The sequence below is a fragment of the Schistocerca gregaria genome, chromosome 3, assembly GCF_023897955.1.
Source record: "Schistocerca gregaria isolate iqSchGreg1 chromosome 3, iqSchGreg1.2, whole genome shotgun sequence".
Classification (NCBI taxonomy): domain Eukaryota; kingdom Metazoa; phylum Arthropoda; class Insecta; order Orthoptera; family Acrididae; genus Schistocerca; species Schistocerca gregaria.
In genome coordinates, this window is record NC_064922.1 from 269,509,783 (window position 1) to 270,348,927 (window position 839,145).

General features: G+C 43.0%; 1 protein-coding gene, 1 long non-coding RNA gene and 2 other non-coding genes across 4 annotated transcripts; 3 read left to right on the plus strand and 1 right to left on the minus strand.

Moving 5' to 3' along the window:
- Nucleotides 1–105,078: 105,078 nt before the first annotated feature.
- LOC126354797 (uncharacterized) lies at nt 105,079–151,954 on the minus strand. The gene is made up of 3 exons (XR_007565386.1): nt 151,832–151,954; nt 112,132–112,322; nt 105,079–105,269 (listed from the first exon to the last, which is right to left on the minus strand). It is a non-coding gene; the product is annotated as an uncharacterized LOC126354797 (long non-coding RNA).
- An 83,226-nt stretch (nt 151,955–235,180) lies between these two features.
- LOC126354798 (neprilysin-1-like) lies at nt 235,181–754,004 on the plus strand. Its single transcript, XM_050004711.1, has 13 exons — nt 235,181–236,610; nt 505,321–505,365; nt 585,438–585,599; nt 606,039–606,122; nt 653,296–653,501; nt 665,080–665,259; nt 671,680–671,891; nt 690,815–691,031; nt 699,595–699,777; nt 722,603–722,765; nt 725,058–725,177; nt 739,222–739,418; nt 746,917–754,004. Exons 1-13 carry the CDS (start codon nt 236,283–236,285, stop codon nt 747,187–747,189), a joined length of 2,370 nt encoding a protein of 789 aa, XP_049860668.1. The 5' UTR covers nt 235,181–236,282; the 3' UTR covers nt 747,190–754,004.
- Trnas-gga (transfer RNA serine (anticodon GGA)) lies at nt 299,979–300,053 on the plus strand. The gene has a single exon. It is a non-coding gene; the product is annotated as a tRNA-Ser (tRNA).
- On the plus strand, nt 436,378–436,452 carry Trnat-ugu (transfer RNA threonine (anticodon UGU)). The gene has a single exon. It is a non-coding gene; the product is annotated as a tRNA-Thr (tRNA).
- Nucleotides 754,005–839,145: the final 85,141 nt, after the last annotated feature.

Consider the following 839,145-nt stretch of genomic DNA (forward strand, 5'->3'; position numbering starts at 1 on the left):
TCTCATAGTATCACAATGGTTCTGAAAAAGTATGAACAGTTCACAAAGTACAGACAAAATAGAATTTCATAAGTGTGAAATTATCCAGCTGTGTAATTGGGTAAACATGTGTCACTGACGTAATAAAAAAAATGTTTGTCTCTCAGTTAAATGATCACATAGCGTGTAATTTATGTGTTAGAGAAATATGGTACCGGTGTGTAAAGTTGTATAACCAAATACCATATTAGCTAGGGCTCCTTGTGCTTGCCAGACACATGGTACACAAAGTAAGCGTGTACCCCCTGAGGATTAATGTAATTATACCCTCAGGTGTTACAGATTACAGCAATGGAATGAAATGTGTCATGGAAAACTTTCTTTGTAATTCAAATATGTTGAAAAATAAATAGTTTAATGCGTGTCCTGTAGCGCTAAATGTGCGTCTTGCTGTAAGACAATCTCTGTGGAAGTGTCGTAGTTATTGTCCTCCGAAAGCTAAGTTCTGCAGAAGTCAATGTACTTACCTCATGATAAACGAAATTGAAATGCTTTGCGTATAGATATCTTAGTTATTACGCTTATTGCCGTGATGAAGTAAGTACTGTACTGTACGTATTGTTGTGCTACAGAAAAGGCTGTCTCATTGTAGCTATACCACAAACGTTACTACTAAAACATGTTTTACTTTCCAGAAAAATTCAGAAAAACTGTGCAGATATAAAACAGAAACACCGCAAAATCAACATTGTAAATTGTCACTCATTAGTAGCGTCGTGAAAAAATCGTGTAGCTGTCACATAAACTAACCACTGTGTCATCTGGTGTCTCACAGAAAGTACTTTAAATCCAGAATGTATTTTCAAGTAAACCAAAATGTTGCATTAAATTCTCATTAGCAATACTGGTAAATGTTCTAAGTATGTGAGCCTTATAGTCGTTACGTAATCGTGCAACTAACAAGCAAGAATGTACACACGCAATAACGCAGTGATGTCTGTTCACTATAAGAATGCACTCGTAAATACTGTCTAAATATGTTCCGTAGGTTCTAGACTGGATAGTAAACTTCAGACATTGTTGCATGTCAACAGTTTCTCAGTGTGACAAAGCATACTAGAAATGTGAAGTGAAATGTTTTGTGGCAAAGACAAAGTTAAAAAGCAGATTATCTTTCAATAAACGGTTTTACATGTGAAATGTGGTGTAAACCTTTACTCTTCCTAGTACGCAGAGTTTCAACTTCAACGCAATTATCATGTGGTATACGTCGGATTCTGTAAGGTCCATTGTAAACTGGAAAGAATTTGTGACTCAAGTGTTTCTTCTTATGTGACAATGGATGAGCTTTAATGAGAACTTTCTGACCAATATATAATTTCTTTGCATTTGCTTTACCGTGTAATTTTTTTCTTTTGCCTGCAGCAGAATTTATATTTTTAATAGCCAAATCAATTATGTCTTTGTGTCGAAGTTTACATGTATTCGGAAAAGGTACAAGCTCTCTGATTCTCTTTGGTGGTTCTTTATTCTTCAGTACCAGAAAGGTGGTAAAGCAGTGGAGTCATCAGGCATTTCATTCAGCGCGTTTTGAAATAAGTGTAAATATCTGTCCCAATGCTGATGCTTTCTGTGACAATAAAGTCTGCAAAGCTTATTGATTTCTTTCATAATCCGTTCAGACGGGTTACAATGTGGTGAGTACAATGAAATAAAAACAGATTTGATTTTATGGTTACGAAGCATGCGTGACCAAACAGCAGATCTGAATTGCGGTCCGTTATCTGAAATTACTTTACTAACGTGTCCAACTTCACGTAAGAAATTTCTAACAAAGGCGTTGGATACAGACCGTCCAGTGGCTTTATGTAACGGAGTGAAAGAAACAAATTTTGAAGTAAGTTCAACAGCGACTAGAACGTACGAAAATCCATTAGATGTTCTGACAAGCGGTCCCAAGAGATCAACAGCAGCAAATTCTTTTAATCTAGAAGGAATGATAGGAAACAATGGAGCACGATGAGAGACAGTAGATGGTTTCGCCTTTTGATAAAGTTTACAAATAGACAAGACTCTTCGAATTCTCTTTTCCATATTGTTAAAATAACAAGTCGTTCGAAGAATATGATAACATTTTCGTGGACCAAAATGTGCATAGCTGAAATGAATGTACCAAATGAGCTTATTAACAAAATCGTCTGGAATGCAAAGTACCCATAGCTTGTCATCAACAGTGCAACGTTTGAACAGTATGTTGTTTCTAACCAGATAATAATGCCGAATCTGTGTGTGTGTCTTTTCATGCCATTTACTTTTGATGTCTTTCCAAATCGGATCTTTATCTTGTTCATGAGCAATGTCCTTCAAAGATGTGGTGATGAAGTTTCCAAAGGCGACTTTCTGAATGTAAAGAATACTGAAAATCCTCTCGAGGTTGCTTTCTGTGTTACTTTTCTCAAGCCCAGCCGGTGCGCGTGACAGTGCGTCCGCAACAATGTTCTCCTTGCCGGGAATGTAGACTATTGTGAAGTGGAATTCTTGCAGAAACAATGCCCAACGTTTTAACCTGTCATGATTTAATTTTGAAGACATAAGAAATTGTAATGCACGATGGTCACTGTATACTTTTACGTTCTTACCATAAAGAAAGAAACGGAATTTGTTAAATGCCCAAACGATAGCTAAAGCTTCTAATTCAGTAACGGAATAATTTTTTTCAGATTTTGTTAGCACTCGGCTAGCAAAAGCAATGGTTTTCTGAACAGTAATGCTATTTTCTGTGGCTTCTTGAAATAAATGGGCACCAAGACCGACTTTAGAAGAATCCGTGCTAAGGCAAAAATCTTGTGAGAGATCTGGATGAGCTAGTATTGGCGCATTAAGTAACGATTCTTTCAAAGAATTGAATTACAACTGTGCCCACTGCGAATCCTGGCAGGGTCGCCATATGAAACGTCCCCTTAGAAAAATTGTACAACACTGTGCTTAAACTGACACACAATATTTTTAGCGCAACGCAATCTGACTTCCAAAAATCCCTACGAAAGAATGGCCCTGACTAACATTAACCTATACGTTTCACAAATCACTTACCTCACAAAAATCTTCGTTACTCAAGCTACTGCAATACAGCGAGCGCCACTACTGCCAGCTAAATAAAAGATTCAAACTACTGAAGGCACTAACTACTGATAGGCATAGTTAGCAAATGAAAGATTTTAATACAGAACAAACAATGTATTTACCTTAATAGTCATAATATATATCAGTTCGTGACACCAATTCTTACAAATTTCAAAACTCCTCCATCTCTCTCCCCACGTCCACCACTGCTGGCGGCTCACCTCCAACTGCGCAACGCTACGCGGTGTTAGCATCCAGCTGCCGCTGCCCAACACTACAATGGCGAGTATTACAACAATGCCAACCAGCCACAGACTGCACACAGCACAGCCAGTGATTTTCATACAGAGCGCTACGTGGCGGCGGCGTTACCAATTAAAAAAAACCTAAACATCCTACTTACAACATGAATTCTTTAGAGAATAATGAAACACTGGTAGAGACCAACCACGGGGAAGATCAGTTTGGATTCCGGAGAAATGTAGGAACACTTGAGGCGATACTGACCCTGTGTTAAAGAAAAGCAAATCTAAATTTATAGCATTTTTAGACGTATAGAAAGTTTTGACAATGTTGACTGGAATACATTCTTTGAAATTCTGAAGGTATTATGACTAAAATTCAACACAGACAGCGAAAGGTGTACAGAGACCAGACGGCAGTTATAAGAGACGAGGGGCATGAAAGGGAGGCAGTGGTTGAAAAGGGAGTGAGACAGGGTTATAGCCAATCGCCGATGTTATTCAGTATGTACATTGAACAAGCGTTAAAGGAAACCAAAGCAAAACTTGAGGTAGTAATTAAAGTTTAAGGAGAAGAAATAAAAATTTGGATGTTTGTCGATGGCAGTGTAATTTTGTTAGAGACAGCAAATGACTTGGATGAGCAGCTGAACGAAATGTACACACTTGAAAGGAAGATATAAAATTAACATCAATAAAAGTAAAGGTGGTGGTGGTTAGTGTTTAACGTCCCATCAACAACGAGGTCATTAGAGACGGATCGCAAGCTCAAGATAGGGAAGGATTGGGAAGGAAATCGGCCGTGCCCTTTCAAAGTAACCATCCCGTCATTTGCCTGAAACGATTTAGGGAAATCACGGAAAACCTAAATCAGGATGTCCGGAGACGGGATTGAACCGTCGTCCTCCCGAATGCGAGTCCAGTGTGCTAACCGCTGCGCCACCTCGCTCGGTAATAAAAGTAAAACAAGGAATGTAGTCGAATTAAATTAGGTGTTCTAAGAGAATCATATTAGGAAACGAGGCACTTAAAATACACACATCAAAAAAAGTTTTGCATCACCCTGTTCCCAGAGCTCTTGAAGATAGACGTTGACTATGGACACTGTATCACAGACAATCCCTTTGACTGTTCGGAGATGTAAACAAACCATGTATGAGCAGCGACTATTAGACGGGGGGGGGGGGGGGGGGGGGTGTCCGACAGCCGATCAGGTCCAGTCATTCCACCAGGAAGGAGGTACACAACTCGTGTTGTCTGTTGCTCAACCATGCCTAAACGGTCAATACCGCGGTTCGAACGCGTCCGCATTATTACTTTGTGCCAAGAAGGGCTTTCAACAAGGAAAGTGTCCAGGCGTCTCGGAGTGAACCAAAGAGATGATGTTTGGACATGGAGGAGATACAGAGAGAGAGGGTCTATAACATGCCTCGCTCAGGCCGCCCAAGGGCTACTATTGGAGTGGATGACCGCTATCTACGGTTTATAGCTCGAAGGAACCCTGACAGCAGCGCCACCATGTTGAATAATGCTTTTCGTGCAGCCACAGAACGTCGTGTTACGACTGAAACTGTGCGCAACGGGCTGCATGATGCGGAAATTCACTCCCGATGTCCATGGAGAGGTTCATCTTTGCAACCACGACCCCATACAGCGCGGTACAGATGGGCCCAACAGCATGCCGAATGGACCGCTCAGGATTGTCATCACGTTCTCTTCACCGACGAGTATTGCTTATGCCGTCAACCAGACAGTCGTCGGCGACAACCCGATTAGGCGGAACGCCTTAGACACACTGCCCAGCGAGTGCAGCAGGGTTGAGGTTCCCTGATGTTTTGGCATTATGTGGGGCCGACGTACGCCGCTGCTGGTCATGGAAGGGGCCATAACGGCTGTACCGATAGTGCAACCATATCAGCAGCATATTGGCGAGGCATTCGTCTTCAAGGTCGACAGTTGGCGCCTCCATCGTGCACATCTTGTGAATAACTTCCTTCAGGATAACGACATCGCTCGACTAGAGTGACCAGCATGTTCTCCAAACATGAACCTTACCGAACGTGCCTGGGATGGACTGAAAAGGGTTGTTGATGGACGACGTGACCCATCAACCTCTCTGAGAAATCTACGCCGATCCGTCGTTGGGAAGTGGAACAGTCTGGACCAACAGTGCCTTGATAAACTTGTGGATAGAATGCCACGACGAACATAGGCATGCATCACTGAAAGAGGACGTGCTACGGCCTATTAGAGGTACTGGTGTGTACAGCGATCTGGACAACCACCACTGAAGTTCTCGCTGTGTGGTGGTACAACATCCAATGTGTGGATTCCAGGAGCAATAAAAAGGGCGGAAATGATGTTTATGTTGATGTCTATTCCAAATTTCTGTACATGTTCCGGAACTTTCGAAACCGAGGTAATGCAAAACTTTTTTGATGTGTGTAGTACTAGTAGATGAGTTTTGATATTTGGGCAGCAAAATAAGTAATGATGGCCGAAGTAGAGCGAATATAAAATGTGGACTGGCAAAGGCAAGAAAGCATTTCTGAAGAACAGAAATTTGTTAACATCGAATATAGATCTATATGTTAAGAAGCCTTTTCTGATTATATTTGTCTGGAGTGTAGCCATATATGGAAGTGAAACATGGACGATAAACAGTTCAGATAAAAACGGAATAGAAGCTTCCCAAATGTGTTGCTACAGACGAATGTTGAAGTTTATATGGGTCGATATCGTGACTAATGAGGAAGTACTGAATAGAATTGGGGAGACAAGAAATTTGTGGTACAGCTTGAACAAAAGAAGGGATCGGTTGATTGGACACATTCTGAGGCATCAAGGGATCACCAATTTACTATCGGAGGGAAGTGTGGGGGGGGGGGGGGGGGTAAAATAGTTGAGTGATGCCAACAGTTGAATACAGTAAGCAGATTCAGAAAGAGATAGCTTACAGTAGTTATTCAGAGATCAAGAGGCTTGCATAGGAAAGAGTAGCATCGAGAGCTGCATCAAATAAGTCTTCGGACTGAAGACCACAACAGCAACAGCAACAAAAACAACAATAACAACAGAGTAACAAGACATTTTAAGCTGTTTTATAAATGGGTGTTCTACTCTTTATGGAATCGGAGATTTAGTAGTTTGATTACAAGACACTTGACGGTGTCAGAAGCTTTCTAGCTTCAGGTAATAGCAGTTTATTACTTGGATAACAACAAGATGTTATTGAGCTAAATATCAATTTCAAAAAACATCAGTAATATGACTGGTGTTTCCGGAACAAGCAGCTATGTAAAGATCGCGGACGTATAGCCTCCTAGCGTATTCTGATATTTTTGTTGTTAGTTTACACGTAGCTAACAAGGGGTAGACTCCAGGCATGGTCAACCGATTTGGCTGGTATTTGGAAAGTCTCTTGTGTATAACCTAAAAGAGAATTTATGATGTCTCTTTCACTTACTCTGTTACATGTCCTAACTTGTATTTGAACAACTAGATGGATGGTGCAATTCATATAAACGTTCGAAGCAAATGCACTCGCAGCACCAAGAACACCTAACGCATGCAATCTTGGCACAAGTTCATCGTTCCTTGCGAAGATCCGTAGGAAAACAGATATGGTTTACATTTAAAAACGTTTCTTCTTCAGGAATTAATTTTGATTTATACCACGCATAAGATAACACTGTCTGAAAAATCAGTGCTGAAAGTTGATCGTGAACAATGATGTGAAACGCTATTGCATCCGCTCGCTTGTGCAATTCAATCTGGGTTTCCAGAGGCAGGCTTTAATTTTGAATCATCGAAATGAAGTTTTTAACTTGGCGATATAAACAAACATTTCATGGTTGGCACATAGATGTGCAGTTCGGCGGTGTTACCTTTACAGTGGAAGTCGGTTGACTCTCACTGTCAATAAACGTACTATGATATATATGGCGGTGTTAGTTTGTCCACCCCAGGAATCTAATCTCAGACAAAACTTATGAGCAACGTATGGTTTCGAAAGCTCCCAAGGTATGTTTTTAGCCCAGTCAAATGGTGATTTTCCGGTAAGAAAATCACGCAAGATGTTTTGCTCAATGATTACATATGTTTACTGGGATTCTAAATCTACATTATAGAAGTACGGCTTCACAACGAAAAACGCAAAATATTCGCGTATTTCAGTTCGTCTCTTGTAACTTCAAAACTATGCGTTTTATGAAGATCATTCCAATAAAAAGGAAAAAACTAAAGGAGACAAAATTTCCTACAAGGTGCACTAGTCAGATCTGACGAACGGTATCGGTGTCCAATACGTAAAAGTGCCCAATCCCATCCCTCACAACTAGAAAAATATACTAGTTACCAGAAAAAAGCGCAAGACCACCTAAAATTATTTAAATTTCCCACAAGAGACACATGTAACATTAAATTTTCTCGTAAGGGAAGAGGAAGCAAAGCGAAAATTGCAAGAAACGCTTTCAGTACCAATTAGCCAAACGAACCCTCCCAGTTGTTTATCTCTCATCGACGCTATATTTTCGGTACATTATGCTTAAAAGAGGTTGTTTTGGATGAATTGCCGGGAAAGTAAGTTTGATGAAGCTATTAACAAATTATATTTACAACATATTACGTATATGAGAATGAATAAATGAATGCCGATTGGGTCATCTCTTGGAGTACGCTCTCCATCTACAAAAGAAATAAGACATTCAGTGACAGAAGATGGATTCAAAAGATAGCTGATAATTTGCATAATAAGCTACCGATGTATGAAGAAATTATGTGATGTGTCGTGCGCAATTTTTTTACTCGTCTCCGTTTGGCTGTTGGTGGCCGAGGCGATGTTTCTTCGGCACTAGAAAATTCATATGAAGGGTCTAACGCAATGGAAGTTCCAGGCAAAGTATCAGGGACAACGGGTGGTTCAGGCTGAACAATGAGTTGTTGCTGTTCTTCAGTTTGCTATAGAGCCGATAGAGCGTTCGTCAGAAAATCAGGCCTGATAAGTGCGTCTTGTAGGAAATTTTGTCTACCTCCGTTTTGTTCAGAATGGTTGTCTTCGCAAAACGCGTGGTTTTCTAGGTATACGCTAAAAACTGAAAAAATGGGTATATTGTGAGATTTTTGCGGTTTTATATGTGAAGCCAACCACCTATAAGACAGCAAACGTCAGATTCAGAACCCAAAAAACATATTGAACCGTTGACTTCCGCAATCCTGTCACTAAAACGGCTGGTTTTAACACCAAACGAGTAAAAATGGGAAAAACTGACCAGTCTTCAGATATCCGTTATATTGCAGAATGGCGCCAACCCTAGCCTGAAAATATTTTTACGAAGTGACATAACAATGATGTACAATGCTACATTTGCTTTAAAATGCAGCGTGTTTCAAAAAGAATGCACGTGTTTCGAATGCACATATTTATTAAACTTTAAGACATACGAATATGAAACTTTACACACATATATTTACGAACCTCTCAAGTTCAGATTACAGATGTTCAATAAGTCTTCCATCAGCAACACGAACAATATCACATCGATACTCAAGTTCCTCCCATACTCGGGCAAGCATGTCTTTCGTCACTGATGTTATGGAAGTACGGATCCTGTTCTGTGGGAGTGGTGGTACATAAACCCCCACGGGAAGAAGTCAGACGGTGTCAAATCCGGTGACTATGGAGCCCAGCTGAGACAAGTCGCCAGCTCCTTGACGAGCAAGCCAGAGTTTCATTCATTCACGCACTTGACGAATGCAGTGAGGTGATGCCCCGTCTTATTGAAAAGTTGTCTTGTTGAAAAGTTGCCTTCGTGCAGCCTCGGAAACAAGCATTTTTGCGACATAGCGAGATACTGCTGATAGTTAACGGTGTTTCCATCAAAGAAGAATGGGTCGTAAAAAGATGGTCGGGATATCGCGCAAAACACATTGACTTTGGGCGAATCTCGTACACGTTCAGTGGCTGCATGTGGGTTCTGTAGGCCCCAAATTCGAACATTGTCTTTGTTTACATGACCGCTAACATGGAAAGTCGTTTCATCACTAAACACGATACGATGTGCGAAAGTGTTATTGTCAATAGCATCAAGAATCTAGTTACAAGATGCCACACGTTTGCGTCTGTCATCAGAACGCAGAGCTGGTAACAGCTGTAACTTGTACGGCTTCATAACCAACCAAACACGCCAAATTGTTGTTGTATTCAGTTGTACTGGTACAACGAGTTGATTTTGAAGGACTACGTTGGAAAGCAGTTTGAATTCGTGGAACATTTTCTTCAGGAACACGAGGGCGGCCAGGACTCTTTCCTTTACATACACATCCCTTATCTAAAAACTGTCGATACCATCTGAGAATGTTCTACCTATTTGTAGGATCAATTTGGTACCCTAACTTGAAACGTCTTTGTACTGTAATCACGGAATTGCACTTCGCAAACTCGAGAACACAAAATGATTTCTGCTGCGGAATAGCCATTTTAACCATATGACTGTTGCCAAGCAAAACAGAAGACAACTAACATCCAGCGGCTACTAATGTAAACTAGACTATGTATTCGTTTCTCCAATAGCCTACCCGAGGCGCAGCAATCGATTACAAAATAATACTTTGTAATACGTATATTCTTTTCGAAACATCCTGTGGAATAATAGAAGAAGGAAATTATGGTAACAGAATTAAATTGAAAATTTACCAACAATTCAGTCATATTGTATAACAAAAACAGAAAATAGCTTATTTGCTGACTTTGTCTACATAATATCCCTTTACGTGCTTGTAGCTCTAAGAAACGGACAAATTAACACGAAAAACAGGGTCCTTCAACATCAGTTTTTACCCTTTAGCTCTGCCTATTCGTAATGCCAAGCGATTCGGTGGCTTTTGTACACTACATAAATGACGTAGTAAATGATAGGATTACCGGTAGTATTGGTAGCGTAGGTAGCGAAAGAAACGTAAATGAATGCGTAAGAGAGAATATGGGAGCCGTTGATTTCTCTCTCTCTCTCTCTCTCTCTCTCTCTCTCTCTCTCTTTCACATAGAGTGGCTCATCATTTAGTGTTAGAGAACATAAATTGTTCTATTTTTGTAAGTAACAAACATTAATCGATCTCGAAACTTCTGCACTTTTTATGTAATTATGTAACCAAAGCAAGTACTTTTATTATAAGTACACTTTACACGCACAAACATTAAAAAATGTATAGATTTATTGTTGTTATTTTGTACTTGAATGTTCATCGTGATCAAAGGTGAGAGTTTCCTGTTATTACTGATAAACAAGAATGTTCTTTATGAATAATAGGAACATGTTACATGTACGTTCGGCGAAGAAATGCAGCGATGTTTGATATTTTTTATTTTACCTTCTTGTTGGGGAAATTGCATTTTCTAGCGGTATATGATAAATCTGTATTTTTTTATTATTTTTACTCCAACATTCCTCTGTTTGAAGTTAGGAATCAACAGTTTTCGAATAAAACCTGAATTAAACGTCGAAAAGTTCGATTTTGCTATAAACACTGCTTATTTCTGCAGCAAGATAAGTATGTAGAACAAAATTGTTCCATAGGTTACATAGTCCTTTATATTGTGTGTTCGGAAATACCCGTCACAGACTTCTAGGAGTTGTAGAGGGGAATGAGTGGGCGATATTTTGAACAGGGACCAATGTCCGGAAACGTATCGTTTCCGATCAACAACGGTTTCAGTTCAGATATTTTCTTATCCACTTCTGCCTGAGGAATTGAATTAGGTACAATCATTAAGTAACAATTCGAAAGGAAACATAATGAAACAACCATTTATCACTTAAGCACATTTCTTTGTAAAAACAAAAGAGAACGCAGCATACTGTACATACAGAACGTAATGTTTAAGTGTTAATACAAAATAATATGCTCAAGTGATAAATGGATGTTTCGTTATTTTTCCTTTCGAATTGTTGCCTAATAACTGTACTGCATCATGCCCAATTCAGTGTCTCAAGCAGAAGTGAATGTGCTAAACATCTTAACTGAAACCGTCCTATTCCTAGTACAAGGTGTAGCAAAAAGAATCATCCGATTTTTTTAAAAATTACACCTATTATGTTATTTGAGATATGTGTGTGAACAACTTACTGTTGGAAAGGGCAAACTATCGAATTTTACATGGTCCCTGATAGGTAGCAGCAGTGTGGACCCACTTCATTTCTAGTAAAAATGGCGCCGGGACAACAGAAAGCATTTTGTGTTCTACATTTTGCGCAGTGCCAGTCAGTAATAACTGTTCAGCGTGATTTTCGCATTAGGTATGGCGTGGAACCTCCTACAGCACAGATCATTAGACGATGGCATGAACAATTCCAAGAAACAGATTGTGTAAAGGCAAATCGCCGGGCTGTCCCAAGTGTCTGACACAGACGTCCATCGCATCCGCCATAGTTTCACAAGGAGTCCGCAGAAATCCGTTCGCCGTGCAGCTCGACAGCTCAACAGGCCTCCGATGTCCGTCTGGCATGTGTTGCGCCGACGTTTACACATGAAACCACAAAAAATTCAGCTACTGCAAGGTCTTCGTGAAGACGACAAACAACATCTTGTGGAGTTCTGTAATTTCGTTCTTGGCAAGATAGAGGATAACAGTTTTCTTCCCCGCTTACAACCACATGAAGTTGTACAACATGAGAGGGACTCCCCAAAATTGAATGTGTTTTGTGCAGTTTCACAGGAAAAGGTGTATGGTCCTTTTTTCTTTGCCGAGAACACTGTTACAGGAAGGATGTATCTCGATATGTTTGAGAACTTTCTTTCCCACAGCTGAAGACTGATTCGAGCGACTTCATTTACCAACAGGATGGGGCACCGCCACATTGACATCTGGAATTGCGGGAATTTTTTAAACCAAAGGATTACTGAGCGATGGATAGGTCGCACTGGACCAAATGATTCAGCCTTAATTACTGGCCTCCAAGGTCACCGGACCTCACTGTATATGATTATTTCTTGTGGGGGTTTATAAAAGACTCTGTGCCTCCGTTACCAGCAACAATGAATGAAGTGAGACATCGCGTAACAGCAGCTATGGAAGCTGTAACTCAAGATATGCTCGCTGCAGTGTGGGAACTAATTGAATACCGCATTGACAGATGCCCTGCATCTCAAGTGGGCATAATGAACACCTTTGAAAAGCTTTTTAAATTTCTCGTTCATCAAAAACAAAATTCATTGCATATGTTTATTAGTTTCAAAAATATAGACATGCCAAATCGAATGATTCTTTTTGATAGACACTGTATAGTGTACTCACTGCTTCTACAAGTCCTACAAGTTCGTAACGGAAAATTACGAACCTCTGTACATCCTCACTTAGTTTCCAAACAGTTTACTGCTCCAGTTTTTAGGGGAATCTGCAACGTCACTGATCGCATACGTAAAGAAAGCGATCGTTATGACGTAACGCACACCTAATGTAACAGGTACTGCGGGTATGACTTTAACTGACCAAAGCCACTGTAATCTGCCCTTAATTATGATAGTCTACGGTTGTTGTTGTTGTTGTCTTCAGTCCTGAGACTGGTTTGATGCAGCTCTCCATGCTACTCTAACCTGTGCAAGCTGCTTCATCTCCCAGTACCTACCGTATGACTGCGCCGGAGATGAGGCGGGCGCCTTTCATACGGCTTAACCCCATCGCAGTACCTACGTCATACGGTAGCCTACGGTAATTTTACAACTCTAGTCTTCCATTTTATGTTTTGCACAAACCACCTGCCAAATTTGAGCCGTATCGGTTAGCCGTGTCTGAGGGTTTCCCCTCGGAAGACCAAGAAGATTTGGTGGCGATGCTGCAGGTCGGCTCAGCCTCGGGTCGTAGCGACCTCCGCCATCACCGTCCGTAGACCTGCGAGCTGCGGCGGATCGCCCTGCGATGGGGTTAAGCCGTATGAAAGGCGCCCGCCTCATCTCCGGCGCAGTCATTTCCGAGCGCCGCTCGTCGCCCGCTCCAGCCACGGTATTGACGTATCGCTTGCTCTGTCTACGCTACGCGAGCCACTGCCAGTCAAGGGCCGCCAGCAAGCGCAAGCGGTCTGCGGCCCATCACCTCTCTGACTCTCATTCTCCTTCTCTCTCCGTCCGTCGGTTTATCTCGCTCCCTCTCTGTGCCTCATCGCAGCTCCCCTCTCCCGTGCTTACTGTTTCTCCATCCTTCCTCTTCTCTCTCTTAATCTGTCTCTTTCCCCCTTCCTCCTCCTTCCCCCCCCCGCACCACTCACTCTCTCTCTCTCGCACACACACACACACACACACACACACACACACACACACAATTAAATTCCTCACTTAGATACGCGAGCGCACGCAAAAACGTAGAAACAGTATCGCTGTCTGTTCCTCTACGTGTCTCCCTTTCTCTCTTCCGCGAGTGTGTGTGTGTGTGTGTGTGTGTGTGTGTGTGTGTGTGTTCACTTTCAGTTTCAAAAATAAAAAAATCACTGAAAAAAAGCAAATATTTATTTATTTCTTGGTACTGTAAGTGTGGTTCACGGGCCGCTTGTGAAACCTAAAACATAAGGAAATGTATTGGAAGTATTGCAGAAAATGCGGAATTTCCTTTGTTTCGCCGGCAAGCTGTAGCAACTTTTAGAAGTGCCTGCAGGCGCCGCCAGATGGTAGAACAATCAGCGGTACACTGCCATCTGTGGGGAAACGCAAGAACTCGATCTACTGCACCTTTTTTTTCGGCTTGATAATAAGAGGTTACCGATCTTTCTTCCGGTCACAACTCTTATTTGCGTTAAACTCGGATGAAAAACTTACTTATTAGATATGACGCCTTAAATAAATGACCTCTGCAGTTAGGGAAAAAGAATTGGAAGTTACACAAATGCAAAACAAATTGAAAACACCTGATTGGAAGCTTGTGACACTGGCTGATTGGTATTGTGCAATGCTGTTGAAGCTGGCAGACATTTTGTCTGGATTTGTTTTGTCGTCCATCCAAATTATTACGACAGTTCCTTAACAGCTATCAAGTTGAATTGCTGGCTCACTCTCATTCCTATAAACTGTTGTACTCCCATTTTTCGTTGCTAACGGCGTGTAACTGCATAAAAATATATATAGTAGTTTGCAGACTTACGAAACTTGACCTTCAAATGCAGCATACGGAATTCGCCTGGCAGCGGAACGATAAGTCTAAACCCGAAACCATATCAGTGACAGTGCCAATAACGCTAAATAAAAATTCACTTTCGAGACATATGGTGAGAGAGAAAATATTCAGAAGTGGATAGAACTAAAATTTAAGGTGCCTTAGATGTAGGTCTATCAGCAAATGCGTTTATTCTTTACAGATACCGGACTTGCACATGAAACATGCACAGAGAAGCAGTCACAATAGAATGAGTGGTATAAAAAGGAAAGATTCCACGAACTGTCAGGTTCCTTCCACCGCAGTAAGTTATGTTCAGTTACTTTCTGATCGTGTGCTAGTTCTTAGTCGTAATGTGATTTAGGACGGAGCTGAGGTGCCAATCATACTAACAGGATATATACTGGTGTCAAAAAGTAAGGAAGAAAGTAATTTACGCATCATCTGTCACTGCCAAGTAGCATAGCTCTATGAAATTTGAATCATACACAGAAAAAGCGGTTACAGTGTAGCATAATGGGACGAACGGATATGACACTATTATTCGAAGACAATAATTACCTCAATTTATAATTATCTCCTGCACATTACAAAAGGCGGGACATGGTTCATAATAGGGTGTTGGCTTGCGTTGTGGAGGCACATTGCAACTCGGCCACGCGCGCTAACCTTCAACCGCACTGGTGGAGTAAAGGAACCCCCTTCCTCAAGAACTCCCTGACAACTATGTGGCCAACATAGGATCACGTTGCAGAGCCTACATTGCCGTCCATGGTCATCACAAACCCTAATAAGTACCATGTCTTGCCTTTTATAATGTCCAGGGGACTAACATAAGTCGCGGTGACTTCAATGTAATTATTATCTTTGAATAAAAGTGTTTTCTGCCCGTCTCATTGTGTACTTTTTTCAGTTACCTTCTGCACTATACTGTAGCAGTTTTTTCAGTGTATGGTCGAAGGTTAGTAGAGTACGTTACTTGGCAGTGACACGTCGTGCGAAATTTATGTCGCAATATCAGATCAATTCTGTGACTGGATTGATGGTTTTGTAGCAAACTGAACACAGCATGGCATTCTCAACGGAGAGAAGTCTTCGGGAGTAAAAGTTACTTCAGACGTGCCCCAAGGGAATGTTACAGGATCGTTACTTTCCACAATATATATAAATGATCTAGTAGATGATGTCGAAAGCCCCATGAGACATTTCGCAGATGATGCCATTGTATACAGAGAAGTTAAAACGCTAGAAAAATGTAGCGAAATGCAGGAAGACATTCAGCGGGGCGACACTTGGTTCATAAAGTGGCAACTGACCGTCAACATAACCAAAATTCATGTAACGTACTGCGAATACATAGACAGAGATATGCTTTATTGTATATTACATTATTACAGAACGATCATTAGAATCAGTTATTTCATACAAAAAATCTAGGAGTATGCGTAGAGAGAGATTTGTATTGGAACACCCACATCAGGGGTAAGGCAGACGCTAGATGAGATTCATTGGAAGAAGCCTCAGGGAATGTAGATTAAAAAGGAAGTAGCTTTAAAAGCACTCATTCGGCCATTCCTTGAATATTTCTCGTCAGTCTGGAATCCGTGCCAGATAGGACTGATACCGGAAATACAGAAGATCCAGAGAAGAGTAGCTCGTTTCGTTATGGGTTCATTTAGTAAACGAGAAAGAGTCACAGACATTCTCAGCCAACTCCAGAGGCAGACAAGAGAGCCGTTCTGTATCACTATACGATCTGTTGGTAAGGCTCCGAGAGCCTTATATTAACTAAATAGATCGAATGGCTCTGAGCACTATGGGACTTAACATCTGAGGTCATCATTCCACTAGACTTAGAACTACTTAAACCTAACTAACCTAAGAACTTCACACACATCCATTTCCGAGGCAGGATTCGAACCTGCGACAGTAGCAGCAACGCGGTTCCAAACTGAAGTGCCTAGAACCGCTCGGCCACAGCGACCGGCTTTAGGTTAACCAATATATTGCTTACTCCTACATATTTCTCGAGAAAAGACCATGACGAGAAAATAGAGAGATTTGAACCCACACAGAGACTTACCAGCAATCGCTCTTCCCGCAAACCATTCACGTCTGGATGAGGAAAGTGTGAAGTGACACTGTTTACTAAGTACCCTCCGCCACACACCACACGGTGACTGGCGGAGAACAGATATTGATGTAGTTACACTTGTAATTGTAACGAACTGGATAATTGACATAACAAACACAGTTGGGAAACTGTTGTGGTGAAGTATGTCAGAAATCGTGGTACCCAGTGTTAATGAAAGCAAGCTTTCTATTGTCACGCTAAGTACCATACGACGCCAATATTTTTAAAAGAAAAATTCAGGTATTCAGTATAATTTCACGTGTTCATCCTGTCTACGTCGTACTCTCTAAATAATAGGCATATTGCGATGACACGATTCTCATTTGGCGACAAAATTCGCAAAACTGATACGCAGAACGAAATCAGTAAATGTCAGTAGAATATGACCGTTAATATTGTTTTACGACTCGTAACAAAAAGGTGTTGTGATTACGGATAAAATGCAGTTATCTACTTTCTTTGTATTATGTTCCGGTATATGTTAACTTTTGCTAGAGCTGTTATTTCTGTTGTTGTCGAATTGTTGTTGTGTGGTACAAGCAATATAGTGCAGCTGGTAAGAAGGAAAAAACCTGTAGCCATATCATACCGCTTATTTAGCTGACAATACACCTGTCACGAAACGTCATTATAAAATAAATTTTCATTGTGTGACAGCTACTCAAATAACTGCTGCAGCAAAAGCATCTATTAGAGCTTCAGCAACATCAATGGAACCAACTTATACAACGGTGTGACAGCAACTGAGACATCGATGTCATATGGATTTAAAGAGCACATGGTGTACGTAGCAAACCATAATTCTATAATTCGTTAAATTATCTCCTTAAAATTTGAAATAATGTGTCAAACTACGATCTTTTCACAGATAACCTGAAGATGGCAATCATGCCGAAATAGGCCTATAGGAATAAAGAATATAACGAAACACAGCAGCGTCTTGGTCTGATAACATAAAATATAATGTTCTTATATACGACGCAGCGGGCCCAGATCAGTACAAAATGCTTTCTTCGTGCTGTGAACATTAAGGACAGCTACCTCAAAGCACTCATTTTCATGTTTCACTAATTTTTTAACCCGTTCGATAAAACTTGTTTCAATCTCTCGCATTTTGGCTGCGTAGCTTGGGAATACGAAACAGGAAACGTCCAAGTCATTTTACCCGACTTTGCACCATCTAAGTAGGCCAGCTTCAAATACGAAAAGGCAAAACGAAATTTCGAAAGTAGGAAAACAGTGTTCAGAAATCATGAAACTGCATTTTTTCGTGATGTGCTGAGATGAAGACTGTGGACTACTTTTTTAATGTTTTCTTAATCGTAAGACCGTAACTAGTTTCCATGGTTTCGGTTCTTATTTTCAGACGGCTATAACTGCATCTTGCACATTGCCGCATAGTGAGGTCGTGATGCTAATTGTTACACTATCACTTTTCGCAAAGTCTCGTCACTGAGTGCAAATCATGTTTCCGTAATCTATCTTTTACATCGACGATACAGACTGTAACAGACTAAACACGTGAAACGATATTTTAAGAAAAAACCGCCGCAAATGGTTTGCTGAACCACAAAAGGCAAAAGACGTACATTGCCGTTTGTGAAACTGCAAAAACAACACAGAACTTGCGCTTTTGATATTCGAAATTTGGAGAGAGACTTTTTCAACTTTAGTTCTGAAAGATTCCTTCGCGAGCTAAATACAGTCAGTTACGAATGTGTTGCTGAAGAGAATAAAATGCAGAGGTGCTATGAATTAACGGGAGACACTTTAATCCATAGCTTTGAAAGAATTCATTCCATGCAAGGGATGGATAGATGACAGACATGTGCTTTTTTTCGGTTTTTATTACCAACAGCAGAAATTCGTTAAGCAAAGAAAGGCAGGTGCTCCATGGATATCACAGGTTTGTGGATAAACAAAAGCTAAACTAAATCAAAATGGTGGCAAAAAGCCATGTTGTTGTTGTTGTGGTCTTTAGTCCTGAGACTGGTTTGATGCAGCTCTCCATGCTACTCTATCCTGTGCAAACTTCTTCATCTCCCAGTACCTACTGCAGCCTACATCCTTCTGCATCTGCTTAGTGTAGTCATCTCTTGGTCTCCCTCTACCATTTTTACCCTCCACTCTGCCCTCCAATGCTAAATTTGTGATCCCTTGATTCCTCAGAACATGTCCTACCAACCGATCCCTTCTTCTAGTCAAGTTGTGCCACAAACTCCTCTTCTCCCCAATTCTGTTCAGTACCTCCTCATTAGTTATGTGATCTACCCATCTAATCTTCAGCATTCTTCTGTAGCACCACATTTCAAAAGTTTCTATTCTCTTCTTGTCCAAGCTACACTCCAGGAAATTGAAATAAGAAACCGTGAATTCATTGTCCCAGGAAGGGGAAACTTTATTGACACATTCCTGGGGTCAGATACATCACATGATCACACTGACAGAACCACAGGCACATAGACACAGGCAAAAGAGCATGCACAATGTCGGCACTAGTACAGTGTATATCCAAATTTCGCAGCAATGCAGGCTGCTATTCTCCCATGGAGACGATCGTAGAGATGCTGGATGTAGTCCTGTGGAACGGTTTGCCATGCCATTTCCACCTGGCGCCTCAGTTGGACCAGCGTTCGTGCTGGACGTGCAGACCGCGTGAGACGACGCTTCATCCAGTCCCAAACATGCTCAATGGGGGACAGATCCGGAGATCTTGCTGGCCAGGGTAGTTGACTTACACCTTCCGCACGGGATACATGCGGACGTGCATTGTCCTGTTGGAACAGCAAGTTCCCTTGCCGGTCTAGGAATGGTAGAACGATGGGTTCGATGACGGTTTGGATGTACCGTGCACTATTCAGTGTCCCCTCGACGATCACCAGAGGTGTACGGCCAGTGTAGGAGATCGCTCCCCACACCATGATGCCGGGTGTTAGCCCTGTGTGACTCGGTACGTATGCAGTCCTGATTGTGGCGCTCACCTGCACGGCGCCAAACACGCATACGACCATCATTGGCACCAAAGCAGAAGCGACTCTCATCGTCGCTGAAGACGACACGCCTCCATTCGTCCCTACATTCACGCCTGTCGCGACACCACTGGAGGCGGGCTGCACGATGTTGGGGCGTGAGCGGAAGACGGCCTAACGGTGTGCGGGACCGTAGCCCAACTTCATGGAGACGGTTGCGAATGGTCCTCGCCGATACCCCAGGAGCAACAGTGTTCCTAATTTGCTGGGAAGTGGCGGTGCGGTCCCCTATGGCACTGCGTAGGATCCTACGGTCTTGGCGTGCATCCGTGCGTCGCTGCGGTCCGGTCCCAGCTCGACGGGCACGTGCACCTTCCGCCGACCACTGGCGACAACATCGATGTACTGTGGAGACCTCACGCCCCACGTGTTGAGCAGTTCGGCGGTACGTCCACCCGGCCTCCCGCATGCCCACTATACGCCCTAGCTCAAAGTCCGTCAACTGCACATACGGTTCACGTCCACGCTGTCGCGGCATGCTACCAGTGTTAAAGATTGCGAAGGAGCTCCGTATGCCACGGCAAACTGGCTGACACTGACGGCGGCGGTGCATAAATGCTGCGCAGCTAGCGCCATTCGACGGCCAACACCGCGGTTCCTGGTGTGTCCGCTGTGCCTTGCGTGTGATCATTGCTTGTACAGCCCTCTCGCAGTGTCCGGAGCAAGTATGGTGGGTCTGACACACCGGTGTCAATGTGTTCTTTTTTCCATTTCCAGGAGTGTATTTATCGTCCGTGTTTCACTTCCATACATGGCTACACTCCATACAAATACTTTCAGAAACGACTTCCTGACACTTAAATCTATACTTAATGTTAACAAATTTCTTTTCTTCACAAACGTTTTCCTTGCCATTGCCAGTATATCTTTTATATCCTCTTTACTTCGACCATCATCAGTTACTTTGCTCCCCAAATAGCAAAACTCATTTACTACTTTAAATGTCTCATTTCCCAATCTAATTCCCTCAGCATCACCCGACTTAATTCGACTACATTCCATTATCATCGTTTTTCTTTTGTTGATGTTCATCTTACACTCTCCTTTCAAGACACTGTCCATTTCGTTCAACTGCTCTTCCAAGTCCTTTGCTGTCTCTGACAGAATTACAATGTCATCGGCGAACCTCAAAGTTTTTATTTCTTCTCCATGAATTTTAATGCCTATTTCGAATTTTTCTTTTGTTTCTTTTACTGTTTGCTCAATATATAGACTAAACAACATCGGGGAGAGGGTACAACCTTGTCTCACTACCTTCCCAACCACTGCTTCCCTTTCATGTCCCTCGACTCTTACAACTGCCATCTGCTTTCTGTAGAAATTGTAAATAGCCTTTCGCTCCCTGTATTTTACCCCTGCCACCTTCAGAATTTGAAAGAGAGTATTCCAGTCAACATTGTCAAAAGCTTTCTCTAAGTCTAAAAACGCTAGAAATGTAGGTTTGCCTTTCCTTAATCTATTTTCTAGGATAAGTCGCAGGGTCGAACATATCTGCGGAATCCAAACTGATCTTCGCCGAGGTCGGCTTCTACCAGTTTTTCCATTCGTCTGTAAAGAACGCGTGTTAGTATTTTGCAGCCGTGGCTTATTAATCTGATAGTTCGGTAATTTTCACATCTGTCAACACCTGCTTTCTTTGGGATTGGAATTATTATATTCTTCTTGAAGTCTGAGGGTATTTCGCCTGTCTCATACATCTTGCTCACCAGATGGTAGGACTGGCTCTCCCAAGGCCGTCAGTAGTTCTGATGGAATGTTGTCTACTCCCAGGGCCTTGTTTGGACTCAGGTCTTTCAGTGCTCTGTCAAACTCTTCACGCAGTATTGTATCTCCCATTTCATCTTCTTCTACATCCTCTTCCATTTCCATAATATTGTCCTCAAGTATATCGCCCTTGTATAGACCCTCTATATAGTCCTTCCATCTTTCTGCTTTGCTTAGAACTGGGTTTCCTTCTGAGCTCTTGAGAGCCATAATGCACAGTTCTATCCTAGAATGAAAAATGTTCGTATCGTGGCACAAAAAAGGCGACTTGGCGAGACAGGCTCGGGGCCGGGATATAATGGTGATGGTGGCAGACCCCGAACACGACGTGATGTTGCATTTGAAGAGACTTCTCTCGAGCGCTTCGAAGAATCACCTACGACAAACACTCTAAAGGTTGGACACAACATGGGGCTCACTCATCGGTTAGTCTGGGAGGTTTTGGAGGATGACGGCCAGCATCTATTTAGTTTCTACTTCGTCCAAGACCTAAATCCTGTGGCGGACTATGAACACAGGCTAGGGTTTTGCCAGTGGTTTCTGCGACGTGCTGCACGAGATCCTGACTTCCCCGCCATTGTGTTGCTTACCGACTAGTGCACGTTCCATCGGGATGGCCTTTACAGCACTCGAAACATTCCAGAATGAGATTTTATCTCTGCAGCGGAGTGTGCGCTGATATGAAACTTCCTGGCAGATTAAAACTGTGTGCCAGACCGAGACTCGAACTCAGGACCTTTTCCTTTCGCGGGCAAGTGCTCTACCAACTGAGCTACCCAAGCATTTGCCCGCGAAAGGCAAAGGTCCCTAGTTCGAGTCTCGGTCCGGCACACAGTTTTAATCTGCCAGGAAGTTTCACTCGAAACATTCATTACTGGGCAAAGGGAAATGGTTACGTCGCGTTCGTCCACGGACACCAGGTACGATTTTCGCTCAACATTTGGGCAGGCATTGTGGATGACCATCTGATTGGGCCGGTGCTTCTACCTTCTTACCGGGGCAAATAACCCTCACTTTTTGCAAGAAACTCTATCCAGCGTGCTGGAAGATTGAACTGTGATTTGTTTTCAAAGAATATTCTCAAGAATTTCTTTTATCAAGAAATTAACACATTTAATCTTACTATGTAAGAATGGAAGAAGTTGCCAGGGAGTAACTGATGAAATCATAATAAAATTCCTTTTAACAAACGCGAATTTTATTCACTTTAATAGTGCCTAAAAGCATTTTTTTTTAAAGAAACAGATTTAGAATTATAATCAGAAAGCACCCTCTAAACATCAAAGTTACAATTTTTTCAGAGGAAGAAAGAAACAACTTTTGACTGTATGATCTTTCGGGCAGAGAACCTTGCCGCTCCCTTTTGACACGGCCGTAGTTACGACCGCTCAGAACAGCCTCTGAAACACTACACGGGTGCTAATCTGCAACACACCAGGTTACTTTAAACTAAGAGCTTTAACAATTTACACAAGCACACAAACTATGCACCTCCCCCGTAGGAGGGGTGGAAATGGTACAAAACATTAACAAGTACTATATTAACCTTGCCACCGAAGGTGCAACTTGATTTTAACTTCTAAGAAAAGTCTTACGGTGAAAGGGTGGCAACTTAATATACTAAAATCATCATTGAAATAAAAGCCCATGAAATGCAATCGTATATAAAATTCAACAAGGTTGGGCAAACAATAGTTAAGATGCTCTACAGTACACAGATGCCGCCCCTCAAGATCAGAGGCAACAATATCAACGTTTCCAAAGATCAAAACATATTTGAGGTAATGGATGAGTGAATGGCATTGGTGGCCGGGAGACCCGTCGCGGGGCAGTTCGGCCGTCGCTCTACAAGTTCTTTAACGCCACTACGGCGACTTGCGAGTGAATGTGTATGAAATGATGATGAAAGACACACAACACTCAGTCATCTCGAAGCAGAGAAAATTCCTGACCCCGCAGGGAATCGAACCCGGGACCTCGTGCGCGGGAAGCGAAAACGCTAACGCAAGGCCACGAGCCGCGGACATATTTCAGGTATTAGGCCGTTACACTCCAAACAATAAATTCGTTAACACACCAAATCCGACAAACGTGACAGAGGCAGCTACTAACGTACGGTATATTGATAGGGAGATTACCAGACAACCCAACTGCAGGTTGCTCTAACCCGTCCCTACTCGACAAGGGAAAAACGGACCACCCAATTTATAAACAACCACCTTCCCCCGGGTGGGCAAACGGAGAAGAATGGTGGGACGACCCCAAAGCAAAACGGTTGGTGACCTCACCAAGAAAACAACTAGAATTTAACAAGAGTAAATCAAACAACATATCACCAATCACTCAACTTCTAATAAACTCCGACTTCTCGAGAAGACCTGGCGCAGCACCCCCAAAGCAGGAAGGCACGCCCATCTCCCGTACCAGGGCGTCGCAGCTCGCACTGGCCAGAATGATGTCGTGGTGGGTTGGCTCCTGTTGCTCTCGTGTCGACCGCGAAGTCACTTCCCCGCGTTATACGCTACGGCCCACTGGACTGACGTGGCGACCTCACATGCGCGCACCGAGACGGACAGGTCATCTTGTGTCTCAGTGCGCGACCGACCAACCGATCGATCCAACCGCCAATGACCATTGCCTGAGTAAACTCGAGCAGACTGGCGGCCTAACGCGCAGACTCAGATGCAGGAACTAAGCCCCGACTGGGCGACCATTCGCTGAGTTCTCTTACTGGCGGAGTGGAAAGACTCTCATTTTGCCGGTTTTAAAGGTTGATCCGAATGACAGACATACTAGCACCCCGAACGACAGACAGACACTAACTGCCTAACAAATGCGGACGAGAGACAGACCCAGACTGACAGACTGGCGAGCTCATAGCGCCCTTAAATGCACGTGAACAGGCAACCTTTCCTCTTTACCACCTGAGGGAGACACCAAAGCTGCGATTGCCACAGCGGCGCCACCGCCAGAAACGGAGGGCGGCTGCTTCACACTACGCGCTGCCGCGTGCTCTTCAAAACAGCAATTTTTACCGCGGCCCAAAGGTGTTCCTCGGAAATGCGGCTACGCATGTGGTTGCAGCATGATGGGGCGTCTGCGCATAACAGTCGCGCTGTGAGCGGATATTTCAATGAACTCTTCGACGGCCGGTTAACTGGCAGAGCCGCTCGTAGGACACGGCCCCTGCTGTCACCAGACCTCACGCCACCGGACTTTTTTCTGTGGGGCTTCTTCTAGTACGCAAACCACCTAGAAACGAAGAGGAATTAATGTATCGCATTCAACATGCGGCCAATAACATGAGGGTAATGCCAGGATTCTTTGAAAGAGCTCGGCAAAACACCGTTCGACGTTACCAAGCTTGTGTCGCGTCAGAGGGTGGCCAGTTCGAGCACCTTCCTTAAATAGACGATGTAATAGCTACATAAAAGACCCTTTTCAGAGCCGACACAATCTGTAAAGGACTTTTCGTACGCGAAATAACAGCTGTTGACGGGTTTGTTCCCAGTACGTCTTGTCATAAAGCTAGAATGGATGTGTCGGGACCCCGATGGATTCGCCCCAGTCTGGAAGACTGGCGCTCAACCACCAAGCGTGCGGGCCGCCTTGGATACATCGCGATCTCCGACAGACAAACCTTTCGCGGTCATGCTTTGTCCAGAGCATCCGGCAACAGGCAGTCCTGCGGCCAATCGGAGCGCATAGCACCAAGTTTCCGTAGTTTAAAAGTTGTGCGTTGTCGACCTACACAACATTAGTAATATTGGTTCCTACTTGCATCAGCTATCCAGTGTTAAAATTTCGTGACACAATTTTTCTCCACCCTGTACATATACAAAAAAGGTACGGCCAAACTTTCAGGAAACATTCCTCACACACAAATAAAGAAAAGACGTTATGTGGACATGTGTCCGGAAACGCTTAATTTCCATGTTAGAGCTCATTTTAGTTTCATCAGTATGTACTGTACTTCCTCGATTCACCGCCAGTTGGCCCAATTGAAGGAAGGTAGTGTTGACTTCGGTGCCTGTGTTGACATGCGACTCATTGCTCTACAGTACTAGCATCAAGCACGTAAGTACGTAGCATCAACAGGCTAGTCTTCATCACGAACGTGGTTTTGCAGTCAGTGCAATGTTTACAAATGCGGAGTTGGCAGATGCCCATTTGATGTATGGATTAGCACGGGGCAATAGCTGTGGCGCAGTACGTTTGTATCGAGACAGATTTACCGAACGAAGGTGTCCTGACAGGAAGACGTTCGAAGCAATTGATCGGCGTCTTAGGGAGCACGGAACATTCCAGCCTATGACTCGCGACAGGGGAAGACCTAGAACGACGAGGACACCTGCAATGGACGAAGCAATTCTTCGTGCAGTTGACGATAACCCTAATGTCAGTGTCAGAGAAGTTGCTGCTGTACAAGGTAACGTTGAACACGTCACTGTATGGAGAGTGCTACGGGAGAACCAGTTGTTTCTGTACCATGTACAGCCTGTGCAGGCACTATCAGCAGCTGATTGGCCTCCACGGGTACACTTCTGCGAATGGTTCATCCAACAATGTGTCAATCCTCACCTCAGTGCAAATGTTCTCTTTACGGATGAGGCTTCATTACAACGTGATCAAATTGTAAATTCTCACAATCAACATGTGTGGGCAGGCGAGAATCCGCACGCAATTGTGCAATCACGTCATCAACACAGATTTTCTGTGAACGTTTGGGCAGGCATTGTTGGTGATGTGTTGATTGGGCCCCATGTTCTTCCACCTATGCTCAATGGACCACGTTATCATTATTTCGCACGGGATACTCTGCCTGTGCTGCTAGAATATGTGCTTTTACAAGTACGATACAACATGTGGTTCATGCACGATGGAGCTCCTGCACATTTCAGTCGAAGTGTTCGTACGCTTCTCAACAACAGATTCGGTGACCGATGGATTGGTAGAGGCGGACCAATTCCGTGGCCTCCACGCTCTGCTGACCTCAACCCTCTTGACTTTCATTTATGGAGGCATTTGAAAGCTCTTGTCTACGCAACCCCGGTACCAAATGTAGAGACCCTTCGTGCTCGTATTGTGGACGGCTGTGATACAATTCGCCATTCTCCAGGGCTGCATCAGCGCATCAGGGATTCCATGCGACCCGAGGGTGGATGCATGTATCCTCGCTTACGGAGGACATTTTGAACATTTCCTGTAACAAAGTGTTTGAAGTCACGCTGGTACGTTCTGTTGCTGTGTGTTTCCATTCTATTATTAATGTGATTTGAAGAAAAGTAATAAAATGAGCTCTAACATGGAAAGTAAGCGTTTCCGGTCACATGTCCACATAACATATTTTCTTTCTTTGTTTGTGAGGAATGTTTGCCCGTAAATTTTTTTGTAACACCCTGTATATACATATTAAAATATTTATTCTGCATTTGTCTGAATGTTAATTGCAGTATTGTGTAAAAATTTGAAGTAAATCAGTCAAGGACTTTTCGAGATTTTTTTAACAATACTTCCACTTTATACATAATTACATATATAATGATACACTATAAAATATGTAACCTATGTCTGTCCAAATGTTTATTAGAGTATATCGTAAAAATAAAGAGTATATTGGGCAAGAAATTTTTGGTAACAATGTTAACCATCCACTTTACTTTATATAGTAGTATAGATTTTGAATAAATATTTATATACGCATATACTAAAAAATATGTACCTTATATCTGTGTGAATCTTTGTTAGAGAATCACGTAAAAATATGAAGTAAATTGGTCAATAAGTTTTTAGGGAATTTTTGATAACAACATTGCCTATATATATATATATATATATATATATACATTTTAAGATACATAGCTTATGTCCATATGAAAGTTTATTATAGAATCATGTAGAAATTTGATGCAAATGGATCAAGTACTTTTCGAGATTTTTGGTAACAACCTTAAACAATGATTTATCACTAGTATAGTAGTATATCATTACTATAGTAGTATACAGCAGATGTTTGCATTGTTACTTGTAAGGTAGAAGATTTGAAGCTGTGACAAGTCAGGTACCGTTGAAATATTTGATTGATATTAAAGACCCATTTAATTGTCTAACAGCCCAGAGAACTTGATTATGAAGTCATCCATAAGCCAGGTAGGAAAAACGTAAAAGTTGCATGGTAGCTATGTTACGTAAATTGGGCAAGAGCTTGCTAGTATAGAAGCAAGTACAGACAGTGGTCAAAGACTGTCAGGTTTTTAAGTCACAGCCGCACTTTATCGTACACGAGGATTTATCATGCGGAGTCACGAGATGTGGACATGTACTGGGAGCCTAGCAGCTTTTGAGGCTCATGACCATGTGCTGTCAGGCCATGCTGGCCAACGAGTAACAGATAGATTTATTGTGGAACAGCTTTGGTGGAGAAATGGAAAGCACGATGTGGGGCAGTATGTCAGGCACTGTGTACCATGCATGCAGAGAGCAGATATTTCGCATCAGAAAATCCCTTTTGCAGAGGTTACGAGAGGTGTCAAACCTGTTTCAAATGCCTGGGCTCAACATTCTCTTAACATTAAACAGAACACCTGCAGGGAATAAGTATGTGTTTAAGATCATCGACCATCTTTCATGGTCTCTAGCAGTAATGGCAATTCCAGACCAACAGCACAGACATTAGTTAACAGTTGGATACTGAAGTTTGGAGAACCTGATGCCTTACTAACAGATCAGGATGCAAAGACTTTTACAGAACTTATGAAACAGCTATGCCAAGTATTACATATTTGGAAGTTACGAAAAAGCCCATTCCACCCTCAAACCAATGGCAGAATGGAGCACATCCATAAGACCACTTAAATGCTAAGCATCTACATGAATGCTACACATTACACAGCTGTGTCACCATTTGAGGTGCTGTATGGAAAGGAGATGCCATTCCCCATTGACGTTTTAAGTCTTAAGAGGGGACCAGAACAGGTAAAGAAGTTTGTGAGAATACTGGAAGTTTGGAAAAACATTCAAAACGCAAACACAGAGGATCTGGGACGCCAGGAACAGCTGAATAGGTGCATGGAGAAACTATCACAATATCGTATGGGTAGTGAGCATTGATCATGAATCCCTATATAGCGAAGGTAAAGACGAAGAAGTTATTGACCAAATATCTCACGTCATGGCGATGACCTCAACAGGTGATGTAAAAGTATAATTCCCTATCAAAACGTCTATCGTTCATGTCTGTCGGGAGGAACCATTGTTCTTGGACTGTGTCTGCAAGACATCTCAGTTGTTCATAAAAATGTCAATAGTGATGGTCACATCTCAGAGAAGCAGTTCTTAGTACACCACTCCGTAGCTATTCCACCAGATGCATAACATTATCTTCGTGGATATGTGCAGTTCTTTGTACGTGGAGTAGATTCTTTGTTTGGGCTCAACCATTCCTTTCTTTTCCTTACGTTAGCATAAAGGCTCCATTTCTCCTCACCGGTAACGATACAGGATAGGAATGGTCGCTGTTGTTCACGAGCCAATTGATGAAGCGGAAGTAAAAATGCACACGTGGACACTTGCTGATTCCTGTTATTTTGGCTTAGAACATGCAGTACCCATGAACCGAATTTTTGAACGTTCCCCATTGCATGCAAATGTCACTCTATTGCGGAATGATCACGGCTGATCACATTCGCTTGTTCTCGAGTACACTGACGTGGGTCGTTTCGCATTAATGTGTTTACACGATCTTTATCAAAACCCGAAATTCTTCCTTCTTAAAACGATAATACCGTAAGGATGGATTCGTCTCATCGACACGCACATGCGCATTCATCTCACAATACACACACAGAAAGAAAATGACATAAGTTTGTACATCTGACAGAAACAAAAAGGGCAAAAGAAACGTTACCTTTACTGCTCAAACACATGGTCGGTAGCTTGCGCAGAAATTCATCTCAGAAGTACAAAACATACAGAAATATATAGCATGAAATCCAACCCTCATTCGATTCGAGATTCAAATTTAACAGCTCGCTGGAATTAATAGGAACGTTTGGCGGTAAGGCGCTTTGCTGAGTTGAGCTGGCCAACACAGAGAAACAACGAACTCACGATTTGAATTTAACATTAAACACAGGAAAAGAATTGCAACATGACATACGGTTAACACACACAAAATGCATTGACAGCTTGAGATTCACACTAACTGAAACAATACATGGTTGGAACAAAGCGCTTTTCGATCACTAAGTAGTAGAACTTCAAAGAATCGCGTTAATTATCTGAAACATTAATAACCATCGACGCACTCCCTAACTGAAATAGACACTGCGGTGTGATTTACCACAATTTTACTTCTAAGAAACGCATTCCAACTATTTAACCTTACATTATAACAGATGACCAGAGCAGACAACCTCATCCTCCGACGACCCAGAGAACAGTTCTTTTGCGCGCAACCGGACAGATGCACTAGGTCGTAGCGGATATGGACAGGGAAAATACCTTCCAGCTACCTGTACCAACTTATACAATAGCTATTGACCAGTCCTCCATAACGTATCTTTGGTTCAGCAGAAGCTACTTTGTTCCTAAATAAAAGTACCACTCAAATAACTCTATCCAAGAACCAAAGTACGTGGGAGCATCAACACAGACATTCCCACACTTTCTCTAACAGTCGAGACAAGAAATGTGCAATGGATGCACAGAAATATAACATGGAAACATAGTAAACAAATGGGAAAACGAAACACGGGACTCAAAAAATGTTCAAATGTGTGTGAAATCTTATGGGACTTAACAACTAAGGTCTTCAGTCCCTAAACTTACACACTACGTAACCTAAATTATCGTAAGGAGAATCACGCACACCCATGACCGAGGGAGGACTCGAACCTACGCCGTGACCAGCCGCACAGTCCATGACTGCAGCGCCTGAGACCGCTCGGCTAATCCCGAGCGGCGAAACACGGGACTAAATATACACTTGGTGTACCTAGAGATGTATGAAATATAGAGCATAAATTGAGAAATGACAATATTTGTCTCTAACTTACCACTGTGCCCGTCATCCATCCTTTTCCCCAGAATCGAAAGCATAGATGAATCGACCAGAAGAGGTGTAGATAAGTGTAGAAAGTCCGAAGGAAGCTCAATTAGAAAAAGTAAATTTCACCGTGATCACTAAACCGTTTCAAAAATCTTTGGGTTCCAAATAGCCCGAAGGCTTTAAGGACGAAAATGTACTACCCTTCGAAACGGATGCTGCAGCTTATACGGTGAAAGCTACCGATTCACTGAAACGGTGCATGTGACTTGCTTAGTTCACGCCTTGCACAGAAGACATTCGTTGTAAATCTTGTGAAGTTGACAAATTTCTATCGTGTGTGTGTGAAAAAGGGATTTCTGAAAGCCCCTTCACTCGTTGCAGCATTTAAGTTCATTTAAATTGTTAGCTCCAGAAAATTGTTTACCAACACAGCCCATTTTTGGCAAGCTGAGAGTCCTGGATTGATTGCTGCAACTATTACTGCCAGATCTTTAACATTGTGAAAAGCATCACTGGTTCATTATATAGAAGTAAAGCCGCTTCAATTGGAGTAGCTCAAGGACTACTGCCTAATGCAGAAATTCCAGGTAAACTTCTGTATATGAAATCAAATTTTGGATTTATTGATACTGCCATAACTGTCTTGCGGCAATCAGAAGTGCCACAAGCGAATCAGAAGAAAAAAGTGAAAACCTGTGATTAATTAGAAACCGGAAGCCGTTTACGGTAACGTGGAAAAAGAGCTGTCACAGAAAATGAAAAAAGGTGTAAGCAAAAAAATAAAAAAAATAAAAAAACGAAGAATATTGTAGACTGTCTTCCATTTCAATCATGTTGTTGGATGAAAAGTTCTCCCTTAAACGTTCGTATATACACTACTGGCCACTAAAATTGCTACACCACGAAGATGACGTGTTACAGACGCGAAATTTGACAACGGGAAGAAGATCTTGTGATATTCAAATGATTAGCTTTTCAGAGCATTCACACAAGGTTGGCGCCGGTGGTGACACCTACAACATGGTGATATGAGGAAAGTTTCCAACCGATTTCTCATACATAAGCACCAGTTGACCGGCGTTGCGTGGTGAAACGTTGTTGTGATGCCTCGTGTAAGGAGGAGAAAAGCGTACCATCACGTTTCCGACTTTGATAAAGGTCGGATTGTAGCGTATCGCGTTTGCGGTTTATCGTATCGCGACATCGCTGCTTGCGTTGGTCGAGATTGTTAGCAGAATATGGAATCGGTGGGTGCAGGAGGGTAATACGGAACGCCGTGCTGGATCCCAACGGCCTCGTATCACTAGCAGTCGAAATGACAGGCATCTTATCCGCATGGCTGTAACGGATCGTGCAGCCACGTCTCGACCCCTGAGTCAAGAGATGGGACGTTTGCAAGACAATAAACGTCTGCACGAACAGTTCGACGACGTTTGCAGCAGCATGGACTATCAGTTCGGAGACCATGGCTGCGGTTACCCTTGACGCTGCATCACAGACAGGAGCGCCGGCGATGGTGTACTAAACGATGAACCTGCGTGCACGAATGGCAAAACGTCATTTTTTCGGATGAATCCAGATTCTGTTTACAGTATCATGATGGTCGCATCCGTGTTTGGCAACATCGCGGTGAACGCACATTGGAAGCGTGTGTTCGTAATCGACATACTGGCGTATCACCCGGCGTGATGGTATGGGATGCCATTGGTTACACGTCTCGGTCACCTCTCGTTCGCACTGACCGCACTTTGAACAGTGGACGTTACATTTCAGATGTGTTACGATCCGTGGCTCTACCCTTCATTCGATCCCTGAGAAACCCTACGTTACAGCAGAATAGTGCACGACCGAATGTTGAAGGTCCTGTATGGGCCTTTCTGGATACAGAAAATGTTCATCTGCAGCCATAGCCCGTACATTCTCCAGATCTCTCACCAACTGAAAACGTCTGGTCAATGTTGGCCGAGCAACTAGCTCGTCACGCCAGTCACTACTCTTGATGAACTGTGGTATCGTGTTGAAGCTGCATGGGCAGCTGTATCTGTACACGCCATCCAAGCTCTGTTTGAATCCTTGCCCAGACGTATCAAGGCCGTTAGTACGGCCAGAGGTGGTTGTTCTGGGTACTGATTTCTCAGGATCTATGCACCCAAATTGCGTGGAAATGTAATCACATGTCAGTTCTAGATTATTTGTCCAATGAATACCCGTTTATCATCTGCATTTCTTCTTGGTGTAGTAATTTTAATGGCTCGTAGTGTATATTTAAATGTGCTGTCCATTTTAAATGCGCTGTGCCAGCTGAGTTAGAAAAAAGTTTTTTAAGCGGTAGGCGTTAGTGGCTGGCTGTAGGAATTCTTTTTGTATTTGAAACCCCCCCCAGGCATCCAGGCATCCATTGTGTATTGTAGCTCAGAGCTCATAAACTTAACTAAAACTGAGTATGCACAAAAAAGAAAAAAATATAAAGTAAGAAAACAAAGAGAGACCCAAAGATAAAGTATGTTCTGGTAACTGTAAAAAAATCATACTACAACATCCGATTCCATAGTTCTGACTTGTTCCTCATGTGAATTTTATTCTTAAATAAATAATTTATCATCATAAACTGATTTATTAAGTTAGTTTACAGTAGAAGTTTTACCTCATATTTTTTACTAGCTGAGAGACCCGGCGCTGCCTGAGACTTCGTGCAACTGGAATTTATTTTTGGGTTATAAAAAATTTCCGTGTGTATTACGTCTGAAGTAGTATGAATGGGGACATGGACCAAAAGCTTGTTTGCTTCACTACGCAGAGCTGGCCCTGTGGAAAGCAGCTGACAATAAGGCCCACGCCCAGAGCATGCACTTGTGCTTTGTTTATGGTCATGGCATAATAAAAGCTCACCGGGAATTGTACGCGTTTAAAGCGAAATGGTAAATCGTTGGCCATAAACGGGACTCGGGGTGTAAAAACTCGCTCGCCTGTGCCACTTCCCACGCCGCTCTGATTTTTCCTTGGAGAGAAGTAACGTTAACCCGCTGTGTGAAGTGTTATGAGGATTGAGAGAATGCGTGACGCTGTCGATCTGAGATACCTCGCTTTCGGAAGGAGTTTCCGAAGAGCGAGTAACAGCAGCAGCAAGTCTCGTCTAATGATCTTCATTGTACTTTTGAGACCTCGTAGTCCTAAGTCTTTTAGCCGCCTTGTATTCAGAAAGAATCGATCGTTTACTAGGCATTTTATTTGTAAACAAAACGAACTGAAAATGTAATGAGCAGGCAGCCGGATCACAAAGCAAACTTGATGAACTCATTTTTTTCTAGAAAATAATGTAAACATAACCTGTCAAAAGAAGCAAAGCAATGTCTTTAAGTTTCAATATTCAACGCGAAATCAGTAAATCTGTATTTGCTAGCCACGTAAATTCGCTGTTGGTTTGTATTCGTAAAGATAAGACAGGGGTGCTTCATTCTGTAACTGGCATAAACTTTCCAAAATAGTCAGCGAGCTACAAGGGAAGCTAACAGTGCCACCTATACATCCATTGGTGTACTACGAAGCTAAAAGCAACGTCTATTCGTTCTTTGGAGTACTATGTCACGACGACTGGACAAAGCTGTTAAGCTGGGCAGACGACGTTAGATAATGTATTATATTATGATATATTTTTTTCGTGTTCATCTTTTGATGAAACAAAACCTGTATGTTGCCCCAAGCTAAACTCAAGTTACCTGTAAAAACCCATGAAAATTCGTCTAGTTATTTTGGAGTTAAGCGGCGATTTAACGGTTTTATTGTTAATATCGATGTTATTGTGGATACTTTCGTAAATTTTTGGCCATAACAACACATTTTTGTGCGTATTATGGTGCATTTTACGCCATAAATATCCTATCCCTACTTGTAAGAAATTAGAAGGGACTCTGTAGAAGCAGTGAGAAAAAAAACATGACTAGAAGACATGAGAGGCTGAGAGGACATACGTTATGCTGTCAGAGAACAACTTCCTTGTGCTTGAGGAAGCCATAGAGACTAAAAGTTGTAAGGGAAGGCAGAGGTTAGACCATATGCAACTAATAATTGTGCACTCTATGTGTACGTGCTACACTCACATGAAGGGTATAGTGCAGATAAGGAAATCTTTGCGGCCGCATCAAACAAGTCAGAAGACTCATGGAGGAAGACAACTGCAGTTTATTCCGCCAAAGCTAGATCTAGTCACAGAAAGGTTCATTTGGTTGCACATTTTCACTCAGGTAGTACCGGTATATTAAGAAATTCTTCGAAATAGATTTCACGGATGAGAGAGAACAATTCACCATTCCTAGCGAAACTTGTATCGACTTAACGTCTCCCAGAAATGTTGATATAGTGTGTAAATCTTACCTCTGCCGTTTCTCATAGCATAAACCCACGTGTAAATGTACATGTTTTATTTACGACTACCCTTTTTTTCTTTTCAGATGGTATCTTGTTTGACATCACATGATGACGATCAGGGGAAAGAAACATTTCTGTGGCAGGGCTATTACGAAAGCTGCAGTGGCATTGCTCTCCTTCTCACACCAGTACAGACAATTACGTACGAAAATAAAGGAAGATAGGTATTTACATATGAAAAAACAATGCTATATCAAATTTACTTAGTTTCAACACTTTTTTATCAGCGTCACTACTTAATAAATGGTTCAAATGGCTCTGAGCACTATGCGACTTAATTTCTGAGGTCATCAGTCGCCTAGAACTTAGAACTAATTAAACCTAACTAACCTAAGGACATCACACATATCCATGCCCGAGGCAGGACTCGAACCTGCGATCGGATCGGTCGCTCGGCTCTAGACTGTAGCGTTTAGAACCGCACGGCCACTCTGGCCTGCCATTACTTAATACACCAGTTATAGAAATTCAGTTATAGAAAGTGGTTTTCTCGTTTGAAGAAGGATCGTTTTCACATTAGTAACTCTCCGTGTTCAGGAACTGGAACGTTTTGAGGGTTTGATGAAGATCATTTAAAAGCATTAAACCAAAATGATCCACGTCAGTGTATTCGAGAACTGGCAAATGTGAAAATCATTCCACCATCGACAGTTGCATGCAATGGGGAAGGTGGATGGGTACATTAAGCTCTAAGCGAAAATCACAAAAATCAGCGGGTGACCATATATGTATCTCTGCTTGCTCGTCATCTATTGGTTCTGAATAACACCGACCATTGCTATCCTGGTGCTGTTACTGATGTCTTTAGGCTAACGTAAGGGAAAGAAAGGAACGGTTGAGTCCAAATAAAGAACCAAGACCCTGTGGAAAGACCTGGGCACATCCACAAAAGATATTCCTACGCATCAGGTGTGGTGCACTACGAATTGCTTCTCCGACGTGTAATTATCACTGCTGACGTTTATTATGAAAAATTGAGACGTTTTGCAGATCCATTCTAAGAACAACGACCAGGAAGACTGCGTGAAGTGATGCTGCTACACGATATCTCCTGCCCACATTCTGCTAGACTGAGAAAGAAACACTCTACATATCCACAGGACATGTGGCCTGTAGTTGAAGAACTGTCATTATGATCTCTCCATTGGCAAAAGATTCCGGAATAGTCCCCCATTCGGATCTCCGGGAGGGGACTGCCAAGGGGGAGGGTACCATAAGAAAAAGATTGAATAATCAACGAAAGGATAATGTTCTACGAGTCGGGGCGTGGAATGTCAGAAGCTTGAACGTGGTAGGGAAACTAGAAAATCTGAAAAGGGAAATGCAAAGGCTCAATCTAGATATAGTAGGGGTCAGTGAAGTGAAGTGGAAGGAAGACAAGGATTTCTGGTCAGATGAGTATCGGGTAATATCAACAGCAGCAGAAAATGGTATAACAGGTGTAGGATTCGTTATGAATAGGAAGGTAGGGCAGAGGGTATGTTACTGTGAACAGTTTAGTGACCGGGTTGTTCTAATCAGAATCGACAGCAGACCAACAACGACAACGATAGTTCAGGTGTACATGCCGACGTCGCAAGCTGAAGATGAACAGATAGAGAAAGTGTATGAGGATATTGAAAGGGTAATGCAGTGTGTAAAGGGGGACGAAAATCTAATAGTCATGGGCGATTGGAATGGAGTTGTAGGGGAAGGAGTGGAAGAAAAGGTTACAGGAGAATATGGGCTTGGGACAAGGAATGAAAGAGAAGAAAGACTAATTGAGTTCTGTAACAAGTTTCAGCTAGTAATAGCGAATGCCCTGTTCAAGAATCACAAGAGGAGGAGGTATACTTGGAAAAGGCCGGGAAATACGGGAAGATTTCAATTAGATTACATCATAGTCAGACAGAGATTCCGAAATCAGATACTGGATTGTAAGGCCTGCCCAGGAGCAGATATAGACTCAGATCACAACATAGTAGTGATGAAGAGTAGGCTGAAGTTCAAGACATTAGTCAGGAAGAATCAATACGCTAAGAAGTGGGATATGGAAGTTCTAAGGAATGACGAGAAACGTTTGAAGTTCTCTAACGCTATAGAAACAGCAATAAGGAATAGTGCAGTAGGCAACACAGTTGAAGAGGAATGGATGTCTCTAAAATGGGCCATCACAGAAGTTGGGAAGGAAAACATAGGTACAAAGAAGGTAGCTGCGAAGAAACCATGGGTAACAGAAGAAATACTTCGGTTGATTGATGAAAGGAGGAAGTACGAACATGTTCCGGGAAATTCAGGAATACAGAAATACAAGTCGTTGTGGAATGAAATACATAGGAAGTGCAGGGAAGCTAAGGCGAAGTGGCTGCAGGAAAAATGTGAAGACATCGAAAAAGATATGACTGTCGGAAAGACAGACTCAGCGCACAGGAAAGTCAAAATAACCTTTGGTGACATTAAAAAAAAAAACAACGGTGGTAACATTAAGAGTGGAACGGGAGTTCCACTGTTAAATGCAGAGAAGAGAGCAGATAGGTGGAAAGAATACATTGAAAGCCTCTATGAGGGTGAAGATTTGTCTGATGTGATAGAAGAAGAAACAGGAGTCGATATAGAAGAGATAGGGGATCCAGTATTAGAATCGGAATTTAAAAGAGCTTTGGAGGACTTACGGTCAAATAAGGCAGAAGGGATAGATAACATTCCATCATAATTTCTAAAATCATTAGGGGCAGTGGCAACAAAACGACTATTCACGTTGGTGTGTAGCATATATGAGTCTGGCGACATACCATCTGACTCTCGGAAAAGCATCATCCACACAATTCCGAAGACGGCAAGAGCTGACAAGTGAGAGAATTATCGCACAATCAGCTTCACAGCTCATACACCGAAGCTGCTTACAAGAATAATATACAGAAGAATGCGCTAGGTGACGATCAGTTTGGCTTTAGGAAAAGTAAAGGCACGGGAGAGGCAATTCTGACGTTACGGCTAACAATGGAAGCAAGGCTAAAGAAAAATCAAGACACGTTCATAGGATTTGTCGACCTGGAAAAAGCGTTCGACAATATAAAATGGTGCAAGCTGTTCGAGATTCTGAAAAAAGTAGGGGTAAGCTATAGGGAGAGACGGGTCATATACAATATGTACAACAACCAAGAGGGAATAATAAGAGTGGACGATCAAGAACGAAGTGCTCGTATTAAGAAGGGTGTAAGACAAGGCTGTAGCTTTTCGCCCCTACTCTTCAACCTGTACATCGAGGAAGCAATGATGGAAATAAAAGAAAGGTTCAGGAGTGGAATTAAAATACAAGGTAAAAGGATATCAATGATACGATTCGCTGATGACATTGCTATCCTGAGTGCAAGTGAAGAAGAATTAAATGATCTGCTGAACGGAATGAACAGTCTAATGAGTACACTGTATGGTTTGAGAGTAAATCGGAGAAAGACGAAGGTAATGAGAAGTAGTAGAAATGAAAACAGCGAGAAACTTAACATCAGGATTGAGGGTCACGAAGTCAATGAAGTTAAGGAATTCTGCTACCTAGGCAGTAAAATAACCAATGACGGACGGAGCAAGGAGGACATCAAAAGCAGACTCGCTATGCCAAAAAAGGCATTTCTGGCCAAGAGAAGTCTACTAATATCAAAGTCTACTAATATCAAATTTGAGGAAGAAATTTCTGAGGATGTACGTCTGGAGTACAGCATTGTATGGTAGTGAAACATGGACTGTGGGAAAACCGGAATAGAAGAGAATCGAAGCATTTGAGATGTGGTGCTATAGACGAATGTTGAAAATTAGGTGGACTGATAAGGTAATGAATGAGGAGGTTCTACGCAGAATCGGAGAGGAAAGGAATATGTGGAAAACAGTGATAAGGAGAAGGGACAGGATGATAGGACATCTGCTAAGCCATGAGGGAATGACTTCCATGGTACTAGAGGGAGCTGTAGAGGGCAAAAACTGTAGAGGAAGACAGAGATTGGAATACGTCAAGGAAATAATTGAGGACGTAGGTTGCAAGTGCTACTCCGAGATGAAGAGGTTTGCACAGGAAAGGAAAGGAATTCGTGGCGGGCCGCATCAAACCAGTCAGTAGACAGACGACAAAAAAAAAGTTCTAGGGGACTGATAACCTGAGATGTTAAGTCCCATAGTGCTCAGAGCCATTTGAACCATTTGAATCTTACCAAATGCGTCCAAACAGGACCAGCGCGCTATTATTCTTTTCTTGGCTGCCAAAGAACAAACAACAGTAGACAATGAAGAATGTGTATGGAACAGCACGTGTGTGGCAAACCACAGTTGTGGAACGGAGTGACAAGGAGTGCTGTTGATTCATTATAACGCACGTCCCCATATCGCAAATGCTGTAGCGAAGAAGTTACACCAACTGGAGAGGGAGGCACTCGAGCGACCACCCGACATTTCTGATCTCTCTCCATGTGATTATCACCCTTTCGGTCTTTTAAAAAGGCTTTGAAGAGTCGACGATTCTTGTCGGACGAGGATGTGCAGCAGGCAGTTACGGACTTTTCCACGCAGAAGAAAACAATGCTTTACCAAACGTGTATTGAGCCGTGCTGTGGCTCGCGTTGGTGCTGTTTGTAGGTTTCCGCCCTCTGTCGGAGGGCCGGCCGAAGTGACCGTGCGGTTCTAGGCGCTGCAGTCTGGAACCGCGAGACCGCTACGGTCGCAGGTTCAAATCCTGCCTCGGGCATGGATGTGTGTGATGTCCTTATGTTAGTCAGGTTTAACGAGTTCTAAGTTCTAAGGGACTGATGACCTCAGAAGTTGAGTCCCATAGTGCTCAGAGCCATTTGAACCAATTCTGTCGGAGGCCAGACGGTATCGTTTAGTTGGCATGGTTGCGATTGTTTGTCATCTTCTCGTGTTGACTGGCACCACTAGGTTTCGCAAGCTTTGCCCGTCCGCTAGTGGCAGCAGCGGCGGTTATCGATATGTAGTAACTGTTGCTCTATGTTGGGGCGACGTCGTTGTTCTTCCGGGTTGAGCCAGAGTGCAGTTCGGTTGGGGACTCAGGAGGAGCCAGATCCGCGCAGTGCGACAACACGCCGGGACCGCTGGCGGCACACATGGACTGCCGGATTGAAGGGCTGCGGTCACGAGGGTGTACTACCTCGTCGCAAACCGGATCCAGCAAATCTTAAGATGAGTGCATTTCAATCCAAGTAGAGAAACCTCCACTATTGTGATATCTCGCGATTCTCCAATGACTTGGGTTCGTGTTGCTGCTCGTAGTGTGGCCGAGGCGAACAACAGCGAGTGGAGTGCTTGGGGAAGGCAGATATGATTAGCTTTCCTCGACTTCTTATTACTATCTACTGCATTCAACTTGTTAAAATTTACCAGCGGTAATTTTTCTTGCCTGATGATTGCAACGCCCCAGTTACCTGCCCTCACCTTGCCACTCCTGTCCGGTAAGGCTTGTAGTTTTGACAGCTTTCTTGATTGGTGATTCTTCTACTCTGGTTATAGTGATTCTTTTCTCTTTCTGGGTGCTCTAAACACAGTATTCTGGGGGCATAGTGCAGACTGCCGGTCCCGGGTTGGGCGTATTGTTTCATCGTTGCATTTCGTTTATCGGACGTCAGGTAGTTCCACCAATATTACCATCAGTCATTCGTTAGACTGCCACTAGTCTGAGTTACCATCTTGTGAAGTGAATGCAACTCTTGGCTGCCTATCTCATCGCTCGCGTAAGTGTTTGTTGCCGGGCCTTCTAAGAGGTCGATTCCTGGAGCACCGTCTGTGGCCTCCTGGTTCTTGTAAGACATGTGTGTTCTAAAAGGAGGTCTGATGGCCAGTAGCTCAGTGTAACTCTCCTTCAGTTCTCGCCTTCTGCGGGTATAATCTACCTCAGTACCCTTTAAGGAACTTATGTACTGGTCCTTGTGTTTTGTTGTTGTATTATTTATTACAATGCTTTGTAATGCCTACATTAAAGGTTATATATTTCTAGTTAACAGTTCTCGTCGCCTTCTTGAATAAATCTAGCAGTGTAGTGTTCAGTGGATGTTAGGAATGTCATACAAAGTTTACCATCATCTTATTTCACCCGTTTGGTGATCAGTTACTTGTTTTTTTAATTAACCTTTGCTATTGTATTTGCTGTTTTACAGCAGGTTTCTACATTTTTTATATTATTGCCGTTTCTGACGTCTAAGGCCTTCAGCCGTGATTGTTTTCACTTGCCTTAAAATTCTAATTTGGTATCTGTATTTCAGCAGTAAGCCCTAAAACCTTGTTTACTGCCATTCCTGGCATCTGATGCCTTCTGCTCTGTTTGTGGCGACTTGACTTTAATATTTCAATACCTGTAAGTTGTAAATTCCAGCGATTACTTAAACAATTCTTAAATTTTTGCCATTCTTTGCGTGTAAGGCCTTCAGCCTTGATTGTGGTCGCTTGCCTTAAAATTCTAATTTGGTATTTGTATTTACGCAGTATGTCTTCAAAACCTTATTCACTGCCATTCCTGGCGTCTGATGCCTTCTGCTGTGTTTGAGGCGACTTACCTTTAATATTTCAATACCTGTAATTTGTAAGCTGTAGCGAGTTTTAAACAATTCTTAATTTATTGCCATTCCTGGCCTGTAAAGCCTTCTGCCCAGATCTGCTGTATCTGTATTTAATGATGATCTGCTAAATTATAACTCACGGAAAACACTATTCTTTACATAGTTGTTTATTACTTCATTAATAACGTGTGGTATTTTTATTTACTGTTGAATCTGGAGTTACTGATTTAAAATAAATTGTGTGTAACTGTAGAACGCAACCAATAGTGACTGATGTGTCTGTGGGGCGATTGTCCCAACGCTCACGGCGATTATGTCTGAGCGGCGTACCGATGCTGGATTGAGCGGTCTTCGAACTGAAACATTTTGCTCCGCCCTTATACATCTACATTTACAACTGTTTTCTGCAAAGCACTGGCCGGCCGGAGTGGCCGAGCGATTCTAGGCCTACAGTATGGAACCGCGCGACCGCTACGGTCGCAGTTTCGAATCCTGCCTCGGGCATGGATGTGTGTGATGTCCTTAGGTTAGTTAGGTTTAAGTAGTTCTAAGTTCTAGGGGACTAATGACCTCAGAAGTTAAGTCCCATAGTGCTCAGAGACTTTTTTTTTTTTTTTTTTTGCAAATCACTATGAAATGAACGTCGAAGGGTATATCGTATCCTACCAGGTATTAGCGCTTTCTACCGTCCCATCATTCAAGTGTGGTTTGCTGAAAAAGTGATTACTTAACGTCTCTGTGCGTGCTGTAATTAGTCTAATTTTGTCTCAGCGATCCCTATGGAAGCGATGCGTAGGGGGTTGCAGTATGAGGTATTCCTACATTCATCACTTAAATTTGGTGCTACAAACTTCCTAACTAGTTTTTTATGTGATAGTTTGCGTCTTCCTTCAACCGTCTGCCAATTCAGTTCTTTCAGCATTGTCATGAGACGCTGTGGCCTTATTGCTGCCATTCTTTCTGTCCATTCGACACCCTGTAATTTTATGAGTGACTCACTAATTTTTCTTTTTTTTAAACTAATTTGTGCCTGATTTTATTCTGAGAAGCTCAGTAATGTATGTAAATACCGTAATTGTAAATGTGATTCAAAAAGTACTTGAAGTGAAGTGGACTGCAGCTGGACAGCAAGAAACTCTTTAGCGCGCAATCCCCGCAACGATAGTAGTTGTGAATCTTTGAGTATGGAGTCTAAAAAAAAGACGATTTATTAAAAATAAGAGGACTGTTAATCTGTATCTTGTGGAAAGAGGGCGTGTTGCTAGGCCGTCGCTCAGAACGTATTGTTACATTTAATGAAAACTGATATTTTAGTGATAAAACCGAGTAAAGTATGTGTACGAGTTGCCAAACATTTATATTTTCAGATTTTCTGGAAGTAAAGAATAGAAATATCTTGTTTTTGGAAAAGGAGGTGAACTTCATTATCGTCGCCGTTTATCAATAGCCAGAATTGTAGGTGTACAAAATTCAGTAAAGTACAGGAAAACAAAAATGCATTTTCTAAATACGTAACAACCACTCATAATTTCGTAATTACAGTAATTGGATTATGTTCTAGTACAATAGGATGGTGCTGAACTCCACTGACCAATTTCGATGTAGCACGACGTGTAGTTTGAAGGAAGTTTGTGTGCAAGCAATCTCCTTTTCTCACTTAAAGCAGATTGCTGTTTGATCTTATATACTTACAACAGTGGACCCTTAGGTATGAAAAGCTACGAAAACTTGGCCTCAAAGCTATCCGCCGGCCGCGGTGGTCCAGCGGTTCTAGGTGCTCAGTCCAGAGCCGCGGGACTGCTACGGTCGCAGGTTCGAATCCTGCCTCGGGCATGGATGTGTGTGATGTCCTTAGCTTGGTTAGGTTTAAGTAGTTCTAAGTTCTAGGGGACTGATGACCTCAGATGTTAAGTCCCATAGTGCTCAGTGCCATTTTTTCAAAGCTATCCGCAATACGGCCAAGTAACTAACAGAGTCGTACTTTAAACCTTAAAGAACAATAACTTCCTCCAAATTATAATACGTCAACAACCGGTACAGAAGCTGATCATTCAAGGAGGCAGCAACCAAAATTCAGGTACCAGTTACGACTTAAAGTAAAAATCGCAATCAAAAATCAATCTCTCTCTCTCTCTCTCTCTCTCTCTCTCTCTCTCTCTCTCTCTCTCTCTCTCCCCCCAAACACATATATAAATATTCATATTTTTTTTAGAGAAGTCATTTTATAACCCCTGTAAGTCCTATTTAGTAAGGGTCCCGTACATTTGAGCAATAACTTAGTGTGGGTTGCACGAGTGTTTTGTACGCAGTCTCCTTTGTTAACAGATTGCAGTTCCCTAATATTCTACCTATGAACCGCAGTCTGCCACTTGCTTCACCTACGGCTGAGATTATGTGATCTTTCGATTTCATGTCACAAATCGTTGTACCCAGGTATTTGTATGAGCTGACCGATCTCAAGTGTGCCTCATTAATATTATAGTCATACGGTGCTACGTTTCTTCGTGTTTTGGAGTGCATCATTTTACGTTGATTAACATTTACAGCAAGTTACCAATCTATGCAGCACCACTTTTAAATGGTATCAAGACACATACGCGCGGCTTCTTTCGAACAGTGCTACATTATGGATAACTGTATCTTCTGCGACAAGCCACAGGTTACGATTAATATTGTCTGCACGCTCAATTCACAGACCTGTTCGACGAATGGATAAAATGTCTGACATATGATATGGTAAAAGCAGAGGAGCGAGCATCAATAATAATGTCAGTTTTACTGAAAGTACTAACAGCAACGGTGTGACCTCAGGCCACATTCAGAGACAGCGTTATCCATATATATATATATATATATATATATATATATATATATATATATATATGTGTGTGTGTGTGTGTGTGTTATACATCTCCTAGGCCACTGGACTGATTTCAGTTAAACATGGTACACATATTCCTCACTATCAGTAAACAATCACTGTCGAAGTAACAACCATCTACCTATCATAGTTCATAAGATACACCGTCATAACAAATGATATGCATGAAAACTGCCGCATCACACATGGCGTTCAAATTTATTACTTCTGAGCGACTACCTTTATTAGAAATCAGTTTCGTAGACAGGTATCCACATACGCAACTAAATGGATCTACAAAATTATACCGTGATATCACATTAGTTCAGGAGATATGACGTCATAAACACTGATATGCGTGGAAACTGTTGCGTCATGTATGAAGTTTTAATACGTTTTGCTTTACTACTAAAACATTCCAACAATTGAGTCAGTTTAAGGAAATTCCTGATATCTTGCAGCACTTTTGACAGTCTTCAACTGCGAAGTTCAAACACCTGTAGGCGAAAAGAAAAGACGTCTAAATATCTACGAAGAGGCATTGCCATTTAAAGATCTATGAAGTGGCGTAGGCATACAGACGTTTACAAAAGTGCGTTGCAGTTGTAGTCATATGTTTGTACAACTGTTCAGTATTGGGAAGGTGTTTTCACGAATATATGGAAATTAAATTTTTTCGATATTACGCTACAAACACGGTTCATTTTTTTTGTTTGTAACAGAAAACTGCCAAAATGAATAACCAGGCAATGCCGGATTTATCAGCTAGTTACGTAATAACATTAATTAAGGATGAAAATTTTGATGTTAGGTTAAAATGAGATTAGGCTGAGCGGGCAGAATTTCTCATACACTCAGTTAAGTCTTATTTTTTTTATATATCTTTACTTAACTCTCAGCATACTAGTAATGGTAATTCTAAGGAGAGGCGAGGACGAACATTTATCAAAAGTTGAAGAAAATCATTTACTAAAAACATCATCATCAGCCAGGAACTCGTAAGTGCGATTTCCAGGCAAAAAAGCCCCTATCCGAGGGAGCAGTACAGTACATCTTACATTTAGGATACCTTTTCCTCAAGAATCCGAAGTGATCAATATACGTGACCCCAGCCATTAATATTCTTGAAAAATGTGAAATGGAGCCTATGGGTAATGGGGATAATTTTGCTGTTGTCTTTACCGAACTGAGTTGAAAAACTGTGAAATATGTCAGCTGTTCTCCTGAGAGTACGACCCAGCAACGCCTGCGCATCTGATTGAAAACAGTTCTCCCGCCGGCCGCCGGATGTCACCTCTGTGGTCGAAATTAACGGCGCAGCTGTCTACGTAGCAAGCCCATAAAGACCTATCCTTCGCAATTTGAAATCCGTATATACCTATTTTTTGTCTTCGGCGAGTCACTTCAAACAGAAACGACGGCCCTAAAAATGTACAAACATTAAATTATGGTGGAAACAGAAGTGCAGTGAACAGTTACTCATTTTCTTCCACAAAACCGACAAAAGAGCGAATAGCCGTTGTTGTTGAAACTTAAATGAAGGGAAACCAACATGAAGAACTAAATTTATGTATTCCGTATACTGTCTCTGGTCTATAAATATTTACAGCGTTCATATTTATAACAGCATATTAGTAATTTTCTCTTTTTCCCTTCTTTTAGTAAAATTGCTGTTTACAACAAATGTAATAGCCTGACTACAGTGTGTCATATTTGTGATGACGAAAAGGCTCGTGTGTATGAAACATATAGTCATAATGCGTAAGGTCTCGAGTAACCAGTTTCGTAACTAAATTATCTTTGTAAAGCTATATCCATCTTTTGTCTGACATACTTCACTAGTCTTCCCCTTCTTACTTTTCCTCATTCTGGCTTTATACAGTTTAGAGGTATTTTTTAAAACTAGAGCGTATGAACAATTATAAGCACTAAATTTATTTCCAACATTGTGTAATACTTTATCGTTTCTTACTAACATCCCTTTTATATGCTATTAATAGGTTTTTTAACGGAGGGCACGTGAGTCTTACTGCATGAAAGCTAATAATCAGCTTGGGCAAATTCGGCTTAGCTGTCAATACGACTGTCTCACTGAGATCACTACGAATTGTAGTAATTATTCACGATTTGCTTGGCTATTTAATTTATGAATTCCGATGCGCAAGTGCGAACAGTATTGGACACTAAAGATGCTCGAAGCTAACACGGTCGTGAAATCACGAAACGAAGCCATTTATTCCCGAAACATATAATATTCCGTGCAAACTGAAGATTTTCTATTCGTCGTCAATTTAACTCTCCAGTAGAGTTAAATGTTTTATATCTGTCCAACAAAAGGTGGAAAAATCTTTAATATTAACATCGAACCCAGGTAATTCGGTATTAGTGTGTATTAATTTTTTTCATCAACATTTTACAGTAGTTTAGAAAACACTACATAGTGATATTTTAGCATCATCTGTGCACTTTTCAGAATCGAAACGCCGTCAGTCGAGATCAACTACGCGAAACGAAAATTCTGTCACATTACTTGTTTCTACACTACTGGCCATTAAAATTGCTACACCGAGAAGAAAAGCAGATGATAAACGGGTATTCATTGGACAAATATATTATATTAGAACTGACATGTGATTACATAGAACTGACGTGTGATTACATAGAACTGACATGTGATTACATTTTCAAGCAATTTGGGTGCAGAAAAACTGAGAAATCAGTACCCAGAACAACCATCTCTGGCCGTAATAACGGCCTTGATACGCCTGGGCACTGAGTCGAACAGAGCTTGGATGGCGTGTACAGGTACAGCTGCCCACGCAGCTTCAACACGATACCACAGTTCATCAAGAGTAGGATTCTCAGGATCTATGCACCCAAATTGCGTGAAAATGTAATCACATGTCAGTTCTTGTATAATATATTTGTCTAATGAATACCGTTTATCATCTGCATTTCTTCTTGGTGTAGCAATTTGTAATGGCCAGTAGTGTAAACACAAGAAGATAGCAGACGGTGGCTGTGGTATAGAAAGAGCGAAGGAGATGATGACGGTGAAAGAGAAAGAGAGGGAAAATGTGGCCCTAGAACATAGTCGATGGTGAGAGAAGAGTTCTAGAAAAAGAGTAAGAAGACAGTGCCAGTGGGAGAGGAATGAAGAGAAGGAGAAAGGGGAAGTTGACAATGAAATTATGACAAAGTCATGACAAAGAAAAGAGATAGCAGCAGTGGGAAAGAATGAATGAGACAGTAACAGTAAGGGAGATCAAGAGGGAGACAGTAGGATGAGCGGAGGTAGTGTTAGGAGGCCAGAACGAAGGAGACTGTGGTTGTGAGACAGCAGATAGTGACAGAGAGACACAAAGACTGAGTGAGTAAGAGGGGACAAGTCGGAGTGGATGGGTATGAGCGACTTACAGTGATAGACTAATGGCTGTGAGTGAGTTACAGTCAGGGGGGCTTGTCTGAGACCGGCGTAAGTTGCATGTTAAAAAAAGCTTGCCAAAAATGTTTGGGAAATTTTTTAATGGGGCTGAGGATTGTAGAATGAGGCAGCCGTTACCTCACTTTTCAGTCAGAGTATTTAAATAAACAGGAGGATATTCGCCTTTTCTGTGCTCCGATAGAAGCAATTTTCCGCTGGTCAGATTCATTATTTGATCATACGGGGGTCGACACATTAAGTCCATTTTAGTGTTTGTTGCTGTGTTTTTTTCTTGTGGCTTCATTCCACATCGGTGCAAGATCAGCGTGGCTGTTAACGGATGTGGAATGGTTAGTTAAAGGGGTGGCCCGATGACCTTCTTATTGCCACACACGGAATTAGTGTACCCCCAACTGCCTGGGTATAGTGAAAGTGAGCGAAAGTTTTCGAAATGTTTGCGAATCGTCTAACTGAGGCGGAACATGTGTACCAGCTCGGTATTCACCTGGTGCTATGTGAGAAACCGTCTAAAACCACATCGACGCTGGTAGGCACCTTGACCGTTGTTGTTAATCCGCCGAGCGGAACGGATCTGGGGCCACAGCAACTCCCTGGCACGGAAGTGGCGCTTTAACACGCACAGCTACCCGGGCCGCGTTATTCATCGATTGTTACAGTTTAATAAGTATGATGTTCCTGGCATGTACTTGGACACGAAATGTAACTAATTCGAAAAGACAATAATGAATCATGAGGCAATAGCTGCAGTGCCGAAATTGCTGCAGTGTATCCAAAAGGAAATAAATGGCAGCCAAATCGCGATAGCAGTATCATTTAGACAGCCACCTCTGGCTGTAATAACGGCCTTGATACGCCTGGGAATTGAGTCAAGCAGAGAAAATGGCGTGTACAGGTTTAGCTGCCCATGCAGCTTCACCACGATACCACAGTATATCAAGAGTGGTGACTGGCGTATTGTGGTGAGCCAGTTGCTCGGCCACCATTAACCAGACGTTTTCAATTGGTGAGAGATCTGGAGAATGTGCTGGCCACTGCAGCAGTAGAACATGCGGTCTTACATTATCCTGCTGAAATGTAGGGTTTCGCCGGGATCGAATGAAGGGTAGGGCCCCTGGTCGTAACATATCTGAAATGTAACGTCCAATGTTCAAAGTACCGTCAATGCTAACAAGAAGTGACCGAGACGTGTAACCAATGGCACCCCATACCATCACAGCGGGTGATACGCCAGTATGGCAATGACGAATACACGCTTCCAATGTGCGTTCACCGCGATGTCGCCAAAACAGAATCTGGATTCATTCGAAAAAATGACGTTTTGCCATTCGTGGACTCAGGTTCGTCGTTGAGTACACCATCGCAGGCGCTCCTGTCTGTGATGCAGAGTCAAGGGTAACCGCAGCCACGGTCTGCGAGCTGATAGTCCATGCTGCTGCAATCGTCGTAGAATTGTACGTGCAGATGGTTGTTGTTTTGCAAACGTCCCCATCTGTTGACTCAGGGATCGAGACGTGGCTGCACGATCCTTTACAGCCATGTGGATAAGATACCTGTCATCTCGACTGTTAGTGATACGAGGCCGTTGGTATCCAGCACGGCGTTCCGCTACAGTCATTGGATCTCGACCAACGCGAGCAGCAATGCCGCGATACGATAAACCGCAATCGCGATAGGCTACAATCCGACCATTATTAAAGTCGGAAACGTGATGGTACGCATTTCTCCTCCTTACACGAGGCATCACAACAACGTTTCACCAGGCAACGCTGGTCAACTGCTGTTTGTGTATGTAAAATCGGTTGGAAACTTTCCTCATGTCAGCACGTTGTAGATGTCGTCACCGTCGCCAGCCTTGTGTGAATGCTCTGAAAAGCTAATAATTTGCATATCACAGATCTTCTTCCTGTCGGTTAAATTTCGCGTCTGTAGCACGTCATCTTCGTGATGTAGCAATTTTAATGGCCAGTAGTGTAATAAAAATAGGTCATGATGGTCGATATTAGCGATCCGTCAAAATCCGTATTACAATATTATGAATGTCACAAAATCTGTTACAAACGCGATGGTAAAAAAAATTTGCAAATAGTAGGGTGACAACCTATTTCCTTGAACTATGACATTCGATACCTCTAACCACGAAAGCACGGCGAGCACATGCAACGATCAACAATTATATCATTCATCTTAGGATCTCCTGAGCGTCAAGGGTTTTATTGCCGATGTGTCGTTAAATGATATTTAATTATAATAAATCGCACCGTGAGTGACGTATCTGTGGTAAATCTTCAGTGCACCATAGCCTTGAAACAGAAAATTGTCATAACAATAATTTATGATACGAACACAATGAAATACGACGAAATCCAATATGGTATCCCCATTTTTTTCACTTGTCAACTGCTAACGAGTTTCGTGTTAACATCGAGTTGTACGTCATTTTGTCGTCTGTTCCTGGTACGCCGGGAGTGACACGAACGCTTCCCCAAATGTGCAGGCAACGCCGAGTTTCAATAGGGTAGCATGCATTATCAACCGTTCTGTACAGTTCCTTACTACGCTAGGGGCTGGTGAAACGCAGTTTACGTCACACTATACCCAGACGATTTTATGAAGTTGGGATACTATTATTTTCTGTATGACTTGAGACAAGTTGGTTGGTTGGTTGCTTGGGGAAGGAGACCAGACAGCGTGGTCATCGGTCTCATCGGATTAGGGAAGGATGGGGAAGGAAGTCGGCCGTGCCCTTTCAGAGGAACCATCCCGGCATTTGCCTGGAGTGATTTAGGGAAATCACGGAAAACCTAAATCAGGATGGCCGGACGCGGGAGACTTGAGACAAGCGTTTCTACACTGCAGCTACCAGGAGTTGTATGATTGTATTACGTTGACATAAACCCATTTTACATGAAATCTGAGGAGCAACTATGTATCCATGTGTGCAAGGTTAGGTCCCTTGGGTGCCGATTGCGTCTTTATCGGAATATGCAAGGATCAGCATCAGTCTTTCATTATGTCATCCGCGGATATAAGTCTGCTTTCACGTTACTTTTTCACTCAGTACATAATATCACAGGGATCTGAGAATGTCTGGCATTAATTTTGTGCTTTTTGTGAATATGGGATATTGTACGAGGGTTATTCGGAAAGTAAGGAACGATCGGTCGCGAAATGGAAACCACAGTGAAAATACGATGAAGTTTTGCACAGATGTGTTGGGCAGTGTCTCTAGTATGCCTGTCGATCGCATTACGTCGTTCTTTTTAGTTCTGAGCACACAGGGAGCACATAAAGATACCTATAACAATAATGTCTCCCGACAAAGGGCCTGGTGAGAAATTTCGCCTGAAGCTATGCAACCAACATTACATAACTGTCGTGCGGTTTCTTCTTCAAGACAATTCTCAGCCGCATTCTGTAAGGGCAATGACGATGCTCCTGCATCATTTTCTATTGGAAATATTTGATTAGCCAAAATACAGTCCATAATTGCTTACTTTAAATTTAAAGGAGGCTTATACTATTTCAATATAAGTTTTATAGAATTCTTTAAGTCGATTTTTCGAAGTATTGCATTATGGGGTTGTGTCACAGCTCTTGCCGGGGTGCGATATGTTCAAATGGCTACGAGCACTATGGGACTTAACTTCTGAGGTCATCAGTCCCCTAGACGTAGAACTACTTAAACCTAACTAACCTATGGACAACACACACATCCATGTCCGAGGCAGCATTCGAACCTGCGACCGTAGCGGTCGCGCGGTTCCAAACTGTAGCGCCTAGAACGGCTCGGCCACCCTGGCCGGTGGTGCGATATGTTCAGTGGTACATGTGCTCATATACTCTTCACAATAGCAAATGGTGCGAGCACAATGTACTACAAATAATCGATCTTCAGCTTATTTAACACCTGCCTTTAGCAACTGATGTATTAACTTTTTTCTAGACAATATTCTGCCCAATTGAGGTAAGTCGCTGGCTGCAGAGAAGTTGAAGACACTACAGTCATGGAGACATGTAGACTTTATTTTTCATTAACTCATTCCTGTTGTCATTAGATGGTATGAATCTAAAGGACAGACACGTCCTCATTTTACGCGTCTTTCCCGTCTTTTCTGCAACAAGAGGGGCACCTAGACTTGCAGTGTGCATTTGGAATGTTGAAGACCTTGGTTGCAATTTTGTTTTACTTTAACATTTAGGCCCCTTTATCTTCATCAACATACATACTCCGCAGACACCGTCCGATGAATAGTAAAGGGTACCCAGTACACTACTGTTCATTTCCTTTCCTGTTCCACTATAAAAGAGAGTGAGTGAAGACGGCTATCTATTTGCATCCGTAAGAGCCCTAATTTCTCGTATATTATCTTCGAGGTTTTTACTCAAAATGTGTGTTCGCGGCAGTAAAATTGTTCTACAGTCAGCGTCAAATGTTGAGTCTCTAAATTTTCCCAACAAAGTTCCTCAAAAACAGTGTCACCTTCCCTCCAGAGAGTATCATTTGAGTTCCCGGAGCATCTCTGTTATAATTGCGTGTTGTTCGAATCTACTGGTAACAAATCTAGCAGGCCGTCTCTGAATTGCAGCCGACCGCTGTGGACCGCTTCAGTCCGGAACCACCTGGCTGCTACGGTCGCAGGTTCGAATCATGCCTCGGGCATGGATGTGTGTGATGTCCTTAGGTTAGTTAGGTTAGGTAGTTCTAAGTCTAGGGGACTGATGACCTCAGATGTGAAGTCCCATAGTGCTTAGAGCCATCTCTGAATTGCTTCGATGTCTTCCTTTAATTGGAATTGGTGCGGATTCCAAACACTCGAGCAGTACTGAAGACGCACTACTGTCCAGTACGAGGTCTGCTTTACAGGGGAACCACTCTTTCCAAAAATTCTCCCGATAGACCGAAGTCGACCATTCGCCTTCCCTACAACAATCATAGCAGGCTTGTTTCCTTTTGATATCGCTTTGCAACGTTACTCGCAGGTATTTAAACAACGTGATTGTGTCAAGTAGGACAAACTAATGCTATATCATATTTTTCCTGGTTTGGTTGTGCTACTCATCCGCATGTGCGAGGAGGCATGCTGGTATAGGTGCAATTATTCCATTCATTCCTGCCCTAGCCAGTGTCTCAGCAGTGGGTCCACTGGCTGGGGTCTTTGCGGCTATTACCAGGACAGTCAAGAGTGCACAAAGCTCTCAGGAGCAACTGCAGGAGGTACGAAGTCCTAACTGCATGACAGAGGCACCAGCCATCGGAAAACAGTTGTATTTTAAACGGCGGCCGCGGTGGCCGAGCGGTTCTAGAATCTTCAGTCCGGAACCGCGCCACTGCTACGGTTGCAGGTTCGAATCCTGCCTCGGGCATGGATGTATGTGATGTCCTTAGGTTAATGAGGTTTAATCAGTTCTAAAGTCCATGGGACTGATGACCTCAGATGTTAAGTTCCATTGTGTTCAGAGCCATTTTTACTTGAAACCATACAAGAAAAGACTAGGTCTCTGTTTCTACATGTAGAGGTAGTGTCATTCGTCACACCAACTAGAAATTTTGCCGAATTCACTTGTATCCTCTAACAGCAACTCAAATTCGGTACCTTCTCGTACATCGAAGTATCGTCACCTGGTCTGGCAGATGGTTTACGTATATACAAAGTAATAGCGGTTCAATCACACTTCCCTGTGGCGCACCTGACGATACCCTTCTCTCTGGTGAACTCTCGCCTTCGAGGACAACACACTTGAGTTTTCGGGTAACTCACTTATCTGGGAACCTACTGCATGTGCTCGTAGCTTCGTTAATAGTCTGCTGTGGGGCGCCGTGTCAAATGCTTTACAGAAATCTAGAAATATGGAGTATGCCTGTTGTCCTTCATCCAGAGTTCGCAGTATATGTGGCAAAAGGGAAAGCTTAATTTCGCACGAGTGACGGTTTCTAAAACCCTGCTGATTTGTGGACAAAAGCTGTCCGGACTCATGGAAATTTACTATATTCGAACTGAGAATATATTCAAGCACTCTCATTTTGTTTCGTTATTGACATTTATTTACTGCCTCATATTTCATTAACAGAGGTCAGATCGCATATTTGTTTATTCATGGGTCAAATATTATACGAAATGGGGATATTTCCAAGGCATTGTATAGGAATCGTTACTTACATGAAATGTTAGGCAAACTATAGAGAGGAGTACCTGTAGATGCTTTGAGGTTCATATGTGTTCTACGATTTTGTATTCATCTAAGTGAAGGACATGCAGTACTTCGAATGGCTCTAAGCACTATGGGACTTAACAGCTATGGTCATCAGTCCCCTAGAACTTAGAACTACTTAAACCTAACTAACCTAAGGACTTCACACGCGTCCATGCCCGAGGCTGGATTCGAACTTGCGACCGTAGTGGTCGCGCGGTTGCAGACTGTAGCACCTATAACCGCTCGGCCACTCCGGCCGGCGACATACAGTAGTGAAATATGTCAAAGCAAATAGGAAAAGGAAAAAGAGCGGCAGATTTGATCGCACAATGAAAATACAGAAAGTAAAAATAGCTGTATTAATGCAAGGTAGGTGCTCGAGTAAGCGCAAGCTTGCAGAACGGGCTGGCGCTAATCTGGGGGGCTAAGTTTAGCCCTGCCGGATAAGGTGGACGGATATTTACGGCGGAGCCGGCGTCTGAGCCCCCCTATCTAGCGGACTATTCCGGGGCGCATCCGGACTACAGCCCGGGGCGCGTCCTCTCGTTTCGCCGCCCTCGACCCGCCTCGTAATCTCGGGACCGCCGACACCCGCCCACGCAAACACCAGCCGATGAACTGCCGCCGTCTCCCCCGTCTACGGAAGAGCTGGGGCTGTCGCTGCTTCATCGTGTTTGGGTCCTAAAAGTAGTTCGTCCGAGTGACCTAGCGCCATTTAAGGTTGTTATAACTGCCTGGAGCCATTTCAGAGATATGCTGTAGCCACGATATTTTACATACTGTCACGGAGCACACGTAAAAGGGTCGTTTCTGACAGTTAGCGCTGAAAAATGCAGAATTTATTGTGCGACATAGAGGAATATTCCCGCTTCAGACACTATAGTTTAATGCAATCCCAATATGTCGAGGCGCTATTCGTAGCCTTCAAAATAGCGTGTGCAACGTATGTACGTTCCAAACAGAGACATGTCACTGAGTTTTTTTTTTTTTTTTTTTTTTTTGCGCAAAAGCAGTGAGCCATGCGCGGCTCGCGGTCATGTCGTTTATTGCTCGTCATCGTGTTTTTGTGGTTCTGTCGCCTCGTTTTTCTTTTAATTCGACTGACTGGCGTCACTAGGTTGCTGGTTTGCTTGCCCGTGAGTGGCAGCAGCAGCGCTTACCGATGAATGCACTGTCGTACTATCTCTGGAGCGACCGCTGGTGTTTCCGGGTCTTCGTCTGTCGGGAGTTCAGTCTGGACGCAGCAGTCAGGGACGGAGCAGAAGTCGTGGATGGAGCGGCAATGAGGTGCGAACAGCCAGTGCTCGCCGGCCGCTGGGGAGATACATGAACCGTCCGATGGAAGGAGATTGGAACGGGACGACCGTTCGTCGGTCGTCCGGTTGGTCGTCTCATCAGGCGACATGTATTTGGTCTGTTGACCATTTCTGGGCCTCGTCACGTAGTCATCTTGCCGGACGTGAGTCGGTTCCTTCCTTGTGCAGAGATGTCGTGGCCAATGGTCAAGAGGTCCAGGGTCGCCGTGTCTCCGAGTTCCGAAAGGACATGGGGTTGAGTCGGGTTGGAGCCGCAGTCAGCTTCGGACAGCCAAGACTCGCCCGACCGTTGCCGACACACGTAACTTGAGTGGGAACAACCTGGGTTCGTCGTTCGGTCGGTCGTCTCATCGGACGTCGTGTATCTGGTCGCCGACCGCTTGTGGAAACACTCTGTGTGTCGAATTGATTCGTCCTTGTTGTTTCACAGTGATTGCTTTTACGATTGTTCGAGTTCTTGTGCAAGTGTGTTTACGTGGAACTATGTGTAGCTTCTGTGATTTCCACTGAGCAGACGAATGCTGTCTGCGCACTGGAGTAGGCAGTTGGTCGATTGCGACAGAGGGAATTGATTAGGTTGTTGGTTTGTTCTTCAGCCGTTCGTAGGTCGTCGCCACGAGATTATTTAATGTTACGCTTGGCTGCCTGTCTCACTTAAACTGTTGTTAGAGTCTCCTTCCCAGGCCAACCCTTGGAACACTTCGGAGCACCACTGTTTGTTGTTTGTGACTGTCATTTCATTTGGTCGCAGGTACTGTGCCAGGCCTTCAGCCGTGTATTAATATTGCCTGTTTTATGTTTTATAGCCTTCAGCCGGACTTCCTGAAAACTATTTTCAGATTAGGCCTTCAGCCGTGTTTCATTTAAAATTCTTGTTGCTCTGTATTTAGGCCTGCAGCCGCGTTTGTTTCAGAATCTGTGGCTTTAATATGTAAGTCCTTGTCTGTAAAGCTTCTCTTCAATTATCTTGAATTCTTGAAACGGCCTTTAACCGTGTTCTGTAAATGTTTATCTTAAGGTTGTCTTTAATTATTCTTGAGTAATTGTTTGGGGCTTCAGCCGTCAAGATACTTCAAGTTTTCTCAAGATGTTTTTCTGTTGTACGGTGTAAAGGCTTATCTTTAAGGTCTCTGTTTTATTATGTAAAGAATTTTTTAAAAAATTGGCCTTTCAGCCGAAGAATTAACTGGAATTTTCCTTAATATGACCTTTAGCCGGAATTTGTAAATGCATGGCATTTAAAGAATTTCCTTAGCTGATCTGAAATATTCTTACGCCCTTTAACCGAGAAGATATTGTAATTTTACTTAAGTGAGGCCTTCAGCCGTTGCTCTAAATCTTGGAGTTTTAAAAGGAAGCATTTAAACGTATTTTGGAAAAGTTACTTAGACCCTCAGCCGTAGATTGATTTTTGTTGTTTTAAAGAGAAAACTGTGCATTGGTTCGAGGAATAAAGTTGTGTGTGTTGTTGTATAACTAACAGTAATTGACCTTGGCCCCTTTCTACAACCTGATCCACTCTGTCCTGCGATACCAGATTTCAACGAGTGCATCGCACATGTTCGTAGGCCCTCGCAGAATGTATACGGAGACCTGACAGTGAACGAAAGCACGGAGAGTCGTTGTGCGACGCGTCTGTCATCACCACAAGGTCGCGCAAACACCTCCCGCGTCCCTACCGGCCGCACACAGCTGTGACTGCTGCAGTGCTGGGACCTGCGGACACTCTCATTCCAGGTGGATCGACGGTTCACAAACACCTCGCTGCACTACTCGACCTCTCTCTTGGTAGTGCTGACACAGTCGTCCACCAGTTGGGGTACTGAAAGGTTTGCGCCCAGTAGGTTCCTCGCCTCCTAGCAGATGACGAAGGACCATGTGTGTGAAATTGCTTGCGCGATACAAGGGTGATCGTGGCAATATTTTGTCGAACATCGTCGGAAACGACGAAACATGGATTCATCACTTCGAAATGGAAACAAAGCAGCAATCCATGGAACGGCGCCACACCACCTCAACTGGTAAAGTCGTGGCGACGATCTTCTGGTACTCTCTAGGGGTTATTCTGTTTGATTTCCTCCCTCATGGTGCAACGATCAACTCTGAAGTGTATTGTGCTACCCTAAGGTAATTAAAGAAACGATTTCAGCGTGTTCGTCGCCACAAAGAGTGCAGACGAGCATCTGCTTCTCCACGACAATCCAAGGCATCATATAGGTCTGCGTACCAGACAGCAGCTCACGAAACTTCATTGGACTGTTCTTCCTCATCCACCCTACATTCTGGATATCGCACCTTCCGACTTTCACCTGCTTGGCCTAATAACGGATGCACTCCGCGGAAGCAGTACGTGGATGATGAGGATGTTATTGATGCGGGCATACAGGCTTTTCCAGGTAGGCGGCGAAAGGCCGTCGCATTGAACAAGGATTTTATTGAAAAATGGGGTTTTGTAGCCGAAAGAGTGAGGAATAATGTGGTGTATTGAAGTCTTGAATAAAACTAACCTGCTTTTAGAAAAAAAAGTGTGTTGCCTTTCTTATTAAACGACCCTCATAGAAAGACTCAAAGTTTTTTGACATCTTAAAAGTGCTCCATATGGCCCCCTTTACTAATTATGCAAATATTAAGCCGATAATCAAATTCTTCCCGCGTTCGGCGCAATATGTTCCTATCAACCTATTGAGAAGCCCTGTTGATGCGAGGTTGCATTTCTGGAAGGTTTGTTCGTAGTGGAGGCGTTAACAATGTACTATTCACATAACCGCGCACAAAAATCGCATGGGGTTAAGTCGCGAGAGCATGGAGGCGATGACACGAATTGTTGATCTTCGGCCTCACTACGACGGATACAGCGGTGTCTCAATTTCCCGTTTTAAGAACTCACGATGATCGTGGTGGGAGTGGGGTGGAACAGCATCATCTTGGTAGATGGAGTGCGGTCGGTCTCCAGTTGCAGCATGAGCCGATTTTCCAGAGGAAATGGGAACTTAAACTTTTAACCGTGAAACTGCACAGGACGTATTAACTTCTAATGAATCTCGAATATGGTGCAACGTAGTGTAGGGGTTCTCTACATTGTGCCTGTTCACTGTACCATTCACAAAAATGTCGCTTCATCACTGTAGATGAGTTTCTCACGTAATCTATCCCCTTCCATAAGGTTTTGCAACTGTGCTGAAAATTCAGAGCGTCTGGCTTAGTCATCAGGAGTTAGGACTTGCAGCGGCTGCAAGCGGTAAAGCTTGAGCTTCACTCGTTTACTTAAGATCCCGCACGTGAAAGCCGCACGTGGCAGCCCCGCGGTGTGGGGCTCATTGCCACGGTTCGATTGGCTCCCCCCTTCGGAGGTTCGAGTCCTCCCTCAGGCATGGGTGTGTGTGTTGTGCTTAGCGTAAGTTAGATTAAGTAATGTATAAGCCTAGGGACCGATGACCATAGCAGTTTGATCCCACAGGAACTTAACCACAAATTTCCAAATTTTTCGCACGCGGTCAACCGTTTCTTCACTCACTGCAGCCCGACACGCTGATTTCCCCCTGCATAGACATCCTGAAGTTTTAAATTGCACTTAACATCCAAGAATTAAGTTGGCAGCTGGTGAATCGTTCAGTACTTCGTTCTGACGTCACGTTGCACTGTTACGACAGAATGATGTGAAAATATTTCAAGCACAACATACACTTTCTCGGCGCCTGTCGCCATCTTACCTCACTGCTCACTACTGAGCTGTCGTGGCAGAAATCTGAAGTGCGGCTGCAACAATACAAAACATTTTGAGATTCTTCTGTGTGAGTGTTGATTTTTGAGACAAAATGTCAATTAAGGACGCACGTTTCTCCTAATTCAGGTCATCTTCAGATCAGTCGATAAATGTTCATAAGCAAGTTATGGATATCGATGATAAAACATTCGCAAAAATAAGTTGCTCTCGTCATGTGCAAGAAAATTATTAGTCTCAAATATATGCTTCCGTCATGTATTAAAGGCATAAACGTCCGATAACCTTGCCGGAATGCGAAACGTGGTCCAGTGAATACAAGGCAGGATCGGGTCTGTACAATCTGTCAAATGGTAAACATACTGGAAGCTTACTGTGTATTTGGGAGCAAGGTGCAGTACAAAACTCAACACTTAGGAAAGTGCATTTCATCAGAAGCTTTTTTTGTGACAAAGGACTATATACTTAGCGGTTGAACTTAGGTGCTGTGACATGGGTCTAGGGCTTCCGTTTTGTCCATGACATTGCGTCAGTGTTGGAGACGGTTTCAGTAGTTGGTTGATTAAGCTCTTTATGTAGGTCACGGATTCTTGCCCACCTGGGTATGACGACGTCTATTTTGCGAATCTGGATGGTTTTCAAATTAGAGGCGCTGGTTGTACCCCACTTGGAACGACCATATAACATAACTGGGAGCACTTTTCCTCTGTAAAGATTAAGTTCCGTACCTATTTCATCTGAGAACTGACCAGTAGGGAGTATAGCTGGCGATTTTTGTCCTCTTATCCTGTACATGCAGTTTAGAAAAAAACTTATTGTCGAATGTGAGCCCAAGGTACTAGAACTGATTGCTCTATGGGATTTTCTGATGGTGGAGAATCAGCCTGTCTCTCAAATCCGGGCGGTGATGGGTAAACATCACCGCTCTCGTCTTGTCTGCGTTGATAGTAATAGCATTTTCCTTGGGTCAATGTTCTACCATCATGGGTTGACATAGGAGGCGAGAAAGAACCGCATTGCTCCTCCGGCTACTGATCAGCAAGGCAGTGTCATAAGCGAGTTGGACGAACAACACCCAAGACGATAGCAAGATATCATTGACAGATATGACAAAGAGTACTGGAGGCAACACAGACCCGTGACGGATGCCGTCTGTGAGGAGTCTGAGGCTAGAGCGCTGTCCCCCAGTCTTCACTAACGAAAGCCTATCGTGCAAAAAGCTGCCGATGACCTTGATGTTGTAGTCTGGGAGCAGTCGTAAGTTCGCCAGTCTGAGTAGTAGTATCTCCCGCGAGACTAGATCTGAGGTCTGCTCCACGTCCAGAAAAGTTGCTGCGGTACAGATGGCACATTAAGGTTGTATGCGAGAAATTCCGAGACCCGGAAGAGCTGAAGCACTGTCGACAATGATGGTTGAATGGCAAATACTATCGTTTTCGATGACTGGTTGCCGAACTCTCTTCAATAGCAGCCTTTCGAGGATCTTCGAGACGGTCGAAAGTAAGATTACTGAACAATAGTGTTCCAGGCGTGTTAAATCCTTCCCTGGCGTTGGTACTGGGGCCATATGGGCAGTCTTCTATGCAGTTGGTAAATGTCCTTGCAGCATACAGTTATAAATCCTCGTTAAGAGCACAGTTGACTTCCTCGGAAGATGTTTAGGTTGTTGACTGGCAATTCCATTTGGACCAGTGGCTGAGTGATTCCCAAGGTGACCAATGATTTGTTGCACTTCTGCCAGAGTAGTAAGGTCTGTGACCCGTGCTCACCCCCAACTATTCGTTTTCGTGAACTTCGCTGTCTATCTGTGTTTGGTTTCCTGAACTTGTTGCAGTTACGTCATGATTCTTCTTCCTTCTACGTGTGGCAGCAGTGATGTGTATCGATATTTGCGCCGTGTACCATCTTTGGTTTTGTGCATATAGTTTCTGGCTAGGGGGTCTGCAGTGAGTCGGAAGGTTGCTGCGGACCAGGGAAGTTATCTCCGCGCGCTGCAATCGGCTGGGTCCGCCGGCGGTCCCTGCACAGTGTCGGAGCGTGTGTAGAGCTCTCTGATCGCTTCGAGCTTCGTGGTTCACTGACCCAGGACGTAAACGTTTAGTAGTGGTTTCAATTACCCAAGCCACGTCCATTCATGTTGTGGTGGTTCGTTTCGGTGGTTCGCTGTTGGGTAGGTTTTCCTGTGAGCAACACCGAGTGTTTCTATTGTTGAAATTTAGCCGTCATGCGGTGCAATTAACTATGTTGGTTGACTACAATAAGAGTGTACCAGCGAAATTTTCTCCCTTGTGGCCATTAGCGTTCCGGATACCTGCGCTGGCCACTAATGTAATTTCAGGCAGCGTCCTTTCCTCACCTGTTGTCGCTGTCCCACATGGTGTGTAATTTTGACAGCTAATACATACTTCATTGTGGATTATCACGTTCGTACACTGTGGCCTTCTGCCTTTAAGAGATTATAGTAATACATTTTAAAATTTAGAAAGTTAATTGTGGCCCTGAGCTATTTGTATTGCACTTTACATATGTTTGTTCTATCTACTTTGCCTTGAGCATTTCCATCTAGCTGTGATATGTCTTTTTTAATTATTTTATTTGCTATTGTAACTGCATTTTTATCTTGTTGATTTTTAAGATCTCTTGTTTGCAGGCCTTCAGCCGTGAAAGAATTCCATTTGGTAGAGGTTGGGCTATGTACCGCTTTGGTTGTAAATGTGTTATTAAATTACAATAAATTACAATTAGATGGTGTAATTGACTCCAACCTTATTTGGCCCTTTCCACAGTCCTACTTACCTGTTCTGCCCAGAGGGTTTAACGGGCGTCTCAGTCTGGTTCCAAAAGTCGAACACCCTCTGGGAGTACTCGTGCTTGATGTTTAGTCGTCACCATCATCCAGGCCTAAGGTGTTTTGGGTGTCGTACGTTGCTGCAAAAACATCTCCCTTGCCCAGAAGGTTGTAGCGTTGACTGTTCTGGTCCCGAATGGCTAGTTTCGGTGGACGTGGTTGGCGTAACGATAGTTTAAGGCACCAATTGCTGTGAGAGTATGAGGGTCTCCATTTTGTTTTCCCACACACTCTAACTATGCTCAACAGCTCGAAAATGGAGCTCGCACGACGACTTCTTCATTTGTCTGCAGTCCTTGGGATTACAGAATCTTTTCCATAGTGTGCGAGCTCTAGTTTTAAGAGACTTGTGGTCCTGCAACAGCAGGGAAAAGGCTTAGATTATATGTCGTTCTGATCGACGCCCGATCTTGCCAGTCAGGGTTGAAATGGCGTCATCGATGGATGCTGGGGTCAATACGTCTTCTGCCGGTCGCGCGTTGTTGCTAAATCAGGAACTGAACTGATGCCAGCTGATGATAGTTGTGGCTGGGTGGCGGAAGTGTTCAAGTACGTCGCTGATGCAGACGACGTTAACGTTGTGATCGGATGATAAGTACACAGGGTTAGTGACCTGGAGATCAGTACGGATATTCTTGAGCATGGTGTAACATTATGTGATTGCCTTATCATTTTAAATCATTCACTAATCGAGCAGTCGCTCGGCAACAGCTACAGTTAGCAAATAATGTTGCGAGAATGTAAAAGGTGAACGACCTGTGACGTAACTTGTTTATTGTCGAAGCGCCGTCAGAGATGCAGTGAGTTACTGACTTTGAAAACCGCGGCGCGAAAAACGGACAGAAGAAGAACACTTTTACACATTTTCTTTTTTTATGTACGAGATATTCTCAATGAACAGTTACTCATTCTTCTCTTGTCTCTTGTAACCTGTGTCGGACGCGCACGTCCTGGAAATGGAAAAAAGAACACACTGACACCGGTGTGTCAGACCCACCATACTTGCTCCGGACACTGCGAGAGCGCTGTACAAGCAATGATCACACGCACGGCACAGCGGACACACCAGGAACCGCGGTGTTGGCCGTCGAATGGCGCTAGCTGCGCAGCATTTGTGCACCAACGCCGTCAGTGTCAGCCAGTTTGCCGTGGCATACGGAGCTCCATCGCAGTCTTTAACACTGGTAGCATGCCGTGGACGTGAACAGTATGTGCAGTTGACGGACTTTGAGCGAGGGCGTATAGTGGGCATGCGGGAGGCCGGGTGGACGTACCGCCGAATTGTTCAACACGTGGGGCGTGAGGTCTCCACAGTACATCGATGTTGTCGCCAGTGGTCGGCGGAAGGTGCACGTGCCCGTCGACCTGGGACCGGACCGCAGCGACGCAGGGATGCATGCCAAGACCGTAGGATCCTACGCAGTGCCGTAGGGGACCGCACCGCCACTTTCCCAGCAAATTAGGGACACTGTTGCTCCTGGGGTATCGGCGAGAACCATTCGCAACCGTGTCCATGAAGCTGGGCTACGGTCCCGCACACCGTTAGGCCGTCTTCCGCTCACGCCCCAACATCGTGCAGCCCGTCTCCAGTGGTGTCGCGACAGGCGTGAATGGAGGTACGAATGGAGACGTGTCGTCTTCAGCGATGAGAGTTGCTTCTGCCTTGGTGCCAATGATGGTCGTATGCGTGTTTGGCGCCGTGCAGGTGAGCGCCACAATCAGGACTGCATACGGCCGAGGCACACAGGGCCAACACCCGGCATCATGGTGTGGGGAGCGATCTCCTACACTGGCCGTACACCTCTGGTGACCGTCGAGGGGACACTGAATAGTGCACGGTACATCCAAACCGTCATCGAACCCATCGTTCTACCATTCCTTGACCGGCAAGGGAACTTGCTGTTCCAACAGGACAATGCACGTCCGCATGTATCCCGTGCCACCCAACGTGCTCTAGAAGGTGTAAGTCAACTACCCTGGCCAGCAAGATCTCCGGATCTGTCCCCCATTGAGCATGTTTGGGATTGGATGAAGCGTCGTCTCACGCGGTCTGCACGTCCAGCACGAACGCTGGTCCAACTGAGGCGCCAGGTGGAAATGGCATGGCAAGCCGTTCCACAGGACTACATCCAGCATCTCTACGATCGTCTCCATGGGAGAATAGCAGCCTGCATTGCTGCGAAAGGTGGATATACACTGTACTAGTGCCGACATTGTGCATGCTCTGTTGCCTGTGTCTATGTGCCTGTGGTTCTGTCACTGCGATCATGTGATGTATCTGACCCCAGGAATGTGTCAATAAAGTTTCCCCTTCCTGGGACAATGAATTCACGGTGTTCTTATTTCAATTTCCAGGAGTGTATTTGCTGTACGTTTTCCGTAACTGTCATGCTGATAAAATTATTCCCTAATTGAATACACTATTGGCCATTAAAATTGCGACAACAAGAAGAAATGCAGACGATAAACACATATTCATTGGACAAATATATTAACTCTGAAGACGACGCTCATAGTAGCGTCAAAACCTGGTCAATTTTGACTTACTATTTGTGACCGAGGGCTTATTTGTTCTAATACAAATATATTGTACTAGAACTCACATGTGATTACATTTTGACGCAGTTTGAGTGTATAGATCCTGAGAAATCAGTACCCAGAACAACAACATCTGGCCGTAATAACGGCCTTGATACACCTGATCACTGAGTCAATCAGAGCTTGGATGGCGTGTACAGGTACAGCTGCCCATGCAGCTTCAACACGATACCACAGTTCATCAAGAGTAGTGACCGGTGTATTGTGACGAGCCAGTTGCTCGGCCACCATTTACCAGAGTTTTCAATTGGTGAGAGATCTGGAGAATGTGCTGGCCCGGGCAGCAGTCGAACATTTCCTGTATCCAGAAAGGCCCGTACAGGACCTGCAACATGCTGTCGTGCATTGTCGCACTAAAATGTAGGATTTCGTAGGGATCGAATGAAGGGTAGAGCCACGGGTCGATACACATCTGAAATGTAACGTCCACTGTTCAAAGTGCCGTCAATGCGAACAAGAGGTGACCGAGACGTGTAACGAATGGCACCCCATACAATCACGCCGAGTGATACGCCAGTATGGCGATGACGAATACACGCTTCCAATGTGCGTTCACCGCGATGTCACCAAACACGGATGCGACCATCATGATGCTGTAAACAGAACCAGGATTCATAAAAAAAATGACGTTTTGCCATTCGTGCACCCAGGTTCGTCGTTGAGTGCACCATCGCAGGCGCTCCTGTCTGTGATGTAGCGTCAAGGGTAACCGCAGCCATGGTCTGCGAGCTGATAGTCCATGCTGCTGCAAACGTTATCGAACTGTTCGTGCAGATGGTTGTTGTCTTGCAAACGTCCCCATTTGTTGACTGAGGGATCGAGACGTGGCTTCACGACCCGTTACAGCCATGCGGATAAGATACCTGTCATCTCGATTGCTAGTGATACGAGGCCATTGGGCTCCAGCACGGCGTTCCGTATTACCCCCCCCCCCCCCCCCCTGAACCCACAGATTCCATATTCTGCTAACAGTCATTGGATCTAAGTCGGAAACGTGATGTTATGCATTTCTTCTCCTTACACGAGGCATCACAACAACGTTTCACCGGGCAACGCCGGTCAACTGCAGTTTGTGTATCAGAAATCTGTTGGAAACTTTCTTCATGTCAGCACGTTGTAGGTGTCGACACCGGCTCCAACCTTGCGTGAATGCTCTGAAAAGCTAATCATTTGCATATCACAGATCTTATTCCTGTCGGTTAAATTTCGTGTCTGTAGCACGTAATCTTTGTGGTGTAGCTATTTTAATGTCCAATAGTGTATTTAACTCTAAAAATCATAGGTTCACATGAAAAAATGGATCCAGTTAGTTTGAGGGAAAAGTATGTCCCAGTTCACCGAGTTTCAAAGCCGTTCTGCTTAAAAATATTTGTTGTCGTGGAGGTATTTTATTTATCACAAAGGTAGACAGGCTTGATCCTTCTTTTGTCAATCACAGGTATATGCTAAACAAATTTTAACGATAGAAGTGTTCTTCTAATTCTTACCGATGCTAGTCAGGTTGGATAGCCTGCACGTGTTACAGTCGAAACAATGTGAGTACTGGAAGCGGAGCGCGTAGGCTGGAATGTGCTGTGCAGCGGCGTCCGCTCGTAGCGGCGGCAGAGCGCGGGCCGGTAGACGGCAGACAGTACTCTGGCGCCAGATTGGACGGTGGAGCCGCGGGCGGCCGTAATCCGTCACGGCGCGTCATCGCCAATCCGACGCCTCGGGCCGCGCCAAGCCGGGGCGCCAATCCCGCAGCTGCGCGGGCGTCTCCAGTCGCCGCACGCCTCTGGACTCGTCAACACTGTGACATACTATGCCTACAGTACTGGCCATTAAAACTGCTGCACCACGAAGATGTCGTGCTACAGACACGAAATTTAACCGACCGGAAGATGTTGTGATGTGCAAATGATTGGCTTTTCAGAGCAATCTCAGAAGGTTGGCGCCGGTGGTGACAGCTACAACGTGCTAACGTGAGGAGAGCTTCTAACCGATTTCTCATACACAAACAGCAGTTGACCGGCGTTGCCTGGTGAAACGTTGCTGTGATGCCCCGTGTAAGGAGAAGAAATGCATAACATCACGTTTCCGACTTAGATAAAGGTCGGATTGTAGCCTATCGCGATTGCGTTTTATCGTATCGCGACATTGCTGCTCGCGTTGGTCGAGATCCAATGACTGTTAGCAGAATATGGAATCTGTGGGTGCAGGAGGGTAATACGGAACGCCGTGCTGGATCCCAACGGCCTCGTATCACTAGCAGTCGAGATGACAGGAATCTTATCCACATGGCTGTAACGGTTCGTGAAACCACGTCTCGATCCCTCAGTCAACAGATGGGGACGTTTGCAAGACAACAACCATCTGCACGAACAGTTCGAGAACGTTTGCAGCAGCATGGACTATCAGCTCGGAGACCATGGCTGCGGTTACCCTTGACGCTGTATCACAGACAGGAGCGCCTCCGATGGTATACTCAACTACGAACATGGGTGCACGAAAGGCAAAACGTCATTTTTTCGGATGAATCCAGGTTCTGTTTACAGCATCGTAATGATCGCGTCCGTGTTTGGTGACATCTCGGTAAACGAACATTGGAAGCGTGTATTCGTCATCGGCATGGTGGCATATCACCCGGCGTGATGGTATGGGGTGCCATTCGTTACACGTCTCGGTCACCTCTTGTTCTCATTGACGGCACTTTGAACAGTGGACGTTACATTTCAGACGTGTTACGACCCGTGGGTCTACCCTTCATTCGATCCCTGCGACACCCTACATTTCAGCAGGATAATGCACCACCGCATGTTGCAGGTTCTGTACGGGCCTTTCAGGATACAGGAAATGTGCGACTGCTGCCCTGGCCAGCACATTCTCCAGATCTCTCACCAACTGAAAACGTCTGGTCAGTGGTGGCCGAGCAACTGGCTCGTCACAGTACGCCAGTCACTACTCTTGATGAACTGTGGTATCGTGTGGAAGCTGCATCGGCAGCTGTACCTGTACACTCCATTCAAGCTCTGTTTGACTCAATGCCCAGGCATATGAAGGCCGTTATTACGGCGAGAGGTGGTTGTTCTGGGTAGTGATTTCTCAGGATCTATGCACCCAAATTGGGTGAAAATGTAATCACATGTCAGTTCTAGTATAATATATTTGTCCAATGAATATCCGTTTATCATTTGCATTTCTTCTTGTCAGTAGTGTATTTTATCAGGAAATTAAGTTGTAATTTGCGAGGGGCACGTTTATCATCTGCATTTCTTCTTGTCAGTAGTGCATTTTATCAGGAAATTTAGTTGTAAATTGCGAGCGGCATTTATCAGGAAATTAAGTTGTAAATTGCGAGGGGCATTCAGTAAGTATTGCAACATATTTTTTTCTGTGCCATTTTCGGTTGAAAAAATGTGGAACTTATTCTGGGATATTGTAGAATATTCCTGTCTCAGCCCCTATAGTTTCATGAAGTTCCAATACGTGGCGGCGCTATAAGTAGCATTCGAAATGGCCCCGTGACTGAGGTACTTCTAAGCAGAGACCTGTCATTTTCTTTTGGCAGAAAACCAGAGCATCGTAGATATTCATAGGTGCTTGCACAATATCTTTGGAGATCTAGCAGTGAACAAAAGCACGGCGAGTCGTTGGGCATGCCTAGTGTCATCATCAGTCGCGCAAACCTGTCCGATCTTCCGCGTGCCGGCCGACCACACAAAACTGTTACTCCTGCACTGTTGAAACGTGCGGACACACTCATACGAGGTGGTCGGTGGATAGCAATCATACATCTTGCTGCATAACTGGACGTCTTTCTTGGTAGTTCTGACACACTCTTCCACCCGTTGTGGTCAGAGGTGTGTGCCCACTGTCATCCTGAACACTTAACAGAAGATCATTAAGTACGACGAAGTGTGCGGGCACAGTTTTTTGTCGAACATCGTCGCTGAAGTGGCACCACAGCACCTCTCCCCTGAAGAGAAAGTTCAAAGCCGCACCCTCAGCCGGACTTCTGAGACTCTGATTTTCTCCTTCTTGGTGCAACGATCAAGACTGAACTGGGTCGTACTATCGTAGGAAACAGCAGAAACGACTTCAACGTGTTCGTCGCATACCGACTTATTCTTCTCCATGACAGTGCAAGGCTGCAAAGCCTCATCCCACAGCCCGGATCTCGCACTTTCCGACTTCCCTCCTGTCGTATCTCGTGCGTGCCGCCCGGCTGCACACAGCTGTGGGTCCTGCAATGTTGGAACGTGCGGACACTCTCATTCGAGGTGACTGACTGATCGGAATCAAACCTCGCAGCTCAACTGGACTTCTCCGTTGGTAGTGCTGACAAACTCATTCACCAGTTCAGGTACTCAAAGGTGTTGGCCCACTGGGTTTCTCGCCGCCTAAAATACTTCTATCTGTTTGAACGAGTGAAGGATACACTCGGCGGAAAGCAGTACAAGGATGATGGGGAGGTAACTGATGCAGTCAAACGACTACCACGTTGACCAGTAGAGTAATACCGCGCGGGCACACAGGTCCTCCCAGTAAAGTGATGTAAGGCTGTCCCATTGAACGGAGCCTATGTTTAAAAATAAGGTTTTGTGGCCAAAAGAGTGGCGAAAAATATGGTGTTGGATTCCTGAACAAAAGGAACCTGCTTCCAAAAACAAATGTGGTCCATAACGTACTGAAAGCTCCTTGTGAAATAAAAAGTAACAGCCTCCCAATTCTCTGTGTGTTCCCGAGACTAGGGTGAGACGGAAATTACTGAACCTTCCAAAAAATAAAATGTTCAAATGTGTGTGAAATCTTATGGGACTTAACTGCTACAGTCATTAGTCCCTAAGGTTACACACTATTTAACCTAAATTATCCCAAGGACAAACACACACACCCATGCCCGAGGGAGGACTCGAACCTCCGCCGGGATCAGCCGCACAGTCCATGACTGCAGCGCCCTTGACCGCTTGGCTAATCCCGCGCGGCGAACATTATCCCTCCGTACAGCAGTAATTAAGGGCCAGTTTAATTTTAGCAGACTGTGAACGGAATCCGACGAGGAGTCAGGCAGCGGCAGTTAGGCAGGTGGAATATGCCAGAGTCTTCCTCGTGCTGAGCGTAAAAACTCGTAGTTAACATTTCGCCTACTGCACTGTGTTGACGGAGATGTAGACTACATTGTCCTATCACGTAGTGCTACAAATCTCAGTTACCTGTGTCACATAAAAGCGATTTCCATATTCTTGCTCTGTTTAGTCCCATACTGCTTTCGTCTGATACCTGTTGGCTCACTGCCCCCGCTCTACACACGGGATGGTAATAATTAAAGTGCAGCTACTCACGGACTTAAGTGTGGGTTGTAATTACAGTATGACAGCTCCACTTGGTACATACACTAACGCGTTAATACGAAAAAAAGCCCGCATCTCGTGGTCGTGCGGTAGCGTTCTCGCTTCCCACGCCCGGGATCCCGGGTTCGATTCCCGGCGGGGTCAGGGATTTTCTCTGCCTCGTGATGGCTGGGTGTTGTGTGCTGTCCTTAGGTTAGTTAGGTTTAAGTAGTTGTAAGTTCTAGGGGACTGATGACCATAGATGTTAAGTCCCATAGTGCTCAGAGCCATTTGAACGGAAAAAATTAGTTCCAGATTTGGCCACCAGGTGCAAATCTGTTGACGTCTAGGCGCTTCAGTCTGGAACCGCGCGACCGCTACGGTCGCAGGTTTCAATCCTGCCTCGTGCATGGATGTGTGTGATGTCCTTAGGTTATGTAGTTTTAAGTAGTTCTAAGTTCTAGGGGACTGATGACCTCAGATGTTAAGTCCCATAGTGCTCAAAGCCATTTTTCTGGTGACGTCTCCAGTGCTCATATTGAACAAATTATGTAAGTGGCGGTTAATAATAAAATCAACATTTCTCAGTTGTTTGACCTTTTTTGGCCACCTCCCGTACCTCATCCATTACTAATGGAAACTTTCCGACAGAGCGTCAGATTTGCCCCTGGTAGCGACAGTTGGTACAATTTTTTTTTCCCAGAATGGATCGGTTCAGCTTTAACACATTAGAATATCTACCCAGTTTCGATGCCATACGATAATTACAGGTCACATTGGGCCTCTCTAGTAGCTGCATATTAATTATAGCCACCTGGTACTTGCGAATCAGTTCGTCGATTGCGTGGACACCGTCGTCTGTGGTCGATGTCGATGGCTTTCCTTCGCCACAAGTATCACCGATGTTTGTGTGGCTCTGCTCAAGATATTGGCAACATTTCACTAATGCCGGACTGAACACTGCATGTGGTCCATACACTGCCACGATTCCACTGTGCTTGCTGCTTCGACGTTTTGCCGACAAGTATATTACTGTCTAGCCTACTCCCACTTTGCAGTACACTTCCAGTTTCTGCGGAATTTCACTGCTACACTGTGGTGCACCTCTTGTCTGTACCGCAGAGGAATTCTGTCTGTAGAACTGACGATTCCTCACTCTTGTTCCGCTTCGGTCGCGAGAGACGACATTTGCAGCTCTCTATTTTCAAGGTCCTTCATAATTATTATAACGTTACAATAATATCTTAAACCTATAACGTGCAGCATCCCATAGACTCTGAAGATATGAAAGATATTAGTTGTGCTCGTCATGTTCTACCGAAAATCGGAATTCTTAGGCATTGCGAGCATGTCTGTATCCACGCGCCACATGTGTAGAATTTTGCTTACTGAGTTTTAGAATGCAAAAATGTGTGATATTTGTAAAAGAAATTGTCATTTTTGAGAGGACTGCATTGTATGTAAGGGTTATGGCGGAAACAGGGCAGGTTACGAGGGACCGAGGTACATGTCATGATAATTGGCGCCTTCCCGCTGGAGCAACGCTGGACTGCGGCCGTTATGATCGTAATAAAGTCAGGTATTTCTTTTTATGTCTTCTAACAGTGATATTTCTTTACCCAACAAGATGCTCAAGTTTTAAAAATCGTTATCTAACACAAAGACTGGTCCGGCAAAGCGGCAAAGAACTGAACATTAAATCAATCTATAGATAGCCAAATAAACAACAACTTCTTATTGCAGTTTAGTCAACATTATAGCTGTTTCTCGCCGCCCAGTTTCAATCTCCTACCATCACAATATTCTGCCTGCATATTTTTCTCTAACATTCCTCTTCTGGCTGCTTCTTCCCATGTTGTTTTCGGGTATCCTCTTCCTTTTAATTTAATTGAAAATCATTCCATCATCTTCTCCGGCCATCTATCTCACCTAGACTACCTACATGCCCACACCATCGCAATTGTTTTGCTTCGACTGTATCCATTAAAGTTGTGCCCCGAAGGTCGACCTACAGAAATACTTCCAAAATCCACTCTCCATTGACAATAAGTTCCTTTTAATCCTTTATTTCCCGTTTTTATATTCCATATGTCTCCATACTTGCTACAATAGTTTTTAAATATCAAATCTTCGATTCTATATTATGAAAAAGGGAAGTTGTGACACGCCATATAGCGGAGATGCTGGTCGAAATCTTATTTGTAAGATTTTGTTGTGCCTATCTGCGACTCAGCATCTCTGCTATATGATGCGTAGCAACTTTCCTTTTCATAATATTGTTGCATTTCATCCTGGATTTCCCATGATTTAATCTTCGTTTATTATGTAAAATGCGTGGTCAATGAAACTCTATTTAATTGTTTGTTTGCTCGTCTGTCTTCACAAATGCGGTTCTTAATTTCGCTCGCACAGAACCCATCATTGTTAAAAATGATTCCGAAATATTTGTAACAATCCACAGACCTTACTACCACAAAATCTAACGTCGGTACGTGAGTCACTCTTCGAAAAACCAACCACTCCGTTTTCCCTAAAGTTGTAGTTACAACAAATCTTAGATATTCTATATGCAATTCTTAAACGTTTAATGTGAATGTTTTGTAGCCAGCAGTGTTGGTTAGCATTGTACCGGCTGGTTATAACCAAAATGCAGCTGCTCGCGGAGGCCCAATGTGATCCGTAATTATCGTATGGCAGCGAAAATTGTTAGATATGGTAATGTGTTAATGCGGAATCGATCTACTCTGGAGAAAAAAATTACTTCCAATTGTGGCCAGCAAGTGTCGATCCAGCGCTGTGCACTGTTTGTGTCACGGTATCACATCCACGCTGTAATTTGATAAGTCATAACTTGAATGAACAGCGTACCTATCGATAAGAGATTGTGCGCTGTTAGTGAAACTGTTTTATGTAAACGACAGCAATTATAGTCCTGCACTGAGAGAGTATCTACGACTGGAAGGTCTGAGGAGAGGCCCGTTGTCATTAAATGGTTTAAAAAAGATGATAATGAAACTTGAAAACAGGGGTAAACTTGGTGTTGCACCTAGAATAGCAAGACAAAAGCGTCCTATCCCTGTGGAAGGTGTTGACGAGGTTCCTGTTGCTGTAAGGGACCAAGCAACATTCGCTAGTGCTCTTGCAGTGTCACGAAAAGTATCCATCCCATGGTCCACAGTAGTGTTACCCTCCGTTTTACTTTGGTACCCGTACAAAATCCAGACGGTGCAGCAACTGAGATCCGTAGCAATGTTCTCAATTTGCTCTTCGGTGTCTGGCACGGATCGAAATGGTTCAAATGACTCTGGGCACTATGGGACTTAACTTCTGAGGTCATCAGTCCCCTAGAACTTAGAACTACTTAAACCTAATTAACCTAAGGACATCGCACACATCCATGCTCGAGGCAGGATTTGAAACTGCGACCGTCGCGAGCGCGTGGTTCCAGAATGTAGCGCCTAGAACCGCTCGGTCACATCGTTCGGCCACGGATCGAAGTTGACATGTTGCCGGGCAATATTCTATGGAGTGTGTGGTGAGGGGGGGGGGGGGAGGGGCTGGGGATTTTTCACTACAGTCTGCAATGACTACTCAGAACTGCAGAATACTGTTAAACCGCGTGTTGTGTACGAAGAACCATTCTAATCGCCGTATTAACTGTGTGGTGTGGATCCATAAGCACATTTATTATCGGTGCGTTCTTGAAGAGAATACACCCAGAGGACCTGTTAGGTGTACCGTGACGGCTGCACATTATCGAGACTCCCTTGTGCAACATGTGATTCCTGCTTTGGGAGAGGGAAACTGTGCGGAAACCTCTGTTTTCATGCAAGGTGGGGCAACGCATCACGTCACCCGCTCAGAGAAAGATCAGCGTAGTGCAACCTTCCACGAATATCTTATCTCCAGAGGTTTTCCAGATGCGTGACCTGCAAGATCACCTAATCTAAATTCCTGTGACAGTTGGCTCTAGAGATATCTAACAGCTGTCGTTTACCAGGGACGCGTTCGGTCTCTAACATGGAGGCCAGTATACAGGATCATGTTGCTCAGATTTCACCGGAACTGCTGCGACCAACTGTTGATCACATCGTTTTACGGTTGCAGCATCTCATCGACGTCTCTGGCATTCATGTTGAACAAATTGTGTAAGCAGCGGTTAATAATAAAATCATTATTATGGCTTTCTCATTTGGTTTATTTCCTCTGCCCACGTTCCGTTCCTAATTCATTAAATATGGAAATAATTCTGTACGCCAGTCTCGCGTTCACAGCGACAGATTTGCACCTGTTGGCCGAAATTGGAACTTATTTTTTCCAGCGTAAATAGGTTCCGCATTAATCCATTAGCACATCTACCGAATTTCGCCGCCATACGGTAATTTCAGCCCATACTGGATCTCCGTGACTAGTTGCACTTTAATTATAACCACACGGCATTATGCAAGTTCAAGTGGCTACCTCTTCAGTAAAAACAATCACAAGCGTTAAACTCATTCTTTGTTTTTAAAGTATTTTGCAAACCTGAGTCAGGGTACGAAATTTATTTAGTAGCCAGAACAGGTGTCTATGGTAGTAACATCTGCCCTAATACGAACTCGATTGCCAGATTCACTTACGTTAGTCGATACTGTGTCAGCCTCATGCCAGGCTTCATTAATTACAGTGGTAGCGAGAGACAGAGTATCGGCAACCAGCAACCGTGTGTTTTTGACGTTTGAGATATATGGAGATCGTGCTCACCAGGGAAACAGCCCAACATCCTCTGTATTGAGAAATTCAGGACAAGAGATGTAAAAATACGGTTTAATATCGATGGTTTGGTAAGCTGGTTGTTTTAAACCAGCGGTCGTCAAACATTTTGCTCAAGAGCTAATACTGACGTTGTGGGTCGACAACTAGGACCGCATGTCTACCGAGGTTATTATTAATTGGTAACCTATATCAACTAGTATGTTATGATCTCCCATTTGACTTGCTATAGTAACGGCCCCCAAGTACTGATCGTTGAAAGTTGACACCAATCAGAACACTTCGTGACGACTGTTCTCTGTTTCACATTTCAGTCACCCTCAGCGGCCACAAAAGCGTGACACTGCAATTGCCCGTCGAAGAGATGTTGCGTTGTCTGTGTAAGCGGAGAATTATCTGATTAATAACAGTTACTGTACTTGCAGGGTTTTTCAGTGATAATGTTAAAAACTTTCAGGGATGGTGGAGGTAGTTAGATGTATCAATTTGAGGTAAGGGATCTTGATTCAGAAACGACAGAGTCAACAGTTATGAGTGAAAACACCTCTGCAGTGGGATATATGTACCGGTACCGTTATCGCTAAGGTTGTGGGGTAGGCAACTTTCAGAAGAGATGGTATGGACAAAAACAAGAAAAAAACCTCTAAGAAACAGTCTCTAAAATGCATACCTTAAGAGCTATGAGCGCTTATTCATCTGCGATATTGTAAAACACACCTGTTTTACTCCAAGCTCTTTGGTTTGTATTTTTTTTTTTTTTTTGTAGGTTGTATGAACCAGTAAATATTGACTCTAAAATCATGGATTAAGAACTACGGGCATTTGTTCAGTAGAAGAGATCTATTTCACAGAAGCGAAGATGAACAAGTTCTCATAGCTCTTAAAATATGCGATTTGGACCCAATGTTTACTGACAGTTTCTTCTTGTTGTGTTGCATACTGCCAATTTTGGAAGTTGCCTACCGTACCGTCTTAGCAACAACAGTATCGCTGTCAGAGGTATCAGGACGCATAGCTTTCGACTCGGTCCTTTCCGAACCGGCGTCCCTACCTCAAATTTATATATTTAACCTCCTTCATCATACCTGAAAGCTTGTAACATTATTGAATCACTGCGAAAAAACAAATGCATTATGCAATACGAGAAAAGATTTCTTTACTAAACGTTTCCAATGCCATTTTTCTTCAGCTCGTGGCGTTTTATCGCAACAGACATAATTTAATTTCGTATTACTTGCTACAAATGTCTACTGCATTCGAAGATGACGGTCTCTGTAACGCTCATTCACGAATTCACGCTACGTCCGTGTCGCAGTTTATATGATAGCAGCAGATAGGTACAAATCGCGCATGTCCGTGACTTGTTAGTACTGGAACACAAATAATAAAACATTCTCCCTCTCACATGTTCTATCCCCCAAATTCTTGCGCTACTTATTCCTCTGCCCCTGAGGTATGTGGTCAAATTCCCTTACCTCATGGCCGAATCTACCAGCCTAAATTAAAATTAAGCGCATCTTAAAATACTACTCTCACTGTAATTATTTTTATTTGTTACTAAGCAATAAAACTACACTATTAAAAAGCTCTTAACCTTAGTTCACGTTTTTGGATTTCGTTGTTAGTTGGTAAATGTATATTATTAAAAAATACGCCTAAGAACCACGAGCCGAACGAATACTTGGTTCGGACCGCAGTTTGAGGACCACTGTTTTAAGGCGATTAAAACGCTGTAAGAATGGATCTTTTCATCTCGCTCGTCACGCAACCTGCTATGCCATACGGCAGCATGTACTGCAGACTCACCAGGGGCCATCATACGGGAATGAACAGAATGAGACCGGAAATACCTAGACCTAGGGTCACAGCATGCCTCTCTACAAAAAGCCAGACAGTGCTGACATGCCTCAGTTGATTTTACGCTGAGCTATCTAATGCGGTAAAACCGAACAGTTTAGTTAGCAGAATTCGTCCTCGACGAAAGGTGTGAAATCACATTGATGGTAAGACAGAGGCAACATGTAAATATTGTCAAACCAAATACCTTAATGCTTTGGCGTCACGGTTAAAAGAGAACATCTCATCTCACTGAACAGGTAACTTCCGACAATTCATCGAAAGTAAAAAGAAAAAAAGTGCACTTAAAATACAAAAAAAAAAAGAGGAACGATGCACCAAGAAGAATAAACTGAATGGGGCGGAAATCGGTAGATGCGTTGTACATGCAAAGACAAACAAATGAATACAATTTCAGAAAAATTAAATTGTTTATTCAATAGAAAGTGCTCCCAAATTGAGCAAGTCAATAAAGTGTTATTATACAAGCAGTTTTATAAGGCTTTGGATGAGAACGAAAGGAGCCCTGCTATGAAAAGAAATGGTTCCCTACCATTACTCATGGCTGTCAGTTCATACGCCAGCTCGGGCACAGCAAAAATTTCTATTGCTTTCTTCGTGCTTGCCAAATCCTACCATGGCAAGCAAGGTGGCCGGACCTATCCCCAGTTGAGAACGTTTGGAGAATTCTCAGCAGGACCTTCCAACCAGCTCGGGATTTTGACGATCTAATACGCCAGTTGGACAGAATTTAGCACGATATCCCTCAGGACATCCAGTAATGCTACAAATCAATACTAAGTCGTATAACTGCTTGCATAGTAAGGGCCAGAGGTAGACCAACGTGTTATTTACTTGCTCAATTTAAAAATCACTTTCTCTTGAATAAATAAAACAATTTCCCCTGAAATTGTATTTGTTAATCTGTAGTTGTACATCACGTCTATCAATTTCCGACCCATTCGGCTATTTCCTTCGTTGTTCCTGTTCTTTTACTTTTTAATTATTTATTTAAGACGTCGTCTTTATCCACGCTGTCATCAGTGCCTTTTGGTTCTTCTCTCCCTGAATAACTTACGACAGATTCGCCACAACCCTTTTCATCTGGGCATAAAAATAGCAATCACGCAACTGATAGTGCCGTTGACAATTTCGTTGCTAGGGCTAAATATGCTTCAGATGCTCCATTATCTATATTGAAATCGAGATATTAACAGAAAGCATTTCAGAAAATACGGCCTGACTAAGAGCGTCCTACTTACCACTTGTTTAGCGAAGCTTTGCTTTCTGCTGAATATCATCGTGTGAGAACATTTGTCACAAAGAAGTTGGATTGTTCAGTTGCTCTTGCACTCATTTCGGATGGATGGACTGATGTAACAGGGAATAATGTCGTCAACATTATTATGACATCACCTCATCCTATATTCTATAGAAGTATATAACATGGTGACGAAACGGAAACAGCACAGTATATCACTTCAGAACTAATTGAAGTTATTAATGAAAGAGGTATGGAAATGTTCGTAGTAGTGGTCATAGACAACGCAGAAAATACACTTGCTGTGTGAAAAATAGTACAAGCGCAATATCCACACATATCTGCTTAAGTTGTCTGATACATATGTTTAATCTGTTAATAAAGGCCGTTATATCACTGAGAACGCTAGAAGAGTGCCTCCGTCTACCAAAGGCAATAATAAAATTCTTTAATGTACGCCACGTCTCCCATGCTTTATTGAAAATGAAAGGAAATATGGCCATGTCCCTGTGACACTATAACTTCCATAACCAACGTGTTGGGCAGGTACTGTGATTTGCGTGGACAGTTTCAAAAAATGTTCAAATGTGCGTGAATTCCTAAGGGACCAAACTGCTGAGGCCATCGGTCCCTAAGCTTACACTCTACTGAAACTAACTTAAACTAACTAATGCTAAGAACAACACACACACCTATGCCCGTGGGAGGACTCGAACCTCCGGCGAGAGAGGCCGTGCACAGTTTATGTAAGAATGAAGAGGATGTGTTAGAAACTATTGTATGCCCAAAAATGCACTCTGACAGAACACTGAAAGTGTCGGTGCTAGCAGACGAAACTTGGCAACAATGTGGTAGGGCATGGAGTCTCTTGCGAGCAATGTCAGAAGCAGTATGCATGGTTGAAGCCAATAATGCTATACTTTCGGGTGTCCATGAAGTCTTTGATAGCATTTCTGCGAAAGTAGAAGTTGTACTCCTACAATGTAATGTAATACACTTGTAGTGGCAGAAAATTAATACAACTTCCACTGAATTCCTGAAACAATTCGAGTTAAATCAATATGGCATATGATATAGATATCCGAAAATGTACGAATTTTATTGATAGACAAAGCGAATAAATAAGCCAGCATTTCATGAATATAAATCACTAACACTCTTACTAGTAACTGCAAGTAATTTCCCAGATCCGAGCTACGAGACGCAGTTCTAAGGTAGGGAGAATTTTACGACGGCAACGCCCGTTCCATGTTCCGTCCAAACTTACACAGCCGGACATCCAAAGGAAATGCGACCCCAGAGCCACTGCGTAGGCCAGCAGCAAAAGCCCTTGTACCTGCTTTTAATGACGACCCTTTGAAAAACGTCTGGAGAAATCCGACTCAAAACACTGGTGACTCACAGTGGCCACCTGCATAAAAACCCACATGGAAAAAAGCTGTTTGTCTCAGTACTATGCAGCAGAAGTTAAACTCTGCCCTGCGAAAGAAACGACGCCTTTGACAGGCTACAGAATCTCTAGTGGGTGGGGTTACAACAAGTACGAACGCTCTGATTGGCCAGAAAGAAAAAGCATGGCCACCAGCTTTGATATAGGCAAAATGCAGACAGAAAAATTCGCTCTTCTCTTACAGCAAATCGTCTAGTGTCTGAGCAAGGCGACTCGAGCCGCGCTGAGGCGATTGTTAACTCTTAATAGACTGAACTGCAAAGTCTCCTAGTACGGAGAAGTGCACCGAACACTGGCAATTAACACTCGAGAGCGACTGGAGGACAATGACATGCATGCTATTCCAGCCAAATAGCGTGTATCATGCCAATTAACTTAGCTAGGGAATAATTAGGAGTCTCGGCTTCACCGAAGATGTTGGAAATGTATCAGACTGGCATTTAACAGTCGAGAGAGATTTAGAATAGACTCTCAGGTCAACACGTGCGCTCACCCTGCACCAGCTAGTGATATTCAATTAACACTCACAACTGCAGTCATCTCTGTCTCTCCTATTTTTTTGTACATTAAACCATGACCTGTAGTTAAACATATTCACGATTGTCATGCTTAATTGAACGGGAAACAGGCGATATATCAGATCTAACGAAAAGGATTGATCAGCCACTGCAGAACTGTTTTGATTGCGCAGTTATATTGGCAGTGATATTTACCTACCCTATACAGACTCCATTCATTTTTGAGTATTTCCATTGTGCAGTTTTTAGCTTAATTATTATCTCTGGCCTCAACTGTATTTAATTTGTTTGTATTTTATCGACCCCCAGACATGGTCATCAACCATCTTACTATTAAAGAACCTTAGAACTGTTTGGAATCTCACTTCACAGTTGTGAAGACCTAATATCAATATTTTACCATCCTGTATGTATCATAACTATGATTGCTGTAATGAAGTCATACTTAGAGAGCAAAAAACCTTAATAACATTTTTGCTAACATATAGTTATGCCTGAACCTGTACACAAATTTCCCTTTGTAGGGAGTGTAGTGGAACTGACATTGTGCATTGAGATCATTGTCTGATTACATCATTGTCCTTACTGCTGATCTCTTCTGAATTCTGCATGGCGAGCTGGTGACCTTGCAGGCCATAGGATCAACATGTTAGACACTTTCTACAATACACAAGTATTCCATTAAAGATGTTGCGATCGTGAGGAACGAGTATGCATATAAAGCTTATCATGCTGGGGCAAAGACATTGGGTACTTTTTTAAAGGGGAAATCTCAGTCAAGAAGAGGAAACACAGGCCCCAGACGTCATCGCAACAATGAGTGAAGTCTCGGGATACGACAGTGGCGTTATTACGGAAAATTTGGCGTCATTTCGGGCATCCAAAGGCTTTTTCCAGCTGAATGCTTTATGGATTGCAAGAAAACATGTATCTTCTTCTGTGTGGTGGAAAGGCTTATGTACTAAACAAATCCTACATTCACCGGCTTCTACAATTGTGAATGTAGCACCTTCCTCAGCGGGAAGTCAGCGTTATCTCACGGATGAATTCACACTCCATTACCAAACAGACTGTCTCCAGGTACAACTGAAAAACTCGTTTACATATATTGAAACTTCAGCTACAGGGTTGACACATGCGTCATAGAATCATTCCAGTCATCATATGAAGACGAATCTGATTAATATTATGATAAGAGACTATCACAAATTAAATTTATGTTTATTCCGGAGGTTAAACGGTCATTTCTTAGTTGCTGAGCATTTTCAGTGGTGAAATGGTTCAAATAGCTCTGAGCACTATGCGACTGAACTTCATCAATCGCCTAGAACTAATTAAACCTAACTAACCTAAGGACATCACACACATCCATGCCCGAGGCAGGATTCGAACCTGCGACCGTAGCGGTCGCTCGGTTCCAGATTGTAGCGCCTAGAACCGCACGGCCACTCCGGCCGGCAAATTTTCAGTGGTAATTATTTCTTCATGTTTTGCTGTCATGTACAGCAGTTTATATGAGTTAGGTGCTTCACAATGTTTTGCTATAATCTATTTTCCGTTCATAATATTTCAAGTATGGTTGAGCCGTGTGCGGCTTGCGTTGATGCTGTTTATAGCTTGGAATCTTGTAATAGCGATAGCGGCATCTCGTTTTCTTAGTGTGTTCACTGGCGCCACTACGTTTGCGCGCCTTGTCTGTCCGTGAGTAGCAGCACCAGCGTTTATCGATAGAGCTTATTGTGGTACCATATTTGGAGCGGCCCCTAGTATTTCCGGGTCTTGGTGTGTCGAGCGAGCTGAGTTGGGACGGAGCAGCAGTGAGGTCCGGACAGCCAGCACTCGCCCGACCGCGGGCGACACACATGCACTGTCCGACAGAAGGATGTGGCCTTAGAGTGCACGACCACGTAAAGGACCAAATGCAGCGAGTTTTATTTGAATGGGCCGTGACATTCGATTAGTGCAACGTTCACCTGTGTGTGTGTGTGTGTGTGTGTGTGTGTGTCCGCCCATTGAAGTGCCCTCATGGAAATAAGTTGTCAGTCGACGATCTAGATTGTGATCTTCCCTGTACCTGACTTGAGTGAGGAACACAGTTGGTTGGTCGTTCGGTCGGTCGTTGCAGCGGACGACGTGAATATAGTCTTCCGACCCCTTCTGGCTTCTCTGTGTTTGTACCGACTTGTAAATCGTCCGTGTTGTTTCACAGTGACTGGTTTTAGTATTGGTAGTTGGTGGAATTGTTTTCCCAGATCCGTGCAGTTATTTTAACGCTATCTGTGCACTGGATTTGGTGAGGGTTGTGAACGGAGATCATTTCGGTTGTGGCGCAGCAGCGAGCAGGTCCGTGCAGCACGGTGGCGAGCCGGGGCGACTTCGTTGTACAGCGAACCCTGGATGTTTAAGTTGAGTGAAGAGTTAACTGCTAATGGAACCTCGACTATTCTGACATCTCGCCTTTGGTCGGCTGGTTCTTGCTCCTAACTCCGCTGAGCCTGGCGGGAACGAGCGAAATTTTGTAGCCGTCTTTTTCTATTTGTTATTCATCATTGAATTTAGTATTATTCTTATTAGTGAAGTGCAATCAGCGGTATTTTCTGCCTTGTGGCCGCTAACGCCCCAGTTACCTGCCCTGGAGGTTAGCGTATTTTTGGGGCAGTGCACCTTTCCTCGTCGTGTTGATGCTGTCCAACACGGGGTGTAGTTCGATAGCCTCTTGCAGTGTACTGTGCATATTTTTTTGGGGAGGTCTAACTTGGTTCTAGTGTTTCCTTCGGTCCTGGGTGTTTTCTGAAGACGTAATGCTGTCTCTTCGCCCTTGCCTAAAAATATTCCATCGTTGTACCGGTGACCGAACATTATGCGGATTGATTAGTCGGTCAGTTGGCGCTTTAACTGCCCCTAGTTTGAGTTGCCATCCTGTTACGTGAGCACTACTCTTGGCTGCCTGTCTCACCTTACCTTAAGTTTGACCCTTGGAACACTTGCTGAGAACCACTTGCCCCGATTCATTAGACTGTGATGTTTATTTTAAGGATATTTGTAATTTTCTAATTATTGTTGGTGGGGCCTTCAGCCGAGCAATAAATTCACTTCTTTCGTGATAAGGCCTTCAGCCGTGTTACAGTAAGTTTTTTTTTTAAGCAAACTTGTTTTACAAGCGAGGTATTTGTTGAGATGTGTACTTTTTGGAATTGTTTTCCTGTCTTCTAATTCAGGCCTTCAGCCATTTGTTATTTGAAATTGTTTGTGGCCTTCCGCCAAGTAATAATTCACTTCTTTTATAATAAGGCCTTCAGCTGTGTTACAGTTCGTTTTAAAACGAAGTATTTATCTTAATATGAGCTATTTGGAATTGTTCTTCGGACTTCTAATTCAAGACTTCAGCCGTTTGTCGTTTGAATGTTATTGTTGGTGGCCTTCAGCCCCAAAGTTGTGGAATTGTGTGATAAGGGCTTCTGCGATCATACAATTGTGTTTTTTTAAGAGATTGTTTTGAAATTTTAATATCTTTAAATAAAATTTACATATTTGTTGTGCAACCGAGAGTAACTGATTATGGCCCTGTCCACAATCGTAACCTTATCCTGTCCCATCCTGAGGAACCAGCTCTCAATGGTTTACACACAGTTTGCGGTTACTTATCGAATAATAATGTATTTCTATATTTTGGCTTAACGAACGTATCTACACAAATAACATATCCACTGTAGCATTTTTTATATGTTATGTTTCTTTATACACATTGAAATTGCCAGTGTATCCAATTATGCATGGTATTAAAAGGTTTAAAACCAAGGTTGCTGTATTTTGCCAAATGCAATTAATCGATTTTAAACATCGTGCCAGTCATGAAAACACTGGCAACGTGCGCTCTTCTCTTATTGGAAGATAACATCACGGAGACTTTGAGGATCTGGTCCAGCCACTGGCTTTAGCGCATCACAAATGCAGTGGTCACTATGCAGACTACCAGCTTTGCCCATCATGTTGTGTGTCCAGTAGCACCCAATGCTATCACGCTAGTTTGTGGGAACATATGAGGAGCGTCATTTCAAAACGTGTTAAACGTAGTTGGATGCCCTTTCACCTCAATTGTGGCATGCTCTATAACGCTGTTGAGTAAGATCAAGACATTTCGTATTCTTTTCCACAATTATTTAGTGCTGAAACATGGATCGGATCAAATCGTATTATATACATCACAGCTGAAGGTTCAAAACGTTTAAGACATGTTTCCCACCCTGTACTATAAGCCCACTCATTTATTGGCTGTTCTCACTAATTCCATCTTATATCTCGCAGTATGATGTTGCTTGCATGATTCTGCACTTTCGATCACCATGGAGGGATATTTATCAGTTTGAGAGTGAGCGAAAGGAGAATTAGAGCTGTAAAAAGTAAAACATAGAGTGAAAACTTGGCTCAGTAAGTAATAACACCTGATGTATTGTACAAATGATCATTTTTAGTAAAATTAGTAATTCCTGTGCACTGGCGTGTTTTTCGTGTGGAGGAGATTGCATTAAAAAATAGTTCAGTACTTTCACTGTTCTTTACCATCTGTTGTCATGAATCACAGTAGCAAGCAGCGATTAGTAGTCTAACACAACACTTCGTTTACAAGTCACAGAACATACATATAACAAAAGACTTTACAACATATTATGTCTTACAAAGAGTATCATTAATCATAGATATAAATGTCCCGACGACTTCTATTTCCAACATCCTCCCCACCCTGGTCAACCTCCACGGAGTTCACCAGCTGAACCGAGTATGCTATCTGCTGTCCTTCTGGTGTGTGCAGTATTATCGTCCTTATTTTATTGTCTCTTCCTTGTACACATCTTTCTATTTTCCCTCCACTCCACATGTGTCTTGGTTGTCCGTTCTCTTGAATCAAAGCCAGGTCACGAGATCGGAAGTCAACTCCATGAGACACTCTTTGGTCCATCTTCTCTAAGAGTCGTCGGCTGGTTTTTGGTGTATTTTTAAATTCTCCTGGGCAGATTGTGTGTGAAGGTAGATTCCAGTCCAGTGGGCCCATTTAATGGGCCTTCACAAACCAGAAAGTGTACTGGTGTCAGAGATGCTGCATCATCTCCTGGAGAGACTGGTCTTGAGTTTACTGCAGCTTCGATGCTGACCAACATGGTATAGAGTTGTTCTGCAGTTAGATTTGATCGTCCTAACACCTTCAGTAAGCATCGCTTGACAGCGCCTATCATTCTCTCCCACCATCCTCCACACCAACACCCCATGGCGCAATGAACTTCCAAGCGAGTTCGTTTTTGGCGAGGAAGCTTTGGTTCTCTGAGGAAATTAGTGAGTTCCATAGTCCCGATAATTTTTTGTTAGTGGCGTGAAAGGTCTTGCATTGTCAGTGTAGATGGTGTGCGGCAATCCACGTCTGCTAGCAAATCTCTGTAAAGCCATCATAAATGTGTTGGTATTCGTACTGGAGCAGATCTCTAAATGTACTACACGTGTTGTTGCGCAAGTGAAGGGTGTTATATAGGCCTTTTCCATGGCCATGCCTGTCTTGATGTAAAGAAGGCCAGCAAGATTTATGCCGGTCACAATAAAAGACTTAGTGGTCTCAATCGATCTTTGGATGGGGGAGCATCAATTTGTTTTCCTCTTGAAGTCTTCATGATCTTGCATGGTAAACACGTATGCAGGACTCTTTTAATTATTTGACGACCTTGTGACAGTGACAGAGCCACTCCCTGTTTATGCGTCAAGGAAAGCCGCAACAGCGGTCGCCGTGCTGACAATCGAGAGTGTTCCAGACGCCTTCTTAATGTACGTGTGGGTACACATCTTGCTTGAAACAAGCTCATTACTTAACTCACGCTGCGTGACGTGGTTGTACGACCTTGCACCACTGAGCAAATAATACGTCTTGCTGTGTTCACCGCTCCAGGTAAAGTCTCAGGTTCGTTATTACTTGCGACAAATCTGCCAAGTGGATAAGAGCTTGTAATGATTCCTTAAGTTGATAATGTTAAGACCGTGTTGTTGCCAGGCACAAGTGCCCGTAAAACGCCGGAATCCGTGCTTTCAGCGCAAACAAACAATCCTACTCCGCTTCGTAATCGTATTTCGTCAAGTTATAAGGCTGCAGTTTGTGTGTGCGAACCAAAGCGATAAGAAAAAGTACTGGGTGTAAAGTTATTTTAAAACCTGTAGACTATAATTGCGGATTTTTTGAAAAACAAAAGAAGTTGTTGATAGTCGATTATTGTCTCTTTGTTAACATCTCTGACTCCGTCAACACGTAAATTAAATTTCATTTTGGGGCATCGTGCAATTCAGTCATCAGTCTCACGCTCTCACTGCGATTTAGACGTAATGTGAAGCATACGCCCGCCTTGACACTCCTTAAAGTCACTTAAAAATGTTTTTATGTATCACAGTGATCCAGCGATTATGTTGTGCATCACAAACACCCGAACGTGCTTCTCTATAAATAGTTGTCAGCACTGTTCAGAGTTCTTCTATACTATCTGACTATGAATATTTATTAGGCTTTAGGAATCCTGTAGTTTGTTTGCACCGTCTTTTACCGAAACCTCATCAAAATAGCAATACTAAAACTCCGATTATCGATTTTAAAGCTATTTATGTAATTATATTGATTGACAATTCCATCGGCTCTTGGTAGAATATTTTATTCATCATGAATGTAAACACACACAACACTGGTGCAATATTCTACAGTATTTATTATTTCACAAACTAGTTTTTGGCTGTTATGCCATCATCAAGTACAAAGATGAGCAAGTGGTGCAGAGAAATTTTATTACATGAATGATTTTAAACCAGTGCATCTACAGATAATTCTCCATTTCCAGAGATGAAAAATTTAAATCTTAGGTTCAGGAATAAAATAGGATTATTTAATTATAAATGCGATGTAAGATTATTTATCTAAGATAAAATATATGACACATTATCTAATTAACAATACATAAATTACAAAAATAGTGCAACAAGTTTATTCTTCAATTTATTTCTTCTATAGAAATGATCATATGGCAGAGATGGCCAACATGTCCCAGACGGGTACGGCCGCCAAGTGCAAGTCTTATTTCAGTTGGCGCCACATTCGGCGACTTGCGGCCGGTGATGAGTATGAAATGATGATGACAACACAACACCTAGCCCCCGGGAGGAGAAAAATCTCCAACCCGGTCGGGAGTCGAACCCTGGCCCAGCGCATGGGAGGCAAGTACGTCTTCAAAACCACGTAACGAGCTACATACGTTTCACAGTAACAAAATTCCTTAAAGTCAAAGATATTGTTTTATTTTTCGCGCTCGTAATAGCTCGTGCCTGAGAGTGTTTGCACTTTTTGTAAGATGTCAGTTTGAGAATCTTCTCTTAAAACTTTAATTCGGTCAGCCTTGTGTTTTTTAACTGTCGAAATCTTTCGAAACTAAATAATTTTTTTTTCATTATATCTACTTATTGCTTCTCATCTCATCATTACTACAAAAATCATCTTCAGTCAGTGCTGCTCATAAGACGACGATTTTTTTTTTTACAGAAAACAACTTTTTGGTTATCTGCTCACTAGCTCAGACACAACAGTATTTACAGTATTTTTGCATTTAATATTTAATTTTATTTCAATTTTAATCGAAGGAATAGCACGATACTGTCTTCAACCACGTAGAAGCTCGCTGACCGCTTCTGTTGCAGCGACGCCCATAGCCGGGTGGAACACCTTGTGTCTCTCATGATGGAAATGAAACAAATTTAGCACATATACAAAATCAACTCAATAATTGCAGAAACAATATCATGTCAATTACACAAACGTACATTACATAGTTGGCGTTCTCAGCGCAAATTTTATGTTTAATGTCCTATGAGTATTTAATCTGTAGACATATCAGATTGTCCACTAGGGCACAAGAATGGAACTGTAAAGACCATGAATGACGTTAAATCCCTCTTAACCCAACGATTCCACGTGCACGTGACAGTGGTGGAGAGTAAATGGCGTTGCTCTTAGCTACCCTGTGCGGTTTTGCTGAAGTCCAAATGATTTGCTTCTCGAAGGATGTAGCACACTTCATGCCAGTTTGGTGTACGTTGCATGCATGGAGCTGCAGTTTTAATGACCAGCAGCATATTAGCCATTCCCTTGACTGGGGACACTGCGCCAGTGCGGACGGTATTTGCTTCGTGATACATTACCCGTGTTAAAATGGACCATTTACCAATTGCGGAAAAGGTCGATATCGTGTTGATGTATGGATGTTGGGATCAAAATGCCGGCGTGTGCTATGTACGTTGCTTGGTATCGTGGACGACATCATCCAAGTGTCCGGACCGTTCGTCGTGTAGTTTCGTTATTTAAGGAAACAGGAAGTGTTCAGCTACATGTGAAACGTCAACTACGACCTGCAACAAATGTTGATGCCCGTGTTTTAGCTGCTGTCGCGGCTAATCCGCACATCAGTAGGACACAAATTGCGCGAGAATCGGGAATCTCAAAAACGTCGGTGTTGAGAATGCTACATCAATATCGATTGCACCCGTACCATATTTCTATGCACCAGGAATTGCATGGTGACTAGTTTGAACATCATCTACAGTTCTGCCACTGGGCACAAGAGAAATTACGGGACGATGACAGATTTTTTGCACGCGTTCTATTTAGCGACAAAGCGTCATTCACCAACATCGGTAACGTAAACCCGCATAATATCCACTATTGGGCAACGGAAAATCCACGATGGCTGCGACAAGTGGAACATCAGCGACCCTGGCAGGTTAATGTACGGTGCGGCATTATGGGAGGAAGGATAATTGGCTCCCATTTTATCGATGGCAATCTAAATGGTGGATGGATGCTGATTTCCTACGTAATGTTCTACCGATGTTACTACAAGATGTTTCACTGCATGACAGAATGGCGATGTACTTCCAACATGATGGATATCCGGCACATAGCTCGCGTGCGGTTGAAGCGGTATTGAGTAGCATATTTCATGACAGGTGGATTGGTCATCGAAGCACCACACCATGGCCCGCACGTTCACCGGGTCTGACGTCCTCGGATTTATTTCTGTGGGGAAAGTTGAAGGATATTTGCTATCGTGATACACCGACAACGCCTGACAACATGCGTCAGCGCATTATCAATGAATGTGCAAACATTACAGAAGGCGAACTACTCGCTGTTGAGAGGAATGTCGTTACACGTGTTGCCAAATGCATTGAGGTTGACGGACATCATTTTGAACATTTATTACATTAATGTGGTATTTACAGGTAATCACGCCTGTAACAGCATGCGTTCTCACAAATGATAAGTTCATGAAGATATACGTATCACATAGGAACAACCGAAATAAAATGTTCAAACGTACCTACGTTCTGTATTTTAATTTAAAAAACCTACCTGTTACCAACTGTTCGTCTAAAACTGTGAGCAATATTTTTGTGACTATTACTGCACCATCTATCTCAAAGCGAAAAAATTGGTCCAACTAAAACATTCATATTTCCGGATGTACTACACGAAAACGTAATAAAAAATGGGGGTTCCTATTTAAGAAAACGAGGTTGATATCCGTTTGACTTATGGCAGCACCGTCTAGCGGGCCAACCATAGCGCCATCTGGTTTCCCCCTTCAAAATATAAAAGTTTCGTTCTTTGTAGTTTTTTCGTTTGACGCTTATTTCGTGAGATATTTGGCCCAGTTACGATCAGTGGACCACCCTGTATATATAGTTACGGCTCACCGGCAATTTGACCATCTTCGTCTGTGCGGATGCATAAACAGTGCCCGAACTCTTACGGGATTCGGCAGTAAAGCCGCGAGTAACGAGTATAATGGGCAGGGGCACTATGAATATAGTGCGGGACAGTAAGTTGCGAATGTGGATGTCACGGGAGGCGTGCCAGAGGTAAGTCCCTGCAGTCGCATTATCCTCTATGTCCTCAATGGTTCAGATGGGTAGAGCGTCTGCCATGTAAGCACAAGATCCCGGGTTCGTGTCTCGGTCGGGGCATACATTTTCAACTGTCCCCGTTGACTTATATCAACGCCTGTATGCATCTAGGAGTATTCATTTCATTGTATTTTCAAACCAAACAGACCAGTTGTCGTAGTGGTATTGAAACGACCGCTCCGTAGTGTGGCCGGGAGAAGCAGCCAACAAGAAGTATGGAAATATGATGCTAGAGGGTGCAAAGATGGAGACGGTAGAAATTCAATTACGTACCAACCGAAGGCTGGTAGCCGTCACGAAGTAAATGAAAAGAGGGGAAAGACAGTGCTTAGCCAGCCCGGCTAGCCGTCCGGTCTAACGCACTTCTCCCCGAGCGGGAAGGCGTGCCGGTTCCCAGCACGAATCCACCCGGCGGATTGGTGTGGTTCCTCTTATTCCGCCTCAGTTACACTATGTCGGCAATCGCTGCACAAACACTATCTCCACGTACGTGTACACCATAATTACTCTACCAAGCAAACATTGGGGTTAAAATAGGGGGGCGGGGTCCACTGGAAGCCGAACCGCACATTAACCCTAGGTTCGGTGTGGGGCGGCAGTAGGGTGAGGTGGACTGCTGTAGCCTATTGTGGGGTTGTGAACCACTGACGGCTACGGCGGGGAGGAAGCCTCTCCGTCGTTTCTAGGTCCCCAGTTCAATACATACATACATACAAGCCAGTGTGTAATATAACAATACGCAGAGGGGTATTACAGTGCGCGCGATAACAGAGCATAAGGTAAAATTAAAAGTACCTTACAAAATAAATAGTTTGGACAAGAAGAGAATAGAAGCTTTCGAAATGTGGTGCTACAGAAGAATGCTGAAGATGAGATGGGTAGATCACATAACTAATGAGGAAGTATCGAAGGTTTTGCTATTTGGGCAAAATAACTGATGACGACCGAAGTGGAAACGATATAAAATGTAGGATGGGAATAGTAAGAAATGCCTTTCATAGTAAAAAATGCCTTACATTTAACAGCACCAAATTGCCAGAGCATGTGAAGGCAGGTTTCCTCCGTCTCAGTGTATGGCCTTATTACCCCAACCCCATGCGGTGTTTTAAATGCCAACACTTTGGACACACTACTCTCGGCTGTAGAGGGGAAGCCACTTGTGGGAATTGTGGTAAAGCCGCCCATGAGGGAGTTGGTTGCTCCTCTCCTCCCAATTGTGTCAACTGCTCTGGGGATCACCCTGTGTGGAGTAGGGAATGCAGAGTTTTCCTTGAAGAACGGAAGATCTAGGAACTTAAAACTACACCCATCCCGTATGGTGAGGCGAAGAAAATTTACATGCAACCGCCCACGTTCGCTGCTTCCTTTTCTTCCATTCTCAAACAGCCAGTCTTGAAAACCGATGCTACACAAACGGAGGTTGCTACTGTCAGCACTAGCACCTGCGTTTGTCAATGTACGTGTGCTGCTGCCGTTCCTATGAAGCCTGCTGCTCCCCTTCGGCCTTCTGACCAGGCCGTGGTAGCTGACATCATGGAACTTCCTACCCCTTCCCGGGTTCAGTCTTGTGCACTGCCCAGCACTGCTACATCCCCTACTGCTTCTGAGGTTTTGGCTCCAATGCCACCTCAGGCCAGAACATCGAAGCCAAAGACAAAGGTGAAGACTCGCCCACTAAAGGAGACTGAAGTTGTACAGTCTGCTGATGTGGATGTCATTCTCTCTGACGTCTCTCTCGACTCCTCTTCTGAGGCGATGGAGGTTGATGTCAGACTGGGGCAATCATCTCGCCCCAAAACTGAGCCTCCACCTGTTGTGGGCTCTCCTCCCCGACAGAAAGTGAGAATGAAGGTACTCCCACCCTGATATTTGGCTCCCATTATACAGTGGAACATGAATGGATTCCGGGCACATGTGGAGGAACTGAACATCCTAGCACGGCAACGCCCCCTGTGCTTGTGCTTACAGGAAACGCATTTAAAACCATCTGATGCTCCTGTACTAAGGGGCTACACGTCATATTACAACGATGACCTGACTGGAGAAAGGGCCAAAGGCGGAGTCGCTGTGTTTGTCAATAATGACCACCACTCCTCTGCTCTCCCCCTGGATACTGACCTGCAAGCAGTTGCAGTTGAAATTCATTCACCTTGGAGACTTACCGTTTGCTCCCTTTATTTACCCCCTCTGGATGCAATGACCTTAGACGCTCTCACAGATCTTATCGACCAACTCCCCCGCCCATTTCTCCTCCTGGGAGACTTCAATGCCCATCATGTCCTGTGGGGCTCCACTTCTCTTTGCGCTCGAGGTCGAATTTTGGAGAGCCCCCTAACATCCCAAGTGTTGTGCATCCTCAACACAGGTACTCCGACTCATTTCTGTACTGCTACACGGTCATTCCCAGCCACTGGCCTATCTTTCTGCTATCCAACTCTCACCGACTCTGTTCACTGGGAGGTCATTGACGACCTTCATTCCAGCGATCACTTCCCTATCCGCATTCATCTCCTGGATGGTGTATTGCTGGAGCAGCGGCCACCATCGTGGATGATTGGCACGGCTAACTGGCCACTGTTCACTCGGTTGGCTGGATCACATCACGTTTGTGATCCATCATGCTGCTGACCTTTTCATACCACAGTCTTCTGGCACTCTTAAGCGGCGCCTCGTGCCATGGTGGACAGAAGAGTGCCGTTCAGCCATCCGGGACAGGTGTGCGGCTCTTCGCCGATTTAAATGCCGCCCAACAGCGGTCAATCTTACCGCCTTTCGAATCGCGAGAGCCAGGGCACGCCGTGTCATTAAAGGGAGCAAGAAAAGGTCACGGCAGGAGTTCTTGGACTCCATCAACCGTTCCACTTGTTCCACAAAAGTATGGGAAGCCATCCGGAGGATTTCTGGTAAACGCAACCGTTTACCAATAGCTGCAGTCCTGAACCAGGGATGCCTCCAAACGACAACCAGAACCATTGCTCAGACGCTGGCAGAGCACAAAGTACTGCCACTGCAACCCAGGATCCAGCGTTTCGTCGCTACCGTGCGACTGTCGAAAGAGCGAACTTGGACTTTAGGTCGAACATTTCTGAGGCCTACAACTCCCCTTTGTCCATGTGGAAACTTGAATCGGCTCTTACTGAGACTTCTGACACTGCACCAGGTTACGACCGCATCCGGTACTCCATGCTTCGACATCTGCCAGCGGTGTCAAAGGAAATCCTCCTCGAATGTTTTAATCTCATATGGCAGACAGGGGTGTTCCCCACCTCGTGGCGGGAGCAATCCTCATCCCTCTCCTCAAACCAGGAAAGGACCGAACATGTCCCGGTAGTTACCGTAGTATCGCTTTGACAAGCTGTGTCGGAAAGACCCTGGAACGGATGGTTAACCGTCGTCTGGTCTGGCTGCTAGAGACCAGACAGCTCCTTAGCCGCTTTCAGTGTGGATTCCGAAAATTTCGGCCCACTGTCGACAACCTGACCCTCCTAGAGGAGGCTATTCAGCAGGCTTTTCTCTGTCAGCACCACTGTATTGGTATCTTCTGTGATATCAGTAAGGCATATAATACTACTTGGAGACACTGTATTCTTGCACAACTGCATTAATGGGGCTTTAGTGGCCGCCTCCCCATTTTCATTCGGTCTTTCCTGTCTCAGGTGTTTTTTCGGACCCGCGTTGGTAACACACTGTCTCATCGCTTTGAGCAAGGGAACGGTGTCCCCCAGGGCAGTGTTCTAAGCGTTACCCTCTTTGCCATAGCCATCAACAGTATAACGTCTACAGTGAGGAGTCCTGTACAGTGCTCCTTGTTTGTGGACGATTTTGCTGTTTTCTGTTCCTCCTCCAGCGTTGCAACCGTGAGCCGTCAATTGCAGCTAACAGTGCGGCGGCTAGAGGAGTGGGCTGCAAAGACGGGTTTTCGGTTCTCCGCCGATAAGTGTGTTTGTGTTCATTTTAATCGTTCTCGTCGTCTTTTTACTTTGCCTGCCTTGCATATGGGAGATACTGTACTACATTTTAGAGACACAGTGTGGTTTCTGGGCCTAGTTTTTGACTCCAGGTTGTCATGGCTGCCACACCTACGTGACTTGAAAGCCAGAACGCTGAAGGCACTGAACATCAAGTGCCTCAGCCACACGTCTTGGGGAGCGGACAGGGCGCGTCTCCTTCAGTTTTATCGAGTTTTTGTGCGTTCACGGCTGGACTATGGGTGCACAGTATATGGGTCAGCGAGGCTATCTTATTTGCGGTTCCTTGACGCTGTTCACCATACTAGGATTCGACTGGCCACGGGTGTTTATCGGACCAGTCCCGTACCCAGCCTCTGTGCTGAGGCTGGCGAACCTCCACTTACCATTCGGCGGCAGCTCCTGCTGGTGCGCCAGGCTTGTAAGTTTCTTGCAGCTCCCAGCTCGCCTGCTCACCATCTTGTTCCTTTTAATGTGTGTCAGGGCGCTGATGACCTCGATATTGAACGCCCATAAGCCCCAACACACACACTTGAACTAACCGCTACACCGCTAGCTGCGGTCATTAAATATTAACTAATGCATCACAAAGAAACTTAGGTCGATTAGCAAAAGGGTGACTTCATCTTTAAATGCATGACTCCCAATTGAATCATTCACATTCATTGTGACAAAAATACTGTTGACCAGTGTAATTGCAAAATCTGGAATGTATATGGCAAAGTATGGTTATGGCTGACTAAGGAGCATATTTTGCTATGGAGTGTACAAGCCTTCAAGGTCTGGTACCGTCATTGCAAATTTGACCCTCGTCTCTCAGTTGTGGATTCTGAATTAGTATTATAACACGTACAAAATGTGAAACGTCCCCTTAGAAAAATTATACATGACTGTGTTTAAACTGACATACAACATTTTTAGCGCAACGCAATCTGACTTTCAAAAATCCCTACAAAAGAATGGCCCTGACTAACAATAACCTATACGTTTCACAAATCACTTACCTCACAAAGATCTCCGTTACTCGAACTACTGCAATACAGCGAGCGCCACTACTGCCAAACTACTGAAGGCGCTAAATACTGATAGACATAGTTAGCAAATGAAAGAGTTTGTTAGAGAATAAACAATGTATTTACCTTAATAGTGTTCAAAAGTCATAATATATATAGCAGTTCATGACATCCATTCTTACAAATGTACTGTTTCTGATGGACACACGTCCAGATTACCCGCTCTCAAAAATCCGACATCTCACTTCCCCACATCCACCACTGCTGGCGGCTCACCTCCAACTGCGCAACGCTATACGCTGTTAACATCCAGCTGCCCAACACTACATTAGCGAACAACAATGCAAACCAGCCACAGACTGCACACAACACAGCCAGCGATTTTTATACAGAGCGCTACGTGGCGTTACCAATATAAAAACCTAAACAGCCTACTTACATAGCCCCCATGCTCTCCACAAAAAAAAATTACAAATTGTTTTGGGCAGTGGCCAATACAGATTTGAAAATTTTTTTCATAATTACAATAACAAAGAAATCAAATGAACACACTTATTGATACAATGTTGGTTAAAAGCTAAAATTTTCTCACAGTCCATAAAAACAGTCCTGATCATTCATCACAGTAAAATTGCAGTGTTTTTTTTTTCAAAGTCTGAGCAGTGAAAGAAAATGGACACAGAAGTAGTGGATATCCATGCAGTCTTGAACAAGTAGTGTTGTCCTTCCAACGGAGAGATAATGCTGACTCTTGACATGCAAACAGGTAATGGGCCACAACAGAGCAAACCCACAGAGCAGAGTCAGTCGAAGTTTTGAAGAATATTCGTAGGTATGTCATCACAGAGCAGACCCACTGTAGTCCTGGTAGAGAGTATGGTATTGGTGGGCCACCAGAGGTGCAGACCCACTGCAGTCCTTGTAGAAATAATGGTACTGTTAGGTCATCATCAAAGGTGCAGACCCACTGCAGTCCTTGTTGATATTGACAGCAGCCATTTGGTGCGACTGTGCAGGTGCACAATCACCATCGAAGAGTCTTTCAGAGAATATAACAAGTCCATAAACCACCACTTGTGCACTCACAAAGTTTTTGGAATTGTCTTTAGAACAAGCAATGCTGTTAACCAGTCCGTTGCTGAATTATCAACACACGTGCAAGTACTAACAGTCCTTTTTTTTCCACATATTTTGCATATACTATGACCAACAGAAATGTGTGCAGTGAAATGAAACTTAATTTAAGAACTGGTATCTATACAATTATAAATTTACAACATAAGAATATAATTACAAAGGTACAAAATACATCATTAAAGAACATAAAAGTACAGATAACATTTTTAATAATACATGCTTTACAAAAGAATAGAAATAAACAGATACAGTGTTACAGAAATTATGACATAAGTAAATATATAAAATAATGAGAATAGTTTTCGAAGCAATTTCACACATGAGAATTGAAACAGAACAGAATTAATAATGTCTATAAACATCTTTACAAAGAAAATAACATATTATTAATGCAAATTATATTTGAGGATAACAGTATTCCTCATCGTAGTGAATGTAGCTTAGTACTAGAAAAGAAAAAAATTATATGAAACAGTGCACAAAGACAGGAAAAACACAAATACACAAGTGTACACAAACACATAGAAGGATAACACAAAAGGAATGGACAGGGTTTGTTTTACTGCACTATTTTGCAAATAAAACTTTCTTTACTTCTTGGAGATCTCCATTCATCATTATTCCCAAAAAGTCCTATCTATACCTCCTTTCTGTATTCTATTCATATTTCTTTCAAAATAATTATTTCTCATTGTATAATACTCATTTTGGCCTAAATCTTTTTTATATAACTTCTCAATGCATTCTTTCCCTATTCTCCATAGTCAGTTTTTTATATAGTGTACCCCCTCTTAAGCTAACTTAAATCTACTGAGCTCAGATATATATACTAAGGGCTGAGGCAATGCAGCAGCACAAAACAATTAACACAACCAGCAATGACAAAAAATGCAAATTGGCAAATGCAGCAAATAAGAAAAATAGATCAGTAGTAAAACTGGCTTAACAGAATAATACAAAGTGAAATTCTGTAACACTATGCCTGGCAAACAGCAGCAGCAAATGCAATAACAAATATCTAAACATGGCAAAGCTCAAGCAGAAAAACTATTACACTAAAGACAACAATGCAGATAAGGGAAATGTCTATTCACGTATTATGTCTACGTAATTAAAGTGGCGCACAACAACCTATTCTACGAAAAATATTACCAAGTAGTATTTATGTATGCAATTATGCATGCAGTTCCTGTGAAGGGAAATGTTCTTTTGTGCTCCTTCGTTTTTCAAGTAGATCATAAAGTTATTATTTACTGGATCTGTAGGCATAAAATATCTACATTAGTACATACATAAAATTTTATTTTAATCAATGCTGCAGTGCAGCTAGAAACTAGATATTAAACAAAATGAGCAAATATATACAAATCAATGCGTGAAACGTCATTCACTAGGCAAATGGCGTCTCCAAAGACAGTGAAAAATCTCTCAGCTAGAAAGACAATAGATGTAAAATGTTTCTCATCATTTCATCAGGCATTTTAGTAAATATCAAATTAAGAGTTCCAAAGTGTAATCATGTGTTTTCAAGTTTGAGTGGGTCGTATTTGTGATGCTTTCTACAAAGAAATGTCAATAGCGAGGACAATGGTCTTTTTTCTCCACCTGTGCCTCTGAAAGGCACACACTAATGGCTTTTTTTCCAGGCGACTGTCGCTCTCAAAAATGCGCCATCTCACTTCCCCACATCCACCAATGCTGGCAGCTCACCTCCAACTGCGCAACGCTACGTGCTGTTAACATCCAGCTGCCCAACACTACAATAGCGAACAACAATGCAAACCAGCCACAGACTGCACACAGCACAACCAGTGATTTTTATACAGAGCGCTACGTGGCGTTACCAATATAAAAACCCGAACAGCCTACTTACAAATGTTAGATCACTTCATTATAATTAGAACAAGATGAAGTACTTAACTTCGTAACGATTCTTAGCAACTGGAATGTCATACATATTTGTCACTGTCACTGAACACTAACATATCACTTGGTACAGGAAACAGCCTCTTCTCTCAAAGTGGAACTGTCTATAAACTTTGCTGCAGTTCTGTCTAATACAACTATCACACTGCTGGCAATGGAAAGACGATGATGTCATCTTTGTCGATAACTGCAGACACAGCAGAGTGACATTTCTGAGCTCCACGAAAAAGAAAAGTCATAGCTCGTAAGTCACAGCAAGTGACACTGCAGGTCTTACGAGTGGTAGCAGCGTCTCCAGCTAGGAGCGAGTAGCGAGTAAAGACACTGAAGCGCCAAAGAAACTGTTATAGTCATCCGTATTCAAATACAGATGTTTGTAACCAGGCAGAATACGGCGCTGCGGTGGGCAACATCTATTTAAGACAAGTGTCTGGCACAGTTGTTAGATGGGTTACTGCTGCCACAATGGCAGGTTATCAATATTTAAGTAAATTTGAACGTGATGTCATAGTCAGCGCATGAGCGATGTGACACAGCATCACCGAGGTGGCGATGAAACAGCGATTTTCCCGTGCGACCATTTCACGAGTGTGCTGTGAATATCAGAGAACCCGTAAAAAATCAAATCTCCGACATCACTGCGGCCGGAAAAAGTACCTGCAAGAACTGGACCAACAATGACTGAACAGAATCGTTCAACGTGACAGAAGTGCAACCCTTCCGCAGATTGCTGCAGATTTCAATGCTGGGCCATCAACAAGTGTCAGCCTGCGAGCCATTCATCGAAACATCATCGATATGGGCTTTCGGAGCCGAAGATTCACTCGTGTCCCCTTCACACAAAGTTTTATGCCGCGTCTGAGCCCGTCAAAACCGACATGAGACGGTTGATGAATGGAAACATATAGGGTCGGATGAGTATCGTTTCAAATTGCATCGAACAGATGGACATGTACTGGTATGAAGACAACAGCATGAACCCAGAGACCGTGCATGTCAGCAGCCAACTGTTCAAGCTAGTTGAGACACTGTAATAGTGTCGTGCGTGTGCAGTTGGACTGAAATGGGAGTCCTGATACGTCTAGATACGACTCTGACAGGTGACACGAGCGTAAGCATTCTGTCTGATCACCAGCGTCCATTCCTGTCCATTGTGCATTCCGACAGACTTGGAAAATTCGAGTAGAACAATGCTACACCTCAGACATGAACATTATTGTGCACTTCTGGGATGCCTTGCAACACGCTGTTCAGAAGGGGTCTCCACCCCGTCGTACTCTTACTGACTAATGGACAGCCCTGCAGGATTCATGGTGCCAATTCCCTGCTGCACTACTTCAGACATTTGTCGAGTCCATACCACGTCGTGTTGCGGCACTTTTGCGTGCTCGCGGGAGCCCTACACGATATTAGGCAGGTGTACCAGTTTCTTTGACCTTTCAGTGAATTTTAGACGAGTATAATAATTCTTGACATTGCATTTAAATGCATGCGAGCCTTCGAGAGGACAGGACAAAATTAAGATTTGTAGTGGTAGCTTTTCAGTAACATATTGATTTTCTGTGGAACCTTGTAAGTAGGCTGTTTAGGTTTTTTTATTGGTAACGCCGCCGCCACGTAGCGCTTTGTATGAAAATCACTGGCTGTGCCGTGTGCAGTCTGTGGCTGGTTGGCATTGTTGTAATACTCGCCATTGTAGTGTTGGGCAGCGGCAGCTGGATGCTAACAGCGCATAGCGTTGGGCAGTTGGAGGTGAGCCGCCAGCAGTGGTGGACGTGGGGAGAGAGATGGCGGAGTTTTGATATTTGTAAGAATTGGTGTCACAAACTGATTTATATTATGACTATTAAGGTAAATACATTGTCTGTTCTGTATTAAAATCTTTCATTTGCTAACTATGCCTGTCAGTAGTTAGTGCCTTCAGTAGTTTGAATATTTTATTTAGCTGGCAGTAGTGGTGCTCACTGTATTGCAGTAGCTTGAGTAACGAAGATTTTTGTGAGGTAAGTGATTTGTGAAACGTATAGGTTAATGTTAGTCAGGGCCATTCTTTCGTAGGGATTTTTGAAAGTCAGATTGCGTTGCGCTAAAAATATTGTGTGTCAGTTTAAGCACAGTCGTGTAAAATTTTTCTAAGGGGACGTTTCATATGGCGACCCTGCCAGGATTTTCTGTATTATTCTGGGAAGTAAAACATGTTATAGTAGTAACTTTTGTGGTATAGCTACAATGAGACAGCCTTTATCGTAGCACAACAATACGTTACATTATAGTACTTTCTTGATCACGGTAAGGTACGTAATAACTACGATATCTATACGGAAAGCATTTCACCTTCGTTTATGATGAGGTAAGTACATTGACTTCAGCAGAACTTTGCTTACAGAGGACGATAACTACGACAGTTCCACAGAATTATCTTACAGCAAAACGCACATTTAGCACTACAGGGCATGCATTTGAGTGATTAATTTGGTACTTAAACCATTTATTTATCAATATTGTTGAATTAAAAAGAAAGTTATTTGTGATACATTTCATTCCATTGCTGTAATCGGTAACACCTGAGGATATAATTACATTATTTCTCAGGGGGGTACACTCTTACTTTGTGTACCATGTGTTTGGCAAGCACAAGGAGCCCTAGCTAATATGGTATTTGTTTATACAACTTCACACATCGGTACCATATTTCTCTAACACGTAAATTACACAGCTATCTGATCATTTAACTGAGAGAGACAAACATTTACTTTACTACATCAGTGACAGATGTTTACGTAATTACACCATTGGATAACTTCACACTTACAAAGTTGTATTTTGTGAACTGTTCATATTTTTTCAGAACCATTGTGATACTATGAGAGCTTTGAATGACATATTTGGCATGGGATCACGATTTTTAAAGTGCGTTTGAGGCAGATGACACTTTTGACATGAGCAGAGAATTTTTTTTAGGTTTTGAAATTATTGGAGGAAGCTACGGTGATTTTGAGAATTTGACTGTGGTGTTATGATATTATTACGACGACGATGTGAATTATGCTGCTGAAGTATGCTTAAGCTGATGCTATATGAGTTATTTGGTTATGCTACGTATCTGTTATGATGACATATTGAAGAAGTGTCGACGAATATACATATGTGTAATAAGGTAAGGAATAATGAGTAGTGGTTAGGGTCTCTGGTTTGTGAAAAAGGATGAAGGAAACCAAGAATCATACTTCAAGAGTTATGAAATGTGTGTATACGCGTGAATGTATCACAAGGCCGCCAAAAATTTTTGGACACTGTTATATTTACAGGATTTTGTTTCTACATATTTGTAACGCAAATGCTTGACCTGTGAAATTTTTTATATGAGACTGCCACTTTAGCGGAAACTGGTGTCGTAAATATTTCGATAAGACAGTTAAGTGACCACCTACATGTAATGCGTCGTGGGCACCCAGCTGCGCGACAACCACCTGACAAAAGAAAGCCATTAGTGTGTGCCTGTCAGAGGCACAGGTGGGGAAAAAAGAGGCCATTATCCTCGCTATTGAGATTCCTTTGTAGAAAGCATCGCAAATACTACACGCCCAAACTTGAAAACATATGATTACACTGTGGAGCTCTTAATTTATGATATTTACTAAAATGCCTAATGAAACAACGAGAAACATTTCATGGCTATTGTCCTGCTAGTTGAGAGAAATGCCATGTGGCTTGCTTTATGCATTTATTTACTCATTTTGTTTAATATCTAGTTTCTAACTGCACTGAAGCATTGGTTAAAATAAATTTTATGGATGTACTAATATAAATATTTTATGCCTACAGATCCAGTAAATAATAACTTTATGATGTACTTAAAAAAAACGAAGTAGCACAAAAAGACATTTCCCTTCACAGAAATTGCATACAGAATAGTCTTTTCAAGTACATGGCAATATTTTTTTACAATAATTTTTTTGTGGTGCACCACTTTAATTGCATAGGCATTAGGATGTGAATAGACATTGTCCTTATCTGCATTGTTGTTTTTAGTGTAACATTTTTTCTGATTGAGCTTTGTCATGTTTAGGTATAAGTTATAGCATTTGCTGCGGCTGTTTGCCATTCATAGTGCTACTGAATGTCACTTTGTATTACTAGGTTAAGCCAATTTTATTACTGATTTATTTTTCTTGTTTGCTGCGCATTGCCTTATATTAGTTGTAATATTGCTGCCTTTTTTTGCCAATTTCCATTTTTTAACATTGCTGTTTGTGTAAATTGTTTTGTGCTGCTGCATTGCCTCATCCCTTAGTTAAGCATCTGAGCTCAGTAGATTTAAGTTAGCTTAAGAGGGGGTAGCCTATATAAGAGAATGATTTGCGATATATTGGAAGAAATGCATTGAGAAGTTATACGAAAAAAGTACAGAAATCAGGTATAGATAGGACTTTTTGGAAATAATGAAGAACGAAGTAAAGAAAGTTTTGTTTGCAAAATACTGCAGTAAAACAAACTCTGTCCTTTCCTTTTGTGTTATCCCACTATGTGTTTGTGTACCCTTGTGTATTTGTTTTCTTCCTGTCTCTGTGTGCTGTTTCATAGAATTTTTTCTCTTCTAATACTAAGCTACATTCACTATGATGAGGAATACTGTTATCCTCAAATATAATTTGCGTTAATAATATGTTATTTACTTCATAAAGATGTTTACACATTATTTATTCTGTTTTGTTCTAATGCTCATGTGTGAGGTTGATGTTTCAAAAGTTACTCTGATCTTTTATGTATGTACTTATGTCGTAATTTTTGTAACACTGATGTATTTGCTATTTCGATTCTTTTGTAAAGCCTGTACTACTGCAAATGTTATCTGTAGTGTTATGTTCTTTAAAGATGTATTTTGTACCTTTGTTATTGCATTCTTATGTTATAAAATTGTAATTGACACCAGTTCATCAAATTAAGTAACTTGTAAATTACATTTCACTGCACACGTTTCTGTTGGTCATAGTATATGGACAATATGTGAGAAGTAGGGACTGATAGTGTTTGCACGTGTTTTAATAACTCAGTAAGGGACTGGGTAACAGCATTGCTGGTTCTAAGGACATTTAAAAAAACAATTTTTCTGAGTGCACAAGTGGTGGTTATGGACTTGTTATATTATCCGCAAGACTCTTCAATGGTGATTGTGCACCTGCACAGTCAAACAGATGGCTGCTGGCCATCTCTACAAGGATTAAAGTGGGTCTACACCTTTGATGACCCACCAATACCATTATTTCTACAAGGACTGCAATGGGTCTGCACCTCTGGTGGCCCACCAATAGTAATCTCTACCAGGACTACAGTGGGTCTGCTCTGTGGTGACCTACCTACCGATAGTCTTCAATGTCGACTGACTCTGTTGTGGCCCATTACCTGTCTGCATGTCAAGAGTCAGCACTGTCTTTCCATTGGAAGGACAACACTACTTCTTCAAGACTGCATGGAAATCCACTACTTCCGTGTGCATTTTCTTTTACTACTCAGACTTTGAGAAAAACACTGCAATTTTACATTGATGAATGATCATGACTGTCTTTATGGACTGTGAGAAAATTTTAGCTTTTGACCAACATTGTATCGATAAGTGTGTGCATTTCATTTCTTTGTTATTGTTATTATGAAAAAAAATTTTCAAATATGTATTGGCCACTGCCCAAAACAACTTGTAAATTTTTTCTGGGGAGCATGGGGGCTATGTAAGTAGGCTGTTTAGGTTTTTTTATTGGTAACGCCGCCGCCACGTAGCGCTCTGTATGAAAATCACTGGCTGTGCCGTGTGCAGTCTGTGGCTGGTTGGCATTGTTGTAATACTCGCCATTGTAGTGTTGGGCAGCGGCAGCTGGATGCTAACAGCGCGTATCGTTGCGCAGTTGGAGGTGAGCCGCCAGCAGTGGTGGACGTGGGGAGAGAGATGGCAGAGTTTTGAAATTTGTAAGAATTGGTGTCACGAACTGATTTATATATTATAACTATTAAGGTAAATACATTGTCTGTTCTGTATTAAAATCTTTCATTTGCTAACTATGCCTGTCAGTAGTTAGTGCCTTCAGTAGTTTGAATATTTTATTTAGCTGGCAGTAGTGGTGCTCACTGTATTGCAGTAGCTTGAGTAACGAAGATTTTTGTGAGGTAAGTGATTTGTGAAACGTATAGGTTAATGTTAGTCAGGGCCATTCTTTCGTAGGGATTTTTGAAAGTCAGATTGCGTTGCGCTAAAAACTATTGTGTGTCACTTTAAGCACAGTCGTGTAAAATTTTTCTAAGGGGACGTTTCAACCTGTACGGACCCGAGCGTTCACGACGGGCAAACTGTCTAGTGTGACATGTTCGTTGCAGGGCCCATATTTGTTATGGGCCATGGATACTTCGCCCTGACCTATGTGAGCGTGTTGCAGCGGTGGCGTATGGGGCCCTTGATGACGTGTCTACACCGACTTCGCTCATTCGTCGCTGCATCTGGCAGCGATTATGCTTACTTGTGGTTCCGTCGTGAGGTACGAATCTTGTCTTCCTTTTAATTATTTTTTAGTTTAATGGCTTTCGGGACATGCCCATACAGTCATTTCAAAAGTGTAATGTCAATAATGACGATAGGAACGGAATGACAATACAATACCCAGACTCCGAGTGTAGAAAAATCTCCGACCGCATCGGGAATCGAACCCCGGGTTCCTTCCGTTTGACAAACTGCCGGGCCGACCGTGCAGCTACCGAGGCAGACGCTCCTTGCCTTGCGACTTCGTTCTTCCTACGACACCACAGCTCTAGTATGGGCCACATAATGAAACCACTCCACTGCCAAACAATCATGCCAGTGTGGGAAACATCTAACGCGAAATTGTAGACTATGACCTGTGTGGAATACTGCCCACTCGTCTCTTATAGGGTGCCTACGAAGCTGTCTTCTCGAATAGCTAGACAATATAATAGCAAACCATATTAATGGAGTTTATTACACTAATTGAATTGACAATACGTAACTTAGTGTCGCAAGCAATTGGCGACATCCAAATTATCACTGTCATTCAATAAATACAGATTTCATGCAAGCAATTAAAATAAGGCACAAGTCTAGCTAGGATGACAGGTCGTCTCCTTGGGCGGCTCTTCTAGTGTGACTATCCTAGTGCGTGTGTACTAGTGCGGCCGAGGTTGGCTGGGGCGGCGTTTATATTCTCTTCAGACAGAGGCCGCTCCTGTCGTGGTGCGGTTTTAATCAGCGTACTACTGGCTGACGTCGTCTCACATCCTTCTCTGCGGTTACGTTCCATGCCGACTTGCTGGCGCTTGGTCTTAAGCCGAACATTACTCCTCCCCCCCCCCCCCCCCCCAGAGCGACGGACCATGGTCGTGTAGGGAGTGCGACAACGTTGGGGGATGCCGGAGGGTGGACGCTGCGCTGGAATGGAAGCTGTGACTGCAAGGGCGTCAAGCTTCTACTCGTGCCCCGCCATCTGCCCTTCGCTCTGGCGGAAACGCCCCCCCGAAAACGACCAGAAGGGTACGCGTCCACCTCTGGATACCAAGAATCTTATGGGGAAGGCTGCCGCTGCTGCGGCGTGGGCGGGTCCAGCTCCATCCGTAGGGAAGAGAGGAGGCGAAGGAGGCGAAGACTTCGTCACCATGGGGTCAGCCTACGGTGTCGTGATGACACCCTCTGGCGGCTGCTGTGGCAGCGCTGTCCTCTGGCTCCGTGAACCTGGGGAAGTGTCACAGAAAGGTCATCGTGCACAAAGCAGTGGTGAAGCTGATTGTGATGTCGGCGCTGCATCCGGCCTGGACCTCAAAAAAGATACATGCAAGTGCCAAGTCGATGGACGATCTCGCCTCGCGCCCACCGTCTGCTGCAGAAAAAACCCTGGAAAAGACAATATTATGCGGCACGAAGCGATTATTGCGGCCTTACTTCGGCGCCGGATGCTGAGAAGGTTGGAGCAGTGTACGATGGCGGCGGCCGTGAAACAGTTCCGCCGGCGATGGTCCATCTCGTGAGTGCGAACGATAGAAGGCGAGAAACAGTTGCAGTGATTGATTCCTGGTGGGTGTGGAGCGAAGTTTGGCCATCTGCTGCTCGAGGGTGGGCTTATTGGTAGTTGGGAGCTCCAATGTTAGGCGCGTCATGGGGCCCCTTAGGGATATGGCAGCTAAGGAGGGGAAGAAATCCAGTGTGCACTACGTGTGCATTCCGGATGGAGTCATTCCTGATGTGGAAAGGGTCCTTCCGGATGCCATGAGGAGCACAGGGTGCAGCCAGCTGCAGGTGGTGGCACATGTCGGCGCTAATGTGTGTCGCTTTGGATCTGAGGAAATTCTCTCTGGATTCCAGCGGCTGATTTGGTGAAGGCTGACGGACTTGCTTACGAGATGAACGCAGAGCTCACCATCTGCAGCATCGTTGACAGAACCGACTGCAGACCTTTGTTGCAGAGCCGGGTGAAGGGTCTGAATCTCGCGACAGTGGATATCAAGTTGATTCCGTATTTCTAGATTTCCGGAAAGCTTTTGACACCATTCCTCACAAGCGACTTCTAATCAAGCTGCGGGCCTATGGGGTATCGTCTCAGTTGTGCGACTGGATTCGTGATTATCTGTCAGGTAGGTCGCAGTTCGTTGTAATAGACGGCAAATCGAGTAAAACGGAAGTGATATCAGGTGTTCCCCAGGGAAGCGTCCTGGGACCTCTGCTGTTCCTGATCTATATAAATGACCTGGGTGACAATATGATCAGTTCTCTTAGGTTGTTCGCAGATGATGCTATAATTTACCGTCTAGTAAGGTCATCCGAAGACCAGTATCAGCTGCAAAGCGATTTAGAAAAGATTGCTGTATGGTGTGGCAGGTGGCAGTTGACGCTAAATAACGAAAAGTGTGAGATGATCCACATGAGTTCCAAAAGAAATCCGTTGGAATTCGATTACTCGATAAATAGTACAATTCTCAAGGCTGTCAATTCAACTAAGTACCTGGGTGTTAAAATTACGAACAACTTCAGTTGGAAGGACCACATAGATAATATTGTCGGGAAGGCGAGCCAAAGGTTGCGTTTCATTGGCAGGACACTTAGAAGATGCAACAAGTCCACTAAAGAGACAGCTTACACTACACTCGTTCGTCCTCTGTTAGAATATTGCTGCGCAGTGTGGGATCCTTACCAGGTGGGATTGACGGAGGACATCGAAAGGGTGCAAAAAAGGGCAGCTCGTTTTGTATTATCACATAATAGGGGAGAGAGTGTGGCAGATATGATACGATAGTTGGGATGGAAGTCATTAAAGCAAAGACGTTTTTCGTCGCGGCGAGATCTATTTACGAAATTTCACTCACCAACTTTCTCTTCCGGATGCGAAAATATTTTGTTGAGCCCAACCTACATAGGTAGGAATGATCATCAAAATAAAATAAGAGAAATCAGAGCTCGAACAGAAAGGTTTAGGTGTTCGTTTTTCCCGCGCACTGTTCGGGAGTGAAATGGTAGAGAGTTAGTATGATTGTGGTTCGATGAACCCTCTGTCAAGCAGTTAAATGTGAATTGCAGAGTAATCATGTAGATGTGGATGTAGATCCGGCCTTCGCTCTGGCGGAAGCGCCCCCCGGAAAATGATCAGAAGGGTACGCGTCCACCTCCGGAGACCAAGAACCAGATATGGAAGCCTGCAGCTGCTGCGGCGTGGGCGGGTCCAGCTTCATCGGTAAGAAGAGAGGAGGCGGCGGAGGCGAAGACTTTGTCGCTAAGAAGTCGTCCTGCGGTGTCGGATGACACCCTCTGGCGGCTGCTGTGGCTTTGATGTCCTCTGGCACCACGAATCTCAGGGAAGAGACACAGGAAGGTCATCGTGCACAAGACAGTGGTGAAGCTGATGTTGATGCCGGCGCTTCATGCCGTCTGGACTTGGAAAAAGATTCATGGAAGCGCCAAGTCGATGGAAGATCTCGCCTCGCGCCCACCGTCTGCTGCCGCTAAAAACCCAGTAAAAGAGAATATGATGCGGCGCGAAGCGATGATTGCGGCCTTCCTTCGGCTCCGGATACTGAGAAGGGTGGAGCAGTGTCCGGTGGCGGCGGCCGTGAAGCAAAATGTAGACTTACACGGCCGGAAATATTATGTCCATTATAATTATCCGGGCTGTTATGCCGTGGTCAGTTGATGAATTCTGTGTCGATTCCCAAAGTTTCGTCTCCGACTGCGGGAGACATCTTCAAGGGGGTCCGTAGCTCTATGGAAGGTCCAACACACCCACTGGCTTGCGAGTGGAATCGACACAGAATTCATCAACCGACCACGCCATAAGAGCCCGGATAATTATAATGGACATGGCCATGAAGCAGCTCCGCCGTCGATGGTACTTCTCGTGGGTGCAGACGATAGGAGGCGAGAAACAGTTGCAATGATTGAGCCCTGGTGTATGTGTGGAGCGAAGCTTGGCTATCTGCTGCTTGATGGTTCGGACAAAAGCGTTCCGCTACGCCTTTTGACTATGTATTGAACGGTGCACTAGTTAGATGCTGTATGCCATTGCCTTCACAGAATGTTTCAAATTAATCTGATGTGAACTGGGGGCTGTTGTCCGACACTATGACTTCAGGTGAACTTTAGAGGAAAAAAAAAATGCCGAGCGGTCTGAGGTGCTGCAGTTACGGACTGTGCCGCTGGTCCAGGCGGAGGTTCGAGTCCTCCCACGGGCATGGGTGTGTGTGTTTGTTCTTAGGATAATTTAGGTTAAGTAGTGTGTAAGCTTAGGGACTGATGACCTTAGCAGTTAAGTCCCATAAGATTTCACACACATTTGAACCTGTTTTGAACAAAAAATAGAAGACTACACCTGAATTGTCCTACGTGACGCTGTCAAGTTCATTGACACAGCAAAAGCAAACTTGCTATTCGAGTCAACCATAATCAACCAACTAGTGTTCCAAAAAGGTTCCGCAAAGTCTATGTGCTCACGTTGCCATAGTGATTGCGATTTTGGCCAAGCAGAGAATTTTTGTGAACGAGCGGACTGATTTTCCATACATGCGTTACACTGTGAGACCTTCTACTCTGTTTCGGTGTCCATATCCGCCCAAGTACAGCGTCGACGCGCTAACCGTTTGGTAGGAACAATCTCCCAGTGTCATTGGTGAAGTAACTGCAACATTTCTTTTTGCGAAGTTTTAGGGATTAACACACGTGGCTGTCCACTGTCATTTTGAACAAGAATCACACCTAGCGAGGCTATGCCGACGTGCATAGTATCGGCGCACTACAGAGTTCTTTATGCTATGCAAAGAAAGAGGCCAAGATGTGCGAATGCATTTGAACAAAATGTTCAAATCAGAATAAGCTTCCGTGGCCTGTGCAATTTTCCTATAGTTCAGCGGAAAATATGGAAAGCATTCAGAATCCTGAGCATCGATGTGACAACAAGATGCACCAGATGCGTCAGTCAGAATCAGGGCCAATCGAAAGACGTGAAAGTGCGTCCGGATTAGCATGTTGAGTTGTCGGGCGATACACAGTCTCGTACTGGTACTGAGACAACAACGAAGCTCATCTTTGCAATTTTTGTGCAATTAGTACAGGAACCGGTTTCATCGGATGAAACAAGCACTGCAAAGGCTTATGACACACAATAAACAAAGCCTCTTTCATAGTTTGTGAATAGTTACACTGAAATGTGGAAAACACTTTTGATGCGAAAGCGATAGACCTGTCTTTATCGCCAATTCTGTGCGAAACCGCTGCACTGATTCCGTAATAGGAATCGTCAACTTACAACACAACTGGTTTGTCAGGATCACAGTAAACCAAGCATTGATCACTGAGCAATGCATCTTTAAGTTTTTGGAAGGCTACTTGGCACTCATCTGTCCAAACAAAGGAGACCTTTTTGCGACGCAAGCGATGCAGTGGAGCCGCTATTTGTGCAGCATTTGGTATGAGTCAAATATAATAGTTCATTTTCCTTAAGACAGACTGCAATTCTGTGACAGTGCGAGGAACTGGCAAATCTTGAATGGCTAAAAAATGTGACTGAAGAGGATGTACACCTTGACGGTTTATGACAAGACCAAGATATTGCAACTCAGGTTTTAAAAAATCACACTTTTACAATCTAAAGTTTATTACTACATCAGGTAACACACGAAACAAAGTACAGAAATTTGCAATATGATCTTCAGGTGTACGACCTGCTACTACAACACCGTTCAAATAGGAGGGTATAAGGTGAACATCAACAAAAGCAAAACGAGGACAATGGAATGTAGTGGAATTAGGCCGGGCGATGGTGCGGGAATTAGATTAGGAAATGAGACACTTAAAATTGTAAAGGAGTTTTGCTATTTGGGGAGCAAAATAACTGATGGCCGAAGTAGAGAGGATATAAAATGTAGACTGGCAATGGCAAGGAAAGCGTTTCTGCAGAAGAGAAATTTGTTAACATCGAGTATTGATTTATGTGTCAGGAAGTCGTTTCTGAAAGTATTTGTATGGAGTATAGCCATGTATGAAAGTGAAACATGGACGATAAATAGTTTAGACAAGAAGAGAATAGAAGCTTTCGAAATGTGGTGCCACAGAAGAATGCTAAAGATTAGATGGGTAGATCCCATAACTAATGAGGAGGTATTGAATGGAATTGGGGAGAAGAGTTTGTGGCACAACTTGACCAGAAGAAGGGATCGGTTGGTAGGACATGTTCTGAGGCATCAAGGGATCACCAATTTAGTGCTGGAGGGCAGCATGGAGGGTAGAAATCGGAGAGGAAGACCAAGAGAAGAATATACTAAGCAGATTCAGAAGGATGTAGGTTGCAGTAGGTGCTCGGAGATGAAGAGGCTTGTACAGGATAGAGTAACATGGAGAGCTGCAACAAACCAGTCTCAGGACTGAAGACCACAACAACAACAACAGTTTGAACAGTTTGGTACTTGCGCAGCGAACTGTTCCAAATACCGTTGGAAAGTGGCGGACGCGGAAGCACTGCCAAAAGACAAATATTTAAACAAGCCCACACATACGCTTTTTGAGATTCTTCAGCGAGTGGTATTTGAAGATATGCGTCGCGCAATCAATTTTTGAAAAGCAGCGACCAGCGCCTAATCTGTCCATAAGTTCCTCTGGGTGTGGCAATGGGTAAGTATTAATTACAGTTTGTGGGAATTCTTTTAGAAAGCTAGCTACACTGTCTTTTGCATGGAATGCAAACACTGACAACACATTGTCCTGAACGTTAAAGCCAAACAAATCAAATGAATCAAGACCAAATACGTTCGCACGTCGCGTGGTTGTAGCACCGTAAAAACCTATGTGAGCGATACATGGCAGAAAAAGTATATTTTCCGAGAACGGGAATGTCTTGTCCATTATAAGCCTTCAGATGCGTGCTAGTTTTAGACAGGCCTGGGGAACCTAACAGTACATATGTGCGACGATTTAGCAATGTGACAGAGGCACCCGTGTCCAACTAAAATTTCACACGTTTCCCACAAAGTAGTAAGTGAACAAAAAGTTTGTTGGACTGGCATATCACTGAAGAAAACCGAGCGAGGTGGCGCAGTGGTTAGCACACTGGACTCGCATTCGGGAGGACGACGGTTCAATCCCATCTCCAACCATCTTGATTTAGGTTTCCGTGATTTCCCTAAATCGTTTCAGGCAACTGCCGGGATGGTTCCTTTGAAAGGGCACGGCCGATTTCCTTCCCAATCCTTCCCTAACCCGAGCTTGAGCTCCGTCTCTAATGACCTCGTTGTCGACGGGAAGCTAAACACTAACCACCTACCTACCTACCACTGAAGAAGCTGCTCGCCTACCAGTTTTGCGAATGCCTGTTGCAGACTGAATATACTGCATTAATAACATCGGCCTTGTGACTAGATTTTTGTGAGTGGTTCGAATTCTTATGTTTGTTCCCTTGCAAACATACGGATTCACAAGTCCTTTCTGGCCACAAGCATAACACTGAGCTTGTCGGGAGCGGCAGGCTTGGCATTTGTTGCATGGGTACGACAGCGGGGGTACGACTTAATTCTTTTCACCTGTGTAGCTGCCTGTTTAGCGAGCTGCTTATGTGACGTGGAGCATTGGTTACACGGTGTGGCGAGCGCAAGCTGCCGCTGTATGGGCCAACTGCAAACAAAGGACTCAACCCAACAAATTGCTGGCTGCTCAAATTTATTGGCTGACAGGGCACTTGAATCGTACTGATCAAGAATTTGCACTACCTTCTGAAATGATGGATCAGACTGTTTCAAAATCAGTTCTGAGTTTGAACATGATGTCATCACACGACATAACATCTGAATATAAAGCACCACAAGCACATATGAACTTGCATTTCCTCGTCATACCCTGCAAATCTGTTACCCACTCATGATAAGTTGGCTCTGGCCGTTTTTCACAATTAAAGAATTGATACCTAGCTGCTATCACATTCACTTGTTGGTCATAATAGTTATTTAGCGAATCTACAAGCCATTCATGCGAACGTTCACTCTGAGTGGCATTAGGAATAGCTTGTTTATAAGGCGGAACCCTGCACTTCCTAGCATGGATAAGAAATAGGGCAATTTCACATTACCTGGTACGTTGTAAGCAAGTACGAGTGCTTCAGATTGTTGCAACCACTCGAGCCATTCCCCTTCTTGTTCACGAAACTGGTGAAAAGGTGGTATAGCTGGCTGTAAGTGGTGCTTGTTCCGTGTGGAGCGCTGCGTTGGCCAGTAGCTGCTGCATCGTGTTGAGCAGGGAAGATATTTGCTGAGTCTGGAACTGAAACACCTGTATCAGCTGTGTTGCATCTAACACTTGCACCTGTGGCGCCTGAGCAGGGGGTGGCCAGTTTGGAAGAGACAAATGCAAGAAACAGACCAGGAAAGCAAGAAAAATAACTACAAAAGCAAAGAAATTTTCCGAAAGGCCCACCTGGAAACACTGATTAGCAAAATAGACTGTTTAAGCAAGTAAACGCCCCTGCAACATAACGGCAAGAGAGAATTAAGGCGCCATAAACTGACAAAAAAAAAATTCTATGGCCGCAAGGCGTAGGGTTTGTTTGTAAATACTTGTTGTCAATGTGGGATCCTGCCTACTCGTCTTTTATAGGTATCCTTGGAAGCTGTTTTTTCAAATAGATAGACAACATACAAGCAATGGAGTTTATTACAGGAACTGAACTGACAATACTTAACTTAGGGTATGTACAATGATGTGTTCCAAGCAATTGGCGACATGCCAGTAATCGATGTCCTTGGCTATATTCAGTTTTCATGCAAGCAATTAATATAAGGCATAAGTCTCAGCAAACAGTTAGGATGACGGTTCGTCTTTTAGTGCGATTCTTCGGGTACGACTCTTCTAGTGCGGGTCTACTAATACGACCGAGGCTGGCAGGAACAGCGCTTATATTCTCTTCGGATAGAGCCCGGTCCTAGTCAGCATGCTGCTGACTGACGTCGTCTCACAGCCTTCTCTGAGGTTACGTTCTATGCTGACTTGCCAGCACTTGATGTTACACTGGAACAACCTAGTCGAAATAAATTCAGTAGCAAATTCATGTGAAAAATTTCCACTAAATGAAATCTGAATTTTCCCATACGTTTCCTATAAACTGATTTTTCACTACCTGCAACTTCATTTTAGGATATTAATTACTTCCTTGGAAATTAAAAAAGTTCTTATAACAATGAGGGAACTCAGGAACAGGACAGCTAACTCAGCTATTTTATTGACCTTGATAAATCCTACTTGCGAAATTATGTGCTAGTAGGGTAAGGTGCATTATTTTCAGATGGTAGCGTAATTCCAGTTAGGTTGATATTTGCTCCCTGACAGTGCTGCTGATGCGGAAACTAGCTGAAATCCTTGTGCTTCCACCACCTGCTAATTGCCAAGCGCATCAGTCGCGTTCTGTGCTAGCAGTTGAGTTTTTCTTAATATCTTACATTTGACTATAATATTTTGTAGACAGAACGTTAAGGTCCGAACTGCATGGTAAGTAGTTCGATATTTTAATCTTATTTATTAGTGACATATCATATTTAATGTAACTTTACCTTTTATACGCAATAATTCATTACATGTTTCGGTAGTTCAGACATGTTTGTCAAGTAGTACAGGTACCTAATTTCTGATACTGCTAGGGTGCCTAACTTTGACAATCTGACAAATACGACCCTTTATAGATTTCACTTTTTATTTCATTTAATGAGATGGCTGAGAGGTAAAGAAAGTGTTGGGCAGAGAGAAATATGAAGAAGGCAGTGGAAGCCATCATAATCAAATAAACGATATTTTAAAGGTATCTACAATTTTTCAAGTGCTAGACTACACTTTTAGATTATGTAAAACCAGGAAGCTTGGAAGAGTAACTGGACTCTAGTATAACCACAAAATATGCTTTAGGAATAACCTTCAGATCAAGACAAACTAAAATGGAAGAGGCAATTTTAGAAGAACTAGGGGAATCTTCAAAAAGGGGAAAGCATCAAAGCACCCAAAAGGCCAGTCAGAAGAACACAAAGATGGCTAAAATGAGTAGACGACAAAGAAAATCGACATGTTACTTATCATCTGCTGAGGATTCCGAAAGTTCTGTTTCTCTTATCTCGACAGATTATGAAGACAGCGCAAATGAGGAATGGATCTATTGTTCTGTCCCTTACCAGGAAGACACACCTGGAGAAGATTCGATAAGGTGTCCAGGATGAGTGCTTTGGTTACATGAACTGTGTGCTGAGACTGAGAAACATGGCTGGAAGACGTACAAATGTGAAAACTACAAATGATAACCTCAGCGTAGTTATAAGAGTATCATTATTGTAATCAAACCGGAATATCTCAACATTGCTTTTCGTGCTTTTGTAATAAAGCAATATTCGTATAGGTATACAGTCTTGAGCTTTCTATGTGAAATAACCGTATTCTAAACTAAGAACTTCACTGTCTAAAATTGCTCCCCCTTTTAGTATTCTGTCTTATATGCGCAAGTTTCTTTGACACCAATTGCGAAATTTAATGTGCTGACTTTCGCTATAAAAGGTTATATATAAGCAAAATCTATTATGTTTTACATACATCAGTCATTTTATGGAGCTACCAGCTGATTTTTAACAAATCATATCCTTAGATTTCCTTCTCTATCGGAAAATAGGGCACCTTACGCTACGGTGACACTATTGACAAACTTTGCATTTAATGTATAGGTACCACTATGGTTTATTCAAAATTAGGAGACCTTACTGTAACTGTCTGCCTACAAATCCTAAGGTGTGGAGTTCAGTTCTAGAAATTTTTCCAGCTGTTTACGTGATAATTTTACCAATGGAAATATTTTGTATATGACAAAAAATCGAACTAAAAGTTTGGGAACCACTTCAAACTGAAACTGCTTCTACAACTGGGTGGGTGGTCTGATTTCCACTTTGGAGATAGAGTTTTTGTAAAGTTAGCAGTGAACAACTGCGGAAGACTATCAGAGAGAAAAACGAAAAAGGAGACTCCTTTGTGGGACTGTAGGATAAAGGAAGCAGTTAAGGAGAAGCAAATGGCTTGCTGGAAGCGGATAGACAGTAACTGCTGAAAAAAGCCAAAATAGCGTGTAAAAAAATAGTGGAAGAAGATAGGAAGAAGGGCTGGGAAAGTTTGACTGAAACTTTTCTAGAGGATGTTAAGGTTCAAATGGTTCAAATGGCTCTGAGCACTATGGGACTCAACTGCTGTGGTCATTAGTCCTCTAGAACTTAGAACTACTTAAACCTAACTAACCTAAGAACATCACACACATCCATGCCCGAGGCAGGATTCGAACCTGCGGCCGTAGCAGTCGCACGGCTCCGGACTGCGCGTCTAGAACCGCGAGACCACCGCGGCCGGCAGGATGTTAAGGGAAGAAGAAAGATTTTGTGTAGATTGATACAGGAGAGGGTACACCGTAGGGAAGATACGAAATTTTCTGACCTATAGAAATGGCAGATATTGACGCAAAGAAATTATATACTAAAAAGATGGAGAGAAAACTTCTCAAAATTGCTGAATGTTAAATGCAGGGGACTGGTAGGTGAGAAGGAAGAAGAATACAAAACTCAAAAAGAACAAGAAAAGGAATTACCTTTGTTAGAAACAGGGGAAGCCATGCAGAGAAAGAAGATTGGGAAAGCAGGAGAAGTGAATGAGGTGACCACACAAGTGATAAAAGTAGCAGGAGTGATAGGGTTACAGTGACTGTACAGAATATATACCATAATTCTAAAGAAGAAAGAAATCTCGAAATAGTGACGAAAGCGTAAAAGTTTCCTCATGTTTAGGAATGTTAATAAGAAAGAATGTAATAACTGCAGAGAGTTCACTCTTGTTGCGCAAGCAGTTATGATTTCAGGAAAGAGAGCTCAACGTTTGACATGAACTTTGCATTAAAACATTTGCTGGGGAAAACATGAAAATTTGGAAAAGTTTGGTGATGTGATTTATAGATTTTGCCAAAGTCTATGACGGTGTGCCTGCTCATTATTGTTAGCGAGTGCTAGTTCATTAAGGTCGACAATGTCCATGTTCGAGAAAGTTCCTTCAGTTAAGACGCTTCAATATCGTTAGAACTAGTCATTGTAAATTCGTTACTTGAGATGCACAAATCAAAAATAAAATTTGCTTCTTGCACAATAGTTATACTCAATCATTCATAGTTCACTTTAATATAAAAGTCGTCCCACGGAATTACGAAATGTCGATGAAAATATTGAAATTTTGTATTGTATTTCAGTAATACCAAAAACTAGAACGACATTAATACGCACTTTCATTAGTAAATAAAAAACTGATATTTCAATAAATCAGTGTTTTTAAGAGGATTATTTACCAACCGTGATGCTTGTTTAAAAACATCGAAGCAACGAGATATCATTGCTTTTGTGTATTGTTTGCCACGTACTACTAACGTTGACAGCTCTAACACTGTTTTGACTAACAGGGATATACATTTATCATCATTTCTACAGGTGGGTATTACGTGACCTATGACGTCTCTGTCACGGATAGCCATGCAGACTCCATACGAAAGAATATACAACAATAACCACAAAAAATTAAAATATTATACGCACAGAAATAGTAGGTACGCATTGCTCAAAAGCTTTGCAAGCTATGGCAGTCGTCTTCTGCACTTATAATACAACTGTCGCCTTGTCCGCCAAGTATTCATTATATTCCTCTAATCCTTACGCGTTTCACTATTAAGTCATTCTCAACAGAGCTAAATGAAAAGAAAAAGCGCTCATTTAGAAACATACGAGCAACACCAATGGAATACAATACCCACACACCAGAACTTGCACCGACGAAAATCTACGTGTAAGAAAAAACGACGCTTACAAACAGTGCGTTTCGACTTCCGTAAATTTCAGTCAAATAGAGCGATATAAGGTTCGCAAATGCTAGAGGAGACACTGTTTCTCTTACGTGAGAAGTAACAACGGGTCCGTTTCACGATATTGCCGTAGCGGACGAGAGGCATCACGCAAGCTAAGTAAACAGTAAGAAGTGCTGTTTTCTGACGTGACGCTGATGGCACAGTCACTGTTAAACAGCACCAACTCGTTTACGTCAACTGCTGGACTAATATTGCCTTTAGTACTTAGTACCTCACCGCTTGTCGAGAAGGTTGTGACAGCTGCCAGTCAGGAAATAGTATGCAAACCTGAAAGACATGAATAAGCTCTTTCCAAATGCCAAAGCGTCCGAAAGAGCACCTTCACTGATTTTATTGTTTCAGAGTGGAGCAAGACTCGTGATGTAAAAACGTTGAAATAACTGTCTAACATTTGGAGCTGAGCGCCCGTCTTCCAGCTGGGCGCTGTGACTGTTACGTTCAACGATGCTCAAGAGCTGCCGTCAGGCGCCGGAATGCGAGGTGGGACAAGGGATGCAAACAGTATTATGGCAAACTTCGATATATCGATATGCCGGTGTGCTGAGAAAAATATTGATGTTAAAAATACATTTTCTAGAAAACATCGATGTATTGCAAACATCGGAGTTTTTTCAAATCCTTAAACCGAGCAAAAGCTATTAGTTTCTATGTTTTTACCGTAGTATGAAGTGTGCGTTGAACGAAATTAACTAAGAGCTGATGAAAATTTTGATAAAATGACATTTGGCTAGTTTTTATTTTTATTATAAACTTTTAACTAACGCAAGTCTTAACAAAAGTACAGTACATAATGTAATAGCTGAAATCAGTAACCGGAATTTGTTTTATTTTTCGGTATTCGCAGTTGTATTTTACTGTTTAGAAATCGAATTTACATTCGAATGTTTTGAAAACTGTTTCCCATTCAAACGATTATATTATTGAGTTATTGTCGTTCGCTTGGAACTGACGTTCCTAAAACATGTAAATATTCCCAGGCGTACTAGTGCAGTCCTGAGAACATAGGTTTATGCCTTTGAATAGGATACTGAGTAATCAGAGTAACAGCTGAACAAATGTTCATTTGTACTACAGTATCCATTGTAGCAGTAGATGGCGACTGCTTAAACTTTAAACTTCCATATATCAGTGGTCTTTCCTTCTTTTTCTGACTCGTCGGAGGATTCGGATTCCTTACTGACTTTATTGGCGTTCTTTGCGAATCTGTTTATGTACGTGACCAATATATGCTTGACCAAAGGATCTTTTAAATGTAAAAAATTAAACCTTGGATCCACGCATTGGCCAGTGCTATAATCGAGTTGTGTTCGATTCTCAAATCATCTTGCCATTTGTTTCCATAATTCACTTTTTAACTGAAGTACAGTCGTGTCTTTTGGTAAATTATTACCAAGGGCTTCATTCACACAACTTATTAGCGGTATTTTGTAGAAAGGTATACCATAATCTGTATTAGCTAGTTATAGGTAACTTTATTCAGTTGCTCATGAAATCGGAAATAATCCCAGGGAAACCCATTACCGAGACAAGGAGTATCCTATGTGTTAATTCCAGTTCATAGACTCCTTGTGTGCCATATTTCAACCAAATACGTTCAGCAGTTTCTGTAATTTCTGTAATTTTCTTAAAGACAACTCTAATACTTATGTACATGTATTTTGATTGTCATTTCTTAAACTGGATACTCTTAAAATTATGTATTCGATCCATGACACAAAACAAAATATTTCATGACGTAAATGAGGTACACGCAGGGATTTAGCATATAATTGAGTAATTTCATTGACATTAAAGAAAAACTGTATTTCAAATATAATGAGCAACAAAGAAAGTATGTAGTCTTCCTTCAAGAATTAAGATTACACCAGGAATTCACAGATTTAATAAAATTTAACAAATCAAATTATTGTTAATAAATCAATCTATCGCAGCATACTCATTTCTTACTGTATAAATTTCAGAATAATTTATAAAAACAGCTAGGAGACAAGTAAACTTTAATTTTATTTATTTATCGTATGATACAGAGACTGGATCAAATACATAATTTTAAGAGTATCCAGTGTAAGAAATGACAAGCAAAATATATGTACAGAATCAAATGTTCAAAGTATTATGCCAAAGTATCTACACATGACACAAGTTCTTAGATTTCTAAGTCCAGTCTTTTGATCCAGTTGAGCCCTTCTGGTGATGCATGGTGGATGTCATTTATTGATCCCCCAAAGGCTCGTTTCGGGCATTCACCAACAATGTGATTAATTGTTTGCAGGGCGGCTCCACAGTCACAATCTGGAGATGTTGCTCAGCCCCATTTGTACTTACGATATCCGCAGTTCCCTTGTCCTGTTCGGATGCGGTTGATGGTTCTCCGCTGGAGTCTGGGGAGTGTGAAACCTGGAACTCACATGGAAGGCTTTTCAACCATATGACCGTTGAACACTGACGATTCTTCCCACTGACTTCTCCATACTTCGTTGATGTAAAGTCGGAGGCTTCAAGATGTCATGCAGTTCGCCAAGGTGGTTTTCTTGACTTCAGACGCTGATGTTCTGTTATTAATATATCGCTGTGTACGGGTATCTGGGGGTTTTTCTGAATGTTTCACCAGGTCTTCAGGAGAGCATCTGATCTCCGTAGAGCTGGAGGTTGGATGTTACTTAAAACTGGTATCCATGTAGTTTGAGTGCTACGTATGCAGCCTGTGATAAGTCGCATTGTCTGGTTGAGTTGCGCATGTATATTGCTACAGTGAGCACTGTTCATCCAAGTTGGACAACAGTATTCAGCGACAGAGTAGAATAGCGCCAAAGCAGTTGATCTTAGGGTTTGAGCGCTGCAACCCCAGGAGGTACCAGCAAGCTTCTGAATGACATAATTACGTGTCTTTACTTTTGTGGCCACGTTGGAGAGATGTCGTCGGAAACTTAGGGACCTATCGAATATTATTCCGAGGTACTTCGGTCTGCTGCAGTACTTCAAAAGTTTAACTTCTGGTTTATAGTCAGAGTGTCTGTTCCGTAGGTGAAACGCCGAAGTCACAGTTTTCTGAGGGTTTAGGCGAAGGCGGCATTTCCTGAAGTATGTGTCCAGGATTTTCATGTCGGCAGTTAATGTGGTTTCAGCAGTGATGAAACTAGAGCTCTGGGTTACCAAACAGATGTCATCAGCATATATGAATTTCCTTGAGGTTGTGCCTGGCAGGTCATAAATTTATAAATTGAAAATGAGAGGGGCCAATACAGATCCTTGAGGTGGTCCGTCACTTACTTTGAAGATTTTGCTTCTGTGGTTATTAGAGTAAATCTGGAAACGTCTGTTGCTTAGCTTGTTGCTAAGTAGCTTTGTGAGTTTCCGACACCGAATGATGCTCACAAATTTTAAGAGAAGGCCTTCTTGCCATACGGTGTCGAAGGTGGCGGATAGATCCAAGGAAGCAGCTATGGTTACTCATTTCTTCTCATATCCATTTTCAATATGGGTTGTTAATGCAAACATTTGGCCATTACAGCTTCTACCACGCCTGAATCCAGCTTACTCTATGGGTATGACTTATTAATCATTTCATAGATCCTGTTGTAGACGAGTCGTTCAAGTAGTTTGTAAGTAACGCTTAACAGGGCTATTGGGCGCTAACTTCCTACTTTTGTTGGATCTTTGTTCGGTTTAAGGGTTGCTATAAGCTTGCTTTTCTTAAATAATGGTCGGAGATTTCCAGTGGAGAGAATGTCTGAGAAGAAATTAGAAAGCCATTTGATAGTTGCTGGTCCACAGTGTGTGAGAAATTCAGGGTACATCCCACTGAATCCAGCTGCCTTCCCAACTTTTATGTTTGTGATGGCATCTCTTACTTCCTCTTCATTGAATGATTGGAAAATTTAGAGGAATTTGGGGCTGCTCTTTTCTTGGCGTTGAGCTGGTATTTGATTTCCCTTCTTGTCTGCTTATGATTTGGGCTCTAAGAATTTGAGGTTAGGTGTTTGGCAAAATCATTCAGCTTGATGCCAGTTTTAGGGCTCACCGGTGCTAAGTTTGTTGCATCCAGTTTTCTGATAGACTAAGCTTTTCAACTTGATTGTGTGTGGTCGAATTATTCTACAGTTTCATGCCAGATCTTCTTCCTATTCTCATCAAGAGACTGCAGAAGATCCGTAGCTTTACTAACAGTTCTACATTTACATTTATACTCTGCAAGCCACCCAACGGTGTGTAGCGGAGGGCACTTTACGTGCCACTGCATTACCTCCCTTTTCAGTTCCAGTCGCGCATGGTTCACGGGAAGAACGACTGTCTGAAAGCCTCCGTGCACGCTCGAATCTCTCTAATCTTACATTCGTGATCTCTTCGGGAGGTATAAGTAGGGGGAAGCAATATATTCGATAGCTCATCCAGAAACGCACCCTCTCGAAACCTGGCGAGCAAGCTACACCGCGATGCAGGGCGCCTCTCTTGCAGAGTGTGCCACTTGAGTTTGCTAAACATCTCCGTAACGGTTACCAAATAACCCTGTGGCGAAACGCGCCGCCCTTCTTTGGATCTTCTCTATCTCCTCCGTCAACCCGATCTGGTACGGATCCCACACTCATGAGCAATACTCAAGTATAGGTCGAACGAGTGTTTTGTAAGCCACCTCCTTTGTTGCTGGACTACATTTTCTAAGGACTCTCCCAATGAATCTCAACCTGGTACCCGCCTTACCAACAATTAATTTTATATGATCATTCCACTAAAATCGTTCCGTACGCATACTCCCAGATATTTTAAAGAAGTAACTGCTACCAGTGTTTGTTCCGCTATCATATAATCATACAATAAAGGATCCTTCTTTCTATGTATTCGCCAAACATTACATTTATCTATGTTAAGGGTCAATTGCCACTCCCTACACCAAGTGCCTATCCGCTGCAGATCTTCCTGTATTTCGCTACAATTTTCTAATGTTGCAACTTCACTGTATACTACAGCATCATCCGTGAAAAGCCGCATGGAACTTCTGACACTATCTACTAGGTCATTTATATATATATTGCTAAAAGCAATGGTCCCATAACACTCCCTTGCGGCACGCCAGAGGTTACCTTAACGTCTGTATATGTCTCTCCATTGATAACAACATGCTATGTTCTGTTTGCTAAAAACTCTTCAATCCAGCCACACAGTTGGTCTGATATTCCGTAGGCTTTTACTTTGATTATCAGGCGACAGTACGGAACTGTATCGAACGCCTTCGGGAAGTCAAGGAAAATACATTTACCTGCGAGCCTGTATTTAATATTTTCTGGGTCTCATGAACAAATAAAGCGAGTTGCGTCTCACACGATCGCTGTTTCCGGAATCCATGTTCATTCCTACAGAGTAGATTCTGTGTTTCCAAAAACATGATACGCGAGCAAAAATCATGTTCTAAAATTCTACAACAGATCGACGTCAGAGATATAGGTCTATAGTTTTGCGCATCTGCTCGACGACCCTTCTTGAAGACTGGGACTACCTGTGCTCTTTTCCAATCATTTGGAATCTTCCGTTCCTATAGAGACTTGCGGTACACGGCTGTTAGAAGGGGGCAAGTTCTTTCACGTACTCTGTGTAGAATCGAATTGGTATCCCGTCAGGTCCAGTGTTCTTCTGTTGAGTGATTTCAGTTGCTTCTCTATTCCTTGGTCACTTATTTCGATGTCAGCCATTTTTTCGTTTGTGCGAGGAAACAGCTTTGGAAAAAGGTGTTTAGTATTTCAGCTTTACGCGTGTCATCCTCTGTTTCAATGCCATCATCCCGGAGTGTCTGGATTTGCTGTTTCGAACCACTTACTGATTTAACGTAAGACCAGAACTTCCCAGGATTTTCTGTCAAGTCGGTACATAGAATTTTACTTTCGAATTCACTAAACGCTTCACACATAGCCCTCCTTACGATAACTTTGATATCGTTTTGCTTCTGTTTGTCTGAGAGGTTTTTGGCTGCGTTACACTTGGAGTGAAGCTCTCTTTGCTTTCGAAGTAGTTTCCTAACTTTGTTGTTGAACCACGGTGGGTTTTTCCCGTCCCTCTGAGTTCTAATCGGCACGTACATGTCTAAAACGCATTTTACGATTGCCTTGAACTTTTTCCATAAACACTCAACATTGTCAGTGTCGGAACAAAAATGTTCGTTTTGATCTGTTAGGTAGTCTGAAATCTGCCTTCTTTTACTCTTGCTAAACAGATAAACCTTCCTCTCTTTTTTCGTATTCCTATTAACTTCCATATTCAGGGATGCTGCAACGGCCTTATGATCACTGATTACCTGTTCTGCACAGATAGAGTCGGAAAGTTCGTGTCTGTTTGTTATCAGTAGGTCCAAGATGTTTTCTCCACGAGTCGGTTCTCTGTTTAATTGCTCGAGGTAATTGTCGGATAGTGCACTCAGTATAATGTCAGTCGATGCTCTGTCCCTACCACCCGTTCTTAACATCTGAGTGTCCCAGTCTATATCTGGTAAATTAGAATCTCCACCTAAGACTATAACGTGCTGAGAAAATTTATGTGAAATGTATTACAAATTTTGTCTCAGTTGTTCTGCCACTAATGCTGCTGAGTCGGGAGGTCGGTAAAAGTAGCCATCTATTAATCTAGCTCGGTTGTTGAGTGTAACCTCCAGCCATAATATTTCACAGGAACTATCCACTTCTTCACTACAGGATAAACTACTACTAGCAGCGACAAACACGCCACCACCGGTTGCATGCAATCTATCCTTTCTAAACACTGTCTGTGCCTTTGTAAAAATTTCGGCAGAATTTATCTCTGGCTTCAGCCAGCTTTCTGTACCTATAACGATTTCAGCTTCGGTGCTTTCTACCAGCGCTTGAAGTTCCGGTACTTCGACAGCTTCGACAGTTTACAGTTACAATACCGATTGCTGCTTGGTCCCCGCATGTCCTGCACCCTTTGAGGCTGTTGCCCTTTCTGTACTTGCCCGAGGCCATCTGACCTAAAAAACCGCCCAGTCCACGCCACACAACCCCTGCTACCCGTGTAGCCACTTGCTGCGTGTAGTGGACTCCTGACCTATCCAGCGGAACCCGAAACCCTACCACCCTATGGCGCAAGTCGAGGAATCTTCAGCCCACACGGTCGCAGAACCGTCTCAGCCTCTGATTCAGACCCTCCACTCGGCTCTGTACCAAAGGTCCGCAGTCAGTCCTTTCGACGATGCTGCAGATGGTGAGCTCTGCTTTCATCCCGCTAGCGAGACTGGCAGTCTTCACCAAATCAGATAGCCGCCGGAGGCCGTAGAGGATTTCCTCCGATCCATAGCGACACACATCATTGGTGCCGACATGAGCGACCACCTGCAGATGGATGCACCCTGTACCCTTCATGGCATCCGGAAGGACCCTTTCCACAACTGGAATGACTCCCCCCGTTCTGCACACGGAGTGCACATTGGTTTTCTTCCCCTCTCTTGCTGCCATATCCCTAAGGAGCCCCATCACGTGCCTGACGTTGAAACTCCGAACTATCAGTAAGCCCACCCTCTGCGACCGCCCGGATCTTGCAGACTGAGGGGCAACCTCTGGAACAGGACAAGCAGCCATGTCCGGCCGAAGATAAGTATCAGCCCGAGACAGATCCTGAAACCGGTTCGTCAGACAAACTAAAAAGGCCTTCCGTTCAGCCCTCCAGAATGTCTTTCGCCCCCTGCCACACCTCGAGACGACCTCCCACTCTAGCACAGGTGAGGGATCAGCCTCAATGTGGGCAGTACCCCGGGCAGCCACAGTCTTAGTCCGGTCGGGGGATGCGTGGGACAAGCTGGCCATCCCCGACAAACCCCCATCCGGACCACCACGGTGATGCCCATTGGCAACAGCCTCAAGCTGTGTGACCGAAGCCAACACTGCCTGAAGCTGGGAGCGAAGGGATGCCAACTCAGCCTGCATCCGAACACAGCAGTTGCAGTCCCTATCCATGCTAAAAACTGTTGTGCAGAGAACGTCTGAACTAATCTACAGAGAGCACAAACAATTCGACGCAAAATTTAAACGGTTATTAAAATACAAGATTGCCTAGTAAATGCAGTAATGCTGCTACTTGCGCACTGCTGACACACTACTCGGCGGCGGAAGGAGACTACGCGATTTTACACTATTCAGGTATTAAAGCGCGATGCTACAACTCTCAAACACTATAATACGACCGAAATTCATGAATTAAACAATGCAAATACCAAAAACACGCAAAGAAATTAAGAATTAAACTATGTAACAAATAAGTGAGCTAAGAGTATACGACTTGCTGCTGCAGCTGCTAATCCCACGGCGGCAGGGAGGAATTTTCTTCATATTCTTCAAGAAATTTTTTACTGTTCTCATTCCTGCCTGGTGTATAGTCTTTACGATAGCCTCTAGGGATTAATCGTCTGGCTGATCCTTTAATTATGACTATAAACCGACTGTAGTTACTGTGTGTTGGCTTGATCCATCTGATACTGTTATCCGTTTGTTTTCGGAATTCAGTCCAGTTAGCTTTCTTGAAATTCCACCTTGGTTTCGGATGCGACTGCACAAGGGGTATACATATTCCAGACTCTAGAATACTAGGTCTGTGCTGACTGTGGGGAAAATCTTCAAGTATTGAGCGACGTATCTGCGTCTGGGTGCTGTGAAGCTGCGTTGTGAAGCACAGATCAGGTATATATCCTTCGTTCCAACATCCTAAATGCAAGGAAGGTGGATCCTTGGCATCGAGAACTACTTCCAAGTTTTCAGCTTCCATCCATTCACAAAGAGCTTCACCGTCACTGTCGTTTTCACAATATCCCCATAGATTATTATGGCCGTTGAAGTCACCCAGGAATAGAAATGGGTGCTGTTGAGATGGTATAGGAGGAATAGGTTGGGCTGCTTCGGGAGGTTTGCAGACATTGACTTTCGTTACAGAATCAATTTTTGCTGTAATTGTGAAAATATCGTTTTCGCTGCTACCTGATAATTTTTCATATTATGCTTGACGTAAATTGTAAGACCATATTTTGGATGGTTATTTGAGGCTATTAGTTTATATCCTGGTATTTTCCCTCTGTTCCTTATGTTGATTATCTGCTGTGTGTGGTTCTTGGAGTGGAATGACATCGACTGCATGTTTTTTTGGTAGTTTGGATAGATAGTCACATTTCGACCTGCTTATTCCTTCGATGTTAAGTTGGCATATGCGAATAGATGGTCCAATTCTACGAACTTGTGCCTCCTGAGAAGGTCTTTTTGGTTGTTTGCTCAGCATTCTACGACCGGGAGGCCTTTGCGGGCAGTTCGATCTCATCCTGTTACTCATTTAGCACCACCCAGGAGGCACGTGTGTCTTAGGGTATGTCACGGACGCGAGTAACCTTAATTATGAATGACCGTTAACGAACAAGGGCTTTGTTTCAAACCTCACACATAAAAATGGTGTAAACCAGCGTTCAAAATAACGTAGATACATCGATGATTTGCAGCTCGAAACATCTGTGTTAGGCATCAGCATTTTTCTACTAAAACATGGGTTCCTAATACATCGATGTATCGTTTGCATCCCCAGGTGTGGTTCCTGTAGAGCTGTCATATCTAGTTGGGACATCGTCGGGACGCTATGACATGGGGATGTAGAAATGAAGTAACAAATTTATTTAATATAAGTACTTTTTATTTCTGACACAAATGGTACTTGTTGCGGCAGAAGTAGTTGGCACATCATATTTTTCAGAAGATTTCACCTTTTGGTAAGTTTTTTCTCTTTTACGTATTTATAAAAACACATGCAAGTCAGTTTGTAGTTAAACTGGCACCATAAGATTGGTTTCACAGTCCCTGTAACAGTCGATTTATTTCGTCAGCGCAATGGGCCGACGTCAGCGAAAATTCTCTTTCTACAGTGACATTATGTGCGGGAATAAGACACAAATACTCGCATAATTTTAGCAGCTGGCATTTGGTTTCCTTAAAAAAGTAAATCCACCGTTCTTTCATGAGGTGTTTAAACTTACATTCTTCCAAGTCATGCATGACTTCTAAAAAGCTCTCCAGACACACATTCCTGAAAACAGCTACATATGAAATCTGCGCACCATTTTTTAGTGTTTTCAGTCATCGCCCAATCTGGGGTTTCAGATAGCGTCATCCAGTTAAATACCAGATATTTGTTAAAAAGAAATAACCCGTTTCTCTAAGTAATCAAATACTGTGGTATAGAAAGTCATTGTCTCTTCCTCGAATTTCTAAATCAACATTATTATTTCTTGGTCAGGGTTCTCATTATTTAATTTGTTCAAATTCATCTCGGTTTGGATGCTAATAAAACTGGCAGTCTTCCTTTCATTCAGACACCTGTGTGTGTCGATTTATTATTTCAGTTATGAAGATTGTTCTTCCCCCTCATATATATATATATATATATATATGTGTGTGTGTGTGTGTGTGTGTGTGTGTGTGGAAACGAACGGTGTTCTGAAAACTGAAATCATTTCAGGTGCCTTGTCTGCGGTGCCAAGAAATTGTTTTAATAGAATCCAGAGCTTAAGAATTCCCTCGTCAGTGAGCATTAAGGGCAGCCATCTTGTTTTTGAGTGAGATAGAAGAGTCAGATTGACACCAACATATAAGCGGAACTATTTCAACTTCTGTCCTTACCGTGTAATCGATAAATAAAAAATATTATCATGTTGATTATTTCAATATCGACAGTTGAGACTCCAGTAGCGCTTGATACGTTATTGTAGAGAATATGGAAAGGGCTTCCGCATCCTTCTACATTTTTTCCTAGTTCTTCTTTAATTTGCTGAAACGCATTCCGCTGGCCGCGTCGATGATGCCCTCCGAAGTTGGTATTGGTACTGTCTCCACAAAAAGCGATTAATTTATCTAATGGAATCTGCAGTAACTTTAAGTGTCTAGACAAAACTTTGCAGCTGTCTCCGATGTTTCGTTATTCAGCGAATCAAACTTCAACAGCTTCCGTTGGATTCCGACAGTTTCACTAAAGTACTGAACTAAAGGAAGCATCTTTTCAGCCTCGTGGTGCGACGCATTGGTGCCTATGCCGTAAAACAAACTTCTGGCAATTGTTTTATGCGTTCGGATTCATACTGTGATGCGAGAATATTTTTGACAATCGCTGTAGTTTTGGTCCTTGCTGTAGACTGCTTACGGCGACTTTGGATTCAGGATACAAATACATTGCAGCAGTCAATTTTAGGGTACAATCAAGAGAACTGAAGGACTGATGCTGATTGACAAGTTTATAAGCTGCTGTTAGTTCTGCAGCGGCAACAAGCAATTCTTTCTGGGTATCTTCTTTAATCACGAACGTAGAACTAGGTTTTGATGTCATGCACAGCGAATCTGTTTGTATGATTCTTCTTAGAAATGTGATGCGTCGCTTCCGCCTTACGTCCGTGAGTTAATGAGATGAAACAGCTACAAATCTCACAACGATTCCTGATGCGTCTGTCCTTTCTTGACAGAACACTGTTCTGTGTAATCATCCGAAAAGTGACACTCTCTTTCGATCCTTAGGCATTTTGGTACGCTATCATAAGATAAATTTATTAGACGGAAAACAGTCGACAACAACACTTCGGTCATAGAAAAACACTTCATACACTTCACGCCCTATACACCCACAGTGAACATTTCAAAGATTACCATCTTGCACTCGGTGTTCGTATCACGTTTAGAAAGAATCGTATAACCAGATCGCTGTTCAAATGGGAACTGCCAGATTCCTCCGCGTGGCGCTGCTTAAATAGTTCCAGCCCTGTACTGCTGGAGAAGTCTGGTATCTTCTCGAATCATGGCTCTAGATCAAGGTGCTTGCGTCATCGATACAGGATATGCAACATGCAACGCCATCTGTGAGACGATCTTGTCAACAAAAACTTGTTGACAGATATAAACGGAGACTGCCTTTACATCTTGCGCTAACAGATGGCGTTACTTTAGTAACTGAGCCAACCTCATAACAGTATTTTGCAAAATCGGGACAAAAGTGGGCCTTGTCAGGATGCTGGGACAAGAAGGTCCATAACGGTGATGGTAGTTACGTGCAGTTGAGTCGCACAAACATTATTTGAACAATTTTCTAATGTGATGAATTATGCGTTTTCGAAGTGTTTAGATGGTTGCTAGGGTACTTAATGGGTTTATTCATGGAGGGTGTGTGTAAATGCGTGGAATCAGTGGACAACACATTAACGTCATTCGTAGTCAGTAGCATCCGAAGGAGGAACATGCTCGTATTTGAATAGTTATAACGAGAAAAATTGATTTCGAAAAGCAATGCAGTAATGGCAAACTTTAGTGTAAAAACCGAGTTAAACTATTAATACAGGCATAGTTGCGTCTAGGCGTAGTTAGGGAGTGTTTTACTTACAAAACTAATAAACGCAGTTAAATGGTATGTACTCCTATCCTTTCAAAACATTTTTCCACTTAAATTTGAAGAACTAATGTTCGTAAAGTAAACATATGTTTCCGTATTAGGCAACACGATAATATTCATTTCGCAGCGAAGGGTATTCTTGTTAACCATGTTCGATGTCTTTAAAAATATGATGGAATGTATGTTAGGCTAGAAATGTGTTACGAGCGTAACAATGGACAGAGAAAGGTCTGTCCCGCTAATACGGGTTCTTGAAGAAACCGGAAAATAAAACTGTCTTTTAGAAATTACTGGCAGATAAAACAGAACACGCCGCAGATTTATGCTTCTCGAAGAATGATGGGGGCACTCTTTCAGTTATATAAATCAAATTCATGTTGAACCCATTAATGCATTTCTGCTGGTAGCCGAATCTGCCATAAGGTGAAATGTTGCAGCTGGACTGACCGCCTCAAGTGATGGCAAGTGAACAGCTACACGTACGTCACTTTATGACATTTGATGTTTGGGATTTTGGCAGTAGCTAAAATGTTATAGTTCGCCTCCATCTGCAAATGAATAGTTATGATTGTCTGAAAGTCAACTGTTCGTTTATCTGCAGTTGTTTTTGTTATAGTATTTGTTGCGTTGTTACTAGATCATGGTCTGTTCAGTGCCCTTTACAACATACTTATCGACGTGGATCCAATCGTAACCCAAGTGGGAGGCGGGGTGAGGACACATACGTAAAAAATCTATAGTCAGAAACTACACTCCTGGAAATGGAAAACAGAACATATTGACACCGGTGTGTCAGACCCACCATACTTGCTCCGGACACTGCGAGAGGGCTGTACAAGCAATGATCACACGCACGGCACAGCGGACACACCAGGAACCGCGGTTTTGGCCGTCGAATGGCGCTAGCTGCGCCGCCGTCAGTGTCAGCCAGTTTGCCGTGGCATACGGAGCTCCATCGCAGTCTTTAACACTGGTAGCATGCCGCGACGGCGTGGACGTGAACTGTATGTGCAGTTGACGGACTTTGAGCGAGGGGGTATAGTGGGCATGCGGGAGGCGGGGTGGACGTACCGCCGAATTGCTCAACACGTGGGGCGTGAGGTCTCCACAGTACATCGATGTTGTCGCCAGTGGTCGGCGGAAGGTGCACGTGCCCGTCGACCTGGGACCGGACCGCAGCGACGCACGGATGCACGCCAAGACCGTAGGATCCTACGCAGTGGCGTAGGGGACCGCACCGCCACTTCCCAGCAAATTAGGGACACTGTTGCTCCTGGGGTATCGGCGAGGACCATTCGCAACCGTCTCCATGAAGCTGGGCTACGGTCCCGCACACCGTTAGGCCGTCTTCCGCTCACGCCCCAACATCGTGCAGCCCGCCTACAGTGGTGTCGCGACAGGCGTGAATGGAGGGACGAATGGAGACGTGTCGTCTTCAGCGATGAGAGTCGCTTCTGCCTTGGTGCCAATGATGGTCGTATGCGTGTTTGGCGCCGTGCAGGTGAGCGCCACAATCAGGACTGCATACGACCGAGGCACACAGGGCCAACACCCGGCATCATGGTGTGGGGAGCGATCTCCTACACTGGCCGTACACCTCTGGTGATCGTCGAGGGGACACTGAATAGTGCACGATACATCCAAACCGTCATCGAACCCATCTTTCTACCATTCCTAGACCGGCAAGGGAACTTGCTGTTCCAACAGGACAATGCACGTCCGCATGTATCCCGTGCCACCCAACGTGCTCTAGAAGGTGTAAGTCAACTACCCTGGCCAGCAAGATCTCCGGATCTGTCCCCCATTGAGCATGTTTGGGACTGGATGAAGCGTCGTCTCACGCGGTCTGCACGTCCAGCTGAGGCGCCAGGTGGAAATGGCATAGCAAGCCGTTCCACAGGACTACATCCAGCATCTGTACGATCGTCTCCATGGGAGAATAGCAGCCTGCATTGCTGCGAAAGGTGGATATACACTGTACTAGTGCCGACATTGTGCATGCTCTGTTGCCTGTGTATGTGCCTGTGGTTCTGTCAGTGTGATCATGTGATGTATCTGACCCCAGGAATGTGTCAATAAAGTTTCCCCTTCCTGGGACAATGAATTCACGGTGTTCTTATTTCAATTTCCAGGAGTGTATGATGGGCGTATCACTCAATGCTCTAGAAGCACCTTATTGTCTGAAAGTGAAATGAACGATACATATTATTGCAACATACCAAAAAGAAAAGGTAAAATCATGGAAACAATGTAGTGGAGATCACAGATCTGCATGCGGTGTTAGAGCAGGAAGTAGGTTGATTATTTTCAGGATTCCATACACCGTATTATTTGCACTCTTGACTACAAAACTCAGTTTTTCAACATAATCTCCTTTCATTGCGGCTGCCCTACGCCACGTCACTGGGAAGCCCTGCGTGCCGGCATGGTAACAGTCTACTGGTCGACGTCGGAGCCAACGTCTTGCTGCATACCTTCTTATAATCCACGTACTGCTTCCCACCGAGTGCATCCGTCATTGGGCCGAACAGGTGAATGTCGGACGGTGCGAGACCCGGGGTGTAGGGCGGATGAGGAAGAACAGTCCAATGAAGTTTCGTGAGCTCCGCTCGGGTACGCAGATTGTGTGAGGCCTTGCGTTGTCATGGAGAAGAAGTAGTTCGTTTGGATTTTTGTGGCGACGAACACGCTGAAGTCGTATCTGCCATTTTATGAAGGCAGCACAGTAGGCTTCAGATCGTTGCACCACGAAGATGGACATTAAACAGAATAACCCCTTCAGAATCCCAGACGACCATCGCCATGACTTTACGGACTGAGAACGGCACTTTGAATTTTTTCTTCGGAAGAGAGGTGGTTTGGTTCCACACCATTGAGTGCTGTTTTGTTCCAGGTTCGAAATGATCAACCTATGTCTCATCACCTTGACGATGCTTGACAAACACTTGTCGCGATCAGCCTTGTAACGAATAAGCAATTCTGCGCAGGTGGTCCTCCGTTGCTCTTTATGGTGTTTTATTAAGTGGCAAGCTCTCTAGCGTGCACACATCTTTGAGTACCCCAACTGGTCGACTGGTGTGTCAGCCCTACCAACAGATACGGCTAGTTGCGCAGCGAGGAGTTTGATCGTGATCTGTCGATCACCTCCACTGAGTGTCTGCACGTTCCAACGCTGCAAGAGTCACAACCCTGGACGGCTAGCCAGCACGCGGGAGACCAGACAGGTTTGGGCGACCTTCTTGCGCTGATGACAGACACCTCGCCCAACGACTCACTGTGCTTTTGTTCACTGCCAGGTTTCCGTAGATATTCTGCAAGCGCGTATGGATATCTGTGATGCTCTGGTTTTCCGCCAAAAGAAACTAATGACAGCTCTCTGCTTGGAAAGCTCCGCCGTCGAGGTGCGTTTTGAAGGTCGCGTATAGCGCCACCATCTATTTAAATTTCATGAAACTATAGGTGCTTAGGCGGGAATATTCCGGATTTTTTCGACCGAAATTGGCCGAGAAGAAACGGATGTTGCATTATTTATTGAAACGCCCTTTTTATACACGGTGAGTCAGGAGGAAAGGTACACGCTTTGAGGGGTCATTACTGATTCTGAACAAAAAGGCTTCATATGAACGTATGTCGTATTCCGAATAGTTTCCGAGAACACATGCAATATCAGTTTTGTAGGTTTTTCTTGAATAACTCGAAAACCGCACCCTCTAGCAAAAAACGTGTCGCAGTACAAAATTAAACTATATTAAAGTTCCTACAAAAAAGGTCTTATTCTTTTTTTCTCTAGAACGAATGGTTTGTGCGAAGAGAGAGCGAGAATGTTGAAAAACTCGCTCGACGAGCATGCGCTGTAGCTTACTTAGTTTTTGTAGGCCAATTTGAGGTAGTTTCCCGGCTTGATAGAACACAAATCTCCCGTATCGAACAGTTTCTACTTCAAATGGGCCTGGGGCGTGGATCAGTAGAGAAGCGTCTCTTGGTCGGATCAACAACGTTTCTTGTTACATCAGGACGATGGTAGTCTCCAGAAACTTCATGCTTGTAAACAGCTGAAACCACGGATGCAGACTTGTGAGGACAGTACTATGCTATGGGTGACATTCATCTCAGCTTCCATGGGGCCTGTGCTGGTAGGGCACTACGACAACTGTGGACTGGTGTTGTCTTCAGCCCGAAAACTGGTTTCATGCAGCTCTCCATGCTGCTCAATTTTGTGCGTGCCTCTACATTCTGCTGCATCTGCTTGCTTTATTCATCTCCTGGTCTTCCTGTACTATTTTTGCTCCCTACACTCCCCTCCAGTAATAAATTGCTCATCCGCTAATGACTCAGAATATGGCCTATCAACTGACCTTTGTTGAAGTCAGAATGTGCCATAAATTTCTCTTCTTCCCAATTCTATTCAGTTACTCCTCATAAGTTACATCAACTACCCAACTAATCTCAGCATTCATCTCTAGCACCAAATTTCAAATGCTTCTATTCTCTTCTTGTCTAAACCGTTTATCGTCTATGTTTCACTTCCATACATGGTTACAATACATATAAGTACTTTCGGAAAAGAGTTCCTGACACTTATTTGATGTTAACAAATTTATCTTATTCAGAAACCCTTTTATTGAATTTGCCAGTCTACACTTTATAACGCCTCTACTTCTGCTATCAATTGTTTTGCTGCCCAAAGAGCAAAACTCATCTACTACTTCATGTGAAGCGTTTCTTTATCTAATTCCCTCAGCATCACCTGATTTAATTCGACTACATTCCATTATTCTTGTTTTGCTTTTGTTGATGGTCATGTTGTATCCTCCTTTCCATTCTGTTGAACTGATCAAAATTTTTACTGTCTCTGACAGAATTACAATGCCGCCTCAAAGTTTTAATTTCTTATACCTGGACTTTAATTCATATTTCAAATTTTTCTTTGGTTTCTTTCATTGCTTTGTGAGTGTTTAGGTTGAATAACATCAGGGATAGGTTACAATTCTGTCTCATCCCTCCTAAACCATTACTTTTTTATATCATTCGTCTCATAACTGCCGTCTGGTTCATGTACAAGTTTTAAATTTCCTTTCGCTGCATATACGATTTTTACCCCTACTACCTTCAGAATTCCAGATAATACTGTCAAAAGCTTGCTGTAGGTCTACAAATGCTATAAAAGTAGGTTTGTCTATCTTAAGCCATCTTTTAAGACAATTCGTAGGATCAGTATTATCACGTGTGTTTCTACATTTCTCTGGAATCCAAACTGATCTACCCCAATGTCGGCTCCAACCAGTTTTTTCCATTTTTCTGTAAAGAATTCGAGTTAGTGTTTTGCAACTATGGCTTCTTAAACTAACAGTTCGGTAATATCCACACCTCTCAGCACCAGCTTTCTTTGGATCTGGAATGATCCTATTCTGCTTGAAATCCGAGGGTGTTTCGCCTGTCTTGATACATCTTCGTCAGCAGATGGAAGAGTTTTGTCATGGCTGGCTCTTCCGAGTCTATCAGTACTACGTTTCATCACCAGTGACAATGTTCGACAAATACCTGTTACAACCGGCCTCGTAACGAAGAAGCAATTCCGTGCATGTTGTCCTTCATTGCCCTTTATGGTCTTCTGTTAGGCGGAGCGGAACTTAGCGGGCACACACCTTTGAGTACACCTGGTGTGTCAGCTCTACCACCAGAGATATCCATTTGTGCAGCGAGGTGTTTGATCGTGATCTGTCGGTCACCCCGAGTAAGAGTCGTCACGTTCCAACAACGCAGGAGAGACAACTATGAGCGACCAATCAGCAACCAGGGGATCGTAGAGGTTCGCACGACCTTTTTGGGATGATGACAGACGCCTTTACCAACAAGTTACCGTGCTTTAGTTCGCTGCCATGGCATTGTTTCGAGTTAGGTCTACTTTAATGTTACTGCGGAGCACCTGCGCCTCTTCATGCTTGGTGCCACAGGTATTTGAGAAGCATTATAAAGAACTTACGCTGATGTCTTGGCCACGAGGTTGCCTGATCCGATCTGGATGGAACACATCTGGGACGCTGTTCGGCGTCCATGAACCACCGGCCGCTAATTTACCAGAACCATGTGACCTATGTACAGACAGCTGCTGCCACATAGCTCTGGGGCCATGCCAGAGAACTTGTAGATTCCATGCCACGCAGAACCGATGCTGATTTGCGTTTCGGGAGCTATGGAGTTGCCAGTCATAATGTTTTGGCACATCAGTGTAAGAGGCAACGAACAAGCGAAAGGAAATAATTCTACAAAAGCAGCGGGAAGCCCTTTGTTTCAACATTGATGATGTCACTTTAATAAAAGTGAAGTTAAGCCTTGGAAGTGTCAGTGCAGAGGGATATCTCCCGATTTAGCTCCATGCGGCCATGCTCGTTCCCAGGTCGACAGGTAAGTACGCAGTGTGTCCCAGTTCCGTTGGTCCTGTGGCTATGAAAAAAAGCCCTCTTCTGGAATTGCACTTAGTGCTGTAGCACAATTTTTTTTTTATGTTCTTAACTGCGTCGTAACGGTGTCTTTTCATTGTCAACTTCAGTCTGGGGAGCAATCAAAAGTCAGCTGGGTCCAAATCTGGCGAATACAGCGGGTGATCCAGGATTGTGATCCGTTTGCTAGCTAAAATATCGCCAACGTTCCTTTCTTTGTAGTCTGTGGAGCGACCAGGGACCTGCCTCATTATTTGGGTCGAATTCGACGAATTCACTGGATTATGCGACTAACATAGCAAAACTTGATATTGTCCCGCTGCTCCACCGCTATTTTCTGATGAATCTGTAATGTACTGTTACATTGGCGATGCAGCTGCCTGCTGCAGCGATGGTAGCGCTTTGACCTTCTACATGGCTGTTCTTAAAACTTCTAGGATCGTAATGCCGCAACTCGCAACGAGATGGCGTTGCAGACTGGCATTTCACAAACAGTCCTAACGGAACTAGGACGCACTGTGTGTGCATCGTTGTCTAATTTTTAAAAAAAGTTGAGAAATTAGTGCAACTGAATACACATTAGTCATTATTAGCGAGAGAAAACAACAAAATGAACGAAGTGAAACAGATTGGCGTGCAATACCTGTGTCTCCCTCCGCTTTGCCGCTCGGTATGTTGTGTATTGTGAATCAGAGACTCCAGGGACATGAAAGCTCACACACGCTTCCAATTCATTCAGATTCAGACAGAAGACGGAATCATACACTGTGATCAAAAGCATGCACACGTCCATCAGTGGAAATTCATATGGGGTGCGTGCGCCGACCGGCCGACAGTTGGTCTCCATAACGACTTGAATTCTGCTGCAGACAATTTCAATAAGGCGTCAATGTCTGGACGAATGGCAGTCCATTTTCCCGCAAGAGCCGAAACCAGAGGAGGTAGTAATGTTGGACGATGGGATTTGGAGCGAAGTCTACGTTCTGTTCATCCTGAAAGTGTTGCATAGGGTTTAGGTCGGGGCCTTGCGCAGACTAGTCGATTTCAGGAATATTATTTTCACAAACCATTGCCTCTGTAGCGTACTTTTATTGTAAAATAGTGAATAATATAAATATGGACTAAAACCCTGTATAAATAAAATGCACTCGGGCGTTTCTCAAGAACTTACAATAAAAAAGATTATTAATATTAGTATGAGTGTAATCATCAGTGTTCTGCCAAAGGGCATGTTTTCACATGGTAGTTATCCAGGCTGTCCTGTCTTCTGCCATCCTCTTCAGGTCTGCATAATTTCCTCTTCCCTTTATGTCATCTATCATCTTGTAGCTCCTTCCTTTCAGTCTGCTCTCACAAACCAATCCTTCCAAAGCATCTGCTAGCAAGCACTCCCTTGTCAATGAATGTCCCAAGTAGTTCTTTTTCCTTCAGCAGACTTCTCTCACCAACTCTTTCCAATACTCTTTCACTACTCACTCTTTCCATCCAGCTTATTCTCTCCATTCTTCCCCACATCCCCATCTCAAATGCTTCTAACCTTTTTGATCCTCTCGTCTCAGCGTGAAAAGACATTTTAGTTGTGCAAGGAAAAGCGAGATTTTATAGACAACAAATGCCGCCTTAAAACACAAAAATTATACTTTGTGTTTTTTTAACACTTCTATTCTGCCTTTGCATTGTTCTGATCTGCTCGATGGGCGCTATGTAAAAATGTCTACACGGAGATTAATTTAAAACATACGTATTAAATGTTTCAGTTATTTCACTACTACCGTAAAAACGCTGCATGTAAAATATTTTAGCAAGTTAAAATAGAAAATGTTAATTTGTCATTCTGTAATTGACATTACTGGCAGCGTATCTCGGAAGCGCATCAACGCGACACGATTACGTGCACTATCCCATTTCCAGTAACACTTACTCCTCTTAGTAGTAATAAATAATTTTGATTTCAATGAGTAACTTACAGATTCTAGATAAAAGACAACCTGAGCTTTCGCTTCTTAGTATGGCTATGGTCAAGTAATGGTTCTGGCCTAAACTGCTCCGCGACTAATTAAAAAGTAACGTATCAGAGATTACTTATCAGAATAATATTTTATGTAGGCTTATAGGTCTCTTGATCTTACTACTGAAACTACGTGCGAACAGGCCTTGGAAGGCCTAACGGGAAAGACCGGCCGCCGTGCCATCCTCAGCCCACAGGCGTCACTGGATGCCGATATGGAGGGGCAGCTGGTCAGCAAACCGCTCTCCCAGCCTTACGACAGTTTAAGAGATCGTAACCGCTACTTCTCAATTAAGGAGCTCCTCAATTTGCCTCACAAAGGCTGAGTGCACATTGATGGCCAACAACGCTCGACAGACCGGATGGTCATCCATCCAAGTGCTGGCCCAGGCCGACAGCGCTTAACTTCGGTGATCTGTCGGGAACCGGTGTTACCACTGCGCCAAGGCCTTTGGCTCTTAGTACTGAGACCACGTAACATAGAAAATTGCTGAGACTACGTAACGAGAGATGGTACACCTCACAGATGCTCCTTTATGACAACATTCATTGTCAGGTTGATACAAGCAATCATCGTCTCCGAACTGTTCCTCTACTGTACGCAGTACACAATGCTGTAAAAATTTGTTCATATCCCTCCGCATTGCAATAAGGAGACCACACCCTAATCACGGAAAACGACTCCATACTGTAACAGTAGCTCCCCATATTTTACTGTTGGGACTACTCGTGATGGCAGGTAACGTTCTCTAGGCATTCTCCAAACCCAAACCCGTCTATCGCGTTGTCACAGAGTATAGCGTAATTCATCACTCCGAATCACTAGTTACCATTCATCCACTGTCCAATAGAATCGCTCTTTACAACATCTCAAGCGTTACTTCGTACTGACTACAGAGATGCTCGACCTTTGAACATTCCTTTTAATTCCATACTTACAGTAACTGTCTTAGCTGGACTGACGGTAAAACTCTGGAACTCACGAATGATTTCTTCCACAGTGCCTGACGCTCCCCGTCCGTCAGAACGTGAGGTCTGCTCGCCCTTGGTTCAGCTGGGATCTTTCCTTTGCGTTTCCACTTCCCAATCATATCACCAGCAGTCACCTTGAGTAAACTTTAGAAGGGTTGAAGTGTCCTTTCTGGATTAGTTACAAGGGAAACTCATCGCACTCCTCTCAGATTTAGTGGTAAGACGGCCCAGCGGATAGCGCGTCAAAATCTGAACACAGATCAAGCAAGAAAACAGGAAGAAGGCGCACTGAACTGTGAAAAAGAAGCAAAATCGAAACGGTGAACGGTCCAAGCTTAAGATGTGCAACATGAGCGGATCTTTATTAGCTACGGCGTCATGGCTGTTTATGAACTGTCCGTTTGCTGTTCGCTGTACTCAAATTTGTGCCTATGTCGCCGTGTAACGTACTTCAGCAACAGCGAGGTGTAAAGAAGGATCTCCAGACGTACGTACCTCCTATTCGTACTACACTAGTACTACATGGTATGTTTCTTGCGTTCTGTTTTGGAAGTTGTGACTAATTCCTTTGTTATAACATAGCTCACAGCCGTTTGTTTCTTGTTTTCATTTCTGTGAGAGGTGTATTCGGCATCTCAGCTGCTCTCACTATTCGTCACATTTACTTGCGACGGTAATATATTCTTACCGCATGACTCATTCTATAGACAGCGTACCATATGACAGTTGTCAAGACTACAAAAGGAGACAGAAAGTTTCACACTGTCACTTAACGTAGCTTCATGAAACTTCAATATACATAAAAATAACAGCTACAGTGTAGTACAGGAAACGAGACGGACAAAAATGACACTTTTATTCAAAGAAAATAACAACACTGAAGTCACTGCAATTTATGGTGGCCACCTGGACATTACTAACGGTGCGAAATGGTTCACAAAAGGGCGTGTGATCAGCACGGACAACAATGCACGCTCTGCAACGAGCTTCCACTCTGACCACCAGGCTGGTAAGGAGTTGTTGTACACTACTGGACATTAAAATTGCTACACCAAGAAGAAATGCAGATGATAAACGGGTATTCATTCGACAAATATATTATACTAGAATTGACATGAGATTACATTTTCACGCAATTTCGGTGCATAGATCCTGACAAATCAGTACCCAGAACAACAACCTCTGGCTGTATTAACGGCCTTTATAACCCTGGCCATTGAGGCAAACAGAGCTTGGATGGCGTACAGGTACAGCTGCCCATACAGCTTCAACACGATACCACAGTTCATCAAGAGTAGTGACTGGCGTATTGTTACGAGCCAGTTGCTCGGCCACCAGACGTTTTCAATTGGTGAGAAATCTGGAGAATGTGCTGGCCAGGGCAGTAGTCGAACATTTTCTGTATCCAGAAAGGTCCGTACAGGACCTGCAACATGCGGTCGTACATTATTCTGCTGAAATGTAGAGTTTCGCAGGGAATGAACGAAGGGTAGCGCCACGGGTCTTACACATATCAAATGTAACGACCACTGTTCAAAGTGCTGTCAATGCGAATATGAGTTGACCGAGACGTAACCAATGCACCCCATACCATCACGCCGGGTAATACGCCACTATGGCGATGACGAATACACGCTTTCAATGTGCATTCATCGCGATGCGACCACCATGATGCTGTAAACAGAACCTGGATTCATCCGAAAAAGCGACGTTTTGCCATTCGTGCATCCAGGTTCATCGTTGAATACACCATCGCAGGCGTCAAGGGTAACCACAGCCATGGTCTCCGAGGTGATAGCCCGTGCTGCTGCAAACGTCGTCGAACTGTTCGTGCAGATGGTTGTTGTCTTACAGACGTCCCTGTCTGTTGACTCAGGGATCGAGACGTGGCTGCACGATCCGTTACAGCCATGTGGATAAGATGCCTGTCATCTCGGCTGCTAGTAATACGAGGCTGTTGGGATACAGCACGGCGTTCCATATTACCCTACTGAACCCACCGATTCCATATTCTGCTAACAGTCATTGGATCTCGACCAACGCGAGCAGCAATGTCGCGATACTATAAATCGCAATCGCTATAAGCTACAATCCGACCTTTATCAAAGTCGGAAACGTGAGGGAACGCATTTCTCCTCCATACACGAGGCATCACAACGTTTCGCCAGGAAATGCCGGTCAACTGCTGTTTGTGTATGAGAAATCGGTTAATAACTTTCCTCATGTCATCACGTTGTAGGTGTCGCCACTGGCGCCAGCCCTGTGTGAATGCTCTGAAAAGCTAATCATTTGCATATCACAGCATCTTCTTCCTGTCGGTTAAATTTCTCGTCTGTAGCACGTGATCTTCGTGGTGTAGCAATTTTAATGGCCAGCAGTGTAAAAGGGCGTCCCATTACTCCATAAGCGCTGTTGACAGCTGCTGGATGGTTGTTGGTAAATGCGGGCATCCTGCCATAAGTCTCCCCGTTGCATCCCACATGAGCTCGATGGGAATTTTGTCGGTGTAACGGGCAACCCAGTCCATTTGCCTAATATACAAGGTGCGACAAAGTAATGAGGCTGATTTTCTTTGCAAGATATGGCAACCTTGCAGGCTTGCGTAGGCACAATATCTTTGACCTTGGGCTATAAGCTGCTTCCAGTCCAAGCGGCACATCGATGCAACTGCTCAGTCATGCGTTTTGCTGTAATAAGTTAACATGTCCTTGTGTCTCTTCACGGAAGTGGAACCGCATAATATTGCGCAGCGGTATGCCATTTCTTTTTGCGTTAAATTGGGTGAAAACGCGACGACAACTCACAGTAAGCTTCAGAAGGCTTTTTGAGGGGAGTTTATGTCAAGAGCTCAAGTTTTTCGTTGACACAAAATGTTTAGTGAAGGCAGAACGAATGTTGAAGATGAAACCGCAGTGGACGACCATCAACCTCATGGACGGATGTCAACTTGGCCAGTGTGTGTGAACCCCTACGATCTGATCGAAGATTATTCTAATAATAACTGAAGATCTTGGTATGAGAAAGATTTGTGCAGAAATGGTCCCAAAAACCTCACACTACAACATCGAGAAACACGGGAAACGTGGCAGCCGATCTGTTAGAGCAAACGGAAATCAATTCACAATTGTTTAGCCGTGTTATCACTGGCGATGAAAGTTGGTTTTTTCAAAGAAAGCTCGCATGTCAAAGTCAAAAGTGAAATGCATGTTTGTGCGCTTCTTTGATTCCAAGGGAATTGTTCATAAAGAGTGGGTGCCTCCTGGACAAACAGTTAACCAATATTACTACAAAGAAATTTTAGAAAGGCTTCGTAAAAGAGTTCTTCGTATCCGTGCCAACATTGCTGAGCACTGGATTCTGCATCACGATAATGCAGCATCCCATACTGCTCTGTCAGTACAGGAATTTTTAACCTCAAAACCAATTTCAGTACTACCACAGCCACCTTATTCACCAGATATCGCTCCGTTCGACTACCAAGAGTCAAAACGGCGGTCAAGGGACACCATTTTCAAACAGCACAAGATGTCCAAAAAACTGTGACGAAGATTTTGGAGGATATTACAGAAGATGAGTTCCAGAAATGTTACCATCAACGGCAGAAGCGCTGGAAAAAGTGTGTGCAGTCGGAAGGGAACTACTTTGAAGCAGACAACACTAAACTTGACTAAAACGGTAAGCAACATTTTTTCACATCAGTCTCATTACTTTATTGTCGCACCTCGTACTCTCGTTCCAAGAGTTCTTCCACTTATGCTATTCGAGCCGGTAGCGTGTTGTCAGTCATAAAAATGAAGAGGAGCCAAATGCACAGCTGAAGAGACGCACATGCAGAAGGACAGTGCCATAATAACGATGACCAGTGAATGTACCTTGTTGAAACATCTGAAGGTCATCACGCCTATGCAACATTATGCCTCCCCATGTCGTAACACCTGGGCCATCAAGACGATGATATTCGACTATGTTCCTGGCTGCATTACGTGTCCAAACCTCTCAGCAGTGGGGAAAGTCCAGAAACACTGCTCATACTAAATCTGTTTCCATCCGTCAAGAGCACGCGACTCGTGTTCTTGGTACCATCGCAAACGCCGCCGCCGAGTGGATGGCAACGGAACGCAAAGTACTGGTCGTCGGGAAGAGAGACCACCCCCATGCAGTCGCCGTGTCACTCCGGTGCGTGAGATTGCGAGCCTTTAACTAGACCTTGCCTGATTTTAATACGGTAAATTGAGAAACTATCTTGCAAAACAATTATTGCGAAAGGAAGGACAAATAACTTATTATTATGAACTTCTTTTCCTACATTTAATAATGAAAATTGCACTTGACATATATACTTTACGTAAAGTGAAAATATCGTGCTGTTAGAAATAATTATATTTATCGCTACGAAAAATGATCTCTAGTATGGATATTAAAAACTTTCCTTTCTAACTCTAAATAGATTTAAAATTATTTTTAATTCTGAAATATTACTTCCTCAGGCTCAAGCCAAAGTTAATGCAAGCGCCTGCTAGTATGGTTTTACGTAAAGATAAATTTTCAACAATCAAAGATAAGTGCGCTGTGTTAACTGAAAGTCGGACTTCGTAAATAACATTAAAATGTAGGTTGTTCAGAACGTAAAGCGCAAGAAATGACGGAAAACTAATTTCGAGCTACTTTTGAGAATTAAAATACCGGTACCACACGAGCTTCCTCTCGTACGGAGCACTGGCCACATTCACGTAAATGGTAAGGAGAGGAAAAGGTTTCCTTTTTAAAATTCCACAAATATAATTATTATTTAACGGTAATTCAACTTACATGAATACGCAGCAAGCCGCTATCCATCGAAAGCATACAGAGCCACGAGCCCACGACGTGACAAAAAAAATAGCTCTGAGCACTATGGGACTCAACTGCTGTGGTCATTAGTCCCCTAGAACTTAGAACTATTTAAACCTAACTAACCTAAGGACATCACACACATCCATGCCAGAGGCAGGATTCGAACCTGCGACCGTAGCAGTCGCACGGCTCCGGACTGCGCGCCTAGAACCGCGAGACCACCGCGGCCGGCGACGTGACAAAAGCCTAGCAACAAGATCAAAACGGCAACCGATAAGAAGATAATATGGCGACCTTGTAAGTGGACTGCTTCTGTGTTGGCAGCGCTGTGTAGTGCTTTGCATTGGATCTCTGACTGCGCATTCTTTGTAAGAAACTCTGTGACTGGTTGGACTCGTTGGAAGTTAATCGCCAATAGTGTTGGGCAGTTGGAACTTGGTCTCCAGCAGTGATGGAAGTACTGCCGGGCAGTTGGAGGTGAATGACCAGCAGTGATGGATGTTAGATGTGAGAAGTTAGCATTGATGGAGGGTAGAGGTCTGAAATGTTAGCGTAGGCGAACGAACTGAACATGTTCGACTTGGAGATTGAATATTATTATGATTTGTACTCGATGTCAATGACGATTTATGTTTGTGTTTGAACTGGATGTTACATTATTAAGGTAAAAAATACATTATGTGGTTTTCAACAAAATCTTTCCTTTGCTAACCACTTGCCTATTAGTAGTTAGTGGTTTTAGTAGTTAGAAACTTATCTAGCTGGCAGTAGTTCGCATAATGAAGATTTTTGTGAGGTAAGTGCTTAACGAAATATAAAGGTTATTGTTAGGATTTCTTTTTCGTCAGGGCCATTCTTTTGAATTAATTATTTGAAGTCGGCTTGTAACTTTTTTAGCAGTCAGACTGCGTTGCGCTAGAATATTGTGGGTCAGTGTTAACATGATAATAAGTAAAGAGAAAGTAGGCTCACATGCATTCAATTTCACTCAACAGTTTGAGTAAAATATTTAATAAAAGAAGTGTCAACCTTTATACAGTAGTTCATGGAGTCTTTATATGTCACCGAGGAATCTTAAGGTCGCCGATGAATCTTAAGTTTCAATACACTGCTTGTGATAAATATTCTTCGTTAAGGGTACATCATTGCAATTACTTTTACCACTAATTAGAGACTTCACAACTTGCGGTCCTGTTAAACGTGGTTGCAACTGCATTCGCGGTTTGACGTGTGTCACTCCTTGTCCCTTGCACAATGTAGAGACCATCTGCTGTTGTACCGGTAGTGGTGGACCATCTCTCCTTTGGGCAGAAGTGTGTTGTTCGGAACCCTCCTCATGCACGAGAAAGAAAGCTTTGAGCAATACCAAACTCTTGGGATAAACTCGTCACACTTCGTACTTCTTCCAGTTTCCCGTTGATGCTTCCCTGTGCGACTTCATCCAGATGTCTCCGGAACATTTTGTAACGAAGAGCGCCACCTCAGTGCACCATAACTGTTCGCTGATACACACACACACAGTCTTTTGCCGTTCCTTCTACTGCCTCGTGTTGCGGGGTCAGCCCTATGGGGCGCTACAGTAACACTGACCGCACGCCATGTGACCTCCAGCTTTCTATGCACGACTGGGAAGCCTCTGGCAACATGATGTCGCACTTTCATTTCCACCGAACAGTTAATACGTTGCTACTTTATCTCGTCCTTAAGTTCTGCGAATCGTTATTTCAAGAGCAGGAGATACTTTCATTGCACAACGGGAAGGAAACGGTGGCATGAAGAAATGTCTGAATGACTCCAAGACCGCAGTTATTCATTTCACTGATCTAGCAAGACAGAAATTTGGACGTGACTTCATTTATGGGCAGATCACCTGCAGTGACTGATGTAGAACCTCACACTGCACACCTAACGTTTATCCACAAAAAACGTTATATGTAACAGTGACGTCGAATATAATCTTGATCATTGTAGTCTCAGCAATGCTGACTTGCAAGCTGTAAACAATTTGAAACATTCATACTGACAGTCTAATAAATGCGTCGAATGCAGAATCCACTGAAGTTCGTGCCCAGATGAAGTACACTTACGAGAATGAATATAAGAACATGCGTAACATATGTTGTGCTGATTTTATAAATGAGTGGGAGTGGAAAATAAATGTAAAATATTTTAGTAAAATTCGTGATGATTAATAAGCAAATCAATGGCCAATGATAAACAATGAATTTACAGTTGCCTCTTGATGGACCACGTGGTATTCAAGTCCACGATATATGAAAATCAGAACAAAAGAAAACTCACACGCCTGGATACCTTAAGCAATAGAAAATCAGTGAGAGTATTATGAACCAAGTCCGCTAAACTCACGGATAGGCAACTGAAATGCCAACACTGTAGCAGGAGGAGATCTATCTCTCTCAATAATGGAAGATAAGTTGAACACGACTGAAGGTGCTCCTATAGACCTGAAAGTTATTAACAAAATACTACGCCAAGTAGCTATTGCGTGTTTGCTCTCATCGTAATCCTCGTAGAAACAGACTGTAGCATGAAAATGGCCATCGGAACTCAACCTCAAACGCATAAACCACCTCCAATTAGTGCGGAGAAGCAGGTAGCACAAAGTCGTCCGTAGCACAGCGGAAAGAGAAAGAGTGAACAGAGCTATGTCTCCCGTTGAACAGGGCACACTAACACACGAGTCCACGTGCGCAGGTCTCTGGTCAGTTCCCTATACTTCCAAAGTATCGCCTAGAAGACATGCCTCCACTCTACCCGTGGTATGTTCAACAATACTTACTCTGAGTACATGGGTACAGAAAGTCTTTGCGACACAGAACTGGCGTAAAATGAATAATTTGTAGGTTGACTATATAATGGACCTCTTCTAAGCAAAAAGCCTGGAAATTGAGATGCAGTGATGAAATATATCAAAATATATAAAAAATGACTAGCAATAAGGAAAAGATATTTTACACATAATTGACAATAGGAAGACAAAGTAGATCTCCAGGTACGTCTGGGAAAAGAATTTAACAATAAGTTGGGTCGTAGAAGCTAAAAACACTTTATAAATGCACAACAAAAAAGCAGTGGGATCAGCATAAACAGACATTTTCAGAAGGAAGACTTGAGTTTAGAATGGTTCCAAGACACAGTGAGGGAACATGTGTGGAGTGGTGTGAAGAAAGGAAAATGAGACACGGTAAAAAGAAGAAAGAGTGCTGGAGGAACACAGCAGAGCAAATGAGGTGCATGTGAAAAAGTCACGTGGTCTCTAGTTGGGCAAATGTAAAAATAAATATCACGACACTTATCAACATGACCTGCGAGCATAGCTTAACACTCAACGCGCTAAGTTTATGAGACTGAGGCGGATTAACGGGTTTTGGGCAGCTAAACAGGACACCCTGAGACGGGTTTTAGGCGGTTTTCCTCTCTCCTTTAGGAATATACTGGACAGATCCCCAATCGCCGCCTTGAAAAGCAAAATATACAATAAGTTCATATACGGCGACCCACACAACAGTGTTTAAGCTATCTACAGATGGTGCACTCGATTTGCCTCTGTTAGATTAACTGACGACTGTGGCATAAGCTATGGTATCTGGCGAAAGGAATGGATCCGGCCATAAAGTTAAAATAAAATTAATGGTCCATATCGCGAAAAGCAACGGACCCTGCACGACGTGAAAATCGTGTGAAAGGAATGTATACATATGGACAGGGTGTTTCAAAAATGACCGGTATATTTGAAACGGCAATAAAAACTAAACAAGCAGCGATAGAAATACACCGTTTGTTGCAATATGCTTGGGACAACAGTACATTTTCAGGCGGACAAAGTTCCGAAATTACAGTAGTTACAATTTTCAACAACAGATGGCGCTGCAAGTGATGTGAAAGATATAGAAGACAACGCAGTCTGTGGGTGCGCCACTATGTACGTCGTCTTTCTGCTGTAAGCGTGTGCTGTTCACAACGTGCAAGTGTGCTGTCGACAACATGGTTTATTCCTTAGAAGAGAGGATTTTTCTGGTGTTGGAATTCCACCGCCTAGAACACAGTGTTGTTGCAACAAGACGAAGTTTTCAATGGAGGTTTAATGTAACCAAAGGACCGAAAAGCAAAACAATAAAGGATCTGTTTGAAAAATTTCAACGGACTGGGAACGTGACGGATGAACGTGCTGGAAAGGTAGGGCGACCGTGTACGACAACCACAGAGGGCAACGCGCAGCTAGTGCAGCAGGTGATCCAACAGCGGCCTCGGGTTTCCGTTCGCCGTGTTGCAGCTGCGATCCAAATGACGCCAACGTCCACGTATCGTCTCATGCGCCAGAGTTTACACCTCTATCCATACAAAATTCAAACGCGGCGCCGCTCAGCGCCGCTACCATTGCTGCACGAGAGACATTCGCTAACGATATAGTGCACAGGATTGATGACGGCGATATGCATGTGGGCAGCATTTGGTTTACTGACGAAGCTTATTTTTACCTGGACGGCTTCGTCAATAAACAGAACTGGCGCATATGGGGAACCGAAAAGCCCCAAGTTGCAGTCCCATCGTCCCTGCATCCTCAAAAAGTACTGGTCTGGGCCGCCATTTCTTCCAAAGGCATCATTGGCCCATTTTTCAGATCCGAAACGATTGCTTCATCACGCTATCTGGACATTCTTCGTGAATTTGTAGCGGTACAAACTGCCTTAGACGACACTGCGAACACCTCGTGGTTTATGCAAGATGGTACCCGGCCATATCGCACGGCCGACGTCTTTAATTTCCTGAATGAATATTTCGATGATCGTGTGATTGCTTTGGGCTATCCGAAACATACAGGAGGCGGCGTGGATTAGCCTCCCTATTCGCCAGACATGAACCCCTGTGACTTCTTTCTGTGGGGACACTTGAAAGACCAGGTGTACCGCCAGAATCCAGAAACAATTGAACAGCTGAAGCAGTACATCTCATCTGCATGTGAAGCCATTCCGCCAGACACGTTGTCAAAGGTTTCGGGTAATTTCATTCAGAGACTATGCCATATTATTGCTACGCATGGTGGATATGTGGAAAATATCGTACTATGGAGTTTCCCAGACCGCAGCGCCATTTGTTGTTGACAATTGTAACTACTGTAATTTCGAAAGTTTGTCTGCCTGAAAATGTACTGTTGTCCCAAGCATATTGAAACAAACGGTGTATTTCTATCGCTGCTCGTTTAGTTTGTATTGCCGTTTCAGATATACCGGTCATTTTTGAAACACCCTGTATATAATATAAAATATATAAAAACAAAAATCAACGCTACCTCCGCAAACATATGCGAATGTCAGCTCGCTCTGTCCCTTCACTAGATCCACAGTGCTGTAATCATTGGCGCTCAGTTTGATGCTGCGTTCCTCGACTTCAAAAAGGCATGACACCTTCCCGCACTGCTGTTTTAGTGAAAAAAATAGTATCTTACCGGCTGTTGGACCAGATTTGCAACTAGATTCAAGAGTTCCTTGCAAATAGAACCCAACATTTCGCTTTTAACGGAACAACTGTAATTTCGGAAGTATCGGAAGGAAGCGTGACAAGACCGTCATCGTTTACAATGCATATGAATGATCTAGTCGGAAGCTCTTTAAGGCTGATCGCAGGTGATTCGGTTGTCTATTAGAAGATAGCAACACCAGAAGACAGTAACGATTTGCAGCAGAAGTACCTGTGGAGGAGTGATTATTTATGGAGGGACTGGTTGTTGATCCTGAATGTAAATAAATGTAACATCCTTCGCGCACACAGGAACAGATATCTACTACTCTGCAACTACACCATTGACGACAAATTGCCGGCTGGTGTGGCCCAGCGGTTCTAGCCGCTTCAGTCTGGAAACGCGCGACCGCTATGGTCGCAGTTTCGAATCCTGCCTCGGGCATGGATGTGTGTGATGTCTTTAGGTTAGTTAGGTTTAAGTAGCTCTAAGTTCTAGGGGACTGATGACCTCGGCTGTTAAGTCCCACAGTGCTCAGAGCCATTTGAGTTTTGAAGACAAATTGCTGGAAACAGTGACTGTAGTAAAATATCTAGGAGTAACTACCCAGAGCGACCTTAAGCAGAATGACTACATAATACAAACAGTGTGATAAACAGATGTCGGACAGATTCATAAAAAGAATCTTAAATTAATGTAAATCATCCGCTGAAGAAGTGGCTTATAACAGCTTATTCGACCGATTCTTGGGTATCGTTCATCATTCTGGGACCCTTACTAGGTAGCACAGAAAGAAGGAGAGAGGGGAAGGAGCGGGAGAGAGAGAGAGAGAGAGAGAGAGAGAGAGAGAGAGAGAGAGAGAGAGAGAGAGAGAGAGAGAGAGAGATAGGAGAGAGAGAGAACATCCAAAGAACGGCAGCACGTTTCGTCACGGGATCGTTTAGTCGGTGCGATAGAGTTACAGAGACGCTCAAGAAAAAGCCTTGGCAGACGCTAAAAGAGAGGTGTTATGCATCACGGAGCGGTTTACTATTGAAGTAGAGTGGCTACTTTCCGGGGACAGTCGGACAACATATTACTTCCATTCAAATACGTCTCGCGGAAAGATCACGGCGAGAAAATTTGGCAAATTAAAGCTAAAACAGAGGTTTAGCAACAATCATTCTTCCTACGCGGCATTCGAGAATGGAACAGGGAAGGGTGGAAGAGATAGTGGTACCAGAGATACCCTCTGCTACACACCGTCAGTTGTCTTGCGCAGAACTGAAGTAGATGAAGATGTATTTCAATTCCGAAACAGACATAAATCACAAGTTCTAAATATTGTAATTTCTCCGAAACTACTAATCGGATAGTTAACAGTGAAATAACGTTGAATTTCGTCCCTCTAAGATTATGATATTAGCAACAGAAACGAATATACTTCCATTTCAAAAACGAAGTTTTACTGGTAGATAGGACAGCTTGGCTGCGGAAGTGGAAGGGTAGCCCACAACATAGACAACAGTACTCACAATTACAAGCACCCAAGCTTTAATGATCTTCCAGCAACAAAGGCTCTTAACAAATCTCAATTAAGCAAGGGCATAAACTTGGTTACAAACATATGTTAACCTTCAACCAATGAATAACACCCATAAAGAATTAGCAATCAATAAAACGTAGATAAAGGACTACTTTGCAAGAAGGCTTAAATCATGAAAGCTAAGTTACAAATTTTATGTTAAGCTTCAGCAGGTGAATAACCCTAATAAATAATTCTCATTTAAATAAAACACAGATACGAAAATGCCTTACCAAAATGCTTGAATTGTGTAAAATCATGAAAAGCTCAGTTACAACTTTTCTCTCAAACTACTTAGAAATTTACTGCAAATAAACAAATTTGATACGTTTAATCAGAAGGTAACTGCCAAGTCCAAGCGACCGAAGCCACTCAGAGCGGACGACCGCCCCAACGCTGGTCATCAACCGACATCGTCACGGCCCAGTGGCCACCGTGCTGAAACAGACTGACGTTTCGGTAAGCGACCGACAACAACACAGGAGTAACAGCGACTGAAAGTTGGCGTACGCCTTACGAAACACGGCACACCCTGAAGCGGGAGCAGGCACAGCTGACTAGCGGCCATACAACCGCGAGCAAACAAATCTCTCACCGCCCGTACTAATGTGGGAAATGATAGCGAGCGACAAGACGCCACGCGCAAAGCAGCAACAGTGCCTACCCCTCGACCACAGAATGTGCCCTGTCTCCTTGTCTATGGTAATACAATTTATAGCACACAAGAAACGATTTAATAATGGCATTTGTTCAACGCAAGATCAGTTAACAGTTAGGTCCAGTAAAGATTTACCGACGGATTTAACTTCAAACCAACTTCAGGACCACAGGCAGAATTTAGTAAACTTGGCATAAGTTTTTACCAGACTGATAAACAAGAAATAAAATTAAACAGTAGCCAAAATACAGTCAAGATACGCAAGCCCTTCAAGACCTTGCTATCTTACAGTTATCATTAACGGCGAAACATACACAAATGAAAGACAAGAAATTGACCATCGAAAGAAAAAGAAAAAAAAACAGAAATTACAGCTGCCTGCAGCAAAACAAACAGTCAGGGTGCATTAACGTAAAGCACAAGCCACTGTTCCAGCCGGAGCGTAACCTTTTCAATGCACATACGGACAGAACAACACGTGGGCATAAAGGGAGCAGCAGATGCGTACCAAGCAAACTATACTGCGTCTAAATACGACCCATGTCACGTCCACAAACCGGAGCACTGCTCCCGGAGTTGGTGTCTGCTCGCTGGACTGCCGCAACTATCTGTCCCCCGGAAAGCGATACTGACTGCCATCTTTCTCAACGCTCCCTTCTCGGCCGTGAACAACTCTTCTCTTGTCGCCTCAGAGTGCGCCCGCAATGTCCGTTCTCCCCTGCAGACCGCCCCAGACCCTCGTTACTCGTACTCACTCCCCCGTTAGGACCCGCTCCGACAGGAGGCGCTCGCGATCGCACATAGTGCCAACCTCAACCAGAGAAGTAATCGATAGCGTCTTGCACCCGAGAGTCGTGCCACGGCTCAGAAGTTGATAGCGACATCTCTGATATTAATATCGATATAGAAAGAGACTATACGTCATTTAGTAGGGATTTTTACAAAATTAACATTTGAATGGAAATAGGATTGGTATATTTTAAATGTTTCAAGACGCTCTTGACGTCAACAGCTGAGTTGATTTAGCCTGTATGTGACGTACACCTCATATGGCTCGGTTGCGGAGTAACATTCCACATAAATACTCGACAAAGAAGATCACAGAGACATAAACTGATATTTTCTGCTGGTGACGTCAGTATCTGTGCTGGTGTGGAAATTGGGTTGCGGACATTTCGATGACCTCTGCCAGGAAATTAGTATATCTGATAACTTTTATCTCAGGAGCCGGCCGCTGTGACCGAGCAGTTCTAGGCGCTTCAGTCCGGAACCGCGCGACCGCTACGGTCGCAGGTTCGAATCCTGCCTCGGGCATGGATGTGTGTGATGTCCTTAGGTTAGTTAGGTTTAAGTAGTTCTAAGTTCTAGGGGACTGATGGCCTCCGAAGTTAAGTCCCATAGTGCTCAGAGCCATTTGAACCATTTTTTTTCTCTCAGGGCTCAACAGCGGAATGTAGAAAACGAAATGAACTAGCAACTTATTTATTCCAAAAAAAAAAAAAAAAAACTCCCAACCTAACCACAAGTGGGCTGCGCTACAGATCAATTGGTCTTGTAGATCAATTTATTTATGAAAATACAAAGTACAGTCACCAACAAATTTAACACACTCACATACACCTTTACCCTTAATCCAAATAAACACAGATTCATTGACAGACACTTTCCTCTTATTACGAGTATACAACACAAGTGCAGAGGGCGACATATATGCGGATTTACCAAAGTCTTTATTAGCAAGTTCAGCCATATGATAAGTACGATAGGCAATTATGTCTCTGTCCACAAAACTTTCTAGTCCTGGTACAGATGGAGTACCAGACCCACCACGTACCATTGCTACTGTAAGCCAACCATTACCATGATCGAAAGTGACGTTAATATCAACGCTAAAATTAAGTCTACATCCAACAAATACACAAGGTCCATCCACAAGAGCAGTAGCGGCAACAGATTTAACTGGTATGCGGTTCTTCTTATCACCAGATGTTGTAGCGAACTCAATGTTCTTGATCACTCCTATCATAAGCGTTTATTTTGGTAGATGTGAAAATAAAAATAGCACTGGATGTGCGATTAATCGACTTATAAGAATAATCTTACTGCTTAGGGCTTCTTTTTTAATTTAGTTAATCCTCGGGAGCATCGCACAGACCAAATCCCATGTACCGTTGGTTTCAAATTACGAATGAATGCATTCGAACTCGCAGACAGCCCCCTAATTAATAATGAAAGTTAATGACATAATTCACCCACTCAATGTGAGCAGTCTAAACATTATGATAGGTGTTGTAATTCACGTTTTCATTTGTGTGTCGTCCACTCGAAACGGTCTTTGGAGAGGACGGCTCAGTTAACCATCGGGGAAAAGAGCAGCTCTTTAGAAAGAGCCTCAAGAGACAAAGCACTAAATTCGCCCGCCTTAATCTCAGCGCATTGTTAACTCAGGGTCCTCCTCCCTCTCCGCTATTGTGCCTACTTCGCCATAAATTTCTTTTCCCCGCATTTTTATGGGATAGCGCGTTCTCCTTATATTAATCAGCAGAGTGCCTTAGGCACTACGTTTCGCAGAGCAGATATCACGTTCTCTCTTTCAAGGCTAGCGGCAAAATCAAGACTTTTCATAGTTTAAACTGCAGAAATTTGTTGTTTTTCTTTTTATTTTGTTTATTTAATGTGTACCCTTTGACGTGATTCATTCAACTTCCCTTTGATAATGGTATTTGCTGTAAATGCTAGTCAGTCATGAACCAACAGATCACCAAGACAGGAAGTACGGAAATGCTTTTCATGAGAAAAACAGTTCGATACTTAAGAAGTGAAGAGAAGTAAAGATAATTAATTTGAATAGAGAAGTAGTAAAATACGAGATTAAAGAAATTTTTTTGAAAAAAAGAAACAGTCGAAGGTTTTGTGAAGTGATTTGTATGTTGTCGTTGCTGTTGTTGTGGTCTTCAATCCGAAAACAGGTTTGATGGATCTCTCCACCCTACTCTGTCCTATAGGATTTGCCTCGATCCAGGAAATAAAATACGTTAAACAAACTTTTGAGAAACCTTTGAATGACGCTAGGGGTCATGTACAACAACTGAGATGCTCTTACGTTAGTAATATAACGAGAAAACTGACAACGGAAGGGTCCAATTCGACATGATGAAATCTATCCTGAATTTTTCACACAGGAAAGAAATGCACTGTTAAAATTTTAGCTTTAAGGCGCTCTACATGTATTTTTTTAATGTTACAGCTACGTGTCGTCGTAACTAGGGTGTTGATTGGAACCATGTGGGTCTTCGGTGTCTTTGAACGTACACTATGTGATCAGAAGTATTCAGACACCTCGCTGAAAATGACTTACAAGTCGTGGTGCCCTCCATCGGTAATACTGGAATCCAACATGGTTTTGTCCCACCCTTGGCCTTTATGGCAGCTCCCACTCTCGTAGGCATACGTTCAATCACGTGCTGGAAGGTTTCCTGAGGAATGGCGGCCCATTCTTCACGGAGTGCTCTACTGAGGAGAGGTATCCACGTCGGTCAGTGAGGCCACGTCGGTCAGTGAGGCCTGGCACGAAGTCGGAGCTCCAAAACATCTCAGAGGTGTTCTGTAGAGTTCAGATCAGGACTCTGAGCAGGCCAGTCCATTACAGGAATGTCATTGTCGTGTAACCACTGCGCCACAGACCGTGCATTGTCAACAGGTGCTCGATCGTGTTTAAAGATGCAATTGCCATTCCCGAATTGCTCTTCAACAGTGGGAAGCAAGAAGGTGCTTGAAACATCAGTGTAGGTCTGTGCTGTGATAGTGCCGCGCAAAACAACAAAGGTTGCAAGCCCCCTTCATGAAAAATACGATCACACCACCGCCTCCTAATTTTACTGTTGGCACTACACACGCTGGCAAATGACGTTCACCGGGCGTTCGCCATACCCACACCCTGCCATCGGATCGCCACATTGTGTACCGTGATTCGTCACTCCACACAACGCTTTTCGACCGTTGAGTCGTCCAATGTTTACACTTCTTACACCAACAGAGGCGTCGTTTGGCATTTACCGGCGTGATGTGTGGCTTATGAGCAGCCTCTCGAGCATGAAATCCAAGTTTTCTTACCTCCCGCCTAACTGTCATAGTACTTGCAGTGGATCCTGATGCGGTATGGATTTCCTGTTTGATGGTCTGGATAGACGTCTGCCTATTACACATTACGACCCTCTTCAACTATCGGCGGTCTCTCTTTAAGTCCACAGACGAGTTCGGCCTGTGCGCTTTTGTGCTGCACGTTTCCCTTTGCATTTCCACTTCACTATCATATTGGAAACAGTGGACCTAGGGATGTTTAGGTGTGTGGGAATCTCGCGAACAGACGTATGACAAGTGACACCCAATCACGTGACCACTTACGTGAATTCCGCGGAGCGCCCATTTTGCTCTCTCATGATGTCTAACGCCTACTGAGGTCGCTGATATGGAGTACTTGGCAGTAGGTGACAGCACATTGCACCTAATATGAAAAACGTATGTTTTTGTAGGTATCTGGATACTTTTGATCACATAGTGTATGAAGCACATTTTCTTCCAAAGATTTCCATTAAAAACCAAAACGTGGAGATCTAGGGTGTATTACTGTAGAAAAGGTTTTACTGTGTGTTACTGTGAAAAGGATTTCTGAAGACTTTGATGAATATGTGTTACCTCCTCCCTCAGTCAGTGTCTCCTCTTTTGGTTTTCTAAAGCGCCTGTATATAAAGACATTCGCCGGCATAAAATGATTTTCGGTTTACTTAAGAGCATACGGAAAAATCTGTAGGACTCATATTTTCATTTGTCAGTATGACTTATTATTCAATTTAAGAATAAGTATGAATTGATAACATAAATATGTTCAATTTACTTATTGTTCTATTTGTTAAACATTTATTGTGGAAAAACTTGACAACTTGAGCTTTCAGTTCTGTAAATACGAATTTTTGTATTTTCCCTGTACAATTATGTATTCTATGTAAACGTTAGTTCTCGATGGTTAAATCAAGTACGATCTCTGAAGCCCAGATAAAACAAACAGCCGCACCGCCCCCCTAGGAGCCGCAGCAAACACCGACCTAATTTCTTTCCCAGTCTCACGTGGTTGAAAACAGTCTGCGACGAAATCGTTCGGGCACGATACTTACTGCGTGACACGGCTAGTGTCCGGCGGTCAGAAGCCAGCTGCCAACCCTCCACGTTTCCACCACGCCGCGACTAAGCCCTACTGAGCCCTGGCGCCCTGGACTGCGGTATAACACGGCTTACTACTTACTGCCTTGTGTTCTGGGTCAACCGTCCTTAACCGTATTTTCGGATATAGAACGTTGTCAGTTAAAATCAGTGAACTTGACAGTCTCAACAAACAGTATTTAATTTTAGTGGACTATTTTACTGAGTCCACTGAGACGATTCTCACAACGAAACGTAAAGATTGTGACTGTTGCTCTTGGATATACGACGGGCGTTCAATACGTAACGCTGCCCGTTCGGTTAGCCGTGCGGTCTAACGCACTGCTTTCCTGGCGGGAAGGCGTGCCGGTCCCCCGCACGAATCCGCCCGGTGGATCAGTGTCGAGGTCCGGTGTGCGGGCGGGTCTGTGGATGGTTTTTGAGGCGATTTTCCATCTGCCTCGGCGAATGCGGGCTGCTTCCCTATATTCCGCCTCAGATACACTATGTCGGCGATTGCTACGCAAACACTTTCTCCACGTACGCGTACACCATAATTACTCTACCACACAAACATTAATCCTGGCTTCGGTGTGGTGCGGTGGTGGGGTGAGCGGACTGCTGTAGCCTGTTGTGGGGTTGTGAACCACTGAGGGCTACGGCGGGGACGAAGCCTCTCCGTCGTTTCTAAGTCCCCAGTTCCATGCAATACAATACAATACAAGTGATGCTACACATTTTTTCCCCGAAAGCCGGTTGGTTTTATTCAGGATTCCAATACACCATATTATTTCCCACTCTACGCCACCTTACTGGGAGGGCATGTATGACCGCTTCGTACCTCTCTACTGGCCGACGTCGGAGTTAACGTCTTTGTGAATCAGCAACCTCTCCATCATCCACACACAGACTGTATCCTTCATTGCGCCAAACAGATGGGATATCGGAATGTGCGAGATCAGGGCTGTAGGGTGGATGAGGAAGAACAGTCCAGCAAAGTTTTGTGCGCTCCTCTAGGATGCCCGGACTTGAGTGTCGCGCTGCTTTGTCATGGGGAACAATTTCGTTTGCAATATTGTGGCAACGAACACTCTGAAGTCTTATCTTCAATTTCCTGAAGATAGTACACTACACTTCTGAGTTGATCATTGCGCCATGAGGGAGGACATCAAACATAATAACCCCGTCAGAGTCCCAGAAGACCATCGCCTTGACTTTACTGGCTGAGGGTTTGGCTTTGAAATTTTTCTTCGGAGGTGGTGTGGCGTCATTCCATAGATTGACGTTTTTTCCGGTTCGAAGTAATGAACTCATGACGGTGATCGACAAAAACTGTCACGATTAGCCTCGAAACGAGCAAGCAGTGCAGCACACTTGATCCTTATTAGCTCTTTGTGGTCTTCTGTTACGCGGCGAGGAAACCAGTGAGCACCCAGCTGATAGACGACTGTATTAGCACTACCAACAAAGACGTGCAGTTGTGCAGCGAGGTGTTTCATCCTGACCCGTCGATCTGCTCGAATGAGAGTTTTCGCAAACATTACAGGAGTCACAGCTGTATGCAGCCGGCTGGCACGCGGGAGATCGGATAGGTTTGCGCGACCTTGTCGCGAAGATGAGAGACGCCTCGTCCAACGACTCACCGTGCTTTTTTTCACTGCCATGCCTCTGGAGACATTCTGCAAGCGCCTATGAATATTTGCGACGCTTTGGCTTTCCGCCAAAAGAAATTCTCTACCTGGAACCACAGACGTACATTAGTAGAATGGCAATGCCATAGACCACAAATAACATCGACTGCGTGTGATGTCATTACACTGAAACCAACATCTAAGTCACGTGACTCGGAACAGGCCACAGAGTTACTTTTATTTCGCACTGTGTGGTATGGAGTTGGCATAGTTTTTTCTCATTTATAGCTGAAATGAAGCACTGATTTTAACAAGAAATTAACTTGCCTTATTGCTATTACACGTGTAGTAATGCAGTTAATCTCATTTCTCCGAAATTCGTAACATTAATGCAATGGTTATCATTTTTACTCGTGACCAGGTGAAAAGTACTGAAAATTCTGATTAGAAGCAACAAAACTACAGTTCTTCAGTGAATATATGGCCCGAAAAATCTTCTTTTGCCCCTACACACTTCAAAAACGAATGAAAATCTCATTTTTGAAAGGGAACTATCTCAAAATACTTGCAGAGGAATGCCAATGAGTTGAAAGTTAGGATGGCTGTTGGTTCTGGGATGCAAAACTTGATGAAATGAATAATATTTTAAGACGACATGTTGTTAATATCTATCTCACTATACAAGTATAATCACTATTTTGTAATATATTACGCTTCATATCTTGATATGGTTTCAGCATCTGTACTGCATTAAGCAAATGTCAGAAAGCATAAGCGCTTTTTGTGGTGTCTGACATTATGCACATAAACGAATTTCCTTTCTTACAGAAGCATACAACATTTCAGACACATTCTTGTGGAATCGTTAGAAAAATAATGCTGCGAACGAAATTGTTATTTTGTCTTCCATTCCTGTGGTAGCGGTGAACTACAAGAATTCACAGCACAAAAAAGTATGCACTAAACAACAGTGACCCCGTCGCTTCTGAAATAGAACTGTCAATACATTTCGACTTGATCACATGTAGATAACCATTGTTTTATTATCAGGAATTTTGGAGAAACTAGGTGAACTGTACTGCTACACGCGTAACAGTAGTATTACAGTTCGTTGAATTGACAAAACCAATGCTTTATTTCAATTATGATTTAGGAAACCTGTAACTGTCATCTCCACTTCACACAGAGTGTTAATTACAGGAACTCGGCTTTCTGCCCCGAGTAATGTGGCTTCGATGTTGGTTTTTTACCGTGTGTCTTGGGCTTCCCGTCGGGTAGACCGTTCGCCTGGTGCAAGTCTTTAGAGTTGACGCCACTTCGGCGACTTTCGTGTAGATGAAATGATGATGATAAGGACAACACAACACCCAGTGTCTGGCCGGAGAAAATCTCCGACCCAGCCGGGTATCAAACCCGGGTCGTTACCTATGACATTCCCTCGCGCTGACTACTCAGCTACCAGGGACGGACAGTTGTTGATTGCAAGCCTAAACACGGCAGGAAGAGGGACATGCACAATCTATGTTATATATGGTCTATGGGAAATACCCAGAGACCACGGAGAATATAGACTGCACGTCACGTCATTACACTGAAACAAACATTTACGCCTCGTGGCTCGGGGCAAGACGCAAATTTTGTTGTTGTTACGCACAGTATGGAGTGGAGCTGACAGTTATAGTTTTTCCCATTTATAGCTGAAATCAAATATTGATTTTAACAGAAAATTATTTCCGTTATTGCTATTACACATGTAGCAGTGCAGTGTTTTTTTAATGGCGTGGTATGTTGTGGATTAGCAGAATATCAGTCCAGGAGTCTGAAGCTTCTTCCAACAGATTTTTGGTACACATTCAGATTGGTACATATACTAGTGCTAACTACTGTGCCACTGTAATAAATAACGACTATGATTACATACATCATCCAGTTTCTTACACTTTGTATTTTGCTAAGAAACCAAACAAAAAGATTGATTGCTACTTTTGGCTAATTTCACCACGTTCTAAAATTTCTAGTACCGGTATCTTGAACAGAAAAAACAGACGTGGCTTATTATTATATGCAATGATCATATTTTTTGTGCAAAATTGGTAAGAAAGTATTAGACAAATGTACATTTTTTACATGTAAAACCCTTTTAAGGAATTAGTTACCTCAGTTTTGCAGGACATAAGGAATTATGTTTTCCTTAACCTGAAAAAAAATGTTTCAAACCCCCCCCCCGGCTTCATAATCATATCCTTCAATTGAAAAAAAGCTTTACAAGTTGTGTATTGTAAACTAAGGCTACATGACGAAGTGAGACTCCTCAGGAAGAAGCTACACAATGCTCTGATTAAAAGCGTCCACACAAAAATAGTTTTGTTTAATAACCAGTGATTTTGTGATTGCTTTGAAAACAGAATTACATACACATGTGGTGGCAACTACATCTGAACTGTAGTTTTGTGTTTGTTTGTGTGAAATAAATTATGAATATGAGTGCCATTCTGTAAACTTCTCTGTGTTTTTTAAACTCTGTTGCTGACAAGTGAGAAATTAACGCCTTATCTTTGTTTCAGTGTGTAACTTAGAATATCAGTTTCCATACTTTTATGCCTTAAAACCGTATTATCATTTTAATTTGTAAGATGACTGAACTATTTTTTCTTCTTTCCTCCCATACAGAGTTCCCACTGCAATGAAAATTGAATTAAATAACGCAGATTCTGAAAGATCTTTGTTAAGTGACATAGTGATAAATTTCCACAGTACAAGGATATGAAGTTTGCGGAAGTGCTGTTTGTCTGTAATAAATTAAGTACTTGTATTTTTACCACCAGTACTTTCATTTTTATTTTGAGTTAATTGCTGAGTTTAGAATTCTGTTCAGCTTTTGGCACCAGGTCAGGAAGTGAAAATCTTACCATCAGAAATGTGCCCACCCCCTCCCCACCACTGGCACTTTACCAGGAAAAGCTGCAACATTGACACACATAATGTAGACTACAGAAGATACTAAAGAAGTTTCGAAACATAATGAGCCTGTTAAAAACAGGCTGCTTACATTATTCTTCCGAGAGAGCACTTCATCTGTAAGAAATATACAAAAAAAACTGCGGAAAACAATAATGGTATCGAGCTTGATTAATGTCTGTATAAAGTAGTTTGGGCGTACGTTACTGTCTATGTAAATGTATTTTTTTTTGGGGGGGGGGGAGGGAGACATCGATGTTCGCAGATTTTCACTCTGCTGTAAATGAATCCTCTGGGGCAGGACACATTCAGTGAATAAAGTGTTTGTGCACGTTGGCACGTATAGAAACTAGTGTGATCAGCAAGATTATTGTGTAAAGCGATAATCACACATTGAGCAGAAGGCTTTTTAAGGCTCTTGGAGTTCTTACTCCAAGTACCTGTACTCTTTAAGGGTTTTTCTTACTGACAACAAAAACAAGTTTCAGATGAGGTGTAATGTACTTAACACAATACAAGGCAATCAAAATCAGTTTCATGTGCACATCACATTCTTGGCCAGTGTTCCGAGAGGAATGATGGATTCTGTTGCAGAGGTATGGTATTCAGCATCCAACATAAAACAAAAAAATGGAAATTTCTATTAATTGAAAAGGAAACTAAACTTAAATTAGCCACTGTTTTTATTACTTGAATATCGAAATTCAGTAATTCAAAAATTCTGTTGGTTACTTGGTAGGTACGAATGTATGTTGTAAATTCATATTTTAAGTAGTAATGCATTGCAAGTAAGACGCAGATATAAGTAACAATTTTTTTTGAAAACTTCAAGTGTAATATGGTTAATATTAAGCAACCAGAGGAGCGTAACTGTGGATGCAGCAGTATTTTCAAAGTAGCAACTTCCTTTTTACTTTAATTAATTACCTGCTGTAGGTATAACTAAGTATAGAGATAGGTACATTAATGCTTATACAGACTGTCTACAATTTGCTTGTTGTTATTGAAGATTTTATTCCATATCCCTGAGGGTTCTCCATCTACAGTGTAATTTTGTTACAGATCAAATGTAGTACTTTGAATTGGCAGCATAGTTCATATACCCCCAGAGAAGTCTTCTTTTCATCTTACACACTTCACAAACGGATGAAAATGTCAGTTATGAAAAGGGTGCTTCTTCAGAATCCTTGCAGATGTATTTCCATGAGTTGAAAGTTAGGGTGAATGTCTGTCCTTGAAAGTAAAACTTGATGGCTCAAATGGCTCTGAGCACTACGGGACTTAACATCTATGGTCATCAGTCCCCTAGAACTTAGAACTACTTAAACCTATCTAACCTAAGGACATCACACAACACTCAGCCATCACGAGGCAGAGAAAATCCCCGACCCCGCCGGGAATCGAACCCGGGAACCTGGGCGTGGGAAGCGAGAACGCTACCGCACGACCACGAGATGCGAGCAAAACTTGATGAATGACCAAGGTTATGAGACGACATATCCTTACTATCTAGCTCCCTACACAAATATAATCAATGTTTTAAAATATACTACGCTTCCTGTCTTGATATCATTTCGGTATCTGTACTGGATTAAGGAAAAGTCAGAAAATAAATGCGCTTGCTTTGTGTAAATATCCGATATTATGCACATAAACGAATTTCCTCTTTTACAAAAGCATACTAGAACATTTCACACGTGTTCTTGTGGAATAGTTAGAAAACTAATGCAGCGAGCGAAATTGTTTTGTCTTCCACTCCTGTGGAAGCGGTGAACTACAAGAATTCAAAAAAAATATTTTCACTAAAGAACAGTGAATCCATCGCTTGTTAAAAAGAACTGCCAATACGTTTCAACTTGACCTCGCGTAACAACAATAACCATTGCTTTACTATCAGGAATTTCGGAGAAACTGAGTTAACTGTACTGCTACGCGAGTAACAGTAGTACTATAGTTCGTTAAATTGTCAAAATCAGTGCTTGTATTTCAGCTATAAATGAGAGAAACCTGTAACTGTCAGCTCCACTTTACACAGCGCGTTGTGACAGGTGCTCGACTTTCTGCCCCGAGTCACTTGACTTACATGTTGGTTTCAAGCCTTAACACGGCAGAGAGCGGGACGTGCGCTATCTATGTTATATATAGTCTATGCCAACACCGTATGTAGCATCACTGATGTTACTGAAACGAGGGTAATGCTCGTTTCACAACAATTCCCGCAAATGTGACGTCTTTTAGACGTTACGCTCAATATTGACGACCACATCATCGGTAATCAACATTGTGACAAGGAAGTATATTAAAATTATTGCTCCTTGATTCACTGGCAACAATTTGAGCTGTCCTCTTGGGTTCCTGCCTACCTACACTCTTGGAAGTCACTACATATTCCGAAATGAAAAGACAAATATTTGTGAGAAGAAAAAAATACAAATCTTATTGCAGCTCGTTTTGGCCGGAGCATTTAAAGCTGTACTCTTAGGTTCCAGCCTACCCACGCGCTCGGAAATCGCCACGCATTAGGAAACAAAGAGCCAAATATTAGTAGAAAGGCAGAATATGAATTTTATTGCTGCTTTTTTTAAGTCGCAGCAATTAAAGCCGTACTCTTTCGCAAATAAACAGCGAAATATTTGTAACAAGGAAGAAGAACGTTAATGCTCCTCGTTTCACCTGCAGCAATTTAAACTGTCCTCTTAGGTTCCTGCATAACCACACATTCGAAAGGATGCACATATTAGGAAATAAAAAGCCAAACATTTATGAGAACGAAGAATAGGAATTTTATTGTTGCTCGTTTCAGTCGCAGCAATTTAAACTGTCTTCTTAGATTCCTACCTTACCACATACTCGGAAATCGCTAAATATTTATTTCAGCCTTCATTCTCAGATAAAACTGAATGAAAATAACGTCCAGTATTACAGACGATACTTGTCTTACGTTCATAAGAAAGTAACCGAACGTGTTATCAACGCTTACATGAAAGAAAAATTCCCTTAACAGGGTGAGAAACAACCAAACTCGGCTCCAGAAACGACGATGTTATTCATTACGCTTCTTGGATAATGATGATATGTTTGCGATAAATTTTCAGTGCTTCCTTACACTGAAACGACATACTGCAAATTAAAAAACCAAGTGGGTTATATTCTTAATTTGTAAATTATTAACAATAATAACTCACTCGTAAGAGAGTACTCTTATATGAAGTCATGAACCGTCGATAAATCATTACGTGGCATTTTTATAGCAATAACTATAATAAATTACTCCAAGAATGACGTGTTTTTGTAAATCTCTGGTACGCGCACATGAAATCTTGAGAGAGGCCGGCATCGAATGGTAACGAAAGTCGATAGCCGATCATTCGGTCATCAATATTGTGTGTGACGTTCAATGACGTCACGTTTGCGGTAACTGTTGAACGAGCATTCACAATCGCAATATGGCGGCGAGCGCAAAGGGCGTGTAAACAACTGATTATTTACTGTTAAAACTCTAAATAATGGGGATAAACTGATATAACTACTCGATCTTATAGTTTCATCATAGCGATCAATATGTGCCTCATGTTCGGCTGTAATTTTTCGTACAGCTGACGGAAGACACAAGGAAAGAACATGTCTTAAGGCAAGCGTATCTAAAAATATCTTACGAATTATTGATTTTGCACTGTAGTAAGCGTAAATAATTGCATTAGAGTTTACACTATCTGAAATACCGGCAGGTTTTAAATAGTTTATGTGTATTAAATTTAGCTGCGCGGGATTAGCCGAGCGGTCTTAGGTGCTGTAGTCATGGACTGTGCGGCTGGTCCCGGCGGAGGTTCGAGTCCTCCCTCAGGCATGGGTGTGTGTGTTTGTCCCTAGGATAATTTAGGTTAAGTAATGTGTAAGCTTAGGGACTGCTGACCTTAGCATTTAAGTCCCATAAGATTTCACTCACATTTATTAAATTTAGTACTAAGAAACGTAGTTTAATCATGTGTTATTCATCACTTTTGATCAACTTCGGATTTTCTTCAAATGTTGTTGTTGTTGTCTTCAGTCCTGAGACTGGTTTGATGCAGCTCTCCATGCTACTCTATCCTGTGCAAGTTGCTTCATCTCCCAGTACCTACTGCAACCTACATCCTTCTGAATCTGCTTAGTGTACTCATCTCTCGGTCTCCCTCTACGATTTTTACCCTCCACGCTGCCCTCCAATGCTAAATTTGTGATCCCTTGATGCCTCAAAACATGTCCTACCAACCGATCCCTTCTTCTAGTCAAGTTGTGCCACAAACTTCTCTTCTCCCCAATCCTATTCAATACCTCCTCATTAGTTACGTGATCTATCCACCTTATCTTCAGTATTCTTCTGTAGCACCACATTTCGAAAGCTTCTATTCTCTTCTTGTCCAAACTAGTTATCGTCCATGTTTCACTTCCATACATGGCTACACTCCATGCAAATACTTTCAGAAACGACTTCCTGATACATAAATCTATATTCGATGTTAACAAATTTCTCTTCTTCAGAAACGCTTTCCTTGCCATTGCCAGTCTACATTTTATATCCTCTCTACTTCGACCATCATCAGTTATTTTACTTCCTAAATAGCAAAACTCCTTTACTACTTTAAGTGTCTCATTTCCTAATCTAATTCCCTCAGCATCACCCGATTTAATTTGACTACATTCCATTATCCTCGTTTTGCTTTTGTTAATGTTCATTTTATATCCTCCTTTCAAGACACTGTCCATTCCGTTCAACTGCTCTTCCAAGTCCTTTGCCGTCTCTGACAGAATTACAATGTCATCGGCGAACCTCAAAGTTTTTACTTCGTCTCCATGAATTTTAATACCTACTCCAAATTTTTCTTTTGTTTCCTTTACTGCTTGCTCAATATACGGATTGAATAACATCGGGGAGAGGCTACAACCCTGTCTCACTCCTTTCCCAATCACTGCTTCCCTTTCATGCCCCTTGACTCTTATGACTGCCATCTGGTTTCTGTACAAATTATAAATAGCCTTTCGCTCCCTGTATTTCACCCCTGCCACCTTTAGAATTTGAAAAAGAGTATTCCAGTCAACATTGTCAAAAGCTTTCTCTGAGTCTACAAATGCTAGAAACGTAGGTTTGCCTTTTCTTAATCTTTCTTCTAAGATAAGTCGTAAGGTCAGTATTGCCTCACGTGTTCCAACATTTCGACGGAATCCAAACTGATCCTCCCCGAGGTCTGCATCTACCAGTTTTTCCATTCGTCTGCAAAGAATTCGCGTTAGTATTTTGCAGCCGTGGCTTATTAAACTGATAGTTCGGTAATTTTCACATCTGTCAGCACCTGCTTTCTTTGGGATTGGAATTATTATATTCTTCTTGAAGTCTGAGGGTATTTCGCCTGTCTCATATATCTTGCTCACCAGCTGGTAGAGTTTTGTCAGGACTGGTTGTCCCAAGGCCGTCAGTAGTTCTAATGGAATGTTGTCTACTCCGGGGGCCTTGCTTCGACTCAGGTCTTTCAGTGCTCTGTCAAACTCTTCACGCAGTATCGTATCTCCCATTTCATCTTCATCTACATCCTCTTCCATTTCCATAATATTTTCCTCAAGTACATCGCCCTTGTATAAACCTTCTATATACTCCTTCCACCTTTCTGCCTTCCCTTCTTTGCTTAGAACTGGGCTGCCATCTGAGCTCTTGATATTCATACACGTGGTTCTCTTCTCTCCAAAGGTCTCTTTAATTTTCCTGTAGGCAGTATCAATCTTACCCCTAGTGAGATAAGCTTCTACATCCTTACATTTGTCCTCTAGCCATCCCTGTTTAGCCATTTTGCACTTCCTGTCGATCTCATTTTTGAGACGTTTGTATTCCTTTTTGCCTGCTTCATTTACTGCATTTTTATATTTTCTCCTTTCATCAATTAAATTCAATATTTCTTCTGTTACCCAAGGATTTCTAGCAGCCCTCGTCTTTGTACCTACTTTATCCTCTGCTGCCTTCACTACTACATCCTTCAGAGCTACCCATTCTTCTTCTACTGTATTTCTTTCCCCTATTCCTGTCAATTGTTCTCTTATGCTCTCCCTGAAACTCTGTACAACCTCTGGTTCTTTCAGTTTATCCAGGTCCCATCTCCTTAATTTCCCACATTTTTGCAGTTTCTTCAGTTTTAATCTACAGGTCATAACCAATAGATTGTGGTCAGAGTCCACATCTGCCCCTGGAAATGTCTTACAACTTAAAACCTGGTTCCTAAATCTCTGTCGTACCATTATATAATCTATCTGATACCTTTTAGTATCTCCAGGGTTCTTCCACGTATACAACCTTCTTTCATGATTCTTAAACCAAGTGTTAGCTATGATTAAGTTGTGCTCTGTGCAAAATTCTACTAGGCGGCTTCCTCTTTCATTTCTTAGCCCCAATCCATATTCACCTATTATGTTTCCTTCTCTCCCTTTTCCTACACTCGAATTCCAGTCACCCATTACTATTAAATTTTCGTCTCCCTTCACTATCTGAATAATTTCTTTTATTTCATCGTACATTTCTTCAATTTCTTCATCATCTGCAGAGCTAGTTGGCATATAAACTTGTACTACTGTAGTAGGTGTGGGCTTCGTATCTATCTTTGCCACAATAATGCGTTCACTATGCTGTTTGTAGTAGCTTACCCGCATTCCTATTTTCCTATTCATTATTAAACCTACTCCTGCATTACCCCTATTTGGTTTTGTGTTTATAACCCTGTAGTCACCTGACCAGAAGTCTTGTTCCTCCTGCCACCGAACTTCACTAATTCCCACCATATCTAACTTTAACCTATCCATTTCCCTTTTTAAATTTTCTAACCTACCTGCCCGATTAAGGGATCTGACATTCCACGCTCCGATCCGTAGAACGCCAGTTTTCTTTCTCCTGATAACGACATCCTCCTGAGTAGTCCCCGCCCAGAGATACGAATGGGGGACTATTTTACCTCCGGAATATTTTACCCAAGAGGATGCCATCATCATTTAATCATACAGTAAAGCTGCATGTCCTCGGGAAAAATTACGGCTGTAGTTTCCCCTTGCTTTCAGCCGTTCGCAGTACCAGCACAGCAAGGCCGTTTTGGTTAATGTTGCAAGGCCAGATCAGTCAATCATCCAGACTGTTGCCCCTGCAACTACTGAAAAGGCTGCTGCCCCTCTTCGGGAACCACACGTTTGTCTGGCCTCTCAACAGATACCCCTCCGTTGTGGTTGCACCTACGGTACGGCCATCTGTATCGCTGAGGCACGCAAGCCTCCCCACCAACGGCAAGGTCCATGGTTCATGGATAGTACGCTTTTTATGAAAGCGCCCCTGTAAGGAGAAGGTGTTATTTGTCGTTGGTACCAAGTTTGTCATTATTCATTTGAGTGTTCTTACTAAAACTACAGTCTGCTTTAAACGTGTGTATATTAGAGATGGGTAGTTCGCGAACGAACAGGTGCAAAGGAACGGTTCATCAAGATGAACGAAAGGACCGAGGAACGAATTCCAAGGAACGATCGGTACATAGTTCACTTCGGTTGCAGCGGTCTACTTATAGTTACCGGGAACGAGGAACGATCGATTCATAGTTCACTTCGGTTGCAGCGGTCTACTTATAGTTCCCGGGAACGAGGAACGATCGATTCATAGTTCACTTCCGTCGCGGCGGTCTACTTATAGTTCCCGGGAACGAGGAACGATCGGTTCATAGTTCATATCGGTCGCGGCGAACTACTTATGGTTCCCGGGAACGAGGAACGATCGGTTCATAGTTCACCAGTTCTCTAGTTCACTTCGGTCGCGGCGGTCGCTTCTTCAGTTCTCGTTCCAGCCTCGGTCACGTACTCGCCTCAGTCTTGGTCTCCCTCGGCCGCACTCATCGTTCTTCGCATGACCACCTGTCTCAGTTCCACTGCCGACTACTCCAAGTTAGTTCAGTATCCAGTTGTTCGTTTAGTTCACTGTGCTCGCCTATTTTACATGTGTTCCAAACTGTTCTTGCACCTGGTTCTGGCTATTCAGCGTCCACGACCGGTAATCAAAAAGTATTTTATAGTTACGTAAATTACATAACAATTACATAGTATGTAATAGGTACGTCTTTTCCAGTAACAAAAGGGCATATCAGCTAACTTCATTATATCGATGAACAGCAGAAGACATACTTATAACAAGGCAAGCTTTTTTTGTTATTCATACATTTTTTGTCTTTATCGACTTGATTTAGCATCTAACTTTCAGTAATTTGCTTGATTGGTTAGTTTTTGGGGGAGGAGACCAGACAGCGAGGTCATCGGTCTCATCGGATTAGGGGCGGTTGGGGAAGGAAGTCGGCCGTGCCCTTTGAAGGGAACCATGCCGGCATTTGCCTGGGGCGATTTAGGGAAATCACGGAAAACCTAAATCAGGATGGCCGGACGCGGGATTGAACCGTCGTCCTCCCGAATGCGAGTCCAGTGTGCTAACCACTGCGCCACCTCGCTCGGTAATTTGCTTAATTTTTTAGTGTAAGAAAATTAATATAAAACGATTTTCGTGTATCTTTCATGTATGAAACATTCCATTTAGGAAGGCTCTAATTTTTTTAAGTTTAGTTGTTTCCAATATGCATTACCTGCTAGTTTGGTTTCTTTTTAAAAAAATGGGTTGTGGGTCATTTTGGCTCAGTAGGAAAAGCGATGCCTCTCCATTTGAAAACACATAGTTTGACATAAAATCGTATTTACTTATTATCTCCAAAACTTTTGTTCAGAAGGAGCTTTCAAACCAAAAACTTTATTACTGCAAACTTAATTATAATTATTATTATTGCTGCATTAACGCAAGTCTGAGAAAACCACATTTTATTTTATGCTTCCAAAAAAATGGTTCAAATGGCTGTGAGTACTATGAGACTTAACGTCTAAGGTCATCAGTCGCCTAGAACTTAGAACTACTTAAACCTACCTAACCTAAGGACAACACACACGTCCATGCCCGGGACAGGATTCGAACCTGCGACCGTAGCGGTCGCGAGATTCCAGACTGAAGCGCCTAGAACCGCTCGGCTACTTCGGCAGGCTTTTATGCGTCCATAAAGTCTCTACTTTGCCTACGAACTCAGAGACAACGTGAAGTATATATAAGGTGTAAACAATTATTGTTCACGACGTAGCATAGCTATGTAGTGGAAGTCGAAACGAAGAATTTTATACGAGACACTTGTGGTCTATTAAGTTGGGAAACAGCCACCAACAGGTGTACAAGACTACATAAGCTGTAGCCCATGCGCGTCGCGTGAGATTTTCACGTTCTCTTCTCCAGCTCTCTACACTTCGTCATCGATTGTTTCGCAATTGTTGCTTGCATTAGCTTTTCATTTCTTCACTGCATAATTATTACATGTTTGTCTGATTGATGGGTTTAAATCTTGAGGGTCTGCAACCTCGATCTTATCTGTAAATGTTAAGCCTAAAATCCTCACCAGGTGGGAAAGTTTGTATTTGTTATTCAAAAGAGCATTCGACGCCTGCTGGTAAATCTGCTACTGGTTATCACAAATGTCTTCTCCTTTTATATTGGCAGTTTTAGTATACTGATTGAAATTTCTGCTTACAATTACAAGGTTTGAGCCTTATTCACTTAAGTTAGAGTTAAGTACTTGCTTGGGGAACGTTAAGTTACTTTAAGGCCTTTATTAAGTCTTGAAAGACCGGGAGACCTTATTGCCGCAGATTTTGACTTTAGTGTCGTAATTTGTTGACAGCCTTGGCTTTTGAGCCGTGGCATCGTAATTGACGCGGAGCTTGCTTGCGTGTACGTATTCCTGTATTTCAGCCATTGCATATCTCCGGACGGCTTTTCTGGTGGCCGTTAGCTCTCGCTGGAGTTTGGTTCCAGCTGTAGCTGCTATACAAGTTAAGTTTACCGGATGTTCTATTTAATGGGTGGTTTTAAGTAACTGCCTTTTCGAGCTTGTCCTGTCTTGTGATCTAAAGTAACGAAGCTGCACATGAGTTAATTTTCGTCTGTAATTCACTGCCCTTGACAGTCAACTTGGCCTAACTTGGTTGCACACTTCTTTGAAATTCATTGGAAGATTACCAGGCATAAAGGTGGAAATTTACCCTCTATTTGGGAGAACTGATTCTTGTTTTTGGTTGTGTGTAATTTAATTTACGAATCTAACTTAATTCCTAAGAGCCTTAGCGTCGTTTAAAATTTTGGGTTACTTTAAACTTTTAACTATTGAGTTTTAAGATTGGGCCCAGTGGTGGTAAGGGTAGCCTCGACCTACTTATTGTGATAAACAGTAGTTAGTACATTTATTGTTTCTCCGTTTTAAATTTGCTTGTGTAAGTGAAAGTTGTTGTTTAAATTGATATTTCTCTTGTCTTAAAGACTGCTTATGTTAGAGAAACTTCCCGTTCATTATTATATATCTGCTGCAAGAGAAGATTGTGGATTTAATTAACATTCTGATTGTTGGCATATTTTGAAAGAAATTTGTAATTTCTTAAGGAAAAATGATATGCTCAGCCTGGATTCGCTCTTCCTACTATTCTTTGTCCATCCCATGTTAGGACGTTTCAGTCATCTTCTCGCAGCAACACTTTACTTTCATAGTTATAAGTAGACTATGATCATCCGGCTTTATGGAATATACCAACTGTAATCGTTTTAGGCGCAAGTATAATCGTTTCGTTTAAACCTTTCACACTGTCAAGTTGGGCAACTGAAGTTCAAGACTTGCTTTCCAAACAGACTTCTCTGCGAAGGTAAAAGACTCATACACTATCACCATCCACTTAAGACGCTTTTGATCATACCGTAATTTTCCCTTTACACACACACATGCAGTCGTTTCGAATTGACTATACCATGAACGTATGTTTTTGTAGCATGCGGAGTTACAATTAAACTTACGAAATATAATTTCATCTGAAATTACAGATTCACTATTAACAAACTGCAGGACACAAAACACTTTACGTGTGTAGTGCTGCAAACTGCAAAACAACAAATCAGAACTCGGACATGCGGTTATCTAAAACGGTTGGATTTATTCTTTAACTGACATCTTGAACCAACACTTTACAACATTTGCAATTGTTGCTGTTAATATTTATAACTGGGACATTCTTTTATGGATACACTGTACATTTTAATGTGACTTGTGTTTCGGCTAATGTTTTCGAGTGGAGTGGGAGGAGTTAAATAAAAAAGAGTAATCATATTGTGTCTTCAGAATAAGACCAAGAATTTGACGAGGATGATGAACCATCCGCCACTATTCACTGTTCTCAACCGATGATATTACGCTGATTAAAGTGCGGAAAAAGTGAGCAGTCACTTGGGCCATATCCACGTAAAAAATTTTATTTAAAAGACAAGAGCTATGATGGTGTTTTCTGAAAATGTCAAGGCCGATTAGATAGTTTATTGTAACTGATCAGGAATAAATTTTTGCAGAGGAGATATTGATCGAAGGCTCTCCGTTACTTCTTTGGGTACCAACGATTTGTAGATTCAAAGACATGGTATGACTGACTTAATATATTAACAAATAAACAAAGTTCATCAGTTTACTGCTACAGTAACGCAGTTAGAAAAATAGCATTGTTTATTTGCAAAACAAAATGAAAAGTCACAATCAGTGCAATATTCCTAGTTTTGAATTGGACAAAACTCCTTTTGAACCAGGTGATTCTTATTCTCTTAAAATCAAACCAGATTTTGACGAGTCCCTGTTCATTAAATGCACCAATAAATAGAAATAATAAGAAGATTAACACTACAGTATCTATTGATCTCCCATTTATTATTTATCTTATAAAACTGTGAGATAGGTCCCAAAACTAGTTGGAAGTTTAAAGTTAGGTATATAACTCATACAATTTCGATTTTAAGTTTCCTTTCTAAAATTACAATTCTTTTCTTGTAAAACGGAGAACTGTTTACGGTATTTATATTCTCCCTCAATCACAAACTAGGTTTGTCTTATTTACGCTGATTACTTTCAAGCAGTTAGTGCTAGTCTTTGCAAAACTAAACAGCACGCTGGTCAGTTTGATACCCCATTTGTCCATTTCCCACTTTCGTTTGGTATATAAATTCGGACACTAATCCACTGAATAATTTGCAGAGTCTTGTTTTCGCCCCGCTTCAACATTTGACCAAAAAGGCAGGACATGAGACAATACTCAAACGGTCAAGACCACCAAAGACGCTATTGAACTACATTAATGTAAATTTCGGCCACATCGATGCCGACCGACCTCCATGTCGTCTTCCGCCAGTGGCGTCTTTGGATGCGATATGGAAGGGCGTGGGATCAACGCACGGCTCTTATGGCCGTTGTCGGTTTTCGTGACCTGGAGCGGCCACTACTTGGTCAAGCTGCTTCTCATTGGCATCACGAGGCGGAGTGACCGCAGGAAAAATCACTGGCACTGTCAGGAATCGAAACTAGGCGTTCCCCCATGGCAGTCGTCCGCGCTGAGCACTCAGCTAAGGAAACGAACAATGACCCACACTGTTGGCTGTTAAAATTTCAGCTCCATAAAGTCAGCTTCCAAAAAAACGTCAAATCGGTATGAAGTCTGGCCCTACCAATGGTAAAATATGCGACTGATTAGCATTTTAGTGCAAGCACACAAAACAAGTAGGAGTAATGCCACCTATACTCTGTATAGAAGGAGAGACACTTGAATGGTGCTCCTTTGTGAGAAGATCGTGTTATGCCTCGTATAAGAAGTGAAAACTTCTGCCACAGTGTGTCGGAATTCCATATTAGCAGGATCATGGGCTATCAAGACTGGTTTATTGTTCCGCGATATTTCTGCTGGTTGTGCTTGACATCCCACATCTGTCATACGAATATGGAATTGATGGGCTTAGGAGCAGCACTCAACACCATGCAGCGTCTCAGCGGTCCCATGCGCTTGAGAGGACAGACAAACAACCTATTATTCTGTCGGTGGTGGAGGGCACTGATTTGGCAAAGAGGCTTCTTTGCAACAAAGTAAGAATCCACAGAGACACTGTGACAACGAGCGAAGGACTACGGATTGTTAGAACGTCGGATTCCGTTGACGTTGCACAGGAGACAACACTGGAAGCAGGAATGGCTCCAAATCGTCCTTCAGACGAGTCTTGGTTATGCGTAATGCATCACGATGGACATGTCCGTTATGGATACCTGAAACAAAATTAAAGCTGCCAGAGTACATTCTTCATTGTCTTTTTTTTAGTCATCAGTCTTCTGACTGGTTTGATGCGGCCCGCCACAAATTCCTCTCCTGTGCCAACCTATTCATCTCAGAGTAGCACTTGCAAACGACGTCCTCAGTTATTTTCTGGATGTATACCAATGTCTGTCTTCCTATACAGTTATTACCCTCTACATCTCCCTCTAGTAACATGGAAGTTATTCCGTGTTGTCTTAACAGCTGTCCTACTATCCTGTCCCTTCTTCTAGTCAGTTTTTCCCACACATTCCTTTCTTCGCCGACTCTGCGGGAAACCTACTTCCTTACCTCCTCAGTCCACCTGATTTTCAACATTCTTGTGCAGCACTACATCTCAAATGCTTCGATTCTCTTCTGTTATAATTTTCCCACATTCCATGTTTCACTACAGTACAGTGCTCGTTCTCAGAAATTTCTTCATCAAATTAAGGCCTTCTCTTGATCAGGAATGACCTAATCTGCATTCTGTGTCCTTCTTCCTCTGTCCGCCATGTGTTATTTTGTTGCCTACGTAGTAACTTCATGTACTATGTGATCACGGTACCTAATGTGAAGTTTCTCGCTGTTCTCAGTTCCCCTACATCTCATTGCTTTCGTCTTTCTTCGTTTTACTCTCGATCCATATTCTGTCCTCTTCATTCATTTCAGCAGATCCAGTAATTCTTCTTCACTTTCACTGGTAATAATATCCTTTAATATCCTTTCACCGTGAATTTTAATTCCTGTCTTGAACCTTCCTTTTATTTCAGTTATTGCTTCTTCGTTGTAAAGGTTGAACAGTACGGAATAAAGAATACATCCGTATCTTTAATCCGTGCACTTCATTCTTGGACCGCCAGTCTTATTTTCCACTCTTGGTTCTTGTAAACATTGTATATTACCAGTTTTTCATATTTTTCTCAGGATTTCGGACAGCTTGCACTATTTTACGTTGTAAAACGCTTTTCACAGGTCGACAAATCCTGTTAGTGAGTCTTGATTTTTCTTTAGTCTTTCCTCTCTGGCACGCTTTCCTTTCTTGAACACAAACTGATCGTCATCCCCAATTTTCTTTTCCATTCTTCTGCATATTATTCTTGTGAGCAACTTGGACGCAAGAGCTATTACGCTGATTGTGCGACAATTCTCGCACTTGTCGGTTCTTGCAGTCTTCATTGACATACAGGCCCATTACCTGGCGTTATGGTATGAGGTTCCAGTGAGCGCGAAACACAGTCACCTTTGGTTTTTACAGGTAGCCTCGGATGTCATAGTAATTTAGATGTCATCCACTACGTTTCTGAAATTTTATGGCAGGTGAGGAGTGCCAGTCTTCTAAGTCTTTCAACAACACAACGCAGAACCACATATTAGTCGTTCTTTCCTCACCTGCCTCTAAAGAGAGGATGTTCGCTTCTTGTCATGGCCAGCACATTGTCCAGATCGCTGACGGATGCGAAATATCTGGTCATGGCTTACCGAGAGAGTGACACACCACCACTCGCCGTCTACGGCTATCGGTGTTCTCTGACGCAGAGTTAGAACAGCACGGAATGACGTTTCCGTGCCTGTCATTCGAGCTGATTTCGACTCGATATCCAGTCGTGTTAGAGTCATTGCTGCCGCTACAGATGGCATCTTTACGATCTAAATTTCCTATCCTGTGTACCCCTAAATCACCTACAAATTTAATCTGTATTATTCCTAATATTATGTACATGCACAGTCACGCTTTCGTTATTTGCTTTTTCCTAGTGTTGCTGTAGTACTGGCCAGCAGTGAACAAAGAAATAACAAAAAATAAAAAACGTTGAAAGACTGTACGCTTCTACAGGACGATTAAAAGAGTGTCGCTTATTCGGACAGTAGGTAGTAATGGTGAAACCGAAGAAGAGTTCCTATAATGATACGTCAGTAAACCAGTATCAGTCGAGGTATGGACACTGCGCAGCACAATTACCAGCGTTTCTTTTTCGAAACGCCGTAATTGCCCCCGATTGCGACGCCGAAATTTGAAATTTCGCTCAAAGTCACCTGCAACCTTCCTTTGCAATAGCGCAGAATCATGGCCCCCTGCGATGTTACTCTCGGCGGGACTTTTAACATTAAAGTGTCGACACATGCGAAAAAAGGCCAACGCTCAAAAGCTCATGCCAGCAGTACGGTGGGTTAATGTTCTCTCATTGGCACCAAATCCCACCAAAATTCTGCGTCACTGGACGGGGACAGGGTCACACCCCCCCTTACTCACATTTCACCTTTTCTTTTGAGGCCTCTGCTATGGAGCTCAGAAACGCGAAGCCCAGCTTTGAAATTACCATTCAAAACCATAGGGGGAAATTTGACCGTGAGCCGAACAAGCAAAGGGTGTTTAAGCTTTATAAGCTCAACTGTTTCGCACCCTGGTGTGACGTGAAAATAGGGGGAATGGGGGTGGGGGTTGCTAGATACGTGACTACAACGGTAAAGGTGCCTCTAAGACTCCCCAGCTCGTCAAACCCCCGGAGAGCCACACGCTCTCCTTTAATGGGCACTTTAAAAATGTACCTGCACAGAGACAGCCAGTCACTGATTACTGGGCCCCAGTGTGACATGCAACCATTCCGTCACCGCGGATCTGAGTAGCACTATGTCGCTAAAATAGAGCGTGCTGGCCACATGCACACACTAAGGAATGTCGAAAGGGAAGCCTGGCACGTTGGTACGTCAGTAACCAGTGACAGGCTGTCCCTGCATAAGTACATTTTTGAAGTGCTCAACGAAGATGTGCAGGCGGCATCGAGCGTATTGGTGAACTGGGGGCATCTTAGCATGTTAGAAGGACTGTGTCAATGTCATACCGCCCACACCCCTCCCATTTCTCCTCATGATCGCGCCACAGGAGGGTGGGGAATGGGAGTGCTGAAAATGCATACATGCACTTTGCTGAATCGGATCACATCCAGATTTCGTCGAATAGTTCTGAACGGAATTTCGAAGCTAACAATCGCGTGGTGCGAGAAGTGGCAGTTGCCTCTGACTGATAAGACGTGTGGAGTCCTTCACGAAAGTACTGAGAAATTCCGTTACATTTCGATTACACAATAAATCATATAAATTTGTAGGTTGTAGATTCAACTAAATATCTAAGGATTAAAATTACGAAAAACTTAAACTGAAACCATTACGCCGGCCGATGTGGCCAGCGGTTCTAGGTGCGTCAGTCTCGAACCGCGCGACCGCTACGATCGCTGGTTCGAATCCCGCCTCAGGCATGGATGTGTGTGATGTCCTTAGGTTAGTTAGGCTTAAGTAGTTCTAAGTTCTATGGGTCTGATGACCTCAGAAGTTAAGTCTCATAGTGCTCAGAGCCATTTGAGTCATCGCGTTACTAACCAGGGCTGTTGACATAATATCAATATATCGACATTTTTCAAGATAAAAAAAATGGTTCAAATGGCTCTGAGCACTATGGGACTTAACATCTTAGGTCATCAGTCCCCTAGAACTTAGAATTACTTAAACCTAACTAACCTAAGGACATCACACAACACCCAGCCATCAAGCGGCAGAGAAAATCCCTGAATCGAACCCGGGAACCCGGGCGTGGGAAGCGAGAAAGCTACCGCACGACCACGAGATGCGGCCTTTTCAAGATAATATCTATATATAACGACGATAATTTTTTCACCAATGTATCGATATCGAAATGGGTATATCAAGCGCCGATATTTTTATTTTATGTCATATATTTCTCGCGATTTTCGATGGATATTTGAAGTTGTTCTTTTGAAATTGTAGTAGAACGAAATTTTACTTTCTCTGTGTAAGGGAGTCTTACTACTTTTTGAGCCTTCATGACGTCCAGTCTCTCTCTTTGACTGTGCGAACGAAGTATAGACGACCCAAAGAAGAAGTCTGATTGCACTGGCTTGGGACGTGGTGTCAATGGAATAACAAGATATTTGATGTGAAGAAATAGCACACCAGTTGCGTTGAAAAACATTTTTTAACGCAACTAGAGTGCTATTTCTTCACATCGGCATTCTTCAAAAACCGTTGCTGAAACTGATAAACAAAAATCTAAGTGACAAGATTGGTCTTTGCAGTTGGCGGAGACGTTTGAGGGTAAATGCTGACGTAACTGGCGCTCAGTGCTACCAGCAGAAACTGCAACATTTAACTTCACCTCGCAATTTTGACACAGATACCACTGATGACTTTGCAGCTCTCGAAGAATGAAATTATTTTTTGACAGCATGGCCAGCCCGTTCATCGGACCTGACTCTGTTGGAGTTTCGGCTGTGGGGACATTTAAATGCATAAATGTATGCCATTATTTGCAGCCCGATCCATTTCCCCATGCACTATTACCAAATTACTACTTTCAACATTAGTTAATTCATTACATGGTGGCGCTAACATATTACTTTCGTCTTCACTATCATTTCTCAGTTTACTTTGGAGCCTAGTATTACGTTTTTCACACGCCATTATTGTCACAATATTTCACACGACAACACAGAAAAACACAGTTTGAAGAGCAAAAATAAGAGAACACATTAACATAACAAATAATATCTAGTTAATTGCAAGCGCAGCTGCGAAATATTTGGTGCAAATCTGCATGCATGCCACAACTGTTTTACTGTACAACAATGAAAGACTACAACTACAAAGGAGATTCTCTCTACAATTACGCGCTAGCAATAAACAAAATCTACACTAACTCCACAAACTACAAGAAAAAATCAGAAGATTCCAGTGAGGTATCCTCGGCTAAGGGTCGACATATGAAACGTCCCCTTAGAAAAATTATACATGACTCTGCTTAAACTGACACACAATATTTTTAGCGCAACGCAATCTGACTTTCAAAAATCCCTACAAAAGAATGGTCCTGACTAACATTAACCTATACGTTTCACATATCACTTACCTCACAAAAATCTTGGTTACTCGAACTACTGCGATAGAACGAGCACCACTACTGCCAGCTAAATAAAAGATTCAAACTACGGAAGCCACTAACTACTGATAGGTATAGTTAGCAAATGAAAGATTTTAATAGAGAACAAACAATGTATTTACCTTAATAGTCATAATATATATATCAGTTCATGACATCCATTCTTACAAATTTCAAAACTCCGTCATCTCTCACAGATGTTGGTTTCTGAACTTATTAGTATAGAAACTTATCTTCTAGTGTCGACCAGTGCTACGTCCTGAAGGAATACGTGGCGCTTTTCTTTAAACCTCATGTGTATGAATTAAGACGTATGAGGGCGGAACACTGATGATGATTTCTCGTAATAACTTTGTATGGCCACTAATGAAAATATTATTGGAAACCAAGGAAGTGAATGACTACGATCCTTAGGTACATTTTTGAATGATATTCGTCGATACATTTACAGTAAAAAAGAAAGAGCTTTCATTTTTTGAAAGTCCGGAGGAAATGTTCCTGTGCTATTACGATTTTAGTTCCTTTTGGAAGATACGGCCGGAGCGTGCTGCAGACGAAAACTTCCTGACTGCTAGAGTGGAGAGAGAGAGAGAGAGAGAGAGAGAGAGAGAGAGAGAGTCTGAAACAGGGAGGAAGGAACGGCAAGGGGCGGGAGGGGAATGCTGAAAGGACTTCTCTTTTTAAAAACTTCTCCAACTTCGTGGCACAGGTCCAGGTTCTCGTGCACCAGAACAAAACCGCTGTAAATCTTAAGGTTTAGTGCTGCTGCGAAATCTTAGACGTCGCTGACCTTACCGAACGAAGTAAGGAAAAGACGATAGCTCTGTGGCAGTAAAGTGGAGATCACGAGGCTAAATCTCCTTCACCGGAAAAAAATAAGTTCTAGAATGTCGGCTCGTATTTTCCCTTAATACTTCACTAGAAAAAAATAAAATTCCTGACTTTGAAGCTCCAACAATAACAAACAGTGAGCATATCTTGCTGCTTGTGTGGGAAGCAAACACATCCATAAATGGTCTAACCGTACGGTGTAGTATTACTTTCTTCAGTTTGTCGTACAACGCCAAAGAGATGCAAAAGTTTCAGACATCATTATTCGAACATCTCAGCAGGCTTTGTTTGGAGATTTCCAGGAAAAGTGAGAGAGATGTCAGTTGTGTCAGATATCGTCTGTTCTGTGGACTCACATAGCATTTGTATTCAGCAATTTTCAAAAAAATTACTGTCGATAGACGTTCAATCCATTAATACGCTATAGTCATTTAAATTCGGTAACCAAGTGTATGTTCCTGTGGGGAAAATTTCGAATGCAGCGTTGATCTGTAAACGACTGGAAAGGGTGCAGCAACAAAGAAAATCGTGCAGTCTAGCTACATGTGAAATAGTCCATGACGCAACACCGCGCAAAGAACGCTAACGTTGCGTGTGGTTGCGTTTCTTGACAACTGAGTTATTAATAGTTATGGCTTTTATATCGAATATGAAGTAAATGCGATTCTCTGTACAAGAGCGGTAACTGCAGAAAGCCAGAAAAAATAACGTGCCTTTATCAAAAACGTCTGCCTACTGCAGAATCCGAATACATAAATGGGGTGAGGCTGCTAAGGTACACCGCCTCATATACAGGGTGTCCCTCAGATGTTGCGACAAACTCGAGGGGTTGTAGAGGTTGTCTAGGATGGGAATCCGCGTCTGGAAAAGCCATCAAAGACGCTACAGAGCGTCGAAGTTATAGGCTCTGGCGCCTGCAACTAGACCACCCCTTCGACAGCAAACGAGACTTTGCACACTGATGGACAGTTTGTTGTGTTATTCAGCTGTTATTTGTTGTTTGTTATTCAGTGGTCCTGACTGTTTCCACGATTGCCAGTGGAAAAGATGTAACTAGCTGCTATGTAGAAAGGTCTTGTCTCCAATAATGCAATGGTCTGTTGCCTTGGTGGATGATGATTTCAGGTATCGATTTCTATCTGCAGTTTATTTTCCTTGTGTATGTCGAAAAACACTGGGGATTTTAGAGGATTCCAGGAGAAAAATAAAATACAGATAGAAACCCATATCCAAAACTATTATCTACTGAGGCAACGGGGCATTGCATTTATAGGAGGTAAAGTCTTTGTACTGGCGATCGTGGTAATCTGTCACGATCACTCTGTAACAAAAAGACATAGCGAGACGCTCCGCCTATGGTCCGACAGTATCCAAAGCCACATTTGCTGCCGATTGGGTGGCCTAGTGACAGGCGCTAGCACCTATAACTTTGACTCTCTGTAGCGTCGTTGGGTGACATTTCTGGATACAGGTTCCTATACTCAATTTATTCCTCACGGCACCGTCTACAGCCCCTCGAGGTCTGCCTCAACATTTCTGGGACACTCTGTATCTCCAACAGTAGTAAGTGTATAGAGGCGAGGTTTTTACGAAGTTAAAAGGACAAGTGGCGAATTTTCTAACATGTGCAAATGCTTTTTAATATTTGTAGCTGCCAAATTGCGCCACCACCTTCGCTTTTTTAAAATCAAATGGTATGCTTCCTGTGGCAATGGAAAGACACCATAGAGGACTACTATGACATAACACTTTTCTTCTTCTTCTTCTTCTTCGTCTTCCTCTTGGTCGAAGTTCTTGATTTTTCCACTTTTTCCACTGTCATCCTAAAGATCTGCTGCCCACTGGGTAATAATTGGTTATTAATTCTAGTATTCCGTCGTCCTCCATTTCTGTAACATTGTCCTTCCAGTTGTTTCTGTATCCTTCGTTTGCTCAATTAGGCTCATCGTTCCCAGTTCTTCTCTGTTGTCAGCATTCCTCCTCTTTTTGGACAGTGTGTACCCAGCCACTCTTCTGAGAAATCGCATCTCCGGTTCTTGTATTCTTTATTCATTTCTTTTTGTAACGGTCCACGACACACTTTCATATGTCTTAGATACTAGTGGCATCGTTTTTAGCACTTAAGTAAATTTTCCTTTCGACTGTAGTTCTGATACCTTTTCCGCTAATGTCTTTCTACTTTCATTTGCATGTCCATTTCTGTCATAAATGCGATAGTATTTCCTATGAAATTGAACGAGTATTCTGTGTTTGTTTGTTTCATGATCGTTAATTTTTTTTTGGGGGGGGGGGGGATTGGAGCTTGGCCCCTGAAAGTCATTACTTTTGTTTCCTACGAAGACACTAGTGGATTATATAACTTACCTGTCGTCGATAAAATATGAGTAGCTCTTTGGAGTTAATTTTTACTGCCATCAGTAGCAATTTGATCATCAGCAAAGCGCAGTGTCACAGAAGAATTATTTTCATTGAAGTCACAAAAATAAAATCTTGATCTACTTATCAGTTGCCTCAGTGTGTCGTCAGGATCCAAAAATAATCAGAGACAGACTTTTCTTACAACCAAATTTGTCCTTACAATAGATTTTCCATTTCCTGCAATGATCTGTGGTACATAATTTCTATCTCGATATTACATGCAGAGATATTCCTCATTTTCCCATTATCTCCAGTAGCTTTTGTCTATTTACTTTATCGAAAACTTTCACATGGTCCATGAATCGTAAACGCTGAATGTGAATGATCTACCTTTCCTAACGCCAGTTTTGTCTTCTAGCAGTATATATTAAACAATTACTTCTAGTCTCTGTGTTACTATCTATATAATATATTTTATACCTTGTGTTTGGGCAACGGCCTTGCCGCAGTGGATACAACTGTTCCCGGCATATCACCGAAGTTAAGCACTAACGGGTATGGCCGCCACTTGGATGGGTGACCATCCGGGCCGCCATGCGCTGTTTCTGCTTTTCGGGATGCACTCAGCCTCGTGATGCTAATCGAGGAGCTACTCGACCGAATAGTAGGAGCTCCATTGTATCGACCGGGAGAGCAGTGTGGTGACCACACTCTCGACCTATCCGCATCCACAGCTGAGGATGACACGGCGGTCGTATGGCCCGATTGGCCACTTGTGGCCTGAAGACGGAGTGCTTTAACCCGTGTTTAGCAGAGACATGCTGCTACAGGTATCCGTAATTACTTCTGTCTTCTTTCATGCAAGTAGGTATTATTGTAGCTAATTCCAAGTCCTCTAGAATTTCCTTACTTGTCCAGCATCTTTTAGCAAAGTTGAAAAATCGCAGTTTCAGTATGGGAGACGCATTTTTCATCAGTACTGTGTTAATTTTATCACTGCCCGATGATTTTTTATTTCTCATTTTACGCATTGCATCTTCTTATTTCTTAATTTCTATTCTGTGTACTGTTGTTGCTTCCTCTTCTTCCAGATTTTAATTTACCGACATCGTCTCCGGTTGTCCAAAATTTCTTACAGTAGTCCAACCACTGTTTCTTACATATCACTTCTATTCTTGCATCATGTTTTATATTTTTATTCAATTTTTTTGTCATATCGCCGTACAGGCACGTGTTATGGGACAATTTGCTTCCTCGGGAGACCTGGGCGTTTCTTTGCAGAGCTGTTGTTTTCATATTCCCCACAGACAAAATTACAGAGGTGAACGTGTAGGCAATTTTGCTCCCCAAACGACAGATCCGTCGAATTGCAAATGTTCTCGGAAGAACGTCAATAATTCACTGCGCAGAAAGGATGGGGCATCCGTCACGTTGGTACCACATGGATTACCGCATGTCTAGTGGGATCTATTTGGACTGATGGAGGATGCACTCAATGGGAAGCCGTACGTGGATGATGGAAAGTTACTGATGCAGCAAGATGTTGTCTACGTCGTCGACCAATAAACTGTTACCAAGTGGGCATACAGGCCTTCCCAGTATGATGGCGTAAGTCGTTCACACTGAACAGAGTTTATGTTGAAAAATAGGGTTTTGTAACCAAATGAAGGGAAGGGGGGAATAATGTAGTGCTTTGGAATCGTGAATAAAACCAACTTGTTTTCAGAAAAAAATGAGTTGCATTACGTATTGAACATCCATCGTCAATAGCTTTGAAACTGAAACTTCCTGGCAGATTAAAACTGTGTGCCCGACCGAGACTCGAACTCGGGACCTTTGCCTTTCGCGGGCAAGTGCTCTTGGTAGAGCTCTTGGTAGAGCACTTGCCAGCGAAAGGCAAAGGTCCCGAGTTCGAGTCTCGGTCGGGCACACAGTTTTAATCTGCCAGGAAGTTTCATATCAGCGCACACTCCGCTGCAGAGTGAAAATCTCATTCTGGAAGCTTTGAAACTGCCACATAAGTTGAAAAACTAGTTCCATTCTTTTAAATCAGTAACTCTGCCCAGGAAGTATTCGTCTTTTTTGTCTTGTGATTTGATCATTTTTGATTCAGGTATTTCTGTTACCTCACTTTGGGTCCTTGTAGTGCTCCGCAAGCTCTTCACAATGACTCTCCCCCCTGTATCCTAGCTAAAATCGTTTCCATGCTACAACAGTTAATAGCTTTACACAAAGCTACTTCGTAACTACCACGCTCATTAGCCAGTGGCACGTTGATGTCACAAGCAAAGCAAATACTGCCCGATAAACTCGTGCTGGCACGATCTATCCTGTGTGGGCCCAACCACCGTTTACGCTTTATTAGTCTCGTAGTTATTAGCGATGCAAATGTGACGGTATTTTGTCACGTAATGAAGTCTGACCGACGAGCGAATATAAGTTCTCATGTGAAAAAAGTCACTTTGCTGCATTAAAAAGTCACAAACATAATTGGGCATGAAGAAACGTTAAAAATTAAGTGCGCCTCGATTTGTTACTTTTGTATGTTTCCGAGGCTGTCTGGATTAATTGCTTCATACTGCGGGGCACTTGGTGGTGTGATTTCGCACGAATGCACAAATTTTTCATGCTGATCTGAAGCCATACTCCAAAATGGAACACGATTCGATAAAAGAGCAACGAAATTCTGGTTTCTGGAACCGGGATGGAGGGCGACAGAAGATGTAGGAGGCGCTTCTCGGCCGGAACAGGTATCTCGCGTCTGCAGTATCCTGAAAGCGGGCTATAATTTACTTACTTTAAATAAAAACAGTTACGGTTAGTTAAATAGGGCTACTGCAAAAACATAAAGACCAGCGTCTACTGAAATGTCAAGGGTACCAACAAAAATATACTTTGAGTGGCTGACGCAAGCATTACACAGAACTGTATTTAGAATTCGAAACCTGGAGACCTTTCAGTGAAGTGCGGGCTTCATTAAGTACTAAATTATTCAAATAATGGCCACACAGATCAAATTAGGTTCAATGACAAGTCATTCAACTTAAGGATGTCATGATGTAACACCTTAAGCCGCTGTTCATTTTATTCTTTATTTTGTGACCGGTTTCGGACAAGACCATTATCCAGCACAGAGTTCCATCCACACACAACGTCAAAAATATAATTTCGGATGATTCAGAGGGGAAGAACACTTATCAGTTGTTTATTACAGACTATGAAAGATAGAAACACACTTCTCGTATCATTGGGTAGAGGAAGATTCAAAGTTTTGATGCAGGTGCGCTGTTGTCTGTTCGTAGAAAATGGCGATTACACGATGCCAGACATCATATTGTGTGTTGGGATTTGCGCGACATCAATCCATCGTTCTAGTGCTACGTGCACTCTGCGGTCGATGCTGCAAAAAGCTGCGTCTACACGAGCACATTAATAACTGACATACAAAATTCTTGGAAGTTGGCTGCATATACAAAGCGAGGAGTACTGGTGAGCCACACACGTCGGATGAACAAGTCGAGCGTATCCGAGATGCGTTCACACGGGGCCATCAGAAGCCTACAAGACGGGCAGTCCGGGAACGTCAGTTTCCTCAAACATTTGTGTGGCGTGCTCTGAAGCCATACAAGATGCAGTTATTGCCCAAGAGGCCCTGTAAGTACGAATTCTACTTTTCAATTCTCCAGGATATATTTTTCCGAACGATACTTTTTTTCGGATGAATCGCCATTTCAGTTGTTGGGTTAAGTAAACCGCCATAAGGTAAGAATTTGGAAGTCACAAAATCTTGGTGTCGTCGTCGACGTAAAAGAAAAAACTGGTTCAAATGGCAATCAGCACTTAACATCTGAGGTCATCAGTCACCTAGAACTCAGAACTACTTAAACCTAACTAACCTAAGGACACCACACACATCCATGCCCGAGGCAGGATTAAAAAAATCGTTCAAATGGCTCTGAGCACTATGGGACTTAACATCTATGGCCGTCAGTCACCTAGAACTTAGAACTACTTAAACCTAACTAACCTAACGACATCACACAACACCCAGCCATCACGAGGCAGGGAAAATCCCTGACCCCGCCGGGAATCGAACCCGGGCGCGGGAAGCGAGAACGCTACCGCACGACCACGAGCTGCGGACCGAGGCAGGACTCGAACCTGCGAGCGTAGAGGTCGCGTGGTTCGGGACTGAAGCGCCTGGAACCGTTCGGCCACCGCGGCCGGCACGTGAAAGAGACTCACCGAAACAGAACGTGTTCTGTGCCATTTCTGTTAATAAAGCTTACGGTCACTTCTTTTCTGCTTAGGAAATTATGACAGGAAATAACGGAGTCCCGCTGCACTTTCACATTGAGGTGCTGCGTTACCTCACCACCATCCCACAACGTTGGACTGGAAGAGGTGAGCAACAGGATCTTATCCATTGCTTCTGACCTCCCAGGTTATAAGATCTCACACATTGCGATTTCTTTTTTGTGACGGTTCATAAAAATACAGTCTTTGTGCCACCTATGGCAGCTACTCTACAAGCTGAAAAATCCAGTTGTTGAGTATGTCTGTTCTATTATTACGGATCTGTTGATTCGTACGTAGAATGCAATGGACTACCGTTCCGATGTCCCTCGAGCTACTCATGGTGCTCTTGTTGAACATATGGTATAATGTCTGTGCAAACATAAAACTATCAACCTTCTTATATTCACAGACGGGAGCAATGTGTTTCTATGTACAGGGTGGTCCATTGATAGTGACCGGGCCAAATATCTCACGAAATAAGCATCAAACGAAAAAACTACAAAGAACGAAACTTGTCTAGCTTGAAGGGGGGAAACCAGATGGCCGTATGGTTGGCCCGCTAGATGGCGCTGCCATGCGTCAAACGAATATCAACTGCGTTTTTTTAAAAATAGGAACCCCCATTTTTTTTACATATTCGTGTAGTAAGTAAAGAAATATGAGTGTTTTAGTTGGACCACTTTTTTCGCTTTGTGATAGATGGCGCTGTAATAGTCACAAACGGTTAAGTATGTCGTATTACGTAACATTCCGCCAGTGCGGACGGTATTTGCTTCATGATACGTTACCCGTGTTAAAATGGACCGTTTACCAATTGCGGAAAAGATTGATATCGTGTTGATGTATGGCTATTGTGATCAAAATGTCCAACGGGCGTGTGCTACGTATGCTGCTCGGTATCCTGAACGACATAATCGAAGTGTCCGGACCATTCGCCGGATAGTTACGTTATTTAAGAAAACAGGAAGTGTTCAGCCACATGTGAAACATCAATCACGACCTGCAGCAAATGATGATGCCCAAGTAGGCGTTTTAGCTGTTGTCGCGGCTAATCCGCGCATCAGTAGCAGACAAACTGCGCGATAATCGGGAATCTCAAAAACGTCGGTGTTGAGAATGCAACATCAACATCGATTGCACCTGTACCATATTTCTATGCACTAGGAATTGGATGGCGACGACTTTGAACGTCGTGTACAGTTCTGCCACTGGGCACAAGAGAAATTACGGGACGATTACAGATTTTTTGCACCCGTTCTGTTTAGCGACGAGGCATCGTTCACCAACAGCAGTAACGTAAACCGGCATGATATGCACTATTGGGCAACGGAAAATCCACAATGGCTGCGACAAAGGGAACATCAGCGACCTTGGCGGGTTAATGTATGGTGCGACATTATGGGAGGAAGGATAATTGGCCCCCATTTTATCGATGGCCATGTCAATGGTGCAATGTATGCTGATGTCCTACGTAATGTTCTAGTGATGTTACTACAAGATGTTTCACTGCATGTCAGAATGGCGATGTACTTCCAACATGATGGATGTCCAGCACATAACTCGCGTGCGCTAGCAGCGGTATTGAATAGCTTATTTCATGACAGGTGGATTGGTCGTCGAAGCATCATACTATGGCCCGCACGTTCACCGGATCTGACGTCCCACGATTTCTTTCAGTGGGGTAAGTTGAAGGATATTTGCTATCGTGATCCACCGACAACACCTGACAACATGCGTCAGCGCATTGTCAATGCATCTGCGAACATTGCGGAAAGTGAACTACTCGCTATTGCGAGAAATGTCGTCACACGTATTGCCAAATGCATTGAGGCTGACGAACATCACTTTGAGCATTTATTGCATTAATGTGGTATTTACAGGTAATCGTGCTGTAACAGCATGCGTTCTCAGAAATGATAAGTTCACAAAGGTACGTGTATCACATTGGAACAACCGAAATAAAATGTTCAAACGTACCTACGTTTTGTATTTTAATATAAAAAACCTTCCTGTTACCAACTGTTCGTCTAAAATTGTGAGCCATATGTTTGTGATTATTACAGCGCCATTTATCACAAAGCGAAAAAATTGGTCCAACTAAAACATTCATATTTCTTTACTTACTACACGAATATGTAATAAAAAATGGGGGTTCCTATTTAAAAAAAAAAAAAAAAACGCTGTTGATATTAGTTTGACGCATGGCAGCGCCATCTAGCGGGCCAACCATACGGCTATCTGGTTTCCCCCCCCCCCCTCCCCTACAAGCTAGACAAGTTTCGTTCTTTGTAGTTTTTTCGTTTGATGCTTATTTCGTTAGATATTTGGCCCGGTCACGATACATGGACCACTCTGTATTGCAATTCGTCTGTGTTAAACAACTGAGACCTTTTCTTTCTTTTTTAATCATCCCATATTTATAAATACTTTTCAGTCATGAAATGGAGATGAATGGATTGTATGGAGGTCGTTTGCGCGAAATTAAGCAAGGACACGCAAGAGGACGCGCAAAAGAACAAAGCGTCGCAAAAATCCAGAGGATCCTGTAATACACAAGCAAGTAAACAACGAGCAGAGTTGCAAGACGAATACTTACTGGGGGAGATGTTGCACAAATTTTCTGCACTGGCCCTTGACCCATAACCACCTTACTGTCACGGCACGTATTCCCGTGAGTTATTGCAAACCCCGGCGTACGTTGGCCATGGCCATACTTCTTAGAAGGGAAACAGAGCCTGAAATAGAAAACAAAAAAATATGATACGTTGCAGCACCTGGATGGTGCAGGAGGCATGGATTGTTTAACAGAACATGAAATCAACGGATGAATATCCAAATACTGCAGACATCGATGGTATTGCCTATCAAGAAACTGAAAAACCAGATTATCACCTTGAATCATAAAGAGCAATCAATGTACTCTTATAGTGCTCACAAACTATTTGAATAAATAGCAGGTTAGAATGGTGGCTCAGCACTAAGCTCGGATGTCGACCATTCAGTTTGGTTTGAGATATTGTATGGGCGCAAATAAACTACCAACAGCTAACGATATTTCAGCATAATAGTACCTGTAGCATAGTTAAAGATCCACCTTTCCCCATCACTTCCAAGATTAGTTCCAAAAGGACAAGCGCCACCCCTCCACTTTTGAGGTCACCACCAAGTCGGTTGAAAACTTTTCGAGATTGGGTAACAACGTTAACATTGACTTTTGCTTTGAATAGTAGTGTATACCTCCCCTTTCTCCATACTCTCATGTAGCATTATCACATTTCTGGTGGGTGAAAATTCAAGATGTCGGATGAATCGCACTTATGTTACATAAAATTCAAGATAGTTGAAATAGATGACTTTTGCTAAGTTCAAACAATGAAATATTGTTGGTGTGAAAAAATCCAAGATCTCGGAAATGGAGGGAATCTGAATAGGCGTTTTACACCTACTATTATGTTGGGGAGAGAGACCACTCGAGTTACTTAAAAATCCTATACAGTGGTACAACATTAATAATTTTTAATAATATCCTAACTTGGGTATACCCCTTCTCAAAGAGAAAATTAATAAAATCTTAGTAATACCTGTGGAACCATATATCTGATGAAATAGGTTTATTTTACTGAAGAGCATCAGTAACTTAGAGATAAAAAAATCAAATGTAACGCAAATAGCACATATACGCTAAGTTCAAATGGATGAACAAATTCAATATGTGGAACCTAAACTCCTCACCTTGTTTGGAACAGTATTTCAAGCAGTCATGGTGCATCTACCATAAAAGTGGGCAACTATGTGACACTTTTGGCAATTCTTGTAACATAAACTTATAAAAATATGTAATGAAATATTTAATTTCCACATATATGGTATGTTGAAGACATTATGCTTTAATTTGAATAGCAATAAAGTTCTTTTATGCAGTGAGCTACTTGGAAAAAGGAATATTAACTGTCGCAAGGTTAACCTCGCCCCCCAGCTTAGGACGATGTTGTGACATGAACTCTAAGACAAGTAAAGTAGAGCTAAATTAATCTTTCACGAAGTTGAACTCACTTAGTGTTTTCTTACGACACACAAAAAATTTTCAGAAAAACGTTTCTTCACAAAGTTTGCCAGTTTGGTGAGATTTGTTTTGCAAATATTCTTCAAATCCATTTTTACTAATTGAAACAAAATAAGAATAAAAAATAACTAACTGAATTAGACCAGATAATTAAACAAAAGTGTTACAAACTTATGTATCTGTTTAGTGGAATTGAATGAGGAAAAAACCTGGCCACAACACCCACATCTAACACAATATTCTGTAAGGAGGGTAGTTCAATCAATCTGTTTCTTCCAAGTTTAGTGGTATCAGAGAAACAAAATCATTCATTTCATACGATATTCTGAGTAACTTTATGCTACATTTAATTACAAACATACAATGCGAAGTAAAGCATAGTCTTTTTTAGTAAATTATTTATAAATGTATGTAATTTCAGTTTCAATTTTTACACAAGTTTCTACAAGTTATGTGCTGCCACATAGTTACTTCTTTAATCTATGAGAATATTTTTTTTTATTTTGCAGTAGGTGAGGAAACTGTTTGTAAAATTTAACTCTTTGACAAAATAGTCAGCACTTATAACTTATTTATATCGATACCCATTCATCAGTCAGTCCTTCAAAGCTATGGTCAGTAGAAGAAAGTTTCTAAAATAATCCGCAAACATGTTTCTCCACCTACAAACAGACTATCCTTGTGACCAGTTCAGGTGTAATGCACCTACGTGAAACTTCCACCATTAATGACAGCACTGCGCAAGAACACACAAAGCTATCTGTTGTATATTATCCCAGGTTAGTTTAAGAATAAAAGGCTATTGTGTACTGTTGTCACAAATTATTACCTTAGTCACGAAGTTGCCCACATTTGCAATATATTCTACATATATCATGGAGGTGTCATATGAGCTTGCATTTAGTAACAATACTTCTTCCTCTATAGTAGGAAGACCTATAATTCACCTGAAATATTTTTTTTACCCTCATAACTGCTGTATTACTAGTAACCAGGATACCAACGACCATTTTCAGCGGTTGTGGGTCACCGTTGAAGCATACTTTATACGGAGAATGTATTTTTCACATTTTTAGTAAATTTCAAAGGTACTTTTCATGTTATTCTGAGGAAAGTAGGTTTAATTCACACAATGTATCTAGCGAAAACCAGCAAATACTGTATCCAAATGTTTTTCATTTTTTAAAACAAGAGGAAGTGTGGCCTTACCCCTCTGCTCTTCATTTCTTCTTGTCTTTCCTTAGCGAGAAGAGGTAAGTGTAATTGCTCTGTGTAATTTGTAATTATTATTGAATAATAACTGTTAAATTCATACTTAAAAGTTATTTGCAAACTATCTGTAGGATCATTCAGTTGGTAACATTAATTTATTATATCAGTTTCTTTATGTTTCAGAGGAATACATATCAGGATTATGCACTCATTATTTGCGAGCAGAACGACCGAGTGCTATGTTATATCGTTTCGTTTAAATAATGCTTACATACGAAGTCGAGCCTGCACATCTTTTCTTCAAGTCTGAACTAATACTTGTCACCACATGTTTTACGCAAAAATTAATGCAATATCCCCACGGTCACAGATTGCTCTCTAACAATGAAGAGTGCAATGGCGACCATGGTCTGAGACTCCAAGTGAAGGCAATAGTATGGTAAAGAGTAATCCAGTGAGTTTAAATACAATAATTCAACTTTCGTGTGATGTATATTACACTGATAATTGCATCGTGCCATCGCACTTGTAATGTACTTTTTCTGAGGAAAACTATTCTTAAATGCATTGCATATGTTTTTAACATCTTCAGACATATTTTCCAAATTTTATTCTGCCAGCAACGAAAAGTTACATGGCACCTTGTCTCAGGAGGGGATCGAACATATTCATCACAACATTACCAACAGAAATAGAGCACGCATTCAGCCAGAGGGTGTGGAATGTCATACTGATAAGTGAGTTCTTTCTGCGACAACAGCACATATCCTCTGAACCTGTGAAGTTTCATTTCGTTTCTTCCTATCATTCCGATTTCTTCACGGTTTGGTCATACAGTGTTATTGTAGTTCAAGTCATATGAACATGTAGCCTTATACACTGTAGCAAGTGCTACATACCATTCTGTGAGGATTATTTGTGATATAGTGGTGTTATCCCCACAACCTGCCACAGAAACGAGAAGGCATTCAAAGTCTGCGTACACTACAAATGGTACAGGCTTCTTGCACATTTTTCTAAACTTTAACAACTTTTGCACTTCAGTTGCCATCTTTACACGTATCTGATCCTGCGTACAGAAATCCATCTTGTGCTCTGTTAATTGATGTTTTATATAAAACATATTGTGTGTGACTGCTTGCAGTCACTTGATAGGAAACATGGCACGACAAGTTTTTGATCCAGCGTTAATGTTGCTGAGTATCATCGGAGATGACCCAATTTAATAGCACTTTTACAACATCAGCATAAACATAAATCTTGAATCACAATCACTATAATTCTTCTTCTTCTTCAAGAAGGTGAAGTTAAAGGACACCCACAAACTTGCAAGTAAGGTGTCACGGACTGTTTGTTAATATTGCACATCCACAGAGCTTTCTCATAACCTTTTATGGGTACAGTTATAACTGTATAGGCAAAGGTTCTGAGATACACTGTCATATCCACATAGGTCATCCCAGATCGTTTCAACGTTTTCTGTGATAGTTGTATGTTAACCATAAAGCTGCTTCTGTGATAGCAGAATGTTAACCAGCAGCTTGCTGAATTTCCCACCTCTGAACGGTTTCTGTAATGCAACGTTTGCCATTTGTGAATGCAACGAACGCTGTCTTGAATATGAATTCTCTGGATTCATCATAGAAACATTAAGCAACAATAAAGATATTTCCGATTTGAGGTACCATTGCGAAATGCTTTGGAGGTGCTGCTCCCCTCTGTTCAATTCCTGTGAGCTGTGCGTAATTTACCACGTGGTCATATAGTATTAATGTATACATTGCTGTATTTCATGAGGAATTTTCTGAATAATTCAGATTTTACAGGAACATTGACAGGACTCGAATTTATAGATGCATTCTGTTTCAAGCAGTCTATCACAGAACTGAGTGCTAACTTCTTATATTCCCATGGATTACGCATGCATCTAAATCATCTTCTATCAGCCCATCATCGTATGAAGAGTGAAACCCTTGTATATACACAAAAAAGCAAGCTGTTAACGACATTACTTGAAGTCCTGTTATAAATTATCATATGGGTAGAACTCTGAATTATGTTAAACATTGGTGTTAGTTCACAGTTGTCGAACTCATTCAAATTAGGTTTCAGTTCATCTTTCTGTCAGTTTTCAGTCCGAGAATAATGAATAAAGGCGTTTCTAATTTAGTTTTAGTATGGTATTAGCAGTCCATGTTTATTGGGAGACATTCGGTAGCATGAAGTATTCAAACAGTTCTCATGAAAGTAACTTGAACTCTTCCACCCAATATCTGTAAAATTTTTAAGCATTCCTCATCAATTACTTATATATGAGGTATCTTCCACACATGTCTACCAGTCATAATGTTGAATGTAGGCAATGCCATCTGTTGCACATCAAACCAGAATAAGTTCTCGTTTTACATTGATGACAAGATGACAACACGTATCATATCTTTGAAATATCGATGATGCTGACATTGTTATGTCGTGTGAGGGTTTCAGGGTTCACTTAATTGTTGTTCGCTCTGGAGGTAAACTTCTCAGGGCCAGAATATCGGTCCATATGATACCTCTTTCATTTTGTTCATTTAGTTAGCCTGAGAGTACCACAGATCGTGGTACATGGTACCTATGCCATGATAGTGGGATGGTTCTTGTGGCTGACAGCTCCTCGGATTTCATCGACTTTTCTCTATATTTGCTGCATTTTCCAATAGCTTCTGAGAATTTTCCCATTCGTAATTCCACCCACTCGTCTGCAGTCCCTCTATATATATTGGCACGAAGTATTCAACTCAGCACCATTTTTTGGAGAAGCTATATCTGGGCTATTCGCATCTTGCTGGCTAGACCCAAATTTGAGATGCCATGACCGTAGTTCGGATACCACCGTTGCCTGATACAGTCGGTTTTTGTCGTTGTGCTTAATTTTGTGCTAACAGAAAAAAGCATAAATTATTTAGCGATGCCAAGTGACTTACTTGTGAGGTTTTCGGTATGTTTGTGGAGGAGAAGCTATTTGTCTAATTTGATACCCAAGTAAGTTGCTGTTGAGCTCCAGTGATTTCTTGTACCTTCAGTCCCAGAGTCATAGGTCAAGCACCTGGCATATAGATTGGGAGCGAACCGCATACAAAACGACTGTTGATTTTCACTACTTGCACAGACCCATAATAGTCAACCGCTCGCATAATGAAACATTAAACCACTCCCTGCTACCCCATTCAGACAGCTAGCAAGTCCCTGAATTTTTCCTAAAAAGGAGACTGCTAGCTTTCTACTCAGGGAGACGGATATCTTCCTGGATATGGGACGGTACCCGTAGGAATTTTTCAAACTCACTATATTTTATTTCTATGACATCTTTGTAACCTTCAAAAATTCCTACACGCACTGTTGTCGGTCTGAAGAGCCTCAACCTTGACACACTTTTTCAGTTCAACTAACTTACGCAATCTCATTAATGACACTGACACTCAACCAAAGTTTATACTAGGTAACCTACAGTTATACGACTATAAAATGGAAACAAAGGCGGATAACTGAAAAACTTAGCTAAAGCCTCATACCAAATTGATCACAACTTTGATCTACAGCGGAGCTCAATTTCAATCAAATATCGGTAAAATGCTAATAACGAACGATCTGTTTCTCACAAAAGTATGAAACTCCAGCTCCTGTGGTATTAATACATTCTGGACACAAATCCGAAATCAAAATCATCACAGAATGTAGTCTGAATAATCAAAATGGTAGAGTAGGGCCGCGAGTAGCTTATCGCTGCTGGGTTGCAACGGTGGACAGTCCCTACTAATGGCCAAATAGACGTCGTATTCCAACAATAGAACATGTCTTTACCTGTCAGGGAGATGCTTCTATGCCACAAGAGGGACTGCAAGATTGTAGGGGAAAACAGATACTGGAATATTTGCGACAGATAATACAGGACGTTAGGTGTAGGTGCTGCTCTCAGATGAAGCGGTTGGTACAGGAGAGAAAACGACTTGCAAACATATTCAGCTTCCAAAATACAATACAAATGAACTAAATTATCTTAGTCCCTAAGCTGAAAACAAGTGTTCACAAATTGAGGAAGTAACCGCCTGTCTAACAGTGTACTTGAAAAGTCACTAGATCAGTTGCTATAAATTTCTGCAAAACAGAAAAGAAAGAATGCATGCCTAAGGAAATTAATTTGTCAAATATAGCATTTAAAAATTGAAGCTATTAGTTCCAAAACAGCACAGGTCAGCCTTTTGTCACTATACGAATTATTGGTATCCCACGATAGGCAACTCAATGTTAGTCAGAAAAATACAGAATTCTCCGCATAGGGGTATTTTATTGAGGCAATGATATTCATAAAAGCACAGGTCGTGTTATTTGATACTTTCCCGACAGACTAACTGTAAATATGATTGGTGGACTTGTGCTGTCTGGAATTCACGGCTTTAATTCTTTATTGATTTTTTTCCAGATTATCCGTCTACTATCGTCTAATATTTCCTAAACTTAATTTTTCATCAGCGCTGAAATATTACCACTAACAGGTTCAGAAATCGGATTAAAATTCTGGGTGATGTATATCAATAATAAGTTTCGCTGATGACATAGCTGTTCTCAGCAAAGGTGAAAAAGAATGTCAGGGCATGTTGAAAGGGGCAATGGTGACAGGGGAAAGATGTAAACCTGAAGAAAGACGGAAGAGAAATTAACAACAAACTGAAAATCAAAACTGCGGACGAAATAATATGTAACATGTCAGAATTCTGCTAGTTTGGAAGCGAAGTAATGCTTGACTGATTAAGAAATGAAAAAATAACAAGAGCACTAAGGCAAGCAAAGAGGCAGTACTGTTTCTAAGAAGTCTACTAGTTTCATAGGCCTTAATTCTAGGAAGGAAATTCTACGACTCTATGGACGGAGCTAAGCACTTAACGGAGATTTATCATGGACGATGGGCAAAGCAGAAAAGTGTCTCAGTTGTAGTGTCACAGAAGGATGCTAAAAATTAGATGGATTGATGAGGCAAGAAAACAGGGAGTTCTTCGCTTATTTAGTGAGGAATGAAATATGTGGATTAAATGGACTAAAAGAATGGTCAAAATGACGTGTCATGTTTTAAGACGTCAGACAGTAGTCTATACCAGTACACACTCTTGATTCTTTAAAGAACTCAACTCACCACACATAAAACAGTTTCAAACGTCTGATTACTCTTCAAATGATTTAATGCGTTAAAATGTTTATATTAAGCCTGTAAGCAAGAAAAGTTTCGAAAAGAAGTTTTAAATTTGTGTGTAAAGGTTGTTGTAGTCTTCAGTCCAGACTGGTTTGATGCAGCTCTCCATGCTACTCTAACCTGTGCAAGCTTCTTCATCTCCTAGTACCTACTGCAACCTACATCCTTCTGAATCTGCTTAGTGTATTCATCTCTTGGTCTCCCTCTACGATTTTTACCCTCCACGCTGCCCTCCAGTACTAAATTGGTGATCGCTTGATGCCTCAGAATATGCCCTACCAACCGATCCCTTCTAGTCAAGCTGTGCCACAAATTTCTCTTCTCTCCATTTCTATTCAATACCTCCTCATTAGTTACGTTGGTTGTTGGAGGCCGGAAATTGTTCTCTGTCTCAAATGGTGTATGAATACAGAGCCGCTATTTTCCTTGTCGTGATTTACGCTGCCTCAAGATATATACAATTTTTCTAACTGTAATTCTTGTATTACTGTGTTAAACCTTTGACATGTCGGCCCCCGGTAGCTGAGTGGTCAGTGCGACAGAATGTAAATCCTAAGGGCTCGGGTTCGATTCCCGGATGGGTCGGAGATTTTCTCCGCTCAGGGACTGGGTGTCCTATTATGATCATTTCATCCCCATCGAAGCGCAACTCGCCAAAGTGGTGTTAAAAAGGAAGACTTGCACCCGACGAACGGTCTACCCGACAGGAGGCCCAAGTCACACGACATTTACATTTACATTTACCTTTCACATTCACTGAGGTGACAAAAGTCATGGGACAGCGATATGCACATATGTAGATAGCAGAAGTATCGCGTACACAAGGTATAAAAGGACGGTGCATTGGCGGAACTAGCCATGTCGATTTTAAAGATGAGTTGGCCATAAGCGTGTCGGAAGTTGTGAAGTTCATAAATGTTCTCAACCCCTATGGAATCGATATAATCATATTCTTTGTAACTCTGTTTTTGAGACCACAATGTTGGTCAGAGAGGTTACTTCTTTTAAAGAGAATAGCAGCCTGTGTTGGACGGTCTGGCAATGTACTCTGTTTGGAAAGGATAGAAACTGGCCTGCAGTGTAGTAAAGGAAGCGTTAATCAACGTTTTGGTAATAATATGTTTTGAGGTAAAATACTGAGGAAATGAGGTGATATGAATGTAAGAATGACAAAAGCGCAATTTTTAACGAAACCCAGATTTTTATACTGTTGTAACAGTATAGCTTATTAATGATAGAACGTTGCGTATGGGTCGGGTTCACTGTAGAAATCTTGTAATACAACATATGGATTTGTTTTAAACGTGTTTGGAAGGTTACTGTCAACAGCCGTTAAGTAAAGTATAAAATGCATATTTGAATGGTCAACAGTTCTTATTTTACACCCAAATATCTACCGGTTTCGGTCTAGACTATCTTCACAGATGAAGGGTTAAAATGGTTTAAGCCACCATATTGCTTTAGACATTACTTAAAATGTGTAGTGCATACCCTGAATGTAAATATATGACACAGGACTTAAAAGGCAAATACTGCTCTGTATACATTTAGTATTCGTATGTTTGCTTTCAAAGTCCTGTGCCATACACTACGTAATCAAAAGTATGAAAATGACTTACATGTTCGTGGCGCCTTCCGTCGGTAATGCTGGGATTCAGTATGGTGTTGCCCAACCCTTAGCCGTGGTGACAGTTTCCACTCCCGCAGACATACGTTCAATCAGGTGCTGGAAGGTTTCTTGGGTAATGGCAGCCCACTCTTATAGGGGTGCTGCACTGACGAGAGGTATCGATGTCGGTCGGTGAGGCCTGGCAAGAAGTCGGCGTTCCAAAACATCCCAAAGGTGTTCTATAGGATTCAGGTCAGGACTCTGTGCAGGCCAGTCCATTAGAGGGATGTTATTGTCGTATAACCACTCCGCCACAGGCCGTGCGTTATGAACAGGTGCCCGATCGTGTTGAAAGATACAATCGCCATCCCCGAATTGCTCTTCAACAGTGGGAAGCAATAAGGTGCTTAAAACATCAATGTAGGCCTCTGCTGTGATAGTGGCACGTAAAACAACAAGGGGTGCAAGCCCCTCCGTGAAAAACACGACCACATCATAATACCACCGCCTCCGAATTTTACTGTTGGCGCTACGCACGCTGGCAGACGACGTTCACCGGGCATTCGCAATACCCACACCATACCATCGGATCGCCCCAGTGTGTACCGTGATTCGTCATATCATCGGATCGCCACATTGTATACCGTGATTCGTCACTCCACACAACGTTTTCCACTGTTCAATCGTCCAATGTTTACGCTCCTTACACCAGGCGTTTGGCATTTACCGGCGTGATGTGTGGCTTATGAGCAGCCGCTCGACCATAAGTTTTCTCACCTCCCACCTAACTGTCATAGTGCTTGCAGTGGATCCTGATGCAGATCTTCCTCAATTGTCGGCGGTCTCTCTGAGTCAACAAACGAGGTCGGCCTGTACGCTTTTGTACTGTACGTGTCCCTTCACGTTCCCACTTTACATCGGAAACAGTGGACCTAGGGATGTTTAGGAGTGTGGAAATCTCGCGTACAGACGTATGACCCAACTGACACCCAGTCACCTGTCCACGTTTGAAGTCCGTGAGTTCCGCGGAGCGCCCCAATCTCTCACGATGTCAAATGACTACCGAGGTTGCTGATATGGAGTAGCCTACCTGGCAGTAGGTGGCAGCACAATACGCTTAATATGAAAAACGTATGTTTCTGGGGGGGGGGCGGATACTTTTGATCAAATAGCATATATCTACATTCATGGACGGCACTATACATTCGAAGTAATGACTAATGCAATATGGTGGCTTAAACCATTTTTCCCCTTCATCCGTGAAGATGGTCCAAGATCGAAACTGTTAGATGTTTGGGTGTAGAAAGAAAACAGTTGGTGGTTCAAATATGCATTTTATAATGTGATTTTGTCTTCTTTTGGAAACAAGTATAAAGGAAAGTAGTAGCACACAGGAAAGTTTTTAAAAAATATTTTACTAATTTGTTAGGTGTGAGAAATTAATGAAAGGGTGTATTGTTTTCATGGTTTAATGAAGCATCAATAAACCTGGTGTCTTGGTCTCATTTATCAATCGTTAAGTTTAGTTCCTCATTTTTCATTCTTTACTTTCATGACTATGTTTGCATACTCGCATTGCACGTGGCAAGTTGTGTACTGAGAAGCGTTTTATGAAAAGTGGTAAGATACCGTCTTGCGTTGCACATCTCAAGTACGGCAAATGTAATTTGATTTTTGACCGTCTCAATATGTTCGTAATAGTTGCAGGTTGTAGAGCAGGCGAGCGTGCCTTGCGCATAGATAGGCCAATAAATTTAATTTCCATCAAGATCCATGTCCACTGTAAGGCACAGTGATTGTCAGAGTGTATTTGTGAAAGTTATATCATATCATTTGAGAGGATTAATATCAGTAGAAGATTTCAGTAAAGTGCTTTCTTGTAAATTTTCAGGCAGTTTTATCAGAAAGTCAGAAGCGTTAATTTTTATGTTCATTTGCTCTGTAATTACAGTAACAGCTTTTGAACAGCAATTGTTTGCGAGACTAAAGATAAAGATTAGCTATATTCAGGGCCAACATTTTAATCTGAGTCATTTGTTTTTCAGTCAGATGATACATGTAAATTTAATTGAAAACGGACTGCTTTCTCGCAGGCGATTGTTTAATATACCGGCTGATACCGATTTCGCATCATTAAGCGTAAAGTGTAAATATTTATGATATCCTAAGTAAACCCTTACTAACAATAATTTAGAAATTTAAAACCACATCAATTTGTCAGTGTTGACAGACAAGCAATTCGGCTTGAACTAACACCAGAAATCAGTGTGGGACGTACGACGAACGTATCCGTTACGACAGTGCGGCGAACTTTGGCGTTAGTGGGCTATGGCAAGAAACGACCGACGTGAGTGCCCCTACCAAAAAGCACGACATCGCCTGCGGCGGCTCTCCTCTGCTCGCTGCTCGCAACCATATCGGGTGGAAAACCGTGGCCTGGTCAGACAAGTCCGGATTTCAGTTGGTAAGAGCTGATGGTAGTGTTCGAGTGTGGCGTGGACACCAAAAACCATGGACCCAAGCTGTCAACAACGCACTGTGCAAGCTGGTGGTGGCTCCATAATGGTGTGTGCTGTGTACAGGAATGGATTGGATCCTCTGGTCCAACTGAATCGATCGTTGAATGAAAATGGTTACAAGTTTCCTTTAATTTCCGTCTATGGTCACAATCTTTTCTGTTTAACAGATTACCGGTTTCGGTCTTTAATGACCATCATCAGATCTGTCTCATAAAATCAAAGCCCTAATGCACTGCAGCCATAGTGGTATAGTCAACTGTTAAATGCGGAATCAGCATCAGTGACTCGTGCATGTGATGTGATTTATGTGTATTTGACGATGCTGGTGCTGATTCCGCATTTAACAGTAGACTGCCACTATGGCGGCAGTGGATTAGGACTTTGATTTTATGAGTCAGATCTGATGATGGTCATTAAAGTCCGAAACCGGTAATCTGTTAAACAGAAAAGATTGTGACCATAGACGTAAATTAAAGGAAACTTATTACATATACGGGTCACTGTGTTTTTTCGCGACGATGTCGCAGCTTGTGAGAAAGTAGTTAAGTTCAGCTACTTGGAGGCCATTTATAGCCATTCTTGGACTTCATGTTCCCAAACAACGATATCATGTCACAGAGCCACAGTGTTTCGCGACTGGTTTGAAGAACAGTCCGACAATTCGAGCAAATCATTTGATCACTCAGCATTTATGGACCGCTGTAGAGGTAGCATGGCTCAATATTTCTGCAGGGGACCTCTAACGACTCGTTGAGTCCATGCCACGTCGAGTTGCTGCATTGCGCCGGGCAAAAGGAGGACCGGCACGATATCAGGAGGTATTCCACGACTTTTGTCATCTCACTGTACATAAAACAATTCTCATTTATTTTCAGTTCCGTTGTACCTTTTGTTTTTATTACATGATATGTTTCGATCACTCTGGATTATCTTCACATCGTCCGCCCCTGGTAGCTTAGTGGTTAGTGCGACGGAATGTCATACCTAACGGTCCGGATTCGATTCCCGGCTGGGTTGGAAATTTTCTCCCCTCAGGGACTGGGTGCTGTGTTGTCCTTATCATCATCATTTCATCCCCATCGACACGCAAGTCGCCGAAGTGGTGTCAACTCGCAAGACTTGCACCAGGCGAACGATCTACCTAATGGGAAGCCCTAGTCACACGGCATTTATTTATCTTCAGATCCAAGTAGTTGTGACAGTAGCCCGTCTTGTCTGTTCAGATCCTCACGTCAGAGTATTGAAGACTAGCCAAAGCGATCAGCAGTACTCTGGCATGACGTTCTGAATAGAATAGACTCCTTGCCGCGCTACTACTTAGGGTCCGAAGACGATCCAGAGTGATACAAACATGTTTTCAACTGTGCAACTGAGACTAAAAAATTAATGGGAAGTGTTTCAAATTTCAGAAAAGTTATTGATTCTGTCGGGGTAAATATGTCGGCAGTAGCTTTAACATTATATTATAGAGTATGCCCGCGAAGTTTCTCCGCAACGGTGGGCTCCACGTGACTCGCCTTGCAGGACGCAACTTCATTGCGCTGTATAAGGTGAGGGTGGATTCACTGCTGCTGGCTGCAGTTATGTCAGGAGATGGGATTCAACATTATTGCAATCAAAACAATTAAATTAATTAATTATATTAATTACAATTGAATACAATGTACTCACCAATATCGCAGTAGCTGCTGGAAATGTTTTCCTCTTTCTTGGAGGCATAGTTCAACACGTTTAAATTTATTTGCGATCACCATTACCAATGATTCATGTGTAATCGAATGCAGATGATCAATTGTAGCTGTCTTCAGTCCTTCTATTATCTTTGAGTTATTGTGACACATAAATACTTAAGCCGCACCCTAAAGGAAATAAGCGGGCAGAGACACATCCGGTGAGCGCGGTGGTCAGAAACTTTTCGTAATTTCTCTGTCTCCAAAGATTTCATCCACAAGTCGTAGTGGCTGGTGTACCGTATGAGAAGTAGCGTTGCCCCGCTGGAAAAATGAATGATAGATCTCATTTACATTCAGCAGCGCAATAAACGCATAAATTATCTCGGAGCAATAGTCATCGGAAGTAACGAAAACAAATTCGTTAATTTTGGTAATTAATGTAGCCAGAGAGGTGAAACCAGGCTTCAACAGTGAATAAAGTATGATCTAAAACATTAACTCCAAGTCGATTAACGAATCGATGAAACTATTCCCAATACGCTGTTCGTTTCTCATGGTACAAACATTGTAATTGTTGCACGGCCGTAATTTTATAACGACACGTCCCCAGTTCTTTGGTTACGGCCATATGTGCTGTCGTACGAGAGCTTTCAGCACGTTGCAATAACCTCCTCCTTCATTTTGTTGGAGTCCACAATATGGTGTCTGAAATGTTATCAAGCTTCCGTTCTGTTACATTTGTGGGCCCACCAGTTTCTGTTCCGTTCTGTTACATTTGTGGGTCTACCAGTATGTAGTGTATCATGAACAGAACCTGGTGTCTGGAACGTTAGAAAAACGCCTGCAGCAAAGTTTCGCTTCAGGGAAATCAAAGAGGGTTCAACACGACTATTTTTCTTTCTAAATTCTACAATATTCTACCACATACGTCAAAAAACGTTTTGCATCATCTCGGTTCCGAGATTTTCAGAGCGTGTACAGAAAATTGGAATAGAGATCAACGTGCTCATGAAAACCACACATTGCATGTTGTACCACCATACAGCGAGACCTTCAGAGGTGGTGGTACAGATTGCTGTACACACCGGTACCTCTGATACCCAAGTAAAACGTCCTCTTGCACTGCTGCATGCCTGTATTCGTCGTGGCATACTATCCACAAATTCATCAATGCGCTGTTGGTCCAGATCCTCTCACTCCTCAACGGCGATTCGGCGTATATCCCTCAGAGTGATTGGTGGGACACGTCGTCCATAAACAACCCTTTTCAATCTATCCCAGGCATGTTCGATGCCTGTAGAACATGCTGGCCACTCTAGTCGAGCTACGTCGTTATCCTGAAGGAAGTTATCCACAAGATGTGCACGATGGGGGCGCGAATTGTCGTCCATGAAGACGAATGGCACTCCTATATGCTGCCGATATGGTGGCACTATCGGTCGGAGGATGGCATTCACGTATCGTACAGCCGTTACGGCGCCTTTCATGACCACCAGCTACGTACGTCGGCCCCACATAATGCCTGCCCAATACAGCGGGGAACCTCCACCTAGCTGCACACTCTGGACAGTGTGTCGAAGGCTTCAGCCTCACCACGTTGCCTCCAAACACTTCTCCAACGATTTTCTGGTTGAAGGCATATGCGACACTGATCGGTGAAGAGAACGTGATGCCAATCCAGAGCGGCCCATTCGGCACCTGTACTGCGCTGCATGGTGTCGCGGTTGCAAAGACGGATCTCGGCATGGACGTCGGGAGTGAAGTGTGGCTGCATAAAAGGCATTGCTCAACGTGGTGCCGTTGCTGTCAGGGTTCTTCCGAGCCATAATCCGTAGGTAGCGGTCATCCACTGCAGTAGTAGTAGCCTGAGCGAGGCATGTCATCGACAGTTCCTGTCTCTCTGTATCTCCTCCGCGTCTGAACATCGCTTTGGTTCACTCCGAGACGCCTGAAAACTTCCTTTCTTGAGATGCCTTTCTGGCGCAAAGTAACAAAGCGGACGCAATCGAACCGCGCTATTGACCATGTAGGCATGGCTTACCTACAGACAACACGAGCCGTGTACCTCCTTCCTGATGGAATGACCGGAACTGATCAGCTGTCGGACCGCCTCCGTCTAATAGGCGCTGCTCATGCATGGTTGTATACATCTTCGGGAGGGTTTCGTGACTTCTCTAAACAGTCAAAGGGAGTGTGTCTGTGACATAGTATCCACAGTCAACGTCTATCTTCAGGAGTTCTGGGAACCGAGGTGATGCAAAACTTTTTCGATGTGTGTATTTAAACCACGCGCGGGTATTGTTAGTTCTCTTATCTTGTTTTCTGCGCTCTCAATTAAGCCTACGTAGCTGCGGCGTGCTATACAGCTGGCATTTCCGTGTGAAACGCTAAGAAGGATCAGGGCGCTTCAGTTAAACTACAAGAAAAATGATTATAGTTAATTTATACAGCACAGACTTACGTTGAAATTTATACTGAGGTCTATGTAGATCCTTGCCGTAAGGTCACGGACTATCTGAGGAATTGTGTGTGCGAGAGAAAGTAGCGCTCAGAATTAAACTTATTACATGGCGACTAACCGATAATAGGATCTGTGGACTAAACGAAGGGACGTTATATTGAAGATAAGAACGGAACTGGACACTTAGCTTTGTGAAAGTAAGAGTTTTCGAAGTTTGAATGACTGTATCGAAGTATAGTAATGGACCACTGTCCTTGTATAATATCTTTGACTGACGAAGTATAAAAACCACGGACATTTTACTTACTTACTTAACGCGACCAGGCCCCGAGGACCGGGCGCTGCTACAAGGTTTCTCCTCCACTGGGTTGTGTTTTGTGCCTCCTGGCGCCAACCATTCTCTATTCCAAACTGCATTAAGTCCTCGTGCATGCCATCCCTCCATCTTTTCTTTGGTCTTCCTAGTGGCCGTCTTCCATAGGGAGTATAACCCATAGCTTTCAGTGGCCATTTTGCCGCGAAGGATTAGCCGAGCAGTCTCAGGCGCTGCAGTCATGGACTGTGCGGCTGGTCCTGGCGGAGGTTCGAGTCCTCCCTCGGACATGGGTGTGTGTGTTTGTCCTTAGGACAATTTAGGTTAAGTAGTGTGTAAGCTTAGGGACTGATGACCTTAGCAGTTAAATCGCATAAGATTTTAAACACTTTTGAACATTTTTGAACAAAGGCCATTTTAGTTGCCGTAATTGCTGAGAGTAATTGTAGGATGAACCCTCCTTTTCTCTATATACAAAACGCAATTTTTCACGATCATTTAATTATTATTAAATGTTGTTACACTAATAAAGTGATTTCCACAATAGCGTGTGTATTAGTCAACGATAATCATAGGAAAGCTGCAAACAGTATCGCTGGATGATGGAACTTTCAATCATGAAATATTACGAAGTGTAAATTGTGGCTTAAAAGCTATTTAACATTTCATTTCCAATCTAACAGAAATAATACCAAATCAGAAACAGTGCGGATAAGTAGTAACATCGAAATAGGAAGTTGAAATAATAACTAACAGCCAAAGACGTTATCAACTACCTTGTCTACGATAACGCAGCAACAAATGAAGGGTGATCCACTGTGTAAAAAGTCACCATTAATTATTATGATGTTGGTGTTGTTGTTGTCCCTCTACGATTTTTACCCTCCACGCTGCCCTCCAATGCTAAATTTGTGATCCCTTGATGCCTCAGGACATGTCCTACCAACCGATCCCTTCTTCTAGTCAAGTTTTGCCACAAACTTCTCTTCTCCCCAATCCTATTCAATACCTCCTCATTAGTTACGTGATCTATCCACCTTATCTTCAGCATTCTTCTGTAGCACCACATTTCAACAGCTTCTATTCTCTTCTTGTCCAAACTAGTTATCGTCCATGTTTGACTTCCATACATGGCTACACTCCATACAAATACTTTCAGAAACGACTTCCTGATACATAAATCTATATTCGATGTTAACACATTTCTCTTCTTCAGAAACGCTTTCCTTGCCATTGCCAGTCTACATTTTATATCCTCTCTACTTCGACCATCATCAGTTATTTTACTTCCTAAGTAGCAAAACTCCTTTACTAATTTAAGTGTCTCATTTCCTAATCTAATTCCCTCAGCATCACCCGATTTAATTTTACCACATTTCATTATCCTCGTTTTGCTTTTGTTGATGTTCATCTTATATCCTCCTTTCAAGACACTGTCCATTCCGTTACTGCTCTTCCAGGTCCTTTGCTGTCTCTGACAGAATTACAATGTCATCGGCGAACCTCAAAGTTTTTACTTCTTCTCCATGAATTTTAATACCTATTCCGAATTTTTCTTGTGTTTCCTTTACTGCTTGCTCAATATACAGATTGAATAACATCGGGGAGAGGCTACAACCTTGTCTCACTCCTTTCCCAACCACTGCTTCCCTTTCATGCCCCTCGACTCTTATGACTGCCAGCTGGTTTCAGTACAAATTGTAAATAGCATTTCGCTCCCTGTATTTTACCCCTGCCACCTTCAGAATTTGAAAGACAGTATTCCAGTCAATATTGTCAAAAGCTTTCTCCAAGTCTACAAATGCTAGAAACGTAGGTTTGCCTTTTCTTAATCTTACTTCTGAGATAAGTCGTAAGGTCAGTATTGCCTCACATGTTCCAACATTTCTACGGAATCCAAACTGATCCTCCCCGCGGTCCGCATCTACCAGTTTGTCCATTCGTCTGTAAAGAATTCGCGTTAGTATTTTGCAGCTGTGACTTATTAAACTGATAGTTCGGTAATTTTCACATCTGTCGACACCTGCTTTCTTTGGGATATGAATTATTATATTCTTTTTGAAGTCTGAGGGTATTTCGCCTGTCTCATACATCTTGCTCACCAGATGGTAGAGTTTTGTCAGGACAGGCTCTCCTAAGGCCGTCAGTAGTTCTAATGGAATGTTGTCTACTCCGGGAGCCTTGTTTCGACTCAGGTCTTTCAGTGCTCTGTCAAACTCTTCACGCAGTATCTTATCTCCCATTTCGTCTTCATCTACATCCTCTTCCATTTCCATAATATTGTCCTGAAGTACATCGCCCTTGTATAAACCCTCTATATACTCCTTCCACCTTTCTGCCTTCCCTTCTTTGCTTAGAACTGGGTTGCCATCTGAGCTCTTGATATTCATACAAGTGGTTCTCTTCTCTCCAAAGGTCTCTTTAATTTTCCTGTAGGCAGTATCTATCTTACCCCTAGTGAGATAAGCCCTTACATCCTTACATTTGTCCTCTAGCCCTCCCTGCTTAGCCGTTTTGCACTTCCTGTCGATCTCATTTTTGAGACGTTTGTATTCCTTTTTGCCTGCTTCATTTACTGCATTTTTATATTTTCTCCTTTCATCAATTAAATTCAATATTTCTTCTGTTACACAAGGATTTCTAGCAGCCCTCGTCTTTTTAGCTACTTTATCCTCTGCTGCCTTTACTACTTCATCCCTCAGAGCTACCCATTCTTCTTCTACTGTGTTTCTTTCCCCCATTCCTGTCAATTGTTCCCTTATGCTCTCTTGAAACTCTGTACGACATCTGGTTCTTTCAACTTATCCAGATCCCATGTCCTTAAATTCCCACCTTTTTGCAGTTTCTTCAGTTTTAATTTACAAATCATAACCAATAGATTGTGGTCAGAGTCCACATCTGCCCCTGGAAATGTCCTACAATTTAAAACCTGGTTTCTAAATCTCTGTCTTACCATTATATAATCTATCTGATACCTTTTAGTATCTCCAGGATTCTTCCATGTATACAACCTTATTTTATGATTCTTGAACCAAGTGTTAGCTATGATTAAGTTATGCTCTGTGCAGAATTCTACCAGACGGCTTCCTCTTTCATTTCTTAGCCCCAATCCATATTCACCCACTATGTTTCCTTCTCTCCCTCTTCCTACTGACGAATTCCAGTCACCCATGACTATTAAATTTTCGTCTCCCTTCACTACCTGAATAATTTCTTTTATCTCATCATACATTTCATCAATTTCTTCATCATCTGCAGAGCTAGTTGGCATATAAACTTGTACTACTGTAGTAGGCATGGGCTTTTTGTCTATCTTGGCCACAATAATGCGTTCACTATGCTGTTTGTAGTAGATTACCCGCACTCCTATTTTTTTATTCATTATTACACCTACTCCTGCATTACCCCTATTTGATTTTGTATTTATAACCCTGTATTCACCTGACCAAAACTCTTGTCCCTCCTGCCACCGAACTTCACCAATTCCCACTATATCTAACTTTAACCATCCATTTCCATTTTTAAATTTTCTAACCTACCTGCCCGATTAAGGGATCTGACATTCCACGCTCCGATCCGTAGAACGCCAGTTTTCTTTCTCCTGATAACGACGTCCTCCGGAGTAGTCCCCGCCCGGAGATCCGAATGGGGGACTATTTTACTTTCGGAATATTTTACCCAAGAGGACGCCATCATCATTTAATCATACAGTAAAGCTGCATGTCCTCGGGGAAAAATTACGGCTGTAGTTTCCCCTTGCTTTCAGCCGTTCGCAGTATCAGCACAGCAAGGCCGTTTTGGGTAATGTTGCAAGGCCAGATCAGTCAATCATCCAGACTGTTGTCCCTGAAACTACTGAAAAGACTGCTTCGCCTCTTCAGGAACCACATGTTTGTCTGGCCTCTCAACAGATACCCCTCCGTTGTGGTTGCACCTGCGGTACAGCCATCTGTATCGCTGAGGCACGCAAGTCTCCCCACCAACGGCAAGGTCCATGGTTCATGGGGGGGGGGGGGGGGGGGGGGGAATTATTATGATGAAAAACCGAAATTCAGTCGCCGTTACAATGAAGATGTTTGTGGCTGCTCCATCTGATGTGTAGATATAACGACAACTCGGGAACATGCAGTAGATAACCACATCAATATCTTACGTCAGATAGGTCGACGACAATTGATCGACGGAGTGCGGTTACACCCCCCACAACCACTGCAGGGTCACATGACACGTGCAGGCGAGAGTTGAATGTGGTTCTGTCAACCTTACGAGCCCCTCAAGTCGAGACACGCAAGGCTTGACACTGCAGAGAGACTGCACGGACGCACTGTACCTCTTACTGACAATACTTTAAATTGTTAAATTCGGTCAATAATTATATGACATTTTGAAAGCCAAGATGTACAATCCCCGGAATCCGGTAGACAGGCAACCAGCAATGGCGTCTGGGTGCCTGCACCCCGGGTTAGACGTTTAGTAATATTGAATCCATTAGCGACAGCTGTCGCGGGCAGAAACTACAGGGAAAGGCTCAGATTGGAGCATATCCATCAGGTAATTGAAGACGTCGGGTGTCAGTCCGATTCTGAAATGAAGAGCCTAGTTCAGAAGACAGAGTCGTAGCAGACCGCAACAAACCGGTGTTCACAGCAGGTGCGAAAGCGTGTTTGCACATATCTCAGTGTCACGGCGTTAATGTTAGAAATAACAAGGTTGTCGCGAGTTCCGCTCCTCAGCACACTTTTGGTCTGTGCACAGGCGTGACCCAGTGGCTCACCCAACGCGAAAAATCCTTGAGTGGGATGACGCAGCTGTGAATGACGCGAGGAAGGTGCGAAAAGGGCACATCCTGGTCGTGTCAAGCGCTGGAGAGCACCCAGCTACAGCGTAACCACTTCAGCTGACCCCGTAACTTAATTTTGAACTTCATAACCGGTGTTTTTAAAGGCTGCGACTGTTTTCAATAATGGTTTAAATAATAAAGTTACTGCACCAGTTACGTGAATTTTTTCAGTTGTTTCTTTATCTACATCTATACTCCGCAAGACTCCTTAAGGTGTGTGGCAGAGTGTTCTTCTGCTATCACTGTCTTTCTCTAACTCCCCTCCCCACTTCCATTCATGGGAAAAATTAGGCTCGGTAAAGTTAAGTATGATACCCAATTTCTCCGATTTTGCATCACGGTCACCTCGCAACGCCTAATCGGAGGAACCAAGATTTTGCGAGAATCTTCTTGGAACATGCGCCAACGGAATATCGATAGAAAAACTCTCCCTGGTACTCGACGCCTCTCTGGAAATATCTGCTGCCGGGATTTGCTGAGAATTTCCGTAACGCTCTCCAGCCGAGTAAACTATCCCGCCACGAAATTCTTCGCTCTTCGATGGATCCTCGCTATGTCTTCAATTAATCTTACTTAGTATGCGTCCCAAACTTATGAACAAATCTGAAGAATGGGTTGCTCGAGTGATTTTGTATACCACTTCCTTCGTGAATGAATTAGATTTCCTTTTGATCCTACGAATGAGTCTCAATTTGACATCTGCTTTTCCTATTATCTGTTTTAGGCTCTCATGCCACTACAGTTTTCTCAGAATGGTACACTCTGAGACGAGGAAAGCGATGTACCACAAAGGAATCATCCAAGTGGGAAGAAAATTGGTTGATGTGATGTACATATAAACACAAACAAATGATTACATGTACAGAAAAATGGATGATTTATTCAAGGGAATGAGCTTCACAGAATGAGGATGTCAGTTACGCGTTGTTCCACATCTGTCCTTATGCAAGCAGTTATTCGGGTTGGCAATGATTGACAGAGTTGTTGGATATCCTCCTGAGGGTTACCGTGCCAAATTCCGTCCAATCCGCACATTCGATCTTCTAAATCCCGAGCTGGGTGGAGGGCCTTGCCTATAATGTTCCAAATTTTCTCAATCGGGGAGAGATCCGGCGACCTTGCTGGCCAAGGTTGGTTTTGGCGAGCACGGAGACAAGCAGTAGAAACTCTCGGCGTGTGCGGGCGGGCGTTCTCTTGCTGAAATGTAACCCCAGAATGGATGGCCATAAAGACGAAGAAACAGGTCGTAAAACATTGTCGACATAGCGCCGTGTTATAAGGGCGTTTCGCATGACAACCAAAGGGGTCTTGCTTTGAAATGGCATGGCATCCCAAACGATCATCTTGGTTCTTGGACGGTATGGCATGCAACAGCCAGTTTGGTATCCCACAATTACCCGGGGGGGGGGGTGTTTCCAGACACGTCTTCGGACTGGAATCTCATTATCTGGAGTACAATTGTCTTCAGTGATCAGTCCTGCTTCGACCTGAGCCCCGATGACGTGCAAAGACGTGTCTGGAGGCGCCCCAGGCTGGTGTGTGATGCTAACATAAATGTCGCCCAACATACGGCCTGACCTAAGAACCGAAGTGATAGGCCAGTATGCCATTTCATTTCATAGCAGGATCTGTTTGGTTCTAATCCGCGGCGTGCTTACACCACAGTGGTTCTTCGACTATGTTCTACGTCCCGTTTTGTTGGCCATCACGGCATTTAAGCGCACACGGTGAGAGTTTCTGCCTTGGCCAACAAGGCTCTCTCTCTCCAATTGAGAACGTATGTAGCATTACTGGTAGGACCCTCGAACCAGCTCGGGATTATGACGAGCTGCCAATTGGACAGAATTCGTCTTGATGTCCCTCAAGGGGACCTCCAACAACTCTATTAACCTATGCCCAGCCGAATAACTGTGTGTATAAGGGCCGGGGACGGACCACCGCGTTATTGACTTGCTCAATTACCGAGCGAGGTGGCGCAGTGGTTAGCACTCTGGACTCGCGGTCCGGAGGACGACATTTCAAACCCTCGTCTGGCCATCCTGATTAAGGTTTCCCGAGATTTCCCTAAATCACTTAAGGTAAATACCTGGATGGTTCCTTTGAAAGGGCACAGCCGACTTCTTTCCCCATCCTTCCCTAATCCAATGGGATCGATGACCTCGCTGTTTGGCCCCTCCCCTCAAACCAACCAACTAACCAACTTGCTCAATTTATGAAACTCTGTTGAATAAATCATCAAATTGTAATGAAATCGTAGTCATTTGTTTGTCTGTACATGTTCATCGCATATACCGATTTCCGTCCCATTCAGGCAATTCCTTAGTTGTGCGCATTTTACGGTAGTTACCGTTTCTAGTGATTTCTTGGCAATAGTGTAATCGAACAGTGGTGGACCTCTTCATCTATTTATGCGTACTACGCTATTCCCTGCGCCAATCGCCGACTGCCTGCAGGTCTTCCTGCATTTCGCTATGGTCTTCTGACGTTCCAACCTTCCTGTAGATAAAATGATTGTGCGCAAATAGTCCCCAACCCTATTCCCTAGATCTTTAATGTAAATTGTTAACAGTAGCGGTACTGTAAGGCTCCCTCTGGCACTTCTGAAATTAACTTTACTTTTGTCTATTTTATTCTGTTAAGAACTCAGTAAGCTCGTATTTTATTCACTGAAAGATAGTGCGGGACTGTATAGACCGCATTCCAGACCTTGTAGCTCACATGACAACAATGTGAGAGCCTTTGTCTACGGTCTCTCTGTCTCATGAACGAAGAGAGTGAGCTGAGTTCCTCGTGATCTGTGTTTATGGAGTTCAAGTTCATTTAAATAAATGAGATTTTTGTTCTCGTAATGAATGAACATAAAACGTTTTCCGTAACTATGGGCGTCTATGTGATGACCTGTCTTGAAAACAGGAATATGCTACACATTTTTCTGATCGATGCTCCAGTGACCCACGATAAAGTACTGTTATAAGCGGAGCAAGTTCTTTCGCATAACCTTTGCGAAATCTACAGTTATTTCATCTAGTTCCTTTGCCTTTCCACCGTCGAGCAGTTTTACTTAATTTTGTTTTCCACAACTGCTTGTCTTAATACCTACACTTCGGCATTAGTGCTATGATTGAAAGGAGAAACCGTATTACGGCAAGCAAGTTCGAGAGAACTAATTCATTATATTCGCTTTACCTATAATCAGTCACTGATCGTCTCAACAGATGATTTCCATCCGCTTGCTGACTTTACAGAATACCAAGACATTTTACGATTTTTAGTCAGGTCATTTGGCAATATATTACTTTGAAATTCATTCTATTTGTTTCGCACCACTCTCCTCACCCTCATTTTGGTTTCAACCGACATCTGTTTATCTACCAGGTTTTGATTTCACTTAATTCGAAGTTGAAGCTCTCTTTGCAGTAACTTTCTAACATAGCTATTGAACCACGGTGGGCCTTTTCCATCCCTCACAAACTTGCTCGGTACATATTCGCCTAAGGCAAATTGCACAATGTTTCTGAGTTTTAACAAACTGTTCTCCACATCGTCCTCAAAGCTAAACATTTGATGATGAGTACTTAGATACTTTGCAATTTGTCTCCCGTCGGTTTTGCTAACCAAAAATACTTTTATATCTTAAACATTCCTTATAATACCCAAAGTCATTGATACTGTAACAGCCTTATGCTCACTTATTATGTCCTCGCCATTATCCTATATGATGTCTGTGAAAAACTGTAAAATGAAAATGCCATAGCCTTTATTTGTAGTAGTGAACATAGGGCAAGTAGAAAAGAGTGAGAGAGAGATACCAGTAGTAATAAGGTTTTACGTGCGTATGATGAACCCCTTCCCTCGTAAATTTTTCTCCTTCATACCTCCTCTGTGTTACCACAGATGATGTGCAACTGATCTCATTTGCACTAAAACGTCAGCACACGCGAGGTGCTTAGTTACTTCCACCGCTCTGAGTGGAATACATAAGTTCTAATTAATGTTCACCAACCTGCAGTCTTCTAAAGCTGTCCTTTGCGCAGAAAAGAGCACGTAGGTCGCGAATCCGTTATCTTGAGGCTGTAATAAACTCTTAGCGAGGAACCGATATTTTGTAAATAACTAAATTTTCACTCAGTTTGTTTATACGGGATGCGAATCACGTTTTATTAGCAGAACACGAGAAACTGCACAAGTATATTCCATTTTAGAATCTCAAATAATATCCGTTCTTCACACTTTCATAGAAAATAAACAAAACAATGAACTGCGTATTTTCACAATTACTATAAAATTGTTCTCGGTTACTTGTCCACATAACCAGAGATTGCTGATTAAGTTCTGAACCGATACCGACCAAGACAGACAAACTGTCTGTCTTCCGAGAATGCCGAACCAGCTCTGACTTACAGCCGAACCGCTTCGCACCCCATCCAAATCAGGTGCGATCCGAAGATCTCTGAAGTGCTTCGTCAGCCTTTTCGTTTAGCTATTGTTTATTATTATGCTCGTAACTAACATTTTTGAAATAATGGAATGACAGCCTGCCATTGAGAGATGTTTTTATATGAAATGCAAATAAATTCGCAGTTTAGGTTGTCTAATATTAATAACAGAACATTATCATCCTCGCGTGCTGCTTTCGAACGCAGCAGTCAACCGCGGAGGCCCACAACTTAGGCGGTCTTTCTCACGATATCCGTACCCAACAAACCATCTGTCATTGGTACCTCATAGCACATAACGTCATCTTCCCACTGCTCCCTTCTCAACTGCTCTACGACGAGTTTACGTGTAGTGGAATATAGAGACTGTAAAGTCAGAAATGTTACAAACATTAAAGTTCCAGTTGAAATTTCTCTGGTTGAAGATGCCCTCTTTATGAAGTGAAAAAAGCCCTAAAGAAAATAATTTCATTGCGCGATTTAACTGCTGTGAAACATGGTTCGCCACAGATACATATACTTAGCACAACGGACACTTTATGGGGCTGAAATGATTTACTATCGATAACTACTCGTAAGTAACTTTCCCATTACTAAACCTAAGTTTGGATCCCATAAGCACATCTAGATTTAACTTAATGAGCAGGGTATATATCAAAATCGAGAATTCCGTTACGTATCTACAACACTCAGTTGTTGAGAGTTGGTAATGTAACGTTATCATTAAACATAGTATCGATATGTTGAGGTAGCAGCTGCCCTGAAGTTAGAGCCAATCTTACCTTCAACTACCTGAAAATAATTGACTAAAGTGAATTAATTCTTTGCTATGCGAATAATTCATATGAGAGAAGTGCTTCCGATTGAAGTATTGATTGAATCAAAGACTCGAGATCATTTATTTGATTACTTCTGCACTTATTGCAATTAATATTGAATCCTATGAACATACAACTTTTACAAAATGGTTCAAATGGCTCTGAGCACTATGGGACTTAACTTCTGAGGTCATCAGTCCCCTAGAACTTAGAACCACTTAAACCTAACTAACCTAAGGACAATACACACATCCATGCCCGTAAAACTTTTACACAGAACGATATAATTAATGTTACTTGACTCGTGTGGTACCCTAGGAACAGTCATAGAAAGAATAGATCCTTATTGTAGATTTGAAAAACACGCAAGATACAAAATCATTTGGTGAATGTAATACCGGCTTGCTAAATCCAATTACAAATAAAATACAACATTTAAACAGAACGGAATCAGTCCCACATTAATCGTAGCTCCGGGTATCACTCCGCTAGTCTTTCAACACCAGTTCCTAAGAAATTCCACTATTCCAATGAGGCTCATCAAGAACGAAGTGCCGGCCGGAGTGGCCGTGCGGTTCTAGGCGCTACAGTCTGGAGCCGAGCGACCGCTCCGATCGCAGGTTCGAATCCTGCCTCGGGCATGGATGTGTGTGTTGTCCTTATGTTAGTTCGGTTTAATTAGTTCTCGGTTCTAGGCGAGTGATGACCTCAGAAGTTAAGTCGCATAATGCTCAGAGCCATTTGAACCATATAAGAACGAAGTTAGAAAAAAATGTTACCTTGTGTTCTAAAGTAGATGCGTGTAGAACAGGTGTATATAATTGTATACAATTCCGATCATAACTTCACAGATGCAGACCCACAGCTGCTTTCATGCAAAGCTCTCTCTCCTCCTCGGTATAACGCAATTCAGACAAACTCATTAGCGTACCACATCCCACACAGGAAATGCACACATTCTCTCAAGGACAGTGTCGAACAAAATAACACGAAGAAGAACTCTGTTCAAAATTTAAAAGCCATGTGGAGCGTCTCAGCACCCTTGCGTCTCATTGGCTAAGGCCTTTCTAGCGTCGTAGATCCTGCGCAGAGAAATTAGCATAGCAGAAGCTGCAGTGAATCTACGGAAATCAGTCGGTCAGACCAGATAGGACAGCCAAGATTGTTCTCCAGTAGGGTACAGGTTATAAACATAATGTATGTAAGTTGTCAAATATAACACAGAAACGTTAAAGTTCGTGTTTGTTAGTTTCAAGAAGATCTAGACATTGTCTTCATACTTTGGTTCTTTACCTGTCTATTCGAAGAAGGTTTCAGGCAAGACATCCACAACAATAATCATATGAATCACTTTCTGTGGCATCAGTTTTAATTGCGTCACTCTCCTATTCTATTTCATTTGTTTGAATGTGTAGCACAGCATGTTTTCTTGAAGTTACTCTGACTTTTGAGTTCTGTGAAACTTAACATAAAATATATCCAATATCCATAAAAACATACATGACTGTGGAACAGATAGATCCCACCTCCATGAAAAATCAAAGAAATTAAACCTCTGTGCATAATCAGGATTCGAACTTGGAATTCTGACTTTCAAGGGCGACAGGCACTGCTTTCACGACTGTTCTATTTTTTATACTGTTTTGAAAAACATTGAAGTAAAACATTATACAAATTTGTGATTGATTGTAACTCCTTCTTGAAAACATTTTCTCTGTGACTGTTTATATATTTTTTGAACTGATTTTAGATGTAGATTAAATAAATTAAACAGCAAAAATGCAGAGGTATTGTCACAGAATATTATTATTTGTTATGCTAAAATCATAATTTCACGTGTGGTTTATGAAAATGGACATATGATATTTATGTTAATGAAATAAATGATTTGTTCAGATTTTTTGTAGAGGGAAGTAGTTTGTCCAAATGTTTGTTTAACTAAGTTTTATACTTAACAAAATTAAGACATGAAATATGTTATTTTCTTCGCTATGTTATAAAAAATTTTAATTTTATATCAAATAATACTAAATATAAGACTCCAATAGAGATATATCTCTTATATTTAGTCTCAAAAGAAAAGACTGCAACAAAGACTGAACTCTTATATTCAGTCTAAAAAAACTGCATTTCTGTGTCTATTTCCTTTGTAGTTGTTTACAAGACTTTTTTTAAATGTCTTATTCCATCAGTTGTTTATGTTACGAATTTGAATGTCAGTTCTTCAACATCATTTTAAGTTCTTCACCTGCGTCGAGAGTCACAAGCAGATAATTGTGCACTGACGTTCCATATCAGGCTCCTAATCAAATTTATGACTCTCATGTTGCAATGACAAAAAAACTTGTTAATTCATGTGTGTCAGTGCTCTTTGCGAGGAAAAATTTCAAATTACCTACATGCCAGGCAAAGACACTGTGTTTAGCATCAGGGAAAAATAGCCAATCTTACCAGGAAATTTAGTAGACGTTTATCCGGTAATCTTTTTCTTGCGTATATACATGTGTGCCGCAATCGCTTGAGTTTTAAATACTTCAAATAAAGCTGAGTGGGGTAGTCTAAATTTTTAGTTCTTAGCAAGAGGTGGGTAGTTTTTCGTAATGACGTCTACTCAAAGACGCTCTGTTGCTTATTAGAAAATCTTCGCTTGGACATCTCTCCAAACTTGCGAGAAATTTTGTGTAAGGATATTTGATTGCAGTGGATTGCTTAGGAGGACATTCGTTTCGTTGTGGGGACACTTGCTGAGGCTTACCTTAGTGTGTCCTTTCCTATTCAGCTTGGTTATATGTAGCAGATGCGGACATACACGTAAATTTGATTTAACGGTGGCCTTAAACAGAGCGCCAACACGTTTGGAAGATTTTTTTTCTGTGAAGCTTCTTGGGTCTTCTCTGTGTACCTTGATAGTTTGGTTGAGGAATATTGTCCTGAAATGCTGGTACGGATTATTCGACATCAATCCCTTTTTGATACGTGAGGTGACTGCATTGAACAAAGGCAGTCTGAACAAACTGAACCTCCAGAGATGACACGTCACCATGGGATGTATTAGACTCGCATACCTTTCAGGTGCCGGTACGACTTAACTGGCACGACACACAACCCGCCCTCACAGGTATACTCCCATTATCTCTGTCCTATCTTTCAAACTTCAGAGAAGATCTTCAAACTGCAGGGGTTGGGCGTTGGTTAAAAATCTGTACTGGAAACAATCCATTATAAAATCTGTCAGTCATAACATCCCATCAGCTGTAAAATGAAAAATACACTACTGGCCATTAAAATTGATACACCAAGAAGAAATGCATATGGTAAACAGGTATTCATTGGACAAATATATTACACTAGAACTGACATGTGATTACGTTTTCACGCAATTTGGGTGCATAGATCCTTAGAAATCAGTACCCAAAACAACCACCCCTGGCCGTAATAACGGCCTTGATACGCCTGGGCATTGAGTCAAACAGAGCTTCGGTGGTGTGTACAGGCACAGTTGCCCATGCGTTTTCAACACGGTACCACAGTTCATGAAGAGTAGTGACTGGCGTATTGTGACGAGCCAGTTGCTCGGCCACCATTGAACAGACGTTTTCAATTGGTGAGAGATCTGGAGAATGTGCTGGCCAGGGCAGCAGTCGAACATTTTCTGTATCCAGAAAGGCCCGTACAGAACCTGAAACATGCGGTCGTGCATTCTCCTGCTCAAATGTAGGGCTTCTCAGGGATCGAATGAAGGGTAGAGCCACGGGTCGAAACACATCTGAAATGTAACGTCCACTGTTCAAAGTGCCGTCAGTGTGAACAAGATGTGACCGAGACGTGTAACCAATGGCACCCATACCATCACGCCGGGTGATACGCCAGTATGGCGATGACGAATACAGGCTTCCAATGTGTGTTCACCGCGATATCGCCAAGCAATCGGAAAATTTGACGTTTTGCCATTCGTGCACCCAGGTTCGTCGTTGAGTACACCATCGCAGCCGCTCCTGTCTGTGATGCAGCTTCAGGGGTAACCGGAGCCATGGTCTCCGAGCTGATAGTCCATGCTGCTGCAAACGTCGTCGAATTGTTCGTGCAGGTGGTTGTTGTCTTGCAAACGTCCCCATCTGTTGACTCAGGGATCGAGACGTGGCTGCACGATCCGTTACAGCCATGCGGATAAGATGGTTGTCATCTCGATTGCTAGTGAACGAGGCCGTTGGTGATCCAGCACGGCGTTCCGTATTACCCTTCTGAACCCACAGATTCGATGTTCTGCTAATAGTCATTGGATCGCGACCAACGCGAATAGCAGTGTCGCGATACGATAAACCGCAATCGCGATAGGCTACAATCCGACCTTTATTAAAGTCGGCAACGTGATGGTACGCATTTCTCCTCCTTACACGAGGCATCACAACAACTTTTCACCAGGCAACGCCGATCAACTGTTTGTTTATGTATGAGAAATCGGTTGGAAACTTTCCTGATGTCAGCACGTTCTAGGTGTCGCCACCGGTGCTAACCTTGTGTGAATACTCTGAAAAGCTAATCATTTGCATATCACAGCATCGTCTTCCTGTCGGTTAAATTTCGCGTCTGTAGCACACCATCTTCGTGGTGTAGCAATTTTAATGGCCAGTAGTGTACTAAAAGTTCGTAAAATGTTTGTTCGCCTTAAAACACGAACGTTCTCAAATGTGCGAAGTGCGTTTGTACTGGCACGCGATTTTTATGGCACGGCACGCAACGCAAGCGAAATATTCAGACTGCCACACTTGAACACATCCAATCAAATTTTTTAAGGCTCACAAAATTGATGTACGTTAAATTAATCTTTAGAAGTTAAATTTCTGTGTCATAGTACGCACCACAGAATTAATTTGAAGTAAGCCTTTCTAATCAGTAGAACACTTCAGAAACAGACTTCCGATAATCGCCGAAAAATCTTCAAAGTACTTTTTAAACACGAAGCTGCCTGGCAGATAACATTCACAGTTCATAATTTTGAAACCTTCCGTGGATTAGAGAACTGGGGGATGCGGGCACGACGTAGTTTCAGTGCCGACTAACTCTACACTTGTACAGTCCCCGTAAGGGTCAAGCGTTCGTATGATGACGCGGTCAATCGCCTCTGGCTACCCAATGAAGGACCCTGTCAGCTTCCTGCATTCTGTCTATAAGCTGCGCCCATAGGAATTACCCCAAGTGACAAAACTTTATTTTCACGACTTCCGTAAAACCCTTCAAAAAAATCCTACTTCCGGCGATATTGGTTTAAAGTGTTTCAAATTTACCACAGGTTCCTCATTTGAACTGCCTCACACAGTGTCATTAATCATTTTTACTCCCGGCCAAACTTTATAGCAAATAATCTACAATTATACGTTCAAAAACGAAACAAACACGAGTAACTCTCAAACTACTCTTCCGATACTAACCCCACAAATACATTAAATAAATACAATGACGTGACAAAAGTCATGGGATAGTGGTATGCACAGATACACAATGCGGTAGTATAGCGTACACAAGGGCAGTGTATTCGCGCAGCTGTCATTTGTACTCAGATGATTCATGTGAAAAAATTTCCGCAAGACGGGAGTTAACAAGTTTAAAAACCAGAATGGTAGTTTGAGCTAGACGCTTAGGACATTCCTTTTTGAAAATTGTTAGGCAATTCAGTAGCCCGAGATCCAGAGTGTCAAGAGTGCGCCGAGAGTACCAAATTTCACGCATTACTTCACACCACTGACAACGCAGTGGCCGACGGCCTTCACTTAACGACCGAAAGCAGAGTGGTTGCGTAGAGTTGTCAGTCCCAACAGTCAACCAACACTGCGTGAAATAACCGCAGAAATCAGTGTGGGATGTACTACAAACGTGTCCGTTAGGACAATGCTGCGGAATTTGGCGTGAATGAGCTATGCCAGCAGACGACCGACGCGAGTGCCTTTGCTAACAGCACCTCTCTTGGACTCGTGACATATCGGTTGGAGCATGGAGAACTGGGAAAGTGTGACTAGGTCAGATGAGTCGGGATTTCAGTTGGTAAGGGCTTATGGTATGGTTCGAGTGTGGTGCAGACCCCAGTAGATCATGTAGTCAAGCTGTCAACAAGGCACTGTTTAGGGTGGTGGTGACTCCATAACGGTATGGGATGGGGTACAGTGAAGCAGGGGATACAACCCGTCGGCTTTGACCAGTGACGTCATACATTAGTCATAGATAATAATGTCTTCACTTTCAGCCGTAGATAAAAAAACTGTTCCGATTAACCTGGATGACTTGAGAGATGCTATGGGCGTAGACATGTTGTCCACGATATGTTTTTTACAAATGTGTGGTCTCGTTGTCGATTATGTTCGATGTCGTGAGTGCGGCGAACATATGTGCCTCACAAGTGTATTTCGTAGCCGTACTCACGACTTATTCGTATGGCGCTGCAGCAAAGATCGGTTGTGGCGGTCCATTAGATGAGGGACATGGTTTGAAAAATGTAAGCTCGCCTTGAGAAACATTATGAAAATCACGTACTGTTGGTTTTTCAGATATCCTGTGTGGGTGTGTGTCCATGAATGGCGTGTGAGTAAGCGTACAGTTGTGGATTGGAACTCTTTTTGTAGGGAAGTTTGTGGGGTATACATGACATACAGGGGGCCGTTGGGGGAGGGAGGGTGTTATGGCCGAAATTGACGAGTCGCATGTTGGTAAAAGGAAGTACAACAGGGGAGGAACCTCCGGTGGGATTATGGGTTTGAGGGGGGGGGGGGGGGGGGGGCTGTCGTTTCAGGTCAAGAGTGTGACGATGTAGTGTTTGAAGTAGTGCCCAATCGAAGGAAGGAAGTTTTGGTCAGCTTAATTGAAGATCACGATGCAGAGGGTTCCATTGTAATTTCGGATGGTCTTTCATACATGGATTTAGGTGACAGGGGTTATCAGCATGTCGTAGTTGATCACAACATTGAGTTCAGATCATTATCTACAGGGGCTTGCACAAGTAGCATATAGGATTATTGGTCAGCCCGACACAACTAAAATTTGTATCCCGTCCTTCAGTTCACCTTTACACTGACACTACTTATTCTAAAAGAACGATATAAGCAACATTGATGACATTTACCTATATATATTTTTTTCTGAACACTCTTGTCAGCTGTTACATCTGTGTAATAAATTATCTCTTGCAAATTCTGACGTCATTGTTCATAGCCGACGGGTTGTATCCCGTGCTTCACTAAACCCATGGGACATGTTTCCATGGAATGGACTGGGTCCTTTGGTTCAACTGAACCAGTCATTGACTGGAGATGGCTATGTTCAGCCACTTGGAGAACATTTTCAGCCATTCATGGACTCCATGTTCAAACAACAATTGAATTGGAGACTATGCGTTATGGCGCTTGGCTACAACTGTTCGTGATTGGTTTTAAAAACATTCTGGACAGCTGAGCGAATTATATGGCTACACAGATCGCCCCACATGAATCACATTGAACATCTATGGGACATAATCGAGAGGAGAGTTAGTGATCAAAATGTTGCACCGGCGACACTTTCACAATTATGTACGGCTATAGAGGCAGTATGGCCCAATATTCCTGCAGAGGACTTCCAACGACTTGTTGGGTCGATGCCGCATCGAGTTTCTGCACTAAGACGGGCAAAAGGAGGTCCAGCACGATATTAGGAGGTATTCCATGACTTTTGTCACCTCAGTATCAATTAAACACAGGGTGTCTCTCCTACGAGTCTGTGTGCGCATTTTCTCTGGCGTTCCAGCAGATATCTGCAATTTGGTTTTCGCGTTGTGTAGCTTCAGTCGGCCTAAATAATGCCCATTACGTATTTCATGACAGGAAGTCTCGACGGAAAGCGTCGGTTTGTTTCCTTTTACAAACAAAACGATTTTCATAGCGGAATTTTGTGTGCCCATTCGATAGAACGGTCTCAGATTATTCTTGTCTTACTGATATATATTGTCAGGGACAGTAAAACCCGAAGAATAATGAACCAGTACTGCATCAATGACAGCACTGCCCCGGCCCGCATTGACTGCTAACGCCGAGCACGCAATGCTACTGAGTCACTGTTGGAGTGCAACGCAACCTTACTACCGCTGGTGTTGGTGAAACTCGACCTGGTAGGAAGATTACCGTCGCTTATCAAGTCCTACAGCTCCTGTAAGTTACCCTATGTAGTACTGGTTTAACAAATTCATGTGGTTCACGAAATTACAGACCCCTGCGAGTTACTGCTGGGGTATTAATAATTTCTGGTGGGTGGGTTTAACCAACCGGTAAAAATTTAAGCGCAACGGGTAACGCAATCTTTGGAACCACTACACAAGGCACCTATGCAGGGATTAACAGGCAGCAGGGAGCTTTTATTTACTTTCTTTTGTCGACCCAGCACGCGACTGAAGCAGTGACTAACTTTCACCTGTTCTTTATGATGAACGGAGGAAATAATCAGTCAACAATAAAGATTCATTGATATTTATTTAATACCTATGGGATTTCAACAACTAGCTATGTATCTGTTGGAATATACATCATCATAAGTGGTCTCTCTAATGAACATGATTACTTTCTCCATGTTATTATGGAAAGGGAGAAGGGTGCGCAGGCCTGGCTTCAGTCGAATTTTATGCAGCAGTCGCAGGGTCGGCGCTGTTAGAACGAATTTGGCAAGGTTAGTTTCAGGGGTGGCCGGATGCCCTTCCTACCGCCACCCCGAACCCCCAGGGATGGAATCAGTGTACCCCAGCTGTCTGATTCTAGTGTAAATCGTGAAACAGTGCGAGCGTGTTTCAAATTGCGACGCGTGAAGTGAGGCGGAACATGAGGACCAGCCTGGTATTCACCTAGCGGGATGAGGGAAACCGCCTAAAAACCACTTCCAGGCTGGCCAGCACACCAGCCCTCGTCGTTAATCGGCCGGGCGGATTCGATCCGGGGCCGGCGAGCCTACCCATGTCCAGGAAGCAGCGCGTTAGCACTCTCGGCTACTCTGGCGGGAAATTTTATGCAGGCACCAATTATAATTAAACCGATGCGTTCTATTGATATGACGTTTCCGTACTACAGGTCACACAGAACAAGTTCAGCAAAGACACTACAAGCAGCCTCGGTCAGGGAGGAAGAATACCTCACCAAATATTTCAATTTTCATAAGGGGGTAGCGAGTGGTGCGCTTGACTATGACTGCCAATTTCTGTTTAATCCTCCGTTCGGAAAGAACACTACGTTACTGAGCTGGGAGGGGAGGAGGGGAAAACATTTACTATCATATGGCGGGAAAATTTTGAAAGTCTTTATCCCATCCATGAGCATTAAAATCTGAACTTTTCCTGGATACAAGAGTTTAAACTACATACATTTTGTGACGCACTTCAGTGTAAGCAAATCAAATAGTTATGGGGGGACAAGAAACCTTTACTATCACCTTTGTACTATTCCACACATGTGACCAAGTTGCGGCAGCCAACAAACAAACGCTAAAATACCGACACACAAGATTATTCCTTCCCTACCTTACACTCACGCACTACGGTTTAGTTATTCATTCGTCTACTCTGCATTTTCAGAAACTACACTTTACCAATGTGGCGGTTGCTCCAACCGACTACGTGGTGGGAAACCAAGTACTCAAAGAAAACATATGAAAAATAAAAATATCCCCAAATTATTACTGTGAAAGAAACACCACATTAAAATACCGGGTGATCAAAAAGTCAGTATGAATTTGAAAACTTGATAAACCATGAAATAATGTAGATAGAGAGCTAAAAATTGACATACATGCTTGGAATGACATGGGGTTTTATTAGAACTAAAAAAAACAAAGGTCACAAAATGTCCGACAGATGGCGCTGGACAGCAAAACTTCTACCGTGAAGGGTGAGAGGTACGCCGATATGTTACAGAATCGCATCATCCCCAGCCTGCCTGATAAACACCTGCTGGAACGTACGATGTTTGTGCAGGATGGCGCTCCGCCCCATACTGCTAGACGCGTGAAAGATCTCTTGCGCGAATCGTTTGGTAATGATCATGTGCTCAGCCGCCACTTTCGTCATGCTTGGCCTCCCAGGTCTCCAGACCTCAGTCCATGGGATTATTGGCTTTGGGGTTTCCTGAAGTCGCAAGTGTATCGTGATCGACCGACATCTCTAGGGATGCTGAAAGACAACATCCGACGCCAGTGCAACTCCGGACATGCTTTACAGTGCTGTTCACAACATTATTCCTCGACTATAGCTATTGTTGAGGAATGATGGTGGACATATTGAGCATTCCCTGTAAACATCATCTTTGCTTTGTCTTACTTTGTTATGCTAATTATTGCTATTCTGATCAGATGAAGCGCCATCTGTCCGAAATTTTTTGATCGTTTGTATTTTTTTGGTTCTAATAAAACCCCATGTCATTCCAAACATGTGTGTCAAGTTGTACCTCTCTATCTACATTATTCCGTGATTTATTCAATTTTCAAATTTATACTGACTTTTTGATCACCCGGTAAATTAAATCAGTTAACTTCTGTTGCACACAGAGCAATATTACGACCGTAAGCTTAACGCCCATGGCAAGTGCCTGACTAAGGCACAAACGCAAAGTTCTTAATGAAATTTGCCTAAATTACAAAAATAAACTCACTTATGGGGACTTCGTGGTCGACTCACACCTGATTTTACCAGCTGGACTTAAGTAACGAACAGATTTGAAACATTTTAATACCTTTGTTCAGCCGGCCGGCGTGACCGAGCGGTTCTAGGCGCTAAAGTCTGGAACAGCGCGATCACTACGGTCACAGGTTCGAATCCTGCCTCGGGCATGGATGTGTGTGGCGTCCTTAGGTTAGTTAGGTTTAAGTAGTTCTAAGTTCTAGGAGACTGATGACCTCAGAAGTTAAGTCCCATAGTGCTCAGAGACATTTGAACCTTTGTTCATATTACTGTAAGTCGAAAGCTGCGTATTGTACGTCAGCACAGCGCCGCTATCCATGAACAAGTGGACCTGCGGCACATCGCCTAGCCGTTGCTCGTTCAAAAGGTGGTGGAGGGGGTGGTTCGCCAACCTGACAGAAGGAATACTCGTGCTTTCGCGACCTCTCTGACCTGACTTGCGCACTATCTTTGCCAAACTTGTTCAGCTTTAGGGGTTGGTACGATCGTATCACCGAACCACTTCACTCATGCATTGCTACAACCGGTGACTAAAGCTTTCTGCTACTTAATATAATTTCTCATTCATACAGCTCAGGTAGCACAAGGGAAAGGGTGCAGGGAAACGTGGCACAAACGAAACAAAATAAATAAATAAACACCGCTTGGTCCATTCTCTCCTTCTTGGTACCCCAGGATTTATTTCTGCAGAGTAAAAACATTTTCGTTGTAATTCTTCTGTGCGGGGATTTATTGAAAAAAACATGGAACGGATCAACAAGTTCCGTTTCAGGAGTACTGGTTATTCTGCGTGTTTTACCGTCTCTGTTAACACATATCGATAAAACTAATATCGGGCTACATTAATTTAGGAGCGCCCTATCGAATGGGCGCGTAAAATTTCGATTAAAAAGTAATTTTGTTTGTAATGAGAAACAAACCGATCTTTCTATTGACAATGGGCGTCGCATTGAACATGTGACGGGCAGTAATTCTCTGGGCTGTCTCCAGCCACACAATGCAGAAACGAAATAGTAAAGGTCTGCTGGAGCGCCAGGAGACACACTGGATGTAACAAAGGACATTTTTCTGTAACTGAATAATTTCGAAATTTGGATTGGTTTCGCTGCCAAGTTTCCTTCTTGTGTACTGCAATTGTAATATGATACTGCAAGAAGGTCTCGAATATGTTCACGGTCATCGAATGTTCTGATACTTGATTATGAGTATTAGAGTAATATAAAATTGGGAAAATTATCTGACTATATCCAACGTACTTAACAAAAGTAGCCTTAACAGTTTTTATAATGATATGGAAATTATGTTTTGTGAACTCTGAAGCGCCGGCCGTTGTGACCGAGCGGTTCTAGGCGCTTCAGTCTGGAACCGCACGACCGCTACGGTCGCGGGTTCGAATCCTGCCTCGAGCATAGATGCGTGTGGTGTCCTTAGGTTAGTTAGGTTTAAGTAGTTCTAAGTTCTAGGGGACTGATGACCTCAGACATTAAGTCCCATAGTGCTCAGAGCCATTTGACCCATTCGAACTCTGAACTCAAGGTAAGACCTCGTTTCATTGACGCTCTTTTCGAATCCGTTCTGATCGGAGATGTCCGAAATGTTTTTCTCGGCCACTCATTAGAAAACAGCGTGATTACAACGCTGTGTGTCACGGTTCTCACCTCCATCGTAGAGATGTCTAGAGAAGGGGTGAGATGTGGGTAAGGAGGGCGATATGACGACCTTCCCATCGTGTGACACGTCCGCAGCGGTGTTGGGCACTACTGTGGTGAAATTAGGTGACAATGTGACCTCATTAACCCACCTTATACTTCAATTGAACTTCTGAGCACTGTCCTTCTTTCCGCACGAGTCGACACCTTGCAATTTGAAGCTAAGTCAAGTCCGAGACTGACGTCGAAGGATGCCGTGCTTCTGCATCGTTGCAGAGGAAGGTTTTAGGCACCTTTGTGCCAAATTTCACATTTCTGTGTCGCAATGGGGGAAAATGACGGGGTTTCAAAAAAGTGAAGCTATAATTTCTTTTGCGCAGTGTATATAACTTTGTCTCCCTGCGCTCAGTTATTCAGAAAGAACCCAGTTCTACAGAGGAAATATGGATAGCGATGGTGCTCCTCTCGGACTGTGATTTCGAAAGATCGAGCCGTAACCACACTTGCCCGCCCGGTTAGCCGTGCAGTCCGCACGGCTTTCCGGACTGCGAAGGAGCACCTGGTCCCCGGCACGAATCCGCCAGGCGGACTTTTAGTCGATGTCCGGTGAGCCGGCCAGTCTGTAGATGGTTTTTAGGCGGTTTTCTACCTGCCTTGGCGAATGCCGGCTGGTTCTCCCTATTCCGCCTCAGCTACACTATGCTCGGCGATTGCTGCGCAAACAAGCTACGCAACATAGGGGTTACACTCGTGTGGTGTGAGACGTTCCCTGGGGGAGGGGGGGGGGGGGGGGTTAAATGGATTGCGGTAATCGTCGTGGGGTTGTGGACCACTGCGAGTGCGGCGGGGACGGAGCCTCTCAGTCGTTTCTAGGCGCCCGATTAACATACGATACGATACGTACAATTCAGACTTACTAAATTGAGTGAAATCTTTAGTGTTTCCAGTTTTTCTTTATGGGATTGAAACTTGGACAGAAATTGACAGGGATCACAAAAGAATTGTGGATATACAGGAGGTTGGTGAGAATATCATGACTGGATAAACGAACCAATATATCAATTCTGCAAGAACGAAGGGTAAAGAAGAGATTGTCTTGTATTTGTTTCCAGGAAGCACATAACTGGAACGTTACGAGGGTAACATAGAAAGACTACCATCAAAGGCAAAGCTGAAGGGAAAGGATTACAGGGGAGATCACTGACGATGAATGCACCACACAAACCAAAGATTGCGCCCACTATTCCGAGATGGAGAAGACCGGGATCAATGGAGACAGCCTGTTTAAGAGGATCGTATGACAGATTACCAAGCTTCAACTGTGGAAGATGGAATGTTGATGATGTATTTTCTGAAAGACAAACATATGAAACAACGAGTGTTTAAGGCTCGTCATACCCGAAGCGAGCGATAGAGCAGTACTACAATTAGGTGAAAAAAGTCATGGGAAACCTCCAAATATCGTGTCGGACCTCCCTTTGTCTGGCGTAGTGCAGCACCTCGACGTTGCATGGACTCAAAAAGTAGTTGGAAAATGGCTCAAATGGCTCTGAGCACTATAGGACTTAACATCTGAGGTCATCAGTCCCCTAGACTAAGAACTACTTAAACCAAAGGACATCACACACATTCATACCCGAGGCAGGATTCGAACCTGCGACCGTAACAGCAGCGCGGTTCCAGGCTGAAGTGCCAAGAACCGCTCGGCCACAGCGGCTGGCAAATCGCTGGAAGTCCTCCGCTGAAATATTGAGTCATTCTGCCTCTATTACTTGACCATAATCGAGGAAGTGTTGCCGATGCAGAGTTTTGTACACGAACTGACCTCTCGATTATGTCCCAAGATGTTCGATGGGATTCATGTCGGACTATTTGGGTCGCCAAATCATTCGCTCGAATTGTCCAGAATGTTCTTCAAACCAGTCGCGAAAACTGTGACCCAGTGACATGGCGCATTGTTTGTCATCCACAAAAATTACATCGTTTTTTAAAGACGAAGTCCATGAATGGCTGCAAATGATCACCACGTAACGGAATACAACCGTTTCCAGTCAACGATCGGCTCATTTGCACCAGAGGACCCAGTCCATTCCATGTAAACACAGCCGACACCATTATGGAGCCACCACCAGCTTGCACAATACCTTGTTGACAATCTGGATTCATGGCTTAGTGGGGTCAACTCTTGCGAACTGAAACTGGGAATCATCTGACCAGCGCACGGTTTTTCAGTGCTATATTCCCAAACCGATATGATCACCAGACCAGGCAAGGCGGTGCAGCCGATGTCGTGCTGTTAATCAAGCCACCTGCATCGGTCGTCTGCTGGCATAGCCCATTAATGTCAAATTTCGTCACACTGTCCTGATGGATACGCTTGTAGTACGTATCGCATTGATTTCTGAGGTTATTTCAAGCAGTGTTGCTTGTCTATTATAACTGAGAATAAGCAAATGCCGCTGCTCTCGATCGTTGTCTGTGGTGTGAGGTAATGCGTGAAATTTGGTATTCTTGATGTACTCTTGGCACTGGATCTCAGACTACTGAATATCCCAACGCTTTCCGAAACGGAATGTCCCGTGCGTCTAACTCCTACTGCCATTCCGCGTTCAGAGTCTGTTACTTCCGACGTGCGGCCACAATCACGTCGAAAACCTTTTCACACGAATCACCTGAATGCAAATAACAGTTTCGCCAGTTCACGAGCCTTTTATACTATGTGTACGAGGTAACACCGCCATTTGTATACTGCTTGTTCACAAAGAGAAGAGCTAATTCCGATGGGGAGGGGGGTGCAGGATATAGAGGTGGTAAGCTCCGCCCACCGGCGCACATCATATTGGCGGGGTAATAAGTCGCGCTAACGTTACGCAGTGCTGGCAACACTTTGGCGTCCACATAAAAGTTGTGCTCCAAGCGGTATATACAATGCCATCTATTAGCCGCAGCAGCAACTGTTAATGTTGCGCATATACTAGCGCAAAAACGGACAGCGGCATAATAAAAGATGGCAGGATACGTGAAATTATTTATGTGTAAAACCCAGTATTGCAATTTCGACGGTTGGCCTTTATGATATGAAATAGAAAGTTTCATATTGAATGATACTGCCTATTGCTCCTAATTTCGTAACAATTCTTTTCGACAATTCGGCATTATACAGAACTAGTAGAAAAACTTACATTGTAGCAATAAAAAGAGAAGGAATAAATTTGGAAAAATTATTGACAATTGTTACGCTGTATTGTAGCCTCAAATACACTCCTGGAAATTGAAATAAGAACACCGTGAATTCATTGTCCCAGGAAGGAGAAACTTTATTGACACATTCCTGGGGTCAGATACATCACATGATCACACTGACAGAACCACAGGCACATACACACAGGCAACAGAGCATGCACAATGTCGGCACTAGTACAGTGCATATCCACCTTTCGCAGCAATGCAGGTTGCTATTTTCCCATGCAGACGATCGTAGAGATACTGGATGTAGTCCTGTGGAACGGCTTGCCATGCCATTTCCACCTGGCGCCTCAGTTGGACCAGAGTTCGTGCTGGACGTGCAGACCGCGTGAGACGACGCTTCATCCAGTCCCAAACATGCTCAATGGGGGACAGATCCGGAGATCTTGCTGGCCAGGGTAGTTGACTTACACCTTCTAGAGCACGTTGGGTGGCACGGGATACATGCGGACGTGCATTGTCCTGTTGGAACAGCAAGTTCCCTTGCCGGTCTAGGAATGGTAGAACGATGGGTTCGATGACGGTTTGGATGTACCGTGCACAATTCAGTGTCCCCTCGACGATCACCAGAGGTGTACGGCCAGTGTAGGAGATCGCTCTCCACACCATGATGCCGGGTGTTGGCCCTGTGTGCCTTGGTTGTATGCAGTCCTGATTGTGGCGCTCACCTGCACGGCGCCAAACACGCATACGACCATCATTGGCACCAAGGCAGAAGCGACTCTCATCGCTGAAGACGACACGTCTCCATTCGTCCCTCCATTCACGCCTGTCGCGACACCACTGGAGGCGGGCTGCATGATGTTGGGGCGTGAGCGGAAGACGGCCTAACGGTGTGCGGGACCGTAGCCCAGCTTCATGGAGACGGTTGCGAATGGTCCTCGCCGATACCCCAGGAGCAACAGTGTCCCTAATTTGCTGGGAAGTGGCGGTGCGGTCCCCTACGGCACTGCGTACGATCCTACGGTCTTGGCGTGCATCCGTGCGTCGCTGCGGTCCGGCCCCAGGTCGACGGGCACGTGCACCTTCCGCCGACCACTGGCGACAACATCGATGTACTGTGGAGACCTCACGCCCCACGTGTTGAGCAATTCGGCGGTACGTCCACCCGGCTTCCCGCATGCCCACTATACGCCCTCGCTCAAAGTCCGTCAACTGCACATACGGTTCACGTCCACGCTGTCGCGGCATGCTACCAGTGTTAAAGACTGCGATGGAGCTCCGTATGCCACGGCAAACTGGCTGACACTGACGGCGGCGGTGCACAAATGCTGCGCAGCTAGCGCCATTCGACAGCGAACACCGCGGTTCCTCGTGTGTCCGCTGTGCCGTGCGTGTGATCATTGCTTGTACAGCCCTCTCGCAGTGTCCGGAGCAAGTATGGTGGGTCTGACACACCGGTGTCAATGTGTTCTTTTTTCCATTTCCAGGAGTGTACATCACTCAGAATCAATTTCATTGTACTCCTCTTCTGTGTATGCTTCATGTTCGTGGCTACTGTCCGTTTCGGCAGTGTTAATAATGATATCGTCTATTGCTAGTTCAGCAACATCATCACGCCTCCAATATTCTTCTTCTAGTTGTTGACCTTCCTGCAGTATCCTTCCCAGTCATCGGCAGTTACAGACAAAAGGGATTCATTTGCTGTCACAAAAAGGTTAACTTTCGACATGTCCCCTGAAATGTAGCGCTCCCGTAACAACCGTTTTAATTTCGCGCACACAAGTTCTACAGCACTCAAATCACAATTGTAGGGAGGAAAGTGTACAACCATGTGGCCTTTCTCTTTCGCCATTTCGTCAGTAACATATGTTTTTTTTAGCAGGTCTTTGCTCTTGTATTAAAGCGGACAGAACCTGCTTTCTCATGCTCTCATTACAGGCGACACTCCTATTTTGAAGCCATTCCAACATCCTCACTTTGGTGTCATGCCGTGTGGGTGTTTTCTCAACCTGTCTGTTATCGTATGGAGCGTTGTCCAACCCAATTATCGACTTCGGAGGAAGTTTCTGGAGCACCATGCTTGAAAACCACCTTTCAAAATTTCCTGAATTCATCTGACCACGGTAGTCACATTTAGTTGATTTAACTTCCCTGACAAATCCCTTCCTTGATCTAACGCTTCCAATAATCAGTCTTTTGGAGGATGTTCCCCAACCCACAACCCCGACAATATTTACCTACTGTCATATTGCTGTCGATCCACGTTTCATCCAAATAGAATATTTCTGTGGCTGCTTCCCTCAGATGTTTCACTTGCACAATGTCTCCACACTCTTGTACTTTTTGCCATGTGAATCCCATGGATAACAAAATATTCCGCAGTGAAGTAATACCCCACGTCCAGCCGATCTTTTCTTGTAGTACAGTCCTGTCGAAATTATCTAACTGGATTTTTCCAGTATGTCTTGGCCTAAATAAAAGAGAATTAAAAAGAAAAGGGTTAGAGAGTAAGACGAATGTGTAGTTAAAAGTAACAAGGAGACATTTCCAGATGAAGAATCTACTTTTTTAAAACAATTATAGAGTAGTGTTAGTGTAGTAGGTTATGGTCCCTGATGTCGTTCTATGCACTCACATTTAACTGAATTGAGTGAAAATGATGCTATTAATATTTTAAAAAATTGCGGTGTAACAGGATTCATGTTCGTCACCTTCGGTACAGCAATCAATAACCATAACCGCGCCGCTACAAAGCGAATTGCGTAGATATGAAATAATTTACAACTTTATACTCAATTTTATATGCCTATTGGAGGACAAGAAATTTTTTGACACCATACAAACAAAACGACTACAGTAATTCAGACAAACGGTAAGGCAGATTGAAAGCAATGTAGAACTGAAAAATTTGAACTGAAATATACCTTTTTTTGCCGGGAGTTTCTGGTAATTTTCCAGGGTTGTCTTTAGAAAATCTACGTATTTTTTTTCACGGAACTGACGCTCATCCCTGTATCAGTAACTGTTCGTGTTACTGGCTGCGAAAGAGGGTGGAGCGACTTGTATTTTTGCTCTCTTCTTTGTAGAATTTACCGACATTACTAATTATTTTTCTTTCTCAACTCTGTAGTGTGCTACCCTTTGCTCTTCTCTGAGGCGTGGACGGAGCATTTGGCGTTTGCCCGCGATGGGCCAGGAACCTCTTCGTCACTCATAATGCAGTGTAAAACTTCACTAAGGTAGCGAAGCTCACCAGTCACTTTACAATTACTACGCTCAGTATTACGTTACTGAGGTTGGCAGCGGCCGGACGCTAAACACGATTGAGCGGATGCGAACCGAATTTTAACGACTCAGAACTAGGAAGGCATGGCTCTTCTCTTTGTGAACAACATGATTTCTGTGGCCTGAGCGTGTGACCTAAGCGTATAATTTGATGCGTTGGCAGAGAAACTCAGCAATTCGAATGCACAGGCCAGCTAGGGTAGCAGTTGAAGTTGAAGTCTTTGGAGCAGGGTGGTCAGTCGCTCAGTGTTTGTTTACTTCCGAGCGACGCGAAGTGCGCGCCCCACGGCCGCCGCAGGGTGGCGACGCTAGTGGGGGCTGCGGCCGGGGATCGATGCCCCCTCCCCCTCCGCCTCCTACTGTGCGCCGCCCCTCCCGCGGCTACCCCAGCCACCTGCGCGCCGCGACTCCGCCGCCTCCGCCGCCGCCGCCGCCGGCGCCAGCTCAGTGCAGCCGGACGCTCGACACAGCCTGCCAGCCCTGTGCGATGTGGGCGCGCGGCCCACGGCCACACGCTGCGCGGGTCGCCAAGCCAGCCCGCGGGCTCTCCGTCTGACTGCTCCCGCCGCAAGTCTTTAGCGCTAATTGGATACGGCGACCGCGCGACGCGACTCCTGCCACGGTCACCGCCGGCGTCGCTGTGACACGTCGCGGTCGCACTTGTCACGAGTGAAACGGACCGTGCGCGTAAACCAGTCAGCCGACTGACCCGATTAGACCACGCGGCTGCTGCGGCTTTCGACCGGCGCGTCCAGCGGATTCCCGCGCCACGTACCCTGTCCCCCCTCCTCCTCGCCCCTCCCAACCCTTCGCGGCCGTACCCCCTCCTACGGCTCCCCTCCACGGCCAGAGTGGTGCTGGAGCACGTGGCGCGCGAGTTGCAGAAGCACCGCCGCTTCGCGAAGCGCAGTGTCTACCCGGCTGCCGCAACACGCAGCGGCAGGTGTTAGTAAACCCCGACTCTTCCACTGCAATTCCTAGAATGCACGTTTTGTACTGCGCACTGCTGACAGGAGCATCATTGCAAGAGAAGGCGAAGTGATCCAATTTAATTCCTGGCGATTTTGAACAAATTGGTGTGCACAGTATGTTGGCAACAACTGAACGTTGTGTTGATAAACTGTAGATCCCTCTCTTGCTTTCTGATCGAAAACGACTGCAGACTGAAATGGCTAGTAGACCATTCTTAACACCGATAAACTAGTACGTTTTTTGCTGGTATTGCATTAGCTCTGCGAAACATCTCCAACTGGCAATGTGCTAGATAGTATAACAATAGTGACGACGCTAGACGCTTGCAGCAGACCTGTTTCAGTGATGCTGGAGAGATAGCTAGGAGGAAAATATCTACAAAGACCAGACCTCTGCAAAGTTTTATTACGATCGAATAGAAGCGAAAAAGTGCTAAACCGCTTACAACGCACAATGCGTCGGAGTTGATCATGGAAAGGGCAGAGACAGTATACAGAGTTCTGCAGCGTAGTTTGAGAGAGGTGTGAACCCCTGGAATGCTGGGAACTCGCCGAAGAGCGTGCTGAGCGGTGTGCCATGGAGGACGCCAAGCGTTCCTCCGCCAACAATGGTTTTCTGCGCGACGCGGAGAAAGAGACACTGCTGAGGGACGGTGGGCCGAGGCCCGCGGCCGGTGGAGGCGGCGCGCCCGCGCCCGCAGTCAAGTACGCTCCCGCGGGGGCGGTTGGAGCGGCAAGCGTCGTAGTGGTGACGGCGGGAGGCGGCGCCGGCGCCGGCGGAAGCGGAGGCGGCGGCCACACGGCGCTGGAGCGTTGCCTCGCGGCTGCCGTGTTAGCCCTGTTCGTCGCCTGCCTCGCCTTCCTGGCACTCGCCGCGCTATCTTGGTCCTCCTGCCAGCGCACAGGTAGGCCTAGCCTTGCCTAGCCTAATCTATGCTAGCCTAGCCTTCACACGTTGCATGCCCGCACCCGACACCTCCCCGCTGATGGTGCAGGCGGTAACCGTCACCTCTGGCACTGCGAGCCCAAGGTCAAAATCGTGTCACGTGACCTTTGGGAGAGACGCTATTTCTTGTGTCACTCGTGGAGCGAAGGAGAAGAGGTTGTAATACAATATTCTTCTTTTATAACTGTGTCTTTGGTTTATTTAACCATACAAACAACAGCTTTATTCGAGTTGAAATCTATTTGCATATAATAATCAATAAAACTGCTCAATATATTACGTACTGGCTATCGCAATGACTACTGAGTTTGGATATTCCTGGAAATTGTGTTAGGATGCATATTTCGGCTTCTCATTGCGACTTCGCCCACGTTGAAGGTATGAAACTCTAAATTATAATAAATAATACGGAATGTAGTCGAATTAAATCAGATGATGCTGAGGGAATTAGAATAGGAAATGAGACACTTAAAGTAGTAGATGAGTTTTGCTATTTGGGGAGCACAATAACTGATGATGGTCGAAGTAGAGAGGATATAAAATGTAGGCTTGCAATGGCAAGGAAAGCGTTTCTGAAGAAGAGAAATTTGTTAACATCGAGTATAGATATAAGTTCAGGAAGTCTTTTCCGAAAGTATTTGTGTGGATTGTAGTCATGTATGGAAGCGAAACATGGACGATAAATATTTTAGACAAGAAGGAAATAGAAGCTTTCGAAATTTGGTGCCACAGAAGAATGCTGAAGATTAGGTGGGTGGATCACGTAGTTAGTGAGGAGGTACTGATGAAGAATTAGGGAGAAGAGGACTTCTTGGCACAACCTGACTAAAAGAAGGTATTGGTTGGTAGGACACGTTCTAAGGCATCAGATCACCAATTTAATATTGGAGGGCAGCAAGGAGGGTAAAAATCGTAGAGGGAGACCAAGAGAGGAAGACACTAAAGCAGATTCAGAAGGATGTAGGTTGTAGTAGTTACTCGGAGATGAAGAGACTTGCACGGGATAGGATGGAATGAAGAGCTCCATCAAACCAGTCCCTGGACCGAAGACCACAACAACAACAACATAGAATATGAATGGGAAAGACTCATTTTTCGTTTTTCACTGTTTTAAAAGTTTAGTGTACACAATACAATTACAAAACTTAAGAATTAACAACTTTTTGCAGATATTTTTGGTAAGAGTATGAACTGGTTTTCTGAACTACTAGTTCGTGAAAGGGCAACATACAACTTATGGTAAAAACCCTATCGTCATAAATCAATTGCTAACTATTTGAATGTCTCAAGTTGAGCCTTGTTTGTTGCGAAACCTTTCCACCTCCCGAACCTGTAAGAATAGTATCTTCAATGAAATTATTTCTCACAATTTTAATCAGCGAACTGGAAGCATTACGGGTTAGTAAGAAGCAGAAGAGCCGTAAATACAACTTTTCTAATATAATGGTTTTCTATTAAAACTGACTCTGATAAAGAAAGCAAAACATCACATTGTTGACCATACAGTTTTTAAAAACTATACATGTACGGAAACTAGTGTGTGTGTGTGTGTGTGTGTGTGTGTGTGTGTGTGTGTGTGTGTGTGTATGTGTGTCTGAAGTCCTAAGGGACCAGACAGCTAAGGTCATCGTTCCCTGGTCGTAACTTCTTAAACTAAATTACGCTAAGAACAACAAACACACACCCATGCCCGAGGGAGGACTCGAACCTCCGGTAGGAGGGGCCGCGCAATCCGTGACATGGCGCCCTTAACTACGCGGCCACTCCGCGCGGCGAAACTTCTGTCTAAATGTTTGAGAGCCCTGCTATGGTAGTTAGCACCGACTGCGAGAAAAGATACGGAGACGCACATTTTCACAGCACAGCTGAGCGCAACATAACATTTTATTTCTCGCGCTCGGTTTTAACAGAAAACCTTTATGCTGGGGGATATATGATGATAATGATGAGATCCCATACTCCGAGGAACGTAGGGGGACGATGCGGGAGACCCGCACCGCCGACTAGGCAAGGACCTAGCGGAGGTGGTTTGCCATTGCCTTCCTCCGACTGTAATGGGGATGAATGATGATGATAATGAAGACGACACAACAACACCCACTCATCTCGAGGGAGGGAAAATCCCTGACCCCGCCGGGAAGCGAGAACGAACGCCACCGCAAGACCACGAGCTGCGGACTGGGGGATATATCCTACATGTGCCCGAAATCCTGTAGTAGAGTACGCTATAAAAATTTGAGCAAATCGATTAAGAGCCTCTCGAGGTTTTGCTAGCAATGTTCCCCGGATGTCTCTCCCAAGTATCGGGCGTGTTTTCTCTGGTGTTTCAGCAGATATATTTGCAATGTCGTTTTGCTTTGTGTAGCTGGCTCATCACATCTTTCATGTAACGCCCAATGCCGATGGAAGGCGTCGGTTTGTTTCTCGTTCGATAGAGCGGCCCGACGTTGGTCTAGTACGATGTCTGTTTTATCGTTATCTATTAACGGGGACGGTAGATTCCAAAGAATAAGTAGCACTGCAGCAGTGGCAGGATAGCTTTGGCGTCGCGGGCTGCTACAGCAGTGCAAGCAGTGCTACTGAGTCGCTGCTGGATTTCTGTTTATTCTCCGTGTTTTACTGCCTCTATGATACATATCGAAAAAACAAATTTCGCACTGGACTAATCTGGGATCGCACTATGGAATGAGAACGTAAAATTCCTCTTTAAAAATAATTTTATTTGCAACGGAAAAGACAAGACACTTCCCGTCAACACTGAACGTCGCGTGAAATACTTGTTGAGCGCTATTTGTTTGGCTGACACCTGCTACACAATGTAAGAAGGAAATAGGAAATATCTGCTGAAACACCAGACAAAAAGCGCCTGGCGACTCTTGGGGGAGTCGCCTTGTATAACCTATGGCCATCTGAATTTTAATTAGAGTATCTTGTATAAATTTGAAGTAAATCGCATGCCAAGAGTACTCTGCAGAAGTTTCGCTGGGAAGCCCTTACACATCTTCCATAAGGTCGCTATCTCTCCCCATACTATTTCCATATTTTTTGAGCCCTGAAGAAACACGTTCAAGGCCGTCGACGTTCTACAGATGAAGAGGTGCACATATTTATAGAATCACGGTTCCATAGGTAGCCGTAAACATTTTTTCCATGAAGACAGTGACTGTCTTGCAATATAACAGGACTAACGTATTAACAGCTATTGTGATTACGTTTGAGGCAATGCATAGTTTACTTTCGGTTTTTCTGTTTGTCTCGTTTTCATTTGACTGTCCGTTAAAGATGAAGAGAAGATGGGAGATAAGATACTGGAAGAAGAATTTAACCAAGCCCTGGAAGACCACCATCGAAAAAAGGCCCCCTCGGGTAGATGACATTCCTTCTGTGTTATTGGTATCCTTAGCAGAAACAGCCATGAGAAAACTATTCAACATGGTGTGCAAGATCTTTGACACAGATGGCCGGCCGCGGTGGTCTCGCGGTTCTAGGCGCGCAGTCCGGAACCGTGCGACTGCTACGGTCGCAGGTTCGAATCCTGCCTCGGGCATGGATGTGTGTGATGTCCTTAGGTTAGTTAGGTTTAAGTAGTTCTAAGTTCTAGGGGACTAATGACCAAAGCAGTTGAGTCCCATAGTGCTCAGAGCCATTTTGACACAGATGAAGTACCCTCAGAGTTCAAGAAGAATGTAATAATTCCAATATCAAAGAAAGAAGATGCTGACAAGTGTGAATGCTACCGAACTATCAGTTTAGTAAGTATTTTTTGGTAATACTGAGATGAAATATTTACAGGACAACTGAAAAAACAGGTGAAGCCGACCTCGCAGAAGATCAGTTTCGGTTCCTCAGAAATGTAGGAACACGCGAGGCCAAACTGCATCTGCGACTCATTTTAGAAGATAGGGTAAAGAAACTCAAACATCCATCTTTAGCATTTGTGACTCGAGGGAAATTGTTTGACAATATCGACTTAAATATATTCTTTGAAATTTTAAAGTGAAAGAGATCAAAGACAGGGAGCGGAACGTTATTTACAAATTGTACAGAAACCACGCTGCAGCGATAGTAGCTGAAGGACATGAATGGGAAGAAGTTGTTGATAAGAGGGTGAGACAGAATTGTAGGCAATCCGCTTTCTTACTCAATCTGCGTATCGAACAAGAAGTAAAGGAAACCAAAGAGAAATTCAGAGAGTGAATTAAAGTTCAGGGGGAAGAAAACAAACTTTGAGGCTTGCCGACTACATCGTAATTATGTCAGAAACAGCAAAGCACTTGGAAGAACAGTTGAAGTGAATGAGTAATGTTTTGAAAAGTAGTTTTAAGACGAACATCAACAAAAGGAAAAATGAATCAGTCGATACTGAGGGAATTAATTAGGGAATGATACATTCAGATTAGTAGATCGGTTTTGTAATGTGAACAGAAAAATAAAGGATGATGCTCAAGAAGAGAGGATATAAAATGCACGGGTCCGAACAGCAGAATACAACACTCAAGTGAAAAATGAGTTACAGAATAGCGCGAAAAAATTGCGACTATGATTAACTGTGGAAGTGGGACTCAAAAAGAGATTGTCGCGTTAGAACAATATCAAAAATAAATCTGCATTTTTATGCTCACAAATTTTCTGTGGTGCACGGTTTGAAGCCTCTAGTCTAGCTTGTGCATGTTCAGTTGTACGGGTGGTTGCTGAATGATGTAAAGGGATATTTGGATACTCAGATAAGTAGTACTTCAGATGGAGCCTGATTCACCTACTCCGAATAAGTAAACTCCGGAATATGCATTGTTATAATCAGAAAATCAACATTAGCGCGTTAAGCAGACTTTGCATGGTGATAAGGTTGGCGACTTGTTCGCAATTTCAGGGGCAGTTTTATTTTGGCTGCCCTGTACTAGCAATAAATAATATGTACGAGCTTCAGTGTTTCTCTGAAAGTTTTACTAAGGTTGTCTTCTTGGGTTATCTCTCCAATAAAAACATTGGTTTGCAGCAACGTGTGGACAAGATTCCAGCTCATCATCTTGAGCTGACATTAGAGTCAGGCATCACATAAAGATGACTTGACGCTGCGTAATTCTCCAGTAAGGGTTAATAGGATTACAAATATTTGAATTTATATGTAATTAGCAGTTCGTTCCTCACATCACGTAGTTTTCTTACTTTTGGCTTATAACTTACATCCAGTGTTACTACACTGCACTTCACTAAATACATTTTCGAATTAGGTGAGGTCCTAGTTAGAATTAAAGGTTCTGAGGTCGAGTTCCGGTTCGGCACGCAGCCTTACTCTCCCTGGATGTTTCAAAACAGCGCACACTTTCCTTCAGAGCGAAAGATGAACTCCATCTGCAGGAGCAGCCTGAGAACGTAGCCCGATCTTTCCATAATCCTCCTAAATGGATGGCGACCGGAACTAAGATGATTTCAAGGGCAAGTAATTTTCTTGTTATGGCTGGTGCTTTCCAGAATCCATTGCAGAGAAACTTTTAAAAACCATGCCAGAAGCAGCAGCTATTTATGGGCTGTCTTCTGACAGGTTTCATGTGGCCGGCATGGACTTCCTCTCCTATGCCAGCCTCTTCATCTCAGAGTAGCACTTACATCCAACATCCTAAGTTATGTGTTGGTATGTTCCAGACTCTGTCTTCCCCTACAGTTTTTACCCTCTATAACTCCCTCTAGTATCATGGTGTTATTCGCTGATGTCCTATCATTCTGTCTCTTCTTCTTCTTCTTCTTGTCGGTTTTATACATATATTCTTCTCCCCGCCGGTTCTGAGGAGAATGTAGTCATCCCTTACTTTCAATAGTCCCTTAAATTTAGAAATGCGTCTATTCTTATCTTTTCTTGCTTTCTCACAGCCCATGATTCACTCCCATACAGTAAGTAGGCTGTTTAGGTTTTAAGTTGGTAACGCCACGTAGTGCCCTGTATGAAAATCGCTGATTGCGCTGTGTGCAGTCTGTGGCTGGTTGGACTCGTTGTTGGAATATTCGCTAGTGTAGCGTTGGACAGCTGGAGGTGAGCCACCAGCAGTGGTGGATGTGGGAAGAGAGATGCCAGAGTTTTGAGAGGTTACTATGAGCGGACGATCTGGACGTGTGGTGGGAGCACTATTACACCATGTGAGACATTCTCCGGCGCTTGTATGGAAGCTGTGATAGTAATTGAAGACACGCCGACAGCTTCATGCTTCAGGTCTTCTCCTACGGTGAAGTCATCTTTCAGCAGTATAATTGTCCGTGTCGCGGAGTCAGAAGCGTTCTGCTATGGTTTGACGACCATTCTAACAAACACACGTTGATGTCTCGGCGATCAAATTCGCCTTATGTAAATCCTATGGAACCCAACTGCGTCACTATCGGGCACCATCACCGCATAAGCAAATCAGCGGCCCGCTATTTACGCGATTTACATGACTTGTGCGTACACGTCTAATGCCACTTGTCTCCTCAAATCTACCAACAAACTGTCGGATGCCTAATATGTAGAATCAGTGATATATCTCGTTCCAAAAACGAAGAAAGAAGCTACTAAGCAGGTGGTCATAATATTTTGGCTCATCAGTGCACATTGATCTGATAGTGTAGCAGAGCACAGACTTAATCCGGGCCCGCCAATTAACGTTTCCGGTAAAATCCGCGGAGCCGTAAGAAGTGTAATTGATCTTGCAAGACTCATAACGATACAAGTGTGCGTGAGTTCTGGCCGCGACCCCGAGAGAAATTTCGCGCGGCGTCACTTAGGCTCTAGCTTACACACTAAATTAATCTCCAGGTTGCTAATGGAATGCTTCAATGTGAGAAGAAAAAAAACGCAGTAACCATCGGAACATGGACAGGTCCCAGACTCCAAATCCGGATCGATTGGATTTAAACGGATAACGTGGGTGATCACCGATAGTCCGATTAAGATTACTTGACAAGTGACGTCTGTCAGTTGTCGCTACAGTGTTGCCACATCGGCTGCCGGCTACCGCTCGGTTATAGGCGACACACAAATGCTGTTAATGTGTAACGCAGCCCGCCCGGTTGGTCGTGCGGTCTATCGCTCGGCTTTCCAGGCGGGAATGGGCGCCTGGTACCCGGCGCGAATCCGCCCGGCGGATTTGAGTCGAGGTCCGGTGAACCGGCCAGTCTGTGGATGGTTTTTAGGCGGTTTTCCACCTGCTCGGCAAATGCGGGCTGGTTCCCCTTATTCCGCCTCAGTTATACTATGTCGGCGATTGCTGCGCAAACAAGTTCTCCACGTACGCGTACACATTACTCTACAACACAAACATAGAGGTTACACTCGTCTTGTGTGAGACGTTCCCTGGGGGTGGTCCACCGGGGGCTGAACCGCACAGTAACCCTGGGTTCGGTGTGGGGCGGCGGAGGAGTGAAGTGGACTGCGGTAGTCGTCGTGGAGCTGTGGACCACTGCGGCTGCGGCGGGAACGAAGACTCGCCGTCGTTTGTAGGTCCCGGTTTCACATACAAAACAATGCAAAGCGTTCGAGCCAGCCGCCGCAAAGTACGATAGAAATGCTAGATGCGCTGTCGACAGGTGATTTTAAGTGACCAATGACTGAACTGCAGTAGACGACGAGTATTGTAACCCCCAATTTAAACACATGCCCCAACTTCAACATCACCTTGTGACGTGCAGCACATTCGAGAAAACGGCGGCAAACAATCTGCGGCAGAGCTAAAATCACGAACGCTTTGTTCACGGCAATTAAAGCTAATCTCCACGAGCAAAATCAAGCAAAAAAACAAAAAAACAAAATTCTGGTTTCAATGCTGAAAGCAGGGTGAAATTTCTCCCCATCATCCGTTACTTGAAACTATCCTCACATGGTTGCAAGAGTTGCCCCATTGCCAAGCGATGAATATTCCTGGTCAGCATTTGGTTGCAGTTTGTAGGCGACACCAGCAGATTCCAAAAGTAAACAGAAGGATATTAAGAAAAGTAAGAGCAAATAAAAAAACCAATATGATGATTAAGATGATGCGGCAGAAATAAAAAACGTATTTAATCCAGTTAATTGAATGAAAATAATAATCAAAGTCATTTGATTATATTCAGAATTAAAAAGAATTTCGCTGTATATGACGAGATTGGAATCTACGACCTTCTACACGTCAGGGGTATATTCTAACAACTGCACTGTGCCACTGCAGTGTATAAAACTCTTGTATTAATACTCTGGTGATCCATTCGCAATGATGAATTGCAGCCTCCAGAAACTGGGCCTATTGCAGTCTTCAAAAACTCGGCTTCACGCAATGTCGTGCGAATCTTATCTAATCTAATCCGATCTCTGTGATTATAACCGTAACCGTATATGTGACGCTGAATTGCATCTTGTGGAGAAGGACTCAGTAGTTTGTAGTTAGTGCTCTGTATGAAACATGTGTATTTCGTTAACATTGGTGTGTGTGTGTGTGTGTGTGTGTGTGTGTGTGTGTGTGTGTGTGTGTGTGTGTGTGTGAGTGAGTGAGTGTGGTGTGGTTATCATGTGTGATGAAATACGAAATAAAATAGCCAGACCCACTATTCAGGATCCAAGCACCTCAAGAAAGCCGGACAAGGAATTGGAAATGAAGTGACCTGCTGTTGTGGAAGTTCTCCAACGGCGAACGGTTCACGTGCGAAGTTTTACTCCCTCACGTTTGCTTCCTTGTCTGTTGCCTTGGCAAGATGAAAAAACTAAATCACGCCAAAAGAAACGGTAATTTCATATCGCACAACGGAATAACGACTTTCAAGCAGAAAGGTGTTGAAAAGTGTTTGGTGGAGCGCATATACCACTCGGACACATTACGCCAGATTCAATTACGACGTGATTAATTATTGAAAGAGGACACTATGTGACCTATCCTATTCTTTCTCCTAATACAAGATGAGATGTGGGAAAAGTCTCGGGAATGTTCGGGATCCGTTTCCATAAGTAGTGAAATTCGCCCATAATTTACAATAATAGTCTTCTATTTCTTAAGACAATGCCAAATTGTCCAAGTACATTTTATAATTCCATTCAGATCATTTAAAACTACGACGAAGATGCAATAGTTTATAATTCAGTTCGAAATGTCAAAAATACAATCGTTGGAGGGTATCTCAGGAAGTCGTTTGTCATACGGGAAATATTTTACTTCCTCGTATTCATTGCAGATACGCAAGGAAAACATTCCTTCCTACTAATTACTGTTCTTTATGGCGAAGCAATGGTGACAGAGTAAGGAAGGAGCACTGCCTAACACAGAACGAAAAATCCTACGATACTCTTATTTAATCCAGAATCATACAAAACAATCATAATAACCGTATCCTAAGATGACAGAGGTGAAGTAAACGTAATCGAAAACTAGAAATCACAAAAATAACATAGTCTAACACTTTCCTAGCAAGACCAGACTAGCACATTCGCACATTTATCTGGATCAAAAAAATGTTCAAAAGCGTGTGAAATCTTATGGGACTTAACTGCTAAGGTTATCAGTCCCTAAGCTTACACACTACTTAACCTAGATTATCCTAAGGACAAACACACACACCCATGCGCGAGGAAGGACTCGAACCTCCGCCGGGACCAGCCGCACAGTCCATGGCTGCAGCGCCCTAGACAGCTCGTCTAATCCTGCGCGGCTACCCGGATCAGCCAAACGTGCTTGCAAAACAGCGCCGCTAGCGAAACGATTCCCTGTCTTCAAGAGTGGGGAGGAGAGATTACTTTTTCATCCTCGTCCACGACTGTCTCCTTCCCTGCTGTCTCGACTACCATGCAACACAGAGAGCTGTTCCTGTGTTCACGGTGTAGAGCGGAGAGACTCGTTGGATTAGAAATGTCAACCGCTCTCTCGCTCCAGGATTCGCGTGTTTCTAAGCTTCTCATGGCCTGTTCCTTTCTTTGTCGTGTCTAAAACGACGTTGCCTAGTGGACGGTCTCTGTTGCCGGGAAAAAGATTCGTTGGATCTGAAACGTCCAACAAACTCTCTCACTGCCTATTATGCATTCTTTCCCTTCTCTGCCTCTAAAGCAGTCAGCACACGGACCGTGCTGTCGAACGTTAACGTTGAGCGTGCCAAGTTCAACGTGCTGCTGAACGCTCAGGAACGATGCGACTTGTGCATACGGTACGTGGGCCCCAACGTGGTATACGCGATCGCCACGCACTCCAGCGACAGTGTAGGAATGTTTCTAGTTCGTAAATCACACTGTTTATTCAACGGGCTCGAGTAAAATTCCCACGTTAGCTTTATTAAAACGCACATTTTTTCCGTCGTCCACGAAAAGGAAAGTACCATGTCCAATCAATAAAGACACAGGTTTATAAAAGTTCCATTACAAACAGTGCGTTACAAATTTGGAAGACTTCTCCGCATAAGATAAACATTATTTCATCATTCCCACATTTTAGTAAAACCCCAACGTCACTATTACTTGATCACTGTTACTACCCAGTAGCAGAATCTTTGCAACATGTAAATTACGAAGCGTAAAAGAAGAAGCAGCAAAATATATTTATACAAGTAGCGCAAGCTGTCCTTTAGATTAAGCCAATCGAACAAAATCACCCCTCAAAAAAAGGTGAATTGTATTTACATAACATCAAATATTATAGTCTATACTTATATTAAACTAATAAAAAAGTATCAGAACCTAATAAAAGCGCGAATGTTAGGAAAAATAAAAATTGGTTGTGTCAGGACGGGAACTACCACCCCAACAAAATAGCTCATTACAGGATAGTGACTCTATTCATTACGCTAACCCAACATCATCACAGCTCTCCATTCTAATGACAGCGTCTTACCGCTTGCTAAAAACCTTTATAGTAGATATGTTATTAAATAAAATTTAATTATAACAAATTGCACCGAGAACAATGCGTTTTGGGTGGATCTTCAGTGTGTCGCTGCCTTCAAATAGCCTACTGTGATTATGCGCAAGTTACAATAATTTTTTTCCCACGAATATGATGTTTCTCATTATTTTATTGGAACGAATCACACTTTTAACAACGGGTTTTGCAGTGATTCTCAATTTTCTGGTGCTCAGAACGGCATATAAACATATAGGCTTGAAATAAATGCCAATATGGCGCCTCAAAACGCTGTACTGCAGGAGACGGCGTGCTTGTGATGTAGGTGGTGTTGTGCCATCTCATTGGTCAACACTCAGACGCACGCTCAGAATATCAGACAAGCCAGATATTGCTCTGCACGTTCGGAAAGACTCCCGAGCGTGCTATTCCATGCTGTGACGTCAGAAACTCTGCACGCTCAACGCTCAACGTTCGGATACACGGTCCGTGTGCCGACGGCTTAAGCTACATTAATTTTCAAACACACGCACAATCATTTCATGACGAACACTCGTGGGATACGGGGAAATGAAAATAGCATCCTTAGGAATAGATAAAATAAAACACTTACTATGTGTAGAAGCGTGAAACCGGAATTTCCCTACAGACGGTGCTAGCCGTCTGTGTAGGACACGTGAGACCGGGTCTGCAGCGCCGTCTGCTTCTTGTAACGGCTGACGACAAATGTCAGCACATAGTAATCCAACTTCCATACATAGGTATCTGTTTCAAACCCGTAAACATGTCGTGTTTTGTGTCTTCGAACTACGATTTGAGGACAGCATTGGTTTTGTGTTACCGTTTGAAGAAAACTGCTGCAGAATCACACTGAATGATTCTCGAAGCTTTCGGCGAACATGCTCTTGGAGAAACAGTGTTTCGAGTGGTTCAGAAAATTCAAAAGTGGGGATTTTGACCTGAGATACGACGAGCGCGGCGAAAAAGTTTAAAGACAACGAACTGCAGGCCTTATTGGATAAAGATGATGGTCAAACTCAACAGGAACTCGCGGAATAATTGAATGTGACGAAATAGCCGTTTATCTTCGGTTGAAAGCTATGGGAACGGTTTTGTATGAACTGAAAAAAAGACAGCAAGGAAATCGAAAGATCACTTGTGTAATGCTGCTCGCCAGATACGAAACAAAGTCGTTTCTCCATCGAATATTGACAGGTTATGAGAAATAGAGAATCCTAAGCTTCGTAAATCATGGGGAATCCAGGCAAACCATCGACATCCGCTCTAAGACCAAATTGCTTTGACAAGAAGACAATTCTCTGTGTTTGGTGGGATCAAAGGGTGACATCTATTATGAGCTGCTAAAACCTCGTGAAACCGTTAACACTGATTATTGCCAATGGCAAATAATCTACTGAAATCGAGCGTTACGACCGGGAGATAGAAAAAGGCAACACAATGCCATATTGCTCCATGATAACGCCCCATCACACGCAGCAAAACGGGTCAGGAAAACGATCGAGGTGTTCAGCTGGGAAGTACTAGGGCATGCAGCTTATTTTCCAGACTTGGCTCCCTGCGATTATCATCCATTTGCATGACTGGAACACGCTCTCGCTCAACAACGCTTCAGTTCGTATGAAAATGTACTAAAATGGCTCGCTAACTGGTTCGCTTCTAAAGAAGTACTGTTTCTTTTGCGTGGCATTCATAGCCTGCCGGAGAGGTGAGAGAAATGTATAAATACCAATGGAGACTATTTTTAATAAAACACTGTTTATCAGCTTCAAACAACAAACGTGTAATTATTTCAACAAAATACCGGTTTCAAACTTCTACATCTGGAAGTTTGATCTATCATCTCTCCAGAGGTTTATTGTGGACGGGAAGTTAAATATTAATATTCTCCTCCTCCTCCAACAGAGGTTTAGTGTAGTCTTGCGAGGGTAAAATTTGGTGTGGCAGACTCGATAACAGCGCAACAAACATGCCGCTCAGATGACAAATTAAGCCAAGTTACACGAAACGAACCGATGGACACGTTTCAATCTGCCGTCATCAAGTGATGTCATCGTCTCAGCACAGACATACCACAAAGATCTTGAGTCGGTTTGTTGTGAGGCTTTAGGCCTAATGGAATTACTAATAAACAGGCAAATGCTCACTTACTGAAATAATAAATTTCAAAGTTTATAGTGATGTCATCACTTTATTATTATGCACATTGCGTGAATAATATGGTATGGGTATGCGTACACCTACAAGAATCGCACGTTAAGTTCTAAATAATTCTTATTATTCGAAAATATAATTCATTCTGTCTTGAAAACATAGTAGAAAATATTGTTAACATTTTACAAGTCAAATTACACTTTCCTATAATCAGTTATTCTCTGCGCTCTTTGCAGACTTGCGATCTTAGACATACGCGGCAACACATCCAACCAGTATTTCGGTCCCTCCTTCCGCTACTGAACCGTTTAGCGTGAATCGCTTCGCTAGTCGGTACTTCGCAGCGAAGCCGATAACACACGAAGTGATTCGGCTTTTTCTGGTTGCTCAAATATTCCTGAAATTTGTTAATAAAATGATGATATGATCATGTAATTATAGCTCAACATTAAGAGGTTCTCCCCTACTATTAAAACAAGACCTGAATGATAATTTAGTTAGAAATTAATGAACAAAATATGAAATCTAGCGCGTAGGGTAGAGAGTATTTCCTCCATATTTTATCACAGCAGCAAACCAGATCGCAAGACGGTTCAGTTGGCGGAATCTCCCTCGTATGTGTAACTGTAGTAGTATATGTCATTCGTACCTCAGTCAACTTTACGACGTCACGCTTCAGCTACTGCATCTTTGCTCAACTGTGGTGTGGAATGTGGGATTAAAGCTTATGCCTCCGAGAGCCAGAAATGTCACAATGTGCGTCATCTCGGCCGTAAGTTGCCTGTGTTGTTACACAACACTGCTTCATGACTGACGCTTTTCTCGTACAGAAGACCACAGACGGGTCATCTGGTTACACAGCAGTTTTTCTGTCAAGGTCTGGCTTCAAGGCCCTTCTTCCGGAGGACCAGTCCTCAATTGTTCCACAAGAGGATGAGCCAAGTCTCCCACAATGTCTCGTAGTGTGAGAGTGGTGTCAGCCAGCGTCTACCAAAGACCTTTTTTTGGAGTTATTTTACTAGCTTATGATATATACGATCATATACGGGAGATAGGTAAAGTAATGTGGACACCTGTACTTACTTGGGAATGGTTTATTAATAAGGGGTTGAATCCCTACAGCTGCGATTCTTCTTGGAATACTGGCATTTAATGATTGTATAGTCTCGAGTGGAATGTTATGCCACTCTTCGATCAGAACCTCTGCTAACTCCTGTAGAGACGAGGGAGGCGGAAATATGCACCGAAGTCTGCGCTCCAAAACCGCCCACAAGGGTTCGACAATGTTCAAGTCCGGGGACTGTGCTGGCCAGGGAAGACACTGCAGTTCAGTTACATGCTCCTTATACCGCGATTGTACTGTCTTGGGTGTGGGAATGGGTGCATTATCGTCCTGAAATATGGCCTAATTGTTGGGGTAAAACATTTGAATCATGGGGCACGCCTGATCACCTAAAATGTTCTCATAATCATTGGCTGTAACACAGCCTTTGCTGCCCACGCCATCACACTTCCACCTCCGTGCTTAACCATGGAATCAAGCAATCAGGATTGTAGGCTTCTTTTGGAGTTCTTCAGACGTAAACCCGGCCCGATGTTGGAAATAACGACAACGTTGACGTATCAGACCACATGACGTGTTTCCAGTGATCAGCCGTCCAGGATTTATGCTCCTGACACCATGTTTTAGGCTTCTTTGGGTTCGTTGTCGTCACTAATAGTTTCGTTATAGCAGCTCGTCCATGAATGTTCGCTTTATGGAGTTCTCGCCGGAGAGTATCGATAGATACGAGGGCTCGAATATGGATTCTGAGCTCTGCAGTCACTTTAGCCGCTGTAGTTTTGTGTTGTTTTGACACAATTCGTGCTAGCGTACGACGATCTCTATCAATTAGTTTTGATTTGCGCCTGCTATTTACGTTTACACAATGATGCCTTCCCCTGTTTTGTATAGTCTGTCATGACTGTTGAAGCAGTTCCTCTTGAAACATTCAATAACTAGGCTGCCTTGTTACTGATGATCCATCTAATCGGGCTCTCACAAACTGCCCTCTTTGGAACTCTGTTATGTCTTTCATTACACGTCAACCTCGGCGTCTGAATATTAATACAAAGTGTGTACTATTCGTAAACAACCTACACTGGTGCCTTGTCCGTTCTGAACACACACAGTCCAGCGCGACACGTGCCTTACCTGCGTTGTTGACTGTCAAACACAACTAACCCATTACTACCACTGTTCACATTATTTTGGCTATCCCCTATAGTTATCTGCAAAATATGAAACACGCTCTGGTTTACTCACACAATGACAGCATCATGTATTCATGTCACATACGTCATTCCATTCACAAATGCACTTGGTTCATTTGTGACGATGCCCTTGAATAATACTGATTAAGATTATGATTTCTCATAAAAACACATAACAAGTGCATATAATAAAACATACTATACACGCATATCATACGAGGGTTGGAACTTAAACAGTGGCAACTATTTATTCACAACCGGTACAAAAGAGTTACATGTTTGTACCTGTTACTGTCCTTCAAAGAAGTCACCAGCGTTGTGCAGAACCCGTTGCCAGCGATGATGAAGGCGTAGTATACCATTCATAGCAGAGCCTGTTCTGTCGATGGTGCGAATGGAGCGGTCTACTGCCTGTCGAATCTCTGGAACAGTTCTGAAGCGAATGTCACGAAGTGGTTCCTTCATATTCGCAATCAAATCAAAGTCACAAGGACTTAATTTCGGGGAGTATGGTGGATGGTACAGTACTTCCCAGTCCCATCGACCGAACAGAGTAGCGCCCGCACATTGTCGTGCAAAATGATGGGTGGGTTGCGCAGAAAGTGTCGTAGCTTCTTTCACAAAGCTGGTCGCAGGTGACGCTCCAAAAACGAACAGCAATACTGTGCATAGACGGTCTGCCGTGAAGGAACGTAATGCGTTAGGATAACACTACAGTCGTGCACAAGAATCACCATCACTTTCACCAAATCACCATCACTTTCACCATACTGGGGCTCTGACGCACTTTCAACTTTCGCGGCGATCCATTATGACGCCATTCGTTGGGTTGGCGTATCAGTTTCGGCTCGTACGATGTGGCCCAGTGTTACGATACGGCGTAAGAAAGCCTCTCCTTCGCGCTCATAGCGCTCCAAGTGCGTCTGAGCAGCGTCGTAACGCATCCATTTCTGCATTTCTGTCAAGTCATTCGGAACCCATCGTGATGCAGTTTTTCGCATGCCCAGGAGTTCCTTCAGGATGCGAAGGACAGTCGTGTGCGCTAATTCGATTTCGTGGGCGAGCTGATGAATCGTGTGGCGTCGATCACTGTCCACTAACAAGGCAACACGTCTTCTTCAGAGACGCTAGGACGACCTGCCCGATGCACGCCTGCCACAGTTTGCCGACCTTCGTTGAAGGCTTTTACCCAACCTGCCACTGTTCTGTACGGCAATACCGATTCCCCGCACGCGTCTTGATGACCTTGATGACACTGTCGTGCTGTACGACCTCTGGCACATTCAGTATTGATCTAACTCCATTTTTCCTGTTTCGAAAACACAGTGACACCGTTACGTTAGAGCGCTCGCTCACAAGTGACTGTGTTTCCCTCGATCGTGCGCATGCCGGTGACGTGGACGGGCGAGTCCATTCGGTCGGAGGTAAGGTTGGTATGTCAACAAATAAATGGTTCATATAGCTCTGAGCACTATGGAACTTAACTTCTGAGGTCATCGGTCCCCTAGAACTTGAACTACTTAAACCTAACTAACCTAAGGACATCACACACAGCCGGCCGCGGTGGTCTCGCGGTTCTAGGAGCGCAGTCCGGAACCGTGCGACTGCTACGGTCGCAGGTTCGAATCCTGCCTCGGGCATGGATGTGTGTGATGTCCTCAGGTTTAAGTAGTTCTAAGTTCTAGGGGACTGATGACCCCAGCAGTTGAGTCCCATAGTGCTCAGAGCCATTTGAACCATTTGAACATCACACACATCCATGCCCGAGGCAGGATTAGAACCTGCAACCGTAGCGGTCGCGAGGTTCCAGACTGTAGCGCCTAGAACCGCTCGGACACTCCGGCCGGCCGTATGTGAACAACATGTGCTACCAGCGACAATGGTAGATTCCATTGCATAGTGTCTCCACAGCAATGTTGCCACTATTTAAGTTCCAACCTACATACATTAAAGCCTCTTGTCGCGTTTTTGTTTCTATTGAGAGGCACCCACATGCCCTGCTCATACTGTGGCATCAAGCAGTCAGGCCTGCAAGATGAGTGGTCTGCCAAGCGATTGGACTCATTCTTATTTATCGAGTAACATGAGCTCTAGTACTCACAATTAAGTTACAAGTTATTCTCCTGTTTGAATATTACGCAACGGAAACGCGCATCTGACTATTAGTAATTTACAGAACTCTGACTGTTCACTACGCACTGGCAACACCACATTTTCTTTCTTATTTAACGGCTTTGATCACCACGTGGCCATCGCACCAAATATGAATGGCGCACACATTATAAATTCTGGATATCATGACAACATACAATTCGAATGAAAAGGCCACCAATCTTTTTCTTTTCACTATCTTATTTATTCCGATAAATTCTATAACCTAAACACACAAATTCTATAACCTGCAACAATAACACATGAGAAATTCCGCCCAGTGGGCATGGACTTTCCATTGGTGCTTCTCTATCTTCTGGTCTCGTAATTATTTAACGCTACAGTGCACTTTCTGGATAGGATGGTGGATCTTTTGCTATACCTCATACTTCGACTCTCACAACCATCATCACGAAACTTTCCTCCAGACCGAGCGATACAAATAGGAACATGCATAACCCACTGCCTCTGAACCTATCTTGCTACTCTCCCATGCGAACCACACATACTTAAATTACATGAAATACACCAGATGGAATACAACACGAGGAATAGTCACAACGTTATAATCATATCACTTTCAGCTTTCCCACTTCAATTAGTATTTATGACAGTTTCACACGACACTGCCCCACTTCGTAACTTTTCTTTCCTACTATGAACTCTGGAGGATATATGCACGTCTTCCTGTGCAATGCAAGCCAAGTGGCGCTGCTGGATAGACGGGTGATTCGCCTTGCTTCACTCTGAGTATTATAGTTTGAATCTAAGTAATATTAAGAACATATTCGTCACACACGCGATTCCTCAACTGATACCATGGACGAGTACTTCTCTTTATCCTTTGTGTCATACACAGATTGAGACTCGCACAGTACTCACCACGTGTAAGTACATGTCTCTAATTTCAAGTCCTGCACATGCCATTTCTTAAATATTTCCAACTTATAGTACACACGCCAGTAATTCAGCTTAACTTAAGCACTCGGAAATATTTCAACTTATTGCTACACGTGGTTTCATTGTGACTGTTGGTCGCTTCCGAAGATTACTACGATCCCATTAATATTACCTGCCTGACCTTTAATTCTCCTCGCAAAATTTCCTGAAATAGAGAAATTATTATTCCAAACTACTCTTAAGTATTTCAAATGCATACCATGTTTCCTCTCTTTTGTCTTTACGGAGCACACCTAAGACAGGTCTTACCAACACAAGAACCAGCGGCAGAGTGCTGAAACATGGCCGTTCTTCAGGTCATCTCGCACCTCTGTCGAGGTGGGGGAAGACCATGCTACCCATTGGTCAGCCACATTTCAGGTGCTCAAAGCTCAGATAAATTTCATCTCTTTTGTTCCACCAAAGGTGACCAAAGTACCGTCTCAAAGATGATCATATACTGCACATTCACTATCTGTGGTTAGCAGACGACCATACATTCATTCATTTCGCAGATCTCACTAAATTGGATGTAGGGATTTATTTTGTGGGAGTGCTCATGTGATCAATTAAATAAATAAATTGTCATTCTTTCCTACACTGGTATTCGGCTGCTGTATCCTGGTGCTGGCTGTCTGTTCCGCACGCTTCCTCTGCTTCTTTCACATCAGAGCATTCCTGACGAGAAGATCTGCATGGTTCTTGACAAGGGTAAAATGCCGAAGAATAATGTTCCGGCTGCAGATCGCAGGGTTACATAAGCCTTCCGTAAGGATAACGACAAGAAAATGTGTAAGGACAAGGATGACTGTCCCACTCATCAACAACTCAGGACTGGACAAGGATACGGCCAGATGTTGCACCTCAGAGCACCGGTACCTCACGGATTTATGTCAATCCGATTCCTCTACGTCCGATATTGGGCGTTATAAATTCGCCAACATTTGGCATGTCAAAATACCTAACACAGCTATTAAAAACGCTCGTGGATAACTGTCCACACTAGATCAAGAAATCTACAGAGTGCTTCAAGAGACACATCCAGACAAGAGTTATACCCGGACGTATCTTTTCGCGTGGTTACCCCTAGAAGATTCCATGAAATTACTAGATAGTTACTTTGACAGCGATACTGTTTCGACCTGTGCCCACCTCCAGTTACTCCTAGTGTGGAGTCTCCATGGGATCCCCCTCCAGCGCCAGGCATCAGCAGCCTGTATGTGGAACACTTCCAGGAAACAGCTCTTGAAACTGTGCGCCTGAAACCAAAAGCGTTCTACAGATATGCGGACGACATATTTGTGATTTATCTGTACGGTGAAGAAAATAATTCCTATTTAACCGTAACAACATAAAAACAACGTCAGATTCACCGTGGAGATAGAAGAAAACGGATGCATACCATTCCAAGACAGAACCCCACAGGAAGGAGACACACCTAAACTCACACCTAAATGCTTATAGCTGCCACCACCGAGTTTAAGGTGAATCTGTGCTCACAGCCGTGGAACATGTAGCTCGAGCTACAAGCGACAAGGGAAGCCTGCCTAACGAGCTATAGCACCTGCACGAAATCTTTCGCAAGAACGGCTACTCGAAGAAAGAAATAATAGCAGAACAAGAAGAAGAAAGAAAATAATCCAGAAGAAGAAGCCAAGCGTCTGGCGTTCCTTCCGTATGACAAACGGGACAGTGCTTCCAGCTGAGCTCCGGATGGGATGTAGCGTTTGCAACATAGCGCCAGGAACACTGTGACGTTAAAGCGGTGAAAACAGCGGGCGGCAGGACCAGGATTCGACATCCGAACCCTTCTTCACGACAACTAATCTTGAATAGTGTACATAATTCTGTTTCCACTTGTAATATGTCATGTCGTGGCGCGTTAACGACAATCTCAATTTAGTGTGAAATAATAATTTAATCAAGACCCTAAGCTGTCGAGTGCAGGCGTCATGCTGATAGTAACAATCATTACCTCCGAACTTTTCAGCTACGGTACGCAGTACACAGTGCTCTAATATGTTCTAATATTCTTCCGCATCTGGCGCTTTCTTAAACTAGATAAAGGAACCACACACTATTCATGAAAACTACCCCCACACCCTAACACAGCCTCCTCCGTACTTCGCTGTTGGCACTACACATGATGGCTGATAACGTGCTGCACGCATTCGCCGAAATCAAACACTACCATCGGATTGCAACAGGACCTAGACTGATTTATCACTCCAAAGCATTCGTTTCTTGTTTCCTACTGTCCATTACCTCAAGCGTCGTTTAGGCATGACTACAAAAATATGTGGCTTATGAGGAGCTGTTCCACCATCGTGCCTCATTCTTTTTAAACGGAGTGTTGGTAGCCCTTGGAACTCACGAATGATTCATTCTGCTAACTTAACGTGACTTTTTACAACTACTCTCCGCAATGCTCGATAGTCCCTTTGCGACAGTACATGAGGTCTGGCTGGCCTTGGTTTAGCCGTGGTTGTCCCTTTGCGTTTCCATTTCACATCACATCACCAACACCCGACCAGGTCAGCAATAGAACAGTTGAAATGTCCCTGACGAATTTTTTAGCTAGGTGACATTCGATGACCAGCGCACATCCTTAATCACTGCCGGCCGTTGTGGCCGAGCGGTTCTAGGCGCTTCCGTCACGAACCGCGCTGCTGCTACAGCCGCAGGTTCGAATCCATCCTCGGGCATGGATGTGTGTGATGTCCTTAGCTTAGGTTAGTTCTAGGGGACTGATAACTCCAGATGTTTAGTCCCATAGTGCTCAGAGCCATTTGAGCCATTTGAACCTAAATCACTGAGCTTTCCTGACAGACCCACACTGCTGTTATTGCTTCTCTACTGGCAACAAAATATTCTTCGTTCCACCTTTTACACTGGCGGTTATGCTCCTCGAGACACCTAGCGGTCAATTCCATATTACCGAGCGAGGTGCCGCAGTGGTTAGACATTGGACTCGCATTCGAGGTTCAATCCCGCGTCCGGCTATTCTGATTTAGGTTTTCCGTGATTTCCCTAAATCCCTCCAGGCAAATGCCGGGATGGTTCCTCTGAAAGGACACGGCCGACTTCCTTCCCCATCCTTCCCTAATCCGATGAGAACGATGACCATGCTGTCTGGTCTCCTTCCCCAACCAACCAACCAACCAATTCCATATTATACATGGTGTAAATTTTAAGTTGACAAACCAGAGTAATTCCAAAAATAAACTTCACACGAAAAAATATGTGGAATCCAAAGTTGATTATTTTCGAGGGGGACATCTTCTGGAGCTAAAATTAGCCTGCCACGCCAGCTCTCTGGTGGGGAGGGGAGGGGGGGCAGAAAGCGTCAACTTTCAAATTTCAAATGGGAATCAGCATTTTTATTGTACAATCAGATTCTACATAAAAAACTACATACATTTTGTCTTAAACATTTCTTTTGATTCTTGGTAGTTAGCACTGTAATTCAAGAAAATTCATGGTCTCATTTTTGCGTGGAAAATGGTTACGGATAAATAAAAAATGAGTTTACTCAGTAAGTAGGATGTTTGGTTAGTTAGTTAGCTACTTAGCCAGATGATTTGTTTGCTAATTAAAAGTTGTGTGGCCTCATGACCACGAAGCAAACAAAACTTATCCAAATCTGCAGAAAAAATTAATACAATATTAGGGTCAAGAATTGTTAGATTCTAATTCCTCTCTCTCGGACCCCACCCTATGGGGAAAGAGGGAGAGGTTTAGTTTCAGCGAATCAAAATTTGCGAACTAAATAAGTATTTATTATTTATTCGTAACCATTTTCCACGAAAAAATGAGAACACGGATTTTCTTGAATTACAGCGCCAACTACCAAGAATCAAAATAAACGTTTAAGACAAAATGTACGTAGTTTTTTATGTAGAATCTGATTCTGCAATAAAAAACTGAGGTTCCCATTTGAAATTTTAAAGTTGCCTCCCGCCCCACCCCCAGGGGGCTGGGGTGGCGGGCTAATTTTAGCAACAGTAGATGTGCCCCTCGAAAATAATCAACTTTGGATTCTACACATTTTTTCGTGTGAAGCTTGTTTTTCGAGTTGTTCTGGTTTATCAACTTAAAATTTAACCCCTGTATATGAATGTCCGAATACTTTAGATCCGACAGCGTGTAAGTGACAATTACCAGTCAGCGTTATTCCAATGTGAATTCCAACTAGATATCTAGCCTGCCGTTGAAATATTTGAGAGTATACTAGTGAAATGATGCACTTATTTCAACAGTGACTGATGGTACGTCGTACCGTCATGCTATGTAGTACGGCATGTCGACAATGAGTCCTATTATAGAAACGACGAATGAGAGAGACATTGCGCTGACCTACCTCCAAGATAGCTCTGAATATAATATACTTTGCTCTAGGAATTGCTTTATATAATTTACTCGAAAAGCTCAGGTCATCAAAATGTTTCCGTGACGTTCCTGTTACTTCGGCTCATTCTTGACTCCAAAGAGCAGTAAACAGCGAATTTGACTGATTCTGAATTTCTTGACTTCCAGAAAGGCTTTCATCGTGATTCCATACTGTCACATCGTAAATAAAATACATGCATGGGAGAGTTCAAAAAGTTATGGGGCTGGATTGAATATTTGCAGAAATAGACCCACAAGGTAGTATGATAGGGCTGTCAGCTATTTGCTACATCTATAAATGACCTGGAAGATGACATTTGTAACTCTACAAGCCTAATCACAAACTACACAATGGAACACAGTTCTGACATCGTTACAAAATACAAAAACACTTAAAGATATCAGTACCAGGTTGAAACGCCTTAAAAATAAATAATTGTGTGGTAATGCGCGTTAATAGATGAAAACAACCTACATCGTTTCACTGCGTGATCGGTGATCAGTTGTTGGAATCAGTCACAGAAGCCAAGTTTCTAGTATTTGAGGTGATCCGACCGCATGCAGGTTTCGTGCTCTTTGATATAAATTTATAAGCTATACCAAGCGACCCTCGAATGTGAGAATTGTGCTGGGAAGTATTAAAGAATATTTAAATTCCCTGTAAACGTGGTGCAATTTTACCGTTGAATCTGGAGATTTTGTGTAAGAGGATATATAAATGGATCTCCGTTTGACTGGATGGTCAGATCGTGCAGTTCCAGATTTATGAGGCTTCGGCGCGAACTACATGGGAACAATACGGCAGACATACAAGTTGTCAAGGTTCCGGTCGACCATGTGTTTCTACGATAATAGAGAATCGCAGTAATTGCGCCAAGCGCGTCGTTACCACATCTGCGCCTGCCGTCCGAGAACAAGTTCTCAGCCCGCATCTCGTGGTCGTGCGGTAGCGTTCTCGCTTCCCACGCCCGGGTTCCCGGGTTCGATTCCCGGCGGGGTCAGGGATTTTCTCTGCCTCGTGATGGCTGGGTGTTGTGTGATTTCCTTAGGTTAGTTAGGTTTAAGTAGTTCTAAGTTCTAGGGGACTGATGACCATAGATGTTAAGTCCCATAGTGCTCAGAGCCATTTGAACCATTTGAACAAGTTCTCAACTCCCAAAACATCGTGTGTCATTCTGTACCACTGACAGGAGACTAGCAGCAGACGGACTAGAGAGCTGCCGTCCCATGCGTAGGTTCTGACACACACCACTATACGGACGGCTGCGTATCGAGTGATGCCGTGACTGAGAAGGATCGACTGATGATGCACTGTCCGGGATGATCATCATTGTTGAGTATGGTGAAGACCTGGGGAGAGGTCCGTCTCTTCCAAGAGTTGGAGAGGCACTGGGATGTTACTATTGGCGTCACGGAGTGGGGTACCATCGGATATGACTGCAGGTCACCGTTGATAGTGACTGAGGGTACTCTTGACGGTACAGTGGTACGTCACCGACATCATGCGTCCTCATGGGTAACCTCTCTCGCGACAATGTGCTGGTGACGTTTCCAAACGGGACAATGCTCGTCCACACATGACACGTGTCCGTCTGAATTGTCTGAGTGATGCTGAAGTACTGACGTGGCCGGCAGGATCCTCAGAATAGAAGTGCAGCAGGTTGCACCTAAATTCTGCCCCAGGACAGCAAGGACCAGTTAAAACAGTTGTGGGCTAGCATGCGTCAGGAGAGGATACAACGTCTTTGGCATATTTCCCCTCCTCCCAACAAAAAAATCTGTAGGTATACCCAGGCCTGAGGGGGTGCTACGTCGTACTCATAAGTGGGCTCATACTGCCAAGTTCTTCATAAATTTGTCTCCAGTTTCCAGTCACTAAAATAACATGGCATATCCTCTCAACCCATCAAATTTCATTTCATTTTCTCCTCCCCTTCTGATTGCTTCACCTTTTTGTCATATATATATGTATATATATATATATATATATGTGTGTGTGTGTGTGTGTGTGTGTGTGTGTGTGTGTGGGCGATGGCCTCTCACCTCACCTTTTCAATCTGGTGTCAGATAAGGTAATAAAAGAATGGGAAACATCACAACAGGGGATAACCTTAGGAAACATACAGATTAAATGCCTGGCTTCTGCAGACGATTTGGCGATTGTCACGAAAGGTATAAAAGAAACAAAAGACTCTATGGAAAAACTGCACGAAATCGCTTCCAAAAGTGGACTACAGATCTCTTACGAAAAGACACAGTTTATGAGCACAAAGAAACTCTCATCTCTGAACACAAAGTATGGCACGATTTACAAAGCGGCAAACTTCAAATACCTCGGTGAAACGCTACAAGTGGGTGGGCATAACAGAGACTCAAATGAAGAAAGAAAAACTAAACTGGACAAGGCATAAAAAGTAGTGTGGAACCATTACAACAAGAAGTCTATCTCACAAAAAGCCAAATTACGCCACAACGACACGGTGTTGCTCCCCTATGTGCACCAGGGACCACACTAATCCTAGGGCATACACGTATCAGACAACTAGAAAAAGTAGAACGGAAAATACTTAGGAAAATATTTGGTGCAACTAACAACAATGGGATATGGATCAAGAAACCTACAGAGGAACTATACAAACATACGGAGACAATCACAGAAAAGATTAGAAAACGCAGACTACAATTCTATGGACATCTATACAGAATGACATCACACAGACTGACCAAACAGATCTTTGACTGGGTAATCACCAGAAATAACAAATGGGTGGCAGAGGTAAAAAACGACCTGAACCAACTCAGCATAACAGCAGACACAATAAACGACAGAATAAAATTCAGAAACATCATTAAGAAAAGTAAACTACATGAGATACAATGTGACAAACGAACAGGCGTAAAATGGACTGAAAAACGCAAGCAAGATCACAGCCGGAAGATGAAAGAAATATGGGCAACCAAAAAGGCAATCAAGATGAAGCCGAAGACACAAAGCCGCCAAGAAGCATGGACAAAGGACCGGAAACAGAAACACAGCGAGCGAATGAGGGAAGTTTGGGCAGCAAAAGGAACTGTCCATGTAGTTTAGTCCAATATATATATATATATATATATATATATATATATATGTGTGTGTGTGTGTGTGTGTGTGTGTGTGTGTGTGTGCTCATGTGTACGCCAGTGCAGCTGTGGAATACCTTGACCAGTTTCAGACAAAATTAGTATACAGGTGAATCACAGCACTGGAAAATGCTAATATGTAGTTTTCATAGAATGGATTGGTATTCAGGAGCTCGTATTGTTAGCCAATAAAAATATTGTAATAATACTGAGAAAGTGTGTTTTTTGTGCAGTCATAATCTTTTTGTTACATGGAACAATGCCTATTGACGATAACAAACTAAACGTAGGCTAGATAAGAATGTCAGTGGCGTTTGTTGTAGGAGCCTGTTCGAGTCGTCTACGAGCTATCGCATTTTGAAAAGTTTACACACCGACACTGGTTTGTGCCATCCAATCTATGTAGTTGCCGGGTATGAGGTTGTTATGTTTGCTTGCAGTGTGCTTGTGTGCTCCTTGAGTGCATTGCGACTTGCTAGTCAGTTGCGTGTGACGCTCCAAGCAGTAGGTGAGTGAGCGAAGGGATTTACCAATGCAGAAAAAACCGACATGATGTGTGGACAGTGTAGGAAGCATGCAGCCCCTTCTTGTATGGTGTATGCGGTAAGATATGCCAACAGACGTCAACATCTCGGCAACTATTTATCAACCTCTTAAACTAGTTTCGTGAAAGTGGTAGTGTAACACCTAGACAATATAACAGAGGGAGACAAGTGACGACAGAAGAGGAGGAAATTAAAGTTCTCCTCCTGTTGCTGCTGGTGCGCATGTTATCATCAGCGGAGTCGCACGAGGAAGTAGCACCGGTCAGGCAAGTGTCCTATGCATTCTCCATTGACGTAGGTTCTATCACATCTCTCTTAGTCGATAGAGGCATGGAAACGATTATGAGAATCGTGTTATTTTCTGTACATAGTCATTAACACAGGATACTCCAGATGTATTATATATCTTGTTTAGAAGGGAAGCCACGTTCACCAATCATGGCCAGGTAAATCGTCGATGCAAGACTTCGTCAGTTGGAACGTCAGCGTCTAAGAAGTGCAAACGTGTGGTGTAAGATAGTACACACAGCTCATAGGCCCGCTTTTCGTAGACGGAACACCGAACATACGTAAGCATCGTAGACTCCTAACAGACCATCTTCCACGCATGCCTGAATATGTTCTTCTGCAGACGTAGGAGGAACATGTGTTGCCAACATTTTGGCTGTCCAGCCCGTACCGTACGAAGTACTACAGCAAATCTTCACGAATTATTTTCAAATCGCTGAGTTGGACGTATGGGACCTACACTTTGGCAGGCCTGTTCGTCAGACCTGACGCCCGTAGATTTTTTCCTGTGGGGAAAGCTGAATAACGCTGTCTACGAGAACACAGCAACTACCGTTGATGATATGAATCGACGTATTACTGAAACATGCTTCCATAGAAACGCCACAGTCCTGTGGCCTCTCAGGGGCACAATCAATAATAAAAAAGGTTTGTGTTCCAGTGATGTTAGGAGTCCATTATTATTAATTAACCCACGAGAGGTGACAGTACGAAGGCGCTCTGTGGCTCCGTAACGAATGTATATTGCCTATAATTTAGTCATATATTCTGCATGAAAGGGACCACGCCGAGCAAAGTTAAAGTTCCTGATATGCTTCCAAAATATCTTTCTGCAGTCAGAGACTCTCGTTCTTAGGGTTTTCTTGTTGAAAATCACTCTATCAGTTCACTGTGGTACGTAGTATGCAGATCTTGCACACTTTTTTAGTAGGCCCTGCTAGTTCGGTGAAATTCCGTGATCCCAGGGCTGCAGAATTCAACAAAATGATACCTAGCGTTCCCGGCAAGCATTAATCACCATTTCGTCACGAACAAAAACTATTCCCTAAGTTGTGATCTCTCACCCCTAGACATTTGAAGCGGAGTCTTTGAAGCACCCTTTATAAATACAGGGTCTCCTAGGAGGAATGGTCAGTATCTAGGGATACGACACGAACGATCATTTGAGGCAAATAACTGCAATAAACATGGACTCTGAAGTGTATATCTTAAGAGTTATGAGCGCTTCTTCATCTCTGGTACTGTGAAATACATCCTTCTGCTGAACAAGGGTTCATTATTCTTAAAGTATGTATTTTAGAGCCCATGTTTACGAATTTTTTTTGCTTCGAGTTATCGTTCCTGTCATGTCCCTGAATGTGACCATTCCATCTGGATGACCCTGTATATTAATAATTGAAAACCTCCAGTTGCTTTCTCAAGAGTTGGTTTGCCCTAGAATTTGCTTTTGGAGGGAAAACTAGAAATATTGTATATAATCAAGTTTTTTGTAATTATTATTTACTAATTTCCAGGATTCTTTATTACTTGGTGGCTAGTTTCGAGCCCAAGCTCATTATCAAACCACCCACTAGACAATACAGTAACATCCATTGCGACAGCTACGTGACTGTTCATTCCAATTAAACACATCTCGTAAATTACTGCAGGCCTGAACGTCATTCACCTAACTAGTTAGGGTGAATGAAGTTCAACCCTGCATTCATTTATAAGATGCGTTTAACTAGAATGAATATTCATGTAGCTGTCGTAATGGATGTTACTGCACAGCTTGATGGATGATTTGATGATTTTCTTAGGCTCGAATCTGATCATCAAGTAATAAAGAAAATTAATATTGCAACTTGGACAGTTCTCTGCAATTTATTGCACAAGCTGGTTAATTAACACTTTTTATAACTTTGATACTGTGCTAAAACTAGAAAATAAACAATAGAAAGATTTTATTCCCTTTCCTAAAGAATAAACATTGGAGTAACAAGTCAAGGCCATGGTCTCATAATGTGTGTGTGTGCGCGAGTGGTTGACGAGGTCGTCACAAAAGTGTACGACTCTGGTTCGAACTGCTAACACGTTCTGTGGATATCAGCTTCTTTGTCTTATTACGATCAACATGTGCCTAATGAAGTTGTTTTTCACTTGGAAGCGCCTTGTGTCTTCTAATGAACTGATTGCTTGGATATTTGTTTTTTCCCACGAAAAGGCGTGTGACCAGCTTCCTTGCTGACAAAAACACGTGTGTGTGTGTGTGTGTGTGTGTGTGTGTGTGTGTGTGTGTGTGTGTGTGTGCGCGTGGTATTAGATTACAGATCGGAGAGCGTGTAGTTGACTATCAGTCGGGTTGTCAGGCAAACCCTGCGTGTCGTGCAGCCAAATGGGAATTCATTAATTCCCAGCGGCGGGGCCACCGTGAGGAAACAGACAAGAGTCATTTAGAGCGCCGTCCACACCATTTATTTGCCTAGCAGCACTTGTGAAACCGCTCCGAATTTAGTTCAACGACTCGTTTAACGAACTGGCTTTACTCCTAGATTGTGTTGTTCTGCGGGGAAAAAAGATCTACACCCATGATCACAACGAAATCGCTAAATATTCCTTCGAAACTGCGATAACAATCAGCTAGTCTGGAAGCAGGAGACAGAAAGCTAAGGTACGTTTTTGTTGAACTGAGGTCATAAGAGACAGAGCACAACGTCGACCTAAACACTATTATCCACGCACTATTGCCTCACAGATTCTGTCGATAGGGTGTTTAGTTATGCTGATAAACAATCACCGTCTCCGAACTGTTCCTCCACTGAACGCAATGGAGAATGCAGAAACGATATTGCGAATATCAGCTGAACTGTCAGAGAAAATGCGTCTGGCCGACCGTAGGGGAGACGCCCGATGTAAGGCAATGTCCTGACTGACTCATAATGACCCACACCCAAACCGCTAAGGACAGGAACTTGAAGTTTGGAGAGGGTTTGGATCTTACACCGTAGGCATCTTTTAAGAAGGAATTGTCCGTAATTCCTCAGGGGGTGAAATGGGGTATGAAAGGCCTCGCTATTAAGGGAATTTTGAAGCTAGAACTACGAAAACTGGTATTTGGTTTCTCAGTCAGAAAATAAAAAATACCCTTGTGTTCCATAGTTTTTGGAAATCCGACCGCTAGGGGGTAAAACAGAGGGTGAATGTTTTTTGAAAATAAATAATTACTAAAGAACTACTAAAGGAATTTTGAGGGTACATCTACGACAGTTGGCATTTGACTTCTCGGTTAGAAATTAAAAAAAAGTACGTGTTTCAGTATTCCTGGAAATACAATCCTAAGGGAGTGGAAGAGGGGATGAAATTTTTTAAGGAACTATTAGGTTACATTAAAAAAATTAAAAGCTAAATTTATGAAAATTGGTATTTTACTTCTCGGTGAGATATAAAGAAACTTTTGTTAGGAGATGAAAGTTGCTATGGGGATATCTCCACAAGAACGCAAAGGCCATGATTAAAAAAAAGTTGGGACTCCAGTTCCACAATCGCTTTTTGGTCAGAAGTGGTAGAAGCAGTTCAATAGGCCGAGATCCACAGTGTCAAGGGTGTGCCGAGAATACCAAGTTGCAGGCATTACCACTCACCACGGACAACGCAGCGGCCGACGGCCTTCGCTTAACGACCGAGAGCAATGGCATGCGTAGAGTTGTAAATGCTAACAGACAGGCAACACTGCGCGAAATAATCGCAGAAACCAATATGGGGCGTACGACGAACGTATCCGTTAGCACAGTGCGACGAAATCTGGCGTTAATGGGCTATAACAGAAGACGATCGATGCGAGTGTCTTTGTTAACAGCAAGACATCTCCTGCAGCGCCTCTTCTGGGCTTGTGACCAAATCGTTTGCATGCCAGACGACTGAATAACCGTGGGCTGATCGGATGAGTCACTATTACTGTTGGTAAGAGCTGGTGGTAGTGCTGGAGTGTGGCGCAAAGCCCAAGATGCCATGGACCCAAGTTGCCAACAAGACATTGTGCAAGCTCATGGTGACTCCATAATGCTGTGGGCTGTTTCACATGGAATGGACTGGGTCCTCAGGTTATGCTTGGCTGCTTCGAGACTCTTTACAGCCATTCATGGGCTTCATCTTTCCAAATAACGTTGAAATTATTATGGATGACAATGGGCCATGTCACTGGGCCACAGTTGTTCGCGGCTGGTTTGAAGTACGTTCTGAGCAAGCCGAGCGGATGATCTGGCCACACAGACCACCCAACCTGAATCCAATCGAACATTTATGGAACTTAATCGAGAGATCAATTCATGCACTAACTCCTGCAAGTGAAACACTTTCGCAATTGACTTAAAAGTTTTCTGGGTATAGTACCGCATCATAATGTAAGAACAACGTTTCGGCCACGATTGCAGCGGCCTTCTTCTGGGTCTAATGGTGCGTTCTAGCTATGCAGTGTCCTTTATATTTTGTTGTTAGTGTCCACTGCGGATACCATTAAGTCATAATTTTAAAGGTAGTTAGTTTCATTGGTCACTTAAGGAAGATGGAGAGGGAACTTTATTTTAATAGGTTATTGCGGTGAAGGGAGAACGAGACCTCTGTTGTCTATTGGCTCTTGTGTTATGTACCATGATTTGTGGTCACCGTAGAATGAGAAGTTTGCTGCTGTTTACCAACTGCTTACCGTCGGCCTCGCGGCGGCAGTTACTCGCCGGTAGTGCTCGAACCTCGTGTTGACAATGCCGTCTGTTGGGCTCTGAGTGCTGGCAGCCAAGATGGAGCAAGCCTGAGTCCATCCTCCCTGTTTACGTTGTAGGGTGTTAAAGTATTTCGATGGCCTCTCTGCGTTTAGTCATAACTGGCTGCTTGGCCAAAACACAGGCTTCGCTGAATTTTATTTCTTTTCCGCAGTCTTGCTGGTGTTCTGCCACTGCGGATTTGTTGTGTTGCCCTAGACGAATATAACGCTCGTGTTCCCGAATGCGCGTTGCTATTGGCCTACCAGTCTCGCTCTCCACATTCGCATTCCACCTTGTAAACGCCTGCAGTGTGTAATGCATCCACCTTGTCCTTAGTGGAGACTAGAACGTCCTGGATCCTACGACCACTATAGAAGACAGGCTGCAACCCAACGCGGCGAAGGTGTTTGCCTATTCGGTCAGTAATGTTTTCATTAAAGATAAGCGCACTGTTGGCTGTAGTTTGTCTATTTCTTGCTAATCTTTTTTGCTTGTGTTCGTCGACAAGGCTGTGTTTATCGACTTATGGCTGTAGCCATCGGCTAGAAACGTTTTGCGTAACCTTTTAAGCTCAGGTGTGGTGTTTTGAGCATCACTTAGGCGCCGCGCACGGATTGCCAAGCTAAGGATGACAGTTCTTCTGCGCTGGGTGGTGGTAGGATTGTGCGTGGAGATACCTGTCTGTATGTGTAGGATTGCGATATAGCCTGTGCCCCAGTGTGCCCTCCGTTCTCCTGTACACTTCGCCATCTAGAAATTGGATAGCACCATTCTTTTCTAATTCCAGCGTGAACTGTATCTTCCCGTGCATATTGTTCAAATATTCGTGGAACTTGTGTAGCTCCGTTTCACCATGAGGCCATATAGCAACTTTCGCAATTGTTGACGGCTATTTCTGCAGGAACATCCAAGGACTTGTTGAGTCCATGCCACGTCGCATTGCTCTACGCCGGGCATTAGGAGGCCCGACACGATATTAGGGGATATCCGATGACTTTTGTTACCTCAGTGCATATCCACCTTTCAATATCTCCTAAAATGTTAACTTTAAATTATGTGTCTTTCTCAGTTGAAATGTGTTTGTCGTTTTGCATCGACACCAAACTCTTCGAGTTTCTGAACAGCGTAATTCATTTATATGGTATTACCCGGCTTTATTTTTGCCGGGTTTTTGGCGCCTTCTCCCCTGCCAAATAGCGTGCGCTCCAGCACTCACGACCCGTACGTCGAAGCGCCGGCGTCCTCCCCTTTTATTGGCGCGGCTGGATTGGGCCGCTTCGGAATGTAAAGCCCGAGCACAATAAGCGACCTCTGAATGGGAGTGCCGGCCGGCGCCCCTTCTCACCCCGCGCTTCGTGATCGGCAGCTAAAAGCAGTCAGCGCCTGTTGGAAGAGTGGGAGTGCTTGATGCCGCCCCGCCAGAATACTGCTCTTCAATATAGGGCGCACCGCCATTTGCGCCGTCTGTTCTGCACGTGCACTTCGAGACAATCTCTAGCGCTCGAACAGTAAAAACACCTGGGATAAACGTAGAGCAAAGGAAGGAAGCCTTCATGAGCGAACACACTGCAGGGAGAGAGACAACCGCCGTAGAGTGCGGTCAAATCTGTCGCCTCGACTGAAAGAGGAATATGAGGCACACTGCTTGGCACCGAAAATTGCATCAAAATGTTACTAGACAAAAAAAAAAAGTTATTCCACGTCCCCCCTCTCCAGCCCTCTACCGAGAGCTGGCCGCAGTGTACGTGCGGTTCTAGACGCTACAGTCTGGAGCAGGGCGACCGCTACGGTCGCAGGTTCGAATCCTGCCTTGGCATGGATGTGTGTGATGTCCTTAGGTTAGTTAGGTTTAAGTAGTTCTAAGTTCTAGGCGACTGATGACCTCAGAAGTCGTATAGTGCTCAGAGCCATTTGAACCATCTGAACCCACTACCGAGAGAGGTGGCGCAGTGGTTATCACACTGGACTCGCATTCGGGAGGACGACGGCAATCCAGATTTAGGTTTACCGCGATTTCCCTAAATCGCTCCAGGCAAATGCCAGGATGGTTTCTTCGATAGGGCACGTCCGATTTCCTTCCGCGTCCTTTACACAATCCGCGCTTGTGCTCCATCTCTAGTGACCTCGATGTCGACGGAACGTTAAACCCAATCGTCCTTCCTTCCTTCCCCCGCTGGGAGACATCACCCTAATATCATGTAGCACAGCTTCCAGTCTTGACAATGGTCTCGGTGGGGAGAAAGACTCCACAATCTTCTTCACGTATGCCATACCCCCTGACAGCTACCCATTGGTGATTAGATCCCGTAGATTCCGTGAAGTAAGGAAGATAAGAGAGAGGTAGTTACGGAAGTGGAGTTGTGAGTGTGGGTTGTGAGTCGTGCTTGGATGGCTCAGTCGGCAGAGGTCTTGCCCCAAAATGCAACAGTCCGAGATAGGACTTTAAAAGAACATACAAATCTAATCTGCCAAAAAGTTTCAAATCAGCGCTGAATGAAAATTCAATGTGGAAACAATCTTCTAGTCTGTGGCTAAGCCATTCTCCGCTACCAGCAACCAGCCATTCTCCGCTACCAGCAACCACTCCACCCCTGATTTCTTAAAGAAGCGAATTCGCGTGTACGAAGACGTGCTGAAAAGTAATGCCTCCGAATTTTTTACGTGAAACTCGTAAGGGTTTTCAAATAAAGCAAACGCTATTAACATTATAGTAACTTGCCGGTGTGTAACGTAACTATGCCGGTGTGAGAAACAACGTGCACCCTCTGTATCAGCAAGCCATTGTCCGACCACAGACGGGCGCTACGACATCTGCAACAATCCGACGCATTGGGTTCATTGTCATCGATCATCCGTCACACAGTTCCATCCGATTTTCATCTGTTTCCAAAACTTAAAGTACACTTTCGACGACTCCGCTATGATAATGGTGAAACGGTGTAAGCACTGGTGTGACATACGGCCGGGAGAGCGGTGTGTGCCACATGCCCCTCTACATACGCATCCAGTAATGCCTGCGGGTTGAGGATGACACGGCTGCCGGTCGGTACCGTTGGGCCCTCACGGTCTAGTTTAGTTTTAGAAGGTATCAATAAACTGGTCTCTCGTTGGGAAAAATGTGTTCGTCACCAGGGTGACTATGTTGAGAAATGAATATCTAGACATGAAGAATAATGATGTGGAATGTTAATAACGTTTGTTTTATTTAAAAAGCTTTAATAGTTTTCACATAAAAAATTTTACCACACCACCGTATAACAGAACTTCAGACGTATGGTTACATAATGTGTTAAATATTTGACGGTAAGTATGTACCAGCTTTGTGGTTGAAGAAGTAAAGTTCTAAGTATAAAGAACTGCACCGGAACATTCTCCATAATTTGCGCGCCGATTTTAGCAGAAGCTAGTTTTGCGCTCGCACCTCTGACACCATATCTCCTGAACTTTGTGACGTACAGTGACATAATTTTGCAGGTACAGTCAGTGGTGTATACGAATGCTGTCTACCAAACGAGTTCGGAATGGAGTTGAAAGTAAAGAAGTAAGAAATTAAAACGCTATGCCTGATGCTGAAGATGTACTGCATAAACAGCGAAAAAGTAACAAGCGGTAAACTTTTGTCCTTCGGTTATTTTGTTGGGGGGAGACGTGTAAGCGAAAAAACAGTTTTGAGAAATTTGAAACTGCGTATGAAGTTTGTTGGAAATCGCTAAGCGTTCTCATTCCCAAATACTGGATGGATGTAACGTAGGTAATTTGGGCGCAGTAAGTTAACCTTCCCCAACACACACATACATAGGCCTACATACATACATACAAACACAAGTTGTTACTTTAATACTGAATGTGCTGAAACCTTAAGTGCAATATTACATCTCTTAAAGAGTAACAACATTCTAACTTTATACATTCGGTCAGTAACTTCGTGAAATACTGAAAATAAAATTTTCGTTGCCCCTGGGAGCCATTATATAGGCATACTGCGACCGATTGATAGATTTAGCCCTATAGATACCGCACAGTATCTTCTACTTGTGCTAGTCCCACCAGATATGCAAGACAACTTCTGTGAAGTGTTGAAGGTGCGAGAGGCATTGGCGCCAGTAGTGCTTGAAGGCAGGTCGTGAGTCCTTTTTGGATAGCTCAGTCGGTGGGGCTCTCGACAGCGAAATGCGAAAAGTCAAAGTTCGGTTTCGGGCCCTGCAAACAGTTTTAATTTGTGAGGAAGTTTCAGATCCCACAGATGTACCAGACCGCGGGGATGATGATTATACGTCTTTTGCTCTTTTCCACTGTGCCTTCCAGAAAGATGAGATCACAGAGCGAATGTCACGAAATATGAGGTTACGAGAGGTGCTTTAGCGGGCAGTGGAGTTGGGATGGGGTGTCTGAGTGGTCGTGATATCAGGAATGTATGCGTGTAGCCCTGTGACCATGGATGTCGTCAGATGGTAAGATACGAGTGTCCACAGCATCCTCAATGTGAATGTAGAAGAAAGGGCGACACATGGCTACCGATAATGTTGGAATAAAAATCATGGTTCATGATCGCAGAAAATTGAATAAATGGGTCTAATCATGGAACGAAATACACTTCACAGCAGCATAGAACCACCTACAGCCTGAACTAAACCCTCTACATTCTAAGGCAAAAAAGGACGCATCACGAAGGATCTACCCGAATGAGACGGAAATCGGCAGATGTGACATACATATAGAGACAAACAAATGATTAAAATTTCAGAATAATTGGATACTCATTTAAGAGAAAGAGCTTCATAAACTGAGCAAGTCAATAATGTGTTGATCCACGTCTGGCCCTTATGAAAGCAGTTTTTCGGTTTGGTATTGGTTGATAGATTTACTGGGTGCACTCTTGAGGGATATCTTGCCAGATTTTGCCCAACTGGCGTATTAGATCGTCAGAATCCCGAAGTGGCTGGGGGGACCTGCCCTCATTCTCCAAAAACTTTCTCAATTGTGGAGAGATCCGGTGACCATTCTGGCCAAGGTGGCGCTTGGCAAACACAAAAACAAGCAGTAGAAATTCTCGCCTTATGGGGCGGGCATTATCTTGCTGAAATGTAAGCCCAGGATGGCTTGCCATGAGGGGCAGAAAAAGGGGCGTACAACATCGTCGAAGCACCGCTGTGCTGTAAGGATGCCGCGGATGACAACCAAACGAGTCCTACTAAGAAGTGAAATGGCACTCCAGTCAGTCACTCTTGTTTGTCAGGTCGTATGTTGAGCTACAGTCAGGTCGTTATCCCACTGCTGTCAGGGGCGTCTCCAGACTTGTCCTCGCTGGTCGTCGGGACTCAAGTCGAAACGGGACTCATCGCTGAAGACAAATCTACCCCAGTCAATGAGATTCAAGTCCGAGGACGCCCCACACAACTGTGGGATACCGACCTGACCGTCGGTCGCTACACGGCCCGGCAATCAGGACTGATGGTCTGAGGTGGCATTTCTTCTCATAGAAGGATCCCTTTGGTTGCCAACTGCGGCTCATTTATTTACAGCACCATGGTACGCCCGTTTTGTTGCCCTTCATAGCAAGCCATTGTGGTCTTACATTTCACCAAAATAATACCCATCTACACACGGCAAATGTTTCTACACCCTGGCTTCGTGCTTGCCAAACCCTTCCTCGGTCAGCAAGGTCGCCAGATCTGTCCCCAGTTGATAAAATTAGGTGCATCATGGGCAGGCCCCTCCAACTAGCTAGGGAATCTGACAATCTAACGCTCCAATTGGACAGAATTTGATATGATATCCCACAGAAGGGTATTCAATAAGTCTGTCAATCAATGTCAAGCATTACTGTTTGCATGAGGAACAGTGGTGGACCAACCCGTTACTGACTTGATTAGTCTGTGAAAATCTTTATCGTGAAAAATCAATTTTTCTGGAATTATGTTGATTTGTTTGTCTGTACATGTACATCAAATCTTTTGATTTCTGTTCCGTTCGGCTGATTCCTTTATGATGTGTTGCTTTTTTATGTCTTACAGTGTATAACTTCCATTTCATTTATAACAGTAATTTGTAAATTGCACTTGTAGAGCTGAGGTCCCATGGCAGTTTTTGTTATAAAAAGGAATATTTTTGACCAATCTCAATATGTCCTTCCGGTTGATGTTCTTCATCCATCTACATAATTTGCGAATAGTGCACTCAAGTGCAAATTTAAGACATTGTGATTTCCCTCATACAGCGTGGTCCATTGATCGTGACCGCGCCAAATATCTCACGAAATAAGCTTCAGACGAGAAAACTACAAAGAACGAAACTTGTCTAGCTTGAAGGGGGAAAGCAGCTGGCGCTATGGTTGGCCCGCTAGATGGAGCTGCCATAGGTCAAACGGATATCAACAGCGTTTTTTTAATAGGAATCCATATTTTTTATTACATATTCGTTTAGTACGTAAAGAAATATGAATGTTTTAGTTGGACTTGTGATAGATGGCGCTGTAATAGTCACAAACATATGGCTCACAATGTTAGACGAACAGTTGGTAACAGATAGGTTTTTTTAAATTAAAATACAGAACGTAGGTACGTCTGAATATTTTATTTCGGTTGTTCGAATATGATACATGTACTTTTGTGAACTTATCATTTCTGAGAACGCATGCTCTTACAGCGTGATTAAATACCACATTAATGCCAAAAAATGCTCAAAATGATGTCCGTCAACCTCAATGCATTTGGCAATACGTGTAACGACATTCCTCTCAACAGCGAGTAGTGCGCGTTCCGTAATGTTCACACATGCATTGACAATGCGCTGGCGGATGTTGTCAGGCTTTGTCGGTGGATCACGATGTCAAATATCCTTCAGCTTTCCACACAGAAAGAAATCCGGGCACGTCAGATCCGGTGAACGTGTGGGCCATGGTATGGTGCTTCGACGACCAATCCAACTGTCACGAAATATACTATTCAATACCGCTTCAGCCGCACGCGAGCTATGTGCCGGACATCCGTCATGTTGGAAGTACATCGCCATTCTGTCATGCAGTGAAACATCTTGTAGTAACATCGGTAGAACATAACATAGGAAATCAGCATACATTGCACCATTTAGATTGCCATCGATAAAATGGGGACCAATTGTCCTCCCTCCCATAATGCCGCACCATACATTAACCCGCCAAGATCGCTAATGTTCAACTTGTCGCAGCCATCGTGAATTTTCCGTTGCCCAGTAGTGCATATTATGGCGGTTTACGTTACCGCTGTTGGTGAATGACGCTTCGTAGCTAAATAGAATGCGTGCAAAAAGTCTGTCATCGTCCCGTAAAATCTGTTATGCGCTAGTGGCTTAACTCTACACGACGTTCAAAGTCGTCGTCATGTAAGTCCTGGTGCATAAAAATATGGTACGAGTGCAATCGATGTTGATGTGGCATTCTCAACACCGACGTTTTTGAGGTTACCGATTCTCGCGCAAAATGTCTGCTACTGGTGTGCGGATTAGCCGCGACAGCAGCTAAAACACCTACTTGGGCATCATCATTTGTTGCAGGTCGTAGCTGACGTTTCACATGTGGCTGAACACTTCCTGTTTCCTTAAATAACGTAACTATCCGGCGATAGGTTCCTGACGCTGGGATGATGTCGTCCAGGATACCGAGCAGCATACATAGCACACGCCCGTTGGACATTTTGATCACAATAGCCATACATCAACACGATGTCGACCTTTTCCGCAATTGGTAAACGGTCCATTTTAACACGGGTAATGTATCACGAAGCAAATACCGTCCGCACTGGCGGAATGTTACGTGATACCACGCAGTTATACGTTTGTGATTATTACAGCTCCATCCACCACAAAGCGAAAAAAGTGGTCCAACTAAAACATTCATATTTCTTTTCGTACTACACGAATATGTAATAAAAATTGGGGTTCCTCTTTAAAAAAATGCAATTGATATCCGTTTGACCTATGACAGCGGGACAACCTCAGCGCTATCTAGCGGGACAACCACAGCGCCATCTGGTTACTTCCTTCAAGCTAGACGAGTTTCTTTCTTTGTAGTTTTTTTCGTTTGATGCTTATTTCGTGGGATATTTGGCCCTGTCACTATCAATGGACCACCCTGTATAATAAGTAAATGCCGCACTCAAGTGCTGTTCAAGACACTATTATTCATTTATTTAATATACTAATGCTACCTTAACTGCAGATTTATTTAATTGTCAAATGGACCACTACAATATTTTGTCCGATCTAATGTACTCAAGCCAATGATATATTAGCAAATAAACTATACCAGCGGTATAGTTTCATGGTTTAAACACGATTCCATAGAAATCTATTTTCATAAAAATTAATTATTTCATGCTTAAATATTTATATTCCACATATTTAAAATAATGTAGAAATATTTCACTTGAAATTTTGTAAATATGTTTCTATTAATTGTGCTACATGTGTACCGGTGATTGTCTCTGACGAAGATGTGATCTCTTTGCTTCGTATAGTATCTGTGTTCTTCTCTATTGTAGTCAGATTTGGCAAGAAGTGGTAGTGAATGGAAGTTGAATCGTTTGTGAGGCTACAAAAGGCAGATGTATTACCGGTTGCCCTCGCCCAAACTGTGCCGTTATAATATGCCAAATGCTTCAGAATACAGACGTTGAAAGTTCAGATGCTTTAATTCATTTATTACCTCCAGAATTACCAAATTTTCACAATCATGTCATTGGTCATTTTCTCCTCACTAGAAGAGGACATGCGCACATATCATGCCTCCAAAGAAGACAACGAAGCCAACATCAACACAATCACCTGAGTAAAATATCATATTTCCACATAAGGATGTGTCTTTCGTTGCAGCTCACTTCAAAATAATGTTTTGTTTTGCTAGTTTTGGGACGCAAGAACAACTAAGGTCATAAGCGCCCACATGATAGCCTTAGATCATCAAGAAGCAAAAGAACTTAAAAGCGACTATACGTTAAGCTTAATAGACGGAAGCAAAGCGAGCTAAAAACAAGGACTTCGTCGTAGAGGACTGTCCACAAAATACACTGTAGAGACAGTGGAGGTCCCGAACCAAAGGTTAAATGTCCTACACCTTACTGCTACGACGGTAAAAAGTAAAAAGAGGTTGGCAGTCCACGATTCGTTCGCTAAGACGGCCGCTAACTCAGACGGTAAACGTACATGAGGAAGTAAGCGGTTAAAAAAAGGGCATTCCGTCTCAAAATGGCGGTCCGTCAAAGGTTGACAACAACGAGCACAAAGTGACGAGGGATCACCACTTAACAATGACAATGGCTAAACCAACAATGCCCAATACACAAACTGGCTAACATGATCTCGAGAGGGTCGAGATGTGTTCGACCAAGCCGCTGGGAGAAGTTAGCACGAGCTTGTTTCCGTAAAGAGACGACCTGTGGTGACGCCAAAGTGACACCACATATCGACAGAAAGAACAACGTAGATCATCCGAAAGGACGGAAAAAGCCAGCGAACCGAGGTCGGAGGATGCAGCCTTGGCAGCAGCGTCAGTAGCCTCATTTCCCGCCAGACCGATGTGATCAGGAACCCACATAAACGTCACAATGGCTCCGTCAACAGCGAGAGAATGGAAGCTTTCTTGGACCCGTTGCACTAAGTAATAGATTGTGTACAGCACACATAAGCTATGAAGGGCACAGAGAGCGGAGTTTATGACAGAATGAAAAAGCGTATCTCGCCGGATGTACTGGGTGGCCTGATACAGGGTAAAGAGCTCTGCTGTAAATGTTGAGCAATGTTCTGAAAGCCGACACCGAAAATGGTCGGTGTAAATGACGAAGGCATACCCGACACCACAGGCAGTCTTAGAGCCAGCAGCGTACAGTACTATCGCAAGTTCCGTGCGAAGGTCTAGAAACTTACAGCGATGGATGGAATCCGATTTCCTTAGAAATGAATGAAGTCTAAGATGAATACGGTCCGCCTAACGAAGCCAAGGCGGTGAAGGATTCACACCAACCGTCAACTTGGCAGGTAGCGTGAAGGTGCTGGAGCAATAGCCGAAAGCGGATGTAACAGAGAGGAAGAACGCGCCTCATACTGGCGGATCTGGTTTGAAGTCAGGTCATTGAATATTCAGTATTCAAGGGACATATTGCACCGTTGAGATACTGAACTCGCACTTCGGAGGTCGACGTTGCAGTCCTTCCTCAATCAGGACTCGTGCCTGGTCCCTAATTACCTCGTCATCATCAGCGGAGAGTTAATCCCAAATCTTCTTGTCCTCTTTCGTTCCAGCATTAGACACACTGCTATGCGTATACTCAGGAGCAACTGAATTACAGATGACTGCTGTGTCAGAGAACGAAAAAACCGGAAAGGAGATTAGGGTTTAACACCTCATCGACGAGGACACGCTCGGGATGAGGGAAGCAACGATCCCGCCATTCGCCATAAGCGAGTTGGGTAAACCTCGGTTAAACCGAAATCTGGATGTCAGGACAAGGACTTGAACAGTCGCCGTGCCCATTACAAGTCCTATGCCATCTCGCTCGGTTTGTAAAAGGAAAGGAGAAGGGACACACACACACACACAAACACACACACACACACACACACACAGAGAGAGAGAGAGAGAGAGAGAGAGAGAGAGAGAGGATGATCGCTCCTGTTGTCGTGGCAAACAGAATATTCTGGCACGTCACATCGTTATATAATTTCATAATCGATTATCGAAGCAAAGTCGATAGTGCAAACCTGAGCAAGAAACTCTTTGACCCTAACCTAATTTTATATCACGTGAATTCGTTTTTTTTTTGTATACATAAGAAATATTTATCTGAAAATCGTTCTGAAACTGAATTTTAGGATTCATATAAGAAATCCGTAATTCGAATGTTGAAACTAGTTTAACTCATTACTCCATATTTTGCTAGTGTGGACTGAGGATCCGTAAAACTAAGGACCATAATAAGATGGTAGGTTTCATGGTAGACCTGCTCATTTGGCCAATTCCACAACAGTATGATGTATTTGCAAAGAAAGCTGTGGTGCCGTATTAAAATTCAGTTAAACGAGTGTTTTGAAATGTATCGTTCGTTCAACTAGTTCTCGAGGGCAAACGGTCACGTTTAAAACATACAAATGTAGCCCGAACACATCAGCCGAATTAATATTACTATAATATAAATCATAGTATTAAATTACACTAAACTTCTGAAATATTACAAACTTGACCATTATAAGTCCAGTTTTGAAAGCAGCACGAAAATTCCTTTAAGGTAAGGCAATACACTTAACGTATCGTTCCCCAGTTTCAGGACATGACGATGCTGTGTAGCCTGAATACTACTGAGAAGAGGCAGGATACCATCGTGCGAGATTTGTGCACTTTTCAGTCATCTCCGCCCAATGTATGTGAGTTGACCGATCTGCGTGAGCTGGGGGTCCTGCCGTTGAGTGATCATTGATCATTGTGTCACCCCCACGCTCTCGGCGTCTCGTGGTGTCTGTGGCATCGGGGCGGTAAGAAAATTATACATGACCAGAAAATGTCTCTATATGAGATTCTGTGAAAGAAGATCTCTCGCAGCTGCAAGCGCTGTTGCCAGCTTCCAACTGTGAAGCGCAAACGGCCGCAGGCAAAAGTAATAGTCGTCTGCAAGCTATGGCGTAGTCATAGAAACTTATACAAAATTACGTTACGTGACTAATTGAAAAACACAAACAAAGCAGCCGCACCAATCCCACTGCAACTGTTATGGATCTTTCTCAGCCGACTTCACTGTAGTTCAGCTGCTCATGACATCCAAAAATCATGAGATACTCGGTAACATGATATGTTAGAACTGTATTCCTTACTAGTACTGTTAATAAATCACAATGCCTGTCTGATACCTCAGTTAAGAAAGAGAATGGAATATAAAATGAATAAAATTATGTAAAAGATCAGAATAGACAGAGAACAGGAAAACAAACTGGACTTTCTAGAAGTAACAGTAGTTATGAAAGGGCTCAACAAAGATCTGGTCATTTTCAGAAAAGGTACAACTGCATTAGATCATCTGCACAACTAAAAGATATACATGCCATTGAACAAACGCAGACACAGCGAAAAATCAACATTAAAAAAGGGGACGATGCACAATGACACAAACAGCTATTGATATGATAACGTCCCAGTAGAAACGACGAACAAAACATTACACAAATCAGTCAGAATAACACGACTAAACTCTTTTAGTTACACACACAAATAACATAAAAACAGCACAGAATGTGGAGGGGAGTAGTACAAATGGTCCATGAAAATGTCAGACACTAAAATATGAACATATCCTCACCCAGGAAGCAGGAAACATCCCAGAAACATACGTTTTTCCTATAGCTTTCAAGACAAAGGCGAAATGACAAATTGCACTTGCCTATCTACAGGGTCCAAAACATTAAACAAAGATAGATTTGTCATTACTTAACTATAATAATTCTGAGAGAGTATGCTCCGGGTGCAGTTGGGAAACATAGTACGTATATGTGAAGACATTTCCGAAAGAACAGATACCATCTTCACATATCACCGGCCATTTGACCATCTTCTTCTGTGCAGATGCACAAACAGTGCCCGAACTCTTACGGGAATCGGCAGTAATGAGTATAATGGGCAGGGGCACTATGAATATAGTGTGGGACAGTAAGTTGTGAATGTGGATCTCACGGGAGGCGTGCCAGAGGTAAGTCCTGCAATCGCCCTATCCTCTGTGTCCTCGGTGGCTCAGATGGACCTAATTGTTATTTACACCGGCACGGTACCTCAGCGTGTTCGGTCAAGGAGCTGGTTGGCCTCTGTAATAAAAAGCTTTAACGGATGTCATGTGACGTAAGCAACACCGAACCCAACGAAAAAAAAATGGATAAAGCGTCTGCCATATAATCAGGAGACCCCGTGTTCGAGTCCCGGTCGGGGCACACATTTTCAACTGTCCCTGTTGCCTTAAATCAACGCCTGTATGCAACTAAGGGTACTCATTTTATTGTAAACATACTACTTTCTCACCCATATATCTCGTGAAGAGACCACAACGAGAGAGACCGAGAAATTTGAGCTAATATGAAGATTTACAGACTATCAATTTTTTAAAGTGCCATTCGCGAATGGATCAGGGAAGCGGGAACAAATAGTGCTACGTGAAGAACTGTTCATCACACACCGTAAGATCGCTTGCGTAGTACAGATGTGGAATAATAATACTACCTAATAATTACAGTTATTATTATTAATACTTATAAAGCGCCCATCAACCAGGTTTCATGGCTGTAAAAAAGCATACAAGAGTTTAAAGATCACGTAAAACAGCGTATAAAGAAAAGTAACTACATAAAGGCAAATCTGAGCCGTATCGTCGATTCTAGAATAGCGATCGAATACAATTTGTTAAATGTACTATCACCTGCTTAAGTCAGACAACATCAGGGGATGATATATGGTGTAGATACCTCTTCTAATTACTTCTAGAAACAGAACAGTACAAAGTTGCTATTCAAATTTACAGCCAGTGATCATGCCTTAGCAACGTCAGCTACAGAGGTATGTTCTCAGGTAAACGTAGTTAACAGGTTGTAAAAGCAGCACGTGTTCTCCTAGAATTCGTTTCTGATGTTGGAAGGTAGCGAAGACTGACGAATCACACAGAAAACCTTTTACGCATTAGCAGCAACTAGGCTTGATAAAATCTACGTATCTACTTACTTCAAAATTGCTTTCTTATTTGCCAGTACATAAGTTTCATCGACTGTGAGCAAATGTATCGGTATAACACAGGTTAATCTTTACAAGTACTAAAACACAGCAACTAGAAACCAGCCACTGTCAAAAATACTATTTATTAAAAATAAATATCACCGTTATAGATTTCGAACTGACACATTCGCTGTCAGACGCCTGTTAACGTTTGCAGTTTATTTAGCTCCTGCTGTACATAAGATGTCGGCTGTCTTGTGGTTGTGGCAAACGTGATAGTGCGATACAGCACAATCAGATACTAGAATATGTGTATTTCATATAACAAACAACACAAATAAGAACTGAGTTAATTTCGTGCTACTTACATCGAAAAGACTGTGTTCTGTGGCACTGTCAACAGTTTTTCAAGAGGTTTGCGTTTTTTCGATCACGAATGTGCAGTGTGATCGTATTTCATTCATAGCCCATTTATACTGCTTGAAGGAGGCATCACGTTTGATAAAAATGCTCATCGGACTCAAAGTGCACTGTTCAAACATTGTTCCTAAGTTTCCACACGTAGTAAAAAAGTATAAAGTTTGTTTGCTTCACAGTAATTACTAGATGTACCTGAAAAAATGAGTGAATATCATTTAACAGTTATTACTAACAAGCAAGATAGCATTTTTTACAATTGTCATATGTAAGACAATAAAATAAAAATAGGATTCAGTTATCACAACATATTACCCGTTGGCTGTTCCAATCAACGTTTTTTCAGTCTTTTCTACAATACCCATAACACTAAAAGTCTAGTTCTGACTATAACTAAACAACAATATCTGATTTACAAAAATTTCAGGAGTCCATCTTTGATCTAAAAATCAAAAATTCGTATTACAGATTGTCTCTGGTTCCGCTGCTGCTGCTCTCTGCTGGCAATTGTTTTTAACTTCTCGCCTGTACTGTTTCATCACATTATCCATAGAGCGCGACACCATCGTCTAATCAAAACATCTTTCAGCAGTCCATGACCACATACTTAGATACAGAAGAAAAAAATATACTTTTAGAATCTTATTTATAATATTTTAGAATATTCATTTGTAACTCATTTCTATTGCGTTACAGTATACGCTGGATAAAAAAAAGAAGAGAGTAATTGCGTTTTGTCCGGTTATGTTAGACGAAATATGTCCTGACGATCTCCTACAAAAATCGCGAAAAAATGTGAAACTCACTTACGATACAGATCTGAATAGTGTCTAAGCGTGGCAAGAAAATGATCTTAATATCAATTACCCCCAAAGTTATATTAAATTTACAGAACGGGTCAATTTTTTCCGTCCGAGAAACATCTTCAAACTTAACACGTCATATCTAGAAAAATTAATCTCATTTAAAAACTTTTTTTTTTCGTTGATTACCAATCTATCTATGTCGCCAACGGATCATTCCAAAGTTTTCCTATCACATTGCATTTGATCTCTTTAAGCTTAGGAAAATGGCATTTTATCAATTTGGTCATTAACAAGTACTAAGTGAAACGTCCCCTTAGAAAAATTTTTACTAGACTGTGCTTAAACTGACACGCAATATCTTTAGCGCAACGCAATCTGACTTTCAATAATCCCTACAAAAGAATGGCCCTGACTAACATTAACCTATAACTTTCACAAATCACTTACCTCACAAAAAATCTTCGTTACTCGAACTACTGCAATACAGCGAGCACCACTACTGCCAGCTAAATAAAAGATTCAAACTACGGAAGTCACTAACTACTGATAGGCATAGTTAGCAAATGAAAGATTTTAATAGAGAACAAACAATGTATTTACCTCACTAGTCAAAATATATATAGCAGTTCATGACACCAATTCTTACAAATTTCAAAACTCCGCCATCTCTCTCCCCACGTCCACCACTGCTGGCGGCTCACCTCCAACTGCGCAACGCTACGCGCTGTTAGCATCCAGCTGCTGCTGCCCAACACTACAATGGCGAGTATTACAACAATGCCAACCAGCCACAGACTGCACACGGCACAGCCAGTGATTTTCATACAGAGCGCTACGTGGCGGCGGCGTTACCAATTAAAAAAAACCTAAACATCCTACTTACATAAGGTTTTACAGAAATCCTATAAAAGTTATGAAATTCACTTACATTATAGAACTCTACCAGCTACACATCACCTGCGCCTCAAATTCTTTAAAGAATCTAACTCCCAATCTATAAAACAACTTCAAACGTCTAATTAATTTACGAATCAGTCAATGTGTTAAACATCTGACTCAAGTACTCTCATTATAAAACACTAGATGAGTTGTAGTTTGAATAATTTGCGATCTGTTTTTAGGAGATCTGGTTTTTCATTCATCTCGATGTTTATCTGTATGTGTATAAAAGACAATATCCTTACTGACCGACGCAATATCACCCAATCCAAACAGCTGGGAACGGAAACTTTAAATTTGGAGAGGGTGTTAACTTTATTCTGCAAACGTCGTTTAAGAAGCGATTATTCGAGATTCCAACCCTAAAGGGTTGAAATAGGGGATGAAAGGCTTTTTCAAAATATGTCACCATTAGCGCAATTTTGAAGCTAAAACAACGAAATTTGGCTTCTCAGACATAAAAAAATAACGCGCTCTAGTATTTTGAAAATTCAACTACTATGCGAGTACAATGGTGGGTGAAAGGTGTTTTGAAAGTAACTCGTTATTAACGAACCACTAAGACACTTTTAAGGCTACGTCTATGAAAATTGATGTTTGACTTCTTTCAGTGTTTTTGGAAATTCAGTCACTAAGGGGTGAAATAAGGGATGAAAATTTTTAAGAAAATATTTCCTTATACTAAATATTATTAAAGCTAAATCTATGAAAATTGGTATTACACTTCTCTGTTGGATATAAAAAAAACATGAGTTAGTGGATGAAAGTTACTATGGGAATATCACAACAAGCAAGCAAATATCATGATTAAATAAAACCTTGGATTCCAGCTTCCAGAATCGGTGTTGCAATTTGTGAAAATTCGATTAAAGAAAAACCAAAACAATCCATGCAGACCATACAGTGTACGCGAGCAAAGCGGCTAGCGCCAAGCTAGTGACGAGGTATGTGTATTACAATGACGTAATTTTGCAGGGATATTCAGTGGTGTATGTAGATACTGTCAACCAAACATGTTGAGAATATGGTGCTAAAGAAGTCCTAAATTAAAAAGTCATGCCTGATGCCATACTTTTATTGCCTGATCAGCGAAAAATGGAGTAAGCGATAAACTGGTTTCATTTCATTGTTTTGTGGCGGGGATTACCGAGAAGTAGTTCCGAAAGTATTTGAAAATATGTGCAAAGTTTGTCGAAGTAGCTAGGTGCTCGCACTCTCAAATACTGGATGAGTGTAGTCTCGGTAAACTGTGCGCCGTGCATTATGCTGCATCAAAACATATACGAGGTGTGTGAGAAAAGTAATGAGACTGACAATATGACGAGAGATCTGGCAGCGTTGTGTTGTTCTGCTCGTATATGGTTCAAATGGCTCCGAGCACTATGGGTCACCAGTGGTCATCAGTCCCCTAGAACTTAGAACTACTTAAACCTAACTAACATAAGGACATCACACACATCCATGCCCGAAGCAGGATTCGAACCTGTGACCACAGGACTGTACCGCCTAGAACCGCTCGCTCTCTCCGGCCGGCTGCTCGTATAGACCAGTGTGTTTATCCCATCCAGAAGCTCACTCCGAGTTTCGGCTTCGTACAGCCATGAAGTAGTTTTCGGAATGCCATCATTCAAGTTGTGTTTCTTTGAGTGTTACGAAAATACAACATTGGAATTTCGAACAACGTAATGCCGCCACGTTTTATGTTAAACTTGGAGAATCTGCGAATGTGACATTTGAAAAGTTGAAAAAGGCATAAAGACATCTGGAAGGCCGAGAAACACATTGAATATGTACCTTGCTCAGGGTGATATTCAGCTTCAAAACATGGGAGTTCTCTTGTGAGATCAGACTGACGTTTAACAGTAAGAAGGATGGGTGATCTGCTACATTTCAACACTTTCACCGTACATCAAATTTTGACAGATGTTTTGCACGTTATAGACGGATTGTGCATCACGACAACACCCCATGTCACGCAACCAATTCCACCAATAAATTTTTTACCTGAAAAGTAATTTCTGTTGTTCCACACCATCCTTTTCACCTAATATGATGCTTTCCGACATTTTTTCTTTTCCGAAAATTGAAAAATGCCTTAAAACTACGTCATTTCGGAACTCTGTAGAACATTCAAAAGAATGTGACCGACTTGACGCCTTCAGTGCTGCTATCGAGACTTGGAATAACAACTCCGCCGGAGTGTAGCTGCCGCAGGAAACAACGTGAAAGGGATCAACATTGTTGTTTGAAAAAAATAAAAACTAGTGTTGCTGTTGTTTTGGTCTTACGTCCAGAGACTGGTTTGATGCAGCTCTCCATGCGTACAGTAAAGCTGCATGCCCTCGGGAAAAATTATGGCTGTAGTTTCCCCTTGCTTTTAGCCGTTCGCAGTACCAGCACAGCAAGGCCGTTTTGGTTAGTGTTACAAGGCTATATCAGTCAATCATCCAGACTGTTACCCCTGAAACTACTGAAAAGGCTGCTGCCGCAAATCAGGAACCACACGTTTGTCTGGCTTCTCAACAGTTACGCCTTCGTTCTAGTTGCACCTACGGTACGGCTGCCTGTATCGCTGAGGCACGCAAGCCTCCCCACCAACGGCAAGGTCCACGGTTCATGGGGGGAGGATAATAACTATACTAGATAAAAAACAGTTTCATTTCTTTCCCGCACACCTCGCATACAATTTCTGGCTCTATGGCTCTAAGCACTATGGGACTTAACATCTGAGGTCATCTGTCTCCTAGACTTAGAACTACATAAACCGGACTAAACTAAGGACATCACACACATCCATGCCCGAGAGGGGATTCGAACAGGCGACCGTAGCAGCAGTGCGGTTCCGAACTGAAGCGCCTAGAACCGCTCGGACACAAAGCCTGGCACTCAATTTCTGACCTCGATACTTGACTTATTGTGTTAAACTTTTAATGTACAGTTATAAACAGAATGTAATAGCATTTTAAATTTTTAAATTATTTCAAAAATTACGGGAAATATTCAAAATTAATCTTTTGTTGCCCCTGGATGCCATTAGGTACGGAACCGGGTGACTGGGTGACGGGGAGACAGTTCAGCGTTATGGTATAGGAAGCGGCGTTATGCGTCCTACGCAGAGAGATAAGGAGAATACCATGGGACGACGCCAAGGTGTTCCTTGTCTCTGTGCAACACCTTAGGCACCAGCATATTCCTGTAACTGACAACGCAAGAGAGAACACTACACCCAGCCATTGTTTCTGTTTTGGATTCTGCCTACTAGAATTTATTCGCCAGAAGAACTATCGCTGGAGCTTCGTAACGCAACGCTTGTACTTGCTTTGCGCCGCCCATAATGAACCCTAATGTCCCTCAGTAACCTCACAATGCCTAGAGCTGTCCTCTCACATGGCGTAAAAACTATATGTGGATGAGAAACTGACGACGTCACAGAGTGGAATTCCATGGTTCACCATATAGCGAAGCGTGAAATGGTGAATGTGACATATCAGATTATCATCTCATGGAGAGAAACGTGACCGTTAAGATGCGTCGTTAGTTTTATGTCACAAGCAGAACCTAGCAGCCGCTATATTATAGAGAGATAAACTCTGTACTTGGTGGGTTTTTTAATCAGCCCTCACAGTCGACGAGCCGGCTAACGTTTACGTGGACGCGGGCAACATATTCGATCTCAGGAGAGACAACGGAGCCGGTACACGTGACAAGCTGATTAACGCCATCAGCGATCTCCAGCGGCCGTTGTCTGCTTTATTCGGCTTGCAGAATACACAGTTTCATTACGCAAGTGGACCCGCGTCAAACAACTGCGTTGACTCAGTTAGCGATCGTCGAAGAAGAGTGGAGAAAATCGCGAAAAAAATTCTTGATTCTTCGATGGTTTGAACAGCTAATTGCTGGTAGAGGAACTCTACATACTGCTGTTCAACGATCTTAGATACATACTGGTACAAGTTATTCTCTTAGTCAACTAAATTTTTATGTCGTTTTAGGATTTAAATTGAATATAGTTAAGGTATAGTCTCTAGTGTCACTTCGCACGTGCATAATATCCATATTCTCGACGTTGCATTTACTATTAAAACTCTCAAGTAATGTATTCATCACATAGATTTCGATATCGAGGTTCGTTTTGTCGGTTGATTTTGAAGGAGGGGACCAAACAGCGAGGTTATCAATCCCATCGGATTAGGGAAGAATGGTGAAGGAAGTCGGCGTGCCCTTTACAAGAAACCATCCCGACATTTGCCTGAAGCGATTTAGGGAAATCAGGTAAAATCTAAATCAGGATGGCCGGATGCGTGTTTGAACCGTAGTCTTCCCCAATGCGAGTCCAGTGTGCTAACCTCTGCACCACCTCGTTCGGTCGATTCGTTTTGGAATTTCATTCGATGGAAGAGGAGATTTATTCTAAGCTGCTCGCCACCACTGAAGAAGAATTTATCGGCGAGATACAAACATGAGGCAGTCCATTAACGCAGATATATATATATATATATATATATATATATATATATATATATATATTACAGGAAGTTTCATAATAGCAAAAACTTCCAGTGTGTAACTAGTGAGACATAGACTGGCAGTCACGTTAAGGTTTCTGGCCACTGGGGGCACATTAGAGACGCGAACCTGCAATCTTGCTCACTGCAACGCGGAACTGACGATGCCGTCCACTGCGCTACAACTTCGATAGAGACAAAGGTCATTATTTTATATTTAATACGCAAATTATACCAGAACGACACGCTGTTGATATATCATCATAATATGCTTCTGTAGCACGCAAATCATAGCGCTCAAAAAAATCAAATACAGGAAGTGTTTACCAACCCATTTGTTGTTTCCTGTCATTTTATGATAACAAATCGTAGCTAAAACGGCGCGTTTTCGAAAGTCGAGAGGTCCTTAAATTGCTAATGTACTGAAACAGCTTATATTCAGACCATATTTTATGCTTTCAGTGTTAGGGCGGATAACTTGTGTGCAGTGAAAGTATACCATTTCAGTGCTACGGCGCAATTATGATCTATCAAAGGGGTGTCGTTTTCGATTGAATCTAATTAAACATCAACTAATGACATTTGTAGGTACAGCCATTACACACATCTTAGTACTAAGGCCCTAGAAATTAAACCTGTAAGGTAGCTTATAACCATGTGAACTTGACAGTAGAACGTAGCAGGTTCACTTCTGGCTACTTCCAAATTAAAATTTTTAAATTTTCAATTCTGATTTATTTCACATCTTTCTTACTGTCCGCAGCTCGTGGTCTAGTGGATAGCGTTGCTGCCTATGGATTACGGGGTCCGCGTTCGATTCCCGGCAGAGTTGGGGATTTTCTCTGCCCAGGAACTGGGCGTTTGTGTTGTCCTCATCCTTTCATTGTCATCATTTGTGACAGTGACTAGATTGTATTGTGAAAAAAAAATGGACTGTGTAAAAACCGGGACTTAGCACGGTCGCTGATGACCGCGCAATTGGGTGCCCCACAATCCAAACATCATCATCTTTCTTGTTAATTTAATGGAAGTATTATATGCAACAGTCGATATTAATTATTTAAATAATTCATTTGCTGTAATTCTTGTTGCATCCGCCAACGACTGAAATGTTTTTCCAGTAGCCAGATGTCATAACGTGACTGCCGGTCTAGGCCAGAAAGTGAACACGCATTACATGCTGGAAGTTTTTGTTATTTTCAATCTCTTTGTAAATGTACATACCTTTTTCTTGGTTTTATTAACTGCCTCGTTTTTGTATCTTACTGGTAAATATCTTTTTCAGTAATCGTGACCACCTTCAAGTAAAAAATCTTCTCTTCCATTCAATGAAACTGCGATGCGAATCCCGCTCTTGAAAGCTATATGAGAGATGGCAGTCAATACAACATTGCAAATATGGATAATACGTACGCTCAAACTGACATTACACACTATACTTAAATTACATTCAGTTTTAACCCGAAAATTCTACAAAAATGGTTCAAATGTCTCTGAGGTCATCAGTCCCCTACAGTTTAGAACTACTTAAACCTAACTAACCTAAGGACATCACACACATCCATGCGCGAGGCAGGATTCGAACCTGCGACCGTAGCGGTGGCGCGGTTGCAGACTGAAGCGCCTAGAACAGCTCGGTCACACTGGGCAGCGAAAATGCTACGGAGATTCACTTGAGTTAATGAATAATTTGTATTAGCCTGTACGTCACGTTGCTGTACAGCACTACGTAATGTTAAGCCATCGACGAATCCAGAATCCTCTTCGCAATTTTCTTCGACAATCGCCGAGTTAACGCAGCTGTTTTATGTGTGTTTTACGCATCAGGCCCGCCGCGGTGGCCGAGCGGTTCTAAGAGCTTCAGTCCCGCCTGTAGCATGGATGTGTGTGATGTCCTTAGGTTAGTTAGGTTTAAGTAGTTCTAAGTTTAAGGGACTGATGACCTCAGCTGTTAAGTCCCATAGTGCTTAGAGCCATTTGAAGCCAGTTACGCATCAGATGCAAATAAGAACAGTGATATCCATAACTACAACACTTTACGGATAAATGACGTTTATTACCCTTTACTAAAAATGTCAGTGGCTCAGAAAAGAAGTTCAGTATGAAGAAGTTCAGTATGCAGTAACAAACATTTTTGATTATTGTCCAGTGCCATAAAAGTCTGACAGCTAACACTGCAAGTTCTAAAGCCTATCTAAAATCATTTATCATTTCTGGTGGACAACTCGCACTCCATCGAATAATTTGTATTTAAAAACCAGTTTTTAAGCGTAGTGACCTGAGCAGGACTAAAAAATAATGTTACTTAAAAACCGTCTTGATTGCAATTTTTTTATTGTGACGTAGCATGTGAAAATTGCTGAATTTGGACGGGTTACTCGTGTAACTGAAATGTCAGATATGAAGATGGTTCTGAATGAACCGAAACCGGTCATATGAATAAAAAAAATTGCAATCAAGACGGTTTTTAAGTAACATTATAAAATCACTGATTGCAGTTATCCCATAAGACATTATGTCTGTTTTTGCTAAAAAATAATGTTTTCATTAATGTTAACAGCATGCTACCGTGTATACAGGTAAACTGATTCGTTCAACACCATATAGATTAAAGAATCGTTCAAAAGGACAATGAAATATCTAACTGACATGACATGCTGTATGTAAATTGAAAGTGTCGGGGGGTGTGCGAAATTCATATTCAGTTATTATTTTTTTCAAATATTCATTCCGTTTGTGATTCGCAGTTGGAGCTCCAAATGTTCGTACAACGGTCGTGTCTTGTATTACCTGAAATCGATCTCCGCCCATTATCGTCCCCTCTCCCGTGAATACCGTTAACCGTAACGGGAACCCCAGCTCCTAGTTGCGCCCAATGAGGTTGCGAGTTGCATTCCTTTACATTCGCATCTAACTACAGCGTCAGTTGCTCGCAAAGCGTCTCTAGTGCCGTGTGTTACAAAATTTCTTTGAAATGGAAGGACCAAGAGTTTCTGCAGTAGTGCAGCCAGAAGAAGATCACAAGTAGAGCAACGAAGAATCAAAAGGTGAAACCACAAATGCCATTAAAAACGCCGAAAATCTACTCCGCGAGCAGGATTCGAACGCGGTACCTGAGAGCGCGATAGCCGTGGACCTTTACCGCTGCGCTACGCTTACTTACTCAGAATATATGTAATGTTACGGGTATACAAAGTGCGCAATCAACTTTAAATCGGTTTTCTCAAAAACCAAGACACATCGCTAAAAAAACCGGACAGCCAGGTATTCAGGGTAAGTGCCTCTACAACATATTTGAAGCGCATCAAAATGCGTCATTTACAGTATGGAGGGTGCCCTTGTGAGATTCCCGCAGACGGCCGGACGTATCTGTGCATCCACACTGAAGAAGGTGGATCCACTGCCCATCTACGCAAAGCAGTTATACGATCGCACGGTGTCTGTTCTCCCGGAAATATCCGAGAGAACAGTCGTCACGCGTTCATATAACTGACATGCAGCTGGGAAATGCTGCTAGAAAATGCTGGGATCGCAAATCACAAAGTGGAGCACGGTCCGTGCGATATGGAAGCTCGTTTCAGAGCATGCAGTAACCACAATGGATCCCATGTCTGGTGTGAGAAACATGTACCTCTTGAGGATGGCTTAAATTAAGGTGGAAATCAACGCTAAGTATTCTAGACGCCACCCAGTGCCCGTTCTACTGGCAGGGCGACTTTGGTGGCTAGAGCATCACATGACACACTGCTCCTTCTCACCGTGCATCGCCCCACCACCCTTTTCTTATCTACACACCACTATAAAGTAGATGGTGTCCCACCTATGATTACTTTCATAGCACAATGTTACGAATGCGAAAGTAAGTGCTTCTGGAACGGTTCACTGAGATCTGTAGGGCAGAATACTTTATGCACCAGAAATGTTAACACAGTGACAGCTGGTTGTGCCAGACTTCCACTGGTGTATTTATGGCAGGAACAGCCGAGATCAGTATATCTCAAACAGCACGTGCTTTAAATCGGACTATACAACTAAGGTCTGCGCCGTCATCTGACGTTTGGAAAAATGTGTCGCTTTGAAGGGTGAATACACGATGCTATCAAAAGTATCCGGTAACCTATTAGTGGAGATTAATACCGGCTGCGTTCATCCTTCGCCTTTAGTACGCCTTGGAGAGACTTTCAGTGAGGTGTCTGAATATCTGTGGGGAATATCAGTCCCATTTTTTCTCAGGAGACGAGAACTGGGAAGGCGTGATGTTGGAATAAAGTGGACGTTCCAAGCCAGCGCAAAGGTGTTCCATTGAGTTCAAACTGAGGACTCTGGGCACTTGAGTCCATTTCAAGATGTTATGCCTCACACATGATGCTTTTTGCTAGGGTGCATTACCGTGTTGATAGATACAATAATTGTCTCCAAACTGTTCCTCTACTCTATGCAGCACAAAATGGTGTAAAGGGTTTTCATATCCTTCCACATTTAAAGTTTTCTTAAGCGCCATGAGGGGACTACACCCTAACCATGGAAACAACCCACATACCGTATCAACACCTCCTCCGCACTTCACTGTTGGCCTACACATGATGACATGTAACTTTCTCCAAACATTCGCCTAACCCATAGGCTTCCATAGCATTGCCCCAGGCTGTAGTGTGATTCATCAGTCCAATCACCTGTTCCCAACCATCCACTGTCAGTGGCGTCGCTCGTTGCACTACTTCAAGCACGGCTTAACATTGATTACAGAAATGTAGGACTTATGAGGAGCTGCTCCACCTATGTAACCTATTCTTTTCAACTCGCTACACACGTTTAGCCGCTGGTACCACTTTGAAAATCAAGAGTCATTCCTTCAGTTGATATCATGAATTTTTTACAGCCACCCTCCGTGAAGCTAGACAGTCCCTCCGCCGGCCGCGGTGGCCGAGCGGCTCTAGGCGCTTCAGTCTGGAACCGCGCGCAACTGTTCCGTCGCAAGCTTGAATCCTGCCTTGGGCATGGGTGTGTGTGTGTTGACCTTAGGTTAGGTTTAAGTAGATCTAAGTTCTAGGAGACTGATAACCTCAGATGTTAAGTCCCATAGTGCTCAGAGCGATTTGAACCATTTTTTGACGGTCCCTCTCTGATAGTGCGTCAGGTCTGTCTGGAGTTGGTTCAGCTGTGGTTGTTCGTTCGTGCTTACGTTCCAAATGGTTCAAATGGCCCTAAGCACTATGGGACTTAACATCTGAGGTCATCAGTCCCCTAGACTTAGAACTACATAAACCTAACTAACCTAAGGACATCACACACATCCATGCCCGAGACAGGATTCTATCCTGCGACCATAGCAGCAGCGTTCTTCCAGGCTGAAGCACCTAGAACCGCTCGGCTACAGCAGCCGGCACTTACGTTCCAGAATCACATCAGCAACAGTTCACTTGGGCAGCAATAAAAAGTTGAAATGCTCCATCCCCGCCACAGCCGCAGTGGTCCACAACCCCACGATGACTACCGCAGTCCACTTCACCGTTCCGCCGCCCCACACCGAACCCAGGGTTATTGTGCGGTTCAGCCCCCGGTGGTCTTCCCCAAGGAACTTCTCACACGAGACGAGTGTAACCCCTATGTTTGCATGATAGAGTTATGGTGGTGTGCGCGTACGTGGAGAACTTGTTTGCGCAGCAAGCGCCGACAAAGTGTAGCTGAGGCGGAATAAGGGGAACCATCCCGCATTCACCGAGGCAGATAGAAAACTGCCTAAAAACCATCCACAGACTGGCCGGCTCACCGGACCTCGACACAAGTCCGCCGGGCAGATTCGTGCTGGGGACCAGGCGCTCCTTCCCGCTCCGGAAAGCCGTGCGTTAGACCGCTCCCGAAACCGGGCGGGCTGATTTATGGTTACTCGGGTGACATCCAGTGGTTAGACCATGTTCGAAGTCACCGAGTTTTCTTGAATGAGCCATACAGCTCCTATTGGTTGTCTATTGACAACACAATACTCCCTGCCTTCTTTTATTCTGGCGGGTCCACCTCACATGACACCGGCATGTTAGTTCTGCTTACATAAGGGTGTCCGGATACTTTTGATCATGTAGTGTATGTAGAGAAGGGCCAAAACCGTCACCAGTTCAATGGTCGCAGGTTGACTTCTTTTTAGGGAGGCAACTACCCGACGTGGCTGTGACGTGTACCCCGCCCTGAGAACAGGGCGCAGTGGGAGATTTCGCGCGACGCCAGCTGGTGGTGCAGCCTGTGGGAATGCCGCAGCTGACAGCGCTGGTGACGCCGCCCGTAGCTCTACGCTACGCCCTACGCTACGCTACGCTGCATCGCATTGCATCGCTCGCGGCGGGCGGAAATCGAAATCCAGCGACGGGCTGGCGGTGCGCGATGGACGGCGCGTTCGCCTCCCCCCTCCCCTGTCTGCAGCTGGTGCCGCGCCCGACCGTAAATTCCGCCCCCTGCACACAGCACTCACCCACCTCCCAGTGAGAATCCCGCCACAGGCACTCGGCAAACGTTCGCACCACCCACTGAAATGGAAGAACGCGACTGCAAACGCTGCTCTTTATGACCTCTGCTGCTGGGTATTTCGTAGAACTGCTTCGATATGGACCTCTTCATAATAAAGAAACTTCATCAAGTTCCCAGTTGTCCCGTTCTCTGTTCAACTGCATAAATGCGACGATTTGAAATAAAAAAATAAAAAAGAAGCCTGAAGGATTCTGTTATAAGTAAAAGGGTTGCTCAGGAGGAAATGCACCACAAACTTTTTTCTTCCACAATTATTTATTGAACATAATGAGAATTACACTTTGCCGTGCAAAGTAGTGTGCAAGCTTAGGGACTGATGATCTTTGCAGTTAAGTCCCATAAGATTTCACACACATTTGAACATTTTTTTTGAGAATTACACACAGGAAAGAATGGTGTTTTATCTACATACCCTATTTTTCCATATACTCTCCACCCCGTTCTATGGCCTTCCTCCAGCGCGAAGAAAGGGCTTGTATGTCCTGCGGTACCATTCCCTGTCCGGGTGGCGGAGCAAGTGCTTCATTGTGTGAATTGCATCAACATCTCCTTTGCTAACTGACAGATGTAGTGCCAACTGCCGAGTCGTAATGAGTTCGTCTTCGCGAATGACAACATCGGCTCGCTACAACACGTCAGGTGTGAAAGCCGTGGATGGTCTCCCCGAGCGCAGCAAATGGTGGAGCTCCGCCGTACTGCATTCTGATGACCCCGCCCTCCGTGTCCAGCGACCAGCGGTACTTCTGTTGACAGCAGGTGCTCCATAGACTTTGCACAAGCGATTGTGAATATTCCCCACAGTTTCATTCTCTGCAGTCAGAAATTCAATGACGACACATTGCTTGTAAAGTATGTCACCTACAGACGCTATTTTGAAACTCTCCTGCAACGACGCTATCTGTCGGAAGTGACGGAAACTTGGCGCGCTCACTCAGGAGCTTCAAATAATACATACATAACGTTTCGCATTCGTAGCTTTGTTTTTGGCTGAGAAAAAAAATGCGGTGCATTACTTTCTGGGCAACCCTCGCATTACGAACACTTACGTGGGCTGATCGGAAAGTAAGGAACGATCGGTCGCGAAATGGAAACCACAGTGAAAATCAAAACTGTTGTATTTTTAACATTTAGCTACACCTTCCAGCTACTTCTCTACATAGTACCACTCCGCTTGGCATCTGTCTTAGCGTTGTACCAATCTCCCAATACTCTCGTCATAGAAGGCAGCCTGCTGTGCTTTCCTACAATTTTCTCTGCCACAATGTTGTTTTCACAGCTAGCGGTTCGTCTGAACAGAAATAAAAATCAGAGGGAGCCACCAAGTTCGGGCTATATGGTGTGTGATCAAACACTTACCATCGAAAACACTGCAGGAGGTCGTCGTTCCCCTGCAGCGTGCGGCCGAGAACCGTCATGAAGAAGGAACTGTATGACAGTTACCGTGTGTGGGACTGCATGAAATCACATGAAATCTCACGACAGGCGCGCATACTTGGGGGGAGACACTATTTTCTAGTCATATTTACGTGCTCACTGGGCGCTCAGAACTGAGGAAAGCGACGTGACGCTATGTACGGGCATACTAGAGACACTGCCCAACACATTTGTGCAAAGCTTCATTGGATTTTCACTGTGATTTCCATATCGCGACCGATAGTTCCTAAATTTCCGAACAGCGCTCCTACGCTTAGAAGATATTGTTGCAGACGTGACTCATATTTAACCATCTTAAGATCTTGCGGCTATTCTGGGAGTCGGAATCTTTTTTTAAATTTATTATTTATTTTTCATAGTCCAGCTTCATCATGCAACGATGTGCCGCTACACTTTTTTGTGTACTTCATTTTTTGCACATCTGGTCACAGTCTTCAAACTTCTTAAGTATGACTACCTACGATCTCTTTATCAATATGAACTGCTTTATTTTCAGTGTGTTGATTATACATTCTTTAAGCTGTGTTTTAACCGATTTTTAGGTCTTGCTTCCAGCTGTGTGTATTACATATTTCCATTAGCCGTCGAGGTTTGTGTGGGATTGAGCAGAATGTAGTCGGATGAGATATTTATCTGGGATACATCTTCCTTCTTCAGGTACCCAGTCTAAACCAACCGAAACTTCTTCTCTGCCATTGAAAATAGTTTTTATGACATAGAATTTCCTTGTCTGAGTGCTCTTTCATTTCTATATTTCTCACTACATTGAATAATTCTAATGGAAGCTGCAGCACTGATTTATTACGCTTCATTACACAACCCTCATGAGTCTTCGTTCTCAAGGTCTATCAATAGATATTTTGTTGAAAATGTCTCAGAAGATTTTTCAAAATCTGTCAATGCGAGTCAGATAACTTCCCTGTTCTACGATTTCCTTCACGGCTTGCACGTCATCTTTCTAGTTTTTTGTCTTATCTCCTTAAGTAAAACAGCCACAATTTCGTTCAAATTCTAGAGAATAGCTTTCCATAATAGACATTCTGTAATGTATTTAGTAAGTTCGTTTTGTATTAGTTTGCCTCCTCCTTTAATCATCTTCAAGCGCCTTTCTTTTCTTCGTCCTCTGACGACTTTATAAACGGAACATGACATTACTTTCAAAACATCATTATTTTCATTAGCAACTATCTGTGTGAAAATGCCTATTGTGTTTTACTGTACATAACTTCATTACTATATTACCACCGTACAAACTTTTAAGTATGATCTATGAAAGCTTGCACGGCTTTGTGTGCCATATTGGCGTGCTTTTTATTAATTACTTTCCCAGCTGCAATCTCAAATGATAAAGTATAATGTCTGCCCAAGACAATTTCCGTTTTAATTGTAATACTGTAATTGTTGTCAATTGTCCCCCGATTATTTTTACGTCATGCCATTTTATAAACTCTATAAATACATTTTCTAATGACTTTGTTTAATGCAGTATACTCTGTATGTTTCTGTTCTCATTCACTCAAAAATCTTCTTTCCTCTTTTTCAGCTGGCTTGTTACATTTGAAATTTCCTTTTCTTTAGTCTTCTTTGTACCTGCGACATCTTCTGCTGCTTTCAAATTGTCTGACTGTACTCTAAAATACCTCTTACATCTTTTAGAAATTATCATAATATACATTTTTACCTGATAACTGATGAGTCTGCGCCTTCGCAGCTTACTGTCTACTTTTACTCTGCATACTACGAATCTATGATCACTAGAAGTTTTAAAGTGGTTTAAGACCATTACACGCTCTGCAATCACTTTATTCTTCGATAAGATATTACCAGTATCCATTTTAGTTCTGTATGTCCTTCCATAGCTACGTTTTCTATATTTATTCTTCTGGAAGAAAATGTGAAGATTAAATATTTTGTTTCTCGCAAACTCATTGATTTCTACTATATCTTCTAACACATTCGAAGTTTTCTGCTGAAATATCATTCTTTAGTTTTCGTCCTTCTTCCGCATAAAAATCGCACATTATCTCATTGTGGTGGATTTGTCAGCATTCAACACTTCCTTTATCTTTTTAGATGTCATCTAGCGTCTCATCAGCACATAAACATGTAGGGTGGATATATCTGAATGATTTCCATGTGATATATTTTGTTTAGGTTTAAAATAAGCATGATGTACTATATGAGATTCTTTAAACATCTGTAATATTGTTTTTAATTTTTTGTTTTCAATACAGCTTAAAATTGAATTCCCTCTCTACTTTCTTCCTCTGTCTGAAGACGTATTTCTCAATTTAAATTCTGTTTCATCTTTGCTGATGCACTAACTGTATCCCATGTCATTTGACGTCACTACCAACGCCAGTACACCTACCTTCTGGTCATAAAGGTCCACAGTTCATTATTCCTCAAGAGAAATTAATCGGTCTGAGTTATTTTCGAAAGACTGCAAAAAATTACTCTACCAAGAGCTGGAGATGAACTCTCGATTACAGCACATTAAAAACTGGTCATCTTAGATTTTCTTCATATATACAGCATTTAACAGTGAGTACCAACACATCAGTTTCATAATGCAGTGCGATGTACTTCTGTAAGTAATTTCGAAAAAAACGCCTTTGAAGATTTCTGAATGCTGTTAAGCAACAATATTTCGAGAATTTTAACAGAACCGCCTGTAGATGGGTGATAGCATAAAAGTCTTGTAACTGCAAAGATGCTTGTTCAGATGCTGCAAATAGCGACATTTTTTCGAAAAAATTTGAATTATGTATTTGTTATCAAATTTAAATTTATTAATAAAAATAAAATCTTTAGATTTTTAATTACGTATCACATGAAAATAAATTCAGAAGTGATACAGAAATGCAAAATGTCTTATTGGAAAATGAAAAAACTTGTATTTATCAGTAATGTGGTTGATGTATTGTCTAAGGACCGATGCACACAAGCGAGTAACAGTCGTGCGTGCTCCCAGCGAGATGACGGCGTCAGACGTCCTTTCACAGCATACGCGGCGATATTGCGGCGGTAGTCGCGCAGCGGTAGTGGATTGGAAGCCAACCAGTAAGCACGTAGAGGAGAGCAGGAAGTGTTCGCTTATTTCGTTTACGAACACATTAAGAAACGCAACAACAAGTTTTGAACTCACCCAGCGGTTAGTTCAAGACTGCTGAAAGGAGCGTTCGTGACAGTTTAGAAGGAATGTACAGCTATTTGATGAATCAACAGTAAACCAGTATCTGTAACGTCAACTGTTCATCTTTTCGAGGTATCTGCAAGTAGGCCTGTACATATAGCAGCTCAGTGATAATCTGCATTGTCAATACAGAATCGGCTACAAAACACTGTAAAACAGTAAGGAAAGTTTGTAAGCCTGAGTGAGAAGAAACTTCCTGGCAGATTAAAACTGTGTGCCCGACCGAGACTCGAACTCGGGACCTTTGCCTTTCGCGTGCAAGTGCTCTACCAACTGAGCTACCGAAGCACGACTCACGTCCGGTACTCACAGCTTTACTTCTGCCAGTATTCGTCTCCTACCTAGACGGATAGTGGCAGAAGTAAAGCTGTGAGTACCGGACGTGAGTCGTGCTTCGGTAGCTCAGTTGGTAGAGCACTTGCCCGGGAAAGGCAAAGGTCCCGAGTTCGAGTCTCGGTCGGGCACACAGTTTTAATCTGCCAGGAAGTTTCATATCAGCGCACACTCCGCTGCAGAGTGAAAATCTCATTCTGAGTGAGAAGTCTTGCAAAAATGGTGCATACCGAAATCCACGGACTATAGGTCGCTGAAAAATACTAGCGGATTTGAAAAGCATGGTATGTGATCTGAACAATGAAATACCACCAACCCAAGGAGGAAGTTTGCTTAACAGTACAATGCTGGCAATGTACCATGACAAGACAATTGTATCTAAATCTGGTCGGTAACAGTCGAAGTGAACTCTGAATCAATTCATTCACGAACGCGAAATACTAATCAGTTTATATCACTACTCTAATATGTGCTAATATGTATTTTGTGGCTGCAGTACAATAAAGCATTGATTACACTGGATCGGCTGAGGTAACAGAATTTATTTTAATCTGTTAACTGAACCACTGTTAACTGAAGATTTATTCATTCAGCAAGGCGCGTCCGCGTACCCTGTTCGCGACCTGCGATGCCGACGCCATTGTCTCACGCGCACTGCTGAAACGCCTGGGAAAAGGCGCTGTGAGCTCACGATAATGAATCGCTCGTGTGCGTCGAGCCCAAGGTGATTTCATTACGTCGTCGAATGCGGTTTTAACGATAATTTCAGAAAGAATAAGCTCTTAGATAGTAAGCTACTACTAGAGTTGCGCTGTACCAAAACTACGGTTCGATAGTTTTTCTACATTACGTAAATGAGGCAGTAAATAGCAGGATTTCTGGTAGTCCTGGTAGCGTTGGTAGGAAAATAAACATAAATCATTGTGTAAGTCAGAAACCGGGAACCGGTGACCTCTCTTTGTTTTTTGTTCGTTTGTTTGCTTTGCACATAATCATAACCGCACATTTTTCACTGTTGGTGCCTTGTGTATTTTACACCCTTACAGGCCATAAGATGCACTGTATAAGTAATAGAAATTAGTTTATCGTGTAGCTTCTGTGCTATTATGTAACCAAAGCAATTACTTCTCAAGCAAGTATAGTTTACATCCACAAACATAAGAAATATATATAACTATTTTTGTTATTTTGTACTCAACAAAACGATCTTGATCTGGATCAAAGGCAAGAGTTTGCTGTTATTGTAGACAAATGTGAAATTACTTATGAATAACAGAAACATGTTTATTAAGTTCGACAAACTGAAGCGATGTTTGATTTATTGTTGTTTGGCGGTTTCTTTGTGTTTTCACTTTTTATCGAGGACATTACGTTTTCTAGTGCTGTATGATAAATCTGTATTGTTTTCTTTATCTTTAAAACAACCTCCGTCTTGTTTCACATTACAAATCAACAATTTTCGAATAAAAGCTGAATTCGAAAGTGACGGTTTCGGTTTTGCTATAAATACTGTTTGTTTGTAGATAACAGACAGTACGATAACCATGTGGAAGAAAAGCGCTCCTTGCGTTAGGCAGCCCTTCATACACTGAAGAGCCAAACACACTCCCGAGAGCACGCAGATGTGCCGCAACACGGTGTGGCTCAACTGATGTCTGACGTAGCGCTGGAGGGAATTGATACCATGAATTCTGCAAGGCTGTCCATAAATCCGTAAGAGTATGAGGGGGTGGAGATCTCGTCTGAACAGCACGCTGCAAGGCTTGAAACGTCCCCTTAGAAAAATTGTACACGACTGTGCTTAAACTGACACAATATTTTTAGCGCAACGCAATCTGACTTTCAATAATCCCTACAAAAGAATGGCCCTGACTAACATTAACCTATACCTTTCACAAATCACTTACCTCACAAAAATCTTCGTTACTCAAGCTACTGCAATACAGCCAGCGCCACTACTGCCAGCTAAATAAAAGATTCAAACTACTGAAGGCACTAACTACTGATAGGCATAGTTAGCAAATGAAAGATTTTAATACAGAACAAACAATGTATTTACCTTAATAGTCATAATATATATATATATATCAGTTCGTGACACCAATTCTTACAAATTTCAAAACTCCGCCATCTCTCTCCCCACGTCCACCACTGGTGGCGGCTCACCTCCAACTGCGCAACGCTACGCGCTCTTAGCATCCAGCTGCCGCTGCCCAACACTACAATGGCAGACAACAATGCAAACCAGCCACAGACTGCGCACAGCACAGCCAGTGATTTTTCATACAGAGCGCTACGTGGCGTTACCAATAAGAAAATGTAAACAGCCTACTTACAGGCTTCCCAGATATGCTCAGTAATGTTCACGTCTGGGGAGTCTGGTAACCAGCTGAAGAGTTTAAACACAGAAGAGTGCTCCTGAAGCCACTCTGTAGCAGTTCTGGACTAATGGGGTGTGGCATTGTCCTTCAGCAATTGCCCACGTCCGTCGGAATGCACAATGGACATGAATGGATACAGGTGATCAGATTGGATGCTTACGTACGTGTCACTTGTCAGAGTCTTATCTAGACGTATCACAGGTCCCATATCACTACAACTGCACACGTCTCACACCATTAGAGAGTTTCCACCAGCTTGAACAGTCCCCTGCTGACATGCAGGATCCATGAATTCATGAGGTTATCTCCATACCCCTACACGCCCATCCGCTCGATACAATTTGAAACGAGACTCGTCCGACCAGGCAAAATGTTTCCAGTCATCAACAGTCTAATATCGGTGTCAATGGGCCCAGGCGAGGCATAAAGCTTTGTGTTGTGCAGGTGTCAAGGGTACATGAGTGGGCCTTCGGCTTCAGAAGCCCATACCGATGATGTTTCGTTGAATGGTTCGCACGGTGACACTTGTTGATGGCCCAGCATTGAAATCTGCAGCAATTTGCGGAAGGGTTGCACTTGTGTGACGTTGAACTCTCCTGAGTCGTCGTTGGTCCCGTTCTTGCTGGATCTTTCTCCGACCGCAGCGATGTCGGAGATTCGATGTTTTACCGGATTCCTCATATTCACAGCACACTCGTGAAACAGTCGTACGGGAAAATTCCCATTTCATGGCTACCTCGGAGGTGCTGTGCCCCATCGCTCGTGCGCCGACTATAGCAAAATGTTCAAACTCACTTAAATCTTTATAACATGCCGTTGTAGTGATAACATGCCATTGTAGCAGCAGTAATCGATCTAATAACTGCGACAGACGCTTGTTGTCTTACACAGGCATTGCCGACCGCAGTGCCGTATTCTGCCTGTTTACATATCTCTGATTTGAATACGCATGCCTGCTTTGGCGCTTCATTGTACTGAGACTACCGTAGTCGTTGTTTACTTACGATAGTCTACGGTAGCCTACGGTACTTTTATAACTATAGCTACCATACAGTCAGAAAATATGCTTACATGTGTGGCCTTACGTTCCGCCTACAGCGGCGTCATTTCAGAGCAGTAGCATCCGCCAGCAGTTTGTTTCAGAATCTAATGGGCGCCGTCCTAGCTACCGACCGCTGACTTCTGAGAAGCTGTTGCTAGGACACGGCGTGCGTGGCCTTATTCCAGGCAGGCCAGCTGGTCAGCTGCTCGTTAAAGCCCTTCATTAGCTAGCGTCTCCGCACATATTTCCACGGCCCGCTTGCCTCATTGATTTGCCGCCATGTGTGCGGTTTCTCGTCGAGAATGCCGGTTCTGCTGCATAATTCATAGCGCACGCTTCACGTGACGAAGTCTGGTAATAAGTCAATTCACCGGCCGCACACTGAGCTTGCCAGGACGACTGGCGTGTCCTTGGAATTTTGTTTGTCATGCCACGTCATTATTCGGAACTTTCTGGCGGTAGGATGTGAGACGATGATTGCAAATAATTAATCGCATTGAATCCTGCTGTGATTCTCAGTAGAAAATGTACTTTATGCTGACTCATTTTCATTCTAACCAGTAGTTACCAGCATACCGCCATTTCCGTTGTGTATTACCCACTTCTGTAAATATGAAAGTATACGTATAATTTATCTGTTACGTGCAAAATGTCGAACTGGTCCCATCCTGGCTGACGACTTGGTTTCCGTTTCGAGTAGATGAAGACAACAGCGAGTATTTGCATTAAGATGACAAAAGCCTTGGGATGCCTCCTTAGCCGGCCGAAGTGGCCGAGCGGTTCTAGGCGCTACAGTCTGCAACCGCGCGACCGCTATTGTCGCAGGTTCGAATCCTGCCTCGGGCATGGATGTGTGTGATGTTCTTAGGTTAGTTAGGTTTACGTAGTTCTAAGTTCTAGGGGACTGATGACCTCAGATGTTGAGTCCCATAGTGCACCGTGCCGTTTGAACCATTTGATGCCTCCTAATATCGTGTTGAATCTCCTTTTGCCCAGCGCAGTGGAGCAACAATACATGGCATGGACTCAAAAAGTCGTTGGAAATCCCCTGCAGAAGTATTGAGCCATCTTGTCTCTGTAGCTATCCATAATTCTGGAAGTGTTGCCGATGCAGCATTTTGTGCACGAACTGGCCTCTCGATTATTTCCGGTAAATGTTCGATGGGACTCACGTCGGGCATCTGGGTGGCCAAATCATGTCCTCGAATTGTCCAGAACGTTCTTCAAACCAATCTCGAACAATTGTGGCCCAGTGACATGGCGCATTGTCATCCATAAAAATTCCATCGTTGTTTGGAAACATGAAGTGCAGGAAGTCAATGAGTGGTCTCCACGTGGCAGAACATAACCTTTTCCAGTCAGTGGTCGGTTCATTTGGATCAGAGGACCCAATCTATTCCACGTAAACACAACTGTTAACCATTACAGAGCCACCACTAGCTTGCACAGTGCCTACCTGTCAATCTGGGTCCATGGCTTCGTGGGGACTGCACCACTTTCGAAACCTACCAAGCCAGTGCTTTCCAGGTGTGTAGGATCCAACCGAGATGGTCAGGAGATCAGGAGAGGCGCTGCAGGCGATGTCGCCCTGTTGGCAAAGGTGCCCCCGTCGGTCGTCTGCTGCCATTGCTCATTAACGCCAAATTTCACCACACTGTCCTAACGGATATGTTCGTCGTACGCTCCACATTGATTTCTGCGGTTATTTCACACAGTGTTGCTTGTGTGTTAGCACTGACAACCAACCGCCGCTGCTCTCGGTCGCTAAGTTAAGGCCGTCGGCCACTGTGTTGTTTGTGGTGAGAGTTAATGTCTGAAGTATGCTATTCACGGTACACCCTTGACACTGGGGATCTCGGAGTATTGAATTCTCTAACGATTTCCGAAAATCTCATGCATCTAGCTCCAACTACCATTCCTCGTTCAAAGTCGTACGGTCACAATCATGTCGGAAACATTTTCATATGAATCACCTGAGCACAAAAATTGCATCGTCTATCTGACAGTAGATGAGGTATTTTATTCACGACACACTAAGAAACCGACAACACTATTCACTCCCTCTACATTTGTTGTAGAAAATATTATGAAAAATCATAATTTGGATAAATGTTAATGACCAAAAAATTTGCATCAGATTTGTCGATGATATTATAAAAGTGACAGATTCTTGGTATCCTGGCTAAGCTAATAGGATGGCTTCAAGTGGACTTTCCTGTTCACTGGTATTTTGAGTAAACTCGCAATATACTCGTATTGAATCGAATGTAACCAGAAAAATTCCTCCCTGTTTACATATCTCTGTATTTGAATTCGCGTGTCTATCAGTTTCTTTGGCGCTTCTGTGTATGTTACTGAAGTAATATTTCTAATATTTCAAAGTTGTTGAAAGTAACTTATCGTTTCATCGCCTTCTCGATGCTTAACCGTTTCATCACGGTTGTTATGACAGACGTGAGCTTCTTCCTTCGTTGACAACAGTGCTACCCTGCCGAGGCTTAAATTTAGCGAATGGAGATATGTGGCATTTGAACAAAATGCACATTTCATTTGTGCGCATTTAACAAAGCACTTCTGTTGTAGCTACAGAATGGAAATCCTTTTGACAAGAGGTTATCGGAAAATCGGGTGTTCGTCTCGCTAGTTCATATGCAGAACATCTGCGACCCTACAAAAACAGCTTTTTTGTCTGTATGGCAACGGAGAAGCGATTTATCACATCTTGCTTTAATTTTTGTGTATCTATTTGATATTTAGTAACACCATATTAATGGCAGCTATAAAATATTACGTAATTAGTGTTTTATTTTTCAGTAAACTTTTGGAGAATACTAACGAAATCCTGATGCAAACGCTGTCACGGTTACTCAGATTTCAGGTATCGAAAACACAATCAGGGAGAATTAAAGGGTACGTTATATTTAGTTTATGAATAATCGCTTTAAATGTTTTACTGAACGATTTCACCAGCTAGGACAGCACATGTAAGGTATTATGCCCAAAATTTGCGTATCTTGCAATATTTTGTTACTTGTTCACTTGTTGTCTTTCTTTGTTCCTACGATAGTATCAGTGTATCTCTTTTCCTGGCTGCCTTCATCCACTTTCCAGAGAATTTCGAATTTAATGATTCGACTGCTGAGCTCTTCTTTCGTTTCATCTGCTGTGATGGCAGTGTTTATTGTGCCTTCTTGATCTGCTTATCGTCCGCAGCTCGTGGTCGTGGGGTAGCGTTCTCGTTTCTCGCGCCCGCGTTTCCAGGTTCGATTCCCAGCTGGGTCCGGGGTTTTCTCTGCCTCGTGATGACTGCGTGTTGTGTGATGGTTAGTTAGGTTTAAGTAGTTCTAAGTTCTAGGGGACTGATGACCGTACATGTTAAGCCCCATAGTGCTCAGAGCCATTTGAACCATTTTTTTGATCTGCTTATGAGAATTTTTGTAATATCACTGACGCAACGTTTAACATATTTCTGAGAAGCGAAAGACCATGTAACACAATATGTATAGTGACGAGCACATGCAACTTTCAGCGGTATGCAACATTCCCTTTCGTTTCTGTAAGTGCGCCTCAGTTTGCATAAGAACAGATGTAAAACGGGTTAGTACTGCGCAACACGATGTAAAACTTGAATGTGACTCCAAAATGTCGCGCCGGCCGTTGTGGCCGGAACCGTGCTTGTGCTACTGTCTCAGGTTCGAATGCTGCCTCGGGCATGGATGTGTGTGATAGACTGAGGTTAGTCAGGTTTAAGTAGTTCTAAGTTCTAGGGGACTGATGACCTCAGAAGTTAAGTCCCATAGTGCTCAGAGCCCTTTGAACCATCCAAAATGTCTGTGCACGGCCCTGTGTTCGACAAAACTGTAACAGGGCTAATTTTGCATCTGATAGAGAAAACTGAACCTAGTACTAATGGCATCAGTTAATAAGTGATGATTGATGTACGATACTACAGCTTGCAACCGTGAAAAGTGCCAGAAGTGGAATTTACATTACGAGGTCCTATTGCAACCATGGTATAGAGGGTGACTGAAAAGACTGAATTGAAGAAGCTGACAGTGGAGACGAAATACGACAACTTTGGAATTATAATCTCGGAAGTAATTTAAAGACAATGAGAGCTATGGAATGTCAGAAACAGCCAGACATTCTCTGCTCACACATCTTAAGATTAGCAAAGGTCCCAGGTTCAAGTCTCGGTCTGGCACACGTTTTTAATGTACGTGGAAGTTTCAAGGTGATGTACTGTTTACTCAACAGTGTTGTAAATTACTTAACAAATAACACCCTCCGAACACGCTGTGAAGCCCCAACGGCACCGACCGGCCACCGTGTCATCCTCAACCCTTAGGCATCGCTGGAATGGCATTTGATCAGCACTCCACTCTCCTGACCGTTGTCAGTTTTCGTGACCGGCCGCTACTTCTGAGTCACGTAGTTTCTCTATTAGCCTCACAAGGACTGGATGCACCCCTCTTTCCAACAGCACTCGGCAGACCTGGACGATGACCCATCAAGTGATAGCCAAGTCCGACAGCGCTTAACTTTGATGATCTGACGGGAACCGGTGTTACTGCTGCGCCAAGGCCATTGTCTGTACGTTAGTAAAGGTCTAAAAAGTCAACCGTCACACTCAGTATAGCCGTAACATTTTCTTAGGAAATTGTGACGCACTCTACGAAGTACATCAGGCATTGTACGAACTTCCGCAAACATTGCTGGTATCCTGGCGAGGCGTTTTCTTTCGTCGAGAACTGTTGGTACACGTGAGGAGCTACATCAAGTAAGCGTGGCGGTCATGCGATTGGACCTTAACTTCAGATCCAAAGCCTGGAATACATAGCATTGAGTATGTATGGTACTTACACAGAGATATGAGAAGGACTTCGTCTGGCTGCATCCACATCTGAGGACACGTGTTAAGTGCTACATCCTCTAACAGTTATGTTATTTTTTATGTTTATATGTCTTATGTGGGGGAGGGGAGGGGGAAGCATAAGGGGAGGGGTGCATGAGGTGGGGGTGGGGAGAGGCTCGACACAGACTTATCGACCGGCCCGGTGATCATAAACTTTGTGATTCTGGAAAGAGAGCTTTCGCAGGTACAGTATTTGTGTAAATAAAGATATAAACGTCTCTATCCTTCCCCACCATAGTAAAAGCGGACAAGTAGAAATATAGGGTGACGCCAGAGGAGGAATTGGACTTTACCTTAAGAGACACAATTACGTGATGTCAGGAAAAAACATAGTGGTCATCTCGACCTGACTACTATCAATATTCACATAGATCTATGTGAATAATACCTTGGTATGAACATGTAAGTGGTTTTTCATGTCACTGAAAGTAGGTGAATAGGCAAGTTGAGGCTTGTTACTACGTGTAGCATGTAAAACATGTTTATGTATTCTGGAAATAGTCAACAGGCTCAGACTGGAAAAACAAAAACATCTTTTGCCTGACAGGCTTTTGTCCTGGCTGTGAACAGCAGCCTATGTGAGCTCAGACTGGGATGAGAGAGAGGAAAAATTCAGGAAATCTGGTGACGACGCGGACCCTCGCAGTATTCCAGGTCAGCCATCTTGAATCGTCATCTTGGTCTTCGACAGAAGAATGCATCATCTTCGATTTTCTACCTCTTTATTGGTTCAAATGGCTCTGAGCACTATGGGACTTAACGTCTGTGGTCATCAGTCCCCTAGACCTTAGAACTACTTAAACCTAACTAACCTAAGGACATCACACACACCCATGCCTGAGGCAGGATTCGAACCTGCGACCATAGCAGCCGCGCGGCTCCGGACTGAGCGCCTTAACCGCAAGACTACCGCGGCCGGCACCTCTTTATTCATAGAACAACAATCCCACATCCACAGTGACATCATAAGAGTGGGGGTAAAACTAGTAGCACAATTGGCCTGTTTGGTTTTCCCTATCAAATTTAAAATTTCCCACCATTTTATACACAGGGCACTTGGTCTATTAGGAGAATTGTGGGATGAGATCATAGGTATAGGGCGATATCTGGCAACAGCGCATTCTATCCCAGAACCTCCACTGTCATACTGTTTACCAGAAAGCTTCATGATGAGTATGCTGTGGACAGTCCCATCTTCCAAGATGACAACAGGCGTATTCACAGGGCTGGTTTGACGAACGCTGTGGAACTCTGTTGCACCTGTATTGGCCCACTAATTTACCTGACGTTAACCGAACAGAAAATGACTGGGAATATTTGGAATAGCAAATGAAACGTAATAATCCACATCGCTACAATTCTGGTAGCTCTACGGGCTCTAATCACTAGTGGGTTGCTTCAGCTGGATGTGACATACCAAAGAAACTAGTGGACTTTCTTCCTGAGTGAGCTGAGGCCATTGTCAAGCCTAGAGGCATGTTAAACGGTATTAGCTGTATGTTCGTGGACCAGCGTGTTTCTTTTTACACTGACAACGTATAAAATTCTTATTGCAAGGTATTATTCTATGTGCAACTTTAAGATATGGTCTTCTGGTGAACGTCTAGCGTGGTGCTGATAACGAAAACTTACTGGCCCGCCAATGGCTGACCGTGCAGAGTTTTTTGCAAATCACTGAGAAACCATGCGTAAACGATAGACTGATGTGAAAAAAGAGAACGATTGTTATGTAAACATGACGGGATGGAAATAAAACTACAGCACGTCCTGATGCTCATGATAAGCTGTCACTTGCAGCTGTTGACGTTAACTGTTACGACACTACATACGTTCGCTTGTTTTGTTGGTAAAACTGTGTTCTCTGTAATTACGTAAGAAACATGACGTAAATCCTATGATATGGAAACAGATGGAGAGGTTAGATTTCTAGAAACGAGACGTCTTACTTTCAGGTAAAAATTCATGTATATTTCTTCGTAACCCTATCAGTAAATTTATCAAAGAAAGACTGGAAGTAAGACTTTGACGTCCCGTCGATAGCGAAGTCATTAGAGACGCAGTACAAGCTCGGATTACGAAAGGAGAAGGGAGGGAATGGGCCGTGGCCTTTTCAGAGGAACCATCCCAACATTTCCCTGGAGTGATTTAGGGGAAAATTTATCATACTCTGCCGAAAATATGATTTTTGGATTCGTTCGATGTTATCAGCGTGCTTTGTGATCTACAAAGAGCACCCTTTTAAGGGTACTTTCAACTGATAAATGCAGCCCTTGACGGAAATGCTTTCCAAATTTCCGCTATTGCCGAACTTTGATGCATTTGCCACATTTACACTCCTGGAAATGGAAAAAAGAACACATTGACACCGGTGTGTCAGACCCACCGTACTTGCTCCGGACACTGCGAGAGGGCTGTACAAGCAACGATCACACGCACGGCACAGCGGACACACCAGGAACCGCGGTGTTGGCCGTCGAATGGCGCTAGCTGCGCAGCATTTGTGCACCGCCGCCGTCAGTGTCAGCCAGTTTGCCGTGGCATACGGAGCTCCATCGCAGTCTTTAACACTGGTAGCATGCCGCGACAGCGTGGACCTGAACCGTATGTGCAGTTGACGGACTTTGAGCGAGGGCGTATACTGGGCATGCGGGAGGCCGGGTGGACGTACCGCCGAATTGCTCAACACGTGGGGCGTGAGGTCTCCACAGTACATCGATGTTGTCGCCAGTGGTCGGCGGAAGGTGCACGTGCCCGTCGACCTGGGACCGGACCGCAGCGACGCACGGATGCACGCCAAGACCGTAGGATCCTACGCAGTGCCGTTGGGGACTGCACCGCCACTTCCCAGCAAATTAGGGACACTGTTGCTCCTGGGGTATCGGTGAGGACCATTCCCAACCGTCTCCATGAAGCTGGGCTACGGTCCCGCACACCGTTAGGCCGTCTTCCGCTCACGCCCCAACATCGTGCAGCCCGCCTCCAGTGGTGTCGCGACAGGCGTGAATGGAGGGACGTGTCGTCTTCAGCGATGAGAGTCGCTGCTGCCTTGGTGCCAATGATGGTCGTATGCGTGTTTGCCGCCGTGCAGGTGAGCGCCACAATCAGGACTGCATACGACCGAGGCACACAGGGCCAACACCCGGCATCATGGTGTGGGGAGCGATCTCCTACACTGGCCGTACACCTCTGGTGATCGTCGAGGGGACACTGAATAGTGCACGGTACATCCAAACCGTCATCGAACCCATCGTTCTACCATTCCTAGACCGGCAAGGGAACTTGCTGTTCCAACAGGACAATGCACGTTGTATCCGGTGCCACCCAAGGTGCTCTAGAAGGTGTAAGTCAACTACCCTGGCCAGCAAGATCTCCGGATCTGTCCCCCATTGAGCATGTTTGGGACTGGATGAAGCGTCGTCTCACGCGGTCTGCACGTCCAGCACGAACGCTGGTCCAACTGAGGCGCCAGGTGGAAATGGCATGGCAAGCCGTTTCACAGGACTACATCCAGTATCTCTACGATCGTCTCCATGGGAGAATAGCAGCCTGCATTGCTGCGAAAGGTGGATATACACTGTACTAGTGCCGACATTGTGCATGGTCTGTTGCCTGTGTCTATGTGCCTGTGGTTCTGTCAGTGTGATCATGTGATGTATCTGACCCCAGGAATGTGTCAATAAAGTTTCCCCTTCCTGGGACAATGAATTCACGGTGTTCTTATTTCAATTTCCAGGAGTGTATATTGCCGCACGGTGTGCTTCGTCCACAGTGGAGTGGTGCTTATTGTTCCTTCCTGGTGACAAGAGAGTGTCCTGTTCGATCTTGTCTCATGCAATTATTTTTCACTGGGCGATCTTGAGATTCGCTAATTAATGGAGTATTGTAATCTGCTAGAGCATTCTAGTGTGTATAAATAAAAGCACTCTCTGCTGATGAGGCAGTTTAACTGCATCTGTACTTCCGTGTGTGTTCAACAAACGTGCTTTGAATGTGAAGTGTTAGTTCTCGTTGACGACAGTGCTACCGTGAGTGGTAGTTGATTCTGGGATCTACATGATACGGTTTGGTGGAGAGGACGGGTGTATCACCGTTGCTCCAGAAATACTTCTTGTAAATCGTCGTCATGACGGACAGGACTTCTAATACGAACGGTATATACGTCTCACAGTCCGCACTGTGAAGCTACCGATGGCTACAAAAACATCGGAGAGTCAGATGCACATCAGGCATCCATTAATGGTTTCGGCAGGCTCTGGCGAAAATCCATCAGAATGGGTGAAAGAATTCAACCGTGCCACGAAATGCAACATGTGGGACAACTTAAACTGTCTTTCCAACAACTATTTGTACTTCAGTGGCACAGCCCAGCAATGATTCTAGAATAACGAGAAAAAGCTCAAGAGCTACGACAAATTACACGCGGAAATTAAATAAACAATTCGTGGTAACGAGCACCGTATTCGCAAAGCCGAAGAAAAACTGAAAACATAGCTCAGGGCCAAGAGTAGAGAAGATATTCGTAGATACAGACTATTTTGTCGCTGTGTCACACAACGAAATCGAATATGACGAAAGACGCAAAGACATAATTAAGGCCATGGCAAAGTTCGTCAGCCATTCGATTCTTTTGAAGGATGTCGCCACAACAGAATGCTTTAAGTGACGCCAGTAATGGCAATGTGAATATAGTAAAAACGACTTACCGAAAGGCATCTGACAGATTTCTGAATATTATTTATTCATGTTTCTGTCACAGTTGCATAAAGTTTCATCGTGGTGACCTATTAGGCAGAGCCTTCGGGGTCGTGAACTTGCTTTTGTGAGCACCCAGTCTTCCCATACTTCATTTTGTAGTACAAAGGGTATTTTCGTAAGCTACAGTGCTAAAGTATCCATTGCTACGGACATTACATACTCCTCATCGTAACCCACTTAACAGCGACAAAGTAAACGTCCTTACTCCTCCACCTCTCAACGTCCAATCTCAAACCACTGGCTAGATTTCGTTACGTTCGGTACTAGTCACCACCAAGACAATATATGCAATTGTGTCAGAAACATGAACAAATAAAAACCAAATTTAAGGTACTGGTGCGTTTACCAAGAAAATGTTGGGATTACAAAGATTTCTGCATGTTGTACCGATGTCAACCAGGGGCGACCAGGAGGAAGTCTTATAGTTAATACGGTGAATAGTAAGATAAGAGCCAGGACGATTTATGACTGTTGACAAACCCAGAGCGCAGAAGCAGCAGCGTTGATTGTTGAACCCAGTCAGGAGAAGGTAGCACCACTAATTCAAGAATTTATCGATCATTGGCACCAGTCTGACAAGACAAACCAGCATGAGGAATGGAGTCGGAAACCTAGCTCCAGCAGAAAACATTTGACTTTCTCGACGACGCGGATACAACCAACTTTCCAGTCAAATCAATTGCCGCCCAGTAAATAGGACATTTGTTTAACAGAGGGAAGCACGACGGTACATTACCTTTGTGGACGCCCCGGTCACGTCGTAAGCCCTTTGTTAAGGAAGGAGAAGAGGGATCGGCGACTATAACGCCACAAAGCGTTAAACAGCAGGCCAGTTCTGCCCACACCACTCACCTGCAGATGACAACAGGGCGAAGCTCATCACCATACTGTGGTCGAGGCCGCTCCCCATCGGAACACACACGTTACCGGTCACCGTAGAGAAGTCCCAACCGCTCGCACAGCTACCCAAAGCAGGAAGACTAAACAAGCCGACCATCTACGGAGGTAAAATGAAATGTCGTGTGGCTATGGCCTCCCGTCGGGTAGACCGTTCGCCTGGTGCAGGTCTTTCGAATTGACGCTCTTCGGCGACCTGCACGTCGATGGGAATGAAATGATGATTATTAGGACAACACAACACCCAGTCTCTTAGCGGAGAAAATCTCCGACCCACCCGGGAATCGAACGCGGGCCCTTAGGATTGACATCCTGTCACGCTGACCACTCACCTACCGGGGGCGGACATTTACGGAGGTGAGACCGTCGCAAATGAAAATGCTCCACTCACGACAGTTCACTAGGTCTTGGGAAATAACATCGACAACATTATCGACGAGCCAACTGCCCAGGCACTGGTCGATTCTGCATGTGATTATCTGTGATATACCGTGCCTATGGTCGCCAGTTATAACAGATTGTGTTCTAAGATTCAAAGCTCAATCTGCTGAAGCGCCAAAGAAACTAGTATAGGCATGTGCATCCAAATACAGAGATACGTAAACAGGCAGAATACGGCGCTGCGGTCGGCAACGCCTGCGTAAGACAATAAGTATCTGGCGCAGTTGTTAGATCTGTTACTGCTGCTAAAATAGCAGGTTATCAAGATTTAATTGAGTTTGAACGTGGTGTTATAGTCGACGCACGAGCGATGGGACACATCTCCGATGTACCGATGAAGTGGGGATTTTCCCGTACGATCATTTCACGAGTGGCCATCCTGACTTAGGTTTCCCGTGATTTCTCTAAATCGCTGGAGGCAAATGTCGAGATGGTTTCTTTGAAAGGACACGGCCGACTTCTGTCCCCGTTCTCCTTAATCCGATGAGACCGATGACCTCGCTGTCTGGTCTCATTCCCCAAACAACTCAACCCATTTCACGGGTGTACCGTGAATATCAGAAATGCGTTAAAATATCAGATCTCCGAAATCGCTGCGGTCGGAAAAAGATCCTGCAAGAAAGGGACCAACTGACCAACGACGACTGAGGAGAGTTCAACGTCACAGAAGTGCTGCCTTCCGCAATTTGCTGCAGATTTCAATATTGGGCCATCAACAACTGTCAGAGCTCGAACAATTCAATGAAACATCATCGATATGGGCTTATGGAGCCGAAGGGCCATTCATGTACCCTTGATGACTGCATGACACAAAGTTTTACGATTCGCCTGGTCCAGTAAACACTGAAGTTGGATTTCTGATGACTGGAAACATGTTGCCTGAACATGTTGCCTGGTCGGATGAGTCTCGTTTCAAATAGTATCGAGCGGATGGACGTGTACGGGTATGGAGACAGCCTCATGAATCCATGGACCCTGCATTTCAGCAGTGGTCTGTTCAATCACACTGTCTATGTGGATACTTGTCGTTCTGTGAATAACGCCATTATCGGTATCAAGGGGAGGAGACCCATGAGAAAGCCAGAGCGTAGCGCTTACGTCACAGCACGTGACACTGAAGGTCTTACGAGTGCTAGCAGCCGTCTCCAGATGGGAGCGGGTAACTATTTCAAACGCGTTTAGTAATTCTTGACTGCGCGTTTATATCTATGCAAGCTCTCGACAGCACACTACAAAGCTTAGACCTTTTCAATTTACATATTGATTCCCTGTGAGCCCTGCACGGGGCCGAGCTCCCGGGAAATGTTGAGAACAAGGCGATTAGTGTGACGTCACGTTCGTTGCGAGGCTCGGATTCCTCGTGGGCGCAGACTGAAGGTACGTGACGTGGTCCTGCGACCCAGAATGGCCTAGAGAACAATACGTCTGCCCGTCTTACTCGAGGCAGTATAGGATCACATGACAAACAAACAACGTTCAGATACGATTTCTGAATAAGAAACCTGGTGCACAATCTTTCCTTATACAGGGTATTCACAAAATCACGTCCGGCTTTCCATTTAAACACTTTATTATGGATTATAAACAACACTAACATGCTTTTAGACATTCCTTAATACAAATTGAGTCATTTTAATCTAATGACCTTTTAAATGTAAGCACAAGTTATATCGTTCCCGTGTAGCTCGAAATACGCTTGCATGGTTGTTTGTTCTGCAACTTCAAATACGCACTTTTTCAATTTCTGAGGATTATTCTTTTTCGCCTGATACACCTAGACATGAAAAATCCCCAGAGAGAAAAGTTCACTGGGGTGAAATCGGGCAAGTGAGTGCTCAAAGTCTTGGCGATGCACGGCAAGCCTATTCCCCTAAAAAGTAGCATTCCCGCACATAGCCGGTAATCTGGACAGCATTCATTACAATTCTGAGCGCAAAGATCGGTGCGTGTGCTCTGTGTTTGAGGTGATCCACCTTGTTGATATACTACAGTACCCAAAATGTCATCCTTGATCGACTACGGCTCCAGTAGGTGGCAACAGTCAGTAGGTGACAGAAGTCATGGAATTCCTCCTAATGTCGGACCTCCTTTTGCCCAGCATAGTGCAGAAACTAGATGTGGCATGGACTCAATAAGTCGTTGGAAGTCCCCTGCAGAAATAATGAGCCATACTGCTTCGATAGGCGTCCATAACTGCGGAAGTTCGCTTGTGCATCATAATGTTCACGAACAGTCCTCTCGATTGTGTCTCGAAAATGTTCGATGGGTTTCATGTCGAGTGACCTGGATAGCCAAATTATTTGCTCGAATTATCCATACTGTTCTTCAAACTAGTCACGTACAACTGTGGCCTGGAGGCGTGGTACATTGTCATCCCTAAAAATTCCATCGTTGTTTGTGAACATGAAGCCCATGAGTTGCTGCAGATGGTCTCCAAGTAGTCGAACATAACCATTTCCAGTCAATGATCGGTTCAGTTAGACCAGAGGACCCAGTCCATTCCATACAAACACAGCCCACACCGTTACGCAGCCACCAAAAGCTTGCACAATGGCTCATTGACAGTTTGCATCCATGCTTTCGTGGGGTCTGCGTCACACTCGAACCCTATCGTCAGCTCTTACCAAGATTAATCGAGCCTGATCTGACCAGGCGACGGTTTTCCAGTAGTCTAGGGTCCGAGCGATGTGATCTATTGACACGTAATCAGCATGGCTTCAGAAAACATCGCTCTTGTGCAACGCAGCTAGCTCTTTATTCGCACGAAGTAATGGCCGCTATCGACAGGGGATCTCAAGTTGATTCCGTATTTCTAGATTTCCGGAAAGCTTTTGACACCGTTCCTCACAAGCGACTTCTAATCAAGCTGCGGAGCTATGGGGTATCGTCTCAGTTGTGCGACTGGATTCGTGATTTCCTGTCAGGAAGGTCGCAGTTCGTAGTAATAGACGGCAAATCATCGAGTAAAACTGAAGTGATATCAGGTGTTCCCCAGGGAAGCGTCCTGGGACCTCTACTGTTCCTGATCTATATAAATGACCTGGGTGACAATCTGAGCAGTTCTCTTAGGTTGTTCGCAGATGATGCTGTAATTTACCGTCTAGTAAGGTCATCCGAAGACCAGTATCAGCTGCAAAGCGATTTAGAAAAGATTGCTGTATGGTGTGTCAGGTGGCAGTTGACGCTAAATAACGAAAAGTGTGAGATGATCCACATGAGTTCCAAAAGAAATCCGTTGGAATTCGATTACTCGATAAATAGTACAATTCTCAAGGCTGTCAATTCAACTAAGTACCTGGGTGTTAAAATTACAAACAACTTCAGTTGGAAGGACCACATAGATAATATTGTCGGGAAGGCGAGCCAAAGGTTGCGTTTCATTGGCAGGACACTTAGAAGATGCAACAAGTCCACTAAAGAGACAGCTTACACTACACTCGTTCGTCCTCTGTTAGAATATTGCTGCGCGGTGTGGGATCCTTACCAGGTGGGATTGACGGAGGACATCGAGAGGGTGCAAAGAAGGGCAGCTCGTTTTGTATTATCGCGTTATAGGGGAGAGAGTGTGGCAGATATGATACACGAGTTGGGATGGAAGTCATTACAGCATAGACGTTTTTCGTCGCGGCGAGACCTTTTTACGAAATTTCAGTCACCAACTTTCTCTTCCGAATGCGAAAATATTTTGTTGAGCCCAACCTACATAGGTAGGAATGATCATCAAAATAAAATAAGAGAAATCAGAGCTCGAACAGAAAGGTTTAGGTGTTCGTTTTTCCCGCTCGCTGTTCGGGAGTGGAATAGTAGAGAGATAGTATGATTGTGGTTCGATGAACCCTCTGCCAAGCACTTAAATGTGAATTGCAGAGTAGTCATGTAGATGTAGATGTAGATCACGAGCTCAGGAGAGGCGCTGTAGGTGATATTGTGGTGTTAGCAAAGGCAGTCGCGTCGGTCTTACGCTGCCATAGGCCATAAACGCCCGCTGCACTGTCGTAAGGCATTTGTTCGCCGTACGTCCCTCATTGATTTCTGCTGTTATTTCACTCTTATCACTATCCCATGACTTTTGCCACCTCATTGCATGTGTTAACGGTCACTGTTTTCTCAGCAAACATGAACGCCCCATAAACTTTTGATACTGTGATTCTCATCCACGTATTTATCTTTCATGGGTCCCGTTGCTATTTCTGTAATGCATTAGGCCGTTCGTCTGTTCTCCTATAGTTACACCTGCACACACGTCCGCAAGTGTGAATTGTTGAATCGTCGCTGAACCGACTGTGTTGCATTACGCTTGTATTTATAGTGGCAGGTAATAATAGCACATAGCTTATATTGTGGAAAACTCACCGTCTTCAAGTTCATGAACAATTTGAATGTGGTAGTCGCGACACTGGATTCGCGTGCGTGATAACACGGTTAAGATTCCTGTTAATCCAGAGTTAGGTTTCCTTTTTTTTTCGCAAACCAGTCGATGCAAGTTCCAGATTAGTTTATTTAGAAATGACGGGTAGATTTTCCCCTGTCCGGTCTTGTGGTCCGTATCTGATGAGCCGTTCGTCGACTGAACGTTAAAACCTATTTTTTCGTCGTCCATGTGACTGTGCCGCTTTACGAGGGAGAAACAATGTATGGTCCAATTTAAACCACCGTCGACGATATCTGTCCATTCATGCGGAAGCTGTGCTGAAATCCATTAGACTGCGTGGTGTAGTGGCTTGCTTCATACAAAATGTGGTTGTTTGGATCGTATTATTGTGAATGCATTTCAGCGCAACCATGTCTGCAACAGTATCATTTTTAACGAAACTAATCTGCCATTTACCTCTAGCGGTTTATGGAAAGAAAGGGAAACCTACATCTGTATAGCCCCACCGGAATTTGAACCACCATCACCCCGAAGGTAAGTCCAATGCCGTAACAGCGCGCCATTCGTACTGTACAGAAACGTTGTTCTCCCACGTGAAGTAATAGTGTTATTCTTGGATTATTTGCCACCTTGAACATTTGTGATGAAACGTGGCTTCAACACAGCTGTGCGCGAACACATCTTGCAGTTTCCGTGCGATACCATCTGGATGCAGAATGTGGGGGTAGTTGGGTGTACCTCAAGGTGGCTCACATGCTTGGCTGGCAAGGTTTCCGGGCTTAAATTCCTTAGACGGTCACGTTTCGGGCAACTTGAAGTCTTTTCGGTTACGGTAGCTCTGGTGTATAAACCTCTTGGATTAGTATATGATCCAGTGCTGTGAGCCTCTGGAGCAATTTAATGTGTCGCTTCATCACCACTCGTGACGAGATTTTTAAATGAAAAGGAATAATGTGCTGAATTGCAGACCCACATCACTAATGTCACTTTGGAGTAGGGTCTTGTGTTCGAACATTATGAATTACTTTGGAGAAAAGAATTTATTGACAAATAGTCAATACGAATTCAGGAAATATCGTTCTTGTGAAAAAAAGCTAGGTCTGTACTTATAAGAGGTAAACAGTGCTATCGCGATGGTATCTCATATTGATACATAACCAACACGGGTTCAGAAAATATCGTTCTTGTGCAAGACAGCTAACTCTTTGTTCCCATGAAGTAATGAGTGCTGTCAACAAGGGATCTCAGATCGATTCCATATTCCTAGATTTCCAGAAAGTTTTTGATACCGTTCCTCAAAAGCGACTAGTAATCAAATTGCGTGCATATTCCTATCGTCTCAGTTGTGTGACTGAATTCGTGGTTTCCTCTCAGAGAGGTCACAGTTTCTAGTGATAGACGGTAAATCATGGAGTAGAACAGAAACGACATCTGCCATTCGGCAAGGTAGTGTCATAGGCCCTCTGCTGTTCCTGATTTACATAAATGATCTATGTGATAATCTAAGCAGCAGATGAAGCTGTAATTTACCGTCTAGTAAAATCATCAGACGATCAATTCCAGTTACAAAATGATCTAGAGATAATTTCTGTATGGTGCGAAAAGTTGCAACTGGCATTAAATAAACAAAAGTGCGAGGTCATTCACATGGGTACTAAGAGAAATCAGATAAATTTTGGGTATACGATAAATCGCACAAATCTAAGGGCTGTCAATTGGACTAAATACCTAGCAACTACGAGCATCTTAAATTGGAAAGACCACATAGATAATATTGTAGGGAAGGTGAAATAAAGACTGCGCTTTGTAGGATGAACAATTAGAAGATGCGAGTGACCCACAAAAGAGACAGCCTACATTACACTTATCCGTCCTCTGCTGGAATACTGCTGCGCGTTTTGGGATCCTTACGAGGCAGGATTGACGGAGGACATCGAAAAAGTGCAAAGAAGGGCAGCTCGTTTCGTGTTACACGCAATAGGGGTGAGAGTGTCACTGATATGATAAGCGAGTTGGGGTGGCAATCACTGAAACAAAGGCGGTTTTCTTTGCGGCGAGACCTACACTCCTGGAAATTGAAATAAGAACACCGTGAATTCATTGTCCCAGGAAGGGGAAACTTTATTGACACATTCCTGGGGTCAGATACATCACACGATCACACTGACAGAACCACAGGCACGTAGACACAGGCAACAGAGCATGCACAATGTCGGCACTAGTACAGTGTATATCCACCTTTCGCAGCAATGCAGGCTACTATTCTCCCATGGAGACGATCGTAGAGATGCTGGATGTAGTCCTGTGGAACGGCTTGCCATGCCATTTCCACCTGGCGCCTCAGTTGGACCAGCGTTCGTGCTGGACGTGCAGACCGCGTGAGACGACGCTTCATCCAGTCCCAAACATGCTCAATGGGGGACAGATCCGGAGATCTTGCTGGCCAGGGTAGTTGACTTACACCTTCTAAAGCACGTTGGGTGGCACGGGATACATGCGGACGTGCATTGTCCTGTTGGAACAGCAAGTTCCCTTGCCGGTCTAGGAATGGTAGAACGATGGGTTCGATGACGGTTCGGATGTACCGTGCACTATTCAGTGTCCCCTCGACGATCACCAGAGGTGTACGGCCAGTGTAGGAGATCGCTCCCCACACCATGATGCCGGGTGTTGGCCCTGTGTGCCTCGGTCGTATGCAGTCCTGATTGTGGCGCTCACCTGCACGGCGCCAAACACGCATACAACCATCATTGGCACCAAGGCAGAAGCGACTCTCATCGCTGAAGACGACACGTCCCTCCATTCACACCTGTCGCGACACCACTGGAGACGGGCTGCACGATGTTGGGGCGTGAGCGGAAGACGGCCTCACGGTGTGCGGGACCGTAGCCCAGCTTCATGGAGACGGTTGCGAATGGTCCTCGCCGATACCCCAGGAGCAACAGTGTCCCTAATTTGCTGGGAAGTGGCGGTGCGGTCCCCTACGGCACTGCGTAGGATCCTACGGTCTTGGCGTGCATCCGTGCGTCGCTGCGGTCCGGTCCCAGGCCGACGGGCACGTGCACCTTCCGCCAACCACTGACGACAACATCGATGTAGTGTGGAGACCTCACGCCCCTCGTGTTGAGCAATTCGGCGGTACGTCCACCCGGCCTCCCGCATGCCTACTATACGCCTTCGCTCAAAGTCCGTCAACTGCACATACGGTTCACGTCCACGCTGTCGCGGTATGCTACCAGTGTTAAAGATTGCGATGGAGCTCCGTATGCCACGGCAAACTGGCTGACACTGACGGCGGCGGTGCACAAATGCTGCGCAGCTAGCGCCATTCGACGGCCAACACCGCGGTTCCTGGTGTGTCCGCTATGCCGTGCGTGTGATCATTGCTTGTACAGCCCTCTCGCAGTGTCCGGAGTAAGTATGGTGGGTCTGACACACCGGTGTAAATGTGTTCTTTTTTCCATTTCCAGGAGTGTATTTACGAAATTTCAATCACCAACTTTCTTTTCCGAATGCGAAAATATTTTGTTGACCGACCTACAAAGGGAAAAATGATCATCATAATAAAATAAGAGAAATCAGAACTCGAACGGAAAGATTTATGTGTTCCTTTTTCCCACGCGCTATTCGAGAGTGGAATGGCAGAGAAGTAGAATTAAAATGGTTCCTTAAATCCTCTGCCAGCCACTTACGTGTGAATTGCAGAGTAATCATGTAGATGTAGACGTAGATGTATACTTCAAGATTTCCAGACGCCTTTGACACAGTTCCTCAGAAGCAACTTATAATCAACTTGGACGGCGTCTCAGTTGTACGACTGGTTTCGTGATTTCCTGTGAGAAAGGTCATAGTTCGTAGGCAATGGGAAGACATCGAGTAGAACAGAAGTGATATTGGTTGTTGCCCAATGAAGGGCTATAGGCCCTCTGTTGTCCCTAACTAGGAGACAATCTGAGCAGTTCCCCTAGATTATTTGCAGATGATACTGTCATTTACCGTCTCATAAAGTCATCAGAAGGTTAAAATGATTTAGATGAGATATCCGTATCATGCGAAAAGTCGTAGTTGACTCTAAATAATGAAAAGTGTGAAGTCATCCACATGAGTACTAAAAGGAATCCGCTGAATTTCGGTTACACGCTAAATCACACAAATGAAAAGGCGGTCAATTGAACTAAATACTTAAGGATATCAACTGCCAATAACTTAAATTGAAGCGATCACGTAGATAACGTTGTGGAGAAGGCCAACGAAAGACATCGATTTGTCGGCAGAACACTTAGAAAGTGCAACAGTTGTTCTAAAGAGATTGCCTACAGTACATTTGCCGGTCCTCTTCTGGAGTACTGCTACATGCTGTGAGATTCACGTCAGATGAGTTTGACGGAATACATCGAAGAAGTTCATTTTCAACTATCGTGAAAAACGGAAGAGAATGTCACGGATATGAATTGCTAGTTGGTGTGGCACTTATTAAAACAAAGTCGTTTCCCGTTACGGCTGGATCTTTTCATGATATTTCAGTCACCAATTTTCTTCTCTGAACGCGAAAATATATTTATTTACGCCCACCTACTTATGGAGAAATTATCATTGTAATTAAATTAGAGAAATCAGACCTCGCACCGGAAGATTTAAGTATTCGTTCTTCCCGCGCCGTGTACAAGAGTGGAACGGTAAAGATATAGCTTGAAGGTGGTTCCTCGAACGCTCTACCAGGAACTTAATTATGCAGTGCGAGTCGTCGAGTATATGTAGATGAAAGGCTGGAGCAAACTCCTATTGCTGTTATTTTTTTGTTTTTTTTGTTTTGTTTCATGTATTGTTTTCCCGACGGATATTTTGTTTGTGCCAGTAGTATCCAAAATTGTGGATGCACGGCCGTTCCAATGGCTGCCTCACCATCTCCTATGTGTTTGAGATCAATATATGGAGTTTGAACTCTATTGCAGCATGTCTGTTTTCTTCTGTAGCCTTTCCACCTGCCACTAAGAAGTCCAGACAAGCCACTATTGAACCACTGCTGTAGGTTGCGAGCTCCGATTCAGAGTGGTCATGGAGGCAGGCAGTTTTAGCAGATAAACCATAATTTGTCCGGTCCGTAAAGAAAAGCAGGAGGAGTGACAGAGTTGCAGGTGCACTTGTAATTATTGATAAGTTTCAATTATCGTATCTCCATTTCCATTCTAGTTGACCTATGTCATAACAGTACCTCACCTTTTCATTTAAAAAATGGAGTGACCTGTGCAACTTTCCAGCCCTTATGTACAGATCTTTCGTCGACCGAGCGGTTGTATGTGATTGTTGAAGCATGAAGCTATTGTATCAGCATACTATGCAAGAAACCTGACTTATTTGCACTGTGGATAGGACACTTGCGTTTAGTAAGTGATGTAAGCTTCTTTGCTACATCGAGTATACCTACTTCGAAGTTACTCGTGTTGGCAGCTGTTCTCTATTCGAGCTCTGGAATATTTACTTCGTTCTCTTAGAGAAAATTATTAGATGCTTAGAGTGCGTGTACCAATAGGAAGAAAATAAATAAGCGATTACAGGGCCAAAGGAGTGGCAGCAGTGGCGGATACATATGGGGAGCGCTCAGGGCACCCCCCCCCCTCCCCCCACCAGTCAGCCCGCTCGCTATTCGTTCGTTTCTTTCGTCAGTCGAATCCACAGAATCGAGTTATCGAGTAGTTGTACTTTCCTATGTAGCACGCGCGTCCGTGTCATCGTATTGCCGCGTGGGGTGGCCGAGCGGTCTCAGGCGCCTTGCCACGGTTCGCGTGCCTCCCCCCCCCCCCCCCCCCCCCCCCCGTCGGATGTTCGAATCCTCCATTGGGCATGGGTGTGTTTCTTGTCCTTAGCGTGTCCTTAGTGTGTAAACCTAGGGACCGATGACCTCAGCAGTTTGGTCCCTTAGAAACTCACACACATTTGAACATTTTTGTCATTGTATTTTATTCGTATTTGTCTGCCACATAGATAGCCAACACATATCTACGAGAAAAGTCGTGGCCATTGTAGTGATCTCTATATGTTATTCTGTCTTGCATATGTTCGAGAAAAGTCACCAATATTCTACTGTTTTCTTGTACAGAGAACCTTCAGTGCATAGTGTTATAAATACGGACTATTCGCCGAATAGGAAGCTAGTTTACATTCAGAAGCAGAAATATTAAGACTGAAGAATGAATAAGAAAGAAGTCCTGGTATCTTTAGCACCCCCTCCTTGAGGTTTTCCTGAATCCGCCACTGAGTGGCACTGCAGTACCTGAGGACGTTAGTCAGCGTAAAAGCTACGGTTAGCTGGCGAGTGGATGCTTACAGAACCGGACGCGAACGGATGTAGTCAAGCGTTCGCAGAAATAGCGCGCATCTTCTAGAGACGCGACCTAATTATTGTTATCAGTTTCTCATATATGCCTTACTTCAAAGTAATTAAGTCCATCACACACTGCAACTCAGATGGCGGAAGACTTGCATTTCAATCTTCACCAGCTGACCGAGACGGAGTCGCGTTGGACCATGTGTCCCTCAGATTCATTTCCTTGGTGGAGACACTACGGAGTTTTTTTTATTTTAGCTTATGGCTAAATCACGAGAAATAATGTTACAGTTATCGAAAACTACAAACTAATGTCCAGGCAATGAATATAGTCTCTTGATCCCTCCGTCATCACAAGGAACGCTGTTGGATCGTCGGGGAAAGCTCACAGTGGACGTTCTTGAATGACATGGCGAACCATCTGCTTTTCAGTGCTACAGTCACTACTTGGAGCAGTTATTTTCTTCCACCTGAAGGAAGAGTCGTCACACCTTCCAGTGTTGGTTCTTATGCCGTGAAGAGCCGCCGGCCGGTGTTGCCGTACGGTTATAGGCGCTTCAGTCTGGAATCGCGTGACCGCTACGGTCACGGATGTGTGTGATGTACTTAAGTTAGTTAGGTTTAATTAGTTCTAAGTTCTAGGCGACTGATGACCTGAGACGTTAAGTCGCATAGTGCTCAGAGCCATTTGAGCCCGTGAAGAGCCAACCAGATCTTGCGTGGCAGTTCAAAGCCAAGTGGGTTGGTTGAAAGAGTGACATTAACTTGCCATGTGTGCCTAACAGTCATCAGTATTAAAGCCATTTCTAACATTAAGATGGTTTCCACGGCTGGGTGACTAGAGCGAAGCCTATCTGCGGTGATGCTTTAACGTCTGCATGAACAGGGGGGTTAGGATTTTTCTGCAGTTTTCTGTACTCCAGTACAGATGCACTTTGCCGTCACAGAGATGGAGGTGGTATATGTCTAAGCATGGGCAGCCAGAAAGCACGTGTGCATCTGATGGCGCACGTGAGCATCCCTCATCCCTCACTGTGGAGGAGCTCCACCAGCAATGACTAGCTCCCTGCAGCTAACTTGACCAAGAGACGGCACTGGCCATCCTGCGGTGAGACAGTATGGTGGAAAACACTCCCTGGCTTTTAAGTTGGTCATTCTGCATTGCCAACAGTCCAATGTCCCTGCGTGATGAAGATCTTCCTTCGCGGAAGTGTGGCGATGAAGCTAGTTTGAATGCAACGGCCACTGACTTCCTTTTCAACTAATCTCCATCTCTGAACCATTTTTAATGAATTGATTTCCAGAAATCAAGCTCCTCCCACACAGTAGCGGAGAAGTGAGGCAGCTGTTCCCAAATTGAAGCTGCCATTTACAGGACGATTATAAATAGTGCCCTAGTGATTTGAAGAGAAGAAAAGCGATCAACAAAATTAAAGAAAATTTACTTCACAGCTCCTACAGAGTAATAAAGTCTCTCTTCAATGAATAGTTACTTAGTTCTCTATGCCTAGTCTACATTAAAAAACGAGAAGTTAAAGACCTATTCAAGAATGTAAGATCCGTTTCTCACAGGTAGGAGTCAATATAGTTGCATGAAACTTAAAAAGTAGCATAGAGTGACATTGTTTTATCATTTACTAGCTTTTTCACTTGTTTAATATTTCCTTGCATATCCATTGCGTCTATCTTTTACACTTATTTTTCAGCCTGTAATTTATTTTTGGCATGACACAATTTTATCTCCCTTTCATTCCACAATTATACCGTATTTTTCCTTCAGTTAGCTTGTAATTGAATAAGTGTGGGTTCCAGTATACGAAGGCTATTCGGAAAATAAGATCCGGTAGGTCACAATACAGAAACGACAGAGAAAATCCGATGGAGTTTTACACAGACGTGTTGGGCAGCGTCTCTAGTTCTGGGGACACAGTGAGCACTTAAAGACGCCTAGAACAACAATGTCTTCCACGAAGTATGGGTTCCCGCTGCGAGGTTTCGCCTGATTTGATGCAACCGCACATAAGGTACCTTCCCTTCATTTCCTTCAACTGTACATTACAATTCTCGCCCGCACATTGCAGGGACAATGAGGACGGCCCTGCAGAACTCTCGATGGGAAGTGTTTGATCATCCATCACGCAGCCCAGACTCTGTGATGTTGATTTCTGTTCACAAAAACCGCTGGGTATGAAGACAACATTTTGACACAAACAGAGAACTGTAGACCAGCGCAGAGAAGTGGCAGAAAGCACTAGAGGGTGCCTTTTATGTCGAAGGCACTGGAAATTTGGTACAACGCTGCTACAGATGTCTTAAGTCGGAGCAGCGACTACGTAGAGAAGTAGCTGGAAGGTGTAGTAAACCTTTGCAAATAAAACATTTTTGATTTACACTGTGATTTCCATTTCGCGTCCGATAGGGTCTTACTTTCCGAATAGCCCTCGTAACTAGAACAAACCATTTCATTTATTTTTTTCTAATAGGGATACAGAGTTATTATGAACGTTATTTGTATCGGTTAAATAACTGTGTATTCAACGTGTTGTCAGCTATGTGACATCATTTACTAAGAGCAAACACAGCGTTGCCCTCGCAAATGGCAGCTTCGTTAGGGGAACGCTGAAATAGAGCCAGTGAGCGGTCTAGTTACTTTTAATAAATCTACGCCAGAATACGAGGACTTTCTCATACGGTGTTGCTTTTCCCTGGCAACACGACTATCAGTTCTGAACTGTCTGGAAAATTTTTGGGGAAATTTGCCTATCAATTTTACCAACTCATTAATTATGTACACAGTCAATTTGCGGTTGCACTCGTTTAGTTCGTAATCTGTTCCACATCTGGAGTCTGTGTTTGTATTCAGTATTAAATATATATTTCTTTTTTTTCGTAAGGACGGGGCGCTAGAGAAGTCTCCTGTTCACGAAGTCCCTATTAATTGGGAGTTAGAACTCGTCGCAAGGATTATACGTGTGAAAGGAACTATTCACCGTATCCTGGAATATTTGGTGACATTAATCAGGAGTTGTTACATAGATACAGTTTCTGCAGAGAACATGTCTGTCTTAATCGATCAGGTTTTGCACTGAAGTAAGTCAATATGAGAGCTAGAGTTAAAAATTTGAGTCAGTTCTGATTTTCTTCGAACGTGGAGCAGATGATGTCTATATACACTTTCCTCTATTTGACTTATATCTAGTATATCTTCTCTAGGAGTGCGTAACAAACTGCAGAATGTGCGCTGTATATAATTTACTACGCATGTGATGAAGAAAATGTATGCGTCCTTACTGTTTTATATATCACGTTCTTAGACAAACGTTGGCACATGAACAGAAACATTTCCAAATATTCAACAGTGCCTGCGTAGTTGTGGAACGTAGATGTTTAGAAGAAGCAACGCCGGAAAATATTTCGGCATTGCTGCCCCAGCAGTGAATTCATTTCGATTCCAGCGTTCCGGAGCGTACGTTCTGCACCGGTGCGACGATTCTCGTGTGCCTGTGCAGCAGAATATGGCGTCAGTAACAGCAGCACGCACTAAATTCAATTTGCATACATTGCATTTGCATGCGTTTTCTACTCACATCGCACATGAAACAGCATGGAAGTGGGGCAGCTGTGTTGTACTCTACAGAAATTGCCCCAATATCGGAAAGCCATCGGATTATTAAGTAGCTTTGCCGCCTGCTGCCAACAGCTTCATTGGATAACATTTGACCAGTTAATTAAACTAGTGCGCTAAATATCGAATTGTATTAACCGAATGTCGCTGCTAACCCGTTGCGTATTCCACCAGGTTGTTGCTGATGGAATTCCTGATCTGCCAGTTGTAAGCAGCAAAGCTGTTTAAATGAGTTTTTATTTATGAGAACAGCCATCAAAGGTAGTCATTTACCGCTTCTCTGCAGTGCATTTGAGAGAAAAAAAGTTGCTGAGATTACTTCTGGCAGAAGTACTAATGGTAGACACGAAGTTCTAATTTTCACCTCCAAAGCGTAAGGCTATATTTTTTAAATAAACGCACATAGTAATGTTATGCACGTAGCAGATGTTAAATAAAATGTCCTCGTGGTTAAAGAATATATTTGAATTACACTTTGAGCGTCTACGCTGTATGTATACTGCAGATTAATTAGATATTTAATTATTAGCAGGTTCATCTGTTTTGAGATACAACAGGACGAGAAACGTTAACATTACTGGTTAAAATTTCTATATGAGGTCGTCGTAATTTAGGTGTTGATTGCCTGCGTAGCTCAGACAGCCGACGATAATACACCGACGGAAAAAGTCGCAAGACACAAAATAATTAATGTAGAGTAATGAAATTTTGCGAATACGTTAGTCTACGTAGCATACACTACTGGCCACAAAAATTGCTACACCAAGAAGAAATGAAGATGATAAACGGGTATTCATTCGACAAATATATTATACTAGAACTGACATGTGATTAAATTTTCACGCAATTTGGGTTCATAGATCCTGAGAAATCAGTACCCAGACCAACCACCTCTGGCCGTAATAACGGCCTTGATACGCCTGGGCATTGTGTCAAACAGATCTTCGATGGCGTGGACAGGTACAGCTGTCCATGCAGCTTGAGCACGATACCACAGTTCATCTGGAGTAGTAACTTGGCGTATTGTGACGACCCAGTTGCTCGGCCACCATTGACCACACGCTTTCAATTCGTGAGAAACCTGGAGAATGTGCTGGTCAGGGCAGCAGTCGAACATTTTTTGTTTCCAGAAAGGCCCGTATAGGATCATGCATTATCGTGCTGAAATGTAGGGTTTCGCAGGGATCGATTGAGGGGTAGAGCCACGGTTCGTAACACATCTGAAATGTCCACTGTTCAAAGTGCCGTCAATGCGAACAAGAGTTGACCGAGACGTGTAACCAATGGCACCCCATACCATCACGCCGGGTGATACGACAGTATGGTGATGACGAATACACGCTTCCAATGAGCGTTCACCGCGATGTCGCGAAACACGGATGCGACCATCATGATGCTCTAATGAGAACCTGGATTCATCCGAAAAAATGACGTTTTGCCATTCGTGCACCCAGGTTTGTTGAGTTCACCATCGCAGACACTCCTGTCTGTGATGCAGACATGGTCTCCGAGCTGATAATTCATGCTGCTGCAAATGTCGTCGAACTGTTCGTGCAGATGGTTGTTGTCTTGCAAACGTCCCCATCTGTTGACTCAGGGATCGAGACGTGGCTGCACAATCCGTTACAGCCATGTGGATAAGATGTCTGTCATCTCGACTGCTAGTGATACGATGCCGTTAGGATCCAGCACGGAGTTCCGTATTACCTTCCTGAACCCACCGGTTTCATATTCTGCTAACAGTCATTGGGGATCTCGACCAACGCGAGCAGCAATGTCGCGATACGATAAACCGCAATCGCGATAGGCTACAATCCGACCTTTATCAAAGTCGGAAACGTGATGGTACGCTTTTCTCCTCCTTACACGAGGCATCACAACAACGTTTCACCACGCAACGCCGGTCAACTGCTGTTTGTGTATGAGAAATCGGTTGGAAACTTTCCTCATGTAAGCACGTTGTAGGTGTCGCCACCGGCGCCAACCTTGTGTGAATGCTCTGAAAAGCTAATCGTTTGCATATCACAGCATCTTCTTCTGTCGGTTAAATTTCGAGTCTGTAGCACGTCATCTTCGTGGTGTAGCAATTTTAATGGCGAGTAGTGTATTTAAGTGATTAATACAGCAAGATCACAGATTAATGTAAGCACGAGATAAGTCATAACAAGTCTGAAGTTCTGATACATTAATAACCAATGTGACCACCAGAACGTCGAATGCAAGCATGCAAATGTCGTGCATTGTGTTGTGCCGATGCTGGATGTCAGCTTGTGAGATGGAGTTCCATGCTTATTGCACTTGGTCAGTCAATACAGGAACGGTTAATGTAGTTTTTGGATGATACTGCAGTTTTCGTCCGATGATGTCCGAATTTGCGGCGCAGTTGAAATGTCCCCTTAGAAAACTTAATGAATTACTATGCAGATAAACCTCTTACATTATTTGATTTTCAAACACCTGAGCAGAACTGAACGTACTCAGACATTTCGCTCTTTACCTGTTCTGATCAACACTAAACTAACACACAGTATTTTTAGCGCAACGCAATCTGACTTTGAAAAATCCCTACAAAAGAATGGCCGTGACTAACATTAACCTATACCTTTCACAAATCACTTACCTCACCAAAAATCTTCGTTACTCGAACTACTGCAATACAGCGAGCGCCACTACTGCCAGCTAAATAAAAGATGCAAACTAATGAAGGCACTAACTGCTGATAGGCGTAGTTAGCAAATTAAAGATTTTGATAAAGAACAAACAATGTATTTACCTTAATAGTGTTCAAAAGTCATAATATATATAGCAGTTCATGACATCCAGTCTTAAAAATTTACTGTCTCAGATGGACACACGTCCACATCGTCCGCTCGCAAAATTACGCCAACTCTCTCCCCACATCCACCACTGCTGGCGGGTCACTTCCAACTGCGCAACGCTACGCGCTGTTAACAGCCAACTGCCAAACACTACAATGGCGAATATTACTCCAACAATGCAAACCAACCACAGCCTTCACATAGCACAGTCAGTGATTTTCATATAGAGCGCTACATGGTGATACCAACATAAAAACCTAAACAGCCTACTTACACAATGAGAGAACCCAACGTGTGGTCGGCCGGTCGGGGGCTTAGTTTCTGCATCTGAGTCTGCGCGTTAGGCTGCCAGTCTGTTCGAGTTTGTTCAGGCAATGGTCATTGGCGGTTGGATCGATCGGTTGGTCGGTCGCGCAGTGAGACACAAGATGACTTGTCCGCCTTGAGCGTCGGCGCATGTGAGATCACCACGTGAGTCCAGTAGGCCGCGCCCTATAGCGAGGGGTAGTGGCTTGGCGGTCGACACGAGGGCAACAGGAGTCAACCCACGACATCGGTCTGGCCGGTGCGAGCTGCGACGCCTTGAGGCGGGAGATCTGCGCGCCTTCCTGCGTCCTTTGAAGTGGGTGGCACCGGACGGTTCGGGAGAGCGTTTTGGGGGTGCTGCACCAGGTCTTCGCCAGAAATCGCAATTTATTACAAGTTAAGTGATTGGTGATATGTTGCTTCATTTACTTGTTAAATTCTACTTGTTTTCTTGGTGAGGTCACCTACCACTTTGTTTTGGGGTCGTCCCACCATTCTTCTCCGTTTGGCCACCAGCGGGAAAGTGGTTATTTATGAATTGGGTAGTCCGTTTTTCCCTTGTGGAGTAGGGGCAGGTTAGAGCAACCTGCGGTTCGGGTTGTTCGGTAATCGCCCTACCAATCTGCCGTACGTTAATAGCTGCCTCTGTCATGTTTGTCGGATTCGGTGTGTTAACGAATTTATTGGTTAAAGTGTAACGGCCTAATTCTTGAAATATGTTTTTATCTTGCCTGTCATCTTGTGAGGCGGTATATGTGTTCTGTAGAGCATGTTTGGCCAACCCTGTATAATTCTGTGTAAGATTGCATTTCATTGGCTTTTACTTAAATGGTCATTTTAGTATATAAAGTTGCCACCCTTCCACCGTAAGACTTTTCTTAGAAGTTAAAATCAAGTTGCACCTTCGATGGCAAGCTAATATTTTAATTTTAGTGTTTTGTACCATTTCCATCCCTCCTACGGGGTGCATAGTTTGTGTGCTTGTGTGAATTGTTAAAACTTTTACATTAAGGTAATCTGGTGTGTTGCAGATTTGCACCTGTGTAGCCTTTCAGAGGTTGTTGTGAGCGGTCGTGACTACGGCCGTGTCAAAGAGAGCGGCAAGGTTCTCAGCCCGAAGCTCACACGCTCAAAAATTTGTTTCTTTCTGCCTCAGAATAAATTGTAACTTGATATTTAGAGGGTGCTTTTCTGCTTATAATTTTAAATTTTTTTCTTAAAAAAAAGCTTTTACGAATACAATTCCCATTTGCTAAAAGCAATTTCATTTTGATTTCATCAGTTACTCCCTGGCAACTACTTCCACGCTCACATAGTATGATTAAATGTGTTAATGTTCTTGATGAATCGCTAGTAAAAAAAAAGCAAATTCTTAAGAAAAGGTTTGAAAGTAAATTCACGGTTCAGGCCTATTACAAGAGCAGGTTCAAACCCAGCGAGGTGTGGATAATGGCGTCTTTGTCGCCCTAAAGGCATTCTAGACCAGCATCAGCTCACCACGTCCGCAGCTCGCGTTCTAGTGGCTAGCGTAAGCTGCCCCTGGATCACGGGGTCCCGGGTTCGATTCCAGGCCGGGTTGGGGATTTTCTCTGCCCAGGGGCTTGGTGTTTGTGTTGTTCTCATCATTTCATCATCATAATTCGTGATAGTAACTAGATCGGACTGCTTAAAAAATTTAGGTCTGAAATAGTTGGGACTTAGTACGGGCGCTGATGACCGCGCAGTTGAGCGCCTCACAAACGTAACATCATCATCATCATCAACTCACCACGTCCAATCGCAAAGGTAGCTAACGCTCACGACAGATACAGTGTGTATTTAAAGCAAACGTGATTTTCATCCTCATAGTGACGCTGCTAGCAATGCTTTTATGCGACTGGCGCCAAATTTTAATAGATATCATCTTTCAGATCTAGAAACATTCCTGCCAGCTATCGTTTATGTCGCACAACTCCTTCTTGGTGATGAAATTTTATTTTCCGTCAGTGTAGTTAATATGGAGGTCCCCTAATTTCACGGTCTCTCTGGTTTGTGTGCCATTCCTCAAACATGAAATCAAGTATTTTTCACTTTAGTGTATTTTGTCGTTATTTTCAGTCACTCGAAGCAAAATAACAGCAGTTAACAGATTACTTTAGAAAACACCTGTTACTCTTCTGGAAATATATCTCTGAGATATGGGTCAAAGCAAAAATATCACCTCTTATTTTTCTCATTGCTGCCATTTCAAGTACATTTTTCATTCTGACCATATAATTGAACATCTATCAAGAGATAATTAAAATAAATGTATCCATTTATATTGAATCAACTGTATAAAAGTCAATTATTACTTTTGAAATGTTCACGTCTGTATTTGTCTTGTGAGGTCCTGGGGCCCGGCAGCGGAGAGTGCAATCTGCCCATTACACTCATGTGCTAAACACGCGAACGTTACGCAAGCTGGTGTAAGACTTATATCTCATTAACCAACCAAATTGCTGATTAGAGTCATTGAAAATTATCTTTGATCTCAAACTGAATGTAGTTGAGGGTAATTCTCATTAACCATGTGTCATGCAAGTTAATTAAATTTCCTACCACACACATTTATATAACGTTCCATGTAGGGGCTCCTGCTTTAAAATGCAATGCCACCACAGTGAAATAACAGTTCAGTAGTGTGGAAGAAATCGGTCATATTTCTTATTTTATGAGGGTCACCTGAACCGTTGAGGACAGAAAAAGGAAAACAAATCAATACTTTTAATCTTTGAGTTTATTTTGTTTAAATTGTGACACAGATGAATGTTTTTAGTAATTAAAATAAAAATGTACTCAATGAAGCCGGCCTGGGTGGCAGAGCGGTTATACGTGCTACAGTCTGGAACCGCGCGACCGCTGCGGTCGCAGGTTTGAATCCTGCCTCGGGCATGGATGTGTGTGATGTCCTTAGGTTAGTTAGGTTTAAGTAGTTCTAAGTTCTAGGGGACTGATGATCTCAGAAGTTAAGTCCCTTAGTGCTTAGAGCCATTTGAACCATTTGAACCATACTCAATGAAAGACAAATTACCTCTGAAAATGTCTAACAAATTATATTCCTTAATAGAATGCAAGTTGATGTGCCGAAAAGTATAGTAAATGATTGTTTGAATGAAGCTCACTTGGGACAGATTGATCGGCTAACATGTGGTGGACACTTAAAAATTGAATAGAAGTTTGTTATGGAACCACGATTGTCTTTCTGAATTCTGTGGAGAGCGCAAATGTAATTTAAAAACAGATAAAAAAATCTAAGTTAATCCAAAACACTGACAAAACAAAACAATTTACCGAATTGACCTCACAAATTGTGAGCTGTTCAGAGAAAAGGCAGCGCTAGCGCTAAAAAGCGACGCTTACTCGAAACACTCAGCAAAAACAGCTCCGGGTTTCGACCAGGCGCCACCGTCTCTCGATATGAGCACACGGCCATGGGTCACCACACCGTCTTCCTACCTTGTTGACCTTCCCCTCTGCTTCCGGAAACTCACTGCTTGGAGGGAAGGGTTCACAACATTCGCCACTGTGACGACCAAGAATTACTCTGCACACGATGAAACGCCGCGGGAGCCTGACAAAACTTCTCCACTGTCGGTTACTGCATGCCCATTTACTGGCAAGAAGTTGGTTCCGTGTACATGCTGCGTCGCCACACATTACTTCAGATATTCACGCTAAAGCGCCTACGCTAGTGCCCCGTCTGACTGACTGACTATGTCTAGACGGTTAGATTCTGGAATTTTAGCACCCTGGGAACGGCAAAATGTCGGTGTGTTTGCATCAACCGGCAGGATGTACAGATCGGTCCCGCCAGCACTACTCAGGGGACCTGCAGTCGCTCTGCTCTGACTTCTAAGGTCCGTGCAGCATTCATTGCGGGCAATGGAACTCCTCCAGTTTGTGGCCCAACAACTCTGCGAACCGACAGACAAACAGAGGATCCTGAGCCATCCCGTGCTCGAAGCAGTGCGACCACGCAGGTCTCTCGCCAAATCCTCTCAGGCTCGTCTCAGGGAAGAGAAATTCGCGAATCTTTCTTCAGAAGCCACTAGCTTTGTAGTTTCCTCCACCATATTTAAGAACATTAAATTGGCAGATATTATCGCTTTGCGATATGTGACTGTTCTGTCGCCTTTCTATTTTTACAAACACTTAAAAGTGGCTTATATGCCACCACAGAATACAACGCGATGCCGTGTGTAAAAAACTGTAAGCAGGAAGGTAAATGTTGATCTTGCCATGGCCGGAACGAGAAATCACAGCATTAACAGCACCGAGTACATTATTCAGTATTCATTTTGTTTCATTATACCATCGTATTCGCTGCAGGAGATTTGGCAAGGCTTCGAGCTTGTTCTCGTGCTGGGCGACCGTCGACCAGATGAATATCAAATCCGGCGACGTGATGTTCCCACGCCATGCGAAGCGCGGCGGTCTCTGTGACTTGTGTTGGGTTGTTTGGGGAAGGAGACCAGACAGCGAGGTCATTGGTCTCATCGGATGAGGGAAGGACGGGGAAGGATGTCGGCCGTGCCCTTTGAAAGGAACCATCCACGCATTTGCCTGGAGTGATTGGAGTGATTTAGGGAAATCACGGAAAACCCAAATCAGGATGGCCGGACGCGGGATTCAACCGCCGTCCTCCCGAATGCGAGTGCAGTGTCTAACCACTGCGCCACCTCGCTCGGTTGTGACTTGTGTGGAATTAAAGAAAACAAAAGAAAGCAATTTGTAAATTTACTTTAAACAATTACAAATATGAAAAATCCGTTAACATTAAAATGCAATATACCATACGTGGTGTTTATTATTTGTCGTACAGCAGGCCGACCGGTGTGGCCGAGTGGTTCTAGGTGCTTCAGTCTGGAACCGCGCGACTGCAGGTTCGAATCCTGCCTTGGGCATGGATGTGTGTGATGTCCTTGGGTTAGTTAGGTTTAAGTAGTTCTAAGTTCTAGGAGACTGATGACCTCAGAAGTTAAGTCCCATAGCGCTCAGAGCCATTTGAACCATTTCAAGTGACACTTGGAGAGGCTCCACAAAAGCTCACCATTCTAAAGCTGACCCCGGGGGTGGCATGGGGCTGTAACGTTGTCAGGAGGTTGGGTGGCCGAGCGTGAGACTGGATGGCAGGCTGATGAGGCTCGGAAAGATGTGATTGTCAAAATAAACTCTTTATTTCCAACTTAAACATTGATTCAGTGGCGTGGTGGGGAAGCATTCCAACCCCTGCCCCACACGATTTGGCTGTTGGTCGGTCAGCTGGAGCCTAGGGTTCGTCCACCGGCCGGCAACCTGCTTTGGTGACATCTGCACTTGGCACCGGGCTCACGGCTATGTTGTCCGAGACACAGCACCGATGTCAGTGGCACGTAGTAGAATATTGCAAATGAATGGCCGGCCCAGACAGCCAATGTGAAGAGCGAGACAAGCACAGAACGTACTGAGGTGCGACCCGCTGCCTCCTAGAAGAGGTCTGGCTGCTGCTGACAGAGTGGACCGACAGGCCCGCTGCCCTGTAGCACCAAATCCAGAGGGCAGAATAAACAGATACCCTGATGGGGACTTGAATCCGTGGCTGTGGCTGGTAACTCCACGTCATCTCTTCATCTGGCACGGCCCTGCGCATGAGTAGTACTGCTGGACTGAGAATAAATCTGTTACGAAAATCAACGATTTACAATAACAGATAGAAGCAAAATTTTTGTGCCGCTGTGCCGCTCCTGGTCACGTACTCGGCAACACCAGCGAAACGCTAATGATGGAGACATCACTGCGCTTGGGCTGCACATTGCAGCTGTTCTGCCAAGATATGCACTGCGAGGCTAGCCCGTGTCTCAATAATATTGCGTGCTTGTTGTCTTATCCGCAGTGTTGGTACACCGTGTACATCAGTCACTGGTGGCTAATGCAAAGTTACACCGACCATTCTCACAAATTGTACGCTTAAATTGGTAGTTGCGCTACGATACGTAGATGCCGGCACGGTAGCTCAGCGTGTTCGTCGGTCCCTAGGTTCTGCAGGCAAACTAACTGGTACACACGATCATACATATATACATCTACATCGTTTGCCAGTGAGCGATAACGAGAGACGTCACACCATGTTAACATGCTCCACTGAGAAAGAAAGGGTGTTATGATCACCCCCAGAGATACACTGAGTACCATAGTTGGAAAGAAACAGTGGCCCTCCTCCTAACGGATATACGCTGAGGCGCCAAATAAACTCGTATAGGCATACATATTCAAATATAGAGATATGTAAACAGGCATACTACGGCTCTACGGTCAGCAACGCCTATATAAGAGAACAAGTGTCTGGCGCCATTGTTACATCGGTTACTGCTGCTACAATGGCAGGTTATCAAAATTTAAGTGAGTTTGAACGTCGTGTTATAGTCGGCGCACGAGCGATGCGACACAGCACTCCGAGGTAGCGATGAAGCGGGGATTTTAAGGTACGACCATTTCACGAGCGTACGGTCAATATCAGGAATCCGGTAAAACGTCAAATCTCCGACGTCGCTGCAACCGGAAAAAGATCCTGTAAGAACGGGACCAACGACGACTGAAGAGAATCGTTAAACGTGACAGAAGTACAGCCCTTCCGTAAATTGCTGCAGATTTCAATGGTGACCCATCAGCAACTGTCTGCGTGCGTACCATTCCACGAAACTTGATCGATATGGGCTTTCGGAGCTGAAGGCCCACTCGTGTGCCCTTGATGACTGCACGACACAAAGGTTTTCACCTGCTGGGTCCGCCGACACTGATATTGGACTGTTAACAACTGGAAACATGTTGTCTGGTCGGACGAGTCTCGTTTCAAATTGTATTGAGTGAATGTACGTGTACGCATATGGAGACAAAGTTAAGAATTCATGGACCCTGCACGTCAGCAGGGGTCTGGTCAAGCTGTTGGATGCTCTGTAATGGTGTGCGGCGCGTGCAGTTGGACTAAAATGGGGCCCCTGATATGCCTATATACGATTCTGACAGAAGACACGTACGTAATCATCCTGTCTGATCATCTGCATCCATTCCTGTTCATTGTGCATTCTACGGACTTGGGTAATTTCAGCTGGACAATGCTACTCCCCATACGTGCCGAATTGCTACAGAGTGGCCCCAGCAACTCTCTTCTGAGTGTAACTACTTCCGCTGGTCATCAAACTCCCCCGACATGAACATTATTGAGCGTATCTGGGATACCTCGCTACGTGCTGTTCGGAAGAGATCTCCACCCCTCGTACTCTTACGGATTCATGGACAGCCCTGCAGGATTCATGGTGTCAATTCCCTCCAGCACCACTTCAGACTTTAGTCGAGTCCATTCCACGTCGTGCTGCGGCAGTTGTGTGTGCTCGCGGTGGCCCTACATGATATTAAACTGGTGTACCAGTTTCTTCGGCTCTTATGTGTATTAGAGTTGTGTGTTATGTGTATTTGTTGAGTGTATTTGAGTGTAATGGATGTATGTATAGCGTGGTGTCACATTTTTGTTTTTGACGATGATGAGTTGAGGTAAACAGTGACACCCATCGCCGGCACATAACCTACATACCATCAAGACGGTCACCAGGCTTGATGTCCCCATTCGACGGGTGGATCACCGTGTCGTGTCCTGAGAGGGAATAAGGAGACGTTATAACTGCAGGGGCTTACCTCGATCGACGTCATCGATGGGCGACTTTTGCTTGCACATCTCAAGCAATCTCTGGTTGAATTAAACTCCGAGCAGCAGAGATCAATGAGAGTTCACTTCTGGCTCTACTGACTGTAACTCATCCGGTTACGACTCACTCGCCTCTAACAATCAGCTGCTTCCTATTCCGCGGTCCCGAGACTATCTGTTCAGAACTACCTCGTTCCCGACACGGTTGTAAATATTCTCTCGGGCTGGCGAAGATAGGCACAGGGGTAGCGTCCGAGACGACTATCAACTGCGCTCTCCTTTTTGTTCGGTGCGAGTCGCACCTTTATAGCGCTCACCAAGTTGCTGGAACATTCCCTCTGACGCACATCGTCGGCAAAGGAGTGTACAATACCGTACTTGGGGCAACTCATGATGTACTTGTGTCACTGTGACGCGTTGCTCAACAGGCCCTGGGCCCGTCTCTACATGCGTATAGTCTATGTACTGTTCGACATCAGCCTGTCGCCGTTTGAATAACCGATTGCGCCATCACTTCCGCTGTCTTCCCTGGGCAGCTCCTAGCTACAACTTGAATGTAATAACGTATTTTCTTCCAGGAACCTACGACAACCGCCAACAGTGTTACATGCCCTCATGTCATGAGATACCGTGGAGTTGTTTGGAACTTAAGCAAGGACATTGGGAAAAAGTCTCCCGTTGCTGGTAAAAACTGGTAGTGAAAACTTCTTTAGAGCACCTGCACTGGAAACGTCTTACCTTCGAATCGAGAGCCGCCACACAAACATACGTTAGCGACGTCGGCTACGGAGGTGCGTTCCATATGAAAACATCTCCTTCACCTGACTGGGCCGCACTTACGTGGTCTTCGAAGCATTGGTACCCGGTCGCGGGCGTCTACCAATATGTACTCCAGGTTCGAGTATATACTTCGAGTGTCCGACAGCAATTTTCGTAGTTCCTTGTTAATCTCTAGACTCTGTGACTTGCTTTAGGCAGAGGTAACAGTGTACGCCCGTGGTTCTACGAGCAGTTGGTTCTAGTTGAAATGGCTGCTCATCGATTGCTGTTGTCCAGTACTGGACTAATGAGTGCTTTGTTGCACTAACAAGGGAACATTCTCAAGTGCCAATAATCGATCTTCATGGAAGTTGTCGGGTGTGTATAAGAGGCAAAACTTTTTTTTTTGTTTGTGCCAAATTTCACTTTTAAGGGGAAAAATACGCCCCGAAAGGTAATTTGGCGTTTTAGGTTTAGAGGGAATGTCTTCGAAACAATGATACATAAAAAATGTTTTTCATATAAAGGTTATTGTGTAATTAGTGTTCTTGAAAAGTGTATAATCAGCTTTTTCAATTTAAAATTTTCCAAAATACTTCACCACCATTAATTGATTTTGGAAAATGAAAACATTTGTCACAACGTAAAAATGCTTTCAAGCCACGTACATCCCTGTGTAATAAAGATGGATCATGAAATACGTTTTCTCGAAATTAAGCTATAATGTTACTTAAAATCCGTCTTGACTGCAATTTTTTTTTATTCATATGACCGGTTTCGATTCATTCAGAACCATATTCAGACCCGTAAAAATAATGATCTGAAGATGGTTCTGAATGAACCGAAACCGGTCATATGAATAAAAAAATTTGCAGTCAAGACGGATTTTAAGTAACACTATAAAATCACTGATTGATGTTATCCCATAAGACATTATGTCTGTTTTTGGGAAATTAAGCTGTACACAGTGTACTGTCGGAGTATTTTCAACATACGTAATTAAAATATCTAAACATTTATTGCTATTCTAATTATTTATTTGACATAATTGTTTTATCTTTTAAATTTTTATTTTCGTTTTACATTCTTGTTATTTTTTTGTTTTTTAAGTTTACCAGTTTAGATACGTGTATTTTTTAATTAAAAAATTTCATTAGTATGATAGAAAATAATTATAATGATGAGAATCCGTAAATAAATATAAATACTCAAAACTTAAAGTTTTTTTATAATATGCACATGAAATGAACGATATTTCTTCACGTAATATATTTGACAGAGAAGACAACATAAAACAAAATTCAGCAGGATTTCAAATGCTCGCGGGTGATTCTCTAAACACTCTGATTTGTATTAGGAATATTTCAGTACACAAAATTCAGCAGGATTTCAAATGCTCGCGGGTGATTCTCTAAACACTCTGATTTGTATTAGGAATATTTCAGTACACTGGTAAGCCTAGGCGAAGAGAATTAACTATTTACCAATGACTGCACCTTGATTATATTCTTTCTCAAGTGTAGATTGACATCACATCATTCAAGAGAACTAGATCTGAGAGTCTTCTCAGAAAGTTCTTCCAACATCGAAAGACGCTTACGTTCCAAAGCTGTATCTGTGTCGTCGGGCCCTTTGGGATCACCAGACGAGCAAGTTCCTTGTCCTTAGGTACGGTATTCTAAACGGTTCTTTTACACTGATCACCGCAAAACTCTAACAATAATACAGATATTTCTCCATTGCTGCGAAAGAAAAAGTCTTTCAAATACCTTCTGACCTGGTCAGACGTTTGTTTAGTAGATCAATGCTGTCACTACGATATTTGGGGCTTCAAATAGAGATGACAGATTCCCCATCCAAACTCACAATTAGCTTCCAGGTGATCGGTGCGAAGAAGCTGTTTCGAGCGTCATTCCCAAGGACAAGAAACATGTGACGTTCCCAAAGGACTCTATGGCACAGCTACAGCCGTGGAACGTATACGGCTTTCCATGCTGTAAGAACTTTGCAAGAGGATTTTCAGATCTAGTTCTGTCGAATGGTTATGATGTCAGTCTCCACGTGAGAGACAATACGATCAAGTTGCAGTCACTAGTACATAGTCAATTTTCTTCGCCAAGGCGTACCAGAGCACTGAAAGGTGAAGAAATTTCGTTTATGTGGGTGATGTAAGGAAAAAAAGGTTATGTATTAAGCATCTCCTTACAGATTATCATCGCTGTAATTATTTTCTATCATAATAATGAGTTACTTAAAATTTTCAATCAACAAATTATACATACATGAAATAGTAAACTAACAAACGAAAAGAATCGTGAATGCAAAATGCAAAATAACAATTTAATACATAAAACAACTATAAGGAAAAAAATGCTAGAATAGTAATTTTGGTACCTTGAAAATACTTCGCCAGCGCATTTTTTCCAAAAATGGTATTTCAGCATTCACAGGTTGTATGTGGCTTCAAAGCTTCTTTAATTTATATTGTATCAAAAGTTTTTAATTTTCAAATTTAATTAATGGTGGTGGGGTATTTTGCAAAATTTCAAGTTATTAAAAAAATGATTATACAGTTTTCAAGAAAATTAATTATATATCAACTTTTATATGAAAAAGGCAACGTCATTGCCGTAGTGTGTGCACCCATCCAGGCCACCATGCGTTGTTGCCATTTTTTGTGGTGCACTCGGCCTCGTGATGGCAATTTAAGAGCTACTAGACCGAATAGTAGCGGCTCCGGTCAAATGAAACCATCATAACGACCCTCCTATCCGCATCCTCAGCTGAGGATTAGATGGCGGTCGGATGGTCCCGATGGTCCACTTGTGGCCTGAAGACAGAATGCTTTTTATGAAAAACATTTGGAAATATCATCATTTTAAAGATATTCTCTCTAATGCTAAAAAGGGAAATTACCTTTCAGGGAGTGTTGTACCCCTTAAAAGCAAAATTGGACACAAACAAACAAAAAAAGCCTATTGCGCTATTTAGCGCCCGCTACACTCCCGCAAAAGTTTCATCAAGGTCCTTTATTGACGCTTAGGAGTGTTCTGTTGTGAGGCTAGGTTATTCGTTGTACAATCCACGATGATCGACAGTGACGTCTGTTATATCCTCTAGTGACACTTGAACGATATGTGATACATCCTTTCAAATTCCGTAAGCTCGCAAAATTTGCTGGTGTGTGAACGTCTACTATATCTGATCCGATACGCTCAGTGCAGTTATTTGTCGTTCTTATTACGGCGTAAGGTCAGCTCCGGCGCGCCCGTAGGGAACGACAAGGAGAGAAGGCTGTGAGAAGAAGTCAGCCACTCGCACGCTGACCGATCTCCCTTTCAGAACGAGAGCGGCTCCTAGGTGGAGAGGACGTAACCGCTGTGTCCGACTGGTGGCAGCCCACTTGGATAGCAGCGTCAACGTTAGGCACTTCGATTACAGTTCAGGAAAGACTTCTGTCAGTTAGAGACCAGCAGTCACTAGGAAGACTGATTATTTGGTATGTCACCCTTTGCTTGCGACACATCTGTGTAATTGCCAAAGTTAACTATCTGTAACTATCTTTTTGTAATAAAACTCATTAATACGACCAGAGGTTGAAAAGCGCCTCGGTGGACGTGTACTAGGCGCGACACTCGCTGTTCTGCGCTCATAGGTAGCACACTGGTTTGATGGGTACGCATTTAAAAAGAAAATCACGTTCAAGAATGGAAGAATTCTGACAAAAACACTGTCATTTCCCTGATTTCACTGGCGTTTAAGAAAACACGAGATCTGAAGAATTAATTGTGGCTTGGTTCAAATGGCTCTGAGCACTATGGGACTTAGCTTCTGAGGTCATCAGTCCCCTAGAAGTTAGAACTACTTAAACCTAACTAACCTAAGGACATCACACACATCCATGCCCGAGGCAGGATTCGAACCTGCGACCGTAGCGGTCGCGCGGTTCCAGACTATAGCGCCTAGAAACGCTCGGCCACCCCAGCCGTCAATTAATTGTGGCCTCGAAAGAATCCCAGGAATAGTTTCCTAAACATTTTAGGGACGCTTCCAATATAACAGCTGTTTTCGAGACAATCTGCAGTTTCGCTTGGAAGCGCCCCTGTGCATTTGAAGAAGGAAGTGGTTGACCTGCAATATTAATCCCACTCAAAAGATAAATTCTTTTGCGTTAAAACTGTCCTAGAGGTCTATGTCATTTTCTCCAGGAAGAGCTTCCCTGTCTCTGTAATAAGGTTTAGAAGGTAATAAAATACGTCGATCAGAAATGGGTGTGAAAGACCTTTTCGATTATCAAAACAAATAAGCCACGATTACGTGGCAACTGCGTGCGAATATCTGCGAAATTGTTTGCATCTGACCATATGTCGACAGTTTGTACACATAAAAGTTATATTGTGTCTTCGGCATGCCAAAAATAATTAAATAAAGCTAAAAAGTCGTCTTGTTTGTGATCCATGTTGTTGAGAAAAAAATTAATATTAAATATAAAATCAAGATGTATGCACAGCCATTTAAATGAGGCTGCATTCGGAGGTTTTTTTTTTTTCTTACAGCAATGTATCGTTCTTGGGCTATTTGAAGGAGTTATGACATTACTTTGACAAGATTTCCACCTTGTATGGCAGCTCTCATATGGATAAATATGAGATAATGGTTATAACAATGGGAAAGAAGCATGTAGTATGTGATTGCAAGATTAGTGGTGAATATGTTCAGCATGAAACATTGTCTAAGTAAAATGGGACGATTTAGTAAAATTAGTATTGCAGATGAGAATGGAAGACTCCAATTTGTTCTAAGGGACCTGGGAAAACCTCTTATAAGAAATCGAATATGAGATGCTAACGAGACCAATTCTAGAGCATTTTTTCAGTGTTTGGAGTCTTTATCAAGTAGGCAGACAATACACATCAACCGAATTCAGAGACATGTGGGTAGGACCGTAACAGAAAGTGCAACAGAAACGCTCAGGGAAAGTAAATGAGAATCCTTGGAAGAAGTTCCCACAAAACACTGTTGGATACATGTAGAAAATTCGTATTCGAAGAAGCTTTTGCAACCATTATGCTGCAACGAATGTATTCTGTGCGTAGGGATCGTGGGAACAAAATAAGAGAGGTTAGCGCGCGTAGAAAAGTATACACAGTCACTTTTTCCTTGCCCAGTATGCGAATCGAGTGGGAAAGAAAACTGATAGATAGGATATAGCCAGCTTGTCGAGTATTTATGTAGATGTGGAGTTCAAGCATGTCTTTACGAAGACAAGATTGGTATTGCTGCTGAGATTTTCACGACGGAAACCTAGGATAAAAAGTTGCCGGTTAACTTTCCGTGTAAAATTCGGATAAAACTCCAAGCTTTCGATGACTGCTCCCACCATCGCTGCAAAGGGTTAAGTATGTCGTGAAGACTTACATACCCAGACTACTACATCTGACTTGCTAGATCACGTCTCCGTGGTGGCACACCCATAGGTGGCTCCCTCTACGGCCACAGACTGCGCTCGCTGTCCAGCGACTCTAACAGCGCCACCCATTATATCAGGTGGTAAACTACTCGAAGCCTTTCGCCTGTGCGTTTTCTTTTTTGCTAAGTGCATAGTCGGTGTCTCTGTTGAAGCTGTTTTCACAGTCTAGCCAGAGTCCTAATAGTTCGATGCAGAATTATAGTATGTTCAAACATAATCTTGTGTTTATTTAATTTTCTGTGATGGGCCACCATCTATTTTTAAAAATTTCTATATTTAAGGTGACACTGACTTTCAATGCAGTCACTCGCTGATCCGCCCCATGCTTTACTACCCAAACATTGCTTGTATATCTACTGTCCAAAGTCCCTCCAAATGCTCGAACTCCAGGCACTCCGCTTCTCCTACAAGAATCCTTTACCAACTCATAAAATTCCTGCCTTCTGTCACTCACATTGAAGACCTTCAAACAATCTACACCATCCGCAAACTTGACTCCAATAATCCTATCTTTCCGCTTTTCTTTCCAATCCTCATTTACTGCCGCACCTTTAGCAACACATTCCAACAACCCTACACCTAATGACTCTTCACCCATCTACCTCTCCAAGGTCATGAACTCTACCGCTACATTTACCCATCCTACCTGCTGTAAGTCCACTCCACCCATTCGACCTCATAGGGGCTCCTTCTCCCCCCCCCCTTAACCTCTTTTCTTCCCCATCTGCCTCTCTTTCCCCCTCCCCCGTTTTCTCAACAGCTATTAGCGTATTAGCGTCACCAGTCCCCTCCCCCCACTGTTCCACCCATTCCTCTGTCCCAACAGCCATTCCTGCCCCATCGCTTCTGCACACAGTCTTCATTCCTTATACTACCACATTCCTACCTTCCTCACTGACCAACATTTCCCCCTTCTACAACAGACTCCATATCCCACGGAAGGTCCTTCTGATTCTTAATGACAGGAAAGTTCTGCTCCTACGTATCAGTGTTTCGGCTTCAGGTTATAAATGTTGGACATGTGCGCTTATTTTGTTTTGTTCAAAATTGTTCAAATGGCTCTGAGCCCTATGGAACTTAACTTCTGTGGTCATCAGTCCCCTAGAACTTAGAACTACTTAAATCTAACTAAGGACATCACACACATCCATGCCGGAGGCAGGATTCGAACATGCGACTGCAGCGGTCACGCAGTTCCAGACTGAAGCGCCTAGAACCCCACGTATTGTGTTTCATCTTACCTTCTATTATTATTATTTTTAACTACCATTGCAAGAGGTCATATGTAACCGATCCAACAACTGCGCAAGACAGTTCAGTGTATAACGCAAATGGGAAACTGCATGTATCGCACTGATCCGTACTCCGCTAAGAGGAAAGTGTGGACTTCCAAACACAGTTCCTACAATCGCTCTCGGTATGCCATCGCAAAAAAGCTTAAAAACATCGTAGAAATGCAAATATTAACAGTGCTCATACTACGAATTGCACTAATTTCAACTAACTTACCATTCACCCTAAAAAAAGGCTGCAGTTTCCGGCAAGATTAGCTTACAGTAAGACTATCAATGAAGCATAAGGGGACATACTCCAGTGCTGCGGAGCGTGTTCAGCAGTTTTGTAATTCTCATAGAATTTTGGGACAACTAGAAGCATTATTTTTCTTTTTATCCGAAAACAAAACACCACATATAGTTTATAACAATATCAGACGAACTCCCACTATAAAACGTCATATTACGTGAAATATAAGCACCGTACAACGATATAATTTTGTTTGCGTTGCGAATAGCATTACTAGTAAAGAAACAGTAAACAGAAACTTCGTACCTGATGCTGAAGTTTTACTGTATGATCAGCAAAGAGTGTAGTAAACGAGAAATTTTTTGTGTGGGGTGGCAATTATACCACGTATCGAATTTACCTGTAGGCAGTTCCCCACAGCGTCTGCAACTGTTCTTTTTTTTTGTTTTCCGTGTATGTTGTTGTTGTAGACTGGACTGGTTGCCTATCCTTAAACTTTCGTATATGTCTGTTTTGTAATGTTAACCGAAATAGTGCAGGTGGTGTGCCTACGTAAACGTTATTTGATAAGTCACAAAACCAATCTGAAACTGTATAACTGTACTGCAATTTCCTTTTACCGAAAAACAATTAGAAAACGTAAAGCTATGTACTGAGTAAGGTGTCCCGTAAAATCATATATTGTACAATACAGAGAACATTGCTACAATATGTGACGTCTTAGTTCCTGACTTGCAATTCCAACACACGAAAAATGTCTCTGAGCACTATGGGACTTAACTTCTGAGGTCATCAGTCCTCTAGAACTTAGAACTACTTAAATCTAACTAACCTAAGGACATCACACACATCCTTGTACGAGGCAGGATTCGAACCTGTGACCGTAGCGTTCGCGCGATTCCAGACTGTAGCGCCTCTAACCGCTCGGCCACCCCGGCCGGCCAACACACGAAACTAACAGAATAAAGATTCTACATGAAATTACAAAACGAATTTTGAAATAATAACTGCCGAACATGCTTCTATTAAAATACCTTGTAAATTATTGTACACAAACTGTCTAAATAAAATTCCAACCATTAAGTGACATAAACGCAAATGTACCACTGCAAATGTCCCACAAATAAGACTGTCTGCATAAGAAATAAAATCTGAACAGAACTTTATCCAAACTGAACCTGATAACATTTTCGAAATGCAAAGTTTAACTGTAAATGATCTTATTGTGTCCTGACTGATGTTACACAGGTCCTGACCAAATTTTGATGAAGTACTTTGTGGCAATGGTAGCCCAGTACTGCTCGAAAATGGTGAAAATAAGAAACAGCGCAGCAGCAAACAGGCTGAAGAAAGAAAAAGCCTTGCCCAAAAGCAGTGCAAGGAAGAGCAGCTATGCTAAGCGCACCGTGCTGACTTTGGAAGAGGGTGTTCCACTCACTGCGATGTGGCGATATGCAATTATAAAGCAAAATTTTCGTAGGAAGACAGTGGTAGAAGCTCCGCTTACTAAATGACTGAAAAAACTACCATTCAAAAACTTTATTATGAATAATGAAATTCATTCCTTACCAATTAAAACCATCCTTAGAAAAATTACTTGTTATAAAAAATAAAAGAAATATTACTCTCCCAATAAAGAGAAAATTACTAAGTATTTGTCTTTCTCAGACACATAAATTAAGTGCGAGCAAGCAATGCAGCGACAACATCACACGAAAATCTTCAGATTTCTCAGTTCAGTGTTTACAAAATCGTATTCCCAAAAATCAACATCCTCTGCGTTATCGGTGTGGTCTGCTAGTTTTTTTCAGAGGTCTCAACAGTGTAACCAACATCTGATCCCCTCACGTACTACTCATTGAATGTTACTGGCAGCAACAATGCTACTGACAATCATAGATCATATTTCTTGTACTCGGAATGTCTGTGGCGAAACACATCGTCTTCTGTTCGCAAAATAGTATGAGACATTGACTAAAAAGACAGCTCAGATAATTTTCCTGCCGGTGGTAAGTCGAACGTATCATAAGATAAGCTTAAGCATTTGTAAACTTAACACCATCAAAATATTAGCCGATTTGTGATTGCATCATACAGTTAATTCTCTAATACGTCAACTTACAGGCGCAATTCTCGCTATTTGTGGCAAGCTTTAATTTTCTGCTTTAACATGAACATATCTATCTGTGATGCTCGTAAAATGCTGGGTAAGCCCTACTAGTGAAAGAACGCGCAGAGAATGGTTTCAGCGCTTCAAGAACGTTGACTTTGAAGCCGAAACAGGCATGGCGGTGGAAGAGAGGTTTTCTAAGATACTGGAACCGGCGAAAGCAATAGCAAGAGATCGTTATAGAAAGCAAGTGATACGTTTGAGCCAAGCACTGGAAGACAAATACAATGACAGCATCACATTTCTCGATCTCATGTTGCACATCCAGTCAAAACATACATGGAAACGTTGATAAGGGAAGGCCTACCCAGCGGTATTCTCAAGACATTGCTCTCACTGACTACCACCTTTTTTGATCAATGGCACACGGTCTGGCTGGCTAGCACTCCCAGTCACATGAACAAGTGCAATATTTAATCGATTGATGAATCTCTTCAAAAGGCCACAGTTCTTCCGTCACGGCATTCGTATGCTGTTCTTGGGGTGCGAGAAAGTAGTGGCCAGCGATGGCCAATACTTTGCATCGTAAATATTTTATAAGTTGTTCACACTAAAGCCTCGAACTTGGAGGAAAACAGGTGGAAGCGAAGTTATAAAATTAATAACAATCGCAACACCCTGGAAAAAACGGGGAAAAGGCAAAGGAGGAGGAGAAAGACAGGCAGAAGGAGAAGAAGGAAATGTAAGAGAGAAAATGTTCAGAATGGAAGGTGAAATTATATGTAAAGTTTATTGGAAGTGTCAAAGCGCTCCCCTCCTTAAATACTGGATGTATATAGTCTGCATAATTTGCGGACCGTGAGTTAAGCCGATTCAAGACACATACACAATTTCTAACGTTAATACCTGAATACCTGATTTATTGTGTTGAACGTTTAACGTAAGATTATACCTCTTAATGAGCAGATTATGTCAGCATTTTAAAATTTTAAAGTCGATCAACAGCTTTATGAAATACTAGCTGTACCTGTCCACCCTATGCTCTAGCTCAGTCTGCTTAAATGGAAAAGAAAGAAAAGAGAAGCACGCGTTTCTAATACGTGTGAGAACTGTATGTACGTCCTGATCTCTCTCCCCTGTCTCTGTCCATCTCCCCCTCGTAACACTCCAAGAAACCCGAAAACCCAAATAAGAATGTCATGATAATTTAAAGTAGGGAACAGTGTTATCCTGACACGTGCGACAACTTTGACAATAATATAACACCTTAAAGTTTTGATGAACACCAATTTCAATAATTACTGAGTATGTCATGATATGAAGGTAGAAATAAAGAAAGGTTATTTTTAATTAGCTATAAAACAACTCAGTAATAACGGCAAATCAGTACGACGGAAGTTTAGTCCAAAGTAATATGTCGGTCAGAGATAACATTTATTGTGAAAGAGAATTGTAAACGCAGCGAAAAGGAAATTCAATGCGTCTACAATGCTCGATCATGGAAATGTTAGTCGCTTGCTAGCTTGCTTGCTATCAAGTCGTCAAGTCGTGAGAGAGCACCGTTTGTTATGATACTACAAACGAAACGCTACGAGATTGTTTCTATTAAAAAAAGTACTATTGTGTGATAGATATGTGCGGACTTCGTTCTAAGTTATTCTGACTTGAGAAGTTGAACTGAAGTGATATTATGATAGTGTGCGACGAGTTAATGAACTTTAATTACGGGAGATATTATTGTTGGACTCAACTTTCATCAAAGTGAACAGTTATAACGAAGTATTTATGTAGTATCGAAGACTGCAATAAATGATTGGCCTTGAGTAGGAAACATTAATACCACCACATGAAGGTAATACAAATACGCCGATTGTAAAAGTTGTAATTGTCGCGATCACCGAACTGAAAAGAATCGTAATTGATCTGATCCATCGGTGTGCGTGTTCTGTGATGACTATAAACTAACTGATAAGAAGGAACAATAAAAATTGTTCGTCAGTAATCGAAATCTCGCGTGTTGGCTCCATCAATTGAACTGTGTGATAGTAGATGATCAAAATTAATTAACTGTGAACATTTTAATTGAAAGAGTGACTTGGTGAACATTGAGCATTGAAAGGAGTGTTTTACCGAAATAATATTACGAAGCACGAAAGCAAGATAGCATTACAGATTATCTCTGGATTTGAGTCGTGCCCTAGTGAATAATTCTGCCTAGCAACGTAACAACTACTGATGCTGAACCGCAAATGAATTTTTCCTCGCTACATTGGTGTGAAACGACGCCGGTGACGAATGATTCACTCAATACTGCAATAACTAACTAACCGGGCATAGCAAATCATCATAAAACCATATCAGACATCAAAATCAGCAGTTCGCATCGCTGAGAAGACTGTTCGGACTTTCATACATTACGCGAGGAACAATTTCCCTTCGAGATTTTCAGGTCGTGTTCCACGTTATCCGACGGGGACAGCCATCACTGCGCGTCGCGTCTATCCCGTTTTCTATGTCCATTTGCTCCCAACCCTCTGTCCCTCTCCTCTTCCTCCCTCCCCCTGACCTTGAACCTTTTTCATTGTTATTGCAAGTTAAGATTCTGAAGCAGTATTCTAATCATCAACCAATTAGCCATAAATACAACTTTGTATATACATATATCGGCAAATGTTAGAACCTCCAGGGGCACATATAGCACCGATGAGGAGCAGTTGGATATAATTATTTTATTTCGTGAATGTAAAAGAAATATCGTAAAAACAGTACAGCAGTATTGGGCTTTGTATCCGGATCTCCACGTCCGATGTACCAGGCAAGTGCACGAATTATTAAGGAGCTAGTGCAGTCAAGTTGCTTGAACGTCAAAAAGAGGACAGTAAAGAAGACTGCAATTGATAGAGAATTCGAACAAGCTGTTGTGCCTACGGAGTTAATAAATTCTCACAGTGAGAAAACTAACACGTTTTTATGTATGTAGATAGAGAAAATAAAATTCTTGCTACCCATGGGAGCTATACTTGAGGACAATATTATAGAAATGGAAGAGGTTGTAGATGAAGATGAAATGAAAGATATGATGCTGCGTGAAGAGTTTGACAGAGCACTGAAAGGCCTAACTCCAAACAAGGCCCCAGGAGTAGACAACATTCCATTAGAACTACTGACAGCCTTGGGAGAGACAGGCCTAACAAAACTCTACCATCTGGTGAGCAAGATGTATGAGACAGGCGAAATACCCTCAGACTTCAAGAAGAATAATGCCAGTCCCAAAGAAAGCAGGTGTTGACAGATGTGAAAATTACCGAACTATCAGTTTAATAAGTCACTGCTGAAAATACTACCACGAATTCCTTACAGACGAATGGAAAAACTGGTGGAAGGCAAACTCTGGGAAGATCAGTTTGGATTCCATGGAAATATTCGAACACCTCAGGCAATACTGACCCTAAGACTTATCTTAGAAAATAGATTAAGGCAAGGCAAATGTAGGATTCTACCATTTGTAGACTTAGATAAAGCTTTTGGCAATGTTGACTGGAATACTCTGTTTCAAGTTCTGAAGGTGGCAGGGGTCAAATACACGGAGCGAAAGGCTATTTACAATTTTTACAGAAACCAGATGGCAGTTATAAGAGTCGACGGGCATGAAAGGGGAGCAGTGGTTGGAATGGGAGTGAGGCAGGGTTGTAGCCTCTCCCCGAAGTTATTCAATCTGTATATTGAGCAAGAAGAAAAGGAAACAAAAGAAAAATTTGGAGTAGGTATTAAAATCCATGGAGAAGTAATAAGAACTTTGAAATTCGCCGATGACATTGTAATTCTGTCAGAAACAGCAAAGGACTTGGATGAGCAGCCGAATGAACATCAACAAAAGCAAACGAGAATAATGGAATTTAGTCTAATTAAATCGAGTGGTGCTGAGGGAATTACATTAGGAAATGAGACGCTTTAAGTAGTAAATGAGTTTTGGTATTTGGGGAACAAACTAACTGATGATGGTCGAAGTAGAGAGGATATAAAATGTAGACTGGCAATGTCAAGGAAAGCGTTTCCGAAGAAGAGAAATTTGTTAACATCGAGTATAGATTTAAATGGACGATAAATAGTTTGGACAAGAAGAGAATAGAAGCTTTCGAAATGTGGTGCTACAGAAGACTGCTGAAGATTAGATGGGTAGATCACATAACTAATGAGGAGGTATGGAATAGAATTGGGAAGAAGAGGAGTTTGTGGCACTATTTGACTAGAAGAAGGGATCGGTTGGTAGGACATGTTCTGAGGCATCAAGGGATCACCAATTTAGTATTAGAGGGTAAAAATCGTAGAGGGAGACCAAGAGATGAATACACTAAGGAGACTCAGAAGGATGTAGGTTGCAGAAGGTACTGGGAGATGAAGAAGCTTGCACAGGATAGAGTAGCGTGGAGAGGTGCACCAAACCAGTCTTAAGACTGAAGACCACAACAACAAAAATATTACCCGTGTTAAAATGGACCGATTACCAATTGCGGAAAAGGTCGATATCACGTTGATGTATAGCTATCATGATCAAAATGCCCAACGGGCGTGTGCAATGTATACTGCTCGGTATCATGGACGACATCAACCAAGTGTCCGGACCGTTCGCCGTATAGTTACGTTATTTAAGGATACAGGAAGTGTTCAGCCACATGTGAAACGTCAACCACGACCTGTAACAAATGATGATGCCCAAGTAGGTGTTTTAGCTACTGTCGTGGCTAATCAGCACATCAGTAGCAGACAAATTGCGCTAGAATCCCGAGTCTCAAAAATGTCGGTGTTGAGAATGCTACATCAACATCGATTGCACCACGAATTGCATGGCGACGACTTTGAACGTCGTGTACAGTTCTGCCACTGAGCACAAGAGAAATTACGGGACTATGACTGATGTTTTGCACGCGTTCTATTTAGCGACGAAACGTCATTCACCAACAGCGGTAACGTAAACCGGCATAATATGCACCATTGGGCAACGGAAAATCCACGATGGCTGCGACAAGTGGAACATCAGCGACCTTGGCGGATTAATGTATGGTGCGGAATTATGGGAGGAAGGATAATTGGCCCTCATTTTATTGATGGCAATCTAAATGGTGCAATGTATGCTGATTTTCTACGTAATGTTCTACCGATTTTACTACAAGATGTTTCACTGCATGACAAGATGGCAATGTACTTCCAACATGGTGGATGTCCGGCACATAGCTTGCGCGCGGTTGAATCGGAATTGAATAGGATATTTCATGACAGATGGATTGGTCGTCGAAGAACCATACCATGGCCTGCACGTTCACCGGATCTGACGCTCCGGGATTCCTTTCTGTGGGGAAAGTTGAAGGATATTTGCTATCGTGATCCACCGACAACGCCTGACAACATGCATCAGCGCATTGTCAATGCATGTGCGAACATTACGGAAGGCAAACTACTCGCTGTTGCGAGGAATGTCGCTACACGTATTGCCAAAAGCATTGAGGTTCACGGGCATCATTTTGAGCATTTATTGCATTAATGTGGTATTTACAGGTAATCACGCTGTAACAACATGCGTTCTCAGAAATGATAAGTTCACAAAGGTACATGTATCACATTGGAACAACAGAAATAAAATGTTCAAACGTACGTACGTTCTGTATTTTAATTTGGAAAACCTATCTGTTACCAACTGTTCGTCTAAAATTGTGAGCCATATGTTTGTGACTATTACAGCGCCATCTGTCACAAAGCGAAAAAAGTGATCGACTTTAAACATACGTATTTCTTTACGTACTACACGAATATGTAATAAAAATGGGGGTTCCTATTTAAAACTAAACGCATTTGGTATGGGTTTGACATAGGTCAAACGCCATCTAGCGGGCCAACCATAGCCCCATCTGGTCTTCAAGCTAGACAAGTTTCGTTCTTTGTAGTTTTTTTCGTTTGGCCCTTATTTCGTGTGATATTTGGCCCGGACACTATCAATGGTCCACCCTGCATAGACAAATAAAGTTTTTGCTACCCCTGGGAGCCTTTAGCTAGGTAACCTGTAACTTGGGCTGTTTAAAAATGAAAATACTTTGAATACATTAGATGTTATACAAATTAAATGATTAATTACATTTTTTTCTGCAGTTCAGGAAACTATTGGAAAAAAGACCAAGCAAAACAAGTTCTATTCAACTAGTACTGAGTAGAAGGTAGTGCGTAACTGCATCGAATTCCAGGAGCCGGCCAGCCTCCCGGGCGGCGGGCCCTCTGCTACGCTCGCTCCCGGCAGACGGCGGCCACGGCTTGTCCCGGCTGCCGGCTTATCCGGGGAAGCGGCTCCCGCCTCGTGTTATACCAAACTGGGCAGCTGCAGCGGCCGGAGGCTGACGTCGTAAATCCGCGCCGCAACCTGTTCTGCTGCTCTCGTTTTGTTTCCCCGCTGTTATCTCACAAACTGAAGACGCTGGGGGAAGAATGCCGGTGGTCACAGACGCTGTTGCCAGCTCGCAGCCCCACGGCCGTCACCAGTCCGAAAGGACGGCGCGGTCACTTTTCCCGTTCCAGCACGTCGCCTAAGGAAGCAACGGGGAACAGGACGTGTCAAATGATCCTTGACACCGTATCGCCGTAAATTCCGCAGCCGTAATCGCCTCACATACGCCCTAGTTTCCGAGTGTCGTTCTCACTCCCGATACGTTTATAAGAGGGTCACTTCAAAAGGAGTGCACACTATTTTTTTAAAAATCGATCTTTTTTTCTACATGTTTGAAAGTTTTACAGTGTGTAGATACATCCATTAGGAACAGTATTTTTATTTCTCCATATAATTTCCATCCCTCTCAACTGCCTTACGCCATCTTGGAACCAGCGCCTGTATACCCGCACGGTAAAATTCTGGGCCAACCTGTTGGAGCCACTGTTTGGCAGCGTGCACAAGGGAGTCACCATCTTGTTCCACGAAGAGAGTCCTTCAGTTTCACAAAGAGATGATAGTCACATGGAGCCAGGTCAGGACTGTAAGGTGGGTGTTTCAGTGTTATCAATCCGAGTTTTGTGATCGCTTCGATGGTTTTTTGACTGACTTGTGGCCGTGCATTGTTATATAAGAGCAAAATATCCTGCTTTTGCCGATGTGGTCTAACACGACTCAGTTGAGATTGAAGTTTCTTCAGTGTCGTCGCATATACATCAGAATTTATGGTGGTTCCACTTGGCATGATGTCCACAACCAAGAGTCCTTCGGAATCGAAAAACACTGTAGCAATAACTTTTCCAGCCGAATGTGTGGTTTTCAATTTTTTTTCTTGGGTCTCACTCCACTCCATTGATTGCCTCTTTGTCTCTGGTGAAAATGGAGCCATGTTTCATCACCTGTAACAATTCTGCGAAGAAATTCATCTCCACCATTCCCGTACTGTTCGCAAAAGTTCGCTGCATGCCTATCACAACGCAGCCTGACAATTCGTTCACTGTGATCCATGTGTCAGGGGTCACCAATTTGTTAATTCTCTTCAGATTGGAGTGTGTGCAGTACGATGCCTGCCGCTGCGAGAACAATCCTCAATATTGTCGTTCCCGCTTTCATCGCGTAACCTGCTTGCCCACCGACTAACTGTACTGCGATTGACAGCAGCATCTCCATATACCATTTTTAACCTCTTGTGGATGTTTCCCACTGTCTCGTTTTCACAGCACAGGAATTCTATGACAGCACGTTGCTTCTGACGAAAGTCAAGCGTAGCAGCCATCTTGAAAACATGCTGTGACGGCGCCAATCACGGGAACAGGTTGAACTAACTTTGAAAACAAGCGGGAAGGATGTATCTACACACTGTAAAACTTTAGCACATGCAGAATGAAAACTGTATTTTTACAAAAATAGTGTGCATTTCTTTTGGAGTGACCCTTGTATATACCGAGTGTCTCTCCTACGAGTTGTCAGGCGCTTTTCATCCGGTGTTTCGGCAGATGTTTGCAATTTAGCTCTTGCAATGTGTAGCTGGAGTGACACGAACAAACGGTTTGTTTCCGTACAAGCAAAATGATCTTAAAGGGGAATTTTACGTGCCCATTCTATAGACCAGTCCGAAGTTACTGTAGTACAGTAATCGTTTTAGCGATATGTATTATCAAGGACAGTAAAACCCGAAGTAAAACCAGTACTCAGGCAGCTGGAGCACAGCCCCGACCTGCCCCAAATGCTGCCCTGGAATCAACCGACAAGCTAGAAGGCTGGCTGGCCAACTGAAAAATAAAACAGAACGCCGCCAAAACGGAACTAATCATTTTTAACCACAGTAACGCAGCACAAAACAAGAAACAAGAACCCGCAGACGCATTTCGCCATTTTCTGAAAAATGCACCTTGTTGATTTTGTGGATCAACTGGAAAAATTATTTCGACCCGCAAGTGAAGGTTAAATGCAGCAATATCAACGAGTAATTCTCTGATTCTTCTTTTCAAATCCTACAATACACAATGTTCTAGAAAAACATTAGAAAATTTACAAGTAAGTAGTAAACAAACAGACTCACCTCATTTCCTCATCTCTGGAGGAGCCTTGCGGCACGAACTTTCATGGACGATAAGTTATTGGGTTGGTGAATAAGGTAGTAGAGTTTTTCCATAAGTTAAATAAACAAAACAGATACACACTACAGAGTCTTCAGTCACCAGAAATATGTTCTGTTCACAATAGTACGCTAATGCTGGGGTAGCATTTCGATTCGCTTTTGTAGAAATCACGTGGTTTTGAGGCGAAGAACTCGTCGAGCCATCTTCAGAAAGCATTTTCATCCGTAAAGGTTCTTGGAGGCTGTTCGACAGAGCGGAAAAGATGAAAATCTGAGGCCGAAGTATCAGACGAATAAGACTGATGCGGAATGACTTCCCAACTCAGCTCCTGTATCGTTATCGTGGAGTAGCATCACTTCACGCAGTCTTTTTGGTCGTTTTTCTTTGACTGCTTCCCCGATAGGTCTCGTCCCAGTTGTTGACAATAACTGCCAGATGGTTACTCCTCGGGAAAACAATTCGTAGTGCACACATCGTCGATATTCCTCCAGATGCGTAACGTTATCTATTATGGATGCGCGCAGGAGTTGCTGCTTTGTTTGGTCTCAACCATTCCTTTCTCTTCCTTATGTTAAGATAAAGACATCACTTCTCGGCACCAGTAACGATACAGAATAGAAATGTTTGGTGTTGTTCACGAGCCAGCTGTTGACGAACATGCAGAGATGCACACATGGCCACCCGCTGCTTTTTGTGATGTTTGCTTAGAGAATGCGGTGTCAATGCACTGGATGCAAATGTCACACGATGGTGGGATGATCACAGTTGACCACATTCACCAGTTGTCGAGTACACTGGCGTGGGTCATTGTCGATTAATGCGTTTAAATGATTTTCATCAAACCCCGAAAGTCATCCTGAATGTAGAGAGTCACTAATATCAAATCGATCCTCCTTAAACTAGGAAACCATTTTCTGGTCGTGCTCTATCCATTGTCATTATCCCCATTCGCGGCATATTTCTTTCTGGTTGACTCCACTGGCCTCGGGCATGGATCTGTGTTATGTCATTAGGTTAGTTCTAAGTCTAGGGAACTGATGACCTCACATGTTAAGTCCCATAGTGCTTAGAGCCATTTGAACCATTTGACTCCGTTAGTGTCATATCTCTATTGAACTCAAGCAGAAGGAATGTTCCGCTTTCTCCGCTTGGCATTCCATTTCCTAGCTTCCACAACTACACTCACGATGTTGTTGTTGTTGCTATGGTCTTCAATCCAGAGACTGGTTAGATTCAGCTCTCTATGCTACTCTATCCTGTGCAAGCTTCTTCATCTCCCAGTACCTACTGCAACATACATCCTTCTGAATCTGTTTAGTGTATTCATCTCTTGGTCTCCCTCTACGATTTTTACCCTCCACGCTGCTTTCCAGTACTAAATTGGTGATCCCTTGATGCCTCAGAATATGTCCTACCAACCGATCCCTTCTTCTAGTCAAGTTGTGCCACAAACTTCTCTTCTCCCCAATCCTATTCAGCACCTCCTCATTAGTTAAATGACCTACCCATCTAATCATCAGCATTCTTCTGTAGCACCACATTTCGAAAGCTTCTATTCTCTTCTTGTTCAAACTAGTTACCGTCCATGTTTCACTTCCATACATGGCTACACTCCATACAAATACTTTCAGAAACGACTTCCTGACACTTAAATCTATACTCGATGTCAACAAATTTCTTTTCTTCAGAAACGCTTTCCTTGCCATTGCCCGTCTACATTTTATATCCTCTCTACTTCGACCTTCATCAGTTATTTTGCTCTTCAAATAGCAAAACTCATTTACTATTTTAAGTGTCTCATTTCCTAGTCCTATTCCCTCAGCATCACCCGATTTAGTTCGACTACATTTCATTATCCTCGTTTTGCTTTTTTTGATGTTCATCTTATATCCTACTTTCAAGACGCTGCTCTCCCAGGTCCTTTGCTGTCTCTGGCAGAATTACAATGCCATCGGCGAACCTCAAAGCTTTTATTTCTTCTCCATGAATTTTAATTCCTACTCCGAATTTTTCTTTTGTTTGCTTTAGTGCTTGCTCAATATACAGATGGAATAACATCGGGGATAGGCTACAACCCTGTCTCACTCCTTCCCCAACCACTGCTTGCCGGCCGCGGTGGTCGCGTGGTTCTAGGCGCGCAGTCCGGAACCGTGAGACTGCTACGGTCGCAGGTTCGAATCCTACCTCGGGCATGGATGTGTGTGATGTCCTTAGGTTAGTCAGGTTTAAGTAGTTCTAAGTTCTAGGGGACTGATGACCACAGCAGTTGAGTCCCATAGTGCTCAGAGCCATTTGAACCATTTGAACCAACCACTGATTCCCTTTCATGCCCCTCTACTCTTATAACTGCCATGTGGTTTCTGTAAAAATTGTAAATAGCCTTTCGCTCCCTGTATTTTAACCCTGCCGCCTTCAGAATTTGAAAGAGGATATTCCAGACAACATTGTCAGAAGTTTCAGTATTGCCTCAAGTGTTCCAGCATTTCTACGGAATCCAAATTGATCTTCCCTGAGGTCGGCTTCTACCATTAGTAACAGTGAACGACAGTAAAATGACGATCGATAAATAAACCCATAACAACAGGAATACCAACATGCAAAACGAGAACGCTACGAAGTTATACATCAACCTGGTACAATAAGACAAACCTGCCACTTGGTGGTCAACTTCTGAATCGCAACAGTGTGCGGGTGTTTACCTCACCCGCAACTCTACTCCCACGTACCCTAACTGTTCAGCCGCGTTTAAAATCCGACTACAGCGTCTCAGAATACCTTCATGTTACCACATCAGCTGGCTCATAAATATCAGTACAGTTTTAACAATCCGCCACTCCTGTTCTTAGAACCAGCTGCACGGCGCACGACGTAATTGCACCACTGTCGGCCACAGAATTGTTAACTCACGGACCCGGATCAACTCTCCGACCACCATAATTAGTTAAAAGTTTTTGATAACCAGTTAAACAGTCATTCAACCAGAAAGATCGCAGTCCGTTTATTGTGGCGACAAACAGAGACGGAAAAAAGTGGTGTGTTCCCAAAGCCCTCAGGCTGTTTTCGTTTGACGACAGGCATCAGCCTTGTATCTGCTAACAAGGATCTCGGTTGTATTCTTCGCGAAAGGTGGAGGAGATGGAAGTGGAAGCAATTGAGGCTGCAGGCCAGGGGACAGCGAGCGGTGCAGTGGTAGCCAACTGCTGCCAATTGGGCAGGGGCCGAGGGGAGGCGAACTCTAGCAGCCTGGCCTCAGCGCCGGCACGAGGTCTGGGAGACGGCCGGTGTAACTCAGCCACTGTGTGTGGGGGTGTGGGGGTGAGCGCCGCAAGCGGCGTGTTGGGTAACAAGCCAATTAGGCGAGGCGCCGAGCCGCCGGGCCAACGTCCCTGCAGACGGAGCGCTCGCACCCCACGGGGTGGGCGTCTGTACCTCCTCGCTCGTCATCCCCCCAGGGCTCTTACTGCGACACGTGCTCCCTCACTTCTCTTCCTCGCTCTTCTTTATCGTCGTGGCTCTTTATGCAGGTAGCAACAATGACAAAAAGGTACAGGAAGATCTTGCTGCTCACATTTGTAAACGTGAGATTTTTCTGTGATGCATTGCGCACATACTGGGAAATCTTAGCACCTTACATTCCCGTCCAATGCACAGAAATAGTGTTTAATGGGGGACGTTGATGAAATGGACCAAAAATGTTAGTTTTTGTGTTGTAACAGCGACTGGAACAGTCGCGGGGTTGAAGTGATGGAAACGCGGCAGGACCCGTGGAGCGCCCCGCAAACAACAAGACAATGGAGAGGACGGACACGACCAACGAAGGACCTTACGACAACAACAAGAATGGGGACAACAAAGAAAATCCAACTAGACAACCATGTACACTCGTAAACAAACCACGAAAGTAAATACGCTGTCTAAGGCGAGGCGATAAGTCCAGAGACGTACGCAATGTTAGAGTGGCTGGCTGAGCTTTTTTTTTTTTTTTTCTTTTCTTTATTGAATTTCGATTCCCCCCGAAGGGGGGGGGGGGAACGCTGGCAGCAGTCTTCAGCCTACAGACTTTGTACCAACGCCACTCTCTGTCTTCGATATACACTCCTGGAAATGGAAAAAAGAACACATTGACACTGGTGTGTCAGACCCACCATACTTGCTCCGGACACTGCGAGAGGGCTGTACAAGCAATGATCACACGCACGGCACAGCGGACACACCAGGAACCGCGGTGTTGGCCGTCGAATGGCGCTAGCTGCGCAGCATTTGTGCACCGCCGCCGTCAGTGTCAGCCAGTTTGCTGTGGCATACGGAGCTCCATCGCAGTCTTTAACACTGGTAGCATACCGCGACAGCGTGGACGTGAACCGTATGTGCAGTTGACGGACTTTGAGCAAGGGCGTATAGTGGGCATGCGGGAGGCCGGGTGGACGTACCGCCGAATTGCTCAACACGTGGGGCGTGAGGTCTCCACAGTACATCGATGTTGTCGCCAGTGGTCGGCGGAAGGTGCACGTGCCCGTCGACCTGGGACCGGACCGCAGCGACGCACGGATGCACGCCAAGACCGTAGGGTCCTACGCAGTGCCGTAGGGGACCGCACCGCCACTTCCCAGCAAATTAGGGGCACTGTTGCTCCTGGGGTATCGGCGAGGACCATTCGCAACCGTCTCCATGAAGCTGGGCTACGGTCCCGCACACCGTTAGGCCGTCTTCCGCTCACACCCCAACATCGTGCAGCCCGCCTCCAGTGGTGTCGCGACAGGCGTGAATGGAGGGACGAATGGAGACGTGTCGTCTTCAGAGATGAGAGTCGCTTCTGCCTTGGTGCCAATGATGGTCGTATGCGTGTTTGGCGCCGTGCAGGTGAGCGCCACAATCAGGACTGCATACGACTGAGGCACACAGGGCCAACACCCGGCATCATGGTGTGGGGAGCGATCTCCTACACTGGCCGTACACTTCTGGTGACCGTCGAGGGGACACTGAATAGTGCACGGTACATCCAAACCGTCATCGAAACCATCGTTCTACCATTCCTAGACCGGCAAGGGAACTTGCTGTTCCAACAGGACAATGCACGTCCGCATGTATCCCGTGCCACCCAACGTGCTCTAGAAGCTGTAAGTCAACTATCCTGGCCAGTAAGATCTCCGGATCTGTCCCCCATTGAGCATGTTTGGGACTGGATGAAGTGTCGTCTCACGCGGTCTGCACGTCCAGCACGAACGCTGGTCCAACTGAGGCGCCAGGTGGAAATGGCATAGCAAGCCGTTCCACAGGACTACATCCAGCATCTCTACGATCGTCTCCATGGGAGAATAGCAGCCTGCATTGCTGCGAAAGGTGGATATACACTGTACTAGTGCCGACATTGTGCATGCTCTGTTGCCTGTGTCTATGTGCCTGTGGTTCTTTCAGTGTGATCGTGTGATGTATCTGACCCCAGGAATGTGTCAATAAAGTTTCCCCTTCCTGGGACAATGAATTCACGGTGTTCTTATTTCAATTTCCAGGAGTGTATAATAAAAACAAGCGATAAAATCAGAGACTGAAATGGTAACATGGAGGAAAAATCGTGGAACTTAAAACATAGAACAAAGGGATGATGATGCTAATAAAATGCATATGAAACAGACAGGTAGAATAATAGACAGACAATTAAAAAAATACGGCGACAGTCTGGTTTCTGTTTTCAGAAGACATAAAATTCACACCCAGCGACAGCATGGTTTGTGCTCGCAACACTTGGAAAGACGAAACAACACTGAACATTCACTGGAATACTACACTAAAAGGTTGGCAAATATGACATACCACAACTGAGAGCAGGTGGAGGGGAAACTGGACAGATGATGGGAAAATAAAAAAGGGGGGAAGGAGAGGAAAACCGAAGGGGGGAGGGGGGAAAGGAGCCAATGGTGGATGAGGACACATAAGAGGGTTTGGGGTGCTGGGCAGACGTGACAGGGAGTGGAGAAGGCAGAGGAGGGGAATACAAAAGAACTTGGTGGGAGAAGGGAGGTAGGGAGAGGTTAGGCAGGGAGAAACACAGGATGGAAGGAGGGAAGAGAGAGCCCAGAGAAAGGTAAGGAGGGGGGGGTGAGAATCAGAGTTGATAGGAGGGATAAATGGAGGGAGAGAGGGCATCATCCAGGATGGGGAGTTGATAGAAGCCACTGTGGAAAAGGAGATGTAGGGTGTAGAGATGGAAGGTGCGAGGGGCACAACAGTGAAGGTGTGACAGAGGGTGGGGATGGGAGAGGAGAGGAGCAAACAGGGGGTGAGGGGGATCAGGGAGGCGGGAGGTGTAGAGTATGCAGAGATGTTCGAGGAATAGGAGTAGATGGGGGAAAGGAATGAGGTCATAGAGGATCTGTGTGGGGGATGGGAGGCGTATATGGAAGGCGAGACAGAGAGCATGACGCTCAAGGATCTGGAGAGACTTATAGAATTTGTTGGGGGGGGGGGGGGGGCTGGCTGAGCGAGAGGCAGGCGCTTAAGTACTCTGTCGGGGACGCCGCTATTGGCCGCTGAAACCACGTGTTCCACTGTGGCGCCGCCACAGCTTACGGTGCGATGGTGCAGAGACCTCTAGGGGTCCTCGACGTCCATGACGTCTGGCGGGGATTCAAATTCCGCGGCGCGCGGTACCAGATTTCGATTTATTCTTTATTTGTTAGTACAAGTCGTGGACAATAAGTACCCAAAGTTTCAATGTTGAAATCGCATCCAAAGTGTCTGAAAATTAATTAAAAGTGTGACTCAGCCTCCCTGCCAAGCCCACGTTTTGAAGTAGCACTTCAATACCAGCTCAGTGAACAACGATTCTGTGTATTACTTTCAACCAAACATGTCCGGGATACATCTAGAAGGCCGGGATACACACTATTTGGTTTTGTAGATCATCTTTGGCAGATCATGCACTTCTCAAAACGTGTGTCCACGGCAAAACCCAAAATCCAAATCAGTCTCTAAATGCTCTTATATGGAAACGATGTCCTAAAAACAATTTTGCATGTGCTATAGTTGTCAGAATTGCAACTTACGGAGCAGTTATTGTATTTAATGCTGGGAACGTGGGGAGGATGAGGGTATTAGAAAAAATGGGCTTCAAGATAGGAAATTTTACTCAAGACATCCTGAGAAAAAATTCATTTAGAGCGCGTCTCTGCAGCTGAAAAGTCAGTTGAAGACCTTGTAAAAGATAGAAGACAGACAACAAGAAAACAGAAGAGAAGTCTTGAGGGGAAAGACGACCCAGAGTAGAAATGTGGTGCCTTCTGAAGAAGTGACATAAGTAAAAAAGTTAGGTTGAACTTTAAATTGCGTTTCCTGAAAAGTATGTTTTTTATAGTTTATGTACTTTTCCTCAAATTCTATGAATGCTACAATTATGAAATTTTGTACACATATTTCTGTAAACCTCATGAACATTGACTCAAGAGCAAAGTTTGAAATTATGATTGCAACCTGAGTGCTTGGAATTTTGCTTGAATTTAAAATTGTACTTGTGGAATTATAATTAAAAAATTATGGAAATTCTCTTATTTGACCTATTCCGAAAACCTAAGAGAAGCTTAGAACATATAAAGAGATAAAACAGAGAAATTTTTGTAGAAATCTCTTGAATACTTTCTAACGAAAATGAACATACATTATTTATTTAAAAATAAAACTTCAAATTTCATTTAAAAAAAGTTGAATATATATAATAAAAGGATTTTATATGTAAATTTGTTACTTTCATGTAAAGCGTCTTACAAAATGTCATTGCCATATCTCCAAAACTGTGGATTTTTTTCATTTTTGAAATAGTGTGTGTTTTTCATCAAAGTCCCTCCTTAATTAATCACGAGCTAATGCAACAGGTGAGAACTGTACCTAGAGGGCAGTGTACCTAGGAACACATGATGGCTTTCGGTCGGTACTTTAGTCACTGATTTTAGAATCACATATAGAAATACGCACTATACATGAACAGTCGACCTGGAATCTCAATGACTACACCATAACTGTCTTCAGTGATGATTCCCGCTTCGAATTCAGTTCGGATGGCCGGCGAAGACGTATGGAAGCGGCCCGAACAATGGTGGGGTACCAGCCTGACTGTCGCCCTCCATACGGCCCCAGAACCAGGAGTGATGGTCCGTTGTGCCATTTCATTTCATAGCAGGATCCCTTTAGTTGTCATCCGCTGCACCCTTACAGCACAATACGTTGACGATATTCTATACGCCGCTTTGTTGCCCTTCATGGCAAGCCATCCTGGGCAGACATTTCAGCAAGATAATGCCCGCCCGCCCACAGCGAGAATTTCTACTGCTCGTTTTCGTGGTTGACAAACCCCACTTTGGACAGCAAGGCCGCCGGATTTCTCCCCAACTGAGAACGTTTGGAGCATTATGGTCAGTATGCTCCAACTAGCTCGCGATCTTGGTGACCTAGCGCGCCAATTGGACAGAATTTGGTACGATATCCCTCTGAGGACACCCAACAACTCTGTCGATCGATGTCAAGGCGAATAACTGGTTGTATAATCTCCAAAGCGGGACCTTCGTGTTATGACTTGCTCAGATTATTGTAAAGCTCTTTCCCTTGAATGAATCATTAAACTTTTCCTGAAATTGTAATGATTTGTTCGTCTGTACATGCGCATCATATCTACCGATTTCCGTGCCATTCGGATAATTCTTCGAGTGGCGTAGCCTTTTTTTAAATTTTTTCCATAGAATATATTTCGTATTCTACAGTTTGAGTGCTCCGTGATACATTAAAGCTTTCTGGAATATATTATTAACTCTTCAGGTACAAATTTTATGGCGAATAAAATGTTGTGCACTTTAGTGCTATTTATGTAATATGTTCAGAGTTAAGCCGTATTTAGTTGGCCGTGCACCATATTGTACCTTTAAGCAGACAGTCTTTTACCACAGAACATATGATAACGGCAAGTTATCGTATGTTCAATGTGCAAACAATGTGCTGCACTGACCGTGACAAGACGCCGTAGACCGCGCGGCTAATATACTTTCTTACATCACGCATGTTTTCTAAGACCAGTTGTTTTTTATTAGCGATATCGGCTAACATATTCAAGTGGAAGCGCAGTGTCTGAATGTCTAGGTCATTTTAGAAAAACTCAGTTGATTTTTCCAAATTTGTTTCGCCTCTTTTTACTAAAAGCGAGCACTCCTGTTCAACTGCAATGACCTGTGTGATTCCAGTTGAAGCAAACCGCTCATTAATGCAAGATTGCACCGTTTGACAAACTTCAATCTAAATAGCTTTGTAATATTCCTTTGGGGTTTTGAAAGTGTGCGGTGAGATGGCTTTGTTGTTTTCATACTTCGATTCTGGGGAAGTTAAGGATCATCAACTTGTGAAGGTTTATAACACAATTCCCAAAAGTGTTCAAAACTATCATGCCTTCCATTCAGTTTATAAATCAATCCCTCATATATTTTTTCCAGATATGCAACACTTACATGAAGGCATTGAATTTTTTCATTGACATCCGCTGCTGGGTTCATTGCATAGCAATAAATATATAAAAAGAAATAAGTCTTGAATTGTAACAGCCGGTCGTTGTGGCCGAGCGGTTCTAGGCGCCTCAGTCTGGAACCACACGACTGCTACGGTCGCAGGTTCGAATCCTGCCTAGGGCATGGATGTGTGTGATGTCCTTAGGTTAGTTAGGTTTAAGTAGTTCTAAGTTCTAGGGAAGTGATGACCTCAGATGTTAAGTCCCATAGTGCTCAGATCCATTTGAACCATTTGAATTGTAGCATTGACTCAAGGTAACCTGCACATTTGTAGCGTGCCTCGGTGCAAGCCCTTCCACGAAAAACACGACCACACCGTAACACCACCGCCTCCGAATTTTACTGTTGGCGCTACACACGCCAGCAGATGACCATCGTGGCCCAGCGGTTCTAGGCGCTACAGTCTGGAACGGCGCGACCGCAACGGTCGCAGGTTCGAATCCTGCCTCGGGCATGGATGTGTGTGATGCCCTTAGGTTAGTTAGGTTTAAGTAGTTCTAAGTTCTAGGAGACTGATGACCTCAGAAGTTAAGACCCATAGTGCTTAGAGTCATTTGAACCAAGCCAAGATGACGTTCACGGGGCATTCGCTGTACCCACAACCTGCCACATTGTGTACCGTTATTCGTCATTTCACACAACGTTTTTCCATTGTCAATCGTCCAATGTTTACACTACTTATACCAAGCGAGGTGTCATTTGGCTTTTACCATAGTGATGTGTGGCTTATGAGCAGCCGCTCGAGCATGAAATCCAAGTTTTCTCACCTCCTTCGTAAGTGGCTTAGTGCTTGCAGTGGATCCTGATGCGGTTTGCAATCCCTTTGTGATGTTCTGGATAGATGTCTGCCTATTACAAATTACGACCCTCTTCTACTGTCGTCAGTCAACAGACGAAGTCGGCCTGTACGCCTTTGTGCTGTACGTGTCCCTTCACGTTTCCACTTCACTATCACATCGGAAACAGTGGACCTAGAGATGTTTAGGAGTATGAAAGTCTCGCGTTCAGACGTATGACACAAGTGATACCCAATCACCTGGCCAAGTTCGAAGTCTGTGAATTTCGCGGATCGCCCCATTGTGCTCTCTCACGTTGTCTAATGACTACTGAGGTCGCTGATATGGAATACCTGGCAGTAGGTGGCAGCACAATGCACCTGATATGAAAAACGCATGTTTTAGGGGATGTCCGGATACGTTTGACCACATAGTGTATCGACAGAGTAATGATAGAACAATTGTCGACATTTCGAGATGTGATTTCGATATGATTTCTCAGCGTGTTCCCTAATCATCGATCGATATGAATAGTAATCCATGGGATTGTTCAAGGGAAATTGTGAACAGTCGAATTAATTCGCTGTGTTAATCGAATAAAGTTTGAAATGAAGAGTCAATATCTCATTGAATGCTAGTATTAAATGGACCACGTTGATAGATGTATTCATCAGTTTTTCCCATGAAATAAATTTGAAGAAACTTATGATCTGCGATTGGCAGTAGTAGTAGGGATCTTGTACGATGATCAGTTTGCCCTTGCACTCTGAATTTTGTCATGTAATTTTCGCGTACGGTATTTGTTGCACCGAAAAATGTGTTTGGAGATATGAATTGTACTTGCGAATGTTTGTCAAGAATTGGTTGGATTGCATTGTGTCACCTGATACCAACGTTTCCAAGGTTTCATTCTTAAATTTTAGGGTACCATAATACACGCATAACTTATCCATTTTTCAAATAACTACACTTGGATGAAGACTGTAATCATAATTCGTATCGTAGCGGAATGCAGCAAGATGTAATTCACCAAACGGCGTTCGTTTGGATCGAGCATTGCGTATTTGAGCGATTTCCAATCTTGCTTCCCGTTGCTCTCTGTTTCTGGAGTTTAGGATACCGCTTTCTTTTGTGCTTAAGGTGTAGCTCAAAGAAACATAATTGATTTCATAGAGAAAGTACGGCGTTTTGACGGTTATTACAAATTCATTTGTATAAAGAAAAGAACATACCTGTGGTAGCAGGAGCAGAGAAGAGATTAGTGTTTGCCGTCCCGTCGACAACGAGGTCACTAGAATTAGGGACGAATGGAGGAGCCGCTGTGCCCTTTGGAAGGAAGCATCCCGGATCTCAAGCGATTTCGGAAAATCACGGGAAACCTAAATCAAGATAGCCGGACGCTGGTTTGAGCTGTTGTCGTTCGGAATGCGAGTCTAGTATGATAACCACTGTGCCATCCCGATCGGTAAAATGCCTGTGTTGTTTATTATCCAATGTCAATCGGCAATTGTAACTTCACGATCAACACTAGTTGTTGTGTCTCACACGAACTGAAATGTAGTTTTTTTATTCACTTCAGTAATGTCACGCGTGCCCAAATACACTGAAAGAACACCAACTTCCGCATAACTAAATGAACGTAGTTGCCCAAACGACGCGCACCACCTACTGAAAAATGGATGTACTAACTCAAAAGACTTGGCGAGCGTGTGCACAACTCATCAAAGTTTCATCGCTGGAACGACTCGAACGCTACCTGTTGCTGCACCTATTGCTGCACCATGCCCATAGAGTGGGAGGATTTATATTGTAAATGGTTGTACTAATTCTGAAACCTTGCTCACAGCTCAGCGAAGTTTCATAATAATCGGATAAACTCAACGGCCCTACCTCACAAATTTACTTTCGCCAGTAGCTGCCTCTCACTTTCCAAACTTTACAAAAGCTCTCCTGCATACCTTGCGGGAGTACTCCTGCTCGAAGAAAAAAAAAATTGTGGGGAAATGCCTTAGGGAATTGTTAGCTGAATGGATCGTTCACTCTGCGCAGATTAAAAGTTTGTGCGATACTGGAACCAGTATACTTGAAGTATCTGGTGTTAACGGAAACAGGAAATTAAAAGCGATCATATGCTATAGTCAAAAGTGTGTGGGTTATGCCACATCAGGCACAATGTTTAATATGTTTACACTAAGGCCTAGAAAAACAAAGACATTATCGCTTGAAGCAGTCGATTAGCTATCGTTTATGTCCTTGCTCTCGGCCTTGCAGGATGGAAACCCGTGGATCAGAGTGAATTTCATCAAATTAGAAAGCCAGCTGTAAATTCTGAATTTGTGATTTTATGTTGCTAGACTTTTGTACAATTTACGAACGCTCTGCGAATGAAGTGTAGAAAAACCATTATTACACGAGTAGGAAACAACGTATATTCTTTTAATGAATTTAAAAAGAACACAGAAAGGTAGCCGATGGCAAGTTGGTAATGTAGCTGCCAGTATTTGGTAGTATTAGAAAACACGATACCCATTAACAGATAACTCGATATCATGTATATTTTTTCGCATCTGCGTTAGTTCACTAACAACACATGCATCTTTTTATCAATTTGAGCTACAATTAAATGTTGTCTTTATAAGTTATACTTGTTGGTTACTTTAACATGTTAGTTTCGTCAATAGTTGCGTGCAAATAAAAGATATGGATTGCTTCAATAGCTTCCGAGTAAACTTTCAGGAATAACGAAAACGTTATTTAAAAATATTTTATAAAGATTTGTAAAGATACCAATGTGTCCTTGTGAAAACGTTAATAATTATTTTAGAATGAATTTACATCTGAAATTATCAACCCTTTATGAATTTTTCTAGTTATTTTTCGATATTTACAAACAACTGTTCTTTCAAACACTGATGTTGACATTAAATTACACAGAAGCACTACGGGACGTTATTAATTCTCTGTAAATTAAGAGCTTTAGTTGCATATGAACTTCTGACAATGGAATAAACTTTAATATTATTAAAAATTTTGTAAATGGCTCAGGCCTATCATAACTTCAGGACAGCATTTAATTAATAGTACTTAATGAGTTCAGAATTGTGTTAAAATGTGCGCTGTTAAGTTGCTAAGTGAGTCGAAGTGCCTGGAAAAAAAGTGAAATGTAGTGAAAAAGAGGGTGTCAGATTATTGCTATGTGGTAAGAACCTAGGCAAAGTTTATACTGCATAGAAGTTAAGTAAAATAAATTTGGGTCGTCTTGTGAAGAAAACCGAATTAATCCAATTCTAGGAAATTATTTAGTTTTTGGAAATGCAGAGATGAAATAGGATTACGTAGGAGAGCGCAAGCAATTGCCGTGGCAGCAGCGAGCAGCCACTAAATTTCGATGCAACGGCTGCAAATGAGCGTGCACTCGCAGAAAACGCACTTTCGCGTTTAACGGCAAATTACAAGGCCGGCAGTAACACGGGCTCGCTGCGGGTGCATGTTTTACTGTCGGCTGCGCCACAAATTACAGCGGCCGGCGGGCAGCAGGTGTGGGGATGATTTGTCGCCGGTAGGAGGGCGCGACACGCCGGGCCTGCGCGAGGAGCGAGCGGGGAGTAAATTAGTCAGCCTCGCAGCCAGCAGCCGGCAGCCCTACCGCCCCGTTAATTACACTGCGCGCCAGCGCTGCAGGCAACACATCCTGCTCCACTGCGTGGCGGGCAGTCCGCTTTTCAGGCGCTCGCTCTTTCCCTGTCAGCTGCACGAGAGCTGTAGCGCATACTGACCAGTTACGAGTAATGCGAAACATGCAGAGTTTTGTAGTCACTTTGAAAAATATCTCAACAATCTGACCTGGGAAAGGCCTCAAATACAATATTACACTGTAGCTAAAGAGCAATAACTTGCGTGTCTACTCGAAATTGACCTGTGACACAGCTAACGTTAACAATCATGAAGAGATCAGTATAGAATAATAAAGTTAAGAATATCGTTCAACAGAAAGCCCGCAAAACGCAAAACACGTAACTGTGCAAAAAATTATTCCTAACTGTTCAGAAATGTTAATACAAAACTGTCTCAGAGCAAAGCTCTTATAATGAAATCTGTCAGAAGGAATCCAGCAAGAGTTAAATTGGGCTGGTGGATAATTTCGTAGCGGTTTTCCATAAGTTTGATTGACACAACAGATACACATAACAAGGCTTTAGCCATCTATAATTTATTCTGTTTCACCATTAGCGGAATACGAACACGCGAATCAAAAACCCTACAAACTTACAGATTAAGCTAATAATCAATGACAGAATTAAAATAATTTAAATTCTATCGTAATCTACTGATTAATAGAGAAAATCATACTTGAAGGTTTAACACAGTAAGTCACGTATTAAAATTAGAAAATGCGTATGTATTTTCAGATAGTGTAACTCCAGGTGCTCAAATTACCTAGACTATATCCATCCAGTACTAAAGAATAAAAGTACTTAGCCACTTTCAACAAATTTTCCACATAATTATATACCTTTTCTAAGCTTTTCCTCGCTCACAGTCAAAGAAATCTTATAGATGGGAGTTCGAATCTTTAAAAATCTGGGATGAGGTTACCGTCTATCCAGATGCGTTTATATATCTTGCATGACTTTAGCAAGCTGTTAAGTTTTACTGAACTTTTGAGATATGAGCCTTATCCCGAAGAACATAGTCATGTTTGACCGCAGAATATACTTTATTTATTCCAAAATGTTTTACTATCCATGCTTGAATCTTCGACATAAATGTATATAAAGAATGGGTAAACGGGGACACATTTGTCTAACTCCTTCGTTTCTTTCAGCCATATTACGTCTGTTGTCCGCTATTTTTATTTATATTTCGTTATTTATGTATAAACCCTATAGAGTTCTTATGAGATAGCATCCACTCTATTTGTTTCGATTTACTTCATCACACGCCTTTTCGTAGTGAAGTCGAGAAAAGTTGGTAAATTGAGGGTGTTTTTCCGTTAGTTGTGTCATAATGAAGTCGTAGTCTGAGCATGATCTTCCTTTGCGAAATCCGTGTTTGGTCTCTGAAAATATAGTTTCAGCGATTGGACAAAGTCGTTTTGTTGAAATTCTAGCATAAATACGTAACATGTTTTTACGAGGCTAATACTCCTGTAGGTCTCTTTCAAGTTCTGAGTGCCTGTTGCCATGTAATCAATATGGAGCTGATCCACACTGCTTTCTGTAATGCAGACAAGGTAACAGCCATCATACTACTGTGTCCACAAACGATTATACATTTGCTTGGTCGCCAAACCTCTGTTAATTTTTAACTTCTCATGACGCGTTTCATGTTATCTCGTAATCAGATGTGTAGCACAAATATACGATTTAACAAGATACAGAATTGTAGTAAATGCTCTTGCTTCCTCCTACCCATATTTTTTAAGGGTTAACTTTTGTCGTTCAGTGCCCCGCGCTGTTAAATTCGATGGCTTGATTCAGTAGTGTTTGCATCATTTATAAATATCTGGTGTTAAATCGTGTTTCTATAACGTATATAGAAGTGCATTATGTGTTTCCAAGAATACATTTAGCGAAAAATATACTGCTTTCGTCTGGCAAATTATAATGTAAATATAATGGCAGTTTAGAAACTGCAAAAATTTTCTGCCGTTGGGCTGTATGTGGCCGAGGTCCTTCGTAATTCCAATGATATCCCCTATTACCATCATTGAAGTACATTAATTTATTGTAATTCTGTTTACCATGTATCAGCTGCATTTATGTACAGTAGCTCCTGCAACATTTTATAACTGAAATTAAATGATAAATATACTTGTTCAAATGGCTCTAAGCACTATGGGACTTAACTTCTGCGGTCATCAGTCCCCTAAACTTAGAACTACTTAAACCTAACCAACCTAAGGACATCACACACATCAATGCCCGAGGCAGGATTCGAACCGTAGCAGCAGCGCGGTTCAGGCCTTAGGTGCCTAGAACCGCTCGGCCACATGTACTTGTAATAAGCGTTGACATGTCAGAAATATTCCTATTATCGTAGGTATTTTGATGTCTCTAACGACACGCAGTGGCAAACATTGTTTACCGTATAACATGTTGTACTGCCTAAGGCAGTTTGGACAGTGATGTAATGGAATAAGTGGTAGGATACTGTGTATCGATGCTAAGTTATGCACATGGTAATTTTTTTTCGAGTTTGTCTTATATTGTAGTCTTACGCCAGAGATTTGATGATAGGATAACCCGTGGGATGACCCGAAACGCGTCATAAGACGTTAAAAATCTACATTCACATCTACGTAATTACTCTGCAATTCCCAATTAAGTGCTTGGCAGAGGGTCATCGAACGCTTTCAAGCTATTTCTTTACCGTCCCACTCTCGAATGGCGCATGGGAAAACCAAGCACTTAAATTTTCTCTTATTTTGTCATGATGATCATTTCACCCTCGTAGGTGGGCTCCAACAGAATATTTTCGCAACCGGATGGGAAAGTTGATGATTGAAATTTCGCGAGAAGGTACAGCAGCAACGAAAAACGGCTTTGTTCCAGTGATTTACACTCCAAATTCTGTATAATAACCGTGACACTCTCTCGCGAAATGGTTCAAATGGCTCTGAGCACTATGGGACTTAACTTCTTTGGTCATCAGTCCCCTAGAACTTAGAACTACTTAAACCTAACTAACCGAAGGACATCACACACAGCCATGCCCGAGGCAGGATTCGAACCTGCGACCGTAGCGGTCGCGCGGTTCCATACTATAGCGCCTAGAACTGCTTGGCCACTCCGGCCGGCCTCTATCGCGAATTTAGCGACATTACAAAACGAGCTGTCCTTCTTTGAACTTTTCCGATGTCCTCCTCCAGTCCTGTCTGTTGAGGATCCCACACCAGCAGCAATACTGTAGAGGACGGTCGACAGGAGCGGTGTAAGCAGTCCCTTTAGTAGACCTGTTTCGCCAGCTTAGTGTTCTGCCAATAAATTGCAATCTTTGGTTTGCTTTAGCTACAGCGTTTTCTATGAGATATTTCCAGTTTAAGTTATTCATAATTTTAATCCCACAGAGTTGAATTTTCAGCTATTAAAACCAAGAATTATTTATGGCGACAGAGACAACTGAATCCTCGTTAGTACCAATATGGTCGCAAGATCCCTTCAAAGCCTTCTTGTCTAACGTGATGAAGTACTGCGCCCGTTACTTCGTAATGTTTTACCTACTGCACGAAGGTATCACGCTTCCCAGCAGTGCTCACAGCCAACAGGCAAGTTAAATGAGAAATTTTTATCAGGTAACAAATTAATCTACGACTCTAGTCGTTCGAACTGAATTAAGCGTGAACGCGCTGCCTCTGCTACATTGGAGAGCCAGTGACGCAGGCTGACACTGCCTGTGCCGGTGTTGATTGTGTTATGCCGCCACCACGTAGCGTCACAGGGAGAGAGGTAATGTTCTCTCGCAGGCGAGTGGCGCGTAGGATGCAGCGGGCGCCGGCCGCTGCGAGGCATTGCGCAAAGAGCTGTTGAGGCTTTCACCAGCTGGCGCGATGAAATGTGGAGGGCGATCAATCACCGCGTCCCAACGGCCAACCACTGCCCGCCGGCTGCCACTCAGCAGAGCGTGGGAGAGTGCACCGAGGAAGGCAGCGCACACAGGAGCCTCTGCTAGCAGTTGCTCTGCTCGTTCTGTTGTAATAACCTTTCCGTACGTCTTTGCAGTTGGCCGGCACACACACACACACACACACACACACACACACACACACACACACATGCACACTAAAGCACCAAAGAAACTGGTATAGGTATGCGTATTCAAGTCAAAGATATATGAACAGTCAGAATACGGCGCTGCGGTCGGCAAGTATACAGGGTGGTCGATTGATGGTGATCGGGCCAAATATCTCACGACATAAGCATCAAACAAAAAAAACTACAAAGAAAGAAACTCGTACAGCTTGAAGGGGGGAACCAGATGGCGCTATAGTTGGCCCGCTAGATGGCGCTGTCATAGGTCAAATGGATATCAACTGCGTTTTTTAAATAGGAACCCCCATTTTTATTACATGTTCGTGTAGTACGTAAAGAAATTTCAGTGTTTTAGTTGGACCACTTTTTTCGCTGTGTGATAGATGGCGCTGTAACAGTCACAAACGAATAAGTACGTGCTATCACGTGACATTCCGCCAGTGCGGACGGTATTTGCTTCGTGATACATTACCCGTGTTAAAATGGACCGTTTACCAATTGCGGAAAAGGTCGATATCGTGTTGATGTATGGCTATTGTCAACAAAATCATCAACGGGCGTGTGCTATGTATGTTTCTCGGTATCCTGCACATCATCATCCAAGTGTCCGGACCGTTCGTCGGATAGTAACGTTATTTAGGGAAACGAGATGTGTTTAGCCACATGTGAAACGTCAACCACGCCCTGCAACAAATGATGGTGCCCAAGTAGGTGTTTTAGCTGCTGTCGTGGCTAATCCGCACATCCGTAGCACACAAATTGCTCGAGAATCTGGAATCTAAATAACGTCGGCGTTCAGAATGCTACATCAACATCGATTGCACCCGTACCATATTTCTATGCACCAGGAATTGCATGGCGACTACTTTGAATGTCGTGCTTTGAATGTCGTGTACAGTTCTGTCACTGAGCGCAGGAGAAATTACGGAAAGATGACATTTTTTGCACGCGTTTTATTTAGCGACGAAGCGTCATCCACCAACAGTGGTAACGTAAACCGGTATAATATGCTCTATTGAGCTACGGAAAATCCACGATGGCTGCGACAAGTGGAACATCAGCGACCTTGGCGGGTTAATGTATGGTGCGGCATTATGGCAGGAAGGATAATGGGCCCCCATTTTATTAATGGCAATCTAAATGGTGCAATGTATTCTGATTTCCTACATAATGTTCTACCAATGTTACTAAAAGCTGTTTCAGTGCATGACATAATGGCGATGTACTTCCAAGATGATGGATGTCCGGCACATAGCTCGAATGCGGTTGAAGGGGTATTGAATAGCATATTTCATGACAGGTGGTTTGGTCGTCCAAGCACCGGATCTGACGTCCCCGGTTTTCTTTCTGTGGGAAAAGTTGATCCACCGACAACGCCTGAGAGCATGCGTCAGCGCATTGCCGATGCATGTGCGAACATTACGGAAGGCGAACTACTCGCTGTTGAGAGAAATGTCGTTACACGTATTGCCAAATGCATTGAGGTTGACGGACATCATTTTGAGCATTTATTGCATTAAGGTGGTATTTACAGGTAATCACGCTGTAACAGCATGCGTTCTCAGAAATGTTAAGTTCACAAAGGTACATGTATCACATTGGAACAACCGAACTAAAATGTTCAAACGTACCTACGTTCTGTATTTTAATTTAAAAAACCTACCTGTTACCAACTGTTCGTTTAAAATTGTGAGCCATATGTTTGTGACTATTACAGCGCCGTCTAGCATAAAGGGAAAATAGTGGTCCAACTAAAACATTCATATTTCTTTACGTACTGCACGAATACCTAATAAAAAATGAGGGTTCAAATTTAAAAAAAAAAACGCAGTTGATATCCGTTTGACCTACAGCAGCGCCATCTAGCGGGCCAACCATAGCGCCATCTGGTTTCCCCCGTCAGGGTAGACACGTTTCGTTCTTTGTAGTTTTTTCGTTTGACGCTTATTTCGTGAGATATTTGGCCCGGTCACTATCAATGGACCACCCTGTATATAAGACAAGTGTCTGGCACAGTTGTTAGGTCGGTTACTGCTGGTGCAATGACAGGTTATCAAGATTTAAGTGAGTTTGAACGTAGTGTTATAGTCGGCGCAAGAGCGATGGGACACATCTTAGAAGCAGCGATGAAGTAGCTATTTCCAGTACGACCATTTCAGGACGCATATCTGTCCTGCAAAACCATTCTGATGACGTGTGATCTCTCTGAGGGCGGTGCAATCTGTCCCATCTTGTCGTGTTCTATGGCCTTCCATGAGCCATTTTCGCTTCCCGCGCCCGGGTTCCCGGGTTCGATTCCCGGAGTGGTCAGGGATTTTCTCTGCCTCGCGATGACTGGGTGTTGTGTGATGTCCTTAGATTAGTTAGCTTTAAGTAGTTCTAAGTTCTAGGGGACTGATGACCATAGATGTTAAGTCCCATAATGCTCAGAGCCATTTTTTGAGCCATTCTGCACACACCCGTTGCACTGCAGAAACACTTCATCCCACACGAGCAGAAATTTCCCAGATGGCTGCATTGCTCCCTCTCATGCTAGTAGTGCGCCCTCTTTCAAACTCACTGATTTGATGGTACGGTTTGTGCACACACCTGCAAGGCATCCTGCAAGTCTGCTCAAGGCGGCCTGTTCGTCTGCTTTCGGTTTATAGCGACGGTGACAGCCGCAGGCACATTTTACTAGTACGTAGTCTTGCACTGTTATATCGACGTTGATGTCGAACCTGCAGCCTGTCATGTTTCAAATGCTAATCATTTCTGCAGAACACACTAATGTACATGCCTTGGTTGCAACGGGTATAAGTACAGATATTTTTTATATGTGGTACTCTACTATGAACACACATCAGTATGTTTGGTAGGGTTCAAGTATTTAACTTACGATACACTTAGCAACAAATAAATAAACGAAACCCTCCGTTGCCAATTTACCTTTACTGTAATTTTAATTAACGTAGAGGCCATAAAAACACCAAACATGGAGGTGAAATGTACGCATCTAAAAGCTACTTAAAAAAGGAATAAAATCATTTAAATATGTTTCCACAAGAGGAGAATACAACGTCCCATTTCGGACCTCGCTAACATTTACATTTTACTGACATTAAATATAACAAGGTAAATAATCATACATGTGACGAGAACAAATGAATAACACTATCAATCTTTACAGATGAGAGTACGACTATATCCACGAAGGTTCGCGCCCTGTCAAGGGAGATACTTAACGTCAACATATAAGGTGATTACGGTAAGCCCTAATTCCACTCGACAAAGGTAGTAACGATATAAGAGAGACAAATGTACTGAAGGAGGATCGCCGGATGTGCCGTAGTAAAAAGGGCCGCTATCAACCCCGTCAGGACGCGACCCCTGTGAACACGTCAGTTACAGCTACCTGCAACATACACAGAAGTTGTAGCTTCGTAAAAATAATTAGCATCAAAAGGCACAACGGGTAATAAACTATTAAAATATAAACGACTACTTCACAGAACTAGCTCCTCTTTAGACAAAGCAAAGAGCAGAATATTAATAACACGTAAAATACGTCTAACCTATAACAAACTAAGGTACCACGTAATAGAATATCCTCTTGAGCTCATAGAATACTCAGTCTGACCTGCCTGTTTATAGGCCTTACAATTCAACAGTGTCAGCTTAAGCAAACCTGGGAATACAAAACTCGAAATATGACAGGAATAATGATTGCAGCCACTGATAATGCGAGGCTTCCACACAGAGGAGACAATAGTAATTTATAGCGGCACACAATCGACCTTACATCGCCAATTTAGTATAATCAGAATAAACAATTTTGTGTATAATTATTACTTACAGTACGATGACAACCTCCGAATAACACTTACTACCCAAGGTTGGTCCTGGCATCGAAAGGCACCTTTAGTAATACATGACACAGATTTAAGCAGATTAAAATAGTACCTTAGTATGGCGCAAGTGTCTTCATTTGCTTTACACGTAGGATATCTTCACCATTCATTAATTCCGAAATACACTCCTGGAAATGGAAAAAAGAACACAATAACACCGGTGTATCAGACCCACCATACTTGCTCCGGACACTGCGAGAGGGCTGTACAAGCAATGATCACACGCACGGCACAGCGGACACACCAGGAACCGCGGTGTTGGCCGTCGAATGGCGCTAGCTGCGCAGCATTTGTGCACCGCCGCCGTCAGTGTCAGCCAGTTTGCCGTGGCATACGGAGCTCCATCGCAGTCTTTAACACTGGTAGCATGCCGCGACAGCGTGGACGTGAACCGTATGTGCAGTTGACGGACTTTGAGCGAGGGCATGCGGGAGGCCGGATGGACGTACCGCCGAATTGCTCAACACGTGGGGCGTGAGGTCTCCACAGTACATCGATGTTGTCCCCAGTGGTCGGCGGAAGGTGCACGTGCTCGTCGACCTGGGACCGGAAGGCAGCGACGCACGAATGCACGCCAAGACCGTAGGACCCTACGCAGTGCCGTAGGTGACCGCACCGCCACTTCCCAGCAAATTAGGGACGCTGTTGCTCCTGGGGTATCGGCGAGGACCATTCGCAACCGTCTCCATGAAGCTGGGCTACGGTCCCGCACACCGTTAGGCCGTCTTCCGCTCACGCCCCAACATCGTGCAGCCCGCCTCCAGTGGTGTCGTGACAGGCGTGAATGGAGGGACGAATGGAGACGTGTCGTCTTCAGAGATGAGAGTCGCTTCTACCTTGGTGCCAATGATGGTCGTATGCGTGTTTGGCGCCGTGCAGGTGAGCGCCACAATCAGGACTGCATACGACCGAGGCACACAGGGCCAACACCCGGCATCATGGTGTGGGGAGCGATCTCCTACACTGGCCGTACACCTGTGGTGATCGTCGAGGGGACGCTGAATAGTGCACGGTACATCCAAACCGTCATCGAACCCATCGTTCTACCATTCCTAGACCGACAAGGGAACTTGCTGTTCCAACAGGACAATGCACGTCCGCATGTATCCCGTGCCACCCAACGTGCTCTAGAAGGTGTAAGTCAACTACCCTGGCCAGCAAGATCTCCGGATCTGTCCCCCATTGAGCATGTTTGGGACTGGATGAAGCGTCGTCTCACGCGGTCTGCACGTCCAGCACGAACGCTGGTCCAACTGAGGCGCCAGGTGGAAATGGCTTGGCAAGCCGTTCCACAGGACTACATCCAGCATCTCTACGATCGTCTCCATGGGAGAATAGCAGCCTGCATTGCTGCGAAAGGTGGATATACACTGTACTAGTGCCGCCATTGTGCATGCTCTGTTGCCTGTGTCTATGTGCCTGTGGTTGTGTCAGTGTGATCATGTGATGTATCTGACCCCAGGAATGTGTCAATAAAGTTTCCCCTTCCTGGGACAATGGATTCACGGTGTTCTTATTTAAATTTCCATGAGTGTATTTGCAACAACGGGTGAGAGCAAGACGTCGCCGTGGTACCAGATATTTACTTCACATAATTTCCTGCACAGACACAAGGCAGACGAAGCGTTTTCACATGCAACAGCGGCGAACATCACACATTTCCTCCGTCACGCCATAGACACATCTCAATTTCAATGGCCAGTAACAAGAATCTATACATGCAGAGAATCCCCAAAACACAACAGTGCACCACCGCGATAGCAAACCCGAGGTCCCATCAAGTCACTGCCGGGATCTCTCGCTTACCCTGCCCATAGCGTACAGGCGCCGTACCACAGGCCTCACAGTGAACGTCAACAAGGCACCTCCGACCCTGCGAATATCCACTCCGCTGTACTCCACTGTCTCTCTTCTCTCCGTTAACCACCCGACCACCGGCCTGAATCGCGGGAGGCAAAGATGGTGACCCTATAGTCGGTGTCAGCGATTCCATTCTAAGTGCGAGAACACTGGTGACATCCGCGCCACGGCTCAGTGTCGGTTTTTTTTTTCTCTGCGGCGAGCAGTCTTTCCACAAACACATCATACACTATAAGACCTGATGTTGGCTGCATGGCCGTAATCCACCCCAAAGTGGACTACACCTGTCACTATAGACTGCATATTTTGCGTCCACACTCAACAGTTGACCTCCTACACAGGAGAAAATAAGCATTAATGGCTTGCTCTCTGCTCATGTGCTTGGAGGTACCCAACCTAAAAATATGTAATTGTAATAGCAATAATTCTTAGTCTGATAATGACTTAAATACTGATGCAATGTTGTTTAAGACACTGTCCTCAGTCACCAATAGAAATAACTTCGTTCATACCAATTACACCCTGTAGGGTGAATCACCAAAAGCATGCAAAGCAAATATTGCGGCAATCGAAGGAGCTATTAAAGCGCGGTTTTCACAGAATGGATTGGTAGGCAGGGGTTCGACTGTTAGCCAATCAACAAACTGCAATAATACCTAGAAAGTGTATTTCTGTGTATACTTACGCTTTTTAAATGGAACATTGCCTGTTGACATTAACGAGCTATAACTTGGATAAATTAGAGCGACGGTAGTGTTTGCTTCAGGATTTTACTGCGAGTCGTTTCGGAGATATCGTATTTTGAAAATATTCCACACCTACACTGGTTTTTGCCTCTCAATCTGCGTAGATGCGAGGTGCAATGTTGTTATAGTTGCTTACTGTGTGTTCATTGAGTGCATTCCAGCTTCCTCGTCAGATAGCGTGTGACAGTCCAAACAGCAGGTCATGAATGGACGATGGTATTTACCAATGCAGAAAAAGCCAACATGTGCATGGTGTATGGAGAGTGCAGGAAGAATGCAATTCGTTCTTCTGCAGTGTGCGGTGTAAGATATCCGAACACACATCAACAATCTCGACAACTACTTATATACTTTTCGACCACTTACGTGAAAGTGGTAAACACCTACACAACGTAACAGAAGGAAACAAGTGACGAGAGAATAGGTGAAAATTAAATGTTCTTGCTGCTATTGCAGTTGATCCGCACGTTAGCTACCTCAGAATCGCACGAGGAAGTGGCATGAGTCAGCCAAATGTCCCACGCATTCTCCATTGGCATTGATTCCATCCCTGTCAGGAGCTGTACGGAAACGTTTAACCTCTGTACATGGGAATCAAAACAGGATACTACAGGTGTGTCGCGTATCTTGTTTGGTGATGAAGCCGCATTTATCAGTAACGGCCAGGTAAACCGCCGAAACGTGCGCTATTGGTCGGTTGACAATCCCCGTTGGTTTCGTCAGGTGGAATGTCAGCGTCCATGGAGAGTAAACGTGTGGTGTGGGATAGTGAAACATCAGCTCATAAGCCCTTTTTCATATACGGAACATTGAACGAGGACAAGTATAGCGACCTCCTCTTCCACAGATGTTAGAAGATGTTCCTTTGCAGACTCGGAGGAACCTGTAATACCAACATCAAGGCTTAGCAGCTCATAGTACTGCAACTTTTCTTCATGAATTGTTTCCAAATCGTTTGGGATAACTGGCTGGCCCGTTCCCCAGATTTGACGCATGTAGACATTTTTCTGTGCGGAAAGCTGAAAGACGCTGTCTACAAGGTCACACCAGCTACACCCGATGATACGCAACGGCGTATTACTGCAGCTTGCATGGACGTTTCCCTTGAAGTGCTAGCACGAATGCAGCAGTCGTTCCATACCAGCCTGGAAAAGTGTACTGCCAGTAATAATTTTGAACACAATCTGAGATGGTCAGTTGCCTCGTTACTGGTCTGAATCCACATAACTAGTGTACGCAATGGTGTTCTTCTGTAGTGTGCGCTACCACAGGTAATGTACAATTGCCATTTTGGGAACTTTTCAAAATAAGATGTAAACGATTCACATTAGAATCCTGCAACGAACACTACTGACATTTAATTTGCCTTACGTTTGTTAATGTAATCATTGCTCCGTTTAAAAAAGTTTACGTTTGCTAAAAACATACGCTTTATAAGAATTATTACAATCTATCGAGTGGCTAACAAAGCGATCCCCTGAGTACCAATCCAATCTCTGAAAACTGCACATCAACAGCACTCTTCCACTTCTGCAATATTTGCGGTACAAGTTTCAGGTGATTCACCCCGTATATAAAGTTATTATGTTTCAATCTTCGAAGTTCCCAACCAGCCGTCTTCTTTTCTCCATAGATTCTTTTCCTTTCTTCAGTCCTTTTGTCCCTGATCTAGAGGTGACTTGGCAGGACTTCCTACCACAAGTTATTTTTTTGTCTGTATAGGTTTCCGTTGAAAATGTTTAATGGGATTCTAAATCCTTTTTGACATGCTGGACCCATGATATGGTTTCGAGTTGTTCAGTTTAGTGAGTAAGCCTCGTCGTTGAGAATCCGTGGTATGTCCATAAAATTACAGTCTTCTTTTTCTGATGGCTATAGTTTTTCGAGATTGAGTACCGGATTTTCATATGCGTGGACATATAATTTTTGTTGCGGATTTTGTAGTTTTTATCGTAAGCTCTCCTAAGTTTTTGGATCCAAATTTTCTGTTACGTTTCCTCCCTCTCTGCAGATTCAAGAATTCCGTCTAATAAGTATGGAACTCTTTCGATTTTTCCATATTTTGTGGTCACTTCTTGAGCACTATGTTTTGAGCAGATGTACTTGGCTTTTTGGAAGCACATGGAGTTCTTTCAGCGCATTCCTTGAGAGTCACTTCTGATTAATTCCTGTCATTTCGTCGTCTGCTAGTATTGCCAGATTATCTGCAAAAGCTAAACAAGAAATCTGGGTGTCATTTTTAGGTCTTCCAACTCGTATAGGTTTTAACTAGTTTCGGGTTTAACTTAATTTTTCCACTCTCGGTTGACCTGGTCCAAAACGCGATTAAAGAGGGGTGGAGGTAGACTGTCCCCTGCCAGACACCGCATAGAGGGTGAGTCACTAACTATTGCCACCAATAATACCTCCGAAAGTATGATAGGAGCTGAAATGCTTGTGGGACAAATGTTGTATGGGACAACGGGAGCCATAATATGACGTTGGTTTTTTTGTTCCTGGTTGGGGTCGCTTCAGAGATATGAAGGTGAACTTTTTTTTTAATGGGATGCTACAGTTGGGTACTTATTTTCTGATAGCGCCTATCGAGACGAATCCAATGATGTGTAACAGTAAGGTCTTTGAAGGTCAACGAAGGTAATAAAGGTGGCATGGACGTCAGTTACAAAAGGTGTTTGAAGTGATCAATGCAGTGCTAAAATATTCTTATCATGTATTGAGTGGTATTCCGTATCAATTCGGCACTTATCGAAGCACATGCTCGGACAATTATCTCTCGCATATCGTGCAAATAGCAAATATTCGCACAATATGGCGTATCCATCTAACGTTCCGACATGTAAACATCCTCGGCGGTTTCGCAATACAACATTAATAGGAACGATAAGACTAGTATCGTCAAATCAATCGAATGTGAATGATGTATTCCTTCGAAGAACAAGTCGATACGCTTCTCATTTACGGAGAATGCCAACGAAATTCAGTGAGAGCTAGAGACTTATACTCTGAAATATATTCTCAACGTACTCACTCTACACGTCGTACATTTAAATGTATATATGATAAATTGAGAACAATTGAATCTTTAACTCATCGAAAATATATCCGGGAAAGGGAAGTTACTAACGAGGGAACAGAAATTGGTACTTTTGCCACTGTGGTTCGAGATCCTTGTTTTAGTTCGCGTCAGATCGCAAGGTAATCTGGCATCAGCCAGAGTGGTGTTGTTCGTGTTCTGCATCGCCATAAATATCATCCTTACCATATCAGTCTCGACGAAGAATTAACTGGTACGGATTGTCGGGGTCGCATTGAATTCTGCCGATGGGCTCAACTTCAGATTGAGAGGGATAATATATGTATTAATTTCATTTTATTTACTGATGAGGCTACATTAAAAAACTATGGAAATATTAATTTCTATAACATGCATTATTTGCCAATTGAAAATCCATGGTAACTGCGCAAATTGCACATCACAAGCCGTGGTCAGTGAATGTATGGTGTGGGATTCTGGAAGACAGAATTATATGCCCCTATTTCATCGAAGGAAATCTTAATGGTAGGAAGTACACCACGTTCCTGCAAGAAACATTAGGTCTTTTATTGGAAGAAATACCTTTGTGAACAAGGAACAGAACGTGATGTCAACACTGGTCCGGCACATTTTTCGCCGAAGGCTAGAAATGAGTTGCAGAGACAATTTCCAAATTGTTAGATTGGACGTGGAGGAGATGTGTCGTGGCCGGCTTGTTCGCTAGACTTGACGACGCTGGATTTTTAATTGTGGGTATTCGTAAAAGACATTGTTTATGAAGACGTTTCAACTACACCTGAAGATATGCGAGATGATAAGAAGATTGCAGCACTGCATTGACACCAATGGTCATCACTTCAAACATCTTCTATAAATGGACGTTCATACCATCTTAAGTTGACCTTAGTATCTCTGAAGCGACCCCAACTAGCAACAAAGAACCAACGACATATTATGGCCCCGTTATCCCATGCAACATTTATCCCACAAACGTTTCAGCTCCTATCATACTTTCGGAGTTATTATAGGTGTCAATAGTTAGTGACTCACCCTGTATATACAGGGTGGTCCATTGATCGTGAGCGGGCCCAATATCCCACGAAATAAGCGTCAAACGAAGAAACTACAAAGAACGAAACTTGTCTAGCTTGAAGGGGAAAATCAGATGGCGCTGCCATAGGTCAAACTGATATCAACTGGTTTTTTAAAATAGGAACCCCCATTTTTTATTACATATTCATGTAGTACGTAAAAGAAATATGAATGTTTTAGTTGGACTACTTTTTTCGCTTTGTGACAGATGGCGCTGTAATAGTCACAAACATGTGATTCACAATTTTAGATGAACAGTTGGTAACAGGTAGGGTTTCTAAATTAAAATACAGAAAGCAGGAGCGTTTGAACATTTTATTTCGGTTGTTCCAATGTGATACATGTACCTTTGTGAACTTAACATTTCTGAGAACGCATGCTGTTACAGCGTGATTACCTGTAAATACCACATTAATGCAATAAATGCTCAAAATGATGTCCGTCAACCTCAATGCATTTGGCAATACGTGTAACGATTTTCCTCTCAAAAGCGGGTAGTTCGCCTTCCGTAATGTTCTCACATGCATCGGCAATGCGCTGACGCATGCTCTCGGGCGTTGTCGTTGGATCACGATAGCAAATATCCTTCAACTTTCCCCACAGAAAGAAACATGGGGACGTCACATCCGGTGAACGTGCGGGCCATTCTATGGTGCTTCGACGAGCAATCAACCTGTCATGAAATATGCTATTCAATACCGCTTCAACTGCACGCGAGCTGTGTGCCGGACATCCATCACGTTGGAAGTACATCGTCATTCTGTCATGCTTAAACCTCCAAGGTCGATGATGTTCCATTTGTCGCAGCCATCGTGGATTTACCGTTGCGCTATAGTGCATATTATGCCGGTTTACGTTACCGCTGTTGGTGAATGACGCTTTGTCGCTAAATAGAACGCGTGCAAAAAATCTGTCATCGTCCCGTACTTTCTCTTGTGCCCAGTGGAAGAACTGTGCACGACGTTCATAGCCGTCGCCATGCAATTCCTGGTGCATAGAAATATGGTACGTGTGCAATCGATGTTGATGTCGAATACTCAACACCGACGTTTTTGAGATTCCCGATTCTCACGCAATTTGTCTGCCACTGATGTGTGGATTAGCCGTTACATCAGCTGCAACACGTACTTGGGTATCATCATTTCTTGCAGGTCGTGGCTGACGTTTCACATGCGGCTGAACACTTCCTGTTTCCTTAAATAATGTAACTATCCGGCGAACGGTCCGGACACTTCAATGATGTCGTCCAGGATACCGAGCAGCATACATAGCACACACCCGTTGGGCATTTTGATCACAATAGCCATACATCAACACGATATCAACATTTTCCGCAATTGGTAATCGGCCCATTTTAACACGGGTAATGTATCACGAAGCAAATACCGTCCGCACTGGCGGAATGTTATGTGGTAGCACGTATTTATACGTTTGTGAGTATTACAGCGCCATCAATCACAAAGCGAAAAAAGTGGTCCAACGTATGCATTCATATTTCTTCACATACTACGCGAATATGTACTTAAAAATGGGGGTTCCGATTTTAAAAAACTCAGTTGATATCCGTTTGACCTATGGAAGCGCCATCTAGCGGGCCAACCATAGCGCCGTCTGATTTCCCCCTTCAAAATGGTTCAAATGGCTCTGAGCACTATGGGACTTAACATCTGAGGTCATCAGTCCCCTAGAACTTAGAACTACTTAAACCTAACTAACCTAAGGATACCACACACATCCATACCCGAGGCAAGATTCGAACCTGCGACCGTAGCGGTCGCGCGATTCCAGACTGAAGCGCCTAGAACCGCTCGGCCACTCCGGCCGGCCTTTCCACTTTCAAGCTAGACGAGGAGTTTCGTTCTTTGTAGTTTTTTCGTTTGATGCTTATTTCGTTAGTTATTTGGCCCGGTCACTATCTATGGACCACCCTGTATATATGAAAAAACTTGCATGACCGAAAAATAATTAATGCAGAGTAATGAAACTTCGGGAATACGTTTGTCTAGGCAACATACTTAAGTGACTAATACTACAAGGTCACAGGGTAATATAAGCACGAGATAAGCCATTGCAATCCCGCCGCCTCCCTTGCTACCCCTTGCTCTCCCCTCCTTTTCTATCCTCTCCGGCCTCTCCCTTGGCAGGTCCCACCTGGCAATTTTATTCTTCATCGTGTGTGCTCCAAGTGGGGTTTTAAGTGTGCTTTTCTTGAGTGTTTTTAATGCTGTGGCCGACTTTCAACCCGTTCATATGCCTACAGTGTCTTCTTTGTGTTTTCAGAATCGCCAACTGTGTTTTTTAACTTCATGTCGACTTTTTTTAATTGTCCCCCCATGAACGTCTCCATGTCAGTGTATTTTTATCTCCATTATCTCCCCTTACTTTGTTTTATGCCCCCCCTTTTTTATCGCCTTATGTATGTATCATTTTATTCTTGTTTTAGTTGTTGTGTCACTCAGCTGAAGAGCGGCGAATTGTGCCGCTGACAGCCCTCCCCTGTCAATATGGGGCAGAGGAATGAAATCACAATAAAGAAAAAAAAAGAAAAAGACATTACAAATGTGATGTTTTGGAACATCAATAACCGGTGTGACCAGCAGATTGTTGACTACAGGCATGCAGACGTACTTGTATTATGTTGTACAGGTGGCAGATGACAGTTTGTGGGATGGAGTTCCATGCCTGTTGCACTTGGTTGGTCAATACACGGACAGTTAATGCTGGTTGTAGACAACGATGGTGTGCCGTCCGATGATGTACCATATGTGGTCGATTGGAGACAGACCTGGTTATCGAGCAGGCCAAAGCACGTCGACACTCTGTAGAGGATGGTGCGTTACAAAAGTGGTACGAGGGTAAACGATATCCTGTTGGAAAATCCCCCTTGGAATGGTGTTCACGAGTGGCAGCTCAGCAGATACGTACAAATTTGCAGTCAGGATAACCACAAGAGTGCTCTTGCTCTCATACGAAGTCGCGTTCCAGCCCATAATCCGAGATGCACGTCCTGTGAGTCTAGTATGCAGACACGTTGGTTGCAGGCCCACAACTGGCCTCTTCTTAACCAACACACGGCCATCACTGGCACTGAGCAAGAAGTGGCTTTCAACAGAAAAAACTACACATCTCCACACTGCCTTCCAATCAGCTCTGGCTTGAAACCAGTGAAGTCGCAAATGGCAATGGTTTTGGGTCAGTGGAATACTCGCTGCAGGAGATTTGGCTCGGAGCTGTCCTTGAAGAGACCGGTTTGTAACAGTTCGTTGCGTCACTTTCGTGCCAACTTCTTCTGAATTTGCTGCTGCATATACAATATGATACGTTAGAGCCCCATTGCCGACACAATGGTGGTCCCTCTCGGTAGAGCCACGTGGCTGTCCGGAGCCCGGTCTTCTTGCGACTGTGCATTCCAGTGGATACCGGTACCAGCAGTCATGTACACTGGGTACATTCCTGCCAAGTCTTGTTGCAGTATCGCAAAAGGAACATCCAACTTCTCGTAGTCCTATTACACGACCTCGTTCAAACTCAGTGAGGTGTTGATAATAGCGTCTTTCTCGCCTTAAAGGTATTCTTGACTAGCGTCAACTCATCACGTCCATCCTCGAAGGTAACTAACGCTCACGATCGTTACAGCGTGTATTTAAAGCAAGCCTGATTTGTATCCTCATAGCTTCGTTACTAGCGCCACTCTTATGCGACTGACGGTAAATCTGGCAAGACGTCATCTTTCAGATGCGAAAGCACGCTTACTAACTATCGTTTTCGCTCGCGTATATATATCGCTGCTTTTCCTGGCGGTCTGCAACAGCACAGAGTAACGGCACCTTTTTTCTTGCGTTCTAGAAAGTCTTGGATTCATTTAGTCGAAATATAACATAAACATACCGATGGACGGCACTGTCGTCATGTATGAAATCTCCAGTTATGTTACTTATAAACTGGCATGAGACAGACTGGCTGACTTAATGCTAAATAACTCAGAAACGGTGCTCCATATTAAAGTTTTCTCTTAACAATTATTTCTCGGCACAACCTCTTCTGCAAGACCCTTACAAGCTATTCAGATTCTTCCTTACCACCTTGTATAAACATTTCTTTCCCCGTTGTGCGTTCACTTTTACAAGCAGGTGTTGGGGAGCTGCTCACGTCAGTTTTAAGTCAGTCTAAGCTTAAAATCAGTGCAGAAATTTTTCAGAATGAGTCAAGTGGGTAATTTGTTTACTCCGACTGATAACAAAAGGGAGACCGAAGAAGCAAAAGTTGTCGAATGTACACCTGTTCAAGACAAGAAACATTCTTATTATGAGTGGTCCGAATGATGGACACTGCCGCAGAAAAATGACTTTGGCGGAAGAAATGTGTGGCTGTATGTCAAGAATAAAATGTTGGACTGTAAATTCCCTCGTGATGTCGAACGTATAGCCGTCGATGAACGAACGTGAACGATAATTTCAGTGGATTGAACAAATGACAATATCAGTCATTTTTGAGGATCCCGAAACCAACAGTTAATATCACTGGGGAAAAGAGATGCGCGATCACAAAAGAGTGAGGGGTACAAAACACGCCAAAAAATAAAACTTTATGCAATGTTCTATTAAATACTTCGTCTCATAACAAAAGGGTAATGAAAATTTTTTCTAATCACTTGTGAAGCTGAGAAGAAAAACAAAGGCATGTACAACTTTGAAGACGAAATGTAGTCCGAGAACAGTCACTACTTATTGGTGAATCGACAACTATGAGTAACACTCATTGCTATTATTCGTGTAGTTTTTCCTGAACTTTCAGCTCCAGTGAGCCTTTTCCTGAATTTAACAGAATTATTAGAAGTAATTGCAAACGAAATTATGAATCCTTTAATTAGTCATCTTGAGAATTTAGGGCTCTCTGAAGGCTACTTAATGGAGAGTTTATTGTCTGTAATTTGTGACGGTGCAGCTGAGCTCTATGATGTGCGTGATATTGTAAGGAGGCTAATGCCAGAGACGTTTCGCAGTATCATGTTCTGGCATTGTGCTAACTGTCGCCTTGAATTGTCTGTTAGTGACGCGGTGAATAATGAGAGATGAATCGCTTCAGGAGTTCTGTGGACAAACTTAACGTAGCTTATAACACTTGCCTAAAAATACTGGGTAACTACAGGCTCGTGCAGCGACTCTAGACCTTCAACTTCTTAAAACTGACAGAATTATAAGCATTCGTTTGCTCCCTCTAGCTTTTGTACAGTTTCTGCATGCACGTCCATGTGATGTTATTTACATGTATTCGACGATACTGGTGCTGATTCCGCATTTACCATTTGATGATGCCAGTATGGCTGCAGTACATTAGTACTTTGTTTTAATGAAACAGATCTGATGATGGCCATTAAAGACCGACACTAGTAATCTGTTAACATAAAGTTCGTGACCATAGGCGTACAGGAAACTTATTACAGAGGTGAATTATTATACACAGCGTATTCTACTCGTAGTCCGGAATCGCGGGACCGCTACGGTCGCGGGTTCGAATCCTGCCTCGGGCATGGATGTGTGTGATGTCCTTACGTTAGTTAGGTTTACGTAGTTCTAAGTTCTAGGGGACTGATAACCACAGCAGTTAAGTCCCATAGTGCTCAGAGCCATTTAAACCATTTGAATTTCTACTCGTACGTATCGTTAGTGACATAAATACTGAGACGACATTGCCCTAGATAAACCATTTTAAAGCTTAAACTCCAGCTGTTGCCGTTATTTCAGTTTTTAAAGTGACGAGTGACTTTAAATTTGGTGTGTGGGTGAGCGAGAGGCCAGCACCTGAAGATAATTAAGGTTTTGAAAATATGAAGTTTGAGATATAAAACGGCGTTGGTATCTAGAATTCATTTCGAGCTTTTTTGTATTTTTCTCCTCTCTTAGTGTGGGGCTATTTGTTTTTGGGCAGCCACTCACAATCGACATTTGATCATTGTAAAAGCGCTTACAGTTAAAAAGGAAACATAATAAACTTCTGTTAGTAAAAAATAAATTTTAGTCCCTGAGTTATCATTTATGCACGACGATCTTCCAATCGCCGATTCTGAAAAGGAAGGAATTTAAAAGTACAGCAAAGGTTATCGTTCTGACATATAGCAAGTAGCGCAAACACGCTCAAGTCAGCGATCAGATCAAGGCAGTTGAACTGAGAATAGTTAAATCGAAGAAGATCTTTTTGGAAAATTAGCTCCTAATCTCTTAAAACATTAAAACAATTTCATTAGCAGTTTTCACTGAAATATTACAATTAGTTAAATACAAGAGTTGGCGAGAATATTTCTAAAAGGTCTACCAGAATCCACTAATATTTATCTAAAGATTATGTTAACATTCATGAGTAGCTCATGAGCTTAACAAAGTTTATTTACGTTGTCTTAATAATAGTTTGTATGTCTAGAACTGGATGTCAAAAAATATTACGAAAACACTTTAATTCTGAAACTTTCCAACACTTCAGGGATTGTTAAGTAATTGATAGTATATAAATGTTGAAGTCTAAACTGTCATGATACTGAGGTCATATTTTAATGCGAGGAAAGGTATTTTAGTTATTTAGAGGAATATTGCTACGTGCTAACTTATGTATCCATACTATGCGTAGTATATTGAGTAAATTCTTCAAGGAGGAAAAATACAATGAATTGGAAGCTTGACTAAATTAAATGATACAACTGAACATCAATTATTACGTTATTTACTGCTGAGTAGTAATTAAAAGTATATTAAAATATCACTGACGAATGTTATTGTCAAGCAGACGCTTCGTTAATACTGTGATGACTTGTTCGCTCACATCATTACATACTAATTTTTTTTTTGTCTGGCCGAGCGGTTCTAGGCGCTACAGTCTGGAGCCGCGCGACCGCTACAATCGCAGGTTCGAATCCTGCCTCGGGCATGGATATTTATGATGTCCTTAGGTTAGTTATGTTTAAGTAGTTCTAAGTTCTAGGGGACTGATGACCTCAGAAGTTAAGTCCCATAGTGCTCAGAGCCATTTGAACCATTTTTTTGTCGGTAAACTTAAAATGAATCAGATCCATGCAATCGAAGGTGTTTTATAATGCTTTGAGGCAGAATTACCTATTAGATCAAGCATACAATTACTTATTGGTCACATTGTTGCTAATACAGTATTTTTATTAATCTATGTTCTTCTGAGAAGTTGTATAGAATTCTGCTGCGCCTCTCCACGAGTAATTATCAAGTTTGTTTACTTTATATTTCTTGCTAGATTTTCTCGTGTGCTGGGATGGGATTGTGCCTGAACATTTTAACAGCGCTAGTTACATTCTTAGTCTGCAATTCCAGTACAGTGCAGCGTCAACCTTTGCTCTCCATGGTGATGCCCATTCGCAACAGCCTCAAAATGCATAGCCGAAGCCAGCACTGCCTGGAGTTGTAAGTGAAGAGTCACAAACTCAGCTCACATCTGAATACAGCAGCCACAGTCCCTATCCACACTAGAGAGGGCGCAATTAAACTCTTTAAAAAGGAAAAATATAGGTACTTGGAAGTTTGAATAATTTAAGTGCTGCAACTTAACATCAATAACTATATTATTTGCTGCTGAGTAGTAATTAAAAGTATACTCAGATATCACTAACGCTTGTTATAGTCAAGCAGTCGCTTCGTTAATAGTGCGTTGGCTTGTGGACTCACTCCATTAAATATTGATTTTTTTTGGTAAGCTTAGACTAAATAAGATCCATATAATCAAATGAGTATTATTAATGTGCATTGGTGTGCATGGTAAATGGAAAAACTCACAGGAAATTCGCAATAAGTCGCTTCTTATTATAAGTTGTGTCGATTCACAAAAGGAACGGAATGCTTCGATCCGCTGCTGTAGGGACAGAAGCTACCACTCAACTGAAGACAGTAACAATTGTAATTGGCTCTTCAAACTAAAACAACCGCCTTTTGCGATGCTTTGCGCAGCGCATACCCGCAGGTCGCTTTCCCTTCGTACATAACAAAATGAGCACTCATCACAGTCATTCACAGGACACATTTTACGCTTCATAATAGGTCGGAAAAAGGCAATGACAAACCATATTCGCCAGAACCTTGTCTAGAGTGGCTGTGCAGGATTCCTGCATCTGCTGCACTATGCCCATTTCTTGAGTATGGGTCTGCTTTGACTTGATCATTTATGCCCTTCGTAAACAGGAGCGATGTGTGTTACTTTCCAGTTTCATGGGACTATTCGCTGAGCGATGCAGTCCATATAAGTTATGAGCTAATAGAGGCGGTAATTCTGAGGCGTATTCAATGACAAACTAATAGTGCTTCCCGCAAGGCATCATGACTTGTTCGTTTTGAGTAGTCTTAATTGTTTTTCAATACCAGTAGTGGTTCTTACAATATCTTTCATTTTGTACATGTGCAGAGTGGTCAAAAAATTAGTGAGGCAGTAACCTGTTCTAGCAGAACTCCTCCTGAAGTCTCCTTTCTACAGGTAAATCTTAATCGTTATTCATTATGAAGTCCATAATCCGAAATGGACGGAAGCGACCATAGAGGCAAATGTCTTTCTGCTGAGACTAGACTTGAGGGGACATTGATTTTGCCGTGTGTCCTAAAGGGTCTGGAGTAATGGTAATTGCTCTTCAACTTCGTCCTTGAAACCACTTCGTATGTCGTTCGACGTTTAATTTGCATATCACACTACTCAGGTCGAATTTCAGTGTGATTAACTTGCAAATGGCCTAGATATGCAAATTAATTGCCATAACGAATTTTGCATACCCTCAAGGACCTCATTTATCTGAAGGCCCTAGAGAACTAGTTTGAACCTTCAACAATGATTTATTATAACAATTAGCTATCCTTTAAATAGTCCAGATTGTCCCCTTACTAGCCTATAGATTGACTGATAAAAAACTCATAAAGTGCAAACTCCGTGTTTAATCCTAACTAAAATTATAGCATTTTATCTTGAGCTGGTAATGAATTGCTGCCTTCCTGATATCTGTTGCACAGATAACACAGAGTGATTCAAAAAGATATTACAAACTGCAAAAGACAGCAACATATTGTGCATGCCACTTGATAGAGGAAGGTTCAAATTTGTGACACACGTGGGCTGTTGTTTATTTGTGACAACGTGGCGAATACACCAGAAGAGAAATGATAGGAATTGGAAGAGGTGGACAACAAGATTTTTTTCGTTGTTTCTAGCCTCCCAGGCCAACTCACACCTTGCGAGTTTTTTCTGTGGTGGTACATAAAAGACGGAGTCTTTTTTCCCATCTGTGGCAGCTTCTCTTTAAGATTTGAGAAAAAGAATTGTTGCAGCTATCGAGATTCAATAAACAGGTGCCTGTTGATTGGTGCGTCGAATATGATGGACTATTGTTTCGATGTTTCTCGAGCAATGCATGATGCTCATTCTGAGTGTCAAGACAAAACTTTGAATCTCCCTGTATCTAGTCACATGCACAATGTTCTTCTGTCTTCCACAGTTTGTCTTTACTAAGTAATAGACATCTGGTTTTTCCTTTTGAAGCATTCTGTATTCTGTTTAGGATACGAGCTTGTTCATTCGAAGATATTTAGCGTTCAGGTGATTCCCATGCCCATCAGGTCCACTTGAAAATGGAATAAAAACAATTCTATGACAGCTGGGTGGCTGAGAGCAACGAAAAGTTTGTGTTCTTACAAGAGCTTTATTTTGAATTTTGCAGGTAAAATCGCGCTTTTCTTTATTTCAATAAACCGTAAAAAGTTGTAGATTGTGACGCAGCGGTCCAGATATTCAATGTAAGCACCTCAATGAACGTCACAGTAAAGATGGGTGGCCTAACTGAGCCATTATCATTAAACACCGGTGTGCTAAACTAAAGGGCACAAGTAATCTTCTCATGATGTGTTACTGCCAAGTACCAATGCTCGGTGAACCTTCGACCGTACGTAGAAACTCCTGATGGATGCCACATCAAGTAATTACGACAGGGTATGAAGACTTTTTCATCCAAGTGTGCCTGACCTATTTTGGCGGGAGTTCGTAACTAAACACACCGAGTAAAAAATTAGTGACACCCATGAGAGATTAGACCGCCTCTAATCGTCATAATGGGCTCATTTCGCTCTAGATGTGTGTCCACAAATTTCTTCAGGTATGCACCGTATAGCTGAAGCCTCTCTTTGATGATTAGCTCTGGTGAAGGAATCAGATTGATGGGATGATAACTGCTATATTTCATTCACTGTTCCAAATATTCTCATATATTTTATACGGGACTAAGATCGGGTTGCTTAGCGGGCCAATATAGGTGTGAGAGAGTTCTGAGTTTTTGTCAGAACAGGATGTGTGCGTGCAGCATCAGGGTCAACCGCGGCGTGCCAGACTTCACGCGTGCAGCTTTTGCCGGCCACGGCGGAACCATGGCCCAGAGTGTCACCCGGCTTTGCTCGTTCCTTCTCAGAAGTACAGCGGTACGTTTCATTTAGCATTACGGTGAGGCATTTTTCCGTAGGCGCAACTCTCGGATTTCGGCAGAATCGCGGTGTAAGCTGTTTACGCTTCGTGATTTGTTCGTGGTATGAAGGACACCCACAGGGCATTTTGCACAAAAAGAGGCAGTCTAGCGATCTATCGTCACATTCGTTTAGAAATGAATGGGAATGATAGACGAGAGGGATGTGAATTCTCAGTCCGCATAAGCGACAGGTACTGCATATTTGCTATGAAATGACATCACAGTACCACACAGAGAGCATTTAAGGGATCAGTTGACAATAAAAGAGCAAAAAATTATAACGATCGACAGATAGGTTTCATTGTTCTATACATCCAGCAGCACTTTGTGCTAAATTTTCAAGCACATTACGAAATTGTTGGTACGAGTAGTAAAATTTCTGAAGTCACACGCATTATTCGTCAGTTGCAACAGTTTTTATTTGAGCTGAACAAAAAGTAAGGAGACTTTATACGTTGGTTAAGTCAACGGGATTGCCTGGAACAATCTTTCGATTGAATATCCTCTATTATTTTGTTTATAAAGCGAAAAAGGAGTGCAGGAATGAAAGTTAGAACATCTGGAATGGACGGTAGAGTTCGCGTTTTGAGTGGAATTGAGTGCACACTGCCCACAGTAACTTGTTTCCGATTCTTAAAAGATTCTTAAAAGAAAGTGGTATATTCTGACACAGTCCAGTTGTCTAAGCTCAGTGGGGTTAAGGAAAATGCGAGGGTTGAAGAATTCATTGCGGCCTTGAAAGAATTACAAGGATAGTTTCATAAATATTTAGAGGAAACTGTCAATCTTATATCAGTTTTCGAACTGTTTTCGAGACCTTTTGTCGTTTCAGTTGAAAGCGCCCCTGTGCATGTGCTGATGTAACTGATTGAGCTGAGGGTAATTGCAGCTTTAATGAGAAATCTTTTTACATTAATACTGTCCAGCACGTCTAAGTTGCTTTCCCCAGGTAGAGTTGCAAGGTCCCCGGGTGGAGAAGAGTTTGTACCTCTTTAATTCTTACGAATTTGGCATGAGAACTAGACATGCACTCGACCCACTCCTTACCTAGCACCTAATTAATTATGCGCATGATGGTTACGAAAGGAAATGATGGTGGACCCTGCTAGTCGTTAAAATCAGGAGTGCACACTCACAATAATTTAATAAAAATCGTAATCTACTCAGAGAAAAAAAGAGAACATTATCATAATAAACAGGAGGAAATGGTATTCAGCATATATCTATGAAATGATATGCAGATTTAATATTACAATGAGATTTATTATACATCAGAACATAAAGGCACTTGATTATCGACACAAATAATAGGTTAAAGGATAGGGTATACTGAACTATTCTCAGAATAAGGGTTGGCTCGAGAACAAGGGGCTCCTACTCTCTGTGATGCAATAAATTGACGATAATGACTGGACGTCCTAATGAATCAAATATTACTCTCCCAACTATATATCAGTATCGCGATTAGTACTGAGAGCTGAAATGGGATCACATGGTGAAACAAGCAAGGTGGACTTGTAACAAAGCGAGCGCGCGTGCTGCTGAGGGATTCAGCATAAAAATGATAGCTACTGCAATGCCGAAGCTGCAAAACACTGTATCAGACCTGAACTCTGCAGGACGTCGTCGGTAGGCAGCGTTCTGATGACGTAGGCGCCGACTTCTGCTATGCAGCAACTCTGTTTCAACCCCTGGCCTCGAAGGCTGTCCGAGAATTCTAAGTTCTGCCGAAAAAGTGCAACTAAGTCACAAAACCGTCCGACTCTGACGAAGATCAGACCCCAAATCCCAGCGCCCGCGCAACGCAAGAGCGAAGCCAACATTGCTCAACTCCCTACCGTCCTCGAAAACCGCGAATCAGCATTCAGTGCTGATTTCAAAATTCCCGCTCACTGTCTCAGAACATCATTCGCACCAATAGCGACCGTTTCCTCCAATTTCGAGCAGGGCTTTATGATGGCAACTAGCCTCAGTTTAAGTAGACCAGTCAGGCCTCTGCTATTCAGCTGAGGGCACTGAACTTGCCGTTTGACCAGCTAAGAAAACAACATGCCTAGACCACCTGCCATCTGGCGCCAGACAGTCGCGCCCAGCAGGGAACGGTCCACAAGTATCCTCAGAATCAAGAGGACACTGCAGTCAGCCAGTGCCAGCAGTCTTCGTTCCAGGCTCGCCAGAATGGTAATCGCATAAACAGTGGCGACACTCAGAGGCCTCGCAGGTCGTATCGCTCTGCATACAACAGGCGGAACTCTACCGACATCAGTCGTCCCGCCAGGCGCTTAAGCCCACTGATGTACGACCCTCTCCGTATTCGCACAAGTGCAGCCCCCACCAGGAAACGCAGCGTGTCGCGTCCTCCGGTGCTTGCCTCGCACAGGCCACCCAGGGAAGTAACGCAACATGCATAGCAATCAAGTGAAAAGTATTTTTGAGCTCCCAGTACAAATACTCTCATTGCAATAACCTTATTCGGTCTGTTACCACCGTGCAATGACGTAAAACATTGATAAAATTGATGAAAATGAGAGGCAACATGCAAAAGAGGGCATGGAACCTCTCAGAGCTACCAAGTCCTCATAATAAGGTTGCAGAAGCTCTACAATATTTGTATCGACATATTTGTCTGAAACATCTTTTTTCGGTTACGAAACTAAATAAGTCACGATTACGTGACAGCTTGACTGCAAAACTCTGTGAGATCGCATGCCTCTGTCCATACGTCGACATTTTGAACCAGACAAACGTTATATCTTCAGTGGGCCGGAAATAATTAAATAATGCTGAAAATTGTCTGTGTTGCTGAGAAATGTTAAATATAAAGCCAAATCATATGCAGTGCAGTTTGCACTGCCATTTAAATGTGACGCATACACAGATTCCCCCTCTTCCCCCTCCTCGCGCTTAGACAACATGGTGTGGTCGTGGGGGAAGTGTGTCAGCCAGGCAGAGTGCTTGGGCACTCGTACTCAGGCATGGTCCGCCAGCCGAAATCTTGCCTGACCCTGGTGTAGATCCTCCTTCTCTTTTCCATGCCCTCCTCTCTACTGGGCCACAGAATATGTTCTATAAAAAAAAAAAAAAAAGAGGCGTACAATAGATACGGAGTTTTACGCCCCATTCTTAGCATGTATAGTGCCAAATAACTCTTACTGAAGTTTTGTGTCTGTCATTCAGGCAACACATTTTTGTTAGGAGTTTAAGACAACGGATTCACTAAATAAAGAGCCACCCAGACTGTCTGTAACACTGCCAGGTCGGTTTAAAGTGAAATTTTGGAGGGCGCTTCTTACAAAGTTGACAAACTGAGAGAAGTTGTTGACAATATCCTTATACAAAAAAAAGTGTCTAGCCAATTAAAAGGTGTGCAGGCATATTAATCGGTTTCATTACTGTCATGAACTTATATGGGAATGAAGACACCACATACAAATGATTTTAAGTAGGAGTCCTCGAGAGAAGATGACGTTCTTTTTGGAGAACGCCACTGATAGAATTCAGAGAACCAACATTTGTTCCAGATTGCAGTGGTTCCACTGCTTCTAACAAAGATCCTGCTATAGTAGAAAGTACCTGTCGCCCTTTTCCAGGAAACATTTTAAAATTGCCATTTCTTATATAACTGATTCGATGAGTTTCAGAGAGTGTTGTGCCCTAAGAACTTAATTTGGAACTAAACCTACAGTAGTATTTCAATATTTTTAACTAGGAACTGAATGTTTTGGAAGATGGTTACTTTGATACCGAAAAAAGCACATCAGTTGATTGTAATAAACGTAATATGGGTGCCACCATTTACATTCAACGATTTCTTATTACATAATCATACCCAACCTGTTAGCAATAAAGCTAACAAATGTTCTCATATATTTTTTATTCATGTACAAGCAGTGTAGCGTTGACGCTGAAAATTAAAAATTTGAAAAAAAAGTCTGGCCTCAGAATGTATAAACAGGAAAAAATCAAAACTCGCTTATTCAGCTCTGGCGCCATCTACAATACTTCTCTTGTTTATAAAACTTGTCATGTTAATGGCTTTATTTTGATTATTTTCTCGTCTTCTATTTTTTAATCATGACTGGCATAATAAAAGGTGAACGTTTGAAAGCTGTAATTTTAGGTTGTTTGGGTTAAGGGTAATCCAGAAGAGACCAATTTAAGAAACCCTGAGACTTGCCGGTAGAACCGACTCTTAACTGCTTAAGACTCAACCAAGATAGTTTCACGTGCTCAATTTTTTACAAATTATTGTCTAATCATGCCAAAAGGACTCCATAATTAGTAACTGTACTTCTGTCTGTTCCCTGTGTTGCAATTATACAGTACGAGAACATCCAAAACTATAGAGAGGCAACCATTGCGACCTTGATATATCTGAAAATTTTTCTTCTCTTATAACACACAAAGTGGTATTTCTCCTTGGTGACTGGTACATTTTGGTCCAAGGATGAAGCATGGTTCAACACACCATCAATGTAGCACGATCGTCTACTACGATAGCGGTGCCGTCTAAAACTGAATGTAATCTCAGAAAGCGTTGGTGGATTTTCTTTGCCTGCAGACTAATACAAAACCACTGTTGTGAATACGATGCACTGTAGGGGAATGATGTGTGTCATTTTCAGAATTGGATAAGAATGTTATACAGTTACCTACAGACTTTTCTTAGTTTGTTATCGGTGTTGGGACGGCCCCTTTTTGGAATAAGAGATTTACGAGAAACTGGCAGAGGAAAACTTAGGGACGGTATACCAGCAATATCCCACCAAGATGCAGCGAAGCAGTCACGTGCAAGAAAACGGTGTAATTTACCGTGAATAGCCTGACAGCCAAACAAACCCATATTATACAGTATAATGCTAAACATAGTTTGCTATTAGTAGCAGCACTGTGTTCCGAGCGAGGTGGCGCAGTGGTTAGCACGATGGACTCGCATTCCAGAGGACGACGGCTCAATCCCGTCTCCAGCCATCCTGATTTAGGTTTCCCGTGATTTCCCTAAATCGTTTCAGGCAAATGCCGGGATGGTTCCTTTGAAAGGGCACGGCCGATTTCCTTCCCTAACCCGAGCTTGCGCTCCGTCTCTGATGACCTCGTTGTCGACGGGACGTTAAGCACTAACCACCACCAGCAGCACTGACAATCATTTTTAGAAATCCCAAGGAATGTTGTATTGAATAAAAAGTCTGTATACCAAGTGCCCTCACTGGCGTTTGTTTATTCCTTCGCCATGCACTGTAAAGTAGCTCACAGAACATTTATTATTTATTTAGATGTAGATATACAAATTTTAGGAGATAGAACGTTGGCTTGAGGCTACAGTTACGCCGTCACATGTGAAAGAGAAGATCATTTGGATGTCCAGGCATATCTTTGGACAGAATGGAGCCAAAGTAAAACGATTACACTTATGAAATGCAGCATGTGTGATACGCACTTTGGTAAACAAATACTCGTGTGATTTGTAAACCATAAAAAAATTCCATCCGAGCCACAAGTAGGAGGCCAGAGGCGACGAAATATGCCGTGATCTTCAGCGCAGATTACGATTAGAAAAGTAAAACCTCAAGCTGCTGTTAAGCTCCGGTGGAATGGCAAACAGTGAATGGCGGTACCTACCGTGCGTGCGTGTGCGCGCGTTTAGCAGGCAGGACGTCCATTACTTATTCAGTGACACGAACGCCGCGGCAGTTGTTTTCCGAACTTCACAGGGCAAAGACGCAGCGACTCGAGTGGTCAGCAAACGACCACACGTTTTCACGCTGACGTTGATCCCAGGTGTAAACTGTCAGGCTGTTGCTTCACACTTCGGCTAATTTAAACGAGAATGGCGCTGCGACGATGATATTAGTAGCAAAGGAGCAAACATAAATGAAAGAAAAAGGAAGTCTAGTTGTGGAACAGCTACTTTCACAAATATACGTTATTGGCTGTAGATTCACATACGAAATTTGATTTAAAGTATCAGGACACCTATTAGGGGACATTAATATGGAGTGTGTCCACTTTTCGTCTTTATGACGGCTTGAATTCTGTTGGGGATACTTTCTCAATGTCTGCGGAGGAATGACAGCCAATTCTTCGTCAAGAGGCGAAGGCAGAGAAGGTCTGGAGCGAAGTCTGAAGCGATAGGGAATCATTAGGTTATCAGAAAATATAAGGGGAGGACAAAATTACTATTAATCCGGCGTGGACCTGTCCTGGACTACTGTGATAGCAAAATAACCTTCAAACACCGACCGAATAAAGCTACATAGAGAAACGTAGTGTAGCCCACGTCGAAACGTCACAAATTTTCTGCCAATAATCATCCGTCAGAGAAGGTATGATACCGAATAAAACGTACTAAAAGGCAACCTACACGGAAAAAAAATGGTAAATAAAAGCATCGGGATCAGTCGTGAGAAGAAAACGAAGGAGAAAACGAGAAATGCGTCTTACCTCATGAATGTGACGACAGGCATATCAGCGCAGAACAGAACCTCAAGCGTAGGCTGTAAACACAGCCATACTCTAGAATGGCGGCTGATACTCGTCCGCATTCACATATCGCATACATATGAATGATAGGAGCCCATGCAAGAGCTTTTAAAATTAGGTTTCAGGAGAGTTTCCTCACTAAGAAGGGACAGGTTATGCACGATTCCGCCTTCGCTGAGCACCTTAAATCCAGTGGCTAGCAGCCACCTGCACTCGGAACCTTAAAGATTTGACACCACGCTCCCAAGGAAGGAGCGACAGTCTGCTTGGGGAGGTCGAAATCGCTAAACATTCACACTCTACGGAGGAAATGTTACTCAATGGCCAGATTTCAGGCAAAAACTAGGTTTTCTATGATTGTATGTTTCCCAATTTTAAACAATGTATTAGTTTATTACCAGCGCCTCGGTCGCTTGTTTATTTCTGTGCAGTTGTATATTATCTTTTTAGCAGTGTTACCTTTTAGCCTTATATTTTTAGCCAAATATTTATTTTATTACTCTAAGTATTTTACTGTATTTTACACTACTCTTGAGCGTAATGGTTTTCTGAGTCTTTGTACATAGCTTTAGATCCTAGCATGTCCTGCCCTGTGTACATTCCCATATGCTCTATTATTTTTTTATTTATTCCTCAGTTTATCCATTAATATTTGAATTTTACGCCTTTATCACCCCGCACATCAGTGACAGCTCCGCATGGCGCCTGTCATTACTGCTAGCTCAATGCTTTGCATGAGTTCTTACCATTCACATGTATACACTATGTGAACACGGACGGGCCTCTGGCACCGTTCTAATGTACGGCTGTGATTGCAGTCTGCGCGCGAGGTTTTGTTCTGCACTCCTATATTTGCCGTCGCCTTCACGAGGTAATACGCATTTTTCGGTTTCTCCTTCGTTCTCTACCTATGCCCGATCCCCGTGCTTTTATTTATTAATTTTTAATATTTTTTCCTTCTAGTACATTTTATTCAGCATCACACCTTCTCCGATGAACGCTTTTTGGTAAAAATTTCTCATGTTCTAACGTTTCACTGTGTAGTTTTATTCAGTCGGTGTTTCTTTATAGTAGTCAAGGATAGGACCATGCGGTATTAATTGCAATTTCGTCCTCCCCTTATATTTCAAACAACCTGATGATGCCCATTCCGAACAAACACATCGTTCTCGAGATAATAAAGAACATAGTGCAACCTACGACCAGGAAAGGCCCTGTACCATCACGCCAAGATGGAATGGAATAGTTTTCGAAGTTCTACATCATCCCAAAGGTGACCCATTGAGTTGGGTTCAGGACTCTGTACAGTCCAGTCTATTTCAGAATTTTTTTTAGTTTCACCCTTTCGTAAATACAGGACCAGTAACCATTTTTAATATTTCTTGAAATGTTTGTTAACAAATCTCTCACAGTTTCAGTACATGTTTGGTGACTAGTTTCGAGCCAACTGGTTCATACTCAAGCCTGACTCAATGAGCCTACAAAAAATTGTGCATAATTGCCGGTGAACAGTGAATACAAATGCAGAATTACAATAGAAACGGATCAAATGTAACCGAAATTAATTATTTGAATTATTCAGACATACCTGCAATGACAGTGTCTGATCTTAACAGCAAACATCAAAATGCCAATCCATGCTTTACTAAGTGATCGCAGACGACTGTCACAATCAACATGTTTCTGAAACTTCCTGGCAGATTAAAATTGTGTGCCGGACCGAGGGTAGAATTCGGGACCTTTACCTTTCGCGGGCAAGTGCTCTACCATCTGAGCAACACAAGCACGACTCACGATCCGTCCTCACAGTTTCAATTCTGCTGGGTTGCTCAGATGGTAGAGCACTTGCCCGCGATAGGCAAAGGTCCCTTGTTCGAGTCTCGGTGTAGCACACACTTTTAATCTGCCAGGAAGTTTCATATCAGCGCACACTCCGCTGCAGAGTGAAAATCTCATTCTGGAAACATGTTTTTGCTTAGCAAGTCATAATGAAACTGGAGTACAACAGTACCAGCAAATGTTCCATGACGCTTGTGTACGGTGGGGGGGGGGGGGTGGAGATCTCTTCTGAACAGCATCTTTGCAAGGATCCCAGATATGCTCAATAATGTTCCTATCTGGGAGACTGGTTGCTAGCGGAAGTGTTTCTGGACGTGTGGGGTGTTGGAATTGCCCAAGTCCGTCGGAATGTACAATGAACGTGAATGGAAGCAGGTGAGCAGACAGGATGCTTACGTACGTGTCACCTATCATCTGCCGCGTGGGATTAGCCCAGCGGTCTAGGGCGCTGCAGTCATGGACTGTGCGGCTGGTCCTGGCGGAGGCAGTTCGATTCCTCTCTCGGGCATGGGTGTGTGTGTTTGTCCTTAGGATAATTTGGGTTAAGTAGTGTGTAAGCTTAGGGACTGATGACCTTGGCAGTTAAGTCCCATAAGATTTCACACACATTTGAACAGAGTCGTATCTAGACGTACCAGTTCTCCTATGTCACTCCAACTGCACACGCTTCACACCATTACAGAGCTTCCAACACCTTGAACAGTCCCCTGCTGATATGCAGGGTACAAGGATTCATGCAATTTTCTCCATACCCGTACACGTCTATCCGATCGATACAATTTGAAACGAGACTCGTCAGAACAGGCAACATATTTCCAGTCAACTTCAGGATTGGTTTTCGCAAAGAGCAAGATGAGTAGCTAAGCACATACAAAATTATTTATGTCGTATCTTAACATAAAGACACGATCCATTAGAAACTGCCTCCTTTGCCAGTTGGTCAGCCTTGTTATTGCTGGTTGTGTCAGTGCGGCTCCTACTTTTACTGTCTGACTGTGGTTTCTTCGTACTATAAGTTCCTGTATTATTTTCATAATAAAGGTGTTCTCTGGACTAGATCCTTGATTTCAATTCTTTCACTATGCACAATAAGTCTGTTAATATGAACACATTTTTTACTGGACTTCTTACAACGATTTTCAGTGCTGTTATTATCACGATGCTTTCTGCTGTAAATATAGAAGAGTGTCGAGAAACCTTCCGAAATCATTGTATACCGAAAGGCACACCATTCATGACTTTCACCTCGTATTACGAGGTGCATTCAAGTTCTAAGGCCTCCGATTTTTTTTCTGCGGACTGGAAAGAGATAGAAACATGCGCATTGTTTTAAAATGAGGCCACTTTCATTGTCAATACGTCCCACAGATGGCAGCACCATACGGCAGATGGAATTTTACCGCCAGCGGCGAGAATTAGAACTGTTTTAAATACTTAAAATGGCGACGTTTTCCTTACTTGAACAGCGTGCAATCATTCGTTTTCTGAATTTGCGTGGTGTGAAACCAATTTAAATTCATCGACAGTTGAAGGAGACATGTGGTGATGGAGTTATGGATGTGTCGAAAGTGCGTTCGTGGGTGCGACAGTTTAATGAAGGCAGCACATAGTGTGACAACAAACCGAAACAACCTCGGGCTCGCACAAGCTGCTCTGACGACACGGTCGAGAAAGTGGAGAGAATTGTTTTGGGGGATCGCCGAATGACTGTTTAACAGATCGCAGCCAGAGTTGGCATTTCTGTGGGTTATGTGCACACAATCCTGCATGACGACCTGAAAATGCGAAAAATGTCATCCAGGTGGCTGTCCGTGTGGCACGTTGCCAAGCAATGATGACGCGCAACGACAGCACGAATGGGACTTTCTTTTCGTCGGTTGTGACAATGGATGAGACGTGGATGCCATTTTTCAATCCAGAAACAAAGCGCCAGTCAGCTCAATGGAAGCATACTGATTCACCGCCACCAAAAAAATTTCGGGTAACCGCCAGTTCTGAAAAAATGATGCTGTCCATGTTCTGGGACAGCGAGGGCGTAATCATTACCCATATCGTTCCAAAGGGCACTACGGTAACAGGCGCATCCTACGAAAATGTTTTGAAGAACAAATTCCTTCCTGCACTGCAACAAAAACGTCCGGGAAGGGCTGCGCGTGTGCTATTTCACCAAGACAACGCACCCGCACATCGAGCTAACGTTACGCAACAGTTTCTTCGTGGTAACAACTTTGATGTGATTCCTCATGCTCCCTACTCACCTGACCTGGCTCCTAGTGACTTTTGGCTTTTTCCAACAACGAAAGACACTCTCCGTGGCCGCACATTCACCAGCCTTGCCGCTATTGCCTCAGCGATTTTCCAGTGGTCAAAACAGACTCCTAAAGAAGCCTTCGCCGCTGCCATGGAATCATGGCGTCAGCGTTGTGAAAAATGTGTACGTCTGCAGGGCGATTAAGTCAAGAAGTAACGCCAGTTCCATCGATTTCGGGTGAATAGTTAATTAGAAATAAAACTGGAGGCCTTAGAACTTGAATGCACCTCGTATAGCTTCATCTGTGAAATATGAAAAATAGTCAGACCCACGTACGATTCATTGTATGAGAGAGGTCTTGAATTACATTCCCTTCTCTTATATAAGTCGAACCGCAAAACGTTATTACAGAGTAATCACATTCACACTCATCTACATCTACATTACTCGGCAAATCACACTCACAGAGGCTTCATAGGACCACTTTCAAACTATTTCCTATTGTTCCACTCTCACATAAAACTTGGGAAAAATGGTCAGCTGTATCTTTTTGTGGCTGTTTCGATATCACTTACTTTTGTACAATGGTCATTTCTCCCTGTGAAGATGGCAGTAAAGAACATATTTTGGCATTCTGAGGAACAAACCGGTGATAGGAATTTCGTGGAAAGATCTCGCCGCAACGAAAAACGCCCCTTTATTTTAATAATTGCCACCCCCAGTCGCTAATGATATCCAAAGTTCTTTGAACTTTTTCGATGTCTACCGTCAATCCCATCTCCTAAGGATCGCATACCGCGCAGCAGTGTAAGGAGTCGCTTTAGTGCTTATCATCAACGACAAAGTTTGAAACTTTTTGCTCGCCATTTGGCCGACTGGTCGAGTCGTGCAATATCCATATTTATTGGGCGTTCGGATGTGATATTGGTCTGATGTCGGTCTGCATGGAAATCAGACGGCAGCCATATCGGTCGACAATTTTCCAATGCACTACGTAGGACCAGAACAAGGGAGGATCACCGTATTATGCATCGAACGCATCATAGCCCCTTCACATCTATGTCCGAAACCCGAGAACAAGTAATAGACTACATGCAACATTCTTTGTCATCCCAAACCATTTATCAAAGCCTAGAAACATGTAGACTAGGTAATTAATTCCGACCACAACACCAACGACTGTGATTAGATGAGTTCCGTGACGGAGAAGCATGGACTGACGATGAACGGAATAGTTTTGAACTCAGCGATGAATGTCGGTTCTGCTTCACACCAGATGGCTGTTGCGTGGGGAGAGGTCCTATTTTTATGACCATTTGGCACAACGATACATCATGACCGTGTCGCGTCCTCACGTGTCACTTCTCATGAAACAATATCATAGTCCTATTTTTCAGCAGGACAATGGTCGCTTAAACGTGGCATGTGGCTGCATGAATTTTCTGGGTGATGATGAAGTACTGACGTGGCCAGCAAGATCTCCAGATCTGTCCCTAATAGAGCGTTTGTAGGACCACCTGGGACGTCAACAGTTCCAGGCTACAAAGAACCAGTTACAACAGTTGTGGGTCAGATTACCTCAGTAGAGGACACAACGGCTTTGTGACACCCTTACCGACCTAATCAGTGTATATATCCATGGCATACGGGGTGTAACGTCACACTGGTAAGTAGGCTCATACTGCCAAGGTGCTTATAAATTCAACTCTATTTTGCTATCACTGAAGTTCCTAAAATATACGCTCATACGATGAATTTCCATGTCATTTCCTCCTCCTCTTCTTGGTGCTTCACATTTTGGTCAGGCAGTGCAGATGGTTCAACGTGATGTAATTTTGATTTGATGCTGCCAAGTTTTGCACTTGTACTTTCGCTTAGTACAGACGGAAATTCCAGTATTTTTAGCTAAGTATTTAGGAAGTACACTGACGGATAAAACTCGCATCACAGTTAACGCAGAGTACTGAAATTTAGGGGATACATTTGTCTAGGTAACATATTTAAGTAATTAACATTGCAAGATCACAGGTTAACGCAAGTGCGAGTAGAGCCATTGCAAATGTGAAATGCTGGTACATTAATAACAGGTATAACTGGCGAAATATTGAATGCAAGCATGCAAACGTGCTTGCTTTGCTGTGTACAGGTGCCATATGTCAGTTTTTGGGATGCTGTTCCATACCTGTTGTACTTGGTCGGTCAATGCAGTGACGGTTAGGGCTGTTTGTGGATGACTCTGGAGTTGTCATTCGATGGTGTCCCATATGTGCTGGATGGAGACAGAGCTGGTAATCGAGCAGGCCAAGGCAACATGTCGACACTGTAGAGCATGTTGGGTTACAACAGCGGTAGTGTCCGAGCGTTATCCTGTTGGAAAACACCCCCTAGAATGCTGTTCATGAGTGGCAGCTCGACAGATCGAAAGACCAGATTGACTTACGAAGTTTCAGTCATGGTGTTGAGTGTGCACAAGAGTGCTCCTTCTGTCATACAAAGCCACACCACAGATCATAACTTCAGGTGTAGGTCCACTGTGTGTAGTAGGCCGACAGTCACTTTGCAGGCCCTCAGCTGGCTTTCTTCTAACGAACACACTGGCATCACTGGCACCGAGGCAGAACCAGCTTTCATCATAAAACACAACAGACCTCCACCCTGCCTTCCAGTGAGCTCTCGCTTGACACCAATGAAGTCGCAAATGGTGGCGGTTTGGGGTCAGTGAAATGGACGGTACAGAATGCCTGGCTTGGAGCTGTTTGAAGCAACAGATTTGAAACAGTTGTGTCAGTGTAGCACCTACTGCTGCACACATTGCTGCTGCACATTCAGTATGATGCGACAGAGCCATACGCCGAACACTTTGGTCCACCCTTTCAGGAGTGCCACGTGGCTGCCCTTTCTTCTTACGACTGTACATTCTCGTGACCAACGCTGCCTCCAAACACGTACAACGGCTACATTCTTGCCATATCTTTATGCAACATCGGAGAAGGATCATCCGGATTCTTGTAGCCCATTACACACCCTCATTCAAACTCATGGAGGTGTTGATAATGGCATCTCTGTCGCCTTAAAGGCACTCTTGGCCATCATCAGCTTACCACGTCCAATTCAAAAGTAACCAACAGTGGAATCCATTACCGCGTGTATTTACAGCAAACATCATTTGCATCCTCATAGTGACGCTGTTAGCACCACTCTTATGCGACTGGCGCCAAATTTTAACAGATATCTTCTTTCAGTAATATAAAGACGCCAACTTTCCTTTGCGTCGCGGTTTTTTTCCGTCATTGTACGAGGGTGAGTCAAATGAAAACCTTAAATATTTTTAAAATATTAGTTATTGTGCAGAAGTTGTACAAGCCTGTATAACGTTTCAACATAATCTCCCTCACGCTCAATGCAAGTCCTCCAGCGCTTACAAAGTGCATAAATTCCTTTAGAAAAAAATTCTTTTGGTAGTCCGCGCAATCACTCTTGCACCGCGTGGCGTACCTCTTGTTCAGAACGGAAAATCTTTCCTCCCATTCCGTCTTTGAGTGGTCCAAACATATGGAAATCACTTGGGGCTAGGTCCGGTGAGTGTGGTGGATGAGGAAGACACTCAAAATGCAGGTCTGTGATTGTTGCAGCTGTTGTACCGGCAGTGTGGGGCCTTGCATTGTCATGTTGCAAAAGGACACCTGCTGACAGCAATCCACGTCGCTTTGATTTGATTGCAGTCCGCAGATGAATTTTTAGGAGATCTGTGTATGATGCACTGGTGACATTGGTCCGTCTAGGCATGTAATGCTCCAAAATGACACCTTTTTCGTCCCAAAAGAGAGTCAGCACCACCTTCTCGCTGATGGTTCTGTTCGAAACTTCTTTGGTTTTGGTGATGAGGAATAGCGCCATTTCTTGCCCGCTCTCTTCGTTTCCGGTTGGTGGCAGTGAACCCAGGTTTCGTCCCCAGTAACGATTCTTGCAAGGAAGCCAACACATTCTCGTTCAAAGCGCCGAAAAAGTTCTTCAGAAGCGTCAACACGTCGTTCTCTCATTTCAGGAGTCAGCTGCCGTAGCATCCATCTTGCAGACACTTTGTGAAACTGGAGCACATCATGCACAATGTGGTGTGCTGACCCACGACTAATCTGTAAACATAGTGCAATGTCATTCAGTGTCACTCGGCGGTTTTTCTTCACTATGACTTCAACTGCTGCAATGTTCTGTGGAGTCACAACTTCTTGTGCCTGACCTGGACGAGGAGCATCTTACACTGAAGTCACGCCATTTGCGAGCTTCCTACTCCATTCGTAGACTTGCTGCTGTGACAAACATGCATCACCGTACTGAACCTTCATTCGTCGATGAATTTCAATACATTTCAGACCTTCACTGCGCAAAAACCGAATAACAAAAAAAAAAAAAAAAAAATGGTTCAAATGGCTCTGAGCACTATGGGACTCAACTGCTGTGGTCATCAGTCCCCTAGAACTTAGAACTACTTAAACCTAACTAACCTAAGGACATCACACACATCCATGCCCGAGGCAGGATTCGAACCTGCGACCGTAGCAGTCGCACGGTTCCTGACTGCGCGCCTAGAACCGCGAGACCACCGCGGCCGGCAAACCCAATAACAGAACGTTGTTCTTCACTGGTGCAAGTCGCAAATGGGCCGGCCATCTTTATACCGATAGTGCGACGGTATGTGTGCATCTGCACTATGCTGGCACCTACAGGCCATTCTGCACGCTGTTAGTAGCACGCGTACCAACTTACAGGATAACGGAGAGAAATTTCGTTTTTTTTATTACAAATTTAAGGTTTACATTTGACTCATCCCCGTATTTATATGGTACCGATTGTGTAATCGGTCACATGATATACGGAAAGCAGGAGAAACTTAAGTCTGGATAGCAGGACAGGGGTGTGGACCCCAGTGCAGCGCAGCGCCTGCGCCAGGTGAGTGAGCAGCCGGCAGGAGCAGTCGGACCCTGTGGGGGTGGATGGCGGTCTGCATTCCGGCGGCTTACCTCCGGCCAGCCCCACAAAGAGCCCGGCGCCGGCTTCGCCGCCACCCCCGCCGCCTCCACCACCGCCGCCGCCGCCACATTTCAAGCCATTGATTAGCTGCATCCAACGGCTTAAAGCGGAGATGTCCACGGCGGGCCACCAGCAGGCGGTCATTGCCAGCAGAGGGACGGCTGGCGACGCGGGACAGCGAGCAGATGGCTTCTGACTACTGTCCGCACACTTGCGCTTCACGTCTGCCGGAGTTCACGTAAATTACTTCACTAAAGGATGGAGAGTCTTTCTAAGTCAATTACTCATCTTCACCGGGCGTTCATTCATGACGGTCCCGAGATTGAACTGAGCGAAGCTTGGGATTTTGTACGGGCGCTGATAATCGCGCAGTTGAGTGCCCCACCAACCAATCATCATCATCATCACCGGACGTGACACGATGAAGCTGATCTGTTCCTAGTCCAGACGGTGGCAATGAGAAAGCTCTGCCCTGTTTCGTGTTCTTATTGTATTCCTCGGTCTGATGATTTCGTTGATGCCTATCTCCAGGCGAGTCTATCACTTGCAAGTCTTTTCACATCTTCACATCTTCATATCTCCCACAACTTTCATGCTTCCGAACCTGTTCACTGCGGTCGGGTCTTAGTCTGCCTCTACATATTTTACTTCCATTACTAAATTAGTATACCTCGATTCCTCATGATGTATCTTGTCACCTGTTTGTTGCTTTAGTTAGGTTGTACCATAAAACTTTTCTCTTCAGTTCCATTCAGTATCTGCTCACAACTTTATTCTGAAGTGTTAGTGTCTCAGTTCCATTTTTTCCCCTCCACTGCTAGTGTCGGTATCGCAGCCCAAATCTCAAGAGTTCCAGTACAATAATAAGTCATAAATAATGAGTCTCGGTAGGTAGACCGCCAGACTACTTTAAATGCCATTATACTACCACTAATTTATGACACAGCACGAATTGGACTGAAATCGGTAGATGTGATGTACATGAGACAAATAAGTCATTACAGCTTCATAAAGGAAAAGAGGTGGAGTCCTTCCACGTCCACACCGGCTTGATGGCCAACTCAAAAGGTCTACTGCCATCTCTGCATAAGGGTTAGTTTTCACTAAAGTGAGGTATCGCAGGATGTGGGTACTGCGATGTTTGCGTACGTCTGGTTAAGGTTAACCATCAATAAGTGCTCATCTGGAGATAGATGGGTCGAAAGTCGAGCGAAGGGTAGCGTTTTGAGGGGCAGAGGAAAAAAAGTGCCAAGGCAAGAGCCAAGGGAAAAAAACCTCTGCGATAGCTAGGTCTAATGGTTAGAGCAGTAGTGTATGTCTTGCTGCCTGCGATAGGTCATGTAAGGGTAGGCTTTGTTAGTAGTGGGTATCATGCATGTCGATACCTTGGACGTTGTGCGGTGCTGCTGCTCGGCGGCTGCAGTTGGGTGACGGAGTTGAAATCTCGGTCAGCGTCAGCAACCTGCAACAGTTAGCTTAGGTTTATCATCGTTTTGTGTCCGGTCGGTCATATATCAGATGCACAGTGTAGGGTGATATGAGCGATTTGTTCGTGCGTCAGTGGGCGAGCTCGTCGGTTCATAAAAATTGGATGATTTTTTTTTAAAGAGACAACGCTTCACAAGTAGAGCAAGTCAGTAACGCACTGGTCCACCTCTAAGCCTTACGCAAGAATTACTTTCCTGAAACGTAAGCCCAGGATGGCCTGTAGTGAAGGACAACAACGCGGAACGTACAATATCATCAAAATCCCGAGATGATTGCAAAGTCCTGTCCGTAACACTCTATAAATTCTCAATTGGGGAGACATCCGGCGACCCTGTTGGCCAAAGTAAGGTCTGGCAAAAGACGACAACAAGCAGTAGAAACTCTCAGCGTGTGTGGGCGGTCATTGTATTGCTAAAATGTAAACACAAGATGATTTGCCATGAAGGGCAACGAAACGGAGCGTACAATATCATGACGGACCGCTGTGCTGTCAGGGTGCTACGGATGACAGTCAAAGGAGTCCCGCCGTGGAAAGAAATGACATTGCAGACCATCATCCTGGTTGTCGAGGTGGTATCCCACCGTTGTATCCAGATACTTCTGCTCTGATCATCAAGACTCAGCTCTAAGCAGGCTCATTACTGAAAACAGTTCTGCTCCAGTCAGTGAGATTCCAGACCGTCTAGGTACGTGTTGTTGCCCTTCGTGGTAAGTCATCCTGGGCTTACATTTCAGCAATATGATGTCGATCCGCAGATGGGAGAGTTTCTGTCGCTTGTCTTCGTGCTTTCCAAATCCTACCTTGGCCAGAACGTTCGCTGTGTCTCTCCTCAACTGGCAACGTTTGCAGAATTATGGGTAGGGCCCTCCAACTAGATCGGGATTATGACGCTCTAGCGCGGCAGTTGGGCAGAATTTGGCACGATATCTCTCAGGCGGACATCTAACAACTCTTTCAATCAATGACAAGGTGAATACCTGCTTGCATAAGGGCCAGAGTGGACCAACGCGCTTCTGACTTGCATAAAGTGTGAAACTCTTTCTCTTGAATAAATCATCCAGTTTTTCTGAAACTGTACATGTACATCAAGTCTACCATTTCCGATCCATTAGGATAATTCCTCCGTGGTGTGTAAATAATAGACCAATAGTCTCTAGAAAGTATAAAATGTGGTTTATGTTACAGATAGCTATATAATCCGCTAAGCAGACGGCAATACTTCGTCATAGGAATAAAAGTTTTAATGTACGAGAAGGCTGTGAAATGACAATAAACGACAGAACCTATATGAAATGTTTAATCAATATTTTTTCAGAATAGATTTTACCCTATGAAAATACGGAGTGCATCAAAGGGAAAATTACAAAGCGTTGCAGTCGATAGATGGGTGCCATGTGTGCTTATGCTGCTAGTCAACTTACGTTCGAAAATGGTTCATATGCTTGTTAGCGAACCTGGAATGTGGAGGAGGACGTACACGATTTGGATCACATAGGCTAGGAAAGGAGTTAATATGTATTACTTCGGTAACAACACCAGTTTAATTCACCTGAATGTGCTCAATATGATCGCTACCAACTTTGACAAATATTTTGTATCGCTTGATGTCTTCCCAAACCTTTAAGATTCTCGGCATACCAGGATGACTGCAGCTATGGCTTGTATTCGTGTCGCAAGATCTTGTGGTGCCTAGTACACTAAGTTTTTCATGTAAGTCCAGAAATGGAAAAATCTTGATATTAAACTTAGATATAAGATGCAGTCAATAATATTTACAGTTGTATATTTATTTCGACTGCACCAAATACGTATTTGTCCACATGCAAAAGAAAATAAAAAAGTATGTAAAACAAATATTTAACGACATTAACCACCACTGCCTTTCTTGTATCTTCGTCCAAGAAGACCAATATTTCTTTTTTAAATAGCAACCTTTATTTTCTTATTCGGTAATTCAGTTACTCTCGTCAAGACCTGTTCCAATACGTATCGAAGTTTACAATTCACGTAAACAGGACGCTATTAAAAACGTAACACAAAACTGAATCTCGTATATTAACACAACAGTGATTTTACGCGGATAACGTAACTCATCCACTTGCTGCAGTTAACAGTATACAAATAGAAACAAAAGTAAAATGCGCGTGGATGAAAATGAGCACCTAAATCTGCTCGTGCGAGCTTTGATCTTTCTTTTGTTTTCACGTATGATGAAGGTGGTGATAGAAATTTCGTGCAAATATCTCGCCGCAACGAAAAAATAGTTTGCTTTAATGACCCCCATCCGTACTCGCTTATAACACCTGTGACACATATAACGGCGAGCGCTTGTAGTTGCAGTTTTGATTACTGTATAATTGATTCTGATTACTACATAATTGTCGCCATTTTTTTCTCATCACATCTTTGTGTTTTACGTTACTTGTACAACCATTGTTGACAAACTGAAAGATCATCCGCAGTGCAGAATGAAACGGGTACTCGGTAATAAAAAGTTCTGAGCCACACGGTTTTTGTTCATTTATTAATAACTCGTAATATTTCACAATACAGTTTAATCGCATGATTTCGAAATTGCAGCATGCAAGAAAGAAAGGCATGCATTCACACAGCTGGTTGCGTCTGACCACTCACACAGCATTCAGACGTACACGTAGCAACAGTATATAGCAACAGTAACAACAGTATATAGCAACAGTAAATACTGCTATCAAACAGTAAATACTGCTATCAAATGATGGCAAATCAGCCGTAAAGAAGCAGTGTTTCGTGTTCATTTTAAGTATATTTTTCAATGAAATGCATCATCAAAATTAATATGAAGAAAGGCCTTCAATATCCAAGTTCGCATAAATCAGTCTTCATTCTTAACAACCAGTATCGACAGCTGCAACTGTCATTTTAGGTCTTCAAAGAAGTTTTCTCATAAAACGTGTTCCATTTTGAGTTAGTACCTCATGCAATATTGTCATTATCGTGGATAAAATACAGCACATTATACACACTTCTGTGGACACTAAAAACATTCATAGTTAGGAAACACCTTATGCTTTGGGCATGTTCGCATATGTAGCAATTAATTTTTAAAACACACGATATACGGTAAAATGCACATTTGTACATATTTTTATGTTTGTGTAACATGTTACATACATCGTGGACGCACCTTAGGCGTTTTACCTGTAAATGGTTTTATTGTCAACAAAGCTGTATACAACGTACTGTCCACCATGATGACAACATGGCATGAGCTACTAACTCTCAGTGGGACACGTTTTACAACAAAAAATTTTTAAGACTAGAAAATGGAGCTACAACTATCGAAACCGGTCGTCAACAATAAAGATTAATTCATACGATCTTGTGGATTGAAAGATTTGCCAAAAAAAAAAAAGGCTCTAAGGACTATGGGACTCAACATTTGACCTAGAAATACTTAAACCTAACTAACCTAAGGACATCATACACATCCATGCCCGAGGCAGGATACAAACCTGCGACCGTAGCAGCAGCGCGGTTCCGGACTGAAGAGCCTAGAACCGCTCGGTCACAGCGGCCTGCGTTTTTGCCCTAAAACCGTACATCGCTTCTTCTACGCTCTCACTGAAGAAAACTGAGTGATACTAAGGCGACTGCAAAGCTTTAGAAAAATGACTGTGGTGATAAGCATTTTGGTATTGGGAAATTAAATTTTATGTGGTACTACAATGAGACGACAAAAGTCATGGGGTAGCGATATCCACATAAGCTGATGTCGGCAGCAATCATTTGTACTCAGATGATTAATGTGAGATGGTTTCCGACATGATTATGGTCGCACCAAGGGAATTAACAAACATTGAACATGGGATGGTTGCTGGAGCTAGACGCATGGGACATTAAATTTTGGAAATCGTTAGGGAATTCAGTATCAAGTATGTGCACAAAATACCAAATTTCAGGCATAACCTCTAACCACTGGCTAATCAGTGGTGGGCGACCTTCATTTAACGACCGATAGCAGCGGCATTTGCGTAAAGCTGTGAGTGCTAACAGACAAGCAAGAGTGCTTTAAATAATCGCAGAAATCAATGTAGGACGTACGACGAACGTATCCTTTAGGCCACTGCGGCGAAATTTGGCGTCATTGGGCTATGGCAGCAGATGACCGACGCGAATGCCTTTGCTATCAGCACGACATCGCCTGCAGCGCCTCTCCTGGGCTCGTGACCATATAGGTTGGACTCCAGACGACTGGAAAACTGTGGCCTGCCCAGACGAGTCCCGATTTAAGTTTATAAGAGGTGACGGTAGTGCTCAAGCGGCGCAGACCCCACGAAGCAATGGACTCAGCTGGTTAACAAGGCACTGCACAAGCTCGTGATGCCTCCATAAGGGCGTGAGCTGTGTTTACATGGACTGGGCCCTCTGGTTCAACTGAAGCGATCAGTGGCAGGAAATTGTTACATTGGACTACTTATTGATACCATTTACAGCCATTCATGGACTTTATATTCCAAAAAACGGTGAAATTTCTATGGGTGACAACGCGCCATATCACCGGGCCACAATTGTTCGCGATTGTAGAACGTTCTGGACGATTGGAGTAAATGATTTGTCCATTCAGATCGCCCGACGTGAATCCCATCGAATACTTGTGACACATAATCGAGAGGTCAGTTCGTAGACAAAATTCTGCACCGACAACAGGTTCGCAACAATGGACGGCTATAGAGGCAGCATGGCTCAATATTTCTGCACCGGTCTTCCAACGACTTCTTGTGTCCATACCACATCGAGTTGGTTCACTATGCCGGGGAAAAGGAGGTCCGACACATTATTAGGAGGTATCCCATGACTTTTGTCATCTCGATGTATTTTTAATGCTTATTCCAGTTTCTGTGCATGGAGGAACTACTTTCAGAGGTCTAGACAAAACGGTCTAAACGAAAACAAGAATTCGATCCGGAATTAAGTTTGAGAAATTGATGAGAGGTCAAACTCAAACGCGCTAGGCTCTGTCAGAAGCAACAGAACACTGCCGACATATTGCGGTACGCAGGCGTTATGGTACGTGTTGATTCCGTCGCCTCCAGCACCCGTAATTAAACGGCCCAGCTTCTCTACTGCATCGCACGCTCTTCATACATCAATGAGCCTTTGCAGCACGCTTATTGCACATTAGAATCAATACCATTCCACTCGTCCATCTCAATGGAAAATTAATCTGGGGCGCTGTCTGTGTTCGTAGCTCGAACAGCGCCACAGGCTTTAGGCACCGACAATCGCGAATTTGAAACAACGGCAAAATCCTGCCGCACTCGCAAAAGTAAACGCGTGTTACAGATTTCACCTACAGATAGTGCCTGTCTTGAAACATGTTATTCTTGCTATTCATCATTAGGATTTGCACCTCCTTGTGTTTGCCGTGATTCCAGTTAAAATTGTAGGACGTGAGGTACCGCCATGGTGTTTTGCATTAAATGGCGGACCTCACATCCTACAGTATTATTCTTGTTTCATCCTTGGTGAAACAAAAACAGTAATCGAACGTATGCAATTTGCCACTTCATAGGTACTAGTACAATACTTCCCGCTGTGACTGATATACAATAAGCATAATACTTGTTTAATGCAGACGAAATGACTCAAACTGTCACACATAAATCTTACCTGTAGGCGAATATCTTTCAGAATGTCTCTACATTCAACGGATTGACTGTCAGCATACTCCCACGCTACTGATTTTATCTATCACTCGTATGCTAAATATAATGTTACAAAGTCACGCAAGTAGTCATAAACGTTCCTGTGTTTCAATGATAATACTCACGTGTAGCGCCTGTTACTACACGATGGCCATTAAAATTGCTACACCACGAAGATGATGTGTTACAGATGCGAAATTTAACCGACGGGAAGAAGATGCTGTGATATGCAAATGATTAGCTTTTCAGAGCATTCACACAGGTTGGCGCCGGTGGCGACACCTACAATGTGCTAACATGAGGAAAGTTTCCAACCGATTTCCCATACACAAACAGCAGTTGACCGGCGTTGCCTGGTGGAACGTTGTGATGCCTCGAGTAAGGAGGAGAAATGCGTATCATCACGTTTCCGACTTTGATAAAGGTCGGATTGCAGCCTATTACGATTGCGGTTTACCGTATCGCGTAATTGCTGCTCGCGTTGGTCGAGATCCAATGACTGTTAGCAGAATATGGAATCGATGGTTTCAGGAGGGTAATACGGAACGCCGTGCTGGATCCCAACGGCCTCGTATCACTAGTAGTCGAGATAATAGGCATCTTATCCGCGTGGCTGTAACGGATCGTACAGCCACGTCTCGATCCCTCACTCAACAGATGGGAACGTTTACGAGACAACAACCATCTGCATTAACAGTTCGACGACGTTTGCAGCAGCATGAACTACCAGCTCGGAGACCATGGGTGCGGTTACCCTTGACGCTGCATCACAGACAGGAGCGCCTGCGATGGTGTACTCAACGACGAACCTGGGTGCACGAATGGCAAAACGTCTTTTTTTCGGATGAATCTAAGTTCTGTTTACAGCATCATCATGGTCGCATCCGTGTTTGGCGACATAGCGGTGAACGCACATTGGAAGCCGGTATTCGTCATCGCCATACTGGCGTATCACCTGGCGTGATGGTGTGGGGTGCCATTTGTTACACGTCTCGGTCACCTCTTGTTCGCACTAACGGTACTTTGAACTGTGGCCGTTACATTTCAGATGTGTTACGACCCGTGGCTCTACCCTTCATTCGATTCCTGCGAAACCCTACATTTCAGCAGGATAAAGCACGACCGCATGTTGCAGGTCCTATACGGGCCTTTCTGGTTAGAGAAAATGTTCGACTGCTGCCCTGTCCAGCACATTCTTCCGATCTCTCACCAATTGAAAACGTCTGGTCCATGGTGGCCGAGCAGCTGGCTCGTCACAATACGCCATTCACTACTCGTGATCAACTGCGGTATCGTATTGAAGCTGCATGGGCAGCTGTACCTGTACACGCCATCCAAGCTCTGACTCAATGCCCAGGCGTATCAAGGCTGTTTTTGCGGCCAGAGGTGGCTGTTCTCGGTACTGATTTCTCAGGACCTATGCACCCAAATTGCGTGAAAATGTAATCACATGCCATTTCTAGTATAATATATTTGTCCAATGAATACCCGTTTATCATCTGCATTTCTTCTTGGTGTAGAAATTTTAATAGCCGGTAGTGTAGTATGGTAACTGTGATTCCACCTTCCTGACACACTACGCTATCAAAAGTATCCGGACACTCCCAAAAACGTAAGTTTTTCATATTAAGTGCATTGTACGGGCACCTACTGCCCATATCAGCGATCTCAGTAGTCACCAGACATCGTGAGAGAGCAGAATGAGGCGCTCCACGGAACTCGCGGACTTTGAATATAGTCGCGCGATTGCGTGTCACTTGTGCCATACGTCTGTAAGCGAGATTTCCACACTCCTAAACATCCCTAGGTCCTCTGTTAGCGATGTCATAGTGGAGTGGAAACGTGTAGGGACACGTACACAAAAAAGGCGTACAGGCCGATCTCGTCTGTTGACTGACAGAGACCGCCGACAGTTGAAGAGGGTCGTAATCTGTAATAGGCAGACATCTATCCAGACCATCACACAGGAATTACAAACTGCATCAGGATCCACTGCAAGTACTATGACAGTTAGGCGGGAGGTGAGAATACTCGGATTTCATGGTCGAACTGCTGCTCATAAGCCACACGTCACTCCGGTAATTACCCAACCCTTGGTGTAAGGAGCGTAAGCATTGGGCGATTGAAAAGTGGAAAAACGTTATGTGGAATGACAAATCACAGTACACAATGTAGCGATCCGATGGCAGGGTGTGGGTATGGCGAACGCCCGGTGAACAACTGGCAGCGTCTGTAGTGCCAACAGTAAAATTCGGAGGCGGTGGTGTTATCGGGTTGTCGTGCTTGCACCCCTTGTTGTTTTGCGTGGCACTATCACAGCACAGCCCTGCATTGATGTTTTAATCATCGTCTTGCTTCCCATTGTTGAAGAGCAATTCGGGGATGGCGACTGCATCTTTCGAGCACCTGTTTATAATGCAAGGCTTGTGATGGATTGGTTACACGACAATAACATCCCTATAATGGACTGGCCTGCACAGTCCTGACCTATAAAACACCTTTGGGATGTTTTGGAACGCCGACTTCGTGCCAGGCCTCACCGACCGACATCGATATCTCTCCTCCGTGAAGCACTCTGTGAAGAATGGGTTGCCATTCCCAAAGATACCTTCCAGCGCCTGATTGAACGTATGCCTGCGAGAGTGGAAGCTGTCAGCAAGGCTAAGGGTGAGCCAACACCATATTGAATTCCAGCATTACCGATGGAGGGCGTCACGAACTTGTAAGTCATTTTCACTCAGGTGCCCGTGTACTTTTGATCACATAGTGTACGAACGAAAAGTAACTTTTCCTACTTACACGAATTTCAGTTTGCATACTACAGCGGTAACAGTTCACAATACATGTTTGAAAACGGGGAAAATACGATTTATATTAAAGTTTCTGTTTTAGCGCAAATCATAAACAAGAACGTCATCATCAGTGTCAAGCGATTAATTCAATGTGATGTTTGTGACATGCACATTACGTTACGTTGACTCCATAAACATTCCTATACTTACATCACTCTGAAACAATCGTATATGAGGAGTATTAAGTTGATAAATGACAGGCATGTGAATTTGAATATCAAATAAACCCCAGTAGTGTTAAATACCTAATTTCAGCTTCGCTGTTGGTCCACGATGAAGTTACTCGACGTTATTTCATCGTAATAACATACATGCCAACACTAGAAATATATGCGCAAAATCATTGGTCACATCATCAGTCTACTCCCAAAGACGTTCAGTAAAGTATTTCTACTCACCAGATATACACTGAAGCGCCAAAGAAACTGGTGTAGGCATGCGTATGCAAATACAGAGATATGTGAACAGGCAGAATATGGCGCTGCGGTCGGCAATGCCTATATGAAACAACAAGTGTCTAGCGTAGTTCTTAGATCGGTTACTGCTGCTACAATGGCATGTTAACAAGATTTTACTTGGTTTGAACATGTTGTTATCGTCGACGCACGTGCGACGGGACACAACATATCTTAGATAGCGATGAAGTGGGCTTTTCGCCATACGAACATTTCGAGAGTGTACCGTGAGTATCAGGAATCTCATAAAACATCAAATCTCCGCCTTCGCTGCGGCCGCGAAAAGATCCTGCAAGCACGGGACCACAGAAGACTGAAGAAATACGTTCAAAACAGAATTGAACCGTTTCGCATTTTGCTGCAGATTTCAATGCTCGGCCATCATCAAGTGTCAGCGTGCGAACAATTCAATGAAATGTCATCGATATGGGCTTTCGGAGCCGAAGGCCCACTCGTCTACCCTTGATGGGTGAAAGACACAAAGCTTTACGCCTCGCCTGGGCCCGTCAACACCGACATTGGACTGTTGATGACTGGAAATACGTTGTCTGGTCGGACGAGTCTCGTTTGAAATTGTATCGAGCGAATGGACGGGTACGGGTATGAAGACAACCTCATGAATGCATGGGCACTGCATGTCAGCGGGGGAGTGTTCAAGTCGTGGAGGTTCTGTAATGGCAGTTGGAATGATATGGAACCTCTGATACTTCTAGATACGACTCTGACAGGTGACACGTAAGCATCCTGTCTGACCACCTGCATCCATTCATATGTATTGTGCACTCCGACGGACTTGGGCAGATTCAGCAGGACAATGCTACACGTCCAGAATTGCGACAGAGTGGTCCTAGGAACTCTGTTCTGATTTTAAACACTTCCTCTGGCCACCAAACTCCCCAGACGTGAACATTATCAAGCATATCGGGGATGCCTTGCGACGTGCTGTTCAGGAGAGATCTCCGCCCCCTCCTACTCTGATGGATTAATGGACAGCCCTGCAGGATTCATGGTGACAGCTCCCTCCAGCACTACTCCAGACATTAGTAGAGTCTATGCCACGTCGTTTTGCGGCACTTCTGCGTGCTCGCGGGGTCTACACAATATTAGGCAGGTGTACGAGTCGCTTTGGCTCTTCAGTGCACTGTGCCATGAAATCAAAGTTGATTTCAAACAATTTACAATTATATTACGGAAGAGGTTAATATTCGTGGGAAATGGTGTTTCAGTAGTTAATTTTATAGGAAGCAGGTGAAGATAAGATAAACATCAAAGAAAGTTGTTGAGAATTGCATTTATTGTGTCTTTCTTTTAATTTAGTATGTCATTTGATTGTTTTATGTTAGAACGTTTCTGTAGTTTCTAGATATGAAACTGGTCAGTCTTTGTATAGCTTTCATTTCTTTAGGACATAAAATGGGCATCACTGGCAGTATGTGTAAAAAATTAGTAATTTCCTTATCAATAACCCCATTTGCTGTACACGTTTGTATTTTGTAGTCTCCTTTAAGTTAAAATGTGCGATTGTACTATCTTACATTGTTTCATTTTGTACTTTTCTGAAGCTGCTTGCGGTATCGCAAGGATGCAAGAACCAACACAGAAAGACACTTCTACACACAGTAAAATTCAAAATATCGGAAGATTAATCCAGGGTATCCGAGATGCCATAGTGCATAATTTAAAATAGTTATTTTACTTGTAGTTTCTTCTTTTGATTGATTTCGTAATGCATTTCTTGTTAACTGCGAGAACATCAATCAGAAATAATGATAATGAAGTGCTTAAAGTTTACACTGAAATAAAAAAAATCAGACTGTTTTCTAGTAAGTGCGATAATTACCTCGACTGATGATTTTTAAGGTATCGGTTGATAACGAATGCCGTAGTCTGCTGGAGCATAACCCATAAGCGCCTGCTAAGGTGTTTCCAGTAGATTAAGTGCTCCATTAAAGCGGGCGTGTGCGTCTTCCAATATGTTAGCGTCGCTGGCTCACGTAAAACCCGCTGGGAGCCAATATCGACGTGTCGGCACTTTGATCGTGAGACCGCGTGCGATGCTCAAGAGGAAAGGGGAATGCCCCGTAGGTGACATTCTGCGTCAGGGAAACGGAAGACGTCTCGCACAAAACTCCAGCCTCCAATGTTTTCCTCGTCTGACTAGAGGTGCGCACTATAAAAACTACAGGTACACCATGGAAATGACGCAGTACTCGTTAGGATTACAAGTAGCACTGACGGCATTCGTAGAGAAAGTAACGTAAGTGAATATATGAGAGACAAACTGGGAGCCAATGACTTCCCTTTTTTTCTTCGTTTGTCTGTTTTGCACATTATTATAAGTGCAGTTAGGTCAGTGTTAGTTCGTTGTGTATTTCATATCCTTACAAAATACAAATTGCGTTTTATAAGTAACATAAATTAGTTGATCGCGTAGCTTCGGCGCTTGTATATAACCAACACAATTACTTTTGGTGTAAGTACAGTTTGCAGCCACAAACAAAAATTTATTATTACTATTATTTATGTGCGATTAGACCCTGTTGGATCACGCAAAGCTTCTTGATTCTTTATCGTGTTTTTTTCACACTGCTCTCATTTTTTTCTGAATGGGCTCTCTTCCTTTGCGCTGTTCATTTTGTTCCTGCTTTCTTCGGAGGTTCGTTCTCTGACTTAACGTCCCATCTGTCAACTTTCTGCTTAAATACCTTTCTGTCCAAAATATCTGTATAATTTATCTGAGCTTTTTGGAGGTCCAATTTTCACCTCTTGTATTCACGGTATAGTTTTAAGTCCTCATATGTATTTAAGAATTTTGTGCGTAAGTCTTGTTTTTGGAAACCTAGAGACGTCCACATAAAATTTTAATCGCCGTTTTCTAATGTCTAATGCAAGGTCGGACAAATTCTGAGTTGTTTGACGAGACTGTAGTCTATAGCCCTCTTCTCTTTTCTTTGACCCTAGTATCTTTCTGATGATTTTATGTTTTTCCTTTAACAAGTTTCCTAGGTCAAGTTTGTTGTGGACTGTCAGGATTTCACTGAGATACAGGACTTCAGGTTTCACTACTGTATTATAGTGCCTAATTTTAGTATTGTACACCCTGTTCTTCCATAGGCTCTCTTTAGTTTTTGGAGGCGAATGCTTCCTGCTATTTTCTCTCGCCCCGTAAGTTCAAGGACTTCACCTAAGTATTTAAAACATGGACTCTATTGATAAGATCGAATTTTGTAGTCAAGTTTTGGGTGTCAGTTTTTGTGGCAAGGAACTCAGAATTTAGGAAAGATATTTGTTGATCAACTTTCTCTGCACAAAGGGTTTCGACCTGTTCGATTACTGTTATCTCATCATCCGCTAGTAAGGCTATGTCGACAGCAAAAGCTAAACATGAAATTCTTATGTCATCCTTGACTAGCCCCATCTGTATATGTTTCCAGCAGTTTATTCTTCAATACCTTTTCTCATTGTCGGATGACCTTGTCCAGCACAAGGTTGAACAGAACAAAAATTTATATAGTTATTGTTGTTAATTTGTACCCCATAGGACGTTCTTTAGCATGATCAAAGGCAAGAGTTTCGTGTTATTATTTATAACTGCGAAAGTTCTTTACGAATAACAGAAACATGTATTTTATAACTTAAAGTGTTGAAGCGATGCTTGATAGGGACATCTAGTAAGATACTGATCACATACGCAAATAAAGGGATCGAAAGAGGGTAACGCCGACAGGTGTGCAACACGCCTAATGCACAGGCAACGGAGTTATGAGCTTAACGCACCGCAGCTATAGGAAAACTACCATAGTCTACGCTTACTTATCATAATCAACCGTAACCTACGGTATTTTTACAACTCTACGAGTGACAGTCGTTAGCCAGTTAATTTTTGTCGCCACATCATAAAAACAACTAGCAGTAACCGCATTGTACTTTATTATTATCAGTTGAGAGGAAAATATTACATGAAATGCATTTCCAGGAGTTCATCACTTGATTATTTTGCTAATTGATGTGTTTATAGAGGGTGAATATGGACAAAGTTTCGGAGTTTGTACAGATATTTTCAGAGGCTTTTGTTATTGGGAACTTGTTGTCTACGTTGCGTCGTCACAGAGTGATGGCATTTCGTTTGGACAACGATGGCTTGGTGGTCGTGATCTTACTCGATAATCATTGTGATAAAAGTCTACGTATTTGGTCTGAGAGTTGTTGCATTACTCTGTATTTTAAGTTGTAGGCTTTGATGACTGATTTTAAAAAGGTTTTTCAGTGTTCTGCAGATATTTTCACAGAAACAAAGCTATTACTTTGGCCTAACAGAGACTTTGAAACTTTCCCTTGGTATGTAAAAAAATGACAGTGCTGGAAAAACTCTTACGTTATTTGATACAGAAACAGCTGAGTAAAACTCAACGTACCCAGACAGTTTTCTCTTTACTTATTCTGAACATCACTAAATTGACACACAATATTTTAGCGCAACATAATCTGACTTTCAATAATCCCTACAAAAGACTACTGACTAACAGTAACCTATACCCTACATGAATCACTTTCCTCACAAAAACCTTCGTTACTCAAACTACTGCAATACATCGAGCGCCAGTATTGCAAGCTAAATAAAAGATTCTAACACCTGAAGGCACTAACTACTGATCATCATACAGTTAGCAAATGAAAGATTTTGATGAAATCTAATTTGAACTTGTTCCATGTGTGATGACATCGACGCGTATAAGGCGCGAATGGTACAGCCATCCATCCTGCACTCATCTGGTTGCGAAGTTCATCTGTGATGGTTGCCATTGGCATTGGGTCACAGTGCTGCACCCATCGTTTCACCATACTCCAGACATTTTTGATTGGCGACATTCCTGGTAATGTGGTAAGCCAAGGAAATAGGCTGACATCCTGTGACCCCTATAAGCAAGTGTTCGTGCAGCAACATGTGGCTGTGCATTATCTTGTTGAAAAATGGAGTCTGGGGTGGTTAGCAGGAAGGGTATGGATACGGGACATTCACGTAGGTCACACTGGTCACAGTACTCTAGACACGAACCAATAATGATTTGTGGTTGTACCCAATAGCAACCCACACTCTAAGGAGTTGGCGCTGTACGTCTTATGCGAATGCAGTTATTGTGACGCCACTCTCCGTATCTTTGGCGAACCAAAATACGACCATCATTTTCAAACAAACAGAACCTTAATTCCTGTCTGATGCCATTCCTGTCCCCAGTGACGTCGTTCCACACACCACTGCCGTCTAGCATGTTTCTGCACGTAGCACATGACGTAATAAACGTCGACGGACTGTCACTCCTGTTAGTGTACGACGTGTTACACTGTTCCAGCGCTGCACAAGAGCCGAGGAGGATGCAGATCTGTCCTACAATGCTATTCGGATGAGATGTTGATCTTTTCGGGAGATGGTCTCGGTGCTGCGACCTGACCCATCTCGTCGTGTTCTACGGCGTTCCGTGACCATTCTGCACACAGCACTGCCGAAGCATTTCGTCCCACGCGAGCAGCAATTTCCCGGATGGACGCATCACATTCTCTCATGCCAATAATGTGCCCTCTCTCAAACTGCCGCGCGGGATTAGCCGAGCGGTCTCTGACGCTGCAGTCATGGACTGTGCGGCTGATGCCGGCGGAGGTTCGAGTCCTCTTCGGGCATGGGTGTGTGTTATTGTCCTTAATATAATTTAGGTTCAGTAGTGTGTAAGCTTAGGGACTGATGACCTTAGCAGTTAAGTCCCATAAGATTTCACACACATTTTTTTCTCTCAAATTCACAGATTTGACGATACGGTTAGCGCATACGTCTACGGTGCATCCAGCACGTCTGCTCAAGTTACACTGATTCATTTTCTTCGGTTTATAGCGACAACGTGAGCCGCAAGCACATTTTACCGTTAGGTAATGTTGCGCATCGATATCGATGTTGATGCTGAACCCGCGGGCCAACATCGTCCAAACACTAATCATTTCTGCACAAATACTAACGTCCTATCTCTAGTCGTCCAAGTTGTTCGTTTTTTTCTGAACATGATTTTATATTCTCGTTCACTGTTTACAGAAGCCTGCCAACGCTGGGGTAACTTCTCGATTACGCGTCTGTAGAAATCACGTGGTTTTGAGGTAAAGAACTCGTCGGTCCATGTTCGGAGAACATTTTCATCCGTAAAGGAAGTTCTTTGAAGGTTGTTGTGTAGGGAGCGGAAAAGGTGAAAGTACGAAGGCGCAAGATCCGGCGAGTAAAGTGTGGGCTGAATGACTTCCTTTCTTTTATCGTGGAGTAGCATCACTTCACGCAGACTTCTTGGTCATTATTCTAGGACTGTGTCTGCAAGACGCCACAGCTTTGGACAATAAATGTCAGCCGTGACGGTTACATGTCGGGAAAGAAAATCTTAATACACCACACCGTCGCTCTTCCACCAGATGCATAACATTACCTGTTGTCAATTGGCTCAGGTCTTTCTACAGGGAGTTGCTGCTTGGTATGGTCTCAACCATTCCTTTCTTTTCATTATGTTAGTACCAAAACACAATTTCCCGTCACCAGTAACGACACAGGATAGGAGCTGTCGGCGTTGTTCACGAGCCAATTGATGACGAGCAAGAAAAGACGCATATATGGCCACCAGCTGATTTTTGTGATTTTGGCTTCGAGCATACGGTACCAATACAGCCGATCTTCTCCACTGCATGCAAATGTCGCACGATGGTGGAATGATCACACTTTATCACATTTGCCAATTTTCGAGTACACTGGCGTGCATCGTCGAGGATTAATGCGTCTAAGTGATCTTCGGCAAACCCTGAAAGCCTTCCTGAACGCGGAGGGTCACCAATATCAAAGCAACCCTTCTTGAAGTGACTTTAAAAAAAATGGTTCAAATGGCTGTGAGCACTATGGGACTTAACTTCTGACGTCATCAGTCCCCTAGAACTACTCAAACCTAACTAACCTAAGGACACCACACACATCCACGCCCGAGGCAGGATTCGAACCTGCGACCGTAGCGCTCGCGCGGTTCCAAACTGAAGCGCCAAGAACCGCTCGGCCACCACGGCCGGCCTTACCGACTTCAGAAAGTAATTTCCACACACAGTCCCACGCTAACGCCATTGCGCAACAAAAATGACACTCTGTCAGAAGAGAGTCCCTGTTTTGGGGGTGTGCAGAGACGTTTCAGCTGTTGTACGGGTGAACTGGTGCCGCAACTGGATACGTACTCCTAAGTACACGGGGCAGTACGATTTCTGTTTGCAAACCGTCTAAATTGCACACAGATTCACCGTGAAATTCTGACAGTACATGGGTCAAATGGAGTGCCACGTCCAGCCGTAGTTAAATGGTGGCAACTATTTGACCAAGAGAGCTCAGACGTGGGTGATCGGGAAGAAAGGCCATCGACATCGACCCCGGACGACGATGTTCACGCAATCAAAGTACTGATTCTTAGCAGTCGCACAGTGGCGATCGTACACATTGCTCAGCAGATATGCACCCAAACAAGCAATGATTCCATCGTCCGAGATCGTCTGCAGTACCGCAAGTTGTGATCGCGCTTGGTTCCACGATCACAGTCACCAGTTTACAAGAGTGCGAGGTTTGCTGTGCCTCTGGCGCGCAATCCCTTGAGTATTAATCTGTGAGAACCAATGTACGTGGAGCATTCAATAACACATCTATTTTCTCGACAAATTTCCTTTGCAACAATTAAATGCGAAACTTGTTGTGGAACGACGTGGAATGTCCCCCGTTCAGCCCCTGTAGTTTCATGGAGTTCCGAAAAGTGGCGGAGCTATACGTAGTCATCAAAATGGCGTCTGAAATAGAGGTGCGTTCCAAGCACAGAGCTGTCACTTATTTCCTTTGACTGAAAACCAGAGCATCGCAGATATTCATAGGCGCTTGCAGCATGTCTATGGAGATCTGTCAGTGAACAACATTACTGTGAGCAGTTGGGCAAAGCGCCTATCATTATCGCAACGAGGCCGCGTAGACCTGTCCGATCTGCCGTGTGCCGGCCACGGCTTCTGCAATGTTGGACCGTGCGGGCACTCGCATTCGAGGTGACTGACGGACGGCGATCAAACACCACGCTGCACAACTGGACGTCTCTGTTGACAGTGCTGTCACACTCCTCCACCATCTGAGGTACTCACAGGCGTGTGCCCACTCTGTTCCTCGCCAACAAAACACCATGAACAACAGCGACGAATCATCTGTGCAGAGTTGCTTGCGCGTTACGAGGATGATCGTGACAATTTTTTCTCGAACATCGCCACAGGCGACGAAACATGGTTCATCATTTCGAACTCGAAACAAAACAGCAATCCATGAAGTGGCCTGATCTCACAGTGAAGAATGCCCACCGTGTGAAACAGTACGTGGATGATGGGGAGGTTACAGATGCACCAAGACGTTGTCTCCGACGTCGACAAGTAGAGTGGTACCAAGTGAAGTTAAGGCCCTCCTCGTAAGGTGACATAATACCATCACACTGAACGGAGATTATGATGAAAAACAGGATTTTATAGCCAAAAGTCTGAGGAATAATATGGTGTATAGGAAATCTGAATAAAACCAACCTGCAGTCAGAAAATAAGTGTGTTGCGTTACTTATTGAACGCCTCTCATAACTATGATAAACTGATTGGCGACTCCATGGCGTGTTGTGTGCACCAAAAAGTGGATAGAATTGGAAGGAAAATCAGCATTGGCCGTATTTTGTTGTTTTATTGTCAGCAAAATCGATTTTCGGTCACTTAGTGACCATCCTCAGTGCTGTAATATACAATTAAAATTAATAGGCACTGGTATCAAGCTATAACCACAAGCTTAGAGCGATCACATGAACTCTAAGCTTGTGGCTATAGCTTCATACCAGTGCCTACCAATTTTAATTATATATTACAGCACTGTGGATGGTGAATAAGTGACCTAAAATCGATTTTGCTGACAATAAAACAACAAAATACGGCCAATACTAATTTTCCTTCCAATTTTATGATAAACTGCATACAAGTTTTGGATGATGAGGGTACAAGATCTGTCACGTGGAGTGTTAGTGGGACGTTTACTTCACCTAATTTCACTTAAAATTAGGAACATGAATGTCTATCTTCAATAGTGCATACGAAAGGCGTTCCATATTGATTTACACTTTACTTTTTCCCGTAATTAATGGTGTATCATTTGACTCATCTTCGCAGTTGCAAGAATGTAGTACTTTGGTCCAATCGTACGTGGCAGGACAATTATTACAAGTGTAATCCATGCACAACGCAGCCAATTTTCCCAACTGATGCCATTACGTGAGCAGATAACATGGAGTGTGATCCTCAAGTATAATGCTGGAGGACGAAGTTTTTGTGGGACGAGGGTGTAAAAACTGCGGGTGTCGACAGTGTGTGAAGAGGGAGCACAGTCGCAAAAAGTGCTTTTGCAACACGATTTGTGATTTCCTGTCAGAGAGGTCACAGTTTATAGTAATCGACGGAAATTCATAGAGTAAAACAGAAGTGATTTCTGGCGTTCCCCAAGGTAGTGTTATAGGCCCTTCGCTGTTCCTTATGTATATAAACGGTTTTGGAAATATGAGCAGCCGTCTTCGGTTGTTTGCAGATTGTCGTTTATCGACTAAAAAAATCATCAGAAGATCAAACCAAACTGTAAAACGATTTAGAAAATATATCTGAGTGGTGCGAAAAGTGGCAATTGACTCTAAATAATGAAAAGTGTGAGGTCACCCACATGATTGCTAGAATTCGTTAAACGTCGGTTTCACGATAAATCAGTCTAATCTAAAAGCCGTAAATTCAACTAAATACCTAGGTATTACAATTACGAACAACTTAAATTGGAAGGAACACACAGAAAATGTTGTGGGGAAGGCTAACCAAACACTGCGTTTTATTGGCAGAACACTTAGAAATTATAACAGACCTACTAAGGAGACTGCCTACACTACGCTTGTCCGTCCGCTTTTAGAATACTACTCCGCGGCGTGGGATCCGTACCAGGTACGACTGACGGAGTACATTGAAAAAATTCAAAGAAAGGCAACACGTTTTGTTTAATCGCGAAATATGGGAGAGAGTGTCACAGAAATGATACCTGATTTGGGCTGGATTTCGTTAAAAGAAAGGCGCTTTTCGTTGCAACGGAACCTTCTCACATATTACAGTCACCAACCTTCTCCTCCGAATGCGAAAATATTTTGTTGACACCAACCTACATAGGGAGGAATGATCACCACCATAAAATAAGGGAACTCAGAGCTCGTACAGAAAGATACAGGTGTTCGTTCTTTCCACGCGCTATACGAGATTGGAATAACAGAGAATTATGAAGGTGGTTCGATGAGCCCTCTCCAAGGCACTTACATGTGATTGGCAGAATATCCATGTAGATGTAGACAACGCTTGTCTCCATGCGAAACAGAAAACCATGTCTGCCGATATTGAAATGGGATTCCAGGTATTGCCAAACCCATCGTATTTTCCTCAGTTGGTCATTCCTGACTACCAATTATTTTGGGCCACGGAGAAATCTCAGGACGGACATCATTTCGCAGATTTCCAGCAACTGCGAGCAACTGTTCCACGGTGGGTGCGACAGACTCAAAACAGTGTTTCGAGGAGGACCTCCAAAAGTTAAGTGGTACAAGTATGAACGAACTGAAGATATATCCAGACGCGTCATTGGATGATGCTGGAATGACTGGTTCGCCACTTTAACAACGTTAACGCCATTTTCGCCAATGGATATTGCAGCAATGAGTTGCAATCCATAGTTAACAACACAGCCTGGATTTCGAAGGAATTACGTTGCTTGCTGTGAAATACACCGTCAAATTTGGAGCTGTTATTGGTAAATGCTCTTCTGCCATGACTTTTGGTGATTCATTTTGAACACGAACAGGATTATCGTAGCTCATTTCATCATGTCGTCGAACACAGCACGGTACTCGGTGGCCTGTGTTGGTCACAAGAGGGCGTGTCTTTCGCAATTAAGCTTTCACGCTGACGTGTTGCCTTATCTGCTACATGCGCAGCGTGTGTGCCAAGGGAGGAGGACCAGCCATTTATCTCCTCCCTTCTGCCCTTCACACGCACGCACAAGTCACACACACGCCCCTCCCCCCCTCCCCAAACACACACACACTCTCACGTGCACATGCTCTCTGTTCTAATGAAAGGCAGATTCCACAACAACAAACCACAGTACATTACGTCGTAATCTTTCTCTTTTTTACTCTGATGTGCTTACATGTGGCATTTCGTTTTGCGTGAAACTGGTGCATAGCAACGCCGCAGTTACAGTGAAGTCCCACTCATTCTGCTCTAGGAAATGCAACTGAGTGCTCACCATGTGTAAATATATTCACTAACAATTGGACTAGCAGGCAGTATATTTATTGTTCTTTTTAAATGATTTTTTTTCTTTACTCATTCAGCGTAGTATGTAAGAGCATACTGTTCCAGAATAACCGAAGAGAGTGAAAGTATGAGATTTTGCTATACCGGCTGATGAACAGGTAATGCGTAATCTCGGAATACGGCACATAACCAGCACACCGGCTAGCTTGCTTTTATTAATAGTTCGCTTTAAGAAGACTCTCGGCTCGCTGGCAGACGAGAGTACCATGTTCCGATAGAGGTCAGAAGACGGTGTCTGACTTCGGACCGCTATTCACTTGTTTCTGGTGGCAACGAACCTTAGCTTTCAATACCATATACAAAGAGTATCTGCATCGGACACATCAATAAAATTTTAACCGTTTCGAACTCAGCAACACACAGCGTAAGACCAAAAGAACGACGAACCACGAAAGAATTATCGGAATTATCCTGGAATCTCACTGACTGTAGTGTTCGCCCCCGGTAGCTGAATGGTCAGCGCGGCAGAATGTCAGCTCTAAGGGCCCGGGTTCGATTCCCGGCTGAGTTGGAGAGTTTCTCCGCTCAGGGAGTGGGTGTTGTACTAATCATCATCATTTCATCCCCATCGACGGGCAAGTCGCCGAAGTGGCAATAAATCGAAAGACTTGCACCCGGCGAACGGTCTACCCGACGGGAGGCCCTAGCCACACAATGACAGAAGTAGAATTATCTTCTCTGTTGCGTCTCGCTTCGAACTGATACCCGGTGACCAACCTCATAGTCGCCCACCAAACGGCCCGACAACCAGGAGCGATGCTACAGGCGCCATTTCTTTTCATAGCATGACTACTTTGGTTGTCATCCGCGACATCCTTACAGTACAGAGGTACGTCGATGGTATTCTACGCCCCGATTTGTTGCCCTTCGAAGCAAGCTATCAAATGGTTCAAATGGCTCTGAGCACTATGGGACTCAACATCTGAGGTCATCAGTCCCCTATAACTTAGAACTACTTAAACCTAACTAAACTAAGGATATCACACACATCCATGCCCGCTGCAGGATTCGGTCCAGCGTCCGTAGCAGTCTCTCGGTTCCGGACTGTAGCGCCTAGAACCGCACGGCCACTCCGGACGACGAGGCAAGCTATCCTGGGCTTACATTCCAGAAAGATAGTGCCCTTCCGCACACTGTGAGAGTTCCTACAGCTTGTGTTCGTGCCTGCGAAACCTTATCTTGGCCAGCAAAGTCGCCGGATCTCTCCCCAATAGGGAATGTTTGGAGCATAATGGTTAGAGCCCTGCAATCAGCTCGGGATTTTGACGATCTAAATCGCCAGCTGGACAGAATTTGCCACGATATCCCTCTGGATCTACAGATTTCTGTGCCCCGAAAAAGGTGTCAGTATGAATCGACGGCATTCAACTTCTGTCGATAGAGCTACTCCCATCAGCCACCGAACAGTTTTGTAGGAAGAGTAGTTTGTGCTCCCCACAAAAATATCGTAATTGTAGTAACAGCCGTATCACCCACATTGTCATCTGCAATAGGCGATATACTTATACGGATATGGTGTCTGTTCTTTCGGGCATGGCGATACCGGCCATGACCTCCTTCTTCTGTGCGGATGCACACATATTCCCTGAACTCATACGGGACTTGGTAAGAATTTCTTCCACGAGTAATGAGTGTGTTGGGGTGGGACACTACGAATGTACTGTGTGGATATACAAGGTGAGCGAGATAGTCCCTGCTTTCGCGCTATCTTCTGTGCCCTCGGTGGCTCAGATGGATGGAGCGTCTGCCTTGTAAGCAGAAAATCCCGGGTTCGAGTCCCGGTCGGGGCACACTTTTTTACCTGTACCCGTTGATATATATTAACGCCCGTCAGCAGCTGAAGGTCTTAACTTAATTCTAATTACAATAGAGGAAGTGTTAATTCACAATGATGTTAATATATCTTCTTCATATCAAGGTTTGCTTCTTTCACAAACCACTTATTTCGATTTGTTTCGTCTTCTGGGCGGAGGCTGGAGATCTTCATCCTCATGACTTTAGTTCTCTCATTTCCGTTTAAGCAAGCACGGCAGCACAGTGGTTAGCTCGCTGGACCCGCTTACGGGAGGATGACGGTTCAAGCCGAGTCCGGCCATCAAGTTTTAGGTTTTTCGTTATTTCCCTAAATCTCTCCAGGCAAATGCCGGGATGTTTACTTTGAAAATGGCACGACCGATTTCCTTTCCCACGTTTCTGTATTACGAGCTTGTGCATCGTTTCTAATAACCGCACTGTCGATAGGACGTTAAACCTCAATCTTCCCATCGACCGCCATTATCCCATATATACACTCCTGGAAATGGAAAAAAGAACACATTGACACTGGTGTGTCAGACCCACCATACTTGCTCCGGACACTGCGAGAGGGCTGTACAAGCAATGATCACACGCACGGCACAGCGGACACACCAGGAACCACGGTGTTGGCCGTCGAATGGCGCTAGCTGCGCAGCATTTGTGCACCGCCGCCGTCAGTGTCAGCCAGTTTGCCGTGGCATACGGAGCTCCATCGCAGTCTTTAACACTGGTAGCATGCCGCGACAGCGTGGACGTGAACCGTATGTGCAGTTGACGGACTTTGAGCGAGGGCGTATAGTGGGCATGCGGGAGGCCGGGTGGACGTACCGCCGAATTGCTCAACACGTGGGGCGTGAGGTCTCCACAGTACATCGATGTTGTCGCCAGTGGTCGGCGGAAGGTGCACGTGCCCGCCGACCTGGGACCGGACGGCAGCGACGCACGGATGCACGCCAAGACCGTAGGATCCTACGCAGTGCCGTAGGGGACCGCACTGCCACTTCCCAGCAAATTAGGGACACTGTTGCTCCTGGGGTATCGGCGAGGACCATTCGCAACCGTCTCCATGAAGCTGGGCTACGGTCCCGCACACCGTTAGGCCGTCTTCCGCTCACGCCCCAACATCGTGCAGCCCGCCTCCAGTGGTGTCGCGACAGGCGTGAATGGAGGGACGAATTGAGACGTGTCGTCTTCAGCGATGAGAGTCGATTCTGCCTTGGTGCCAATGATGGTCGTATGCGTGTTTGGCGCCGTGCAGGTGAGCGCCACAATCAGGACTGCATACGACCGAGGCACACAGGGCCAACACCCGGCATCATGGTGTGGGGAGCGATCTCCTACACTGGCCGTACACCTCTGGTGATCGTCGAGAGGACACTGAATAGTGCACGGTACATCCAAACCGTCATTGAACCCATCGTTCTACCATTCCTAGACCGGCAAGGGAACTTGCTGTTCCAACAGGACAATGCACGTCCGCATGTATCCCGTGCCACCCGACGTGCTCTAGAAGGTGTAAGTCAACTACCCTGGCCAGCAAGATCTCCGGATCTGTCCCCCATTGAGCATGTTTGGGACTGGATGAAGCGTCGTCTCACGCGGTCTGCACGTCCAGCACGAACGCTGGTCCAACTGAGGCGCCAGGTGGAAATGGCATGGCAAGCCGTTCCACACGAGTACATCCAGCATCTCTTCGATCGTCTCCATGGGAGAATAGCAGCCTGCATTGCTGCGAAAGGTGGATATACACTGTACTAGTGCCGACATTGTGCATGCTCTGTTGCCTGTGTCTATGAGCCTGTGGTTCTGTCAGTGTGATCATGTGATGTATCTGACCCCAGGAATGTGTCAATAAAGTTTCCTCTTCCTGGGACAATGAATTCACGGTGTTCTTATTTCAATTTCCAGGAGTGTATTATGAACGCGAAATTTTGTGTGTGAGTATATTCGTTACTCCTTCACGTTGAAACGGCTGGACAGATTTGCAAGAAATTTGGAATGGAATTAGCTTTTGCCCTGAATTAACGTAAAGGCTGCTTTTAAAAGTGTGTGGTAGAAGAAAATTTCTTGTACAACACACTTAAAAAAAAAGCCTATTGATTTGAAAATATAATGCGAAATGTGTGGAACTATAATTAGTCTTACAAAAGGCAATTTACTCTTTCACCTTTGAACTACATCGTATTTGTCAAAATACTTTTACTGTTTAATATGTCCTACGTAATACGATTCAACGTAACGAATACAATGCTTATAGAATCCTCAAAGTGTTTAATCTATAGGTTCGTACAAGCCCGTTGTATTTTAGCCGCTGAGGTGTTATTTCTGTACGAATCAGAGACTTCGTGCCCTTAGATGTAGAGCGTGGCAGGCTTTGATTGTGGCTGGATTTGATTATGATTTGCTATTCTGTCCGTTGATAATAGGCGCACACGTAAGGGCAGCTGACGTTGTTGCAGGTACAAATATTATAAAATTTTCTCTGCACCGAACAAGAAACTGCTTACTTTCTTTCTTCGTCGAGTTAGTATGTTTGTTACTCCTTCAGGCTGAAACGGCTGGACTGATTTGGACAAACTTCGGAGTGGAGATAGGTTACCTTTTATACCGAAAGATCACTATTCCCGTCGGATGGTGCATGTGACTCAAATTTCATCTACAAAACTTAACTATCATCCCAACAAAACTTGCCTTTCAATTCAAACGGTTACAGTTCTCTTTCAAAGCGGCCTTCTCGATCACCTGTATAAACAAGAATCAAGGACAAACGTTGAAAGTGGCAGCTATTCATTTTCGCACGAACAACTGTACGTTGGCTGCTCGCGTGTATAGAGTCAAAAATCTCTGCATAAACGCAGAGAACAAGAGACATTTCAGTAAATTTCTGACATTCCATACACACAAAGCCAATTGTGATCTTTTCCGTGCTAGCCACGTCGCAAACAGTATTGAAACTATTTACTCCTTTTCTTGACAAATATTGCAATTAACTACTCGGTCGAATAATTAATTTTTTTTCCTTATGTGAACGAGTGAGTTGTGAGCCATACGTATTTGTTAACTTCTCCCATTGTCTCAAAATTTGGTATTTTTTCCGACGTCGCGCGATGAGCTTGGGCGCAAGTGCTCTCACCTCAAAACCTCCAAGAGACAACTTTTGTGATAGGGCATAGCGAGTTTTGGCATTAAGATATTACTTGCAAATAACACAATAGTCAAAAAGACGCTAGTCCCACTAGCCTACATATGAAAATTTTGTTGATTAACATTGATAATGCAAGGGATCTTGACGCCATGGTAACATTCGTCCCCATTAAATCACCGAAGTTAAGCGCTGTCGGGCTGGGCTAGTATTCAGATAGGTGACCATCCGGTCTGCCAGGCGCTGTTGGCAAGCGGGCTGTACTCAGCCCTTGTGAGGTACGTTGAGGAGATACTTGATCGAGAAGTAGCGGCTCTGGTCTCGTAAACTGACAACGGTCGGGAGAGCGGTGTGCTGACCACATGCAGCTCCATACCCGCATCTAGCGACGCCTCTAGGCCTGCTGAGGACGGAAAATAATAATCCTAAATATTAATTCATATCACACAACATAAAATTGGAAAATGATTTTTTATAGGAAGTACAGGACGCTGAGGCTTGGTTAGAACACAAGTCAAACCTGTAAGATTAGTGGCCTACAAATATCTGTTTTTGTCAAAACTTTGTATCTATGTTTTGGCTTCTTAATGTTGTCAGAGCCTCATTAGTATTCTCTACCTGAAATAAAGGCAATGAGATTTGCGTATTACACTTTCATGTGTTTAGATATAGGGTGAACCAGTGCTCCGTGGTCTATAGTGGCCCGTTAGTGTGTAATAATACACTGAAGTAACAAAGAAACTAGTACAGCATGCGTACTCAGATACAGAGATAGGTAAACAGACAGAATAGGACATTGCGGTAGGCAACACCTGCATAAAACAACAAATGTCTGGAGAAGTTGTTAGATCGGCTGCAGCTGCTACAATGGCAGGTTCTCAAGATTGAAGTGAGTTTGAACGTGGTGTTAGAGTTGGCGCATGAACGATGGGACACAGCATCTCCCAGGTAGCGATGAAGTGGGATTTTGCCGTACGACCAGTTCACGGGTGTACCATGAATGTCAGGAGTCCGCTAAAACATCAAATCTCCGACATCGTTGCGGCCGGAAAAAGATCCTGCAAGAACGGCACCAAGGGACCAGCGACGACAGAAGAGAATAGTTCAACGTGACGGAAGTGCAACCCTTTCGCAAATTGATGCAGATTTCAGTGCTGGGCCATCAACAAGTGTCAGCGTGCGAACCATTCAACGAAACATCATCGATATGGGCTTTCGGAGCCAAAGGCCCAGTCGTGTACCCTTGATGACTGCACGACACAAAGCTTTACGCCTCGCCTTGGCCCGTCAACACCGACATTGGACAGTTGATGACTGGAAACGTGCTGCCCGGTCGGACGAGTCTCGTTTCAAATTGTATCGAGCGGATGGACGTGTAAGAGTATGGAGAAAACCTCGTGAATCCATGGACCCTGCATGTCAGCAGGGGACTGTTCAAGCTGGTGGAGCTTCTGTAATGTGGGCGTGTGCAGTTGGAGTGATATGGGACACCTGATATGTCTATATACGACTCCGGCAGTAGACACGTACGCATCCTGTCTGATCACCCGAATCCATTCATGTCCATTGTGCATTCTGACGGACTTGGTCCATGTGCGGTTCAAATGGCTCTGAGCACTATGGGACTTAATATCTGAGGTCGTCAGTCCCCTAGAACTTAGAACTACTTAAACCTAACTAACCTAAGGACATCACACACATCCATCCCCGAAGCAGGATTCGAACCTGCGACCGTAGAGGTCGCGCGGTTCCAGACTGAAGCGCCTAGAACCGCTCGGCTACTTTGGCCGGCGGGCCATGTGTGAATTTGTGTTGTAGAAAGAGGATACGCCACCCATAGTAACATCCTTTCCCTTGCTTCCCTACTGTACAAGGATACCACAGATATCACCTGGGTAACAAATGCATCAAGGACATTTCAACCCTTATAAAGCTGTCGAACTGTCAGTGTTGTGACTGTGAGGTTCTGTATGACACTGGAATTCTGTTTGGGCCAGAAGAAATTATTTTATACTTCTTAGTCTGATGTAAAAATTTACTTTTTTTTAATTAATCATTTTCCTCTGTTTGGTGTGTGAGGTGTTAGATCGGAGGAGCAAGTACAGCTAAACCAACACCACTGTGCGTGCGGAGTTAAAAAGAATGTGGTATAATCGTCGAACGTCTGTCTGGTCATAAGCTACACCGCTCTGTAGTCAGTGCTGAACGATACCTGAGATGATGAGTAACACCGCTGGTCAGTGGGCGGCTGGGAACGAGTAACTTGGAGTGAAGGGTTTGAGTTCAGCGAATGCCTGGAGAACACTACCTGCCATCATGTGCAGTGCCAACAGTGATGTGGGGAGGAGGTGGTTTTACGATATGGGGATGTTGTTCGTTGTGAGTTAGGACGTCGACTTCGCTCCGGATCCCAGAGACCAACCACTATCTTCCCTCGTTTCGGGTTGCCCTACACGATATTAGACAGGTGTACCAGTGTATTTGGCTCTTCAGTGTAGATCTGTGGCACAGAGCCCTATCAAAAGCACAAGAAATTTTGAAATGCTATTGACTAGTATGTGAAGCCGCCGATCCGATCAGCTCGGGCGCTTCTATACTCGCGATATTTCTAATGTCAGGCAATCAGATTAAGACAAGTAATTTAGACTAGAAATCTCGCAATTCCGAAACCAAACAAAATTTAGCGGAAACAAAATACGATTCCTTTAGACAAAATTACTAATAAATTTTGTACTTAACTCCTCTTATGGCTGCCTTTTACAAAATCAAGTTCATTTGGACCTAAGTCACAAATCCCCGTAATGCACAACAACTTTCTCACGTACTTTTATATAGTTTTAATGAAATATCACATTCTCCCTTTACATATGTCCTCCATTCACTCTCTGTTTTTCCAAAACACTCTTACAACCAAACCACGATAGAATAATACTTTTCTACAGTACTTTTAATTACGCCAGAAATCTGTGGTAATGAAACTAAAGAAAATTCCAGAAAATTAGATTATATGAACCTATCCTCTTGGTTGTAGCTTCAATTGATGCTTTAGATGAATAAATTACAATTATCTCCGTTTTGCAATGACAGCACAGTTATTACGTGTTTTAGTTAAAAATGTGTATCTCCGAAAATATTGAATTAATTGTACAATGAAGACTTTCATGACCGGATGTTTCAACTGCCGAGAATTCTTCCGGGTTGTATGGCCGTGGTCCATGGAACTCTTCTATCCTTGACGTTTCGTCCAAAGCTACGTTGGACATCTTCGAAGATGTCCAGCGTAGCTTTGGACGAAACGTCAAGGATAGAAGAGTTCCATGGACCACGGCCATACAATCCGGAAGAATTCTCGGTAGTTGAATTTATTGGCTTGCAATTTTAACAGTATGTTTGTGTTGTCCACAGAATTTGGTATACTAATTACAAAAAAGATCGATTAATATTTAATAGTACTTCTTCAGATTCGTAGAGAGTATGAGTAACGTACTGCACGAAGCGTTAGACAAGTAGACGGCTCGCTCGGCGCAGAAGCCAGCGTCAGCTGTGGCAGTGTGAGAACCAAAATCTGCTGTCCTTCCGGTCCTACGGCAAGCTAAGCTTCCAATGCAAGATGACAACTCGTAATAATTTGTTACGTTACAGGGTCTTGAGGAAGAACGAGCTGCGATTCGCCCACAGTCATGCAGGAACCTCACCGGATGTGTCCCAGAAGAGTTGAAGCGGGCACAGGAGTCCGGATACTTCTCATTAAATAGTGTATCTCTGGTCGAAAGCCTTGTTTCACTATCTCGGATAATTTGTGATACATTGTGAAATGCATCGGTATCGTCAGTCAGTTGAACCGATCGGACAGCAATCGCACAGCAAGTGTAGCCCCTGTACAGTAGACTTGTCAGACTCCTCATGGACACACGAGCTTACAGTTCCGCAGTATCCTAGCTGTGAATCGTCGCCTGTCATTTCCTTTCAACCACAACTGAACTCGTGCGAGCATTTCATTTCCTAGCCCGCTGCTTTGTTAGCCGCCGCAGCTTTTTGTTTTGTTCTTTCGGCGAAGCGTAGTGCCGTTTGAATGCGCTCGTCTTTTGATTTGTCTCTGCATTACCATTCATTGGCAGCAGCAGATAACTACGAAACGTTCTGTTAGCCTTATGTATGACGTTAAATTTCAGTACATATTTCAATCGCAGCCCGGTTTGCATTTCCAATGAACTCCAACAGCACCACCGTGAGCCCTTATCTTTTACCGCATCACGCTGAGCCAGGAGTCGCATTAGACGGTAATTATCATCACCGATGAACACAATTCAAGAGACGTTTCGTATAAGATATCAAACACAGCTGCCGGATGAATATATTACTGGCAATGAAACTGTATTACCATTACTTAGGACATTCTGTTATTTGACATACCAGTTTCAAGGATGATGTCTAATTTGATGTATGAACTTCATTCTGTAGCCGAGAAGTGAAATCTTTTTGTTCAAGAGATAATTGGACGCAAAAAGTGGCGCTAATATCATAAACGTTAATTTCACTTCTCTGGTGAGTTACAAAAACTTTCGTATAAGTTTTACCGAAGCGTACGCTCAACGATTAGAGAAGGCTTGCTTATCACCCTACCAGCAGTTTATTTCTTCGCCACTTCATTGTATATTCCAATGAATGTTTTGGAACTGTAGCTAATCTTAAAGGTAAGCAGAAATTATGAATTGAAAAGTAAAATAATATGAACTTCACGCTAATGTCACAACATCATTCTTTCGGGAATCAGGAGACACGGTCTGTCCTATTTGTAGATGATACAAGCAGCGTTGTGAAGCGCACCAGAGGAGAAATTTGACAGGAAAAACAGTAAATGATGTTTTTATGAAAGTCAGTGACCGGTTTGGAACAAATGGGCTAGCTTCGAACTGCGAAAAAACACAGCTCATCCAGTTTTGCACTGTCAAAAATATCCCCTTCCCTTCGTCCTAGTATACCAACAAGAAATAGACAGGGCAAAAGTTCTAAGTTCTTAGGCGTGCATGCATATTGATGAAAACTTAAACTGGACGAAAGGTCATATGGAACACATGCTTAAACATTTAGTTTCGATTATTTTTGCCGTAAGAATAACTGCCAATTTTGTGAATATAGAAATCCGTTATTTGACGCATTTTGCACATTTTTGTTCACTGATGTCTTATGGGATTTTCTGAGGAAACTCCTCATTTACACTAAAACTATTCATTGAACAAAGTAAAGTAATTAGAATTAAGCGTGGGATCCACATAAGTATATCTTGCACGCATCCATTTAAGGACCTTAGATTATTAACCACAGCTTTTAGAGAACCCGCTAAAGTTTTAACTTACCTGCACCGCACTGGAAGACGCGCGTACACACACACACACACACTCTCTCTCTCTCTCTCTCTCTCTCTCTCTCTCTCTCTCTCACACACACACACACTCACACACACACACACACACACACACACACAAAAGAGGTGTGGAGTCATGAGAGGAAGAATAATATAGTGTAGCTGGAATTACAGCTTGAAAATGTTCAATTTTAACTTTACGTAAAAGGAATTGTATTTAATTTTATTCTATCGATCGTGTCATAGACGCTAACTTTCTGGACCGCATCGATACTTGCTTTGGGCTGCAAGCGGCCCGTCGGTTGGACAGCCCTGCTTTAGAGCGATATTTAAAAAAACAACACTATAAGGAAAAAATGATCTGCTTTCCCCTTTAATGAATATAACTTTGTCTCAGGAACTTGTGAAATATGTAATTTTAAAACCCTTTGAGAATCTATCCATGGGTACAAAATGACTGACATCAGATGTGTTTTCTAATGTAGATTAAAGATTTTTCCCTTAGTAACTCTTCCTATATCATAGAGGAATTATTGAACGGTAATAATTAGTCCTTTATATAGAAAATAAAACCTACAACCGCATGAGCTTTTTCGTTAAACAAAGTGTTCTGTGTTTGTTCAGCTGGCACGTCGACATTATAACCTTCATCATCAATATGGTCTATAGAACACGTAACCAATATCCAACTAACTTATTTTATTATAAAATTACACAGCCCTGCAATTTATTTCTCTAAGAGGTGATTACAATCCGAGGGAAAGTTGAGCGTACAATTACCATCAAGGCCAGCTCCAGGTAAGCACAACTCAATAGTTTGATCTCAACGGAGGGAAGTGATCAGATATAAAGGTGGTTGGGGTGCGATCCATCGTAAAATATTGCTCAGTTGTGTGGGACCCTAACCAAATAGGACTAACTGATGATGTTGACCGTATGTAGGGAACTGCAGAACAAATGGTCACATACTTGATTCACCCATCAGGAACCGTCACGCAGATGCTGACAAAACTGTATTGGCAGTCGTTTGAAGATAGACGCAAGCAATCCCGTGAATGTCTAGTTACAAAATTTCGTGAATTAACTTTAAGTAGGGAATATACTACAACCCCACACGTATTGCGAAGAGAAGGTTAGACTAATTGGAGTGTGCTTAGAAGAGTCTAAGCAATTATTCTTCTGTTGCTCCATATGCGAATGGAATCTTAGTAAATGGTACAGTCGGCAGTACCCTCTGTCATCCATTTGCAGAGTATAGATGTAGATGTAGAAGGTCTGCAAAGGATCAAAGTTGATGGTACTCGTAGTTGACTGTCTACACAGGTAAATGTAATGTGCTGTACGTAAACTGGAGGAAGGTGCATAATTGTTTGAATAAACTGGAAGCAATAACCGGAGTCAAATATCTCGGGCAGATTAAACGTGGACAGAACAAAGAAAATCCTAGAGAAGGTAGATACCAGACAGAGATTCATTGGAAGATCCCTCAGGAAGGACAGAGATTCATTGGAAGATCCCTCCGGAAGTACATCTACGGAGGAGGTATGTGAAAAAACTCTCATTCGATAAATTCTTATGTATTACTCACTAGTCTGGGCCTTTTGCCAGGTTGGAATAATTGAGAAAAAAGCAAAGAGTCAATACAGAGCTGTGCATAGGGTTACTGTACCATTAAATAGTCATTAAGTTGCAGTTATTCTTGATTTTCAATTCTTGTTACTCCCACATAGCTTTTGCAAATATCGTAGATCGGTCTTCTGCCTCCGTATTTTGTTGCGATTCATTCTTAGCACGTAGAGTATACAAGACGCGCAGGGTCACTACGAGTCTAGAGCCTACAAAATTTTCATGGAAGACTCTTTCTACAACTGCAGGGTCCCTACCAGCTTTTTCTGAGGCCAACTTGATATTCATCGAATTTCTCTTTAGTAATAATTGCAGACAACCTGAAGAGAAAGAAATATCGCCAGCAAGTGGACATCTTCCTGGATGGAGAATCTTGACCCTTGTCAGTGGTGAGAGCAAAAACGAATTACTTTCAAAAAGCAATTTTGTTTGGATATACAGGGTGTTTCACAAGTCATGTTACACACTTCTAGAGGTTGTAGAGGATACTTAGTAGACAAAGTTTTACCAAGGAACCCATGTCCGGAAACGGTTCGTTTTCATGTTACAAGGAAAACAAGAGCTATTCAGTCACGCGCTAGATGTTTCTTACGTAGTTCGCCTGTTATGGAAGGATAACCACCGACATGATTTGTCCGATGACGCGACGTCATGTGATGTCCTCTGCTTGGTATGACATTCCGTCGCGCTGACCACTCAGCTACCGGGAGTGGACCTTAATTTACGGTGAAGCTCGCCGTAATAGAACTTTTGTATCACGTGTGTAAATCCACCTCATTCCATGTTTGCCGTAGCAGAATAACGGCTGCGGGAAAGTGGAAAATTCACAAGCGACAGAGCAAACCGTGGTGCTCCAATAAAGTGGCTCACTGTCGTATTGGAAGAGAAAGTGCTTCATCAAACTGAAGAGTACCCAATTGATTGTAGGTTTTGTCACAGACAACATGACTGTACATCTCGACTGCCTAATCCAGAGTGACGAACAGCAACTTAATAAAAAATTGGAAACACATCCTGCAACAGACAACATGTGTGTTCTTCTCGACTGCCTAATCCAGAGTGACGAACAGCCAAAAACGATCATCCTCCTCTACCTCCTCTGCATTACTGCAGATGGCGTGTCACTGAGCACATTTGTTCTGTGCATGCAGTGCATGTGAGGCGCCTAGTTGTTTCCACTGCACTGTGTGGAACACGAATGTTCTGTTACAGTTCACTAACTTACTGTCTTCAAGTTGATGTCCCCAGCGCAGAAAACAGCACGCAAGTCGTAGGCTCTGTATCTTGAAGCTCAAACTGACTTTTAGTGAGGTTCTGTTCTGAAATAATGTATCACTTCTTTGGGATGCTACTCGCGTATTTTAATATAGCCACACGAGAAGACTACGTGATCTTAACACAACAACTTCTGATACAGCAAAGTATTTGATCAAACACAATGTTTACGAAAATGTATCTTTACACTGTTTGTGGCACTTGTCTGTGCCTCATGATTACCGGAGTGAATCTTTTAATACTGAATACTGGCAAACGTATCCTGTCACAGACAACATGACTGTACATCTCGACTGCCTAATCCAGAGTGGCGAACAGGAACTTAATTTAAAATTGGAAACACATCCTACGACAGACAACATGTCTGTTCTTCTCGACTGCCTAATCCAGAGCGACGAACAGGAACTTAATTAAAAATTGGAAACACATCCTACGATAGACAACATGTCTGTTCTTCTCGACTGCCTAATCCAGAGTGACGAACAGGCAAAAACACTTCGCGCGCCATATCAGAAAAGGCGTGACCCGAACGCTTCCGAAGTGCTTCGTCTGCAATTTGGTCAGTCTTTTGTTTTTGATTTAAATTGTTTTTAATAATTCTAAAATGACTGATTGATAGTCAGCTGTTGAGAGACATTTATATTAAAAAGTGAAGTCATTCCAATGAGTAGTTTAACTAATAATAATAATTATACTGTAACGTTTTGGCGCCCTTGCTCCGAACACAGCAGCCAATTACAGAGCAGTAGCATTATGCAGGTGGTCTTTCTCACGGGAATGGTACCGAATCTAACATATCTCACAGGTACCTCACACCACTTTTAGTAATCTAAATACTTCTTGCATCTCTACTGCTCTGGGAACAGCTTCTCGGAGCCTAATATGATGGTTGACTAAGCCAGGAATATTACAACATGTGTCTGACCTATCTGTCTAGCGTATTCTGCATGAACAGTAAGTCCACCCATATCAAGCTCAGAAGATACTCGCCATGCTCCCGGCGGACCTTGTGCCACGTATCAATTTCTGTACAAGGATTTTACACCGTTGTGTGGATTTTTCTCAGTTTCCAAGGCGAATTATGTTTACCGACGAAGCACAGTTCAACATGGAAAGTGTTCTGAACGCTCGAAATCAATAAAATCCCAAAACCAAGTGTATACGAAGATTTCAGCACACTTCGGCATCAGTATCTGGGCAGGTATCTGCGATGGTCGTTTGACTGGGCTGTACATCCTGCCTCCCCACATAACGACTGGCAGGTTCCTGACACTCTTGCAACACGTGCTGGCGAAGTTTTTGCAAGATGTGACGCTGAACTTTCGGCACGAATTGTGGTTCGAACACGATGTCACCGCAGTACGTTTTGTAGTTCGCGTCCAAAACCATCTGAACGTAGTGTACGGAGAGAGGTGGAGCGGGCGAGGTGGACCACATGCTGGGCCACGAAGATCCCCAGATTTAACCTCTTTGAGATTTTTCTTTTGGGGCCATAATGAAAAGTCGTGTTTACCAAAGCCCTGCCCAGTCGGAGGAACATCTGGTTGTACGGATCATGGCTGCGGCAGAAGTGATAAACCGTACACCATTCATGTTGGACAGAGTTTATTCGAACGTAATGCGCAGCACAATGTATGCACCGAACTTCGTGGTCGTCATATCGAGCAGTTATAATATGGCAGTAAATGGGAGTGAAATTCGCACATCTTGTTTTCCTTCTAACATGGAAACGAACCGTTTACGGACATGAGTTCCTGCGTAAAACGTGATCTACTAAGTCCCCTCTACAACCTCTGGAAGTGTGTAACAGCAATTGTGAAGCATCCTGTATATTTCTCAGTTTCGGTTTATTGTTTCCATTCATTACATGAAAATACTGCACATAATACTAGAAATGTTAGTTCGGAAGTACTGTTCTCGTAGATGCAATTCTTATTCCCAGTTTGTCCCATTCACAACTTATTCCTCCGAATATGCATTACATTTGTAATATAAACCATATAATAGTAAAATTTTAACGGAAAAAGATTTCAGTAGAATGACTACAATTAACTGCTCTTTCTCTATGTGTATGATTAAATAACGGTGATAATGAGCTCAATTAAAACGAAATGAGTTCAGCGTAATGGGACTAGTAACAAACGTTATTTGCATCGGGGAGAGCTTTTAATAATTGTGTCAAGTTCTGTTAGCAACAGTATTTTATGGTACTCCATTGGATTGCAATTAATTTTTAACAGAATTTCAATTATTTGGAGAGCATATACTTTCACTGTGCATTGAACAATGTCTCTATAATCTAATAAACAAGCAGGAGAAGCAAGGGCTGTTTTCAGAAAAAGTCTACTGTCAAAAGGTGAAGTTACTCTGCCTCACAGGGGGATCACATAGCAAAGGTAATTTTGTAATTTTGTGTATTTATGGTACCTGAAGTTCAGGATGCAGATATTAATCACCCGAAATAGTTCGATGCAACTCTCAAAAATTCTCGAGGAATTCAACATTGAAGTTTACCGACCGTCATTAATATTCTAAAGCAAGGTGGGAATCTCGATAGGCGGTGTGGCTTTGTGGTAGAATGTTCAGCTAACGCACAGGTGCTTTATGTTCGATTCACAGCTGATGCATACTTTTAAACACGGTTACCGATCTTACTATCAGCTCCGTGAATTTTAAATACATGGAAAAGATTCAGTAGCGCTCGAGACTTGTAATCGCTGGTTCGAGTTTCGTTCCGGTCATTACTTTTTCGTGTATTTTTTTTCGTTCAATTCGAATACTTACGTCTTGTAAATACAAAATTCATCAAATACATGCTAAATAACAGGGATCTAATTGCTGCTTTTTGAAAAATATTTTTTTCATTGCAAATATATATTCTTAATTACCGATATTCCATAAAATATTGTTAAAATTGAAAACGACGTTCTTTTTCATCCTTAGGTGTTTTACGACAGAGAAAATTTCATGAAACATGCACTTTCGTTCAGAATTTTGGCGGGGCTGGAAACTGAACCTGCACCACACCCGGTAGGCGAGCATTCTAACACACAGCCACCTGACCTCTCCAGACAAACCTGACGATCGGAAAACTTTAAAGCCGATTTTCTCGAGAATTTTCGAGAGTTGCATTAAATTGCGTTTGATGGTTGGCATCTAATTTCTTAATCTGACGTATCATGAATATGAAAAGATACAGAACTCCGACTGCCATGTCGTCCCGTTGTCAGTACAGTCATGAGACACCTCCTAATATCGTGTCGGACGTCCTTTGGAGGGCGTCATTCAGCAATTCGTCGTGGCATGGACTCATCACGGGGTTGGAAGTCCCCTGCAAAAGAATTGAGCCAGATTGCCTGTATAGCCGTCCATAATTGCTGATGTGTTTCCGGTGCAGAATTTTGCACACGAACTGACTTCGTGATTGTATACCATAAATGTTCGATGGAATTCATGTCGTCCCAGCTGGGTGGCCACATCGTTCGCGCGAATTGTCCAAAATGTTCTTCAAACCAATCGCTAACGACTGTGACATGATGACATGTTTGGGAAGATGAAGTCCATGAATGGCTGAAAATGGTCTCCAAGTAGCCGAACACAACCATTTCCAGTCAGTGATAAGTTCAGTTGGACCAGGCGGTCCAGACCGTTCGTGTAAGCACAGCCCACACCATTATGGAGCCACCAGCAGCTTGCACAGTGCCTGTTGACAACTTGAGTCCGTGGCTTCGTGGGGCCTGCGCCACACTCAGACCTTACCATCAGCTCTTACCAACTGAAATCGGGACTCAGGTGACGTTTTCAAGTCGTCTAGGGTCCAACCGACATGGCCACGAGTCCAGGAGAGGCGCTGCAGGCGATGTCGTGCTGATAGCAAAGGCACTCGCGTCCGTCTTCTCCTGACGTAGCCCATTGACGCTTGTTGCGGCGGAGGACTGGGCGCCGTTTCGTGAAGTAGACTGCCGTAGTTTTGGCGGCATTGAGAGCTATTTTGTTTGCCCGGCACCAGCTGATGGTGGCGTCCACCTGTCGCTGGAGGCGGGCGATGACGGCGTCTGTAATGCGGCCAGTGGTGTATAGTGCTGTGTCGTCAGCGTATTGTGCAAGGTGGCACTCGGGGATGACCGACGTATCATTTACATTCCATGCCTTATCTTGAGGTCAGTTGTAACACTAAGACCCCTAGCTTCAAGAGAAACAGGCGGAAGTCCAAAGCTTTCACATTTAGAGTACCTATAAGCACGATAACCTTAGCTGACACACAAACGATCTGATGGACAAGGTGGGCAGCAAGCTGCGGCTATTTGCTGATGACGCCGTGCTGTACTGGGAGGTGTTGTCGTTGAGTCACTGCAGGAGGATACAAGATGACGTACAGTAGATAGAATTTCTAGTTGGTGCGATGAATGGTATAAAAACATTCAAAGCATAAGGATTCAGAGCACCGCGAGAGATGTGCGAAGGCACGTAAGCGCAGTCGCTTTATTTTGTCTATCATTAGAATAACAATATCGCGACATAGCGATAATTTCACGATTAACGACGCATATCGATACATTTTCGCCAAACCTGGAGCCTGCAGCCGATTATGGATGAAGGCGGGTATTTTAACTGCAGCTTTCCTACTAGTGGTTTTGCTTGGCTGTGCGATGAGAGTATGCTGCAGTCGGCGAGTATAATTCTTCACCTGTCAGTAAAAGTATAAGTCGCAGGCTTTGCGCAACAATATGCACTTTGTTGGAAGTATCATTTATGAACATAACGGTATTCCGATTTCGTCGACAAAGGGCCCATCGTTTGAGGAATGATCGTTTTGTCCATCCCACGAGTCAATAATGTACAGAAAGGGCTCCATTTTTACGTAAGATCACAAAAACGTGTTTAGAAACTGATGATAATTTTCTTTTGTGAACTTTTCAGGTTTTATGACTGTTGCGTACACATTTTGATACCGTTCCACTAATTTGTTTACGTCTTGGTGGTATCGCTAACTTCTGAGAAACAAACGAAAACTGTTGGTACCATTTTTGTGGGTGTGACATTAATTTAATTGTGTTTCACGATGTTGTAAAAGTATTAATGTCGCTTATTTCCGCGACAACAAAAGAAAAAAAAGCATAATTTTATATCTAAACAGGGGGTGCAAAATATCGAGCCTGTGCTGTTAGCCACTGCGCTACCAACGCACTTCGTGCGAGTAGCCTGATAAAGCCGCGTCGAAAGTTTCACCGTCATTTCTTCGGAAGCTATCGCGTGTTGACACCTAAGCCAATATCAGACCAATCCCTTGAACATGAATTTGCTGCAGGATCCTTGAAAAAATTCTCAGTTCGAGTATGTTAAATTTCCTTGAGGCGAAAAAGCTTCTGTCCATGAAATAGCACTATTGTAGAAAGTATCACTCATGTGAAACTCAGCTTACTCTTTTCTGACGTGATATACTGCGAACCATGGATGCAGGGCAACATGAAGATTTCACACTCCTAGATTTCCGAAAAGGGTTTCACTACGAGCCCTGCTACAGACTGTTAACGAAGGAACGAGCTTACGCTATAGGTTCTCAGATATATGAGTGGTTCGAAGACTTCCTAAGGAATGGAATCCAGTACGTTGTCCTCGACGGCGAGCGTTCATGAGAGAGAAGGATATCGTCAGGAGTGCTCCAGGGCCGGCCGCTGTGGCCGAGCGGTTCTAGGCGCTTCAGTCTGGAACCGCGCGACCGCTATGGTTGCAGGTTCCAATCCTACCTCGGGCATGGATGTGTGTGATGTCCTTAGGTTAGTTCGGTTTAAGTAGTTCTGTTCTAGGGGACTGAAGACCTCAAATGTCAAGTCCCATAGTGCTCAGAGCCATTTGAACCAATTGAACCAGTACTCCAGGGAAGTGTGGTAGGACAGCTCTTATTATCCATACACACAAACGATTTGATGGACAGGGTGGGCAGCAATCTGCTGCTATTTGCTAATGAGGCCGTGCTGTTCTGGTAGGTGTTGTCGTTGACTGACTGTAGGAGGATACAAGATGACGTACAGTAGATAGAATTTCTAGTTGGTGCGATGAATGGCAGCTGGCCATAAATGTAGAAAAATGTAAGTTAATGCATATGAATAGGAAAAAGAAACCAGTACTGTTCGAATGCAGCATTAATAGTGTGCTGCTTGTCAGAGACACGTCGGTTTTATATCTAGGAGTAACGTTGCAAAGCGATAGTAAGTGGAGCGAGCATTTCTGTACTGTAGTAGGGAAGGCGAATGGTCAACTCCCGTGTATTGGGAGAAATTTAGGAATGTGTGGTTCACCTTTGTACATCCATTCTTGATTGCTGCTTGAGTGTTTGGGATCCATACCAAGCCGGATTAAAGGAAGACAGCGAACCAATTGAGAGACGGGCTGCTAGATTAGTTATCGGTAGGTTCATCTACATCTACATATATACTGCGCTAGCCACCAAGAGGTGTGTGACGGAGGGCACAATTCGCGCACCCCGCCCTCCCCCTCCCCTGTTCCATTCGCGGATCGCGCGAGGGAAAAACGACTGTCTGAACGCCTCAGTACGAGCTTTAATTTCCCCTATCTTTGAATGGTGATCATTGCGCGATTTGAAAGTTGAATCTAATAATATATGCTCTACATCCTCGGCGAAGATCGGATTTCGGAATTTAGCGAGCAGCCCCTTCCGTTTAGCGCGTCGTCTATCTGCAAGTGTGTCCCACTTCAAACGTTCAGTGAGATATGTAACGCTCTCGCGACGGCTAAATGTACGAGTCACGAATATTGCCGCTCTTCTTTGGACCTTTTCAGTCTCTTGAATCAGACCTAACTGGTAAGGGTCTCATACGGACGATCAATAAGACAGCACGAAATAACGCATTGTAAGCAATTTCCTTTGTTGAAGGACTGCATCGCTTCAGGATCCTAACAATAAACCGCAATCTAGAGTTCGCCTTGCCCAAACCGCAATCTAGAGTTCGTCTTGCCCGTTACTTGTGTAACCTGATCATTCCATTTGAGATCATTTAGAATAGTCACACCCAGATACTTGACGGATGTGACCGCTTCCACAGATTGGGTATTTGTATTCGTACATCAATGGTGATTTTCGCCTTGTTACACACAGTAGGTTACACTTACTAATCTTGAGAGATAATTGCCAGTCACTACACCACCCATTTATTTTCTGCAAATCCTCATTGATTTGTTCACAACCTTGGTGTGATACTACTTTCCTGTAGACTACCGCATCACCGCCAAACGCCCGCATCTCGTGATCGTGCGGTAGCGTTCTCGCTTCCCGCGCCCGGGTTCCCGGGCTCGATTCCCGGCAGGGTCAGGGATTTTCTCTGGGTAGTGATGGCTGGGTGTTGTGTGTTGTCCTTAGGTTAGTTAGGTTTAAGTAGTTCTAAGTTCTAGGGGACTGATGACCATAGATGTTAAGTCCCATAGTGCTGAGAGCCATTTGAACCATTGAACCACCGGCAAACAGTCTAATGCCGCTGTCAGTACCATCAACCAGGTTCGAACAAAACGCAAGTGTCAGGCAGATGCTTCGGAAGCTCCAATGGGAATCCCTGGACGGAAGGAGATGTTCTTGTCGACGAACGCTTATGAGAAAATTTAAAGAGCCGGCATTTGGAGCTGACTGCAGGACGATCCTACTGACGCCAAAGCACATTTCTCGCAAGGACCACGAAGGTAAGACAAATTAGGGCTCGCGCGGGGACATATAGATAGTCGTTTTTCCCTCGCTCTGTTTGCCAGTGGAACAGGAAAGGCAATGACTAGTGGTATTAGAGGATGGCTTCCTCCACGCACCGTACCATGGCTTGCGGAGGATCTACATCTACATCCATACTCCCCAAGCCCCCTGACGGTGTGTAGCGGACGGTACCTTGAGTACTTCTATCGGTTCTCCCTTCTATTCCAGTCTCCTATTGTTCGTGGAAAGAAAAATTGTCGCTAAGCCTGTGTGTGGGCTCTAATCTCTGTGATTTTATCTTCATGGTCTCTTCTTGAGATATACGTAGGAGGGAGCAATATACTGCTTGACTCCTCGGAGAAGGTATGTTCTCGAATCTTCAACCAAAGCCCGTACCGAGCTACTGAGCGTCTCTCCTGCAGTCTTCCACTGGAGTTCATCTATCATCTCCGTAACGCTTTTACGATTACTAAATGATCCTGTAACGAAGCGCGCTGATCTCCGTTGGATCTTCTCTATCTCTTCTGTCAACCCTATCTGGTACGGATCCCACACCGGCGAGCAGTATTCAAGAAGTGGTCGAACAACTATAGAGGGTGTTACAAAAAGGTGCGGCCAAACTTTCAGGAAACATTCCTCACACACAAATAAAGAAAAGATGTTATGTGGACATGTATCCGGAAACGCTTAATTTCCATGTTAGAGCTCATTTTAATTTCGTCAGTATGTACTGTACTTCCTCGATTCACCGCCAGTTGGCCCAATTGAAGGAAGGTAATGTTGACTTCTGTGCTTGTGTTGACTTGCGACTCATTGCTCTACAGTACTAGCAACAAGCACATCAGTACGTAGCATCAACAGGTTGGTGTTCATCACGAACGTGGTTTTGCAGTCAGTGCAATGTTTACAAATGCGGAGTTGGCAGATGCCCATTTGGTGTATGGATTAGCACGGAGCAATAGCCGTGGTGCGGTACGTATGTATCGAGACAGGTTTTCAGAACGAAGGTGTCCCGACAGGAAGACGTTCGAAACAATTGATCGGCGTCTTAGGGAGCACGGAACATTCCAGCCTATGACTCGCGACTTGGGAAGACCTAGAACGACGAGGACACCTGCAACGGACGAGGCAATTCTTCGTGCAGTTGACGATTAGCCTAATGTCAGCGTCAGAGAAGTTGCTGCTGTACAAGGTAACGTTGACCACGTCACTGTATGGAGAGTGCTACGGGAGAACCAGTTGTTTCCGTACCATGTACAGCGAGTGCAGGCACTATCAGCAGCTGATTGGCCTCCACGAGTAGACTTCTGCGAATGGTTCATCCAACAATGTGTCAAACCTCATTTCAGTGCAAATGTTCTCTTTACGGATGATGCTTCGTTCCGACGTGATCAAATTATAAATTTTCACAATACACATGTGTGGGCTGACGAGAATCCGCACGCAATTGTGCAATCACATCATCAGCACAGAATTTCTGTGAACGTTTGGGCAGGAATTGTTGGTGATGTCTTGATTGGGTCCAATGTTCTTCCACCTACGCTCAATGGAGCACGTTATCATGGTTTCATATGGGATACTCTACCTGTGCTGGTAGAACATGTGCCTTTACAAGTACGACACAACATGTGGTTCGTGCACGATGGAGCTTCTGCACATTTCAGTCGAAGTGTTCGTACGCTTCTCAACAACAGATTCGGTGACCGATGGATTGGTAGAGGCGGACCAATTCCATGGCCTCCACGCTCTCCTGACCTCAACCCTCTTGACTTTCATTTATGGAGGCATTTGAAAGCTCTTGTCTACGCAACCCCGGTACCAAATGTAGAGACCCTTCGTGCTCGTATTGTGGACAGCTGTGATACAATTCGCCATTCTCCAGGGCTGCATCAGCGGATCAGGGATTCCATGCGACGGAGGGTGGATGCATGTATCCTCGGTAACGGAGGACATTTTGAACATTTCCTGTAACAAAGTGTTTGAAGTCACGCTGGTACGTTCTGTTGGTGTGTGTTTCCATTCCATGATTAATGTGATTTGAAGAGAAGTAATAAAATGAGCTCTAACATGGAAAGTAAGCGTTTCCGGACACATGTCCACATAACATCTTTTCTTTATTTGTGTGTGAGGAATGTTTCCTGAAAGTTTGGCCGTACCTTTTTGTAACACCCTGTACTGTAACGTACTTCCTTTATTTTACGACTGCATTTCCTTAGGACTGTTCCAATGAATCTCAGTCTGGCATCTGCTTTACCGACGATTAATTTTATATGGTCATTCCATTTCAAATGACTCCTGATGCCTACTCCCAGATAATTTATGGAATTAACTGCTTCCAGTTGCTGACCTGCTATATCGTAGCTAAATGATAAAAGATGTTTCTTTCTGTGTATTCGCAGCACATTACACTCGCCTACTTTGAGGTTCAATGTGAATGTGTGTGGATGTAGAAGCCAAAGTACGCGTCGCTTTATTTTCATCCTTCTATCAGCGTGCCAAGTTCGACGGTGTCTGAGAGAGACATATGGCGGGTTCGCGGTTCCGTCAGGGGATACAGTTCTTCTGAGCTTTTACGCATCCACATACCACCTTTGATTTTGGCTCCTGTTTTGATTTTGTTTTGTTTTTAGTTCACAGTAAAGTTATGTTTTTTAGCCTCATAAACCATATTCCTTCCCGCGCGCTTTCGCAGATATGCGGGGGGGGGGGGGGGGGGGGGGGGGGGGAGCAAAACGTTTTGGCGCATTTTATGTGAATGATCGGACGACGCAGAGGGAGGGAACGTAATAAAGTGTGGCGCGGCTTCTGGTAACGTAATGGAAGCGGGAAGGCCACTTCATCGCCGAACCGTCATATTTACCGAGTGGCGGCGCGGAGGAAACGGGGTCAGCGGTAGGCAGGAGGCAGGCAGGGCGCAGAGCGGGCCCGCAGCCCCCACGGCTGCGGCGCCTTGAATGGAGCCTGGCGACGGCGCGCCGCATGCATATTTCATGGCGCGCCGCCCCGCCTAGCCTCGCCTTCTGGAAACGCTGCCCTCTGCCAACCGCCGCCATCTCCACGCCGCTCCCTCCGTAAGTAAATACACCCAACTAGCTGCCCGACACCACTTACTACCGCTCCCTTGCAGCGCTTCGTTACGCGCTAACTCCCACAGTATTACGTTAAGATCGATGACAGCATCTTTGCTAAAAGACTGCTCTGGTGCCAGTACAAATAAAGGCCATTAATTTAAGACAGAGTTATTTGATTTAGTCAGGCAGACAAAACATTAGCGGCGTTAGCCCCCTGTTGCCCACACCAAAACTAAGAAGACAGTGATGCAGTCTCACCGCCTTAATGTTGACACTGGGAGCCCTTCGCATCGTTTACAGACAATGCTACAGCTTGCAACGTTCACTGAGCAAGTTCTGTCTCGCGTATTTCTTCTACAGCGGTGTTAAACTATCGTAGGCTGAAGAGAGTAAGCGTAAAGCATTGTAGCTTCGCCCGCCCGGTTAGCCGTTCAGTCTAATGCACTCCTTTCCGGGCGGGAAGGCGTGTCGGTCTCTGGCACGAATCCGTCCGGCAGATTAGTGTCGAGGTCCGGTGTGCCGGCCAGCCTGTGGATCGTTTTTAAGGTGGTTTTCCATCTGCCTCGTCGAATGCAGGTTGGTTCCCCTTATTCCGCCTCAGTTACACTGTATCGGCGATTGCCGCGTGTGGTTTGCGTACTGTAAGACCTTCGGTACACACACCATCAGATTATTTGACTTGTTGGTCTAACGAAGTAGGCGAGTGTCAGCAATATGTCTTGTGGTCTTATCGTGGCGTGTTTATCTTCTGCCGTTAGGTCAGACGATAGAAATGCCGCTTGCACGCTTAGAGTAGCAGATTGACAGTGACCAACTTTAAACAGAACTTGATTAATTTTTACACACATTTATTAAAATAATAAAATACATAGACATTACGTAACTTGATTCTGGATGCTGTTTTCAATTGACAATCTGAAGTTCCTTTGGTCTTGGTAGGTTAATCTTATTCTCACATATATCTGATACTTGACAAAGTATCTATTCATTTATCCTCATGGCTATGTACAGGAATATGATAATCTTATTAGGCGCAGACTCAAACTTGACTATAGACTGGTACACACTAATGCAGACTGTTACAGACTGGTGCAGACAAATGCAGACTGACTAATCAGAGGTCTGTACACTCGTTATAATACCTCGAACGTTCAGGTATCACTGCATTACATATTAATACGCGGATCGGCGGAAGCAGAATTTGGTCTGTTTCTAAGGCAGTGCCATCTCGTAGTGCAGAGACGGACGCGCGCTGCCCCTGCACTGTTATGCTTAGTGGGGCGCGCTCTAGTGGGAAAGTTGTGTACGCGCTGACTACGCGGAACTATGTACACAACACTGCGCAAACACGATCTCCACGTACGCGTACACCATAAGTACTCTACCACGCAAACATTAGGGTTACACTCACCTGGTATGAGACGTTCCTGGGGGGGATCCACTGGTGGCCGCCCAATAACATTGGGTTCGGTGTGGGGCGGCGATGGGCTGAGTGGACTGCTGTAGCCTGTTGTGGGGTTGTGAACCACTGGGGGCTACGGCTGGGACGGAGCCTCTCCGTCGTTTCTGGGTCCCCACTTCCATACAATACAATACAATACAATACGGTAGTTTCTCAAGTAGCTTGGTCAGTTAAGATTGTAAATTCGTTACTTGAATGTTAGGTGTGTTGCATACCTATTGGGCGTTCCGTCATTTCGATAGCTTTGTTTACATATGCGACCAGTGTCTTACTGGAGTTCCAAGAAACTGGAATCGGTGAACCGTCTAGAAACTGAGTGAGGATATATAAAGGGCTGCATAACATGCAGAACATTTTTGCTCTGCAAACTTATCCTCTTGTCCATTATCTAAAAATAAACTGTATTTTTGGCAAAATTGAAACTGTTAGTATTTAATTCAGGCTTCATTCGAAAATTGTTGATTTATAACGTGAAACAGAGGGATGCTACAGTGAAAATAAAAAAAATACAGATTCATCATGCAGAGCTGGAAAACCCAGTTTCCTCAAAAACGGTAAAATTTAAAAAAGCGAATCAAAACATATCAAACACCGTCTGAAATATTCGTCGAGCTTATATAAAACATGTTTCTCTTATTCATATCTTATGAACAATAACGATAAACTCTTGCCTTTGACTGTGATGAACAATGTACTATTGAGTCCAAAATATAGATTTTTTTATGTTTGCGCATGTAAAGTACACTCGCATCAAAAGTATTTGGTTTGGTTACATAAGAGCACAGAAGTTACGCGGTTAGTCAATTTCTATTACTTCCAAAATGCAATTTATATTTTTTAAGAATGTAAATTACACAATGGACTAACGCCGAGCACTGTGCGGTTCTAATTATGTGCAGAAAACAAACAAACAGGCAACAAAGAGAAATCGTCGGTTGCCATTTTCTCTCCCATGGATTCATTTACATTTCTTTTCCTAACAATGCCATCGGTAACAATACCATTTACTATGTTGATGTACTGCATCAAACCTACCGAATCGTAATTTTGCTAGAGCGCAAAGCTTGTCTTCTGTCTCCTACGTGAACACTGTAAAAGCTAACTGCCGGCCTCGGTGGCCGAGCGATTCTAGGCGCTTCAGTTCGGAACCGCGCTGCTGCTACGGTTGCAGGTTCGAATCCTGCCTCGGGCATCGATGTGTGGGATTTTCTTAGGTTAGTTAGGTTTAATTAGTTCGCAGTATAGGGGAGTGATGACTTCAGATGTTAAGTTCCATAGTGCTTAGAGCCATTTGAACCATTTGAAAACCCAACTGTTCGGGTTTATCTTCCTCATCCTTTCTACTGTACATTGGCCAACGGTCTTGCCATGGCGGTTACACCGGTTCCTATCGCTGAAGTTAAGCGTTGTCGGACTGGGATAGCACTTAGATGGAAGACCATCATTTCTGCCGAGCGCTGTTGGCGAGCGGGTTGCACTCAGCCCTTGTGAGGCAAACTGAGGAGCTACGAGATTTGGAAGTAGCGGCTCCGGTCTCTTAAACTGACGTAAGGCCGGGAGAGCGGCGTGCTGACCTCATGCCCTTCCATATCCGCATCCAGTGACGCCTGTGTGCTGAGGACGACGCGGCGGCCGGTCTGTACCGTTGGGCCTTTATCGCCTGTTCGGGCGGAGTTCAGTTCATCCTTTCTATAGTGTTAACGTTAATAACAGTTACAAGAAAAAATCCTATAAAGCTCCAGACACTATGAGTTCTATTATTTTCATCTTGATCATTTTCACCATCAGTTCCACTATCTTCACATTCATCTACCTCATCGACTACATGTACATGTATGTCTTCGTTTTCAGTGTCACCATTAACAACAAAATCATTATTAATTTAAATAATTATTTATTTAACCTGATCGGATTAGGGGTTTCAGGCTCTTTTACTACGGATCATGGTTCCCAAACACACACATATTTTCATAGCGCCTTAACTGAATACAAAAAGAGTCTTTGCATTTCTCTGATCAAATATTTCATCGAAACCATTCAAGAAACTGACTTAGAATACAATGGCTATATAAGTCGTTGCCGCAAAAAAGGAACAATTATCAAACTTACAAAAGGGGTGGGAAAGAGGCACCTAAAAATACAGGAAACTGGGACATTACAACAGGTCACCAAAAACCAAAGTCCCTTAATCAGGCTGAAACTGTCGTTTTAAAATAGACACAAAATAAAGAAGGAAAAAATAATTAAAAACGTTTAGGGGCCAAAATACTCCGAAGAGCGCTCATGCAAAGAGAAAATAAGGCAATTCAAACGCATACCAAATTAAAGGTGGATACAAGAAACGCAATTGATAACTCTGCAGTGTGAAAGAGTGGAATTGCACAAATTTTAGGAATTCTACGGAATTTTCACAAGGGAAGTGCGTGACTTCAGACGCTCAGAACAGCACGAAAATGTGTTTTAGATTACAAATCGTCCATCCCAAAAACAGTGATATGAGACATTCGTATGGAAAACTGCGCTTCTTACCACGAGAGATATTTCAATAACCTCTCATTCAAAGTGTAAAAGGAGAACTTTGGGAACGTTAAGGAACGAAATATCGATGTAATAGGACCAAAATACACATATTTCACTGTCAGGACTTATTGCTATATTTGTGTCGGTTTAAAATAATAACACTTTGCACTGTCTGAGCAAAGAAACTTTTTTACTGACTTTATAATACACAGCTATTCACAGTACAGGTGTAGCTAAGGCAAAGTGAACAGAATAATTTTACAACTGACTAAAGCGACTTTTTCACATCCAATTGACTTTCACATTCAAGTAGTGCAGTATCATTCACCAAGTCTGAAAATGCAAACACAGTAATGTGGTGTTTGATACTGGACTGTTTGAACGCGAAAGTCTTTTGAATGTGAAAAAGTGGCTTTAGTCAGATGTGGTTCTTGTTCTGTTCCACTTTCTTTCATCACATCATTAGAATCTCACAACTGCACCTTGAAGACTGAACAGCTGTGCAACATTATCACGTCGACAGAAAAAAATTGTTCGGACAGCGTAATCTTTTTAATCAGACGACAAGACAACTGGTGCGTACCGCACACTTTTTTCCGCTTTCAAACGCCAGCAGGAAAGTGGCTTATTCGCCTCCAGTAAGACGTGGAGGGGCGCTGCAGATCTCGAGCTGAAGGAGTCACTTCAGAACGCTGCAGAGAACCATTCCACACCTTGCGCTAAACCGCAGCGAGTACACCAGGTATAGCATACAGCTTCCTGTGGAACGTGCGACAAGTCTAGTAGCTACGGCCTTCCTGTCTGGTGGTACACGTAGAGTCGGTAGAGACTATCGACAACACGCAATTGTTCTTTTTTGACCATTCGTATTGGCGATTCTCACTGTTGTGGTTGGCAGGAGTGCCAACACCTTGGTACTGAAGGAGGCCGAAATGCACGCGTTTTAGCTCACGCAGGCTGGCGTAAGGACTGGAACATGACAAGGGAATTAGAAATGAAAAAAACGGACGTAGCTGGTGGAATACTTAACTTTAATCCATTAACGAAGAACGTCGCTCTTTATGGTACATGATTCACAATATCAATAGTATGGATACTGGCGCCTTGCTAGGTCGTAGCAAATAACGTAGCTGAAGGCTATGCTAACTATCGTCTCGGCAAATGAGAGCGTAGAAGTCAGTGAACCATCGCTATCAAAGTCGGCTGTACAACTGGGGCGAGTGCTAGGAAGTCTCTATAGACCTGCGGTGTGGCGGCGCTTGGTCTGCAATCACTGATAGTGGCGACACGCGGGTCCGACGTATACTAACGGACCGCGGCCGATTTAAAGGCTACCACATAGCAAGTGCGGTGTCTGGCGGTGACACCACATTTAATTTTTTTCTCGTCAGTAATCAAGCTAAATCCACCAGGACGAACTTTTTAAACTGTCGGAAAGCCCATTCCTGGCATCAGTGACAGTCTAACTGCTAGGAGACTCAAAAGAAGTTTTGATTTAAATTTTTTGTTTAATTATTGACAAAATTTAAAAATTTATAATCGTGTCATACTCTTACACATTAAGAGAGCTAACCTTATGTTAAAGGCATAACACAATAAGACAACATTTAAAGTTAGAAACTACGTATAATTCTCAACACAGCGTAAGTCAAAGCGCGCAAATTATCTAGAATATATTCATCCAGTATTTGAGAATGAGAGCAATTAGCGACTTACAACAAGTTTTTCACATAATTTCGCATTTTTTCGAAACTTTTTCACGACCGACAAACTAAAGAAAGGCAGAAAGTTTGGCGCTTAATACATTTTGCTGTTCATGCAGTAAAACTTCATTATCAAGCATGACGTTTTAATTTATTACTTTTCTTTTACAACTTTTGTTCGCAAGACGTTTTGGTGATGACGGTTGAAGGTATGGCTACAGCAAGCAGAAATCTACTAATACCAGCATTACTGGACCCTATTGTGATCAGAACCGAGGTAGATTCTTCCTACACGTCAGTCAGGGGACTTAAGATGGCGTAGTAAATCGCTGAAACTGGTAGCCAAATAAATTTGAAAACTAGATTGGTGTAAGGTGTTTAATTTGACATCCTGCACCGAACAGCCGAGTCCCGCTATCTTACAAAAGATGGACATACAGTACAGAGACTTTAACTGAATTTATCCAGACCGGCAACGACCGACAACATGTGCCCTTCTATGCTCGACTGTGAATCAGAATCAAATGGTTGAAATGGCTCTAACAAGGGAACGTCCCCATCGCACCCCACTCAGATTTAGTTATAAGTTGGCATAGTGGATAGGCCTTGAAAAAATGAACACAAATCAATCTGGAAAAAAGGAAGAAGTTGTGTGGAACTATGAAGAAAATAAGCAAAATATACAGACTGAGTAGTCCATGCGCAAGATACGCAACATCAAAGAGGCTGTGAGGTCAGGAGCGCCGTGGTCCCGTGGTTAGCGTGAGCAGCTGCGGAATGAGAGGTCCTTGGTTCAAGTCTTCCCTCTAGTGAAAAGTTTACATTTTTTTCATTTTCGCAAAGTTATGATCTGTCCGTTCATTCATTGACGTCTCTGTTCACTGTAATAAGTTTAGTGTCGGTCTTTTGCGACCGCACCGCGAAACCGTGCGATTAGTAGACGAAAGGACGTGCCTCTACAACGGGAACCGAAAACATTTCATCGCAAGGTCATAGGTCAACCGATTCCTCCACAAGAAAACACGTCTGATATATTCTATACGACACTGGTGACGGCGTGACAGGAATATGTTGTCGACCCACCTAACTTGTATACTTGGCGAATGGGTAAAAAGATTCTTCTACCTTGCCCGATTTAGGTTTTCTTGTGGATGTGATAATCACTCCCAAAAAGCGATGAAAACATAAGAGTTTGTCAGATAATAATTGTCTGAAAGTAAGAGATAAAACTTTTCACTCGAGGAAAGACTCGAACGCAGGACTTCTTGGTCCGCAGTTACTCACGCTAACCACGGCACCACGGCACTCCTGCTCTTATATTCTCCTTAATGTTGCTTATCTTACCATGGACTACTCAGTTTGATAGTTTCACACAACTTCTTCCTGTTTTCTCGATTGATCTGTGTTCAGTTTTTCAGGGCCTATCCACTGTGCCAACTTATTACTTAATCTGAGTGGAGTGCGATGAGGAGGTTCCCTTGCAAGCATTATGGGACTTAACATCTGAGGTCATTAGTCTCCTAGACTTAGAGCGACTTAAACCTAACTAACCTAAGGACCACAGACACATACAGCCCGAGGCAGGATTCGAACCTGCGACCGTCGCAGCACCGCGGTTCCGGACTGAAGCGCCTAGAACCGCTCGGCCACAGTGGCCGGCGATTGTGAATCAGTTTGTTATTTTGATCAAACAATAACTTTTTGTTCGCTGCGATTACGTAAATTTAACTGTATATGTAACAATCACACACGGTGGTTTGTCATCTACGGAAGCAAATGTGGGCGCTGAAGTGGAAACGACCAGCAGGGATTGGAGAGCGGTGGCGCGTCCGCGGCCACGTGCGTGTCCGCGCCGCCGCGCAGGCTGGCGGCTCGCGCTCTCGTCTGGCTGCGAAGGGGTGGGGAGGTCCAGGAGGATGGGTGGGGAGTGTCAGGGTGGGGGGGGGGGGGGGGGGGGAGGCGGGCGCGTCGAGCGCCGCGTCGCCTCGGCCAGCGCACGCGCACGCGCGCCGCACGCAAGGTCGTATCGACCGCGCGGCGCGGCGCGGCCGTCCTCGACACGCCGCCGTGGCCGTCGCCCCAGGGCACACTCGCACTCCAGCGCGCCTCCGGCACCCTCCCTCCCAGCTGCTCCGCCCTGCGCAAGCAACACTGCTTTCTCTGGCCTCTTCCTCTGGAGTACAGCCAACCAGTACCACGCTACAGCTACGGTCTTTGAGACGGGCGTCAATTTTTACAAGTTGAAAAGGTTCTACAGTTCCACTCCGATCATTCAAGCTGAAATTCTGTCAGAGGACATCCGTACGTTACCTGACAGAAAAGGGAAACATTTAGAAGGGAAAGAGTAACCGAAATGAAATTTCATGGGTTGAGGTGGGATCTGATGTTATTTCAGTGCTTACAATAGCGAGTCAAATATATGTAGAACTCGGCAGTATAGTACCACGTTCCACCCCTTGCAGGACTTCGTTGCATTAACTGACCTCTCTATTATGTCCTATTAATGTTAGATGGGGTCATGTCGGACGACCTGGGAAGCCAAATCATTCGCTCGAACTGTCGAGAATGCTCTTCAAACCGTTCGCGATGACATGGCGCACTGTGATCCATAAAAATTCTATCGGAGTTTGGGAACATGAAGTCCGTAAGTGGCTACAAATGGTCTCCAAGTAGCCGAACCCAACCATTTGCAGCCAATGAGCGGCTCAGTTGAACCGGATGACCCAATTCATTCCATGCAAACGCAGCCCATACCATTACGCAGCTACCACCAGCTTGCACAGTTGCTGACAACTTGTGCCCATGGCTTCATGAGGTATGCACCACACTCGAACCCTACCATTAGCTCTAACCAACTGAAATCGGGACTCACCTGACAAGAATCCAACCGATAGGTCTTGAGTTGCTGCAGCCGATGTCGTGCTGTTAGCAAAGGGGCACTCTCTCGTCGATCGGCACTCTCTCGTCGATCGTCTGCTGTCATAGCCCTTTAATGCCAAATTGCGTCTTACAGTCCTAAATCATGCTTTCGTCATACATGCCACATTGATTTCTGCGGTTATTTCGCGCTTGTCTGTTAGCATTGACAATTCTGCGCAAACGCTGCTGCTCTCGGTCGTTAAGTGAAAGCTGTCAGCTCATGCGTTGTCTGTGGTGAGAGGAAATGTCTGAAATTTGGTATTCTCTGGACACTCTTGACACTGTGGCTCTCAGAATATTGCATTCCTTAACGATTTTGGAAATGGAACGTGCCATGCGTCTAGTTCACCTACCATTCCGCGTTCGAAGTGTGCTAATTCCCATCGTGCGTTCATAATCATGTCAGAAACCTTTCCACGTGAATCACTTGTGTACAAATGACAACTCCGCTAATGCACTGCTCTTTTATAGCTGATGTACGCTACACTACCGCCATCTGCTTATGTGCATATCGCAACTCCATGAGTTTCATCCCTTCAGTGTAAATGGTCATCGACATCCTGGATACTGGCTCTGGGACACAGTGGCATACGTGCCACTCCCAGCCGTGGTCTACTGGAGAAAAATCTAGGGATGTGATGGCCACAGGAGTATCTGAACAGCATTGTCCTGTTGAAAAGTGGCACCACGACACTGTTGTGTGAAAGGTAACACATGAGAATGAAGGAAGGGAAATAAGTACTTCATTGAAGAGTGTATATGTAGGGAAGTATTAACACCATCAATAAATATGATGGTCTCAGCTTGATTTTCCCAAGATTTTAATTCTAACTTTATGGCTACCCTTAATACAACTGTAAATTTGACGATAAAGTCGCTTCCTCTTTAGCGCTGGGGTTTGTTTATTTTTCCATCCTCTGTAAGCTTACTGCTCAAACTGTTGATGTTAGACAATTTGTTTATCTTATTATCAGACATACTTGCAGGGAAGTAATTTACCGAAACAGTATTTCATCAGCAAAAGGAAGGAAGGTTGTGAAATATAATTTCTCTTTCCGGGGTTAAATCCCAGGTCACCCATTATTGTTTCATTGTGCGTCAGCATGTCATACATCGAGGTGACAAAAGTCAGGGGATAGCGTTATGCACTTATACACGTGGAGGTAGTACCGCGTACACAATATGTAAAACTTCATTGCACTGCCTGAGCTGTCATCTGTTCTCTGGTGATTCATGTGAAAAGATGTCCGTTGTGATCAGGACGCGCGACGGAAATTAACAGAATTTGAACGCGGTATGGTACGCATGGGACAACCCGTTTCGGAAATCATTACGGAATTTAGTTTTCCGCGAACCGCAGTGGCAAAATTGTGCCGAGAACACCGAACTTCAGCCGTTATCTCTCACCACGGACAACGCAGTGGCCGGCTGTCTTCACTTACCGCGGGCGTCGGCATCGTCTGTGTAGAGTTGTCAGTGCTAACAGATAAGCAACACTCCAAGAAATAACTGCAGAAATCAATGTGGGACGTACAACTAACGTATCCATTAGGGCCCTGCTGCAAAATATAGCGCTAATGGGCAGCATAATACCGACGCGAGCGCCTTTGTTAACATCACGATATCGCTTGGAACGCCGGTCCGCTGCTGGCCATGCCGGTAGGACCCTAGACGGCTCGATTTCACTTGGTAAGACATGATGGTAGGGTTCGAGTGTGGCGCAGTCGTACAGAGCCGTGGATCAAAGTTGTCCACAAGGCACTGTGGAAGCTGGTGGTGGCTCTGTAATGCTGTGGGCTGTGTTTACATGGAATGGATTGGGTCCTTGATCCAACTTAGCCAATCACTGACTTGAAATGGTTGTATTCTGCGACTTGGGAAACATTTGTAGCCACTCATGGACGTGGTCCCGGCAGAGGTTCGAGTCCTCCCTCGGGCATGGGTGTGTGTGTTTGTCCTTTGGATGATTTAGGTTAAATAGTGTGATGTGTCAGCTTAGGGATTGATGACCTTAGCAGTTAAGTCCCATAAGATTTAACACACACACACACACACACACACACACACACACACGCGCACAAACACACACTCATGGACGTCTTGTTTCGAAACAACGATGTCATGTCACCAGGCCGCAATTGTTCGCGATTGGTTTGAAGAACATTCTGGACAATTCGAGCGAATGATCTGGCCACCCAGATCGCCAGATATGATTTGCACTGAACGTTTATGGGACATAATCGAGACGTCAGTTGTTGCACAACATTCTGCACCGGCAACTCTTTTGAAATCATGGACGGTTATATAGAGAGCATGGCTCAATATTTCCGACAGGAAAGTGGCAACGACTTGTTGAGTCCAAGCTACGTCGATTTACTGCACGCTGGACAGAAGGATGACCGATATGATATTGGGAGATATCCCGTAACTTTCATCACCTCAGCGTACACACTTTGCAAGCCACCACACGGTGCATGATGGTAGATACCTTGTATCGTCCTCTTCTGTTCCACTCGGAAATCGAGCAACAAAAAAATGACATTCTATGTTTTGGGGCGAACCCTATCTTTACCGTCCATAGACGGAGTAAACGTTGGCGGCAGCAGGATCGTTCTTCAGTCAGCCACGAATGGTGGTTCTCCAAATTTTCTCAGTAGTGTTTTGCGAAGTGAACGTCGTCTGCCATCCAGGCATTCTCATTTCAGTTCACGCAGCATTTCCATAAAAGTCGCATTTTGATCGAACCCAGGTAATAAATCTACCAGCTCGCTTTGGAGTTGCTTCGATATGGCGGAGCTGTTCTAGGCGCTTCAGTCTGGAAGCGCGCCATCGCTACGGTCGCAGGTTAGAATCCTGCTTCGGGCATGGATGTATGTGATGTCCTTAGGTTAGTTAGGTTTAAGTAGTTCTAAGTTCTAGAGGAATGATGACCTCCAATGTTAAGTCCCATAGTGCTCAGAGCCATTTGAACCATTTTTGCTTCGATAATTTCCTTTTATCCGATCTGATGGGGATCCAAAACTCTCGAGCAGTACTGTTGCATACGCGGTCTCCTTTATGGACGAACGATAATTTCCTATAATTCTGTAAATATATCAAGGTCGACCAGTCGCGCCATGCACCTTTACACCTAGATATAGAGTCGACTCGTCTGTTTCTAGCAGTATACCCCTAGTACTACACTGCTGGCCATTAAAATTGCTACAACACGAAGATGACGTGCTACAGACGCGAAATTTAACCGACAGCAAGAAGATGCTGTGATATGCAAATGATTAGCTATTCAGAGCATTCACACAAGGTTGGCACCTGTGGCGACACCTACAACGTGTTGAGATGAGGGAAATTTCCAGCCGATTTCTCATACACAAACAGCAGTTGATCAGCGTTGCCTGGGTAAACGTTGCTGTGATGCCTCGTGTAAAGAGGAGAAATGCGTAGCATCACGTTTCCGACTTTGATAAAGGTCGGATTGTAGCCTATCGCGATTGCGGTTTATCGTATCGCGACATTGCTGCTCGCGTTGGTCGAGATCCAATGACTGATAGCAGAATGTGGAATCGGTGGGTTCGGAACGCCGTGCTCGATCCCAACGGCCTCGTATCACTAGTAGTCGAGATGAAAGGCATCTTATCCGCATGGATGTAACGAATTGTGCAGCCACGTCTAGATCCCCGAGTCAACAGATGGGGACATTTGTGACAGCATGAACTATCAGCTCGGAGACCATGGCTGTGGTTACCCTTGACGCTGCACCAGACACAGGAGTGCCTGCGATGGTGTACTCAACGACGAACCTGGGTGCACGAACTGCAAAACGTCATTTTTTCGGATGAATCCAGGTTCTGTTTACAGCATCATGATGGTCGCATCCGTGTTTGGCGACATCGCAGTGAACGCACATTGTAAGCGTGTATTCATGATCGCCATACTGGCGTATCACCCGGCGTGATGGTATGGGGTACCATTGGTTACACGTCTCGGTCACCTCTTGTTCGCTTTGACGTCAGTTTGAACAGTGGGCGTTACATTTCAGATGTGTTTCGAACCGTCGCTCTACCCTTGATTCGGTCCCTGTGAAACCCTACATTTCAGCAGGATAATGCACGACCCCCTGTTGCAGGTCCTGTACGGGCCTTTCAGGATACAGAAAATGTTCGGCTGCTGCCCTGGCCAGCACATTCTCCAGATCTCTCACCAACTGAAAACGTCTGGTCAATGGTGGCCTAGCAACTGGCTAGTCACATTACGCCAGTCACTACTCTTGATGAACTGTGGTATCGTGTTGAAGCTGCATGGGCAGCTGTACCTGTACACGCCATCCAAGCTCTGTTTGACTCAGTGCCCAGGCGTATCAAGGCCGTTATTACGGCCAGAGGTGGTTGTTCTCGGTACTGATTTCTCAGGGTCTATGCACCCAAATTGCGTGAAAATGTAATCACATATCAGTTCTAGTGTAATATTTTTGTCCAATTAATACTCGTTTATGATCTGCATTTCTTATTGGTGTAGCAATTTTAATGGCCAGTAGTGTATATTCAATCATTAGATGATTGTCTTTTCTGCTGAACTCTATACTCATGATTACTGAGTTTAGCTCTTTAGCTTCCTGTATTGTTGCTGTTAATTCAGTCATTAATACATGTCTCCATTCCTATATTCATTTCAATATAACTTACACCATCAATGTTCTCTCTTATGTTCACTGCCTTATGGAAAGTATACGGACACCTCTGTGTAAAGCGGGTGTGATCAGTAGACGTCACGAGAGGCGCACCTGCCATTACAAAAGGGGGGCTAGGAGTCTTGTGTTGTGTTTTCAGTAAGTGAGCAGTAACAGCAGAATGGGTCGGTCAGGAGAGACCAGTTACTTCTAATGTGGATTAATCATTGGATGTCATCCGACTAACAAATGCGTCAGGGACGTTTCAAGCTGCCCAAATCGACTGTTGGTGATGTGATTGTGAAGTGGAAACCCGAAGGAAGGACCACAGCGAAACCAAATCCAGGCAGGCCTCTTGTACTGACGGACAGGAACGGTTCATGTTTGTAAAAAGTCGCATATAGTAAGGGGAAGGTATCACTCGTGAGTTCCAAAGTGCTACCAGCAGTCCATGTAGCACTGTGACCGTGGGTGGGGAGTGGGGGGGAGGGGGTTACAGTGGTCGCGCAGCTCCTCATAAGCCGCACTTTCTTGTATTCAGTGTTGAGGGAAGCTTGAGGTGGTGTAAATACCGACGTCACTGGACAATGGAAGACTGGAAACAAGTATTTTGGAGTGGTGAATCACACTATACCCTGTCAGTAGAGGAACAATTCGGAGAAGATGATGTTTGAAACAGCACTACCACGCACCCTATCATAAATCAGCATTTGTGAAGCAATGGTTTGTGAATAATAACATTTCTGAAATGAACTGTAGAGTAAGGACGTAAAAGGCGGCCGGTTGGCCGTGCGGTCTAATGCACGGCTTTCCGGGCGGGAAGGAGCGCCGGTCCCCAGCACGACTCCGCCCGGCGGATTTGTGTCGAGGTCCGGTGAGCCGGCCAGTCTGTGGATGGTTTTTAGGCGGTTTTCCATCTGCGTCGGCAAATGCGGGCTGGTTCCCCTTATTACGCCTCAGCTACACTATGTCGGCGATTGCTGCGCAAACAAGTTCTCCACGTACGGGTACAACACCATTATACTTCCACGCAAACATAGAGGTTAAGCTCGTGGTATGTGACGTTCCCTGGTAGAGGGGGGGGGGGGGGGGGAGGGCCTCCACCGGGGGCCGAACCGCACAATAGCCCTGGGATCGGTGTGGGGCGGCGGGGGGTGAAATGGGCTGCGGTACTCGTCGTGGGGTTGTGGACCACTGCGGCTGCGGCGGGGACGGAACCTCTCCGTCTTTTCTATGTCCCCAGTTAACATAACGGATGTAAACCTAATGGAACACCTCTAGGATGAGTTAGAACGTTGACTTCGCTCCAGGCCACAGCGTAGAACATCACGTCCTTTTCTGGTTTCGGCTCTTGGAAAAAAGTTGGCTACCATTTCTCGACAGACATTCAGACGCAAATGGTTCAAATGGCTCCAAGCACTATGGGACTTAACATCTGAGATCATCAGTCCTCTAGAACGTAGAACTACTTAAACCAAACTAACCTAAGGACATCACACACATCCATATCCGAGGCAGGATTCGAACCTGCGATCGTAGCAGCCTCGTGGTTCCGGACTGAAGCGCCTAGAACCGCTCAGTAGCAGCAACCGGCTCATACGTCATGAAGTCGAAGGGTGAACATATTAATGTGCAGTAATAGGTGTTCTGAGACTCTTTGATCATGTAGCATACACTTAACTAGATTTGCTCCTATGATTCTTTCCTTTCGCCATTCTTGCAACTGCAGTTTCCAACGACGACCCATTTGTCGATTCTGCACTGACTTAGAAAAAAGACAAATTGTCCACAAATAAGGAAAAAAGAGAGCCTGTCGTTTTCTAGGGATCTAAAGCACATGAAGCATTGAAAAACTAATTCTTGCCACTCTTATCACACCCTAAAATGCTGTTTTTGCAGAAAAACGAAGCAGGTGTGCATTGAAATCTTAGATTCCGCAGACTTCAGCTGTTCAGTAGCGACGCCGGTTTATTTCTTACAGCTCACTTTTGTCAGTGGAATCCCTACAACGTGCACGGGACAGGTTTCAGAAGTTAAGAGAAACGAGAATTTGTTGACTGACGTCTGCGCCATTAATAGATTGAGGTTATCGAGAAATGTGGATCTGGTTTTTCCTTCGGACGTGTTATCCTCTAGATATTTTCGAACAAGCAGTTTTGCGCAACCGTGACAGAAGAGTGTCAAGCGCTGCTAAGCCTGATTTGCTTGCGCAAAATTAGCGAACGCAAGAAACTGTTGTAGAGTCACGGTATCGAACGATAAGAAGCAATATTCTACTTACTAGTAATATTAAAAGGAAACGATTGTACTCAAAGTACCGAAAGACAAGTATCGATAAAAATTACGGTAGATACTCTATATCGGCTTCAGTCTGTTTGTATAATCTATCTATGACATAGAGAAATAAACGAATTTCTTAAGTTTAAAGAGAATAATAAGAGCCTTAAATCAAGAAATGTATTTATTTTCATTGTAGACTACAGCTTTTTTTTAAATGCAGAACTTGGAATATGAAAATTACATGAGAGATTATCATAACTGAATATTACCTAAACTTTCCATTCCTCTTTCGTATATATTGTCCGCAGCTCGTGGTTTAGTTGCTAGCTTGGTTGCCTCTGTATCACGGGGTCTCGGGTTCGATTCCGGGCGGGATGGTGATTTTCTCTGGCCGGGGACTGGGTGTTTGTGTTGCCTTCATCATTTCGTCATCATTCTTGAAATTGGCTAGATTTGACTGTGTACAGTTCGGGACTGTACGGTCGCTGATGACCAAATGTCATCTTCTTCTGTACAGTCACTAAATTAATTATCCAGCTGTTCCGCAGATAATTCATTAATTTCCTTTCATAACGTGGTGTTTGTCTGAAGATACATGCTCGGATGGTACCGATGTCACTGGAATCGTCGGGCAACCGTTGGCTTCTTTTTACAACTGGGGCAACAACATTCATGTCTTCGCATTGCACCAAACGGATTGTGCGAAATAAACGCCATTCCATCTTTTTCATCAGCCAGAGCAGGTTCAAAGGAAGCGAAATTTTTTGTTTACTGTATGCTAATGTCTTATGTTAAGTCCAAAAGTCACGTACTGTATCGAGAGAAAGATCACTATCTGGTTCACTGCGGCTGGTGCCAACGGCAGCAGCAAAATCTGTTGGTAATAAACGTCTTATTGTGGATATTCGACAGTAGACTAGTAAAATTAACTCCAAAAAGGGGGTTTGGCTTACAAACATCAGTCTAATTCTTGAAACTTCAGCACACAAGTAGGCCACTGATATGAATAAACTGAGTTTGTCCTGAATTTTCAGAGGAGCTCCAGTAAGATGAAAACCACCAAAATTTCTGACTTCTCCTTTTTTTTTTCTTTTTAAATTACTTCGAAACCAAGAGTATAATCGTAAAATCGACGCTACCAAAAGGGAAGAGCATCACATTCAGTGTTGATTGAGTACCAAACCTCTGTTATTTAATTAAATTTTCCTACAGAAAATTTACATTAGAAAACGGCAATCTTTAACGCTTTTCGAAAAATACTCGTTTCTTCGTTACGAAACGGGCTGCATCTGAGCATTGACCAATCTGACGGAAAATTTTGTAGGAGTAAGGTAGCACAGCATCAAATTGTGTTTTCAAAGACTCAAAGAAAGTGACAAAAAAAACCTGGGTGGTAAGTAAATATCGCCATTATTCATTTACAGGTCTATGTAAATGACGTGGTTAATGTCCGACATCAGCTTTCTACTTCCTGTTCAGTGAATTTTCCCAAACCTAAACGTTTATCGAGATAATAGTTTTGAAAATTATGAAATTAGTAGAGTAATATTATAGAGAGAACAAAAATTGTTTACAAAGTATTAGTGACGGATAAGTTTATTATTTTTATTTGGAAAAAAGTAACTTAACTCAATTAACAATAAGTCGAATTATATATAAGGATATAAAATTCCGTTAAAATAATATAATAAAACTACACTTGACGGAACTGCAAACCAAACTTACTCTAGGATGAGCATTTCGTAACTAAGGGATGGTTCACAAACCAAAGGTCAGAAAAATTTTGTACAGGAATTTGGTTTTACATGACATTCGAACAAGCCTTAATGCGTATAATGAAAAGGAGTGGTGATTTAATGCATGATAGAGAACTAGCAGCAATCTGGCCATATGGATTGCTTCGATGCCTGCAGCGGTTTTTATCATTGACCAAGTTGAGCATTCCTGTGATGTTTTATCTGCAGCTACTGAGCAACATTTGGCTGTAAGACATACAAGAATACTAAGAAATGAAGCAAATGCCAAAAAATTGAATGACTAGGTTTTGTCACATGGCGATTTTCGTATTCATGAGCATATAATGCCCATTAGCATTGGGATAGAAGATGATGACAAGACTGGTTGCCACAAATATGTTGATCTTGGCAATTTAAGCATTACAAAGATTATTATTATCAGTTTTGACTGAGTGAAATTTCAATGAACTCTAGTCCGACCTAGAGGTGACATCTAAAATAACAGTAGCCGAGAAGGTTATAACAGTCAGCACTGAAATGCTTTTTCGCAGCATCGCGCTCCCCAAAAACCAACGAAGAGCTTCATCACTATTTTGAGTACAAGCTAACCCCATATCCTCTGTCTATGTATGACAACGTAGATGTGCGGGAAACAAAGTTATTTGATGATTTTAATGACCCAGCTGACTTCGAAAAGGCTGAGATCGCTTTAGCTGGAAGATTTCTGTTGCATAGAGTGTCATGGAAGGCAAAAGAACTATTTTCTTCCATAACTACAAATTATATACATTACTTCAGACACTGGTATGGCTGAAATGACACTTCTGTGTTTTATGGATTCTCTGCTTTAATAAGTGACTAGAGCACGTAATCAGATGACTGGGTGCTCAGAGTCACCAAAAGAAATGCACCAACTGTCACGTTTAATGAAACAAAGTCAGTAACCATGGCAAAAGATTTCCCTCTGTCAAACGAACAAAATAAAAAGGGACTCATTTCTTTATTGATTGAACAACTTGCTAGTAAGCACTTTAATATTAAGCTAGCTGCTAAGGTATCTGATACTCTAATTGTAGCTACTGCTGTTAACGTTGCTCAGCGCTCCAACTGTATTGTTGTCACTGGAGAGAACACCGACCTTATTATGACTCTGACCTCTTCACGCCCCTTGCCCCCCAACATCGAAGCCAGGCAAAAGCAGATAAGGCGAGTTAGTCTACAGCCCTCTAAATTTGGAATTGTCCCAAAAAGCGAAAGACCGTATTCTGTTCCTTCGTGTCTTCAGTGGATGTGATACGATTTCGTCGTTTTTCAGCAAAGCAAAACTGAAATTTCTCAAGGCGTAGGTAACGAAAAACAAGCTATAAACAGGAGCAGTGATCTTCAGCAATTTCAGTACCACTGCTATTGAAATTGATGAGGCTGGAAAGGAGTTCATAGCACCTCTATGCTGCAAAGATGAAAATAATGTATTAAATGTGCTTCGCTATCAAATCTTTGAAGAAGGTGTATCAAATACATCATTCAACCTCTCCTTTTTGCCTCCTTCAGAAGCAGTTACTCGACAGAATTCTCTGAGAACGTATTTGCAGTTGCATGTTTGCAAAAGCAACCCACTAGATCCACTGCAATTGGACTGGAACTCTTCAGAATTATTTACTTTTCTTGTGTTACTTCGACAATTTTATATAATCGTATATAACTCAACTGAATGATAACTGAATTATGTTCCTTTATGCCTAATAAAACAATGCTGAACCTATCGTATTTCTTGCCACTTACTCACCTGTAACAATTTTGTAGCCCTTTATATAATATTATTCTGCTAATTTCGTAGTTTCCAGAACTATTATGTTGATAACGGGAGGATTAGCAACAAAAATAACAAATGAATACTGGAAAAATTCATTAATTGGAAAGTAGTAAGTTGATGTTGGCAGTTAACCACGAAATAGAAAAAAATCCGAAATTTTGGAGGTTTTCCTTTCATTACGGCTGAAGTTCCACTGGGAAATCGTGACAAACTCAGTTTATTCGTATAAGTGGTTCACTAGAGCAGTTAAAACAATTTCCAGAACTCTGCTAATTTTTGGAAAATGGAACTGCAACTTACTTGTCCCGCTGGCACAAGCTCTGGGATCACGAAAATGTATATTTTTGAATCTTCGGTCAAGCAAGCAGGACATGAACATCTTCAATTTGTCCAGTTTGTTTGTTTATCTTCATCTTTTACTGCATCTGCTACATTGTTATCAGTGATTAGATCAGGCTTACGTAAATAATTTATTTGCGGTTTTCAGCAAGTGACCTTCGGTGTAAGCTAGTGCTCACCTGCTGGCTGTTTCGTGGCACGTTCTAGCTGCTTCAAAATATTAAGTAACAGTTTAATACTGATATTTAGCATTACAATTTCGATATGAGGTAGTTCATGTGGTCAAAAGTTTGGGCAAATAATAAAAACGTAATAAATCTCTATTAGAATCAGTCGAAAGGCTTCCTGGTATAAATCACTGATATGAGTAATAGTAGCAGTTGAAGAAGAATTATCGAGTAAAAGAGTGTCGATATAGAGATGAATGTACGTGATGTCAAGAATTATCGATACGCTCTCAATACGGGGAGGTTTTCGGCGATCTATTTTTGCATGCGTATGAACTTTAAAAACGGAAGTACAAAAATAAACATATACACACACAATAAAGGAATGATTTACCTCTTCTCGCGAATTATCGGGTATGTTTCAGACATGGTAGGAGTCATCATTTTTTGCTGCTTCTAAGAAAAAGTGATAACTGTCTGATAAACACTTTGCTTGATCAGACCATCTTCACTGAAGATAGTTTTAAGAAATGCTTCTTTCACAGAGAAGAAAGAAAGTAACTACCTAGTGAGTAGCTGGGGGCAAGGAAAGAGAGCGATCACGAACTAATGTTCGACGGGAAATAACGGAGCTCCGCGTGATAACCACACAGAGGTTGTACTCTACACTGTCCGAATGCTGGTAGTGGAAGACGTGTTCATCATGGAGTTCAGTTTATGAAGGAAGGAAAGGTAACAGTGTAAGTTTGGTGACCACTGATTCTTCTCAAAGGTTTGCTTGCAGTCGCATACGAGAGCAGATTTATAAGGATGAAAAAAGTCCATAATTTTTAAACACTAATGAACCACAAGCACAAAAAGTTGAGCTTATTTGTTAATTTAACTATGCATTTCGGAAAGCAGCTTTTATCTACAGATTGTACAATTTCGATTGCTTCACTTGTGCTATTCTGTTACACGCCAATTCAACATAAATTCTGAAACAATGTAAAAACAAAATTGATGTAACTTTCTCTATAAGAAAGCTTCATAGTGATAGGAAAAAGTTGGAAATAACACATAGAAAAATTACAGCTTTTGTTTCACATAGCTGTGACCAAAATGGTACTGAAACAGAGGATGACAGACTAAAGGCCGAAATATTAAATGTCTTTTTCCAAAGCTGTTTCACAGAGGAAGTTCCTTCTCTAGATTGTCGCACAGATGACAAAATGGTAGATATCGAAATAGATGACAGAGGGATACAGAAACAATTAAAATCGCTCAAAAGAGGAAAGGCCGATGGACCTGATGGGATACCAGTTCGATTTTACACAGAGTACGCGAACGAACTTGCCCCCCTTCTTGCAGCGGTGTACCGTAGGTCTCTAGAAGAGCGTAGCGTTCCAAAGGGTTGGAATAGGGCACAGGTCATCCCCTTTTCAAGAAGGGACGTCGAACAGACGTGCAGAACTATAGATCTATATCTCTAACGTCGATCAATTGTAGAATTTTGGAACACGTATTATGTTCGAGTATAATGACTTTTCTGCAGACTAGAAATCTAGTCTGTAGGAATCAGCATGGGTTTCGAAAAAGACGGTCGCGTGAAACCCAGCTCGCGCTATTCGTCCACGAGATTCAGAGGGCCATAGACACTGGTTCACAGGTAGATGCCGTGTTTCTTGACTTCCGCAAGGCGTTCGATACAGTTCCCCACAGTCGTTTAATGAACAAGGTAAGAGCATATGGACTGTCAGACCAATTGTGTGATTGGATTGAAGAGTTCCTAGATGACAGAACGCAGCATGTCATTCTCAATGGAGAGAAGTCTTCGGAAGTAAGAGTGATTTCAGGTGTGCCGCCGGGGAGTGTCATAGGACCGTTGCTATTCACAATATACATAAATGACCTTGTGGATGACATCGGAAGTTCACTGAGGCTTTTTGCAGATGATGCTTTGTTGTATCGAGAGGTTGTAACAATGGAAAATTGTACTGAAATGCAGGAGGATCTGCAGCGAATTGACGCATGGTGCAGGGAATGGCAATTCAATCTCAATGTAGAAAAGTGTAATGTGCTGCGAATACATAGAAAGATAGATCCCTTATCATTTAGCTACAAAATAGCAGATCAGCAACTGGAAGCAGTTAATTCCATAAATTATCTGGGAGTACTCATTAGGAGTGATTTAAAATGGAATGATCATATAAAGTTGATCGTTGGTGAAGCAGATGCCAGACTGAGATTCATTGGAAGAATCCTAAGGAAATGCAATCCGAAAACAAAGGAAGTAGGTTACAGTACGCTTGTTCGCCCACTGCTTGAATACTGTTCAGCAGTGTGGGATCCGTACTAGACAGGGTTGATAGAACAGATAGAGAGGATCCAACGGAGAGCAGCGCGCTTTGTTACAGGATCATTTAGTAATCGCGAAAGCGTTACCGAGATGATAAATAGACTCTAGTGGAAGACTCTGCAGGAGAGACGCTCAGTAGCTCGGTACGGGCTTTTGTCAAAGTTTTGAGAAGAGTCAAGCAGTATATTGCTCCCTCCTACGTATAGCTCGCGAAGAGGCCATGAGGATAAAATCAGAGAGATTAGAGCCCACACAGAAGCATACCGACAATCCTTCTTTCCACGAACAATACGAGACTGGAATAGAAGGGAGAACCGATAGAGGTACTCAGGGTACCCTCCGCCACACACCGTCAGGTGGCTTGCGGAGTATGGATGTAGATGTAGAGGTAGATGTACAAGTCTCTCACATTTATGAGTGCAGTCATATGCTATAACTTATGTCGTATAACCTAACTCATTATCATCTCTGTAGCGTCTGGCACAGATACAATAACATCATTCTTTACTATTTACTTGTAAAGATTAGCCAAATAAAACTAGTCGTTTTTGAAAATTTTTTCAACGGAAATTATATAAAAATGTTGCACAGGACTTTATTCTGAACTGATTTGGCAGAAAGCAGCACACATGAAGCAATCCAAAATATGCCTCCTAAACACAGAGGTTTCTCTCCAAAACGAATGGTGAAAACTAAAGCAAGCTTAACAGAAGCTGGTTACCGCGTTCCGTTTTTCTTTCAACTTTGTGAAGTTACAGACACATATTAAATCTATACTTCTATAATAGTTATGTTCAAAGTTAGTAAAACTTTTGTAAAATTAAATATTTATTTTTAGTATAATACAACTGATCCAGCGATATTAAGTTTCTTATTATTCCTTTAGAAACCCCACAGTGTTTGAACAAAACTGCTACAACAACCACGACAACCAACATTCATGTTGTTTGTTATTATTATTTACATTTTATGGCCTTCATTGGAGCACTCTAGCCAACTTTATAAAAAGAATTTTTCAGTTTCCTATCAGCCCAGTACTTCTTCATTCTCTCGGATCTCATCCTTCTTTGTTCATCAGAAATCACCCTTCCTATTGTCTGTTTGTTGATTCTCGTTTTCAGTCTGGTTTGTTTGTCTGTGAGTTTCCTCATTTTGTCATTGTTTCTTAGGTCTTCCAGTGTAATCTGTAGCTCATCCATATCTTCCTTGATTTCTGTAATCCACTTAATGTTGCACTCACTATACCAAAATACTTTTATCATTCTCCTAATGATTTTGTTCTCTGGTGTTCTGATTAGATGTACGAAAAATGAAATGCATTTCTTCTTGATTGTACTCATTACCGGTTCTATTTCCTTGTGGATTGTTTCATCTGTAGTTGCTCTCCAGTGTCCATCTTTCTGGTACGATTTGTTTATGCGAGTTCTGTGCAGTGTTAGTTGTTTTGAAGATGGTTTCACTTGCGTATGTTACTTCTGTTGAGTGGCTGTGTTGTAGTGTTTTAATTTTGTTGCTGTTGACAGGCTCTTTTTGTTGTAGGTGCTCTTGATGATATATTGTGCTCCAGTCAATTAGTTTATTCTGTCATGTTGTTTAACAGAATTGTCCAAAATGTTAGCGAAATTTACGATACGCTTCATTCCATTACCGTTAAGTTCGTAGCCTCATCATGAAGTGTTCCAGTAGTGCCTTGGATGGAGACATATGTCGAATGTTAATGTTTCAGTGTCAACGTTCTTTAAGTAGGATGCGTGAAAACATGAGTGGCTGGTTGTCAGAGCAGTTACCAGTGGAGCGTGAAAATGATTAGCTGACATGTAAGCAGAAGGCAGCGATAAGTCTGGGTCCATGTAGGAAATGCCAGAGTGAAGTTAAATTTGATGAAAAAGCATTCGCCGGAGCATGTGGCGTGACGTGCCGCCTGTAATGCTAATGAACCTGTCTCAGATTTCAATACTTAGGGACAGCGTCGCCTTAATGGATGTTTGACGGTTGCACAAGCAGCCTTCTAGGTCGATGCCCGAAGATTTAGCACACCAGTCAGGTCCGTCAAGAGAACCGCTCTTACAGCTAACAAATGGAGCAGACACGGTTCGAACCAGTGTTCCGTGCTAACGACTACTCGTCTGACGGGTAGGTCCGCGAATGAATAAAAGGAAGGAGAATTAATGTTTAGCGTTCCTTCGACGACGACAACTCTACTACAGTCGAAATATAATCTCAGATGGTAGAGCACGGAGAAATAAATCAGCCATGCTCTTGGTTCAAGAATCATGAAAGAAGGTTGTACACATGGAAAAACCCTGGAGATACTAAAAGGTTTCAGATAGATTATATAATGGTAAGACAGAGATTTAGGAACCAGGTTTTAAATTGTAAGACATTTCCAGGGGCAGATGTGGACTCTGACCAAATCTATTGGTTATGAACTGTAGATTAAAACTGAAGAAACTGCAAAAAGGTGGGAATTTAAGGAGATGGGACCTGGATAAACTGAAAGATGTTGCACAGAGTTTCAGGGAGAGCAGAATGAAACAATTGACAGGAATGGGGGAAATAAATACAGTAGAAGACGAATCGATAGCTCTGAGGGATGAAGTAGTGAAGGCAGCAGAGGATCAAGTAGGTAAAAAGACGAGGGCTAGTAGAACTCCTTGGGTAACAGAAGAGATACTGAATTTAAATGATGAAAGAAGAAAATATAAAAATGCAGCCAGTGAAGCAGACAAAAAGGAATACAAACGTCTCAAAAATGAGATCGGCAGGAAGTGCAAAATGGCTAAGCAGGGATGGCTAGAGGACAAATGTAAGAATGTAGAGGCTTATCTCACTAGGAGTAAGAAAGATACTGCCTACAGGAAAATTAAAAGAGACCCCTGGAGAAAAGAGAACCACTTGCATGAATATCAAGACGGAAACCCAGTTCTAAGCAAAGAAGGGAAAGCAGAAAGGTGGAAGGAGTATATAGAGGGTCTATACAGGGGCGATGTTCTTGAGGACAATATTATGGAAATCGAAGAGGAGGTAGATGAAGATGAAATGGGAGATATGATACTGCGTGAAGAATTTGACAGAGCACTGAAAGACCTAAGTCCAAACAAGGCCCCGGGAGTTGACAACATTCCATTAGAAATACTGACAACCTTGGGAGAGCCAGTCCTGACAGAGCTCTACCATCTGGTGAGCAAGATGTATGAGACATAGGAAATTCCCTCAGTCTTCAAGAAGAATATAATTTTTCTAATCCCAAAGAAAGCAGGTGTTGACAGATGTGAAAATTACCGAACTATCAGTTTAATAAGTCACAGCTACAAAATACTAACGCGAATTATTTACAGACGAATGGAAAAACTGGTAGAAACCGACCTCGGGGAAGGTCAGTTTGGATTCCGTAGAAATGTTGGAACACGTGAGACAACACTGACCTTACGATTTATGTTAGAAGAAAGATTAAGGAAAGGCAAACCTACGTTTCTAGCATTTGTAGACTTAGAGAAAGCTTTTGACAATGTTGACTGGAATACTCTCTTTCAAATTCTGAAAGTGGCAGGGGTAATATACAGGGAGCGAAAATCTATTTACAATTTGTACAGAAACCAGATGTCAGTTATAAGAGTCGAGGGACATGAAAGGGAAGCAGTGGTTGGGAAGGGAGTGAGACAGGTTTGTAGCCTACGGAATCCAAACTAATCTTACTCGAAGTTGGCTTCTACTAGTTTTTCCATTCGACTGTAGCATTTTGCAGCTGTGACTTATTAAACTGATAGTTCTTTCAGTTTATCCAGGTGCCATCTCCTTAAATTCCCACTTTTTTTGCAGTTTCTTCAGTTTTAATCTACTGTTCATAACGAATAGATTGTGGTCAGAGTCAACATCTGCCCCTGGAAATGTCTTACAATTTAAAACCTGTTTCCTAAATCTCTGTCTTACCATTATATAATCTGTCTGAAACCTGTCAGTATCTCCAGGCTTCTTCCATGTATACAACCTCCTTTTATGATTCTTGAACCAAGTGTTAGCTATGATTAAGTTGTGCTCTGTGCAAAATTCTACCAGGCTGCTTCCTCTTTCATTTCTTAGCCCCAATCCATATTCACCTACCACGTTTCATCTCTTCCTTTCCTTACTATCGAATTCCAGTCACCCATGAGTATTAAATTTTCCTCTCCCTCCACTATCTGAATAATTTCTTTTATCGCATCATACGTTTCTTCAATTTGTTCGTCATCTGCAGAGCTAGTTGGCATACAGATTTGTACTACTGTTGTAGGCGTGGGCTTCGTGTCTATCTCGGCCACAATAATGCGTTCACTATGCTGTTTGTAGTAGCTTACCCGCATTCTTATTTTTTATTCATTATTGAACCTACTCCTGCATTACCTCTATTTAATTTTGTATTTATATCCCTGTATTCACCTGACCAAAGGTATTGTTCCTCCTGCCACCGAACGTCGCTAATTCCCACTATATCTATATGCCTCTGTACGAGCCCTAATCTCTCTTATCTTTTCTTTGGGGTCTTTCCGCAAAATGTAAGTTGGCGGCAGTAAAACTGTACTGCAGTCAGCCTCAAATGCTGGTTCTCTAAATTTCCTCAGTAGCGATTCACGAAAAGAACGCCTCCTTTCCTCCAGAGACTCCCACCCGAGTTCCTGAAGCAGTTTCTTAACACTCTCGTGATGATCAAACCAACCAGTATCAAATCTAGCAGTCTGCCTTTGAAGTGGTTCTATGTCCTCCCTCAATCCGACCTGCTAGGTATCCCAAACACTCGAGCAGTACTCAATAATAGGTGGTATTAGTGTTTTATAAGCGGTCACCTTTACAGATGAACCACATCTTCCCAAAATTCTACCAATGAACCGAAGACGACTATCCGCCTTCCCCACAACTGCCATTACATGCTTGTCCCACTTCATATCGCTCTGCATTGCTGCGCCCAAATATTTAATCGACGTGACTGTGTCAAGCGCTACACTGCTAATGGAGTATTCAAACCATACAGGATTCTTTTTCTTATTCATCTGCATTAATTTACATTTATCTACATCTAGAGTAAGCCGCTATTCTTTACACCAATCACAAATCCTGTCCAAGTCATCTTGTATCCTCCTACAGTCACTCAACGACGACACCTTCCCGTACACCACAGCATCATCAGCAAACAGCCGCACATTGCTATCGACCCTATCCAAAAGATCATTTATGTAGACAGAAAACAACAGCGGACCTACCGCACTTCCCTGGGGCACTCCAGATGATACCCTCACCTCCGATGAACACTCACCATCGAGGACAACGTACTGGGTTCTATTACTTAATAAGTCTTCGAGCAACTCACATACTTGGGAACCAATCCCATATGCTCGTACCTTAGGAGTCTGCAGTGGGGCACTGAGTCAAACGCTTTCCGGAAGTCAAAGAATATGGCATCCATCTGATACCCTTCATCCTAGACTAAGAAAGAAGGGCGTTCAATAATTAACGCAACACTTTTTTTCTCGGTCAATTTCGGTTGAAAAAAGTTGAAGTTGTTGAGGAACGTCGTGGGATATTCATATTTCAACCTGTATGATTTCATGAAGTTACGATAGCTGGCGGCGCTAACTTAGCTTTCAAAATGGCGTCTGTAACGGAGGTGCGTTCCAAGGAAAGAGCTGTCATTGAATTTCTTGTGGCGGGCCAACTGGAGCACCCCAGATTTTCACATGCGCTTGCGCTTGCAGAATATCTACAGAGTCCTGGCAGAGAGCAAAAGCATGGTGAGTCGTTGGGCGAGGCGCTTGTCGTAATTGCAACAAGAGCGTGCATACCTATCCAATCAACTGCGTGCCAGACGGTCACTCCTGCAGTGCTGGAAGATACGGACACTCTCATTCGAGGTGACGGGATCACAATCAAACATCTCGCTTCTGGACTGGAATATCTGTTGGTAGTGCTGACACACTTGTCCCCCAGTTAGGGTACTAGAAGGCGTGTGCCAATGGGATCCTCACCACCTAACAGGAGACCATAAGGAGCACGTATTTCGCCCAATGAAGGATGCACTCCACAGGATGCAGTATGTAGGTAATGGGGAGGTTATTGATGAAGCAAGACTTTGGCTTTGACGCCGGCCAGTAGAGTGGTACCATTTGGGCATAGACGCCCAGTAATGCGGCGTAAGGCCACTGCGTTGAATAGAAGTTACGTTGGAAAATATGGGTGTGTAACCGGAAGGAGAGTGGTGTATTGGAATCCTGAATAAAATTAACCTGCTTTCAGAAAAAAATTACTTGCATTACTAATTTAACGCCCCTCATAATAGAGCACTGAATCCTGTTGAGTGAGCAGCAGTCATTCCCAATACACGCGGTTCGGTCTCACTCACTTTCAAGTAGTCAAGTACTCTGCTGGTACGATCTAACGGACGCGTGGCCTGTTTCGCGTGGTTAAGGAAACATTGCAACTACACTACTGGCCATTAAAATTGCTACACCACCAAGATGACGTGCTACAGGCGCGAAATTATTAGCTTTTCAGAGCATTCATACAAGGTTGACGCCGGTGGCGACACCTACAACGTGCTAACATAAGCAAAGTTTCCAACCGATTTCTCATACACAAACAGCAGTCGACCGGCGTTGCCTGGTGAAACGTTGTTGTGATGCCTCGTTTAAGGAGGAGAAATGCGTACCATCACGTTTCCGACTTTGATAAAGGTCGGATTGTAGCCTATAGCGATTGCGGTTCATCGTATCGCGACATTGCTGCTCGCGTTGGTCGAGATGCAATGACTGCTAACAGAATCTGGAATCGGTGGGTTCAGGAGGGGAATACGGAACGCGTGACGGGTCCCAACGGCCTCGTATCACAAGCAGTCGAGAGGACTGGCATCTTATCCGCATGGCTATAACGGATCGTGCAGCCACGTCTCAATTCCTGAGTCAAGAAATGGGGACGTTTGCAAGACAACAACCATCTGCATTAACAGATCGACGACGTTTGCAGCAGCATGAACTACCAGCTCGGAGACCATGGGTGCGGTTACCCTTGACGCTGCATCTCAGACAGGAGCGCCTGCGATGGTGTACTCAACGACGAACCTGCACGAATGGCAAAACGTCATTTTTTCGGATGAATCTAGGTTCTGTTTACAGCATCATGATGGTCGCATCCGTGTTTGGCGACATCGCGGTGAACGAACAATGGAAGCGTGTATTCATCATCGCCATACTGCCGTATCGCCTGGCGTGATGGTATGGGGTGCCATTGGTTACACGTCTCCGTTACCTCTTGTTCGCATTGACGGCACTTTGAACAGTGGACGTTACATTTCAGATGTGTTACGACCCGTGGCTCTACCATTCATTCGATCAAGAAGCCCTACATTTGAGCAGGAGAATGCACAACCGCATGTTTCAAGTCCTGTGCGGGCCTTTCTGGATAGAGAAAATGTTCGACTGCTGCCCTGGCGAGCACATTCTCCAGATCTCTCACCAATTGAAAACGTCTGGTCAATGGTGGCCGAGCAACTGTCTCCTCACAATAAGCCAGTCACTACTCTTGATGAACTGTGTTATCGTGTTGAAGCTGCATGGGCACCTGTACCTGTACACGCCATCGAAGCTCTGTTTGACTCAGTGTCCAGGCGTATCAAAGCCGTTATTACGGCCAGAGGTGGTTGTTCTGGGTACTGATTTCTCAGGATGTATGCACACAAGTGGCGTGAAAATGTAATCAGGTGTCAGTTCTAGTATAATATACTTGTCCAATGAATACCCGTTTATCATCTGCATTTCTTCTTGGTGTAGCAATTTTAATGGCCAATAGTCTACATACATCAAATACAGCACGGGGCTTACGGAAGAGCATCGAGACGGCACACACTGCAACGTCGAGGCCTTTGCGAATTGCGTGCCATCCGCGTAGTATTGCAAGCCGAGCGAGGAGCTATACCATTAGGCGACATAGGGTCGCTCATCTTTGGCAACATCCGCCAAGCTGTGCGAGGTTTAATCTTGTGTCACAGGGGGCGATTTTTGTCGCAGCTACTGGCTTGGCGGCCAGTTCATGTAGCCATCACTAGCTGTTCACACCGAGCTGTTGGGTTGTCCAACTAGGTAGTAAACCAGTCAAGTGTCGTATAAACCCTTTTTCTCGCTTACAAGATGCGTGAGAAAATAATGAGGTTTTTATCTACAATTTTTTTTATTTTTTCAAACAACTGTATTGTTCCCTGCGGCGAAGTTGTTGCTCCTAGCCCTGGTAGCAGCGCTGAAAGGCTTCAACTGGTAGGGTCCTCAATACGTCGCTCACACCCTCTTGGTTCTCTGGAGTCGCAAATTGACGTCCTTTTAAGTTATTTTTCAATTTCCGGAAAATAAAGTCACAAGGAGTCAGAGCAGGTAAATAGTGGGGCTGTGGAACCACAGGAATGCTTTTTGAGTTAAAAATTCCGTGATGGAGCATTATCAGATTGCAGCATCCGCTTGCCTGCAGTGTTTGGCCTCACTCGGTTCGCCGTTATCCTGAGCCCTTCAACGAAATCTTAGGAAAACACTTGGTTGATAATTTGTCCTGGAGGAACAATCTCACAAGAGCAAGCACAAGTTCGACGTTTTCGTCAATTTTGGAAGTTGAAGGTTTCTTTGAGCGACGTTCATCTTCAACGTGTTCTGGCCTTCCAAAAATGATTTGTGCCAGCGAAAAACTTGTGTTCTTGATTAGGAATATTCCCCATAGGCGTGTTTCAACTTTTCAAACATTACGCTCTGGGGCTCCCCAAGTTTAATACATTCCTGGAAATTGAAATAAGAACACCGTGAATTCATTGTCCCAGGAAGGGGAAACTTTATTGACACATTCCTGGGGTCAGATACATCACATGATCACATTAACAGAACCACAGGCACATAGACACAGGCAACAGAGCATGCACAATGTCGGCACTAGTACAGTGTATATCCACCTTTCGCAGCAATGCAGGCTGCTATTCTCCCATGGAGACGATCGTAGAGTTGCTGGATGTAGTCCTGTGGAACGGCTTGCCATGCCATTTCCACCTGGCGCCTCAGTTGGACCAGCGTTCGTGCTGGACGTGCAGACCGCGTGAGACGACGCTTCATCCAAACATGCTCAATGGGGGACAGATCCGGAGATCTTGCTGGCCAGGGTAGTTGACTTACACCTTCTAGAGCACGTTGGGTGGCACGGGATACATGCGGACGTGCATTGTCCTGTTGGAACAGCAAGTTCCCTTGCCGGTCTAGGAATGGTAGAACGATGGGTTCGATGACGGTTTGGATGTACCGTGCACTATTCAGTGTCCCCTCGACGATCACCAGAGGTGTATGGCCAGTGTAGGAGATCGCTCCCCACACCATGATGCCGGGTGTTGGCCCTGTGTGCCTCGGTCGTATGCAGTCCTGATTGTGGCGCTCACCAGCAGGGCGCCAAACACGCATACGACCATCATTGGCACCAAGGCAGAAGCGACTCTCATCGCTGAAGACAACACGTCTCCATTCGTCCCTCCATTCACGCCTGTCGCGACACCACTGGAGGCGGGCTGCACGATGTTGGGGCGTGAGCGGAAGACGGCCTAACGGTGTGCGGGACCGTAGCCCAGCTTCATGGAGACGGTTGCGAATGGTCCTCGCCGATACCCCAGGAGCAACAGTGTCCCTAATTAACTGGGAAGTGGCGGTGCGGTCCCCTACGGCACTGCGTAGGATCCTACGGTCTTGGCGTGCATCCGTGCGTCGCTGCGGTCCGGTCCCAGGTCGACGGGCACGTGCACCTTCCGCCGACCACTGGCGACAACATCGATGTACTGTGGAGACCTGTTGAGCAATTCGGCGGTACGTCCACCCGGCCTCCCGCATGCCCACTATACGCCCTCGCACAAAGTCCGTCAACTGCACATACGGTTCACGTCCACGCTATCCCGGCATGCTACCAGTGTTAAAGACTGCGATGGAGCTCCGTATGCCACGGCAAACTGGCTGACACTGACGGCGGCGGTGCACAAATGCTGCGCAGCTAGCGCCATTCGACGGCCAACACCGCGGTTCCTGGTGTGTCCGCTGTGCCGTGCGTGTGATCACTGCTTGTACAGCCCCCTCGCAGTGTCCGGAGCAAGTATGGTGGGTCTGACACACCGGTGTCAATGTGTTCTTTTTTCCATTTCCAGGAGTGTACAAAACTTGACTGGCATAACGGTGCTCTAAATACTGCTGTTCCATTTTCGTAGGATACAACAAAAACGTAACTTAACTTATGCCGCTCTCAAAACTCACGTGATGGCTGTAAGGAGCTGAAACTCATACTGAGCATCTGGAAGAGATGAACACACTGGTCTGTACAAGAAACACCGTACAGCATTGCCTCATCGCTCACACTGTCGTCAGTCTTATTACTTTTCTCTTGCAGCTCGTATAATGCGAAGAAACTTAATCGTATAGTTTTGAAACTATTAATTCGTTCGGTTTGTGCTGAGTTGAGTAAACATTTGTTAAATGCAATACAAAGACCTCGAAAAAAATAAAAAATTAAAAATTAAAATGGATTCGCAGCTGGATTAGTCGAAGAGAGAAATGCGTATTTCTATGTTGCTTTTGAGAGAACTACCTTCGATCTACTTGTCTACAGAAATACGAGTTGTGTACGGTTAACTGAAGAAAGGTCTGAAGAATTACACGAATTGGTTACTCCCCAACTTATGAAAAATGTACTTTGATGAAAAGCGCGATTCCCTGTAAGGCCAAATTAGAAACAGCTCTGTGTTACTTGGCAAGTAGTGGTAGTCTGAAATCTTTTCAGTATTTATTCAGAGGTCTTTACAACAAAATAGCCGGCCGCGGTGGTCTCGCAGTTCTAGGCACGCAGTCCGGATCCGTGCGACTGCTACGGTCGCAGGTTCGAATCCTGCCTCGGGCATGGATATGTGTGATGTCCTGAGGTTAGTTAGGTTTAAGTAGTTCTAAGTTCTAAGGGACTGATGACCACAGATGTTAAGTCCCATAGTGCTCAGAGCCATTTGAACCATTTACAACAAAATATCTTTCAGACGTATATTTTCAATCCATTTACAATGCCTTGGCACCACTCATCAGGGATTTATTTGTGTACCTTATTCATTCTATATTTTTCTAGGTTAAGTGAAGATATACATTTGAATAGAAAACTTTATTGCTTTTCTTAACATTTTTTATAAGTTTTTTAAGTTCAGTTTTCTGAACTGCATTAAGAAACAAATAGGCGTAATTAAAATGAACTTTGATCACTATCATGAATAGAAACGAAACAAATCAAAACCAATGAACAAACCAAAGATGTTGAATTCCACGTTCGATAACAAGAGAGCGACTAGCGACTGAAATGTCAGACGAGGAGACAACAACACTGTGTAGCAGCGAATAGGTCACATGACCGCCACGCACGGCTACTAGATAGAACATGCTCAGACCAGCCGCCGCTAGTTTTTGACTGCTGCTAGTCGAGTCATTAACAGTGGGTACGTTGTCACATGAAGCGATTAGCCGCTGCTGTTCAAGTAGCCCCGATAAAAATCACCCCGTCTTACACAGCATTCGGTCTCATTCTCGCACCTTGCAGCTGCCTAAATAGCATGCGGATCGGGCACGCACTTGCAGTGCTCTACTAGCAACGAAACGCGAGCCACCAACTTGACCTTGTATTTTAAGAAGAAATCAACCATAGCAATCGATCACACCAGAAAATTTGGACCATAATATTGCCCAGCGGAAAAATGCTCCCGTGGGCGCACGAAAAATGCGTATATGTTCCTGTTCATTTAAAAGACTGACTGTAAATTGCGGTCCCAGCTACCTTATTCTACCTTCCTCAAAACCTTGAACAATTTTATCAAAAATCTGGCATCTGAACATATTCGAGTTTTTTTTTTTTTTTTTTTTTTAAACATGCAACTCACCTGAGACTCCCACAAGATCTAACTGTGACTCACTCAACACCCACTAGCTCGTCGCTTAAGTCGCTCATGCCCGTGAACTCCCAGTTGTCCTTTGTCACGGACTCATTCAGCCCAACTCATTGTCAGTGTCTCTTCGTGTCTATCATTATTTCCTGTATCATAGCCTCAGTTCTCTTCACTCTGTCCTGTTACTTCAATCTCCTCTCACTCTTACTGTCTCCCTCTTGTTCTCTCTTTAATATCTGACTCCTTCCTTCCTACTACTATCTCTCACTATCTCGCTCTTCCTTGTTGTCATTCTTATATACGCTGTCTCTCATCATCACTGGCTCTCACCCACATTCACTTTCTTTTTATTCCTCCCTCCCCTCTCCCCGTGGCGTTGTCTCCTCTCTTTTCCTTGCACTGTTCTGTCACTGTCATCTATGTTCCACTACTATAGTGTCCTTCCCTTTCCCTCGTACTGCCATTGTCTCCTTCGCTCTTTCTACAACACAACAACTGTCTACTGTCTTCGAGTATTTATTACTTTTCCGTCCCTTTGCCGTTGCCGCTGTATTCTTCTCTTTCGGCATAAAAAGCGTGGATATGTTTGTATGCCAAAATGTTTAAGGGTGCTGAGGAAGGTAGGACGAGACAGCTGGTACCCACTTTTCAGTCAGATACTTTAAATAAACAGGAACATATGCGCATTTCTTGTGCCCTGATAGTAGCATTTTTCCACTGTTTCGCTTCTTTCCCCATTGCAGGAGGGTGTGTAACTAGTATGGAAAGAAATGTATTGGTCAGTAAAATTTAGGTTGTACTTAAGTTAAATTGAAGTAACGCAAAACTAATTTTACACCTAAGACTGGATTTTACGTGCAAAAAAACTCTGTATGTGCCTCAGTACTACAGCTTGGGATTTACAGATGATAACAGAGACACTTTATATCATATATCTCCGTGCTATGTCACTTTGTAAACCACGTTTTAATCGCACACCGGATTTTACGTTTACGAGTAGGGAAATTTTGATCCTCTGCATCGCAGGAACGGATAAATATATGAGAAACCAATTTTCTGCTGTTATTTATTATTCCGCCTCATACCAAATTTTGTGGGTAGAAGTTGGTCAAATTTGAACCTCTGTATCTTGCAAATTGATTGTTGTTGTTGTGGACTTCAGTCCTGAGACTGGTTTGATGCAGCTCTCCATGCTACTCTATACTGTGCAAGCTTCTTTATCTACCAGTACCTACTGAATCTGTTTAGTGCATTCAGCTCTTGGTCTCCCTCTACGATTTTATCCTCCACATACCGAGCGAGGTGGCGCAGTGGTTAGCACACAGGGCTCGCATTCGGGAAGACGACGGTTCAGTCTCGTCTCCGGCCATCGTGATTTAGGTTTTCCGTGATTTTCCTAAATCGCTTCAGGCAAATGCTGGGATGGTTCCTTTGAAAGGCCACGGTCGATTTGCTTCCCCATCCTTCCCTCACCCGAGCTTGCGCTCCGTCTCTAATGACCTCGTTGTCGACGGGACGTTAAACACTCACCTCCACCTCCTTTTACCCTCCACGCTGCCCTCCAATACTAAATTGGTGATCCCTTGATCCCTCAGAATATGCCCTGCCAATCGATTCCTTCTTCTAGTCAAGTTGTGCCACAAATTTCTCTTCTCTCCAATTCTATTCAATACCTCATCATTAGTTATATGACATACCCATCTAATCTTCAGAATTATTCTGTAGCACCACATATCGAAAGCTTCTCTTCTCTTCTTGTCCATACTATTTATCGTCAACATTTCACTTCCATACATGGCTACACTCCATACAAATACTTTCAGAAACTACTTCCCGACACTTAAATCTATATTCGATGCTAACAAATTTCTCTTCTTCAGAAACGCTTTTCTTGCCATTGCCAGTCTACATTTTATATCCTCTCTACTTCGAACATCATCAGTTATTTTGCTCCCCAAATAGCAAAACTCCTTTACTACTTTAAGCGTCTCGTTTTCTAATCTATACCCTCAGCGTCACACGACTTAATTCGACTACAATCCATTATCCTAGTTTTGCTTTTGTTGATGTTCATCTTATATCCTCCTTTCAAACACTATCCATTCCGTTCAACTGCTCTTCCAAGTCCTTTGCTGTCCCTGACAGAATTACAACGCCATCGGAAAACCTCAAAGTTTTTATACCTTCTCCATGGATTATAATACCTACTCCGAATTTTTCTTTTGTTTCCTTTACTGCTTGCTCAATATACAGAGGGGCTAAAATCCTGTCTCATTCCCTTCCCAACCGCTGCATTCTTTTCATGCCCTTCGACTCTTATAACTGCCATCTGGTTTCTGTACAAATTGTAAATAGTCTTTCGCTCCCCGTATTTTATCCCTGCCACCTTCAGAATTTGAAAGAGATTATTCCAGTCAACATTGTCAAAAGCTTTCTCTAAGTCTACAAATGCTAGAATCGTACGTTTGCTTTTCCTTAATCTATCTTCTAAGGTAAGTCTACAAATGCTGTTCTACGGAATCCAAACTGATCTTCCCCGAGGTCGGCATCTACCAGCTTTTCTATTCGTCTGTAAAGAATTAGTGTTAGTACTTTGCAACCGTGACTTATTGAACTGATAGTTCGCTAATTTTCACAACTCTCATCACCTGCTTTCTTTGGGATTGGAATTACTATATTCTTCTTGAAGTCTGAGGGTATTTCGCCTGTCTCATACATCTTGCTCACCAGACTGTAGAGTTTTGTCAGGACTGGCTCTCCCAAGGCTGTCAGTAGTTCTAATGGAATGTTGTCTACTGCCTGGGCCTTGTTTCGAGTTAGGTCTTTCAGTGCTCTATCAAGCTCTTCACGTAGTATCATAACTCCCATTTCATCTTCATCTACATCCTCTTCCATTTCCATAATATTTTCCTCAAGTACATCGCCCTTGAATAGACAGACCCTCTATATATTCCTTCCACATTTCTGTTTCCCCTTCTAGAACTCGGTTTCCATCTGAGCTCTTGGTATTCATACAAGTGGTTGTCTTTTCTCCAAAGGTCTCTTTAATTTTCCTGTAAGCAGTATCTATCGTACACCTAGTGAGATAAGCCTCTACATCCTTACATTTGTCCTCTAGCCATCCCTGATAAGCCATTTTGCACTTGCTGTCGGTCTCATTTTTGAGACGTTTTTATTCCTTTTTGCCTGCTTCATTTAATGCATTTTTATATTTTCTCCTTTTGTCAATTAAATTCAATATTTCTTCTGTTACCCAAGGATTTCTACTAGCCCTCGTATTTTTACCTAATTGATCCTCTGCTGGCTTCACTACTTGATCCCTCAAAGCTAGCCATTCTTCTTCTACTGTATTTCTTTCCCCCATTCCTGTCAATTGTTCCATTATGCTCTCCCTGAAAGCCTGTACTACCTCTGGTTCAGTCAGTTTATCCAGGTCCCATCTTCTTAAATTCCCACCTTTGTGCAGTTTCTACAGTTTTAATCTACAGTTCATAACCAATAGATTGTGGTCAGAGTCCACATCTGGCCCTGAAAATGTCTTAAAATTTAAAACCTGGTTCCTAAATCTCTGTCTTACCATAATATAATCTATCTGATACCTTCTAGTATCTCCAGGCTTCTTCCATTCTTGAAGCAAGTGTTAGCTATGATGAAGTCATGCTTTGGGCATAATTCTACCAGGCTGCTTCCTCTTTCATTTCTTATCCCCAATCCATATTCACCTACTACGTTTCCTTCTCTTCCTTTCCCTACTATCGAATTCCAGTCACCCATGACTATTAAATTTTCGTCTCCCTTCACTATCTGAATAATTTCTTTTATTTCATCATACATTTCATCATTTTCTTCGCCACATCCAGAGCTAGTTGGCATATAAACTTGTACTACTGTAGTAGGCATTGGCTTCTTGTCTATCTTGGCCACAATAATGCGTTGCTATGCTGTTTGTAGTAGCTTACCCGCAAATTGCCACAGAAATGAAAATTTTATAGATTGTTCGAGATCTGAATCTTAAGAATATACCGTAAAAGTTTAATCAATTTGCTGTTCATAGACGTTTTGGAATCCTCGGCTGAGATTCTGGTCCGCTGGTGACAGCGAAATTATAATAAAATAACCCTTTTCTTGTGGTTTTCCGAGGAACCGCCCATGTATTAACGGTGCCGCCGTAAGTCCCATCAAGCCCACCGCACACCACGTCCAGTGCAAAAAGAACCAACCGATTTGCTCCATTTGCCTGTGCAGGAGGAAGTGTGTTATTCTCATACTTTGACACGTTACTGTAGGATAGTGACACCAAGACGATCGCTCCATTGGGGTACAGAAATGCTGTGCATGCACACCGACACGCTCTTATGATTTTATGGAATACACCTTTTAAACTTCAGGTTGCATTGTAAGCACAAAGCATGTTACCAATATGAAAACAGTATTTCTCAAACCACTTATTCGCTCCAGTATATGGTAATTTGAGCTAGGGCAGCTGCAGAGTGACAAACAAACAGTGCGCGCGAAAGTCTAAAAGCTGTACTTTCAGGAGACCATAACTGTGTACTGTCACAATTATGACCCAAATTTTCACGCACAACCGATTGCTTTATCTGATATCTAGTTATCGTGTGCTTTTTTCTTCTTAAAATATGAAAGGTTGGTGACGTTTCCGTATAAGCATGCATACAGGCACAACCAAATAATTAAGTAATGAACATCAACAGCCAACGGTACTGAGAACCGTTCGCTCTCGATATAGGTCAAATGATCCACTTCTCAAAAAGTAATTATTTTCGGACATAATTAATTGTTACTTATATTCTCGTTTCGACTAATGGTCTTATAACAATTTGGGACATTTTAAAGTCTCTGTATATTGTAACAGAAAATTGGAAATTTGTGGTAGTTGTATGGGACCAAACAGCTGAGGCCATCGGTCCTTAGGCTTACACACTGCTTAATCTAACTTTAACTTACGCTAAGGACAACACACACACCCATGCCCGAGGGAGGACTCGAACCTCCGACGGGGAGAGCCTCGCGAACCGAGGCAAGGAGCCCTCAAACCACGCGGCTATTGTAACAGCAAGGTGGATGCAAACGCGCGGAGCGTTGTACGTGAGTTGGGGTACAATTTTGAAATATATATGTATTAGGATATACTACGTTGAGACAATCTTAAGAAAACAGCAATAAAATACCACATTTTGTAAATACAGACTAGACTCGAACATCAGTGTGAGTACTCGAGCCGATATAAAAACATAAACTAATAACCACTGATATGGTAGACTCAAACCATTCTTCAGCGTATCAGCCATAAACTTTCTCAATAACTGAAAATTCACATATGCAACAGAAAATTAACCATTAACTGACATTAACAAGAAACCAGCCAAAAGGCCACAGAATTACTCACTCTTCATATGAGCATTAACCTCATAAGCGTGAGAAATGGATTTAACGAAACCTCTGAAATCTAGCAATTCTCAAAGCGGAAAATTAATAATTAACATCAACGCATTACAAAGACTCTTAGGAAAATCACCACGTCAAACACTCAACAAATCAGTCTTAGCGGAATAATAGTACATTGCGACCAACTGTTTGAAATGCACCGGTTTCAAGAATCCACAACAGGGAAATAACACGAGTGTATTGAAATGATTCCGTCAAATACATCGTCACATCGAGTACCTCCTGAATAAATGTACGCTACAACATTCCCCTAAAGTTTAAAAGACAAAACGTGTCTTAATCTCTGCGTGGTGACAAGAGGCCGTGTTCCTCTGAAAGCCACAACGTGTCCGCACCAGATGTGTCTCGCGGAAGTTGCACGACTTCCGATATATGCTGCTTTTCCAACGTGACATCCGTCCAATACTTACAAATGTAAGCGAGTAGCCTTTACTTGTCTGTGTGTTATCGTAAATACAAACCTGGGAATTACAACTTAAATGTGATACTGAGCTCAAAAGCCCATCACTTACATGAAATTGAAAAGAATCCCGTGTGTGTGTGTGTGTGTGTGTGTGTGTGTGTGTGTGTGTGTGAAAACCTATCTCATTCATAAGAAAATAAATAAGCAAACCAATAATTTCACTCTCAGTAGACTTGGTCAGTGAGAAGTATTTGAAAAAACTGTATATAAAAAACTGTAAGTCGACCTGTATAAGGATGTCACCTGAAATATACGAAAATTTCTGCAATTAACTTATGGCCCAGGTAAAATAAAGGAACTGACAGAACCTACATTATGCAAAGGAAACGAAACAGTCACTTATTGTGAATCTCACCTGCAAAATAAAGTACTAGCAGAAACAGCAACACAGCCGTACTCCACAACAGGTAAAAAAATATTGCTAAAACTAACTACAGTTGATCCAGGAGAACTGGGTTCATAATCTTGACACAGAATGCCAATAAAACACATGATTCAACCTTTAAGTTCTGAAATTTCAGTTAGGAAGAATTTATGAAAGAAAACAGTTATAGACTCTAATATGAAAATTCATTTAATCTAATAACATCCATGGAAAAGCAAATTAATTCAGAAGAGCACTCAGTAGAATAATTATCAAAAATTTGACTGTAACGAGGGTGAAGTGGGCCAATAATACAAGTCTACAAAACTAAAAATTATCCTTTTACCTCATCAAATAATAACTTGTTCTTCATTTCAAAGCCTTTTTTTTATTTCCGTGTGCTATACAATCATTGTTCTGAGTCATCATTCCCCCTCGTAATAAATGTGCAACTCACATAGTCCCAAAAGTGCGTCCATGCAGTAGACTGTACTCTCAACGAATAATCCGCCTGCTGCACACCGCATCTATCCAATACTGACTGTGAAAGACTGCACGACTCCACAGTGCTGCCATCGCAGACACGGATACTGCTGCCTAACAACTGCTTCTCTGACCACAGTTCTTCAAATATATCATATTCCTTTAAAAATACACACATCAAAAAAATTTTTGCATCACCTCGGTTCCCAAAACTCCTGAAGATAGACGTTGTCTGTGGATATTGTATCACAGATGCAGCACCTTTGACCGTTCAGAGACGTCCCTAAACCCGCCCAAAGATATAAACAACCATGCATGAGCAGTGCCTATTAGACGGAGGGTTCGACAGCCGATCAGTTCCAGTCATTCCACCAGGAAGCAGGAACACGGCTCATGTTGTCTGTAGTCCAACCATGCCTACACGGTCAATACCGCGGTTCGATCGCGTCCGCATTGTTACTTTGTGTCAGGAAGGGCTCTCAACAAGGGAAGTGCCCAGGCGTCTTGGAGTGAACCAAAAGCGATGTTGTTCGGACATGGAGGAGATACAAAATGGTTCAAATGGCTCTGAGCACTATGGGACTTAACAGCTGTGGTCATCAGTCCCCTAGGACTTAGAACTACTTAAACCTAACTAACCTAAGGACATCACACACATCCATGCCCGAGGCAGGATTCGAACCTGCGACCGTAGCAGTCACGCGGAGGAGATACAGGTAGTCGAGCAGTGTCGATGACATACCTCGCACAGGCCGCCCGAGGGCTACTACCTACGGATTATGGCTCGGGGAACCCTTACAGCAACGCCACCATATTGAATAATCATTTTCCTGCAGCCACAGGACGTCGTGTTACGACTCAAACTGTGCGCAATAGGCTGCATGACGTCACTCCTGACCTCCACGGTGAGGTCCATCTTTGCAACCACGACATCATGCCGCGCGGTACAGATGGGCCCAACAACATGCCGAATCGACCGCTCAGGATTGGCATCACGTTCTCTTCACCGATGAGTGCTTTAAAACAGACAATCGTCGGAGACGTGTTTGGAGACGGCCCGGTCAGGTTGGACGCCTTAGACACACTGCCCAGCGAGTGCAGCAAGGTGGAGGTTCTCTGCTGTTTTGAGGTGGCATTATGTGGGGCCGACGTACACTGCTGGTGGTCATGGAAGGCGCCGTAACGACTGTACGATACGTGAATGCCATCCTCCGACCGACAGTGCAACTACATCGGCAGCATATTGGCGAGGCATTCGTCTTCATGGACGACAATTCGCGCCCCCATCGTGCAAATCTTGTGAATGGCTTCCTTCAGGATAACGGTATCGCTAGACTAGAGTGGCCAGCATGTTCTCCAGACATGAACCCTATCGAAAATGCCTGGCATAGATTGAAAAGGGCTGTTTATGGACGACGTGACCCACTCTGAGGGATCAACGCCGAATCGCTTTTCAAGCGAGGCAGCCCCATTTGGGACTCTGGCGGGCACGGGCAGGCAGAGGCGGCCTCTAGACCAACAGTGCCTTGATGAACTTGTGGATAGTATGCCACGACGAATACAGGCATGCATCAATGCAAGACGATCTGCTACGGGGTATTAGAGGTACCGGTGTGTACAGTAATTTGGACCACCACCTCTCAAGGTCTCACTATATGATGGCACAACATGAAATGTGTGGTTTTCAAAATGGCTCTGAGCACTATGGGACTTAACTTCTAAGGTCATTAGTCCCCTAGAACTTAGAACTACTTAAACCTAACTAACCCAAGGACATCGCACACATCCATGCCCGAGGCAGGCTTCGAACCTGCGACCGTTCCAGACTGTAGCGCCTAGAAGCACTCGGCCGGCGTGGTTTTCATGAGCAACAGAAAGGGCTGAAATGATGTTTATGTTGATCTCTGTTCCAATTTTCTGTACAGGTTCCGAAGATCTCGGAACCGAAGTGATGCAAAACTTTTGTAGTGTGTGTATTAACATATCCAACAGCATCATCAAAAAATAGCCATCTTACACATGTCTGAAAGCAACAGAATTCCCCACTAGATAAACGATTTCGGGTACCGAACCGCACAATAACCTGGGTTCGGTGTGGGGCGGCAGAGGGGGAAGTGGACTGCGGTAGCCGTCGTGGGTTCGTGGACCACTGCGGCTTCCCGCGGGGACGGAGCCTCTCCGTTGTTTCTAGGCCCCCGGTTAACATATAGTACAATACATACAATGTCTCATGTGTTTATGGTACTGCGTAATTTGCGATTGTCAACAGCAAGGAATATCACCGGAGGGAATAGTGCACAGGAAGAGGACTGACTATAAAAGATGATTCCACTAATTTTAAATCCCTGGGACATATACTGCAAGCCGTTGGAGCACTGTGAATTCTAAGCCTCCGATCACAACAACAACAACAACAACAACAAAATAATTTCAATATATATCTTGACGTTAAGGGTAGGAGCAGTAGCTGAGAAATAATTAGCATCGAGAAGACTGGTAAATAAAAAGTATCGGCTGGGATAACGCGAAATTAATCGATGGTTGTAGTTCTGTGCAAGTAAATTATGCGAATGAGTAACAATGAAAATATGAACATTTCAAGACTTATGAAATATAATGAACTCGTTAATTAGACCTGCCTGAGTACGACAAATGGAAAAGTGTTTATAAATAGTACTATACGGCATTGTCCCTTACCTAGCCTGCGTTTGTAGTGAATCCCTCGCCCAGCACCAAGTCCCAAGCCACTGGAAAAAGAGCAGCTTACTCCAATACACAAGTACGTTGAAAGGACAGACCCGCAAAATTACAGACCAATATCCCTAACATCGTTTTGCTGCAGAATTCTTGAACATATTCTAAGTTCGAATATATTAGACCTTTTTAAGGCTGAGAAGCTTATGTCCACGAATCAGCATGGTTTTAGAAAACATCGCTCATGAGAAACTGAGATTGCCCTTTTCTCACATTATCTACTGCAAACTATGGATGAAGGTCAACAGGCAGATTCCATATTTCTAGATTTCCACAAAGCATTTCACACCGTGACCCCCTGCAGGCTGTTACAAAGGTACGAATATATGGATTAAGTTCACAGATATGTGAGTGGCTCGAAGACTTCTTAAGTAATAGAACCCAGTATGGTGTCCTCAATGGCGAGAATTCATCAGAGACAAGGGTATCATCAGGAGCGCCCCCTGGGAAGTGTGATAGGACTGCTGCTGTTCTCTATATACATAAATGATTTGGCGGACAGGGAGGACTGCAATATGCGGTTGTTTGTTGAAGATGCCGTGGTGTACGGTAAGGTGGCAAAGTTGTGTGACTGTAGGAAGGTTCAGAACGACTTAGACTAAATTTCTAGTTGGTGTGATGAACGGCAGCTAGCTCTAAATGTGGAAAAATGTAAGAATGCGGATGAATAGGAAACCGGTGATGTTCGGATACAGTATTAGTAGTGTCCAGCTTGACACAGTCAAGTCGTCTAAATATCTGATCATAACGTTGTAAAGCGATATGAAAGGGAACGAGCATGTGAGTACTGTGGTGTGGAAGGCAAATGGTCGACTTCGGATAATTGGGAAAATTTTAGAAAAGAGTGCTTCACCTGTAAAGGAGACCGCATATAGAACGCCGGTGCGACCTATTCATGAGTACTGGTCGAGAGTTTAAATCCGTACCAGCTCAGACTGAAGGAAGATGTTGTGGTTGGCAGGAGAGCCAACCGTGTTTCTGAAGGAGGCCGAAATGCACGCGTTTTAGCTCACGCAGGGTGGCGTGAGGTCTGGAACATGACAAGGGAATTAGAATTGAGAAAAACGGACGTAGCTGGTGGAATACTTAACTTTAATCCATTAATGACGAACGTCGCTCTGGACATTACATGATTTACAATATTGATAGAAACTGATCGTGGCGCCTTGCTAGGTCGTAGCAAATAACGTAGCTGAAGGCTATGCTAACTATCGTCTCGGCAAATGAGAGCGTAATTTGTCAGTGAACCATCGCTAGCAAAGTCGGCTGTACAACTGGGGCGAGTGCTAGGAAGTCTCTCTAGACCTGCCGTGTGGCGGCGCTCGGTCTGCAGTCACTGATAGTGGCGACACGCGGGTCCGACGTATACTATCGGACCGCGGCCGGTTTAAAGGCTACCACCTAGCAAGTGCGGTGTCTGGCGGTGACACCAAAGAAGACTTCGAAACATTTCAGAGACAGGGTGCTAGATTTGTCACCGGTAGGTTCAAACAACACGTGTTACGGAAGTGCTTCGGGATCTCAAATGGGAATTCCTGGAGAGAAGGCGACGTTCCATTCGAGAAACACTATTGTGGAAATTTAGAGAACCGGTATTTGAAACTGACTGCCAAACGATTCTACTGCCATCAACATACATTTCGCTTAAAGACCAGAAAGATACGAGAAAGTAGGGCACATACGGAGGCATACAGACAGTCGTTTTTCTCTCGCTTTATTTACGAGAGGAACTGGAAAGGAAATGACTAGTAGAGGTATAATGCACTCTCCGTGACGCAGCGTACTGTGGTTTGCGGAGTATCTATGCAGTTTGAAATGTAGATGTCAAAAGAAAAACATGGTGCAAGACTAGCTTTTGTATTAAGATTCGTGCTATCATTTAGAACACTACTGATGCGAACAAAGTCAGGATGATTATTTTAGTGAAACAAATTATCAAATAACGGCCCGAGACAGTTATCCGAAATAATATTTTAGTCTCATACTCCAACGACAACTTCCGTTTAACAAGGATATCCACCCGTTTAATCTTCCTTCTCTCAGCCCGACTACAGTTTGTAATCTTACATATAATTGTTTGATAGGAAAGAGTAGACCAACCACCAGAAATTCTTTTCTTCAGTTTACACAGTTTTATACAAAAGTGTCAAAAATGTTCTAGTCTGATGTAGGTGAGTGCATGCACATCATCATGTGGCATGTAATCCATTAAATTTCGGGCATGCAGCCGCGCAAATAAAATTTCGTCTACTGATATTTCGGCCGCGTATCGTCCGGCCATCTTCAGAGCGAGTCACAAGACAAGTCATACATAGGTCAAACAACACGCACCGTTCATGAGGGGTGTAGCACCGAAGATATACACGCTTATTACAACCACACAAGTCAGCTGTGGCCGAACATTGTATTGATACAGGTCATTCCATAAATTACAGTGATGTGAAGATTTTAACATCCACCTCTTCTTTTTGGGAATCTATATTCAAGGAAGCTATAGAAATTCAATTAGCCAACAATTTAATAAATAGAGATAATGGTTTTAATTTGGACAAAGCATGGAATCCGGCTCCTGGGGTAATTAAACTGCAGAGAAATCGTCATGGTGTCACCGCTGCTGATCATACATCGATAAGCAAATCGAATGTCTGTACGCCTTCGCCACAGGCGGCGCATGTGTAAGCGTATGTCTCTGCCGCCGACCCAGCTCTGTGACTCGCATGCGCAGTACCGCCGCGGTGAAGCATGTAAGGCCGCGCTTGGCACCTTGTCGTCAGTCTTGTGACTCACTCTAAGGATGGCCGGACGACACGCGGCCGAAATATCACTAGAAGAACTTTTATTTGCGCGGCTGCATGCCCGAAATTTAATGGATTATTCATTACGCCGCGAGAAGTTGAAAATGCACATGTGGCATGTACTTCAATAAATTAAACTAGCCTTAAAGTGAATACTATTGCCTGATGCTTAGCTCCACAAACAAATTTTTCAGGCGCAGTAACCGAATTGTTCTGCATTCTCTCTCTCTTCTCTCTCTCACTCTCTCTCTCTCTCTCTCTCTCTCTCTCTCTCTCTCTTGCTCTCTTTTCTTTTTTCATCAGCAGATATTTGTTTCTCCCTTTCCTGCCAGCTGTGGTGAGTGCGAAAGACGCTGAACCCTTGATTTGAGTAACACGAAACAATAATTCTTGCTTTACAGCTTTTGCGGCTGCTGGATCTTAGTTTTTGTTGCAAAGGCAGGCTATGTTTTATAACGTGACCTTTCTCTGTTCCAGATGAGACGAGTAACATCTGTCTCACCGAGGAATGCGTGCGGACTGGTGAGTACCTCGCAGTACGCTTTGCTAGTTGATTACACTTGTTCGTGCTGCTTTGCAATAGAGGCCTCACAGCGCAAAAAACATTTTTCTTGACACCCATCTATCACTTCAGTACAACCTATCAACCTTGTTATTCGCCTATAAATAGCATCTTTGATGTGGTGAGCTGGTTCACCGGTGCTCTTAGACTGTTCGCAGATGATGCTGTAATTTACCGTCTAGTAAGGTCATCCGAAGACCAGTATCAGCTGCAAAGCGATTTAGAAAAGATTGCTGCATGGTGTGTCAGGTGGCAGTTGACGCTAAATAACGAAAAGTGTGAGATGATCCACATGAGTTCCAAAAGAAATCCGTTGGAATTCGATTACTCGATAAATAGTACAATTCTCAAGGCTGTCAATTCAACTAAGTACTTGGGTGTTAAAATTACGAACAACTTCAGTTGGAAGGACCACATAGATAATATTGTCGGGAAGGCGAGCCAAAGGTTGCGTTTCATTGGCAGGACACTTAGAAGATGCAACAAGTCCACTAAAGAGACAGCTTACACTACACTCGTTCGTCCTCTGTTAGAATATTGCTGCGCGGTGTGGGATCCTTACCAGGTGGGATTGACGGAGGACATCGAAAGGGTGCAAAAAGGGCAGCTCGTTTTGTATTATCGCGTTATAGGGGAGAGAGTGTGGCAGATATGATACACGAGTTGGGATGGAAGTCATTACAGCATAGACGTTTTTCGTCGCGGCGAGACCTTTTTACGAAATTTCAGTCACCAACTTTCTCTTCCGAATGCGAAAATATTTTGTTGAGCCCAACCTACATAGGTAGGAATGATCATCAAAATAAAATAAGAGAAATCAGAGCTCGAACAGAAAGGTTTAGGTGTCCGTTTTTCCCGCTCGCTGTTCGGGAGTGGAATAGTAGAGAGATAGTATGATTGTGGTTCGATGAACCCTCTGCCAAGCACTTAAATGTGAATTGCAGAGTAGTCATGTAGATGCCTCACTGAAGGTTGAGAAATGTTGTTTCGTTTGTTTCAAACCAACAACTTATATAAGTACACTCCTGGAAATTGAAATAAGAACACCGTGAATTCATTGTCCCAGGAAGGGGAAACTTTATTGACACATTCCTGGGGTCAGATACATCACATGATCACACTGACAGAACCACAGGCACATAGACACAGGCAACAGAACATGCACAATGTCGACACTAGTACAGTGTACATCACCCTTTCGCAGCAATGCAGGCTGCTATTCTCCCATGGAGAAGATCGTAGAGATGCTGGATGTGGTCCTGTGGAACGGCTTGCCATGCCATTTCCACCTGGCGCCTCAGTTGGACCAGCGTTCGTGCTGGACGTGCCGACCACGTGAGACGACGTTTCATCCAGTCCCAAACATGCTCAATGGGGGACAGATCCGGAGATCTTGCTCGCCAGGGTAGTTAACTTACACCTTCTAGAGCACGTTGGATGGCACGGGATACATGCGGACGTGCATTGTCCTGTTGGAACAGCAAGTTCCCTTGCCGGTCTAGGAATGGTAGAACGATGGGTTCGATGACGGTTTGGATGTACCGTGCACTATTCAGTGTGCCCTCACGATCACCAGAGGTGTACGGCAAGTGTAGGAGATCGCTCCCCACACCATGATGCCGGGTGTTGGCCCTGTGTGCCTCGGTCGTATGCAGTCCTGATTGTGGCGCTCACCTGCACGGCGCCAAACACGCATACGACCATCATTGGCACCAAGGCAGAAGCGACTCTCATCGCTGAAGACGACACGTCTCCATTCGTCCCTCCATTCACGCCTGTCGCGACACCACTGGAGGCGGGCTGCTCGATGTTGGGGCGTGAGCGGAAGACGGCCTAACGGTGTACGGGACCGTAGCCCAGCTTCATGGAGACGGTTGCGAATGGTCCTCGCCGATACCCCAGGAGCAACAGTGTCCCTAATTTGCTGGGAAGTGGCGGTGCGGTTCCCTACGGCACTGCGTAGGATCCTACGGTCTTGGCGTGCATCCGTGCGTCGCTGCGGTCCGGTCCCAGGTCGACGGGCACGTGCGCCTTCCACCGACCACTGGCGACAACATCGATGTACTGTGGAGACCTCACGCCCCACGTGTTGAGCAATTCGGCGGTACGTCCACCCGTCCTCCCGCATGCCCACTATACGCCCTCGCTCAAAGTCCGTCAGCTGCACATACGGTTCACGTCCACGCTGTCGCGGCATGCTACCAGTGTTAAAGACTGCGATGGAGCTCCGTATGCCACGGCAAACTGGCTGACACTGACGGCGGCGGTGCACAAATGCTGCGCAGCTAGCGCCATTCGACGGCCAACACCGCGGTTCCTGGTGTGTCCGCTGTGCCGTGCGTGTGATCATTGCTTGTACAGCCCTCTCGCAGTGTCCGGAGCAAGTATGGTGTGTGACACACCGGTGTCAATGTGTTCTTTTTTCCATTTCCAGGAGTGTATATCTAATTGAGAACACAAACACTATTCCTAGCTGAAAGACACCAGATAACGTGTAATCTAGTCATTCACCACGCCTAAATCACATGTTTCGTCATGTTTTTTATCGTAGGTACAATATCTTGTACAAAAATATGCATTAATACACATAATAAGAAGAATGCGCCTTGATTGTGTTCCGTTTGTGGTACTGGAAAATACCTTCCACCACTTAAGGTTGGATGAAGGGTTCCATTTTATGATGTTACAGCCATGTCGAGGGTATATGAAATAATTACTATAACGTTGATGTTTAACACTGCTTTAGTAGGTTCTTGGTAATTTCCGAGACCGAATTAAAGCTTAGTTACTCATTCCGCGGTTTATACTTCCACAATTAAAGTGAAAATCGCGTTAACCCACTGTCATTCGATCTGCTTCGTCTAACCTTTTCTCTCCGGCAGTTGTAATCTTTTAACGCAATATTAATTTTTTTAAATGTAACATAGTTTTGACTAGATCGGTCAGTAGCTGTTATTAATTTATTAAATTTCATTCTTTAAGGCCTCACCCTTGGAGCAGCAATCGTGGTAGAAGGTTAGTTGTTTTTGTCTGCCTGCGTACATCCAGCACGTTGGGTCTGGTTGTAATTGCCTGACCCCTCAGGCAACAGTAGTAGGTGCTGTTGAGGATAGAACCGTAGCAACAGTCACTATCGTATGACGAATTTTATAGAACGCATGAGACTACGGTATTGTTTTATTTCTCACACAGTCTGACATTCCTGTTATCCTGGATGCCGTCACAGCATGTAAGAAACTGGCATTTCTCATTACGGTAGATGAATTTCGACAACTACCTTTGCGTAAACGGTAGAAATAACTTTTAAGTATGCGAAAATAAATGCGTGACGTTTACTTTTAGAACCGTGTGAATTTTATAGTTTTCTCACATGTACTACGTTTGTATTTAGAGATTATTTTATAGATAATTGACAATAGATGTACCATCTGTAACCGTTCATGCTCTCTCTGCCGTTACAAAATCTTGTATACTACTTAAAAACGTTACGACTCATTTTCTCACAACGACAAAAAACTTATACCGTTTCAAAAGTGCTCGAGGCACTTTTACCCAATTTTAAAGAAAACTTAATTTTCGCATGTTGCTCCGTTGCTCCTTTCACGTCTGAGGTTGAAAACATACTGTTAAATTTCGGTTATTTTAAGCAGTTTGTGATGCCAGACCTACCAAATTTAAAACTGAAAGTAGTCGAAACAACATGTTAATTAATTGAAGCAGCCGCTCAACATGGAATGAAATGAGTCACCTTCCCTGTGGGACAGACTGTGTACTAATCGAAAGGCTAGATACATTCAGCTTCTGCAGAAGGTCGTGGAAATATGCTCTGCACACGCTATTCCTGGGCTTCTTCATTCTAGACATTGGTTTACAGTAACAACACTAACGGATATGTACTATACGCTGTATCCGTGAACAACAGCAGAGGGAAGTGTCCTTATTTACTTAGGTGCCTTCTGTAGGTGTTGCGCAATAGCAAAGAACTTACAATAGAAGAGATGTGTTTCATAGTAGCGAGTACTCATAGAAAACTTCCTGGCAGATTAAAATTGTGTGCCGGATCGAGACTCGAACTCGGGACCTTTGCCTTTCGCGGGCAAGTGCTCTACCAACTGAGCTACCCAAGCATGACTCACGCCCCGTCCTCACAGCTTTACTTCTGCCAGTACCTCGTCTCCTACCTTCCAAACTTTACAGAAGCTCTCCTGCAAACTTTTCTTTCAGGAGTGTTAGTTCTGCAAGATTTGCAGGAGAACTTCTGTAAAGTTTGGAAGGTAGGAGACGAGGTACTGGCAGAAGCAAAGCTGTGAAGACGGGGCGTGAGTCGTGCTTGGGTAGTTCAGTTGGTAGAGCACTTGAGCGCGAAAGGCAAAGGTCCCGAGTTCGAGTCTCGGCCCGGCACACAGTTTTAATCTGCCAGGAAGTTTCATATCAGCGCACACTCCGTTGCAGAGTGAAAATCCCGTTCTGGAAGTACTCATAGCTCATAAGGTATACATTTTAGAGACTTGGTCATTTTTGTCTTGTTTTGGTCCATACTATCGCCTCTCAAAATATGCAATACTTTTTTCAGCAACCTGTATTTCAGATGTACTAAGAAAAGACGTGGCCCTTGTATGGAACCTTGAAGAACTTTGCACGTTATTCTACAGTTGGACACATTTTCACTTACTGATATGTGACCTTTCAAAGTAATTTTGTACTAGGTATTCTTTATGTATGGTCTCGCGGTTCTAGGCGCGCAGTCCGGAGCCGTGCGACTGCTACGGTCGCAGGTTCGAATCCTGCCGGGCATGGATGTGTGTGATGTCCTTAGGTTAGTTAGGTTTAAGTAGCTCTAAGTTCTAGGGGACTGATGACCACAGCTGTTAAGTCCCATAGTGCTCAGAGCCATATTCTTTATGCTTCTTTCGGGTTTTTATGAGAATAATAAGTGAAATTCATCTTCCGTCACAACATCTTTTGCTGCTAATGCTACCGGCATCGACGTATGAATACCCGATTTTCAGTTACGTGTCAAACAGAATTAAGTCATCGAAACAGTCTACTCACAAATTTACGGAACGTTATTAAAATTGACAATGTTGTAACAGAATAACGTGTCAATAAATACAAAACTACCATGGTAAGAAAGAATAAGAAACCAGCCTGCTCATATATTTGCCCCACAGATATCAATTAAACATAATTAACTGTGTCAGTTAAACATCTTCAAAAACTCAGTATTCAATGCACAATTATAATTATAAGACATCACTTCCTTAGCTACTACGAATCAAAGCATAATGATAATGATACTTAATTAACCTGAACATTAAAACTGAATAAACTCAGTCATATAAAACCGTACAAGTTAAACTTTACTCCTAAATGTGACCTACACCAGAATCATAAGTACCTGAAGGAAACCTCAAAATGACTATGTATATCAACGAGTAATTGAAGCTCAGTTACTCTCTTATGGAAATTTTCATACCGTAAATCTCAATTTTTCAAAAAACTTTGTCCAGGCATATGTGTAATCCTTTGAGAACATGGCAAATAAAGATTGGCTATTGGTAGAGAAAGTACCAAAACAACAACAGCAAAACAAAAAATATTGAAAGAAGTTAAACGGTTAAGAAAAAAATTAATTTCCGTAAAATAGCTTCGTGTAAGCCATACCTGAAGATGGAGGCCATACTGCTGCAATTATCAGCATGGTGAATTATTCCAGGCCATTGAGTAACGTCAAAGAGGCTATCCCGATCAACATTTAATGGACTGACGAGGAACCCCTTGAATACAAGGTCGTAGAAAGCCAATGCAGTTTACGGCATTCGACGCGCCTCATATTGTCTACCATGCAAACACAGTACTGGCTGATAATGGCAAGAGGGGGCGGGACTGGAGGTATCCAATGGCGAGCACAGCACGAGGCTACGGTGCGTAGTTGAACTGTTTCGTCGGCGAGTAACTCAACAGTGATACAGTGTTAGTGATGTTGACACAAGCAGTGCAATCGCAACGATATACAAGGCAAACATTGCATTGCATCTGCAAAAACATTTGCCGAAGTTACATTTCGTCAAAAAGGAACCGAAGTGGTTTTCCAGAGAGCGAAATAAGCGGCAGATGAAATAGTAAGCGAAGCTTCTGATAGATTAAAACTGTATGCCGGACCGAGACTTGAACTCTGGAACTTTGCCTGTCGCGAGCATGTACTCTACCATCTGAGCTACCCAAGCACAAATCACGACCACTCCTCGCAGCTTTAATTCCGTATGTACCTCGTCTCCTACCTTCCAAACTTCACAGAAGTTCTCCTGCAAACCGTGCAGAACTAGCACTCCTGGAAGAAAGTACACTCCTGGAAATTGAAATAAGAACACCGTGAATTCATTGTCCCAGGAAGGGGAAACTTTATTGACACATTCCTGGGGTCAGATTCATCACATGATCGTGTGACAGAACCACAGGCACATAGACACAGGCAACAGAGCATGCACAATGTCGGCACTAGTACAGTGTATATCCACCTTTCGCAGCAATGCAGGCTGCTATTCTCCCATGGAGACGATCGTAGAGATGCTGGATGTAGTCCTGTGGAACGGCTTGCCATGCCATTTCCACCTGGCGCCTCAGTTGGACCAGCGTTCGTACTGGACGTGCAGACCGCGTGAGACGACGCTTCATCCTGTCCCAAACATGCTCAATGGGGGACAGATCCGGAGATCTTGCTGGCAAGGGTAGTTGACTTACATCTTCTAGAGCACGTTGGGTGGCACGGGATACATGCGGACGTGCATTGTCCTGTTGGAACAGCAAGTTCCCTTGCCGGTCTAGGAATGGTAGAACGATGGGTTCGATGACGGTTTGGATGTACCGTGCACTATTCAGTGTCCCCTCGACGATCACCAGAGGTGTACGGCCAGTGTAGGAGATCGCTCCCCACACCATGATGCCGGGTGTTGGCCCTGTGTGCCTCGGTCGTATGCAGTCCTGATTGTGGCGCTCACCTGCACGGCGTCAAACACGCATACGATCATCATTGGCACCAAGGCAGAAGCGACTCTCATCGCTGAAGACGACACGTCTCCATTCGTCCCTCCATTCACGCCTGTCGCGACACCACTGGAGGCCGGCTGCACGATGTTGGGGCGTGAGCGGAAGACGGCCTAACGGTGTGCGGGACCGTAGCCCAGCTTCATGGAGACGGTTGCGAATGGTCCTCGCCGATACCCCAGGAGCAACAGTATCCCTAATTTGCTGGGAAGTGGCGGTGCGGTCCCCTACGGCACTGCGTAGGATCCTACGGTCTTGGCGTGCATCCGTGCGTCGCTGCGGTCCGGTCCCAGGTCGACGGGCACGTGCACCTTCCGCCGACCACTGGCGACAACATCGATGTACTGTGGAGACCTGTTGAGCAATTCGGCGGTACGTCCACCCGGCCTCCCGCATGCCCACTATACGCCCTCGCTCAAAGTCCGTCAACTGCACATACGGTTCACGTCCACGCTGTCGCGGCATGCTACCAGTGTTAAAGACTGCGATGGAGCTCCGTATGCCACGGCAATCTGGCTGACACTGACGGCGGCGGTGCACAAATGCTGCGCAGCTAGCGCCATTCGACGGCCAACACCGCGGTTCCTGGTGTGTCCGCTGTGCCGTGCGTGTGATCATTGCTTGTACAGCCCTCTCGCAGTGTCCGGAGCAAGTATGGTGGGTCTGACACACCGGTGTCAATGTGTTCTTTTTTCCATTTCCAGGAGTGTATATTACGGACACATGGCTTAGCCACAACTTGAGGGATGTTTCCAGAATGAAATTTTCACTCTGCGGTGGAGTGTGCGCTGATATTAAACTTCCTGACAGATTAAAACTGTGTGCCGGACCGTGACTCGAACTCGGGACGTTTACCTTTCGCGGGCAAATGTCCCGCGTTCGAGTCACTGTCCGGCACACAGTTTTAATGTGTCAGAATTTTCATATCAGCGCACACTCCGCTGCAGAGTGAAAATTTCATACTGGAAACATCCCCAGGCTGTGGCTAAGCAGCCGGCCGCGGTGGTCTAGCGGTTCTAGGCGCTCAGTCCGGAACCGCGCGACTGCTACGGTCGAAGGTTCGAATCCTGCCTCGGGCATGGATGTGTGTGATGTCCTTAGGTTAGTTAGGTTTAAGTAGTTCTAAGTTCTACGGGACTGATGACCACAGATGTTAAGTCCCATAGTGCTCAGAGCCATTTGAACCACTTTTTTGTGGCTAAGCCATGTCTCCGCGTAATCCTTCCTTCCAGAAGTGCTATTTCTGCAAGGTCTGCATGAGAGTTTCTGCAAAGTTTGGAAGGTAGGAGATGGAGTACTAGTGGAATTAAAGCTGTGAGGATGGGTCGTGAGTCGTTCTTGGGTAGCTGAGGTACTTTCGTTACCACGCAACATGGCAGTGTCATGTGATGGAACATAGAGGATTTTATTTTAGAGAGAACGATTATTTCTTCTGTGCTGTTTAGATAGTAGTGCAAAAGAGGGAGTGCGATGATTGAGAAGACGACGGAGCAAACGTACGGTATGATACTCTTATCGGCACGTAGCTATTATAATTATTCATAGGCAGGAGTAATACCGCCGAAATAACGTAAGTCTCAAGTGTATCGTACGCAAGCATTCGTTTCCAGTTCCAGCCTGCGTGAGGAGAATTCTTGAAGAATAGCATCACCGTAGTCAAGTGTGGAGATCATTAGTGATGATACGAGCTTCTTTTAAGCTCGAAAGGAAATCCTTTTTTATATTACTGTAGTGAATGATGTGAGGCTGACGCCAATTGACAGACTTTAGTTGTGTTTCATTCCAGTCTAGGTGATTTTTTGCATAAGAAGAAAAGGTTATTTGTGGGCCGTTTAGCATTAATGGTTGAAATATCCATTAACTGCATAGTAATAAATCTTTTGTGAGGGAGTAAGACTGGTTGCGTATTAGATGGGTTAAGTTAAAAACGTATGTTCAGCGCCCACTCTGATAAGACAAGTAAATCACCGTTTACATGCTAGATGGCTGTGCACAGGTTCATTGGGATTGTACTTAGATGTTATTGAAGGTCATCAGCTTAGGAGTGCTATTAGAAATGGGAGAGGTTCACTATCATTAACAAATAATGCGAAAAGTAGTAGGCCAATAGTGATCCTTCTGGGACCCCTGTTACTACATCCCTCCACTGTGACCTATTAGTTCCAATCACTATACACTGTTGGCGGGATGTAAGGTATAAGTGAAATCGTTGCGCAGCACTTTAAGAAATACTTTTACCTGTGTTTGGAAGTAAAATTTCAAAGCTTTTCCAAAAAACGAAAAGCACGCAATAGTCGCCTGATGTTTGTCCATAGATTTTTTTCGTCAGTCACTTTTACAAGAGCAGTCGTCGTGCTGTTATTTTGCCGGAAACCAGACTGATATTCATCTGAAAGGTTATCTGCTGTTAAATAATTACTAAGCTGTTCGTGCACTACATATTCTAACGCCGTGGATAATGCTGGTAGAATGCATATTGCCCTATAATCGAAAAGTTGTTTGTCGGATTCCTTGTCTGGTAATGGTTCTGTAAATCCTTGCTTCCAGGCTGTTAGGGACATTCTGGCGGTCAGAAATTAGTTAAAAATGTCAGTTATTTTTCGTCTTTCCAAAACCTCTTTATTCTTTCGCTGTGTTCCTGTTTCCTCTCCTATGCCTATATTTTGTCGGTTTTCGTCCTTAATTTTACTTCAAATGTCGTGTTCATAATTTTATTATGGAATTTGTCTCCTTCATTTATTATTTAAATACCGATCCTAGTTTGGTTCAGGTCTTCTCCTATTTCTTGAAACCAATTGTTTTTTTTTCTTTTAGCATCTCTGTGTGCTACTCCAATTTTTTTCTGAGGATTTTACGTTGTATTTTTTCTGTCAGTGCTGGCTGATGTTCCGATTGTGGTCGTTTCTACTGCACGGAGTGCTTCTGGGTAGTATAACTGTACTGCATTGCCTGAGTTAAGCCTGTCTTGAAATTTTTTTTATTGTAGTTCGTCCGTGTCAGTTTGTACGTTTTCTGAAGTTTTTCTGTTCTTTGTATGTTGGATGGCTTGTTTGATTCTCCGATTTGAATATATTCCCCAAGATATTTGAATTTTTCCACCCTGTTAACCTTTCCGTATTTTGTGTTCATGGACTGATTGTTATTGTTATTCGTCCTTTCTGTGTATTGCGATTTCTAATATGATATCTGTTTTGGCAGAGACTTCATGTAGGTATTCCAGTACTTATTGTACGTCTTGTATATTGCTGCTGAATATTGCCAGGTCGTCTGCAACTGCCAGGAATTATTTGATCTACTTGTTTGCACACTTTCTTGCTAACTGAATTCCTTTCACTTTTTTCCCAATTAAACAAGGCGATGTTAAATATAAGCGGTGAGAGGCCATCTCCTTGTCTGACTTAGTATTTAGCTACCTTTGTATCAGCTTGTGGTTCTAGTTTGTTGAGTAATGCCTTAGAGAGAACTTTTCGGTGACCGGTAAAAGTGAGATACTTCCGTAATTATTAGGGGTCTGTCTTGTCGTCCTTTTTTGTGGAGTGGGTGAATCAACGCACTTTTCCATTCCTGTGGAATTTTCTCTGTATTCCATATTTCTGTAAGAATTTCATGAATCTTCTTTGCGGTGATATGGTCTTAGAGTTTCCAGATCTAGGAAATAGTGCTGTCTTCTGCTGGGGCTCTCTTGTATTTTAGTTGCCTTATAACCTCTTTTACCTCTGTCATTGATGGCAGTCTTGAATCTGGGTTTCGTACTGTTTTCGCAAAGTGTCATTTTTCTTTAGGCTTCTCGCAACTGAGGACTTAATCAAAATAATTTTTAAGAATTTTGCAGTTTTCTTTAGTATTTGTTTCCAGAGATGCCTCAGTTCTTTTGAAACAAATTATTGGAGGGAGATAACCCTTTATATTTTCCTTGAAAATCCTGTAGAAATTTCAATTGTTATTTCTCCTGAAGTTTTCCTCGATTTCATTTAGTCTGTTTTTGTCGTGGATCCTGTTCATTGTTCTAATATCTTTCGAGGATTGTTTCTGGACATTGTGGAAATCTTGCCATGTCTCTTATGTTCTGTTACTGTTATACTTCTTCCTGGCGAGGATTCTACGGTCAACGGCCTGGTCACAAATTGTGTTTCATCATCTATGTTAAAGTTTCATAGGAGGTAGGACCCAACGCGTTGCATTCTGAATTGCCTTTATGAGGTCTGTTCAATTTTATGTTGAACTTAGATTAACTTCTTCAATAATTTTATCTTTTATTATCTTCAAGTATTCTGCGTCCTGTCTTATAATTTTTTTCTGTGCTGTCTTTCTGTTCCTTGCGGCTGGCCTAATTTTTACTTGTAGCAATTGTTGGTCGGACTCGAAGAATCCTTTGTGGTGTTCTCACATTCAGAATTTCGCTTGTATTTTTGCCTATTATAAAAAATGGTTCAAATGGCTCTGAGCACTATGGGACTCAACATCTGTGGTCATAAGTCCCCTAGAACTTAGAACTACTTACACCTAACTAACCTAAGGACATCACACACATCCATGCCTGAGACAGGATGCGAACCTGCGGCCGTAGCGGGCGCGTTTGCCTATTATAGCTATGTGTCCTATTTGAAATTCTCCCCATATGTTTTTGAACGTTTTCTATGTTGTGAATTGTCGTTCTGGCTTTTGAAACAGTGTTGGCATGACAAGTTTGTATGCGTGGCCATCCTCCGCAGCAAGCACAGAAATACTTGTTTTGTGAATAAAACCGCCTTTTCTTGCTGCAACCTAATTAAGCTGCAGCATGAAAAGGCGATTTTATTTCTATTTTGTTCTACAACCAATCATTAGTTAGAGAAATCCAGTTAAACTAGAAAATATAGAAATGTGTGTACTGTCCTTAATAGTATGGCCACCTACTGTATACACCGATGTCCAGAATTAAAACAACAAATCGGAATTTTGCAAGGTTGGGTTTACATTGCCGCGAGACAGTATAAACAGGTGATAGTATACTAGAAACAATGTAAAGAATACAATTCGTAAACAACTACAGCATGCGTAAGCATAGACAACAAGTTGTTCCGTTTTCCAACTTAATGAATTTGCACACATATTTTGACAATTGATTAATGTGCTCAGTATGGTGCGTGAACATCTCTGGCATGAATACAGCCCTGAGAATGACGGGGCATGTTGTGAATAATGTCATAAATTTCATGTTGAGGCAATAACGCCCATTTTTCCGCAGAGCTGTTCGCAAGCCTTTGAGAGTGGTGGGTGGATGCTGACGTGATGCAATCCGTCTCCTTAGTGCGTCCCAGACATGCTCTATGGCCTATGGGATTCAAATCGAGAGAGTGAGCAGGCCACGCCATGCTTCAGTATCTTCCATTTTTTAAGAAAACATCAACCAGCCGTGATCGGTGAGGTAGAGCATTATCGTTCATCAATACGAAGTCTGAGCCCACAGTACCTCGGAACAGCCTCACATGAGTCCCAAGATCTCGTCACGATACCTGACAGTAGTTAAAAATTATATGTCCACCTGTACAATTTCATGAAGAGGTTTTCAAGTGGTAAACGTAATCCCTGACCACACCATTAGGGATCCTCCTCGATAACAGCACCAGATGAGTCCCGAAAACGTGTTCGAGATTCCCTCCAGTTGCGAATCCGTCGAAAAACACTCTACAGGCCAAACCGGGACTCATCTGTGAAAACAACATTGTCCCACTCTTCGACCGTCCAGGTGGATAGTTGACGAGTCTACTCCAGACATTCCCTTCTGTGATGTCGCGTCGGAAGTACGCATGCAGCGAGACCCTGACAATAGAGACCATTCTGCCGAAGCCTTCTGTACACCGTTTGCCTCGGTACAACACATCCAGTGGCTGGTGCGAGATCGAATGCCAGTTGCCACGCGGTACTAAGGCGGTACCGCCAAGCCCTCACAGCCAAATAAGGGCCTCTCTTCTGAAGTCACATGTAGTCGTCCCTGTCTTGGTCTTCGGTATACAGTTTCGGTCTCTCTAAACTGTCGCCACATCCGAAAAACAACAGAACGATTCACATTTAAGCTATCGGGACACAACTGTCCTGCTCCCATTCTTCCTATGGCCCTCCACCGCAGAGAGCATAATAGGCATCTTCTCTCTGCCGTACTGCACAGTCTGTGACTGTGTACACAGCGACTGCGGATGTGGGACTACCTTGCAAACATTACCCCGCTCGGTAGGTGCCCTGACGTCATCTTCCTTTCAGAACACGATAGTACGGACATCTCCCCATGAACCATGGACCTTGCTGTTGGTGGGGAGGCTTGAGTGCCTCAGCGATGCAGATAGCCGTACCGTAGGTTACCACAACGGAGGGGTATCTGTTGAGAGGCCAGACAAACGTGTGGTTCCTGAAGAGGGGCAGCAGCCTTTTCAGTAATTGCAGGGGCAATAGTCTGGATAGTTGACTGATCGATTTGTAACAATAACCAAAACGGCTTTGCTGTGCTGGTACTGCGAACGGCTGAAAACAAGGGGAAACTACGGCCGTAATTTTTCCCGAGGGCATGCAGCTTTACTGTATGATTAAATGATGATGGCGTCCTCTTGGGTAAAATATTCCGGAGGTAAAATAGTCCCCTATTCGAATTTCCGGGCTGGGACTACTCAAGAGGATGTCGTTATCAGGAGAAAGAAAACGGGCGTTCTACGGATCGGAGTGTGGAATGTCAGATCCCTTAATCGGGCAGGTAGGTTAGAAAATTTAAAAAGGGAAATGAATAGGTTTAAGTGAGATATAGTGGGAATTAGTGAAGTTCGGTGGCAGGAGGAACAAGACTTCTGGTCAGGTGACTACAGGGTTATAAACACAATATCAAATATGGGTAATGCAGGAGTATGTTTAATAATGAATAGGAAAATAGGAATGCGGATCAGCTACTAGAAACAGCATAGTGAACGCATTATTGTGTCCAAGATAGATACGAAGCCCACACCTACTACAGTAGTACAAGTTTATATGCCAACTAGCTCTGCAGATGACGAAGAAATTGATGAAATGTATGATCAAATAAAAAAATTATTCAGATAGTGAAGGGAGACGAAAATTTAATAGTCATGGATGACTGGAACTCGGTAGTAGGAAAAGGCAGAGAAGGAAACATAGTAGGTGAATATGGACTAGGGCTAAGAAAGCTAAGAAGCCGCCTGGTAGAATTTTGCACACAGCACAACTTAATCATACGTAACACTTGGTTCAAGAATCATAAAAGAAGGCTGTATACAAGTAAGAAGCCTGGAGATACTGAAAAGTTTCAGATAGATTATATAATGCTAAGACAGAGATTTAGGAACCAGGTTTTAAATAGTAAGACATTTCCAGGGGCATATGTGGACTCTGACCACAATCTATTGGTTATGAACTGTAGATTAAAACTGAAGAAGCTGCAAAAAGGTGGGAATTTAAGGAGATGGGACATGGATAAACTAAAAGAAGCAGAGGTTGTACAGAGTTTCAGGGACAGCATAAAGGAGCAAATGACAGGAATGGGGGAAAGAAATACAATAGAAGAAGAATGGGTAGCTTTGAGGCATGAAGTAGTGAAGGCAGCAGAGGATCAAGTAGGTAAAAAGACGAGGGCTAGTAGAAATCCTTGAGTAACAGAAGAAATATTGAATTTAATTGATGAAAGGAGAAAATATAAAAATGCAGTAAATGAAGCAGGCAGGACAGAAAGTGCAAAATGGCTAAGCAGGGATGGCTAGAGGACAAATGTAAGGATGTAGAGGCTTATCTCACTAGGGGTAAGATAGATACTGCCTACAGGGAAATTAAAGAGACCCCTGGAGAAAAGAGAACCACTTGCATGAATATTAAGATGGAAACCCAGTTCTAAGCAAAGAAGGGAAAGCAGAAAGGTGGAAGGAGTATATAGAGGGTCTATACAGGGGCGATGTTCTTGAGGACAATATTATGGAAATGGAAGAGGATGTAGATGAAGATGAAATGGGAGATACGATACTGCGTGAAGAGTTTCACAGAGCACTAAAAGACCTAAGTCGAAACAAGGCCCCCGGAGTAGACAACATTCCATTGGAACTACTGACGGACTTGGAAGAGCCAGTCCTGACAAAACTCTACCATCTCGTGAGCAAGATGTATGAGACAGGTGAAATACCCTCAGACTTCAAGAAGAATATAATAATTCCAACCCCAAAGAAAGCAGGTGTTGACAGATGTGAAAATTAGCGAACTATTAGTTTAATAAGTCACAGCTGCAAAATACTAACGCGAATTCTCTACAGACGAATGGAAAAACTAGTAGAATCCGACCTCGGGGAAGATCAGTTTGGATTCCGTAGAAATGTTGGAACACGTGAGGCAATACTGACCCTACGACTTATGTCAGAAGCTAGATTAAGGAAGGGCAAACCTACGTTTCTAGCATTTGTAGACTTGGAGAAGGCTTTTGACAATGTTGACTGGAATACACTCTTTCAAATTCTGAAGGTGGCAGGGGTAAAATACGGGGAGCGAAGGGCTGTTTACAATTTGTACAGAAAGCAGATGGCAGTTATAAGAGTCGAGGGACATGAAAGGGGAGCAGTGGTTGGAAAGGGAGTGAGACAGGGTTGTACCCTCTCCCCGATGTTATTCAATCTGTATATTGAGCAATCAGTGAAGGAAACAAAAGAAAAAGTCGGAGTAGGTATTAAAATCCATGGAGAAGAAATAAAATCTTTGAGGTTCGCCGATGACATTGTAATTCTGTCAGAGACAGCAAAGGACTTGGCAGAGCAGTTGAACGGAATGGATAGTGTCCTGAAAGGAGGATATAAGATGAACATCAACAAAAGCAAAACGAGGATATTGGAATGTAGTCGAATAAACTCGGGTGATGCTGAGGCCATTATATTAGGAAATGAGACACTTATAGTAGTAAAGGAATTTTGCTATTTGGGGAGAAAAATAACTGATGATGGTCGAAGTAGAGAGGATATAAAATGTAGACTGGCAATGGCAAGGAAAGCGTTTCTGAAGAAGAGAAATTTGTTAACATCGAATATAGATTTAAGTGTCAGGAAGTCGTTTCTAAAAGTATTTGTATGGAGTGTAGTCATGTATGGAAGTGAAACATGGACGATAAATAGTTTGGACAAGAAGAGAATAGAAGCTTTCGAAATGTGGGGCTACAGAAGAATGCTGAAGATTAGATGGGTAGATAACATAACTAATGAGGAAGTATTGAATAGGATTGGGGAGAAGAGAAGTTTGTGGCTCAACTTGACCAGAAGAAGGGATCGGTTGGTAGGACATGTTCTGAGACATCAAGGGATCACCAATTTAGTATTGGAGGGCAGCGTGGAGGGTAAAAATCGTAGAGGTAGACCAAGAGATGACTACACTACGCAGATTCAGAAGGATGTACGTTGCAGTAAGTACTGGGAGATGACGAAGCTTGCACAAAAAAATGGTTCAAATGGCTCTGAGCACTATGGCACTTAACATCTGTGGTCATCAGTCCACTAGAGCTTAGAACTACTTAAACCTAACTAACCTAAGGACATCACACACATCCATGCCCGAGGCAGGATTCGAACCTGCGACCGTAGCGGTCACGGGGTTCCAGACTGAAGTGCCTAGAACTGCACGGCCACTCCGGCCGTGACCGCAGTGCTTTCGTAAGAAAGAAAACAAACCGTCTCCAGTCACAAACCGTGATTTTTATTTCATTACACGATGCATTTCTTCCGGTACTTGATCAGTGTACTTCTTTATTTTTTGTACTTCGGTTGCTACTGGTCCTGTTAAGGCAAAACCGACAAATTACTCATTGTTTCCAGCAGTGGATACACAGCTTTTAAACGCAGCTTGAGCAGACATATTTACGCACACGTATACACTTTTTCTCTCACAGCACATTTCTCAGTAAAATTCAAACAAAGATTGCGAATTTAGATTTGTTCAGCGAATCTCGATGATGAAGTCTTCTCACGTTATTAGCCTGCTGATAACCTGAGAACACTTCATCAGGTTAAAGAGTATCGAAATGTAAGGATTTTACATTTCAAAATGCACAGCTATTACTAATGTGCTACAATGATGTTATATTATTATTCATAAATAGATGTCATTTGCACAACGATTATTTGTTAACATATCGGATGTGACCATGTTATGAGGTGGCTGTAACAATTAAATATTTGTTTCGTTAGACAAAAATAAAATTTTGAAATTGTTGAAAAAACTGTAAACCCTGTCTGTTCATTTACCGTGTTATCAGAAAAAATGTGTACTCATACCGTGCTTAAAGGCAATGAAACCAATACTGGAAACAGTAATTCTTCAGTTTTGTCATAGTTTTCACAAAATTGTAATATAATATAGTACTTATAACATCGGCTACCTATGTACTCTTTAATGCGACCAGTAGTAACCTAAATTAAAAAAAAAAGATGTAGACTGATCAAGTACCCGAAGATGAGCCCTCAGAACTCGAAATGCACTATGTACTGAAATGAAAGTCGCGGTTTGTGGCGGAATGCGACTTGTTATCGTTTTTTACGAAATACGTATTATTACAATTGACGATGTATGACATACATTTAGCAACCATAAATTTTTAAAATAAAAACATAATTAGTTAAGACAAATAATGATGCACGAACAAAAACGAGACGAGCAAGTGCCCAGAGCCGCTGTGGGGTATGAAGTGGGTCTGTCAAGAACTGATAACTAGCTAGCAAGAGCTAGTGGATATAAAAGGGAAGCTCCAACCCCCCCCCCCCCCCCAGATCTCTCACGTGATACATGATAAAATCCACAAAAGCAGTGTATTATATGTATAAAAGAAAGCTTCATATTATACACGCAGACGTAACAGAAATGTACTATATTTGCACTTACATTTGAAACTGTTCAAAAGAGGCTGAAAGCAATCGCCGTTTTCTGTTGCGTTGATATTTTGTTTGATTGCACTAATTCCGATGAATCGCTGAACTCAATAATAATAGTAAAATATCTGGGAGTATAAAACCGGACTGACTTAAAGTGGAATGACCACATGAATGTAAGTAGGTGTCAGATTGAGATTCAATGGAAAACCCCAAACTAATATAATCTATCGAAGAAAGATATAGCTTACAAAAATGATTGAGCGTTGCTTATCAACCTTACGTCCTTACCGTATAGCATTAATAGAACAGTTACAGAAGACTTTACGAAGAGTGGCGAGTTATATCATTAACTCGCTTAGGAAGCGCAGTGGTAAGACACTGGGGTCTCATTCCGAAGGATGGCAGTTCAAACCCTCGTGTAGCCAGTCATGTCTGTTTTCCATGGTCTCCATAAACCGAATGAGATACTGATTCCTTTCATGAAGGACTGGCCGATGTCCTTCCCCATTACCACCTAACCCAAGCTTAAGCTCAGTCGCTAAACACCCCGGCTCCGACAGGACGCTATACTCTAATCCTCCGTTTCCTCCAATTTAGGAAATCTAAGTGCAACATAAAGCTCTGTCAGTGCACAGTTGTCAAACGAAGTGAAAGCGTGAAGTCAAATGTCCCTGGGCCAAAAGACATAAAAACTTCGAATGGGGCTGAGTGTTTGAGATGTTGTAGTTAAAACTGATCTCCACATATTTTTCTAGCAACCAGGTCGAGGCAATACTTGAATATCTCCCTGAACTCAGTTCTAGCAGAGATTCTGCAAGACTACGTACCTTAATCCACAAGGGACACCAAAGAAATTGTAGATGAGGCGCATCGTTCAGATTCACGTCGCAAACAAATTTTATAAGAGACATGGTCTTCCTTTCCGAGAACATTTGGAAAACAGAAAAGATTCCAAAAGTGTGGAAAGAGCAGTAGTCTATCCACTACATAATATGGCAGACAAACAAAATCTCTGTAATTTCAAATGCCTGTCACTTCTAGTAATGACATACAAAATATTGTAAAAAATACTCCTGAGCAGAGGTAAAGGATTATTAGATAAAGCTGGAAGTATTTTATGGTGATTCTGAAAGAGACTATCCTGAATGAAACAAATTTTAAACTTATGATCAATATTTCGCTACATAATGTTAATCAACAAACCTAAATAGAATCATTTATTGATTTCAAAAAGGCATTTGGCTTAACAGACAAAGCCATTACCGAACTTTGAGTTAAACGATCATTACTAAACACAACTCTTGAAGTAAATGTGATATCCTTACTGAAACTTGTAGGAGAAACCAGTGTATCACCCTTTCATCGATCAGAAAAAAATTGTAAAGACCTGGAATTTGGAACTAAAATGTCACAAAATTGATTCAATAACTCTAGGAAGAAAACTGAATGGAATTAGCTTTTTCGGGCGGTTCTGCAATACTGAGAAGCGGTTAGAGGTACTCAGATATTTTGGAAAGAATAGCAAGCAGAACTCGTCTCAGAATTTCAGGTGTAAAATGAAAGTTCTGTGCCTCGTACAAAGACGCACTAAAATACATCGAAACCCTATTGCGTAAAGAAGACTAATTTAGTAAATTTAAATATCTGGGAGAAGTATAGAGCAAAACTAACCAGAAATATTTGCAATATGGGCAAGAATTAGGAAAATGCAAACGTCATAAGGCTTCATTTAAAATATCCACAACGAAAAGTGCATCTGTACGGATAGAGAACTGAAACACTACATCACATTGGTAAGACTTCAGTGACTATGTGCATGTGCCTGATTAAGTATGAATTATAAGCTGGATAAAATATGGATACTTGACAGATGCATTTGAAAGTCACGGTCTGAGCGTATAGCACATGTGAAGGCCTACTGTGCGAGCAATAACAGCCTAACTGCGGCCCAAAGGAAGTTTCTTACTGAGTACAAGCTGAAGACAACCGGTCCAGCTGTGCTAACAATCAAGAATTTGATTCGCAAGTTTGAGGGAACGGGTAGTGTTCGTCATGACAGTGTTGACAATATCGGCCGTCCAAGCAGGGTGAAAGCGCCTGAAAACATCGAGAAAACACGCGCTGTGTTTCAAACCAGCCGCAGGAGATCGACCAGACCAGCTACTGAACAGGTGGAAATCAACTCGCAGACACTACAACAAATTCTTCATCTCTTGTAAGATTCATCTCTTGTAAGATTCAAACTCATCAGCCATTAAGCCCCAGGGCCATGAAAAAGCGACTGCGTTTCGCCAATTCTATTCTCCACAGAACTGACGAACAGGACTTTACTGTGAATTTGGTTTGGTTTAGTGAGAAAGCGCACTTTCATTTGGATGAGTTCGTCAATAAACCAAATTGGCGCACTTGTGAGACTGGGAACTCGCATTTCGCGATCGAGAAGTCTCTTCACCCACAATGGGTGAATGTGTGGTGGGCAATGTCCAGACACAGAATAATCCGTGCATTATTCCTTGATGGCACGGTGACTATCGAACGGTACATGGTCGTTTTAGAAGATGATTTCATCCCCATTATCCAAAGTGGCCCTGATTTCTACAAGATGTGGTTCATGCAACACGGAGCTCTACCCCATGGAAGCAGGAGAGTGATGTCCTGGAGGAGCACTTTGGGGACTGCAGTGTGGCTCTGGGGTACCCAGAGGCCGCTGGCACGGGCCTCCATTGGACGCCATATTCCCCGGATAAGAACACATGCGACTCCTTTTTGTGGGACTATATTAAAGACAAGGTGTACAGCAGCAACCCCAAAACCATTACTGATCTGAAAACAGCCATGCAGGAGGTCATCGACAGTATCGATATTCCGACATTTCAGCGAGTCATGCAGGATTCATATGTACAAATGTATTGTATACGCATGCCTATACCAGTTTCTTTGGCGCTTCAGTGTATAAAGGTGTTGATAAGCATAACCCAAAAATGTTCAGATGTGTGTGAAATCTTATGAGACTTAACTACTAAGGTCATCAGTCCCTAAGCTTACACATTACTTAACCTAAATAATCCTAAGGACAAACACACACACCCATGCCCGAGGGAGGACTCGAACCTCCGCCGGGACCAGCCGCACAGTCCATGACTGCAGCGCCAGACACAGCTCGGCTAATCCCGCGCGACATGCAGAATTTCGCTATTCGTCTGCGCCACATCATCGCTGATGATGACAGGTACATAGAACATCTCACAACCAAAATCCGAATATCGGTAGAGACGTTTACATGTTGAATAAAGCGCGTGCACCCCGTAGTTTGTAATTAATTTACGTTTTTTTTTTCATTGAGTGCAATGATTTTCACCCTGTAGTAGCCCTAGCTATAGATGCTAAAGTATGGATTCGCACACAGAATAATTAATTTGAAGGGAAGATGCCTAACAGAAACATTATATCGTTTAAACACATCAATTTATTCACTGAAGCCATCAGTCATTCACATAAATTATGTCGAAATTGGAATGGTTTGCTAGACATTCTAATCAGTGACCCGAATTGATAAGCAGTTACTCAGTTGGATGAGAAAGTATGACCTACTGACGCTGAAGTCTATCAGAAAATCAATCCCAAAGCCAGTTAATCTCGCTCGAGAAGCAATGACTGTAAACCTAGTGACTAATTGCAAAGATCACACATTCAGCACATCAAGGCTGAATTTGGAGCAGGTAATCGTACAGAAGTCCTCAAGTGAGGACCATGATTGCCATTTGATGCTGCAACCGTTCGAATTACTCTCGATGGAAGACGAGTGTCCATTGCCACTTCTGCAACTCCAGTGCCTGCTTGTCAGCTAAAATGAGTTGATCTCCATCTCCCATGTACGCAGCTGACGTGCACAAGATGCGCACTGCACCACGTCCCCGTAAGAAGACTACATGCTGTCCTTTATTATACCACAAAAAATATATTTTAATCAGTCTGCCTGGAATTTAATTACAATATTAATGCCAAAACTGTGTACGTAAAGTCTGTTATATGTAACAGAGCGCACTCCTTTCTGGCACTGAATTTCTGCAGCTCGTCTAGTCTTCTTCTATCCGATGTCCTGCTGCGAAGTTCGTCCTAGGCTACAATTCAGAATTAAATTATACTACTCATAATAGACCGTTTGGATGTTGTAGCGGCAACGACATGATTCTGGATTACAATCTAGTAAGCATTATCAATCCTAGGAAAACGTCGAAAGGGTTAAAAATTCACCCAGGAAAGTTCTGACTGTGCGCAGGCTCCAAGACTGCTACCGAAATCTTTCTGTCCCAGCGTTTATTCCGATACGCAACACACCGGGATTCATATATGCTGTATTATTGGAAATAAAAAAAAGAGTACTTACCTTTTCACATGAAAAAATGATATAATCGCCTACATTCTTCAGATACGGCCACAATTATCCTTTCTATCTACTCTGAAAACCCAAAGAAACTGGTACACCAACCTAATATCCCCGCCAGCACGCAGAAGTGCCTCAACACGACGTGGCGTGGACTTGACTGTGGTGTCACCGCTTGACACCACGCTTGTTTGGTGGTAGCCTTTAAATCGGCCGCGGTCCGGTAGTATACGTCGGACCCGCGTGTCGCCACTATCAGTGATTACAGACCGAGCGCCGCCACACGGCAGGTCTAAAGAGACTTCCTAGCACTCGCCCCAGTTGTACAGCCGACTTTTCTAGCGGTGGTTCACAGCCTACTTACGTTCTCATTTGCCGAGACGATAGTTTAGCATAAACTTCAGCTACGTCATTTGCTACGACCCAGCAAGGCGCCAGTTACTATTGATATTGTGAATCATGTACCGTCAAGACCGACGTTCATCATCAATGGATCAAAGTTAAGTATTCCACCAGCTACGTCCATTTTCTAAATTCTAATTTCCTTGTCCCGTCCCAGACCTCACGCCAGCCTGCGTGTTGGCTCTCCTGCCAACCACAACATCGACTAATGTCTGAAGTAGTACTGGAGGGAACTGACACCATAAATCTTGCATGATTGTCCATAACTTCGTACAGCACGAGATCTTTTCTGAACAGTATGTTGCAAGGCATCCTAGGTATGCTCAATAGTGTTCAGGTCTGGGGAGTTTGGTAGCCAACGGAAGTGTTTAAACTTGGAAAAGTGTTCTTGGAACCACTCTGTAGCAATTCTGTACGTGTGGGGTATCGCATTGTCCTACTGGAATTGCCCAAGCCAGTCGGAGCGCACAATGGACATGAATCGATGTAGGTGATCAGACAGGATGCTTACGTACGTGTCACCTATCACAATCGTATCTAGACTTATCAGGGGTCCTATCCCATTCCAATTGCACACGATTCACGCCATTAGAGCCTCAACCAGCTTGAACAGCCCCTGCTGACATGCAGGTTCCATGGATTCATGAGTCTCCATAAGCGTACACATCCATCCGCTCGACACAATTTGAAACGAGACTCGTCCGGCCAGACAACACATTGCCAGTCACCAACAGTCCAATGTCAACATTGACGGGCATAGGCGAGGCGCGCAGCTTTGTGTTGTGCAGTCGTCAAGGATACTCCAGTTGGCCCTCGGCTCCGAAAGCCCACATCAATGATGTTTCGTTGAATGGTTCGCACACTGACACTTGTTGATGGTCCAGCACTGAAATCTGCAGCAATTTTCGGAATGGTTGCATTTATGTCACGTTGAACGGTTTTCTTCAGTCGTCGTTGGTCCCGTTCTTGCAGGATGTTTTTCGGGCCGCAGCGATGTCGGAGATTTGATGTGTTACCAGATTCCCGATATTCACGGTACGCTCATGAAATGGTCGTAAGGGAAAATCCCCACTTTATCGCTACGTCGGAGATACCGTGTCCCATCGTTCCTGCGCCGACTATAACACCACGTTCAAGCTCACTTAAATCTTGATAACCTACCATTGTAGCAGTAGTAACCGATCTAACAATTGCACCAGATACTTGTCTTATATACGCGTTGCCGACCGCAGCGCCGTATTTTGCCTGTCTAGTTATCTCTGTATTTGAATTCGCACGCCTATATCAGTTTCTTTGGCGCTTCCGTGTAATTTAATACGACTCTATCAAATCGCCAGATTTTTTGAATTTCTGCTTTTACGAGTGGGCTGACTTTCAGCAGTACATTCATTTAGCTTCAGACAAATACCGAACGCACCTCCATTCAATCAGAGAACTAACACCAGAGTGTTAAATTCCCGTTTATTAACTGCTTCATTACAAAGTCCAAAGAGAAGCACTGCTCACAACAGAGCTCATAACTTCCCTCTCGCAGTCAGAGATTGTCTGTTACGTAGAACTTTTTAATTAAAGTTTAGGCGACATGGACGTCACCGTGTACTCATTAGATTGTTTGAAATCTCACGTGATGTCACAAGAATTTCTTTCATAAAAATATAAACTCTCGCTCCTCACAGCAGGAAAATTATTAAGGGAATGGTATGTTACACTCCACGATTCCCCAAGGACTCTCTCCTAAAAGTCCTTAAAATCTACGGATTCTATAGCCCTGCTGTCTTTTCCCGCCTAACCGTTCCTGCAAGCCAACAGTAGGAAATGCAAAACACAGCTCTCCAATAGTGAGACTCTTTCGGCATATAAAATCTCACCACACTCAATGTGTCGCGATCTGACACACAACACACCACAAAACGCCCTCCTACTACTAAGAAATCGGCCGCTTTAGCGGAGTCTCCACGACGTTAGTGACTTAATATACAAGGGCACATTATAGTGACCAACAACTATACTCTGTTCATCATAAGAATAAAGCAAACGCGAACACGAAAGCAAACAAACACGAACATGATGATTGGTCAGAAGCCATACGAGCGAAAAGTGGTGTTCTTACGTTCTTGGAAGTAGGTTCCACTTACGTATTAGATATCTTAGTACTAAGTCACGGTAAATGAATCTTTAAGATAGTGTAATGTGTTAACAGCCATCAACGTTTTTCTTAATCAATATGTAGGCTTTATTTCAAAAATCGTATACAGTCACAGTCTTTGTATTCTTGTGCTCTGACTATTGTTGTTGTTGTGGTCTTCAGTCCTAAGACTGGATTGATGCAGCTCTCCATGCTACTCTATCCTGTGCAAGCTTCTTCATCTCCCAGTACCTACTGCAGCCTACATCCTTCTGACTCTGCTTAGTGTATTCATCTCTTGGTCTCCCTCTACGATTTTTACACTCCACGCTACCCTCCAGTACTAAATTGGTGTTCCTTTGATGCCTCAGAACATGTCCTACCAACCGATCCCTTCTTCTAGTCAAGTTGTGCCACAAACTCCTCCCAAATTCTATTCAATACCTCCTCATTAGTTATGTGAGCTACCCATCTAATCTTCAGCATTCTTCTGTAGCAACACATTTCGAAAGCTTCTATTCTCTTCTTGTCTAAACTATTTATCGTCCACGTTTCACTTCCATACATGGCTACACTCCATACAAATACTTTCAGAAACAACTTCCTGACACTTAAGTCTATATTCGGTGCTAACAAATTTCTCTTCTTCACAAACTCTTTCCTTGCCATTGCCAGTCTACTTTTTATATCCTCTCTACTTCGACCATCATCAGTTATTTTGCTCCCCAAATAGCAAAACTCCTTTACTACTTTAAGCGTCTCATTTTCTAATCTATACCCTCAGCATCACCAGACTTAATTTGACTACATTCCATTATCCTCGTTTTGCTTTTGTTAATGTTCATCTTATATCCTCCTTTGAAGACACTGTCCATTCCGTTCAACTGCTCTTCCAAGTCCTTTGCTGTCTCTGACAGAATTACAATGTCATCGGCAAACCTTAAAGCTTTTATTTCTTCTCCATTGAATTTTAATACCTACTCCGAATTTTTCTTTCGTTTCCTTTACTGCTTGCTCAATATACACATTAAATAACATCGGGGAGAGGCTACAACCCTGTCTCACTCGCTTCCCAGCCACTGCTTCTCTTTCATGCCCCTCGACTCATAACTGCCATCTGGTTTCTGCACAAATTGTAAATAGCCTTTCGCTCCCTGTATTTTACCCGTGCCACCTTCAGTGCTTTGTCTGTCGCGCTGTTAATACGCAGTATGAAAATGGCAGAGGCTGCTTCCTGCTTCGTAGTGAAACGCGCTTGTGGAACACGGCTAAAATGTGCCGAGAAATAGGTTGTATTTGTCGTAGGCTGGAATAGTTCCACTGCACCTTTCACACACGATAGTTTGGCACAGTTCACATGAAGTGTTTAAATTAACATTCCATTTGCTATAATATGCCAACTGCGAAGGTAGACAGTCCATCTACAGTTAATACTCATGGTTCACGATAACACTGTTCCCGCGGAAACGGTCACTTACGTAGCAACACAGTTCACAGTTTCCACATTGGCTATTTTAGCATATATTGTAAATCGTAGTCAAGAAATGAGCAATATTAAATTCACAGTTTACGTAATGCAGCTCAGTTCTAAACCGACGATAATACTGTCTGTTCACGAGTGCATTGTCACTGATACAGGCATCACTCTGCAAAAACCAACAGGGTTTGCGGAATACAAAGTCCGTTTAGAATATCCATTACAAATTTCAAACCGGTCTAACACAAGAAAGTCCGGTATTAATATCGCGTTAAACGCACACCATCACCACACACAGTAGTTGCTTTCGTATCGCCAGGCTCATGCGCCATCCGCAACTGACTGCTGCACACTGTTCGACCCAACAACTATCGATACCTCTCTCGCTCCACATTCCTTACAAAACTTCTACCTACTGCATTCCGTTTCGCACGATACGTTTCATAAAACTATTTGAAAGATCACCGGAAAAAAATGAAAGTCTTTACATAAGGAAGTCGTATAGAAAATAGCACTGTAAACATAGTCATACACACACTTCATGTTCTGTACAGCTGTCTGTAAAACTTTACGCATTAATTAATAAATTCCAATTCTCTATTATTTCTGGCCTCAAAGAGTTTCTATAATTTTATTAACCTTCTTATTTATAAAACTCCGCCATTCGTAGACAGTGTTGCATCACAGTACTATTCCCGCCTTGACAAGAAACGTAAGAGGAAGGGGCATATTCTGGGTCTCCAGGCTCACCAGTGAGGGAAGAGAAGTGAGGGGATAAATGAAGAAGGAAACAGAACGCCCCACACAGTTCACTGCAGCAGGCGCTGACATCGCTAAGCAGATCAGCGATCTGCGCCGGGACTAACGCGATTTACGGCAGCGGGAACGAAATTACAGTAGCAGGCTGCACCCCCTGCCACCTGGCCTCGCAGCGGACCGCAGCTTCGCGCCTCCTCGTTCTGTCCAAAGTTTAACCAAGAATGACGTCGTTTGTGGCTGTTGTTATGATACAATGAGGTGCCAAAAGACGTGGGATGCCTCCTAATACTCCTCTTGTCATTAGATGGTAAGTATACAAAGGACAGACACGTCAACATTTTTTCTACACGAAGAGGGGCACCTGCACTTGTATTTTATATTCGGAGTGTTGAAGATCTTGGATGTAATTTTGTCTTACTTTTTTAGGTCCCCATATCTACATCTAACTTATAAAAATACTAAGAACAGCAATAAAGTTTTCTATCCAAATGTATGTCTTCACTTAACCTAGAATAATAAATCTAGAATGAATAAGGTACACAAATAACCTAAAAAGCGTGCCAAGGCATCGTAAATGGATTGATAAATATATTGCAGAAAGATAGGTATTATGAAACTTCCTGGCAGATTAAAACTGTGTGCCCGACCGAGACTCGAACTCGGGACCTTTGCCTTTCGCGGGCAAGTGCTCAGAAGAGCTTCTGTAAAGTTTGGAAGGTAGGAGACGGATACTGGCAGAAGTAAAGCTGTGAGTTCCGGACGTGAGTCGTGCTTCGGTAGCTCAGTTGGTACAGCACTTGCCCGCGAAAGGCAAAGGTCCCGAGTTCGAGTCTCGGTCGGGCGCACAGTTTTAATCAGCCAGGAAGTTTCATATCAGCGCACACTCCGCTAGAGTGAAAATCTCATTCTGGAGATAGGTATTATGTTGTAAAGACCTCTGAATAAATACTGAAAAGATTTCAGACAATCACTACTTGCCAAGTAACACACAACTGTTTCTACACTCATGCTCATAAATTAAGGATAATTGCAGAATGTGGTGCCACACAACGTGGCACTACACAAAACCGGTGCTAATAGCATAAGAGCATAGGGAACACACACGGCACAAATCTGTAAGTCCACGGTATTGGTGACAAGGTGACGAAACCGTCCCGAAACACATGTGCTACAAAACGCCACTGTTTCCTGCTCGTGTACTCCGACATCAATAAGGGATAAGGTCACCATGCACCCTTGCGGAGGCCGCACAATGGGTTGGCATACTCTGGATCAGGTGGTCGAGCAGCTGTTGGGGTATAGCCTCCCATTCTTGCACCAGTGCCTGTCGTAGCTCCTGAAGCGTCGTAGAGGTTTGAAGACGTGCACCGATAGGTCGACAGAGAGCATTCCTGACTTGCTCGATGGGGTTAGGTCTGGAGAACAGGCAGGCCACGCCATTCAGTTTCAAGGTACTCCTCCGCGATGGCATCTCAGTGCGGCCGTGCGTTGTCATCCATCAGAAGGAAGATGGGACCGACTGCACCCTTGAAAAGGCGGACATACTGGTGCAAAATGACGCTCCGATACACCTGACCTGTTACAGTTCCTCTGTCAAAGACATGCAGGGGTGTACGTGCACCAATCATAATCCAACCCCATATCATAAAACCACGACCTCCATACAGGCCCCTTTCAAGGACATTAAAGGCTTGGTATGTGGTTCCTGGTTCACGCCAGATGAAAACCCGGCGAGAATCAATGTTCAGACTATACCTGGACTCGTCCGTGAACATAACCTGGGACCACTGCTCCAATGACCATGTACTGTGTTCTTGACACCAGGCTTTACGGGCTCTCCTGTGACCAGGGGTCAGTGGAATCCACCTTACAGGTCTCCGGGCGAATAACCATCTCTGTTAAGTTGTCTGTAGACTGTGTGTCTGGCGTCAACTGTTCCAGTAGCTGCGGTAAGGTCCCGAGCAAGGCTACCTGCAGTACACCGTGGCACTCTTGGTGAGGTATCGGTCTTCTTCCGGTGTTGTACACAGTGGACGTCCCGTACTGTAGCGCCTGGACACGTTTCCTGTCTGCTGGAATCGTTGCCATAATCTTAAGATCACACTTTGTGGCACACGGAGTGCCCGTGCTTCGATCTTCTGTGTTTGATCACCGTTCAGTCGCCCTAGTATTCTAGCCCTCATAACGTCATCAATATGTGCCCTTTGAGCCATTTTCAATACACAGTCACCATTAGCAAGTCTGAAAACGTCTGCACACCTACTCGCTCCACCGTACTCTGACATGCACCAACACACCTCTGCGTATGTGTAGTGCTGCCAGCACCACCGTGTGACGACTGCAGGTTAAATGCACCACTTTGCCATGCCGCGAGGTGATTTAAACCCGCAAACAGCCCACCAGAACGTTGTTTCACGAGGTATCAGTATTATCGTTAATGTATGAGCATGAGTGTACGTACATACGCCGCAAGCCACCGTCAGTGCGCGAAGTGTATGTCGGTGGCAGTAGAACCATTCTGCAGTCAGCTGGGAACACCGATTCTCTAAATGTTGTCAACAGTGTTCCTCGAAAAGAACGTCACCTTCCTTACAGGGATTCCCATTTAAGTTCCCGAAGTATCTCCGTAACACTTCAGTGTTGTTGGAAGCTACCGGTAACAAATGGTTCAAATGGCTCTGAGCACTATGGGACTCAACTGCTGAGGTCATCAGTCCCCTAGAACTTAGAACTACTTAAACCTAACTAACCTAAGGACATCACACGCAGCTATGCCCGAGGCAGGATTCGAACCTGCGGCCGTAGAGGTCGCGCGGTTCCAAACTGTAGCGCCTAGAACCGCTCGGCCACTTGGGCCAGCTCTACCGGTAACAAATCTAGCATCTCATCTCTGAATTGTTTTGATGTCTTTCTGTAATGCGACCTGCTGCGGATCCCAAATACCCGAGCACTACTCAAGAACAGGTCGCACTAGCGTCCTGCATGTGGTCTCCATAACAGATGAATCACACTTTCCCAAAATTCTCCCAATAAATCGAATTCGACCTTTCGCCTTTCCTACCACAACCCTCACATGTTCGTTCCGTTTCATATCGCTTTGCAACGTTAAGCCTAGATATTTAAGCGGCGTGACTGCATCATGCACTACTACACTACTAATGCTGTATCCGAACATTACAGGTTTGTACTTCATACTCAACCGCATTTACTCAGATTTTTCTACATTCAGAGATAACTAGAAAATTTGTCTAAGTCGCCTTCTATCCACCTGCCGTCACTAAACCTCCACATCTTCCCGCACATTATAGCATCATCAACAAACACCCGCAGATTGTTACCAATCCCTCAAACATATCATTTATGCATACAGAAAATAATAATGGCTCCTTCACACTTCCCTGGAGCACTCCTGATGATATCCTTGTCGATGAACACTCACGGTCGAGGGCAATATGTTGGGTTCTGTAACTTAAGAAGTCTTCGAGCCTCTCATATATACGTGAACCTCTTCCATATGCTTGCACCTTCGTTAACACTCTCCAGTGGAGCGCCGTGTCTAACGCTTTCGGAAATCTAGACACATCAAATCTACGATATACTAGTGCCGGTGTTTTTCAGAAGTCCGATGTCGTCGGATAGTCATGTATGTCCGAAGGAACAGGTACTGGGGCGACGTAAGCCGCTATGAATTACGTGAAATGTATTCGCATTTGTGAATATGGACAACCATCAATTGTACAATATAATGACGACAGTCAAAAACGTTGCCGGACCGGGACTCGAACCCGGATTTTCCGCTTATCGCGAGCAGTGCCCTTACTATTTTTTTTGTTAACTCAATTTGTTCGTTACAGTTTGTTGCAATTGTTCGTGGCAGACGTCCCCTGACGCTCGTTGTTGTTCGTTCTTGATCCGTTCACTCAGATTTTTTATGACAGAGGGCAGCTAACATAAACGCTTTTCCACAGGTCAGCACGTTACCACAGTCCTTGCGAATAGGTGTGTACCATTAGGCTCTCCGTACAAATCGATGTTAGGGATATTGCCCTGTAATTTTGCGGGTCCATTCTATTGCCCTTCCTAAAGTATATTCAGCAGTCATTGGTTCTTTTTTCCTGTCGCCTGGGACTTTCAGCTGCGCAATACATTTGCCATAGACGCAAGTTGGGTAAGGAGGAAAGGTCGAAAAGTACTCTTTGTAAAATCGAATTGGGATTCTCTCCGGACCTGGCGACTTATACAGTATGTCTTCAACTCTTTCAGTTGTTTCTCTGTGGCAGAGATGTTTATTACTATGTCGTTCATACGAGAAACTGTTCGATGGTCAAACTGCGGTCAGTGAACCGTAGTGTGACCAGTCGGTACCGGGCTGCTTGATCACATGCGCTTCTGCCGCAACTTACAATTAGTGTGCTGCGGCCCGTGGCTTCTGTGGTGAAACGTTGCATCATCGATATCAAATCGAGCGTTTTCACACAGTCGTAGAACAACGCTAGCTACGTTTCTGTATGATAACCATCCACGCCGTACCTTGCTGGTAACCAGAAACCCGATTGAGAAGGACTTACACAGCCGTGTTTCGTAGGTTCATTGGTAAATGATACTACTATCTGAGTTCTTTATCAATCGGGACGGTGGTCAGCAGTCCCCTAGAACTTAGAACTACTTAAACCTAACTAACCTAAGGACATCACACACACTGGGTACACCAGGGGCACGTGTCAGTTGACTCTCAAATAGAGGAGTTCTTTTTATTTTCGCCAGTATTCACGCGAAATATCGTGACACCATATTACAAATGTCCGGCAGCTCGCCCGAAATTTCCGGAACAGTTAAAGAATAGCCAAATGCTTCAGGAGGCGGACATTCCATTCGTTGGATATTATAATGTTGGCAATGTAATTTTTGACGATTTAAGCATGTCCGTTGATCAATGGTTGGTTGGAGTGGAACGTGCCAGTGAATCACGTTGATAGGGAAGTTCAGAGGTGGTTTTTCCATACAACAGATGCAGCATGTACTACGGGATGTATGCTGCCCGCAGACTCTCTTTTCACAGCCTATTTTTGGAATGAAAATTAACCTGTAGCACTTTTCAGTTGAAAATAATGACCCTGTTTAATAGTAAGTGCTCATTTTAGTGTAGTATTATGAAATTACTGTAATCAGAGAGGTTGAACAAGAACATGGAAATACAGCGATAAGTGCATGCTTCAACACAGCCGGCCGGTGTAGCCGAGCGGTTCTAGGCGCTTCAGTCTGGAACCGCGCGACCGCTACGGTCGCAGGTTCGAATCCTGCCTCGGGCATGGATGTGTGTGATGTCCTTATGTCATTTAGGTTTAAGTAGTTCTAAGTTCTAGGGGACTGATGATCTCAGATGTTAAGTCCCATAGTGCTCACAGCCATTTGAACTATTTTTCAGCTTCAACACAAATGCAGATGCTAGGCAAACATGCAGGTTTCTATATTGTACTTGACCACAAACGGCACCTGTGCAATGTCCCAAAGTGTTGTAACTGTCAGTCGTGGTCAGAACATTGTTCTGTGTAATTGTGAGAGCATGATGTCGGAGCTAAGGGAATTAGAACTTGGGTGAATTACTGGTGCTCGTTTGGTGCCTGTTCCGTAAACAAGATAGTTGAAGTATTTGGTGCCTCAAGATTTATCCCGCATGCAGGGAAAGCGAAAAAACATCGTCCGCTTACCCACAAGGCGGACGAAATTGTATGTTGAGTGATCGTGAGCAACAGTCGCTGGACAGGAGTATGACGAAAAAGAAGAGGACGACAGCTGCAAAGGTCACTGCAGAAGTGAATGTCGCATTCGCGAATCCTGTCGGCGCCAAACCAAAATGAAGGGTTTATATTAGAACAAATGAGCCGTCGGTCACAAATATTAAATAAAAATTGACCAGGTTTCGACGCTACTATGAGCGTCGTCCTCAGAATTAAAGTAACTGTTGTAAAACATAATAGGTATATAATACATTAATAAACTAAAGTTTGTACTGACTGAAAGAGATGCAGTACTCACAAGTCACATTCTAAAAAAAATCTAAGCCGGAAAGGCGACATAATGAAAAGTTATAAATAAGATAAGATGGCGAGCCGCTAAGAGCTGCTTGTACCTGAGGGAACACGGTTTGCAACAAAACCCTTTGCAATCTCTTTCAGTCAGCACAAACTTAAGTTTATTTATGTCTTATATACCTATTATGTTTTAGAACAGTTAGTTTAATTCTGAAGACGACGCTCATAGTAGCGTCGAAACCTGGTCAATTTTGACTTAATATTTGTGACTGAGTGTTTATTTGTTCTAATATAATTCTGACACGGTCACTGAACCTTAGCAGCTATGTTCAAAGTTTACAAATTAAGGGAGCACCAAACACTGGGAACTGCATGCCGAGCTGAATTTCAAAACCATACGTGAGCGATGCAAGTTTTCGCAACAGGGAAACGTGGTGTCGAAACCATAAAACCTGAACAATGGAAGAGAGTTATTTGGTCAGATGAGTCTTGCTTCACACCGTTTCCAACTTGTGGCCGAGTTTACCAAAGAGTAAAAGACGGCGGGATTCAGTCATAATTTCGGCAGCTGTATCGTGGTATTCCTCGGTTCCCACGGTTTCTCTGCAAGGCCGTATTAGTGCTTAGGATTCTGTGACCATTTTGGCTGGTCGAGTTCATCCTAGAGAATAATGTTTATTCCACAGTGGTGATGCTGGGTTCCGAGACCACAGGACGCCTGTTCACACAGCGCCACTCGTCCAGGACCGGTTTTGTGACCACTAAGGTAAATCAAGCTTTTGTATATCCAGCCTTTTAACAGGAGGTCTCTCAGACGTCGGCCGTTTACTATTGTGACAAATAAATAAAAATACCTACAGCCGTCCTTATGATTTTATTTTATTTTGTTGCTACCAGTTTCAACGCTTCAGTGCGTCATCTTCAGGCTGATGGGGTTCATATCAATCTGTGTTGTTGCTGTTGTTGTTGTCATCAGTCCTGAGACTGGTTTGATGCAGCTCTCCATGCTACTCTATCCTGTGCAAGCTGCTTCATCTCCCAGTACCTACTGCAACCTACGTCCTTCTGAATCTGCTTAGTGTACTCATCTCTCGGTCTCCCTCTACGATTTTTACCCTCCACGCTGCCCTCCAATGCTAAATTTGTGATCCCTTGATGCCTCAAAACATGTCCTACCAACCGATCCCTTCTTCTAGTCAAGTTGTGCCACAAACTTCTCTTCTCCCCAATCCTATTCAATACCTCCTCATTAGTTACGTGATCTATCCACCTTATCTTCAGTATTCTTCTGTAGCACCACATTTCGAAAGCTTCTATTCTCTTCTTGTCCAAACTAGTTATCGTCCATGTTTCACTTCCATACATGGCTACACTCCAAACAAATACTTTCAGAAACGACTTCCTGATACATAAATCTATATTCGATGTTAACAAATTTCTCTTCTTCAGAAACGCTTTCCTTGCCATTGCCAGTCTACATTTTATATCCTCTCTACTTCGACCATCATCAGTTATTTTACTTCCTAAATAGCAAAACTCCTTTACTACTTTAAGTGTCTCATTTCCTAATCTAATTCCCTCAGCATCACCCGATTTAATTTGACTACATTCCATTATCCTCGTTTTGCTTTTGTTAATGTTCATCTTATATCCTCCTTTGAAGACACTGTCCATTCCGTTCAACTGCTCTTCCAAGTCCTTTGCTGTCTCTGACAGAATTACAATGTCATCGGCGAACCTCAAAGTTTTTACTTCGTCTCCATGGACTTTAATACCTACTCCAAATTTTTCTTTTGTTTCCTTTACTGCTTGCTCTATATACAGATTGAATAACATCGGGGAGAGGCTACAACCCTGTCTCACTCCTTTCCCCACCACTGCTTCCCTTTCATGCCCCTCGACTTTTATGACTGCCACCTGGTTTCTGTACAAATTGTAAATAGCCTTTCGCTCCCTGTATTTTACCCCTGCCACCTTTAGAATTTGAAAAAGAGTATTCCAGTCAACATTGTCAAAAGCTTTCTCTAAGTCTACAAATGCTAGAAACGTAGGTTTGCCTTTTCTTAATCTTTCTTCTAAGATAAGTCGTAAGGTCAGTATTGCCTCACGTGTTCCAACATTTCGACGGAATCCAAACTGATCCTCCCCGAGGTCTGCATCTACCAGTTTTTCCATTCGTCTGTAAAGAATTCGCGTTAGTATTTTGCAGCCGTGGCTTATTAAACTGACAGTTCGGTAATTTTCACATCTGTCAGCACCTGCTTTCTTTGGGATTGGAATTATTATATTCTTCTTGAAGTCTGAGGGTATTTCGCCTGTCTCATACATCTTGCTCACCAGCTGGTAGAGTTTTGTCATGACTGGCTCTCCCAAGGCCGTCAGTAGTTCTAATGGAATGTTGTCTACTCCGGGGGCCTTGTTTCGACTCAGGTCTTTCAGTGCTCTGTCAAACTCTTCACGCAGTATCGTATCTCCCATTTCGTCTTCATCTACATCCTCTTCTATTTCCATAATATTGTCCTCAAGTACATCGCCCTTGTATAAACCTTCTATATACTCCTTCCACCTTTCTGCCTTCCCTTCTTTGCTTAGAACTGGGCTGCCATCTGAGCTCTTGATATTCATACACATGGTTCTCTTCTCTCCAAAGGTCTCTTTAATTTTCCTGTAGGCAGTATCTATCTTACCCCTAGTGAGATAAGCTTCTACATCCTTACATTTGTCCTCTAGCCATCCCTGTTTAGCCACTTTGCACTTCCTGTCGATCGCATTTTTGAGACGTTTGTATTCCTTTTTGCCTGCTTCATTTACTGCATTTTTATATTTTCTCCTTTCATCAATTAAATTCAATATTTCTTCTGTTACCCAAGGATTTCTAGCAGCCCTCGTCTTTGTACCTACTTTATCCTCTGCTGCCTTCACTACTACATCCCTCAGAGCTACCCATTCTTCTTCTACTGTACTTCTTTCCCCTATTCCAGTCAATTGTTCCCTTATGCTCTCTCTGAAACTCTGTACAACCTCTGGTTCTTTCAGTTTACCCAGGTCCCATCTCCTTAATTTCCCACATTTTTGCAGTTTCTTCAGTTTTAATCTACAGGTCATAACCAATAGATTGTGGTCAGAGTCCACATCTGCCCCTGGAAATGTCTTACAACTTAAAACCTGGTTCCTAAATCTCTGTCTTACCATTATATAATCTATCTGATACCTTTTAGTATCTCCAGGGTTCTTCCACGTATACAACCTCCTTTTGTGATTCTTGAACCAAGTGTTAGCTATGATTAAGTTGTGCTCCGTGCAAAATTCTACTAGGCGGCTTCCTCTTTCATTTCTTAGCCCCAATCCATATTCACCTACTATGTTTCCTTCTCTCCCTTTTCCTACACTCGAATTCCAGTCACCCATTACTATTAAATTTTCGTCTCCCTTCACTATCTGAATAATTTCTTTTATTTCATCGTACATTTCTTCAATTTCTTCATCATCTGCAGAGCTAGTTGGCATATAAACTTGTACTACTGTAGTAGGTGTGGGCTTCGTATCTATCTTGGCCACAATAATGCGTTCACTATGCTGTTTGTAGTAGCTTACCCGCATTCCTATTTTCCTATTCATTATTAAACCTACTCCTGCATTACCCCTATTTGATTTTGTGTTTATAACCCTGTAGTCACCTGACCAGAAGTCTTGTTCCTCCTGCCACCGAACTTCACTAATTCCCACTATATCTAACTTTAACCTATCCATTTCCCTTTTTAAATTTTCTAACCTACCTGCCCGATTAAGGGATCTGACATTCCACGCTCCGATCCGTAGAACGCCAGTTTTCTTTCTCCTGATAACGGCATCCTCCTGAGTAGTCCCCGCCCGGAGATCCGAATGGGGGACTATTTTACCTCCGGAATATTTTACCCAAGAGGATGCCATCATCATTTAATCATACAGTAAAGCTGCATGTCCTCGGGAAAAATTACGGCTGTAGTTTCCCCTTGCTTTCAGCCGTTCGCAGTACCAGCACAGCAACGCCGTTTTGGTTAATGTTGCAAGGCCAGATCAGTCAGTCATCCAGACTGTTGCCCCTGCAACTACTGAAAAGGCTGCTGCCCCTCTTCAGGAACCACACGTTTGTCTGGCTTCTCAACAGATACCCCTCCGTTGTGGTTGCACCTACGGTACGGCCATCTGTATCGCTGAGGCACGCAAGCCTCCCCACCAACGGCAAGGTCCATGGTTCATGTACCGCATCTAAAACAGCCTGAAGACGACGCACTGAAGCGTTGAAACTGGTAGCAACAAAGTAAAATAAAATCATAAGGGCGGTTGTAGGTGTCTTTATTTGTCACGATAATAAGGTAAATAATCGCACCTTCCCTGTCACTTACAGTCACCAGATTTCAGTATTACTGAGCCTTTATGGTCCATTTTCAAGAGAAGTGTGCGTTATAGCTATCCACCTGAATCGTTACCTGAACTAGACAGTGTTATGCAGGAAGAATGGTATAAGATTCCATTGAAAGCCGTGCAGAACCTGTTTTTATCCATTCCGAGACGACTGGAAGCTGTTTAGGTTGTAGCAGCAACGCGGATCCGGACTGAAGCGCCTAGAACCGCTTGGCCACAGCGGCCGGTCCACTTTCCATGAACATCGCAACGCATTAATTTGTATTTTGCACCCTCACAATGCATTAAGCATTCTTTGCTAAAGCCAAATATTACTTTGGATATACAGGGTGTCCGAAAAGCCTTTCCCTGATTACATAAATCGATAACTCAGGCTAGAGGTAAGATACAAATATGAAATTGTTTACAAATTATCAAAGTTTTTTCACACATCAGTAAACTTCCACATGAGCACCCTTGGTAGCACGTAGCACATCTAGGCGATATTCAATTTCCGTCCACACATTAGCCAACATCAATGGAGGGATCGATTCAACGACTGTGGTTATCCGTTTCCGCAGGGTTTCAAGATCTGGTACACGTGTTCGGTAGACCTCGTCCTTGACATAACCCCATAAAAAGAAGTGTAATAAGGTTATGTCAGGAGAGCGTGGAGGCCAAACCGTTGGCCCATCACGGCCAATCCATCGCCCAGGAAATGTCATATCGAGATAGGCACGGACGTCCAAACCCCAATGAGGCGGTGCACCGTCTTGCTGAAACAAGACATCCGGGTGATTCTGAAGCAGCTGAGGAACAGCATACAGTTGCAACATGTCCAGATACACTGCAGATGTGATGGTATCCTCAGCGAAGAAGAATGGCCCAATAATTCGATCCTGCAATAGCGCGTACCAAGCATTCACCTTTGGACTGCCTCTGGCGCTCTCTATGACCTCGCCAGGGGGCTGTGAACCCCAAATGCGCACATTATGGCGTTTCACTACTCCACTGACGAAAAAGGTCGCTTCGTCGAAAAAGGCAATTCGTCTGAGATAACCATCATCGTCCTCAATACGTGATAGCATTTCGACCGCAAAGTCATATCGACGTGTACTGTCATTGGGCAATAAGGCCTGAACGATTTGCACTTTGTATACACGAAACAATAAAGGTTTGTGTAACATGTCATGGAGAGAGCTTTTTGGCATCTGTAATTCACGCGAGGCACACCGATTTCTTCGGACTTCGCAGAAAAGACTGCCTTACAGCTTCCACCCTGCCTGCTGAGGTTCTTGGTCGACCAGACCTCGGAAGGTCAGCAACCGATCCTATGTTCTTCAACTTCTCATGCCAGGCTTTAATGCTCTTGACATCAGGTGGGTTCCTTCCAAATGTTGTCTGGAAGTGTCTCTGCACTGTGGTTGGTGATCGTCTCTCACGGTACCACTGACACACTGTGCCTTCTCCTGATGGCTTCTTGGGCACTGCATCCCATCCACAACTTACGTACTGCGAAACTTTGATAGTTGTAAACAATTCGACACAAGTTTCATATTTGTATTTTACTTCTACCTTGAGTTATCAATTTATGCAATCAGGAAAAGTCTTTTCGGGTACCCTGTAATAGTAGCTTGACCAACTGAAAACAGAAGTAATTTTTATTGAAAATTATCATTTTTGTCCTATAAAAAAAATTTTGTGATAATTGTTAAAAGTTAAATTTACTAAACGTGAAGGGTTCGAATATGTTTTATAACAAGGATGGATTTTGATATGGCTCTGCATTCAATATTAACCAATTTGAACAAATTCAAGCATTGCATGGAGCGTAGCTCGACTTCGTGCATCTCTCAACAATGCAAAGTAAATTAACATTACGTGGAATCTGCAAAAGAATTCGTACTAATATTACATAATAATCATACTAACAACCCCCACAGGAAGCAACTTGCGCTGCATGCGGCTGATGTGACTTACACATTAATGACTTAACATGTAAACCCAGTTGTGGTAGTGATTTACAAAATCAAACATACAGTGACTATGCTAAAACAATCCCAGCAGCTTTACTTTGTTTGCTGCTCGCTCACAGACAATTAATGCCACCGAATAATATGTTCACATTATAATTCGTACGCATTAGCTAAACTCAAATGACATACGTGCAGTCCACCACAGTACAGTACACAGTGTACCAATGACACCTAATTCTCTCCTGGGGCCCATTGTACGTATATTCCAAAGGGGGTGATGAAGTAAATTCCAAATTACGTGTTACAAGGCAGATCTGTACGACAAGACATATCTCTAACCAAGGCATGAACATAACTTCAGCCAACACCCGTTATTCGGAGTGCAATTCATTCACTCTTCACTTCAATGGAAAGCAGAGTGCCGTCACGATACTATACCTTTAATTCACTGCTGCTGAACACACACATTTCGTAAATAACCACCACAACCCATACTATCCACTGTTGTACTCTCCCGCATGAAATTCGTCACAGCAACAAAACAGCTCCAAGCCTTACTGTCCATCAGCATGTGCTAGCGGCTTCCAAAGTAGCTGTCTCTTCTTCACAAGCCACAACTGCTGTCTCCCTGGTGACAGGCTCACCGCAACGACTATTTCGAATAGAGGACTTCCTACAGACGACTGATCGAGGGGCGGATTCAGAACATGCGGACAACCGCCTCAACCAGTTGGCGCAGTAACAGCCCATCCACTGTCAACGAGCCGTCAAAGGACTGTAAACGCCGAATGATAAACTGTTTAACTTCCCATAGCCCGAACAAACAAACTGTCAACCGTCAGCAGTGCATGACTGAGCTTGTATTAGAACGGATAGTCATCGTACACCGAAGTGACAAAAGTCAGGGGATACCTCCTACTATCGTGTCAGACTTCTTCTTGCTCGGCAGAGTGCAGCACCTCGACATGGCACGGACTCAACAAGTCTTTGGAAATCGCCTCCAGAAATATTGAGCTATGCTGCCTCTATAGGTAACCATACTTGCGAAAGCTTTGCTGGTGCAGCATTTAGCGCACGAACTGTCATTCACAAAACTAACACTGTTTGGACGCATGAAGTAGATGAACGGCTGCAAACGGTCGCCAAGTAGCCGAACTTAATCATTTCCAGTCAATTATTGGTTCAGCTGGACCACAGGAACCAGTCCATTCCATGAAAACACAGCCCACACCATTATGGAAGCACCATCAGCTTGCACAACGCCCTGTTGACAACTGGGAGTCATCCGACCAGGCCACAGTCTTTTAGTCGACTAGGATCAAACAGATAAGGTCACGAGCCCAGGAAAAGGGCTGTAGGCGATTTTGCTGTTAGCGAAGGTCCTCGCGTCGTCGTCTGCTGCCATAGCCCATTAACGCTACAACTCGCCACGTTGTCCTAACGGATACGTTCGTCGTACGTCCGCACTGATTTGAGGTAGTGTTGCTTGTCTGTTAGCATCGACAATTCTATGCAAACGCCGCTGCTCTCGGTCGTTAAGTGAAAGCCGTCAGACCTCGTGCTGCCTGTGATGAGAGGTATTCTCGACACTCTTTTGGCACTGTGGATCTCGGAATCTTGAATTCTCCAACGATTTCCGAGAAGGAATGTTCCATGCGTCTTGCTCCAAGTACCATCCCGCGTTCAAAGCCTGTTAACTGTCGTCATTCTGTCATAATCACGTTGAAAACCTTTTCACATGAATCGCCTGAGTGCAAAAGACAGCTTCGCCAGCGCACTGGCCTTTTACACTTCGTATACGCGATACTACTGCCATCTGTATGTGAATATCGCTGTCCTACGGTCTGTCACGTCATTGTAGATCTTTAAGATCTTTAATTCAGCTGTATATCCGCATCACACTGAGATTAGTATTATTACTGCATAGACTTTTTGTAAATGATTGTTTCCTGTTTCATATTATGTTGCCTATATTATTTCTGTTAAAATATTAATTGCTCTGTGACGAGTATATTTCCAAGCGTGCAAGCACGTCACGGTCGGCGCATCTACATACTATTTTATGTTAGGCGCCAAACTTATTTCATCAACATAACATGTCGTTTTCGGTAATTTCTATTTCATACACACAGCTACTTACGCTACGTTTGTTTACTATGTTTCAATGTGTTTCTGTAAAGTTTTCTTGCATGTGTAAATCTTTCAGACATGCCAGCCCAGCTTTGTCGTTTTCTGACGCTGAATGTTGCAGTGTTACGTTTCGCGCTTCCATCACTAAGCGCAGCGTTGATTAGGCTTCCGAAACATTGTGTAGCAACGTTGTACTGTGTGGCACACAGATTTGGAGTATGTCGGGAAGCTTTGCTGTGTCCAGTGCTCTAAACTTCATAAGATTAAAATACGATACCCTTTACTTTCTACAATACAAGGACTTCACCAATTTGGAAAACCATACAAACTAATTCGTATGGCATTCAGAAGTACTTTTGACGTAGGCGCTGACAGTGCAGGAATTATGGTGACAGATTGTATGTTATCGTCCAAAGATCGCGATGCCACACCAAATTCAGCAACCCATATCGATACCACAGATTTCCCTGCAATCCTCAACGATGAGTGGCAGGAGCTCCTGAAGACCGCTCCTCTCCATCAGCACTGCAGCGCCCTCGCACAGAGGTCAGTATAGAGCCGAACTTGAAAGCGGGACATCAGATGAAGAAATTAACATCATCAAGTAGGACTCAGACAGAAACATGCTTTGGAAATATTGAACAATATACTTCAAGGAAACAGTTTGTTAACTAGTGCATGAAGCGATGATTTAATACTCAGTGACAGTTGTAAATTATCAGGCACTCCTGTGGCACAGAATTGTATCAAGCTAAGTAAATATTTTCATTCTTTGATACATGTAACACAGTGAAGTAATATTTCATGTGTTGTGGCTCCAACGAGCTATCTCCCAGAGCAATTAAAGCACCCACAGCTATGGCCAAACAATTGTAGCTTTGTGTGGTCATAATAGCTTGAACAACAGCTATAAAAACAATGTGCTTTAGACAAGTAAGTTGCGTGTAATCAGTGATAAATAGTGGATATGCGAGCCCTGTTTCGCAAATCGCAATGAAGCAAGATCTCTAAGCCAAGTGTTCAAGATATCATCCAGAATTAATATACAATTGAATTACAGGTATTGGCTGCGAGTGGACATTAATGTAAATAAATAGGAAAAGTTGAAAATTTGTGTCAGACCGGGATTCGAATGCGGACTTCCTGCTTAGTAGGGAGTTGCTCTGACCACTACACCACCCGGACACAGTGGCCATCGCAAATGCACGTACTATCCCAGCACGTGTCCAGTCCGACCCAAATTCTCAACTCATCCGAAGACGACTGATACAGTGCCGCTTGCCCCTTATCCCCAATACTTGCGCCATTTCGCCGATTCCCGTTAGAGCTCGGAACTGATGTACGACCGCACTGAAGAGATCATTGGCCGTTCTCGTCTTAGTTAAATATTTGTGGTGTCTGTTCTTTCGGAAATGACCGAAGGAACAGACGCCACATATATGTCCTCCAGAATGTTTTGAACAAGAGAAATGTGTAGAAAATATTTACCACACACCTCTACTCGCAAACGAAAACAAAGACTGTGGACGCTTGTCGCGATTTGATTGATATACAAAATGCGGACAGCTATTTTCTGTAAAATATTATCGTGGGCCAAGAAACTTTGTGTTATCAATATGATGAAGTTGAGAAATTCATATGAAAGAAACACAAAACACTGCTGAAGAAACAACGAGTGCCAAATTTAAACGATAGCAAAATCCCCAAGACTGGCGATCTTTTACAGAAGCTCGAAATGTGAGAAAATCCAAAGAGATTTTGCTCGTATGTAAAATATGCTGGGCACAATATATGCAAGACACAATCGATGATTTCACTGCGCGATAGCAATGGAAAAACTATCGACGACAGCGCTGCCAAAGCAGAGTTACTAAACATAGCCTTCCGAAATTCCTTCACCAAAGAAGACGAAGTAAATATTCCGCAATTCGAATCAAGAACAGGTGACAACATGAGTAACTTAGAAGTAGATATCCTCGGAGTTGTAAAGGAACTTAAAGCAATTAATAAAAGCCAGTCTTCCGGTCCAGGCTGTATACCAATGAGGTTCCTTTCAGAGCGTGCGGATGTTATAGCTCAATACTTAACAATCATATACAACCGCTTCCTCGACGAAAGATCAGTACCCAAAGACTGGAGTCTTGCACAAGTCACATCTATATTCAAGAAAGGTAGTAGGAGTAATCCACTAAATTACAGGCCCATATCAATAACGTGCCGCCCCCCCCCCCCCCCCCCTCATGAACCATCGACCTTGCCGTTGGTGGGGAGGCTTGCGTGCCTCAGCGATACAGATGGCCGTACCGTAGGTGCAACCACAACGGAGGGGTATCTGTTGAGAGGCCAGACAAACGTGTGGTTCCTGAAGAGGGGCAGCAGCCTTTTCAGTAATTGCAGGGGCAATAGTCTGGATGGTTGACTGATCGACTTGTAACAATAACCAAAACGGCTTTGCTGTGCTGGTACTGCGAACGGCTGAAAGCAAGGGGAAACTACGGCCGTAATTTTTCCCGAGGGCATGCAGCTTTACTGTATGATTAAATGATGATGACATCCTCTTGGGTAAAATATTCCGAAGGTAAAATAGTCCCCCATTCGAATTTCCGGGCTGGGACTACTCAAGAGGATGTCGTTATCAGGAGAAAGAAAACGGGCGTTCTACGGATCGGAGTGTGCAATGTCAGATCCCTTAATCGGGCAGGTAGGTTAGAAAATTTAAAAAGGGAAATGGATAGGTTAAAGTTAGATATAGTGGGAATTGGTGAAGTTCGGTGGCAGGAGGAACAAGACTTCTGGTCAGGTGACTACAGGGTTATAAACACAAAATCAAATAGGGGTAATGCAGGAGTAGGTTTAGTAATGAATAGGAAACTAGGAATGCGGGTAAGCTACTACAAACAGCATAGTAAACGCATTATTGTGGCCTAGACAGATACAAAGCCCGCGCCTACTACAGTAGTACAAGCTTATATGCCAACTAGCTCTGCAGATGATGAAGAAATTGAGGAAATGTATGATGAGATAAAAGAAATTATTCAGGTAGTGAAGGGAGACGAAAATTTAATAGTCATGGGTGACTGGAATTCGTCAGTAGGAAAAGGGAGAGAAGGAAACATAGTAGGTGAATATGGATTGGGGAGAACAAATGAAAGAGGAAGCCGTCTGGTAGAATTATGCAGAAAGCATAACTTAATCATAGCTAATACTTGGTTCAAGAATCATAAAAGAAGGTTGTATACATGGAAGAATCCTGGAGGTACTAAAAGGTATCAGATAGATTATATAATGGTAAGACAGAGATTTAGGAATCAGGTTTTAAATTGTAAGACATTTCCAGGGGCAGATGTGGACTCTGACCGCAATCTATTGGTTATGAACTGTAGATTAAAACTGAAGAAACTACAAAAAGGTGCTAATTTAAGGAGATGGGACCTGGATAAACTGAAAGAACCAGAGGTTGTAGAGAGTTTCAGGGAGAGCATAAGGGAACAATTGACAGGAATGGAGGAAAGAACTACAGTAGAAGAAGAATGGGCAGCTCTGAGGGATGAAGTAGTCAAGGCAGCAGAAGATCAAGTACGTAAAAAGACGAGGGCTAATAGAAATCCTTGGGTAACAGAATAGATATTGAATTTATTTGATGAAAGGAGAAAATATAAAAATGCAGTAAATGAAGCAGGCAAAACGGAATACAAACGTCTCAAAAATGATGTCGACAGGAAGTGCAAAATGGCTAAGCAGGGATGGCTAGAGGACAAATGTAAGGATGTAGAGGCTTATCTCACTAGGGGTAAGATAGATACTGCCTACAGGAAAATTAAAGAGACTTTTGGAGGAAAGAGAGCCACTTGTATGAATATCAAGAGCTCAGATGGAAACCAAGTTCTAAGCAAAGAAGGGAAGGCGGAAAGGTGGAAGGAGTATATAGAGGGTTTATACAAGGGCGAGGTACTTGAGGACAATATTATGGAAATGGAAGAGGATGTAGATGAAGACGAAATAGGAGATAAGATACTGCGTGAAGAGTTTGACAGAGCAATGAAAGACCTGAGTCGAAACAAGGCCCCGGGAGTAGACAACATTCCATTAGAACTACTGACGGCCTTGGGAGAGCCAGTCCTGACAAAACTCTACCATCTCGTGAGCAAGATGTATGAGACAGGCGAAATACCCTCAGACTTCACGAAGAATATAATAAGTCCAATCCCAAAGAAAGCAGGTGTCGACAGATGTGAAAATTACCGAACTATCAGTTTAATAAGTCACAGCTAAAAAATACTAACGCGAATTATTTACAGACGAATGGAAAAACTGGTAGAAGCGGACCTTGGGGAAGATCAGTTTGTATTGCGCAGAAATGTTGGAACACGTGAGGCAATACTAACCTTACGACTTGTCTTAGAAGAAAGATTAAGAAAAGGCAAACCTACATTTCTAGCATTTGTAGACTTAGAGAAAGCTTTTGACAGTGTTAACCGGAAAACTCTCTTTCAAATTCTGAGAGTGGCAGGGGTAAAATACGGGGAGCTAAGGGCTGTTTACAATTTGTACAGAAAGCAGATGGCAGTTATAAGAGTCGAGAGACATGAAAGGGAAGTAGTGGTTGGGATGTTATTCAATCTGTATATTGAGCAAGCAGTGAAGGAAACAAAAGAAAAATTCGGAGTAGGTATTAAAATTCGTGGAGAAGAAATAAAAACTGTGAGGTTCGCCGATGACATTGTAATTCTGTCAGAGACAGAAAAGGACTTGGAAGAGCAGTTGAACGGAATGGACAGTGTCTTGAAAGGAGGATATAAGATGAACATCAACAAAAGCAAAACGAGGATAACGGAATGTAGTCAAATTAAATCGGGTGATGCTGAGGGAATTACATTAGGAAATGAGACACTTAAAGTAGTAAAGGAGTTTTGTTATTTAGGGAGCAAAATAACTGATGATGGTCGAAGTAGAGAGGATATAAAATGTAGACTGGCAATGGCAAGGAAATCGTTTCTGAAGAAGAGAAATTTGTTAACATTAGTATAGATTTAAGTGTCAGGAAGTCGTTTCTGAAAGTATTTGTGTGGAGTGTAGCCATGTATGGAAGTGAAACATGGACGATAAATAGTTTGGACAAGAAGAGAATAGAAACTTTCGAAATGTGGTGCTACAGAAGAATGCTGAAGATTAGATGGGTAGATCACATAACTAATGATGAGGTATTGAATAGGATTTGGGAGAAGAGGAGTTTGTGGCACAACTTGACAAAAAGAAGGGACCGGTTGGTAGGACATGTTTTGAGGCATCAAGGGATCACAAATTTAGCATTGGAGGGCAGCGTGGAGGGAGACCAAGAGATGAATACACTAAGCAGATTCCGAAGGATGTAGGTTGCAGTATTTACTGGGAGATGAATAAGCTTGCACAGGATAGAGTAGCATGGAGAGCTGCATCAAACCAGTCTCAGGATTGAAGACCACAACAACAACAACACCATTAACGCCGATGTGCAGCAGGATTTTGCGACATATGTTGTGTTCGAACACTATAAATTATCTCGAAGAGAACGCTCTATTGATACACAGTCAACACCGATTTAGAAAACATCGTTCTTATGAAACACAAGTAGCTCTTTACTCACACGAAGTGCGGAGTGCTATTGACAAGGGATTTCAGATTGATTCCGTATTTCTAGATTTTCAGAGGGCTTTTGACACCGTACGTTACAAGCAGTTTGTAATAGAATTGCGTGCTTATGGAGTATTGTTTCCGTTATGTGACTAGATTCCTGATTTGCCCTCAAAAAGGTCATCGAGTAAAACAGAACTGATTTCTCACGGTCCCCAAGGTAGCGTTACAAGCCCTCTGCTGTTCCTCAAACGATTTAGAAGACAATCTGAGCAGCCATATTAGGTTATTTGCGGAGAATTCTCTCCTTTATCATCCAGTAAAGTCATCAGAAGATCAAAGCAAATTGCAAAACGATTTAGAAAAGATATCTGTATGGCGCGAAAATTGCAAGTTGGCTCCAAACAGTGAAAACTGTGAGGTCATCCACACGAGTGCTTAAAGGAAACCGTTAAACGTCGGCTACACGGTAAATCAGTCAAATCTAAAGGTCGTAAATTCAACTAAATACCTAGGAATGACAACTACGAACAACGTAAATTGGAAAGAACAGATAGAAAATGCTGTGTAGAAGGCGAACCAAAGTCTACGTTTTATTGGTAGAACACTTAGAAGATGCAATACATCTACTAAAGGGACTGCCTACAGTACACTCGTCCGTCCTCTTTTGGAGTACTGCTGCGCGTTGTGGGATCCATACCAGACAGAATTAACCGAGTAAATCGAGAAAGTTCAAAGAAGAGCAGCACGTTTTGATCGAGAAATAAATGTGAGAGTGTCACGGACACGATATAGGATTTGGGCTGGACATCATTAAAACAAAGGTGTTTTTCTTTGCGTCCGAATCTTCTCACAAAATTTCAATCATCAACTTTCTCCTTCGAATGCGAAATCGTTTTGTTGATGTTGACCTACATCATAATAAAATAAGCGAAACTAGACCTCGCGCGGAAAGATATAGATGCTTTTGCGCGTGCTGTTCAAGAGTGGAATAATAGAGAATTATTATGAAGGTGCTTCGGTGAAAATTGGAAGTTTGTGGTAGGTTCCAATGGGACCAAACTGCTAAGGTCATCGGTCCCTAGGCTTACACACTAACTTAATCTAACTTGAACTAACTTAGGGTAAGGACAACACAAACAGACACCCATGCTTGAGGGAGAACTCGAACCTCCTACGTGGGTAGGCGCGCGAACCAGTGCAAGGCGCCTAAGATCGCACGGCTATGCTTCGATGAAGCCTCTTCTATACACTTAAGTGTGACTTGCAGAGTATCCTTGTAGATGTAGATGTAGAACGCTTTGGCCACATAACCGACATTCAGGACAGTGTGGCGCGCGATATGAATAATATCAAAAATTTTCTGACGGTTCACATAGTTTGTACAACAGTTCTGTGCGTTGTACTCCAAGTGGACGGAAACCTCGAGCATTAAAACCACCACCTTCAATTTTCTCTGTTTTTTATTAATCCAGTCTCTAAACTGTTTGAACGGGCGGGGTAGATTATATTTTGAATGACGTAGTTCGCTAGTATGGATCACAGCACCACTAATGCTAGCGACAGTTATAGCAAAGAGGACTGCCCTCTCTGGTCCTGAGCATGCTCGCCGTGTGCTTTTGTTTGAAAAATCAAAGCCTTCGACAAGTGTCAACGTTATTTCCATACCGAGTACGGTAGAGATCCTGCCAGACGGCCTACCAATAATGAGTGGCATAGCAATTTTGTTGGAACTCGGTGCTTGGTAAGCCATAAATGTGACGATGTCACACAGCAAGTAAAGCAAAACTTTGCTAACTGTTCTGTGAAACGGACCTGGTGTGCCTCTTGAAAGCTGGGCGTCTCCCATAAAGCTGTTCGCCGTAAGACATTTTCGTCTCAAACTATAGAAATTAACGATGGAGTAAGAACTCAAAGATAATGATAGGTTGCTCGTAAGGAATTAGCGGGGAAATGTTACATCGATTGGATGAAGACTAAGATTTCATCGGAAACGTTATGTTTAGTGATGACTCCACTTTTCTCTTAAACCTACGACAAACCTTGAAACGCGTTAGTGATAGCCCAGAGGTCAATATCTGTCGTGCTTCGAGAAAGAGAAATGTTTATGTTCCACTCCTTTTCCAGGAGAAAGCAATCAACAACATAGCGTACTTAGAGGTGTCGGAAAACATTGTAATCGCGCTGATTGGCGACGATGGCCAAAAACACAGTGTACACTTCATGTTAGACGGCGCACCACCGCCGACTACCTGAAGAACTGCTCTCCAGGTAAACAGATTGATCCAGGTGCGTCGACTGTATGGTTCCTGCTTTCATCAAACCTCGCATTTTTTGTGCGACGTCATCATGTATGTCGTGTCTGTACCACCGTTACCCTCCTCTCCGGTAGAGCATAGCAAAAATCTATGTCGCAGTTGAAGAAGTAACGTCCGACATGCTGCAGCGAGTTTATAAAAAAATAGACTCCAGATGGGGTGTGTACCACATAACAAAGGGAAGTCAAGTTCAGTCTGTTTAGTTATAACATAAAGAAGTTATGTACCTTACGAAAAAATTCAGGTCTGTCCTATTGGAGGGAAGTAACTTGGGTAAAAATCGTAGAGGGAAACCAAAAGATGAATGCAGTAAGCAGATTGAGAAGGATGTAGATTGCAGTAGAGTCTTGTAGAGGATAGAATGGCATGGAGTTCTAATTTTAGCGTGGCTATTTCGTAAAATTGAGCGTATACAAAGCTTAACGCAGCCCCTGCATCGTCAATATTATTGCACACTATTTCCTAGCACTGAGAGGTTGTGCAATAATGTTGAGCATATTAATAATTTTTGAATTATACTGCGCTACCTGAGAAAAATTGTATCCGCTATAAGATGTACTGACAGTACACTTCCCACTCGTTCGTGTGCTTCGTTGTGTTTGCTGTTGTGTTTATCTACAAGAGTAAGTTCAAAATAAGAAGAAAATGCAGCCTGAATTCCTTGCAAGCAAACTATGTAAGTGTAGACCAGATCCGGCTTTAATTAAAAGAAATGGAATTGACGGCAATTGAGAGTTTCATACCAAGTAAATTAGGAACAGATACATTAAGGCATACAAAATAGATCGCGACACTAGTGCAGAGGCAACGGAAAAAAAACATGTAGATGTAAAGGAACTCAAAATCGACAACACTGGCGATGTTTTACAGAAGCTCGAAATTTAGTGCGGCTTTCAATACGTGATGTTTTTAGTAGTTTTCTCAATGAAACTTGTCTGGAAATATGGCAGAAAATCCAAAGAGTTTCTCGCTGAGCGAAAGATAGGCATCTAAAATCTGGAGAGTGTACAAACCCACCAGTCACAAGAGAGGAAACAGAAGCAATTCGCCGAAATGTAACCCCATACTACTGCCATCGATCTGCAGTAGGATTCTGGAATATGTACGAGTATATTGCCTCCTCCTACAAAGTCTTGCGAAAAGACCTCGAAGGTAAAGCTGAATGATTCAAGCTCTGACGGTATTCGGAACTGGAAAAGGTAAACGGTGAGGTGACAGTGGTACACAAAGTTAGTCACTCCTCACACCGTAAAGTAACTCGCAGAGTTTAGACTGTCGTGCAGATGTAGATAGTTCGCAATTGCAGCTATCTAACGCACGGTAATGGTAAAGTGAGATAATCCACTTCAAGCTGTCATGATTTAACTGAAAAAAAACTGTGTCAGTGGAAACATGCACACGTCACACGGAATTAGATGAGCAAGATGCTTTCTATCGTGAGCAAGTCGAAAATATCAGGAACTGACAGAACACATTTCGGATTTAAAAAACCGTACTCGAAAATTCATGCGAAATTAGATCCACGTATGAACATCCTACCTGTTGTTACGCTTTAAACTGCTGGTTTGCGCAAAAATTAAATAGATCTCAATGTACCAGACAAGTTGACGGTTCAGAATGTAATAGAATAACAAGACAGATGAACGATTCCGTAGATGTAATGCTAATTTATCAGACAGAGAAATGGCAGAGAGATGAAATATTTATAACAGAAATTTAGCTCTTGCGCCATATATGTTGTTTTGATGAGTAGTTTAGCCTCTATTAAATCGATTAAGTTTATGTCATTTAAGTAAGTTGCTGAAGACTTTATTGATATTAACAATTTAAGTTCAAAGTGAATAGCGTTGCTGCACTTTTGTACAAGTAAGATATTCTGTACTATTGCAAATAACATTGTTTAAGTGATATCATTTTCCGGTTTTGGCTTCAACTTTTTTTAGGTTGGTTGATTTGGGGAAGGGGACCAAACAGCGAGATCATCGGTCGTGCCCTTTCAAAGGAACCATATCCGCATTTGCCGGAAGCTATTTAGGGAAATCACGGAAAACCCAATCAGGATGGCCGGACGAGGGTAACTTTTTTTGTTTTGTTTTTGTTTTAAGCCTCTTGTATACATGCAGATATCATAGGTGTCTGAGACCTGAAAAGGACTGTGGAACCATACAGTTTTATTTGAAGAAAGGCGTTACGCCTAGGTAGCAGGTAGGATCATCCGTTTGGTTCGATGCTGAGGTGCTATTCCAGTGTGGCTGGAGAGCCTCTGCAATACCTTTAGAGTTTAGGGGCAATATCAATGTGGGCTGAGGCGTGGATGGGCGGAGACTTGCTAGGGTAGTCCGCACAATTATCAGAAGAATAAAAATTAAACTGTTAAATGTAACCTGTTTGTCAGTTGGAATAAACTGACAAACATGTTACATTTTTACAGTTTAGTTTTTATTCTTGTGATAATGTCAATTTGACAAGAACATTTTTGCTCGGACGTTTTTCACCTATGGTATGATTACATGTAAGTACACTTTTTGTACATTTTATGGAAGTAATCGTAATAAGTATTTTTGAGCCATGTCATATTTTCTTCGTAATCCTTTGTAATTTTTATTCTGATGAAGACCGCCTTAGTACTGTGGAAACCATGGTCAAATTGACAACAATCTTATGCAGCCAAGGTGGCTGTAATTAAGTTGACGCACGGTTGCTCAACTTCAGCCAATAATAATGTTTAAAATTTCAAAAACCCTTCAAATGAACTACTGACTTACAAGTGAAATACAGAGTTACAATGTTTGAAATGAGATACAGCTGTTTGTATGACCATGAACTAGAATCTTCAAATGAACTGATTATAGTCCTGGGTTAGGATCTGTAGTTGTAGAGCGCTTCAGACAGAACTTGCAGAATATCATTAGCAATTTTCCTGATCATGCCGTTGTAATTGGGGACGACTTCAACTTACGCCATCAAAACTGGTACCAGAGAGAGATTCGTGCGGCATTGTTCTGGATGTCTTGTCCATAAACTATTTCAAGTAGTTAGAGAACCAACTCCAGAGGGTAACGTCTTAGACTTCCTGGCAACAAACAGGCCTGAACTTACCGAATCAGTTAGCGTAGAGGAAAGTATCAGTGATCATAAGGCTGTGACAGCATCTATGACGACGGGTCCTACAAGGAATGTTAAGAAAGGTGGGAAGATATATTTTCTCAGCAAGGGTGACAGCATACAAATTTCAGAATACCTCAGCAGTCAGCATCAAATATTCGGTGATGAGTACGAATATGTGGAGAACAAATGGTAAAAATTCAAAGGCATCGTTCAATATACCCTAGACAAGTATGTTCCGAGTAAGGGTTTAAGGGATGGGAAAAATTCACCATGGGTTAATAGCCGTGTTAGAAAAGCGCTACGTAAACAAAGAGCACTTCATCTGAGATTCAAGAGAAGTAAAAACCTAGCTGGCAAACAAAAGCAGAACGAAGCGAAAATGAGTTAAAGGAGAGCAATGAGAAAAGCGTTCAATGATTTTGAAAGTAAGAAGTTGTCAACCGACCTGAGCTAAAACCCTAAGAGATTTTGGTTGTATGTAAAATCAGTAAGTGGGTCAAAATCACCTATTCATTCTCTCAGCGACCACACCGGCACCGAAACGCAAGATAACATAGAGAAGGCCGAAATACTGAATTCACCGAGTTAGATCGTGACATAGTCCCTCCTTTCAATCGTCGTGCGAACGTCGAAATGGGAGATTGAGATAATCGACGCGTAATTGGAAATCAGCAACAATCGCTTAGTAGTGGATAGGCGTCAGGACCAAATGAGACACCTATGAGATTCTATAAAGATTATGCGAAAGAACTTGCTCCCCTTCTAGCAGTAACTTATCGTAGATCGTTTGAGCAACGAAAGGGACCTAACGACTGGAAAAAAGCACATGTCATTCCCGTTTTTAAGAACGTCCGTAATACAGATCCACACAATTATAGTCCTATATCGTTGATGTCAATGTGTTGTAGAATTATGGAACATGTTTTATGCTCAAGAATTCTGACGTTTTTGGAAAATGAACATCTGCTCTATAAAAATCAACACGGATCCCGCAAACGCAAACAGAGATCCTGCGAAACTCAGCTCGCTCTGTTCCTCCATGAGATCCACAGCGCAGTAAATAACGGCGGTCATGTTGATGCCGTATTCCTTGATGTCAGTAAAGCATTTGTCACCGTCCCGCATTACCGTTTAATAAAAGAAAATCGAGCTTACGGAGTATCGGAACAGTTTGCGATAGGATTCAAGACTTTCTTGCAGATGGAACCCAACACGTCGCTCTTAACGGAACAAAATCAACAGATGTAAAGGTAATATCCGAAGTACCACAGAGGAGTGTGATAAGACCGTTGCCGTTTACAATATGTAAAAATGATCCAGTAGAAAACGTCGGATGCTCTTCGCGCCGGAGGCTATTCGCAGATGATACAGTTGTCTATACAAAAGTAGCAATGACAGAACGACCTGCAGAGAATTGATGATTGGTACAGGCTCTGGCTGTTTCCCCGAACGCAAATAAAAGTAACATATTGTGCATACATAGGAAAAGAAATCACTACTTTACAGCTACCCTATTGATGACAAACGGCTCGAGCCAGCGTCTGCCGTAAAATATCTAGGCGTAACTAAGTGGAATGACCATATAAAACAGATAGTAGGAAAAGCAGACACCAGACTTAATATCATCGGAAGAATTTAACTCATACACAAAAGAAATGGCTTATAAGGCGCTTGTTCACCGTATTCTTGAGTATTGTTCGTCTATCTGGGATCCCTATCACGTAGGACTGATAGAGGAGATAAAGAAGATCCAACGAAGAGCGGCGCGTTTCGTCACGGGAGATTTTAAACAAACTCCACTGGCAGACTTACAAGAGAGGCGTTGTGCATCACGGAGAGAGATACTATTGAAATTTCGGGACCGTATTTTTCAGGAGGAGTCGGACAACATATTACTTCCCCCCATATATATCTCGGGTATTGACCACGAGGCGAAAATTCGAGAAATTAGTGCCAATACAGAAGCTTGCCGATAATCATTCTTCCCACGCACTATTTGCAAGTGGAACAGGGGTGGAGGCGTAGATAGTGCTACCGGAAGTACCCTCCGCCACACACCATTAGGTGGCTTGCGGAATATGTCTCTGAAGTTTATATTTAAATTTAAAACAATAACAAACCATCAAATGAACTGAAGTCAGCAGTTCTTTTTAAGGTTTGTATTTGTTTTAAATTTAAAGTCCATTGTCATACAAACAGCTGCATCCCATTGCAAATACAGTAACTCTGTTTATCTTAGTCCTGGGCATTCATGTGAATGCCAATCTTGATAACAGTTTTTACTCATAAATTGACTGTATTATACGTTAGTATACGAATCGAAATAAGACATCAGATCACTTGAAGTTTGTTCTTGTAGGAATTCATTTATTTATTTATATTGTGCTCTCATGTTAACCCCAGTCTCATTAAAGTATGCCGGCCGTTGTGGCCGAGCGGTTCTAGGCGCTTCAGTCCGGAATCGCGCTGCTGCTACGGTCGCAGGTTCGAATCCTACCTCGAACATGGATGTGTGTGATGTCCTTAGGTGATGATGATGTCGTGTGACGAGGGCCTCCCGTCGGGTAGACCGTTCGCCTGGTGCAAGTCTTTCGATTTGACGCCACTTCGGCGACTTGCGCGTCGATGGGGATGAAATGATTATGATTAGGACAACACAACACCCAGTCCCTGAGCGGAGAAAATCTCCGACCCAGCCGGGAATCGAACCCGGGCCCTTAGGATTGACAGTCGGACTCGCTGACCACTCAGCTACCGGGGGCGGACATGTCCTTAGGTTAGCTGGGTTTAAGTAGGTGTAAGTCCATGGGTTTGATGACCTCACATGTTAAGTTCCATAGTGTTTAGAGCCATTTGAACAATTTTTTTGATTGAAGTATTTGCCCATTTGTCGACTTGAATACATCTAACCAAGAACAAATTACATCTCTGGGTGATGTAGACCTGTGCCATATCTTTTTGTAGAAATCTTAGTTACAAGCGACAGTTGTATGGCACATGCCGGATGCTGGCAAAGTTTTCCAATCACAGTGAAAATGCTTACGGATTGTGTAAAAGTGTGTGAGATAAACAGTACTCATGGCGATTCATTAAAGCGTTTCCCATCTTCTTGTCACAGAGCATTATGCTAGAAACAGTGATGTAACTTCCAGAAAACCTTCGAAGACGAACGTGAAAGGGTTTGAAACCTGTTTTATGGAATAATAAATAACTATTCAACAAAGTGACTGGTTGCAATTTTACGTATTTACTTTTTATATTTTCTATAGCCGTACGTTGGTTAGTAGTCGGCTATGTGATACAGTGTCGAATATCTTTCGGGAATGCAGGAAGACAAAACCTATCTATTCACCAGCATTTATTGGTACCAAGATGTCCTCCACAGTTAAAACGAAATGTGTTGCATTAACACTAACGTTGTTCAGAAGAATTCTGCGTAGAATAAACTAATTTTTAGGGAACCTTTACATTTTATTGTGTAATGACGACCTGTAGCTCAAAAATCGAAGAAGAATATGTATGGCCAGCTGCCTCATCAAGCGGTAGGATCCGGACAGCCTTATACACAAAGTTGTAGATGCAGAAACGTTGCAGTTTGAATGGAGCTTGATTATTTCACAAATAATAACTGAGACAATGAGAAATAGCACAGCAGAATTAATATTAACAAAAAGGATACAAATTGCAGTAGAATATTCCCATTTTCGCAGAATAAATAATGTAGTATAGACCAGCACGGAAGCGCGAGGAGAGAGCAATTGTTTGTCGATTAATACGGACAATAACGGAAACTGTATCGCTATATGAATTTCTAGCCGCTATAAAATAATACAGTAGCGTTGTTTGTAGTTCAGATGTGAAATCCATGTTGACAATTGCCGTGGCGTGCGAAGTAATCTGCATTTGATTTACACAGTGAATTGCGCGCGCTTAATGCAGAGTTTTCAGATAGCTGTGCAGCACAGCGCGCAAACACCAAGCTGCAGCGCAAAAGCGCATTTTGTCGGGAGAGAGAAATGGACGCCGCAAGAAAGGAACCGCCGCGGGTAAAGCGAAAAAGCGGAACCGGCAGCGGCAGATAATAGAGAGCGCTGCTAACGATCTTGTGAAGCTTGAGCTCTCCATCCTGATGAGAAGAACCTGGCAAGCGGAATGGGCTATTGTGTTCCCCAGGGAGCTTTTATTTACTGCTACGCCGTGAAGGAGGAGCGTGCGGTTGCAGACGTGTAAGACGAGAAACGTTAACACGTGTTCATGCTTGTTCACAGGCATGAGGGATGAAGAGTAGCATAAAAATAAAAGTATGTTCCCAAAGAAACATGTTAGATATAGGATGAACTATGAAGTGCGAGGTGGACGGCTTTTTCGTCGTATTATATTTCTTCCTGCACCGCTTCTGGATGGAGAACAGCGAAGAATCTTAGTCTAGTTTCATCTTCCAAGTCCCCACAGGAACAATACATGCGAGAGGCGGGATTAGGGGGGATCATTGCGAGGTAGTGGTATGGGATTGATAGGCTAATTATATCCTAAAAATTGTATCTCTGGATACTCTACGAAGTCTATCAAGGCATACTATAGGCATTTTGCTTCTTGAAAGTGCCAGGGGAGATTAAAAACACAGCTGTGACTATAGGTGATTGTTTTCTTCAGTTCGATGCATCCTTTTTCGGATCGTAAACGATTTGAGCGGAACGTGATTTACTTTCATGAACATGGCATGTAGCTGGTGTATCCACACTGTTTTCACAAAAAATGTACAAACTTATTCCGTTTTTACACATTAGCTGTAAATTAGTAAACAAACGTGTTCTAAATAATACCTTTCGCAGACTGAACACTGTTTTCCTAGTATCCTACTAATGAAATAAAGCCAGCAATGTACTTTAAATACAGCTGAGTGAAGTATTCGTTCTATTACACTCCAATTCACGCATTATTTTTCCAGTCATAAATAACCACCCTCTCTCACTCATTGATTCTGTGCTCAAACGCTATTACAATTTTACGTTTCACGAGAGCAAAAGTTTATACAGTGCTGTACATTAAGAGCCGCCTCCCACAATCTTATCGTTGACGGGCCGTTGATCTCTCATCTATCTTTGTTCTCTATATTAAGAGGCTTTGGATCATTTTGTGCAGAATTTAATGGACATTACTACAATTTTTATCGGATGTAGAAAAATAACTGTAGCGTCACAAGAGAAGGTGATTTCAAATAAAACACAACCGATTTCGTGCTTCGGTCCATCTTACAGGTAGTTTACATTCCTGTACATGCTTCCATAATCAGTGTTGGAGATCACTATTTAAATAAAAAACAAATAATGTAATGGTGATTAAATAGACAAAGTAAACATTTGAAAGTAGCTAAGCGACAGGTGTTGCAAAATATTATAAAACTTACATATTGCTGGAGTATCCATATTGTTTTCGCATTTCATTTGTCTCGTCTTTTACAAAAGTGTTTCTTTTCCTACATGTTACCTGTAAATTAGTCAACGTGCTAATCGTTGGTGCTCCCATATTAATTATTTGGCGTTTTGGATGGTAGTAACTTCAGAGTCACATGCATTCACAACATCCAGTGGGTGCATGTGCTTCTGAAGTTGCGGTTATTATTCTACACACTATAAAGGGTCATGGAGTTGAGCTGTATTCATTATGGATAAAATACATTTAATTTTTATCGGGTAAGAGTGTGACATTATTGCTAATACTACCCGCCAACTCTTTGATGTACAACGTGTACAGCTATGGTCGTACTACACTTTCCTGTGCCGCACATGTAATTAACTGTCCACGGAAGATTTAAGACAATAATAATTGTTTTAATTACTGTTGTAATCTCATACACTGGGCTAGCTTTGAGACTGTACTCAAGACTTCGTTGCAGATAGAACTCACTACGTCATTCTTAATGGGACAAAATCGTCAGATGTAGAAGTACGAGGGACGTTCGGAAAAGATTCACCGTAGTAACTTTCTGTACCTTATTTATTAATGAACATGAGTCAATGTACATGCGATCTGTCAATATTCTCCCCAGCGACGCCAGCATACCGCTGAGACCTACCTGGCAACTTCATTATCGAGTCACGGGAACATTTCTGTCAGCGATTCTTCGTTGTTGCTTAACCTTTTGCACCACAATGCGTTTTTCATATTACCGAATAAAACATAATCAGATGGAGCGAGATCCAATGATTATGCCGAGTGTAGCGCAACAATGAACCTCAGTGATGTCAACTTCCCTCATCATTCCTGTGCGGATGGTGTCTCATAAATAAGAGCTTCTTGGCCACAAACCGCAGTTAAACGTTTAGGAAACCTGTTGTTTTGACTTCTTCCTTCCATTAAAACGATGCGCTCCATATATCTCCCTCACAGTCTCCTTCCATCTTCTCCACAGCTTTCTCTACTTAACTACAAATAAGCGCTCTCTTACATCTACACATATACCCCTCTAGCCTCCAAGCAGTGTGTGACGGAGGGCACAATTCGGGACAAAATCACATTCACATTTCCCCCCCCCCCTCCCACCTGTCTGTTCCTCTCGCGGAACGCGCGAGGGAAAGCGACTGTCTGAACGCCACAGTTGTTGTTGTTGCGGTCTTCAGTCCTGATACTGGTTTGATGCAGCTCTCCATGCTACTCAATCCTGTGCAAGCTTCTTCATCTCCCAGTACCCACTGCAACCCACATCCTTCTGAATCTGCTTAGTGTAGTCATCTCTTGGTCTCCCTATACGATTTTTACCCTCCACGCTGCGCTCCAACAATAAATTGATGATCCCTTGATGCCTCAGAACACGTCCTTCTTCTGGTCAAGTTGTGCCAGAAACTTCTCTTCTCCCCAATCCTATTCAATACTTCCTCATAAGTTATGTGATCTACCCATCTAATCTTCAGCATTCTCCTGTAGCAGCACATTTCGAAAGCTTCTATTCTCTTCTTGTTCAAACTATTTATCGTCCATGTTTCACTTCCATACATGACTACACTCCATACAAATACTTTCAGAAATGACTTCCTGACACTTATATCTGTACTCGATGTTAACAAATTTCTCTTCTTCAGAAAAGCTTTCCTTGATATTGCCAGTCTACATTTTATATCCTCTCTACTTCGACCATCATCAGTAATTTTGCTCGCCAAATAGCAAAACTCCTTTACTACTTTAAGTGTCTCATTTCCTAATGTAATTCCCTCGGCATCACCCGACTTAACTCGACTACATTCCATTATCCTCGTTTTGCTTTTGATGATGTTCATCTTATATCCTCCTTTCAAGACACTGTCCAAACCGTTCAACTTCCCTTCCAAGTCCTTTGCTGTCTCTGACAGAATTACGATATCATCGGCGAACCTCAAAGTTTTTATTTCTTCTCCACGAATTTTAATACCTACTCCGAATTTTTCTTTTGTTTCCTTTACTGCTTGCTCAATATACAGATTGAATAACATCGGGGAGAGACTACAACCCTGTCTCACTCCCTTCGCAACCACCGCTTCCCTTTCATGTCCCTCAGCTCTTATAACTGCCATCTGGTTTCTGTACAAATTGTAAATAGCCTTTCGCTCCCTGTATTTTACCCCTGCCGCCTTCAGAATTTGAAAGAGAGTATTCCAGTCAACATTGTCAAAAGCTTTCTCTAAGTCTACAAATGTAGGTTTGCCTTTTCTTAATCTTTCTTCTAAGATAAGTCGTAAGGTTAGTATTGCCTCACGTGTTCAAACATTTCTGCGGAATCCAAACTGATCTTCCCCAAGGTCGGCTTCTACCCGTTTTTCCATTCGTCTGTAAAGAATTCGCGTTAGCATTTTGCAGCTGTGACTTATTAAACTTATAGTTCGGTAATTTTCACATCTGTCAATACCTACTTTCTTTGGGAATTGAATTATTATATTCTTCTTGAAGTCTGAGGGTATTTCGCCTGTCTCATACTTCTTGCTTACCAGATGGTAGTGTTTTGTCAGGACTGGCTACTCCGGGGGCCTTGTTTCGACTTAGGTTTTTTAGTGCTCTGTGAAACTCTTCACGCAGTATCGTATCTCCCATTTCATCTTCTCTACATCCTCTTCCATTTCCATAATATTGTCCTCAAGAACTTCGCCCCTGTATACAAGTGGTTCTCTTTTCTCCAAAGGTCTCTTTAATTTTCCTGTAGGCAGTATCTATCTTACCCCTAGTGAGATAAGCCTCTACATCCTTACATTTGTCCTCTAGCCATCCCTGCTTAGCCATTTTGCACTTCCTGTCCTGCCTGCTTCATTTACTGCATTTTTATATTTTCTCCTTTCATCAATTAAATTCAATATTTCTTCTGTTACCCAAGGATTTCTACTAGCCCTCGTCTTTTTACCTACTTGATCTTCTGCTGCCTTCACTACTTCATCCCTCAAAGCTACCCATTCTTCTTCTATTGTATTTCTTTCCCCCATTCCTGTCATTTGCTCCTTTATGCTCTCCCTGAAACTCTGTACAACCTCTGCTTCTTTTAGTTTATCCATGTCCCATCTCCTTAAATTCCCACCTTTTTGCAGTTTCTTCAGTTTTAATCTACAGTTCATAACCAATAGATTGTGGTCAGAGTCCACATATGCCCCTGGAAATGTCTTACAATTTAAAACCTGGTTCCTAAATCTCTGTCTTAGCATTATATAATCTATCTGAAACTTTTCAGTATCTCCAGGCTTCTTACATGTATACAGCATTCTTTTATGATTCTTGAACCAAGTGTTACGTATGATTAAGTTGTGCTGTGTGCAATTCTACCAGGAGGCTTCTTAGCTTTCTTAGCCCCAGTCCATATTCACCTACTATGTTTCCTTCTCTGCCTTTTCCTACTACCGAATTCCAGTCACCCATGACTATTAAATTTTCATCCCCCTTCACTATCTGAATAGTTTCTTTCATTTGATCATACATTTCTTCTTCGTCATCTGCAGAGCTAGTTGGCATAAAAACTTGTACTACTGTTGTAGGCGTGGGCTTCGTATCTATCTTGGCCACTATAATGCGTTCACTATGCTGTTTGTAGTAGCTTACCCGCATTCCTATTTTCCTATTCATTATTAAACCTACTCCTGCATTACCCCTATCTGATTTTGTGTTTATAACCCTGTAGTCACCTGACCAAAAGTCTTGTTCCTCCTGCCACCGAACTTCACTAATTCCCACTATATCTAACTTTAACCTATCCATTTCCCTTTTTAAATTTTCTAACCTACCTGCCCGATTAAGGGATCTGACATTCCACGCTCCGATCCGTAGAACGCCAGAGTTTTCTTTCTCCTGATAACGACATCCTCTTGAGTAGTTCCCGCCCGGAGATCCGAATGGGGGACTATTTTACCTCCGGAATATTTTACCCAAGAGGACGCCATCATCATTTAATCATACAGTAAAGCTGCATGCCCTCGGGAAAAATTACGGCCGTAGTTTCCCCTAGTTTTCAGCCTCAGTACGAGCCCTATTTCCCTACCAAAAAAAAAAAAAAAAAAAAAAAAAAAAAAAAAAAAAAAAAAAAAAAAAAAAAAAAAAAAAGGTTCAAATGGCTCTGAGCACTATGGGGCTTAACATCTGAGGTCATTAGTCCCCTAGAACTTAGAATTACTTAAACCTAACTAACCCAAGGACATCACACACATCCATGCCCGAGGCAAGATTCGAACCTGCAACCGTAGCGGTCGCGCAGTTCCAGACGAACCGCCTCTAACCGCTCGGTCATACCGGCCGGCTATTTCCCTATCTTTGAATGGTTATCATTGCGCGATTTGAAAGTTGGTGGTAATAATATATCCTCTGCATCCGCGGTGAAGATCGGATTTCGGAATTTAGTGAGCAGTCCCTTCTGTTTAGCGCGCCGTCTATCTGCAAGTGTGTCCCACTTCAAACTTTCTATGAGATTTGTAACGGTCTCGTGATGGCTAAATGTACTAGTCACGAATCTTGTCGCTATTCTTTGGACCTTCTCAATCTCTTGAATCAGACCCAACTGGTAAGGGTCCCATAAAGTCGAACAATAATACTCCAAGACTGGCCGAACTAACGTATTGTAAAATATTTCCTTTGTTGAAGGACTGCATCGCTTCAGGATTCTACCAATAAACTGCAATCTAGAGTTCGCCTTACCAGTTACTTGTGTAATCTGATCATTCCATTTGAGATCATTTCGAATAGTCACATCCAGGTACTTGACGGACGTTACCGCTTCCAAAGACTAGGCATTTATTTTGAACTCGTACATTAACGGGGATTTTCGTCTTGCTATACGCAGTAGGTTACACTTACTAATATTGAGAGATAACTACCAGTCATTACATCACGCATTTATTTTCTGCAAATCCTCATTGATTTGTTCAGAACTTTCGTTTGATACTACTATTCTGTGGACTACAGCATCATCGGCAAACAGTCCCAGGCCGCGGTCAATACCATCGTAGATCGTTTATGCAAATCGTAAAAAGCCAAGGACCTATTACGCTGCCCTGGGTCATACCTGAAGTTACGCTTGCTTCTGTTGAAGTCACCCCGTTCAGGACGACATCTGCTCCCTGTCTGTTAGAAAACTATCTATCGAACCACATATGTTATCGGATAGACCGTAAGAGACCGTAAGCGCGCCATTTTTGTAGAAAGCCACAGTGCGGAACTGTGTCGTCGCCTTTCGAAAGTAGAGAAATATAGCATCAACCTGGGAGCCGGTATATAGAGCCTGTTGTATATCATGCACGAAGATGGCCAGCTGTGTCTCGCATGACCGCTATTTCCTAAAACCGTGCTGGTTTTTGCAGATGAGCTTCTCAGGAGTCTAAAGAGGTCATTATGTCTGAACACAAAATATGTTCCATGAGTCTACGACAAATCGATGTCAGTGAAATTGGCCGGTAATTACTTGCATCCGATTTTCTTCCCTTTTTATAGATTGCTATGACCTGAGTATTCTTTCAGTCCCGTGGAACTTTCCGCCGTTCCAATGATCTCTGATGGATGATGGATAAGATTGGTGCTATATTTGTGGCACAGTCATCATAAAATCTTACCGGGATACCGTCTGAGCCAGATGCCTTCCTGGCGCCTAACTGTTTTACAATCCCAGATACACTACACACTATGTCAGCCCCCCTTTCGTGTGTTCGATAATTGAAAGGGGGAATGGTGCTGCAGTCCTCTATCATAAGCGAGTTTTTGAAAGCTAGGTTTAGAATTTCGGCCTTCTGGTTATCATCGTCAGTTCCCTGTACTGTCAGCAAGAGAAGGTACTGAATTTTTGTATCGTTCATAGATTTTATGTACGACCACAATTTTTGAGGTTACTTTTAGAATCTGCAAATAAAATATTGCTTTCAAAGTTAAAAGAATCTCTTATTGTCCTTCTGACAGCTGCTTTCATTTCGAATAATTTCTGTTTCTCAGCGGGAAGGTGACTACGTTTAAAACGACTGTGCAAAATTCTCTGCTTTCTCAGCAACTTCCTAATATGTTTGTTGTACCAAGGTGGATCCTTTCCCTCCACTATATTTTTGCTAGGCACATACTTCTCTAGCGCATGGTGGACAATACCTTTAAATTCCGACCAAAGATGCTCAATATCTTTGTGTCCCGCGGTGAATGCTTGGAGCTGAGTATGAAGATATTCATTTGTGGCACTTTTATTCGCTTTCCCAAAAAAGACAACTCTACGCTATTTCTTTAGTTTTTTTGCAACTTCCACTGACACAGAAGCCCAACGATATTGTGGTCGCTAATACCTTCTTCTAGATTCTCTTCCTCAAAAAAGATCAGGTCTGCTTGTTGCGAAGATATCTAATATGTTCCCATCTCGAGTTGATTTTCTAACCAATTGCTCAAGCTTGTATATTGAGAGCGCTCCTAGAATAACTTCACACGAATCTTTGCTTCTTCCCCCTATGATAAACGTGTAATTTTCCCTGTCAATGGATGCTAGATTATTACTATACACACTGTTTGCAGCTGCCTTATAACATCTGCTGGGTGTACTAGAAGCAGTTCATCGTCTTAGGGAAGGACATGCCAGCAGTTTGAACGGCATTAGTAAAACAAGGAATTAAACAATTTTCGAACGCCCCTCATACTTGGAAATTTGTGGTAAGGTCTTATGAGACCAAACTGCGGAGGTCATCTGTCCCTAAGCTTCCTCACTACTTAACCCAACTTAAACTAACTTACGCTAAGGACAACACACACACACACACACACACACACACACCCATGCCGGAGGGAGGACTCGAACCTCCGATGGGGGGAGCAGCGCGAGCCGTGACAAGCCGCCTGAGACCGCGCGGGTACCCGGTGCGGCTCCTCGTACTTTCAGGGTGTTTCCCAGGGGAAAGTTATTGCGTCGTTACTGTTCTCAATATATATAAATAATTTGGTGGATTACGGTGGAATCTTGTTGTGGCTGTCCGAAAATACGTCTATTGTGTTGAAACGTCCCCTTTGAACAATTATACAAGACTGTGCTTAAACTGAAACACAATATTTTTGGCGCAACGCAATATGACTTCCAAAAATCCCTACGAAAGAATGGCCCTGACTAACATTAACCTATACGTTTCACAAATCACTTACCTCACAAAAATCTTCGTTACTCAAGCTACTGCAATACAGCGAGCGCCACTACTGCCAGCTAAATAAAAGATTCAAACTACTGAAGGCACTAACTACTGATAAGCTGAGTCAGCAAATGAAAGATTTTAATGGAGAACAAACAATGTATTTACCTTAATAGTCATAATATATATATATCAGTTCATGACACCAATTCTTACAAATTTCAAAACTCCGCCATCTCTCTCCCCACGTCCACCACGCGCAACGCTACGCGCTGTTAGCATCCAGCTGCCGCTACCCAGCACTACAATAGCAGACAACAATGCAAACCAGCCAGAGACTGCACACGGCACAGCCAGTGATTTTCATAGAGAGCGCTACGTGGCGGCGGCGTTACCAATAAAAAAAAACCTAAACAGCCTACTTACAGTGTGTAGCAGAGTCGCAAGATCAGATAGTTGTAGCGAAATTCAGAAAGACCTGCGGGGGAGCGACCTTTGGTGCGGGGACTGCCGGTTGATTCTCGATATACGTAAATACATTATATGATCAAAAGTAACCGGACACCTCTATATGTCGTCGAATTTATCACTAGATGTCACGAGAGGAAGACTCGTCAGTGTAAAAGGAAGTGAGGAGAGTCATGTTGTCAGTAGAGAAGCACTAACAGTGGAATATTTCAGACAGGGGAACTCAGTATCTTCGAATGTGGACTAGTAAATGGGCTTTACCCGAGTAACAAATCCATCAATAATATTTTAACCTTTCTAAAGCTGCCTCAGTTGACCTCATGTACTGACGAACAGCGATCGTCGAGCATTGCAGAGGATGGTTATAAAAAAAAAAAAAAACAGCAGAATGAATCACTCGTGAGTTCTGCAGTACTACCAGCGGTCCTGACAGCACAATGACTGTACGTATGGCACTAAAAAGAATGGGGTACAGTGGTCCTGAAGCACCTCGTAGGCAACACATTTGGTAGTCAATGGTACGCAACGCTTCAGCTGGTGTAAAGAACGACGCTGCTGGCCACTGAATGGCTGGGAGCAAGTGATTCGGAGTGATACATCGCTCTATATCAGCCGTCGTCACACTATGGTCTACGGGCCGCAAGCGCCCCAAATCAAGTATTCAAGCGGCCCGCGGTTCTCAGCAGTATTTTATAATAATATGCATCTAGTAAGTAACAACCAAATCCAAAAAGTCAACTGGCAGGCCGCGGTGGCCGAGCGTCTCTAGGCGCTTCAGTCCTGAACCGCTCGACTGCTACGGTCGCAGGTTCGAATCCTGCCTCGAGCATGGATTGTGTGATGTCCTTAGGTTAGTTAGGTTTAAGTAGTTCTAAGTTCTAGGGGACTGATGACCTCAGATGTTAAGTCTCATAGTGCTCAGAGCCATTTGAGCCAAAAAGTCAACCCACGTTAATATCTTCTTAATATCTTCCTGGTCTGTAACATACAAAAACATTAACAATGACAGTAATATTTTACGACATGCTTGATTTGAACCAACGCTGGTGAATTCGACCGTGTGCTAAGTTGGGCTGGATTGCGTTGTGTGGGGGAGGAGACCAGACAGCGAGGTCATCGGTTTCATAGGATTAGGGAAGAAAGGGGAAGGAAGTCGGCCGTGCCCTTTCAAAGGAACCATCCAGGCATTTGCCTGGAGCGATTGAGGGAAATCACGGAAAACCTAAATCAGGATGGCCGGACACGGGAGTGAACCGTCGTCCTCCCGAATGCAAGTCCAGTGTGCTAGCCACTGTGCGACCTTGCTCGGTGTGCAAAGTTGGCTGCATACCTCGTAGGCAGAGGGGTTAGTAGGGCTGTTGATAAAATATCGATATAACGGTATCTTTCAATAAGTATCGATCTGCGTCGGCTCTTTTTCCCCGATATATCGATATCAAAAGGGCAATATCGAGTGCTGATGTTTTTATCTTATATGACTTTTTTTTTACAATTGCAAGGAATGAACCATCGGTTACTATTTTTAGACTTAATTAACCTGGTTTCGAGACTACTAGGAGTGCCTTCATCAGAATTGAAAACAATTAAAGTGGCCTATAACATAGTCACAGAATTATAGGGTAAGACATTTTTATATAAAGAGTTAAGTACTGAATAACAGTAAAAGACAGAGGCAGTTACACCCTGTGGCCGTACAGGTATGAGGAGTCCATAGTGGCTCGCCTTCACTTATTCCATATTAAATATTTTGTGACTAAAGCCCTTTTGGCGTCTTAATTATTCTATATGTGACATGTAAGTACTGCCTCTGTCGTTTATCGTTATTCGGTACTTACACTCTTCATATAAAAATGCCATACCCTATAACACTGTGACTATGTTATAGTCCAGTTGTCAATTCTGATGAAGGCACTCCTGGTAGTGTCGAAACCAGGTTAATTAAGTCTAAAAATAGGCTCATTTCTTGCAACTGTAACCCAGAAACGGTCTCTGAACGTGCAGCCATGTTTAAAACTTTGAATTTTTTTTCAGTTTTCGGTAATTATTTGAAATTTATCGTTTGAAATTGTAGTAGAACATAGTTTTACTTTGACTGTGTGAAGGAGTCCTGCTAATTGTTGAGATTTCTTCACGTCCAATCTTTCTCCTTGTCTGTGGCACAAAAGAAGTCCGTTTGTACTGCCAGGGTGGGGGCGCTGTGAATGGAATAACAACAATTTTTAACGCGACTAGTGTGCTAATTCTTCACATCGGCGTTCTTCACAAACAGATGACGAACAAAAATCTGGATGACAGGTTTGGTGTTTGCTCAGGGGGAAGACGTGTGAGGGGAAATGCTGAAGTAGTCGGCGCTCGGCGGTACGGACAGAAATTGCGACGTTCAGCCTCACCATTCAATTTTGACGCTGCAGCTTCTGGGTCGCTGTCGTTGGCAGAAATGAAAAAATAGGGAAGTCGACATTAAGTGTTGCATACAAATCCGATGAATGACGAAACCGAACAACGAACCCATCGGACACATTTTATTGTGCCACTTACATGCAGTTACAATTTTTTGCGAAGTGTTTATCGGCAAGCGCGAACACGCATCGTTTTCCTTTCAGTTCTTGCTCTAAGGGGGATAAGCAGACCGCTAGCTTGTTGATGCACGGAATACCTAATAATAAATCAGTACTTAAATATACAGCTCTAAAACCGGCAGTATATTTACAATGTGCATCCGATAATTTCATAGGCGGTAGGCCGATATCTTTACCGTCGACAGGTCGATATTCTTTTTCGTCGTATCGAGAGCCCCCACTTTTTAAAATGTCAACACTCCTAGTACGTAGCGCGATCACTCTGGCGCTAGAGGATGTGACAAGCGGCATGTTTTATTGTTTGGCTTCAACTATTGACGACTTACGAAGCGTATGCGAATCGCGCGTAACAGATGCTACGATACAAATTTCAAACGCAAGTAACATAGGTTCGTGGTCGCGCATTAAAGAGACGGTCGTCTTCCCATGGAGTAAATGTTTATTGAAACGAATATAACATTAAATTAAGGCTGTCGTAATAAAAAGTAATGAGAAGAACAGAAAATGAGATTAAAAACATTTAGTAAACATTTGTGATCGTGTCTCATATTGAATAATGCAATTAAACATAAATTACTGTTACAAAATAATTAACCATTTGCTCTCATAGACAACACAACAGCACTTCGTCAAGAAATTACGGTATCAAAACTTTGGGATCGGTGAGGGTGGCAGCAATCTGAAACACAATGTTTTCCGATCGTTACCGACTTCCAACGGTCAGTATTTGGAAGCTGGCCGCCAACTTATCACACCGGTATTATAATTAATCTGTCGGGTGCTCATAACATACTAATTTAAATGGGATACCATGTAATAATAATACCGGTACTTATACAGCCCGATGTGGCGTGCCGCAACGTCGATATTGGCTCTTGAGCGAAACCCTATGATAACCACTGCTCTATGTTCTGTGACATTTCGATGGATGAGTTTGCGTTTGGCAAAAGCCTGGAAAATGTTGCAAGGTGCAAAAAGTGAAATGGGGTGTTTTTCGTGGTTATGGTGAGGTCGCCAGTGTAGGTCTGTGTAGCCATCAGTGGTTCACAACTCCAAAACAGTCTACACCGAGCGAGGTGGCGCAGTGGTTAGCACACTGGACTCGCATTCGGGAGGACGACGGTTCAATCCCGTCTCCGGCCATCCTGATTTAGGGTTTCCGTGATTTCCCTAAATCGTTTCAGGCAAATGCCGGGATGGTTCCTTTGAAAGGGCACGGCCAATTTCCTTCCCAATCCTTCCGTAATGCTTGCGCTCCGTCTCTAATGACCTTGTTGTCGACGGGACGTTAAACACTAACTACCACCAAAAACAGTCTACAGCAGTCCACTCACACCACCGCCGCCCCACACCGAACCAAGGGTTATTGTGTAGTTCGGCCCCCAGTGGACCCCCCCTCCCGCCTAGAACGTCCCACACCATGCGAGTGTAACCCCAAATGTTTGCGTGGTAGAGTAATTATGGTACACACGAACTGGAGAAACTGTTTGCGCAGCAATCGCCGACAGAGTAACTGAGGCGGAATAAGTTGAACCAGACCGCATTCGTCGAGCCAGATGGAAAACCACCTTAAAAACCATCCACAGGCTGGCCGGCACACCGGACCTCGACACTAATCCGCCGGTCGGGTTCGTGCCGGCGACCGGCACGCCTTCCCGCTCGGGAAGCAGCACGTTAGACCGAACGGCCAGCCGGGCGGGCCAGTGACGTCCCCCACTTGCGCTTAAGGAAGCTAGAAATGAGGTCGAATGTGAACATATTTTACGGCACTTTAGAGGGACAGTTCAGGAACGAGGATTGTATCAGCATGACAGTGGACCCTGTCACAAAGCAGCAGCTGTGAGGCAGTGGTTTCTGGACAGTAACTTCCCTGAAATTGACTTGTCTGCCCAGAGTCTCAGCTGGACACAGTAAAACACGTTTGGGATGATTTAGAATGGCGCGTCAGACTCTAGCGTCCAACATCAGTACTTTCTATGGTTTCGGCTCCTGAGGAAGAATGGGTTGCCACTCCTCCAGACATTCAGACACCTCATTGAATGTGTTCCCTGCAGAGATCAGGCTGTTGCAAAGACGAAGCGTGGACACTAATAGATGTCCGGATACTTGTGATCGGATACCGCGTACACAGCGTATTGTGCACAGGTAGGAGGAAAGACTCGCTATTCTTTGATGAGACGATTGGCAGAAAGTCTTTGGCAACGCTCGGAACATTAAGCTATCCAGGAGCGTCCATTCGGGGAAATGTGAAGTGGAACGGCCAACCAAAACTTGGAAGATCCATAGAAAATGTAATGCCCCCACAAAACTGATAGGTTCCATAGAGGAGACACGTTACTTTAATAACGACAAGAGAACCACGCGAAGCTCCAAAGGCAAACGCTGCAAAAGAGGCGTTGTACTTCACGGAAATGTTTTGAATTAAAACTCAGGCTACAAACGTCCTGCGAACTGGCCATGACGAGAACAAAGAAACTCTAACTCTTGTGACATTTTTTTCCAGGCATCATTTTCAAGTGGAACAGGACTGGGCGGAATGAGGGGGGGGGGGGGGGGGGGGGATGGTAGTAGATACCAATCTATTTGGCAGCTGCCTGATACATTTTGTCTCTCCGAATCTGCATTACTAAACTGCTGAACGGTCATCCAGTGCCACCTGTAGGATGTCTATCTAAGTCTTCGAGGGGCAACAAAAATTATAGAATAATTCAAAAGCCGAGATCCGTTTACCGAATAACCGGTTTCAACACACTAAAGGTGCCATCATCGGATCGGAATGTAGATCAACATTTATAAGCCATTTGGATATACTGATACATGAGGCAAATGGTTTATAAATGTTGATCTGCATTCAGATACGATGATGGACCCTTAAGTGTGTTGAAACCGGTTATCCAGTAAAGGGTATTTAAGCGATCTTGGCTTTTGAATTATTTCTACAACAGAGTGATCGCCACCGACGCACTATGTGTTCACAGCAACAAAAATTGTTTTTCAGTGTTTCATATAATTACTTAATTTTCAATATTTCATATAATTATTGACCAAATTTAAACATTTAAAATACTATCGTAATCTGCTCACAAAGAGATATAAACTATTCTTAACGGTTTGACACAAGAACACAAGTATTAAAGTTAGTACTCTGTACATACCTTGAGCAGTTTACGGTTCGCATTGTTGTCCTAGTTATGTTCAACCAATATTTCAGAATAATAACATATAGCGACTTACAGCAATCTTTACACATAATTTTCAACCTTTTCGAAACTTTTTCTCGCCGATAACCCCAACAAAATAATGAAAGGAAAATTGTATCGGCTACTACATTTTCGCTGTTCATGTAGTACAACTTCAGAAACAGCGATGATGTTTTAATTTATTACCTGTTTACTGCTGACTATATTCACAACGCATTTTGCAGACAATAATCACCTAAAACTTGAATCGCAAATATTGTGGAAATGGAAGGTGCTATTGATGTGCGGTTTTCACAGAATGGACTGGTAGTCAGGGGATCGTATTGGTAGCCAATCAACAAATTGTAATAATATTAAGAAAGTCTGTTTTTGTGCAAACATACTTTTTTAAATGAAACAATGCGTCTTGACGTTAACAAACTAAAAGTAGGGTAAATTATAATGTCATTAGCGTGTGTTGGAAGACTCTAGTGTCCGTCGTTTACGAAATACATCTACATCTACATTCATACTCCGCAAGCCACCCAACGGTGTGTGGCGGATGGCACTTAACGTGCCACTGTCATTACCTCCCTTTTCTGTTCCAGTCTCGTATGGTGCGTGGGAAGAACGACTGTCTGAAAGCCGTGCGCTCTCTAATTTTACATTCGTGATCCCCACGGGAGGTATAAGTAGGGGGAAGCAGTATATTCGATACCTCAACCAGAAACGCACCCTCTCGAAACCTGGCGAGCAAGCTACACCGCGATGCAGAGCGCCTCTCTTGCAGAGTCTGCCACTTGAGTTTGCTAAACATCTCCGTAACGCTATCACGTTTACCAAATAACCCTGTGACGAAACGCGCCGCTCTTCTTTGGATCTTCTCTATCTCCTCCGTCAACCCGATCTGGTACGGACCCCACACTGATGAGCAATACTCAAGTATAGGTCGAACGAGTATTTTGTAAGCCACCTCCTTTGTTGATGGACTACATTTTCTAAGGACTCTCCCAATGAATCTCAACCTGGTACCCGCCTTACCAACAATTAATTTTATATGATCATTCCATTTCAAATCGTTCCGCACGTATACTCCCAGATATTTAACAGCACTAACTGCTACCAGTGTTTGTTCCGCTATCATATAATCATACAATAAAGGATCCTTCTTTCTATGTATTCGCAATACATTACATTTGTCTATGTTAAGGGTCAGTTGCCACTCCCTACACCAAGTGCCTATCCGCTGCAGATCTTCCGGCATTTCGCTACAACTTTCTAACGCTGCAACTTCTCTGTATACTACAGCATCATCCGCGAAAAGCCGCATGGAACTTCCGACACTATCTACTAGGTTATTTATATATATTGTGAAAAGCAATGGTCCCACAACACTCCCCTGTGGCACGCCAGAGGTTACTTTAACGCCTGTAGACGTCTATCCATTGATAACAACAAGCTGTGTTCTGTTTGCTAAAAACTCTTCAATCCAGCCACACAGCTGGTCTGATATTCCGTAGGCTCTTACTTTGTTTATCAGGCGACAGTGCCGAACTGTATCGAACGCCTTACGGAAGTCTAGGAAAATAGCATCTACCTGGGAGCCTGTATCTAATAATTTCTGGGTCTCATGAACAAATAAAGCGAGTTGGGTCTCACACGATCGCTGTTTCCGGAATCCATCTTGATTCCTACACAGTAGATTCTGGGTTTCCAAAAACGACATGATACTCGAGCGAAAAACATGTTCTAAAATTCTACAACAGATCGACGTCAGAGATATAGGTCTATAGTTTTGCGCATCTGCTCGACAACCCTTTTTGAAGACTGGGACTACCTGTGCTCTTTACCAATCATTTGGAACCTTCTGTTCCTCTAGAGAATTGCGGTACACGGCTGTTAGAAGGGGGGCAAGTTCTTTCGCGTACTCTGTGTAGAATCGAATTGGTATTCCGTCAGGTCCAGTGGACTTTCCTCTGTTGAGTGATTTCAGTTGCTTTTCTATTCCTTGGACACTTATTTCGATGTCAGCCATTTTTTCATTTGTGCGAGGATTTAGAGAAGGAACTGCAGTGCGGTCTTTCTCTGTGAAACAGCTTTGGAAAAAGGTGTTTAGTATTTCAGCTTTACGCGTGTCATCCTCTGTTTCAAAGCCATCATCATCCCGGAGTGTCTGGATATGCTGTTTCGAGCCACTTACTGATTTAACGTAAGACCAGAACTTCCTAGGATTTTCTGTCAAGTCGGTACATAAAATTTTACTTTCGAATTCACTGAACGCTTCACGCATAGCCCTCCTTACGCTAACTTTGACATCGTTTAGGTTCTGTTTGTCTGCGTTGAAACTTGGAGTGAAGCTCTCTTTGCTTCCGCAGTAGTTTCCTAACTTTGTTGTTGAACCACGGTGGATTTTTCCCGTCCCTCACAGTTTTACTCGACACGTACCTTCTAAAACGCATTTTACAATTGCCTTAAACTTTTTCCATAAACACTCAACATTGTCAGTGTCGGAACAGAAATTTTCGTTTTGATCTGTTAGGTAGACTGAAATCTGCCTTCTATTACTCTTGCTAAACAGATAAACTTTCCTCCCTTTTTTTATATTCCTATTCTTCCATATTCAGGGATGCTGCAACGGCCTTATGATCACTGATTCCCTGTTCTGCACTTACAGAGTCGAAAAGTTCGGGTCTGTTTGTTATCAGTAGGTCCAAGATGTTATCTCCAAGAGTCGGTTCTCTGTTTAATTGCTCGAGGTAATTTTCGGATAGTACACTCAGTATAATGTCACTCGATGCTCTGTCCCTACCACCCGTCCTAAACATCTGAGTATCCCAGTCTATATCTGGTAAATTGAAATCTCCACCGAAGACTATACTATGCTGAGAAAATTTATGTGAAATGTATTCCAAATTTTCTCGCAGCTGTTCTGCCACTAATGCTGCTGAGTCGGGAGGACGGTAAAAGCAGCCAATTATTAACCTAGCTCGGTTGTTGAGTGTAACCTCCAGCCATAATATTTCACAGGAACTATCCACTTCTACTTCACTACAGGATAATCTACTACTAACAGCGACAAACACGCCACCACCGGTTGCATGCAATCTATCCTTTCTAAACACCGTCTGTGCCTTTGTAAAAATTTCGGCAGAATTTATCTCTGGCTTCAGCCAGCTTTCTGTACCTATAACGATTTCAGCTTCGGTGCTTTCTATCGGCGCTTGAAGTTCCGGTACTTTACCAATGCAGCTTCGACAGTTTACAATTACAATACGGATTGCTGCTTGGTCCCCGCATGTCCTGACTTTGCCCGCGCCCTTTGATGCTGTTGCCCTTTCTGTACTTGCCCGAGGCCATCTAACCTAAAAAACCGCCCAGTCCACGCCACACAGCCCCTGCTACCCGTGTAGCCGCTTGCTGCGTGTAGTGGACTCCTGACCTATCCAGCGGAACCCGAAACCCCACCACCCTATGGCGCAAGTCGAGGAATCTGCAGCCCACACGGTCGCAGAACCGTCTCAGCCTCTGATTCAGACCCTCCACTCGGCTCTGTACCAAAGGTCCGCAGCAGATGGTGAAAACTTTTCAAACTGATACTTGTACAATATCAGTGGTGGTCATGAAGAAAGCCCGTGTTCCTTGACAGAGTATAGGGGAACGATGCATGAGACCCACAAGACCGTACTGGGCAAGGTCATAGTGTAGGTGATTTGTCATTGCCTTCCTCCGACCGTAATGAGGATGAATGATGATGATGATGATGATGATGAAGACGACACAACAACACCCAGTTATCTCGAGGCTGGTCAAAATCCCTGACTCCCCCGGGAATCGAACCCGGGACCCCGTGTTCGGGAAGCGAGAACGCTACCTCGAGACCAAGAGCTGGGGACACAATACCAGTGGTAGCTCACATTAAAGAAAAAACACAAGTTTATACCATAGTTATGTGGATTCTGACCAGTAATGAGACAACTGACCATAACAGGCCGGCCGCGGTGGCCGAGCGGATCTAGGCGCTTCAGTCTGGATCCGAGCGACCGCTACGGGTACAGGTTCGAATCCTGCCTCGGGCATGGATGTATGTGATCTCTAGGTTAGTTAGGTTTAAGTAGTTCTAAGTTCTAGGGGACTGATGACCTCAGATGTTAAGTTCCATAGTGCTCAGTGCCATTTGGACCATTCCACCATAACAGGTTGTATTCAAAATGACCACCGGCAGCGGCAATGCATGCTCCAGTATGGTAAGGAACGAGTGTTGCACACGTTCTAGCATTTCAGCGGAGATGTCCCAGCATGCCGGCCGATGTGGCCGAGTGGTTCTAGGCGCTTCAGTCTGGAACCGCGTGACCGCTACGGTCGCAGGTCCGAATCCTGCCTCGGACGTGAATGTGTGTGATGTCCTTATGCTAGTTAGGTTTAAGTAGTTGTAAGTTCTAGGGGACTGATGACCACAGATGTTAAGTCCCATAGTGTTCAGAGCCATTTTAACCATTTTTTTGGTCCCAGCATGCTTCAGTAATACGTCGTTGCGTATCATCGAGTATGTCCTTGTAGACAGCGTCTTTCAACTTTCCCCCCGCAGAAAAAAGTCTACTTGCGTCAAATCGGGAAAGGGCCAGCCAAGGTACAGGTCCTCTGCGTCCAACCCAACGATTGATGGCGTAGTATTTCGTGCACGACGTGCTGGACGGTCATTATTCTGGTACCACAGTTTACTACTGGTCTGCAGAAGGACAGTCTTCTAGCATCCGAGGAAGATGGTCTTTTTAGGACGCTACGATACTTATGCGCGTTCAGTGCTTCGTCTATGAAAAACGGGCCTATTAGCTGATGTGTCACTATCTCACATCATACGTTTACTCTCCACGGACGCTGACGTTCCACGTGATGAAGACAACGAGGATTGTCAACAGATCAATAATACATGTTTTGCCGGTGTACCTGGGCATGACTGGTAAATGTGGCTTCATCACTAACCAAGATATACGATACATCTTGAGTATCCTGTCTTATGGCCATGTAAAGATATTAACACGGTTCTCAAGCAGCTCTTTATGGACAGAGATGTGATAGGGTAGAACCTATGTCAATGAGGATCAACTGCAGGAGCAGAAAGAGCATTAATTTCCCCTCTTCTGTTGTCAGTTGCTTTCTTCTGTTACTTTGTATAGGTTTGAAGAGCTTGATAATTAACTGCGAGATGGTTTGAGGCCTATTGGGATATTTTGCCCCATATACCGTCCAAGAACGAACGGAATTCTTCCGACACTCTCCATACACGATGAACATAGCGACTTTTTCTCAAGTCGCAATGTACTCAAGGAATACAGAAACACACTTTAAGCAAACATAACAATTTCGCACCTAGCAACTATGGAGACCGAATGGCGCAAACAAGCGTCAGTGTGGAAATTTTCAAAGCACGAACCTCGTAAACGACTTGCACTGACATTCTAATTTAGCCCACCTTTATTTTGTTACTGTCAATAGGCATTGTTCCATTTAAAAAAGTTTATGTTTGCACAAAAAATAGAAAGTATTCTTACAGTCTGTTTATTGATAATACGAGCTCCTGACCACCAATCTTTTCTGTAAAAACTGCACATCAGTACCACTTTCCATTTGTCGAATATCTGTGATGCAGGTTTTAGGTGATCACTCTGTATACCACTAAATGAGCCTTCAAAATTATATCATTGTAAGACGAAAAGTTCAGGAGGCATGACGTCATGAGCATTGAGATGCGTGAAAAATTAGCTTCTCTTAAAACGGTGCTGTTTTATACGTGGGTGTTAGATCATTTAAAGAATCCGGGGTGGAGGGTTACTGGTTGTTTACAAACAATGACACTTGCGGTTACCGCAATACCAAGGCATGGGTAAGCTATTTCTGTCTACGACTGATTCTGCAGTATCCTAGCGTCAAACAGATAACTGTCAAGATCACACGGGGCAGCGCGTTTTGCTCAGCAGCGACATCATTGTGGTGTATAGAAAAAACTTTCTTCTTGCCGATGGAATCAGATTTTCATCTTTTTAGTAACAACAATTATTCGCAACATAATTAATGTTCATTGAGTGCTCTGTTAACAGTAATCATGTCTGATAAATATTTCTGTTAACATGCTAAATTAACTGTGTCATAACTATTTCTGTTAACATGAGGCTATTAGCGGTAGGCTGTAATCTAACTTTGAGTCTAAAGCAAAGCCGAGTCCATCAGTGGTGTATCTTTCAATGAAACGCCTAAAAACCGACCATGAAGTACTACTGTACATGCAGATAGTATACTATAATACCTACAGATAAGATTTAGTACATTAATATTATATTGAATTACTTTACATATAGTCTGTCATTACCTTTACATGTTACGAAGCATTACCTTATTACTGTCATTACTTCTAAATCTAACCCATCTATGGTAATTACGAGTGCAACTATTTATTTACAGCTCGTACAAAATAGATACGTGTTTCAAAATTATACTGACCTTCGAAGTAGACACCAGCATTGTGTATAACGCGTTACTAGCGATGTGGAAGTCGTAGGATACTCTTAGCAGTGCCAGTTGTGTTGACAGTTCGAGTGGCGCGGTCTATTGCCCGACGATTTTGTAGCAGTTCTGGAGCGAATGCCGTGAAGTGTTTCCTGCAGTTTACAAATCGAGTTGAACTCACGAGGGCTTAAGTCAGGAGAGTGCAGTAGGTGGTACAGCACTTAGCAGCCCCATCAGTCAAACAAATCAGCAACAGCTTGCACTGTATGTGCTTGAGCATTGTCCTGCAAAATGATGGTCAGGCCCTGAAGAAAGTGTCATCACTTCTGACTCTATGCTGTTCATTTTTGGAACACAACCTATGACCAGCTTAGAGACAGAAGTGATGACACTTTCTTCAGGGCCTGACCATCATTTTGCAAGAGAATGCTTAAGCACGTACAGTGCAAGCTGTTACTGATTTGTTTGACTGATATGACGGCGGCCGAGTTTAGGTTCGTTCTGCGCATCTGACGTCACAAAACACAGTCAGCCAATGAACAGAGAGCGACGTTGCCAGAGCTCGACTGCAGTGCAGAGCACGGACGAGTGTCTTCAGTTTTAGAAACGTTCAGTCAGAAATAAAGTAACTGAAGAAAAGCAATATCTTGATAGCAGACTTTCCTTTATGGAACGTTTGAAAAAGCATTTTTTATACCAATTGCTTCATATTCTATTAATTAATTAAACCAAACAAGCAATAAACCTCCTAATTCAGGCGATAGCAAGGAAAGGTGTTTGTATCATTCTCACTACTCTCTTTTTCGCAATAAAGAACAGCGGGAATTGTTTATTTCCTATTGTACTTTGACGAAACGTGGGTAATTCATAATCATACCAACAGTGTTTGTCGGTATTTTGCGTGATATTTTAAAGTCCTCTGGGAAAAGTTTTGATTGACAAGCTGTATTAGTGTAATGGTTAAAGTGAATGACTCCAAAGTGAAAAGTTCTCAGTTCAAACCTTGTTCAGTTCTTAATATTTTCTTTATTTAAAAATAAAATCGAAGTGTCTTACTTCATGAATTTTATTCGTTTGAATGTAATTTTTTGATATTTCTAGTGATAACTAAAATCGACCATATGGAAAGTGTACGCTATGGACTTTTACCTCTGCAAACTCTTCAAAATTTCGTGCAGTGGTTTACTACATCTAATGCTGCACAATAACTTTATGGGGGGAAGGTACCAGTCAAGAAGATGTGTAAAAATCAAATTTTTGGGCCAAATAGTTTTTATGAAATCGAATGATAAAGTATGTCAAAGCAGTCGAAACACCATGTATCTGCACAGGCGAGCAGTGCAGTGATGACAAAATCGCGCACATCGCTGAATGCGGGGAGCACGTCTCTGTAGCAGCGAAAGGGTTAATGCGGCCGTGGTGGCTTTACTTGATAAACTGCGCGCTCCCCCCTAAACATAAGTTTGTGAACTACACTGTGCCGCTGCTTCTCTTGGCACGTGCAACTGGCAATGCAGCAATCTCCCGCGTCTGGGCAGGCATGCGCGAACCGCCAAGATAAAAGAATTGAACTATACTAAGCAATGTACGTCCAGTGTTGCAGGATCGGTCATTCCAGGCTCCCGTTTGCTTTATTTAAGATTTCAGCCTAGCGTAACTTTTGCTGCTATAGTTGTTTTTTTTCCTTATAAGCTTCTTTCAACAATATATATGCAAAAGAGGAAACCTTGTATAAGCAATGTCTCTGCCGTAACACCCGGTGCTAGAAAAAAAAAACAAATAATTGAACAAACTGAAAGCTGTATTATTTTATTGCTATGGTAACAGGACTGCCATTACGGGTGGACAAGACATAGTATTTCCACCCTGCTATCGGTGTGATTTAAGAGTGGATATGATCCCTCTGAACAATCAGTTTATTTCCATGTTGCATAGTCCAGTCACTATGATCCTGAACAAGCTCAGCGGTTGCAGCTGTAGAAATAGTGTGCGCACCAGTATCTCAAGTCCTATATATGGGGGCCTGCAGTTGTAATTTTCCCTAAGTGTATCAGTTGAAGCTATTCGGGCTGTTCGTCAACGCGGCTCGTATTTACGTGTTTCAGCATCGTCGCTGCTGGCCGCCATGGACCGGTCGGCCAACCCGTGCGTTGACTTCTTCCAGTACGCGTGCGGCACTTGGAACAAGAAGCACGTCATCCCGGAGGACCGCAGCAGCATCAGCACGTTCGAGGTGCTCGCCGACCAGCTGCAGGTCATCCTCAAAGGTCAGCCTCGTGCAAAACATCTCGCTTGCCCGTTATATTTATTTTGCACAGACGTAAATAATACATTTCACTGCTATAGATGTCACCTTCGCATCTGGGATGTCAGTCTAACTCTTGGCATGTGTTAAAAGTCCATGCAGCCACATACGCAGCGTAGAGGTCAGCTACTTGCTCTAGAACGGGGTCCCAGGCGGTCGGTAGGTTGGTGCAGGTCCGTTGCAGTGATGAGTAGCTGGAAGTTAAGGACAACAGGTTAGCGCTGGTGCCTTGCTTCAAAACAACACTCCTACGTCAGAAAACATGTGGTTGACAGGGATGGCAGTTCCCACGTCTAGTCTCTGGGATGCCGACCGGAGTGGCCGAGTGGTTGTAGGCGCTACAGTCTGGAACCGCGCGACCTCTTCGGTCGCAGGTTCGAATCCTGCCTCAGGCATGGATGTCTGTGATGTCCTTAGGTTAGTTAGGTTTAAGTAGTTCTAAGTTCTAGGGGACTGATGACCTCAGCAGTTAAGTCCCTTGGTGTTCAGAGCCATTTGAACCATTTTTTTTTTTGTTCTCTGGGTTGATAGCGTTGAAATAAGAATGATAGGGCAAAAGGAGTTTTGGTGATGCAGGCCTCCTCCAGCTACCTGATCAACCCTAGTGAAATTGGCTAGTAGAACATAGGGTACTATGGGGCAGTCATTCGTCGTTCAGTAATTATCGCTCTCGAATACAACACTCTTGAGATCCCCCAAAGAGATATAATTCCTGGATGTGCGTCTTGGATGCCATCCAACCTGTAAAACAGCACGAGAGTACCGTCCGGTACAGAGTACAGTCCGGCAAAATATCAAATCTCCGACATTGATGTGGCCGGAAAGGATCCTGCAAGAACGGAACCACCGACGACTGAAGAGAATCGTTCAACTCTTCCGTAAATTGCCTCAGATTTCAATGCTGAGCCATCAGCAAGCGTCAATGTGCGAACCATTCAATGAAACATCATCGATATGGGCTTTCGGAGTCGAAGGCCCACTCGTGTACCCTTGATGACTGCGCAACACAAGTCTTTACGCCTCGCCTGAGCCTGTCAACACCGACATTGGACTGTTGACGACGGGAAACGTTGTCTCGTCGTTCGAATATTGTTTCAAATTGTATCAAGCGGAGGAACGTGTACTGGTATGGAGACAACCTCATGAACCCATGGATCCTGCATGTCAGCAGAGGACCGTTCAAGCTGGTAGAGGCACTCTAATGGTATGTGGTGTGTGCAGTTGGAGTGATATAGGACCCCTGATACGTCTCGATACGACTCAGACGGTGACACGTACGTAAGCATCCTGTGTGATCACTTGCATCCATTCATGTCCATTGCGCATTCCGACGGACTTGGGCAAACCAACAGGAAAATGCGACACCCCACACGTGTAGAATTGCTACAGAGTGGCTGCAGGAACACTCTTCTGAGTTTAAACACTTCCGCCGCTCAGAAAACTTCCCAGACATGAACATAATTGAACACTTCTGAGATGCTCCTAGAACTCTTCCGGATTTATGGGCAGCCCTGCAGGATTCATGGTGTCAGTTCCCTCCAGCACCACTTCAGACATTAGTCGAGTCCAGGCCACGCCGTGTTCTCGTGGGGGCTCTCCATGATATTGGCCAGGTGTAACAGTTTCTTTGGCTCTTCAGTGTATAAAATGAAGCAGTTGCTTTCAATTAAAAATATTATACTTGAGACGAGAAATACATTTATGAAAAGCTATGGTTGTCGAACATTTGCCTGTGAGCATGCTTATTTATTTTCCTTGACCGTATAAATAATCCTGAAAATTGCAGCTGAAACGGCCCTATCTTTAATTCTGGAAAGGGGTCCTAGCGTGCGTGGTTCATATAGCTGGTGGCACTGCGACAAGTGAGTGAGATCTTGCCCTTCGTTAGTTTCGCACAGCAGATTTACTTCTCCCACAAGGAGGCTCCCTCTTCTACATGTTGGTCTCAAGCTGTTCAAAGTCCTCCGCACGGTGTAGGTATTCCCGCTGCCAACTACCACCGTCATTTCTCTTAAGCGCGTGCACAGGTTCTCAAGTTCTGTCCTTCATCTTTCCATCTGGTGTTTCTGATGGTTACCCGCTGAAGACTGCATTTCACCCAGGAAGCTTTTCCTGTATCTCTGGCGTCTCCCAGTCAGCTACGATCCTTGTATTTGGTGGCGGAAATTGGTTTACTTCTTCGGCCTTTCCTCATCTGACGCAGACTCTTGGCGCATCCGAGAGGGTGCAATGCAAATGAGCAGGTACAGTTTCTGCAGTATTGCCGCCTTCAGACATTCAGTTGCAACCTCACTGATTTGTTCATTGCAGTGTCCGTCTTCTACGCCTGTGCAGACACGCTGCAAAGAGGAGCAGCGTACTTGGCAGCGAACAGCCTGGACCAGAATCCCGTGTCCTGCTCGCCGGTAATCTGATAATGTTGTTGCCGGCACAGACCTTACCTCTGGTATAGATGCAGTGTTTTCTGATCGTAAGGACGCGATCGAATGCCCCACCGGGTTTATCAGCTAAGAACAAAATTTGGAAATTTGTGTTAAAGTCTTATGGGACCAAACTGATGGGGTTATCGGTCTCTAAGCTTACTCACTACTTCATCTAACTTAAACTAACCTACATTAAGGACAACACACACACCCATGCCCGAGGGAGGACCCAAACCTCCGACGGAGGGAACCGCGCAGACCGTGACAAGGCGCCTCAGAACACGTGGCTACTCCCCGCGGCAGCTAAACCCGGAGTTATCACCTCTGTCCATTATACTGAGGTTGCAACGTACTTGCCTGAATTACTCATTAGAGCTTTGTCAAGTCGAAGGCTTTATTAAATGCGTGACCAATTTAATGTTCGTTGGCCAGGCTTGCAACTAGGGGATAGCCACACCTTTGCCGCATTACTTTGTAAATTGTTCAGTCAACTTATACTAATATTATCGACTGCAGGTAGGGTTGTGGTCAGTGGTGTAAATAATGTTTTAAGCACCAGCTGGTTATCGTTTAAAAATAATTATTTATTGAACATTTGTTTAATAACGTTATAGAAACGACAGATATAATCACTAGTTAGACTACGAAAGTGGTAAGTTATATTTGAAACTTAAAGTTCACGAAGCTGTGTGGAAAAACTGAAAAGTTCAACCGCGGTGCTGTTTAAGTTAGTCTATGAAACTAACCGTCGAAAAATTCGTAGGTCGAAACGCGATGCAGTTCAAAGTTAAGTTTCACTACGCTAGCTGTCGAAATATTTTCTGGGTTTCAGAATTTTTGCAAAAAAGTTTATAAGCCCGAACACGAAGCTGCTCAGAGTAACGGGTCCACGACGCTGACTGTCAAAACTTTCCTAAGTTCCTAAATTGGTGGTCTGAAACTTTTCAATCACCTCAGTCACTACCGGCACATACGTCCGTCCTGGATGATCGCTCACTTTGACCTTATTAGAAAGCCCTTTCTCTCTCTTTGGCCGCGCAAGATAAATCCAATGCTCTATACCTGCATTTCCTAAGTATGGGGTTTTAATGCTTCTTGTTTCTCCTCTCTTACACTAGAGCAATTTATGAAAGAAAAGAAAAAATTATCCTGTGTTTGTTACCAGATTGTGACTATTGTAACGCGTCCGTTATTGACGGGGCCCCTTCCTCTGTACCTGGTTGCCCGGATTTGCAATAAGCCTGCTTGCTGACTGATGCGAAGTTTCGTAAAAGTGTCGCGCGGTCAGCTTGAACCGGTCCCGCAACAGTAGTGTACTGGTGCTGTCGTGCATTCCCCTGTTGGAACGTCACGAGGAAGGTGCATGGCAGCGTGTAGAGTTCTGTCTTGGAGACGTCGGATATGACTGTCGGCTACATTCTCGAACACCTCGTCCCCGTATTCTTGCACTTTTAGCGCAACACAATCTGACTTTCAGTAATCCCCACAAGAGAATGGCCCTGACTAACATTAACCTATATGTTTCACAAATCACTTACCTCACAAAAATCTTCGTACCTCGAACTACTGCAATGCAGCGAGCGCCACTACTGCCAGCTAACTAAAAGATTCAAACTACGGAATCCACTAACTACTGATAGGCACAGTTAGCAAATGAAAGATTTTAATAGAGAACAAACAATGTATTTACCTTAATAGTCATAATATACATATATCAGTTCATGACACCAATTCTTACAAATTTCAAAACTCCGCCATCTTTCTCCCCACGTCCACCACTGCTGGCGGCTCACCTCCAACTGCGCAACGCTACGCGCTGTTCACATCCAGCTGCCCAACACTACAATGGCGAGTATTACAACAATTCCAACCAGCCACAGACTGCACACAGCACAGCCAGTGATTTTCATACAGAGCGCTATGTGACGTTACCAATAAGAAAACCTAAACAGCCTACTTACAAGCGTGATACCTCAACCTGAAGGCAGAGTGGACTTTTGAGTTGAGTAAGGGGTGCAGCGCCCGTAGACGGCCAAGTGCTCTGATATTCTATTGAGTTGCCTTTCTATGGTCAGCCCCAGATACTTCGAAGTATGAGGCCATGGAATGGGGCTTCCCACGATCTGCATTGGCTTAAGAATCAAAGGCACACTGGACTGCCTGATAATCACAGTCTGGCTTTTAGTTGCATTAAACTTCAGACGACACTTAAAAACCCCGGCTACTAGGAAGACGCATGCCGTCTGCAAACAGTGCAGGACGTGTACCCTAGGCAGCTTGCGTAGAGTTGGTGTCGTCCGCATGGAGTACCAACGCCACTCTGTCTTCGATATATTTGAGGTACTATGTACTAACTTGGCAGAAAATCCTAAGAAATTTTGGTCTTATGGCAACGCGGTAGATGGGTCAAAACAAAATGTCCAGACGCTCTGTGACCAAAGTGGTACTGAAACAGAGGATGACAGACTAAAGGCCGAAATACTAAATGTCTTTTTCTAAAGCTGTTTCACAGAGGAAGACTGCACTGTAGTTCCTTCTCTAGATTGCCGCACAGTTGACAAAATGGTAAATATCGAAACAGATGACAGAGGGATAGAAAAACAACTAAACTTGCTCAAAAGAGGAAAGGCCGATGGACCTGATGGGATACCAGTTCGATTTTACACAGAGTACGCGATGGAACTTGCTCCCCTTCTTGCAGCGGTGTACCGTAGGTCTCTAGAAGTGCGTAGCGTTCCAAAAGATTGGAAAAGAACACAGGTCATCCCCGTTTTGAAGAAGGAACGTCGAACAGATGTGCAGAACTATAGACCTATATCTCTAACGTCGATCAGTTTTAGAATTTTGGAACACGTATTATGTTCGAGTACAATGACTTTTCTGGAGACTAGAAATCTACTCTGTAGGAATCATAACGGGTTTCGTAAAAGACGGTCGTGTGAAACCCAGCTCGCGCTATTCGTCCACGACACTCAGACGGCCATAGACACGCTTTCACAAGTAGATGCCGTGTTTCTTGACTTCCACAAGGCGATCGATGCAGTTCCCCACAGTCGTTTAATGAACAAAGTAAGAGCATATGGAATATCAGACCAATTGTGTGATTGGATTGAAGAGTTCCTAGATAATAGAATGTAGCATGTCATTCTCGATGAAGAGAAGTCTTCCGAAGTAAGAGTGATTTCAGGTGTGCCGCAGGGGAGTGACATAGGACCCTTGCTATTCACAATATACATAAATGACCTTGTGGATGACATCGGAAGTTCACTGAGGCTTTTTGCAGATGATGCTGTAGTATATCTAGAGGTTGTAAGAATGGAAAATTGTACTGAAATGCAGTAGGATCTGCAACGAATTGACGCATAGTGTAGGGGATGGAAGTTTAATCTCAATGTAGGCAAGTGTAATGTGTTGCGAATACACAGAAAGAAAGGTCCTTTATCATTTGGCTACAATATAGGGGCAACTGGAAGCAGTTAATTTCATAAATTATCTGGGAGTAGGCATTAGGAGTGATTTATAGTGGAATGACCATATAAAATTAATCGTCGGTAAAGCAGATGTCAGACTGAGATTCATTGGAAGAATCCTAAGAAAATGCAGTCCGAAAACAAAGGAAGTAGGTTACAGTATGTTCGCCCACTGCTTGAATACTCCTCACCGGTGTGGGGTCCGTACCAGAGGGGGTTGATAGAAGAGATGGAGAAGATACAACGGAGATCTGCGCGCTTCGTCACAGGATCATTTAGTAATCTCGAAAACGTTACGGAGATGATAGATGAACTCCAGTGGAAGACTCTGCAACAGAGACGCTCAGTAGCTCGATACAGGCTTTTGTTGAAATCTCTAGAACATACCATCACCGAGGAGTCAAGCAGTATATTGCTTTCTCCTACGTATATCTCGCGAAGAGACCATGGGGATAAAATGAGAGAGATTAGAGCTCACCCAGAGGCATACCAACAATCTTTCTTTCCACGAACAATACGAGACTGGAATAGAAGGGAGAACCGATAGAGTCACTCAAGGTACCGTCCGCCACACACCGTCAGGTGGCTCGCGGAGTATGGATGTAGATGTAGATGTAGATACAGGGAGTACGGCAGGGGACAGACCCATGTGGCACTCCCGCTAGAATAGGCCTCGGTTTTAATACTCCCTCCTGTGTGGCCGATCGATTCTAGGCGACTCAGTCTGGAGCCGCGCGACCGCTACGCTCGCAGGTTTGAATCCTGCCTCGGGCGTGGGTGTGTGTGATGTCCTTAGGTTAGTCAGGTTTAAGTAGTTCTAAGTTTTTGGAGACTGGTGACCTCAGATATTAAGTCCCATAGTACTCAGAGCCATTTGAACCATTTTTAATACTCCCTCTTCATTGAAAGCAAGATGTCAGAGGTAAGACGCGATGAGTTTTATTTGCAGTGTCGATACCAACAGTACAAACAGTCTGGAAAGAGGCCGTCGTACCAAATGTAGTCGAAGGCCTTTGAGATGTTTAGAAGCGTCGTCCCGCTCCAAGCCGGCGGTGACGTCCTCTTCAAGACGCAGTACTTGCTGTTGCGAGTTATGCCCGTGCCGGAAACCAGACTGTTCTGGCGCTACTCATTCCTCATTGCTGGTGTATACCACGAGTCTTTTAACATACAGTCGTCCGAAGACCTTTTCTATAGCAGGAAGGAGACTTATACGCTTGTAATTCTATGGCAGTCTTCCATTTTTTCCTGTTTAGGGATGGCAGCTACCTCTGCGTCTTTCCGAACACTTCCTTACAATATCAAGTCGGTGGTGGAACGAAGAAGGGCAGATGGTGGCTGTTTCAGCATTACGTATTCCACTTGATCACAGCCTCCAGCCTGTCTAGGGTTTAATGAGCTGTTGCACCTCCTTCTCATAGCAATATGTTCAACTTTTGCCGCAAGAAATACCGGTAAAAGTTGCTGCACTAGACGAGCGTCTTCTTCATCTATCACATCCTTTACTGGCGCGAGGTTGCCTGTGAATGCGGCAGCCAGGCCAGTAGCCTTGGCCTCAGGGTCGCAGACAACTCGGCTTGCAGAGGAGGGATACGTTGCCCCTTCCTAAGAAATTGTTTCATTGTCCTCCAGGCAGTGTCATCATCAAGGTGGAGTGTGGGCAAATTGCCCAATCCCTATTTCTACGATCTCCCACAAAAAAAAAGAAATGTTCAAATGTGTGTGAAATCTTATGGGACTTAACAGCTAAGGTCATCAGTCCCTAAGCTTACACACTACTTAACCTAAATTATCCTAAGGACAAAGACACACACCCATGCCCGAGGGAGGACTCGAACCTCCGCCGGGACCAGCCGCACAGTCTTTGACTGCAGCGCCTGAGACCGCTCGGCTAATCCCCCGCTGATTTTCCACTGCCACCTTAATCTCAGGCCTGAACAGATTTAGGTGACGTTTGATGGCAGCATGTCTCGTTAGTTGCCACTCTCGGAAGACTGTTTTGAGGGAGATTGCTTCCTCCAACCCAGCGGGCAGCTGGCGAGATCGATATCTCGCCTGTTTCGTTCCCGTGGGTGACGTAACATCTGCTGTCTGTACTATCAGATCAGTTCATTGGCGAATGGTTTCGTCAGCTCCGACGGCATTTGTGTCTGGGACAGCATTGAGAGAGTCTTGCAGGGTCACTCTGGGCTCTTTACAGTTTATTTTGCGTATGCCATTTTAATAGCTCTACTCTAGTGGTCGTCAAAATTTTTTCCTCAAGAACCAGAACTGATGTTTTGGAGCGGCAACTCCAGTCAAACATCTGCTGTTCTGATTATTAATAGATAATCTACATAAATTACTATGTTTATAAGTCCCAAGTAGGCTAACTGTGCTAAGGTACGATAAGTTGGCTGCTGGTCACCAAGTACTGATCGCTGAAAGTCGGCATACTTCGTGTTGACTGCTGCCACCCTCAAGGACCCCAAAGTTGTGGTTCCATAATTACCTGACGTGTCTTGTGTTGTCTGTATGAGCGAACGATTTACTGATTAATAACTTATTTAAACGCATTATGCAACATGAGACACGATCACAGATGTTTACTAAACATACTGAGCGTCATTTTCCTTCTGTTTATTACACTGTCTTACAATAACCTTAATGTAATATGATATTCATTGCTATAAATTTGTGCCGCATTTGAAGATAATAATATCTGTAAAGCGCATTCGCGGATCCATGTTACTTCCGTTTGAAAAGTATACTACAGCAGCTGATCAATATGAGTAGTACATGCCCGTAAGTTGTCAGTTCTGGAAGACAAGGAATAAAACGTTCCCCCTCTCACTTCCTGTCCGCAGCTCGTGGTCTAGTGGCTAGCGTTGCTGCCTCTGCATCACTGAGTCCCGGGTTTTATTCCCGACCGGGTCGGGGATTTTCTCCGCTCGGGGACTGGGTGTTTGTGTTGTCCGTCTCACTTCTTCATTCATGAAAGGGGCGAGACTGGAGTGTGTAAAGATTGGAACTTTGTACGTGTGCTGATAACCGCGCAGTTGAGCGCCCCACAAACCATATATCATCATCGTCATCATCATCTCACTTCCTCTAACTTCGCAGTGGCCGCTCTGCGTACCTCTCTGCTCGCGGGGTAATCGACCAGTTTCACTTATCAACGTCAATTAAAATTAAGCACAGAATATTGCTGTTTCCATGTGTGTTTTTTTCGTTAGTGAGATGAATTCAGCTAGAAGGGTATCTATGCTACTGAACGACTAATCAGACACACGGTGGCCCCGTCCAAAAATTCGTCATAGCACAGTAAGGCAATTTATGCAGTTTGGAACTGTGTATCGTCTTGAGCGAGCGTAACTCATGGCCTTCAAATATCCAGCCTACATTCACTCAGTATTTGACAATGAGAACATGTTGCGAGTTTCGACAAACTTAATGCCTAATTTGAAACCTTTATGATACTTTTTGTCGCTGTTATCCCCACAAAACGAGGAAAGGAAAAAAAGTTTACCATTTACTACATTTTTGCTTTTGCTTCAAAGCTCTGCACTCGAAATAGCAAACTTTATCTCGAAAACAATATAAAACACATGCACAACTTGCAAATAACATTTAACAGTCCTGCTGTTTTTTCTGATCTGGTCAGAAAGGTTGAAAGTTACACAGACACTGTCTTAAAAGAAACTGGAGAAAAACATAAGAAAAAGATAACACAGCTCATGAGACAACCAACACAACAAAGAAACTTAAACAATAAACAACCAAAACACACAGACCAATTTTTGCCGCGTTTGATAAATCTCACAGACACAAAATTGAACAATGAACAAAAAGAGCTCTTAGAAAAAGGACTGAAATATAATGTAAATACAGAAGAAGACGAAGAATACATAGAAAACCTCATAATCCAATCAGAAGCCATTTTAAAGCGAGAGGAAAAAAGTGAAAACAGCAATGTAAACACCGAGCTAATAAGAAATTTGATAAAGAAAGAAATACATAAAATTATTACAGATACAAAAATAGCAGACTGATAAGAACAGTAAAAACACAGAACCTGAAACACTCAGAAAACTCAGAAAGAAACACCAAACTGAAAACATCATTATTACTAAAGCAGATAAAGGAAATACAGTAATTCTTATGCCCAAACAGCAATACATTGACAAAACACACAAAATAATATTAAAAATAATATTTAAAAAATGGAAACCGGAACCAACAAACAGATTTCAGGCCAAGGTAAAGAATATGTTAAAAATATAGACCACACACTGGATGACAGAGAAAAAGGTAAATTAATACAGAACAATCCCACAGCACCCACTCTCCTATGCCAACCAAAAATCCATAAACCATATATCCCAGTAAGACCCATTGTAAACTTCAAAAAAGCTCCCATTTACAATCTTGCAGGACACATATTGAAATTACTAACAGGAACTTACAAAATAGAAAATGACAGAACTATAAGAACACGTCATAGTTAATACAACTTATAAAAGATGTAAAAGTCCGAGATACAGGTACTCTACTCTCTTTTGACATAGAAAACATATCATCTAACATCCAAATAGTAGAAACAATAAATGTCACAGAACAAAACCTGAAAGACAACAGCGGCTACCGGATGAACACATCAAGTTGCTGGAACTGATAACTGAACAGAACTACTTTCATTTCAATAATGAATACCATTTACAGGAAGATGGGTTACCAATGGGATCCCCAGTATCAGGTGCCCTAGCAAACATTTTCATAAACCATGTAGAAAACTTAATCTTCAAAAATGTTATCAGAAACAATTACGACGTACTTTATTGGGTCAGATACATGGACGACATCTTTTGTTTAATAGATGAACCTCAGGCGAAAGTTGACGAGTTGCATACAGATATAACCACAGTACAAACAAATATAAAATTCACAATGGAAAAAGAACATAAACTTTTTATATATAACCATTAAAAAAGAAAACAATCAGCATAGCTTTGAACTCTACCATAAACCTACAACAACTGCCACAATCCTACATCAGACTTATAATCACCCACACTCACAGAAACAATCAGCACTCAGGTACATGCTTCGTAGACTCAACACAGTACCACTCAGCACAGAAAATTACCAGAAACAACTAGACATCGTCACACAAATAGCAACAAGCAATGGGTACTATAAGGAACTAGTCACCCAGTTAAACAAAAAATTAAAAAACAAATACAGTCAGTGAACACAGTACATAAACACCCACAAACAACAGTACAACAAAACATTACACAAACAGTGACAGAACAATAACGACACAAAGAGTACAGGAAAACAAGAAACAAGATTCAAGATGGTACACAATGACATACAAGCACGAATTCACACATAAAAGAACAAACATTTCTAAAAGACATGGGATAAACATAGCATTCAAAACAGACAATTCAATCCAGTCATATTCCAAAAATAACAAAAAACACAGATATCTACCAAAAAGCAGGAATATACCAACTACAGTGATGGAAGCTATATAGGACAAACCAGCAGAACATTTGACACCTGGTACAAAGAACATATCAGAGCATGGAAATATGGAATGAGGCACTCAACTTTTGCAAAACATTTGAGAGAAAATAACCACAAACCTATTACAAGAGAAAATGATATAAAAATAATTAGAATAGATAATGAAAAACATCTGATAACATTGCAAGGAAAATCATAATACATACAAAACAAAGGCTGAAAAGAAACAACTACTAAATGACCAAGTAAATGTGATTAACAACTCACTGTTTACACTGATTGATCATATAATAGACAGAAATCCCAACAAATTATTACACATCTGATTCCTCCCATAAGTATATACAGTAAAATATTATTATTTTTAATAAATAAAAGGGCAAAAATCTCTCTCTCTCTCATACACACACACACACACACACACACACACACACACACACACACACACACAAAAGCACGCGCGCGTGTTCGCAAAACAATTGGTAAAACTTAGAAAAATAACGAATCTCTGTATTAAAAAGATGGCAGTTACAGTGATGTGTAACGAAAACAGTGAACTGAATGTGAACTGTAAGACGTCCATTTGGTTGCCAGATGAGAAAAAGCAGTTTGCTTAGATTCAGTGAATTACAGGTCATTGGTAAGTGTCTTTCCATTTCGTAAAGGACGTTAAGGAACTGTTTTTAAATCTATGACCTAGATGTGCACCATAACCTATGTGTGAAAAGGAAAAATCATGTAATATTTCAGGACACCGACTGAAGATGCCTTGTAAAAAAAGCAAAACGCGTCTGGGTGCATAAATAAAAATAAAAATTCCGATGTGCAGCATGCAAAAGGCATTTCCTTTGAAATAACTTCAATTTATATACAGCTGCTGCGAAAATGGCTACTACAAGAAACGTGATACGTAAAAGTGGTTTACTGGTACATGAATGTATACAGAGGCATACATTACTTTGTACGTAAGTGCGAAGCTTTAGGCCCGTTGTAAGTAGAGCAAAGTCTCTATATGAAGCGAAGCTGAAGCGAAGTGTCCCGGCCGTCTGCTCCTGATCAAAAGTGGTTGAATCTGGAGCGACGCGCCGGCTAGAGGGCGCTGTCGCCGGTTTCTCTCGTAGTGCCAACTTATGAATTTGCACTTACGCCGTGGCATCGTAGATATCGATACCACAGGAGAACTGGTGAGCCCTCGATGCTAACCATTGGATTCCTAATTAGTTGTCCTTTCAGCAAAAGATACGATGACTTATTTGGTGATATTTTCATTTTAGTGTTATGGCACCACATAATAGTCCACTTAATCTGTGGCTCGGTGTCTTCACGGCTACGGCCACCCACCAACAGGAAGAGGTCATCCACATAGGTTATCACTTCTAGTACATCTTCACTCTGTTGCATATTGTCCAGTAGTGTTTCCATGTGGATTTTGCAAAACAAGGTTCCCAACACAGAGCTCTGGGGGAATCCCTTTGTTATTGATTTTCTAACTCTCCCGCTAGGGGATGATAGCCAGACCTCGCGATCCTCGCAATAACTCCTCAGAAAACCGTATAGTGGCCCTGGACATTCCTTCTCCTGTAAACAGGCGGTCAAAGGCGCCACTGATGTTCACAATGATGCCAACTCTGTACTTGTACGGGGCTGAGTCACAGAACTCGACTGCAAGGGCGATTGCGTCAGCTTCCGACCATCCAAACCTGAAGACAAACTGCTTGTCACTCATCCCACATAGCACTCGATGTGCAGCCAGTCTGTCAGTCTTGAACAGTTTTCTGAAAAGATCTAATAAACGTAATGGCCTGTATGACTTGGTTTAGTTGGATCTTCTGGTCCTTTCTTTAATATGACAACATTTGCTGTTTTCCAGATTTGGGGAAATTTTTGCAATCTGAGGCACTCGTTATGCAATTTGGTACAAGGAGTTACCAGCTGAGGGGTGAGGAACTGCACTACCTCCTCAACAATGCCGTCTGGCTCAGAAGCTTTCCCTCTCTTTCAAGGTTTTATTTGGGCAGCCACGTCCTCTTAAGAGAAGGGGTATACTGCCCTATTATTTGTATATCCTACAAGATCAGTTATTCTTATTTGGCGCTGGCCCTCCGTGCCCCTTCCTCTCTGTCGCCGGGCAACAGGACTGGAGGAAGACCTCAGCAGTTTCCTGCCAGGATTCCGTCATCCTATCCCCATGCCTGACTGTGGATAATACCATTGGAGAACGAATCTTCTCCCTCACCAACTTATAGGACACTCCCCATGGGTCACTCCCCACTTTGAACTCTAATCAGCCGAAGCTCCTTCTGGGATGTTTCCTTTAGATCCCTATATTGCTGCAATCATTGTTGCTTTTCCAACCAGACGACACTGCGCTGGTAGTGCCTCCCTACACTTCTGACAGACTGGCGCATATGCTCCAGTTCGGCGACCATGGTGACAGAGAGGCTTCTATGGCCATCCTCCTGGTTGGTATGGCTACCTTCACTGCTGTAGCAATCGCCTTCAGCAGCTCTTCGGCGTAACTACCCATATGTATATTTTGGTATTGGTTATCTTCTGGTAATGTAGGAATGTCGTACTCCTTTGTTAAGCGCTCCCAGTCTCTTTTGTTGTAATTCAATTGCACTTCCCACCCCATGTCTCAGTGGCACCCTATGTCATCTATCGTAAATGTGGTCACTTATGGTCGCCTTTCCAATTTCTCACGATGTTTACGGCGTTAATTGTTGTAAGTGTTACATCGATGTTCGTGCCTTGCTCCCCTCCTGTTGTATAGATGGGAGGGTTACCAGGCTTGTTGGCCACCACAAGTTGCAAAGCCATAATTGTTTCTTCCGCCATTCCTCCGTTTGCGACTGTTGTGCTACTGATCCATAATGGGGATTTTGCATTTATGTCAGCAGTCACAATCACTTTTCGGCCCCGCAACGCCTTGATTACCCGAGTGAGATGGTTCAGATGCTCCTCGATGTCGTCTCCAAACTGAAAATACGTACTGACGAGAGACAGCACTCAGGTGGGAGATTATATCTCCACGAAGTTGCAGTGACTGTTTGACAGCTGCGAGATAACTGTTAATCGCCATGCTTTGTTAGTTATTCCTATTGCCGCCCTCGGGTCATGTTCGTTAGTGAGTAACTGCAATGTCGCGGCTGCAAAGGCTATTCGCCCAGTTTGGGAGTACGGCTCCTGTAAGTGGAACACATCTAGTCTCTTCTCCTCCACCATCTTGCGCAGCTCCTGCATCAATAATCTGCTATTATGCGTATTTAGCTGTCCAATAGTTATTGTAGTCATTATGGAAAGTAAGTATGTATATAATTTTCTGACCAGTTCTTTCGCCAGTCGAAAGCAATGGGCCCATTTGTCAATACTCATTTACAAAAATCTCATCTAAATCAAACTATTCACCTCTTTCAAATACTTTCTTGGCCAGATCTCACAGCGCTCCGACGTCAGAGGGGAGATTTATTGACTTAAGCTGTGTTCTGTCAACAGCCTCCATCACCGAGAAGGTGACTTTCCTATCTCCACCCGGACCACATGTCGCATCGCAGTGGTGCGGGTATTCGGCTGCTCCAACCTAGCTAGTCGCATGTAGAGATTTGGGTACACTCTAACAGGGTCTACAGGTGGTATTCTTACAGGAGAGGATTCCTGCACATATGGAGGCACACTAGTGCCTGTTATTGTAGTTTCCTGGGTTGCATATTGTCCCTCAGTGCACGTTTCCGTCCTCTGCATAACCACTGGTCAGGCCACAACCACAGGATGCCCTTGCTGCTCTTGACCTTCAGTCGGCCTATGGCCCCGTCTTTGGGAGAAGGAAGCTTCAGCTGGTGTGGGCAGCTCTGTTTGTATTGCAATGTCAACCAGTGTCAGTTTAAATAAAATCATTGTCAATGTAAGTTTGTACCGTACGAGGGCTATTCGGAAACAAGGTTTTGACAGATCACAAAATGGAAAGCACTGTGAATATCAAAAATGTTTTATTTGCTATTATTAGCTACACCTTACAGCCACTTCTCTACATAATCGTCGCTCCGACTTACACATTTGTCGTAGAATTGTACCAGCTTTCCAATACCTTGAACATAGAAGGCAGCTGCCTATTATTTCCACCAATTCTCTACGCTACTCTACAGCTTGTTGTCTGTGCCAAAATGTTGTCTTCGTAGCCAGACCTTCATGTGAGCAGAGATGAAACTCAGGACGAGCCAATTACGAGCACAACGCTGCAGAAGCATCTTCATTTCCCCTGCAGAGTGCGGCGGCGAATTGTCATAAAGAACGAAACGCATGACAGTTATGTTATGTGGGCTGCATGACATCAGGCGAAATCCCTCACCATGCCCTCATACTTAGAGGGAGACACTATTTTATAGGCATCTTTACGTGCTCACTGTCCGCTCAGAACTGGAAAGAGCGACGTGCCATGATCGACAGGCATACTGGAAACACTACCCAACACATCTGCACAAAATGTAATCGGAATTTTACTGTGGTTTCCATTTCGCGACCGATCGGAACTTACTTTACGAATAGCCCTTGTAGCTATACCAACAACGTCTCGACTGTCTTTGCAGCGGTCCTCTGCAGAGCGATTAAACTGCAGTTTATTGGAAACCACCAAGACGAGTCAAGGAGGGAAAAAGTGAAGAACAGTAAAAGGTTTTTTATATACACTGCCAGAAAAAATGCAACATCCTCGAGGGCTGTGTTCAGTGGCACCAAGGTATAATATGTGCACACTGACGGGTTGTAGTGTAATGATTTATTTGTCATTGTCATCGGCATCAGATGGCGCTCAGGAGCCCAGTCTATGCACTCTCTGTTCTGATTCTTCATCCAGTAGCTATGCTGAGTTTAGAGGTGACCAGTGTTTGCAACATTCATTCTATGGTGCAACCATGCCCCACCGATGAGTACCTACTGCTGTTGTGCAGCTTCAGTCATTTGAGCGAGATCGCATTGTGGGTGTCCAGGAAACTGGATGGAAGTATCGACGGATTGCTACATATGTTGGGCACAATGCATTGGTGGTGTGTCGCTGCTTTCAACAGTGGCCTGTGGAAAGTTCCAACATCATTAGACTAGGTTCTGAACGTCCGCGTAGTACGAACGCGTTGTGTGAGTAGCAGTGGCCTCCCAAACGTCATTCAGGGACGAAATGTGGCCACATTTTGCACCTTCTGTGTCATTAGGCACCATTGGGAACCATTTGATTTCAGCAGGATTAAGATCATGCATGTCACTAGCCAGGATTCCACTGACACCACGACACCACCAAGCTACTCTGGCGTCGTGAAAGACTTGACTGGATAGTAGAAGGGCGCATCGTCTTTAGTGATGAAAGCAGGTTTTGTTTGCATGTGAGTGGTGGATGTACACGTGTATGGCGTAGGCCTGGTGAGTTGCCTATTGCAGAGTGCATTCACCCACGGCACATAGGTGCCATCCCAGGCTTCATGGTGTGGTGGCGCCATCAGCTACATCTCGCGAGTTCATTAGGTATTTCTTCAGGGTAAAGTAACCAGTACCTGATAGATTACACAGGCTTTTATCTCTGTGCTACGTTATTTCTTTGAGAGGAAGTTGTGTTTTTTAGCAGAGCAATGCACGTCCACATACGGCTGCTGCGACACGACGTGTCCGTTGTGGCGTATAACAGCTACCCTGACCAGAAAGGTAGCAGATCTCTGGCCAAGTGAACACATATCGGACACGATGACGCGGGAAGTTACTCGTTCTCTAGGGCCTACAAGTACTATTGTTGAACTGCAACAAAAGACGCAAGATGAGTGGCACAATGTATGCAGGATGCCATTCGGCGCCTTTATGGCCGTTTGCTTACGAGAATACACGTCTACTTTGCTGCCAGAGGGAAAGGGGAGGGGCGAGAGGGCCTTCGCTGTGTATTGATATTACTGTTTGCGCAAGATTTACTGGGATAAATGTGTTCCTTTCGGTCCGAATATGTTATCATATACTCCTATAATGATGAACTACCTGTCACTTCTCTTGTCAATAAAATGATCTTGTCCTGGAATCTCATTGATCGGGTTAGAATTGCAGTCAGTGACGAGTCCCGCTTAGAATTCAACGACGATGACTAAACAAGACATTTCTGACGGTGGCGGGATACGAACCTGTGACCTGCCGTACGGCATGACAACTAAGAGTGATGGGCTGGGATGTCATTTCATTTCATAGCAGGACCCGTTTGGTTACCATACATGGTACGCTTGCTGCACAGCGGTAGGTAGACGACATTCTACGTCCCTTGCCCTTCATGGCAAGCCAATCTGGTTCAAAATGGTTCAAAGGGCTCTGATCACTATGGGACTTAACAGCGATTGTCATCAGTCACCTAGAACTTAGAGCTACTTAAACCTAACTAAGGACATCACACACATCCATGCCTGAGGCAGGATTCGAACCTGCGACCGTAGCAGTCGCGCGGTTCCGGACGGAATCGCCTACAACCGCTCGGCCACCGCGGTCGGCAGGCCAACCTGCGTTTACATTTCAACGAGATAATGCCCGCTCTCACAAGGAGAGAATTTCTTCTGCTTGTCTCCTTCCTTGTCAAACCCTACCTTGATCACAAAGGTCGCTGGATCTCTTCCCAATTGGGGACGTTTGGAGCGTTATGGGCAAGGCCATCCAACAACTGTATCAATCAATGCTAGGCCGAATAACTCCTTGCATGAGGATCAGAGGTGCATCAAGGCATTATTGACTTGCCCAGTTTGTGAAGCTAGTTTTCTAGAATAAATCATCCAATTTCTCAGGAAATTAATGTAAATAAGCTGTACAAGACTGCAACCAGTCACTTTGTTTATTCCATGAACCCATTTTTCGAACCTTTTTCAGGTTCATCTCCAGATGGTTTCAGGAAGTTACATCATTATTGCTAGCATAATGCTGGGTGTTGGCTCTATGACAAAAAGATGGAACACACTGTAATATATCGCCATGACTATAGCTTATCTGTCGATACTGATGTAAATTTAGTTTTTTACTTACTGCCACAGTATAGGAGGCTTTTTTCAATTAGTGTCCACCTGTCTACCTCCATTTTATTGTCCACTTGTTATATCACTACACACACTTCCACACAAACTGTATTAATGTACATTCTGACGGCGAGACTTTTCTAGCATCCAGCACGCGCTTTACAACTGTTTCTTGTAACAAAGATCTTGACAGAAAGATATGGCATAGGTCTACTTTGCACACAGATGTAATTTGTTCTTCTTTACATCTATTAAAGTCGATATTAAGGCAAATATTTTAATTAGACTGGTGATAACATGAGAGCACAAAATAAAATAAATAAATTACTGCTAGAAAAAACTTCAAATGATCTATTACTTCTATTTGTATATTACCTATAATACAGGCATTTTATAGCATTTTTGTCATTATTGGCATTAACATCAGGAATCAATGATACAGAATTATTGTATCTGCAGTGAGATGCAGCTGTCTGTATGACTAGGACCTTTATATTTAGTATTTAAATTAATAACAAATCTTGAGATGAACTATTGACTGATTTCTGTTGTTATGTTAACATGATTCTGTTTATTTTAGCTAAAAGTATATGTATAAAAGTTATAGTGATTGTAATGGACTAAAGCTGTTTGTATGGTTGTACACTTTATATTTAAAAACCACGAACAAATATTCTTTAACTGTTGACTTATTTTTATTCTTACATTAAAGTGTTCTGGAATATTGGTAAAGGCAGCTTCTGTTTGTTCCAGCTAGAAGTATTGTATATAAAAGTACTCATTTATGTTAGCAGTAGAGGGCTTTAACGTTTAGAAATATAGTACGGTTTTTATTCTGTGGTAGGATATTACATTGACACCAGTGTAGTTAGGATGTATAGGATGTAAGGAGAGGGGGGGGGGGGAGGCGGTGTAGGGTTCGTTGAATGGTTAATTGTTTTGTCAGGTGCTGTATTTGTCTAGCTAATATTCCAATTTCTTCAAGAAGGTCAAGTATTGTGTATTTGCTGGCAAAATGATTTGGAGATTCTGTTCTATGTCGTTTGCAGAATGATTGTGTTGGGCAAGATGTGAGGCAAAGCTGGACTTATTCAGGTTGTTAAGACGGAGTGCATCTATGTGTTCTTTAAATCTTGTTGTGAAGCTTCTACCAGATTGTCCAATGTAGAAGCTTGGACATGAGTTGCAAATGAACTTGTACACGCCTGACTTTTGATACTGTTATATAGTGGTTTTGGTACTGTGTATGATTTTATTTTGTATTTTGTTGTTGGTGAAGAAACTTATTTTTATGTTGTATGTCTTGAAGAGGTTGGCAATTTGGTGACAAGTCTTTCCTAGGAAAGGTCTTATAAATGTGGTCTTCTTTTTTGTGGGTGGTTGTTGAGCAGTTGGTTGATTTAATTTTGCTGTATGGATTAGATTAATTTATGTACTATTGCAGGGTTGTACCCATTGCTGGAGGCAACTGATTTAATAATTTCTGTTTCTTTTTGTCTTTCACTTGTGTCCATTGTGATTTTAAACATTCGTTTAACCATTGTTCTGGAGAATGCTTTTTTATGTTGGATGGTAAGAGATTTGTGTATTGTGAAATTATGATCGTGTATTTGTGTGTGCATGTACATCACATATACTAATCTCCGTTCCTTTTTATTTTTTTCGTCTTAGAGTATATTTTCCCGGATCACTGGGAAACCTTCCTTCGACAGTTTCGCAACTCATGGCATGTGAAATCTGGGAAAGGGTGCATAATCCAATCATCAGACAAGTAAAAGTATCTAGATTTAAATAATAGGGGGGCAGGAAACTGACAGCTGGTGACATCAGGTGTAGTGGCAAGGTTTTCGTGCGCCTACAAAGTACACAATTAAAGAAGACTGACGTCCCCTGATTTAATATACACTTCATTAATATATGGTGTATACTGAGTACGTTTTTGATCTGGTGCCTGAATACGATTTCTGAAATGTTGCAGGGGTCCTCGAGGAGCCCATCAACGAGCTGGACAGCGAAGCGACGCAGAAGGCTAAGCGTTTCTACAACTCCTGCATGAACATCCGTAAGTACACCACTGCTCGCTATAGCGGTAACAGTAGCGCCGTGACACTAACCGTAGATGAGCAAGCCCCTTCATCTGTCAGTAACTACTTCCACTGCTGACTCTAAATACACACCGTATGCATGATATGCCCAGCACAGAAAAGTTTTTATTTTTACCGCTTACTGTATGCTATAACAAGGCATGGTTTAGGAAACAACGTTAGTTTTCGTGACTAGTACGATAGCGCTATCCCGAGGAGAACAGGTAAACAGAAATGGCATTAGGCTGTGCACATTTATTAAATGTAAACATAGTGCAAGAAATAAAAAGCAAAAAGATACATTGAACCGCCAAAGAAACTGGTATAGGCATGCGTAATCAAATACCTGTAAACAGGTAGAATACGGCGCTGCAGTCGGTAACGCCTATATAAGACAAGTGTCTGGCACAACTGTTAGATCGGTTGCTGTTACTACAGTGGCAAGTTATCACGATTGAAGTGAATTTGAACGTTTGTTCTAATCGCCACACGAGCGGTGGGATACAGCATCTCAGAGGTAGCGATGAAGTAGGGATTTTCTCGTACGACCATTTCACGAGTGTACCGCGAATATGACGAATCAGGTGAAACACTAAATCTCTGACATCGCTGCGGCTGGAAAAAAAATCCTGCAAGAACGGGACCAAGCACGGCTGAAGAGTGACAGAAGTGTAACACTTCGGCAAATTGCTGCAGATTTCAGTACTCGGCCATCAACAAGTGTCAGCGTGCGAACCATTCAACGGAACATAATAATTATGGGCTTTCGGAGTCAGAGGCCCACTCGTGTACCCTTGATGACTGCACTACACAAAGCTTCACGCCTCGCCTGGGCCCGTCAAGAACAAAAACAAAAAGTGGTTCAAATGGCTCTGAGCACTATGGGACTTAACTTCTGAAGTCATCAGTCCTCTAGAACTTAGAACTACTTAAACCTGACTAACCTAAGGACGTCACATACATCCATGCCCGAGGCAGGATTCGAACCTGCGACCGTAGCGGTCGCGCGGTTCCAGACTGTAGCGCCTAGAACCGCTCGGCCACTCCGGCCGGCCGTCAACACCGATTGGACTGTTGATGAGTGCGAACGTGTTGCGTGGTCGGACGAGACTCGTTTCAAATTGTATCATGATGTACGTCATGGGCATGGAGACAATCTCATGAATCCGTGGACACTGCTTGTCAGCAGGGGACTGTTCAAGCTGTTGGAGGCTCTGTAATGGTATGCACAGTGTGTAGTGAAGTGATATAGAAATCCTCATACGTCTAGATACGGTTCTGACAACTGACTAGTACGTAATCATCCCGTCTGATCGCTTACATCCATTAATGTCCATTGTGCATTCCGAGGGACTCGAGAAATTCAAGTAGGACAATACGACAGCCTACACGTCCACAATTGCTACAGAGTGGCTCCAGGGACACATTTCTGAGTTTACGTGCTTCCACTGGCCACCAAACTCCCCAGATATGAACATTATTGAGAATATCTGGGATGCCTTGCAACCTGCTGTTCAGAAGATATCTCCAACGCCTCGTACCCCTACGGATTCATGGAGATCCCTGCAGGATTCATTGTGCAAATCCCCTCCAGCACTAGCTCAGGCATTAGTCGAGTCCATGCCACGTCGTGTTGCGCATTTCTGTGCGCTCGCGGGAGCCTACAGAATATTAGGCAGGTGTACCAGTTTCTTTGGATCTTCAGTGTAATTTGCTAGATGGGGCTAGGACATCGGAAAAATAGCATTCTGTGTTGCTTACCTTGCCACAAGTGATATACATGAGGCAAATATTCGCTTAAATGCAGTAGCGTCGTCCACGAACACGGATCTGATAACAGAAGAAAATAAGATGTTTCCCGACTCTTCGTAGAAGTACGCTCTCGAAGCTTCGACAGTAAACTTCACTGTGGCGACCAAGGTGTCTCCTGTGCCCTCTGCCATTGGAGTATATTGAGCACCCGTCTGACGTTGACGCGCTTACTAAACGATCTTCAAACGAAACTGTTATGGCTCGTTTAGTAAGACTAGTGTCTGGCGATAAATTTTAGCTCGCTGTTGTTGAGACTGTAATCAAAGTCTACGAGTGGGAAGCCTGCTGCTACGGCTGCGAGGAGAGTGGCTGAAAAGATGGCGGTGCCCGGTGAAGGTGAGGGCGACTGGCCGCTCGCAGTGTGACGAAGGATCTGTGGACGATGGACACAGAGAATTTGTCCCACTCTCTGATATGCTTATCAAGACGCCTTGCGACCCCGCAGTCACTAGGAACTATGGCGGGTGTGGGAACTCGGAGACTGTTTTGCAAACCCGGAATGGTGGTGTGTCGGGGGTTGCCAAGTCTTGCTGTCGCGTTATACCGGCAAATTCGTGCGGAAGGAGCAATAGAGGTAGTGAGGGTAGTAGTGGGGGTACCAGTGACCAATGACAGCTCGACTTTGAGGTTGTTTATGAGACAGCCAGGCCCAGGCTTGTGTACCGGAGTACAGGAGAGGAAAGAGTAGTGAAGGCGGTGATGTTCGTCCGTAGTCGAGGCGTGAGGAGTCGGAAGCAACTTGGAGAAAGAGGGTGGCAGGTGGAGGATGGAGAGGCGCAGCGCTCTTCATAGGTAAAGTACTGAAGAAAACTTTCTGTAGTTTCACTTATGAGTGGGGGCAAATATTTGTATTCGGTAGACTACTATAGGACCGGTAGTTTGTGCGTTTTACTGTCATGAAGGACTAAGGGTGTAACAGGGTCTAGTCTAAATCTTATTCGTCTTAGTGTAAAGAAGCAGCGTAGATACAGAGACTAGCGGAGGATTTATTTGTAAAAGCGTAAAAGCATGGAAATGGATATTAAAGCATGTAAACAGAAACCTTTTTCACTTTTAAACTGCCATGTCCTTTAACAGTTAAATGTCCTTTGCGCCGCCCTACCCTTTCCAGTGTCCGCCGTAATCTTTGTGTGATGATAGGCAAGGCTTGTGTGTATTGCCTGTATTTTTACGTTAGTCTTCGTACGGTTCGACAAACCTTACGAGCGGACGCTGGCTATTCGCAACTGTCAGATGAGCCACTTATTTTCGTTTACAATGATTTCCCTTGCCTCACGGGATGAACCTCCAGTGGTGAGGCTGGTAACCGAAAATAATAAGAGTTTTCAGTGTTGGAAGAGTTGATATTAAAAGCTACCGAGGGCAGTTGTAGTTAACTTGATTAAGTACTACTCTGAAGGGAGGGAATATTGCTCAACGTGCCTCTCTTCATTGGATCATGTGTTTCTACTAACGCACCATGATAAAGGCTCCAGATTGATGAATTATACTCGAGAACCTGCCGACGAGAGTTTTTTTAAGGTGCTTCTTTCGTGGATGAATTACATTTCCTTTAAATTCTTCCAGTGAATCTCAACGTGGCATCGGCTACAGTTACTTTTATGTAATCATTACACTTTATGTGGCTCCGAATGGTACAGTAGTTACCGACTGCAGAGATTTGTGGCCAATTGCGTACCTAATCGAAAAGCAATTGCTCTCTTCTCCTATGCGTCCCTAATATATTAGTTTCATTTCAATTCAGAGCCAACTGGCAATCCTTGCTTGACACATCGATCCTCCGTAGGTCTTCGTGCATTTCGCTGCAGTGTTCTAGCACTGCGGCCTTCCTGAAAACAATATTATAGCCGGTAGATAGCCCCAAGGAACTTCCTACGTTGTCCACTGCACCATTTACACAGAGCCTCTCTCCTAGAAGTCATCAGGCACATTTTCTCTTGTGTTTCAATAGATATTTTCAATTTCGTTTTTACATTGTGTAGCTGTAATCAGCCCAAACAAATAGTTCTCATCACGTCTTTCATACGAACCGCCCATTGTCGATGGAAAACTTAGAACCGTTTCCCTTTGACACTGTTCGGATGCAGCCTGGCCGATGTGAACGTGTGAGACAGAACCTGCAACGGCGCTTACACGCATACGTTGAGGCACGTGGAAACCATTTTCAACATTTATTGTAACTATGGCTGCATGGTACAGCGCGTGTTAGCCCGCAGTCTCTAACAAAAGTATGACTGAATGAATGGTTTCTAGCATGGAAGCCATGCATATCCGGGCATAAGTTCATTAGCCTTTTTTTGTTCCGTATCGGATCATCGATCAATCCCTAGAGTTTGTACACGATGGAAAAAAATCACCCTGTATAGAAATACAGGGTGCCAAAAGAACGTATCCATGTTTTGAGGGGCGGTAATATGGACCGAAGCAAGAAAGATGCACGGTAAACACTCGTTCTAAAATGCATACCTGAAGAGCTATCAGAACTTCTTCATCTTCGTTACTGCCGAATACATTTCTTCTTCCAGTTCTTTGCTATTACGAACGACCTACAGAACGCAGTAAACAATTGAGGACACGTTCGTCTATTATTGTCTGTGTATACAGCATGCAGCTAACATCTGTTAGTGTTGTTTCTAGAAAGCGTATTCAGTGCTGGATAGATGCAGCTAATACATTGGCTCTAATGGAACTAGTTTATGGTGTTATAAATTTACGAAATGCTTTTACATTGTAGTTTTATCTTTTCATTTACCAACATAATGAAAGCCGTTATTCACACAAGAAATGACAAACGTGATCATATTTCATAGTCTGGTAATTGGAAGCAACCGTTGATCATGTTTCCTGTGTCTACATCTACATCTGCATGCTTACTTTGCAATTCATACCTAAGTGACTGACTGGACCGTTGATCAAACCTCCCCTAGACTGTTTATCTGCCGTTTCACTCTCCAACAGCGCGTGGGAAAAGGAAACACTCATATCTCCGTGCGATCTCTGATTTCTCTTACTTCATCATTACGACGATCGATTTCAGTACCTAGCTGGGCGTCGTACTTTTTACAAGCGTTCTGTTTTAATTTTATCTTCATAGCGGTTCTCGGACGGGACGACGTTTAGATCAAAATATTACAAGTTATATTGAACTTAAAGGTTCAATGCATATTATTTTTTTTACTTTTTAGACGCCTTTTGCGTCTTTTTTAAGTTTTGTTTTATTTCATGCTGTTCAAACGTTGTAAATTACTAGTAGACCCGATAGCTGAGCTAAACTGAACTTAATCAGACATTACTCTTTTTACTTACTCTGATCAACACTAAACTAACACACAATATTTTTAGCGCAACGCAATCTGACTTTCAAAAATTCCTACAAAAGAATGCCCCTAACTAACAATAATCTATACCTTTCATGAATGAATTACCTCACAAAAATCTTCGTTACTCAAACTACTGCAATACAGCGAGCGTCAGTACTGCCAGCTAAATAAAAGATTCTAACTACTGAAGTCAGTAACTACTGATAGGCATAGTTAGCAAATGAAACATTTTGACAAAGAACAAACATTATACAGGTATTTACCTTAATAGTGTTCAAAAGCCGTAATATATATATCAGTTCATGACATCAAGTCTTACAAATTTACTGTCTCTGATGGACACACGTCCAGATCATCCGCTCTCAAAACTACATCTCTCTTCCCACATCCACCACTGCTGGCGGCTCACCTCCAACTGCGCAAGGAACGCAACTGCCCAGCACTACAATAGCGAATATTACAACAATGCTAACCAGCCACAGACTGCACACATCACAGCCAGTGATTTTCATACAAGGCGCTACGTGGCGTTACCAATATAAAAACCTAAACTGCCTACTTACAAAACGAGCGCGCGGAACTGCATGGAATGCCTTCCGAAAGTCAAGGACCATGGAACCAACCTGGACACCTTTGCCTGCGGCACGCTCATTCTCCCGCGACGGCCCTGCGCTCAGAACACCTGTTGGCAGGGTCTCAGACCCGGCCGGCGTCGCGAGTCGTGACACCGCTTAGCCGGCTGGCGCTGCGCCCCTGGCGTCGTCTCTATTAGTGGTGCCGCCGCAGATGGGGGCGGCGTGGGAGGTGGCGCTAGCCGTCATTGATTGGCAATCAGGCCGCTAATGACGGGCCATCAAAGCCCGCGGCCGCGTAAATTTGTTTCGCGCTAATTGAGTCACGCAGATCGCCTGCCAGTCACAGCTGGCGCGGCTTAAAACCGGCCGCGCGCCTCGTTATCGGCCTCTCGCTGTGACGACCGCGGCACGTCCGCCCGCCATTGACGGCCAGAGTCCTCGCCGCCGTCCCGCTCTGTGAATTAGCGCCATTTGCAGCGCTACAGGGTCTACCGCAAATTCACGCACGAGCAGGAACCCGCCATCAATTCCGTATGATTGATATCGCCGAAAATCACCATTGAATGTGATTGATATCGCTAAAAATCACCAAGTACGTGACTAGCACACGTCTGATTAAGCGATTATTACTTTAATCCCTTATGATCTGGCGAGACATCTCAGTCTCACTCGAAAAAGCTCTGTGTAAGGTCGGAGCATACGTTTGCAGTTTTTTGTTTTGCTAGCTGGTATTCCTGTTGCAATGGGATTATTTATAGTTGCCGTTGTCAGCGGCAGCTCGTGAGTATAGACTCTGGCTGTTCACAAATTTTTAGATTCTCATAAATTTGACTTCTTAACTAATAGAACGCAGTACGTTGTCCTCGATGGTGAGTGTTCATCAGAGGTGAGGTTATCATCTGGAGTGCCCCAGGGAAGTGTGGTAGGTCCGCTGTTGTTTTCTATCTACACAAATGATCTTTTGGACAGGGTGGATAGCAATGTGTGGCTGTTTGCTGATGATGCTGTGGTGCACGAGAAGGTGTCGTCGTTGAGTGACTGTGGGAGGATACAAGATGACTTGGACAGGATTTGTTATTGCTGTAAAGAATGGCAGCTAACTCTAAATATAGATAAATGTAAATTAATGCAGATGAATAGGAAAAAGAATCCTGTAATGTCTGAATACTCTATTAGTAGTGTAGCGCTTGACACAGTAACGTCGATTAAATATTTGGGCGTAACATTGCAGAGCGATATGAAGTGGGACAAGCATGTAATGGCAGTTGTGGGGAAGGCGGACAGCTGTCTTCGGTTCATTGGTAAAATTTTGGGAAGATCTGGTTCATCTGTAAAGGAGACCGCTTATAAAACACTGATACGACCTATTCTTGAGTACTGCTCGAGCGTTTGGGATCCCAATCAGTTCGGATTGAGGGAGGACATAGAAGCAATTCAGAGGCGGGCTGATAGATTAGTTATTAGTAAGTTTAATCATCACGCGAGTGTTACGGAAATGCTTCAGGAACTCGGGTGGGAGTCTCTGGAGGAAAGGACGCGTTCTTTTCGTGAATCGCTACTGAGGAAATTTAGAGAACCAGCATTTGAGGCCGACTGCAGTACAATTTTACTGCCGCCAACTTATATTTCGCTGAAAGACCACAAAGATAGAGAGATTAGGGCTCGCACAGCGGCATATAGGCAGTCATATTTCCCTCGTTCTGTTTGGGAGTGGAACAGGGACAGAAGTTGCTAGTTGTGGTACGAGGTACCCTCCGCTACGCACCGTATGGTGGATTGCGGAGTATGTATGTAGATGTAGATGTAGAGTGAAACTAATAGCTTGTGTTGTATAACAGTTATGCTCATCAACACCTTATACACTGAAGCGCCAAAGAAACTGGTATAGGCATGAGTATTCAAATACGTTAGAATACGGCGCTGGGGTCGGCAACGCCTCTATAATACAACAAATGTATGGCGCAGTTGTTACTGTAGATCGCCTTATTGCTGCGACAGTGGCGGGTTATCAAGATTTAAGTGAGTTTGAACGTGGTGTTACACTCGGCGCACGAGCGATGGGACACAGCATCTCCGATGGTGCGATGAATTGGGCATTTTCCTGTACGACCATTTCACGAGTTGACCGTGACTAGCGAGATTCCGGTAAAACATCAAATGTCTGACATCACTGCGGCCGGAAAAAGATCCTGCAAGAACGGAACCACCGCCGACTGAAGAGGTTCGTTCAACGAGACAGAACTCATCCGCAAACTGCTGTAGATTTCAGTGCTGGGCAATCAACAAGTGTCAGTGTGCGAACCATTCAACGAAAATTCATCGGTATGGGCTTTTGGAGCGAAAGCCCACTCGTGTACCCTTGATGACTGCACGACACAAAGCTTTACGCCTGGCCTGGGCTAGTCCACAGCGACATTGGACTGTTGATGAATGGAAACACCTTGCTTCGTCGGACGTATATTGTTTCAAATTGTATCGAGCGGATGGACGTGTACAGGTATGGAGACAACCTCATGAATCCATGGATCCTGCATGTCAGCAGGGGACTGTTCAAGCTGGTGGAGGCTCTGTTATGGTGTGGGGCTTGTGCAGTTGGAGTGATACAGTACCCCTGACACGTCTAGATCCGATTCTGACAGGTGACACGTACATAAGCATCCTATCTGATCACCTGCATCTATTCATGTCCATTGTGTATACCGACGGGCTTGGGTAATTCCATTAGGACAATGCGATACGCTACACGCCCAGAACTACTACAGAGTGGCTCCAGGAACACTCTTCTGAGTTTAAACACTTCCGCTGGCCGCCAAACACCCCAGACAAGAACATTATTGAGCATATCTGGGATGCCTTGCAACGTGATGTTCAGAAGTAATCTCCAGTCCCTTGTACTCTTACGGTTTTATGGACAGCTCTTCAGAATTCATGATATCAGTTCTCTTCAGCACTACAGATTTTAGTCGAGTGCATGACACGTCGTGTTGCGGTCCTTCTGCATGCTCGCGAGAGCCCTGCACGATGTTAGGCGGGTATACCATTTTCTTTGGCTCTTCGGTGTACAGCTGCAACCATTGCCAATAATAGTAACAAGAGTAATAATAACAATAATTTTTTAACATAACTGTCAAAAGAAAGAGTTCTTTTGTGGAATTTTGTTCTTCTGTACATAATTAAGTACAGTTTAGGGCAATAACGAAATAATGTGTACGCCTCCGCAACTCTCTGTTTCGCACGTTTGTGTAAGTGGGAGTTTTCGTGATTCTCATTTTTTGTTTTTGTTTTGACAAATGTACAATAACCCTAACAGACGCAATTTACCTCCGGACTGAAAATGAGATACTCTTAAGCTGCACCCACACAAAAACGTGTGCTAACTACACACTTCCTTGTTAAATTGTGGCTTGTGGTCATGCTTATTTGATTTCGTCACTCTCTCAGTCAAAGTATCTGTTCTTGGAGGCCCTAGTTCCTTTGCGGTTAACTTTTCCTGGTAATTTACTTTTCTGTTCGCAGATTGAGATTTTCACTCTGCAGCGGATTGTGCCCTGATATGAAAGTTCGTGGCAGATTAAACCTGTGTGCAGGACCGAAACTCGAACTCGGGACCTTTGCCTTTTGCGGGCAAGTGCTCTACCTGAAACGTCCCCTTATAAAAAATATACAAGACTGTGCTTAAACTGACACATATTATTTTTAGCGCAACCCAATCTGACTTTCAAAAATCCCTACGAAAGAATGGCCCTAACATTAACCTATACCTTTCACAAATCGCTTACCTCAAAAAAAATCTTCGTTACTCGAACTACTTCAATACAGTGAGCGCCACTACTGCCAGCTAAATAAAAGATTCAAACTACGGAAGGCACTAACTACTGATAGGCACAGTTAGCGAATGAAAGATTTTAATAGAGAACAAACAATGTATTTACCTTAATAGTCATTATATATATAGCAGTTCATGACATCCATTCTTACAAATTTCAAAACTCCGCCATCTCTCTCCCCACATCCACCACTGCTGGCGGCTCACCTCCAACTGTGCAACGCTATGTGCTGTTAACATCCATCTGCCCAACACTACAATGGCAGACAACAATGCAAACTAGCCACAAACTGCGCACAGCAAAGCCAGTGGTTTTTCATACAGAGCGCTATGTGGCGTTACCAATAAGAAAACCTAAATAGCTTACTTACATAGCCCTCTGCTCCCCACAAAATATTTTACAACGTGTTTTGGGCACTGGCCAATACAGATTTGAAAAAAATTTTCATAATTACAGTAAGAAAGATATCAAATGCACACACTTATTAATACAATGTTGGTCAAAAGCTAAAATTTTCTCACAGTCCATAAAGACAGTCCTCATCATTCATCACAGTAAAATTGCAGTGGTTTTTTTTGCTCAAAGTCTGAGCAGTAAAAGAAAATGCACACAGAAGTAGTGGATTTCCATGCAGTCTTGAAGAAGTAGTGTTGTCCTTCCAACGGAAAGACAGTGCTGACTCTTGACATGCTGACAGGTAATGGGCCACAACAGAGCAAACCCACAGCAGAGTCAGTCGAAGTTTTGAAGAATAATGGTAGGTAGATCATCACAGAGCAGACCCACTGTAGTCCTGGTAGAGATTGTTATTGGTGGGCCAGCAAACGCGCAGACCCACTGTAGTCCTTGTAGAAATAATGGTATTGGTGGGCCATCAAAGCTGCAGACCCACTTCAGGCTTTGTAGAGACGGCCAGCAGCCACCTGTTGCGACTGTGCAGGTGCACAATCACCATTGAAGAGTCTTGCGGAGAATATAGCAAGTCCATAAACCACCACATGTGCATGCACAAAGTTTTTGGAATTCTCCTTAGAACCAGCAATGCTGTTATCCAGTCCCTTGCTGAATTATTAACACACGTGCAAACACTATCAGTCCCTACTTCTCACATATTGTCCATATACTATGACCAACAGATACGTGTTCAGTGAAATGTAACTTACGAGTTACTTAATTTGATGAACTGGTGTCAATTACAATTTTATAACATGAGAATACAATAACAAAGGTACAAAATATATCATTAAAGAACATAATAGTACAGATAACATTTGCAGTAATACAGGCTTTACAAAATAATCGAAATAACATATACATCAGTGTTACAGGAATTACGACATAAGTCCATACATAAAAGATCAGAATAACTTTTGAAACATCAACTTCACACGTGAGCATTAGAACAAAACAAAATAATGTGTAAACATCTTTACAAAGTAAATAACATGTTATTAATGCAAATTATATTTGAGGATAACAGTATTCCTCATCATAGTGAATGTAGCTTAGTATTAGAAGATAAAAAATTCTATGAAACAGTACACAGAGACAGGAAGAAAAAAAATACACAAGAGGACACAAACACATAGTGGAATGATACAAAACGACAGGATACGATTTGTTTTCAGTGTGACATTTGGTACTGCAGTCCACCCCAAAACTTCATTCCATATATCTTTCCTCTTATTTCAACATTTGTTTCCACCAAAAAAATCCTATCCAAGCATGCTTTCTGTATTTATATGTTCACATTTTTCTTACCACATTATTTATTTTCCATTATCTTACCTCATCATTTATTTCCAAGAAAATCCTACCTAAACCTGTTGTCCCTAAACTCTAATTTTTGTTCATATCCTCTTTCAAAATCCTTTTTGACCAAACCATTTTGTCATAGCTTCTCAATGCATTTCATCCAATTCATCACAACTCGTTCTCATATATAGTCTATCCGCCTCTTAAGCTAACTTAAATCTACTGAGCTCAGATTCTAAACTAAGGGATGAGGCAATGCAGCAACACAGAACAATTAACACAAACAGCAATGACAAAAAAATGGAAATTGGCAAAGCAAACAGCAGCAACAAATGCGATAACTTATATCTAATTATGACAAAGCTCAAGCACAAAAAATATTACACTAAAGACAACAATGAATATAAGGGAAATATATATTCACATCTTAATATATATGTAATTAAAGTGGTGCACCACAGTTTATTCTACAAAAGAAATTACCAAGAACTTGAAAAGAAAATTATATATGCAGTTACTGTTATTAGTCCCTTCTTATCGTTCTTTCCATGCCAAGAGCTCCTTTTTCGAAGAATGTGGATCATAAAATAATTATTTAATAGATCTGTTGACAGAAAGTGTTCACATTAGCAAATGCATTTAAGTTTATTTTATAAAACCAATGCTGCAACACAGCTGGAAAACAGATATCAATGAAATAAGCAATTACGTAAACCAAAGCGTAAAAACATCATTCAATAGCTATGTAGCATTTCAGAAGTCAGTTGCTTTCAACTCTCGTAGAAAGAGGCTTATTATAATCAAGTGTGCAGATGTAAGTATCTTTCCAAGTAATGAGCGTGTCGTATTTGCGATGCTTTCTACAAAGGACTGTCAATAGCGAGGATAATGGCCTCTGTTTTTATTCTGTGCCTGTGTCTCTGAAAGGCACACACTAATGGCTTTTTTTCAGGCGTCTGTCGCGCAGCTGGGTGCCCACGACGCATTACGTGAAGGTGGTCACTTAACTTTCATACCGAAATATTTACAACAGCAGTTTCCGCTACAGTGACAGTCTCATATAAAAATATTTCACAGGTCAAGAATTTGCGTTACAAATCTGTAGAAAGAAAATCCTATTGATATAACAGTGTCCAAAAAATTTTCGTCGACATTATAATACAGTCACCCATTTACATACATTTCATAAGTCTTAAAGTACGATTCTTGGTTTCCAAAAACCTTTTCCACAAACCAGAGTCCCTAACCACTACTCACTATTCCTTACCTTATTCGTCGACACTTCTTCAATATTTCATCATAACAGATAAGTAGCATAATCAAATAACTCATATAGCATCAGCTTATTGATCATAAACATACCGCAACAGCATAATACATATCGTCATCACAACATCATAAAACTACAGCCAAATCTCAAAAGCATCGTAGCTTTCTGCAATAACTTCAAAACATAAAAAATATTCTCTCCTCTTTCAATAGAGTCATCTACCTCAAATGTACTTTAAAAATCATGATCCCATACCAAATACATCAATCAAAGCTCTCATAGTATACCAATGGTTCCGAAAAAATATGAACTGTTCACAAAGTACAGACAAAATACAATTTCATAAGTGTGAAGTTATCCAACGGTGTAAATACGTAAACATCTGTCCCTGATGTAGTATAATAAATGTTTGTTTCTATCAGTTAAATGCTCAGATAGCTGTTAATTTATGTGTTAGAGAAATATGGTACCGATGTGTAAAGTTGTATAAGCAAATACCATATTAGCTAGGGCTCCTTGTGCTTGCCAAACACATGGTACACAAAGTAGGCGTGTACCCCCCTGAGGATTAATGTAATTATACCCTCAGGTGTTACAGATTACAGCAATGGAATGAAATGTATCACGGAAAACTTTCTTTGTAATTCGAAAATCTCGAAAAATAAATGGCTTAAGTAGAAAATTAATCTCTCAAATGCGTGTCCTGTAGCGCTAAATGTGCGTCTTGCTGTAAGATAATTCTGTGGAAGTGTCGTAGTTATCGTCCTCTGTAAGCAAAGTTCTGCTGAAGTCAATGTACTTACCTCATCATAAACGAAAGTGAAATGCTTTGCGTGTAGATATCGTAGTTATTACGTACCTTACCGTTATCAAGAAAGTACTAAAATGTAACGTATTGTTGTGCTACGGAAAAGGCTGTCTCCTTGTAGCTATACCACAAAAGTTACTACTAAAACATGTTTTACTTTCCAGAAGAATTCAAAAAGACTGTGCAGATATAAAACACATACAGCGCAAAAGCAATAATATAAACTGTGTCACTCATTACTAGCGTCGTGACATAGTCGTGTAGATGTCAACTAAACTAACCACTGTGTCATCTGATATCTTGCAGAAAGTACTTTAAATCCAGACTGTATTTTCAAGTAAACCAAAATGTTGCATTAAAATCTCATTAGCAGTGCTAGTATATGTTCTAAGTATGTAAGCGTGATAGTCGTTACGTAATCGTGCAACTAACAAGCAAGAATGTACAAATAACAACACTGTGTCGTCTGTTCACTATGACAATGCATTCGTAATTTCTGTTTAAAAATGTTGTCTAGGTTCTAGGCTGGACAGTTAACTTCAACATATTGGTGCATGTTAACAGTTTCTCAGCGTGACAAATTGTACTAGTAACGTGAATTGAACAGCTTTATGTCAAAGACAAAGTTAAAAGGCAGATTATCTCTCAAGAAACGGTTTTACATGTGAAATGTGGTGCAATCATTTACCCTTTCTAGTGCGCAGAGTTTCAACTTCCAAGTAATTATCATGTTGTATACGTCGGTACGGAATGCTCAAATTTTTCTCAAGGTTAGCGTCTATGTTATTTTTCTCTGAGCCAGCCGGCGCACGTGGCTGCGGTGCGAGTCATTCATTGTCTGTCTCTTTGTTGGGGCGCGTCGTTATTGGGATTAGGAGACCTAACTTCTACAAATTCACCTTGTCGAGAGGGCCCTGCTCTGTTTAAAACCCACCAGTTCTGATGCAATTCAGATCTGCCGTTACGATCATATCGTCTGTCGTCATGTCGGTAGATTCCATGGTTTCTTTCTTGTCGGTCACGTGATGGAGAATTTCTCCCTGAATCGTAACTGCGCGCTGGACTGTTGCGTCTTAAGTTATTCTGTCTCCCTTGATAATAATTATTTTGGTTTCCATATAGTCTGTTTCTCTGATTGTCTCTGTGATAGTCATTACCGCAGAGAGGTGATCTTTCCCTGTAATTATTACTACTCTGCCAACGGTTGTCATACGGGTGGTGTCTGTTTTGGTCACGATTCGTGTTGTGAGAATAGCCCTGTCGTATATTATTTCTGTAATCGCGGAATTGTGACAGGTGTGACCTGTAATTGTTGTGTTCCTGTTTTCGCGTTCCGTGATTGTCAGTGTCAATTTCCAGTTCTTGTAACAGTCACTGAAAAGCTTCAATGTCGTCTTTTCAACGTCCTGCCAAAATAATATGTAGTAAATGTTCAGGTAATTTGATTAAGCAAATGCGGATGAGTTCTGAGGGGCTGTACGGGTTTGACAGGTACTGATTCTTATGCAACATGTCTTCAAAATATCTCACAAGACTGGAGAATTCAGATTGTTCGAAATGTTTCATCATTATGATGCTATGTTTTACTCGGTCTTGTGTAGCTTGAGACCAATATGCTGAGAGAAAGGCATGATAAAATTCTCCTTCACTGTGACAATCGTGAATGACCGATAGCATTCTTACAGCTGGTTCATTCTCCAAGTAGCCACACATAAATTCTAATCTGTGCTCTAATGACCAGTTGAGAGAAAACAATGAGAGAATTGATGGAGCCACACTTGTGGATGAATGTCGTTGCCAGAATTCTTAAATGTTTTGAACTTCCGTGTAGTAATGAACAGCTTATAGTCAAAATCATCGTGTCGGCGGGTAGCATAACGGTCATTGTTACGTCGTGTCGGCGGTTCCATCTCAAAATTCGGTGTACCTTGCCAATTTCTTTCATAATTTCCGAAATGCCCTGTGTTATTATTTTGTGGCTTTTCCGTATTTCTAAGTCCCTCTTTCCGTGTTGGAGCGCGAGTGTCCTGTGAAATATGTAATTTTTGTATTACCTGCGTCAACTGATCTTGTACTTCCCGGATTTCTCTTTTGTACTGTGTATTTATTTGATTTTGATTTTGTTAGAATTTTGTAATTTGTTCATACTCTTCTGTGTCAGTGAAGGCTACGGGTCTTGTGTCATTCAGATCATCATCTACCTTTGTAGATAAGTTAGTGAACTGATCCGAAAGTTCGGCTACTTTCTCTGATAGTGAACACATTTACTCAGTATGTTTTTGTGAACCAAGTTTCAGAGTGTCCATTTGTGTTGAAATCGAATCTACTGTGTCCTTTAAGTTTTCCTGAGTTCTTGCAAGTTGCGTAACCGAATCGGTGGATGCAACTGAGACCATTTTAGCTTGCAAGGTGTCGTGATTTTCACGAACAATAGTTTGCAGTTCTTTTATAGATGCTTCGTGATTCTGTAAAGCATTTTCATGCCGCGAAAAAATAGGATGAAAATGTTCACAAATTTGTGTTTTTACGTCATTACAGACTTTTTGACATTTCGATTCAATGTTGTGTAACTCAGTAGTTAAATCTTCACGTGTTTGTTCAAATGTGATGTCTAACTTTTGAAGCTTTTGCTGTGTTTGTCTCTGATTTTGTTCCATTGTGTCTAACTGTTGCTGTGTTTGCCTCTGATTTTGTTCCATTGTGTCTGACTTTTGAAGATTTTGTTCCATTGTGTCTAACTGTTGCTGTGTTTGTCTCTGATTTTGTTTCATTTGTTGCATTAATTGCAACAATAATGTATTAGTGTCTGGAATCTGTTCCTCTATGCTTTTCAGCAGTGCATTTGCACCGGTAACATTCACATTTTGACAAGCAGAAAATGTGTCTTGACTTATTTGAGAAAACGGTGAGGACGCAAAACCTGAATGTACAGTATTTGCAAGATTGTGTCCTGTCATTTCGGACTCCTGAGGCGAGCTGTTGCCGACCGATTAATCGATAATGCTTCCCTGTTCACTAATTGTTTCACGGCCTACACCATTATTTGCAGCCCGCTCCATTTCCCTATGCACTATTACCAAATTACTACTTTGAACATTAGTTAATTCATTACATGGTGGCGCTAACACACTGCTTTCGTCTTCACTGTCATTTCTCAGTTTACTTTGGAGCCTAGTATTACGTTTTTCACACGCCATTATTGGCACAATATTTCACACGACAACACGGAAAAACACAATTTGAAGAGCAAAAATAAGAGAACACATTAACATAGCACTGAAAATAAATCTATATGCAAGCCACAACTGTTTTACTGTACAACAATGAAAGACTGCAACTACAAAGGAGATTCTCTCTACAATTACGCGCTAGCAATAAACAAAATATACACTAATTACACAAACTACAAGAAAAAAATCAGAAGATTCCAGTGAGGTATCCTCGGCTAAGGGTGGACATATGAAACGTCCCCTTATAAAAATTATACAAGACTGCGCTTAAACTGACACATATTATTTTTAGCGCAACGCAATCTGACTTTCAGTATGGCCCTGACTAACATTAACCTATACCTTTCACAAATCACTTACCTCACAAAAATCTTGGTTACTCGAACTACTGCAATACAGCGAGCGCCACTACTGCCAGCTAAATAAAAGTTTCAAACTACGGAAGGCACTAACTACTGATAGGTATAGCTAGCAAATGAAAGATTTTAATAGAGAACAAACCTTAATATTGTTCAAAAGTCATAATATATATAGCAGTTCATGACATCCAGTCTTAAAAATTTCAAAACTCCGCCATCTCTCTTCCCACATCCACTACTGCGGGCGGCTAACCAACTGCGCAACGCTACGCGCTGTTAACATCCATCTGCCCAACACTACAATGGCAGACATTAATGCAAACTGGCCACAGACTGCGCACAGCACAGCCAGTGGTTTTTCATACAGAGCGCTATGCGGCGTTACCAATAAGAAAACCTAAACAGCCTACTTACATACCGACTACGCCACCCAAGCACGACTCAGGACCCGTCCCTACAGTTTTACTTTTCTGTTACCATCTAAAATTGATTCAACATACTGCACACGAATGCCGATTCCCTCATAGTAAACAACGAACTCCGAACACGAACCTGCCGTTTGTGGAAATGATTATACTCAAGTAGCGATGTCTACCAACATGGTCACTTGACTGGAATACAAATGAGGCACTGAGAGCCATAATGGCCTAAAGCACACCGCCATTAATCCCACATTTAAGTAAATATCAGAGAAACCAGTGAATTTTCGTATATACAGTGTGAGCCTACAGCACAGATAAACCTGACTGACCATAAGATTAACAGTTTTCAGGAGCATAGTAAATGCTACAATCTCACAGTCGACGGTGATGTGCTTAGGCCCTTATGATTCTCAGCGCCTCAAATGAATTACAGTATGATAAAATTCGTAACTTAATATACAGGGTGAGTGCAAAGTCTTGCCCTGATTAAAACAATTTATTACAGAATAACCGTTTGACATAATAATTTACATTTGATGCTGTTACATAGGTTAGTGTTACCAGTTTTTCTTAAGACCACTTACGTTAGTAAACCTCAACGTACGCTCCCCTGGTAGCTCGGAGAATGTCGAGGGGGTATTCCAGTTCCCGCCAGGTGTTTCGTAACATGTTTTCAGTCGCAGTACCCACGTCAGCTTATATCCTAGCCTTCAGTTCCTCGACGTCAGCAACTGGTGTGACGAAGACTCTGTCCTTGATATAGACCCAGAAAAAAAGTCAAGGGGCGTAATGCCTGGAGACGGGGGTGGCCAGAGTGATGGACTGTTCCTTCCAATCCACCGATCATGAAATGTTTCATCCAGAACATTACCTACTATCAAAGACCCACAGTTAGTAGAATATCAATCATGGATAATTATCCATCAGGATGGAGGCCCTTCCCACCACCGCCACACACACACACACTGACTATCGTGCTCTTACATAGCAGCTGCCACTGGTCATTTTTTATTTGTAGTTCGCTGTTGCTATTTCAGTTTAGATACTGTCATTTGTATATAGTGAGTAGAGCTGTGGACGCTAGAAAATGGAGTGCCAACTGGGGAAATCCGAACATTTCCAACATATTTTTCTCTTTGAGTTGCCGGCCGCGGTGGTCGCGCAGTTCTAGGCGCGCAGTCCGGAACCGTGCGACTGCTACAGTCGCAGGTTCGAATCGTGCCTCGGGCATGGATGTGTGTGATGTCCTTAGGTTAGTTAGGTTTAAGTAGTTCTAAGTTCTAGGGGACTAATGACCACAGCAGTTGAGTCCCATAGTGCTTAGAGCCATTTGAACTATCTCTTTGAGTTAGCTAGGGGCGGAGGTAGCCAGTAATATTTGTTCCGCGTATGGGAGATAATGCCACTGGACAAAGCGCGGCAAGGAGAATTGTTTTGCCATTGGTTGTTCCACGTTCTGGAACACATTTGGGGTTTGATGATGATCGTTTAAACGCATTAATCACAATAATCCACCTCATTGTACTGGAGAACTGGCAAATGCACTGATCTGTGATCATTCTACCATCGTGCGACATTTGCATACAATGGGGAAGGTTCAAAAATCGGGTGTATGGACACCACATGCTCTAAACCAAAATCACAAAAATCAGCGGGAGGCCATATCTGCATCTCTGCTTCGTCGTCGTCAATTGGCTCTTGAACAACACCGATAATTCCTATTCCGTATCCTTAGTGGTTACGAGAAATAATGTCTTACGCTAGCATAACGAAAAGAAAGGAAAGGTTGAATCCAAGCAGAGCAGAAACTGCCCGTATAAAGACCTGCGCGCATCCACAAAAGATAATGTTATGCATCTGGTGGAACAGCGACGGAGTGATGTGCTGCTAATTGCTTCCCCCAGATGTAACCATCACTGCTGACAAGCATTGTAAACAACTGAGACGTCTTGCAGACGCGATCCAAGAACAGCGACCAGGAAGACTGGGTGAAATGATGCTACTCTACGACATCGCCCGCCTGCATTCTGCTAGAGAGACAAAAAAACACTAATCAGAATGTGGGTTGGGAAGTCATTGCGAAACCCACCTCATTCACCCGACCTTGCGCCCTCAGATTTTCACCTTCCCCGCTCTCTATTGAACAACTTTCAAAGAATTTCCTTTGTGGATGGAAATGAGCTCCGAACATGGCTCGACGAATTCTTCGCCTCAAAACCACGTTATTTCTACAGTCGTGGAATCGGAAAGTTAACCCAGCCTTGGCAGACTATTATAAAAAGTGAAACTGTACTTGTTGAAAATTCCGTTCTCATAAGTCCCGCCGAATCTATAGCTTCATGCTTTTGCGGACAGCACGCACATCCATGCCCGAGGCAGGATTAGAATCTCCGACCGTAGTAGCAGCGTGGTTCCGGACTGAAGAGCCTAGCACCGCTCGGCCACAGCGGCCGGCTGCGTGGCGGGTCTTGACAAGAAGGTTGAGGGATAAGGACATACTGCAGTCACTCTACCAGGTTTTTCCATCTAGTACTAATACACCAAATAGGAAAGTAGTGATTCTGAAACAAAGGACGTTCTTGAAGAATTGTACAGGCCAAACAAACGAAAAATTTTGTCAGAGGGAGGTTGGGTGGGGTGGGCATTGGTCTGTTTTGTTAAAGAGGACCTTTAAAAGTCCTTAAAGAACGATAAACTATTTTATTCGATAATGATCTCGGAGTTTTCACCAAGCAGAGATATCTCCATTCATAGGAATATTGTGTTTTGGCAAACCACTAAGAAGCAGTCATGTTCCAATCTCCCTTCACACTCCAAGGTGATTTTAAATCTTCTCCTTTCAGTCAGGATTTGACTTGAGGAAGTGATCAGAAACAGACGAGCTGTGATTATTATCCAAAGGATCGGGAATTATTCAGCCTTACGCTTTCCCAACTTTCCTCGCTTAAGTCTCTCACTTCTTGCAATGTTAGGAAGATCATTATTTTGCATTAAAAATGTCCCGGCAGACATAAAAGCCTAAATCAGCAGAATTTACGTATTATTTATTTTTTGTATGGCTTTTAGTGCCGGAAGACTTCAAAGAGACGCCTTTGATGCAGTTCTTTTCAATTAAGCAGTGGAGCTGCATGTTTAAGGGAATCGGAATCTGTCAGAAAAGAAAGGTATTCGGAAGGAATTGTCTTAAACCTACAACAAAGGCCGAACATCGTCATTTGCGTAAACAGAAAATGGGAAACCAGAGAAAACTATTTTCAAGGTTGCCGACGGATGGATTCAAATCACGTCGTGCCCTGAAGCCAGGGATTGCTAGCTCAGCGGCTGAACACGCTTAACTACCCCAAGTCGGTGGAGAATTTGGAAAACTGGTTGTGGACATTACTTTAAAATAAAATAAAATAAAATGCGTCACAACAAAAGATTGAATTCCGACACTGCCTGTTTTCTGTGAATTTTGCATGTTTAGTCATTTGATAGCACATGAATCCATGAATATTTTAAGATTTATTTGTGCACGGAATTGCTGGCTTCAGTTATTACAGTACTACAAGAGTGTAAATAAGAGGGTTGCCCAGAAATTAATGCACCGCATTTTTTTCTTCAACAATTAATGAGAATTACACACATGAAAGAATGGTGTTTTATCTACCAACCCTATTTTCTGATTGATCTACATCCCGTTCTATGCCCTTCCCTCAGCGCGAAACAAGGGCATGTGTGCCCTGTCGGTACCAATCCATGCCAGTGCTCCGCTGTCGGAATCACTACTTAATCGTCCTCAAAATGTCTGCCAACTGCCGAATCGTAATGCGTCTGTCCTTGCGAATGACATCAGCTCGCTGTAATATGCCAGGTGTGACAGCGCAAATCAATGAGCTCCGCCGAACCGCTTCTAATGACATCACCCTGCGTGCCCAGCGACTAACTGTACTTCTGTCGACAGCAGATGCTCCGCAGACTTTGCACAAGTGTTTGGGAATATTCCCGACGATTTCTTTCCCTGCAGTGACTAACTCAATGACGGCAAGTTGCTTGTAACATGCATCACCTACAGATGAAATTTTGAAACGGTCCTTCAGCTACGCTATCTGTCGGAAGTGAAGGAAACTTGGCACGCCCACTCAGGAGACTTCAAATAATACATACGTGACGTTTCGCATTCGTAGCATTGTTTCTGGCTGAGAAAAAAAAATTCTGTGCATTATTTTCTGGGCAACCCTCGTAGATTTTAGACGAAAGGAGAAGCTAGGGATGCAGGGCGTAGTCGATTCGGTCGAATTCAAGGAGCCCGCTGATAAATCTGTAGAAATGAACGAACCACACAATGTGTTTTCATCCCGTATCCCTTCTGCTCTCCACAAACCCCTCCCTATCGTTCCGTATCGAAACCGGTTTTAGTAACTGAGTACCGCCCGGGTGACCAGATTGGAAGATATATTGCCATTTCGGCTGCTAATGATAGAATATTGAGCAAATTTTTAAAAAATGCAGCAGTCGCCGTTCGGGCGATATTTTTGTTGATCAACGCGATTTTTGGGCGGTACAAACAAATACGAGTGTATTTTTGTGTATTGACTTTAAATTAATGTTATTCGTAATTATATTTACCATTCCGCTGCCTTTTGAAATACTGAAATATTGCAACCCCAATGTTCTACCGGCTTCCAAATAACGAATCCAGTGCTATCATTAAACTGCTATAGATAGGGAATTAGGCTATTACAGTAGTGCGTACACATTTTTAACTTACCATAACGATAGCGGATGGATCAAAATCGATTTTCCTTTTCTGTCTTGTTACAAACTAATCCTAATCGGAAACTATCGCAAACAGCACACAGCACAGAACAATAAGCGATAGCACTTACATTAAATTCAAGTGCAAGTAATAACCGGACTCATTAACAAAGGAACAACTGTGCTCAAGAAAGGCCAACAAATGGGGATGGGCGATAACCGATAGTGCTGTGGTTGTACACATCGTTTAAATCTATCGTTGGCCTTGCTGACTATCGCTAGTACTGATCCCTTTTCCGTCGTTTGATTGAAAACCAAAATATCTTCCAGTTTTACTGCACGGCAGCTCGGTCGTGGGTTATTTTCGTTTAGCTGATAGAGAGGGGGCGGGGTTCCCGACCCGTGGACCCCTCCTCCCATTTGGCTACAGCCTTATATCCTCGATCCATTAGAACTCTCCGTGCGAATTTTCGATTGGTGAAAACATTGCTGGAAGTCTTTCTCTGTAAGCTCTTTGACGACACATGCCGCTTTGTTTTTCATTGCTTCAACAGACTGAAATCGTGTTGCTTTCAATGCAGATTTGAGCTTGAGGAATAGATACGTCACATGACGCGAGGTTACGCGGAAAGGTGGCCGGTCTCGTAGTGGGATTGTGTACTTCGCTAGAATCCTCTTAACAGACAATGCGGTATGAGCCAGTGTATTGTCTCGATACAGAACCAGTGACTTGTTCTTCCACAATTCGAGTCGTTTTTTCCTTATTTTCCCACGGAGTTGAGGAAGAAGCTCAAGGTATTAATGTTGACCTTCAGGAACCCAGTCAAGATACAAAAGTCCTTGTCATCGCTTTGAATCTTCATTCGCTCATTCGAACTTTTTCGCTCTTCGTGAAGTTGGGACCTTCCACTACATCGACTGGGGTCTGGTTTTTGGATGATAAGTGAAAAACAAAGATTCTTTGCATGTTATGACTTGTTCTAAGAAATTAGGATCATTTTCAATGGTATTCAGATTGTTAGTACTAAGATTTTCACGAGCTTATTTGTGTTCATCGTCAGAATTTTCGGCACCAGTTTCGCACACACTTTTCTCAAGTCAAATTTGTTCTGTAAAATTGACCTTACGCATCCTTTGTCAATGCCTACACTTTCAGAAATCGACAGAATACCCATCCGACGCTTTGGTCGAATGATTTTAGAGTGAAACCTCTCAAGAGGACCACCCGTCTAAGCAGACTCTTGTCTAAACGACCATATTTTTAAGAAACTTTCATAAGACGAATTCATCTTAATTCCCTTCCATCCCTTTTCCCGACCGACGATCACTCTATAAATGACAATGTCTTTAATTTAAAACGACCACAAACAACCATAGAAGAGGGAGTTAGAATACTGTCTTACTGTAAGGTTTCTCGTCGACACTGTTACAGAACAATCTCTAAATTTTTTGTCATTTGTACTTCTAATAGCAAATAGTTCTGATTTCTCGCTGTAGGGACCAGTCATGGCTACTTCAATTGAAAGAAAACTTATTGTTCTCTTTATTAGAACTGCGAATTTCTGTTATTAGAGAGAGTGAAAAATGAAAATCTCATCGTCAGTTAGAGAGAGAGTTTAATTTTTGGATAAAGTCACGTACAGAATACACCTGAAAATCGCGGGAGATACGTTAAGGAACTGAGAAAAAAATGCAAAAATGCCATAGGAAAGACGGTGGTAACCATTTGAAGACGTTAATAATACTGTATTACAGTGGACTGAGCACGCGCCAAAGGATTGCCTGTTAGTGAATCGATGCTACAAGAAAATGCTTTTACATTTGTCTTATCTTGGAATTCCTAATTTCGGTGCAAGCAACAGCTGGTTTGGACCGATTTCGTGTTCGACACAGTATTGTTTTCCGAGCAGTCTGTGGAGAAAGTGCAGAAGTTAATAAATATGTTATAGTCGACGGAAAACTGAGACTTAGTGTAATTACAAGTGGCTGTTATGCTAGAGACATTTACAACATGGATAAAACTGGTCTATTTTTGAAGCTACTCCAGACAAAATAGTTGCTGTGAAGGGTGATTAGTGCAAAGGCAGTAAAACAGCGAAACAAATATTAACGATCGGTCTTTGTGCTAGCCTCTATGGTGAAAAAGATGAACCACAAGTGATAATATAGCAAATCGTCCACAGAGCATCAAAAACAATGACATGAAAATATAAATGCATGGATCACGCGTGATATTTTTCGTTCTTGGGAGAATAAATTAAATTCAAAACTGGGCATTCAAAAACGTAAAATCCTACTTTTCGTAGATAACGCACCGTGTCATTGCATAGAAGTTATCAAATATGGAAGTAAAATTTTTTCCTGCGAACACAACATCGTGTGTCCAGCCTTTTGACCAAGGAGTGATGCGGTCTTTCAAATTAAATTACCGACAGTAGATCTTGCGTTCCCTAGTTGCGCAAATGGACAACACCACATCTGTCTATGACCTAGCTGAGACTGTGACAGTAAGTGTTGCTGTCAGCTGGACTAAAAGTGCGTGGAATGAAGGGAAAAACGAAACAATTAGAAAAGTTTCATTCATTCAGGTTTTAAGTCTTCACTAAATTTGGGCGCTGGAGAAGAATATGGTGGCGATGAACCGATAAATATCCGCAGTCACCTATGCGATGTTGCCAATTTTGAATTGGACATTTATACAGTGAACGAAGAAATTGAAGATGTCGTCACGGAAATAAACCCATTTGTTCACTGTAGTGACAACCAAAACAGTGATAGTGAAGATGAAGCAATTCCTGTAGATGCAATCTCATTAGTGGATGCTTTACATAATACTGTTAGAACCAAGTCCCCTGCTTATGAGCTTTCCAACCAGAAACTGATGTACGTACTGTGTGAGGTGGAAAAGGAATTTGAGAACGTGATTGCAAACAAACGTGTGAACAAGTGTGTGCAGATGCATTTTACTACGTAAATGATTAGGTACGTACTGTATTATTATTATTGTTAATAACACGTAACATCTTTCATTGTGACAGTTGCTGTTATTAATTGTGTTTAAAAGATTATGCTCAGGATCACATTCTACCTTATTCGTCTTTTAAGAAGACCACTCAACCAGTCGAACACTTTCTCATACAAATTCAAGTGGCAGGTTTCAAGACGTTTCGCTGCACCTACTTTTTCGATATTTTCAACAGTTTTTGATGTTGAAGGGCGTTCCGGGCGAGAGTCATCTTCTACATCTACATCTACGTGATTACTCTGCTATTCACAGTAAAGTGCCTGGCAGAGGGTTCAATGAACCATCTTCATGCTGTCACTCTACCGTTCCACTCTCGAACGGCACGCGGGAAAAACGAGCACTTAAATTTTTCTGTGCGAGCCCTGATTGCTCTTATTTTATCGTGATGATCATTTCTCCCTATGTAGGTGGGTGCCAATAGAATGTTTTCGCAATCGGAGGAGAAAACTGGTGATTGAAATTTCATGAGAAGATCCCGTCGCAACGAAAATGCCTTTGTTTTAATTATTGCCACCCCAATTCACGTATGATGTCTGTGGCACTATCTCCCCTATTTCGCGATAATACAAAACGAGCTGCCCTTCTTTGTACCTTTTCGATGTCATCCGTCAATCCCACCTGATGCGGATCCCACACCGCACAGCAATACTCCAGAATAGGGCGGACAAGCGTAGTGTAAGCAATCTCTTTGGTAGACCTGTTGCACCTTCTAAGTGTTCTGCCAGTGAATCGCAGTGTTTGGTTTGCTCTACCCACAATATTATCCATGTGATCATTCCAATTTAGGTTATTTGTAATTGTAATCCGTAAGCATTTAGTTAATTTATAGCCCTCAGATTTGTGTGACTTATCGCGTAATCAAAATGTAGCTGATTTCTTTTAGTACTCATTTGAATAACTTCACACTTTTCTTTATTCAGGGTCAATTGCCACTTTTCGCACCATACAGGTATCTTATCGAAATCATTTTGCAAGTCGCTTTGATCATATGATGACTTTACAAGACGGTAAATGACAGCATCATCTGCAAACACTCTAAGACAGCTACTCAGATTGTCTTCTATGTCGTTAATATAGATAAGGAACAAAAGAGGGCCTATAACACTTTCTTGGCGAGCGCCGGATATTACTTCTGTTCTACTCGATGACTTTACATCTATTACTACGAACTGTGACGTTTCTGACAGGAAATATGAGGAACGGTGTCGAAAGCCCTCTGGAAATCTAAAAATATGGAATCAATTTTACATCCCCTGTCGATAGCACTTATTACTTCATGAGTATAAAGAGCTAGTTGTGTTTCACAAGAACGATATTTTCTGAATCCGTGCTGACTATATGTCAATAAATCGTTTTCTTCGAGGTACTTCATTATATTCGAATATAGCATATGTTCCAAAGCCCTACTGCAAATCGACGTTAGTGATATAGGCCTGTAATTCAGCGGATTACTCCTACTTCCCTTTTTGGTTCAAAATGGCTCTGAGCACCATGGGACTTAAATTCTGAGGTCATCAGTCCCCTAGAACGTAGAACTACTTAAACCTAACTAACCTAAGGACATCACACACATCCATGCCCGAGGCAGGATTCGAACCTGCGACCGTAGCGGTCGCGCAGTTCCAGACTGAGACTGTAGCGCCTAGAACCGCTAGGCCACAGCGGCCGGCTCCCGTTTTGGGTATTGGTGTGACTTGAGCAATTTTTCAGTCTTTAGGTACGGATATTTCTGTGAGCGAGTGGTTGTATATAACTGCTAAATATGGAGCTATTTTACCAGCATACTCTGAGAGGAACCTGACTGGTATACAATCTGGACCGGAGGCCTTGCCTTTATTAAGAGATTTAAGCTGCTTTGTTACACCGAGGATATCTACGTCTATGTTTCTCATCTTGGCAGTTGTCCTTGATTGGAATTCAGTAATATTTACTTCGTCTTCTTTGGTGAAGCAGTTTCGAAAAAGCTTGTTTAATAACTATGCTTTAGTGGCACTGTCATCAGTGACTTCACCGTTGTTATCGCGCAGTGAAGGTATTGATTACGTCTTGCCATTGGTGTGCTTCGTGTATGACAAGAATCTCTTTTTTTTCGAAATTATTTAAAGCATCTCGCATTGAATTACGCTCTGTATTTCGAACATCTGTAAAACTTTGCAAATCTTGGGGATTTTGCGTTCTTTTAAATTTGGCATGCTTGTTCTCGGCCACCTTGGAAACTCTAGAACCAATCAAAAACTCGCGTACGTAATAAATAGTCTTCACCATACACTTCTTTTAGTGAAAGGTTTCGGTAGCACTTTTCCAAATTTCGTGAGAAACTTCACGACAGTTCGTTGCTCTGTTATTGCCATTATCATGTTTCCTGCAAAACAGAATAATAGCTCTTACAAGAACAAAGGCCACGGCCGCACTGATTTACCCATGGACACCAGGCAGCCGCATTCGAGTGAGAAGCCTCCACCCTTCAGAGCTATTGTTCGTTCGTCTTTAGCGCATGCGTACTTAGTCTGTTACAGCATGAATAACATTTTATAGCCACACCTCACATATTAGGCATCAAGAGAATACTTCCAATTAGATTCCATAAGGCGAAGAGATTTTTCACTTTCAAATGAAATTGAACACAAAATCTTGGAGGTCACGTCCAGATTTTACTGCTAGTCGTCCGAGATGTGTATAGCGTGCTATTTATTCCACATAATACAAGCCTCATTCTAAATGTTCACAATGAAAGATGTTTTTTGTGTCACTGAGAGGAAATACTGTATTCATCAATACCACTTTCCATGAAATAAAGTTATTGATGATTATACTATATGACCGAATGGGATTCTCAAGTCCCTTTAAAAATGAAATGATGATGAGGTCCCATACTCCGACGAGCGTAGGGGACGATGCGGCAGACCCGCACCGCCGACTAGGCAAGGTCCTAGTGGATGTGGTTTGCCATTGCCTTCCTCCGACCGCAATGAGGATGGATAATGATAATGATGATGATGAAGACGACACAATAACACCCAGTTATCTCGAGGCAGGGAAAAATCCTTGACCCCGCCGCGAATCGAACCCGGGACCCCGTGCGCGATAACGCTACCGCAAGACCATAGGCCAGAATAGTATTTCTTTGGTTTTCTTCGTACTACACAATTTTCTGGGCCGCAAAGACACTAAAAATTGAGAATCGTCAAAAAAAAAAATCTGGCCCTAATGGGTACTACTATTTAAGTAATGTCATGGTATTACACCTACATAAGGTAACATACGTTACAAATATTTACAAAACAAGCCAAATGATGAACTTGGACGATCAGATGGAACTAATAAATTGTTGCATTGTTCGAATATAGATAAATAAATAAATTGGCAATTTGGCTTTTTCGGAGGTGTGCAATAATCCAGAATTGTTCGACACAATAGTACTCAAAAAAAATAAAATGGTTCAAATGGCTCTGAGCACTATGGGACTTAACATCTTAGGTCATCAGTCCCCTACAACTCAGAACCTAACTAACCTAAGGACATCACACAACACCCAGCCATCACGAGGCAGAGAAAATCCCTGACCCCACCGGGAATCGAACTCGGGAACCCGGGCGTGGGAAGCGAGAACGCTACCGCACGACCACGAGATGCGGGCACTAGTACTCAAACCGTAGCATATTGACCATAAATTTACTTTGTTGCCAAAAAAAGTCATATACTGCACGTACGTAAAAGTAAAACTTGTGAAATGAAGTCGAATTCAGCCAGGTGAAGCTGAGGGAATACGATTGGGAAATGAGCCACCGAAAGTCGTAGTCGAGGTTTGGCTCTTTGGGCAGCAAAAAAATAACTGACAACGTCAGTCGTAAACAACATTCGCAGAGTGGCAATAACAAGATAATCTTTTCTGAGAAAGATAAATGTGCTAACATTGAATATTAAAATGCTAGAAACTCTTTTCGGAAAGTACTTCTCTAAAGTGTAGTTTACACAGAGGTGAAACGTGGACGCTAAACACTAAGAACAAGAAGAAAATGAAAATGCTTTAAATGGTGTCACAGAATAATACTGAGGATTCGAGAGTGAAACGCCTGGTTAAATCCGCAGTACAGGACAGGTAGTTGGAATTGTGGAAAGGGGCCAAAATGAAAGGCTGTCAGTTACACTGGAACACATATAACTTTATTATTTGACCAAACATTACAGCACAATTTTTTTTACTTAGTTATCGGCTGAATAGGCCACACTGTCTTATGCCTTAAGGGCACAACCTCTTTAATTTTTAAAACGGCTGAAGGCCCATTATTTAAAACCTAACTAAAAGCATACAATTTCAAAACATCGGCTAACGGAAACCCAACCGACAGACCCTCAACAGACCAGTGCTCATGGTGAGTTCCACTCCACACTTGTACCAAGGTTCCGCTGCGCACTTGCACCAAAATTGCACTGACACTGACAGCAGAGCCTGTGGGACCAAACAAAAACGGATCCCGGACAACCCATAAGGGGTGTACGACACGAAAACCCACGTCGTTTAATCAAACGACCAACTCAGAGGCAGTACGCCGACAACACTTAAATAAAATTGTCAGTGAAAATTACATAACCACGCAGCGCCACGAACACCTGCACGAGGACTAGACGATGGTCACGCCAGTGACTGTGCAATAACGAGGACGAACCACGAGTCGGCGCACATTGCCAACCCATAAGCAATCGCCGGCTAAATACACGTCGTCTAACAAGACGACCGACCGACGGTCAACCAAAGTCGTCCCCATTCAAAATAAGTGTGTCTGCAATCGTCAGGCAAGTGATGGCTATCCGCACCTTCCTGATGCTGCATGTCCCACTGGCGCAACGACGCGCCTACGCCAACCGACCAACTGCTACACATCAGCACGGAAACAGCACTAAAATAACTGGGCAGTCAACATCACAAGCTACACATTGTATCACAAACACTTGGGCGAAGAACGCGACCAATGGTAAAAACAGTGACAATGCAGTGACGAGGACGAACCACGAGTTGAGACACACACATCTCCAACCCATAAACGATCGGCAAGCAGTCACGTCGTCCGGTAAGACGACCAACCGACGATCAACCAAGACCGTCTCTATTGAAACCATGTGTGCCGGCAACGGTCGAGCGAGTCATGGCTATCCGAACCTCACTGCCACTTCAAGCCAACCGACTCCTGCCGCGTTCCAACCGTCCGACTGCCAGGTGCGAACTCCACTGCTTGCGCGTTGCAACTCACTGCCAGATACGAACTAAATTCTTAACACACGATAACCGGGAAGTCATAGCAGTGCAGCAGAGACAGTACGCCGGGGCATATATCGATAAGCACTGCTGCTGCCCCTCACGAGCAGGCACGGAAGCAACTCAGTAACACCAGTAATTGAATTAACAAAACGAGGTGTCAGTCCAGTAAAAACAGAATGTAAAAAGAGAGAGATGGCATGAACATGAGTCACGCACGGCAAGAGGGGTTGAGTGAGAAACTAATGAAGAAGTTGTTGTTGTGGTCTTCAGTCTGAATACTGGTTTGATGCAGCTCTTCACGCTATTGTGCCTACTGCAAGCCTCTTCATCTCTACTTAAATACTGAAACATACCTACATTTGGACCTGCTTACTATGTTCAAGCCTTGGTCTCCCTCTACAGTTGCGCCCCCCCCTCCCCACATACCCCCCCCCCCCCCCACACGCACACACTTCCTTCCATTACCAAACTGACGATACCTCGATGATTAAGTTTGTGTCCTATGAACCGATCCCTTATTTTGGTCAAGTTGTGCCATACATTTCAAAAAAATATCCAAATGTGTGTGAAATCTTATGGGACTTACTGCTAAGGTCATTAGCCCCTAAGCTTACACACTGCTTAAACTAAATTATCCTAAGGAAAAACACACACACCCATACCCGAGGAGGACTCGAACCTCCGCCGGGACAAGCCGCACAGTCCATAACTGCAGCGCCTGAGACCGCTCGGCTAATCCCGCGCGGCGCCATAAATTTCTTTTCCTTCGATTCGATTTTGTTGTGTGTCTTCACACGCAACAGTAGGCAGAGGTGGGCTACGGGGTGATGCGGCAAACGGCTGAACAGGAAAGCTGAACAGAATCAGAAAGGGTTAGTGAACAAGTAACACAGCAAACACTAGATTTACTTAACCTGTATTTCTCCAACTGCGTAAAGACTCCTCACAAATAACGCTAAAAAAAAACAGTCCATCTGTGTCAATTTCCACAAGGAAAAGTCTCTCTGCACTAAAGCACAGCCGGCCATGTGGCCGAGCGGTTCTAGGCGCTTCAGTTCAAAAAAATGTGTGTGAAATCTTATGGGACTTAACTGCTAAGGTCATCAGTCCCTAAGCTTACACACTACATAATCTGAATTATCCTAGGGACAAACACACACACCCATGCGCGATGGAGGACTCGATCCTCCGCCGGGACTAGCAGCACAGTCCATGGCTGCAGCGCCCTAGACCGCTCGGCGGCGCTTCAGTCCGGAACCGCGCGACCGCTACGGTTCTGAGTGCGGGTGGGTGAGTCCCAGCTGTCGTCAGTCCTATATTGTGACGGTAGAGGACGCTCGAAGTACAGAGCCGCTGGAGGTGTGACTCAGTGAGCGTGCAAAGTAGGGTCCGCCAAGTTCCTAGCGACCACTATCGGCGTCAGATGGAAACTTGCAATTCGATTGCTATGACACCAGTGGGGTCGTGTCAATACGTGATACCACAGATTTAGTACCTCCTCATTAGTTACTCGATTCTCAACATTCTTCTGCAGCATCAATTTTCAGTCTAGTCATAACGTACTGAAGAGAACTGAGGAAAATACATACTTTGTGGCTAAAGGAAGGGATTGGCTGATACGACTCATCATCGAGAGCCATCAAGCAATAATTAATTTGCTAATGGAGAGCAGGGGCGGAGGTGATGTAAAATCGTGGAGTAACAGTAATATTTGAATATAAAAGCAGGTTTCAATGGATGTGTGGTACAGTTACCACGCAGAGAGCTGAATTAAATGTCTTCGAACTGATGAACAAAACAAAAAGTTTAAGTCTGTCAGTTTTTCGCCCGGATTATGATATTACAGCTGCATAATTCAACGTATGTGGCTGACGTTTTTAAAATTAGACGGCTGTGATGTATATAGGATCGAGGGTAATAACGGTGGTAGCTATTATATCGGCCAAAGCTGCCACTCTTTTAGTGGAAGGTTAACGAACATTTACAGCCAAGTATCAAAACTAGCTTTGTATCACACGTAGCAGAAATCAGCTATATTATATGGAGCATTGAGAAAAGTATGCGTATCCCCCCCCCCCGTGCGAAAAAAGGACGTGCCCTCGACTTACTGGAAGAGATCGAAATTTAGAAAGCCAATAAACAGGAGCTAGCAAAAGTCCTCAAGGGGCAACGAGATATTGCACCCAGTGCCTATTTTGCTTTATTTAAAAATGTTTTACATTGATTACTGAACGCCTCTCTCTCCTTACATTGTACAAAGGGCATCAAATATTTGCTCCATTTTCTTACGTTATTCTTGTTCTTCTCGCATTCGATTGTCCCTTCTCTATGTACGTAATACAATTCATTATCAAGGTAATCATATTAATTGACTGTTATTTTATTTTTTTATACTTTTCTTGGGAAGACGTGTTGCAGCGTACGTGAAGCCTTCTGGCGGTTTCGTTCCTCCGACTTCTCGCCTATTCTGCATTCTGGGGGTTACGCCATTACTTACTTTAGTGCTTTGTTTTCATCCCTTTCGCTTCTTTTCCTTGTTATTCTATCAACTTTATATTATTTTATTAGCTATTTTATTAGCTTGTTCTTGTGTACATTATCATTTTTATATAAAATGACCACAAGAGCGTCTCAAAATCGCGTATTATCACTTAGTTATTTCCTTTTAACAATTTTAAATGTAGCTTTACTCGCGTTTTTAACTATTACATGTTACCACCGTACAACTTATACATTTGGTAAGTCCACTGTAGATTTTTACCTATTGTACTCTTCACTTGGGTTTTGTACAGTTTCATAATCGACGAATTAGCGATATCTAACGAGCTTCCAGCACAAACACGTGTTGTGGCTACTGTACTATACCATAGTTTGTTACGAACAGTAGCGCTATTGACATATGACTTCAACGGCCCTGTGGCCTAGTTTACACTATATTTTAAATTTGATGCTAAGTTCATTTTGTGTACGCGTTGTGACGATGCCACTATGGCTTCACTATGTTATAACAAGTTATAAAACAGGTATGCTTCGTCATACAGTATTTTAAGCACGTGTTTCCACATCCATGAAGGTAAACTAAGAACCAAACCTTTTGTCATCAGTGATGAAAATAAAATAAATTTATTCTATGTTTATAAAACAAGTCAAAGAACAAACACTTTTCAAAGCTGTCTCCGAGAAGAGTCCGATTATTTCTTTTCTCAGAAAAAAATTCCATAGACATGGCCAAATGTTTATCATAGTATGAGTCTCTGAAGAAAACTATGAGAATCTTTGAAAGATCTAAATATAAATAGGCCATGAGTTGAAGTGATTATGGAATTGTAAAGAGGCAGAGCGGCATAAATCAGAAGTGGGTCAGTAAATTCAGAATATCAAAAAAACAACTTCTCAGGTTTGCAGTGTGTCGGCCATCTTGCTCAGTTTGTTTGCAGAAGTGCTTTCTGGAGAAGGAACTTTAACAATGAAAAAATAGTTTTACCTACCAAGGGCCGCACGGAATTAGCCGAGCGGTCTTAGGCGCTGCAGTCATGGGCTGTGCGGCTGGTTCCGGCGGAGGTTCGAGTCCTCCCTCGGGCATGGGTGTGTGTGTTTGTCCTTAGGATAATTTAGGTTCATTTTCAGAGAATCGGTTAATAAGTCTTAGAAAAACATCGCAAACAACCTTTTGTTTTCCATCTAATGAGGTTAGTTATAACACAAAGTATCGTTTGGAGAAATACCAGTTCTACCTGATGACCGCCAAGTGGAAGACATTCAAATAATTATGTAAGAAATAGAAGTAGACTCAAAATTAAACCCTGTGGGATTCTGTGATTGATAAGAAATAGTAGTAGACTTAAAATTAAATCCTGTGGAACTCCATCATTTATTTTCAACCACTATCATGTTCTCTTCTTCCAGCTATGACAAATTATTCAGTACAATTGTTTGCATTCTGTTTGTTAGGTATGAGTTGGTAGCAAAGCTATCGATTCCATAAAACTTTAGTTTTTCACACATTCACATTTTGACAAGCAGAAAATGTGTCTTTACTTATTTGAGAAAACGGTGAGGACGCAAAACAGGAATGTACAGTATTTGCAAGATTGTGTCCTGTCATTTCGGATTCCTGAGGCGAGCTGTTGACGACCGATTAATCGATAATGCTTCCCTGTTCACTAATTGTTTCACTGCCTACACAATTATTTGCAGCCAGCTCCATTTCCCTATGCACTATTACCAAATTACTACTTTGAACATCAGTTAATTCATTACATGGTGGCGCTAACACACTGCTTTCGTCTTCACTGTCATTTCTCAGTTTACTTTGGAGCCTAGTATTACGTTTTTCACACGCCATTATTGTCACAATATTTCACACGACAACGCAGAAAAACACAATTTGAAGAGCAAAAATAAGAGAACACATTAACATAGCACTGAAAATAATATCTAGTTAATTGCAAGCGCAGCTGCGGAATACTTGGTGCAAATCTATATGCAAGCCACAACTGTTTTACTGTACAACAATGAAAGACTGCAACTACAAAGGAGATTCTCTCTACAATTACGCGCTAGCAATAAACAAAATCTACACTAATTACACAAACTACAAGAAAAAAATCAGTAGATTCCAGTGAGGTATCCTCGGCTAAGGGTGGACATATGAAACGTCCCCTTATAAAAATTATACAAGACTGTGCTTAAACTGACACATATTATTTTTAGCGCAACGCAATCTGACTTTCAAAAATCCCTACGAAAGTATGGCCCTGACTAACATTAACCTATACCTTTCACAAATCACTTACCTCACCAAAAATTTTCGTTACTCGAACTACTGCAATACAGCGAGCGCCACTACTGCCAGCTAAATAAAAGATTCAAACTACGGAAGGCACTAAGTACTGATAGGTATAGCTAGCAAATGAAAGATTTTAATAGAGAACAAACCTTAATATTGTTCAAAAGTCATAATATATATAGCAGTTCATGACATCCAGTCTTACAAATTTCAAAACTCCGCCATCTCTCTTCCCACATCCACTACTGCGGGCGGCTAACCAACTGCGCAACGCTACGCGCTGTTAACATCCATCTGCCCAACACTACAATGGCAGACAATAATGCGAACTAGCCATAGACTGCGCACAGCACAGCCAGCACAGCACATAATCAGCGCAGTTGGGTTGAGTTGATTTAGTGGAAGAGATCAAAAAGCGAGGTCATCGGATTAGGGAAGGATGGGGAAGGAAGTCGGCCGAGCTCTTTCAAAGGAACCAACCCGGTATTTGCCTGGAGTGATTTAGGGAAATCACGGAAAACCTAAATCAGGATGGCCGTCCTACTCCTGAATGCGAGTCCAGTGTGCTAACCACTGCTCCACCTCGCTCGGTCAGCGCAGTAAGACGGCTTGGAACGATAACAAAAAATGCCAGCTGTCGATTTTTTATTATTTAACGCTTGGAACATTTGGCGAGTAAATGTGTAAACAACATTCTAAGACGGACATCCCTTCTGGAATCCAAATTGTGATGTGCTAAGTAAACTGTTTCAATTTAAATGTGTGACAACTTCTGGGTATATTATTTTTTGGAATATTTTGGAAAAAGGTAACAATAACTAATCTGGACGATAATTATTTAAGTCTACCTTGTCAGCTTTCTTATAAAGAGACTTAAGAGTGGCATACTTTATTCTGTCTGGATAAAGTCTCTATGTCAGTGTTGCATTACTTGTGTCACTAAGGATGTTATTTATTAAATGGGAACAACTTTCCAGAAAACTGTTAGAAATTCCATCAGCACCATAGAAGCTTTTTTGGAGATCTCTTATAATTATATTAAGTTCAGTAAAGGATGTTGTTGTCATTTTTCGTTCCTTCTAGTTTTGTGGAATGACGTTTTAATATATTGACTTAAGTGATTGTTGGAAGATACTCGCAATTTATGAATTATCAGTCACAACATAGTCATTTCGTTTAATTGTTATAGTATCTTGTGCACTAACTGGTTGTCCTGTCTCGTGTTCCAGAAAATCTCATATATTTTTAATCTTATCCTCTGTATAATTAATTTCTGTCCTGGTCTGCATATTTATAGACATTTTAAACTTCTTTTGAATTGTTCGGTACCCTCTGTAGAATGCAAGTGATACTCTGGCCTTCATGTACATGATATTTTAATCACTATAGTTAACCACAGCTTACTTGTCTTAGACTTTCTGTATAACCTCTTAAGGAAAACTACTTTCAGCTACGGCAATGTCCAGAATCGACAGAAGGACTAACAAGGAATGAGCATGGATGAAACGGTAATCGACTGAATTGAAAGGCTATCGTTACGTAGGTCTAAACATTGACAGAGGACACCACAGAAACGTTAGGAAGGACTTCATTAGCATACTGATTCTTCTCTGCAGGTCTTCATCATGATTTAATGACCAAGCAGGGACGGCGCATTGTCTGACCTTCAGGTTTAAGTTCTTCGTTGCCCATTCCTCGTTACCATACAAATGTTTGCAAAATACACTCGATCTGATTTTTCTAGATAACCTTTTGTCTTGATATATGCCTCAGGAATCGGAAGCCGACGTCCAAGTGCTTTTTTTATTGATTTTAAATTCCCCCCCGAAGGGGGCGGGCTGGCAGCAGCTTAGTGCGCTGCTCTACAGCCTACAGACTTTTTTTTTAGGAAAAGGAAGAAGAAAAAACAAGGAAAAACAGGCGATAAAATTACGACTTAATGTGTAAAACGGCGTAAAAATGCGGAAAGTTAAAACAGAAAGCAAAAGAGGTTGGCAATGTCGATAAAATACACAGGAATCAGACAAGTAACATAGTAGACTCACAATTAAGAAACATGGCGACAGTCTGGTTTCTGTTCGCAAGAGATAAAAAAATCACACCCAGCGACAGTATGATGGCTGTTCGCTACACTTCCCTAAAGACACACCACGGAACACTCACTGGAAAAACACACACTGTAAAACACTGAACGAAAATGGTGGCACAAATATGACACTCCCGAGACAAAGGTAGATTGGGGGGGGGGGACCTGGAGGAGGGGGAAAAACAAGGCCGGAAGAGAATAGAAAACGAAAGGGGGGAGAACCAAGGAGGGAGAGGACTCATAAGGGGGGAGAGGGGCAGGGCAGACGCGAGAGGGAATAAGAAGAGGGAGAGGAGGGAAATGCAAAAGGACTGGGGGGAGGGAATTTCTTTTAAACCCTGTATAGGGCTATACAGTATACAGAGTTTACATAAAGTGCGGGAACACTTTCAATTATTTATTGCACAAGACCTAAACATTGTTTAAAATGTTTTTTTTTTTTTTTCGAACATTCGATATGCGAACCATGTGACCTGGCAGACGTCAATACGGTAACCCGTCCCAGCAAGGCATCGTCGACTGTGGCAAACGCTTCCCGCATTCTCTCCTGGAGCTCTGCTACACCACGTAGTAGAGGCGGTACATACATGCGATCTTTAATGCGTCCCCACAGAAAAAACTCACACGGAGTGAGATCTGGTTATCGGACAGGCCATTTCGTGAAACAGCTGTCCCCTTCTGTAGCACGGCCCATCCGTCGATGCGGCAGCTGCGAATTCTCCATGTTTGTGACTAGCGCTGACTATCGGCAAATTACCAAACTACGCTGTGGCGGTATACATGAAAAAAACTTTCAGAGTTTACCTTCAAAATGATATAAGTATGATAACTGTACAATATTTGGTTCTTGTGCAATAAATAATCGAAAGTGTTCCCGGACTTTATGTATACCCTGTATAAAGGGCAAACGATGTTAACTAACACCGAGTTCTTGACGGGTTTACATCAGATTTTTACACAATACTCTAACAAACATCTTAACGGACAGAGGCTATATTTTTTTGCTAATATATTTGAAATATACACATATATAATACATAATAAGGAAGAGTTGTTAGCAGAAATCTGGAAAACATCTTAGCCGACTAACTTCAATTTTTACGCCATACTTTAATAAACATCCATATGGACATAGACTACATATCTTATTTCAAAAACAACGTACAGCTTTTGTGTTAAAACGGACTGGAAGGAAATAATATGCTCTGCTGTGCAATGAAACTATGCGTTTTCGTTTTCCTTCTCGCAGTCTGTTTTCACTATGATAGCAGGTCATTTAAGCCATTAGACAAATTTTTTCTCCCTTGTATATTGTTTCTTCTTATACACAGCTGTGTACAATGTTGTTTACTTCTTCACGGTCGGTTTCAAAAGAAAACCAGGAAGTGGTATCTAGGTCTTGTCTATGTATGATTAGAACCCTAGTAAGGGATCAGAGTCGTCCGAATCTTTGAAGTCCTACCCGTTTGAAGATTAAAACAATACGGAATACTGTCACTGTAGCAACTATCCTCACAAATCCGGTGCCTTGATATGTACCTCTCATATACCGTACGGCAATGGTCCCAACTAATGCACCCCTTCCTTCTAAGGAACATCGATTTCCAATAAAGGCTTCATTGGCAATAACCGTAAAGAAGACTTAAAGTCAGAGAGAGATGGGGAAGAGGAGGTGGGCAGAGAGGGGGATGGGGGGAGGGAACAGACAGAGAGAGGAGGGGCGAAGGAGTTATGATGTACAACCAGTTAATAAACAGATCTTAAATTGCGGAGCATTGACTGGTTCGCTAGTTGATAGGAAGTACCAATATCGTCGCTTGCCTCTGTAAGTAAATTTTATCCAGTATTGTGACGGAGTATTGTTTTTCGTTAGATTTATATCAGACCATCCATAATTTAGCTACAAGATGAAAAATACCCATTGGCTTTCACTGAAACAGCACCGCACATTTACACATTTTTCATGAAGTGTCGGCTCCCAGCTTCCAGTGACTTCCGTATGAAAATTTCGAACTAAGTGTACGTCGGCTCCTCTGTTAAATGCCTTCCCCATCAGATATATTTCGGATACTTTTTTCTCTTGTAGTTCACACGTAAATCACAATTTTTGTCGAATATTGGCTTCATCTGTGTGGCAAAAATATTAGCTGTTTGTATTGGTTTCATGAACCTGTTTCGAAATTCCACAAACAATAACCGACTTATTTACGAAATTTAATTTCGATGCTATGCGTCGGACTTCGTCCACCTGTTCACAGTACTACCAAGACTAGAAAAGCCGTAACTGTCAGGAACTCTCAGTTGGTAGGAATAATGCCCACTAAAGCTAAGACTTCGCGTTTGTTCTGCGGCACGGACGGAAGCTTGTGATATACCAGTTCAATACTGATTACACAGTGACTTGTCCATAGAATGGACGTTTGTCATTATTCTGCATTGAAGGGTGTAGCCACTTTACTAAAATATAGCTCTTACTTAGCTGATTGTATTGAAGATGACTCCGTTACCTTCTTATAGAGATATGATAATGCCGCAGTTCTACTTTGTACGAACAGCAATCACTGATGCTAGGTTTCTGAAAGTCTCGTAAATCTCTTTTTACGAAATGATATAAATATCTACACATCGAATATTTGTATTTTAAGTATTCAGACATTGGAATAACATAATGTAACAATTATTCGCTTCTAAGAGCTATCAATTACAACCATAAAGTCTGCTTTCTACCGCATTTTGAACACACGTCTCCGTTCTCCACAACTTCCCGGCAAGTGTTCACGAAGAAGAAGTACAAAGATAACTTTCAAAGCAAAGAGGTTAACATCGTTGTCAACAAAGTAAGAAATAAGTCTGTACCAAAACTTGGTATATTTAAATTTACTGATTCTTAATTAAACCTTCAAAATTTATTCTAAACATGTGAGGTATAAACAGTTATGTATAAAACAATGAATATAAATTTATAAACGGAAATTACCGATACCTGATAATACCTAAGACTTTTGAATATGTCTCAAGCTTGCAATGTGCAAGTGTATCCAACCTAAAATCGGAACTCCCAATAATATTTTGCATATTTCGGCTTTGTTCCGTTAAAAATATTAGGTATAAAAAAGAAATATCTGATAAAAAGGCAAAATACATTTCCAAAATTGCTTCTCTCTTAAGGTTGTCGACTCTACAAGTAACAACATATTACATTTTGATCCAAACTATTTCCCGCCTGCAGCGCTGTGGATGAATTACTCAGAACACACTACCCTTCAAAGCAATAGAATTAATAACGTACTAACTCCAACGTAAATACTTCAGTGGTCTGTAAGTGTGTGCAGTAAATCCAGTATTGGCTGTTCGCAAATCTTGGCTGCCCAAATATAGCAACATACAGAGCTGGAGTCAGTGATATTGCTAAATCGAGCCTTGGTCTGCGAAAATTCGAAATATGTTTTCACAGGAAATCCACTCGTGGGTTCCGAGAGCAAGGCAAGCAATATCATAACCGTACGTGACCTGGAGTGGAATTCCGGAAAGAAGGACAGGGACGCTTATTGGAATGGCGACAGATGTCTCAGAAGAAGAATCCAATATTGCGTCCCCCAACGCACTGTAACAGAGGAGAGGAACACTGGCCAATATGGATACTTCTTGGAATCGTCTGCTGCGAGTCCTACCGCTATATTCCCAATCTACCTAGTGTTACAATACTTCCCGGTGCGACATTGTTATTGTTACAATCTTCAGACCGACGACAGATTTGGTGCGACGTCCCGTGCCAGGCAGTTTTGTACACATCTGATCAGCTCTGCATGACTGTTGTAGCCTATAATCTCAGGAAACTGTTTTTTGCATTCAAGACTTTGTCTCTTTCTACAATTTTTTCATACCACACTTCCCTTGACAAACAAATTAACTCTTCCTCGATGCCTCAGGCCGTGTCCTGTGCCATAAAGCTCTCTTCTCCTCTGTTCGATTCAGTGCGTTTTCATGAGGAGTTATCCGATGTACCCACGTACTATTATTGTAACACTACGTGGCAAAACCTCCTGCTCTCTTCCTGTCTATACTGTATTCCACCTACGTTTCGCTCCCCTATAAGACTACAGTTTAGGCAAATACTTTCAGAAAATACTACCTGACTCACATAGGCTCCCGAAGAATGTTTTCCAAGAGAGAGCAAATTTTCAGTTTTCATATCAGTGATTCTGCAAGTTTGAAAACGCAACATTCTTCAAAACCTGTATTTGCAAAGAAATCCAGAAGACCTATTGTATGTCAAGAGATCAATAGTTGTCTACATAATTTTTTAAAGGTAAAAAAGCCACCCTGGAATACATGAAAATAAACAAGTAAATGTACTAGCAAAGCAACCATCTCTGCATGGATCTATATAATACGATAACCTCCTCATCGCAGTAATGATACCCATGCTCAAACTGCTGTTGCCATACGGGTGGAAAGAGGAATTGTCGAGGACATCTAAAATGAAAAACAGCAATTACGTACTAACTCATCCCACGATTCCAGTAGTACCACGGTATAATAAGACGACATAACCGTTACAGCATGACTGAAATTTAATCATCGGAAGTGTTACAAACACCTGTGTCGGCTCAGCTTAAGCACCGCCACTCCATGTGTTTGGGGGGAGCAAGAAGATGCATATATTGCTACAATGTCCTGAAAACACACATCACGGAAACGTACTTACCAGTAATTTTCGGGCTCTTGGTCATCCGGTCCAAAGCAATCTCCAAACATTGTTAGCATCCAACGATATAGCAACGTACAAAATACTCTACGAGTTAGTTAACAATGCCAACATCTCGATAGAGTTCGTTGTCCTGCTGATCTAATACTCTTGGTAGTTAGAATGCCAATGGAAAACCAATGCATATGGAAAGCTCAGGCTATGAATATATGTCACTTTGAACCTCCTAGATGTATGTGTCTGAAGACTGGTGTGTATATAAGTGTGGCTGTGCTACCAGAATCTACTTCTTTTTGAATCTGTGTTCTCATGTTCTGTCTAAACAGTACTTATAGGACTGCACAGATAATTCAGTTATCTATCCGCAGTTTTTGAAAGAATTCTTACAGGAGATATAAAAAACCATTTTATTTTTAAATTTTAGATACATAGTCATCAATAAGGATGGGATTGGGAATATCGCTTAAGTATCCCAGCGGCGATTTATTATTTCTTATTGTGTTACCAGTAGGATTTGTATCGCATACTACTTCTGTATATCCTATGTTACATTTTCGTCTTGTTTACTTGTTTCAGTATACAGTGGATGTGAGATCTGTTTTATTTCGGCGAGTGTCCTTTGCTAAGCCTATGTAACTTCGTGCCAGGATATGACTTAAACTAATGTATACTCTCACTGGCAAAACAAAGTTTCCAGTGTTTCGACAGCTGCATGGGCTCATTCCGAAAGCCAATAATATTTTTAAAAAAATATTTTAAGTGTGGATTATTTTGGTACCTTAAATATAAGCATATATGGACAGTATATGCGAAATACATCTTTGTTATTAATATGAAAATGGATGCTTTCATTATAATTCAACGATGTGAAATTACATCCTCATATGTTTGAATCCAGGGTATCCAACGAGCTATGGAATGCAGCTAGAGAATATTAACAAAAATTTATTCCCGTTCCCTTTATGTTAGATCCAAACTGAAAGTTAAAAATTGGAAGTAGGAAAAAATCGTCTTCACGGTTGAGAAAATGCCACATTAATTCTTTTTGAAGTGGAATAAACAAGGAATAAACTTTAAAATGGGGTTATTCCACTTTGATGTCTTCCGCATCTTTGTTTCCTTTATGAAGCTTCACATCTGATGACGTTAATGTATTAATGACATTACTTTCATGCTTTATAATTTTTATTCTGAATGCCATAACTGTACTTGGCTTGCGGTTGAATTCCGGAAAGCAGATGAGTAGGAGAAACAACCCCGTAATGTTCGAATGAAACATTAGTACTGTGTTTCTTGCCACAGTAATGTCGATTAAGTATCTAGCCGTAATGTTGCAAAGCGATATGAAATGAGCATGTAAGGACTGAAGCTGGGGCCGGGCGCATGTGACCTCTGTATGTAAGAAAGGTAAAAGAGCGGACCCGCAAAACTACAGATCAATATCCCAAACTTCTGTTTGCTGCAGAGTGCTTGAACATATTCTCATTTCGAGTATAATAAACTGTCTAGAGAATGAGAAGCTCACGTCTAAGAATCAGCATGTTTTTTGAAAGCATCGCTCGTGCGAAACTCAGCTTGCCTTCTTCTCACATGATATACTGAGAACTATAGATGAAGGGCAACAAGCAGGTTCCATATTTTTAAATTTTCGGAAAGCATTTTATATGGTGCCCCTTTGCAAGCTGCCCACGAAGGTAGAATGATATGGAATAAGTTCACAGATACGAGAGTGACGCCAAGAGTTCTTGAATAATAGAATGCAGTAGGTTATCCTCGACGCCCAGTGTTCATCAGAGAGAAGGGTATCGTCAGAAGTGCCCCAGGGAAGTGTGATAGGACCGGTGTTATTGTTTATACACATAAATGATTTGTTTGATGAGGTGAGCAGCAATCTGCGGTTGTTTGCTGCTGATGCCTGCCGTGGTGTGCGGTTAGGTGTCGAAGTTCAGTGACTGTACAAAGATACGACTTACACAAAATTTCCAGTTGTGATGATGGCACGTAGCCCTAAATGTGTAAAAATGTAAGTTAATGCGGATGAGTAGGAAGATAAAACATATAATGTTCGGATACAGCATTACTAGTGGCCTGCTTGACACAGTCAAGTAGTTTAAATATATGGGCAAAACATTGCAAAGCGATGTGAAATGGAACGAGCATGTGATAACTGTGGTAAGGAAGGCGACGAACATACGTAAGTGTTACGGAGATGTTTCGGGAGCTCAAATGGGAATCCCTGAAGGGAAGGCGACGTTCTTTTCGAGAAACACTATTGACAAAATTTAGAGAGTCGGCATTTGAAGCTGACTCCCGAACGATTCTACTGTCGCCAACATATATTGCGTGTAAAGACCACGAAGTTAAGATATGTGAAGATAGGGCTCATACGGAGAATATAGAAGTCGTTTTCCCTCACCCTGTTTGCGAGTGGGATAGGAAAGGAAATAAGTAGTGTGAACCGAGAATTTTCTTTCAAAACATTTTCTTAAGAATTTTATTTATTTACTAGTGATTCATCAGGAACATTAACACATTTAATCACACTATGTGACCATGGAAGTAGTTGCCAGTGGGTAACTGATGAAAACAAATTAAATTTGTTTAAATAAATGGAAATTTTATTCCTAAAACCCCCATTTTTTGAAACAGATTTAAAATTAGAATCAGAAACCTCCCTCAAAATATCAAGTTACAATTTTATTCAGAGGCAGAAAGAACAAATATTGACAGTATGAGCTTTCTGGCTGAGAACCTTGCCGCTGCGTTTTGACACGACCGTAGTCACGACCGCCCACGACAACCACTGAAATACTACACTGGTGCAAATCTGCAACACACCAGATTACTTTAAGCTAAAAATTTTTAACAACTCACACAAGCAGATCAACTATTCACCCCATAGGAGGGATGAAAATGGTACAAAACACTAGCACTAAAAAATTTAAGTGGCCACCGAAGGTGCAACTTGATAACAAAAACTCTTACGGTGGAAGGGTGGCAAATTTATATACTAAAATGACCATTTAAATAAAAAAACATGAAATGCCGTCTTACATAAAATATACAAACATGCTCTACATTACACATATACCGCCTCTCAAGATGATAGGCAAGATAAAAAACATATTTCAGGAATTCGGCCGTTACACTTCAAGCAATAAATTCGTTAACACCGAATCCGACAAACATGAGAGAGGCAGATTTTAACGTACGGCAGACCGACCGACAGACAGACAGACACACGAGCAAGGTGGGGGCGAAAGACTAAGCAAGAAAACAAGTAGAATATAACAAGTAAATGAAACAACATATCACGAATCACTTAACTTCTGATAAACTGTGATATCTGGCGAAAACCGGGCGCAGCACCCCAAAACGCTCTCCCGAACCGTTTGCTACCAGCCGCTACAACGGACGCAGAAAGGCGCGCCAATCTCTCGCTTCACGGCGTCGCAGATCGCACCGGCCATCCCGATGTCGTGGGTTGACTCTGTTGCTCTCGAGTCGGCCGCGAAGCCACTACCCTTCGCTATACGGTGCGGTCCACTGGACTCACGTGGCGACCTCACATGCGCCGACGCTCAAGACGGACAAGTCATATTGTGTCCCAGTGCGCGACCGACCAACCGATCGATCCAACCGCCAATGACCATTGCCTGAACAAAGTCGATCAGAGTGGCGGCCTAACACATACTAGCACTCCGGACGACAGACAGACACTGACTGCCCCACCAATGACCCAGCTGACCAACTGACCAGACTCCCCGACTAGCGAGCTCATAGCGCCCCTTAAATGCAAGTGAACAGGCAACCTTTCCCGTTTCCCACCAGAGGGAGACACCAAAGCTGTGGCTGCCACAGCGGCGCCACCGCCAGAAACGGAGGGCGAATGCTTCACATTACGCGCTGCGGCGCGCTCTTCAAAACAACATATTTTTACCACATTTCATTGTGGTACAGGGTGCCCTTCGCCACGGGACGTACGATGGTGTGCGCAGTATTTGTGTAGATGGAGGTGTAGATGGAGGGGCACAAACTCGAGAAAATAAAAAAATAGCTTCCTGTAGGGGTTCTACTTACGGTACATTCATAGACGTCAAATGTCAGCTCATTTATACATCGTTTATTTTCTTTCAGACATTAATTTTGTAGTGCCAGGGAAGCCTGCATACTTGGTTCGCTAGACAAATAATCAAAAAACTCCTATTAATGAGCTTTATTACAATAATAAAATTACAATACTTAACTTTGACACTGACACAGGTGTGTAGCAAGCAAAGGGCGACAATTCTCTACGCTGGCCTAAGGCTCGTTGTCTGTGCCAAAATGTTGTCTTCATAGCAAGCGGTTCGTTTGAGCAGAGGTGAAACTCAGTGGGAGACAATTACGGGCTGTATTGTGGGTAACCAAACATTTCCAATTGAAACGACGCAGGAACATCTTCATTGCCCCTGCAGAATGAGGCTGAAAATTGTCTTGAAGAAGAAACCGCACGACAGTTATGTAATGTTGGTTACATAGCTTCAGGGGAAAATTCTCACCAGGCCCTCGTACTTGGCGGGAGACACTATTTTCTATAACATCTTTACGCTCTCATTAAGAGCTCAGGAATGAAAAGAGCGACATAATTCTACCTAGAGTCATACTAGAGACACTGCCCAACACATCTTTGCAAAGCTTTATCGCATTTTCATAGTCGTTTCCTTTTCGCGACCGATCGTAACTTACTTTCTGGACAGCCCTCGTAATCAGTCTTTGCAGTGACTGCTGAACTCTGACGAAAGTCTTTCCTGAACTGCTATGGAAGTGCCTATCTTTGACGCTGCTATACAAGTAGCTAGAAGCTGCTGTCGAACAGGGCCGTCGCAATTCGATCGCGGCGCTTATGTCTTCACATAGGGGCCGCCGCTGCCGCGTCGTCGTCTCGGAGGGAGGTCCGGTCAGCGTGCGATTGGCTGACTTCTTCCCACAGCCTTCCCTTCTCTTTCGTTCCCCACTGGGGCACTGGCGCTTGACTTCACGCCGTAACAATTTTGTTTTTCTCGGATGCGAGGATGTGGTAATTGATGTTGTATTAATGTACGGTGTGTAGTGAACAGTGCAGCTGTAGCAGTGTGTGGCGGCAGTAGTGTGTGGGGCTGAAGCGCGTGGTGTCGGCGGCGGTGTTGCAGAGCAGATCCGACGTCTGGGCGACGAGCCGCTGCGGGGGGTGCTGCGCGCGCTGGGCGGCTGGCCCGTCACCGACGAGCAGTGGGCGCCGCCCGCCTTCAGCGTCGAGGTGCTGCTGGGCCGCCTGCGCGGCGAGTACAACGAGGGCGTGCTCATCGAGCAGTGGGTCGGCCCCGACGACAAGAACTCCTCCGTCAACATCCTGCAGGTACTCACTACTCGCTGAGGTGACAAAAGTCCTGAGATGCATTCCAGCACCTCTTTTTGATAGCCGTAGTGCAGCCACAGTTCTGGGAAGTACCCTCAAAAAAACTGAGCTATGCTGCCTCCTCTTATTTTTTCTTTGTATGTCCGTCCTTGTGATTGGAGGTCTGGGGAACTTCGGCCGTTCACTTATCTAATAAAATGAAACACCTACACCCGACCTTTTGATGTCATTTGTTTTACGGCTACCACTTTCGGTACTTGAGTGCACCATCTTCAGGCCTTTTCTGAACATGTTAACACCATGCGTATACACGATGCATCAGTGGTCAACATCTACCGGCTGTTTACGCAGACTATCTGTAACCTCGATGTTGTCTTCCGAAGTAAGAGTGATTTCAGGTGTGCCGCAGGGGAGTGTCATAGGACCGTTGCTGTTCACAATATACATAAATGACCTGGTGGATGACATCGGAAGTTCACTGAGGCTTTTTGCAGATGATGCTGTGGTGTATCGAGAGGTTGCAACAATGGAAAATTGTACTGAAATGCAGGAGGATCTGCAGCGAATTGACGCATGGTGCACGGAATGGCAATTGAATCTCAATGTAGCGAAGTGTAATGTGATGCGAATACATAGAAAGATAGGTCCCTTATCATTTAGCTACAAAATAGCAGGTCAGCAACTGGAAGCAGTTAATTCCATAAATTATCTGGGAGTACGCATTAGGAGTGATTTAAAATGGAATGATCATATAAAGTTGATCGTCGGTAAAGCAGATGCCAGACTGAGATTCATTGGAAGAATCCTAAGGAAATGCAATCCGACAACAAAGGAAGTAGGTTACAGTACACTTGTTCGCCCAATGCTTGAATACTGCTCAGCAGTGTGGGATCCGCACCAGGTAGGGTTGATAGAAGAGATAGAGAAGATCCAACGGAGAGCAGCGCGCTTCGTTACAGGATCATTTAGTAATTGCGAAAGCGTTACGGAGATGATAGATAAACTCCAGTGGAAGACTCTGCAGGAGAGACGCTCAGTAGCTCGGTACGGGCTTTTGTTAAAGTTTCGAGAACATACCTTCACCGAAGAGTCAAGCAGTATATTGCTCCCTCCTACGTATATCTCGCGAAGAGACCATGAGGATAAAATCAGAGAGATTAGAGCCCACACAGAAGCATACCGACAATCCTTCTTTCCACGTACAATACGAGACTGGAATAGAAAGCACAACCGATAGAGGTACTCAGGGTACCCTCCGCCACACACCTTTAGGTGGCTTGCGGAGTACGGATGTAGATGTAGATGTAGATGTTGTGTCTCCAACCATCAACTCTTTATACAGGGTGAGTCACCTAACATTACCGCTGGATATATTTCCTAAACCACATCAAATACTGACGAATCGATTCCACAGACCGAACGTGAGGAGAGGGGCTAGTGTAATTAGTTAATACAAACCATAAAAAAAATGCACGGAAGTTTGTTTTTTAACACAAACCAACGTTTTTTAAAAATGGAACCCCGTTAGTTTTGTTAGCAGATCTGAACATATAAACAAATACGTAATCAGTTCCGTTTGTTGCATTGTAAAATGTTAATTACATCCGGAGATATTGTAACCTAAATTTGACGCTTGAGTACCACTCCTCCGCTGTTCGATCGTGTGTATCGGAGAGCATCGAATTACGTAGGGATCCAAAGGGAACGGTGATGGGCCTTAGGTACAGAGGAGACTGGAATAGCACATTACGTCAACATGCTAACACCTTTTTATTAGTCTTTTTCACTGACTCACATGTACATTGCCATGAGGGGTGAGGTACACGTACATACGTGGTTCCGTTTTCAATTACGGAGTGGAATAGAGTGTGTCCCGACATGTCAGGCCAATAGATGTTCAATGTGGTGGCCATCATTTGCTACACACAATTGCAATCTCTAGCGTAATGAATATCGTACACGCCGCAGTACATCGGGTGTAATGTAGCCGCAGGCTGCCACAATACGTTTTTCATATCCTCTGGGGTTGTAGGCACATCACGGTACACATTCTTCTTTAACGTACCCCACAGAAAGAAGTTCAGATGTGTAAGATCAGGAGAACGGGCTGGCCAATTTATGCGTCGTCCACGTCGTATGAAACGTCCGTCGAACATCCTGTCAAGGGTCAGCCTAGTGTTAATTGCGGAATGTGCAGGTGCACCATCATGCTGATACCACATACATCGACGCGCTTCCAGTGGGACATTTTCGAGCAACGTTGGCAAATCATTCTGTAGAAACGCGATGTATCTTGCTGGTTTGTTTGGGCCCCTGCAATGAAGTGAGGACCAATGAGGTAGTCGCCAATGATTCCGCACCATACATTTACAGTCCACGGTCGCTGTCGCTCTACCTGTCTGGGCCAGCGAGGATTGTCCACGGACCAGTAATACATGTTCCGTTGATTCACTGCCCCGTGGTTTGTGAAACCCGCTTCATCGGTAAACAGGTAGAACTGCAACGCATTTCTGTTAATGTCCATTGACAGAATTACACTCGATGATTAAAGTCATCACCATGTAAGTGCTAATGTAGCGACACATGAAACGGGTGAAAGCGGTGACGACGCAGTATGCGCATGACACTACTTTGACTCAGTCCACCGGCTCTCGCAATGTCCTGTGTACTCATGTGTGGGTTCATGGCAACAGCAGCTAACACACCAACTGCACCCGCTTCTCCTGTGACGGGCCTGTTACGGACCCGTTTGCGTGCTACCACCATACCTGTTGCATAAAGTTGGCGGTAGATGTTTTGCAATGTGTGGCACGTTGGATGCTCTCTGTCCGGGTACCGTTCTGCATACACCATGCAGGCTTCAACTGCATTTCGTCGACACTCGCCATACATGAGTATCTTCTCCGCCTTTTCAGAGTTCGAATACACCATGGTCACAGTTCCTACAAGACTACACTATCACAGACGTCTGGTAACACGGTGTACTACAGTTGGTTTTGTTGAAGTTTCGAGAACATATCTTCACCGAGGAGTCAAGCAGTATATTGCTGCCTCCTACGAATATCTCGCGATGAGACCATGAGGATAAAATCAGAGAGATTAGAGCCTACCCAGAGGCATATCGACAGTCCTTCTTTCCACGAACAATACGAGACTGGAATAGAAAGCACAACCGATAGAGGTACTCAAGGTACCCTCCGCCACACACCGTAAGGTGGCTTGCGGAGTATGGATGTAGACGTAGATGTAGATGTAGAACTGACCTCTCGATTATGTCCCATTAATATTCGTTGGAATTCAGACATCATCATGAATCCGTGGACCCTGCGTGTCAGCAGGGGACTGCTCAACCTAGTGGAGGCTCAGTAATGGTGTGGGGCGTGTGCAGTTTGACTGATATGGGACCCTCGATAAATCTAGATACGACTGACAGGTGACACGTATATAAGTATTCTGTCTGATCACCTGCATCGATTCATGTCCATTGTGCATTCCTACGGACTTGGGGAATTTCAGCAGGACAATGCGTCATCCCACACGTCGAGAATTGCTACAGAGTGGCCCCAGAAACACTCTTGTGAGTTTAAACACTTCCTGTGGCCACCAAACTCCCCAGACATGAACATTAGTGAGGATATCTGGATGCCTTGCAACGTGCTGCCCAGATGAGATCTCCACCCCGTCGTACTCTTACGGATTTATGGACAACCCTGCAAGATTCATGGGTCAATTCCCTCCAGCACTACTTCAGACATTAGTCGAGTCCATGCCACGTCGAGTTCCGGCACTTCTGCGTGGTCGCGGAGGCCCTACACAATGTTGGGCATGTGTATCAGTCTCTTTGGCTCTTCAGTGTAGATAACAACATCATATTTAGCTACTAGTTGCATTCCCTTATTGGTACCATGTTCATGCCCCTGTACAATCGGCAAAATCATCAAACTTGCAATAGAAATCTTCTCTCTTATGCAACATCAATTGTCATTATTTACAATTAATTTTCCATACATATTCATTAATAGAAAGTATAAAAAAGAGATCAAAAATAAAAAGACGGTAAAATAAAATCCATAAGACACAAACACTGGTCACTGAATTGTCCTTTACTTCTCAACTGTTTTAATAAAAAAACTACCTAGACAAAATGTAATACTAATACAATATTGCGAAATATTCAAACTATCCAGAATGTTCTTAAAACCAATCGCGAGCAGTTGTGGGCCAGTCACACGTCTCGAAACATGGTTTCCAAGTAGCCGAACATAACCATTTCCAGTAAATCATCGGTTCAGTTGGACCAGAGGACCCAGTCCATTCCATGTAAACACAGCCCACACCATTATGGAGCCACCACCAGTTTGCACAGTGCCTTATTGACAACTTGGGTCCATGGCTTCATGGGTCTGCGCCACACTCGAACCATACAATCAGCTCTTATGAACTGAAATCGGGGACCATGTGACGCATTGTCCTGCTGAAATTCCCCAAGTCCGTCGGAATGCACAGTGGACATGAATGGATGCAGGTGATCAGACAGGATACTTACGTACGTGTCACCTGCCAGTCATATCTAGACTCATCAGGGATCCTATATCACTCAAACTGCACACGCCCCACACCATTACACAGCCTCCCCTAGCTTTAACAGTCCCCTGCTGACACGTAGGATCCATGGATTCATGAAGCTGTCTCCGTACCCGTACACGTCGATCCGCTGGATATAATTTGTCACGAGACTCGTCCGATCGAAAGCCCACATCTATGATGATCCGTTGAATGGTTTGCACGCTGACACTTGTTGATGTCCCAGCACTGAAATCTGCAGCAACTTGCGGAATTGTTCACTTCTGTCACGCTGAACGTCGTTCAAGCGTCGTTGGTGCCGTTCCTGTAGGATCTTTTTCCGGCTGCAGAGATTTCGGAGATTTGTTGTTTTTCGGGATCCCTGACATTTACGATACATTCGTAAAACAGTCGTACGGAAAAATCGTCACTTCATCGCTACCTCGGAGATGCTGTGTCCCATCACTCTTGCGCCGAATATAATATCACGTTCAAACTCACATCTTGATAACCAGCTATTGTAGCAGCAGTAACCGATCTAACAACTGTGCCAGACACTTATATAGGCGTTGCCGACCGTAGCGCCGTATTCTGCCTGTTTACATATCTTTATATTTGAAAATGTGTGCCTATACCTGTTAGTTTGGCGCTTCAGCGTATATTCTTCAGGCGTTCCGCTACCGTACGCAGTACACAATGCTGTAAAATGTATTCATACGCTTCTGCACGTAGCGTTTTCTTAAGCGCTATTCAGGGACCTCGTCCTAACCACGAAACATATCCCCATACCATAACACCACCTCCTCCTTACTCCGCTGTTGGTATTACACATGAAAACAGGTAACTTTCTCCAGGCAATCGCAAAACCCGTACTGTTTCAATGGATTTCCACGGAGTCTAGCGTGATTCAACACTCTAAAATTCTTGTTTCTAGTCATTCATTGTCCTGTGGTATCGCTCTTTTTTACCGTCTCAACCGTCACTTAGCACTGATTACAGAAATTAGTATCTTACGAGGTGCTGCTCGACCATTGACCCCTTTGTTTTTAACTTCCGAGGCACAGTCATTGTGCTAGATGGACTACTTGTAACACTTTGAATTTATGAGTAACTCTCTAAACATTCATGGTGGCGTCTGCTTGTTCTATATCGTGTCTCCCTACCACTTTCGCGCAACGACGCTCTGAGCGTGTTTTTTAGGGAATTAACTAGTTTGAACCTGGGACCTGTTGCTGGTAAGGAGACGCCAGACCACACATGACATGTAGAATTCAGAAGAGTTCAGTGAGACTAGCGATGATATAAACAAATTACTAAATGATCTCAGCGTCAGCTCCACTGCATTCCCTGTAAAAAGAATCTTAGTACTAACAAAATATAGTGGAAGGGGTTCAAGGCTTTCCTATTGTTAGTTAGCTGGTAAAATAACGTCGAAAAAGCAGTTAAGTTTACCATTGGAAATTTTATTCTACTCACAAAACATTGTTTATAAATTGAACTATTCATAAAAGGAAATGTTTTAATACAGGATGGTAAAAACCAACTGCGTTCAACAAAAATGTGAACGAATATTCCCTGAATGTGTTTCCAAGTTCTACAATCGATCGAAGGATGACCTATGCCATATCACATCTATAATCTAGGTTTAAATTAAATTTCACAAAAGAGAAAACTATCAAAATGGTCTACAGTGACCCTCAATTATCTTTAATTACTTATCTAACTTGTCGTAAATTACAGTAGCTGATGCGGCTTCTCAATAACTATATAAAAGAAAAATCATCGCGTTTCAGATGTGTTCTTCAAGTGGCAAATGTGAACACCATGAGTTTTAATTAACGATCGACACTAGTATTACGCAAAAAAGGGGTGTAACAGATGAGTCTTCTGCAGTTCTGAGTGAAGCCTTATGCGCTCAAAAATGCGGCATCGCGTGCGTTCATTACCTTGTCGGTGTTTAGGCAGCGTCAGGGCGACAGCGGCCGGCGCACCAGCCATCCAGCTCGCCGTCTCGGAACTAACTCTCCTAACCTCTCCTTACTACAATTTACCGAAGTTAGTTTAAAAAAAACTATCTGGCTATGTTTTCATCTGACCAATCAGGGTCTCAATGTTAACCTTAAGCTCCGCCTACAAAAATTCTGTCTATCCAATGAGAAACGTTATACTTTTCGTGGTGAGGCAATGTTTTAAAATTTGCAACGTAACAGAGACGCTAAAAAGTCTCACGCTAAAACCTGCAGCTGGTGTGGTCCTTTTAGCGTTATCGTAAGATCTATACTGTTCTTCTGGAGGGCTCTATCTTTTAACATGGGCTGGGGGGGGGTGGTAGTGGCCCTTTTTGTGTTATCGTAAGATCTATACTGTTTTTCTGGAGGCCTCTAGCTTTTAACGTGGGCTGGGGGGTGGTCCTTGACATAACAGGGACGCGAAAAAGTCTTACGCTAAAACGTGCGGGTGGTAGTCTTAGAGGAAGGCTGGCGACGTGGGTGTCCAGTCCGTCCATTATCGTAAGGCCTTCTAGCTTAACACGGTTCTGCTCTCGGCTTCTGTCCTCGTTTCTCCCCTCGGAACTGCGTCTGCCTCACGGTGGGAAGGTACGACATGCATTTAGGCATTCTTGTGTTAGTCTGTGGTATTCCATTTGCTCACTCGTTACTCGTGGTACTTTGCTTAATTTAATGTCACGATTTATTCGGAGCTATGTGACATACTACTGGATTTGCTTATCATGTCAGGGTTTTCATGGAAGGTGTTGGATTTGCCTGACACCTTACAACTCTTTCGGCTCATTTCACCCAAGTTTTTACAGTCACTCTCCCACAGAATGGTCGACAGTTTCTGTCCGTCAGTACATGAGGTGCGCCTGATCTTGGTTTATTTGTGGTTGTTCCTTCGCGTTCCCACTTGACAATCACAACACCAGTAATCGACGTGGTCAGATTCAGAAGGGTTAAAATATTTGTGATGGATTTCTTACTCAGGTGACACCCAGTGACTAGGCCACGTTCAAAGTCAGTGTGTTCATGCTGTTACTCTTTCTATGTTGATATCACAATACTCCCCGCTTCCTTTTATAATGACGGGTCCGCCTCTCGTGACATCTAGTGGCCAATTCCGCATTGGATAGGTGTGTCCCGGAACTATTGATCAGGTGCTATAGTGTTTAGTGAGGTACTAGCAAGATGACAACAGTATATGTAAAACATCATTTCCTGTATGTGGAGTCTCTTGACATGTATGAGATGATATTCACATTTAAATTAGTGGTAATTAGTCTCTTAATTTAAAACAGGAATCTGACTCACATAACATACAATCGAGACATGTGCTCGCGACATAGATAGCATGGCCGGAAATTACACACAATGGTAGTAATGTGGCTATTTAAAAACAGTAAAGACTTCCAGAAACTCCGGTGCACATTATGGAATCCGCTGTACAAGAACCTAGATAGGCCTAATGCTTGGCCTTGACGATATGTTTCACCAGTACCTTGAACAAAGGAAATACATCTGATACAATTTTGTAGCAGAAGTCTGATAAGAGAAATTTTGCAGAAGCTCCTAGATGTTAGGGCGCAAATATACTTTCCTGTGTAACACAACATTGTTACAAAAACAAATCTTAAAAGTAAACAGAAAACTCTTCTACACTAGAAATGTTACTGATATCAAGAAATAAACATAAGCCAAATCTGTCCATGTAAACCTGTAACTGTCTCCCAGGATGCTATTGCCACTCGCTAGCTACTTGCTAAACACCATCTCTTCGTGAGAGCAAAACATCTGCAGGATTTCAGTATTCCAGAATCAAAACATATCTTTCTGTTCACTGAACGACAGCAAATAATATCAAAATCACACGGAATCTGGAATAGTACCGACAGAAAACATGTGTCCTTTTGTCGTTCCCGAAAGAAGATGAGGTAAATTTGAAAACAGATTGTCCCATTGGCCACCATCTACACAAAGGCACTCTAATTCCTAATCCTAACAACCTTCCGTATCCTGTTCCGTGTTTACAATAACCATATTCCCCTGTACAAAACCTGCACCTGAAAATATCATTTAGTATTAACACTATCTCCGCAGCCTTTGCATGGAGATACTCCACCACATATAAACTACTCTCCATTAAAATTGCTACACCAAGAATAAATGCAGATGATAAGCGGGTATTCATTCGACAAATATATTATACTCGAACTGACATGTGATTACATTTTCACGCAATTTGGGGCATAGATCCTGAGAAATCAGCACTGAGAACAACCATCTCTGGCCGTAATAACGGTCTTGATACGCCTGGGCACTGAGTCAAACAGAGCTTGGGTGGCGTATACAGGTACAGCTGCCCATGCAGCTTCAACACGATACCACAGTTCATCACGAGTAGTGACTGACGTATTGTGACGAGCCAGTTGCTCGGCCGCCATTGAACAGACGTTTTCAGTTCGTGTGAGATCTGGATAATGTGCTGGCCAGGGCAGCAGTCGAATATTTTCTGTATCCAGAAAGGCCCGTACACGACGTGCAACATGCGGTAGTGCATTATCCTGCTGAAATGTAGGGTTTCCAATGAAGGGTAGAGCCACGGGTTATAACACATCTCAAATGTAACATTCACTGTTCAAAGTGCCGTCAATCGAACAAGAGGTGACCGAGACGTGTAATCAATGGCACCTCATACGTGATCGCCGGGTGATACGCCAGTATGGCGTTCAATGTGTGTTCACCGCGATGTCGCCAAACAAGGATGTGACCATCATGATGCTGTAAACAGAACCTGGATTCATCCGAAAATATCACGTTTTGCCATTCGTGAACCCAGGTTCGTCTTTGAGTACACCATCGCAGGCGCTCCGGTCTGTGATGCCGCGTCGAGGGTAACCGCAGCCATGGACCCCGAGGTGATAGTCCATGCTGTTGCAAACGTCGTCGGTTTGTGCAGATGGTTGTTGTCTTGTAAACGTTCCCATCTGTTGCCTCAGGGACCGAGACGTGGCTGCACGATCCGTTACAGCCACGCGGGTAAGATGTCTGTCATCTCGACTTCTAGTGATACGAAGCCGTTGGGATCCTGCATGGAGTTCCGTATTACCCTCCTGAACCCACCGATTCCTGCTAACAGTCATTGGATCTCATCTAACGCGAGCAGCAATGTCGCGATACGATAAACGGCAATCGCGATAGGCTACAATCCGACCTTTATCAAAGTCGGAAACGTGATGGTACGCATTTCTCCTCCTTACACGAGGCCTCACAACAACGTTTCACCAGGCAACGCCGGTCAACTGCTGTTTGTGTATGAGAAATCGGTTAGAAACTATCCTCATGTCAGCACGTTGCAGGTGTCGCCACCGGCGCCAACCTTGTATGAATGCTCTAAAAAGCTAATCATTTGCTTATCACAGCATCTTCTCCTGTCGGTTAAATTTCGGGTCTGTAGCACGTCATCTTCGTAGTGTAGCACTTCTAATGGCCAGTATTGTATGTATTTGCAAACACAGTAACATCAATTCGCGGAAAAGTTTCACATAATGCGCTAGTTTCGCCTCCATCCTGCGCGACTGGGACTGCTATGCACTTCTAATTCAAGTAATTTAATAAATAAATTAATTCGGTCAAAGCTAACTGAACCGCTGCACTGGCAGTACTTGCATCATGTTGTTTGCTAGAAGTTTCAGAATTGGTTCTCTCAACACGAACTTGTTGTGTCAGCTCTGGTGCTTTACCCAGAACAACCACCTCTGGCCGTAATAACGGTCTTGATACGCCTGGGCATTGAATCAAAGAGAGCTTGGATGGCGTGTACAGGTACAGGTGCCCATGCAGCTTCAACACGATACCACAGTTCATCAAGAGTAGTGACTGGCGTATTGTGACGAGCCAGTTGCTCGGCCACCATTGACCAAACGTTTTCATTTGGTGAGAGATCTGGGAAATGTGCTGGCCAGGGCAGTAGTCGAACATTTTGTGTATCCATAACGGTCCGTACAGGACCTACAACATGCGGTCGTGATTTATCCTGCTGAAATGTAGGGTTTCGCAGGGATCAAATGAAGGGTAGAGCTACGGGTCGATACACATCTGAAATGTAACGTCCACTGTTCAAAGTGCCGTCAATGCGAACAAGAGGTGACCGAGGCGTGTAACCAATGGCACCTCATACCATCACGCCGGGTGATACTCCTGTATGGCGATGACGAATACACCCTTCCAATGCGCGTTCACCGCGATGTCGCCAAACACAGGTGCGACCATCATGATGTTGTAAACAGAACCTGGATCCATCCGAAAAAATGACGTTTAGCCATTCGTGCACCAAGGTTCGTCGTTGAGTACACCATCGCAGGCGCTCCTGTCTGTGATGCAGCGTCAAGGGTAACCGGAGCCATGGTCTCCGAGCTGATAGTCCATGCTGCTGCAAACGTCGTCGAACTGTTGTCTTGCAAACGTCCCCATGTGTTGACTCAGGGACCGAGACGTGGCTGCAAGATCCGTCACAGCCATGCGGATGAGATGCCTGTCATCTCGACTGCTAGTGATACGAGGCCGTTGTGATCCAGCACGGCGTTCCGTATTACCCTCCTGAACCCACCGGTTCCATTGGAAACTTTCCTCATGTCAGCACGTTGTAGGTGTCGCAACTGGCGCCAACCTTGTGTGAATGCTCTGAAGAGGTAATCATTTGCACATCACAGCATCTTCTTCCTGTCGGTTAAATTTCGCGCCTGTAGCACGTCATCTTCATGGTGTAGCAATTTCAATGGCCAGTTGTGTATATTTTGTGTATGCGATACTAACGCCATCTGTATATGTGGGTATACCTGTCCCATGAACTTTGTCGCCTCATCGTGTGTTACAAATATGACATTAAATAAAACGGTGATACATGGGAATGAAAATGGATGAAATCTGAGAAGACAGTAGCTTGTGACCAAAATTGCATAAAAAACTGACACTTCGTTTCCGTAAGCGTGTTTTGAGAGAAAAGTGTGGACTGTGCGCAGCTGGACCAGATGACGCTGGCGCTGCCGAGCCGCGACTACTACCTAAAGGCGAGCTCGGAGGGCGACCTGCGCGCCTACCACCGCTACATGACCGAGGTGGCCCTCCTGCTGGGCGCCAACGCCAGCCGCGCCGCCACCGAGCTGCAGAGCGTCATCGACTTCGAGCGCCGCCTCGCCAACGTCAGTACCAATCACGCCAGTTTTGTCAAGCAAATAATCTTTGAAACTTCCTGCCAGATTAAAACTGTGTGCTGGACCGGGACTCCAACTCGGGACCTTTGCCTTCCGCGGGCAAGTGCTCCCCCGACTGAGCGACCCAAGCACGACTCACGTCCGTCCTCACAGCTTTACTTCATCCACTACCTCGTCTCCTACTTTCCAAGCTTTACAGAAGCTCTCCGGCGAACCTTGCAGAACCAGCACTCCTGAAAGAAAGGATATTGCGGAGACACGGCTTAGCCACAGTGTAGGGGATGTTTCTAGAACGAAATTATCACTCTACAGCGGTCCGGCACACAGTTCATTCTTCCAGGAAGATTCATATCAGCGCACACTCCGCTGTAGAGCGAAAATTTCATTCTAGAAACATCCCCCAGGCTGTGGATAAGCCATGTCTCCGCAATATCCTTTCTTTCAGGAGTGCTAGTTCCGCAAGGTTCGTAGGAGAGATTCTTTAATAAAGTTTGGAAGGTAGGAGACGAGGTACTGGCGGAATTAAGGCTGTGAAGACGGGGCGTGAGTCGTGCTTGGGTAGCTCAGTCACCGAGCGAGGTGGCGCGGTGGTTAGACACTGGACTCGCATTCGGGAGAACGACGGTTCAATCCCGTGCCCGGCCATCCTGATTTAAGTTTTCCGTGATTTCCCTAAATCGCTCCAGGCAAATGCTGGGATGGTTCCTTTCAAAGGGCACGACCGACTTCCTTCCCTATCCTTCCCTAATCCCATGAGACCGACGACCTCGTTGTTTTGTCTCCATCCCCAAACAACCCAACCAACCCTATACTCTTGTCTTTATCCTCTGTGGTAGTCCGTGGGCGTCCATAACAACGACGACGAGACTGCTCCTACCTACTCACCCTGTCACTTTCACGCCGGCACGGTAGCTCAGCGTGTTTCTAATTTAAAAAAAAAAACTGAGTGAATGGATCAATAACGAACTTCAATGGGCGTCAGGTGACGTCTGCCACGAACAGTTGCAACGAACAATAACGAACAAAATGAGATTTAAAAAAAACGTCGGCAGACCACTTGCCCGTTAAAGGCAAAGGTCCCGAGTTCGAGTCTCGGTCCGGCACACAGTTTTAATCTGCCAGGAAGTTTCATATCAGCGCACACTCCGCTGTACAGTGTAACTTTTATTCTATAAATAATCTTTTCTGGAAAGAACGTTTCAGTATAAATCTTTATAACTGTATAAACAATAATTTCCCTTGTAGCAGCTGTAATGGAAAATGACTGTCTGCTTATGATAATTAACACTGTCACCACCCTACAAGGCCTGCAGTTAACCTATAATACAGTGTGTCCATTTGAAACGTCTCTGATTACGAAATGCAATTTTAAAAATTGTGAGACGTAGATACTTGTGATTGGTGCCATCATGTAAAGTAACTCTAAAACTTTTGTACAAAAAACACAGGACTGCCAAAAAAAATTTTTTTATTGTTTGAAATTTGATAACTGACTTTTATGTACCGGATGATCGAAAAGTCAGCATAAATTTGAAAAGTGAATAAATTGCGGGATAATGTAGATAGAGAGGTACAAATTGACATACATGCTTGGAATGACATAGGGTTTTATTACAACCTAAAAAATACAAAAGTTCAAAAAATGTCCGACAGATGGCGCTTCATCTGATCAGAATAGCAATAATTAGCACAACAAAGTAAAACAAAGCAAAGATGATGTTCTTTACAGGAAATGCTCAATATGTCCACCATCATTCGTCAACAATAGCTGTAGTCGAGGAATACTGTTATGAACAGCACTGTAAAGCATGCCCGGAGTTATGGTGAGGCATCGGTGTCGGATGCTGTCTTTCAGCATCCCTAGAGATGTCGGTCGATCACGATACACTTGCGACTTCAGGTAACCCCAAAGCCAATAATCGCACGGACTGAGGTCTGGGGACCTGGGAGGCCAAGTATGACGAAAGTGGCGACTGAGCACACGATCACCAAACGACGCTCGCAAGAGATCTTTCACGCGTCTAGCAATACTGTTCTTTTTTTTTTTGTTCTAATAAAACCCCATGTCATTCCAAGCATGTGTCTCAATGTATACCTTTCTATCCACATTATTCCGTGGTTTATTAAGTTTTCAAAATTTATATTGACTTTTTGATCACTCGCTACTTTTCAGCGCTGATTTCAGAAATGCAATTCATTTTTTTCTATTTCCACCGGTTTTCTGGCAAAAAAATCTGTATTTTTAGGTATAATAACAAAAATTTAAGCAATTTTCACATTTTTTCCAATGTTATAAAATTTTATTTTATTTATAAATCTTGTTCTAAACTACATTTCCAATGCACTTCCATTTCTCTTTAAGCTCATAAGTCCTTATAATAACGCTTTCGCTTTCTGTCGAAGCTTCTTTTATTGCTTTTCAAGCTGTGGACTCGCTGAGGATCGTCTCTTTTTATCACCCAGCAGTAGTCCGCTATCATGTTGACGTTCCATCTTCCTTGATATCTTCTCTTCATTTCTCTGATGTCTTGGTGGAATCTTTCGCCCTGCTCTTCACTTACATCACCAAGGTATGTAGGGGAGTTCTCAAGATGTGAGTAGAGAAAATGAACTTTAATGCTTCAGGTCCATGAGAAACTGGGCGAATGGCTGAATGAGTGTTAGAGTAAGAAATATCCTTTTTGTTTTTCAAATTAAAACCTCATACATTGCAAGAGCAAAAATAGTAGTCATCACTATGATTTTTGGGCTCCCTCCAAACCATTGGTATTCCGAAACGTAAGGACTGCTTTTTAGTTTGAAACCATTGCCTCAGTTCTTCAACACACACTGAACAAACTTTGTGTGGGACCCAAGGCTTATCTTGATTGCCTAACTTTATACCAAAATAGGCGAAATATACTTTTTCAACAAAATCTGAAATGTTTCTTTGTTGCTTCTTAACGCTACAGTTACCACAAATGTAGCAGAAGCAATCGGGCGACTTTATACATCCTATGGTAGCCATTGTCAATAAAACAACTTCATAACACAAGAAACAGTCACTACTTTAAAGCACTAGAAACAAAAACACGTGAACAGCACAGAGCTTCAGGTACTGTGAACTGAAGGACAATAACAGAAGCTCACTGCTTGGTGATGGCGGGGGAAGGTGCAGCGCGACAGACAGGCACTGACGTGGGAATACGTCTGGTTTCTCCTGATTACTCTCTATTTTACGTATATCTAGTATAAAAAAGGCTAAGTAACAGTTTATGGAGATCCTAAAAACCAAAAGTCAAACTCACTAGAGTGCTGAAGTGTGGCAAAAAGCTAAAACTAGGTAAGCAGTTTGTGAAATAACTGTACGTGATGGAATTTTTTTCACTATTTTTATGTCGCAGACCTGTGTAAATTAATGCGCTTCTATGTGGGCTCCTTTCGTAACCTGTAAAATGTCTGGACGATGCTTTGTCTCAATCCTTGTGCGTTTCAGTATGTATGGGATGATGGGCGTTTCTGCATCCATAATTCTTAGCCGGAGGTCACCGAGATCACGTACAGGCGGGAGATACACAATGTCTGTCACTTAACACCAGTGGCAGGAAAATGGATAGCAGTTATGTCTGGAGATTCCGATGGCCGCTTTGGTGGTCCATCGTGTGTTCTTCATCCCCATAGAAATGTTCGGTCCAGGAACTCAAGAACATGTAAACTTCAGTTCGGTAGTGCACCATCCTGTTGGAAGATAACTTTTGTCTGAAGGCGAAGGAGTTGAAGGACAGCGAGTTGCTCAAGCATGTGCATAAAAACTGTTCCTGTTACTGTAGGCACAGGCTTCGGCGGCCATTGCCTCTGTCAATAAAATTCTTGTGGGCTGTTGACTGCATTGTCAATATAAAAAATAGTGCGACGTTTCGGCCACTGTTGCAAGTGACTTTCTTTAGCGCTTTGTGCTGAGTCGAATAATCTTATATACTGACTATGTAGGCAGTAGTCCAGAAGAATTTTATTGTCTGTTCCTGTTACTGTTTTCTCGACGAAGGAAAATGACCCAACTGTGCCACCTTTCGTCAGTGCACTTCTAACATTCTCCTGTTCCCGAAAATCTTATACGTTTTCCGAGCCCCAAATACGAATTATGTGCGAATTAACCTTCACACATGTGTGGAAGCTTCCTTCGTCAGTAAAAATCGATTTTCGTATACAGTTCAGGTTTTATCCGATCTAGTTCAACATCTCAATAGCAAATTCGATACGAAGTCATTTCGCTTCAGTGACTGCACAATTTTACTTTTTAAGCTTCTAAGCGAAGTCGTTCATGCCGCAGCTTGTGAACTGTTGAGAGAGGCATGGTGAGCTCTTAAGAGGCCTGTTGAACTGACTTTGTTGGACGCCTTTTAAAAATCTCTCCGATCTCCTCTACCATTTCATCAGATGTACGTTTGCTGCCAGCATATGACCGTCTGTTCACAATCGCAGTTGGTAGGAACTTGTCATAGCAAGACTTAATCGTCTTAAAGTATGGTCGCTCCTTTTGAAATTCACGTCTGAAATTTCTTTGGATTGCAATGGATGATTTCGTTTCTGCATACCACACAGCGCACAACAAAAGGTATCGTTTGGAAAAAAATCCTGTCCAAATCCATTTAAGTTGCTTAAATGAAGCTGCAAACAGCAAAAGTCTATGTCTCATAGTCCTTTTTAATTTTTTATTGCATTAGTGTGGATTGCCTGTGCTACATTTCGTGCGGTTCCTGTTATGTACAAATAATGAGAAACTCAGATTACTTGTAAGCAGGCCAAGGGTATAATAGGTTTATGTCTGTGACAATGACGGGTGTTACAAACGACGAGGACTCATCGACAACTGTTTCATCAGTTATGAACCTTCACGAAGCAGTCACCAAAGTTAAAGACAAAGGGAAAATGATACAATGAATACTTTCATGGTCGGTGTTTAATTTAGTTAAAATTTCCGGACCTCCTTAGGGACAAAACGGTAGCTGCAGTTTCCATTTCATCTTTAAAGATAACTCTTGCAGATAGGAACGAAACATTAATAAATATTTTTGTTCACCGACGACGGCCTCTCAGCTCGAAAATGTTAGCTGTGGTAAAGCGAATTTTCTATAACCACCCTATCTCACTGAGCTACACTTATTCATCGCGGATTTTTTTAACACTGAGTATTACTTTACTTATAGCTACATCAAAGCTGAAACGAGTCACTTACTCAAGTTTCAAGTCATTTCAGATTCATTTTCAGGTCAGAATTTAGAGGTTTACAGCGTTATTGTCAATGCATCATACTACTGGTTATTAGAAGTTGCTTCACTACGGCAACAGACAGTGAACAGTTTTAGCTGCCTCATGGAATGACTGGTTCACAAACCTGCCTCAACCGGTCGGCATGAAATGCCCACCTTAAATATCAGACTTTTGGAACGCGGTTGTCTGAAGTGTTAAGTTCAGTGAAACGGTCTGATTGCTCTGAGGTCCGTCTGTGTTCGTGTTCTCCCTGCGACGCTGTACGTTTTTCTGAGCACAGCTTACGTACTAGCTGTTCAAAAATAGCCGAGTACATATCAGTGGACGGAGAGCGTTTACCCTTCGCCATCATGACGGCTTGAACTCCGCCGCGTATACTTTCGAAGAAGTGTGTAAATGGCTGTAGAGGAATGCCAGTTCAATGTTCCCCAATAGCCGAAACCAGAGAAGTGATGTTGGACGCTGCAGTCTGTAGCGAATTCGACGTTCTGATTCATCCCAGATATAGTCCATTCGGTTTAGGTCGGGTCTCTGGGCAGGCTAGTCCATGCCGGGAACGTTATTACTCAAAAACTATAGCCTCATGTATACTGCTTTAGGACAGAGTGCAGAGGCATGCTAATGAAGACAGACATCATCCCCAAACTATTCCTCTACTGTACGTAGTACACAGTGCTGTAAAATGTGTTCAAATACTTCTGCAGTTAGTATTTTCTTAAACCCAATAAGGGAACCACACTCTAACAACGAAAAAAAATACTGTAACACTACCTTATACGCACTTCAGAGCTGCGGCAGCATAATTATGATGGCAGGTAACGTTCTCCAGGCTTTCGCCAAACACAAACTTCTCCATCGTATTGCGGCAGAGTATACAAGTTGTATCAAAAAGGATGGCGCGAACTTACACGGCTGAAAGTGCACGATAATAGAAGCACACATGTCCCAGTTAACACAGATCCGCAAACGAGCAGCTTGCGAGATAATCGAGACTGTATGGTTCCACGCCGCCACTGACGTCATTGTAAACATCGTCCTAGTTAGTACACATTAATTTGAAATTTAGACTTTGTTATTGGGTTGTACATGGCAATTAGCTCACGGCTACTGAAGTAGGTGAGAGAGGTGTGGTGAGTGGTGTGTGTCCGTCGTGCGCAGGCGTCGCTGCCGGAGGCGGACCGGCACGACACGAGCGCCATCTACCGCAAGCTGACGCTGGCCGAGCTGCAGGCCGAGGTGCCGCAGCTGAACTGGCTCGAGTACCTGAACGCCTTCCTCGAGACCGACATCGACGACCAGGAGCCCGTCGTCAGCTACGCCATGCCCTACTTCATCGAGATGGGCCGCATCCTGCAGCAGACTGAGCGCAGGTCATTCCCCTCGCATTCTCTTCCTGTTACTTCTGCTGTATAATATGTGAGTGCTTTTTAGGACGTCGATCCCTCTTCATCTCCAGCCCCACCTGTCTCCTGCCTCTTGGTGCACATAAATAATACAAAAACTATCTTAATCGCATTTATTATTATTATACCGCCAACCGGTTTCCTGCCGTTATGTAGACAGGAGTGACACCACCAGCAGTCGACCAATGGTGTAAACGCCCAGAAGATGACAGCTACGTCGGGTTGAAACCGGTTGACGGTATAATAATAATAAATGCGATTAAGTCTGGTTTTGAATTATTGATTAATCATACTAATCGCTATTTCTCTCCACAACAATGTTGTCCAGAAATCGTGTTGCACTGACGCCCCTGCTCTTTTCATCCCGCCCCCTCCCATGCTGCACCTTGCTCTCTCCGCGTTTTCCATCCTCTCAGGCCTATCCCTTGGCAGGTGCCTCCTGGCAGTTTTATTCTTCGTCATGTGTGCTCCATCTCTCCAACTGGGCTTAAAATGTCTTGTTCTGGAGTGTTTTTAATACTGCGGCCAACTTTTAACAAGTGTGTGGGACTTCAGTGTCTTTTTTGTGCTCTATGACTCGCCAGCTGTGGTTTTTTTTCGCTTTATGTCGACTTTTGTAATTGTCCCCCCATGAACGTTCCCATGTCAGTGTATTTTTACCTCCATTATCTCCCCTTACTGTGTTTTTATTTCACCAATTTTGTCGCCTTTTTATGAATCGTTTTCTTCTTGTATTAACTGCCATGTCACTCAACTGAAGAGTGGCGAATTGTGCCCATAAGGAGCAGGCGAATGAAATCACAATAAAGAAAAACAAGTAGATACGCAACTCGATAAAATCTTCTAAATAACCTAACAAAAAATGGGAAGTACCCAGGAGGGCAAGGAGGAAAAGAAAAGAAACTTCAAAGTTTGAGAATGTATGTGCTGTTGCTTCAGTGATAATGCAGTAGAGCCAAATTTATAAAGAACTTGAGAGTAACAGCCCTTTTTACCAGAATGGCACTCAGCTTCTCAGAACTTGACAGAATTTGGAAGGAGTCTCGCTTTGAGTCTCCATTTGGTCAGCTGGTCAAATCAACAAAATGGTTCAAATGGCTCTGGGCACTATGGAACTTAACATCTCAGGTCATCAGTCCCCTAGAACTTAGAACTACTTAAACCTAAATAATCTAAGGACATCACACACATCCATGCCCGAAGCAGGATTCCAACCTGCGACCCTAGCGGTCGCGCGGTTCCAGACTGAAGCACCTAGAACCGCTCGGCCACCAACGGCCGGCCTGGTCGAATCGTCCAACATCCAGATTTGCGGGACTTTCCAGTGTGACAGTGGCCCTATGCTGTACTGGATGTGAACGCGAGGGTAGGCACACTCGTCGTCAAGGTTCGAGTCCACCATGTCTGATCACCACAAGGGAGAATCGCCGTATTGTGCACCAACCACATTGCAACTATTTCACATCAGCGTGTGCCATCCGAAAACAAGTAATGGACACTCTGTGACATTCTGCATTGTTCCGCAGCGTATATCGGAGACTAGCAGCAGCTTGACTAGGTGCTTTCCGGCCCTGCACGTGGAAAGGTGTCGTGAGCGGGAACCATGTACTACTGGCGAATGGCTTCGTACTGTGTTCAGGCATGAATCGTGGTTCTGCGTAACCTTGGACGACCATCGTCGGTAATATGATGGTGACAAAGAGAGAGGTACTATTCTTCCAGTCTTTTGGAGAGACACAGCAGTATTACCCCTGGCTTCATGAAGTGGGGGCCATCTGGCGTGACTATACATCGCGGCTGGTAGTGATTGAGGACCTATAACAGCACAGCGGTGAGTCACCGACACCCTGCTTCGTCATGTGCTATCTTTCATGCAACAGTATCGTGGTCAACAGGACAATACTCGTCCATACAGGGCATGTATCTCTATGAATGAACTGCCTCCTTGACGATCCCTAGATCTTCTCCTATAGAATATGTGTGAGACCAGTTTGGAAGTCAACTCCATCACAGTGCCTATATATGGGATATCAAGGACCACTTATAACAGTTGTGGGCTAGCTTGCCTTAGGAGATGATACAATTGGTTGGTTTCATGACACCTTCCCAAACGAATCATTACATGAATTCAGGTCAGCGTGGGTAAAACGGCATACTGATAAATAAGCACATTCTGGCAAGTTCTTCATAAATTTGATCCGGTATTGTAATCATTGAAATAACATCGCATAGCCTCTCAACTCATAGGGTTTCACTTCTTTTCTTCCTTCTTGTCTGGGTGCTCCCCTTTTTTGTGAAGCAGTATTACTCATAAATGTTAGTTAGTACATTACATCATTTACTTCAAATGTTAGTAGTACACGCTTTAATAGGTACTATGTTTCAGCAGCTCTTAATTTAGTGGCGTGCAGTGGAAAATAGATAATAGCATAATGCTTTCAACAAAATTTTATATTTAGTCTTATTGATTGTCTTACAATGTACATATGTTTCTGAGTTGGTTGTGATATATAATCTTATAGAACGGTAGTGAGCACCGCATGTTTGTAGTTAGGTTTGATACATTAGTATTTTAACTGACATAATAATAGAGTTCGTATCTTGATTTAACATTTATAAGAAGTTCTGACCCTGTCATTCATATCTTAATTTCAGTTTTATGTAAAATCAACTGTTGAGTTCAGATCATGAATGTCTTTTATAAAATGTATATTAATGTTGTGGTCTCCAGTCCAGAGACTGGATTGATGAAGCACTCTACGCTATTCTATCTCGTCCAACGTTCTTCATCTCCAAGTAGCTACTACAACCGACATCTATTGGAACCTACATACTGTATTCATTGCTTCGTCCCTTTATAAAATAGTTACCCTCCACAATCTCATACATTACCAAACTAGCTTTACCTTCAAGCGCCAGGATATATCCTATCAATTGATCCCTCCTTTTAGCGAAGTTGTACCTAAATTTCTTTTTCTCCAATTTGAGTCAGTACATCCTCGTCAGGTACTCCACTTGCCCGTGTAATCTTCCGCATTTTTCCGTAGCACAACATTTCTCATCTGTGCTGTTTCTGACAAAGGTTCACTTAAGTGCTCGGCTACATACCAGGAAAATAGCTTCAGAGAAGACATCCTAAGACTTACATTTATACTGGAAGTTAATAAATTCCTCTTTTTCAGAAATGCTTTTCTTGCTATTGCCAGTCCGTATTCTATGTCCCTTCCACTGTAGCCATTAGCTGTTATTTTGCTGCCCATCAACAAATCCCCCCTACTATTTCTAGTGTCTGATTTCCTAATTTAAATCCCTGAGAATCACCTGTTTTAACTCGAATACACTCCTATTCCGATGTTTTAAATTTTTGATGGTCATCTCCTAATTTCTTTTCGAGACATCCTTTCCGCTTATCTTTTCTTCCAAGATCTTTGTTGTATCTGACAGAACTATAATCGAAAAACCTCAGGTTTTTATTTTTTCTGCCTGACCTTTACCCTACAGATGCTATAAACGAAGGTTTGTCTCTCTTCAGCATATCTTCTAATATAAGTCATATGGTCAGTATAGCTTTGCATGTTCTTAACATTTCTCTTGAACGGAAACAGATTTCCTAGAGGTCGGCTTCTTATAATTTTTCTATTTATATGTAACTAATTCGTGTCAGTATTTTGCAACCACGATCTATTACACCGATATTTCACTAGTATTAGCATCTGTCAATATCTGAATTTTTGGAATCGGAATTATTACTTTATTCTTGAGTCGGGAGGGTATTTTGCTTGTCTCAGGTACCTTGCACACTAAATGGAGTAATATTGTCACAACTAGCTGTTTAAAGAATCTCACTAATTCTAAGCAAATTTTGACTGTTCCAAAATGTACGACTTGTATCGTTCAGCGCTCTGTCAAACTCATCTTGTAGTATCATATTGCCCATCTCATCTACTTCCTCATACCTTTCTATGATATTGCCTTCAAGTACGTTTCCCGTTGTATAACCATTGTATATATTGTTTCCACCGTTCAGCCTTCCTTTTTTGCTGAGTATGTGCTTACCATCTCTCAATATTTATACATGTGCTCCTCTGTCTTTAATTTTGCCACAGGCGGCATCAATTTTTCACTAGTTATGCCTGCTTCTGCAGCCTTGTCTGGCTAGGCATTTTTGCACATTCTGGTCAATCTCATTTTAACACATGTTTTTTTTTCTTTGAAATGCTTCATTTCCTGCATGTTTATATTGTTTCTTTCGCCTGTTAAATTTAATTCCTCCCACACCATACAACGATTTCTATCTATTCACTGTATTTTTGCCTATTTGATCTAATGCCTTAATTATTTCAGTTATGAAAGCTAACCATTTATCTTATATTTTATTCCTTTCTCCTGTTTCACTCAATCATTGCGTTATACTCCTTCTAAAATTCTTAATAACAGCTGGTTCTGCACAGGGTGACAGCCAGTCAAGGAATATTGTAGTGAACTGGTTTTAAAAAAGTTATTTCAAAGGCCCAGTCAAAGCTTTACAAGTTTTCTCCCGGAACAACTTCCGCTGTGCCTACGTGACGTAAGCTGCTTGCCTTTCAGAACCGAGGCAGTTCTGTCCAGTTAAAGCTGCTGACAAGAGACGACCCGAACCGTCTGCTGTAACTGCTGGCGAATTCACGCCATCGGTTTTAGCCAATAGCGTGCGTAGGGTACAGGTCACGTGTGTGGGTACTCGAAGATTCTATACTGCAGAACACACTTGCTTCTCTCTCATGTGATACAGACGTGGAGCAGAACAGACGTCTTTCTTAGGAGGCAGAGTCTCTGCGTTCCATGACCTGCCACCAACACCAGTTATCAAGAAGCGCCCCCCCCCCCCTTCCGTTGCCCACTACAGTTAGGTGTTCGACCTCTTAGACTGGCCTAAACCTGGTTACTTCCCACCCCAGGCGCGCCCCTTGTATGTCGCACAGTGAGATATATTCGCTTATTTTGCCTAATTTTCTGCAGTCCTGGATGCCCACTTACAAGTCCTGACCGTTCCATCTCCTGGACATTGTCGTAATAAGCCGGACGTCGCAGGTTCTTCGCACTTCCCCGTCCAAGTACAGTTAGGTCTCATCTCCAGTTCAAAATCTATTTCGATATCTCTGTGTTACCATTACGTAACGAATCTGAAACGTTCCAGGTCTCTTTATACATGTTCAAAGACCTTACATGATTCCTAAACCAAATGTGCGTAATTATTAAATGATGCTCCGTGCAGACTTTTGCCTGGCACTTTCCACTTTCACTGACGTTGACATGCTGTGTCCACATTCCCACCTACTAGCCGTGAGTGTAGTGCATATCCGTCATTTCAGACACTGAATACATAGTTGTGATGCGACGTGATGGAAGTTACTATGAGGCAGAACAGACGACAGTCAGAGAAAAGATAACAAATGCCGCGACTAACTGTAAACAAGGAAGTGGAATAAACATTTGCGGTAAATTACGCAGCCACGAATCACTACAGGAAATTCCTTTCGTACCTTCAAACGAAGGGTTGTTGTTGTTGTTGAGGTCTTCAGTCCTGAGACTGGTTTGATTCAGCTCTCCATGCTACTCTATCCTGTGCAAACTTCATCTCCCAGTACCTACTGCAACCTACATCCTTGTGAACCTGCTTAGCGTATTCATCTCTTGGTCTCCTTCTACGATTTTGACCCTCCACGCTGCCCTCCAGTACTAAATTGGTGATCCCTTGATGCCTCAGAACATGTCCTACCAACCGATCCCTTCTTCTAGTCAAGTTGTGCCATAAACTCCTCTTCTGCCCAATTCTATTCATACCTCCTCATTAGTTATGTGATCTATCCATCTAATCTTCAGCATTCTTCTGTTGCACCACATTTCAAAAGCTTCTATTCTCTTCTTGTCCAAACTATTTATCGTCCATGTTTCACATCCATACATGGCTACACTCCATACAAATACTTTCAGAAACGACTTCCTAACAGTTAATACTCTATGTTAACAAATTTCTCTTCTTCAGAAACGCTTTCCTTGCCATTGCCAGTCTACTTTTTATATCCTCTCTACTTCGACCATCATCAGTTATTTTGTTCTCCAAATAGCAAAACTCCTTTACTACTTTGTCTCATTTCCTAATCTCATTCCCTCAGCATCACCCGATTTATTTCCGCTACATCCCATTATCCTCGTTTTGCTTTTGTTGATGTTCATCTTATACCCTCGTTTCAAGACACTGTCCATTCCGTTCAACTGCTCTTCCAAGTGCTTTGCTGTCTCTGACAGAATTACAATGTCATCGGCGAAGCTCAGAGTTTTTATTTCTTCTCCATGGATTTTAATACCTACTCAGAACTTTTCTTTTGTTTCCTTTACTGCTTGCTCAATATACAGATTGAATAGCATCGGGACTGCACTGCACTGCACTGCAAATCTCTGGTTACATCTACCAGGAGGGAGACAGGCTAAGCAGCGAAGCTGCTGTTCCTGTTTGGACCTCAAGAACTATTGTGGGGCCTCACGGTTAGGATTGGCCTATGGGAGCGGCCGCGTGGGGGCGGACGGTGCGTCAAATGCGTCATAGAGGCTGCGGGAGAAACTACTCCCGCAGCAGATCAGGCCAACGCGTGGTTGGCCTGCGGTGGACTTGGTGTCCCAGTCCGCGGATAAGACGACTACCAGAGTGTTCTGCAGAGGCATAAAACACCCTGGCGGACTGCCTGAAGCGATCCCGCAGCAACGGGACGCCAGCTTCCTCATGAAGGAGCCTTGTGGAGTAACGAGGCGGCTTGTGGAGAGCGAGCCGCAGCGCCCGATTCTGGACACGCTGGAGCATCGCAACGTGTGATGGGGCGGCATTCCCCCACACAACGGCGGCGTACTCGAGCACCGGCCGGATGAGGGCCAAGTACACGGTCAGGCCATGCCGAGGGGGGAGCGTGGATGAGGGGTTCAGCAGCGGGTAGAGCGCCCGGAGACGCCCAATCGCCCGCCCCCTGATGTTGCGGATGTGCGGCAGCCAGGTGAGATGCCTGTCCAGCGTCACACCGAGGTATGTGTCGGTCGGTGACCACGGGATGGGGCCTCCCGAGATCGAGACAGGCGGCAGGGCAGGAGGCAGCCGTCTGCGAGTGAAAACGACCGCCTGGCTCTTGGCGGCGTTAAACTTGAGTCGCCACTTGGTGGACCACGCCCCCAGGACGTCGCACGCTAGTTGAAGCCGGCGGCTCATCGCGACCACGTTTATACTGCAGGTGAACAGCGCAGTGTCGTCGGCATAAAGAGCCAACTCCACGCGCGCCATCCGCAAATAGCATCGGGGAGAGTTATCGGACCTATATTCATAAGTACTTTTTGTAATGCTTTGACGTCAAGAGAAAACTCGTAAAGCTTGTGACACATATTTTTTAGACAGCTTGTATAGAGCTGAAAACGTTAGCACAGGATAGAATGCTGTGGAGATATACTCGTATTAAAACTTGTCTAAACACAAAACACAGCCTTTAGAAAAGTAGGAACCGAAATGCATTTTTAGAGACAGAGAGCAAGAAACGAGTGCTGTGTGTTGTGTGTTGGCGTGTCCCATGAGAGGGCGGCGGCGCCGTGGCGTGACCAGGGCAGAGGCCGGGCCCCGGGGAAATCACGGTGCTCTGTCTTCCCAGCGGGCCGCTGCCGGCCCAAAGCAGAGGCACGCATCGCCAGCATCACGCGGTTCTCCACACGAGCCTTGTTCGCTCTCTATTTTAAATAAACTGCCAAAAAAAAGTTTTGGTGGATTTGCATACCGCCAAATGTTGTAGGCTTAGATTCAAGGGCACTAAGAAATAAGAGGAGAAGCCTTTTAAAACTAAAAATTAATTTTGCTGTTCAATAACCAAAGTAAAGACAATATTGCATCGCCTGTTTTTCATTTCTATTTCATTTTTATTTTCCCGGTACTATGTCTATTCAGGTATGTAGCATACATATCAGAAACACAGCACTGGAATACAAATTATAAAGTAACTCTTTTCTGCAGTCTGCTGTAGCCAATGGCGTTGCCGCTTTGGGAACACCGGTTCTTGCCTGATCAACAATGTTAAGCAATATTAGACCCGGATAGTATTTGGATGGGTCACCGTCTGGGTACACCAAGTGCAGTTGGCGCGAGAACAACACTTGCACCATGCTCGCGGGTCCTACGACATTATTTTTGTCTTGTAACGGCAAAATTGTACGGCCGTAGCGGACTGCGCCAGAGTCGCCGCGCTGTGCCTTTATCACGCGGAAAGCTTTTGACACCGTTTCTCACAAGCGACGTCTATTCAAGCTGCGGACCTATGGGGTATTGTCTCAGTTGTCCGACTGGATTCCTGATTTCCTGTCAGAAAGGTCGCAATTCGTAGTAATAGACGGCAAATCATCGAGTAAAACTGAAGTGATATCAGGTGTTCCCCAAGGAAGCGTCCTGGGACCTCTGCTGTTCCTGATCTATGTAAATGACCTGGATGACAATCTGAACAGTTCTCTTAGGTTGTTCGCAGATGATGCTGTAATTTACCGTCTAATAAGGTCAGTCAACCGAAGACCAGTATCAGTTGCAAAGCGATTTAGAAAAGTTTGCTGTATGGTGTGGCAGGTGGCAATTGACGCTAAATAACGAAAAGTGTGAGGTGATCCACATGAGTTCCAAAAGAAATCCGTTGGAATTCGATTACTCGATAAATAGTACAATTCTCAAGGCTGTCAATTCAACTAAGTACCTGGGTGTTAAAATTACGAACAACTTCAGTTGGAAAGACCACATAGATAATATTGTGGGGACGGCGAGCCAAACGTTGCGTTTCATTGGCAGGACACTTAGAAGATGCAACAAGTCCACTAAAGAGACAGCTTACACTACACTCGTTCGTCCTCTGTTAGACAGAATATTGCTGCGCCGTGTGAGATCCTTACCAGGTGGGACTGACGGAGAACATCGAAAGGGTGCAAAAAAGGGCAACTCGTTTTGTATTATCACGTAATAGGGGAGGCTGTGTGGCAGATATGATACGCGAATTGGGATGGAAGTCATTACAGCAAAGACGTTTTTCGTCGCGGCGAGATCTTTTTACGAAATTTCAGTCACCAACTTTCTCTTCCGAATGCGAAAATATTTTGTTCAGCCCAACCTACTTAGGTAGAAATGATCATCAAAATAAGAGAAATCAGAGCTCGAACAGAAAGGTTTAGGTGTTCGCTCTTCCCGCCCCCTGTTCGGGAGTGGAATGGTAGAGAGATAGTCTGATTGTGGTTCGATGAACCCTCTTCCAAGCACTTAAATGTGAATTGCAGATTAATCTTGTAGATGTAGATGTTGATGTAGAATGCTGACGAGAAATGCAACTTGAGTCACGCGGCGTGGCGTGTATACAGCCACCGGCTACGAAGAACAGTCTGTCTGAGGCTGGCCAGTTGCGAACGTGTATCGCTCTCGACACAGTGATGACGGGTTGCCAGACGCTCGTAATGCATTGTCGCACCGTCTTTAGTAATAAATGGTAAAACTGAGTTTTCCGTGTTCCACATTCTGCACTACCGGAACTACCGCCCACGCATACCATCCTAACAGCAAATGGACGCAATAACATTTTACTCGGCCGTCCAAAAGACACCGTTAGAGTCTGTTATTACAGTCAACAGAATGAAATCAGACTAAACACAGAACAAAAATGGCATCTACAGTGTTTAACCAGTTAACTATTTATGTTTTGATTTTGTCACTTTCTTGGGCTGTCTATCGTTGGCCTGATACATTATAAAGTAGATAACTATTAACAATATGTAAGTACAAGTAAAAACAGTAAGTATCCAAAAACTGAAAACGGCACATAATAGAATGCTGTACCACATCATCGGACTTACAAGCTGTAGGCATGATATTTGGCAGAGTATAAATATGAGTACACATCAAGTCAGTAGTAGTGTGTCAGTTTATGTTAGGGCAGAAAAGTGCTGACATCAGCAGTAGCACTTTCTTATCAGTGGAGTCATATTACAGGTGCTACCAAAGCGTATGTCATATTTTGCTGACATCAGCAACAGTAGTTCCTTACCTCCAAAGTCATTCCAGGAATCATGTCATCCAGCCACGTGCTGGGTGTGGGGGCGGGGGGCCCAACGCCGTTACACGTCTGCAAATTTTGCATGAAGACCGGCCCCCACCCCTGGCTGCTTTGCATTCATGGGAGCAAGGCACGACTGTGTTTCGCATGGGTGTCATATTTTGCAGACACAAGCGCCTCCACCCACCATGCCCCCCATGCACTTCTGCAAATTGCACGCATCCACTCTGGAGCTGTATTTGCGTTGCAAACTTCTCAAAATTCGTTTAAGAAGTGGCTCATGGGAACTGGTTCACCTGGCGCCATGTTTGTAACTTTGACCTGAAGCTGTATAGCATTCACCATATAACACTGGAAAGAGTGACATATTTTTCTATAAATAATTAAAAACCAATATTTGCTTGGAAAGTGTAATAAAAAATTAGGAATTCGTATTTTTTACCTTAAATACCATCTCATAAACCCAGAAAACGCGAAATAATAGCAAATCCCAATTCTTCCTTTCACCAGGAAGATGGCTGCCCTAAAAAATCGCTATCGAAGTTAGATTGCCGTACCACACCATAGAAAGCTCTACTGTTAAAAATCGTCCTTAGGTCATTGGTTGTAATACGAGTAAGTAGTTCTCACTGGTATCAACAGTTGCCTCTACAGTCAAAAAACCTAACTGAGTAGTAATTAAGCTAAGATGTTGCAATATTCTAAAATGTCTGCATAATAGTTAGGAGTCAAACAGTACAGAGTTTACACCAACTAACCATGGCTTAGTTACGGTTAATACATGAAAAAACGCTGTACGACTTAAATCGATAAATAAAATGTCATAAAACTCGTATTAAAAATGCAACAGAGTTGTAATTTAATTTCTTTTTGCATGAAAGAAGTGTCTTCGACCATGGCCCTGACGTTGTCATTCAGTGTTTGAGGAGTTCAATTAGTCCCGTGCATGATCAGTCGGGTATACTCTTGTACGCTATTCGACGAGGTGGTTCTCTGAGTTCGTTCATAATCGTCTTGAAAGACGAAACCAAAGGCGAAATGTTGACTCTAAGGCCGGACAGTAGGTTGAAATGTCCTATCCTGATACTGTACAGCCCGCAAACTACTCCTGGTAGCGTTTAGGGGCATCTGACGTCTGCACACCAAGGGGCGTCCAACATCTGTACATCACAGTCTATTCTGTATTGTTTTTGAAGGTAGCTTCACTAACGTCGTTGCCTGAATGCAAACCGTTTGCAAACACGTGCTTCACACCCATCCATCACTCAAGACCTCGTACAGGTTGAAATACTGATCATTGGCTCCTTATCTGAAAATACTCTGTTTCAGCTTTCCTATGGTATTTTGTAATTTTGGCTCTAACCGTCTGGGACATCGTGTGTATAGTCTCTTTCCTCTCCTACATAAATGAACGTATCGGGGAATAGACGTGTCTAATATCTATCATCAAATTACCATATAAAGAAGGAAGAAAATAACGAAATTTTCCTTATCGTGGGTATATAGTTTAGTAGGACGATTACCTACATTATCAAATTTTTAGGTGATTTGGGGTTCTAAAGGCTGAGAAATTCAATTCACACAGCTGGCATTTCTAGCAACAAGAATGGCTCTAACTTAGCTGAGCATCAATAGCAGATAGGGGAACGCTATTCCACGATCCCAAGGTGCTTCAACTCTTACTGTCAGAGATCATCAGCTGTAGTGACTGATTGATGCCATACATGTCTTTCAACAATCTAGGACCAGATGTTTTCAATAAGTGAGAGGTATGGAAACATGATGCCAATATCTGGTCTTGCGTTATCTTGTTGGAACATAACGTCACGGAGACCTCGATGTTTGGCCACAGCCACCGGCTTTAACGTGTCAGAATTGTAATGACTGCTGACACAGTTGCCACTTAACGTGAACGAGAGGTGATCACGTTGTGTACCCAGAGGCATCCAATACTATCACGTCGGGTGCTGCGGTCGTGTGGCGGTGATGAATGCACTCTAGCAAAGTTAGTTTTTCTCTGTGTCATAATTTGGAAGCAACAAACGTCAAATGTTACTTGCGTACGTCAGAAAATTCGCCATATTGTCTTCTACAACTTAGCAAGAATCACAGGTGGACACACGCACACACACACACACACACACACACACACACACACACACATACACAAACAAACAAACAAACACACGTACACACACCCAAAAACCGACAAGTCTTAGGGCAGGTTGCTTATACCAAAACAAGAAAAAATGTCTAATAAACAAGGGCTCTAAACTCCACACCTTAAGAGATATGAGCACTGGTTTATCTTGGCTGCTATGAAACATCTCTTTTACTGCAAGCTCTTTGCTTTTCATATTTTATGAGGAGGTAGTATGGACGAAAACGAGAAATCATATCTAGTAATCATGGGCTCTAAAAGACTTACCTTAATGAGTACTTGTTCAGAATATATGTGTTTCACTCTCGCGAAGATGAACAAGTGCTCATTGCTCTTAAGATACGCATTTTAGATCCTATGTTTACTAGACACCTTTGTCTTGTTTTGGTTAATACTTCCTCATAACCGAAATATGGAGAGCAAAGATCTTGCAGTAGAAGAGATCTGTTTCATCTCATCGTAGCGAGGACGAATAAGTGCTCATACCTCTTAGGGTATGCATTTTAGAGCCTCAATTTACTAGACTTTTTTTTTACTTATTGCTGTAGAAGGAACCTGTCCTTCTTGGGACACGTTGTATACATAGAGACATGGTGTAACGGGCATAAGAGTAGATATTTCTGTTGGTGGCTGTGGATGGAGTAATCAATAACACTACATCAGTATTTTCTTCATTTGCAAACTAATAATTATAGGTATTAGGGGTAGTATGTTTATAGGTTGATTAGTATCAAATGGTTCAAATGGCTCTGAGCACTATGGGACTCAACTTCAGAGGTCATCAGTCCCCTAGAACTTAGAACTACTTAAACCTAACTAACCTAAGGACATCACACACATCCAAGCCCGAGGCAGGATTCCAATCTGCGACCGTAGCGGTCTCGCGGTTCCAGACTGTAGCGCCTAGAACCGCACGGCCGCTCCGGCCGGCTGATTAGTATCTCCAAAAACATGTGGCAATAGTAACACATTATTGCTTATTTTCCCTTGGACAGAATGTGAGGTGTTGAATTGTGGACACGTGGACGGTAAATGCTTAGTCTATACTAACACGCGTAGTCCACTGAGTGGTGCAGTCACAACCGCCAACAAAACAACAGGTCATAAAATATGTGACATGTTTGTGAAAAGATTGTTCGGCGCAGAAGGAAAAAAAAGAAAAAGAAGCAACTCTCTGATTCGTGTATTTATTAGTTCTGTATACGCACTAATGTGCCCCCGAACTCACGGACGAAAGTAATTTTCGCACGATATGTGACTGTTAAGTAAGACAGCTCGATGAAGGGCCACGGGTAGAAAGAGTTGCTATAGTACAGTGCAGTATGGTACGGTTCGGTACGCTACGGAAGATAATTGAAATAAATACGCAATGAATCGAACATAAATGACAGTTTTGTTCAAATACATTAATTACACTGAATTAACCGCGATTCCTGATGCTTTCCTGGGCATTACAAAAAGGGGGGGGGGGTATGGTTCTTAATAGGGTGTGTGATCAGCACGAACGGAAATGCATTCTTTGCAACCTGCTACCACGCTGGCCACAAGGTTGTTACGGAGTTTTTGTAGTACGACGTCCCTTTCTTCCACCAGTGCGTTTGACAATAGCTGGACGGTCGTTGGTGCATGTGGACGTGGTATAAAACGTCTCCACAACACATCCAATAGGCACTGATGGAATTTAAGTCTGGATAACGGGCAGGCTAGTACATCCGCCGAATATCCTCTCGTTCCAAATTCTCCTCCACCTGCGCTGTTCGATGCGGACGCCCATATTTGAACGTAAAAATGAACTCATGTCCAAATGCATCAATGAAAAGACGTCGATGGTGAATGGGTACTGTATCACAATGACGAAACTAGTGAGATTTGGAGGTCAGTAAGCTCATGCATCATTATGTCTCCTCGCCACACCTTAACACCTGTACCACGAAAACAGTTATGTCCGACATAAATGGACGCACCCTCATATAACGATAAGTGACACGTGTAATCCACCAAGGAACACTGTCAAACATGAACCTTGCCGCCAGCAAGGGAGCACGTTACAGAGCACGGATTGCCGTCTGTTGTGATCACATACCCTATTAAGAAGTCCCATCTTTTGTAATGTCCATGGGACCATCATGAATCGCGGTGACTTCGGTGTGATTAATGTCTTTCAATGAAATTCTCATTACCGTTCGTATCATTGCTTCTTTTCATCCTCTTACTTTATTGTAGCTGGTCTTTCTAGGTATCGTCCAAGCTTTCCGAGCTATATCACTTGACTGACAGTAATCGATAATACGAAAGTTACCTTCGACGTTATTTTGACACCAGTGTATTTGGGGTGGCATATCTTAGCTTTCTCGCTCTATATATAATGGCGATTAGTATACAGACTGATACAAAAGTCATGTCCCATAGGACAAATATAGTGAGGGAAAACTCCACTGACAAACTTTCATAGGTAGTTGGACCAAACCAAGAGAAAAATGTCTAGTAAACATGGGCTCTAAAATTCACACCTTACGAGCTATGAGCACTTGTTCATCTTCCGTTCTGCGAAATAAATGTCATCTAGTGAACAAGTGCTGACAGCTATGAATTTATGTACTTAAGAACCTTGTTTACTGGACATTTTTTCTTGGTTTGGCCCGTACTAGCACCTCTAAAAATATGGTAAGCAAAGATCTTGCAATAGAAGAGATTCGTTTCACAGTATTGAAGATGAATAAGTTCTCGTAACTCTCAAGGTATACATTTTAGACTCCATGTTTACTAGGCATGTTTTCTTGTTTTGGTCCATACTACCATAATGGAGTTCTGGTTCATCCTGTCTGTTCTACGGGACATGACTGTTGAATCACCCTGTATACTCTGAAGTGACAAAAGTCATGAGATACCTCCAAATATCGTCTCGAACTTCGTTTCGCCCGGCGTATTGCTGAAACTCGACGTGGCATAGGCTCAGGTCGCCGGTAGAAATATTGAGCCATGCTGCCTCCAGAGCCTTCCGTAATTGCGGAAGTGCTGCCGGTGCAGGATATTGTGCACGAACTGGTGGTGGTGGTGGTGGTTAGTGTTTAACGACCCGTCGACAACGAGGTCATTAGAGGCGGAGCGCAAGCTCGGGTGAGGGAAGGATGGGGAAGGAAATCGGCCGTGCCCTTTCAAAGGAACCATCCCGGCATTTGCCTGAAGCGATTTAGGGAAATCACGGAAAACCTAAATCAGGATGGCCAGAGACGGGATTGAACCGTCGTCCTCCCGAATGCGAGTCCAGTGTGCTAACCACTGCGCCACCTCGCTCGGTGTGCACGAACTGGCTTCTCCACGAAGTCCCATAGATGTTCTATGGGATTCATGTCGGACGATCTGGATGGCCAAATCATTCGCTCGTATTGTCGCGAATGTTGTTCAGATAAATCGCAAACAACTGTGACCCTGTGACATGGCACATTGTCACCTATAAAAATTCTATTAAGTCCGTGAATGACTGCAAATGGTCTCCAAGTAGCCGAACATAATTATTTATCGTCAATGATTGGTTGCGTTGAACCGTAAGAGACAATCCATTCCATGTAAAGACGGCCCACACCATTATGGAGCTACCACCAACTTGCACAATGCCTAGTTGACAAATTGGGTCCACGGCTTCGCGGCGCCGGCGCCGCACTCGAATGCTACTATCAGCTACCAACTGAAATCGTATCTCATCTGAGCAGGCCATGGTTTTCCACTCGTCTAGAATCCAACCAATATGATCACGAGCCCAGGAGAGGCACTGCAGGTGTGTCGTGCTGTTAGCAAAGGCACTCGCTTAAGTCGTCTGCTGCCACAACATATTCACACCACATTTCGCCGCACTGTCCTAACGGATACGTCCGCTGTATGCCCCACATTGATTTCTGTGTTTTTTCCTCGCAGTGTTGCTTGTCTGTTAGCAGTGATAACTGTCCGCAAACGCCGCTCCCCTCGATCGTCAAGTAAAGGCCGTCAGACACTGCATTGTTCGTGGTGAGAGGTAATGCCTGAAATTATGTATTCTCGGCTCATTCTTGACTAACTATTTCCAAAATGGAATGTCCCACGCTTTCTACTTCGACTACCGCTCCGTGCTCACAGTCTGTTAATTTCCGCCGTGCGGCTATAATCACGTCAGAAACCTTTTCACACGAATCACGTGTGTACAAATGACGGCTCGTGCAATGCATTGCTCGTGTACGCGATGCCACTGCTGTCTGTATATGTGCATATCGCTGTCCCGTGACTTTAGTCACTTCAGTGTATATCATGTTGGAAACCTGTCTTCCTTCAGTAGCTTCGTCTCTCAGTCCCTCTTCGTTGCCGGTGGTGAGACGTTAGGCAGTTTCCGAAAAGAGGAAGCAGGAGAAATCACCGAATCTTTTTTCATTTCCAGACCGGCGACAGTGTTTTATCAAGATAACCAAACCATTACTGAAATACTACTTCATATCGTACATGTTCCCGTATACATAGCATTTGTCATGAATGTTGTTCGGTACGACAGACAGCCAGGCGTGATATGGTTTTACGCCGGCCGGTGAGGCCGAGCGGTTCTAGGCGCTACAGTCTGGAACTGCGCGACTGCTACGGTCGCAGGTTCGAATCGAGCCTCGGGCATGGATGTGTGTGATGTCCTTAGGTTAGTTAGGTTTAAGTAGTTCTAAGTTCTAGGGGACTGATGGCCTCAGAAGTTGAAACGTCCCTTAGAAATATTAATGCTGATAAACCTCTTCCATTATTTGCTTTTCAAACAGCTGAGCAAAACTGAACGTATTCAGACATTACTCTCTTTACTTATTCTATCAACACTAAACTGACACAATATTTTTAGCGCGACGCAATCTGACTTTTAATAATCCCTACAATAGAATCGCCCTGGCTAACAATAACCTATACCTTTCATGAATCACTTACCTCACAAAAATCTTTGTTACTCGAACTACTTGAATACAGCGAGCGCCAATACTGCCAGCTAAATAAAAGATTCTAACTACTGAAGGCACTAACTACTGATAGGCATAGTTAGCAAATGAAAGATTTTGATAGAGAATAAACCATGTATTTACCTTAATAGTATTCAAAATATATATCAGTTCATGACATCCAGTCTTACAAATTTACCGTCTCTGATGGACACACGTCCAGATCATCCGCTCTCAAAACTCTGCCATCTCTCTCCCCACATCCACCACTGCTGGAGGCTCACCACCAACTGCGCAACGCTACACGCTGTTAACAGCCAACTGCCCAACACTACAATGGCGAACAACAATGCAAACCAGCCACAGACTGCACACAGCACAGCTAGTGATTTTCATACAGAGCGCTACGTGGCGTTACCAATAAAAAAACCTGAACAGCCTACTTACATAGCCCCCATGCTCCCCACGAACAATTTTACAAATTGTTTTGGGTACTGGCCAATAACGATTTGAAATTTTTTTTCATAATTACAATAACAAAGAAATCAAATGCACACACTTATTGATACAATGTTGGCCAAAAGCTATAATTTTCTCACAGTCCATAAAGACAGTCCTGATCGGACATCAGGGTAAAATTGCCGTTTTTTTCTCAAAGTCTGAGTAGTATAAGAAAATGCAGACGGAAGTAGTGGATTTCCATACAGCCTTGATGAAGTTGTGTTGTCCTTCCAACGGAAAGACAGTGCTGACTCTTGACATGCAGACAGGTAATGGGCCACAACAGAGCAAACCCACAGCACAGTCAGTCGAAGTTTTGTAGAATATTGGTAAGTAGGTCATCACAGAACAGACCCACTGTAGCCCTGGTAGAGATTATGGTATTGGTGGGCCACCAGCGGTGCAGACCCACTACAGTCCTTGTAGAAATAGTGGTATTGGTGGGTTATCAAAGGTGCAGACCCACTGCAGTCCTTGTAGAGACGGCCAGCAGCCATCTGTTGCGACTACAGCCTACTTACAAAGTTAAGTCCCATAGTGCTCAGAGCCATTTGAACCATTTTGATATGATTTTCTTGACACCGACCTACATAGGGAGAAACGATCACCGCTATAAAATAAGGGAAATCAGAGGTCGTATGGAAAGATATAGGTATTCATTCTTACCGCGCCCTATACGAGATTTCTCGCTTCCCACGCCCGGATTCCCAGGTTCGATTCCCTGTGGGGTCAGGGATTTTCTCTGCCTCGTGATGACTGTGTGTTGTGTGATGTCCTTAGGTTAGTTAGGTTTAAGTAGTTCACAGTTCTAGGGGACTGCTGACCATATATGTTAAGTCTCATAGTGCTCAGAGCCATTTGAACCTATACGAGATTGCAATAATAGAGAAGTGTGAAGGTGGTTCGATGAGCCCTCTGCCAGACCCTTAAATGTGAGATGAAGAGTATCCATGTATATGTAGATGTAGATGATGAAGGTTTCTCGGGTCTCCAGCCGGGTGGTAGCGTTGATATCTCGCGACGTTTCGGGAAGTGTCATACTACCCATCTTCTGGCGAAGATGGGTGGTATGACACTTCCCGAAATTTCGCAAGGTATCAACGCTACCACCCGGCTGGAGACCCGAGAAACCTTCACCAATAGTTTACTGCTGGAAAGCCTACAGTGACATGTAGCTGTAGATGTGGAGGTTTGTGTTGCGGTGCGCAGGGTGATCCACAACTACGTGCTGTGGCGCCTGGTGATGGACATCATGCCGCACATGATCGACGACTACCAGCAGAAGCGCGTCGAGTTCCGCAAGATCCTGCTGGGCATCCTGAGCGAGCGCAACCGCTGGAGCCAGTGCGTCGAGTGGACCAACAAGAAGCTCGGCATGGCCGTCGGCGCGCTCTTCATCCGGGACAACTTCAACCACGAGAGCAAGGTCTGAGGCTTGTAACACCTCGGTTCAGGTTACAGTGGTAAAAGCTCTGGAAAGAATAATTTAAAATTAAGAATGGGATTTTTAGAGTGGGAAAATAGTGTAGAATCAGAGTTCGGTAATTGCAGACCAAAATTATAGTATATCAGCAAGTAGTTTAACGTTTAAGTACAGCAAAACCACGGAAGCTCCGTAATGGAGAAGGCAGTGACGTTAAACTCTTGTCATGAAAAATCTATAAAAATGCCTGATCGTCATTATTGCCGCCTTCTTTCCTTGATTATTTCATTAAAGGGCGGAGAACCCGTGTCAGTCAGCGAGATATTTTTTTTCCTTTATTGTTATTTTTAAACCTGTGACAGGCAGGCCATCAGCGGCATAGTACGCCGCTCTTTGGCCACAGAGAACACAAAAGATACAAATGAAGACAATTAGAGAAAAATACGGCGGACATATAAACGGAGACATACACTTTTAAAATACATGGAGCCGTTCACGGGCCTAGAGTCCAAGATAAAATTTGTTCAGACACTTGGACACACACAGAGACCAAAATTGTCACATGCGAACGTGCAAAAAACGAATAACACTGTACCACTTGAACAAGAATGATGGCACACGCAGAAACACGAGGCGTTGATATCTGGAGCGCGAATGTTCACTAATTGTGTATGAGTCTGGGGACCTGCCAAGAGAGGAGGGCTAGGGGTGGGAGAGGGAGAGGGGAGAGCAGAGGTGCCACGGGCAGGGCAGATAGGGGGGAGGGAGGAAGTGAGGAAGGGGGAGGGGAAGCCCGGGGGAAGAGGAGTGGAGGAAGGGGGGAACGGGGGAGAAGGGAGGGAGGGTGTCCAAAGGAAAAGACACAGGAAGTGGGAGGGGAGGATCAAAGTTAATAGGAGGGGTAGATGGAGGGGAGGAGGACATCATCAGGGAGGGGGAGCTGGCAGAAGACACCTTGGGACAGGGTAAGGAGGGTGGAGAGATGGAGACCAGGTGGGACGTGGGAAAACAGGTGCGGCAGCGAGCGGGGGTGGGAGAGGATGGGTGATACAAGCGGGTGAGGAAAATCGAGTTTGCGGGAGGTGTACAGGATCCGTATCCTCAAGACAATAATTAGATTGTACTTTATTGTGTTAAGATTCACTATAAACTGTTGGGATATTACAGAGATTAAAAGTGATGTAGTCTCTGACTGTTGGTAGCAACGGAGTATTAAGGGGATTTTAGGACTTCAGTGCTAGATTGGAACTTTACGGACATATAGACGACAGCAACTCAAATTATCTGCTGATACGAGTGAATTCAGAGGTACCAGTATACAAATATTAACGTGTGGACTTTTGAAAGCGTCGTGTGCCGTTAGTTGCGTATCTAGAGAAAGTGAAATACAAGAGTGTTGTACTTATTTCATTTACCTAGTACTAATCAGTGAAGGTTTTACGGAACCAAAGCTATTCAGCAGTAAGTCATCTCCATCTAGCGGAAAGCGTAGGCATTAACTAACACGCTAACTGAAGTGAACGTTTACGTGTTTTACGGACTGCTTGATATGAACTTATGTGACTCTTTGACGTCCCCACTCCCTCCGAAAAGGGCCGCAGGCTGTCTTAATTATAAAAGGGGAGAGTTTTAGCTGGGCAAATTACTAAATAAAAGCGATATTTAGAAGACTCGCAGTTAAACCAAAACACAAGGGTGGCACCTCATCGGAGAGTCGTCGCTGTAACGTCGGGAAGTAAAGCCGGAAAACCTACCGACGATACGTATCTACAAGCAGACGTCGACGTGGAGTACCTAAAGAGGGAACCAAAAGAGAGTTGGGGATGCTTCAAGCTCTGTGGCGCATGTGCTTCCACAAACTTTTAAAGTTGTAAGAGTGGACTTCAGGAAATTAGGCAGTATCGTGACGCCCTTGTAGGTACAGGGAATAACAAAATAAATCTGTTATTGATAATACCTCATTTATTACATAGTATTTCAACATGTTTATTGATATTAGAGTTTATTAATATTAGAGTTTAACAGCAATGAAAAGTTGTCTACAAAACGTTAAATTACTCACAGTTGTAAATATGGAAAACCATCGTCTGTATAATGGAATGACAATGAAAATATGTGCCGGTCCGGGAATCGAAGCCGGATTTCCCGCTTATCGCGAGCGGTCGCCTGATCATGTGGCTATCTGTGCACGACTCATGGCCTCACCCAAACTTCCATTCGTCGTCAGCCGTGTGTGTGCAACCTGTACGCTTACATCAATTACGAGGGTCACTCCAAAAGAAATGCACACTATTTTTGTAAAACTAAAGCTTCATTCTTCATGTGTGAAAGTTTTGGGCAACGGCCTTGCCGCAGCTGATACACCAGTTCCCGTGAGATCACCGAAGTTAAGCGCTGCCGGGCGTGGTCCATATTTGGATGGGTCACCATCCAGGCCGCCATGGGCTGTTGCCATTTTTGGGGGTGCACTCAGCCTCGTGATGCCAATTGAGGAGCTACTCGACCGAATAGTTGCTGATCCCACGCCCTCCTATCCGTATCCTCCACTGAGGATGACACGGCGGTAGGCCACTCGTGGCCTGATGACGGAGTTCTTAAGTGCTTTATGTGTGAAAGTTTCACAGGGTGTAGATACATCCTTCCCGCTTGTTTTCAAACTTAGTTCAACCTGTTCCCGTGAATAGCGCCGTCACAGCATGTCTTCAAGATGGCTGCTACATTTCACGTTCGTCAGAAGCAACGTGTTGTCATAGAATTCCTGTGCTGTGAAAACGAGACAGTGGGAAACATCCAAAAGAGGTTGAAAAAGGTGTATGGAGATGCTGCTGTCGATCGCAGTACAGTTAATCGGTGGGCAAGCAGGTTACGTGATGAAAGCGGGCACGGCAGTATTGAGGATTGTCCTCGCAGCGGCAGGCCTCGTACTGCACACACTCCAGACAAGATGCAGAGAGTTAACGAATTGGTGACTGCTGACAGATGCATCACAGTGAACGAATTGTCACGCTACGTTGGGACAGGAGAAGGAAGTGTTTACAGAATACTGAAAGTGTTCGCGTTTAAAAAGGTTTATGCCAGGTGGGTTCCCAGGATGTTGACAGTGGCTCACAAAGAAAAAAGAAAAACGGTATGCAGCGAACTTTAGGAACAGTACGAGAATGGTGGAGATGAATTTCTTGGAACAATTGTGACAGGTGATGAAACATGGCTTCATCATTTTTCACCAGAGACGAGGAGGCAATCAGTGGAGTGGCATCACACAAATTCACTAAAGAAAAAAAAAATCAATACTGCACCTTCTGCTGGAAAAGTTATGGCTACCGTGTTTTTCGATTCCGAGGGACTCTTGCTTGTGGACATCATGCCAAGTGGAACCACCATAAATTCTGATGCATATGTGACGACACTGGAGAAACTTCAAGCTCGACTGAATCGTGTTCGACCACATCGGCAAAAGCAGAATGTTTTGCTGTTGCACAACAATGCACGGCCACATGTCAGTCAAAAAACCGTGGAAGCGATCACAAAACTCGGATGGACAACACTGAAACACCTGCCTTACAGTCCTATCCTGGCTCCATGTGACCATCATCTCTTTGGGAAAGTGAAAGACTCTTCGTGGAACAAGGTTTGAAGATCATGACTTCATTGTGCACGCTGCCAAACAGTGGCTCCAACAGGTTGGTCCAGAAATTTACTGTGCGGGTATACAGGCGCTGCTTCCAAGATGGCGTAAGGCAGTTGAGAGGGATGCAAATTATGTGGAGAAATGAAAATATTGTTCCTAAAGGATGTATCTACACACTGTAAAACTTTCAAACATGTAGAGTAAAAGACGGATGTAAATAAAAATAGTGTGCATTTCTTTTGGAGTGACCCTCGTGTGTATATTCCTGCAAAGGGGAGACATTTTACTTGAAAGTCGCTTGCCCAAAGTCGGCGAATAAATGCATGTATGCATGTCCGAAGGAATATTGCATCTTAATTAGGGAACACACAGGCACTGCAATATCGTATTTATTCACCATACCGGGCAAGCGACTTTCGAGTAAAATGTCTCCCCCTGTATGGGAATGTACATAATGGATATATCAGTAAAGATTGTAGACACATGTGGAAGTTTGGGTCTAGCCGTGAGTCGTGTCCAGGTAGCCAAATGGTAAGACGACGTCTCGCGATAAGCGGGAAATGCGGGTTTGAGTCCTGGTGCGGCACAAATTTTCATTGCCGTCATTCCATTATACAGCTGATGGTTAACCATATTCCCAATTGCGAGTACATTTAATGTATTTCATAACGGCTGAAGTCGCCGCAGGGCCTGTTCCTTCGGATATGCATGCATGTCCAAACGAACATTGCATCGTATTTCGGAAGAACACAGGCTCTACAATATGGTAAAGTCTATAAAACAGTGTCTTAGAATTCGCAAATGTAAAAATTAAGTACTGTGGATATTTCTCTACTCACCCGTCTAGTCTCCTGTCGATGATGCCATAGACACGCTCAATCACTTCATTTGGTACGGCAGAGAATCCATGGCGAATGCACCCATTACATTCGTGTTTCGTTTACATACACCCTAGATCTGGGATCTCCCCAAAACACAAAACAAAACTCAAGTGTGCTTAGGTCTGAGGAATGTGGTGGCCAATCAGTTTTAACATTAACAGTTACGAGAGCATGGAATTTAACCTTCAATGAATTCATGTTGATGTTAGCTGTCTGATCAATTAAATTACCCTATCTTACTGGAATCACATCCGCTTGCTATTTGGGTGTCTTTTCTTGGTTCGAGTACCACAATTTTTTCAAATATTCCACCGAAACAGGTAAACCCCAATTACGCACTTCGCCAAAACTCCATGTCATACTGTCATTTTGTCAAGCAGACGTTCATGCACGCTTTTAAGGTTTTTATCTATCTGACTGTTAGCATAACCAGTTCAATGGACTCATCGTCACTTCAAGTGTTCGTTCTGAAAATATTACGAGTTTGAGGCTTTAGTTGCTTTACCACACGCGATTTATATAGATGAAAGTGTAAATATGAATATTCGTCTCCTTTGTACTCAGAGATATGCATATATGAACCGTATTTACGAGCTGGTTGGTTTTGACAAGCCAGTGCGGTGTGTCTTAGTCGCTAACAGTTTTCTTGTGTTCTGATTGACGATAGACGACCCGTTGACTTTGGTTTTGGAGCTGAACCTCTTTCTCTGAAGTAACACATCCATAAAAGATATTGTGTTACGGATGGGACACGCCTTCTTCGATTCACATTGAAATAGGGCTGTAATTGACGTTGAGCTGCAGCGCAAGAATCACCACTTTAGAAAAATGTTCCCACGATAAATGCACGGTACTTCGCTGGCACTGACCCTCAGCTATTGAACTGCATCACACAGGCATCAGTAAGATGCTATGCAGCAACGAATGTATTCTGTAATAAATAGATCTCACGCAGTGTGTGTAGAGAGATGAAAAGGTCCGATGTCGTTTGACGTCAGTTAAAGCGATCGGTCACTGGAATAGTTCACAGCTGCCAACTATCTATGATTACCTTTACAGAGTGAATTGAGGTAGGATGAGCTCATAATTGCAGCTGTGGAGAAAGCAGGTGCCAGATTGAGATTTATCGGGTTGATGAGCATTGAACGCTACAGTTGATAGGGGGATGGAGAGGCTGAAGAGTCGTTCTTCTGGTTTTTCAGGATGGGGTTGGGCTCTCCGAATTGTGGGCTGTGTGTTCGATGAATTGATGAGAGGTACAGGAGTCCGTCAGAGGAGTGAGGTGGCAGCACAAGACAGACGGCATACATGTAAAGTCGTTCATGTTCGTTCCAAAATGCTTGAAGAGCTACAGGTGTACGTCCTTGTCTGGTGGCGCAGCCTGGCGTCCGTCCACAGCGTCCGTCTTCCGCCGAGTGGTCAGGCGTCGATACCGCACACCACGACGGTGGCCTGCACGTTCTCATAACAAAACTGCATTGGGAATGCATTTAGCAGAAACCGGCCACACTGTAGGCAATATCGACAGCTTTGTGCGTATTCTACACAAGTCAGAGAAGGGTCGCGCTCTCGGCTCGTTGGACGAGTAAAGCAATTTTGTGCCTAACGCCCACTTTGCTTTGTACGTGGGGGGAAACTAGGCAGAGGAGGGGAAGATAAAAAAGGGGGGAAAGAAAGGAAAAGCAAAGGGTGGGGAGGCGCGAAAGGTGCCTTTGGAGGATGAGGACCCATAAGAGGGGTGGGGGGTGCTGGGTAGACTCGACCGGGAGTGGGGAAGGCAAAGGAAGGGAATACAAAAGGACTCGGGGGGAGGGGGGGGAGAAGGGAGGTAGGAAGAGGTTTGGAAGGGAGAAAACGTCCTACAATAACCAACTTTTTTTTTCCTTTATTGAATTTCAGTTCCCCCCCCCCCCCTCCCCCCACCACCCGAAGGAGGGCGGGCTGGCAGTATGCCGCTCTTCAGCCTACAGACTTTGTTTTAAAAAAGTGAAGATAATACATAATAAAAAAACAGGCGATAAAATTGAAGCCTTTAAGGGTAACATGGCGAAAAACAAATTGTGGAACTTAAAAAAGAACAAAGGGATGATGTTAATAAAAATACATACGAAGCAGACAGGTAAAATAATAGACAGACAATTAAAAAAACACGGAGACACTCTGGTTTCAGTTCGCAAAGGACATAAAATTCATACCCAGCTCCAGCATGGTTCCTGTTCGCAACACGGGAAGAGATGAAACACACTGAACATGCACTGGAACACAGCACTGAAATATGACATACCACAGTCGAGAGCATGTGGGAGGAAACTAGACAGATGAGGGGAAGACATAAAAGGGGGAAGGAGAGGAAAAGAAAAGGGGGGAGGGAGTCACGAAAGGAGCTGATGGAGGATGAGGACCCATAAGAGAGGTGGGGGGTGCTGGGTAGATGTGACAGGGAGTGGGGAAGGCAGAGGAGGGGAATACAAAAGGACTTGGGGGGGGAGAGAAGGGAGGTAGGGAGAGGTTTGGTGGGCAGAAAACAGGATGGAAGGGGGGAAGAGGGAGCCCAGGGAAAGGACGGAGGAAAGGAGGGGATGGGGTGGGGATCAGAGTTGATATGAGGGATAGATGGAGGGAGAGAGGGCATCATCCGGGAGGGGGAGTTGATAGAAACCATCTTGGGAAAGGAGATGAAGGGTGTAGAGATGGAGGGTTATAACAAACTATTTATGTTTTCTTTATTGTATTTCAATTCCCCATCAGGGCGGGCTGGCAGCGGCATATGCGCTGCTCTTCAGCCGAAAGACATAGAACAAACAATAGAAGACATTTAAAAATATACAAAGGAGAGAATATAGTGAACACAGATATAAAAAAGGGGGAACATCATGGAAGGCAATAGACAAAAAAAGTGGCGACTGTAAAATGGAGAGAAGAAACTGTTTAAAAGTAGCACACACAAAATCCACACACTGAGAAAATTAAAAGAACAAAAAGGCACAGTATGACTGGAGCATAAAAAGTATCGACGGATGGCGTAGCACATAACAAACACTGACTGCGATCCTCAAGGCAGTATACAATCAAAATCACACCTCTTGACGCACAGGAGAAATAGCACTAAACACAAAACTGACGTTGCACACTGACGATGATCAAAGCGGAGGATTTGCCAGGGGCAAGGAGATGAGGGAGACCGGAAGAAGGGAGGGAGGGAGGGAGGGACCAACTAATGCCTCACTTATTTATACCTAGCCTTACTTGATGATGTATCTGGAGAACAGTAGGCATTTGCCCTACTCCCATACATTAGTCGCTCTATTCCTGTAACTGATTATGTCCTACCTATTCATGGAATATATAACGAGACTATATATTTTTATTCATTGACTGTTAATATATTGTTTAAACGTTTCCTGTAGGAGACATTCCACGTTGTATGTAAAGCGCCCTAGTGGCTAAGTTCTTAAGATCAGTAGCCAGTTGCAATAATGACTGCGTGGACTACGTCGCCTATTCCACACCATATTTTAGATCTATGTGACGATACCGTGCTGATTATATTTATATGTTTTCACGATGCCATTATGACCTTACCACCTTAGGACTGGTGTAAAAAAGGTATGTTTTACCGTGTTTGATCTGTACATTTCCCTGGTTGTATGATAGTATAATGTGATACGTAATGCTGTATTATGTTTTAAGGACACACTATTCGCTACGTGTATGTATTTGTATATTGTAGATCTGAGGATGGTCATTACTGACTGAAACCAGTCATCATCTAAAGAATTGATATTGTGATCAAAGACTGGAATAAAAAAACATTTGACAGTATTGGATCACTGTTTGTATGCGCGACTATGTCGCGGTTGGTGAAAAACCTACGGATGATTCAGGATCCAAACATAACACATTGTGTGCTACATCTGTACATTACAGCAAGTTTGTTGAAATATCTAGTCTTGGTTTTGATCCTAGAATCATCACCCTACCCCTACCCTCTCCACACTCAATTGCAAGTATAAACGCACGGGCCACTTACGCCGCAGCTGCCTTGCGCTGTGCACAGGAGACGGCGCTGGAGATGATCCACACGATCCGAGAGGCGTTCAACGAGCTGCTGGCCGAGAACCACTGGATGGACGACGAGACGCGAGCCGTCGCCAAGGAGAAGGCGGACGCCATGAACGAGCGCATCGGCTACCCGGAGCTGCTCACAGACCCCGACGAGCTCAGCAAGGAGTACGTCATGGTGAGTGCACACCGCCAGTCGTCACAATTATAGCAGCCACTCTGGTGCTGCTCATATCGATTCCCCATGGTCTTATTATAATAATAATCACCATCACCAATTCCGCATGCACTTGTGAGACAACGAGCGCGTTTAGGTGCCCTGAAAGTATTCTAAGTTCGGAGTTGGCTTGTTCGCGGCCGCGTGGTGCCGAACATCGACCGGAGCAAGAGGGGCACCGCGTGGTCCAGGCCGACCGCGTGGCTGGGAATTCTATGTTGACGCTGGGTCGAGGACTGTGCTTTGTGTCGATGAAGGAGATTTGTACGCCGGGAGTGCCAAAGATGGCGGACTTTGTGAAACCATAATAGCAGCCATTTCACAGCTCATGTAGAAATTACACTACTGGCCATTAAAATTGCTACACCACGAAGAAATGCAGGTGATAAACGGGTATTCATTGGACAAATATATTGTACTAGAACTGACACGTGATTACATTTTCACGCAATTTGGGTGCATAGATCCTGAGACATCAGGACCCAGAACAACCACCTCTAGCCGTAATAACGGCCTTGATACGCCTGGGCATTGAGTCAAACAGAGCTTGGATGGCATGTACATGTACAGCTGCCCATGCAGCTTCAACACGATACCACAGTTCATCAAGAGTAGTGACTGGCTTATTGTGAAAAGACAGTTGCTCAGCCACCATTGACCAGGCGTTTTTAATTGGTGAGAGATCTGGAGAATGTGCTGGCCAGGGCAGCAGTCGAACATTTTCTGTATCCAGAAAGGCCCGTACAGGACCTGCAACATGTGGTCGTGCATTATCCAGCTGAAATGTAGGGTTTCGCAGGGATCGAATGAAGGGTAGAGCCACTGGTCGTAACACATCTGAAATGTAACGTCCACTGTTCAAACTGCCGTCATTGAGAACAAGAGGTGACCGAGACGTGTAGCCAATGGTACCCCATACCATCACGCCGGGTGATACGCCAGTATGGCGATGACGAATACACGCTTCCAATGTGCGTTCACCTCTATGTCGCCAAACACGGATGCGACCATCGTGATGCTGTAAACAGAACCTGGATTCATCCGAAAAAATGACGTTTTGTCATTCGTGCACCCAGGTTCGTCGTGAAGTACACCATCGCAGGCGCTCCTATCTGTGATGCAGCGTCAAGGGTAACTGCAGCCATCGTCTCCGAGCTGATAGTCCATGCCGCTGCAAACGTCGTTGAACTGTTCGTGCAGATTGTTGTTGTCTTCCAAATTTCCCCATTAGTTGACTCAGGGATCGAGACGTGGCTGCATGACCCGTTACAGCCATGCGGATAAGATGCCCGTCATCTCGACTGCTAGTGATACGAGGCCGTTGGGATCCAGCACGGCGTTCCGTATTACCCTCCTGAACCTACCGATTCCATATTCTGCTAACATTGGATCTCGACCAACGCGAGCAGCAATGTCGCGATACGATAAACCACAATCGCGATAGGCTACAATCCGACCTTTATCAAATTCGGAAACGTGATGGTACGCATTTCTCCTCCTTACACGAGGCATCACAACAACGTTTCACCAGGCGATGCCGGTCAACTGCTGTTTGTGTATGAGAAATCGGTTGGAAACTTTCCTCATGTCAGCACGTTGTAGGTGTCGCCACCGGCGACAATCTTGTGTGAATGCTCTGGAAAGCTAATCATTTGCATATCACAGCATCTTCTTCCCGTCGGTTAAATTTTGCGTCTGTAGCACGTCATCTTCGTGGTGTAGCAATTCTAATGGCCAGTAGTGTAATAATAGCCAGAGTAATCCTGATACCTTAAAAAGAAACATGTACATTACATGATTTGCACGATGATTCTGTTGGTGTAATCAGATTTTCAATATCTTTACTAGTTTAAAGTTTAGTATCTGACTGTAAATTATACAAGTAACGAATTTGCGAAATCTAAACGGTTCATCCGATTTTGTCGATCGACGTGTCTTTAGAAAGCTATTACTGTAAACCTAAATTCGTATGAATTACAGATATGTACCTTGAATAGTACATGAGTTATTGGAGGTCAAAGTGGCCGATTATTGTTGATCGCGTCAGACCATATAGTACTCCACAGTTACCAGCGTGCTTATAAATATATTTATTCGTCTATGTCTTGGCTGATAACTCGTGAAGATTTCACCAGGGAAATGGGTCTTAAAAGACTGCGGTCCAGTACCGCTCCACTCTTCCACTTTCGTTGCAATCACAACAGCGTCTTTTACTCTTGTTTGTTTTCCTCTCTCTTCTAGTAATTCCTAGTATGTGTTTCTCCGTTTGCACACTGAATAGTCCTTAGCTTTTCAAAATATTTTTCGAATTAAAACTCCACCTCTTAACCGATGTAAGTCAAAACTGGTAATACACACAGAATGTAAACTTTCCGTTCCAGACACAGTGGAATTTTCGTTTCTATATGCCTTCACAAAAGAAGACGAAGTAAATATTCCAGAATTCAAATCGAGAACAGCTGCCAACATGAATAACCTAGACGTAAATATCCTCGGAGTAGTGAAGCAACTTAAATCCCTTAATAAAAGCAAGTCTTCTGGTCCAGACTGTATACCAATTAGGTCCCTTTCTGAGTATGCTGATGCATTAGGTTCATACTTAACAATCATATACAACCGTTCGTTCAACGAAAGACCTGACCCAAAGAATGGAAAGTTGCACAGGTCACACCAATACTCAACAAAGGTAGTACGATTAATCCACTGAATTACAGGCCCATACCATTAACGTCGATATGCAGCAGGATTTCAGATCATGTATTGTGTTCAAACATTATGAGTTACCTCGAAGAAAACGTCTATCGACACACAGTCAACATGGGTTTAGAAAACATCGTTCCCGTGAAACACAACTAGCTCTTTATGCACATGAAGTGTTGAGTGATATTGACAAGGGATTTCAGATCGATTCCGTACTTCTGGATTTCCTGAAAGCATCTGACATTGTAGCACACAAGAGGCTTGTAGTGAAATTGCGTGCTTATGGAATATCTTCTCAGTTATGTGGCCGGATTTATGATTTCCTGTCAGAGAGGAAACAGTTCGCAGTAATTGACGGAAAGTCATCTAGTAAAACCAAAGTGATTTCTGGCGTTCCCCAAGGTAGTTTTAAAGGCCCTTTACTGTTCCTTATCTATATAAACGATTTAGGAGACAATATGAGCAGCAGTCTTAGGTTGTTTGCAGATGACGCTGTCGTTTATCGACTAATAAAGTCATCAGACGATCAAAACAAATTTGCAAAACCGATTTCGAAAAGATATATGAATGATGCGAAAGTTAACAGTTGACCCTAAATAACGAAAAGTGCGAGGTCATGTGCATGAGTGCTAAAAGGAATTCGTTGAACTTCGGTTACACGATAAATCAGTCTAATCTAAAAGCCATAAATTCAACTAATTACGTAGCTATTACAATAACGAACAACTTAAATTGGAAGGAACACATAGAAAATGTCGTGGGGAAGTCTAACAAAAGACTACGTTTTTTTGGCAGGACAATTAGGAAATGTAATAGGTCTACTGAGGAGACTGCCTACACTACGCTTGTCCGTCCTCTTTTAGAATACTGCTGCGCAGCGTGGGATCCTTACCAGATTGGACTGACGAAGCACATCGAAAAAGTTCAAAGATGGGCAGCACGTTTTGTATTATCTCGAAATATGGGAGAGAGTATCTCTGAAATGCTACAGGGTTTGAGGTTGACATCATTACACCAAAGGTGTTTTTATTGCGACGGAATCTTCTCACGAAATTCCAATCACCAGCTATCTCCTCCGAATGCGAAAATATTTTGTTGACACCGACCTACATAGGGAGGACCGATCACCACGATAAAATAAGGGAAATCAGAGCTCGTACGGAAAGATATAGGTGTTCGTTCTTTCCGCGCGCTATACGAGATTCATAGAGAATTGTGAAGGTGATTCGATGAACCCTCTGCCAGGCATTTAAATGTGATTTGCAGAGTATCCATGTAGATGTAGATAGCTCCGTTTAGTTAACCGAAAATATTTCAGCACTTTTTACTCTTCCGTTTATTTCTATTGTTTCCCAATCGCTGTTTTCAGGTAGCCTAAATACAAACACTGAGTACAAATGTTATCGTTTCCTTACACTCTCGTATTTACTCAGACTTCTCGCCAGTTGCATTTGAGCGGCGCTAGTAAATTCACTATGAGGATACAATTCAGTTTTGCTTCAAATACACACTGTAACGGTGGTGAGCGTTAGTTGCCTCTGGGACTGGACGTGGTAAATTGATGTTAGTCAAGAATGCGAGTAAGGCGATAAAGACGCCATTGTCAACAGCTCACTGAGTTTGAAGGAGGTCGTGTAACAGCTCTGCCAGAAGCTGGATATTCCTTCCGCGGTACTGCAGAAAGGCTTGGCAGACATGTTGCCACTGTACATGAATACAGGCAACAGTGGTCACGAGAATGTAAGGTTGCAAGTAGTCCTGGCTCCGGATGGACAAACATGGCACTACCGACAGGGAAGACCATCGTCTACATCTACATCTACATCTACCTGATTACTCTGCTATTCACAAAAAAGTGCTTGGCAGAAGGTTCAATTAACCACCTTCAAGCTGTCTCTCTACCGTTCCACTCTCGAACGGCACGCGGGAAAACGAGCACTTAAATCTTTATGTGCGAGCCCTGTTTTCTCTTATTTTATCGTGATGATCATTCCTCCCTATGTAGGTGGGTGCCAACAGAATGTTTTCGCAATCGGAGGAGAAAACTGGTGATTGAAATTTCATGAGCAGATCCCGCAGCAACGAAAAACGCCATTGTTTTAATGATTGTCAATCCAAATCACGTATCATGTCTGTGACACTATCTCCCCTATTTCGCGATAATACAAAACGAGTTGCCCTCCTTTGTACTTTTTCGATGTCATCCGTGAGTACCACCTGATGCGGATCCCACACCGCACGGCAATACTCCAGAATAGGGCGGACAAGCGTGGTGTAAGCAGTCTCTTTGGTAGACGTGTTGCAACTTCTAAGTGTTCTGCCAATGAATCGCAGTCTTTGGTTTGCTCTACCCACAATATTATCTATGTGATCGGTCCAGTTTAGGTTAATTGTAATTGTAATCCCTAAGTATTTAGCTGAGTTTACAGCCTTCAGATTTGTGTGACTTATCGCGTAATCGAAATGTAGCTGATTCCTTTTAGTACTCATGCGAATATCTTCACACTTTCCTTTATTCAGGTTCGATTGTCACTTTTCGCACCATATAGAAATCTTATCTCAATCATTTTGCAAGTCATTTTGATCATGTGATGACTTTACAAGACGGTAAATGACAGCATCATCTGCAAACAATCTAAGGCGGCTACTGAGATTGTCACCTATGTCGTTAATATACACTCCGGGAAATTGAAATAAGAACACCGTGAATTCATTGTCACAGGAATGGGAAACTTTATTGACACATTCCTTGTGTACGATACATCACATGATCACACTGACAGAACCACAGGCACATAGACACAGGCAACAGAGCATGCACAATGTAGTACAGTGTATATCCACCTTTCGCAGCAATGCAGGCTGCTATTCTCCCATGGAGACGATCGTAGAGATGCTGGATGTAGTCCTGTGGAACGGCTTGCCATGCCATTTCCACCTGGCGCCTCAGTTGGACCAGCGTTCGTGCTGGACGTGCAGACCGCGTGAGACGACGCTTCATCCAGTCCCAAACATGCTCAATGGGGGACAGATCCGGAGATCTTGCTGGCCAGGGTAGTTGACTTACACCTGCTAGAGCACGTTGGGTGGCACGGAATACATGCGGACGTGCATTGTCCTGTTGGAACATCAAGTTCCCTTGCCGGTCTAGGAATGGTAGAACGATGGGTTCGATGACGGTTTGGATGTACCGTGCACTATTCAGTGTCCCCTCGACGATCACCAGAGGTGTACGGCCAGTGTAGGAGATCGCTCCCCACACCATGATGCCGGGTGTTGGCCCTGTGTGTCTCGGTCCTGATTGTGGCGCTCACCTGCACGGCGCCAAACACGCATACAACCATCATTGGCACCAAGGCAGAAGCGACTCTCATCGCTGAAGATGACAAGTCTCCATTCGTCCCTCCATTCACGCCTGTCGCGACACCACTGGAGGCGGGCTGCACGATTTTGGGGCGTGAACGGAAGACGGCCTAACGGTGTGCGGGACCGTAGCCCAGCTTCATGGAGACGGTTGCGAATGGTCCTCACCGATACCCCAGGAGCAACAGTGTCCCTAATTTGCTGGGAAGTGGCGGTGCGGTCCCCTACGGCACTGCGTAGGATCCTACGGTCTTGGCGTGCATCCGTGCGTCGCTGCAGTCCGGTCCCAGGTCGACGGGTACGTGCACCTTTCGCCGACCACTGGCGACTACATCGACGTACTGTGGAGACCTCACGCCCCACGTGTTGAGCAATTCGGTGGTACGTCCACCCGGCCTCCCGCATGCCCACTATACGCCCTCGCTCAATGTCTGTCAACTGCACATACGGTTCACGTCCACGCTGTCGCGGCATGCTACCAGTGTTAAAGACTGCGATGGAGCTCCGTATGCCACGGCGATCTGGCTGACACTGACGGCGGCGGTGCACAAATGCTGCGCAGCTAGCGCCATTCGACGGCCAACACCGCGGTTTCTGGTGTGTCCGCTGTGCCGTGCGTGTGATCATTGCTTGTACAGCCCTCTCGCAGTGTCCGGAGCAAGTATGGTGGGTCTGACACACCGGTGTCAATGTGTTCTTTTTTCCATTTCCAGGAATGTAGATCAGGAACAACAGAGGGCCTATAACACTTCCTTTGGGAACGCCAGATATTACTTCTGTTTTGCTAGATGACTTTCCGTCTATTACTACGAATTGTGACCTTTCTGACAGGAAATCACGAATCCAGTCGCACAACTAAGGCGATACTCTGTAGGCATACAGTTTGGTTAGAAGACGCTTGTGTGTCCGGTATATGGCTCTGGCGCACCGTACTGCGTCTACAGCAGCACCATTTGGCACCACAGTAACACAACGAACTGTTACAAATCGGTTACTTCAAGGGCCTCTCCGTGCCAGACGCCCTGTTGCGTGTATTCTACGGGCCTCAAACCACCGCTACTTGCGACTTCAGTGGTGTCAGGCGAGAGCTCATTGGTGAGTACGGTGAAGATCTGTTATGTTTTCTAATGAAATCTCTTCTGCCTCGGTAGGCGAGTTGAGGGCCGCGAACCAGCCTCTGTGCATGCTACACACACAGGACCTACACCTAGAAATATGGCCTGGGGTGCTATTTCATATTATAGCAGGAGCACTCTGATTATCCCAACACACCCTGATTGCTAATACGTCCGTAAATCTGGCGATTCGGCCTGTTGTGGTGCCATTCATGAACAACATTGGAAATTTAGAAAAATTGTGGTAAGATCCTATGGGACCAAACTGCTGAGGTCATCGGTCCCTAAGCTTACACACTACTAACTTAAACTAACTTACGCCAAGGACAACACACACGCACCCTTGCCCGACGGAGGACTCGAACCACCGACGAGGGAGCCGCGCATACCGTGACAAGTCTCCCAAGACCGCGCGGCTACCCCACGCGGCATGAACAGCATTCCAAGGGGGTGTTTTCTAACAGGATAACAGTCGCCCACATACCGCTGTTGTAACCCAACGTGCTCTACAGAATGTCGACATGTTGCTTTCACCTGCTCGATCACCAGATTTCTCTCTAATCTAGCACATACAGGATATTATCAAAGGACAACTGTAGCGTCATCCACAAGCAGCATTAACCGCGTCTGTATTGACCGGCCAAATGCAACAAGCATGGAACTCCATCCCACAAACTGACATCCGGGATCTGTACAATACAATTCATGCATGTTCGTATGCTTGAGGTCAACATTCTGGCGATTACAGCGGTTATTCATGTACCAGCATTTCGCATTTCCAATAGCTTATCTCGCGCTTACATTAACCTGTGATCCTGCAATGTTAATCACTTAAATAAATTACCTAGACAAATATATTTACGATATTTCATTACTTTGCATTAATTGTTTTCTGATGTTGCGATTTTTTTCCGTCAGTGTAGAACAGTGCCAAATAGTAAAGCGAATTTGAATCGCAGTGGGTTTTATGGGATTCTATTCCTAAAATTTCATAAGATAACGTTGTCACACTCATTTTGTCTGATATTTTATGCGATTCAGTCTTACAGCGGTCGTAGCCGTATATTGTTAATTACACGTTTCAGTATCTCTTGCATAGCCAGCAACTTGAGTTAAGCTTCTTAAGATGTAATTGTGGAACTAAACGTTATTCAGCAAGCTAGCTAAAATACACAACAAACGATATCACATATATAAATAATACATATCAATGTTTTCGTATGGCTGTATCAGAGGAGTTGAAACACTAGACTAACTTACACGAAAGTTCATACAGTATGCTTTTTTATGAGTGCTGTAATCACTTTTGCATCGTCGTGATTGAAGGTTGCACTCACGTGACGTATCACTCATACAAGGGCGTTTTCTTGATGTTATTTCTATGCAGATGTGAATAAAACTACTCATTCTTCAAATCTCCTTGACGAGTTACTGCCTTTGAACCAGGAATTTTATGGGTGTGTAGGTTGCAGCTGTGTGTGTTGCCTTCCACAATACTTTCGACATGTTCTATTCTTCTCGCCGTTAATACGCATTTCTAGAAGTCAGATGACTCTGAAATTCAGTATGCGTTATACATAACTCATTTTTAGCTTTTCCCTTTGGCAACTGTTCAAACTACTCATTAACAGTTATTCCACAGCGACTCTAATCCAGTGTAATTCTTCTACTTTGTTGCTCTTTATACGTTTCATAAGTTCTTCCAATATTTTCATATCAAAATAGCCGTTTTCTTGCTCCAATTTCTGTCTTCAAGCGCTTTCACCACAGACGTCGAATTGACAAGATGAAAAATTTAACACAAATTGTAATTATCTTAGGTGCATCTATATTACAACTATATTTCAGGAACATTGCACTCAGAAAGTGTTACTAACTTTCTTTGAAATCACGCTTACCGTTCTATTTGCGTCTCACAGTAATTAATTCCGTCAGTTTTGATAACAGAGCCGTTATCAACCATGGAATGTAAGTGTGTGGTGCAGGACAATGGACAGACAACTCGTGCGACCATTAGACGGGTCACTGAATGGGACGCAGTCAGTACCTTAACTTTCTACAAAAGTTAGAGAAAATTCCATTGCAGACAAAGAGGAATTTGTAATATGTACATGATCTGAGCACAGCAAAATGAAACTTGATAATCAACTATGGCTACTACAGTATTATTTAAGAAAGTGTTGTTACAAGCTGTTATGACTTCCTTGCACACCGTGTCGTTCTTTAGTGGATACATAAGCGAGGAATAGAATCTATTCGTGGACAGAGAATTCAGATATTGATTTATTCCACTTTTAACATCAAATACGCTGATACTCCAAAGAAATTGGTATAGGCATGCGTATTCATATACAGCGATATGTAAACAGGTAGAATACAGTACTGTGACCGGCAACTCCTGTGCAAGACAAGTGTCTGGAGCAGTTGATAGATCGGTTACTGCTACAACAATGGCATGTTATCAAGATTTACGTGAATCGGAACGTCATGTTGTAGTCGGCGTACTAGTTATGGGACACAGCATCTCCGAGGTAGCGATGCAGTGGGTATTTTCCCGTACGACCATTTTACGAGTGTACCGTGAATATCAGGAATCCGGTAAAACTTCAGATCTCCATCATCACTGCAGCCGGAAAAAGATCCTGCAAGAATGGGACCAACGACGACTGATAAGACTCGTTCAGCGTGAGAGAAGAGCAACCCTTCCGCAAACTGCTGCAGATTTCAATGCTGGGCCATAAAATGTGTCAGCGTACGAACCATTCAACGGAACATCATCAATATGGGCTTTCGGAGCCGAAGGCCAGCTCGTGAATCCTTGATGTCTGTATGACACAAAGCTTTACGCCTCGCCTAGGCCCGTCAACATCGACATTGGACTGTTGATGACTGGAAACATGTTGCCTGGTCGGACAAGTCCCGTCTCAAATTGTACCGAGCGGATGAACGTGTACGGGTATCAAGACAACATCATGTCCCGCATGGCAGCAGTGGACTGTTCAAGTTGGCGGAGGTTCTGCAATGGTGTGGTGCGTGTGACTTTGGAGTGATAGGAAACCCCTGATTCGTCTCGATACGGTGGCAGGTTCGAATCCTGCCTCGGGCATGGATGTGTGTAATGTCCTTAGGTTAGTTAGGTTTAAGTAGTTCCAAGTTCTAGGGGGCTGATGACCACAGCAGATGAGTCCCATAGTGCTCAGAGCCTGATTCGTCTAGATAGGACTCTGACAGGTAACACGTACATAAGCATCCTGTCTGATCACCTGCATCCATTCATGTCCATTGTGCATTCCGACGGACTAGGGCATTTCCAGCAGGACAATTCGTCACCCCTCACGACCAGAATTGCTACAGAGTAGCTCCAGAAACACACTTGTGAGTTTAAACATTTTCCCTGGCCACCAAACTCCGCAGACATGAACATTATTGAGCATATCTGGGATGCCTTGCAACATGCTGTTCAGAAGAGATCTCCACCCCCTCGTATTGTTACGTATTTATGGACATCTCTGCTGGATTCATGGTGTCAGTTCCCTCCAGCACAACTTGAGACATTAGTCGAGTTCATGCCACTTCGTGTTGCGGCACTTCTGCGTGCTTGCGGCGGCCCTACACGATATTAGGCAGGTGTACCAGTTTCTTTGGCTCTTCAGTGTATATCCGACAATGATGATATTCAGTTATCGAGCACTATAGTCTGAATTTTAATCGTAAATGGAAGCTGTGGCCAGTAAAGAGAATTACCGCTATGTCAGATAAGTCGCCTGGCCATAGATGCTTATTGCTACCTGCGCAAAACTGTAATAGGTCTCTAGTCACTATGTGACTTGAATTTTTGCCACACAATATCTGATCAAGTGAACAGCCGCAACTAAGGAACATATTTATAGAATAAAAATCCGCTTCAGTTGCCAATAATTTCTTAATTTAGTGCACGACCTGTTTCGATGCGTAAAGCTTCATATTCAAGTGCCACCAAATAATTATGGGAACGTAAATGGTTGGCGGTCGGACCAGTCAGTCATTGGGAGGGAGTGGGGGTCACATCCACGTCAAACAAATGCATGGGAGCGTAGGACCAGCAATCACAGCGGCCGCTTGGACAGGTTTTATTTTTACTGGAATGGATTTGCATATCGCACCGTACACAACATGAAAATACAAATCCATTCCAGCAAAACAAAACCATCAACATACACGTATCCAGGTATATATATAAAATCAGTTGTAATGGCTGTGAAATATTCTACATGGGTGAAACAGGACCAACTGAGTCAGCGCTACAAATACAATATGCACAAACAATTGACAGCTGCAACGTCAACGATGACATGCGGAAGTAAGTACTCATAATACTGTACTCAGCATACAGTTACGAAACGAATTAGATACATAACGTAAAAACTGTATACAGTAATAGCGGAAGTAAATACTCGGCATATTGTTACGAAACGAATTAGATAGATAACGTAAAAATTGTATACGGTAAACGCGGAAGTAAGTACTCGGCATATTGTCACGAAACGAATTAGATAGATAACGTAAAAACTGTATACGTTATACGCGGAAGTAAGTACTCGGCATATTGTTACGAAACGAATTAGATACATAACGTAAAAATTGTGTACAGTAATAGCTCTATGTAATTGAAGATCGCTTGACAATGACTATGCAGCCGAAATAAACTTATCGTCTGTCTGTACAACTCGTGAATAACGCTTAAAAATGGTAGCGTCTTAGTATAAATGCATAAAGTATCTTTAATTATTTTGGATAATTAAAACAGGAAATAATGATGTCCAAAACACACAATTATTTAAAAATTCTGAAAATTTTGCAAGTATGTTTGCTCACTTTAAATCAAAATGTAAAGACGTTCTCCCCGCCCTACGCTAAGTAAGAGAGACTAGAATGCACTGATAGAGCAGGAAGTCTTCAAATCCAGAAAATGAAGAAGGGCTCGCGGTCCCCGCCTCACAAAAGCCGCTCTCGTTCTGGAGTGGCCTCATTCCGGGTCTCAGACGAGAAGCAGCCCCGCTATTCAGACCAAAGCCTCGGCCCTTCTCATTACCATCGTTTGCGCTGCAGCTCTCTCTGCATGCAGGCACACCGCTGCAATTGGAAATTCTTTCTCTCGCTTCGGTTGCAGTCCTATTAATCAAACCATTATCCCTTCGAAAGGTCAGGGAATTCCATAGAGCCTGACATTTTCATAACTACTAAATGGGAATGAAGACGAAATTCTAAGCCACATGTCGAAATAACTTCCTTTAACTTATTATCATAAAACAATTTTTAGTCTTATGTTGATAAATTGCAAGTTATGTCCACGTTCGGATACAGTATTACTAGTGTTCTGCATGACACAGTAAAGTCGTATAAATGTGCAAAGCGGTATGATATGGAATGATCATGTGAGAACTGTGGCAGGGAAGGCGAATCGTCGACTTCGGTTCACTGGGACAATTTTAGGAAATACTGGCTCACCTGTAAAGGACACCGCGTGTAGGATGCTGGTGCAACATATTCTTGAATACTGCTCGAATGTTTGGGATCCGTATCAGATTGGATGGAAGGAAGACATCGAAGCAATTCAGAGGCGGGCTGCTAGATTTTTTATGGGTAGGGTCTAAAAACACGTAAGCATTACGGAAATTTTCGAGAACACAAATGAGAATCCTGGACGAAAGGCGACGTTCATTGCGAGAAACATATTTGAGAAAATTTAGAGAACCGGCATTTGAAGCTGACTGCCGGACGATTGTACTGCCCCCCATACAGATTGCACCTAAGGAGCAAAAAGATAAGATACGAGAAATTAGGGCTCATACGAAGGCTATAGCTAGTCGTTTTTCCCTCGCTCTATTTGCGAGTGGAACAGAAAAGGAAATGACTAGTAGTGGTTAAGTGCCATCCCCCACGCGCCGCACGGTGTCTTGCAGAGTATCTACGTAGATGTATGTGCAACTGAAAAAGCCGATTTCACCATGGCATAATTTTTTTAAAAGACGTCATCAGCGACTCGAAATATACTGCCTGACAAATGTAAAAGTGAAACACCCAAAGCACATTGCATGGGGGCTTAATTCAATACGATACTAATAATTTTAATTTTAGTCGCTATTTGTCCGGTTACGCAGTCTCGTAACGGGTTGGCCCTGAATAATATTAGTACGCAATCTGACTGCATAGAATAACAACAAAGAATGAAAGGAAATTTCCGTTAACACAATTAATTAATTAATTAAGTCCCCAGCAACTATAAAAGCTACGAAACAAGAAATCATAGGTGTAGCTGTTCTGTGTGTGGAAGTGTGATTCAACGCACACATCTGGCACGGTTCTACCTCAATACGACAAAATGCTTTAAACGCCATTTACAATGAAGTAATAAAAAAAACAGAAATACTATGATTGCACATAGAAACCAGAATTACACTCTAATACATGAAAACAAGCCAGATGCTTTGTTGACTGAACCTGTGACCAAGAGGCATTGTTATTGAGGAAATTTGAAATACAAAAATGTTTTCTATTACCGCATATATATTGACGAAAAATATACTCTGATCATTACAACATCCCCAATCGAACAGCATCGGCTGTCTAGCCCATCAGAACAACTGCACACGACATGCTCACAACTAGTACTGCAACTACGGCTACCTCAGAACTACAACTGCCCACAGCAGCTTCTCAACAAGCACTGCCAGTGGAGGCGGCTGAATAATACTCTTTGGCGCAATCTCTGGCACTGTGACTCAGTGTAGGCACCTTTCAGCATGGTGGGATGGTAATGTATCTTCGAATACGTACACACCATGAACAGGTATGTTATTTCTCTGTAACAGGTAGTGTTGATAGTGGACCTCGTAGGGCATATAAGTGTCACGAACAGTGTCAGATGCTGAGTGATCACTGTGAAAGACACTGACATGCCAGGTAGTCTTGGAAAACAGCCCGACCAGCAGCTGACAGAGCTCAAAATATTGTGGATCTCCATTTGGTCGGCTTGTTGAATAGTGCCTCACCCAGATTTGTGGGACATTCGTATGTGACAGTGGCCCGATGTCGAGCTGCATGGGAATGTGAAGGCAGGCATATCCGTCGTCAGCGTTCCATTCATCCACGTCTGACCACCACTAGAGAGGATCGGCGTATTGTGCGTCAAGCACATAATAACCGCTTCACATGTGCACCTTTCATCCGAGAAGAAGTCCCATCCGACGACGATGTGCCATTGGAGATGGTTCACAAACTCAAATTGAATAAGAATCGGACAGAAAATCGGTCGTATCCTTTTCAAAGGAACGAAGCACGTATTCGCCTTACGTGACTAATGCTAATCCTGAGAAAACCTAAGCCTGGATGGTCACATGGGAATTTCAACATATCCTTCCGAATGCGAGTCCATTGTATTAGAGTACATGCAGGATACAGTGGCTGATGCGCAGTGACCAATTTGCGTCCAAAGCGCTGGGCGAGTTGTACTTTTGTTCGTAAGGGGAGGCGGTTAGTACACTACTGGCCATTAAAATTGCTACCCCACGAAGATTATGTGCTACAGGCGCGAAATGTAACCGACAGGAAGAAGATTCTGTGATATGCAAATGATTAGCTTTTCAGAGCATTCACACAAGGTTGGCGACGGTGGCGACAGCTACAACGTACTGACATGAGGAAAGTTTCCAACAGATTTCTCATACACAAACAGCATTTGGCCGGCGTTGCCTCGTGAAATGTTGTTGTGATGCATCATATAAGGAGGATAAATGCGTACCATCACGTTTCCCACTTTGATAAAGATCGGATTGTAGCCTATAGCGATTGCGGTTTATCGTATCGCGACATTGCTGCTCGCGTTGGTCAAGATCCAATGACTGTTAGCAGAATATGGAATCGGTGGGTTCAGGTGGCTAATGCGGAATGCCGTGCTGGGTCCCAACGGCCTCGTATCACTAACAGTCGAGATGACAGGTATCTTATCCACATGGCTGTAAAGGATCGTGTAGCCACGTCTCGATCCCTGTGTCAATAGATGGGGACGTTTGCAAGACAACAACCATCTGCACGTACAGTTCTACGACGATTGCAACAGCATGGACTATCACCTCGGAGACCGTGGCTGCGGTTACCCTTGACGCTGCATCACAGCAGGAGCGTCTGCGATGGTGTACTCAACGACGAACCTGACTCCACGAATGGCAAAACGTCATTTTTTCGGATGAATCCAGGTTCTGTTTTGGCGACATCGCGGTGAACGTACATTGGAAGCGTGTATTCGTCATCGCCATACTGGCGTTATCACCCGCTGTGATGGTATGGGGTGCCATTGGTTACACGTCTCTGTCACCGCTTGTTCGCATTGACGGCACTTTCAACAGTGGACATGTCAGATGTGTTACGACCCGTGTCTCTACCCTTCATTTGATCCCTGAGATACCCTACATTTCAGCAGGATAATGCTCGACCGTGTGTTGCAGGTCCTGTACGGGCCTTTCTGGATTCAGAAAACGTTCGACTGCTGCCCTGGCCAGCACATTCTCCAGATCTCTCACCAATTGAAAACGTCTGGTCAATGGTGGCCAAGCAACTGGATCGTCACAATACGCCAGTCACTACTCTTGATGAACTGTGGTATCGTGTCGAAGCTGCATGGGCAGCTGTACCTGTACACGCCATCCAAGCTCTGTTTGACTCAATGCCCAGGCGTATCAAGGTCGTTATTACGGTCAGAGGTGGTTGTTCTGGGTACTGATTTCTCAGGATCTATGCACCCAAATTGCGTGAAAATGAAATCACATGTCAGTTTTAGTATAATATATATGCCCAATGAATATCTGTTTATCATCTGCATTTATTCTTGTTGTAGCAATTTTACAGGTCAGTAGTATAATTTGACCTTTCGGCCAGTTGGCGATGACAGAACAGAGACGCACACCCTGCCATCTTTGTCACACGGTTTCTGCAGAAAGTATTTCATAAAAAAATCATTTTCGGGTTACCTCCAGCTTTATGTAAAGTTCATGATGATGTGCCCATCATTTCGTTAATGGTCATAGTTGTTGTGATATTTGTGTGGAAGTAAGACACTGAGCTAAATTCGAAAAAGTTTGCAATGAGAAGCAGGGATCACTATGATTTTGCACTTGGTGCATGTTATACAAAATGTTCCTTTGTATGGAATGTACTTAATATACTGAATTTTTCTTTAGACATGGGTGGCGGTACCTGTCGGTCATCAGTCTCGAGAAAATTGACGTGATGTAGTATACTCATTTGCCATTGCACTGTGACAGCAATGAAGCCAGAGTGAAAGGTCCACAAGATTCCAAATGGTTCCTAAACGCTTAGAGATCTCGAAATTAGATTTTAGCAAATGATAGCACACAAAGAGGAAAGTATTTTGCTGTAAGGTTATTATGAAAACTTAATTATCTGCCGTGTTACTCTACCATGTTATTCCACTAACTACAGCCTTTTGCGATGAAAGCATGTAATTTTTAAGGGCCACCGACATCCGGTGAAACGAGAAATGCTATGGGTTTTGGGCCAACATAAGTCAAAACTTAGACGTTTAATTTGTATCAAGGATAAACTTTTTCATAAGGTATTGACCTTACTTTTCCTCAGTTTTTCACTTAATAAACCACTGTTTCTATATTCCCAGCGTGTTAGTGAGGTGAAACCGTGTAAACTCCGCTGTGTTATGGCAAAAGAAACAAATTTTAACATGGCGACAAGAGAAACATGTAGGGTTTATTCAAAATTGGCCACTCATGACGCTTCTCCAAAAGTTGCAAATGATTAACGAGCCAGACGAAAATAAATCGCTGCTTTTGTTGCATTTTCAACGAAAGTCCTTTGGGTTGCTAAACACAGCAGAGGTGACAGTGGATCTTTTTGAATGGTGACCATGCAAGTGTGGATGTGGAGGGGCTTCACTTGATACCAGGGGCGTTCAGTAAGTAATGCCCCACATTTCTTTCTCAGAACATTTTTATTGTTAAGAGTCTGAATTTGATGACAATATACATCAACATGTCTTGTGCATGTCCTATTTTTCTACGTAATCTCCATCACGCTCCATGGTTGTTCGCCAACATTGTGGAAGAGGATGTATTCTCTGCTGGTAAAAGCTCTTGTCTTGTAGACGTAGCAATGTTTTTCACTATGTGAGTGACGCTCTCGTCATCTTCAAAGTGTGTTCCCCATACAGAATCTTTAAGCGGCCCAAAGAGGGGGAAGTGCAAGGATGCCAGTTGTCGACTATAGGGTGGATGAGGCAATGATGTCCAACCCAATTTGGCGATGTGTTCCCGGGTTCTCGACTTGAGTGTGGGCGTACATTATCGTGTTGGAGCAAGATTCATGCTGGATTCTTTTCCGACTGAACACTTCGGGAACGGTTCTTGAGTTTATTCAGAGTATTCACATATGCCTCTGAATTGATGGTTGACACTCTTGGCATCACATCCACGAGAATGACGCCATCACAATCCCAGAAGACTGTCACCATGACTTTTCCAGCAAAGGGGGAGATGGAGGGGGTTGTCTTGAATTTCTTCTTTTCTAGTGAATGAGGATGATGCCACTCCATGGACTGCCTCTTTGTTTCTGGCGCAAAGTGGTGCACCCAGCTTGTGTCCCCCCATAACAATCCGTGACAGAAGGGCCTCTCCAACAATTCAGATGAAATGGCCTTTCTTTGAATCTGTGAGCATTCATGGAACACAGCGTGAGCACTTATTTAAATATCCGAGTGTCTCGATCACTGCAGACGCACTTCCAATGCTGACTGACAACTGTAGTGACAATTGCCGATTTGTGCTGCACCGGTCGGCGCGAATAACGGCATCCGCACGACAAAGCATGTCTGGAGCAATGGTTGTGACAGGACGTCCGGAGCATGGCTTTCTTTAACCATTGCCCAACTGTACTCCTATCAACTGCAGCATCGCCATACACTGCACACAAACGTTTATGGTTGTTCACCATGGTTCCTTTTCTGCTCAAAAGAATTCAAGAACAGCATGCTGCTGGTAACGTGAGTCGTATGCAGACGCTATTTTGACGCTCTACTATGATTCTGGAACCTGCCAGAATAGTTAAAAACTCCACCGGCGCACAGAACAAGCATCAGATGTGTAGCACCAACAAGGACGTTGGTCTATGTATACTAATGGCTTTTTAGAAACAATGTGGTGTATTACTGTTTGAACGACCCTCGTCTTTCCAAAAAATATGAGCATAGGTTTCAGTTTAACACAGCACTTCCCCTCCAGTGCTCGGCATTTCCCTTACAGCACCTGCTGGTAACCCCCACTACTAACGCTGTCCCAAGCATGCGCTGCCGACTACACATCTGCCGGCCACGGTGCACGGGGCGGACTCTTCCTACTGCACCACTAGCTCACCCTGCAAGCCTCGCCATTGCTTTGCTTGTACTGAAGCTCCTCATAGCCTGCTTTAACACGCCTGTTACATGTCATGTTACAGCACTATCTCTAACATATTTGCAAATAGTTCCTAAAATCAGACACAGGAGTCGATGATTATATTTTCCTATTCCGAACACGTCCGCTGCAGTATACACCACCTCCTGTAGTTATCTGAACTAAAACTCCCTTTACGTAGAACCCCACTTGTACACTACATGTATATATACTGTACCTGTCATGAAAGATACCATCTTTACTCTGTTGCACACATAAACAGATATTCTAAAATACATTAGTGCTTCAAATGGCTCTAAGCACTATGGGATTTAACATCTGAGGTCATCAGTCCCCTAGACTTAGAATTGCTTAAACCTAACTAACCTTGGGACATCCTACACATTCATGCCCTAGGCAGGATTCGAACCTGCGACCATAGCAGCAGCGTGGTTCTGGATTGAAGCGCCTAGAACCGCAAGAAAATTATTTACTGGCGATTAAACAGATACAAGTGGAACAATTGTATGTGGTAAGGCAGCATTTGTCGGAAATATATCTGTACTTACATAAAGATGAAGCATCATTATTATAATTACGCTGTGGTGACAGTTGTTTTCACTCAGTTGCATATCTGTTGCCTTTTTCACGTCCATGCTTCAGTTTTCTTTTTTTTTTTTAAGTTGAAGACCATTTACAGCCATTTATGGACTTAATGTTCCCCAACGACAATGCCATATCACCGGGCCACAGTTGTTCGCAATTCGTTTAAAGAACATTCTGGACAATTCGAGCGAAAAATCTGATCATCGAGACATGAATCCCTTCGAACGTTTATGGGACATAAGCAAGAGGTCAGTTCGTGAACGATGTCCTGCAGTGCCAACACTCTCACAATTATGGACGGCTGTAGAGGCAGCATGGCTGAGTACGTCTGCAGAGGATTTTCAACGACTTGTTGAGTCCATGTCACGTCGAGCTGCAGAACTACGCCGGACAAAACGACGTCCGACACGACATTAGAAGTCATCCCTTCACTTTTGTCACCTCAGTGTATGTGTGTATGCTTGTGAATGCTAACACGCTATGGGATTCTCCTTAAAAACAGTGTTTTCAAATATGGTTTTGTTTAGTTTCATTTGGTGGAAGGAATGTAGGTATATCGGTGTTTGCGTTTTAGCTATATGGATGTACAGGTCAAGCGAAATATTCGATTCCAGTTGTGTGATTTTGAATTTTTTTTTTTTTTTTGTCCTTTCTGGAGACATTGAGATGTCATTTTTCGAGTATCTTGTTTTATGGTGGAGTGTCTGGTACCGATATATTCGTTTGAGCTATATAGATTAATCGAAACATTCGATCCAATTTTGTCTTTTCTGTATTTTTTCGTTTGACTTATTCTGAAGGAATTTTTGTACGCGATTTTTTAGATGTTTTGATTACTTTCTATATTATCGTAGTTTCACTGTCTTTTTTTGTTTATAACCGCCGCAAATCCTATTTTCACACTGGTGTCCCGTTAGTTTCGTTTCATTAGCTGACTGACATATTTCAGATGTTTTTTATGTTTGTTTTCGATCGTAGTGATCTAACTTGTAGTCGCCACCACCAACGATGTAATCAGCCTGTCACTGAATGTTATCTGTGGCTATCTTAGAATCTTATATAAAACTATGCTGTTTACTTGAAATATGACTATGTTACCGTGAGTGACCGAAATTGGAGAATGTCGACTTTCACCGATGAATGTCAACAGATACCAAATAAGTCGGTGAAAGATCGAATATTTCATTACATTGTTGTACATTCGGACCCTCTCCGGTGTGTGTCGACAATCACAGATTTGCTCTGGCGGAGGTCCAAAACAGAAGAGTTAAAAACAAGCGACAAATCCTTTGTTCTGCGCGGAGTCAATCAGCTTTGTCAGTCTTATGCAAGCTTTGATACCGCAAGCAACGTTTTCTTAATTTTTTTTCCGATACCCTAATATATACTAAATGGATACTGCAGTAAATCATGATTTTTTTCATGAAAAGTTAAATGCATTAATTGCGGGTAAAGGAGAATACAATTGTTTTTATTTTTCTCAAGAAAAGTATCCTAAAATACTTTTTGAAGTGGTTTCTGCTAAAATTAAATGCAACACACCTTTGGATTACAGACGATTAAAACGTTTTGATGTTTTAAAAATTAATGATGAAGAGAAGTTAATTGTACCATTAAAACCAGGGGAAACGAACATACAGTATTATTTTACCAATGAAGAATTGTACAGTATACTATATGAAACTCACATCAGGATAGGCAACAGAGAAAGAACACAAGTGCTTAAAGAGTTGCAAGTTAAATACAAAAATATTACATATGAAGTTTTAATGTTGTATTTGAATTTATGCAAACAGTGCCAAATGAAACACAGTGCACTAAGAAAGGTATTGTTGTTAGCTCTGAATTAAACTCAAGATGTCAAGTTGATCTGATAGATCTGCAGCCAAACAGAGATGGCGAATATAAGTTCATAATGGTGTATCAAGATCATTTAACTAAATTTGTCCAGCTACGACCTTTTGAAAACTAAAAGAGCTGAAGAAGTAGCGCATCACGTTCTCTCAATATTTTAAACATTTGGTGCACCAGCAATATTGCAATCAGATAATGGTAGAGAATTTAGTAATCAAGTCGTGTCCGAAATATGCGCTATGTGGAAAGATGTTAAAAATAGTTCATGGAAAGCCTCGTCACAGTCAAACACAAGGCTCAGTTGAAAGGGCCAATCAGGATATACAGAATATGTTAACTGCATTGATGAACGATAAGGATGCAAATAAATGGTCAGATGGTTTATTCTTTGTTGAAGTTTCCAAGAACACTTCATACCACGAAGAAATACGCCCAAGTCCTTATGAAACCATGTTTGGCGTTAAAGCAAAAAGAGGCATAGGATCGTCTTTTTTGCCTGCCGAACAAATCGCAAATATTGAAACTGAAGAACAATTTTTAGAAATTTCCAATACTTCGGAAACCGAAGAACAGCTTGAAGAAACTGTTAATGTTTATTAAAAAAATTGAGCGGTGGTCATACAGAAAACCATATTCCAAAGAAAAATATTGAAGAGGACCTACAACCTATGACGTCTTCACATCAAATTCTGTCTGAAAAACACGAGTTGATTTCTAAAAAAAGAGAGACTGCGAAAGAAAATCTTCTACTGCAAGTAACAAAGATGTCACGAACCTCACAAAAACAATTTCCTCCTGCTCAAATTGGTGATAATGGACGAATACAAGTCCCTGATGTCGACCGTGAGAGTAGAGATGGCCGAAATGTGTTAGCGGTTGTTGTTGGAATAGAAGACTCCGACTTCTATAAACTGGCAAATAAAATTGGTACCCTCAAACAGCTTTACACAGGTAATCAGTTCGTAACTTGTAAAGAAAAGTTACATTCCATAGATGAGATTTCTTTTCAGGAAATGTCGCTGAGAGAAGCAGCTGCAGCTAATTCGAGAAGCGGGGGACAAGGCTATATACGCTGTCATTGCAAAAGGAAGTGTTCCACAAATAAGTGCAGTTGCAAAAGCAAGGGACTCTTGTGCAATTTAAAGTATCATAATAGTTTAACTTGTTGTAATAAATAAGATTTGAATCACATGTGTAAGTAATTTTTTTCTAACTATTATTTTCTTTTCTCGTTTAGAATGTACTGTGTATTTTAAATTACTGGTCATTCCTTTCAGAAAGAGAGGCGAAAGAGTAACGTCACCCTTGTGACGTTTTATAGCGACTGAATTACGGAGAAGAAAATATCAATCTCCAACATGTTCAACATTCACCATTAGTGCATGGTGAATGTCAACATTTACCGGTGTAAGTCGGACATACACTAAGCGACTGTGTGAATGTTGACATTTACCGGTGAAAGTCGACATCTCGGTGTTTCACTGTAACAGCGTCATGGATCAAAGTAGGCAGGTGGAATAGGACCGTGCTCTAATCTCGGAAATGCCCTCCCAGATATTCCCAGCTGGGGTCACCTATGCCCCAGTACCGATTCGCTAGTTATTTAGCTGATAATGATTGCGCTCTTTAGGGGGTCGGAAGTCGAACAGCCCATTCTACCCTCCAGAGTGAAGCCATACTTTACTTTAAATGCACAGCAATGTCTTTCTGCAGCTGAACGTGACGGAGGACCAGTTCCTGGTGAACATCCTGAACGTGCTGCGGTACGACGCCTACCACAACCTGCAGAAGCTGCGCCAGCCGGTCAACAAGGACAAGTGGTCCACGGAGCCCGCCGTTGTCAACGCCTTCTACAACCCCAACAAGAACGATATAGGTAAGAGGCACTCTTTCCTTCTTCCTGGTAATCTCCATCAGCTGGGAAGCACCTGTGACAAAGCTCTTTGTGATGCAGTTTGTAATGTGTAAGACATTACTGAGATGAAATAATGCACCGTGATCCCAGATCAGTCGTAAGGAGAGCAGTATTACAACCAGACCAATACACATTGACACAAACAAATCGACTCACTTTTTCAACTCTCGTCTTAGTACTGTAGTCTGTAACGTTGTTTTCCTGCGCGACATGCTAACCACATTGAATATTTACATGATACATTCACATCGACGTCACATAATGTCCTGTATTTATGAGGAGATATTGTTGATGCTGGTTTGAGTGGAACATACACCTTACACCTCTCCTAACGTATCATTGACTGAAGCTCCAAAGAAACTAGTACAGGCATGCGTATTCAAATACAGAGATATGTAAACAGGCAGAATACGACGTTGCGGTCGGCAATGCCTATAAAAGACAACAAGTGTTCGGCTCAGTTCTTAGATCGGTTGCTGCTTCTACAATGGCAATTTATCAAGATTTAAGTGAGTTTGAACGTGGTGTTAAAATCGGCGCACGAAAGATGGGACAGAGAATCTCCGAGGTAGCGATTATGTGGGGATCTTCCCATACGACCATTTCACGAGTGTACCGTGAATATCAGGAATCCGGTAAAACATCAAATCTCCGACATCGCTGCGGCCGGAAAAAGATCCTGCAACGACAACTGAAGAGAATCGTTCAACGCGACAGAAGTGCAACCCTAGCGTAGCATGCGAACCATTCAACGAAAAATCATTGTTATGGGCTTTCGGAGCCCCGTCGACACCGACATTGGACTGCTGATGACTGGAAACATGATGCCTGGTCGGACAAGTCTCGTTTCAAATGATAAAATGGCTCTGAGCACTATCGGACTTAACTTCTGAGGTCATCGGTCCCCTAGAACTTAGAACTACTTAAACCTAACTAGCCTAAGGACAGCACACACATCCAAGCCCGAGGCAGCATTACAACCTGCGACCGTAGCGGTCGCGCGGTTCCAGACTGAAGCGCCTAGAACCGCACGGTCACACCGGCCGGCTTCAAATTATATCTAGAGGATGGACGTGCACGGGTATGGAGACAACCTCATGAATCCATGGACGCTATATAGCAGCAGGAGACTGTACAGGCTGGTGGAGGCTCTGTAATAAGTGTGGAGCGTATGCAGTCGGAGTGATATGGGACCCCTGATACGTCTAGATACGACTGACAGGTGACACGTACGTAACCATCCTGTTCGATCACCTACATCCATTCATATCCATTGTGCACTCCGACGGACTTGTGTAATTCCAGCAGTTCAATGCGACACCCGACACGTCCAGAACTGCTTACAGAGTTGCTCGAGGAACGCTCGTTTGAGTTTAAACACTTCAGCTGGCCACCAAACTCAGCAGACATGAACAATATTTAGCATATCTGGGATGCCTTGCATCGTACTCTTACAGGTTTATGGACAGCCCTGCAGGATTCATGGTGTCAGTTGTCTCCAGCACTATTTCAGATATTGGTCGAGGCCATGCCACGTCGTGTTACGGTACTACTGCGTGCTCACGGGCGCCCTACACTATATTAGGCAGGTGTACCAGTTTCTTTGGCTCTTCCGTGTAGATACTTGATGTTTCTACAATAAATATTTAAAGGATGTTGGAACATGTGCCACTGAAACATTCTTGAAAGGAAGTGCTTGCAACACGATGGCGCGGCAACTCATTTTAAGGTCTCCATTCGACAACATGTCGACGCGTTATTCAGGTAAAGCCTGATTCGTCATTAACATTATAGGATTTGACTGCTTTAGACGATTACTTGTGAAGCTTCATAAGGGGACTTGTTTACGAGATCCCTGTACATCCAGAGATAGACCTTGATACGTGAGCTACGGATATGGGAGAAATAATTCACCATTCTAAGGTACTTTTTGTCTGAATGAGTAGATAAAATCTGTGGAGCGAACCTGCTGGTCGTCATATGGAAGAGCTTTTAATTATAGACGTAAGTAACATCAATATTAATTATAGAGTTAAAAATATGAGTCGATTTTGTTTACCTTCTAACACACACACACGGACTTCTTCGGCTCATTTGTTCATACGTTAAATGATACAATCTGCATCACTTGTACAACAGTTAAAAGTGTGCAGTAGGAATTCGATACAAGTTTTCCGCGATGTTTCAGAGAGAGACCTGTGCTGCAATCCTCTACTCAGAGCGCTTCTAACGGAAGGATTTTCTGTGTTTCAGTGTTCCCGGCGGGCATCTTGCAGCCGTTGTTCTACAGCCAGCACTTCCCCAAGTCGCTCAACTACGGCGGCATCGGAGTCGTCATCGGCCACGAGATCACGCACGGGTTCGACGACAAGGGTAGGTCGTCAGCTGAGTAGCGCGTTTGTGGCGGAAAGAGCAACGACAAGAAGTGCTAAGGCAGACTATGATGACAGTCGAAAACACTATGACCACTGCGCGCTGCGAGGCTGAATTCTGCCTAGAGGCATGGGGCCCGTGACGCGGTAAGAAAAGTACGTAAGAGGCGAAGAAACGAATAGGGGACCATTGTAGCGACGGTAAGAGACGCAGATGGAGAAATCCAGTGGCATTAGCTTCTTTAAACAAAGGGAAGATTGTTATGGCCGAGCGCCTCGGAACGAGCATCTAGGAACGCAGATGTTACTCGGCTGTTTGCATTAAACTATCGTGAGCCTCTATGGAAAGTGGTCGAAGGACGGTAAAACCACAAGTAGGCGATAAGGTATGAGACACCCACGCCTTACCCGATCAGTAAAGTAAGATAAGTGGTGGCCTGCGTCAGATCTCACGACAGAGGACGTCATCGGTGCGGGCATTAGTATTTGGAGCACAATGTTCAACGCACATCGTTGAGCATGGCGATCCGTAGCAGACTACCCGTATTTGTCTCCGTTTTCACACAACGAAATCGTGAATTACAATTGCAGTGGGGACGGCGTCATCGAAATTGGACCACGGATAAATGGAAACTTGTCGTCAGGTCAGATGAATCACGTTTCGTGATTTATCAGGCCGATTGTCGTGTGGGGATGCAGTGTCCTCCAGGCGAACGGCTCCTCGAGACATGGACGTCGGCTGGTGGGGGCAGTGTAATGCTATTGGAGACGTTGACCTAGATCTCCATGGGTCCTATGGTAATAATCCAAGGCACCAAGACAGCAGCGGACTACGCAAACACTGTTGCAGACCATCTTCGTCCTTTTTTGCTTGATTTCTTTCCCCATGGCTGTTGCATCTCCCAGCACGATAACGGTTCGCCTCACAAGACGATAATCCTGATATAAGATTTTGAGGAGGGTGATGGTGAGCTCACATTGATGTCTTGGCTGACGAATTCGCCTCATCGATGAACTCATCTAGGACTCTATCTACATCTACGTTTATACTCCGCAAGCCAGCCAACGGTGTGTGGCGGAGGGCACCTTACGTGCAACTGTCATTACCTCCCTTTCCTGTTCCACTCGCGTATGGTTCGCGGGAAGAACGCCTGCCGGAAAGCCTCCGTGCGCCCCCGAATCTCTCTGATTTTGCATTCGTGATATCCTCGGGAGGTATAAGTATGGGGAAGCAATATATTCGATACCTCATCCAGAGACGCACCCTCTCGAAACCTGGACAGCAAGCTACACCGCGATGCAGAGCGCTTCTCTTGCAGAGTCTGCCACTTAAGTTTGCTAAACATCTCCGCTTACCAAATAACGCTATGACGAAACGCGCCGCTCTTATTTGGGTCTTCTCTATCTCCTCTGTCAACCCGACCTGGTACGGATCCCACAGTGATGAGCAATACTCAAGTATAGGTCTAACGAGTGTTTTGTAAGCCACCTCCTTTGTTGATGTACTATATTTTCTAAGGACTCTCCCAATGAATCTCAACCTGGCACCCGCCCTACCAACAATTAATTTTATATGATAATTCCACTTCAAATCGTTCCGTACGCATACTCCCAGATATTTTACAGAAGTGACGGCTACCAGTGTTTGTTACACTATCATATCATACATTAAAGGATCCTTCTTTCTATGTATTCGCAACACATTACATTTGTCTATGTTAAAGGTCAGTTGCCACTTCCTGCACCAAGTGCCTATCCGCTGCAGATCTTCCTGCATTTCGCTGCAATTTTCTAATGCTGCAACTTCTCTGTATACTACAGCATCATCCGCGAAAGCCGCATGGAACTTCCGGCACTATCTACTAGGTCATTTATATATATTGTGAAAAGCAATGGTCCCATAACACTGCCCTGCGGCACGCCAGAGGTTACTTTAACGTCTGTAGACGTCTCTCCATTGAGAACAACATGCTGTGTTCTGTTTGCTAAAAACTCTTCAATCCAGCCACACAGCTGGTCTGATATTCCGTAGGCTCTTACTTTGTTTATCAGGCGACATCTCCCTGGGAGCCTGTATCTAATATTTTATGGGCCTCATGAACAAAGAAAGCGAGTTAGGTCTCACACGATCGCTGTTTCCGGAATCCATGTTGATTCCTACAGAGTAGATTCTGGGTTTCCAGAAATGACATGATACGCGAGCAAAAAACATGTTCCAAAATTCTACAACAGATCGATGTCAGAAATATATGCCTATAGTTTTGCGCAACTGCTCGACGACACTTGTTGAAAACTGTGACTACCTGTGCTCTTTTCCAATCATTTGGACCTTCCGTTTCTCTAGAGACTTGCGGTACACAGAAGTTAGAAGGGGGGAAAGGTCTTTCGCATACTCTGTGTAGAATCGAAATGGTATCCCGTCAGGTCCAGTGGACTTTCATCTGTTGAGTGATTTCAGTTGCGTTTCTATTCCTTGGAGACTTATTTCGATGTCAGCCATTTTTTCGTTCGTGTGAGGATTTAGAGAAGGAACTGCTCTGTGGTCTTCCTCTGTGAAACAGTTTTGCACGTTAACAAACTACCAGCTATTATTTTATCGGAATTCCGTAGCCTGTGCATAGACATCTGGTGCCTCGTACCTCGGAAACCTACCATGGTCTTATGGAATCTATGCCACACGGAATCGCTGCTGTATTGCGTTTCAGATGTGTACCAACATGTTGTGAAAGCAGTTGGTCATACTGCTTAGGCTTATCAGTGACTGTGTGTGTGTGTGTGTGTGTGTGTGTGTGTGTGTGTGTGTGTGTGTGTGTGTTTGTTTTGCACGTCCTGCTACTTCTTTAACTCAGCACTGTAAATTAACTTACACATCATCATTGAATGCAGCCTTCCAGCGTACACCACGCATGGACCCAAATCTGTCTTCTGACATCTAATTTGAGATGTTCGTCGTTTCTGTGTTGAAGACATGTTAGTCATTTCTGTGCTGAAGCTGCCTTGGTTGCCTCCTGTGTCTTCAACTTTTTGTCTCGTGCCAGCTGTCACGTGAGTGTATCAGTTATGCAGATTACTGAATTCAGTACAGATATATGATATAATAAAAGCAACCATAGGAACCAAATATCATTAGAAGGAGGTTAAAATTTATGTCGTTCCAGAGATATGGGGACAATAAATGTATTGATACAAACAATAACATAGCAAGGACGGCCATTCAAAGAGGTACAAGTATTAAACTGCTACCATCAGACCCAGTGTAGAGTCTTATACCACAAGAAAGAGGATGTTGTTATGGGTGTTATCCTCTTTCTACAACACAAATGCAAACGTGGATTAAGACACTTCTTTATTTACATGAACTGAAAATTTTACTTAACTTGAATAGATGGTTCAAATGGCTCTGAGCACTATGGGACTTAACATCTATGGTCATCAGTCCCCTAGAACTACTTAAACCTAACTAACCTAAGGACATCACACAACACCCAGCCATCACGAGGCAGAGAAAATCCCTGACCCCGCCGGGAATCGAACCCGGGAACCCGGGCGTGGGAAGCGAGAACGCTACCGCACGACCACGAGATCCGGGCTAGCTTGAATAGAGTCCATGTGTTGCAGTACAAGCTCATCAGTAATAATCCTTTTGCAGACAAATGTAAATCACAATAATTCTGGTTGAGGTAAACTAGTCCCGCTATACACACTGATCTGGCCGCTATGCACTGTCGTAACCTGTGATGAACTAAATTCGCTCTGCGAGTAAACTACCAGACGCCAAACTGGATGACTGAGTGAGTGCGTGAGTGAGTTAGGCCCTCTGGTCAGCTGCAGGCAGCAAGCTAAATGCGTGCTGTCAAGCGAGCGTTGGTGGCTTGTTGCTTGTGGGTGTGTCTCTGGACTTTCCCGTGATAGGTGTGCTTAATCCAGCACCAACTAATGGGTCTTCGCTTCTTCTTTGCTGATCGATGTGCTGGCGACAACTTACGCCTATAGGCTACTTTGCAAGGAGGACCAAAACACCAGTGCAAAGAGTAATTTCATGAATTGAGGAACAGGAAACCAAGAGCATTTGTTCAACACAGTGCAGCAAATAAAAAAGTTACAAGGCAAGTCTATATTGTTTACACTTCAACGTGAAATCCTTATTAATAAACATGCTACTGGAAGCCACACTCAACATTTAATATAGACATGTGGCACCAAAGAGTGTGGTGGATCAATATATATGTTAATCCAAAAGTGCCTCATGGAAATGTGTTGGAATCTTGCTGTACATTTCCACAAAAGGTTAGTCAGGAGATCTCGGTAAATTCAAACGTGGACCAGTCATTGGATGTCACCTGAGTAACAGATCTATCAAGAAAATTTCAACCTTTCTAAAGATGCACAAGTCGACTGTTGGTTATGTGAGTGTGAAGTGGGAATGCGGAGGAACTACCACAAGTAAACCAAGACCAGATAGCAGATAGACGACACGTATTGATGTACAGGAACCATTGAGCATTGCAAAGGATGGTTGTAAAAAAATGGCATGAAATCAGCAGAAGGAATAATTCGTAACTTCCAAAGTGGACCAGCAGTCCAGCCAGCACAATTGCTGTCCATATGGAGTTAAAAAGTATGTTCACTGGTGGAGCAGCTCCTCATAAGCAATACATTTCTGTATTCGGTGTTGAGCGATGTTTTTAGGAGGTATAAAGAGCAACGTCACTGGATAGTGAGTGACTGGGAACGAGTGATGTGGAGTCATGAATCAGGCTGTACCCTGTGGCAATCCTATGGAAGGATTTGGATTTTGGCTCTTTGGCGTTGTGGGCTACCATTCACAACTAGAGGTCAGATTTGGTGTTTCTGCAGGGTAAAGTAACCGATGTCTGCTACACTGCACAGGCTGTTACCCCGTGCTACTGCTATTTCTTTGACCGAACGGTGATGTGCTTTTTCAGCAGGAAAATACAGGTGTTGCGACTCAGTGTGCTCTTCTTCGTGCACAATTACTGCCCAGACCAGCAAGATCACCAATCTCTCGCCAGTTGAACTCGTATGGGACACGGTGAAGTGGGAACGTACTCGTTCTCCAAGGCTGCAAAAACCATTGCACGAATTGCAATGAAAACCGCAAGAGGTTTGGGACAGTCTATCACCAGATGCCATTCGGCACGTTTATGACCGTTTGCATGCGAGAAAATATGTCTGTGTTGCCGCCAGAGGGGGTTACATTGTGTACTGATGCAGTTGTCTGGGCAGTCTATACTGTGACACGTGTGTTTTATTTGGTATGAATTTGTTATCATTCACTTCTGCAATGACGAACTACGTGTCACCTCATTGGCCAATAAAATGACCTTGTCCTTGATGCTGTCGCATTTTTATTTTCTGTCATTGTACTTGTGTGACGTAGACTGGATGTCTAGCATAGCTCTATGTGGGATGCTGCCCACTCGACTCTTATACTTTGCCTAGGAAGCTGTTTTCTCGTATATCTAAACAACATACAAGTGAATCATATTAATGGAGTTTATTACAGTAATTAAACTCACAATACTTAACTTTCGTTTTCACATGATGAATCGCAAGCAGTTGGCGACATGCAAATAATCCATGTCCTTCGCTATATACGTGGGTAATCCCAAAAGTAAGGTCTCCTGTTTTTTTTATAAATACATAGACCTGTTTATTTCTACAATGGTGTACAACAGTTTACAGCTTGAACATTTACACTACTGGCTATTAAAATTGCTACACCAAGAAGAAATGCAGATGATAAGCGGGTATTCATTGGACAAATATATTATACTAGAAATGACATGTGATTACATTTTCAAGCAGTCTGGGTGCATAGATCCTGAGAAATCAGTACCCAGAGCAACCACCTCTGGCCGTAATAACGGCCTTGATACGCCTAGGTTGTTGTCTTCCAAATTTCCCCATCTATTGACTCAGGGATCGAGACGTGGGTGCACGATCCTTTACAGCCATGTGGATAAGATACCTGTCATCTCGACTGTTAGTGATACGAGGCCGTTGGGATCCAGCACGGCATTCCGTATTAGCCACCTGAACCCACCGATTCCATATTCTGCTCGCAGTCATTGGATCTCGACGAACGCGAGCAGCAGTGTCGCGATACGATAAACCGCAATCGCGATAGGCTACAATGCGACCTCTATCAAAGTCGCAAACGTGATGGTACGCATTTCTGCTCCTTACACGAGGCATCACAACAGCGTTTCACCAGGCGACGTTGGTCAACTGCTGTTTGTGTATGAGAAATCGGTTGGAAACTTTCCTCATGTCAGCACGTTGTAGGTGTCGCCACCTGCGCCAACGTTGTGTGAATGCTCTGAAAAGCTAATCACTTGCATATCACAGCATCTTCTTTCTGTCGGTTACATTTCGCGTCTGTAGCACGTCATCTTCGTGGTGTAGCAGTTTTAATGGCCAGTAGTGTAGCTGTTTTGCGACATAATCACCATTTCTGTCGATGCATTTTTGTAGACGCTGTGGCAGTTTTTGTATGCCCATGTCATACCAGCTCGCCGCCATGCTGTTCAGAAAGTAGTGAACCTCTCCTCTCACCTCGTCGTCGGAGCTGAATCGCTCTCCGGCCAAATGTTCTTTTAACCTAGCGAACAGGTGATAGTCACTTGGCGCCAAGTCTGGGCTGTAGGGTGGGTGGGTGATTATGTTCCACTCAAACTGTTGCAGGAGGGCAACGGTTTGCCGAGTGATGTGTGGGGGAGAGTTGTCGTAGAGAATGTGTACGCCCTTGCTCAACATTCCTCTTCTCCCGTTCTGAACAGCCCGTTTGAGTTTTTTCAGAGTCTCACAGTACCTGTCAGCGTTAATTGTGGTCCCAGCGATTCCGCTCCGACGAGGAGGTGAAAGAAGAGGTTCATAACTTTCTGAATAGCATGGCGGCGAGCTGGTATGACATGGGCATACAAAACCTACCACAGCGTCTACAAAAATGCATCGACAGAAATGGTGATTATGTCGGAAAATAGCTAAATGTTCAAGCTGTAAAATGATGAAAACCATTGTAGAAATAAACAGGTGTATGTACTTATAAAAAAAATAGGAGACCTTACTTTTGGGATTACCCTCGTATAATGTCAATGCAAGTTAATCACACAAGTTCATATGGATCACAAGTCACAGCTCTTCTAGTGTTCTCTTCTAGTACGGGTCCACTAGTGCGGACGCGGCTAAGTGTCGCGTCGCTTTTATCTTCGTGTAGATGCCGCTCCTGTCGTGGCGACATCCTACTCAGCGTGCTATTGGCTGACGTCGTCTGCCAACCCTCTCTACTGTATCGTTCTTGATCTTCGCGCTGGCGCTTGTCGTTAAACCGAAACACTCTTTGAGTCGAGTACACCATGTCTGTAGTCGAGCCTCAGTAGTAGGCAGCTCGGCGCTCTTCCAAGTAGGCTGTGTCCCGTAACTTCTGGAGGACACTGCAATACCGAACTATTGAGAAGAAAATTACTGTACCGTAACACAGAGACGCGACTGAAAATACAGTACAACACAACTCGAACCACACAACTGGCTCCGGACTACCTAATGCCCAGACTAATGTATAACTAAAATACTGTGATACAGAAAGCTATCAAAGCATACGGTTGACCCTAGTGACGAAGTGAAAATGCAACGACTACAGACATGTCCGCAAACATGTGTGATTTAGTACCTTCTATGAGCATGCGCTGAAGTGCCGATCTTTTACGGAAGCTCGAAATTTACCGCGAACTTCAGTGCGAGATGCTTATAATAGTTCCACAACGAAACTTTGTCTCGAAACCAGGCAGACAATACGAACAGATTCTGGTCGTATGTGAAGCACGCTAGCTGCAAGACACAATCAATGCCTTCTCTGCTCGATAGCAATGGAAATACTATCGATATCAGTGCTGCCAAAGCACAGTTACTAAACACAGCCTTTCGAAACTCCTTCACCAAAGAAGATGAAGCAAATATTCCAGAATTCGAATCAAGAACAGCTGGAAACATGAGTAAAGTAGAAATAGACATCCTCGTAGTAGTCAATCAAAATAAATCACTTAACGAAAGCAAGTCTTCCGGTCCAGACTGTATACTAGTTAGGTTCCTTTCAGAGTATGCTGATGCAATAGCTCCGTACTTAACAATCACGTATAAAACCGCTCGCCAGTATTCAAGAAAGGCAGCAGGAGTAATCCACTGAATTACATGCCCATGTCATTAACGTCGATATGAAGCAGGATTTTGGAACATATATTGTGGTGGAACATTATGAATTACCTCGAAACGAACAGTCTATTGACATACAGTCAACATTTAGAAAACGTCGTTCTCGTGAAACACAACTAGCTCTTTACTCACACGCAGTGTTGAGTGCTATAGACAGAGGATTTCAGATTGATTTCGTATTTCTATATTTCCAGAAGGCTTTTGGTATTGTAACACACAAGCGGCTTGTAGTAAAATTGCGTGTTTATGGTGTATCGTATCACATTTAGTTATGTGACTGGATTCGTGATTTCCTGTCAGATAGGTCACAGTTCGTAGTAATTGACAGAAAGTCATCAAGCAAAACAGAAGTGCTTTCTGGCGTTCCGCAAGGTATCTTGTAGTATTATAGGCCCTTTGCTGTTCCTTATTTGTATAAACGATTTCGGGGTTAATCTGTACAGCCGTGTTAGGTTGATTGCAGATGATACTGTCCTTTGTCGTCTATTAAAGTCATCAGAAGATCAAAACAAATTGAAAAACCATTTAGAAAAGATATCTGTACGATGCGAAAGTTGGCAATTGACACTAAATAACGAAAAGTGTGAGGTCATCAACATGCGTGCTAAAAGAAATCCTTCATACTTTTATTACACGATAAATCAGTCAAATATAAAGGCCGTAAATTCAACTAAATACCTAGGAACTACAATTACGAACAACTTTAATTGGAAGGAACAGATAAAAAATGCTGTGGAGAATAGAACCAAAGACTGCATTTTATTGCCAGGACAGATCTACTGAAGAGACTGCCTACACTACGCTTCTCCATCCTCTATTGGAGTACTGCTTCGCGATCTGGCATCCTGACCAAACAGGATTAACCGAGTACATCGAGAAAGTTCAAAGAAGAGCGGCATGTTTTGTACTATCACGAAGTAGGAATGAGACCGTATCTCGGACATGATACAGGATTTGGGGTGGTAATCATTAAAAACAACAAAAAAAATATGTTTTTCTTTGCGGCGGAAATTTCAATCACCAACTTTCTTCTCTGAATGTGAAAATATTTAGTTAACTCAGTTCTAAATAGTGAGAAATGTTCACCATAATAAAATAAGTGCCGGCCGCGGTGGTTTAGTGGTTCTATGCGCTCAGTCCGGAACAGCGCGATTGCTACGGTCACAGGTTCGAATCCTGCCTCGGGCATGGATGTGTGTGATGTCCTTAGGTTAGTTAGGTTTAAGTAGTTCTAAGTTCTAGGGGACTGATGACCGCAGATGTTAAGTCCCATAGTGCTCAGAGCCATTTGAACCATTTTGAATAAAATAAGCGAAATCGGAGCTCGCACGGAAAGATGTAGGTGTAGTTTTTTTCCGCACGCTGTACGAGATTGGAATAATAGTTAATTACTGGGAAGGTGGTTCGATTAACCCTCTGCCAGGTACTTAAATGTGATTTGCAGAGTTGTTATTGTTGTTGTGGTCTTCAGTCCAGAGACTGGTTTGATGCAGCTCTCCATGCTACCCTATCCTGTGCAAGCTTCTTCATCTCCCAGTACTTACTGTAGCCTACATCCTTCTGAATCTGCTTAGTGTATTCATCTCTTGGTCTCCCTCTATGATTTTTACCCTCCACGCTGCCCTCCAATACTAAACTGGTGATCCCTTGATGTGTCAGAACATGTCCTACCAACCGATCCCTTCTTCTGGTCAAGTTGTGCCACAAACTTCTCTTCTCCCCAATCCTATTCAATACTTCCTCATTAGTTATCTGATCTACCCATCTAATATTCAACATTCTTCTGTAGCACCACATTTCGAAAGCTTCTATTCTCTTCTTGTCCAAACTATTTATCGTCCATGTTTCACTTCCATACATGGTTACACTCCATACAAATACTTTCAGAAATGACTTCCTGACACTTAAATCTATACTCGATGTTAACAAATTTCTCTTAAGAGAAACGCTTTCCTTCCCATTGCCAGTCTACATTTTATATCCTCTCTACTTCGACCATCATCAGTTATTTTGCTCCCCAAATAGCAAAACTCCTTTACTGCTTTAAGTGTCTCATTTCCTAATCTAATTCCCTCAGCAGCACCCGACTTAATTCGACTACATTCCATTATCCTCGTTTTGCTTTTGTTGATGTTCATCTTATATCCTCCTTTCAAGACCCGGTCCACTCCGTTCAACTGCTCTCCCAAGTCCTTTGTTGTTTTAGACAGAATTACAATGTCATCGGCGAACCTTAAAAGTTTTTATTCCTTCTCCATGTATTTTAATACCTACTCCGAATTTTTCTTTTGTTTCCTTTACTGCTAGCTCAATATACAGATTGAATAACATCGGGGATAGGCTACAACCCTGTCTCACTCTCTTCCCAACCAATGTTGCCCTTTCATACCCCCTCGACTCTTATAACTGCCATCTGGTTTCTCTACAAGTTGTAAATAGCCTTTCGCTCCCTGTAGTTTAGTCCTGTCAGCTTCAGAATTTGAAGCAGAGTATTCCAGTCAACATTGTCAGAAGCTTTCTCTAAGTCTACAAATGCTAGAAACGTAGATAAGAAGATAAGATTTGCAGAGTATCCAGATGCAGATGTAGATGAAATCTCAGAAAGTATCGGTTTCCGGACCCATTTCTATTGAATGCGAGATGCCTTTAATCGGTTCCACAACGAAACAGTCTTGAAATTTGGTAGAAAATCCGAAGAAATTCTCGTCATATGTAAAGTACACAAGCGGCAAGACGCAGTCAATTCCTTCGCTGCGCAGTGCCAATCGTACTGTTACCTATGAGAGCGGAGTTATTGAACGTGGTTTTCCGAAATTCCTTCCCCAGGGAAGACGAATGGAATATTCCAGAATTTGAAACACGAACAGCTGCTAGCATGAGTTTCTTAGAAGTAGATACCTTAGGGGTTGCAAAGCAACTCAAATCGCTTGATACGGGCAAGTCTTCAGGTCCAGATTGTATACCGATTAGGTTCCTTTCACATTACGCTGATACAATAACTCCCTAATTAGCAATCATATACAACCGCTGGCTCACCGATAGATCTGTTCCTACAGATTGGAAAATTGCGCAGGTCGCACCAGAGTTTAAGAAGGGTAGTAGGAGTAATCCATCGAACTATAGACCTATATCATTGACGTCGGTTTGCAGTAGGGTTTTGGAGCATATACTGTATTCAAACATTATGAACCAACTCGAAGGGAACGATCTATTGATACGTAACCAGCATGGTTCCAGAAAACATTGTTCTTGTGCAACGTAGCTAGCTTTTTACTCGCACGAAGTAATGGCCGCTATCGACAGGGGATCTCAAGTTGATTCCATATTTCTAGATTTCCGGAAAGCTTTTGACACCGTTCCTCACAAGCGACTTCTAATCAAGCTGCCGCCCTATGGGGTATCGTCTCAGTTGTGCCATTGGATTCGTGATTTCCTGTCAGGAAGGTCGCAATTCGTAGTAATAGACGGCAAATCATCGAGTAAAACTGAAGTGATATCAGGTGTTCCCCAAGGAAGCGTCCTGGGACCTCTGCTGTTCCTGATCTATGTAAATGACCTGGATGACAATCTGAGCAGTTCTCTTAGGTTGTTCGCAGATGATGCTGTAATTTACCGTCTACTAAGGTCAGTCAACCGAAGACCAGTATCAGTTGCAAAGCGATTTAGAAAAGATTGCTGTATGGTGTGGCAGGTGGCAGTTGACGCTAAACAACGGAAAGTGCGAGGTGATCCACATGAGTTCCAAAAGAAATCCGTTGGAATTCGATTACTCGATAAATAGTACAATTCTCAAGGCTGTCAATTCAACTAAGTACCTGGGTGTTAAAATTACGAACAACTTCAGTTGTGGGGAAGGCGAGCTAAATGTTGCGTTTCATTGGCAGGACACTTGGAAGATGCAACAAGTCCACTAAAGAGACAGCTTACACTACACTCGTTTGTCCTTTGTTCGAATATTGCTGCGCGGTGTGGGATCCTTACCAGGTGGGATTGACGGAGGACATCGAAAGGGGGCAAAAAAGTGCAGCACGTTTTGTATACGAAATTTCAATCACCAACTTTCTCTTCCGAATGCGAAAATATTTTGTTGAGCCCAAACTACGAGGGTCAGTCAAAAAGTAATGCCTCCTATTTTTTTTTCTACGTTTAATTGTCAGGAAATTTAAATGCAATTACATAGGTTGAAAACCACAACATTGAGGATCATTTTGTCATTTTTCAATGTAATCTCCGCCCATCTCTACAGTTTTGGTCCATCTTTGAACAAGGGCATGTATCCCAGCACGGTAAAAATCACAGCTCTGCTTCCTAAGCCATTGACGCACGGATGTTTTGATGACCTCCTCATCTTCAAAATGAATCCCACGATGAGCTTCTTTTAGTGGCCCGAAGAGATGGAAGTCTGATGGTGCCAGGTCAGGGCTGTATGGGGGATGAGGCAAAACTTTCCATCCAATTTTGACAATCTCGTCATAGGTGTGACGACCGGTGTGTGGTCTTGCATTGTCATGCAAAAGAAGAACATCTGCCATTGATTTTGTTGGGCGAACTCGCTGAAGACGTGCTTTAAGTTTTTTGAGGGTTGTGACGTATTGAACAGAATTTATTGTGCATCCCTGCTCCAAAAAATCAACCAGAATCACACCCTCTGTATCCCAGAAAACTGTAGCCATAACTTTCCCTGCCCTGCCGATCGCACAGTTTTGAATTTTTTCTTCCTCGGCGAGCTTGTGTGACGCCACTCCATTGACTGCCTCTTTGATTCGGGTTCAAAAAAATGCACCCATGTTTCGTCCCCGGTCACAATTTTTTTCAGAAACTCATCTCCCTCCAAACGGAAGCGCTGCAAGTGTTGGGAGGCTATTGTTTTCCTTGCCTCTTTATTCTGATCGGTTAACATTCTTGGAACCCACCGTGCACAAACTTTTGAGTACCCCAATTGTTTAATAATCGTGATCACACTGCCTTTACTAAGAGAAATAATGCGACACACTTCATCTGCAGTCACCCGACGGTCACCACGACTGATGTCATCAACTTGCTGAATGTTGTGTGGAGTCACTGCACTCACCGGACTGCCGCTCCGCTTTTCGTCAGTCAACGGTGTTTGCCCATCAGCTTCCTTACAACGACGAGCCCATCGTCTAACAGTGCTGACATCCACTGTCACAACACCATACACCTTCTTCAGTCTTTCATGAATGCGTATGGGCGTTTCACCTTCTGCATTCAAGAATTCAATCACACAATGCTGTCTCAAACGAACATCGATGTCGGCCATCTTACAAACTTCTGCTGTGCTGTCACCTGTTGACACAGAAAGTTACTACTGCAGTGGATTGCAGAAGAAGGTTTGAGGAATGGCGCCAAATTCAAATTTTTCACTTAACTTAATTTTTTTAAGTAGAAAAAAATGGGAGGCATTACTTTTTGACCGACCCTCGTACATAGGTAGGAATGATCATCAAAATAAAATAAGAGAAATCAGAGCTCGAACAGAAAGGTTCGATGAACCCTCTGCCAAGCACTTAAATGTGAATTGCCGAGTAATTTTGTAGATGTAGATGTAGGTTTGCGTTTTCTTAATCTAGCTTCTAAGATAAGATTTGCAGAGTAACCATGTAGATATAGATGCCGATGCAGATGTAGATGAAACCTCAGAAAGTATCGGTTTCCGGACCCGCTTCTATTGATGTGTTTTTCTTGTCGCGCTGAGTGCTACCACCTCACAGAATGTTCGACACCTGTTTGACTCCCAGCATGTACTTGATACGAGCCTGGTGGCCGGGCTGACGGCAGTGACTGTGTTGCAGGCCGGCAGTTCGACAAGGACGGCAACATGATGCAGTGGTGGAACAACGCTACGGTGCGCGCCTTCCGCGAGCGCGCGCAGTGCATCATCGACCAGTACTCGCGCTACAAGCTGGACGAGGTGGGCCTCTTCGTCAACGGCCGCATGACGCAGGGCGAGAACATCGCCGACAACGGCGGCCTCAAGCAGTCCTTCCGGGTGAGCGCCGCACAGCTGCGTCAAAACGATGTCTCATGCTTTTCCAGCTTGTAGATCCCATCACTGAAGCGTGATTGAGGAAAGGGCTACAAATTATTCATATACAGCTGCCATAATCCCGTCATTGGACTCAAAGCGTCTTACAGCGATTACTATTCTTAGATGTGCAAACACTTAGACTTCTAGAACTATTTTCCCTATGAGTGTTCTCCCAGAAAAGAGACCAATTTTCTGAATGGAAATAGTTACATGGATTTTACAATAACCGGACAGAGAAAAAGAAGCCTACTGTTAACGATACATACATGACAAGAGATTCCACAACGGTGTCGAGGTTTTAATTTATCCTTTACTTCATCGTCGCACCTGCACATTCATTTGTTTAGATTACTACAAGGGCGAGTCAAATGAAAACCTTAAATTTATAATAACAAATCGAAATTTCGCGCCGTTCTCCTGTAAGTTGGTAAGCGTGCTACAAATAGCGTGCAGAATGGCCTGTAGGTGGCAGCATCGTGCAGATGCACACATGCCGTCGCAGTATCAGTATAAAGATGGCCGCCCCACTTGCGACTTGCATCTGGGAAGAACAGCGTTCTGTTATTCGGTTTTTGAGTAGTGAAGGTGTGAAACCTATTTAAATTCATCGACGAATGAAGTTTCAGTACGGTGATGCATGTTTGTCTCAGCAGAAAGTCTACGAATGGAGTAGGAAGTTCGCAAATGGTGTGACTTCAGTGGACGATGCTCCTCGTCCAGGTCGGGCACACCGAGTTGTGACTCCACAGAACATTGCAGCAGTTGAAGCCATAGTGAAGGAGAACCACCGAGTGACATTACAACATATTTACAGATTAGTCATGGGTCAGCACACCACATTGTGCATGATATGCTCCAGTACCACAAAGTGTCTGCAAGATTGGTGTCACGGCAGCTGACTCCTGAAATGAAAGACCGACGTGCTGATGCTTGTGAAGGAACTTCTTCGGCGCTTTGAACGATAAGGTGATGCCTTCCTTGCAAGAATCGTTACTGGGGACGAAACCTGGGTTCACTTCCACCGACCCGAAACGAAGAGATCATGCAAGGAATGGCGCCATTACTCATCAATAAAACCAAAGAAGTTTCGAACAGAACCATCAGCAGGGAAGGTTATGCTCTCTATTGGGACGAAAAAGGCGTCATTTTGGAGCATTACATGCCTAGAGGGACCACTGTCACCAGTGCATCATACACAGACCTCCTAAAAAATCATCTACAGCCTGCAATCAAATCAAAGCGATGTGGATTAGAGTCAGCAGGTGTCCTTTTGCAACATGACAATGCAAGGCCCCACACTGCCCGTACAATGGCCGCAACAATCACAGATCTGCATTTTGAGTGTCTTCCTCATCCACCTTACTCACCAGGCCTTGCCCCAAGTGATTTCCATATGTTTGGACCACTCAAGGACGCAATGGGAGGAAAGAAGGTCCTTTCCGATGAACAGGTACGCCACACGGTCCATGAGTGGTTGCACGACTACCAAAAGAATTTTTTTCTAAAGGAATTTATGCACTTTGTAAGCGCTAGAGCACTTGCATTGAGCGTGGGGGAGATTATGTTGAAAAGTGATACAGTTTTTTACCACTTCTGCACAATAAATAATATTTTAAAAAATATTTAAGGATTTCATTTGACTCACCCTCATAGTTACGATGATCTTCAAATCTATGTAGTTGCATACGCAGCTCATACCATCAAAATGTCACACATAAAATTTCCCAACTACATTCCATTCTTGTATTAACAGTAGAGTCAGGGAGAGAAGATCCTTGACAGTTATAGTGGGCTTGGCACAGGTGTCTGGTGGGTCTACCTGATCCCCCCATGCAACGTGTTTTCCATATGTCTCTACGCCAACGTCTCAGTGTTGCCGCAGCTTCATGGTCGGCTATTGTTTTCGTCTGCAGTCGTTCGGTTCAGATGAAAGCTGGCAACAGTGCTCACTGCTGCAGGAATTTTCCTTCGCTGACTCTGCTTCAGAATACATTATTCTAGACACAAGAGTTGATCGTGGCTGGAAACTACATACATGTGAAGATGATAAAATATTGATCGATACTAGTCATACAAAATATACAACTGAGGCGATGAAACAGTGGGTAAATTACACTTATGTTCAGAACAAACAAAACGCCTTGAATGACTAGAGTCAGGACGTTCATGTTCACAGGATGTATACATTAGTACGTTGTGCAGAAATGATTAGCATTTCAGTCACCTTGGATCAGCATCTGTCAGTGTTCTAGTAGGCATGGGACCCGCCATGGATCCTGATAAATTGCTCCATGCGTAATGACACTGACGCGTATAAGGCGCGAATAGCCTCCTGTGGCATAGCCATCCCATTCTGCGTTCACCTAGTTCCGAAGTTCATCTGTGATGCTTGGCACTGAGTCACAGCATTGCACCCGCCATTTCACCGTATCCCACATATTTTCGGTTGACGACAAGTCTGGTGATTTGGCGGGCCAGAGCAAAAGGACTGACGATCTGTGACATCAAGAAGGCATTCGTTCGTGCATTGTCTTACTGAAAAATGGCGCCTGGAGTGTTGTGCAGAAAGCGTATGGCTACGTCTCGCAGGATGCCAATCATGTAAATCACACTGATCACTAACACTGGTCACAGTGCCCTGGACACGAACCATTTGTGATTTGCGGTTGTACTCAATAGCACCTCACACCATACGGCATTGAGTGTATTTCTGCGAGCCCTGAAAGGGCCTAAACAACGAAAACCAGACAGTAGTTGTCTGGAGGTATGCAGTGTGTCCAAGTAGTTGTGATATTGCCTCGTTTCAGATGATGCTAGGCGTTTAACCCGCAATGCACTGAGGCTGTAGTTGAGGCGGGAGGTGGTTCTGTGATTTTTTTGGTAGTTGTCTTCATACGATTTCTTACGCCCGTTCATTCACATTGTCGCGAACGCGAATCAGGAAATTTCCTCCATCATTCTCGGTGATCAACTGCAGCTCATTCTTATTTTCGTGATGAGTATGCTGTGAACATCCCTGTCTTCCAGGATGACAACAGCCGTATTCATTGGGCCACACACAAGCGTTCCTCATTTTACAAACACTCAGGTACTCCATCCCACCTCGACAGCCTCGCTAAGCAAGCCGAAAATCCCACAGGAAGTGTCTGGGACTGTTAGGAACAGTGGGTCAAATGTGGCAGTCAGCATCCCCACAGTATGGTGGATGTACAAGGTCCAATCATCAATGCATAACTACAGTTGGATATGACATACATAAAGAAACTTGTGGACCCTCTTCCTCGCCTCATGTTGGGCATTATCAAGGCCAGAGACAGTGCCATACGGTATTGGCTTCATGTCTTCCGGAGTTGATCTATTTTTTCTAAATGGCTCTCAGCACTATGGGACTTAACTTCTGAGGTCATCAATCCCCTAGAACATAGAACTACTTAAACCCTCTAACCTAAAAACATCACACACATCTATTTCCGAGGCAGGATTCGAACCTGCGACCGTAGCGGTCGCGCGGTTCCAGACTGTAGCGCCTAGAACCGCTCGGCCACTCCGGCCGGCTTGATATTTCCTATCCGGTGGGATTATGTATACAGGATACAACAAAAAGCTACATACTAAGTTTCAGGAAACATTCCCCACACACAGAGGAAGGATATGTATTACATTGATATTAGTCCGCAAACGCTTCCTTTCCATTATAGAGCTGATTTTCTACTTCTCTTCATAGTCACATGAATTTCGGAAAACACACAGAAACAGAAAGTGTCAGCATTATATGAAACTCTGTTTTTCGTGAAATGTTCAAAGTACGATCTTGCTGACAGTAAGAAACTCTGTCCTAAATCAGATGTTGAAAAAGGCCTTCCTTAACAAGAATGCATGCGTCAACCCCCTGTCGCATTGAATCTGTGATGCGGTGGTGCGTCCATGCAGAATCATTGTTTGGTGACACTGCGGCGTCATGTTCTTCCGCCCAGGCTCAACACAAAAACTTGCCTTGGTTTCTTAAAGAATGCTCCGCCTCTTCTTCTGGAACATGTGCCTTTAGCTGTGCGACAAAACATATACTTCTTGCACGGTGGCTTTTCTTATCATTTCAGTTAATATGCTTCTAAATTACAGATTCTGTGACGGATGGATAGGTAGATGTAAACCAATTCCTTGACCTCCACGCTCTCCATAGCTAAACCCACTAGCGTTTCGCTTGTGGAGGCATTTGAAATCTCTTGTGTATGGAACGCCGGTAAAAGATGTACGGAGTCTTCCTGCCCATATTGCTGAAGGTTGCGAAATAATATCCAATTCTCCAAGGATATACCAGAGCAACAGGGATTCAGTGCGACGGCGGGCGTATACATGTATCATTCTAGTGGAGGGAATTGTGAACAGCAAAATGTTCCATACTGTATACAAGGCGGTATGCTATGCATTTCATATAAGAAAGCATTTTCTGTAATGCTGATACGTTCTCTTTCTGTCCGTTACTCATGTTTACTGTGATTATGAAGAGAAGTGAAATGAGCTCTATAGAAACTGAACTCTAACATGGAGATGAAGGGTTTCAGGACTCATGTCCTATTAATATGATTTCTTCCTCTACGTGTGAGAAATGTTACCTGAGAGTTTGGCCATACATTTTTCTCACACTCTATATCTTCTCGAGAAATGACTAAAACGTAAACACCTCTAGGATTTAGGCCTTAGGCCTGTTCCGACTTGGCCGACTGCCATCTATAAGGCAGTACGAAGAGCGATCTGGTCTGAGATGACAAAAGTCACGGGAACCCTCCTACTATCACGTCTGACCACCCTTTGCCTGGCATGAAAATCCCCTGCAGAAATATTGAGCCCTGCTGCCTCTCGTGCCGCCCATAATTGCGAAACTGTTGCCGGTGCAGGACTGAGCGCACCAACTGACCTCTCGATTGCGTCCCGTAAGTGTTCAGTGCGATTCATGTCGGACGATCTGGGTTGCCATATCATTCGCTCGAATTGTCCAGAATCTTCTACAAACCAATAGAGAACAGTTGAGGTCAGGTGACATGTCGCATTGTCTTCTATAATGGCTGCAAATGGTCTCCAAGTAGTTGAACATAACCATTTTCAGTCAATGATCGTTTCAGTTGGACGTGAGGACTCAGTCCATTCCATGGAAACACAGCCCGTACAACTACGGAGCCACCACTGGCTTGCATAGTGCATTGTTCACATGCTGAGTCCACGTCGTCGTGGGGCTGCGCCATGCTCGAACCCTACATTCATCTCTTACCAACTGAAATCGGGACTCATCGGATCAGGCAACAGTTTTCCAGTCGTCTAGAGTACAACAGTTATGGTCACGAGCCCAGGACAGGCGTTGGAGGCGATGCCGTGCTGATAGCAAAGGCACTCGCGACAGTCGTCTGCTGCCAACGTCCATTAACGCCTAATTTGGCCCCACTATCCTAAAGGATATGTTTGTCGCACGTCGCACATTGATTTCTGCGGTTATTTCGAGCAGTTTCGCTTGTCTTCTGTTAGCACTCACAAGTGTACGCAAACACCGCTGCTCTCAGTCGTCGATGAGAGGGAATGCCTGAAATTTGGTATTCTCGGCACACACTTGATACTGTATGTCCCGGAATACTCAATTCCGCAAAGATCCCCGAATTTACACTACTGGCCATTAAAGTTGCTACACTACGAAGATGACGTGCTACAGACGTGAAATTTAACCAACAGGAAGAAGATGCTGTGATATGCAAATGATTAGCTTTTCAGAGCATTCACACAACGTTGGCGCTGGTGGCGACACCTACAACGTGCTGACATGAGGAAAATTTCCAACCGATTTCTCATACACAAACAGCAGTTGACCGGCGTTGCCTGGTGAAACGTTGTTGTGATGCCTCGTGTAAGGAGGAGAAATGCGTACCATCACGTTTCCGACATTCATAAAAGTCGAATTGTAACCTATCGCGATTGCGGTTTACCGTATCGCGACAATGCTGCTCGGGTTGGTCGACATCCGAAGACTGTTAGCAGAATATGGAATCAATGGTTTCAGGAGGGTAATACGGAACGTCGTGCTGGATCCCAGCGGCCTCGTATCACTAGCAGTCTAAATGACAGGCATCTTATCCTCCATGGCTGTAACGGATCGTGCAGCCTCGTGTCGATCCTTGAGTCAACAGATGGAGACGCCTGCGATGGTGTACTCAACGACGAAGCTGGGTGCACGAATGGCAAAACGTCTTTTTTTCGGATGAATCCAGGTTCTGTTTACAGCATCATGATGGTCTTATCCGTATTTGGCGACATCGCGGTGAACGCACATTGGAAGCGTGTATTCGTCATACTGGCGTATCACCCGGCGTGATGGTATGGGGTGCCATCGGTTACACGTCTCGGTCACCTCTTGTTCACATTGACGGCACTTTGAACGATGGACGTCACATTTCAGATGTGTTACGACCAGTGGCTCTACCCTTCATTCGATCCCTGCGAAACCCTACATTTCAGCAGGATAATGCACGACCGCATGTTGCAAATCCTGTACAGGCCTTTCTGGTTAGAGAAAATGTTCGACTGCTGCCCTGGCCAGCACATTCTCCAGATCTCTCACCAATTAAAAACGCCTGGTCAATGGTGGCTGAGCAACTGTCTTTTCACAATAAGCCAGTCACTACTCTTGATGAACTGTGGTATCGTGTTGAAGCTGCATGGGCAGCTGTACATGTACACGCCATCCAAGCTCTGTTTGACTCAATACCCAGGCGTATCAAGTCCGTTATAATGGCCAGAGGTGGTTGTTCTGGGTACTGATTTCTCAGGATATATATGCTCCCAAACTGCGTGAAAATGTAATCACATGTCAGTTCTAGTATAATATATTTGTCCAATGAATACCCGTTTATGATCCGCATTTTTTCTTGGTGTAGCAATTTTAATGGCCAATAGTGTAATTTCCCACGTGTCTAGGCTCAGATACCATTCTGCGTTCACAGACTGTTAATTATGGTCGTGCGGCCATAATCACATCGGAAACCTTTTCACCTGAATCACCTGAGTGCAAATGTCTAGCTCCGCCAATTAACTGGCCTTTTACCCTGTGTATGCGAAACTACCACCATATGTATATGTGCGTATTGCTATCCCCCGACTTTTGTCGCCTTAATGTACTTCAACAGCGAATCCCACCTGCAGTGACCTCTCTGGCCCTCAGGACGATGGCGCTAAACACGCTGTAATTTGTTTGGTGACTTTGGGGGAGGCAGTGGGGGGGGGGGGGGGGGGCGGGGTAGTGGGGAGGCTGTCCAGTGTGGTGGTCACCACGAACCAACTGCTCGACAAAAAAAAAATATGTTGGTCGGTTGGCCAAAGTGTTTACACACGCCCAATTTTTCGGTTGGTCGGTCGGTTGGTCTGTGAGTAGATCCCTTTAGTTGCCCAGTGGTGTAATGGAGACGGTGCGATGTTTCAGGCTTATCGCAAGTGGGTGTCGCGGCACGGCGAGGAGCCGCTGCTGCCCGGCATCAACCTGAGCCACGACCAGCTGTTCTTCCTCAACTACGCGCAGATCTGGTGCGGCTCGATGAGGCCCGAGGACGCGCTCACCAAGATCCGCTCGTCGGTGCACTCGCCGGGCCCGGTGCGCGTGCTGGGACCACTGAGCAACTCGTGGGACTTCGCTCGCGCCTACCACTGCCCGCCCGGCTCTCCCATGAACCCCACCAACAAGTGCTCCGTCTGGTAGGCCCAGTTGCTGCTCACGTCGAACAGCTGTCAGTTCACTGCAGCCACACGTGTACCTGAAATCAGGGTGGACTAATAGGACACCTCAACACCCCTAACTTCCACGAGTTTGCGCCCTGCGTCTCTCTGCCCACTCCCGCAGTAGCCCTTTCCACCCACGCTCTATGAATCTGCTGTGCGTGAGAGTTTCTGAGGTGACTTATCCTTCTTCATTATAAAAGTATCGTCTTTTATGAAATCGCTGTATTGTCTGCAGATTGTAAGGGATATGATGTGCAACTAATTCCGCAAAAATTTCGGCATACAAGCCAACAACTTCTGAAGTGCCTTGGGACAGGTCTTAATCTAAACTCGTGCCGTAATACTAGACGTAATCATAGCTAATGACAGTACACGAGATCTTCAAGAGTAGCATTGATTTTACCTTGCATAAACTTCAAACCATTTGGAAATGTCGTTTATGCAGATTGTGGGAAGAAGTGGACATCATAAACAGAAGGGGGGCCTCACTTATGGTGCAGTGTACACCATAAGTGATGCTGGCAGGTGGCTGACAATGTCACAGTCGCCTATAATTGGGCACTATTTACCTGCCATTTTTTCAAGGCCCAACTACAGCATTTCTGCCTTATAGAATGGGTCATTACCCTATTATCAGGATTACACCCAACTTGTGATGTCATCATAATGTGGCAGTAATGCACACTATAGTATAAGTGAGATTCATGTGCTCCTAGCATATCTCTTACTGACGTCTGCTGAAAATGTTCTTATTTCATGAATACAATGCAACAAACCTAAGGCGCCAACTGGAGTAAATATATGGAAAAAATACTGTCTTTTAGATGAGTGTTATTAACATTATTTTGCCATAGCTGAAAGAGAGAGTACATAAACAAAAGAACGCCTAACCTAATCTTGAAATGTAAGAGGAGATTCCTTTGTGGAGAAATTTCCAATTTGGGGATAAACCAGTTTTTTTGCTACCAAAATTACACCAGCAAGTTTCACAAAGGGCAGGAAAGCTGCAAAAGGTGTCATGTTGACAACATATTTACTCTAATCGTATTCCACCGACAAAAGGTAATCAACACTTTTTTTAATCGACGTGGATACAGTTCAGTTCCATTTCTAGGTGTTCTTCCTACACTGTACCTGAAGTATCGAGCAATAGCTGCCAAACAGGAATTTTCGCGATAAGTGCGTATTGTCTTATAGGCCTCACGACCACAGGTATTGGCTTGGGCTTAATTATTGGCTTCACCATTTACCTCCTGCAATGGACGACAGCCAGAGCCACTGGACAACCTGGTATGATTCTCTGAGACTGTATTCTTTCCCAAATTTAATTATTACTGTAGAATAGTGGATAGAGGAATATAAAATGTTCCCGGACGTGAAACAAAAGTACCAAGAATAGAGAAGGTCTCAAATTTTACAAGTTGTAAGTAGTAGCATTAATAAAACTAGTACTGCTAACTATTTCCACACATGTGTTCAGAACGCTCTTCAACTCTACTAACGGCTGTCGGCCAGCGTTTGGATAACATCGCAATGCAGTGGCAGTTGTGCAGATACAAAGATCATTGTTCGATATGCCATCAGAAACGAGATTTCTGGAGAAACACAGAAAACAAAAACACAATGGATAAGGGTTGAGAAGGAAAATTGTCATTAAAAAAATCATGTCAACTTGTAGAAGTTTTGGGAAACCAAAGAGAATCTAAATTTTAGTAGCCGGGCAAAACTCATATACCGTTAAATGTGAATCCTTTCTAACAAGTAAACAGATTAGCTATTCGGGCTATTGCGACAAGTAAACTGTTCGAAGATTTTTATTTAAGAGGCAATTAATGTCTATACCCACCTCCAAAACCTCTGATTTCTCCTGTGACGAAATGTTAGGTATGTAATTATGCTTACGACTATGCCCTAAGAGACAGAAATCATACATCACCAAGGCAATGTCCACAAAACTGACAAACAAGAGAAAATATTAACATTAGAGCCACTAAATTATGGAACTTGATAAGAGAAAAAATTTACACTGTCTTTTATGTTAATAACAGTATAAAATTTGGAAGCACTCTAGTTTACTGTTTTCCCTTTAATAAACAGTTAGCATTGAGTAAAGTTTGGAAAAATATTAAATCAGGATACCCCCGACACATATTTTCACAATAATATACATAGGTGTCATAAGTGAAAAATGGTAAAAATTGCATCACATTGTTCAGTGAAAAATACAAAATTTGACAATGTTACATACATTTCTTCAACCATACTTATCAACATCAATCTTGTCTATAGAAGAGAGTTACAATAATAAACGTGTGTTTCGTCATGGATACAACTAAATCGGAAGAGCATATGAGACACATACATCATTTAGCATTTTGCACGCTTAAAACGTGAATTATGAAATGTTTACACATTCTGAGAGAGAAGATTTTATACATAAGGATTTATTCTGTATAATAAATGTAAAAAATAATGAGGACTGAAAACAGTTTGAGATTGATGAACTTTTTCATTGCATGTCATATCTGAATTTAATTAGGTCACTAATACACTGGGTGGTGCACCAACTATTTCAGAAACGATTGTGGAGCTCTGCGTATTCAATGTGGATAAAATAATATATGCAATCCTAACTTCTACATAGCTCAAAAAAGATCGATGTAAAACACATCATCGTTGTAAGTATGAGAAACCATCTCAAGCATGCTATGGGTAACAATAATTTTGTTATCTGTTGTGCTAAATTTCGAGCAAAAATGCTTCTCAATAGTACACATCTCACATTTTTACTGGTAAGCTCAGCGTGACAACTGTTGGTATCTTTCTCAGAAAAAATTTGTTAACAAGTCAGTTTGACACGAAGAGAAATAAAGTTGCCCTCATTCTCACATTCATTATGTGTAATATTTTAAAAGCTCCTAAATGATTAAAATATAGATGGTGGAGTATGGCGACAGTGAATTAAGATAGCCTTCTTTGTTTAACTGAAATTATAATACGAATTAAAATGCTAACATCCATCTCATAAAATAACCAAATGGAAACCTGTAAATGTTCTTTAGTTGTATTTTTTAAATAACAGAAAGTTATGAGCGGACCAACCAGTTTTTCCTACTCAAACATTCGTAAAAAAAAGGGGGAAATACCACGTTTTGACACTCACAAGTGACACACAGATTATTCCAAGTCTCCTATCTGTCCAAGCATTTCTGATATTTTTCATTTTTAGGATGATGGATGTCCTTTAGCAGGCTCTCTCACATGCTCATAACATTCTTATTAAACTTGGTCAGCTAACTATGTGCAATTTTCATGTTTCATTTGACTACAAGACCATAAACCTCAAATGTGTTTGAACTTATATGTAAGCTTGGGACAGTCCTTATGTCAGTTACTGAAACTAATTCCTTCTTTTTATACAAAGAATATGATGGATTTTCTAGTTTGACTGGAATTTATTTATACAGCCTTTTTAACAAAATACCACAAAAGTGATCCTTCTCTGAGGGCTAGTTAGCTTCTCTAGTGAATCCATTCAGTTCAAGTGCTAAAATTAATACTTGAGCTGTTAGTAGTATTACAGTTGTAGTGTCAGTTTGCAGGAAAAAAACTTTCATTTGCAAACTATCAAGGCACGTTATACTCCGTTTCTTAGCAAATTATGAAAGAAAGCTTTTTCCAACACTGCAATGTCAATAACTTCATCAAATTCTTGAAAGCCTATTCCTCCTTTACATTTTGTTAAAATGAAGTGAGTTTATGTGTTGTCTCCAGCTGAACCTGTAGGTTGTTTCATGAGACTAATTCATGCTGTACCTATGCGAATCTTCAAAGAACACTTTTGATTTAAGAGCAGTGCTTATAGTACAAAGTTCTAACTCTGAAAATGTGGTGCCTTATTTTATGTGTTCAAACATAGTAATTCATTGATTTGAATCTTTTTCATTAATGCATCAAGTTTACAGTCATTTTATTGAAGTGCTCCATGTTTTCAGGAAAGTGTATGTGAGCAACATAATAATGCCCAAAAATGTTACAGAGGGTAACTGTGTCTCTCTGACCAGACAAATTTTATGAATAATTGAAGTATTCTCATTTATCAGAAGTAATGACTGAATACACACCTATAGTAATTTGTTAGATGCTTTGTTGTGACTATTACTCAGTAACCAAGTGATAAAACATAGGATTCATGGCTTGTAGCAGAGCATAACTCAGTATTACTTAGACAACTAATTGTGAATGTTGATAATAAATAGCTCTCCTGATGTTTGGACTAAAGACAAATAGTGAAATTACACACCAGAATACAGTCACAGTGATACCAATATGATCGAGAAGAGGTACAGATGATTCAATAATACTAAAACATTTTAAGTATTTCATATAAATATGCACTTACTTGTCAGTTTGTAGGTACTAAATCAGTGCTTATTAGTATTACTTTGAAATCACATTTAAATGCTTGTGAGATAGAAATATGTTCACAACGAATTGGACCCTGTGCTGGATCTATTGTTACACATTCTGTATTGTTAAAATAAGTTCAGCTTGTATTTTTACACAACCTCTTCCATAATTTTGTTTTCTGATATATTTATTGATATTTTATTTATTCAAATACAATATTTGCCAATTTTCACAAGTTTATAAATAATCAGGCACTAAAACATCTGTTCTGATCTTTTATACTCATTATTGTTGATAACACAAGTGAACAGGGAATGACATAGCTCAAATGATAGTCGAACATTTTGCTTATAGCATGAAAAGGTTATTTTTCTCATCTCGTGTGTGGGATAACCTCTAATGCATTCCAAACATACAGTAATGTCCATATATGTGTACAGACAACTCAATATTTGGTCTGCAGACAGAACTCTTGGAAAACAGCAACAGTTCAACCCCCTAAGTTATGCAGATACTTGGCCTTCACATAGTCCATATTCAGTGTTACTTATAGAGTTATGCTCTGCTTCAAAGGACACTACCAATCATAAATTTTCCATGAGCAATAGATATAATATCTGCTTAAGATGATTATACAAACAGGGACTATAGTTTATTTGTAAAGAGAGTCCTTTAACATTTATGTAAATCTGATAGACACTCCATTATTAATATTGGGGAAATACACAGAGAAAAACAGATTTTTAAATACTTGAGAAAGACAATTCCATTACACATTTATAAGTAAATAAAAAAGTAAATCTTGACCTACAAACGCTGCATCCCATTATGGATGTGTATTACAATAATACAAAACCAAGAAAACAATTGTGATATTTAATGATTTAGATTTTTGGATGAATATCTGTATGTGTCAACACAAACCATAAAAGGACTGATGAGTTAATGTAACTTAGCACTCAAAAATATTTTCAGTGATACATCATCATAATTATATATATATATAAGACTTACTCCACATATCACTGGAAGACTTTTCTTAGTATTACAATTGTCTAAAAGTAATTTCCGTGCAGAATTTTAACATGGCAGCTTGAAATATGACATTCATACAACAAGTGGCCAACTTCCATTTATCACAAGTGACATTTATACAAATATATGCATCATGTACAAGTAATTTATTTATGTCATTTCTCAACACAGTTAATCCTGGAGGCATTAAAGTATCTAATTTATTCATATTTGCATACAATATTTTGTTACTGTATATCTAAATCATAAGCAATCTTTGTCTTCTACCCTTCACTGCATTCCTCTAAGATATTTTCCTGTATGCTCATCAGGATTTTTGCAAATATTTATAAAGCCTAGAAGAATTTTGCATGATCATTTGTACAGCTTAGCTTCAGCAATGTTAAATAAACTGAATGCTAAAGAAATCGATGATACTTCTTGTAAATAATCTTGCAATTTATGATATTGGCAAACTGAATTTTATGTTATGATATGCCTAAGTAATGTGGTCTTTAAATTGTTCACATACTTCTGAGTTCCTCACTAGGAATAATAATAAAATAGCTGATAGAGAGAGATATAGGTAAAAATTTAAGTTTCTAAATACCAACACTGTCTTTAGGCATATAACAATTGCTAAAAGCCTGTTTACAACATGGAAATAATATTTACATATTGAACCTACTTAGAAAATCTGCCTGACAGATTTATAATAAAAATAATGTATATTTTCATATACAATTTTCACAAAGATGAAATGACTAGGAAATTTAATTGACATTGCTGTATTTTGAAAATTAAAACATGTGTGAATAACAACTTATGGAGCATATTGTGAATATATGGAGACCATCATCTTTTGTACTTGGTACTCCTGGCAGTGGTGTTAATGTGTTTTCAAACAGTATGTCACAATTTAGAAAAATGCCTTTGCATTTTTTTCTTTGTTTGAACTAACAATTTATGCTCTGTTATTAGTAGGCCAACAGTTAAACATCATTTTCTGAGATGGAGTAAATGTTCCCTATCTTTGAAAACTCTACAATGAGATGCAACAGACAGTAAAGTGATAACACAAATGTCAGACAATATGTGACTAGCCAGCAGTTACAAATGGCGATAAGATATTTACATTTCTTGCTATTATTATAGATTTTGTGACATTGCAAGGAAAAAATTAATTTCATTCATTTTTTTATAATTATGCAAACTAGACAATAGCAATCCCTTCTTTCATACAGAGTAACATATAACCATTTTCAGATGATTGTAGATGTAAATTTGGCATGTATTTTCCAAGAAAATCTCTTCCAGAATTGTATCTTCACAACAGAAACCTGAGATTAAAAGTCAGTACCTACACTGGAATATGTTGTATTCATTTATGCTATTGGTAGTACATAATATCACTTATATGTCCTTCTGTTTTACTTACACTCATAATTTAAATTTCCAGTACTACTACAGATTTTTCAGAATTGTTTGAGCTTATTGATGAAAGAAATGAGTTACAAAGGTCCTTGACAATTTGCAAAATAAAGAAAGGATTTGTACTTAGCAGTCAGCAGACTATTTTTGCCCTCTTGTTGTGGTTTGAAGAAGAGATAAATGCACTAATTTTGAGGATAAAAAACTATTACAAAAATACAGAAATAATAGCATTCATTGAATAATTTCTTTTTGTATCAGGAGTTACACAAAAGCAAAATATGATAGCTATGTTCCACAGGTCATATGTATGTACCCTACTTTCAGTCACATCAAGGATACATATAGGGTGTTACAAAAAGGCACGGCCAAACTTTCAAGAAACATTCCTCGTACACAAATAAACAAAAGATGTTATGTGGACATGTGTCCAGAAATGCTTAAATTCCGTGTTAGAGCTCATGTTAGTTTCGTCAGTATGTATTGTACTTCCACGATTCACCGCCAGTTGGCCCAGTTGAAGGAAGGTAATGTTGACTTCGGAGCTTGTGTTGACATGCGACTCATTGCTCTACAGTACTAGCATCAAGCACATCAGTACGTAGCATCAACAGGTTAGTGTTCATCACGAATATGGTTTGCACTCAGTGCAAAGTTTACAAATGCGGAGTTGTCAGATGCCCATTTGATGTGTGGATTAGCACGGGGCAATAGCCGTGGCGCGGTACATTCATATTGAGACTTATTTCCAGAACGAAGGTGTCCCGACAGGAAGACGTTCGAAGCAATTGATCGGCGTGTTAGGGAGCACAGAACATTCCGGCCTATGACTCGCGACTGGGGAAGACCTAGAACGACGAGGACACCTGCAATGGACGAGGCAATTCTTCGTGCAGTTGACGATACTCCTAATGTCAGCGTCAGGACTCCACGCTCTCCTGACCTCAACCCTCTTGACTTTCATTTATGGGGGCATTTGAAAGCTCTTGTCTACGCAACCCCAGTACCAAATTTAGAGACTCTTCGTTCACGTATTGTGGACGGCTGTGATACAGTACGCCATTCTCCAGGACTGCATCAGCGCATCAGGGATTCCATGTGATGGAGGGTGGATCCATGTATCCTCGCTAACGGAGGACATTTTTAACATTTCCGGTAACAAAGTGTTTGAAGTCACGCTGGTACGTTCTGTTGCTGTCTGTTTCCATTCCATGATTAATGTGATCTGAAGTGTTGTAATAAAATGAGCTCTAACGTGGAAAGTAAGCGTTTCCGGACACATGTCCACATAACATATTTCCTTTCTTTGTGTGTGAGGAATGTTTCCTGAAAGTTTGGCCGTATCTTTTTGTAACACCTTGTAGAGGATGATGATAAATCCATAAGCTTTTGTGATTGGTACTCCCAGCATTGGTATTGATGGTATTATTAATAAGCCAACAGTTAAACATTTCAGAGACCCTACAAGAAAAAGGAGCCAACAGTATAGTAGTGCATTATTTTTTAAGTAAACTGTTAAAAGAAGAAGAGAACCTAAGTGTTTAATTCTATGTGTTAATCTTCTACAATACTTTTTTTTTTACTTTTGGAAAGTTTACTGTAGTATCTAAGTATAGGATAGTTGACTTGCCATAAGAGATAAATCAGATCAAATTGGATATTTCAGTACCTTCCCCCATGAACCATGGACCTTGCCGTTGGTGGGGAGGCTTGTGCGCCTCAACGATACAGATAGCCATACCGTAGGTGGAACCACAATGGAGGGGTATCTGTAGAGAGGCCAAACAAACGTGTGGTTCCTGAAGAGGGTCAGCAGCCTTTTCAGTAGTTGCAGGGGCAACAGTCTGGACGATTAACTGATCTTGCCTTGTAACACTAACCAAAACAGACTTGCTGTTGTGATACTGCAAACAGCTGAAAGCAAGGGGAAACTACAGCCATAATTATTCCCGAGGGCATGCAGCTTTAATGTCTGGTTAAATGATGATGGTGTCCTCTTGGGTAAAATATTCCATTCAGATCTTCGGGCGGGGTCTACTCAAGAGGACTTCGTTATCAGGAGAAAGAAAACTGGCATACTGCGGATCAGAGCGTAGAATGTCAGATCCCTTAATCGGGCGGGTAGGTTAGAAAATTTAAAAACGGACATGGATAGGTGAAAGTTAGATATAGTGGGAATTAGTGAAGTTCGGTGGCAGGATGAACAAGACTTCTGGTCAGGTGAATACAGGGTTATAAATACAAAATTAAATAGGAGTAATGCAGGAGTTAGTTTCATAATGAATAAAAAAATAGGTGTGTGGGTAAGCTACTACAAACAGCATAGTGAACGTATTATAGTGGCCAAGATGGACACGAAGCCCATGCCTACTACAGTAGTACAAGTTTATATGCCAACTAACTCTGCAGATGACGAAGAAATTGAAGAAATGTATGATGAGATAAAAGAAATTATTCAGGTAGTGAAGGGAGACGAAAGTTTAATAGTCATGGGTGACTGGAATTCATCAATAGAAAAAGGGAGAAAAGGAAACATAGTAGGTGAATATGGATTGGGGCTAAGAAATGAAGAGGAAGCGTTCTGGTAGAATTTTGCACAGAGCATAGCTTAATCATAGTTAACACTTGGTTCAAGAAACATAAAAGAAGGTTGTATATATGGAAGAATCCAGGAAATACTAGAAGGTATCAGATACATTATACAATGGTAAGACAGAGATTTAGGAACCAGGTTTTAAATTGTAAGACATTTCCAGGGGCAGATGTAGACTATGACCACAATCTATTGGTTATGAACTGTAGATCAAAACTGAAGAAATTGGAAAAAGGTGGGAATTTAAGGAGATGGGATCTGGATAAACTGAAAGAACCAGAGGTTGTACAGAGTTTCAGTGAGAGAGTAAGGGAACAATTGACAGGAATAGGGGAAAGAAATACAGTAGAAGATGAATGAGTAGCTCTGAGGGATGAAGTAGGGAAGGCAGCAGAGGATCAAGTTGGTAAAAAGACGAGGGCTAGTAGAAATCCTTGGGTAACAGAGGAAATATTGAATTTAATTGATGAAAGGAGAAAATATAAAAATTCAGTAAATGAAGCAGCCAAAAAAGAATACAAACCTCACAAAAATGAGATCGTCAGGAAGTGCAAAATGGCTAAGCAGGCATGGCTAGAGGACAAATGTAAGGATGTAGAGGCTTATCTCACTATGGGTAAGATAGATACAGCCTACAGGAAAATTAAAGAGACCTTTGGAGAAAAGAGAGCCACTTATATAAATATCAGGAGCTCAGATGGAAACCCAGTTCTAAGCAAAGAGGGGAAAGCAGAAAGGTGGAAGGAGTATATAGAGGGTCTATGCAAGGGCGATGTACTTCAGAACAATATTAAGGAAATGGAACAGGATGTAGATGAAGATGAAATGGGAGATACAATACTGTGTGAAGAGTTTGACAGAGCACTGAAAGACCTGAGTCAAAACAAGGCCCCAGGAGTAGACAACATGAAAGGGAAGCAATGGTCGGGAAGGGAGTGAGACAGGATTGTAGCCTGTCCCCGATGTTATTCAATCTGTATATTGAGCAAGGAGTAAAGGAAACAAAAGAAAAATTCGTAGTTGTTAAATCCTTCGAGAAGAAATAAATCTTTGAGGTTCGCCGATGACATTGTAATTCTGTCAGAGACAGCAAAGGACTTGGAAGAGCAGTTGAACGGAATGGACAGTGTCATGAAAGGAGGATATAAGATGGACACCAACAAAAGTGAAACGAGGATAATGGAATGTAGTCGAATTAAATCGGGTGATGCTGAGGGAATTAGATTAGGAAATCAGACACTTAATGCAGTAAAGTAATTTTGCTATTTGGGGAGCGAAATAACTGATGATGGTTGAAGTAGAGAGGATATAAAATGTAGACTTGCAATGGCAAGGAAAGCGTTTCTGAAGAAGAGAAATTTCTTAACATCGAGTGTAGATTTGAGTGTCAGGAAGTCGTTTCTGCAAGTATTTGTATGGAGTGTAGCCTGTATGCCACAGAAAAATGTTGAAGATTAGGTGGGTAGATCACGTAGCTAATGAGGAGGTATTGAATAGGATTGGGGAGAAGAGGAGTTTGTGGCACAACTTGACTAGTAGAAGGGATCGGTTGATAGAACATGTTCTGAGGCATCAAGGGATCACAAATTTAGCATTGGAGGGCAGTGTGGAGGGTAAAAATCGCAGAGGGAGACCAAGAGATGAATACACTAAGCAGATTCAGAAGGATCTAGGTTGCAGTAGGTACTGGGAGATGAAGGAGCTTGCACAGAACAGATTAGCATGGAGAGCTGCAACAAACCAGTCTCAGGACTGAAGACCACAACAATAACATCAACATATATGTGAAAATTAAGAATTAAAATCAAATCATGTTTTGTACTTCATAGGAATTGACCACATGAGCAAATGAAGTGAAGGTTTTATTGTAGTCAAGAAAATTGGAAATTAAAATCTACTTTTAACAGAGAGAGTAAAAAGAGACATAAAACTAGATAGAAGTGAAATGAATATTAAGAGAATTTGTCCAGAAACTGGCAGTTATAGAGAAGAGTGGGGGAATTTGGCACAACAGGTAAAATGACACGTCAATACGTCTTTAAATATTAGAGTTAGTTTTATCTGATCGGTGCTGCCATCTGGTGCTTTGCTATATAAATATGTATACAGACTGTGGGAATAATTATTACTTGCCAGTTGTTGGCACAAGAAACAAGAATGTGTTTTATCTTTGTTTCTTCTAATATTTGATGTCTAGTTTCTAAGAGGTAACCTATTCCCATGTTATGTTAAAATAAAAGTTTTTGTTGTTATGGCTATCTCTGCACGTTCACACTCACTATTATGTAAGTATTATTTCTCTTAAGCAAAACACAAGTGTGGAACTATAGTTTTATAAGCCATGCTTGTTGGGATGATTTGATGCACAGAGTCCAAGTTCGTCATTTTACCCTACTTCAGTTTCACACTAATGAAAGTAGGCAGCTAGATGAGATTTAATGTAAGTCAAAATAGGGTAATGCATCGCTTTTATAAAAATGGGTTCCTCTATTCAGTTGCTGCAGACATACACCCACAAAACAGAGAGAGCTTCTTGGACGGGTGAATTAAGAAATGCCATCAGTGCTGTTCCTAATGGGGCTTCTAATAAACAGAGCACCATTCAGCACAACATACACCTGTGTCTAGTATGTGGTGAATTCAGCAAAAATGACGAGGAATGATACTGGTGTATTTCTTGTGCTTTTTTGAGTCATTATGAATGTACTGGGTTGGACAGTCCTGAAAACTATAGCTGTGACTCCTCTCTGAGGAGGCATTAGTAGTTTTACGAATATCGAAGAGCACAATTACTGAATAAGCATATACTCGAGTCGTCTTCTTCATTTTTGTCGCTATTTTATTAAAAAATTGTTATTGCTTTTCTCCATAGATAATTAAACTGATAGTTTTGTTTTGTAAACTATATTGTTCAGTGTTTTGTTAAATTAACATATTATTCAGTACATATATTTTGTACTATAAGATGCATGGAATTAAATACATTATAGCATTCCTAACACCAATTATCCCACTTCCTGATTAATTTTACTGGTACATCGGGTAAAATGACACAATGCAATGATGTCATAATCATCATTTTTTAAAACATGTAGCTATATATTTACGGTTTTAAGATATGTTACAGTACGTATTTTACAGTAAACACATGCAGCTAATGCTAAACGAAAATTTAGATATTATAGAATAAAGGTTATAGTCAAAATGCCATAGGTACACCGGATTCCCCCATTTTCCACTACTGGGCTAAATAAAGCAACAAATTCAGCATCATAAAAAATTAAATCTATGAAAACAGAGCAAATTGGTGAATTATATGAAGAAGATGTCATTTACAAGAGCAAATGATGTTGCACATATGAAGGAACTAAAAGAAAACAAAATCTCTCATTAACTGAGGCAGCTATTACAATGATCAGGATTTCAAGCAAACACTAATAGGAACATGGTACCATGTGCTGTATTAACGAGAAGTATGATATATATAATTATTTTCAAGAAATGATGGAAGAGATTTTGTAAATTTTGTGTGAGTGCGTGCATTATCGTGTTAGAGCAAGATTTCTGCTGGATTCTTGTCCAATCGAACACGTCTGAAACGAATCTTGAGTTTTTTCAGAGTCTTCACGTATGCCTCTGAATTGATGGTTGATCCTCTTGGCACCACATCCACGACAATGACGTCATCACAACCCCATAAGACTGTCACCATGACTTTTGCAGCAGAGCGGGTCGTCTTGAATTTCTTCTTTTGTGGTGAATGAGGATGATGCCACTCCATGGACTGCCTTTTTGTTTCCGGTGCAGAGTGGTGCACCCAGCTTTCGTCCCCCTAACGATCTATGACATAAAGGCCTCTCCGTTAGTCTCAAAATGCTCCAACAACTCAGTTGACATCTTCTTTCTTTGAATCTTGTGGTCCGCTGTGAGCATTCGTGGAACCCGTTTTGAGCACCTCTTTGAACATCCGAGAGACTCGATCATTGCAGACGCACTTCCAATGCTGATCGACAACTGTAGAGCCTATTGTCGAGTTATGATACGCCAGTCGGCATCCGCACGATTCGGTATGTGGAGCAGTGACTGTGACAGGACTTCCCGAGCGTGGCTGATCGTGGGTCTCTGTTTCTGCATTTCCTGAGCCTGTAACTTTCTTTAGCCATCGCCCAAATGCACTCCTACCAAGTACAGCATCGCGATACACTGCACACAGACGTTTATGGATGTTCACCACAGTTTCTTTTTCTGCTCACAAGAATTCAATAACAGCACGCTGCTTGTAAGTGAGTCTTCTATAGCCGCCATTTTGAGGCTGTACTACGGCTCTGTCGTTTGCCAGAACGGTCCGAAACTTCACCGACATACAGCATAAACATCAAATGTGAAGCACCAACAAGCATATTTGTCTATGTATATAAATGGCTTTTTAAAAAATGTGGGGCATTATGTATTGAACGACGCTCGTATTTCACACATATTATGTCTGATTACTCTCCCACCTGCATCACAACACCTTGCCCTTCTCCCACCATCTGTACCTCTTCCCCCACCCTCCTCATAGCCTACCCCTCTTCCAACTATCTCATCACAGACTCTCCCACTTTCACCTGCCTCTTCATTCCCTCTCTGTCTTCTACTTCACACCTTTCACCTGCCACCAAGGCCTGACATCCCTCCCACTTCTCCCTGCCACTCTCCTCCTCACCCCTCTCTCTATCAGCCTCCTATTCTTTCCTCTTTTCCTGTCCAAATCCTCCTACTTCACTGAGTGAGGTGGTGCAGTGTTTAACCCACTGGGCTTGCATTCGAGAGGATGAAGGTTCAATACCGCATCCAGCCATCCTGATACAGGTTTTCCATAATTTCCCTAAATCGCTTCAGGTAAATGCCTGTATCGTTCCTATGAAAGGGCACAGCTGACTTCCTTCCCCATCTTTCCCTAATCTGATGAGACCAATCGCCTCACTGTTTGGTCCCCTACCCTGAATTACCCAACAAATCCTACTGCCTTTCTTTATGTATCTCTAGCTTCCCATCTCTCTATCCAACACATCCCCACACTCTTTGTGTTCATTTCTTCCTGCCCTCTTTCTGTCTCCTCCTCCTCCTTCTCCCTGACCATCTCATGCTACCCTCTCTCCATTCATTACTCCTCTTCATCTCTCTTTCCATCTATTTCTCTTCCCTCTTTCAGTGAAATATCTCCCTCTCTCTCTGACTATCCTCTCCTCCTCCCTCTCTGATAGTACTCTCCTCCTCATCCATGTGTACCTCCCACTTATCTCTGTTCATCTACTCCTTCCCCATCTCTGTCAGTCTTGTACTTCACCTTCTCAGTCTGTCTCCTCCCACTTTCGATCTCCTCCTCCCTGTTCTGTACCTATCTACACCTCCCCCTCTCCCCATCTCCTCCACCTTCCTATCCCTGTTGTCCTTCCCATCTCTCTGTTCATTACTTCCCTGCCCTGTATTTCCATCTCTCTCTCCTCCCTCTTTCTATCAATCAACTCCTCCTGTCTGTCCATCCTTCCCTCCTCCCTACCTGTCCATCTCCTAGTACTCTTTCTCCCTCTCTCTCTTCTCCTCCAACTCATCTTAGTACACCTCCTCTTCCTCCTCTATCTGTCCATCTCTTCTCTGTCTCTTTGTCTATGGCCTCCTCCACTCTCTCCATCTGTGGCCCTCCCTTCTCTGTCCTCCTCCCCTCTCTCTGTTCATCTTCTCCACCTCACTCCCTACATCCATCTCCTGTTATTCTCTCTCTCTTTGTCTCTCATCCCTATCTCTGTTTATCACCTCTTTGCCTCTCTGTCCATGTCCTCCTCAATCCTCTCCCTATATCCTCTTCCCCCATTTCACTCCTCTATCTGTTCATCTCCATCTGCCTCCACAACCATGTCTTACTCAATCCTCTCTGTAACTATCTCCTCTTCCCACACTGTCTATCCCTCTCCTCCTCCCCTCTGTCTATGTCCTTCACCTCCTACTCTCATTTAATTTTCTCCTCCTCCCTCTTTCTGTGCATGCCTCTCGTGCATCTCCTCTCTCTGCTCATCTTCTTTTCCTCTCTGTTCATCTCCTCCTCCTCACTCTCATTTGTTCATTTTCTCCTCCTCTCTCTTTTCATCTCCTCCACTTCCTATTCTATGTCCACCTCCTCTTTCCCCATCTCTCCCATCCCATCCTTCCCCATCTCTCTGCCCATCTTGTCTCTGCATCTCTGTGCTCCTCCTCATCTGTCCTCTCTCTGTCCATCTCCTCCTCCCCCTCTATCTGTGTATCTGCTCCTCCTCTCTTCTTCTCCATCTTGCATTTTCATTTCTTCTTCTCCTTCTCACAGACAATGTCACCCTCATCCCTTTCTGACTTTCTCTTCCTCCCAATAAGTCTGACCATCTCACTCTCCCCTTTCTCTGTACAGCTCACCATCACTCTCACTCTCTCTATCTGTTTCTTCCCTCCATCTCTGACAATCTCCTTCTCCTCTCTCTAGCTAATATCCTCATCCAACCTGTCTCCTTCAGTCTTGTCCTCACTACTCTGTTCATCTCATCCTCCCCCTGTCTATGTCGATCCTTTCTGCCGCCTTTCTCTATTCATACCCTCCTCAACCCTCTCTGTCCATCTTTTCCTTACCCATCTCTGTGTCATCATCTCCTTCCCCTCTTTCTTTCCATCCCCTCCTTCCCAATCTATCTGTCACCTCCTTCTCTCCTCTCTCAGGTTTCATTTTGTCCTTCCCATCTCAAGGTAAATCTCCTAACCCTCCCCTCCCTGTACACTTTTCTCCCCTAGTTCTAACAATTTCCTATGCCCACTCTCTTTCCATTCTACCTCTCCATCTCTCAGTCCACTTTCTCTTCCTCTTTTTCTTTCCATCTGCTCCGTCTTCTCTTTCTGTTGAACTCTACTCCTCTCCCTTACTTTAATATTCCTCCTCCACACCCTCCATATCTATCTGCCCTTTCATCCCTTCTCTGCCCAACTCCTCCTCCCTCTCTCTCTCTCTGTGAATCTCCTTCTCCCTCCCCTCTCTTTTCATCTCATCATCTCCCTGCCTCTCTGTCCTATTCTTCCTTCCCATTTCTCTCTTTATCTCCTCCTCCCCCATCTCTCTGTGCATCTCCTCCTGCTCCTTTCCTCATCCTATTTTAAACTCCATCTCGACCCGTATGGGAATTCGTTCTTACCCTCATTATATTTGCTTCCACACAGCAACTGTTTTAGGAGATGTGGAACACTGCAAACACACAAATACATCTTATTTTCTTTATCTTATTTTTGTTATGCGATTGTCCCACATCATCTCAGCAATGACATGGTTAATCACGGATTTGGCTTGCTCAATTTATTTGATGACCATATGCACATCCTGTCGCAACCTGGTTACCCCCTGGGACGGAATATTTGTTGAAATGGTTCTGAGCACTATGGGACTTAACATCTGAGGTCATCAGTCCCCTAGCACTTAGAACTACTTAAACCTAACTTAAACCTAACTAACTTAAGGACATCACACACATCTATGACCGAGGCAGGATTCAAACCTGCGACCGTAGTGGTCATATGATTCCAAAATGAAGTGTCTAGAACTTCTCAACCACTGCGGCCGGTGGAATATTTGTACCCCAATTGTCTGCATGTAGAGTTATTCATGTGAAAGTGAATGGCAGTTTTGTGAAAATTTGCGAATCATGTAACTGAGGTGGGATATGAGTACCAACCTGCTACTCAGCTAGGAAGAAGTGGGAAACCGACCAAAAAACACATCCAAACTGACCGGAATTCCAAAGCCCATTGTTAATCCACTGGGCCCATTGTTAATCCATTGCATCTCCGCATCTCAGAAACTGGACTTTGACATGGATGATGAATATTTGGGTAGGTGTACAGAGAAATACACCAACTTCTATAAATGTACTAAACGTACGCCTCCACCTATGTTGACATGGATGATGAATATCTGGGTAGGTGTACAGAGAAATACACCAACTTCTATAAATGTACTAAATGTACGCCTCCACCTATGTTCGCATAAGTCACACATATTGCACTCATCTCCTCCTGCTCCCTCTTTCCAACCATGTTCCTTTACCCTCTCTTTGTTCATTTCCTCCTCCCTCCTCTCTGTGATGATCTCTACATTTCCTAACCATGTTCCTTTACCCTCTCTTCGTTCATTTCTTCCTCCACCATCTCTAATGATCTCTACATTTCCTCTGCTCTGGCCATCACCACTTCATCTTTCATCCTGCACAGCCCCTCCTGCTCCTTCTCTCTGTCTGTCTCCTCCTTCCTCTCTGTCTTCCTGTCTCCTCATGCCCTGTCTCTTTGTTCATCTCCCTCCCACTTTCTTGCCATCTGCTCCTCCACTCTCTCTGTCCATCTTATTCTTTTCTCTCTCTCTGTCCATCTCCTCCAGGCACCTCTCTGTGCAACTCTGCCTGTGACATCCATCTGTCCTTCTTCTCCTCTCCATGTCTCTAGCCATGTCCTCTTTCCCTCCATCTCCCCCTCTCTCTCTCTACTCAGGTACGCCCATCCACATGCTTACCTCCCTCCCTTGAAATGCTGGCTGATACTACCCACACAACATGTCGGCATGCAGGGCAGCCTAGATGTCAGATGTTACCAATGCTTTTACCCCCACTGTATCCCTATAGAAGCTAGGTGATATTTACCCCCATCATGCTTCTTTCCAGACAATATGATTTCTGTGTGCTAATTTGTTGAAGGCGATCCATTGGTTTAGGAGGTGATGCAGAAAATACAATCAGATGCAGCCATTTTCATATTATTGTATTATATGGCAAGGTAGTGTGGGGTAACATCTCTGCAGATGCAAATAAAATCAACTTATTGCAAGCCATAGAAGTCAGCAGTCTTAATATTTTAGATTATGCATCTCCTATAGTGGTTTCTCTGTCAAAACAAAATACCTCTGCTATATACATCATTGTTTTTTCCAACATATGATACATCAAAAAGATTCTGATCACTTTACAGTGGTGATAATAATAACAATTTATATCTGCTGTCCTTAGAGACTTCACCCATCTTCCCCATGCAAAACTTAATAGCCCTTTAAGTTACACCATATATCAATGTTATTATAATTAGTTAATGCACTGTTGACATATTGTCACTTCGGGGGTCACATGATGCCTTGCTCTTACTTTAAGACGATGCACACACTTCCATCTCTCAGAAGATAAACTATAACGCTATCATCATCATGATCATCAAGGGCCTTCCATATGATTGATGTGATTCTAGCATCTCTAAGACAGTAGTCAAATATCATTTTCCGTTAAATAAGAGTAGATTATCACTGGTTATACATGTGAAAAAACCAATCTTATCTCAAAGTTACTGATAAGACAAGGGGGTACATATCTGGGGTTAGATACATATCTGGGCGACTTATTTTCAAGGTCACCACCAACCCCCACAGAGAACCACTGGGAATTTATAGAGGTCATGCAAGGAAACCCCAACCCCTCCCCTCCACCCCTTCTCCACTCATGTCCCTCCTCCCCCTCTCACTACCCCACCCTGCCACCTGTACCAATGAGACTGAAGCACTTCTTCCCATCTTCATCTTTTATAATTGGGGCCCTTGAGTAGATGGGATTCACTGTGAAACCACAGGGAGAAAATGATGCTGTGTGTATTTGTTAATAACAGATTACTTTAAGCCATTTCACTTGAGGATTTTTGTTGGTAACAATTTAATATTACGTCATTCAAGCTACCAAGAGAGACCACACCCACACGAATTTCTCCACATATGCTGCATCTTTCCAAATATCATGTGTTTGATCGAATTACGAGAGTTCCATCCCATTGCTATTGAAGCTACATCAACATTGTGTCGACATCATGATGCTCTAAGCCAGTCATGATACAGTATGTGATCACCACCTCATTCCTAGTGTGTGTGATACCATAGTGTATGAGTTAGAAACGAGCACATTGTTGGACATAATGATCTCAAACTTAATTCTATGACTACTGGCATTTTACAGATTGCCAATCAAAGGTGTAGTATGTATGGAAATATCACACAGTAGTAGATAAATCGAAATGTCATACTGTAATAAATAAACCCATGCTAAGTCACTACTACATTACTAGATTGTGAGAAATCATTGCAAAATTATATATAAGAATTAGTACAGTTAACAAAATACACATCTAGAGACATGTCATTGTTTACAAACATGATTCTTCCGAATTATTAGATGTCTTTCAGAATGTTAGTCCATCCACACAACTAGGTGAACAGTGTGCATCCATCACCCAAGTGAGGTTAGCTTTGTGTGAATGCCTAGTGGAAATATCTTAGCTCAATTATAAACTCTTACAGTGTCACCCCTACAGTACTCGGGTGTATTACAATGAGTTCGTTATCATATTGGTGGAAATAATGACATCATAGAAAAATTATGATGCTTGCAACCAAACATACTGTGAATAGAAGAAGTAACACCGTGCTACGAAAAATACGCACTTAGAGGGATGAGAAGTATCTCAAACAATCCCTGAAGCACCTTGTAGGGTAGAGCACCCTTCGAACTATGATGTGTTGATTACAGCCGCAAGCTCCAACCCAGCAACGGCCGAGAAAGTTGAATAATTATAGGTGTAATCATCCTTGACTTGTTTCTCTCTGGACCAATAAACAACAAGCTTCCCCTCCTACCGTAACCATCATGCTTTTAAAACTAGCGCTTATGTGCTGGGTACACCAGTTTCAGCCAGACACACAGAATGAAGACATTTAATCATGATATCTAGACCAAATAAAGCCGGCAATATTATTATTATATTTGACATTTAATGGAATTTCGACTGACCTATCGAATTCCAAACAGATGCTGGGAAGCTGTCATGTGCAGTATTTAAAAAAAAATTACAGCCTACGGGAAACTTACCTGTGCGTTACAAATGAGTGACATCACATATACATGTATGCTTTGATAGTGGTAAGTTAATGCATTACTACTAACTTGCCAGCACACAGTATTTATACAATAATCCCTGCAATATTGGTAGTTTGAGGCGATGCTCTAAGACTTGCAAATACAATCCACCAAGCACACTATGGTGGTGTGATCTACCATGGCTCCCAGGCAGAATGAAAAGAAATCTAACTCTCTCAATTGAGTGCGTAAAATGTCCATAAGAGACGTAAATAGATATGTAGTATATACACACATCCCTCTCAACCAAATGATACTGTGCAATGGCCATAGTGCAGCAAAAATAGACTATTTCAAATCACAGAGCTCATGACACTTCTCTAGCTACACTATAAAATGCTAACTAAGAGAGCTGTAAATTTCGAGCGGCATCTGTCAATAAAGCTATTCAACACAGACGCACCACAATCAGGAATTAACATGTGAGCAACACACAATGTAGTGAGTGCTGGAGAAAACGAGCTGCACATACCTGATAACACCACCGTCTTTTCTTGATTCCTGCAACCACTCCAAGGCTCCACGTGACTCAGACGTATTCCAGCGTAATCAAAAATCTAGTACTAGGGAAGAATCACTACAGGCTTAAAATGAGGTCATTCGCTGATAGTAATTGCCGGAAAACATCCTACGCAAGATGGTGAATTGGGAGAATCACCGACCTAATAATTGTTCAGAATTCCTTTCAGCAGCTCGCAACACGTACAACTGCTTTCGCCAGGTAATTCACGCCGTCCCTGAAGATGGCCGCCAGATATATACTAATTCCCATTAAAATTGCTACACCACGAAGATGACGTGCTACAGACGCGAAATTTAACCGACAGGAAGAAGATGCTGGGATATGCAGATGATCAGGTTTTCAAAGAATTCACACAAGGTGGGCGCCGGTGGTAACACCTACAACGTGCCGACATGGGGAAAGTTTCCAGCCGATTTCTCATATACAAACAGCAGTTGACCGGCGTTGCCTGGTGAAACAATGTTGTGATGCCTCGTGTAAGGAGGAGAAATGCGTACCATCACGTTTCCGTCTTTGATAAAGGTCGGATTGTTCGCGATTGCGGTTTATCGTATTGCGACATTGCTTCTCGCGTTGGTCGAGATCCAATGACTGTTAGCATAATATAGAATCGGTGGGTTCAGGAAGGTAATACGGAACGTCGTGCTGGATCCCAACGGCCTCGTATCATTAGCGGTCGAAATGACAGGCATCTTATCCGCATGGCTGTAACAGATCGTGCAGCCACGTCTCGGTCCCTGAGTCAACAGATGGGGACGTTTGCAAGACAACAAACATCTGCACGAACAGTTCGACTACGTTTGCAGCAGCATGGACTATCAACTCGGAGACCTTGGCTGCGGTTACCCTTGACGCTGCATCACACACAGGAGCTCCTGTGATGTACTCGTACTCAACGACGAACCTGGGTGTAAGAATGGCAAAAATGTTATTTTTTCGGATGAATCCAGGTTCTGTTTACAGCATCACGATGGTCGCATCCGTGTTTGGCGACATAGAGGTGAACGCACATTGGAAGCGTGTATTCGTCATCGCCATACTGGCGTATCACCCGGTGTGATGGTATGGGGTGCCATTGGTTACACGTCTCGGTCACTTCTTGTTAGCATTGACGGTACTTTGAACAGTGGACATTACATTTCAGATGTGTTACAACCCGTGGCTCTACCCTTCATTCGATCCCTGCGAAACCCTACATTTCAGCACGATAATGCACGATCGCATGTTGGAGGCCCTGTACGGGTCTTTGTGGACACAGAAAATGTTCGACTGCTGCCCTGGCCAACACATTCTCCAGATCTCTCACCAATTGAAAACGTCTAGTCAATGGTGGCCGAGCAACTGGCTCGTCACAATACGCCAGTCACTACTCTTTATGAACTGTGGTACCGTGTTGAAGCTGCATGGGTAGCTGTACCTGTACACGCCGTCCAAGCTCTGTTTCACTCAATGCCCAGGCGTATCAAGGCCGTTATTACAGCCAAAGGTGGTTGTTCTGGGTACTGATTTCTCAGGATCTATGCACCCAAATTGCCTGAAAATGTAATCACATGTCAGTTCTAGTATAATATATTTGTCCAATGAATACCCGTTTAAAATCTGCATTTCTTCTTGATGTAGCAATTTTAATGGCGAGTAGCGTAGGAGCCACACACAGAGGCATAAATGTTTTCTGGCCCTCCACAAGCTGCATGATGATTACCTTAAAACTTTCCAAAATTATTTTTATTAGACGGCTCATGTATGTCGTTGGGCAGTAAGGTTCTGCTACGAATCCACCCCACTCCTGGTTCTCATGCGTCATTAGAGTTCTAACAATGCACATCGACAGCATTGTCATTGATGACGAAGCACAAATCAGCTGTTATCAAGAGTCAAGTTCGGAGCCTGATGCTGCCGAGAGGAGAAGGCTGTAGATACGTTATTACTAAGTCTCGTTTTCGTTCTCTTGGAAGTCGGTAAATATGATAACCCGTTTGGAAAACGCCCATAATCCTTGCATAAAATGTTTTCCTTTTATAGCGCCCTGGTGGTTAATTTGTCTGGGACCAACGTTTAAGATAGGCTGCTTGATAATTATATCCCACATCTATTAATCCAACCAGGTCTGGCGCTCAGGCTGATGAGTAAATCCAGTATATTAGCTGTAATACCCCACGAAGCCCTTAACACGTTACGCATCTGATAAATAATTCTAGGTTCAATGAGAAATCGTACGTATTCATTTATAAAACCACACTGACATGAGCGCTGTGTGGTGGAACCATAACACGTACGGAAAGGCTATGTTTCTGTCAACCATAGCTGTGAGCGCATAATACAGCACGTTTCCCAGTCTTGATTTTATAGAACGCAATGTTCCAGTCTAACTGATTTCGGGTTATCCGGCAGAGTAAAACTGAAGTGATATCAGGTGTTCCCCAGGGAAGCGTCCTCGGACCTCTACTGTTCCTGATCTATATAAATGACCTGGGTGACAATCTGAGCAGTTCTCTTAGACTGTTCGCAGATGATGCTGTAATTTACCGTCTAGTAAGGTCATCCGAAGACCAGTATCAGCTGCAAAGCGATTTAGAAAAGATTGCTGTATGGTGTGTCAGGTGGCAGTTGACGCTAAATAACGAAAAGTGTGAGATGATCCACATGAGTTCCAAAAGAAATCCGTTGGAATTCGATTACTCGATAAATAGTACAATTCTCAAGGCTGTCAATTCAACTAAGTACCTGGGTGTTAAAATTACGAAGAACTTCAGTTGGAAGGACCACATAGATAATCTTATCGGGAAGGCGAGCCAAAGGTTGCGTTTCATTGGCAGGACACTTAGAAGATGCAACAAGTCCACTAAAGAGACAGCTTACACTACACTCGTTCGTCCTCTGTTAGAATATTGCTGCGCGGTGTGGGATCCTTACCAGGTGGGATTGACGGAGGACATCGAGAGGGTGCAAAGAAGGGCAGCTCGTTTTGTATTATCGCGTTATAGGGGAGAGAGTGTGGCAGATATGATACACGAGTTGGGATGGAAGTCATTACAGCATAGACGTTTTTCGTCGCGGCGAGACCTTTTTACGAAATTTCAGTCACCAACTTTCTCTTCCGAATGCGAAAATATTTTGTTGAGCCCAACCTACATAGGTAGGAATGATCATCAAAATAAAATAAGAGAAATCAGAGCTCGAACAGAAAGGTTTAGGTGTTTGTTTTTCCCGCTCGCTGTTCGGGAATGGAATAGTAGAGAGATAGTATGATTGTGGTTCGATGAACCCTCTGCCAAGCACTTAAATGTGAATTGCAGAGTAGTCATGTAGATGTAGAGTAATTTCGAATTCCACCATAAAATCGTCTACGAAACAACTGCCAGTATCGATGTCCACGTTTTAAGTAGAATATTGTGACATGGAATTGTATCCTGCCATAATTGAATTCTCCATTAAAACTAAAGCCTTCCACAACATCTAGCTAAAAATATATCACTTATATATTATAATCTTAGGAGCTGTAAGAAAAAGAGACGTCAGGAACACATTATCAACATCACATGTGCCAGTATAATACGCCATAGGCAAAACTGCAGATTGGCCTTAGGATTACATATACCAAAACTGTAATAAGTTATGGTCTAGGTCTGCTCGCCGCACATTGCCCCCTTTATGGATAAGAAAAGAATAATTCGTTCTATATCGTTACTAGCAAGACAGTCAGGACTCTCCTTTGCAGTCTCAGATTCAACGTCGTAACACTGCCAAAACAACATCTGAGAGGGTGTTGTGTCACAGACTGATTTGCTTACTACAGATAGACAGTCATCTGTCCAGAGATAGTCCACAGCAGAACTGTCAGCATCGCTGTTTGGTAGCTCTATGTAGTGTAATTGGAGATCAAACAATTAAAACTATAGATATACAGAGCATAGTTTTATAACCAATTACCGATCTTGATTACCTAAAATATATGTACATCCATACAAGTCAACAGTAGTTACTTTAATTCTCTCGAAGATGCTGGTTTAGATCCCACTACACTCAGTCTCAGTAATCGTAAATGTATAGGGTAAACACTGGAATGTATCTTACCATAGCAATATTATCACCAACAGCAATTTTTTTTACTGTTGATGATTATTCATACTAGTAGGACAAACGTTCCGGTAAAGGTCATGATAACAGCACTTCCAGTCATGTGATCCGATCTTACCTTCTAAATGTGATTTGACTTGCAATCCAATTACACTGTTTTCTGTGTGCTACGACGTGGATACCCCTGCCCATGGGGTCCGGCAACGACAAGCAACTTGCATAGTGCCACTCTGTCCACCAAAAACTCATACTTAGCTGTGTATATTTGTTAAAGTGTCACATCGAAGTATGTAAAAAAAAATGCAAGATGCCACTTCCAAGGCCAACAATCGTCCTTTAACATGACAATGCCAGACCTCACCCATGTGCAGCCACATCTGCAGCAATCCAGTTCCTTGGGTTCACTGTCATCGATTACCCTCCCTGCAGTCTTTACCCACCCAATCATGTGTTTCCAAAAATTAAAAAAACATCTCTGAGGAATGCACTTTGATGGTGACGAAGAGATGTGATCAGAGGTGTGGTTGTAGCTCAGTTTACTAAGTCAGACCTTCTACAGTGACGGTATCAACAACCTAGTTTCACCTTGGGTGAAATGAGTTCATTGCCACTAACTGTGTTGAGAAATAAATGTGTAGAGGTGAAGAACAAAGATGTTGAATGCTAATAATGTTAGTTTTATTTAATAAGCCGTAAGAGTTTTCACATAAAAAATTTGGATGCATTACTTTTCAGCACGCCCTTGTAGACCTAAGACGGGTATTTTGATAAAAGAATATACACACAGTCTAGATTTCGGTCCTCAGTCCTGCAGTTGTACACCTGTTGTAGCTGTAGTAAACGTCTCAGAATACATTTTTTATGCAGTAACGAGCCAAAGAAAGTGATATATCTGCCTAATATCGTGTACAACACCCGCGAGAAAGCTGAAGTGTCGCAACACACGTGGCAGTCACTCGACTAATGTCAGTGTGCTAAAGGGCATTGACACCATGAATCCAGCAGGGCTGTCCATAAATCCGTAAGAGTATGTGGGGTGAAGATCTCTCCTGAACAACACGTTCATGTCTTCCGAGTTTGGTAGCCAGCGGAAGTGTTTAAACTCAATAGAGTATTCCTGTAACCACTCTGTAGCAATTCTGGTTGCGTGGTATGTCGCATTGCCCTGCTGGAATTGCCCAAGTCCGTCGGAATTCACAATGTACATATATGGATGCAGATGATCAGACAGAATGATTTAGTATGTGTCAACTGTCAGAGCCGTATCTAGACTATCAGGGGTCCCATATCACTCCAAACGCACACACCCCACACCATTACAGAGCCTCCACCAGCTTGAACAGTCCCCTGCTGACACGCAGGGCCTATGAATTTATTGTGTTGTCTCGATACCCGAACACGTCCATCAGCTTCATACAATTTGAAAGAGATTCCTCCGACTAGGCAATATGTTACCAGTCATCAATAGTCCAATGTCGGCGTTGACGGGCTCAGGCGAGTTTTAAATCTTTGTGTCACGCATTGGGTAAGGGTACAGGAATGGGCCTTCGGCTCCGAAACCCCATATCGATGATGTTTCGTTGAATGGTTCACACGCTGACACTTGTTGATGGCCCAGCGTTGAAATCTGCAGCCATTTACGGAAGGATTGCACTTCTCTCATGTTGAGCAACTCTCTTCAGTCGTCGTTGGCCCTGTTCTTGCAGGACCTTTTTCCAGTCGCAGCGAAATCAGAGATATTCATGGCACACTGGTTCAACTGGCTCTGAGCACTATGGGATTTAACATCAGAGGTCATCAGTCCCCTAGAACTTAGAACTACTTAAACCTAACTAACCTAAGGACATCACACACATCCATGTCTGAGGCAGGATTCGAACCTGCGACCATAGCAGCAGTGCGGTTCCGGACTGAAGTACCTAGAACCGCTCGGCCACAACGGCCGGCCATGGCACACTCGTGGGATGCTCGTACGGGAAAATCCCCACTTCATCGCTACCTCGGAGATGCTGTGTACCATCGCTCGTGCGCCGACTATAATCCCACGTTCAGACTCACTTAAATCTTGTTAACCTGCCATTTTAGCAGCAGTAACCGACCTAACACCTACGCCAGACACTTGTTGTCTTATATAGGCGTTGCCGACCGCAACGCCATATTCTGACTGTTAACCTAACACTGTATTTGAATATGCATGGCTGTACCAGTTTCTTTGACCCTTTGGTGTACGAGCACAATAGCAGCACGAGTTTGCCTAGTCGATTTCCAGATTAAATAACGTACATTTGTATGCGTGCTCCAGATCTATTCTTGTGTCGCCTGTATCTGCGCTAGGTCTGTCTCTGTACTGTTACTGGGAGACCAAACGACATTTGGCCACAAGAACGTGCACGTAAGCAGCAGCAAACGGGCATTTACGCCCATGCTCCGCTAGCTATATGGAAGTGACTGAATGGCAGCAGGGGTAGCTAAAGGACCGCTTTCGTCAGGGATGTGTGAACAATCCATTTTGGTTGAACATAGGTAAAAGGCTGGTGGCCTAGCATGTGGAGTGTTTTCGGCGCCTGCTCGGATACTTAACTGGCAGCGATACGAGCATCGAAGGAAGCAAGTCATCTCTGAAGAACCGTTGCCTGCCTAAATTTTGAATCATTGTGATTTCCTTTGATAACAGGCATTAACTGTGTGCTTAGTAATTACGCCCTGGTATGAGCGTGCATGGTTTCGTTTAGTGACGAAGCTCACTTTCATTTGGATGGGTTCGTCAATAAGTAAAATCGGCACATTTGTGGGAATAATTGATGCGATATACCTTGATGGCACGGTGACTACCGAACAGTAAAGGAAGGTTATGGAAGATAATTTCATTCCTATTACCCAAAGTTCCCCTGATTTCACAATATGTGGTTCATGCAAGACAGAGATCGACCCCATCGAAGCAGGAGAGTGTTTGATGTCCTGGAGGAGCACTTATGGGACTGCATTCCCGCTCTGGAGTACCCAGAGGCCACTGGCATTGGCCTTGATTGGCCACCTTGAAACGTCCCCATTGAACAATTATACAAGATTGTGCTTAAACTGACACACAATAACTTTAGCGCAACACAATCTGACTTTCAAAAGTCCCTACAAAAGAATGGCCCTGACTAACATTAACCTATACGTTTCACAAATCACTTACCCCACAAAAATCTTCGTTACTATAACTACTGCAATACAGCGAGCGCCACTACTGCCAGCTAAATAAAATATTCAAACTACTGAAGGCACTAACTACTGATAGGCTTAGTTAGCAAATGAAAGATTTTGATAGAGAACAAACGATGTATTTACCTCGATAGTGTTCAAAAGTGATAATGTATATAGCAGTTCATGGCATCCAGTCTTACAAATTTCAAAACTCCGCCATTTCTCTCCCCACATCCACCACTGCTGGCGGCTCACCTCCAACTGCGCAACGCTACGCACTGTTCATCTGCCCAACGCTACAATGGCGAGTATTACAACAATGCCAACCAGCCACAGACTGCACACACAGCACAGCCATTGATCTTCATACAGAGCGCTATATGGCGTTACCAATAAAAAAAACCTAAACAGCCTACTTACATAGCCCCCATGCTCCCCCACAAAAAATTTTACAGATTGGTTTGGGCAGTGGCCAATACAGATTTGAAAAAAAATTCATAATTACAATAACAAAGATATCAAATGCACAAACTTATTGATATAATGTTGGTCAAAAGCTAAAATTTTCTCACAGTCCATAAAGACAGTCCTGATCATTCATCACAGTAAAATTACGGATTTTTTTTCTCAAAGTCTGAGCAGTAAAACAAAATGCACATGGAAGTAGTGGATTTCCATGCTGTCGTGAGGAAGTAGTGTTGTCCTTCCAACGAACAGACAGTGCTGACTCTTGACATGCAGACAGGTAATGGGCCACAACAAAGCAAACCCACAGAAGAGTCAGTCGAAGTTTTGAAGAATATTGGTAGGTAGGTCATCACAGAACAGACCCACTGTAGTCTCAGCAGAGATTACGGTATTGGTGTACCACTGCAGTCCTTGTAGAAATAATGGTTTTGGTGGGCCATCAAAGGTGTAGACCCACTGTAGTCCTTGTAGAGATGGCCAGCAGCCATCTGTTGCGACTGTGCAGGTGCACAATCACCATCGAAGAGTCTTGCAGAGAATACAGCAAGTCCATAAACCACCACTTGTGCGCTCACAATTTTTTTTTTTTTGAAATGTCTTTAGAACCAGCAATGATGTTATCCAGCCCCTTGCTGAATTATTAACACACGTCCAAAAACTATCAGTCCCTACTTCTCACATATTGTCCATATACTATGACCAACAGAAATGTGTGCAGTGAAATGTAACTTACAAGCTGCTTAATTTGATGAACTGGTGTCAATTACAATTATATAACATAAGAATACGATAACAAAGGTACAAAATACTTCATTAAAGAACATAACAATACAGATAACATTTGTAGTAATAGGGGCTTTACAAAAAAATAGAAATAATCATATACATCAGTGTTACAGGAATTATAACATAAGTAAATACATAAAAGATCAGAATAGCTTTTGAAACATCAACTTCACACGTGAGCATTAAAATAAAACAGAACAAATAATGGCTAAGCATCTTTACGAAGTAAATAACATATTATTAGAAAAAGTCTACAACATAACTCTTATTAGCTAAACACATAGACAGGAAAAACACAAATACACAAGAGTACACAAACACATAGCGGAATAATACAAAAGGAAAGTGCAGGGTTTGTTTTCAGTGTAACATTTGGTACAGCAGTCCAACCCAAAACTTCATTCCACAGATCTTACGTCTTATTTCAACATTTGTTTCCACCAAAAAAAAACCTATCCAAGCATGCTTTCTGTATTTAGATGTTCACATATTTCTTACCTCATTATTTATTTTCCATTATCTTACCTCATCATTTATTTCCAAGAAAATCCTACCTAAACCTGTTGTCCCTGAACCCTACTTTTTTGTTCATATCCTCTTTCAAAATACTTTTTTGGCCAAACCATTTTCTTATAGCTTCTCAATGCATTTCTTCCAATTCATCATAGTTAGTTTCTTATATAGTCTACCCCCTCTTAAGCTAACTTAAATCTACTGAGCTCAGATGCTAAACTAAGGGATGAGGCAATGCAGCAGCACAAAACAATTAATACAAACAGCAATGACAAAAAAAGGCAAATTGGCAAAGCAAGCAGCAGTAAAACTAAATTTGGAGAGAAAACGCAAAATTACAACTAATAGGAGCCAATGTACAGCAACAAGAAAAATAAATCAGTAGTAAAACTAGCTTAATAGAGTAATAGAAAGTGAAATTCAGTAGCACTATGCCTGGTACACAGCAGCAGCAAATGCAATAACTTATACCTAAACATGACAAAGCTCAAGCAGAAAAAATATTACAGTAAAAATGTCCATGTTTAATACCTAGGTCACATCTTATCACTAGGGTGATGCATCACAAAAACTTACTCTTCAAGAAAGTTACCAAGTCGTTAAAAAAATTATTTATAGAATTCCTGTGAAGGGAAATGTCTATTTGTGCTCTCTTTTTCTAAGAAAGTACATCATAAAATTATTGTGTACTGGGTCTGTAGACAGAAAACGTTTCTATTAGTACATCTATTAAATTTTAATTTAAACAAAGCTGCAGTGCAACAAGAAACTAGATATTTAACAAAATGAGCAACCTCTCAATTGCAAAGACAATAGATGTAAAATATTTCTCATCATTTCATTAGGCATTTTAGTAAATATCATAAATTAAGAGCTCCCCAGTGTAATCATATGTTTTCAAGTTTCAGCGTGTTGTATTTGCGATGCTTTCGACAAAGAAATGTCAATAGCGAGGATAATTGCCTCTTTTTTTTCTCCACCTATTGGCTTTCTTTTGTCAGACGACTATCTCTCAGCTGGGCGCCCAAACCGCATTACATGCAGCTGGTCACTTAACTTTCTTATATAAATTAAATATTTACGACAGTGGTTTGCGCTACAGTGACAGTCTCATCAAAAATTTCACAGGTCGAGAACTTCAGTTTCAAATCTGTAGAAACAAAATCCTGTAAATATAACAGTGTCCAAAAAATTTTCGTCGGCGTTGTGATACATTTACGCATATACATACATTTCATAATTCTGAAAGTACGATTCTTGGTTTCCAACATCCTTTTCCACAAATCAGAGTCCCTAACCACTACTCATTATTATACAAATACATATTCATTGACACTTCTTCAATATTTCATCATAAGAAATACGTAGCATAATCAAATTCCTCATATATGGTAGCATCATCTTATTGATCATAAACATATTTCAACAGCATAATACACATCGTCGTCGTAATAATATCATAACATCTCAGTCAATTCTCAAATACGTTGTAGCTTCCTCCAATAATTTCAAAACCTAAAAAAATTCTCTGCTCATTTCAATAGTGTCAACTACCTCAAACAAACTTTAAAAATCATGATCCCATACCAAGTAAATCATTCAAAGCTCTCATAGTATCACAATGGTTTCGAAAAAATATGAATAGTTCACCAAGTACAGACAAAATACAATTTCATAAGTGTGAAGTTATCGAATGTTGTAATTATGTAAATATCTGTCACTGATGTAGTAAAATAAATGTTTGTCTCTCTCCGTTAAATGATCAGATAACTGTGTAATTTATGTGTTAGAGAAATATGGTACCGATGTGTAAAGTTGTATAAGCAAATATCATATTAGCTAGGACTCCTTGTGCTTGCCAAACACATGGTACACAAAGTAGGCGTGTACCCCCTGAAGATTAATGTAATTATACCCTCAGGTGTTACAGATTACAGCAATGGAATGAAATGTATCAGGGAAAACTTTTGTATCATTGTAATTCAAAACTCTTTAAAAATAAATGTTTTAAGTACAAAATTAATCACTCAAATACGTGTGCGTCTTGCTGTAAGATAATTCTGTGGAAGTGTCGTAGTCATCTTCCTCCGAAAGCTACGTTCAGCAGAAGTCAATGTACTTACCTCATGATAAACAAAAGTGAAATGATTTGCGTATAAATACCTTAGTTATTAAGCTTATTGCCGTGATGAAGAAAGTACTGTGCTGTAACATATTGTTGTGCTACGGAAAAGGCTGTCTCATTGTAGCTATACCACAAAAGTTACTACTAAAACATGTTTTCCTTTCCAGAAGAATTCAGAAAAATTGTGCAGATATAAAGCAGAAACACCGCAAAAAGCAATATTGTAAATTGTCACTCATTAGTAGCGTCGTGATAAAATCGTGTAGCTGTCACATAAACTAACCACTGTGTCATCTGGTATCTCACATAAAGTACTTTAAATCCAGAATGTATTTTCAAGTAAACCAAAATGTTGCATTAAAATCTCATTAACAGTACTGGTAAATGTTCTATGTGAGCCTTATAGTCGTTACGTAATCGTGCAACTAACAAGCAAGAATGTACACACACAGTAACACTGTGTCGTCTGTTCACTATAACAATGCACTCCTAAATACTGTCTAAATATGTTCCCTAGATTCTAGACTAGATAGTGAACTGAAAAACATTGTTGCATGTTAACAGTTTCTAAGTCTGACAAAGCATATTGGTAACGTGAAGTGAAAAATTTTATGGCAAAGACTAAGTTATAAAGCAGATTATCTTTCAATAAACGGTTTTACATGTGAAATATGGTGCAATCCTTTACTCTTCCTACTATGCAGAGCTCCAGCTTCAACGGAATTATCATGTGGTATATGGTACATCGGTAAAGAATGCTCAAATTTTTCTCAAGGTTAGCGTCTATGTTATTTTTCTCTGAGCCAGCCGGCGCACGTGGCTGCCTGCGGTGCGAGTCATTGTCTGTCTCTTTGTTGGCGCGCGTCATTATTGGGATTTGGAGACCTAACTTCTACAAATTCACCTTGTCGAGAGGGCCCTGCTCTGTTTGAATCCCGCCAGTTCTGATGCAATTCAGGTCTGTCGTTACGATCATATCGTCTGTCGTCATGTCGGTAGATTCCATAGTTTCTTTCTTGTCGGTCACGTGGTGGCGAATTTCTCCCTGAATCGTAACTGCGCGCTGGACCGTTGCATCTAAAGTTATTCTATCTCCCTTGATAATAATTATTTTGGTTCCCATATTGTCTGTTTCTCTGATTGTCTCTGTGATAGCCATTACCGTAGGGAGGTGATCTTTCCCTGTAATTATTACTGCTCTGCCAACGGTTGTCATACGGGTGGTGTCTGTTTTGGTCACGACTTACGTTGTAAGAATAGCCTTGTCGTGTCCAATTATTATTTCTTTCATCGCCGAATTGTGACGGATGTGACCTGTAATAGCTGTGTTCCTGTTTTCCCGTTCCGCGATTGTCAGTGTCAATTTCTAATTCTTGTAAGAGTCCCTGAAAAGCTTCAATGTCGTCTTTGCAACGTCCTGCTAAAATAATATGTCGTAAATGTTCAGGCAATTTGATTAAGCAAATGCGGATGAGTTCTGAGGGGCTGTATGGGTTTGATAGGTACTGATTCTTGTGTAACATGTCTTCAAAATATTTCATAAGACTGGAGAATTCATATTGTTCGAAATGTTTCATCATTATGATGCTATGTTTTACTCGGTCTTGTGTAGCTTGAGACCAATATGCTGAGAGAAAGGCATGATAAAATTCTCCTTCACTGTGACAATCGTGAATGACCGATCGCTTTCTTTCATTCTCTAAGTAGCCACACATAAATTCTAATCTGTGCTCTAATGACCAGTTGGGAGGAAAACAATAAGAGAATTGATAGAGCCATGCTTGTGAATGAATGTCGTTGCCAGAATTCTTAAATGTTTTGAATTTACGTGTAGTAATGAACAGCTTATATTCAAAATCATCATGTCGGCGAGTCGCATGTCGGTCATTGTTACGTCGTTTCGGCGGTTCCATCTCAAAATTCGGTGTACCTTGCCTGTTTATTTCATAATTTCCGAAGTGCCCTGTGTTATTATTTTGTGGCTGTTCCGTATTTCTATGTCCCCCTTCCCGTATTGGAGCGCGAGTGTCCTCTGAAATACGTCATTCTTGTATTACCTGTGTCAGCTGATCTTGTACTTCCCGGATTTCTCTTTGGTGTTGCGTATTAATTTGATTCTGATTTTGTTTGAATTTCCTAATTTGATCGAACTCTTCTGTGTCATTAAAGACTACCGGTTTTGTGTCATTCAGATTATCATCTACCTTCGTTGATAAATTATTTAGCTGATCCGAAAGTTCAACTACTTTCTCTGATAATGAACTGATTTCCTCCATGTGTCTTTCTGAACCGATTTTCAGAGTATCTACTGTGTCCTTCAAGTTTTCCTGAGTTTTTGCAAGTTGCGTAACCGAATCGGTAGATGCAACTGAATCAATTTTAGCTTGCAAGGTCTCATGATTTTCATGAACAATAGTTTGCAGTTCTTTTATGGCTGCTTCGTGATTCTGTAATGCATTTTCATGCTGCGAAAAAATATGTTGGAAATGGTCACAAATTTGTGTTTTTACGTCATTACAGACTTTTTGACATTTCGATTCGATTTTATGTAATTCAGTAGTTAAATCTTCACGTGTTTGTTCAAGTGTATGTTCCACTGAGTCTAACTTTTGAAGCATTTGTTCCATTACGTCTAACTGTTGCTGTGTTTGTCTCTGGTGTTGTTACATTGTGTCTAACTTTTGAAGCTATTGCTGTGTTTGTCTCTGATTTTTTGCCATTTTTGTTGCATTAATTGCAATAATAATGTATTAGTGTCTGGAATCTGTTTCTCTATGCTTTTTGGCAGTGCATTTTCAGCGGCAACATTGACATTTTAACAAGCAGAAAATGTGTCTTGACTCATTTGAGAAAACGCTGAGGACCCAAAACCTGAATCTACAGTATTTACAATATTGTGTTCTATCATTTCGGATTCCTGACGCGAGCTGTTGCCGACCGATCGATCGATAATGCTTCCCTGTTCACTAATTGTTTCACTGCCTACACCATGATTTGCAGCCCACTCCATTTCCCTATGCACAATTACCAAATTACTACTTTGAACATTAGTTAATTCATTACTCGACGGCGCTAACACATTGCTTTCGATTTCACTGTCATTTCTCAATTTGCTTTGGAGCCTAGTGTTACGTTTTTCACACGCCATTATTGTCACAATATTTCGCACGACAACACAGAAAAGCACAATTTGAAGAGAAAAATAACAAAACACATTAACATAGCATTGAAAATGATATCGATTTAATTGCAAGCGCAGCTGCGAAATACTTGGTGCAAATCTACATGCATACCACAACTGTTTTACAGTACAACATTGAAAAACTACAACTACAAAGGAAATTCTCTCTATAATTACGCGCTAGCAATAAACAAAAGCTACACTAATTACACAAACTACAAGAAAAAAGCAGAAGATTCCAGTGAGGTATCCTCGGCTAAGGGTCGACATATGAAACGTCCCCTTTGAACAATTATACAAGATTGTGCTTAAACTGACACACAATAATTTTAGCACAACGCAACCTGACATTCAAAAATCCCTACAAAAGAATGGCCCTGATTAACATTAACCTACACGTTTCACAAATCACTTACCTCACAAAAATCTTCGTTACTCGAACTACTGCAATAGAGCGAGCGCCACTACTGCCAGCTAAATAAAATATTCAAACTACTGATGGCACTAACTACTGATAGGCATAGTTAGCAAATGAAAGATTTTGATAGAGAACAAACAATGTATTTACCTCGATAGTGTTCAAAAATGATAATATATATAGCAGTTCATGACATCCAGTCTTACAAATTTCAAAACTCCACCATTTCTCTCCCCACAACCACCACTGCTGGCGGCTCACCTCCAACAATGCCAACCAGCCACAGACAGCACACAGCACAGCCAGTGATCTTCATACAGAGCGCTACGTGGCGTTACCAATAAAAAAACCTAAACAGCCTACTTACAACCTTATTCTCCGGATCTCAACACATGCGACTCCTTTTTGTGGGGCTCTATTAAAGACAAGGTGTACAGCAATAACCCCAAAACCATTACTGAACTGAAAAACAGACGTCCAGGAGGTCATCGACAGCATCGATTTTACAACAATTCAGCGGGTCCCGCACAACTTCGCTATTCGATGCCCAACATCAACGCCAATGATGGCAGGCAGATTGAGCGTGTCATACCTAAATCCAAATATCTGTAGTGATGTTTACATACTGAATAAAATGTATACATGTCGTAGTTTGTAACTAATTTACGTCTTTTTCATATAGTTTCATAATTGTCACCCTGTACATTTAAGTTTGCCGCAAAGTCCATGGCTTTTAATTTCATTCATTTCCCTCGTGAGTTTTATTTGATAACTGTTTTATGCTTTCAGTTATTATCGTGTATAATTCTATCTATATTTGTGTGTTACCGGACAGACTAGTCTTTATCTAAAGTGTTGTCAGTCAGGGATGTCATTGTATGCTTTACTCGGTCCTGTGCTCTATGTCAGTAAGCTGGCCAGCTGATACCATCAGGTACGTATTACTTGTGATTTGATATTTTTCGAACAGACTGCTTCTGTGATAATTATTGTCATTTATGTATCGCTGGAACTTGCCCGTTCTGTCCGTGTATTTGATCAGTTAGTATCATTGTTTACTTACTTCTAACATTAAGTTTTCGACTCGAGTTGTTGGGATGTTTTGGGGGAGGAGACCAAACAGCGAGGTCATCGGTCTCATCGCATTAGGGAAGGATGGGGAAGGAAGTCGGCCGTGTCCTTTTCAAAGGAACCATGCCCGCATTTGGCTGAAGAGATTTAGAGAAATCACAGAAAACCTAAATCAAGATAGCCAGGTTACCAGTCACCAGTTGTAAAGCTTTCGAGTTCTAGTCTCGGTCTGGCACACAGTTTTAATCTGCCAGGAAGTTTTCGTTTGCATGATCACAGGCTGTTGATTCAGTTAACCCCTTGTTCCTTTGAATACTACTAAGTCCAGAGTATGTCAAGTCTGCAGTACCCTTAAAACTTGGTTTGGCTGAATCATGATTAGTAGGATTCATTGGGCCATAGGCCTTTTGGAAAAACTGCCAAGTATGATCTTTGGTTTCAGCATTTGTATTCATTTTATTGTCACTGTAACTGCATATCTTACTACGGTAGGCTTTTATCATTGGGCCTTAAGCTACGGTACAGAATGGAGAGTATGTAGAAAGGAAGCTCGGCAGCAATCCAACCACAAAAATTTACTGGGCATGCACAAAGTCTGTCATATTGAAACCGGGTATACAGCTGTCGGATACGTTCTACTTAGATTATTAATTGTGTGTTGCCTATAAATAAACAGTTGTTTGATGTAATGTTAAAGTTAGAAATATGTTATGAGCAGTAGTAAGAGAAAAGACCACACAGGAAAGTAACTAGTGACTGATAGCAGAATATGAGAAAAATGAGTTTTCCGATTTTCTTGATATAAACGATAAAAGCCAGTTAAACTGTAACGAATCGAAGCTACATGAACTCCCGGAGCTAGTTTTTCGGTACAGTTTCTCCTTTTCATTAAGAAAAACTCAAACGACTTGCTTCACATTTGCTTTTTTTCTTCACTGCTGTACATAATACCTCTCATTCGATTCTGAAGAAACTAATTGGCGCACAAAATTGATTTCTTTCATATCTTATAGTTTAATATCACAGCTCTATGGTGATTTGTCAACTTTTTATTGGTCAAAGTCACTGTGATACTTAATTTCCAAATACTCTGCATCATAAAATTTGAAGGATTTGCTGTGAAAAATGTTGTCTCTGGATACTTTACGTTTGGTTCATTTCTGGTGGTACTTCACTGTGTACAATATGTAGTTAACATACCGAAATTGTTTTTAAAGTAGAAACGAAAGCCATACCTCATTACAGTATGGAGAAAAGTTAAAATATTTTATTGAGCGTGCTGTCTAACAGTACCACTTGCAAATAGCCTACAGCTCAGTCACGAACAGTTCGTGCAAGCAGACGCATATTTCTCAAATTACTGATCATGATTCATTGTTGGACTTACTGCTGTAAGAAAATGATGAAGAAGGCATTACAACAGCTAAATAATGGAAAAGCTGAAAGACATCTCATATTTTGGACAAAGTTTGACAACACGTTCTTTGCGACGCTTATCGGTAGTCATTTATTAAACAGATATGATTCATATTTCATAATATGTTAGAGTGAACTTAAAGGCCTGGGTCTGGTTGAAACAAATTGTATAAATTAAATTTTAATGCAGCCTACTGTCTTCGTTTAAACTGATACGTACATATTACCTTCAGACTGAAGACATGAATGAAAAATTCCAAAATTCTGAAACTCCTGCAGAGAGTCCTATAACAGCTGTTTATGTTGGAAGTGAATTTGATTTACCAGCTGGGAGTCCCAGAAAAGGAAAATTAAGAAGTAAAATATTTGCCGCAAGCAAAAATCGTTATTTGCAAAACAAAGAGCTTTATTGTCTTCTGACGCAAAAAGCAGTGGCATTTTACAGTTTGCAAGTTTGAAAGGTAATAAATGTAAAAGCTCATGCGATAAAAGTTAACTAAAGATCTATCACAAGTCGTTTCATGAGCCTTTACTTTCGTAAAAGTCTTCGTTTAGTCTGTTAAATCACTTCCGTTTCGTAAGAATGTCCATTTCGAGCCGTAGTAGTAAACAACTACCGTTTCGCGTTTACTGGGTTTCAATATGGTGTCGAGTGCAACTCCTGACTTCATACAAATTAAAAGAGCCGCCTGTCTTTTACTTTCTGTATACTATCTACCTGTGCCGTTGGTGCAGTATCTAAGAATTATTTTCGATCTAGCTTGCGTTGTTACTTCGTTAACTGTTTGTATTGTACCGACTTGTAACCTAAATTACCGATGAAACATACCTTTTATTTGGCCTAATATCTTTTTGCAGCTTCTAAGTTTTTTTTTTAATTTCTGCATTTAAAGCTTCTTTAGGTATTTTGACTACGATGAGCAAGTCACTTGTCATTTGGCCTTAAGCCGTTTTATTTGCTTGTGTCCTCAACTCTTTTAACTCCTTAACTGCTTCTGCTGCAATTTTTTAAAAATTTAAAATATTGTGTGCTCACTCTCATCCCTTTATTTGTGTATTTTTCTCATTGCAGAGATTTTGATTGTTTTTAGTAAACTGCAAAAATATGCCTCATTTGTGGTCCCAGTACCTTTCAACTACCCAATCAACTCCCTACCGTTTCAATACAGAACATAGTTTTATAACCATTTATTGGTCCTGATTACCTGGAGTGCATGAACATCCAAACAAGTCAACAGTATTTACTTTAATTCTTCACAAGATAATTTAGACCCCACATCAGACTGATTTAGCATTCGTAAATGGGTAGGACAAACACTGGAATGTGTCTTAGCATATCAGCATGATCAGAGTGGCCACCAAAACAATTGCTTTTCACTAATGATGATTATTCATACTAGTAGCAAAAGACCTTCCGGTAAAGGTCATGATAACAATACTACCAGTGATGAGATCTTCTACTCACACCTTCTAAATGTGACTGGACTTGCCACACAATTACGCCACTTTGTGTGTGTGTGTGTGTGTGTGTGTGTGTGTGTGTGTGTGTGTGTGTGTGTGCGCTGAGACGTCGATAACCAAGAGAAATGAGGTAGGGTGTGTGTCCAACAAGCAGCATGGACTCAAGATGGCAGCACTTTTGGTCATAACATCCAAAAGTGGATACGAACTATTATGTGTGTGTGTGTGTATGTGTTTTATAGAAAGAGTAGAGCTCTTTAGCTTATTTAAATAATAGTAATAATAATAATAATAATAATAATAATGTATAATATTAAAATGTTAAACAGAGGATGGCGACAGCAGCTCGCCGGCTGTCAGATGGAGCTATCGAATGACCCTGAAGAATCAGAAGTGATGATGGGATACGAGCGGTGTCTGCGTTGACTGTAAATTGAACCGTCTCTCTCTCCAACATGTGTTCATTCTCCTCAAAACACACAGTTGTATATACATTGAAGCGCCAAAAAAAAAAAAAATTAAAAAAAAAAACTGGTATAAGCACGCGTTTTCAAATACAGAGATATGTAAAAAGGCAGAATAAGGCGATGCGGTAGGCAACAGCTATATAAGACATCAAGTGTCTGGCGCACTTGTTAGATCGGTTACTGTTGCTACAATGGCACGTTATCAACATTTAAGAGAGTTTGAAAGTGGTGTTGTAGTCAGCGCATGAGCGATGGGACACAGCATCTCTGTGGTAGCGATGAAGTGGGGAGTTTCCCGTACAACCATTTCACGAGCGTGCCGTGAATATCAGGAATCCGGTAAAACATCAAATCTCCGACATCGCTCCGGCCCGAAAAAACTCCTGCAAGAACGGGACCAACGACGACTGGAAAGAACCGTTAAATGTGACGGAAGTGCAACGCTTACGCAAATTGCTGCAGATTTCAATGCTGGGCCATCAACAAATGTCAGCGTGCGAACTATTCAACGAAACATGATCGATAAGGGCTGTCGGAGGCGAAGGCCCACTCGTGAACCATTGATGACTGCAGCTTTACCCCTCGCTTGGGCCCATCAACCCTGACATTGGACTGTTCGTGACTGGAAACGTGTTGCCTGGTCGAACGAGTTTCGTTTCAAATTGTATCGAGCGGATGGGCGTGTATGGGTATGGAGACAAGCTCGTGAAGCCATGGACCCTGCATGTTAGCAAGGGACTGTTCAAGCTTGAGGAGGCTTTGTAATGGTGTGGGGCGTGTGCAGTTGGAGTGGTATGGGACCCCTGCCACGTCTAGATACATGAAATGTGTGTAAGCATCCTGTCTGGTCACCTGCGTCCATAACATTGTTGAGCATATCTCGGATGCCTTGCAACGTGCTGTTCAGAAGAGATCTCCACCCCTTCTACTCTTACGGATTTATGGGTGGGCCCTGCAGGATTTATGGTGTCAGTTCCCTCCAGAATTGCTTCAGACGTTAGTCGAGTCCATGCCATGTCGTGTTGCGGCATTTCTATGTGCTCGCGGGGGTCCTACAGAATATTAGGCAGTTTCTTTGCCTCTTCTGTGTAGTTGTTAAGATGAAAGTCAATATGTTGCGTCGATTCCAAGTTAATTACCACTGGAGCTACCCAATTAGACTGCTACGCGCACATATTAAAGTGTCCTCCCAGTGATGTTCTCCATTTGGTTTCCTAAAACCAAACAAGAGAGCAATAAGAAATTGGAACCTGAGCCAAAGGCTGAGAGCGACTGACACTAATTTATGGCCATTTTAACAAACTCAACAAACATCTTTTTTTTTAATGTGTTTTTAATGGATTCTGCTACTTTAATATGAGCCACAGACAATGGTTAACAGAAAGTACGACAAAACTGAACATTTTCCATTGTTAAAGAAGCATGACTATAGCAAATTTTCATAGAACTCGACATCTGAGTTTTTCAAGGTTCCACAAAACTCAACTAATCTTATATATTTCTTGTTTGAAACTTAGAACATAAAATTTAAAAATTACATGTAATAGACTTTTCACTTGCTTTTATTTATTGTTGGGCTGTCGTCAACACGCTATCAGATTAATCAATTGTTGCCAAACGATTGTTGGACAACAATGCATACTGTCCCACATGATGCACCTTCGTGTTTAGTAACTGCTTTACTATAAGATTGGTAGTCATTGTAGAGCGATAAAAGTAAACAAATCACTGTGTCAATCTGTTGCCATGTAACGGGAGGAGGAGGAATAGAGATACCTGTGCATGCCTCAACATTCATAAAGGTGATATACAGGGTGTTACAAAAAGGTACACCCAAACTTCCAGGAAATATTCCTCACACACAAATAAACAAAAGATGTTATGTGGACATGTGTCCGAAAACGCTTAATTTCCATGTTAGAGCTCATTTTAGTTTCTACTGTACTTCCTCGACTCACAGCCAGTTGGCCCAATTGAAGGAAGGTGATGTTGACTTCGGTGCTTGTGTTGACGTGCGACTCATTGCTCTACAGTACTAGCATCAAGCACATCAGTACGTAGCATCAACAGGTTAGTGTTCATCACGAACGTGGTTTTGCCGTCAGTGCAATGTTTACAAATGCGGAGTCGGCAGATGCCCATTTGATGTATGGATTAGCACGGGGCAATAGCCGTGGCGCGGTACGTTTGTATCGAGACAGATTTCCAGAACGAAGGTGTCCCGACAGGAAGACGTTCGAAGCAATTGATCGGCGTCTTAGGGAGCACGGAACATTGCGGCCTATGACTCGCGACTGGGGAAGACCTAGAACGACGAGGACACCTGCAATGGACGAGGCAATTCTTCGTGGAGATGACGATAATCCTAATGTCAGCGTCAGAGAAGTTGCTGCTGTACAAGGTAACGTTGACCACGTCACTGTATGGAGAGTGCTATGGGGGTACCAATTGTTTTCGTACCATGTACAGCGTGTGCAGGCACTATCAGCAGATGATTTGCTTCCACGGATGCACTTCTGTGAATGATTCATCCAACAATGTGTCAATCATCATTTCGTTGAAAATGTTCTCTTTACGGATAAGGCTTCATTCCAACGTGATCAAATTGTAAATTTTCACAATTAAAATGTGCAGGCTGACGAGAATCAGCACGCAATTGTGCAATCACGTCATCAACACAGATTTTCTGTGAACGTTTGGGCAGGCAATGTTGGTGATGTCTTGATTGGGCCCCATGTTCTTCCACCTACGCTCAATGGAGCACGTTATCATGATTTCATACGGGATACTCTACCTGTGCTGCTAGAACATGTGCCTTTACAAGTACGACACAACACGTGGTTCAAGGCACGATGAAGCTCCTGCACATTTCAGGCGAAGTGTTCGTACACGTCTCAAAAACAGATTCGGTGACCGATGGATTGGTAGAGGCGGACCAATTCCATGGCCTCCACGCTCTCCTGACCTCAACCCTCTTGACTTTCATTTATGGAGGCATTTGAAAGCTCTTGTCTACGCAACTCCGGTACCAAATGTGGAGACTCTTCGTGCTCGTACTGTAAACGGCTGTGATACAATACGCCATTCTCCAGGGCTGCATCAGCGCATCAGGGATTCCATGCGATGCAGGGTGGATGCATGAATCTTCGCTAACGGAGGACATTTTGAACATCTCCTGTAACAGAGTGTTTGAAGTCACACTGGTACGTTCTGTTGCTGTCTGTTTCCATTCCATGATTAATGTGATTTGATGAGAAGTAATAAAATGAGCTCTAACATGGAAAGTAAACATTTCCGGATACATGTCCACTTAACATATTTTCTTTCTTTGTGTGTGAGGAATGTTTCCTGAAAGTTTGGCCGTACCTTTTCGTAACACCCTGTATAAGTCTGATTTTGCTTACAAGCTAAACAAAGAGAATGCAAATAAATGTCTGAACAGGTTACACAATACAGGGTGATTCCAAAAGAATACCACAACTTTAGGAATTTAAAACTCTGCAATGACAAAAGGCAGAGCTAAGCACTTTCTGTCGGCGAATTAAGGGAGCTATAAAGTTTCATTTACTTGTACATTTGTTCGCTTGAGGCGCTGTTGACTAGGCGTCAGCGTCAGTTGATGCTAAGATGGCGACCGCTCAACAAAAAGCTTTTTGTGTTATTGAGTACGGCACAAGTGAATCGACGACAGTTATTCAGCGTGCATTTCGAACGACGTATGGTGTTAAACCTCCTGATAGGTGGTGTATTAAACATTGGTATAAACTGTTTACACAGAATGGTGTTTGTGCAAAGGGAAAAGTTATGGACGGCCGCGAACGAGTGATGAAAATGTAGCACGCATCCAGCAAGCACTTGTTTGCAGCCCAGGAAAATCGACTCGCAGAGCTAGCAGAGAGCTGCAAATTCCACAATCAACTGTATGGAGAGTCCTACGGAAAAGGTTAGTTATGAAACCTTATCGTCTGAAATTGGTTCAAGCACTGTCTGCAGCTGATAAGATTAAAAGAATCGATTTCTGTGATTTTATCCTTGCTCAAATGGAAACAGATGAATCTTTCGTTTCAAAGATTGTGTTTAGTGATGAAGCAACTAACAGGAAAGTCAACCGTCACAATGTCTGTACATGGGGCACTGAGAATCCGCGGGAAATAACTCAGTATGAACGTGACTCGCCTAAGGTGGACGTTTTCTGTGCCATTTCAGGCAATAAAGTTTTTGGTCCCTTTTTCTTCGAAGGTGCTACTGTAACTGGACTATAGTATGTGGAGATGTTAGAGAATTGGTTGTTCCCTCAGCTCGAACAAGAAGCACAACAATTCATATTTCAGCAGGATGGAGCGCCACCACATTGGCACTTACTACCTGAACGTCAACTACCCGAGGCGATGGATCGGCCGCCAGGCAGTCCATGACAGAGCACTTCATCACTGGCCTCCAAGAAGCCCTGATCTTACCCCCTGCGATTTTTTCTTATGGGGGTATGTTAAGGATATGGTGTTTCGGCCACCTCTCCCAGCCACCATTGATGATTTGAAACGAGAAATAACAGCAGCTATCCAAACTGTTACGCCTGATATGCTACAGAGAGTGTGGAACGAGTTGGAGTATCGGGTTGATATTGCTCGAGTGTCTGGAGGGGGCCATATTGAGCATCCCTGAACTTGTTTTTGAGTGAAAAAAAAAACCTTTTTAAGCACTCTTTGTAATGATGTATAACAGAAGGTTATATTATGTTTCTTTCATTAAATACACATTTTTAAAGTTGTGGTATTCTTTTTGAATCACCCTGTATATTTCGTATGTATTTTTAGAGTAGTGTTCGATGAGAAACTCGGGCGTATTGCCAAAAGTTAGAACCTGGAAGTTGTACCAACTAAGGACAACCAAGGTGGATGAGCTCGCAAGTTGCAGGAAAGGGATGAAGACACAGTTCATTAAGACATATTTAATTATAAATGCAGAACTTCTCATTATTCTAGAAATAAAATGGTCATATCTTCCTCCAAAGTTAATTCTTTAAAAAAATGCGAGATAGGTACAATGATACTGGAATTAAATAAGGATTGCTGGGCTGCTCACTTCAAAGTAGAATAATGTATTTTACAAATGTCTGAACATTTGGAAATCATCGTACTGACAGTTTCTCAGCCAGTGCAAGCTTTGTTGTGAATCTAAAGTTGGCTCAAGATTTGGTATTAAAAAAAATAACATAAGAACAGGTTGCACAAAATAAGGGCAAAAGGATTTTTCAATATTTTGAATGAAAATAAAATCAGTATTGTGACAGTTTGATTTGATTACCAGTGTAATCAACCTTTACCCAAACTGTCTACTGGAGAAGTCTTTTGCCCCAGACAGGTCTCGTTGCATAGTTGTACAATCTTAAAATATTCAGAAAAGAAAGCAAACAAAGTACTTAAATACCTACGACTTGAGACTGTCTCATGATGGGGGATGGAGGGGGGGCAGGGAGCAATAAATTGCACCTGGTGCGAAAGGCTATTTAAATTCTTTGGAGCATAATACACTCCTGGAAATGGAAAAAAGAACACATTGACACCGGTGTGTCAGACCCACCATACTTGCTCCGGACACTGCGAGAGGGCTGTACAAGCAATGATCACACGCACGGCAAAGCGGACACACCAGGAACTGCGGTGTTGGCCGTCGAATGGCGCTAGCTGCGCAGCATTTGTGCACCGCCGCCTCAGTGTCAGCCAGATTGCCGTGGCATACGGAGCTCCATCGCAGTCTTTAACACTGGTAGCATGCCGCGACAGCGTGGACGTGAACCGTATGGGCAGTTGACGGACTTTGAGCGAGGGCATATAGTGGGCATGCGGGAGGCCGGGTGGACGTACCGCCGAATTGCTCAACACGTGGGGCGTGAGGTCTCCACAGTACATCGATGTTGTTGCCAGTGGTCGGCGGACGGTGCACGTGCACGTGCCCGTTGACCTGGGTCTGGACCGCAGCGACACACGGATGCACGCCAAGACCGTAGGATCCTACGCAGTGCCGTAGGGGACCGCACCGCCTATTCCCAGCAAATTAGGGACACTGTTGCTCCTGGGGTATCGGCGAGGACCATTCGCAACCGTCTCCATGAAGCTGGGCTACGGTCCCACACACCGTTAGGCCGTCTTCCGCTCACGCCCCAACATCGTGCAGCCCGCCTCCAGGGGACAATGAATAGCGCACGGTACATCCAAACCGTCATCGAACCCATCGTTCTACCATTCCTAGACCGGCAAGGGAACTTGCTGTTCCAACAGGACAATGCACGTCCGCATGTATCCCGTGCCACCCAACGTGCTCTAGAAGGTGTAAGTCAACTACCCTGGCCAGCAAGATCTCCGGATCTGTTCCCCATTGAGCATGTTTGGGACTGGATGAAGTGTCGTCTCATGCGGTCTGCACGTCCAGCACGAACGCTGGTCCAACTGAGGCGCCAGGTGGAAATGGCATGGCAAGCCGTTCCACAGGACTACATCCAGCATCTCTACGATCGTCTCCATGGGAGAATAGCAGCCTGCATTGCTGCGAAAGGTAGATATACACTGTACTAGTGCCGACATTGTGCATGCTCTGTTGCCTGTGTCTATGTGCCTGTGGTTCTGTCAGTGTGATCATGTGATGTATCTGACCCCAGGAATGTGTCAATAAAGTTTCCCCTTCCTGGGACAATGAATTCACGGTGTTCTTATTTCAATTTCCAGGAGTGTATAATGAAAAGAACGCGCAGAAAGTTAGTCTCAGGTTATTTTCTGATTCTGGTGGCCCCAAAACAAAACCTCCACACTGATGGCAATGCTTCTGAGTTACATTGAAAGTTCAAACGTATTTAAAGGAATTCAGTATTATTTTCAAACACGTGGGATACCTTTTTGACTTCTGTCAGTGTTTTGGATTTATTGAAAAAGAACTAGGAAAACATGACATCGTCACTCTGTCCTCAGAACATTATGACATTAAGGGAAAGTTGGGGACATTAAAGTTTGAGGTAAGTGCTGGTATTGTTACGATATGAAATCAGTCCTCAAATTCTCTTTCAAGAAAACTGAGTTAAGATTACGACATTGTGTAATAAAACGTAAGAGTGGAGCACAATGCCTGCTTGAGCAGTAGACGTTCAGGGGCCGAAGCGTAGGAAATGCTCCAGTAATGCCTGAAGTACCTCAACCTCCATCAGGGAATTACATGAGCTAAAATAAACTTAATTTTATGAAGAAATTGACGTATTATTTTGAAAATGATCCAGAGGATGGTAAGCAGTTCTGTTCAAAACTTCTATGAGGGAATGCTCAAGACACTGAATGCAAAATTCTGCTTGATGAAGAACCTTTGCATTAAGGAGGAATCTGTTACAATATTGTTTTGGATTTCACACAGCATAAAATCTAAACATTGCGATCTAAATACGTTGTATTGTATTAACTGCCATTTAAAAGTTTCTTAGTAGGTTTAAGATGAAACAGATTTTGTTGTTGTGGAAACTTTGGTTCACGTACTAACTTAAAAGAAAAATATATATTTATTAATACATTATCAACTTCTTATACTAATATTATTCACAGAATGTAATGTGCTTAAGAGCCCACTGAATTTAAATTCTTAGAATGTATGTTTATAATATCTAGCTTACTAAAATAAAGAATAAACTTAAATGAAAAAGTGAATATGTTGAGTTTTGTAAAATTTTGTAACTTGCGTTATTTTTTTCTCAATGAAGGCTGTTAATGGCGAACTTCAATTATTCCTTCATCATACCCCGCCTACATGTATCACCAGTGTATATTATTTGTATCAATGATACTGAGTATAGCTAAAAATACCCCTCCTGTAAAATTATGCAAATGACTTTTATTGAGTTTTGTTGAAATGGCCCTCAAATTTATATAGCTGGCCGCTTGAGCTTACGTGTGCAACGGCCTGCCTGGCTAACTTCAATATTAATTAACTCAGAAACGACGCAGCCTATTGATTTCTTTTCTTAACAATTAATTCTCAGCACAACACACTTACAAGGTTTCCGGACTGCTTCTGATCACCCTTTGTATGCTTGAACATGGATCGAAATTCTTACCGGGTGGTCTCTTGTGAAATGTAAGAAAATTTTATGTGAATCTACAGTTCGAATTCGTGGACAGGTAACTTACATTGCGCTTGGGGGAATTTTTGAATGGAAGCCGAGGAGATCTCGCGTGACAACGTGATTTATTATTTTTTACAGAAATTATGCATTGATAATGATGGAGTATTGTTGTCGTAACGTGGTGGTCTTTGCTCAAAATAATTGATGATTTGGTTTTGATTTTGAGTTACATTAAATTACTTTTGTGGAAATTGTCCGTTTAATCAAAGTTAATCTTCAGCAAAATTATTTGTCACTTCACTAACTATAAAACAAACTGATCTTAGGACATGGACATGTAAGCCGAAAAATGAAATAAACTTTTTCAGGTTATTGCCTCGAATAATTAGATTTTTTAATCAAGCATGAGATCTTTAATTATTATTTGCATTTTGCCCACACACACACGAGAGAATTATTTCTTACCATTTTTTGAGCTTGTACTTCCAAATATGAACAATACTTTTTCGTGCTTCTAGCACTACATTATCTACACGATTTGTTAAGGTTTGGACATTATCTTCAAGCTCAGCCTGCGATATCTGTAGTTTTTGCATCTCGCCGGCTAAGCTTTGCACAAGATCGGGTATTTCTTTGCAAGCGTATCCCGTCTCGACAAGTTCGTTTTGGATACTGTCTAGTTTCTCTTCACTGCGCTGCTCTTGCTCACTGAGCTTTTGCGTTAATTTTTTCTCCTGCTCATGTAGCATGTGAGCCAGTTTTTCGTCCCTTTCTCTGTCTCTTTCTTCGTGTCTCCGCAGAAATTCAGGTAAAGGGTCTGCAATCGGTGAGCATACTGGTGGCCCACCTAATCTAGTACTCGTCTGGCCCCCTGCGCATGCAGTGGAGTCGTTATTCTGTTCCCATTCTGCAGTGGAGCGTCATTCACCGTCCACAGATGCTCGCCCCCCGGCTCCGGAAATTATGTTATCCGAGGCGGTTTTTTTTTTTGCACATGATCCTCACTTTCCATGTTAACAAAATTTTGTTCGTCTGGTACAGATGCTTTAGGTTGTCCTATCTTACCCATAATAAATTCCCTTTCACGCAATTACAAATCCCAACACTAACACCACACAGATAAATAACCCCTCCAAAAATAAACACATAAATACCCAAATACACACACTTTTAGTTTGCGCTCTACTTACTATTTTTCACCAAAAGGTATCTCATGTACATATGGGTTCGATATTCCACACAAAGCTATTCAGGATGCTTTCACAATAGCCTTATCTTTATGATTTCTCTTTCAAGTAATTTTGTTTCCTTTATATGCTTTTTCTCCTCCAGATCTCCTCAGGGTGTTGTTTTGTTCTACATGTAAAAAAATTCATATAAGCATTTATATATTACAATAATTACGCACATACATAATTACATTCATTACAATAACATACACTTCAAATCAATAAATAATTCGAGCTCCAAGTTTGACGAATTCACATAAGCATTAATCTAGTACAATAATTATGCACATACATAATTACATTCATTACAATAATATACACTTCAAATCAATAAATAATTCGAGCTCCAAGTTTGAAGCATCAGTCTCGCATTTGTACTTATTTCAGGCCCCACGTTCGGGGTGCCAATCTCGCATGACAAAGTGATTTGTTTTATATATTTATTTATATTACACAAATAATGCATTGATAATGATGGAGCATTGTACTTAACGTGGTGGGCTTTGCTGAATTAACTGATCATTTGGTTTTTATTTTGAGTTACATTAAATTGCTTTTGTGGAAATTGTCCGTTTAATCAAAGTTAATCTTGAGCAAAATTATTTTCACTTCACTAACTATAAGACATACTGATCTTAGAACATGGACATATACGTCGAAAAATGAAATAAACTTTTTCATACAATATGCCTCGGCTAATTAGGTGTTCTAATTATCATTTGCATTTTGCCCACACACGCGCGAGAGAATTATTTCTTACCACTTTTAGAGTTTGCATTGTAGTCTGGGTCGTGGCTCTGGATCTCGGCTATTGGACTGAAAGTAGAAATCTTAAATCTACGTGACGAGCTCTGCTGCAACGTCTGGCGGCTGTGAAAAAAATGTTGTTATAATTGTGGAGGGGGAGTTTTTCGCTTCCGCTAATTTTATAAGTAAAGATTGTCACGTAATGGCGTCTTTGCCTGCAACGGCCACCGCAATTGTTGCGTTGTAAATTACTTAAAATACAGGTTATTTCAAGAAAGCAGACAACAGATAGGGCTCACCTCTTACAAATTAAAAGTGATTAACAACATGAAATTAATATATTATCTGATTAAAGATACAGTATTGCTTACATTCAACGGCACTCGCCAAGATGACCTACTCGCAACAAAGACAAGAGAAGAAATGAAAACGGCTAAAATAAGACAAATGATAGCTCATTTTTCAGATGTCTGGTTCAGTCTTGTTTCGAGTGCATCTTTTTATTCTCTGCACTTGAAAATGATTCACAGAATTTTATATAATAATAATGCGCATTAGAGAAAAGTATCTCACCTGAGGGGTTATAATCTAATATTAAAACGGTTTTTTTTTTTCTTTCACTGTCATTTCAAAGTTATTTGTAATGTTTCGCTGTGGACGGTACAAAATTATTTCTCAGCACAACGCACTTGCTAGGTTTCCATACTGTTTATGATCACCCTTTATATGCTTGAACATTGATCGAAATTCGTAACAGTTGGTCTCTTGGGAAATTATAAGAAAATTTTATGTGAATCTACAGTTCGTATTTGTGGCCATGGAATATACATAGCGGTTGGGAGAATTTTTGGTTGGAAGCCGAGGAGACCAAGCGGATTTCATAACTGCTCGCTTTCGATGGATTTGCACGCACGAACAGCAGCGTAATTTAATTCCGCATTCTCTATTTGTTATTTCGCTTATCGCTACGAGATTGATGCGTAATCGTATCATGTATTATGAAGCCCGCTGTTTCATTAGTTGGCGGTTGATGAGGTTTTCAGTAATCCCGAAGCCCGTCAAATTAACTCCGCTGAGAGAATTATACTGCTTACGCGAAGCTCTTCATTATTATCCAGTATATAACGCTTAATCTTTCATTAACATTTCTGTTTGCATTACCTTGGAATACATTGTTATTGGACATCTTTCGTTCTTTTTAAAATAAATTATTTGTTCTACTTAACACTGTCGTTTAAACGAGTACTTCCTGGCAGATTAAAACTGCGTACCACGCCGAGACTCGAACTCAGAACTTTTACCTTTCGCGGGCAAGTGCTCTACCAACTGAGCTACCCAACCAGGACTCACAACCCGCACTTAGGTGTGACACTTGGTAGAGCACTTGCCCGCGAAAGACATAGGTCCTGAATTCGAGTCTCGGTCCGGCATACAGTTTTAATCTGCCAGGAAGGTTCAAATCAGCACACACTCCGCTGCAGAGTGAAAATCTCATCCTGGAAGCCGCCATAATTCCTTAAACAGTTTTATTTCCAGTCAGAATCGCGAACAACATTTACAGCTTTTACCGTTTTTGATCATTCTGTCTTCAGATATTTAGAGCGCGCGCGCACACACACACACACACACACACACACACACACACACACACAGACAGAGAGAGAGAGAGAGAGAGAGAGAGAGAGAGAGAGAGAGAGAGGAGAGAGAGAGAGAGAGAGAGAAATAGTTCACTACTAAACACTACAATATTAAGGAAACAACGAACTTAAAAACAACATTGATAAATCCTTAGCTTATCAGTAATGAAGAAATACGTCAGTCACGTTAAATTCTCTTGATGTGGCCCTTGATATGTTTGGGACTCAGTGTTCACTAACCTCCCGCAGCTGAACACGCAGGAAAAGAGTCAGTAGCGTGGACATGTGATTTCAATTACAAAAAGAAGAAAAAAAAACAGCACAAACAAAATTCTTAATGGATGTTATAAAATATTCCGGTACTCTCTTAGACTGTATCATGCGATGACGAGTGAAGTTGATATATATCAGTGTCAGTGGAGTCGAGAAAAAGTTGAAATCGCTAAAATTGAACAAAGCTCCAGGACTCGAGGGAATCCCTGTCAGATTCAATACTGAATTTGCGGCTGAGATAGCTCCTCTTTTAACTGTACTCTACCATAGACCACTCAGACAGAAAATCTTGTCCGGTAGGCCTACTTGGGGCAAGTGCAGATCACGCCTGTTCACGAGAAGCGTAGCACAAGTGATCCACAAGCCCGCACGCTATTCGTTCGTTTCTTTCGTCAGTTGACTCGACTGAATCGAGTTATCGAGTACTTGTACGGGCGTCCACGTCACCGTATTTTATACGTTTCCGTGTGACACATGAATAGTAACACCTACCTGCGAGAAAAGTCGCGGCCATTCTAGTGATCTCGATTCGTTATTCTGTCTGGAATTTGTTCTTTATTCTGTATTTCTCCGCGAATCATTTCTTACAACGGTACAGGACACTTCATGTTTACATAAATCTCGCATATACATAGCTAGTTACAAAAAGGTAGTACATATACATATATTTTATAGAATTTTCACATATAATGTCATTAAAGTACATTATAAAAAATGTGTACTGACACAATATGTAATTTTTTATTTCAAGGTATTCTTTAACACCGTAAGGGTAAATACTGATCAGATGTCTTTTTAATTTTCTTTTCAAAATAGACATGCTTTCTATCATCTTCACACATTGTGGTAAACTGTTGTACAGTATGCGCCCAGCATTTGAAAGTTTGTGGCTATTACATGTCGTAGGGCGGTAAAATGTAATAACACACTTTAGACGTCGAATATACATTTATTTAGTGCAGGAGTAAGCGAATACAACATGGCAGTACAAACGTAGCGCGCCGTGAGAACATATACAAAGATAAATCAAAGATGATAGAGTCCAAAGATATGGCGCTTTACGAAAGAGGCGCCACAGGTACACACCCCTCCCCCTTTCCAAATCAGTGCGGAGCACGACTGGGGGAAGCTTTCTCACTTGAACACAAAATCTATGTGCTAGCGCGGCAGTTGAAGGCGGTGTCAGTGCGAGAAGTGAGCCCTTCGGAAACCATGCCGACAGAGTCACATGTGTCGACTGCTGCATAGGTGGCGAAACTTTGCTCGAGGACACGTCCGAGGCGTCAGCAGGTGTGGCGGTAAAAGCAGGCAGATCAGGAGCGTCCGAATGCGGTTTGGAGTGGGACCACGCCAATTTTAAGTGGTTAACAGAAACTGTTTGAGGTCGTCCATTGAGATGTATTACGAAAGTATTCACTCCATGAAATAAGATGTGGTGCAGCCCTTAATGCCACATGAACAGCATCACGAATTCACACAATGCCAGGTCCTTGTGAATGAACACTGGTGGCATGGTATGAGGGCAAGATGGGGCGAAGCGTAGGCAAGCGACGTATGCATGCACCCATTCCACAAGACTGATGGCATCAGCCGGCACTAAGTCCTCCACGAATTCTGCTGGCAGGAGGAGGGGTTCTCCATATAGGATCTCCACCAGCGATGCATTCAGGTCCTCCTTATGTGCGGAACGGATGCTGAGTAAGACCAAAGGGAGGGCCTCGGACAATAAACCACCATGGCACATGAGCGTGGCTCTTAGAGTTCGGTGCCATTGTTCAACCAGGCCATTCACCTGTGGGTATAGGCCGTAGTGTGGATGTTTGCGTCACAGCAAAAAGCGAGGACTCGAATTGTTGTCCCTGATCAGTAGTGAGTGAAAGAGTGCAGCCAAACCTAACGACCCACGTGGATAATAAAATGCGAGCTATGCACCCTGCTGTTATGTCGAGAGCGACTGTCTCGTCCCAGCAGGTTATGCAGTTGATTATAGATAATACACACCTGGAAATGGAAAAAAGAACACATTGACACCGGTGTGTCAGACCCACCATACTTGCTCCGGACACTGCGAGAGGGCTGTACAAGCAATGATCACACGCACGGCACAGCTGACACACCAAGAACCGCGGTGTTGGCCATCGAATGGCGCTAGCTGCGCTGCATTTGTGCACCGCTGCCGTCAATGTCAGCCAGTTTGCCGTGGCATACGGAGCTCCATCGCAGTCATGGACGTGAACCGTATGTGCAGTTGATGGACTTTGAGCGAGGGCGTATAGTGGGCATGCGGGAGGCCGGCTGGACGTACCGCCGAATTGCTCAACACGTGGGGCGTGAGGTCTCCACAGTACATCGATGTTGTCGCCAGTGCTCGGCGGAAGGTGCACGTGCCCGTCGACTTGGAACCGGACCGCAGCGATGCACAGATGCAGACCAAGACCGTAGGATCCTACGCAGTGCCGTAGGGGACCGCACCGCCACTTCCCAGCAAATTAGGGACACTGTTGCTCCTGGGGTATCGGCGAGGACCATTCGCACCATCTCCATGAAGCTGGGCTACGGTCCCGCACACCGTTAGGCCGTCTTCCGCTCACGCCCCAACATCGTGCAGCCCGCCTCCAGTGGTGTCGCGACAGGCGTGAATGGAGGGACGAATGGAGACGTGTCGTCTTCAGCGATAAGAGTCGCTTCTGCCTTGGTGCCAATGATGGTCGTATGCGTGTTTGGCGCCGTGCAGGTGAGCGCCACAATCAGGACTGCATACGACCGAGGCACACAGGGCCAACACCCGGCATCATGGTGTGGGGAGCGATCTCCTACACTGGCCGTACACCTCTGGTGATCGTCGAGGGGACACTGAATATTGCACGGTACATCCAAACCGTCATCGAACCCATCGTTCTACCATTCCTAGACCGGCAAGGGAACTTGCTGTTCCAACAGGACAATGCACGTCCGCATGTATCCCGTGCCACCCAACGTGCTCTAGAAGGTGTAAGTCAACTACCCTGGCCAGCAAGATCTCCGGATCTGTCCCCCATTGAACATGTTTGGGACTGGATGAAGAGTCGTCTCACGCGGTCTGCACATCCAGCACGAACGCTGGTCCAACTGAGGCGCCAGGTGGAAATGCATGGCAAGCCGTTCCACAGGACTACATCCAGCATCTCTACGATCGTCTCCATGGGAGAATAGCAGCCTGCATTGCTGCGAAAGGTGGATATACACTGTACTAGTGCCGACATTGTGCATGCTCTGTTGCCTGTGTCTATGTGCCTGTGTTTCTGTCAGTGTGATCATGTGATGTATCTGACCCCAGGAATGTGTCAATAAAGTTTCCCCTTCCTGGGACAATGAATTCACGGTGTTCTTATTTCAATTTCCAGGAGTGTATGTATTTGTACCTCTCGGAAGGCGGGAGTGGACTGACCAGATCGATGTGTACATGCCAAAGGCGACTCCTTGGGACAATGAACTTGCCTAAAGGAGGCTGCACGTGTCTGCTGACTTTACTACATTAGCATGGGACACACGCGTGTGTTCAAGTGCGGCAATCATGCTACACGTTGGGCCAGACAAAGCGTTCAGTGACTAGTTTCATCGTTGCCGGTATTGTGGGATGGACCAAGTCATGTAAAGCATTGAAGATCCCATGCAAAAGACCGGGTGGTACCAAGGGGTGGGGAGAGCTCATAGCTTTGTTGCAAGAGACCGGGGTCAACGACCTGTGTAGGTCAGTGCGGTAAGCACCGAGATACAAGAAAATAGTCAGCTACAACATTTTCCATACTGCGGCTGTAGCAAGCATCCAAGGAATGTTGGCAAATATAGTCCATATGCCAACAATGGACGGAAGGTGCTTCGCTGGGTTGCTATCGCTATGAGAGGCTAGATAGCGAAAGGGCGCTCCAGAAATGTTTGATTGCCTCATGAGCTGTGAGAAGCTCGTGATCAAAAGCCGACCACTTGCACTGGCTCCTGGTTAGTTTTTTTCAAAAGAAGCGGAGCAGCTGGGTGGAGTCAGTGTTGTGCTGTTGCAAAACAGCAGCCACAGCTGACTCGCTTGCATCACTTGTAATAGAAACACGGGCCTCAGGATTGGGTTGGGCAAGAGTGATGGCTTTTCCAATTGCAGTTTTGAGATTACCAAATGCGTCGAGTATGGGTAGGGTCCAGTCCAGTTTTCGTTTCCCTGTCGCATTTTTACTGGAGAGAGCGTAGGTAAGGGCCAGTTGGACGGAGGCAGCCTGAGGGATATGGCATCGATAAAAGTTTACGACACCCAGAAAATGATGGAGTTGAACATAATCCTCAGGAAGAGGCAGTGCGATAATGGATTATACACGAGAATCCATTGGTCGAAGGCCTTCAGCCGAGACAGTATAGCCTAGGAAAGTAACTGATGTAGAACAGAGTTGAGATTTATCAAGGTTGATCACCACACCATAGTCCACAAGAGCCAAATGAGCCGCATCAAGGTGAACTGGTGTTCCTCAGCAGAGTAGGAAAACATCAGAATGTCATCCAAATAAGCAAAAGCGAATGGCAGAGGTAGCAAAATGGAATCAATGAACCTTTGCCACATACATGCAGCATTTTCCAAGCCACAAGGCATGTAACAGTATTCAAGTAGGCTGATGGGTGTGATGATGGCCATCTTTGGAATATATGGTGGGTGCATAGGAATTTGGTGATACACCTTTGAACGATCTAAGGCAGAGAAGAACTTCGAGCCATGCAGTAATTGCATGGATATGAGAAGCTAGATAGTTATCGATAATTGTCCAAGCATTAAGGGACCGGTAGCCCCACACATGTGTAATGACCTCCTGTCCATCTCAGGAACAAAGTGGATCGGTGAAGATCAGGTGCTGTCCCATGGTCGGAGCACCCCAGAAGCCAATAAATCCTAAACGATTTCTTTCACACACAGAAGTTTGGAAGCATTAAGATGCCTATCTTTATAACGCACAGGTGGGCTATCCATGGTGCGGATTCTATGACAAGTGCCATTGCTGATGGCTGATACCCTTGAAGGGAGACAGGCAGGGGAGCATGAGAGGGGGGGGGGGGGGGGGGGTCTGGTGTGACGATGGTTCAGTGATCTTGCCGGGCTGGAACGGCATGAGCAGGGCGTTGGCAGCAGATGACGACAGAGGGCATGGTGCTGCGGCCATGCAATGTGAGAAATCCTATGAAGCGAGAACATGAGAGTCCTGTACATTTGCCTGCAACAATGTCGACACGGCAGCAGGTGGAGGGAAATTCAACATAGAAACGATGTAGTGTGAAGGTGCAGTAGATGTGAGTGATGGCTCTGTGTGTTGTGGTTCTGTAGACAGGCTGCAAATCATACTCCATTCATGTGATAATTCAGCAGAGGCTCTGACAATGTGAGTAGGTAATGCCTCGTTATGTGTGCGGAGCTTAGTAATTTGTGTACGCATGTCCCATAAATCAGAGAGGCGTGCAGTAATATGCTTCAGCAGAAATGCAAATGTGGAAAGCATAGCCAAGGAGACAGAGAGCGGAGTTGTGCTGAACTTGTTCAAGCATAGAACGGTAAAACTAGACACATGACAGAGTGTGGCGGCCTGCAGGTCTGGTGAAAGTTCGTAATGGTTTAGGAAGTCCAACCCAATTACAGGTTCATCCAAGTCGGTAACGTGGAAAGTCCAAGGGAAGGGGGAGACTGGTGAAAGGCAAAGCGACATCTTGATGGAGCCAGGCACTGCGATAGTCGAGTGATTTGCAATGATCAAAGCATGTTGCCCATGTGCTTGGCTAGGATAACGCTGACGTCGGTGATGGTGTTGACGAGAAAGCAAATGCCTGATGACAAGTCCTTGATGTAGCACATCGTGCTTCTGAAGCAAGTGGTGTGGCATTGGATAGTAGGCACCGTGAAGGATCGTGGCGGGACACGGCGCCTAAATGTGCCCACCGGCATCATTTTGGTACACGTAAGGCACGTGGCAATTGTGAACAGTGCCCCGTAAGTGGCATGATACCAGCATAGCGGATAAGCTTGGAGGCGAGGTGGTATGGAGTGGGAGGGGGACGCTACGATCATTCCATACTTCGCCTAAGTCTTTCATTTGAAACTGCTTCGATAGCAAAATCTTGATTTTTTGGTACTTTACTTTTGCTTTTACATCAAACACAATTATGTTGTTGTTGTAGTCTTCAATCTGAAAACTAATTTGATGCAGGTCTCCATGCTACTGTATCCTATGCAAGCCTCTTCATCTCCAAATAAGAATATATAGATCATCTAATTTGCAGACATCAATACATATAAGATATGATCATATTTACTCGAAACCTCCTGGAAGATTAAAACTGTGTGCCAGATTGAGACTCAAAATCAGTCCTATGCCTTTCGTGGGCACATACTTTTATAACTGAGCTAGCCAAGCACAATACACGACCCATTCTCTCAACTTTAATTCCCCCAGTACCTCATCTCCTACTTTGTACAGGGTGTGGCTATACCATGTCTCCACTATATCCTTTTTTCCAGTAGCGCTAGTCTTGCAAGTTTCGCAGGAGATCCTCTTCAAAGTTTGGAAGGCAGGAGATATGATACTGGTGGAAGTAAAGCTGAGTCATGCTTGGGTAGCTCAGTTGATACAGCACTTGCCTGCAAAATGCAAAGGGAGTTCAAGTCTCGGTCCGGCTCACAGTTTCAATCTGTCAGAAGTTTCATATCAGTAAATGCTCCACTGCAGTATGAAAATTAATTCTGGAATTCTAGAATGAGATTTTCACTCTGCAGCGGAGCATGCACTGATATGAAACTTCCTGACAGATTAAAACTGTGTGCCCGACCGAGACTCGAACTCGGGACCTTTGCCTTTCGTGGGCAAGTGCTCTACCATCTGAGCTACCAAAGCACAACTCACGCCCGGTACTCACAGCTTTACTTCTGCCAGCATCTCGTCTCCTACCTTCCAAACTTTACAGAAGCTCTTCTGTGAACCTTGCAGAACTAGCACTCCTGAAATAAAGGATAGTGCTAGTTCTGCAAGGTTCGCAGAAGAGCTTCTGTAAAGTTTGGAAGGTAGGGGACGAGATACTGGCAGAAGTAAAGCTGTGAGTACCAGGTGTGAGTTGTGCTTCAGTAGCTCAGATGGTAGAGCACTTGCCCGCGAAAGGCAAAGGTCTCGAGTTCGAGTCTCGGTCGGGCACACAGTTTTAATCTGCCACGAAGTTTTAATTCTGGAATTATTTTTACTTCTCTTAAAACATTGACTTTTAAAAAACTCATCCAAACAGTCATATACCATAGTCAGCAACTTTCTGTGATGCCATGTTATGCTTTAAATAACTTCCAAAATTTTATTTATTTAGTGCCCATATTATCACATTCATGATGCTGGACTTGTCAAAGTACAGAACAGTACAAAATATTACATATTTACATTATGTACAAAATCTTATCATTGGTATCAACACATCTTTATAAAGAAAAAAAAAACATTATTCTGCTTCATATAGATTAAAAGCTAGTAAAACCCCTTGGTTGATTTTAGTAAAACTATTAAATACCAGTACTTCAGTTAAGTAAGCATAGTAACATATGGCACAAAAGCTAGGTGCATAATTAGATACATACATGGATGAAAGAAGATTGGATTTATCTAGGAATGGTTGATAATTATGAATTTCTATTTAGAGAGTTATGAAGAAGACCTACAGACTTGAGCAAAATTCCTGGTATTCATTAATGCTGTAGAAGCTTTGTTTACTAGTAGATTTATTAGTTATTTTTTGAATGTATTAATGTTTGACATTTTTTTTATTTTATCTGGGATTGCACTGTACAGAATTTTTGGTTTGTAAACAGCACTGTCCTGATATATTGATTTTCTGTGCACATCCCTATGAGAGTCATCCTGTTCCTTATTTCATAATTGTTGATCTCACTATTCAAAGCTGAAACTTGATGGTTTTAATGAAGCAGATGCTTTCAGAAATAAATATAAATGGTAAGGTCATGATTTTTAATTCCTTTAAGATACCTCTACATGGTGCTCTGCAAGAACATCACTTATTAATCTTACAGCTTTCTTCTGGAACTTAAAAGACTGTTTTACGGATGAGGTGTTTCCCCAGAACACAATACCATACTTCAGGAGACTATGCATGAATGCATAATAAGCACTTAACACTGTTTCGGTATTGCAGCAATCTTTAAGCACTCTGAATATGTAACAGTACTTGCTTAATTTTTTGTTAAGCATTTCTACATGTTTTTCCCATCTTAGGTGCTCATCCACTGGTAATCCTAAAACTTTTATGTGATTCGTTTGCTGAATTTGGCTATTTGATAATGTGAAGTTTAGATTGGTCCTATTTTTGTTCCTTACATGGTTGAAGTTCATCCATACAGTTTTCTTGTCATTGACAAATAGACAGTTATCTTTAAACCATTTTTCTGCCACTTCTGCTGTTTTGTTGATTTTTTGCTGCCACTCATATTCATTCTTCCCTTTTATAATCAAGCTGGTATCATCAGAAAATAATAAGGTCGCAGCTGTTGAAAACTGTTGCAGTAGGTCATTAATGAAAATCAAGAATAACAATGGTCACAATACCAAGACCTGGGGCACCCCATAATTAACACTTCTGTATTCAAAATGGTACTCATTTCCATCCTGAGAAATTTGTACTCTTTGTTTCCTATCAGTAAAATATGGCTTAAACCACTTGTAGGAAATATCAGGAACACAGCTTTACAGCAGTAGATTATTATTTATAAGATCAAACACTTTAGAAAGGTCCAAAAACAACTCACAGATCAGTTGCTTGTCCTCAATAGCTTTGTAAACAAGTTTTAGAAGACTGAAGAGAATGGTTTGTGTAGATCTGTGTTTTCTGAAACCATACTGTGCATTTACAAGATTTCTTTTCTTTTTTTTTAGGATGTCTAGCAATTGGCCATACATTATTCTTTCAATTATTTTCAAAAACAGAGATAATAATGATAGTGGTCTGAAATTTTTAATGTCAAACTTGTCACCACTTTTATAAACTGGTATTCCTGTTGACTGCTTAAGTTTACTTGGAATCACACCAGTTTCAAAGGAGTCATTGATTATGCCCACAAGTTGAGAGACATCATTATTGGTACTATATTTAATAATTTTTTCAGGGATACCATCAAATGCGCACGTCACTTTCTATTTATTTTGCTGATAGGCGTTTGTACTTCTTTGCGTGTTACGGGATACAGGTACATTATCTTTTCATTTATTGGAGTTAATACACCACTGGCCATTAAAATTGCTACACCAAGAAGAAACGCAGATGATAAACGGGTATTCATTGGACAAATATATTATACTAGAGCTGACATGTGATAACATTTTCACGCAAATTGGGTGCATAGATCCTGAGAAATCAGTACCCAGAACAACCACCTCTGGCCATAATAACGACCTTGATATGCCTGGGTATTGAGTCAAACAGAGCTTGGATGGTGTGTACAGGTACAGCTGCCCATGCAGCTTCAACACGATACCACCATTCATCAAGAGTAGTGACTGGCGTATTGTGACAAGCCAGTTGCTCAGCCACCATTGACCAGACATTTCCAATTGGTGAGAGATCTGGAGAACGTGCTGGCCAGGGCAGCAGTTGAACATTTTCTGTATCCAGGCCCTTACAGGACCTGCAATATGCGGTCGTGCATTATCCTGCTGAAATGTAGGGTTTTGCAGGGATCAAATGAAGGGTAGAGCACGGGTCGAAACACATCTGAAATGTAACGTCCACTGTTCAAAGTGCCTTCAATGCGAACAAGAGGTGACTGAGACGTGTAACCAATGGCACCCCATATCACCAGGGTGATAGGCCAGTATGGCAATGACCAATACATGCTTCCAATGTGCGTTCACCGTGATGTCGCCAAACACTGATGCGACTATCATGATGCTGTAAACAGAACCTGGATTCATCTGAAAAAGAGACTTTTTGCCATTTGTGCACCCAGGTTCGTCGTTGAGAACACCATCACAGGCGATCCTGTCTGTGATGCAGCATCAAGGGTAACCACAGCCATGGTCTCCAAGTGGATAGTCCATGCTGCAAATGTCATCAAACTGTTCGTGCAGATGGTTGTTGTTTTGCTAACATCCCCATCTGTTGACTCAGGGATCAAGACGTGGCTGCATGATCTGTTACATCCATGGGGATAAGATGCCTGTCATCTCGACTGCTAGTGATATGAGGCTGTTGGGATCCATATTACCCTCCTCAACCCTCCGATTCCATATTCTGCTAACAGTCATTGGATCTCAACCAACGCGAGCAGCAATGTCACGATATGATAAACCGCAATCGCAATAGGCTGTAATCCGAACTTTATCAAAGTCCGAAACATGATGGTACACATTTCTCCTCTTTACAAGAGGCATCACAACAACATTTCACCAGGCAATGCCAGTCAACTGCTGTTTGTGTATGAGAAATCGGTTGGAAACTTTCCTCATGTGTCACCACCAGAGCCAACCTTGTGTGAATGCTCTGAAAAGCTAATCATTTGCATATGACAACATCTTCTTCCTGTCATTTAAATTTCGCATCTGTAGCATATCATCTTCGTCGTGTAGCAATTTTAATGGCCAGTAGTGTACCCTTGTCTTTGAGTTATCTTTAATGGCTATCAGATTTTGGGCTACATTAATGTAATGACCATTAGATATATTAGCTATTGGAAGTGGATCATCAACCATTTCATTTCTGTGTTTTATCGTGATTTTATTACTTGCATTTTCATGTTTACCTGTATGATAATTAATAACTTTCCACATATATTTCATTTTGTTGTTACCCTTTCTGATATATGAATCATTGTACTTCTTTTTGCAGCAACTATAGCTTCCCTATGCTTTTTCCTATAAACCTTTACATATGGCTTCAAGATAGTATTTTGCTTTGCACGCTCATATAGCATTGTAAGACTTTCTGATGACTTTTTGATTTCAATTTTATCCCTGAATTTGATTTTTTGTTTATTTTCATTCTCTTCAGAGGGAATGAAATATCATAGCAGTATTTATAATTTGACAATAAATTTTTGAACATTAGATTAAGGACCTTAATGCTGTCATCATTAATTAATCTTCTCTCAATATATCTCCTCTTGTTACTTTTCTCATGAGATTTCTCTAAAGTCAGTTTAACTGCCTGATGATAAGAAAAACCTGTATCCAGTAACTCAGATTTAAAGCCACATTTTGATTTGTCAATGACTATTTGATCTATAGTACTTTCTCTTTTTCTGCTGTATCTGGTGGTATCTTCTACTATTTTGTGACATCTGTTGTCAAACCAAATGTTCAATTGAAATATGCAGTTAATAACATTGAAGAAAAGGTAATGGACTTAAGTAAATTTGACTGTGTTATTGTTCTGGCTGGAACAAATCATGTAGAATCAGATATCAAGGATTACCCACTCACTGTGAATTTGCTACTCACATAAACTATGAACAATAAAGTAATTCTGTGTACAGTACCATACAGATTTGACAGGGTGGACTGGAACGATAAAATATTCAAAATGAAAACATTCTCAATAGAATATGTTGCCCAGTACAGTCACACTAAGGTACTAGATGATAATCTGTTTTTAAGGAGGAAGCATTAGCTACGTTTGGTGCTGAAAGGGAAAGAAAAACTGTGCAGGAACTTTCATTTTTCAGTCATGATTCAGTCCACCACACTGTCACTGATCTCTGTTAACTGCTTGCAACAGGCAGATCAGTCACTCACTGAAACTGTATGCTTACAATATGAGAAAATAACAGAAGACAAAACCAAAAAATTAACAGTAAATATGCATACTATGGAACGAACAAGTATCAAGGAAGTAATACAGAAGACAATATCACCACAGTATATGAAAATAACAGAAGTAGAAACCAAAAAGTTAACAGTAAATATGCCTTCAGTGGAATGAACAAATGGCAGGGAACCAGCATGGAAGACAATATCACCATGTAAAATGACTGAGGAGGAAGCCATACCAGAGTGGACAGATGTTAAAAACAACAGATCATGATGAAGCACCAGGCAAAAATTAGCATCCAAACAACATATGATCAATTTTTATGACCCAATCCACTACAGAAGAAAACAACCAAGAAGAAGCCCATGACTCCTGGGAAGTGAAAATTGTGTTAGAAGCAAAAAGAAGCCTAGGGCCTACTCTTCAAAGAACAAACCAGGCAAGAAATATATATCTCATAGAACTTAATAATTGTGTAACCCTCCTATTTCTTAATGTACAGGGCTTAACCAGTGAGCAATGTGAGCTAGAGGTCCTTTTGAATGGTTCATTAAAGAAGATTTCTATCTTGTGTGTAATTGAACACTGGCTGCAAGAAATACAAAAATGTGCAGTTGGGATTTCAGCCTTCCAGTTGGTCAACAGCTTTTTCAGGGAAACATATAGAGGGGTTGGAACATGGACATATGTAACAACAGATATTAAATCAAAGGAAATTATGCTTAAAAATGTCTGCTGTATTGAAAAAGATTTTGAATATTGTTATGTGAACTAACAGACAGTAAAATTGTAATTGTGTGAATATATAGGTCCACAGCTGGCAATTTTGAATTGTTCTCTGAAAATCTGGAAAATCTTCTGAACTATCTAAATAGTCAGTCAAAATACATAATTGTGCTTGGGGATTTCAATGTTAATGATGAAATATGTATCCGCCATTACAAGCCAGGGATAAATGGCAGAGTATGGAATGGAAACATCCAAATTTGCCATGCAAGAAAAAGTTCGAGACCCAACTGTCGGCAGGAAAACTGATGCTTACAGTTTTTTGGGATGCACAAGGTCCAGTACTGGAACATCATGGGCAAAGGGGCACAACATTAAACAGTGTACTTTACAGTGAGATGCTTACTGCCAGGCTGCAGAAACTCAAATTTGAAGTGTTGGATCATCCTCCATATAGTCCCGATCTTGCCCCTTCTGAAGTTAATTCATTCCCTTGGTAGGAACCCAGGAGAAATCTTTGCGATTAGTGAAGGTATATTGAAAGAACTGAAGTATGTGGTGGTAACACCCATTTATAAAAGTGGAGATACTCAAAAGAACTCTAGCTACAGAACCATCACCCTCCAACTTGCATTCACAAAATATTTTGGAATATTGTAATACTGAACTACGTTTCTGAGAATAACCTGTTGACAAACATCTCAGCTGGCTACTGTAAAGGTTTCCCTCCACGGGAAGGAAAATATATTCTTAAAAATTCATTTCTGATAGAATTAAACAAGAAATATTTCTGTTTGCACTTTATGTTATCTTGCAAAGTGTTTTTCATTGTATAGATAATAAAATTTTCCTAGGGAAACTGAAATCATATAATGTTAAGGGCGATCAATCTCCTTTCATGGCTGGAATCGTTCCAGTAGAAAGCAAAGGGTTATCAAATCAAATGGTACCATAGGAACAAGACTAAATTAGGAATGGGTAAACATCAAATACGGTATCCCATAGGATTCAGTGCTTGGTCCTTTTGTGGTCATGATCTACATAAATACCTTGTAAGGAATAGAGAAGACTCTTCAAAATTGTAACATTACCAATGACACAGTTATAGCGATAAAGGATCCAAATACATCAATATCAGAAACAGCCAGGATAATAATGGAATGGGCTTCAAACATAGCAAGTTGTAGAACTACCTGTATCTGTTATATTATCTGCTCCAAAGAGAAGTTAAAATTCTTTCTCTCTCCCTTATCCTATATCTAACACAGCTGCACATGTAACATGTAATATGTACAGATATATTTTTAATTGTTATTTATGTGAAATTCCATTTAAATCTACAGTCCAATTGTTTATGCTTATCTCCTTGATTACAACTGGTTTTACTAGAAGCCATAAGAGTTATGGCTAACTGAAGTTACAAGATCGTCATATGATGAGAAAAATTTTGAGGTAATGGATACCATAGGATGTATTGTTGCCACTTATTTGAAAGTAGACATTCCCAACATTTAAGAACAACTTGTGAAATAATGGAGATTAAAAGTTCAGACCCTAAACATTTCAATTGTTTATTTTGTTTTAATGCCTTCAATGTACTGAACTCTGACAATATAATTTTATTAATAAAAATTTTTGTAGTTGGATAACACATTTCTCTAATTAATTTAGTTAGTAATTAAGTTTTTGAATAACTCAGGATCATAACAGATTTGTTTCAACAAGGATACCATACCTGTAAATAATGGGTTCCAGAGTAGGGACAATTGCACTTTTATGATTCACTAACCTGAAACATTTTTCTTAAGCCAGATAACAGTAATGTCTTAACAGTTCATGCAGAATAGTAAAATATAACCTGGTCAAATGTCAAAACATTAAGTAGTTTCAGAAATCACATAATAATCTTTTGCCTGTCTTTAAATAGTCATATCTTCCCCAAAATTGCCAGTCTACGACCAGTGAGTTAACAGATGGATATCTCTATGTCAGTTCATGCTAGTATTTTGGTTGAGTAAGTGAACACACAAAAACCATGTCAGTTAAAATGACAGTCTGAGCCCCCACCTCATAGGTACAATGAATATGTATTGTAAAGAGTATGAAACCTTGTAATATCTTCATGTCTTAAAATTTTGGGCAAGTGAGTAGATACATAGCCCAAAAGTGCTAATGAACCACAAACCATATGTAATGAACAGTGTAATTAATTTTGGTGATTACATTTCAAGTAATTTCTACTATTTTCATGTGTTTACCACTGTATATTATGCCACTGTGAATGTCAACAAGTACCGTGTCTCTGACTAATCATCAACTTAGTTCTCCTCTGAATATGTTTACAAAGGAAGAGTTGTGTGTCTCTTTACAAATGGGATATGAAAAACTGGAAATGGGCATCAACAATGTTGTAGAGCTAATAAAGTACGACAAACCACTTTTAAAATTCACCTGTTGTCTGGTTACATCATTTGGCACTTCATTGTTAGCAGTTCACACAATGTCTTTTCAATACATCACAATCTGATAGTTCAAGATTCATGAAAATGAGCTCAACAGCAGCAGCAACAGGTGACAGGGTACCAAACATCGCAGGCTCACAAATAGTTCCAGGGGGAGCAGCCAATATCTCCGCTCCTCGGTGTAGTGTAGTGTTGTGTTGGGCTGTGAATGCTTATTTAGATTGCACTGTCAAAATATCTTTGTGCTAGCTACCAGAGGCATTGTGTTCCTATGAAGAAACAAGCAACCTTTTACCTTCCTTTTAATAAATAGTTCTTAGTAACAGGCTAATTGTATTGTCAGTTCTTTTTATTGACAATTCTACCAAATTCTACCATAAGGTAAAACTTCACAAAGCTGTATTCTCTGTAAACAAGATTTTCCTTCCTGTACATAGATTTTCAAAATATTTAGAATTGTTCTTGTTCAAGACTGTCACAATTCATATGCCAGCTGACTATATTGAAACATGCATGGTAAATTGATCAGGCAGTCTCTCATTCACAGCCACTCCGAAACAGGTGATCCCCACATGATAAGAACTGGAAGGACAAGTTCACAACATGACAGAACCACTGGCTGGGCCTGTACCTGTGGTCTCTATGCTCAATGCATGCTTAGCATCCTTCTGGCCACATCATCCGGCATTGTGGTTCATGCAAGTGGAAGCCAGTTTTCTGTATGTAAACATTACAGTGGATTCCACCAAATTTGTGATCATGGTAAGTCACCTGAACCATAAATATGCCACAAAGATTGAAGATGTGATCGCTGCTCCACCTATGGTGGACACTTACAAAAAACTGAAGATGAAACTGATCCTTAGGGTGTCTGTGTTGCAAGAGGAATGCATCCAGCAAGTTTTGATGCAAGAAGACATTGGTGACTGGAGATCAACGCAATACTTGAAACACTTATGAAATAAGGTTGACACTGGCACCATGCATAATAGTCTTCTGCGTAAATTCTGGAGTAGCCATCTTTTAACTTTAATGAAACTTATTTTAGCATCTCAAACCAACATGTCCTTGCATGCAATGGTTGAATTGGGTGATCAAATATTTGATTCATTAACGCCCACACTGGTAAGTGCAGTGGCGGCGGCATGAAACAATTTGTCGATGCCTGTGGTTACATGTGCCAATTATGACATTCTGGCTGCCAAAGTTGATTTGTTGACTAAACAGAATGGTAAATTTTAATTTGCTGGGATCACAGCAAAGACAGACTGTTACCGCAGTAGACTGAGAAGCTACTCGTCAACTATCTCCTCAATGTCTTGGACTGGCCTACATTGTCCATTAGTACCATAAAAGATTTGGAGACCATGCTTTTAAATGTGTGCTGGTTATAATTGAAGTACAGCTAGTCATGGGGGTCCAGTGTGTGCTGTAATTATCATATGGAAGTGAAACTTGGAAGATATGCTGATCTGTTAATGCAGAACTGATTTACAATGGAAAACAAATTCCTTCCAACTGCAACCACCAGGTGCAAAACTGGCACTGCACACCATTTGTATGGCAGTATGACAGTCACACTGTCATTTGACAAGCTATACTGTGGGTGAGCACTATGGTTATTGGGAAGGGAGACGGTGCACTGATAGTAAAACTGTTTTATGTGAACGGCGACAATTACAATGTTGCAATGAGAGAGCACTACCAATTAAAAGGTCTGAGGAGAGGCTGGACATAATTAAATGGTATAAAGAAGGTCATAATGAAAACATGGGTGAGCTTGGCGTAGCACCAGGAAGAGCAAATTAAAGACAAGTTGCTGTTGCTGTAAATAATCATGCAGCATGTGCCTCAGGTAATGCTAGTGTTCATACAGTGTCACAAAAATTGTCCATCTCATGGTCAGCAATACAGAAAGTTTTGTGGCCTATTTTACTCTGGTGTCTGTACAAGATCCAGGCAATGCAGCAACTGGAATCCTGTAATCTGCAGCAACATTCTGAATTGGCTCTTCAGTTTCTTGCATAGGTCAAAGTTCAAAGTTCGTGATACGTGATCAGGCAATATTCTATGGGATGGTGAGTCACATTTTACACTGTAGGGTGCATCAAATACACAGAACTGCTGAATTTGGGCTACTGTTAAACTACATGTTGTGCACATAGAGCCATTACACTCGCCTTATGAGACTGTGTGGTGGAGATCCACTAGAACTTTTATTCTTGATCTGTTCTTCTTTGAAGAGAATACACCCAGAGGGCCTGTCATGGGTACTGTGATGACTACATGTTAAGAAGATAATGAAATTCAGAAACATGGATGGTCTCGGTGTGGATCCTAGAAGATCCTATCCCAATGCAAGTTATTGATAAGGTTGCTGTGTACAACATATGATTCCTGCTTTGGAAGAGAGCAGCTATGTAGAAACCTCTGTTTTCATGCAAGAAGGGGCAACACCTCATTTCATTCACCCAGTGGCAGATCTGCTTAATGCAACCTTTCACGAACATATTGTCTCTGAAGGTTTTCCAGATATGTGGCCTACAAGGTCAGATGGTCTGAATCCATGTGACTTTTGGCTGAAGGTATATCTAAAGAACATGTTTATCTGCAACACTTTCAGTCTCTACCTGTTCTGTAGGCCAGTATACAGACAAACATTGCTCGGATTCCGCTGGAATTGCTGCGAGCAACTGTTGATCATGTTGTTTTAGAGGTGCAGCATCCCATCAACATCTTTGGTGCTTTTATTGTAAAGGGCAGTTGATAATAAAATCTACATAATGCCTTTCTCACTTTTTGGCCCTTTCCTATCCATGTCCTGGTGCTAATCCATTCCATATGGAAACATATCTATATATCTTTCTTGCATTCACAATTACACATTTGCACCAGGTGGCCAAACCCTCTGGGTTAGGAGCTGTGCAATTCGTGACACGGCACCTGACTGAGATGTTTGAATGGTTATAAAAGTACAGCATTGTTTTGAACACTATCAAATGCATCTTTAGTCAGATGAAGATTAACTTTGTTGGCCATAAGATCTCGCCATCTGGATCTCTACCTATACCTGAGAAAGTTGAAGGCATCTTGCAAATCACACAACCAAGAACCTTTAAAGAATTGTTTTGCTACCTCAGTGTGCTTAATTTCTATCACTAACACTTGACACATGTGGCAAATTTCCAAGAATCATTAACAGCTGCACTAACTGGCCCAAAGAACAAAGGCAACTTGCCAGTTTCTTGGACAGACAACATGATCTCCCCTTTTGAGGTAACCAAGCAGAGTGCAGTGAATGCTGCATTAGTTGTACACCCCAAGCTGAATGCACACTTGGTGTTAGTGGACAATGTGAGCCAAACTGTGACTGGCATGATCTTACAACAACTGTGGGATAGCATGTGGCGGTTGCTAACTTTCTTCTCCCAGAAGCAGCTGCAGTCACATCGTAAATAGAGTGCTCATGACAGACAGCTTCTGACTAACTATGAGGCTATTAAATACTTTTGGCCACAACCAGAAGCCTGGGACATCACCATTTACACTAACAATAAGCCACTTACATATGCATCCTACCAAAAAGATATCAATTGCTCACCTCAGCAGCACAGTAAACTTGTATAGAAAGCCAAGTTCATTATGGGTCTTTGACATATTTCTGAGATAGAGAACATAGCAGCCGACTGCCTTTCCTATGTCAGCATCATCTCACATTCAACTGACATTGCTCAACTTGCCAAAGCACAACAGACTAAGCAAGAGCTACAAAATTGGACTTTCAATTAGTTAATGTTCCTGGGGGTGACATCAAGATATATTGTGACATATCAAACATTAAAACTTGTCCTTTCCTATCAACCACATTCTGAAGATGTGCATTCAATAGGCTACGTAATCCTGGAGCCTGAGCAACAACTAGCCTAGTCTCACCCTGCTTTTTGTGACTGGGCATATAAAAAGGCTGGACACAAACATGAATCAAATGTCAACACAGCAAGTTAACCACCATGTGCATACACCAGTGGGAGTCTTTCTGGACATGTCCATATTGATGTTGTAGGCCCCTTACCTCCATTCAATGGCCAGCATTACCTATTGATAATTATCTATCGCTTCACTCACTGGCCAGAAGCAGCAACAGTGGATAACATTTCAGAAGAGACTTTAGCTTCCACCTCTTTTTCCACTTGGATGTTGCTTTTTGTCTTTTGTCCTCTGCATATCACAATGGACCTTGGATTCTATTTCAGGTCCTACCTGTCCACCCAATTTACTAAATCCTGTGACACAGTACACCATAAGACCACAAGTAACCACTCAGCCAGTAATAGGATGATACTTTACTTGGCATGAGGAATACCTACAAACCAGTTTTAGATTCTTCAGTAGCTCAATTAGTAAAAGGCAGAACATTACCCCTAAAAGAGGCAAATTCCCTACAGCTGCCCAACTATATTACTCAACTGATGGAACACATTTCTTGCATTTGTCCTCAACAAGCATCAAGACAACATGATTTCCAGCTACTAGATCAGGATCTAGATAAGTGCATGCACATCGTGCTTCATACCAATGGTGTTAACCACCATATGCAGGCCCACACAAAGTCACAACACTGGGAGTGTGCTCTGTCGATGTACTTGTTACCAACAAGCCCCCTACTGTCTCTCTTGACCAGATGTTTTTCAAGAAGAACTGCCTGCTGCTGTACCATGATGCTGACATATTGCAACACCAACACCAAAACCTTCACAAGCCAGTGCAGACACACCTCAGGCACATACAACAAGATTGGGTTGACATGCCCACTTCTCTGAGGCCTGATGTGGCGGCTGAGATCACCACTCCTTAGTGTAGTGCAGTGTTGTGTGGTGCCACAAGTGCTTATTTCTATTGGGTTGTCAAAATATTTTCATGCAACCCACCAGAGGGGCTACACACAATAACATCACACTTACTCTTAGACTGAGCCTTTTACCTTTCTTGATAATAAATACTTGTTAGTAACTGGTCAATTGTCTTGTCAGTCTTTTTAGCGATAGTTCTACTGTAAAGTAAAACTTATCAAAGTTGTATTCTTTGTCAACAAGGTTTGCCTTCCTGTGCATGTGCGAACAAAGTATTAAGAGTTGTTCTTGTATGAGAGTGTCACATTTTGTACATCAGCCAAAAGATTTTGCAGAAGCCACTTCAGAATCCTTTAGGTACTTACACTAATATGCCAAAACATTTACTCTCTAATGGTATTTGGATTAACAATAAGTTTTATATTGTGATGTGGTAGTCTATGACAGGTTGCCAGTAGACAACACACAGGATATCAACAGTCCAAAATATTCAGAGAAAATGTAAAGAGGACTTCATTAGTCTGTCCTTCTATAATTTTTCAGAATATTTGGATTCAGAAATGAGTATACCCTAGATGATGTTCCGAAAGGTGAGGCTGCTGGGCATCCATATGGGTAATGAGCTTGGGGGACACCAGCATGTTGATATGAGGGGCATTCAATAAGTAATGCAACATTTTTTTTCTGAAAGCAAGTTTGTTTTATCCAGAATTATTCCCCACTCTTTTAGCTACAAAATGCTATTTTTTTCAACATAATCCCCATTCTATAGGATGGACTTATGCCACCTTATTGTGAGGGCCTGCACATCTACATGGTACTGCTCTTGCTTGACATTGGAGCCAATGTGTTCCTGTATCAACAACATCCGCAACATCCACATACTGCTTCCCATGGAGTGCTTCCATGATTGGGTGAAACAGGTTGAAGTCTGAAGGTGTGAGATCTGCGCTGCCTGGTGGATGAGGCATAACAGACAAAAAAAGTTTTGTGAGGTCCTCTCAGGTGCACAGGCTTGTGTGAGGGCTTGTATTGTCACGTAGAAGGAAAATTTCACTTGCATTTTTGTGGTGACAAACATACTAAAGTCATTTCTTCAATTTCATGAGTGTAGCACATTACACTTCAAAGTTGATCATTGCATCATGATGGAGGACATCAAAAATAATACATTCTGAGTCCCGGAAGACTGTTGCCGTGACTTTACTGGCTGAGGGTGTAGCTTGGAACTTTTTCTTTGGAGGAGAAGTGGTGTGGCACTGCTTCATGGATTACATTTTCTTTCTGGTTTGAAATGATTAACCCAGGTTTCATCACCTGTGATAATGTTTGATAAAAAACTGTAATGAACAGCCTTGCAATGCACAAGAAATTCTGCACAGATAGTCCTTTGCAGCTATTTATGGTCTTTATTAGGCAAATGAGAGTGTGCACAAGTTCCAACACAAAGAGTCACAGTTATGTGCAGCCAGCCAGGATGCAGGATATCAGACAGGTTTGCAAGACGTCGTTGCAATGATGACAGATGCTTTGCCTAATGTCTCATCACGCATTTGTTCACAGCCACATCTCCACAGACATTTTGCAAGTGATTATGAATATCTTCAATGCTCTGGTTTTCTGGAAAAAGAAACTCAGTGACACTTTTTTGCTTGGAATGCACCTCTGTTACAGATGCCATTTTGAAGGTGATGTATAGCACCACCACCAACTGCAGCTTCATAAAACTACAGGAGCTGAAGTGACAATATATCACCATGTTCCACAAAAAATTTCGCATTTGCAACCAAAACTGGATGAGAAAAAATGTGTTGCATTATTTATTGAACACCCCTTGTAAATTAATCAAAAGTCTCATTTCTGCTGCTTTGCATTCAGCAATCTCTCACTGTGTTGAGCTGCAGAGAAGATTACTAGTATGCTTCCAATCAGTTCTGCCTCATTGTGTGATCTTCTGGGGCATTGCATCAAAGTGTGCAATAAGAATATTGTGTAAGGTTGATACTGAATATCTTACTGAATCCTCTATAAGGACCTAGAGATTCTTAGGCTTGCACACTAATAACAGGAGTGCATTTGGGATGAACTCAGCAATTCACAACCACAGTACTAGAAGAGGAAGAAATTTTCATATAGACTAAATATCCATATTCAGGGTCAGAATGGAAGTTCCTACCCTCATGCCAGTATCTGTAACAGGTGTTGGAACTGATGACCTTGCTGTTTGGTCCCTTCCCCAAATCAACCAACCAAGAAACAAACAAGTGCCAATGGACATCAGGTGAGAAACTGAATAGCCACAAATATTTAAAAGTAAAGTAAAATAATATTGTACCTCAGTAACCATAATTCTAATATTTCTATTAGATAAATCCTGATTTTGCCAGTATACAGGCAGCTTATAGTTATCTGCATAAAGCTAGATAACAGATTTGCTTAAGTATTTAATAAAATTGTCAGCTGAGCAGTATAGGAAGAGAAGCAGTGGCTTTCTTTCAAAGTAGCTATTTTCCTCCTAACATATGTAAATAAAGTAATGTAGAAGTAAGAACAACAATAACCAAAAATGGTTCAAATGGCCCTGAGCACTATGGGAATTAACATCTGAGGTCATCAGTCCCCTAGAACTTAGAACTACTTAAACCTAACTAACCTAAGGACATCACACACATCCATGCCCGAGGCAGAATTCGAACTTGCGACCGTAGTGGTCACATGGTTCCAGACTGAAGTGCATAGAGCCACTCGGCCACACCAGCTGGCCCAACAATTACCACCTAAAGTAAAATACACTCCTGGAAATTGAAATAAGAACACCGTGAATTCATTGTCCCAGGAAGGGGAAACTTTATTGACACATTCCTGGGGTCAGATACATCACATGATCACACTGACAGAAACACAGGCACATAGACACAGGCAACAGAGCATGCACAATGTCGGCACTAGTACAGTGTATATCCACCTTTCGCAGCAATGCAGGCTGCTATTCTCCCATGGAGACGATCGTAGAGATGCTGGATGTAGTCCTGTGGAACGGCTTGCCATGCCATTTCCACCTAGCGCCTCAGTTGGACCAGCGTTCGTGCTGGACGTGCAGACCGCGTGAGACGACGCTTCATCCAGTCCCAAACATGCTCAATGGGGGACAGATCCGGAGATCTTGTTGGCCAGGGTAGTTGACTTACACCTTCTAGAGCACGTTGGGTGGCACGGGATACATGCGGACGTGCATTGTCCTGTTGGAACAGCAAGTTCCCTTGCCGGTCTAGGAATGGTAGGACGATGGGTTCGATGACGGTTTGGATGTACCGTGCACTATTCAGTGTCCCCTCGATGATCACCAGAGGTGTACAGCCAGTGTAGGAGATCGCTCCCCACACCACGATGCCGGGTGTTGGCCCTGTGTGCCTCGGTCGTATGCAGTCCTGATTGTGGCGCTCACCTGCACGGCGCCAAACACGCATACGACCATCATTGGCACCAAGGCAGAAGTGACTCTCATCGCTGAAGACGACACGTCTCCATTCGTCCCTCCATTCACGCCTGTCGCGACACCACTGGAGGCGGGCTGCACGATGTTGGGGCGTGAGCGGAAGACGGCCTAACGGTGTGCGGGACCGTAGCCCAGCTTCATGGAGACGGTTGCGAATGGTCCTCGCCGATACCCCAGGAGCAACAGTGTCCCTAATTTGCTGGGAAGTGGCGGCACTGCGTAGGATCCTACGGTCTTGGTGTGCATCTGTGCGTCGCTGCTGTCCGGTCCCAGGTCGACGGGCACGTGCACCTTCCGCAGAACACTGGCGACAACATCAATGTACTGTGGAGACCTCACGCCCCACGTGTTGAGCAATTCGGCGGTACGTCCAGCCGGCCTCCCGCATGCCCACTATACGCCCTCGCTCAAAGTCCATCAACTGCACATACGGTTCACGTCCACGCTGTCACGGCATGCTACCAGTGTTAAAGACTGCAATGGAGCTCCGTATGCCACGGCAAACTGGCTGACACTGACGGCGGCGGTGCACAAATGCTGCGCAGCTAGCGCCATTCGACGGCCAACACCGCGGGTCCTGGTGTGTCCACTGTGTCGTGCGTGTGATCATTGCTTGTACAGCCCTCTCGCAGTGTCCGGAGCAAGTATGGTGGGTCTGACACAGCAGTGTCAATGTGTTCTTTTTTCCATTTCCAGGAGTGTAGAACTAGTTATAATTCGCTGTCATTGTAGTTTACAGAAGTATCCAGCTGTGTAGCTTCTATTTGTTAATTTATGACTAGATTCATGTTATACTCCTTAATGCTCTTCATGATGGCATTTACAGCAAACAACATGTAATGAATGAAGTTCCACTTAACTCTAACATCCGTGTTAAACAGGTTTTAACTTTTGCAGTGTAGAGATGTGTAAACCAATGAGCAAAAACATTATGAACACTGCCTGCCATGATGATGTATGCCTCCTTGTATGTTGCAGTCAGACAATGTAGTAAGGAAAGGAAGTAAGTGGAAGAGAGATGACTGGACAATCATTATAGCAAAGATATGGGACGCAAATGTGGAAATCCACTGATATATGTGGCTTTGACAAAGAGTGCATTGTTGTTGTGATGTGGTTGGAAATGAGAATTTATGAAATGGTGAAGCTGGTCACCTGTTGGTGTACTACTGCCATGAGCACCTATGGAGAGTGGCTGAAGGATGTGAAATACAGAGTGGGCTGTATGGTATTGGGTGACCATGACTCATTGCAAAACGAAGAGGTCGGAGGGTCCCCTCTCTCTGTAATCCAAGAGAGGTAGTGATCTGTGGCAGATGTAACAACAGGGTGCAATGTTTTTGCAGGCACAAGTGTTTTGGAGCACACCATCAAAAGCCATTGTTGAACATGGAGCTCCACATCACATGACCCCAACGTATTCCTGTGTTGACCCATCAAAATCATAAGTTATGATTCCAGAGAGCACAGCATCACTGCGTTTTTAGCAGAAATGTGTCGCCTGTTGAATGAATTGCATTTCTTGTCACAGCAGGTTGATGGTTGGTTTCTTACACGCCATCATCCAGGCAAATGGCCGCATGAAACATGCACTGCACCACAGGTGCTGACTATTGAGGACACAATTATGCTTTGGGGCCCTTTGAGTTGGGCTTCCACGGGATCTGTGGTGGTAATCAAAGGCATCATGACAGCAGTGAACTATGTGAACATTATTGTGGACCACCTGCAATGACACCTTCCAACAGGATAACTGTCCATGTTGCAAGGTCAGAATTGTGCTACAGTGGTCTCAGGGGCATTCTAGCGAACTCATGTTGATGTCTTGGCCAGAAAGTGTACCTGAACTGTAACCATTGCAACACACATTGAGTGCCAGCTTCATGATTGTAAACCACAATCCCATAATTTGCAGGAACTGTTTGACCTGTGCATACACATCTTGTGCCCTGGGATCCTGTCAAGGACTTGTAGAATCCATGCCAAGCAGAATCTCTATTGTACTGTGTTTGAAAAGTGGAACAATGTGCTATTAAACAGGTGGTCATAACATTTTGGCTTGTCGGTGTAAGTGCTTAGCATAAAGCAATAGATTTATTTATACATTTATTCAAACAATGGAAAATCCAGGATGGAATATGACAATGCCAGAGAAGGAAAGTTGCCACTCACCATATAGTGGAGATGCTGAGTCGCAATAGGATCAATAAAAAGATTCACACAATCATAGCTTTTGGCCATTAAGGCCTTTGTCAGCAGTAGACACACACAAACGCAACTTGCACACATGTCTGCAGCCTTAGAGAGCTGAAACTACACTGTGAGCAGCAGCACCAGTGCATGATGGGAGTGACGACTGGGAGGGGGTAAGGAGGAGGCTGGGGTAGGAAGGGGGAGGGATAGTATGGTGGGAGTGGCGGACAGTGAAGTATTGCAGTTTAGATGGAGGGCAGGAGAGAAGGTGCAGAGGGGGGAAGGGCTATGTAGTGGAAAGGAGAGAAATAAAAATAAATTAAAAGACTGGGTGTGGTGGTGAAATGACGGCTGTGTAGTGTTGGAATGGGAACAGGGAGGGGGCTGGATGGGTGAGGACAGTGACTAACGAAGGTTGAGGCCAGGAGGGCTATGGGAACATAGGATGCATTGCAGGTGATCACCTGCACAAGCCAGAAAAGCTGGTGTTGGTGGGAAGGATCCATATGGCACAGGCTGTGAAGCAGTCATTGAGATGAGGGGTATCATGTTTGACAGTGTGTTCAGCAACAGGGTGGTCCACTTGTTTATGGTCACAGTTTGTCAGTGGCCATTCATGCAGACAGAGAGCTTGTTGGTTGTCATGCCTACATAGAATGCAGCACAGTGGTTGCAGTTTAGCTTGTAAGTCACATGACTGGTTTCACAGGTAGCCCTGTCTTTGATGGGATGGGTGATGTTAGTGACTGGACTGGAGTAGGTGGTGGTAGAACGATGTATGGGACAGGTCTTGCATCTAGGTCTATTACAGGGGTATCAGCCATGAGGTAAGGGATTGGGAGCAGGGATTGTGTAAGGATGAACGAGTATATTGTGTAGGTTCGGTGGACAGCGGACTACCACAATGGGAAGGATGGTTGGTAGGAAATTTCTCATTTCAGGGCACGATGAGAGATAATTGAAACCCTGGCGGAGAATGTAATTCAGTTGCTCCAGTTCCGGATGGTACTGAGTTACAAGGGGAATGCTCCTCTGTGGCCAGACTGTGGAAGGTGGTGGGAGACTGGAAAGATAAGGCATGGGTGATTTGTTTTTGTAGAAGGATGGGAGGATAATTACAGTCAGTGAAGGCTTCAGTGAGACCCTTGGTATATTTAGAGAAGGACTGCTCGTCACTGCAGATGCGACGACCACAGGTGGTTAGGCTGTACGGCAGGGACTTCTTGGTATGGAATGGGTGGCAGCTGTTGAAGTGGAGGTATTGCTGGTGGTTAGTGGGTCTGCTGTGGATGGAGGTACTGATGTAGCCATCTCTGAGGTGGAGGTCAACATCTAGGAAGGTGGTTTGTCGGGCTGAGTAGGACCAGGTGAAGCAAATGGGGGAGAAGTAGTTGAGGTTCTGGATGAATGTGAATAAGGTGTCCTCACCTTCAGTCCAGATAGCAAAGATGTTATTAATGAATCTGAACCAGGTGAGGGGTTTAGGATTCTGGGTTTTTAGGAAGAATTCCTCTAGATGGCCCCTGTATAGGTTAGCATTGGATAGTGTCATGCGGGTGCCCATAGCTGTACCGCAGATTTGTTTGTAGGTAATCCCTTCAAAGGAGAAGTAATTGTAGGTGATGATATATTTGGTCTTGGAGACTAGGACAGAAGTTGGTTTGGAATCCAAAGGGGGTCTGGAAAGGTAGTGTTTGATAGCAGTAAGGCCATGGGCAATAGGAATGTTAGTGTACAGGGAGGTGGCATCAATAGTGACGAGCAGGGCACCATGTGGTAAAGGGAAAGGAACTGTAGAGAGTCGGCCGAGAAAATGTTTGGTATATTTTATATAGGAGGATATGTTCTGGGTAATAGGTTGAAGGTGTTGGTCTACTAGAGAAGAGATTCTATCAGTGGCGGCCACAGTAACCAGCCACAATGGGGCATCCTGGGTGGTTGGGTTTATGGACTTTAGGAAGCATGTAGAAGGTGGTAGTGCGGGGAGTTTTAGGAGTATGTACTCTGGGGAGAGGTTCTGGGATAGGCTAAGGATTTGAGTAGTGACTAGAGATCCTGCTGGATTGCTGGAATGGGATTACTGTGGCATGGTTTATAGGTGGAAGTATCTGACAGCTGACAGAGTCCTTCTGCCATGTGATCCTTGCCGTTCAAAACATTTATTCATTCATTCACAGACAAATTTCTGTATGGATGTCATCATTATACATACATATATGCATTTTTTCTAACAAAGGTGCAAAAGATAGTGTAATGAAATAGCATGATATAAGAAATTTATGATACAGACATATACACACTGTTTATCACTGAATTATCTATGACAGGATTAAAGGAACAGAAAGAACCTGATACAAACAAGAGCCTCCAAAAATACACCTTGTTTTTAAGAGTACATGGAATAATTTACAAACCAGACATGTAGGCCTATTGTGTGGCTTACATATTTCATCCTCTTTGCTATTTTGTTATATTCAACCTGACTATTTATTTGTAATAAAATTTTATTGCATGAACTCTGTAACTGATGAGGAAAACATGGGAAGTACCATAACCCAGTTTCTGAAAAACTTCCCTCACATGTCTCGACTCATCCATGGATGCTCGACTGTTTCTAAGAAAATGACAGTCAAAGTTTTTGAGTTATTTCATATCCCATTCATCATGCAACCATGTAAGCCAAAGTGGTGGCACAATGGCTAGCATTGTGGTTTCCCTTTTTTTGCACCCCATGTTTGAAACCCAGTTATTGCCTTTATTTTATTTACTTTTTTCAACTGTTTACCCATGTCCATGATTGTGTAAAACAATAAATGAATGAGAAAAATTTGAAAGTGCCTTCAGTCAAATTCCTGTTGTGTGTCTCGTTAGTAATATTGGTGGTGTTGCATACTTGTTCTCAAGAAGAGGGTTTTGTTCTGATTCACCCATCTGGTTTTATCCCCTTGAGGGAATCAGTAAGGGAAACACATCATTCCCAAAATTGTTCTCAAAGTGAATAGACAGGAATGTACCATACACATATATACTATATAATGAATGTATGGCACTTGTTGTGGAATCCAGTGTCCTTGTATGACCTAACTTGATAGGCAACATTCCTCTACGGCCCTTCTATGGGCGTGGGTGGATAAATCAGAGAGGAAAAAACTTCAATGGTGTCTTGAACACAGGATACAAAAGTGTGGAACTGTCACAGTATCATCTGTGCCAATGCTTCAACTGAGGTGGTTACATGCTGAATGGCATATAAAGTACCTCAAAAACATTGACTGTCATTTTCTCAGAAACAGTCAAGCATCTACATATAAGCTAAGACATGTGTTTGCTTATTTTGACCCCTCTTGCATTGAGCGAAGCTTTTGGAAAGTCGGGCTGTGGCACTTGCCATGTTATCTTTGTGAGTAAGAACTATTTCTTAGTAAACATACTTCAAGACATGATTTATTAGATTACATTTTTGATCACTTTTGACACTTCATTATAAATCTTAATACTGCTTGTAAAATATATTAGTTCGTATCTTAATTTTATTTTTCTATTCAGATATCCAATGTATCTGCTTTGGTGACCAAGTATGGAGCTATTTTCTGCATATTGCTCAATGTTTTTCTGTATCAAAACTGTAGTTTGAAAGATGTATTTGGGAGAATTCAGGGTTCTCTGCACCCTGTTTCCTAAGTAAGATCTAAACCATTTATTTACCACCCTTTGTTATTCCAAATGGTTCAAGTTTATCTTAAAAATATTTTGCAACCAACAGTGTCAAATACTTTACTGAGGTCTAGGAAAATATCTGTTACATGTTCTCCTTTACTTAAGGCTTCTAAACCGGCTTTTGCAACATCTGCTACTGCAGCTTCTGCACCCTTTACAGACCTAAAACCAAGCAATTCTTTGCACAGAAGTTGGAATTTACTTAAATAATCCATAAGTCTGCTTTTCATAATAGATGTTTATTATTTTTTTAAAAGAGGACAGTATTGAAACTGTAATTCTCTGTATTTTCTGTATCATCTTTCTTGAGGACCGGAAGAACTTTTACATGCTTTAGGTAGTCAGGGAAGCAACTAGATGTGAATGACTCAATTATAATATCTGTTAAAAGTGATTTTATGCTGATAATGTGATCTTTTAGTATACAGATTAGACCCTCATCTAGAACTGTGCACATTTTATTTTTAAATTTATGCACAATCCCATTGATTTCCTGTCCAGAGGCGCATAGCAGCAGCATGCGTTAAAGTACACAGTTCTTTGTAGCTGTATGTTGAACTTTCAACAGTTTTTCTTGAAGTGGTGTTTTTCAAAGTAACTGATTGCTTCTTGTAAGTGTAATCTACAAAATCCCATAGTTACCAATGAGATTAAATCCACAATGGTTATAAATTACTGTTCGTATACTTCACTGAAGTAGCCAACAGTGGCTGGTTCTGCCCTTTAACCACACTCATTCGAAATTATTGAGGGCTGCCCGTCATGACTGGATCTGCCTAACATGTGTGAATACATGAAAAAAATCATATTCAACATCAGTTATACATTTAATTCTACTGATTCGATAGGAAGGACATAAACAAAATCACATGAACCACTACTACCCATCATAGTTGAGGCTGTGTGTGTCCATCCTTATGGGACTTACTTTCTACTTTCTGCTTTCTGCCATTTTGCAACTCCCACTCAATCAATTTCTCTTTTTGCTTTCTGAACAGTTACTCTCTTAAGTTTCATATTTTTGTGGTATATATTGATAATATATTATAGTTTTTCTAATGATTTGATACTGAATTTTGTGTTTTTGCATTCCATTAAGATTGTATTATGGATACAATTAAGGCAACTCAGCAATAAGTCAAGAAATCAATATCTGTGTATACTTTCTCCCTGCTCCAGAAAAACTGATTTAAATATTGAATATTACATAGTAATACCCTAATACATAGTTCAAAGCAGATTATAAGCAGATATTTTGATTTAAATTGTTGGAATATGTGTATGTGCAGAAACAGAAGCAAACAAAAGTATCAGCTGTCATTGCCGAATGAAAATTGGGAAAAGACAAAATCACATATCAGAAGTGACTATTTAATCACAGCATTGACACAGACAAAAGTAGCCCACAATATACAGTTTTTTGGGAAACAAGTCAATGTTCCTCTTAATTAGTTTACTGACTGAAGTATTCCATGGGCTACAGACCACCTGCCACAATCTTCACCAGGTTTCTTCAGGTATTTTAACACTTATTCAGCAGATAGATGGAAAGATGTTGTTCTTCTCATTGGCTGCACCTTATGTGCATGAGACCCTTCAGTCTGTTTCATTCCTGAAAAACACAGTTTTTTTCCAAGAGAATAATCATTTCAGGTATGAGAGAGAAACTTCACTGGAATGCATCTCATGTTCAGTTCATCAGCTAGAATTCATTGACATCTACCATACAACAGCCCCAGTCTGTTAGAAACATCATGAAATTTCTGCCATCGGTCTTTGTGAATCATGTCATGCATTTCCATGAGCATTTGCATGTTGTGCATGTTGACAATCAACCAGAAAATTCATCTTACACAGACTCTTAGTCTCCCTTGAAGTGCTTGAACCACACTTGCTTGACTCATTGCACTCTCAGCTGCAGTTTTCTTCAACTTGGAACAGGATCTAACGAAAATCCATTGCTCCTTCATTTTATACATTTTGCAGCTCACAGAATCACTGAAATATGTCCTGACAAGTACCAATGCAACTCACGACATTATGCACTAAAGATAACACAGCTTTATGCCACAGCAGCTAAGACATGTACCTCGAGACATCTAGTGGCAGAATGTTCTACTGCTACTGGTTTGCCCAGTACAACAAAATTCTTGAATATTTTGTGTAGCACCTCATAAACCAGAAATGGTGAAATCCTGATGTAAATTATTTAAAGAAGAATAGAAACACAGGTAGAAGCTGAGTTTGGGGAAGATCAGTTTAGGTTCTGGAGTAATGCTGGAACATGTAAGGCAATACTGACACTATGACTTCTCTTATAAGATAGGTTTGAAAATCAGTTGTCTTACATTTATAACATTTTTAGATTTATAGGAACATTTTGGTAATATTGACTGTAATACACTCTTTGAAATTTTGAAGGTATCGGGGATAAAATGCAGGAAGTCAAATATTATTTACAACTTGTACAGAAACCAGACTACAGTTATAAGTGTTGAAGGACATGAAAGAGAAGCAGTAGACAGTGAGACAGGGATGTAGCCTAACTCAAATGTTGTTCAATCTGTAAACTGAGCAACTGGTAAAGAAATCAAGGAGAAATTTGGAAAGGGAATCAAAGTTCAAATAGAAGAAATAAAAGCTTTGAGGTTAGCTGATAACATGATAATTCTGTTGGAGATGGCTAAGAAGCTGGGAGAGCAGTTGATGGAATGAATAGTGTCTTGAAAAGGGGCTCTAAAATGAGTATCAACAAACATAAAACTGGGAAAATGAAAAGTAGTTTAAACAAATCTGGTAATGTTGAGAAATTAGATTGGAAAATGAGACAGTACAAATAGTAGATTGGTTTTGCTACTCATGCAGCAAAATAACTAATGATGGCCAAAGTAGAGAGAATATAAATTGCAGACCTGCAATAACAAGAAAGGCATTTCTGAAAAAGAAGAAGTTGTATGTGTTCGGTTGATGGATGCATCCTGAGGGATCGAGGAGTAGTCAGTTTGTTAATATAGGGAAGTGGGAGGGGTAAAAACTGTAGAAGAAATCCTAGGCATGATTACAGTAAGCAGCTCCAAATGGATGTAGGTTGCAGTAGTTAAGCAGAGTTTAAAATACTTGCACAGAACAGACTAGCATGGAGTGCTGCATCAACCCAGACTTCAGACTGAATATCAGAATCAGAACTAACTGACATAATTGCAATAGAGAGAGAAAGAATCTAATTAACAGGTGGCTACAGATTTCCTTTCTTCTTCCATAAAAAGGAGCCCTTGCTTTCAAAAGCTTGCGGGTGGAAAACATCACTCTACACATCCATACGTATTATAAAAGTGTATGTATGAATGTAGTTTATCTCCACCTAAACCAGTGAACTGATTACAACCAAATGTGGTACACACATCACTTTACAGATGGAAACACTGCAGGGATAAGAACTACCTATCTTTCAAAGGTGTCGGGGTGCTGTGGAAGTGAAAAAGAAGCACATCAAGCACAAATAGCTAGACCATACTCATCCAGTATTTGACAATGACAGCACTTAGTGACTTGTGAAACACCATACACATGATTTCGAACCTTTATGAGACTTTCTCTCTCACAAACACCCCTCCCCCCACAAAATGATGAAAGAAAAACATTAATCATGTACTACATTTTCACTGCCCATGTAGTAAAACTGCTACATCGGACATTACCTTTTAATTTATTACGATTTGCAACACATTTTGTGGATAGTATTCACATGTACCACTGAAAATACCTGCCAAAATGTACCATAATATGACAAATACTTCAAGACATATGCCACCATAAACACTTATGTGCACGATAATCTGACACATAATGCATCACATTTTAATTCAATACTTCTTTGCTGCTAATTCTGTTCACAAAACAGTTCACAAACAGCGTCCACATGTACGACTGGATATACCTGCAATAATATACCATTGTAAGCTACATCGTTCAAGAGGAACGACATCATTAGTATTGAGCTGCATGAAAACAAAACTGCACAGCCAAATTCACTGATATACAGGCGAAGTATGGGTACAAATATTTGTGGAATATTTTAAACATACAGGAAATATATCTGAAATGTGCACATGCTGTCAAAGCTTAGGGTAAAAAGCTCCTTCTAAATCACTAGATCGATTTCAACTGAACATTTTACAGAGATAACTTATCTGGAAAGAAATATAGTGGTGGTAAGAACCATTAATCTCCTATAGGGGTGATGGTGATTACATGGAGAGAGGTTGGGGAGGAGGAGATGAACAGAGAGAAGTGGGAGGAGGAGATGGAAAGAGAGAAGGGGAAGGAGTAGATGGATCATGAGAGGGAGTGAGAGGGAGATAGTGGGGCCAGGAGGAGATGGACAAAGAAAGGAAGTGCAGATGAACAGAGGAGGGAGAGCAGGTAGAAAGAGAGGAAGGGGGAACAGATGGACAGAGAGAGAGGGGAGTAGCAGATGGTCAGAGAGAGGGGCAGGAGGAAATTTACAGAGATTTGGGGGGGAGGGGGGGGGGGGAGAGAAAGTGTGAGAGAGAGGGAAAAAGATGAATGACGGAGAGGGTGGAGGGGCAGATGGACAGAGAGTGGGGAGATAGACTAATAGAACTGGAATGAATAAGTAACCAGGCAATACTGAGTTCTCAGCTAATGTAGTCATCAAATGCAATACGGCACTTCATTCCTAGTCTGAAATTGCGTACTATAAATCAACTCAAACATTAGTCAATTATGAAATAAATGCAACGACATTCTGAGATATAGTCTGATATTACCTAGATTTACAAAATATTTCATAACCCTCAAAATTATTTTTTACATGATGAATATCATTCTCTCTGTCAGTGTGGTCAATAGGATGTGTCTTTCTCAAGTATTTACCATATCCTTCAGGAAGTGTTGCATACAAACCTAAACAGAAAAAAATGAACTTTTCTGCTGTTTTTGCTCAAACAGAATACAGAGAATTTTTCCCTGTTTAGCAGTGGACATTTTGCTCTACTGGTTTTGCCACTTTTTGTTGGATTCCATGCTGTAGACATAAAATGTATTCATTTGGATATTAAGAGTTTTCTGTAACATCTCCAAGTTCTTATTGTATCTACAAGGGCAAGATGGACTTTTCTGGCACCAAATCAGTGTTGATATCAGTGAAATTTCATTCTAAATTATAATATAAGATGTTATAAAGTAATGTAAATCAAGTGTTATCTTGATGTAAAGAAAAGTTTTTTAACATAGTCAATTTGCAGGTTTTCACTCAACTGAATAAACTGTAATACCATACCATAATGAAATTCTTTGTTTGTGTTGGCAACAAATGTACATCCAAAGTTGCTAAAGTTCTCTGATTGGAGACAGGACTGACTGTTGTGTAGCACACACATTTATACTGTCATAACTGACTTTTCTCCATTGAGAAGGCTGCATGGACACATCTCAAAAGCCAATAAAAATAAATAAAGTGATGAGGGTGAGTAAGGAGCCAGATCATTTACTTTCAACAGTTAAGAAATGGACAGCTAAATTCAACAAGGTTGTAATTCTCTTGCTAATATGACATGTGAATTGTGTCCCAGAATTACACTAACATATGAAAACAGTAGGGAAGTTCACAGTATGATATTGTGACAATGGGTTAGTTAAAAATGAAAGAGTTTATGCCACTGGCATATCAGAGTAATTAAAAGAAAGCTTTGTGTGAGTTGAGTACAGCTTTTGTCATATGCTGAGCAAAAACAAGGGTAAAAACAAATATTTGTATAAGTATTATTTTGATAAGAACTCAAATTATTTAGCAAGCCAAATTGTTACTGCAGATGAGGTTTTGATCTACAACTGCAACTCACAAGTAAAAAAAAAAAGTTATCAAAGCAATGGGCAAAAGCCAGTGGCTCTCCATGAAAAAAGCTGAGCTTGAATTCATCTATTGAAAAGTTTTTGGCCAAATTCTTGTAATACGTAAAATGAGCCTTCTCATGAATTACTCTGTAAATGATAAAACAACATCTGGCAAATTTATGCAAGTCGTTTTGAGCAACTAGATCAAAACATACATTAAGTGTCGCTGAATTCTATGGCCTGCTGCATGAACCTGATCCACATTTTTATTAAAATAATGAGTTAATAAACTGAGTGACTGCTAATACTATCTATTATCATTTGCTAAATAATAGAGTTCATATCTGTTTCCATTTTCACTCCACAGAGGCCATTAGTGGTTGAATTTATTTGTAACTAATCATTCTTTTGTGCAAGAACATGATAAGCCTTGGGAAATGGCTGAACAAAGCAACAACAGATTTTTTGCTGCAAGAAAGCTTGGCTTTCCAATGTTAGTGAAGTCAAATGAACCAGTTAATGTATTTTGGATTTAAAATATTGAAATATATTATTAACTGGATAAAAATTTGAATTTATTTGTTGTGAAATCCACTAATTCAAGTAACGTAACAGAGGGTGGGTACCATGTCATAACTAGCAACAAAATAGAATGAATTATTGAAATTGAAATACTAGTGTTGATAACATTCTATTTTAAATATTAATTTCAGGTGAAACAACATCTAAAGAAATAGGAAGGAATCATAAGCATGACAAATCATCCTTGCACAGGAACAAACCATCAATGAATTTTAGAGAAGGAAAGAATTGCTTTGAGTACAAATTAAGACATGTTGCTAAAATTGAAGAAGGTAAACCATGCAATTACTTGAAGAAATATTTCCAGAACATTCAAGAACATGTGAGGTCCAAAATACAATCTCAATATTACAGCCTTCTCAGTGCCATTGCTCAGAGATTATTTCTCTCCAAATACATTATTCTTTTGCCACCAAAGAAGCATTATTCAACTTGTCCACAAAAACAACACAGAACTATCAGTGCACAATACAGCCTATCTGTAAGTACAGGAAACATTATAACTTGTAAGCAAGTGTTAGCCAGTGATCCTGTAATTAAAATAGCAGAAATTATGTAATCAATGTGAAGAAAACGAATGGAAGGATGACAAAGGGCGAGAGGGGAAACACCAATCAACACTAAACAAGAAGAAAAGAGGAATATTATTCGAGACTTCATTAACAGAATACCCAGATACAACAGTCACTTCACAAAGAGACGTAACCCTAATAGAAAATACCTATCTCTAGAACTCTCTGAAAGAAAGCTATATTACTTACATATTGAGTGCGACACACAAGAACCAACAACATGCACTTTCTTCGTGCACATTTTCAGAACAGAATTTAATTTACATTTTGGCCAAACAAGTTTGGACACTTGTAAGCAGTGTGACATTCTAGAAATGACTGTAAGAAGTACTAAATCAGAAACAGAGGAAAGGAGGATCCTAAGAGAGAAAGAGTAGCACATTATGAAAGCTGAAAAAGCCCAAACACAAATGAAAAGAGATTTTCAGAATGCTGCTGGGAGCGAAACACCTTTCACAATAGCATTTGATATGCAGCAAAGGTTACCAACTCCACACATACAAACCAATGTCACATTTTACTCCAGGAAATTGTGGACACAAAATTTTGGAGTCCATGACTCTAAAGGAGAATATCACATGCATATGTGGTCAGAGGATACACCTGGTCAGAGATCACAAGAAGTACTATAATATTTATGTGCACACCTAAAATAACTAGAAGGGTCAGCAGAAGCCAAACACTTGATTGCTTGGTTGGACTCATATGGAGGTCAAAACAAGAATTAGAATTTGCTATCTTTTTGGTACTATGTTGTTCATGTATGGAAATTATTCCATACAGTGGAACACAAATTTCCTATACCTGGGCATACATTTTTATCTTGTGACTGTGGCTTTGGTATTATAGAAAACAAGAAAAGGAAAATGCCTGCCATATATACACCAGTTTAGCAGAAACATGCAAGAAGAAACAGGCTTTTCATGTGAAACAAATGGTCTAGCAATACTTTGTGTCAGTTGAAAATTTGAAGGACAGTCTAATATTTAGGAAGAAACACACTGATAACAACATTGTGAGAATACAAAAGGCTGCACACACCATGATTACCCCAGTCTTATCAGGAAAATACTGCATTTCATATGCAAACATTCCAGAAAAATACAAAGAAATAAACATTGCAAAGAAAGGCAAGATACTCACAACATGTTTAACACCTCTCCATCAATACTGCCTACCAATCAATGAAGCATCAACGAAGCTTTCTTTCTAAACTAATTTACATTTTACCTCTAAAACAAATTGATAATGTAATGTAAATTAATTAATTGTTCACACCAACAGCCTGTCAACTGTTTTTGACTTCCTGGCAGTTTAAAAGTGTGACTGGAACTCAAGCCTGGAATCTTGTCTTGCATGCAATATTCATCGGCTGAGCTGTCCCGGCATGGCTGGCTACCACAACCACCCTTGTTGTTAATCAGCAATGTGGATCGGTCTAAAACCAGAGCACCTATCCATTTCCTGAAAGTGGGCACTTTAATGCTCCCAACTATCCAGGCTACTATTATCATAGCTCATTTCTACTAGCTTGTTTGTGAGTTGCACATTGCACTCCCCCCCCCCCCCTGCCAGCTCTGTCCCTCCAACCCCCCTACCCCCTTCTACCAAATACATTACATATAACTTAAGTTAAACACATCAATATAAAATCAGATAATATTTTTAGTATTTCTGTCATGTTTTTTTCTGATTGAAAGTGAAATAATTTGTAAATTATAGAATTAAAAATTCCATTATTAAAATAAAAAATAAGATAAATTTATGTTTTCATTCTTTTCTCTCACTTTAATAGACAGCACATTTTCATTGAATCCAGACCAATACAGTAAGGTGAATGAAAAACCATGCAATAGTTGACTCAGTCCTTTATTTCATCTCTCATCTTTATACATGGCCATAATAGAAGGGAAATAAGCAACATCAAAATGGATGAGGCCAAGAGCAGGATTGTTAGATGACATCAAAAGATGCTGGCCACATTGTCAAAATAAAGTGACCATCTCAGGAAAAACTATTATAAGACAATCATGTTATCCATCATCAGTAAGACTGAGGAGGAGGATGAGGACGAGGGGGAAGGGAGAATGAGAGCATTGATGACTGAGTATTAGTAACTGTCAGAAGTAACTGATATCGAAAAACTACTGCAAATGTGCTAACTACATCTCAATATGAATGGGAAAGGGAAATTGGTTGGGTTAATAGCAGAATCTTTAAGGTGGGACACTGAGACTCATGGACATTTCACAGTAATCACTGGGGTGAGAACAGCACTTTTTTTTTTTTTTCTTTAAGAAAAATGTGGATATCAAGCTATTAGACTTAAAAGAGGTAATTATAAGGTCTGTTCAAAAAGTTCTGGAACATTCACAATTTTGTGATGTGTTTGAGCAAAATGCTCTTGGAATCCCTGCACATGCCTGTGTTTAATGTCTAACTGCTGGAAGTTTCATTATGTACACCTGTTAGTTATTGTTCAGTGCTGTATTGAGTACAACATTGTGTCACACAGTTTGCGAATTTCGAGATGGCCGAGTTAGAGGAGCAGCACACATGCATTAAATTCTGCATGAAGCTCAAGAAAACCTTTACAGAGGTACACCAAATGATGCAGGAAGCCCACAGTGATAAGTGCTTGAACCATACTCTGTTATGAATTGTCAACATGGTTTGAAAATGGCAGGACAGAAGTTAAAAGAGAAACCTCATCCAGTCACCCTTCAATGTATACCAACAATGCTCATGTCAGGAATGTCAGCAAAATTGTGTCTGCCAATCAAAGACTGACTGTCTGAGAAATTGGAGAAGAATGTAACATTTCAGTTGGATCACATCATGGAATCTTGACACTGTATGTTGGAATGCATAGGTTTATATTAGATATTGACAAATTAGTCCTCTGTGAGATTATAAAGTTGACTTTTTAATCAAATACACAATACACCATATTGCCACGAACACACATTTTTAGAGACTATTTATTCAGCCATGTTACATAACGAAGATCAAAGAGAAAACAAACTACGATACATATAACACATCAAAAAGTAAAATATGATTGTTCCCAACACCCCCAAAAGTTCTCGAGATGTCAAGTCATGAACTGAAAGTCCCACACCTTGACAGCACCACTGATGTTTACCTTTAGGCAGTGCCTTTGTCAAAAAATCTGCTTGCTGCTTATCGGTACTTACAGGTTTCACACTGAATTACTCTGTTTTAATTAAATCACGAATATAGTGGTGCCTCACATCAATGTGTTTTGTTCGAGCATGATGCACACCATTGTGACTCTGTGCAATGGCACCTCTGTTATCACAGCATACACTTACTGGTTTTTCACTACGCACTACACACAATTCACGAAGCAATCCTTGAAGGTATAGCACTTCTTGCGCTGCTGCTGATAGAGCCATATACTCAGCTTCTGTAGTTGATAGAGCAACAGTTTGTTGTCATTTTGAAGCCCAGAAAACTGCTGTCCCAGCTAACTTGAAGATACAGCATGTCGTTGATAGCCTCTGATGGAGGTCTGATACATAATCAGTGTCACAGAAACCTTCAATTTCAGTTG

Bases quoted from the DNA above. Each gene is read 5' to 3' on its own strand.
- LOC126354798 (XM_050004711.1), top strand. From the start codon at position 236,283: ATGGAGGACGCCAAGCGTTCCTCCGCCAACAATGGTTTTCTGCGCGAC. The intron at 505,366-585,437 runs GTGAGTACCTCG...TACGTGTTTCAG, and splicing joins CGAGGAATGCGTGCGGACTG to CATCGTCGCTGCTGGCCGCC. The intron at 606,123-653,295 runs GTAAGTACACCA...GCGGTGTTGCAG, and splicing joins CAACTCCTGCATGAACATCC to AGCAGATCCGACGTCTGGGC.